General features: G+C 41.8%; 1 protein-coding gene across 3 annotated transcripts; it reads left to right on the forward strand.

The window, feature by feature from the left end:
- Window positions 1-25,989: 25,989 nt before the first annotated feature.
- On the forward strand, window positions 25,990-516,448 carry ZNF804B (zinc finger protein 804B). Of its 3 annotated transcripts, XM_033931195.1 has the most exons (4): window positions 25,990-26,875; window positions 381,009-381,152; window positions 500,031-500,161; window positions 512,406-516,448. In XM_033931195.1, exons 1-4 carry the CDS (start codon window positions 26,765-26,767, stop codon window positions 515,989-515,991), a joined length of 3,972 nt encoding a protein of 1,323 aa, XP_033787086.1. In that variant the 5' UTR covers window positions 25,990-26,764; the 3' UTR covers window positions 515,992-516,448. The 3 variants fall into 3 exon arrangements, with proteins under 3 accessions (XP_033787086.1, XP_033787087.1, XP_033787088.1); XM_033931196.1 differs by lacking the exons at window positions 25,990-26,875; window positions 381,009-381,152 and adding an exon at window positions 459,478-459,668; XM_033931197.1 differs by lacking the exons at window positions 25,990-26,875; window positions 381,009-381,152 and adding an exon at window positions 479,833-479,867.
- Window positions 516,449-1,089,471: the final 573,023 nt, after the last annotated feature.

The raw sequence follows: 1,089,471 nt of genomic DNA on the forward strand, positions 1-1,089,471 counted from the left end.
TTATTGATCTCATTACCTTCATACTCATATTTCAAAACCCTTCCATTATATTTTGTTACCATTTGAAAGATGACAGAAATACTGCAGTGCTCACTGTGTCAGAACTGCTTGTAATTAAAATCCACACTGTGGGCCCGATTCACGTAAGTTTTTTGCCCACACATGCAGAATGGGAGGAGGACCTTAGTAAATCAGGCCCACTGTGTGTTTCACCCAGAAGTCACCATCCAAATTGGAACATGTGTTGTTTATGAGTTAGACTGTAATAATTAGAAGGAAGACTGCCTGAACAAGAATAATAGATGATTGTTTTGCATTCAGAATGAAAGTGGACTGTTTCAAGCAAAACAGCCAGAATTTCAGTAACCTAAACTACGAAGCCTACTAATATTATGGTTCATTGGGATATATATTTTCTTACAGTTAATTACTATTTTTGGAAGTTTGCACCTTTTTGAATAACAGTTTCAGAAAATGAATTAGCAAGCTATTTTTGTCCATTAGAGTTGATTTATATTCTCTGTCATCCATTCATATTACAAGGGTTCTTCAAAAAGCTTCCACACTTTTACATTTTCATGGGAAATGGTAAGGGCAGGAGAAATGGTAAGAGGGTGTGTTGCAGAATGTCATGTGACTAGTCAGTCCGGCAAGCCGGCTCACCTTGCAATGATGTCATTTGCTTTTGAGATATTTTGTAAATAGTGTTTAAAAAAATAAGAGTGCAGAAACTTTTTTGAAGATCCCTTGTATTTCTGAAACAAGCGTGCAATTATCTTTGAATTTCAACATCCATGTTCTTACATTCTGGTCATTTCTACAAGCCAAAAAGAAAGGAACAATCTTTTCTTGTTGCTCTTCTGCATGGCTATTATTTGGGGGAAAACACCCCGAGCCAGGCAGCCTACATTGTAGGCTTATTCATTAGCTTAGGGAGATGCATAGGGCCACCTAAGCTCGCCCAAGGCTAGGCGTAGGCGTGGTTTCGCCTAGAAATGGCCTTGGGCGAGCTTAGATGGTCCTAGGCATCACCCTAGGGCTGCGATAGGTGCCTGAAATGTATGCCAGCAAAATGCTAGTCTACATTTCAAATAGATGCGGCCGCTAAGCCCATCGTGGCAAGGGGAATCTCCCTGCCACGATCATTTTAGCGGCCATGGCAGGGAACCTGTCCCCCCATGAAGTTGGCCTTTCAATCTTCTTCATTATCTAGAACAGTGTTCTTCAACCACCAGTCCGTGGACTGATGCCGGTCCGCAAAAATTTCCTGCCGGTTCATGGAGGGCCGAGACATGCCTCGGGCCCGAGGAGATCAGGGGGGCCTGATGAGTTGGGTATTTGTGTATCTCCCTCCCTCCTGTGCGATCGATGCAGTGTTTCCATTGCTGCCCCCCGGAGTTTTCTTCTGGCCGGCTCCTTCTTCCTCACTGCCCCAGTGTGCACAAAGCCGTGGGCGGTGGCTCCTATGCGTGTCCTGTGCCTAAACCGGAAGCCTTCTCTCTGATGTCAGATGGGGTGCGGGACGCGTGAGTTGCCACCGCATGTGAGTTGCTGTGGCAGTGAGGAAGAGGGAGCTGGCCAGAAGATAACATCGGGGGCAGCAATGAAAACGTGCATCGCACCACAGGCAGCATAAAACGGCCAGGCGGGAGCAGGCCAGAAGGTAAGACACCTGCCAGAGGGAGGCACCTAATTGAGGCACAGCATGGAGGGAGGGAGACAACAAAGGTAGGAGGAATGATTATATTTTCAATGAAGTGATTAAATTGTGTCAATTTTGAAAATTTACATCTGCTGTCTATATTTTGCACTGTTCAGGAAGAAATGCATTTGTTTCTTTATCTCTGGGGTTGTACTGCATGCAGAGTCTTGCATCTTAGGGTTTGTTTGTATATATTAGTACTTTTAGTTTTTGGTCCAGTATTTGCATAGGGGTTATCTATGTTCTGGTAGGAATGAATGTTGAGAAGCATACAGGGTGCTTTGTGTAGTTTAATTTTGTGGTTAACCATTATGTATTCTTAGTAAGATTATATCAGTGTTCTTCAACCGCCGGTCCGTGGACCAGTGCCGGTCCACAAAATAATTATTTTATTTCCGCCAGTCCATAGGTGTAAAAAGGTTGAAGAACACTGATCTAGAAGATATTCTGTCTCATCTAGATATTCATATTACTATAACACCAAATGGCATTACAATCAGCCATCTTAATTATCTTCTCGTCCTGCTGCTCAGTGGCTCCAAGGCAACAAGTGACACAGAAATCACAATATCAATCTGAACAGTAGTTGTCCTTTTGACTCCTTTCTAGAAAGCATTGCCAACATTTCCCTGCTTCTTCCCCCAAATCTCCCCATCAGAGGTAGATTACGCTACTTCCATCAACTATAGACTCTTCAGACCATTTGGTGCTTCAAGTCATCACTCAGGGCTATACCTTACACTTGGTCAGAATTCCTCCAAATCACCTACCAAAAGAGCTTCCTCTTGCCTCCCTCCAGAAGACACTCCACCAAAATCTCTTGGTTCGTTTCCAGCTAAATGCAATAGAACCTGTTCTTCTGCAGGAGAGGGGCTGAGGGTTCTACTTGAAGTATTTCCTGATAGCAAAAAAGACCAGAGGCCTTCAGCTTATTCTAGACCTCTGAAGCCCAAACAAGAAGTTTGGTTCTAAGCATAATCTCTCTGGGAACCCTTCTATCCTTACTGGAAAAAGGTGATTGACTTTGGCCTCTAGATCTCAGAGAGGCATATGCTCATAGAAAGTATCTTCGCTTTTACATTTGATCTCAACATTTCCAATACAAAGTCTTTCCCTTTGGATTGGCTTCAGCCCCTTGTGTCTTCATAAAATGCCTAATGGTAGTAACAGCAGTCCTTTGCACATGGGGCTTTCACATATTTTCTTACTTAGATACAACTAAGGCTTCATCATCACAGTCAAGGATTCATCATTGGTCAAGGCTTCATCATTGCAATTTACCATTCATTCTCAATCCAGCTAGGGTAGGGGTCTCCATAGGCAAAGTTTGTGCAGAGCCACAACTTAGTTAACTGGTTAAGTAAGTGAATAAAATTAGGATAGCAAAACAGAAGCTGCTTACTGCCCCAGACTGAATATCAGGTCTTAAACAGATAAATCATTTTGAATATTGGATGGATATATATCTAATTCTCCAAAAGCTGTCACAGAACCCAGTATCCCTTACCATTTTTGCTTTTGGGGGTTGGGGCAGAGACATGGGGGGGGACCAAACCACTTAGGGATAAAGGTGGTGACAAGGGTGACCCAGTCAACATTGTATATCTGGATTTTCAGAAGGCGTTCCACAAGGTCCCACATGAATGACTACTTCGAAAAATAGCGAGCCATGAAATCAAGGGTGATATACTCATGTGGAAAACTGGTTGGCGGATAGGAAACAGAGAGTGGGGGTAAATGGACAATACTCAGGCTGGAAAAGCATCAGGAGTGGAGTGCTGCAGGGTTTAGTGCTCGGGCCCGTGCTCTTCAACATATTTATAAATGACCTGGAAATTGGTATGACGAACGAGGGGATTAAATTTGCAGACGATACAAAGTTATTCAGAGTAGTGAGGAAACAGAAGGATTGCGAAGACCTACAACGAGACATAAACATGCTCGAGGAATGGGCTGCAAAATGGCAAATGAGGTTCAACATGGATAAGTGCAATGTGATGCGTGTCGGTAACAAAAATCTTATACACGAATACAGGATGTCTGGTGCAGTACTCGGAACCCCCCCCTCGAGGAAAGAGACTTATGAGTACTGGTAGCCAAGTCAATGAAGCCATTCACGCAATGCGCAGCAGCAACGAAAAGGGCGAACAGAATGCTAGGAATGATTAAGAAGGGGATCACAAACAGATCGGAGAAGGTTATCATGCCGCTGTACCAGGTCATTGTGCGCCCCCACCTGGAATACTGTGTCCAGCACTGGATACCGTACATGAAAAAGGACATAGAACTACTCAAAAGAGTCCAGAGAAGAGCGACAAAAATGGTTAAGGGACTGGAGGAGTTGCCATACAGTGAGAGGCTAGAGAAACTGGGCCTCTTCTCCCTTGAAAAGAGGAGACTGAGAGGGGACATGATTGAAACATTCAAGATATTGAAGGAAAGACTTAGTAGAGAAAGATTGTTCATTCTCTCCAAGGTGGAGAGAACGAGAGGGCACTCACTAAAGTTAAAAGGGGATAGATTTCGTACAAACGTAAGGAAGTTCTTCTTCACCCAGAGAGTGGTAGAAAACTGGAATGCTCTTCCGGAGTCTGTTATAAGGGAAAACACCCTCCAGGGTTTCAAGACAAAGTTGGACAAGTTCATGCTAAACTGGTGAGACTGCACTCATTTGGAGCACTGGTCTTGGCCTTGGGGCCGCTGTGTGAGCGGGCTGCTGGGCAGGATGGACCATTGGTCTGACTCAGGAGCGGCAATTCTTATGTTATTATGTTATGTTATTACTAGTCTTTAAGCCCGTTACTTTAACGGGTGTTAGAATATATGTCTTTCTGTCTTTCTTTCTTTCTGTCTCTCTCCCTGCCCCTGTCTTTCTTTCTGTCTTCCATTGCCTATGATTCAAAGTATTTCTTTGCTAAAAAGAAAAAGTTATCAAATTCCAGAAATTGAAGCTTGTCTATTAGGCAACTTCCGGTTGTCCCAGGGGCTTATCAACAAGGCTCCCATGGGACAAAATTATACTCTGCCCCTCCCACCTATAAATCTCTTTTCTCTTAACCAAAAATGTCAGTTACAAGATCTGCCTCAGCAGGGTGGAGCCAGTATTCAGAATCTGCACCTTTTAGTCACATCAAAATAAATACAAATGTAAACTTATGATTAAAATACCGGAGCTCAAAGTACAGGCAAAACAAAAACAGAACTGTTTGGGATGGGAGAGGTCCATCTTATTAGGAGTGCTAACAGCAAGCTCAGGAACAAAGCTATGTCCAAGGCTCTCACTCCATTCTCCTCTGCAGCACTGTTAAAAATGAGGCTAGTTCATTTCCAGGTGGAACCTGCCCCAGACTGAATATCAGGTTTTAAACAAATAAATAATTTTGAATATTGGCTGGATACATATCTAATTCTCCCAAAACTGTCAAGGAGCCCATTTTTGTCATTTTTGCTTTTGGGGTTTGGGGGAGAGACATGGGGGGGGATTTTCTTTCCAAGGGTACTGACTGTGTTTTCCCTCTCCAGCAGATCCCAAGGCTTTTAGGTGCCCTCTCCCATAGCAGGGATTAGATTCTTACCCTACTCCTGACAATTAGAGAAGCCTGCATCTCTATGCTGTATTCTACAGAGAGTTAGCTGGGAAGGGGAAGACAACTGACTCCTGGTGAGCTTGATTGAGATCCTATCACAATAGATATATATGTGCTGGTTTGGATGTCCAAAATATGAATGACACTTTTAAAATAGGCACTTAAACCCCTCTAGAATTACCTACAGCCAGCCCCCTTTTCATTGAGTCAAATCTGTGTCACCTATGAATTTGGTTGAATGGAAATATCCAGTTAGATGGGCCAGATATTCATTCATCACAATTTGCTCTGCTACAACTTAGTCCAACCACATTAAATTATTTGAAAAACAACTTCTGATTCATGGGAAATGATGTACAATTAATGCAAGTCACATTGTCACACTAGCCGGATTATGTCTTAACTTTCAAAGCCATCTAGAAGTGTAGCCCTTGGACGTTAGCCAAATTCACACTACTTCTGCTTAAGTTAATAATCATTCATGAAAATCCAGCTTAAAATTAAATTTTCTCCGTAAAATGCAGTTCTGCCATCATGAAAAGATTTGAAACTAGTGTTGCAGAACACATTAGTTCCAGAATGCTTGTGCCAAAATACATTTAAGACATCAACACGAGCTGACTTAATATAATGAGAAATGGGATTCCTATTCCCAAGTAAAGGTTGTAACAATTACCTTCAGAGAAAATTGGCATTTGAGTCATTACCAGGAGCAGCTATCAAGAGATATTGATTCAGGGTAGCACTTAGCATGGTATAAGCAAAAATATGTAACAGCCATAAATCAAAATAAAATACTATAAAACAACATTTTTTAACATAGCAAAACAAGTATTTACTACTTCTTGGGACACTGAAAGATTTCCAGCAAAACGTTACTTGCTGTCTGGAGTAAATCTGGCCAATATTCAGACCATGGGAGATTGACGGCCGTACCTCAAACTCAATACCAGTGTTGTATCTGGCGACCAGCATTGAATTGCTGGTCTATTTTTGTCTGGCTGAGACATAGCCAGCTAGGCTGATATTCAGTGATTGGCTGGCTAAGTCTTAATGGTGAAAGATAGACCATGCTTTTAGACAGCTCTATCTGGCCAAATAATGCCCTCTTCCTGATGACGCTGTTGCAAAACTCGAGTCAAAGGGAGGCCATTTTTATAGGAACACGGGGATTGCTAAGAGCACTCAGTAATGTAATGAAAATGAATACAGCCCAGCATTACATCTACACTCTGCCTTCACTTCACTTCCCATATATCAGATATGTGACTTATGAACCTTACATCTATGAATTTCTATATATGTTATTAATGAAATAGAAGGCAGAAAGAGGGACGCTATAGTGCAATGATGGTCCCTCAATACAACCAGCGCTTGTACATTTGATGGTATGATTGCACTTTTTGGTTGGTGACTGAGCACTTTAAGCGCACATGTTGCATTTTATATTAGTATATCAATATTTTTTTTTAATTTAAGTGAAAAGTGAACTTGTGGAGATACTTTCTATTCACCAAAGTTAGCCAGCAAGCTGCTGAATATTGTTGGAGACCAGATATATCATACAACATAGCGAGTCACCAGCCAATCTGCTAGATGGATATTCAGTGGAAGATGGCTGGAGATTTCTTGTTAAATATCACCAGATAGCTAGCTATATGCTATGTAACTGGTCAGGAGTGAAGTTTCCAAGTTTATTAAAATCTTACTATCCCGCACCAAGGATGAACCTTCTAGGCGGCTTGCAATCTAAAATCCAAAAAAGAAGGACAAAAATAATTAGTGACATTAATATATAATATTAGCATAAAAATGAAATTAGGAGGGTGATTTTAAAAGAATAGAAGGGAGGGTAAACATAATTGGTAAACTTTATATTTAGCATGGCTCATCCAGTGCAGTTAAATATCTATCTTGTTTGATATGCATCTATATAAAAAAGTTTTGATTCAGCCTTAAATTTATCAACAGAAGTCATCAATCAAAGAGATAAAGGAATTCCAGAGCTAGCATCCAAGACTACTACTACTATTTATCATTTCTATAGCGCTAAAAAGCGTATGCAGTGCTGTACATTTAACATTCAATAGACGGTCCCTGCTCAGAAGAGCTTACAATCTAATTTGGACAGACAGACAGGACATCTCAGGGTTGGGAAGATTCTGGTAGAAGGAATGATACAATGAATTATCTGACAGAGAGTGGGAGTTAAGAGTTGAAAGCAGTTTCAAAAAAATAGGCTTTTAGCTTGGATTTGAACACTGCTAGAGAAGGTGCATGACATATTGATTCAGGCATGGAAAGAAAGAAAGATTGGAGTCTGCAGTAGAGAATGACACGGTGACAAAATTCATCACCGTTCCCGTCCCCGCAGATAACCGCGGGAAATAATCCCATGTCGTTTTCTAGTGTCTATTTCAACCTCAGTCCTTCTACACCAGCATTCTTCAAAGCAAAGCTTGCGGGTCAGTGGTTGTGGCCATTCATACTCTTGATTCTTCCCTCTCCTTAAAGAATGACATGAAGATGGTTTCCCGCGGTTATCCGCGGAGACGGGAACGGTGATGAATTTTGTCACCGTGTCATTCTCTAGTCTGCAGTTGGCAGTGGAGGAGAAAGGTACAGATAAGAGGGACTTAACCAATGAATGAAGTTCATGGGGGGGGGGGCATAGGGGAGGAGACTGAGGGACTGACAAGAGCTCCATAGCTCTAAACTCCCTTTAAGTAAAGGTTTACACCTGTTTCTGCTCTCTGCTATGACCCATCCTGGGCTGGCTGACCAGCAATGTTCAGAGGCGCTTATCCAAGCAATGCCACTGAATACGAGCTCTGATCACCTAAGCACAATCCAGTTAGTAATGGGGCAGTACAGGGGCAGTCAGGCAGATCCAAGAGTTATATGGGCACTGGTGATATTTATGTTTATTCAAATTTGATATACTGCCAAATCTTAACATAGTTCTCAGCGATTTACATCAGTAAAATTTCAAACAAATAAAAAAAAAAAAAAAAAGAACGCCATAAAAAATAGGATAGCACACAATGAACATAACGCACAATATAGCAAACAAATATTAATTGCACTGCGCATTTAAGGAATGCCTGAAGAATTCTCAGTAAATATAATCCACTGGCAGAGAATCTGCTCCAAATGTCATCTGAAAAAAAAAAAAGGAGGTTTTTAACAATGTCTTAAAAGCCTTGATATTTATTTCAGAACTAATGCGCCTTGGGAGACTATTGCAAAGATTGCTAAGAAAAAGAAAGCTTTATTTTGAGTGGATTCCCACCTTGTTCTATTGGTAGCTGGAAGGACCAATCTATTATCTTGTAGCGACCTTAACGTACGCACTGGAGAATAAGAAATAGTCAATGAATTCAAATAATGAGAAACCATAGTATAGAATGCTTTATGGGTAAACACTAATACAGTCAAACCTCGGTTTGAGAGTAACGCAATTTGCGAGTATTTTGCAAATGAGCAAAACACTCCAGCAAATGTTAGCTCGTAAAACGGGCATTGACTCGCTATATGAGCACGTCCCAAAATAAAACATCACACATCCCCCTCTCCATACCTTGGAAAGCACGCACACCGACTGCAGATTTTCTTTCTGCTTCTCTTCCACACTGCAGTTTTTCCTTTTAGGGTATCCAACCTAATGCGGTGTTTTCCTCTGCCGCCCCGGGTGTTTGCCTTCTTGCCGGTTCCCTCCTCCTTGCTGCGGTGTTCGCTCGGGGCCGCGGGCGGCAGTTCCTGCGTGCCTCCTGTGGCTGGCCCGGAGGCATTCCCTCTGATGTCGCAATGTCAGAGGGAGAGCTTCCGGGTCAGCCGCAGGGGACACGTGGGAACCACTGCCCGCGGCTTTGAGCGAGCACTGCAGCAAGAAGGAGAAGGGAGCTAGCAAGAAAGTAGGCACCCATGGCACAAAACAAATGAAAAAAAGTTACAGCTGCAAGGCCCCAGTGAGTAGCAAGTTACGTGGGTTTGGCTGTGGAAAGAGCAAAGTTCTCTTAAATTCAGCTGCCTTCTGGTTTCTTAACCATTCTGTCCACACGGTAATCCAGAGGGCGGTGGAATAAACACTGTGGAGTTGGAACGGAAGGTGGAATAAACACTCCCCACTGTGGGCTCAGCATCTCTCCCCTCGGAACAGTTTTTCTTCCTCCTCCTCTTCCCTGTGGATCTGGCATTGCTCCATCACCTTTCTCACTCCTCTGCAGTTCTGTCATGTTTATGTCGGTCGCTGGCAGTAGTAGCAACAAATCATCCAAGTCTCCATTATATCCTATAGGGAACTTTGCTTTGATATTCGAGCGCTTTGGATTACGAGCATGCTTCTGGAACGAATTATGCTCATGAACCAAGCTACCACTGTATTTAGAACTGAGTTCTATAACCAATGATAGCACTTATAAAGAGGGGTTACATGATCATATTTACTTTTATGACCTAGCAACTTTATAGTAGAGTTCTCCGAGATCTGTAATCGCCTGATGTTAAATTTAGTAAGACCTGCAAAAACCACATTACAGTAATCAAGTCTAGCAATCAGAAAAGCATGGATCAAAGTGTGAAAATAAATATCTCACAGATCTTAGGACATAAAACCCTGTGCGGAAAATGTAATCTGAGAATCGATAATAATCCCAAGATATTTAAATTTCTGCACAAGGGGTATTTCCCTTTCCTAAAATGCTAAGATGCATTCGGGAACAGGTAAATATCCTATCAACCAACAGCTAAAACTTTTATCAAGGTTTACCTCAGATTTGGAAAAGTAAACCAATTCAGCATTCTTTGAAAACATGTACCCTTGGCTGTGTGTCATTAGGCCCCATCACTTTGTCCACATTAAATTTAGCTAGCTCCTCATAAACGCAGTCCTCTGACAATCATTCCAAGGACTTCTACATCTCCATTCTTAATTGTGTTTGTCTTCTGTGGTCCTGCTCCCAACCCTTCAACCATAGGTGTCGGAATGGGGGGGAGGGGAAGGAGGCCAAAGAGGCCATGGCCTCGCCAATAATTGACAATCAGACAATATGGCTTTTCTGACTCCCCCACCTACAACCTCCCCGCTGCTGAAATTTAAAATCTTTGGGCACCCAATGGCGCAATGAAGCCAGCCTCTATGAGCGTTGGGAGCAGATTGGGCCATTCAGCGCAGCTCCCCATGCTAGAAACTGCTAGTGCAGTTTAATAGAAGAGGCCCGAAAAGTTAAGCATTTCAGTTTAGGCCAAGCTCTAAAAAAAGCTGTCCTTAATTAAACTGATGAATATCACGGCCATATGTATAGCTGCCGGTGGTAAGCGCATTACACCAATAGTCAGTACCAATTCCTATCATTATAACAGCACTGAATTTGTATGTTTAAAAAAAAAAAAAAAATTAAATTATATAAAAAAAGAAAGAAACTCACCATCAGATTTCAATTTTGACCTGTGAATTTTGTTTGCAAATGAGCACAATTATAGTGTATTATGTGTTGTGTGTGATCTTATAAAAATAGGAGGTAAGGTCTGACACCAAAGGCAGTGGGAATCCAAAACCGAATGAGTGAAATATCAGAGCTCTTTGTTAGCTGTTGTAACACAGTAACTGCAGGAGAATTAATTTTTTTGTGGTGGACTTGTAAGCAACTAGCCACTGTTAGCGCTGCTAACTCTCAATGGCTCCTCATCATGACGCTCTGTTGCCAGCCCCTGAAGGCTACCACTTCCCACTCCTGTCTCCTCTATAGTTATCCTCATTTGCTTCTATAATAAAAAGGCAAAGTGAGCTCTTTGATGAACACAGACAGGATGTTTTTTAATTGGGTGAAGGGGAATTGTTTGGGACATTGCTGTGAACAAGGCTGCCCTGTGAACTTCTAAAAGCTAAGTTACTCAGCATTTCATATTCTGCTCTTTTCACTGGTTTTCAGCATTATATCTGCTTAATTTCTCTTCTCATCCCTGTTTCTTACTAATAATAATAAAAAAAAAAAGCACAAAAAATAAACCCTTCTCTGTCCTCTGTTAAATCTTATTTCCTCTTCATAGGAAAAAGGGTAAGACTTTGTTAACTCTAATTAAATCCTGGTGCCTGTAGCTCAGGCAGGGCCGCCATCAGAAATTTCTGGGCCCCTTACTGAGCAATTCTATTGGGCCCCCCACGCACCCCTTCCCCCCCCAACACCCCTTCTTCCATGGGCCGAATACACACATACTTTTCTCTGTCGCCGCACTCTTTGACCAAAAGATTTGTAAGCCTGCAACCACGTCAAGGTAGACTCTTTCAGCAGGGCCCTAACCTAACCTAAACTAAACTAATCTATACCTATCTATTCTAAACTAACATATGTCTAATACTGACTAATAACAAACTAACAAACATCTGCATAATAAATAACTAATAAATAATAGTGCTAGTAGCTATAATTCACTTTTGAATGTAAAATCTCAGTTAAGGATTTCTTTTGACCTTTGTAGGCCAGAAGTAGATCACAATTGCACAATATTTTTTGTAACAAGTATTAAATGTGTTTTTATAAATACTGTAAGCTTAAAAAATATATCAGAAAAAACTACAAATCTGAGCGCATATCTGAACATACACATCTGTATGATCCCATCCTCCTCTGCTTGCCTATAGCTGCATCATGCATGTTAAAAATGTACGATATGTTGATATGTGCACCTTCCTTCCTTCCCATCCATCCTCCTCATCCTGTCCTTACACATCCACAGCTGCATGTTAATGATGATGTATATGTTATGATGATAAATAAGTGCATATGAGCACATCATTAACATGCAGCTATGGATGAATATTAAAAAGAAACAATATTCTGTACAATTGTCAATTTATAAATCAGCGTCTTCTCCCCATTCTCTCTTCCCCATTTCCCTTCAGTGTCCTTAGCCTACTCTCTCTCCACTTTCCTTCAGCACACGCACATAAAAACAAGCAAGTAATTTATATCATTTTCATTCTATTCATTCATAGAAATTAAAGTCTAAATAATGCCAGTCACATAACAAAACATGATTTTACAAAAATAATTCCCTGCACAGTCAAGCCTTCAAGGATTACTAGATGTCTTTCAGCAGTTTCCCTCCCTCCCTCCCCCTTACCTTTGAGGCCAAGTCAAAATGATCTGCCAACAATAAAATTTTAAAAACACAAAGCACGCTGTACGCAGAGAAAATGTTAATTATCATTTATATTCCGCGGGTTTTCAAAGAGGTCAAGGCAGATGACTTTATGCAATGTCACCTCAATAACAACTATACAAAAATAGACAAATATTCCCCCTCCCTTTTTACTAAAACGCGATAGCGGTTTTTAGCGCAGGGAGCTGCGCTGAATGCCCCACGCTGCTCTCAACGCTCATAGGCTCCCTGCGCTAAAAAACGCTATTGCGGTTTAGTAAAAGGGGGCCATAGTGCAAAATATAGACAGCATATATAAATTCTCAAAGCAGACACATTTTGATCACTAAATTGAAAATAAAACCATTTTTCCTACCTTTGGTAATTTCATCAGTCTCTGGTTGCACTTTATTCTTCTGACTGTGCATCCAATATTTCTTATATTTCTTCCCTTCTTTCAGCCTCCTGTATGCTTCCTCTCCTCCAGACCTCATTCCCTCCCCAAACTTTTTCTTTGTTTCACCCTGCCCCTTTTTTCTTTTTCTCTTTTTCTCTCTCTCCATACCCCCTTTCTTTCTGTATGTCTGTTTTTCTCTCTCTCACCCTGCCCCCTTCTTTCTCTCTCCACACCCTCTTTCGTTCTATATGTGTGTCTTTCTCTCTCTCTCTTTCCGTGCCCCATTTTTCTTTGTTTCACCCTGCCCCCTTTCTTTCTTTCTGGCTTCCTGTCCCCCCTTTCTTTCTTTCTCCCTGCCCTCCCCTATGCCACCACCATTGGGAAAATGCTGCCTCCGCCACTGGGGAATAGGCTGCCACTGCCGCCATCGGGAACAGGCCAGCGCTGAGTTCGCCCTGCTTCTCTTCCCCGCGGGGCCGACCAACTCTCGCCACCTGACGTCAATTCTAACGTCGGAGAGGACGTTCTAGGCCAGCCAGGCAGCGATTGGCTGGCCCAGAACGTCCTCTCCAACGTCAGAATTGACGCGAGTGGCGAGAGTTGGCCGGCCCCACAGGGAAAAGCAGGGAGAACTTGGCGCTGGCCTGTTCCCGATGGCGGTGGTGGCACTCAAGTGGCTAAAGAGCCGCAGATTGCCGGCCTAGGGAGAACACTGGAGGGTGGCCAGCTGTGCACCCCCTTGGGATGTAAACACGTGGAGGGGCGGACTGCCCCCCCACCCTGGTATGCCACTATCTGTACCTCACTCCCTCCCTATGACCAAAAATTCTCCTTTCTTCTATTCCCCGTATACACAACCATCTCTTTCCCTCCCTTCCTCTCTCCCAAGTCCATGCCTTCTGTGTCCAAAAACTCATTCCCTCCCCCACCTCAGCATCTCTTTCCCTCCCTTCCTCTCTCCCAAGTCCATGCCTTCTGTGTCCAAAAACCCATTCCATCCCCCACCTCAGCATCTCTTTCCCTCCCTTCCTCTCTCCCAAGTCCATGCTTTCTGTGTCCAAAAACCCATTCCCTCCCCACCTCAGCATCTCTTTCCCTCCCTTCCTCTCTCCCAAGTCCATGCCTTCTGTGTCCAAAAACCCATTCCATCCCCCACCTCAGCATCTTTTTCCCTCCCTTCCTCTATCCCAAGTCCATGCCTTCTGTGTCCAAAAACCCATTCCCTCCCCCACCTCAGCATCTCTTTCCCTCCCTTCCTCTCTCCCAAGTCCATGCTTTCTGTGTCCAAAAATCCATTCCCTCCCCACCTCAGCATCTCTTTCCCTCCCTTCCTCTCTCCCAAGTCCATGCCTTCTGTGTCCAAAAACCCATCCCTCCCCCACCTCAGCATCTCTTTCCCTCCCTTCCTCTCTCTCAAGTCCATGCCTTCTGTGTCCAAAAACCCATTCCCTCCCCCACCTCAGCATCTCTTTCCCTCCCTTCCTCTCTCCCGTCCATGCCTTCTGTGTCCAAAAACCCATTCCCTCCCCCACCTCAGCATCTCTTTCCCTCCCTTCCTCTCTCCCAAGTCCATGCCTTCTGTGCCAAAAACCCATTCCCTCCCCCACCTCAGAATCTCTTTCCCTCCCTTCCTCTCTCCCAAGTCCATGCCTTCTGTGTCCAAAAACCCATTCCATCACCCACCTCAACATCTCTTTCCCTCCCTTCCTCTCTCCCAAGTCCATGCTTTCTGTGTCCAAAAACCCATTCCCTCCCCCACCTCAGCATCTCTTTCCCTCCCTTCCTCTCTCCCGTCCATGCCTTCTGTGTCCAAAAACCCATTCCCTCCCCCACCTCAGCATCTCTTTCCCTCCCTTCCTCTCTCCCAAGTCCATGCCTTCTGTGCCAAAAACCCATTCCCTCCCCCACCTCAGCATCTCTTTCCCTCCCTTCCTCTCTCCCAAGTCCATGCCTTCTGTGTCCAAAAACCCATTCCATCACCCACCTCAGCATCTCTTTCCCTCCCTTCCTCTCTCCCTAGTCCATGCTTTCTGTGTCCAAAAACCCATTCCCTCCCCCACCTCAGCATCTCTTTCCCTCCCTTCCTCTCTCCCAAGTTCATGCCTTGTGTCCAAAACGCACTCCCTCCCCCCTTTTGTGTTCCGCGTTTGCCTCCCAGCCCATCTTTGCAACTTTCTCAGCAAAATGAAGCTCAAGCCGCGAGGCTTGTCTTCTGTTTCCTGCCTGCACTGCCGCGCACAAATAGCCGACCGGAAGTATTCTCCGACGTCAGCGCTGACGTCGGAGGGCAGGCTTTGCTTAAGCCGTCCCTCCGACGTCAGCACTGACATCGGGGAACACTTGCGATTGGCTATATGTGAGCGGCAGGGCAGGCAGGAACAGAAGACGAGCCTCGCGGCTCGAGATGTATTGAACTCCGCGGGCCCCCCGTCCAGCTCTCTCCTGTCCACGTGGGGCGGATCGCCCCTCCCCTTAGACTGTGGCCTAGGACCCTGGGGGAGCCCGGGCCCCCTGTCAGCTCCGGGCCCCTGAATGCAGGACTGGTGGTACTGCCCTGATGGTGGCCCTGGGCTCAGGGTGACTAAAGTAGGGGAAATCCTGTTATAAATCCTGTGTTTTAGGATAGCACTGATAGAACCTGCATTTTTGTTTAAAATACTGTGTTTTAGGTGGTATAGAGCCTATATTTCTGTCTTACTAGTATTCAGCCATTGTTTTCTGCTGATTAGGTGGAGAAGGGAGGGGCTCTGTTTTACTTCTAAGGTTAATTGCATTATCTTTGGGACATTGCTGTGAACAAGGCTGCCCTGTGAACTTCTAAAAGCTAAGTTACTCAGCATTTCATATTCTGCTCTTTTCACTGATTTTCAGCATTATATTTGCTTAATTTCTCTTCTCATCCCTATTTCTTACTAAAAAAAAAAAAAGCACAAAAAAATAAACCCTTCTCTTTCCTCTGTTAAATCTTATTTCCTCTTTCCCTTCCCCTTCATAGGAATAAAGGTAAGACTTATAGTCCCACCAACCCCAGGGACCACTATTCATATATAGAGACCCATATAATCAGGAATACTCAAATCAAGTCACTTCACAACCAATCAAGATGACCTTTATTCTATGCAATCACTGTGGTGCTTTAATTCCAAGACATACTATTTGGAGGCTTAAGGCTTGCCCCATCTGTCTTCAACTTGCCAGTATTAAGGAGGAGCTCTGCAAACTTAAACAGGAATTGAATACAATTAAAGCAGCTTCCATCACTCCACAAAATCATACCAACTTACCACCTCTACCTCAAAGAATAAAACAGCCCAGGAATAAATGGGTCACAGTAGGCTCAGGAAGACTGCGACATGTAACACAGAAACATCCACCTTCACTAATATTACCTCTACAGAATTCCTTCGCTCCACTAGTGCACTGTGATACTCAAGAAAACAGAAGGGAGGTGGGACTGGAACCAATGAAGGTAACTCAAGAGAACAAGCGTTCCCTAAGTACAAATAAAAAAGCTAAAAACAGAAAACTATTACTGTTGGGGGATTCCATCATCAGAGGCATTAACCTTGGAACACAGGGTGAGGAGACCAAAATAGTGAAATGTGTTCCAGGATCCTCAGCTACCAGGAGTTCCAGGCAAATACTGACTATAATTAAGGAAGAAACTAAGGATTTTAACACTGATGTTGTTATCCATCTGGAAACAAATGACCTGGCCAACAACTCCACACTTGCAGCACAGAAAGCTTTTCGGGAGCTTGGTGAGGGCGTGAAACCTTTTGTAAAGACTTTAGCTTTTTCTGAAATACTGCCTGCATACGGAAAGGGAGAGCAAAGAGTGAAAAACACAGAGGACTTTAATAGATGGCTCAGAGCCTGGTGTCATCAAGAAGGCTTTAGGTACATAGGAGGATGGGGAAATACATGGAAGGACAAGAAGCTATATTGCACTGATGGGCTACATATTACTACAGCAGGAAAAAGAAACCTTGCAGAGAAATTTAGGCAATATTTTTCTAGGCATTTAAACTAGAAGGTGGGGGTGGTGTATGTACGAAGGACAATTATAGAGACCACCCCCGGCAAAAGAAAAGATGTGATAGTAGTAAAGGCTGCAACATAAGCAATATCAGCAACTCATTTCTTAGTATTGCAACGGAAAGTGAAACGACACAAAAATCCATGCGAAAAAGGAGATTATCGCTGAAAAATAGCTGGAAAGCGATGACCACAAATGCTCGCAGTCTAAGCAACAAAGTTCATGATCTGCAAGTCCTGATGTTAGAGGCAGATCTAAATATTGTTGCTATCACAGAGACATGGTTCAGTGAATCACATGGATGGGATGCAAACATACCGGGATATAATCTTTTTAGGAAGGACAGAGATGGTCATAAAGGTGAAGGAGTAGCTCTCTATGTAAAGATCAATATCAAAGCGACTGAAATGCAAGGGACCTGGGGAGAGGAAGAAGCGATATGGATTGCTCTGAAAAGAGAAGATGGAACTTCTATCTACGTGGGTGTAGTCTATAGACCTCCGACTCAATCGCAGCAAATTGATAAGGATCTGATTGTGGATATCCAAAAGTTTGGAAGGAAAGAGGAGGTTCTGCTGTTGGGAGATTTCAACCTGCCGGATGCGGACTGGAATGTTCTGTCTGCGGAATCGGAAAGAAGTAGGGAGATTGTGGATGCCTTTCAAGAGGCTCTGCTCAGACAAATGGTGATAGAACCCACAAGGGAAAAAGCGATATTGGATCTGGTCCTCACAAATGGAGAGAGTATCTCTAATGTTTGAGTGGGTGCTCACCTGGGTAGTAGCGATCATCAAACGGTTTGGTTTGATATAACGGCTAAAGTGGAGAGCGGCCGCACGATACTTAAAGTCCTAGATTTCAAACGTACGGACTTTAATGCAATGGGAAAGTACCTGAAGAAAGAGCTGTTAGGATGGGAGGACATAAGAGAAGTGGAAAGACAGTGGTCTAAGCTGAAAGGAGCGATAAAAATGGCTATGGACCTTTATGTGAAGAAAATCAATAAAAACAAGAGAAAAAGGAAGCCGATATGGTTCTCCAACCTAGTGGCTGAGAAAATAAAGGCGAAAGAGTTGGCGTTCATGAAATATAAAAAAAACCAAGAAGAGGAGAGCAGAAAGGACTACAGGGTGAAACTGAAAGAAGCCAAGAGAGAGATACGTTTGGCGAAGGCACAGGTGGAAGAACAAATGGCTAAAAATGTAAAAAAGGGAGATAAAAATTTTTTCAGATATATTAGTGAAAGGAGGAAGATAAAAAATGGAATTGCTAGGCTAAAAGATGCTGGGAACAAATATGTGGAGAGTGATGAGGAGAAAGCAAATGTGCTAAACAAATACTTCTGTTCTGTGTTCACAGAAGAAAATCCTGGAGAAGGACCGAGATTGACTGGCAAAGTTACACGAGAAAATGGAGTAGATTCTGCGCCGTTCACGGAGGAGGGTGTTTATGAGCAACTTGAAAAACTGAAGGTGGACAAATCGATGGGACCAGACGGGATCCATCCCAGGATACTAAGGGAGCTCAGAGAGGTTCTGGCGAGTCCTATTAAAGACTAGTTCAACAAATCTCTGGAGACGGGAGTGATTCCTGGGGATTGGAGGAGAGCGGATGTGGTCCCTATTCATAAAAATGGTCACAGGGATGAAGCAGGAAACTACAGGCCGGTGAGCCTCACTTCAGTTCTTGGAAAAATAATGGAAGTGTTGCTGAAAGAAAGGATAGTGTACTTCCTTGAATCTAATGGGTTACAGGATCCGAGGCAACATGGCTTTACAAAAGGTAAATCGTGCCAAACGAACCTGATTGAATTTTTTGATTGGGTGACCAGAGAGCTGGATCGAGGACATATGCTAGATGTAATTTACTTGGATTTCAGCAAAGCCTTTGATACAGTTCCTCATAGGAGGCTGTTGAACAAACTTGAAGGGCTGAAGTTAGGACCCAAAGTGGTGAACTGGGTCAGAAACTGGCTGTCGGACAGACGCCAGAGGGTGGTGGTTAATGGAAGTCGCTCGAAGGAAGGAAAGGTGACTAGTGGAGTCCCTCAGGGTTCGGTGCTGGGGCCAAACCTGTTCAATATGTATGTGAGTGACATTGCTGAAGGGTTAGAAGGAAAAGTGTGCCTTTTTGCAGATGATACCAAGATTTGTAACAGAGTAGACACCGAAGAGGGAGTGGAAAATATGAAAAAGGATCTGCAAAAGTTAGAGGAACGGTCTAATGCCTGGCAACTAAAATTCAATGCAAAGAAATGCAGAGTAATGCATTTGTGGATTAATAATAGGAAGGAACCGTATATGCTGGGAGGAGAGAAGCTGATATGCACGGACGGGGAGAGGGACCTTGGGGTGATAGTGTCCGAAGATCTAAAGGCGAAAAAACAGTGTGAAAAGACAGTGGCTGCTGCCAGAAGGATGCTGGGCTGTATAAAGAGAGGCGTGGTCAGTAGAAGGAAGAAGGTGTTGATGCCCCTGTACAGGTCATTGGTGAGGCCCCATTTGGAGTATTGTGTTCAGTTTTGGAGACCGTATCTGCTGAAAGACGTAAGAAGACTTGAGGCGGTCCAGAGGAGGGCGATGAAAATGATAGGAGGCTTGTGCCAGAAGACGTATGAGGAGAGACTGGAAGCCTTGAATATGTATACCCTAGAGGAAAGGAGAGACAGGGTAAATATGATTCAGACGTTCAAATACTTGAAGGGTATTAACGTAGAACAAAATCTTTTCCAGAGAAAGGAAAATGGTAAAACCAGAGGACATAATTTGAGGTTGAGGGGTGGTAGATTCAGGGGCAATGTTAGGAAATTCTACTTTACGGAGAGTGTAGTGGATGCCTGGAATGCGCTCCCGAGAGAGGTGGTGGAGAGTAAAACTGTGACTGAGTTCAAAGAAGCGTGGGATGAACACAGAAGATTTAGAATCAGAAAATAATATTAAATATTGAACTAGGCCAGTTACTGGGCAGACTTGCACGGTCTGTGTCTGTGTATGGCCGTTTGGTGGAGGATGGGCAGGGGAGGGCTTCAATGGCTTGGAGGGTGTAGATGGGCTTGAGTAAGTCTTAACAGAGATTTTGGCAGTTGGAACCCAAGCACAGTACCGGGTGGAGCTTTGGATTCTTGCCCAGAAGTAGCTAAGAAGAAAAATTAAAAAAAATAAAATAAAATAAAAAATTTGGGTTGAATCAGGTTGGGCAGACTGGATGGACCATTCGGGTCTTTATCTGCCGTCATCTACTATGTTACTATGTTACTATGTTTTGCGGATTCCAAATGCTACTCAGCAGTGGTTTGTTTGAAAAGTATCATAAGGAAGGTAAAATGTGGAACCAAAATATGCTAACAGCTTCCAAGAGACACGTTCTTCAAAGGACTTTATGTGGAAATTATGCTAGAATGGTAATCTGCTCCGTTCTATGCATCATTCTTTCTGATAGTTTATAAACAAACCACTAGAAGGAGAGTGAGGGAGCTAAGTGGGAAAAATGGTTCTCTGGGCTAGTGTGTGTCTGGGGTTAGGGATGCGCTGACGTTTGAAATTCATGTCCTCACAAATTTTTCTATTTTATCGATTTATTCATTATGTCAACTAATATTATATCCACCAACATAAACACATCTTTTCGCAATTTATCTCTCAGATTTCATTTGCATGCGCTCTCCTCCTCCACATAGGCTAAATTGGAACTCTCTTCACCCTCTTTACTCCTCTCATCCCTCCCTCTGCTTTGTTTGTGTATGTGTGTGTTAGGTTCCATCGACTGGGGTTCGAGTCCTAGCCACTTGATGAGTTAAAGATCCACAAAGAAGTCAGTCAAGTACTGTACTTTGATTTTGGATTTGACTTCTGAAAATAGGATCCCCACTGATATTTTAATAAAATTGTTAGCTCTGGCAATGCATTAAAAAAAAAAAATTGTTATAGGGATCAATTTTTCCAACAGATTTCTGGGGTGGCCAAGGGAGCTACTATGGTCTCCTCCATTGCCAATCTTTTTATGCAGAAATATGAAGATTTGTAGATTAAACATAATCCTTTTTTTTTTTTTTTTTTTTTTGCTTCTATTGGCATCTGGCTACGCTATATAGATGACATCTTTATGCTGTGGCTGGGTTCAGAAAGATCAGTTGATTTATTTCCACCATTGGCTTAATTATTGTCACTCTAACATCCAGTTTAGTATTTCCTACCACTCAGACATGATTTCTTTTTTGGATATTTTGGTGATTAGAGATGAAGATAAATTTGCCACTACAATCTTTCGTAAATCCTCCGACAGGAATACTTTTCTGAAGTTCTCCAGCAATCACCCCATTGGCCTTAAGCAGAATCTTCCTATCGCTCAATTTTTTTTCGATACAGGTGCATATGCTTGGACATAACAGAATATCACCATCAGAGCAATCAATTGATTCACAGCCTTGCTCAGCGGGGTTGTCCCTCGGAAGTTCTTTATTGAGTCTATAAGTGGGCCAAATTTTTGAATAGAGATTTATTATTTCTTGAGTGTGATTGTTCTGCTGAAGATGAAGCAATTACCTGTGTATTACAATATTCTTCAAAGATTAAAGATATGATTTGTATTTTGAGATGCCATGGGAACATTTTGGAATTTCAACCTGCATGTAAGGGTTCATTCCTGAGGATTGTATTTGCACGACAACATAACTTGAAAGAACTCTTAAGTCCTGATGTTAACAGGACACTGATAGACATCAAAGCAAATGTTGTTGGTAGTAATATTCGAATCCCTGTACTGGGAGGAAGGTTTTCTTGTTACACAACACTTCAAGCTCTGCCCCAGACCCCGCCCAAGACTCCGCCCATAATAGTACTAATTGTAATACCATTTTTCCCCATTCATTTTTCATATATACACACAATATAATCTTATTAACAATACATAATGGTAAACCACAAAATTAAACTACGTAAAGCACACTGTATGTTTCTCAACATTCATTCCTACCAGAACACCTGGCCTTGGTCACACATGCAGAACACAGATAACCCCTATGCAAATTCAGGACCACAAATTAAAAGTATTAATATATACAAACAAAACCCTAAGATGCAAGACTTTGCATGCAGTACAATCCTCAGAGAAATAGAAACAAATGCATTTCTTCCTGAACACTGCAAAATATAAGCAGCAGATGTAATTTCTAAGAACTGACACAATTCAATCACTAAATTGAAAATAAAATAATTTACCCTAACTTTGTTGTCTGGTGATTTTGGTTTTCAAATCATTTTCCCAATCTCTGGCTGCACTTCCTTCTGTCAGTATCCAGGGCCACCTTATCCATTTACTGTTTTTCTCTCCTTCACTTTCTGCCATACATCTGTCTTTAGCATTAACTTTTAACATTCAACTTTCTTCCATTTTTCTGCTTTCTTCTCAAAATCTACTTTTCCATGTCATCCCTTCCCATCTATCCATGTGTATCATCTCCTCCCTCTTTCTTCTTCCCTATTCCCATCTATCCATAAGGAGCATTTCTTCTTATCTCTTCCTTGTCGCACCCATTGCTGTGCACCATCTCATCTCTGTCTCCCCTTCCCTTCCATCCCTAAGGACCATCTCCTCCATTTTCTTCTCCCCTATTCCCATCTATCCACAAGGAATATTTCTTCTTATCTCTTCCTTGTCGCACCCATTACTGTGCACCATCTCCTCCCTCTGTCTCCCCTTCCCCTCCATCCCTATGCACCATCTCATCCCTCTTCCATGGTCAGACATCTGTCTTCCACCTTCTCCCCTCATGTGGTCTGGCATCCTCTCCTTCCCATAGCCTGGAATCCCTCTCCTTTCCCATGGTATGGCATCTCTCTCTCCCTCCCTCCCTCTTCCTGAGGTCTAACATCTCTCTCCTCTCCTTTTTTCGATCTGGCATCTCTCTCTCCAATCCTTCTATTCAATTCTATGGTCTCTCACTCCTTCCCATTCCAGTGGTCTGACATTTCTCCCTTCTTTGGGTCATCTCTCCTCCCTCCCAGTGCAACATTTCTCCCTCCCTCCTCTCCACCACTATCATGTCCAACAATTCTTCCTCTTTCTTCCTTTCCCCATATACATCATCTGTCTTTCCGTCTCATGCCACACACCTATGTCCAACAATTATCCGTTCTTTTTCCCTACCCCTCTGGAAGCATTTCTTTCTCTCCCTTCCCACTACTTCACCTTGCAGCATTTCTCTTTACCTCCTTTCCTAACCCCCCCCCCCCCCGCCCATGCATATGTCCTTCCCAATCCTCTCCCAGTATATTCAGTATCTCTTCCCCAACCCCCTAAGCATCTGTCCTCACTGCCTTCCAAATCCCTACCCCCTGCACCCAGCCTCTCCCTGTCAGGATCTGCACCCAGCCACCCCTCCTGTCAGACTCTGCACCCAGGCCCCTCCCCTCCCTGTCAGACTCTGCACACTCCCTCCCTCTCTCTGCACCCTGTCCCATCCTCCTACCTCCTCTGGCCTGGTGGTCCAGAGGTGCAGCGGGTAGGAGCGAGCTTTCCTACTTCTGTCACGCTGCTAATCGGCTGGTCACAGCTGGCTTCTTCTGCCGCTGAGTGGCAATGAGTGGGAGCGCACTTTGATGCTCTTGCTAAGCATTCAGCGACTTCTTTGACTGGCTCCCCTTATCTGTTTCTCCTCCATGAAGAAGATCATTAGTCTTTCCTCATAGGGAAGTCATCCCACCCCATTTATAATTTTGAGTGGCCTTCTCTGTACTTTTTTGAACTACTAGATATACTATTTTTTTTTTTCAGATAGAGGGTTTAGTAATTTGTCCAAAGTCACAAGTAGCAGCAGTAGGATTTGGAGTGGAATTCCCTGGTTGTCCGGCTGTTACTCTAACCATTGTAATGCCAATTTGGCAGAGGAAGCTTGTACTTTTGAATAGCTTTTCAATTTTTTTTTTGAGACTTTACCACCTTGAAAGGATTTTTCTAAAATCTCCACTCAGTTCCCTGACGCAAGATCGAAATGGGCCACGTCGGAACCTTTGATTAAAATCTCTTTTCTTAACATGTCCAAATAGCATAAAAATAAGTTGACTGCTTTGGCAGCGAAGAATTTGAATTTTGCACATCGTTTAATCAAATGCAATGACTGGATAGTAAGGCAATATTCTTGGGGTTCACCCCTTGTTTTTGCCTTTGGGTCTCTGAGCATATTTTTGACCTTATGTGATTATATCTTTATCATTATAAGAAGTTTGGTTAACTTATAGAAGAGCAATTTTGTTCAGTTTTTGACACACTCTCTTTAATCACTCTCAGTGATAGTGTACCAATCATTTGTTTTTTCCCATTATTTGTTTTGTCATTCCTAACATAAGTGTATCCCTATTATTTTCCAGGGAAGATTTACCTGCATTAAAAAGCAGGTGCAAAGGTCTGTGGGTATTTATTTTGTAGATTGGAGAAGACCTGACAGCGTTGGAGCTCAAGTCGTCTTTTGTCAGCTAAGTCCTTGAACGTGCCTCCGAGTGACTTTGCCCTTTTCTAAACCTGAGCTGTTCTGTGAGGGAATTTTTTTTGCCAGTGAAAGTATTTAAAGTAGTTTTGATTTGTAACTTTTGGTTCTATACTGCTACATTAGTCTGAGGCTTTTTCTCTCTCTTTTGGGGTGCATGCTGGGTTTGAAGAGGGGGGTAACTCAGTGCTACGATCATACAACATTTTGACTCATTATATGAACATATTATATGTTGTGCATCCTCATAAAATTTATTTATTTTGAATATAATTTACTACTAGGAATCCAGGAAGTCTGTGTCAGCAGTTATACAGCAATGTCATTTCTTGGACTAAGTTGTCAAATAAAAGACCTATTATAATACAGAAAGTGCCTGTGGCATCAAGCCATAATGCTTGCTAACAAATCCTGAGCACAATCTACTTCAAACTTGTAGCCACAAACTTGGATCATTGTACATAACTTTAGCACTCATATTCCTGTATAAGCAATTACTTTTATAGCAAATAAATGTATTCTTTCTACTGAACTACTGCATATATACAGAATTCGCTTAATTCACTTATACATGTTAACACTGATGTATGGATGAAGGAATCAAAACGATTGTGCTAAATTCATGTGTTAAACCAAAATGAAATAATTTGGCTTAGAAGGTAAGAGGTATCTTTGCTCAAAAAAGTCACCAGCAAGAACTGTAATCCCCTGTAGTTCAAACTGTCACCTCTAGTGGGCACTAGATTGCTATACAGTAGTAACTTTCTGCTGCTGTTGGAATATACTGCCATGGAGGGACAATCTTTGATGTGTATCCTGGATTGTATTAAGAGCTGTACAGTAAAACATAAGCGGATCCTCTTATGTAAGTCAAAAGTGTTTCACATAGGTCCCTGCCTTAAAGTTTTCTCCATTATCTTATTACCAAAACTAATAAAAACATCTGGCAGCGTCGGAATTCTTGTTTCAGGCAATGCACTAGTGACAAAAGTGAGTACCTTGTATCTGCTAGAAACTGCCCTGAGAAGCAAAGCCAGGTTTACATTGGCTGCTCAAGGTCCTGTTAACTGGGAAAAACGTGTAACATCTGCAGGTGTTTTGATCTGCGCAATTTTAACAGATTAACTGACAACTTGGGTCTGTTTAATGCCATTATCACAGCGAAGCTGCACATGCAAGATCTGCGTCACGGTGAAATGCAACCGCATATATGTACTAAAAGGTCGGAGATTTATCAGACTGGCATAGGACGGCGCCTTTCATTCAAATTATTTACTCCTCAAACTACCGAGGTCCTTGATATTGCAATCATCACAGAGCAGGGTCGATGAAAATGATGCTCCTAACAGTACAATATTTGAATGATTGAGTGTGGCCACAGAGCACATTTTGTTGCAGATCTACTACGAATCATTACAGTAAAAAAAAAAAAATATATATATATATTCTCTGTAGCCTAGCGAGAGAGAGAGCGTTTGCTTCTAAAGATGATCGAATTCCCCAAACCGGATTACATATTTAGATGCCTGGGGTGCTTCAAGGTAAAAGCGGGCAGAGGGGGTTTCCCCATCGCACCTTTCCAGGGAGTTTTAGCTCTGCTCTCGAATCCCTTTTGCAGTCTCTTCTCTAGGCTCGGGCTTAACTTAAGTAAGACAATCCGCATAAAAAACGCTTCCTGAAGAGGACTCGCTGCAGGACGACAATGTCAGTCTTCCCGGTTTCTTTGTCTTTCTGCCCTGTAGGTTGAATTGATCGTTCTCCCAGTCAGCTGGGGAGCTGCTGCTGCTGCTGCTTCTAGAGCCGCTTTGCTGCTGAGCAAAGACTGAAGCAAGCAGAGAAAGGGAAGATTAAAAAAAAACAACCCAACCCAACAGAAAGAGGAGAAGCAGACACAGTGAAAGAGTCATCGAGACTGTGCAACAAAGGGAGAAAGTTATTAAAGGCTGCTTTGTGGGAATGTGTCTCTCTAATTTCAAGGATTTTCCCTCTTTGGAGCTTTCTTTCCAGGCTTAAGTGCCTCCTGCTTTTTGCCGCGAAGGGACTTGAGCAAGGACTGTCTGCTGCAGCCTTTAGTTAGACCTGCCAAGGACAAACGCCGATTTGCAATCTGCTCCTTTAAGTCTGGATTGTCTCCCCTTTTTTTTCCCCCCCTCCTTGAAGTGGCGTGCGGGATTAATGATCTTCGACATGCACGTTGCTGTCTTCTTTTTCTCTAGCCCAATTCACAAGCGTCAAATCAGAATTGCGGTTTGACGGGCTCCCCGGGCTCCCCGTGGCTGACTCCCTCCAGTGAAGCCTGGCAGTAACCTGAGGGCTGGATGAAAAGGCTTCATGTTTGCAGCTCCAGTCTGCACTGCTGCCAGAGCTGACCTGGCCCCCATATGCCCACCGAGTGTCTATATGGGAGACTCTGGACCGTATGGCTTGCTATTACCTTGTCATCAGCTCCACACATCTTAGCAATGGGCACTTTCGTGGCATTAAAGGAGTCTTCAGGGGACCCCTTCGTAGGAATGGCAGTTCTTTACCGGTAACAAAAAAAAAAAAAAAAAAAATTCCCACAACAAAGAACTCATATTCCTCTGTTTATACAATAGAGATTTATGTGTATCTGTACCTGTATTACGTATAGTACAGACATACTATATGTTAGATGACTTTATATTCATCCAGTATATTCTAAAAAGCCATTTTTGGATACTGTATATAAAATGATATGCAAGCTACATCATTGCATGCATATAATATACATGTCTACATTTAATTTATAATAATTCTGGATGCATTTGCTGTATTTATGATATAGACAGTGAACTGCAGGAATACTATTTCCGCTTGAAAAGTTGTCTGTGAAAGAGTTTGTGCTGCCTTCTTTCCTAGACCTATGTCTAGAAAGATGTATCGTAATATTTTGATTCTATTGGCAGGAAAATTGTACTCTTTATATATATATATATAAAACAGGGCACCAACTTCTTACAAAGTAGAATGTATTGGCTCTATACATTTTGTAGGTCATTACAGGAGTTACCTGTCAGAACAGGTGACATGGGTTTGATGTTTCCTCCTTTTGGAATTCAGTTTGCAAAGTTCTAGATAATGTAAATAAGTTTTAGACAACTGTAAACTGTATCACTTTGGACTATAAATCTTGTTAAGACTGCACCTCAGCAACATTTCAGCTAATTACACAGCATAAGTTAAACAATTAGCTCTAATATATATTATAATGGTAATGGCACTGTTATGGGTGCTCTGTGTTTTGTGGGATGCTAGAGAAACTTTTTGATTTGTTGCCTTGGCAGCTGAGATGACTTGGTCCTGTTATTTCTGGACTGAAAGTGGCCAGGACTGCCAGCTGTGTAATAGAAAATTCTTGTTGAAAGTCGTTTCATATAAAATGGCATTATTTCATAGAGTCTCGAAAAACGGTTTTGTTTCTAGTTTGTTACTTTGATTTATTCTTCATGTATGCTTGGAGGATGATGTTAAAATACAGAACGGAAGCATTGAAAGGGCACTGAAACCTGTGACGAGAGTGAAACAATCCACAGTGATATTGCAAAGAGCAAACTCGGAATTTTTCTCAATAGGATAGTTAAACTCTATAGAACATGTGAGCGTCTGATGGGACAAAAGTTCTCAAAACATTTATAGATGTGTTGTTTTAAAACTTGGTGGTTTGTTGCATCACTCTCCAAATGGCAATTTGAGCCGTCTTAGCTTTTACTTAAACCTTAGGGGCATATGAAAGGGTTTTTTTTTTGGGGGGGGGGAGTGAGGGGGGAGCCTAATTTAAGCAACTAGTAAACTGCGTTAGCAGTTTGTAGCGCAGAGAGCCGCGCTGAATGGCCCGCGCTGCTCCCGACGCTCACAGGAACTCTATGAGTGTCGGGAGCAGCGTGGCTCACCGCGCTAAAAACTGCTATCGCAGTTTCGTAGAAGAGAGGGTTAATATATAGTAGAGAGTTGGAGTCAAAACTGATATGCATTTGGAGTGTGATGGCAATATAGTGTGCCAGGCTGAAAGTTGTCAGTTAATCCTGTTCCAGTGAAATTCCTGTCATTCTCTGGAATAGTCGGATTGATTTTTGACAACTAATGAAGCCTCACCATAATACAAAGAAAATCACATGGAACTTGGTGATTGCCAGTATCGTAGAGACTGCATTCAGTATGTGCTACTAGAGTGTTTTCCAAGCACTGCAATGTGTTTCTTCTGATTTTTTTTTTTTTTTTGGAACCTATTTAAATGTTAATCAGCTCTGTTTTTTTTTGGCTTACAGACACTATTTCATATTAGCTCATTTTTTAAACTGAAAAATGATCTTGCTTATGCACAGCTCTCTGTGTTAAAAGTCTCCACAGACAAGATCTTGCCAAGCTCCAGCTGGAAAAACCTTTTCAGTCACAACTGTTTCCCTATTTACTGACATTATGGCTACATGTGTAGCATATGCAAAAAAAAAAAAATCAGAGAAATGGAGAGAGAAGGAGAATACTTGATAATGATTCCAGGTCATCTAAAACTGCTTGAAAAACATTGTGCTGCTAAATTTTATTAAACAGAATTATTATGGAGATGGGATGGCACAAATTCCAAGTTTGGTTAGCAGCAAGTGAGGAGGAATTACTCCTCAATTAAGGATCTCTTTTACAAAGCTGGAAGTTGAAGAACATGGACACTATTTTTTCTGTGCCATAAACCACACACGAGGGATCTTCATAAAGTTTCTGTACTTTTTTAAAACACTATTTATTGTCAAATGTATTTATTGAGCCCAACAAAAGCAACTAAGACAGAATACAGCAATACAACAAATCTAGCTCAAAGTTTCTACAACAAGGAACGAACCCACCTCTCAACCACCCCCCACCCCTAAGTCCTCCTTCAAAAAAAAAAAAAGGGAATACCAAGAAAGCTGGATAGAGAAGAATAACAACTTAACAATTCAACAAGCGACTATGAGCCGTCGGAGACATTGTTGTTCAAAAGGGTTCCCATGTGCGCTGAAATGCTCGCCAAAGTGGAGAGGAGAAATCTTGCACTCCCCTACGCTCCCACATCAGGAGCGTTATCAGGCGACAACGCCATAGAGAATAGTCCAGTGCCCTCCACTTCCAACCACTTGAGCAAGATGCACTTCAAAGTGATCAGCACCGCCCACCGGAGGAAAGACGCCGCTCCTGGACGCCGCGGGTGAAAATGAAGAGAGGCACCAAACAACAGAAGTGGAGAGCGTTGTGTAGTCATGTTCCAAATACGGTCCCCAAAATAAAAATAGAGTTCCAAAAGGATTGAATAGAAGGGCAGGTCCAAAACATATGTCCTAGGCTAGCTTCAGGGGCCCTGCAGTGAAGGCAAGCCGCCGAAGCTCGTATCCCAATCAAGTGGGCTCGTTTAGGTGATGTAAAATCAGTGGGCTTGTTTAGGTGATGTAAAGTCAGTTTATAATGTTGTTCCCAAAATTGAGTGTACTTACAAATTTTTTAACAGCATGTAAAATCACATCTTCAGGCAAGTCCACATTTAAATCACAAGCCCAGGCTGCCCGCAAGCGGGCAGAATCAAACAGGGAGGACTTATCTTTCAAGTGCCTATGGTGAAATTTCAAGGTAACAGGCAGTTGCGAACCAAGGGTAAATGCAGTGGACAACTGCTCTTGACAGAAAGCCCTAAGGTGACTGCGAGGCAGGGAAGAGATATAGTGCTGAATCTGCATATAAGCAAACCCATCAGTTTGTGGAAGGGAAAATTCCTCGCACAACTGGGCAAAGGACTTAGTCGTCCCATCGGCTTCCAGTAGGCGGTAAAACACTATTTAATAAAGATGTCAAAAACAAATTTACATCACTTTTCCACATAATCACCCTGTTTTGTGATATGCCCTCTTACTACTTCTCCTGCCCTCTTACTACTTTTCCTGGAAAAATATGAAAGTGCAGAAACTTTTTGAAGAACCTTCCTGTTTTCAATGTGGATGCATTACATTTAACCAATCTAACTCCCCCTTTTTACTAAGCCCGACAGCATGGGCTGGCGAAGTAAATGCTTCGACACCCATAGGAACTGAATGCAAGTCGGAGCATTTGCTGGGTGGCACTCGGCTACGTGGCTTAGTAAAAGGTGGCCTAAGAGATTTAGAGATCTTATAATATTAAGAACAACAAACAAAAGAGGTATAGAAAGTTTTGCTCAAGATCATAATCGCATCAGTATATGAAATATAAATTAGATGATCAAGTTCAGATTAAATATCAGAGAGGAGTGTTTTGGTTTGGCCAGGAAGTCTCAGACTGCTGCTAGATGTGGCCTGGAATTAATCCAAAGCTTGCATGCCCCATCTTCATTCCCAATACCAATGAACCCTACCAATTTGAAGATTTTCAGCAATGTTGACATACTTCGGTGTGTATAGAGGATAAAAAGATCAGATCCTCCTGGGAATGTATCAGAGAAGGGTCACAGTACTGGCAAATGGGTTGGCAACAATGCTAATATGATTTGGCAGCTACTGTTCATTATATTTAAGAGAGATAAGACATAGGTCACTATGGGTATGACCATCTCACCCTTACTTTTGGTAATTTATCACTGTACATATTAAACTAAAATATCTGTTCTTATTTTTGGAAAGTGGCTTTTCTTATAGAGACGTACTGTATATTTCTAAGGAAAATCAACTTTGTATGCTGAAGGTGTACATGTTCTGCTATTTATAAACAAGGTGGAACATTTAGGGGCCTTTTTTAATAAAGTGTGGTATGCTTTAGCATTTTTTGCACCTTAACTGCAAAAGTTAAGGAGCAGGAAGTGGAAAGCCCATGTGGGTAAAAGCAGGGGCATTGCTCAGCATCTGCCCAGCGTTCACCCACAGGGCAAACATTCAACACAAGGGCAACCATGGTAGAAGCAACAGCAGATAGCATGAGAACACCCATGCTACCTACCAGTACATGTAACATGGTTGCTCCATCCTTCTCCAATTGTACAAATAAAGATGAAGCCATGATGGTAGCAATTGACCCCCTAATGACACACCCTCCCCCATCATACACTCTTATCTTTCGATCTCCCCATGCCACTTTCCCAACTTCTCATTCTCACCTCCAACAGACTCTCCTCCCCCCCCCCCCCAGCAGTCTCTGAACTTCCTTCAGATCTGGAGACTCATCTGGGGATTCCCTGGTAGTTTAGAGGAATGGGATGAACGTAGTGCCCATCTGCTCCTCCCCATTGGTTTGTGGTGTTAAAACCCTAATCTCACAGTACTCACAAATAAACTGTGGACATAAGAATTTCATTGTAACTTTTTTTTGCCCCTTAAAATTATGCTTAAACACCCCCCCCACCTTAAATAAGAAACTCAAAAGAAAGTTGAACTTTTAAGGCTATACTTGTTAAACGGACTGTTCAATATTTAAACTTAATCAGTTTTCTTATGCTTTTGTTTTACTACAAAAATCCCTATCTATGATATCAAATACCTGAATGAACTGGAGAGTTTGGTAGTTGTAAATGTTCTGTAAAAAAAGCTTTCATTCAAACAATTCTTATGTTCTTATCTAAACTAAACTAAAGCTTGACTTTATAAACCAGGTCTTCAACCTAAGGAAGTTCGATTCAGTTTACAACAATTAAATAAGAACTTATTTCTTGATTAATTTATTAAGTTGATTTATAAAGTTGTGGTCAAGATTGATGACATTTCACTACTAGGGACCCAGCCTTGAAAAAGCTTATGTCGTGAAACATGTCGGCTTAAAGCAGTCCCTAACAGTGACTACAAAAATAAGCTAAGAGGGACATAATCAAAAAGAACGTCTAAGTCCGTTTTCATCTATGTCGCAAGTCATCCAAAATAAAAACACAGCTTAGGGCAAATTTTTGAAAAATACGTCCACATTTTTTTTTCATTTCAAAAATCGTCTAAATATATATCTTGTCGATCTGATCGTCCAAGTCGCTAAATTGTCCATCTTCATACCACATTTTCATCCAACTTTTCATCCAAGTCAAAAATGCTTAGAACAAGCCCTGTTGGATGTGGGAAGGGTCTGCAAAGTGATGGAGTGAACACCCATACATGGCACCTAAATAGAGGGGTACCTTACAGGGCACTGCTGTGAACTTCACAAAAAGGGTGCCATGTCTTCTCCTCACTACAGCTCCCTTAGAGGTCATGGTGAGCCCCCCCTAAACTACCTCCAGAATCCCCTAAATCCACTTATCTACCACCCCAATAGCCCTTATGGCTTCAGGAGCCACTTATATGCCAGTAAAAAAGGGTTTTGGGGAGTATAGGGGAGTGCACATGTTTAAGTATCAATGCAGTGATTACAGGGGCTTATGGGCATGGGTCCTTCTCTCCATGGGTCCCTAACCTACCCCCAAGATGGCTTAAGACACCTCTGTGCAGCATGACTAGACTTTCCTATGCCAGGCTGCCAGGTGATGATGTTCTAGAGGCACAATTTTCAAGTTGTGATTAATATTTTTATGGGGTTGGGGGGTCGGTGATCACTGGGGGAGTGTATGGGGATCTGTATTATGTGTTTGCAGTGCTTATCTAGTCACTTTAGGTGGGTTTTTGTGACTTACAACGTCCAAGTTCCGTCAATCCTGTGCTGTATAACTTTCAGTTATACATGCAGTACGACTAAGTCTAAGCCTGCTCATGTCCCGCCTAAATCCCACCCTCAACACTCCTCTTGAAACACCCTGATTAACTATGGTCATTCAGCGGCACTATGAAGGCCTAGGTCTAGAAATATGTCCAAAACCCATTTTTATTATCAGCACTTGGACGTATTTTGACAATGTTCATCCAAGTGCCGACAGGCCGGTTTTTGGACATTTTTCTCTTTCGATTATGAGCCCCTAAGTATTTATAATATAGAAGAAATTAATCATGAAATAAATATTCATGAATAAAGATTTGCTAAGCTCTTAATAAGATAATTGATCCGGGGAAGATTTTGCACATAAAGCTTAGCTTGATGAAGTTGTTTGAACGCAGAGTGGTGCATCTAAGGATCTAGGTGGCATTCAGTCAGCTTGATTTTAAGAGGGGTCTGGCCTATATTATGGTACTATGGACTAGTCATCTACTTTTTATGGAATTATGTTTTTTTGAGTTAAGTACCTAACTTTCAATTACATCCGATTAAAGACAATTATAAGGTGTTAAGTGCCAATTATCAGCACTGATTAAGCCTATTCAAGTTCGGTGCTTTAAGTGAACTGTATAGAGTTTGTCAGAGAATGGATGACAACTAACTAGAAACTTATAACCCTTTTCATTGTAAACCACTTTGATTTAACAATCTTGTGAATAATTGCAATATATCAAGTAAAGTAACTGTATGCAAATTCCCTAGATCAATCTAGAACAGTGGCCTCAAACTCAAACCCTTTGCAGGGCCACATTTTAGATTTGTAGCTACTTGGAGGACCTCAGAAAAAATAGTTAATGTCTTATTAAAGAACTGACAATTTTGCATGAGGTAAAACTCTCTTTATAGGTAATAAATCTTTCCTTTTAGATAAGTCTTAATAATAATGTCGTAATTTATAGCTAAAGAGACATATGATCAAGAAACTGTTTTATTTTACTTTTGTGATTATGATAAACATACCGAGGGCCTCAAAATAGTACCTGGTGGGCCGCATGTGGACCCCGGGCTGCAAGTTTGAGACCACTGATCTAGAACATCCAGAAGAATCTCATATTAGACTCCCATACTGAGACGTATGCCTTTCAGAGTTACTGCTTCGGAACAAAGATCCACTGCCAAACTTAGTCACCTGACCAACCAGCAGCTCTCTGATCATAATGAAGTGTAATAGGTATGTGTAAACGCCAAAATGTTTCAGTTTGTTTGGCTTTTTTCCCAATTTGGGGCATTTTTCAGTTCATTTCACACATTCATTTTAATAAGAGTTTTAAAATGCATATTAGAATTGCTAATGTGTGCACATTCATTTGTAGATTAGTATGCGGTAAATTGACTTAGCAAGCACTAATATTGTTGAGGTGAGTTAATGAACCAAATGTGCCCAGATGATGCATAATCACCATTTTGTACTCATTCCCACAAACTTTAGGGCTACTAGGTTGTAAAGCTCCAGAAGTCACAAGACTTATTAAAGCCCTGATTCAGCAGTCAGCCCAGAATAATCTTGCACTCAACTTTATGCTGAAATCTGAGATATTTAAAGCTGTTGATCTTGCTGACCAATGACAAGCAATTACCTTAATCCAGAGGTACTCAACCCAGTCCTAGGGACAAATCTAGCTTGTCAGATTTTCAGGATATCCACAATGAATATGCATGAGGTAAATTTTTATATACTTAGAGTAGATTCACTAATGATAGCGACTCAATCGCTGTTGGCTGATTCTCTGGCCGATTTTCCAACAGCGATTGATTCACTATCAAGTTTGCATGCAAGTGATTTGCACGGAGGTGCAAATCATTTGCACACAAACCCACCAATTCAATCGATCAGTATGTGATTGACACATGCGCAGAGCCCTAGCAGTAATGACAGGGGAAGCAACCTCCTATCACTGCTGTCAGGACTTCTGCTTTTTTTTTTTATGAAACAGATGTTCTGCGTGACTTAAACACGCACCATCTGTCCTATTAAAAAAGCCCCTCCCCCCGCGCAAGCACCCCTGAGCCACCGTCCCTACCCCCAAACCCTAAAAAGATAGCAGGAGGGAAGCCCACTCCCTCCTGTCAGGAAATACCTCCCCCTAACCTCCCCCTTGAAAAAATGGCAGGAAGAATGCCTAGTCCCTCCTGCCCGGAAAGACCTCCTCCCTACCCTCCCTTCCCCCTGAAGAAAAAGGCAGAAGGGATGCCCTCTCCCTCTTACCACTGGAGGACCCCTCCCCCTCCAGGCCCCTGTGCCCCATACCTTAAAGTTGGGAGCAGGATGTACTGAAAACATCTCCTGCTCCTCCTCTCTTTGCGATGACTCTGGGCCTTAGGCCCCTCTCCAGTGCATCATGTGATGCACAGGGAGTGGCCTAAGGCCCTGATAGGCTCAGCTGCCTCAGGCTCCTCCTTTGGGAGAGGCCTGAGTAGTCTAAGCCAATCAGGGACTTCTTTAGGAAGGAGCCTAAGGAAGTCCCTGATTGGCCAATCATGCCTCAATCAGGGACTTCCATAGGCTCCTTCCTAAGGAAGTCCCTGATTGGCTCAGATTCCTCAGGACCCTCCCAAGGGAGGAACCTGAAGTGTCTTAGCCAATCAGGGCCTTAGGCCCCTCCCTGTGCAGGTTTAGCGACAATCGCTGACTTTAGTGAATCTAACCCTAGTTCCACTGTTTGCAAATCTCTCTCATGCATATTTATTGGGGGTATCCTGAAAAACTAAGTGCCTAGGTATGTCTCAGGACTGGGTTGAAAACTACTGACTTAACCACCTTTATTAAAACACCCTAAACCTTAACAAAAGTGGGGAGTGAAGATTGGAAAGCCTCAGGCAGTCAACCATCTTGGGGCTCTGGCAGGCAAATGAACATCTCAGCAGCCTGCCAGTCTACCCAGAGCTCTAAGCACATATACTTTTGAATACAAACAGATTTTTATGGCCAAAACATGTATCAAAATTAAATCTTGGTTTATATTCAGGCTACTGGGCTTGATGGACCATTGGTCTGACCCAGTAATGCTATTCTTATTTTCTTACTCTCCCCCTCCCATGGCATCTAGAATTCCTGCTTTTCTCTCCTTTCTCTGCCTAATGCATAGGACCGCTGAGGAAGGAGTGTTTCTTTGAAACATGGACCATGTTTGGTCCGGTCAGTCCTTTTGGAAACAAACTGTTTTATGTTTTTTTATGATTGCTTAATAAAGCCTTGGCGTCCTGAACATCATCACTGCAGTCTCTCTTTTTTGTTCTTCGTCTCGATATTTGACTGCAGTTGAGTTGGATCTTCTGTTTGTTGCTGCCTCCTGGACTAAAATAACTCAAACATGATATTGCAGATCTGCTATTATTGCTAAAATCATTTATAATATCTGAAGATTGGAGGGTGGCTAATGTTAGGCCAATTTTTTTTTTTTTTAAAAGGTTTCCATGGATCCTGGAAATTATAGATCAGTGAGCCTGACTTTAGAGCAAAGAAAAATAGTTGAAATCATTATAAGAACACATACAGTAGACAAATATAGTTCAATGGGAAAGAGCCAGCATGGGTTCGACCAAGGGAGGTCTTGCCTCAACAGTTTAATGCATTTCTTTGAAGATGTGAGTAGACATGTGAATAAAGGAGAGCCGGTTGATGTAGTGTATCTAGATTTCAGAAAGCACAAAGTTCCTCATGAGAGGCTCCTAAGAAAATTAAAGAGTTATGGGATAGGAAGCAATGTTTTATGTGGATTAAGAATTGGTTAGTGGATAGAAAACAGAGGGTAAGTTTAAATGGTAATTTTTCTCAATGGAGGAGGGTAAATAGTGGAGTGTTGCAAGGGGGCTGGGACAGAATTTAATGGTGCTGGGGGACTGGGATTGAATTTAATGGTGCTGGCGGGGTATGTAAAAATGATGATTGATTGGGATGGTGCTGGGTCAGAATTTAAAGGTGCTGGGGGCTGGGATTGAATTTAAATGTGCTGGGAGGTTTATAAAAGTGATGATTGGGGGTCTGGGATGGAATTTAAAGGTACTGGGGGCATGTGGTATGAGGGGATGATTTATAGTACTGGAGGACATGTGGTATGGGGGATGATTTAAGGTATATGGGGATGACTTAAGGTATTGGGGGCATGTGGGAGTATGGGGGATGATTTAAGGTACATGGGAGGGGGTAAGGGGGGAAGATTTAAGGTACTGGGGGTATGTGGGGCCTGCCTGCCTGCCTGCTACTAGGCCTGCCTGCTTGTCACTAGGCCACTAGGCCTGCCTGCCTGCCTGTCACTAGGCCACTAGGCCTGCTTGTCCCTAGGCCACTAGGCCTGCCTGCCATTAGGACTGCCTGCTCTGTGCCCTGCCCCGGCCTACCACTAGACCACTGGAGGGTGCAGGGTATAGACCCTGGCAAGGAGGGGGGACAGAATGCAGAGTCTGGCAGAGAGAATTTAGCTCAGGATGTTTTTTTCTTGTTTCCTCCTCTAAATCTAGGGTGCATCTTATGGTCAGGTGCATCTTATGGAGTGAAAAATACAGTACTTTTTCACTCAGAGAATAGTTAAGCTCTGGAATGAGTTGCTAGAGGATGTGGTAACAGCAGTTAATGCAGATGGGTTTAAAGAAGGTTTGGACAAGTTCCTAGAGGAAAAGTCCATAGTCTGCTATTTAGAGAGACATGGGAGAAGCCATTGCTTGCCCTGGGATCGGTAGCATGGAATGTTGCTACAATTTGGGTTTTTGCCAGATACTTGTGATCTGGATTGACCATTGTAGAAATAGGATACTGGGTGAATCATGACTATTCTTATGTTCTTATGTACATTAACTATTGTGATATAACAACAACAACAAAAAGTAAAAATATCCCCCCCCCAAAAAACAAACAAACAAACAACCCAACCCCCAAAAAAACAGCATATACTCCATTGAGGTCTGACTAGCTTTATTTATTCCATGTCTCTGTGTGTTTGAAAACCGGCCCACAAACCCTGTTTTATATAATTGTTGGTTTGTTTGATTTATTTGCTAAGTGTAGAACTAATGAGCTTCATTGCAGAACATTACAATGCAGCAGCTCATCAATTATGTTTTTAAATATAATGTTAGTGTATAGTGAACAAGACATGACAGTTTTGTTGCAAAGGAAAAACAATTGCAAAACCTTTCACAAATGGGTGTTGTGTGCCAAATTTGCCAAATGTTTTGAGGATCTTGCTCATTTTGCATGTAAAAACCCATTTCCCAAAGTTTCTACATTTCAGTCCATTGTCGTCTTTGAGCCCTTTTTTAACAACATTTTTTCGTATCAAGATCATTTTATTGACTTTTCGTCTTTCCACCCCTTGAACACTGGGTTGGATGTTGATTTTCTTCATGCACCAATCTTTAGAATTGCTCATTTTAAAAAGCAATTAAATTAAATTGGGCATCATTAATTTACTGAAGATGTAAAGCTCATCCATCATTAAGGACCTGATTTGCCAAGAACTTTTCACCATAAACATAGAATGAGGAAACAAGCTTAAGTAAATCAGGCCCTAAAGTCTTTATACCAGTCCCGTCAATTTAATTCTAGAGATAACTTGATAAATGAGCAGCCATACATAAACTTGGTAGACCTACCTCATCCATTACTAATCCTTTACATTTATGCTGTTTGTAACTATCCTGTCAACAAACGCTTGTATACATATGATAAAGATATATTTTGAAGGCTTTTCCACAATTTATGTCTTTTGTTGAAAGAACACCATTGTATTTATTGTACCCAATTACATATGTTTTTGACTGGCGCAATATTGGTATTCATATAGTCCAGCCTTCTTTGTTATAATTGACCCTGCTCATTGATGTGTTAAATTGTTGCATTCATTAATAACTCATACACACACAAAATGCTGTAATTTGTCTTAAAAGAGTTCAATAATGATGATTAATTCCCATAAAGCCAGTGCTGTGTCTATTTAGATATTATAAATGTATTACATTCTGTGTTTTCATTTCTTTCTGTAATGATCATTTATTGATGGACATCAGAACTTTTTTTGTTTTCAGTGTCTACATAATGTACACTGTTGTAATTTTCAATCATCTTGCAATTAATATGAACAGAACCATTATGTCTGGCTAACTATGGTTTGCTGTAGTTTAGATATTAATGTATGAGGGAAGTAGATGACTGTTTTTCTGTATATGTTGGGTGCCTGATTCCATGGGATTTTTTTAATGGTGTTTACCTGCAGAAAAACAAGATTGAAATTAGCTAAGGGGTCCTTTTATCAAGCTGCGGTAGGGGTTTAACGCACGTAATACCGCGCGTTAAACCGCCTGTCACGCTAGCCGCTAATGCCTGCATTGAGCAGGCATTAGTTTTTTAGCCAGCCGCGGGGATTAGCATGTGATGAAATGTCCGATGTGCTATCCCCGCTAGCGCGGCTTGATAAAAGGACCCCTACGTGTCATATAGGAAAAAAAGAAAGTGCGATGATCGGGGTGAGGGTTAACCACAAGTATGTTTGGGATTTCACCTTGAAGTCCTTGCACAGTGGGGTTTTTTTCCCAATATGCTTTGCAACTGCAAAGAATATAAGGGGTTAAGGGTAAAAAATAGCAGTAACTAATGTAGGATTTTCTTTTTTCTTTTTTAAATTCTTTATTCATTTTCAAAATTACAATAAGTGTTATATATGTTCAATCAAAATAACAATAAATACATCACTTAAAAACTATCATTGGTACAATACATAAACTCTTATCCTTCCCCCCTTACCACCCCTCCCTACCATGTATTCCATTATCTTATAGAATATGTAATAATAAAATATCCCCCCCTTCACTATTAAACTTATAAATTTAAGGGAAACAATGTCAACTAATCCGTACAATATTTTGTTAATGGTTCCCACACATCCTGAAATTTCCTGAAATATCCCCGCTGTATTGCAATAAATCTTTCCATTTTATAGATATGACATAAAGAGTTCCACCAAAAATTATAATTTAATCTACTCCAATCCTTCCAATTATATGTAATTTGTTGAATGGCAACACCAGTCATTATAAGTAATAATTTATTGTTGTTCGCAGAAATCTGACTTTTTGCTTTCATTTCCATACCAAATATCACAGTATCATATGATAATGCCACTGGGTTATCTAATAAACTATTAATTTGGTCCCAAATTGATTTCCAGAAATTCATAATAAATGGGCAATAAAATAATAAATGATCTAAAGTTCCTGCTTCTAGATAACAGTGGCAACATTTATTAGACAAAGAGCTATCTAATTTTTGCAACCGAACAGGGGTCTATAACGCTCTATGTAACAGAAAAAACCAAGTTTGTCTCATAGATGCCGACACTGTACATCTCATCCTCCAAGACCAAATTCGTGGCCATTGAGATGCAGTAATTTCAAGCTTAATCTCAATGCTCCAAATGTCTCTTAGACCAGTTTTTAATTTCTTTTTAATAAATCCATTTAATATTTTATACCACTGGGTGGGCTATATGTAGGATTTTCAAAGATCAACTTCCAGCTCCATGAGTATGTATTATATGGGTATTACGGTAATATATTATATGCCTGTGTTGTCAAGCTCAGGAATTGCTAATGCATACGTGCCAGCTTGAATTAATAGTAATGCAAAACATATGATAAATAGATCACTACCTATTAGTGCAGTGTAAGACAACACACTAAAATTAACAAAATCAGATTCAGATCCGTAAATGTAAAACGTTGTACATCCTGAGAAGATGTTGTTAACTTTGGAGCATATTCACTAAGCCACGTTAACTGTTAATGCAACACTCAGGGGTCCTTTTATTAAAGCTTAGCATGCATTTGCTGGAATTCCTGATCCATGGTATACAGCTTAGTCATACTTTTAGCTACCTTCAGGGACCCTTCAGGGGTCTTTCAAGACTCTGTGCCACGGAAAAGACGTGGGTTGAGCCTGGACCCCTGGGATTTCTGGAGGGTCTATCCTTAGTTCTGGAAGGGAGTCAGTAATGAGCTCTACCAGTGCAGAGTTGGTGAATGAAGGAATCCTTTCCCTGGTCTATGGCCTTCATATTAGAGTTTGCTTCCCCCACTAAATGCTTTAATAAAAAGTGGTGCTATCTTGTTATTAAATTAAATATTTGAAGATACTATTAAACTTATCATTCACACTAAGCATTTGGGGTTTTGACCTATGATTAAGTCCATGACCTGCATTATTAATCTTTATAAGCAGTCACATTGCCTGAATTAAGGTCTCTGATGTCTTTTCTTGTTATTGTTTCCTACATTTGTCATGCTCTAAACAGATACCTACAAGTGTTACCATGAAATGTTTTCTACTAACTGAACTGTTGTATGAAAATATGATGTTGAGGATACATGACGCTGTTTAAAAAATAATCAGGTATCACAGCCTAGTCCAAGGGTCTCAAAGTCCCTCCTTGAGGGCCGCAATCCAGTCGGGTTTTCAGTATTTCCCCAATGAATATGCTTGAGATCTATGTGCATGCACTGCTTTCAATGCATATTCATTGGGGAAATCCTAAAAACCCGACTGGATTGCGGCCCTCAAGGAGGGAATTTGAGATCCCTGGCCTAGTCCTTCTAAGTGAGATCATGAGGTAAGAGACTCAGCAAAGCCTTTCATTTTAACATATATAAGTTATGGCACTAGTGTATTTTAGTATGATTTATTTACAAATTTAAGTCAAGTGCTTCACCATGGGCTTCTAATCAATGCTTTTTAAAGCTAACATAGTGCTCCAGAATGCAATTTCAAATAGACAATAAAGTTCCCCAATTTGAGCTGCTCTGACCCTCTATAATATTGCCTACAATCTGTAGATTTTAATATGTCATATGACTTCCCCTGTCAACTATTGGTTTGTCTTGTTAAATAGCATAGATCTTAACATTAACTTGTTAGGAGGATACTTCACCCTGGTCTTCTCGTCAGAAACTTTCCCAGCCAACATATAGCCTCAAGGGTACATTTCTAATAGTAATGAGGTTACCTCTTCCAGATTGCCTTTATTTCCCTCAGCAGAGATTTCCCACCCATGTACATACTAGGTGGATGCTTCCCTTTGGTTTCTAAATAGGACCTTTCACAACAAATACACTTATAAGAACATTAAGCCCAGCAGCCCGTTCTCACGGTGGTCAATCCAGGTCCCTAGTATCTGGCCAAAATCCAAGGAGTAGCACTATTCCATGCTACCAATACAGGGCAAGCATTGGCTTCCCCCATGTCTTTCTCAATAACAGACTATAGACTTTTCCTCTAGGAAATTGTCCAAATCTTTCTTAAAACCAATTACACTATCTGCTCTTACCACAACCTCTGGCAATGTGTTCCAGAGCAGAGCATACCTCATCTTAGCATTCCCACACACTTTTCTAATTTGTAGCAGTATAGTTTATTGATTTGATATACAGCGGTACCTCGGTTCACGAGTGCACCGGTTTGCGAGTGTTTTGCAAGACGAGCAAAACATTTGCAAAATCGGTGCCTCGGAAACCGAGTATGGCTCGATTTACGAGCGCCCCCCCCCCCCCCCGCAATCCAGCACCCTTCCCCCGCGATCCAACACCCCCCTGATGCGATCCGGCACCCCCCCGATGCGATTGGGCACCCCTCCGCCACGATCGGGCAGCTCCCCGCCGCGATTGGGAACCCCCCACCGTGATTGGCACCCCCCTTGCCGCTTCTTACCCTCATCTGGGCACCGGAACCGGCATGTCCTGTGCTTGGTGCCGGTGCCCCAAGATCGGCCTCCTCTTCTGCTGGACCTTGAGCATCTGAGCATGCTCAAGGCCTGCGAGTTCACATTCAGAACGTATGCTCGTAATCCAAGGTACCACTGTACTGCCTTTTGATCACAGCATTTTTCCACCAAACTCCTTTTCCATTTAAGGGTTTAAAAACTAAGCCCAAGAATCAAGCTTTAGGTCAGGGTGCCCAAAAGGTCGATCGCGATTGACCAGTAGATCGCAAAGGCAATACGAGTCGATTGTGGAGCCACGATGGACTCGCGATGCCTTTGCATTTTCCCTGCTTCTCCGATGCATAAAAGCCAGGCCCATGCAGCCACTACACGTGTCCCCCTCCCCCCGATGTCAATTCTGACATCGGAGAGGAAGTTCCGGGCCAGCCAATCACTTGTGGGACGCCTGTGTAATGGCCTTGGTTTTGCGCTTCGGGGAAGCAGGGAGAAATCGGCAGCAGCAGCAGTGATGGTGGGGGGAGGGAGGGCAGGGAGAGAGAAAGAAAGACACAGAGCTTCCTGCTTCCTGGAATTAAACAGGCTGCTGTTCCTCCATTGACCAATTAACAGTGCTGCTTTCTCTGGAGAGAGACAACAGAGAAAGAAAGGGGGGGTGGGCAGAGAGGAAGAAAGACAGAAAGAAAGGGGGGCAGGGAGAGAGAAAGAAAGAAAGACAGAAAGAAAGAAGGGGCAGAGAGAGAAAGAAAGGGGAGGAGAGCAGGGAGAGAGGACTAAAAAGTTGTGGGGAAGGAATGGAGTGTGTTGGGTGGCAGGAGGTAGGCAGGGAGAGAGGAAGAACAAGTTGGACTCATGGAGGGACAGAGAGAGATGTTGGTTTGGATGAGGTCTGGAGGAAAGGAAGCATGCAGGAGGAAGAAAGAAAGATTGGATGCACAGTCAGAAGGAAGTACAACCAGAGACTCATGAAATCACCAGATAACAAAGGTAGGAAAAATGATTTTATTTTCAATTTAGTGATCAAAATGTGTCCGTTTTGAGAATTTATATCTGCTGTCTATATTTTGCACTATGGCCCCCTTTTACTATACCGTAATAGTGTTTTTTAGCTCAGGGAGCCTATGAGCGTTGGAAGCAACGCGGGGCATTCAGCGCAGCTCCCTGCCATAAAAATCGCTATTGCGGTTTAGTAAAAAGGGGGTGGTGGTGGTGTACATTTGACTATTTTTGTATAGTTGTTACTGAGGTGATATTGCATATTTTAAAGCCATCTCCCTTGACTTTTTTGAACCCCCCTCCCCCCGAATATAAATGATAATTAACATTTTCTCTGCGTACAATGTGCTATGTGTTTTTTAAATTTTATTGTTGTGGGCACCCCTGCTTTAGGTGTTTATTCTTTCCATTCTTCTTCTCATTCTCCTCCCCTACATCCTGCCTGGTTTTTCAGAAGCTTTCCTGATTGACTCCAGGTGCTTAATTAGCTGGGCTACCATTAGCACATGACCATTAAAAAAATATATAAATAAATAAAATTAGAAAACCAAATATAAAAATATATACTTCAATGTAATAGTGCTCATAAAGTGTTGAGAAATTGCCATAATCAATGGATCAACAGGACAATAGCGCAACAGTTTTAATCACCACACTTCAAATCAAGTCCATTAATATAATAAAACAAAAAACAAACAAACAAAAAAAATGCATCTTATTGAACTTGTAGAATTTAGGAATGAAAAGTTACTTATTCGGAGATTATTTATTCAAAGCAGAGTCCCTTAGAGAAATTCAAGATCTTTTTCTTCCCCAAACATGGTCCATATTTTGCCAGTAGCTATCTCAGGGAACCTGTGGAAAATTAAGGCTGTAATCTTTAAAAAGAATCTAGAGCAATAAAAAATGAATTTAATTTAGAAAAAATTAAAAAAGTATGTATAAATATACTTTTATTATATTAAATATTATAGTTCTTATGATAATAATAGCGACTCACTACTTGAAGCAAAAAATGGTAAAGGACCTCTTACATGTAACACACAACACACAGTACTAGGTTCCTTATGCAATTGGTTTTGAATGTATCATGAGGGAAAGACCTCATGATACATTCAAAACCAATTGCATAAGGAACCTAGTACTGTGTGTTGTATGATAATAATAGCAACAAAGGATGGGAGACCTTTAGTCAACACATAACTAACAGTCAAAAACATGCTGTCAATCAAAACAGGAACTGAATAGGAAGCAGAGACCAGTTACTCCCGAATCTAGCTCCTCTTCCCTTATTGCTCTTGCTTACCCTCTCTCTGGATGTACACTTCCACTTCCTTTCTGTTGACAAATTAAGCCCTGGTCACCTCTAGGGTAATGACTCTCCAGAGTAATGATGCCAGAATTCTATAAAGTCTGCCTAAAGTTAGACACCAGCAAGCCCAGCCGATGTAGACATCTAACTTAGGGCTAGATTCACCGATTGGGCTGACCGATCAAGAAACAAGCGACTGCTGGGGACCACTCGCTCACATCTTTTCCGACTGCATCTCCTGTTCTATGCCCCAATTGCCGCCCTTCTCTATGTCCCAACTTTCCTGCTCTCTCCCCGACTTTCCTACTCTCTGCCCCAACTCTCCTGCTCACCTGCTCTCTGCCCCAATCGCCACCCTGCTCTCTGCCCCGATTTTCCTGTTCTCTGCCCTAACTCTCCTGCTCTCTGCTCTGATTTTCCTGCTCTCTGCCCCGACTTTCCTGTTCTCTCCCCGACTTTCCTGCTCTCTGCCCCGACTCTCCTGCTCACCTGCTCTCTACCCCAATCGCCACCCTGCTCTCTGCCCCGACTTTCCTGCTCTCTGCCCTAACTCTCCTGCTCTCTGCTCTGACTTTCCTGCTCTCTGCCCCGACTTTCCTGCTCTCTGCCCTGACTTTCCTGCTCTCTGCCCCAACTTTCCTGCTCTCTGCCCGACTTTCCTGCTCTCTGCCCCCACTTTCCTGCTCTCTGCCCCAACTCTCCTTTTCTCTGCCCCAACTCTCCTGTTCTCTGCCCAGATCGCCACTCTGCTTTCACCCTGACTTTCCTGTCTCTGCCCCGACTTTCCTGATCTCTGTCCTGATCGCCACCCTGCTTCTGCCCTGACTCTCCTGCTCTCTGCCCCAACTTTCCTGCTCTCTGCCCTGACTCTCCTGTTCTCTGCCCCGATCGCTGCCCTGCTTCTGCCCCGACTCGTCGCCCTGCTTCTGCCCCCGTCTCTCCTTGCCTTCCCCGCAGTGCGAGCCCGTGGTTTTTACCTGCGGGTTAAAACCACGGGCTCGTGAAGTATCTAATTTTATAAGTTTAAAAAAGTGAAAAAAAGGTCGCTGCTCTGTAAGCATGTGCAGACCATCTACTCAGCGATCTGTGCAGTTGGTTGGGGGCATGATTCTGATTGTCCCCATTTGCTTGAGGACGTGTCGTGAATCAGCCCCCCGGCTACGGATCGGAGTAGGATCGGACTCGGATCGGTAGGTGAGTTTAGTGAATCTGGCCCTTAATTGACTAAAAGGCTTAATCATCGACAAATCACCTCATAATTGGTGTTAATTGGACTTAATTAAAGGTTAGGTACCCAACTTACAAAGTATGATTCTATAAAAAGTAGGGGCCTAGTCCAAAGCATGTAGTTAAAAGTGGGCATGGTTAAGGGGCAGATTGTGGACATGTTTTGGAGCTAGTGCAGCTTAGTAAAAAGACCCCAATATTTTTAACATGTGCTGCTTTTTGAATAGCATGCTCTACAATATTTAAACATACTCTTTGAAAAAAATGCGCCTGCTGTAGAAAGAGCACCTGTGAAAATGTCAAATAAAATATTTTGCAAGCAGTTTGAGCCAGATTCTGTTTAGAATGTCTACATTAGGCACTGCGAGGCACCCTAATGAAGGATATCCTAATCAATTGGCTTAATTGGCATGGTAATTGACTGACTGTGCCAGTTTTCAGACAGTCAAAATAAAAATTTAAATAACTAAGAGTTTGACATGGAATTCTTAGGATGCCTAGCAACGCTTTCCAACGCTTAACGATGCCTATCTAAAAAGTAAGTGTGGTTGGGGCAGAGAATTGGCATGGTTGATTTAGACATCGCAAGGTATTCAAGTTAGGGACCAGTCATTTAGACCAAGTAAAACCTGGCCTAATATACAGGTGCCTACCTCTAGGATGCCTAGCAAAGCCTAAGCTTGCCTAGGTGCTGCTAAGCAGGATTCTACAAAGGATACCTAGTGGTTGATTGACAATTGCACTGCTTAGCACCTGATTCTTTGTGTCATTTCAGATGAGAAACAATACAGCATGACATAAAAAAGTACTCTTTTCTTGTTTTAAAATGGCAGTATAACCCTAAGGAACTCAAAATATATATCTCACTGTAATGCTTATTGTGTGGAAAAATGTCAAATAGAACTGTGATGATTACAGTCATGTCTGGCCCAACCATTATGCTAGACTAGGTAGACACCTAGGATAGCAGCTTCTGGCGGCAGAACAACTGCAGGAAAAGCAAACGTATACCAGCCTTGCACCAGCCTAACTCAAAGATGCACCAATACTAGGGTTGCCAGATTTTCCTTTTGGAAAATCTGGACCCCCCTAGCCCCGCCCCCAGGTCTGCTTAGCTATGCCCATTCCCACCCTAATCCCACCCCCAAGCCCACCCTAGCTCCACCCCACCCTGCCTGTCTTGTAGGGCAGGGAGGAAGTCCGTCCATTCTCAGACTCCTTCCCTGTCCGACACAGCTTTTCAAAACCTGGACAAAGGGCTCGATTCACTAACCTGCCCGATCGTGACTGATCCGTGTCCGATCTGTGGCAGGCTGACCAATTCATGACGGCACAATATTCAAATGGGGGCGATCGGAGGAACGCCCCCCCCCCCTGACCACACGGATTACTACTGAGCGATCCCGAAGCATGCGCAGACCATCTTCTTTGCCTATAGATGGTCTGCGCATGCGTTTGCTGTCCATGCTTTTTTTTTTTTTTACATTTTTACTTTACTTTTACTCGTGAGCCCATGTTTTAACCCGCGGGTTAAAATCATGGGCTTGTACTGCAAGGAAGGGAGGCAGAGCAAGAGAGTGTAGGGGCTACAAAGGCAGGAGAGTCGGGGCTGAGCAGAGTGGCATGAGCAGGAGAATCGGGGCAGAGACCAGGGTTTTTACATAAGCGACTGGTCCTCAGCAGTCGCTTGTTTTTGCATTGTCCAGCCCAGTCGGTGTGCCTGAATTTTGTTAGTGAATCGCAAACTTTCTACTTTGCATGCTGTTTCCCCTCATTTGCATGCACAGATCGGAATCGGATCAGCACAGAGGTTAGTGAATCGAGTCGGAGGAAAATCGGGTCACAAAGGGGTCACAAACCGATTGGTTTGCTTAGTGAATCTAGCCCATAGTGCTGGGTTTTGAAAAGCTGTCTGGACCCACGGACATGTCCTCAAAAAGAGAACATGTCTGGGGAAATCTTGGCATCTGGTAACCCTTACCCAGGGGTAGGCAATTCCGGTCCTCGAGAGCTGGAGCCAGGTCAGGTTTTCAGGATATCCACAATGAATATGTATGAGATGGATTTGTATGTACTGCCTCCTTGAGATGCAAATCTATCTCATGCATATTTATTGTGGATATCCTGAAAACCTGACCTGGCTCCGGCTCTCGAGGCCCGGAATTGCCTACCCCTGCCCTAACCAATACCTACTTTTACCTGCAAAAGGGTCATTTTGTAATAATCTACCTGGGTAAATGACTTTTAGAAATTGCCCTAATTGTTTAAGAACATAAGAATAGCCTTACTGGGTCAGACCAATGGTCCATCAAACCCAGTAGCCCCGTTCTCACGGTGGCCAATCCAGGTCACTAGTACCTGGCCAAAACCTAAGTTGTAGCAATATTCCATGCTACCAATACAGGGCAAGCAGTGGCTTCCCCCTTGTTTTTCTCAATAACAGACTATGGACTTTTCCTCCAGGAACATGTCCAAACCTTGTATGTGTTTGTGATATATGACGCACACATACCTACAAATGCAATAAAGTTTAATATTTAAAAGTGTGATGTCCTAGGGGAGGGTAGATTATGGGCCTGAAAGTTAAATAAGGAGGGGCCTAAGGCTGAAAGCTCACCTTGGATGCTCAGCACTGATCATAGCTCAAAACACCATGTTTTTGGTCACTAGGAAGGTTGTAGAAAATGAATCATGTTAAAGCATTATTAATACAATTACACTGACTACCAGTAAACCATGATTCAGTACAAAATATTGATGTTAACCTTTAAGATTAAGAACATCCAGGGGAAGAAGTACCTATGAGAAAAGGTTCACTGCTACACTATAGGCTGGGCATTTAGGAGTCAGGCTGCAGGTTTATTGAGGCTCTTGAGGTAAAAGAAGTGAGGCTGGGACACTATTGGGATAGAACTTTCTCTGTAATTGTACTAGTTTAGTGGAATGATCTGCCAAGGGAATTGAGGGGTTACAAGGATTCTGGAAAATTTAGGAAGGCATGAAAGCACAAATATTTAGGAAAGCATTCAGCTAGAACAGTGTTTCTTAACTCGATCCTGGAGTACCCCCTTTCCAGTCAGGTTTTCAGGATATCCACAATGAATATGCATGAAAGAAATTTGCATATAATGGAGGCAGTGTATGGAAATCAAGTTTATGCATATTCATTGTGGTTTAGTGCCGGGTTTTGAAAAGCCATCCTGACCCCCGGACGTCTGGTAACCCTAAGTATATGCAGTATTTATGAAAAGCTGACATGGACACAGTTTGGGGGAGAAAAAAAAAATCAGTAAACATGGACATCATTTAAAAAAGATGTTACTTAACATGTGAACTGGTAAATGCTGACAAATCGGTCTCCTTAGGAATAATTCTATTCCCTTTCCCGTTAGAGTCTGCCAAGTATGGCTATGCACATGTTAATCTGCAAATGAATTCAACTGACTGTAGCGACAGATAAGCATCTTTGACATTTTATTATATTGCTCAAGTAATTATTACCTTATTGCATGTTACACAACAAATAAGCAGTATATCCTGCAATCTGACATAAAAATAAATAACAGTCCTGCCTTATTCTGACCTACCTTATCTTTCCCTCAAAAAGTCTTTATTATTTCTAATGCTGCTATTTAATCCTCTATTTCACCACATTATTTATGGTAGTGGTACTGTAGCATTGCTGGTTTTACCAACCTAGCAAACAGAGGAAGTTCAGAGGATGATCAGAGTACAAGTGGCATGCTGCAAATCTGAGGTAAGCAAGGCATACCAGTTAACTTCAGAGACAGCAGATTAAGGCCTATTTATAGGCCATGTTAGATGTTCAATGCAGGTTTTAAGGTGTGTTTACATGGAGAAAACAAAACAGATAAGGTGGCATATTAATAGTGCATCCTAACTATTATCTGTATTATCCACCCCCCTCCTTGTTACATAACTGTGGAAGCAGAGCTGAATGCTCTGCGCTGCTCCCAAAACTCATCGAGTTCCTATGAGTGTCATGAGCAGCGCAGAACATTCAGCTCCCCTGCCGGTGCTAAAAAAAGCTTCCGCGGTTTTGTAAAATTGCGCACGCGCCAAATTGCATCTGCACATGCACAGATGCCCTCCTGACACGGTCCCGAGGTGGAAGCTTTTCAAAACCTGAACAAAGTGTCAGGTTCTGAAAAGCCGTCTAAAAAGAGGACATGTCCGGGTAAATCCAGACATCTAGTAATCCTATCCTGGGCACCAGTTAGATTACACCACATAGTCTGCCAGCACCAATATTCATTGGCCTACCAGCTAAGATTAGTAGCCAGATAGACCCGCCTATATAGCAGGTCTATCTTTGGCCACTATGAATTAGCCGTTCAGCTGATCAATATCGGCTTTTCCAGCTAAGTGAACCGCGGCTAAAATAGACCAGAAATTCAATGCTGGTTGCGGGATAAAGCCCCCAAATTGAATTTCTGGTTTCATTGCTGACTGTGGGAAGTGCCAAGGCTGCATCCTGAAGTCTGAAAATCAGTCCCAGTGTAAAGAAAACAAACACAAATTATTGTGTGCAAGTGGCAAAAACTGGCTACAGCTTTATGGAATATTTTGCATTTCCCAGGCATTCTACAGTAAGTTCTGAATGTGTGTTCGTAAACCATCTGCTCAAAAATATTTCTTTAATTTTTTCTTTGAAAGGGTGTCTGGGGTGAAGAGTGGGTGGGACAATGTGAATCAGTGCAGTCACATTACTGCATGCTAACTGATTAAGAACCTAAGAACATAAGAGTTGCCTCCGCTGGGTCAGAGCAGAGGTCCATCGCGCCCAGCAGTCCGCTCTCGCGGTGGCCCATCAGGTCTATGACCTCTGAAGTGGTTTCTTTACCATCTCTATAACCTACCTCTGCTTTTATCTGTACCCCTCAATCCCCTTATCCTTTAGGAATCTATCCAAACCTTCCTTGAACCCCTGTACTGTGCTCTGGCTTATCACAACCTCCGGAAGCGCGTTCCATGTGTCCACCACCCTCTGGGTAAAAAAGAACTTCCTAGCATTTGTTCTAAACCTGTCCCCTTTCAATTTCGCCGAGTGACCCCTAGTATTTGTGGTTCCCCACAATCTGAAGAATCTGTCCCTGTCCATCTTCTCTATGCCCTTCAGGATTTTGAAGGTTTCTATCATGTCTCCTCTAAGTCTCCGCTTCTCCAGGGAGAACAGCCCCAGCATTTTCAACCTGTCAGCGTATGAAAAGTTTTCCATACCTTTTATCAGTTTAGTCGCTCTCCTCTGGACCCCCCTCAAGAACCGCCAGGTCCTTCTTGAGGTACGGCGACCAGTACTGGACACAGTACTCCAGGTGCGGTCGCACCATTGCGCGATACAGCGGCATGATGCCTTCCTTCGTCCTGGTTGTGATGCCCTTTATTAATGATACCCAACATCTTGTTTGCTTTCTTTGAGGCTGTCGCACACTGCGCCGATGGTTTCAATGTTGTGTCCACCATCACCCCCAGGTCTCTTTCGAGGTTGCTCACCCCTAGCCGTGATCCCCCCATTTTGTAGCTGAACATCGGGTTCTTTTTCCCTACATGCATGGGATTAGCGCATATCTTACTGCCTACAAAATGGGTGGTGGTAAGGGCTCATGTGCTAAGTATTGACAATGGCTGCGTGCTAATGGCATCATTAGTGCATGGCCATTACTTCAGAAAATGGAAAACTGGCCATTTTGTGGCTGCGGGAAAAGCAGCTTCAGTGAGTAGGAAAAACCCATGTAAGGGCATGCTAAAGACACTTTCAACTGCAGCTTTGTAAGTAACGTACAATAAGTTACAAGCATAAGTGGGAGCACCTCCCTCATTTTCCACCTTGTGTCCCACGAATGCTTCACCTTGCGTAAGCTCCTCCTCACAAATATCTACAGTACAATGTAAGTTTGATATTTAGCCTGGCTAAATAGGATCTAGGCAGTTTGCTGAGTCAGATTTGAATGTAAGAGTTGCCATACTGGGACGGACCACAGGTCCATCAAGCCCAGCATCCTGTTTCCAACAGTGGCCAACCCAGGTCACAAGTACCTAGCAACATGCCAAGGAGAAAAACAGATTTTATGCTGCTTATTCTAGGAACAAACAGAGGGTTTCTCCAAGCCATCTCAAGGCCTATAGACATCTCTTTTAGGAAATTAGTCAAACCTTTTTTAAACTCTGCTAAGCTAACTGCTTTTACTACATTCTCTGGCAATGAATTTGAGTTTAATTATCTACTGAGTGAAGAAATATTTTCTCTGGTTTGTTTTAAATCTCCTACTTAATAGCTTTATTACATGCCTCCTTATCCTAGCATTTTTGGAAAGAGAAAACAAGCAATTCACATTTACTCGTCCCACTCCACTCAGTATTTTATAGACCTCTATCATATCTTCTCCGAGTCGTATCTTCTCCAGGCTGAACAGCCCTAGTCACATTAGACTTTCCTCATAAGGAAACATAGAAACATAGAAACATAGAAAGATGACGGCAGAAAAGGGCTATAGCCCATCAAGTCTGCCCACTCTACTGACCCACCCCATTAAGTCTGAGTACTAATGACCTAGTTCCTTAACTCGACCCTCGTAAGGATCCTACTAGGGCATCCCATTTATTCTTAAAGTCAATAACGCTGGTGGCCTTGATCACCTGCTCTGGAAGCTTGTTCCAGTGATCTACAACCCTTTCTGTGAAGAAATACTTCCTTATGTCACTATCGAATTTCCCTCCTCTGAGTTTGAATGGATGTCCCCTTGTGACCGAGGGTCCCCTGAGAAAGAAGATGTCTTCTTCCACCTCGACACGTCCCGTGATGTATTTAAATGTCTCAATCATGTCCCCCCTCTCCCTGCGCTCCTCTAGAGTGTAGAGCTGCAATTTGTTTAGTCTTTCTTCGTATGAGAGACCCTTGAGCCCCGAGATCATCCTAGTGGCCATCCGCTGAACCGACTCAACTCTAAGCACGTCTTTACGGTAATGTGGCCTCCAGAATTGCACACAGTATTCCAGATGAGGTCTCACCATGGTTCTGTACAGTGGCATTATGACTTCAGGTTTGCGGCTAACGAAGCTTCTATTGATACATCCCATAAGTTGCCTTGCTTTGGATGAGGCCTTCTCTACTTGTTTGGCGGCCTTCATGTCTGCACTGATGATTATTCCCAAGTCTCTTTCTTCTGAAGTCCTAGCTAGTGTTTCTCCATTTAAGGTGTAAGGTTTGCATGGATTTCTGCTACCGAGATGCATAACCTTACATTTCTTAGCGTTGAAGCCCAGCTGCCATGTCGAGGACCAGTTTTCCAACGTAAGCAGATCCTGCGTCATACTATCCTGCAGATTGCTTTCACTTACTATATTACACAGTTTGGCGTCATCAGCGAATAGAGTTACTTTACCCTGAAGCCCTTGGGTCAAGTCTCTTATGAATATGTTAAAAAGGAGTGGACCCAGGACCGAGCCCTGTGGCACTCCGCTGGTCACCTCCGATGTCTCAGAGAGGGTGCCGTTGACCATCACCCTCTGACGTCTTCCACTCAGCCAATCTTTGACCCATGCAATTAGTGTCTCGCCTAACCCCATCGATTTCATCTTGTTTAATAGTCTACGGTGTGGGACGCTGTCGAAAGCTTTACTGAAGTCTAAGTACACTATGTCCAGAGACTCTCCCGAGTCCAGCTTTCCTGTTACCCAATCAAAGAAGCTGATAAGATTGGATTGGCATGATCTACCCTTAGTGAATCCATGTTGACTAGGATCCCTTAGATTCCCCTCATCCAAAATCGTGTCTAATTTACATTTAAGTAGTGTTTCCATGAGTTTACACACTATTGATGTGAGACTCACTGGTCTGTAATTTGCAGCCTCCGCTCTGCAACCCTTTTTGTGCAGAGGAACGACGTAAGCTGTTTTCCAGTCCAGGGGGACTCTCCCTGTACTTAGGGAGAGATTGAAGAGCATGGTTAATGGTTCCGCCAGGACATCGCACAGCTCCCTGAGAACTCGTGGGTGCAATTTGTCTGGTCCCATGGCTTTGCTTACCTTGAGTCTTGACAGTTCGCTGTAAACATCAGCTGGTGAGAACCCAAGATTCTGAAATGGGTCTTCCTTGCTTGGCTTTGCTTCCAGCTGTGGCCCGTGTCCAGGTGCCTCGCAGGTAAAGACTGAGCAGAAGTAATCGTTCAGTAGTTTGGCTTTTTCGGAATCTGTTTCCACATAAATCCCATCTGCTGTTCTAAGACGTACTATCCCATTTGTGTTCTTCTGCCTGTCACTAATATACCTGAAGAAGGATTTGTCCCCTTATGTTCTTTGCTAGAGTTTCTTCCACTCGAAGTTTGGCCTCCCTGACTGCTGTTTTGACCGCTGCAGACCTTGTCTTGTATTCAATTTTAGCTTCTTTCTCCCCGGTGCATTTGTATGAAAGAAATGCTCTTTTCTTGTCCTTGACTAGGTGTGAGATCTCATCAGTGAACCAACGGGGTTTCTTCTTTCTTTGTTGTTTATTTACCGATTTTATCCAAGTTTATTAAGTATTTTTTTTTTGATTTATCGCCAATTCAAAATTCAAGGCGATGTAGCGGATAGTTGCTTCGTGTAGTGTCCTTTTCAGTGTTGACCACATAGCTTCCACATCATCCGTTGTTTCCATAGCCTGTAGCGTCTGATGGACGAAATCACCCATTCTTGCGAAGTCAGTGCCCCGGAAATTGAGTACCTTCGTTTTTGTTTGTGATCTAGGGAAGCCCTTTCTAAGGTTGAACCATACCATGTTATGGTCACTGGTTGCCAGCGTTTCTCCTACCAAGACTTCCGTGACGCTTTCCCCGTTCGTAAGTATCAGGTCCAGGATGGCCTGGGCCCTAGTGGGCTCTAGTACCATTTGTTTGAGCTGTACTCCCTTCATGGATGTTAATATCCTCTTGCTACTACAAGTTGTTGCTGAGAATGTGTTCCAGTCTACATCAGGCATGTTGAAGTCCCCTAACAGGACAACGTCCCCCCGTAAGGTGATATTCTCAATGTCTTCAATTAATTCATTGTCTTTGTCCTCCGATTGTCTTGGAGGTCTGTATACCACACCGAGGTATAGGCATTTCTCTCTGCCTCTGGCCAGGTTTACCCAGATGGATTCCCCAGTGTACTTGACATCTGTGATCCTAGTTGTCTTGATGTTCTCTTTGATGTAAAGTGCTACCCCACCTCCCAACTTACCCTCTCTATCTTGGCGAAGCAGGTTATATCCTGGTATAGTTATATCCCACCCATGAGAGTCAGTGAACCATGTTTCGGATATTGCTACCACGTCTAGGTCTGCATTTACTATTTCTGTTTCTAGTTCTAGAAATTTATTCCCTAGGCTGTGTGCATTTACATACATAGCTCTCCACTCTTTGTGTCTAAACCCCTTTAGAGAGTTACCCATCTGAATTAGAGTGTCTCCTAGCGAATCTTTTGCAGCAAGGGTACTTACCTCTGACTTAGAAGTGGAGTTTTGGTTCACCTTATTAGGATTGTTACTTACTGCTCCGGTATATAAATGGGTACCCTCCCCCAACTTACCTAGTTTAAAGCCCTTCGAAGCAGGCGGGCTACTCGGTGTCCGAAGACGTTCTTACCTCTGTTGGTCAGGTGGAGTCCATCTGATCCCTGGAGTCCCTGTAGTGCCTCCCCGTGATTCAGGAATCCGAAGTTCATTTCCCAGCACCATCGTTGTAGCCACTCATTTGTCTTCAGAATACGTTCGTCCCTGTCTCTTCCCTTGCCCCTAACAGGAAGAATTGAAGAGAATACTACCTGTGCTCCTGTCTGCTTCAGCCTCTCCCCCAGAGCTCTGAAGTCTCTAGCTATGCCCTCCAGAGTGTTCTTGGCAGTGTCATTCGTTCCGACGTGGATGAGCAGCATCGGGAAGTGGTCCATGGGCCTGAGAAGCCTATCAAGACAGGCTGTCACATCTCGTATTCTGGCTCCAGGCAGACAGCAGACCTCCCTCGACTGCATATCTGGTCTGCATATTGGTCCCTCGGTGCCCCTCAACATGGAGTCCCCGATGACTATTACTCTGCGCTTCCTTTGGGGATGTCGATCAGATGTCCCCGGAACTGGAGTCGTGTGATGGGCGTCTTCCTGATTCTCGTCGGCCGTTCCTTCCTGTAAGATCTGGAATCTGTTCCTCAGGGTGAGTTGTGGGGTTGATGTGAAGCTACCCTGTGTACGAGAAAGAGAAGAAGATGAAGCTAAATAAGGTGGGGGTCTTCTGCGCTTGCCTGTGGAGGAGGTTACTAGCTGCCAGGAGTCGGCGTCTCCAGCCACCTCCTGCACCCCAATCATTGGTCTCAAAGCTGAAGGTTTGGGCGTCTCGAGGATGGACTCGTCGTGCGCCGGCACGGTGATGTGGGACAGCTCCTGGACGACCTCATCGATGAATGCCTCATCCTCTCGGATGCTCCGCAAGCGTTTCACCTCCTCCCTCAGGTTCCATAGTTCCTGCAAGATGTCACCGTCCAGCTGTTCCACCTCCTCTGTCTGCGTAGAGACTGTGGTATCATTTTCGCCAGCCTTTTCTAATTCTGCTATATCTTTTATTTTAGCTAACCCTGTTCACAGTGACAGTCTTAAACAAGGAGATGCACCAATTATATTATTAATTATGAAAGTCTCCACTCCATACGGACACCAGTAAATGGAAGTTACACAGATCCAAATAAATAGGAAAGGTTCCATGAATCAATAGGTGTTTCATGGGCATATTTGAGAAGTAAGTGAAAGCAATTTCTTGCTGAGTTATCATTCATATATTACATAGAATGCACTATAAATTGATTTCCAGTCTCCAGTTTCTAAAGGAGATGGATATGGTGGCACTAACATGGTGGAGGAAATGATAATAAGGAGAGCAAGAGGTGGAAGAAGTGATTTTCAAGGACAAAGAAACAGAGGAAAACCAAGACAAGGAATCAAAAGTGGGAATAAAACATTTACAGACTTGGAACGATTACTTAGATACTCATAAGTGTAATATGATTGTATTAAGCTTAATGCTCGTGCTCTGTGGGAGTACTGCGGTGATCTGCAGCCAGAGCAGAGCACTGCGCTCGTACAGTTTTCAAATGGGAAACTAAAGGATCCAGAGAATGTGCCTTTTGATTTGTACAAGAGCAAAGACAACAGCAATCCCAGAAAGAACCGGAGGATTGTGGCTGCAGAAATGGATAGACTGTGCTATGTTGGGAATACCTGATTCCCTCAAATCGTGCACTCAGCACTTGTTGCTCTACGCCAAGGTCTGACGCGATACAAAGACGACACTCAGGCATTTATCAACTCAGTGTGGAATTTATTAGGCCGCAGCCATAACAGCGAGATAACATTAACTTATCAGCAACTGAACAGAATAACAATTATGCATGTTGATGAACTCTTGCCTTCGCCGAAAAGGACAACCTCCCTCCCACTCCTCGCTTATCTACCCCCCTACCCCCCCTATCTTATATGGCAACGGCTTTCGGCCGATTTGCCTTCGCTCCTCCCTATGGGATCGGAGCTGATTCTGAAATGCAAGTCTCTTTGCAGCTCACAGGTGCTTTGGATGCTATATAGCGTATTTTATAAGGTGGCAGCATCATATCGGACCCCAGAAGAAGGTTATCTTTAACCGAAACCCAGACCGTGTTGGGTCCACAGCACATAACTTTCACTGTGAAATACATGGATTTACCAATTGATCTGCATCACTTTTACTTGTGAAGACTTTTCAATCAACTTTCAGATCAAGATCATTGACTCCACAGTTTCGTTTGTTGCTCGGTTTTCCCTGTTTTTCTGTAGAACATTTTGGCGATTTTCTTGGGCTTGTTAAGCTTAATGCAGGCATTTAACAGATTCATTATAGGCTTAAAGAGGACTGCTCTAAAGGGATTTGCAGAGTTAGGTGCCTATTTGAAACTTATTCTGTTAAAGAAAGTAGATGCCTACTTTTTTTCCAAGAATGTTAGCCTAACCAGGCATATACACCATATGTAGTTGGGGACTAGTGCTTATGCTGGCCATAGAAGTGATATAAATGCTGAAAATGCACAAGATACATGCCTGAGTGTGGGTCTTGATCATGTTTGGTCCACCATGTGTACGTCCACTTATAAAACATGTGCTGTGTAAGATTTGCATGTATTTACTGATTAGCTTGTAAGCGAATTTTCAGCATTGAAGCCTATGTGCAAACATGCATATGTAGATTTTTTTTTTTTTTGTAAATCTTTATTGATTTTTAAACTTTGATAGTGCAACACAAATAAAAAAATCAGAAAAATTGCACAAAAACACACTATTAACTATACAATTAGTACGTTAAACAATCATTTTCTCCCTTTCTTAATTATTAAAACAATAATACATATAATATGATTTACATAGTATAATGAAATAGTTTAACTCCTCAAAATACATTTCCCACCCCCCATGCATCCACCCTCCCTGGATGTGCGAGGGATCTAATGAAAAAGGAATGCATATGTGGATTGAAATCTATAAAATCCTGAGTGGTGTAGAATGGGTATAAGTGGATCGATTTTTTACTCTGTCAAAAATTACAAAGACTAGGGGACACTTAATGAAGTTACAGGGAAATACTTTTAAAATCAATATGAGGAAATTTTTTTTTCACTCAGAGAATAGTTAAGCTCTGGAACGCATTGCCAGAGGTTGTGGTAAGCGTGGATAGCGTAGCTGGTTTTAAGAAAGGTTTGGACAAGTTCCTGGAGGAAAAGTCCATAGTCTGTTATTGAGAAAGACATGGGGGAAGCCACTGCTTGCCCTGGATCGGTAGCATGGAATATTGCTAATCCTTGGGTTTTGGCCAGGTACTAGGGACCTAGATTGGTCACCATGAGAACAGGCTACTGACCCAGTAAGGCTATTTTTATGTTCTTATAAAGGATTAGCTCCATAATTAGAGTGTAAGCTCTTTTGAACAGGGACTGTCTCTTGCGTATTTAATGTACAGTGCTGCATGAATCTGGTAGCACTTTTAAAATAATTAATACTAGTTGTATAGGGCCAGATTCTATAAATAACACCGTCATCAGCAGCTGCCTAAAAAACAGCCTCTGATCGCATGTCAATCACGCAACGGTGCCGTTTCTAGAATCATTGCTTTGTGAAAGTAGGTGCCCGTAAATGTAGGCCAGGGTTTTAAAGGCACTGACCTATCACATGAATTGTGGCTACAGAGGCGCTTCACGATGCCCAATGCCACTTCCAGTGTTAGCCACGCCTACAGTGACATTAGGCATTACAAAGTGCCTCCTTAGCCACGATGAAGACGTCATTAGGCACCTACTTTTTAAAACAATTTTAATCATGTTTAAATGGCTTTTTCCACTTAAGTTAGATGCCAGTAGGGTGCCTACCGATGCCTAACTTAAGGTGCCATTTATAGAATTATAATGTTTTAGGAGCTAGCAAATAATATGCAGAAGAGAACAATGAAGTGGTTGTTGTTATCTTAGGTAGCGGAATGCTTTTTTGTTTGGGGGGGCCCGTATGCTCTGCCCCAGACCCTGCCCAATCTCTACCCCAGACCCCGCCCCATAATAGTACTAATTGTTATACCATTTTTTCCATTTATTTTTCATATATACACACATTATAATCTTATTAACAACACATAATGGTTAACCACAAAATTAAACTGCACAAAGCACACTGTGGGCTCCTTTTACTAAGCCGCAGTAGAGTTTTTAGCGCACGCTGCAGATTAGCATGCGCTAACCCCTGCGCTACGCAGAAAAACTTAACGCCAGCTCAATGGAGGCGTTAGCGTCTAGCGTGCACTAAGCGTGCTCCAGAACTGCTAGCACAGCTTAGTAAAAGAAGCCCTGTATGTTTCTCAACATTCATTCCTACCAGAACACCTGGCCTTGGTCACACATACGGGACACAGATAACCCCTATGAAAATACAGGACCACGTACTAAAAGTATTAATATATACAAACAAAGAAACCCAAGACTTTGCATGCAGTGCAACCCCCAGAGAAATAGAAACAAATGCGTTTCTTCCTAAACAGTGCAAAATATAGACAGCAGATGTAATTTCTCAAAACTTACACAATTCAATCACTAAATTGAAAATAAAATCATTTCCCCTAACTTTGCTGTCTGGTGATTCTGGTTTTCAAACCATCTTTCCCGGTTTTTGGCTGCACTTCCTTCTGTCTGTGCTCTAAACGGTGAATTTGCGGGAGTCAGTCAGGAAGCCGCTCAGTGTTGAGCAGCAGCACCAAAGTGCACTCCTATTTGGTGCTGCTCAGTGGCTGAAGAAAGCAGAACCCGTGGCAGCCGACGACGACCGGGTTAGCAGCAGGGCAGGAGTGCGGAAAGCTTGTTCCTGCCTGCTGCACCTCTGGACCACCAGGGATCAGCAGAGGAGGTACGACGGAGGGACCAGGTAGGGCAAGGAGCAGAGCCAGTGCCAATTTTTGGAGAGGCCACAGCCCCTGTGCCCCCCCTCCCCATTCCAACGCCTATGGTTGTTATTGTTGTTGTTGGTTTATTTATAGCCCACTTTAATTCAAAGTGGAGAACCAAAAATACATTCATAATATAAATGACACATACAAAACTGTCAACACAGCTAACATTCGATTCTAAGAACATTACATAAAAATCCTAATTAAAATTGTAGCTTAAACCCTTGATCTCCATATGACTATAAGAACAGTTTCATCTCAAAGGAGAGTTGAAAGAGGAGCGCAATGCCTGTAAACAAAGTCAAGAGAACAAATCAGAGGTTTTCCCTACAGATCTGAAGGTGTAGAGAAACAGGTTTTGAAACAATTTGAGTATTTTCCCATGAAAATTATAAACACACTTGCATGAATTAATAGGCACAGTTTTTAACACCCACATATAGAAACATACTGGGCGTCTACATACTGGTCCTTCTTGTCTACTTTTCTGGGGCTGGAACCCAGCACTAATACCCCCCATCAATGAGGCAGGACCCTGGTGTACTATTTACAGGCTTTATCTATAGCTAATACCAGGTTGCTTCACCTTGGACTTCTAAGTAACAGCTAATACATCTAACACACAGCCCCCTTGTTACACCTTGATGTAAAGTACCATTACAAAAAATAGCATGCATCAGACCCAGATGTTCTGACCCTTCACGGTACAAACTGTAGCCTCTGGGCTTTAAACGGCATCCCTGTAATTAACTTCCGTAGCAAATCTACAGCTGCCTGGTCTGCAGTTACATAACACAGACCTTGGTGTTGATAATTTTGGGTTGTTTTTTTTTTTTCGTAAACAGCAGGTTTGTTTTCCTCGGACACCTTATCAATAGCAATCCTGGCCCATATGTATCCCTCTGGCAACATTCTAAATCAGGGTGTATAAATCATGACACTGAATCAATTTATACAAACAACAAAAGAAATCCAACGGTGTCTGCAGTAAAGAAACAGCAAGCAAAAACAAAAAAAAAATGAAGACAATATGTACAAGATGCAGGCTATGTTTATTTTACCCAATGTTAAATGCGGTAACTAATAACATCTTTTTACAAACCAAAAGACCCAACACGGTCCGTGTTTTGGAAAACACGCCTTCTTCAGGGGTCCATGGTAAGTGAGGTAAACAACAAACCGCAATTTAAATGGATAAAGAGCAACAGCCTGTATTTACAATGAGCCATTCTCTGCTGTAATCGTTGGCTCATTGTAAATACAGGCTGTTGCTCTTTACCCATTTAAATTGCGGTTTGTTGTTTACCTCATTTACCATGGACCCCTCAGAGGGTATGCGGCACCGAGCAGCACATCTGATTCAAGTGCTACATGTCCCCCACTCTCCTTCCGAGCCAGCACCACCTCTCCAATTCTATGCTACCTGAATTCCATCTGATAGTGGCAGCCCAACGATTCATACAAGCAGCCCTGGGAACTTTGGCTAGTTCATGCCCCGTCTCCTTGATGAAACTTCCTGTTTCCTCAGAAGTAAGGTGCAGCCTAGCAAAGGTTCCAAGGCTGCCTGCATGAATTGCTATCGGCAGCAATCCAGGTAAATGTGGCCAGACTACGGGGTGGGGGATAGAAAACAGTGCTGCAGGACTGGGGGAGGAGTGCGGCTGCTGAACTTGGGAGAGGTGAGATATGGAGTGCTACTGGCACTAGGGACAGGAGAGGGAAGTGTGCTGCTGGCCTTGGGGACAGAATAAGAAGGACAGGGAAGGTTGAGTGCTCCTGGACCAGAGAGGGGGGTGCTGCTGGATTTGAAGTGATAGTAGGAGAGGTGCTACACTAATGATCCTGGGGGCAGGGGAGGGAGGTGTACTTTTAGACCTAAAAAGGGGATATGAAAGGGGGCTACTGCTGGACCTGAGAAGAGAGGTGAGACGGAGAGATGCTGCTGGACCTCAGAGGGTAGAGAAGGAAAGGAGCTACTGAACTGGAAAAGGGGCAGAGAGAGAGAGAGATAGAGTGTGTGTCTAGATTGGACAGAACAGATAGGGACACAGAGGAAAAAGATGGGGGTGCACATGGATAAAGAAGAAATGTCAAATGGACAAATAAAAGCTCAGCTAACAAAGGTAGGAAAAAAAGTCTTTTATTCTGAATGTATTAAATAGAATATTACAGCCTTTGGAAATGCATATTTCTGATATCTCATATTTCAGTTACTATTTCTCTAATATTGCTGTACATGCTGAGTCTCACTTCTTGAGGATTCCATTTCACTTTATATGTATATTATATCTCTATTGATATCACTATTACTGATCCATGGTCCTTTAATTCATCTTTGTTGAGTGTTTGATTGTGTCTTTTTTGTGTGACCAGGATGTGGTATTCCATTAGCATATAGTTTCTGTGTAGACATCTTGATGCATAGAGGGGCATTTTCAAAAAGACTTTGAATGGTTTGAGAAAAACGTCCAAAAATCAGGTGGAGAAAATGTCCATTTGTGAAACCGCAAGAGAACCATCTTTTTTTTAATTCCAAAAATGACCTATCTAGATGTTACTCCTGCCAATTCTTGCTCTGCTCTCAAAATGGCTGTCATGACTAGGCATCGCTTGTGACCTGATCACACCACTAGACTACCAGGGATTGTAAAGTAGACCTGGAGGTGAGATTGCAAGTAATGCAGTTATGATCTTGCACAATATTTTATATGGAAGAGTGCTCCAAATAAATGCATTTGATTCCACATTTTAGCAAATTTAAGTTTGTAAATTTGGAAAGATAAGCTCCTTAAGAATTAGCCTCTCTGATGAGTTATGACATCAGCTGTCATTCTGAGTCTGGCGCAAAATCACCGCACGTCTTTTATTTTCAATTTTCATTTTCTGCTATTTTGCTTGGAGGTAAAATACAGTCTTTCATCATTTAAATGATATTCTGCCTTGGATACTGTAGGTTTAACAGAGGGATGCAGACTGCAAGCTCTGACAATCCCCAACAGCCCTCATTAGTTCATATTCATACAATCAGACTTGAGTTTTTGGTTTCTGCTTTGGCTTTGGTCAAAACCAGATTATTTATTTATTTATTTTGATTTCTATCCTATTGTCTCCAACTTACAGGTTAAACATACATAGTATATAATTAACAGGTTACAGTTTACACTAGATTTGCCATAATTTCAGTACAAGTTTCTGATACAAGTTTTTTTTCCTAGCTAGATATATATTAATAAACATAATATACAGTTTACCGGTTATAATTTACCCTGGTTATTCTTACAGTGCAAGTTTTTCAGTACAAGCTTTGTCCTAATTGACACAGAGAGAGTTTACAGATTGGATTTGCCATAGTTATATTACAAGATTTTACCATATAAATTTTCCTTACGTGACTCATACCGGGTTCTGGTACCAATGAGGTTTGGCTGCAGTTTCAGGTAGTTTTGGTGACAGTTTTGGTTTCGGCTGAAACTGAATAAAAGTATTTTTAGCGGTCTCTAATCCTTTAACATATCGGTCTATTCGTTTTTTGGGCCCTTTTATTAAAGGGTATTAAGCCATAATGCTTGAAAAGCATGTGCAAAACAAGCTACCTTAAAACACATTAAATTGTTTTGCAATATTTAGCCTGTAAGCATGCATTAAGCATCCTTTAACTACTTTTAAAAAATATTTTTGGAAGGGGGTGTGCCGTGGGTGGATAATGAACATGGAAGCATTAACCAGCTAGTTGGCTAATGTTGAGTTAACATGGGAGCATTTAGTACTTCCAAAAGAGGATGAAATAAATGCTCCGGTGTTAATTTTCAGAGGGTAATTAATTTTGAAGAAATAAACAATCAGTTATTGAAATGTTATTTGAAGAATTGGGTATCAGCTATTAATATGTTTTAGAAGCAAAGGTTTTGTTTTTTTAAAATCTTTATTCATTTTTAAAACTTTCAATAAGTGTAACATAAGATACAATCATTTTATACTTTAATATCACTTAATATATCATCAATATAACTCACATCAAATATCCCTCCTCCCTTATACCCAACAATTGTTCTTAAGCATAAGAAATCATAAAAGTATTCCCACCCACCTCCCTCCCCAACCTGGACGTGTATGAACAAAATAGAAAAAATAATATTTATCCTGCACAGTATTTTGTTATTGGCTCCCAAACATCCCTAAATTTCTTAAATTGCCCCTGCTATATGGCTATTGCCCGCTCCATTTTAAAGATTTGGCATAACGAATTCCACCAAAAATTATAATTCAGCCGATCCCAATTTTTCCAATTTTTAATAATTTGCTGTATGGCAACCCCTGTCATGATAAGCAAAAGTTTATTATTATTAGAAGAGATTTGACTCTTGGCTCTCATAGAAGTACCAAATAACACAGGGTCATATGATAATGCCACCGGATTTTCCAGCAGAGCTGTTTGTTAATGTAAGAAGGATAACCCATCATTTTATGAAGTTCTATTTTTGTTTTATTACTAAGATTGTAAAGTAAATAATGTGATTTTCCAATGCTTGAGATTGTAAAGCTTACTTGTTAAGCCATTGGTTATTTTGAATGTAAACTGCTCTTAAATCAAGAGTGATGGATGTTATATTAAAATAATAAATCAAATCAAATGAAACAAATAAAATCAAGTATTGTATGCTAATGGAAAATTAATGTGGGCCCTGCAAAATATAAAGCCCCCCCCCACACATAAAAAGCCCTAAATACTGACTTGTTAAATCTTAGTCCTGCATTGTGATGGATTAACCCCAGATTATGACACCCTTTAGTAAAAGGGCTCCTTAGATAAGTCATTTAATTATACTGATGATGTATAGGTCCCATGCTCCCCTCCCACCCAATTTAAAAAAAAAAGGGACAAATTAATGCTGGAAATGGTTTTACAGTTTAATGCTATAAATAACACTACAAAGTGCATATGCAAATTTCCTCGAGACAGCCCATTCGCGAAACGCAAATTCACGTCGGAATCACTTTCAGTCTGCTAACTAAGATAAGTTACTGATGGTATTAAGGGCTCCTTTTACAAAGCCGCGCTAGGGCCTTAACACGCGGAATAGTGCGTGCTAAATTGCCGCACACGCTAGCTAGCATGTGGTAGATTTCCAGCTAGCGCGCACTAATCTGGTGCGTGCGATAAAACCGCTTTGTAGCGCAGCTTTGTAAAAGGAGCCCTAAGTTTCACTGCCTATAAGCTTAATAAGGATTGACCGATGAGGAGGCTTGCTACAACAAACTCGAACTTTACATGAAATATGCAGTTCGAGTGTAGCTGCTGAGGTCATTGTTGAAATATATTGAAATATCCTAAATGATAAGCTTATAAATTACCGAGAAAAATATTATTCTATAATTTGGCTATAAGAGTGTAGCTATCTATGAGATCAGGTTTCAGCTTTCAGGTTTATTTAAAAATTTGATATACCGCCTTATCAAAATTCAAAGCGGTTTTACATAATAAAAACAAAGTATAAAGAGAGCATAAGTTAAAAACAAATTACAATTATTATAACAGATGATCAAATGCACAGACAAACATTAACGTACTGATACAAAATGGAAAAGGGCAGAAATACATTTGTATAATAAAAAAGAGAGGGAGAAGGATCAAAACAAAAGGGAGGGGAACAAAAAATAAATAGTCTGGTACTTTGTAAAATAGGTTAAAATGATTAAAAAATGGCAAGGAATTTAGTATGGAAATTTAGGTGCGTGCCCAATTTCTCCACATAGTTTAATTGAATAGCAAGCCAATTAGCACCAATAATTGGGTACTAATAATCAATTATCAGTGCCAATTGGCATCAATTGAAATTTACATGCGCATAAATTTTGCACATGGATCCAAAAAGAGGGTTTGTTCATGGGAGGGGTATTAGTGGATTGGTGGGATTCCTGTAATTTACAAAATAAGGACAACCCATGTGTAATTTAGGCAGAAGCATTTGCACCAGGCACTGCTTAGTATAAATCTTCATGCCTAAAATTGGATGCTGATCCCAGTGCCAAATATTATTCTATAAACAGTGCCCAACTTTCAGCACTGTTGTATAGGAAAGCGCTTGGCAGGAAATTTTATTGGCGCTGATTTTTTGACACCAAATAGAGCATATAGCCCTCAAGTCTAAACAGGCGAGTATACTTGGGTATTTTAATGTGCATGAGTAAGCTAGTGCAGAAGGTGATGAGACAGAATTCCAGCTTTAAGTTCTGATCACTAGCACCATCACATATAACCAGGAATTCCCTTGATTTGGTTTGACAAAATTGGGGAGGAGTGTTGAGGGAAATGTAAGGAGACAGTAATCCAACCATTATGCAGTATGATTTGTATTCACTGAACAATAAATTGCTTATTAGAGGAAAGGGATCAGTGCAAATTACTCCTTGATATATTTCTAAAAATGCAGTGGCTCTGCCTCATAAAAATAAAAAAGAGAGTGCCAATGTCGCCAGGGATTAGGTGTAGTTTCCTCGCTCGTAGGCTTCTACAGTTTTGTCAGGAGTGGACTCAAATTTCATTGGACACTTGTTCATCCTCTTTTGCCTCCGGCTTGATTTCTGGACTACGGAAAGTTAACTGTAACAGAGTCCAGGGTCTTCAATATTCTGCAATGTCGCTTAGTCTTTGGGATGCTGGAACTTGTTCCAGACCATGAATGGGAGCTTAAGTGGATACTCTTGATACTTCCTCGTGCCAGAAAGGCTCAGAGGATTGGAGACATATTCTGGATCTACAATTGGTCACTCACTTCTTCTGAATTAAATTTTTAAGAACATAAGAACATAAGAATAGCCTTACTGGGTCAGACCAATGGTCTATCAAGCTCAGTAGCCCGTTCTCATGGTGGTCAATCCAGGTCACCAGTACCCGGCCAAAACCCAAGGTGTAGCAATATTCCATGCTGCCAATACTGGGCAAGCAGTGGCTTCCCCCATGTCTTTCTGAATAACAGACTATGGACTTTTTCTCCAGGGAACTTGTCCAAACCTTTCTTAAAACCAGCTATGCTATCCGCTCTTACCACATTCTCTGGCAATGCGTTCCAGAACTTAACTATTCTCTGAGTGAAAAAAAATTTCCTCCTATTGGTTTTAAAAGTATTTCCATGTAACCTCATCGAGTGTCCCCTAGTCTTTGTAATTTTTGATGGAGCGAAAAATCGATCCACATGTACCTGTTCTACTCTACTCAGGATTTTGTAGACTTCAATCATATCTCCCCCTCAGATGTCTTTTTTCCAAGCTGAAGAGCCCTAACCGTTTTAGTCTTTCCTCATACGAGAAGAGTTCCATCCCCTTTACTATATTGGTTGCTCTTCTTTGAGCCTATTAGGTTGTGGGCTCACTGTGGGACTTGCTTCATTCAAGGGCAGTGGACTCCTGGTCTACAACATTGGTTGACCAATCATCTGGAGCTCCAGCAGAAAGACCAGCGGTGCAAGTTTTTTCGATGCCATGGCAGTGGTATATATAAATCATGAGGGAGCTCTAGTGTTCTCTCTCTTTCTTGGGCCAGAAAGATCAGTGGTGTTCCAATGGGCAGAAGCTCATCTTCTGTCTTTCTCAGCGGCCCATGGGGCTGGAGTTGACAATGTTCCGGCAGTCTTCCTCGGCTGACAGTTCCTGGTCTCACGAGCATGGTCCCTTTGACAGAAGATGTTCTGTCTGATCTTACAAAAGCTGGGGTTTTCCCAGAGTGTCTTGTTGCATTTGGCAGAGATCTCAAAGGCTGGGCACCTTTTTGGTTGATGACCTACAAGGAAACTGGGGCCAGATGCCTTGGTTTGGCCCTGGCTGGCTCATGAGTACCTCTATGATGTTCTCTCTGTGGTCTCTTTTTGACAGCGAAGCACCCCAGCCTGATGTCTCTAGTGGCTCTGGATGGACCTTGCTGCCCTTGGTATGCGATTCTCGTACATCTTCAGGGGGATGAGAAGTTCCGGCAGTTCCTTTTCATCAGTATCTTCTCAGTCAGGGACCAGTGGTCTTATAGCATGGCTGTTAGTCCCTGTAAGATTCCATATCACCCACCCTCCCTGTATTCACTCAGTTGTTTGGAGTAGCCTGCTCCTTTCTGCCTCAGTTACTCTCATTACAGGCTTGAAGATTTTCCAGCCAGTTCCCACATCCTGTGGGGAGTTTCTGTGAGTATGCACATTACCAAAGACCTTTCTTGGGGTGCTCGCTGCACATTGCATTGTTCCTTAATGTTTTTTTTAGATTTGCCCTTGTGCCTGTTATCACTTGTTAATATTTTGCAGAGTAAACCAGTTCATGAATTATTTCTGTTGATGAGGATTCTCCCCTGTATTCTGTTCAGGTTGTTTGGCTTTGGGACTTAACTGGATTTGTTTACCAGCTCTCAGACTAAAGGTGTGGGGGGGGGGGGGGAGCACGTTGTGGATTTCTGCAATACCCGTACTGCGGGTTGTGATTGAACACCTAGCATATGGAATCCTCAAAGGACTAACAGAAAAAAAATTATCAAAGCTATACATCTAATCTTCCAGTCTATGTCCAATTTGGATGTATGGCGCTAGACATCCAAATTCAGCAGAAAGAAAATGCCTATTTTCGAAAGGCAAATCACAATACGCCTAGAATTTTATTTTTAAATCCTTTATCTGGACGTTCAGGTCATTGGGACACCAAGACCACCAGGATGTCTATCTTTATACCACATTTTCGACCATAATTTCATCCAAGTCCAGAAACACCAAGAGGGGCTAGTCTTGTAATGGCAACAGAGCAGTGGGCACTGCTATAAACTTCACATAAAGGGTGCCAGATAAACTTCTCACCAGAACTCCCATATAGGTTATGATGAGCCCACAAAACCCACTATACTCACCTGTCTACAACCCAAATAGCCCTTATGGCTGCAAGTGGCACCTAAATGACCATAGAGCAGGGTTTTTAGGGGTTTTGGTGGGCTCATATTTTCCACCATGAATGTAGCGGTTAGAGTGGCTGTGGGGCTTGCTACTCCTCTCTATGGTTCACTAGCCCACCCAGCAGGCTACTTAAGACACCTGTATGCAGCTGTACTAGGCTTTCCTATACTAGGTGCTGCTGTTCTGGAGACCGGCATGTACATTTGTATTCTGATCTTTGTGGGTGTGAGGGGTTCTGTGAGCACTGGGGGAGTGTGGGGGTGTCTTACCTTGATGCATGCAGTGGTTATCTGGTCAGTTTGGGCACCTTTATGGCACTTAGACACTTCTAAAACAGATCTAGTTCCAAATGTATAAGTTCTGTCCAGGATGTCTTGAAAAATATTTGATTATATCACTGCAAGATGTCCATATCATGTCTAACCTGGCCTTGAGACTGCCCAAAGCCCGCCCATAACATGCCTCCACCATGCCCATCTTGTGCTCTGGAACACTTCGCTAGACATACAGAAAGACGGTTTTGATTATTGGCACTTGGATGTCTTGGCGATTAGGATATCCAAGTGCTGATTTAGGATACTTTATGGATGTCTGATTTTTGTTTATGGGCCCCATTGTCAACAACAGTGTCTCTCAAACTTTAAAAGCTGCATCAAAGTAAACTGGCGGCAATGGCTTGAAGGCACCTAGAAGTGCATGGGCATCGCCACGATAACATCACACACATGTGTGATGTCATCACGTCGACATCCGAGCATGCGTGGAGGCCCTCCAGACGGGGCCCTGGGCTGCCAGTGAGGGGTGCTGAAAAAGAAGAGGTGCAGAGAGGAGGAGAGATGCCAGGTAGGAGGAGAGGTGTTGGCATCGGCTGATTGCCTACAGGATGTGCCTCTCACCACGAGAGGAACATCCTATAGGCAGTCAGACAGCGCTGGCGCCTCTCCTCTTCCCTAGCGTCTTGGAGCACACAGTTTGTGAGATCTTTTTTGTGGGTGCTGATTCCTAAGATGGACCCTGGCCCTGTGGTGCAAATCGCAGTGATTAAAATCAGATATTATAAATCCCGCACTGCTCTGGAATGTAACTTCAAAACCTGGACTGGGCAAAAAGTAGAAATGGACAACTTGGCAGCCTTGTGGTAAGTTTCAAAGTTGAAACTAGTGTAAAGCTCATGGGTAGAAAGTAGCTGCAGACATTATTGCAAACCAGATAGTCTGAATTTTCTCCTGTGGCTAGTTTCCTTATAATTTCTGCACTGACTACTAATACTTATTTTCTTAAGAAAGTTTAGCATTGAAAAAATTGGTAAACTTGGCTGCCTCTGAATTTTCTAGAGATGTCCGTAGGCTAAAACCATTTGGTTCATTCACATTATTTCCTAAATCTTTCCTGATTTTTTTTTTCTTGTCTCAGTTTGTTTCACACGTTTATTGTAGTAGATGTTTCACACGTTTATTGTAATAGAAATGCTTTTAACACATTGGAGTGACAATTAGAATGGGCATACAAGCCTAGCTTGAAACATCCAAGTCTGGACATGTCAAGTTCCATTAGTATTTTAAAACAGGATCTGCTGACATATGCACAGGTGTATGTAGTGGGAACATCCAATTCACAAGTATCAAAATAAAAAATATCAATGGAGTCCAAATGGCAACATTAACATGTATGTTCCAGCACATATACGTGGTGTTGGTATTTCAGAACATAAATGTGTAAGTGATAGAAAGTACACATACAATGCAAACTGTTTTAGAAATATTCACGTCTAACTTTTTTCACAGGGTCTTCCCTGCGTCACTTCTGGGATATATAAAAACACAAGGATTAATTGGGCAAATACCCCTTAATCCTCCAGTGGAGCACTTCACAAAACATGCAAATTTCTCTACCCTAGATGTTCCTGGGAGTAGGTAAATCCTGGTGTAAATCCTGGTGTTAGAGGACATATATGTGCATTTCCCTTATGAAATGGGGAATGCATTTGTGTCTGTTCACTCTACCCTAGTCCCACCCAAAATGTACCACAGACCATACCTCCTTGTGATATGTATGAATTTATGTTTATCATAGCTTTCAAAAATTGATATTTAAACATGTATGCAATAAACACATCTAAATGCTAGTTTATAGCATCCAAAATGTTAATAGGGCTCCTAAAATAACCGCTATAGCAATTTAACCTGCACTAATCGACAATACATTATTTTGTAGGTTAGTATGCCTTTAATCAATTTAGCACACACCACATGTTTTAAGGTACACTAAGAACATGAGTACATCAGAAGAAGAAAACCTGTGAGGGAATCCGTGGGACTATTGGATGATCAAGGAGCAAAAGGGACACTCAGGGAGGATAAGGCCATAGCGGAGAGACTGAATGAATTCTTTGCTTCGGTCTTTACGGAAGAAGATGTAAGAGATCTACCTGAACCAGAAATGGTTTTCAAGGGTGATGATATGGAGGAACTATGAAATCTTGGTGAATCTGGAATATGTACTAAGCCAAATTGACAAGTTAAAAAGTGATAAATGACTTGGACCGGATGGTATACATCCCAGGATACAATAAGAATTCAAACATGAAATTGCTGACCTGATGTTAATGATCTGTAATTTGTCACTAAAATCGTCTGTAGTATCTGAAGATTGGAGGATAGCCAATGTAATGTCGATTTTTAAAAAGCGTTCCAGGGGAGATCTAGGAAATTACAGACCGGTAAGCTTGACTTCAGTGTCATGTAAAATGGTGGAAACAATTATAAAAAATAAAATTGTGGAACACGTAGACAAACATGATTTAATGAGACAGAGTCAGCATGAGTTCAGCCGAGGGAGATCTTGCCTCACCAATCTGCTTGACTTCGTTGAAGGTGTGAATAAACATGTAGATAAAGGTGAGCCGGTTGATGTAGTGTATCTAGATTTTCAGAAAGCTTTTGACAAAGTTCCTCATGAGAGGCTCTTGAGAAATTTAAAGAGTCATGGGCTAGGTCGCAAAGTTCAGTTGTGGATTAGGAATTGGTTATCAGATAGAAAACAGAGGATAGAGTTAAATGTTCATTTTTATTAATGGAGGAGAGTAAACAGTGGAGTGCCACAAAGATCTGTACTGGAACCGGTGCTATTTAACTTATTTATAAATGATCTGGAAATTGGAATGACGAGTGAGGTGATTAAATTTGCAGATGACACTAAACTGTTCAAAGTTGTTAAAACACTTGCAGATTGTGAAAAATTGCAGGCAGACCATAGGAAATTGGAATACTGGGCATCCAAGTGAAAGATGAAATTTAAACTGGCCAAATGCAAAGTGATGCATATCACTTCAAGTGATGCACATCACATCAAGGAATTCTACTACACTAGGAAAATTAGCTTCTCTGTAGTTGCTCCAACTTTATGGAACGCCATGCCACCTCAACTCCGTCATGAAAAAAAAAAAAAATTCTCGACAAATTCAAGACTAAACTAAAGACATTCTTATTTCAAGATACATACCACATTTTCTAAATATCCTCTCTCTTACAGCTAGTAAAATAATCTCAACCGCTTCTCTGAAGCAATCCATATTCCTGATGTCATATCCCCCCTCCTTCCTTTTCTTTTAAATTTTGTTTTTAATAATGTACTTATTTATCCTCCCTTCCCCCTTATTACCCTCAAGTCCATGTAAGTACTTGTCAATTGTCTTTTTAATGTTCACACCTCCCCCATATTTAGTTATTATTTTACCTTTTATTTTATTTTTTTTAGCATTGTAAACTGGCCAGATACATGCTGACGGTCGGTATATTAAAAATAATAAAACTTGAAACTTGATTGGGAAGAATAACCCAAATCACAGTTACCACCTTGGGGGTTAGCAGCCAAGAAAAGGATCTGGGTGTCACTGTAGACAATACGATGAAACCTGCCCAATGTATGGTGGCAACCAATAAATCAAACAAGATGCTAGGAATTATTTTAAAAAGGGATGGTTAACAAGACTAAGAAAGTTATAATGCCTCTGTATCGCTCCATAGTGCGACCTCACCTAGTGTATTGCATTCAGTTCTGGTCTCCTTATCTCAAGAAAGATATAGCGGCACTAGAAAAGGTTCAAAGAAGAGCGACCAAGATGATAAAGGGGTTGAAACTCCTCTCATATGAGGAAAGATTAAAACAGTTAGGGCTCTTCAGCTTGGAAAAGAGACGGCTGGGGGGAGATATGATTGAAGTCTACAAAATCCTGAGTGGAGTAGAACAGGTACAAGTGGATCTATTTTTCACTCTGTCAAAAATTACAAAGACTAGGGGACACTCGATGAAGGTACAGGGAAATACTTTTAAAACCAACAGGAGGAAATATTTTTTCAGTCAGAGAATAGTTCAACTCTGGAACGCATTGCCAGAGGTTGTGGTATGAGTGGATAGCGTAGCTGGTTTTAAGAAGGGTTTCGATAATTTCCTGGAGGAAAAGTCCATAGTTTGCTATTGAGAAAGACAAAGGGAAAGCCACTGCTTGCCCTGGATTGGTAGCATGGAATGTTGCTACTCTTTGGATTTTGGTCAGGTACTAGTGATCTGGATTGCCACCGTGAGAATGGGCTACTGGGCTTGATGGTCCTTTAGTATGACCCAGTAAAACTATTCTTATGTTCTTATACTGGGATAGACCGAAGGTCCATCAAGCTCAGTATCCTGTGACCTCGGTTGGCTACTGTTGGAAACAAGTATCTGGCAAGATCCCAAGGAGTAAAACAGATTTATGCTGCTTATCCTAGAAATAAGCAGTAGATTGCCCCAAGTCCAGGAAAATAATGACTTATGGACGTTTGATTCAGGAAATTATCCTAATGAATTTTAAAACCCTGCTAAGCTAACTTCTTCCACCATATTGTCCCTCTTTCCTTAACTCTCTGAACCTCCAACTCCACCATCTCCCTCCCATAGCACTCCTCCCCATCTCCCTTATTCCCCCAACTATTTTTCTCTGTCCTTTTCCCCTCTTTCTTCCTGTTTTGTATCACTCTCCTTCCTTTCCTTGACAGGAAAGCATAGCAACAGGGCCATGGAGACTTGGAAAATACACTGCCTTGCCTGACAGAACATAAGAATTGCCATACTGGGACAGAAGCCCCAGTAGTGGCTAATCCAGATCATAAATACCTGGGAATCCCATAGAGTATAACATATTTTAAGCTTCTTATCCTAGGAATAAACAGTGAATTTCCCCAACATTATCTTAATAATGGCTTATGGGCGCTTTTTTTTGGAAATTATCTAAACCCTTTTTAAACCCTGCTAAGCTAACCACTTTCACCAGATTCTCCAACAATGAATTCCAGAGTTTAATTACACATGGAGTGAAGAAATATTTTCTGCAGTTTGTTTTAAATCTGCTACTTAGTAGCTTTATTGCACGCCCCCTAGACCTAGTATTTTTGGAAAGAGTAAACAAGCGATTCCCATCTACTCATTCCACTCCGCTCAGTATTTTTATAGACCTCTATCATATCTCCCCTGAGCCGTCCCTTCTCCAGGCTGTTTCACTAATTAGTGCTAAGAGGCAAGAGATGCTATCATATTTATAACTATGTAGCTAGAAGGGACAAAACCATATCTACAGTTGGTGACTAAAACATTTCCTTTTCATATGTGGAAATAAATGGGTGATATTTTTGTGGTACAGTCTAGATGAGTAAAATTAAATTCAGTCAGACTTTACAGGGGACTAGATTAAAATCTTAAAATGTTTAATGGTTTGAGTAGAATTATTATCATTATTTTTTTTTTTCTTTTTTTGGTGTGCTTTACAGCATGTGAGGTGCATAATCTTTAATGCTGCAGGATCAGGCTGGAAAATAGTAATCAGTGTGGTTCAAGTCAGCATCAATTCACCTTAATCATTTTCTGTGTGGGCAGATGATATGCTGGCATTAGATACCAGCTGTTTTGTATTCAGGGTGCAGAGGAAACTGAAAACCTCATGGCTGTAAAGAAGGTTTTATTATTCATTGCACTGAAGGGTACCAGTAATATGTTCTACAAGTATATTTTTAATTTGAACCTTCTGCAGTAAAGGCTAACTTTCCAGTGGATTTTACGTTAATTCTAATAAGTTTGCTGTAAGCAAGTCATGCTTTGCTATGGAAGAACTGACGCTCAGAAACTAGTACCACTTGCTTGTTTGTTAGGAATTCTAGGGAAAGTACCAAGTCTGAAGAGTAGCAATTCAACACATATAACATAATCTAAAAATGTATTTATATACCGCAATACCTTTCAGTTCATAAGAACATAAGAAATGCCTTCACCGGATCAGACCGAAGTCCATCTTGTCCGGCGATCCGCGCACGCGGTGGCCCATTTAAGTACACCTTTTGGGAGACCCGGATTTCCCGTATCCCTCAATATGATTTTCAAGAAGATGTGCATCCAACTTGCGCTTGAAACCCAGAACAGTAGTCTCCGCCACAACCTCCTCCGGGAGAGCATTCCAAGCTCCAACTTCCTGACGTTTGTCCTGAACCTGCTGCCACTCAGCTTCAGGCTGTGGCCCCGTGTCCGTGTGACTTCCGAAAATGTTAACAATGCTTCTTCCTGGTCTATTTTATCAAATCCTTTTAATATTTTAAAAGTCTCTATCAAATCCCCTCGCAGTCTTCTCTTCTCTGGGGCGAACAGACCAAGTTTTCTGAGACGTTCATCGTAGCTCAAATTCTCCATACCTTTGACTAGTTTTGTGGCTCGTCTCTGCACCCTCTCCAGCAGAGTTATATCCTTCTTAAGTTCATAAGAACATAAGAAATGCCTCTGCTGGGTCAGACCCGAGGTCCATCGTGCCCAGCAGTCCGCTCACGCGGCGGCCCAACAGGTCCAGGACCTGTGCAGTAATCTTCTATCTGTACCCCTCTATTCCCATTTCCAGTAGGAATTTGTCCAATCCTTTCTTGAACCCCAGTACTGTACTCTGCCTTATAACGTCCTCTGGAAGCGCATTCCAGGTGTCCACCACACGGGTAAAGAAGAACTTCCTAGCATTTGTTTTGAATCTGTCCCCTTTCAACTTTTCCGAATGCCCTCTTGTTCTCTTATTTTTCGAAAGTTTGAAGAATCTGTCCCTCTCTACTCTCTCTATGCCCTTCATGATCTTGTAAGTCTCTATCATATCCCCTCTAAGTCTCCTCTTCTCCAGGGAAAAGAGACCCAGCTTCTCCAATCTCTCAGAATATGACAGGTTTTCCATACCTATTATCAGACGTGTTCACAAAAGAGTAACAACTGTACATATTCAGTGAACCCACTTGTATCTGTTAACATAATCTTATGTTTAAATTATTTATATTGAGCAGACCAAAAATCACCAATAACACAGAAATAATCACAATATAAACAAAAAGGTGATTTAAGAACTAGAAAACCAGCAGCAGATCGCTCATAAAAATTTTTACAGTCATGACAAGACCTCCCCCCACCCCTTAACCCCCTCCCCTCAGATCCAGAAAACATAATCATAACCTCATGTTATTCGACAACAAACTTGGAATACACTTCTCCCTCGGTATTCGCGGGGATTAGGGACAAAGCCGGACCGCAAAGTGTGAAAAATCGCGAATATCTTTGTGCCGGCTCTGACCCACCCCTGGACCTTACCTGGTGGTCTAGCGGTGCTTTCGGGGCAGGAGCGATCTTCCTACGCTCCTGCCCCGTGCAGATCGCCAATAGGAAACGGCTGCCGTGAGCTCCTGTAGTCTCTCGAGGCTACTACGGGAGTTCATGGCAGCCATTTCCTATTGGCAATATGCACGAGGCAGGAGCGTAGGAAGATTGCTCCTGCCCTGAAAGCCCTGCTAGACCACCAGGTAAGGCCGGGATGCTGGGGAGAAGGTAGGAGGAAGGCGGGGAAGGTCCAAAACAAAATTTCCCCCCCCCCCAAAAAAAAAAAAAAAATTGCGAATAACCGAATCTGCGGATGCTGAAACCAAGGATTCGGAGGGGGAAGTGTACAAGTAAGTTTTCAACAACTTCCTGAAGTGCATGTAAGATGTAGAGGCTAAGATCAACGGTTGAAACTCAGAATCACATTGCATATAGGCAAGTTCATAATATTGAAACTACTTTGCTAGAATTATTGAGTGAATTTAGAGGTTGGTTAGAAGGGCTCCTGCTACAATTTCTGTGGGCTTTGGTGCATTTGCTATGGGATAATCGCTACTGCTGCTTTGCAAAAAGGGCCATTACGTTTTTAGCAGGCTAAATTTATAAAATTAAAGCACTTATGATTTCAGTTGCTCTGCCTCTGTCACCTGTGTTACTGACAGCACAAAAGAGAAGCAGTGCAGATACACAAAATCATTAGCGGGGGAGGTACTGCAAAGACTGCAGTGTATGGACGGATGTCTGGTTCAATCTGTAATCAAGGCAATAACAGTCAGAATGATCAATTTACCTATAGGCCAGACAGAGCAACCAATATGCAGTACCAATTTCTAGAGGTCTCGTCAACAAATAAGGCCACAGATCAGCTCCATGGGATGTGTTGGCAACACCGATCTACTGATTCATTATAAACAGCTTGAAAGAGACAAACTGTGCTGCCAGCCACTGCAGGCAAATAGAAATGGAACCTATAATGGAGGGATGATACCTGATCTGGTATTCAGAAATAGAGACAATGTTTCTAATGTACAGACAGGCAGGTCATCCAAGCTCTATCAATCAGCACAAGGATTGATCTAGCATACCGGTAAGAGCTATAGCTATGAGGGGTCATACAAAAGTTAAAGTCCCGAGCTTTAGGAGGGCAATTTTATAACAGAATGCCTTAGTTGAGAAGGCAAATAAGGTCCCTATTTCTATCCTATTTTATAAGGACATGTAGAACAGCATTTTAGAAAGGATGTCCAACTCTGAATACGGATGTCCAGGTTAGTATGCCACTGGTAGTACAAACAAATGAGAACAGGATCTACCGATGAAAAGCCTGTTCCAAAACAATTGAGAATGGACATCCATGTGCTGGTTATGCTCATAATCTACACTGATTTTACAAACAAAGGACATGGAAGTCATTGTGCTAGCATAAGAGCCCCCATGTTATAAAATAACCACATGTCCATGTGGAGTGGAAGAAGAGCCTGATGATCAGAGCAGTGCACTGAGAAACAGGATACCAGGGGACTCCGGCTCAATTTCCATTGAAAATCTTTGAGGATTTTTCTAAAAATATCTACTGCAACTTTGGCATCAAGCCCAGTAGCCCATTCTCATGGTGGCCAATCCAGGTCACTAGTACCTGGCCAAACCCCAAGGTGTAGCAATATTCCATGCTACTGATACAGGGCAAGCAGAGGCTTCCCCCATGTCTTTCTCAATAACAGACTATGGACTTTTCCTCCAGGAACTTGTCCAAACCTTTCTTAAAACCAGCTGCTCTATCCGCTCTTACCACATCCTCTGGCAACACATTCCAGAGCTTAACTATTCTCTGAATGAAAAAATATTTCCTCCTATTGGTTTTAATAGTATTTCCATGTAACGTCATCGAGTGTCCCCTAGTCTTTGTAATTTATGATGGAGCGAAAAATTGATCGACTTGTACCTGTTTCCATGCAGGATTTTGTAGACTTCAATTATATCTCCCCCCAGCCGTCTCTTTTCCAAACTGAAGAGCCCTAACCGTTTTAGTCTTTCCTCATATGAGAGGAGTTCCATCCCCTTTACCATCTTGGTCGCTCTTCTTTGAACCTTTTCTAGTGCCACTATATCTTTCTTGAGACAGGAGACCAAAATTGAATGCAATACTCCAAATGAGGTCACACCATGGAGCGATACAGGGGCATTATGACATTCTTAGTCTTGTTAGCCATCCCTTTTTAAATAATTCCCAGCATCCTGTTCGCTTTTTTGGCCGCCGCCGCACATTGGGTGGTAGGTTTCATCGTATTGTCTACAATGATACCCAGATCCTTTTCTTTGGTGCTAACCCCCAAGGTATACCCTAGCATCCGGTAACTGTGATTCAGGTTATTCTTCCCATTGTGCATCACATTGCATTTGTCCACATTAAATTTCTTTTGCCACTTGGACGCCCAGTCTTGCAATTTCCTAAGGACTACTTGCAATTTTTCACAATCTGCATGCGTTTAACAACTTTGAACAGTTTAGTTTTATCTGCAAATTTAATTACCTCACTCGCCGTTCTATTTCCAGATCATTTATAAATAAGTTAAATAGCACCGGTCCCAGTACAGACCCCTGCGGCACTCCACTGTTTACTCTCCTCCATTGAGAAAAATGACCATTTAACCCTACCCTCTGTTTTCTATCTGATAACCAATTCCTAATCCACAACTGAACTTTGCCACGACTCTTTAATTTTCTCAGGAGCCTCTCATGAGGAATTTTATCAAAAGCTTTCTGAAAATCTAGATACACTATATCAACTAGCTCACCTTTATCCACATGTTTATTCACACCTTCAAAGAAGTCAAGCAAATTTGTGAGGCAAGATCTCCCTCGACTGAATGTATACTTCAATAGCCTTCAGGTTTGCAATTGGTATATAAGAAATTTCTTTTTTAAAATTAGTAACGTGAACATTCATAGTAACAGAAGTTGTCACTGAGACCTTAATCCTTCCGGTGGAGTTGAGAACTGCTTAATCAGAGCACCGTCATGAAACATGGATGTGCTAAATACCAGGTCTAAATATCAAAGTCCATATTTTTGGACATAGATATCCCGTCCTCTTCTGAAATCAGAGCTGGATGTCTATATTTTGGCCCCTCCCCAGTCCCCCCCAAAATATACCCAGACCACACCTCCTTGCTGAAGTTTTAGATGTCCATATCCCAATTTTATAAAATCTGGATTTGGACATCCATGAAATATATATACCTAAATGCTGGTGTTCAGACGTAAAATATGAATAGAGCTTCTAAAATAAGGGCCACAAGTTTCTCTGTGTCGTTATAAAATACTAGTGGGTAAACCTTCAGTAATCCCAGCTAGACCAGTACTAGGCAGACTTCCACAATCTGTGCCTTAAAAATGGCAAGGACAGATCAAGATCAAGTGTGCATACCATATGCTATCCTGTGACTTTCAAAGAGATTTAAGCAGGCAGGAGCCTATCCTGCCTGGCTAAATCAGTTATCACCATCTAAGTGTTGACATTCAGGGCTCCTTTTACAAAGGTGCTCTAGCGTTTTTAACGCACGCACCGGATTAGTGCACGCTATAGTGCGCGCTAGCCGAAAATCTACCACCTGCTCAAAAGGAGGCGGTAGCGGCTAGCGTACGCTATTCCATGCGTTAAGGCCTTAGCGCATGCTATTCCGCGCGTTAAGGCCCTAGCACGCCTTTGTAAAAGGAGCCCTCAGTTGTTCTTAAATAAAAAATGCTGCTGAATATCTACAGAGATCGCCCAACAAAAAAGTCAGGTCAGGTACGGTACAGGGGCAGTGTTGGGAGGAATCGAAGGTTATGCGGGTGCATCCCCTAACTCTGATGGAGGTAGTGGGGACATTGTGGACAGGAGTGAAGCACTCTTGCTCCTATTCCTTGCAGCTACCATCTGAAAATGGCTGCAACTATGTCTCGGGGAGCCAAGTACCAAAAGCTGCCACAAGAGGTCGTGGCAGCTGTTTGCAGGCAGGAGCCACAAGGGGGCTATATTTCTGCTTCCAACACTCCCACTAGGACCACCAGGGATATAAGTAGGCCCACAGGGTCTACCTAGACTTTGAGGGGGTTTGGGTGGGGAAGGTTCATTTGAGGTGGAGGAAGGCTTTGAGTCTGGGAGGCTAAGGGGAGAAGTAGGAAGGAGGGGGCTCTTTTGGGGGGCAGATATCAAGGCACTGAATATCCAGAGTTAATCTAGCCTGTGGTGATCAGCATTTAAAAAAGTTATCTGCCTCATGCTGAATATCAGCTCTTGCTGAACAGATTAGATGGACCATGTAGATTTTTATCTGTTATAGTCTACCATATTACTATGGAGGTTATTTTCAAAGCATACGGACATTTCAAAATGTAAATGGATGACCAAATCCCAATTTTGCAAACACAGGGAAGGGACATCCAACAACCAAATAGCAAGGGAAAACATTTTGGGTTAGACTAGGGAAGGCCCAAAATCAGGACATCCAACAATGGTAATTGAATAGAAAGAAACATCTAAGTCTAAAAAGAAGGACGTCCTTTAGATATCCCTTTGAAAATACCCTTCCACCTTAGCAAAATATTTCTGCTCAGATCATGTTCGGTTTAGTCACCAGTTCAGTTTGTTTTCTGGATTTTGAATTAAAGTCCATTAAAATCAATGGACTAAACAATTTTGCATTCTAACAGTGGGGGCTCCTTTAACAAAGGTGCGCTAGTGTTTTTAGCGCACGCGAGCTGAAAAATTACCGCCTGCTTATAAGGAGGCGGTAGCAGCTAGCACGCGCTATTCCACGTGTTAAGGCCCTAATGCACCTTTGTAAAAGGAGCCCTCGGTGTTTTAATCCATTTTTAATTAAATTTTGTTTAAAACAGCAGTCTCAAACACGTGGCCTGCGGGCCGCATGTGGCTCTCCAGGTTTTATTTGAGGCCCACAGTCTGGACGCGATCAACAGCATTTCTCTTCCCCTTTCCCTTCCTTTTGGAGCAGCAGCGTGTCTGGCCAGCTCGTTCCATTCAAAGCCGCGGGTTGGCGGCTCCTCGCGCTATCCACTCCTGTATCGGAAGCCTCTCTGACGTCACAACATCAGAGAGGCTTCAGATGCAGGCGCGGAACTCGCAAGGAGCCGCCACCCGCGGCTTTGAATGGAACGAGCCGGCCAGACACGCTGCTGCTTCACAAGGAAGAGAACGGAAGGGGAGAGGAAAGAGAAATGCTTCTGCTACATAGGAAAGGGGGACCCTAGGGAAATGCTGCTGCTACTGTACAGGAAAAGGGAGGGGGGGGGGGAAAGGGGAAGAGAAATGCCTCTCCTGCACAGGAAAGGGGGAAGGGAAATACTGCTTCTGTTGCGGCTGCACCCAATTGGGGAAAGAGAGGGAAGGAAGGAAGGAGAAAGGAGAGGAGAGGAACAAGACAAGAAGCCAAGTTCATGGGAGGGAGGGAAGGAAAGGAGATAGACCATGGAGGGGGAGGGAGAGATGCCAGGGCATAGGGGAAGGGAAGGAGACAGATGCCAGATCAGGGGAAAGGAAGGAAGGAGGGAGGGAGAGAAAGGAAGGAAAGAGATGCCAGACCATGGAAATAGGACAGAAGAAGAGAGAGATAGGAAGAAAGGTAAGACATGGAAACGTAGATTTTGAAAAGAAAGCAGAAAAATTGAACATTAAGTTAATGCCAAAGATGGATGCAAGGCAGAAAGTGAAGACGGAGAGAAAAACAGTCAAAAGACAAGAAGGCCCTGGAAACATAGTTGAAAGCACAGAAAAATAAAGTCACCAGACAACAAAGATAGGGAAAATGATTTTATTTTCAATATAGTGATTGAAATGTGCCAGTGAGATTTAAAGAAGCTGTGTGGTTGTGATTTTGTCAAATGCTACAGATTTAACCACCTGGCTCAGCTAGGAAAGCAATTGGAGGAGCATGATGGGGAACAGCAGACCGACTCAAGAATTGCTCCAGACTCTCACCTATAATAGTGCTGGGACTGTTTATTTTAAAGAAACAGGTTTATTAAGAAATGGAAAGTGCTAACTAACCTAGTGTCTGGGAAAGGAAGGGTGTTAAAAAATATTTCAGTCCCATTGAATAAGATGTAATATTTTGATGTTTACTAATATTAAAGAGAAGATTTTGTATCCTAAAAAAAAAAAAAAAAAAAAGAAATGTGCCAGTTTTGAGAAAGAAAAGATATTAAACTTTAAATGTGAGGGCTGCAGAAAAAATAGAGTACTTGGAGTGCTGCAGAAAAAATAGTTAATGTCTTATTAAAGAAATGACAATTTTGCATGAGGTAAAACTCTTTAAAGTTTATATACCTTTCCTTTTAACTGTTAAAGGAAAGTTTTATAAACTATAAAGAGTTTTACCTCATGCAAAATTGTCATTTCTTTAATAAGACATTAACTATTTTTTCTGCGGCCCACCAAGTACCTACAAATCCAAAATGTGGCCCCGCAAAGGGTTTGAGTTTGAGACCACTGGTTTAAAACATGCTAGAAAGAGGGACTAGCCCTGGAAGAGTAGCCTAGTGCAGTGTTCTTCAACCTTTTTACACCTATGGACCGGCGGAAATAAAATAATTATTTTGTGGACCGGCAAACTAATAAGACTGAAATTTTAAAAAATCCCATTGCCGCCCCATCCCCGCGAGCTCGGTCCCATTAACCATCTGATCCCATCCGCACAAGCCTCAAATAGTTATGATTTTATATTGAACATATTTTATTAAAGTATAAAAAGAAACAATATTCTGTACAATTGTCATTTTATAAATATAAATAATACAGGGCAAGGATCAACAAAACCCCCGTCTCCCCTCCCCTTCACATATATCCCCTCTACTATCAAGAAAACTGAATAAGCCAAATTATTACAGAATGCTACACAAATATCATGCTAACAGAATACCGCAGGAATGGTGTTAGGGGGAGTGCAACTAGGGCAACTGCCTCCTGGTCAGAGAGAGCCCTAAGCCAGCTGGAAGCTAAAGACGCACTGCCTGGGCTTTGCACTCCCCAGTTATGTCTAACATCAGCTCTAGCAGGATACATATTTTAAATCTGATATATTCTAATCACAAGATAGAAATAAAATTATTTTTTTCTACCTTTTGTCATCTCTGGTTTCTGCTTTCATCTTCTTTTCACTCTCTTCCATCCAGCGTCTGCCCTCTGTCTCTTCAATCCAGCATCTGCCTCTTCCATCCACTGTCTGCCCTCTACCCCTCCCCCTTCCATATGGTATCTGCGTTCTTTCTATGACCCTCTCTCCTACACCAGATCTAGCATCTTTGTCCCTCTTTCCTTATTTTTCATCTGATCCTCCTTCCCAGCATCAATCTCTTTCTACTTTGTCATTCCTCTGTCTCTCCCCTTTCCCTCATCTGATCTCTCCATTCCATCCTGACTCCTTCCCCTCCTCTAATCTCCCTGCCAGCTGTTTCCTTCCAATGTTCTTCCTCCCCTGTCCAGCAGTACCTTCTCCCTTTCTTCCTCCCCTTATCCAACAGTAATTCTCATCCCTTCCCCTTCTCCCCTGTCAGCAGTAGCCCCTTCCCCTTCCCCTTCCCTTGTCCAGGAGTACCCCGTCTCCCTTTCCTCCTCCTCTTATCCAACAGTAATTCTCATCCCTTCCCCTTCTCCCCAGTCAGCAGTAGCCCCGTCCCCTCCCTTGTCCAGGAGTACCCCTTCTCCCTTTCCTCCTCCTCTTATCCAACAGTAACTCTCGTCCCTTCCCTTTCCCTTCTCCCCTGTCAGCAGTAGCCCTTTCCCCTCCCTTGTCCAGGAGCACCCCTACTCCCTTCCCTCCTTCCCTCTCCAGCAAATGTTTCCTCTATGTAGGCTAGCGGCAGCTCTGTGTGCTTTTAACTTCGGCACACAGCTGCCCCTAAGCAGTATTTTAGCCGCGGTTTCATCGCTTTGAAGATGCGATGTGGGCTGGCCTATAAAAGGCCCCGAGGCTGCCTCATGAAACCGCGGCTAAAATACTGCTTAGGGGCAGCTGTGTGCCGAAGTTAAAAGCACACAAAGCTGCCCCTGCTTGTCTGGGGGTGCGGAGACATATGCGGCAGGAGTAGGAGGTGGAAGGCAGGAGTGGCGGCATAGCGACGGCAACAGGAAGTTGCACGTCAGCTGACGCCGGCACTTTTTGCTGTGGCTGGGGACCCGAATCCTTCGCGGACCGGCAACATTTTTTTGCGGACCGGCACCAGTCCGCGGACCGGCGGTTGAAGAACTGTGGCCTAGTGGATAATACAGTTGCTGGAAAATCCAGATAACTGGGTTTGATTCCCACTATAGCTCCCTGTGACTCTGTGAATCAGTTAACCTTCCATTGCCCAAAGTACAAAATAAGCACTTGCATATAATAGGAAAACTGCTTTGAATTATAACCACAGAAAGGCAATATATTAAGTCAAATGTCCCTTTCCTTTCTGTGAGTTGTTGACAGTGGAATGAAGACTCCAAGGCTTGTTTACAGTCAAGAACTTTCTCCTTTCCCTGTTCCTTTTATTTCCTTTTCATTACTATTCTCGGCTCATTTCCCTTCATTCCTTCTCTCATGTCCCTTCTCACCACTTATGAAGGACCTCTTCCTCTGTAAGGTCATTTTCCCTTTCTCAGACCTCTTTTCCTGGTTTTCTCTTCTTTACTGGTCTTATCTCCCTTCCTGTCAGGTCAGTCTGAGTTTATATCTGTATCTATTTGTGTGTGATATCAATTTTCAATGTGTATTTCATTATAAATGCAGCATTATATTTTTAAACATTTTTTTTTTCTGCTAAAATGTGTGAAAAATCAGCAGTTATAGTTCCATCTCTAATTCATGTAGCATAAAACAATATAATTGCTGGTGAGCAGATTTAGAGATGTTTTTTTGCTTTACACCGTTCCGTTGCAGATTTATAATTGTAATATATTCTTTTGAGGATTGTCAAGTAGGGATTTGAAAACTATTTTCGGCATTGTGCAGTATAAATATTCTCATGATATCTTATCTCTTAGATATCTTTACATTTATATTCATTTTAATAAATGTAGCAGTAGATCATGGACAAATGATAAGTCAAACAAGGTCTCTTGAATCAAGGGCTTTGCACAGCCTTTTTCCATGAGGAAATGAAGAGGAATTTTAAAACTACAGTGCCACTGTTCAATCTGATCCACTAAGACCCTTGTCATAATGATAATAATAATAATAATTCTTCTATACCGCCACAATCTTGCGATTTCTAGGTGGTTTACAATCAAGAGAGCTGGACATTCAGCGAAACACAATATGCAGATATACATATGAAATACAGATAGCATAGACTTTAAGAAAGCAAGAATATAGAAATACAATTTGCTTAGCAAGAGTATAAGATGTACATTTTGGTAGGTAATGTCCGAGAGGACCTGTTTGGAATAAGCCGTATGTTTTAGAAAATAACAACGAAAAAATAACGATAATATAAAGATAATAGATTATATGAATCACAGTTCCATGTGATTCAGGTGGACTAAGGAGGGGGGGGGATAAAGGTAGGGGGTGGTGGATGCATTTGACGGACATTATGTTGGCATAGATAACAACTCCCCCTCCTTTACAAAGCCGCACAAGTGTTTTTATAGTGCTGGCTGCTGCGGTAACAGCTAAGATGCTCATAGAATTCCTATGCACGTCCGAGCTGTTACTGCCACGGCTGGTACTAAAAACACTAGTGCGGCTTTGTAAAGGAGGGGGAAAGTGGGTTACCATTAAGTTATTTTCTGGATCTTTTACTAAGGCGCGCTAACCGATTTAGCGCATGCTAAATGCTAGCGTGCCCATTATATTCTATGGACGCATTAGCATTTAGCACGCATTAAGGGCTCCTTTTACAAAGGCGCGTTAGGGCCTTAACGCGCGGAATAGCGCACGCTAAAATGCCTCGCCTACTAGCCGCTACAGGCCTTCTCTTGAGCAGGCGGTAGTTTTTCAGCTAGCGCACGCTAATCTGGTGTGTGCGCTAAAAACGCTAGCGCACCTTCGTAAAAGGAGCCCTAAATCGGCTAGTGCGCCTTAGTAAAAGACCCCCAACCACTAACTCATACTACTGCATTTTAGCACAGATACCATTTTATAAAATAAGATCTAATTACTAATAACTGGGGTTAGCAGTTAAATAGCACATCTTAACAGTAGTCCACATTGATAACTTCTCACCTAAACTGAATGATTACTACATCGTACATGAGGTGGGTGAGGGACTGAATTTGGACAAGCAAGCTAATTGTTATAGCTAATTGATTACTATGGACAGTGATCACTGAATTAGATGACCACAGTGAGACGATTTGTGTTACCAACATCATCATGTCGATGCTGAATATCATTGCCTTTCCTTAATCAAAATAATTGGATAATCTGGTCTTGAGGAGGGGGTACTGAATTCCAAATACTTTGTTTATGCTTATAAAAAATTTTAAATACCGCTTAAACTCATGTAGATCAAGGCAGTGTACAAAAAAAAAAAAAAAGCCAGAATAAAATATAATAAAAGGAACTCCATTTATTCACAGAGGCAAACCATGACTCGCACTGGCTTCCAATAGAAGCGAGAGTGCACTTCAAATTCTACTGCTTACTTTACAAGGCTCTCAACGGAGAAAGCCCAACCTACTGGAATAACCGACTAAATCAATCCTCCTCAACCAGACACAGAAGATCCCACTCACTATTCACTCACCCATCATCCAAAGATGTCAAACGAAAAAAACTTTATGATAACCTCCAAAGCAGCTAAACTGGACAGACAAATCACCACTCTGTTATCTTCGACTACAGACTACAAAGCCTTCAGGAGAGACATTAAAACCATACTCTTCAAAAAACACATAAAACCTATCCAGCACAACCAATCCCAACCCAATATCCAACACTCTATTTACCCTTAGATCTCTCTAATACTCTTATCTACCAAACGTTATCTAAAACCCATAATTTCACCCTATTCTTATCTCCTAAAGACCTCCACTTCCTTTGATAACTCTTTACCCAATATATATTACCTTAAAAATTCTATGACATCGCTTATTCTATTCCTTCAAATTTTGAATGTAATTTTGTTTTAGTTTGGATGTAATCCGCCTTGAACCGCAAGGTAATGGCGGAATAGAAATCACTAATGTAATGTAATTATTTAGACAGTAAGGCTTAATATCATTCACACAAGAGACAATACCAACTGCTAGTATTCCATGAGAGGTTGTAACCTGCAGAGACGCAAAGTATGGCTGGTCGCCAGTTAATCTGTATTAAAATGTTAATGAATGGTATCCCCACTATTTGATTCCATATCAAATGCTTGATTAAAGAAATAAGTTTTAAGAAGGACTTTACATGATTTGAAATTCTCTTCCAATCAGAGATGGTGCACAATAAAAAAAAATGCTTTGGATCTAGTTGACTCCCATCAAGCTCCCTTTAGAAATGGAATAATTAATGTATGATCCTGTAATGATCTGAAGACCCTGGCAGGGTGTATGGAATAGTTAATGAGTGTAAACAGGCTGGGAATTATGTATAATATGGTTTTTGATTTTGGACCAAATTCTATATAAGCCGCCTAAAAAAAAAAAAAAAATCTGTGCTTAGCCACCTCTGGAGTTAGGCACATTTTTTAGTGTCCATCCATGAGACTAACATTTAGGTTCCTTTTACAAAGGTGCACTAGTCTTTTTAGCGTACACATCAGATTAGCGCGCGCTACCCGAAAAACTACCGCCTGCTCAAGAGGAGGCGGTAGCGGCTAGTGCATGTGGCATTTTAGCATGCGCTATTCCACACGTTAAGGCCCTAACGCACCTTTGTAAAAAGATCCCTTAGGCACAGCCATTTGTGCCAGTGAAAACCAGGCCTAAATACTTGCACCTAAATTGTACCTAGATCAGGGATATTCTATAACAGTGCACCTAACTTTTAGGAATGTCCATGATCTGCCCATATTCCTTCCTTAGCTGCAACTCCTTTTGAAATCTATGCAGTAGAATTTACTATAACAGATCTCCACAGGCAATTTCTAGTATTCGCAGCAAGTTTAATCATTTTCAATAGGGCAACCTCCTCCAGAGCTAACTCAAGGGTATTATACCTGTTACTAGTCAAGCTATCAACATTTTCATCCATATTTAGATGTGATAAAATGGCAACAAAATTATCTCTTAACTAGTCTTTAAGCCCGTTACATTAATGGGTGCTAGAATATATGTCTGTCTGTCTTTCTTTCTTTCTGTCTCTCTTCCTCCCGCTGTCTTTCTTTCTGTCTGTCTCTCTCCCTGGCCCCCTTTGTCTGTCTGTCTTTCTGTCTCTCTCCCTGCTGCTGTGTCTTTATTCCTTTCTTTCTGTCTCCCTCCCTCTCGCTGTCTGTCTTTCTTTCTGTCTCTCTCCCTGCCCCCTATGTAGCAGCAGCATTTCTTCCCCCCCCACTTCCCTGTGCAGCAGCCACAGCAGCATCCCCTCCCCCTCCACTTCCCTATGCAGCAATAGCATTTCCCTCTCCCCAACTTCCCTGTGCAGCAGCATTCCCTCCCCCTCCATTTTCCTGTGTAGCAGCATTTCCCTCCCCCACCCCACTTACCTGTGTAGCAACAGCAGCAGTATTTCCCTCTCCCTCCACTTCTCTGTGTAGCAGCAGCAGCAGTGGTATTTCCCTTCTCCTCCACGTCCCTGTGCAGCACCAGCAGCATTTCCCCAAATCCTCCCCTTTTTCCCTTCCTGCAGTCTGGCCTGCTCCCTTAGTCCCTTGCCACACCCCTTCCCTTCCCGTGGTCTAGCCTGCAGGATTAGTTTGAGCCTTGATGCGGCAGCTTCTCTCACGATTGCCATATGTATCAGAAGCCTTCTCCTGCCCACTTAAATCCCTTTGAATATCAGATGGAAATTGTTTTAGCATCATTATAATTATCAGACACATATTTCCAGTGTCCCAGTATGATCCTTAATTTGATTGGAAGCAAAAGGAATTAAGCTCCAACTTTAACAAGCTTTTCCTTCAAAGACATAAATCTTTCATTCCTCATATATATTACAAGAGAAAAAACCAACCAAATATGTACCTTTAACAATCATTAGTAAAATATTGTTACTTTCTAATAGTCTCAGAAAAATTTTTTTTCATTTGAATGAAAAGATAGTGATAGAGTGATGGAAAAAAATTTTTTTTTTAGCATTTTAATTCCTAGCATATAGTTTATTATATTTTGGCAATTGTATTCTATAGGCCTTATCTATTTTTAAAGGATATTTAAATTGCATTTCTATATCTGAGGCAACAGTGCTGAGGTTTTTCCCTTGGCGATTCATTAAAATACCAAAGCAGTGTCATAAGATCTTAGGTGTAGATTAATACCAAGAAGCTCATTTTATGTTTGAAGGCTTATTGTTTCATTAATAACTGTTGCCACTACTGTACAGGTCACCTACAGATGCTTATTCATATTTAACATTCCTGATGCAAAGTTGTAAGATCTTCTCAAGCAGTTTATATTAAGTCCAAATTCACATTATTTGTATGCTCATAACAACAAAGGATTTATGCCCCAATAATTCAAAACTTGAATTGGCTAAAAGTATGTCTATAGATCTTCTTTGCCAGCCACAGAAAAAGACTAAATACCAGTTTCAAGCATGTTCAAAGCCAGTAATCTCTGTACATTCACATACTTCGGTTTTAAGTTCAAAAGGCTTTCAGAATTTCTCCACAGAAGCTGATAGCCTAAAATGCCCAGACTTCCAGGGACCCTCAAAAATTCTACCAGGCAATAGAGTAGAAGACTTAATGCATGTGAGAACCCTCAGTGTACCTCCCTGGGTATTGCTTCCTGATACTTTAGTATCAAGATATCTCATGTCCACCTAACTGAAGCCTATCTAGCGCCCAACTCACGCTCAGTAGTAGACCTTTTTCAAGCAGTCATCTTACTACAAAACAGAGGATTTAGTATGCAATATATATATTTTGGGTTTTTTTCATCTACTTTGAGGAACATAGAGGCCAAAAGAGGAATTGGATAAGTGTTGAAGGGACATGTTTGATATTTATCCTAGAGAAATGACTGTTTCTAAATCAAGAGGATATAAACTTGGCTTTGGAATTGATATGTGGTTTACTATCTGAGTGTGTGTGGTGCAATGGTTAGAGCTACAGCTTTAGCACCCTGACATTGTTGGTTTGGTTCCCACTCTGTTCCCTGTGATAGAAGCAAAATAATAATTTAAAAAAAAGGATTAAAAGATAAATAAAATATAAAAATAGTGCCAGCATTTCACTACATACAATTTTAATGAAAAACAGCATAATATCGCCATTCTAATGATGTCATAATAATGAGACATTGTAGACATTGTGAATACATCTATGTGACACCTAGAAGGCAATTATGTAAAGGACATTTAACTATTTAGATGCGTCTGGATTCGCTGAGTGGCACTGAACGTGATTCTCTATAGTCCATCTATGCATTATAGAATCATGCTCAGCATTTTCCCGCTGGGCGTCTACATGACGCCTAATTTTCAGACGCCCTTTACAGAATTTGTCCCTTAAAGTATAAAGATCCTTACTGAAATCACTGTGCATTAGAAAAGTACAAGAAAATGATGCTAAAGCATTTCAAATGCCAGTTTATAATCAGTGCAAGATTTTTCTGAGTTAGGCATCCATAAATTCAGGTCTAAAAATATTACAGCTTCATAGTACTGGGCTAGAATATATAAGTGAATTAATTATCTATGTATTTTAAACAAGAGGTAAGCAACCTTATGTGAACAAATTTAGATATAAAAACATAAATTCCAATTTTCCACTCAGTTCTAGTGTTGTAGGTATTGTAAAAGAGTATATACCTATTACTGTAGATTACCATTTTCATCTCTGGAAGCTTTTGTAGAAAGTGATGAAAAAAAGGCTGATGAACTGACAAAGCTGTAAATATGATGTGTTAGCAATCTTTTGAGTGAAAAAGATGACTATGCTCTGGGGTCATGTTTATCTGAGATGCAGTAGCCTAGATTCCTATGCATTTTATTAACTCACAATGGTTCTGAGCATCAAAGGTCACCTTTTCCTAAAGTCATTTTTATTTTGGCCTAGTTTTTTACTCCTGCTCCTTTGAGTGTTCAGTTCAGTTGAAATTGCCCTCTGTTAAGTTACCACACCATGGGCCTTCATTCAGAAAGGAAATGTTTCCCTGTTTTTACGTTCCTCATTCCCTCCTCCAACAAGCCCAAAAGTCCTTGAGCAGAGGACACAAAGATGACTCTTTCCAGAACCTTATTTTTTTTGTTTGCTTATTTAATTAATTAATTTAGCTCACACCTTTCCAGTAGTTGTTTAAGGTAAGTTATGAGTACATTCAGGTATAGTGGACTTGTGCCTTTTTCAATTGAAATACATTTTTCCCTGAAATTCATAATTTTAAAATTATTTGTGTTTTAAATAAAGGTACTTTTACAACTTCTCTGCTTGGTGTTTTCAGTGGTTTCTGTATAGAATCTACCTTTGTTGTTGACTGGTGGTGGGTGGGAGGGAGGTGGGAAGACATATTTTTAATTTGAGTGCAAATTGTTGGATACGTAGTGGGGGGTGATGTATGTATTTGTCATAGAATATAATTTTGATTGAATTTAAGTGATGTTAAAGTATAAAATGACTGTATATGTTGCACTTTTTTTTGGCTTTTAAATGAATAAAGATGTATAAAAAAAAAAAAGAAAATTAATAGCTGACCTCTTAATCCAAATTACCTCAGTTTCTGGTACTTAAGATGCATCCAAATAGAAATCTCTCCTCTAGACAACCCCAACTATTTCTCCCCAAAAATATGAACATGTGAAAACTTTTTGAAGAATCCTCATAATTACCCATCTATGTCCTTAGCCAATAATAAAGAAATTCATAATTTCCAGTAGCTGTACTATGGTAAATTGTAATGTTCATGAACAAGTGACTGTATAGAAATATTTTAATAGTACATGTTATCCCATTTTCTCTTGAAGTGAGCCAAGTAGCTTTTATAACTTTTGATTTTCTTATACAATTCCTCTGGAGGCTGAACTCTCGGGTCTAGCGGCATCTATTCCATCCTTTGCTGCAGAACTTAGAAATAAAACCAACCCCCACTGCGATGTCACCTGTGCAGACACTCCCCTTGAAGCTCAGTTTGTTTCTGCAGCCTTGCTGAGAACTTCTAGTTTCTTCTGCCGTGATTTTATTTTCTTCGGTGCTGTGGGCATTGCCCAAGTGCTGCGGATTCACTCAGTGTTCCTTCCGTGGGAGATTGCAGACTTTTCCTTAAAGATTGTCTGCTTCTAGAGGGTGCTCTGTAAGCTTGAACTGCAGTAAGCCCTCTAGGCAGCCTGCAGATTGGATCGGGTATTATCAAGGGTCAAAAACTCTGTTTAAATTCATTAATTTATCAAATTTAATATTTTAAAATTTTTGTAATAATTTATATTTTATGTAATCTTGTATTATTTAATAAATTTAAGATTCAGTTTCTCCCATATTTAGATAGAGAAAAGAGAGCTGGCAACTATTAAAGTATAACCATTCACAACACTGAATCTGTCATATTGAATTAAATTTCGAACAAGCACTTATCTTTTAAACCCGACAGAGGCCAGATCCGTTTCATACTAACAGGCTTCTTCATGTGCCTTAGGCCCCGCCCACAGGAGGGGCCTATGGCTCCCGGGCCTATTCTGATTGGCCCAGGCGCCTTAGGCCCCACCAGTAGGCGGGGCTTTGGTTAGGCTGGGCCAATCCAGCCCCATTCTTCGGAGAGCTGCCTGCAGGACGGACGGGTTTGGCACCCGTCTGTCCGGCCAACCTAACATAGGTACGGGGAAGGGGGGTGGGGGTGGGGGGTCGTGGGGTCGGCCGGGGGGTTGCGGGTCGGCTGGGGGGGGCGATCGGGGGTCCTGGGGGGGTGGACATTGGGGGAAGGGGGGGTTGTCGAGGGCAGGAGAGCCTGGGATCCCTCCTGCCCATAATGTAGTGGGGGGTGGGGGTAGGGGGGTCGCCTGGGCCAGGAGGGCTTGGGCTCCCTCCTGGCCCGATTGTATCGTGGGGGGGCCGCGGCTGCCGTGGGGCAAGAGGGCTTGGGCTCCCTCTTGCCCCAATGTTGTGTGGGGGGGAGTGATCCATCGTGGCAGGAGAGATGCCTCATCTCCCCTACCGCGATGCCATCACTCCTCTACCGGAACTGCCGTGGATCGCGGCAGTTCAGGTAAAGGAGTGATGGCATCGCAGTAGGGGAGATGAGGCATCTCTCCTGACGCGATAGTTAGGTTGCCGGGCCGCTGAACTGACAGCGCCAGCGGCCATCAGCTCAGCAGCCCCTTTTTCGGCACTTAGACCTGGTTTTATTTCGTCTAAGTGAAAAAGGTTTAAGTGCCGACTAGGCAACCTTTAACTGTTTTGGTTATAGGTGTTGTATGCCTAGGTGTAGTTCGGCCCACCTCCCGCCTACTGCCCGCCCTTTCCCCTCCTCTAAACACACCTCTTTTCTCTCTGTGCGTTTAGAGGCAGGGGAAAGGCCTAAGTTGGTTTTAGATACATCTAAAAACCAGCTTTGGTTATGGGTAATTGGACGATCAGGCATTTTGATCGTCCAAGTAGCCACTTAGGACACTTTTTAGACGGGGTTTTTTTTTTTTATTATTACTCCCATATTGTCATAGTCACCACCATCTAGCGATTTAGTGTTGCTTTTTTTTTTTTTTTTTTTTAATCATTTTTATTAAGGAGTCAACAAGAGAGACAAGCAAATACAGTATGAATACAGTCAAACAGCGGCAGGCAGAAAAAGAAAACATCAAGTATCAACGAGAAAATAGAATATATCGTGAAACCACCAAGATGTCCTAAAGAGAAAAAACAGAGACAGCCTCTCTCTCATATCGGCTCTCCACATTTTCAGTGTATAACATAGCAAAGCATGCCCCCCCCCAGTACCGCACCAGGTGGGAGCACAAGCTCACCATACAACACAACCCAGACAAACAAACATGCACACTCCAGTTACTCATCACAGTCACACCCACCCCTCCCAATTCCCCCCCCCCCCCGTGCCAGCTCTCTTTTCTCTATCTAAATATGGGAGAAATTGAGGGTTCCTTTTACAAAGGTGCGCTAGCGGTTTTAGCGTGCGCTTACCGTGTGCTAAAATGCCGCACGCGCTAGCCACTGCCGCCTCCTTTTAAGCAAGCGGTAATTTTTCAGCTAGCGCACACTATAGCGCACGCTAATCTTGTGCGTGCACTAAAAATGCTAATGCACCATAGCAAAAGGAGCCCTGAATCTTAAATTTATTAAATAATACAAGATTACATAAAATATAAATTATTACAAAATTTTTAAAATATTAAATTTGATAAATTAATGAATTTAAATAGAGGTTTTGACCCATGATAATACCCCAAACCTTACATCAGTATATTTCTATTGACTGGACTCTGTGGGGTTTTTTGAGGTCTTTTCCCTCTGTTTGGATATCATTGTGCACCATAGAGTGCTTTAGTGTTCTACACTATTTGTATAGCTGAAAATTCTGCCATCCTGGTGAGAAACAAAATTGTCTTACCTTCTAGAGTTTTTTTGGCAATGTTTGTATGTGAAGTGAGGCGCCCAAGGATTGTCTTGATTCCCAACATAAATGCTGAAATATGCCTTGTAGGCATCACACATCTTAGCAGATGTTTCTATGGAGTACATTTTCCCTCTTGTCTTGATAAATTGGACGCATACATAGCAAAATGCTTCTGTTAGATGTTTGCAATATAAATCACATACTGTGCCTTAGTAAAAGAGCCCCTAAGTTTTCTCAGCTTGGAATCAATCTGGAATGTTCCGCAAAAATATCTATATCCTGGTCACAAAAGCAAAGTTTGAGGGTAATAATAAAAACAAAGAAAAATCCAACAGGTCTGCAGTGAAAGGCGTAATAGCCATTTTGAGGTCCATTTTCAAAAGGGATGTCTATGTCCAACTTGAACGTTTCCCGTAGACATCCAAAATTGGAAGCATAGAAATGTACATTTTTGAAAGCCGAAAAACTAGATATACAAAAAAAAAAAAATATATATATATATATATATATTAAAACTCACTTACTTGGATGTCTTGACCAACAGGAAGTCTGAACTTTAGAATGACTAACTTTATATCCCACTTTCAATCACAGAAATATCCAAGTTGAAAACATCTAAATCCAGACCATTTGGATGTGGGAGTGGACATCATGTAATGGACTGGCCACACAGACATGTCAACAGAGCAGTGGGGCACCTTAGAGGGCACTGCTATGAACTAAACATAAAGGGTGCCATCTCACCATATACCCCTTATAATATACCCCTTATAATTTATGGAGAGCCCTCTAAAACTCCCCCTAAACCTACTATACCCACCTGTCTACCATGTCAATAGCCCTTAAGGATGCAGGTGGCACCTATATAGCAGTAGAGTAGGGTTTTGGTGGCTTCATACTTTCCACCATAAATGTATGGGCTTGGGTCCTCCTCTCTATGGTTCACTAACCCACCCAACAGGTTACTTAAGATACCTGTGTGATGCTCTACTAGGCTTTACTGTACCAGGTGCTACTGTTTCATTCAGATTTGGGGACAGATAGAGGTGGGGTTGGGAGGGATCAGTGACCATGGGGGAGTCATACCTTCATGTATCCAGTAGTCATCTTGTCAGTTTGGATCCCTTGGTTGAACTTAGGTACGTCTATAACAGGTCTATCTCAGAACATCTAAGTTTCATCCAAGGCATCTTTGGAACAATTCAGGTATAGCCACAAGACATCCAAGTTAAGCATTCAAAGCTCACCCAAAGCCTGTTCATAACACACCTAACAGGTTCCCTGGAACTCTGGATGCACAGCGGGCAAAACGTCTTGCTAGACATCCAGAAAACTGACTTTGAACATTGACACTTGTACGCCCCAGTGATTATGGATGTCCAAATGCCAACTTATGATGGTTTCTGAACATCTATATTTTTTATTATGAGCCTCTTTCTATTCTTTTGTTGCATATACAATTAAGAAAGAACAATTTATTACATAGGAACAAAAAAATAAATTATTTCATGTTGTTAGCACCCAATTATTGGCCATAATTGATTTGTTACTGAATTAAATTATATGTGCAAATTGGGTGTGTACCCAAATTTGGATGCTCAACTTTGGGTATTATTTATAGAATCCAGAGGAAAGTGCCTTACAAAAATGCAAGTCATTTGAAACTGCAAAATGCCTGATACTCAATAGCCCTGATGAAGGGCCAAAATATTTGACCCAACACTTTATCCCCAGTCCCTCAGGTATCCCAACTCACCCTAAGGAATACATGTGGTAGTGGGACAGGAGTGAGCCCACTCACTGCTCCCTTGGTGGTTGCCTATATTAAAATAGGGCTGCCTGACTTCTAGTGGTAGTCTTTTGGAACTACTACTAAACTTCAAATTGCCAAATATAGTCATATTTTTCTGCATAAAATAGTCCAGTTGACATTCAAAAACTGATATAACTGATATTAACAAGAGAACAAAGAGTACAGATGGTACTTGTTGTTCAAGGAAGACCAATAGAAAGAACCCACTCAGAGGATTAACCCACTGGCTAATCCCTTTAGGTGTAACATTGCATAGAGCTGGGGCTGATTTTCATCTTGTTTTCAATGCAAGACCCCATTACATTATATCATTACATTGCTTTACATTGCATGCCTTATAGCCTGCAAGTAGTTTCAGAGTCACTCAAATAAGAATGACTAGAACAGAATCTGGAATTACAATTTTATCTGGAGGTAGGTCAGTCACTTCTAGGATCCAAGCACCCAAGGAAGGGGGGTGGGGAGGGGTCCATAGATTGGAAACTCACCTCTGCTATTCCTGCTGTTGTTCCTTACAGTTCATTACAGTTCATTACTCCACCTTAAAACTTACAGTCCCACCCAGAGGGGAAGTGACACTGAAGGAGAGGAGGGCATGTTCCAGGAAGTATATAAACTATGATCATAGCTAAATTAAGGAGACCCAGATGGAAGCAGTGACTCTTCTCCCCTGCCCCCCCCCCCCCATGGCATATGCCCCCACCACATAAGTGTGAACTGCAACTTCTAAGGTCAGATAGGCTAAGCTCCAGTTGGAATTTGAAGATTTTATGTTTTTGCCCCAATAATTGCTAGAGACTACAATCATAACTTTGAGAAAACAGGCCAGGGACAAATAAATTGTGCTGCTATACTGAGAGGTTGTAAGGTACACAGTAGTCCTGTAGGAGAAGGTACCATGAAGACATGATTATATTTACAGACTAGTTGTAAGTAAATTTTTTCCTACCTGTGAATGGAACTGTATCCCTGACCTAACAGCTTTAATAAATGTTATTTTTTGAACCTCCAACCGCTGTGTGACTGTTTTATCTGGGCTCTGGGCCCACCTTCATTCATATTGCCACAAGTAGACACAACCAAGGCCTAAGCAGCCAAGGAGGGAGGCTAAAGGCTGGAAATAGACATCTACCTAGGGAACAGGAGCTGAGGCTGATCCTCACTGCTATTGGCACATGGCAAAACCAAAAAAACAAAAACATATATTTTTTTGTTGCTGAACCCCCCACCCCAAAAAAACCACAAACATACAAACAAAAAACAAACAAAAAAACCCCCACTGCCATAAAGAGAAAGAAGTGACCCTGGGCAAGTCACTTAATCCTCCATAGCCCCAGGTACGTTAGATAGATTGTGAGCCCACTGGGACAGATAGGGAAAATGCTTGAGCATCTAACTGTAAAACCGCTTAGATAACCTTGATAGGCAGTATATAAAATCCTAATAAAACTTGAAACTTGAAAACTTGAAGTTACATAGAATTACTTTTATATAGCAAGTGGATAAATTTTTTTTACTATATCAAGATTTACAATGACTAGGGGACACTCGATGAAGTTACAGAGTAATACTTTTAAAACCAATGGGAGGAAATATTTTTTTACTCAGAGAATAGTTAAGCTCTGGAATGTGGTAAGAGTGGTTAATGTAGCTGGTTTTAAAAAAAGGTTTGGACAAGTTCCTGGAGGAAAAATCCATAAACTGCTGTTGAGACAGACATGGGAGAAGCCGCTGCTTGCCCTGGATGGGTGGCATGGAATGCTGCTACTATTTGGGTTTTGGCCAGGTACTTGTGACTTGGATTGGCCTCAGTGAAGATGGGATACTGGGCTAGATGGACCATTGGACTGATCCAGTACAGCTATTCTTTTGTTCTTATATAATGTTTAATTTTGTTCTCATTACTGCAATTTTTTTCCTAGCAAGAATGAAAGATTTGTGGGGGGTTTTGTTTCTTTTTTTCTTGATTGAACCTTAAAAAGTAGGGCAATCATGTAAGCATTTCTGAATATATTGAAATGAAACTAATGATCAACCTGAAGACATATTTATGTCTTTTTATTCTTTATTCAAACCAACATCAGAAGAGAAAAAAAAGTCTCATTATTCTTCCTTCATGAAATTCCAGATGCAAGTGTCTTGAAGAGAGAGCGCATATCAAAACAGAAGAATATGGCTCAAAAATATTATAAGGGAATTGCTGGGGTAATACACAGATCAGAATGGGGCTTATATAAAAACCTGAATCTTATGATTTTACTTGGATTTTCCAGACTTTGCTTCTGAACCATGCACTTTTCTTGGTTGTGTTTTTTTCTTGACTATATTTATTCATTAAACCCAATGAATATATTTTTTCATAGTCTAGCATTTTAGTTACTTGAGCCAAATTTATGCTTTCCAACAGATGGAATGCAGGAAATAATTATGTCTATCCACCCATTTGTCTGTCTGTAGACATATTAGCCCTCAAAGAAAGGGCAAAAAATAAAAAATAAAAATTGGCATGCAAGAAGAAAATAGAAACAGAGAAAAATGAAGGCAGATGAAGACCATATGGCCTATCCTTTCTACCCATCTACTCTCCTTTTCACTCCCCTAGAGATCCTATGTACTTGTCCTGAGCTTTCTTGAATTCAGATACAGTTTTCAACTCCATCATCTCCACTGGAAAACTGTTCTATAAATTCATCATCCTTCCTCAGGTTATTTTTGAGGTTATCCCATCCCCTTTCACCTTCATCCTATGCCTTCTCATTCCAGAGCTTATTTATTTACTTTGATTTATTTCCCACCCTCCCAGAAAACTCAGGGCAGGTAACAGTAGAAAAAAAACATTGTTTCAGAGAATGGGGTTACAGAAGAGCTAGGAGGGTTATAGGAAACAGGGGGAGCTTAGATACAATATTAAAGGCTAACAAGTTGTCATCGAGGAGAAATGAGCAACATCTGTGGCAGTGCATCTGAGGACTAGATGAGGCTAATAAGTTAACATGTACAGAGGGGAACCATGGGGACAAAGGGCATATATAGTTAAGGGGGTAACATAGGGAGTATAGCAGCGTACAGACTGAAGCATATTGGAGCCATATAGAGGGTAAGTAAAGCAGTGGAGTAATCTTGTCCTCGAAAATAATAAAACCCCAACCATAACAAATCTAATAATAAACTCAATCACATACCCCATACAGCCCACTCTAAAACTTCTAGGAATGACGATAGACAGATGCTGTACCATGCAACCACAAATCAACAAAACATTACAAAAATCATTCGTGGTCATGAGAAACTTAAGGCAAGTTCAAAAATTCTTCGACAGAACACAATTCCGGCTCTTGGTCCAGTCCCTAGTCCTAGGTCTTCTAGACTACTGCAACATTCTCTATCTCCCCTGCCCCGCAACCATGAAAAAACAACTACAAACAGTTCAAAACACAGCTCTAAGACTTATCTATTCACCAAGGAAACATGACCACAGCACTGCGGCATACCTTGACTCACACTGGCTCCCAATACAAGCAAGAATACTATTCAAATTCTATGGTCTACTATTTAAAACCTTAAATGGATACAGCCCAGCCTATCTGAACAACTACCTAATCCAAACTACCACAACCAGACATAGAAGAACCCACATACCATTCACGCACACCCAAATCAGAGATGTCAAACAAAAAAAACTGTACGATGGCCTTCTAGCCACACAAGCAACAAAACTAAACTACCAACTCTCCAATCTACTGATAACGACCCCAGACTACAAATCGTTCAGAAAAGAAATAAAAACCCTGCTATTCAAGAAATCCTTGAAGACAAACTAACACCGCAAGAATCGTCCCAATTCTCTGAAGCAACCCGCTCTACTCTTTAATTCCTCTGGAAATGGCCAGATAACTCCTTTTGTAATCTGCCTTGAACTGCAAGGTAATGGCGGAATAGAAATCACTAATGTAATATAATGGTTGTTCCTATATCTGTTCATAAAGTTCAGGATTTCATTGTTGCAGTTCTTGGTAACCCATTTCAGGTCCAGAGATTCCTTTCAATTAAATGATTCACCTCCTGTCTATTTATGCAGAGTGGGGGAGTGGTCTAGTGGTTACAGGAGCTGTCTCAGCACCCTGAGGTGGTGATTCCATTCCAACTGCAGCTCCTTATGACTCTTGGCAAGTCATTTAACACTTCATTGTCCCAGGTACAAAAAAAAAAAGATACCCATCTAAAATATGTAAATCACTTTGATTGTAACCATATAGAAAAAATGGAATATCAATTCTGCACTCGCAGAATTCCTCCAGACTTCTATGGTCTGTGCCCAAAAAATGGCGAGGACTAGTCCAGATCAAGAATATACAGTATATGTTATATTGCATCATGTGCTATGAGTTTATCTTATTGGGCATACTGGATGGATTGTGCAGGTCTTTTATATTGCTGTGATTTACTATGTTACTATGTAGGATTTAGTCCCCCAATATTCAAAGTTATTTAACTGTCCAGAAATGGCTGCTAACCAATTAGATAGCATTTAACCAGATAACTGTGACTATTCAGCGTGAGATTGCCAGTTATCTCCACTGAATATATGTGGTTAGCGGCTAAAACTTAGCCAGCTTTATCACACGATAACTGCCAATATTAAGCACTGACCAGCCAAGTTTAGTGGCCACATTGAGCCATGTAAATAGCAGGCCTATCTTTGGCTGCTATTAACTTAACTGGCCAGCGCTGAGTATTGTCATAGCTGATAAGTTAATGCTGGTCAAAAATAACCAGATATTCAATGCCACTGTCTCCCATAACCTGAATATCGGCCCCTTTTATGTAAAATAAACCCCTAAAGACCATTTATGCTCATCTAAAACTGAACAAAGCTTCTAAACTAAGCACCTTAGCATCATTCAAGGGATATTTTGTGTGTATGTGTATGTTTGTATATATATATTTATATACTGTATACTCATACACACATAAATTAAATTATAATTGTGGTATGAAGAAAATAAAAACTAAATAAAACAAGTTAATAATTTAGGAGTCATGGAACTGCATAAATGTTTCCTCCTGTACTTTCGACTGCCTCCAGATTAATTATTTTTAATGAGAGACACAATTTCTTTTGACATTTCTGCCTACATTAAGCTTTCGATGTGGGTATATAAAAAAACACTAATGTGTGTACTTTACTTCTCTAAGGTTTATGTGATAGTTCTTCATCGGCAGAGCAAAGATTCAAATTTGCTTAAAGATGAATTATTGATCTGTCCTGTCAGGGAAAACATGTGACATAGCTGCAGACATTACAGTTTATTTCCCACTTATTTTATATATTCAAAGAGGGAATTACACTCTCAACTTAGTGGGACTGTCTTTTTCTGTGAGAATGGGGATTTAGTGGTGCAGTTTTGTTAATTAGCTTACATTTAGAAGCAATAAACTGCTGAAGTCACAGGCAAGTGGTCTATTAATGGCCTTGCCAGTTTCATTGATTATATAAAGGGAGTGAAATCTGAGGTTTAGGTAGGAGAGACTGCTTGCAACTTCCAGCTCCCCCAGCACTTTATAATATCAAATATTAAATCAGCAACATATTCAATGGAAAAGTTCAGCAGCTTTCCTATACCATCTCACTGTGGATAAAAATTGCATGAAATTCGCTTCATATCAGGGTAAGGGGTTCTCAGTCATAAGAACATAAGAATAGCCTTACTGGGTCAGAACAATGGTCCATAAAGTCCAGTAGCCCATTCTCATGGTGGCCAATCCAAGAACCTGGCCAAAACCCAAGGAGTAGCAATATTCCATGCTAACGATCTAGGGCAAATTCAGGAAATTGTCCAACCCTTTCTTAAAACCAGCTACGCTATCCGCTCTTACCACAACCTCTAGCAATGCATTCCAGAGCTTAACTATTCTCTGAGTGAAAAGTATTTCCCTGAACACACCCAGGCCATCAGAGTTTTAAGACATCCAGAATGAATATGCATGGCATAGATCTGCATGTGCAGCTTCCATTTTATGCAAATCTCTTCCTTCTTTATTTTTGTGGATATCCTAAAAAAACAGATTGGCTAAGTGCTAATATTTGGCAATTAACACCTCACACTTGATGCTAATTGGCACTAAAGTTATGCATACAACTCAGAAAGCATGAATCTATGCAATGTATGTGTCAGCTGCAGTTCGTGATTTTAGAAAAGAGGCATGGCCCGGAGCAGATTGTGGGCATTCCCAAAGGTTATGATCATTGTTATAGAATACATCCGATCTATGTACAGGCCAGATGTTTAGGCCTAGTTTTAGCTGGTCTAAATGGCTGTACCCAATTTATGTTTATTTATTTATTTAAAAGATTTCTCAACCGCCTATTCCTAGGCGATTTTACAAATAGCCACATACGTAAAATAAAAACATACAGAAAAAAACAAAATTTATACAAATAACAGACATTTTAAATCATTCAATGAGATTAATTAATTCACAGCACTCAATTATATATCAATCCAAAAACCAGAATAAACCAGAATCATCATTCATTGGAATGCTTCTATAAAAAGGATAATCTCAAGCATTTTTTAAACTTCTGAATGTCAAGAAGATCTCTTTGTGGTCCAGTTAATTTGTTCCACAGAGTTACTCCTATGATGTAAATAGCAGAAGATCTCGTGTTCTCATAGCGCACTTTTGAAAAGTCCATCAACGACAATTGTAGAGTTTTAAGCGGCCGATAGATTGTCACAGCCTGTGATCAATACCAGGGAATTCATTGGTAAATGACTTTGAACACCAGTATCAATGTCTTGAAAATCATATGTGAGTGCACAGGTAACCAATTGAGTTTCTTCAACCAAGATATTATAGGGCTCATAATTGAAATGGAAATACGTCTAAAAACCGGCACTTGGATGATCAATAAGACAAGTCGTCCAAGTACCGATAATCGAACCGGGTTTTAGACATATCTAAAAATGACTTAGGCCTTTTCAGTGCTGCTGTACACCCAGAGCTAAAAGGGGGCGGAACATGGGCTGACCTAGACTTAGTCGTACTGCATGTATAATCAAAAGTTGAATGAGGCTGCCTAGACAGAATTTTTATGTAGCAACCTAGGCGATGTAAAAACAGGTCTAAGTGCCCAGAAGATATTCAAAGTGACCAGATAACCACTGCAGAGACAAAGTACAGACCCCCACACACTCCTCCAGTGATCACTGACACCCCCCACACACACACACACTGCCATAAAAATCAAAATAAAAACTTTCATTCCAGAGCTTCCTTTCAAATGAAAGAGATTCAACTCATGCGTATTTATGCCACATAGATATTTAAATGTCTCTATATCTCCCCTCTCCTGCCTTTCCTCCAAAGTATACAAATTGAGATCTTTAAGTCTGTCCCCATACGCCTTATAATAAAGACCACTCCTTGAATTCAAACACAGTCTCCATCACTTCTTCTGGGAGACATTTCAACCTCCAAGTTCAAATTCGTGGCCAACGAGACACAGAAATATACTGTTTTATCTCGATGCTCCAGATGTCTCTTAGACTATTTTTTGGCTTCTTATTTAAAAATCCAGAAATCAATTTGTACCACTGGGCGGCCTGATTTCCTACTAGATCTGTCTGGTAGCAAAGGATCTGCAAGCTATAATAAGTTTTTAAGCTTTTCCATTCAGGAAACCCACTCTGAATAGCCTGCTTCAACTGCAACCACCTATATTGTTGAGACTTTAAAATGCCAAATGATTGCTGCAGCTGTGAAAAATCAAGCAGTTTTCCATTAGACATAACATTGTCCAACATCCGAATACTTGCCTGCATCCAATTCTTCCAGGCAATCCCAGCACTGCCTATTTGAATCTTGGAGTTTAACCATAAGGACTGTAAAGTAGATTTCATTATAGGAACTTCTGTTAGTTTGTCAATAAATTTAATTGTTTTCCATGTATCCAATAAAATTAAGTTGTCCTTAGCATATCTGGGTAGCTTGATATTTAGTACATGAGGTAGTCGCATAGGGAACATAATTTTCCATTCAAGATATAACCAATCCGGCTGATGTTCCATGAGCTCAGGGAGGACCCAGTACATACCTTGACGTATTATGTAGGCTTGATGATACCTATAAAAACTGGGAAAATTTACCCCCACCCTCCACAATTGTTTTTTGTAAAGATACTAAAGCAATTGCATTTTTCCCAAGCCAAATATATTTTGTCAGAATACTATGTAAAAGGACACTTGAAAATAAACTGGCAACATACCCATTTGGTAGCAAACCACAGGCAAAAATCATCATTTGAACTCTCCCCCACCAAGACAAATGTAGAGGGTTCCATTGCTCACACATTTCCGTGATCTTTAACAATAAGGATTTTTCATTTACTTTCATCGTTTCTTCCAATGTACTTTTTATCCAAATACCTAAATATTTTATACCATCTTCCTTCCAGATAAAAGGAACTGAACTCTTATAATTTTTTGTAAAGTCTGACTGAAGGAATTATAAGCCAGGACTGTTTTGTTCTGGTTTTGGTATGATATTCTATGGGCTGGATATAATAAACAGATCTCATTTCTTTTGGAAAAAAACCCGAGCTGTTTGAAACTGTTTGAACTGTTTGAACTGTTTGAAACCCGAGCTGTTTGACTTTGCAACTCACCTACATACTTGGTCTTGACATTACTTTGCCAGAAGGGCATTCACCTGTTAGAGTGGCGCATGGCAATCGGCCTTGTCACTATGCCCAGCACCCTCGCTACCTGGCGGTAGGCCGGGAGAGTGACAGTATCAGGTTGTATAGTGAATATATATATAACACAATGACACATTAAGTAGGGTACAGGGGTACAAACCACCCCGGGCTGGTCTTCCTAAGTGCATGGCCCCCCTCCTCCTCTCCAACCCCGCTCCTCTCCTTGTTGTGCGTGCATGCCCCTTGCCTTCCCCGTACCTTTTTTATTTCCCTGGCACATGGTTGCTGCCTGCATTGGCACTGGCTCTTGTTCTGACGCCACTTCTGGGACCCATGCCTAGGAAGTGACATCAAAGGGCGAGCCAGCACTGACCTAGGCATTCTGCTCACGTTGTAGAAGTTTAAAAGGTATGGGGAAAGGGAAGGAGCCATGTGTGCGGCAGGGAGGGGCAGGGAGGGGTGCTACCATCCCGGGCGCTTCTTACCCTTACTACATCACTGTATATATATATATATCCTATATAATAAAACCCTAGCCGCGCATGCGCACTTACCTGCGTGCTTCCGTGATCTCTGATCTGTGATCAGTAGGTCCATGGCCAGCAGGAGTGCGGATGCGGCGGCCAAAGCGGAGAAACACAGCACAGCTGTAGACTCCCCCTCCCGCCCTCACACCGCCAAAACCACCACCGCTAAAGCCTCATCCTTCTCGCCGGCTCAACCGTGTTTCAATTAAGAGAAAAGCGCTGCACCGCACTAACGCTGGCCTCGCCGTCTTCTGTCCACTGCGGCCTGCTCTCTATGACTACTTCCTGTTTCCACTAGGGTTGGCCACAGTGGATAGAAGACGCCAAAGCCAGCGGTAGCGCTGTGCAGCGCTTTTCTCTCAATTTCAACACGGCGGCTGGGAAGGGGGCGCCGGGAAATGTTGCTGCTGCACAGGGAAGGCCGGGAAATGCTGCTGCTGCACAGGGAAAGGCCGGGAAATGCTGCTGCTGCACAGGGAAGGCAGGGAAATGCTGGTGCTGCACAGGGAAGGGTGGGAAATGCTGCTGCTGCACAGGGAAGTGTGTGTGTGTGGGAGGGAAATGCTGCTTCTGCACAGGGAAGGCAGAGAAATGCTGCTGCTTCACAGGGAAGGCATGGAAATGTTGCTGCTGCACAGGGAAGTGTGTGTGTGTGTGGGGGGGGGGGAATGCTGCTGCTGAACAGGGAAGGGCGGGAAATGCTGTTGCTGCACAGGGAAGTGAGGGAACGGAGAGGGAAAGGGAGCCTGGGAGCAATCTTGGTTTGCTTTGGGGGAGGGGAGACAGAAGGGGGCCATGGAGAAACAGAAAGACAGGCAGGCAGGCAGCGCATTAGAACGAAAGACAGACACACAGAAAGACAGCAGGCAGGGAGAGAGACAGAAAGAAAGAAAGACAGATAGGATACCAGAGAGAGAACCAGAAAGAAAGAAGGACAGACAGCGGGAGGGAGAAAGAAAGAAAGGAAGAGAGACAGGGGCAGGGAGAAACACAGAAAGTAAGAAAGAAAGACAGACAGACATATATTCTAGCACCCGTTAATGTAACGGGCATAAACACTAGTATATATATATTTGAGAATTTTTTTTTTTTTTGGGGGGGTAACAGGGGATAATTAGCTAGATGTGAATTTTAAAATGGATGACAGGGAAAGTGTCTATCTCTGAGATGGCTGATAGGCCTACATGGAGCCCATTTGATTTTTCTTTTAGAATAGCATTCACCTTAACTGTTATTTGTTTATTTCAAGTCACGCTATTGATTTGGAGCCCTTTTCAGCACATGTTCAAGAAGAGGATGAGGCCTATGCAACATGGAAATATTCTGCTTGGCATCATGATCCTGGTCCCTATATATGACTAATATCTAAGGGTTATCTAATTTGGACTAGATTTAGTAAATGCATGGGCTCAGAAATGAATTTGCGTTTAATGCGCTCTATAAATAGTGCACTAATTTGGGCTCTGTTTTTCCTGATATCCCAAATGGAGCCAATGACATAAAAATTATGGCTTTATTGACCTTGCAGACATCAATGCAGGTCTGATTAGAGAGTTTTGAGGCTCCTTGGTTTTGAATTTAAATATTGTCTCACTCTCTAGTCTAGCTCTACACCAAAGAGTAGCAAACAAATATTTTACTGTAGGACTGTGAGTTGACATTTGTTCCCCACTTTTTGAGCTCTGAATCGGGTATCATTTATAAAATAGCACGTAGCACTGAGATCCATGTCTAACTTTAGTGTAAATCCTCATACATAAATTAGGTGCAGATCCTCAGCCTCAGTACCCTGAGATTGTGGGTTTAAATCCCACACTGTTCCTTGTGTCCCTGAAGAAGTTGCTTAATCCCCATTGCCCCAGGTATATTACATAGAGTGTGAGACCACCGGGACAGACAGGGCAAAATGCTTGAGTACCTGAATGTAAACCACTTAGGCTATAAGTGGTATACAGATACTTTAATAAATTAATAAACAGCACATCTGTAGTGAAAGCCTCTGAACTACTCGTGCCCTTCCCATGGCCACACCACCTGTCAGTTGCACATTAAAAGATTTGCACATGCATCTTTATAGAATAGCGCTTACCAAGATGTGCGCTTAAATCCAAATTATTGCCAATTAAAGCCAATAAGTGATTGTCAGCAACCAATTATTGCCACTAATTGGCTCATTACACAATTAAATTGATCACACAAATTGGTGCATATCCAAATTTGCATGTGCAAATTTGAGCACCATATATGGAATCCAAGGGATTGTGGGCTGGCCCTTTAATTTTTCAGGTACATATAGATGTTTATATTTTTTTTAGTTCAAATCTTTGGTCACCCATTAACATATATTTGCATTCTATATGAGTAATTCAATATACATTGAATCATATGATCGATTGCCTGATAGATGTTTGTTTTTAATCTATAAGATTGGTTGGAGTGCTTTGGATTTCATATCATGTTTCTCTGATGAGTAAATAAATGCCCTGACACCCCTAGGAATTGAATGGGGGTCAGAGTATTTGCCAAGCAGCACTCGACTGTGCGTTTTTGTAAAAGGGGGGGATAATTTGTGTACTTTATTTCAACATTGTTGAATAATTTTATTCATTTTTTATTCCACTGCTGTGTTCACCTTGTGGATTCCTGCTTTTTTTTTGATCAAGTAATTGCTTGCCAGCTTTGAAACATGATTTTCTCTACTTCATATTATTCACTAATGACAACAAACTACTGAAATTTAGACAAGACTGGGAAGGCATTATATTATTCTTTTAGCAGATATGAAAAGGAATATAATTATCCTCTGTTTAGGCCCTTAAATTGTTTATCAAGCCCCATCAAAAAATGTCATGGTAGGAAACACTGCATATCAAATACTTCCCATACTTGTCAATAAAAAATGTGGTTAGCATTCTGACAGTCTCACCATTTCAGAAGAGAGCAGTTTGATTATAAAACCCCACTTACCTCTCTGAATGATAAAAAGTACAGACAGCTGTAGTGACAATATCAGCCTAGATTGATGAGGAGATTCAACGAGAAGATGGATTAACTTGCTAATATGCAATGTCAGGCTGCCTTCACATTTAAGAAAAAAATCAACTTTGTAAACCTTTAAGTCTCAGTAAATTACCTCATAAGATGTTGACTGATAAAAAAAAATTCAAGTGGAATGTTATCCCTGTTCAGATAAAGGTTCTATGCCCTAAAATTGTCATTCTTCATTTTTTATGCTGGCTGTTGATAATCTTGAAAGCCAATCATGAGCGTTGTACCAGACAACAGTGGAAGTCCTTTTATATAGTCCTGACTAGCTATGAATAAAGGTTCAGAATTTTAAACTGTTTTCACAGAGAATTGCATTTACACTGGGGTAAGCACTAATGCATGTTTATTGAAGTAAAAAATGACTTACTGCGGGACTCACCGAGGTGTCCTGCAATAATTTTTAGATGTGCGTGCATTTTTATTTTTTAGTACTGGGTGCGGGTCTGGGGGAGGAGAGTAGGTGTGTTCTGTGCTAATCAGTTAGCACAATTACAATATATTTTAGCATGCTGATTAGTGTGTGCTTAGCATGTAAGAATGTAAGAATTGCTGCTGCTGGGTCAGACCAGTGGACTATCATGCCCAGCAGTCCGCTCATGTGGCGGCCCTTAGGTCAAAGACCAATGCCGTAACTGAGACTAGCCTTACCTGCGTATGTTCTGGTTCAGCAGAAATTTGTCTAACTTTGTCTTGAATCCCTGGAGGGTGATAGTGGGCCAGCCAGGCAGCGATTGGCTGGCCCAGAACGTCCTCTCCGATGTCAGAATTGATGTCGGGTCGCGAGAGTTGGTCGGCCCCGCGGGGAAGAAAAGCAGGAAGGGAGAACTCGGCGCCGGCCTGTTCCTGATGGTGGCAGTGGCAGCCTTTCCCTGGCGGCAGGCTATTCCCCAGTGGGTGGCCAGCTGTACACCCCCTTGGGGCGTGCACCCGGGGCTGATGCTCCCCCCCTTGGTACACCACTGGGGAGCTGGTAGAGTTATTGGCACTGAGGAAAAGCTACACTGTGGTATGGAAAAGCTCAGAGACTAGTTAATACTGCCCTCTTTTCAAAACATAGATTACTGTGGCCTGTTAAGCTGAAACCTTTGGGTCCATCAATGAGTGGCTTCTTCACAGGAAATTTACAGACAAAAATGATTTGTGAGGCATCTGGCTGAAAAGATAACCACATTTCAATGGTGGTATGAATGTAGATTTTGCAATAACAGGCTTGTGATGGGTTTTTTTTGTCACTTTTTTAAAGAAAACTTCATACAATAATGAGCTGATTAATATGTATTTGGATCACACGAGCTCATTATTTATTAATGTGTAGCAGACTAAATGCAAAGATTTACCATAGAGACTGGCCCTTCTTTAAAATTTTTATGAAAGGTGCTGCATGTGAAAAAAGATGAACAAAATGCACTATTCTAGGTGTTTTGCTCAATATTCATCTTCATACCATTTTGCCAAAAGCAAAAAAACAAAAAAAAAAACTAGCATTTTAATACACTTTATTATGGAAGACAATTCTGCTTGTACCTAGTCCTGAAATTGAAGGGATGGTGGAAAAATCTCTCAAGCCTTAGAGTCAGAAATACGAGAAACCATATACCTCCAAAGGGACAAGTACAATGCCTTTAGACATCTTCTAGCTAAAAGGCTTGCCATTGCTATTCAACTGTGCAAAGCATGCCCAGGACACTTAAATAGAAAAAGACATCTAGAATCTATTCTTTGTGCTTTTGCATACTCGGTAATCAATCACACGACAATCTTTCAGAATAGGGAATAATGAACATCTTACTTTTTAAGTACTGCTTATCTCACCTGACACGAAGGTGAAAGAAAATGAATCAAAAAGGACAAGTGCATATGATACGGCGCAATGATTTAGTTTTCCTTTTTATTTAAATAAACTTGTCAGATGCAAACCGTAACGTGAAGGTTACAGTGGGCCTTTATACTAAAATGCATTAGATTTTACACATTATCCCCCAGATTCTATATACGAGGGGCCACAGAAAAGTTCTCAGCCTAACCAACAAAGTTGAGCTATACACTTACCCCCACCCCTTTTTAATTAGGCCACGGTAGAGGTTTCTACCATGACCTAAGCACTAAATGCCTCAATGCTCATAGAATTCAGAGCATTTAACACCCCGGGCTGCAGTAGAAACCTTTACCTCGACTTAGTAAAAGAGGGCCTTAGTCCAGTGATTTTCTACTTTATTATTCGTTCTGGCGGAACTTATGGGCCAAATGACTGGTTAAAATGTTTGTGCATAACTGAAAGTATTCTATAACCCATGTGCATAACTCCTGACCCACCCAAGCCTCTCCCAGGTCCATGTGGAAATTGTGCATCCAGTATATAGAATAGCAACGAAGGTCAATTATGTGCCTAACCGTCAGTGCCAATCAAAACCAATACTTGTCAATTATTGGTTGTTAAAACTTATTAGCATTTAATCCAACAATTAAGGCATGCTTGCACAGCTTTATGCACTAAGGGCCAAATCCTATCTATGGTGTCACAAAATTGGCACGATCAGCACGGTGCCCCCCCCCCCCGCTATATTATCACGCCTAGCGGCTGTACGCACACTTATTTAGACCAAGGATAACCAGCCCAAAATGCATGTGCCTAAGTTGTGTGCGAATCAGGCACGTTCTATAACAGCGCGCCTAACGTTTTAGAACGCTGATGATCTGCCCACGCCACTTTCCTGTCCACGCTCCATTTTGAGCTTCATGCACTAGAAGTGATGTACACCACCTTATACGATGCACCTAGCAAGCTGTGTGTGTAGCTTCTTATTAGCATCAATTATTAGATGTCAATTTTCAAATATTGGCACTGATTGTCTTAATTAAGTTGCACATACAAACTGGCTCTGCGTACCAATTGGCATGCACATCTTATGACACCATATACAGAATTTAGGGGTAGGTGTAAAGTCGATTTTCAACTTTATCGAATCTGGGGAATACTGTGTTACTTGAACCTAATGTGCAAAAATATTATGCGGACAGCAACAGAAGACAACAAATCCTCCGCAGACAATCAGCAAACAAAACCACAGTGAAGGAGATGAAGGCCAATGATTTAGCGACCATCATTAAAGGCACGGTAAGTTTTGAGAATTCAGCTCTCTGCCTAATAATACAAGCCACCTGAAACAAAATGTTAATGGTCAGCTGCTTTTTATGATATATTACCTAATAGTAGTAGTAGTAGTAGATTGTATGTATAATTTGATAACTTTATGTAGCATTTATAATTTTTTGTAACATATTTAACTCTATACAAAAATCAGTGTAACAATATGATGCTTGTAACCTGCTTAGAACTCTAATTAATGAGAATTTGGTGGGATATAATTTATTTATTTAAAAAAAAATTTATGCCGCATGACATAGATAGCAGTGTAGAATCCTAATGGATAGAAATTCCATGTGTGAAGGGAAGGAATATAAAGGTAGGGTTATACTACCATCCCCCAGGACAAAATGAGCAGACAGATGAAGAAATGTTTTCAGAGATTAGGAAAGCTGGAGAACTGGGCGATCATTACATGGCTTGACACACAATATATTGGCTTGACACTAATAGGTTGGCACTTAATATCAAGAAAACTAATGTAATGCTTTTTCCTTGGAAAGATGGAATTAATATCATCGATCCTAAACTTTAGTTGGTACCACTCCTCAAACTGTTACCTCTATCAAGATACTGGGGGTCATTTTTGATCAGAAACTATCTTTTCATGAACACATTAGCAGTGTAATTAAATCCACATTTTTCAAACTGAGACAAATTTGATCAGTATCTACATGGTTGGAACCCAAATCCCTTAATATATTAATTCACTCGTTGGTCATTTCAAGAATCGATTACTGCAATGCTTTGTTCATAGGAATCCCCCTGAAAGAGATCAGACGGATACAGCTCATTGAAAACACCTCAATTAAACTCTTATGGAAAGCAAAGAAATTTGATCACGTTACTCCACTTCTCGAGAAATCTCACTGGCTCCCAATAGCTCACCGAATAACCTACAAGATCTGTCTATTAACCTTCAAATCAGTTCTCCATAAAACCCTGGCCTTTATTGAGTGAGTTTTAATACCTTATACTCCTGTTCGATCACTTAGATCTGATAACCAACACTTGCTGGTAATTCCTTCGTTGAAATCCATTAATATCCGTAGGCAATACAATTTCTCTGTCGTTGCTCCACAACTGTGGAATTCCCTCCCCATATATATATAAGGGAAGAATGTCTTATAGACAGATTCAAAAGCAAATTGAAATGCTTTCTTTATAAAGATGCTTTTAATTGCTAATTTTTCTTTTGGAATTTTATTACTATTTTAATTTTTACAAGATCTACACGTGGTCTTTTCCCCCCTACCATTTTATCCCTATTCATCTCCTTTACTGTCAAATATTGTAGATACACCCTCATTTTCCTTTTGGATCTGTTTAGTTTTATTGTGTGACTTATGTTAATAATGTCGTCTCCCCATACTGAGAAATGTACCACATGTTTTTAGATTTGTTCATCGCTTTGTATTACAATTAAGTGATCCATCAAATTTTATTAAAATTTGAAACTTGATAAAGTGAGAAGAAACAGCTACTTGATTCATTATTAGCTGGATGTAATAACCAGCGTGCCAGCCAATCAAATTGCTCCATTTCCAATGATATGAAGTCATTAAACTCTGTAATTATAGACAATCACATCTTAGCAAATGTTCTCAGTTTTATATTTTTATGGGGGGAGGGGTGCTCAGTTTCATTTGGTTATAATCATTGTTGGTTTTATCTATCAAATAGATGACCACAGAGTTGTTACAGAGATTTGCAACAGAAGGTGATTTGATTGAATAACCTTTGCTGTGAATCAACAGAGTGCCATATGCTTGGAGATTAGAATGTCTCTGGTTAGAAAAAGGCAAATGCAGAATTTAAAAAATGATGATTGCAGAAAACTATATTTGTCCATTTATCTGACTCAACTCTATCGGATTAAAAAGAGTTATCTTAAACATGTAAGAACTGTTAATCCACTTGCATGGTATCTTATTGACTAGGATGCTTGAAAGTAAATGAAATGGCATGCTTCTAGAATTTATTCAGTAGAAATAAAGGTTAGGTTCAACAAGTGCGGTTAAAGTCTCTATTTAAATGAAAGTTCATACATTTTCTAACATGGAAATGTCTTACTCCTTCTAAGTCATCACTGAATTTGATCTTGCAAATGATGTCTGTTTTGGTTGTCCTCATTGTTTTGTTGTCACAAGTAGGTGTCAACCATTTGTGTTATGCTTTGGCTATTGTGATTTGAACATGTTGGGCCCAATATTCAAAACCATTTAACTAGGTAGAAGAGGCTCCTTCTCTGTTAAGTGGTATCCAGCTGGCTAACCAGTGATATTCAGTGGCACACTTACTGGATGGTCCCAGTGGCGTAATTAGGGGGAGTAGTGCTTGGGGTGCTGATACCCCTCCCCCACACTCTTCCCTTTCCCCATACCTTTTAAACTTCTATGGCGTGAGCAGCATGCTATCCACATCGGTGTAGGCTCCCCTTTGACGTCACTTCTTAGGCACGGGTCCCGGAAGTGATGTCAGAGAGCGCCAAAAAGGTACAAGGAAAGGCAATGGGCACACACAGCAAGAATAGGAACGGGGTGGAGAGGAGGAGGAGCACCACTGTGCCCTTAGGAAGACTGTGTCCGGGTTGGACTGCACCCCTCACACCCCCGCTTACTATGCCACTGGGTGGTCTAGAGAAGGAGTCAGCACTTATCTGGTTGAGGAATATTTCTGCTATCAGAAAAAAAAAAAAAAAAAAATTGCTGAATGCTGCCAGATAAGTATTGATTCCATTATTTTTAAGGATGCTATTGAACTGAATGAGCATTAACCAATACACATTCCTAGTAATTTTTATTTTAAAATGTTGCAAGGTATGCAAGTTAAAAAAAAGGATAAAATAACCTGCTATATATGCAGGTTGTCTCCACCTCTGCAAATGTTTGCATACTTCAGAATTTAATGTACATTCATCTTTTTGTTTCCCTTATCTGAGACTTCCCAGAATGCCTATTTCTCCTCCTTTTTTTTTAAATATAGTTGTTTTGCGAGGGTTGTGTTTGTGAGGAGCTAGATAAAATAAAAGTAGACAAAGCGATGGGGTCAGATGGTGTACATCTGAGGGTGCTGAAGGTATTTATGGAACTTCTGGTTGCTCCGCTAACTGACCTTTTCAATGAGTTTCAAGTTTCAAGTTTATTAAACATTTGATGGATCGCCTATTAAAATTGCTAGGCGATGTACATATTCCAGGTAAAAGAAACAAAGAAACTAACATATTTATCCATAAAATTACGTAAAGTACATACTTGAGATGGGAGGAAAGGAATTAAAAAGTTACAATCTTGGGTTCGGTAAAAAGGTGAACACAAAAGGTAAGGGGTAAAATCCAAAGCACAGTTTAAGAAGAGTCCCTAAAACGAATAGAATTCAAGTGTTAAAAGCGTCATTGAATAAATAGGTTTTTAAAAGTTTTTTAAATGTTACGATATTGCGTTCAATTCTAATATACTGAGGAAGCGCGTTCCACCATTGTGGTCCCATTACTGTGAACATGTCTGCTCTCCTAGTCCCTATAATTTTCAAGGAGGGTATGGAAAGTAGATTTTGATCGGAAGATCGAAGTGAGCGTTGAGTTTTATAAGGGATTAGTGATCTAGAAATAAATTGAGGTTCATTAGTTGCTAAAGTTTTAAAAATTAGGAGCATTATTTTAAACGTTATCCTATGGCTGATTGGTAGCCAGTGAGCATCTTTTAGTAATGGGGAAACATGGTCGTATTTTTTCGCATTATATATTAATTTTATGGCCGTGTTCTGTATTAACTGCAGTCTCTAGAGTTGGGAGTGGTACCGGAGGATTGGAGAAGGGCGAATGTGGTCCCTCTCCACAAAAGTGGAAGTAAGGAAGAAGTAGGTAATTACAGGCCAGCAAGTCTGACTTCTGTGGTAAACAAATTAATGGAAACGCTTTTAAAACAGAAAATGGTGAAGTTTCTGGAATCCTGTGGATTACAGGACCGGAGGCAACATAGATTCACTAGAGGTAGGTCTTGTCATAAGAACATAAGAATATCCTTACTGGGTCAGAGCAATGATCCATCAAGCCGAGTAGACCGTTCTCACGGTGGCCAATGCAGGTCCCTAGTATCTGGCCAAAACCCAAAGAGTAGCAACATTCCATGCTACTGATCCAGGGCGAGCAGAGGCTTCCACCGTAACAATGGACTTTTCCTCCAGGAATTTGTCCAAACCTTTCTTAAAACCAGTGACGCTATCCGCTTGAATCACAACCTCTGACAACGCGTTCCAGAGCTTAACTATTCACTGAATGAAAAATCTTTTTAGTTATGAGAGAAGAACAAGGAAATTGGAGTGCTACATTTTTGTTGGCATACCCTTGCAAGTGTGTTGTTAAATATTTGGGTATGAGATATATTTTCTTTCTGCCTGAACATCTTTTTTGAAGGTCTTTTTTTGGATCTTATAAAAGCTAACCAACGGTGGTGTATAAGATGTAGTAAAATAAATTATGTCTTGGATTTATCCATCTAGGCCTTTTGGCCCATATTCTATATACAGTACAGCGCCTTAATTTAGGCTAAGTTAAGTGTAAAATGTCATTTAAAAGACATTTAAAATGATTTTCAAGGTGCCTACTGGCACCTAAATCAAACAGCGCTAGAATCATGCCACTGTAGGCATGGCTAACGCTGGAAGTGGTGTTAGGCACCATAAAGCATCTATATAGGCATGATTCATCTCAAAGGTAGGTGCTGGAAATATAGGCCTTGAATACCCTTGCTTATATTTCCGGTGCCTACCTTTGACAGAGGCGCGATTCTCTAAGCAGTAACATCATGTGATTGACACGCGATTGGAAGCCGCTTTTAAGGCAGCTGCTGACAACGGTGCTGTTTAAAGAATCTGGGCCTTTGGGTCAGATTCTGTAATTGGCGCCTAAAAAAAGCTAGGTGCCTAAATTTGGGGGAATATTGCATATCAATCACGCTTAGGCGCTCATTACAAAATTGCGCTTATTGGTACCTAACTTAAAGCATAGATGCCTGTAATATAGGCCAGGGTTTTAAAGGCCTTCATTATAGGTGTCTAAGTCTTTTAGAGAATCGCTCTTAGAGGCGCCTAAGTCTTTCTTCATTGACTGATAGATGCTGTGTGATAAGCGCCTACTTTTTGTAGAATCACGCCTATTTCCCAATTAAATTTTATTTTTTTTATTTATGAGCTTGTTAAAGCTCTTTATTGAAGCCAATTTGCTAATTAGCTCCCCCCCCCCTTTTACAAAATGATAGTGCATTTTTAGCGCCGGCTGCAGCGGTGACAGCTCCGACGCTCATAGAATTCCTATAAGCATAGGAGCTGTTACCACCACATTTGGCATTATAAATCGTGTATACTTTTGTAAAAGGGGTGGGGGGGAGGGGTTAAGTTAGGCACCTAACCTTAGGCACCTTTTATAGAATTTCCTCCTTTCTTCCTTAGGTATTGCTAGTAAATATATTTTCTGTCTTTTCATTCTCCTCCCACCCATTTATTGTGGTATGAGGAAGAACCTGTATTTCATGAATGTATTTTCCTTTTGATGAGATACTTTTGATTTTATTTTTATATTTTCATAGAAAACAAGTCCTGTGTTTCTTAAGCAAGTGACATATGTAACTTGTAATTATTGTTAAATTAATACAAAATATAATTTAAAAAGGCTAGTTTTGTGTAACGGTTTTTTTTTTTCCAAAGAATATGTCCTTAGATCTAATACATCAAACAGTTCCATTGATAAAAATGGATCATTTTTATAGTTAAGTTAAACTGAAACAAGAGGCAAATGCACTATAAATGTATTTGTTTACTATGCAGTATATCTTCCAGCATTTATGGCCATGTTGCCAAAATTGTTTTTTTTTTAAAAAAAACATTGTTCAGGACTACAGTCTGAGATATCCAGAGGCTCTTCAGATTAACAAGAAGATATACAGAAGGTTTACAAAATCCATTTCAAAGCAACACGATTAGCCTGTACATTTGCTTGAGGTTTATAGCTGCGGCTTTTCCTTTAATCTCTTCTGTGCATCTGAAATATGGCTTCTGAGGTGAACACAGGTACAGCAGGAATGCATTTCATCTGAAAATCATAGTGGATTAGAAAACACACCAAGCACCACATTGTCATGTGAAATCATTCCATTTAAGGCTAACTGTACATATTATTAAAGGAACCTGTTATTTTTCCCTCAGGGTTTCTATAGCTGGCATCATGCATGTTGCAGGCTTCCGGTTCTCACTGTGTCTTGTAAAGTAGAACCAACGTTTCAGTCATCATATTGTGGCTTTTTCGGGGTATGCTGTGAAGTCTGCAGTTTGTCTTTATATACAGTAGTAGGTCCTCAAACCCGATTGGTTAGGACTTGAGGTGAACGAGTCATGAAATTTCATTGGTCACCAATTTGAATTTTGATGGGAAAGTCAGTTGGTCACCAATTTGAATTTTGGTGGGAAAGTCAGTTGGTTTCTTTTTCCATAGAATGGAAACATCTCTGGTGAGTTTAAAGATGTTCTTTCCGTGAAGCTGGGTTATATGTTCTCTGAGTTTCTGCAACTGGCATCATGCTTGTTGCAGGTTTCTGGGTCTTGCAGGTTCTACCTGACAAGACACAGCGAGAAACATAAACCTACAACAAGCATGAAGCCAGCTACGGAAACCCTGAGAAAACATTTAACTCAGCTTCACAGGGAGAACATCGTTAAACTTACCAGAGACTTTCCCATTCTACAGAAAAAGAGACCAACTGATCTTATGTGGTGATCTTAAAGTGGTCAAACCGGTAGAAAAGGTGATGGTAAAAGCTAGAAGGATGCTTGGGTGCATATGGAGAGAAATGACCAATAGGGAAAAAGGAAATGATGATACTCCTGTATATTATTCTGGTGAGACCTCATTTAGGATCTTGTGTACAATTCTGGAGACCGCACCTTTGAAAAGATATAAACAGTAAGGAGTCATTTCAGAGGAAGGCTGTTAAAATGGTTTGTGGTCTTCATCTTAAGGCATATGGGGACAGACTTAAAGATCTCAATATGTATATTTGGAGGAAAGGTGGGAGAAGGGAGATATGATAGCGACATTTAAATACATATACAAGAACATAAGAATTGCCGCTGCTGGGTCAGACCAGTGGTCCATCCTGCCCATCCTCACGTGGCAGCCCCTAGGTCAAGACCAGTGCTCCCAAATGAGTCCAGTCTCACCAGTTTGGCATGAACTTGTCCAACTTTGTCTTGAAACCCTGGAGGGTGTTTTCCCCTATAACAGACTCCAGAAGAGCATTCCAGTTTTCTACCACTGTCTGGGTAAAGAAGAATTTCCTTACGTTCCTCTCATTCTCCCTACCTTGGAGAGGGTGAACAGTCTGTCTTTCTCTACTAAGTCTGTTCCCTTCAGTATTTTGAATGTTTTGATCATGTCCCCTCTTTTCAAGGAAGAAGAGGCCCAGCTTCTCCAATCTCTCACTGTACGGCAACTCCTCCATCCCCCTTAACCATTTTATTTGCTCTTCTCTGGACCCTTTCAAGTAGTACCATGTCCTTCTTCATGTACAGCGACCAGTGCTGGATGCAGTACTCCAGGTGAGGGTGCACCATGGCCTAGTACAGCGTCATGATAATCTTCTCTGATCTGTTTGTGATCCCCTTCTTGATCATTCCTAGCATAAATGCACATGAGATGAGTGTCTTTCAATTGAAAGGAAACTGGAATGAGGGGGCATAGATGAAGGTGAAAGAGAATAGATTAAGATGTAAACTCAGAGAATATTTTTTTTCACAGAAAGGGTGGTGAATGCATGGAATGGCCTCCCAGTGGCAGTGGTGGAAACAAAAAGTGTATCTGAATTCAAGAAAGCTTTGAATAAGTATGCTGTATCTCTACTGGAAAAGAGAGGATAGTAGATGGAATGGATAGGCAGAGTAGATAGGCTAAATGGTCTTTATCTACTTTCATTTTTCTATATTCTAACTTAAGATTTTTCAAGGTCAGGGGTTCATCTGATGTTCAAGGATTTGCACCATAAACAACTGCACAAGAGACAAATGTACAACTCAACCTGATTTCTGCTTCTGAATCCAGAGACAGCTAAACACATAACATTCACAGTCCCTAGGGAGGAAGGAGTCATGACTGTGGTACTTAAGTGATGCTTATCGAGCACAGCAATTATACAATCCTTTGAAAGGCATCATAGTCTCCAGGATTATTGCTGCAATTGCTAAGCTGAACAGAGGTGGACAAAAAAAGGGAAGCAGCTTAGCAACTGTAAATGCCTCTTAACTCCCCATATTCAGCATTTTACTCCTTTCCTCCTACCATCCTATGGTATCAATCTATCTCCTTTTGACAATGATCAAGACCTGCCAGCTCTCACCATCTCCAATCTTCCTGGGGTTTGTTTTTTTTTTTTTGGGGGGGGGGTAGAAACCAACATGCCTTCAACATGTACAGATGCTCAAGGACCCGCCCTGGCTGATCACAATGCCCCAAGAGAGGGAAGTAAAAAAAGGAAACCCATACAGGGAAAGCAGGGGAGGAGGGAGACAATGCTCCCTCTAAGGACTGAGGGCTAGATGCACCAAAGATACCAACTGAATCACTGTTGGCTGATTCTCGAGCAGTGATTGATGCGCTATCAAGTTTGGAAAAATAGCACCCAAAATAGCACCCATTATTTAACTCCTGTAAAAACATATCAACTCTTACCACTGTTATTCTTATTTCCCTTTCTTTACTTATATTATATACCTATTGTGGCGGGGAGTAGGGTGCTAAGGTGCTGTCCTGACCCCCCCCCACACACACACACACAGCAGCCGAGTGGTTCACTGGAGTGAGTAAGCAAGCCTCACCCTTAAGAATACATTGCAAACTTTTGGATTCAAACAAAAGATTTCTTTTATTTTCCTTCTGGCTTTGGTACTTCAGATAATTCATATAGCATAACCAAACATTGCCCACTTCATGTGGTAGAAAATGATGCTACAAAATGATGCTACAAAATCCTCTCACAAAATTAAACATTTGCAATGTGCTTTATCACAGTGCTTAAGCAGCTGCACTGATATCAGCTGTGCAATCAGCTCTCCGGTGTAATGCACAACTTACTTAGAGCTTCTATAACTTTGGGCTACTGTGCCCTGCTGAAACAGCTTTAGTATTTTATCAAATCCTTTGAGGTTTTCCTCTAAAGGCTTGTACAGTTCTTATTTTACACAGGAACACTGGTTTCATTAGAAGGACTGAGCTGGGAGATCAGGAAGCGCCCTGCCCCCCACCTTCACAAACATGCTGAGAAACGTTTAGCATAAACTTTTGACTTCACAGTAAACTCTAGGCAAAGGGGTATATTTCCTCCCAAATCATTTCACATTCTGGCTCTGCAATGCTATTCACATTCTCAGTCTCTGGGATTTCAGCAGACATTTCTATATCCTGGCTTGTCTGTTCTTCCTGAGCTGGGTGGTCACAGCTGTTCTCATTAACTGTTGTTTCTGAGAGCTAGCTGTCTCAGCACTGCCGTCAGCCTGGTAAATTTTGAGGCAGATAGGAATTTTCATTTGCCTGGCAGATTCCTCCTGTCTTGCCCCCAGCCAAGGTAGGTCTGGTTCCAAGTCGGACTCCAAGTGTCTCCAGTGCCCTTTCCAATGGTTTCTCCCTGGTGTGGGTCTCTGAGGTGAGCTCCGTGAGGAACTCTGAGCTGGACTCCTGCTGTCTGAAACCACTCCCCATTTATCCAGCTGAGTAAGCTACTCAGCTTCCTGATTGGCTACCTAGTCCCTTGTTCCCTAAGGTCTGACCTTACTCTGTCAGAACTTTGCACCCTTCCTCCACTGCCTGTTGAAGCTTTGTGAAAGGGTGTGAAACCTTTCCCTGCTGGTTGCCCTCTGCTTTGCTTATACAAAGGCATATAAATCCTTATTTCTGCCCTTTCTAGGTTGACAAGAACTGCCTCTGTGTGATCCAGGTATGCAATGCTAGAATTGCAACCAATGGCAGGGTTGTCACCGACTGGCATACTGTATGTCTTATGGGCTTGGTCCCTTTTGCCTGCCACACTATGAATGCCATTCGGTCCACTTCTCACCACCCTCAATGCGTTTTTTAGAATCACTTTATAGGAAATGCAGCACAAGTGACCAATCCGATTTCTGGTCTGACATCCAATGACAGTCTCAGTTCAATAGTACTCTTTTTAAGGCTATTCAAAAAGAGTAGCCCATTCTATCTCCAAATTTAACCCATTAGGCATCACTGTATCTAATTAAAAAAATCAAACGTTGTTCTTTATAATTAAGCATCTGGTCTGAATTAATAATTAAAATGAAATAGAATAAGTAATCACAAACTAAAAATAGAATTATGTAGACAAAAAATAAACTGCACTACTAAGAAGCCAGACTCTGCATACTCATACTGAACAGCAGTGAAAGAGAAATAGTGATGCTTCTCCATCTGTACTGTGCAAAAAAAATAGACAGGAGATAAATTTCAAAAATTGACACATTCCAAGCACTATATTACAAATTAACAAATACGATAAAACAAAAAATGGAAAATATAATTATACCGTTTTATTGAGCATAATTCATTTTTCAATTAGTTTTCAGAGGCTAAACTCACCTTCCCAGTCAGGATAGTATACATCTGTTATGATGTTCTGTCCTGACCTGAGGAAGGAGGTTTTGGCCTCCAAACATTAGCCAAAATGTATTAAAATTAGTCCAATTAAAATATATCATCTTATTTTCATCTTCTATTCATATTTATTAATGCTTATTAACACAGCTACCACACTATTTTTTTCTTCAACCTTCAACTCACAGAAACATAGAAACGTGATGGTAGATAAAGGCCAAATGGCCCACCAGTCTGCCCATCTAAAGTAACCATTATCTCTTCCTCTCTCTAAGAGATCCCAAGTGCCTATCCCAGGCTTTTTTGAATTCAGACACTGGCTCCACTACCTCTTCCAGGAGACTGTTCCATGCATCTACCACCCTTTCTGTAAAAAAGTATTTCCTTAGATTACTCCTGAGCCTATCACCTCTTAACTTTATCTTGTGCCCTCTCATTCTAGAGCTTCCTTTCATAACCTAAATCCCCTCTGCCCTCTGCTCAGCACCCTAGCCAGCAATTTAACCATGCCTTCTAACTGTAACCCCTACACTGGCATCCTGTTTGTCTGGTCTTGATTGTTTAGAATCTAAACTTTACAATCTAAACTTTAAATTGTAAACTCACTTGAGCAGGGACTGTCTACTTTGTGATTCTGTACAGCACTATGTATGTCTGGTAGTGCTCCAGAAATAATTAATAATAGTAGTAGTAGTAGTAGCAGCAGCAAACTAAAAATCCTATATAATAAAACCCTAGAGCGCACATGCGCTCTTGAAAAATCGTGATCCCTGGGGCCGTGTTTTCTGATCCGTGGCCGCGTTCATTTTAGAACGCGGCCAGGGATCACTCTGGCCACTCCCCTCCTCACTCACCAACCCGAAGCAAGCTCCTCACCAACCGGAAGCAAGTACTTCACCTCCTGCCCTCGCTCACCGCTGCTGCTGCTGCTGCCGCTGATCCTTCTCTTCGGGGCAGCCTGAGATCGTGGCCGGCTTTGGCGGGCCTCACGGGCCACTTTCCGGCCTCGGTGGCACGTTCCCTCTGACGCACGAGATCGCGTTGGGAAGGAGCGTGCTTCCGGGTTGGGGAACGGCCTGTGAGGTTTGCTGGGGCCGGCCACCACGATCGCGGCCTGGAACAGACCAGAAGACGCCGGGATGCAGGGAGGGTATCAGGGGAATCAATACAGGGGACCAGAGGGAGAGTGAAAGGGAGCTGCTTTGGGGGAGGGGTGTGCTGGGGGAGACAGAAGGGGCCATGGAGAGATAGGGAGAGGGAAAGGGGGCTGCTTTGGGGGAAGGGTGTGCTGGGGGAGACAGGGGCCATGGAGAGATAGGGAAAGAGGGCTGCGTTGGGGGGGAGGTGTGCTGGGGACAGACAGTTTTGCACTGGGAGGAAGACAGAAGGGGCCATGGAGAGACAGGGAGAGGGGAAGGGGGCTGCTTTGGGGGAGGGGTGTGCTGGGGGAGACAGAAGGGGCCATGGAGAGATAGGGAGAGGGAAAGGGGGCTGCTTTGGATGGGAGGTGTGTTGGGAACAGACAGCTTTGCTCTGGGGAAAACAGAAGAGGGCCATGGAGAGACAGTTAGGGAGAGGGAAAGGGGGCTGCTTTGCGGGTAGGGGTATGCTGGGGCAGACAGCTTTGCTCTGGGGGGGAAGACAGAAGAGGGCCATGGAGAGACAGGGAGAGGGAAAGGGGGCTGCTTTGGGGGGGGGTGCTGGGGGCAGACAGCTTTGCTTGGTGGGGGGAGACAGAAGGACACAGACAGCGGCCAAGGAGAGAGAGATAAAGAAACACAGACAGACAGACACACATATATTCTAGCACCCGTTAATGTAACGGGCTTAACGACTAGTATATATATATTATATCTTGGTTATCTGGCCACTTACTTTTTTTCTAATTCTGTTGTTCCCAGTCTCTGGTTTCTGCTTTCCTTGTCTTCTCTTCTTTTGCCAGAATTTCTTGTCCATTTGTCATTTTCTCTCCTTTTCCTTTCAGTTTTCTTCAATTGATTTTTTTTTCTGCCTCTCTGTTCATATTTAAATCTTTTTTACAATCTAGTCTTCAATGTCCCTCTTTTTGCTGTGTCTTCCTAAAGGTTTTCATCTTTTCCCCTTACCCCAGCTGTCCTATTCTACTTCCTCTTATTCCCCTGTCTCTAATTCTAGCCTCTTTCTTCTCCTCTTTCCCCCTCTTCCATCCAGCATCTTCTTTCTCCTCCATCCAGCATATACCATCATTCTCTCCCCTTCTTCTGCCCTCTTTCTCCCTTCTATCCAGCTTCTGTCCTTTCTCTCTCCCACCTTCTATCCAGCAGCTTGTCTCTTTCTCTCCTCCTTCCATCCAGCAACTTCCACCTTTCTTCCGCATTCCATCCAGTACCTCCCTATTTTCTCCTCCAATGCATCATGTACCCTCTTTCTTCCCCCTTCCATCCAGCATCTTTTCTCTCCCTACATTCATCCAGTGTTTCTCTCCTCTGTCTCCCCCTCTCACTGCTACCCTGCCACTGCTGCTTTAAACCAAGAGAAGCAGTGGCAAAACAAAGTACCTCCATCATGGGGCTATACCATTCACAGGCGTGGATGCCGGCTGTACCACAGCCATGGCTGCTGGTCTCATCTTAGAGGAGATGAGACCAGCAGCCATGCCTGTGCACAGTGTGACCCAGCAATGGAGGTACTTTGTTTTGCCACTGCTGCTCTTGGTTTAAAACACAGAAGCAGCAGTGTTAGCAAGGAGATGGGGACTGGCCTGGCGCCCCTGCTATATGGTTGTACAATAGAGAAAGAGGGATTTTTTTTTTGGGGGGGGGCATATGGCACCTATAGCTACTCCTATTCTGTTGCCTATGCTTTAAGCCAACCCTGTGCAACATACGGCCTGTGGGCCACATGCAGCCCAATATGGCTCTCATTGTAGCCAACACCAGGGTTTCTGCGAATTGTGAACTCGTACTGTCCGTCCACCCACCCGCTTCCTGCTGTTCTAATTTTAAATCTTCAGGCAGCTGCTGCGTCAATGAGCAAGTCTGCCCTGGAGCACTTCATTCTACTTCTGGTGCAGGCCTGCTCGCTAACGCTGTGCAGTGACTGCCTGAAGACTTATAATTACAATGCCGGCAGGAGGTGAGTGGGAGTCGGGAGCAGGGGAGAGGCTGAACCTGCGTTTGTAGGGCTCCACAAGGGCTAGGGCGGAGCTCCTGGGTCCCCCCACAAACCATGCAATGTTCCGACATCTCTGTTTGTATCTTTAACCCTGTCCAGGGTACAGAGCCCAAATAAGACAAGTCCAGGGTTTGATACCATTCAATGAAGAAAGTTGACTTGTTCCACCCATCTACTGTATATTAGAAACTAGAGCCCAAAGTTTACATGCAGGGACATCAGAACAGGAAAGGCTAAGCCGCGTGAGTTGGCAGTTTTTCATGCTTTTGGTAAGTTAACATTATTAAATTTAGTTATCTAATACTTTCTTAACATGTTTTTAATTGGTACTCTCTTAAAAATATTGAGGTTTGCCACCTTCATTTTTTTTGTAAATTTAACGCGACCTGCGGCCTGGGCTATATTTTCTGACCTTTGTTGCAACCCCAGATTTCTTTTTTGAGTTGTGCAGGGCTGCTTAAAGCTATACCATATTTCATGAATTAACAGTCTTCTTGTTGAACAAATTACTGCAAATTACAGTCTGCCTCAGTGTCTTCATTGAATCATGAAAAAGAGACTGTGGTTCATGGGCTGTTAATGTATGGTAATTTGAGTACGAAAGTTCCTTATTTTATCCATATTGAAAGACACATGTATTGTGCCAATGTGAGGTGACTCATCCCAAAAGCTATATAAATATTTTGTTTTTCATGTCAAATGAATTTTAAGGATACTTCTGGTATTATCTACAGGCTCGATTTAGCTCACTGCTGTTCATTTTGAAGTTTGTTGTGTGGTACTGCTGTGGCTGAACCTCAGCTAGATCTCCCTCATCATCTGTCTATGCATTAGTTGCTCTCGTGTCAGCAAAGTTTGCTATCTATGCCATCCCTGAGGGATATAAATCAACAATATGTTTGTACCAAAGCATTTGCTATTTCAGTGCCAGTACTCTGGAACTTATTACTGTAAAATTTATACCATGAAACCAATATTGATCTTTTAGTAAGAAACTGAAGACCAGAGGACTCATTTTTGACACAGAAAAACATCCAAAATATGGTATAAGGCAGTAGATGGATCTTTTTTCATGAAAACATCCAAATCACTATTTCTGAAATTCATTTTAAGACATTTTTCTAGGCAATTCATCTAAATCCTAAGGACAAATGTTGGAGGTATGATTTGGGCAGGACAAGATTGGACTTATGATTTGAACATTTTTCTGTGATAATGAAACATTGTAAAAGGTCTAGGGCAAAAAAAAAAAGGGTTTTGGCTAAACGTGTTTCAATAACGACTAAGTGCCAAAACATTGCCCAAGCTGACCAGATAACCATTGGAGGGATAAATACATGATCCCTCTTAATTCCCCAGTGGTCACCATCCCTCCTAAAATTGGCAAAGAATATATTCTTCACATCAATGCTACCACTAATTAACACATCCTTGAGAACAGGCAAGATACCTGAATCTTGGAAAATGGCAGTAGTCAAACCCATATTGAAGAAACCAACCCTTGAGCTGAACGTTCCGAGTAACTACAGGCCAGATTCCAATCCACCATTCCTATCAAAAATCCTAGAGAAAGTGATCTTGAACCAGCTAATCGAGCTCACTAATAACCACCCTTGTATAGCACCCACAAAAAATTGGCACCGATTAGAACGGCACTTAAAGTGGTTCTACAAGGTGTGCATACCTTTCATGGAATTGTGCGAAGTACCAGTGCGTGTGATAACTTTTAGACACATGCTTTTTGAGCTAAGAAAACCAGGCCTAAGTACCTGCACCTTCCTTGTGCGTGCATGAGGTATATTCTATAACAGAGCACCTAACTTTTAGGAATGCCCATGATCTGCCCATCTTCTGCTGGCCTGCTCCTTTTCAACTTCATGCAATAGAACTGGTGTGTATCTTTTACAGACTGGCACACTACAAGTTGTGCGTGTAACTTCTAATTAGCACCAATTAGTGTCAATTATCAAGTACTAATTACCAATTATCGGTGCCAATTAGTCTTATTAAACAATTAAGTTCTGCACTCAAATCGACTGTGTGTACCAATTTGCACACACAAAGTAAGGTGCTATAAACAGAATTTTGGGGATAATTCACAAATATGTAACAAGCACATAGAAAGAAATCAAAATTCAGCTAAGAATCTTGTAGAGCAGTGTTCTTCAACCTTTTTACACCTATGGACTAGCGGAAATAAAATAATTATTGTGTTGGCTGGCACCGGTCTGCGGACCGGTGGTTGAATAGCACTGGGCTAAGTCACAGGCCAGACCCCACCCATCTCCGCCACAGATCCCGCGCCCATGATAGTACTAATTGTAACACTATATTTTCCATTCATTTTTCATATATATACACACAATGTAATCTCATTAACAACACATAATGGTTAACCACAAAATTAAACTACACAAAGCACACTGTATGCTTCTCAACATTCATTCCTACCAGAACAGATTACCCCTATGCAAATTCAGGACCACAAACTAAAATTACTAATATATTCAAACGAAACCCTAAGATTCAAGACTCTGCATACAGTACAACCCCAGAGAAAAAGAAACAAATACATTTCTTCCTTAATAGTGCAAAATATAGGCAGCAGATGAAAATTCTCAAAAATGACACAATTTAATCACTAAATTGAAAATAAAACAATTCCCCCTACCTTTGTTGTCTCCCTCTCCTTGTGCCATCCCTTCATCGTGGCAGTTGGGTGAGGCTGGGTGTCCTGCCCTCTCTAGTTTACAAACAATGCCTTGAGAAAGCCAGCTCTCTGTCTTGTCTTTCTCCCCCTCTGCAAGAAACATACCGGCGCTCCCACCTGGCCGTTTTATGCATGCCTGCGGCTGGCTCCCTCTTTACTCACTTCCCCTCTTTCTCACTGCTGGTCTGCGGACGGAAGGTGCCTCGGGCCTGAGGAGATCAGTGCACAAAGCCACATGCAGCAGTGGCAGCTCCTACGCGCATCTCGCATATCATCCGGAGTTTTTCTTCTGATGTTGCGATGTCAAAGAGGCTGCCATTCAGGCCCGAGGCACATTCCGACCGTGGACTGGCAGGAAATTTCTGCGGACCTGGCACAGGTCCACGGTCCGGCGGTTGAAGAACACTGTGTAGAGGATGGAATAAGCTGGATAGTTTGTGATTGCAATAAAACAGATTTGGACTAATTTGTCTACTATTCAAAGAGATTTAAATGACCTGGAGAGGCTCCTGGCCTTTTTAAGTGCTTGTCTGTGGCTAACCATGAATATACAGCAGCATTTAACTAGTTAGTGCTACTGAATATTTGTGGTTATTGGCAGAGCAGAAACTGACTAACTTCTTGGCATCGCAGGGGTGGAGTTGGAATTTATGCGGTTAAGTGCCAAAATTCAGCCCTTCACCGCATAAGATAACTGCATAAAGTGGGTTATGCATCCCTATCTTATGCGGTTATTGGCTTAATACTCCACTTCTATTTTGAGATAATGACACCTGTTCCAGTTTCCAAGAGTTGCAATATGCTTGCCCTTTTCATCTGTACTCTGTGTAGCCTAACACCTGAACTCTTCTAGTCCGTGGCCTCCTATGTAGCTACACGATTTACACATTCATTAAATATATCAATGTGCATCCTGTCCATAAATCTGCCACAGGATTAGCGTCTGGCATCTTTAAGGCCAGGCAGAATTTATGGCTATGGAAGTTAGTTCACTGATCTTTTCCTCTGGTCCTGATGCTGTTTAGAACCAGCGAACAAAGAGCTAAGGTTTAGCAGAAGCAGCAACACATCAGATGCTATGCAAATTCTTTTCTAGATTTTACAGTACCTCTTGAGGTTTTATATACACAGTGTTAGCCAAAGCCCTCTTTTATAAAGCTGTGTTAGGTTTTTTTTTTTATCGCCAGTCACTGTGGCCTGCGATAAAAAATAACTAAACTAAACTAAACTAAAGCTTAACTTTGTATACCGAGTCATCATTCTAAGAAGGCTTGACTCGGTTTACAGCAATTAAATAAACAGGGAATGATTTACATATGAAAAATAGAAGACAACAGCAAAATTTCAAAAGAATTAGGGGTCCTTTTATCAAGCTGCGGTAGGGGTTTAACGTGTGTAATACCAGATTAGTCTTGAAACCCTGGACGACACTTAGAAAATCAAATCAGTCAATCAATGCACTTAGCTGAATTTTCCATTTCATTCATTCAAATTTATATCGCCACCATATCTCCACTCATTTTCACTGATTTTTGAAGATTCTTTGTCACTGAATTTTGTGGGGTTTTCCAATACATCTTTCCCTCCTTCCTACACCGGATGTACATTTGCACTTTATATTTATTTAATGTTATTGATTAAATGGTGTTTTAAAAAAAAAAACAAGAAAACAAGGGTTATCATGATGTACAGGGCAGGGTTTATTTAGACCTTCTGATCTGGTGCTAGTCACCTATGAATACCTGCCTGGGGCTTCTGGTCATTCGTAGGGATAATTGAGCCCATACTGAAACCCCTTCATTTAATAATTGAAATATTAGTGCAGCTGTCATCCCTGTGTTGGGTTTAAAAGGAGAATTGTACCAATTTTTTACATAAACATCTCACCAGAACTCCATTATAGGTTATGGTGAACTCCCCAAATCCACTATACTCACCTGTCTACAATCCCAATAGCCTTTAAGGCTACAGGTGGCAATTATATGGCAGTAGAGTAGAGTTTTGGGGGGTTTTGGTGGGCACATATGTTCCACCATAAATGTAGTGGTTAGAGTGGCTTATGAGCCTGGATCCTCCTCTGTATGGTTCTCTAGCTTATCTCCCAGGCTATTTAGACACTTGTGTACAGCTCTACTAGGCTTTCCTATACCAGTGGCTGATGTTCTGGAGACAGATATGCACTTTTTTATTCTGATCTTTGTGGGGGTGGGGGGGAGTGAGGGTGAGGGGTCAGTGAACACTGGGGGAGTGTATGGGGATCTATACTTTGTCTCTGCAGTGGTTATCTGGTCACTTTGAAAACCTTTTTTGGCACTTATACTTGTTTTTACATTGTCTAACCCACAACTTTTAAGTTTCATCTAGGATGTCTAGTAAAACATTTGATTATCCCTGCAGGACGAATAATCTAGGTCAGCCCCCATTCCACCTGCATACTGCCCCGACCACTCCTCCAGATACGCCCCTTTCAGCTCTGGGAGCACAGCGGCATTCAGAGGCATAAAAAGTCCCGCGATACATCCAGAAAGTCAGTTTGGTTATCGGCACTTGGATGACCTGTCTTTTAGGTCATCCAAGTGCCGACTTGGGTGGGTTTTTAGATGTGTTTAAGTTTTTGTTATGAACCCCTTATTGTTTATATATACCGCTCTTGTAAAGCATTTCTTGCCAGGTCTTTGAAGAATATGAATACAAGACTTGCAGAAGAAATTCCACAGCAACTTAAGGGGCAAGCTAGCTTTTTCCAGTTAGCCACTGGATCCCCTCCAAGTGCACAAACCATGCAGCTTCATGAGAGTTTGAGTCTTTTGAATGTCTCCTTTGTATAAACAATTACATTTTCTGCTATGTTTGTTGATATTATGCCCTTTTTCTATTTGTGGCTTCCCATTATTTTCAGTTCTTTGGCAGTGCTGTCTCTGCTGTGTGACCTTTAGCTACTCAAGCCTTTTCAGAAACAAGTAAAAGTGATTTTCTGAAATTAGACTTCCTGGCTTCAGTGTAATGAATAATGATTGCTTTTATACTGGGACTTGCAAACAGGAATATATGTCACATGAGAACCAAAACTCCAGTAACATGCATTATATATACAGTACTGCCAGGCTATGAGTATAATGATTATGATAGTCTGGGACAGAGAAATCAAAGGTTTGATTCAGTACAAACATCGATCTAGATCTTCAAAGCAAACATCCAATGGTTTCAGATTGTGAAATTGCCAGTGCACAAAAGTAATATTTTGCATTAGAACGAAATTTTGATGAATCTGCCCAAATTTGTCACTGATAGAGAAATCTGATTTGAAGAAAAAAAGGAAAGGTAATAACAATGCAATTATTAACATAGAAACATGATAGAAACATAGAAATAGACGGCAGATAAGGGCCATGGCCCATCTAGTCTGCCCACCTTAATGACCCACCCCTACCTTTCTCTGTGAAGAGAACCCACGTGACGATCCCATTTTGTCTTAAAATCGGTCACGCTGCTGGCCTCAATCACCTGAAGTGGAAGACCATTCCAGCGATCTACCACTCTCTCGGTGAAAAAGTATTTTCTGGTGTCACCGTGCAGCTTCCCTCCCCTGATTTTCCACGGATGCCCTCTTGTAGCCGTGGGACCTTTGAAAAGAAGATATCTTCTTCCACCTTGATGCGGCCCGTGAGATATTTGAAAGTCTCGATCATGTCTCCCCTCTCTCTGCGTTCCTCGAGTGAGTATAGCCGCAACTTATCCAGCCGTTCCTCGTATGGGAGGTCCTTGAGTCCTGAGACCATCCGGGTGGCCATTCGCTGGACCGACTCCAGTCTCAGCACATCTTTGCGGTAATGAGGCCTCCAGAATTGTACACAGTATTCCAGATGGGGTCTCACCATGGATCTATACAATGGCATAATGACTTCAGGCTTATGATTGACGAAATCCCTACGTATACACCCTATGATTTGTCTAGCCTTAGATGAAGCCTGCTCCACTTGATTGGCAGTCTTCATGTCTTCACTGATGATCACCCCTAAGTCCCGTTTCTGCTACAGTCCTTGCTAGGATCTCACCATTAAGGGTGTAACTTCTGCATGGGTTTTGGCTGCCAAGGTGCATGACCTTGCATTTTTTTGGCATTGAAACCTAGTTGCCAGATCCTAGACCAGCGCTCCAATAGGAGTAGGTCGTGCGTCATATTGTCGGATATTGAGTTTTTGACCGTTGCACTCCTTTCTACTACATTGCATAGTTTGGCGTCATCTGCGAATAACGTTATTTTACCTCGAAGCCCTTCTGCTAAGTCTCTTATAAAGATATTGAACAGGATCGGGCCCAAGACCGATCCCTGCGGCACTCCACTGATCACCTCTGTCATTTCAGAGGGGGTGCCATTCACCACCACCCGCTGAAGCCTGCCTCCAAGCCAGTTCTCAACCCATTTTGTCAAAGTGTCACCCAATCCTATAGAACTCATTTTGTTCAACAGCCTGCGGTGTGGTACGCTATCGAAAGCTTTGCTGAAGTCTAAGTATACGATGTCCAGGGGCTCCCCAACATCCAGCTTCCTCGTCACCCAGTCAAAGAAGCTGATCAGGTTGGATTGGCTAGGATCTCCCCAAAGTAAAATCCATGTTGACGGGGATCCCGTAGATTCTCCTCGTTCATGATCGTATCCAATTGACGTTTGATTAGAGTTTCCATCAACTTGCTCACTATTGATGAGAGACTCACGGTCTATAGGTTTGCAGCCTCCATTTTTGCAACCTTTTTTATGGAGTGGAATGACGTTAGCCGTTTTCCAGTCCAACGGGACTATACCAGTACTAAGGGAGAGATTGATGAGTGCGGATAGTGGTTTCTGCCAAGACATCACTTAACTCCTGAGCACCCTGGGGTGTAGGTTGTCTGGCCCCATCGCTTTGTTAACCTTGAGTTTAGACAGCTCACAGTAGACACTGCCTGGCGTAAACTCGAAGCTACTAAACGGGTCTACTGAACATCCCTTGTCTGTAGCAGAGGGCCAGATCCCGGCTCCTCGCGGGTGAGAGACGAGCAGAAGTATTCGTTTAAAAGTTTAGCCTTTTTCCGAGTCCCGCTTCTACATAGTTCCCGTCTGGTTTCCTAAGGCGTACTATCCCTGCCAGTGTTTCTGTTTCTGTCGCTAATATTCCTGAAGAAGGATTTATCGCCCTTCTTGATGTTCTTTGCTAACGTCTCCTCGTTTCGGAATTTGGCCTCTCTACTGCTAGTTTTTGACGGCTCTTGCCTTGACCAGGTAGTCCTTCCTCTCGAGTCCTGATTCCCTGAATTGATTTGTAAGAAATGAACGCCTCTTTTCTTTTCTTTTATGAGCCTGAGATCTCCACAGAGAACCACTGTGGCCTATGTTCCTTCGCCGTTTACTTTACTGATTTTATATATCGGTTGGTTGCCTCCTGTATGGTATCTTTCAGAGCTGACCACATTTCTTCTACGTTATCTGTTACCCGCTTGGTTTTGTAGCGCTTGATGGATGAATTCCCCCATGTCCTCGAAGTTGGCGTCCTTGAAGCTTAGGACCTTGGTCAATGTGTTAGCTTTGGCGAACCCCTTTTTGAGATTGAACCATACCATATTGTGGTCACTGGAGGCCAACGCTTCGCCCACTGAGACCTCTGTGACACTTTCGCCATTTTGTAAGTAACAGGTCCAGTATTGCCTGCTTCCTTGTTGGCTCCAGTACCAGTTGTTTCAGTCTTGCTCCCTTTATAGAGTTCAATAGCCTCCTGCTGCTGCTGGATGCAGAGGAAAGTGTGTTCCAATCCACACCAGGCATATTGAAGTCACCTAACAGTACTGTATCCCCACGCAAGGTTGATATTCTCTATGTCTCCGATCAATTCCATATCCAGGTCCTCCTGTTGACTTGGGGGTCTGTATATTACACCAAGATACAGGCATTTGTCTTTCCCCTGGCCAAATTTACCCAAAGGGATTCCCCTGTGTACCTGAACATCTGCAATTCTGGTGACTTTAATGTCATCTTTAGTATATAGTGCTACACCTCCTCCCATTTTGCCCTCCCTGTCCCGGCGAAGTAATTGTAGCTGGTATGACCATGTCCCACCCGTGGGAGTCGTGAGCCAGGTCTCAGATATCGCCACCACATCCAGGTCAGCGTTCCTCATTTCGTCTCTAATTCTAGGATCTTGTTGCCCAAACTGTGGGCGTTGACGTCCATGGCTTTCCTGTCGCATGTTCGCTTTTAGTGCTAGTTTTATTGTGAGTATCTACTCCAGACACAGAATTGTGTGTACCCTGTGGGGGAATTCCCGCTTGAGCTATTTGGACTCTTTTGGTACAATTTGCAAGGTGTGTACCCCTCCCTAGACCCCAAATCACAACATGTAACCCACCCCAGACTCGGAAATGTGTGTACTCGCCCTAGTCCCCGGACCCAGAATTTCGGTGTCCACTTACCCCAGTCTCCAAAAAGTGTTTGGCAGCCTTAGCTCGCCAGGTGGGTTGATTGAGCCTGTACCCTCCTCCAACTTACCTAGTTTAAAGCCCTGTGAAGTAGGCGGGCTAGTCGGTGTCCAAGGACGTTCTTCCCTCTTCTGGTCAGGTGTAGCCCGTCTGATCCTTGTAGTCCTTGTAGCGTCTCTCCATGGTGCAGAAACCCGAAGTTCATCTCCTTGCACCATCCTGATGGTAGATAAAAGCCAGATAGCCCATCCAGTCTGCCCATCTGTAGCATCCACTATCTCCTCCTGTCCCTAAGAGATCCCATGTGCCTGTCCCATACTTTCTTGAAGTCAGACACAATCTTTGTTTCCACCACCTCTGCTGGGAAACCATTCCATGCATCTACCACCTTTTCTGTAAAAAAGTGTTTCTTTCTATTACTCATGAACCTATCACCTCATAACTTCATCCCATGCCTTGAGTTTCTTTTCAATTGACAGAGACTCACTTCATGCCACTTGGGTATTTAAACATAAAAAATAAAAATAAAATCACTTGCCATTAATTTTCAAGGACCAATCACATCAAAGAATGATGCTTGTCTGAGCGGTTGTATCCTTATGCACACAGACGCTCATACAATGGCAGACTTGTGTACACGACGTACATGTCATCTATTCTAGTATATACTTATGAAGGGGATTTTTTTAAATAAAGTAAAATTCTGGAATCTCTTTGGAGCACACCACTGTGCCATGGCACAGTTTGAAAGACACTGCACTAACACATGCGTTAAAGGGCTTGCTGTGGGCCACGATGAGGCATCCCGTGTTCATTTTGAAATGTATGCGCAAACTGTGCATAAAAAAGATTTTAATATTTTTACCAAGGGGTTGCATTAATTAGCACGTTGGCATTCCCATGCGCTGATTAGTGTGCTATTAATAATAATAATAATTTATTCTTATATACCGCCAAAGCCATAGTAGTTTGAGGCGGTTTACTGCCACTAGGGCCCTTACTGCCTACAAAATAGTTGGCAGTAAGGGCCCTTTTGCTAATGGCAACATTAGCATGTGGCCATTAATACTAAAAGTAGAAAATTGGCCATTTTCTAACTGCAGAAAAAGTGACCTTAGCAAGCGGGAAAGACTACACTAAGGCCACTTTTTGCCACAGCTTTAAAAAAGGGCCTCGCAGTGTGGCAGTTATTGCTGTTACAGGGAAAGCAGATGGGATACACTTCATTTCCTGGAGAGGCAGGCATCTGGGTAATTAAATTCCTTGAGAGGCATCTGGGTAATTAAATTACATTTGAAGTGCAATATTTATTTATTGTTTATTGAGATTTATTAACCGTCTTTATGAATAGATTCATTCAAATTCCCTGCCCCTTACAGCTTACAAAGAGCTTTGGGGGTGCGGGTCCAAATTTTCCTTTAAGAACACCAGTGTTTTCTACAAACCATACTAAAGAACTAGTCATAGGTAGTTTATATTAAAGAAACAGATTTCAATTAAAGTAAGAGTTAAAATAAAATCTTACTGGTCATATAGGAACATACATATATTACATTAATGGTAGGAGCAAAGAAGACCAATGGCTGGAGTCAGAACAGTTCTCAAAAGGGAGAAAACAAACTAAAACTAAAAATTAAACAAAATTTTACCCTGTCAGAACTGTCATAGATTAGACTGTTGTACTTTCAAAGGCAGGCTGCGGTAATCGCTTCGATGCCCATACGGATTCAATGGGTGTTGGAGCATTTGCCGCGCGGCAGACGATACCGCGCCTTTGTAAAAAGGGGATTAATTTTTTGTTACAATACAGTAGAAATCCCTGCATCAGTTCCAGAGTTCGTCTATAAATGGAGATCAGCGATTGCTTGCAATGAGTCTATGCGCTGAGAAGGCAATTTGACCGGGTGGAATGGCCTTTCATTTTTGAAGTGTTGCGAGAGGCATTTATCCGCATGATCAAAATTCTATATACTGCTCCAGTCACTAGAATTTGCATCAATAATCGGATGTCAGACCCTATTAACCTGACAAGAAGAAAAAGACAAGGCTGTCCCCTTTCACCATTACTGTTTAACCTGACATTGGAACCCCTGCTGATGGCAATATGTGACAATTTTAACATCAAAGGTATTTTGTGTGAAGCCTCTACTATCAAGCTGTTGGTTTATGCTGATGACATTCTGTTGTATACTACTCCAGACTCACTGCAGCATATCTTTCAAACTATTGATGATTTTTCTTCTGTGTCTGGACATAAGCTTCATGCTTCAAAACCAGAAATTATACTGTTAAATTGTCCAGAGGTAGAATTTCTGGTGAAGGGGCTGGGTTTTACATGGTCCCCTTGCAAAATTAAATACTTAGGGATTTATTTTGGACCAACAATAGAAGAAACAATGTCCTATAATGTGACGTATATGTATGATCATATTGCCAGAATGACAACTAGGTGTCACCTCTTAAGCTATCCTGGTGGGGTAGATTAGATACAATTAAAATGATGATTCTATCTGTTATAAATTATGGGCCTGTTTTACAAAGCCGCGGTAAATCTCTATGGGCTTCGGGGCTGTTACCACACTGCAGCTGCTAGCGTGGCTTTGTAAAACAGGCCCTATGTCCTTAGCATGCTGCCTGTCTTATTTGAAAAATCTGTTTACCATAAGATGGTTAAATTTTTATGGAATAATAAACCACCGAAGAAAAGTCTAAAGAAATTGAAGTGTGATAAAGATTGGGGCGGAGTTAACTTTCCAAGTTTCTATGAATATCACTTGGCCTTCATAAGTGGATGCTCGCAGAATCGCAAACACTCTTGCCGGCTTGGCTTCAGTATGAGAAAACTGTATTTGAGGCTCCGTTGTGGTCAATTCCTTTCACAACTACAGTAGGGGAGCTGGGTAAGAACCCTGTGCTCATTGCTACAAAAGCCGCCTTTCAAGAATTAGAAAAAAAAGTCAATATTAAATAGAGTGATACATCTTGGGTTACATTATGGAATAATCCTCAGTATAAAGTACAAGGATCCATTATAAATTGGAGAATATAAAGGCTGGTATCTGACAGATAGAACAATTGTTGCATGGTCAGGATTGGAAATTGCGAATAAATATAAAACTACCTCAACATCAATTTTACAGATGGATTCAGCTTAAGCACTGTATTACATCAGTCCAACCTCATATTACAATGCAGAAGGGTCAGCCGGATTGTTTGCCACTTTGCTATGCATTATCCTCTGGCCCAGGGCAGCTGCCTAATGGTATAAACATTTGAAGATTAATGTATGCCAAGGAGTTTGCAAGGAATGTGGAAATTTGATTTGAACACCAATTTAGATGAATCACAATGGAAATTAGTATGGAAATCTGTTACCACGTCACTACATTGTGTGTGTATGATGCAGTCCTCCTTTTTTTGTTGTTGCACAAGGCACTTTGGACTCCACTTCGTTTATATAGAATTGATGTATGCAAGGGACAACTTTGTTGGTCATGTAAAGATGCGACTAGTACATTGGAGCACATGCTATTCAAATGTCCATATGTTGCCTCTTTTTGGGATAAGATATGGACAACAATTTCACATTTGTTGTCCATAACGGAACCACTGTCTTATCCAATAATTATGGGGTCCTTTTACAAAGGCGTGGTAGCGGTTTAACACACGGAATACAGTGCGTTAAACCACCTGCCGCGCTAGTTCCTAACACCTCCATTGACGAGGCGTTAGGATTTTAGGCTGCCTCAGGGGTTAGCGCGATAAAATGTCCGACGCGCTAACCCCCATAGCGCGCCTTGATAAAAGGAGCCCTATATTAAGAGGTTTTGGGTTGCAGACTTCTCTAAGTACCCATAAAGCACAACTGTTAAAGATCTTACTAATGCTAATGCTTAAAACTATTTTCATTCATTGGAATGATTTTTCTAAATTAGAATACAATACGTGGTGGAATATGTTATGTCTGTACAGTAAGTATGAGAATATTTATGCAATTAAATGTGGTAATTTAAAGAAATTTAGGGCTCCTTTTACTAAGCTGCGCAAGCGGTTTTAGTGCGCGTGCTAGATGTTAATGCCAGCATTGAGCTGGCGTTAGTTCTTGGCACGTAGCACGGGGTTAGCGCACGTGGCAATGCAGCATGTACTAAAAACGCTAGCGCGCCTTAGTAAAAGGAGCCCATAGGCACGTATGGAAATTTTTATTGAAACTTAGGGGTCCTTTTACTAAGGCACGCTAGCCATTATAGCACACGCTGAATATTAGCAAGCGCTAAACCAGGGGTGTCCAACCTTCTGGCTTCCCTGGGCCGCATTGGCTGAAAAAAATGTTTTTGGGGGGCCGCACAAATGCGCAAATGCTGCAGCAAGACAGAGGAGGGAACCGGCAAGACGGTAAACACCTGGGAGCAGCAGAGGAAAACACTGCATCGCCCTCGACCGGGGCCGCAGATTGGACACCCCTACGCTAAACACTAATGCATCCATTATAGTCTATGGATGCGTTAGCATTTAGCACGCACTAAATGGCTAGCACGCCTTAGTAAAAGGACCCCTAAATGATTAATGTACAGTATTATGCTTAATTTGGATTCATGTTATGTTATGTTATGACACCCTAAGACTTTTTCTGTTTTATGCTTTTCAGTTTGTATTTTTTATATTTTTCATTTGATTTGATATGTTGTATCTTTATAAATTTTTTAAAATTCAGTAAATTATTTAATGATGCAAAAAAAAAAAAAAAGGCCTGCATCAAGTTATATCAGTCACAAGGTTTCTTTGGTCAAGTTCTGTCCATCAATCTGTTTTTGCACACTATAAAACCATGTTGCTCTTCAAACTCCTGTGATTGCCTTTTACTATAGGGAAATCAGACTTGTCATTAGAGGTCCAGAAAAATGTGCAATAATTATGCTTCTCGGATGAAGTCAATAATATATTGCACCATGGCAAAGGTAGGGGAGGGACATTAGGGTGGGCAGACTAGATGGGCCGTGGGCCCTTATCTGCCGTTTATGTTTCTATGTTTCTATTCACAGGGCAAAGGTAGGGGAGGGACATTAGGGTGGGCAGACTAGATGGGCCGTGGGCCCTTATCTCCTGTCTATGTTTCTATGTTTCTATGGAGAAAAGTTTACTGAATGAAATCTATTCAATTAATTTTGACCTGGAATGCAGCACTTCTGGAATAAAAAAAATCTGTGAAAGTGAAAATATGAGCTATAAGAATACCAAGGGAAATGTGCAAAATCAGGCATTAGAATCATGATCTTTTCACAGAATTGTATTTATGACATGTTTTCAAGCTGTCATCCAGAAATTACAAAATTGAAAATAAAAAAAGTATACAGTGGCCAGTTGCTCAGAAGTGATTATATAGGTTCTTAAACTGAAATCAGAAACAAATCATGGGGGTGACTTCACAGAGAACAATCTCAAAAGAACACTTGTAAATATTTTATTCATTCCTACACATTGTGATAGAGTTGCAGGATTTTTTTTTTAAAATAAAGTTTTATTGGTGATCCAAGAATAGCATGAACCATACAAGATATCAATCCAAAATAGCTATACATTATCTCCCTAATATTCAGCCAGTGGCAGGTAGTGCTGTTATTGTCTGCCATCAACATTGAACCCTGATATTCAGTGGCAAGCTATATCCACTCACTGGCATTGAATATTCTTTCTTTCTTTTTTTTTTTTATGCTGGTTAGTGCATGCCCAATAATCTTGATATTCATAGCTAACCTGTCATTCGTTAGAGCATAAAGATAGGACAACTATTTATGTGGTCCTATTTATGGGTTAACACTGGCTGGTTAGCTCTGAATATTGGGAGCTCATTGATCACCGCCCTTGAATGCCTCCGGAAAGCCCCTGACACATCCAACTAGCACTTTGGCACTAACCAATAAGTGAGTTAACCATTTGGCAGCTATTCCCAGCTGGTTAACTCCCTTTGAATATTGGCCGGCATGTATCTGTCTAACATAGCTAGCAATGCAAAACTTTGAAAATATGCAATACATACTATTAACAGCAAAAAAAAACCCCAAACATATATGCTAGGATAATTTTCCTTTAACTCCCTCATTTCCCCTCCCTCCTATCTCCTCTCCAATCATAGCCCACAGCCTGATGTCACAGGTCAATTTGTCCAGACTGAATGTTTTTTAAAGTCTTTGCCATAAAGCACAGTGATGTTTTCTGAATGGAGAGCTGTGGAACTGAAGTGTGACACAACCAATCCTTTTCATATGTCTAACCATTTACGGTAGGATGGTGCATTTGTCTCTACCCATAACTGTAATATGTATTTCCCAACCAACAATGCAGCCAGTAGAACAAATCTGCATTTGTCTTTCCCCATTGCCTAGCAGTAATATATTGTAAGATCACTCAATATGTTTCAATAGTCTTGGACTACAGTTGGTGCAAAGAAGGACATTCCAGGAAGGAATGGAGAAATGTTCCCAGATGTGCTTTGCATTTAAGCAGATATCATTTTCCCATAATTCCATCCTTTGCCTTTCTTTTTGGTGATATATACTCTGTGCAATATTTTATACTCATTCACTTGAAGCATCACGTTAGGAGTAACTAAAGATAACTCCTTAGAGATGTAACTCAAATGCTGAACTGCAAAGCCTTTGGCTGTCAGCTTCCCATAACTGTGATAACCTAACTAGATAGTGTACTTTTCTATTTGCCCTTTTTAACTGGTATCATTGCAACAGCTTGTTTGCATTCGAAAGGAGGTACCGCCACCAACATACAGACTAGTCAAGTAGAACTTCATATATAGAGGAACGGCCATAGGCATAGTGGTCAGGCTAGTTGGACTCCCATCTTTGTTTTCCAAAGCTAAATTTCACAGACCACCAACTGGGTAGCACTGTTCAAATGCCAGTCAGTGACCAAGACAGTTGAAGTGAAAACAGTCATGCAGGAGTCTGACAACCTCTCAAGGTACGTTGCCTGTAAAGGATAGCACATGTAGGTAGCAAGTCAGGCACCTACATCCATGCATAAGGATAAGCCCTCTGAGGATCTATATAAAAAATATATAAAAAATTTGTGAATAAAGAAGTTTAAAATGGAGTAAGGCACATTTGTAAGATAATTTCTTGCATTTAACGGACTGAATTATGCAATAGTCTCCATTTAAGTTAACCAAGTGCTGAGATTTTCATTAAGGATAAGCATCCAGCATCTTATAATATCCCACAGGAGATGGTAAACAGAAAACAAGTAACCAAGATAACTTGTCTTCCAAATCTAATGAGTCATGGCAGACAATCCAAAAAATTCTTCAAAGACTCCTGCTCCATGAAATATAAGTTCTTACATAAGAGCATAAGAATAGCCTTACTGGGTCAGACCAATGGTCCATCAAGCCCAGTAGCCCCTTCTCACGGTGGCCAATCCAGGTCACTAGTACCTGGCCAAAACCCAAAGAGTAGCAACATTCCATGCTACCGATCCAGGGCAAGCAGAGGCTTCCCTCATATCTTAATAACAGTCTATGGACTTTTCCTCCAGGAATTTGTCCAAACCTTTCTTAAAACCAGCTACACTAGCTAGATCGTTTCTTCTTTTCCACTGTGATGCCGCATTCCAAGTGCAAAGGCGCAGTCCAGACTGGACCCTTGCCAGCGGATGCTTCGACGCCTTTGTGCCAAACTACTCTCGAATTCGCAGCTAGAATTCCTCTGCAAACTGGGGAGCAGGACTTGATGGTGTTGGCGGTCCAGGACCTGACCACTAAACCCGTGCCTGAAATCTGTCTTTCATCCCCGGAACCAATCATTCCTCCATGTCTGGCACAGACAATGACTGAGCGCCAGAGAGATCTCATTACTGATGTGGTAACGGGTGCTAACTCTGCAGAGGGGTGCTGGCCGGAGGATCCAGCCATGAAGAAAAGAGCCATTGAGGCTGGGACATTGATTTCAGCTCCATTGGAGACATATCTGGGGAATGTTTCAGCGACTGGATAGAACACTACAAAAGTCCATTGAAGAAACAGGTTTATTAATAGGAAAAGTAGAATCTTTATCAAAATTTATGAAGAAATAAAATCAGAGAATGAAGTTAAATTTACAAAGGTTAATCAAGAAATTACTACTTTGAAAACAGTAACTGAGAATTTAATTAATAATAATAAAAATTTTATTTTTATATACCGCCAAAGCCATGGTAGTTCAAGGCGGTTTACAACAAGAAGAGCTGGACAGTCAGCGAAAAAATAACAATGAAGTCATTGGTTACATAAAGTCACAATGTGGGGATATCGAGTACATGTGAAAGAGTACAGGGGAAGGTTTAAGAGTTCTTGGTTACAAATCTGTTAAACAGGTTTGTTTTAACTAGTTTTCTGAAGTTAAGATAGGGTGAGGAGTGCTTGTTCATCAAAAAATAGAACAGCTTGAAAACTTCAATAGATGACTCAATCTGCGTATTTTGAACTTTCCAAGGTCACCAGACGTTTCCTCAATGGAACTATTTTGCAAATACTTGATACAAGTTTTGGAGTTTGCCCTGAGTGTATTCCACCATTAAATAAAATCTACTATTTACCTACAGCTATTAAAAAACAATGGGGTTTCTATGGACTTGGGAAACATATCAGTAATATTAGAGGAAACGGTCTCGATTATTGACAAAAGATCAACTCTACTCGTTTCATTTGTCTTCCAGACTCTTTTTCTGGGGCATAAGGTATGGATATACCCTGATGTTAATAAGGAGACGCATTAAAGAAGAAAACTTTTCCTAACCAAAGAATTGAGATCTATGTTTCTCCTGGCATATCCACGCAAATGTTTTGTCAAATTTCTTGGAGTTAAATATACATATTTTTTATGTTCCAGACCAGTTGAGGGCATTCCTGGACTTAAAAAAGATCGCCAGGGGGGTAATGATGGTAGAATATAGGAGGAGTTCATCTGTTAAGTTATTTCTGTAATATTTAGGGCTCCTTTTACAAAGCCGCGCTAGCGGTTTTACCGCACACACCGGATTAGCGTGCTATAGCGCGCGCTAGCTGAAAATCTACCGCCTGCTCAAAAGGATGCGGCAGCGGCTAGTGCACCCGGCAATTTAGCGCACACTATTCCACACGTTAAGGCCCTAGCGCGGCTTTGTAAATGGAGCCCTTAGTTTTGGATTGGAAAATCAGGTTCAATCTGTTTCTTTTGGCTGGCCCTTGTTAAACTGAGTTGGAGTCTAAGAAGAAAAACTGATTGATCTTTGCATTTTGTCTATTTTCTTCTGATTATTATTATTTCTTTTCATATTTCATGTAACAAGTGGATTGGTTGTGAAATAATTTCAAATTAATAAATAAATAATTTAAAAAAAAAACCCTACAACAAAAACAGTTATGCTATCCGCTTTTACCACAACCTCTGGCAACTCGTTTCTGAGCTTAACTATTTTCTGAGTGAAAAAATATTGTTATCATGGAACATCCTGACCTTGGTGGGATAAAGCAAAGCTAAGTGGATTCCTTTCCTTTGCAGCTGCAAACCATAAAGGCCCATTGCACATCTGTGCTCTGAGATTTTTGCAGAATAGTCCTTGAAGAGCAATAGCTTAGCTCCCGTGTACTCAAGTGCGCATTGGGTTTTATATAAATTAAATAGTATGTCTTTGTTTGCATTATAAAGCACGTAAGGCTTCTTTTACTAAGCTGCGATAGCGTTTTTAGCGCGCACTGCAGATTAGTGCGCTCTAACCCCTGCGCTACGTGAAAAAACTAATGCCAGCTCAATGGAGATGTTAGCGTCTAGCACGCATGGCAATTTAGCGCGTGTTAAGTGCACGCTAAAACCGCTAGCGCAGCTTAGTAAAAGGAGCCCTTAGACAAGAATATGTCTTAATCTCACATCTCCCTTTTTACAGGTGCCTACTCAGTGAATTTGCTTCACCTTCTTACCCCCTGCCCCCCCTCCCCCCCCAGACACACCCACGCACACACCCAGCCACCATTTGACAAATTCCTACAGCTCGGTATGTTGCACTGTTTTGTATAAGCGCACTTTCCTGATGTTGGTCCTCCTTCTGCAGTTCTCTTGGTCATTGACCTTGGCCATAAGTTGTTTGTAATTCACAATCACCTCACAAAGATGAGTCTCTACTGCCTCCAAACTTTCTTCTTGATGGCCAATCCTAGTTTCTACTTGTGATAAATGAGAAGCCTGCCATCCCGAGCTCTCCTTAATGTCATCCATAGATGATTAAAGCTAGGAAATGTTCTCATGCCGTATCGTGTTGAAGTTTTTTGTCAGCTCATGAGTTGCCTTTTCTTGTACAGAACCATAGGAATCAAGGCTTGCTCTGCTGCCATTTTGGAATCTGCCATGAGCATCTGGTCCCAGCTAGGTTTTGTGTGTTAACAGGCATAGAAGAATGGAGTGATTATGTGGAAGAACACTGCTGCAAAGGCCATCGAACTGCACTCTCCCATTTATATGTCTTGATATTGATTACTGGGGTGAATTAGAGTAAAATTAGCAGATAATATGGTCTCAAGTGTGGAGGAAAGAGGCACTTGATCAGCTTGCTTGCTTCACATGACCTTCCTCTCCAAGTTGCAATTGTAAAGTGGACAAATTGAAGTTCTAAGATTTGCTTCTTATTCAAGGGCTAGTTATTAAGGTACGATAAAAGTTCACTTGTATATACCATGGATTCAGCAATCTGCAGTATCTCAGTCCCACAGGCTGCCGAATCCTGTGGTAAAAGAATAATGCTGCTTGTGAGCCACCTCACAAGCAGCATTATTCCAGTATCTGGGAGTACTGGGCCACAAAGTGCAGCACACTGCTTCCAGGCTGGCCAAACAGGGATCCCCAGGTTTAACGCCCAACCCCAAAGACCATATATGCCCACACTAGCTCCAGACCTCCCAGGTAGAAGTCCCACCTACCCCAAAAGGTCTAACCCCCAATATCCCCTAGACCTCCTAGCTTCTTTTTTTAAAATTATGTTTATTGAGGTCAACCAGAGTAACACATGCCCTGTGTTCCTAGCTTCTTAATCCTTGATGCGCCAGGGGGGAGTGGTACTCTAGTCCAGCCCTGTCTGCAAAATTGGACCCCTTGTGATTGTCACTAGACCACCAATGGTTAAGATGGTTAAGATGGTAACCCATGTAGGGGTTTAGGGCCATGTGTGTGTGTGTGTGGGAGACTTACATCTTTTGGGGGGTGGACATAGACATGGGTGGGCTTCAACCAGGAGAGGCTGAGCCAGGGAGGCATGTATGGTCTTTAAGGGGTGGAAGGTAAGCTGGAGGAACCCCGCTCTCCTGGACAGCAAAATAACACGACATACAGTGCATCAGCACAAGTCTTATTATGGCATTTGTATAGTAATGAGATGTAAAACATGCATTTGCATGTTTTGGTTCTCTTTATTATGTAATCAATGGTGACTCAAATATTTCTGCAGTAAATTTTGTCAAGCTGTGTTAGGGCTCTTTAAGTCGGGTTAAATGGAAAATAATGTGACTTAAAGGCCTAACACAGCTTGCTAACTTTCCTTCTCAGTCATTCTAAAACAGGGGTGTCAAACTCAAATACACAGTGGGCCAAAATTTAAAAACTTGGACAAAGTCACAGGCTAACCTTGATATTTATTGAAATGTCTACAACTGAGGAAGTGAAATACAAATATGGAAAACAGTGCACATAAACTGAAGAAACAAGCCTAAGATAGAAAATAAAAATGCTCTGACAATGTAGTTATGTGAGGTATGAAACAGTAAAAACTAGTAGCTGTAAGACCTTTCTACGTTGCTAGAGACAAATGGTGAACCTAAATTAAAGCCGGAGTGAAAAAAAAGGAAATCTCTCAAAAATAGGAAAAGCCCAGAGAACAGAAAAGCCCAAGCGATACAAATAGCAGCAATGTGATTCCTTTGCCAATTGCTGGTTACAGATGGTGAATACAGATGGAAAGCCGGCATAAGAAAACACACAGAGAGAATACTCAAAATGTTATGCAGTACCTTTGCTGAAACGGCACTAAAAATCAAACAGTACTAAAAGATAAAAAAAAACATACGGTAAAAATGGTGACAATGCGATTGCTCTGAAAAAAAAACATCAAGATCAAAAACAGGAGTGCAAAGTAAACGAAAGTAAAAGCGGTGCAATCTCCGTGAATGCTTAAAAACAGTGCCGGGAAAGGTCACATGACCATGCCGATGTCAACAGAGAAAAAGCAATTGCAGAAGAGTCTAGTGCTACTGCTGCGCAGTGTGAGATTGAAGAGAGCCAGAGAACGCCGCGGGAACTTGTAAAAAATGACAGACGTGATGATGTGCCTAATGGGGATGTGAGCTGATTGGGTTAAAAAAATGTCTACAGGCGGGCCAGCACTAGTAGACATTTAGGGCTCCTTTTACGGATTAGCGCGTGCTATAGAATGCGCTAGCTGAAAAACTACCGCCTGCTCAAGAGGAGGTGGTAGTGGCTAGCGCGCACTATTCTGCACGTTAAGGCCCTAACGCACCTTCGTAAAAGGAGTCCTTAGTATTTTCTCACAGGCCAAATATAACTACACTGTGGGCTATATTTGGCCCACGGGCCTGAGTTTGACACCCCTGTTCTAAAATATACATATTCAAATGATATGGGGGAGAGTGTGGTGCAGTGGTTAAAGCACCCTGAGGTGGTGGGTTCAAACCCACATTGCTTCTTGTGACCCCAGACAAGTCACTTAATCCCCCATTGCCCCAGGTGCATTAGAGAGATTGTAAGCCCACAGGGACAGACAGGGAAAATATTTGAGCACCTGAATAAATTCATGTAAACCATTCTTAGCTCCCCTGGGAGAACAGTATAGAAAATTGAATAAATAAGTATTTCATCTCTTTGGCCTTTTCTCTACAGTGAAGTGAAATTTAAATTCAAAATGAAGAGCTGCATTATTCAAAGTATAGTGCTTCTCTAGATGATAATAATAACTTTCAAAAGGGAAACTATGATAAAATAAGGAAAATGGTTAGAAATAAAATACAAGGAGCAGCTGCAAAGGTTAAGAGCTTAGATCAAACATGGGTTTTTAGTTGATTTTTTTTTTTTTTTAATACCCTCTTGGAATCCAGACTAGATGGATTCAATGCATTAAAAAGGTGAAAGTGAGGCCAAAGTGCCAACATTTTAAAAAAGAGAGGTGAGAGAAGCCATTACAGCCAGAAGTACATCTTTTAAAAAAATGGAAAACAAATCCAAATGCAGAAAACAGGGAAAAGGATACAGACTGGCACATTAGGTGCAAGCATAGATAAGGCGGGCTAAAAGAGAATTCAAGAGATAAAATTCTTAATAAAATTTACAAGTATGTTCAGAACAAAAATCTTCGTTGGACCATGTGACGTGTAGTTCTGTAACCGGGTGCTTGCATTTATGCACCTCTTGAGTGTGTAAATGCACAAAATACACACATACGTTTACATGCTTCAAATACGCCTCAAAACATACCCTGGCCCTTCCCTTCAACTGCAGACCACCAAACGACGTTGTCATACCTTGCAATTCAGTTCTGTCCCAGATTACTATCAAAATTGAGTCTGTATTGAAACAGATGAATTTTTGGATGCAGCAATTTAAACTTAAACTCAACTCTGATAAAACAAAGTTGTTCGTGGTATCACCTCGTAAAATTTCTCCCGAATCCTCCATCAGTATAAATTCAGCATCGTAAGTAATCCATCCAACGATTAAAATACCAGGAGTCGTTCTGGCTCAGCATCTTACCATGAAAAATCAGATAGATGCAGTGGTACGCAAAAGTTATTTTACCTTATGGAAACTACGAACAATTAAACCATATTTTGAATTTGCTGCTTTTAGACTTTTGGTTCAAGTTGTTTAAAAAGAGTCTCCAGAGCTGATGGCTTAAAGTTCTTCAAAGTACTCATGTAGATATTGAAAAGGATTGGCAACAAAGGGGATCCCTGTGGGACCCCACAAGTAGATCTCCATGATGTTGACATTACGCCATCCATATTTACTGTATAAGAACGTAATACTAAAAATTTATTAAACCAATCCAAAACTACCTGTCATAAAATAGAGGAATAAAGGACTTCTAGTGAACTTGCACTCCTTTCACCTTGCTGTCAGAGGTCAAAGGACCTAATCCATATATCATATTGGATTAACTGGAGAAGCCTAAGCGAATCATAACTTAGATCATAGTTTTGAAATGTGATGTTTCATAGAAGCCATACAGTATTACAGCTAAAATGTTTCAGTCTGTTCAATGAACTTAAATGAGAATGTACACACACTATAGCAGATGTCAACACTGTAGGGTTACTTTTAAATTTATGGGCAGTTGTCAAATGTTAAGGAAAGTGAAGAAGCAACGGTAGAAATATGATAAGGCCACATTATATCTCTTCATGGTGTAGCAGCAAGAAAAAAAAATGTATACATTTAAAACAGAGAAAATGGTGAGGAAATCTAAGGACTGCTTGGGGGATGGACCCATGCACATTGACTGTGAGCTGCAGGGAGATCATAGAGATGAATGACAGAGAGTCTCCAGCAGGAAAAGAACAAGCACCCCACATGAATAGGGGGGCAGCGAAGACATAAGGGCCGAGGCCGTTGCCCAGGGGTGGGAAAGGAAAGGGGAGTGGGGAGGAGGGAGGGGAAATCAGGGACAGAGGGATAGAAGGCCTAGAGGGGCCAATTAAGGATAGAACACAAGAGGCGAGGGGAGTAAGGGTGAGGCAACCTGAACTGAATGCGGAAGCCCTCGCCCTAGGAGCGGGTTTGAGGCTCCCTATCATATTGATATAATGCATCCTTGGGTATTTGATCTTGCTACAGGTCTCAACCATTTTCTCATAGCTATAACTACTAATTTACCCAATTTCCTTACATTTATACGTTGCATGTGTTTAGTTCACCCACTACAACTTTCACCAATTATTACCATATAAACTAGAAATCATCACCTCCAGCATATGTCATGTCTTATCCGTTTTTCTTTTGCCTCACATGGTTTTTCTTTCTTCATCAGCTATATTCCCATGATACCCATCATTTACCACCTGTAGTTGCTTGAGTACCATTATTACCTGAGACCCTTAGGACTTGGTGCTGTACCAGCTCACTCTGTTAGTTTCACCTGAGAGGAGTTTGGGGTCCATTACTCAGGAGCGTTTTGGGAAGGTAAAGAATGAGCGATTGGGGTGTCATCATGTGCCAGGGTAGATGCCAAAGAGTGTAGAGTGTGAATGGGGATATGCTATAGTACTTGTCTTCAAGGTCAAACGACTTGTCTTCGAGGCCAAACTGTGTGGTGGGGCCGCAGCCGTAGGCCTGGTGGGGACCCGAGATAAGCAAGGTGTCGCTATCTCGGGTTGTGGCGGAAAAGCATAGGAGGGTCTTAGGCACAGCATACAGATAAGAAAGAACACTGTGTTACAGTTGTTGATAGCAAAAGATGTGCCGTCATATTGCCTTGCAGAAGCAGTGAGGTAAGCACTCAGAGGCTTGCTTGTCCTCCCTGCTTGGACGGCGGGAGGCCGTGTGACGTGACCTTCAACAACTGACAGGTGGACGGCCCCTCCTGAACGGGACGGGGAGAAGGCGGGGCAGAGCTTGAACGGCTCTCCCACGAGAACAACGGTGGCCCAGCCAGGAGATGCTGGGCAGGACACGATCAGTTGATGATTGTAAGGACTAAGATGCAGCAATATGATGTGGTGCCTATGGGTATAGGCAAATATGATTGATATGCATTGGTATCGGAATTGTTCACGGTGAAAATTTGGGTATGTTGGTATTTGCAGTTTTGTAGATGATGTTTATAATAGGGCATCTATGGCTGTGGCCATTAATAAATCCACATATTGTCGAAGAGCAGCGTGTCTGTAGTACTTACAGGGTATTAAGAGGGGGGTGGGGGCAACAAGTGCCCAGTGCCAATTTTGCTGCATTAAGAGCCCCAGAACTGTTATTGTGAGAGTAAAGCTTAAGGCAGCACCTGGAATTGATAAGAAAATGGTGGGGCTAATGAGTGAAAGTTTCTAGGTCTGCTCTGGAGTCTGTGTGTTTGTGGAATGTATTTTTGAAATAATATTTCCTGTAAATGTTTGATTTCATGAGAAATGCTGCAGATTAACCCTGTTTATGAGCTGTTGAGCTGAGGTGTGTAATGAGAAGGCTGTAAAGGAGATTTCTAAATTAGGTTTGGAGTTATATTTCAAAGGAAATTAATAAGAACTTTTAAAGTATGTTTCAGAATTTAAACAATTTTTGTGACTCTTATTGTTAAAAAGTACTGGGAAGTATTTAATTTGGTGTTCAGCTGTTTGTCTACTAGAGTTCATTCTTGCCGTCTTTTCATGATTGCTAATCTGCTGAATCCTTGACCAGAGTACACAGTTGTGTGAAATTTGGAGATCTGAAACTATTTTTTGAAATTTAAATGTTCTTTTGAGAACCAAGAGTATGGAGCCTTGGCAGTGATCTATTGACTTGGAATTTTTAGGAAGTTCTTTGGTGCAGAGGCTTTTTCCAGTCAGTATTCCTGATATACACCACTAGCAGGCTCTGTGTGAGGAAGTTGTGAGACTGTGAGGTAATTACTGAGGAGTTTCATTATTTCTGATATCAAAAGATACTTAGGGGCTCCTAAAATGCCGCACACATAGCTGCTTACTGCACCGCCTCCTCTTGAGCAGGTGGTAGTTTTCGCTAGCGCATGCTAATCCGGTGCGTGTGCTAAAAAAACGCTTAGCGCACCTTCGTAAAAGGAGCCCTTAGATATTGAGATAAAGCTGATATGGCTCAGTTATATTGTGTTAATATGTGAGGTGTTGAAACTCTATGAACTGATTTCATATCAGAAACATTTTTGTGGTTTACCTGGGAGGATCAGCTTAGGGTAAAATAATTATCTGTTCTTTTGCACATGTAGTTAGAAATACATGTGCAAAAGAGAACATTGACCTTAGCCTCCATTCAGCTAGGGCAGGGGTAGGTAATTCCGGTCCTCGAGAGCCACAGACAGGTCAGGATTTCAGGATATCCACAATGGATATGTATGAGATGGATTTGCATGCACTGCCTCCTTGAGATGCAAATCTATCTCATGCATATTTATTGGGGATATCCTGAAAACCTGACCTGCCTGTGGCTCTCGAGGAGCGGAATTGCCTACCCCTGAGCTAGGGAGATTAGGGTTTTGCTTCTTTTCATTTGTTTACAGATAACTACAGGGGGTGAACCTAAAGAAAAAAGTAGCTTTTGACAGCACTTTTGGGGATTCTGAAGGTATGAGTGATGAATCGGGTGAAATATCGGTGGAGAAATTGGGGGAAGGAGAGTGGTGACAAGAGAAGGTCAACCACGAGTACGCCTTCAGCAGCAGCAAAGAGAAGAGGTCAAGTTCAAGCCCCCTGGGACGAGGGCGGGGCAAAATCGTCAATAATAAATTTGTCTTCCATTCCTTTATCTCCAGGCCAGGATCGGAGTTTGGGTTTCATCATAGCATATCCCCTGATTTTTTTCCGGCTGCATATTGCAGTACATAAAATTTATAAGGAAGATGCAACTGAGGGTGTTTTTCCATGAAAAAGATGGACAAGGTGAAATACAGGATTTTGGAGGTTCAAAATCATGAATCACCAAGCTCTCCATCTCTCCACTTCTCATTCTTACCTTTCACCCACCCTAACAACAGCTTATCATCCAACCCATACTCCTCTCATTACCATCCTGCCTAGTCCTCACCTCTTTCTTCACCACCACCCTTTCTCCCTCTGTTCTTTCGGTACCAGGGCTCAGCTAATATTATGCATGCACCAGTCCTAAAATGGTGGCCCCTCTACACTAAATTAAGTTAGTCTAATAAAAAGGTATTCCTTTTTTTCCTTTGTTTTTGTTCTATTTTCATATTTCTACATTTTACCTTGAAGAGTGAACTAACATGGCCACCACACCATTTCACTTGGTAATTTTTCTGAAACTCTGTTTCAGATGTCCATTATCCTAATAATGAAAAAGTATATTCACCTTTCTTCAGGTTCATTTCATGACTCCTCTGTCCTTAAGCTTTTGTTCCACAGAAAATGCTACCTTCCAGATGTTATAATGCGTACTAGGGGCCACTGAAAAGTTCTCATCCTAACCAAGAAAGTTGGGGCAGCCTCCATTGAGGGATATACACTTACGGTAATCCAGTGATTTTCCAATTTTTTCATTCTGTCAGAAAAATGTGGAACACAAAAGTAGAAAATCGCTGGACTATGTGTATATCCCTCAATGGAGACTGTCCCAATTGTGTTGGTTGGGTTGAGAACTTTTCAGCAGCCCCTCATACACTTCTCTATATTTTATAAAATGCATCCAAAGTTAGGTAAAGATTTTAGAATCACGCAGATACCTGCCCACCTGACTAACATTTAGGTGCACCCCTTTAGGCCATTGGAAAACCAGGCCTAAATATCTGACCTAAGTTTGTGTGCGGAATCAGATGTAATTTTATAACAGTGCAAATTTTTAGAAATGCCATGACCTCTCTTCCCCCATTGAGTGCAGTGTAAGGCCTTGTTACAAGGAGTTGAACAGCATCAGAGGCTTTATCCTGACTATCTCAAGAAGATATTGAGGGCCGGATTCTGTAACCAGCGCCTATGTCGGTGGCCGCCTTACAAGCGGCTGCCAATCACTCGACAGTGCCGGTTACAGAAACGTGTCTAAATTCAGCCAAGATAGGCAGCTGAAATGTAGGCCTGGAAAATCCTAGACTACATTTCAGCCTCCGTGGGATCCTAACATTAGGCTGCAATAGTCATAAGCTGATCGCGGCAGGGGAAGTTATCCCTGATCAGCTGTGACAGCAGTGCCAAGTCCTGTCAGCTTAGCTGATCGGGGTGGGGGGAGGAATATCTCTGCCACAATTAGCTGAATGGCTGCAGCAAGGGACCCCTCAACTGCAATAGGCATGAGGGATGCCCTCTCCCTCCTGCCATAACCCCTGAAGTACACCCCCTAACTGTGATAGGCGGAGGGATGCTCACTCCCTCCTACCTGCAGCCACGCAACCCATGAACCTGCTCCAACTGCAGATACCCCAAAACCTCCCACTCCAACACCCCCACAAACCTCCCACTGAACTCATGACTCCTCTAACCACCGATACTCCTGGACCCCCCCCACCATATCTTTTGTAGTATGGCTGGCCGGAGGGATGCCTACACCCTCCCACCGTCAGGCCCACCTCTCACAATGGCAGGCCTTCACCCTTCCTGGTGCATCACATTGGAGGGGTATTAGGCACCTGGGCAATTAGGATCTTAGACTCCCTTCTCCAGGTACATCTGGGATAAACTTGGAGGGGCCAGTAGGGGGGATCATGGGTTCAGTGGGGGTTTCGGGGATATTAGTGGTTGGGGCAGGTCATGGGTTCAAGGAGGAGCCTAGAGGCAGGAGGGAGTGGGCATCCTTCCTGCCTATCACGGTTGGGGTGTGTGTTACTTCTGGGGTTATGGCAGGAGGGAGTGGGCATCTCCCCTGCCTATCGCTGTTGGGGATTCCCTGCCACAGCCGCTAAGCTGATCATGGCTGGAGTATTTTCCTCCAATCAGCCAAACAACACCTAAGCAAAGGCAAAAAAATGCTACTCATACAACTCGATCTCACAGCGGCATTTGACCCAGTAGATCAGGTTTCAGGTTTATTTAAAAATTTGATATACTGCCTTATTAAAATTCAAAGCGGTTTTACATAATATAAAAACAAAGTATAAAAAGAACATACGTTAAAAACAAATTATAAATAATGCTACAAACAATCAAACGCACTGACAAACATTAACTTACCAATACAGGATGGAGAAGGGCAGAAATACAATTTGTATAAAGAGAAAGAGGGGGAAAAGGACCAAAACAAAAAGGAGAACAAAATATAAATAGTCTAGAATAATGTAAGATAAGCTAAAATGATTTTAAAAAATGGCAAGGAACAGATTTCCATTACCATCCTTAGAAGGACTATTATACACCGAATGCGTCTTTAATAAGAAAGGCCTTCAAGTTACTTTTAAAATTATCAAGGGATGTAATTTCTCTTATATAATTTGGTGCTGAATTCCAGATGGTATGGGCTGTAACAGACAAGATACTAGTACGCATAGTGTTAATGTATCTTAAAGAGGAGATGGATAGCAAGTTTTGATTAGATGAACGTAATGTACGATGGGGGATATGGGGGATAAGTAGCCTCTTAATAAAATCAGGTTGGCCGGAAGTTTTGGTCTTGTAAGTCAGTAACATTATTTTATAGGAAATTCGATAATCTATAGGAAGCCAGTAAGCATTGATCAAAAGAGGTATGACATGGTCGTATTTACGTGCTTTTGAAATAATTTTAATGGCAGTATTTTGAATAATTTGAAGACGTTTTGTTTCTTTCTTAGTGATTCCTTTGTATAATGCATTACTGTAATCTAAACATGAAATAACGAGCGAATGAATAAGAATATTTAATGAAGATTGATATAGTAGGGTGGCAAGAGATCTAATCATTCGAAGATGGTAGAAACATTTCTTAACTACTGAGCTTATTTGTTCATGGAACAAGAGTTTTCCATCAAAAGTAACACCGATAAGTTTAATAGAGGTGACTATGTGAACAGAAACTGATTTTATTGTTATGGGGCAAGACCTTCTTTGACTGGGAAAATCATTACTTTGGTTTTGCTGATGTTGAGGGCTAGCATATTTGTGCTTAACCAATGGCTGATTTGTTCCGCGATCATCCTACTACAAACACTGGAGGCAATAGGAATTACAGGCAAAGTCTACAATTGGTTTGCAGGATTCCTCCGCTCAAGAAGATACAGAGTAAAAGCAAACAATGAACAATCAGAATCCTGGAACTACCCTTGCAGAGTCCCCCAAGGCTCCCCACTATCACTAACATTCTTCAACCTTTACATAGCCACACTTGGCACATGCTTAGACAAACAAGGCATAACGTCATACAGCTACGCAAGACGATATCACCATCCTCCTGCTTTTCTGAACAAAGATGTAAGCAAAGCATTGTCAGAAAAGCAACGGACAGGAATAGCATTCTAACGTTCCACAGTTTCCATCCTATGCATTTAAAAGAAAGCCTCTCAACAAGTCAGTTTCTGAGGCTGCGAATAATCTGTCACTCTTTAGAGGAATATCGGTACCAAGCAAAGGAGATGAAAAGAAGATTTTTGAACCGAGGATACCCTAAAGATGTGATAAACCAGGCCTACAGAAGGGCAAAGTATGCTCAATGTCATCTATTACTTCAATATCAAACTGAATCCACTGAGCATGAAGTGCTAGCTTTTGTGCAAAAATTTTCTCCTCTCTCTCATCAAATTAATCAAATTGTATTGAAGCACTGGCATGTGGCTAAGCTGGGAATGGATACACTTGATGATAAACCTTTGATGTCATACCGACGCACCAAAAATATCGGTGAAATGATTAAACATCCACTGTCAGAACAAAATTTAAGATCATATTCAGGCAGCCACCCAATATTTGGCACATGTCAGTGGTGTCCATACGCTATGACAGGCAGCAGTTGGATTCATCCAACAACAGGTAAAAGATATTATGCCTGCTACAACTCCACCTGCAACAGTGCTGGAGTCATCTATATGATACAATGTCCCTGTAATAAAATCTATATAGGGCGTACAAAAAGAGCCATCAAAATTAGACTCGCAGAACACAAATCTAGAGTTCATAGATTGAAAGAAAATGCTCCATTAGGCAGACACTAGCAATTGAGTCAGCATACTCTACAAGATTTGCGTTGGCGAGTCATCGATGTAATTGAAATAGGGTGGGAGGGAGGGGACATAGACAGACTGCTTGCACGTAGAGAATTAAAGTGAATATTTGAAGTGAACACGATAGCCCCTGCAGGCTTAAACGAAGACGCAGACTGGTTGACAGTAGCAGGTTAACGCAGTGCATTTGAAAGCTAGTCAGCTGTTGAATACGTGATCACATACAAAGCAGGCGGGGCTTTCCTGATAAGTAGGAGAGACGCCGCGGCCATGTTTATCCACACTTGCAGCAATATGTTTGAGGCAGTGTTTACCCAGTGAGTGGCTTAACATGTAGTATTTGAATTTATTTGGTATTCAATAGGCACATATATTTAACAAGAAGGTGGTTGTTTAATTAAAACAGTTGAACAAGAATTCTTTGTAGATTGTTAGTAATAAGAGTACTAATATGATTTTCACTTTGGCTTCTCAGCACTCTGCTTTAAAAAGCTCACCTGCTCCCTGAAGAAAGGGTTGAAATGGATACTCCGTCGGAGAGGTGTTGCTGCTAAGCTAGCTACATACACGATGGTTAAAATTGGGTGCATTTATAAGCACATAAGCATTGCCTTTGCTGAGTCAGACCATAGGTCCATCACACCCAGCAGTCCGCTCCCGCGGTGGCCCCCCAGGTCAATGACCTGTAGTGATCTATTACTCTACTACTCTATTACTTTACAGCCTTCTGTACTGTATAGTAACCCTCTAATTGTACCCCTGGATCCCCTTTTCCTTCATGGACTCGTCCAATCCCCTTTTGAACCCCAAAGTCGTACTCTGCTCTACCACCTCCTCTGGAAGCGTATTCCAGGTGTTCACCACCCTCTGCGTGAAGAAGCTGTTATATTGATGAATTAAACAACATATATTTATAAAAGAAATAATTATGAAAAATTAAGTAATAAGGGGATTAAACAAATGATTTGAAGTATACAAGAATACAAAACAAACTAACGGGTCTAATGAGGAGCCCAGCCGGCTTGAGTCTGCTGACCAAGCTGGCATTCTGAAGACCACGAGGTTGAACATAAATAAGTTTGCACAATCAAAGGCAAAAAGTTTGCACTTTGAAAAAACTATATGATAAACAGTATGATAAACTCAAATTTTGAGAGCTATATCCTTGGAATAAGCAGTGGATTTCCCCAAGCAATCTCAATAATGGCCTATGAACTTCTCTTTTAGGAAATTATCCAAGTCTTTTTAAAATCCCACTAAGCTAACTGATTTCACGACATTCAACAAATTCCAGAGTTTAATTTCACATTGTGTGAATAAATATTTTCTCTGCACAATGTGTTTCACAACAAATATGCATGCAAACTCATAACATCATAAATGCAACCCCCCCCCCCCCCTGCTGAATCCTGTCTCCTGGAACCCAACAATTTATAAAAGCATATTTCTGCACATACAGCATTGCTTTACATGGAGAAATGCCTTTCAGAGTCATCTTCCATATGTCCCTAGATGGAAGTTTCACATTATGACTTGGGTTTCATGATTTCTGTTGCATTGACAATGTACGGAAACAGTGCAAGGGAATGATAAATGTAGTTTCTTCTCTGTGAAAGCTTTCTACTGCCACTTCCAAAACGAATAATGTTCATGCAGGACTGTAATAGATAAGTCCTATGGCTCGGCTTATTTCTCCAGCCCACATAAATCACACAATGCCAACGGAGAGTCAGATAGAAAATGGACATATCTTATACAAACATATGCTTTTCTGGATAAAATATTATATATAGCACACAGTTTCTGTTCTCTGTATCAGCAATGGTCAGAAAGCAAACTTTTGAAGTTGTCACCAACTGTTGTGTCTGCATGCCACATAAACAGTTCAGGATTTATTTCTTTATCTGATAAGTATATAGTGCAACAATAATATTTCATAGGACTGTAGTATGGATTTTTTTTCCTTCTTTTTTTCCTGATGTTCTCCAAGAAAGGGCAAATATTGAAACATAGCTCTAAGATATTATTATTGTGTTAGGCCTTTTAGTGTTTTAATAACCCACTTGTTGCTCTTCCCTTCTGCCAGAAAAAAACATTGATGTACTAATTGGTCAGCTTCATGGCATACTAGTGAAATCATTATCCTTAACTTTCAGGATAGTATTCACTACAGAGCTGTGAGAAATGTATTTATTCATTTAAAAAAAAAAATGTGTATACCGTCTACAACTAGGCAGTTTACATAAATGCAAACATAAAAGCTAGGGAATAAACATCACAAAATGAAATCTTAAAATATTCCCCTTAAAATATACCCACTATGCCACTGAAAACCAGGAGGCCTCACAAAAACGCTGTAACAGACACCTGCATTTTCAATACTTATGATTTCAAAGTGTTTGAGGCTTGTGCAGATGAGGAAGGAGCTTAGGTATTGGTGGAATGAGGCATTATGACATCACAATCTGAGCTCTAGAATGTTGCTTCTTATGATTTTAAAGTGTTTGAGGCTTGTGCAAATGAGGACGGAGCCTGCAGGAATGGGGCAGGGACGGGAAAAGAACTTGCGGGGACAGGGAAAAATTTGTCTCCCTGTCATTCTCTAATGTGTAGCTTAAGAATATTCATCTAGGGCCAGATTCACTACCTGGTACCCAAAGTTAGGCTCTGTTAAGATCTACAGTAAGCACTAGTTCTATAAAGGTTGCTTAGCACCCAGCTATGGGTAAGAGGACTTAAGCCCAGTGGCGTAGCGAGGGTAAGCGGCACATGTGGCGGTGATGCCCTCCCCCTCCCCCACCCCTTTCCGTGTGCACCCCTTCCTTGTACCTTTTTAACTTCAGCACGAGCAGCCACCAACTTGCCGCCCACGCCAGCTTTGGCGCTCTCTCTCAGACTTTGGCTTTGCCGCTCTCTCAGACATCACCAGAAGTGACATCAGAGAGGGCGCTGAAGCCGATGCAGGCAACAAGTTGGTAGCTGCTCATGCTGAAGTTAAAAAGGCGCAAGGGAAGGGGCACGTGTGCGTGGCAGGGGGAGGAGTGGGAAGAGGGGTGGAGCGGAAGGGGTTGCCGGCACCCTGAGCAAGATGGCACCTGGGGCAGACTGCCCCCTCCATCCCCTCTTAATATGCCACTGCTTAAGCCCGTTGAAATCTGGTGCAAATCCTCACTCCAATTGATGGTAGTTGGGAGCATAAATCCAAGTATTCTAAAATATTGTGCCTAATTTCTTGGGAACACCTATGACCCCCCATGGCTATGCACCCTTGTGAGTTGCACGCTGTGAAATTTAGGACACGCATGCTATAGAATAGGGCAGATGCGCAGGTAACTCCTAATTACTGCCAATTAGCTCTAATTGACTCCAATAGTTGATAGTTAATGCCTAATTGACTAAGTTTACGAGTGTATTTGGGATCCACACCTACATTTGGGTGCCCAAATTTGGGCAACCTATATAGAATCTGAGGTGAAGTATGTATAGTACTCCTCCGATATTCACAGGGGTTCCATTCCAGGAACTCCCGTGAATCTTGAAAAACCACGAATACGATTTTTCATGGGGGAGACTGGAGAGGGCAGCGGAAGAGGCAGGAGAGAGCAGCCGGAGCGCCGGCGAGTGCAGGAAATCACTCGCTGTATGCTCCGACCACCTCTTCCTGCATTAAGTCAGGCCTTACCAATCAGGAGCTGCGTGTCAAAGCAGCTCCTGATTGGTAAGGCCCGACTTAGTGCAGGAAGAGACGGTCGGAGCATACAGCGAGTGATTTCCTGCATTTGCCGGCGCTCCGGATGCTCTCTCCTGCCTCTCCAGCTGTCATCTCCTTGTCGGTGGTCGGAAAATACCGCGAATGACCGGGACCACGAACCGCCGACCGTGAACGACCGGGGGAACACTGTATGTGCATAAAGTATATATCGTCACTTAAACCAACTCAGGAGTGATCACATCTCCATCCCAAGCTCATTCTCTGCATGTAACACTAATAAAAACAATTAGGAGCTTGGGGAGGGGGGAATTGCAAAACTACTATACTAGTTGAACGGACACGTATCAGAACTTTAGTAAGTGTCCTTAGGCATATGTTGTTTAAAGATGCAAAGGTAGGCCCTGTTTATCTTTCCCTTCTCTGAAGACGGTATAAGGACAGGAATGTTTAAACAGAGATGTTGTGAAGTGAATTCAATTGTTTTGTTAAGCCGTATTTACAGACAGATTTAGATTAGGGTCTCTGCTGGTTAAGGCTTTTTCTGACCCTCTGTGGACTTCAATCTCTAGATAGGAAAAATGCTGATGTGTTTAAAGTTTCATGTGACCTGTATCCATATATGGTTTGTATTTACGTCACATGCTGACACATGCTGGCAAACCTGATTCGTATAAAAGATGTGAAACTCATAATAAACTTTGGACATGTTTTGGAAGACGATTTCTGGTCTTTAAGATGTGTCCCCAGGTACCTGACTTACAAATGACAGAGACAGAGAAAGTATGGGGCAGGAATTGGGACCTGAATCCTTTTCAGTTGGGGGCTTGTCCGCGATGGGCAGATGATATCACCAGTATTTTGTGAGTATTTCTGAATTTTTTCTGTTCTTTAATACTCACTGGGTAGTGGTGACCTGTACCCACCCTTTATTTTAAGTTCAAGCTTTGGGTTCTATTATGGAGTTTTTTTGGGAAAAATCTAGGGGTACTTTCGGTAAGCACCCCTCGTAAATATAAGCAGCTGCCATTCTTTCGGGAAGAATGAAATTATTTATAGAACCCCCCTGCCCACTGTCATTTGTAAGGTTAAAACTTTTATAGAGTATAAGATTTTATTGTCTCTTATTACTGTACCTCGCTTATAAGGTAAGATAAGCGAATATTTTTGCATTGTTATATTGGGTTTTGTAAAGAGTCATAAAGGCACTTACTCCTAGACAAATGAGATTTGTACAGTTGTGTGTATGTATGACATTTTTTCCTTCAGCTCCCATCTTTCTGTGTCACCAATGTTTAATACTGAGGTAGGACATGCTGTTATGTGGAATGAATTGAAAGCGCTGTTTGAATCAGTCTAAGATCTTTCCCTTGTAGTTTGTACACAAGCACTATTTCTTGTCTTCCTTTTGATCCTGACTAATTTTGTGCGTTTTTCTTCTACGGATGCTTCCTTTGTGTTCTGTGCTGGATCATAAAAAAAAAAAAAAAAAGAAACAAGAAAAAGAAAAAATTCCGTTTTAGAGGTTTTCTTTCTTGTGCAGAGCAAAGCTAATCTGTTCTTTGCTTTCATTATCAGGGTCTGTGCATGAATGTTTTTGTCCCTTCCCCCAGACTTCTCTGTTTGGGCTTCCACTGACCCCCTATAGTGCTTCTTTGAAGTTACTCATTCTTGGTTTTATCAAGCAGTAAGGTGAGATTCCACTGCTTGTCTCTTGACTTTTCTCCGGCATTATCAAAGCCACCATCTCTTCTTATAATACGCCCATCGCTCTTGTTGTCAAAGCTGATGGCATTCCCCGTTTCGTGTTTTGGTAATTCTCATTGCACTTATGTTTCTTCCACCATTCCATCGGCAGCCAATGATTTTTTTCTGTCATTTTCCTAAAGAATGTTTTATTTTTAGTCCCTTTGGTGAGGCTGCTTTCACCTTTAAGCAACAGTATACCTAGTGTGGAATGTCCTTCGGGCTATTCTACAAGTCATGCACTGCCCCTCATGGTCCTATTCTCATTTTGTACAACTTTTTGTGTTCCATAATTCAGGAGACCTGTCAGGCTGATAGTTTGCACCTTTTATAATGATTGTCTGTGTGTGGTCACAAGGTGTCATGAAATAAACTGCACTGGTGTACATCTGAAGTGAAATACCTGGGTTTTGTCCTGTCTCATGGTCAGAGGAAAATCTGCACTTTCTGCATTGCTGCTATTCTGGGTCTGCCCCGCCCAGCTACCAAGAAAGACATGCTTACTTTTCTTGCTATGATTGGTCACTGCCGCCAATGGATCTCTGCTTGTTCCTTCTATGACCAGATTTTGAGACAGACCCTGGTTTCTGAAATGACTGCTCTTATCAGATGGACTTATGAAATGTTGGACATTTAAGATGTGCTTTGGTTTCTAGCTCAAGTCTGGGTTTTCCTGCTTATGCCCACATGTTTTATCTCTTTGTTTGGGACTATTGTAACACCATGAAGGGAGAACATGGCGGTAAGTTACGCTCTGTTGCCTTTTTTTATAGTCACTCCTGTTCAAGAAAGCCCTGGCTGCTTATGCTATGGTGGTAGAGATGGTTACTTCTCTGACCCTAGGTCACCTCATTACCCTTCACACTCTTCACGATGTTCAAGCCCTTCTTTTAAATGGGCTTTTGGGTCTCACGGGTGAACAGGATTCTCTTCCTCTCTTTTTTCACAGCTTCCTCTGAATTTGATGCCTGGCGTTTGGCAGGTGCCCAAAGCCGCCCTTTTGGACGGACTTTGGTGCAAAGAGGGGAAACCCTGGATACCAGCTGCTAGCTCTCCCTTATTCATTGCCCAATATCATGGTATTGGTTATCGTAGTGCTCGCTCGACATTTTAACTTCTTGCTAGTGATATCTTCATTCTTGACCTTTTGCTCCTTGATACAGAGATATATATAGCTCAATAATTACAGCTGGCATGGTTGTGAATTGAAAATAAATTGGAAAATACAATTCCTTTCTATTGTATTAGCTGAAATTAGGATGTTGCTAATTTAAAATGTTTTTTCCGGATTTATACATAGCCATCCCAGATCCGTTTTGGCACAGATATTTCTAATGTTTTCCATGGGTCCTCTTTATCACTGCAGAGATAGAGACGCTCCAAAGAGACATTAGCTTTATGCCTTTTTTCAAATATGAGATGGTTATGATATACATTATTTGTTGTTTTGGTTTTTTTTATATCAATGTGTTTATTTGCAGAGTTAAATTCAGCCCTGCACACTTGACAGATGGAGTAATAGCTCCACGCTTAAAACTTTATGTTTTGTCTGTGTCATGTCTACTTGTTTTAGTTTAGTGGGTACCCCAGGATACATAATATTGGCCATTTTTAGAGCTCTTTTTCCACTTCTTACTAGCCTAACTGCGCAATGTTCTTTTACTTATAGCTTTTATATTCTGAATATAGTTTAGTTAGGGGTTATAAGAAAAAGTTTTACTTTATGCAGCGTTTATTTCGTGGTGTTCCCTACATATGATCCATACATTTCTGAATACATTCAGTACATCAGTATGGTCTCTCTGAAGTGCATAATAGTTATATGCAGCACACAAAAACATATCCTTTTGGATTGTTCAATTAAGAACCTTAAGTAAGTGAGTATTGTCTCTCTTTTGCCATGGCTATGCTAAGTGAATGAATTGGTATTGTTGCATGTTGCCACGTTCAGTGCAGGCAACATGGTTTCTCTTGTTTTCTATCTCTTATTTGGATCACATTAGAGTACAGCTGCTGAATGATATTTGGAATGCTTTCCAAGCATCTCTTTTCAAGTATCTCTTTCTGTATGCACAGACATCTGGCTGCTCTCCCTTTGAGATTCTCACGGGATGACCTTTCCCCGCCCCATGGGTAGATTTTCCCTTGATATAGGAGGAAAAGCTAATTGAAATATTAGGGCTTGTTCAAAGAAACGTGTCTTGCACTTCTCCTTTCTCTCCACAGATTCCTACCCATTTTTTCCAGCCTGGTGATTATCCAGCAGCTTTCCAAGGTTCGGAAGCAGACGGATTTTCCCTTTGGCCTTCCCACTACTGTGATCGCTGTGACCAGGCCCGCTGCACTCACTGAGGAGTTTCCTGTTTGGATCCACGCAAGTCGCTTGAAGAGGGTTAACCTAAAACCCCAGAAGCAAGTCTTCCCTGCGCAAATTTCACCTCCTCCAGTGGAACAACATAATGATCTCATTGCAGCATTCTACCAACTTTATCATTCTCTTACTGGCACCGCTGCTGCTAGTTTTTCTCCCTGTATGGATCATTTCTAACTGGGTCTACAGGGATGATGTGTTCTGGGTCCACGACACTTTCTGCCCATACCCATCTGTAAATGACACTCCTGCTGTAAACAGCACCCCCGACACCTCTTTGCGAACACGACGTCAAGCTGGACTACTCCCTCGCAAAGGCTGTCCTTCAATTGGAATCCAGAAAGACCGATAGTATGCTACCCTTTGGTATAATTCCAGCAGTGTGCAAGTTGCCACCTTCTCCTTTGAGTATTGTGACATTGTGGACTGTTCATCAATTGATATCCCAAGGCTGTGCCATTGGTCCTCAGAGATTCCTAAAACTAAAGACATATATATATATATATATGTTACTGACTCACGTTGGGGGTTAAGTGTGCATTCTGGGGAGTGGTAGGGTGGAATATTGATACTGACTGGGTTTATAAACTAGAAAATACCCTGAAAAACAGTGGACCAAAATGGTAAATCACTGCTTACTTGTATGACCCTTCATAAGGTTGGACACTGTTATAGGAAAAGTGTTCCTGCATAAATTATTAAGCTTTCTCTTACTATTGACAACCCTAGACCTACTGATGAAGGTATGTACATTATGGACATGTGGTTTAAGGGTGGGTCTAGCTATCCGATCCATCAGTTTTCTTACGGGATCTATCTACCTCCACTCATCCTCTCCCGCCATTTTGTGGGGGCCCCAAAAAATACTAACTCACTGGCCCCTACATTCAATAAACTTACTGACATGATGGCTATTGCCAATCCCACTTTTGAAGATATTGTGGCTGTTGAGGTAGGGTTTTCAGAACGTAACCTTTGGTTAGAATGGATGAAATTCACTGCTGATCAACATAATAAGAGTAATTGTTACATATGTGCTCAAGCTAGACCCCATCTAGGAACCGTACATCTGGACCTCCCTCCTGGTATCCAACCATGCTTTTTTGGGTTATTTATCAGTATCTCCTCTAATTTTACCTATCCCCTTTGTGCACTGTAGTGTTCTAAATACCCTTTGTTGCCAGGACAGCAAAAGCTTGATATTGCCGTTACCATCTATAAGGGCAATTACACATGTCATGTTTCTAATCTGACACAGGGTAGTTTTGTAGGTAATTTACCCCCAGGTTATTGTTCTGTCTTGGCTCATAGGTATGCCCCATTTTTGCTGCATCAGATTTGATATTTACTGGCTTTATGGAGACTTTTGGCTCCCTGTTAAGCTACCCAGCCAGTGGATAGGCCAGTGCACTTTAGTTAAGGTTACTATGCTCCTGCATATTTTTCTGAAAGGCATCCTTCCTATTCACATGGTTTTTCCTTTTATTTGTCTTGATATACATCTGATCGCATGTATACATAGATGCTATAGGGGTCCCAAGAGGGGTCCCAGATGAATTTAAGGCCCGAGCTCAGGTTAAGGCTGGGTTTGAGTTCCTTATTCCCTTTATTACTATTAATAAGAATGTTGATCGGATTAGTTAAAATTATTATAATCAGCAACGCTTTGTGAACTATTCTAGGGACGCCTTGCAAGGTATTACTGATCAATTAGGCTCCACTTCTCAGATGGTTCTCAAAATCATATGGCCCTAGATATGATTCTAGCTGAGAATTCTGTTAAATTCTCCTCAGTATTTTATGCTGTTGTACTTTTCTTTCTGACAATATAGGTCCTACTATGGACATTCAGAAATTAGCAGACCTCTTTGCTGAGTTCAAATGTAACTCTGATTTATCTAATTCTTGGGATCAGCACTTTAGTTGAATGCATAATCTCTTATTATTTGCACTCTTGTCTTGACTGCTCATGTACTGTGTTATTCGTATTACAGCTCCTAAAAAAACCCTCCTTGAGAGACATATCTAGAGTATCACTCCCTTCCAGCTCATGCTGTGTATTTATGACACAAAAATAGAACCCAAAAATATATAGGGAGGAAAAATATATAACTACTGCAAAACCTCCCCAACCCCAAGAAAACCAACTGACAAGGGGGAGAGACAAGAAGAAACCTCAATCTAAGTTAATCAGCAAATTACACGTAGTGTGAAACAGGAGAACCCTCAGTAACACAGCCGCCCACTAAGGGAAAGGCTGTCACCGGCTGACACTCAGAAAGAGTGTAAACTGTGAAACATCCCCGGGTTCTTCCTGAAAGTGAGAATAAATCAAGTGCACCCCCAAAAAGTGCTATATGTGAAAAAAGATTCTAGAAATCAAAAAAACACACTATGAGGTTAAGAAATTCTTGTCTCTACTCCTTGCCAGGGGGGCCAAACAAGGAAGGAAAGTGTCCAAATCTGTCCAAATCAGAACCAAGCCAGTCAATGAGTGGAAGTACTTAGCTTCTTTAAACTGTAGAACAGCCAGCCGATGTGTGACATCGTCCGTCCAACGGGACTCCGTTTCGGGGGTGCACACCCCCTTCCTCAGTCCAGTTGTACAGTCCAGTTGTTCCTGAGGAAGGGGGTGTGCACCCCCGAAACGGAGTCCCGTTGGACGGACGATGTCACACATCGGCTGGCTGTTCTACAGTTTAAAGAAGCTAAGTACTTCCACTCATTGACTGGCTTGGTTCTGATTTGGACAGATTTGGACACTTTCCTTCCTTGTTTGGCCCCCCTGGCAAGGAGTAGAGACAAGAATTTCTTAACCTCATAGTGTGTTTTTTTGATTTCTAGAATCTTTTTTCACATATAGCACTTTTTGGGGGTGCACTTGATTTATTCTCACTTTCAGGAAGAACCCGGGGATGTTTCACAGTTTACACTCTTTCTGAGTGTCAGCCGGTGACAGCCTTTCCCTTAGTGGGCGGCTGTGTTACTGAGGGTTCTCCTGTTTCACACTACGTGTAATTTGCTGATTAACTTAGATTGAGGTTTCTTCTTGTCTCTCCCCCTTGTCAGTTGGTTTTCTTGGGGTTGGGGAGGTTTTGCAGTAGGTGTATTTATGACGTCATTTACATGACGTAAGAGGGGAATTGAACGGACACGTATCAGAACTTTAGTAAGTGTCCTTAGGCATATGTTGTTTAAAGATGCAAAGGTAGGCCCTGTTTATCTTTCCCTTCTTTGAAGACGGTATAAGGACAGGAATGTTTAAACAGAGATGTTGTGAAGTGAATTCAATTGTTTTGTTAAGCCGTATTTACAGACAGATTTAGATTAGGGTCTCTGCTGGTTAAGGCTTTTTCTGACCCTCTGTGGACTTCAATCTCTAGATAGGAAAAATGCTGATGTGTTTAAAGTTTCATGTGACCTGTATCCATATATGGTTTGTATTTACGTCACATGCTGACACATGCTGGCAAACCTGATTCGTATAAAAGATGTGAAACTCATAATAAACTTTGGACATGTTTTGGAAGACGATTTCTGGTCTTTAAGATGTGTCCCCAGGTACCTGACTTACAAATGACAGAGACAGAGAAAGTATGGGGCAGGAATTGGGACCTGAATCCTTTTCACTAGTGAACATTGACATGTGCTTCTAACCATCTATAAATACTATGGGGCTCATTTTCAAAAAAGATAGGCGTCCAAAAGAAAGCATAAAGTGGCACTTGGACACCTTACTAGTCAAAATGTTGAAGCGGGCATTTTTGAAACAACTTTTTAGATATTTTTCTGTTTTGTCTGCAGAGCATCTAAATCTTTAAAGGGGGGGGTGTTAGAGGTATGTTTTGGATGGAATTAGGGCAGGCTTAGCACTTGGATATTTTACAGTGATAATCAAACATTTTAAAAAACGCCTAGGGCACAATTTGGATGTTTTGGGCTAGATCTTTTTAAAAACTAAATAAGGACCAAAAAGGTACCCAAACTGACCAATTGATCACTGGCGGGATGAAAATATGGCCCCCACACACTCCCCACATGACCACTGACCCTCTCCTAAGCCCACCCCCAAATATCTTCATGATAGCTGCATATACTATGGCTAGTCTTATACAGAGATACATAAAATAGGCCCAACCCAGTTATTTATCCTCTCAGTCTAAACCAGGGGTGGGCAACTCCGGTCCTCGAGGGCCGTAATCCAGTCGGGTTTTCAGGATTTCCCCAATTAATATGCATTGAAAACAGTGCATGCAAATAGATCTCATGCATATTAACTGTTTGCATCCTGTCTTAGGGGAGAGTGGGCTTGTGTACCCGTGCAGTTGCTAATCTATAATGAAATGAAGCAGTAAAGAAAACCTGCTACAGTTTCAGCTCCTGAAGACGATGTAATAGCGAAATGTGGTGCTACGTCGGGCTGGCTGGACACAGTCTAAATCTGAGTGAGAAGGCATTAACAGCTTTGTTTAAGAATCAATATATGCTTGTTGGAACATAGGAGAATACTGGAGAAATGAAATAATACACATAGACTCTGATGTGGAACGGCTTTATTTTCATCAGTAAAGGCTTGTGAATGGACTGAGTACAAGTTCCAGGTTTTCTTCCACTGTATTGTGGGATAATACATATTTTTAGTAATTGGAAATGCAATATGGATTCATTTATGTTTAATGTTAAATATAGTGTTAAGATCTGTGTTATTTAATAGAAATACAGTATATTTAAATAAAAAACATGTCTAGTTATATTATATGGATTAAATGCATATTCATTGGGGAAATCCTGAAAACCCGACTGGATTCTGGCCCTCGAGGACCGGAGTTGCCCTCCCCTGGTCTAAACAGCGTTCATAAAATTACACTCTGGTTGCAAAATAAGGGCCCCTTTTACAAAACCGTGTTAATGTGTTCTGAAAGCATGAAAAAAAAAAGCTAACGCATTTTGCGGTAATCTGATTGTCAGTGCATGCTAATTGTATACTATTTATTTATTTTTTGGGAAGGGATATGTCATGGGTGGGGAATGAGCATGAAAATGCTATCCAGCTAGTGTGTTTATAATAGCATTTGATAACTGGATAACATTTTACAAACATTAGCACTTAACTGGAAAAAAATATTTCAAAAGCCCATAATTATGCGGCACTGAATCAGACTTAATCATGCAGGGAAGTCCAGCTTTAAAATGTGCTAAGACTAGGTTGGAGTACAGTTCTTAAAAGAACTCTTATTTGCTTACCCATGTAAGTGCTATTACATGCTCAAATAGCTAAATGATGCTACTCTATTAATTATTTACTGTTTTTGAATGAACATTTTTGTACCATAGCTGTTCCTACTATATCTGCAGCCAGCAGCAAATACTTTTTCAGCAGCCTTCTAGATATAGTAAACTCTCTGTTAACTGGAACTCAAGCAACCAGAACTCTCGAGCAACCAACAACAATAAAAATCAAAGAAATACTGTAATACTTTAAATAAAAATGAAAACAAAATAAATTTCTGGCGGAAATTTAAGTGTAAACCTGGCATGCCACACCTGAGTACGCCCATGCTTTGCCTATCATATGTCCAGTAGTATGTCTGGAACAGTTTGGGGTATGGTTAAAGTGACCATATATCCTGTTTTTAACAGAATCGTCTTGTTTTTAGATCCCTTGTCCCATTGTCCCCACACATAGCTTCGGAAAGCCAAAATGTCCCGTTTTCAGAGAAAGCATCCTGAACCTGTGCATGGGGACAACAGGACAGATGATTGCAGAGAATGGGCTCTCTCCCTGCTTCCCTGCCCGCCGCAGCAACCACAGGAAAGGAAGGTCCAGACGCCGGCCCACATGCCTTCTCCCCGACGCCAATTCTGACTGGCTGGCCCAGAACTTCCTCTGCGATGTCAGAATTGACCTTGGGGAGAAAGCTTGTGGGCTGGTGCCTGGACCTTCCGCTCCTGCAGTTGCAGCGGCAGATGTGAAGCAGCAGCGGGCAGCATCGGACCAGGTAGCAGGGGGGGAGGTTGTGAGAAGAATCGGCAGTAGGCTAGGCTTCAACGCTGGAGGGAGGGCGACAGACAGGCAGGCTGACTTTGATGTGGCAGGTAGGGATGGCTTCGGAGGAGGGGTGGGATAAAGGCTGGAAGGCAGTGAGGGGGACATAGGAAGGAGGGAGGAGAGAGAGAGGCAGAGAAAGGGGGGATTGTAAGTAGAAGAAAGACTAGAGAGAGAAAGACCTGGACCAAAGGGGAAAGACAGGAGGCAGATGCTGGACTATGGGAGGTGCAGACAGAAGGGGAGAGACCCTGAAGAAGAATAGAGAGATGGAAGATCATAACAGAGGAGGGAGAGAGAGGGAGACCTTGAACAAAGGTGGTAGTAGGTACAAAGGAGAACTGACTGGATCTGGGGAGGGTAACAAAGTGAAAAGAGAGAGAGACCTGGACCCAAAGGGGATGGGGCTGGATTGTGAACAAAATGTTGGATGCGAAAGAAAGAAAGAAAGAAAGAAATATTGGATGCACAGTCAGAAGGAAGTGCAACCAGAGACTCATGAAATCACCAAACAATAAAGGTAGGAAAAATGATTTTATTTTCAATTTAGTGATCAAAATGTGTCAGTTTTGAGAATTTATATCTGCTGTCTATATTTTGCACTATATTTGTCTATTTTTCTATAGTTACTGAGGTGACATTGCATATTTTAAAGTCATCTGTATTGACATCTTTGAAAAAAACCCGAAACTCGTATATGATAATTAACATTTTCTCTGTGTTCAGTGTGCTTTGTGGTTTTTTAAAAAATTCTGTGGTTACCATTATGAATTAATAAGATATTGTGTGTACATGAGAAATGAATGGAAGAAATTGGGAGTGGGACTGGGGTGGGGCTAGGGTGGGATTGGGGGCAGGACTGAAAATTAATAGATGTCCAGTTTTGATGAAAAAAATAAATGGTCACATTAGGCCTATTTTTAATATTAACTCTCAAGCAACCAGTAACTACATTTATCTGGCATCTATCAATCCCAATGGGTGTTGATTAACTGAGAGTCTACTGTATTTTAGAAATGAGAGTCTACTGTATTTTAGAAATGGTCTCAATTTCAGTGAGCTTTTGTAAACTCTTTTGCAGTTTGTAAACATTTTGGTTCTCTGCTTTGCTTCTGGATTTGAGTAAATAATCATATTTCTGATAAATCTAATGGTGTTTCTCTTTGAACATTTTCCTTCATGAAATATACTTTATTGTGGTGCATGATACAAAATATATGTTTTTTCACCAAGGGGGGATGTTATCAATGTGGGATATTTGTAAGACATGTTATTTTACCACTAATATCTAGTCTTCAATTTATATACCGGGTCATCTCCCAACAGAACTCGACTCAGTTCATATGTAATTAAGACTAGAGCAGTGTTCTTCAACCACCGGTCCATGGACCAGTGCTGGTCCACAGAAATTTCCTGCCGGTCCACAGGGCCAGCATGTGCATCAGGCCCAAAACAGTGTTCTTGAACCGCCGGTCCACGGTGCGATCGATGCAGCGTTATCTTCGAGCCAGCTCCCTCTTACTAACTGATTCAGTGCACAAAACTACGGACAGTGGCTCCTACGGACGTCCTGTGCCTGAACCGGAAGCCTTCTCTCTGACATTGCAACGTCAGAGGGAAGGCTTTCAGATGAGGCACGGGACGTGCAAGGTGCAATTAGTACTATTATGGGGGTGGGGTCTGGGGTGGAGATTGGGTAGAGATGGGCGGGGTCTGGCTCACGATTTAGCCCAGTGTTCTTCAACCGCCAGTCCACGGACCAATGCCGGTCCACAGAATAATTCTTTTATTTCTGCCGGTCCATAGGTGTAAAAAGGTTGAAAAACACTGGACTAGAGTACATAAGAAAGAGAGCATAAAATAAAAAAGCTGGATTATCGTCAATTCTTTGATACTATAGTTAAGCCATTTAAATTTTGTGTAAACAGCAGAGTTTTCAGGGCTTTATGATATTGTTGTAGCTGGCCTATCAGTCTAATGGAGTCAGGAAGTCCATTTCACATCTCTACTAGCTTGAAGGCAAAAGTTTGACTAAGCTTTCCTATAGATTTAATACCCTTAAAAGAAGGGAAAGATAGTTTATATCTCTGCGTATTCCTCAAATGTCACGATCTGTAGGGGTTCCAATATAAGGCAACTAAAGGATCAAATATTCCATAGAGAAGCTTAAAGATAATACATGCACATTTAAATTGAATCCTGAAGCGGACTGGAAGCCAGTGAAGTTTTCTCAACAAAGGAGAAACATGATCGTACTTTCGCTTCCCAAATATAAGCTTAGCTGCCGTATTTTATATCAGCTGAAGTCGTTTTAGACTGCTCTGCTTAATGCCTAAATAGACTGAATTACAATAGTCTAGTTGGACAAGCACTGTAGATTGTACCAGTACTGAAAAATGTTCTTGATGGAACTAATGATCTAACTTTTCTCAACATACGTAGACTAAAAAAACACTTTTTTGACAAAGAATTTATATGTTTGTGAAATGAAAGTGATGAATCAAGGATAATACCCAGTACTCTAGAGGAAAAATCTATGTGCAATAAGATACCTGTATTCAGTATAACAGAAGTAGGAAGTTTTTCTATTTTAGCACAGGTCCCCTTTTTTGCAATGAAACCTCGTTACCAAGAGGCCCTTTTACTAAAGCTTAGCACGATAATGGAATTAGCACACACTAAATGGTAAGAAATCCATAGGTATAAAATGGGCTTCTTAGCATTTAACACACATAGAAACATGATGGCAGATAAAGGCCAAATGGCCCATCTAGTCTGCCCATCCACAGTAACCATTATCTCTTCCTCTCTCTAAGAGATCCCACATGCCTATACCAGGCTTTCTTGAATTCAGATACAATCTTTGTCTCCACCATCTCTTCCGGGAGACTATTCCACACATTTACCATCCTTTCTGTAAAAAAGTATTTCCTTAGATTACTCCTGAGCCTATCACTTCATTTCAGTGCTTCCTTTCAAATGAAAGAGACTTGACTCATGCGCATTTATGCCATGTAGGTATTTAAACATCTCTATCATATCTCCCCTCTCCCGCCTTTCCTCCAAAGTATACAGATTGAGATCTTTAAGTCTATGTAATAAATTTTTATAAAATCAGTCCTGGAACTTTTTGAACAGACCTCGTATATCTACTGCTCACTTTTGTTTAAAATGTTCTTTTGCTAGCATGTGGGTTTTCCTTTATTCTCTCATTGACACTGGTCTTAATATTCCTTCCCTTTAGTTCATTCTCCCTTAATAAAGGAGTGTTGCAAGATTTACCACAAGCTCCAGAGTAATTGGAATTCCTGTAATAATCACTAAAAATGTGATACCTATATTGAGCAGTCCCAAGAGTTGTGGTTGTCACACTCGGAAATCATTATTTTACATCTTCCTCAAGCTCTACGTATCGAGCTTTTGAAGAATATTAATTTGTCTTCTTCCATTGGTGATACATTATGTATGCTTTTCTATCAACTACGGCAATATTTATTTGTGTGCATTAAAGGTAATCTTCAGTTATATCAAACCAGTTAACATGCTGACAAAGTGAAGAAAACCTAGAAAAAGAGGTGTCAGTACAGTATGGAAGAACATCTTGCTGAAAGAAGCTAGTCAGTAAAAAGCACTTGTGATGAAAATGAAAATGAAATGTCCACAAATCAGTAAGACAGATAAATGAACTGCCAGTGCTGACCTGCCATGTGCAGTACAAAAATCACCAGCATCAAATATAACCTAATGAAAAACAATATTAGATTCTCTAAAGATTGTGCTACATTTTATTGGACTAGCATAATAGGGCTCTTCTTCAGATGATAGATGACACATGAAGAGAGGACCAATGTGGTTTGGAAAACACATGTATAGCAATAACTTTTGATAATTCTCGTTCTGCTTCAATAAAAAAAAGGCTTGCAAAGAAGTTAGTTTTGTTCCAGGCCAACATAGCTGTTTGATAGCTGCGCTTTGCAATGCAAAATCATGTGAATGTGAACATAAAGGGGTCAATTCATTCATTCAGAGGTTAAAACAATGCCAGAGGAGGAAGTGACATTGCCATTGAGGATGGCCTCTTAACTTCAGGATTCCGTTAAGAGTTTTAGCTTCCCACAGATTGCAACAGTTGTTTCTCTCCCCCCCCCTCCAATAAAAAAAACCAGGGGAACACAAAATTATAGAAAAATAACACACTTTTAAATCATCAAATGCAACATACATAAAAGAAGTAGCTTGTAATGTATAGATCCGATGGGTATACAGTATACTACATTATTTAGCTTTTTATGCGCTTAGAGATCTTTTAAATATCAGACCCTGGGACAAACCCAGACAATTGAACGCATATTGATGCCACCTCTAATCATAGCACTTTTAAACTTACTTTTTATATGCTTTTTTTAACTTCAGAAAATCTTGATAATAAAATAAAACTGCATGGACTTATCTGAAAAGATCTTTAAAAAGGTTCTGGGTTCAGAGATTTAGGTTTAAAGATCATTTCAGATAAGTCCATGCAGTTTTATTTTTTCACCACGATTTTCTGAAATTAAAAAAGCATATAAAAAATAAGTTAAAAAGTGCTATGATTAGAGGTGGCATCAACAGGCATTCAATTGTCCGGGTTTGTCCCGGAGTCTGATATTTAAATGATCTCTAAGCACATAAAAAAAGCTAAATAATGTAGTATATAACCATCGGGTTTATACATTATATGTGATGGACTAAGTCAGGAACTGGTTGAGTGGAAGGCGACAGAGGGTAGTGGTCAATGGAGATCGCTCTGAGTAAAGTGATGTTGCCAGTGGTGTATCAAAATAAGTGTCTACTGGAGTGGACAGCATTTTCTTTTCTTTTTGGATACAATCTGACCAAAGGGGCTTAACCAAAAAATTGAATGGTGCGAGTTTTATTGAACTACCTATATGGATCTCCCGGAAGTGACATCATGATTATCTCTGAGCTTAAATCTGGGTGTCAGTTTGGAGCCAACAGTGCACGGAGTTGGAGTAGAACGAGATTGTTGAAATTTTCCCTGACGCAGCCACTTGTTGGCGAAACAAGAGCCTTATTGGAAGAAATGTCTTTCTTCACTAGCAGCGTTATGGATTAGATGAAGATGCAAAAATAATATAAATAACAGCGGTTTTTGAGGATCACAACAGTCTGTGAAAATGATGCCAGCATGTGAAGATAAGTTTTGCATTGTTTCTAGTTTCTTTTTTCTGTGCACAGTGATGGGTGTGTAACCCATGTTGAAAGTTGCATTTTTCTAGTATGGAGTTTTTTGCCTATGATATAGAATTTGAACAGCTAGAAATCCAATTGGGTTGCCGACTGATTTTAAATGGAGTTGAGGCTTTTTCTCCACTAATTATTAAATGTGTTTCAGTGGGCAGCTCCACCACTTGGCTAATAACATTGTTTTTTCTACTTGTATTTGTTGAATATTGTTATTTTTGTAGAAAAAGTATTTTTGCTTATTTTAGATACCTGACCACGTGGGCGCATGACCCGTTTTTTCATGGCGGCCCACCGGCAGCGACAGAGAAACAACTTGGGCTCATCACCCGATCCGGCGAGAACCGCCTGAGACGCCAGGCCACGAGGTGAAGAACACGCTCCTCCGCGGCCATCGGATTCCTCCCCGTAACCTGGACCGGCAGCGCCGAGAAGCCAGCCCCAGACGGAAGCCGGGCCTGGGCCGCCAAGGGCACCCCGGTCGGGATGGCCTCTCGCACTCGCATGGGGAGCGCCGCCGCGGTCGGCCGGCCTGCTTCCCCCTGTGGCCGTCGGCATCGGAGGCAGAGCATGCAGCCAAGCTGATCGCTCGTGCGCCATTTGGCCGATGGTGACCTGCCTCCCCCGCTTCCCGGTCGGCACATCCCCACTGTTATACGCCAAGCTCTGCAGGGGAACAGGAGCGCTCCAGCGCTTCCCTGCTGGCGCCTCTGCAGGCCGGAGGAACATGGGGGCAGTACAGGATGCAGCAGCAAGGCTGTCCCCAGGACGTCAGCATCGGGACTGGGACAGCCACTGCTGTCCCACGTGAGGTGCACATGTAGGCAGCAACAGGAGGGCCGCTCCAGCCGCCAGAAGAACCCAAAGCCGGTAAGGAAAAATTGGTAAGGAGAAAATTTGGTGAGCAGAAGATAAGCCGCGTCCACCTCGTGTGATGCTGGATCAAGAGGGGCGACCTCCCCTCCGCTCACCCCTAATCTATCCTGCCCTCCTCCCCTCCCCCCCCCCCTACCCCTAGCCGATTGGCCCCAAGGCTTCGGCCGATTTGTCTTCGCTCCTCCCTATGTGGCTCGGAGCTTGTTTTATATTGTTATTTTTGTAGAAAAAGTATTTATGCTTATTTTAGATACCTGACAGCATTCGTTTAAAGGTATAACATTAGGCAGATTGAAACCTATGAGCAAGAGCATCAGTTTTCAGGCATTGAAGTTTAGGTAATTGGTGTCACTGTTCTTAAGTTTTAAATCTAAGTAATTCAACTGTTTTCATTCAAGCATTCACTTTAATGTGTTAAGCACAACGGGAATTAAGGCAACCCAGTCATAAGATTTTCTTTTGGCTTATAAAGTAAGGTTTCTTCAAGTGCAATAGCAATTGGGACTGACATTGGTACCAGTGGTTTCACAGCTTTAAAGTTATAGGATGAACTTATTTGATTGTATTGGCTTACGGTCAATGTCATCCCCAGTGATATAAAGGACACTTTCCAAATGATTAATAGGTTGCCACATTTATTGACGTCTATAAATTGTCTTCCCTCAGTGTGGGTAAACTTTTAGCTGCACTGAGTAGAAATATTCATTGAAGAATAACTTTGAGAAGGAAAAACCCACATATAAATTGCTCAATCACACTTTTCCACATATGTTTCCAACCAAACTATTTACAGATAAAGCATGTGTAAACAACTGCCTATATTTTGGTATCTGTGAGACATTTCCACAGCAAAGGCATATGCATGCTTAAAATGTGAAAACTGGGGCAAAACCTGCGGTACAAAGTATGTAAGATCTCAGCTATTACATATGGGGAAACATTTTTATTGTGAGTAAAGGTGATTCTCTATAAAATGCATCTTTCATTCCCTGACTGACTTTAACAATGAATACTTTATGCGTCCTAGAATGCTATTTATCAATATTAGCTTTCTGCTCGATGGATTTTTTTTATTTCCTATTAATTCGATACTCGATTTTCTTTATTAACTATCAACAACTATGAATGCCCTCTCAAGTTACCTTGATTTAGATCTCCCCGCATTTTCCTCTCTGTCTCTAGATCATGAAATTTCTACTTGGAATAATTCCATACTTTCAAACCTAATAAAAGTTGTGCCTGTCCAAACATTAAACTCCAGGGTCCAGAAGCAAGAGCCCTGGTTTACTTCTCATACGAACTCTTCCTCCTGAGAAAGCAACTATGGCACAAGGAGAACAGCTGATGAAAAGACTTTTAGCTGTGAACAGCTATTGCCATTTTATAAGTAAAAAAAACTGCCTCTGCACAGAAATCATATTATTCAAGGAAAATTACACTAGCCCCAAATTGATGAAGATCTGTAAAATGTTCTACTCTTTCACTAAGACGTGCATACATAGTAATGTGACTGTAATTGCCTGAGTGTATTTCCGAGGTTAAGTCTGTGCACATACAACAGAATTCTTTATTAATTCAGAAACCCGAGCCTGTTATTTCACAGGCTCAGGGAAAGGAAAAATATAGTCTGTAAGTTCAAAAGCAAAAAGTCTTGAAACAGGTTCTAGCTGCATGCAGCCTAAACTACTGCGCCAATGCTGCATGGTGCAACCTCAGTTTGAATACTGTGTCCAGTTCTGGTCACCATGTCTCAGAAAAGATATATTGGAATTAGAAAATGTTCAAAGAAGAACAGCTAAAATGATAAAAGGGATGAAATCCCTCTCATATGAGGAAAGGCTGAAGAGGTTAGGATTCTTCAACTTAAAAAAGAGATGGCTGAGGGGGATATGAATGAGGTCTAAAAAAGGTTCATAGACAACCCGCGAAAGACAAAGGCGCGCGCGCCGACAACTGAGTGCAAGACGGAGGCGCGCGCTGAAGAAAATTACAGGTTTTAGGGGCTCCGACGGGGGGGTTTGTTGGGGAGCCCCCCCAGTTTACTTAATAGAGATCGCGCCGGCGTTGGGGGGGGTTTGGGGGGTTGTAACCCTCCACATTTTACTGTAAACTTAACTTTTTCCCTAAAAACAGGGAAAAAGTGAAGTTTTCAGTAAAATGTGGGGGGTTATAACCCCACAAACCCTCCACAACGCGGCGCGATCTCTATTAAGTAAAGTGGGGGAGTTCCCCCCCACGCCCCCCCGTCGGAGCCCTAAAAATAGTAATTTTCTGCGGTGGGCATCTCTGCGCTGCGCTCAATTGTCTGCGCGCGCGTTTGTCCCGGCGCGCTTTTGACCTGACACCCTAAAAAATCCTGAGTGGTATAGAACGGATAAAAATGAATTGATTTTTTTTTACTCTTTCAAAAATTATAAAGACTAGGGAATACACAATGAACTTATATGGAAATACCATTAATAGGATCTGAGATACAAGATGACTGACCTCACCTGATACCTGGCTGGTCTCCTCTCTACTTTTCTTCCTTTGTACTGACCTGGGTTTCTAGATCGGTATTTCCTGATGCCGATATGACAGGGAAGGAGTGTTGCTGCTGCCTCACGGGGTCCAGAACCTGTGACTTTGGGTTCAATAGAGAGATTTTTGAGAAGGCTACAAATGGAGATGTCATTGGAGAGCAGTCCACTAGAGTCGCCAGCATGGAGTGGAGGCTTGGCTGATCTACACTGAGCCTTGACTATAGAGCTCCTCCCCCTCAGCCGCAGAATGCTAGCTCCCCGCAGCAGGATCAGGATGCACCGAAGTTGGTGGAAGTTCCTGATCCAGAGGCCCAAGTTAAATCATCTGCTGGTTTGGATTCTATCCAATTGGAGGATATTTCATCTTTGGACTCTGTGAAGTCTCAGACACCCAAGAGGGAGATAGTAGACTCCACTGGAGGTATTCAGGAAGAATTGCAACTTGGTGAGCAGACTATAACTTTACAATTGCCAACATTTTTCTTCACTTAACCTTCAGAAGTAACACTGGACTCATTATAGGATTTAGTTGCAAATCTGGGGAAATCTTTGTGTCCCCAAATTCAATGTCTGCAGGAAAGATCAAAAAGTGTTTAGAAGAATTTAAATTAATGAAAACTGAAATAGAATCTTTAAAATCTCAATTTGAAAAATTTAGGGCTCCTTTTACGAAGCCGCGTTAGCGGTTTTAGCGCACGCAGCTTTTTAGCATGTGCTAAACCCGCGCTACGTGGCTAGAACTAACGCCAACTCAATGCTGGTGTTAGCGTCTAGCGTGGCTGGCAGTTTAGTGTGCGCTAGTATGCACATTAAACCGCTAACGTGGCTTCGTAAAAAGAGCCCTTAATAAAGATTTAAGTGAGATATGCCAAACACAAGAAGTTATGATAAAAGATAATGTTAACTTGAGGAGAAAAATTGAATCTTTGGAAAATAACTCTTAAATGTTTTCAGGCAGGAGCGATTTTCCCACGCTCCTACCCCATGCAGATCACTCACAGGAAATGGCTAAAGAGACTAAGGGAGCTCAAGGCAGCCATTTCCTGTGAGCGATCTGCACAGGGCAGGAACATGGGAAGATCGCTCCTGCCCCGAAAACCCGCTAGATCATCAGGTAAGGCTTAAGGGGAGGGGGGGGGGGGAATTACAGGGCTTAAAATAGCCTGAAAAATGAAAATGCATTTTTTGGTTTAAAACCATGAATAAGCGAATCCATAGATACAGAATTTGCGAATACGGAGGGGGAAGTGTAATCACAGTAAGGTGTTTCAATGGGTTTCCTCATCAATTCACACTGACACAGATGATAAACATTTAAATATTTGTATTTGCTGCAACTTAAAAAAAAATTAACAATTGAGGATGACAGAAAACTAAATACGTATGTCCAACAATTGTTATCGGATGTTGTTTAAACCAGGTAAATTCTTCCTGTAACCCGTTCTGAGCTCTTTGGAGAGAATGGGATAGAAAACAAATTAAATTAATTCATCCCACCCTCCATCTTATACAAAACCACGTTAGCGATTTTAGCGCTGGTCATAGAATTCCTATGAGAGTCAGAGCTATTAGTGTTGTATCCAGTGCTAAAAACTTTGGTACTGTTTTGTGAAAGGGGGTGTGTGTGTAAATTAATTAATTCATTAAATATAAATGAATAGCAAAGCTAATTGACCATTCACGTGTGATCAAATGTACATTAATTATACTATTATAGTTAGTGATAATATTCAAACCTCAAACATGTCATGCCTTTCAGCTTAATACCAGCCTTGTTTTAGGATATCCAAAACCATAGGTAAGAGAGTGTTTCTCAGTCCCAAAGTTCAATAAAATACAAAAAGTGTATATATGTGTACACACAAAAATAAAGTGTTAAAAAAAAAACAACCTGTCTTCAGTGGTATCGCCGCTTTCTTGCATTGAGTACCTCTGAGTTGTTGTCCTGCCACCTGTCTGGAACCAACAGCACCTCTTAAATCTGGTTGTTTGCTACTATCCTATCTGTAAACAAATGAAAGGAAGCAAACCCCTAATCTCCTTAGATGAATGCAGGCTAATCAGTGTCTTCTAAGACCATGGGCTAGATTCACTAAACCTACCGATCAAGTCCCGACCACTTAGCAACCCCTTTTTCCTCCGACCCGATTCACTAACCTCTGTCCCGATCATCCTCTGATCCGCACATGCAAATGAGGGGGAACAGCATTCAAATGTAGGCAGGCAGCGATTCACTACAAAAAAATGAGGGACACCGACTGGGCTGACCGATCAAAAAAAAAGCGACAGCTGAGGACCAGTCGCTCAGGTCCTTTCCGACTGCCCTGCCTTCTGCCGCCCTGCTCTCTGCCCCGATCCTGCTTCTCTGCTTTCTGCCCCGATCTCCTTCTGTTCTCTGCCCCGATCTCCTGCTCTCTGCTCCAATTCTCAGAAATACTGACTGGAAAGAGCTCTGCACCACAGAACCTCTGAGAATTCCAAGACAAGAGATTGCTTTAAAGTTTTAGAACGCCAGTTCTCAAAAAAACATTTAGCTTAAAAAAAAAATAGTTTCGGATACTCCAAATTTCAGTGATCAAGGATTCAGCAGTAAACAGCTGAACACCAAATTAAATACAGAACATCTGCCTTAAACACCAATAATACTGGGCAATCTGAGTTAGATCAGTGGTTTTACCCAGTGAAGGGATTAAAACTCTTTATTTCCCAGTACTATACTTCTCTTCAGCAACAGGAGTCACAAAAATCCAGTTTAAATTCTGAAACACAGTTTAAAAGTTCATATCACTTTTCCTTTGAAATATAAATCCAAATGTAATTTTAAAAATTTCAATAAATCATTAGAACCAGCAGGTATCAGATAAGTTCTTGACTCACAACTCGCACAAACTCAGCTCAATAACCCTTAAGCCATTTTAATTTGCAGCATTTCTCATGAAATCAAACATTTACAGGAAATATCATTTCAAAAATAATCCATTCCTTCAAAACACAGGCAAATTCCTGAGCAGACCTAGAAACTTTCACTCAACAGCCTCACTATGTTGTTGCCTTAAGTTCCCTGCTTTCCTCTCACAGTAACTGTTCTGGGACTCTTAATGATATGGAATGACACGAGGACACATTTTCCCCCATCCCTGCAGGAACTCATTTTCCCGTCCCATCCCAATGAGTTCTTTTCCTGTTCCTGCCCCATTCCTGCAAGCTCTGCCCTCATCTGCACAAGTCTCAAACACTTTAAAATCATAAGTTTTTGAGCCTTTTGCAGTTAAGGCAGAGCTTACAGGAATGGGGCAGGGACAGGGACAGCAACAAAACTCACAGGGTCGAGATGGAGAAATTGAGTTCCTGCAGGGATGTGGAAAAATTTGTCCCCGTATCATTCTCTGTGATAGAGCTGCTATTATGTAGAAAACTTCCTTTAAACTTCCTGATTGAGACTTTATCATCTCTATGATCTCCCTGTAGCTCACAGGCTCTGTGTATGGGCGCATCCCCTGAGCAGCCCTATTTCCTCGCCAAATTCTCTGCTTGAAATTTATATATATTTTTCTTTCTGTTACATTCCCCCTGGTTTAAAAATGATGTTCTCCCCAATATCACATACCGTCTTCTTTTCTTTACATCACAATTGTTGAAACACTTTAAGTGATAATCATACATTCTTAAATTACCCCCCCCCCCCTAGTACCTTAACAGCTTCTTTTTGATCTCATTTACATTTGGACTCTGACCTTTCCAAGGTCCAGAGGAAACTTATTTTTACCCTCAGATGGTTATTATCTCCTAAGTTATCATCTCACATGGCAGGAGCCCCTTACCTCAAAGAAAGCTCCTGTGTCTCAATAGTTAAAGGCCCTGCTTCCATCTCCCAAAGGTCAGGGGGTTCAAATCCCAAGTATGGTCAGATACCCCAGCACATATTCCTATTTTTTTAGTGGCATTCTGCTATCTAGGTGCATATTGATGATGTCAAGAGTGTGCATCAGACACGTCCACTTGCTCTGAAGCACAGCCATTGTGAGTAGTGTATCTCTTTTTCTTTTCTTAACCTTTTGGAAATGAGATTTAATATGCAATATATATATATATATATATATATATATATATACACATTTCATGTGCTTTGTGTAAGTAATGTATTATTAAATATATTATGACCTTAATATCAACCTGGAGTCCTCTTTAGCCCAAAAATAAAAGCCCCATTCACCTATATATGGACACCTCTAGAATGCCTACGAGACGCCTAAGTCGCGTCCACTTAAATTGTGCCCAACTAAAGCCCAAAAGACTTAGTTTTAGAATTGACACATGGTTTAATGGCTGAGTGTGTGATGCAGTGGTTAGAGCTACAGCCTTAGCACACTGACATTGTTGATTCAAATCCCTCACTGTAACAGAAGAGAAATTAAAAAAAAAGGATTCAAAGATAAATAAATATAATATAATAGTAGTGCCAGTATTTCACTGCATGCAATTGTAATGAAAAACAGCATAAATTTGCCTTTCTAATGACATCTTAACACTAAAATGCGATAGTTATATGCATTATGGGCTCCTTTTATAAAGGAGCGCTAGCGTTTTTAGTGCACGCACTGGATTAGCGCGTGCTATAGCGCATGCTACCTGAAAAACTACCGCTTGTTCAAGAGGAAGCGTTATAGCACGTGCTAAGTGCGTGCTATAACCGCTAGCGCACCTTTGTAAAAGAAGCCCCATGAAGACATCTATATGATGCCTAAAAAGCGATTCTATAAAGGATGTCTAACTATTTAGACGCGTCTACACTTGTTGAGCGATGCTGAATGTGATTCTCTATAGTACGTTTGCATTAAAGAATCGCGCTCAGCATTTTCCCGCTGGATGTCTACATGCCTAACTTTCAGACGTCCTTTACAAAATTTGCCCCTAAATGTTTAAAAGCACATTAATAAACTGAATGCATGTAAACACATAAAAAACAGTGTAGAGCTAGAAAAGAAGAACCGTATATTAGCTGACACCATTTTGCAAGATGATTACGGCAAGGCCCTTGAAGCTCATCATGCTTGGGAAGTCTATGTGGGAAGGTGAGTGGAAAGTCACAAGAGTACAGATTTGGAAAAGGGAAAGGGCTTTCAGGGCTTATTCACAGTAAGTGGTGTGTTTTGTTTTTTTCTGCTACTCTGCCTTTCTACCCAAGCTCAGAACAAAAAGGGGAAAGCAGATTGGGGGGGGGGGGGAGGGGAAGAGCCATATGCTTGAATCATGGCGGCATGATCTCACTTGAGTTTGACAAGATTCTTGAGAATGAGATGGAATGGAGGGAACGCATAGAGAAACTGATTCGTCCATTCCAGAAGAAAAGCAGCTGCCTCGAGGCATTTTCAATAGATAAAAAGTATGCATTTGGAAATGCTCACAACTTTAAGGATACGACCTAATGAAGTTTAAAGATAGGCTGATGGGGATAGATTATGTTGATAACCTAAAACTAATCACCCAGCAGCATATAAATATATAACGAAAAACAAACCTAAATACTGCAAATACCTAGCAATGCACGGTAGTGTAATAGCCGGAAGGTTGAAAGGACTATGGCCTCAGAATCGGAGCCTACGCATTGCCATAACAGTCACAGACTGGGAGTAATCTGCGCATGTAATCGCTCCTGCTCCAATCATCGGCCCACACACCTGCAATTTTTTTAAAGGTTTTTTTCAAAGCATTTAAATGAAATTACCACCCCTATGGGGTTACATGAAGATAAGTGCAAGCCAGGATATAAACACTAGTGACTGTTCTTCTCTGTACAATCAGTTATAAAGCTAAGTTGCTTTTTTGGTCTTTTTTATATCCTGGCTTGCACTTATCTTCATGTAACCCCATAGGGGTGGTAATTTCATTTAAATGCTTTGAAAAAAACCTTTAAAAAAATTGCAGGTGTGTGGGCCGATGATTGGAGCAGGAGCGATTACACTGCGCAGATTACTCCCAGTCTGTGACTGTTATGGCAATGCGTAGGCTCCGATTCTGAGGCCATAGTCCTTTCAACCTTCCGGGCTATTAACACTACCGTGCATTGCTAGGTATTTGCAGTATTTAGGTTTGTTTTTCGTGATAGATTATGTTGACCCACATTGGTCAGCAATGTTGTGTCCCAAATGGAAAGATATTTGGTGAATCTTCTTCAGTTCATTAGAATTCAAAGTGACCTCAGCTTAAAATGAAGAAAACTGTTCTAAGCTGAGGATCCACCATTGCATGTTAAGGTCAAGAACATGTGATGTTCCAAGACATGGCAATGTAAGTAAAAAGTCAATGGGATATTTTTGAGGCTTAGGTCCTGAAGTTTAATAAATCCTGCATTGTGTTAAACCATGGTACATAATATAAGGAAAGGGAACACCTTAGTGGGGAAGATGGGAAAATGGTGGATACCACGGGGGGGGGGGGGGGGGAGATAAGAAAGGAGAGAGATGTTAAACATGGGATGAGGAGGGAAGGGGAGGTGCACACTATGGTGGGGGGAGGGGAAAGAATGAAGGAAAGGGGAGATGTTAGATGTGAAGGGGGTAGAGAAAAGGTCCTTAAACCTTCCTGGGATGGGAGGCCCACATGTCTGAAGATTTGTCTAAGGTGTCATATACCGTTGTGCTGGCCCTAGAATAGATGTATGAAAGAGGGTGGAAAGACATGGAGGAAGCCACTGCTTGCCCTAGATCAGTAGCATGGAATGTTGCTACTAGTTGAGTTTTTGGCAGGCGCTAGTGACCTAGATTTGCCATGAGGATGGGCTCCTGGGCTAGTAAGACTATTCTTATGTTCTTATGTAAACACATGTTAAAATATAGTTTTTGAATTATTGGATGGTAAGAAAGGGAGATAAAAGACAATGAGAATGCTTGTTACCTGCACATCCATGATTCTGAGTGGCTAACAAATTGACACTTTTCAGCCATAGCACACCAAAGTTAAGGCAGAGGAACATAAGAACTTTGATTAGAAAGAAACCCCTTGAAAAGAGAATTGGATAGTTTCTTGTAAAATATTTGCCTTTCCTTTTTTCCTTCCATCTTTAAAGGTCTAGAGGCATGTTGATAAGACACCGGATAGTCTTCCTTCTATAGTAAACAGTGTAACAGGAAATCACATACTCATACAGTAGAAGTTAAAAAAAAAAAATCATCACTTTTGATGTGTGTATTCATGGTACATTTCCCCTGAGATTTTACAAATACTGTCAGTTTTGTAATTACAATATCTGTTCCTCTATATGCGTGTTGTGTTATAATCCTACTCGGTTGTCATAAGATCTGAACCTCAATTTATTTATTATGTCAACCTTTGACCAATCATTAAAATTTATAAAGGACAAAAGTACTGAATGCTTTTTTTTTTTTTTCAAATCTGTAGCCAATTCTGAGGCATGCATTATTAATTGACCCACCGTTCAGAAACATTTACTTGGTTTAATGCCTTTCATTTGAGTGCTAATTTCTGTCTAGATCTCTCTTGGAATGACATGGACAAGTTTGTGTTGTTACACGATACAGCAGTATGCATGCTATGAACCGATGTACCCAAGGCTCGTTCAAGGACTTTGTTCAGCATTGCAATGCAGATAGTAATCCATCATCATCAGTTACTTTGCAATGACAAAGGTAACTCTGCGAGCAACTGTTCATTAGTCATTCAGCTTTGTGACAGCTTTCACCTAAGGATATGATATGAATGGGTGGTCTTCTTGTTTGATCATGTAAAGCTTGTCCGAAAATATATCTATGCTGTCTTCAAATGATTTTTATAGTTGTAATTATCCTTGATAACAGACAAACAGAATAAAACATCTCCTTAAATTGGGGCCTATTTATTAATGTGTGGTAAGTTTTTGCACTTACCGCACCTTACATGTAAAGTTACGGTAAAAGCAAAGCCTGTGCAATAAATGTTATGCCCTAGCAAGCCTCTGACTTGCACTTACTGCACACTGTAAATACATACTGCATAGTGCATGCATTGGCAAATAGAATAAATGCACTGACACTATCTGATGCATGTACCATGGATCTGTTGGTTGTTATGCAAACTGTTCTGATCTCCCTTACATCAATCCTCCTTTATTCCTCCCCCCCAAGTAATAGAAGGCAGTTTTTCCCCTCCTCAACCTCGTCCCCTCTCCCCAGAGTAATAGAAAACAGCTTTCTGCACCAAGATGCAGGTGATCTTACCTCAACCCTGAAAAGGCCTACCAGACCAGCTAGGAAGCTTCTGGTGGCTAGGGTCTAAGGTCAGGATAGATAATAGTAACATAGTAAATCATAACAGATAAAGACCTGAAAGGTCCATCTAGTCTGCCCTGTAATCATATGCATTACAGTTTCATGATTATTTTAAAATGTATTTTTTTTTTGTTATTTCTGGGCCATAGACCTTAGAAGTCTACCTGGTACTGTCCTTAGGTTCCAACAACTGGAATTGCTACTGAAGCCACTCCAGCACATCCAAACCATCTCCTTTGCTGGATTCGGACTGTGAACGTTTGCTCATTCATATTTTAAATAGCATTCCTGTGTGTTCATCCCATGCTTTTTTGAATTGCATCACACTTTTCCTCTCCACCACCTCCCTCGGGAGGGCATTCCAGGCATCCACCACCCTCTCCATGAAATATAATTTCCTAACATTATTCTTAAGTCAACGACCCCTCAACCTTAATAAATGTTCTCTAATTTTACCAATTTCCCTTCTCTGGTAAAGATTTGGTCCTATATTAATACCTTTAAAATATTTAAATGTCTGTATCATATCATCAGTCACTCATGCCATCTTTGGTCTTAGGTTCAAAAGGGCACAGTAGTCTCAAACTGACAAATAACAGTTCTAATTTAGTCAGTATTTCCAATGTTGTTTGGATATAGAAGCTGATAAAGAAAAGGTCAAATTGCTTAACAGATATTTCTGTTCTGTGTTCATGGCTGAAGCGCCAGGAACGGGACCGCAGAAGACAAACATGAATATGGATGGAGGAGTAATAGACCCTGATCGATTTTCAGAGGGTTGTGTTCATGAGGAGCTAGCTAAAATAAAGGTAGACAAAGCAATGGGGCCGGATGGTGTACATCCTAGAGTGCAGAAGGAACTTAGGGAAGTTCTAGTAGTTCCACTAACTGACCTTTTCATGAGTCTCTAGAGTCAGGAGTGGTAACGGAAGATTGGTGAAGGCTGGATGTAGTCCCTCTCCACAAAAGTGGAAGTAAGGAAGAAGTAGGGGTATTTACAGGCCGGTAAGACTGACTTCTGTGGTAAGCAAATTAATGGAAACACTTTTAAAAACAGAGAATGGTCAATTTTCTGGAATCCTGTGTCTCACAGGATTGGAGGCAACATGGATTCACCAGAGGTAGGTCCTTATCAGACAAATCTGATCAATTTCTTTGACTGGGGTGACCAGAGAAATTGGATAGTGGGACTGCACTAGATCTAGCATATTTAGATTTTAGCAAAACTTTAGCAGTGTTCCCACAGACTTCTAATAAATAAACTGAGTGCCTCGGGATGGGTCCCAAAGTGATGGGCTGGGTCAAGAACTGGTTGATGTGGAAGGCGACAGAGGGTAGTGATCAATGTAGATCGCTCTGAGAAAAGGGATGTTACCCGTGGTATGCCTCTTCTTGGGCCTGTTCTTATACATTTTTATAAACAATATGCTGAAGGGTTTGCAGGGTAATATTTGCCTCTTTGTGGATGATACCAAAATCTGCAATAGAGTAGACATTCTGGATGGTGTTGAATAACGTGAAGACCTAGTGAAGCTTGAAGAATGGTCTGAAATTTGTCAACTAAAATTAATGCTAAAGAAATGCAAGGTCATGCATTTGGGCTCATTGAAATATATGATATTGCGTAGATAACAAATCCCAATAAACTTGAAACTTAAAGAAACAGTACAGTTTAGGGGGTGAAGAACTTATGTACATGACAGAAGATCGGACTATGGGTATGATTATATGTGATGATCTTAAGGTAGCCAAAACAGGTTGAAAATGTGACAGTGAAAGCTAGAAGGATGCTAGGATGTATAGGAAGAGATAACTGCTGATGGGTAGACTAGATGGGCCATTTGGCCTTTATCTTCCGTCATGTTTCTATGTTTCTATAATTGGGAAGATTGAAGGAACCAGGCAAAGAGGGCAACCTGCAATCAGATGGCTGGACATGTTGATAACAATGATGTAGATGACACTGCTTACTGGACTAGTACAAAACTGATCTCTTTTTGGATCTGTAATTCATCAAGTTGCTAGAATTCAAGCATCTAAATACCAGTTTTAAGACCTCTAGAACAAGAATAGATATTCTGGAATAACTACTTTGTTTGCTGGTAATAATGCAAAGAGAGCACACTGTGACAAACCGGCTAGATCCCCAAGGTTAGTCACAGAGAAATATAGGAAGATATACAAACCCCGGTGCAGAAGGGCTGACCAAGTCAGGGGCCGGGGGAGTAGTTCAGCTGACTACCTTGTAAGCAGTGAGGAAGACATGGAGACAGAACAAGAAAGCTTTGCCTTACCTAAATTAGTGTCTAGGCAAAAACAGAAATCTCAGCTCTCTCATTATCCAGTGCCTGGGAAGCAGAAGGCAGGCAAGCAGTTTTCCCTGAGAGAAACATTACAAACAGAGGGAAGGAAAGCCCTTCCCCTACCCAGTCAGAGGGGGAGTGGTTTCTTCCCTCAGCTTAAAGAGAGGCTCTGTAAAGAACTGGGGGAGATGGAGGAGGAAGGAACCAGGAGAGCCCTCGAGGCAGGAGCAGTGCAGAGGCAGGGAACCCAGCATGAGGCTGTGTTTGCCTGGAAGCAGCCAGGGCAGCTTGCTGAGTCTGATTGGGACATGAAGGAAGAACAGGTTGGAAGCTCTCCTTTAGAATCCTGTATGCCTGTGCCCATGGTGATTGAAGAAAGTAATGTTCCGTTTGAAACACAGCCTGAACAAATGGAGATTGCATAAGAACTGTGAGTCCAAAGGGAACGTTTCTTTTACCTTGCTGTTATGGCAGGAGTTATACTATTGGAAGCTGCAAGGTTTGTTTCCTGATTACATGGCTGGGTAAAGCACAGGAGCTTATATGTTTTCTGTACAAACCTTAGTTTAGCTAAGACAAATGCTGTGCAGAAAGACAGCCTAGAATTGCTCTGGTTTCATGTTACCAAACCTCCGTGCATGCTTACAGCTGTTAGCTAATTACTATAGCAAACCTGTGAAAGACAATTAGCCTTGCCTGCCTTAGAAGTTAGGAAAAATATCTGACTAGAAGACTGCTCTGTTTGTCATGCTTGGTAACTACAGCTCAAGCTTAAAGAATAGTTCTATCTAGCCATTTTCAGCAGGACTTTATTAAGGCTGAAGAACCTTGGACTTTGATGGCAGATAGCCTATCTATTTATAAGACTCTGGTGAAGAGAAATGCTAGGACTGTTGTATTTGGTAAAGCCCAGAGCAGACTGAATTATGTTTTGGTTGAAGAAGTCATTGATAGTTTGTAAAGTTCATGCCACCGGTGGAACCGTGATTACTTTGTGTTGCTGAGGCCAGTGGCCTAATAAAGCTTATAATTTCCACTGAAGCCATTCTGACTCATGGATTCTCTATAAAGGAACACACACCGGCTATGCTAGGTGGTAACCTAGGGTGTCCTATTTGAAAGGTTTCCCCTACTTCAAAGGGGGCTCACGCCAATAGTTGAGTGCATGTTACTGCCTGGCATACCTAAAACCGCTCGAGACCAAAGCAGAGGTGGTGACAGCACTAAGGGTTAAATTCCATATATGGTACCTAAAAAATTGGTGCTGAAGAAAAGAACATTCAGCGTTATTCTATAAATGGCATTTAAAATTAGTCACGGTATATAGAATAGCACTTACACCCAGGAATCACTCCTAACTTTAGGTACATCCAGTTACATCAACTGAAACATGGTATAAATCCTCGTGCCTAAATTAGGTATGGATCCCCCCGCCTCCTTTTTCTACAATTACATGCATAAATTCTAGGACTGCTCCGATCATGCCCATGACCCTCACATTTCTGTACCTAAATTTGTGTGTAACATTTAATTAAATCCAATTAGTGCTAATAATTGCTTATTAGGATTATCAGCACCAACTGGCTCATTATTCAATAAGTTGCATGCTCAAATTGGGCATGCACTGTCACACCTACCCAGCTCCTGTCACGGCGTGAGCTGGAACACTGTGACTGTCCCTGTCCATAGGTGTACCATTTTAATCAGGGTACCCTTCAGTAGCCTTCTTAGACGTCTGCCTAAGGTATAATATCAGGTTCCCTGACATTACCAAAAGAAAACAGGCAAGGGAAAAGAAACTCAACACCTCAAAATCCAGGATAGCAGAATAATCCAATTGAGTTTATTCATTTGGTTCTGGATGGTTCTGTACAATTATGCTTAGCGTCCTGCAACAAATTCTCACACAGGTTTGAAAGAAACATAAACTTTGGGTTAAGTTAACCACTTTGGCTTTGTGCATACCAGTTTGACTAATGTCCAAAAAAAATAAAAATGCAAACATAAACTTTTCAGGCTGGACTCTAAAATCTTGGGTAACATAGTCCTCTTCACCAACCAAATTATGTAACCAGGATTGTTCTAGCCACAATTCTTTCTCCAGGTAAAATAAAGCTTATACAAAAGCAGAAAAAAAAAAAAAAAAAACAGGTCAAAAGAACACAGTTAACTTGGCAGCCCAGCCAAGGAGTGACTGCAGACAAGGAACTCTCTTTAAAGACGCTCCCCTGTGCTGGCCGTTTCAGAGAAACGATATGTCCCTTAATTAATCCCCAGCTGAGCTGAGAGGGAACAAACAAATGATCCCTGCTACAGTGGAGTTTCACAGTTCACTTATCAGTGCTTTTAAAGAGAGCTTTTCTATTCTCCCTAAGCGTTTGTCAGACAAGCGTTTTTCATTCAAACCATAAGCAACTCAGAAAAAAACTGGTGAAAAAAAAAACCAAAAAACAAGAAGTCATTCATTTCCCACCTTTGTTCAGGCTGTGTCCATTGCCTCTAAGCATTCCCTAGGCATAGTAGGCAACACCAATATCCATTGGGTTCACAGCTGGGTAACTGACTCTCAATTTCAGCCTCAAGCACTCCTGACACATCCACCATGTCCCAGTCTTGGTTCAGCTCTTTAATGATCCAGTTGAGGAGGAGATTGGTTCTCCACCGAGCTCACTCTGAAGCTTCCTCCTCTCTGTCTCTCAGCTGCTCTGCTTTAACCCCCTCTAAAATTCGTCCCTCCCTGCCCTGAAGAGGGGGGAAGGGAGAAAAATCCCTCTGCAGCTGAGCCTGACTCAGTGACAGCTTCCTGTGATAGAGCCTGGCCTTCTGGGGAGCTGTAGTTATCTTAGCTCCTGGGTTAGTCTTAGTGAAGTCAGCGCTTATAACATCAGGCAGGTCCAACCTGATCCGCCTCGTCTGCCGCAGGGACTATCAACTTTCTTTACCACTGTGATCAAAGCTAGGGAGAGCACTAGATTTGTCACAGCACCCAAATTTGCACAAGTAACTCAAAGCAACATTTATAGAATGTACCCCTATTTGTAAAGAGGGTACACTCTTTGTAAGCAGTGTGTACTTTTTTTGATAGGGTGTGCTGTGCCAATCATTACACATGTGCAAACAATCAGGCATTATTCTGAAAAAAAGTGCAAATGGTCGTAAATCTTTATTACTCTAATTGGCTCACATAATGTACAGCTGTGGATTTATTGTTCAGCACTAATTTTGAAGCTATGTATTTAAAACAGGTTAAGCTTAGCACATAGAAATTTGGGTCTGTGCTCATCGCATTAAACTAAATAAGAACAAAACTAAATTTCTATGGCTTGGCCTTCCACTGATACAAAATACACTGATAATATAATGTTTGATGATATCAATTTCCTTTCCTTCCTTCTAAAATTTTGGGAGTTGAGATAAACAATCTATTAACATTTCACAGTCATGTCATCTGGTAATTAAAAATTATTTATATATTTTGAAAAAAGTTGAAAAATATTTCAAGCCAGGAGGCGTTTAGAATCTTGGTCCAGTCACACTAATTTTTAGCAAGACTGGATTACTGCTATCTTATGTTAGTGGTCTGCCCTAAATCACTGATTGGCCACCAACAATTGCTTCAAAATGCGGTGATTAGATTAATTTTTTGGTTTATCTAAATTTGAACCATTTCAAGCATTTTATCGCAAAGTTTATTGGTTTCCTGTGGCAGCTCATGTACACTTCAAAACTAGCACCCTCTTCTACAAAGCCACGTGGTAACAGCCCTCGAAGCTCATAGAGATTTAAAGGGCTTCGGGGCTGTTGCCACGCGGCAGCCGCTAGGGCAACTTTGTAGAAGAGGGGGTAGGTGTTATGTTTTCAAAATTTTAGCTGGTGAAGCTCCTCTATATCTATCAGATGCTGTAACTTTATTGCCAGCGGTCTACCACCAGATATTATACCAGGAACTGAAATTTCCTATGTTAAGAATCTAAGATTAACTAATCAAACTTTCTTCCTCTATTCAATATATGATGGCCAAATCCTGGAATCATCTTCCATTTAAAATAAGATCTTGTGATCACTTTTTTAGTTTTTTTTACCGGATGTTAAAAAACCTATCTATTTTGTAATTCTGATAAATCTGTTGTTTACTTTTTGTGATGTTTTGTAATTCCTGGATGATTTGATCCAATTCTTACCTCATGGAATCTGTCCTAGAACCGCTAAGGTATAGGCTGAATACAAATACTGGCCTAACAACAAGGGACCACTGAAAAGCAATGATCAATCAGGGACCACTGAACATACAAGGGACCACTGATAAGTTCTCAGCCCAATCAAGAAGAGAATTGATGAGGAGTCATGAAACTTACAAGTTATTCCACACTTTTTGTTTCATTTCATATCATTGAAATGAAAAGTGTCAAGAAAAGTGTGGAATATCTTGTAAGTTTCATGGCTTCACATAATTTTCTTCTTGATTGGGCTGAGAACATTTCAACAGTCCCTCATAACATATTAATTAACACAGTACTGGCAAAGCCTTACTGCAGTTCAGGCATTACTTTGGGCTCCTGTTACAAAGCCACGGTAGTAATTCTTCCATGGAAAATGCACCGAAGCCCATAGGAATTGAATGGACTTTGGTCCATCGTGGAGGAATCGCTACTGTGACTTTGTGACTTTATTTAGCACATCTGTGGAAACTTTAAAAATTGAATATGAAAACATTAAATAGCATAGTAATGACCTCATTAGGATATGAATATCATAGCATGATACGTCCTGATAGTAGGTGAATGAAAATTATACTATAGGATTAATATTCCACACTATCAGTCAGTTCTAGGTGGATTACAGAATTGTAATTAGATATCTTTCCTATCTGTCCTGGCAGGCTCACAATCTAATTGTATCTGAGGCAATAGTGAGTTATTTGCTCAGAGTCACATGGTGCAGGCTGGAATTGAACTCTCAACCTCAGATTGCTGAGGCAGCAGCTCTAACCACTAGGCCACACACTAATCCTCTTATAGTATAACTTAAGAGGCTTTAAAGAAATTCTATATTTAAGCATACTTTTAAAACCAAACCTGCACCTCTGTAAAATATGAAAGAAAATGTATTTTAAGGCAACAAGAAGTAGAAATGAAACAAACTGTAAGATCAGTTTCTGTGTCCATTTTATCCCCATTCATGTTTTCTTGATGGATACTTGGTTAAAAAAAAAAAAAAAAAAGAAGTGTATCTGAGCTATGTATAATTAATGTCATGGAACCGTGATCCTAGCATGACATAATCTATATTCTCCAAGAGCAGGAGGTAAAGAAAAATGGTGATTGCTCAGCAATTTATACAGGATAATGAAGGGGAAAAGTCATTTTAAATTAATGATTCTGAGGCCTTGATGTTACCGTGCCACATTTCATAAATCTTTACTGAACTATATCTCCTGTCAAGAAGGGGATTCACAATCACTCAGGGAATGCCATGTAAATAAATATTTAAAATTGTTTTAAAGTTTTGCTTTAGCTTGCATTCTGTATAAGAAAACAAGATGCAAGTTTTATTAAAACACACACAATACATTTCTATCACCTTCATTGAGTATAAACAAGCCTTTGCTCTTTGAACAAGCCAAATGTTCAGGCCTATTTTCATCATAATGGAGGTTTTATTTCCGTTCTGTCTATATGAAAATGACCCATGAGGATCTATGTAATATTTCAACAGTCCATGTGGCAAATACAGATTGATTCTGACCTACACAATATATATGAAAGAAGGCTAACTATATCCTGAAAAATGAATACGGTATTAATAGAAATACTATGGTTTTTAGAAGATAAAAAAACCTTTGTTCTACCCATTGCAGAGTTGCCACTGCTCATTCCTCCCACTCCTCCTCAGTGATATCCAGGCATCTCGCCTCTCTTATCTGTCTGTCAATGCTTGAATTCAGTCACGGTCAACTGGTACATTTGTTCCTCAGAATTCCAGACACCCATTAACTCTTGAAAAAAGAAGCATTTTCTCACATACCTTTTTAATTTTCATCTTTCCAGCTTTATGTCACAAACCCCTTATCCTTCAGTTCTGTAACTTTTTGTATTTTATTGAGGTCTGCCAGCATTTTGACATTTATATCATCCTTCCCCTATTCTTTTCTATGTTTGGATGGAGCATTGTGAAATTTTGTAGGGCTGCTATAACGCTTCTGACCATTCCAAGAATTTGATTCTGGATCATTTTTTTCTTCCCAATGTCTATGAGAAATCATACCCTCAAAAACATGAGGTGAGTTGGGAATAATATTCTGTACAAGAATAAAATAATTTTCTGGTTCAATTGATGATATTTCTTTTACAGCTGTGAGTGCCAAATGCTAATAAGCCTATGTGAACTTGAGTTCTTTCAGTACCCTTGGGTGTATAAATCCGGTCAAGGTAATTTAATACTCTTTAAACTGAAAATTGGATCAGTACATCTTCGAGGTTCAGCAAAATGTTTTTCAGTTCCTTTGTATCATCACCATTGAAATCCATTTCTGGTACAGGCAGATCTCTTACATCTTCTTCTATAAAGCCCAAAGCATAGAATTTATTCAGTCTCTCTTCTATGGCCTTGTCTTCCCTCAGTGCCCATTTGCTCCTTCATGATCTAACAGTTCCATGGATTTCCTCACAGGCTTTCTGCTTCTGATGTACCTGAAAAAGTTGTTTCTGTAAGTTTTTGCTTCTGTGGCAAGTTTATCTTCATATTCTCTTTGCATATTCGCTTTGCATCTAACTTTCTGTTGCTTCTAATTTTCTTCATTCAGATCCTTTTAAATTCTTTGAAGGTTGTTCTTTTGGCTCTAATAGCTTCTTTCTTCACCTTTTTAACCATGCTGGCTGTTGTTTACTCTTTTAACCACCTTTGTTAATACATACTGTAGAATACATTTGATCTGGGCCTCCATGATGGCATTTTTAAACTACATCCATGCCTGATTTAAAGTTCTAATCTTTGTGCTTTGTCCATTTAGCCTCTTTATAAGAGTTTTATTCAGTTCACCATAATTGCCCTTTCAAGCATTTTTACTCTGGTTATAATAGTACTAATAATAATATTAAGCTTTGAAGAAAGAATTTAGATTTGAATCTGCTGTTTTCTACCATCATAAGTCTTTCCATCAGTGTAACTTTCAAGAGGTAGATTGATGCAGGATGGAAAACCTCAGGATATTCTGGTATTCCTAACCCAGCTGGCTTTGCAGAAATACATCTTTCTAAACCACATAATTTCTTCTCTGGATAAGAGATTTCACAGATTGCTATAAGAACAATTTCCAACATTTTTATCATACATAGTTTTGTTATCAGCAGTGCTTAAAGTGAACAGACATTGCCTAGCATAGTGCGATGGTTCCCATCACAGCTTAGATACCCATGATACACATGTTTTTGATGGCTGACAGGAACTACCGCTTCTTGGATGCAGAAAGTATAATCCTTACTGTACATTTCCACTGAAAGACATTTTGCCAGAAACATCTGCTGAAACATCTTGTACTCAAATGCTGGAGTCAAGGCCTATGGAGGTCCTTGTGATAGCTGAGCTGGTGTTCATGACCTGTCAGGGCTAGATTCACGAAGCAAACTGATCGTGTACCAATCGGTTTGTGACCCCTTTGCGACCAGATTTCTCTCCGGCCCGATTCACTAACCTCTCCTGCGATCCGCTTCCAATCCGTGCATGCAAATGAGGGGAAATGCATGCAAAATAGACAGGGATGCAATTCACCAAAGAAATTTATGAAACCACTGGGCTGGCCGATCAACCCCAAGAAGCAACTGCTGAGAACCAGTCGCAAACGTCTTTCCGACTCTCCAGTTCCACTGGAGCCCTGCTCTCTGCTGCCCTGAATCTCTCCTGCCTGCTGCCTCGATGCTCTTCCCTGGATCTCTCCTGCCTGCTCTGTCCCGAATCACTGCCCTGCTCTTCCCCAATCTCTTCTGCCTGCTCTACCCCAAATCACCTTCCTGCTCTCTCACAAATCACCACCCTGCTCTTCCCCAAATCGCTGCCCTGCTCTCTCCTGTATCACCACCCTGCTTGTCCCCGGATCTCTCCTGCCTGCTGCCCCGAATCTCTCCTGCCCTTCCCGCACTGCGAGCCCAATGGTTTTAACCCGTGGGTTTAAAGTGGGTTAAAAACCATGGGCTCATTGGGCTAAAAAAGTTTTTTTTAAAAAAGTTGCGGTTCAGACAGAGCTTAGACGCATGCGCAGACCATCTACAGATAGTCTGCGCATGTGTCGGGATTGTGCATTAGTGATCCGTGCCGGCAGATGGGGGTGTTCCTCTGATGCCCCCATTTGAATATTGGAGGTTGAAGGATCCATCGGACATGGATAGGTCACGATCGGGCAGGTTAGTGAATCTAGCCCTTATTCCAGTATTCCCTAGAGGCTAGATAGAGCTAAAGAGTTTCCATGTTTGTCCTTGTGTCTCAGCAGATCATTATAATTGTCTGCTTGCTTAGCTCCTAATTACTTATCTAATTGTCATCTGTGATTCAATTTATCACCTGCAGATAATGAAGAGCTAAATATATAATTATATTATTCTGAGATTCCTGAATGGGTTTGATTTCTCCTTGCAAAAGAGTTATGCAAAGATTTGTGATGGTCCAAGATTTGTGCCATAAAACTTAGGAGAAGAGACTAAATTTGAACATTTGATTACTGTATGAAGTAAATCTCTGAATGTTATCATCGGTTGTTCTTCCATTCTTTTATGTTTATGCTAGAGGAAAAGATAGAGGAGATATGATACAGACATTTTAAATACATGAAAGGTATTAAATATACAAACCTCTTCCAGAGCATGGACCAAGTCAGGGCCATTTCCAATTTTAAAATAGTGGCCGTGACCTCCCATGACAGTCTCATGAGGCTGCTGTGGGATATTGTGGCTGCCATTTTTTCAGTACAGCGGACAGGACCAGGAGCAACTCAGGATTCTTCTGCCCTATAGACATCACTAGACCACCAAGGCCTATAGAATGTAAGCCCAGGGAGGGCTTCTCAGGGGATGGGGGGGAGGGGAAAGAGGATGAAGAGACCATAGTGGTAAGCAGCCCAAAGGAGGGGGGGAATGCATTTTCTGTTGGGGAGATAGGGGAAGCTGGCCTGCAGTGGCAGTGGGGCCACATTTCCAGTTCCAGCCATAACCTTGGCACTTGCACTATACCCAAGCATCATGTTACTCACCCCTAAATAAAATAGGTCACCCTTTGTTGGAAAGAAAATTGGCCACAGCTTCTTTATTAACATTTCAACTATTAATATCAACATATTTAACTTTTGTCATATTTTCTGCAGGTGTCCTTCTCCTCCCTACTTTTTAACTCAGGCTAGATGATGACGTCCTAGCCGTTGTACCTCCCTGAACATAGAACATCATAATACTCAATCTCCTTATTTGTCTCCACTTATGGCAAGCCTTTTAATGATGCCAAGACCCTGTCTTGGCTCGACAATGAGCCTATATTGTTTTAATCAGCTTATCCCTCTTTAATTCCATTTCCTATTAAATAACTACCTGGTGTAGACCTTACTACCCCTGCCCAGCTGTGACCCACCCTAGACCCCCCCCCCCCCATCTACCATGTCCTCATTTTCCCTCTTGGGCTTGATGGACAGGCCCTGCTCAGACAGGACCCAATCCCACCGCCTTTACCCACTTCCCTCGACTCCCAATCCCCAACCAAGTTTGCCTGCCAAGCTTCCTTCGCTTTCCCTGCCTTTGCCTTTCCTCTACCCAAACATCTCCCTCATCTCCCCCTTTCCTTTCATATTACCCAGCTACCCTATTTTCTTCCCCCTCCCCATGTTCTTTACCTTCTCATACCCTGGTACCTTTTCCATGCTTCCCTCCTCCCCACCTCACATTTTCTTCTTCCTGTGATTCTGGGTGATGGTTCGACCAAGGTTATTAGCCCTGAAATAATTCCTGGGGGCTTTCCAAACTGAGCCATAGATTTTGGCTGTTGATTCAGGTTTGGCTGGACCAAAACCAATTTTTGGTAGGCCTCTACTCCCAAATATTCACAGGTCCATTCTTCGTATTATTATTTTAAAAATTAATTTTATTATATCTTTAATACCGACTTGCACTCATACTGCCTTATAAATAAATTGTCATACAAGTTCTTAATTCATTTTAAATTATTAATAAAGTGTAAAGAAGGAGCACTTAGCTTTATCTTAGCAGGCGACCTCCCTCAACACAATCATATTTCACTTAAACTGCATAGGATGGAGACTCCTGTAAGCAGAAAAAGTCATCAATGCCCAGCTTTTAAATTCTTGACAATAGATACGCAGAATCTTTTAATATATATAGGGCTCCTTTTACAAAGGTGCGTTAGCATTTTTAGCTCACACACCGGATTAGCGCGTGCTACCCGATAAACTACCGCCTACTCAAGAGGAGGCGGTAGTGGCTAGCCCGCGTGTCATTTTAGCACACGCTATTCCGCGCGTTAAGGCCCTAATGCACCTTTGTAAAAGGAGCCCATAATCTTCTTAGTGGAAGCATTTTAATACACAGAATCTTCTTAATGGAAACTTCAAGCTTAAATGATGAAGATAAAATAAATTTCCATAACAATTTTATATTCATGTAATATCTTCTCAGGGACTCAAAACTGCAGAAAATTCCTCATTTCTTTCTAATATGGTGGCAGCATTCCTTCAACCAATTATATCATAATAAGCTGATGCATTTCCACCAATCAATTCACACTAACTTAATCCATTCAGTTTCTTCACTTAGCCCATCTTGGGTTACCATATTTATTACAGAAATCCATTGTTCTTTATAATTCAAAAATCTATCTAAAATCCAGTAAAATGATATTTTTTTCTCTAAATTGGACAGACAAAGTTAAGTATCAAGATCTTTGGTTCCCCCTATTTATGCCAGGATTTTCTTGGTCTAAGTCCAATTTAGGAATCTACAGTACATGGAATGAAATGCGAATAGGTTTCCAGCATTAGATTGATTTCTTACTTCCATCGATTTCAAAGATATCTCAATTTGGTTAAAGTATTGAATAATTTACAGGGCTATCCTGGTTGTTACTAGTTTCTTTTTTTGTAATTGCAATTTTTTCAGTAAATTCTGTAATTTGTAATTAGAATTAGTGTTAGTATTACATAACTTATGAGCGTAAGTGGGAGCTCCACCTAATGTATGTACTGTCTATACTCCTCCTCTGTGAACACCTCCCTTGCCAATATACACTATTGCAGAGCAGCACATAGGTGCCATACTAGCATTTATAGGTATAAATCAGCATATAGAATACAAGCATAAATATTAGTATTCTAAACATTTATAGAAACATAGAAACAAATGGTCCTTCCAGTCTGCCCATCCATAGTAACCTCTCTTCCTCTCTCTAAGACCCCATGTGCCTATCTCACAATTTCTTGAGTTCAGATACAGTCTCCGTATCTACCACCTCTTCCAGGAGACTGTTCCACGCATCTACCACCCTTTCTGCAAAAAAAGTATTTCCTTAGATTACCTTAGGGTTCTTGAGTGGGCAGACTTGTTGGGCCGCCGGCCCTTTTCTGTCGTCATACTTTATGTTTCTATGTTTACTTCTGAGCCTATCACTCTTAACTTCATCCTATGCCCTCTCATTTCACAGATTCCTTTCAAATGAAAGAGACTCAACTCATGCACATTTAGCCACGTAGATATTTAAACATCTCTATGATATCTCCCCTCTCCCACCTTTCCTCCAAAGTAAACATATTGAGATCTTTAAGTCTGTCCCTATACGCCTTATGATGAAGACAACGCACTATTTTAGTAGCCTTCCTCTGGACCTACTCCATCTTTTTATATTTTTTTGAATGTGCAGTCTCGAGAATTGTACACAATATTTTAAATGAGATCGCTCCAAAGTCTTATACAGAGGCATCAATACCTCCCTTTTTCTACTGGCCATACCTCTCCCAATGCAACCTAGCATCCTTCTAGGTTTCACTGTCACATTTTCAACCTGCTTGGCCACCTTAAGATCATCACTAAACTAACTAAACTAAACCTTAAGGGCTCATCATAATCAAAAGAGAAAAACATCCAAAAACCGGCCTAAGTTGGCACTTGGACGATCATAAACAAAAGACGTCCAAGTGCTGATAATCGAAATGGGTTTTGGATGTGTTTACAAACGACCTAGGCCTTCATAGTGCCACTGAATGACCATAGCTAAACGGGGAGTGTCAGGAGGAGTGTTGGTGGGATTTGGGCGGGACATGGGCAGGCTTAGACTTAGTCGTACTGCATGTATAAAAGTTATACAGCACAGGATTGACAGAACTTGGACGTTATGACTTAGACCATTTAAAACATGGTGTAAGTCACAATAACCCACCTAAAGTCACCAGATAAGCCATATTGGGGATGGGTTAGGGACCCATGGAGAGGAGGACCCCTGCCCATAAGCCCCTGTAATCACTGCACTGATACTGAAACATGTGCACTCCCCTATATACCCCAAAACCCTTTTGTACTGGCATATAAGTGGCTCCTGCAGCCATAAGGGCTATTAGGGTGGTAGATAAGTGGATCTAGGGGATTCTGGAGGTGGTTTGGGAGCTCACCATGACCTATAAGGGAGCTGTAATGAGATGATAACATGGCACCCTTTTTGTGAAGTTCACAGCAGTGCCCTGTAAGGTACCCCACTATTTAGGTGTCATGTTCGAGTGTTCAGTCCATCACTTTGCAGACCCCTCCCACATCCAACAGGGCTTGTTCTAGGTGTTTTTGACTTGGATGAAAAGTTGGACGAAAATGTGGTATAAAGATGGACGATTTAGTGATTTAGACGATCAGATCGGTAGGACGTATACTTAGACGATTTTCAAAACAAAAAAAATTTGCACATATTTTTTGAAAATGTGTCCTATGGACGACTTGCGACAGACAAAAGTGGACTTAGATGATCCTTTCGATTATGCCCCTCTAAGCTTATATACCGCATCTTCTCTACAGTTTACAAAAAAATTTAAAGAAAGGAAAATATAATAAGAATTAGTGATTGTATAGAGAACAGCGAAATTTACATTTTGAAAATAGCAAGTTTTCAAATGTTTCCAAAATAATTGGAAAGAGCCCAATTTACGCAGCTGGATAGGAAAGTTGTTTCAAAGTTCAATAATTTTAAAGTAAAGAGATTTCCCTAATTTTCGATTAACAATGAGAAAGATAATTTAAGCTTTTGGATAGATTTGATAATATCAGGTCTCGCAGAATTCCAAGATAGAAGAATTAAAGGAGGAAGAGTGCCATGCAAGATCTTAAATGTTAGTCAGGCACATTGAAAGTAAACCCTAGAAATTACTGGGAGTCAGTGAAGTTTTAAGAAAACATGATCAAATTTGCTTTTTGTAAAGATCAACCTAGTCACAGTATTCTGGATCTGCTGAAGTCTTTGAAGACTTTTCTTGGATAGACTTAAATAGACCGAATTACAATAATCCAACCTCAAAGAATGATTAATTGTACAAGGACAGCAAAATGTTGTTGTTGGAAACAGGATCTCCACTTTCCTCAACATATGGAGACTAAAAAAACCAATTTTTTTTTTTTACCAGAGAATTAAGATGATCATTTAAATGAAAGTGTTGAGTCTATAATGACAACCAAAACTCTACTTGAAAATTCAATCTACATTGAAGATCCAGAAGGGAAGATGGTGGAAGCTATGATCAAGGACGGCATTTGCGAGCACATCGAGAGAAATGGCCTACTGAGAACAAGCCAGCACGGATTCTGTAAGGGAAGGTCGTGCCTAACGAACCTTCTGTACTTCTTTGAGGGAATAAGCAGTCGGGTGGACAATGGGGAACCCATAGACATCATTTACCTCGATTTTCAAAAGGCTTTCGACAAGGTGCCACATGAAAGGCTGCTTAAGAAGCTGTGGAACCACGGGGTGGGAGGGGATGTGCACAGATGGATCAAGCACTGGTTGTCGGGTAGACTGGCAGAGGGTCGGAGTAAAGGGTCAATATTCTGACTGGCAGGGAGTCACAAGCGGTGTGCCACAGGGGTCGGTGCTGGGGCCGTTACTCTTTAACATATTTATCAATGACCTGGAAAAGGAGGCAAAGTGCGAGGTTATAAAATTTGCAGACGATACCAAACTGTGCGGCAGAGTTAAGACCAGGGAGGAGTGTGTAGGACCTACAAAGGGACCTGGACAAGCTGGAAGACTGGGCAAACAAATGGCAAATGCCGATTTAACGTGGACAAATGCAAGGTCATGCATATAGGGAAAAAGAACCCGTTGTTCAACTACAAATTGGGGGGGGAGGGGGGTATTGTTGGGAGACAGCAGACTTGAGAGAGACTTGGGTGTGCTGGTGGATGCATTCACTGAAGGCCATCTGCACAGTACGCAGCAGCCTCGAAAAAAGCCAACAGGATGCTGGGCATCATAAAGAAGGGCATAACAACCAGAACACGGGAAGTCATCATGCCATTGTATCGAGCGATGGTGCGTCCACATCTGGAATACTGCATTCAGTATTGGTCGCCGCACCTCAAGAAGGACATGGCGGTACTTGAGAGAGTCCAAAGGAGAGCAACGAAAATGGTAAAAGGGCTGGAACACTGCCCATACGCCGAGAGGTTGGATAGGCTGGGGCTCTTCTCTCTGGAGAAGAGGAGGCTCAGGGGAGATATGATAGAGACCTTCAAGATCATGAGGGGCATAGAGAGGGTGGATAGGGACAGATTCTTCAGACTGAAAGGGACAGCGAATACGAGGGGGCATTCGGAGAAACTGAAGGGAGATAGGTTCAAAACAAATGCAAGGAAGTTTTTTTTTCACCCAAAGGGTCGTGGACACTTGGAATGCGCTACCGGAGGAAGTGATCAGGCAGAGTACGGTACAGGGATTCAAACAGGGATTGGACGGATTCCTGAGGGTTTAAAGGGATCGTGGGATACTGAGGGAGGAGCTGGGATGTAACACAAGTATAGAAAGCTAACCAAGGAATGAGTATAGAAACCAAACCAGGTCGTGCATGTGCAAGACCGGAAGGTTAGGACTTCGATAGGAAGACAGGACTTAAATGAGAAACCAAGGTGGCAAGGGAGCCTCTTCTGGTGATACAGACAGGTCGTGACCAGTTTGGGGCCGCTGCGGGAGCGGACTGCCGGGCAGGATGGACCTATGGTCTGACCCGGCGGAGGCAATGCTTATGTTCTTATGTTCTTAAGGCAAAGAAATGAACGAAGGTAGCTGATCTAATTTTGGGCCAAGCCAAAGTAGTTTTTGTTTTGGACTCATTCAGCTTCATTTGTACAGTAAGGGCCCAAGATTGAAGTTTCATTATACATTCTATTATATTCTCAGCGAGGTTAGTGGGATTCAAATCTATCTCAAGAAGGACAAAGATGTCAACTGAATTATGTGGACAGGGAAGCCCCTGTCACTGGCTCCAAATCTGCTTTAAACTCTGCCACTAAAGCAAATGTGCCTATTCCTAAGCCATGGAAGCTGCCCATTAACTCTGTTCCCAGTGCTAAGTATCAGACAGGCAGGGCAGAACAGAGAAGGGATGGCAGAGAAGAACAGAATACCTTTTCCAAGCCACTATAATTCCTTTTATAAATCATCTGTTAATTCTCCAGTTAAACCTCTGGTCAGGCAATCTGACACAGCAAGGGTTAAGGAAAGGGGTGGAGCTGACAGGCAGAGCGTGGTTAGAGCACCAGTGAAAGTTCCACAGCAGGATAAATCAAGGCCAGCTGAGAACACACACAGGCAATCAGGAACCTGGAGGGAAGGACATTCCTCACACAATAGGGAACTGAAGGCTAGGAGCTCTGTCTTACTGCCTTCTGCTAAGAAACCTCCTGTCCCACAGCATTGCCATACTGACAAAACTTTGCTTTCCAATCAGAGGCTAATTGAAAGGGAAAAGCTCCATGAGCAGGGCTGTCCAAATGCTGTTCCAGAGGATAGCTTGTATCCAGCTTCAGAGAGTGAGGAGTCCCTTATGGAAGTAGAGGGTTATGTCTCTGAGGGGGATGAAATGGACTGCAGCCCAGAAGCCCTAGACTATATGTCTGATTCCAGTATAAGTCAGTAAGGTACTGTGTGGGGGAAGGGAATGAAAGTTTGTTCTATAACAATGGTCTAAAGTACTTAAACATTTCTGTCCTTATGTGGGACTGTATAATGAATGAGAGTTTGATGTGTGACTGTGAGGATTGCCTAACAGCGGAAATTAAACCAGAATCCCTGAATGCAAGCAAAACATAATGAGTGGGGGATGGGCTGATACTAACTAATGTTATAAGGGTAAATAAAGCCATGAATTGATTCAGTGACCTGACATTTCACCTTCCCTGATAGTGAAAACTTTTGGGAGGGGAATTTTAGATCATTAAACAAGGGTGGATGGTTCCCAGCCCACTGCCCAGAAATAGAAGGGTCAGTGGGATATTCATACTTCAGGCAGTCAGGTGGAGAGAACTTCCTGAAGAAACACAGTGGGCTCAATACAATAATTGTGCCAAGCCTAAAAAAGAGTGGAGCTAAACTCTTGTATATAAGTTCTTGAAACCAGAATGCTGCCCCAGAACTGTGAATAAGAAACCCTGTTTAAAGGGAAATATTTTTGGGGGTTTTTGTTCCTTTGGGGTTTTTTGATGCAAAAAGTGGCTGTAAAGGAGAACTTTGTTTATGATAAATCCTTTTCCAAGCATCATCAGCCAGTGGGCTATATTAGAAATTGAATTGCATAATAAACTTGGAACTGCAAATTATTGGTGGAAAGTTTTACTTTTCTTTTTCTCTGCTGTGCTTATTTCCAGAGTTAGTCCTCCAAAGAGCGCTAATACTTGCACCTGGGGTGGGAGCTGGGTTGCCAGTATTAGGTTTACCCCTGGCCCCGTCACAATATGTATATAATGTTTTCAAAGGGAGATAGTTGAAAAAGTTTCAAAGTAGACATATAGATGTTGAAAAGAATAGGGGAATCCCTGTGGGACTCTGCATACAGCTTCCAAGAAGATGACAAGGTGCCATTCATATTAACAGTATATGAGCAAGTTCATAAGAATTTCAAGAACCAGCCTAAGACTGTAGAATCAATGCCTATCTCATAAAGTTGGTAAATCAAAATATTGTGGTGAATGACGTCAAAGGCCGCAGATAGATCAAATTGTAATAGAATTGCAAACTTATTGCGTGAATGTAGTTGCAGGACCTTTGAAATTAATGAGACCACTAGAGATTTGGTACTGAAATTGGGTCTGAAACCATATTGGCATGGTAAAAGAATGGAAAATATTTGTAAATACTATGAAAGCTGAGCAGATATGATAGACTCTTAACATTTTGGTCAGGAGAGGAATAGTCACTATAGGTCGATGACTAGATGGTGAAGATGGGTCTAGATTAGCTTTTGTCAGTAATGGGGTCACATACAATCACACCCAAGTCCCACTCTTCTGTTGTGCACATAAGTTCTTCACCCCATGTGTGTGTAAATATAAGTGCCTCTGTTTTAGAATTGCCCAAGACTGCTAAATTATTAGCCTAAGCTTTCAGAGGAGAGTGATTGAGCTACTAATGGCAATTTCTTCTTGGTGTCAGAGGAAAAGCAGCTGCTTTTCTGAGTTGGCAGAATATCATTCTATAAATTGTCAGACACTCTCATTATTTGAAGTTATATTGTGATAATTGTGTGTTTAATGTACAGCGCTGTGTGCATCTAGTACGCCACAGAAATAATAAAAAGTAGTAGTAGTAAAATTGTACAGCGTGAATGATTTCCTTATTATATCTTACTATTAAATATTGCTCTAATAAGTAACCACTTTTATTACTATGAGAGATATCTAGTTTTCAGTAAGTATATTGCTTTGCTTCTTGCTGAATACAAATGCTGTTCCAGCTTCTGAAGTTGCAAAATAAAGTGTGATCTTCCCTGCTGATGTGATAATTTCCAGCAATTAACATATTTATGTGAAGACAGTTGAACAACATGGACTATGGCTTTGTAGAAATAGGAAATGAGGTGTTGTACCCTAGCAATAGTGAATAGTTACTTTTCTGGCCCCAAGGAAGAACGTAAAAACAAAAGACAAAAAATTGTGTTTGATAAAAACAGGGAGAAGGAAACAGGCATGCCACATATATTTTTCATCAAGGAGGGAAGGAAAAACAAAAAAAGATTCTAGCTTCTTAATATTGGATTTCCACAATCCCTTCCTTATAGTTTTAATAAAACTTTGAGCCAAGAAGAGAATATAGTGAGTAGAATAGTACTTTTTTCTTTATAGCTCTACCCTTCTGAAATAATCTTCTGCTGCCTCTAATCTGAAGTTTTATATGCTAAATTCAGAGCAGCCTTGACAACACATTTCTTTAATATTGTTTTTCAGAGATCACAGGGATCCTAGAAGAGAGATAGACCTGACTGTTGCTCTTATTACAACCAAGGCACAGAGGACAAGATGGATATTTTTCTCGCCCAAACATCTAAATCATGATTTTGGAAAAGGCAGAATTGGGACATTTTTCACCAAGTGTATCCAAACAGCAGGTGGATGCGTTGGAGGCATGTTTTGGGAGGGACTTAAGTGGGACTTGAGCGGGCTTACAAGCAGGAAGTTTTCCTGCAATAATTAAACAGAAAATAGGTCCAGGGCAGAAAAGTACATTTTTTTTTACCCATATCATGACTAATAGCCTTTTTAACAAAGCCGCGCAACAACAACCCCAAAGCCTTTTAAATCCTTATAGGCTTCGGGGCCGTTACCGCGGCTTTGTAAAACAGGCCCTAAGACCCAGATTCACTATCACTGTTGGCCAATTCATGGTCGATTTTAAAACAGCAATTGATTTACTATCTTTTTCTGCATGCAAATGATTTGCACGAAGCCAATCAGGGACTTCCTTAGGAAATAGCCCAAGGAAGTCCCTGATTGGCCATTGCTTTGCCTGAGCCATTGCTTTACCTGAGCCAATCAGGGACTTCCTTAGGGAGTAGCCTAAGGAAGTCCCTGATTGGTCATTGCTTTGCCAAAGCAATGGCCAATCAGGAACTTCCTTAGGCTATTTCCTAAGGAAGTCCCTGATTGGCTCAGGTGCCTCAGACCCCTCCCCTCCATGTAAAACACACAAAATATCAGTGCCATTATAAAAAACCCCAAAACAGCCCAGGCAGACCTGTCAGTAACCCAGTTACTAAGGAGAAAAAAACCTAAAGTTTCATCATACCCAAAATAAGTTGTAAAGAGGGAAAAAATGGGTAACACGATGTTTACAAAAACTTCAATGTATCAAAAACTATGAAGAACTCAAAAGTGCTTGAAAAAGCTACCACCTTTAAACCTATTTCACTTTTAACACAATGTATCCAAGTGTATTAAAAAACATATCCTATTGAAGAAGAATAAAGTTTTCATGAAACAATTTTTAATATACATAAATAAATATATCTCTCAGGGTTGAAGGTGAGCATATCATAACATATTGAATGAATCAGATCATAGGACCTCCTGTGATCTATATATCATTCCAGGTCTGCATCCTGAATTTGGTGTTATAATCATCTATTCTCCACCCTTTCTTCCCACCATATAATTGATTATCCACATGAAAAAACTTTTCATGAAAAGTCACCTATATGAAAAGTCACCTATATGTCACCTATATGAAAAACTTTTTTCATATAGGTGACATATGCAAAACACCTTTTGTTGTGAGAAAGTCCCTTAAAAAAGAGAGAGAGAGCAACACTTATCTTTGGTGGAACCAGCCACCGCCAACGCTCATATGCAACATTCCAGCGTTGGTGGCCCACCCAAAACAAAAGTACCTGGCAAGATCCCAAAGAATAAAACATATTTTATCCTAGGAATAAGCAATGCATTTCTCCATGTCTATCTTAATAATGGCTTATGGACTGCCTAAGCTAACTTCTTTTATAAAATTCTCTGGCAACAAATTCCAGAATTTAATTACACATTGAGTGAAGAAATATTTTCTTTGATTTGTTTTAAATCCACCCATTAGTAGCTTCATTGCATACCCTATAATCCTAATATTTTGGGAAAAAGTAAACAAGTGATTCACATCTACTCATTCCACTCTACTCAGTATTTTATAGACCTCTATCATATCTCCTCTGAGGCATCTTTTCTCCAGGCTGAAGAGCTCAAGCCACTTTAGCCTTTCTGCAAAGGAAAGTTGTACCATCCCTTTTAACATTTTTGTTGTCCTTCTCTGTACCTTTTCAAATTCTGCTATCTTTTTTTCATATCTGGCAACCAGAGTTACATACAGTGTTCGAGATTGTGACTGCACCATAGAGCAATATAAGGACATTCTCATCTTAGTTTTCCATTCCTTTCCTGTGATTCCTAACATTCTATTTGCTTTCTTAGCCATTGCTGTATACAGAGCTGAGGGTTTCAATATATTTTCAATAATGAAACCACAATTAAAGAAACAACAACAAAAATTAATTAGCTGGTAGGCACTTAACTCAGTAGGTGCCTACTACTTCAAGGTAAGCATCTACTGTGCAGCGCCTACCAGCAATTAGACATGGTTAGGGGTGGATTTTGGGTATAGTTTGACTTAGGTGTACTCACTTAGGCCAAGAAAACCCTGCCTAAATAGTAATACACCTAAGGTTTCAATGCTTACCGGCACCTAAGATCACTCATGTACCTCTAGAAGCGATTCTATAAATGGCACCTAGCAGATGCTAAATAGTTCCCTGAATCAAGGGCATATACCCCCAAAAACGGGTAAAATAGCCTTAACCCATATACTGAAAACAGCCCAAGCAGACCTCTCCATAGTATCTAACTACAGACCGATTGCTGGCATTCCATTCCTCACTAAAATCCTTGAGTCACATGTCAGCAGGTAGCTAGCTTCATACATAGAGCAAGACTCTTGCCTCTATACATCCCAATATGGCTTCCGAAAAAAGCACAGCACCAAGCTCCTCATCATCACTCTAATCACTAAAATCAAACAGTTGCTAAACTTGGGTCATCAATTTGATATCTCCGCAGCCTTTGATTCAGTGGACCAACAATTACTCCTAACCAAACTCTCATAAATCAGAATAACAGGGACTGTACTGAAATGGTTTGCCAACTTCCTACAAAATTGTGAATACTTGATCAAAAGGCATGAATCATACTCCAACCCTTGGAAGGCATTCTCTGGCATCCCACAAGGCTCCCCATTATCCTCAATCCTATTCAATTTATTCATGAGCTCACTGGGACACATCAAAATGGAAGATGAAACTGTACTATCTTATGCTGACGACATCCTCCTCCTCATCCCCATAACCAATAACCATCCTAATATTGCCGAAAAAATCTCAAACAATATAGATAAAATTCAAACCTGGGCAATGACAACAAGCTGAAACTGAACGCCACTAAGATCAAAGCCATTGGTTTCCACACCGCACTACAGAATGTCATTTCTAACCTCACTCTTCCATCAGGCATCATTCTCATAATGGAAAAATCCACCAAGGTACTAGGCTGCATCTTAGACGACACTCTCACAATGGAACCACAAATATCTAACCTTCGGAAAAAGACATTCTACAATATGCGTCAACTGCGACTCACAAGATCATACTTCCACCCACATCACTTTGCTCTGATTGTTCAGAGGATGGTCCTACCTCAACTGGACTATTGCAACTCCGCCTATCTTAGCATCAGTACTACTCTTATCCGCAAACTGCAACTCATCCAGAACACAGCCATTAGACTAATCTACAAATTAAAAAAATTTGATTCAATCACAACCTTCATCAGGCAACTACACTGGCTCCCAATATTATCCCAAATAAATTTCAAATCGTCATGTATTCTATACCAGATTCTATACTGAAACTCAGAGCCCCTCTCATCCAACTATTCTCTACTGCTTGGTTGACATCAAAAAGAATCCTTAACAGAATCCAACTACACCTGCCATCCACAAAATACCTCCACTACAAGCAAATTTCAACTCTATGCTAACTTATCTGAGTGTAAAAACCTGGACTGACCTCACAGAAGCCATCAGGAAAGAGACAAACTACACCACATTCAGAAAAAACCTAAAGACTTATCTCTTTGACAATTAACTGTCTTAATTTCTGTATAGCACCCCCTACTTCTGGGTCCCTCCTCTTGCTTCTCCATGCCCCCTTCCCCACTACTTTCCCCTTCCTCTTTGATCTGTTGCTTTGAGCCTGTATAGGTATGTGCGACTCAGAAATGGAAGATTAGATTAGATTGGCAATTGTCCTCAAAAACGCTTAGGAGTTAGGCACCATTTATAAAATCAAGGCCTAAGGGCCCGATATTCATCTAGTGGTGATCAGCATTTTGCTGACCACTGCTGGTATGAAACCTGGAAATTCAATATTTATTTAAATTTCCATACTGTTCTCTCAGAATGGTTTACATGAATTTATTCAGGTACCCAAGTATTTTTCCCTGTTTGGACCAGCAGGCTCACAATCTATCTAATGTACCTGGAGCAATGGGGGGATTAAGTGACTTGCCCAGGGTCACAAGGAACAGTGTGGGCTTGGACCCACAACCTGAGGATGCTAAGGCTGTAGCTTTAACCACTGCGCCACACACTCCTTATCTGGGCATTGTCTTTGAATTAACCGGTTTCCAGAGCCAGCTCATGCATAACCGGTTTATATGCGATATTCAGTTCTTAACCAGCGATGGCTTTATGCAGGGATACCCAAATGGTCGATAACAAAGGCAATGCAAGTTGATCGCATTGCCTTTGCAATTTTGTTCTTCCTGATTCCCCGAGCCAAGCCAGGCATGTACAAGCCTTCACCTCCAACGTCAATTCTGATGTTGGAGAGGAAGTTCCGGGCCAGCCAATTGCTGCCTGGCTGGCCTGGAACTTCCTCTCCGACATCAGAATTGACGTTGGGGGGTGGGGGGGGGGGGGCTTGTGCGCACCAGGCCTGGCTCGGGGAAGCAGGGAGAAATTGGTGGGGAAGCTTGGGGGGGCAGGGAGAGAGAAAGAATCGGGGAAGTGGAGAAATTGGTGCGATAGCTTTGGGGGGGAGCAGGGGGGAGAGAGAAAGAAAGACAGGCAGGCAGGGGGAGAGAAAAAGAAATACAGAAATAAAGAGGGGGGGAGGAAAATGGAAAGAAAGAGAGACAGAAAGAAAAGGGGAGGGGGCAGAAAGAAAGAAATATTGGATTTACAGAAGAAGGAAGTGCAACTAGAGACTCATGAAATCACCAGACAAAAAGGTAGGAAAAATGATTTTATTTTCAATTTAGTGATCAAAATGTATCCATTTTGAGAATATATATCTGCTTGTCTATATTTTGCACTATGGCCTCCTTTTACTAAACCACGATAGTGGTTTTTAGCGTAGAGAGCCTATGAGTGTCAGGAGCTGCGAGGGGTATTCAGCGCAGCTCCCTGCGTTAAAAGCCGCTATCGTGGTTTAGTAAAAGGGAGGGGGTATATTTGTCTATTTTTTGTATAATTGTTACTGTTGTGACATTGCATATTTTAAAGTCATCTGCCTTGACCTCTGAAAAAAACCCTGAATAGAAATGATAATTAACATTTTCTCTGCGTACAGTGTGCTTTGTGTTTTTTTTAAATTTTATTGTTGGTAGATCATTTTTACTTGGTCATTTTAAAAGTAGCTCGCAAGCCAAAAAAGTGTGGGCACCCCTGGCTTACTGCATAAGGACAGGACTGACTTTTATGTGGTTCTGTTTATAGGGTTAACCTGGCTGGTTAAATGCTGAATATTGGCACTTAACCTGGCAAGATGCCCTGTTCGTGTAGCTCAAATGCCTATGGACTTTACTGTGATATAATTAAGGCCAAATAATTTAGACTAAAATTGTTCATCTTTTACCTGAAGTTGCCTTCTTACACAGGCTAAAATAGGTATGCCTTGCTTTTCAAAATAAAAAAATAGAAGGTCCCTGAAATGTAAAGTCATCCTTTTCTAAAAGCTGCATATTATTGTAATAACACTAGGGTGACTTATACTTCCCCTGGGTCCTTCATTAGGAAGCTCAAATGAAGCTTTTGCAATACCGTTCTTGTGCAAGATGGATTTGATGACTTTATACTGCAAATGTAATTAGGAGCAAGCATGACTTATTTTCTAGTTTTATTGTAGCTGTGACCCATATCAAAAATAAATGGGAGCTTTTGTCTCTGTGATGCAGGAAAGGGTCAGCTTGCCTTACAAAATTTGTTTGCAATTAAGCTTAGACATCAAAAAGTAGATGTTTGATAATTAGAACAATAAATGGCTGCATGTAGACATCAATTTTAATAACGAGTTTGCAGGCAAAATATGCAAATTACAAATTTTATGTGGAAGACATGAAAACACTAAGGGCTAGATTCTGTATATGGCGCCAAAAAAATCAGTGCTGATCAAATTTCACACTAAGTGCTATGCTATCACTCAATGTCTTTTTTACTTGCTGTGCGCAGTTTCTTGAATTCTTTGTGGAACATTTTTAGATTTTTTGACTGGTTCTAATGTCCTTCGCACTTGTTGCAATCTTGTTTGTGCTTGCTTTTTTGGGAACAATGAGGTTTTCTCCCTTAAGGTATTAAAGCTAGGATTTTCCCCCCCCCCCCCTATTGTTCCTTTTTTGCAGGTTGAAACCTGTGATAATACTTGAACTCCATTAAGGATGGTTAATGTGAAGTCTACTGATTTCCTGGAGTTTTGAAGTTTCCTTTTGTAAAAGCTGTTATATATAGTGGTGTGGGAGTCACTGGTACCCAGATTTAAGTAAACATTTAAAAAATTGTGGGAGGGGGGGATTGTATAATAATTCTATATTGTATAATTTCTATATTGAACTCTATTTCAGAAGAATTTCCTTGACAGCATAACTTTTGTGTTACAGCAAGAAAACATAAAAGTTAAAGGCCCAATAATCAAAAGATTTATGATCATAACATTGAGAGTTATGCTTATAAATAGTCTCTGAAAATTTACTAGGGCTGAGTGTATAGCTTTATATTTAAATTTCACTAAAGTCCTAAATTTAGAAGCATGAAAAATAAGTGAAAACATGAGCAAATTAACTTCCTCCCTCTTTTACAAAACCTTGAAAGCGGCACTGAATGCTCTGCGCTGCTCCTGACACTCATAGGAACTCTATTAGAATCGGGAGCAGTGCAGAGCATTCAGCATGCCAGCCGGTGCTAAAAAAACGCTTTTACGGTTTTGTAAAAGGAGGGTTAAGGGCACAGAAAAATGTAGTGGCTTAGCACATATTTCACTGGACAACAAAGTTTTTGCTTATTCAACACTTTCAGTTGTATCTTACAGATTTTTTTGGCTGCTGATCACAGAAATCATGTTTAAAATTACTTATCACGTACCGTTTTAACAAATAAAGTATATTTTTACAATTTTCTTGTTATACTTTCAGGCTAATGCAATTAATTCTTAACCTAATTCTTAATATAGGCTCATTTTTTCACGCTATACCTTGCTGGATATAGTGTGGGCATGTCCATGGAAATTATGCAGTCTGGGCATGCCTGGTCATGCTTGTACATGGGCTTGATGGATGCTGCCTGAAAAGGCTATGTAAAAGCATATGAAAACATGGAACTGCTGTTAAAGCATATCCAGTATACAAAGTATAACTGGAATATCTGGTGCCATTTTCGACTTGAGATCCTCTCTTCATAATCGTCTCATCTATCCTCAACATCTATCCTCAACAGTGCGATTGCTCCCAAAGAAGGAGGCTTAGTCCTCCAAAATGGAGCTCTGTAGAGCAGGCGGAATATCTGGCACATTATAAAGAGTGAACTATAACATTGCTAATGTCTTCAAGATAAGTACATTTGTTCATTGTGTGAACCACATTGACAAACTGCATCTTTATTAGAAGGGGTTGGCACAGGAGACTGGACTCTAACTTTTGTATAATTATTACAGGAAAGAGCACATTTTGAGAGACTTTATAAGTTTTGATTTTTTTCACATTATTTTTGCTGGATTAGACACACATTATAAGGTCCAAGGATGTTTCACACTTAATTACCCATTTAGGTTATACATAAAACTAACAACTCTTGGAACAGGATTCTTCTGCATAAGAGTTGTGAATACAGAGGACCTTTTCTTCCCCACACTTTATGAATGCCTTGATTTTTGTCACTCAATTTAATAGCGTGGATGTGAATGAATAATACCTCTCAGTGAGCTCATTTTGAAAGAATACAATGCCTATATTTATACATACAAAAGTCCAATATCAATGGTTATATAAACTTCTGGTAGCACTTTATAACAATCATCAAAATCCATACCTTGCAACCCTCTTTTATGTATCTTTAAATATTTTAACAAAGTAAAGGAGGGCAGATAAAGACCTGAACGGTCCATCCAGTCTGCCCATAAGTTATATCCATTAAAAAATACATGATTAAATTAACTTGTCTCTTCTTTGATATTTCTGGGCCATAGACTGTAAAGTCTGGTATTGTCCTAGGTTCCAAATGCTGAAGCTCACCCCAGCCTACCCAACCATCCTGTTGTTTGCAGGATATCTACCATAAAGTTTGGCCAATAACATCCTCATGTTCCAAGTTAGTGGGGTTCCCATTGATGACCACCCCAGCCAATATTTTATTACATTATTTGAATTTTCAGAAGGTTGTGCAGTAATCTATAATCTACCTATTGGCCAGTTTCTAAGAATACTGAGAAGAATATGCTCTACTATGGAGTTTTTCCAATGTGAAGTGAAAGTTCTACAGAAAAGACTTCTAGAAAGAGGCTATCCAGAGTCAGCAATTCGAAAAGCATATTTGAGAGCAAAATATGCCCAGAGGCAACTTTTGCTGCAAGAGAAGGAGGAATTGTGAATGTTAAATTGTAACCTGTTCTGAGCTTCTGGGAAAATGAGATAAAAATTGAAATAAATAAATAGGATGGCACAACAATTGAAACTGTAATATAGGTGAGTTAGTGGCCAAAGGTAGATATACAAGCTTAGTAAAGGAGAGGATCACACATGTCCATAGGAAATGTGGTTCATGCCAATGGTGCGAGAATACTATAGAAGGACATGAGTGAAGGATGCCTGGGACAGAGAAGAAGATTATAGCTAAGACAACTACTGATTATAAAAGTAAAATGCTATTTATACGATAGAATGCCCATGTAATTCAATCTATATTGGGAGAGGCTATAGGCCAGTGCATATCTGATTGACTGAACATAAATCGAGAATCTTAACAGGAACTATGCAAGCACCATTGGTTCAACATTGGCATGACAATAATCCGATGGAATGATATCAAATGGCGTGTGATAGATCAAGTAATTGAAGGGTGGAAGGGTGGTAACTATGAGCATATGCTGAACTACAGAGAACAAAGGTAGATCTTTGTATTAGATGCAGTGACTCCTAAGGGACTGAACATTGAGATCAGATGGATGATATTAATCTGAATGATAAATATCTGGGGAGATTTAGGCCCTGATTCTACAAAGTGTGTCCCGATTTTAGGCATCTGTAGGCGTCCTACAGCTGTCTAATCAGCCAATCAGGATGTACGTTTTTGAAAAAAAATGCTCCCCAGGCAGGCCACCTATATTGAAGGCACCTCCGGGAGCCTAGGGAGGCCCGCAAGACGCCTAAGCTCGCCTAAGGGCCTTAGGCGAACCTAGGCGGCCCTACGCGTCTCCCTAGTAGAGGAAGAGATGCTTACAATGTAGGCCAGCAAAATGCTGGTTACATTGTAAGTAGACGCGGCCGCTATACTTATCGCGGCAAGGGATCTCTCTGCCACTATAAGTATAGCAGCCGCAGCCGCCTGTCCGATTCCCGGCAGGAGGGTGCCCAAACCCTCCTGCTGGAAGATGCCCCCCCCACCCCGACACTACCGATCACCGGCAGGAGGGTGCCCAATCCCTCCTGCCGGAAGATGCCCCCCCCTCCGCACTAACAGCCCCCAAACCTCCCCCCACCAAACTAACCTTTAATTGCTGTCCAGATGGGTCTTGCCCATCCAGCCGGCAGGCCCACCTCGTCGAAATGAGGCGGGCCCGCCCGTTCTTGGCCCATCCCACGAAGCCTAAGGCCTGATTGGCACAGGCTCTAGAAGCCTGGACCAATCAGGCCTTAGGCATAGCAGGTCCGCCCATCCCCACTAAACCTAAGGCCTGATTGGCCCAGGCGCCTAGAGCCTGGGCCAATCAGGCCTTAGGCTTCGCGGGATGGGCTGGGAAGGGGCGGGTCTGCCTCTGTGACATTACTAAGAATATTCAATAAATAAATGAAGAGAAATGCCGCTGCCATCTTGTCAAAGTAACGGACAGGTATGATGAAGGAACGCAGTGCAAACTCATTGAATTTATTAAACCTCTATGTAGGAACCTTGAACTGTTATCAGTGAAACTATGGGCTCCTTTTACGAAGGCGCAGTAGAGGTTTAACATGCGTAATACCACGCGCTATATTGCTGGCCGCGCTAGCTGCTACCGCCTCCTCTTGAGCAAGCGGTAGTTTTTCGGCTAGCGCATGATTAAAAGTCACGTGCGCTAAAGCCGCTAACGCGGCTTCGTAAATGGAGCCCTATAACTCTGATAATATTGCAGTAATACAATCATTTTCATTGTAGGGAACAGCCTTGAAACAGCCTAACAGCAAAACATGTCGGTGAGAATCCCCAGCCGGCAGTAACTTTAATGATTGATAAGTACTCAAGTTTGCTATAAAGTTGATAAATGCAAGATTTAAAGCAAGTTAATGAAGAAATAAGAAAATAAAGTGAACTAAGTGGATCAATGACAATTTGATTGCAATTTCTCTAAACTGAGATGCGAGCTTACTGCACAACTTTCCGAAGATCCAAATAATTTAATTAAATATTTACAGATATCTAAAATAGGGTTGCACAATATTGATTTTGATGATTATATTTATACATATGCACATAGATTAGGATGTTTTATAATCTTTGCTCTTACTTTTGAACCCTTCCCAATGCTCTTCCTAAACTTTGCCCCTGTATGTGTCTGCTGGCAAAGTGCAAACCTTGGCTGGTGTCTTATAACAGATTATTTACCCACATATGAGTCTATGAAATTACCTCTATAGTGTATTGTGGGTAATCAAGTTAAATAATATTGATATTATTGTATAGTAATAAGCCAGAACAACTTGGCTGTAGTGAATAGTTATTTACGGAGGGACATTAACAATGCTAACTGCTGAAATCTTAATTCACAATCACTAAACAAATTACGCTTCACATCTGTCTAAATAGCAGTGTCTCTGGGTGATGAAGTGAGACTGGCCAGGTTACATCTGTACAACAAGCAGTTGATCTTCACACTCGTGCCAGTTGAACCTTTTGCAACATTCATTGTCACTGAACCTTTTAGTACCTGTCTCAACATTTCACTCTCTGCACTTTTCCACTGCATTTACTCCATTTGCATAACCAGCGCGGCTGTTTGTTGTTAGTGCATCCGGACGTGAGAATAGTCAGGTTATGAAAGACATCTATTTCCCCATATTGCCTCATTGAGCTCCTTCATCTATCCACTTCCTTCTTCATTGATCAACACAACCCACACTTTATGCCGTTCACAAACTGTCCCTGCATGAGAATGTAGAGCAAAACCTATAATTTCCTCCTAGCAATTGGTGCCCATTTTCCAAGCATTAATTATGTATGCCCATATGCTAACTAATTGGCACTCTGATCTGACTACAGAACTTTAAAATGCTGCTTTACCTGATCAAAAGATATACCGAAGGGGTTCAATGAAGATACTTGTCATACAACGTACTTAAAAAAAAGTGTGTTATACCTCATTTTAAATATGTACCTTTGAAAAAGACAAGACACTAATACATGAAACACTCGATCTTTAGTATGCTGCTTTTTATCTATATTATAAGAACCTGTTTTATAAATCAAATTTCTGTATATATGTGTGTGTGTGTGTGTGGAGGGGAGGGGGGGAATGGAGAAGATAAACCAAGGAGGCAATTCTATAATTGGGCCCTTCAATTATGTGCCTAGTGGTCATGCAGTAGAAACCTATTCCATGATAGAGCCTAGGCACTTAGGACCAAATTATCTAAACAGCGCCTTTGTCAGCGGCCACCGATTGCATGTCAATTATGCAATAGTGCCATTTAGAGAATTATACCTCCAGCAAAGGTAGGTGCTAGTAGGGTTACCAGATTTCCCTAGGCCCACCCAGTTCCTCCCTATTCAGCCCCCAGCCCTGCCCTCAGATGGTATCCGCGCATGCGCAGATGCAACACGATGATGTCATGCATGCATGCACACGTGTGCATGTGACATCATCTTGTTGTCAGGAATTTTGGGGCACAGGAGTGCCTCCCCCTTACTCCTGCCCCTTTCAAAATGCTCCTTTCAGTCTTTTAAAAGGGGGTGTGGCCAGAAGGGGAGAATGGGTGGATCATGTGCATGAGATAGTGTGTGAATTACAGGTATTCAGAAGAACTTTTGGATATGCGGCCACTCCTTTGTTCATTGGGCCCAAGAAGAACCCTTGTGAGGCCAGTGGGTGAGAATCTTGGGCTCCCGATGACTGAAGCAGTGGTGACTTGGATGGGGGACAAGGGGAATGTTATGGGACCAACTGATGCCATCGGTCCTATGGGCGCTGCGATCCCATTGCCGGCCAGACACCATCATCCTGCATTTAGGCGGTAACGACATTACAGCCACGAACCATGTTCTGTTAGTGAAGAAAATGCAGAATGATTGTTTGTCCTTGGCCGGCATGCTTCACAGCACTACATTAATTTGGTCACACATTATTCCCAGGTTAGTGTGGAGGGGGGCCAGATCACATTCTGCAGTCGAGAGATCACGTAAGAAGATCAGTAAATGGATGAGCAAATTCATGGCTAGAATCGGGAGGTTTACACTATCACATGAGCTGTTACAGGACAGTTGTCCAGGTGTGTACCGGCCGGACAGGGTACACCTGTCCGACATTGGTTTGGATATATTTATCAGTACACTTCAAGATTGCATAGAGGCTATGTTGCTATGTTCGGGCTGCAGCCATGACACTTGAGGGGAACCCGCGATAAGCGAGGTTTCGCTATCCCGGGTAGTGGAGGGTACCAGATAGGGATCATAGGCATAGCATATTAATAACAGAGATACACCTTCACATAGGTTAGGAAAAAGGGGCATGTCTCCTTGCTTGGACGGCGGGGAGGCCAGGCCATGGTATTCACACCAAACTTTTAGGAAGTCAATCAAAACTTATCTGTTTGACAAATTTCTCTGACTCCTTTTCTACCATGATGTACTTCTAAAACACTGACAGGAAAAATTGCTTAATCTTACCATGTTAATATAATTTTGAAAGTTTTTTGTAATATCGCTGTCTGTATACAGTCTCTTCCTCTGTAAACCTCTCTGAACTGTTTGTGGTATTGCGGTATATAAAAATAAAGTTATTATTATTCTACAACTGCAGTTTTTCACGCATTGTCATTATAGAATTGGCACTTACCACCCATGATTTTCATGCCTAACCTTTGATGCAATTTCTTGAATCTACCCCATACTGTTCGGTATATCAGGGGTCCTTAAATCCAGCCCATATAGAAACATGATGGCAGATAAAGGCCAAAAGGCTCATCCAGTCTGCACATCTGCAGCAGAGTGAGCATGCATGAGATCCATCTGCTTTCATTGCAGGCAAATAGATCTCCTGCAAATTCATTGTGGAAATCCTGAAAACCAGGCTGGGTTGAGGACCTTTGATATATATACACGAGGTCTGTTCAAAAAGTTCCAGGACTGATTTTATTTAAAAAAAAAAAAAAAAAGATTAACCCTTTAATTGGCAGATGGTGAAAATGGCTGCTTTATGTAACTTGATGTTGAACGAGAGCAACAGTGCCAAGTAACAGGCATTTGGAGACGCAGATCTTCCATAAGAACACATAAACACTTGTTGCTTCTGAGCAACAATGCCATATAAAGGGTTAAACAATCTTACAACTTATTTCATCGGGTCTCCTTCAAAGTACTCCCCTTCCCACGTATACACTGTCCCAACATCGTTTCCACTTCTGGAAACAGTCCTTAAACGCATCTTCAGGAATTGCCAAAATTTGCTGAGTCAAATTTTGCTTTATGTCTTCAATGGTGTTGAATCGCTTTTCTTTCAGCGTGGATTTAAATTTAGGAAACAAGAAGTCAGCAGGGGCCAAATCAGGAGAGTAAGGTGACTGGGGAAGAATGGGCAAAATCTGTGAATTTTGACGCTTTCAAAACACTTTCTCTGACTCACAACATGTTCTCCATAAGCCACTTTCAACATCTCATAAGTTCACGCTGTAGCGCTGTTCATTGAGATCGCACATGATGAAAAATAGCCAGTCACGAAAACACACTGTCACAACAAAAACAGATATCAACAAATGGAAAAAAGGAGGTTGCTCATGAGATGTCAAGCTACTCAATGCCAACTAGCGCATCTGAAAAGAACTTCCTGTTGGCACAAAATTAAAACTGTCCTGGAACCTTTTGAACAGACCTTGTGTGTGTATGTATATATATATATATATATATATATATATATATATATATAATCTTTTTAAATATAAAGTATGCATGCAAATGCTAATCCTTCCCCATTGATAACTTTGCACAATCTGAGTTAAACTTTGCATACAGAAGTACATTGGTGGGGATAATTGTATGAAAATGGTGCTGTATATCGACTAGTCAAATAGCTGTTCATGGTCTTTCTGTTTTATAATGACAGAATAGGTATCTTTGTGCCTATAAATTATAAAATAGAACAGTCATACAGAACCAGCTTCAGAAATTTAGTTAAAAGACCTTTTTTTTTTTTTTTTTTTTTTAATAGTGTTTTACATTTTTTATTATAGGGAAAAACAAAGCTGTTCAGAATCTTACAGAAAATAAAAAGAAGAAAAATTACAGTCCATCATAGTGGGGGGAAAAAAAAAAATCAAAGAGTAGAAACAAAATAGAAAAGAAGATGAAAAAAGTAAGTGCACAAGTAAAAGTTAAATCTAAAAAGTAAAAGATGGTATAAGGCCCAAGCTCATAGTAAGTATGTTGTCCTTCCTTATAGGCCAGGGTAAATAAGTAGTGGACAAACTGATATACACAAATTTGCATCTGCTCAGAAGGGATAAATGTGTGTATCGCCTCTCTGAGCTCATTTAATAACATAAGCACATATCATAACTCCACCCCTAGTTCTCTTCAAACTATGCCCCAGGGAACAACTAAACACAACACGTGTCTAATTATACTCCATCTTTTTGGCATGTGTGCCGATATACTCCTGCTTGCCTGCTCAGCTTGATATTAGCCTTTTTCTGCATGAAAATCAGGTTTAAAGATAGAAAATACTTCCTCAGGTGTAAGTGAATTTGTGTTCTACTGAGATCATTGTAGAGGTTTATTTTACAGACACATAGGACTGAATTCTACAATGGGGGCGCTGAAAACTTCTCAGACCAACCAAGAAGAGAATGGTGTTGATATGGTTTAATCACTGATCTGAAACAATGTCAAAACAGAGAATTTTATTTCTGCAAATTGAAACTTAAAATAAGATAACACTTTTCAACTACAGTAGCAAAATAATGCTCAGAATTTAGGAGGCTGGATGGTTGGGCTGAGAACTTTACAGCACCCCCTCGTGTAAATGACACAAAAGAAAATAGTGTTCAATACTATTCTATAAACAATGCTCAAAGTTAGATGCTCTATCAGAGACCTATGGAACCTATTTGTGGTATTACTGTATTTTGAGAAAAAAAAAATTCCTGGGTTATAGTAAAATTTGTGGCAATATCTCCCTCAATAGTAAGTAACCTCCTCAGATAGACTGTTGCCACCATTAACTTATTGGCAAAAGAATCATATCCTCCTACTCACATATACCTCCAGAAAACATTTTTTTTACCATTCCAGAAGATTTGGAATTTCACAAGCATGAGGAAGATCCCTTTAGCCCTTTTTGTTGCAAATGTAATAGCTAGGGATAGTAACATAGTAACATAGTAGATGACGGCAGATAAAGACCCGAATGGTCCATCCAGTCTGCCCAATCTGATTCAATTTAAATTATTTTTTTATTTTTTATTTTTCTTCTTAGCTATTTCTGGGCGAGAATCCAAAGCTTTACCCGGTACTGTGCTTGGGTTCCAACTGCCGAAATCTCTGTTAAGACTTACTCCAGCCCATCTACACCCTCCCAGCCATTGAAGCCCTCCCCAGCCCATCCTCCTCCAAACGGCCATGTACAGACACAGACCGTACAAGTCTGCCCAGTAACTGGCCTAGTTCAATCTTTAATATTATTTTCTGATTCTAAATCTTCTGTGTTCATCCCACGCTTCTTTGAACTCAGTCACAGTTTTACTCTCCACCACCTCTCTCGGGAGCGCATTCCAGGCATCCACCACCCTTATCCTATGAAGCCTTAGAAACCTCTTGATCATTCTTGTTAAGATTTGTAGTTAAAGCATACGAAAAAGTGGAGGTACCTTCTTATGCTATAATCTCTGTCAGTAGTTTACTAGCACTTGTAACCAGGTCCAGATTATAGGCTATTCACAGAGGGAAAAAAAAGGAGACATCCTGAGAATTTAAAGCAGCCTCAGGAATGATCTCAAGCTAACAGCCCTTAAAGGAAGAAGTATTACTAAATTAAATGATGGGATTACTTTGCCATGCCACCGAATGTCACAAAGTATGTGTTGAAGTGCTACCAACATTGTCTCAAGAGTCTCTTGTTACCACTAATGGAAGGGCTCTGACCGTATTTTCTTCAGCTGATGAAGCACTCTATTTTGAGAGAACAGCAAAAGGCTCCGCAAAGTTACAGGGATGATGATCCACCCAATACATCATTGAGGCTTGAGAGGATGCTAGACAATCAACAAGCAATCCAAGGCTGTCTGGCCATTCTATGAAAAGAATGAAAAGGCTGCTGCCATGACAGGTAGCTGGAAATTACAGCCAAAATAAAACTACATCTTACATTTTCTATAGCTATTATGTATAGGAAATATGTTAGATTACACTGAATGGCATACTTTGGACTAAAAAAAAAAAATCTGCTCAGAAATCAGTGTAGAATCTTCATATTCCTATTTTCCTCTCATAAGAGCAGTAGAAGGAGTGGGGTTGAGGAAAAACTGGCTTAGCTGAAAGCAAGGCCCTCACAGAACCCTTCTTCAGACCCCTGACAATTAAGTTCTATCTCTGTATATGAAAACTCTGTCAACTGAATCACTTTACTTCTATAATAATAATAATAATGTTTATATACCGAAGTACCGTGAAGTTCTATGCGGTTTACAAAAGATTAAATGAAGGTACAAATTGATTGAATTTAAGAGAGGAGGAAGAAAGTGATTAATAGGTCAAGAAAACCATTATTGAGGAGAAAGAGATGTACGGGTCAGTTGTCTAGATACTTCAGGGACAGGTATGTTTTTAGACGCTTCCTGAATTCCTCATAAGTAGTGGGCGAAAGCAATTGTTCTAGATCTTTACCCCATAATGCTGCTTGATGTGAGAGAAGGTGTTCATGGTGTTTTTTCAGTTTACAACCTTTAACTGGGGGGGGAAACAAAATTCGAATGTGAGCTTCTCTTGTGTCTGTTGGCTGAGAAGGAGAAAAGGTCAGTGTATAGCATTAAACCTTTAACCCTCACAAAATAATTTGTAAAACCGCGATCACAAGAATTCTGCAAATTAACTGAGCAAATTAAGCCTTTTTCTCATGTTCCATTAATCTTTACATTTCTGACGTAAAAATCAAGTAGCAATTGAAACAAATTCACTTCCTTTTAACCTTCCCACATTTATTATACTTTTAAAGTTAGATTTGTTGCTTTTACTATCTTTAATTCAAGCTATCGCCTTTGTTCTCTAAAATAGAAGGAAACATGGTTGCTACCGATAATAAGGTAAAGTTTCAACAGGATGGAATTTGTAGCTGTATAACTATGGTGATTTTTAGCCAAGGAATGTTCAGGTTTGAACAATGAAAATGCTGACATAACGTTATACAGCTAATTTATCCATATAACATTATGATGCTATTTGTGCATTCAGATTACCTGTATATAATATATAGATCTCTTTGTAATCACAGAAAAGTAGTAAATCAAATCCCATCCCTTTTCTCTATTTTATAAAGGCAAATAGACCTATACTATATTGTCTATATAAAATAGTATATATGCCATTCCTGGGGGTAATTCCATTACACTTCACTTATATATCAGTGCCCAGAGGTCCTGATTCTATATAGGATGCTTACATTTAGGCAACGCTAGATGCTCTAGTCAAGGATGCCTAGCGACACCTAACCAGAATCCTCATGCAACCTTTTAAAAATTGGCTTAATTGGCATGGTTGACTTAGGCATTATTAGTGCTGGTAAATTAGGCCAACCTGTAGGATGCCTAGTGACATCTAAGCATGCTTAGGCACTGAGTGGCACGTACAATGTAGGTACCATTAGGCACTGATTATAGAATCTGTCCCAGAGTGCCTACATTCCTTTATAGAATATTAGGATAATATGTGAAATACTCCTTTATAATTTTGTTGCAGGCATTTTCACAAGTTATAGAACTGGTGTAAGTGTGTAAATACTTGTGTTCAATCACCATAAATACACAGTAGAATACATGGATTTATGAACAAGAGTTTGAAGTTTGAAACTAATGTGGAGAGTAATGGGAGAAGACAATGTTGGGCTATCAAGATCCAGGATGATGGATCCAGTTGACAGGTGGTATTGCACATCTTCAATACTAGTAAAGACTGTAAGGGTTGGGATGGTACAGGAGGAAAAAAAATAACTGCAACTAGGATTCTGAAAGGATGTTAATATTGAATCATCAAGAAGAGAATGATTAAGGTTCAAATAAATATTTGATAGATGGGGAAGGTACAGAAGACTAAGTGTTGACAGAAGGGAGGGTGGGAAGGTGGAATGACGATCAACAACTTTGGAGTTGAAAAAGAGTGCAAGATCATTGCAGGACAGAGAACTGGTGCAAGAGATAGGATTACTGTGAGAGGTGATAGCAAGGACAACTGAGAAAAGTATTTTGGGTTGATTTACTACATTCTGAATTAAACCAGAGTAAAAATCATTTTTGCAAGCTTCATTTGGGCATGACAAGTGTAAGATTTCTTGTATGCTATGAGTGCTTCTGAAGTTTTTAGTTTTCTCCAAATTTGTTCAGACCAGTAAGTTTGTTGACAAGTTAATTTTAGACCATAGTAAAAACAATGATTAGTTCTGATTAATTTGTATTTGCTTAGGGGATAGGTCACCAACATTGAATTCCAGGAAGACCTGAGAATCTAATGTTTCTAGGAAAGCAGATGATAGGAGTAAAAACAAGGAGTGGGGTAGTGTCTGGATCAATTTTCTGGGGCAACACTACAGAAATAGGGTGTGATAACATTTTTCCATGAAAGGAAAAAATTAAAAGCAAAAGATATCAATATGATAAGGCCAGGGGATTAGATGGGAAATAAAGTTTGTGAGTGAGAAAAAATTAGATGAGAACCAAGTCTAGTAAGTGACCTGATTAATGAGTGGGAAAAGTTACGTGTTGTGTCAGGGACAATTCAGACAGTAAGGTCTCAAAGTGCTTATCTTAATGGTGGGAAGGATTATCTTAATGAAAATTAAAGACCCAGAATGAGTAAGTTTGGGTAAGTGGTGACTGTCTCCTTGAGAGATTGAGAGAGAGAATCCCAAAGCACAGAAGGTAGGGGGAAAGTAAATGAACAGAAGAAAATCGGGATATAACAGATTATAAGCGACTCTCAATAGAGCCCCCCTCTCTTTCTCTTATTCTCAGCTGATAAATTGTGGGAATGAGTAAGGCAACACTTCCTCCTTGAAATAATTGACGAGTAACAGAGAACATGGAGTAATTAGAGGGTATGCATTGGTTAAGTAATACCTCCTCACCATTTTTCAACCACGTCTCAGAAAATGCAGAGATTTGAAGAGCAGAGGTAGAAAGGATATCGAAAAGAGCAACAGTTTTGTACCCTAAAGATCTACAATTGATAAGAGAGAAAGGAAGTGATACAAGAGAAGAGGCTAAAGTGTCTGAGTCAGTCTGGGACTGGTGGGAGGGAGGTAAGGCAGAGAAAGAACATTAGAAGAATTATAAGTCAAAGAGCAGTATGGTTAGGTCAGGGGTGGGTAACTCCGGTCCTCGAGGGCTGGAATCCAGTCAGGTTTTCAGGATTTTCCCAATGAATATGCATTGAAATGTTTGATATTGCGTATTGTGGCGGGGCCAGGGATAAGCCTAGCGCTGGCAACCCGACTCCCGCCCCAGGCGTAGGATGGAGCGCTCCCAGGAGGACTCCCACTGGATAATCAGTAGAATAATTAGTAGACTGCTTTTTGGGTAAAGTTCAGCTTTTATCTTTATTAACCCCAGTTCAAAGCACTGGGGTTCCAATAGTCCCTCTGGCTGAGTGGACTTAAAACAAATCATACATTCACAAGGCTTCTTCCTTATAATATAGTCCAGCCTGCTGCTCAGGCAAAAAGCCAAAAATAAACCAAAAACGTTTTCTCTTTAGTTTTACTACTTTTGTCTGCAGATGCTTCAGGAAGCTTTGCTACCTGACCCACCTGAAGTCCAATTCCCCCACTACCCCTATGCTCCGGGGTAGGGGCTAGGGAACTTTATATAACCCAACCTTTTATGACTGGTGTAAGTCCCCTCCCAAAAGATCCCTGCTTCAGGGTCACGTGATGTCAGGTCTCTGAGTTCCGTTCAAGCTTCTCGGGAAAGTTAATTAGGGTTCTCACCTCCTTCCCTTTATCTACAAGCCTCTCTCTCAGGCTCTAATTGATTCATTCACACATGCTTACAGTTCTGCCTAAGGGAGAAAGAACGCTACACACAAATACATTCACTTTCATTCCCCTCCCCCATTCATACCTCATTGACTGTGATTCTACAGGAGATCCCAGGCTGCTAGATCGCACTCCATTTCACTGCTTCCAGATAGCTCTCCCTCTAATTCCATTAGGGACTCTCCGCTTTCTGAGACCGGGTAAGAACTCCCTTCAGGGGCAGCTAACGGCCAGCCCTGCCCTGGAAGTCTTTCTCCTCCCTTGGACTTCTGCTTAGGAGCCAGAAGTCTGTTAGCTCGAGAGGGTTGTAAGACAGCCTGTGCTTTAGCTCTGGTCTGGGACAGAGAACTCCTAGCAGGCTCCTTCCTGCTCAGCACGGCACTTCTTGTTCTAGCAGTTCCTGAATTCCCTCCTGAATTCTCTCCTGCATTCCTCCCTGCATTCTCTGCCTTCTCCCTAGTGTTCCCAGCTGTGCTGATTTTATGCTGCAGGATTGTTCCCACTCTCCCTCTGGGTTCATCCTGCCTGTCAGCCCCGCCCCTCTCATTAACCATGCCTGTGCTGGTTTTCTTTACTAGAGGTTTTGTTGGAGAACTGCCCAAGGAGTTATAAAAGGGATTATAGTACCCTAAACCAGATGTTGTGGTTTCTGCCCTTCTCTCTTTGCCTTGCCCTGCCTGTTGGCTCTTGGTGATAGGAACAGGGTTACTGGGCAGCTTCCTAGGCTTAGGAATAGGGGCAGCCCTTTGCAAGGCAGGGTTTAAAACCGGGTTTAAACTGCTGACAGGCGCTTCCCTGTCACAGTATACATTAAATTTTAATAAAACTTGAAACTTGAAAGCAGTGCATGCAAATAGATCTCATGCATATTCAATGGGGAAATCCTGAAAACCTGACTGGATTCCAGCCCTCGAGGACCAGAGTTGTCCACCCCTGGGTTAGGTGCCATTGAGCCAAACATCATTCTTGCAATGTTTTGATCTTTTAATGAGATTAAAACATTAGTCGCAGATATTCAGTATGTTTGCTACTATATCAATTTAGGTGCGTGGTTATCAAAAAGGGCTATGTTATTTCACCACTAACTCATGCAATTTTAGCACAGATCCCATTCAGAACTAGTTACTAATAAATGGAGTTAACACTAAAATAATATATCTTAATAGTAGCCCATGTTGATAATTTTCCTTGCCCTTTCAATGGTTAAGGTATTCTTTTAAAACTGTAAATCCATGTATTGCTGAAAGTGGATAACTTATCCACGGTATAGTTGCTGTGTAAGTTAGAGTGGATACTGTGGGTGAATGCTGTGTGTATGTGTGTGTGAGTTGTGCTATGTTATTGAATGGATATGTGTTGATGGAATTATTTTTTTACGTGCTTGTATTTTGTTTCATTTTAATTATGCTTGTGCTTTGTGAGCTGTTTTGATAAATGTGGCATATACATAAAGTAAATAAATGTAAAGTTATACATAAGAACATATGAATTGCCACTGCTGGGTCAGACCAGTGGTCAATCGTGCCCAGCAGTCCGCTCATGCGGCGGCCCTTACGTCAAAGACCAGTGCCCTAACTGAGACTAGCCTTACCTGCGTACGTTCTGGTTCAGCAGAAACTTGTCTAACTTTGTCTTGAATCCCTGGAGGGTGTTTATCCCTATAACAGAAGAGCGTTCCAGTTTTCTACCACTCTGTGGATGAAGAAGAACTTCCTCACGTTTGTATGGAATTTATCCCCTTTTAACGTTAGAGAGTGCCCTCTTGTTCTCTCTACCTTGGAGAGGGTGAACAACCTGTCTTTATCTACTAAGTCTATTCCCTTCATTATCTTGAATGTTTCGATCATGTCCCCTCTCATTCTCCTCTTTCCAAGGGAGAAGAGGCCCAGTTTCTCTAATCTCTCACTGTACGGCAACTCCTCCAGCCCCTTAACCATTTTAGTTGCTCTTCTCTGGAACCTTTCGAGTTGTACCGTGGCTTTTTTCATGTACGGCGACCAGTGCTGGACACAGTATTCCAGGTGAGGGCGTAGCATGGCCCGGTACAGCAGCAGGATAACCTTCTCCGATCTGTTCGTGATCCCCTTCTTAATCATTCCTAGCATTCTGTTCACCCTTTTCACCACATTGCACGGATGGCTTCATTGACTTGTCAACCATTACTCCCAAGGCTCTTTCCTGGGGGGTGTCTCTCCTAGTACTGCACCAGACATCCTGTATTCATGTATAAGATTTTTGTTACCAACATGCATCACCTTACACTTATACTCGTTAAACCTCATTTGCCATGTCGCGACCCATTTCTCGAGCGTGTTTATGTCACGTTGCAGGTCTTCATAATCCTCCTGCTTCTTCACTACTCTGAATAACTTTGTATTGTCTGCAAATTTAATCACCTCACTCACCGTACCAATTTCCAGGTCATTTATAAATATGTTGAAGAGCACGGGTCTAAGCACCGAACCCTGCGGCACTCCACTTGTGACGCTTTTCCAGTCTGAATATTGGCCATTTACCTCCACTCTCTGTTTCCTATCTGGCAGCCAGTTTTTAATCCACATGAGTATTTCACCCTCAATTCCATGGCTTGCAATTTTTTGAAGTAGTCGTTCATGCAGGACCTTGTTGAACACCTTATGAAAATCCAGATATACAATGTTGACCGGGTCACCCTTGTCTATCTGCCTGTTTACTCCCTCGAAGAAGTGCAGCAAGTTTGTCAAGCAAGATCTTCCTTTGCTGAAGCTGTGATGGCTGGTCCTTATCAGATTGTATCCATCAAGGTGATCAATGATGTGGTCCTTTATCAGTGCCTCTACCATCTTTCCTGGTGCCGAGGTCAGACTCACCGGTCTGTAGTTTCCTGGATCTCCACTCAATCTTTTCTTGAAGATTGGTGTAATATTCACCACTTTCCAGTCTTCCAGAATCCTTCCTGATTTGATCGACAGATTGGCTATTAGTTGAAGCAGTTCAGCTATAACCTTTTTCAGTTCCTTGATTACCCGGATGGATGCCATCCAGTCCCAGAGATTTATCGTTTTTAAGCCTATCAATCTGCCTGCATACCTCTTCTAGACTGACTATCAACCCTGTCAGTTTCCCGTCTTAGTTTCCTGCTTATAGCCTGTCGGCTTCTGGTATGTTGTGTATATCTTCTTCGGTAAATACAGACGCAAAAAATGTGTTCAGTTTGTCAGCGATGGCTTTGGTCTCCTTTAGCACTCCCTTTATTCCATGGTCATCCAACGGCCCCACCGCTTCCTTCGCGGGTCATTTCCCCTTAATATATTGAAAGAATGGCTTGAAGTTTTTTGCCTCCTTGGCTATTTTTTCCTCGTAGTCTCTTTTGGCTCCTCTTACTACCTTACACCTGCTTTGATGTTTGTGCTTTCTTCAGTTTTTGTCCTTTTTTGACCTTTTCCATTCCTTAAATTAAGTCTTCTTGTCTCTGATCGCTTCCTTCACCGCTATAGTGAGCCATGCCGGTTCACAGTGGCGTACCAAGGGGGGGGTGGGGGCGGGGGCAGGTCCGTCCCGGGTGCAAGCCATGAGGGGGGTGCTCCCAGCCTTGGAGTCATGGCCCGGGAACTTCCCTTCTCATGGCCTGACCTTCGCTTACCCGACTGCAGCAGAAAGCAACCTACAGAAAGGATCGCAAGTACTTTAGCGATTCTTGCAGGTTGCCATAGTCCTCCGGAATTGTCATCCCTCTCCCGTGATCCTGCCTCTGACGTCAGAGAAGGGGCAGGACCGCGGCAGAGGGACAACAATTCTGGAAGTCTATGGCAGCCTGCAAGAATCGCTAAAGTACACGTGATCCTTTCTGCAGGTTGCTTTTTGCTGCAGTCGGGTAAAGGAAGGCACGGGAGGCCAGAGGGGAACACACAGGCCTTCCGGGGGGGGGGGGGGAACAGTCCTTGGGGGGATGACAGATGACAGTCCTTCGGGTGCAGGCCTTCATGGGTTTGGGGGAACATACCTTTGGGGGGACAGGCCTTCAGGTGGGGGTGCAGGCCTTCAGGGATGGGGTGTAGGCCTTTGGGGGTAGGTACAGGCCTTCAGGGCAGGTGCAGGCCTTCAAGGGGGGTGCAGTCCTTCGGGGGTGTGCAGGCCTTCAGGGGTGGGATGTAGGCCTTCAGGGGGGACAGACCTTTGGGGGGAGGTACAGGCCTTCGGGCGGTGTAGGCCTTCAGGGGTGGGGTGTAGGCCTTCGGGTGGGGGGTGACAGGCCTTCAGGGGGGACAAATCTCCAGGAGAGGGGGTCCTGGTATAGAAGTATATGGAGGGAAGGGAGGTTTCAAAGATACGTGCATATGCCGGACTTTGGGGGCAAGAAATAATGGGTCTAAAAACAGAGAAGTGGGAGAAAGATGGTGGATAATGGGATTAAGGGAGGGAAGGAACAGAAAGGGAGAGAAGTTGAACACAAGGGATGGTGTGGAAGGGGGATAGAGATACTGGATAGGAGGATAGTTGGGAAGAGAAAGGGATAGATGGTGGACCCTAGAGTGATGGGAAAGGAGGGAGAGATGCTGGATGAAAGGGTAGTTGAGAAAAGATGAATCTGTGGATGGAGACGAAAAAAAAAGAACGATGCCAGACCTCTGGGAGAGGGAAGGGAAACGGAAGTGGAGGACCGAGATGGCAGATGTATGGTTAGCATGGAGAAAGAAGAAAGAAGGAGACCCTGGCAAGCAAGACTCCATGCTAACCATACATCTGCCATCTCGGTCCTCCACTTCCATTTCCCTTCCCTCTCCCGGAGGTCTGGCATGATGAATGGGCTAATTGGCATGATGGAACATTGGTCTGACCAGTTAAGCTATTCTTATGTTATGTTCTCATCTGAAGGGGCCTTTGTTTTCACTTCTTATTTTAATGTATCTTTGTTCTGGGAACTAATCAGTGTTTTTTATAAAGGAAACAAAAATGGAAGAGAATTAATGTGTGTGGAATGGGTGTGTGGGTGTGTGTGGGGTGGGGGGGTAACTAATTTCTTCAGCTAAATAAGTTTACTTTGGTGTTCAGAAGCCAGGTCATTAAAAATGGATATACTAACAGTATAGGATCCCTAGAATAGAGGTTCCCAAACCTATTAATGTCTCCTTTTTGTAACCTATCTTCCTCTTTCTTTCACCCCTCCCAGTATCCACTTTCCTCACATGTTCTTAAGATAAGCCATGCTATGTCAAGCCAAGTTCCTTGGGCAGTCTGCATCATAAGTAGCTGGCAAATACCAAAGAGTAAGATCATATTTTTCACAATTGATTTGAAACAATGTGATGGCTTTTACTGGTCTTTTCATTCTCCATACTCTCTCTCTTGTTTGTTCTCCTCTGCTTGGACTATCGGTCCCAATCCTAACTCTTACCCCACTGATTCAAATTGCCACCTTTCCAATATTATTCCTATTCCTCCTCTCTTTCTCCTGTACCCTGTGAAAAGTCTTTTGTCTCCAACAAGTTTGCCTACATTCATCTTTCTCTCTCATACTTAGCAACTCCCAGAGCAATGAACTACTCCTACTAAAAAGACAATACAGACAACTAGAAAGAAAATGGAGGGAAAACAGTCAAGATTCCACAACCATGATAAAACAACTACAAACAATACAAAACACAGCCCTAAGATTGGTCTACTCACTGAAGAAATTCGACCACATCACAGAGGCATATGACTCATATTGGCTCCCAATACAAGCGAGAATACACTTCAAATTTTCCTGCCTACTATTTAAAGCAATAAAAGGAGACAGCCCAGCCTATTGGAACAATCGACTAGTTCAATCCACCTCAACCAGACATAGGAGAATCCACACACCATTCACACACCCTCCAACCAAAAACGTCAAAAGAAAAAAAACTGTACGACAACCTCCTAGCCCCTCGAGTTGCAACACTCGACCCCCAACTCTACAACCTATTGACCTCGACCAAAGACTACAAAACTTTCAAAAAAGAAATAAAAACCCTTCTATTCAAAAAACACATAAAACCGAACTAACTCAATCAGAAATGTCCCAAGCATCACCTGCAACTACTCCATATGTACTTCTAATGTCATGACAATTCAGACATAATTTGTTAAGTTTGGAATAATGGTTACATATATGAGGTTCAATAAAAGAAAATTTTCACAGCCTATTTCTATTCTGACCATGGGGGGGGGTGTCAAAAAATGATGGGCCCTGGGTGCCACATACCCTAGGTACGTTACTGCTGGTTCCTTGTTCTTTTTTCTCTTGGATCCCTTGTTGATACATGTTATTTGTGCATCTTGAGTTAATGGCTCTAATCCATAATGGAGCTTTATTTTGGCATTGTGGATAATTTGGAATACTACCACCAGCCCAACCCAAAAATTCCATTCAAATTTAATTAAATGGCCAAAAGTTAGGTTTTAGTTTTAAGGTTTTTTTTAGACCAGAACATATAGACAGTTAATACCTGCTGCCATCTTTATAAATGCATCTGAATATTGACGTTTTCTAACTGGACGCCATCAGAAGAAATATATTTTTAAGGCCAATTTAAGAAGTAAATGTTTTTCATATATTAATGCTGTGAATTGTTCATCAATCTATTTTCTCTTTGGAGCAGAAACAGGGCAGGGCAGTGTTCCAACAACATGAACAGTTTTAGTTTGCTTATTCTGAAATCAGTTTTGTGACTGATGTTTACCTTTCAGATTTAATTTGCAGTCTGAGCATTTAGTTCTGTCAAGCACTAAAATTTAAACTGATGTTTTTGCTTTTCCAGTGAATTTATGGTTCAGCAATGTTCGAGATAGCAAAATCTCATTTTCGGTGGGCTTTTGTAACTCTTTAATGTTGACACGTTCTAATCAAAGTAGCAAAATATTGCTCAAGTGTGCAGTTCAATAACTACAAAAATCTTAGGGACCGATATTCAGCCTGCAGTAATTCATGTTTTTTTGTTTAAAAAAAACCCATTGATTCTGCACTACACACCAGGTTTGGATACAGGTCAGTGCTTAATATTGGTTTAAGTGCTGTACCAAAGGAGCTATCCAATTAACATCAATATTCAGACCATTAACTGCATAATTAATTGGATAAAGTAAAGACAGCCCTTTTGCTGTCATAGCTTTTCCAGTTATTGTTCTGGGTATAACCCCCCTAACCAGATAACCTTTGACTCTGCCCAAGCTCCACCCACGGACTGCCCTGCTCCTGTCTGAATAGTGACAAGGTGGTCAGAGGACATATCTGGTCTCTTAATTTTGAAGACACTAAGGGCTCCTTTTACTAAGCTGCGATAGCGTTTTTAGCGCACGCAGGATTTTAGCACGCGCTAAACCCGTGCTACGCGGCTAAACTAATGCCAGCTCAATGCTAGTGTTAAGGTCTAGCACACGTGGCAATTCACCGTGCGCTAAAACCACTATCGCAGCTTAGTAAAAGGGGCCCTAAGAGAAGAGAAAAAAGCTTTCTCAAATATACAAAAATATCACCCAGAAAAGGAGAGAAAGTTAATATGTTATTGGTGTCATACATTTACAAAAACAAGGGAAAAAGGACCTCAAACCCCCAACCCTCACCCTCCAATGAGAGTATTACTGGGGTATGATTTTTATTATCGGTCCAAAAAACCTTGTTAATTTTTTATTTTTAACTATTTTATCTATTTAATTTATGAATTGCAAAAAAATCCAAGTGAATTTATCACCAAAATTTAAAACTGTATCCAATATTCATGGAAATCCAAAAAAGGCACTTAGCTTATGATGGTATGGGACAAAAAAAAGCCCAAGGGGATCCTTGGAATCAGCTGTGTAGTCCTTTTATATGTCCGTAAGTCCGACGGCGGCTCAACCGTTTCACAAATTCACTGCTTCATTAGGGACACATTGTGAAAATCATGAAGTATGTAGATTTCCAGATACTGTTTGCAGACTTTAATAATTCTTGAAAAACACCATTAGCATTTCCATATGGAGCAGGATCCTACATACTTCAATGTCTCACTTATTGAGAGAAAAGAAAGAAGGTGCCAAGCCTCGAGGCATAGCGAAACAAACAGAGGCGTTGGCAATGCCAAATCCAACCTGTGGTGACTTTTGGCTATTTTTTTTCGAAAGGAGAGACGCTGATACGTTCATTCGCACAGTTTGCAGCAAATGACAAGTTTATAATTGTCCCCTGAGGAAGGCGACGACATCGTCGAAACTCGGATCCTAGTTGGGACTTTGTCTTTTGGAACTTTGCTACTTTCAAAACTAGTTACAAAAGATGGGTGCCAAACCAATTGGGGGTGGGGGGGGTGAAGGGAGAGGCACAGTAACAGAGCAAATGGAAGATGCTGAGAGAAGACAGACAGTGGATGGAAGGAATTTAATGAGAAGATGAGGAAAGAAGAAACCAGAGAAAAGGTAGAAAAAAAATTTCTATTTATTTCCTTTTTTTTTTTTTTTTTTTTTTTTTTTTTTTTGCTTTAGTTGTGTTGATAAAAATTTATAAACAAAGCCCTGCCAGCTGAACATCTCTTTCTCTAGTTCAGCAGCCAGAACTTTGATTTATAAGGAAGAAATAAGCTAAATATTGCAGTACTGAGGCTTGTATGGATGCTGCGGGGATGGGGACGGGGTGATGAAGGGGGCAGAATTTTTCCCCATGTCATTCTCTATTTCACTTATTGAGAACCATATAATGTAAAATAACAGCTTTAGGATTCGAAAGAAACAGGCGACGTGAAGCTGCTGTACAGCTGCTTTTGTGATCAGTTTGTAAACTGAATAGCAGCTGTACAGGAGCTTCACGTCATCTGTTTCTTTCGAATCGTATGGCTGTTATTTTACATTATATGGTTCTCGATAAGTGAGACATTGAGCATCTCGGTCCCCTGAGGAAGGAGTGTTTTTCAAAACACGAACCGTGTCGGGTCCCGTCTTCTTTTACATGAGAACCATTTTTTTGAAAATATTTTTTATTGACACCAATAAAGTTCCTGTGATTTGTACATAATTTCTGCTTTTTTTTGTTGTTGTTGTTTCTCAAGTACAAACATCACCAAGAAAATCTCTTCTAACAAACTGATCGTAATTTACAGAATTTTCAGTAGGGATTGGAATGGAACAAAAGAATGAATCTGGAGAAGGGCTTTAATTGAAGCAGTCAGGCAGTTGTACTGGTGGCAAGTGTTCTGTTACAGGGAAGAGATGGTAGGAAAGAAATAGATGGTTTTTTTTAAAGGTCAACTGCAAAGTGGCTAATTGTTTCTGAGAGACAGATAGCAAACGATTCTATAACAGGACACCCAACATTAGGTGCCATATTAATACAACCATTGAGCCTTAATATAAGACCACGTATTAATTTAAGGGCTCCTTTTACTAAGGTGCACTAGCGTTTTTAGCGCACGCAGGATTTTAGCTGTCACCAGACTCTCCCCCTCAAAAAAGAAAATTTTAGCACATGGTTAGTAAATACCAATTTGGAACTTACTGTTGGAAGCCTGAGCGTGTCCCATGGTAAGCCATTTTAAGTTGTGGCAAGTTCGAGCTAGCACTTAATTTTTTTTCTCATCATCACTGAGAATCCAGTGATAAGTTAATATGCATTAAATTAGCACATTGTTGCTTTTTATACACCAGTGCTAGTTAGTACCCTTGTTCATGTGTGTCTAATTCAAGCATTAACTCTACCAGGCTTTAATAAATTGGCTCTATAATTACAGAAGTAATTGAATGCAATTATGAATTTACCTGTATCATTTATTCTCCATGTAGATACACTATTGTGGATTAGCATGATTTTTTTTATTCAAGATTCTAACAATAACTGAAGAGTTTTATCTCATATCATTAAAATTAAAAGTCTCCTCAGGGTGGAATTTTCAATTTCTTGCCATAGAAAACAATGATATAATGGGAAAAGCAAAGCCATTCATTGTCTTTCCCGCTACACTTGCATTTCATTGGAATCATACCAAGGGAGAAATAAGTAGATACCTGAGCCATGACTGAACAGAATAGTCAAGTGAAATATAAATCTTTAGTATTAAAACCTGAGATCATAGTGCATGTTAGTGTAAGCTTTTATGGTGCCCATTTGCATTAGTATTTGTAACCTTGGGATTCATTTTTGGTCCATTAACAATCAATTAACATCTCTGAGCTTTTCTTTTGCTACTCATGCACAGAAAAATGTACAGAAATTGAATGCTTGACAGTAGCATTCAGCAATTAGTATGTTGGTCTCTTGCATGGCTTTGGTAATTCTACTCTGGGAGGCTATGGTAGGAAGTTACATCTGGGATGCTTATTGCAAATGAAGGTCAGATTCATACTTTAACCTTTTAACTGAACTAGCTTGCTTTTGAAAGTTTCTCTTAGGTATGCAATTGTGCAAGAAAGGAAAAGTATGAGGAAGCAATTATGACAGACTATGTTCTAATAATACGCTATTATGTAAAAGTAGTAATTTAAGCAAATATGTACAGAAAACAACATTAATTTTAATGCTGCAAGGATCATGAACCCCTATCTGTTGTGGTAATGAATTAGTGATCATCCATGTTATATTATGTTATGTTATGTTAATCAGGTTTTCTATTCCACCTTTACCTATTCAGTTCAAGATCAGATTACATTATTAGAGGTTGAGTCAGTAGCCCAGGAAGTTACAATAGACAGTTTGACACAGACATTCAATAGAGTTGCTAGTACAGTTAGATATACCATGTTTCCCTGAAAATAAGACAGTGTCTTACATGTACAACAATCATCTCTCCCTTCCTCTCCTCCACCCCAATTCTTCCTCTTTCCTTTCTCTGAGCTCTCCATGTGCATCTTTCCTCCCTTCTCATCCATCCCCTTGTGCAGCATCTTTCTATCCCTCTTTCCCATCCCTCTGTGCAGCAGAACCCCCATTCACCTACCATGAAACTGACACACCTTCGCTCTGAGGCCTCAAAAAAAGTAACCCTATGATGCCAGACTCTGCAAGCAGTACAACAGAGAAAAAGAGAAACATTTCTTCCTGAACAGTGTTAAATATAGTCAGCAGATGTAAATTCTGAAAACGGACACATTTCAATCACTAAATAGAAAATAAAATCACTTTTCCTACCTTTATTGTCTGGTGATTTTATTTTTCAACGCATCTTTTCCCAGTCTCGGGTTGAACTTCCTTCTGTCTGTGCTCTTAACTCTATTTCCAAGGCCTTCTTATCTATCACTTTCTGCCCTACATCCATCTTTGGCGTTAACTTTTAATATTCAACATTCTTCCATTTTTCTGCTTCCTCCTCAGATCTATTTACTTTTCCATGTCTTCCCTTCCCATATAACGAAGCGCACTATCTCCTTCCTCTCTCTGCCCTTCCCCACCATTCATGTATGCCATTCCCTTCCTCTTTCTTCTCCACTATTCCCATCTAGGCGCTACTTTTAAAATAGTGCCTAGTGCAAACAGACCCTTGTTAATTTGATGTAAGTGGCATATACCTCTAGGTGCCAGTTTATAGAATAATGAAAAATTAAAACAGTGAAAAAGTGCAGGAGTAGATCTTAGGAAAATGGAAGACTGGACATCCAAATGGTAGATAAAATTTAATGTGGACAAATATAAAGTGATGCACATTGGGAAAAATAACCCAAATCATAGTTACCAGTTGCTAGGGTCCACCTTGAGGATCAGAACCCAAGTTTCCAAGTTTATTTAAAATGTGTTAGTCCGCTTATCATACTTCAAAGCAGAGTACATATAATTAAGAACAAAAGGAGTATTACATAAAAATTAACCGAACAGACAAACAGAGGCAAAAGGGAACGAGGTGGAACTACATCAAATTAAAGGACAGTAAGACACAATAAAGGTTAACATGTGAGGAAAGGTGATCCCATCTGTGAGAAAAGACTGAAATAAAAGGGTGTTGAAACTATATAGTCCTTAGATCTGATGGTTATAGATCAAAGATGAACTTAAATAATAAGGTTTTTTAGGTTTGATTTAAAGCAGGGGTGTCCAACCTGCGGCCCAAGGGCCGCATGCGGCCCAGTGAAGTATTTTGTGTGGCCACGGTCGAGGGCGATGCAGTGTTTTCTTTTGCTGCCCCTGAGTGTTTACCGTCTTGCCGGCTCCCTCCTGTGTCTTACTGCAGCGTTTGCACGTTTGTGCGGCCCCAGAAACATTTTTTTTTTCGGCCAATGCAGCCCAGTGAAGCCAAAAGGTTGGACACCCCTGATTTAAAGTGTTCTAAAGAAGTTTCTTCCCGTGAATGGCTCGGCTATGAGTTCCAAAGCACAGGTGCGGTTACTGAGAAAATTGTAGAGCGCATTGTATTAATGTGACGCAAAGAGGTAATTGTCAACAGATGTTGAGCATTAGATCTAAGCGATCTAGTTGAAGATCTGGGTGCTATTGTAGAAAATATGCTCAAACCATCCACCCAATGTGTGGCGGTGGCCCAAAAAACAAACAAGATGCTAGGAATTATTAGAAAAGGGCCATCTACAGGCCATCGCTTCCCTCACCGAACTCATAAATTCTGCCCTAACATCGGGCCTTTTCTCCCCCAACATGGGACACATTTCATTGACCCCTCTACTGAAAAAGGCTGAACTTGACCCCTCCATTCCATCAAATTACCATCCTATAGAAAATATCCCTCTCCTAACCAAGTTATTAGAATCCATCATATCCACCCAACTCTCTTCCTACCTAGAAAGATTCTCTATTCTCCTACCCCACCAATTCGGCTTCAGACCCAACTTTAGCACCGAATCCCTCTTGGCCTCACTAATCTCTAAGGTGCAACAACTCCATTCTCGCAACAAATTTGCTGTTCTCCTACAATTCGACCACTCCGCAGCCTTCGATGTCGTCCACCACGACATCCTAATCTTCCAACTCTCCGAAATAGGCATAAGCTCCACAGTCCTAGATTGGTTCTCGAAATTCCTACGCTTCCGCTCCTACACCGTTAACACAAACGGTACCTCATCCCCTCCCTGGAAGCCGAAATGTGGAGTCCCGCAAGGCTCACCCCTCTCCCCTATCCTTTTCAACATCTACATGTCCTCTTTGAAACTCCTTCATCTATCCCCCCTAGAAACTCTCTACTCCTACGCTGATGACATCCTCATCCTCCTCGAGACCGACGCGAACCTCTCTAACCTTGCTGAGAACATATCCACATGTATAACGAATCTCCAATCCTGGGCCCAATCTGTACAAATGAAACTGAATGAGTTCAAAACAAAACTACTTTGGCTCGGCCCAATTTTAGATCATTTACCCACCTCCATCCCACTACCGTCCGGCCCCACTCTTCAGCTTGAGTTTTCAAGCAAAGTCCTAGGCATCGTCATAGACTCCTCTCTCTCCTTCAATGATCACCTCAACTCCTTGGTAAAAAAATGCTTCTTTAGCCTTCATATGCTGAGGAAAGTGAGATCCTGCTTTCATCACTCTCACTTCGCCGTCCTCGTTCAATCTACCATCCTCTCTAGACTGGACTACTGTAACTCCATCTATATAAGCCTAACTAAGAAAAACCTCCATAGACCTCAGCTAATTCAGAACGCCGCGGCCAAGCTTATTTTCGCAAAAGGCAAGTTCGATCACGTCTCCCCACTCCTCTCCAAGCTTCACTGGCTCCCAGTATACTCCAGAGTCCTCTATAAATGTGCCTGCTTAGCCTTCAAGATCCTACATGGCGTCCTTCCTCCTGTCATCCCACTCTTTTGGAACTCCTCAAACCCACACTCCACTAGACCCTCCCAAAAACTGAAACTATCTTTCCCCTCTATAAAAGGTATATCCCGCGCAGGAAAACTTGGAACATCCCTCCCCTTTAGAACCACAGAACTCTGGAACAACCTCTCATCCCCGCTCAGAAATTCAAGCTCCTTCCAATCCTTCCACAAGCACTTGAAAACTTGGCTCTTTTCAAAAATCTAATCACCTCCCGTTCTCTAGCACCCGGTCCCTCTCTATCTTCTTAGTCCCTCTCCTATATCCACTCATTGTAGTTCCTTTCCTCTTAACTTCTGTAAACCGTGCCGAGCTCTGCGCTTGCGGAGATGGCGCGGTATACAAACCTAAGGTTTAGTTTAGTTTAGTTTAGGTTTGAGCACCACTGATACAACAGATATAAAATTGGAATGAAACGACATAGTGAGACAAATGATTTATTTCCATGCATACTCTTCTCTGTTCTTCCCTGTGCACAACCTTAAGATATCCTTCCACTCATCTATTAGGATAGAGAAGTGCTCTTTCCATAATTGTAATAACCCTGATCATTTTAGAACTGCATTCATTCCAACCCGCCTGAATGAAAGTGGCTCGGTTTTAAAAAAAGAAAATCACACCCCTCTCTCAGATAGGCATCCGGCTACAACTGAAATGGTAAGATGATTACTAGTTTATGTCAGCAAAAATTGAATGTATGATTCATGAAAAAAAAAAAAAAAATGAAGCCACACTCAAGAGATTGAATCAACTAATCGGGTGTAAAATAGTTTGCAACACATTTGGCACAGCAGCAGAAACTCTCAAATGTAGCTGTTCATGAAAGAAAAATTAAGTGCCATATCATAATAAATTGCTGCTGTATTGCAGCTGCCAGAATAAACCTCTTCTGAAATGCTTACCATATCTTGAAGTCTGCTTTGATTAACTTCTCAGCTTCCACATGTAGCAGGTTTATGCTGTATATTTACTTATTATTTCATGACTTCCCTAAGCCAGAATGATGTGGCATGCCTGTAGTGTAGAACGCTGGAGATCAGGGCCAGAGCCCAATGCAGAAAGTAAGGAGGGGGACCCCAATTCCTCTCTTCCCGGTCCCCTCCCTTGATTTCCCCACTTACCAAATGCCCTCTCATCCAGCATATCTCCCTTTCTACTTTTTCCCTTCCCACCCTACCACATGCCCTTCCATCTGGCATCCTTCCCTTCATTTAAAAATCAGCTGCTCCAGGGAGCCCCTGTGGGCTGTGATGTCCTTCCCCATTCCGTTCCGAAGTCCCACTCATCTTTTAAAATGCAAAGGGGTCGCCGACACGATGGCAATTCTCCAGCACTATTGTTTCTCTGCAGTCCACCCAGGTAGAAACAGGAATTTGCGAGCAGTGCTAGAGAACCGCTGCTTCGTCGGCAGCCCCTTTGCATTTTAAAAAGTGAGGGAGGGTTCAGAATGGGGTGGGGAGAAGGGAAGGACATTAGGAGCAAGGATAAAATCAGTGGGTTTTGAAGTTTTAATTTATTCAAATGACATTACTGTACTGCTGCCTGTACTGGAAAGTTGGAATTTAGGGAAAAGCCCAAGTTTCTTCTGTTGGCACCAAAGTATCATCCATGGATAGATATGAAATTCCTAGTTGAGAACAATTTACACCAGTTTGAATCTTCTGCAAAAGTAGGAGGCCTGTTCAAAAAGTTCCAGGACTGATTTTTATAAAAATCTACTAAACAATCATACAACTTATTCCATTGGGTCCCCTTCAAAGTACCCCACTTCTATATGGAACTTTTTGAACAGACCTCAGAGGTTCACTTAGTAACCACTTTTAAAGGAATAACATGTTAATTATGTGGTTAGGAACTTGTTTTCAATATTTAAAAAACCGAGGCAAATAAGAAAGTATATAGAACCTTCAAAATTAGCATTGGTAGTACAAGCACTGATTTAATCCAAGTTGGTTTATTGTAATATAGTATATGCTGGCTGCAATAAGGTCCTGATTAGAAAAATGCAAATTATTCAAAATACTTCAGCAAAACTTATTTTTTCTGCTAGCCAATATGATCATGTTACTCCGTTGTTAAGATTAGATTTAAAGTATTTTAATATTTAAGATATATTATGATTGGGCGCCTTCCTATTTAATTCAATTAGTAGTCATGTAAGAAATCATCTTTTAATTGCAGGAATTATCTACAGTTAAATTACCCTTCGGTTATAGGAGAAAATGCTTCCACTTTCCAATATCAATCAGTTGTTATATGGAATAGCATTCCATTGGAAGTGAGACAAATCACGAACTATATCAAATTTAGAAAGAAAATTAAGGTGATATTTTTTGCAAAATATCTAAAATGATTTGAATTTGGGAAGTATAAAGTAGAAATATATGAATTTTTTAAATGATTTTTATGTAATTCCTGGATGTTTCTTGTTATTAATCATATTAAATGTGTAATCTGCATAGATCTGAGATGTTTAATGGCAGAATATAAATACTGCATTGTACTGCATTGTATAGAATCTGCCTCCCTCCCTCCCCCTACCCCAAACTATTTCCTCTAGCATCTGCCCCACTCCACCTCCACAGTATCTACCCCATCCCTCTTCCATCAGCATCTGCCCCCACCCATTTCCACCAATATCTGCCCCCTCTCTCCCACCTACCCCACATCCACCAGCTTCTGCTCCTTCTCTTTCTCCCACTCCATATCTACTAGGATATGCCCCCTATCATCCCCACTGCTACTGCTGCTTTCCCAAAGCAGCAGCAGTAGCAGCAGCAAACTGAAATAGACTGGCTGCCTCACTTTTCCATACATACCTGCTACTGCCGGCCCGTCCTCTATGACATCACAATGGCACAAGGTGGGCGAGTGGTACTGGAAGGAGAAGGTGCTGGTCCCAACGGCCTCCTACTAAAAGATGCTGTGGCCATACAGCTTAGAGGGAATGTTGAAGCGGAGGATCCTTTACCGGCTCAAAGCTTTACAAGGTCTCAAAGGGCTGCCACTGGCTCATGGGCTTTGCATTGAAGACCATTGCTCAAGAGTGTCAAATCAGTAGCAAAAGCAGAAAATTTGCTGGAGAAACTTGTGGAGAATTGCTGCAGGATTACTGCTACTGATCTGTTACTCTAGAGACAAAAGTATTTTTTGTGTTTGACCTCTCTAGTTCCAAGTTTCCAAGTTTTATAAGGGTTTACTATCCCACCCATAGTACAAAAACAGCTGGGCGGTATACAATCTAATTATAAATGGAAAGAAAGATAAAAGGGAAGACCTAGACAAGAGATGATAGTCATGGGATGGGGAGGAACTAAAAATGTTAAATAAAAAAGTATGATACACGAGGAAGGGGTGTGGTCTTTCCAGGAGTAGTTATTCACTCTGTTTCAGGTGTAAGCATCTGTAAATAAGAATGTTTTCAGTTTTGATTTAAAGCTATCTAAAGATGTTTGTTCCCTTAAAGTTTGAGGTAAGTGATTCCAGTGAGAAGGGCCCTGAATTGAAAATATTACCTATCTTGTGTGAGCATGGATGATTTCTCAAAATAAAGTTACTGTCAGAAGTAAATGTGATGAGAATCATAGGGTCCTATGATTCGAATAAGGGCTCAGTGAACATAAGCGGTAAAGTGTATCTTCAAGCAGGCATGTTTTAAATATCAAAAGCAGAATCTTATAGATGATGTGATGAGATATTGTCAGCCAATGGGCATTCTTAAGGATAGGAGTTACGTGATTGAATTTTCCTGCACCAATGATAAGTTTTATTGCTATGTTTTGCATCAGTTGTAATTGATGTAGATCTTTCTTTGTTAAGCTGTTATATAAGAACTGCAGTAGTCTAATTGGCTAATGACCAAGGAATGGATCAGTTCTTGCCTCAGATGCAATCTTCAGGTGAAACATGGTCACATCAGGCATATGCTTTGTTGAAATTAAATAATTTTGCTTCACATGTTTATTTGCTCTGCTCTTCTTGCATCACAGATCATTTGCCGCCCTTATGACCCCTGATGATAATATTTCTATGTGCAGATGTTAATGAATGTCTATTAGCTGGAAATGTTTCTAGGTCCTGAAGTTGAGTGAATCATGTACAAAGAATAGTGAGTTGTTTTTGAATTAGTAGAGGAGTCTAAATTATCAATAACCTAATCAGTAATAGATACAGTATAGAAATTAAAGAACATAATAATATTAGATAATCAGCTCTGCATTCATGAGGGATTTCCAGAAATACACATGCCTATACTTTGTTAGCCTGATGTATTAAAAGAGTTTCCTTCATATGTCCACGTTAAAAATTACTTAGAACATCTGGCCCTTCATAAATTAAAAAGCTGAGAGGACCCACTTGACTATTTCAATGCTTTGAGTTGAGTCATAATGTACATTTTATCATGAAATGTCAAGTCTTTTTTCTTTTCTGGGTTTCTTTCAAAAACAAATACCATATACTTGACTGTTCTATTAACAGATTCCATCTATTATTTTATAAAAAAATAAGACATATTACCAATTTCAGATTAAATTGAACCTACCGTGAATAAAATTTAACTCAATTATTATAACTTATAAGAGCATACATAGAAATACAATTTGATAATGCAATCAAATATAATTCAGGATAGCATATTGATAATATAACACCTTTCAAAAATGAGTTATCTCAAATATTCCCCATCAGAAAAAGAACTGAATAATTTACTTTCTCAGGGCTGAATTTACATATAAGTTATATCTTAGAGAACCTTACACTTCATTAGAATGGACAATTGTTAAACCTAAAATCACTTCCTATTCAATTGGGGGGAGGGGGCTTTTAAATGTTACAGCTTAGGATCTACAATATGCATAAATCCAGCCAGGTGCACCCCTCCCACAAATATCATAATGTTCCCACATTAAGGGATCCTTTTACTAAGCTGTGATAGCATTTATAGTGCGCACAGAATTGCCGCGCGCACTAAACCCACGCTATGTGGCTAGAATTAACAACCTGTCTTTAAGGTCGTCCAAGTGCCGATTTGGGTGGGATTTTAGACGCATTTCTGTTTTGATTATGAGTCCCATACTGTACTAGTAAGCAGGAAGTCACAAATCTTAAAAAGAACAAAAACAAACTTCTAAAATAATTATGATACCAATTTTACTATGCTCATTAAGGACATTGGCCTGTGAATGGGGAACCACTCACTCAAAGGATCTGTTCAAAGGGCTTAACCTTTGGGTGGCAGTCCTAGACACGATCTGATTCTGAAGTAGGTTTATCTCGCTGCCCTACCAATCAGCAGTGAGGTCACTGGTAGGTAGGAAAGTATTGTACAGGTCTCAGATTGCGAGGAAAAGGTGGTCAGACCTGGACGTTGCCTCCTTCTCCTTATTTCTCCTTTGATTTGCTAATGGTAAGTACAGATGTCTATGGACAGCTGCCCCAGTGTGGCACCTATTCTGTGTTGTGAGACACATGTACATCAGCTATAGCGGCAAAACTTGGATTGATTACATTTGAATTCTGATTAACATTTTCTTGTTATGAACATTTTCCCTAAATACTAAATTGGTATGGAAAAAAAAAATCACTCCTAATCTCCTTGGGACCTTGCCGTATGAAAAGCTGTTCTTGTTGTTTTGTATGGTGCTGGGTTGTGATTGTAGCAGCATTTATCTCCCTTAATAGTTCTAAGTCCTACCATTCAGGCAGCACAATTACACAGTGTTGTACTATGATGCATGACAAACTAATGTAAGAGATAATTTTCTAACAAGCAACAGTACTAGAAAGTTTCCAGTTGAATGCAAAGTTGAAACCCTTTCTGTGTGATGACTTGATTATACAGCTTAGTATACAGAAGCTACACCTTTTAAAAGCTAGTGCTGCCCTTAAATTATGGAAATCAAATTTGCAAAATGTCATATGAATATGTTAAAAAAAACTATTTAGAAACTAATTGCTCACCAGTAATTCAGGTTGAAACAGAAGTCTGTACAGTCTCTTGAACCTAGGCAAAAAATGAAAACAAATTGAACATTTATGAGGCAGTTTCAACTTGTATTAATAAATGATGAATAGATTTCTTTACAAGATTATTATTTATTAGCATTTGAATTTACTAAGGCGCGCTAGCGTTTTTATCGCGCGCACAAGATTAGCGCGCGCTAGCCGAAAAATTACCGCCTGCTTAAAAGGAGGAGGTAGCGGCTAGCACACGTGGCATTTTAGCGCACCTTTCTAAAAGGAGCCCATGGTCTTTTCTGGCAAACAGGTTAAGGTGCTTTACATATTAAAACATTGAGAACAACATTCCCCCCCTCCCCCAAGAAATCCATTCAATTTCAGGAAACATAACTATACATTCTTCTTACGAGGGCCGCTGAAAAGTTCTCAGCCCAACCAACAAAGTTGGGGCAGTCTCCATCGAGGGCTGTAGACTTAGTCCAGTGATTTCCCACTTTTTTCGTTTCATCGGAAAAATACAGAACGAAAACGAATCGCTGGACTATGTGCATAGCCCTCGATGGAGACTTCCCCAACTTTGTTGGTTGGGGTGGGAACTTTTCAGCGGCCCCTCATAGATTTAAAAAGGTGCTTCTGAATGTCCTTGTCAAACTTTATAAAGTCACTTAAGTGTTTTGCCTTGGAAATGACCAACTACAGTAAACAAATGCAATGCTGTGGCCAACAATATATCCCAGTAGCAGTCCCATTGGATGTTTACATTATAACTGGGATTAACAGTTAAAGAACTTCTTAATTTTGCCTTGCAGGTTATCATCCTCGGTGTCAGGTCAAAACCGCGCCGGGACAAATGCGCGTGCAGACAATTGAGCGCAGTGCGGAGGCACGCGCCAAAGAAAATTACTGTCTTTAGGGGCTTCGACGGGGGTGTGTGGAGGGGGAACCCCCCACTTTACTTAATACAGATCACGCCACGTTGTGGGGGCGTTGTGGGGAGTTTGGGGGGTTGTAACCCCCCACATTTTACTGAAAACTTCACTTTTTCCCTGTTTTTAGGGAAAAAAGTAAAGTTTCCAGTAAAATGTGGGGGGTTACAACCCCCCAAACCCCCCACAACGCCGCCACGATCTGTATTAAGTAAAGTGGGGGGGGCTCCCCAATAAAAACCCCCGTTGGAGCCCCTAAAAAACAGTAATTTTTTTCAGCGCGCGCCTCCGTCTTGCACTCAGTTGTCGGCGCGCGCCTTTGTCTTCCGCGATTATGTCTATGAACCATCATCCTCTATGCCTTTTTTTTGAAGTATAAATGTTTGATTAAGTTAAAATGCTTCTTAACTTGGGTTCATCTTATTCTGTATAGGGTTTCTATCAATCCTATAATCAAATTAAAAAAAAAAAAAAAAAAAAATATATATATATATATATATATATATATATATATATATATACTGTTTATTGAAAGTTTCTATACCACTACTAATGACTTAATATCATATAACTGTTGTATCAGTGTTTTTGTCCCTACCGTCTCTACCAGGAGGACATTCCAAGTATTGACCACCTCTTTCATGAAAATGTATTTCCTAATATTGCCTTTAATCTTACTTCCTTGAAGCGTAGGGCTCCTTTTACGAAGCTGCGTTAGCGGTTTAACACACGTAATAGCGCGCACTAATTTGTCGGCCGCGCTAGCCGCTACCGCCTCCTCTTGAGCAGGCGGTTGTTTTTTTGGCTAGCGCAGGGGTTAGCGCACGCTAAAAATGTGCATGCAATAAAGCCGCTAACGCGGCTTTGTAAAAGGAGCCCTTAATCTCATGTTTCCCCTTCTTGGAAAATGTTGATTTCAAGTGTTTAAACATCTGTATTATACCCCCCTGTTCCTCCTGTCCTCTAGGGTATCCTTATTTAGGTCTTCAAGCTCCTTCTTCACTTTCCCCTGAACTGCTTCTAGCCTTTATAATTAGAGTCATAAGATCTTAGAAGAACGTAAGAGTAGCCTTACTGGGTCAGACCAATAGTCCATCAAGCCCAGTAGCCCGTTCTCATGGTGGCCAATCCAGGTCACTAGTACCTGGCTAAAACCCAAAGAGTAGCAACATTCCATGCTACTGATCCAGTGTAGAAAAAGAGGCCACCAAATAAGTGAGGGTGTGTGCAGTATTATTTCTTGTCTTGTTTCATTAATGGGCATTTTTCATTAAATTTTCCTTTTATATTCCATTAAAACAACCGTCTGGGTTTGTGGATGTCATAGAAACAGAGAAACATAGAAAGATGACGGCAGAAAAGGGCTACAGCCCATCAAGTCTGCCCACTCCACTGACCCACCCCATTAAGTCTGAGTGCTAATGACCTAGTTCCTTAACTCGACCCTCGTAGGGATCCCACTGGATGTCCCATTTATTCCACTGCACAACAATTTTTTGGTTAAGTCTTGATTCCTGAAAAGTTTTTGGTGATTATGACAGGTACCAACTTGGTATGCTCAAATATGGTTTTGGTTTTACTGCATCACGTAAGAACTATGAGAAATAGACATTTTTATGTTTACTGACAATAAAATATATAGTCAAGTTTACGTTTCGCACAAGTGACTAAATGAAACAGAATTAAAAGTGTTTTGCTCCCGAGTTTCTTTTATATTCAGTGTCTGGTGCATCACGTTGTAGCATCCAACAATAGTCGGCAAGCATTGACGGATTCCAATTGCCCTGGTATCGTTTCTCCATCGTAGCTATGTCTTGATGAAACCTTTCACCGTGCTCGTCACTCACAGCACCGAGATTTGCGGGGAAGAAGTCCAAGTGTGAATGGAGGAAATGAATCTTGAGTGACATATTGCACTTCATTCTCTTGTATGCTTTGAGAAGTTTGTCTACCAGCTGAATGTAGTTTGGGGCTCTGTAATTGCCCAGAAAATTGTCAACAACGTCTTTCAAGGCTTTCCAGCCAATTTTTTCCGGCCCAACTAACAGATCTTCAAATCGCTTGTCACTCATAACATGTCTGATCTGGGGGCCAACAAAAATACCCTCTTTGATCTTGGCATCAGTTATTCTTGGGAACATCTGTCTTAAATAACGAAAACCTTCCCCTTCCTTGTTCATTGCTTTCACAAAATTCTTCATGAGTCCCAGTTTAATGTGAAGAGGAGGCAAAAATATCTTTGTCGGGTCAACAAGCGATTCATGTGCTACATTTTTCTGTCCTGGAACTAACTTTTTACGGAGTGGCCAGTTCTTTCTAGAATAGTGCGACTCTCTGTCTCGGCTGTCCCATTCGCAGATGAAACAGCAGTACTTTGTATAGCCAAGCTGCAGTCCTAGTAACAGAGCAACGACTTTGAGGTCTCCACAGATATTCCAGTTATACCTGGTATACTGGACATACTTTAGTAACATTTCCATATTCTCATATGTTTCTTTCATATGTGCTGCATAGCCAACAGGTACTGAAGGATAAACGTTGCCATTGTGCAACAGAACAGCTTTCAGGCTTAACATTGACGAATCAATGAAAAGACGCCACTCTTCCGGGTTGTGATCACAACCAAAGACCGAGAACAATCCTTCAATGTCACAACAGAAACAGAGACTGTCGACTTGTGCAAAAAATTTGGTTATATCATGATGCCGGTCTCGAAACACAGAAATTTTCGTACCTGGTGATAGCAAACACCATTCCTGCAGTCTCGAACCTAGCAGCTCAGCTTTTGCTTTTGACAGACCCAAATCTCTGACCAAATCGTTCAATTCGGACTGTGTTATCAGATGTGGATCGCCTGATGAGGATGGTTCAAAATCCGGGTCAATGTCACTGTTAGAACCCTGCACTGCAGTTTCTTCATCTGGTTCGTCTAAGGTCCAATCCTCTGGTGGTTTCGGAACTGGAAGACTGTCATCATGTGGCATGGGTCTCATTGCTGAAGGCAGATTAGGATATTCAATTGACTTCTTGTTTTTGGCAGAGAAACCAGACACATTAGTCAAACAGAAATAACAGTCCGTCACATGGTCTTTCTGTTCTCGCCATATCATCGGAACAGCAAATGGCATCGTCTTTCGAGTACCTCTGAGCCAGGCTCTCAGACTAACAGCACATGTCGCACAGCAAATGTGAGGCGCCCATTGCTTGTCTTGATCACCTATTTTGCAGCCAAAATACAGATGATAGGCTTTCTTTACAAGGGCAGTCATCGAACGTCTCTGAGGCGTAAGTGTATATTCCCCACAGATATAGCAGAATGTGTCGCGGCTGTTACGACACCGACGAGACATATTGCCCGACACCAAAACGTCTATAGCATCAAGCTTACTTACTGTTATATTGCTACAGCTACTATACTACTATACTTTACTATACTGATACTATATACACACACGGACTATCTATATTAACCAAATGAGCAGGATCGGTGTATGGAAGCCACCATTATAGCATGGTGAGACAGCGCAAGCTCGTTCAGACCTGCCCAGACATGCCCAGGATGTCATCTTCCATAAAACAGCTTCCAACCTGGCTAGATTTTATGCATGGACATACCCAGGCGGCACAAACCGTTGTTGATAAGACACTTATGGGAGAAAAAATTGTTTGCATCCAAATATAAGAAAAAATCACGACAAAATTGAAGATTTCTCTGAAATGGTACGTGATGGGTAATTTTTGATGTAATATTCATGATCAGCACCCAAAATTCTATAAGAAACACCCAGCAGTGTTCAGGAAGCAAAAACTTTGTTGTGCAGTGTTCTTAAAGTCGAGCACGCTGGTGGCCTTGATCACCTGCACCGGAAGTTTGTTCCAGTGATCTACCACCCTTTCTGTGAAGAAATACTTCCTGGTGTCACCACTAAATTTCCCTCCCCTGAGTTTGAGCGGGTGCCCCCTTGTGACCGAGGGTCCCTTGGGAAAGAATATGTCGTTTTCCATCTCGACACGACCTGTGACATACTTAAATGTCTCAATCATGTCACCCCTTTCCCTGCCCAAAATGTCCAACCTCAGACTTATACATCCTTATGAAAATGCCCCTCCAACCTCTAAAATGCTAGAGGAAATGCTTGAAGTACCTGTATGTAAACCGCTTTGAGTGTGGTTGTATAACTACAAAAAGTTGGTATACAAGTCCCAATCCCTACCCCACCCACCCCAAGGCCCATCTAGCCCAACATCCTGGTTCTAACTGTAGTCAATATTGGCAGGGTTCCAAAAATTACCAAGATTTGGGCAAACAACACATAATTTTGTTGTTTAATGCAGGTTAGTAATTGTCCCTTTTTAAGTGTTGCAGTTAAATAATGGGTTGGACTCCCTAACCTGCACTATCAAGGCTGGATCAAGGAATAGATAAACTAAGCACTCACAAGTTTGTGGATTCTCTGTTACATAAGCCTTAGTTCAGCCCTGCCTGGGCCCTGCTCAGGAAATACTGACAGAAAATGTGGCATCAGCAACTGCCCATGATACCAACCAAAGCAAATAATTGGCACATATATCCACCCCCTAAATCAAAGAAACACAGAAACATGACAGCAGATAAAGGCCAAATGTTCCATCCAGTCTGCCCATCTTCAGCATCCACTATTTACTCTTCTCCCTAAGATATCCCACATGCCTATTCTTGAATTTAGACACAGTCTTTGTTTCCACCACTTCTACCGGGAGACTATTCCATGCATCTACCACCCTTTCTGTAAAAAAGTATTTCCTTAGATTACTCCTGAGCTTATCCATCTTTTTTTTTTTTTTCATATGTTTATTAAGTTTCATGTCAGCAGTGGGAAACAGCAGTACAGGCAGTACAAATGAACAGCATGTGTAAAGGTGAGGAAACAACAATATAACTTCATCCTATGCCCTCTCATTCCAGAGTTTCCTTTCAAGTGAAAGAGACTCACCTCATGCACATTTATGTCACATAAGTGTTTAAATGTCTCTATCATATCTCCCCTCTCCGGCATTTCCTCTAAAGTATATATATTGAGATCTTTAAGTCTGTCCCCGTATGCCTTATGATGTAGACCATCAACCATTTCAGTTGCCTTCCTCTAGATCAGTGGTCTCAAACTCAAACTCTTTGCAGGGCCACATTTTGGATTTGTAGGTACTTGGAGGGTCTCAGAAAAAATAGTTAATATCTTATTAAAGAAATGACAATTTTGCATGAGGCACCTTTATAGTTTATAAATCTTTCCTTTTGGCTAAGTCTTAAATATTGTAATTTATAGCTAAACGATCAAGAAACTTTTATTTTACTTTTGTGGTTATGATAAATATGCCAAGGGTCTCAAAATAGTATCTGGCGGGCTGCGAGTTTGAGACCACTGCTCTAGACTGACTCCATCCTATTTATATCTTTCTGAAGGTGCAGTCTCCAGAATTGTACACAGTATTCTAAACGGGGTCTCACCAGAGTCCTATAAAGGGGCATCAATACCTCATTTTTCCTACTGACCATTCCTCTCCCTATGCACCCAAGCATCCTTCTAGCTTTAGGCTAGTGTCCATGAAGAGGAGGTATCATTGCCTGTCTCTGTGTGGTGAACCTCTTTGTGTCTTCAGTCCCCAATTGTCTCTTTGGAATTTTTAACCCCCCAAACAAACTCACAGCATTTGAAAGGAAGCAGCAGTAGTCAAACAGGTGCCAGGAGGATCAGAGGCTGGGTTCTGGGGCAGGATGGAGAAGGGGTCGCTGTGGTTTTTGAAGATAAACAGGATAAACAGTGCTTGCTGAGGTCTGGAGTATTTTTAATCCTCCTTGTTAATGTGGTATAATTACATAAATAATAATAATAATAACTTTATTCTTCTATACCGCCACAATCTTGTGACTTCTAGGCAGTTTACAATCAAGAGTGCTGGACATTCAGCGAAATACAATAAGTAGATATTCAGAGGAAATACAGAGATCAGAGACCTCAGGAGGCAATAGTATAGAAATACAATTTGCTGAGCGAAAATATAATATGTACATTTTAGTAGGTAATATCCGACAGGACCTGTTGGGGATAAATAGCAACGTAAAGTTACGATAAGATGAAGATAACAGATTATATTTATAACAGTGCTGTAAGTTCAGATGGAATAGGGAGGGGGGAGGGAGAGGGAGAGCAGGTCAATTGTTTAGGTATTTCTGGAACAGGTATGACTAATGTGTTCCACTTGTCTAAAAAGACACATTTACTGGTATTGAAATGCTCTGTAGAGGTTCAAAAATAAATTTATATATATAAGAGGAAGGGAGACTTGAAGTAAAAGGGTTAATTCTGCCTTGGCTACATTGAACAGAAATTAGGTTCAAGAAATGAGCCAGGACCTCCTGGTTGGCAACACATGGGGCTCCTTTTACAAAGGTGCGTTAGGGCCTTAACACGCGGGATAGCGCGTGCTAAAATGCCACACACACTAGCCGCTACCGCCGCCTTTTAAGGAGGTGGTAATTTTTCAGCTAGCGCGCTAGTGCGTGCGCTAAAAAACGCTAGTGCACCTTAGTAAAAGCAGCCCAGGGTGTTGGAACTGTGTCGTTAAATTGACCTTATTTGGAATTTTGCTGACACAATACAGCTTCTTATTTCAAGTTATCATCAAGAATTTTGTGGGTTTTTTTTTTTTTACATTTCATTTCATAAATGATTTCAGATGTACTTAGCTTAATGCTTAATACTGTGTTATGAATTCAGATTGCTTTGCTCCTGATTTTAAAGATTGTTATTTCCTCTAGTGACTGAAATAATAGCTTGCAAATGACCTACTTTTCTTGCTCTGAGGATGGTTAGTAACACCCTCCTCTCATATTATCACAGTATCTTGATTTCTGGCATTTACATATAAAGAAACAGTAGTGAGGAAGCTATTTCAAGAATGATTCCTAAGTCTAGCCTTCTGTCACAGTCTTTCACTTAGGGCTCCTTTTACGAAGGTGCGCTAGCATTTTTAGCGCACGCACCGGATTAGCACACGCTATAGCGCGTGCTAGCCGAAAAACTACCGCCTGCTCAAGAGGAGGCAGTAGCGGCTAGCGTGCACGGCGTTTTAGCGCACGCTATTCCGCGTGTTAGGGCCTTCAATCATATCGCCCCTCAGTCCTCTCTTTTCCATACTGAAAAGCCCTATCAGGGAATTGGGAGTGCACTATGTTGTGACAAGGGCCAGGTCAGGATTAATTCTTCGAGGGCCCCTAGGCACACAAGTACACTGGGCCTCCTGCTGGCCGTGCCCCGCCCACCCCCCACCCCCATTTATTTACTTGTTTTCTTATTTACTTCTTTATTTCTACTTGTATTTCTTTTTTTCTTTTATTTTAAAATTCAAAACAAACAACAAAGATTATCATACCAGTGCCAGTGTAGTTTTAGTTCTATGCAAGCCCCAAACATTTCTGAAGAAATCCCCCTTTCCTTTCCATCCTACCTACTTGCTCAGGACTTTAACTCTGAACCCTTTCCATACGTATATAAAAGTGTTCAAATGCATTGTAAAGCAGTAATATTATCCGAAACAAGTCTATATTAATAACCAAGTTTTCAACTCCTCTCAACTGCCTCACTCTATGTCATCCAACCTCAACCCATATGTATAAACAACCAAATCTATAACTCCTCTGGTATGTTCCACTCCATGTATGTTAATTTGTAACTAAACAACAAGGCAAGCGGTCCACCAATGAATCCAACGTGGAACAAAAGAAGATCGGCAGACAATAAGAGATTCAAATCAGCCCAATTAAACCAAGTGGAAGAACGGTTTTAAATTGTATGATAAGGATATTCTAGAAACACGAAAAAATTACCAATGAAAATAAATTGCAGATAGAAAATCAACAACAGAATATTAACTCTCAAAGAGTAATACAGGAAGCTTTAATCAAAGATAATACAAACTTAAGAAGGAAACTTGAGTCACTTGAAAATTCTACAAGAAGTAACAATCTTAGATTAATTAATTTTCCTAAGATTATAACAGTAACTCCTAGAGAAATGATTACTCGCTATCTGACGGAAATATTGGGAATTTCTGAATCTTCTATACCACCTCTTACTCAGGTGTATTACCTTCCTGTTAAAGACATTAAAGAAGTAAATCAAGAGCCTTTGGATGTTACAGCCTTATTGGAATCCTCTGACAGGGAAGCAGCCATACCGGCAACTTTGCTTCTTTCAGTAGCTCTTACAATGGATAAAACATGGTTACTGAAATTATTCTTTAAAAATAAACATAAAGAATTTTTGGGACTGAAAGTTCAAATGTTTCCTGATTTGGCCAGAGATACACAGAAGCGGAGAAAAGAATTTCTTCTAATGAGACCAGCAGTTATAGCCCTGGGTGCAACTTTTTTCCTTCGGTATCCTTGTAAATGCATAGTCTATTATAAGTTGCATAAATTTGTTTTCTTTGAACCGTCTCAACTGACAACATTCCTATCACTGTCAAGACTGGAGAAAGCTCAAGATGGATAAAATAGACGACTGTTAGCACAGTTTTACCTATAACTGTTTTTTCTTCCTTAATTGATTACCTTAATTCCGTTTATTTTTAATCTTGGATCCAAAATAGAGGACTTGAGTGAGATTAAAGATATAATTATTTCTTGTGTTATATTATGTTAAAAATTTTATTTGCCTCTTGAAATTTTGCTTTTCTGTACAAGTTTATACTTGATTGTTATATTGAAAATTTATAAATAAATAAGAGATTCAAATCAGGTTTATTCAAGGTACTCCCAGGAACCATTCCTGATGCATTTCGCCAAACAAGGCTGGTCAATGCTAACAGAAAACCATGTCTTTCATACAAACAGGACAGAGAACCACCCTCACCCAGTATGGAATAAGTAATCACAAACTAACACCCCCCCTCCCCCCTTTATACAAAAGCTCGGAAGAGGTTTTTAGTGCTGGCTGAATGTTCTGCGCTATTCTGACGATCATAGGAATTCTATGACCATCGAAGCAGTGCAGAGCATTCTGCATGCTTGCTTGTGCTATAAACCGAAGGAACTGTACAGTTTAGGGGGGTGAAGAAACAGTGGTGCATATCCCCCAATATTGAACAAAATATAAAGATAGCAGATGTAAATTTGAAAAAAGAGAAATAACAAATCACTTTACAAATTAACAAATAAAAAAAAGAAAAGAAGATAATACTATTTTATTGGACTAATACATTTTTTAATTAGCCGTCAAAGGTCAAACCCTCTTTCTTTAGGTCAGTAAAGTATACTGCTGTTACAGTATCCTTCCTGATCTGAGGAAGGAGAATTTGGTCTCTGAAAGTTAGTCAAAAATGTATTAAAATTAGTTTAATAAAATGATTACCGTATTTCCATTTTCTATTTCTAAACATTTATCACCACAGCTACAATACTACTTTATCCTAAAGTAAAAAAATATAATTTTTTCTACCTTTGGCATGTGATTTCTTCTTGTCACTCTCTTTCTTCCATCCAATGTCTGCCCCTTCCAGAAACTGTCTGTCTCCCCCTGCCATCTCTCCTCCTGCTCCCCCTTTGGTCTGGCATCCATCATCTTCCCTCTGTTCCCTCATGGTCTGGCATCTCTCTTCTTCCATCTCTCCTTCCCTCCCCACTGTGGTTTTAAGCATCTTCTCTTCTCATTTCCTCAACTCAGATCTGATATCTCTGTCTCCTTCCCCATTCCCTGGCATCTCTCTCCTCTCTCTTCCTTTTTCTTTTTTTCTTTGGTCTTCCTTCTCTATTTTCTGCCTCCGTCTAAATAAAATTATTTCTTACTATTCAGTCCTCAGTTTCCCTCTTTTCACTGTGTCTACCCACAGCATGCCACTCCTTTCCTTTACCCCTCCACTGTCTCAGTAACTCTATCTTCTTCCCCCATCCAGCATATGTCCTTTTTCTTTATCCCCTCCTTCCATCCAGTAAGTGTTCTCTTTCTCCACTTCCATTCAGCATTTGTTCTCCCCTCTCAATGGACCTCTGTCTGCCATCTTCTCTCTCCCCTTCTCCCCACTTCCATCATCTGCCCCTTCTCTCAATCTCTCCCTTCTCCCACCTTCCATCATCATCATCTGCCCCCTTCTCTCAATCTCTCCCTCCACCCCAGGCCCATTTCTCTCCCTTCCCCTCAACTTTCTTTCTGATTTTGGCAACAAGTAAGATTGGCAATGGCACCCCCCTGGCGCTGGCACTTCAGATCAGCAACAGCCCCCTCCCCGATGGCACTCAAGATCGGCAACGGGCCCCCCCCTCCCCCGGCATCAACAGCACTTCAGATCAACAATGCGATGCTCAGTTCAAAGCATCCCTCTGACGCGAACTGCCTTGGCGGAAACAGGAAGCTGCGTCAGAGCGGGGAAGCTTTGGCCTGAGCATCGCATTGCCGATCTGAAGTGCTGTTGATGATGGGGGGAGGGGGACCCATTGCCGATCTTTAGTGCCGTTTCCAGGTGAGGGGGGTCCTTTGATGATCTGAAGTGCTGCCCGTTGCTGTTTGAAAAAAAAAAAAGGCTCTCTCTTTGCCCTCTTTCAGTGGGCCCCCCCTAACAATTTTGGGCCCTAGGCACGTGCCTATTGGACCTATCCTTTAATCGGGCCCTGACAAGGGCTACAATGTTTTCTAGAGCTAGTGTGAAAATGTGGAATGCATTACCAGGGATTTGTGACTTTGTGCTGATCATGTGGATCTTAAGAAGTTATTGAAAACAGTTATTAGTTAGTGCATTTATGCAATATGTTGTAAGTAGACAGTTATGAAGGTGAAAAGAAAGAGGATGTTCCTGCTTTAAGTAATGTTTTAACAATATGTATGTTTCTTGGAAACTACTTAGTTCTAGGTGGTATATAAATTTTTTTAAATAAAAAATAGAATAAATTTAGTGTAGTACAGGATGCTATTGGTGACATATACTAAACAGTTTGAGGGGAGTACAGTACAATGAAGGAAAGCTAGTACTGTTTGATAGGGATGCTTTGAGATTTTCTTATACTGCAATTTTAGAGAAATACAATTTAGTATTGTACAAGGATGCTAAACAAGGTACATTGATTGAGCCTATGTGATAGAGAATGTCTGTTATAGTCCATAGTCCTTCGTCAGGTGGTTGGCTGTGCACGAGGTGCAATAGAAGTTGTAGGATGATTTGTAGGTGTGCGGGTCAGTTTTCTTAGGTGAATACGGTGTCGAAGAGAAGTCTTTAGTTTCGTTTTGAATATGAGGTAGTTCATTTTGGATCTGATGGTTGTAGGAAAGTTGTTCCATATTCTTCTGCCTATATTCTGTATGTAAACATAGTGTTGTAGTTACGTTTGTGTTTACATAGAAAAATGACGGCAGATAAAGGCCAAATGGCCCATCTATTCTGCCCATCCACAGTAACCATTATCTCTTTCTCTCTCTGAGAGACCCAACGTGCCTATCCCAGGTCCTCTTGAATTCAGACATAGTCTCTGTTTCCACCACCTCTTCTGGGAGATTGTTCCATGCATCTACCACCCTTTCCATAAAAAATATTTCCTCAGATTACTCCAGAGCCTATCACCTCTTAACTTCATCCTATGCCCTCTCATTGCAGCATTTCCTTTCAAATGAAAGAAACTCGACTCATGCACATTTATATTATAGAGGTATTTAAACTATCATATCTCCCCTCTTCCGCTTTTCCTCCAAAGTATACAGATTGAGATTTTTAAGTCTGTCCCCATATGCTTTATCACGAAGACCACACACCATTTTAGTAGCCTTCCTCTGGACCAACTCCATCCTTTTTATATCTTTTTGAAGGTGTAGCCTCCAGAATTGTACACAAATATTCTAAATGAGGTCTCACCAGAGTCTTATATCTTTTATCTACTGACCATACATCTCCCTATGCAACCTAGCATCCTTCTAGCTTTTGCCATCTAGCTTTCGCCACCTTTTCAACCTGTTTGGCCACCTTAAGATCATCACATACAATCACACCCAAGTCCCGCTCTTCCGTAGGGCACATAAGTTCTTCACACCCTAAACTGTACCATTCCCTCTGGTTTTTTTGCAGCCCAAATGCATGACCTTGCATTTCTTAGCATTAAATTTTAGCTGCCAAATTTCAGACCATTCTTCAAGCTTCGCCAGGTCTTTCTTCATGTTATTCACACCATCCGGCAGGTCTACTCTATTGCAGAGTTTGGTATCATCTGCAAAGAGGCAAATCTTACCTGACAACCCTTCAGTAATATCATTTATAAAAATGTTAAAAAGAACATGCCCAAGAACAGAACCTTAAGGCACACCACTGGTAACATCCCTTTCCTCAGAGCAATCTTCATCTATCACTACCCTCTGTCGCCTTCCACTCAACCAGTTCCTGACCCAGCCCGTCACTTTGGGACCCATCCCAAGGGCGCTCAGTTTATTTATTAGACGTCTATGTGGAACAGAAGGCTTTGCTAAAATCTAAATATACCACATCTAACGCACATCCTCTATCTAATTCTCTGGTCACCTAGTCAAAGAAATTGATCAGATTTGTCTGACAAGATCTACCTCTAGTGAATCCATGTTGCCTCCAGCCCTATAATCCACAGGATTCCAGAAATTTGACCATTCTCTGTTTTAAAAGCGTTTCCATTAATTTGTTTACCACAGAAGTCAGATTTACCAGCCTGTAATTCCCTACTTCTTCCTTACTTCCACTTTTGTGGAGAGGGACCACATCTGTCCTTCTCCAGTCCTCCGGTACCACTCCCAACTCTAGAGACTTATTGAAAAGCCCTTTTAACATAAGAATTGCTGCTGCTGGGTCAGACCAGTGGTCCATCATGCCCAGCAGTCTGCTCATGCGGCGGCCCCCATGTTAAAGACCAGTGCTCTAAATGTGTCCAGCCTCACCTGCGTACGTTCAACTTTGTCTTGAATCCTTGGAGAGTGTTTTCCCCTTTGTTGAGGGATAGCTCAACTGAGGTTTGCTAAGATTTCTGTTCAAGGTGGGCCATGAAGAATTGAATGTCTATGAGTGGCTTTGTGGAATTTCCATGTAGGAAGTTTATTCGAGTATTGATGGGTCCAATGTAGCTGTTTGAGGTAGGTAGAAATTGAATCATATATTTTCATCTTGAAGATGAGTGTGATTGCTGTGTTTTGTATTAGTTAAAGTTTGAAGGCAGTGTTGTGCTGGTACCTATATAAAGGGAGTTGCAGTAGTCAAGTTGTGACAAAGCTAGAATTTGTACAAGGATGGCACAGTGTCTTTCATGGGAGTAGTATCTTATGAGTCTTAGCTTTCTCATGAAAAAGAAGGGTTTTTTTTCCAGAGATTTGAGACTTGTGGTTCAAGGGATAGAGTAGAGTCCAGTATGACACTCAAGGGCAAACTCTAAAAGAAGCGCCCAAAAGTTAGGTGCCTACTTAGGCACTGTTCAGCGCAATTCAAGTAAAATTGGGTGCTGTTTAGTGAATCGTGCTGAGCGGCACCTATTTGGGCATCTATTTTGGAGGCGTCCAATAAAAAGGCTAGATCTAGGCACAACTACAAGTTAGGCGCCCATGTGAGAGCTTAAGCACGCTTAAGAGCAGCGATTCTGTAAGAAGGCGCTTAACACATAGCCACGCCCACGCCTAACATACATAGCGCCTATTTTTTTGATAACCGCCTAAATTTTTAGAGGCGCCTTCTTACAGAATCGCGCTTTCTTGATAGGCGCCTATGTTTCAATCAGTGCTGATTAAAAAGCTTAATTGAGCTTCGTCTTAAGTTTAGATAGGCACCTATCTAGTTGGGTGTCTCTGAGATAGTTTCTAACTTTAGGCGCTGGTGACAGAATTTGGGTCTCAGTACTTTGGAAGATTCTTCTATGTCTATTTTTACTCTGGATGGCGGGACAATGTTATTGGGAGCTGTTTATAGGGGTGTGTGGAACTTGAGGATTTTGGTTTTAGTTGCATTCAGCTTGAATTCATTGATTTTGGCCCACAATTGTATAAGAACGTAACACTTGCTGCTGCTGGGTCAGACCAGTGGTCTATCATGCCCAGCAGTCCGCTCATGCAGCGGCCCTAACCGAGACTAGCCCTATCAGCGTATGTCCTTGTTCAGCAGGAACTTGTCTAACTTTGTCTTGAATCCCTGGAGGGTGTTTACCCCTATGACAGACTCCGGAAGATTGTTCCAGTTTTCTACCACTCTCTGGGTGAAGAAGAACTTCCTTATGTTTGGCGGAATCTATCCCCTTTCAACTTTAGAGAGTGTCCTCTCGTTCTCCCTACCTTGGAGAGGGTGAACAACCTGTCCCTATGTACCAAGTCTATTCCCTTCAGTACCTTGAATGTTTTGATCATGTCCCCTCTCAATCTCCTCTGTTCGAGGGAGAAGAGGCCCAGTTTCTCTAATCCAGGGGTGTCCAATGTCGGTCCTCGAGGGCCGCAATCCAGTCGGGTTTTCAGGATTTCCTCAATGAATATGCATGAGATCTATTAGCATTCAATGAAAGCAGTACATGCAAATAGACCTCATGTATATTGTAACCAGACAGACTTCGTGCCTGCCCTGGTTCCAGATAGGGTGCCTATTAAGACTCCCGGTAAAACCCGGAAAGGAGTGCCCAAAGGTTGTCCTTGGAAGAATCGGGCTGATTCTCACCCTGACCACCAGAGGGAGTTGGAATCTCCTGAAAGTTTCCTAGACCAGCAATATTCAGGTCACCAAAGGAGGAGCTCTAGAGCTGTTTTGAGGACTGCTGAATCAGCCAGGTTAGGGTGTGGCCCAAACAGTATAAAACCTGTAGCTCAGTTCAAAGCAGGAAGCAGGTTAGGGAGAAGGTTGGGACCTTTGCTCCCTGCGAGTCTCCTTGGGCCAGGCAGAAGCGAACCAGTCTCACCCATGGAGGTACAAGAAGCTGGAGATATTCTTGAAGAAACCGTGCCTGAGCTGGAACTCCCAATGGAGACTGACCTCTTGCCAGAGGGAATGAGCTTGGCTGAGGAAGCCATGGAAGTTGGTTTGTCCACCAGCTGTACCTGTTAACTGAAAGGAGCAGTGAAGAAACTGTGAGTGCATTTTTTTCAGCTTTCTTTATTGGAGAGACTGTTTGGAACCAAGCTGAACCTTTAAGGACTTGTTAGTTTTCTTTACTGTTCTGCATTTTTGTTTTTTCTTGTTAAGAAGCTGAGGGTGCCTGAACTGAGGGAGAGGTTTGCTATTATCTGGGAGGGAAATTTGAAGCTATTATATGCTGAAAAATAAAGCAAACCTGAGGCACTCTCCTTTTCCTGGCAGTGCAATTTCATGGCTGCCAGAGGCTTCCTTTTGAAGCACTAACAATAGGGTATCCAGTGCCTTAAACCCTGTTGTGTTTTGTTGTTTATAATGAACTAAATGCCCTGCTTAGGAGCAGGCTAAATTGAATGCTAAGGGAAGCACAAAACCCAGTGGGGTGAAGAAAAAAAAAAAAAAAAAAGTATTTTTTTTGTAGTTTATGTTTTGACTGTTCATTATTCTGCTGTTTGAATTTGAACTGAAGACCTTCTACTCACCTGTTGCTGGTAGTACTACTAATAATCCTGACTTTACTATCTAAAAGAAAATAAATCCTGAGTTTTGATTTACTTCTTTTTCTGAGGAATTGTGATTTATTTTTGGTTTTACTCTTGGTGTCAGTCCATGCCTGCAGGGTGACTCCAGGCCGGGTCACACGCAGGTGTTGTTGTGTGTGTAACCACTGTGAGGTGCTGTGGAGGCTCGTTTAGGCCACAGACCCGGTTACAATATTCATTGGGGAAATCCTGAAAACCCGACTGGACTGCGGCCCTCGAGGACCGACATTGGACACCCCTGCTCTAATCTTTCGCAGTTCCTCCAACCCCTTAACCATCTTAGTCGCTCTTCTCTGGACCCTTTCGAGTACTTTCGAGTACTGTGTCCTTTTTCATGTACGGCGACCAGTGCTGGATGCAGTACTCCAGGTGAGGGCGCACCATGGCCAGGTACAGCGGCATGATACCCTTCTCTGATCTGTTGTGATCCCCTTCTTTATCATTCCTAGCATTCTATTCGCCCTTTTCGCTGCCACCCTACATTGCGTGGACGGCTTCATCGATTTGTCAATCAGAACTCCCAAGTCCCTTTCCTGGGAGGTCTCTCCAAGTACTGCCCCGGACATCCTGTATTCGTGCATGAGATTTTTGTTACCGACATGCATCACCTTACACTTATCCACGTTAAACCTCATTTGCATTGTCAGTGCCCATTCTTCAAGCCTGATTATGTCACTTTGAAGATCTTCGCAGTCCCTCTGCGTCTTCACTACTTGGAATAACTTTGTATCATTTGCAAATTTAATCACCTCACTCATCGTTCCTATGTCCAAATCGTTTATAAAGATGTTGAAGAGCACTGATCCAAGCAACGAGCCCTGCAGCACTCCGCTGGTGATGCCCTTCCAGTCTGAGTATTGTCCATTTACCCCCACTCTCTGTTTCTTATGCTCCAGCCAGTTTCTAATCCACGTATTTCACCCTCAATTCCATGGCTCACAATTTTCCGAAGTAGTCGTTCATGCGGAACCTTGTTGAACACCTTCTGAAAATCCAGATATACAATGTCCACTGGGTCGCCCTTGTCTATCTGCCTGTTTACTTCCTCGAAGAAGTGCAGCAATTTTGTCAGACAAGATCTACCTTTGCTGAAACCGTGCTGGCTGGTCCTCATCAGACCATCCGTGTATCTTACTGATGTACAGTATACTATAAATGTTATTTTACTATACATGTTAAGGGTTTGCCCATTTGCATTCATTGTTTCTTCAAGGCTGAGCAGGAGTCCTCCAACTGCATTGCTGCCAGTAGGGGGCTTGGGCTTCAGTATTGTTTTCAGTCACTAGAGGCAGGCTTGTTCCCTGGAGTCCTGCACAACTTGCCTATCACTCACTATTGAAAATGTGAAAGTGAAACAGCACCACCCATTGTAGGTAAACTTCTACTCATTTTAGAGGGAACACTGCTTGCATTGTACATTTTCTCAGAGGAAGTTTAATTGCATAGAGTCTATTATATCCTATTCCACATATTCCTTTCTAACACACATTGGTACTACCAAATAAAATCCACTATGCTGTTATATTCAAAACTAGTCGTTAAGCCCGTTACATTAACGGGTGCTAGAATTTATGTCTGTCTGTTTTTTCTTTCTGTCTCTTTCCTCCCTCCATTTCCCTGTGTAGCGCTGTCTCTGCTTTCTTCCTCAGTCTGCACTCTCAAGCTGTAACATTACTGCTTAGCTTTTTCTCCCTGCAAGCATCTCTGCTCTCTTTCTCATCCCCAGTCTCTTTGCTATTTTTCTCTTCTTGCAGGGGTCTCTGCTCTCCTTTCTCTATATGTTCCTGATTCCTGCAAACTTCTGTTTTCTCTGTATGCTCTTGATCCTGTGTTTCCCTGTAGGTGTCTCTTCCTTTTTTTTATTCCTTCTTCACGTATGGTTGATTTATTAAAAGTTTTTATATTTTTCCTATTTGTTGCATGCCTGTCTCCTTGGCCACTATATGTTTCTCTTTTTATGCTTTCTGTGTTTGTTTGTGTTTTTTTGCTGATTATCTACTTGGTCGCTGTCAGTCTATCTGTCTCATTGGCTGCTGTATGTCTGTATGTCTTTTTTGCAGTCTAACTCCTTGGCCACTGTATGTCTGTATATCTTTTTTTCCTGAATTTATCCTTGGGCATTGTATTTGTTATTTTTTTCTGTTTGTCTCTTTGGCTGTTTGTATATATATTTTTTTTTTGCTGTCTCCTTGCCCACTGTCTCTCTGTCTGTCTACTTGGACGCTGTATGTAAGTATGTCTGTATTTTTTTTGTTGTCTGTCTCCTTGGATGCTGTATGTCTGTTTGTCATTTTTTTCCTGTGTGTCTCTCTCTCTCTTTGTCCTCTGTATTTTGTTATTTTTTCAATCTGTCTCTTTAGCCCCCTGTCCTTCTGTGACTGTCTGTGTATCTGTCTCTCCTTGTCCACTGTTGTTTGTTTGTTTTTTTCAATCTCTCTTTAGCTCCTGATCCCCTCTCACTGACCCTTGCGACTGCATGTTATTCCGGCTGGGTTTCCATGGCAACCCTGCTCGCGGGTCTGTGAGTGTAGGGCCGTTTTGTTATTTCCTCGTGGGAAGCTGTCTGGGTCTGGCGGTGCCGTGTAGGGCGGAAGCGGGGAGGCGGGGCCTCAGCACCGGCTGGGCGGCTTGCACCGCCAGCCCCCAGGAGCCCGAGGCCGGTGGCGGGGGAGGCAGGGACATGCCTGGCGTGCCATGGTGTAGGAGGAACGGAGATCAGCGGCTGGCTGCGATCTGGCTTGTGGAGGCGATCGGCTGGTGACGTATAAGCGCGCATGCACACTCCTTCGGCCACAGACCTACAGCGCACGGAACACGCAAATAGGAGTGCGCATGCGCGGCTAGCTTTTTATTATATAGGATGAGTCATCCGTGAAAAACAATGTCTATGCTGTTATGCTATAATACTGACAGAATAAAACTGTAGATGTTTCAGATTGAATAAATAAAGTAAGAATAATGTTTTGAATTGTTTTGAGATCAGCGTAATGCTTGTCACTTTTAGAGTTCAGTTGATACCATGAGAGTTTCCCAGCGAAACTGAATGTGATTCAAAACTAACAACAGGACTGATTAGTGGCTGCATAATATTAATCAGAACTGGAAATGCACTGTTGGAATCTGTAAAATCTATATGATCTAGAAATATAAATACAAATATGGTATGCTTATATACCGCTCCTCGTGGGAACATCAAGCAGTTCACAAAACTTCAATGAAGGAAAAGAACTACAATAATAAAAAGACAAAAACGGGTTAAAAAAAAAAAAAAAAAAATATATATATATATATATATATATATATATATATATAGGCCATGGCGCATGCAGCAACTCACATGCTGCATGCGCCCAGCTCACAAGCCTTACCCCGACATCAATTCTGACGTCGGAGAGAAAGTTCTAGAACAACTAGGCAGCGATTCATTAATAGGCTTAATTGGCACTGAACTGGTACTTAACACCTCATAATTGATGTTAATTGGAATTAATTGACAGGCGCCTAACTAGGTGTGTTTCTCTAAAAATTAGAGGTGCCTTGTCCAAAGCACCTACCTAAAAGTGGACGGATTGTGGGAGTGTTTTAGATTTAGGCACCTGTTTTTGACTTAGGGGCCATTGGGCCCGATTCACTAACCTGCCCGATTGTGACCAATCCGTGTCCAATCCGGGCAGGGCTGATTGATTCTGGAAGCCAGAATATTCTAATGGGGGCGATTGGAGGCACGCCCCCATCTGCCAACACAGATCGCTAGGTAGCGATCCCGATGCATGCACAGAGCATATATTTTGTCTGTAGATGGTCTGTGCATGTGTGTGCTGTTTGGTTTGTTGGGTTTTTTTAAAACTTTTTTGCACTGGCCCCGACTTATCTGCTCTCTGCCGCTCTTCCCTGCAGTGTGAGCCCATGGTTTTAACCCACGGGTTTAAAGAGGGTAAAAACCACGGGCTCGCACTGCAGGAAAGGGCAGCAGAGAGCAGGAGAGCTGGGAAGTCAAAGAGAGAATCAGGGGAGGCAGAGAGCAGGAGAGCTGGGGAGCCAGAGAAAGAGTCGGAGAGGCATAGAGCAGGTCGTGGCAGAGAGCAGAAGAGCTGGGGAGCCAGAGAAAGAGTCAGGGAGGCAGAGAGCAGGTTTATTTCAGGGCTGCAGTGCTGGCAGGACAGTCGGAAAGGACATGAGCGACTGGTCCCCAGCAGTCGCTTCTTGTTGATCGGCCAGCCCAGTCGATGTTCAAGAAAAAAGTTTAGTGAATCACATCCCTTCCTACTTTGCATACTGTTTCCCCTCATTTGCATGCACGGATCGGAATCGGATCGGTACGCAGGTTAGTGAATTGGGTCAGAGGGAAATCGGGTCGCAAAGGGGGTCGCAAACCGATGGGTACACGATCGGTTTGCTTAATGAATCTAGCCCATTGTGTGCCTAACTTGAGGTACACACATTTAGGCCAAGAATACCCTGGCATAAATATGGTGCACCTAAATGTTAGGACACCTAAAGGGCAATTGTTGATAGAACACCTAAGTCTGACTTTGGACAATTCTCGCAAAAGTCCAAAGTGGGAGGCGGAGAAACAGCCATTTCTAATGGGACATCCAAATAATTTTTTTTGGGGGGAGGGGGGGAGGGAAATCCCCTACTTTGACATCAAGGCAGCCAAAATATCTAGGTTGCCAGGACACCTAACTTTATTTCGGAAGGAGCAGCATTGTAATGGACAAGCCACATAGACATCCCAATAGAGCAGTGGGGTACTTTAGAGGGCACTGCTGTGAACTTCACATAAAGGGTGCCAAATATACATTGCATATAACCTTCTAGTAATTTATGATGATCCCTCCAAAACTCCCCCCAAACCTACTATACCCACCTGTCTCCCACCCCAATTCTTTGTTTTGATTATCGGCACTTGGATGTTCTGCAGAGAAAAATGTCCAAGTGCTGATTTTTGGTTGGTTTTGTGTTTTGAAAATGCCCCTACTAGTTATGGTTAATGCTGCTTAGAAAACACTAAGGGGTCCTTTTACAAAGGCGCGGTAGCGGTTTAACGCACAGAATACCGCGCGTTAAACCACTTGCTGCGCTAGTACCTAGCGCCTTCATTGACTTGGCATTAGGAGTTTAGGCTGCCGCGGGGGTTAGCGCATGATGAAATGTCTGATGCGCTAACCCCCTTAGCACGCCTTGATATAAGGAGCCCTAAGCATGATTCTATACAGCACACCTAACTTTTATAGAACTACACTTACCCCCTCTTTTACTAAGGTGCTTTAACCGATTAGAATGCATGTTAGTCTTTGGATGCGTTAGCATTTAGCGCACACTAAGCGGTTAGTGCACCTTAGTAAAACAGGGGGTTAGAGTTGCAGTATGTGGCGCTGATTTGTTTAGGTGATTTATATATAGAATTGGGGCCTAAAACATTATCATGTGCATCTTTTTAGAATAGAAAATTCAATTTGTTGCCAATTAGTGCCAATAACACAAGGCAACAAAAAAAAATTTTCGGAATCATCTGACAGCACAGCACATTTTTATAAATCTGTTTTTCACGCTGATTGCAGATCTTTTATTTTTTATTTTTTAACAGTATGTGGAAAATTTGTGATTAGCCTCGCTGAAGAATTAGAACTTTATCCAGTGTAGACTGGAATGTATAGAAAAACAGCCTAGGCATAATGACTCAGGACTCTTGAACTTTCCCAAATCCCACATGTTTCTCCTATTTGACATGCTTAAGAAGAATTTGATTGAGACCTTGGGCTTGTTGGCTGACTCATTGCCTCCTATTAAAAAGGCCCAATATATTATGAGTTCTGGGAGATCTGAAAACCCTGAAGTTCAGGGTCATGAAGACATGAATCGAACATCCTTTTTGGAATCATCATTGAAAATTGTTTTAGATGGTTGCAACTGAAGCATGCCCTGACTGAAAAAAACCTTAATAATCAATATAGTATGGAGTTCCTATGTTTTCAGGCAGACTTCTTGGGTCACCAGGCCACCCAGTGGTATAAATTATTAAATGGACTTATTAAAAAGAAATTAAACACTGGTCTAAGAGACATTTGGAGCATTGAGATTAAGCATCAAATTACTGCATCTCAATGGCCACGAATTTGGTCTTGGAGGATGAGATGTACAGTGTCAGCATCTATGAGACAAACTTGGTTTTTTCTGTTACATAGAGCGTTATGGACCCCTGTTCGGTTACAAAAATTGGATTGCTCTATGTCTAATAAATGTTGGCACTGTCATCTAGAAGCAGGGACTTTAGATCATTTATTATTCTATTGACCATATATTATGAATTTCTGGAAATCAATTTGGGACCAAATTAATTGTTTATTAGATAACCCAGTGGCATTATCATATGATACTGTGCTATTTGGTATGGCAATGAAAGCAAAAAGTCAGATTTCTACAAACAATAATAAATTATTACTCATAATGACTGGTGTTGCCATTCAACAAATTACGTATAATTGGAAAGATTGGAGTAGATTCAATTATAATTTCTGGTGGAATTCTTTATGTCATGTTTATAAAATGGAGAGATTTATTGCAATACAGCGGGGATGTTTCAGAAAATTTCAAGATGTGTGGGAGCCATTAACAAAATATTGTACTGTTTAGATGAAATTGTTTCCCTAAATTTACAAGTTCAATACTGAAGGGGGGAGGGGGGTTATTTTACTATTACATATTCTATAAGATATTTGATTATATGGTAGGAAAGGGTGGGAGGGGGGGTGATAAGAGTTTATGTTTTGTACCAATGATGATTATTAAGTGATATATTTATTGTTAATTTGTTTGAACATATGTCACACTTATTGTAAGTTTGAAAATGAATTTAAAAAAAAAAGAAAATTGTTATCCAAAGATTAATAATAATAATAATAATAATTTTATACTTATATACCGCCAAAGCCACATCGATAATAACTTTTAATTTGGAACCGGATCACAATACAGTATTGAAACTTTCCTTTAGGCATCTAAATAAATTGTTCTCTCAGGGTTTCTACGGCTGGCATTGTGCTTGTTGCAGGTTTCCACGTCTCGCTGCGTCTTCTCAGGTAGAAACTGATGTTTCAGCCACCATGATATGGCTTTCTTCAGGGTATACTGTGAGGTCTGCAGTTTGTCTTTGTAAATAGGGGAACAGGGCAGTCTGTTAACCTTTTCCTATCGTGTGTCCCGGATGAATGGAAGTTCCAAAAATGTCGTTGCCATCGTGGATAAACAGTCTGTATAGACTAATAAAGAACCAGGAACACAAAATATTTGAATTTACAGACTTATGACTTATTTACATTATGTTTACAGTAGCTGTAAATGATAATGGTCAATAAAACAAAACTTTGCTAAAATAATTACGATTGGAACCAGCGTAACGTAAAATTTATTACGATAGGAAAAGGTTAATCACCAACAGCTGCAGAAACCCTGAGAGAACATATAATCCAGCTTCACGGGGAGAACATTTTTAAATTCACCAGAGACTTTTTCATTCTATGGAAAAAAAAAAGGAAAATAAAAGAGGTCACCTGATTTTCCCACAAAAATTCAAATTTGAGACCAGCTGATTTTTCCACCACATTTCAAATTGGTGACCAACAGACTGCCCTGTTCCCAACTAGGTCAGTGACAAAGTATACAGTAAAATTATGCTGCTCAGTTTTGCTGGACAGACTGGTTCTGCCATGGGACTTGCAGTATAGTCTGTTTACTATGCTGAACAAGTGCTTGGATGAATTGGCAGCCTGCTAATGTATTGAGAGAAATATTGTTTTTTTTGGCTGCTGTTAAGGCTTGGAAGTACTTTGTCATGTGCTTCCTACAGTTTAGCCTGTCTTTATCCACTTGAGATTTATGCTATCTTCCTTCCAGTTTCCATCTTTCTCATTTAATAGTCCAAAGTTGTGATGAGAGCCAAACATTTGCAAGTGGGTCATAAGACTTTTTTAAAAAAAATAAAATTTCAATATAAAGCCAAGGAAAAACTCTTGTTACAAAAATTTAGGCAAGAGTCACATTGGACAAAACATAAATGGTGTGAAACAATACAATAACCTTGAATTATTATTAACTTGCCCTATCTTTCTAGTACACTAAAAGGGGCAAAAGCAGAGCACATTTAAAAGAAAAAATAATATATAAGAAAATATATCCATCTTTCATGGTACAGAGTTTTATCTAGGATCTTAGCTAAAGCCCTCTTTTACAAAGGTGCGCTAAGCGTTTTAGCACGGATTTAGCATGTGCTAAATCAACACGTGCGCTAACCGCTAATGCGTCCATAGGATAACATGCACGTGTTAGCGTTTAGCGAGTGTTTAGAGCGCGCTAATATTTAGTGCGCGGTAAAAAGCTTAGCGCACCTTTGTAAAAGAGGGGGGTAAATGTATATTCCAAATATCAACCTGCCCTGACACTGTAGTTAAGTTTACATCCACATGTGGATAGTCCAAGGCAGCTGGAAAATTCTCAGCCGTCAGCTTTTTCTTTTCTCTGATCTCCTTCCAAACTCTCCCCTTCTTTTATGAACGCATAGCGCGGGTTTTAGCATCGGCAGCGGCAGTAACTGCTCCGATGCTCATAGAATTCCTATGAGTGTCAGAGCACCCACCGCTGGCTCTGTGCTATGCATTCGTAAAAGAGGGGGTCTGTGAGGTGCCATTTATTACATGTGGTCCCTTAGGGGACAATTCTATAAGTGGTGCCTGAAACAGCAGGTGCGTAGAAAAATGATGTCTGCCATGTGTCAATCATGTTCAAGCGCCACTTAGAGAATCGCGGCTACTGATGCCTAATGATGAACTTAGGCACTGGTAATGTAGGCCAGGGTTTTAAAGACATATATTTCTAGCACCTAGGTTCATCATAAAATCACGCCTAGTGGTGCTTAGTGACACTTAAGGCCAACTCTACTTAGGCATGCAGCATCACTTTGCATCGCTAGGCACTCGGATGTTAGCCGCCAGTCCTTGGAGGCACCTAGCGATGCCTAGGTTTTTTTTAAAGTTTCTAATTTAAATTCTATTGCACAAGTATAAACTTGCTCAAGTAACACAGATATGGGAAAAAAAATTAACAAGGAAAACAAAGCATTATCCTCCTTAGACCATAATTAATGGAGGCGTTGGCCCAGAAAATGGTGAAGAGAACCAATAATAAGTAGAAAGGGAAAAAAAATGTGAAAGACAGCAGCTACATGTTCCATATTTCCTATAAGTCCATTCAAAAAAATCTGACGTTAAGTAGTCCCAGACACCAACTTCATCATATCAAGGAAGGCTCTTAATTGCTTTTTTTTTTTTATGGGGGGGGGGGGGAGTGTGTTATATTTAACTCCAAGATATTTAACTATGCAGTTTCAAGGATATACTAGTAGAAATGAGGCCCTAAAAGCTAAAGACTCATCTCGTAGCCAAAAATAATTTCCTTCTTTCTTACCTCTGCCGTATAACATCAGGATACACCTAAAATCTTTTTTCCGAAGAATAATACTTGGGAGTTACGAAAATACAGTCTTAGTACAACATTCATATCTTGCTCAAGCACAAAAGAGACAAAACAGTAGTTCTTTCAGATGTCTCAGTTAAAGATATTCCAAGCAATTCCAAACTTTCTGTCTCTGGACTTACTCCCTCATCTTTCTTCTGAGGAATATAGTAATTTGATTCAAAGGTGGAATATTGTCTGGGATAAATTTCAGAATCTCAATTAAATATTTTTTTTAAGATTTCCAAGGGAGATATTACCAAAGACTTTGGAAAATTTAACAAGCAAAGATTCAAACTCTGATTGTAATTTTCAATCTGTTCAATCCTATTTAGCATTATTTTATCTTGAACAATATTAGTTGTCAACTCTTGCAAAGCTTTAACATTACTTTTGATCGAGTTCAATTCTAAAGTAAATTCTTCCTTACTGCCTTCAGTTCTTTTGGACAAGTTGTCCACTGTACCCACAAGTGCAGAAACTTCCTTGGAAGACTTGGAAACTTTAGCTTCAGGAGAGCTTCCCATATGCTCTCTAAAGTCACCACCACAGATTTTGATGTTACTTCAGCTTTTCCCTGTTCATCTGTGCATACAGCATCAGCCCCTCGAAACAGGGTTTCCCCACCAAGACTACTTTGTGGAGTAATCCCTGCTGAGTCTCTGCAGCAACAGGTTGTGGTGGGGAATGGACGCCAGGGGCGATAAGGTAACATCAAACTCCAGTCCTTCAGGCTCTCTTCCACCTAAAGACTCAGTGGAGGCCTCTCCAGATTTCCCCATGGGTCACATGAATGTGGCATAATTCAAAATCGTCTGTTGCGTTAAGGGAGATTATGTCTTTACTGCCGAGGGAACAATTTTGACTATGCCCTTTCATTTAAAATCAGGCATATATTGGTAAGGAAAGAAAATTCATAATACTTTAGAACAAAATGTAAGAACCCCAAGTTCAGGCTGCTGCCATCTTGGCCCCTCTCCCACATTATCAGCTTGGTGCCTAGGTTTTTTAAAATTGTTTTTAATTGTCTTTTAATGGTGCAATCAATTATCGCACCACCTAAAACTGATTAAAACAATGAAGTTAGTCTTGGCAGATGCGATTTAGGCAGCCCTTATATTATTTCCCTCTTAGAGAAAACTTGATTACAAAGTAGTCTGACCATGATTGAGGTGTTATGTCAATACTGTTATCCCAGTGTTCTGGGATGCAAACCTCCTTGCAGAATATCAGGTCTAGTATGTGACCTTTTTCATGGATTGGAGAATTGATCATCTGTGTGAATCAAAGTGCTATCATTGTGCCCAGGTAGACAACCGTGGTGGTATCTGATGTTTTGATATGTAGATCAAAGTCTCTCATGTTCATCAGCCTAGAATAAATCAAGGTCATTCTGAAATCAGATTACAGTGTTCTTGCACAGATGATGTGGCATTCTAAAATATTCAAGTTTCAAGTTTATTAGGTTTTTATATACCACCTATCAAGATTATCTAAGCCAGGGGTGTCCAATGTCGGTCCTCGAGGGCCGCAATCCAGTCGGGTTTTCAGGATTTCCCCAATGAATATGCATGAGATCTATGTGCATGCACTGCTTTCAATGCATATTAATTGGGGAAATCCTGAAAACCCGACTGGATTGCGGCCCTCGAGGACCGACATTGGACACCCCTGATCTAAGCAGTTTTACAATCAGGTACTCAAGCATTTTGCCTATCTGTACTGGTGGGCTCACAATCTATCTAATGTGCCTGGGGCTATAGAGGACTGAGTGACTTGCCCAGGGTCATTATGATGAGGGATGGTGATTCTACACAGTTTGCTTGTGTCCTGAATCAGGACAGCTACCATTCCACACCCCAACCCAACTTGTGCCTCAACACAGTTTGAAAAAATTTGAATTGTAATTAAGCACCTACACTTTGGAATTCTCTCCTATTCTGGGACGCATATTTAATATGAGACAAGAACCCTTCTCCCACTCTTTCTCAGACCAATGATGAAAGTGAACCACTTTTAAGAAACGACCCCCTCCATCTGTCTCCTTTCCTTCCTTTTTCACCATCCTTTAAAATTTTTTTTTTTTTTTTTTTTTACTTCGATGTATTTTATCAAACCAGTCTAAGTCTTGTCCATCAATTATGTAATTATTTAGTAAATGTCCTTTCTTTTTAGAACTATGGGGTCCTTTTACTAAGGTGCACTAGTCGATTTAGCGCATGCTAAATGCTAACGCACCCATTATATTCTAAGGACAAGTTAGAATTTAGCGTACACTAATATTTAGCGCACGCTAAATTGGCTAGCGTGCCTTAGTAAAAGAGGGGGTATATTTTAATTTTAATATTGTAATTAACATTGTAATTTTACTCTGTAAACCAACCATATGCATGGACGGGGAGAGGGACCTTGGGGTGATAGTGTCCGAAGATCTAAAGGCGAAAAAACAGTGTGACAAGGCGGTGGCTGCTGCCAGAAGGATGCTGGGCTGTATAAAGAGAGGCATAGCCAGTAGAAGGAAGAAGGTGTTGATGCCCCTGTACAGGTCATTGGTAAGGCCCCACTTGGAGTATTGTGTTCAGTTTTGGAGACCGTATCTGTCGAAGGACATAAGAAGACTTGAAGCGGTCCAGAGGAAGGTGACGAAAATGATAGGAGGCTTGCGTATGAAGAGAGACCGGAAGCCCTGAATATGTATATCCTAGAGCAGGGGTAGGCAATTCCGGTCCTCGAGAGCCGGAGCCAGGTCAGGTTTTCAGGATATTCTCAATAAATATGCATGAGATGGATTTGCATCTCAAGGAGGCAGTGCATGCAAATCCATCTCATACATATTCATTGTGGATATACTTGAAGGGTATTAACGTAGAACAAAATCTTTTCCAGAGAAAGGAAAATGATAAAACCAGTGGACATAATTTGAAGTTGAGGGGTGGTAGATTCAAGAGCAATGTTAGGAAATTCTACTTTACGGAGAGGGTGGTGGATGCCTGGAATGCGCTCCCGAGAGAGGTGGTGGAGAGGAAAACGGTGACTGAGTTCAAAGAAGCATGGGATGAACACAGAAGATCTAGAATCAGAAAATAATATTAAATATTGAACTAAAGCCAGTACTGGGCAGACTTGCACGGTGTGTGTCTGTATAAGGCCGTTTGGGGGAGGATGGGCTGGAGAGGGCTTCAATGGCTAGGAGGGTGTAGATGGGCTGGAGTAGGTTTTGACGGAGATTTCAGCAGTTGGAACCCAAGCTTTGGATTCTTGCCCAGAAATAGCTAAGAAGAAAAAATGTAAAAGATTTAAATTGAATCAGGTTGGGCAGACTGGATGGACCATTCGGGTATTTATCTGCCATCATCTACTATGTTACTATCTTACAGATACTTCCTGATGGTCAATATATCAAATATAGAATAAACTTGGAAACTTGGAATTAAGTTGCAAAAGCTCAGTGTGAACAGAACCCTCATAGCCCAGGGTCTGAGATTTAAAAAATGGTGTTTGGGATATCAAATAAGTAAATGAGTACAGTACATGCTTTGGATGTATTTCTTTATCTGATTCCCTATAGTTTAAGTAATAAAACATTTGAATAATCATAGCCTAATGGTGTAATGGAAATTCTAATTGTTTTTAACCATCACAGGAAAGAAGACAAAATAAATCTTTTGTTTGCAACTGTTCTTGGGCAAGAGTTCACAGAATTACTTCATTAAAGCATTTTTTTTACAAAGCAGTTCTAAGGATAATATCACTCTGATTTATTAGGTGCTTCAAATTCTGCACAATGAATTGTATTGGTAAATCCAGAGTGCATGCACTAATTGTTCACAGAATGCTGAGTTCAAATGAGAAGATTTAACGTACAGAGTAAATTTTATGATTTATGGCTTCAAAAGCTATGCAGAATTTAGCATTTTGGCCCTGAGAATATTATGTGCACAGCCCAAATCATTAAATAGAGAGGCCTTGGTTAATGACACAGTGACACTTGGCACAACCTTTTCTCTACACTTACAAAGAAGGCACCCAGCTATGTACGTAATAATCCTTTGACTAGAGTAGCTAAAGGCTATACTTTAATGGATTTTACTTGTCACGTATAATCTCTATATTTTATTAGAGTGGGTTTTACTATCCTGATGGCCCTCCTGCCGTTACATTGATTGAGTTAATCACTTTTCTTCATGAGACAGGGATCTACTGTAAAATATAATAGAATTATAGTCTTCAGAGACATTTATAAGATTATTGCTTTCTCAATCAGCTTTTCTGGATTTCATTGTTATATTACAAATGCAGCATTTTCTGTGTTTGACTGCCTGGCAGGTGCTCTGAGTGAAGCTTCTGTCTTAATCTTCCGTCGCTTAATCCGCCTAAAAACATAGACAGTTGGCATGGTTCCATTCAAAAGATATTTCCACTTTCCAGATGTTTTTTTAATTCCTATACAAGAGTTTCATGCCTGTAGTGATATGATGATGCGGGCACCTTAAATTTATGTGGAAATCTATATTTTGTAATAGGATTTACTGTGCATGTGATATTTTATTATAACTTTTATGACTGATTTTAATGCATTATCTGAAAAATTAATTTTTATATATTACAGCTGTATTTTCTACTAAAGTAAAAACTAAACTAAACCTTATATATACCGCATCTTCTCTATAAATATAGAGCTCGACCTGGTTTACAAAAATTAAAAGGAAGTACAGTGAGAGTTGATGGTAGGGGGAAGCAGAAATTTATATTTTTGAAAATAGCCAAGTTTTCAGGTGTCTTCGGAATAGCTAGAAAGAGCCCAGGTTGTGCAGATGGGCAGGGAAATTATTCCAAAGCTCTGTAGTTTTGAAGTGAAGAGATTTCCATAATTTTCCAATGTAACGCCTTTTAGTGAGGGGAAAGATAATTTGAGCTTTTGGATAGATCTAGTGATGTCAGGTCTCACAGCGTTCTAAGATAGAGGAATTAAAGGGGGAAGAATGCCATGGAGGATCTTGAAAGTTAGGCAGACACATTTAAAATGGACCCTGGAAATTACTGGAAACCAGTGGAGTTGTAGCAAGAGTGGCGAAACATGGTCAAATTTGCTCTTTGCAAAAATCAGCCTAGCTGTAGTATTCTGGACCTGCTGAAGTCTTTGAAGACTTTTCTTGGTCAGACTTAAATAGACCAAGTTGCAGTAGTCAAGCCTCGAAAGAATGATCGATTGAACAAGAACAACAAAATGTTGTTGTTGGAAACAGGATCTCACTTTCCTCAACATATGGAGGCTAAAAAAGCATTTTATTTTATTTTTTTACTACAGAGTTAAGATGATGAGTAAATGAAAGTGTTGAGTCTATAATGATGCCCAAAACTTTGCTTGAGAATTCAATCTGCAGTGAAGGTCCAGAAGGCAGCTACCATATAAGAGAATATAATAAAATAAACTATTTAAAAAATAATATAAAACACTGTCTCCCTTTTACTAAGGCCCTCTTTTACTAAGGTACGCTAACCGATTAGTACGCGCTAATCAGTTTAGCATGCACTAAATGCTAACGTGTGCATGTTAGTCTATGGATGCGTTAGCGTGCGCTCATGTGATCAGAGTGTCCAAACCGGGATCACCCATTCAACTTCAAACTGAAAGGAAAGTTCCGGAACTTTTCTTTCAGTTTGAAGTTGAATGGGTGATCCCGGTTTAGACGCTCTGACCACATGAGCTTCTGCATATGATTATTTATAATGAAACTTCAAGTATGTTTATTTGAAATGGAGCCGTACCCAGATTAAATTCTTGAAGACGCCTGGTGGCAAAACACGTGAATAGTATCGAGCTTTATGAGAACATTGTATGTGTGTGAACTGGACATCACTGAAGATCAACGGGATAATTGCAATTGAACATTTATGAGTGAGAACTTTGAATCCAAGCATTTTGTATGCTGGTTGCTGGATATTGGTGCTATTTGATTGCTGCTATACCTAGGTAATGGATGAACATTTCATGAGATTGTTTTAGGGGGATTTTTTTTGTAAATGTATGAACTGGGGAGGCTCTATATGTATGGTTTATGTTATATAAGGTATATTTAAGAGTATTTAATAAATTTATTTCAGATTAAGTTAATAGTTAATGATGAATAGCTTTTTTTAAAATTGCATATTCACTAGGGATATCCTCAAAACCAGACTGAAGTTTGAGAACCACTGTACAGTTTTGACAATGTAGCAGTTTAATTGTGTGCTTTAAGGATAGAAACTGCATAGATTTTGATTGATTGAAAACATCTACGTGGGCTTCTGGGATGCAAGACTTTTTAATTTAATTACATGTTTATTAATGGTGAGATGGAAAACAGAACACACTGCATGCAATTAGTTGATGAAGCCTAATGAGTTTGAGTGATGAAAATAATATGTCTAATCCATGCCAATTCAATAGAAGTTGGCAGCAGGTAAGAATACCTCCAGAACAGACAACCAAATTCAACTAATCAAGCATGTAGAAGTTTTCAGTATTTTATGTTATTGCTGGATCCTGAGGCTTGCCATTGAATTAATGGCTACTATACTTAACATTAGCATTCACACTCTGTCATCTTTCTCTTCTGCAATCACACCAATAAAGACACCACTAAATATTTGTGGATTGATCAGTGTGGCCACAGCTTCCTTTCTTTCCCCCAAAACCTTTCCAAACATTGTACAATTTTATAGCCAATCCCAACAACCCCCAATAATCTGTTCTACACCACTCAGGATTTTGTAGACTTCAATCATATCTCCCCTCAGCCATCATTATTCCAAGCTGAAGAGCCCTAACCTTTTTTTGTTTTTCCTTATACAAAAGGAGTGCCATCCCCCTTATCATCTTGGTCACTCTTCTTTGAACCTTTTCTAGTTTCGCTATATCTTTCTTGAAATGAGTCAACCAGAATCGAATGCAATACTCCAGGTAAGGTCGCACCATGGAATGATACAGAGGCATTATAACATTCTTAGTCCTGTTATCCATCCCTTCTTTAAATACTTCTTAGCATCTTGTTTGCTTTTTTGGCTGCCGCCGCACATTGAGCAGAAGGTTTTATCACATTATCTACAATGACACCCAGATCTTTTTCTTGGGCGCTAATCCTCAGGGTGGACTCTAGCATCTGGTAACTATGATTTGGGTTATTCTTCCCAATATGCATCACTTTGCATTTGTCCACATTAAATTTCATCTGCTACTTGGATGCCCATTCTTTCAATTTCCTAATGTCTGCCTGCAATTTTTCACAATCTGTGTGCATTTTAATTACTTTCAATAATGTAGTGTCATCTGCAAATTTAATCACCTCACTTGTAGTTCCAATTTCCAGATCATTTATAAATAAGTTAAATAGCACCAGTCCCAGTGTAGATCCCTGTGGAACTCTCACTATTTACCCCCCTCCACTGACAAAAATGGCCATTTAATCCTATCCTCTGTTTTCTATCCAATAATCAATTAGTAATCCACAACTCTTTAATTTTCTCAGGAACCTCTCATAAGGAACTTTGTCAAAAGCTTTCTGAAAATCTAGATACACTATATCAACTGGCTCACCTTTATTCACACTTTCAAAGTCCAAGAAATTGGTGAGGCAAGATCTCTCTCTGCTAATCCCATGCTGACTCTGCCCCATTAAATCGTTTGTCTACATGTTCCACAATTTTATTTTTTATAATTGTTTCCACTATTTTGCCCAGCACTGAAGTCAGGATCTTCCCAGGAATCCTTTCAAAAATTGGCATAACATTGGCCACCCTCCAATCTTCAGGTACTACACATGATTTTAGTGGCAGATTACAGATCATTAACAGCAAGTCAGCAATTTCATGTTTGAGTTCTTTCAATATCCTGGGATGTATACCATTTGATCCACTTGATTAATCAATTTTTAACTTGTGGATTTGACTTAGTACATTTTCCAGATTCACAGAGATTTCTTTCAATTCCTCCACATCATCACTCTTAAAATCAATTTCTGGTTCAGGTAGATTTCTTACATCTTCTTCCGTAAAGATTGAAGCAAAGAATTAATTCAGTATCTTTGCTATGGCCTTATCCTCCCTGAGCGCCCATTTTGTTCCTTGCTCATCCAGTGGTCCCATGGATTCCATCTTAGATTTTCTGCTTCTGATGTACCTTAAAAAATTCTTACTATGTGTTTTTGCTTATTTGGCAAGTTTCTCTTCATATACTTTCTTAGCTTTCTTAATCAGTGCTTTGCATCTAACTTGCCAGTGCTTATATCTGTTCTTATATTCTTCATTTGGATCCTTTTTCCATTCTTTAAAGGATGTTATTTACTTTCACTTCACCTTTTAACCATGATGGCTCTCATTTCCTCTTCTTTCCACCTTTGTTAATACCAGGAATACATTGGCCTGGACTTCCAAAATGGTATTTTTCAATAACATCCATGCCTGGTTTATAGTCCTAACTTTTGTAACTGATCCTTTTAGCTTCTTTCTAACCATTTTCCTCATTTTATCATAGTCGTTTTTTGAAAATTAAATGTCACTACAGTAGATTTCTTTTGTGACATCACTCCAGGTATCAGCTCAAATTTGATCACGTTATGATCATTGTTTCCCAGTGGACTCAACACAGCAACCTCCTTCATTATGCCTTGCATTACTACTACTACTTATCACTTATATAGCGCTGAAAGGCGTATGCAGCGCTGTACCTTTTGATATTTATAGACGGTCCGTTCTTGGAAGAGCTTACAATCTAACTTGGACAGACAGACGTGACATATAGGGCTGGGGATGCAGAACCCAAGGCGAGAGAGTTATAAGTCAAAAGTACTCTCAAAGAGATGGGCTTTTAACTGTGCCTTGAACACTGCCAGAGACAGAACCGTAGGGATTCGGGCAGCTTGTTCCAAGCATACAGCGCAGCAAGGCAGAAGGGACGGAGTCTGGAGTTAGAGTTGCATTGCATTAAGGACCAAATCTAAAATAGTTCCCCCCTCTTGTTGGTTCCTGAACCAGTTGCTCCAAGAAACAGTCATTTATGATTTCTAAGAATTTTACATCCCTAGCACTCCATGATGTAACATTTAACCAATCAGTGATGAGGTTATTGCACGGTCTGTGTCTGTATATGGCCATTTGGTGGAGGATGGGTTAGGGAGGGCTTCAATGGCTGGGAGGGTGTAGATGGGCTGGAGTAGGTTTTAATGGAGATTTTGGCAGTAGGAACCCAAGCACAGTACCGGGTAGAGCTTTGTATTCTTGCCCAGAAATAGCTAAGAAGAAAGAAATTAAAAAATTTAAATTGAATCAGGTTGGGCAGACTGGATGGACCATTCGGGTCTTTATCTGCCGTCATCTACTATGTTACTATGTTAACTCTAAATATGAAGACCACTTTCTTCTATTGAGAAAAGGGAACTGCACTTATTTAAAAGTGGAGACCTCAGTAGAACATAAATCCATGCTGATACAAGCCAAGGTTTAACAAACAGCATGCTTCCCCTCAATCATTGTTAAGAAAAAAACGCCACTCAAAAATAACAAAATAACTGCTCATAGTTCCTTTCAATCAATAGGAATACATAGACTATTTAAACTTCAACCTTCCTCATCTGGACTGCTCACAGGGTCTGATATCCAATCCATAATATTAATATTTTGAATGTGTAGAGATAACATAATAATAATATTTTGAATGTGTAGGGATAATTTACTCTCCTCGTTTATGTTTATTTGAATTATTTTTGAAGCAGCGGTGTTGTATTGGATCTTGTGATAAAGAAGACGCCGTAAGCTACTTTAAAGGGAGCCGACTTTTCAAGAGATGCTACCCATTTGTTTGCCTGCATGCACATAAATTGTGACTTTCTTTTCTTGTATTTTGTGGAAAAGTATCGATATCGGACACAGAGAGAACAATATCTTTCAATTTCTACTCATAAGGAGAAGAATGTGCTATGCTTGATTGTTATTATCTTGGATATCGGGACCTGTGAGCAGTTCAGATAAGGAAAGTTGAAGTTTAAATAGTCCATGTATTCCTATTGATTGAAAGGAACTGGAGCAGTTATTTTGTTATTTTTGAGTGGTGTTTTTTTCTTAACAATGATTGAGGGGAAGCATGCTGTTTTTAAAGCCTTGGCATGCATCAGCACGGCTTTGTGTTCTACTGAGGTCTTTTTTTCTCCACTTTTAAATAAGTGCATTTCTTTTTCTCAATAGAAGAAAGTGGTCTTTATAGTTAGAGTTTGATTTATTACCACTTTGTCCTTTGAGAATTTTTCTATCAGAAGTGAGGGTAATTGAAATCACCCATTATTATACTGTTGCCCAATTTTCCAGCTTCCCTAATCTCTGATAACATTTCTTTGTCTGTCTGCTCATTCTGTCCCAGGGGATGATAGTTTAACCCTACCTTAATATTATTTCCCTTCACACACTGAATTTCTATCCAAATGGATTCCACACTGCTATCTATGTCATGCAGAATATTTGTTTGATCCAAATCCCTCTAACATATAGTTCAACCCTCCTCCAATTTGATCTACTCTATCCTTGTGATATAATTAGTACTCAAGTAATACAGTGTCCATTGATTGTCCTCTTTGATGCCTATTATCATAGATACTCGAATATATGTTGATCTGAATATAAGTCGAGACCCCAATTTTTCCCCCCAAAAAGGAGGAAAATTGGTTGACTTGAATATAAGACGGGGGCTTAATATTCAACTGCCATGCCCTGCCATGATCTGCACCCTTGAGAACTGGCGGCGGCCATTCAAAGAGCAGCGCTGGGCCAAGCAGGAAGCACAAAAAGCTCAGTTCTGTCGGGTGCACCGCTGGCCGCAAAAAGGGAACCAGGTTCCGAGAGGCTCAGCATGGGGCAGGGTGCAGAAAGCTCGCTCCTGCTCCATACACCGCTGGACCACCAGGGATTAAAAATGGTACAAAAGGTAAGCGTGCGTGCGGGGGCGGGGGGTGTTTATAAAAAAAAAAAAAGTTAGTTGGCCGGGACAGGAGACAGGAGGCATCCCTCCTGTCCCGGCCTACCGTATCGTCCAGGAGGGGGTCGGGTTGATGACCCGAATATAGGAAGAGACCCCCATTTTTGGGCCATTTTTTGGCCCAAAAATCTCATCCTATATTCGAGTATATACGGTATATCTGCCTCATCATTCAATGCAATATACTCTAAGGGGCTCATAATTGAAAAAGAAATATGTCCAAAAATACAGAAATGCATGTAAAACTTCACATCGAACTATCCATTCCTGGGCGACTTTCGGCTTTCTCCTCATCTCAGTTTAAAAGTTGCTCTATCTCCTTTTTAAATGTTAGCACAAGTAGCCTGGTTCCATCCCGGTTAAGGTGGAGTCTATGCTTTCAGAACAAACTCCCCCCTGGCTATATCTACTGAATATCAGCAGTCAGCAGCTAAAACTTAGCAAGCTATATCCACAATACCCACCAATTTTAAGCACTGACTGACCAAGTTTAGCAGCCAAATTGGGTCACACAAATAGCTGGTCTATCTTTGGCCATTATAACCCAGCTGGCCAGCGTTGAAAATTGACTTAGGGCCTGACGCTCAAAAGTCACCATTAAAATCCTGTGTGCCAGTAAAATTTCTGATTTCTAAACAGCAAGTGATGCTCAAAAAAGTGTTGCATGCAAATGAGGTTCACGGAAACTCCATCAGATCAGTCGCTGGAGAGAGTGACTGACACATGTGCAGAATAGTTCACTGAAAGAGGCATAAATGTGCGCACATGCCAGGAAAAGCTATGTCTAAGGCATGCATGGAAGGGGGTGGAGAACAAGCACCAAACCATGCGAATGTGAAAATTCAAGATAAATAGATGCTTTTTTTCTACACTGCTTCAGTGGGACACATGCAATTGGCAGCCCCAGACCTGCCGGTATATGCTTTTAAAGGATGTGCACGAGACATGCTGTTAACACACACATATATTATATGGTGCCCCCCAACCCTATAAAAGTATTATGAATGCATCCCGTATTTTTTTTTAAACTTTCACCTCTCGTGCAATCAGCAGCCACAGACCTGCCAATACACTTTTAATGAACACGTATGAGACGCGCCTTTAACACACGTACCTCAGATGTACTTTTACCACATGTGTATACTGTGATCAATACCTCCGGCACCTCCAGACCTTCCAGTAATTTTGGAGCATTAAAGGTCAGCGCTTCATTTCGTGCATCACCCAGAGTGCTCCTTTTAATATTAATGAGCTTGTTGTGCTACATTTCCACAGTATTTTTGGAGGCTGCTACGAGGCACAAAGACCAAGCAGAGCTGGTTTAGCACTGAACATTAAAAGCATGCTAAGTTTTGAGCATTGGGGCCTTAACTGGCTAAGTCTGAGCCAGTCCAAAATAAACTAGATTTTCATTGCCAGTCACCAGAAATAGCCCAACATTGTATATCCAGGCTCAGTGCTGACCATGAGAGTAAGATGGCCTCCCTCCCATGGTCTGAATATCGGTCCCATAGACTATAACAAGTGCTGGAAATATTCAGGAAGAAAACTGTATAATCGTTCCATAAATTAAAAAAAAACTTTGGTGTCAATTCTATATATTGGCGCAAAGATTTAAGCGCCCTTATGCTATGTGCTTAGGACCAATTCTATAGCTTCAGTTGCTTAAAGTTTGCTAACAATAGTTATGCCAAGTGTGTGTAATACAGAGTACTCTATAATTTACAAATGCCCATTTCCCACCCATATGTGCACCCCTTGAACTTACATGCTAAGGGATTTTGGTGTTGATATAGGCCAGAAAAATCATGGCTGTTTTAGCATACATTTGGCTGTGGGGCTCGGGATAACATTGCTAAAGTGCTGTCTCTTTAAACCAAATATTTTCTGCTCTGAGACACTTCCCAGACTGCTGCAATAGCATGTTTTTATTGTATACGTTTCTCTTATCAACAGTGCCTCGAATGAGCTGGCACGGTTAGACATAGAGATAGGAAAACATCTCAGTTTTCTCATCCATCTTGAACACTTGTTATAAACATGTTTTCCCATAGTTTTGTGTCTCCGGATGGGCTGCAGTAAAGCATCGCTTCCTGAAAGCTAAGAGTATAATGAGTTCTGTATGTTCTTCTTCTGTGGGACACTTTTCCAGGACACCTTCTGGGACATTTTGTACAGGATTATGTATGAATCAATATTATGTGCAAATGGGCTAGTGATTTCTATTTGGATCTGCCTCTGCTGCTCTGACGATCCCCTAGAGCTTCAGAGTGGGTGTCCCCCCTGCTGTTCTGATTGCTTTTCTGAGTGCTGATAGCTGCACTGGACTACCGTAATGTTATTCCTATATTTTCTGATTGCTGACCAAAATACAGATGAATATCATAATTATACCTGTTCTAGGGTGTTTGAGTGAGTTTCTTTGCACCTAGCAGAGGGAGGAAGAGCACATAAAGAATACAGGCTGCTGACCATGGCTTCCTAGCGGTGTAAATCAGGTAGGTAGGTGAGTGCAATGATGCAATGTTAATACATCTTCATTCTATTAATCTGTTGGTCTTGAATAAGATATTACACTGAGCACTCTATAATTATTTTTAATATTATAATATATACTTTAAATAATTTAATTCACTTTATTTGTTATATTATTTTTAGCAAAACATTGTAAAGGCTAGGCTTACCATATCTGTGAAGATAAAAAAAAGAGGACACATAACCCTGCCCACACTCCACCCATTTCCTTGATCCCCTTCCCATCCTCTGTACCATTTTGGTGCTTTTCTCTCTCTCTCCTTCCAACCCCCTATCTGGTGGGTCTTTCTTTCTCCTTATAACCCCCTCCCCCCCCCACACACACACATACACAGGTGCACCTTTTCTTCCAATTTTCTCTTTTGCTGTTTAAGTCTCTCCCCTTCCACCCAGCCCTACCCTACTCCATACTCTTTCCATAATGCTTTTCCAGCCATTCCTCCTCCCTCCCTCCAAGCTGTTTCTCCAGGCCTCCTCCATGTCATTTTTCCAGGCCTCCCTCTCTTCATCCATTCTGTTTCTCCAGCTCCCACTCCTCCGCTCCTCCAATGCTGCTTCCCCTTTATGATCTCTCTAGCTCCTGACTCCCCCATCTACCTCCTCTCCAGGCCTGGCTGCTATAATTGAATCTTCAGGCAGCCAGCAGCAGCAACGAGGTAAACCTGCTACTACCGGAATGCCCCGGAAGCCACCTCTCTGCAGCGATTTCCTGTTCTCGTATAGGCAGGACTTGCAGAGAGGCAGCTTCCGAGGCAGGCCAAGTGATAGCAGGCTTATTTTGTTGTTGCTGCTGCTGCTGCTGGCTGCCTGAAGATTGGGGAGGAGGTAGGTGGGGGAGTCAGGAGAGCCGGCTAAAAACGGAAAGTCTCCCCCATATTTTAAAAATCATCCAGGTACCCAGACAGTCCTGCAAAAAGAGGACATGTCCAAGTTTTCCCGGATGTCTGGTAACCCTAGTAAAGTTAAAACATTTCAACTTAAATGGGAATGCAGAGCAAGTGGCTAAAAAAAAAAGAAACCCGTAAAGAGGAGGTATTGATTCAAGTTTCAAGGACTGCTTCAGGGATGGTAATCCACATGTAGCAAATATCATGCAACTTAATTCATTATTTCCCTAGTCTTCACAGTAAATACACAAGTTACAGTTCATTTAGGCATGGTTTGAAAGTGTGACACCATGATGATGTGCTCTGGTAATGAATCAACTTGACAGACACATTTTTATTGGAGATTTTCTAATGTTGGGCAGCATTCATTGTGTGTAGGTTTTATTTGGATTAACCCCTGACACAAGCATAGATGCTGAAACATGGCCTTTGTCGGGTCTAGAAATAAAAATTTCTTGTGCTACCCCAATCCAGAAGGCCTTTGGTGCTTTTTCTTGTGAATTGTTTAGCTTTTTCTGCTTCAGACTTCCTCTCTTTTGCTAGCCCCTGTCAATAATCAACTGGCAGTGGCATTATGTCCGGAAAGTCAATGCCAGGCCATGTCTGGGCTTCGGTATTGCATTTCTGAGTTTGCAAAGCCAGCTAAAGCTTAGGCAGTTAACTGCAAAATTCAGCACTTAATCAGCTATGGGTTACTGCAGAATGATTGGACCAACTCTTGTGCGGTCTTATTTATGCAGTTACGTCAGCCAGTTAAGTGCTGACTCCACTCCAGAATGCCCACAAAATAGCTGATTTTGAGATAAGTGCTATCTGGACATTTTCAAGCAGTTATGTGCCACTGGAAATGATCGGTTAGACCCAAAGGAGCAGCTCAACCGTCCAGGAGCCATTTCTGGCCAGATAAATCACTTTGAATATCGACCCGCAAATATGTATACACATCTTTTAAAGCAAGTTTTAAGTATGCTGCAATACATTAATATGATATGGTGACAACATTAAATTGATATGGTGACATTAAATTGATATGGTGACAACATTAAAATGATTGCTTTAAGTTTACAGATCGTCTGTGTTTGGAAAAAAAAAAAATCTGTTCATTAGCACCCACATTATAGTATCTCCTGGGCGCATATTAGACGTGCTAGAGTGCTTCACCTTCTCGGTGGGTCACAACAGAGACCTAATCTTCGCTTTAATATATAGAGCACCACACTCTCCAATAACTGTTTTAGATGACCTACCATCCATCCTTACCAAACTGATCATCACAGCCAAATCTTCATACTTGGAGACTTCAACTTCACAAGCTACCCACATAACACCGGAGCGCCAGCAGATTCCATCACTTCACTGTCAGACCTTGGCTTCCAACAAGTGGTCACCTCACCGACTTACTCTGCGGGCCACATCCTAGACCTAATCTTTATTTAAAAAGACACTTTGCTCAACACACAAACGCCAGCCTGCACCAACAAACCAGTGCCCTGGTCTGATCACCATTTGATCACATTCAACCATACCTACACAACAAAGCGACCGTCAACCAGGAAGCAATCCCAACATAAGATGATGAACAACAACAGCGCAATCAACCGAGAGAATCTCTCCACAGTCCTTTCTAACCTAGCAGGAGCATCAAAAACAAACTCTCACACTGTTGAAGCTGCCGTGGACTGGCACACCGAGACGAAAAACCCGTGGTTGGCGGCACTTCGGGATCGCGGCAGGGGAGATGAGCCATCTCTCCTGCCGCGATGGTTGCGGTGGAGGGTGGGCAGATTGGCGGGGCCGCTGAGCTCGTCGCGGCAGCCGCAATTAGCTCAGCGGCCCCTTTTTCAGCACTTATACCTGTTTTGACTTGCTCTAAGTCAAGAGGTATAAGTGCCGACTAGGCAACCTGTTAAATGTTTTAGTTATTCCTGTTGTACGACTATTTCTAGTTTGGCCCACCTCCCTCCATTTCCCCTCCTCCAAAAATGCCTCTTTTTGCTCTATGTGTATAGAGGCAGGGGAAAGGCCTAAGCTGGTTTTAGATATGTCTAAAAACCAGCTTTGATTATGGGTACTTGGACAATCAGGCTTTTTGATCGCCCAAGTACCCATTTAGGCCAATTTTTAGATGTTTTGGTTTGTTTGTTTTTTAAATTATTATGAGCCCCATAGATTCTGGAGATATTCAGCAGTGTTATCCGGAATATACCATCTGAATATCAGTAAGGGTTTGGAGTTTTTTTTTATATTTATCAATGACCTGGAAAAGGAGGCAAAGTGCGAGGTTATAAAATTTGCAGACGATACCAAACTGTGCGGCAGAGTTAGGTCCAGGGAGGAGTGTGAGGACCTACAAAGGGACCTGGACAAACTGGAAGACTGGGCAAACAAATGGCAAATGCGCTTTAACGTGGAAAAATGCAAGGTCATGCATATAGGGAAAAAGAACCCGTTGTTCAACTACAAATTGGGGGGGGGCATTGTTGGGAGACAGCAGTCTTGAGAGAGACTTGGGTGTGCTGGTGGATGCATCACTGAAGCCATCTGCACAGTGCGCAGCAGCCTCGAAAAAAGCCAACAGGATGCTGGGCATCATAAAGAGGGGCATAACAACCAGGACACAGGAAGTCATCATGCCATTGTATCGAGCGATGGTGCGTCCACATCTGGAATACTGCGTTCAATATTGGTCGCCGTACCTCAAGAAGGACATGGCAGTACTTGAGAGAGTCCAAAGGAGAGCAACGAAATTGGTAAGAGGGCTGGAACACTGCCCATACGCTGAGAGGTTGGAAAGGCTGGGGCTCTTCTCTCTGGAAAAAAAGAGGCTCAGGGGAGATATGATAGAGACCTTCAAGATCATGAGGGGCATAGAGAGGGTGGATAGGGACAGATTATTCAGGATGAAGGGGACAACAGGTACGAGGGGGCATTCGGAGAAACTGAAGGGAGATAGGTTCAAAACAAATGCAAGGAAGTTTTTTTTCTCACAAAGGGTCGTGGACACTTGGAATGCGCTACCGGAGGAAGTGATCAGGCAAAGTACGGTACAGGGATTCAAACAGGGATTGGACGGATTTCTGAGGGATAAAGGGATCGTGGGATACTGAGAGAGGTGCTGGGATGTAACACAAGTATAGAAAGCTAATCAGGTAATAAGTATAGAAACCCAATCAGGTCGTGCATGTGCAAGACCGGAGGGTTAGGACTTCGATGGGAAGATAGGACTTCAATGAGAAACCAAGGTGGCAAGGGAGCTCCTTCTGGTGATTCAGACAGGTCGTGACCTGTTTGGGCCGCCGCGGGAGCGGACTGCTGGGCAGGATGGACCTATGGTCTGACCCGGCGGAGGCACTGCTTATGTTCTTATGTTATGTTCTTATGAGTTCAAAAAATCATGCAGCTCATTTTCTGTTTCATTTTTGGGCATTTTTATTTTGTTTACTGTTTTTTTTCCAATTTTGTCATTATGGGAGCAATATCATTAAAAGTGCCTGCTTGTTCGATAACAGTACATAGTCTTGAAAAATGTGTGCATTCTTCAGAATCCGTGTGCACCTTTGCAAAGAGGAAACAATGTCTCAGGACATGCACACTTTCCTAACAGTTTATGCAGGTATTTATTTCCTGATTTATTTTAGGTATTTATATTCCACCTATCAATGACAAGTAAAAAAATAACCCCAAAACAACAAAATTTGAGAAGGTTTCCTGTCACTTAGAGGGAAAACCATTTGAAAAGACATGGAAATTATTATTGATATTTCTCATGTGATTTCCAATGAATATCTATCCCTATTATCCAGATAGCAGGTGCTACTAACCAGATTATGTACCAATGAATATTGGGTCATTAGATTTTATGATTTCATATTCTTCACCCTCTAGGAAATAGTTACCAATACAGACTGTTCTGTGTCCATGGTAGGTGAACAGTTTCATCAGTAATGCTGTTCTGGGCAGTTAGTTGGCTCTTTGTTACAATTCCCTTAGTCTACTTCAATTGTGTGTGAATGAAAAAGGGAAAGGGAATAGGACTTGTATACCGCCTTTTTGTGGTTATAAATTCAAAGCAGTTTAGATATACAGTATACAGGTATGCATATGTTTTATTCTCTTTCTCTAAGGGATGTGTCTGATCTGCTTGTAGATACTGCCCTTTTTGAGCACCGGAATACCCATGTATTATTGAGCCCAGACACTCCCTTTAAGTATCTGAGCTCCTGCATACCTATGCGTCTGATCTACATTGGGCACCTAGGTGGCCCCTTCCTACTATTTGAAATAATCTGTCTTACTCTGGATACCTCTGTCCAGGAAAAATTTGCAAATGGAAGGGTGAATGCTGCTCTCCGTGCTAGAATTCTGGCACTACCCTAGTCTGGCTTGAATAGAAACATGATAGTCAATTCAGTCTGCCCATCCACATCTGCTCTCTCCTCCACTCCCTAAGATATCCCACATGCCTGTCCGCGCTATCTTGAATTCAGATACAGTCTTCATTTCCAACACTTCCATTGGGAGACTATTCCACGGCATCCACCACCCTTTTTGTAAAGAAGCATTTTTTTACATTACTTCTGGGCCTTAAGTTCATCCTATGCCGTCTCCTTCCAGAGTTTTCTATATACCTTTGCCCTTCTCTTATTTCCTTTACATAACATAACTTTACCAAACGATAACCAAACGATTTCTAGGCGGTTACCTCCTTCCTCTCTATCCTACCTGTTATATCACCTAGGAGCACTTTACATTTTTTAATTAGTTAATAATATTGAACACTGGCTGTAAAATAAAACCAGAGCCCTAACTAAGCTCTCAATATTAAAAAAAAAAGGAGTAAACAAATTTAATTCATCAACACTTGAAGTACTTTTAAGTCCAAAGCAAGTATTGATCTCATAAAATGTTTCTGTTGTCTAACTGTAACATTGGCCTATCTATATCATACACAATATAGTAAATTGCATTCTAAATGGCTATAATTATAATTGTCAATGAGATGTAAGATTCACCGATTTAAGGAGAACAAAAATCAATGTTAATTCCTGCTTTCAATTCTTTCTCTTTCCTTCATCTAGAAAAATACAAGGAAGTGCTATAAACTTCTCAGCCCAGCCAAGAAGGGAATGATGTGGAGCCATGAAACTTACAAGTTATTCCACATATTCACCCCTAATTTCAACACATTTGTAACATTGTGTCTGAAGCTTTTGTAACCCTTCCAAAAAATACTCTGATGTCTGGTCACTGAAATATTGCATCGCTGCTGCAATCACTTCTGAATCATTTGAAAGTTGTCATTCTTTCAAACTCTTTTTAAGGTTTGGAAACAGAAAATAGGGAAGGGGTAAAACCAGTGGCATACCTAGGGCAGTGGCGTACCTAGGGTATGTGGCACCCGGGGCCCATCATTTTTTGACACCCCCCCTCCCCCCCATGTAAAAATTTTTTTTTTTTTTTTTTTTTGCAATAACCATGAAATGGAATAAATGGTCAGAATAGAAACAGGCAGTGAAAATTTTCTTTTATTGAACCTCATATATGTAACCATTATTCCAAACATAACATAACATAAATTATGTCTAAATTGTCATGACATTAGAAGTACATATGGAGTAGTTGCAGGTGATGCTTGGGACAGTTCTGATTGTGTTAGTTCGGTTTTATGTGTTTTTTGAATAGAAGGGTTTTTATTTCTTTTTGAAGGTTTTGCAGTCTGTGGTTGATATCAATTGGTTGTAGAGTTGGGGGTCGAGTGTTGCAGCTCGAATGGCTAGGAGGTTGTCGAACAGTTTTTTTCTTTTGACGTTTTTGGTTGGAGGGTGTGTGAATGGTGCACAAGTTCTCCTATGTCTGTTTGAAGTGGATTGAATTATTTAGCTGAAGAAATTAGTTACCCCCCATTCCACACACATTAATTCTCTTCCATTTTTGTTCCCATTATAAAAAACACTGATAAGTTCCCAGAAAAAAAATACATTAAAATAAGAAGTGAAAACAAAGGCCCCTACAGATGAGAACATAACATAAGAATAGCCTAACTGGGTCAGACCAATGGTCCATCATGCCCAGTAGCCCATTCTCATGGTAGCCAATCCAGGACACTAATACCTGGTCAAAACCCAAAGAGTAGCAACATTCCATGCTACCGATCCAGGGCAAGCAGACACTTCCCCCATGTCTTAATAACAGATTATGGACTTTTCCTCCAGGAATTTGTCCAAATCTTTCTTAAAACCAGCTACACTATCTGCTTTTACCATAACTTCTGGCCACTTCATTTTTAAGTTTAGATCTTTCCTTTCAAACAGAGACCTTGCTAGATGTCAAATACAGCACAAGGTAACTTCACATGGACTTAGCTGTGCAGGAAATGTGAATCTCCTCATACACCCACCATATAGTGCAAAAATGTGCAAAGGTCTGTTTTTTTCTTTCGATCACTACATAGCCTAATGCCACACAAGCAGCGCTGTTACAAACATATTCTGTAGGTCAATGCTAAGGATAACAAAGTTTCCTTCCTTGGACCAGAAGGAGATAAACCACTGGAAGAGATCCCAAAACAACACCCAAAGACCCACTCAGTGTGTGAATCAGTTGAGTGGAGTGGACTAACTGGGGGGTGGAAATGGGCCCGGAGTTTGCTCAGCAGAATTTCCCAGACCACCTCTTCCTCTCAATACATTGACACGCTGCCACCGCCACCACTAGAAACACCTCACTGGGTAGGCCAGCTATGCTATAAACTTTATAAAACACATTATTATATTTTCTTATAAAGCACATATTTTAACTGAACTCTCTGACATCCTCAGCCTTTCCATTCACAAAAATAGAAGGAAGAAAAGTTCCCATTTCCTGCTGTTTCATGTCCCCAGCCTATACAATATTTTTTTTCTGCAGACTCTTCAAAAGTCTGACCAAATCCTCGTTTCACTTGCATTATAAAGTACTGAGGATGCCATCTCTCTCCAATCCCAGGTCCTAAAGTCTAAGACAGTAGCGCAAACTAATGTTGCCAGATTCAGGAAAAAAAATTTCGATTCGATTCAGCCTATTGAATTGGTTTTTCAATTCGATTTTCCTGCCCAGTTGGGTGATTTTTTTCAAAACTCCTGGTGGATTTTATAGCTTTTTCACCCCCTTTGGCTTCTCCTAACCACACTGGCGCTGTGGTGTAAATAAAATAAAGAAACAAAAAGGACTTTTCCTCTCTCTGTTAAATCCTAGCTCACGTTTGCAATCCAACACCAGCTCTGGCAGGATACACATTTCAAATCTGACATATTATAATCACAAAACAGAAAATAAAATTAATTTTTCTACCTTTTGTTGTCTGGTTATATTTCAAATCTTGTTGGTCCAAGGCTCTGGTTTTCTTCTGATAACTTGCTTGCCAGGGTCTCCTTCTTTCTTCTTTCTGCGTGCTAACCATCCATCTGCCAACTCTGTCCTCCCTTTCCATTTCCCTTCCCTTCCCAGGAAGTCTGGTATCTTTCCTTTTTTTCATCTCCCTCCACAGATCCACCTTTTCTTAAATACCCTTTCATCCGGCATCTCTCCCTCCTTCCCCACCACCCCAGAGTCCACCATCTCTCCCTTTCTTTTCCCAATTACCCTCCTATCCAGTATCTCTATCCCTCCTCCACACCATCCCTTGTGTTCAATTTCTCTCCCTTTCAGTTCCTTCCCTCCCTAAATCCCATGGTCCATAATTTCTCTCCCTCTCCTCTATTTTCAGACCCATTATTTCTTCATCCCCCCCAAAGTTTGGCATATGCACGTCTCTTTGAACACACCCTTCCCTCCGTGTACTTCTAAACCAGGGTCCCCCCCAAAGGCCTGTCCCCCCTTAAAGGTCTGCCTGCCCCTCCTTGAAGGCCTGCACCCCCCCTTGAAGGCCTGTCCCTCCCCCTTGTAGGCCTGTCCCCCCACCTTGAAGACGTGCCTGCCTGTCCCCCCCTTGAAGGCCTGTCCCCCCCTTGAAGGTCTGCACCCCTCCAAAGGCCTGCACCCCCCTGAAGGCCTGTCCCCCCCTTGAAGGCCTGTCCCACCCCCTTGTAGGCCTGTCCCCCCCTTGAAGGCCTGTCTCCCCCTTGAAGGCCTGCACCCCCCCTGAAGGCCTGCACCCCCCCTGAAGGCCTGTCCCACCCCCTTGTAGGCCTGCCCACCCCCTTGTAGACCTGTTCCCCCTTGAAGGCCTGCCTGCCCCCCCCTTGAAGGCCTGTCCCTCCCCCTTGAAGGTCTGCACCCCCCCCCCCCGAAGGCCTGTCCCCCCCCTTGAAGGCCTGCCTGCCTGTCACCCCCCTCCCCCTTGAATGCCTGCCTGCCTGCCCACCTGCCCCACCCCGAAGGACCGCTCGCCCCCCTGGTCTCCCCGCACCACCTATGAAGCAGCACTACCTATGCTCCCGGCCTTGCCGTTCAGTCCCCACCACCACCACCACCCCCGAAGGACCGCTCGCCCCACTGACCTTCCTGCACCACCTATGAAGCAGCCGCAGCAGGATCGCGACGTCAGAGGAGGGGCGGGACCGCGGCGCAGGAAGCAGCGCCCAAGCAGCTCAGGGATAGCTGACCTCGCGATCCTGCTGCGGCTGATTCATAGGTGGTGCAGGAAGGTCAGTGGGGCGAGAGGTCCTTCGGGGGTGGTGGTGGTGGTGGGGACTGAACGGCAAGGCCAGGAGCATAGGTAGTGCTGCTTCATAGGTGGTGCGGGGAGACCAGGGGGGCGAGCGGTCCTTCGGGGTGGGGCAGGTGGGCAGGCAGGCAGGCATTCAAGGGGGAGGGGGGTGACAGGCAGGCAGGCCTTCAAGGGGGGGGACAGGCCTTCGGGGGTGTGTGTGCAGACCTTCAAGGGGGAGGGACAGGCCTTCAAGGGGGGGGCAGGCAGGCCTTCAAGGGGGAACAGGTCTACAAGGGGGGACAGGTCTACAAGGGGGTGGGCAGGCCTACAAGGGGGTGGGACAGGCCTTCAGGGGGGGTGCAGGCCTTCAAGGGGGAGACAGGCCTTCAAGCGGGGGACAGGCCTTCAAGGAGGGGACAGGCAGGCAGGCCTTCAAGGGGGGGACAGGCCTACAAGGGGGTGGGACAGGCCTTCAAGGGGGGGACAGGCCTTCAGGGGGGTACAGGTCCTTCGGGGGTGTGGGGGGACTGAACGGCAAGGCCGGGAGCACCCCTTCAGGCCTGGCACCCGGGGCGGACCGCCCCTCCCGCCCCCCCCCCCCCCTTGGTACGCCACTGGGTAAAACGCAGACCTCACGAACCTTACGGACCTCGCGGATCTAAACCCGTACGGCCTTAAAAATCTGAGGTCCGTGTCGGTCCGTGTCCGTGGCGCTTGTAGTTTCTGTCGCTGACAGACCTTGATGAGATTTTAGCACTGACGGATCCGTCTCAGCATAGGGAGGGAAAAGTTTTAGGATCCATCAGCGCTAAAATCTCTTCCAGGTCTGTCAGAGCCAGAGACTCGTGCTGGAGTTTGGAGACTTCTTTTCCATAACGCACGTTCAAAACCTATGTCCCTGCTCTTTTGGCTTCTGCTCTGCCGCTCCAGCACTAGTCTCTGGCTCTGACAGACCTGGAAGAGATTTTAGCGCTGACGGATCCTAACACTTTTCCCTCCCTATGCTGAGACGGATCCGTCAGCGCTAAAATCTCATCAAGGTCTGTCAGCGACAGAAACTACAAGCGCCACGGACACGGACCGACACGGACCTCAGATTTTTAAGACCGTACGGGCTTAGATCCACGAGGTCTGTCAGGTCCATGAAGTCTGCGTTTTACCCCTTCCCCAGAAAATAGAAAGATGGGGCAAGATCTGGTGAGCAGGGTGGATGATCTATGCACTGAAACCCCAGCTACGTAAAAATATCCATCGTTTGGCCAGCCTTGTGAGCGGGTGCATTGTCTTGCAAAAAGAGAACTCCTCTTTGCAACTTCCCTCTCCTTTTTTTCTTTCAATTGTTCCTTTAATTGGCACAGCAAGTTACGGTAACTACATTAGTCTGCATTAACTGCTTGGTACCTTTCTGATCCCCCAAATAATGTGGCCATGACCTTTCCTGCTGACTTTTGGGTCTTGAATTTCCTGGGACTTGGAGAACCTGAGTGCCACCATAGCAAGGACGTTGTTTTGTCTCAGGATCATAGTCATATAACTGTGTTTCATCAACAGTAATTAGTTGTTTCAAAAAAAAGATGACACCAGCTTGCTGAAAATGCTGCAAAATCAACTTGGAAGTGTCCAGCATTCAAACATTTTGGCACCCACTTGGCTGACAGCTTCTGCATACCCAGCTGCTCGTGGATTATACATCCAAGTTCCCGGAATATCTGTTGTGTCTCAACAATTGTTTTAGCTGATATTTGCCAATCTGCCAAAATCAGGTCATGGACATGGTCAACAAGTTCAGGAGTTGACACCATTTGAGGCATCCCAGACTTTGCTGCATCTTCGATCTGAAAATCTCCACACAGAAAGTTTGCACATTACTTCTTCACTGTGGAGTATTATGGGCATTTGTTACTCAATTTATGCATCATACATTCATGGGTTTCCTTTGGAGTTTTCTTCTGCAGGAATAGGAACTTCATGACGGCTTGGAGTTTCATACTTGGAAATTCCACACTTTTCGTTGACGTAGTTCAATCAATGATCTGAAACAATGTCAAAACATAGCATTACGATTCTGCAAAATGGCACTTTACAAAATAAAATAACCCTCTTTTCAGCTAGAGTGGCAAAATAACATGCAGAATTTGGAAAGTTGGTTGGACTGAAACTTTTCAGCACCCCTTTGTAACCTTTACATTCATTAAATCAGCAACCATTCCTTGGATATAGAAATGCATGTTTCTAGATTAGCAGCCTGAAATCACATTTTAAAAATCCTTCTCTATCATACAGCAATTTTTTCAAGGGTGTTCAGAATGAGAGTGTAAGGAAAGCCAAAATATTAATCATACTCACTAAATCTTCATGTCCCACTTTTTCAAATAACTTCTTTATATTCTTTTAAAGACCAGTTCGTTTCAAGGCTCCATAATATAATTTCATCTCAAATAGTAGTTCACCAGTCAGAACTTTTTCAGAACATTTTAAATCATAAATTCTTATTAAATCATGCCCCTTAATTTCAATTCTTCCACATATGTAGCATTTCAGGATAAAGTGTCCTTCTCTTATATTTAAAAAACTACTAAGGCTGATTTATAGATTCAATTCTAGATTAGCAGCAAATTAATTTTTCAAGTTAATGCCAACGGGAAGATACATCTTCTACAAAAAGGGATCAATATTCAGCTGCATGGTCAACATATAATCCACAACACTTGGAGAAAGTGGAAAGACTGGAATAAAATCTAAAAGCAAGCCAGTTTCCTTTGCTCAATAGGGATCAATAAGTTAGATATTGTGGACAACATCAAGTCTTTGCAATCATTGATATCCATATTTCTGAGGTACACTAATAACTTCTTCCATGGCTAGCTAAGCCTGCAGCTGTGTATGCCACCATTTATGTAGGCTAGACCTTAACCTGGAGGGCACTTTGAAATTGGGGGTTAAAGTACAACAATCTCTTAAACTCCACATTCTCAGCTAATCATCCAGGGCAATCATTTCCCTGATACACTATGTTATCACCTTCAATTCTGCCGCCACTTGCCTGGGAAAATGACGCTGAACAACACCCTGTTTCTGCCACGGTGGCTCTGCTTGAGGAATGGATTTCCTTGTTCCTGTTGAAGCTACTTATTAGACTTTTAAAATAATAAAGGGATTTGATAAAATCGACCAAGAAGAAGCATTACTAACTTTTTTGGATGTGACATGGACAAGAGGTCACAGACTGAAACTGAGTGGCAGCAGGTTCAGGACGAATGTCAGGAAGTTCTTTTTCACACAGCGCGTGCTGGGAATTTGGAATGCTCTCCCGGAGGATGTTGTGACAGAGATTACTGTTCTGGGATTCAAGCGCAAGTTGGATGCACACCTTCGTGCAAATCATATTGAGGGCTACGGAATATCTGGGTCTCCAATCAAGAGTACCTAAATGGGCCGCCGCGTGTGCGGATCACCGGACTGTATGGACCTCGGTCTGATCCGGTGAAGGCTTTTCTTATGTTCTTATGTTCTTACTTGTAGTACTTCATGGAGTGTCCAGCCTAGTATCAGCATGCTGTTTTGAACCAAGCACAAAGGGGTGTCGTTTTTGCAAATGGTGCAGCATGCCACTGTTCTAAAGATGGCCCATGATCTCTCTTCCCCAGCCTTCCAAGTACATTGGAAGACACATCTGTTCGCCAATTAATTATTTCTCTCTAGCTTGTATTGTTTCTTAAATTTTGTAAACCACATTGAACTTACCGGTTATGCGGTATAGAAGTGACTTGTTATGTTATGTTACATTCATTCTGCATTATATGGAGCCTCAAACATGTTAAAATGCTTCCACACCTCTAATATTGTGTGACTCAAAGAATCCAGCTCTGTGGGTGCCAGAAGGTGATGAATACCCTCAATAATTTTACTTTTATCATTAAGTTCAATTTTTAGGAAATAAGTCCTGCAGCAACTGATAAACTGATAAACTATTCATTTAAAAAAAAAATTTGTTTCTTCATTTCTTCTATTCTGTTCTTTAATTATTGGCATTCTTTTCCTTTTCTTAATTTGTGTACACCGCACTGATGTTGATGTGAAGAGTGGTATATACATACTAATAAACATAAAAATAATATTCAGCAGTCTCCTTCACTGTGTAGTGGGTTGGTGCCCCCATTCATTTAGAAATGCTGGCACCTTATGGTGTAACTCCCTCCCTGTATCCTTGGGAACTACTAGAACTGTTTCTTCTGCTGCTTCTGAAAATGGAGCTATAGACAGAAGGATGGAAGAGCAGGGGAATCCTTTACATTCTCCAGTCCTTTTGGATGCTCTAATCCTTGGTAGTATCACTTCCTACCTCCTCACCAGTTAGCAAATCTAGTAGCTACATTTTAAAGACCATCGTGAACTGTGACACTCTTAATATATGATTATTCTTATGGAAATCTCGTATAATAGGTTTCAGCAAATCTTGTCTCTGCTTAAGCTCCTTGATATAGTTCTCAGCAGAGAACAAAATGTGTATTCCACTTGACTGTTGGCTTAACCTGCTGGTCTTCTGTATTCCCAACTTCTCTGTCTCTGTGGAGTCTTTCAAAGTTGCACTACAAGCTACAGCCCTTTACACTTTCAAACCACTCCAGATTTGCTGGTTGTCTCCTGTGGATTGGTGACTTTCTCTGTCTCTCTTTTAGCATTGCTGCTGAGTCTAGATGTCTTAGGAATATAACTTGACTTCTAACCTCATCTATCACTATTTCTGTACCTTTCCTTTCTGGTTTGTGATTTAATTAGACTATAAATGTTATGAAGCAAGGACTATTAGCACTTGAGAAGTACGGTATATGACAGGCAGAAGCAGGCAAACAATCTTGTTCTGCCTGTACTTTTTGGATTCTTTTTCTCACTTGATTATGTAGGTTGCCTAGACTTACAGGGCCAGATTCTGTAAAGGACATCTAACTTTAGGCGTCCAAAATGTAGATGTCCATCGACTTAGGCATCCAAATAAAGTGGATAATAAGTTCAATTAACAACTTTAACAAGCAATAATTGACACTGAGACGTCCAAAGGCTGGACGCGATTCACAAAATAGGTGTCCACAATTTTGTAGATGCCTATCGGAAAAAGCTGTGCCTAACGGGATAGGTATGGACATGGCATAGGCATGGCTTCGATATAGACATCCATTTACAGAATCGCATGCCGCCCGGCATTCTAATGCATCTACCTAATGCCTAAAATGTAGGTGTTGGGTGTTGCAAAACCAGGTCTACTTTTGGGCATTAGGTGGACGTGAGTTAGGTGGACGTGATTTAGGCGTGACTTAGGTGTTCCAGAGGCATCTACATATAGGTGAACAGGGCTTTATATTTTAGGGTAAAAAGTTCTCCAGTTTGATATAAAGGTCAAAAGATGTTTAATAATGCATTACTTTAGCAAAGCACATACAAAATATATATATTACATAGTAAATCTATTTTTTTGGGTACAGAGGACTCTCCCTTTTAATAATAAAAGAAAATGATGTTTAATAATGCATTACTCAAGGAAAGCACATGAAAAATATATAGCATACTAAGCCTCATTCCCAAATGGCTAAGAAAATAAGAAGATAATCCCTACTGACAATCTTGACATCATTGTGACATCATCAATATGCACCTAGATGGCAGAATGTCACTAAAGAATAATAGGAACTTTTCCCTAAAAGGAAGTACCTGTGGCTCAGTAGTTAAAGGCATGTTTTCCATATTCCACAGGTCATAGGTTCTAATCTACCCCCAGTACCCTTAACAGCTTCTTATTTGGTCTCATAAGAGAGTATGGATTGTGGACTTTGCCATTTACATTTGCACTCTGCCTTTTCCAGCGTCCAGAAGGAAACTTATTTTTACCCTGAGATGGCTATGATCTCCTTAGGTACCATCTCACATGGCAGGAACCCCTGCCTAAACAAAAGCTGCTATAACTCAGTGGTTAAAGGCTCTTCTTCTGCTTTCTACAGGTCATGGGTTCAAATCCCCCCTACCCCACCCCTGAGTACCTTAACAGTTTCTTTTTGGTCTCATAAAAGAGTATGGGTTGTGGACTTTGCCATTTACATTTGCACTCTGTTGTTTCCAGGATGCAGAGGGAAACTTATTTTTTCCCTGAGATGGCTATGATCGCCTAAGGCAGGCATGTCCAAATTCGAACAGGTCATGATCTACTTTTTCTTGCCAAAAGTGCCGGTGATCTACCACCATGAAAATTAAGTTTCAAATTAGTTTCAAATTAAATTTTAACCCAATAAAGTTGGAGGCTTCTACCCCACCCCCATTTTTAATGAGCCTTCTGTCATTTACTTGGATGTGATCAGCTGTTAAGCAAATTAAGCAAAAAACAAAACAAAGAGACGAAGATCCAGTAAGAACTTCAAGTGGAAATGGAAAGTACTGTACATTTGTTCTTAAAGTTTTATTGAGTAATAACTTTTTTTTAACTGTCTTAATAACTTTCTTTAACTTTTATTGAGTAATTTGTGTTAAATTTAGGTTGAGTATTGATCCAGGCTGATCTTGCACAATATTTAATATTTCGCTCATGCTCATTAGTGAGACGTCTGAGCCTGCATTTCATCCATCAGTCATGTTGGAACATTGTATACTTTTTGTCATTTTCAGATGGGAAAACGCAGGTTCACACAAATAAGTTGAACCGAAACAGGAGTGTACAGCTTCACTGCATCTTCTCAAGTTGGAAAATTTGTCTCTAGGCAGTAGCTTCCAAAATGATTCTTGCTCAGCACGGGTCTTGAGAAAAATGTCATTTTTAAGAGTTAATATTTCGTTTTCAAGATATGGCTTGTTCAATGAGTAATTTTTACTGATAGCAGCTGCAGTTTCTTTAATGTCCACATCTACTTTGAATGGGTATAACAAGTACTCCACAATTGTTCCAGTTTTTTGGAAGTCACAGAACCTATTTTCGAATTCCTGGATAACACAACAGATTTCTGTCACATACTTCTCGTTCTGAAAAACAAAATTTGGATATTGTTCCAGATGGTCCTGCATACTAGGAAAATGATCAAAAGTGTTGTTTGCAAAGTCAATCATCATTAGCTCAAATTTGCTCTTGTAGGATGAAGCTATACTCATCATCTCACCAATGCATTTATTTTTACCTTATAGTTCAAGGTTCATATCACTTAGTTTGTCTATAAAGTCAGCGAGAAATGCCAGATCACATAACCACTCCTCATCTTCTAACTCTGCTTGGTAATCTCCCCTCTCCTTCAAAAAACTTCTTATTTCATTCAGCAAATTACAAAATCTTTGCAGAAATTTGTGCCTAATTAGCCTCCTTACATTTGTGTGCAAAATGATTTCTGCTTCCCCTTCATCAAGGGTAAGATTGAAAAGCTGTCTTTGAAGTGATCTTCCACGAACTGAATTTACAATTTTGAAAGTGATGTCTATGACAGTCTTTGTATTGAGTCTCTTGCTTGCCAAAGCTTGCTGGTGAATGATGCAGTGATAAGAAAGGAAATCTGGGAAGTCGTCATGATGTCTACAGAGGGCTATGAAACCCTTAACTTCACCTGTCATTGCTCTTGCTCCGTCAGTAGTGATGGAAACAAGTCTATGCAATGGAAGATTACACTTTGTCACAAAAGAATGGAAAGAACTTAATATTTCCTGACCAGTAGTTCTCCCTTTTAAAGAAATCATTCCAAGTAGTTCTTCTGTAATACTGAAGTCTTCAAAACCATCTTGATAAAGACTAGTAACTGGGTTCTGTCTCTTATGTTTGTAGATTCATCCAGTTGGAGTGAGAAAGCAACACAATTTGAAACATCAACAATTGTTCAGTTGTAGCTCCACACATCTTTTCTATTCGCCGCACAACGGTTTCTTGACATTGTACATTTTGAATAGCAGCTATGATCTCTTCCTTATTTTTAAATCCTACAAAAAGATTGTCAGCTGCTTCAAGAAAACAATCTTTTACAAATTCCCCTTCAGTGAAAGGTTTGCATTTCTTTGCGATCAGGTTGCTGACCTTGAAGGATGCTATGGTTGCATTGACTGAATGTGACCTTGGCATCAAACTTATTGCTATGCAGAGCCTTATAATGATGTTCCAGATTACCATTTTTGGGCAAGTATACTGGGGCTTTACAAATTAGACAATAACACTTGTCTTTCACCATGATGAAGAAGTAGTCCATTTCCCATTCATCATGAAAGTGGTAGGTTTTGCTCTTCTTTGGAACACTCATCTTCATTATACTGGGGAAGGCCAAATCTGCTAAGTTAGTATAAACACTGGCTGAATCTGGTTCAAAACTGTCACTGTCCCAAAGTATTAAAGATCACCAGGAACTGAAGACCTATGGATGATGTGCAATACAAGGACTGGAGATGCCAAAACCACACATGCAGTTCTAAAAGTAAAAATAAGAATTCATCATACTGGCACCAATAATTAAATACCACCAAACAATCATCAAAAAAACCTCAAACATCTGTCCAGAAAACCAGATAAAATCAAATACCGCCAAACAAGTTCAAATACCACCACACTTGATTTAATAAATTCTGCACACAGTGTAGAATCAACGCAAAGGCAAGGCAAAATAAAATTGCGGTGTAGAATCAACACAAAGGCTAGGCAAAATAAAATTGCAGAGGCAAGCAAAAGTCACAGTGTTTGAACCAATTCGAAGGCAAGGCATAGGCAAGTTAGAATAAAATTGGAAAAACCTGCCAAAATCACCAAATTCTTGACACTTTGTTGTATCTGCCCAAAAACATTTAATGAAAGCGAACTATAAAGCAACCAACGACCAGCACACGACACAACTAATACAGTAAGTGTATTCAGGTAAAGCCCAGGCGAATGGATATCACAAGGTATATAACATACTTCTAAGGGGTGTTTGGGGCAGGGGCAGGAATGAGTGATTCTGAGAGACAGGAGACCAGGTATGACACTGGGCTTGTGGCGTATCATCATGGGGCACAGGCGGCGACCACAAACTATTGGCACAAAAACAAGAGCCCCAATACACCCGCAGGCAAGATTCCCGCAGGCAGGGAAAAAAGACAGGCAAAGGATAAGGATCAGCAGTGGTGGCAAGCCCTCAGCAGACAACCTGCCAGCACAAGTTCTCTCCTAGTGACGGGGTGAGCTGTTGGAGAGATGAAGCCAAGTGGGGCTGGCAATCTACCTCTGACCCCTCGGCGATCTACAGGTAGATCGCGATCTTCCTGTTGGACATGTCTGGCCTAAGGTATCATCTCACAAAGCAGGAACCCCTGCCTAAAAGAAATCTCATTTAGCTCAGTAATTAAAGGCACTTCCTCCATCTCCACAAGGTGATGGGTTCAAATCCCTAGTATGGTCAGGAAACCCAGCATATATTCCTATTATTTTTTAGTGACATTCTGCCATCTAGGTGCATATTAATGTTATAATGGTGCCAAGATTGTACATAAGATAAGTCCACTTGCTCTGAACCACAGCCATTGTGAGTAGGGATTCTCTTAGTCTTTTGGGAATGAGGTTTAGTATGCTATATATGTTTTATGTGCTTTGCCTGAGTAATGCATTATTAAACATCTTTTCCTGTTATCATCAAAGAGGAGTCCTCTTTATTCCCCAAAATAGGTTTACTATGCAATTTATATATTTTTTTTGCATGTGCTTTGCTAAAGTAATGCATTATTTAAACATCTTTTGACCTTAATATCAAATTGGAGTCCTCTATATCCCCCCCAAATAGAAGCCCCGTTCACCTATATGGGGATGCCTCAAGCACAACTAAGTGACGCCTATGTCGCGTCCTCCTAACTCAAGCCAATTCACGCTCAAAGTAGACCTGATTTTACAAGGACAGGAACATAGAGGCCATAAGAGGAATTGGACAAGTGTTGAAGGTACATGTTTGATATTTATCCTAGAGAAATTATTAAGTGTAATTCAAGAGGATATAAGCTTGACTTTGGAATTGACATGCAGTTTACTATCTAGTGTGTGTGGTACAGTGGTTAGAGCTATATTGCCTTACCACCCTGACATTGTTCGTTCAAATTCCCCACTGTTCCTTGTGACGCTGAGCAACCAGAAAAGAAGAGAAATATGATAAAGGAGACAAATTTAAATACCACATAGGATATAAGTAGTATATACCGGTAAATAAAATATAATAGTGGTGCCAGCATTTTATTGCATACAATTTTAATGTTAAAAAAAGCATAAAATTGCCATTCTAATGACATCATAAAGCTAACAAATAATAATGTTATAGACGTTAATAGGAGTCTATGTAAAGCGTAAAAGGCAATTCTATAAAGGACGTCTAACAATATAGAGGTGCTTAGATTTGCTCAGCACTGCTGAGCATGATTCTCTATAGTGAATCTATGCATTATAGAATTGTGCTCAGCATTCTGCTCCTAGACATCTAAACGACACCTAATTTTTAGACGTCCTTTACAGAATCTAAAAGCTACAAAAATATATATTTTTATGTGAAAATGATAAATAACCTGTGCCTCTTTTTTGCCCTGTCCTCTGTGTGTGTGTGTGAGCATTCTCCTTCCATTATATCTGCTCAGTATGTGACTAGACCCACACTCAGTCAGAAAAATTTAAAAAATGAGTCATTTTGCTATATCGCTGATAGAGAACAATCTTGCCTCTACTTCCTTTTGCCATGTCCCCTGTGTGCTTTTTCTCTCCACACTCACTCTGCTCAGTATGTAGCTCTAGGCTCAGGCAGACAGCTAGAAAGATTTGATGTTACACACAAAAAAACAGTATCACTACTACTTCTCTCTTAGAGCCCTATCTCTGTGTTGTTATGAGTATTTCTTTTGGTTTTCAACTCGATTTCAGCAAACTTTTTCAAGCTATCAGTTTTCTCTCTGTTTTCTGAATACAGGACAAAAAGTGGTACTCTGCTGTAACTCTGTTTTGCTGTACTAGTCAATGACTGCATTATCCATGGGATCAGAGAGAAGGATACAGAGATAGGCTTGTCTAGCTGCTTGTCGCAGTTTGTCTGGCCTCTCACTTCCCATTAAACCTGGGTTTTATTTTACTGAAAACAAAAGAAATGAATGAAAATTCAATTCAGACCAGACCATGTACCGTCTTCCTTGTGCCACTGAGTATCACTGGCAGCAGCAACGATTCATATTTGCTGCCTGTGCTGGCCCCACCAGCTTCCCTCTGCTGCATCCCACCAGGAAGGAAACAGGAAGTGACATCAATGAGGGTAGGATGCAGCAGAGGGAAGACGGTGGGTTTGGCACATTTTACTATTTGTATGAAAACAAATGCGCATCCATAATGCACAGTTTTATGCATACTTATTAACAGTGGTTAATATTCATTTGACACCCTCCTTCCCTAATTATATGAGTTTGTATGTTTTTACGGGAGGAGAAAGAGTTTGTAAAATTTAAAAACGAATTAAAAACTTTCCTTTTTAGAGATGCATTTGCAAGTTAATCTTTTATTTTATTGCTTTGCTTATTTTATTCCCCTAAATGTCTTATTACCCTTTTGTATTTCCCTTTGATGTCTCCTCTTTACTTTACAAATTGTACTTCATCCCTCCTTTCCTTTTGTTAAACAATGTTAATTTTTAGTATAATAAGTTTATTTATTAATTGTATGGACTGTTTTGTTACCTAAGCTATGTAGCTTTTTAAATGTTCACCGCTTAGAAACTTTGTCTAAAGCGGTTAATCAAGCCATCTAATAAACTTGAAACTTGAAACTTGAAACTTTTATGCACTAGAAGCTAACACAACTGATTACTAACGGTATGTTGGTCACAAATCTCTGTTAAAGAATTTGGTTAACTCAGTTTAGGCCATACAAAGCTAACAAAGCCACATTACTGATTTCTGACATCCAGAAGTGAATAAAAGATCATATATGTGTTAAATTACTATGACTGTTAGAATTTGTTGTGAAAACGCATATATTAGAAGATTTATTAGCATTTTTAAAAGAGTTTTAATTATAGAGTAAAATTCCAAAGAAATGGTTTTCTTCAGTTATATTTGAAAGGAACAAGACATATCAGTTGTCATATACAGAGTGTGTGTCATTTAATTAAAGCTTAATTTTATTATGCCATCTATTTCATATTACATTATGACAAAGTAATTAAATATTTCATAACTGATATAATCTGATCTGAAATAACTCAATGCTATATGTCAACTGGGGATACAGTATAAAAAAGAACAATGCTATAACTGCTCTTAAGAAAGTAGCATAAATGAATTACAACCTCATAAAAAATAATTTCTTGGTAGCTATTTATAGGATAAAAACTTGAGAACAACTTATAGTTAGATCTCAACAAGCAAATCAATGTAAAAAAATAAATCTGTTAACACCATGTCAATAAAAGGGAACAGGAATTGTGTGGGTAGCAAAAGGTAGTGGAAAGATATTCATTCAAACCAAGTAATTTATATTCCATTTTTCAAGTTTTACCATAACATAAGAGATGCCGTACTGGGATAGATCGAAGGTGCATCAAGCCCAGTATCCTGTATCCAACAGTGGCCAACCCAGGTTCCAGGTATCTAGCTAGGGCCCAAGTTATAAAACAGATTTTATGCTGTTTAATCTAGGAATAGGCTTAAAAAACCCAAAAATATAAATACCAATACTCTGAAAATTTCTACTAAAAAATGGGTAAAACTCTCCCTTTAAAACCAGTACAAGGATGACAGCTGCACTAAAATTTCAAGATTAAATAAAGGAGTTTCAGTACGGGCTCAGTTATCCCTACGAATGACCAAAAGCCCCAGGCAGGAATTCATAGATGATTAGCACCAGACCAAAAGGTCTAAATACACCCTGCCCAGTACATCATGATTACCCTTATTTGAAACATTTAATTAATAATATCAAATAAATAGAAAGTGCAAACGTGCGTCCAATCAGGGAATAAAGGGAGGGGGAAAAGTGTTTGAAAACCCCACAAAAATCAATATCAAAAAGTCATCAAAAATCAAAGAAATAATTTCATAAGTTTATAAAAATTTATAAATACATCAATTCAAAAAGTTCAAAAGAGTTAATATTATATCACCATTGTATTTCCGTTCATCAATAAATAAAGAGTGAGTAATAGAAATCATGAGAAACGCTCCAAGATTGCATCAATTAATCAGTCAGTTAAACCACTTAGCTGAATCTTCTATTTCATGGATTAAAGTTCATATCACCACCATGGTGAAATGGTTGCTATGTTATTGGGATTACACAGAAGGGAAGCATAATACCTGGCTATCTCCCCTCCCCCTCCTTTTTTTTTTTTTTTTTACAAAACTGTAGCTCAGATTTTAGTGCCGGCCACGGTAGTAACAGTTCCGATGCTCATAGTCTATAAAATCCTGAATGGAGTAAAACGGGGACAAGTGGATCGATTTTTCACTCTGTCAAAAATTACAAAGGCTAGGGGACACTCAATGAAATTACAGGGAAATACTTTTAAAACCAATAGGAGGAAATTTTTTTTCACTCAGAGAATAGTTAAGCTCTGGAACGCATTGCCAGAAGTTGTGGTAAGAGTAGATAGCCTAGCTGGTTTTAAGAAAGGTTTGGACAAGTTCCTGGAGGAAAAGTCCATAGTCTGTTATTGAGAAAGACATGGGGAAGCCACTGCTTGCTCTGGATCAGTAGCATGGAATATTGCTACTCCTTGGGTTTTGGCCAGGTACAAGTGACCTGGATTGGCCACTGTGAGAATGGGCTACTGGGCTTGATGGACCATTGGTCTGACCCAGTAAATCTATTCTTATGTTCTTAACATTTTCATAAAATATAATCATATTCCCTAACCATATCATCTTAAATTCATTCCAGAAGCAAGTACTCAATCATCTAATTAATTCTTACTATTCAAAATCCATCTATAGATAGTTAATTAAATATTTGTCTGCCATTAAAAAGCCTCAGAAAATAGAAACGTTTTCAACAGCTTCTGCAAATGGAGAAAATTCCCCATACACCATACCTTTTGTGGAATAGAATACCACAACCTTGCAAATACAACATAAGGTTACCAGATGTCTGGATTTTACCGGACATGTCCTCCTTTTGAGGACATGTCCGTGGGTCCGGACGGCTTTTCAAAACCCGCACTTTGTCTGTGTTTTGAAAAGCATATAACAAATTACTGTCGGGCAGGGACACATCCGCGTATGCGTAGATGCCACGTGATGACATCATGTGCACATGCACGTGCATGTGATGTCATCATGTCGCATCCGTGGATGCCTTCCTGCCCGACAAGAGCAGGCAGTGAGAGGCAGGGCTAGGGTGGGATTGGGGGCCGGACTGGGGCATAACAGGGCGGGGATGGGTAGAACTGGACAGACCTGGGGGTGGGTCTAGGAGTCTGGATTTTCCAAATGGAAAATCTGCTAACCCTAATGCAAGATAAAATATGCTCAACCAGTAGTCAACCAATCTAATATGCTGAAAGTAAGGCACATCAAATAGTGACTTATTTGATAAGAGCAGTGTGTGGGTTGTAAAATAAATACACAAGGTTGTGGCCATGATAATGGAATATCATTATTGATTGCTTAAAATACTAGTGCAACCCTGGTCTCACACACTCTTGGGGCACCAACTAGCTCTTCGAGTCAGACACCTGTAACCATAGCATACAAAAAGAAAGATTATTTGAGCTGGGCCAGGGCCGGATATCCTCCAGTAGGCCAAAGGATAAATTTTTGTTAGATTCAATTACTCCATACAGTCTTATACTTAATTTTTTGCAAGCTGAGACTGATGATAACTTGAACTTTCTTAAAACTTATTGCAATTTCCAACTTCCATTTCTTTACATATAGGTCATTCAGTTAGTCATTGGTCATAACTCATCTAGAGTTACTTCAGATATTCCATTGTAGCAATTCCTTCAATACTCACACTGAGACACTCCAAGTTCCACCCTCTTACCTCAGCCCAAGACCACACTATCTTGCAAAGTTGAAACACTCCACAGGGGCTCTGCAAAAAGCAGAGTCATTCACATTTGGATTTTCACAAGAGATGCATATTAGAGAATGGCATGGGGAAAAAATCTGTCCCCGTCACTGCCCTGTCACTGGACCACTGTCTGCTTCACTGTCCCATCCCCTTCACCGCCCACGCAATCCCCTTCACCACCCCGTCCCCGTCCCCACAGCATCCACCCTTCCCTTTCACCATTTCACTGCCATTCAGCAGCCCGAGAATCTCCCTCCCTTCCCCTTACCTTCGCGGCATAAAGAAACTTAAGGGAGGGAAGGCACGCGGTCACCGATCGTGCATGCGGCCCCTTTCCTCCCTCCTTACCTCCAGCCAAATCTATCTCCCTCCCTCCCCTTTACCTTCACAGCTCTTTAGAAAATAAACTGATGCCGGCGAAGCCTGCCTGTGCTGCCCTGCAGTCGCGTGTGTGGACGGAAACTTCTCCTCTGATGCAACCAGATGTTGCGTCAGAGGAGAAGCTTCTGCCCACACACAGCGACTGCAGGGCAGCACAGGCAGGCTTCACCGGCTTCAGTTTATTCCATAAAAGTACTTTTATTTATCCAAAAACTCAGTGACTGGTTGATAATGTTTAATGTCTTCATTATTAGATTGCATTTCTAGGTGTCATTTAATCCTTTGTTTTTTTGTTTTTAGCTATGATTATTTATAATGTTTTTTATATTTGTAATTTGAAGCATATTTTTACTTATAAATTTGTGTGTGTCTATACTTGTAGACTCCGGAAGCAGGCCATCTTGGCCGAAACATGTACATGTCGAGTCATTGAGTTTTTGGACCAGATTAAACATAAAAACTCTGTTCTATACCTCCCTTTTATTCACTGCTCCCCCTCCTACTCAGGTCAGGGTCCTCCAATTCACACACACTGACAATGCCAGCTTACACATAGGGATAAATGATCTATGATCAGGAGAAGCTACTGTGAAATAAACTTTTGCACCTTTGTGATCCCTTTCATGGCAAAAAAACATTATCCTAGAATACCTGAAGAAAACCCATTGTCATGTTTTTTAACCAATGCAGCACATTGCTATGCTGTCAGCATTTGAGAATTTCAGACCTTGTAAAAGTGCTCTTTGGTCTTACACACTTGAGCTTTATATTTTCGCTTTATTTAGAGCAAACCTTGGATGATTTATCATGAAGTTATTGGAAGCCAGAGTGTTTTCTAGAGCAGAAATAGGTCACTGCTCCAATATTTGGTGCTGGTGGCCTTTACAGCAACAAATCTCACTGAACAGTGGACTTTGCCTTGGATCTTTTCAAAATATCTTGTTAGTGTTTGGCTTAGCATGTCATTTCAGAGATATATATAGGGGCAGTATCAAAATTCCTTAACTTTTTTTGCATATCCATAAGTATAGGCTTTTACCTGGTGGTACACTAATGACCACTTTTGCTATTATTTTTTTTTTTATCAAGGTAATTTCAACACGTGTAGAATCCACAGGAATAACCTTTACTTGGCATGTATCGGTACTATCAAACATTTTTACATGTTGTGTCTCTTCTTTGTTTAAATATATATAAGATCTAATTAGTATGAAACACTAACATTCTCAGTGTGCTAATATATTTTCTCTGAATGTATGACATCTCATTTTGAATATCCTTTTTACACAATAAGTAATGCTTGAAATAGCGAGAGATATATTGGTGGTTCATGCCAGGGATACGATATGGGAAAAATGATTCTAAATATGGTTCCTACAATATTAAAAACATAAGAATAACCTTACTGGGTCAGACCAATGGTCCATCTAGTCCAGTATCCCGTCTTCACAGAGGCCAGTCCAAGTTACAACTACCTGGAAAATCCCAAACAATCGCAGCATTCCATGTCATCAATCCATGGCTTCCCCCATGTTTGTCTCAACAGCAAACTATGGAGTTTTCTTCCTGGAACTTGTTCAAACCTTTTTAAAAACAAGTTACATTAACCGCTCTTACCAAATCTTCAGGCAACGCATTCCAGAGCTTAATCCACCTATTCTCTGAGTGAAAAAATATTTCCTCCTATTGGTTTTTAAAAGTATTACTCTGTAACTTCATTGAGTATCCCTTAGTCTTGTAAATCTTGATGCAGTAAAAAATCGATCCACTTGTACCCATTCTACACCACTCAGGATTTAGTAGACTTCAATCATATCTCCCCCTCCCTTTTCCAAGCTGAAGATCCCTAACCTTTTTAGTTTTTCCTCATACGAGAGGAGTTCCATACCCTTTATCTTGGTTGCTAGGCTTTGAACCTTTTCTGAGATCAGGAGACCAGAAATCAATGCAATAGTCAAGGTGAGGTCAAACTATTGAGGGATACAGAGGCATTATAACATTCTTAGTCTTGTTTACTATCCCTTTGCTAAAATTCTTAACATATTGTTTGCTTTCTTGGCCGCTGCTGCACATTGGGCAGAAGGTTTCAGCGTATTGTCCACGATAACACCCAGATCTTTTTCTTGAACATTAACCCCCAAGGTGGACCCTAGCATCCGATAACTATGATTTGGATTATTCTTCCCAATATGCATCACTTTGCATTTGTCCACATTTAAATTTCATCTGCCATTTAGACACCCAGTCTTCAAATTTCCTTTCTGCAGTTTTTCACAATCCACATACGTTTTAACAACTTTGAACAGTTTAGGGCCTCTTCTATTAAACTGCGCTAGAAGTTTCTAGCATAGGGAACCTCGCTGAATGGCCTGCACTGCTCCCGATGCTCATAGAGTTCCTATGAGCGTCAGGAGCAGCACTGCTCTCTGCGCTAAAAACTGCTAGTGCAGTTTAATAGAAGAGGGGGTTAGTGTTATCTGCAAATTTAATCACCTCACTCTTAATTCCAATTTCCAAATCATTTATAAATAAGTTAAATAGCACTGGTCCCAGTACAGATCCCTGTAGCACACCCTCTTCCAGTGAGAAAAATGACCATTTAACCCTACCCTTTGTTTTCTATCCAATTAACCAAATCTTAATCTACAATTGAACATTGACTCCTATCCCATGACTCTAATTTTCTCAGGAGCTTCTCATGAGGAACTTTGTTAAAATTTTTTGGGAAATCTAGATACACTACATAAACCGGCTCGCCTTTATCCACATGTTTATTCACACCTTCAAAGAAGTCTAGCAAATTGGTGAGGCAAGACCTCCCTCAGCTGAACCCATGTTGACTCTGTCTCATTAAATCATATTTTTCTACATGTTCCACAATTCTCTGAAACTGAATTAATCTGCATAGAAGAAAAACACCAGAATTTGAACTAAAGCACTGTAAACCATCTTTGAGCTGTCTTTGCCATGTATATGTTTTGTTTTTCCTAGATCTCTCTTTATTTTTCTGTCTGTGGTGTGTCAACCCGAGAACAAACATTTGCAAGCATACATTCCAGCCATAGGAAGAATGCAGATAACATGGAAAAGTGTAGCAAGGTGGTAGCAGATGGTTTGTTATGCATTTACAAGAATGTGGATTTTATTGCAACAGATCAGGAAGAGTTGTGAGAAGCACTGCAAAAATTACTGTATGACTTTTATGAACAGAATAAAAGAGGCAACTGTTATTTAAAAAAGTAAATCACTATGGGATTCAGTCTAAACTCCACATGCTACTGTATATCTAAGATATATCCAAAAATGACAGCATTCTTTATCAAGCTGGAAAAAAAGCAAGCCAGAAAAATAGCTATCATAAAATGAAATGTCATGCATTTATTTATTACAAGTAGCTTACTTTGCAAAAACATTTTTGCAGCAATAATAAAAGAATTTAAAATTTAAAAAAATTCAAGGTAATATAGATAAATAAAACAAACAAAAAAAGGAAACAAGGTAATACTTGTTTATTGAACTAACAGAATGCATTTTATGATGAGCTTCTTCAGATCAGAAATAAGCAAATGTTGACAAATATTAGTACAGTATATATAAGGAAAACATGAAGGCAATTCAGGGATAGTTTCACAGGAAGACAGAGGGGTGGGTTGGTGGGTGAGCAAGAGACAGAGAGATTACAAAGCAGTTTTAAATGTCTTTGTAGTGGGAAAGGAAGCCCAGATCTTTAAGTCCTGTCTGGTAGGTTTCAAAATATTTCATCATTTTCATTTCAAAGGTTTTACTTTCTTGGATTGTCTTAAAGTTCCTTTTTAGTATTCTTACCATAAAATCATTGGTGCAGTGGTCAGTTTTTCCAAAGTGTTGCTGAACAGAGGTGACATCCTGGTTGGTATTGCAATTATAATATGATATATTTACTAAGCTGTATTGGGCAATAACATGCATTGGACTACGGGGTCCTTTTATCAAGCAGCGGTAGGGGGTTTAACGCGCGTTAAACCGCCTGCCGTGGTAGCTGCTAATGCCTGTGATGAAATGTCCAACGCGCTAACCCCGCTAGCGCGGCTTGATAAAAGGACCCCTAAATTTATTAAAGTGCAGTAATTAATGGAGTCCTTTTACTAAGCTATGTTAAAAATAGGCCTTAGCCTGCTCTTACACAGGTTTTTCCACACTTTAAGGCCATTTTTATTAGAGTCATAAAAATGCCTTTTATCTATTTATTATATTAATGGCCTTGCACAATCTTCAAGATAAGTTTATTCAACTTGATGAGTACTTCATACAAAATATTATATAATTAAGAAGTCATGAAAATAAAACAAACTTGCTTTATGGACGTATGAGGAGGTGCTAGTTGGCCATGGTTGTAACAGTGTTTGCTGACAACGACCACTTCTGAAGAGTCCTGAAAAAAAGCAAATAAAGCGTTAAATGTAGGATTTGGGTTTTGTCGTCAATTTGGTATGATCCCACAACATTAAGATTTGGACCTAGATTAAGATTGGCATTAGCAAACCAATTTTTACTTACCATTTTGTAGATGGTAAGGGCTCACATGGTATCCATACACTAACCAGTTAGCATGTGGTAATATAGATGTACTAAGGCAGTGGGGGGTGGAATCATCAAGGTGAGGTAAAGGTTCACCCTTTATTGCACCTTGATGCCCCGTGGGATTCAGCAACCTATGGTATCCTATGGCTTGTGAGCCTCTCAGGATCATCAGACCACCCAAAGCATTGATTCAATGCTCCAGGGCTACAACGTTGATGGGCTCAACTCCTCCATGTACTCCCCTACCACTCACCCCGTCCCCAATCCCCCTAATGGCTACCTTCAAAATCACTGATGGTCCAAGGGGGTTGTCCAGTGGGGTCTTGGGGAGGGGTCATCTGGTGGGGCATGGGGGATCAGCAGGAGTGATGCCCAGTCATTCTTGACCAGTCTGCTGCCAATGTTGAAATGGCACCTCTAACAGCAGTCTCACATGACTTCTGCTAGTGGGGGTCATATTTCCATATAAAGAAAATTTCCATATATGGAAGTATGAACCCTTAGCCATAGTCACACAAGACTGCTGCTAATGGTGCCATTTTGACATTGGTGACAGAATAGCCAGGAGCAATTGGACATCGCTCCTGGTCTACCTCCCTGCACCCCACTAGACCCCCATGGACTCCACTCGTTGACTTCCATGGACTACCAGTGATTTTGCGGTTAACCACTGGAGGGGAGGGGGGCAGGGGGCTGGGGGAGATCTCACTGCTGCAGCCCTGAAGCATCTGGCCATAGCTTTGCATGACCCAATGCTCCAGGATGGTAAAATTATCCCAGCAAAATGCTGGGTCTATTTTAAAGTAGTTTTGGGGTTCTAACGTGTCTTGTGGAATATTATCGTAAGTTACATTAGGGGATTTCCATAGTAATGAAATGCAAAACATGCATTTGCATATTTTGTATCTCATTACTAAGGGCTCCTTTTATAAAGGTGTGCTAGGGTTTTTAGCGCACGCACCAGTAAGCGCGCTCTATAGCATGCGCTACCCAAAAAACTACTGCCTATTCTGTGCGTTAAGACCCTAACGCACCTTTGTAAAAGGAGCCCTAAGTAACACACAGCAACTTAAATATTGTCACACTATTTTTGGAACAGCAATGTAAGGACCATTTACTGCAACTTAAAGCCATAATGCTGCTTGATAAATTCCCCCTAAAATGTTAGTGCAGGTATATCCATTCTCTGCTGCTGACACCCCCCCGTCAAAAAATTAGAAAGATATTTTAGCATACGGTTAGCACACGCAGATTTCAAAGTTAGCACAGGACACCTGAGCAGGTCCCATGGAGCTCTATTTTGTGCTGCATTAGGCATGTGTTAGCACCTAGTGCAACTTAGTAAAATGACCTCAGTGTGTGTTAATGAGTGTTAGCATGCTGTAATGCGTAAGTGCCTTTTAGTAAATCTAACCCTATAGGTTTAAATAGGACATGCATTTAGAACATGCTAATGCCCGTTAGCATGCACTAAGGGCTCCTTTTACGAAGCCGCAGTAGCGGGTTTAATGCGCGTAATAGCGCGCGCTAAACTTCCAGCCACGCTAGCCGCTACCGTCTCCTCTTGAGCAGGCGGTAGGTTTTCGGCTGGCGCAGGGGTTAGCGTGTGATTAAAAGTCGCGTGCATTAAAGCCGCTACCGCGGCTTCATAAAAGGAGCCCTAAGCTTTAGTAAAAAAAAAAGCCCCATAGTTATTCTTGTGGGCTATCATTAAGATGTATTATTTTACCCTTAAACTGATGCAGGTCTCACTTTATGCAAGGAGACGTACTGTTGTTACTAATATTGGGGTTAACAGTAAAATAGCGTGTCTTAAAAGTGGCCCACATTGATAAGTTCCCTCCTTAATTTTCAGTAATGTGTATTATTTGTCAGTAGTGTAGTCTAATAAAAAAAATGTTACTTTATTTTTCTAACATTTCAGTTTTTACAATCACTTCAATATATCCATGATAATGAAATTTCAGTAATATAAGAAACACAAATCAGATAGATATCAGGAAAATACAATCCCAAGAGTCCTCAATATTTGGATCCAAGATGCATAGAAATAATCAATTACAGGAAAAAAAAGAAAAATATATCTGGATCTTCACCCCAGTTCATTATCTGAGCCTACTCTCAGCATACATTTCTAAATTGGTAAGCTATAGAGACACCTTAACCTCCTCTTTAGCTACAAGAAAATCCTTTACCATGGCAGAGGGGAGACTTCCAGGTTAGTGGCAGGCAGCATGTGAGAGTCACTGTCGATACCGCGATATTAAGAAGCAAACCTTGGAGTACAGGGGAAGAGAGAAAGGATAGTTGGTGGCACCGGGGGGAGGGAAGAGGTAAGAGGAAGGAAAGCTAGTGGCAAAGGGGGAGGGGAGTGTACGAGGAAGGAAATATGGTGGCATGGGGGAGGAGAGGGAGACATGCATGGTGAGGGGAGAGGATGAAATTGCATATAATGGAGGGGAGGAAGGGAGAGATAGTGCATGGAGGGGTAGATGAGAGGGTAGATGAGGGGGAGAGAGAGAGGTGTTGGACATGGGGGTAGATGAGAGGGAGAGAGAGATACACAGGAGGTAGAAGGGAAGAAGGCGGGAGATGGATCTAGGAGCAGAATGGAGTGATGGAGAGAAAAAGCGTTTAATCAAAAATCTGAATAAACAATATCTGGAAATGGGAGTGAGGGAAGAGAGTGGGAGAGTGAAGCGGGGAAGAGATAGGAAGATGTCAGGCTACGAGGGTGGAGAGGAGATGCTGAGCCTAAGGGTGGAGGAAGAAAGATGCTGAGAATGGTAGAACCCCGAGGGGGAGGAGAAGGTGGCAAGGAAATGGATAAGAGGATAGACATAACAAAGGGTAGAAATATGGTAATGAAAGTACATTGAAGATGAAAGGGAATGGAGGGCTGAGGAAGGAATGAGATGGGGAATGGGAGAGAAGATGGAAATTTGATAGGTAGCTAAAAGTGGAAAAGAGGAGAAGGATAAAAAAGAGGCAGAAAACAGCTAAAAAGGAATCATCAATATGTCAGAGGCAAGTGTAGTGAGGAAATAGACAGGAGAGAGTAGAAAAGATAGCAACCACTTGAAGGAGAATTAGCAGATGACAGGAAAGCAGAAAAAAAAAAAAAAAACCCAAAACCTGGAACCAACATGATGGAAAAATAAAACATCCAGACAACAAAAGCAGAAGAAAAACATTTTATTTTAAATGTTTAAATGGAATATGGATAATAATTAGCAAAAATGTTTAAATTTTGACAAATAAACTTGCAGAATTTGCTAATTTTGTGCGCAGAATTTTGAATTTTTATGCACAGAATTCTGCCAGCAGTAAACAAAGAGGTAGAAAAGGGTGTGAGGAAGAAATCTTGCATATGGTGGAGGGGAGAGAGACATGCATGGATAAGAGAGAGAAAAATGTTGGTCATAGGGTGGAGGGCAATGAGAGATGGTGCATGGGGACAGAGAAAGAAATGTTGAACATGATAATGGAGGGGAGGAAGGGAGAGATGCATGGAGGAGAATAGAGAGGTTTGACCAGGGCACAAGGCAGGGAGAGAGAGAGTGAGATGGAAGACAGTGTGAAAGAAACAGAAATATTAAAGTAGTGGAAGGGAAGGTACAGAGACGAAAGATGAACGGTGAGCATGGGGAAAGAAGAAAACGTCAAATGGGCAGGAGACCCTGGTGAGCGAGTTAACAGAAGACAAACAGAAACCAGAACCTAGGTCAACATGATTTATAATAAGAATAATATGAATAATAAGATGACCAGACAACAAAAGGTAGAAAAAATAATTTTATTTTCTATTTTGTGATTACAATATGTCAGATTTGAAATGTGTATCCTGCCAGAGCTGGTGTTAGCGAGCATGAGGTAGGACCTAATAGAGAGAGAAAAAGTATTTTTTGTTTTGTTTACACCACAGCACCAGTTGGAGAGGGCAAAGGGGGGGGGGGGAGGGGAGGTAAAGAGGCTACAAAAATAAGCCCGCCAGACCGTTTTTAAATAATGCCTGATTGGGCAGGAAAAGTGAATCGAATCAAATTTTTAAAAATCAATTCAATAAGACAAATTGAATTGATTTGAAAAATATTTGCCTGAATCAGGCAGCACTAGCCTGGAGTGGGACTCATGGAGGAGAGCAGCAGGTAAGAACAGTCCATGTTAAATTGCTAATACAACATACTTTCTGGTTGCTGAGTTACTTTAAAAGTTGTTTTGTTTTGTCTCCCTTCCCTTTTCTCCCCTACACTTATAGATCCAGCATCCATCTAACACCCCTCTCCTGCTCTTCACCCTACTAGATCTGCTAGAATCTCACCCCTCACACACTTCTGGTGCACCTCCCCCCCATCCCCCCACACACACATGGATCTGGCCTCCTGGACCCTCTTCACTTACCAGATGCAGCAGTGGCAGATGGTCAGCAGAAGCAGCGCTGTAAACACGCTGCTTGCGGCCAGTCCCAGCAGGGCCTTTCCTCTGTTGTGTAAGAAGTGATGCAGCAGATGAAAGGTCCTGCTGGGGCTGGCTGTGAGTTGCCAGTTTACAGTACTGCCTCTGCTGACTGGCTGCCACTTCAGGGGTTTTACGGAGGGACAGAGGGGGGTTGTCTGGTCAGGACATTACCACTGCTACCACAGGGGCTGTATGTAGGGATGGGGGGCGGGGGTCGACTGGTCAGGACTGCTGCCCTTGCTGCCTCAGGAGCTGGAGGGAGGGACGGTGTGTGTGTGTATGCAGAACCCAATGTGAGAGGAGTTAGGAGTTGAAAGCACTCTCGAAGAGGTAGGCTTTTACCTTTGACTTGAACACTGCCAGTGATGGAACACGCTGCAGGGATTTGGGCAGTTTGTTTCAGGCATATGGTTTAGCAAGATAGAAGGGACAGAGTCTGGAGTTGGCAGAGGAGGAGAAAGGCATAGATAGGAGAGACTTATCAGCTGTGCTGAGCTCACAGGGGGGAACATAGGGGGAGATAAGTGAAGAGAGATAGTGAGAGCAGCTGAGTGAATACATTTGTAAGCCAGTAAGAGGAGTTTGAATTTATCCAGAAATGGATGGGAAGCCAATGAAGTGACTTTAGGAGAGGGGTAACGTGACTATGGCAGCACTCACAGAATATGAGGCCTGAAGCTGAATTTTGGACAGATTGAAAGGGAAAAAGATGGCAGAGCTGAAGACCTGAGAGTAGTGAGTTGCAGTAATCTAAGCATGAGATGATGAGGGCATGGGAGGAGAGAAAGAAGGACATGCTGGATGGAAGGGAATAGAGGGTAGAGTTAGTGAAACACTGAGGAATAAGAGGAAGAGAATTGAGAAATGTGGTGTAAGAAACAAGAGATAGAAAGCTCCAAGTAGACAGTAAAAAGAGGGAATTTGATAGAAAACTATAGAGTATGAATGAATGAAGAGAGGGAGAAAAATATGCTGAAGAGCACTAAGGAAAAAAAAACAATGTTAGAGATGGATGTAGTAGAGCAGATGAAGAAGATAGGAGGAGAAAGAAAAATGACCCTTAAATGGTAATCTCCTTAGCACCCCTCAGCCCCCTCCCCCCACCCCAGACAGAAGGAGGCATAAACCCTCAAGCCAGTAGGCCTGTCACTTCAAAATGGTGTGCCTTCCCTTTCTCGGTGTATTCTGGGATGCACTGGGGAGTGACCTAAGGTTTTGATTGGCCCATGTGCCTAAGACTCCACCCTTGGGAAAGGTCTTAGATATATGCCAATCAGGCCACTTCTACTGCATCCCAGGATGCACCCAGAAGGAGGCCTAAGACTCTGGTTGGCCCAGGCCTAAGGACCCTCCTATGGGAATGGTCTTAGGCATCTGGGCCCACCATTATGGAGTGGCGGGCCTACCGGCCAGAGGGTATATGCATCCCTACAGCTGGACTTTCATCTTAAAAGTATGGGGTATGTGTCGGGGGCTGGAGGGTTCCGTGGGATGCCTATCAGTTATAGGGGTCTATATGTGGGGGTTTTAGAGGGGGTGCCACTGGAAATTATAGGGGTGGCGGCAGGAGGGAGTGGGCATCCTTCCTGCTGTGGCCATTCATGGGGGTTCGGGGATGGCAGCAGGATGGAGTGGGTATCCATCTTGCTGGCCGACTTCACAGCAGGAGAGTCTCCCTGCCACGGCTGCACAGCTGATCGTGGCAGGATTTCCTTGCCGTGATCAGCTCAGCAGCTGCGTCTATTTTAAAATGTAGGCCAGCATTTTGATGGCCTACATTTCAGATATCTATCATGGCCCTAGGGAGATGCCTAGGGCCACTTAAGCTTACCCAAGGCCACTTCTGGACATCCCAACGTGTCTCCCTGCACCCACAACACATGTCTATAGTGTAGGTGGCCTGCCTCAGGGATTTATTTTTAAAAACATATGTCCCGATTGGCTGGATAAATAGCGATAGGATGCCTACCGCTGCCTACAATTGAGACACCATGTATATAATTTGCCCCATAGTGTTGAGTTATTGAAGTTATCTGCAATAAATGTTTTGATGTAAGGAATGGACCAAAAAGAGACATATTGCATGATACCATTAGATGTGTATGGTGCATTTGTCTCAGTGAAACTACAGTTGATGATGAAATTGGAAAAACTAGGGATGAGTGGTAATGTCTTGCAGTGCTTTATATCATATTTCTTCGATAGGACTTGTCATCTATCAAATGGGGTTGAAGTGTTCACAGAAGCCTCTGTAGGAAGAGGAGTTCCTCAAGGATCAGTATTGTCGGCATCATTGTTCAATGTTTACAGCGTCATTGGGAGAGGTTTTTCAGTTATTGAATGTCCATTATAGACAATATGCAGATGATATCCCCGTCCCCCCCCCCCAGTTAATAGATCAGAGAAAGATCTGAAAAATAAATTAGAATGCTGCATGTTGAAAGTTATGGATTGGATGTGGGAAAGACTGAAGTAGTGCTTGTGGAACAGGGTGGTAAAGAGAAGTGGCCAGAGGTTGTGGATGTACCGGGTATAGACTTATTGGTAAAAAAAAAAATGGCAAAACTAGGCTCCGGTGTAATTATAAAGTGTCAAATTGATAAAACTATTCAGGCCTGTTTTGGTTACTTACATATACAGTACTATATCGTTTAAAGCTGATTCTACCACCTTTTGATTTTAGAACTCTAACTCCAGACTGACTACCGTAACTCACTGTACCTTAGAATAACTAAACAAAGAGCAGTGCATTGCAATTGGTCCAAAATGCAGCAGCATGGTTGGTTATGGACATCGCAAGAAATAAACACATAACCCCAGTTCTTCAGAAGTTGCACTAGCTACCAGAAGCACAGAGAATCCAATATAAAGTCTTCTTGATCATCAAACACTTTACCATCCAATACCTTAATATTTTAAGCAATTGCTGATGTTATACTGTCATGGTAGAGCACTGCGTTCAGAAAATGCCGTGTTACTTGAAACATTGACTAAAGTGTGATATTCTGAGATTAGAGCAGTTGCGTTTTGTGCGGCAGGTGTTAAAATGTGGAACGCTTTGATGGGGCAATTATGCTTATGTGCTGACAGATTGAAATTTTAAAAACTATTGAAAATGCAGCTATTTGTATCTGCTTTCATGTAAGGAAAGAATTCTATTGGTACAAGCAATAGCTGGAAGTGAGCAAGAAATGCCATGAAGACTCAGCTTTTTTGTAATATTAAATTTATGTTTTATATGGAAACCATCTAGATATAGATGGTATATAAATTCAAAAAAATTAAAAAAAATAATAAATAAATTGTTCATGCTCCTTTTTGAAACATACATCAGATGACTTAGAAGCACATTTTCAAAAGTACCTTAGAAAGCTGTGGTACTTTGTGTGTCTAAGTGCTTTGAAAACGAGCTTCAAAGCATTCTGTATTCTCTACCCAAAGACTAAAATGGAATGGTTTCTGAATTCTGATCATAGTTTTCTTGGTTACTGAGAGAGAAGGAAATGTTTTTCCTGAAATCAAAAAGCCCTCAAAGATCAAGGTAATGTTAACAGTTCCTACAATGGCAAAGGCCAATTCAATCACAAAGCCCTTGTGAATCAAGGTTTGCAGAGTTCTGCACAATTTGCAAAGTACAGCCCGCCTCCATGTCTCTAACCTTGATTTTATGATCTAGATGTATAAACTCATTTCTAGACAGAAGCAGACCTGGATCATTTTACTGGGACAGGAAGGCTCTGAGACTATCTTTAATTTCAGGTGCTTTTGGTCGATAAGTGGATAGGATGAATTCATGGAATTATTTGATGCCTCAGGAGGGCTCATAAAACAGCATCAAGCTGTAATTAGCTACTTGAATTGTTGTTTCAGGAAGCCTCTAGGCTCTCTGGCACCACTAGAAGTGCTCATTGCTGCCTGGGCAATGTATTCTCTTTAAGTATTTGTGATAGAATTAGCTCCACATTTCACAATTTATTTTATTTCAACAAAATAATTTAAGCTCTTCATCTTAGCTGTAGCAAGTGCTAGCTAATTTGTAAACAGGTCAGAAATTTGCAATACTATTAAAAACAATCTTGGCATTGAGTGCCAATGTTTTTGAAATCACGACATGTGGAAATGGTCTATTATACAAAACTTGCAGTTATGACACACAGAGAGACATTTCCCCCAAAATCATTTAAGTCCAAAAAAAAGTCCTGGTCATAACAACCAAAATATCAAACCATCTCACAGCCAAAATGTGTAGATTTCCTGTTCGATTATGGCTTCAAGAGAGATACTTTTGTTCAATAATTTCCCCTGATGCAGCAGAAAATGTGAAACAGGCCTGTCGGGAATTCTATAGCTTTTTCTCCCGTGAAATATAGTGACAGCAGCACTGGGAGAATAACGTGGACTGTTAAGATTTGAATCACTGATATGAAATATCAGTTAAAAGATATGAACTGTCAAAACTTTTGAATACTGTACGGAGTTTTCGTAGACCAAGGATGTTTTTCCTATGTAGCTGTATAGCAGAGCACAGCTAACATAGAGTTTTTCTAGGTGATAACTATCCCTGGAAAGAACTGAGGTCTTTTCTCCGTTAATGATAGAAAACTGTCTTGGATAACCTCTGGTGCAGTGGGGTTTTCTGAATATATTTTATGTGGTGAAGTCAACATAGAGAACACCATATACTGTATAGGCTCTAATGTTTCAACAAAATATATTTTGTTGTCACTTACCTAGAATAGTTGTACAAGAAATTAGAATATCAAGAAAAGTCTGTCAGTATGCAACTATATCAGCCAAGCAGAAGAGCAGAACACAGTAACACAATAAATAGTAATCTAAAAATTAGAAGTTGATGTTTAGATAAATCATGACGGATGTCCTAACTGCTAATAGTGGCACTTCACTGGATATGAATAAAAGAAATTTGCATATAATGGAGGTAGTATATGCAAATCAAGTTTATGCATATTAATTGTAGTTATCTTGAAAACCTGACTGGAAAAGGGGTACTCCAGGACAGAGTTGAAACATTACTTTAAAGAGTTTAGCTTAACTGGGTATAAATGTGCATGTGTACAGTACTTAGCCATGAAAACTTAAACTAGCCATAGAGCTGGTGTGTGTCTATGTTCCACATGTAATTTTGCATCCGGTCCATGCTGCTCTATCCAGACTTTGCCCTCGTGCACAGCCACCTGAAACTATGTACATAGCTATAGAACAGTGTTTCAGTGTCTATGGAAAGATCAGGTTCTTATCTTGCTAATCTTCTTTCTTGTAAACAGGAAATTGTAGTCTTGATCATCGGTTAAATCACCATTAGTTGTGAGGGCTGTCGAGAGCCCACTATCTGTTTTCATCTCCCATCACTCTGGGATAAGCTCTACCCACTCAATCAGTACCAAAGCTTCTAGCGAGTCCTAGAGTGCAAAATTAAGAGAGGGGCATGGGGAAACTCCATAAGTCTGTTCTGCTCTAAATGCAAACACTAAAGAACAGTGCTAGTTAACTACAGCTAAATGAAACATAACAAAATGATAATAAAAAGGAACCACCTACCTGTGTGCCATCTGCCCCAATAGTTCTGTATCGCTTAAAAGTGAATTCTTCATTTCTGACACTACCGGGTAGGTGTGGGATGAACAAAGAGGATCGCTAATCAGAAAATAATGGGGCTATATTGAAGGAACTAAGGCTAGTACAGGGCAGACTTGCACAGTCTATGTCCCATATATGAACATTTAGTTGAAGACGGGTTGGGGAGGGCTCCGATGGCTGGGATGGTTAAGATAGGCTGGAATGAGCTATGACGGAGACTCCAGTAGATAGAACCTAAGCATACTACCGGGCAGGACTCTGGGTTTCTGGCCCAAAAATATCTAAGAAAAAGGGCCATTTAAATTAAATGATTAATTTATGGAGCATTTATGGCTGAGTAGACTGGATGGACCATTTGGGTCTTTATCTGCTGTCATTTACTATGTTTCTATGTCTGAAGCAGAAAGCAGGCGTATAACAGACAAGGCAGGCATCAAGATTACCATTCCTGTTTACAAGAAAGATTAGCAAGGCAACAGGACTGGTAGTCTTGACCATCGGGACGTATCACAGCAGTCCCGGTTCCTAAGGTAGGACAAATTGGCCTGCTGCCAACACTGAGGACCTAAAAGTGGCGTCCAGCCTGGCTGCTACATCCACCCTTTAAAACATAGTGCACATATGGAGATTGGACCAAGTAGTTGCCTAACAAATCTCTGCAGCTGAGACTGCTCTAGACTCTGCCCAAGATGATGTGGAGTGCAACTTCACCACCACTGGAGATTGATTTCTGCTTCCAATATAAGTGGAAGATATGGCCAGCCTGATCCACCTGGATATGATCGCTTTAGATGCCAGTATCCCCCAACGTGCCTTACAAGAGGTGATCAGACAGCTAGAACTCAGTCATCTCCAAATAACGAATCAAAATTTGTCACACATCCAGAATTTTCAACATACTATCTGCTTTCTTCACTCTCATAGGTGTAAAGGCTGTACCTCCTGGTTTAGGCAGGCTCCCTACTCCTTGCTTGTAGAGAGTAAGACTGAGTGAGTGGAGCTCATCCCAGAGTGATGGGAGATAGAGCATGAAAAGAACAGTGGGCTCTCTACAACCCTCACAGCAAATAGATTTAACCCAATAGTCAAGACTAAGGGATACTTTTACTAAGCTGTGCTAGTGGTTTTAGCGTGCGCTAGATGCTAATGCCTCCATTGAACTGGTGTTAGTTTTTGGCGCGTAGTGCGAAGTTAGCACGTGGGGCAATATAGCACATGCTAAAAACGTTAGCGCACCTTAGTAAAAAGAGGCCTAACAGTCCTGTTGCACAAGACGCTGTATTTATGCACATATGTTCACGTGTAAACATGTACTGGTTATTATTCTAAACATTTACATCTGTAGCAAATGCATAAATGTTAGCACCTACTTTATAGATGTGGACAGCCATTTTTGAAAAAAATGTCTAAGTCTACCCTGGGGGGGGGCATCGAACGGGAAGGTGGAATTGGGGGTCTTATTTTTTTTAATTTGTGACCAGGAGGTGATCTACTTTCCTTCCTTACATCATTGGGTTTTTCCAAACAACCTCCGACTAAAACCCATCAGAGAGGTCGCCATTTAGATCTGATTACGTTCCTTTCTAATGTTTCAATTACTCCCAGTGTAAGTTTTAAAAGTGAAACTTGGACCAATACTCCTTGGTCAGACCATCTTTTATGTAATTATGAACTATGCTGGATTAAAAGATAACTCAAAATGAAACCAAGGAACAATTTCAAAGAGGAAACTATTTGCACAAGAGGACAACTGAACTCAGTAGAATTCTGGACACATTATAGCCTAATATCTAACTCAGTTTTTTATTCAAATTTCATTTTAGGATGGAAAAACTTTAGCAACCAGGTCTTAAACAACATTGCACCTCTGAAAGAACATAGGAAAAGACAATGCTTATCAGACAGCTGGTACAATACTGATTTAATGGTTTTAAAGCGAGGATTACTTAAATTGGAAAGAATATGGTGTAAATCAGGGAAAGATGAGGACAGACTTATTTGGCGACTTAAGGTTAAAGAATATAAAAGAATGATCAAAGAAAAACGTTGTAAACATTACTCTCAAAAAATTAATTCTCCTACTTTAAATAGTAAAGAACTTTTCAGAATAGTCAACTCTTTGTTTGATATTGATTTACATAAATGTTCTAATACAGATTTTCCACCTTTGGCTGCGAATCTAGCCAACTATTTTGCTACAAAAATTCATAATTTGAGATCGTCTCTTGTAGGCTCAAGCTTAGATTTACCAATCACTTTAATTCCTTTAGGAAAAGAAAGTTCAGCTGTTGATATGATCATTTTGAAAATCCAGACTGGAACCAATTCCTCAAGCTGTATTCAAAATATGTAAAATCCAGTTACCTGTTGGATAGCTGTCCACTGACTATTATGAAATCAGCCCCTATCCCCTTCAAGGCTAAACTCTTTAATTGGGTTTCTTTATGCATGTGTACTGGAAAATTTCAGGCGGAATTTAGTCATATCCTGCCTTGATGTACTTCTAAAACACTTCCAGGAAAAATTTGATTAATCTTATCATGCTAATGTAATTTTGAAAGTTTTTTGTAATATCACTGTCTGTATACAGTCTCTTCCTCTGTAAACCGCTCTGAACTGTTGGTGGTATTGCGGTATATAAAAATAAAGTTATTATTATTATGTTTTGTGGTGGGGGTTTAAGCTGTCAAGCCTTACTTTCCTGACAGTGCCTGAGCCAATCAGCACTCAGGCACTGAACGGAAAGTAAGGCTACAATAAATATAGTACAATGAGGTTAGAGAATTACCCCCAAATTTTATAGAATCACCCAGAGTGCTCATTTTAATATAAATGACCTCATTGTAATGCCATTTTAATATTAATGACCTCGTTGTACTACATTTGCACGGCAAAGTCGGAGCCTGCTAGGAAGCTCGTAAAACACCACAGTGAGCTGTTCAGATAATCGGCCAGTAAAATACTTCCATGCTAAACCATCTGGAACCATTTTACCGTCCATCATTAAAGGCATGGTAAGTTTTGAGAATCCCGCCCTCGGGGCGGGTCTAGGAGGTACAGATTTTATGAATGTAAAATCTGGCAACCCTATGTTAGGACCTTAAGTCACATTGATTGGCCCTTACCATGACTTAAATGGCTCTAATGCTGTTATATGGAGATGTAACCCCTAGTAGTAGTCATGCACGATTACCACTAGGGGCATCGTTTTGGATGTGACACAGGCCTGGCAGGAGTGAAGGGGGTTCGTTCCTGCCCAACAACCACACGACCACCAGGTATGGTTCTTGAAGCCTTGTCTGGGAGCAAGGGGGCTGTGCATGAAAGATGCTGCTGGGGGGAGGGGCTGGAATCAGAAAAGAAGGATGATATGGGGCAGAGGGCAGCTTAGTGGGTGACCCTTACATGCTGTCCCACTGCCCCATAAACATCAGGCTTGGAAGAATCAGGTCACAGCTCACAAGCAGCATTATTCTTTTACCATGGGATTCAGTAACCTGCAGTACCAAGATTCTGCACATTGTTTAATCCCATGGGGAATTGATGAGCAGTAAACGTAAGGTGACCATAAGTCCTATTTTGAATGGGACCATCCCTTTTTCAGATCCCCTGTCCAGTTGTCTCCACTCACAGCATCGGGATGCCGAAATGTCCCGTTTTCAGAGACTGCGTCCTGAAGCTCTGAGAATGGGCTGTTTCCCTGTTTTTTTGCCTGCCGCATCAACAAGCACAAAAACAGAAGGTACAGGTGCCGGCCCAGATGCCTTCTCTCCGACGTCAATTCTAATGTCGGAGAGGAAGTTCCGGGCCAGCCAATCGCTGCCTGGCTGGCCCAAAACTTCCTCTCCGACGTCAGAATTGACGTCGGGGAGAAGGGTGTAAACAGGGCAGGGGGTCGTCAACTGACAGGTAATCAGCTTCCCTCTCACTCCCTCACGGTGTATGCAGTGTTAGAACACCTTCCCTCCACCTCCAGATTCAGTTCGCTCTAATACTGTGTGCACTGCCTTCCCGTCTCCTCCGAAACAGGAATGATGTAACTTCCTGTTTTGAAGGAAAAAGGAAGTTGGTGTGCACAGTGTTAGAGCAAACTGAGCCCAGTACACGTGCACTCTCGTGAGTTATCTTCCTATGGGCCTTAGTTATTAGCAGCACTGTTGCTGTAAACAGTTTCTGAGCATGGTTGAGAGGGATTCTTATAGTAGTGGTAGGAGAGGGTTTGAAATATCAGGCAGAAGACACGAGGGTTGGGAGCTGCACATGGGAATATATACTCTCATCTTCAAGAAGCAAAAGAATTGCAACCAGTCAGAAATGATGCTCCGAATTGGTCTTTTTCTGCCGTCATTTGGGCACTCATTCTCCCCATTTGTGAGTAAAACAGCTGCACTATCATCTGGAAAGACAGCGATGGAGTAAAGCAATGACCTTAAACCCATCTTCAAGAATAGTATTTAGAGAGTGACCTCCCAAGAATAGACAGGACAGTCTATTGAAGGGACATAAAAAAAGGAAAGATGCCATATGAAGGAGAGAGAGAGAGGGCAGACACTGGATGGAAAGGGCAGAGAGGGCAGTGAATGGAAGTGTCGAGACAGAGGGTAAACAGTAGATGGAAGGGATAGAGAGAGAGAGATAGACACTGAATGGAAATGTGAGGGAGAGGGGGGAGCAGACACTGGAAGGAAGTAGGGAGGAGAAAGAAAAAAGGGCACATGCTGGATTTAGGGAAGAGGATAGAGTTAGATACTGGAAGGGGTGAGGGAAAGAAGTGGCAAGCTATAGGTAGACACAGTGAAAGAGGGAAATTGAGGACTGAATAGTAAGAAATAATTTAGACAGAAGCAGAAAATAAATTGAGAAGGAAGAACAGGAGGAAGGGAGCAGAGAGAGAGATGCCAGAGCAGGGGGACGGGAAGGAGACAGATACCATACCCGGGAGGAGGAAAAGAGAAAGGAGACAGATACTAGATCTGAGGGGAGAAAGAGAGGAGAGAGATATGCTAAAATCTGAGAGGGAAGGAGGGAGAGAGGAAAGAAGGAGAGAAAGAGGCATAGAAAGGGGGGTTGTAAGCAGATTAGAAAGACTATAAAGAGAAAGGCCTGGTCGAAAGGGGAAAGACAGGAGGCCGATACAGGACTATGGGAGGTTTAGACAGAGGGGGAGAGAGAGGGAGACCTGGAACAAAGGTACAAAGGAGAACTGAACTGGATCTGGGAAGGGTAACAGAGGGAAAATGAGAGAGACCTTGACTGGACCCAAAGAGGATGGCGCTGGATTGTGAAAGAAATGTTGGATGCAAAAGAAAGAAAGAAAGATTGGATGCACAGTCAGAAGGAAGTGCAACCAGAGACTCATGAAATCACTATACAACAAAGGTAGGAAAAATGATTTTATTTTCAATTTAGTGATCAAAATGTGTCTGTTTTGAGAATTTATATCTGCTCTCTATATTTTGTACTATATTTGTCTATTTTTCTATAGTTACTGAGGTGAGATTGCATATTTTAAAGTAATCTGCCTTGATATCTTTGAAAAAAATCTGAAACTCATAAATGATAATTAACATTTTCTCTGCGTACAATGTGTTTTGTGTTTTTTTTCTATTTTATGTTTACCATTCTGAATTAATAAGATATTGTGTGTACATGAAAATGAATGAAAGAAATTGGGGCGGGGCATGGGAGGGGCTAGGGAGGGATTGGGGTGGGGCTAGGGATGGATTTGGGGCGGGACTGAATATTAATAGATGTCCCGGTTTGATGAAAAAAAATAAATGGTCACGTTGTAAAGGTGATCTTTTACTGCCTCTTCATGAATTCCCCCCTTAGGGTTTATTCATCCAAAATAAGTTGGCCTTTATTGGATGAGTACTGGATAAAATGCTAAGTAGCAGCTGTCTTTGGTGGGTCCGGGGAGGACATAAGAGTCCAGTCCTCCGCGGGTGTTTGATGAAAATGTATCCCATGGTTGTTATTGCTGTTGTATTTACTGTTGCTTAATAAAATAGATTTGAACTAAAAAAAAAAAAAAAAGGAGATATACCAAGAAAAGAGGATGTTTAAATCAAGGAGAAGAAGCAACCATAGACACTCCATTAACTCTCCTCATTCCATTTAACAATTGTCCACAAGGACTGAATAATCCAAAGGCAGACATACTTTTTATTCACCTCCTGTTGTGTTAAGACCTGATTTCATTTATTTTTGCCCAAGATAGAAGTAATTCCAGTAGGAAAGCTGCCACAGTTATTCAGCTCCACTTATTCTTAGACTTTTTTTCTTTTTTTTTTTTAAACAAGTTTAAATCTTCATTTTAATTCAGTATACACATCTTGGTTTGTGTCATCTTCAATGTTATTTATTTTTTAAATGTCTACCACCTACTTTTGATAGCGTCCCACCTACTTTTGATAGCGTCCCACACCGAAGGTTATTGAACAAGCTGAAGTCGATAGGATTAGGGGACACTCTATCTACATGGGTCGAGGATTGGCTGAGTGGTAGACTTCAGAGGGTGGTGGTAAACGGTACCCCATCCAAAACATCAGGCGTGATCAGTGGAGTGCCGCAGGGGTCGGTCTTGGGCCCGATTCTATTCAACTTATTCATAGGAGATATGACCCAAGGACTTAGAGGAAGGGTATCACTGTTCGCCGACGACGCCAAACTTTGTAACATAGTAGGTAAAAACACCTTGCCTGATAATATGACGCAGGATCTACTGCTGCTAGAACGGTGGTCAGCAACATGGCAGCTATGCTTCAATGCTAAAAAGTGCAAGGTAATGCACCTGGGAAAGAGAAACCCGCAAAGAACTTACATACTAAATGGTGAGACCTTGGCCAAGACCACGACGGAACGTGATCTAGGGGTGATCATCAGTAATGACATGAAGGTTGCTAATCAAGTGGAGAAGGCTTCCTCCAGGGCAAGGCAAGTGATGGGTTGTATCCGTAGAGGTTTTGTCAGCAGGAGACCTGAAGTAGTGATGCCGCTGTACAGGTCCATGGTGAGGCCTCATCTGGAATACTGTGTTCAATTCTGGAGACCACACTACCGGAAAGATGTGCTGAGAATCGAGTCGGTTCAACGTATGGCCACTAGGATGGTCTTGGGGCTCAGGGATCTCACGTATGAAGAAAGACTGAATAAACTACGGCTGTACTCACTTGAGGAACGAAGAGAGAGGGGAGACATGATTGAAACATTTAAGTATATCACGGGCCGTATCGAGTCGGAAGAAGATATCTTCTACCTCAAGGGATCCTCGACCACCAGGAGGCATCCGTTAAAAATCAGAGGAGGGAAGTTCCATAGCGACTACAGAAAATACTTCTTCACTGAAAGAGTAGTGGATCATTGGAACAAACTCCCACTGCAGGTGATTGAGGCCAAGAGCGTGTCAGATTTTAAGAGACAATGGGATGTTCACGTGGGATCTCTAAGGGAGTAAAATCAGGGGGGCGGGAATTTGGAATGGGCAGACTTGGTGGGCTATAGCCCTTTTCTGCCGTCTTTTCTATGTTTCTATGTTTCTATGTTTCTACTTGTGTCAGTAGTATGGAAAGTCTGCTAGATGCCTTCATTCAGTCATAGTAATCTTCTGTGCTAAAGGTGCTAAAGAAATCCGAATGTTCCATAAATAGGTTACAAACTTGTAAAAGTAAATACGTGCATTTTTGTTTCATTTTGTGCTGCTTCATTCAAGTGCACAGTATGATATTTGGAATAAACATTTGGCTAAATTATTTAGGCCAGAGAATGAATCTTTAGATCCGTGCGTTCAAAGCTATATTAGCCCAATGTTCCCGCTAAGATGTGCAGCTGTGCTGTCGCACACCTCTCTTCAGAACCCCATCCAGTAGTTCCGGATTGCCCCTCCTCCCTCCCACCGTCGCCACACTGGCTGCTGATGCTGCTTCTTCTACAAATGAGCAGTAGCAGTGGCAAAACAGCTTGCCTCACTTTCCAGCGAGGCCACATTGGCAGCCTCTTTATTTATTTAATTTTCTGTACTGGTCTCCCAGGAGGGCTCAAAATGGTTTACATGAGTTTAGTCGGGTACTCAAGCATTTTTCCCTGTCTGTCCTGGCAGGCTCACAATTTATCTAATATACCTGGGGTAATGGGGGGGATTAAGTGACTTGGCCAGGGTCACAAGGAGCAGCATGGGTTTGAACCCACAACCCCAGGGTGCTGAGGTTGTAGCTTTAACCACTGCTACAAAATGAGACCTGTTCTCTATTCTCCAGACACTTGTATGGTTTTGGGCTGACTGAAGCCTTTAAACAGAATGTTACTAGAACATGGAATACAGAGTGTTACATCAGTAAGTGGGAACTCGTCTAAGAAATTTTTTTCGAGTTCACCAGGGTTCAATACCGCCCAAAGCACTAAAGTGCCTAGCAGACATTACCCACTCACATCATTTTAAAAACCCCTGTAACCTAATCTAAAAATCTGTAATTCATATTACAAAGATTCTTTTGACATCTTTTTTTCTTTTTAAACTGTATTTATAGAAAAAAACTATCAATCGCCCAAAACCCTGGTGTCTATATAATATAATATGAGAATTAAGGTAAATAATTTAATGGCGCTTCTAAATAGCATTAGAAAAAGCTCCTGAAGTATTAAGCCTTGTCAATTTTAGACCCTTAATAAGATGGCTGAAAAACAGGAACTTATCTCAATCTGCAAATCGCTGTTTTTTCATACGTGGTGCCGGCTGATTAGCTTACAGAGGGTTTTAAAATGATGTGAGTGGGTAATGTCTGCTAGGCACGTTAGTGCTTTGGGCGGTATTGAACCCTGGTGAACTCGAAAAAAATTTCTTACACGAGTTCCCACTTACAGCAACACTCTATGCCATATTCTAGTAACATTCTGTTTAAAGGCTTCAGTCAGCCCAAAACCATGCAAGTGTCTGGAGAATAGAGAGCAGGTCTCATTATGTAGCTTTGAGTTATTTTGACCCCTCTCATTAGGAGTAAGGCTCTTATCACTAGCTTTAACCACTGCACCACACTCTCTCCACTCTGCTTTGCAGCAGTGAGTCATATCCAATAAATGCAGCATCTTCACTTAGTGCTGAACACAGCACTCTCATTCACTGCTTTAATCTTATCATTGTTGATTAGCTTTTGCTATACCCAGTGGCGTAGTATGGAGGATGCTGGTGGGGCGGTCCGCCCCGGGCGTGGTCATCCTTGGGGCACTCCTCCTGCTCTCCACCCCCCTTTCTACTCCTCCCCCTGCAAATCACATGCCCCTTCCCGTCCCCCGTACCTTTTTATCTTTGGCGCGAGCAGCCGCAAACGAGCTGTTTGCATCAGCTTTGGTGCTCTCTCTGCCGTCACTCCCAGGACATACCTAGGAAGTGATGTCAGAGAGAGAGCCAAAGCTGACGCGAGCGACAAATTCGTGGCTGATCGCACTGAAGATAAAAAGGTACGGGGAAGGGACAGACACGTATGGAAAGGGGGGCTGGGAAAAGAGTAGGAGAGGGGCGTCACTGTCCCTGGGCGCTGCTCACCCCCGCTACGCCACTGGCTATACCTCCAATGTTACACAAGCTAATCAAAATGGTTTACAATAAATGAAAAAAAGCAATCAAAAGGTACTTCCATAAAATTAAAGGAAAGTAAAAACATCCATATACTAGTAAAATCACTTAAAATAGAGCAACATATACACAGAAAACAAAGAAATTGTGGAGAGTCGATGTCCAAGATGAAGGCTTTATTAAAACAAATAAATAATTCACATAAAAATGTCTGGGGAATAATATTTAGTGCTTGGTCTCTAGTGGCACATGGTTCATGCCTTTAATTAAAATATAGTCTCCCGGTAGAGGCGGTAGAGACACAAACTGTTTCTGAATTCAAGAAAGTGTGGGACGGGCACATGGAATCTCTTAAGGATGTTAAGGTCCACAGCTCACAACCTTCTTACTATTCCCTCGCTGAAATATATCAGTATAATGAGGGCTACAATTTTCTCCGTTAGTACCCCCTCTTTGGAACAGTATCCCAAATCACTTACGTGAAATAACAAGTCTTGCCAATTTTAAGGCGAAGATAAAGACATTTTTATTCCTTTATGGCCTTTGTAACTTAAACTGCCCTTTTAAGGGCGACTTAGATTCAGGAAAGGTTTTTACCTTCAGTTTCCCTTCCCTTTGTTCTTTTCCTTGAATGTTTCTTTTCTCTGTATCAGTTGTAATTCCAACCCTTCTTTCCTTTTGTTCCCGTTCGTCAATGTCTATAAAAATGTATTATTTCCCTCGATATGTCTTTATTTATATTGCAAATTTATTTGGCGCAGGGTTTTGGCATTTTTGTACACCGCCTAGAAGGCTTGATTAGGCGGTATAAGAAATTTTAAATAAACTTGAAACTTAAAGGAGAGGAGGAAATAGCGGATGCTGCAGATGGGCAGACCAGATGGACTATTTGGCCTTTATCTGCCGTCATGTTTCTATATGGATCATATACCAATGATTAAGAGGGGTCAAAAGGCTGCAATAGGAAAGTTTTCCATTCTGGTCAAAATTCCCATTAGGAAGTAATTGATCAAAATGATTGTGGTAGGGAATTCCATAAAGAGGGGGCAAGGTGTAGATGCCTGTTTGACTATTGAAGGTAAGACAAGGCGATGGTCATTTAGGCCCTGATTCTATAAAAGACGCCTGAAGTTGCGAGCCTAGATCAGCATTATGGGGAAGAGTATGGCACCCTCAGGTTGTGTGTTCAAACCCACACTCCTCCTTGTGACTCTGGGCAAGACACTTAGGCCCAAATTCTGTAACCAGCGCTTAATGTTAGACACCTATTTCGGAGGCATCCAACTAAATAGGTGCCTATCTAAATTGAATAAGCTCAATCAAGGTTTTTAATCAGCAATAATTGAAACTTAGCCGCCTATCAAGAAAGAATGATTCTGGAATAAGGCGCCTCTAAAAATTTAGGTGGCCTTCAAAAAAATAGGTGCTATGTATGTTAGGCATGGGCGTGGCTACGTGTTAGACGCCTTGTTGCAGAATTGCTGCTCTTAAGCGTACTTAAGCGCTTGCATGGGTGCCTAACTTTTAGTTGTGTCTAGAGCTGGCCTATTTATTGGGCGCCTCCAAAATAGGTGCCGCTCAGTGTGATTCACTAAACAGCACCCAATTTTACTTGAATCGCGCTGAAAGGTGCCTAATTCGGTGCCTAGCTTTTGGGCGCTTCTTTTAGAATTTGCCTTTTAATTCCCCCATTGCCCTAGGTACATTAGAATGAATGTGAGCCTGCCAGGGCAGACAGGGAAAAATGCTTGAGTACCTGAATAAATTCATGTAAATCATTCTGAGTTCCCCTGGGAGAACAGTATAGAAAATTGAAGAAATAAATAAATATTAGACAATCTAGGCATCTAACTTAATTTTCTTAATTGGCATCCTCAACCCTTTATGTCATGTCTGTCTGTCCAAGTTAGATTATAAGCTCTTCCGAGAAGGGACCGGCTATAAATGTCAAATCAAGTTCAAGTTTCAAATTTATTAAAAATTTGATTAATTGCTTATTCAAAATTCTAAGCAATGTACAAAAATTAAAATTACAAATTTCAGGGGGACACAACAAACAATTTCAACTAACCAGACAGAACATACAAGATAAAAGGAGAAAGATGGGGAAAGAAATAAAATTGCTGATAGTACATAAGACAAATAAGGAAAAAAACAACAGGGAGGGTAAAAGCGGAAGACTTGAAATAAGTCAGAAAATAAAATTCATTAAAGGTTCCCAATCTAGCTTACTAACAGTCAAATGCATCTTTAAAAAGAAAGCATAAGTGATAAGTAGTAGTAGTTGTAATCAGTGCCATTAATTGAAAATGCCATTAAAACAATTAAAAAACATTATAAATTAACCCCCCTTTTACAAAGCAGTGTTAGGCATTTTTTTATCGCCAGCCGCAACGGTATTGATGCTCACAGGAATTCTATGAGCGTCAGAGCTAATACCTGCCCGTCCGTTGATTTAAAAAAAAATTTAACGTGGCTTCATAAAAAAAGGGGGGTAATTAGCTGGTAGATGCCTAATTCAGTGGGTACTTACCACTTCAAGGTAGGCATTTAATCTGAGGCACCTCAGCAAGTAGGCATGGTTAGGGGTGGATTCGGGGCAAAACTTAGGTGCACTTATTTAAGCCAAGAGAACCCTGGTTTAAATAGAATCTGGTCCTAAGTGATCATAAACAACACGTGGGAGTGTATGGGAATGTAAGAGAAGATAGGTAACTAGGTGTACCTTCATGTAGGGCTTTATAAGTAAGAGTAAGAATTGTAAATTTAATATAAGGCTGAATAGGAGAGCCAGTGTAACTGTTTCGGGGGGGGGGGGGGTATGATCATCACATCTAGCAATGAAAATCAATCACGTAGCAGTATTTGGAGCAGTTGTAATCTATTCAGGCTGTTTCTCAGGAAGCCCACATAGATTGAGTTCTAATATTCATATCCAGGGCTGGCATTAGGGGAGGGCAAACTGCCTGGGCCAGTTCCAGGGGGCCCTGCAGACCGGGCATCTCTTCCCCTTATCGGACCATCTCCCTCTATTCCTCTCACTGTGGACATTTTTCCAAACAAAGTTTTTTTTTCTCAGAGGGGCCTGATGCAGCAGCTGTTCTCACTAGTTGCATGCAGCTGCCCCAAAGCTTCTCCTCTGATGTAACTTTCTGTTTCTGCCAGATTGCATCAAAGAAGAAGGGTAGCTGCATGCAACTAGTGAGAATGGCTGTAACGTCAGGGCCCCTCTGAGAAAGAAAACTTTGGTTTGGTTTGGAAAAATGTCCGTGAAGGTGAAGTGAGGGGAGGGAGATGGCCCAACAAGGGGAAGAGGTTGAGTAGCGCTTTAAGTTTATTGTGTGGAGATAGGCGCTGGATGGAAGGGGGAGGGGTTGTGAGAGGGGAGCAGACTCTGAATGGAAGTGGTGAGGAGTGGTAATACGAGAGTCATTTCATAAATAATGCGCACTCACTTTTTTTAATTTACATGTTTTATTTTTTTTTTTCAAGTATTTCTTTACAATCCTTCAATTTAGTCTCCCTGTTTTGCAATGACTGAGTCCCAACTCCATCCAAGACACCGTTTTTGTTCAGTTGCCGAATGGCTCGGGTAACGGCAGAAGAAAGCTCTTCCAGAGATGCAAAACGATGTCCACGCATAGGTTGTTTCAACTTTGAAAAAAGGTTGAAGTCTGGTAGACTCATGTCTGGACTGTAGGGAGCATGAGGTTACACTCCCAGCCGTATACGCATAGTTTTTTAATGACGACATTCCCTATGTGTGGGCGAGTGTTGTCATGAAGAATGAGTGGCCAAGCCAAGAGCAATAGAGGTTGGGATTTGTGCATATTTTGCAAAAAATCACAATAATACACTGCTGTGACACTTCTTCCACTTGGAACTTTGTTCAAGAGCATCAGTCACGAGTTTCACACATTGTTCATCGATTGTTGATTTCAGCCTTCCTGGTCTTGCATCATCATCTATATTCACACAGCCACTCCGATAAAGAGATGCCCACCAAGAAACTGTACTACGGTCCACTGTTAACTCACCACAAACTTCACGTAACACACTGTGGATTTGTTGGGTTTTTGCCACGTAGTTTCAATCTTAATATACGACCTCTGATCGTCAACAGACACAGTACCCGAGACACCTTCAGCCTCCATTTTCAACACTTGTCATAGCCACACTATGTACACTACAGAGCTCCTAAGCACACGTCCTGCTGCTTCAAGTACTGAAGTGAAAGTGACACAAGGTTTACTGCAATCACATCATCCATTCCCCAATGTTGGCAACCTGTGCATTATTTATGAAATTACCCTTGTAAAATACAGTGTATATATGTATATTGGTTTTACTTGCTTACCACAAGGCCACCTTTTTTATTTTTTTTTTTAAAGGTGTTTTTTTTTCTTTTGGGGAAAGTGTACTTGCATTCTCCCTGATTACTCCAAGGCAACATAGCCAAAAATACAAAATGGCACCCATCCAAATATAGAAATACCGTACTCAAATTAAAAGAGTCAATGGGAGAAATAACATGTGACCACCTGCATCAATCAAACTAATGTCAGTCATTTCTTCTGAGTCATTCAGTCCATAGGGGGAAACAGTATTCAATTTGTGAATCCAGAATTGTTACTAATAGACAATAGATTAATCTGCACACGATCACCACCAATTGGATGAATGGGAACATGATCAATCACTTTCCATGTTGCCTTCTATGAAGTGAAATGAGATATTCAATGAGACATTAGGCAAGCAGTTTCCTTCTTGCAACATTTTTATTCATTTAAATGTAATAAAATTGAACCCTGACTTCTGCCCACTTATACTTTAGAACAGGGGCATACAATCACATAAATCACAAATGCAGATTCATGAAATATTGCATGCCTTGCTTTAATACAAAAATGAAGAGAGGGAAAACTCCAGCTTGGTTCTTCAATCATACGTTTATTTATTTATTTATTTAAAGAACATATTATCCGCTTATCTCCTAAGCGGCTTACAAGTAAACATGCACAGTGGAGGTCAAATTTTGCCACACATTTTCCAATGCATTATAAACATCAATCAGCTTTGTTTACATTGTTTAACAAAAAATTGTAGTCATTCTCTTTTTTTTTTTTTTTTTTTTTTATTTATTTATGAATTTTTTAAAAATTTTAACAAGCATTACAATCTTGTACAGAAAAGTACGATCAAGAAAACATATCATTGATTATTCTCAAACTTGAAAATAAATCAAAATTACATCAAAATTACATAAAAGGTAATAAGTCCGACTTAATCATACACTAGTCCTCAACAATGGATCCAAGATTAAGGAATTAGGAGTAAATATAGTACAATAAGAAATTTAAGCAAAAGACGTCATCTGATGCTGAAAGAGAGCTTAATTAATTGATTAAGACACAGATGTTTCTCCTTTTTCTAGGCGCTTCATAGAGAGGAAAGCAGTCAGATGAGACGGTTCAAAGAAAATATATTTAAGGGAATTATATCTAATTACACACTTACAAGGATATCTAAGAAAAAATAATCCCCCCATCTGGGTCACACCAGGTTTTAACAATAAAAATTCCCTCCTTCTTTTCTGAGTTTCTCTCGAAACATCAGGATAAATTTGAATATGGAAGCCAAGGAAATCCCTGGATCTATTTTTGAATCCAATCTCTGTCCGGAGCCAAAGCTACAGTCAGTAAGAGAGTGGCTGAACTAGCCACCTCTCTATCAGATTGTTCCAATAAAGCTGTAACATCCAAAGGGTTTTCCTGTGGTCTGCCATCACCATCTTTTTTTTTGAGAGTCCTGATTTTTTCTATTAGGCAAATAGTACACTCTTGACAATGGTGGAAATGAACCCTCTGGAATTTTTAAATTTTCCAGAAAGTAACGTTTTATCATTTCTCCTGGAGGAATTGACGCAACCTTCGGAAAATTAATCAAACGCAAATTATTAAACCGACTATTATTTTCAAGTACTTCCAATTTTCTTCTCATATTAAGGTTATCTTTCACAATCAAATCTTGGTTGCTCTTTAACATTTTTAAGTCCTTCTTTTCTTCTTGAATCTCAGTTTTTATAAGTACAATGTCCTGTTTAACAATTTTAATTTCTTCTTTCTGAACTTGTAATTCTTTATCCAAATTCTTTATCTGAGGAGTAGTCATTCTCAAACATTTTATTGGATGTCAGAGGGACAGTTAAAAGCTAAGATGAAAAAAGTTCACACCATGCACAATAGGAACATAGCCAATGGCCAAGTTCAAACTTACTTTTTCACCAAGCATTCATCTAAATTCCTCCTCCTCTTTACCTTGGGAACTGGGAAGAGTAGGTTTGACAAGACAAAATAGGCCAACATTTCTTCAATATTTTCCCTACTAGAAAAGTACTAATCATATATGAAAATATACAGGTAAGGTCCATAGATTCCCTTTCATTTTGTGCATGATAGTCGATGAACAATTTTCTCTGCACATGGGTGGCTCTCTTATAGGCTGTTTTGATAACTTTGTGAGGGAACTCCCATCTTAAAAATCATTGTTGTAAATCCCTCACTTGAACATAAAAATCATCCACTGATGAGCAAATCCTGTGGACTCTGAGGAATTGGCTAATAGGAAGATGCTCCTTAAATGGAGGTGAGATAACTTTAAAAATTGTAAATAATTATTATCCACCCAGCCCCCCTCACTCCCCTGTCAGGTTCCGCACCCAGCCCTCTTCCCTCTCTCCCCTGATAGGCTCTTCACCCAGCCCCCTTCCTTCCCTCTCTCCCCTGTCAGAGTCTGCACCCAGCTCTCTTCCCTCCCAACTCCTGTCAGGCTCTTCACCCAGTCCCCTTTCTTCTTTCCCTCCCTCCCTCCCCTGTCAGACTCTGCACCCAGCTCTCTTCCCTCCCAATCCCTGTCAGGCATTTCACCCAGCCCCCTTCCTTCTTTCCTTCCCTCCCTCCCCTGTCCACCAGGGATCAAATTTATGGGGAGGCCACAGCTCCTGTAAGCCCCCACCCCCCTGTTCCAGCGTCTATGTAACAAACCAAGTCTGATCTGAAATCATTGTAGCTTGGCCAAACAATTGCAATCAACAGTCTGAATCTTTTCTGAAATGCTAGCAAACATTGATCTAAACATCCATTTCTTAATCTTGAATAGATGATCTATACAAAGTTATTATCCACATGTCCCAAAGATAAATGTCAAACATGCAGAATATAAACCAAATGAAAAAAACACTCAATTTTACCTTCCTGACCTGATCTCCATATCTACAGTATATCATTCTTAAATGCACCGATTGTGCAGAAAAATTCTCTCTTTGGCTTTCTTAGTCTTCAAACTTTCCAAGACTTTACACGCCTAAAAACATATCTGTTCCTGAAGTATCTAGACAACTGACCCATACAACTCTTTCTCTTCAATAACGGTTCCCTTGAGCTGTTAACCACTATCTTTCGCCTCTGTTAAGTTCAATCAATTTGTACCATCTTTTAATCTTTGTAAACAGCATAGAACTTCACGGTCCTGCGGTATATAAACTGTTATTATTATTTACATATCTTGAGCATGCTCTATTTTAAGAACCATCAAGTCCAGTGATCAGGTGTGAAGCATTTTACTGCAATTCAGATCATAAACAGTCATAGTAGATTGTGTGCTCCTTCAAAACACAAAGTCCCTGAGGGTTCTTCTATACTATTCAACATTCATTGTTCATTGAGGCCCAAATTCTATATATGGCGCCTAAAGCTGTGGGTGTACATGCATAACTTAATTGATTACCGCATATACTTGAATATAAACCAACCCAAATATAAACTGTATATTTCCCTCCTAAAGAGGAAAAAAAGTTGACTCAAAAAAAAACTGTGGGGAGGGGGTGATATATTCAAGTGCCCTACCCTGCCAGGCTCTGCACCCATCCCCCTCCCTCCCTGCCCTGCCCTGCCAGGCTCTGCATCCAGCCCCCTTACTCCCACCCCTGCACTGCCAGGCTCTGCACTCTGTCCCCCTCTCTTCCAATGCCTTGCAGGCCTCCACCGGGCCTGCCATAAGACCTAATGGTCCAACGGTGGGCTGGGACAGGAGGAATCCCTCCTGCCCGCTGTCCCAGCCAACTCTAACAATTCTTACCTCCCTCCCACCTCCTGATTAGTAACAATGATACCTTTAAAATCCCAGGTGTTCCATTAGTGAGCTGGGGCAGGAGCGATCTTCAAACACTCCTGACTTGTGCAGAGCCACCATCTGAATGGCTGCCATAAGTTCTCGTGGCAACTGTGAGACCACGGGAACTAGCGAGGTTGCTCCACGAACTCGCGGCAGCCATTCAGAGAGCGACTGTGCACGGGGCAGGAGTATATTGAATGAGTATGTATAGTTTAGTACTTTTCTGTACGGTTACCAGATTTTCCATCTGATAAAAGAGGATGTGTGGCCCGCCCCATTACACCCCTGGGTCCACCCCGCTTTGCCCCTATACCCACCCCATTATGTCCCCTATACCCAGCCCCACACAAACCTCGTCTTTTCGGGATGGGACTGGAGTGCATCTACGCACGCCCGGACGTGCCCTACTTAAGAATTTATTACCTTTCTCCTTAAACCTACTTCCCTCGTCATACCTTCTTTATTCCTGTGTCTTGACAGTGTCATTTCCCTGATTCTCTCAGCCTTTAACCTTAGAGTTGTTTTTGACATCTCTCTTGTTCTCTCTCTATATACAACAGAGTTAAAGCTGGCATCACCAAAATCCATTTTTTCCCTTTTCAAGCACATTACAAAACTTTTATCCACACTCAACATCTCTTGCTAAAATTATTGCAGCCATAACCTTTTTCTCAAGTCAGTTTATTAGCTCTTTGTCCACTCAGTTTGAGCTTCTCCTACTTATCAAAGGGAATTCATTTTATATCTGGTTAGCTCTTATCTTCTCAGGAGCAGCTCTCGGTTAATGCAATGAGATGCCTCACATTTTGGCTAGCTAGGGATAGAGTTCCATTGCTATGGCAATGTAAACAGGATTTTAAAGGGTCTATATCTGTTTGTTCTCTTTGAACACAGATACAAGCCATACTACCTCTTTTTTTTCAAAATAAGAAAAAACAGATTTTAGAAAAGTAGCAGGGGAGTCAATTTTCAAAAGCGCTTATGCAGACATTTTAAAAAGGATAAATCATCTGCTTAGTCACTGTGGCTGTAATTGTAGCCCCCATGTCAACTAGGTGCAGGACTGGTCTTAGAGGGGCAAGAGGGGTGTCTGCACAGAGTCTCACACTTCCAAGGGTCCCGCAGCCAAGGCATGTAAAGAATCATATGGGCCAGCACCTCCCTTCTGCCGTGCCTACCCTCTCTACTGCAACTTTCCAGTTTAGTGTCAAACAGGAAGTTGCAGTAGAGAGGGAAGATATGGCAGAAGAAAGGCCATGGAGCTGGCCCATGTAAATCACCACTGGCCACAGGAAAACTTGTAAACTCAAACCTGTGCTATAAAGAGGTGGCCAGACAACAGGGGAGGAGGACAGGAAGGGAGAGAAGTGCTGTCTGGACCCATGAGAGGGGAAGGGAGAAAGGTGCTGGAGATATAGGAGGAGGAGGGGGTTGGAGGGAATGGAGAAAGGCGCTGAGCCATGGGAGGAGGAGGGGAGGGCAGGGCTGGAGGGAAGGGAGAGAGGAGCTGGAGCCATGAGAGGAGGAGGGGAAGGCTGGAGGGAAGAGGGGCTGAAACTATGGGAGGAGGAGGAGGAGGAGAGGAGTTTGGATAAAAGGAAGAGAAGTTCTTGAGCCACAGTAGATGGAAGGGAACAGAAGGGATGGTTAGAGAAGGGAAAGGGATGTTAGACCTAGGGAATGAAGGATGAGGGAGTGAAATATTGAACCCACAGTGGGAAGGAGAAAGATAAAGAGAGCAGGCAGATGCTGAAAGGGGGGGGGGAGGGACAGAGAAGCTGGGTAAAGTTGGAGAGAATAGAGATACATTGCTGTGGAAGAGGAAGAGAGGGAAGAATCTGGACACAGGGAGGTAACAGAAAAAGAGGGGAATTGATATACACGGGGGTCATAAATACAGGGACACAAAAGATGGGGATGATATATGGACACAGAGGAACAAAGTAGGTCAGAGGGGGGTATATGGACACAGAGGAGAGATGTTAGACATTGGGGAGACTAGGAACACAGAAGGGAGATGGGGGCATAGGGTCATAGATGAGTGATGTTCAACACTATGGGAGAGGATAGAGAGATAGGTGATGATGGATGTGGGGATATGAACAGAGGAGATACTGGACAGGGAAGTATAGGGACACAGATATGGAAGATGGATGGTGGACATGGGAACCGTTGAACTTTATGTCTTTTTTTATACTAGGAGATCTTCAGTGTTGTCTCTGGCTTGGTGGGTTACAGTAACAGGAGAAGTTGAAAGTACTCTGCTTAAATAATTGGATCTTTTATTAGTTAATTTTATTAATAAATTTCCTTTATTCTCCTCTGTTATGAGAATTGGAACTCCTAATTGTAGTGGGCTTGAACTGAATAATTTCTGGTTATTTTCAATGCTTAATACTAGGTTTCCTATGATAGCATTGTGCTTATTTGAACCAGTTTTTCTGTACAAGTTTTGCTAGATTAGTCTTTATTTGATATTTTATAAATATAAATATATATATATATAATTAAAATCTTCAGCAGGGGGGGGTTAGGTGGGGCGGGGTTAGGTAGGGCAGGGGCTCTCATTGAACTGGTCTATTGTACCTTTGCTAAGACCAGCACCAGAGTTAAACAAAATAAGGACCTATATATAAACCAGTTTGATTATAACCACAGAAAGGCAGTATATCATGTTCCATCTACTTTACAAAGACTCCAGTTTTCTCCAAAATCATCATTCTGGATAGTAGAACTCTATAGCAGAGATGGAGAGGAAAACGTAACAGTTTTTTTCATAACCTTCATATACAACTTTAGTCTCCTGCATGGTAGCATCATATATGATGAGTGCTCTTCATAGAATAGCATTAAGTGCCGAATTCCATGTTCAACTTTGGGCATGCCAATCGAAAGCTGGTGTAAATCCCAGGGCATAAATTGGGCACAGATCTCCACTATTCTATAACATTGTGCACATCTTTTGTGAATGCCTCTAACCTGCCCATGCCCTTCCCATGACCATGGCCCCTTTTGAGTTGCACACGATCCAATGTATGTGCCTATTGCTACAGAATACCGTGCAGCCAGATCAGAACCCAGATCATAATCAGTGCTAATTTAGTGGTTGTTAATGCCAATAATTAAATCATTGGACCTCATTAACTATTTGGCCATGAATCCTATAGACCAGGGCTGCCCAAGTCCAGTCCTCAAGATCTACCGGCAGGCCAGGTTTTCAGGATATCCACAATGAATATGCATGAGAGAGAGATTTGCATACCAAGAAGGCAGTGTAGGCAAATCTCTCTCATGCATATTCATTGTGGATATTCTGAAAATCTGGCCTTCCAGTAAATCTCAAGGACCGGACTTGGGCAGCCCTGCTATAGAATCTGGAGGTAAATGCTTAGCATAAAATAGAACCCATGCTAAAATAGCGTAGGATGAGGACAATAACCTGTCTTAGCGATAGCCCATGTTTATAGCTTCTCTCCTAAATATAACAGGAGATTCAATTGAATAAATCAGAATGTATACCAAACAAATTGAATATAGATTTTAGTAGCTGGACATCGTTCACACCACATTTAACAAAGACCTTCAGGCTACACACTCTCAATAACACAACATATGAAAAATAATATAGACATAAAACAACGGAGAAAAATGAACCTCAATTGTGAGAGGCCAGGACTACACAAGTACCTGAACCAACTCACATCATCACGGGTTCATAAAAAAACTCCGTGTACATTTAAATAATTCTCATTCATACGTTTTGTCAAAAACTCTTTTTTCTTTTTCAAACTTTTTTGTGTGAGCCCAGTCAATAGTATTATTAATCTATTTTTCAGTGTGAACCGGAACCAAGCTAACCAAAAAATTTTTTTCTTATGAGGGCAACAGCTCAACTTCACAGGTGTAAGTAATTGTAGAAGCCTGAAAATACTGCCAACAATAAGAGCAAAAAACGTTCACTCATCTGAAAAAAAGATGGTTTTAACGATTCTTCAGGTCGTGTCCCAACAGAAAAGTCCTTCTGTTTCTCCTACAAGGCTACTTCAGGGGAGTATTGCATTATCCAGAATTTTCACCTCTACCAATATAGTCCATATAAAGCTGGCTCCTCTCCAAAATGGTTCTGGGACTGTGAGACGCGCCCGGCTCGAACAAAAAGCCGAACGAACCGGGCGTCATGACGTCATCACGAAAAACGTGATGCGTGATAAGCTAAACACCAGCCAATCAAATATCTCATATTCTGTTCTCCAAGCTTCAAAATGCATCACGAAAACAGAGACAAAACAGAAAAACAGAAAAAACAGACCCGGGATTAAAACACTTCATAAAAATGGTTGCCATTCATATACAGTATTCAAACCCTCAGGTTCTAATGTTTGTAACCGATTGATCCACTGCTGCTCTTTCTGCCACAGTACTCTTCTTGTATCGCCCCTCCTCAGAGATGTTTTATGTCTATATTATTTTTCATATGTTGTGTTATTGAGAGTGTGTAGCCTGAAGGTCTTTGTTAAATGTGGTGTGAACGATGTCCAGCTACTAAAATCTATAGCTTCTCTCCCCCATAGTTACATGCATTTACTATATTTTGATAATTGTTTCTGTTGCTTAAAATGTTCACAAATATATTTCAAAGGATTTTCGTTTTATATTTTAGCATTATCTATGCAAAATATTTTGATTATGCATTAAAATTTTGCAGAAAGATGTGTAGACTTTGCACCGTAGACAGGCTGAATCAGTTCTGGTCACATAGGATTCACTGAAGCATACAGTTTTGAAGTTTTCTTTTTTACTATATATGTATTTAAACATCTTTAAGTCAATGGAGAAGGCCTTTTTAATGAGTTTTCTATCAAACTGCGATAGCAGTTTGTAGCACGGGGAGCTGTGCTGCTCCTGATGCTCATAGAGTTCTTATGAGTTTCGGGAACAGTGCGGGCCATTCAGCACAGCTCTCTGTACTAAAAACTGCTAACGCGGTTTGATAGAACAGGCAGTTAGTGTATGTTTGAAATACATTTTAGTTTTATGACAGTGAGATGCGTTACAGTTTGGTAACCATGTCACTTCCAATACATGCTTTAAGACAATTGAGTTGAAATTTCAGATAAACTCAGACATATGAATAATGTAGGTGAAGCATTGGAATCAATTGACTGGTAAACATCTTCTAATTCATTTACACCGTTCCTTTATAATTATTCATTATTCACTTGCCTGGATGTTCAGTGTGTGGATATCATTCCACTGTGATTTTTGAAAAGTACAGGATGTCAATATTAACGAGATTGAAATACATAGCATTGCCTCTCCTGAAGCTTGAATCAGCTAAAGAGAGGCATTGATCCAGAAAATAAATTTCTCTTTATAAAACAGTCTTCAGTAAGTTAACATAAGTGCTTTCTGTCACCATGTTATTGCTCCATCTTTTCAAATGAATGTCTTGGTATAATTTGCCACCAAAGTTGTATTTTGGAGCATGTAGCAGAAAAACATATACTTGGATTTATAGTTTTCAAGAATTTTCAAAAACTCATAAACTAAAATGCCTATTTTATAGAATAATTTGTAATTGTGATGATTTTTACATAGAAACATGATGGCAGATAAAGGCCAAATGGCCCGTTCAGTCTGCCCATCCACAGTAACCATTATCTCTTCCTCTCTCTAAGAGATTCCACTTGACTATCCCAGGCTTTCTTGAAATCAGATACAGTCTCTGTCTCCACCACTTCTACTGGGAGATTGTTCCACGCATCTACCAAACTTTCTGTAAAAAAATATTTCCTTTGATTACTCTCCGCCTATCACTTCTTAACTTCATCCTATGCCCTCTCATTCCAGAGCTTCCTTTTAAATGAAAGAGACTCGATTCATGTGCATTTACGCCATGAAGGTATTCAAATGTCTATCATATCTCCCCTCTCCTGCCTTTCCTCCAAAGTATACAGATTGAGATCTTTAAGTCTGTCCACATACATCTTATGATGAAGACCATGCACCATTTTAGTAGCCTTCCTCTGGACTGATTCCATCCTTTTTATATCTTTTTGAAGGTACATCCTCCAGAATTGTACACAATATTCTAAATGAGGTCTCACCAGAGTCTTATACAGGGGCATCAATACCTCCTTTTTCCTACTGGCCATACCTCTCCCTATGCAACCTAGCATCCTTCTAGCTTTCACCGTCACATTTTCAACCTGTTTGGCCACTTTAAGATCATCACATACAATCAAATCCAAGTCCCGCTGTTCTGTCATGCACATAAGTTCTTCTCCCCCTAAAGTGTACTATTCCCTTGGGTTTTTGCAGCCCAAATGCTTGACCTTGCATTTCTTAGCATTAAATCTTAGCTGCCAAATTTCAGACCATTCTTCAAGCTTCACTGGATCTTTCCTCATGTTATTCACACCATCCGGTGTGTCTACTCCATTGCAGATTTTGGTATCATCCGCAAAGAGGCAATTCTTACCCAACGGTCATGCTGCAATATCATTTATATAAATGTTAAAAAGAATAGGCCCAAGAACAAAGTAGTTAGATAGCAGAGATCCAAAAAAACAAAAGATGCTAAAGCTGTGAGTTCCAGTACCACAAATAAATGGAACAAATGGGGAATAATAAATATTTCCTCTCCTCTCCTGCCTTTCCTCCAAAGTATATATGATGAGATCTCTAAGTCTGTCATCATTTCCGGGTTGCTCCGGTGAAGTTAAGAGAATGCCGACGTGCCATTTTTTAAACTCTTTTTTTCAGCATTTGTCACACAGAGAGGAAGATACTAAGGCCCAGATTCTGTAAACTGCGTCCCAATTGTAGGCAGCTGTAGGCGTCCTAAAGCTGTCTAATCAGCCAATTGAGATGCACGTTTAAAAAAAAAAAATGCTCCCCTGGCAGGCCGCCTATGTTGAAGGTGCCTCCGGAAGCCTAGGGAGGCCCGCAAGCCTGCCTAAGCTTGCCTAAAGCTGGGTGGAAGCCTTAGGTGAACCTAGGTGGCCCTAAGCATCTCTCCAGTAGAGTGGGAGATGCTTACAATGTAGGGCAACAAAATGCCCAACCCACAGGAGCCTAGGGCCTGCTTGGCCCAAGCGCCTAAAGCCCCTCCTATGGATGGGGGGGAGTTCATTAAGGGGTCTGGCAGGAGGGATTGGGCACCCTCCTGCCAGTGATCTTTGGGAAAGGGTGGAGGGCACTCTCCTGCCGGCGATCGTCAGGGACGAGTGGGGGTCTTTTGGCAGGAGGGATTGGGTATCCCTCCTGCCTCATTCATTTAGAGGAAGGGGGAGACTGGCGGCCACAGCCAATTTATGCCCTGGCCACTATACTAATCACGCAGGAAGATCCCTTGCTGCGATTAGGTATAGCGGCTGCGTCTAATGTAACATGGTTCTCGGTTACAGAATCGGGTTAAGTTTGGGTGGGTGTAGGCCCGATTCTGTATAAGATACTCATCCCGGACGTCCTATACAGAATCCGGGCCTAAGTACCTCCCTGTGCCATTGATAACAGCTGCTATTTAACATCTGCCAACCACTTTTCAGTTTGTATTTTATATGATTGGTTATGATGCCCTGCTCCTGATGAAGCTTTGATTTATGAGTGAAACGGAGAAGCTCCGTAGAGCATTTAATTGGCAACTTTATAAGATCTGCGTGGAACATTGGGCTGTTTCATCTGCTGGATCAATCACATCTTTCAGCTAAGTGGACTTATACTGTTTGGGTGAACATAATTAGTTCTCCCATGGTGATTGTGGTTCCATTTTCCCCTTTTTATACATGGGATGGACTCTAAATATGATGTCTTGAATGAACGTTGATTTAAAAAAAGAAAAATATATACATATAGAATAATAAGACAAAAGGGTGTTTTCAAAATATGTGACCAGTACATGAATGCTATTTGGCTTCACAGTTCTATTTCACTGAGCCCTTGAGGTCTTTTCCTTCACCCAAGATATTTGTTACCCCCCATTTGTTCCATTTATTTGTGGTACTGGAGCTCACAGCTTTAGCATCTTTTGGTTTTTTTTATTTTTTCATATGATTTTTGAGAGGTGATTTAGAAAGCAAAGATGCCAAGTCACTCAGTTCCAGGTTGGAAATTTTAGAGCAGTCCTGGATTTTTGACTACCATACTCTGGTGAATTATGGGACTTGCAGCACTGATTTCAATGGGCAGGATTGGGCACTACAAATCCCATGATGCATTAGGATGTAAGTTCAAGCCAGGACCGGACAAAAAGACTCTAGACCTGAGCTAGGTAACTTGGCATCCCTGAGAAAGTTGTGTATTTACATATCCTGGTTCACTGTATGACCATAAGAAAGTATTTAACCAAATCTGCCAAGTTAACCAGTTCTAGGAGGGAGTCTTTTTGGCTAGTCCTGTTTTTAAACTTACATCCCAGAACAGAGTGGTATTTCTACTAGTGTTGCAGGTGCCATACAATATCAGGATAAGATTGTGAGAAATCCAGGCCTAAAATTTCCCTCATGGAACTGGATAACTTGAGAGCTCTGTTTAGCTATCTTATACAAAAATGGAACATTCTTAATGAAAGGATTATTTTCATTATTTAAATGACCTTCTTTAGCTTAGGTATATTGATCTTGCTATAAAAATAATTGTTATTGTTCTGTAAAATAAACTGAATGTGCATTACAAGAATAGCTTTTTATGTAGGCCTTGATTCATCCAAATTATTTTTAGTCTCAGGAGATTGAACTGAGTATAAACTGAAATGGTTGTAAAAGCATGCATTTGCCTGATTCAGCAAAAGGGAACATATTCATCATGGTCTGCATATTAAGATTCAAGGCACATAAGAGGAATCACCATAGACATAAAAATTAGTTTGTCACTGTGCCCACACATAATCAAAAGCACTTAGCCTATAGCAGAAGTACTCCCAGAAACAGAGAAACATGACGGCACAGAAAGTCAAATGGTCCATCCAGGCTGCCCATCCGCAGCATCCACTATCTCCTCCTTTCCATAAGAGATCCAAAATGCCTGTCCCATGTTTTCTTGAACTCAAAAATAGTCTTTGTCTCCACCACCTCTACCGGGAGACTATTACATGCATCTACTACCCTTTCTGTAAAAAAAATTTCCATAGATTACTCCTGAGCTTATCACCTCTTAAATTCATTCCATGCCTTCTCACTCTGGAGTTTTCTTTCAATTGAATGAGATTTGTCTCATGCATATTTATGCCACTTAGATATTTAAATGTTTCTATCATATCTCCCCTCTCCTGTCTTTCCTCCAAAGTATCTATGATGAGATCTCTAAGTCTGTCACCAAACACCTTATGATGAATACCACTGACCATTTTCGTACCATACTGTTTATATCTTTTTGAAGGTGAGGTCTCTAGAATTGTACACAATTCACCCCCCAAAATATGGACAGACTACTGAATTAGACTCTGTACAACCAACAAATGCTGTCCCAATATGTTCATAAACTCTAGGGAGAAAAAAAAAAGACCTCAAGTGCTCAGAGGCAGGCCTTTAGAATATTCTTGTCCTACATCTACAAATTGAGCTATCATCAGTCATAAAAAGTCCCTAGGTCATATAATAGTCACTGCTATTGATAGATACAAATATATTCAGAGTTGCAGTGTATGCAACCAAAAAATATTGCATTATAATAAATAACTTAGCTTTGGGCAAAGTAGTGTTGCTCCACTGTGCAATGCTACAGATCTTCAGTTCAATGGAGCGTCCCTGTTTCACTGTATTACAGTTTCCTCAGGAGTAGAAGATTACTACGCTATTGTTCCCGGACCAAATTCAGCCAGGAAAAACAGTTCATAAAAGAATATTTTTCTCCATCGTTGGAACTTTTCAAGGGAACTTAAAAACCTCAGATAATAGAGAAAAAACATGTTCCTTTTGTGCCGCTATGCTAAGTCCAGAAATACCAAGGATCCTAGGAAATTAATTAAACAAAGATTTCTTCTATGGACAGAATTTTCTGAATGTTCACATTTCTCTTCCAAATTGGAATTATCTTTCACTATAGATATTAGTTCCTGGATTTATGTGCAGTTTTCACAACTTGTAACAAATTCTGCATTGCCACTTTTTGTGAATCATGCAAATTTAACAATTTCTCCATTCTACAATTCCTCCTTTGATCTGAGGCCATCTGGGTTGTAATCGATTGGCCGAGAGCCACTATAGTTTTCCTTATTTCTTCTAATGTAAAAAATGAAGGTCTTAACAGTGAAAAAAATCACTAATTAGGCGAGAGTGTGGTGCAGTGGTTAAAGCTCTAGCCTCAGCAACCTGAGAGGGGCATAGTCAAAAGAAACATCTAAGTCCGTTTTGGGCCTAAGTCGCAAGTCGCCCAAAGTCGGACAAAAGTCAGACATGGGAAAAGGTCCATTTTTGAAAAATACTTTTTTTTTTCCAAAAATAGTCTAACTGTTCGTCCAGCCATCTGATCGTTCAGACCGCTAAGTCATCCATCTTTATACCCCATTTTCGACCAAAATTTTGTCCCAGTCAAAAATGCCTAGAAAAAGAACTTTTGGGCATGGGAGGGGGCCAGAAAAGTGAGGGACTGAACACCCAGACATGGCAACAGAGTAGTAGGGTATCTTACAGGGAATTGCTGTGACCTTCACAAATAGGTTGCCACATAAACATCTCCCTTATAGGTCATGGTGAGCCCCCCAAAATACCCCCAGAACCTACTAGACCCACCTATCTACCACCCCAATAGCCCTTATGGCTGCAGGAGCCATTTATATGGCAGTACAAAGGGTTAGGGGTTTTGGGGGGGATTCACATTTTTTCACCATGAATGTAATAATTAGAGTGGCTTATGGCCCTTGGTCCTCCTCTCCATGGTTCACTAACCCACCTCCCAAAACCACTTAAGCCACCTCTGTGCAGCTCTACTAGACTTTCCTATGCCAGGCTGCCAGGTGCTGATGTTCTGGAGGCAGATATGTAAAGTTGTTATTACGATTTTTATGGGGGTGGGGTCAGTGATCACTGGGGCACTGTGTGGGGGTCTGTACTTTGTGTCTGCTGTGCTTATCTGGTCACTTTGGATACCTTCTTGTGACTTAGACCTGGTTTTAGATGGCCTAAGTCACAACGTCCAAGTTCCTTCTAGGCAGTGTTGTAAAACTTTCGGTTATACATGCAGTACGACTAAGTCTAGGCGGGGGGATAATGTCTCACCCCCAAAATTACCAAGCAGACTCCTAATTGATGTTTGAGCTGCATAATGCTCCATCGTAATCTGTACTGATCAAGGAATCGAGGACATGGAAACTGCTGAGGTAGGAACTTTAACTTGGCATTTTCAGGCATTGTAGAATATCATGGAGGAGCAGCCTTCGTGCCCAATGTCTAAGCCGCCATTTTGTCTCTCCGATTAGCTCCCAGACCTTTACAATGGTGATAATTATTAAGATTTTACAGAAACAGAGGGTAGGGTGAAATGACCATTTTTCTCAGTGGAAGAAAGTAAATAGTGGAGTACTGCAGGAATCTGTACTGGGACTGGTGCTATTTAATATATTTATAAACAATCCAGAAATTGGAAAAGCAAGTGAGGTGATTAAATTTGCAGATAACACTAAACTATTCAATGTTGTTAAAACACATGCAGACTGTGCAAAATTGCAGGCAGACCTTAGGAAATTGGAAGACTGGGCATCAAAGTGGCATATGAAATTTAATGTGGACAAATGCAAATTGATGCATATTGGGAAGAATAATCTATTCATAGTTGCCAGATGCTAGGGTTCACCTTAAGGATCAGCGCCCAAGAAAAGATCTAGGTGTTATAGTAGACAATATGCTGAAACCTTCCACCCAATGTGTAGCAGCAACCACAAAAGCAAACAAGATGCTAGGAATTATTTGAAAAGGGATGGTAAATAAAACTAAGAATATTATAATGCCTCTTTATTGCTCCATGGTGCGACTTCACCTTGAGTGTTGTGCTCAATTCTGGTTTCCATATCTAAAAAAGATATAGCGGAATTAGAAAAGGTTCAAAGAAGAGCAACCAAGATAATAAAGGGGATGGAACTCCTCTCATATGAGGAAAGACTACAAAGGTTAGAGCTCTTCAGCTTGGAAAAGAGAGGGTTGAGGGGAGAAATGATTGAAGTCTACAAAATCCTGAGTGGTTTAGAACGAGTACAAGTGGATCAATTTTTTTGCAGGATCAAAAATTACAAAGACTGGGGGATACTCGATGAAGTTACAGGGAAATACTTTTAAAAACAATAGGAGGAAATATTTTTTCACTCAAGAGAATAGTTACATTATATTACATTACATTACAGATTTCTATTCCGCCATTACCTTTCGGTTCAAAGCGGATTGTAAAAAGAGTTATGGAAGAAGGGTTACAAAGTTAGATCAGAGATCGTTTCCAAGAGAGGGATAAGAAGGATTAGGGGTTGGGGAAGGGAAGGGAAGGGAAGGGAAGGGAAGGGAAGGGAAGGGAAGAAGGGGTATTCATGGTATTAAGCTTTATTAAGGGATTTTTTGAAGAGTGGTATCAGCGGTTAATGTAGATGGCTTTAAAAAAGGTTTGGGTAAGTTCCTGGAGGAAAAGTCCATAGTCTGCAATTGAGATAGACATGGGGGAAGTCAATGCTTGCCCTAGGATTGGTAACTTGGAATGCTACTATTATTTTGCAAGATTAAGTATGGGGTCTGTTTGTTTTTGGGTGTTTATTTTTAATTTTGGGGGGGAATGTATGAGCACCGGCTGCTTATTTGTTTACTGTTCTTAGGCCTGTAATGTCTGTATTAGCGTTTTTATATTTTTATACTGTGTATGTATTTATTGTGGTCCGCTTTGTATAAAGTGGGATATAAATGAATAAATTACAAATTTGTGTTTTTACCAGGTTCTTGTAACCTGAATTGGCCACTGTGGGAACAGGATGCTGGGCTAGATGGACCTCTGGTCTGACCCAGTAAGGCTATTCTTATGTTCAAAGATCTTACAATTTAAGAAGCTAAGTACAGCATGAGGAGGTGACGGAGTCAGACACAAACTAGAACTTGGACAAAAGATTAAAGTGTGTGAAACAACTATTGTTTAGGAGAAGGAGTGACAGCTACAGACTAGAGCTGGAAGATGGTTTAATAGTTATAACAACAACAATTTATTTTTCTATAGTGCTACTAGAAACACGCAGCGGTGTACGTTATAGAGGGATGTGAGTGGATGAGAGACAGCTGGGCATAGCTAAATACAGACAGATAAAAGCTAGATTTGCCACACTCCCCCAGTCAGATCAATCAAACACACTGATTCTGTTATCGATTTAGAGTTCCAATTCTTTTATTATTTTCATAAGACATTGCAATATGTATTACAGTAGCATCATAAGATAGCATATGAAATAGATGGGATGTTGTATATCAGTGTTCTTCAACCTTTTTACACCCGTGGACCGGCAGAAATAAAAGAATTATTTTGTGGACCAGCAAACTACTAAGACCGAAATAAAAAAACAACACATTTTCGCCACGTCTCCGCAAGCTCGGTTCCCACAAACCATCTGATCCCATCTGCACAAGCCTCAGTTATAATTTTATATTGAACGTATCTTATTAAAGTATAAAAAGAAACAATATTTTGTACAATTGTATTTTATAAATATAAATATTCAGAGCAAGGACCAACAAAACCCCTGTCTCCCCTCCCCTTCACATATATCCCCTCTACTATCAAGAAAACTGAACAAGCCAAATTATTACAGAATGCTACACAGAAATATCAAGCTAACAGAATACTACAGTCACACATGATAGGAATAGTGTTAGGCTTTGCAGTCCCCAGTTATGTCTCTAGCAGGATATATATTTCAAATCTGATATATTGTAATGACAAAATAGAAATAAAATGATTTTTTTCTACCTTTGGTGGTCTCTGCTTTCATCTTCTTTCCACTCTTCCTTCCAGCGTCTGCCCATTCCATCCACTGTCTGCCCTCTCCCCCTTCCATATGTATCTGACTTCTTTCTATGCCCCTCTCCCCTTTCCATCCAGCCTGTGCCTCCTCTCTCCTTTTTATATCATTCATTCCAGCTTCACTGCTTTCTTCATTTTTATCTCTCCTACACCAGATCTAGCATCTTTATCCCTCTCTCATTTCTCTGCTGACCCCCCTTTCCAGCATCAATCTCTCTCTACTTTCTCATTCCTGTCTCTCCCCTTTCCCTCCTCTAATCTGCCTGCCAGCTGTTTCCTTCCTTTTTTCCTTCTCCCTTCCCTCCTTCCCCCTATCCAACAGTAGCTCTCTTCCCATCCCTTTCCCTCATCCCCTCCCAGCAGCATCTCTCTTTCTACCTCCCTCCAGGTGCAGTAGCAGCTCTCCCTTTATCCAGCAGCTTCCCAACCTCCAACAGTGGCTTCCTCTCCTTCCAGCAGCTCTCAGTACTTGCCTGCAGCAGTGATTTCCTTAGGCAGCCTTGGGTCCATTGCCGCCTCTGAGGAAAGGGGAAGTTGCCAAAGTGAATCACTGCCCTGGTAAGTACAGAGCTGCTAGGAGAGGAGACAGCTACTGTTGAAGGCTCCCCATGATCTTACTCCTGCTGTGCCCTGCACATTCGCAACCCTCCCAAGCTGGCAAAAAAACAGCTTTGCACCGCAGGCCCTGCCGCCCAAGACGAGCCGGAAGCCCCTACCCACCGCATCCTGAACGTGGGCAGACTCTCAGCACAGACGCTGCTGATGGCCCCAATCCACACGCTGACACCCCCGTGCACGCTGACATTCTCCCTTGTACCTGCACCTTCCTCGCGGCCCTCTTCGGTGACTTGGCAGGGGTGGTGATCAAGACAGGCTGCCGACGTCGGGACTTTCCCTCTCTGAGTCCCACCTATTTTGTTTCAACTTCCTGTTTCCGCAGAGGCGAGACTCACAGAGGGAATGCCCGACGTCGGCAGCCTGTCTTGATCGCCCGAGGCTGGGAGGAACAGAAGATTTCCGTGAACACCACCGGGGCAGGAAATTTAACAGCGTCCATTTCGCCGGCCCTGCACGGACTGGCAGGAATTTTCTGCGGACCGGCGGTTGAAGAACTGTGTTGTATATTGTTGCGATCATTGCATGCATTCAGGGCCTGTTCAACCATTAGGCAGACTAGGTAATTGCCTAGGACAACAGTTTCTCAGAGACAGTAAAAAGCAGTTTGCAGTTAAAAGAATAGTTATCAAGGTGGGATTCCATTAAGACATGCTATTTTAACACTAACTTCTGCTATTTTTGCACAGATCTCATTTTAAGCAATGGGACCTAATTAGGAATAACCGGGGTTAGCAGTAAAGTAGCACATGTTAATGGTAGCTCACCTTGATAACTTCCCCTAATAATAACAAATGGATGAAAGACATCCACTTGCCTGATATAAGATGCAATTGTATTATATCAGTGTTTTTCAAGCTGTTTTTGGAGCACCCCTTAGCCAGTCTGGTTTTCAAGCTATTCACAATAACTGTGTATGAGATAGATTACACTGCCTTCACTGATCACGGATCTCTTCCATACGAGGGACCGCTGAAAAATTCTCAGCTCAACCAAGAAGAGAATGATGTGGAGCTATGAAACTGACAAGTTATTCCACACTTTTCTTGACTATTTCAATGAAATGAAATAAAATTAAAAGTGTCAAGAAAAGTGTGGAATAACTTGTAAGTTTTATGGGTCCACTTCTTGGATGGTTTATGGGTCATTTTCTTCTTGGTTGGGCTGAGAACTTTTCAGTGGCCCCTCATACTTATTCGTTGAGGATATCTTGACAATTAGAATATGCATGTGAGATTGAGCCACTACTATTTTAAAGAGAGAAGAACCAAGATAGAACATTTTGTACCATTATAAATATGTGAATTCTGATTTACAAAAGCTGAAAAGTAAACAACATGTCTGGCATTTTGAGATTCTGTGGGATGATCAAAGGGGATGGAACTCTTCTCGTATGAGGAAAGACTAAAACGGTTAGGGCTCTTCAGTTTGGAAAAGAGAAGGCTGAGGGGAGATATGATTGAAGTCTACAAAATCCTGAGTGGAGTAGAACGGGTACAAATGGATCGATTTTTCACTCCGTCAAAAATTAGAAAGACTAGGGGACTCTTGATGAATTTGTAGGGAAATACTTTTAAAACTAATAGGAGGAAATATTTTTTTCACTCGGAGAATGCATTTCCAAAGGTTGTGGTAAAAGCGGAAAGTGTAGCTGGTTTTAAAAAAGGTTTGGACAAATTCCTGGAGGAAAAGTCCATAGTCTGTTATTAAGACATGAGGGAAGCCTCTGCTCGCCCTGGAGCCGGTAGCATGGAATGCTGCTACTCTGGGTTTTGGCCAGATACTAGTGACCTGGATTGTCCACTGTGAGAACGGGCTACTGGGCTTGATGGACAATTTGGTCTGACCCAGTAAGACTATTCTTATGTTCTTATGTTCTAACTTATTACAGTTTAGAAAATTATTGAAGACCCATATTTTTGCCCAAGCTTTTATCTTGGTATGAAGAGAGTAGATTTATTTCGGCTGATGCATTTTTTATACCTCAATGTCTTGTAAAACCTTAATGAGAATGTTCTTTTCATTCGCCTTCCACAGTTTTATTGTTTTTGTTTCTTAATTACTATTACTATTGTTATGTATTTTTTACTGTATATGTATTTTGTGAACCTCTTTGGTTTAAAGCGGAATATATATGTTTTAAATAAATAATTGATCTGTTTACCAGCACAAATTCGGAATGCCTTTAGTGTACTGATAGAGAAAGAAGTGCTATTGGTCTTGCATGTGACAAGTCACAGGTTCATTAAAAGAAGCAGCTTTTCAGTTAAGAACTGCTTGCAGGCATAGAGGTACTTTGAGGAATTTCCCTTGGAAAATTTCAGGCCAGCTGGTGACCCAGATATTTCTGTCACCATATATTTCCACCTGTTTTGTAGCAATTAAAACTATAAAAAGCAATCAATGATTTGAAAATCTATTATCTGCAAGCTCTGGCCTCCACTTTCTTTGCCCTGCTCCATTATGGCTCACCTATAAGTAAGTTTGTTTGCCTGTTGAAGGAGAGGAGATTTTCAACCATGTACTGTAACCGTTTTCTGAGGTAAAATAGTTTGAAAATTATCCTACCCAATGTCAGCTTGGGGATAGCTGTATTGTCCTATCCAGGTGATTAGCAACTCTTTTCAAGTCTTACTCCTCTACCCCCTCTGCACTGTACAATACATAGATGCGAGTGCTTGTTGTTAAGAGGTCTGCCATGTAGAATAATGTATCATGGTTCTGAAATGCAGAGATGTATATTTGTGCCAAAAATGGTTCTGCTCGATGAGCCATGTTACTGCCAAGGGAGTGAAGGCATAGCAAAGTGTGTAGTGTGAAGGACATATTTTTATCTCTTGTTAGGATTTTAGGTCTGAATTTTCCTAACTCTTGTAGAATATTCTTTGCTAGTTCTTTATAATTATAAAAGTCAGTTTTATATTGGAATTGAGAAATTTCTATTTATCATCTTTCTTTTTATTATTTAAGTCTATGGTAGCGATTGAAGTATATTATCTTAATAGCGGGAATTTGGGTGGTGCAATAAATTAGTTTACAAAGAACTGTTCTAAATTGGTTTTCATCTTTTCTTCAAGGCCATACTTTTCAGGTAGTTGCAGGTAGATCAACATTTCGGAAAAGATTGTTAGAATGTGGGGTACCACGGGGTTCGGCTTTATCGCCAATCCTGTTTAACATATTTCTGAGTTCCCTTGCAAAACTAATTCAGGAAATGGGAATTAGTACTTATATTTAAGCTGATGGCATTTTACTGGTTTATAGGTTATCTCCACAAACAGATTTGGATCCATTGCTGGATTGTTTAAAAAGTATAGAAGGATGGTTAGGAGGACACAAATTGGTGTTAAACATGAGAAAACCAGTAGCATGCTGTATTTCAGGGGGTAAAGAAACGCCTAAAATAAATTTATCTTTGGACCAACACTGCATTAAAATGGTTAATACCTTTAGATATTTGGGGATTATGATTGACTGTCATCTGAACTTTGAAGAACAGGTCTCTTCTGTGGTTGCTGAAGGATTTGGTGCACTGAGGCAGCTTAGAGCTATCCAAAATTTTTTAGATGAGAAATCTCTACATTCCTTAATTCATGCTTTTGTTCTTTCTAAATTGGATTAAGTATTTTAGTGCATGCAGGTATAACAGCAGGGCAACTAAATGTTTACATACGTTGCAAAATGCTGCTATTCAAATGTTAGGTAATGTACATATTAGAAATCATATGACTCCTTTGTATCTGAAATTCCTTTGGTTACTGATGGAATAACAGATTAAATTTAAGATCTTGATGATAGCACATAGAGCACTATTTGAATTACAACCTTCATATCTTTCCAACTTAGCGTTATTTTATGCGCCTAGGCGATTATAAAGAACATTGAATAATAATAGAGTAGCTTTACCTCATATAGCGAAAGCTCATCTTGCCTCGACTAGAAATTCTGCATTAAAAAAAAATCTGGTTCTAATTCTATGGGATAGTTTACCCGTAAAATTGAGAAAGGAAGAATCTTTTTTAAAAGGCATTTAAAGGCCCATTACTTTCAATTGGCTTTTTTGCATTGAATTCAGTACTTCAACATGCCTTATTTTATATTTAATTTAATTCTGTTTATTTTACTTTATTTTATTGAAAAATGTGGTAAATCCAGACTGGTCTTCAGGACATTTGGACCATTGAGATTAAGCATCAAATTACTGTGTCTCAATGGCCACGAATGTGGTCTTGGAGGATGAGATGTACAGTGTCTGCATCTATGAGACAAACTTTTTTCGGTTACATAGAGCATTATAGAAGTTAAATAGCTCTAAGTCAAATAGATGCTGGTACTACTATCTCAAAGCTGGGACATTAGATCATTTGTTATTCTATTGTCCATTGATTCTTGCTTTTTGGAAATCAATATGGGGTCAAATAAATTGTATGTTGGAAACTCCAGTGGCATTATCGTATGATACTGTGCTGTTTGGCATGTCAATGAGGGCTAAGAGCCAAATATCATCCAAGAATAACAGGCTTCTACTTATTATGACAGGAGTTGCCATACAACAGATTATGAGTAATTGGAAAAACTAGAAGAGACTTAATTACAGTTTCGGGTAGAACTCTTTATGTCACATTTATAAAATGGAAAGGACAATAATCACACAGCAGGAGAATTTTAGAAAATTTCATGAGATTTGGGAGCCATTAACAAACTATTGTAATGATTGAATTTTATTTTTTCCCTTAAAAATGCACATCCAGGATGGGGGAGGGGGAAGGGGTTTTTGATTTGAATATTAAATAAGGTATATAGGAATGGGGTTTATAGTAGGTTTTCTTGAATTTAAAGAATGTTATTGATTAGGGGAGAGGGGGATAAATTTTGATATGGAATTTAACAGAATATTAAGTGTTGTATTTGAGTTTAAAATGTTATAAATGCTGTTACACTTATTGTAAATTTTTTAAAAAATGAATAGAATTGGAATATTTGTAAGTTCAAAAAAAAAAAGAAAAAGAAAAACGTAGTAAATATTTTGTATGATAGATGTATGATATTTTAGATTATTTTTTGTTTTGCCTTTCCTATTTTTAAATGGAGTTCTTTTATTACTTTGATTGGATTATATTATTAACCGCTTTGATCCTATTTGGCAAATTGAGCGGTATATAAAGATTTTTTAATAAATATAAACATAAATGGATTGGCTTCATCCCCTTAGTTGTAACACCATGAAGGGTATATGCTAATTTTGCCTATGCCCAATTCAAGATGTTGGTTACCTCATAAGAACATTTAGAACATAAGAACATAAGAACATAAGAAGTTGCCTCCACTGGGTCAGACCGAGGTCCATCTCGCCCAGCGGTCCGCTCCCGCGGCGGCCCATCAGGTCTGCAACCTGTGAAGTGGTTTCTGACCACTTCAATAACCTACCTCAAGTTCTATCTGTACCCCTCTATCCCTTTATCCTCCAGGAACCTATCCAAACCCCTCTTGAATCCCTGTACAGAGTTCTGGCCTATCACTTCCTCCGGAAGCGCGTTCCATGTGTCTACCACCCTCTGCGTAAAAAAGAATTTTCTAGCATTTGTTCTAAACCTGTCCCCTTTCAATTTCTCCGAGTGACCCCTAGTGCTTGTGGCTCCTCTCAGTTTGAAGAATCTGTCCTTATTTACTCTCTCTATGCCCTTAAGGATTTTGAAGGTTTCTATCATGTCCCCTCTAAGTCTCCTCTTCTCCAGGGAGAACAGCCCCAGCATTTTTAACCTGTCAGCGTATGAAAAATTTTCTATACCTTTTATCAGCTTAGTCGCCCTCCTCTGCACTCCCTCGAGTACCGCCATGTCCTTCTTGAGGTACGGCGACCAGTATTGAACACAGTACTCCAGGTGCGGGCGCACCAATGCGCGATACAGCGGCATGATGACTTCCTTCGTCCGGGTTGTGATACCCTTTTTGATGATGCCCAGCATTCTGTTTGCTTTCTTTGAGGCTGTCGCACATTGCGCCGATGGTTTCAGTGATGAGTCGACCATCACCCCCAGGTCCCTTTCCAGGTTACTCACCCCTAGCAGTGTTCCCCCCATTTTGTAGTTGAACATCGGGTTCTTTTTCCCTACATGCATGACCTTGCATTTCTCTACGTTAAAACTCATTTGCCACTTTTTTGCCCAGTCTTCCAGTCTCGTTAGGTCCCTTTGTAGGTCTTCGCAGTCTTCCGTGTTTCTAACCCTGCTGCAGAGTTTGGTGTCATCAGCAAATTTGATAACCTCACATTTTGTCCCCGTCTCCAGATCGTTAATAAATATGTTGAATAGTAGAGGTCCCAGCACCGACCCCTGCGGAACTCCGCTCGTGACCCATTGCCAATCTGAGTATTGGCCTTTGACTCCAACCCTCTGTTTCCTGTCCGCTAGCCAGTGTTTGATCCATCGGTAGATATCCCCTTGCACCCCGTGGTTCCACAGTTTTTTAAGTAGCTGTTCGTGAGGTACCTTGTAGAAGGCTTTTTGGAAGTCAAGGTAAATGATGTCTATGGATTCACCCTTATCCATCTGACTATTTATTCCCTCAAAGAAGTACAGCAAGTTCGTGAGGCACGACCTTCCCTTGCAGAAGCCATGCTGGCTCGCCTTCAGTTGTCCATTGTTTTCTATGTGTTCGCAGATTGTGTCCTTTACCATTGCTTCCATCATCTTTCCAGGAACCGAGGTCAAGCTCACAGGCCTGTAGTTTCCCAGGTCACCCCTTGATCCCTTCTTAAAGATGGCGTGACATTTGCTATTTTCCAGTCCTCTGGGATCTCCCCAGTTTTTAGGGAGAGGTTACATATTTGGCGAAGTGTCTCTGCTATTTCGTTTCTCAGTTCTTTTAGTACCCTTGGGTGGATGCCGTCCGGGCCTGGTGATTTGTCGCTCTTTAGTCTGTCTATCTGTCTGAGGACATCCTCTTTGCTTACCTCTAGTTGTACTAGCCTTTCGTCGTGTTCTCCGTTCATAATCACCTCGGGTTCTGGGATATTGGATGTGTCCTCTCTGGTGAAGACCGACGAGAAGAATTTGTTTAACCTTTCAGCTATCTCTTTTTCCTCCTTTATCGCTCCTTTCCTGTCTCCGTCGTCCAGTGGTCCCACTTCCTCTCTGGCTGGTTGTTTCCCTTTCACATACCTGAAGAAGGGTTTGAAGTTTCTTGCTTCTCCTGCCAGTCTTTCCTCATATTCTCTCTTTGCCTTCCTGACCTCTCTATGACATTCTTTCTGGTGTCTTTTGTGCTCTTCCTGGTTTTCCTTTGTTGGATCCTTTTTCCATTTCTTGAAGGATGATTTCTTGTCGCTTATCGCCTTTTTAACCGCAGATGTTATCCATGCTGGGTTTCTAGTTCGATTTTTTTTGCACCCTTTCCTAAACCTTGGGACGCACAGGTCTTGTGCCTCGAGCACTATGCCTTTAAGCAGTGTCCAGGCTTCCTTTACGGTCTTCACCTTCCCTGGGTTGCTGCTGAGCTTTTTTCCTACCATTTTCCTCATGTCCTTGTAGTTTCCCTGCTTATAAAGATCAGGAGGATCAAAGGGCTATGTATATTATGATGAATGTATTCTGAGAAAAAGTCAGCCAAGAAAGGAATATAATGAATACTTAAACTCCTGATCTGTAACTTTAACATAGAATGGAATTCATCCGTGTATCATTTTTCAATTTGTACTTGTCCATCCAATAGGATCAAGGCCCCTTACAATGATGTCATTCACAAACCAGTGAATAATAATTTGTCCTAGATTTATAAAGATGGGCTGCTAGGAAATTATAGTTTTTCTCTTGTTTGCAAGAATTTTCATTTTATTGTGTTTGCTTTAGCCGTTTTGTAATTATGAGAGCAATGTCATTAAGAATGCATGCTCTCTTAAAGTCCAATAGGAGACTGTTTGATTTCCTATTAATGGTTGCAATGAAACTTGTGATTACCTTCTGGAAAGATACTTGTAATCTTACTATGCAAAAGTGGTAGAATACCGTTTGCTTATATCATTCTGTAGATATGAAAGACTAATAATAGAGAAATGTTCTGCAAGGAAAAAGTATTTGGCCAAACTTGATGACTATGTATCGATACACTTGTTTTGATGTATGGTCTGATGTCTTGGTTTGATTTTTATTTTTGCTATACTTTGCTAAAAATTGTGTAATAAAAATATTTGATCTAAAAAAAAGTGTGTGCTTTCTGTACAAAGACTATTCACTTGTTCCCAATCATACAAATATTCAAATCATTGCACATGTGTGAATAGTGCATGCGTGTGCGCATGGTTGGTGCATGCTTTTGCACAAAGATCTAAGAAACAGCGCCAAACTTTAGGCACCAGGATGATGTACACCTAGAGGCTGTTTCTATAAAGGGTACCTAACTTAATTGGGAAAATACCCTTAATAGCCTCTATATTTGGAGGGAAAAATAATTGGGTGCTAGGCACCTATTTGATTCTATAAAAGATAGGCATCTGTCACATGGAGAGTGTGTGGCACGGTGGGTAGAGCTGCAGCCTCAGCACCCTGAGGTTGTGGGTTCAAATCCCTGGCTGCTTCTTGTGAGTCTGGGCAAGTCACTTAATCCCCTCATTGCCCCAGGTACACTAGATAGAGTTTGAGCCCACCAGAATAGATAGGGAAATATGATAAAGTACCTGAACATAAAACCACTAAGGATATAAGTGGTATAAAAATAAATAATGCCTAAGTGGGTGTTTCTATAGGTGGAGTGTGACTTGCGTGCTGCTAAGTGCAATTCTCTAAAAACTCTGGCACCTGAAATGTAAGCTTTTAAAACCCTCGTCTACATTTTTTTTTTTAAGTTCAATAAGTTTTATTATTTTAGTTGCAAATCAACACAAACAGTAAAGAAAAGTAAGGATTAACAGCGTTATAAAATAAACAAATCAACAACCAATATCCATATAGCATAACAAGGAGTAAGAGACATATTGCTTCTACAAGTTAAGTTAACAGCAGTAGCACAATCAACAAAAAGTGGAATGTGAAATTCACGTATTCAATTGCACTCATTTAAGCCAATATCATTTTAATAACATGTCATAAGATAGAAAATTAAGCAAGTAAGTCATGTGTTGCAACCTGTCCAATAGGAAGGTACAATATACAATAAATTACTACTAAGCATTGGTACAATATTGTATTATAGGGTCTCATATTCTATGGAAGTTTTTTAAAGAGCCAACTCTCTGAGCGTAAAGGGACTCATACTTAACAATCGTATTCAAATGAGACCACCATTCAGCATGAGTTACATCAGCAAGATTTTTCCATTTGGTAAATATAATCTTAAGTGCAATCAACAATAAAGCTCGCAGAGCCAAACTCTTATGATCAGAAGGAGAATAGCGAGCCGATATCGTGCCAGTAATAAGTAAATTATAGGAGAATTTTTCCTTAATATCAAGCATAGCAGAAGTATCAGACCAAACCAATTTCCAAAATTTACATAGCATGGGACAGTCGTATATCATGTGACGTAGTGTACCATCCTGTAGTTTACAGGACCAGCATAGTTTAGATAATGACACATTCATTTTAGCCAGTCTACAAGGAGTCCAGTACACCCTATGCAAAAGAAAGTATGCTGATTGAAGCATAGAGGCCGAATGTATTGCCTTGCTTGCAGATAACCAGATATTCGACCATTCTTCATCCAGCAAATCAATAGCTAGTTCTGCGTGCCAGATAACTCTATACCTAGTTGGGGGAGAGTCTACAGTTGAACGAATCAACTTATATCATCGGGAAGCTTCTTTTCCAGCAGATGCAACTAACGCACAAGAAGTCATATAGGAGGGCAAATCTAGTACATATGGTGTAAAGGAAAATATCTTTTTGATACAATGGGTCAATTGCAGCCACCTGAATAATTGGGAGGGGGGCAAGTTGAAGTTCCTACAAATAGTTTCAAAAGAATACCATTGATTACCATCGTATAAGTGTGAGATGCTCCACAACCCATGGGATTGCCAGAGTTTCCAAGAAATCATTTTCTTTTGGATTTTAATATCAGGGTTATTCCAAAGCGGAGCCGCTAATGTCTTAGACCATTTGTTAGTAGAATGGGTATCGTAATGTCTAATCGCAGTAAGCGTGGAGTGAATAACAGGATGATGTTCTAAAGATGATGTGAGGCCCTGCATAGCAGGCGCATATTTCAAAAGTAAGGGATTAGGAGGTATCTCCAAATGGATCCACAATGGAGTATCAATCAGTGACGGTAAATCCATCCATCTCTTGCTCTGTCTTAGCAAAAAGGCCAAGTGATAGTCATATGGACTAGGAAAATTAACACCACCCTGTTGTTTGGCACATTTTAGTTTACGTAGACTAATCCTAGGCGGTTTATCATTCCACAGAAATGAAGTCAGTAAGCGTTCTAATTTCTTATAATTTTGTATTGGCATTAAGCAGGGAAGCATGGACAGGGTGTAGTTTATGATTGGTGTAAGCATCATCTTTATGGTATCTAATCTACCCCACCAGGTAAGTTTTAAGGGCGACCAGCGGGATATAAGCCTTTTGAGTTTGGTTAGTAAGAAATCCATATTGTACACTAAAGTGTCCTCAATAGTAGGTCCAAATAAAACTCCTAGGTACTTAAGTTTGGAAGGGGACCAAATAAACCCATATTTAGTAATATCATCTTTAGTTTCAGGACAATTAATCGGCATTATTTCAGTCTTAGTTTGGTTAAGTTTATATCCCGATACGAGAGAGTATGAAGATATCAGGGTGAGGATATATGGAATAGATGTGGGTGATGCATATAAGAGCACATCGTCAGCATAAGCTGAGAGTTTGATATGTGTCGTCGGAGTGATAAGGCCTTTGATGTTAGGATCAATGCGAATTGCTGTTAAAAAGGGTTCCAACGCTACATTAAACAACAAAGGGGACAACGGACATCCTTGCCTAGTTCCCCTAGATGGAAAGAAAGGGGCAGAGTAGAAGTCATTAATGTATAATTTGGTGGTAGGAGCCGAATAGAGAATATGAACAAGAGAGAGGAAATAGGGTGGAAAACCATACCATTTTAATACTTGAAATAAAAAAATTCCATTCTATGTGATCAAACGCTTTTTCTGTGTCCAACCCCATAAGAAGTAGTGGTTCAGAGCTGTCCTGAACCGAGCAGAGGACATCTACAAGTAATCTAGTATTGTCACTAAAAAGACGTCCTGGGAGAAAACCAGTTTGGTCTGGAGCGATGATAGTCTGTATACAGGGAAGGAGCTTATGAGCAATTATTTTAGCAAAAATTTTTGCATCAGTATTTATCAAGGAAAGAGGTCTATAATTAGACACCGATAAAGTAGATTTGTCAGGTTTGGGGAGTACTATTATGGTAGCCTCTGTAAATGAGCCCGAAATTTTACCAGATTGAATGATGGAGGTGAAGAAAGAAAAAATGGGGTCCATTAATTGTGGTAGGAAAGTTTTATAGAATTCTGCTGTTAGTCCATCAGGACCTGGTGTTTTGCCCTTGGACAGTTGAGTGACTGCTTGTTCAATATCATTTTGAGTTATAGGCGTTGATAAATCCTGTTGAAAGTGTGATGACAACGGGGTATGAGGTAGCTTATCCAGAAATTTATTTATTTCTAGTAAATCACAGGCGTTAGATTTGTAGAGGGAAGAATAGTAAGCATGAAAGTGCGAGAGTATGTCTTCTGCTTTAGTCAAAGTAACGTTATTAAAATCTGTAAGTGCCGCTACATAAGTTTTATCAGTTCTACCCTTGAGATACATAGCTAATTGGTGTCCGCTACGATTATTGTCAGAATAATAAGCAGCATTTTTAAGTAGCACAGTGTGAGATGCGGATTTACTAAGAAGAAGGTTATGTTCTACTTTCATAGCTCTTAAACGTGTTAACGTTTCAAAATCTTGAGAATGTAACATATGAAAACTTTCAGTCAATTTGATTTGTGTTTCCAGATCTTCCAATACTTTCAATTTCTGACGCTTTATTTGTGCCGCCTTGGATATTATAACCCCCCTAATAAACGCCTTAAAGGTATCCCAGAGATTTATCCAGTTAGAAGTAGAAAGTCTATTCAGAGGAAAAAATTCCGTTATGGCCTGGGAAACAGTATCTATAAATTCTGTTTCCTGGAGGAGTGAATTATTGAATCTCCATTGTTTGTAAGTCAAAGGCCTAGCTATGTTAGCAAAGCAAAGCAGAATTGCTGCGTGGTCTGAAACAGTAATTTCCCTAATGTCAGACGACGAGAGGTAAGTAGCTAAAGTAGAACTAAATAGAAAGTAATCTATTCTAGTGTAAGTTGTGGGACCGGGATCCTGGCGAGGCCTAGTAACTCCACAGAATCCCAGTCTTGGCGCGAGCGTAACCGTGGTGGACCACAGCGGCCTGGTGCCTCCCATAAACTGCACATCACACTGGCCGGGTTTTGTCCAAATATATGACTTTTATTTATCCACAAGGAAAGTTTCAAACAAAAAAGGTCAAAATTTGGCATTCAAAGTAAAAACCCAAAACATTCCAATTTGCTCTTGTTCTGCTTTCTTTCTCTTATGTGCCAGTTCTTATCACTGCACCTTCAGTGCTGGCCAATTCAAGTTCACAAATTAAGAACATAACATACAGTTCCTGTTAGGTGTTATTTCCCCCAAGCAGTGCTAGAACCGTACCTGCCTTGGCAATAGTTAGGCTATCTGGTTCTAGGCACTAATTAGGCTTCTGGAAGAATTGAGTGGCAGTTCCCTTTTGCTAGGAGCAGAGGGACTTGTACTCCCACAGGTGTGGCCACTGTTCCACTCGTCTAACACAAAAGTAAATTCAGCAGCTTCCAGCCCCAGCTTGAAACACGGATACAAAATCCTTCACAAAACATAAACCCCAAAAAGGAAGAAACAAAAAAAACCCTTTCACCAAGGAAAAAAGGGACCTTCAGGCTTTCCAAAACCTATTCCCATTCCATAGGGTGTTCTTCCTCAGAAGACATAGCATTATTCTCTAACCAGTCCATGTCACAAACCTCAGATTGTGTTTCCAGGTTTTGCATTTCCCTATCCTGGTGAGAACTTTCCAAGGCTGGCCAAAAGTTAGCTGCTTTAGCTGGGTTCCTTCTCAGCTTCCCCTGAGCTTCCAGTCCCAGCTGTCCCTCCCCTCTCACTGACGAGGGAGCTTCAGAAAAAGGGAGACTCGGCACATAACCACGCCCCCTCATAGCAGCTTTAGCTAATTCCTTAAAGAGCCCTGTCCTTCCCATTCCAGCCTGAGCTCTGTGAGCTTTTAAAGGGACAGGCTCCCTCTTAATCTTGTGCTCAGGATTTTCCCTATACACAGGATATTTCTTCTCCTTAGTCCCTGGCACATTATTAATGCTTCCCTGCTCTTTTCCCTGGGCTTTTCCCCGGGCTTTATTAGGACTAGCCAGATCCCTGTCACATTGTGGAGTGAGGTGGGGAGAAAAATGTATATTTCCTATTAACCTGATGTAGAATTCTCCAGGAGTCAATCAGCTGAAATTGGGAAATCAAGCCCTGCAGTTTATGCCAGGATCTAGATGCTTTATATGGCGCTTTCGACTGTCTATCATTCGCCGGGTCCAAAATAAGATTGAAGTCGCCACCTATTATATATGATTCATTAGGGCAAAGCGTGAGTTGTAGTGCTATATCATCAAAAAAAACAGGTGAATCTATGTTTGGAGCATATATATTGAAAAACATAAGTGATAACCCATGGAAATCTAAATGAGCAACTATCCATCTACCTGCATTGTCAGTAGTGTGTGAGGTCAGTTGTAAATCTTGTCTACGCTTAATAAACATCATGACGCCATTTTTCTTATCCACAGCCGGAGAATATAAAGCCGGCAACGCCCAATTAAAGTGAAATTTAGCAGAATCATTAGCATTTAAATGTGTTTCTTGTAGATATACAATGTAAACACCAGCACTATATAAGTATAATTTAGCTACGAATGAAGATTATATCAAATAACCCACACGGCTGAAAGAAGTTATCTTACAGCTTTGCCAACCTTCATTCAAAACAGTTTCAGAATTTACTATTCACTGGTCCTCAGCGGGCCACCACACACTCAAAAGCTTTCATTGTGTATGGCTTTACGCTCCCACTCGTCATAGGAGCCAGTTCGACTTTCAATTTATATTCAAATATCTTAATAGTTAGAAGATTTAAGGTACTTAGCTTCTAATATGCTATGCAGGGAGAATTTGTTCTTAACATCAACATGTTTCGCCCGTTTGAATCGATGGGCTTTATCAAGATTCTTGCTCCCTCCTAATAACTTTCAACCGCCATTATATTTCACATTTATATAATGGCGGTTGAAAGTTATTAGGAGGGAGCAAGAATCTTGATAAAGCCCATCGATTCAAACGGGCGAAACATGTTGATGTTAAGAACAAATTCTCCCTGCATAGCATATTAGAAGCTAAGTACCTTAAATCTTCTAACTATTAAGATATTTGAATATAAATTGAAAGTCGAACTGGCTCCTATGACGAGTGGGAGCGTAAAGCCATACACAATGAAAGCTTTTGAGTGTGTGGTGGCCCGCTGAGGACCAGTGAATAGTAAATTCTGAAACTGTTTTGAGTGAAGGTTGGCAAAGCTGTAAGATAACTTCTTTCAGCCGTGTGGGTTTTTTGTAGATATACAACATCAGGTTGCATTCTATTAATATAATCTCGTATCTTTTGTTGTTTTATAGGATTATTCAGCCCCTTCACATTCAATGAACAAAATTTAAGTGACATAAGTAATCAATATGATATACATGGATGGAGTACATCCCACATAGGGTAACTATAGTGACCTAATGATATAAAATAAAAAATGGCCCTCCTGGTGGAGAATGTACTATGTAAGTAACAGACTACCCAATATCTGTTAAATATGGTATAAAACAGTATAGAATTACACAACCCTTCAAAAGAATTGTAGTATATATATATTGACCTATGTATTAAACAAACAAGTCTAATACAAAGCCAATTATCACTGTACATAATGTGACCAACTGCTCAAAAAAGATTCCATACCCACCATGACATGTAATAGTGCAATTAAAATGAAGCAAAAAATAAAAAATAAAAAACACAAACAATCCAGTCTTGATATCAGTGCAATATTAGACTTTTGCAAAGCTGTCTCAGAAAAATTAAGATTAAATACGGACAAGGAAACCAGGAACAACACAGGTATAGTAAGGCCACCTAGGCAGATAGTGGGAAGCTCAACACAGAACAGATCATCTATGAAAGTACCCTTGAAAAATTTAAAAGGCGATATAATTATATAAGCAAGCAAACTATTAGAGAAACACATTTTAACCAAGAATTAAGCTGGACATTAAACCAATTATTCATGAACAGAACAGCTACTAGAAAGCACTGGGAAAAACCCAGTGCCTAATAATAATAAAAACATATCAGTATGAGAAAAGGTAACAGCCCCTGTTTGGCAGTAGAATCAAGTGGCATCAATGCTACTCGGCGCTTGCAGCTCCAAGAAGTCCGCCAGTTCATGAGGATGCTGAAAGTTCTTAGTAGAGTTGTTAAGCGTGACACGAAGCGTGGCAGGGTAAAACATCCCGTACTTCGCTCCCAGCTGTTTTAGTTTAGGTCTGTATTCTAAAAGCTGCTTTCTGCGCTTCGCCGTATGTTTAGATAGATCAGGCACTATAAGGATGGTGTGGCCCTCAAATTTTAGAGGATGGAGCAATTTAGACTGGCGCATAATATCCATAACCTGGGAGTACCTCAACAGCCTGGCGATGATAGGCCTCGGGTATTTCGCCTGTGCCTCTAACACGTGCGTCGGCGAACGATGTGCTCTGTCTATTTCCAGTTCGTGTTTAAATTCAATATTTAGCATTTTAGGCAGCATGGTTTGAAGAAAGACAATGGGGTCTCTGCCCTCCCTCGACTCCGGGACCCCCAGCACTCTTATGTTATTTCTTCTTGATCGATTCTGTGCGTCCTCAAGCTCCTGTTCCAAGATGGCGACTCGTTTAAATTGGCGTTGCAGCGCTTTTATATTATTTTCAGAGACTTCAATTTTTTGTTCGGCTGTGTCTAGTCTCGATCGGCAAACCGCCATTTCGACGTTGAGGGAGGCTAGATCAGTTTTTATATCTTCCGTGTTCTGATTAGTAGTAGCTAGCAGATCCTTTATGGAACGAAGTTCCGCCATGACACCCTGCAACGATTCAACCTCTTCCGTTACTGGCGGATTTTTCAGCGGTGAAATGGGGTCCACACTCTTGCGCTTGCCCGTCTTCGAAGCCGACATTTTTAGCAAGCTTGCCAGGGCGAAATCGCGCCGAAAAAATTACTCCAAGGCTAGGAAAAATGTCTTTAAAGTGATCCGTTCAGCGGAGCAAGCCTACTACGCAGCCATTCACAGTGGTGCTCACTAGCGCCCCCCCTCGTCTACATTTTAAGCACCTACATTTTTACATAGTCACCGCTAGTCGCAGTTCTGTAAATGATGCCTAAGTGTGACTGACATACAGCCAGCTCCATTTTACTAGGTATGGCTGATTTCGGCACCATTAATAAAATCAGCCTATAAATGCAAATTTTATAATGACATTTCCATTTCACACCTAAGGCATGAGTACATATAGCATTTCAAAGGCTGGGTTAAATGCTTGTACGTTTAGACCTGTAACCCCTAGTATTCTATAACCTGCACTTGTAACTCCTAGGCACGCCCCTGACCTGTTCAGGCCCCTCCCACATCCTAGAAATTGGGTGTACAAATTCTAGAATAATGACTAAGGGCATTTGTATGCACAGCTGCTTGGAACTGGTGCCAATTACCGCCAATTAAAACCAATTTAAGCCAGATTTGGTAAATGGCAGTCAAAATTGGGCACCAACCCCCTCCCCCCACGCTAAGCACTATTCTATAAAGAGCATGCACCCCTTATAGAATCATGCTTAGTGACAATTACCATGCCTAACTTTAGGCACTAGACTTCCCAAGTTAGACACACTGAGGCCATATTCTATAATTACACATGCAACTTTTCAGACTGCCCCTTCCATGGCCATGCCCCCTTTTGAGTTACATGCTAACAGAATTAGGTACCCATGCGTTATAAAATAGCACATAGTCAGATGTGTGTACAAGTTAGAATGAGTGCCAATTAACTCCAATAATTTGTTGTTAGCGTCCAATTATTGATAGGTAAGAGCTCGGTACTCAAATTGTGTGCACATCTTGGCATGGACACAAATTTGGGCAAACAAATCTGGGTGCCATATATAGAATTCAAGGGTTTATACATAGTATGCACTGTTTAAAACAGGGATGGGCCATAACCCAGTAGAGTATTCAAGATTTCTACAACGAATATGCATGAGATCTGTTTGCACACAAAGGAAGCTGTATGAGTGACCGCTAAAAGTTCTTATCCCAACTGGCAAAGTTGGGACAGTCTCCATTGAGGGCTATACACTTAGTCCAGTGATTTTCCACTTTTTTTATTCTGTATTTTTCCGACAGAATGAAAAAAAGTGGAAAATCACTGGACTAGGGGCTCCTTTTACTAAGGTGCATTAGGGCCTTAATGCACAGAATAGCGCTTGCTAAATTGCCACACACACTAGACCTTAACGCCAGCATTAAGCTGACGTTATTCTAGAAGTGTACTGCGTGGTTTAGCACACGGTGATTTTATGCGTGCGCTAAAAATGCTAGCACACCTTAGTAATAGAAGCCCTAAGTATATAGTCCTCGACGGAGGTTGCCCCAAGTTTGTTGGTTGGGCTGAGAACTTTTCAGTGGCCCCTCATATATGCAAATTAATATCATGCATGTTCATTATGGAAATCTTGAAAATACAACTGGGTTGTGGCTTTTGAAGATAATAGCTGCCTACTCCTGGTTTACAAAGACTGAACATTCTTTCAAAATAATGTACACCGCCATTGGTAAATGAACCCCCCCCCCAAAAAAAAATGTCTGCATATTTTCAACATAATTGTATCCAATGACTTCTATTCACTTCTGTCTCTGAAGCTCAAATCAGGTTGAGGATAGCTGTTATCAACTTATAGTTATTTGTATGGACCTTCAGACTAGAGGTCTGCACAGGAATGGGGATTGCGGGAATCCTGCGGGTCCCGCGGGGGTCCCTCGGGAATCCCGCCTAACCCACGGGACTCCCACGGGGACCTTTCTCTGGGCCACGGGACTCCCACGGGGACCCACCTCTAGCCAACGGGACTCCCACGGGGATGGAAGGCTTTGAAAGCAGGGTTCATCCATATAATATAATGGACAAGTCAGCCTTAGTAAAAGAGGGGGTTTATAAGTTAATTACTTGAACAGAAAACAAAAAAGGGTTCCACCAAAGAGATTCCATAAGGAAAACAGCAGCGCAAACACAAAAGAAACTGTGGAATTGATCCTGTCAGAAGTAATTGCTGCATTTTATGGGGACGGGCGGGGATGAAGGTAATTTCTTGCGGGGATGGGTGGGGATGGAGAGGATCCTGATGGGGATGGGTGGGGACGGAGAGGATCCTGGTGGGGACGGGCGGGGATGGGTGGGATTTCTGTCCCCGTGCAACTCTCTACTTCAGACCACAGCCAGGCACTATCTGCAACCAGTTGCTAACCTCTTCGGCGGTCCAACTTTTATTGAGTATTATTAAAATTTAATTTAGTTTAGTTTTTTAAATTTTTATAATTTATCTCTTTTTTATCCTTATCATTATTTTCAAAACCCAAAGAAAGCCACTTAACTTTATAGTGGACTATCCTGCATTCATTCACCTCTCCCAACATTCATGTTTCAGACAAAACTTTTCTTTAGGGTCAAGGGAAAACATTTGAGGGAGCCAGTAAGTTCGACCCTGAAGAAAAGTTTTGTCTGAAACATGCATGTTGGGAGAGGTGAATGAATGCAGGATAGTCCACTATAAAGTTAAGTAGCTTTCTTTGGGTTTTGAAAATAATGCTAAAAATTTAAAAAAAGATAGAAATTATATAAATTAAAAAATTAAATTTTAATGATACTCAATAAAAGTTGGACCGATGAAGAGGTCAGCAACCGGTTGCAGGTAGTGCCCGGCTGCGGTCTATAGGTCCATACAAATAATTATAAGTTGATAGCAGCTATCTTCAACCTGGTTTGAGCTTCAGAGACAGATGTGAATAGAATTATATTGAGTATACAATTATATTGAGTATACAATTATACTCAATTGAGTATAATTGTATACAATTGTATAATTGTATACTCAATTGAGTACAATTATACTCAATTGAGTATAATTGTATACTCAATTGAGTATACAATTATACTCAATATTATAATATTGAGTATACAACAGTGGCATATACATGCAGGATTTGTCATTACAAATGACAGCTCAGGCTTACTGAGTTCTCTGAGTTCCCAAAGGAGCTATTGTATGGAGACCAAAAGATAGGGTTTGTTTAAATTCCTGTATTATGAATGGGATTTTTTTTTAATGTGAGTTAAATTGATATATATATATATTCATTTTGGGGAGGCAATGTTATCAATAGTGCACAATAATGTACTCTGTTTCTCAAATAATGCACTACTGAGCAATGGAGCACAGAAAAATAATCTGAATTTTTTTCTGTTTGTTCAGGTCAGGATATGAATGTACATCCTTATTAGGATCTCACTGATAGTGTCCTTATGCAGCTTTATAAAGATACATGTTAAAAACCAATACCAAGCAATAGCCTTAGCTTTCAAAATTAATCTTGTAAAGATGCTGTTCTACATTGTTTTGAGCAGTATCCCAACTTCTCACTTGTCTCCTTTAGGGTTATACTGGAAAGGAGAAGGCCATTGCAAATGCTCTGGAAGATCTGAAGGCTAATTTCTACTGTGAATTATGTGACAAGCAGTATCACAAACACCAGGAGTTTGACAACCACATTAATTCCTATGATCATGCTCACAAGCAGGTAAGCGTGAAAATTCATTCAGATAATAGGCGCTTCCGGATTTACATTTAAATGCAAAGGAACTCAAAAAAGCAGCTGGAAAGAAGCCAGGATGACATGTTTAGAAAAAAGTCATCATGTTTTTCAATCAATAATATTTTCAAGTTTATTGCAGTCAGTTCATTCTCAGGAGTTTGGGCTTTCAGGTGGTGAAGGACATCTGAATATTGTATTGCCTCAAATATCTACTGTCATAAAAAAAGGGGACATTTTTCTGCAGTTCTCTGTATTTTCAGGCTCTTAGAAAGGTTATTTCCAAGGTCTAAAAGTTATTCTGAGCAAGTAGATGTTGGAGCTCCTCTGTACAATCCACTATCAGGTCCTTTCCATTTCTGCTCTTTTAAAGAGATGGTCATTCACTCACCTGGATGTGTGGCTTTCATTTTCCTTCTGAGGGTCTTTAATCACAATGTACCTCATTATAGTTGATAATAATTGAGTGTTTACTGTGAATCAGTTTTTTGCTCATTTTGGTACATATCCAGGGTTGGGTGGGAAAGGGTTATTTAAGTCATAATTTGATTTTTGAATTTTTACACTTGGATGGGTGGGAAGATATTATCTAAAATAGGGTAAAGGTTTTTATGGTAATATATGTATTTATGTCCTATTGAATGATTATTGGGTGGGTGGATGGGGGAAAATGGTTGATTATGAGCATGTGAAAGTTGAATGTGCTTTTATTGTATTATTATACATTGCATCTGTTGAAGGTTTGAAAATCAATAAAGAATTTAAACCAATGTATTAACTCCAGCTCCCAGCAAAATGAGTCCAGCCAGCCTCTTCTACAGCCACATAGCTCCTATTATTTTCTATGTGAGAAAAAAAAACCCTGTGCTTCCCATGCTTTTCCTCCAGTGCAAAATCATAAGAACATAAGAATAGCCTTACCGGGTCAGAAGCCCAGTAGCCCTTCCCACCCCACCCCCACCCCCTAGCTTTTGTCACACTATTTCCTTTTGTGATAAATCCATTAGAATGGAATCAGAAAAAGAAAGGGAAGGAGAAAGTATCAAAAAGCCCCACGTGCAGTCATTTCTGAACATACTTAGAATCTTATTTTTTGATTCTGTTTCATGTGAAGAAAAACTAGGAGAAAACATCTCGATCCTGGTTCATTTCAGGTGACCCCTAGATTTCCAGAGCACATAACCGCACAGTGCTACTGAAGAAACCCCAACAGATTGCAAAGTCATAACTTGTTTCCATTATTCCCATTTTCTTCAAAGTTTCCAGCTGAGAAAACTGGAACAATTGAATTCTACTAATAAGATACAATGCAATACAATGGCCTATACACCGCCCTTACCAACCAAGTAATTCAGTGTGGTTTATGATAAGACTAGTAATCAAGTAAACCCTGGGAGATATAGCACATCTTCAACTAAACACAACTGGAAACATGCGAGTGAGTTAATAATCTAAAATATATCTAAACAAGCACGTTTTAACTGTTTTCTGCAACTTAAATAATCTGAATGCAAAGACTATGTGGTAGGGAGTTCCTTGCCTTGATAAGCAAGCAAAGAGGACCACATCTGTTTGAATTTTATATTCATAGCAGATGGGAATCGAATAGTTAATTGATTCCTAGCTTGCTGCAGCGGTTAAAGCTACAGACTTAGCACCCTATTATTGTGGGTTCAAACCCAAGCTGCTCCTTATGACTCTGAGCAAGTCACTTAATCTCCCATTGTCCCAGGTACATTAGATAAATTGTAAGCCCGCATGACTGCAATATTGAACATGGCACTGATCCCAGTTACCCTCACTAGTACCTCCTTCCTGATCCCCCTCACTTTAGCCCTCCTACTCTGACCCAAGCCTCAACAGGATGATTGCCCTCCTCTGAACCAGAACCTTGACCCTTCAACCAGTGGCGTACCTAGGGTATGTGGCACCCGGGGCCCATCATTTTTTGACACCCCCCCCTCCCCCCCATGTAAAAATTTTTTTTTTTTTTTTTTTTTTTGCAATAACCATGAAATGGAATAAATGGTCAGAATAGAAACAGGCAGTGAAAATTTTCTTTTATTGAACCTCATATATGTAACCATTATTCCAAACATAACATAACATAAATTATGTCTAAATTGTCATGACATTAGAAGTACATATGGAGTAGTTGCAGGTGATGCTTGGGACAGTTCTGATTGTGTTAGTTCGGTTTTATGTGTTTTTTGAATAGAAGGGTTTTTATTTCTTTTTGAAGGTTTTGCAGTCTGTGGTTGATATCAATTGGTTGTAGAGTTGGGGGTCGAGTGTTGCAGCTCGAATGGCTAGGAGGTTGTCGAACAGTTTTTTTCTTTTGACGTTTTTGGTTGGAGGGTGTGTGAATGGTGCACAAGTTCTCCTATGTCTGTTTGAAGTGGATTGAATTATTTAGCTGAAGAAATTAGTTACCCCCCATTCCACACACATTAATTCTCTTCCATTTTTGTTCCCATTATAAAAAACACTGATAAGTTCCCAGAAAAAAAATACATTAAAATAAGAAGTGAAAACAAAGGCCCCTACAGATGAGAACATAACATAAGAATAGCCTAACTGGGTCAGACCAATGGTCCATCATGCCCAGTAGCCCATTCTCATGGTAGCCAATCCAGGACACTAATACCTGGTCAAAACCCAAAGAGTAGCAACATTCCATGCTACCGATCCAGGGCAAGCAGACACTTCCCCCATGTCTTAATAACAGATTATGGACTTTTCCTCCAGGAATTTGTCCAAATCTTTCTTAAAACCAGCTACACTATCTGCTTTTACCATAACTTCTGGCCACTTCATTTTTAAGTTTAGATCTTTCCTTTCAAACAGAGACCTTGCTAGATGTCAAATACAGCACAAGGTAACTTCACATGGACTTAGCTGTGCAGGAAATGTGAATCTCCTCATACACCCACCATATAGTGCAAAAATGTGCAAAGGTCTGTTTTTTTCTTTCGATCACTACATAGCCTAATGCCACACAAGCAGCGCTGTTACAAACATATTCTGTAGGTCAATGCTAAGGATAACAAAGTTTCCTTCCTTGGACCAGAAGGAGATAAACCACTGGAAGAGATCCCAAAACAACACCCAAAGACCCACTCAGTGTGTGAATCAGTTGAGTGGAGTGGACTAACTGGGGGGTGGAAATGGGCCCGGAGTTTGCTCAGCAGAATTTCCCAGACCACCTCTTCCTCTCAATACATTGACACGCTGCCACCGCCACCACTAGAAACACCTCACTGGGTAGGCCAGCTATGCTATAAACTTTATAAAACACATTATTATATTTTCTTATAAAGCACATATTTTAACTGACCTCTCTGACATCCTCAGCCTTTCCATTCACAAAAATAGAAGGAAGAAAAGTTCCCATTTCCTGCTGTCTCATGTCCCCGGCCTATACAATATTTTTTTTCTGCAGACCCTTCAAAAGTCTGACCAAATCCTCGTTTCACTTGCATTATAAAGTACTGAGGATGCCATCTCTCCCCAATCCCAGGTCCTAAAGTCTAAGACAGTAGCGCAAACTAATGCTGCCAGATACAGGAAAAAAAAATTTTGATTCGATTCAGCCCTATTGAATTGGTTTTTCAATTCGATTTTCCTGCCCAGTTGGGTGATTTTTTTCAAAACTCCTGGTGGGTTTTATAGCTTTTTCACCCCCTTTGGCTTCTCCTAACCACACTGGCGCTGTGGTGTAAATAAAATAAAGAAACAAAAAGGACTTTTCCTCTTTCTGTTAAATCCTAGCTCACGTTTGCAGTCCAACACCAGCTCTGGCAGGATACACATTTCAAATCTGACATGTTATAATCACAAAACAGAAAATAAAATTAATTTTTCTACCTTTTGTTGTCTGGTTATATTTCAAATCTTGTTGGTCCAAGGCTCTGGTTTTCTTCTGATAACTTGCTTGCCAGGGTCTCCTTCTTTCTGCATGCTAACCATCCATCTGCCAACTCTGTCCTCCCTTTCCATTTCCCTTCCCTTCCCAGGAAGTCTGGTATCTTTCCTTTTTTTCATCTCCCTCCACAGATCCACCTTTTCTTAAATACCCTTTCATCCGGCATCTCTCCCTCCTTCCCCACCATCCCAGAGTCCACCATCTCTCCCTTTCTTTTCCTAATTACCCTCCTATCCAGTATCTCTATCCCTCCTCCACACCATCCCTTGTGTCCAATTTCTCTCCCTTTCTGTTCCTTCCCTCCCTAAATCCCATGGTCCATCATCTCTCTCCCTCTCCTCTATTTTCAGACCCATTATTTCTTCCCCCCCCAAAGTTTGGCATATGCATGTCTCTTTGAACACCCCCTTCCCTCCGTGTACTTCTAAATCATGGTCCCCCCCCAAAGGCCTGTCCCCCCTTAAAGGTCTGCCTGTCCCACCTTGAAGGCCTGCACCCCCCTTGAAGGCCTGTCCCTTCCCCTTGTAGGCCTGTCCCCCCCTTGAAGGCCTGCCTGCCTGTCCCCCCCTTGAAGGTCTGCACCCCCCGAAGGCCTGCACCCCCCCGAAGGCCTGTCCCCCACTTGAAGGCCTGTCCCACCCCCTTGTAGCTTCTCCCCCCCCCCTTGTAGGCCTGTCCCCCCTTGAAGGCCTGCCTGCCTGTCTTTCCCCCCTTGAAGGCCTGTCCCCCCTTGAAGGCCTGCACCCCCTTGAAGGCCTGCACCACCCCCCTCGAAGGCCTGCACTCCCTTGAAGGTCTGCACCCCCCCCGAAGGCCTGTCCCCCACTTGAAGGCTTGTACCACCCCCTTGTAGCTTCTCCCCCCCCTGTAGGCCTGTCCCCCCCTTGAAGGCCTGCACCCCCTTGAAGGACTGCACCCCCCCCCGAAGGCCTGCACTCCCTTGAAGGTCTGCACCCCCCCGAAGGCCTGTCCCCCCCTTGAAGGCCTGTCCCCCCCCTTGTAGGCCTGGCCCCCCCCTTGTAGGCCTGTCCCACCCCCCTTGTAGGCCTGTCCCCCCCCCCTTGTAGGCCTGTCCCCCCCTTGAAGGCCTGCCTGCCTTTCCCCCCTTGAAGGCCTGTTCCCCCCCTTGAAGGCCTGCACCCCCTTGAAGGTCTGCACCCCCCCAAAGGCTTACACCCCCCCGAAGGCCTGCACCCCCCTGAAGGCCTGCCTGCCCCCCTTGAAGGCCTGCACCCCTTGAAGGTCTGCACCCCCCCCGAAGGCCTGTCCCCCCTTGAAGGCCTGCCTGCCTGCCTGTCACCCCCTCCCCCTTGAAAGCCTGCTTGCCTGCCCGCCCGCCCCACCCTGAAGGCCTGATGCCCCGACCCACCCCGAAGGACCGCTCGCCCCCCTGGCCTCCCCGCACCACCTATGAAGCAGCCGCAGCAGGATCGCGAAGTCAGTGTCAGCGATCCCTGCGCTGCTTCCTGCGCCACGGTCCCGCCCCTCCTCTGACGTCAGAGGAGGGGCGGGATCGCGGCGCAGGAAGCAGCGCAGGGATGCTGACGCTGACTTCGCGATCCTGCTGCGGGCTGCTTCACAGGTGGTGCAGGAAGGTCAGTGGGGCGAGCGGTCCTTCGGGGGTGGCGGGGGACTGAACGGCAAGGCCGGGAACACCCCCTTAGGGCTGGTACCCGGGGCGGCCCGCCCCCCCCCGCCCCCCCTAGGTACGCCACTGCCTTCAACTCAAACCTGCCCCCCCCCCCCCCACACACATACACACATACTGTGACAGCTGTTTAAAAATTCAAAATCTTCCAAAGGCTGCAGCAATAGTCCCCTGGCTCACTTATCCAAATCTGCTCCCCTCTGTACTCAGGTACCTGCCCTTCTTCCCTATTGTTCCACACAACCTACCCTTGTGCTCTATCTGATGTCTGCTGGGATCTTAGGTCATCCAGAGTGCCTGCAGTCCCTCTCTTCTGTTGCATGGGTTGTTATCTCCTCAAAAAGAGTTGCTAACCCCCTATCACAGTGTTTCCACAATTTGCATATCATAGAGATAGTGTATGCATATTAAGTTCATGCATATTCATTATGGATATCATGAAAATCTGACTGGCAAGGGAGTACTCCACGACTGACTTAGGAAACACTTCACTATTGTTTGTCTTATGGTACTACTGTAATAACATGGTACTGCAAGACATCCACTAGGTGTTCAGGTGCCATTTTATAGGAAGCAATAATCCAGGTGGCAGCAGAAAGAGACTGCTGTTGTTTTGGATGAACTAAGAATCCTGCAGATCCCTAGGCAGAGCTCAAGGGTTGTTTGGAGGTGGAGAAAGAGAGGAAAAGGAGGCAGTTTTCTGAATGGCAGGTGAGCTTGTGTGCAAAGGGAGACAGGATTGGACTGAGAGGTTTGGGAGACAGCTGCTGAGGACTTGGAGGGCCCAAAATCCATAAGGAAGGTTGGAGTGCTTGAGGGTGGGGGCTGGGTTTGAATTGGAAGGTTTGAGGTTCTGGCTTTTGGGAGGTTAATTATTCTGTTGAAGCTTGGGTGAAATAGCGAGGGATCATAGGAGGGTACTGACTGAGGGGGGGGAGGGGGAGATGAGAGTGCTGCCATGGCCAAGGTTTCATATGTATTTATTTCAGATTCTGGCCTTCACTGTGTTGCAAGTAGCATTTGCACAAGAATGAGCACTCACGCTATCAGCCACTGAATGCAACATGGTGTCTCTGTGGTTACCATCTGCCCTGTGCAATACATTCCCGTGAATTTCTCCAGATCGTTTTTATGCCTTAATACATTAACCCCTAACTTTATAAATTTACGCACCCAACCTTATGCTTAGCGTGCAAAGTTGCACGTACAAGTTATAGAATAAGATCATTACCGCACATAAGTTAATATGATAATTAACTGATAATTAATGTCAGCTAGCAATAATTGGCACTAAGTAGTGATAATTAACAGTTACATGTGCATCTGAGCTAAGCTGGGCATCCTAAATCAAGAATGTGGAACCGTAAGAGGGGACTTGAACCTGGGAGCACAAATGCTAGAATCCTTGCATTTACGGATCTAACTGCAATTAGGTGTGAGCATTTATGGCCTAAGTACTTGTGCCTATAGTCAGGTGCCTAACTACAGACTTATTCTAGTCATCTATAAGAGCAGTTGTGTGGGGAACTAGAGTTACAGAATTCACGCTTTGCGTTCCTTGTGCGAATCATGTCCATATTTGGAGAGGTTGCATTTTCCCCTGAGACATTTTACACGTGAAACAGGGTCTCTGTTGAGAATTTTCTGCTACCTTGTCACTGAAATTTCAGCTACATTACTTTGCTGTTTGTGAAGGATTAATTTAGACATTTGCTGTGCTGGGACTCGACTACTATAACTGCGAAAGACCAAGGGCTCCTTTTATCAAGCTGCGGTAGGCGGTTAATGCGTGGAATACCGCGCATTCAACCGCCTGCCGCACTAGTCGCTAACGCCTCCATTGACGAGGCGTTAGTTTTTTGGTGTGCCGCGGGGGTTAGCGCGTGATGAAATGTCCGACACGCTAACCCCCGTAGCGCACCTTGATAAAAGGAGCCCCAAGTGTGCGGCCTAGGAATACTCCTTGACTGCAACCTGTCGCTTTCCAACCATATCTCTCAGGTGGTATCTTCCTCATTTTACTACCTGCAAAAACTCAGAAAAATAAGGAACTACTTTTCAGAATCTGACTTTGCCCAACTATTCTATACCTTAATACTCTCCCTCATGGATTACTTCAATGTGCTATTCAATGGTCTCACGATGAAGAATGTACTACGGTTCCAGTGTGATCAAAACGCGGCGATCAGGCTTCTAAAAAATCTCTGTACCTGCAACCCTGTCTCCCAGGCTCTAGCATCGGTTCACTGGCTGCCTGTAGCTAAATGTTGTGTTTTCAAGGGCCTGATGCAAGAGTTCAAATCCTTGCACGAGATGGCACCGGGCTACATGACGGCTAAACTTCCTTCGTATGTGCCCAACCAGTCCCTTCACTCCTCTGGTCATGCCCTTTGACTGCAAACTGCCATATGACGGTCCTATTCCCACTTCATACCAAGCCACCGGAATCGACTGCCACCACAGATCAGATCCCATGAAGGGCTTGCGAGAACTGATGGCAGCCATTCAGGGAGCGGTGCGGGACCAGGCAGGTGCGTGAAAAGCTTGTGCCTGCCTTGTGCGCCGCTTTCCTCTCAGAATAAACTGATGTTCAGCCCTACATTTTGATATTGTACAATATTTATGTGAGATTTCCAGCACATTTATTGCCAAATAAAATAATATATAACCAAGTGAGGAAGAGAGGAGAGGAGAGATTTGTTTTCTGACCATTAATATTCTGAGGTCTTTTTCTTTCCACCTTTTTTTTCCCCACTTCTATATTGGCCACATTGTTATAGAGAACTGAGACAATTTACTCATTGAGCTGTGGTTTGTTAGTTCTGCTGATTTTTACACAGCTTTTCTCCTTTTTGATTAGTGTCTGTATTATACAATGACAATTGAAATCACCCATTATTATAGCCTTGCTAAACTTGCTAGCTTTTCGAATTTCTGTTAAAATGTCATCTATCTCTTTGTTCTGACCTGGCAGATGATAGTATAGCCCTATCAGTATCCTCTTTCCCTTCACACATGAAATTTCTATCCATAAGGATTTCTCATTAGTCTGTTTCTTGCTGAATGTACTTGTATATTCTGTTATTCTCAATTCTTTCTTTTGGCATATAGCACCACCCTTTCCCCCTCCATTCACATATAATTTGTACACAGGTTCCACTGGTTATATTCCTTTCATCTTCTAAGAACATAAGAACATAAGCAATGCCTCTGCTGGGTCAGACCTGAGGTCCATCATGCCCAGCAGTCCGCTCACGCGGCGGCCCAACAGGTCCAGGACCTGTGCAGTAATCCTCTATTTATACCCCTCTATCCCCTTTTCCAGCAGGAAATTGTCCAATCCTTTCTTAAACCCCTGTACTGTACTCTGCCCTATTACTCCCTCTGGAAGCGCATTCCAGGTGTCCACCACTCGTTGGGTAAAGAAGAACTTCCTAGCATTCGTTTTAAATCTGTCCCCTTTCAACTTTTCCAAGTGTCCTCTTGTTCTTTTATTTTTCGAAAGTTTGAAGAATCTGTCCTTCTCTACTCTCTCTATGCCCTTCATGATCTTATAAGTCTCTATCATATCCCCTCTAAGTCTCCTCTTCTCCAGGGAAAAGAGACCCAGTTTCTCCAATCTCTCAGCGTATGAGAGGTTTTCCATCCCTTTTATCAAGCGTGTCGCTCTCCTCTGAACCCTCTCGAGTAACGCCATATCCTTCCTAAGGTACGGAGACCAATATTGGACGCAGTATTCCAGATGCGGGCGCACCATCGCCCGATACAATGGCAGGATAACTTCTTTTGTCCTTGTTGTAATACCCTTCTTGATTATGCCTAGCATTCTATTTGCTTTCTTAGCGGCTGTTGCGCACTGTGCCGTCGGCTTCATTGTCATGTCCACCATTACCCCCAAGTCCCTTTCTTGGTTGCTCTCATTCAATAATATCCCTCCCATCGTACCTTAACTAGTGTGCCGCGGAACACAGTTTGCGATACACTGCTTTAGACTGAGTACGTGCATAAAACCTCTTACCAAATGGGCGATAATTAAATTTGTAATACTCAGAGCAAAAGAATGGTTAACCGCCATCCCCAGTGTTGGCAAGAGGCAGGAGTGGTTAGGGATTGCTCCTGCCCTGACTCCATTAGGCACCAAAGATTGTTTCAGCTAGGCCTGGCACGGGGCTTTGGGTATTTGAGAAGGACTTCAAGGGGCTAGAACGGGGAGGATCAGGGACTGTCTAGCACTAGGGGGTCATGTGAGGAGAAAAGAAAGGAGAGGGGGCAGCTCTGAGTATCATGAGCCTGCAACTTTGTGGTTCATAACTCCTGGAATGCAAAAAAACTTGTAACGTTTTGCTGATGGTATTTATCCAGGAATAATGTAGCTTGCTATGTTCACTATATTGATTAGCTTTCTTGCATGCTTTGCATCTTATTTCTATGTATCCTGTGGTACCTCATATTAACATGTGTTACAGTAATCTAATGCATGATATAATAATACATGGCAAGGTCCTAACACACCTTAATAACTACCTGGAGAATATGCAAATGAGACAGTGTGGAATTCGATGTGCACGCGGACATTTTTGGCTTCCTGCCCATAAGCTGAACTGACATCATTAGCTAAGTGTGTTTAGTGTGGTTTCTTTGCCTTTTTCCTATAATGAACCAATGTCAGTGAATCATGTGTGCTCAAGGGTAATGAGATTGATTCCTGGGGAAATGAGTCAGCTAATGCATTCCACGCCTTATAGCAGGAAAGGCTCAAACGATTTTGTTAAGTGGACATTTATATTTTATTTCCCTTTTTAGCCCACCCCCCTCCCCACAACACACAGTGCAGTCCCTCCATCTTTTCCTAGCCAGTAGGGGTTTTTTTCTCCTATCTTCTGGAGTGACAATTCACTTTAAAAAAATGGGTGAATCAGCCCTCTACTCAGTTCTTATTTTTTACAGTGGAATGGGGTGATATAGTATAGTATTAGCAGCGATTTGTGTCTTATTGTATTCTCTTTATAACACCTTAGCTGATAGTGTGACCATATGGCTCCAGAAAAAAAGGGGACGGATTAAGACATCTGGGTTTTACTTCCATTGAAAGCAACCAAGATGTCTCAATCTGTTCTCCTTACTTCCATTGCTTTCAATGGAAGTAAAACCCGGATGTCTCAATCCATCCCCTTTTTTCTGGAGCCATATGGTCACACTACCTTAGCAGCATATGCCCTTTCTTTATATCCGATTTAAACAATCCTATGTGAGCAGATTTATCAGATATGCCTCCACCAAACATATCTCATTTGAACCAGTTGTATGTGTCAATATTGGCATATATTATCATCATCCAATCTGCTTTTTTTGTTAATTTTTATTTTAAACTTTTTTATTTTCTTTTTTTTAATAATTAGTGTCTAAAAATTTACTATTCTTCAATTCAATTCATTCCCAAAACTTTCACATCCTTAAGCTTAATAGAAACAGTAGTGACGAATCACTTAGGGCTCCTTTTACTAAGCTGCGATAGCGTTTTTAGCGCACATGGAATTTTAGTGCGCGCTAAACCCACGCTACGCGGATAGAACTAACGCCAGCTCAATGCTGGCATTAGCATCTAGCGCGCGCAGCAATTGCTAAAAGGAGCCCTTAGCTTTAAAGCCGTTTTACTTTCGGCTTGTACTTTCACTGTGTTTTCTTCTCTGTGCCGGGAAGGGGCTGGACGACGTGTTTCGTTGTCAGGCTTTTTCAAGATCAGCCCCTTTTTCGTTAAGGATATGTCACTTCAGTCGGGATGCTGCGTGGTTATTTTGAAGAGGCGGCTGACGTCTGTGTGGAACACTGTCAAAGGCTTTGCTAAAATATAAATACACCACTAGTGCCAATTTGCAAAAACAAAATTCAATGTTTTTTGATATTGTTTCAGATCATTGATTGAACCATATCCATGTCACTCTTTTCTTGATTAGGCTGAGAATTTTTCAGCAGCCCCTCTTGTATAACAGCAATTCACACTTAGTATGCACCTATAGAGAATTACCCTAACAGTCTTTAATCTTCATTTAGATCAAGCAGGAAATTATTCATTTTAGTTACCTCATATCAACAATCAAAATGACTATTATTCAATCCAAAATTTGTGGAACCGTTGTCCTAAGACCAACATTTGTGGCCTAAAGTTTGCTCATTTGTCTCCAGTATTTATTATAGTATAGGAGTTTCCATTGTAGCAAGAATAAAGAACAAGAAACCACAGCAGATGTAATATTGCATGACTCATAGTAAGATAGTTTTTAAATTATTTATGATGCTTTCTTTTAATTGTCTAAATTGTTGTTTTGGATCAGTAGTTTCTTTCTGCTTCTTTGGAATTCTAATATTTGAACTAAGGCTGGGATTTGGCAACATGAATTTTGAGGTTTCTTCTTCATGGAGAGGTTGATGCATGGAATGCGTGGAATGCATTCATGAGGGAGGTGGTGGAGAAGAAAACAGTGACAGAGTTCAAACAAGCATGGGATGAACACAGAAGATCTCTAATCCAGTACTGGATGGGCTGGGGAGGGTTTCGATGGCTGGGATGGTTAAGAGGGCCGGAATGAGCTTTGATGGAGACTCCAGTACATAGAACCTAAGCACACTACCGGGCAGGGCTCAGGGTTTCTGGCTCAGAAATATCTATGAAAAATGTACCGTTTAAATTAGATGATTAATTTTGGAGCATGTATGGTTGGGCAGACTAGACGGACCATTCGGGTCTTTATCTGCCGTCATTTACTATGTTACTGTGAATCTTCATATACAATTAGTTTGTGATTTTCCCCCCTATGGCTCTTCTCAAATTTCTTTCTTGGGATACTTTAGTGCAGATTGGCTTTTGTGTGAAGTACCAGGTCCAGCAATTTGACTCCATTCTGTAGGTCTGAATGGGAAAAGTGAGGACACTCTCCAATGTATTCCTGTCTTTTGCTTTTTTGCTCTCTACATGTTACCTATTTATTATGTTTAAATGTGAATTGGTCATTAAAGTACTTGCTTAGTTTAAATATATAATTTTCTTTTCCTGTTCTCTTCTTGTACAGTTTTGGCTAGATAATATCTGCTATTAGAATGTAAGTGATAAGAAAAAAATTGCAGGCATCAGTCCAGTAGCAAGATGGTGGCTATGGAAACTCACAGCAGGAAATGCACTCAATCTAATGTGCCCTTCCCCCCAACCCATTCAAACAAAGCAGTGTTGGATACACTCTTTAAATTCAGTGCTCATGATAAAACCCAAATCAGCTCACCTTAATTCTGCCCTTGGTTTAGACTTTTACAATGAGTTCACATGCATGTCTTTATTCTAGATAAAGGCTGTACTGTATGTACACTTTGCTTTGAACTCCTAGTGCATGGAAAATATGTACACTCTGAGAAACATAGAGCAGCTGATTGGGCGATGAAACCTTCAGGGATCTAGGTAGAGTTGTTCCATTTCTGCATTGGCAGCCCAGATACTGCTTTGGAGGAGTAACGTCACCAAGAACTGAAGTAGTCAAAGAGAAAAATGGACGAGACCTTCAGGGACAAAATTCAACAGAGTCTCATCTCATCCTGGTACTGTCTGCAGTCACCATTATAGAGAATCTAACTTGTCAGTGGAATGAAGTGATCCTTCAGCCAGGATCTGCTTGCACTTTGAATGGTCTCTCAAGTCAGGGTTTCTGGAAGGGAAGGAATAAAATTGTAGGTACAGGTAACATAGGGGACATTTTCAATATGACATCTAAATCCATTTTTGGACTTTTTGAGAAAAACATCCCAAAATCCAGTAGAAAAAAATGTCTATTTTCAAAAAGAAAAATGCCTTATTCTTTTCTAGATTCGCTTGTCCTCAGTGCATATATCTTTCTGAACCATTTTTGAAAAAAAAAAAAAATCCAAAAGAAAAAATACACAAAAACCAAATATTGGGACGTAGAAGGGACCAGCATGCTTAGCAGACTGGTCACACAGACATCCCAGCAGAGCAGTAGGACACTCTAGGGGCACTGCAGTGAACAAATTTTGCTCTGGACATTTTCTGCAATATTCTATTATTGCAGATCTATTGCCCCCAACACGCTCCCTTGAGATTTAGGGCTCCTTTTACGAAGCCGCATTAGCGGCTTTATCGCACGGGACTTTTCATCGCGCGCTAACCCCCGCGCTAGCCGAAAATCTACCGCCTGCTCAAGAGGAGGTGGTAGCGGCTAGCGCGGCTGGCAGTTTAGTGCATGCAGCTTCGTAAAAGGAGCCCTTAGATGTACTTCAGAAAAACAGCACAGAAAACCAACTAAAAATGTGTTTCAGAAATGTCAGTTTGGACATTTTACCAAATAAACCCCCCTTTTAACAAAAGTGTAGTGCAGTTTTCAGCACTAGCTGTGGCGGCAACAGCTCCTATGCTCATAGGGGGAATGTCCATTTTTTCTCATTAGAATACGAGCCCCCATAGTACGTAACATAGTTAATAACAGTACATAAAGACCTGTGTGGTCCATCTAGTCTGCCCAGCAATCATTCCATTAACAAGGCAACGTTGAACCAACAATCCAGTAGCATTATTGCATTTTACTTGCTAAGTTCCACTAAAAGGTATCTTTCCCTCCCCTACTGAGATATACAAGATCTGCACTCATACAATATGAATGTGGTATAAAATATACATAACTGTTCCTGATCCATCCTTGCCATTTTCAGGGTTAAGACCATTTAAAAAAAAAGTCTGCCCTGCACTGGTCCTACTTCTCAGCTATTCATTCATTCATTCATTCATTCATTCAATTATCTATACTATTATCCCCAGGGAGCTCAGAATGGTTTATATGAATTTAGTCAGGTAATCAAGCATTTTTCCCTATCTCTCCCAGTGGGCTCATAATCTATCTAATGTACCCGGGGCAAAGGGGGGATTAGGTGACTTGCTCAGGGTCACAGGGAGCAATGTAGGTTTGAATCCACAATCTCAGGGTGCTGATGGCCACTGTGCCACACTTCACCACCCTCCCCCCATCAAAGCCCACTCTAGCCCATCCTGATCTGTCTTGTCATATATGGGACACAGACCATAGAATTCCATCCGGCATTCTCTTCACATCCCCACTAATGGAGCTGCCTTTTAAGTGCCACTCTTGTGCGTCATAAATAAGCTTATGGCTGTTGATCTGTCAAGTTTTGTTTTGATACTAACCTCTTTCTGTTTGTTTATTATTTATTTTATTAAAAAAAAATTCTACTCTGCTTAAAACATAAGCGGATTACAATAAAACATCAGTACATCACAAATATTAAAATTACTACAGATCCAGTGCAAGCAACCCTAACTTGCTGCTTGCACCAGCATTGGCTTTTCCTCTGATGTCACTTCCTAAGCATGGGTCCAGGAAGTGATGTCAGAGGAAGAATCAATGCTGGCCCAAGCAGCAGGTTGCGGTTGCTGCTTGCGCTGTGAACATTAACGAGGTACAGGTGAAGGGAGGGGGCACATGCACATGGTAATGGGGGTGGGGAGAAGGAGGAGTGGAAGGACAGAGAGGAGGATGGGTGCTGGTGTCCCCACAAAGACAGCGTCAGGGGCAGACTTCCCCCCTTACTATGTCACTGTACAGAACCTTACAATGTTTGAACCTCATCACTGTTTTTGCCTAAACCACCTCTGCAGAGAGGGCATTCCAGGCATACACCACCCTCTCTATGAAAAAATATTTCCTGACATTACTCCTAAGTCTATTTAAATCTTGACAAACTTCCCACACAATGCTGAGAAAGGCAAGAGCCACAACCTTAGATATTACTAAAAATGAGCCTCAAAAACCAAGGTGAAGTAATCCAAACACTTACCAAGCCTCAATAAGCCACCATGGCTACATAGGCTATAACAAGTTAATCATAGGCTCCTCTTGCAGCCGAGAACATCTGATGTTGCAGTTATATGAATGATGATTTTGAGTTTTTTTATTTTAGTGTATTTGTATTTTATACTTTTATGTGTGTTAATTCTGTAAACCACTGAGACTATCGGCAGTATAAAAAATTTTTAAATAAATACTGCTACCTTAAAACACTGAAATAAAGACTCTATGTGAAGATATAGTGGAAGAGCATTCAAAGAGGCGACAGTGACCATGCTGAAACAAGAGTGAGAGATATGGTCCAACTGAATTTCTAAATAGGGCAGGAGAAATTGCAGGATTGATCATAAAGAGCAAGCTGGGGTATAAGAAATGAGTGAACTAAAGAAAAATTGTGGAGATCAAAAAGTACTAAGACTAGGAGACACTCACATAGTCTGCTATTGAGATAGAAATGGGTCCATGGAATGGTAGCATGGAATCTTGCTACTGTTTAGGATTCTGCCAAAGTACTTGTGACCTGGATTGGCCACTGCTGGAAGCAGGATACTGGGCTAGATGGACCACTGGTCTTCTCCAGAATGGCTATTCTTATATTCTTATGGTAATAAGCCTGACATGTAAAGATAAGCCACACAATATTCAGCACTATTTGGTCAGTCAGGAATGGCTCCTGGTTGGCCAAAGAGTGCATAGTGAGTTATCCGCCGTGCTAGATTTTAAAAAGAAATGGAATATGCATGTGGGATCTCTAGCGGGGTGAAGTCTGAGGGTGGGTCATTAGCGTGGGCAGACTTGATGGGCTATAGCCTTTTTCTGCCGTCATATTCTATGTTTATATATTCAGTGGGAAAAAGCAGCTGTGCTCCAAATTGGCTGGTGCCCAATTATTTCCTATATGAATATACCACACAGTCACTTCTTTCCATGCTATAACTTTTTTTTTTTAAAAGATTAATCATTTAGAATTAATACTATTTGCATTTTCTTAGCAGTTGCCCTAGCTCTCAAAATAAACCAGAGTTCTCGCTACCCCAGGCCTAGCTGTCACATCATCCAGTCGTCCAATGGCTTGATTCTTTTTCTCTTTCACATCTTGCTTGGATCCTCTGATATCTTTGCTGTAGGCTGGCATTCCTCAGTTTCAACAGCCAACTCAATATTTTCAGGTTCTTTCTTGTTGGCTGATCTTCCTGCTGTAACCTGGCTCAGAAATGAAGCTTACCAATGGGGGTGGGGGGTGGGAGGGGGCTCCTTTTCACATGCTCCCTGTAGACATTGTATTCTACAGGGTTGATAGTACTCCTGCCCTAACGCAGGTGAATTTTGGTCTAATTTTAGCATAAATTTTTAGTGAACTAGAATATTTAGGCCACTTTTAGGGCTCCTTTTATCAAGGCGCCCTACAGGGGTTAGCGCGTCGGACATTTCATCACACGTTAACCCCCGCGGCAAGCCTAAAAACTAACGCATGTTAACCGCCTACCGCACCTTGATAAAAGGAGCCCTTAGAGTCTTCCTTCTGATAATAATAACCCCTATCCTAAAAAATAATAAAGAATCCTCAGTTCTAGTAACCAACTATAGACCAATTGCTTCCATTCCACTTATCGTAAAAATCATGGAGGGACTGGTACACTCCCAGTTGATGGAATATCTTGACCAGTTCTCACTCCTACATGAGACTCAATCCAGCTTTAGACCTCTTTTCAGCACAGAAACTGTTATTGCTGCTATCTTAGATAACTTGCATCTATTGTTAAGCAAAGGCCTCAATGCCCTGATCATGCAATTCGACATGAGCTCTGCCTTCGACCTAGTAGACCATGCGATTATGCTACAATGCTTAGACGCCATTGGCATCAGGGGTGAAGTGCTAAACTGGTTTCAGGGCTTCCTTCTATCCTGCACCTATCAGGTACGCTTCAATAATAATCTCTCCAACACCTGGAGCAACCCATCCGGTGTACCGCAAGGATCCCCGCTATCCCCATTGTTTTTCAATATCTACATGACCTCACTGGGAGCACAATTAACCCAACTGAGAATAAAATTATTCAGTTACGCTGATGATTTCACGATCATCATCCCATTTGCCAACTCCATCTCGGCAACCATCCCCAAAGCATCAGAAGCCATAAACCTAATGGAGCACTGGATGACAGACTTCAAGCTGAAGCTCAATATAGAGAAGACAAAATTCTTCGTCGCCTCACCACACCCGCTTGACACCAAAACACCACTAGGTATCAACAAACTTAACTACCCCATAAAGCCCACCATTAAAATTCTGGGTATAACTCTTGACCAATGCCTAACCATGAAAGACCAGGTGGACCCCTTAATCAAAAAGGGTTTTTTTCACCCTCTGGAAGCTTAAATCCATTAAATCATATTTTGAGAACTCTGCATTCAGAATCCTGGTTCAATCCCTCGTACTGAGTCAACTCGACTACTGTAACATCGCCCATTTAGCAATCTCCCAAAAGAATATGTGACGTTTACAATTAATGCAAAACGCTGCGGTCAGACTTATCTTCAGTCTGAAGAAATTTGTTCACGTGACGCCATACTACAAGCAGCTACATTGGTTGCCCTTGGAAGCTCGTGTAAAGTTTAAGTTCGCCTGCCTCTGCTTTAAAGTTCTTTACGGTCTAGCCCCTAAATACATATCCAACCTCTTCTCCTTCTCAGCCAACAGACACAAGAGAAGCTCCCACTTGCACTTCGTTTCTCCCCCGGTTAGAGGTTGCAAATTGAAAAAAACACCATGAACACCTTCTCTCACATCAAGCAGCGTTATGGGGTAAAGACCTAGAACAACTGCTCTCGCCCATCACTTACGAGGTATTTAGGAAGCGCCTCAAAACTCACCTGTTCCTGAAATATCTAGACAGCTGACCTATTCCTCTACTTCCCCCTCTATAACGGTTCTCCTGTCCTATCCCCCTCCTGTTTTCCAATCACTTAACTTCTCTCAACTTGTACTTCACTAATCTTTTGTAAACCGCATAGAACTTAATGGTATTGCGGTATATAAACTGTTATTATTATTATTATAATAAGAGTCTTTATTAATTTACATCTCACACCTTCTGAGTTGATGGAAAATTTAGAGCAACAAAGCTTTCCTCATTGATCTAATAGGAAGTTCCATGCAAACAACTGTTTCTTTGTTCTTTCAAGAACTGCAGCTGTAAGTGGCTATTTGAAAGAGTATTCTAGTAGACATTTTTTCTAATTCACAGAAAATTAATAGTGTCTTCATTGAATTTCTCTAAGTTTTATAGTCTACATAATTTGCTCTCTAAGTAGTACCTTCTTTTCAATATTTGAATGGTGCATGGATTTCTTTCCATCTGCCAGTCATTATTATTGCTTGAAAGATTTTCCTCTTCTTTCATTCTTCTTGCTGAACTTAGAAGCAGAGGTTTTTTGTTTAGACTTTCTGAAGCAAATAAATTGCCAATTTTCTCACTATTTAATATGAACATATAGCAAGAGATTACTAGATCAAAAAGGTAAAACAAATAAATAAATTGTATTTTTCACTTAAATTAAACTTCAGAATTATCATTCCAGATTATTTTCTTTAAAAAATGTAGTTCTGTAAAATACAGAGGGAGATATGATTGAACTCTACAAAATCCTGAGTGGTGCAGAATGGGTGCAAATGGATTGATTTTTTTTTTTACTGCATCAAGATTTACAAAGACTAAGGGGTCCTTGTACTAAGGCACGCTAGCCATTAACGCGCACGCTAAATATTAGCATGCACTAAGGCCCTGATTCTGTATAGGACGCCCGGGAGAGGTGTCCTATTCAGAATCGGGCCTACACTAAACCCCGATTCTGTAACCGGCGTCCATGTTACAGACGCTGGTTAGAGAATCGGGTTAGATTAGACACGGCCCGCTACAATTATCGCGGCAAGGGATCTCTCTGCCGCTATAAGTATAGCGGGCCGCGGCCTCCTGTCCGATTGCAGGCAGGAGGGTGCCCAAAACCTCATGCCGAAAGATGCTCCCCCCCGACACTACCTACCGCCCCCCAACACTACCGACCGCCCCCCCCCGACACTACCAACCACCCCGCCCCCCGACATTACCGATCTCCCTCCCACCCCGACACTACTGATCTGGCAGGAGGGTGCCCAAACCCTCCTGCCAGAAGATGCCCCCCCCGACAATATCGATCGCTGGCAGGAGGGTGCCCAATCCCTCTTGCCCGAATACGCACCCTCCTCCCCACGCTAACAGCCCCCAAACCTCCCCCCCACCAAACTAACCTTTTCTTTTGGCCAGACGGGTCTTGCCCGTCCAGCCGGCAGGCCCGCCTCGTCGAAATGAGGCAGGCCCGCCCCTTCCTGACCCATCCCGCCAAAGCCTAAGGCCTAATTGGCCCAGGCTCTAGAAGCCTAGACCAATCAGGTCTTAGGCATAGCGGGTCCGCCCATCCCCACTAACTCTAAGGCTTGATTGGCCCAGGCGCCTAGAGCCTGGGCCAATCAGGCCTTAGATTAAGTGGGGATGGGCGGACCCGCTATGCCTGGTGCTGGCCTTGTTCTCCAGTTACTGAAACTGAATCTGTCCAGCCACGATCATGGCACAAATCATAGGTCTGCCCAGCGCTGACTTTGCTTCTCAATCACTAGTATAATTACCTAATCAAAGCTAAGCTTGTTTTGGTCCATGCCTTCCATACAGGATTCCTTTCTGTTTATCCCACACACTTTTGAATTCTGTTATCGTTTTCATCTCCACCACCTCTCATGGGAGGGCATTAGAAAACTGAACATGTAACTCTGTCATATGTCTCCCAGTATGCTTTCATCATCACGCATTAGCAGCTGCAATAACACAGATTTCAAGCCATTGGCACAAAACAAACAAACAAGAACTCCAATAAGAGATCCACAAAACTGCCAAACTAAACTAAAATAAACATTTGAAGAGTAGTGTTTGCTTAAGAAGAACAAAGGGTGGCAGACTGTAACACAGCAAGACAGAGAGCCTAAGATAGGGCTAGATTCACAAAGCAAACCGATCGTGTACCGATCGGTTTGCAACCCCTTTGCGATCCGATTTCCCTCCAGCCCGAGTCACTAACCTCTCCTACGATTCGCTTCTGATCAGCGCATGCAAATGAGGGGAATGGCATGCAAAGTAGGCGGGGATCAAATTCACAAAACAAATTTGGGACACCGATTGGGCTGGCCGATCAAGAGAAGAAGCGACTGCTGGAGACCTGTCGCACACGTCTCTGCCGACTCTCCTGCTCCATTGCCGCCCTGCACTCTGCCTCAATCTTCCAATCATTCTCGGGTTTTTTTTCTGCAAGCAAATTGAAGCCTGTCCAGTCCCGATATTCCAGCCCTGCTTTCTCCCCCATGTCCTCTCTGCTCCGAGCCCTGGATCTCTGCCGCCTTCCCTGCAGTGTGAGCCCACAGGTTTAAAGCGGGGCTGCATGCTGCAGTGCAGCCTCACTTTAAACCCGTGAGCTCGCACTGCAGGGAAGGCGGCAGAGAGCAGGGCATGACCAGCTGACAATGTCGGCAAAGGGAAGAGGCTGCTGCCGCCGGGGATAGCCCTTTCCTGGGAGAGCAGGAGAGTTGGGCTCCCCCCCAAAAAAAAACCAGCAAAAAAACCAGACACAAAACGCATGCGCAGACCATCTAGAGGAAAAGCAGATGATCTGCGCAAGCGTCAGGATCGCACTAGCGATCCGTGTGGGCAGAGGGGGGGTATTCCTCCGATCTCTCTCATTTCAATATTTGGCTGTTGTGAATTGGTCGGGCCTGCTGGAATCGGCCCAGGATTGAACCCGGAAGTCAGCTTAGTGAATCTAGCCCATTGTCTCCAGTCTTGATGCTCTCAGCATGAGGACATTTCCTGAAGACAACTAGGTCTTGCTGGCTAAAAGTGAAAAGGGAATAAGAGGATCAGTAGCTGGCATTGATGCACCATTAGCTTCAAAGGGAAGCAGTGGGCAGAGCGACAGGGGCAGAATCTTGCAAGACATCATCAAACAGAAGATTCACAAAGAAGAGCAACTGATACAGCAGAACTGCTAACATCAAGTAGTAGGTGGTGATGAGGATGCAGGTAACATAGTAAATGACAGCAGATAAAGACCTGAACAGTCCATCCAGTCTGCCCATTAGTTTTACTCATTAAAAATACATGATTAAATTAACTTGTCTCTTCTTTGATATTTCTGGGTCATAGACTGTAAAGTCCACCTGGTTCCAAATGCTGCAGAAGTTGCCGTCCAAGCTCACTCCGGCAACTATCCAACCATCCTGTTTGCAGGATATCTACCATAAAGTCTGGACAGTAACATCCTCATGTTCCAAGTTAGTGGAGTTCCCATTGATGCCTTCCCCAGCCCATTCTACACCAAATCATCACCTATGGGACACAGACTGTTGAAGCCTGTCCAGTACCGGACTTAGCTCTTTAATTTACTTTCTTCGTTTTCTAATTAGAGATCCTCTATGTTTATCCCATGCTTTTTCGAATTCCGTTTTCCTCTCCAGTATGATAAAAGAGGAGTCAACTTCAGTTCTTATTGCAAATTACTGAGTAGCACCTGTAGAATAATAATAATAAATTTATTTTTATATACTGCAATACCATAAGCAGTTCAGAGCGGTTTACAGAGGAAGAGACTGTATACAGACAGCGATATTACAAAAAAACTTTCAAAATTACATTAGCATGGTAAGATTAATCAATTTTTCCTGGAAGTGTTTTAGAAGTACATCAAGACAGAAGTGGAGGCAGAGAAATTTATCAAAGAGATAACTTTTGATTGACTTCCTAAAAGTTTGGTAAGAAAGAGCATTTGAGGTAAAGTTAGTGTAGTGGTTAGAGCTTCAGCCTCCCCACGCTGAGTTTGTGGTTCAAACCCTAGGCTGTTTCTCGTGGTCCTAATCCTAATCCTTCCACTTCCTCAGGCCACATTGGGTAGATAGCAAGCCTGCTGCGACAGACAAGGGAAATGCATGAGTAGCTGGTTTGTAACTGTTCTGAGCTTCTTTGGGAGGACAGACTGTAAAATGAAATAAATAAATAGATTTATTCAGATAGCAAGAAATTGACATTGGCACTAATTTTATTTCTTTTCCACATCTTTGCTACATTATAGACATATATGTGGCAAAATATCTGTCTGAATATGTTGCATAATTGATACAGAGCTGATTCACAAAATAAATGTGTGTTATTGCATTTTTGCTAATAAATGTATTTTCATCAACTTTGAGATTATTGAGCTACCTCGAGATATTCAAATAAAAGGTTCAAACTTTTGGCAAATATTTTTAGCTAAGGTGGAACAGTTCTAGGGGGTAACACCTTTGAAAATCAGAATATTTATTTATTTATTTTCTTCTTTAAACCCCACCCTATTGTCTAAATCAGGACATGCTCAGTTCTAGCATGTCAGTGCCACCAATTAGTGAAACCTCAATATTTGCGACCTGCTGAGCAAAAAGGTACCAAAAGTGGGATTGCAAATAACAGAAATAGAGGCTATAGAAGTTTGGAGAAGTAAATTTGGGCAATTTTCATTTTTATGTTCTAAAGGGTCAGTAGAAAGGGGCTATGTGAGTTTATATCTGTAACTTCCTATGGATTACAGCGATACAGATGCTTTAAGTTTGCATTTTTAGAAATTCATATGTCTGAAACATGTACTTTTTTTATTTATAAACATTTTTCATTTTTTAAAGACAGTCTATAGCTGAGGTTAAAATTTTGCAGGATTATGCATTTGATATCCCTCTTTTTTTGTGGTATAAGTTAGACACCCCACTTTAGGTACTGTGGAGAAAATTTTCATTTTTGAACCTACAAAACATCTATCTTTTTCTTTCCCTGAAAATGGTCCTGTTAGATGTTCTGTCCAACTAGAAGTCTATTTTTTTGTTGTTGCTGTTTTAGCCATTATCCAAAAAGTGTCCAAATTAAAAATGTCCAAGCCATTTGCATATAGGAGGGACCAATATTTTTAATGGACTGGCCACACAGATATGCCAGCAGAGTAGTGGGGCACCCTAGGGGGCACTGCAGTGAACTTCACATTAAGGGTGCTAAGTATATGTCTCACCATAACCCCATACATCATATAGTGAGCCCTCCAAAACTCCCCCAAAACCTTCTGTACCCACTTGTCTACCTTCCCAATAGCCCTTATGCCTGCTGGTGTCACTTATATGGTAGTACAGTGGTTTATTGGTGAGTTTTGGTGGGTTCACTCTTTCCACCACAAGTGTACTAATTAGGGTCAGGACTGGATTACCCGATAGGCCAACTAGGCTCGTGCCTAGGACCCAAAAAGGTCAGGGGGGCCCGCTGAAGGATGAAATACCAGACGGCAACAGGCCCCCCTCTTGCCTCCACGGCAACGGGCCCCCCCCCCCGATGACAACAACACCGGCCCCCCACCAGCAACAGGCCCCCACCCGATGAAAATAACGCCAGCCCTCCCCCTCAGCATTGACCGATGGCAATGTAGCCCATGAAGCTCGAAGAAGATCCTGCGATGACTGCGTCTGCGGGAAGAAGAAGTGACGTCGGAGGGGGATGGACCGGCAGATGCAGTTATTGCGGGATCTTCTTCGAGCTTCATTGGCTGCATTGCTGTCGGTCGATACTGGGGGGAAGGGCCGGCGTTGTTGTCGTTGGGTGGGGGCCCATTGCTGTGGAGGGAAGAGGGGGGGGTCCGTTGCTGTAGAGGGGCGCTTTGCCATTGCTCTGTGGAAAGGGTGGTGGAGGGAGAGAAAGGGGGCATATGCTGATGGAATTGGTGTGTAGGGAAAGGGGGAAGGATACTGGATGGATTTAGGTTGGAGGGAAAGAAAAGGGGCAGATGCTGATGGAAGTGGGGTGGTGGAGGGAGAGAGAAGAGAGTGAAATGCCAGACCATGGGGGTGTGGGTGTGGGAGAGGGAAGGGAAGAAGAGGAGAGGAGAGAGATGCCAGATCATTGGAGGAGGGAATGGAAGAAGATGGATGCCAGACTAGTGGGGGTGAAGGGAAAGATAGAAGGGGGAGGCATACAGTTTCTGGAAGTGGCATAGGACAGGGTAGTTGGGAAGAGAAACGGAGAGATGATGGACACTGGGGTGGTAGGGAAGGAGGGAGAGATGCTGATGAAAGGGTAGTTGAGAAAAGGACAGATGGTGGATCTGGAGATGGTAGAGTCCATTGCCAAAGCTGCGGATATGGACATGAAAAAAAGGAAAGATGCCAGACCTCCAAGGGAGGGAAAGGAAACAGAAGGGGAGGACAGAGATGGAAGATGGATGGTTAGTACGGAGAAAGAAGAAAACGACAAATGGGCAGGACACCCTGGCAAGCGAGTTATTGGAAGACAACCAGAGCCTGGGACCAACAAAAGGGAGAAAAAATAATTTTATTTTCTGTTTTGTGATTACAATATTTATCTTGTTTACACCACAGAGCTGGTGTGGGGTTGGAGATGTTGTAACCCTATATGTCTGTTATGACTAAGTGTTAGTCACATAGGGGTCCTTTTATTAAGGTGCACATTTAGGCCTAAATTCTCTATTAGTACGTTTAACTTAGGCGTGCTTTGGACGTCCGGTAAACGTAAATACCAATTAAGTATATTTAGGCGTGAGATAGACGTCCCACGAAATAGACGTGCGCAAAATAGACGTCCGTCGTCGCGCAAAATAGACGTCCCTCAAAATAGACGTGCGCAAAATAGACGCAGGTTTCTGAACCGTCTCTAATGGACCCGTGATAGACCTGAGTACGGGTTTGTTTTTTGTTATTTGTTTTTTTAAAAAATTATACTTTATATATACTCTTTATTATCACACATTCAGCATTGATAAGTATAGGATGATGAAAAACATAACTAAAACACTGTATCAGAATTGTACAATTTACCATTAATACAAGGAAAAGAAATATGTTATGTTTCAAAGGAAAACTAGAAAATGAAACGTACCGAGTGGGTGTTGAACTTACATTATCAGTAATGGAAGGTGGGAACCAGTAGATGTGTGCTACACAGAAAGCTATACAGGAATGTCATACTCACCTCATATTAGAAGTGGAAAGGATAGGACTTTGAACACCATATAGACTTTTTATAAACTTCGTTTAACTTCCACAAAGACTGGCAGGAAAGGCACCCTAAGTCATCCAATAAGCTTTCTCTCGATTTGCCAGAGACATTATTTCAGAGAGGATAGTTTAGAAGTGATATCTTGCTCCAAAGAACACTCTCCTGGTCTTAAAACATTCCTACTATCAGCTCATTCTTCACAACAAGAAACAGAATCAAAACACAGATTAAACCTGAATGTGGCTTCCAGTTCACAGGAAGAGGAAATAGCAAGCAGCACAATGCTGATCTCATTGTGACATCATCAAGGTGCACCTGGAAGGTAGATATACCACAAGTAAAAGACAAGCCGGGACTTGAACTCACAACCTACAGATGATCAATATAGTGCTTTTACTCACTAACCTACACTTGTGTCTCTGGTTCCCCTGTCAAAGCATACCTTAGTGATGCAATGATTACCCCTTGTCAAATCTTGTACCTAAAGCCATTTCTGGAGACTCCCATTCCCAAGTCCCCACCATAGCTCAGTGCTTAAAAGCACTGCCTGTATCTTCCAAAGGTCAGGAGTTCAAGTCCTGACTAAGGTTACCAAAGACATAATATTTTTTTTTTCCACCCACCCAAACATGCATGTGAACCTCACTTCCCAATCTTCACTTATTTAATTTGTCATTGTGTTTGGTGGAGGTGGTTCATTCTGCTGTACTTTTTTGTATAACAGCGATATCGGCGTGGTTTAGGATGTAATTAACAGTGTTGATGTAGTGCGGAATTGCCACCGTAAGCACGCCCAAGCGGCACAAACACGTCATCGCGTTTTTTTGCGTTGTGACATCATAGAATCGGCTGTTCTTCATACGCAGTTATTTCCTCTAAAATGGCAGCTAGGAGACAGCCAAATTTCTCCACAGAGGACTCCAGGCTGCTGGCCAGGCTCTTTTTAGGGCATGAGCACCACTATTTTAGAGTGGCAGGCCATCGCAGGTCATACCTGCAGTTCAGGGACTCCTGGACCCGCCTGACCCGGCGGTTCAATCGTAGAGCCTCCTGTCCCAGGGAAGTAAGTATTCCAAGTCAGGCCCTCACAAATAATCATGTAAAATGTAATGATGGAAACCTGTCTCAATCAAATTGTTCATGTTTTTGTGGGCAAATTTTGATTCCTTTTAAAAACTACAATTGTGCATAATAAATCTTTTACATTGAATACTGAAATTAAAGCACATCCCAAAGGAGCAGTAGTAGGATTTCAAATGTCAAATTCAGCTCCTAGAAGGCATCTATTCCATTCACAACATGCACACAACTAATTTTTGGGTCACAAGCTTCGCATTTGTAATAGAAACATCTTGAAATCAACTTTGCCAAATTGCTGCTATGTCATTTCAAATACCTTCACCTTTCCTGGATCAATCTGCTGGTCTAGGGAGATAGTGGCATGACGTTTAAAGTGACAGCGTCAGTACCCTGACGTCAGGGGTTTCAAGCCACGCTGCTCCTTCTGACCAAACTATGTTATTGCCCCTGCTGTATGATTGTAAGCTCACCAGGACATGCTGTAATGTGGGGCAGTGCTGATAGGCTACAGCCTCAGCACCCTGGGGTTGTGAGTTCAATCCCACACTCCTCCTTGTGATGCTGGCCATGTCACCTCAAACCCCCCCCCCCCCCCCCACTGTCCCAGGTACAGTAGAGAGATAGCGATGCCTCCAGCACAGAAAGGGGAAAGAGCTGGAGTACGTGAATACATTCATGTAAAACATGTGGCAGAAGGGGGTAGAGGCAGGCAGCAAAGCGGATAGCGGCTCTTGGAGGGCAGCGTGCTCCATTTTTATGTGCTTATAGAGGTCAATACTTAAGTAAACATGTTATGCCACAGTGCTAGATGGCACTCATCATATCCCTCCCTCTCTGTTCTTTCTCTCTCTCTCTATTATCTAGGTTGAGGATCTCAGGAAAAGGGGGCGGCTGCTGAGGCGCCAGGAGCGGGCCTTCCTTGAGGGGGTGAGGGAGGAATTGCGCGCTGAAGCCGGTGAGTAATGAGTCCAGCGTGTGTTTCTTTGTGATCAGCCTACCAGAATAAATAGATGAAAATGCTTGAGTAGCTGTCAACCATTCTTAATCATAAAATCTGCAGTAAAGCTGCTATTGTGATATCATGTCACAATGGCTTTATGGTGTTCTACTTGCCTCACTTACTTACGCTACATTTTGATGTTTACAGTGGAGTAGGTGCTTTGCATCCTGTTATTAGCATTTGAAGAAAATAACGTAGTAAATAATGTCATGTTCAAAAGTGTTGTCGACATATCTGACTGTATCCTATTTCTCTCTTGTCAAGCAGCACCGCAGGCACCCCCTCAGGAGGCCCCGCAGGTGATGGAGGGAGCCCCACCCTGGTCCTCAGCAGAGGAAGAGGAGATGGAGGAGGAGGAAGAGGAGGAGGAGGCCTGGCAGCCCTCAGGACCGCCCACACCACCACTGCCCCCTGGACCTCCACCACTGCCACCTGGACCTCCACCACTGCCCCCACCACTGCCCCCTGGACTGCCTGCCCCACCACTGCCCCCTGGACCCCCACCGCCTGCCCCACCACTACCTCCTGGACCACCACCACCATCCCCTGTTGGACCTTCCCCTTCCCCCACCCACAGCCCTTCCCCTCACTCTCCTGCCCTTCCTGTTCCCATCCCACCCCCTTTCCTTGCTGTTCCCCCCCAGGAGCAGCCCGACCAGCCTCAGGAGGGGGCAGCCAGGGAGATGGCGGCCTACTCTGCCATCTTGGAGGAGGTGCAGGTAATGAGAGGGTGTGTGGAGAGGATGGAACATGCCCTCTTGCGGCTGGTAGCCGAAAGAGGGCATGGTGCCAGCAGCCATACACCCTCTCATTGACTGCACCTCTTCCGCCCCCCTCGCCTGAGGTAGCTCAAGCTGCTCTTGGGGGGCACCTACCCTCTTTCCCTGTGTTATGTGTATGTAAATAGTTATTTAAAAAAAAGTTTTAAGTTTTTAAAAGTTTTAAAAAGTTTATATTTTAATAAAAAAGTTGGTTATAGTTTAAACTTTCCTGTGTGGTTTTAACCATGTAGCATCAGCAGTTTAGTGGACAGAGTCCAAGGTAGATAGGGGTTCAGGAGGGACTGCTGAATGGGCCCTTTTCAATATACAAGAAGGTGACATATAGAAAGTTTGACAATCTTTATTGGGGTCTGTCATTCATTCTATTACCTGCTAGCCACTCTGATGTCAAATCATTGCAGAATCTAGGAAAAAAGTAAGTGAATGCAAGGGTATATGCAACTATAGGTAGATAACGACATCTCAGCTATGATGTGCAAAATAAGGCAGTCCCTGTTCCAAAGTAAATGGCTACATAAGGAAGAAAATATAAGTCACTGTGGTAGATTTGTTGTTAAGGAATAGGGTTACTGCTACTAAGAGTTGGCTCCACACCAGGAGAATCCAAATGAGACATGTGGGTTTTTCTTCCTTTCACGGAAGGTGATGGAAGTAAAGGCCACATACCTCAATCTATCCTCCTGGTTCTTGAGCTGCACTATTTTGGTTAAGCAGGTGTGGAAACCACAAAGATGCTCACAGCTGCACTGCTCTCAGTAATACAAAACTCCATCTGACAATACTGCAGTTGCCTGTTTAAGACACCTGAAAACAGAAAAGAGGAGAAGCTGGTTTACACAAGGTTCACAAACAGGGGGTTCAACCCCCAAGGTCCATATCTATCCTCCCTTCCCTGAAGCAATGTGTTAACCTCATTTATGTTGAGCTGCTGTTTGTGTGCATATAACAGCAGGAATGCGTGCCATGGTGTTCTATGAGGCCAACATTATCAATTTACTATTGTTCCTGAAAGTCATCAAGGATACCTGTGTGAAGAGAACAATAGAAGTGTGAAACATTTATTTCACTCATCAGAAGAGTGACTCAAGTGAAGAATAGTAGAGTATCATTCTCACCTACAACTGTTTGGCTAGGTGCAAGCTGGTGTGCTGAGCTGATGAGCAGAGTTAACCTGAAATGAAGAATAGAGAAACTGTTAACAAAGATCTATGTCTCCAAAATGAAACACTGAAGTTGTGGCAGAACACACACCTAGAAGTAACAGAAGTGCTAACATACCTTTAGACTCCTTATTAAAAATGGCAGCCATTAGCCACTCATTAGGAGTTTTCCACCTGAACCATGTACACTGATTGGATGTCCACTGAATGGCAGTGTTCCCCCCCCCAACACACCCAACCTGTTCTTATCAATGAGTTAGTACACAGAACCATTCCTCACCTGATTTTAACTTGCCTGTAATTTGATTCTACAAAGAATTAACTTTAGCTCTATGAGTAAACCCTCTCAGATGTATGAACACATCCATTTTACTTATATATCCATATTTCTACCAGCAAAATTTCTACCAGCATGGTCTTTATCAGTCTTCTCAGTCATTTTTGTCAGCCCTGTGGAATGAAGAGTAAGAGATATCAGAAATAAAATAACTATTATAAACAATAGCACACAATGAAAGCCCATAAAGAGAAGTCAGTTTTTGCTGGTTGGTTTCTTTAGTTCTATCATAAGGACACCTAAGTAGCTTACAAAATATCATTCTCACCTGGACTTACTATCTGAGCTACTTCTAGAAAAGATAAAACAACATATTAGAATGACATGTAGCTTGTTAATGGCTCTGTGGAATAGAGAGAAATGGGAGGCAGAGATAGGAAAAAAAAAAAGTAAAAGACTAAGACAGAGTAAAGTCTCAAACATCTGCATAAGGAATAGAACAGAATAGAAAAGAAACACTGCTCACCTGGACCTTCTTATACCCATGCACGCCTAATTAACGTCTGACGTCAGTAGGACGGGAAAGGTTTCTCAATGCCTATTGGGCACCGTTCGGGTGCGGTTCCTTGGCCCGCTTCCTAACCACGCCTATCACACCTCATTGGCTATTCTATGGGGGTGTGTTTGAACGTGTTCTACAAGTAGCCTGAAAAGATATCTTCACCTTACAACATGGCTCCAAAACGGAAATCGAATTTCTTGCATGGAGAGTTGCAGATATGGAAAATGGAAGTGGGGCAGACCATGACATTTTGAAAGCAGGGAGAGTGGTGGGTGTAGGCATCTGTGTGTAACCTGGCCTGGCCCCTTCTTTTCCCTAACAATTGATTCCCCTCCACACTTAACACAAAATTTAAGTCCTCAACAATCCCTCACACCAACACCCAGAAAAATCCATAAACGAAAGAAATACAGATAATGGGGGTGGGGAGGAGTGTCAAAGGCAGAAGGGAGTATAAAGGAGAACAGGCAAGTTTCATAGCACAAAGTTTCATCATTGAGGAAACGGAACACCACAAACACCAACTCACATGAGGGGGTCTTACATAGGGAAAATGGCTGTGCCAAAGCTTTCTATATACTAAGCACGCCTAATTAGCGGCGGACGTCATAGAAACCGTTAGGATTCAAATCTAATTGGATGTGCATTGGATGTGGTTTTGCAATATACAGCTGTAGTGACGTTGTAGTCATTTCCTTCACATCTCTAAGCTCTATGTTCTAAACAAAGTTACCTCTATAGCTCTATGCCTTAAGGCATTGCTTTTTTTCATCGTCCATACATCAGGGGGTTCAAGTCTTGAGTAAGGTTAGCAAATAGGTTATATTCATTTCTCAGCCAGGACACCTGGTAACTCTTTAGCCTTGCCTTTACATATCAATATTTTGCTTCAGCTTTTATTATGTGCAGCCCATTGTCTAATAGTTAATGCAACCTGTTCTCTCTCATGCTGAACACCCTCCCCCCACCAAAAACATCCCCCCCTAACTGGATCATTCTTCAACACCTGTCCAAGCCCTCTGAAGTTTGATTTAACTCATAGAAAACAAATATGAAATATGTATTAAAGAATTGCAGCACAAATAACGCCTAAACGGAACCGATTATTTACAGTCCTATATGCATTAGTACAGTGCTTAGAATGAAGATTAGCGTGTGAGAAAAACGGAGCTCCACCTCACATGCATTCAAGCACACTTGGGAATATGGGTTTGGGGCTCAGTGAAAGCAGCCTACTATGACATTATAGCTAAACTCCTTTTCCCTTAGCACTTCACTAAGATATGATATGACAAGGGAACCAGAGGAATTGGAGCTGTGGGTCAGTGAGGAAAGGCACTCTCTACCAATTGTCCGGCCTTTGAGGGTTCAAATCCCAGCCTGTATTTTACTTGTGGCGTATCTGCCTTCCAGGTGCACTTTGATGATGCTTTCCACTTCTTATAGGAGTTGAATATAACATTTCTCCATTTAAACATGGCATACGTTGTTAGTTTTTATCGTGGTAAAGTATACATTTCTGAAATGGTGAAGAAATGGCAGAAAGCGGTATAAGCAAATCCAAACTGCTATAAGCACAAGAAAGCATTTGTAGCTCAACACGCTAATGCTCCTTTTCTGAGCTTTGCCATCTAAAACTCCCCAGTTCGACTCCCACCTTTGCTAATTTTAATAAGGTCCTAGTTTTTTGCTATTAGCTCTTATAACATTTCCCTTTGCAGGCAAACCTATTTTCAACTTACCATGGCTCGGACATCCTAAGCAGTGATGAGAGCACATTAACCAGGCGATCCACAAATGTCATCTTGCTGTCAGAGGAAAGGTGTCTCTCATCACTGCTTAGGATGTCCGAGCCATGGTAAGTTGAAAATAGGTTTGCCTGCAAAGGGAAATGTTATAAGAGCTAATAGCAAAAAACTAGGACCTTATTAAAATTAGCAAAGGTGGGAGTCGAACTGGGGAGTTTTAGATGGCAAAGCTCAGAAAAGGAGCATTAGCGTGTTGAGCTACAAATGCTTTCTTGTGCTTATAGCAGTTTGGATTTGCTTATACCGCTTTCTGCCATTTCTTCACCATTTCAGAAATGTATACTTTACCACGATAAAAACTAACAACGTATGCCATGTTTAAATGGAGAAATGTTATATTCAACTCCTATAAGAAGTGGAAAGCATCATCAAAGTGCACCTGGAAGGCAGATACGCCACAAGTAAAATACAGGCTGGGATTTGAACCCTCAAAGGCCGGACAATTGGTAGAGAGTGCCTTTCCTCACTGACCCACAGCTCCAATTCCTCTGGTTCCCTTGTCATATCATATCTTAGTGAAGTGCTAAGGGAAAAGGAGTTTAGCTATAATGTCATAGTAGGCTGCTTTCACTGAGCCCCAAACCCATATTCCCAAGTGTGCTTGAATGCATGTGAGGTGGAGCTCCGTTTTTCTCACACGCTAATCTTCATTCTAAGCACTGTACTAATGCATATAGGACTGTAAATAATCGGTTCCGTTTAGGCGTTCTTTGTGCTGCAATTCTTTAATACATATTTCATATTTGTTTTCTACTTGAAAACGTTCCAAATCTTTAGCCATTCCTTTGCTTAAACTTATTTGAGTTCATCCTGATATGATACCTAATGAAGCACGGACAGTTCAGTCAAGCAGCTGTAGCTCTATCGGTTAGGAGCCCAGCCTGTGCTGCTAACATCCAGAAGTTGTGGGTTCAACACCCACCACGTCTTTTAATTGTGGCATATTACTGGAAGATGCAGATTGATGAGGTCACAATGAGGTCAGTTTTGTGCAACTGAACACCTCCATTTTGCAATGAGGGAAGCTGGATTGTTAAGGTGTGTATCTGTTTATTCTCTTTTTAAGTGCTGATAATGTGTGCTGGTTTTTCTTTGCTTTCAAAAGAGAGCCGATTGCAGTGCTGTTTGTTGAGACAAAAAAGGGGGTTGTAAAAGCCATGTGAAAATTATATTATGGTTTGGGATGAAATGTGGTTTGTTATCCATGCAATATAATGTGTTCCATTGTTATGGTGTCATTATATTTATTCGGACAGAGAAAAGATGAAATATACCTATTGAAATTCACTATTGGAATTATTGATGAAAAACACAGCGGACGTCTGCCTCGCGTCTAACAAAGAGCCGCAATTACGATAGTTGAAACGGCATTGAAATCCAAGCTAGACCAGGGTTTCTTACGTCTACATAATTCACGAGATTTAGACGCACGCGTTCGCCCAAGTAGCGCCTATCTAGCGTCCCCACTTGGCACGCCCAACGGAACGCCCACGGAACGCCCACGTCCAGAGCTACAGACGGGACTATGCGTTCAATAGACGTTAGTTCGTTATGTACTACCTAGGGACGTCTATGTGTCGTTAATTACCCAATTAACATCAATTAAGACCCTTAACTCCGTAATTATTCACTTGCAGCGGACGTCCAAAGCACGCCTAAGTTAAACGCAGTAATAGAGAATTTAGGCCTTAGCGTACACAAAAGCAGTTAGCGTACCTTAATAAAAGGACCCCTATGTATCTTAATTAAAAATTTGACCTGTGACTTAGCCTTTTTTTAAGATTTTGGCCCCTTTTGTTATTGAGTTTGACACCGCTGATGTAGAGTGAGGCAGTTAGGCAACGTAAATTTGGTTATTAATATAGACTTATATTTCGGATAGTATTACTGTTTTACAATATATCTGAATGCTTTTATATACGTATTGAAAGGGTTCAGAGTTAATGTCCTGGGTAAGTAGGTGGGAAGGGAAGGAAGGGGGATTTGTTTAGAGATGTTTGGAGGTTGCATAGAAGAAAAACTGTACACTGGTATGCTAATCTTTGTTTGTTTTGAATTAAAAAAAAAAATATATAAGTGGAAATAAAAAAGTAAATAAGAAAACAGATAAATTGGGTGGGGTGTGGGTGGTGCATGAGCGGGGTGTGGGCGGGGTATGGGCGGGGCAGGCCCAGGGGGGCCCGGTGTACTTGTGTGCCTAGGGGCCCTCGAAGAATTAATTAATCCTGCCCTGGTTAGGGTGGCATATGGGCCTGGGCCTCCTTCTCTGCACTCCACTGCACTGACCACCAGGCTTCTCCAGAGACCTGCTTGCAGCTCTACTAGGACTGGACATAGTATCTACAACTGTCATAGAGACAAATAATGTATATACTGTTTCATGCAAATATATGATGGGGGGAGGGGGTCAGTGACCATAAGGAGAGTGTGTTGGGACTATATTCTCATCCATCCTGTGGTCATCTGATCAGTTTGGGTACCTTTTTGGCTCTTATTCATTTTAGAAACAGGTCTAGCCCAAAACATTCAAATTGTGTCTTGAGTATTCCGTAAAATGTTTGATTATCACTGTAAAATATCCAAGTGCTAAGCCCGCCCTAACCCTACCCCAAAAATACCTCTAACATACCTCCTAAAGAGTTAAACACACTGGAGCCAAAAAAACCCCAAACAAAAACCCCAAAACATCTAAAAAGTCAATTTTGAAAATGTCCACTTGGATGTTTTGACTAGTAAGACGTCCAAGTGCTGGTTTATGCCGTCTTTTAGACATCATTGTTTTTTTTTTTTTAAGTGAGTTCCTTATCGTTCAGTGGGTCAAAATTATTTCTCTTTACGTTGGAGTCAAAAATAAACAAAGGGGGATTAAAAAGAAGGAACAAATGCTTTTTAGAATTCTGTGCCTTTGAGTTGGTGTTAACCCAACAAGAATTTTTTTTCCCAATTAATGCATATTCACTTTGTAAACTTGGAAATATATGTGCAAATTTTTACCTGCCAAAACCACGTCCCACACCATACCCCCTTAAACTTTCTGCATAATGTTGAGTTCCATGTGTAAATGGCAACTTTCTAAAATTGTTATTTATATGTGTCTGCAATCTACACATGAAAATGCTACTATTTACATGTGAAGTGTTCTATCCCATTCATGATTTTATACATTTGGATTCTTTCAGCCATCTTTTCTCCAACCTGAAGAGACCTAATCTATTTAGCTTTTTTCATAAGGAATGGCCTCTTATCAGTCATGTATGTCTAATGGGTCTATAGGTTTGTCTCCTTGTTATTTTTAAATTTTTTATGTACAACGCTTTGTACCTTTGGATAAGCGTTTTATCAAAAACTTGAATAAACTTGATGAAACTTGATCATGGTTGTCAACCTTCTTTGTGCCATTTTTAGTTCCACTTTATACACAATTGTCAGGTAGCAATGGTCACGCATTTTTCCCCTACATTTCATCTGCTATTTAAATGTTCAGTACCCTATTCTCAAATATCTTTTTTTTAAAAAAATGTTTACATACAATTACGAGACAATTCTTGATCAGAAATGATTGAAATGATTAAACATATCACTGAAGAAGCATAGCTCATACATTTAGTTAAAGGAAATAGGAAAAAACAAACATCTTTCTAAATTGAAAAAGGAAGCTATGAAATTAGGAAATTTACATATTCATTTCTCTCTTAAGTCCACCAAAAAGAGGGAAGCAAAGCACAATTCCAAGAAAAATCTTGTACTATTTTAGGATGGAAGCACCAATAGGTTATAAACATTTAAGGAGTAGATGTAAAACATTCAGCTTCAAGTGGACGAGAGGCAATGAGCATTCTAGAATCCAAAAAGGAGCTAAGATGTGGTTCAAAGAAAACATACTTTGTTGATTGTAATTTGAAATTAAATCTTTATTGATTTTCAATTTAAAATTCAAGTATTACACTTGTACAGAAAGCAATAATAGTAAGATACATTGAAGTTATAACTGATAAAGATAACAAGATTTAACTATATGATCAAGTCCTCATCTTTGGATCCAAGACTACAAAAACAGCGAAACATAAAAGAAAATACAAATTATTTAACAAAATGCTGAAAGCTATAGCACTGAAAACGAGGGTCCCCTACTTAATCAAATTATAGGGCTCAAGGATTTCCTCCATCCAGACGAGACATTGTCACAAAAGTTGTCAATTGCGATAGTTCAAAGAACACATACCTAACAGTAAGGTAACACACAATACACTTACACGGGTGTCTCAGATAAAAAGTTTCCCCCAAAGATATAACCCCAGGTTTCAAAACAAGAAATTATCGGCGGCGCTTTTGTGTCTCCCGTGAAATATCTAGGAACATCTGTATTTTGTGACGAAGAAAAATTTTTGCCTATTTTTAAAGTAAAGTAAACTAAACTAAACCATAGGATTGTATACCGCGCCATCTCCACAAGCGTAGAGCTCGGCATGGTTTACAGGGCTAGGTTGAAAAGGACCTACAATGAAGGGTTATAGGAAAGGAGCTAGGAAGATAAAGAGGGACAGGGTACCAAAGAGCGGGAGGTGTTAGATTTTTGAAAAGATTTGTTGACATCATCAGAGACGTGACAGAGGAAATTAGGGCAGTAGAAGGCCGCGAAGCAGATATTTACTGTGTCTCGGATGCTGCTGGAGCCGGGAAGTTTGTTGGCCGTCTAGCGGTGGGAGGATCGGATGGGAGGGTCAGTGGGGTCGGCTGCATGGCGGCGGTAGTGGCGGGGGGGGGGGGGGTTAAATGGAAACATGCTGCTCAGGGGGGTGGGAGGGAGTCAGGAAGGCAGGCTGGCTGGCATGGGGGGGGGTGGGACAAAGTCTGGTGGGGTGGGACAAAGTCTGGAAGATAGTGATGGGGACATAGGAAGGAGGCACTGGGGGCACTAAGGGCATGGGAAGTAGGCACTGGGGGCACTAAAGACATAGTAAGGGGTACTAAGGACATTGGAAGGAGGTACTAGGGACATTAAGGACTTAGGAAGGGACATTAAGGACATAGAAAGGGGTACTAAGGACATAGGAGGCACTGAGGGCACTAAGGACATAGGAAGGGGCACTAAGGACATAAGAAAGAGGCACTGAGGGCATTTAGGACATAGGGAGAGACACAGACAGAAAAAATGACAGACAGACAGGCAGCGTCCAAGAAGAGAGAGACCAAGAAAAAAAAACCAGACAGATAGCCATCTACTCTAGCACTCGTTAATGTAACGGGCTTAAACACTAGTCTTCAATATTTTAGTCAAATATTATTTACTGTAAGTGGTGCTATAGACGGTGACTTAGTAAAATTAATATATTGCAAGGTCTTCATTCTTTGCTGATTTTCTAAATTTTCAATTTTCCTTTGCTACAAACCATTCTCCTTAATCAAAGCCACTTGTCCCTATGTAAGGGCTCCTTTTACTAAGGTGCGCTAGCGTTTTTAGCGCATGCTAAAGATTAGCACATGCAAACCACATGCTAAATAACAAATACTAACGCAAGCTTTATGGAAGTGTTAGCGTCTAGCGCGCGCTAAAACTGCTAGCACACCTTAGTAAAAGGAGCCCTAAGTTTCAAGATTTCAGATTTATTTACTGATTCAGTTACCTCTAAGGTTTGTAACTTATTTTCAATTTACGCGAAGACTGGACTTGAGTCATCACAGTAGATAGTCTCTGGGAAAAAGAGAACTCCAAACCCAATAAAGCATCCCAAATTGAATCTAAAGTAATATGTGCTGACTTAGTAGGCAATAAAGACATTCAACTGAGATAAAATATCACCTTGAATAGATTTGGCCTACTCTTCTTGCTTTCTCTCCACTTCACTGAGTGACCCGACAGAGATATTAACAGCAACAGGTTTTGTTGTAATCCTTAGCAATCAATTGCTTAGTTCTGCCCCTGCCAGCAGGGCAGGATTAATTCATCGAGGACCCCTAGGCACACAAGTACACTGGGCCCCCTGCCCCGCCCCACCCCACCATGCACCCAGGCGGAAACAGGAAGCTGTGTTAGAGGGAAGCTTTGGGCAAGCAGCACCGCTTGCAAAATTACCGTTCCCGTTGCCTTTCTTACCTGCATTGCTTGTTTTACTTTCCATCGATGGGGAGGGGGGCTGCGTTGCCAACTGGGGGGACCCATGTTGCTGATTTGGGGGGGGGGGCTGCATTGCCAATCAATGCTGAAGGGGCCTGTCGCCTTTTGGAAAAAACAATGTTGATGCCCTCCTTCATCGGGCTCCCCTGACCATTTTGGGCCCTAGGCATGTGCCCCCATTGGCCTATTGGTTAATCCTGCCCTGCCTGCCACTGGAGTCAATAAACTTTAAGCAGGAAACTGTCCAGACAGATCTTTAAGCATGACCACCAGCATCATCATTCTTTGAGAGTCAGAGCTGAGAGAGATGTCAACAGAGAGTATGGTTAACTTTCCACTGCTTGCTCCCGCTGCATAAATGCCACTCCAGACACCAAGCCCAGAACCGTGAATCGATCCAGAGGTCCCACCAATGCTGGAAAAGAAGCCGCAGGGTAAGCTCTTGTTTTCCCCCTTCATTTAGGCATAAGTTAACAAAGTTTATAATTGCATAGGATATAGAAGATTAAGGAGGGAATGGAGCAACTCATAACACTTCCTTTCAGTCCACCATCTTGTGCCCCGGCCTTCTCAAAGATCCTTCTAAAAATCTTCACAATCCTTTCTTGTTCTAATGACTTTGAATTATTTTGTGTTATCCACAAATTTGATCACCTCATATGATGGAACTTCTACAATGAAGATCAGTTAAAAAAAAGATAGACATCCAAAAGACTACATAAACCAGCACTTGGATGTCTTACTAGTCGATATGACCAAGTGGGCATTCTCAAAGCAGGCTTTCTAGACATCTTTCTGGTTGTTTTGTCTCCAGTGCATCCAAATCTTAATAATAATGATAATAACTTTATTTTTATATACCACAATATCACAAACAGTTCAGAGCAGTTTACAGAGGAAGAGGCTGTATACAGACAGCGACATTATGAAAAAAAAAAACTTTCAAAATTACATTAACATAGTAAGATTAATCAATTTTTCCTGGAAGTGTTTTAGAGGTACATCATGGTAGAAATGGAGTCAGAGAAATTTGTCAAAGAGATAAGTTTTGATTGATTTCCTAAAAGTTTGGTAAGAAAGAGTGTTTGAGATAAAATTGGTTAAACATTTATTCCATTTGCCTTCTTGTAATGATAGTGTTCTATCGAGGAATCTCAAAGATACATCCCTTCAAGGATGGGAAAGCGAACAAGTAGGCACTACGTGTACAAGTTGTTCCTGGAAAGTCGAAATGATGAGATAGATAGATTGGGGATGAACCTGTTATGGTTTTGAAGCAAAGGCAAGCAAACTTAAAAATAACCCTCGCTTCCATGGGCAGCCAGTGTAGTTTTTTGTAATATGGGCTTACATGATCTGATTTCTTGAGACCGTAGATGAGATGGACTGCAGCGTTCTGAACGATTCTCAGTCATTTGATGGGTTTCTTAAAAGATCCCAAGTATATAATATTGCAATAGTCTAAGATACTTAAGATTAAAAATTGAACCAGAAGTCGAAAAGAGAAGAAGTCAAAATAGTGTTTAATGGTATGAAGTTTCCATAAAGTGAAAAAACATTTTTTAACCTGAGAGTTAATGTGATCTTCGAAAGTTAAGCTTCGGTCCAAGATGATACCCAGGATTTTGAAAGTAGAATAAATAAAGAGGTATTCGTGATCTTGTTATTAGGACTTGGCAAAAAGAACTTAGTTTTATCTGAATTCAGTTTTAATTTAAATTGCTTAGTCCATTGTTCTACCTTAGTAAGGACAGGGCATGTTAGAGGTATGTTTTGGGTGAACTTAGAGTAGGCTTAGGACTTGGGCACTCCTTAGGCATAATCAAATCTTTAACAAAAGGTCTTGGGCTTTTCTTTAGATGTTTGGAACTAGACTTGTTTTAAAAGCATCTAAATGCAAAAAAAAAAAAAAAAAAGGTGAGATTAAGGCATGACCCCCCCCTCAACTCCCCCAGTAGTCCCACCACCCAAATATGTAAAAAAAAAATCTGTACACTCTAGCCTGTATTACGAAGGGGTGCTGAAAAGTTCTCAGCCCAAGCAACTTCAGATGTTGGTTTTTTTTTTTTTTTTTTAACTTATGTTTATTGAAAGTGAAAAAGGTTACAACCAGACTCAGGCAGAATACAAAACGAGAGCAGAAAGGATCTTCTAAGTACTGTGGTAAATGGCAGCTTATTTCTTCTGCCGCTGGGCGGTAACCATCAGGAGTGGGCTTTGACCCAGTAAAGCTATTCTTATGTTCTTATGCTCGGTGCTCAGCAGCTTCTTTGACTAGCTTCCACAAATTCTCATGAAGATGATAAAGGGGATGGAACTCCTCTTGTATGAGGAAGGACTAAAAAGATTAGGGCTCGTCAGCTTGGAAAAGAGACAGCTGAGAGGAGATATGATTGAAGTCTACAAAATCCTGAGTATGGGTACAAGTGGATCGATTTTTCACTCCATCAAAAATTACACACTCAATGAAGTTATAGGGAAATACTTTTAAAACCAATAGGAGGAAATATTTTTTCACTTAGAAAATAGTTAAATTCTGAAACACATTGCCAGAGGTTGTGGTAAGAGAGGATAACATGGCTGGTTTTAAGAAGGGTTTGGACAAAGTCCATATGTTATTGAAAAAGACATGGGGCAAGCTACTGCTTGCAATGAATTGGTAGCATAGAATGTTGCTACTCTTTGGATTTTGGCCAGATACTAGAGACCTGGATTCGCCACCGTGAGAATGGGCTACTGAGCTTGATGGGCCTTTGGTCTGATCCAGTAAGGCTATTCTTGACACATTTGTTGTATCATTCAACTAGCTTCTGCATTCCTTCTGAGAAGAAGTTTTTTGCCTGCTTCCGAAGCCAGATGAGCGCCCCTTTATCATGGTTTAACTTTTATTCTCCAGGTCGAAGTGATGAACCCATGTCTTTTCACTGGTGACAATTCTCTCCAGAATACTTGAATCTTCTTCATACTGTCTCAGAAACTGGGTCACAACCTCCATACGCTGTTTCTTGTGCAGATCAGTTTGGGGCCCCACCATGTGCAGACTTTCCTGTATCCCAAGTCATCATACATTATGGCACATGTAGATCCATAGCTGATATCCAAATTTGCAGTCAACTGATACACCATTATCCATCAGAATTCTCTAATCAAGGCATCTGCCCTGTCAATGCACTTTTTTGTGTGCGATGTTGATGGGTAACCAGAACCTTCATTTGTTACACCTGTTCTTCCCGCTTTAAACCTTTTTGTCCGCTTTAGACCGTTTTGATCGTGAGATCCATCAGAGATGCCTGCTCCAGAGGCTTATACAGCGGACGAGACAGAGAGCGAAGAACCAGAATAAGATTCTGGATCTGACAGGGAGGCGCAATGGAGGCCTAAGTCGTAGAGCACCCCGCAAAAAATGAGCTACATCCGGATGAGCTGCCAATGAGCCCCTCAGAGAAGGAGGGCCCATACACGACAGACCGGCAATCTGTACACGGTTAGACCTGTACTGCTAGACCTGTCTTCAGGCCATCCGAGGCCCGAGGAATTGATGGGAAAGACTGATCCACCTGTCGCAGGGCAACCTTTTGTTGATTCATGATGCTATGTCCATACTGAGTCAATATCCGATGGTGAATTTCAACAGGTTTCACTTCCTCTGCCCAACGGATGTGCACTACTGCAAGTTGTTCTTCGATGGCGCAGTCTTGCAGTGGTGAGTCCATGTTTTTGACCTTGTGGTTGTCACATGATTAAAGGCCGAGCGTTGCACTATACATTGACGAAATAGCCAACATGCAATATACAAGCACATATGTTGCATTTCTCTTGCTCTGTTCCAGTTACCAATAATTTAACAATTGCCTTTCATTTTTGATTCACCCTTGTATTTGCACAGACAATGTTCCAAGAAAAAGCAAAGGAGAAGATACTGCAGAACATGTTCTTGATTAGCTGACCATCTGTAAAGGGAATTTTACATTCTGTCTTTGCATTCAACTGGATTCTTAATTAAGACTGAACTTTGCTATAATAATGTGTAATATTCATTTTTTTTAAAATTTTGGCATGAGACACACACCATGTTGTCACTGAACTATATGAGGTTAAAAATCTTTAACTAGAATACAACAGCTATTGAAAGTGCCAAAGCAGTGCTTGAGTAGCCAGAAGTGAATTATCAAATGCCACTGAACACAGCCCAGTGAATGGCTGTGTCTCCAGGCAGCAAATTCCAATTTTAAATGTCAATGTATACAACTCTTCATTTCCAACCGACAAGCGTGTTCTCCTTTATTAAGATCTGATGCACCTGCTTCACTGTAAATGCTTAGTTATTTTCTTATTATGAGAAGATAAGCAAATAAATTAGCAGTATTCATCCTTGGCAAATGCATGTTGTTTAGAATAATGAGATTCCTTTAATCATTTGTACTTAACAAAGTTCCGGCAAATAATGCGCAGCACATCCTTTAAATTAAATGGCTAGATAAGCTAAATTTGTCATTAAATGTTAGACACAATGAAATTGGTTTTGCTACTCTTTAGAGTGAATGCTAATTAACATGTAAATGGATAATTTAACCCATTTTAAATTGGAAAAACCCATGGGACACTTAATTTCCTTGTGGTTAATGTCGGTCCAATGTTCGTAAGACAATGGTAGGTATTTCATTAGACTGGGAATTACAAAGATGTATAATACATTTTGACTCACCAGCATAGAGAGAGAAATTTACTGTTGTATATGAATTCTTATCCTTCTGATATTTCTCCTATAAGATCAATTTAGTATGTGGCATTAACTATTTTAATAATTGATAGAAGTGGACAAGAGTACAAACTTATTCAGGAACTAAATTGAATAACAAAAAGCCAGTGAGAGAAATAGTACCTTCTATGGAAGCTGATGTCATGAGAACTAGGGATGTACATATTGAAAATCTTCATTTTCATCTATTATTAGATGGATTATCTTTGCATTCATTTTTTTAATGCATACATCGCAGCAAACTTCGATGTTGCACTTCTTGACCAACTGAAGCAGCAGCTGGTCTCTAAACATCGAGGCAACTGTTCAAAGTGGATCTTGTTTCGTCAAGACAATGCCACTCCTCACAAGTCAGCCATTAATCAGCAGAAATTGGCAGATCTTCACTTTGAAACGTACAAGTTATGTCACGCTTTTCCTGACACTTTTTGTTTCAGTGATATGAAATGAAGTGAAAAGTGTCAAGAAAAGTGTGGAATAACTTGTACGCTTCATGGCTCCACATCATTTTCTTCTTGGTTGGGCTGAGAACTTTTCAGCGGCCCCTCAAAGAGTACGTGTAATCGCCGTTTATTCTCCACCCAATCTCTGCCCCTGTACTACCTACATGCAATGTACATGCCATCATATCAACTTGCACACACACATGGAAAAAAAAAAACCACCCCTCAGAGCAACAAAAAAGGGCAAAGGATACACTGAGGCATAAACAATCCAAGCTACCACTGAAGGGAAAATGTAGCATAAACAGTGGAAAGAATACCCCAAGATATCAGGAAAGGTCAAAGCAGATCTGAGCAGGAGAAAATCAGCTACATAGAGAGGCAGAGGGAGAGAGAAGCCAAAGGGGAAAAAGCAGATAAAACAGCAGGAGAGAGAAGCAGAGGCAGAAGACCAAGAGGAGAATCGGTGAGAGTTAGCTCCACCCCCCCCGACGTCCACCACCGAAGCTCCACCTTAAAAGGGGAGGGGCCAACAGAGCAGAGTTGATCTGAGCAAGAGAAAAGCAGCTACAGAGAGAGAGAGAGAGGCAGAGGCAGAGAGAACAAAAGGGGGAAAAAAGCAGATAAGAGCAAGCGCAACCACAGCAGACCCAGAAGACATCCGCAGCAGACCGGCAAGCAGACAGCAATGGAAGCAGCAGACAGAAGCAAGATGTTGAGCTACCCAGTTTTCTGCATCGTCTGCCATATGTATGACTACCTCCCCTCTGGGAGGCGGTCTTACATATGCGCCCGATGCAGAGAACTGGAGAGCCTGAAGAGACAAGTCAGACTCCTGGAGGGCAGAATATTGGAACTGGAGGCACTTCAAGCAGGGGAGGAGGGAGACAGAGATGCAGAGAACGTCCAGACAGAGGAAGCAGAGAACAAGACAGAAGACACCATTGAGAAAGAAGTCCAAGAGCTGGAGAAGTTCATAGGGGAGGCATACAGGGAGGCCGTGGAAAATCACCAGCAACAGTGGAACTGCCAAAAGACACCTACAGAGAGTGTGGACCACCCGACAGACAACCACCAGGAAGAAATGGGTGATACAGTAGCAAGAACGAGGGATACGGACCTGCGGCAGGAGAGATGGACATACACCAGGGACACGGACCTGAGGTTGGAGAATCAGGAGAAGATAGAGAGGACAGCAATCGTCGTGGGCGACTCCATCATCAGACAAGTTGACAGCCACATAGCGAGAGGAAGACTTGATCGGCTGGTGACCTGCCTACCGGGAGCCAAGGTAGAAGACATAGTGAGCCGCATCGACAGGATCCTCAACTGTGTGGAAGAAGATGATACGGCGGTGGTGATCCATGTGGGGATGAACAACGTGAGCAATAGGAACTACAACAGGGAAGTACTGAAGGACCAGTTCCAGATGCTAGGAAGGAAGCTGAAGACCAGAACGCAGAGGATAGCATTCTCGGAGATCCTGCCGGTACCCAGGGCAGATGAGAAGAGGCAGATGGAGCTACAAGCAGTCAACGCGTGGATGCGGCGCTGGTGTGAGGAAGAAGGATTCCACTTTGTGCGCAATTGTACAACGTTCTGGGGGAAGAGCAAGCTCTACAGGAAGGATGGACTCCACCTCAGCAGAAACGGAACGAGGCTACTTGCAAGCAACATCAAGAGAGAAGTGGACAAGTTTTTAAACTAGGAAGAAGGGGAAAGCCGACAGTCGACACAGAGAGAGAGTCGATGGTTCGGGAACGGTATACCCAGAGGATACCGTGCAAGAAGATAGAGGGAAAGACTCACCGGATTACAGGCAAGAAAGATCGAAAAGGACACAAGAGGGAAGGAAATGCAAGAAAGGAAAAAGCTGCAAACTCAAGTGTATGTACACAAATGCAAGGAGCCTTAGCAAACGTTAGAAGCCATAGCACAAAAAGATAATGTTGACATCATAGGCATCACGGAAACATGGTGAACTGAGGAAAACGTCTGGGACACTGTGTTACCGGGATACAAACTATACCGCAGAGACAGAGTGGCTCAAAAAGGTGGGGGCGTTGCCATATACATCAAAGAGGAAATTTAATCTGCTGGAGAGAACACGCCACAACTGACAGATAAGTTAGAGTCTCTATGGGTCAAAATTCCAGGAACAAATGGCCTGGAAACGAAGATCGGCATCTACTACCGACCCCCAGGGCAGTCCAAAGAAATTGATGGAGAAATGACAGACGAGATTAAACGCAACTGCAAGGGAGGCAACACAGTTATCATGGGTGACTTCAACTATCCGGGAATAGACTGGAACCTAGGCATCTCCGGCTACATTAGAGAGACCAAGTTCTTGGATGCTGTAGGCGATTGCTTCCTGGAATAACTTGTCAAGGAAAATACTAGAGGAAATGCATTTCTGGATTTAATTCTAAATGGCCTGCGAGGACCAGCACAAGATGTAGAAGTAGAAGGGACGCTGGGAAGCAGTGATCACAATATGATCCACTTTGATCTGGACGCAGGGGAGAAACATCGGTCCAAAACGACAGCCACGGCACTGAACTTCCGAAAAGGGAATTACGAAGGGATGAGACTCATGGTAGGGAAGATTAAGAAGAGGATAAGCACTGTAAAAATGCTAGAGCAAGCTTGGTCCCTTTTTAAGTACACAGTCACCGAGGCGTAAAATATATATATACCGCGTATTAACAAGGGATCCAAGAGGAAAAAGAACAAAGAACCGGCGTGGCTCACTGTAGAGGTGAAGGAAGCGATCAGAAACAAGAAAACTTAATTTAAGGAATGGAAAAGATCAAAAACGGATGAAAACTGGAACAAGCACAAACAACATCAACGCAGGTGCCATAAGGCGGTAAAAGGGGCCAAAAGAGACTACGAGGAAAAAATAGCCAAGGAGGTGAAGAACTTCAAGCCATTCTTTCGATATATTAAGGGGAAACGACCCGCAAAGGAAGTGGTGGGACCTTTGGATGACCATGGAATAAAGGGAGCACTAAAGGAGGACAAAGCAATCGCTGACAAACTGAACACATTTTTTGCATCTGTATTTACCGAAGAAGATGTACACAGCATACCGGAACCCATCAGGCTATATGCTGGAAACGAAGACGGAAAGTTGACAGGATTGACGGTCAGTCTAGAGGAGGTATGTAGGCAGATTGATAGGCTTAAGAGCGATAAATCCCCGGGACCGGATGGCATCCATCCGAGGGTCATCAAGGAACTGAAAGGGACCATAGCTGAACTTCTTCAACTAATAGCCAATCTGTCTATCAAATCGGGAAAGATTCCGGATGACTGGAAGGTAGTGAATGTTACACCGATCTTCAAGAAAGGTTTGAGGGGAGATCCGTGGAACTACAGACCGGTGAGTCTGACCTCTGTACCGGGAAAGATGGTAGAGTCACTGATAAAGGACAGCATCATTGATCACCTTGACAGAAACGGGCTGATGAGGACCAGTCAACACGGTTTTAGCAAAGGCAGATCGTGTTTGACAAACTTGCTGCACTTCTTTGAGGGAGTAAACAGACAGATAGACAAGGGCGATCTAGTCGACATTGTATATCTGAATTTTCAGAAGGCGTTCGACAAGGTTCCGCATGAACGACTACTTCAGAAAATTGCAAGCCATGGAATTGAGGGTGAAATACTCACGTGGATTAAAAACTGGCTGGAGCATAGGAAACAGAGAGTGGAGGTAAATGGACAATACTCGGACTGGAAGAGCGTCACCAGTGGGGTGCTGCAGGGCTCGGTGCTTGGACCCGTGCTCTTTAACATCTTTATAAATAATCTGGACATAGGTACGATGAGCAAGGTGATTAAATTTGCGGATTATACAAAGTTATTCAGAGTAGTAAAGACGCAGGGGGATTGCGAAGATCTGCAACGTGACATAATCAAGCTCGAGGAATGGGCATCGACATGGCAGATGAGGTTCAATGTGGATAAGTGTAAAGTGATGCATGTCGGTAACAAAAATCTCATGCATGAATACAGGATGTCCAGGGCGGTACTTGGAGAGACCTCCCAGGAAAGGGACTTGGGAGTTCTGATCGACAAGTCGATGAAGCCGTCCACACAATGTGCGGTGGCAGCAAAAAGGGCAAACAGAATGCTAGGAATGATAAAGAAGGGGATCACGAACAGATCAGAGAAGGTTATCATGCCGCTGTACCGGGCCATGGTACGCCCTCACCTGGAGTACTGCGTCCAGCACTGGTCGCCGTACCTGAAGAAGGACACGATACTACTCGAAAGGGTCCAGATAAGAGCGACTAAGATGGTTAAGGGGCTGGAGGAGCTGCCGTACAGCGAAAGATTAGAGAAACTGGGCCTCTTCTCTCTCGAACAGAGGAGATTGAGACGGGACGTGATCTAAACATTCAAGATACTGAAGGGGATAGACTTAGTAGATAAGGACAGGTTGTTCACCCTCTCTAAGGTAGGGAGAACAAGAGGGCACTCTCTAAAGTTGAAAGGGGATAGAACGTAAGGAAGTTCTTCTTCACCCAGAGAGTGGTGGAAAGCTGGAACGCCCTTCCAGAGGCTGTTATAGGGAAAAACACCCTCCAAGGATTCAAGACAAAGTTAGACAAGTTTCTGTTGAACAAGAACATGCGCTGGTAGGGCTAGTCTCAGTTAAGGTGCTGGTCTTAGACCAGAGGGCCACCGCGTGAGTGGACTGCTGGGCATGATGGACCACTGGTCTGACTCAGCAGTGGCAATTCTTATGTTCATATGACAGTGAGTTATTTGCTAGAGATAATACTAACCATTTTGAGGAAGCAGCCAGGGGAAAAGAAGCGAGTAGGCTTCATTCGTACCTGTTCCCCTACTAAACCACTCCCAGTGCATCCCAGAATGCACTGGGAGATGGGCCTACAATTCTGGTTGGCCCAGGTGCCTAAGACCCCTCCTATAGGAGGGGCCTTAAGCACCTGGGCCAATCAGGGCCTTAGGCCCATCCCTGGTGCATCCCAAGATGCACTGGGAAGGGGCAGGCTCGCCATTCCAGAGGGTGGGGTGGGGGGTCCTGGTAGGGATGGAGAGACTGGTTGGGGATCCAGTGGGGTGGCTTTGGGGGGTCCAGGTGGGCTACATTTGGAAGGGTGGGGGTATCTGGAAAGAGGGACTGGGTATCTCTCATGCCGTGATCATTTGTGGAGGGGGGTTCGGGGGTACTGGGCAGAAGGGATTGGGCATCCTTCCTGCTTCGGTCATTGCGGGGGAAGGGGGTCATGGCAGGTACGGACAGGAGAGATTGGGCATCTCTTTTGCTGGTGATCATTCGGGGAGGTCACCGTGGATTCAGGAAGGAATGACTAGGCATCCATCCTGCCGCGATCATTTTGGAGGTGAGGGATGGGTTGCTTGGTCTGCTGAGCTGATCGTCGCAGCCGTGATCAGCTCAGCGGCCCGATCCAGAACTTATATCTGTTTTGATTTGGTCTAAGTCTAAACTTATAAGTTCCATCCAGGCAACCTGTCAAACTTTTCAATTATAGCTGCCAAAGTTTAGGTCAGCTCACCTCCCATCCTACCTCCAAAAATGCCCCTTTTCGCTCTGGACACACAGAGGCAGTGAAAAAGCCTAAGCAGATTTTAGAAATGTCTATATATATCCTGCATCCTTACGCATTTGGTATGATGGGAAATCACACACCTTCACAGACACAATAACTGCTCAACAATTTATAGATTCTATACCTGTGACAGTAGCTGGCGGCGCCCTGGCAATGGATCCAACGGTCTAACTCCTCTTATTTTTGCATCTTTTAAACCTACCTTAGATTGATCAATATAGAGATATGACATCCTTCTTAGATAGCTCCAAATTCACTGTCTATTTTGTCTATTCATCTTCTTATAATTCGTAATGAATTGTATATACTATGTCATATATTCTGCTAAATCAAGCACACTAATCTCAAATTTTCTATTATTGAATAGGTGTGGAATTTATTAGTTGTTCCATATGTGTTATTATTCCGTGGTCACAGGATCACATTTAAAATGTTTTAAAATATGTAGAATAGTGTGGTCCATTCTTTTTCTAACCATATACTATGCTGATATTATTGATTTCTTTTCTTTTACTTTCACACTTTTTTTTATCTCTCTTCTTCTTAGACAGGAGTGTCTGCCCGAGCTTACAATTATATCAATTATTTTTCTGGACAGAGGAGATATAATCTATGATTCAACAATATATATCATATATTATGGCTGATTTACATGTTTTTTCCTTTAATGTGAATGGTCTTAACCATCCCATTAAAAGGAAAAAGATAGCTAATTATGTATCCAATAAACATCCTGATATAATTTATTTGCAGGAAACCCACCTCCTGCCCGCTGCTGCCTCGAAATTTCAACTAAAGGGATTTTCAACTCACTTATATTCCCCTGCAACTCATCAAAAGAAAAATGGTGTGTCAATATTTTTCAATGATAAACTATTTCCCGTTATTCACAATTTTAAAATAGACACTGAAGGAAGATGGTGTCTAGTACATGCTGCGATACACTCAACTAATTTTATTTTTCTTAATATATACGGCCCGGTCAAAGACCACCCAAACTTTTTCAAAGAGCTTCAGCTGGCGATAGTTGAATTTGATACTTGTTCTCTGATATTGGGAGGGGACTTTAATCAAATTCAAGATCTATATATTGACAGATCTTCTTCTTGTAAACCCTCCAAATCCAAGTCTTTCACAGCTCTTCATGCTTTAAAGGACGCCTTTTCTCTTGTGGATCCTTGGCGCTTGCTCTACCCGAAAGGTAGAGAATACACACATTTTTCACCTCCACATAATACATACTCGAGAATCGATTATTTTCTCTTATCCCCTTCTCTTATTCAAGATCTCACCAATACCATTATACATCCAATCTCTCTCACTGATCATGCTGCCATCTCTTTATATATATCCATCTCAGCCCCACATAAGGAATCCCCCTCATGGCGGCTAAACAACGCCTTACTGCTAGACGAGGAAATTATTGAAAAAATCAATTCTTTCACTGCGGAGTTTTTTGAAAATAATTCTAAAGATCCTGAAATTTGCCCTTCCATTGTCTGGGAAGCATACAAAGTAACCCTTAGAGGTGAATTGATTAAAATTGCCTCTTGGAAAAAGAAACAGTCCATGAGAAAGGAAAAAGATTTAGAAAACTCCATCAAAACCTTAGAATTACAACATATGTCTAACCACATACATGACCCAAATACTTTCCAACGTATTCAAAATCTTAAATATGAATACAATACTTTAGTTTCACATATAGCTAGGCGTGATATTTTTATCTCTAACTCTGGTCATTACATGGGAGATAATATAATGGGTCGTCCTTTGGCCAGATACCTTAAAAATAAATCTAAAAGACTACATATAACGGCTATTCAGAATTCATCAGGTCAATTAGTCAAAACCAGATCTCTAATTTCCTCTCAATTTGAAAAATTCTATACTTCTTTATACCAATCCGAATCTACCACTCCTGAAGCAGATATAGACTCATTTCTTACCTCCTTAACTCATCCGACCATTCCAGAATCTGTTAAATTGGAACTTGATTCTCCAATAACTATATTAGAAATTGAAACTGCCATATCTTCCTCACCTGCTGGGAAAGCCCCTGGCCCAGACGGCTTCACGAACGAATTCTTTAAACAATTTCGCACCCTACTAGCTCCTCATCTCCTTAAATATTATGACTTCCTCCACTCCACTCCGGACAAGCAATTCAATTTCACCGAGGCCACCATTGTAGTAATCCCTAAACCTGACAGAGATGACACTTTAGTTAAAAACTTTCGCCCCATCTCTCTCCTCAATTTAGACTACAAGATAATGGCAAAATTACTTGCATTAAGACTTACCAAAATAATCCCATTGCTTATACATAAAGATCAAACAGGGTTCATTAAACAAAGATATATAGGAGACAACCTGCGCCTATTTCACTATATTAACGCTCATGCTAAAACAATGTCAGACCCTGTAATAGGCCTAGCTATTGATGCTGAAAAAGCCTTTGACCGAGTGGAGTGGCCTTTCCTTTTCCATGTCCTGAAGTGGTATAATTTTGGCCCATTTTTTACAAACTGGATAAAAACACTATATCATCAACCCACAGCTCGTATTAGGATTAACAATTCTTTATCTAATAAATTTCCCCTCCATAGAGGTACTCGACAAGGCTGTCCTCTCTCACCATTGCTATTTAATTTAGTGTTAGAGCCACTCCTTTCAGCTATACGACAAAGTCCCTCAATTAAAGGTATTCCCTCCTCTGATCGAGATTTCAAATTAGCAGCTTATGCTGATGATGTTTTACTTTTTCTGAGAGACCCTTTACTCTCCCTTCCCAATCTTATTCACATTATCACTCAATACTCCCTCCTTTCCGGATACTCTGTTAATTGGGAGAAATCAGAGATCTTCCCTCTAAATGATAATATACTTCCATCAGATTTGGCTCATTTTCCTTTCTCATGGTCACATGAAGCTGTGAAATACTTGGGGATTTTAATACATAAAGATTCGGTTCATGCTCAAGATCTTAATATATCTAAAGTCAAAAATCTAGTTCTAAACACTACATCTCGATGGACTCCACTCTTTTTATCCTGGTGGGGTAGAATTGCATCCATCAAAATGACTCTGGCCCCTCAAATTAATTATATCCTTTCTATGCTCCCTCTGTTATGCCGGAAATCATTATTTAATTGGCTAAATATGAAAATATCTGAATTCATTTGGAACAAGAAAAAACCTCGAATTGCTCTCGCCAAACTGAAAGCCTCTAAGATCAACGGTGGTCTCAACTTTCCTGATTTCTATCACTATTATATTGCTTCATTAGTCAAATATGGAGCTTACTGGCTCACTAACTCCACCACTCAAAATCTTCCCACTCAAGATCTTCCTGCCTGGTTTGAAATGGAATGTTTTTTATGTACGCCTTTACACATCTCATGCTTACTAACGGTGTCAATACCAAGGCACTTAAAGAGATACTCTTTATTGGGTGCAACGCAGCATGCTCTTTATCTTATAGATACATTGACTGAAATCTCAGTTAATGTTAGTCCACTCATGTCCCTTTGGAACAATCCCAAAATTCAAAATCACAATAAATCTCTATCATGGAAAAGGTGGCAGCGGGCAGGTATATGGTTTGTCCATCAATTGTCTACCCTCAACTCGTTAGTTCCATTCGATATACTGTGCTCTACATACTCGCTGCCTCCTTCTACTTATTCACAATGGCGTTCTCTCACTGGAGTGTTGCCTTCTTTGCATATACGATTTGACTATATGACTTCCAAAAATACTATTTACAACTGGTCTTCTCTGTCTCTATTAAAAGGCAAGGCGATATCATCCTTCTACAGCATTTTAAGAGATCACTCCTTCACTTTTTCACCTCACTCTATGAAGCACTGGGACGCTATACTTACCACTCCGCTTTCTGACATTGATTGGGAGCTTTTCTGGTCATCAACAAATCGCCCGCTTTTATCTTCTAGAGTATCACAATCAATGTACTTTCTTATGTGGCAGGCAATATGGACCCCACTTCGCATGTGGAAAGCTAACTTAAAGCAAGACTCTGTTTGCTGGAATTGTTTGAAAGAGGAAGGAACTCTTGATCATATGTTATTTCATTGTACTCTAGTCCGCTCTTTTTGGACCTATGTCTGGAACACCATACAATCTATTACTAACTGCTCAGAAGAAATCTCTATAGACATTGTAATCCTTCGATCTCAACACCCATGTTTCACACAATCAAATTGTCCACCTAAACTCATTGATACCATGTTGGTGACTGCTCTCATGCACATTCTAAAAAATTGGAAATCACCCTCGCTATTAGATTATACCTTTTGGTGGAACTCTCTGAGTATGTATCATAGATTTGAATCCTATGCATATGAGAAGAGAGTTACATTCCGAACCTGCATGAACTTGAAATACAACAAATCTCCATGGTCATTCTTAGACTCCTATGTACGCTCATCTTCTTAGACACTCCTGTTATCCTTTTCTTCTCCTCTCTTCTCTCTTTCATTTTTCTTTCCTTTTTCTTTTCTGCTCTCTCTCATCTTTATCTTATATATCCTTACATACATTTTTAATAATTGGAGCCTTTGCTCCTATACAGTTAAACATAGATTTATATATTTTATATACAGAAAGCTTTATTTTGTTTCTATGTACTTTAAATGATTCTTGTATCCTTTAAAATACTTAATAAAAATTATTGAACTGAAAAAAAAAAAAATAAAACCCTGTTTGATTATCGTTACTTGGATGACCTGTATTTTTGATCATCTAAGTGCCAATTTAGGTCCAAGTCTAAAATCAATCCCAACATCTTTGATGTTCTCTCGATCTTGAGTTCTTCTCCAGTTGCCAAAATCAATTCTGTATAAAGCAAGGAGTAATAGTTTCCAAACCAGAGGACCTTGGCTTTCAGTTTGTTGAGTTTGAGAAAATTTTTCTTTGTCCCTACTCTGAGCTCTTTAACCACCCTTCCTATTGTATATATTGGATGGTGGCCTCAATGGTGTCTTGCATTGGGCAGAACATGAAGATATCATCTGCATAGGAGAATATGTGGATTTGTGGGAGTGAGAGTTCCCTACCTAATGCTCTGAGGTATATATTAAATAGGGATGGAGACAGTGGTGAGCTTTGTGGCATACCACAAATGGCTTTCCAGGCTTGAGATTTTTCATTAAACTTCTTTACTTCATATGTTCTGTTGGTCAAGAACTCTGCAAAGCATTTCAATACCAAATCCTGTATACTTATATGAGTATTATTTATTAACAGTGCACGCTAATCTTGCTAACTTATAATACATACAGAGGGGCTATATAATAAAATACAAGTTCTTATATACAGTACAGCCATTCCCCAATCATTTTTCTTCAATGCAGTTTGCAAAGAAAATAAAAACTAGTATACAGGTAGCAATAAACAACAATATGCACATATAAAAACAATAACACATTTTGGAAACAGAAAAGTTTTTCATTTATCCCTAAAATCCATATATGAGGTGATACCCAAAAGTTCAAGAAATTCAACTGTAAAAAAAAAAAAAAAAAATCCTTACTGAACTTCCTAGTTTCCATCATCTCCTTCGAAGTAGTCCCCTTGAAAATGTACACAGTGATATCAGTGTTTTTCCCATAAGTCCATGCATCTATGGAAGTCATCTTGGGTGAGTGCCTTGAGGACCTCTTGTGATTCTGCCTGGATCTCTTCAATCATGTTAAAATGGCGCCCTATCAGTCATAATTTCATATTGGGGATTAGGAAAAAAATCACAGGGGGCAAGGTCAGGCGAACAGGGAGTTGTGCATAAGCACTGTAATGTTTCTAGAAGTTTCGAAAAGACAGAAACACGATGGGCCTTCTGTTCACCGGTTTGCAGTCTTGGCACAAATTTCATAGAAATGCGTCTCATGTTCAATTTGTCTGACAAAATTTGTTGAACTGTCCCGTATGACTGTCCTACTATCTCACAAACATCGTGGATAGTTTGCCTACGATCTGCAAGGATAGTCTCACAAACTTTTGCTATGGTTTCCGGTGTTGTGCTTCTTGACGGTCGTCCAGAACGGTCATCGTCGTGGACAGATGTTCGTTCGTCCGTCCGTCCTTGAAGCGTTTGTACCAAAGAGAGGCTTTGCTTTGGTATATGACATTATCTCCAAAGGCTTCCTGGAGTATATGATGGGTTTCTGCAGCAGTGTTTTACAATTTGAAACAAAATTTGATGTACATTCTTTGCTCAGTAAAATCCGTCATATCGAAATCCACCGACCCACTAAAACACAAACTTACAAAATCGCACAGAACAAAACAACACAACCACTCAGCTGCACGCCCATTGGCACACTGATTCACAAAGCATACTGCTAGACACCTCTAGCGGCGGAAAGGCATACTATATCCAGTTCGTGCAAGCTGTTCACATTCCCCAAACTTTTGGGTAGCACCTCATAGCCCTTTTCTAACTCTAATAGAAGAGAGTTCCATATCTGAGCTGCTTGGTAGTTAAAATATGCATTCTTTTCAACCTAAAATAGGCCATCTTTTACTAAGTCTCAGTAGAGGTTTCTACCATGGCCTGGCGTGCTAAATGCTTGTAGCACGCCAGGCTGCCTTTTTGTGGTTTTGGCATTCAAATCAGTGGGCACGGGAGGATTAAGTAACTTGCCCAGGGTCACAAGGAGCAGCACTGGGATTTGATCTCACAACCTCTGGGTGCAGAGGCAGCAGCTCTACCAGTAAGCCACACCTTCCTGTCTGAGCCACACCTTCCTCTATTGTGGACTCGTAAAAGTGTGTGGTGGGGGAATGATTAAGGTATGGAAATCACATAAACAAATGATTAAGAAGAACACCAGATTCATCTGGTGTGATATAACATTAGCTGAGCTGATGTCACCGGCTGGTAATATTTATTGAATGATGGGGGGAGGGGGGACAGAGGGTAAGGGGAATATATGAGGTGTTATCAAGGGTCTGTAGAATAAGGATTGACAATTTTATAAGAGGAAGTAAGAAAGGGTTAATAGACAGAGCTTGTAAGAAAGAAAAATGATTAGGGAGGTTGCTAAGGCGATGGGGTGGAGCAGTCACGTGATTGGTTGGATGTTGTGGCAGGCTGGAGTGAACTCTGTGAGGAAAGGGGAACAGTAGAGTAGTCTCTTCAGGAAAAGATTATCCCTCCCTCCCTCCCATTTGTGCTGGTGTTATGTTTTGTGTTAGTGTTGTGGGGTGGGGTGGGGGATGTACATGTTATATGTCGACTTGGGTGGATTTGGTGGAGCTTATGGGGTTGGGGGGAGGTGGTCGCAGCTTTGGGTGGAGCAGAAAATGGGGTTTGGCCCAGTTGGATCTGGGAGATGAGCAGTTAATAAATAAATAAATGTAACATTCGTATGCGATACCGCTGCGAGGGGAAGCATGGCCTTGCGTCACCGTGGATCATGTTTGGGGGAGGGGAAGCATGACCTTGCGTCACCGTGGGTCATGTTTGGGGGGAGGGGAAGCATGACCTTGCGTCACCGTGGGTCATGTTTGGGGGGAGGGGAAGCATGACCTGGCGTCACCGTGGGTCATGTTTGGGGGGAGGGGAGGGGAAGCATGGCCTTGCGTTACCGTGGGCCATATTTGGGGGAATGTTATAAATTTAAAGACTTAACGGGAACTAGTTTCGACACTGAATAGCTCCCTGGGGATGTGTGAAATATGCATTGGGGGTTTGTTGGTTTTTGGACACAGATTGTATTGTAAGTGAAGATAATATTCAGATAGATAATAAAGCTGCGGCCAAATATTTATTCCAATAAAACTGAGTTGTGTGATTATTGATTGATGGTGATTAGCTTTCAGTTGCAGGTGACGGGAATGCGAATGCTAATGTTATGTTAATTCAGTGTTTTCACATTAAATGGAGAAAAATGAAACCATGTAGTATGAAGTTAGACCGTTGAAAATCGGAAACACAAACATGCATAATTTAAACGAGTGATTCCTTGTCTGCTGTGGGGTTAACTGCACTGGTGCATACTATTAGTACAATTAAAGATCTTTAATATAAGGTTATTGAATGAAATGTTATATTGAGATTTTCATTAAACTCGGTCAATATGATAGAAGGTAAAGGAGCTGTTGCAAAGGAATACTCCTCAGCTGGATCTCGGATTATAGAGTTGAGGATGAGGACATTTCCATTTCTCATTCTGATCATCTGGCAATAGCAGATTAAATCTAGGCTCGTTGTCATCCTCTGAATCTATCTAGCAGTTTAATTTGTTCTCTTTGAATAGATCATCCTGACCTTCTGGGGCTTTCATTTAGTCATAAACTTGCTGAACGTAAGAACTGCACCTATCTGTAATGCAGTTGAATTGCAGTATGAATTATATAAAACCATGATATGAAAGAATACATTTTAGCAACAATTTATCTACTTTTTAGGATAACTTGAGTGATATCCATGCGTGATAAATCAATCAAAATGTTCTATTGTCTAATTCAAGACTTGCAATCCAGGAACCTGCAAATAAATCAGCTTCATGTTGTTTTTTTATTAATGAATTATTTATATTTCTAATAAATTTTCCTAAAATTGAATTATCAGTTTAAATGTAAAAATCCAATGTCACAACACAGACACATCTGATTATATAACATGGAATACACTAAGGGCTCCTTTTACGAAGCTGCGCTAGCAGGTTTAACGCACGCGACTTTTCATCACGCGCTAACCCCCGTGCTGGCCGAAAAACTACCGCCTGCTCAAGAGGAGGCTGTAGCGGCTAGCGCGTCTGGCAGTTTAGCACGAGCTATTACGCGCGTTAAACCGCTAACGCACCTTCGTAAAAGGAGCCCTAAGGGCCATAATATATATGACACCTACAAATTTATCACCAAAAAGGACGGCACTTAGCATGATTCTATAAAATAATTCAGAAGTGATGCACAGTTTACAGAATCACTCTTAGTGCCCATATGCGTAACTAACATTTAGGCACACCCCTTTAAGCCAATGAAAACCAGGCCTAAACACCTGCACCTAAATTGTACATGGATTGGGTGTATTCCATAACAGTGTGCGTAACTTTTAGGATCACCCATGACCCATCTATACTCCTCCCTTGGCCACAACCACTTTTGAGATTTGCATATTAGATTTTACACACACTACTCTATAGACTACGCTTAGAAAGTTGTGTACACAAATTCTAATTAGTGCCAATTACTACCAATTATTATTTGTTAATTGCCAATTATCAGCACTAATTAGCTTGTTCAACAATTAAGCTGCATGCACAGTTTTGGCTGCACTATATAAAATCAGGACCTAAATGGGTCTTTTACTGAAGTTTATTAAGCATTTGGTTGTCTGTTTATTATTGTAAGTTTTTGCACTTAGGGCCGGATTCTGGAAAAAATTTGTTTAAAGTTACGCGTTGACAGGTGCCTAGATTGCGCCTACTGTCACCTAACTTAAGTGTTTTAATTGTTTTAAGGTGGTGCAATAATTGGTCATGCTGTAAAAAAAACAATTAAAAACTCATAAACAAAAGTTAGGCGCTATTAGATGGCCTCCAGGATTGGCACCCGGGTCCATGGTGCCTAGCGGGCACCTAGTGACACTGAAGCCCAAAAGTATGTGTGTGTAGGGGTGGGGTGCCGGACTTCAACATCACCAGTTGCCATGGACAGCGATTCTGCAAGGACCCCAAACGCCAAAAATGTAGGCCTGTAAAATTCTGGCCTACATTTTCGAAGCCTAGGGTCCTTGCTAGCCATGATTCTGTAAGTGATGCTAGTCCGTGATTGACATGCAGCAGGCACCCATTTTCTAGGCAGGCACAACTTATAGAATCAGCCCCTTACTGCAGTTCTCCCTGACCAGTCCCAGCACTAGTTCTTTATTCCAACTTCTATCCCCAGTGCCTGTTTTATGTCTGATCCCCCTTCTCCCTTCCCCAGTATCAGACTCTTTTTAGATGCTTTCTGCAATACATAAGAACATAAGAATATCCTTACTGGGTCAGACCAATGGGTCCATCAAGCCCATTCTCACAGTGGCCAATTCAGGTCACTAGGACCTGGCCAAAACCCAAGTAGAAAATCACATGCCCTCTTTATGTTTCCATCAGTTAAGGGCTGCAAAAGTAAGACAAACCACGAGCATGCACTCTCATATCAAGCAGCTTACTATGATAAAGATTTCCGACCACTGTTACTTAAGTCCAGCTCTTATGAACACGTTAGAAAACTGCTGCAAACTTTTCTCTTTTCAAAATTTCTGAACAATTAGATCTCTCTGTACTTTTTATAACATAATTTGTATTTTCATAGCATAGTCTTTTGTTAACCGCATTGAACTTATGGTTATACGGTCTATAAATCTGTTGTTATGTTATTCCATGCTTCTGATCCAGGGCAAGCAGTGGCTTCCCCCATGTCTTTCTCAATAACAGACTATGGACATAAGAATTATTTTACTTATAAAGACCTAGAATTCTTTACCACAGAAAATACAATTAAGTTCTTCTCACCTTCAACTGAACTCATATTCATTTAGGAAATATCTATTACAATAATATCTGTTAAAATGTTCTGAGGGTTTTTATTACTATCGTTATCCTGATCTGATTTTTTTTTTAAATTGATTTCTTAAGTTGTTATCCCACTCTGCACCTTGGTTGGAAATAAAGTGGGTTATAAAATCCTAATATATCAACCACTATTTGCCAGCTCAGCCCCCTCTTATCATTCCCAGCCTCACATCAGCCCCCGGCCCCCATATCAGACCTACCTCCAAGCCACAGCCCCTGCATCTGACATCTCCAAGCCCCAGTACCCTTTCCTCAACTGTTCCCTTCTCCCTGCTCTTATATCTTATCAAACTAATGATAAGAACATAAGAAGCGCCATCTCCGGATCAGACCTTCGGTCCATCAAGTGCTGCGATCCGCACATGCGGAGGCCCAGCCAGGTGAAACAGTTACTTCTAAAGTATTCTAAATCTTTTTGCTTCCTGAACGTATGTCCTCTCTATTTTATTAAGATGGCATCTCCAACGTTCCTAGTTACCTTCACTTAATGGCTTAATTATCCATTTTTGACGGGTGTTTGCATGTTCAATTTTTGATGTTTTACAGCATGATCAATTTTTATATGGATTTTTACACTCACTGGTTTTATGGAAATAAGATATAATCAATGGAATGGGTTTGATTGGATAATTTGTTAAGTATTTGCACTTGCACCTTATAAACTTCTTAGCTTTTTTGAGCATTTTTTAGCACTTCATTTTTTAGCACCTCAGCACTTTACAATTTTTGAGTCTTGGGAGATAGTTAAGGGCTAGTTCTTCTGGAAAAAATGTTTTATTGTAATTGATGTATAATTGGACAATGTGATGTATGAGGTAGTCCTTATTTAAACTTATGGTCTAGTGCTAGTCATTAATGAGTTTCTGCCTGAGCTAATCAGTCTCTCGTGTGGTATCATCAAGGCTCATACTGATGTCCATTATTTAGAGTCAATTTTACTGTTTCTTTATTATTTTTTCAAATACATTTGTCTAACATTTTTTCCACAAGAACCAGAGTTCTGTCCAGTTGATTCTTGGGAATTTAATTATCCTCCGACACATGGCTTCTTTTTCCATTCTACCAAGGGCTCCTTTTACGAAGGCGTGTTAGGGCCTTAATGCACGGAATAGCATGTGCTAAATTGCCGCGCACGCTAGCCGCTACCGCCTCCTTTTGAGCAGGCAGTAGATTTTCAGCTAGCGTGCGCTAATCCGGTGCATGCGCTAAAACACTTAGCGCACCTTCATAAAAGGAGCCCCAAGTGTATCTGAAGTAATTACTGACTAGTTGCATCTATTCCACTGTTTGTAAAGGTTATGGAGGGTTATGCTACTGAACAATTTGACATTTTACACTTTTTCACAGTCAGGTTTGAGTATGGCAACTGTAATGTCAGCCCTGATAGCATATACCAAGGAATTATTATGTAAAGGTCAATTCACTATTGTGAACCAATTTGATCTCACTAGCACATTTAACCTGCTAGATTTTGATCTGATGACAGATCCTTAGCCATTTTGGAATCCAGGGACAGGTCTTATCTTGGTTTAGAGGCTTCCAGACAGATCAGTATTAAACAGTAAGAAAAAGAAGGGATTTATTCAGAGAGATGGAGGCCTCTTAGTGGTGTTCCACAGGGTTCCCCTCTCTCCCTCTCACTTTTTAATTTGCACATGCAATCCTTGGAAAAGGCTCTTGATCAGTCACTTAATCCCCCTAATGGTGGGTCTAGGGCCTGATTGGGCCAGGCGTTTAAGGCCCCCGCCCACAGGAGGGGGCCTTAGGCGGTTCATCCAACCGGAATTGGCCCAGTTGCCTTAGACCCCTCCTATGGGCGGGGCCTTAGGCACATGGAACCAACCCAGCCCATGTGCCTAAGGCTCCACCCACAGGAGAGGCCTAAGGCAACTGGGCCAATTCTGGTTGGCTCAGGCACCTAAGGCCCCTCCTATGGGCAGGGCCTTACACACCTGGCCCAATCAGACCCTAGGCCCGCCATTCGGAGGATTGCGAGCCTGCCAGGAAGACGGGCTTGGGATCCATCTGTCCAGCCAACTTTCTGTAAGTTCAGAGGGGTGTTGGGTGTGAGGGGTGAGGGGCGATCAGGGGTATGGGGGGGGTGGTCGCGGGGAGAGTGCGCCGTGGTTAGGAGGGCCTGGGATCTCTCCTGCCCATATTTTAGGGTGAAGTGGGGGCATGTCTCCTGCCGCGGTTCACGGGAGTTCAGGGGGGAGGATTGTGATCGCAGCAGGGGAGATGAGGCATCTCTCCTGCCGCGATCATTGCGGTGGGGGGGTGGGCATGTTGCCGGGGCTGCTGAGCTGATCGCGGCAGCTGCATCAGCTCAGCAGCCCCTATTCGGAATTTATACCTGTTTTGGCTTGGTCTATGTCAAAACGTATAAGTTCCGACTGGGCAATCTGTCAAAGTGTTTCGTTATACTTGCTGTACAACTAAGTCTAGGTTGGCCCACCTCCCGCCCTTTCCCCTCCTCTAAAAACTCCTCTTTTCACTTTAGGCGTTTAGAGGCAGGGTAAAGACCTAAGCTGGTTTTAGATACATCTAAACTCAGCTTTGATTATCAGTACTTGGACGATCTGGCTTTTTGATCGTCCAAGTACCGATTTAGGCCACTTTTTGAACATTAACTTTTTTTTATTATTATGAGCCCCTTAGGTTTCATCTCCTTCAGTACCAATTGGGTCAAGGGGCACGTTTATACAAACTAAATTACACGTGCTTTGTTATAAAATATGGGATAAGTGATAATGTGACTAATACCAGTTTAGCCAATGAAGCCTATAATATTGGCATTTGTGGGTATACTATATTTACAGTATACATCTTTTTTTAGTGCTGACAAGTTCTCAGCCCAGCCAGAAAGAGAATGATATGGAGTTTTGAAACTTATAAGTTATTCCACAGTTTTCTTGACACTTCTCGTTTCATTTCATATCATAGAAAAGTGTCAAGAAAAGTGCAGAATAACTAATAAGTTTCATGGCTCCATATCATTCTCTTCTTGGTTGGGCTGAGAGCATATCACAAAGTCACTATTTTGGTTTTTAGGCTAAAGGGTCAAGGATTTGACACACCTCCTTTTTGTGATGCAACCAAAGTGGTTTACATTTATTATATGTTTTGGGGGTTTTTTCCTAGAGAGATGGCATGACACTAACCTTCAATGCCCCAGAAATGCTAATTTGGATGGACTGCCTTTGAATGAGTTAAAACATATTTTTTCTGGTATTTTGAGTAGCGCCTATAATTTCTCATGAGTTGTGGTCCTTCGTTTGTTGGATGAGAACTCTAGAGATTGCTATTGGGAGTCTCTAATTTATTGTCCTTTAGGTGCTAAAAAAAAAAAAGCATATTTAGAATCTTTTTAACTTTGTCCTCAAGCTATACAACTGGCTTGGACTCTCCCTGTAATTTATTTTTTATTTTTTTTGTAAATCCAGCCAATTGTTTTCTCTTTCTCTTATGCTTTCTTTAGTTTCTTTCACAGTACTACTTCTCCTTTCTTTCCGTGGCCGAGCATATTAATAGAGTGCTTCACAAACCATATTTTAGCCTCAAAATATAATCCGTTCCCTTGTGGAAAGCAATATAACATAGCAAGAAACCTTTAAATTAAATCTACCCTTATATTTCAAGCCTTCTAACATAATCCTAAACACCTCATTAATTCTACTTCACAGATGTGGTTTTCATGTATTTCTTGGCTGTCTACCAATAACGCTGTTTCAACTGAAAAAGAGTGTTAAGAAATCTTCAGAGTTAAAACCTGTTTCCTTTTACTTTGGTTTGCATTCAATCTCACTCATTTATTTATTTATTTTTTGTAGTAGCTGTTACTGTATGTATAGCACTAGGAGGCAAAAGGAAAAGGGTGGTCTCACTTTAATTTTTAAAGATAAATGTTTGTATCTGTTTATTAGGTTTCACCTAACATAAATTTAAAGCTCTGACAAATTACCAAAGCAAATGCTATCCTTAACTTAGAGCAGGGGTAGGGAACTCCGGTCCTCGAGAGCCGTATTCCAGTCGGGTTTTCAGGATTTCCCCAATGAATATGTATTGAAAGCAGTGCATGCAAATAGATCTCATGCATATTCATTGGGGAAATCCTGAAAACCCAACTGGAATACGGCTCTCGAGGACCGGAGTTTCCTACCCCTGACTTAGAGAGTTCATAAATGGCCTTTGATTTATTCTTCCAATATGACCAGAGGCAGAAAGTATTAAAAAGGGGCGAGGTAGTATTTCACTTGCCATAAGAACTATGTCATTTCCTTGATGGCACACTTTTTCTTGGTGGTGATAGGGGTAAGGCCAAGATCTGACCATCTGATATCAGTATTTGATTTCCTTATCCTAACCCTAACTTAGACAAACCACCAGCTCCCCATTATCCCTGCCAATATGCCCACTTTATATTCTGTGTTATATTCCCAGTAGGTATACTGCTCTGAGAAGGCCATGGTAAACAAAAGAAGAGCACAGTTATTTTGTAAGGAAGGGCAATTTAAAAAAAAAAAAAAAATTTTAGGGCTCCTTTTACAAAGGTGCGCTAGGGTTTTTAGCACATGCACAAAATGGAGGCGGTAGTGGCTAGCGCGCTCGGGAATTTAACGCGCGCTATTGCGTGCATTAAGGCCCTAGCACACCTTTGTAAAAGGAGCCCTTAGTCTGTTTTTTGGGGATCAGTCATATTTGTGGTTTGTTTTCAAATACCAAAATCTTTGTCTCATTCATTTATTTTTGGGTCAATTAAACTCATCAGAGTGTGGTGTATTCCATCCATTTTAAGTGAATCTTTCTGGCAGGCTTCTGACAAAGAGGCAACAGTACTCTAAGACATCCAAAGTGACATGAAGACCCCACAGCACTAAAAGAGGGCAAAGACACAAGGAGTGGCATGAAGGCCCCAACCCACTGAGAGAAGGACCAAGTGATGTAAACAATGGAATGTGGACCACAAAGGACTAGGAGAGGGGCAACGGTTCACCCAAATTGGCAGGAAATTCCCCAAAGGATCAAGAGAGGGGTATGATGGCATCAAAACTGGAAAAAAAAAATCCCACCCTAAATTCAGTGGACCTAAGTCAAAGAAATAACAACAGGGCTGGGTTATTCAGATGTTCGTGAAGGAATGAGCTTGTTTGAGGGCTGTATGAAGGAGGATCCAAATATTTTCGTAGAGAATTTGGTGGCTTGAGCTTAAGTTCCATCACATTGCAACTTACAGAGGAGGACAGAATCCCTAGTCTAGTACCATTACCATTCTAATGAGCTAAAAATGAGCTAAGTTGTTGCATTTTCTTATTCATTGTAAAAAAATGCACAACCTTACTTATATGGTGTTTATGAGCTTTTTAGTATGTTTATTAACATTTTGAATAGCATTAAAACTTTATAAAATGGCAGACAGTGCTTCTTTAGTGTTCAGTGTGCAAAATTAATGATATTTTTCTATAGTTCAGAGAAAATCCAATCTATTCCTCTTCACTGTTTCCAGCTGGGCTGCCTTCTCAGCCTCTATGAAGCAGTCTTTATTTTGAAACAAAGTGAGAAGTCACTGAATTAAATGGTGTGTTTAGACTATGTCTTATTTTGAAGAAACTGTAAAGCATAAGCTTTATTATTATAGATAAGCACAATATGGCTCGAGGAAAGGCACAGCAACCACTAATGTGTTCTGGAATGTCTACCAGGGTGAGCTGAGGTGAGGTGAAGTGAGGAAATACAATTCAGAAAACAATGTGAATCTGGAAACCTTTCAAAGAACCTTCGCAAGCTGCGATATATGTATATTAGAGAAAGGCGTACGAGAATGTTGAAGAATGCATTATATAAATTCAGATTTATAAATGAGTATGAATTGTAAAAATTTTTTTTTTTTTTTTTTTTTACCACAGCATTCTGCTGAACATGTTTGGGTTTTTATGCCCCCTTATCATTTGGATTTGGTCACATTTCCATCTAGCAAACATGAACTACTTAATATATAATAATAATAGCAAAATAAATAATTTTGCTAATATTTTGTTCTATCACCTGCAAAGTTAATTACATTAAACTCTGGTGAAGGTCCTGGGTTTAAGTTTTTATAAGGTAGCTAGTCAACATGCAGCTGATAGCGGGCAGCATTTTTTTAAGCACTGACTGTGGCCAGCTAAATCAGTCCTAGATTTCAATGCTGGATCATGTCCAGGCATCAACATTGAATATCTAGCTCTTAATAAGCTCTTAATAAGCTAGTTGTGGGATGTTATGCATACCCCGGCCAATATTCATCTAGGACTCAACTAACACTTCTACAGGACTCAGGTGAATATCGACCTGGGAATGCATTAATGGATTTTACATTTCCTTCCTTCTACCCACTGACACGCTCCAATCCCCCATCCCATGCCCAGACTGTTTAACATACTATATACCAGAATTAATCCAATATTTCCAGCAAATAGACAAATTATTGATCTTAACTGAAGGATGATTCCAAATAGAGACTGATGAACTTGTAAGTCAGGAAACTGATACTTATCCGCATAATGCAAGGCTTGAAAAGTACTTGAAAGGACATAATTACCACACAACACTGTCCTCAGCATTAATCCAAAAAAGTTCCAAAGGTAGCTCACATGCAGCAAGATTTTCTAATTTAAGCCACAAGGGTAGAGTGGAGAAATTTTGATTGTGATCAAGTCACTGAAGTCCATAATGTAATAAAAAAGCAATATGATAAAACATAAAAGTCTGGAAAATTGACTCTACTGAATGATCTGGATCTTTTCAGCTTATTCAGAGTGACTCTTGCAGATTTGCCTCCCCATTCAAAGGCAGCAATGGAGTACACCCAAGTCTTAACAAAGGAGGCCGGAAAGGAAAAAGGAGACATGCTCAGAATATAATTAATTTGAGGAGTCAAAACCACCTTGACAGAATCCGATCTGCCCCAACAGGAGGGATGCTTAATAGACCAACTAGTGATAGCCTCAGAGATAATAGTTGCAATTTTGTTGGCAACCCAAGTCTTTGTATCAGTGATGTCAGATGATAATTCCAATCCAAGATATTTCATACCTCAGTTGATCTATTTGAATTGAAAAGCAATTGCATCCAGAAAACTGTATCCTGAAAATTGTGAAATTGATTAATTAGCTCAATAACAACAGGAAGTGATTGATTTACATGAGTTAAAAATAACAACACATCATCTACATGAGCTAGCAATTTAGATTCCGAGGCAAGAGAACCAATTCCTTTTATATTACAGTCCTGACATATTACCAGGAGTAAGGGTTACAGAGCTAGATCAAACAGTAATGGAGAGAGTGGACAGCTTTGTCTGTTTCCACAAGTGAGCAAAAAATAGTCTGAGAGAATGGAGTTTATTTTAATGCAAGAATGTGGAGAAAGATGTAGCACTGATACATACTGTAAATATCTTGGCCCCAAACCAAACCACTGAAATATTTGAAAAAGATCCTGCCAAATGCTTTTTTAATATCAATAAGACTGCTGCTGAAACAGGTAATTTCTGAGCAATTAGCAGAACATTGTGAAAGACATGAGTTTCTTTGCCATATGAAGCCCACTTTCCCATGATGTATAAGAGTGGACATAACAATGGACACCCAATCTGCAATAATTTTGACATAGATTTTATAGTCCACATTGAGCAAAGAAATGGGCCTATAGAAAGAAATGGGCCTGATGTTGCTAACTAATGCTTTCTGCATGATTTGTCCAGCATAGTGATGACAGCTTCTATGAAAAAGATGGCTTCAAAAGGCTAAGATACAAAATGAGAATAATAGTCCATCAATTTAGGGGTGAGCTACAGAGAAAAAGTTTTATAAAGGTCTACTGAAAATCCATCTGGGTCAGGAGTTTTCCTAGAAGCAAGAGATTTGATACTGTAACTGAGATAACTTCTTGCATCAACATAGATTCATCAAGTTGTTTTCTTTGGGCTTCTGAAAGTTATAAATGTAGCAAGCTGTTCAGAAAAGCATCAACAATATTTGGATTATTCCCTTCATCTGATGGATATGGAGAAGAGTAAAAGTGCACAAATTGCTTAACTGAGTAAGTAGAATACAGTCCTTTATTCCATATATAGTAGATCATTGTTACTTGGCTTCTAATCAGAAGGCAAGAAGCTTGCCAGCCTTGTTGTTATTAGCATAATATGAAACAATATGTCACTTGCTCTCTGAGGCCCAGATTCTCAGACCATCACTAAACTGTTTTCAGATTATTTAGCCTACAAACATTTTAGCGGCAGATTATCAAAATGGCTTATCTCTGTTTATAGTGAGGTTTCTAGCAGTCTTTGACACTGACATGCAAATGGGCTCTTCAACATTAAAATTAGCACTCCGGTGGATTCTTAAAAATTGCCGAGCCATTCTCCAAGAGCGTCATCAGCTTTTGGTGACAAAAATCAGTGACTAGTCCAGAGGTGCAAGTACATAGGAGGGGCCTTATACAACCCAGGCCAATCATAGCCTCAGACCCCTCCCCGAATGTACTAGGAAAGGGCCTAAGGCTCTGATTGGCCTGAATGCCTAAGGCACCACCTATGGGGTGTCCAGGCCAATCAAAGCCTTAGGTCCCTTCCCGATACATCTGGGGCCTTAAACCACATGGGCCAATAAGAGCCCCAGGTCCCTCCCCAGTGCATCCCAAGATGCCCCAGGAGGGGAAAGCCCATTTTGGATGAGGCAGGCCAGCTGGCCAGAGGGAGTAGGCATCCCTCAGGTCAGCCATCTAATTAAAGGTACAGGGAAGAGGGGTCAGAGGCAGGGGGGGGTGTTGTGATGCAATGGGAGAGAATGGGCATCTCTCCCACTATTGTGGGGGGGGGGGTGTTTACTTGGCAACGGAAGAGAGTGGGCATCTCTCCCACTCGGGGGTGAGGGTCTGGATGTTGGTTGGCAGCAGGATAGATTGAACATCTTTCCCGCTGTTGTGATTTTGTTTTGTTTTTGCGTTTTTTCTGCACATGTGCCCATCGCTATCACCAGTGATGGGCACATGCAAATTTAGCAAAATCTTCACTACTCTCCACTAGCCTCATTTAAATGAGCATTTTTGGGGGAATGGCTTGCTTTTTTAAATTCACTACCAGAACATTTGCGAAAGCAGCCCATCATTTTTTAATGCGTTTTTAAAGAATCTAGGACTGAGTAAATAAATGATTGTAAGCGTATTTGGCATGCTGAAGTTTTCTGAACGATTACTCAAAGGAATACATATATTCTTGCTCCAACTTCTGAATAGATTATTCACTCTCCAATAATTCCTGAGATCTGGTCTTATTCATCCAGGCTACATAACTGATGATTTTGCCCCTCAAAACAGACTTTAAAACCTCTCAAACACTGATGGGAGACATCGGAGGAGGATTTGTGAGCAAAGAAATCTTGAATAACATTATGTACTTTTTGATGAATGTCTTTCTGAGTCAAAAATCAAAATTAAGTCACCAGCAAGGAGTTTCACATACAATACAAAACAGTCAAATCCATATCTAAACCAACTGCAGCATGGTTAGAAATAACAATTGGTCTAATAAAAGTAGCACTAACAGTGGGCATCAAAGATTTAGAAATGAGAAAATAATCTATTCTGCTATATTAAATATGAGTCACAGAATAAAAAGAATAATCCCTGGTTTCAGGAGAAAATAAGCACCATATGTCCACCAAGGCAAAATTAGCCATCAAGTTTTTAACCAATGATCTTGCTTTAGAACAGGGGTGTCAAACTCATTCACATTAAGGGGCCGAAATCTAAAACACAGGCTAGGCCGTGGGCCAGACCCCGCCCCCATAATAGTATTAATTGTACCACCATTTTTTCCATTCTTTTTTCATATACACTTCCCCCTCCGTATTCACGGTTTCCGTATCTACAGATTTGATTATTCACGATTTTAAACCAAAAAATGCTTTTTCATTTTTCAGGCTATTTTAAGCCCTATGAGCCCCCCCATAAGCCTTACCTGGTAGTCTAGCAGGTTTTCAGGCTGGAGCGATCTTCCCACACTCCTGCGCCATGCAGATCGCTCACAGGAAATGGCTACCTTGAGCTCCCGTTGTAGTCTTGAGAGATGACGGGAACTCAAGGCATCCATTTCCTGTGAGCGATCTGCACGGGGCAGGAGCGTGGGAAACTCTCTCCTGCCCCGAAAACCTGCTAGACCACCAGGTAAGGCTTAAGGAGGGGCTTACAGGGCTTAAAATAGCTGGGGGGAGCGGGGGGTGGGGGAAGAATATTATTTGCGTTTTTTTAATATTCACAGGCCGGCTCTGCCTCTAACTACCGTGAATACGGAGGGGGAAGTGTATACACTAAATATAATCTTAACAACACATAATGGTTAACCACAAAATTAAACTACACAAAGCACACTGAATTTTTCTCAACATTCATTCCTACCAGAACACAGATAACCCTTTACAAATAGAGAATCAAAAACTAAAAGTACTAATATATACAAATGAAAATCCTAAGATTCAAGACTCTGTATGCAGTAAAACCCCAGAGAAAAAGAAACAAATGCATTTCTTCCTGAACAGTGTAAAATATAGACAGAAGATGCAAATTCTCAAAATTGACACAATTTGTTCACTAAATTGAAAATAAAATCATACCCTCTACCTTTGTTGTTTGGTGGTTTGGGTTTTCAAATATTCTTTTCCTAGGCTCTGGCTGCACTTCCTTCTGTCTGTGCTCTTAGCTATGTATCCATGGTCCCTTATCCATTTGCTCTTTTTCTCTCCTTCACGTTCTGCCATACAGCTGCGATAGCAGCCCATTGTTTTTAGCATTAACTTTTAACATTCAACTTTCTTCAATTTTTCTGCTTTCTTCTCAAAATCTATCTACTTTTCCATGTCTTCCCTTCCCATTTATCCATGTGTACCATCTCCTCCCTTATTCCCATCTATCCATAAGAAGCATTTCTTTCTTATCTCTTCCCTGCCACACCTATTGCTGTGCACCATCTCCTCCCTCTGTCTCACTTTCCCTTCCATCTTTGTGCACCATCTCATCCCTCTTCCATGATCAGACAACTCTGTCTTCCCCCTTCCCCTCTCCTATGGTCTGGCATCTCTCTCTCTCCTTCCCTCCCTCTTCCTGAGCTCTAATATCTCTCTCCTTCTCTCCTCTTTTCTACGGTCTGACATCTCTCCTCACTGCAGTCTGGCATCTCTCTCTCCCCTCCTTCCCTTCCACTCCATGGTCTGGCATCTCTCTCTGTCTACTTCCCATTCCAGTGGTCTGAAATCTCTCTTTTCCCCATGCATCTCTCTATTTCACTCCTCTCCCACCACCATTTCCAATAATTCTCTCTCCCTCACGATTCTTCTTTTTCTTCATCTTCTCATGTCCACCATCTCTCTTTCACCATCTCTCTTTCTCTCTCTCAGCCACCCAATTTTCCCTTTCTATTCCCTCCCTCACATCAGCATCTCTTTCCTTCACTCTCTCCCTCCTTCCATTTTATGGCTTTCTCCTTCCATTCTATGGTTCTCCCTCTTTCCATTCTATGGCTCTCTTTCCCTTCATTCTATGTCCTGTTCATGCCCCTCCCTTCCTCCTTCCCTCCCTTCTATCATTTGTCTGAAGTTTGTGCTCTCTCTTTCTTGAGTCCCAACACACCCCTCTCCCTCCCTCCATTCTGTGCCTCAACTAGGTGCCTCCCTCTGGCATGTGTCTTACGCTTTCATTGCTGCTCCCAGGTGTTTTATCTTCTGGCTGGTTCCCTCCTCCTCACTGCTGCAGTGTGCACAAAGGCACGGCCGCGGCGCCTACGCGTGTCCTGCACCTGAACTGGAAGCCATCTCTCTGACATCGCAACATCAGAGGGAATGCTTCCGGATGAGGTGCAGGATGCGAGCCACTGCCCGCGGCTTTCTGCACACTGTGGAAATGAGGATAAGGGAGCCGGTCAGAAGATAAAACACCTGGAACAGCAATGAATACGCCGCATCGCACTGCGGGCTGCATAAAATGGCCAGGCGGGCCGGATTTGGACTATGGACCTTGTGTCTGACACCTGTGCTTTAGAAGACACAAGATGCATTGGTCAGTGCTGGGACCGCTCCTGTTCAATGTCTACATAAACGACCTAGAGATGGGAACAAAATGTGAGGTCATTAAATTTGCGGATGACACCAAACTATACAGCAGGGTTAAAACCATGGAAGACTGCGAAGATCTCCAAAAGGATCTAACGACACTGGAAGAGTGGGCCAAAAAGTGGCAAATGAGCTTCAACATAGGGAAATGCAAGGTCATGCATGTGGGGAAGAAAAACCCGATGTTCAGCTACAAAATGGAGGGATCACTACTTGGGGTAAGTAACCTTGAAAGAGACCTGGGAGTGATGGTTGACACAACACTGAAGGCGTCAGCGCAGTGCGCCGCAGTCTCGAAGAAAGCAAACAAAATGTTGGGTATCATTAAAAAGGGTATCACCACCAGGTCGAAGGAAGTCATCCTGCCACTATATCGTGCAATGGTGCAGCCACATCTGGAATACTGTGTCCAGTACTGGTCGCCGTACCTCAAAAAGGACATGGCGGTACTTGAGGGAGTCCAGAGAAGAGCAACTAAGCTGATAAAGGGTATGGAGAATCTCTCATATACTGACAGATTGAAACAGTTAGGACTGTTCTCCCTGGAAAAGCGGAGACTTAGGGGAGACATGATAGAAACCTTCAAGATCCTGAAAGGCATAGAGAAAGTAGACAGGGACAGATTTTTCAAACTAAAGGGGACCACAAGTACAAGGGGGCACTCGGAGAAATTGAAAGGGGACAGGTTTAGAACAAACGCTAGGAAATTCTTTTTCACCCAGAGGGTGGTGGATACATGGAATGTGCTTCCAGAGGCTGTGGTAGATAGGAGCACTGTACAGGGCTTCAAGGAAGGCTTGGATAGGTTCCTAGAGGACAAAGGGATTGAGGGGTATATTGAAAAAATGTAGGTGCATATACACTATAAATAATATATCCGATTCCAGAAATCAAAACATCACATATTTTGAATCCTTCTGAATCCAAGAACTGAGAGCAGACAGACACCTTTAGAAAACAAATGAAACAGTGTAATAGCTCCATTTTTTTTTCCGAGTGGCAGGAGTTAAACAACCCTTCCCTGTCCAGATGCTGATAAATTTAATTGAATCTTAAGTAGACAAATAAGGTTCTTGAATTAATGCAACATCAACACATTCTTTCTTGAGATACTGAAATTTTTTGTATGTTTAATGGTGTGGTTAATACCATTTACATTCAAGGATATGATAAGTTAAAAAATATATACAATTCTGCTCCCAGTCATTGGATACGTAGTAGAAACACCGCTGTGAAAATTTAGAGGTATGCTCTTCAAAGTCACACTCCCTGTTTATGAATGTTTTTATTGTAATCCACCAAGTATCAAGATTAAAATTATAACCAAAACAAGAGCAAATTGAAAGAGTATGCAAAGCCAAAACATACTCAATCCATAAATAATACAACAAGGAGGTAACCTGGCACACAGGCCCAAGACACACTGCCTACAACTGCATTGGTAAATATTCAAGAAAGTGTCAAAATATACATATAAAGAAATAATATAGAGAAGTAATTCAGTACCATAATTATTCATAATTCTTTCTGGAGTGTTTCTTTCCATTTTCAAAAAGGTGCATAAATCCTCTGCGAATGTGAAGGAATGAGTCTGAATTACTTATGGTAACTAACATCCACAAAGGATATAAGCCATACTGTGCACCCAATTCCTTGAGTTGTGGTCACAGTGCAAACAAAGCTTCGCACTTATGTACAATGGTGCTTGAGAAATCCAATGTAATTATCAACTTAAAGCCACTCACTTGTAGGGAAGGCATTTTTCATGCAGCTTGGAGAATAGCCTGTGCACGTACAAATCCCAACAGCTTAGCTATGATCTGGCAAGGCCTAGACTGCCCATGCTGCTTGATTGCAGGAACTCTGGGCTCTCTCCACTTCTAGTGCTGCAGGAAATGATCATTTCAGCCATCGGGGAAGTTGTTGTTCAAGATATGTCTCCATACTCATTCCTTCAGTGCCTTTTGCTAGGCCTATGATACGTGCATTGTTTCTCCTGCTAAGGTTGCTTAAATCATCCAAATCACAAAGCAATTGCATTAGAATATTGTTGAATATGACATTCATGCCCCTCGATCCAAACATTTGACCTTCTAATTTTCCAGTCAGGTCTTGAGATGCTTGCACTTATACAGTAAGAGATTCCAAATCTTTTTGATTGCCTCAGATGTATTACGTTGCTGCTGCAACATTGTTTTTATGGAACCACAATTCTTCCATAATGGCTTCTGTAGCTGAGCCATGTTCTTTTGTTGAGATTCCTTTATCAGGTGACAAAGGTTCCATTTTGTGTTGCTTCAGGTCCATGGTTATACTAAAACTCAGGTAATTTTTATCCCCTTTAGCTTAGGATACAGTTGTCATCAAAGCAAATATTAATAGAGGGCTTACATTCACCAATTTGACAAGCTGATCTTCGCAAAAAGCAAATTCAAGCATGTTTCCTCACTTCTGTCCAAACTTCTCTGGCTTCCAGTAATTTCAAGGGTTCACTTTAAATGCACTGCCTAGCTTTTAAGATCCTACACGGCATCCTCCCTCCCCTAATTATATTATCTTGGAACTCCTTGAGTCCTGATTCCACCAGATCCACCCAAAAACTTAAACTATCCTTCCCCTTGCTAAAAGGTATCCTCTATGCAGGAAAATTAGGGAAATCTCTCTTCTTCAGAATCAGCGAGCTTTGGAATAACCTTACTGCCTCACTACAGAATCTGGTCTCCTTCCAACTATTCCGAAAGTATCTGAAAATTAGGCTATTCACAAAAATGTAATGCTCTCTTCCCCCTATACTCAACCTCCAACCCCATTATGTTGTTCCTTCCTTACATTAAGCTCTTGTAAACCGTGCCGAGCTCCATAATTATGAAGAGGATGCAGTATATAAAATTAAGGTTTAGTTTGTAGAATCTTATATAATCGAAGCTATGCAGCTATCTTGGACTTGGCTTAAGCCACACTCCCTATTTGTGAATGTTTTTATTGTAATCCACCTAATATTTAAGCACAATACAATATACATTTTTAAAATACAATAAAATAAAATGAAGAAATACTAATAATAAACAGAGAAAATGATGGCAGAGACTATATCCTGTCTGCCAATCATATATTCTGAAATTTCACCCAGGCTTTTTAATGTCATTATTAACATAAAAATTAAATTTTTCAATTAGCATTATTTTTAGACAGTCTATCATTTGGTTTCAATTACATTTTAAACACAACTTTAGATATAAATTTTTATAAAATGATATATGAGACATTTCTGACAACCTGTGGTAAGAGTTCTTAACAAAAGAAAAAACATTGTGGGAGATTTCTTCTGAAAAATCCTCACAATGCAATGTTTTTAGACTGCAGGTAATGTTACTAAGACAGAACCTGGGGAGATATCATGCACAGTAAGTTCGTTCTGTGAAGAAAATAAATCTACAAGTAGGAAAAGGTCATTTTGTTCATTACTTTTTAACACTTTTTAAGACACTTGCCATGCAAGTTTCAGACCACTAATTTGTTCATTAATATTTCTTTGGCATTAAATGTCTAAAGAACACTGAAGTATTATGTCAATTATGATAGGGACCCCGCTAGTCAAGACTTTAAGCCTTTGGAGGAATAAATTAGTCCTACAAGGGATCCAGGATTTTTAAATTAAAGAAGCCCCAAAGCTAGGACAGGTCCTGGCAACCGCCCTCCCCCCTCCATTCATGAAGCAGTCCCTTTAAAGTAGTACCGTGTCTTTCTTCATGTACAGCGACCAGTGCTGGACGCAGTATTCCAGGTGAGGGTGTTCCATGGCCCGGTACAGCGGCATGATAACCTTCTCCGATCTGTTCGTGTTCCCCTTCTTAATCATTCCTAGCATTCTGTTCGCCCTTTTCACCACTGTCGCGCATTGCGCGGACAGCTTCATTGATTTCTCGACCGGTACTCCCAAGTCTCTTTCCTGGGGGGTCTCTCCAAGTACCGCCCCGGACATCCTGTATTCGTGTATAAGATTTTTCTCACTGACAAGCATCACCTTACACTTATCCACGTTGAACCTCATCTGCCATGTCGCGGCCCATTTCTCGAGCGTGTTTATGTCATATTGCAGATGTTCGAAATCCTCCCGCATCTTCACTACTCTGAATAACTTCATATCATCTGCAAATTTAATCACCTCACTCGTCATACCAATTTCCAGATCATTTATAAATATGTTGAAGAGCACAAGTCCAAGCACCGAACCCAGCAGCACTCCACTGATGATGCTTTTCCAGGCAAGTATTGTCCATTTACTCCCACTCTCTGTTTCCTATCCGCCAGGCAATTTCACCCTCAATTCCATGGCTTGCAATTTTTCGAAGTAGTCATTCATGCGGAACCTTGTCAAAAGCCTTCTGAAAATCCAAATATACAATGTCGACCGGGTCACCCTTGTTTAACTGCTGTTTACTTCCTCGAAGAAGTGTAGCAAGTTCGTCAAATCCATTTTTGCTGCAGGAGGTCTCCAACCGTAGCAGCCAATCTGAACAGCTGCCTGTGGCTCCCTTCTCTGCTTTCCGTTGCCCTGGTTCTTCCAGGCAGAAACCGAAAGTTGCATCATTGGGGATTGGCCGTGGCAGAAGGAAAGCAGGGAGGGGAGCTGTAAGCAGCACTTCAGATTGGCTGCCGTGGCTCCCTGTAGTAAAAATGGATTTTTCAGCGATGGAAGGTAAGAGCAACATCAAACCGGCATGAAGAAGGAGGAAGACATACGGGTGAGGAAATCCCCATTACTAGCTGTAATTTTTTTTAAGTAGAAAGGGGGACTGGGGGAGGGAGTTAAAAGAAGTGCCAGACTGATTGTGGGAGTAGGTAAAAGGGAAGAGCTTATGGGTCTGGAAACAGAGGAGGATGAGGGAAGAAGGAAGTAAGGAGAGATGGTGGGCTTAGAGAGAGAGATGGTGGGCAGTGATCTGAAAGGAGAGAAGAGAAACAGAGAAGTTGGATGTGGAGTGAAGGAAGGGGAAAGATACTTGAAGTGAGGACTGTTGAGAAGAGAAAGGGAAAGATTGTGAACCTGGGGAGGGAGGGAAAGATGGGAAGGTAAAGGGAGAGATGGTGGACCTGGGGATGGAAGGAAGGGAGAGAGGGAGAAATGTTAGGTCTGGGGATGGAAGGGATAGAGAGATGAAACCTCTCTTTCCCTCCAACCCATTGTTCAGCATTAAGGGGAAAGGGAAGAACAACAATAGAAAAGAGAAGGAACAAAATATTGGACCATGGGGAAAGAGGAAGAGAGTTGAACCCATGGGAAAGGGAAAAAAATCAATATGTTGAAGACAGGCATAGTGAGGGAAATGGAGCATGAGAGGAGAAAAAAATGAACAGACACTGGAAAGATAATTAGTACAAGAGAGACAAACAGCAGAAAGAGAAACTAGGACCAAGATGATGGAAAACCAACAGGGTCCTTTTACTAAGGCACACCAGCCGTTTTTGTGTGCGCTAAAACGGCTAGCTCGCCTTAGTAAAAGGACCCCCAAAATGTCCAGACACCAAGGTAGAAAAAAGTGTTTTATTTTGAATGTATTAACTAGAATTTGTTATCTTTGGGATATGTTATTGTTGGGATATGTGCATCACAAATATTTTTTATTGTACTCAGTGATATAGCCATGCAGCTGATTTGTGGGAAGGGGCTTGAGCTCAAAGTGGATGAATGGGCACCAAATTTTATCCCCGCTTGAATGCAAAATATAAATACTTGAACTGGTGGAGATCCCCAAGACCTGGCAACTGAAGAACTCTTCCTCCAGTCTGACAACCAGAAGTCTCCAAACTTTGCAGCTAGTGGCAGTATCCTTAAGCTGCCAATTTTTTTCATGCATATATGAGAGCCAAGCGGAAGGGGGGGGGGGGAAGGCAGTGTCTTTGTAATACTGCTGTCAGCTACTTTGAAAGTTCTGGCCACTGGACCTGAGGAGGAGAAGGATGTGGTCATCAGCTGATGAGTCTTGGGGATCTCCACCAGCTACATCAAGAGAGATTTTCATTTTGATGAGGCCTAAGCTCAAAGTGGGAGGCCCAGCCCCTTCTCATGGTTATGCCACTGATTGTGTTCAGTACAAAATGAAGTACTTGCAGAGCTAATTTTGGGGGTTTCCAGTTCAGTTTTGGTATTCATATTTCTATTTATAATTTGTGATCCATTGTTCTGTATTTGGTGAAGGTCTGTCTGTGTTTTGTGTGTGAAGAAGTCATTTAAAGATGGATGGGGAAATTGGGAGACGGATAGGTAGAAGAGGGGCCCCCTTCTTAATTTCTGCCCTGGGCCCCTTTATGAATAAAACCAGCCCTGGTCAGGCCTACTTTAGCAGTACTGGTCCCTTTAAGAATAAACCTGTTTCTGCTGGGAGGGGGAGGAGCCCTGAATCTCAATACATTTCTGAGAGGCCTTCTTGGTTAGAGAGGGTAGATGGGCAAGGACGAGGAGTAAAGACACAGCCCAGAAGGAAGCAGTTTTACCTTTGGAGGAGCTGCCTGCAGACTGGGAAATGGGTGAGCCTGAATCCTGGGAAGCAAGCAGTGCTGTGCAGTGGAACTGTTTGAGGAAAATGCAATGGAGTGGGAGCTAGATTCTAGCCCACCGGACCTGCCTGAAGAGACCATGGAATGTGAGTGATGCCGCTGGGCAGTAAAAGTTTATTTTTTGACTTTTGTAATATTCATGGATTTTGCGCCTAAACTGTTATGGATGTGGCAGGCGCGGGACTGAAACCATGTTTAAATGCTGTTTTGTTTTTTCTCCCTGGAGTTTCTTTTTTTACTTTTGAATCTGGCCTATGAATCGATCCATGTTTTAAGGCACACCTTCCTGCCTGGTTGGAATCCCAGTCTATTCGAAGCTAGGCAGTAGCCAGGGCCAGAGTAATCATATTGGACCAGAAGCAAAGTGTTTGTTTTGTTTGTTGCTGAAGAGTTCTGGGGCAGAGAAAAGAAGCTGAGAACTTATTGTTTGAGTGACTGGCCTGTGCTAATGTTTCTGGGGTTTTGGGGGGGGGGGAATGTTTTCTTGGTCACCACCTAATATACCAAACGGAAACTCGCTAAAACTCGCATGCCACTGCAAATATAACTTGAATTTCTACCACATTCTCTGACAATCAAAGTTGCACCCACCTGCAAAGAAAAGCTATTCCACTTCCTAGTATCTCTACACTGAAAATGCTGCAATTTAAACCGCCCTATGTCCACTAAGTCTGTATTTATGTCTGCATGTTATGTAAATACTGTAAAGTCTGTAAATGTTCTAAAATCTATATGTCTCACTAAAATTTGTCCTATCCATACTATGAATGTACTCCTGTAACCCGTTCTGGGCTCCTTTGGGAGGACAGGCTAAATAAATGACTAAATAAATAAATAAAATAAATGAAGCTAATAATTTCAATGGACTCTAATAGAGATGAGAGGGGGATTGTGTCAGGACTATTTTTGCACCATATGGGAGTAGTTCTCATGTCACTTTAATTGAACATCCTGATCAGATTGCTCCCTGGGTTAACCCTTTCAGGACCATAAGGATCGTAGGCCAATTTTTGTGGTTTTGTCGACATTTTTATGGTAAAAAGGGCTTGCAGATGCCAAAAAATTGATTTTTTTATGTGAAATATCATTATTTTTTTTTTAAAAAATCAAACTTCTGGCTTATGGACAGTGTGGCAAGTGAATCTTCTCGTCAATCTGGCAACGACGCTAATGAATGAATGTCGGAACCAGTTTGTTTACATAAAGGCAGTATCATATGGAATCCGTACATATCAAATTTAGAACTGTAGACTATCCCAATCAAAATTTATAGGATTTTAAAGTTATGGGACAAATATGTCCCTTGGTCCTGAAAGGGCTACAGGGGAAGTGTTGTGGCAATGCTTGGTTTGTTTGATTTTTTTATGTCACCAATACACTTCCCCCTCCCCATTCGTGGTTTCGGCAATTGCGATTTCACATATTCGCGATTTTTGGGGGAGGGGGAAAAAATAAAATAAAAAACATCATTAAGTCTTCCCCCCGGCATCCCGGCCTTACCTAGTGGTCTAGCGGGCTTTCGGGGCAGGAGCGATCTTCCTACACTCCTGCCCCATGCAGATCGCCATTAGGAAATAGCTGTAGGGAGTTCCCGTCGTAGTCTCGAGAGACTACGGGAACTCACAGTAGCCATTTCCTAATGGCAATCTGCACGGGGCAGGAGCTTAGGAAGATCGCTCCTGCCCTGAAAGCCTGCTAGACCACCAGGTAAGGCCGGGAAGGCGGGAGGGAGGCGGGGGTGGGTCAGAGCCAGATATTTGTGGTTTTTCGCCATTCGCGGTCCAGCTCTGCCCCTATCCCCCGCGAATTTGGAGGGAGAAGTGTAAATAACTGTTTAAAATAGGCTGCCTACTGTGAATCAGTTGTTCTATTTGATGGGCCATCCCCTGGACCGCTTTGGCCTGCGCGGGAACGCATAGATAGTTAGTTTTATATTTATAGGTTAGAGATTGTAAACAAGTTAATGATTTGGAATAATTCCTTTGCAAGTCAGCTGCCTTACATCATTGAGTTGTTTGGTTTATCATTCTGTCCAGTCATGTTCACAGTTAAGAGAAACTGGGATTCTACTTATTTGCAAGCTGTAATCTGCCCCCCCAAAATACCCCTGACTATGTATATCCCAAGTGTATCACCATGGAATCTAAAATTCTACAAACTACCTTGAAAAAGATGTCCCTATAGCAGGGGTAGGCAATTCCAGTCCTCGAGAGCCAGAGCCAGGTCAGGTTTTCAGGATATCCACAATAAATATGAATGAGATAGATTTGCATCTCAAGGAGGTAATGAATGCAGATCCATCTCATACATATTCATTGTGGATATCCTGAAAATCTGCCCTGGCTCCAGCTCTCGAGGACCGGAATTGCTTACCCCTGCCCTATAGCAATATAAATTATAACATAACATGTGAAATTACCAAAATAAATTCTAATTATATTCCTTTGCGGCACATAAGAAATATAGCGCCCTTTTATTAAGCTGTCCTAAAAAGTGGCCTGCATTATTTTTAGCATGTGGGTTACCCACTCATTGAGACCATTTTTAGTGTGGCTCTAAAATGGCTATAATTTCAATTTTTCTATTAATGGCCACATATAAATTTTTAAATCATCGCATTGCCATTAGAATCTGGGCCCTCACTCTCACCTATTTTATAGACGTTAAGAGCTCCAGGCTACTCTTCTGATAACCACTCAGCACACGTCAATGCCAACATGCTAACCAATTAGTACAAGGCACACCTACACTCCACCCCTAAGCACGCGCCGTGCTAAAAAAAATTAAATATATATTTTTAGCATGTGGGTGGCACACGCCGAGCCTGTAGCTAGCGACAGTAAGCATGGATTAGTGCTTACTGCCACTCAGTTAAAAAGGCCCCATAAAATGTGCTATATATTTTGAGATTATCTCTCTTCCTGTTTATGGGATTCAGATGATGCCCTGCAAGTATTGCTGAATGTGCTTTTCCAGATTAAAAAGGTATTACGTGAAAATAATTTTCAAGGACTTGGTGACATGAAGGTGAGTTTTCATCAGTCACATGCAGAATAGATTTTAAAAGTTGCCATGTAGACTCATTATGGCTAGCTGAGTGATTTACGATGTGGAGTTAAGAGGATCTCCTAATTAGAATGCAACTTGGAGGAATTAAGGGGACCTTTCACTAAGCTGCATTAAGTGCTAATGTGTCCTTAATGCAAGTAAAATGGCCTAATGCAAGATGTGCTAAAGCATTCTGTATTAGTTTTGCCAATTGTGCACATTAAGCACTCTACATTTATTTTCTTTTTGGAGGGGTTGTGTCAGAGCAGAGAATGGGCATGAAAGCACTATCCAGCTAGTGTACTGACATTACTGGCATGCTAACTGATTAGCACGCCCATAATGCAGAAGCCCTTAGCACCTTCTAAATTGGAGACAATCTTCTTATATGGAAAGCTGACTCTAGTAGTATAACCACAAGACTACCACTAGGGGTCATGGTAGTGATTTTATGAGGTAGAATCAGAAAGGTGGAAGCAGAAGAAGACCCCTGAGTAAGCCTTGCAGGTGGTAGGGTGAGGGTCAGGGAGAATGAGGGGAAGTTTCCGTGGCTTTGGGTAGGAAGAGGAGACCCACTGATGTTATGTTGGGTAGGTAGGGTTAAGGGAAGCAAATGAGGAAGTGAGGGGGGTTAATGTAATAAGAGGGTTGTGGAGTCAATGATCAGAGGTATTGGGATCTGGATACAAAAAGGGGGGGGGGGAGATGGATTGGGGGTTGGAACTCTATTTAGAAAGGGCTAGTGGCTGCACTACCAGACTGCATGACTGGATTTAAAATCTTCTCTTGTGGTGGCGCTAAATACCATACCATATTGTTTCTTATACCCCACAAATGTCAACTAGGAATCATAGAAACATAGAATATGACAGCAGAAAAGGGCCTACGGCCCATCAAGTCTGCCCACTCAAATAACCCTCCCCTCTAAGTTCCTCTTTGAAGTGAACCCACGTGTTGATCCCATTTGATCTTAAAGTCAGTCACGTTACTGGCCTCAACTACCTGAAGTGGAAGATCATTCCAATGGTCGACCACCCTTTCGGTGAAGAAGTAATTCCTTGTGTCACCATGGAATCTCCCGTCCCTGATTTTCAGCGGATGCCCCCTTGTCGCCGTAGGGCCTGTAAGGAAGAAGATATCTTCTTCCACCTCAATGCGGCTAGTAACATATTTGAACATCTCTATCATGTCACCCCCTCTCTGCGTTCTTCGAGAGAGTAAAGGTGCAACTTACCTAGTCGTTCTTCATAAGGGACATCCTTGAGCCCTGAGACCATCTTGGTGGCCAATCGTTGAGCCGATTCCATTCTTAGCACATCCTTCCGATAGTGTGGTCTCCAAAACTGTACACAGTACTCCAGATGTGGTCTCACCATGGACATGTACAGCGGCATCACCACCTCGGGCTTTCGGCTGACAAAGCTTCTCCGGATGCAACCCAGCATTTATCTAGCTTTAGATGAGGCTTTCTCCACCTGATTGGCTTCCTTCATATCTTCACTAATGATTACTCCCAGGTCTCATTCTGCCACAGTTCTGGTTAAGGTCTCACCATTCAGAGTGTAGGTTCTGCATGGGTTTCTGCCACCAAGGTGCATAATCTTACACTTTTTGGCATTGAAATTCAGCTAACAAAGAGTAGACCAGTGTTCCAGAACAAGTATGTCCTGTGTCATAACGTCGGGCATGGTATCTCCGCTCACTATGTTGCACAATTTAGCATCATCGGCAAATAATGCAATTTTACTCCGAAGTCCCTGAGGCAGATCTTGTATGAAAATATTAAATAGGATTGGGCCCAGGACCGAGCCCTGCGGTACTCCACTGTGCACTTCCGACTTGTCAGAGAGGGTAACGTTTACCACCACCCTCTGATGTCTACCACTGAGCCAGTCTTTAACCCATGCAGTTAATATTTCTCCTAGCCCCAATGAACTCATCTTGTTCAGAAGTCTACGGTGTGGGACGCTGTCAAAAGCCTTGCTGAAGTCCAGATACAACACATCTAGGGACTCTCCTTTATCCAGTTCTTTTATTACCCCATCGAAGAAGCTGATCAATTTGGATTGGCAGGATCTCCCCTTAGTAAATCCATGCTGGTGTGGATCCCTCAGTCTCTCGTCATCCAGAACCATGTCTAATTTGTGTTTAATCAATGTTTCCATAAGCTTGCACACTATTGACGTGAGACTTACCGGTCTGTATCCCTTTTTGTGGAGCGGAATGACGTTAGCTGTTTTCCAGTCTAATGGAACTTTTCCCATGCCCAGGGAAAGATTGAAGAGCGTGGCTAATGGTTCTGCCAGGACATCTCTCAATTCCCTAAGCACTCTGGGGTGCAAATTATCCGGTCCCATGGCTTTATACACTTTGAGCCTTGACAATTCTTGGTAGATGCTGCTGGTGGAAAATTCAAAATTCCTGAACGGGTCTTCTGAGCTCTCTCTTGTTTGCAGCTGTGGGCCGGATCCTGGTGCCTCACAGGTAAATACTGAGCAGAAGTATTTGTTCAGTAGGTCGGCTTTATCGAGGTCCGATTCTGCAAAGTTGCTGTCAGGTTTCCTTAGGCGCACTATCCCGTCTGTATTCCTCTTTCTATCACTAACATACCTGAAAAAGGATTTATCCCCTTTTTTAATATTCCTAGCTAAATCTTCTTCCATCCTGAGTTTGGCGTATCTGACAGCCGTTTTGACAGTTCTAGATTTTTCTAGATAAGCTTCTTTGTCTTCTGGTCGATGTGATAGTTTGTACTATTGGCAGTCATGACAGTTAATGCATATTACCAACCTGCATGATATATGACATTGATGGCCATGCTTCCATTTTGCCTCTGCCACACCCACACAGTGCATTAACCAGTTAGCAGGGATTTTTGCTGTGGTAGCTTTGTTAAAATATGTAGACATTAGCTTAACACAGCTTAGTAAAGTAACACAGCCCCAGGAAGTGTAAAACCTTTATTAAAAGAACCTCTGTCTGTTGCAACTCTCTCAACACAGATCTCTCCATGATGTCAAATTATTATATTTTCAGTCTGTAATGATTCTTCCAACATTCCAAATTCTATGATATTAAGAAGTAATGATATGCAGATCCAAAGCACAAGTACATGATACTCATATAATAGACCAATCTATTATATGAGCACTGTCATGGGTAGAAAAGAATAATTTAATTTGCAACAGACAAATAACCCTCCCCCCCCATATACAAATCCTTGTTTTGAATACATCATACTGTCTAGTACAGTGTTTTTTAACCTTTTTACACCCGTGGATCGGCAGAAATAAAATAATTATTTTGTGGACCGGCAAACTACTAGGACTAAAATTTTAAAACCCCGTTTCCGCCCCATCTCCGCGAGCTCGGTCACCTCAGTAACTATAGAAAACTAGACAAATATAGTGCAAAATATAAACAGCAGATATAAATTCTCAAAACTGACACGTTTTGATCACTAAATTGAAAATAAAATCATTTTTCCTACCTTTGCTGTCTGGTGATTTCACGAGTCTCTGGTTGCGTTTCCTTCTATTTGTGTATCCTTTCTTTCATTTCTTTCTTTCTGCACTCAGGCCCAAGAATTGTCCCTTTCTATTCCCTCCCTCTTTCCTTCCTATGTCCTTAGTGCCCCCAGTGCCTCCTTCCCATGTCTTTAGTGCCCCCAGTGCCTCCTTCCCATGTCTTTAGTGCCCCTTCCTGTCTTTAGTGCCCCCAGTGCCTCCTTCCCATGTCCTTAGTGCCTCTTCCTGTCTTTAGTGCCCCCAGTGCCTCCTTCCCATGTCCTTAGTGCCCCTTCCTGTCTTTAGTGCCCCCAGTGCTTCCTTCCTATGTCCCTCTCACTGCCTTCCACACTTTGTCCCACCCCCACTCCCGAAGCCAGCCTGTCTACCTCTCTCCCTCCCTCCCTGGCTAAAGACAGCCTGCTTGCCTGCCTACCTCCTTCCCTCCCTGCCCCGCCAAAAAAAAAAAAAGCCTTCCTCCTTCCTTTCCCCTGCTCTTACCGCCCTGCTGCTGCTGCTAAAGCCGACAGGAAGTCTTCTTTCCGACGTCAATTCTGACGTCGGAGAGGACATTCTGGGCCAGCCAGGCAACGATGCTCAAGACCCAGCAGATAAGGAGGCCGATCTTCGGGGTGCCCAGATGAGGGTAAGAAGTGGCTGGGGGGTGCCCAATCGTGGTGGGGGGTGCCAGATCGTGGCAAGGGGGTGCCCAATTGTGTCGGGGGGTGCCGGATCGTGGCGGGGGTGTGCCAGATCGCGTTGGGAGGGGGGGTGCCGGATCGCAGGGGGGCCTTCGAGGGGAGCAATGCCGATTCTCAGGGGGGGGGGAACGTATCAAAGCGAGTTTCCATTATTTCCTATGGGGAAACTCACTTTGATAAACGAGCATTTTGGATTACGAGCATGCTCCTGGAACGGATTATGCTCGTAATCCAAGGTACCACTGTATCTCTAAAAACTCACTTGAAGGGGAAAAGCTCTGAAGTAGCTGCATAAAACAGCAAATAAATGCTGAGACTTGAGCTTAGGATCCTGGAGAATGTTTAGATGATGTATTTATGTTGGAAAGAATTCTAAGAGAGTTGTGCACATGGAAATTCTGAGAGTGTGCATGTGGAATTCTCAACGGTTTTTTAGTGATTAGACTCAGGATTTTGATTTGAGTAGTAAAAAGGAAGTTCTTTTGTTTAGTTTTTTTGTATTTAAGAGTAAGGATTTGATTAAAGATAATTGTTAAGGAAAAGACTTGATTTCCTGAGTGGCCTGTCCTGCATTTGAGCTCCAGTTCCAGTATTTACATGTGTTCTAGCTTTCGGTGATTCATCAAAAGCTACCCACCGCAAGAAAGCCTGCAAAGCAGAGGAAAGGTTTTCTTTTAACTTTATTTTCCTGTGTGCACACAGTAGGTTTAATCTTTTTTAAGTGACACTTACCTGAGAAGCTTCAGTAGATTCCTGCACAGAAAAGAAACAATTATTTAAGTTTAACAAAGAAAAGACACAATAAAGAAAAGGGTAAAGAAGACACAAAGAGTAAAAGAAGGAAACTAAGGGATAATTTACCTGCAGTACTCCTGAATGCTTACCTATGAGAGGAAAGATAAAGTTTCAATGTTATAGAATTTAGAGATAAGTTAAATAAAAAGGTATAACAAATTTTATAAGAGAATATTTACCTGAATAATTTCTAGGTTTATCTAACAATGACTTGCAAGAAATAAAAAATGATTTGAGCACTTTACATAAAATAGAATTGTTATAGATACGTTAAAATATCTGTAAGGAAACTTTAACTGAGATCTCGAAAGAAAGAAATTTATGAACAAATTTTATTTTGTACAATAAACTGTTAACTTATATCTGTTATTTAAAGTTTCGGACTCTTTCCTTGCCTGTATTTTGCTAGAGACTAGACGTACCCGGACGTTCCTAAAACCTCAGTAGCAATTCGGTGGAAGTGAGCTTTGTCTTGGGTATCTCAACTCCAAATAATAGACCATTGTGACATATTTTCTAATTCTGTGTGATAAGACAGGGCTGCGCTGAAACTAAGGGGTATTACATACCCAACAACTATCACTGAACCACCAAGGATAGAGGTAGGCCCCTGCCCCCCTTCCCTCCCCCCCCCCACACACTTCCTATCAGAAAAACTCTGTAAGGAACCCGAAGATAGTATGGATATTTTTTTGAAAGAAGACCATAATGGGTAGCAGGGTATTTTGAGAAGACGATTGGAAGAGTTGAGGGTTCATTGGAGTAATAGTGACAGGAGACTGTGGACTAGGAGGTTTTTAAGTACTAGCCCAGGAGTGATAACAAAGGACATCGTTGACAAAATCAGAAAGATCCTAGATGGAGCAGAGACAGAAGACACTACACTAATGATCCACATCGGGACAAATGATGTCAGCAGGAGGGACTACAGTAGAAGTGCACTGATAGAACAGTTCAAGATTCTGGGAAGGAAGTTGAAGATGAGGACTCAGAAGATTGCATTTTCAGAGATCCTACCAGTACCAAGGGCTGATGTGAAGAGGCAGACGGAACTATAATCAATAAATGCATGGATGAGGAGATGGTGCGAGGAAGAGGGGTTCCACTTCGTGAGGAACTGGGCAACTTTTTTGGGCAAGAGCAAGCTCTTCAGGAGAGATGGACTTTACCTGAGTGCCGCGGGAACTAGACTTCTAGCAAACAATGTCAGGAGAGGAATAGAGCTGGCTTTATGTTTAAATCATTTTTATTAAAGCATAAACATAGCAAGGAACATCGCATCGTACAATTTTCAAATATTAAACAAATCCAATCCCCACCCACCCAACCCCCCAACCCCCCTCCCACCCTCCCACCCACCCTGGCAGCAGCGGTAACAAATCAAGAAAGAAAAAGCAAAAAAGGGGAGAAAAAGAAGTCCATTAAGTACCCCAAAGTTGGTGTTGAATATAAGGTGTAAAAGTCAAGCTAAAAGGGTACCAGCACTGAGTGTATAAACGTCCAGCTTTAGTGGATAAGTCCATCACTTCACGCCGCTCCAGTAACATTTGGTGTAACATTAATGCTCTCCATTGAGGGACAGTCGGAGGTTGCGGTGAAAGCCATTGCAACAAGATGCATTTCCGTCCCAGCAATACAGTTTTCCTTAAGAATGCTGCACAACCTGGTCTGGGTGGATGAAATCGAATCTGCATCGTGAAAAGGAAGTTTGGGTGCAATCTCCAAGAGCAATGCCAAAGGCGTGCCACCAAAGACACTAACTGGATCCAGAAGGAGGATATCTTAGGGCAAGACCAAAACATATGTCCAAACGATGCCATAGGACCAGCACATTTCCAGCAACAGTGATCAGCACTTATCCCGATCACATGTGCCCTCTTGGGCGTACAGAAGGCTCTCAGTATAAATTTGTAATTTCTTTCCATCTCAAGCGAGGACACAGTCGTGGTCCTTCCCAAACGAAGGCCTCTGCGAATCACATCCGCTGCAATGGGCAATTGAAGATCAGCAGACCACCTCTGAGCCAAGGCAATAAAGTCTAATTCACCCGCCCGTTTCTGTAGCCACTTATGGAAGAATCTGAGGGACATTGACTCAGGAGATGTGAGTGCAATCGCCTCTTGCAATCTGTCTTGTATATCCTCCTGTAACCTCACCGGTGTCAAGGACTGCAAATAATGTGTAAGCTGTTGATACGCAAACCAGTCCATAGGTGATATCCGAAACTGTGTTTGTAGGTCTCTGAAGGGAATCGGTGAACCATCATCTTGTACGGTCTGTGACACATATTGTAGGCCCTCACGAGACCAGCGTCTGAACACTGCGGAATCCATGCCAGGTAAGAAAGCACCATTCCCAATCAATGGAAGGCAAGGTGTATGATGCGGAGAAATCTGTAATCCCTTGCACAACAACTTCCATGCTGTACGCATTGCTGGCAAAAGTGGATGGGACTTCAGCTGCGGTAAGTCTGGTAACTGAGGCGCATGGAGGAGATAGCTAAAATGATATGGCTGGAAGGAAAAACACTCAATCACAGGCATAGAAAAATCAGAAGTGTCACAGAACCAGTCATGGATGTGACGTAATTGACATGCTAGATTAAACCGAGATACACATAATAAACCCAGCCCCCCTTGATCCACAGGAAGCCGTAACTTAGCCAAAGAGATCCTCGCTTTTTTACCCTGCCATAAATATTTAGAGAGATGGGCGCCATGCAGTGCAGTGTGAGATGAGGTTAACATGAGAGGGAGCATTTGTAAGACATATGTCCATTGAGACACTATCATCATGTTATAGAGGGCTATTCGGCCTGACAAGGAAATAGGGAACGTCCGCCAGCCATGCAGCGTACTAGCAGTGCGATGAAGCAATGGTATTATATTGGCGGAATAGAGTCTATTCAAATTTTGAGGGATGATTACACCCAAATATGTCAGCGAGGAAGTAGCCCACTGGAGTGGAAAATCACCCGGCCAATTGTGTCTCACCTCTAGAAGAGTGGGAAGTGCTAAAGACTTTTGCTTATTCAACTCCAGGCCAGAATAAATGTGAAACTCATCCAATAGTTCTAACGCTCTTGGTAGTGAGCTATGCGGCTTGTCCAATGCAAGTAGAAGGTCATCCGCAAAGGCCAGCACCCGTAGTTGCGACGTGCCCTCAGGTAAACCCAAAAGTATATCATCCTTTTGTATAGTGCGCAGCAATGGGTCTAAATACAGCAGAAAAAGCAAGGGGGATAGTGGGCAGCCCTGTCTTGTCCCCCTACCTATGGCAAAGGGAGAAGATCTCACTCCATTAACCAATACCGAGGCCGTCGGGCCATTGTAAAGTGCATGCACAGAGGATAGGAAGCTCGCGGGGATCCCTATATATTTTAAGACCTGAAACAGGTAGTGCCAATTAACTTTATCAAAAGCTTTTGCTGCATCTAACCCGACAAGCAGTCCAGGGCGGTGGTCTAATTGTGCACGGGAAAGGGCTAAAAGTATGCACCGGACATTAATGGTGGAATGCCTGTTGCGAACAAATCCCACCTGTTCAGGCACTATTATGGAGGGCAGAATAAGGGCCAATCTATCAGCTAGAACTCTCGCTAGTATCTTAACATCAACATTCAGGAGAGAGATTGGTTGATAGGATTCTATGTCGTCTGGGGGTTTAGATGGTTTTGGAATCAAGGTAATCATAGAGCTGGCTTTAAACTAAGAAGAAGGGGAAAGCCGACAGTCGACCAAGTGTTGACGATTTGGAAGAATGTATCCCGTGAAGATACTAAGTGGGTAAAATGCTGGGAAAAAACAACAACAGGCAAAACACAGTTGACTGATCCAGAAAAGGAGGAGAAGAGGATCATAGCACAGAAGAAAACAAAGATCGAAGCACAGGGAAAGGAAATGAAGACAAAAAAATACCAGGACTTAAATTGCATAAATACTAATGCAAGGAGCCTAAGGAACAAAATGGGGGAATTAGAAGTCATGACCAAAACTGAGAACCTAGACATCATTGGAGTATCCGAAACATGGTGGAATGAAGAAAACAAATGGAACATAGCACTGCCGGGGTACAAACTCTATCGCGAAGACAGGTCAGGTCAGAAAGGAGGAGGAATAGCCCTATACGTAAAAGAAAGCATACACTCGATAAAGAGTGGACACAGCAGCGATGACCAACAAATTGGAATCGCTATGGGTTAAAATACCGGGAAGGAAAGATGGACCTGTACTATCGTCCACCTGGGCAAACTGAAGCAGCCGATGAAGAAATGGAAGCCGAGATGAAACGAGAATGCAAAAGCAGTAACACGATTATTATGGGAGACTTCAACTATCCCGGGATAGACTGGAGTCTTGGAAACTCAAAATGCGCTAGGGAGACCAGATTCCTGGAGGCTATACAGGACTGCTTCATGGATCAGCTTGTCAGAGAACCGACGAGAGGGAATGCCACTCTGGATCTAATCCTTAATGGGCTAAGAGGACCTGCAAAGGAAGTGGAAACAGCGATCCCAATATAATCAAGTTCAAAGTTGAAGTAGGAATATCGAAGGGAAAGAGAACCACAGCGACAACTCTCAACTTCAAGAAAGGAAACTACGAAGCGATGAGGGCAATGGTAAGGAAGAAACTTAGGTACAGCTCAAAGAAATGGCAGACTGTAGAGCAAGCCTGGTCTTTATTCAAGGATACAGTGAGCGAGGCACAAAATCTGTATATCCCCAGATTCAGAAAAGGGTGCAAAAAGAGCCGAACAAAAGACCCAGCATGGATAACTAAAGAAGTGAAGAAAGCAATAGATGATAAGAAGAATTCATTCAAGAAATGGAAAAAGGGTAAAACCAAGGAGAACTGGAAAGAACACAGGAAGTATCAAAAAGAATGTCATCTTGTGGTTAGAAAAGCAAAAAAGAGAATATGAAGAGAAGCTAGCCAGGGAAGCATGAAATTTCAAACCGTTCTTTAGATACGTTAAAGGGAAGCAGCCAGCTAGGGATGAGGTGGGACTGTTGGATGACGGAGATAGGAAGGGTGTGGTGAAGGAGGAGAAAGAAGTGGCAGAAAGCCTAAACACGTTCTTTTTTGTCAGTATTTACAAATAAGAACACATCTAACATACCGGAACCTGAACAAATCTTCAAAGGAAAACAAGAAGAAAAATTAACATCCATGGAAGTAAACCTTGAAGACGTACACAGGCAGTTAGAAAAATTAAAAACTGACAAATCACCAGGCCCAGACGGAATCCACCCTAGGGTGCTAAAAAAGCTTAAGGAGGAAATAGCGGAACTACTACAGCAAGTTTGTAATCTATCCCTGAAAACAGGCATGATCCCGGAGGATTGGAAGATAGCCAACGTTACGCCCATTTTTAAAAAGGGGTCAAGAGGTGATCCGGGGAACTACAGACCGGTAAGTCTGACCTCAGTTCCGGGGAAAATGGCGGAAGCACTGATAAAAGTTACCATCGAGGAGCATCTAGAAAGGAATAAACTTATAAAAACAAGCCAGCATGGCTTCTGCAAGGGAAGATTGTGCCTAACGAACTTATTGCACTTCGAAGGAATTAACAAACAGATGGACAAAGGGGACCCCATTGACATCGTATACTTAAACTTTCAAAAAGCCTTTGACAAAGTACCCTATGAACGCCTACTTCATAGAAACAAAGAAAGATGACGGCAGATAAGGGCTATAGCCCATCAAGTCTGCCCATACCATTGACCCCCTTTTAAGTCTACTGGCCCCCTTAACTCTACTGACCTGCTCTATTAAGTCTATATCCTAGCGACCCTATTCATTGGTATGACTCTCGCAGTGATCCCACATAGGTATCCCATTTATTCTTGAAGTCTGGGATACTGCGGGCCTCGATCACCTGTACTGGAAGCTTGTTCCAATGCTCTATCACTCGTTCCGTGAAGAAGTACTTCCTGACGTCTCCACGAAACTTCCCTCCCCTGAGTTTGAGCGGATGTCCTCTTGTGTTCGAGGGTCCTTTGAGAAGAAAGATATCATCTTCCACCTCGACCCGTCCCGTGATATACTTAAATGTCTCAATCATGTCTCTCCTCTCCCTACGCTCCTCGAGAGTATAGAGCTGCAATTTGTTCAGTCTTTCTTCGTACGAGAGACCCTTTAGCCCCGAGACCATCCTGGTTGCTATCCGCTGAACCAATTCAATTCTGAGCACATCTTTACGGTAATGTGGCCTCCAAAATTGCACACAGTATTCTAGATGAGGTCTCACCATGGCTCTGTATAATGGCATCATGATCTCAGGCTTCCTGTTGACGAAACTTCTCTTGATACAACCCATCATCTGCCGTGCCTTAGATGAAGCCTTCTCCACTTGAGTAGCAGTCTTCATGTCTGCCCTGATGATCACTCCCAAGTCTCGTTCTGCCATAGTCTTGGTCAAAGTTTCTCCATTCAAGGTGTAAGTTCTGCATGGATTTCCATTTCCGAGATGCATGACCTTACATTTCTTGGCGTTGAAGCCCAGCTGCCAGACAGAGGACCAACTTTCTAAAGTACGGAGGTCCTGTTCCATAGTATCCTGCAGATTGTAGCCGTTTATGATATTGCATAGTTTGGCATCATCAGCAAATAAGGTTACCTTACCTTGAAGCCCTTGAGTCAAATCCCTAATGAATATGTTGAAGAGGAGTGGACCCAGGACTGAGCCCTGCGGCACTCCGCTGGTCACTTCCGACGTTTTGGAGAGGGTACCATCACCCTCTGAAGTCTGCCACTTAGCCAATCTTTAACCCATGCAGTTAGTGTTACTCCTAACCCCATCGATTCCATCTTGTTGAGCAGTCTGCGGTGTGGGACGCTGTCAAAAGCCTTGCTGAAGTCAAGGTATACGACGTCTAAGGACTCTCCCGAGTCCAGCCTTCTTGTTACCCAGTCAAAGAAGCTGATAAGATTGGACTGGCAGGACCTACCCTTGGTGAATCCATGTTGACTGGGGTCCCGGAAATTCCCCTCATTCAAGACCGTATCTAATTTATGCTTAATTAGTGTGTCCATGAGTTTACACACTATTGAAGTGAGACTCACCGGTCTATAGTTCGCAGCCTCAGCCTTGCAACCCTTTTTATGCAGAGGAATGACGTTGGCTGTTTTCCAGTCCAACGGAACTTTCCCCGTGCTTAGTGAGAGATTGAAGAGCACGGCCAACGGTTCCGCCAGAACATCTCTCAATTCTCTAAGCACTCTTGGGTGTAAATTGTCCGGTCCCATGGCCTTGTTCTCCTTGAGCCTTGTCAGCTCGCTGTAGACGTCTTCAGGTGTGAACTCAAAATTCTGAAACGGGTCTTCCGCAATTTGTTTTGCCTTCAACTGTGGTCCGTGTCCCGGTGCCTCACAGGTGAAGACTGAGCAGAAATATTCATTTAGTATTTCGGCTTTTTCAGAATCCACCACTGCGTAGTTTCCGTCCGGTCTTCTAAGGCGTACTATGCCGTGTGTGTTCCTTTTCCTATCACTAATATACCTGAAGAAAGATTTGTCCCCTTTTTTAATGTTTTTTGCCAAAGTTTCTTCCACTCTAAGTTTGGCCTCCCTAACTGCTGTTTTGACCGCTGCAGACCTGGTCTTATATTCTACTTTAGTTTCCCTTCTCTGCGTACGTTTGTAGGAAAGAAATGCTGTTTTCTTCTCCTTAATGAGGTGCGAGATCTCCTCAGTGAACCATTGGGGTTTATTGTTTCTTTGCCGTTTGTCTACCGATTTTATGTAGCGATTAGTAGCTTCGTGTATGGATGATTTCAGGTACGACCACATAGCTTCCATGGTCCTGCAGCGTCTGATGGATGAAATCTCCCATGCGTGTGAAGTCGGTGCCCCGGAAGTTAAGTACCTTTGTTTTTGTGATTGATTTAGGGAATCCTTTCCTAAGGTTGAACCATACCATGTTATGGTCACAGGAGGCTAGCGTATCTCCTACCAAGACCTCTGAGACGCTTTCCCCGTTGGTGAGTACCAGGTCAAGGATCGCCTGGGCCCTAGTGGGCTCCGTTACCATCTGTTTTAGTTGTGCACCATTTATGGAGGCCAAAAGCCTCTTGCTGCTACTGGTGGTTGCTGAAAATGTGTTCCAGTCTGCATCAGGCATGTTGAAGTCCCCAAGCAGTACAGTGTCGCCCCGTAGAGTGATATTCTCTATGTCCTCAATTAATTCCGTGTCCATGTCTTCCGTTTGTCTTGGGGGTCTGTATACCACACCAAGATACAGGCATTTATTGCCACCTCTTGCCAGGTTAACCCAGAGGAAACTGAAGAACCATGGGGTAGAAGGAGACGTACACAGATGGATCAGGAATTGGTTGGCAGGTAGGAAACAGACGGTAGGAGTGAAGGGCCACTACTCGGACTGGAGGAGGGTCATGAGTGGTGTTCCACAGGGGTCAGTGCTCGGACCGCTGTTATTCAATGTATTCATAAATGATCTAGAAACAGGGCCGAAGTGCGAAGTAATAAAATTTGCAGACGACACCAAACTATTTAGTGGGGCTAGGACTATAGAGGACCTAAACAAACTAGGGGAGTGGGCGATGAGAAGGCAGATGAAATTCAATGTAGAGAAATGTAAAGTCTTGCACATAGGAAACAGAAACCCGAGATACAGCTACACGATGAGAGGGTTATTGAGTGAGAGTACCCAAGAAAGGGATTTGGGGTAATAATCGACAAGACAATGAAGCTGTCGGCGCAGTGCGCAGCGGCCACTAAGAAAGCGCATAGAATTCTAGGTATAATCAAGAAGGGTATTACAATCAGAACGAAAGAAGTTATCCTGCCGTTGTATTGGGCAATGGTGAGCCCGCATCTGGAGTACTGCATCCAATATTGGTCGCCATACCTAAAGAAGGATATGGCGATACTCAAGAGGGTTCAGAAGAGAGTGGCATGTTTGATAAAAGGTATGGAAAAACTTTCATATGCCGAAAGATTGGAGAAACTGGGGCTCTTTTCCCTGGAGAAGGGGAGACTTAGAGGGGACATGATAGAGACTTACAAGATCTTGAACGGCATAGTGAAAGTGGAGAGGGACAGATTCTTCAAACTTTCAAAAACTACAAGAACGAGAGGCCATTCGGAAAAATTAAGAGGGGACAGATTCAGAATCAATGCTAGGAAGTTCTTCTTCACCCAACGGGTGGTGGACACCTGGAATGCGCTTCCAGAGGGCGTGATAGGACAAGGTACGGTATTTGAGTTCAAGAAGGGTTTGGACAATTTTCTGAAGGAAAAGGGGATAGAAGGGGATAGATAGAGGGTTACTATACAGGTCCTGGACCTGGTGGGCCCCCGCGTGAGCGGACTGCTGGGCATGATGGACCTCTGGTCTGACCCAGCAGAGGCACTTCTTATGTTCTTAATCTATAGGTTTCTCTCCAGGAGCATCAGGCTGCTTGAATAATGTCGTTTTTGAGGTTTAATAAAATCTGCTTTATTTATTTTGTATTATAGTGAGCTATAGCAAAAAAAAAAAAAGCCCACAATGAGCTACACTATTGCCAAACAATGTATGCTATTGCCAATTAACATAAATTAATTGATAAATGATGTGTTTTATAACACAGCTTAGTAAATAGGGTACTAAATTTCATTCAGTTTTTTTTAATTCATTTTAAGTGAAAGTACATCTTTAGTAATTTTACAGTTTATAGTTTATTTTGGGATATTCATCTGCAGAAACTGTAAAAAAAAAAAACCACCTTGATTACCCTGCATTTTAATTATTTATGATAAAAGCTGATCCAAATTGTGTTGCATGGAAGCCAAAACCTATTAGTTTGTGTCAGAGTGATGCCAATATCTAAAATTAAAGTGATAGGCCTGAATACAAATGGGTTGAGTCACCCACTTAACAAGGTTTTTAATTAACAGTAAGAACACCAACATGGGCTCTTCTTTAATATGCTGCATTAACTCTTAATATGGTAATTAACACACATTAGCAGTTAATGTGAGTGCCGCACTAACAGTTTAAGTGGTGCCTTAGCATTTAGCAACAACTAGTTTCTGTATTCACCACCTAATACAGAATGGCATAGAAATGGGTGGGGGATGGATGGGAACTGCACCTTACAGGTAATGCAAAGGTAGTTAATATGCATTAACTCTTAATTGTACACATTTATCTAGTATGTTAATGAATGCTATTTTTTTCTCAGTATCAACTGAATCTGAACCCTCCTAGAATATTCCCAACCATAGACATGAGGTTTTGCGGTTACCACATCTTAATTTTGGGAATTGCTATTTGGTAACTATAAAACCATGTTGAACGCTGAGCCAGCCAGAGGGGAACTGTTGGGCAAGCACGTGGAGGAGTTGAGGAGAATCGGAGGTGCTGTGAGTGTGCTTGTTTCCAGCAGCTGCAGGGGCTGAGAGGGCTGACACAGCGGCGAGGCAGGAGAAAGTGAATCGGAGAGGCAGAGGAGGCAGTTAAGGGGAGCGGAAGGCAGGAGAAGTTAGAAGGAAGTCGGAGGAGGCAGTAATAAGGAGCAGAGAAGCAGCAAAGGGAGCAGGACGAGGCGGGTGGTAGCTCCGCCCACCCCCCGACAAAGAGCCTCAAGAAGGGCCTCAAGGAGGAACTTTTAACTAAGTCTGTAGTTTAACTTAGTCGGTAGTTCAACTTCTACAAATAGCTAATCAACCAATTAACCTCAGTCTAACTTCCAACCTACACCAAATCCTTTAACTCTCTACCTAATCAGTAAGCACCCAAAACTTTCACACTAACCAGGCAGACATCACCAGTCACTCTATCCTCAAACTTTTAACCAGGCAGACCACTCTATCCTCATACCTTTCAATCAGGCAGCCCCTTCTAGTCCACTGGTAAACAGGCAGCCTTAACAAACAATTAACTGACGATCTCTATCCCTCAAACTTTAACACTATCTGACCAATAACTAACTGACTACCTCTATCCCTCTAACCTCCACACTATCTAATATAAAACTATCAACCCCCATCCTAACAGTAAATATAAAAAAATAAATAAATAAATAAATAAATAAAATTATATAGTTAATTATAAAATAATCTTTTTTTTATTAATCATGGCAGGAAGGACCAGAAGCAACAAGACTTCAATCAAGTCAGGCTGTCCAGTCACCGAGGGTATCCAGGGGGTGGCTACGGTACACGTTCAGACAGAGGGGAAACCAGGACGAAATGCAGAGGTCTCTGTACAGACCGAGGCCATCCCCACCCCCCCCACAAAGTTGTCTACAGTCTCCACACAGACGGAAGCAATGGAGCAGCTAGATGACAGCCTTTTGCAGGAGCTAAGGAACCTGAGAGAGGAGGTCCAGCGCCTACGAAGCATTCGTGACGACGAGACCTTCATCGACGGAGTCATCCAAGAGCTATCCCAGATCACCAATCAGGAATCCATACCCACAACACCCAAAGCAACTAAGCCAGCAACCAACCCTGCTACCTTGAGACCAACCACCGGAATACAGGAGGAGACTGAAGACGCTGACTCCTGGCAGCTCGTAACTTCCTCCACAGGAAAACACAGAAAACCTTCTTCATCTTCTGTTTCTTTCTCTCACATACAGGGCTGTTCTACATCGACCCCGCAAATCACCTTGAAGAACAGATTCCAGCTACTCCAGGAAGCATCTGACAACGAGGTACAGGGTGTTGTTCAGCAGAAGGCCCCAGTTCCGGAGACAACAGGTCGGCCCACCCCTAAGAAGCGCAGAGTGGTGGTGATAGGGGATTCGCTACTGAGAGGCACCGAGGGACCAATCTGCAGATCAGACTTACAATCAAGAGAGGTTTGCTGTCTGCCGGGGGCTAAGATTCGGGATGTAACCGCTTGCCTGGACAGACTCATAAAGCCCCAGGACCACTTCCCTATGCTTCTCATCCACGTTGGAACTAATGACACTGCAAGGAACACCCATGAGAGCATACAAGAAGACTTTAGAGCCCTGGGTGAGAAGCTGAGGAGGATGGAAGCGCAGGTGGTCTTCTCCTCGATCCTTCCAGTGAGGGGCAAAGGTAGAGCCAGAGATGAGCGCATCCAGAGGGCTAATGACTGGCTGCGAGGATGGTGCAAGGAGATGAACTTCGGGTTTCTGCACCATGGAGAGACGCTGCAAGGACTACAAGGATCAGACGGGCTACACCTGACAAGAAGAGGGAAAAACGTCCTTGGACACCGACTAGCCCACCTACTTCACAGGGCTTTAAACTAGGTAAGTTGGGGGAGGGTACAGGCTCAATCAACCCACCTGGCGAGCTAGGCTGCCAACACTTTTTGGAGACTGGGGTAAGTGGACACAGAAATTCTGGGTTCAGGACTAGGGCGAGTACACACATTTCCGAGACTGGGGTGGGTACATGTTGTGATTTGGGGTCTAGGGAGGGTACACACCTTGCAAATTGTACCAAAAGAGTCCAAATAGCTCAAGCGGGAATTCCCCCACAGAGTACACACATTTCTGTGTCTGGGGTAGATACTCACAATAAAACTAGCATTAAAAGCGAACATGCGACATGGAAAGCCATGTACGTCAACGCCCACAGTTTGGGCAACAAGATCCTAGAATTAGAGACTGAAATGAGGAACGCTGACCTGGATGTGGTGGCAATATCTGAGACCTGGCTCACGGACTCCCACGGGTGGGACATGGTCATACCAGGCTACAATTTACTTCGCCGGGACAGGGAGGGTAAAATGGGAGGAGGTGTAGCACTATATACTAAAGATGACATTAAAGTCACCAGAATTGCAGATGTCAGGTACACAGGGGAATCCCTTTGGGTAAATTTGGCCAGGGGGAAAGACAAATGCCTGTATCTTGGCGTAATATACAGACCCCCAAATCAACAGGAGGACCTGGATATGGAATTGATCGGAGACATAGAGAATATCACCTTGCGTGGGGATACAGTACTGTTAGGTGACTTCAATATGCCTGGTGTGGATTGGAACACACTTTCCTCTGTATCCAGCAGCAGCAGGAGGCTATTGAACTCTATAAAGGGAGCAAGACTGAAACAACTGGTACTGGAGCCAACAAGGAAGCAGGCAATACTAGACCTGTTACTTACAAATGGCGAGAGTGTCACAGAGGTCTCAGTGGGCGAGGCATTGGCCTCCAGTGACCACAATATGGTATGGTTCAATCTCAAAAAGGGGTTCGCCAAAGCTAACACATTGACCAAGGTCCTAAGCTTCAAGGACGCCAACTTCGAGGACATGGGGAAATTCATCCATCAAGCGCTACAAAACCAAGCGGTAACAGATAACGTAGAAGAAATGTGGTCAGCTCTGAAAAATACCATACAGGAGGCAACCAACCGATATATAAAATCAGTAAGTAAACGGCGAAGGAACAATAGGCCACAGTGGTTCTCTGTGGAGATCTCAGGCCTCATAAAAGAAAAGAAAAGAGCGTTCATTTCTTACAAACAATCAGGGAACCAGGACTCGAGAGAAGACTACCTGGTCAAGGCAAGAGCCGTCAAAACAGCAGTTAGAGAGGCCAAATTCCGAAACGAGGAGACGTTAGCAAAGAACATCAAGAAGGGCGATAAATCCTTCTTCAGGTATATTAGCGACAGAAACAGAAACACAGGCGGGATAGTACGCCTTAGGAAACCAGACGGGAACTATGTAGAAGAGGACTCGGAAAAGGCTAAACTTTTAAACGAATACTTCTGCTCGGTCTTCACCCGCGAGGAGCCGGGATCTGGCCCTCTGCTACAGACGAGGGATTGTTCAGTAGACCCGTTTAGTAGCTTCGAGTTTACGCCAGGCAGTGTCTACTGTGAGCTGTCTAAACTCAAGGTTAACAAAGCGATGGGGCCAGACAACCTGCACCCCAGGGTGCTCAGGGAATTGAGTGATGTCTTGGCGGAACCACTATCCGCGCTCTTCAATCTCTCCCTTAGTACAGGTATAGTCCCGTTGGACTGGAAAACAGCTAACGTCATTCCACTCCATAAAAAAGGTTGCAAAATGGAGGCTGCAAACTATAGACCGGTGAGTCTCACATCAATAGTGAGCAAGCTGATGGAAACTCTAATCAAACGTCAATTGGATACGATCATGAACGAGGAGAATCTACGGGATCCCCGTCAACATGGATTTACTATGGGGAGATCCTGCCAATCCAACCTGATCAGCTTCTTTGACTGGGTGACGAGGAAGCTGGATGTTGGGGAGCCCCTGGACATCGTATACATAGACTTCAGCAAAGCTTTCGATAGCGTACCACACCGCAGGCTGTTGAACAAAATGAGTTCTATAGGATTGGGTGACACTTTGACAAAATGGGTTGAGAACTGGCTTGGAGGCAGGCTTCAGCGAGTGGTGGTGAATGGCACCCCCTCTGAAATGACAGAGGTGATCAGTGGAGTGCCGCAGGGATCGGTCTTGGGCCCGATCCTGTTCAATATCTTTATAAGAGACTTAGCAGAAGGGCTTCGAGGTAAAATAACGTTGTTTGCAGATGACGCCAAACTATGCAATGTAGTAGAAAGGAGTGTAACGATCAAAAACTCAATGTCCGACAATATGACGCACGACCTACTCCTATTGGAGCGCTGGTCTAGGATCTGGCAACTAGGTTTCAATACCAAAAAATGCAAGGTCATGCACCTTGGCAACCAAAACCCATGCAGAAGTTACACCCTTAATGGCGAGATCCTAGCAAGGACTGTAGCAGAACGGGACTTAGGGGTGATCATCAGTGAAGACATGAAGACTGCCAATCAAGTGGAGCAGGCTTCATCTAAGGCTAGACAAATCATAGGGTGTATACGTAGGGATTTCGTCAACCATAAGCCTGAAGTCATTATGCCATTGTATAGATCCATGGTGAGACCCCATCTGGAATACTGTGTACAATTCTGGAGGCCTCATTACCGGAAAGATGTGCTGAGACTAGAGTCGGTCCAGCGAATGGCCACCCGGATGGTCTCAGGACTCAAGGACCTCCCATACGAGGAACGGCTGGATAAGTTGCGGCTATACTCACTCGAGGAATGCAGAGAGAGGGGAGACATGATCGAGACGTTCAAATGTCTCACGGGCCGCATCAAGGTGGAAGAAGATATCTTCTTTTTCAAAGGTCCCACGGCTACAAGAGGGCATCCGTGGAAAATCAGAGGAGGGAAGCTGCACGGTGACACCAGAAAATACTTTTTCACCGAAAGAGTGGTAGATCGCTGGAATGGTCTTCCACTTCAGGTGATTGAGGCCAGCTGCGTGCCGGATTTTAAGACAAAATGGGATCGTCACGTGGGTTCTCTTCACAGAGAAAGGTAGGGGTGGGTCATTAAGGTGGGCAGACTAGATGGGCCGTGGCCCTTATCTGCCGTCTATTTCTATGTTTCTATGTTTCTAAAGATAGTAAACAATCCATAGTATTACTCTTAATAAACACATCCTTCTTTTAATAGAAATGTGCATGGGAAATTTTTATTTAATTTTTGTTGCCTTTTTCTGTCATACATTCATTTCAGTTTCTGGGTTTTCTTGAAACTGCAAAAAGTGATTCAGTTGAAGCAACTGGTAACACTGGGATGTGGAAAGATGGAATTTGTTCTGCAGAATTCAAAATGTTTATCAAATTACTATTTGGGATGATATAATTAAGATCCCAAATCCCCTTTTCTTCCCATAATGACCAAGAGATACATATGCCATCTATGTATAAGTGGCCATTGACCCATAAAAGCATCTTAAAAGAATCTCTCAATTTGATTGTAGAGGCTTTATCAAGTTCTTGAAATTGTTTGACAAAATCTCTTATAATGGTACTATCTTTAAGCTGTTTTAAAGGGGCCATGAGGATAATTAGCATTAGGGGATAAGGGTATGCCAATTCAGTCTCCAAAAATCAACCAACCAGGCACCTCATCCCTAGAAAAGCTCTCAATCCATGAGTAACCTTGACTTAGGATAGAGGATTGGTGATATTTTAGAAACAGAGAAACATGATGGCAGATAAAGGCCAAATGCCCCATCCAGTCTGCCCATTCAGAGCATCCAATATCTCCTCCTCTCCCTAAGAGATCCCACATGCCTGTCCCACGCTTTCTTGAATTCAGACACAGTTTTTGTCTCAATCACCTTTATTGGAAGTCTATTCCACTCATCTACCACCCTTTCTGTAAAAAGTATTCCCTTAGATTACTCCTGAGCCTACCATCTTAAGCACATTCTATGCCCTCATACACTGTAGTTTCCTTTAAGTTGAAAGAGACTTACCTTGTGTATTTATGCCACATAGATAGTTAAACATTTCTATCATATCTGCCCTCTCCTGTCTTTCCTCCAAGGTATGCATATTGAAATCTTTAAGTCTGTTTTCATTCACCTTATGACCAATGTTCCCTCTAATTTTTCATAGGCTGTGTGCGCAAGCATTTTCATCTGTGTGCATTTTAAAGAAAAACTAAATTTGTGTGCGCTATAAAAATGATTGCCAGAGGGCCCAGAGTTCAGTTATGGGCATTTATGGGCAGGTCTTTGAGTTTAGTCTGAATTAACGGAAACACAATGTAATTTTAGTTATACTTTATGTTAGTTACACTTTATGTAACATAAAGTCTCATTTCAATAAACATAAATTATGTTTCATTGAAATGTTTCATTGAGCGCTACCTATAAATAAGGTATCATTGTCCTTTATACTTAAAATTTAGAAAATAATAGCAATTTAGGTTTCAAAGTTTTTCCCTGCGATCTTTCATATTTATCCAGTCCAAATAAATTCTGTCAAGATCTGTTGAGCCTCCATCTTGAAGGTGACTCTTAACATGCATCAGCATTTCCAAATGCTCTAAATGTAAATGATTCCTTTGTTTAGTCTTCAAATTGTTTATTAGACTAAAACCACGCTCACAATCTGAACTAGATGCTAAGAATGTGGCACCAATGTTCATCAATTTTGCTAAATCTGCAAATTGATCATTCTGAAATGCAAATTTCGTCATATCTGGAAAGCTGTTTATCAGATTGCTTTTGATTTTTTCTGCAACAAGGAATTTAAAGTCATTGTATTGCTGAATAATAACACTTTCCTCCAGAAAAAAATTGTTTATACTTTAAACAAAGAGATCTGATATGTCCATTTCCGAAGTCAAAGTCGCATTGATATATTGCTGTACAGTCAAAAGCAGACCATTCCTCAACTTAATTTTCAGGAAATCTTTCACCCAGATGCAAACATTGGATGTTGATGAAGGTTAATATGGAATTAGTATCCACTGAAACTTTTTCTCCAGACCTCATCCTGTTATCAAGAAGACTGTTGACTTTACCACTCCACTTAACCTTGTCGCCTAAGTATTGCATTCGAAGTTTATTCAATTTACCCTGTGCAAGATGATAAGCTTCCAATGGTGTCAAACCATGGTTAAGGAAGCCAGTTCTGATAAGACATCATTCAAAACTTCAAGTGTAATATGACTGGCCAATACTTAAAGTAGAGTATTAAGTACTTGTTGACAGAAATGTCTGTGCTTTCATCAATAGTTAACGTATGATATGTTGCTAATTTAATATCTGCCATACGATCATCTTGCATGATGCCATTGATAATTCCAAGAAATTCAAATGCATAGTTTTTGCTTCTCCAGCTATCAGGTATACTAACATACTTCGCCATGTGCTCATTGATATCTTGAACAGAGAGCATTGAGATATTCATCTTAATGGCCAACACAACACTGTCAACAAGAACCTTAATTTCATCAGGATTGGAACGCTTCCGTTCATTACTAATTTGCCTGTTTTCTTTTTTGGTTGGGCTTTGAAGCAGTCACCCTCTTAAATTTGGATTTTTACTTCTCAGTTTCCTAAAACTGTCGGTATGAGATTTACTTGATAGATGGCGTTTCAGAAAGTCCATTTTCCAAACATCATCCCAGATTTTTCCAGTAGAGAATTTTCCAATTCCTTTGGCATCTTGACAATAACAACACACAACTCTATCATCTTCGTCATAGGTAAATATTTCACACAGTCAAACACGCATTGTATTTCGAGATTCCAGTGCCTCCGTTTCAACAATTTCTTCAAGCCATTCAGACCTAAAAGCTGTTTCAGCTCTCTTGCATTTTACACTTTTCACCATTTGCGGTTTAGACATTTTAAGAGTTATATCTGGTTGCAATTTAATAAACGAATACAGTTATACAACCGCAGTACCACACTGCACACTACGATTCCACGAAATAAACAATATGGCGGAACTTCAGGAAGTCAAAGAATCGGAAGTGTTTCATATCCTATGGGCCATAGGCTATGGCCCTATGGGGCACGTGACGTGTCAAGTTCAACTGCCAAAGATAACGGAATCACGTGAATGACTTAAAATTTATATTATAGCACTTCAATAAATGTGATAAATGGAAAATCGGAACAGCTGGTCTTCTGCAACATTTCATTTTAGCAGTGAAAATCATTTTAGGCAAAAATTTATTTTTTTTGTGCGCGCTGTTTTAATTTGTGTGCGCAGGTTCGGCAAGTTGTGTGCGCGCACACAAGTGCACAGCTTAGAGGGAACATTGCTTATGACACAGACCATCAGCCATTTTAGTTGCCTTCCTCTGGATCAACTTCATTCTGTTTATCTTTCTGAAAATTCGGTCCCCAGAATTGCACACAATATTCTTTATTTTTTATTATTATTTATTTATCAATTTTAAACATACAATATGAAGAATTAATCTTGTACAGAAAAGAAAATATTAGCTAAGAGCAAGTAATACATAATCTATATCAAAAGAAAATACTTAAACTAATCCATCTCGAGTCCACATGATGGTTGAAATCCTTGATTACTAGAACGAAGAAAAACAAGCGTACAATGATCTAGGAAAACTAAGAGCGCCTTTTACTAAGCTGCGCTAGCGGTTTTAGCGCACTCTAGACACTAACGCCTCCATTGAGCTGAAGTTAGTTTTTGGTGCGTAGCGCGGGGTTAGCGTGTGCGGCAATGTAACGCACGCTAGTGCACCTTAGTAAAAGGAGCCCTAAATTCCAACATGTGAACCAGAATCTAATTTCTAAGAGTTCAAAAAACTTCAAATCCCTTTGAAGTGCTTTAAGGATAGAAATGCAGTTAAGTGTGAGGGTTCAAAAAATACATATTTCAAGGATTTATATTTAACAACACATTTACAAGGGTGTCTTAAATAAAAGGTACCCCCTATAAGCAAAACTCCAGGTTTTGATATCAAGAATTGTCTTCTTCTCTTTTGAGTCTCACGCGAAACATCTGGGAAAATCTGAGTTTTTAAACCCCAAAAACTCTTTGTCCCTGATTATCGCCCAAAGTTAGTTGTGGTTTGGACATCCTCGGTAGACGTAGCTTGTAGAATTGCACCGAGCGGCACTGAGCGGTAGTTAGACATCCAAATATTTGGGTGTCCTTTACAGAATCGGTTTTTAGGCGGAAGTTAGATATCCAACTAATGTGCTTACTATTATAATTCTGATGTTATTAAAAATAATAATAATAATAACAACTTTATTTTTTCTATACCGCCACAATCTTGCGACTTCTAGGCGGTTCACAGTTAAGAGAGCTGGACAATCAGCGAATTACAGAGTACAAATAGGGAAGATGTCACTGAACAGTCAGTGATTACAGAGTACAATTAGTGAGAACACAATATCAACATGTTACAGTGAAGCGGGCTGGACAATTGGCGAATTCCAGAATACAGTTGGTGAAAATGTCACTAAACAGTCAGTGGAAACAAAATACAATTAGTGAGAATTCACAGTATCGACATATTGTTAATAAGTTTTAGAAGGCAAATTTATGCTGTCTCATTATAATTGTAAAATGTTGGCACCATATCTTTTTTTCTTTTGTAATCTGTTTAATCTTTTCATTTATTTTTTTTCTGTAAGAGATAGTGAGTTGGATTTGAGCTAGGAATATCAGTGTAGAAGGCTATGGGGCTCATAATTAAAAAATTTTTAAAAAGTCTACAACGTGGCCTAAATGGGTACTTGGACGATCAAAAAGTCTGATCCCCCCGTTAATTTGACAGTAGGGATATTGTTTGTCCTGTGTTTCACACACCCAGCAATTCAGCAAGAAAAAGCTTTACACATCCATAGGAGCCGTCATGAACTTTCACTTCTTAATCAACAAAAAACTCACAGCTCTTACAAAGATTGCATTCATTTATCTGAACTAGCTGAGTTGCTGGTGAAAATCTATGGTTAAAATCCCAACGGGAGACCCCGTTTCACTGAGGCGTCGTCAGGGAAGAAATCTCTTCACAAAGTCCTGGTCGACTACAAACTGGCCAGATACCGAGCTCTCCCTAAAAGGGAACGGATCTAACGTGCCCCAGTAATTGGCCTCATGGCTAAATTCAACAGCAATTGTAATGCCTTCCATTTTGTCTTGGCTATTCCGAGATAAAACGAGTTGCAATAATCTAATCTTGAAAATATTAACCCTTGCTCTACTGATTTGAAACCATAGGGTGTCAACATAGATTTCAGCCAGTGCAAAATAGGTAGCTGAGCATATCGTCCTTGAATGGTCTTCAAGATTTGTTTCCCATTGTTAGGGCAGAATTCAAGCAACCCCCCACCCCCCATCTCTTTCTTCACATCTAGTTGGACGCCCATCACATTCAAAGACTTAGGAAATATTTCATCGCTGCCTAACTCATCATCATCACTTCAGTTATATAACATTCAACTGTAAACCATGACTAGACATCCACATTCCCACCTCATTCATGCACAGATTTGAATGGATGCAACATGGCCACCAACTCATGGCAATATGATGCACAGTGAAGAATCCACCCTATGATGTTTCATGGCAGACTACAGGAGTGGTTTGCCATTGCCTCCTCCCACACAGTGTGTGGCTTCACTGTGTTGTTGCTGCTGCCCAAAATGGGGCCCCTCAGCCTATAGCATCTGGTATTCCTAGGCAGTCTCCCACCCAGGGCAGGATTAATTCTTTGAGGGTCCCTAGGCAAACATGTACTTTGGGCCTGCCCCGCCCATGCCCTGCCCATACCCCGCCCCCTCTTTATCTGTTTTCTTATTTACTTTTTTATTTCCACTTATATTTCTTTTTTAAAAATTCAAAACAAGCAAAGATTAGCACACCAGTGCACAGTTTTTCTTCTATGCAACCCCCAAACATCTCTGAACAAATCCTCCTTCCTTCCCTTCCCTTCCCACCTACTTACCCAGGACATTAACTCTGAACCCTTTCAATACGTATATAAAAGCGTTCAAATATATTGTAAAGCAGTAATACTATCCGAAATATAAGTCTATATTAATAACCAAATTTACATCGCCTAACTGCCTCACTCTAAATCAGGGTTGTCAAACTCAATCACATAAGGGGCCGAAATCTGAAAAAAAGGCTAAGTCGCACGTCAAATTTTTAATTAAGATACTTAAGGGTCCTTTTATTAAGGTACGCTAACTGATTTTGTGCACGCTAAATGTACACCTTAATAAAAGGACCCCTAAGTGATTAAGGCTTAGTCTTAGTAGACATATATGGTTACATCTCCAACCCCACACCAGCTCTGTGGTGTAAACAAGATAAATATTGTAATCACAAAACAGAAAATAAAATTATTTTTTCTACCTTTTGTTGGTCCCAGGTTCTGGTTGTCTTCTGATAACTCACTTGCCAAGGTCTCCTGCCCATTTGTCATTTTCTTCTTTCTCCGTACTAACCATCCATCTTCCATCTCTGTCCTCCCCTTCTGTTTCTCTTCCCTCCCTCGGAGGTCTGGTATCTTTCCTTTTTTTCGTGTCCATATCTGCAGCTTCAGCAATGGACCCCACAATCCCCAGATCCACCATCTGTCCTTTTCTCAACTACCCTTTCATCCAACATCTCCCCCTCCTTCCCCACCACCCCAGGGTCTATCATCTCTCTGTTTCTCTTCCCAACTACCCTGTCCTATGCCACTTCCAGAAACTGAATGCCTCCCCCTTCCATCTTTCCTTTCACCCCCATTGGTCTGGCATCCATCTTCTTCCATGCCCTCCTCCAATGATCTGGCATCTCTCTCCTCTTCTTCCCTTCCCTTTCCCACACCCACACCCCCATGGTCACACTCTCTTCTCTCTCTTCCCCCCATTTCCATCAGCATCTGCCTCCTTTCTTTTCCTCCAGCCTAAATCCATCCAGTATCCTTCCCCCTTTCCCTGCACACCAATTCCATCAACATTAGCCCCCTTTCTTTCCCTCCAACCTAAATCCATCCAGTATCCTTCCTCCTTGTTTTCCTCCTTTCCCTGCACACCAATTCCATCAATAGCCCTCTTTCTTTCCCTCCAACCTAAATCCATCCAGTATCCTTCCCCCTTGCTTTCCCTCTTTCCCTGCACACCAATTCCATGAACATTAGCCCCCTTTCTTTCCCTCCAACCTAAATCCATCCAGTATCCTTCCTCCTTGTTTTCCTCCTTTCCCTGCACACCAATTCCATCAATATTATCCCCCTTTCTTTCCCTCCAACCTAAATCCATCCAGTATCCTTCCCCCTTGTTTTCCCCCTTTCCCTGCACACTAATTCCATCAACATTAGTCCCCTTTATTTCCTTCTGACCTAAATCCTTCCCCCTTATGTATCCCCCTTTCCCTACACACCAATTCCATCAGCATATGTCCCCTTTCTCTCCCTCCACCACCCTTTCCACACAGCAATGGCAACGTGCCCCCCTTATGGCAACGGGCCCCCACCCGGCATCGACGATGACAACAACACCGCCCCCCCCACCCCCGGCATCCACGAAAACCAATGCAGCCATTTTTTTCAAACGGCAACGGGCCCCCCTCTTCCCTCCCTGCACGGCAACGGGCCCCCACCTGATGATGACAACAACATCGGCCCCCCAGCAACGAGCCCCCACCCGACGTCAACAATGCCGGCCCTCCCTCTGGCATCGACGGACGGCAATGCAGCCAATGAAGCTCGAAGAAGGTCCCGCAATTACTGCATCTGCCGGTAGTAGTAAGCGACGTCGGAGGGGGATGGACCGGCAGACGCAGTCATCGTGGGACCTTCTTCAAACTTCATTGGCTCCATTGCCATCCGTTGATGCTGAGGGGAGGGCTGGCATTGTTGTCGTCGGGTGAGGGCCCGTTGCTGGGGGGAGCCGGCGTTGTTGTCATCGTTGGGTGGGGGCCCGTTGCCATGCAGGGAGGGAAGAGGGGGGCCCGTTGCCGTCTACAAAAAAATGGCATGGTAAGTCGTCCTTCAGCGGGTCCCCCCTGACTATTTCGGGCCCTAGGCACGTGCCTAGTTGGCCTATTAGGTAATCCGGCCCTGCTCCCACCCAGCTACTAGCCAGACCCAACCCTGCTTAGCTTCCATTATTTTTATTTATTTATATATCACTTATAGCCTAAGTGGTTTACATTCAGGTACTCAAGCTTTTTTCTCTACCTGTCCTGGAAGGCTCACTATCTATCTAATGTACCTGGGTCATAGGGGGATTAAGTGACTTGCCCAAAGTCACAAGAAGCAGCATAGAATTTGAACCCACAACCTCAGGGTGCTGAGGCTGTAGCTCTAACTTCTGTGCCACGCACTCCCATTAGTAAGAATGGGCCTACTCGAGGCAGCCAGTTCATAGGCTATGGATTTGAACAGTACTCAAACACTATCAACATTTGTTTGGTTTAAGATACAGGGTTATCCGGTCTATGTTTTAGCATTACAATCCTCTGCTTATTTCCTTCCATTTTAACACTTCTATTATTACTGGCATGAAAGCAGGATCTTAGGGAAAATTTTAGTATCTGCAGCTGGAGCAGTAACGCATGATTCTCTCCATTAATAAGTTGTTAGACATGTGCTTTTCAGGTCTGCTGTATTTTTGTTTATCCAATTTCTTTTTATAAGCAGAGTATCTAATGATCTTATCATGAAGGGTAGACTTTAAAACATCCCGCATGGTTGTCTCAGAGAGACTTCCTAATTATGCTCAAGAACTCCCTTATAGCTTGTTTAATTTGGGTTTTAAATTGTTCATCTTCTAAAAGCCTTGGATTAAACCTCCACAAAGTAGTATATGTCTCTGCAGGGTCCCACCCAAGAGCCACTTAATTTTGACTGAATGGCAAAGAGAAGTATTTTAGAAATTAAAAAGCAATCTATTTGAGAACATGTACCACCAGGAGCAGAAATTGATTGATTTTATGGTAAACTGTACAACAACAAAATTAAAAAGTAAACTATTTTCTAAAACAGCTGTTATATGAAATTCTGCCATAGATTTAAAATAAAACACTTTTCACTAAGCTTCCATTGCTAGATAAGCAGTGTAATAACAACAAAAAAAGCACCAGAATTAACTAGTTAACTCAAGTCTAATTTTTCTCAGGTTGGAATGCAATTTCCCAGCAGCTATTATACTCGCTAGTGAAATTGTATTCAACTCAGCAGGTCCTCTTTCAGCAACACTTCAGGCCTGACAGCAACTCAGCTCTGGTTTACATATGTATCTATGCTTCCATACTAACAATTCTTTGATGATTTACACTGTAATTAATTTGCAAGAGCCTTTTCAACTTTTCTTTTTAATCAGTCACTATGGTTTAATTGACATATAACTAAACAATATCATAGTTTTTTCCTTACTTCCTGAAAGGTGAACCCTTTGCAAAATGTTCTCTATAAAAGGTTGCCTTCTCTAGCAAATAATTTTAAATATGAAGGAGTACTGAAAAGTTTGCAGCCCCACAAACCAACTTAAATTCTGAGTGCTATTTGGCCACTGAAGCTGGAAAGAGTGTTATCTTATTTCATTATTAAGTGCCAATTTGCAGAAATGAAATTCTATGTTTTGACATTGTTTCAGATCATTGATTGAACCATATGCATGTCATTCTCTTCTTGGTTGGGCTGAGAACTTTTCAGCATCCCCTGGTAGTTTGAAGAGTTTCAGTTTCTGATAACCAGAGCTGAGATTGTGATGTCATAATGCCTCATTCCACAAATGAGAGCCAACCTCATCAGTGATGTCAAAATGGCTTGATTGTTCTATACTTGGCTCACTTTTATTACATATGAGGGGGTGCTGAAAAATTCTCAGCCCAACCAGCCAAATTCCTAAATTCTGAACGTTATTTTATCACTGAAGCTGAAGAGTGTTATCTTATTTCATTAAGTGCCAATTTTCAGAAATGAAATTCTATGTTTTTGACATTGTTTCAGATCATTGATTGAACCATATCCATGTCATTCTCTTCTTGGTTGGGCTGAGAACTTTTCAGCACCCCATTGTAAGGTTTACTGTTTCTTACCTATTAAATGCTATAAGGCTATACCCTATCCCAAGTGGAAGTGGAAGTAGTGCAGCCCATCATGTTGATGTATGATTGTGTTTTGCTCTAATTATACAGTACCCCCTCCGAATCCGCGGTTTCAGTACCCGCGGATTTTGTTATTTATTTATTTTTTTTTAGAAACGCTTCATCTCAGAACTTACCTGGTGGTCTAGCAGCGACGCGGGGCAGGAGCGATCTTCATACACTCCTGCCCCGTTAAGAGCCATCATCAAAATGGCTGCCGTGAGTTCCCATTGTAGTCTCGAGACTACAACGGGAACTCACGGCAGCCATTTTGATGATGGCTCTGCACGGGGCAGGAGCATAGGAAGATCTCTCCTGCCCCACGTCACCGCTAGACCACCAGGTAAGGTCTGGGGAGGGTCTGGGATGTGTGGGTGGGTCAGAGCCGACCCTGAAAGTTATCTGCAATATTTAAATATTTGCGGGCCAGCTCTGCCCCTAACCTCTGCGAATATTGAGGGTCTGCTATATTTACTTTTTCAGTATTTGGATTTTTTTTTCCCAATAATGAGAGCAGTCTATAAATGTGAAATGAAAATTAAATCTAATCCAGATGTGACTAAACAGTATTCTTATGTGATTGATCAAGCTTTTCCCCTGATATTCACAATCTATTACTAGACTGGGTATTCCATTCTTGGTGCTCGTCTGTTTGCTTTGTTGATTATCATGCAAGCTGTCAAGTAGGAAAATGACAAAACTGCACAATCAGTCCCTGTTTCTACTAATAGCAGTTCATAGATTGGTCTTTATATACTTGACAGGTAGAAACAGCTTCTGTTTATTCCTCATGAATATATGTGACATTGAGCAGTTTACCGTGACAGCTCAAATATTGAAAATGCCATTGATAGACACTTTTCAAGCTGCATTTCCATCCATGCATTCGTATTCCTACTGTAGCCTCTTCGGTCGTGAATAAGAGGTGGTGTTTTAGGATTATGTCTATCAGATGTGTTTTGTTTTTATGGGCTGCATTTTTATGCTGGTTTGTTAGTGATTGCTTACCACATACTGATTGTTTTTATTTTGCTATAGATTTGTACATTGCTTTAGGTGCTTCAATGCACCAGTAAGGTTGTGTATACATTTTTATAGCATGCTGTATAAATAAATTACAGGCTACCATGAATAGAGAGCCATTTGTATTGAGTAATTAAGAACTGTTCAAATTTATTTATACTTTTAATATTAGAAAACTTTAAGAGAAGAATTTTATAAATTCCTAAACTAAATGGGTAATGCATGTACAGTCATCATATTAAATATGATTACATTAGATTACATTAGTATTTATGGATCACTCATATGCTCCAGGAGTTCAGTGAGATTTAAAATTTAGAAAAGCCTGACCATATCCAGGATTTACATTATTTCATTAGAGTTCATGACATAGATATTTTGGTTTGTGTTTGTGTAGGCATATGATCTACCTCTCTACGCCTGAAATTTCACTTAAAGTCCAAGAAAAAGTCTCAACCTGTTTGACTGACATTGCTGCCTGGATGTCTCGCCACTATCTGAAACTAAAAATGTCCAAGACTGAGCTGCTTCTCTTTCCTCCTAAACCATCTGCTCCTTTCCTTCCATTCTCCATCTTTATAAATAAAGCTATTATCGTTCCAGTCTCCTCTGCTCGCAACCTATAGGCATCGGAATGGGGGACGCCACAGGTGCCAAGGCCTCTCCAAAGATTGGTGCCTGCCCTCCCACCCACTTCTTGGTGTTCTAATTTTTAAATCTTCCGGAAGCGAGCAAGCTTGCCCCGGAGCACTTCATTTTACTTCCAGGGGTAGGACTGCTCACTGACGCAGCGGCTGGGGAGGAGGTAGGTAGGGAGTCGGGAGCTGGGGGAGAGTCCACACCGCAGGATTCCACTGGGCTAGAGAAGAGCTCCTGTGCCCCCCCAAACCAAGCAGTATTCCGCTGGCTATGTCACAACCTCTCATTTTCTATACACATCCAACAGGCTGCTATAGCCTGTCACTTCTCTCTCGACATCACCAAAGTTCGCACCTTCCTCTCTGAGTACTTTACCTGGACACTTGTCTACACTCTCGTAACCTCACGTCTATCTCTCCTTATACGCCTCCCTAAGAAATCCATTCTTCAGATAAACTGCTTTTATCCATTCTTCAGATAAACTACTCCCCACTGCCCACAGCTCACCAGCCTAGCCAGCAGATTAAAATTCCCCCTAACTGTATCTCCTACCCTGGCATCCTGTTTGTCTGTCTTGTCTGTTTAGATTGTAAGCTCTTTTGAGCAGGGACTGTCTCATCCGGGACTCTGTATAGTGCTGCTTACATCTGGTACCGCTCTAGAAAAAATTAATAGTAGTAGCAGTAGTAGTAGTTGGAGAGAAGATTGGCCATATCTGATGTTGTAATCTTGATATTACGGGTTCTGGTATGAGTGTCACTTTCCTGGGGTGATGGATATATAGAGAACCTGATCATCTGTCGAGATGGTAGAGGTAGTTTGTGTCATGTTTGGTTTCCATTGGTCATAGCTTATGTTTTTGTGGTTTGTTTGTTTTGTTGTTTTTTTTTGGGGGGGTAAGGTATTTTACAAATAGGTTTTTAGGCCTTTACAAAAGTTTTGGTAGGAGGCAGTGTTCCTTAATTGTGCTGGTAAAGGATTCCACCATTGCCAGGTATTGGAAGGTTGTAGAGTGAATAGTTTTATATTTGACTCCTCTAGAATTTGGAAATCTTATTCTCATATGGTTGCTGATCAGGTTGTATTTACATTATATTAGTATTTATGGATTGTTAATATGCCCCAGAAGGTGTTCAATGCAATGTACAATTTAGAAGACCCTGGCCATATCCAAGGATTATATTATTTCACTAGCTCTTTAAGCCCGTTACATTAACGGGTGCTAGAGATGCTTCCTCCCTTTCCCCTTCCCCTTGCACGGTCTCCCTCGTGATCAGGATGGGGTGGAGGGGGCTGCCATCTAGGGACAGCGGAGAGGAGCTAGGCGGCTAGAGGAGTAGCAGCAGTCGCTGCCGATCGCAGCCTCCGTCCTGCCTGGATTTCCTTTTTTATCTGCATCGGGAAGGTGGAGAGTGGCCTGCGAGGTTCGCTACAGCGGCTGGCGAACCTCAGCAGGCCGCTTTGAAGAGCAGCGACAGCGGGAGGGAGGAGTCTCTGGAACATGCGCCTCCAGCTAGCGCAGGCGTCGTGAGGTGTGACACAGAAGCACACCTCACGCCATCAGGAATCACGATTTTTGAAAAGCGCATGCGCGCTTAGCCTTTTATTATTATGGATTAGGGTTTATGACATAGATAACTTGGTTTGTGTTTGTGTAGGCGTATAATTATGGCATATGGTTTGAGGAGAAGATTAGCTATATCTGGTGTTGTAATCTTGATATTACAGGTTCTGGTATGGATGCATTTGTCATTGGGTAATATTTCTTTTAAATTCAACATGTAGTCTTGTGTTTTGCCATGGAGAATTAAAAAGATCAGTGTACATGGTTTAAAAATACACCTTGCTTCGAAGGGGAGCCAGTGTGAAGGTACAGATGCTAGGTTTGTGTCCAAATTGGCTGATGTCAGCTGGCCAATGGTGTGTGCTGTCCTCCCCTGTGCTAAAACCACCCAGCCACATGCCTAGGAGCCTGGGAATGATGCTGTAGAGAGATGGGAGAAGCATTCATTCATAAGTCTAGATTAGGATTGCCAGATTTTACGATTATAAAATCTGGACACCCTAGACCCATCCCCAGCTGGGTTTTGAAAAACCATCCGGATACCAGACATGCCTGGTAACCCTAGTCTAGCACAACTTGTGTCCTTACCTCTCTCAGCCTGGACCTTAGCATGGGCCTCAGCAAGCAGATCAGACTGCTTGTGGCACAGTTCCCGGGCTTTCTTCATCAAATCTTCGATCTAATTCAGCACCACTGCTTATACATATATGAACAATGAGTTAATCAATTAATGAAAGCATCTCTTTTGGCTCTTAAAATATTGTCTACTATAGGCCGTATTCTATAAATGGTGCTCAAAAATGAGTTCCAGCACTAAACACAATTCTGTAAAGGCCACATGTAAATGCTGGTAGCTAAGTTGGGCATTCTGACCCATTATTCAGTAACAGGCAAACTTTATGGAATGCCCCTTATACAGCCATGCCTCTCCCATGGCTGTGCTTCCTTTTGAGATATGCGCTATGGAATGTAGGCACCTAGGCTATGATTCTATATACTGTATATACTCAAATATAAACTTAGATTTTTGGACTAAAATATGATCCAAAAATGGGGATCTCGATTTATATTTCAGTCCTCCCCCCTCTCAGACCTATCACAAGCCTTTCCTTGGGCCTACCTTAAGTCCTGCTGGTCCAGTGGTGAGCCAGGGCAAAAGTGATCCTCCTATGCTCCTGCCCCATGCAGTCTCATTACTCAAAATGGCTGACATGAATTCCCACAGTAACCTTGCAAGCAGGGCTGGTTTTAGACATGCTGGGGCTCAGGGCAGAAATTAAGGATGTGGCCCCTCTTCTACCTACCTGTCTCCCAATTTCCCCACCCACCTTTAAATGACTTCTTCATACACAAAACAGACAGACAGACCTTCACCAAATATAGAACAATGGATCACAAATGAGAAATAGAAATATGAATACCAAAGCTGAACTGGAAATTCCAAAAAGTTAAACTCAGCAAATACTGTACTTCATTTTGAACACAATCAGTGGTATAGCCATAAGAGGGAGCTGGACCTCCCACTCTGAGCTTAGGCCCCCTCAAAATGAACATCTCCCTTGTTGTAGCTAGTGGGGATCCCCAAGCCTCACTAACTGACTGCCACCTCCACCCTACCCCCACTCATGTCCAGTGACCAGAACTTTCCAAGTTCTGCATCTGGCAGCAATATTGCAAAGCTGTTGCTGCTGCCTTCCTTCCTCCCTTCCCTTGTTTGGCTTTCGTGCATGCATGAAAGCAGTGGCAGCTTGAGGATATTGCCATTAGCTGCAAAGCTTGGAGATTTCTAGTTGCTGAACTGAAGGAAGATATCTTCAGTTGGCAGGGCTTGGGAATCTCCACTATCTCAAGTATTTATATATTGCACTCAGGCCAGGAGAAACTTTGGTGTCCATTCACTAATTTTGGGCTCCAGTCCCTCCCCAAAATCAACTGTATGACTATGCCACTGAACACAATACAAAAATAATTGTGATGCACATAAACCAACACTAACATATTCTAGTTATTAAATTCAAAATAAAACAATTTGTTCTACCTTGTTGTCTGGACATTTTGTTTTTCCATCATTTTGGTCCCAATTTCTCATTCTGCTTTTTGTCTGTCTTCTACTAATTCTCTTTCCAGTGTATGCTGTCCAATTTTTTTCCTCTTCTCTCTTGTTCTATTTCCTCCTTATGCCTGTCTCCAACATATTGATTTTTCCCTTTCAGATTTCCTAACTTTTTCTTTTCTGCCTCTGTCCACTCAAATCTTGCCCTCTTTCTCACCCTCTACCTCTCAATTCTCCATCTTCTCTCAGTCCCTAACTCCTTTCAGCCGGTGCAAAATATGTAGCTGAGCATATCCTCCTTGAATGGTTTTCAAGATTTGTTTTACCATTATTAGGGCAGAATCCAAGCAAACGCCTATCTCTTTCTTCACATCTAGTTGGATACCCACCACATTCAAAGACTCACAAAATATTCCATCCCTGCCTAACTCACAATCATCACTTCAGTTATGCAACGTTCAACTGTAAACCATGACTAGACATTCACATTCCCACCTCATTCATGCACAGATTTGAATGGATGGAACATGGCCACCAACTCATGGCAACATGATGCAGTTTTTAGCAACGGCTGCGGCAGTAACGGCTCTAATGCTCATTGAATTCCTATGAGCATCGGAGCTGCTACTGTCATGGCCGGCGCTAAAAACCACGCTATAGTTTTATAAAAGAAGGGGAAGGGATATATGTTGAGTAAACAAACATTTTCTCTGATTTGTTTTAAATTTACAATTTTGTAACTTCACGGTGTGATCCCTAGCGTTTGTACTTTTTGAACAACAGTAAACAATTGATTCACATTTACCATTCCACTCTTATTAAGGATTTTGTGGACCTCTGTATCTCCCCTCAGCTGTTTCTTCCCCAAACTGAAGAGCCCCAATCCTTCTCTAGTGTTATCTCATATGAAAGTCGTTCCATCCTCTCAACAATTCAGGTTACTTTTTTCTGAGATGCGGTGACCAAAATTCCACACAGTACTCAAAGGATGGTCACACAATGGAGTGTAAGGGACATTATGATATGTTTTTGTTTTATTTTCCGTTCCTTTTCTAATCATTTCTAACTTCTATTTATTGTTTTGGCTGCCACTGCACACTGAGTAGAAATTCAAAATGTTGCTCATAAACCTAGATCCTTTCCCTGGGTGGTAACTCCTAAAGTGGGACCTAGCATCATGAAGTTACTTTATAATTAGAGTTATTCATTCTTATGCACATCAGTTTGCATTTGTCCACGTTAAATTTCATCTGCCCTTTGCATGCTCCCGTCTTCTAGTGCATAAGGTCTTCCTGCAGTTTCTCACAAGCTGCATGTGATTTAACAACTTTGAATAATTTTGTATCTCCTGCAAATCTGATCATCTCACCTGTCTCTCCCAATTTTGGATATTTAGTAAATTTGTCAAAAGGCACTGGTTCCCAGTACAAATCCCCCTGGTACTTCACTGTTCCCTTTTCTCCATTGAGAGCATTGGCTTTTTAACCCTGCCCTCTGCATTCTTTTAACCAGGTCTTAATCTACAACAGGACACTGCCTCCTCCCCCATAGGTTTTTAATTTCCTCAGGAGTCTCTCATGAGGGACTTTGTCAAAAACATTCTGGATATCTAGATATACTACACATCAATTTCTTCACCTTTATCAAATGAAAAGGGACAACTGAATCGTTCATGGTAACAGCATTTGCTAATGAGAATGCAGGAAGCAAAGACATCTTCCAATATATAACTCTCTATTTCTTTATCATACAGAGATTAAAAGAATTAAAACAAAGGGAATTTGCTCGTAATGTTGCTTCAAAGTCTTGGAAGGATGAGAGAAAGCAGGAAAAAGCACTCAAGCGACTTCATCAACTTGCAGAGCTACGCAAGCAGTCAGAATGGTAAGTACAACCCAGCTATCTTAAGGCCTACCTATCCTCTGGTTCATGAAACAGTGACTGCTCAATATTTGCTTACACCGGCCATGACATTTTAAATAAGTATATGCATATAGAGGCTCCTAGTTACAGAATTCCCTCTTATCTGGATAGTGCTGGGCCAGTCTGTAAGAAGTTTCAGTGATACTATCTGTATATCGCCACTGAAAATTCACAAATATTTCACAAAGTCCTATTTAAAATTTGGAAAACTATTACTGATCACACCAATTATATGCAGACTAACTCATCTTGTGTTATCCTTATTGTGAAAAATTCATTTTCCAGAAACTTAAATTAAAACTTCCTTGAACTACTTACCTTATCGTTTTCAGCAATCTTCATTTAACTGGCTTTTATAGGAAACATTTTGGGCTCCTTTTACTAAGCTGCGCTAGCAGTTTTAGCGCGCACTAAATTGCCCCGCACGCTAGACGCTAACGCCACCATGAGCTGGCGTTAGTTTTTGGCACGTGGCGCGGGGTTAGCACACGTAGCAATGTAGCACGCGCTAAAAACGCTAGCGCGCCTTAGTAAAAGGAGCCCTTTATCTTTTGCACTTTAAAATGAACCTGAATAAATAAGCATTCTTTTTTTTCAGTAGTTTCCAAACAATATAATACATACAGAAATGAACATTATTTCATTTGCATTCAATTTATTCTAGTTTAATATGTTGTAATATCCAAAGTTCTGCATAGCTTACAACATATTAAAGCAACAGATGAAAACAACGCAACAAAATTATTAAAAGAGGAACTATTTACCTTGAATTCCTATGGCTTCATAAATATATTCTTCCATTCCAAAATACTTACATCTTACATCTATACTTCAGTTCAGAGAGCTACGATGGGATGAGGACTGTCTGAATTTGAAGCCAAAAAAGGGAAATCCAACAATCTGCAGTAAAAATGCAGTGAGCCCTTTTAGTAGCACAATTTTATTGCTTCCATATTCAACTTACAGATCAGGCACATTTATTGCTTGTCCTTTGATGGAACCCCTGATGAAGATGTGTTGATCGAAACACGTACCGTGTTGGGTCCCATATTTTTTATAAAGTGGTATATTTGTACGCAATAATCTGGCTCCAGACATATTCCTAATCATAAGCAACCTCTCAGGACCTTAAAACTATTTTTCCAACCATCAAGAAGCATAATTTTAAATGATTAATAAACAAACTAAACAATTTTGGGCTTCCTACAACTCCCAGCATCCTCCAGGGCTATCTCCACCACTCAATGTGTACTCCATGCATGCGCAACAGCACAATCATGCCTGTCTTGGCAATACATGAGCCCACCCTGGTCCACCTCTTTAGAGCCTTTCCTGCCACAGGCCACTTTAAAAAATATATTGTTATTAAATATCGAGGCCCCCAGAACCAAAGGTTTTCCCCAGGCCTTCCTCACTATCAGGCTTGACTCTGGGCTATTTGCAAATGCATGCGTGATGACGTTATGTGCACATGAATGTGATGTCACACTCATGTGCATACACTGCCAAACATGGCCCTGGACTCTGACAGAGATGGGGGTCTCTTCTGCCACCTTTACCCCATGGAAACGAGCCTCCTATGGCTCAGATGAAGGCTTGGTACTCCTCCCTCTGCTCATCCCGAGCCCCTGTCTTCAAATGGCCCGGAATGGGCACACAAACTGAAGTGAATGTTGGATTCACTGCCGGCCCTTAATTAGTTAACAAGCCAATTAACAGCAATAATCAGGCATTAACAATCAATTACTGATGTTAATTTGCATCAATTAGGATCTGCATGTGCATCTGGCTGTGCGCTATTCTATTACACTGGGTGCCTAATAGTGAGCAACCCAAAAGGGGGCATGACCTTGGAAGGGACATAGATAGGAAAAGGGGGTTGTTCCAAAAATTTGTGTGCAAAATATTATAGAATACCAGAGATGCATACCCAAACTGGGTGCCAAGAATTACATCTGGCTTCAGCAGACATAAGTCCTGGTGCCCAAATTTGGGCACTGGAATTGATGCTACACGCAGTTCTATAAAGGGCGCTTAGTCCGGAGTGAACTTTACAAAACAGCAATGAGCACTGATTTTTTTCAAATGCCAATTTTTGAGTGCCATTTCCTGAATCTGGCCCCAAATGTCTCTCAATTTTTTTTTTTTTTTAACAGTTGAAAGAAAGATTAATACTTGTAGACATTGTCAACTAGAGCAAAAAAAAAAAAAATCAAAGGGATGAAGGGATTGACCCGCATGTGCATCTCCTATCTATATTTCTAAGGAAGCTTTATAAGACATGAATTCCTTATTTGCAGTAAAATGGCATGCAAACTTCCTGAACGTTTATGGATTATAGACTCGGACCACTGCTGTTCAATGTATTTATATATGATCTAGAAACAGGGACGAAGTGTGAAGTAATAAAATTCGCAGACACCACCAAACTATTTAATTTTAATTTAATTTAATTTCTTATATACCGCTATACCGTGAGGTTCTAAGCAGTTTACAATAAAGATACAATATAATAAGTAAGTAAAGAAAGGTACTTGGAAGTTCCCTAACTGTCCCGAAGGCTCACAGTCTAGCTAAAGTACCTGAAAAAACAATTAGTGAAAAGTAAAGGTGTGAAATGTAAAGACAGAGATAGAAACAAGATATGAAACATCCCAACAAGATTTCTTTGAATAAATTAAAATTAGGATTAAAAGTAGAAATATAATAACGATAAAAATAAATAAAATATATAAGAAATAAATAAAAAGAGTTCCAATCAGAACAATAGGATCAGATGTTAGAAGATCATAACTACATGCCAAGGAGTGAAGCTGTTATGCTCCTTGAGTCCTGAAATATGGAACCCAGTTACTAAACGATATTCCAGCCATAAGGTTTCCCATGATGTAGTGATGAGTGCTGAAAAGCTGACAGGTCATATTGAATCAGAGTTAAGACAGTGTCAGAGAGCAGGATTGTCTAATTGGATCTGAGACAATGCAATGTCGAAATGCAGGCTAGTTATATAGAGCAAAGTCAGGCAGTGACAAATGCAGGCGTGTTGTTAGGATCAGGTGGCCTTTGAAACAGCCAGTCAACCGCCACTCGGCAATCAGTTGCTTTAAACGGCCACTGCCATCTTCTTCAGATCCAACGGCCGTCGCCAATGTTCTCGGGATCCTCCAACGATCGCGGCGACCTCCCAATCAGGACAACCGCTCTCCCGACTTCACGCTGGGATCCCTCTGGGGCCATTCTCTCTCCGATAGCACTGCCTCCGAGCCCTCCGATGCGCCGTCCTCCTCACCACTTGCACGTCCTCATGTGCAAAGAAACGAAAGTATGTGGTTATCGGTACTCAGATGAAGAGGAGCCGAACCCAAATATCTCTCACTCTCCACGAAAAAAACAGGACCCAATCCGACATCATTCGACCGCCAACATGGAACCAGCCAAGCAGCAGGTGAGAAGCCCCCTCAGCTGTTGGGCCGGAGCAACTGTCAGACTGAAGAGTCAGTGAAGTGAACTTAAAAAAAACAAAAAACAACAAAACCAGATAAAAACAAGAAGGAGCTCCCAAATGTGAGTGATAGAGACCAGAAACAAAACCAGTAAATTAAAAATTCAAAAGAAATCAAATAAGACAAAATAAAAAACAAAAAACAAAAAGAGGGATGATGGAAACAGCACAGTTGATGACCTAACTGGCCGCCATAGTGGAATTAGGACTAAAGAGGACTGCGAAGATTTACAAAGGGACCTGACCAACTGGGAGAGTGGGTGACGAGATGGCAGATGAAGTTTAATGTAGAGAAATGTAAAGTCTTGCATGTAGGAAACAGAAACCCAAAGTACAGCTATACGATGGGAGGGCTGGTAATGGGTGAAAGTACCCAAGAAAAGGACTTGGGGGTAATAGTGGATAAGACAATGAAGCCATCGGCACAGTGCGCAGCATCCGCTAAAAAGGCGAATAGAATGCTAGCTACTATCAAGAAAGGTATTACAATCAGAACGAAAGAAGTTATCCTGCCATTGTGTCGAGCAATGGTGTGCCCCCATCTGGAGTACTGCGTCCAATATTGGTACCTAAAGAAGGATATGGCGATAGTCGAGAGGGTTCAGAAAAGAGCGACACGATTGATAAAAGGTATGGAAAACCTTTCATATGCTGAAAGATTAGAGAAACTGGGGCTCTTTTCCCTAGTGAAGCGGAGACTTAGAGGGGACATGATAGAGACTTAAAAGATCATGAAGGGCATAGAGAAACTTTCGAAAACTACAAAAAACGAGAGGGCATTCAGAAAAATTAAGAGGGGACAGATTCAGAACCAATGCTAGGAAGTTCTTCTTCCCCATAATGGGTGGTGGACATCTGGAATTTGCTTCCAGAGGGTGCAATAGGACAGAGTATGGTTTTGGGGTTCAAGAAGGGATTAGATAACTTCCTGAAGGAAAAGGGGATAGAGGGGTATAGATAGAGGATCACTATACAGGTCCTGGACCTGATGGGCCGCCGCGTAAGCGGACTGCTGGGCATGATGGACCTATGGTCTGATCCAGCAGAGGCACTGCTTATGTTCTTAAGGATACACAAGCTCGCTTTCATATGTATCTTTTTCCTTTCCTTTATAACTTTCGCCTTGTCTTTAATGCCTAGCAATAGCTTTCCAGTTTCTTCACGTGTTAACTCAGTTTATTCAAATTTGACCAGAACATAAAACAGTATAGAGCTCCTGGCGTGAAACATTAATATTGCTTCATTTTCATTAGTCCTCAGACAAAACCTGTCAGACTCACACATTAGCCACCACTTTATGGTGAGAAAATAATATTCCTGCCTTCAAAATCAATAGCGTTTTATAGAACTATTAAATAATGCAGCCCTCATTAGTAATTTAAAATAGTATAAATTGATCTGCCTAGCAATTGAAATAAGCACCCAGTATAATACACTGGGACTCTCAGGTCTTTGAAGAAAACCTCAATGACTAAAGTGTATTTTATCTTTGTTTTGTTGAATTGGCAATGTACTTGTAGTAGGTAACAATAGCTATATTCATTAACTTACTCAGAACAGTGATAGCTTAATTTCATTCTGAAGGCAACTTAAGTTACATTATTTGCTTCCTATTATAAAGAATAACAGGGGTCAATAGCAAAAGCAACACAGAGGGGTTAATAGGGAGCACACCATAGAATCAAATCAGCAAGTTGGCATGCAATGTATCTCTGGTGGAGAGGGGGAGGAGAGTGAATTATTCTTCCATAGAAACACAGAAAATGAAGATAGATCCAACATTCTTGTTCCAAGATACACCCTCCTCCACCTCCACTGTGAGGCCATTTCAAGCATTCACCACCCTTTCCACGAAAAGGATTTTCTGAGGTTACTTCTGAATTTATCCCATTTCACCTTCATCCTGTGCCCCGTCATTCCAGAGTTTCCTCTCAATTGAAAGAGAATCACCTCATGTACATTTATGCCACCTAGGTATTTAAACATCTCTCAATAGCAATCGTAATAGTAACAAACGAATTCAAAAAATTACGAAAAATGCTACAAGCCAGAGGTGTGCTGGCCTGAAGAGATAGCAATGAACACAAACAGGTGGAGAAAAAGCCTCAAATATTATATTATACCAGGGATCTCAAAGTCCCTCCTTGAGAGCCGCAATCCAGTCGGGTTTTCAGGATTTCCCCAATGAATATGCATTGAAAGCAGTACATGCACATAGATCTCATGCATATTCATTGGGGAAATCCTGAAAACCCGACTGGATTGCGGCCCTCAAGGAGGGACTTTGAGACCCCTGTATTATACAGACAGCAGTCCAAAAAGACTTCAAGCTGCCACACTCCCTTCTGCCTTTCCTCCAAAATATACATATTGAGATCTTTAAGTGTGCTTTATGCTAAAGACCACTGACCATGTTAGTAGCCTTCCTCTGGACTAACTCCATCCTGTCTATATCTTTTGGAAAGTGCAGTCTCCAGAATTGTACACAATATTCTAAATAAGGTCTCACCAGAGTCTTACACAGGGGGAATCAGTATCTCCTTTTTCCTACTGGCCATTCCTCTCCCTAAGCAACCTAGCATCCTTCTAGCTTTCGTAGTCACCTTTTCAATCTGTTTGACCACCTTAAGATCATCACATACTAACACACCCAATCTAATTTGGTCCAAAACTTTAACAGATGTTAAAGTTCTTTCATACCTTTCACACTCTCTGACCTCTCTTGGTAATTTATTTATTTATGTAGTCAAATTTCTAGCCCGTCCTTCCAGAAGAGCCCAGAACAGGTTACGTACACAGTAGAAGGTTTAGCAACTAGGTTACAACTTCACATACAGCAGATATACAGAACAACAGATTAAAAGTCTTTTTCTCCTCATTTTTATGAACCATGTAGGCTCATCTCTGGTGTCTGCTCTATTGCAAATATTTGTTTAGACTTTTTCCCCACAAGCAATTAGCACTTCAGGAGTCTCATGTACTAGGGCTCTGGTGGGAAATCAGGTTAATCAGAAGTACATAAGAACATAAGAATTGCCACTGCTGGTTCAGACCATTGGTCCATCGTGCCCAGCAGTCCATTCCCACCGCGGCCTTAGGTAAAGACCAGTGTCCTAACTGAGACTAGTCTTACCTGCATATGTTCTGGTTCAGCAAGAACTTGTCTAACTTTATCTTGAATCCTTGCAGGGTGTTTTACCTTATAACAGCCTCCGGAAGATCGTACCAGTTTTCTACCACTCTCTGGGTGAAGAAGAACTTCCTTACGTTTGTATGGAATTTATCCCCTTTTAACTTTAGAGCAGGGGTGTCCAACCTTTTGGCTTCCCTGAGCCGCATTGGCTGAAAAAAATGTTTCTGGGGTCACACAAATGCGCAAATGCTGCAGCAATACAGAGGAGGGAGCCGGCAAGACAGTAAACACCCGGGGGCAGCAGAGGAAAACATTGCATCGCCCTCGACCGAGGCTGCACAAAATACTTCACTGGTTCGCAGGTTGGACACTCCTGCTTTAGAGAGTGCCTTCTCATTCTCTCTACCTTGGAGAAGGTGAACAACCTGGCTCTGTCTACTAAGTCTATTCCCTTCATTATCTTGAATGTTTCGATCATGTCCCCTCTCAGTCTTCTCTTTTCAAGTGAGAAGAGGCCCAGTTTCTCTAATCTCTCACTGTATGGCAACTCCTCCAGCCCCTTAATCATTTTAGTCGCTCTTCTCTGGACCCTTTCAAGTAGTACCGTGTCCTTTTTCATGTATGGCGACCAGTGCTGGACACAGTATTCCAGGTGGGGGTATACCATGGCCCAGTACAGCGGCATGATAACCTTCTCCGATCTGTTCATGATCCCCTTCTTAATCATTCCTAGCATTCTGTTCGCCCTATTCGCAGCCGCCGCATATTGCGCGGACGGCTTCATTGACTTGTTGACCAGTGCTCCCAAGTCTCTTTCGGGGGGGGGGGGGGTCTCTCCGAGTACCACACTGGACATATTTGGAAAAAGGAGATGATTAGTGATTACTACATTGCACATAAGGAAACAATGAGCTAGAATATTTATACAGTATATTGTTTGTACTTAAACCACGGGTTCCCAAACCTGTTTTGGGGGGAAATTCAGCCAGTTAGATTTTCAGGATGTCCACAATGAATATGTATGAGATTGATCTGCCTACCAAGGAGCAGTGTATGCAAATTCAACTCATGAATATTCATTATGGATATGCTAAAAACCTAACTGGATGCGGTAGCCCTAGGACAGGTTTGGGAATCACTGACGTAATCATGGATGTATAATTCTTTTGTTGTTTCTTTAGTACATCAATAAGAAACAAAAAAAAAGTGCAGCCCTATAAGACAAACCAGAAACTGCAATCTATTTGCATACCCAAGCATTACCGGCTGTAAATACAAAACCTTTCTGGATAGAACTTTTATGTACCAAGCAAACAAACAACAACACTGGTTAGACAACTACACTAATGGAACTAGACTGACCTATGACACTTTTAGAAAAGTCATAAAAACTGCCTTTCTCGACAGATATATCACCTAAACAGTAACTACACCAAACACTAAATCCAATTCTATTATTTCTAATATGTCCCTTCTGAAATTCTTAACAAACTGTATGTTATATTGTAATTTGCTGCATTTTAAGATTCTGCATACTGTAATTTCACTGACTATCTGCATATTGTAACTCACTGATTGTCCAGCTCTCTTCAATGTGAACCGCCTAGAAGTCGCACGATTATGGTGGTATAGAAGAATAAAGTTATTATTATTACATTTGTCAAGTTTGCCAGCAGAGCAGTGCTCTCAAACTTTTCCAGCCGGTGGCACACTAAAATCAGTGCCCCGGCCAGAAGGCATCACGTCAACGTCCACGCATGTATGGTGGCCCATCTGGCCGCGACCCCACCGTTACAGTGATCCGGGAGGTGTGGGAAGAAGAGAAGCAAGATGCCGGCCAGGAAGAGAGTCAGCTGCGCCAGTTGACTTCCTGCAGGACGTGCCTCTTGCCGCATGAGGCACGTCCTGTAGGCAGGCAGCCTGCGTGGACGACTCTCCTCCTCACCAGTGTGTTGCGGCACACCAGAAATCCCAGGAGGCACACTGGTGTGCCATGGTACGCAGTTTGCGATAAACTGCGATACACTGCAGGCTGACCTACGGCGCCTTTCGGAGAGTAATTAAAACCATACTGTTTGACAGATTCATCTCCTAAACAGAAGCCTCACTAAACTTATAAATTTATATTTTCCTTCTATTTCTTGAGTAACATATTGTTCCTCACTTTTTGCATTCTGTAATTCGCTGATTGCCCAACTTTATTCCCTGGGTTACATACTTGAGATTCATATTTTCCTCTTATCTATTTCTTGTGTAACAAGTCGTACCCTCACTTCTTGTATTCTATAATTCGCTGTTTGTCCAGCCCTCTTCGATGTAAACCACCTAGAAGCCATCTGACTATGGCGGTATAGAAGAATAAAGTTATTATTATTATTAGGAGGGTAATTATATAAGGGGGTAACTAAGTTTAGGTGATAGGGATGCTCTTATGTGAAACCTATTTTATAGAAAAAATAAGGACCTATATGTCAATTGTTGGGTTTGGGGGTTTTTTTTCGCTGTAACTCCTTGATAGCAACCATATAACACTGTGTGTCCCCTTGGAGGTGCAGAATAATGATACACCTGTGGAGAGAAAAAAAAAGAATCATTTTCCATGTAATAAAAAGGAAACCAAACAGTGGAGATAACCAAAATGTCCAACAAACAACAGTGTGCAAACCAAATTCCTTTATAAAAGAAGTGCTGTACATAGTGCTTGGTGGGACTCGACCCGAGCCAGGTTTAGGCACTCTTGCCTGCATCAGGAATCCAAAACTAATCCTGGTAAAGCAGTTTTGCTAAAGCATACACTTTCCATCGACAGGACTTGTTATCCCTTTTTGATTGTGCAGTTCATATTTACCATTTTGCCAATCCTGTGAATGCTCATCAGATTGCTCCATATAAGCATGCTTTTATTTAAGGAAAACACTTAAAATGAACTGTAGAGTTGGTGGAAATATTCTTACTTAGATTGTAGAAAATGGTATGCAGATCATAAGATTTGTACATGTATAAATATGAGCTCTGCACATGCCTCATCCAAACTTTACCCATGTGAATGCTTATCTGTTAAGCATGCGCCATTGTATTTAGGTACAAGCTCACAGAATACTACTTAGCATGAAACTGCTCATTTATCTATATAATCTATATAATAAAACGCTAAGCGCGCATGCGCACTCTTACCGCGTGCTTCCCTGATCCCTGATCTGTCGGGCTGTGGCCAGCAAGAGTGCGCATGTGCGCTTACTACGTCACCACAGGCGGCGGAGGGAGCGAATGCGGAGTCCTGCCGTCGCCTTCCCGGGCCTCAACCGATAGTCTCCTCCTTCCTGCCCGCCTCCGGCCTCTGCCCCTCACCATGGCAACTCGGCTTCACTCTGTCGCAGAGCCCCGAAGTTTATGATATCCAGGAAAAACGGCACTACCGGCCGAAGTTTATTTTTAAGTTTAAAGGTGCAGCAGTGGCTCCTCTCACGAGCCACACCTGTGTCAGAGAAGGCTTACGACGCAGGCACTGATCGTGAGAGGAGCCGTCCCGGCACCTTTAAACTTAAAAATAAACTTAGACAGGTAGTGCCGTTTTTCCTGCTTTGCCCACTCTTCTCTTCACCGTTCAGACTCCGGAAGAGCTCCTCCGAGGCAATTAGCCATCTATCTGGGATGTCCACAGAGAAACAAACGTAGCAAGCCCAGTTAAACGTTTGCCAAATTAGCTCCGCTCCAGCAACAGCGGAAGGTGAGTTTTTCATAATTGTGCGACCACAGGAAGGGAAAGGGGGGCGCCAAGGGACTAGATAGCAGGCCAGAACGTGGGAAGGGAAAGGGGGGTAGGGGAAAGGACGTGCTGTGGCTGCTGCACAGGGGGGGGAATAAATGCTACTGATGCATAGGGGGCAGGGAGAGAGACAGATACAAAGAAAGACAGAGGGGAGGGAGAAAGAAAGGAAGAAGGACACAGGGGCAGGGAAAGAGACAGATACAAAGAAAGACAGAGGGGAGGGAGAAAGAAAGGAAGAAGGACACAGGGGCAGGGAGAGAGACAGATACAAAGAAAGACAGAGGGGAGGGAGAAAGAAAGGAAGAAGGGCACAGGGGCAGGGAGAGAGACAGATACAAAGAAAGACAGAGGGGAGGGAGAAAGAAAGGAAGAAGGGCACAGGGGCAGGGAGAGAGACAGATACAAAGAAAGACAGAGGGGAGGGAGAAAGAAAGGAAGAAGGACACAGGGGCAGGGAGAGAGACAGAAAGACAGACAGACATATTCTAGCATCCGTTAATGTAACGGGCTAAAAGACAATTCATTTCATATTCTATGTTGCTTTCCAAGGGGAGCTCAGAACAGTTTACATGAATTTATTCAAGTACTCAAGCATTTTCCCTGTCTGTCCTGGCAGACTCACAATCTACCGGCGCCTAATGTTAGGCACATATTTTGGAGGCGTCCAACTACGTAGGCGCCTAATTGAACAACAAGCTCAATTAAGCTTTTTAATCAGCACTAATTGAAACTTAGGTGCCTATCAAGAAAGAGCGATTCTGTAACAGGGTGCCTCTAAAAATTTAGGTGGCCTTTAAAAAAATAGGTGCCATGCATGTTGGGCGTGGTCGTGGCTTCGTGTTAGGCGCCTTGTTACAGAATCGCTGCTCTTAAGCCTGTCTAAGTTCTCGCATGGGCGCCTAACTTTTAGTTTTGTTTAGAGCTGGCCTCTTTATTGGGCGTCTCCAAAACAGGTGCCGCTCAGAGTGATTCACTAAACAGCACTCAATTTTACTTGAATCACGCTGAACGGTGCCTAATTCAGCGGCTAACTTTTGGGCGCTTCTTATGGAATTTACCCTTAAGTGACTTGCTCAGAGTCACAAGGAGCAGTGTGGGTTTGAACCCACAACCTCAGAATGCTGAGGCTGTAGCTTTAACCACTGCACCACACTCTATGCAGGCACAGATTTACATGTAAATGACTAGAATAGCAATATTTGTGTGCTCCTTGTAGATTTAACTCCCTGGCTGCATTGGTGTTGGTGTTCTTGAGGTACCTTTTCAGTGAGATGGCTAACGCAAGTGGTTATTTTGTCTCTATATGTTTGAGCTCGAATGCTGAAAATGCCAGCATATATTAATGCATTAACTAATCTGCATTCCTCAGAGTTCAGCACACAAGCTGTATGGAAAGTGGCTGAGTATTGTCACTATCCATTTAAATTGTCACTATCCATTCAAATCCCACCCTATCGAGGCAAGTTCATTTTGGTTGCATAAGTACTAGTAAGTTTTATTCTTTTTAAAAATATCACTAAGGTGTCCAACACTGGAAGTTGACTGCAGTGGAAGTTGACTGCAGACGTGCATTTGAATCCTCTGTGTTATGAACCTAATTATGATAGAATGATTTTTTGAAGCTTCACGGAGTGATGTTTTACAGCATTCCGCAGAAATAGTAGTTTCTGTCTTCAATGGTGTATTTTTAAAATAACCCTTCATTAAGTAACCTCAGCAAAAATACCATTATTGAATACCCTTATTTAAAGATGATGATCCTTTATTCCATTCTATAACGTATGTTTTATTTTTCTTCTAGTGCTTCAAGGAGTGACCCACTATTTAAAGCTCTCAGAACAGCTATTGGAAAGTGTCCCCGGGAAGAAATGATCACATTTAAGGATGGCAGAAGAACAGCAGACACCAAATGTGCTAGCTTGCGTGAAGGAAAAATTCTTCCCAACAGAATGTCAGAAGAACAACAGGAGCTCTCACAAAACACAGGCCCATCCTATGTTGCGTGCTGCCCCTCACCTGGCAGCCTGATCTCCCGACCAACATCAGAAGACAACAGCGGAAGCCACAGGGCGGGTGTCTCTTTTTGTTTTTCCAAAAAAGCACTACTGAAGCTAGAGTTGTCAGCATCGGTTTTCCACGAGAGCACCGAAGAAACAAATGATTGCCGCAAACCACGCCACCCAAAGGCAAACCAGCCCACAGAAAACATTAGGCCTCTTGCACATCTTGGCGATGATTCAGAAGACAGCAACGTTTTGACTTTTCCACAAGGTGAAAGTGGCAGCACTGAAGCCAGTGTTCCATCTGCGACCTCTCAGATGTTCAAACAAAGTAAAGATGAAAATAAAGGAACTGAAGCGATTGGCAGCAATCAGAGTCTAAACTCAGTTGAAATAGAAGTTACAGATGTTACAGATGTAGCCTCAGCTAGTTCTACAAAGGAAACAGAGAAGTCTTCACAGGTTGATGTTGCTAATCAGTGCCAGACAAGCAGTGTACAAACCCAGCAAAATAGTAGCCAGCGCAGTGGTGATGTGTTAATATATCAGCCAACTGAGTTTTCTGTGCAAAAGCCCACTGAGCAGGAACATGCATCTGAGCTTAATTATAACCACAATGTGGTCAAAGCAGAAAACTCCCTTGAGACTTCAAATATTGTCTTTGAAAGCATGGAAACTGACACGAGCAATTCACTAATTAATGATACCAGTCCTAAAACGTCTTTTCTTCATGTACTGAGTAAAGACGGCAGCACTTCTCTCCAGTGGCCCACAGAGCTACTTCTATTTACAAAAACCCAACCGACCATTTCCTATGGCTGCAATCCACTGTATTTTGATTTTAAGCTTTTCAAAACAAATAAAACTGCTAAAAGAGATGAAGCAAACACAGAGAACAATGAGGAGCTCTTGAAAACCAAGTCTATGATTAAGAACGAAAACTCAGGTTTACTGAGAGACACGAGCATGCCAATTACAAAATATAATCTGTCTTTGAAACCAACGAAAATAACATGTCCATTAGATAACTTGGCCCAAGAAAAATGTGACTCAAGCAAAAATAAGATAGAAACTAAGGAAAGCAGACAAAAAAGTTCAAAATATTTAAATGAAAATGCATGTAAACAGTTTCTAAACCCAGAAGACCAACAAAAAGATGTGGGTATACAACATTGTTCCGAGTCACAAAAGCAAAAAATATCTTTGAAAAGACATTTAGATGATCGTGAAAATATTGTATTATGTGGTATAAATGCAAGAAATTCAATTTTCTGTTTAAACAGTAAAGCTAAAAAGTTGAAACGATCAAAGTGTGGTTTAATTAATTTAGAAAATAAGTATGAAACCCAAGAATGCTGCACATTCCCTCTACAAGAATATGATCACAATAATGGAATTATTGATGATGAAAAGGACTCGCATGACAGCTATGTCAGTTATAAATCAAGTTCTTATGACAGATCCCCAGATTTTGAATGTAATGAAAGGTCCGTACAAGACTGCAGATACTCATCTTCTGGATGGCATTCTACTTATTCGGACACCTCCATTGTCAGTACAACATCTAATTATACAAATGCATTTTCTGATCACAATTTAAGTGGCCACAACACTAGTAATCATATGTCTTTTTTCTGCAAAAGAAAATGCAGTGCAATGGAAGGGCTGAACGGAAAGCACAACTATATTCGCTCTTCAGATGATAAGCATGGCCACTTTTTTCATACCAGTCAAAGAATTAAAGATAGCGTTAATACTCAAAAGCACAAAATATCCAAACAGACTTTAAAGCAAAGTTCTCACCACAGCTGTAAATCAAAGCAGAGTAAAAAGGACCAACCACGCCACTGCCAGAAATACAAGGAGAGGAGAGGGCGTGACTTTATGGAAGGGTCACACTTCAAACCATTTAGCAGCAGTGAAAGTTCTGGCTATAGAGGATCAGAATGCGGTAGTCCAGGATCTTTCGCAAATGCAAAAGTACATTTTTTGCATAAGACCAACAGGGGGAGTAACAACGGCAACAGTAGGTATCATGGCACTATTAGAACAGAGGAACCATTACATGATAGCATTCAGAACACCGTCCTCCACTCAAAAAATGATGATGATAGACTTTCTATGCATTCATTGGAAAATAACACAGGGGATGAGAAAATGTCATCAATAGATAATTCACGTTTAGAAAAAGCTCAGTCTAATAAACAAGAAGAAAACGCAAATACCCCTGAAGGGTTTTCAAAAAACTGTGGAATGGACATGAAACATTATTCAGAGAGTTTCTTCAATATTAAGCTTCCACCATCGGTAAGGGACTCAGAAATTCGACCTTTCTATGAGAGGACATCATTGGTTAATGAAGGTAGCAAAACGAATAATGAAGATGCTGCAGTTGAAAACGGAGTCAATAAAAATAGGGTTGGAGAGTCACAGAAATATGAACTGTCTGTGACTACGCCTACGGATTATAATAGTTTTTTTAAAGACATTATTCATATAGGAACTGAATGTCATTGTGGGAGCACAGAAATTCAGAGAGCTGTAGAAGGACCCTTAATTAGTCAAGTACAGCCTTTTATACAAAGCTGTGACCCAGTCCCCAAGGATTTCCATGGTGCTTTTCAATCTAAAAATTATTCTGTTTCAACTAATTCAGTAGACACCAAAGAACAAAGAAGACTGCCTGAAGAGAATATGAGCTCCAATCCAAGGGAAGGAAATTCAGATCGCTGTTATGACAGATCTATGCAGAGCTATTTTGAAGAAGACCACAAACTACAAGAGTATAACAAATCTGTCTCTCCCTTAGCCCCGCAGTCTATAACATTTTCATCTGATGAAGTGGACAAATACAGGATACTGCAAATGCAAGCACAGCAACACATGCAGAAACAATTATTTTCAAAACATCTTAAAGTTTTGCCTGCCGCAGCACCAGCAGCCTTCTCCACCACATCGGCATTTCAGCCAATTCCCATTCAGCACCACGCTTCCATAACTACAATCCACCACTCCTTTCTGCAGCACTATGCTCACCCAGCTTCAGTCCATCACCATACCAATCGTTTCCCTTTGACTCACATCTATCCCCATTCCCACTCGCGTTTCATACCTATTTCGCTCTCAGCCTTAACTCCAACCATCTTTCCTACTCATCCTGCTTTCCTGACAGGGTACCCAATACATGTACTGTCTGCTACAGCCATTCATCCTTCCCAGTTGACCATGCAGCCGTTTCCACATGCAGCACTTATACCGACATTGATTGCACCACATCTTGGAACAGGAGTCACTTCTTCCATACATTTGCATCCGCTAATCCATCCCATGTTCCACAGACAAGACTTTCACCATCAATCAGGCTTTGGCCACTCCCACTTAAACTGAAAGACAAAACATTTTTAGCCATTTAAACTATCAGAATTTTTTTACATGTCAAAGCAATTTTGAAGGTGCCTGTCCTGTAATATTGGAGAAATCAGCTTAAGTAACATCTGTGAATTTGCACTGAATTGGAGCGAAGCATTACCATTAAACATTAGAGAATATGGTGTTACTGACAGCCTAGATTACTGCAGAATAAATTGGTTGCTTATTTTTTTTTCATGATTTGTAACAGAATGCAACCATCTGTGCTATTTTCCTTTTCTATTGTGTCACGCTCAAGTGTATTAACATTTGCTTAATACTTTTGTTTGGACATCTGCCGAACTTAACTCATCAAAAGGAATAATGAGTTACATCATATTAAGGTTTAATTTAAGGTTATCTAAAAATATAGATAAGAAAACAATGTAAAGTTTTATATTATCAGTAGTAAGCATAATAAATGATTGCATAATTAGTACTGGTTTTAACCATATGAGTACATTTATGTGTGTCAGGTTATTAAATCAAATATATATACATTTGTGCATTGAGCAGAAATAAATAAGAACATAAGTGTTTCCATATAGGGACAAACTGAAGGTCCATCAAGCCTAGTATCCTGTTTCCAACAGTGGCCAATCCAGATCTCAAATATCTGTTAAGATCCCAAAAGAGCAAAACAAGGTTGTTGGGTTTTTTTTGTGGCTTAATCTAGAAATGCGAAGTGGAATTTTCTAAGTTTATATTAATAATGGCTGGTATGCTAACTGCTTTTACTACACTATTGGTGACAAATTCCAGAGTTTAATTACACATTGAAGCCTCTTTTATCAAGCTGTGTTAAGGGTTTTTTTTTATCACCAGTCGCTGCAGTAAAGGTTCTGATGCTCATAGGACTTCTATGAGCGTCAGAGCTTTTACCAAAGCGGCTGGTGATAAAAATTCTAACGTGGCTTGATAAAAGGGGGCCTGAGTGAAGTAATGTTTTCACTGATTTGTTTTAAATTTACTACTTAACAGCTTCTTTGTGTGCCCCATAACCCTTTTATTTTTTGGAAACAGTAAACCTGTTCCATTCTACTCAGTATTTTATATACCTCTATCATATCTCCCTTCAACTGTCTTTTCTCCAAGATGAAGAGCCTCTTTAGCCTTTCCTCATAGGGAAATCATCCTATTTCCTTCATCATATTCATCACCAATACATCAGCCAACATGAATGGTTTCTTAAATATTGATCTTTTGCATCTTTGAAAGTATAGCCATATGTACTGTATACTACTGTAAATTGGGAAAATACTCTTTGTGAGGGGTTATTGTTTTTTTTCTGCTTCCATCCTCCTGTTCAGAAAATTCATTGGGGATGCAGAAGTCATAGTGATTCTTTGGGACAGAAATAATTTTAATTCTCTGGTCAGAAATAATTTCAAACAAATGTAGAGAAAAATGTAACAAGAAGTGATTTAAAAACTAGGAGTGTTTTCTGTACATTTAATATTTATAAAAGATTTTTAAAAAAGGAACAGGGAGATAAAATTTCAGATAACAAAATTATTCAAAGTTGGTAAATCACAAGTAAATTGTGAGAAATTGCAGGAAAACAGAACTGAGGAACTGGGCATCAAAATGGTAGATAAAATGTAGAGGATAGTTACTAACGTGTGTAAAGGAAATAACTCACAATTCCTCCCCACCCCTTTTTACAAAATTGTGATAGCTGTTTTTAGGGTAGGCCGGCACGCTGAATGCCCTGCACTGTTCCTGATGCTCATAGGAACTCTATGAATGTCGGGAGCAGCGCAGAGCATTCAGCTCTCCGGCCTGTGCTAAAAAACGCTACCACTGTTTTGTAAAAAAGGGAGGGGGAATATTTGCCTCATAAGTGTTAAATGGCAAAACTGAGTTGTTAAACCAAAAATTATGTTAGTGTAAATCATCATGCCTGCATAATGAGTTACAAAGTGTTCAAAGCACCTCAACACAACTTGTGTTGAATACCACTAGCTGTATTATTTGTGGAAAATAACGCCTGATCAAAGCTGATATATTTTTCCTTCTGGGAACATTGGGATGCTAACTCAATATAATGTTCCCAAGTACCATCTTAAAGGGGCCAGAGATATATAAATAGTGCCCCTGTCACCCCTCAACAAGCACCTTTCCAAACCTAAGTCTAAGACCCTTTCATGCTTCTAAAGCACCCCCTCTTCATAAGCCCTTCACCCATGAAGACTTCCCCTTTCCCAAAGCTAAGAGAAGCAATCCTTGCTGATTCAGTCAAATAGGATAGGAATGATCCTCAGTTGCTCCTAGCTCCAGGTTTAAAAAGGCACCCGCGACATCTAGTGGTAGTTTCATGGTACTACCATTGGGACTGTCTATTGAATAAATAAATAAATAAACAAATATTACATAATCTATGTCAGTGTCCCACAAACTTTTTTTTTTTTGTTCCAGCACACTAATGGAGTAAATGTTTTTCTGTGGCACACCCACAGCCCCACCCTGCCCCACATGAACCTTGTCTCGTTTTCCCTGAACTCGGGGCCATGTCTGGAGGGCCTCAGAGCATGCGTGGATGTTGACACAATGATGTTGCATGCATGCTTGCATGTATATAACATCATCACGTTGACATCTGCGCATGCTCAGGGACACAGCCCCGAGCTCAGGGAAAATGAGATGAGATTCATGGAGGGGTGGAGAGGAGGAGAGGTGCCGATGCCAGAAGTGACACTCGGTATACGTCATGTGTCCTTTAATCCCAGGTGGCGCACCCTGAATCTCACCATGGCACATTAGTATGCTGCGGCACACAGTTTGTGATTCACTGATCTATGTGCGTGCATGCATGCCCACTAACAATATATGTACCATCATGATGCCAGTCATTATAAGAGAATTTAAGTGTGTTGATGGTGCAAAACACATGATGTGAATGACTTTATAAAACGACCTCTTAGATGTTTACACCCTCCTTTACAAAGCCACGCTAGCATTTTTAGCGCCGTCCGCTATGGTAACAGCTCCAATGCTCATAGAATTCCTATGAGAGTCCGAGCTGTTACTGCTGTGGCTGGCGCTAAAAACGCTAGCATGGCTTTATAAAGGAGGGGGTTAATGCAGTAATATATGTGCCATGCTGTTAATACAAGTTAAAAGAGACTAATATACATATCTGTGTCTATTGTTAAATTTGTGCCCAGTGAGCTATCAAGCGGGTAACCTTTTACCAAACTGGCCTGAAGATCCTAAAAGATAATAATCGAGACAGAGCATAAACTCAAGTTAGAGTCTTTCTTATTATCATTATTACCGGGAAAAAGCCAGAGAGTAAAAAAAACTCCATTTCAACAGAGGAAAAAAAAAATTCTCTGGCCCACAAACCGGACTCAAACCCACTGCTTAAATAGATCACTAGGTACAAAAAATTAAGTCAAAAAGGTTGCAAAATAAGTCATACAACTCTTGAAGTCTTTCTACTTCCACAAACATCCTTTGGTGAGTATCTTCAAATTCTTTCACCAATCAAACGATGATTGTAATCCTTAATGAGAAAGGCTAAGCAAAACTCTGGATAAATCTCAATTTTAAGAGACCCTAAAGGACCTTGTTTCGTAGGTTGCTGCATCAGGAGAAAAACCACTCAGACTGCCAAACTGCTCACCGAGCAAACATGACTCCGCTGCTGAAAAAGACGCCAATAATGACATCACTAGAGGTGCGAAGTTTCAAACAGGGAGAAAAAATTTAAAGGGAAAACACTGTCATCAACCATATTTGAACACTGTCCCATTCAATAGAAAAAAAGGAAAAAGATTGTTTTGCAAAAAGCTTCATTTAAAGAAAGTTCTCCATTCCAGTGTAGAATTCAGGCCAAATGGTTCCACCGTATTCAATTCATATATAAGGCTCTGTTCCAGCCAGCGCAACCATTTTATAACATCTCCAGCTAAGTAACTGTGACTTATTTTGCAACCTTTTAGACTTAATTTTTTTGTACCTGGTGATCTATTTAAGCTGTGGTTTAAGTCCAGTTTGTGGGCCAGATAATTTTTTCTTCCTCTGTTGAAAGGGAGTTTTTTTTTTCTCTCTGGCTTCTTTCCGGTAACAGGCCAATGATAATAAGAAAGACTCTAACTTGAGCTTATGCTCTGTCTTGACTATTATCTTTTAGGATCTTCAGGCCAGTTTGGTAAAAGGTTACCCACTTGATAGCTCACTGGGCACAAATTTAACAATAGACACAGATATGTCTATTGGTCTCTGTTATGTGACATGTCTATCCTTTTTCAGTATTGATAGTACATTTTAAAAGCCATGATAAACCTGTAATGCAGCTTAGTAAATAGGCAGCAAAATAGAAAAAAAAACCCAAAAACAACTGTTTACTTTAACCGGCTCATTTCAAATCAGTGTTATAATAAAAAAAATTGCCTTGTTCTTAATATGTGTGAATAATCTAGCAATAGATTAACTTATCATGTTGTACTAAATTCCAATATTGCTTAAATTGAGTGGATCTAGGGATGACTCCTCAGTGAAGGAAAAAAAAGGATAGGAAAATGATTTAATGATTTTTTCAGCAATGAGGGCAGCAAGCAAGAATAAATCTTCATTGCAATGGACAGTTTTGTAAGTCAAGTCTCAAAAACGACTAGTGTCCTAAAGTGGGCAGAATATCAAATAAAAACAGTGATTTCCATGTGTAGGGTTTTTTTGTTTTGTTTTTTTTTAATTGAGGCTTGTAAGCAAAAGAGTATGCTAAAAAATACTTACACAACCCGGCCCTTGTGCCTAAGGCCCCACCCATAGGAGGAGCCTAAGGCTCCTGGGCCTTTTCTGGTTGGCCCAGGCACCTCAGGCCCTCCCTGTGGGTGGGGTTTGAGCCTCCTGGGCCAATCCGGTCCCATTCCTGGGATGGCTGGCCTGCCGGACGGGCGGGCTTTGCACCCTTCCATCCAGACGATTTCAAGGTACGGGGGTGGGGGGAGGTTGTGGGGTTGGCGGGGGGTTGCAGGTCAGCGGGGGGGGGGGCGAGCAGGGGTTTGGGGGGCGGTCATGGGGGGTTGCATCGAGGGCAGGAGGCCTGGGATCCCTCCTGCCCATATTTTAGTGGGGGGTGGGGGTTAGTCGGGGGTTCGGGGTGCCATGGGGCAGGAGGGCTTGGGCTCTCTCCTGCCCAGATCATTGTTGTGGGTTGGGGGGTGGATTCTGTAACTGGTGTTGTTTTTGACAGACACTGGTTACGGAATCCAGCTTTTAGGCGAAGGACTGGCTCCTCCTTCGCCTAAAAGCCCTTGTTTTGGGCGTTTGGGACTTAGGCTTTTTTGGGTTCATTATATGTAGTAAGTTTAGATGTAGTAGTAATCTGGGCGTTTAAACAGCTGAACGTAGAGACAGGCCATTTTTTTTTAAAAAAAACCCTCCTTTTGGATGTTTTTTTTTGATAATGGACATTTTCCCTGCTTCTACTTTCAATATTTAAGACCTTAGGCCAAAAGGGAACTTAGACCTTTTTTTTTATTATGCCCTTCCACGTTTGTATACTGCATCATCTCTATAAAGATAGAGCTCGGCACGTTTACAGGTAATTCAATAAATGAGGGAAGGACATAATAAGAAATTTTAAATAGATAGCTTTACGTTTTGGAGAAAAGCCAGGTTTTCAGATGCTTTCGGAATAATTGGAATGAGCCTAGGTTCCGCAGTGGGCAGGGAGGTTATTTAAAGAAAAGGGATTTCCCTAATTTACCTGCATACATGACGCCTTTTAAGAAGGGGGAAATATAGTTTGAGTTTGTGGGCGGATCTGGTAGTGTCAGGTCTCGAAGAATTCTAAGATAGTGGGATTAGGGGAGGAAGAATGCCATGTAGGATCTTGCCCTTACACACATAAAAATATTCAGCCATTAAACACAACTTCTTTAGTATAAACAGGTAAACAAATAAAAAAAACTAATTAAATCACCTCACTGTGTGCAGACAGAAAAAAAAACCTAAAAACCTTTCTCCTGTTTGCAGACTTTCTTGCGTTTGCTAGCGCTGGATGCCACACTGGATGCCAGGACTACTTTTCTACCACACACAGCTCTGAATACAGCATTGAATACAGCACTCAACTGCCTCTGAATATAACTCTCAACTGCTTCTGCTTCTCAAATGTCTCTTCAAAACAAAACTTAAGAATTCTCACATGCACAGTACCTAGAGAATCCTCCCATGCACATTCTTTTTTGAGAATTCTTACAGACACTCTTTTATGGTGCTTCTTACAGGCATTCTCACACCTACAGATTTCAAATAAAAATTTTTATAGCTTGTATTCAACTACATTGAGTCATATGAAGACGTTTGTGCACTCATTTAAAAAAAAAATAAATAAATAGTAATTAACTATCTTGCATGCTTTTGCATTGCAACACTTCATTATTACTGAATTTGCATACATTTTTGTGCACAGTGAATGAACAATGAGGTACATTAAAATTTTTGCTATGAAGACTGGCCAAATTTTGTGCAGAATTTTGCAAGCTGGTTCTATATACTGTAAAAACAAGTGTGTTATGTAAATTAATTGTAATAATACTGTACACTTGTTGAAAGAAATAAAAAGGAATAAAGATCTAATAAAAAAAAAAAGAAACATGATGGCAGATAAAGGCTAAATGGTCCATCCAATCAGCCCATCTGCAGTAACCATTATTGCTTCCTCTCTCTAAAAGATTCCACATGCCTATCCCATGCTTTCTTGAATTCAGACACAGTCTCTGTCTCCACTACTTTTTCCGGGAGACTGTTCCATGCATCTACTACCCTTTCTGTAAAAAAGTATTTCCTTAGATTACTCCTGAGCCTATCACTTCTTAACTTCATCCTATGCCCTCTCATGCCAGAGCTTCCTTTCAAATGAAAGGGACTCGTCTCATGTGCATTTATGCCACTTAGGTATTTAAATGTCTCTATCATATCTCCCCTTTCCCGCCTTTCCTCCAAAGTATACATATTGAGATCTCTAAGTCTGTCCCCATATGCCTTATGATGAAGACCACACACCATTTTAATAGCCTTCATCTGGACCGACTCCATCCTTTTTATCTTTTTGAAGGTGTGGTCTCCAGAATTGTAAACAATATTCTAAATGAGGTCTCACCAGAGACTTCCAGGGCACATGCATTTTCATGCATTTCAGGCTCTTTTGCATGATTTTCACACATGACGTGCCATTTTCCTGCAAGACATCCATATTCAAAGGTTCCGAAATGTCTATTTTCAAAAGAAGAGCCACTAGACATCCCAATTTTTTTATTTAATTTAGAAAATTGCCTACTTGGATGTCTTTGCCAATGGGATGAACAACCCTTAGGATGCCTAATTTTATACCCCATTTTCAACCACACAAATGACCAAGTCCAAAACGTCCAAATCCAGACCACTTTGGACTGACCACACAAACATGCCAACAGAGCAGAGGGGCACCTTAGAGGGCTCTGCTGTGAATATCACATAAAGACTGCCAGAAGTACATATTACTATATAACCCCTTATAATTTATGGAGAGCCCCCCGCAAAAAAAAAAAAAAAACTCCTCCAAAAGCTACTAGACCCACCTCACCCCACCCCAATAGCCCTTATGGCTGCAGGTAGCACATATATAGCAGCAGAGTAGGATTTTGGTACCCTCAAACTTTTCGCCATAAATGTACTGGTTAGAGTGCCTTATGGACCTGGATCCTCCTCTAGCCCACCAGGTTACATAAGAAACTTGTGTGCGGCTGTACTATTCTTTCCCATATCAAGTGCTGCTGTTCTTGAGACAGGTATGTACTGTTTCATTCAGATTTTGGGGGTGGGTGGGAGGTGTTAGTGACCAGTTGGGGGGGGCTGTATGTGTGTGGGGGTTATACCTTCATATATCCAGTAGTAATCTGGTCAGTTTGGGTCCCTTTGCAGTATTTAGACACTTCTAAATCAGATCTAGCCCAGAACGTCTAAGTTCCTTCTTGGACATCCTGGGAAAGGTTCAATTATCACAGCAAGACGTCCAAGTTAAACCCACCCAAAGCCCACATATAACATGCCTCCCAACATGCCCCCTGGAACTCTAGACATACAGAAAAATGGCTTTGAAAATCTGCACTTAGACATCCCTGTGAATAGGATGTCCAAGTACCAACTTATGATGGTTTTTGAACATCTTTATTTATTATGAACCCCATAGGCTCACATTTATGAACTTATTTTAATACATGGGTCACCTAATTTTAAAATAAATTTGTTTTTCATATTTGAGCCAGCCTTTTAGTCCATTTTAAGCCAATTAGTCCTAAAATACAAATGTCACTACACCGCAGGAGGAAGAGAGGACAGAGTTGTCACCTGTCTGCCTGGAGCAAGAGTGAAGGATGTGACCAACAGGATCTCCAGGATCATAGATGGAGCAGGGGGAGAGGACACCGCTGTACTTATCCACGTGGGGACAAATGATGTGAGCGGGCGGAAGTATGACAGGGAAGAGCTGAAGGGCCAGCTCCGCTTTCTCGGAAGACAACTGAAGATCAGGGAGGTGAAGGTGGCCTTCTCCGAGATCCTCCCAGTACCAAGAGCGGATGGAAAGAGACAAGGGGAATTGCAAGTAATCAACGCCTGGATGAGACGATGGTGCGAAGAAGAAGGCTTCGACTTCGTGCGCAACTGGACGGCGTTCTGGGGAAAAAGCAAGTACTACAGAAAGGACGGACTACACCTCAACAAGGAAGGAGCAAGAGTTTTGGCAGGCAACATGAAGAAGGCAATCGAGAAGGCTTTAAACTGAAAGATAGGGGAAAGCCGACAGTCGACCACCGGTCGATGGTACGGATAGCAGGATGCCCCGACGAAGAAGCCAAGGACAACTACACCTACACAAGAGAAGACGACCTCACAGCCAATAAGGGAGAAAAAGCAGGAAGGGACAACTCAGACATAGGAGGGGACGACCACACAGCAAAAAAGGGTGATAACACAGGAGCAGTAAAGGATACCAAAATTGAAGCTACAGGGACGGCCAAGAGTAGAAGGTCCAAAAAGGTAACACGAAGAGAACTTAGATGTATGTATACAAATGCTAGAAGTCTGGGTAACAAAATGGGGGAACTAGAGACAATAGCAAGACGTGACATATTGGATATCATTGGCATAACAGAAACATGGTGGAATGAAGAAAACAAATGGGACACAGTACTACAGGGATACAAACTGTATAGAAGAGATCGAATAGGGCAGAAAGGTGGAGGTATTGCTCTATATGTTAAGGAGGGGATAGATTCTGTTGAAATGGTTAAAACAGAAAGGAAAGAGAAGCTGGAGTCACTCTGGATCAAAATTCCTGGTCAATATGGCGCAGATACGAAAATTGGCCTTTACTATCGTCCACCAGGACAGGCGGAGGAAACTGACGCAGAAATGATGGAGGAAATCAAACAAGAATGCAAGACAGGCAATGTAATTATATTGGGAGACTTCAATTTCCCAGGGATAGACTGGAAACTAGCAACCTCCAACTGCGGCAAGGAAGCCAAGTTCCTGGAGGTGCTAGGGGATTGCTTCCTGGAACAAATGGTAAAAGAGCCGACAAGAGGCAACGCCACCTTGGACTTGGTCCTAAATGGCCTCACGGGACCGATAACAGAAGTGGAAGTCATAGTTCCACTGGGAACGAGTGATCATAATGTAATCAACTTTAAACTACACATCAGGAAAGGGAAACATGCCAAAACCTTAACCACCACCTTGAACTTTAAAAAGGGTAAATACGATAGCATGAGAGCCATGGTAGAAAAACGACTCGAGAAGATGATGGACAAACTTGAAACGGTTGATCAGGCATGGACACTACTGAAAAATACTATCACAGAAGCACAAGATCTCTACATTCCGAAGATTTCCAAAGATCGGAGAACAAAGAGCAAAAGAGAACCGGCATGGCTTACCATACAGGTGAAGGAAGCCATAAAAGAAAAGAAGGACTCTTTCAAAAAATGGAAATGCATAAAGACAACCGAAGCCTGGAACAAACATAAAGATGATCAGAAGAAATGTCACAAGGCGGTGAGGAATGCAAAACAGGAATATGAGGAAAAAATAGCCCAGGAGGCCAAAAACTTCAAGCCCTTCTTTAGATACGTGAAAGGGAAAAAACCTGCAAAAGAGGCAGTGGGACCCCTGGACGACCAGGGAAGAAAAGGGTACGTCAAGGAAGATAAACAAATCGCAGACAAACTAAATTCCTTCTTTGCGTCCGTCTTTACGAAGGAGGACACCTCAACAATACCTGAAGCGGAGAAAGTGTTTGCAGGAGAAATAGAAGACAGCCTCACCACAGTTGAAGTGGACTTAGACCAGATATACTATCAGATCGACAAACTTAAAAGCGACAAATCCCCTGGACCGGATGGGATTCATCCGAGAGTCTTAAAGGAATTGAAGGTTGAAATCGGAGAGTTATTGCAAAAACTTGCAAACCTGACAATCAGAACTGGACAGATACCGGACGACTGGAGGATAGCGAACGTCACCCCAATTTTCAAAAAAGGATCGAGAGGGGAACCGGGCAACTATAGACCTGTGAGTCTTACGTCTGTCCCTGGCAAGATGGTTGAAGCACTGATCAAGGATAGCATAGTCCGGCACTTGGACGCATATGACTTAATGAAACCCAGTCAACATGGATTCAGGAAAGGGAAATCATGTTTGACTAATTTACTCCAATTTTTTGAGACCGTGAACGAGCAAATCGATAGTGGGAAGCCGGTGGACATAATATATTTGGACTTCCAGAAAGCGTTTGACAAAGTTCCACACGAAAGACTTCTCAGGAAACTACATAGCCATGGCATAGAGGGGGATATACAAAGATGGATAGGCAAATGGCTGGAAAACCGAAAGCAGAGAGTGGGCATAAATGGGAAGTTCTCCGACTGGGAGAAAGTGACTAGTGGTGTGCCCCAGGGCTCGGTACTTGGGCCGATCCTTTTTAATATTTATATCAATGACCTAGAGGAAGGAACATCCAGTGAGATCATCAAGTTTGCAGACGATACAAAACTATGCCGGGCAATCAGATCGCAGGATGATAGCGAGAAACTCCAGAGCGACTTGTGTCAGTTAGAAACATGGGCGGAGAAATGGCAGATGAAATTCAATGTGGAGAAATGCAAGGTAATGCATTTAGGCAATAAAAATAAGGAATACGAGTATACAATGTCAGGTGCAACTCTGGGGAAGAGTGAACAAGAAAAGGACCTGGGTGTGCTGATAGACAGAACCCTGAAGCCGTCGGCACAATGCGCGGCAGCGGCAAAGAAGGCAAATAGAATGTTGGGCATGATAAAGAAAGGAATCTCGAGTAGATCGGAGAAAGTTATAATGCCGCTTTATAGGGCAATGGTCAGACCACACTTGGAATACTGCGTCCAACATTGGTCTCCCTACCTAAAGAAGGATATAAAACTGCTGGAGAGGGTGCAGAGACGAGCAACAAAACTGGTGAAGGGTATGGAGAAACTGGAATACGAGGACAGACTTATAACACTAGGATTGTTCTCCCTTGAGAAAAGGAGACTGCGTGGGGATATGATCGAGACCTTCAAAATACTGAAAGGAATCGACAAAATAGAGCAGAGAAGATTATTTACATTGTCCAATTTGACACGGACTAGAGGACATGTAATGAAGCTAAGGGGGGACAGGTTCAGGACTAATGTCAGGAAGTTCTGCTTCACTCAGAGAGTGGTTGACACCTGGAATGCTCTCCCAGAGGAGATTATTGCGGAATCTACCGTCCTAGGCTTCAAGAGCAAACTAGATGCATATCTCCTTAAGAGAGGCATATAAGGATATGGTGGAATATAAATTACGCCAGGTGTACACCTGGCAGGGCCTCCGCGTGTGCGGATCGCCGGACTTGATGGACCGAAGGTCTGATCCGGAGAAGGCAGTTCTTATGTTCTTATGTTCTTATGTTCTTAAACTGCAGTAAGTGCTAGTGCGTACTTACTACACCTTAAAAAAGGCTTACCATGGGACATGTGCTAACCTCCTTTGGCAAAATGTCCAATTTGTGCGTACACAAACCATGCACTAAAAATATTAATTTTCTGGGAAGGGGGTGAAGAGTGGGTATGAGCGTGCTAATCAACATATGAGGCATTGCTGTGTGCTAATTGATCAGCTTGGGGTTATCAGAGGACCTTTACTACCTATAAAATAAGTGGGGGTAGGGACTCATATGATAATTTTTTTAATGGCCACATATAATAGCAAAATTAGTGCATTGCCATTAATTAGGAAATCAGTTTATGGCCACGGCAAAAGTGGCCTTACCATGCGGCAAAGACCTGCAGTAAGGGCGCACTAAGGCCACTTTTTCCATGGCTTTAGAAAAGGGCCACTTGGATCCATATTTAGAAGCAATTTGGTCAGCAGTGGTGCAAAAAGTATTATATTTATCTATCTAGGGGGAGCAAAATCAAAACTTTGAAGTGTCCAAAAACTAGCCCAAGTCGGAACTTGGACGTCCTAATAGCAGGGACATCCAAGTGCTGATAATCTAAACCAGTGGTTCCCAAACCTGTCCTGGGGGACCTCCAGACAGTCAGGTTTTCAAGATATCCCTAATGAATATGCATGAGAGAGATTTGTATACCTGTCACTTCCATTATATGCAAATCTCTCTCATGCATATTCATTAGGGATATCTTGAAAACCTGACTGGCTGGGGGTCCCCCAGGACAGGTTTGGGAACCACTGATCTAAACCAACTTTCTGGATGTTCAGCAGCACTTCTAAGCTGCTGTGCATCCAGAGCTCAAAGGGGCATGTTGGGAGATGTGTTAAGGACAGATATCAGGCAGGCTTCAACCTGGACATCCTGAAGCAATAAACCAAGTTTTACTAGGATGTCCTCGGTGGAACTTACACGCCGGGACTTAGACAAATATAAAACAGCTCTAAGTCCCCAAAGATGCCCAAACTGACAAGAAGATCACTGGAGGGTTTAAGACATGGCCCTCCCTTACTCCCCCAGTGGTCACGTCTCCCTCCTACCACACAAACAGGACATCCTCTGACATCTCCCCACAACCACCCAACATCTCCCTACGTCCCCCCACACCCTCCTGACATTTCCCCAAATCCTCCGACATCTCCCCACATCACCTAACAACACCCCATACCTTCAGGTGACAAGTCGAGAATTTAATTTTGTCAGACAGACAAATTAAGGTTTCATAAATAGCTGGAGAAATGGGCATCTCAGCAGGCACAGTTTGAAAAATAAGTTGGGCATGTCCAAGGTTAGTGCAAGATGGGTGCCAAGAATGCTGACACCATGTCAGAAGGCCACGACGATCCAGTGCTGTCAGGAGAACTTTGAGATGCTCCGTGAAGGCCTAGTGAATTTTTTTTCATCGTTTGGTGATTGAAGAAGAGACTTGGGTCTATCACAGAGATCCTGAGTCCAAAACCCACCCTACAGTTCTGACCTGTCTCCCCTGAATTATTTCCTGTTCCAAGTTTTGAAGAAATCTCTCTGTGGACAGTAGTTTTCAAGTGATGAAGATGTCAAGGAAGCTGTGACATCCTGGTTTGAAGGTCAAGCAGAAGAATTCTTTTCAAAGGGGTTGAAGTCACAGCAGGAAAAGTGGATGAAGATTAAGTAGCTATCAGGGGACTATACTGAAAAATAAAACAAATGTTTTTTGAAAACTATTTTCTTTCCTACTGAGGTAGATAAATTATTGAACGTTCCTCCTATGTTTACATTTTAAGTTAGAGACTGACAGCACGTCACCATTATCCTTCACAATGCATTTCTCAGCACAGTAATTGAGACATGCTCAAAAGCAACCCCCATGCTAAGCTAACTGAAAGCAGGTGGGATGGAATTCTTTTCTTTTAACTGAGTGCAAGAGAAAAACTACAACTATGCTTTTGTCTCATAATATTTTGCCATAATTTACGTTTCTAAATATCCATATTTCATTTCAGTTTTTGTTCCAAATTCTTTTTTTAATGACATACAATGCATTTATATTGTCCATTCAGCAGCATGTTGACATTCTGACAGTAGTGTTGCTCATGAAATGAACCTAGTGTTTAAAGATGATGCCTAAAATCTGTATCATAAAAAAGGAACACTCTTCCCAATTTATTTAGGGTCAGATTCTATAAATTACATTACATTAGTGATTTCTATTCCACCTTTACCTTGCAGTTCAAGGCGGATTACATATGAATTGTTAAGATATTATGAAATACATATTGTTAAGCTATTAAGAGGTACTTAGGGAATAGTTTGAACATTTTCTGGTTTGGTATTGCAGGAGGAGTTCGGAGTATGTTTGGTTGTGTTATATTGGTTTTACGTATTTTTTGAAGAGTAGGGTTTTTGTTTCTTTTTTGAAGATTTTGTAGTCTGTGGTCGAAGTCAGCAAATTGGTGAGTTGTCGGTCCAGTTTCGCTGCTCTGGTGGCCAGTAGGTTGTCATACATTTTTCTTCGTTTGACATTTTTGGTTGGTGGGTGTGTGAATATTGTGTGAGTTCTCCTGCATCTGGTTGAGGTGAATTGAGTTAGTCTATTGCTCCAGTAGGTAGGCCATTGTGAGTCGTGGTACGCCTCTGTATTTTTTCAGTGAGTAGATAAGTCTTAGGGCTGTGTTTTGTATTGTTTGAAGTTGTTTTATCGCTCCTAAACCAGCAGACACCGTGAAAAAGGGTTCCGGCCATACGTAGGCACCATTTACAGATTTATGCCTTATGATGCCTATCACAAAACCTAGGCGCTGGTAACGCAGGTAAGGGTTTTATTGACCTAAATTGCAGGCACCTAAGTTCAGAATTGTGCCTAACAGTACCTATCTCCTTCTCCCTTCCCAAACTCGCCCATTTAGGTGTTAGGCACCTACCATTTACAGAATCAGGTAAGCACCTATTGGCCAATTAACTTTTTTATTCTAATTATGAGCTTGTTAAAGTTCATTTAGGTAATTAATGTAGGCACCAATTTAGGGAAATTCTATAAGAGGCATCTAAAGTTAGGTGCCAACTAGGTAGATAATTTAATTAGTATATTAGCTTCAATTATGAGCGTTAATAAGATCATACTTGAAATAAAAATTAATTGGGTGATAGGCACCTATCTTAAACACAATTCTACATAAGATAGGCACCTAACTTAGGGTGCCTAACTCCAAAGTAGGCGTGTTCAAGTTCAATTTATTTAATATACCACAAATATAAAACCAAAGGTAAATCTAAGCAGTTTACGATAAAAGTTTAAAATAAATAAATATAAAATTAAATAGGGTAGGGAACAATAATTAAACAAAACATAAAATTATAAAAACATGAGGAAAGGTGTGAATCGGCATGTTACAATAAAAACAAAAAGGTTAGGGAAAGGGAAGGAATGAACAATATGGCAGAGGATGACTTAGGGCTATTAGGCACGATTCTCTAAAGCACCCTGGCCTACATTGTAGGCGTCTAATAAGTGCCTATGTTTTAGTGAGGCACAATTTTGTAATGAGCACTTAAGTGTGATTACCATGAAATAGGTGCCTGGCTTTAGGCACCTATCTTTTTAGTTATTCAATTACAGGATCTGTCCCCCTAGTGGCACCTAATATAGGCATCCTTTATAGAATCTGGCCCTTAATACCTAAATTCAGATCCACCTGTTGGTAATCAAACTCAAAACAGTTGTTTTATTTTAATCTGTAAAGCACCATTTCATTATAAGGGAAAACTATGAAGTTCAGATGAATCTTTCAATGCAATCAATATTCAAGTATGATTCAAAGTATCTTCAGAGGTTAAGGTACTGCAAATTAACTGCTGTTTCTATCACTCATAGGTCAACATTTTGCTAATTAGTCACCTCTATCCCACCCTTTTTAATTAAGAACATATGAATAGCTATACTGGGACAGACCGAATGTCCATCAAGCACAGTATACTGTTTCCAATAGTGGCCAACACAGGTCCCAAGTACTTAGCTAGATCCCAAGTAGGAATCCTAGGAATAAGTAGATTCCAAGTAGGAATTCCTAGGAATAAGCAGTGGATTGCTTCACATTGAAGTTTATTTGACAGGTAAGCCTCTAATCATCCACCAAGTGGTGCATTACAGTGTGAGAACAGCATAGTTGAGTAGAATCTGATAGCAATTTAGAATGTATATTTTCCTTTTCAGGTATGAATATAATATATTTGAAATTAGAATGTTTAAGCACAGATTCATAAATCCTACAGTTATATTTTTGAGTAGAAAATGCACTCAGTGACATTTATATCTAAAACAAATCAATTCTACCACCCCATTTTTTAAACACTCTTGGTACTGAAAGGTCATTGAATTGTAAGTTTCCTTTGAGTGCTATGAAATTGTTTCATGGTTCACATGACTTTTTCTTGAAGTAAATCACTATGAAGGCTTTTAGGAATATTTTTCAAATTATAAACTTCTTGGAAGTTAGAACAAGGAGGCATTTATTATACCAAGGAATAATCAGATTGTAACAGGAGATTCTCAGTTGTTTTCCAACTTATATATCTGTGGTTTGAATATTTAGGTCACTGGACATCTGAAGAATGGACCTATGTGGGCCTGAAAGCTCATATCAAAAACATCTTTTTTGTTGATTCAGTAAAAAAATAGCACAACTTACAAAGAGTAGCAATATTCCATGCTACTTTTTCGTGAATTGGCATTATTTGGGTAATCCATTGAACTAAGGGAATTAGAAATTATTTTCGATATTATATGCATCCAATACATTGACTTTATGAAACCAAGCATTATTTATTTATTCAATTTCCTATACTGCTCTCCCAGGGGACATCAGAATAGTTTACATGACTTTATTCAGGCATTTTCCCTGTCTGTCCTGGTGGGCTCACAATCTGTCTAATATACCTGGGGCAATGGGGGCATTAAGTGACTTCCCCATGGTCACAAGAAGCAGTGTGGGTTTGAACCCACAACCTCAGGATGCTGAGGCAGAAGCTTTAACCATTGTTCCACACTCTCCTCCTATCATCTGAAGGTTCAAAACAATACTGTAATATACACAACTAAAATAACGCAGGATTGAACAAGTTAAAACCCAATAATGAAGGGGCAAAAAATATTAAATGAGTGCCTTTAGGTTACTGGAGTGAAGAGATTCAACAAAAAACCATTGTACACAACTCCATGGTATAGAAGTTCTTGATATAATTAACATTTCATATCAAAATTTTTGTATCTTGATTTCCAGAAACATTTAGGAGGCAGTTCTATCAAATTTGTGCCTCAAATATGGGATCCATTTGCATTTGTTTTATCACATTATTAAATGAAAGTGAGCAAAGAAATTAAACATTTTCATTTTATCATTTGTTAATGATATTCATTGTATGCACTCTGTCAAGAGCGTGTACACTATTTGCAAAGAGGGTGCCCATTCAAGCATGAACCACTGGACATATGCATATAGGGCTAGATTCAGTAAACAGTGCTCAAGAATTGGCATCAAGCATTCAAGACTTGTAGACACATCTACAAGAAAGAAATGATCGTGATAAGAATCTAATCTTCCGTTAGTGTTTTATAACTAACCCTTCTACAATGACTCTTTAGACATAGTTAAGAACATAAGAATAGCCTTACTGGGTCAATCCAATGATACAACAAGCCCAGTAGCCTGTTCTCACTGTGGCCAATCCAGGTCACTAGTACCTGGCCAAAACCCAAGGAGTAGCAATATTCCATGCTACCGACACAGGGCAAGCAGTGGCTTCCCCTATATATCTCTCAATAACAGACTATGGATTTTTCCTCCAGGAACTTGCCCAAACCTTTCTTAAAACCAACTACTCTGTACGCTCTTACCACATCCTCTAGCACATCGTTCCAGAGCTTAACTATTCTTTGAGTTTATTGCAACCTTGGTAATAATCATAATATTTGTATGTTTTGGCTCGAACTCAGATTTGTTCTGAGGCTAATCCTATTTAAGCATCATCTAAAACACTGCTCCACATGTTCCCAATCATTTTTTACCTTCCCTTCAGTCCAGTGGCATAGTAAGGGGGGAGGGGAGGTCTTTCTAAGGGTGTGGCAACCCCTCCTCCTCTCTGCCCCCTCCGCGCAACTGTTGCCTTCCTCTGTACCTTTTTTACTTCCCTGGAGCAAGGTTGCTACCCGTATCGGCACTGGCACTCTCTCTGACATCACTTCAGGGACCTGCACCTAGGAAGTGACATCAAAGGGCGAGCCAATACTGACATGGGCAAGCTGCTCACACCAGAGAAGTTCGAAAGGTATGGAGGAGGGGAAGGGGGTGCGCTAGGGGCAGGGAAGAGGATGGTGGCCTAGGGAGGGGGCTACCCCCCCCCCCCGGGCACTGCCCACCCTACGCCATTGCTTCAGTCAAAGGCTGTACTCAGAAAAGATTCATTGACCAACTCTCACACCACGCTGCTTCCAGGGGATCCTGAACTGGGCCAAACGGTTAGTATATCAACCTCATATATGAAAACAATCAACTTATATACCGCAGGACCGTGAAGTTCTATGCGGTTAAACAAAAGTTTATAATAGTGTATACAATTGAATAAATTGAAAATTACGTAAGTTAAAGACTCAAAGAATAGATTACTAAAGTATAACGTCCATAAACATGGAAATTAATTACCCAAATATTTAAGAAACAAGTGTGTCTTTAAATTTCTTCTAAATTTCACATAAGAACTCGAAGACATGATTCAATTTTCCAAATCCTTGCCCCATAATGCTGCCTGATATGGCAAAAGATAATGATGATGTTTTTTAAATTTGCAATCTTTAACAGGCGGGAAGACAAAGTTCAGCTGCAAATTTCTCCTGTTTCTTATTTGCAAAAGTAAAGAGATCAATCAGGTATTTGGGAGAAAGTCCAAAAAGAACTTTGAAACAAAAACAACCAAATTTAAACTTCACACGTGCCTCCACCGGCAACCAGTGTAATTTCCGGTAAAATGGCGTGATATGATCATGCTTCTTCAGCCCAAAGATCAATCTAACAGCCACATTCTGGACCATCTGCAGTCCCTGCATATTTCTTTGAGAAATTCCTAGATAAACAATATTGCAGTAATCGAGCTGACTAAGCACAAGAGACTGCACCAAAATTCGAAATGATTCTACATCAAAATAGGCCCTAATAGATCGCAATTTCCAAAGGATGAAAAAACTTTTTCTAACCAGGGAATCCAACTGAGTCTTCATAGTTAAACCCTGATCCCATATTACACCCAGGATCTTTATAGTTGTTTGAACAGACTAACTGCATTATAGAAAGCTATTAAAAACCAATCTGTGCTCAAAATTTGTATCATCCCTCCAAAGTAGCATATTGATATGAAACTATTGTTAACTTGTCAATGCCAATGCTCTATCTATTGTAGCTCACTCACAACGGTCAGTCCATTGTTTTTGTAAACCGCATAGAACTGAAAGCCTTTAGCGATATATAAATAAAAATTTATGTTATGTTATAAATAAAATAATCAGCCTAGACCAGGGGTCTCAAAGTCCCTTCTTGAGGGCCGTAATCCAGTCGGATTTTCAGGATTTCCCCAATGAATATGCATGAGATCTATGTGCATGCACTGCTTTCAATGCATATTCATTGGGGAAATCCTGAAAACCCGACTGGATTGCGGTCCTCAAGGAGGGACTTTGAGATCCCTGGCCTAGACTATCTAGAGATATGATGGAAGGGGCACACATGCACGGCAGGGGTGTGTGGAAAGGAGCAGGGGGGGAGAGGCAAAGAGGAGGACAGGTGCCAGCACCCCTACCAAGACTGCGCCAAGGGCAGACTGTCCCCCCCACACTCCCTTACTAAGCCACTGCACACATGCATGACTGTTCCACTGTTGGGAAAGGGTGTGCCCTTTCCTAACTGGTGTCAAGTTTCAGGGCCAGAAAAAAAATTGGTGTGGAGTGCTATTCTATAAACAGCTTTTCAGGTTGAGCACCATTTACAGATAGTGCTTTACAGCCCATTTCCAGGTCAAAAGCTGGGCACTGGTATTTATACTAGCTAAAACCTGGTATAAATGCTGGCAGCCAACCATTTTAGGGTGGAAATGGGCTATGTTATAACATCGTACACGACTTTTAGAAACACCTCTGTCACACTCCTGGCCAAGCCCCCTTTTGAGTTGTGCACTAAAGCAGTGTTCTTCAACCTTTTGACACCTATGGACCGGCGGAAATAAAATAATCATTTTGTGGACCGGAAGTTGAAGAACACTGGGCTAAGTCATGCACATCTCTTCCCAATTTCCGCCCCAGACCCCGCCCCCATAATAGTACTAATTGTAACACCATTTTTTCCATTCATTTTTCATATATATACATACACACAATATAATCATATTAACAACACATAATGGTTAACCACAAAATTAAAATACACAAAGCACACTGTATGCTTTTCAACATTCATTCCTACCAGAAAACAGATAACCCCATGCAAATGCAGGACCAAAAACTAAAAGTACTAATATTTACAAACCAACCCTAAGATGCAAAACTCTGCAAGCAGTACAACCCCAGAGGAAAAGAAACAAATGCATTTCTTTCTGAACAGACATCAGATGTAAATCAATCACTAAATAAAAAAATAAAATCATTCCCCCTACCATTGTTGTCTCCCTCCCTCCATGCTGTGCCTTGCCTTCTGGCCTGCCCCCGGTGTTATCTTCGGGCCAGTCCACGGTGCAATCAACGCGGCGTCTTCGGGCCGACTTCCTGAGTGCTGCATTGCACAAAGCTGTGGGCAGCGGCTCCTCGCGTACCTCCCGCGCCTCATCTGGAAGCCTTTCCTCTGATGTTGTGACATTAGAGAGAAGGCTTACGGTTCAGGCGCTGGACATGTGTAGGAGCCTTTTCCTATGGCTTAGTGCACTGCAGCACTCAGTGAGCCAGCCCAAAGACACCGTGTTTTTTGCACCGTGGACCGGCAGCTGAAGAACACTGTCTTCTGCCCGATGGACATGCCGGCCCTGTGGACCGGCAGAAAATTTCTGCAGACTAGCAGAAGTCAACGGACTGGCAGTTGAAGAACACTGCACTAGAGGATATAGGCATGTGGGGTTAGAAACAGAAAACTGAAGGCAGATGAAGACCATATGGCCCATCAAGAGGATATGCATGCACAAATTTCTATTGACAACTGAAATAATTGCAATTGATTGGCTCATAAGCTATGTATGTAATTTTAGCACCATACATAGAATCCAGGAAATAGTGCATTGTGAGGGATTAAGGGGTTTTCCCTCATTAAGATTGAATTTATACAATTGAGCAGCAGGGAGCGTCAGTTAAATCAGGGAAAACTACCTGTCTCAGGATGCCCTGAGCTTTGCAGCTCAATGTTGAGATCCATTAGAGAAGTGATACAGCCCTGCTAAGTCAGAGGGGTGGGACTCAGACATGGAGGAATAATTTTGCCCCAGAATGGAATCATTCAGAGAGGTCCCTGAGAGAGGAGGTCCCGAGAAAGAGACTTCCACGAGAGAACATTTCCCTAGCTGCGGGTTAAGGAGAACCCTAGACAGCAAAAGGAGTCTTATGAGACAGAGAGAGAGAACCCTCTCCCTAGCCGCAGACTGAGGAAAAGCCCTGGGAAGTCAAGAAATCTGGCAATGATGGTTAATAGATCTGACAGTGTAAGACATTTGGTACATGGCTGAACAAGGTAAGCCAACCTTATTATACTGAGGATTGTGGACTATGTGTGAGTTTGTCTGGAACTAGCCTTTGAAGCTTGCTTAAGAAAAACAGTTTCTCCTTCACCTGAGAAAGGATTTTACCTTACCGGAGCCTATGAGGTAACAGGCTAAGATCTGTACTTAATAAAAACCCTATTATACCTACAAGAGTGGCCATGCTGTTTGTGTGAGTACTTCAAAAGCACAACCCACGATGAAAGAATGTAGAACAGGACCCAAAATTATTCTTTCAAAAAAATATATATAAGGTGAGTCAAGGTTTGTGTGAGTAGGTAAAGGATCCACGAAATCCCAGACTGGACTCAGCCATGTACATATTATTTCCAAAAAAGTGTACCTTATTATCAGTGAATTACAAAACACAAAATGTATTTATTTTCTGCTCATTTTTGTTGGCAACGACATGCAATGACAGAGGATGTATCATTGACATTCCCAATGTTGTTGCAAATATCATCCCATCCTACTAATAACACAGCCAACTGATAAGGGGTTGAGTTGGACGGTTGCAGCCTACAGAATGGCTAAAAAAGAAATGGAGATACACAATATATCTCTCATTTAGAACCTACTCCAATTCCCTTTCAGTGTCCTAACTATTGAGCACTTTTACTAAAGCTTAGTACATGCTAAGGAATTAGGCCCAGATGCACTAAAGCCAGCAATCATCGTTAAACCTCTTTAACAGCTTTAGCGACAATCGCATTTGCTGACCCTAAGCAGAAAACTGCTCACTGCCTGATCTTCTGCCCAGTCACTCATTCTCCGATCTGACCATGCAAATAAGCTAATTAATATTAAAATGCCATGCAACCTAGTAGAGCGATTTATGCTCTAACATGGCTTCCTGATGCGCTTTTAATCATGCACAGAGGGCCTTTCCTTCTCGGTGCATCTTGTGATGAATGTGGATGAGCCCAAGGCCCTGTTTGGCTCAGACACATAAGGCTACTCCCAGTCTGGAGGGGCCTTAGGCATCTGAGTCAATCAGAGCCTTAGGCCCCGCCACATGCATCACATTATGAACTAAGGGAAGGCCCACCATTTAGGATCAATGGACTTGAAGGAAGAGGGACTGTGCTTCCCTCCTTCTTCCAACGCTAAAAGGTACGGCGGGGGAAGGGGGTTGTTTGGGGGGTATCCAGTGGCAGGTGGGAATAGTCATCTCTCCTGCCTTTTTTGGGGGGAGAGGGTAGGGGATGGTTTAGGGAGGCTCCATTGGCAGGAGGGAGTGGGCTTCCCTCCTACCAATTTTCTTTCACGAGGAGGGTGGTGTCTGCATGGCAGGAGGAAGTGGGCATTCCTCCTGCCGTTATCATAGCCAGGAAGGGGGGTCAGTTTACGATGCTGGTTCATGAGGAGGGACATCATCGGTGGGAAGGGGTTTGCTTTTTCTTCTTTTTTTTTCTTAATGGGGCAGATATTGTGCATGTGTAGCATGCACAGCATCTGTGCCCATAAAAAAGAAAAGAAAAAAAAAAGGTTTCCTGCCCCGAATAGCTGAGTGGCAGGAGGCTGCTCTTGGGGCTTCCCCTGCCTCTCAGCTGTTTGGGCTTTTCTTATCGGCTCTGCGCATATGTGAGAGTTGCTCTCACAGCGATCAATCAGAGGCCAAGTCGGGGATTATGACGAACATCCACAAGAATCATTTGCATGAAAACTTTTTAGTGCATCAATAGTTCTTTTTAAATCGGCCCAAAAATTTGATCAGTGCAGACCCACACTGTCTTATCGATCCTCTTAGTGCATCTAGGCCTTAGTGTGCAGTAAGTCCCTGATTCTATAAATAGCATCTAATGTCTAGGTGTCGTTTGGCATGGTTGTCAATCAACTACTAGGTTCCATTTATACAATCACACATAGTGGTGCCTATACATTCTTAGGTGCAGGTAGGCATTAAAACCCTTAGTCACGCTCTATTTAGACCAGGGTTTTCTTGGCCTAATGAATGTACATAAAGTAGGTTTCTACCAGTGCCTAACTCATTCATACCCAAACTCTGCCCTGAATTCACTCCTAACCATGCCTACTTGCCGGTTGACGCCTCAGTGTAAATATCTACATCAAAGTGGTAGGTGCCTACCAGTAAATAATTTTTAAAATAATTTTTAATTGGTTTTAATGAAGCTTTCAATTATCAGCGCTAATTAAGCCAATTGAAAAAATTAATACCCCTCTTTTATGAAGCCACATTAGGCTTTTTTTTATCACCAGCTGTGGTGGTATTAGCTTTGATGTTCATAGGAATTCTATGAGCGTTGGAGCTAATGCCAGTGATTAAAAAGCCTAACACGACTTTGTAAAAGGAGCCTTAAGTTAGACACCTAGTTCGGCTAGGCACACTGATCTAACTAGAAGCATCTTTTATAGAATCAGGTTCTATATGCTAAGCCAAGCAATTGCAGAAGTATGCCTACCCTTTTTTTCCTGAGGCAATATGAAGCCAGGCAGTGTCATCATGTTATCGTGGGCAGTCCTGGGTATTAGACTAGTTTTACAGTAGTTTTATTATTTCTTTTATTATTGTAATACATTCCAAGATATGAGGTCTGTTCAAAAAGTTCCAGGTCAGTTTGAATTGGACTCCAACGGGAAGTTCTTTTGAGACACGCTAGGTGGCATTCAGTAGCTTGAAACCTCATTAGTAACCTTTTTTCTGTTTCTTGATAAGTTTTCATCTCCAAGCTACAGGAAAATTGGGGACTTCCCTCCTCTTCAGATTCACCGAGCTCTGGAATAACCTCACCTCCCCCCTTCGGAACCTGAGTGCTCTCCAACCCTTCCGCAAACATCTGAAAACCTGGCTTTTCTCTAAAATCTAACTTCTCCCTCCTCTCTGACATCCTAGCTCTCTAACATTCTTCTTCCCTCCGATCTTCATCTAACCCTTTCCCTGGAGTTCCTTTCTTATTACAATCCCTGTAAACCGTGCCGAGCTCCACGACCATGGAGATGGCACGGTATAAAAACCTAAGGTTTAGTTTAGTTTAGTTTTTGTGAAAGCGTGTTTTCGTGATAGGCTATTTTTCATCATGTGCAACCTCAATGAGCAGCGCTACAGCGTGAACTCCTGTTTTAAATTGGGTAAGACTGCTACAGAAACTTAAGAAATGTTGAAAGTGGCTTATGGGGAACATGTCATGAGTCGTGGAAGGTGTTTTGAATGGTATTCACGCTTCAAAAGTGATCATGAATCAGTGGAAGATGATTCACAAACTGGAAGACCATCAACATCAACTGATGAGGGTTCTTGTGCGCGCTAATCATTGATTTATTGTTAAAGAATTGGCAGAGGAATGCAACATCTCCATTGGTTAATGCCACAACATTCTAACAGAGAAGTTGGGGATGTCTTGCGGCAAAGTTTGTCCTACGGTTGATGACCGACATCCAGAAGAACAACCGCAAATTTTGTGCAAAAAAACACAATGACAGTTCTTCCCCAGCCACCTTACTCTCCTGACTTGGCACCTGCTTACTTCCTCTTGTTTCCTAACCTTAAATCAACACTGAAAGGAAAGCGATTCGACACCATTGAAGACATAAAGAAAATTTGTTGCGGCAACTTTTGGCAATTCCTGAAGATATGTTTAAAGACTATTTCCAGAAGTGGAAATGACATTGGAAAAGTGTCTGCATAGGGAAAGGGACTACTTTGAAGGGGACCCGAAGGAATAAATTGTAAGATTGTTTATTAAATTTTTATAAAATCAGTTCTGGAACTCATACAAGATGTATGCGGTCTGGAATCAGACCTCATACATCTTGTAATGGAAAAAAAAAAGAAATCAAGAATGCCAAATTTCCCTTAAAATATCCTTATATAAAGGGTGGAGTGGGGTAGACAAGAAATCATTTCAGGAAATCCATTAATTGCCATCATGCTACAAAAAAGGTAGCTAAGGAGTATTGATAATCTATGCAAAAGATGTCTTTGCGAGTTCAGAGGTCTAGGGAGGGGAGGTTAGGGGTGTATAGGCTTAGCTTGGATGCTATGTAGGCTGTAATTTAGATTCTATGTAGGCTGTAATTTAGAAGGCAGTCAAATATGCTGGTTGATAGAAAATATATTACACAGAATTATAATTCTCCACATATTTATAAGGATAATTCAAGCAAATAAAGGGCATATCTTACCCTTCATCTTAACCATTGAGAAAAGCACAGAGGATTATTCAGTGTTGCTGATAGATACCAATCTGCTACTATCTTGCCCCCCAACAGTAGTTTTATTTTTTAATTGAAATCTTCATTTGTTTTATTTTATTGAACTGATGAGTTCTACATACCTGGTTTTCTTACATTCATTGACATTTTATGAAAATGTAGAATTTTTAACTCCTCTTTCTCAATACAAAATCAGAAGCATAAATATAAGAATATTCTGCGTCAGGTCAACATCCATCAATCTCAAAATCCTGTCTGACAGTGAGCAGTCTAAGTCCCAAAATGTAATCTATTTTTCATAGTTTATTGCCAAAGATAGACTGGGGAAAGACATTGCTTGTCTGGCTAATCATTTTTATAGACTTTTCCTCAAGGAACATATTCTAACTTCCTTGAACTCTGCCTTGACCACATCCTCTACCAACAGATTTCATAGCTCAATTATAAACTGCATGAAAAAAAAAAAAAGTTTCTGGAAATGTCATCTTGTTAATGTTGTTTGAGAGGTTAAAAAATCTTTCTCTTTTTAACTGTTCCAGTCCTCTCATGATTTTATAAACCCCTATTATATTCTCATATTGCTGACCTACAAGTATGTTCATTCTGCTGTCCCCCAATATCGCTCCTCTCTTCTCTCTCCTTATACACCTCCCAGAGAACTCCGTTCCTCAGATACACTGCTCTTTGCTTTACCCTTCTCCTCCACTGCCAATTCCAGACTTTGTTCCTTTCATCTAGCTATCCCCTATACCTGGAATAAATTACCCGAGTTTGTCCGCCAAGCCCCTTCCCTTATCTTGTTTATAAGCAGACTGAAAACCCACCTTTTTGATAAAGACTTCAATCTGCCCTCCAAACCAGCCAGCAGATTAACCGTTCCCCTTAACTGTATCCATGACATCCTGTTTGTTTTGTCTGTTTAGATTGTAAGCTCCTTTGAGCAGGGACTGTCTTTTTTGTGACTATGTACAATGCTGCGTACATCTGGTAGTGCTATAGAAAAATTAATAGTAGTAGTAACAGTAGTAGTAACCAGATTTAGTAGTCTTGTGGCAGCACCCATAACATCTTCTCCTGTTGTATCTGATGTTGCAAGTCCTTCTCATGACCCATCAGTGCTGGAGATACCACCAGTGATGTCCCCCTAAAGTGGAGCTGTTTGCCTTGCACAGTTTGTGGATGAAGAGTCACTGGCCCCTTCTGAATCCAGTGGTACCTCATCGCAGACACTTAAATAGTGTAACACCAGATGGAAGGAGGATGGGCAACATCCACGGAAGTAATAATGTTTACCATTCACATCACTGTAAATAAAAATATGCACCTTACAAGAACAGTAGGAATTACAGTAGATCACTTCTGGCAGCCAAGTCCTGCTGATAGGGATTTCCTGCTTCTTCTATAGCCATTTCTTCTGACCCCCTCTTCGGTTTCTGGAAATTCTCATACAGCCTCTCTATGGGGAGCAACCTGTGGTTGACAACCAAATTATGCATCAGGCAGCAAACCATTAAAGTGATGCATAAGCTGAAGCTCCTTCCCAAGTATTTCAGGCATCAGAAGCAAATATGTAGCAGCCCAAAGATCCATTCAGTAATAGCTTTCGTTTGAAGGTGAACCCTATTATATGTTCCTAAGCTTCTCTCTGGGGTTCTACAGTGGAGGTAAACAGCTAGGTTTTTATGATATAGACTTAATAATCTGTACATAAGGGATATAGTAGGACTACATTGGTGCTTTAGCATATGTTGTATGAGATAAGTGAGAGGCTTCTATGAAAAGAAAAAGATTATAGATGAGGTGTAGTATATCCTTAGGAGGTGATTCATTACCTGGAAGCCATATCCTAGCGGTCTAGCCACTTTCAAGTTTGTCATCTTCACTGGTGCAAAACATGTCGAGTCAGCCTCTCCTGGGTTTAAGATAAACAGCTTTGAAATCAGCTTGAAGAATAACATTTGATATATGAAATAAAAAGTTATTGAAAGGTATAAAATAATTATTATCAAATGATATTAGGATTAAGATCTTAAGGCCAATGATGAAGGTCCACATTATTCTTCCTGCTATATAAATTTATAACAGCAGTGGAGAGGTGGGGCTGGGGCTGGGGCCAGAAAATATCTATGAAGTGGACTTATTTGGGGATTTTTGTGGTTTGGAAAGATGGAATGTAGACAAAGCAATGGGGATGGATCCTAGGGTGCTGAAGGAACTTAGGGAAGTTCTGGTAGCTCCGCTGACTGACCTTGTCAACAAGTCTCTAGAGTCAGGAGTGGTACCAGAGGACTGGTGAAGGGCAGATGTGGTCGCTCTCCACAAAAGTGGAAGTAAGGCAAAGTAAGTCTGACTTCTGTGGTAAGCAAATTAATGGAAATGCTTTTAAAACAGAGAATGGTCAAGTTTCTGGAATCTTGTGGATTTCAGGACTGGAGGCAACATGAATTCACTAGAGGTAGGTCTTGCCAGACAAATCTGATCAATTTGTTTGACTGGGTGACTAGAGAATTGGGTAGCGGATATGCACCAGATGTGGTATATTTAGATTTTAGCAAATCCACACAGCCGTCTAATAAATAAACTGGGTGCCCTTGGGATGGGTCCCAAAGTGACGGGCTGGGTCAGGAACTGGTTGAGTGGAAGGCGACAGAGGGTAGTGATCAATGTAGATCGCTTTGAGGAAAGGGATGTTACCACTGGTATGCTTCAAGGTTCGGTTCTTGGGCCTGTTGTCTTTTAACATTTTTATAAATGATATTGCTGAAGGGTTGTCGGGCAAGATTTGCCTCTTTGCGGATGATACCAAAATCTGCAATAGAGTAGACATGCCGGATGGTGTGAATAACATGAAGAAAGACCTGGCGAAGCTTGAAGAATGGCCTGAAATTTGGCAGCTAAAATTTAATGCTAAGAAATGAAAGGTCATGCATTGGGTTGCAAAAGCAGAGGGAATGGGGTGAAGAACTTATGTGCATGATGGAAGAGCGGGATTTGGGTGTGATTGTATATGGCCAAACAGGTTGAAAAGGTAATGGTGAAAGCTAGAACAAGGCTAGGTTGCATAGGGAGAGGTATGGCCAGTAGGAAAAAGGAGGTATTGATGCCTCTGTATAAGACTCTGGTGAGACCTCATTGAGAATATTGTGTGCAATTCTGGAGGCTGCACCATCAAAAAGATATAAAAAGGATAGAGTTGGTCCAGAGGAAGGCAACTAAAATGGTATGTGATCTTCGTGACAAGGAGTACAGGGACAGACTTAAAGATCTCAATCTGTATACTTTAGAGGAAAGGTGAAAGAGGGGAGATATGATAAAGATGTTTAAATACCTACGTAATATAAATGTGCATGAGTCAAGTCTCTTTCATTTGAAAGGAAACTCTGCAATAAGAGGGTATAGGATGAAGTTAAGAGCTGATAGGCTCCGGAGTAATCTGAGGAAATACTTTTTTTATGGAAAGGGTGTTAGATGCGTGGAACAGTCTCCTGGAAGAGGTGGTGGAAACAGAGACTGTGTCTGAATTCAAGAGGGCCTGGGATAGGCATGTAAGATCTCTCAGAGAGAGAAAGAGATAATGGTTATTGTGGATGGGCACACTAGATGGGCCATTTGGCCTTTATCTGCCTTCATGTTTCCATGTTTCTATGTAGACATCATGATAGGAGCCTGGGAAACTTGGGAAGTCATTGGCAATGAGCCTGAAAGGTCACTTGGACACACAAAGTCAGAGGCGTGAAGAAAGTGCAAGAGGTTTATTCACAGCATGCATGCTGGACCCCTGAGCTCCAAGCTGGCTCAGAAGTGCCGAAACCAAGAAGTTACAGAGATATTTATTCATTTTTCTGGCTATACAACTGAATTCTAGAAAAAGCTTTTCACGTGTTACTTTTCTTAACACTCATTGGTTCTAAGCTCACACTAGCAGGTCACTAGCAGGACACTTATCTAACTCTTACAGTTAAATGTACAGAAGGGCAGGGTACATCATGGCTCAAACTCTTATCTATTCAGCTTACAATGTGGTAAGGTAGGGACATACATTTTAAGCAGATGAAGTCAATAGATTGTACACTTTCTTCAGCTATGTAGACCAGAGCAATATTTTAAACAACAGTTAACCATTTCATGACCCTACAAGACCACCCGTTTGTTTTTGACCAATCAGGGACTTCCTTAGACTCATTCCTAAGGAAGTCCCTGATTGGCTGAGGCACCCAGGCCCCTCCCAAGGGAAGAGCCTGAGGCACCTCAGCCAATTAGGGCCTTAGGCCCCACCCCATTCATCACATGATGCACCAGGGCGGGGCCTAAGGCTGCACTCGTTGGAGGAGGAGGCCTGGAGCAAGAGGGACTGAGCACCCCTCCTGCTTCCAACTGTTTAAAGCAAAACCAAGAGGGGGGGCGTCTCTTGGGTTGCAGGAAGGCATCGTCAACCCTCCTGCCATTTGTTTTTGGGGGTGGGGGAAGTAGTAGACATGGCAGGAGGGAGTGGGAACCCTCCTACCATAATTTTAAAAGCGGCATTTAAAGGTACGGGGAGGGGTGGGCTGGCTGGGCCGATGGCGGGTTTGTGGTGGCAGGAGGGAGTTGGCATCTCTCCTGCTATATTCATTTATTTGTGCGCAGGGAGGAGATGGGCAGCGTTGGGCCTGATGGCAGTGGCGATGGGAGTGGATTTTGGTGTCGGAGGGGCATTTTTTAGTTCAGAGTTAAACCTACGGGCTCGCAAAGTTTTGCAGAATATATAAAAATATATTTTTTAATATATTCTGCTAGAAAGCATTGCGAGCCCGTGGTTTTAAAGGGCAGAAGAGAGCAGGAGAGTCGGCGAGGATAGAAGTGACTGGTCTTCAGCAGTCGCTTCTTTTCTGATCGGCAAGCCCAATCGGTGTTGTACATATTGTTTAGTGAATCGCTGCTTTCCAAACTTTGCATGCCATTTCCCTCATTTGCATGTGCTGATCGGATTAGATGCTGATCGGATCGGGAGGAAGATTAGTCAATCGGGTTGGGGAACAATCGGGTCACAAAGGGGTCGCAAACCAACCGGTACACGATCGGTTTGCTTAGTGAATCTAGCCCTTATTCTATGAGGGTATTGTTATGGGTAGAGCGGAGAATTCAATAGGAGGTCAATACTTTCTATTCCTGTGCACTTTGGCTATTTTTTTTATTTTTTTTTGAGTGGGTGGGGGTGGGGGTACTGACTGCCTTATGATTTCTTCTTTTACATCAGCTCTGATTTATTTTTCCTGTGTCTATAAAAATGTCTTTTGGATGAATCGAGACCTTTGTAGATACTCATGAAAGGCACAATGAGGTCCCCTGCTTGAATATTTTAAGCTGCAATTAATTCTTTTTACATTAAGAAAAATAGTTCCACTACTCATTTCAAAGGCAAGAACTAACATACAATATGAGTCTTCTTTGATGTCATTCACTTTGTGCATTATCTGGGCTTGGCAGCAAAACGATTGAGCACTTGGAATTTGCATACTTGTGTCAAATGCAATAGCTCTTTTGCAGTACCTTGTGGTATTCACAGCCACAGAATTCCATTTTACTACTTGCAAAATATTGACATTTTATACTGAAACTTCTTTACATGTATGGTTTTTTTCTCTACTGGGTCTGAGACAAGCTTGATAACACCAAAACATTTTTCCAACAATGAGCAACATCAACCTCTGAATTTTGATAAACTACCATTTCTTCTTAGGATGGTTTAAACCAGTGGTCTCAAACTCGCGGCCCGGGGGCCACATGCGGCCCCCCCCAGGTACTATTTTGAGGCCCTCGGTATGTTTATCGTAATCACAAAAGTAAAATAAAAGTTTCTTGATCATATGTCTCTTTAGCTATAAATGACAATATTATTATTAAGACTTAGCCAAAAGGAAATATTTATAAACTATAAAGAGTTTAACTCATGCAAAATTGTTATTTCTTTAATAAAACATTAACTATTTTTTTTTTTTTGCAGCCCTCCATGAACCTACAAATTCAAAATGTGGCCCTGCAAAGGGTTTGAGTTTGAGACCACTTGTTTAAACGGTTAATGATTACATTGGATGAAAACCATCCAGACAGGTGGCCAGACTGGGCTTCAGACCTGCATTTTTTGTTTTTTATAATTCAGTCCTAATGTGAACCCTTAAATAGTACAGAGTATGTTCTGCTCTTTTTTGCTATCCACGTAGGAATCAGATGAACAAAAGATTTAAATTTGATTTATTATTTTTTGCTAATATAGAAGCAAAGTCGACTAGAACTAAAGCTCACAAGTTTGAGTATTTTACACCTATGATTAAACAATCAGTAGAAAAGTAACCAATGTTATCTAATTATTATCTTACAATGTCTGACTCATATATAATCTTTGCAATGTTTTCTTTAGATACAGCAAACCTGACTCATTTATCAATACAATTTGTGGTACTTCTAACATAACAGTAACCAGTAACTTCTGAATATTTAGACGATTTTTTTGGACAAGAATTTGTTATAAAGATAGATGACCTAGTGGTAAGGACAAATGCCTGAATGTCCAGATAGACCAGTGGTCTCAAATTCAAACCCTTTGAAGGGCCACATTTTGGATTTGTAGGTACTTGGAGGGCCTCAGAAAAAATAGTTAATGTCTTAATAAAGATATGACAATTTTGCATGAGGTAAAAATTCTTTATAGTTTATAAATCTTTCCTTTTGGCTAAGTCTTAATAATAATATTGTAATTTATAGCTAAAGAGACATATGATCAATAAACTGTTTTATTTTACTTTTATTATTATGATAAACATACCAAGGGCCTCAAAATAGTATCTGGTATGCTGCTTGTGACCCCCCGGCCGTGAGTTTGAGACCACTGATTTAGATGCAACATAGATTAGTGACTTGAAGTTTACCTAACATCCCAAATGACCTCAATTATTCAATAAATCAAACCCACATTTGATGGAGTACTTTGTACTCCAAAAGAAAAGTACTATTTAATCAACAATATTCTAGAACTCTTTTACATGATGCCAAAAATACACAAATTGTTTAACCATTGTATAAACCCTGCATATGTATCCCCTAGAGCACGGGTGTCAAAGTCTCTCCTCTAGGGCCACAATCCAGTCAAGTTTTCAGGATTTCCCCAATAAATATGCATGAGATCTATTAGCACACAATGAAAGCAGTGCATGCAAATAGATCTCATGCATATTCATTGGGGAAATCCTGAAAATCCGACTGGATTGTGGCCCTCGAGGAGGGACTTTGACACCCCTGCCCTAGAGGAAAGGAGGGACAGGGGGGATATGATTCAGATGTTCAAATACTTGAAAGGTATTTACATAGAACAACATATTTTCCAGAGAAAGGAAAATGGTAAAACCAGAGGGCATAATTTGAAGTTGAGGGGTGGTGGACTCAAGAGTAATGTTAGAAAATTATTCATGGAGAGTGTGGTTGATGTCTGGAATGCTCTCCTGAGGGAGGTGTTGGAGAGGAAAAAGGTGACAAAGTTCAAAGAAGCATGGGATGAACACAGATGATCTCTAATCAGAAAATAATGATATATTTTGAAGAACTAAAGTAAGTACTTGAATGGTCTGTGTCCCGTATATTGCCATTCAGTTGTAGATGAGCTGGGGAGGACTTCGACAGCTGGGATGGTTTATATGGGCTGGAATGAACTTTGACAGAGACTCCAGTAGATGGAACCTAAGCACAAAACCGGGCAGAACTCTGGATTTCTGGCCCAGAAATACCTAAGAAAAAGGACAATATAAATTAAATCATTAATTTATAGAGAGTGTACGTTGGACAGACTGGATGGACCATTCAGGACTTTATCTGTCATCATTTACTATGTTACTATGCAGACACTACTAGCTGCTGGTTATAATTCTGCACTAGAATCCTTGGGGGGCAATGTGAGGAGCTCCTTTTCAACATGTTAATAGGCGATTAATCAAGTTTTTAATAAAACCTTGACACCTGGAACATATTAGTGAGCAAATTTGCTGAAGAGTTAAAAAGAAATGTTTGCCTTTTTGTGGATGGCACCAAGATTTACAACAGATTGGACTACCTAGAGGGAATGGATAATATGAGAAAGGATCTACAAAAATTAGAAAAATGGTTGACTGGCAGTTAAAATTTAGTGTGAAGAACTGCAAAGTGATGTACTTGTGATGTAGAAATCCAAAAGAGCAGTATGTGCTAGAGGGTGAGACACTGACATGCATGGATCAGGAGACAGACCTTGGGGTGATAGTGTCTGAGGATCTCGAGGCAGTGAAACAATGTGACAAGGCAAAGGCTGTTGCCTGAATAATGCTAGACTGCATAGAAGGAGACATAACCAGCAGAAGAAAGAAGGTGTTACCCCGGAATAAGTCATCAGTGAGGTCCTACTGTGTCCAATATTCTGACTGGCCCAGTCACCCGTCCGTCCGGCCAACATTTCAAAGCTATAGGGGTGGGATTGGGGGTGGGGGGGTCATGGGGTCAGCGGGGGGTCGCGGGTCGGCGGGGGGACCGATAGGGGATTTGGGGGGGAGGTCGTGGGGGGGTTGTGTCGAGGGCAGGAGGGTCTGGGATCCCTCCTGCCTATATTGTAGTGGGGGGTGGGAGATAGGGGGTCCACCTGGGCAGGAGGGGTTGGGCTCCCTCCTGCCCCGATATCATTGGGGGGGGTCATCGGTGCCGCGGGGCAAGAGGGCTTGGGCTCCCTCTTGCCCCGATGCTGTCGAGGGTTCGGGGTGCCGCCGGGGCAAGAGGGCTTGGGCTCCCTCTTGCCCTGAATATAGTCGGGGGTTTGGGGTGCCGCAGGCCAGGAGGGCTTGGGTTCCCTCCTGCCCGGATCATTTTAAGGTGGGGGGGATTCTGTAACCGGTGTTGTTTTTGACAGACACCGGTTACAGAATCCAGCTTTTAGGCGAAGGACTGGCTCCTCCTTCACCTAAAAGCCCTTGTGTTGGACGTTTGGGGCTTAGGTGTTTTTTTGGTTCATTATGGGGTATAAGTGTAACCGTCATAGGGGGATAAGTGTAGACATAGTGGTGGTCTGGGCATTTAAACAGCTGAATGTAGTGGCAGGCCATTATCAAAAAAAGGACTTTTTTTTGGTTATGGACATTTTCCCTGCTTCTGCTTTCAACGTTTAAGGCCTTAGGTCAAAAAGGGACTTAGATGGTTTTTTTTATTATGCTCCTCTCTGTGTTCATCCCACGCTTTTTTGAACTCAGTCACAGTTTTACTCTCTACCACCTCTCTCAGGAGCACATTCCAGGCATCCACCACCCTCTCCATAAAGTAGAATTTCCTAACATTGCCTTTGAATCTACCACCCCTCAACCTCAAATTATGTCCTCTGGTTTTACCATTTTCCTTTCTCTGGAAAATATTTTGTTCCACGTTAATACCCTTCAAGTATTTGAACATCTGAATCATATCTCCCCTGTCTCTCCTTTCCTCTAGGGTATACATATTCAGGGCTTCCAGTTTCTCCTCATACGTCTTCTGGCGCAAGCCTCCTATCATTTTCGTCGCCCTCTTCTGGACCACTTCAAGTCTTCTTACATCCATCGCCAGATACGGTCTCCAAAACTGAACACAATACTCCAAGTGATACAATCTTGTACAGAAAAGTGCAATCAAGAAAACATATCATTGATTAATCTCAAACTTGAAAATAAACCAAAATTACATAAAAGGTAATAAATCCAACTTAATCGTACACTAGTCCTCAACAATGGATCCAAGATTAAGGAATTAGGAGTAAATATAGTACAATAACAAAAATTAACCAAAACACGTCATCTGTGCTGAAAGAGAGCTTAATTAATTAAGACACCGATGTTTCTCCTTTTTCAAGGCGCTTCATGGAGAGGAAAGCAGTCAAATGAGACGGTTCAAAGAAAATATATTTGAGGGAATTATACCTAATTACACACTTACAAGGGTATCTAAGAAAAAATAATCCCCCATCTGGGTCACACCTGGTTTTAACAATAAAAATTCCCTCCTTCTTTTCTGAGTTTCTCTCGAAACATCAGGAAAAACTTGAATATGGAAGCCAAGGAAATCTCTGGATCTATTTTTAAAGAAAAGTTTAAGAATCCAATCTCTGTCTGGAGCCAAAGCTACAGTCAGTAAGAGAGTGGCTGGACTAGCCACCTCTCTATCAGATTGTTCCAATAAAGCAGTAACATCCAAAGGATTTTCCTGTGGTCTACCATCCTCATCTTTTTTTTGAGAATCCTGATTTTTTTTATTAGGCAAATAGTACACTCTAGACAATGGTGGCAATGAACTCTCAGGAATTTTAAAATTTTCCAGAAAGTAACGTTTTATCATTTCTCCTGGAGGAATTGACACAACCTTTGGAAAATTAATCAAGTACTTCTAATTTTCTTCTCATATTAAGATTATCTTTCACAATCAAATCTTGGTTGCTCTTAAACATTTTTAAGTCCTTCTTTTCTTCTTGAATCTCAGTTTTTATGACTACAATGTCCTGTTTCACAATTTTAATTTCTTCTTTCTGAAATTCTAATTCTTTTTCCAAGTTCTTTATCTGAGGATTGAGAGAATTACCCAGACTAGAAACCAAATCCCATAATGATTCCAATGTAACCTCTGGGGGTCGGAGAGCTAGCTCCCAGCGGCAACGGCTGTAGGGGAGGCGTCCTGACGTCGGGGCTCAGCGTGACGTCCAGCCCGGGGGTATCCGCCGAGACACTCCTCTCAGCCGGCGCTCCCAATGGGCGATTCCCCAAGCGATTCGACTCGCTTTGAAGACGTCGGAAAATGTCGTCGACAGTGAGAACTGCGGGGCTCGAGTGCTGGGAGACTCCACCAACGCTCCTACCCCTTCTCTTCGGCATTATTCTGGTAGGTAAGAAAGACACTCTCCAGCGTCTTGTCAGCAACAGATAGCGGCAGCCATCTTGGATCCCCAATCGTCACACTGTTTTTTCACCTTTAGATCTTCAGACACTGTCACCCCAAGATCCCTCTCCCCGTCCATGCATATTAGCTTCTCTCCTCCCAGCATATACGGTTTCTTCCGATTATTAATCCCCAAATGCATTACTCTGCATTTCTTTGCATTGAATTTTAGTTGCCAGGCATTAGACCATTCCTCTAACTTTTGCAGATCCTTTTTCAGATCATGGAAAAGAACTCCATTAATATAATAGGAAAGTCCTCATTTACACCACAAGAGTTGGCGGGTAGATATAATAAAGAACATAAAAAGACAAAGAATCAGTGTGGAGGGCAATGCAAGTGACATGTGGAGGGTCACTTTCGATATGACGTCCAAATCCGAATTTGGACATTTTGTAGAAGATGCACAAAAAATCTGAATATGACCATTTTCAAAATTGCAAAATGACCATTTGGGGGAGGGTTGGGGGTTTTGTTTTTTTTTCAAAAAAGGCCTTTTTTCAGATGTAAGTCTATCTTTTTGAACCATTTTTGAAAAAAAACACATCCAAAAGATAAATGCACAAAATAAGCCACAGGGATGTAATAGTGGACAGCAGTTTTAGTAGAATTGCCATACAGATATCCCAGCAAAGCAGTGGGGTACCTCAGGAGGCATTAAAGTGAACTACACATAAAAGGTCCCAGGTACACACCTCGCCATAACACCCTTAGGTTAGCCCTCCAAAACCCGAGTTAACTTCTGGGTTGGCAGTGATACCTAGATACTGCCCTAGCATTGAATATCCAGGATTAAGTCAAGCAGCAGCAATTGGCGGCTTGGAGGCCGCTCACCATCATGAACTGAATATCAACCTGCTAGTTTTTTCTGGGTTCAGTTTTGATATGGTTTTCTCCTTGCATGTCCTTATTGCCTTTCAATAACAGATTTAATTTATTTGTACTGCTTTTTTGTTCCTTCTCTAATGGTAAATACAACTGCACAGTATGGATGAAGGTAAAAGCAAATTCTAAATTTTCTGATAAAATCATACGTGGGTTTTATATTAACATAAAACAGTAGCACTGAATCATGATATTTGCAGTATTAGGATGGTGATTGGATATGTGGAGGGCATAATCATTTTTGTGTGTTTTCAGAGCTTATGTTGCATAGTTTATTTAGGTCTTGATATACCGCTTTTAGGAAGTGTGTGGCGCAGTGGTTAAAACTACAGCCTCAGCACCCTGGGGTTGTAGGTTAAAACTCACACTGCTCCTTGTGACCCTGGGCAAGTCACTTAATCTCCCCATTGCCCCAAGTACATTAGATAGATTGTGAGCCCGTCGGGACAGAAAGGGAAAAATGCTTGAATACCTGAATAAATTAATGTAAACCATTCTGAGCTCCCTTGGGAGAATGGTATAGAAAATTGAATAAATGAACAAATATGTGCAAAGCGATTTAGTATTTATACAAAGTATTAAAAAAATGTTTAAAAATATAAAATCAAGGGTGAACAATTTCGTAAGAACATTACAGAGAAAACAAGATACATATGGGCAAATGGGAAGGATACATTGCTTAAAATAAAAGAAAGGGGAGGTGAAATACAATAGGAGCAGGTCCGGCGTTAGGGGGGAGCAAAGAGGGCAGCTACCCCAGGCCCCATGACTCTAGGGGCCCTCCATGAGCTGGCAGCGCAGCTGTCGGTCTACCCCCTCTGACGTTCTTATTCCAGAGCAGAGTCGGCAGCCACGCTGAAGTGCAGGAAGGTCCCGCGATGATTGCGTCTGCTGACTCTGCTTTGGAAAAAGTAAGTGACATTGGAAGGGGTGGACCGGTAGCCACAGTCATCATGAGACCTTGCTACAACTCCTTGCATCTGCCAGTCCACCCCCTCCGACGTCACTTATTTCTTCCAGAGCAGAGCTGGCAGACGCAGTCATTGTGGAACCTTCCTGCATGGCATTGGTTTGGAGGGAGAAAGAAAGGAGCATAGAAGGGTGGTGGAGGGAGAGAAAGGGGGCAGGGTGGTATGGGTGCATGGTGGGGCAGGATGGAATAGAAGGGTGGTGGAAGGAGAGAAAGGGGGCAGGGTGGTAGGGCAGGGTGGTATGGAAGGGTGGTGGGGCAGGATGGAATGGAAGAGTGGTGGAGGAAGAGAAGGGGCAGATGCTGATGGAATTGGTGTGCAGGGAAAAGGGAGTGAGACATAAGGGGGAAGGATACTGGATGGAATTGGGTTGGAGGGAAAGAAAGGGGGCAGATGTTGATAGAAGTGGGGGGAAGGGAGAAGAGAGTGTGAAATGCCAGACCATGGGGGTGTGGGAGAAGGAAGGGAAGGAGAGGAGAGAGATGCCAGACCATTGGAGGAGAGACGGGAAGAAGATGGATGCCAGATCAATGGGGTGAAGGGAGAGATAGAAGGGGGATGCATACAGTTTCTGGAAGGAGTATAGAAGGAGAGAAGATGCCATATAGAAGGGGCAGAGAGAGGGTAGACAATGGATGAAAGGAAGAGAGTGACAAGAAGATGAGGAAATTAGAAACCAGAGAAGACAAAAGGTAGCAAAAAAATTTCTATTTATTTATTTTTTTGCTTTAGGGGACATGTATTGCTGTTTCTGTGATGTTGCATTGCATGCAGAGTCCAGCTTCTTGGTGGTTCAATTTAACCTTTGTCTACGTATTTCTTTTTTATCCCCCCCCCCTTTTACAAAACTGTAGAGCATTTTTAGCGACAGCCATGGTGGTAACAGCTCTGATGCTCAGAATTCTATGAGCATCTGAGCTGTTACCACTGAGGCTAAAAACCATACAACAGTTTTGTAAAAGAGGGAGGGGTTAGTTTGTGATTAGATATTCCATACTAGGCGAAGGTGTTTTCTGTGTTTTGTGTGTTCGAAAGACATGGTTTTCTGTTAGGATTGATTGTGCAGGATTGATCTGTACTAGTCTGCTAGTCTGGCTTGTTTATTTTACAATGGGTGTATTGATGTTGTACTGCTCACTGCAGTATGTAAGATGCTGCCTTTTCCTAGGTACACTCATGTGTGATGTGTGGATTGTTACTAAAAATCATGTTTTTCATACAGATTGGGGGTGGTGGTGATAAAAAAATGATGGGCTCTGGGTGTCACATATGTGTGAAGAAGTCATTTTTAAAATTTTATGCGTATATGATAGTAATGGTGGGTTTGGAAATTGAGAGATGGGGCCCCCTCCTTAATTTCTGTCCTGGGCCCCAGCATGTCTAAAACTGGCCCTGAATAAGAGTAGGGGGTATCTTTAATACATGGCCTAATGTCTGAGATTTTGAATAAGAAGAACTAGGTATAGATCTCAAAAGCATCTCTGAAAAGAAATGTTTTGAGATTAGATTTATGTTTAAATGTATTTATTAAGTTTCAATGTGCAAGCAAACAACCACAGCAAAACAAAGTGGAACACTTACATTTATGCACAAGTTATATCAGTACCCCCCATCCCCCAAACAGAAACAAAAGAGGCCCCGAGGCCAGAAAACAAAAGCATAATCAAATTATAAGTTCAATAGTCGGCTTCTGGCATGAGGCGTAAGACTCAACCAAAAACGTTCCCAAATCAAACAGAATCTGCAGCCTGGGCCAGTGTCTAGGTCTGAAAAATGTCTTCGCTCCAAAGAAGCATGTGTGATCATCAGTGATCTCCATTGATTGTAAGTCAGGGCTTCGCTGGCCAGCCACTGGGACAAAATGGCCTTCTTGCCAAGTAACATCACTCTAGCCACAAAAGCTGAAAGTCCTTTGGGTTTGGGAGAAGCAATAGTATAAAATCCAAATAGTGCTCTTGGAGTCGGAGTCCACTGTCTACCCCAGAGAAAGGTGGTGTAGTGACCCAAATAATGCCAGAACTGAAGAATATGAGGGCAGGACCAAAACCTATGTTCCAGCGAGGCGTGAGCTTGATTGCATTTCGGGCAGTGATGTACCTGGATGATGCCCATTCAACAGGTTGAGACAGTGGTAGGACGTTCCACAATGTGGGTGCAGTTATAGAAAAGATTGCTTTGTATGTTATATCATAAAACAACTGATATTGTTGGGAAGAGCGTAGTGCCCTATGCGAGTCATAAGGGATCAGTAATCTGTCTATAAATGAGGGAACATGATTTGATTGCACTTTGAAAGCAAGGAGTGTTTTAAAAGTGATCCTATGGGAAATAGGTAACCAGTGCACTTTTCTGAGGAGAGGGGTGACATGATTGAATTTCTTAGCATCACAGATGATTTTTATGGCAGTATTTTGAATGATTTGTAATCTCCTGATCTCCTTTTGAGTAATGCCCTGGTAAAGTGAATTGCAGTAGTCTAGGGTTGATATTACTAAAGAATGAATAAGGATGTTGATCGAATTAGAGTTGAGTAGTGACCAGAAGGATCTTATCATTTTTAGTTTAAAGAAGCATTTTTGTACCACTGAACTAATTTGAGAATTAAAGGATAATTTGTTATCAAAGATCACTCCTAGAATTTTAATTTTTGGTACAAACTGAATTGGGATTGTGGAGATACATATTGGGTATGCTAGAGTTTCATTTTTATTTTGCGAGAAAAGCATACATTTTGGCCCTCTTTTACTAAGGTGCGCTAACCGATCAGCATACGCTAAATGCTAACGTGTGCTTGTTAGTCTATGGACACATTAGTGTTTAGCGTGCGCTAATCAGTTACTGCAACTTAGTAAAAGAAAGGGTTAGTTTTTGAGATATCGAGGGAAAGAAGATTTTGGCAGAGCCAGTCATGCACAAGACGTAATTTTTTTAAATTAATTTCCATGATTTCAGCTTGATTATGGCCCTGGACTGGGTGGACTAGTTGGATATCGTCCGCATAGGCATAAACCGTGAATCCAACAGACTGAGCGATAGTTAGCAAAGGTGCAAGAAACAAATTAAATACCATTGGTGAAAGAATGGATCCTTGCGGAACCCCTGAGTCTTGGAAATAAGGCTTTGAGGAAGAGTTTTGAAAATTAACTTGATATTGTCTGCCAGAGAAGTATGAGATGAACCATTTAAGAACGACTACCGAAATTCCTAGCGCCTTGAGACAATTTAAGAGGATTGTATGATCTATTGTATCGAAGGCTGCCTTTAAATCTAGTGAAATCAAGAGAACCGATTTTCTCTGATCCAAATAATTTCTGATCGTTGTGACTAAGCCTAAGAGGGAAAGCTCTGTCGAGTAATGTGGTCTAAAACCTGTTTGGTTGGGGGTGCATGGCATATGTTTGCTTTTGGAAAGGTGTCAACTGATTAAAAACAATCTTTTCCGTTAACTTAGCAAGATAAGGGATAAGCATAGAGGTATTCATTATATCAACAAAATAACCAAGATGGCTCTTATAGATTCTTCAACTGTTAATATATGTTACAAGATTCCTAAGTGAAGAATTGTTTGACACATTTGTTGTTGGATTAGGACTTTTTGGTTTACAAATATCTGGCATTCTGGAAATGTAAGCTTAAGAATCCTTAAACTATCTTCAATCAGCTTCTATCCGCAGCAGAGAAACCTTAGGAAGTAAAGACTGGAACACTTCAAAGGTTTAAAGCTAGGTAGTTATTGAATTAGCAGTGGAGGAAAGTGCTTTGTGATTACCCACATTAATTTTATAGTGATGATTATCTTTTCTATGCCATGGCTTTGAAGCCTGCAATTCGAAGGAAAGACTTGTGCTACATGATGATTTGATGTTTAACAAAACGATTTAAGTGTTTTAACATCTACAAAAGGATTTCGTTTTAGCTGATAGCTTAACCTTAATATACTTGCAAGCATATTATGAATCTGCAAATTGTATCTTCATTAAAATGTTTCTAAAAGCAATTGCTGGTTGTAATGTAGACAATGGTGTGTGAAGGACTGGATTTTTCGCACAACTCTCCACATTGCAGAGGCCAGCAATGTCCTTAGTGCTGCCGAGAAAGGTCACTGTGATTTTGTTTATCAACTTTTATCTGCTCTCTGCAGAATATAAAGCTTTTAAAGTGCCAGAGGCCTTTGTGTCTCTGTTGCTTTAACAGTTGATTTAGGTCAAAAGTTCCCAGCCAAGGGACTGAGACCTGTAAGCAGGTTTCCAAGATAAATCACCATTAGAGATGCTCATCTTAAGTATAAAAAAGCACTATAGCAGACCTTTGGACTTTTTTGACTTTTGTTTTAAATGCTAATTACAGTAAGTGCTCCAGCTGTAGCACTTGAAAAATAAAAGATGGCAGGTTTATTTTGTATTAGCACATTAATTACTAAAAATAAATAGGTGCACATTGTTTTACTTTTTAAAAAATTTACCATTGATTAGGGCTTAAAGGAAAGCTAAGGTGGATAATGTATGTGTTAGAATCAAGAGATGAATACCTCTCACCTAGTAGAGTCGGCCAAGGTCAATGTAATTTATCACCCATTGAATCTAGACAAATTACTAGTGATTTAATCAACAACCAACAAGAATAAGCATAATTCCAAATGGTATATATTTACAAGAATATGAACCATAGCTCAATCATTTCACAGCTATTATAAAACTATAAATTACATACCTGTTTAAAATAGGGAAGGCTAGAATTTATTTCCATATAAGAAATACAGTATGTGAGCATTTGGTAACTTCTTTCTTTTTGTTTCCTAGTAGAACTCACCAATTAAATGAAATCATGGGTATCAGAATGGGGGTAAATGCAGGGGCCATGCCCCCCCCCCCACTCCAAGGTTGGCGGTCGGTCAGAAGAGATGGCTCTCCTGCCTTGCCCACCCACCTCCTCCCCGACCGCTCTTATTGTAAATCTCTGAGCAGTGGCAATGGGTGAGCCTGCTGCCGTCAACATGCCCCAGAAGTCATCATTCTGCAGTGTCCAGTTGCTGCAGAATGAAGACTTGCGGGGCAGTCTGAGAGCAGCAGGCTCACTCATTGCCACTGCCCGAAGATTTAAAATGAGAGCGGCCGGGGAAGAAGTAGGTGGGGTAGCTGGAAAGAGAGGTCTAGGGTGGAGCTTTGCCCCCCCACCCCCTCTCCTCCCCTCCCCTGGAAACAAAAAGTGTTCCACTGCCCATAAATGCAACTGTTCAGGCCAAGACTGGGCAAATAAAAATAATTAGAAGAAAAAACAAACAAACCCTAAAGGCATCCAGACATAATCCAAAATAAAATTTCATTAGCAAAACACATAAGGTGTTTCATAGATGAGGTGAAAAGTATCACAGTCTGTTCAAATAACTGTAAGCAATTGGTTTTGGGGCAATTATCATTTCTAGATAATCTCTTTTCAGTCACAGTCAGCCATTTTGATGTCTCCAAATACCCCCATAGAAATATGACGGAAATAGTTAAATATACTTAGCTTACTGTAAATTAGCTTTACTCTCGAAACAGGTTCCAGTGGATTAAACATCTCTTGCAGCAGCAGCTAAACTTAAAAAATAATAAGCTCAGTTAAAAGAAAGCAATCTGCATGATGTAATGCGATAACCAAGGTATTGAACACATATGAAGGCAGTTAAACACCTGGATCCAATTGGGAAAGCTTCTGAAATGAGACAAAAGTTAAACTGTAAGAAAAGCTTGAGAAGAATGGGAAGCAGAATGAAAAGTAAGAACTCACAAAGATAGATGCTCAGGGCTTAGAGATCAAATCTTGAAGTGAGGTAGAAACTCAGTGGAAAGAGCACTGCTAAAAGTTTTATTAACTGTCAGTGTTTTGAGAAGCTGAAAGAAGGGCCATGTTTTTGCTGTGAAGTGTCATAAGAAGCTCTAGTGAACATCTGCCTAGCACATTAAAGAGGGAAGTTATTAAACTAAACTAAAACTTAACCTTATATACCGGGTCTTCAACCAAAGGAAGCTCGACGTGGTTAACAATAAATTAAAAAATATAAAGTAAACTGAAATACAAGAGTTAGTTTTCAAAATGTTTAGCGAATAGAAAAGTTTTTAGAAGTTTACGGAAGAGTTGGAAGAAACTGAGACACCTCAAAATTAGGGAAGTTCATTCCATAGTTGGGGAAATTTAAACACCAGAGAGTTGCTAAAATTCTTAACTCATTGAATTCCTTTCCTAGAAGGAAGAGAAAGTTTTAATCGATGAATGCCTCTCGCATATGAAAATCTATAAACATTCCATAGCAGAGGAACAAGAGTTATTAATGTGAGCTACAGTTATGATGGGTTATTTTACCACAATTTGTTCTATTTTATGAAACCCTGTGCTAAAATAGAATAAGTTTGGTAAAATAAAAAAATCTTAAAGGTATGTCACATTGATAACCGCCCTCCTCCCCCCCCCCACACACACAGAATATCAAGTTTCAAGTTTATTAGGATTTTATATACCGCCTATCAAGGTTATCTAAGCGGTTTTTTTTACTAGCCATTCCCAACCCAGTTCTTGGGACATGCCTGGTCCCAACAAGTTTTCAGGATGCCCCCCCAGCCCAGCCCAGCCAGATTCCCCCCTACATTTTTTTTGTTGGACAGATAGATGGATGCTTCCTCCGGCTGGCCGGCAGGCCCACCTTCACTCGAATGGCAGGCCTTCCCCTTCCCGGTGCATCGTGGGATACACCGGAGAGGGGCCAAAGGCCCTGATTGAGCCAGGCACCTAAAGCTTCTCCTATAGGCCCCTCCTACCTTTAGGGGTGGGGGGTATCTGGCAGGAGGGACTGGGCATCCTTCCTGCCGGCGAACTTTCAGGGTGGTTGGATGATGTCCAGCAGGAGGGACTGGGCATCCCTCCTGCCGGTAATGTTTTCGGGGTTGGAGGGGGGGTTCCAGCAGAAGGGAACCGTGTCAAAGGCTTTGCTGAAATCTAAGTAAATTACATCTAGCTTATGTCCTCGATCCAGTTCTCTGGTCACCCAATCAAAAAATTCAATAAGGTTCATTTGGCACGATTTACCTTTAGTAAAGCCATGTTGCCTCAGATCCTGTCACCCATTAGATTCTAGGAAGTTCACTATCCTTTCTTTCAGCAACACTTCCATTATTTTTCCAACAACCAAAGTGAGGCTTACCGGCCTGTAGTTTTTGTGAATAGGGACCATATTTGCTCTTCTCCAGTCCCCAGGAACCACTCCCGTCTCCAGAGATTTGTTGAACGTCTTTAATAGGACCTGCCATAACCTCTCTGAGCTCCCTCAGTCTCCTGGGATGGATCCCATCTGGTCCCATCGCTTTGTCCACCTTCAGTTTTTCAAGTTGTTCATAAACACTTTCCTCTGTGAACGGTGCAGAATCTACTCCATTTTCCAGTGTAACTTTTCCAGACAATCTCGGTCCTTCTCCAGGTTTTTCTTCCGTGAACACAGAGCAGAAGTATTTGTTTAACACATTTGCTTTTTCATCATCACTCTCCACTTATCGGTTCCTATCATCTTTTACTTTAGCAATTCCATTTTTCATCTTCCTCTTTTCACTGATATACCTGAAAAAAATTTTGTCTCCCTTTTTTACATTTTTAGCCATTTGCTCTTCCACCAGGACTTTTGCCAGGCGTATCTCCCTCTTGGCTTCTTTCAATTTCACCCGGTAGTCCTTTCTGTACTCTTCTTCTTGGGTTTTTTTATATTTCAGAAATGCCAACTCTTTTGCATTTATTTTCTCTGCCACTAGTTTGGATAACCATGTCAGTTTCCTTTTTCTTTTGTTTTTCTTTATTTTCTTCACATAAAGGTCCGTAGCCATTTTTATAGCTCCTTTCAGTTTAGACCACTGTTTTTCCATTTCTATTATGTCCTTCCCTCCTAACAACTCTTTCTTCAGGTACTCTCCCATTTTATTAAAGTTTGTACAATTGAAATCTAGGACTTTTAATATTGTGCGGCCGCTCTCCACTTTAGCCATTATATCAAACCAAACATTTTAAAAATCGCTACTTTCCAGGTGAGCACCCACTTGTACATTACATAGACTCTCTCCATTTGTGAGGACTACATCCAATATCAATTTTTCCGTTACCATTTGTCTGAGCAGATGCCTCTTGAAAGGCATCCACAATCTCCCTACTTTTTTCCAATTCCGCAGACGGAACTTTCCAGTCTGCATCCGGCAGGTTGAAATCTCCCAGCAGCAGCACCTCCTCTTTCTTTCCAAACTTTTGGATATCCACAATCAGATCTTTATCAATTTGCTGCAATTGAGTCGGAGGTCTTTCGACTACACCCACGTAGATAGAAGTTCCATCTTCTCTTTTTTAGAGCGATCCATATTGCTTCTTCCTCTCCCCAGGTCCTTTGTATTTCAGTCGCTTGGATACCAATCCTTACATAGAGAGCTACTCCTCCATCTTTTTGGCCCTCTCTGTCCTTTCTAAAAAGATTATATCCCGGTATGTTTGCATCCCATCCATGGGATTCACTGAACCACGTCTCTGTGATAGCAACAACATCCAGGTCTCCCTCTAACATCAGGGCTTGCAGATCATGAACTTTATTGCTTAGACTGCGAGCTGTTTTTCAGCAGTGATCTTTATTTTTTTTTATAGTTTTTGTTTTGTTTCACTTCCCGTTGCAACGCTAAGAAGTGATAGCTAATATTGTTTGTGTTGCAATCTTTATTACCATCACATCTTGTCTTTTGCAGGGGATGGTCTCTATAATTCTCCTTCATACATACGCCACCCCCACCTTCTAGTTTAAATGCCTAGAAACGTTCTAAATTTCTCCGCAAGGATTCTTTTTCCTGCTGTAGTAATATGCAGCCCGTCAGTACAATATAGTTTCTTGTCCTTCCATGTATTTCCCCATCCTCCTATGTACCTAAAGCCTTCTTGATGACACCAGGCTTTGAGTCACCTATTGAAGTCCTCTGTGTTTTTAACTCTTTGCTCTCCCTTTCCATATGCTAGCAGTACTATGGAAAAAGCTACAGTCTTTACAAAAGGTTTCAAGCCTTCACCAAGCTCCCGAAAGGCTTTCTGAACTGCAAGTGTGGAGTTGTTGGCTAGGTCATTTGTTCCCTGATGAATAACAACATCAGCCATAGACTTTTTAGTTTCTTCCTTAATTATAGATAGTATTTGTTGGGTACTCCTAATAGCCGATGATCCTGGGAGACACTTCACTGTTTTAGGTTCCTTGTCTTGCATTTCAATGTTAATGCCTCTGATGATAGAATCCCCTAAAAGCAATAATTTATTTGCACTCTATAGACATAGGAGAAGTCACCATTGTAATGGACTGGCCACATTCACATGCCAACAGAGAAGGGGCACCTTAGAGGTCATTGCTGTGAACTTCACATAAAGGGTGCCAGATGTACAGCTCACTATAACCCCTTATAATATATGATGAGCTCTCTAAAACTTACCCCAAAACTCTCTACCCACCTGTCTACCATCCCAATAGCCCTTATGGCTATAGGTGGCACCTATATGGCAATATATTAGGGTTTTGGTGGGTTTTGATATGCTCATATTTTCCATCATAAATGTAGTGGTTAGAGTGGCATATGGGCCTGGTTCCTCCTTTCTATGGTTCACTAGTCCACCCACCCAATTACTTAAGACACTCCTTTGGAGTTCTACTAGGCTTTCCCATACCAGGTGCGGTTGTTGTAGACACAGGTATGAACTGTTTCATTCAGATATTTTGGAGGTAGGAGGGGGTCAGTGTGGAAGGGTCATAATTTCATGCATCCAGTGGCCATCTGGTCAGTTTGGATACCTTTTTGGTAATTAGATGCTTCTAAAACTGTTCTAGCTCAGAATGTCTAAGTTCAGTCCAGGACATTTTGCAATAGGTTTGATTATTGCTCTAAGCCAGCCCAAAGCCCACCCAACTCCTGCCCAAAACACACCTTTCTGATTTGGATGTCCTGAAGGGTGAACGTCCCGCAAAGCGTCTAAGATTTTTGTTTTGAAAATCATCATTTCAACATTTTTCCAAGCAAAGCATCCAAGTGCTGATATAGACTTTTGGGGGACTTTTTGTGTTTTGAAAATGCCCCTAATAGTGATATCTGGTTTCCTTTTTGGCTGCGGTAACTTAACCAGTTAAGCTAATATTCAGAGCTAACCGGCTAAGTGCTTAGTTGTTAAAGACAGATCTGCTATTTAGGCAGCCTATTTTAGCTGCTAAACATAGCCAGTTTGGAGCTGAATATCTGCGCCAATCTGGCTATGTTGCGTGATATAGCCATATAATGGCTAACCGCTAACCATGCATATTCAGCAGGAAATAACCGGATACCTCCCACTGAGTATCTGTAGTTAGGTGCCCCTGGCCTGCAGCACTAAATGCTCCAACATTGCCCCGATGCTCACAGATTTCCTATGAGCATCGAAGCAGCGTAGGAGCATTTAGCGTTCCAGAATAGAGGGCCTATATTACATAGCTTCCCTTTAAAAAATGACATCCTTAAAGTATACTACACTTCTCCCTCCGTATTTGCTGTGATAGGGGTTAATAGGCCCGCGAATACAGGAAAACCGTGAATAACTTTTTCATATGAAGGGGACAGCAAATACGAGGGGGCATTCTGAGAAACTGAAGGGAGACAGGTTCAAAACAAATGCAAGGAAGTTTTTTTTCACCCAAAGGGTCGTGGACACTTGGAATGCGCTACCGGAGGAAGTGATCAGGCAGAGTACGGTACAAGGATTCAAACAGGGATTGGATGGATTCCTGAGGGATAAAGGGATCGTGGGATACTGAGGGAGGAGCTGGGATGTAACACAAGTATAGGAAGTTAACCAGGTAATGAGTATAAACCAACCAGGTCGTGCATGTGCAAGACCGGAGGGCTAGGACTTTGATAGGAAGGCAGGACTTAAATGGGAAACCAAGGTGGCAAGGGAGCCCCTTCTGATGATGCAGACAGGTCTTGACCTGTTTGGGCCGCCGCGGGAGCGGACTGCTGGGCAGGATGGACCTGTGGTCTGACCCGGCAGAGGCACTGCTTATGTTCTTATGTTCTTATATGTTATTCGCTATTTTCTATTAAAAACCATCGTGAATATGGTGAAACTGCAAATAACATAGTGGGAGACCTGGCCTGTTCCTGAAGGAGAGGCAAAGCACAGTGAAGAAAGTGCTGGGAATCAGCTATTTTCTCTGTAAACGCTTGAAATCAGAGATTTCTCTATGCAAGCTGATGTAATTGGGGGGGGGGGGGGAGGAGTCAGCAAGCTAAAAACCGTGAATAATCAAAACCGCGAATGCTGAAACCGCGAATACTAAAGGAGAAGTATATATACTTCCATAACCACAACCAAAACTTTTCTGAAACATAATTGCAAATTCAGAGCTAATGTTCTAGAGGGTGGGGAGGCTTCCTCTCAGGCTGTTGGAATACTGTTCCAAGTGCTTTATTACCCGAGTCTTAATTTTATGTTGTTTTGCTAAAATAAAGCAATTCCCAAGAACACCACATAACATAAATCACCTGAGGTATATTGCAGTCAGTGAAATGAGACAGATGTCACTGGTATTCTAACCGTCGGTGCTCTAAATCACTAATCTCTGAAAACGGTGTAATTTCCATACTTCTAGTGGCCCAAAGGGTGATTCATTATCTGAAACGCACATGTAGGTAGAAAGGAAGAGACTATGAAATCCTTTAAATTTCTTTCCCATCAGTAAACAAAGTGTGATGAAGTTTGAAGTTCAGGGCAGGCAGATAATAAAAGCCAATGTATAATCTCCTTGACAAAATGGGCTTTAAAAAAAAAAAAAAATGGAAACACACGATCAGAATAGACTGGAAATCCTTCCTTCTTCATGTTGAGAGCTTTAAGAGGATATTCTTTTCCTAAAATTCTTTCAAATATCTCCTCTGCCTGACCTACCTGATCACTGACTTTTGTGCATAATTGACTTAAAGCCCAAAAATTTATCCTCTGTTATATGCTCACATAAAGATCTTAAAGGGTGACTGTTGTGTTCCAATACATTATTTCTATACATGGGTTGTGATGATATGAGATGAACCCCTTGAATTTCTTTGGATTAAAATATCATTTTCAAAATTTGGTTGTTTGAGAAGAACATTGTAAACTTTGGGGGTCAACATTCAAAGGGACTTATCCACTGAGACATATATAGCTGCTATATTTAGTTAGTTCCCTAGTATATCTTTATACAATGCTGTAGAAGCATCTGAATAATGCCAGTTTGGTCTGAGGCAACACTGAGGTGGAGATAAAAGTTATCCATGCAGCAATGATTTTCAGCACTATTTTATGGATAACTGTCCAAATAGCATAGAGGAACATTTTCGATATGACATCCAAATCCGAGTTTAAACATTTCACAGAACACACATACAAATCCAATAGCAGACATTTCTCAGATGTGCTTGCCCTCAGTGCGTCTATCTTTTGGAACAATTTTCAAAAATAGCAAGTCCAAAAGAAAATGCACAAAACAAGCCATTGATATATAGGAGGGGGCAGCATTTTTTTTTAGTAGAATGACCACATAGACATCTCAGCAGAGCAGTGGGGAATCCTAGGAGGGATTACAGTGAACTTCACATAAAAATGACCAGATACAAAACCCTTTATAGTGATATCTGGTTTCCTCCATACCTCACCCAAAACCTATTTGACCCAATTATACTGTACACCATACCAATAGTCCTTATGCCTGCATGTGTTACTTATAGTATATGTAAGTACAGTGGGATTCTGTGGATTTTGGAAGGCTTACATATTCCACTATAGTGTAGTAGTTAGAGTGGGATATGGGCCTGAGTCGCAATTTATGTGGTTAACTACACACCCGCTAGGTTATCCAGGAACCTGTTTGCTGCTCTACTAGGACTGGCCATAAAATCGTAAGCTGTCATACAGGTATGTACTGAGTCATTGACATTTTTAAGGGGGTGGGAGAGAGACAGTGACCACTGGAAGAATGTGTGTGTGTGTTTAAAGGGGGGGTCATGCCTTCATCCTTCCAGTGCTCATCAGGTCATGGATATGGTTCAATCTATGATCTGAAACAATGCCAAAACATAGAATTTTGTTTCTGAAAATTGGCACTTAACAAAATAAGATAGCACTTTTTTCAGCTACAGTGGCAAAATAAAGCTCAGAATTTAGGCAGTGGCGTACCTGACATATGTGACATCTGGGTCCCATCATTTTTTGGTACCCCCCTCCCATCTGTACGAAAAACATAATTTTTAGTAACAAGCCACACGTCACACATGAGTACCTAGGAAAAGGCAGCATCTTACATATGCAGTGAGCAGTACATCAATTCACCCATGGTAAAACTAAACAAGCCAGACTAGTACAGATCAATCCTACACTATCAATCCTAACAGAAAACCTTGTCTTTCGAACACAAAAAACACCTTCGCCTAGTATGGAATATGCCATCACAAACTAACCCCTCCCCCTTTAACAAAACTGTAGTGTGGCTTTTAGCCACGGTGGTAACAGCACTGACGCTTATAGAATTCCGAGCATCAGAGCTGCTACCACCACGGCTGGCGCTAAAAAACGCTCCACAGTTTTGTAAAAGGGGGGATAAAATAGAAATACATAGACAAAGATTAAATTGAACCAGCAAGAAGCTGGACTCTGCATAAAATGCAACACCACAGAAACAGTGACACATGTCTCCTAAAGCAACAAATAAATAGAAAATTTTTGTTCTACCTTTGTCTTCTCTGGTTTTTGCTTTCAGATCATATGGTTCAATCAATGATCTGAAACAATGTCAAAACATCAAATTTTGTTTCTGCAAATTTACACTTAACAAAATGAGATAACACTCTTTTCAGTTACAGTGACAAAATAACGCTCAGAATTTAGGAAGTTGGTTGATTGGGCTGAGAACTTTTCAGCACCCCTTAACAGGTCTAGCCCCAAATGTCCAAATTGTGTCCTGGATGTTTTATAAAGCCAAACCCATATTCAAATTCAAATGGTCCAATAGCAAACCAAATCCTTAAGGTCACTTTACTACAGAGCTGAGCAGACAAAGAGACAGGATTCTCTAAACTCAGAGCAAAACTTTCCACTTAGCGGGACACAGAATGAACGAAACCTCACTTTAGCAGAGCAGAAAAATCACAAGATTTAAAGTCCCAGGTTCCTCTTTCACTAGAGCAGTGCCAAGATTTTAAACCTGAAGCTTGCTATAAGGTCATCCAGGCAATGGCATAGTAAGGGAGGGGTGGGGTTAGACCACCCCGGGCACTGTCTTGGTGGGGGCACCAGCACCTCTCCTCCTCTCCATCCCCCACTCCTTCCAACTCCTCCCCCAACACGCATGTGTCTTCACTTCCCCCTAACGCACCTCTAGCTCTATGCCAGTGTGAGCAACACCTCCAACCTGCTGCTCACGCCGGCTTCGGTGCTCCCCTCTGATGCTACTTCTGGATCCTGCAACTAGGAAGAGACATCTGAGGAAGAGCCGACACTGGTGCGGGCAGAAAGTTGGAGATGCTGCTCATGCCGTGGACGCTAAACAGGCATGGGGGAAGGGAAGGGGTGCACGCATGGTGGAGGTGGTGGTGGGCAGAGAAGAAGGCAAGTAGGGCACTTCCCACCCTCGCTACGCCAGTGCATCCAGGTATACCAGAGTACCTTGAGAAGGGACTTATGTGGAAAGATGTTGAACTCTGCTTGTGAACTAAGATATTCAAAGAGGGTCCAGTTCCAGGAATGCAGAAAACCCCCGCGAATTTGTGGTTCGCAAATCGCGGACTCAGTAATTTGCAGTATTTTCTGACCGCCTCTTCCTGGTACTAATCAGGAGCTGCTTTGACATGCTATCTGGCATATCAAAGCAGCTCCTGATTGGTGTAACCATGACTTTAGGACCAGAAAAGAGGCAGTCGGAAAATGTGCCTGGCTTTGTAAGTACAATTTAAGCACCCGGCACCCCAGCTGCCCTCTCCTGCCTTCGATCAGCTGAAAAACCATATATGCGGTTTTTCAAAATTTGTGGGTGTTCCTGGAACAGAATCCCCGCAAATTTCGTAGGAGTACTGTACTGCTTGTTGCCAAAAGTGAAGGCTTGTTTATGTTGATCCTGAGGGTGTACCAGGATGGTCCAAAAGCCCGATACCATATGAAAGCTAGTAAAATACTTTGCAACTTTAATTGTGGCCAGATTCTGGTCTAAGGGTGCCATCATCTACCTTGACAGGGGTACCTTCTTAGTTAGCAATAGTCCAGGGCAAGTCACCAGGATGAGCCACAGTGGTGAGTTATATATACTTTTGCACTGTCGGATGATACTTCTGGCTTCCATTTTATTAAGAACCTCCTATATAGATTCATATGACACTACAAAAACTGGCTTGATGTTGGCATCAGTGGGGACATGGGTGACATGAAGATCTATCAAACCACAGTCAAAAAAATCAATAGTAAAAAAAATCCTTGTACTGATATTTCAGTTCTTTAGGCTGACATCTTTCCATCTCAATGATACACATGTTGTTGGCCAGAGTAGTTTTGCCATTAACTATGTCTTCAGTCCCAGAAATGGCTGAAGATATTTTTACCCTTTTCTCTACTTTCTCTTGCAAGGAGGTGACCCCAGTGTCCTGTACCACTTTAGGGGTGTCTTTTGAATAAGCAGCAGGTGAAGCTGATTCAGATGGATGTGAAAGGATTCAGTAATCATTTACCAATCTCATGTGATTGACCCACTATCATATGGCCAGCCAACCAGTGCATCTATAAGACCTTTGTGTCCATTTATGTAATTTAGGTACTTCTCACATTGGGCATATGCCTCAGGTTTTGGGAACCGGACCAAAAACAGGTAGACTAACCTCTACACTGAGAAAGATTCCTCATTCAAAAAACCTACAACTTCCTCACTCTGAATAGTGACTGCCTCTGGCATAAGATTGATAACTGTATATAGTAGACTCAGTTACCTCCAAACAAGATACGACATGTGTGGTCAGTTACAATTCTCAAAAATGGGTATTTGGGTTGAAAAAGATTACGTTGTGGAGAATCTGTTAATCCAATACTATGCAAAGTTTCAAAATGAATGTATGAAGGTGGTGAATCAGTGGATGATAAAATATAGATTGGTCTTAAATATTGCCAAATCAGAAATTACGTTGATTGGAAGAAGGAATGACCCACAATGGCCTACAGAAGTTGGAGTATGTAATCAGACATTTGTGATACAGAGAAAACTGAAAATATTAGGGTTCTGGTTGGACAATACCCTTAGTATGAAGGATCAGATACTTTCTGTAGTAAAATCTGTGTTTTTTCCAGTTGCGGCTGCTGCGAAGATAAAAACCAATGATGTCGATATTTGACTTTTGCAAACAGTACTAATCTCTAAACTAGACTATTGCAATGCCCTTTATCTTGGGATTATAACCATACAATGTAAAGTCCTGCAGATGATTCAAAATGCTGCTGCATGGTTGATTTGTGGTCTGAGAAAATTCAACCATATAATGCCATGGTTGAAAAAACTTCGTTGGCTGCCTGTACGATCACGGATTATTTTTAAGACAATAGTGTTGGTGTTCAAGGTCATTTACAAGGGATCTCATGTTATTTGTCACAGGCTATGGCACTTTATAGGCCACTCATTGTGATCTGAGGGGACAGTACGATTGTCGTTGACAGGCTTCTCAGCAGTGAACTAAGAGTACTAGGTCTTCCACTATTCCTTTCATGGGAGTAACACTGTGAAATAAGTTGACTGGATCGATAAGAGCTCTTGTAGATTTTCAGAAGTTTAAGAAACTCCTAAAAACTAAATTATTTGTAGAAGCATTTCAATAAATGTCTTTCCTGGGTTATGAATGTTTTTGTATCGATATATTGTTGAGTGTCATAAATTATGGTTGATATGAAGGAACTGCTGTATTTATTGTTTGTAAAAGTATGTCTCATCTTTATATGATTGTTCTTTTGTAAAACTGCCTAGTTATAGGCGGTTAAGAAATCTTTTAAATAAATAACTGCATGTTTGCTTAGTATCTGGAGGGGAAATTCAGAGATAATTATGACCTGACTCCTACATCAGGAGCTCTTAATCTTTTTTTGGTTTTTGCATCCTTTTAACTGATTAAGATGCTTGAATTTGTTTCTAGCAGGCTGCTTTGTGTTACTGGCAGGTGAATTTCCAGAAAACTTTCTGCCTTTCCGTGGCTAGATGGCAGGAGTGCCGTCCTCCGGGACCAATGTGTTTTGTGCTGCGTTTATTGCCATTATGCAGCCATAATCAGCTATCAAATTCAGAGACAGAAATGCCTTTTGTTTCTGCCACAGCCTTAATTATGGTGGCATATGGTCCAGAACTGTCTGACATCACCTTCTCTGCAGCGATTACTGAATCCAATGGCCCAAGGTTTGCTGTCACAGATCTGTCGCCACTGCCACAACTTTATCCAGAGCCTGATGGACTAGGTCCCCTGACATGGCTGCCATATCAGAAGACTCCCCTGCAGTCTTTACACATAATAGAAACACTAGTAAGAATAAGGAACACCCTTAAAAAAAATAGCACAACTGTTTTAGTTCTTTTGTGGCTAATGGTTAGTTCAGCGGCCTTAGAACCTGGGGAACTGGGTTAAGAGGTCCTTTTACTAAGGCATGCTAGCCCTTTTAGCACATGCTAAATATTAGCGTTTAGCGTGCGCTAAAATGGCTAGCACGCCTTAATATAAGAGGGGGTTAATTCCTACTGCTTCTTTTAACTCTGGACAACTCATTGAATGCTCCATTGCCCTGAATATAAAATAAGTACCTGTATATAATATGTAAACCGCTTTGATTGTAACCACAGAAAGGTGGTATATCAAGTCCCATCCCCTGTCTCTTATTATTACAAGCAAGAGGAAAAAAATTATAAATAGAAATGTCCTCTGGTAGTAATTCATAGAATACTGCCAAATAATGTAACATAAACAACTCTCAAGGATGAGCTAACCAATTCTCAGTATAAGGTCAATGCCTTATCTTTAAGGTGAGGAAATAAATTTTTTAAAAAAGCAAAGAAAAGAGGAAAAAATGAGTCTAAATGCAGTACAGTGCAAAACCCATCACTAAATACCTAATACATCACCAATAATAAAACCCTAAGCGCGCATGCGCACTCCTACCTGCGTTATCTGTGTTCTGTAGCTCCGTGGTTGGCAGAGAAATGTTAAAGCATGTGGCGCATGCATGCATGACGGTTTACTGTATTCAGCAGCGGTTACTGTGTGCCGGTTGCCCCCCCCCAAAAAAAAACAAACCAAAAAAAAGGTAGGTGGGAGAAGGGGCACGATAAACAGACAGGCAGTGGGCAGGGACATTGACAGACAGACAGAAATAGAGGAGGGCTTTGAAGAGGAGGGCAGACACGAATGAAGAGCAGCAGTGGCGGCAGCGGTTCGTGCCGGTGGGCCAGAAGAGACCAGGAAGCTGGGATGGAGGGAGGGTAAGAACGGCGGTTTGGGAGCAGGTATTAGGGAGCAGGGAAGAGGTGCTGCTGGAGAGGGGGGAGATAAAATGAAGGGAGAAGGGCTGCTGCTGGACAGGGGGAGCAGTGAAGGGGTGCTGCTGGACAGGTATTGATGGACAGGGGGAGCAGTGAAGGAGTGCTGTTGGACAGGGGGGAGGTAAAAGGAAGGGAGAAGGGCTACTGCTGGACAGGGGGAGCAGGCAAGGGTGGTAGTGGACAGCCGAGGAAAGAGAGAGACAGAAAGAAAGACAGACAGAGGCCAAGGAGAGAGAGAAAGAAAGAAAGACACGCACACACATCTATTCTAGCACCCGTTAATGTAATGAGTTTAAAGACTAGTAAATCAAATATCTCAGTGGAAAGATTCCAAAATTACTTTAGGAGTGAAGCAGTAATCACACCAATCACTGTAAAGACAGTGTAGGAGAAGACATGTATACAACAAAATACTCTGGATATTTAAAATCACACCTCACAAATAGCTGTTCTGAGCTCAAACTCCTGCTAAAATATACACCAATGTACTACAAACACAAAACTATGGATAACAACAGAATTTATTAAAACAATAACAATTATTTACAGAATGAAGAAAAAACAAAATGAAGACAGAGATAATGTTGCGCTCAAGCAATCAAAACTTATTGGAGATCCCATAAGTTCGACATAGAATATATGATGCGACCAGGAAATCAGTTTTCTCTGTCACTGCCCCCACATTATGGAACAGTTTGCCCTCTAATCTTCTGGAAGACTCCAATCTTACAAAATTTAAATCAAGCTTAAAAACATTTCTCTTTAAGCATGCTTTTGATTGCTAATTGATTCTGCCTTTTGACAGGATTTTAATCCTCTCCCTTATGTGCTTTCCTTTGATGTCTCTCTTTCCTATTGAATATTGTATTTCTTTCTTCTAAACCCCCATATATGTATCAGTTTGTCTCATCTATTTTATTATACAATTTTAGTTTTATAATCATGTACACCGCTTAGATAATTGTATAAGTGGCATATCAAATTTTAATAAACATGAACTTGATAAAACTATTAGACTATGGTTTTCAGAATAAAAGTTCTTTAATTGCAAGAATAAATACTAGTCAGATATGATTTTGAAATAAACTCACAGTGCCTGTGACAAAATGCCTGCTGTTTGTACCCCGGTAGGAAAGTGATTACATATCCTGATTTATACAACCTGGGTGGATGATGAAAGTCTCTTCCTTCTCAGATGACTGGAACAGCAGGTGTTTGTCTCGACCTTCAGCTGGTGTTGTAGATATGATGCTTTGAACGGTCCCAATGATTATCAGATCTACTCTGAAATAAAGTTGGGGAAATTGATAGTGGATATCAATTCAAATAAGTTGCTGAGATAAATATGATAATCCCTTGCCACAGCTAATGGCTTTTTATATCATTTTAATATCAGCACTATCTTTAATGATTAGATAATTTCAAGATAGGTTTTTGACTCATGCCTGATGTTGTGGCCTGAGAAGCCGCAGGAAAGCCTTATGACACCACTCTGGATAATTTTTCTCTGTGTTCTGGACTCCATGCAGACTGGGGGTTGATGCGACAGAGAGTCCTTTCAAATTGCGTCAGCCAGATTACTTAACAAGATCACAGTTCTTTCAATACATAGTAACATTGTATAATACGTTATTTACCTACTTGAAATTTGAAAATACACAAATTGCAAAATAATGAAATATGTTTAAGTGCTGTGATAATATTTTTATGTGTTTGCATTGCATATTAATGGATTTCCAAGCTTAATCTGAAAGGAACAAATCTGAAAAACGTAAGAATGATTGCAGAGTTCTGTGGTAAACTGGTTCAATATAAACATAAATATTTGGACACAAAGGTTCCAAGCATCTTCACTTCCAGTTGCAATTGTTGAAAGAACAGTGTGTAGAGGTAAGGAAAATAGTCATAGCTACAGTGAGAAGGTCAACTTGGTAAAGTTACAGCAAGCCTGTTCTGCAAGCTACTGTATGTTCTGCAGTGACGAGAAACAGGAGAAAACAGATGCAGTGGAGAAGATATAAAAGATGAGAAGACACAGCTTAGAGACAGCAGAGTGAAATCCAGGAAAACATTATCCATCAACACTGAAGCAACTACACTCACCTAATTACTTGACTGGAACTCCGGAGTCTCTGAGTCTCCTTTTACCTGCACCATGACAACAGCAGAGATCAAGGCATTTCTGAGCAAGCCCACAGTGGTTCCAGACTGGCCATCACACACCTAGCCCATAGAAAGGTATGTAAAAATGACAACTGAGGTTTCTAGGCATGCGTACAATGAGGATAGGAGGGAACATTATATTAGGGGTCAGATGGTCAGCAGGGAGCTCAGGAGCTGAAATAGAAACAAAAGAGATATGACCTCTTTGCTGAATTTTGTTAAATAAAATAAAATTAACTGCCTAAATGACATTTTAAAGACAATTATGTGGCTACTGATGTAGTTCAGACTAGTTGTACATTCAAATAAATATTACTTCATTTCTACATATTTTAACTGTGATTTGATTTAAGTAAGACTCACTAGATGACTGGATATGTTGAAGATAATTATGGGAGTGGTACTGAAGGATCTTGTTGGACTAGCACAAAACTGACTTCTTTTTGGATTTCTAATTCTTCAAGTCGCTAGAATTCAAACCCAAGTCGATGGCATCCACACAAGACTCACTTTAAGTAGTGTATAAAGATATTAGATTCAGCATGCAACACTGCATAATTTGGTTACTAGTAGTTTGTAAAGTTTGAATTATGTGTCTACAGATGTAGTTCAGACTATTTGAAAGAGTTCCGATTTATTTTAAACAAATACCCGATGTGGCCATGTTTCGCCCACAGGTTGCGTCAGGGGCAACAACTAGAAATATAAAGAATCGCAATAAAACCAGAATCAAAACCATAATTAAAGTACTGGTACTGGCACTGGCACTGAATATCGGTAGCCCATATTTAAAAATTAGACAGATAGCATGGATACACTCATGCGATCTGCTGATGTGTTCAACTCCAGCCCCAGCATTGAACAAAAAGAGAAAAATTATGGTCAAGCACCAAACTTTCCGATCCATGCCCCAACCACTCCCATGATGAATGCTCACACCCACAATATTTACTGCAATGGCTTCACACTTACGACACTTAAGTTTTGCACTTAAGGGGTGATCAGTGCAGAAACTTACCACACATTAGCAAACAGGCACCTAAATAAACTAGTCAGAAGTTTCAAATTTTAATAAATTTTTGCTTTATCAATTTATACCGGCTAACATAGGAGGGGGGGAGGGGGTTGAGAGATGGAGATGCTTGATTGTTTGTGGGGAGCAGAGGAAAGGAGAGAGAGAGTTGCCTGGAGTTTTCAGGTGACAGGGTTTGGGAATCCTGAGTAAAATGGAGAAGGGAAAACTGTAGGACACAATCAGTCAAATTATCCCCCGGATTCTATATCTGCTGCTCAAAGTTGCACATGTAAATTTGTGTGCATGTGCGCACTCTGCATGTGCAATTTACTTGAGTGACAAGCCAAATAGCACAGCACCAGTAATTGGGTGATAACAATTGGTGCTAACTGGCAACAATTTGGATGTATGTGCACATCTTGCTAGGCACAATTCTATAAAAATGAACACATAAATCTTTTAGCGTGCAACTGAAAAGGAGTGCTATGGGAGGGGCATCGAAAGTCAGGGGTGTTCACTAAAAATGTGTGCTAATATAGAAATTGGGGGATCTGTGCCTAATTTGCATGCAAGGATTTACACCAGGTTTCATTTGGATGCAGATCTCAGCACTCTGGGCTACTCTGTAAATGACGCCCAACTCTGTGTGCCATTTACAGAATAGCACTTAGGACTAGATTCTCAAAACCAACTGGTTTAGCATGGCAGTATTTTACCGGCCGATTTTCAAAACAGCTCACTGTGGTCTTTTCCAAGCTTGTTTGACAGACTCTGACGCTGCCATGCAAATGTATTATAATGAGATCATGAATATTAAAGTAGTGGTAAAATGAGCTCCTCAATATTTAAATGAGAACTCTGGGTGATTCTCTATCATTGCTGGGTGATTCTCCAAGCACAGTGCCGTTTTTTGATGACCAAAACTTGCTGGCTGGTCCAGGGGTGCCGATACAGTGCAAAGCGCGTCTCAGGGTGTGGGTTGTGGCTCATCATAAATTTTTTTTAAAAAATACACCATTTCAGTTGGTGGCTGAAACAGAAACAACCTGCGCTATGCAGATGATACAACGCTCATCACCAGCAGCAAAGAAGACATGCTGTATCTACTGAGAAAAGTCAAAGCTGAAAGTCATAACATGGGATTAGAACTGAGCATAAACAAGATGAAGATCATGAACACGGAAAATGATGAAGATTTTGAGCTTGAAGGTGATAGAATAGAAGTTGTAAAGGATTTCAATCTCCTGGGCTCTTTTGTAAACAAAGAAGCAACTAGCAGGGAGGAAATACTCCATAGAATAGCACTTGGTCGCTCTTCAATGAAGGCTCTCGACAAAGTATTCAAAGGCAAGGAGGTAACACTCCAAATGAATATCAGACTTGTCCACGCACTCATTTTCTCAGTGGTCAGTTATGGATGCAAAAGCTGGACACTATAGAAAGAAGATTGACTCATTTGAGCTTTGGTGCTGAAGAAAGATTTTAGCCATGCCGTGGACTGCCAGAAGAATTAACAAATTGATTCTGGAAGAGATCAAACCAGCTTTGTCACTCGAAGCCCAAATGATGAAGTTGTGACTGTCTTATTTTGGCCACACCATCAGAAGAGAGAGATCACTGGAGAAGGAACCAGGTGATGAGGGTGACCTGAAATCAGATGGTTGAACACATTGAAAACAACCATGGGGATGACGCTGGAGGACCTTTCCAGACAAGTACAAAATTGATTTCTTTTTAGATCCACAATTCATCAAGTCGCTAGGACTCGATCACAAGTTGATGGCATGGGTCATCAAGCAATATTACTCCAGTTTGATATCTCTGTGGCCTTTGATTCAGTGGACCACCCACTGCTCCTAACCAAACTATCTGAAATCAGAATAACAGGGACAGTGCTGAAATGGTTCACTGACTTCCTGCAAAATCGAGAATACACGGTCAAAAAGAGTGGGGTGTTCTCCAATCCCTGGAAAGCATTCTGTGGAGTTCCCCAAGGCTCCCCGCTATCCCCCATCCTATTCAACTTATTCATGAGCTCACTCGGATACATTAATTTAGAAGATGAAACCATATTATCCTATGCAGATGACATTCTTCTCATTCCCATAACCAATAACCAACCGAACACTGATGAAAAAATCTCAAACAACATAGCAAGAATACAAACCTGGGCAACTACCAACAAACTAAAACTAAACGCCACCAAAACCAAAGCCATCTGCTTCCACATAGCCCAGCAGAATGCCCTGACGAGCATTATCTTTTAATCTAGCACCATCCTCACAGTGAAGAAATCCTCTAAAGTGCTAGGCTGCATCTTGGAAAAAGGCCATATTCAACATGCGTCAAGCCGTCAACTAAAGCTTATTAAGCCCCGGCTTTCATCAACCAACACCATTTTGCTCTGATCATCCAATTGATGGTTTTGCCTCAGCTGGATTATTGTAACTCTGCTTACATGGGAATCAAAACCACCATAGTCCTAGTCCACAAACTGCAACTCATCCAAAACACGGCTGTTAGACTAATTTTCAATTTAAAGAAATACGACTCAATCTCAGCCTTTTTCAAACAACTGCACTGGCTACCCATCCCATCCCATCACAGATATACTTCAAAATATCATGCATCTTACATCCATGGAAACCCAGCCACCCCTTTCACCCTACTATTCTTAACAGCCTGGTCCACCTCCAGGAGGCTCATTAACAGAATATAACTAAATCTGCCGTCCACAAAAAATCTCCTTTACAGACAAGTGTTCCACTCCATGTTTACATTCCTGGGCGTAAAAACTTGGAACGCCCTACCAGAAGCGATCCGAAAAGAAACTAGTCACACCCTATTCTAGAAGACGTTGAAAACCTTCCTCTTTGACAACTGAACCTACAAGCTTCTCTCAGAAAAAAACTAACTCCTCCACTTTGGAAGAAACTGTAAAACTTTTCCCTTCGACTACAGAACATGCATGCTTCTCTCCTCTCCCTCCTTTCTAGCCCCATAGTCTTCCCTCCCTCTATAAATCGCCTAGAGCCTGTATAGGTATGAGCAACACACAAATGGAAGATTAGATTAGGAAAAATAAGTAAGCACTAAAAAGAAAAAATAATAATACAACTTATGGTAAACAATTCCTTTCAGAACTGAAATAAAGAAAAGAGGAGATCCAAGAAAAAGAAATTAGGGGTAACCTCTAAACCTGTGGAAAAAGTCTGGTTCTCCATTATACCTATTCAGAGCTGTATCTTAACAACCGGAATTCCCCACTGTACCTCCTACCTGACCCAAATTGGTCTCTAACATTGGTAGATCTCTTCTTATTTTCTACAAAATCTTGGAATTGTAATGGATCAAAGAAAACATATCTATGGGCTAGATTCATTAAGGACACCAATCGTGTCCTGAACACTTTGCGACCACTTTACTACCCAATTTTCCTCCAGCCCAATTCACTAACCTCGTGGCCAATCATCCTCCGATCCGATCCGCGCATGCAAATGAGGAGAAACGGCATGTAAAGTAGGAAGACAGCGATTCACTAACAAAACACTGGAACACCGAGTGGGCAAGCCGATCAAGAAACAAGCGATTGCTGGGGACCAGTCCCTCACGTCCTTTCCGACTGCATCGCCTGCTTTCTGTCCCGACTTTCCTGCTCTATGCCCCGACTGCTCTCTGCCCCAACTCTCCTGCTCTCCTGCATTCTGCCCCGATCGCTGCCTTGCTTCTTCCCCGACTCACCGCCCTGCTTCTGCCCCGACTCTCCTTGCCTCCCCCGCAGTGCGAGCTCGTGGTTTTAACCCACGGGTTTAAAGTGGGTTAAAACCACAGGCTCGCAAAAAAGTAAAAAACAGTATTTGGGGGGTTTGTAAAACAGTTGTCTTCCAAAAAATGCGAGGGAACTTGATTTAAAAACTCTTTACCACCACACGTCTCTTTATGCAGAACAATTCCAATAAAGAAAGGAAAGACTGAAGATCCCGAGGCCCATAATAGCCATCTTTCTTCTCTTTTCATTTTTTTCCCAGTCCCTTGAAATATATTACCACCCAGATAAAAAGATCAATACAACTCCACTCAATATTTTCATTAGGTATATAGGTTTTTGTGTTGGACCAGAGTTGTACATTTGTCTGTTAATAAAAAAATTTTATTTCCAGCTCTTCTGGGCACGGAGGGCCAGCGTATGCGCAGACCATCTACAGATAGTCTGCGCATGCATCGGGATTGCTGGAGAGCGATCCATGCGGTCGGTTGGAGGCATGATTCCAATCGCCCTCATTTGCATGAGGGTGATTTGTGAATCAGTCCTCCGGCCACAGATCACTCATGGATCGGATCCGATCTGTGGCCTTAGTGAATCTAGCCCTATGTGCTTCACAAGTCACTATACACATTTTTCCATGCACTTACCTAGTGCTTTATATGTGAAAATGTTCCTTCCAGCTTTTCTTTTGTCATTTGATAGTTTCAATGTCATTAATATTCACTTTATCTCAGAGTGCTCTACATTGTTTCCTTCACCAGATGTCTTAGCCCAGCTTCTGCCCTTTTTAGTGGCAGCTCCCAAATGAACAAACTGCCTCTTGAGAAGTTAAAAACAAATGCTATTAATTAAATGTTGCTAGGCAATGCTGCTCACTCCCCCTCCTTATTGGAGCATTGCCTAGGACACTCCAATGACATTGCTTGATTTCTTTTATACCCAAAGTTTCGGAAAGGCTTACCATAATAATGAAAACAGTTTTTGCTTCCATTTATTCCATAACACGCCACCATGTCCACAAACACACTCACATTGGGCATTTGCTTCCATTCCCTAACACACATCCTTCACCATCTGCTCCAAATTCACACTCAGTCTCTCCCATCCATAACTACATGCTCTATACTCATTCACCAAGTCCCAATTTTTCCAAGTCTAATTCTTGTTCTGGTCTCCTTCCCTTTCCCTTCTCCTCACATGAGGCCTTTCCAGCTTCTGATCCCTTTCCCCTCAAATCCCATTCAGGTTATATTCCCCTTACTCCTCCCCTAAATCTCATCCAGATTCTGCTATCCTTCAATGCCATGTACCCCCAAGTCCCATCAGCTTCTGTTCTTTCCCCTCCCTCCAAGTACTACCCGGCTTCTACTATTCTTTCCTGCCCTTTCCCCCAAGTACTATCCAGCTTGTGCCCCATTTCCCCACAAGTCCATCCAGCTTCTCCTCCGCTTCCCCTTGAGTGTCATCCAGCTTCTACACCCCTATCCCCAAGTCCAATCTAGCTTCTGCCCCCTTTCTCTTAGCCAAGCCACAGAGAAACTTCTAAGATACTACACCAGCAGAGATGTGCAATTGAACTTAGGTTCTTTTTTTTTTTTTTTTTTTTTTTTTTTTTATATATACCGCCTATCAATGTTATCTAAGTGGTTTTACAATCAGGTACTCAAGTATTTTCCCTCTCTGTCCCGGTGGGCTCACAATCTATCTAACGTACCTGGGGCTATGGAGGACTGAGTGACTTGCCCAAGGTCACAAGGAGCAGCACGGGGTTTGAACCCACAACCCCAGGGTGCTGAGGCTGTAGCTCCAACCACTGCGCCACACGCTCCACAACTCTGCACTTTGAACCATGGGGCTCTTCTATAGAGCCCTATAAGGTTCAAAAAGCTTATGTTTCAACCACACAGTTGGGCTTCTTCATAGAGCTCCCTGTGGATCAAAGTGCAGTTTTCAATTGTGCATCCTCACCAGTAGAGCTTGGAGGAAGCTTCTCTGCAGTTTGATGCTGCAGAGACCAGCACTACAGCCCTGGACCTGAGATGTCAACTTAGAGATGCTGGCTCTTCTTAGGGCAGGGGTGTCAAAGTCCCTCCTCGAGGGCCGCAATCCAGTCGGTTTTTCAGGATTTCCCCAATGAATATGCATGAGCTCTATTTGCATGCACTACTTTCATTGTATGCTAATAGATCTTATGCATATTCATTGGGGGAAATCCTGAAAATCCGACTGGATTGCGGCCCTCGAGGAGGGACTTTGACACCTCTGTCTTAGGGTGACAAATTTTAGGGGGTGGGCAACCATCCATAGTGACACCTATGCCAGAACAGCATGCAAAGACTCCTCAACTGCTGTTTGTTGACATCAGCTCCAAGAAAGCAGCTCTGAATTTTTAAAGCCTCACATTTGACATTTCCTTTTGCTATGGTTCTAACTCATTGATTACCGGGACTTCACAAATATATACCTTAAGTATTCAAACTCACAGACCTCAGCGGTGCTGCTGTGTGACAAGGCTTAAATACACTAGCCTTGTCACACAGCAGCACCACTGAGGTCTGTGAGTTTGAATACGTTAAGGTATATATTTGTAAAATAAGCAATTGTGGTTACCTTAAGAAAGTTATTACTAAGATTGCCTATACTATATGTGCTCTAACTCATTGAAGCTCAGCCGCAGACCTCTAAAATCCCAGACTCTCCCCACTTCCTTAACAAACCTCTCTTGCACTGCACACCCTGTTTGACCTCATCCGGGCACCACTGGTTAAGAACCTCTGCTTTTTATTGTCTGAAGCCTTTTTCTTTCATTTTTACACATTACTGGTTCCTTGATTAGATCAGCTTATGTAGGGGTGTAATTTTTATGTCTTCTGATGGACTGGTGTTTTAATGATTATTTTATCAAGCAAGAATTTTACACTAGATGTACTAAACACATTATAAAAAAAAAATAGATTTGGGTAGTTATTTTAAAAGACTTCTTCACAATTTCCACAAAGCAATTCCAAAATTTCCATGTGAACACAACATCCATTTGTAAATAGCAAGGGGAAGGGATCAGCTATTTCCTGTTTCATAAAGGGAAAGCTCGTGCACAGTGCACAACCTAATATCTTTGCATGGGGATTTACAGCTGTTCTCTGGCATATACAGGTTTTTTTAAAGGGAAGGGAAGGGAGGTTTTGGGGAGGGAAGGTAGAGGGTATTAAATGATTTAAAACATGTAGTCATACATAGATTGAGTGGGGTTTGATGGGGGATGAAGGTATTTTCTAGGTTTATATGGGATGTATTTTACTCGATGCCTCATTATTATACTAATAAATGGTTTCTAAGGTGCTCAGTAAACATCTTATGTCACCTTAATAAATGTTTTCAATAATTTTATAGTCTGTTTAACAGACCTCAGAACCACCACTCCTCCGTCCCACCGAAGTGTAATCACGGGGAGATGCAAGTGGTGCCCTCCTCACCGGTCTATTTAATTTAAATTTTGTATCATTCCTCCAATTCTTATGCTTAAATTTACTTATCTTAGTAATGGCGAACTATCGGTTCTCACGGTAGACTGGAGGTAAGACCCGACATGTTTCACAATTGTTTCTTCAGGGGTCTGTCAAATGCCGCCACCATCCAACTCTAATCAATCTTTGTTTGTGAGATGTTATATTGAGCATTGATTGGTCTAAGGCAATATTCAAGCCAGTTTCAGTTGAATCATTATTATACTAAGCACCTTGGTGTTGTATGTAATATTGACCACATCAATATGTTCATCATATTATTATATTTGATGCATCATTATTGTTCTACAAGTTTTAATGTTGTATTTGTTGTTGTTTGCATCAATAAAAATTGTTTGAACTTAAAAGAGCAGGATTCAGCCAGCCCTGTACAGAGAGGATTAACAAAACATAAAAATGTATTTATATACAAAACCTTACAGTTCGATGTGGTTAACAAAATAAAAAGAATAGTGTACCAACAAAGTGAAATACAAAGTTGGACTTACAAAAAATTTTCAAGCAAATAAGTTTTCAGCCATTTTCTAAAATGCTGGTAGGAAGTTGATTGTACTATCAAATTGCTAAAATTCTTATCCCAAATGCTGTCCTGAAAAGATAATAATGTGTGGAAGTATCTTATATACTATATAAACATTCTTTTACAGAGGGAAAAACAAATAAAGGGCTCCTTTTACAAAGGCACGCTAGCGATTTAATGCGTGTAATAGCGCGCACTAAACCGCCGGATGCGCTAGCCGCTACTACCTCCTCTTGAGCAGGCAGTAGGTTTTGGCCAGCACGGGGGTTAGTGCGTAATAACAAGTCATGCGCGTTAACCCCTCTAGCGCGCCTTTGTAAAAGGAGCCCAAAGTGAAATTATGTGATGTTTGTCTAGATTCTGCAGGCATGAAATGGTATTAGACCATGTGTTACCTTGTAACATATACAAGGGGTGTTTAATAGTTTATCTACCTGAGTATAAAGGAAGTAGCAGGTGTGTTGAAACAAGTCTGTGCATGTTGTGACATGTGTCAAGGTTACTCATGCATAGTTGTGGCTCAATGCAGGTCTAACATTCCAAGAGACAGGATGTCAGGAGAGTCCATATGCGAATTAAGTAACAAACTGCTAGATTTGGAGCACCATTCATTGATAAAATTTCTCACAAAAGAAGGGAAAAAGCCAAAGGAGATCTATGAATATATGACTGCAATTTATGGTGAGTCTGACCCATTATCCTACAAAGTAAATTTTTGGAGAAAGAAGTTTAAGTGGGGTAGAGAGTTCATAGACGAAGACCCTCACACAGGACAGCCTATGGAAGCAACTTCCACAGAAATGTACAAGAAAGTTGAGGATTTAATTTTGTCAGACAGATGAATTAAGGTTTCCTGAATAGCTGAAGAAATGGGCATCTCAGCAGGTACAGTTTGGAAAATAATTCATGAAAAGTTGGGCATGTTCAAGGTTAGTGCAAGATGAGTTCCAAGAATGCTGATGCTGTGTCATAAAGCCACGAGGCTCCAGTTCTGTCGGGAGAACTTAGAGATTCTCCTTGAAGACCAAGTGAATTTTTTTTTTGTTTGGTGACTGGAGATGAGACTTGGGTCTATCACAGAAATCCTGAGTCCGAAATGGAGTAAAAGCAATGGAAGTAAAAGTCACCCCTCCCCCCAACCCAAAAAAGTTCAAGGCAGAAAAATCTGCAGGCAAGGTCATGGCAACTGTTTTCTGGGTTGATGAAGGACTTTTGCTTCTGGAGTTCATACACCAACAATGATGACTATGTGGGAGTCAATCAAGGAGAAAAGACGAGGAAACTCACAGTAGGCGTGCTTTTCTTCACAACAATGGGCCAGTGCAAATGTTACAAAAATACATCCAAAAATGTGGGTTTCAGCAGCTGAACCATCCACCCTACAGTCCTAAACTGGCACCCTTGGATTATTTTCTGTTCCAAGTTTTGAAGAAATCTTTTTGTGAACAGTGATTTTCAAGTGATGAAGACATCAAGGAAGCTATGACATCCTGGTTTGAAGGTCAAACAGAAGAATTATTTTCAAAGGGGTTAAAGTCATTGTAGGAAAAGTGAATGGAGTGTATGGAGCTATCAGGGGACTATATTGAAAAATAAAACAAAAATGCTTTGAAAACTCTTTTCTTTCTTACTGAGGTAGATAAATTATTGAATACACCTCATATGTCCAAATTTAAATATCACTCTTGCCTCCACTGGGAACCAATGCAATTTCCAATAGTATGGCATCACATGATCTGTCTTTCTTAACTCGAAAATAAATTGAACAGCTGCATGTTGACTAATACGCTTTCTGCTAAGATTTTTTTGGTAGCCAGCTACATGAATTATGTTACAATAATCTAATTTACTCAAGACTAAAGATTGCACCAGTAATATGAAGAAAGCATAATCAAAGTAAGATTTAACTGTATGCAGTTTCCACATCATGAAAAAGCTTTCATGAACTAAAGCGTCAGTCTGGATGTATCTTCCTTAATCCCCCTTCAAGCTGATATTAAAAAAAATTGTGGCCTCTTTATTTTTAATAAGCAGCATTTACACAATCACAACTCAAAAGTTTGAAAAATGCCTCACTCATACAGTACATGTAATTTACAAAATACCAGTTTAAGGGTCCCTTTTGCCAAGCTGCAGTAAGCATTAATGCATGCTTACTACAGCAAAAAAATGGGTATGGACTGCCCCAGGTGCTGTCTTGGTGGGGGTGCTGGTGAAAAGGGCGAACAGGATGCTAGGAATGATTAAGAAGGGGATTACGAACAGATGGGAGAAGGTTATCATGCCGCTGTACTGGGCCATGGTACACCCCACCTGGAATACTGTGTCCAGCACTGGTTGCCGTACATGCAGAAGGACATTGTACTACTGAAAAGGGTCCAGAGAAGAGCGACTAAAATGGTTAAGGAGCTGGAGGAGTTGCCGTATAGTGAGAGATTGGAGAAGCTGGGCCTCTTCTCCCTTGAAAAGAGGAGACTGAGAAGGGGACATGATCGTAACATTCAAGATAATGAAGGGAATAGACTTAGTGGATAAAAGATTGTTCACCCTCTCCAAGTTAGGGAGAACAAGAGGGCACTCTCTAAAGTTAAAAGGGGATAGATTCCGTACAAACGTAAGGAAGTTCTTCTTAACCCAGAGTGGTAAAAAACTGGAATGCTCTTCTGGAGGCTGTTATAGGGGAAAACACCCTCCAGGGATTCAAGACAAAGTTAGACAAATTCCTGCTGAACCAGAATGTATGCAGGTGAGGCTGGACTCATTTAGAGCACTGGTTTTTGACCTAGGGGCTGCTGCGTGAGCGGACTGCTGGGCACAATGGACCACTGATCTGACCCAGCAGCGGTAATTCTTATGTTCTTCTGTTCTCTGTCCCATGGCTCCTTCCCACTCCACCCCGCCATGTAGGCACCTTCACTTTCCCTCCCACCATACCTCTAGCTCTTCGCCAGCATGAGCAGCAGCTCCAACCTGCTGCTTGCACCAGCCTCGGCGCTCCCCTCTCACATTATCCCGTAACTAGGAAGTGACATCAGAGGGAGGGCCAATGCCAGCACGGGCAGCAAGGTGGAGATGTTGCTCATGCCAGGGAAGCTAAACCAGTACGGGAGAAGTAAAGGGAGGTACATGCACAGCAGGGGGGGATGAGGAAGGTGCACGCCTTCCTCCCTCGCTACGCCAGTGCATACATGGGACATGCTGAGGCATCCCTGGGTAATTTTGCCATGTTTGTGCACTACCCATTCACTAGCCGTATGCTATAAAATATATTTTTTTCATTTTTGTGGCCCAGAGTGTGTGTCAGAGGTTTGAGAGTGGGCATACAATGCACTAATTGTTTGGCACAGCTCCATTGCTGTATGCTAACCGATTTGTGAATGCTTATCACGTGATCTCTTATCACTTACATAATGGGTGGCAGTAAGGGTTCATGTACTAATCTGTTTTAATGGACAATCTATACAGTATATGTATATATACTGATGTAGTACTTAATGTCAGATTTATATTTTTGCTGTTTTTGTACAGCTCGACTCTTTTGTAAGCCACTGTGAACTGTAAGTTTTGTGTTATGTTTTATGTGCAAAATTAGGTCATGTCCATTAATACCAAAATTCCTCAGGACCCTGAGGTTGTGGGTTCAAACCTACACTGCCCCTTGTGACCCTGGGCAATTCACTTAATCCCCCCTTTGCCCCATGCACATTAGATAGATTGTGAGCACCTATTGCCCAATTAATTTTTTAATTTTTTTTTTCCAATTATGAGCTTGTTAATTGAAGCCAATTTACTAATTAAGATAGGCCATAACTTTAGGCGCCTCATAGAATTTGCCTCTCAGTGCTATTCTATGCATGGCATGTAACTCGGAACATCATTTATAGAATAGCGATCTACATGGATTTTTTGGCATTCAAATTTGCTGCAAGGTTTGGTTATACAGGTTGGAGGGTTTTTTTTATACCAATGACTGATTTTATGACAGCACTATACTACCTATGTTTATGACTGTCACTTTATTCTGAGGCTTTTTTCTTCACCTGCGACTGTTGCAGATAGATTGTTATTCGTTCTCTGTGTGGTTTTAATCTTTTTCAACAGTAGTTAGTATTGTTTGCGGATTCAAATTTGGATGCCATTTAGACTCTAGTGCACACTGTTTCCAAACCATGGACACTACTCCCTTTATCAGAAGCCGACAAAATGGCCAGAAAGAAAAAAACAACTAAAATGGAATGGAGGTGTGGCTCAGTGGTTAGAGTTGCTGTGCTGATTGGCTCAGGCACTGACAGGAAAGTAAGGTTAAATGACAGCTCAGACCCACAAAAAATCCCCTCCTACTCACCCATTCAAAAAAAAAAAAAAAAGACACCCAATCCCTCCCTCCCTCTCACCTAACCCTAAACCAGAGCTGTCCAAACCCCCGTCCCCTTCCCACTGTGCCCTCAACAGAAAAAAAACACGTGGTGGTCTAGTGGAGGGAGTAAGCATCCCTCCGGCCAGCCGAACAACAGAAAGTGCTGGGGGGAGGGGTTGGGGGTTTGGGATGCCTGGGTGGGGGGTTCGAATCTGGGGTGCTGGGGTGGTAAGTTCAGGGCTGGGGGTGTCATGGGTTTGGGGGGACCTGCTTACAAAAGGGAGTAGGCATCCCTCCTGCCAGGGGACTTTGAGGTGGGGTTCAAATTGTGGCAGCGGGAGGGACTGGGCATCCCTCCTGCCGCAGACAGTGTCAGGTGGGGGTTCGGGGGTACAGCAGGAGGAATTATGCATCCCTCCTGCTGGCTGAATTTACAGGAGGAGGGTGTGTTTGGGGGTTCCCTGACACAGGTGCTCAGCTGATCGAAGCAGGGGTTTCCCTTGCTGCGATCAACTGATGGGAAGGGATCAGGCGTGATTTTCTAACCGGCGCCTGTGACTTGTGCGTCGCTTAGAGAATTGGGCTGGTTAGGTGGGGTTGGGCATCTGTCTCTTAGGGCAGATGCAATTATGTATAGGATGCCAGTTTGCAATTCTCAGCTGCTTCTTAGGCGGCTGCAGAAACCAGCATCCTATATATAATTTCCCCCTTACAGCTCTCGTTTTGCAAACTATATGAAGTCTATTTCAAAGAGGGCTAAGGTCACCAATGATGTTTATTAATCAAAAGCTAGCTGAGAAATACATACTGCTCCACAATCACCCTCATAGACCAGCTGGCTGAAAGTCTCCAATCCTATTAAAAAACATGAAAATAAAAATCTTAATTGCTGGTAAATTCGTAAAGCTTGAATGAGCTAATAAAATGTATTAGATATAATCCAAAAGCAGTTAACACAAGTGACAGGCTCATTATTAGATTTACAGAACAGTCTGCTATTTTGGAAGGGCTCAAGAACACTGTCTGGTTTCTGGTACACAGAGGCTTCTTTAACTGCTGTGGGTAACAGACTGCTCTAAACTGACATGGAGTGAGCACACTTTAGAGTAGGGCCCTCAGACAAGCAGTTCTGAAACTTCAGCTCTAATTCCAGTCTGATATTTTTGGTACTCTTGGAGGGGCTTACCGTAATTGAAAGTGTGCTAAGTCTGAGGTTGGACATTTTGTGCAAGATGTCCACAAAATCCAGTAGGAAAAATGTCCATTTTTAAAGCTGCCAAATGTCTATCTTTTATTTTTTTTAAATGAGCTAGGTATAAGTTTTGGTCCCTAGGACTTCTAACTTTTTTGCCCATTTTCAAAAATAAAAATGTCACTTCCTCTCTGTACTGTAGCCATTCTGCATTATCTCACTTCCCACCACTTAGGGCTAGATTCACTAAAGATAGCGACTCAATCGCTGTTGGCCGATTCTCTGGCTAATTTTCAAACAGCGATTGATTCACTAACAAGTTTGCATGCAAATGATTTTAAGCGAGGTCCTGTGCTGTGAATATGTACTGGGCTGCTAGTTTGGACTTTTAGGTATGTCTTCCAAGAAGGCACCCCGGCCTATGGAGCTGGCTGTGATGCATGCAATGATTGTGTTTTGGCGGTGTGAGGGGTTATCATTTTGAGGGGCCAGGAATATAGTGAGTACCCTCTGTCTTTGTAATGACCTTCACCCCTTTCCCTCCTGTCAGCTGATTGGTGGTGTAGTGGTTTGGGCTAAAATGTCGAAGTGATAAGGTTTGGGGTTTGATACGCACTGTTGGTGACTGTTTATTTTATTCCCCCAGCTGCAGTAATGAACAGTATATGAGTGTGTGGGAGGGATAAGAAACAAATGCATTTGTTTCTCAAACCCGTTGTCTCCTCCAGTAATTGTTTCTTAAATACGCCCCCCCCCCCCCCAAAAAAAAAAAAAACCTGGCATTTGTTTCTAGAATGTTGCCTGAGTAAGACCTGGGCTTCAGTGTCTCTCTCTTATATTTTTAAGTTTTTAGTTATACATTTAGTTTTTATTTAGTTGGTTTCTGCTTTGTTTTGTTCCTTTCATCTACCTTATTCATAGTTTTACAGAATTCTGTACTTTTTTCTTTTAATTTTCACTCGGGCGAGTCAGAAAACATCTTGGATAGGAGGAGTTTGACAGTTATAGAATCACAGCCTATCTGTCTACTAACCTAAAGGCCTGAAACGGTTAATTTTCAGCCAGTGGCATACCAAGGGTGGGGGCGGGGGGGACAGTCCGCCCCGGGTGCACGCCTCAAGGGGGTGCACAGCTGGCCACCCTCCAGTGTTCTCCCTAGTGCAGTGGTCGGCAAACTGCACCTTGTGAGCCACATGCAGCTCTTTAGCCACTTGAGTGCAGCTCGTGGCTCGTCTACAGCAGGGGTGCCCAACCCGTTTCCTTTCCCTTCTCACTGCCCTCCCCCAAGTCACCGCCACCATTGGGTAACAGGTCAGCACCGTGTTCTGAGATCGCCCTGCTTCTCTTCCCCACGGGGCCGACCAACTCTCTCTACCTGACATCAATTCTGACATCAGAGAGAACGTTCTGGGCCAGCCAATTGCTGTCTGGCTGGCCCGGAACGTCCTCTTTGATGTTAGAATTGAAAATTGCTTAGAATTTAAAATTACGTTAGAATTGAAAATTACTTGCTTGTTTTTATGTGCGTGCACTGAAGGAAAGTGGAGAGAGAGTGGGCTGAGAACGCTGAAAGGAAATGGGGAAGAGAGAGTGGGGAGAAGACGCTGATTTATAAATTGACAATTGTACAGGATATTATTTATTTTTATACTTTAATATAATAAGTTCAATATAAAACAATTCAAGGCTTGTGTGGATGGAATCATGTGGTTTGCAGGGATGGGGACCGATCTTATGGGGACGGGACGGAGACAAATTTTTTTCCCCCTGTCATTCTCTAGGCTCTGCCATGAATTGATTTCGACTATGTGCGGACAAGCGGGATGTCAGTCGGGTTGACGTAGCCGTCGTAGCGCAAGCAGGAACAGGGTATGGCTCTCAAAAAAATCTTAATCGTTGTACTGCTGATTTTGGCTCTTTTGACTAATGAGTTTGCCTACCACTGCCCTTGGGCCTTTTAGCTGGGCGCTGCGCCCGGCTAATTTAGATGATCACCCGGCTGCCATCTATCATGAATCCTGCCGCTGCTCAACATTAAAAAAAAACAAAACAACAACCCCCACATCTCACCGGCTTGGCGATTTCCCACCTTAACCGGTAGCGAATTCATACTTCGAGGTTTTTAAGGTGTGCGTGCCAGCTTCCCTTCTCTGCCCTCCAAAACCGGAAGTTACATTCTGGGGGGGGAGGAGAAGAGAAGGCATGCACACGTTCGAGCCCCGGAGCATGAGTTTGCTAGGGCTAAGGTCAGCGAAGGAGGGAAGCTATGGGAGACAGGTCAGCGATGGAGGGAAGTTAAAACTTGTCTTGCTGCTCTTCCTTGTTACGGGCCAGCAACGAGGAAGGCCCAAAGCAAGGAAGAACAGCAAGAGGTCAGCAATGGAAGGAAGTTTGTGACTCTGCCGATGGGAGAGATGGGAAGAGAAATGCTGCTGCACCCAAGGAGGGGGGAGGGGGGAAGAGAGATGCTGTTGCTGCACCCAAGGAGGGAGGGGGAAGAGAGATGCTGCTGCTGCACACAATTGGGGAGGGGGCAAGAGAGAAGTGCTGCACCCAAGGGGGGGGGGTGAAGAAAAATGTTCTGCTGCTGCACCCAATTTTTTGGAGGGGAAGGGGGAAGAGAAATGCTGCAGCACCCAATTGGGGAGGGGAAGAGAAGTGTTCCTGCTGCACCCAATTGGGGAGGGGGAGAAGAAGAGAAGTGCTGCTAATGCAGCACCCAATTGGGGAGAGAGAGGGGATAAGAAACACCAGGGAAGAGAGAGGAAAGAGATGCCAAGACCATGGGAGGAAAGGAAAGGAGCTACCAGACCATGGAGGGGGGGAGAGATGTCAGTGGGGAGGGGGAGAAGGCAGATGCCAGACCAGGTGGAAGGAAGAATAGAAAAGAAGGAGAAGAGATGATAGATAATGGACTGGGAGGGGGAGACAGAAGGAGAGGAGAGATTTGCCAGGGCATGGGGGAAGGAAGGGAAACTAAAGGAGACAAAATGCCAGACCAGAGGGAAAGAAAGTAGAGGAGGTACCAGAGGGAGAGACAGGAGGGAGATGCCAGGGCATGGGGGGAGAGAAGGCAAGGAGATAGAGATGCCAGACTATGGGGTGGAATGGGAAGGAAGGAAGGAAAGGAGAAGAGAGAGATGCCAGAGCATAGGGGAGGGGGTGAAGCCAAAATGAATCATGTACAAAGGAGAGAAAGGGCACAGGATATACAGTTTATTGAAGGGACATAGAAAGAGGGAAGCTGCCATATGGAACAGAGAGAGGGTGGACAGTGGATGCAAGGGGCAGAGAGAGGGTAGACAGTAGATGGAAGGGGTAGAGAGAGGGCACAAGCTGGGTGGAAGGGGCAAAGAGAGGGCAGATGATGCATGGAAGGGAGAAAGGACAAACACTGTATAGAAAGAAGAGAGCAAAGAGAAGATGATTAAAGCAGAAATGACAAAAGGTAGAAAGATTTTTTTGTTGCTTTACTTAGAATCAAGTAGTATTGTAACTGTATTGATAACATTTTATAAAAAGGAAATGGAAATAAGGCAATTTTTTGGACTAAACCCTTTTCTTCAGGTCAGGACAGGATACCATAACAGTACTGTTCTGAAGAAAGATTTGGCCTCTGAAAGCTAATTGAAAAATGGATTAGTCCAATAAAATGGTATTTTCTTATTTATCATTATTGGTTTTATTTTTATTTGTTAATTTATAAAGTGGTGATTATTATGTATCAGTTTTTTCAAATTTACATCTACTGTCTTTATATTTTGCACAGTATTAGAGGACATGTGTTACTGTTTTTGTGGTGTTGTGGTGTTGCATTGTATGCAGAGTCTGGTTTCTTGGCGGTTCAGTTTAACTTTTGTCTACATATTTCTATTTTTAGTTTGTGATTATTCCATATTGGGCGGGGGTGTATCTCTGTTGTGTGTGTATGAAAAGAACATAGTTTTCAGTTGGCATTGACTGCAGGATCAATTGACTGCGGGATCTGGCTTGTTTAGTTTTACAATGTATGTGTTGGTGTTCTAGTGCTCACTGCAATGTTTAAGATGCTGCATTTTCCTAGGTACACTCTTGTTGTGCGATATGTGGATTGTTACTAAAAATCATATTTTTCATATAGATGGGGGGATGTCAAAAAATGATGGGCCCCGAGTGTCATATATGCTAGGTATGCCACTGTTTTCAGCAGAGGCCCTTCCATCTGCGTGTGGTGACTGGCAATCGCTGCAGGGAGATTGCTGCTAGAAGCGGAACTAGTGGAGTCATGGTTGATTGCTGCTGGTTGTTGCCTAGGATGGGGCGGCGTCTGCTCTCTCATTGGGGAAGGGCTGGTGGTGTCTTTGGATCCATGGAGTGGGGCCTTGCTGTGGACTCCTCCCGGTTGTCCACCGATTAAGGCAGAGTGCTGTATTCTTTGGGAGCTGCCCATGAGCATCCGCCGCCTACCGAGAGCAGTGTGGCCTGGCGCTGGATTGTTCTATCTCTGTGCATCTTCTGCCTGGAAGCGATGAGTCGGGGCTGCAGCAGCTGGAAAGCCCTAGCTAATATCTGTCCCGTCTGGACTTTTGCCGTTGGGATTATTTAAAATATGCTGAGGAAACAGAACTGCTCAGGAAATTGGACTTCTGTCAGACTTGATTTTTTTTTTAATTTATTCCATTGTTTTTACCCCTATTGTTTTTATTTTATTAATTGAATTTCCCTGAATTCTATTGTTTAACAGTTCCTTTTGTACATATTACTTTAATTCATTTAGATATCATTTACATAGATGGTGCTCCTATCTATGAAATATTCTATATTCTTCTCTCCTCTCCACTCCTTCCTGCCCTCCATACCCTCTTCTAACCCCTTCCTCTGTAATGTCGCCTAGAGCTTGTATAGGTATGTGCGACGCACAAATGGAAGAAATAAATTAAATAATAAAAACACCTAGCACCACAACCAGCATTTACCTCATGCCTGAAAAGCATCCATCTACCCATTTATGTGACTTTTTGGGATGTTTTTCTTTTTTGAAAATGAGCCTCATTGTGATTCTCAGTGCTAGAGGATAAAAACTTCAAGCTGAAATCACTGGAGATAGGCAAGCTGGGAGCCAGTGAATAGCTATCTTCTGGGCATCAGAAGACAAGACAAGTTCTGCCCCCTTAAATGAGCCCATTGAACTAGCAAAGGGTGTATTCTTGATTAGGGATTAGATTCACTAAACTGACCTACCAATCCAATCCAGATCCGATCGGGGGGGGGGGGGGGGGCTGATTCACGACGTGTCCTCATGTAAATGAGGACAATTAGAATCATGCCTCCGACTGACTGCAGGGATCGCTGAATAGCAAGCCAGATGCATACGCAGACCATCTGAAGATGGTCTGCACATGTTTACAGAGTAGCAACCTTTTTTTAAAACTTTTTTAACTTCTCTTTTTCTTCGCGAGCCCGTGGTTTTAACCTGGTTTAAACTCGCAGGTTAAAACCATGGGCTCGCAGTGTGGGGAAGGGCAGGAGAGTCGGGGCGGCAAGAGGAGGATATTCGGGGTGGCAGGAGAGATTCGGGTCAAGAGCAGGGCGGAGATTCGGGGCAGCAGGAGAGATTTAGTGCGAAAGCAGGGCAGCGAGTCGGGGCGGCAAGAGGAGGAGATTCATGGAGAGAGCAGGGTGGCGAGACAGGGCATCAGGAGAGATTCAGGGCAAGAGCAGGGTGATGAGTCGGGACGGCAGGAGAGATTTGGTGCGAGAGCAGGGCAGCGAGTCAGGGCGGTGAGAGGAGGAGATTCGTGGCAAAAGCAGGGCGGCGAGTCAGGGCAGCAAGAGGAGGAGATTCGGGAAGAGAGCAGGGTGGTGAGTCGGGGCAGAGAGCAGGACGGTGAGAGGAGAGTTGGGGCAGGAGAGCAGGAGATGCAGTCAGAAAGCAGTGAGCAACTGGTCCCCAGCAGTTGCTTCTTTTGTTGATTGGCCAGCCCATTTGGTGTTCCAGATTTGTTTAATGAATTGCTGCCTGCCTACATTTGAATGCCATTCCCCCTCATTTGCATGCGCAGATCAGAGGATGGTCGAGACAGAAGTTAGTGAATCGGGTCGGAGGAAAATCGGGTCGCAAAGGGGTCGCTAAGTAGTCGGGTCTTGATTGGTGGGCTTAGTGAATCTAGCCCTAAGGCCCTAATTCTGTAAAATACGCATATAGTTAGGCGCCTAGATTAGCATACCTAGCTGATCTAGGCACTTAACTTAATTTTTTTAATTGGCTTAATAAGCACTGATAATTGAAAGCACCATTAAAAATAATTTAAAATGATTTAAAAACTTAATTTATCAGTAGGCGCCTAACCCAGTAGGTGCCTACCACTTTGAGATAGTGGCTACACCAAGGGGCCTATGGCGCCTACATGGCAAGTAGGTGCGGTTAGGGGGCAAATTCAGGGTGGAGTTTGGATGTAGAATGACTTAGGCACCGGATGTAGGCACCTACCTTAGGTGCATTCATTTTGGCCAAATAAACCCTGGCCTAAACAGTAATGTGCCTAAGGATTCAACTCTTACCTGTGACTAAGAAAGTTTAGGTGCCACTAGGTATGATTCTATTGATGTCAATAATAGTATTACCCCCCTCTGAACCCGACAACCCCCCTCCCAAGGCCCAGGCCACCCACCCTGCATCCCTAACTCTACCCTCAACACCCCTCCCCCTGTACCTTTCAGTTCAATGTCCAGCCGAAAGGACGCCTGTTTATAGAATCAGCCCCTGTGTGTCTAAGAGATTTGAAAATGAGCCTTTATGTGTCTGAGGATTATAGGTTTAATCCCCAGTGATCCTTAAACTAATTATATATTCTTTTCCAGACCCCATCAACTAGAATGGGACTTAAGATAGCCATTTAGGACCCAGGATCATTCAATTTATTTAGAGGCATTATGAATTGACAATGGCCTTACTGATATGAAAAGAAATATGTGGCGTTCTCTGTAAAAAGGTGACTAAAGTAGTGGATACAAAATGTTGAGAATGGACAATTTGTCTTATCATATAGCTCCATAAGCAGACTGCAAAAGTTATATTTTTGAACTTCTGTAACTGTTATTGGTTCACATAAAAGGATGGGGTTTGGACTATTGTATTACAAACGGTTTGCTCAAACAGAATTAATTAAAACCTTGTTTTTTGTTTCTGGAGACTTTAGTCACCTTTTCCCAGAGATGGTCGCTTATATTAAGAATTCATATGAAAGATATTTTTAGAATGTTCCCTGGTTCCAAAATGAATACTACAAAACAATGTTTTTACCTACAGGACTTTGCTGTTGGCCTGTTTAAATTCTAGGTTTCAGAAATAAGGCAAATATGATGGTTTGGAGAGAGAAGTGATATTGTATACCGTATATTCTAATAAATGACAGAGGCACATTTTAGTGAACTCAGGCATGACTAAAGAATATATTATATACAAAAAATATTGTGAATCACTTTGCTTACAATTCAGTGCTTGAAGTACAAAGGAGACGAAACTAGGGCTGGGATATGAAATGCCATGGAAACAATTTTTTTAATTTATATTTCAGCAAAGAATGTTTTCAGTAAAATCAATAGTTATTTGTTGGCTATTCCTCTTTGTAGTTAGAAATGAGTTTATATGATCCATGATCTAATACAACACCCAAAGCAATATGACTTCAGAGAATTAAGCTTCAAAGGGATAAGTCCAAGGGTAACTAGATAGAGTAAAGTAATGGCAGGTATGGCAATTTGGATGAATAGAAATGGTCCAGGATTCGAAATATTTTGAAATACAAAGGACAGGCAATCAACTTCAAAAAATATTGAGAACAATTTAGATGGCTCAATAAGAAATCATATGTCCATACCATACTGAAACTTTACAAATGCAAAACAAACTTCCCAAAAGATTGAGCTGGACAGTAGTATGAATGGAAACAGAAAAAAAAACAACAACACAGAGGAGAGCATTTAAAACAACAGTGCTAGAACTTTTTTTTCTCTATCTTTCGGTCAAGAGACCACATACATTTATTAAGATTCATATTTCTTATTGATGTGGCAAAATATGTTTGAAAACTGAAAGTTCTTTTCCATGTTCTAATTCCCCATCATGTGTTGTGCCGAGTTCCAAAAACCTCCTCATATCCATTCACCCCCTCTTCTATGAAACCACGCTAGCATTTTTTAGCGCAGAGCCGCGCTGAATGGCCCACGCTCCTCCCGACGCTCATCGTGGGCCATTCAGCGCAGCTTCCTGCGCTAGAAACTGCTAGCACAGTTTCGTAGAAGAGGGGGGTCAGTCTTACCATGTTTTTCATGCTTACAGTGCCCAATCTGCATAAAGGCCTCTTAATCATAAATGGAGGAGAAAAGTTTCCTTTCTTTGTCATATTCTCTTTCTACTTCTCTTTCGCCTAGTACAGTATGATAGCTAAAGCTTCCACTAAAGATATGCAATTTATGGATGAAGTAAAAAAATAATGGTTTTCGTCTACTGGCTGAGCCCTCCATTCTTCAGCGTAGAGAAGTCTGACTTTGGAGGTGCCTGCAGGAGGGTCCTCATTGTGGAATCTGATTTCTAGGGCAGAGTTGCCGGTTGGAATGTTTGCAGGCATCATCTGTCGGGTGTTTGTGTAGTTGGGAGTCACAGAGCCAGACCATTCTTCTAGACACTGTCCTTTGGGGAAGACCTTCTGTTCAAGCCGGAGTTTTTCCATCTGCTTTGCTGATGAGAGGTTTGGCTCCAGTGACACAGCTTTGCACTTGGGGATTTTCTTGTGCACCTGAGCTTTATATTCCATACCTGGGGCAGAGTATCTTTCCTGTTTCTGCACATCGAAGATTCATCCAGTTAAATTTGATGATTTTTAGGAATTCCTGGGCTTGGTTATCTTTTTGAAGTCTAATGATTTCTTGTCCCTTAGTGACAAGTGCCAGCCACAGAGGAAACCCGCAAGCTGAGAAGGCCTTTCCAGTCCTAAACTTTGAAGGCTACTATACCCTCTCTCCTGATGATAGTGGAACTCTAACAATGCTTTCTGCCAATAATGGGATGGTATTTAGAATGAATGTGTATGGGATGGGAATGGATATAGTGTGAATGAGTATAGGTTTAATTGACTATTAGAATGAATGTATTTATTTACTAAGATAGAGGTCAGTAACTCTATAGTCAGTAACTCTATAGTGTAATGGCTTGAATATTGCTATATATTTTTATTTCTTTCTGAAATGCTTTATAGGGTGCAGTTCTGCATTAATTGATTTGTGAAATTATTTAATACAGTGGTGATATAAGCTGAGGTTTTTATCTTATTTATTCTTTGGAATAGATGTGGATAGCTTAATAGGATATATAAAAGGGGAAAAGGTATGAAAGATAAAATTGCATGTTTGGTTTTAGATATGAAGAGGAAGCCTAGGGTCTGGTTATGTTAATTTATACAAGGAATAGTTTTGAAGCGTAAAGTGCAGATTTTGGGATTATATGTTCATATATGAGGGAAAGTACGAATGATACAGTGCTGGGTAAGAAAGGTCAGATGGTATGCTTCATTTTTGGTATGAATGGGGAAAACAATTTTAATAAATTTTAATAATAAGAATTCTATTTGTATTAATGAATTTTTGATTCTGCCAACATTGAAATGATATGATAATGGCAGAAATATATTATTATAAATGACGACTTCACACCTAATTAATTATTTGATTGCATGGTTCTATCAGCATATATATTTTGTTCTATGTTTTTTATTCTATTCATTAATATGTTTACTTATGATATATACAATCTCAGGGTAGGAAATTGTTTCAAGAATTAAAAATTTATTTATTACTAAAGGGGATATGGAATGTTCATCAGATTACTATGGAACTTATACTTAGGGGAATTATGTTTAAAGTATTTATAGAATGTCTGGGGGAGGAGGGTGGTCGCTGGCTGTCACTTGGATGTAGGTGGAACTTTTAACTTATATATTTACACGGAAAATTGTAGAATATTTAATAGCATGGTTTAATCACTTAATATGGCTTTAAAAATATTTTCTTTGAACATCAATGGGCTCAATCATCCAATTAAAAGAAGGAAAACCCTCAACTTCTTGAAACAGCCGGGAGCAGATATTTATTTTATACAGGAAACTTACCTGTCTGTTATTGAGTCGATAAAGTTAGAAGGGGATAGGTGAAATATTGCTTTTTTGCTCCTGCTGTAGGAAAGAAGGCTGGGGTGGCTATCCTGGTAAATAGGAAATGCTCAGCTGCATTTAGAGTAATATCAGCAGATCCCATGGGACTATGGGTTCAGGTGCACATGAGCTCAGGGAAAGATAACCTGATGCTTTTTAATACTTATGCCCTTAATTCGAACCAGGCTGAATTTTTTTAAACCCTTCAACAGTTTATTCTACCACTGGCTTCTTCTAATTTAATAATAGCTGGAGACTTTAATGCTGTTATGTACCCATTGTTGGACAAACAACCTAGTAAGTTCATAAAATCAATGGGATTAGATAATTTAGTGCAGTCCTGTGGTTTGAAAGATATATGGCGAATTCTTAATTTTAATGCTCGGGAATTTTCTTTCTGTTCCCATGTGCATAAGTCATTTTCAAGAATAAATTATATTTTTGTTTCAGATCAACTAATTCAGCAGGTTACTAAAGCCAGCATAGATTCAATTGTTTTATCAGATCATGCTGGAGTTTGGATTGAATTCAAACTTGCTGAACAAGATTGTAATAGACCTGTTTGGAGATTTAATAATACATTGCTTGCAGATTCAAACTTTCTTGAGAGATTTCAATTAAAAATGAATGAATACTTCCAAATGAATTCCACAAGGGAAATCTCTTTAGAAATACTGTGGGATGCTTTTAAAGCTACAATGAGGAGGCAAATTATATCATATTTGGCATACATTAGGAAACAACTTAAAATTGAATTTTCTAATCTGGATGGCAATCAAACAATAAAAATCAAATACCGTAAGTTCTTTACTAGGAAAACCTTCCCTAAAAACAGCGCATGTACATACTGACTTTGCAAAAGGTCTGTGAACCTATCTTGTCTCTTCAGGTACTTGCAACACATGCAGTTATTCAAGTCAGTGGCTTTATGTCTTCGGATCTGTTTGGAGTTACAATTGGCCTTGAAATGGGAACAAATTACTTTACAGACCCTCTTAAAAGCTAAATACAACTACAATGAGATTTTTTCTCAATTGGCTAGGAAAGATTTGTTTTCTCAACAGGTTCTGTATTATGGAAGCTCGAATAAAGTGGGAAGATTATTAGCTAATTACTTCAAAGCGAAATAAAGAAAAGTAAAAATTGTGGCTATCACAGATGAGAAGGTTGAAACTCATTCTCAAATTGGAATTATTTTAAAACAATTTTTGAATTTTTATAAAGCTTTATATTCTTCTGAGCTTTATTCAAATAAAAAACTTGAGGGTTTAGAGTTTTTAAAGCTAATTAAGGGACCAAAAATTCTTGAAGCGTTGAAGTCCCTTAGAGTTGGATTTGCTCCAGGTGGTGATAGTTCCACTGTAGAGTTCTATAAATCACTGTTCTTCAACCGCCGATCCACAGACCGGTGCCGGTCCGCAGGAAATTTCTGCCGTCCGCACAGGGCCGACAAGATTAAGGTGACCATAGGTCCCGTTTTCAGACCTCCTGTCCCGTTGTCCCCTCACACAGCTTTGGGACAGCATCTCAAAGCTGTGCTCGGGGACAACGGGACAGGCAATCATTTCCTGTCCCTACCTGTCGCGCAAAAAAAAAAAGCCTCCCTCCTTCCTTTCCCCGGGTCGGCTGCTGGGGCACTGGATTTAGTGTGCCACCAGCCGGAAAGTTTGCAACACACTGTTTTAGATAATTATGATTCTAAATGGCATGCTCCTGTCACATCTAACCCAAGCATAAGTGCACATTTCTTAATGTACTTAAGAAAAGGCTCTATGTTGACAGATTCTGTTCTATAAAACGAGAAGAACGCCAGATATCCCAACCTGGATGTCTCAATCTGATTTATTTGCCTTTTTAAAATGCTGCTTTTTAGAAGTGGAAGACTAAAAAAAAAAATGAGTATATTTAATGGGCTGAAATGTGAGAAAAAATGCCTGGCAAATTCTTAGTTGTCTGGGAAGAGCATCGTACTGGAAAATGAAGTGTGTGTGGATAAAATAAGAACTAATAATATATTTAATTCTTGGGAGAATTTATTTTATTTATGCCAGACATGTGATTTAATTGCTATGCTTGTAGACTGAAGGAAGCTTAAGGATGAAATTGTCAGAAACTGGAATCTGAACTGAAAGCCATTAAACAGAAGCCTCTATTAACTAATCAGAGGATTTAATGTGCCTTTTGGGATTAAATCTGTAAGTGCTGTGTTTCAGTCTTGCTGGTGCTGAAGCTGTTAATTGGATAGAGATTGGAAAGATTTCATTAACAAAGAGAACATAATTTGGTGAGTGAATGATTATGAAAGGGAGAGAATCCACAGAGTTGAAAAATAAGTAAAAGGCTCTATGTGGGAATTAGGAAGAAAACGGGGGTATTTATGATACCTTTATTAATATCTATTTGGTCTGAACAAAAGATGCAGAAGAAATGAGATTTTAATTGGAAATACAGCATTGACCGTCTGACTATGATTTGGAAACAGTGCAAATGACCCTTTTGAGTTCTTTTTGATGAGCAGGTCATGATTGCTAGATAAAAATGCTCTGAGAGAACTCAGGATGTCTGCAAAACAATTGAGGGTGTCAGCTAGGAAACACCTTATACTTTTATTATTCTTTTCAGCCCAGTACAAGTTGGAAAGAATTATATACTGTATATAAGAAGTCAATAGTGGCTGTCTGTCTAGGGGTTAAACAATTCTCTGAAAGTTTAACAGCATAGGATGAAATATGGGTCTGTTTATCAGGGTTCTCCTCATGTCGAATTAAAAAATGGGCCAAAATGGACTGAGGGTGCCAGAGAAATAAACCTCTCCCCCCCTCAAAATTGGCCCAATACATTTATATGAAAGAAGGAATTCCTACTTCTGTTTCATAGAAAAATTAACAGTATGGGATGAAACTTGGCATGTAGGGGAATCTGGTATTATGTATATTGAATCTGAAAATGTATAAGGTTGGACTGTGGATTCTAAGCCCGCTAAAAATTGGCCCAGTTCTAGCATAGAAACTTAGATATAGTGAAATGTTGGTGAATAGAGCACAACAGTTTAATAGGTAGAAATCCCTACTCTTCCAAATCTTGAACCTGCCTCTACCTATCACCCAAAACTATCTGCCTTGCAACAGCTCCACACATCAAAGAACCATAGTCCTGCAACTACCCCACAATTTCACTTATTTGAAAAAATACGACCACATTACCTCAGCTTTCCAAGACTCACACTGGCTCCAAGTACAAGCACGCATACAACACAAATTCTAATGCAACCTATTCAAAGCCCTAAATGAAAATGGACCAAGCTATCTGAACAACCGCCTAATCAGGAAAAACACATCTAGACCAAGGAGAACTCAAGCACACTTTACCCACCCCCCAATCAAAGGCATGCAAAGCAAAAAAATATAAGAACATAAGAATTGCTGCTGCTGGATCAGACCAGTGGTCCATCCTGCCCAGTAGTCCGCTCACGTGGTGGCCTTCAGGTCAAAGACCAGTACTCTAAATGAGTCCAGCCTCATCTGCGTATATTCCAGTTTTGCAAGAACTTGTCCAACTTTGTTTTGAAACCCTGAAGTGTGTTTTCCCCTATAAAAGATAATGGAAGAGCATTCCAGTTTACTACCACTCTCTGGGTGAAGAAGAATTTCCTTATGTTTGTATGGAATCTATCCCCTTTCAACTTTAGAGAGTGCCCTCTCATTCTCCCTACCTTGGAGAGGGTGAACAACCTGTCTTTATCTACTAAGTCTATTCCCTTCAGTATTTTGAACGTTTCGATCAAGTCCTCTTTCAATCTCCTCTTTTCAAGGGAGAAGAGGCCCAGTTTCTTCAATCTCTCACTGTACGGCAACTCCTCCAGCCCCTTAACCATTTTAGTTACTCTTCTCTGGACCCTTTCGAGTAGTACCGTGTCCTTCTTCATGTACGGTGACCACTGCTGGATGCAGTATTCCAAGTGAGGGCGCACCATGGCCCAGTAAAGCGGCATGATAACCCTCTCTGATCTGTTCGTGATCCCCTTTTTAATCATTCCTAGCATTCTGTTCGCCCTTTTCGCTGCCACCGCACATTGCATAGATGGCTTCATTGACATGTCGATCAGAATTCCCAAGTCTCTTTCCTGGGAGGTCTCTCCAAGTACAGCCCCGGACATCCTGTATTCGTGCATGAGATTTTTGTTAACGACATGCATCACCTTACACTTATCCACGTTGAACCTCATTTGCCATGTCGCAGCCCATTTCTCAAGCATGTTTATGTCACGTTGCAGATCATCGCAATCCTCCTTCATCTTCACTACTCTGAATAGCTTAGTATCGTCTGCAAATTTAATCACCTTGCTCGTCGTACCAATTTCCAGATCATTTATAAAGATGTTGAAGAGCACAGGTCCAAGCACCGAGCCCTGCGGCACCCCACTGGTGACGCTCTTCCAGAGCAGCAAAAATAGACCACCACCTCTCAAATCTGCTGACCATGACGCCCAACTACAAAACATTCAGGAAAGAACTGAAAACCATACTATTCAAGAAATTTGTCAAATGATCTTACCAAACCGTATCGACAATTCCCAGATCCTGACAAATACTATAGTTATCAACCTTATAATCTCCCTGGGAATGCCCAGGCTAATTTCTTGTTGTAAATCGCCTAGAACTGAAAGTTATTGGCGGGATAGAAGACATAAATGTAATGTAATGTAATATCAAAAAGCTATATGCCAACAACTACCACCTCATCCAAAAAATCTGAGTCCCCAGCAACTTTCTATCCTCCAAAACAGACCCCTGCATCTGTCCCACACCATTGAGCACAATGTCTTCATACCCCCAAAAAATCCCCTTCATCTTCCACAACAATCATACTCACTACTGCAATACCACAAGATTTCTGCTAGGGATCATGGCAGCCGTTTTGGATCTTGGTACAGTCCCAGGGGGCAGCAGAGGGGCTTAGGTGATACCCAGTTATCCAAAAGCTATAATGGAAAACCCCATGTAGGAATGGAAGGTATTGAAGATGGGAAGAAGTTTGGGTCTGGAGGGATGTGGTGTAATCTTGGAGGGATGAGGCTTGTTCTCAGGGACTAAGATTTTGGACAGGAGGGTGAATTGGATGGCCTTGGTTCAGGGGACAGGGGATTTGATGTCAATGACATAAGTCAAGGGGGGATTGGAGGCCTTGACACAAGTGGAGGGGGCTCAAATGACAGCTGGCATGGCTAACAAGTGAGGTGAAGGAAGCTATTAGATTTAGAGCTAAAAAAAATCCTTCAGAAAATGGAAGAAGGATCCAACTGAAAATAATAGGAAACAACCTAAGGAATTGCAAGTCAAAGTGTTGATAAGGAAGGAAAAGAGAAACTTTGAAAAGAAGCTTGCATTGGAGGCAAAAAACACATAGTAAAAACTTTATGTACATTAGAAGCAAGAAGCTGGTAGAAGAATCAGTTGAACGGCTAGATAACTGAGGGATAAAAGGGGCTCTCGGGGAAAACAAAGCTATAGCAGAGAGAGTAAACGAAAACTACAAGGGGACCTTACAAGATTGGACATCAAAATGGCAAATGATGTTTAATTCAGCCATGCTTGAGCACCTGAATGTAAAAACCTCCATGGTAGGTAATCTCCATTGATAGGTGGTATATAAGCAATAAATACATTTGGGAAACCTGGAATTTAGGATTCAGGAATACAGGTTTCAGACAGAGCTGGGATACATGGGCCCTGGCTAAGGATTGACACTGTAATTGCTCTCATACTGGGCACACACCATGGTTTCCTCTGGAACCCTGTTGTCTTGAACCCTACATTCACCTATGAGATATTATCACTGCACAATAATGGAACCTTCTTCCTCCCAGGAGTTCTGACTTCTGTACCACAGCCTTCCCAGTTGTGGCTGACCTTGGAATCCAATGCAAATCCTCTAGCAAGTAATGCACAACACTAAATTGAAGAACCAAGAAGGTTCATGTTCAGGGATGTTAATGTTTCATGGATACAAATCACACTGCCTAATCAAATGCTATATCTGCCTTCTCTATTTATCTTTAATAGCCTACCTTGGTGGAAAAAATTTCTGTCTCTTTATATTTTCCCCAGTGTATAGAAATGCCCTTGATAAAAAAAAAAAAAAAAAAAAAAAGACATTGACAATGTTGGTCACTGAAAACAGACAATTATTAGCCTCAAAACACAAAGAAAATGTTAACATATCCTGATGTAAGGAAGACAAGGACATGCTAAATCTACCAACCTACACTTCTTAACAAAACTATGTTATGCGATACTTGGGAGACATTTATTGATGTAATGGCTTCTCTCTGAAGGGATAAAATGAAAGTATGGAGAAGTAGCAGGAGAAAGTGATTGCCTGAACAGAACCGAAGACATAAAGCCACTGACTTGAATGACTGCATGTGTTGCAAGTACCTGAAGAGACAAGATAGGTTCACAGACCTCTTGCAAAATCAGTGTGTACATGCGCTGTTTTTAGGGAAGGTTTTCCTAGTAAAGAACTTACGGTATTTGATTTTTATTGTTTGGTTGCCATCCATCTTAATACTTTTTTGCACTGTTTAATTAGCATGTTATTCAAACATTTTTAACCTTTAAATGAAGCTTGTAAGAGCAATAGCATTGGGAAACAAAGCTTTCCATTTATTTATTTAAGGATCAGTATAATGTGATCAGTAGTAATATAAGCAAGCTACCCTGTCAGTATTCCTCAAAATTGTCCTTGAAAGATCCACTCCTAAAGAGAGAGAGAGAGAGAGAGAGAATCATTCAGTTTTCATGTGCATTTTATCTCTGTCTATACACAGAGACTACCAATGAAAATGATAAATGCAACTAGTGCACGTTTTGGAGTCTTTTTTTTGTGTGTGATATGGACAACTGCCATTGGAACTGGACCAATACCATTAACTCATTTACAGAGGTCATCAAATGACTTTCATCAAACAATTTGCTGCTAAAGTACAGAAAATTCCTCACTGTACCAGTAAATTGACTATGACAGCGACCTTGTCATGTTACTTTACTGATATATTCAATGCTGTGTTAATGATTGCTATTGTAAATATTATATTTTTAATAAATAGTTTTAAATACACCATACCTGTCTTTTCCTTTCAATAGATGTAGTGGCAAATAAAGCAATGATAGTCTTTTATGGAGGTTTTACTCTCTTTCCTTAGACCTTTATAAATAAGCAAATTTAGATAGCCAATCTGGGGCTTATCTAAATATCTAAGGGCCCCTTTTACAAAGCCGCAATAGTGATTCTCCAGTGGAAAATGCACCAAAGCTCATAGGAATTGAATGGGTGTCAGTGCATTTGTCTCAGGGGAATTGCTAGCGTGACTTTGTATAAGGAGTCTTAAATGTACGTTACTCTAATGTCTACAAATAAAGACCTGCTCTCTTATTCTTCAAACGCCACATGGGTATGGGTCTGTTTAGCTTATAATAGCAAATAAAGCCCAGCCTATGAAGGGTATCAATCAGTAGGTGGGAACTCGCTGAGAACAACTTTTTAAGCGAGTTCACCTGGGAAAAATTTTTTTAATATATTAAATTATAGCAGCTATAGGAAGTCGGCCCATTGGGTGTACAAAGTGATGTAAGTGGGTAACGTCTGTCGGGCACTTCTGTGCTACTGGTGGTACTGAACCCGGGTGAACTTGCTTAAAAAGTTATTCTCAGCGAGTTCCCACCTACTGATTGACACCCTTCATAGGCTGGGCTTTATTTGCTACTATAAGCTAAACAGACCCATGTGGTGTTTGAAGAATAAGAGAGCAGGTCTTTATTTGTAGTCTTTAGATTTCTTTGACCCCCCCCCCCTCTCGTTTAGAGTAAGGCTCCATATTTTTTCTGGACGTTACTCTAATGTGCCATGAATCATGCTCTTGTAATATGTAATATGTAATTTGATGAGTATCAAGCAAGTTAGCAACCTGGGTTTTGACAAGGCATTAACCTCCCTGTACCTCTAGTGAAGTCAGTTGTTGAATCAAACTACAGGCTCTGTATTTATTTTAAAATTCTCGTTTCCACCTAAATCCTAGGCAGATTGCAATAAAACAAGCACAGAATATTTCACATAATCTTCACAACAAAACAAACTGCAATAAGTAACTTTACTACATCATGCCCTCTTCAAAAATTTCAAATATAAAATCTCACAAAGACATTTCAGTCAAAAAGAAATATTTCACAACATTTCATTCTAAAAAAAAAGCTCATACAAATAAATAAGTTTTCAAGTCCTTTTTAAAAGATTTTAACTCCCTATATGAGCTCAAATGACCTGCCAACTGGTTCCACAATCGTGGACCTGCAACTGAAATTGCTGTTGTCTGTGTCCTTATATAATGAGGCTCCCCAGCTGACTCAATCGACAATCGCATCGCTGTTTCAGATCTTAAAGAATGTGTTGCCGGGTGCTTCCTCAGTGCCTGTGTTAAATACCAAGGTGCTGTGCTATAGATTGTTTGATGCACAATTGTCAAAACTTTATATTCAATCCTAAACACCATCAGTAACCAGTGTGATTGTTTTAACACTGGTGAAATATGCTCAAATCTAGGAACCCAAGAAATCAATTGTGCTGCAGAAATTCAGGGATACAAGGACTTTTTTTAAACTCCCAATCTAAACACACATAGAAATTTCTCTTAATCTACCTAAAAGTAGGTACACTGTGGAAACCATGCATATTATTAATAATTTTCCTTAAGGCCATTTTACCTGGGTGAATGCCTTAAAAGACTGTGGGGCTCATAATCGAAAGAGTAAAATGTCCAAAAAACGGCCTAAGTCAGCACTTGGACGAACATTTCCCAAATACGTCCAAGTGCCGATACTAAAAACGGGTTTTGGATGTATTTCTAAACGACCTAGGCCTTCATAGTGCCGCTGAACCACCGAAGCTAAACGGGGCGTTTCGGGAGGAGTGTCAAGGGCGGGAGTTGAGCGGGACGTGGGCCGGCTTAGACTTAGTCATACAGCAGGTATAACCGAAAGTTATATAGGCTGGGATCAACGGAACTTGGACGTTGTGACTTAGACCATGTAAAACATGGTCTAAGTCACAAAAACCCACCTCAGGTCACCAGATAAGCACTCAAACACATAAAAAAGACCCCCACACACTACCCCAGTGATCATCAACCCCCACCCCCACCCCCATAAAAATATTAATCACACCTTTAAAATTCAGCCTCCAGACCATCATCACCTGGCCGCCTGGCATAGGAAAGCCTAGTCGTCCAGCACAGAGGCGGCTTAAGTCATCTTAGGGGTGGGTTAAGGACCCATAGAGAGGAAGACCCATGCCCATAAGCCCCTGTAATCACTGCATTGATACTTAAACATATGCACTCCCCTATATACCCCCAAAACCCTTTTTTATTGGCATATAAGTGGCTCCTGAAGCCATAAGGGATATTAGGGTGGTAGAGAAGTGGGTCTAGAGGACTCTGTAGATGGTTTGGGGGGCTCACCATGACCTATACTTCAACCCACTGCTTTTCAAAAAGATTCCTAACTAACTTAGAGCTCCTTTTAGCATGCACTGAATGCGAAGAAGCCCGTGAGAATCAAATGAGCTTCTCCTTGTTCAGAGTAGTGCTAAACAGTAGCGCTGCTTTCTCAATTTCTTAATTTGTGAAAGCAGGCTACTGCATGACTGCATTGGTCACAGTTGCGTCAGAGGAGAAGCTTTCACCCACACACACACGCGACTGCTAGCAGCTTTTAACAAGACTGAATCCTTAAAATGCGCCATGAAGGTAAGGGGGAGGGATGGAGATGCATGGACTGTGAGAGGGGTACCAGAAGGAAGGTTGAATGCTGCGGGGACGGGGAGGGGAAGGGGCTTTGAAGGGGACGGCGGGAACAGGGCGGTGAAGGAGATGGTGGTCCGGTGATGGGGCAGTGACGGGGACAGATTTTTTTCCCCGTGTCATTCTCTACATGGTACCTTTAACAAGCTCTCACTTGAAATACTGAGAATGGCATAGAGACAAAGTTTGTCTCCATCCCTGTGGGTTCTGTCCCAGTCCCCATCCTGTCCCCATAGGCTCTGTCCCCATCCCCACAGACTCTGTCCTCATTTGCACAAACCTCAAACACCTATGATTTTGTATTTAAATCTTTTTTTTTTTAATTAAAGTATATAAAGGGACAATATTCTGTACAGCTATTTATAAATCACAAACAGAGCGTTCTATTTCCATCTGAGTTCAGTGCAATCTTCCCAAAGATTCAATTGCCCATACATTATTTAGGAAAGTAACAGGATTGTCTTTCAGACATGGGTGTAGAAGAGAACCTAAACTGTGTAGTGGATGAACAGGAAAATGAAGCCTCCTTTTACGAAACTGCGATAGCAGTTTCTAACGTGGGGAGCCACGCTGAATGACCCGCGCTGCTCTCGACGCTCATTGAGTTCCTATGAGCGTCAGGAGCAGCGCGGGCCAAACAGCGTGGCTCCCCACGCTAGAAACTGCTATCACAGTTTTGTAAAAGAGGGGGTAAGTGTCTAGTAAATGTTGGAAATGTTCCTTGATGCCAGCAATAATGGATGGATCTGTTGCAGCAACATAAGATGCTTGAGCAGCTGGGTACATGATGGAAGGACGTTGAAGATGGTAGGAGTCTGATCAGCAGACAAGACTCTTGTTGCCACATCAGAGGTAGACAAGACACAAATGATTTTTTATTTAATTATTTATATTCTGCATATCCTACAATTCTATGCGGATTACAAATTATTCAGATACTCAAGCATTTTTCCCTATCTGTCCCAGCAGGCTCACACTCTATCTAATGTACCTGGGACACTGGGGGATTAAGTGATTTTCCCAGGGTCACAAGGAGCAGTGCGAGATTTGAACCCACAACACCAGGGTGCCGGGGCTGTAGCTCTAACCACTGCACCACACACTCCCCCAAAGTGGTGCATTTAAATCCAAAAGCAGTGTCTGCAGTTTTTCTTTTAAATCATTAAATTCAGTTGCCAATTGTCTAAGATGTGTTAAGCTTTTACATATTGACAAGTTTTTAGAGAATGACACGGGAAAAAAGTTTGTCCCTATCTCTACCGAATTCTGTCCCTGTCCCAAGCCCCGCCCTGCAGTTAACCACAAGAACCCATCCCCATGTCATTTTCTACTTACCGTATTTTTCGCTCCATAAGATGCACTTTTTTTTCCACCCAAAAGTGGGTGGAAATCTCAGTGCATCTTATGAAGCAAAGGTACAAATTTTGTTACCCTCCCCTCCCGTACCATTGTAAAACCCGCACTCCGCACCACCTTTCTAAATCCACCCGCCCAATGCCACAGAACCTCCTTTCTAAACCCACCCACCCGCCCGCTGCCGCTGCACCACCTTTCTAAACCCACCTGTCCACTGACGTTGAACCTCTTTTTAAACCCACCCGCCTGCCCGCTACCACCATGCCATCTTTTTTTAACCCCCTCCCCCCATGGTCCGTCCATCTTACGTTGCTGTTCCCCGTTTTTTTACCTGGTGGTCGAGCATCCAGCCAGCTCCTCATTTCCCGGCCAGCAGTAAAACAAATCAGCAGCGCGGCCATCAGCCCCACGTTGCTTTCCAAATAGCTGCTGCAGGTTCTCGCAAAATAGAAAATATTTTTTTTTCTACTTTTTGTTGTCCGGTCATTTTATTCTTTACATCACATTGATATCAAGTTCTGGTTTCTGTTTCCATCTGTCTACATCTGTCTACTCTTAACTCGCTTGCCAGGGTCTCCTGACCATTTGACATGTCTTCTTTCTCCATGCTCACCATTCATCTTCCTTCTCTGTGTAAAGTTCTTTCTCCCATGTTCAGCATCTTCCTTCTCTGTCTCCTATACTTTCCTTTCTAGTATTTCCCCTGTGCCCATCTCCCTGCCTTCATCATCTCACTATTCTATGATCCCTTCCTCCAGTGTACAGTACACTCCTCTATATCCTTATGTCCTCCCCGTCCAGCATCTTCCTTCTGCATTCTTATTCTCCCCCATGTCTAGTCATCTTCTCTGGGTCCATATCCCTCCCATGTCTAGCATTACCCCTCTGTGTCCATATACCACTCCCCCCCCCCATGCAGATACAGCATTCCTCTTTTTGTCCCTGTTCCTATGCTCCCATCCATGCCCACCATCTTCCCTCTTTTTTTATATCTCCCTGTGTCCAGCTTCTCTCCTCTCTTACTCCCATATACCAATGTGTCTCTCATACTCTCTTTCCTCCCTCCGCTATGTTCAACATTTCACTCACTCTTCCTTCATCCCCTTGGTTCAGCTTTTCTCTTTCTATTTCTTTCTCTCTTTTCCTCCCTGCAGGTCCTGCACCTCTTCCCCTTCTCTCTAGCCCCCTTCCCATGGGTCCCCTACCTCTATAACCTTCCTTCAGCACCTAGGTGTGGATCTGGCACCTCTCCCTTCCCTTCCGCCCAACTCCACCCACCAAATGGGCCCACACCTGTTTCCCTTTCCCCCAATCACCAGACTAGATCTAACAACTGTCTCCCTTCCCTTTAACTCCAGCTGGTCCACATCCAGTAACTCAAGCAACTCCCTCCCCTTCATGGGTGCAGCATCAGTCCCCCCCCCCATGAGTCCAGCAGCCCCTCTCCCTCCCTCTCATCAGTTCAACAGCCCCCAACCCTCACACCCCTGATGGCAGATGAAAATAGATCCCAAACAAACAAACACGCAAGTGCAACTCCTGGGTCAGACCCTTTGTACATAAGAACTTAAGTTTGTCACTGCTTGGTCAGACCAGTGGTCCATCATGCCCAGCAGTCCACTCATGCAGCATCCCTTAGGTCAAAGACCAGTGCTCTATTTGAATCTAGCCTTACTTGTGTATGTTTTGTCCCAGTAGGAACTTATCCAAACTTGTCTTGAATCCCTGAAGGGTGCTTTCCCCTATAAAAGCCTCCGCAAGAGCGTTCCAGATTTCTATCACTCTCTGGGTGAATAACTTCCTTACGTGTATATGGAATATTTTCCCTTCTAACTTTAGTGAGTACCCTCTCGTTCTCTCTACCTTAGAGAGGGTGAACAATCTCTCTTTCTCTACCAAGTCAATTCTCTTCAATATCTTGAATGTTTCGATCATGTCCCCTCTCAGTCTTCTTTTTCAAGGGAGAAGAGACCCAGTTTCTCTAGCCTCTCGTTGTAAGGCAACTCCCCCAGTACCTTAACCATTTTTGTCACTCTTCTCTGGACCCTTTCAATTAGTACTATGTCCTTTTTCATGTACGGCAACCAGTGTTGGATGCAATAGTCCAAGTGGGGGCGTACCATGGCCCGATATAATAGCATGATAACCTTTTCAGATTTGTTTGTGATCCCCTTCTTAATCATTCCTACCATTCTGTTTGCCCTTTTTGCCGCCGCTGCCGCACATTGCACGGACGGTTTCATTGATTTGTCTACAAGTACTCCCAAGTCTCTTTCCTGGGGGGTTCTCTCCGAGTATAGCACTGGACATCCTGTATTCGTGCATATGATTTTTGTTACCAACATGCATCACCTTGCACTTATCCATGTTGAACATCATTTGCCATTTTGCGGCCCATTCCTCGAGCATATTTATGTCTCTTTGTAGGTCTTCGCAATCCTTCTGTGTCCTCACTACTCTGAAAAACTTTGTATCGTCCGCAAATTTAATCACCTCACCTGTCATGCTTATTTCTAGGTCATTTATAAATCTGTTGAAGAGCACAGGACCGAGCACTGAACCCTGTGGCACTCCACTCGTGATGCTTTTCCAGTCCGAGTATTGTCCATTCACCTCAGTCTCTGTTTCCTATCCGCTAACCAGATTTTAATCCACGTGAGTATATCACCCTCGATTTCATGGCTCACAATTTTTCGAAGTAGACGTTCATGCGGAACCTTGTCATATGCCTTCTGAAAATCTACATATACGATGTCCACCGGGTCACCCTTGTCTATCTGCCCATTTACTCCTTCGAAGAAATGCAGTAAGTTTGTCAAGCAAGATCTTCCTTTGCTGAAGCCGTGCTGGTTGGTCCTCATCAGTTTATATCCGTTAAGGTGATCTATGATGTACCTTCCGGGGCGAACATACCAGCCTTTTGGAATGGAAGCTTCTGGTCAGAAGTTAGGTCGGAAAGAGGGCAACAGTCACCATATCATTCTCCAATAGAAAGATGTGCAAAAGTGGCATTGTGAGACAAAGGTGAAGGGGAGAAATATGTAGAAGCTGATAAAGATAAGGCTGAATTGCTTAACAAATATTTCTGTTCTGTGTCACAGCTGAAGCGCCAGGAGCAGAACCACAAGACAAATCCAAATAGGGATGAAGATGTGGTAGACCCTGATTGATTTTCATGGACATAGCGATGGAGCTGGAATGTGTACATCTGAGGGTACTGAAGGAAATTAGGGAAGTTCTGGTGGCTCCACTGGCTGACCTTTTCAATGCTTAACTAGAAGTATCTGAAAAAGGCCAGACTCATGAAATCACCAGACAAAAGGTAGGAAAAATGATTTTATTTTCAATTTAGTGATCAAAATGTGTCCGTTTTGAGAATTTATGTATGCTGTCTATATTTTGCATTATGGCCCCCCTTTTACTAAACCGCAATTTTTTAGCGTTGGGAGCTGCGAGAGGCATTCAGCGTAGCTCCCTGCGCTAAACACTACTATCACAGTTTAGTAAAATGGGAGGGGGTATATTTGTCTATTTTTGTATAGTTGTTACTGAGGTGACATTGCATATTTTAAAGTTATGTGCCTTGACCTCTGGGGAAAAAAAAAAAAACGAATACAAATGATAATTAACATTTTCTCTGCATATAGTGTGCTTTGTGTTTTAAAAATTTTTTATTGTTGGTAGATCATTTTCACTTGGTCTTTTTAAAAGTAGCTTGCAAGCCAAAAAAGTGTGGGCACCCCTGGTTTAGGGGGTGAAGAACTTTAGTGTACAAAAGAGGAGCGGGAGTTGGATATGATTGTTTGTGATGATCTTAAGGTGACCAAAGAGGTTGAAAAGGCAACATCAAAAGCTAGAAAGATGCTAGGGTGCATAGGGAGAGGTATTGCCAGTAGGAAATTCAGAATGCTGCGGCCAAGCTCATCTTCGCTAAAAGTAAATTTGACCATGTCTCCCCGCTCCTGGCCAAGCTCCACTGGCTTCCGATAATCGCCATGGTCCACTATAAATGCGCCTGTTTAACTTTCAAAATCCTATATGGTATCCTCCCTCCCTTTATCCCTCTTTCTTGGAATTCCTCAAACCCTAATACCACCAGATCCTCCCACAAATTAAAACTATCCTTCCCCTCGCTAAAAGGCATTTCCCACACAGGAAAGCTAGGGACCTCCCTCCACTTCAAAATCACTGAACTCTGGAACAACCTTACCTCCCCTCTTCGGAACTTGAGCTCACTCCAAGTTTTCTGCAAACATCTGAAAACCTGGCTTTTCTCAAAAAATGTAAGTCTCCCTCCAACTTAGGAATCAAGGAAACTCTTATATCTTAAATTTTCTTCACCCTTCTACCTCTAACCCTCTGTTGTAGTTCCTTCCTATTTCTCCTACTGTAAACTGCGTCGAGCTCTACGAACGTGGAGATGATGCGGTATACAAACCTAAGGATTAGATTAGATTAGATTAGATTAGATTAGAAAAAGAAGGTATTGATGCTACTGTTTAAGACTCTGGTAAGATCTCATTTAGAATATTGTATGCCATTCTGGAGACCTCACCTTCACAAATATATAAACAAGATGGAGTTGATTCAGAGGAAGGCTACTAAAATGTTCAGTGGTTTTCATCATAAGGCATATGGGGACAGATTTAAAGATCTCAATATGTATACTTTGGAGAAAAGGTGGGAGAGGGGAGAGGGGAGATGATAAAGAAGTTTTAAGTACCTATGTGGCATAAATGCACATAAGGTGAGTCTCTTTCATTTGAAAGGATGTTCTGGAATGAGAGGGCATAGGATGAAGTTATGAGTTACCAAAGAAAATACTTGTTTTTACAGAAAGGTTGGTGGATGTGTGGAATAGTTTCCCAGTAGAGGTAGTGGAGACAAAGGGCTCCTTTTACTAAGCTGCGCTAGCGGTTTTAACGCTCGCACCAGATTAGAGCACGCTATAGCGTGCACTAGCTGAAAATCTACCATCTGCAGTAGTGGCTAGCGTACGCGGCAAATTAGTGCGCGCTATTCCACGCGTTAAGGCCCTAGCACGTCTTTGTAAAAGGAGCCCAAGGACTGTGGCTGAATTCAAGAAGGTGTGGGAGAAACACTTGGAATCTCTAAGAGAGAGGAGGAGATAGTGGATGCTGTGGATGGGCAAATTGGATGGACCATTTGGCCTTTATCTCCCATCATGTTTCTATGTTTCGGTGTTGTTGAACCTTCTCAGTGCAACTATGCTCATTTATGCTATTTTTGAGAGATCCATTAATAAGATGCTCCAAATGTTGCCTGGATACAGTTAAAAACATGGGCAATAAAGTTTGGCTGGCAATTCAGTTTAAAACAACTGGTTGATATCAGCTGGTTATGTTGTATGGTGAGCAGCTCTTTGAAAATTGACCTTTTGTTAAAATAAACAAGAAATCTACTCAGCTCACTCTCAGAGACGAAGATTAAATTACTCAAGAGCCCACGTTTGAATACCAGAACAAATCATGGATATTTAAACTGTTGTTAGGGCCATCATCGCATATAACCTTATTTTCTCTGTGAGCCTTATATTATATTCATTTAATTTTTGTATAATTTTCTCAATAAATATATATTTTTGAATCAAATGCTCTATCTAGCGCTCTTTTATGAGATTTTATACTGTTATTTTCTGCTGAAAATGCTATAAACAGTGTGGTACTTAGCTCTATGATACGAGCCGATTGACGTCCACACTGGATGGAAATGCAGACGGAAGATATTAGTAACCATGGACGTAGTATCTTTATACATTTCTCTGCCCCAAAGCCAATGTCTACAGGTAGCTCAAAAAGCCCTAGATGGTAGACTTCGTCCGCATCAATGCCCGACAGAATTCATCGTATCGCTGCTGCGATTAGCTCTAATGGAAAATTTCTTCACGGATGGCAACTCCTTATATTTACAAAAAAAAGGAGTAGCCATGGGAGCTACATGTGCTCTCTCTATAGCATGTTTATACATGAAAAATTTCGAGGAATTGTTCATTTATGATAATCAATGGGCTAGTAACATCATTGGATGGAAGAGAAACATCGATGATGTGTTTCTAATATGGGAAGGTTCAAATCAATAACTTAAATCGTTTTTTGAATGGGTTAATACACGAGATCCTCATATACAGTTTACCATGCAACAATCAAGCATAGGTATCAATTTTTTAGATACATGGGTATATATACATCAAAGGAAATTAGAGACCAAATTAAATATAAAACCAACTGATACGTTCAGCCTACTTGAGTATACCAGTTGTCATCCAGCTAGACTTAAGGACAGCTTACCTTTTTCGCAATTCTTAAGGTACCGTAGGATTTGCTCTCCATACTCAGGACTTTAAAGTGTCAGATAAACGTCTGTCTATATCTTTATCAGACAGAGGCTATCCTAAGAGGGTCGTTAAAACCAGTTATAGGAGGGCGAAAAACAATCACCGTGAATGGTTACTAAGTTCCAACAGGGATAGAAGTAAACAGAATGCCAGCAATGAACAGTTGATGACTTGCGTTCTTAGACATAATACTCAGTCTGAGGCATTATCAAACATCATTCACAGTCATTGGAAAATATTAAAAGGACATCCATGTTTTCAGGATGTCCATTTACGACTAGCGTATAACAGGTCTCGCAACCTCAAGGAGTATTTTAGCCTCAAACCAGACATGTATAGTCCAAGAGAGAGCTCCCCGGGTTAACACTCTAGCTGTGGAGGGTGTCAAATTTACAATATGACAACTCAGGGCTCTACATTTGAAAATCCTTTCAATCATAAGATTTACACTTTAAGGCACAAAACATCATGTAGATCAGATTATGTGGTGCATATGATTAGATGCCCCTGTTCAAAATTGTATATAGGGAAGACCACCAGACAATTCAGAGTGCGCATGGCGGAGCATAAATCATGTTTACATCTGCAAAGAAAAGAGGCTCCGCTGGTATCCCATTGTTTATTACATCAACACACATTCCAACAACTGACTTGTATGGTCATTGATCGGGTGCTAGATTCATGCAGAGCTGGAGACAGGGGAAAAAAGTTGTTGCAATTGGAACAAAGGTGGATAGATAGGCTCCACACAGTACAACCTAAGGGTCTCAATATAGCCATTAATTGGCAAGCTTTCTTCAACTAAGAGTTAAACTTCAGCATCAGGTTCTTACCTTTAACTTTAAATGTTAATTTCCATCAAGTATTAACTTTAAATGTCAATTTCCATCAAGAACTAACATCTAGGGTGACCAAGAATTTCTTGTATTAGATCAATATTATATTTTCCAACTTAGGTCGAAATGATCCTGAAAGGTCTGTGTCCCGGATATGACGTCAGACGCCGCCAGCGAATTTAAAGATTGAGGTTCGCGGCTGGTGCCTCGGTCATTTTCCTTCTGTCAAGATTATGGCAGGGTCGGCATAGTCCGCATTGCTAAACTACAGATAGCTAAATTGCTAAGGAGAAAAGTAAGTGTTTTGTAACATTATTAGTTAAACCCATGCAGTTTTAGTATTCCTTGAAGGTAGTGTAGTCACGTGATATTTTCTTAGGACATTTGTACTAAGGAATTTTAAAACAATATATAGTAATTTGTGCATTAAGTGCTTGATAAATAGATGGATGTCTGTTCTCTTTATAGATTGACTGTTTATAACATAGCGGTTCTGAAGAAGCCCTTGGTAAATTCATGGGGCGAAACGGAGATTCTCTGTCTGCATTTCCATCCAGTGTGGACGTCAATCGGCTCGTATCATAGAGCTAAGTACCACACTGTTTATAGCATTTTCAGCAGAAAATAACAGTATAAAATCTCATAAAAGAGCGCTAGATAGAGCATTTGATTCAAAAAAATATATTTATTGAGAAAATTATACAAAAATTAAATGAATATAATATAAGGCTCACAGAGAAAATAAGGTTATATGCGATGATGGCCCTAACAACAGTTTAAATATCCATGATTTGTTCTGGTATTCAAACGTGGGCTCTTGAGTAATTTAATCTTCGTCTCTGAGAGTGAGCTGAGTAGATTTCTTAGTTCTAGTGTTGGCCTTACACGGTGTGAAAGTAAGGTCCTTCTATTCTTTAGCGTGAACTTTTGTTAAAATAAACCATAAGCTGGGAATATTTTGTTTGTGATTTGTGAGGCATTCCTTTAAACTGGTTGGAAACTAAAACATATCTGTACATTGTGAAAAAAACAAAATTCAAAATGAGATGGGATAAGTGAATATGATGAAAAACAAATATAAAGAATATACTGAAGATAATGATGTAACAATATATTTAATAGATCACCACAAAAAGTGATATTACACTTCAGTCTGTTTGCTAGAATATTTTCTCACATCTGTGCTCTAAATGAAGCAGGGATTCAAGACAGGGTTGGACAGGTTCCTGCTGAACAAGAAATGCGCTGGTAGGGCTGGTCTCAGTTAGGGTCCTGGACTTTGACCTGGGGGCTGCCGCGTGAGCGGATTGCTGGGCGCGATGGACCACTGGTCTGACCCAGCAGTGGCAATTCTTATGTTCTTATCTCTCTCAGCTACAGAACAATGAAAAAAAAAACCAAGCAGTCTTTGAAATTCCATGACCTTAATAACAATTTTTACCTTTATCAAAGGCATTAAAAAAAGGAAAAGCTGGGTTAGTTTGAACAGCAGATACATTAAATGCATATATTTGCATATCCAAAATAACTAATAGGCTGTACAACCATGACTACATAACTATTTACTTTCATGTATTATTGATGGCCTTGTCAGAATGTTTCCATGCATCGTTTGAGCATTAACATGTCATTAATAATAAGTGAGAAGGCAATATTAGATGCAAGGTTCAGGGTGAGCATAACCTATATTTTATGGATGCCACTGCCAATCTGTCCTTTCACCCATGAATATGCTGTCAGCACCCACAGAAATCAAAGTTGCTATACTACTCAAGAGCAGAGAGAGAGAGAGAGAAACGGATCCTTGAATGTGAGTTTTCTACCAGAATTCAGAAGAGACATTTTGAATGCAATCAGGAATAGGAAAATGTGAACATTATATGTCACATCCAGATGGTACACAGCTAGCATGGCTTCTGCAGATCCAGACTATATAGAAAGAGGCAGTATAAAACAATGTTGATTTAGATAAGGAATGCAACAATCTAAAGAAAAATAATTCCCTCTCTGTGCTTTGGCGCTGCTGCATGGCGCGGAGCAACAGCACCAAAGCACGATCCTGCTCGGTACTGCTCAGTGGCTGAAACTGGAACTTGCGGCAGCAACCGACCAGGTTAGCAGCGGGGCAGGAGCACGGAAAGCTTGCTCCAGCCCACTACACCTCTGGACCAACAGGGATTCCAGCGGCAGAGGAGGTACGATGGACAGGGCGGGGGGGGGGGGGACAGGGTGCAAAGCCTTGGAGTGAGGGAGGGAGGGAGGGAAGGGGGCTGTGTGCAGTGCTTGGGAGGGATGGGCTGGGTGCAGAGCCTGACAGAGGAGGGAGGGAAGGGGACTGGTTGCAGAGCCTGACAGGGGAGGGAAGGGGTCTGGGTGCAGAGCCTGAAAGGGGATGGAGGGACGGGCTCTGTACAGAGTCTGACAGGGGAGGGAGGGAGGGGGTGCTGCGTGCAGATCCTGGCAGAGCACTTGAATATTAAGCCGCCCAATTTATATTCAAGTCAACCATTTTTTCTCCTTTTTGGGGGGGAAAAATGGGAGTCTCGACTTATATTCAAGTATATAGGGTAATCTCTTATAGGCTTCAATGTGGATGGTGGTTTCATTCATCAATCCAAAAACCTTCAGTAAAATTAAATTGTGCAATCTTAAACAAGCTTTATTTAAATATTCTATATTCAAAATGTTCACTTTTCAATTTTTTTATATTTTCCTTTTTAATATTTTAATATTTCAAATTATGCCCCATCAAAAAATATATGGTGAAAAAGATTTGTATCTTAAATAATTTCATTCAGTGACTGAAATTCAACAACACTTGAAAATGACCAAGAATAGAAGAATCTCAAGAACTGAAACAGAAACCTAATTCACAGAATCTCACAGACTGGCACTACTTGAACCTCATCTGTTTAGCTCTGCCTTCCACACAAGTTCAGTTTTCTCTCTCTCTTTCTTTTTAATGAATCCCTTTAAAAAAAAGATCTTGAATATGTTGTGCTTTATTCGGTGATGCGTTCTGTGGTTCTTTTTACATGAAACTCCTGAGAATTCCCAAGAACCCACTCCAGCATAATGCTGGTGAAGAGAATTGCCCTCATTTTAAAACTGTGGGAGGCCCTTCCACTAAAGAATGCAAGCATTGTAGGGGTAATTCCCAATAGATCACCTAAAGCTAGGTGCCAAGATGATGAATGCTAATAACTGTATAACTGCATTAAGAGATTTTGGAGTAGTTTGCCTGTTTTTGCACATTCAATCATACATTTCGGGGATGAGGCATGGATTGAGAGTGGATATGGAAACATTAGCCAGCAAGGACATTACACTTAATTGATTAATGCTTAGTTAACATGGGGCCACTTACCACCTCCTAAAGAGGAAGCATTAGTCCCCAAATTCTATGGATGAAAATGTGGTATAAAATGTGGTATAAAGATGGACGATTTAACAACTTGGATGATCAGATCGGCAAGATGTATACTTGGACGATTTTCGAAATGAAAAAAATATTTGGACGTATTTTTTGAAAATGTGTCCTAAGCTGTTTTTTAGTTTGGACGACTTGCGACTTGGACAAAAACGGACTTAGACATTCCTTTCGATTATGCCCCTCTTAAGGTTTAGTTTAGTTTAATTGTATTTCAGTATTTTGCTTTTTATTTTTGTATGTATATTGGTTGTTAATATGGTTTCTTGCATTGAACAAATCAGGGTATATGGGTGCTACTATAGAAAATAATTAACCGCATTCATGCCAACAAGAAATAATACAATTAATTGAGCTGTGATGCATATAAAATATTCATTACCTTATTGTGATATGATGGAACATGAAAAACAGCAAAGTAAAATCAAACATATTAAATTGTAGCAAAGAAAACGGTCATTTATGTGCATAATGGCAGATCAAGTGAGCATTGAATGTCAAGCAATTCTGGATCTGATCTATATTTTTTGAGTTCCTACAGAGAAAACAAATTTCCAAAGAAAGCATGATCCAAGAGGCTGTATTTTTTTAGAAAACACAATGCAGGCGAATTATAGAGCTTACTTGGGAGAGAAAAAACCCCCATGTGCTTATGTGTAAAAAGTTAATTGTTAAGAATAAACCAGCTTAGAAACATAGGAAACAGGGGACAGACAGAATAACTGTGTGAGAACATTTTGACAGCTCAAATCATGCCAATAGGCAGGTGCTCAGAATTATAGGCTGTTGAGCTCTGTAGGATCATTAATTTTTACAGCTGTGTCTGCTGCCTCCTGGTTCAGAGGCTCAGGGAATAAGAGTCGGGCTTGATAAGGTTTTAGACTCATCTCAGATTCTTCAATCTAAGCAATGGGAAATGGTTTTCAAAGTTTTTTCTGACCATTTTTATAACTAGTCCTAATCATATTGAAAACAGGACTACTGTACGGTGTACAAGGCGATGGGGCCTGATGGTGGTATACATTTAAGGATACTGAAGGAACTTAGGGAAGTTCTGGGGGCTCCACTGGCTGACCTTTTCAATGCTTCTCTAGAGTCATGAGTGGTACTGGAGGACTGCAGAAGGGTGGATGTTGTTCCTCTTCACAAAAGTGGAAGTAAGGAAGAAGTAGGTAACTCCAGGCTGGAAAGTCTGACTTCGGTAGTAAGTAAATTAATGGAAATGGTTTTAAAATTTTTTTTAAAAAAAATAGTGATGTTTCTGGAATCCAGTAGATTACAGGACCTGAGGCAACACAGATTCACTAGAGGCAGATCTTATCAATTTCTTTGACTGGATGACCGGAGAATTAGATAGAAGGAATGTATTAGATGTGATATATTTAGATTTTAGCAAAGTCTTTGACACTGTTCCACACAGGTTCGGTTCTTGGACCTGTTCTTTTTAGCATTTTTGTAAGTGACACTGCTGAAGGGCTATCGGGTAATATTTACCTCCTTGTGGATGATACCAAAATCTGTAATAAACATCCTTAATGGCATGAATAACATGAGGAAGGGCCTAACAAAGCTTGAAGAATGGTCTGAAATTTGGCAGCTAAGATTTAATTCTAAGAAATGCAAGGTAATGCATTTGAGCAAAACTCGAGAGAATGGTACCGTTTAGGGGATGAAGAACTTTTGTTCACAAAAGAGGAGTGGGATTTGGGTGTGATAGTATGTGAAGATCTTAAGGTGGCCAAACAGTTTGAAAAGGCGATGGTGAAAGCTAGAAGGATGCTAGGGTGCATAGGGAGAGGTATGGCCAGTAGGAAAAATGAGGTATTGATGCCCCTGTATAAGGCTCTGGTGAGACCTCATTTAGAATATTGTCTACAATTCTGGAGATTGCACCTTCGAAAAGATATAATCAGGATGGAGAAGGTCCAGAGGAAGGCTACTAAAATGGTTGGTGGTCTTCGTCATAAGGCGTATGGAGACAGATTTAAAGATCTCAATATGTATACTTTGGAGGAAAGGCAGGAGAGGGGAGATATGATAGAGATGTTTAAATCCCAAAATTTAACTACAAAATATTACTCACCAGAGATGGGTTACACTTCCCCGATAACCATTTCACAAACCAGTGGAGAAAAAGCCTCAAAAATTTCAATGCAGCAGTACACAACTTCAATACTGTTTAAAGTCCAAGCTGCTTATGTACTATCACTGGCACATCAGTATTTTTGAAACCTTCTGACCAGAATACATTTTTGGAATATACCATAAAAAATTTGCCTGTATCTCAGTTTTTTCGCTACAGACGGATCTGGAGATCGACGGAACAATTTTTGAGACAAGCGGAACCTCTTAAACAGTGTTATAGAGACAGAGGTTATCCGCATAGAGTAATACAGAAATCCTGGCATAGGGCAAGGTTTAGTCCAAGGGAACAACTGTTGCAATATTACACACGAGCTTCAGATGACAAAGTTATTCCATGTATTATGAAGTTTTCAACAGTGGCACAAAGTTTAGGCAGAAAGATCAGGAACATCTGGCCTATGATGCAAACAGTCGCATGTTTTCAGGATCAAGAGTGTAAGATTGCTTATACACGTAATAGGAATTTAAATGACATCTTGTGCAAGGCTGACGTTTGGACTGTCCAGGAGGAGGGAGAGGTGGGTCATTTTCGATGTGGAAAATGTGCAGCTTGTAGTGTTATGCAAGAGGGCAGGCTGCACATGTTCCTGGAAGAAGAGTGGTGAAATTGCACTCTTTTACAACATGTGAAACAAGAGGAGTGGTGTATGGGATGACGTGCCCTTGCGAGTTAACCTATATTGGTCATATTGCCAGATGTTTCAAGACTCGGCTATTTGAACACCGGTCCAATATCGGTCATAAAAAAGAAGTTGACATCCTGACCTGCCATTGTGCCAAAGAACGGCATGATTTTGATGATTTTGTGTGTTTTGTGTTAGAACACGTTCCTGTTACCCCATGGAGGGGCAATATGAAGAGGCTTTTGTACCAGCATGAACAGCGCTGGACTTTCTTTTTGGATACTATTTGGCTAATGGCCTTAATCAGCGGGTAGAGTGGGTGGCATTTTTTGGATGAGTGATAGTTTGAAGAATGAATGGCAGTTGCATAGATGAATGGCAGCCGTTTTTTGGCTGTTGCTATGATGCTGTAACCCGGAAGTGCTACCGAAAGTTGGATCCTGTAGTTCTTTTTAGCAATGGGCGTTTCTTGTGCCGGTGTGCACGGAAGAGGAGTGAAGTTTTTCAGCTGATACATTCACTGAGGAACCCTTTGAGAGGCGAAACAAGGCACTTGTCGGAGGATTGGGCATGGATTCTGGACTGCACATCTAAATGGTGCCATGGTGTTTTCATCTACAGTCTGGCTAGACATTTTCTACCAGCACAGCACAGCTTTTCAGACCATGGTCCCAAGCTAAATAAAACTTTTTTTGCTTTTCCTGTGCACAGTGATGGGTATATTACCCTTTTGATAATTACATTTCAGTGGTGGTGGAGTTTTTTTTGCCAGTGAGAGTATATAAGCAGCTTGGACTTTAAACAGTATTGAAGTTGTTTACTGCTGCATTGAAATTTTTGAGGCTGGTTTGTGAAATGGTTATCAGGGGGAGTGTAACCCATCTCTGGTGAGTAATATTTTGTAGTTAAATTTTGGGATTTTTTCTATTACTCTTAGTTTTTTCTTGTGAGACAGATGTTTAAATATCTATGTGGTATAAATGTGCATGAGTTGAGTCTCTTTCATTTGAAAGAAAGCTCCAGAATGAGAGGACATAGGATGAAGTTAAGAGATGATAGGCCCAGGAGTAATCTAAGGAAATACTTTTTTGCAGAATGGTGGTAGATACATGGAATAGTCTCCCAGTAGAGGTGGTGGAGACAAAGACTATTTCTAAATTCAAGAAACATGGGACAGGCATTTTGGATCTTTTAGGGAGAGGAGGAAATATTGGATGCTGCGGATGGGCAGACTGGATGGGCCCTTTGGCCTTTATTTTTCCATAATGTTTCTATAGTATACTGTATAGTGCAAGGTATCCCTCCTGCTGGTAATCGTTTGGGGGTGGGGGGTTCTGTCAGGAGGGATTGGGAATCCCTTCTGCCGGCGATCATTCAGGGAGAATGGGCGGCTGCGGCCATGGCTGCTAAACTTATCATAGCAGGGAGATCCTTTGCCACGATAAGCTTAGCGGTCGTGTCAACTTACACGACCCAATTAAGAACATAAGAACATAAGCAATGCCTCAGCTGGGTCAGACCTGAGGTCCATCTTGCCCAGCAGTCCGCTCACGCGGTGGCCCAACAGGTCCAGGACCTGAGCAGTAATCCTCTATTTATATCCTTTTATTCCCTTTTCCAGCAGGAAAATGTCCAATCCTCTCTTAAATCCCAGTACTGTATTCTGCCCTATAACGTCCTCTGGAAGCGCATTCCAAGTGTCCACCACACGTTGGGTAAAGAAGAACTTCCTGGCATTTGTATTGAATCTGTCCCCTTTCAACTTTTCCGAATGCCCTCTTGTTCTTTTATTTTTTGAAAGTTTGAAGAATCTGTCCCTCTCTACTCTCTCTATGCCCCTCATGATCTTATAAGTCTCTATCATATCCCCTCTAAGTCTCCTCTTCTCCAGGGAAAACAGACCCAGTTTCTCCAATCTCTCAGCGTTTTCCATCCCTTTTATCAGACGTGTCGCTCTTCTCTGACTCTCTCGAGTAACGCCATATCCTTCTTAAGGTATGGCGACCAAAACTGGATGCAGTATTCCAGGTGTGGGCGCACCATCGCCCGATACAGCGGCAGGATAACTTCTTTTGTCCTGGTTGTAATACCCTTCTTGATTATACCTAGCATTCTATTCGCTCTCTTAGCGGCCGCTGCGCACTGTGCCATCGGCTTCATTGACCTGTCTACCATTACCCCCAAGTCCCTCTCTTGGGTACTCTCATTCAATAACATCCCTCCCATCGTATAGTTGTACCTCGGGTTTCTGCTTCCCACATGCAATATTTTACATTTCTCAACGTTGAACTTCATTTGCCATTTTGTCGCCCATTCCCCTAGTTTGTTCAAGTCCCTTTGCAATTCCTCACAGTCCTCTTTAGTCCGAGCTCCCCTAAATAGTTTGGTGTCATCTGCAAATTTTATTATCTCACACTTCTCTAACAGGCGTCTGTAACATAGACGTTGGTTAGAGAATCAGGTTCTTTTTAAGCGGGCTTAGGCGTGATTCTGTAAAGGACGCCCATCGGCTTCTGAGACTGGACATCCTATACAGAATCCGGACCAAAGTACTCAAGCACTGTTGCATGCAGTGAAAGACAGCATGGGAATACCCATATTATCTGCCACTAAATGTATCGAAGTGTGGGCCCACTGTAAATTTAAAAAAAAAAAACCCCAGTGCTGCAGCAGTGCACAACCCCATATAATTCCCCACAATCTAGTTCTCCCAATGACACTTCCCAATGCAAACCTCAATCGCCAAACCCAATTCCCTGATGCTGAATCCAGAGCCCCCAATGCTAACACAGTCTTCCTGTGCCAAATCTGACCTCCCCAATGAAAACCTAGAACTCTGATGTCAAACTTGACCATCCCAATCTAACACCTGCTCCCTGACACAAAAGCCTGCTGCCCAGACAGAAAATTTCAACTTCTATAGTTCTAGCCTCCTCCCACCCTCTGACTCACTCCTAGGACTTCCCAAGGAGGTCAACGTTGGTGGGGCAGCAGTTCTGAAATGCAGTGATAGTCCTCTGGTGCCAGTGACCCCTAGTAGTGGTCTTATACTGCTGCTGATAGGGTCATCCACCCATAAAAGACCCTTATATATATAAAGAGAAATACTTTTTAGCATTTTAGTGCTAAATAGTGAGAAATACTTTTTAGTGGTAATACCCATGTTAGCTGCTTAGTAAAATGGCCCCTTAGTAAAAATAACATTGCATTTAAAAGTATCTTTAATTTATTTTTCATAAAAAAAAAGGAGAACAGACATGTTAAGCCTAGTATATTTGGCACTAACTTTCCTCCACTATATTCAGGGAAACCCTCAGCAATGTAGGTTAATCAGTACTTAAAATTTTACTTTTGAAGGTGGAGTTTATCATGTAACTTGGTATCACATGAGGAAAAAGGGAGGGGGGGAGGAATTTGGGGGTTTAGCTCAACAGCAGTAACTCAAGGTGAGTTACATTCTGGTGCAGTAGACATTTTCTTTATCCAGAGGGTTCAGCAATCTAAGCTTGCATTAAACAAAGAACAAGGCATACATGGTATCACATTTATTGGGTGTTCTTTGATAAGGGGAAACACTGAGTCTACTCTTCCTGTTATACGAGGGGCTGCTGAAAAGTTCTCAGCCCAACCAAGAAGAGAATGAAGTGAAGGTATGAAACGTACAAGTGATTCCACACGTTTCTTTTTTTTTAATGCTTTATTGATTTTCAAAACTTCAATAGTGCAATGCAACAAATGTAACATATAATAATACAATAAAAGCACATTCAACTTACACATGTTCTTAATCAACCATTTCCCCCACCCACCAATGATTATTCCATAAAACACAAAAAAATGGATTGCTGCAAAAAAAATCCTATTCTAATTAATGATATCTTCCCATCCATTCACCCACCCCCAAATGTAAGTACCCTAATACAAAACTAAGGCAGAAATAACCCCCTCCCCACCCTTCCCTGGATATGTACCTAAATAAACAAAAACTGACTCGCATCAATAATCAATTATAAAGAGGTAACATAAGATGTCACTGGGCCCCATATCAATTTAAATATATTACCATGTCCCAAATTATCAGCGTTCATCCTTTCAAATCTATAACTGGAGAAAAGACTTGCCCACCAGAACGAAAAATTTAAGCGATCATAGTTCTTCCAGTTTCGGGTGATCATCTGGATGGCATTCCACACTTTTCTTGACATTATTCACTTCATTTCATATCATTGAAATGAAAAGTGTCAAGAAAAGTGTGGAAACACTTGCATGCCTCATAGCTCCACATCGTTCTCTTCTTGGTTGGGCTGAGAACTTTTCGGCGGCCCCTCGTACTTACTACCACCTGGCTATATGGTTAAATCAATTCAAACCGCATTTTATTTCCAATCTATACATTGTGGAAGCTGAGTTATGTTGCACCACTTCTGCAAAATGTGCCTCTTACTGCTCTTTGTGTTCTGAGCCTTGCTACTAGGTGGAAGAGTTATTGCATATTTAAAAGCAGCATTTGCACAGAACAGATCGGGGGATTTAGTACAGAAATTGCATCCACATTTCATCCCGAAACAGCCTGACCTTTTCCCTTGCAGCAAAGGGACAGTCTTGAGGCTGAAAGTTTTAGAAAGCCGAAGGAGAGGCTACACAAGACGGAAAATAGTGAGAAATAATAAAGTATTTCAGGCATGCTCTGCTCTATCATGGGTAATAGCTACCCCATATCCCAGTCTGTGAGCCTCGCTATCCTTTTTGTTTTGTTGGAGATGCAAAGTAGCTATGGTGACTGGGGTCCTCTGTAGAAAAAGGCAAGGGCGTCACGTTGAGCCTACTCTGGCTTTGATGACAGTGTGATCTAACAGCTGGAAGCTAAAAATACCTGCCCTTAGTTTTCTCACCACACCATCTCATTTGCATGCTCTCAGAAAGAAAACTTATTCACTTGCAGTAAAGAAACAAACCTCCAATGCAGACTTCCTCATTTCTCTTCGGTCTACTTTTGGGGCTCCGTTTACTAAGCTGCGATAGCGATTTTAGCGCTTGCGCTAGACGCTAACGCCAGCATTGAGCTGGTGTTAGTTCTAGCCACGTAGCGCGGGTTTAGCGGGTTTAGCGCGTGGCGCTAAAAACGCTATCGCAGCTTAGTAAAAGGAGTCCTTGGTTTCTAGTTTCAGCTTCTCATCACCAGTTTGCAGATGCAATTACCCTGCTTATTCCTGGACCTTTTCCTCATCTGGACCCCTTGCCTTCTAATGTCAGAATGGTCCAGCTTTTGCTTTTGTCTTTGAATTTTGTTTCTTCTCTCAGCTTGTCTAATATCTTAGATCTTTCTGTCCCTGGAGGGCGCATAATTAAAGAAAGGAAGGAAAGGAAAACCCTTCACAAAAAGCTGAAATAGGACCTGAACCTGGGTCTCTTGGTTCACAAGTCCCTGCACTCAGTGCAGGATTAACCAATAGGCCAAGTAGGCACGTGCCTAGGGCCTTAAATGGTCAGGGGGGTCCGATGAAGGAGGGCATCAACATTGTTTCTTCCAAACGGTAATGGGCCCCTCCAGCATCGATTGGCAACGCGGGCCCCACCCCGATCGGTAACGCGCCCCCCCCCCCCCCCCAATCGACGGAAAGTAAGACAAGCAAGCAATGTGGGTAAGAAAGGCAACAGGAACTGTAATTGTGCAAGCGGTGCTGCTTCCCAAAGCTTCCCTCTGACGCAGCTTCCTGTTTCCGCCTGGGTGCATGGTGGGGTGGGGCGGGGCAGGAGTCCAGTGCATTTGTGTGCACTAGGGGCCCTCGACGAATTAATCCTGCCCTGCCTGCACTTAATATGAAGTTTATTAAAAGAAATAAACAATAACATTTTAGTACAGTTCCTGAAGCTGTCTTAGAGCTCTTTAACCCTTACTACTGTGTTTCCCTGAAAATAAGACAGTGCCTTATATTAATTTTGGGCCCCCAAAAATGCACTAGGTCTTATTTTCAGGGTAGGTCCAGCAACCAAACCAGATTTCTTCTCCCAGTTTAAGAAATGCACTGGAGCTTTACACTATCCTCCCCATCAGATAAACAAAATAAAGGCAAAGGTTTAAAAAAAGGGCCACGCCACCAGCTTGATCATACAATATATTATTTCCAAATATATAAATTATTTTTGTTTTAATGTTCTGAACGTTCAAGTGACGGGGAAGGAGGAAAAATTTGCCCCCGGTGTCCCTTGCGTTGCCCCCCGAGCTGACAAAGGGCCTGGCTCAGCCTCCTCAGCAGTTTATGGAGTGGGGGGAGGGAAATTTGTGCTCTCCTCCTGTTGGGGCGGGACATGGGGGGATCAGCTGCCCATTGGTCAGTCTCGCTCCGAGCCTGGATAGAGCCGACGGTTACCGGCTACCTCTTAAAGGGGAAAAATGCTGGCAGTCCTCCTCATCGCTTGTCACCAGCCATCTTGTTTCTTCTTTAATTCCCATGAGAAGGAGAGAGCGCACGCGTCAGGCTGGAGCTCCGAGACAATGAGCGCAAGCCTCCAGGCCTTCCCCCACCTCCTCTTCTTGCTGTCCCTGCTGGGGGGATGTTATTTAGATGCTGCCCCAAACACTGGGAACCAATCTGGGCAAAGAACAATGAAGGGCTGCACACAGTCTTGATCCGCAGCTGGCTTGGAAGACAGAGGCAAGGGCACTGCTGCTTCTGTCCAGACTAGAGGTCTGCACGGGAACGGGGATCGCGGGGATCCCGCGGGTCCCGCGGGGATCCCGCGGGTTCCCCCCCTGGCCCACGGGACTCCCACGGGGACGCCCCCTGGCCCACGGGACTCCCACGGGGATGCCCCCCTGACCCACGGGACTCCCACGGGGACGCCCCCTTGCCCACGGGACTCCCACGGGGATGAAAACAACCTACCTAAATTCTGGCGATGCAAGCATGCAGCTTACAAGTCTGGCGTCGCGTCGGGAAATAGCCATGTTGAGCAGTGAGCTCAGCACGTACACAGATGAAAGCCTTGCTTGCTGATTGGTCCGGCGGCCCCGCCCCACCGTGCCGCCGGACCAATCAGCAAGCAAGGCTTTCATCTGTGTACGTGCTGAGCTCACTGCTCAGCATGGCTATTTCCCGACGCGGGCATTAGGCTGTTTTTTGTCATTTCGGGTGGGGGATGGCAGCGGCAGCAGCAGCCTGAAAAAGAAATCATCCTGGCCGGGTTCGGTGTCATGCTCCGGAGCTTCTACAGCCTTCCTATCTCCCTCTCCCTTCTACCTGCGGCTCTCTTCGGCAACTCAGCAGCAACCCTCTGCGAGTCCCGCTTGTTTCAACTTCCTTTTTCCACAAAGACGGGACTCGTAGAGAGAAGGCCTCGATGTCGGCAGCTTGTCTTGATCACCGCTGCTGACGAGTTGCTTAAGAGAGCCGCGGAGCAGGGGGGTGTTGCCAGGTGCAGGTAGAAGGGAGAGGGCCAGATGCAGGACTCGTGGGTGAGGGAGGAGAAGAGAGAGGGGAGAGAAACAAAAGGAAATATTTCATACTGGGCTGGGCCGGAGTGGAGAGAGGGTGGAAAGATTCTGGCTACAGGGTGCAGTAACAAAGGAAAAGGGGGGGAAAGCTGAAAATGGAGATAGTGACACAAAGAAGAGAAAGGGTAAGCAGGACCTTCTGAATAAGGATAGAGATACAGAGGGGACATGAAGAGGAGGTGAAATAGAGACATAGAAGTAATGCTGAAAAAGTGTGTGTGTGTGGGGGGGGAGATAAAGACATTGAAAGGGCAAATGGTGAATATGGGGTAAAGACAAGGACAGAGACAAATGAAGATTCTGAAAAAGTGGTGAGATACGGATATAGGTGAGATGGACACAAAGAAGGGTGATGCTGGAAAATAGGTGGAATGGTAATTCTGACAGACACAGAAGGGAAATGCTGGATCAAGGAGAGATGGGGCTCAGGCTGGATGGAATGAGGAGAAATGCCTTGTTGGCCCGGAACTTCCTCTCCTACGTCAGAATTGACGTCAGGGAGCGGAATGCTGGTCAGCGCGACGCTTCTGCAGGGAAAGCTTGGGACAGCGGTGGCTTGGGGACTATTCCCCGATGGCGGTGGCAGCAAACCGAGTGGCTTGGGGGAGGGCACGGAGAAAGAAAGAAAGGGGGCAGACAGAGAGACAGAAAGAAGGGGGAACAGGGAGACAGAAAGAAAAAGTTGGGGGAGAGAATGAGGTCTGGAGGAGAGGAAACATACAGGAGGCTGAAAGAAAGGAAGAAAGATTGGATGCACAGTCAGAAGAAGAAAGTGCAACCAGAGACTCATGAAATCACCAAACAGCAAAGATAGGAAAAATGATTTTATTTTCAATTTAGTGATCAAAATGTGTCTGTTTTGAGAATTTATATCTGCTGTCTATATTTTGCACTATGGCTCCCTTTTACTAAACCGCAATATTGTTTTTTAGCGCAGGGAGCCTATGAGCATTGAGAGCAGCGCGAGGCATTCAGCGTAACTCCCTGTGCTAAAACCTACTATTGTGGTTTAGTAAAAAGGGAGGGGGTGTATTTGTCTATTTTTGTATTTTGTTACCGAGGTGACATTGCATAGAGTCATCTGCCTTGGGAAATGTATATGGCAGATATCTTTGTTTTGTGTTCAAAAGAAAAGGAAATGCATTTCTGGTTTTATTTCTACAGTGTTGAAGTACTTGTTGGCCCTTGCTGTGACTGGTGGGGATCCCCAAGCACCGCCAGCAGAGGACCTCCTCTAGAGATGGTCAGAACTCCCCTCCACCAAGCGCAGCAGTCGCTGGCAGCATCCATGAGCCACTGAGGTGCCAGCATCTGTGACTCAGGGACGCTACTGCTGCCTGCCAAGCTTGGCAAAAGGGACCCCAGGCCAACTGCAAAGGAAGTCCTCAGCTGACAGTTTGTGGGTTCTCATCAGCTGAGTATTTATATTTTATATTTACATTAGAGGTTCTGGTAGAAACCCATTTACAAAGTATGTATTCTTCCCAATTAATATTTCCAAATTAATAGTCTCTTTGCTTATTTGTAAATGGGTCTCTACCAGAGCCTTTAATTCAGTAGCATAATTAAATAAAATAACTATTTCTGAAGTTTATAGGGAAGGATGGTGACGGAGGGGATTCCTCGCGGGGACGGGTGGGGACGGAGGGGATTCCTCACGGGGACGGGTGGGGACGGAGGGGATTCCTCGCGGGGACGGGTGGGGACGGAGGGATTCCTCACGGGGACGGGTGGGGACGGAGGGATTCCTCACGGGGACGGGTGGGGATGGGTGGGATTTTGGCGGGGACGGGTGGGGACGGGTGGGATTTCTGTCCCCGCGCAACTCTCTAGTCCAGACTAGGGCTTATTTTGGGGATAGGGCTTCAATTAAGACCTACCCCGAAAATCATGCCAGGGCTTATTTTCGGGGTAGGTCTTATTTTCGGGGAAACACAGTAGTTTCACATTTAGTGAAGAGAGGGGAACAGCAACCACTGGAGGATTAAATATGTAACTTGCTAGCACCTTTCTGGAACCTGAATAAGTCAAGTTTCAAATCTAAATAACAACATCTTCTTTTGGGGCATAGAATTATCTTCCCATTCTGAAACTGGAGTTCGATGTCCATATTTTGGCCTCTCTCTAGTCCCACCCAAACATACTCAGGCCAGATCACACTCTCTTGCTATAAGGATGCTGATTTTCAGATGTCAAAACACAAACAGTAGTTCTAAAATCAGGGCCATAGGCTCCTAAGATAGGCATCTAAATTTGTCCTCATTTTCAGTCAAATATAGGAGCCTAATTCACTTAGGGCTCCTTTTACAAAGCTGTGGCAGAGGTTTCTATTGCGGGTCGGCTAGGTAAATGCTTTGATGCTTATAGGAATTCTATGAGTGTCGGAGCATTTGCCTTACCAGCCCTCGGTAGAAACCTCTACTGCAGCTTTGTAAAAGCCAGTGTTAATTCCTGAAGCTGAGCCTCAGTAAAACTAACCCTCTCTTCTACGAAACCGCGCTAGCGATTTTAAGTGCAGAGAGCTTCGCTGAAAGGCCCACGCTACTCCCAACGCTTATTGAATTCCTATGAGCGTCAAGAGCAGCATGGACCATTCAGCGCGGCTCCCCACACTAGAAACTGCTAGCACAGTTTTGTAGAAGAGGGGGTAAGCATATTCCTCCATGGGGAATATGACATAAGTTTTAGTCATTTTCACATTATTTGTTATCTTTTGTTATTGTTTGCATATTTTTATATGTATGATTATATATGATTTGTATGTTTGTATCATAGCTTTAACCTCTTACGTAGCATCATGTGGCCACATTGGATGCTCGAATTTAATAAACTGCATTTTTCCATGTCATTTAGGCTGCTTCATTGTTTACTGCTTGTGCTTGTTTGCAGATCACCACCTCTCATTTTGCTTTTTTGAAATTGCTTGGGAGGCATTACGTCGTTTTCCTCATGGAGGAATTTTTATTTATTTTTACTGAGGCTCAACTTCAGGAATTACTATCTAATATGAGAAAACCACTAATCATGACCATTGGGAAGAAGCAATCAAGTTAAGTAAGAGACTTGTTCATTCAGAATTGCATTCTTCCACTGTATTGGATTATTGTTAAGATAAAATGGTCAAGCTGGAAGCTATAATTAATTAGTGTTCCCTTGACTTTGATTTTAATAATACAAACTGCCAATAAGAAGACAGAAATAATTTTTTAAAAGTTTAGATAATGAACTGGTATTTTTAAAGGAAGATGATGCTTGTTTTAATGGTTTTTATGGTGATTTTAATTTGCATTTTGAAAGGTGGAAGAAAGAGTATACATTATGTAAAGTATAAGGGAGATGAATTAGATTATACACCCAAAAGTATATACCCTTGGAATAAAATAAATAATAAGCTGAGATTTTAATAACACTAGATATACTGTGAAAAATACTGAAAGAAATAATAATAGCAAAATCAAAGAAAAATCCAACGGGTCTGCAGTGAAAGGCAAACACCAAACACAAAGAACAGACTGCAGAGTGGAATGTACAAGGTACATGAATCTTTATTTTAAAAAAAAAACCTCTACAAAACCATAATCTATAAAAATGGCTCTCAAATACATGGAATGAGGAGGGCCCAACATGGTCTGTGTTTTGGAGAAACACTCCTTCCTCAGGGGTTCAAGATATCCAATATATCACATTTAGAGAGTCATGTGGAAAACAACATTGTGATAAGGTCATCCAAATTTTTGAATCTCAGGCAAGAAATTCTCCTTCTGAGCTAACGCATAGGGTGAGTCCAGCTACTTGCCTCCGATTCAAAAATTTTGATGACCTTATAACAATGTTGTTTTCCGCATGACTCTCTATATGTGATGCATTGGATATCTCGGACCCCTGATGAAGGAGTGTTTCTCCGAAACATGGACCGTGTTGAGTCTGCATTCTATGTATTTGATAGCCTTTTTTATGGATTACAATTTTGTAGAGTTTTTAATAAAGATTCCTGTACCTTGTACATTCCACTCTGCAGTCTGTTCTTTGTTTTTGGTCTTTGATTTTAGAAATAATAATAGACCAGTGATGGAAAATAAAATCCCTATTACAGAAAGGAAAAGCAAAAGAATTAGGAGTGAATCTGATAATGCTTATGATCCCTCAGCATCTCTGTACACAATTCCCCCTAGATAGAACTTAGTTGAAGAGGTTTTCAGCCAGGCAAGGTTTGGATAAAGGGATGCACACAGATACACCAAAACCACAAAGAATACAGCAGAGAAAGGGAGATGGAGAGGAGGAAGAAGAGGGAAAATTAGCTCTATAAACAACCAGATGAGGGAAATGGACAAACATGGGAGATACCAGACTAATAAAACAGATTCTTATATACCGCAGCTACCTCACGGTTCTGTGCGGTTCACAAACCAAGAGATACAAATGCATGTAAAGTAGTTCATTAATGTGCATTAGTTCCCGTAATGCTAGAAACTTATACGCTTAAAATTTCTGATTACCAGCAAATTGGCTCATGCATGTTACAGAATTAGGTTAGTTGCGTGCTCGAATTCCAGAGCACACAGCTTCAAGGGGGCATGGACCTGGAGGGGAATGGGCAGATCAGGGATGTGTCAAACCACGAAAGTGGGTTATGCAGTAGAATACTAAGGGTTCCTTTTACTAAGGTACGCTAGCGTTTTTAGCACGCTAAAGATTAGCGCGCGCTAACCACTCGCTAAATGAAAAATACTAACGTAAGCTCTATGGAGGTGTTAGCATTTAGCGCGCGCAGCATTGTAGCGTGCACTAAAACCACTAGCGCACCTTAGTAAAAGGAGCCCTAAGAATTATGTACCTAACTGCCTACAGTTAGACATGAACATTTACGGTACACCAACCATTGAGCTACCATGAATGCTTGCACCTAAAATTATAAAGTTCTAATTATAGATGGTCACTTGTGATAATATATTGAAATACTGAGGCAATATCATATATGCTTGTAAATTAAACCCAAGTATACAAACGCTGAATATAACTTGAACTTTATCAATTATTTATCAGTTGTTCAAAAGTTTTATTGTTTCTATAAGAAGAAAGGACTCAGAAGCACCTCCATCTGCCTATGATAATAAATTAGTCAGGAATTCCGGTGTACATTTATCCTCATTGGCCTTACTCTATACTACCCAATTAATAATTTAATTTAATAATGTGTACTCTTATCTATAAATTTTTTTGCTTTTTTCTTTAAATATATAAATATTGATGTAATGAACTAATATGATGAATTTCATACTCAACTTAAATTCATCTCGACTTAATTTTAGCCTGGGAACTATTGATCTGACATGTTTCGCAATAACATTGCTTTATCAAGGATCCCTCTACTGCCATCCGACTCATACTAATTCTCTTTCTTGAGAATTAGTATGAAAGAAAAAGTGCTTCTGCTTCTTCTCTCTCTCTCTCTTTGCCAGAACTGCTTTCTCTACCAACATAAGAGCAAGTTTTTGATTTCACAAAGTAATTTTGTACTCTAACTGCTTTCTCTCTAACCTTTTAGTTTATTTTTTTTATCTGTATTTTTAAGTTTTCAAGAGAGAAAATTCTCTCTAACCTTCTATTGTATTTTTTTAATCTGTATTTTTAAGTTTTCAAGAGAGAAAATGGTGCTGAAGGGGATTGAGGGTTACAGATAAAAAAGAAGAGGTAGGTTACAGAAACGGACAGGAACCACATTACAGGTCATAGACCTGACGGGCCGCCGCGAGAGCGGACCGCTGGGCGCGATGGACCAATGGTCTGACCCAGTGGTGGCAACTTTTTATGTTCTTATGTTCTTATGGTCAAAACACGCAGACGCGAAAGAGTGGAAAAGTCCAAAAGAGACCGGTGAACTCAAAGTATTTCACAAACACCCTTTATTTCTTCAATCTAACATACAACGACTTGACATGTACATGTTTCGGCCAAAAGGCCTGCCTCAGGAGTCTCACAGATCTGTGTAAGGGTCAAAAATCAGCATCCGATAACTAATTCAAGTTTGCGTGTTTTTGCTACAAAGCTGTCTTTGGGATTCTTCCAGCTTACCTAATCTCCCAGTTCCCCCCCCCCAACTAGTCCAACAAGAGCACTCGCAGAACAAACCTATTTAATTACCCCTCCTTGAAATCTTACCAATACAAAAAGTTTCTAGATAGAATGTTATCATTCCAGGCAGCTAGGCTGAACACATGGCTTGGAAAGCCCATACTTGAGGCCACTACATACGCAGACTTTAGAAAATCCCTGAAAACTCGACTGTTTAACAAATTCTAAATTCCCATACCCAACTCTTCCTCGCCATGACCCTTCCACCTCACCCCCAATTCCAAGGCCCGAAACTAATTATACTTTCCACCTTGAATCTCATGTACTGACATAATGTATCTTTATTGTAACCCATGTACTGACTAAATGTATCTTTATGGTAACCCACCTGTATCCCTTACACTGACAAAATGCACCTTGATAGTAAACCACTTGTATTGTAACCCACTTGCATCCCATATACTGACAAAATATATCTTTACTGTAACCCACTTGCACCCCATGTACTGACTAAATGTATCTTTATTGTAAACCGCTTCGAACTTCACGGTATAGCGGTATATAAGAAATAAATTATTATTATTATTAATTCAACCTTGCAACGTCATTTAATATGTTTTCTTTTCGAACCATTAGTGCGAGGTTGAATTACCGGTAGTCATCAGATGCTGATTTTTTGACCCTTACACAGACCTATGAGACTCCTGAGGCAGTAACACAGTCTAGACCTGTCGTTTTTTTCCAACAGGTAAAACCCCTGGGTTTGGGTTATTTTTTGCTTTTTTTGCATAGCCAAGTGATGTTAGTGCATCAATCACTTAGCTAATTTTCATGGGGTTTTAGCTAATTTACATGGCCAAATCGGAAAATGGACAATTGAGGGGAAAAACTTGCAGTGAGCCATTTTGTGCATCAGGTCAGTAAAAGTGAGCATCGCTAAAGCTGTGAAATCAGGCTTAGCAACGATTGCTGACTTTAGTGCATCGAGCCCATACATCTCTGGCCCACATTTTCATACATCTCACACTTGGCATTTTTGGCAATTTAAAAATCAAATTATATTGGATAAACCAAGAGGAAAATGAAGGTATACACTCTTGAACATTGTTCTTATATATACCATATTTTTCATTCTATAAGACACACCTGACCATAAAATGCACCTATCTGTAGAGGAGAAAAAATCAAGAAAAAAAAATTTTGAAGCGCAAGAGGAGGCAACCTTAAAGTGAGGGACATCACTACAGCAGTAAGCTGAGGGGCTCAAGCACCTGTGTGTCCCGGCAGCTTCCAGACCTGGTCTCAAGGGGGGTAAGTTCTGGCATCCTCTTCTGCTTTACACTTACAGCGCTGAACCATTGGAATTAAAAAATGGTACGAGGAGGGTGTTTAAAAAATTATTTGCCCCATAAGACGCACCTACATTTCCACCCACGTTTTTGGGGGAAAATAGTGCATCTTATGGAATGAAAAATACAGTATACCTGTATATACAGGTAGATGATATATATATATATAAGCAATGAAAATACAACACTGGTTTTCAGCATAGGATAAGGTACAGGATTTAACTTTTTAAATATTATAAGTGTTTATGTTGAAATAAAAAGGGACACCATCAATCCACAACGCATAGGCACTTTGAAGTTTATTATATGCCATTGTGGATTGATGGTGTATATTACATAGACAACGTCATAAACAACATTGGGCTATTTTTAATACATCAGCAAAAAAAAGGAGGCACTATATTAAAACTATCAAGAAGACATGAGCAAAAATATATTTTAATTGACAGATACCTCAGCCTTCTCATCCTGCCTCCCACCAACCAATCACTACCCTTCTTGTCCTAAACCCTTTCTTTCTCTTTCATCCTCCCATAACACATGAATGTCTGTTCTGGTGACAAATGAAGGGTAGAGTTCAGCAATGTAAAGCCATCCCCAAGTGACTCTGGAGGTTTTTCAACATTTCCAACAATAAACAGATGAGTACCCAAAGGAGGTGTGTAATTCATGATCATGGAATCTGTGAGGAGAAAAAAGACCACAATTTTCACTTAGAACAGCACTTTTACTGAAAAAAATCTCAGTAGTCCATTATAGGTCAAAGGAAATTTATCAGAGCTAAGATGGGCCATTGAGCTATTTTTCAGCTGAAGTGCTATTATAAAGTTAAATATGGTCTTTTCTTCCTATAGATTCCATGTTTAATTTATTAATGAAAATTAAAAGCACAAGAAATATGAACCTTAGTTTGCAGCTGCTGAAAAGGAGAAGGTTCTTCAGAAAAAAAGAAAAAAAACCTGCCCGATTATTAATATCACCTTTGAGGCAAATGTCTGTCTGCACTTCTTGAGTGGTGAAGTACTAGAAGTTAAACCCAATTTTGCATGCTGGATGGTGAATGATTAATGAAATACATTTTGTACATTTTGTCATCCCATTTTTTCAACAAAATGTAATTTATAATTTTTTTAAACAAAATGTCATTTTTCTCATATGGCACTGTAGATAAAAGGAAACTGCAAAATGACCTCATCCCCCCAAAAATCATCCCTTCTAGATTGATAAACATTTTGTACCAAGAAATCAATCTCTCTTGGTTAAATCACTCATACAATCTGTGATGAGATAAAGAAATACCTATCAAAAACCTAGTTCTCTCATCATGTAGAAAGTCAGACCTGTCAGTTCTCCCTCATATTGAATTAGTCTTTTGGGAACTTTTCTTCATCTACTTCTCGAGCAGCATTATCTACAGAATCATCTGACATGTGAAGCTATATGTTGCACCTATATGTACTACTTTGCAAAGGTCTTTGACAGTAATTTATGCAAAGAGTCTGATATAATGCTATATTTTGTACAGCACAAATCAATCTCTACTACACATCCATCACTCAATGCATTCACTTACAGTGACATGTAGTATTTTTGTCTGTCAGCCAGTAAGTAGTGTGAATTTATTATATAAAATGTTTTGTTTTGGATAGAGATTTGTCATGTGTTATATGTAGCTGAGTTTTCCAATGTACTCATAGGGAGGGGAAGCATAATGGTGATAGTGTTGCAGTAACACAGTGTGGTTTGTGGGGGGGGGGGTTCTTTTTTCTTTCCTATGTTATTATAATTCCTTTCTTGATGTGTGTGTTTATTGTTATGCAAACTACTTTGATAGTTTTCTCTTAAGCAGAATATTATAGTTTTTTTTTTTTAATAAACTTGGAAACTAATCAACCCAGGCCACCATTAAGATGTGCTATTTTGTCACTGTTTTAGCAGAGGACCTATTTTATGCAATGAGACTAAAGCTTAGCATGCACATACTATACTATACTGTACATCATATTTATCACACTATTCCCCCCACCCCCCTTTTTACAAAACCACAAAGGCAGTTTTTAGCACAGGCTAGTGCACTGAATGCTCTGTAGTTCCTATGAGTGTCAGGAGCAGTGCAGAGTATTCAGTGTGCCAGCCAACACTAAAAACTGCATTTGCAGTTTTGTAAAAAGGGATATGTTTTCCATACTATTCTGCCATGCTGCAATCTCTCATGCCATGTTTGCCCCCCAATGTTTTCCACTCCATGTCTTCCATGCTATGTTTCATCAAGCACACTGGCCTTAACATTTTTGCCAAGTTGTGTCATACTGCTAGCCATGCTTTGTAATAAAATGGACTGGCCACATAGACATCCCAACAGAGCAATGGGACACCTTAGAGGGCACTGCTGTGAACTTCACATAAAGGGTACCAGCTGTATATCTCACCATAACCCCCTCATAATTTAGGGTGAACCCCTGACCCCTCCCCCCAAAAAAATACCTACTATACCCTCCTGTATACCACCCCAATAGTACCTATATGGCAGTATAGTAGGTTTTGGGTGGGCTCACACATTCTACTATAAATGTAGTGGTTAGAATGGCTTATTGGCCTAGGTCCTCCTCTCCATGGTTCAATAGCACAAGCTACTTGTGTGCATCTCTGCTAGGCTTCCCATACCAGATACTGCTGTTTTAGAGACAGGTGAGCTGAACTGTCTGTATTGACTAGAGATATACACTGGCCTTAACATACCTTTATAATAGTGGTCTCAAACTCGCGGCCCGGGAGCCACATGCGGCCTGCCAGGTACTATTTTGAGGCCCTCGGCATGTTTATCATAATCACAAAAGTAAAATAAAACAGTTTCTTTATCATATGTCTCTTTAGCTATAAATTACAATATTATTAGTAAAACTTAGCCAAAAGGAAAGATTTATAAACTATAAAGAGTTTTACCTCATGCAAAATTATCATTTCTTTAATAAGACATTAACTATTTTCTTCTGAGGCCCACCAAGTACCTACAAATCCAAAATGTGGCCCTGCAAAGGGTTTGAGTTTGAGACCACTGCTTTATAATGATTGTTCTCTGTATAATATAGGTAGCTTAAGTTTGAAGGCTGAGTGGACACCTTTTTCTAACCTATTTTATAAAGGCAAGTTGATGCATTTGTGTTAATGCTAAATTACTTGATGCTGGAATCTCTTCTATACACATTTAAAGTGTCATAAATCATCGTTTTTTTTGTCTCTGCCTTTTAGCTTTCAATATATAATAGGATATACACTGTAAAAATCAGTACGGCCTTTCAACAATAATTTGTAGGTGTTCCTTTTCAAGCATAGCTTTCTAATTTGATTTATTGAAATCATGTTTAGCATTCAAATAGCTCAAGAAACCTTTTTGTTCTCATTTTTGTGTGGTGGAAGGGAGTCAGTGAGCACTGGGGGAATATGGAGGATGTCATACCTTGATGCATGCAGTGCTCATCTGGTCAGTTTGGGTACCTTTGTGGTACTAAGATGCTTCAAAAACAGGTCTAGTTCCAAACGTCTAAGTTCCATCCAGGATGTCTTGCAAAATGTTTGATTATCGCCGCAAGATGTACATGTCTAAGCCGCCATTGGGAATGCCCAAAGCCCACTCATAGCATGCCTCCACCATGCCCATCTCATGCTCTTGGCACACAGAGACTGGGACACCTCACTAAATGTCTAGAAAGACAGTTTCGAATAGGCACTTGGACATCTGGTGATTAGGATGTTCAAGTGCCGATTTAGGATGCTTTTTGATTATGAGCCTGATAGTTATAAATAAGGGAGACCCATGCCTAATTTAGGCACAAGAATTTGCCCTGGTTTAGTTGGTGTAAATGGATGTGCCTAAAGTTAGGCTTTTCTACAAACTTTAAAAGTCATTTATACAATAGAATAGGGCTCAACATTTTTTCGAGACCAATGTTTTTAGGTGCCATATTTAAAATCTATTCCTTAGCATGCACTAATTCCATTAGAGCAGGGGTGTCAAAGTCCCTCCTCGAGGGCTGCAATCCAGTCGGGTTTTCAGGATTTCCCCAATGAATATGCATGAAATCTATTAGCCTACAATGAAAGCAGTGCATGCAAATAGATCTCAAGCATATTCATTGGGGAAATCCTGAAAACCCGACTGGATTGCAGCCCTCGAGGAAGGACTTTGACACCCCTGCATTAGAGCATGCTAAGCATTAGCGTTCTGGGCTCCCTGGGGAGGATGGGCTATAAATTGAAATAAATAAATAGTAAAAAGGGCCTCTTATCTATTAATAACTAGGGTTAGCTACAAAATAACATATCTTAATGATAGCTCAGGCAAACCAAAAAAAAGGAGAGCTTAGTTTTGCATCCGTTCAGCTGAGAAGAAAAAACAGAACTGAGGACTTGAGGATGCCACGGCAAGTGGGATGGGCCCCACATGCTCAGAACTTTACACTGAGGGGTAAAGTTATCAGCACAGGTCCCATAACAAAATCTAGTTACTAGGACCTATCTGAAAATATTGTCATTCTTTTTGTAACCAAGTTATAAATAAAATTAAAAAAAGGTATTCCTGTAGGTTTAAGAATTTTGAGCTGTACGTGTCACTTTTGGAATTCTGGACAGTACAGCGCTCTCCAGGAAGTGAGCATTGCTGGAGAGAGTTCTAAAACTGCCAAGGAGAGCAGTTGAGGAGAGTTGGGTTGGTTTGTTGGCAGAGACAGGTGTCTGTGATATGTTGTCTCAGTAAAATTGGTTTTTAAAGATAAATTGAATATTTATTGGATATTTTATAGATCCTGTAAAGGAATTGTATTAATTTTTAATTAAACCTTGGTTCAATAGAAAGTGGGTGGGATTAGAAATAGGGAAATTTCAATTATTCTGTGATTTATTTGGGTAGCTAATAGCCACAGTGTTTATTGTTTTTTTTTCACCAAATAAGGATAGAGGGTTTTACTTCCTTTGGGGGGTTTCTTTTTGCTAGGGAGTAGGTATCGTGGAGGAAGCTGTTCTGGGTCAGGAGAGGAACTATGTTTTTGTAGATTTGGGTGACGTTTATTTTAAAATGTAAATCTGTTACTTCCTTTAAGAAAACATAATTGAACCCTTGACCAAAATGACTACATTGTTGAGAATTACACTTCGAGGAAGTAGCAGGTTACATTTTCTTAATTATATAACTAGTCTTATAGCCCGTTACATTAACGGGTGCTAGAATATATGTGTGTGTGTCTGTCTTTATTTTTTTGTCTCTCTCCTTAGCTGCTTTCTATATTTCTGTCTGTCTTTCTTTTTTTTTTTCCTTGGCTGTCCACCACCACCCCTTGCCTGCTCCCCCTGTCCATTCTCCCTTCCTTTTACCTCCCCTATGTCCTCCACCACCCCATCACTGCTCACCTTATCCAGCAGCAGCCCTTCTCCCTTTGTTTTACCTCCCCCTGTCCAGCAGTAGGCCTGCCTTCATTTTTCTGCCCCCCCCTGTCCATCAGCACCTCTTCCCCTGTCCATCAACCCCTTTTTCCTGCTCCCTCTGCCCAGCAGTATGCCTCCCTTCCTTTTTCTGCCCCTCCATTTCCGTGTGCTGCAGCATTTCCCTCCCACCCCACTTCCCTGTGCAGCATTTTCCTCCCCCCTCCATACCTTCCTCCTTACCTCCATGCCCTACCATTCTATCCCCCTCTGCTCCCTTTCTTCCTTCAACTTCATCGGGCAGCAGCAGCAGCATTTATAATTAATTGCTGTTGCTGTCTTCATGTCTTCCTCTCTGGCGGGTCCTGTCTTCATGAAAACATGAAGTGGGCAGGACCCGCCAGAGAGGAAGGCCTGAAGCCGGCAACAGCAGCAAATTTTAAACGCTGCTGCTGCCCAAAGAAGCCAGGCCTTAACCACAAAGCTGGGGGGAGGGTTTTAAAAGGTACAGCTGTGGTGGTGGTGGGGGGGGGGTTGAAAAGCCATCCTTTAAAAACTTGCCTGTTTTATTTTTAAATGCCGTCTGGGCTCGGCCGCCGCGGCCAGCAGCCACCATGGCCGACATCCGCTTCGGGCCGCCGACAGCCACCGCAGCCGACATCTGCCTCAGGGGTGAGGGAGAGAGAGAGCTTTGCACGCATGCGCACTCCTACCTGCAGTGCCCTACAGCTCACAGAAAACGGGCACACGCAGGTGGGAGTGCGCATGCGTGGCTTAGGGTTTTATTATATTAGATGTTTTATTGTAAATCACCTAAATTCTTGTAGGCTTGGCGGTATATCAGATTTTAATAAACTGTAAACTGTATTGACAAGAGTTATACATGTGAAAATACCTTTATAATATAGGTGGCTTACGTTTGAAAGACAAGTGGATACCTTTTTCTAACCTATTTTATAAAGGCAAGTGGATGCATTTTTGTTAACGCTAAAGTACTTGTTGCTAGAATCTCTTCTATACACATTTAAAATATCATAAATCATAAGTTTTTTGTCTCTGCCTTTTAACTTTCAGTATATAATAGGATATACACTATAAAAATCAGTACGGCTTTTCAACAATAATTTGTAGGTGTTCCTTTTCAAGCATAGCTTTCCAATTTGATTTATTGAAATCATGTTTAGCAAGGTCCTAATTTATCATCCTTTACATGCATGCTAGCCCATTGTAGAAAAAGATGAATCTCTCAGCTGTATTCCTGGGGTAATTGAATTCTGTGTCTTATTATTGTTCTATGTGAAATAGAATAAAGAAACAATCATATTTTCAAGATTAGGCTCTTTCAAATGTAGATGAGATTCATTATTCAATGCAGAAATTACAGCTTACTTGCTAATTTCCTTTAGTACCTCCAGACTGGCACAGATAGGTTGTGCACACCTACCAGCAAGTGAAGACTGAGAATTCTGAATCTTGAGTGAGCCAATAAGAACCCTGACACCTAGTGTCAAACAAAAGAAAGCAAGGAAGACTAGGTTGCTGCTATACAGATGGCCAGAGGAGGAACCACAGCCCAAGAAGATGCATGAACTTTGATGAAATGGGCCTTAAGATTCTCTGGAACAGACCTGGCTGCAACCCAGAACTACAAACAGACGGTGTGAATGCTGAAATTCATCAGTCCTATGAACATACTCCTTCAAAACTCTCTTAACATCCAGAACCCTTGAAGGAACCTAAGGTGGGCAACACTACAGACTGGTTCAAATGAAAGGACATCAAGACTTTGGGAAGAAAAGAAGGAACTGGACAGAAAACCAATCTTTCTCTGGAAGGGTTCTCTGGACGACAGGTCCTGCAGCTCAGAAACTCACCTCACCAATGTAGTGGTGACCATGAACACCAACTTTAGAGTAAGATCCTTGAAAGAACAAGATGACAGAGGCTCAAAGTGTGGTTGAACTAAGGCCAAGAGAACAAGATTAAGATCCCACATAAGAAAATAAAAACATAAGAGCTGCCATACCAGAAATCTATGTAGAAGCTCCGGGTCATCAAAGGAGTACATTTGATTCACATAAGTCGCTCTGAGTCTGGCGAGGTAAAATAAACCGTATTGTGCACCAAGCAATTTTAAATGTGCTCTAAAAGATAAAAGTTGTTTACATCATTGGGTTGTAGCTAGTGTGAAATCAGGCAGTATAATAATCTTTGATCTTTGCCACTTTGGTGAGAATTTCCAGCATTTGTGGACATCTAAGTACTTTCAATACAAACGAGTATGGGCCTCTAAGAGTCAGGATGCCTACCTGGTAGACAATGACACGGTGCCAAAATTCATCACTGTTCCCATCCCCGTGGATAACTGCGGGAAACCACCTCCATGTCATTCTTTAAGGAAATGTATGTGTTTCTTAAAAAATCAAATGACTCATTATATAGGGCCCCTTTTACAAAGCCACAGTAGCAATGCTGCACCAAGGCCCATAGAACTGAATGGGCTTTGGTGCATTTAACATAGCAGCATCGGTACTGCGGCTTTCTAAAAGGGACGCATAATGAGAGAGAAATTATTCTCTCTGCCCCTCCTCCTTTTTTTTTTTTTTTCAAAGCCCGATAGCGCAAACTGCTACAGTAAGTGCCTCAAAGCCTATGGGGATTTAAAGGGCTTCGGGGCTTTTGCCACATGGCTTTTTAAAAGAGGTGGTTAGTTTGTATCTGAAAGCAGACTCAAACAATAATAAAAGACTTTGTTTATTCGAAAATGACCAAAAAAGATAGTTGTACTAAGGGCCAAAACGTCTAGATAGATCATAAAAAAAAAAGTAGATGTTTTATTACTGTTTATTTCATTTGGAGCCATAGGAGTAATGATTAAAGGAAAACTACTGCAGGGCATTTTTTTAAAACAAGAATCTAAATGTAAATGAACACTGTTATCACTTGCCATAGGAGACTGGATTTTGCAATCAAAATCAGTTTGAACAATGGTCTCTTCTTTTCTTTGCATTTCTAACATTTTCTGCAGTGTAATTGTACATTCAAAGCCATTAAAATTCAGGCTCCCTCTATCACAGTACCTTGTTAGCCACATTTTTGAAAGGAACTGCTTTTTCTTAAATAGATGCCGTTTCCACAACCACAGTCTCTTGTTATAAGTGTAACAATGTTCTATTATTGCAATGGTCTTTAAAAAAAAATCTGAGTCATTTCTCATTAGTTACTGCACTGCCAAGAAAAAAATACAGCCACAGTAACATATAACTGTTTGGCAGTTGATCCTTTACGATAGTAAGGCAAGATTTCCACTAGGGGTCAGAGGAGACATTTTAATTCCAGATCAGTGATCTTCACTGCAAGGCCCGGGGTCCAATGGTGGACCCCAGAGACCTCTTTGGTGGCCCTCATTGCCTTTCTGGTTGGGTTTTTTCCCCCGCTACTCTGCCTCTCTACCAGGCTCAGGATAGAAATGGGAAAGTAGATTGGAGGAGGGGGGGTAAAAGCACATGTTTGAAGGACAAGGCATTTCTCAATAGACAAGAGAATGTATTTGAAAATAGTCACAACCTGGCAAATATTCTCCAGTGAAGTCTGAAGGTGGGCTCTAGGGATGGATGTCAGCAGTGTCATGGCCCCTCTCCCCAAGGGAAAATATTTAGCAGCACTTCTTCAGCTAATTAGAATCCAAAGTGGCCCCAGCTTAAAACATAGTGAAGACCACTGTCCTAGATAATAGGGAACCCTGGTACAAGCCAGGTGGGACCATAAGATGATGAAAGTGTTATGTTATGGATATCAAGAGTAGGTCTGGGGATTGTTCTTTTTTTTCCAGAAATAGCCCTTAGTGCCTTTCTAATAGTATAGATGCAATAGAGCTATCAGCAATGCAGCTAAGGTACGGTAAATGTCTACCCTGTGCGGCGACTGCATGAGCATATGCTCAGCATGTCCCCAAATAATTACCAAATGTTTTTTTTTGTTTGTTTGTTTTGTTACAGTAGGATCATTTTTGGAACCAGAGCACGTATAAATTAACATCCTGATCACTTGATTGTTTATTAACTCCCATCAGCACACTCTGTTGGTAGTTTCCTTTGTGATGGGGATACAGAAGAGCAAAAGGCCCTCTCAACCTGCAGTGCTAATGGTTCCAGCCCAGTGGGTACTTATGTGCTCTCTGCTGGACCTCAAGGAGAGAGGTTGGTGGGTGGCCTAGTTTGGCCATCCCTGAATAAGGAAGCTCTTGGGTCAGATGTCAAAGATCCTCAGGAGCAAAGTGTGCAGTACTGTTTTGATGGTGGAAAATGCCCTGAAAGGACAGATGGAATCCATTGAGCCAGTCAATGTGGTGACTGGGATGTCTCAAGCCTGAGTGGTGAAATCTACAGGGATTCCCTTTGGCTGCTTTTAGGTTTGGTATTAGTTTGGATTGTTGCCTTGCTTTCTAATTAGAAGCTCATTTATTACCTTGATTTGGGATTCTACTGCAGATGTAGGAAAGGCTCTATTGTCATGTTAATCTAAATGATAGGGAAAAAAATTATAAATCTAAAATTATCTGGGGAGTTCTGCAAGGTTTGAGGCCCAGGAGTACCTTTGGACCCATGAGAAGGTAGAGTGAAGTTGAGTCCCAATCAGGATGAGAATGTCAGCAAAATTATAATATTTTAAATTAAATCTTTAAACTGTAGTTTAAAATTGCATCCAGAAATGCAGGGAAAACCAGCACAAAAGCTGCAGAGAAAGCTATGGGGAACCATGCTATAAAGTAGACATGGCAGGCCTAGGAATGCTGAAGTAGGTCTGCGAATGGCCTGAATCAGCAGGTCACAGCAGTGGTGTACCAAGGGCAGATTGGGAGGAGCGGTCCGCCCCAGGTGCAGGCCATGAGGGGGTTATTCCCGGCCTTAGAGTCATGGTCCGGGAACTTCCCTTTCTCACACTCCTGCCCCAAGGCTCTGGGTGGTCCCCATGGCCCAGCATGTCTTCCTCCTTCTCTCTGCGCCGGTCCAATGTCATGTTGAATCACTGCCGGCCTTGGCAGTAATTCAGCAACATTGCCTGCAGCTCACCTTCCTGCTTTCCATCTGCCATGGTCTACCCGGACAGAAACAGAAAGTTGCAACATTAGAGGCAGACCACAGCAGACGTTGCAGTTAAACTATTCTCCAGTAGGCGGAGCTATGTTGAAGAATCCAAGGCCGAAGCAGAATCACAGTAAGCAAAAGAATGTTGAGCTGTCTGGCCTGGGGGCATAAGGTTACCATATGACTCCAGAAAAAGGAAGATGGATTGAGACCTCTAGGTTTTACTTCCATTGAAAGCAATGGAATAAAACCCCAAATGTCTCAATCTGTCTTTCTTTACCTGGAGCTATATAGTAACCCTAGGGGGGCAGGGCTCAGAGAGAAGGAAGCAAAATTCCTCTGAGAGGACAGAACAGGGAGGCCCTGAAGAAAGAGGTTTCTAGGTGGGGAGGCCCTGAGACAAGAGGCCTTCAGGAGTGAGTCTAAGGCAGGGGTTCTGAGAAAAGGGAAGTTGCCCTGGAATTTGGGCTTCCCTTAAGAGGTCAGGTAACATAAGCCAAGCTTTAACTTTGGCTATATAAGAATCCTGTTTAGCAGGTCTGGAGGGAATCAGACCAGTGGTTGTGAACCATGCAAGTAGATGTATGTATTTCAGGTTTGAGGACTGTGGAAAGTTTGGATCTGAACTTAAGAGACATTCTTATTTTATTGTGCTATCAAAGTACAGTCCATCCTTATTATCCATGGTAGCATGGTTCCCGAAAAAGTTTGTGAATAACAAAATGCTGCGTCTATGGGAAAATAGAAGTTAGGTTCCAGCAGTGCATTTTGCGCTTCAAAACTGTGTAAAGTGAATAATGGGTTTTAAAAAAAAATAAAGTTAGGTTCCTGCATGGGACAGCATTTAACAAAAGCCACAGTAGTACAAAATAATTGTACAGAATAGTGCTGGAAAATAAATACAGTAATGTACTATACCGTATTGCACAACCACAGTAAAGAATTAGTATTCTCATCAACCAATGTAATGCACCATCGTCTTCTCACCATAAGAAGTAACATTTTTAAATGAAAAAAATTGCATGCAACAATGCTGGAAAATATACAAATGTACTGTACAGTACTGCATAAGCATAGTAAGCAGCTAATCTGCTCATCAACCAACGCAGTGCTCCATAGATTTCTCACCATTAGAAGTAATGTTCATAAACAAAAAAATTGCTCAAAACAGTTGGAAAATAAATACAGTGCTGAACTGTACAGTACAGTGTTCCCCTGGTCATTCGCGGTTGGCGGTTTGCAGTCCCAGTCATTCACAGTTTTTTCCGACCGCGAACCGCCAACCAGGAGAGGACAGCTGGAGAGGCAGGAGAGAGCAGCCGAAGTGCCAGCGAGTGAAGGAAATCACTCGCTGTATGCTCTGACCGCCTCTTCCTGCATTAAAGTCGGGCTTTACCAATCAGGAGCTGCTTTGACATGCAGCTCCTGATTGGTAAGGCTCGACTTTAGTGCAGGAAGAGGCGGTTGGAGCATACAGCAAGTGGTTTCCTTCATTTGCCGGCGCTCCAGCTGCTCTTTCCTGCCTCTCCCGCTGCTCTATCCAGTCTCCCCCACCAAAAACTGTATTTGTGGTTTTTCAAGATTCGCGGGGGTTCCTGGAACGGAACCCCCGCAAATATCGGGGGAGTACTGTATAGTATATTGCAGAACCACAGTAAAGCAATTACTCTGCTCATTAATCAATGCAATGCATCATGGCTTTCTCACCATTAGAAGTTATACTGTTAAATTAAAAAAATTGCACACAACAGCGCTGGAAAATCTGATTCTTCTGTGACAAATTTGCCAAAGCTCATAGGAATTGAATGGGCTTTTGTGCATTAATCGAGCTATTGGGCTTATGAGGCCTTAGGGACGGATTATGTATAGGACTCCCAGTTTCAGAAGCCACCTAAGCAGCTTTTGAGACTTGCACATGGGCGTCCTATAGAGAATCAAGTCTGTCCACCCACCTAACACCATGATTCTCTAACCAGCGTCAATGTCACAGGTGATGTTCCGGGGGTGGGGGGGCGGGGAGTTCCAGGGTTCCAGCAGGAGGGACTGGGCATCCCTCCTGTCGGTGATGTTCGGAGGGGGGTGGGGGGTATCCGGCAGGAGGGACTGGGCATTCCTCCTGCCAGCGATGTTTGTGTGGGTGGGGTGGTTCTGGCAGGGATTGGGAATTTTTCCAGGTTTTGCTGACAGTGTACTGGCTCATTGTCCAAAATCAGCAATACCTTAAATGAAAGGTTTTTATGGTTGAGATAACATTCAAATTCTGGAACGAAACAGTTGTTAAACCCATCCCTGAATAATGCGACCATCATCTAAGCTTTGTGATGTCATCTCCGACGGACTGGCATGCAGTTCATGTTCTTTCCTTTAAGTGCATAAGGATTTTAGGCTCTGTAGGCTATAAGAGGCTTGCATTTGAAATCACCCTTGGAATTGGCACACAGTAGCAGGGTGGTGTGATCTTGAAATGCCTTGAATCCTGGGGCTTTTGCTGTCATTTTCATTATATATGTCTGTTTCTAAGTCTGCTTATAAAACAAGTCAGTCTCATCCACACTGAAGACCTGCTCTGGCATATATCCCTTTTCTTCAATTACACTTAGGTATGTTTTAAATTCCTCAGGAGCTTCGTTGTCAGCTGAACCTGCCTCTCCATTACGCATATCAATTTTAAAACACAGTAGCCAACCTGAACTCGCAGAAAAGGTTTCATGTTTTCTTGCCCCTGGATGATGTATTTGTATATGTCTCTGGCTTTCATTGTGGCACCAATGCTGTCCACTGTGCTTTTTTTTCCCATTCACAATTTGCATTATCTGCAAATTTAGCCACTTCTCCATCTTTTCCATTGACTGATCAAACTACAGATGTTGTTTTGGAACTTTCCAGTGCAGCTTCACTAACAGACTGAAGAATATCTTCCTCTTTTTGCTGGATGGATCAGATTATGGATTCATTCACATTGAACTCACAGATGACAGCAGAATTAGACTTGCCAGAAAGAAGCCTGTCTAAAACACATATTTTGTCACTTAGACACATGACATGCTTCTTTCTCTTAAGATGTTGTTACTTACTCTTTTGATGCTTGGTGGCGGCTTCTGGAAGCAAACGCCAAAACCGCAAAGTGAAAGCAAATAAAGCTATTTTCTATGGTTAGAGGTCTGTGAATATGCAAACACATCATGTGAATGGTAAATAAAGATAACAATGCAAGCAACTGTGGATAAGCAAAATCACAAATCGGAAAAGTTTGAATAATGAGAACAGACTGTAACAAGGTTCAGCATTGTTTAATAAAAGTTTTGGTTTGCTTGGTCTTGTGTTGCACGGTCGCTTGTTGGTGGCAACCGTGCAACACAAGACCAAGCAACTATCCATTAGCTGGTATAGGCACTAAAAAGTTTCAGCACTTCCCCTGAAGAAGCCTGTTAGCGTGAAACGGATCTGGCCTCCTTCGGGTTCGAAAAGGCAAGTGCTTGCTTCATGTTTAATTTAGTATGCCATGCTCAGTGTTGCTAATGGTTTGATCTTAAATGGTTGCTAGCTCTCTCTTCCTTATTAAGTATGGGAGAAAATGAATTTCAAAGTGATATAGGTATTTAAAATTGATTAAAAAATAAATTATTATATTAAAAAAATTTAAAATAATAAATATTTAATTAAAAAATTTAATGAATTCAAACAGAGGTTTTTGGCCTATGATAGTACCCCAAACCCCAAATTGGTGTCTTTCCATTGACTGGACACCATGGGTTCTTTGAGGTCTTTTTTCCTCTGGACGCTACCATGCATCATAGATTGTTTCTAGTGTTCTACATCAGTGTTTTTCAACCTTTTTACACCTATGGACCGGCAGAAATAAAATAATTATTCTGTGGACTGGCATCGGTCCGTGGACCGGCGGTTGAGGAACACTGGGCTAAGTCGTGGGCCAGACCCCGCCCATCTCTACCCAATCTCCACCCCAGACCCCGCCCCCATAATAGTACTAACTGCACCTTTAACGTCCCATGCCTCATCTGGAAGCCTTCCCTTTGACGTTGCAACGTCAGAGAGAAGGCTTCCGATTCAGGCGCAGGATGCCCGTAGAAGCCACTGCCCGTGGCTTTGTGCACTGAATCAGTTAGGAAGAGGGAGCTGGCTCGAAGATAACGCCGCATCGATCGCACCGTGGACCGGCGGTTGAAGAACACTGTGTTGGGCCTGATGCACGTGCTGGCCCTGTGGACCAGCAGGAAATGTCTGTGGACCGGCATTGGTCCATGGACCGGTGGTTGAAGAACACTGTTCTACATCATTTGTTTGTCTAAAAATAAATTTTAAAACATTTCCCATCCATAAAATCATTCTCAGAGCTGCTTCCTCATATATATAATTTTCCATAGAAAGAAAATAAAATGTTCATGATTGCTCTCCTAGGAGATAATGGGAGTTATTTGTGGAAATAAAAAGGCTCCCCTTGACTTCTATCAGCCCCATGTTAGAATAAATATCTTTAGGATAGAGGCTTCCAGAACATAAATAAAGTCATATATCTGAGAGGGATAAGGGGAAGAAGAGGTGAATGTGCTTCTAACTGGGCACTAGATTTAATGGAATTTGAGATAGGGAAGTGAGTAGCAATAGGGCTAGATGGCTTTGGAAAACAGCCTTCTCTAAGGCAATTATCGCCTTATTCAACCCCCACCACCACCACCCATATGCTGTTGGTGTCATCTCTGTGTAATAAATATTTTAATTGCCAGACTGCCCAAATAGCTATTTGCTACAGGGTCCTTTCTGCCCTTATACAGTATATTTGAATAGGCCACAGTTGTTTACAGTTTTTTTTCCTGATGAGCCTCTCACAATATTATTTGACTTTTGTAAGGACATTTTACACATTCACCAATATTTTTAAAAGAACAGTGGAAACCAGATGCAGAATTATTGTAAGTCATCAGCTATATACTACAAATTAGCAGACTGAGTTTCTGGTGAATGATGAGATTTATTTATTGCCTTGAAGATGCATTTAACAGTGTGCATGTTACTATAGCAACTACATATCTTGACAGAAGTTATGATATTTTTGTCAGACAGAAATACTATTTTTTTATTATTTACAAGTAGACTTGGACCAAAAGAAAGATATAATTCAGCATGCTTCATAGATTGCTATAAACAGAACCAAATAAAATTAATTAGAACTGATCAAGATATCATTGTGTAAAGTTTATATGTTGTATTAGCCTTATCAACACAAACCATTTGGGCATCTATATGCTTTTTCCCCCATTTCTTTTGTTGAGAGTATGCTGTTATGTTTTGTGCAGACAATTCTTATCACCACCAGAATGGATTATTGTTTGAATCATACAATATTTCTACTCTGCAGCAAAAGCTTTTACACATTTTCTTCATGGATAGAGAAACAAAGTTTCTGAGATATAATAACCTGGACCTACACAGGGAAGCCTGTATCGAAATATTTTTATTGTTGTTATAGTTATTGTTGTTACATTAATTCTGAATTATTGAAGAAATACATCATCCCCCTTTTTATTTTAATGAGAACTGTAAAGGGCTAGGATGGAAGAGTTGATCGGGAGCTGAATCCTTCTGGAAAGGAATTCCAAGTGTCACATTCATGCCATCCAGCACAATTTGGAGAATGATTTATTATCATTTTATTGTCAGTGTTTCTCTTACCCTGGCTTAAAAGACATTTTCTTGATGTGAGACTACTTACATGATTTATACATTGCTATTTGGAAGTTGGCAGCATATGGGGAAGGAGCAATTGAGAATTACTTCTGCCTACCATCTCCCCCAAACCTTTTGAGGTAAGTCAGAGTGGAAGAGGGAGAACATAGGGAATGCCAGCAGGCTGACCTTTTGAATTTGGAAAGGGGTAGTTGTCGTGTTTCAGGCAGAGGGGAGGTTTAAAAATGTTTTAGCCCTGTGTCAGGTCTGACTGAATAAAGGGTGTTCCTTGAGATTGCATTCACAAAACATGACTCATGTCGGAGTACTGTCCCCTAGCCGACCATCTTTATAAAACAGATGAGTACTGGGGGGCGCTAGCGAGCCTTGGAGAAGATGGCAGCTTGAATTCGAGCTCCGGCTGAACACTGCTTTTGAATCGTGATTACATACCTTTTCTGCCATCATTACTAGCTGTAAATCTTACCGTGTGCTTAGGGACTCTCTCCTGTATTCCTGTCGCACGATGTCAGCGTCCAAAGGGGGTAAGCGCACTAAAGTCGACCCGCTTTCCCCGTCAAATCGCAGGCCTCTAAGCCTGAAGACGCGCCTATGTCTGCTCTTCTAGAGGAGCTCCGTGCTCTCAAAGACATGCTCTCCGAAACTAATGCAGGTATCGATGATATAAAGCAAGATGTGTCTGTGATGAAAACAGACATCCTGCATTTCCGTACCCGCGTGGAATCCCTGGAGATTAAACAACGCGCCACTGACGAAAACGTCAAAGATCTGCAGCGCCATTTTAAGTGCGTGGCGCTGCTGGAGAAAGAACTTGACGAGGCGAACGACCGGGCCCGCAAACGGAACTTTAGAATTCTGGGCTTAGCAGAGGGTCGGGAGGGCCAAAATCTGATCAAATTCCTGCAAGATCATCTTCCCTCCTTGCTTGATATCACCTTCGCTCAGTCCCTTGAAATTGAATCAGCACACCGGATCAGCTCACAGCGTGTGCCACGCGAAAATTTTCCTCGCCCGATTATCATGAGTCTCCTGCGTTTCAGTCAAACTATTGAAATCATGCAAAAGGCGAAGATGAAGGCGCCGTTGAAGTTCGAAGGCAAGAATTTAATGTTTGTTCCTGACCTTAGCAAAAATTCTGCACGTCTGCGAAAACAACTCCTTGAGTATCGACCCAGACTCAAATCTCTTAATGCCCGCTTTGGGATGTATTACCCTGCTCGAATGCGTGTCACAATCAACAACCGCACCAAGGACTTCACAGACCCCAACCAACTTGGCGATTTCTTGGAAACCATCTCTCCTAGTACTATTGATGCTACTTGAACTTTTATTCTCATATTTGACTGATGTTTTTTTTCTTTTTCTCTGATTGCAATTGACCATGTTAATAGTGCACTGTTCGCTTCTGCTATTTTCATTATTCTACTCTTTTTTTAAACTGTCCTTATAGTGCAGTGCACCCCCTTATTGCATTCTCTTACTGGCTCTTTTCTCAGTCATGTAAAGGTTCCATCTGTCTCTATCTGTCCTGCTTATCTTTTATATCTTTTCATTCTTTGGTGACACTTTGATCTGATTTCAGATATGCTTTTCCTTTACTTGCTGCTCTGGCTCTGGACTATTTCCATCGCTTTCTAGCTTTCATCTCTCCTTCTCTATCACTCTTGTCTTTTACCAGACCCTAGTGCTTTCTACTCCTCTTTCTCTGCTTCCTGCTTTCTCCATCATTGAATATACATGATATGGAGGTCATCTTCTGAAATCTCCTTTTTGTTCCTATTTTTTACTTTGACTGCAATGTTTTTTTTCTGTTGTCACACACGAACTTAGTATGTGTGTATCATTAGATATGTTACATTGATTACAGTGTTCAGCTATGGCTCGTTCTAGCTTGTTGTCTTTTTCCCTCTCTCTCACCCGTTTTGTTCACTCCTTTGACCAATGGTTTTGTTTTGGTCATGGGAATACATATTGTATAGAAATGCTATTTATCTTTGTACACCTATACACAGTATATGCTTTAAGAATTCATTTTTGCTGTTATGTCCTTCAAATGTGTATCTCTCAATGTGAAAGGACTGAATAACCCTTTGAAAAAAATCAAGATACTTCAATATTTGACCCAGTTACATCCTGATGCTGTTCTTTTACAAGAAACGCACCTTGATGCTTTAGAATCCTCCAAATTCCTTTGTAGCTGGGCTCTGCCTCCTATTTTTTCACCTGCCCAAGATAAAAAAAATGGTGTTCTAATATTGATAATAAGGAAACATCCAGATCTCCTGATAACAGATCAAGCCTGTGATACTGAAGGCCGCTGGGCCAGAGTGTCTTTATCTCATTGTCACTCTTCTTTGATTAAATATAACATCTATGGTCCCAATAAAGATTGTCCTGCATTTTTCCATGAAATAGCAGACTCTATCACCTCTATGGGTACGTCATCAATTCTTGTCGGAGGTGACTTTAACATTGCCTTGGACCCTGTAATGGATAGACAGTCGTCTGCCCCACACAAGCCGACTAAGGCTTGGTCTATATTGCTGGATATAATTCAACATTTAAATCTTTGTGACCCATGGAGAATCTCTCAACCATCTAAACGTATCTTCTCCTTTTTTTCATCGCCACACGCCTCATTTTCACGAATTGATTTTTTTTTTACATCTGCCTCCTTTCTTCCTAGTGTGACTCATACAGACATTCACTCCATTTTGGTATCAGACCATGCCTTGATCAGCATTGAACTCAATTTATGGAATTTGGCCACTCCGAGACAGTGCTGGAGATTTGACTCATCTCTTCTGATTGATCCTGAGTTTGTGGATTACCTTACGCCTCTAATACGTGAATTCCTTGAGTTCAACCAAGTAGACCAAACATCCTGGACTAATTATTGGGATACTCTTAAGGCATACTTACGAGGTTTGATAATCTCTTACAAAGCCAGGAAAAATAAAGAATCTGCCCTACTCCGTTCTAAGTTGGAAGCGCAGATTGCATCCCTTGAAGCTCTTTTCACAAACGACTCTTTAAATGTTGCACTATTAAACCAGCTTGGGAATTGTGCTTTATTAGCAGACTCTGCCGGGAAGACCCAGTTCATGAAAAATTCGACTTACTATGCTGAACATGACAACTCTGGACATATGTTAGCCAACTATTTGAAATCTCAAACAGAGTGTTCCTTTATCACCTCAATAAAATCGAATACTGGTGACGTTCTTACTGCTAAAATGGATATATTAACGAGATTCCATGACTATTATGACAAATTGTATACCTCACAGTCACCTGCAATAACTAAGATTGATGATTTCCTTCAAACCGTCTCTTGTCCCACTCTCGCTAATGTGGATAATGACCTCTTCTGCACCCCAATAACGGATGCTGATATCACTGATGCTCTGGAATCCATGGCTAAAGGGAAAACGCCTGGCCCGGATGGTTTCCCGGTAGAGTTCTATATCACTTTTCAATCTCTCTTTACTCCTCTACTTCGGGGTCTATATACTCATCTGATCCAATCCCAAGAAATTAAAGGATCCTTCACTGAAGCAGTGATAGTAGTGTTCCTAAAGCTGGTAAAGATAAACAACAAGTGCATAATTATCGTCCTTTGTCTATGATAAATGTAGACGCCAAACTTTACGCGAAAATTCTCGCAGGACGATTACAGAAGATTTTACCCAGGCTGATCTCAGCCGAACAAACTGGATTCATGCAGGGTCGGCTATCTCATGATAACACCAGATTATTTTTTCATATACTACATCGGGTGGCTACCTTGGACACGCCTCATCTGTCTTTAGGCCTTGACGCAGAAAAGGCCTTTGACAGGGTAGAATGGCCTTTTCTATTCTGCACCCTGAGAAGATTTGGCTTTTCTGAACCTGCTATTAACATGATTAGAGTAATGTATGCTTCACCATCCACTAGAATCCTCATCAATAACCAACTCTCGACTCCTTTCTATCCAAGTCGTGGTACACGACAGGGGTGCCCTTTGTCACCCCTGCTTTTTAATATCGCATTGGAGCCTCTGCTATTATCCTTCAAACAGAATCCTGCAATCAAAGGAATAAACTTGGATCAATTCACTGTAAAATATTCGGCTTACGCAGATGACATCCTGTTGTACACTTCTCCTGACTCCATTTCTCATATCCTGGATGCTATCACTGCATATGCCTGTGTCTCTGGCTACAAACTTAATCAGACCAAATCTGAAATTCTGCTTCTTAACCATCCAGAAGTTAAATATGATCTTCAGCACTTCAATTTTGAATGGGCAGGTACGGCATTGAAATACTTGGGAATATACTTTGCTCCAACTATTGAAGAAACCCTGTCTCTTAATGCTATTAAACTACAGAACATGGTTAAAGATCTTTTATCCCACTAGTCTCCATTGCGCCTCACATGGTGGGGTCGTTTAAGTACCATTAAAATGATGGTGGCGCCCAAGATCATATACTTCTTATATATGATCCCCATTCTATTTCCTGTTACTGTCTATAACTCATTAGAGCGTACTCTTGCTACTTTTTTGTGGAACTCTAAACCACCGAGGATAGCGCTGACCAAACTGAAAGCTCCCAAAGACTCTGGGGGTGTCAACTTTCCGGACCTTCACTCTTATCATGTTGCCTTCCTTCTTCAACAAGTCTCCTACTGGTATATGCAGAATGCATCTGCTTATACTCCTCTATGGTATGAATGGGAGTTATACTTTTTTAAGAAGCAATCTCTTCAGTATCTGCCTTTTCAATATCTACCTAAATCTATCTGCCCCATTTATCACTGTGCTAAATCTGCAGTGGCTTTGATTGAGAAACATCTGGAGCATCCTTGGTCCTCTACCATGCATTCCCCAATCTGGAACAACCCTGCTTTTAAAATTCAAGGAGTCTGTATTCACTGGACAGATTGGCAAAGTTCTGGCATAAGGACTATCAATGACCTTCGAGATGAAAACACCTGGTTATCTTTTGCCCAATTACAAAAGACCTTTGATATTGCTGATTCCCAGCACTACCGTTGGATACAGTTGATACACTGTATATCTTCTACAATATGTGGCTCTCCGCTCTCGACTGATCACCCTAGCCTGTTATCATTGTTCTCTAAACTACATGCTACTAAAGGTTGTGCTTCCAGATGGTACAGACTCCTGCAACTAGAATCTTTCACTCAGCCGGTTGGCACAGAGCAAACTTGGGAATTTGATCTACAATTACCTCCTCTACTTGACACGTGGAGAAGTATATGGTCCACATCTTTACGTTCTTCTTGTTCTTCCTCATTAAAGCAAACCATATACTTTGTGCTTCATAGAGCAATATGGACTCCGCATAAATTGGCTCACTTCAAAGCCTCTGAACCTGGCCTCTGCTGGTCCTGCTCAAAGGAGCGTGGTACCTTTCTGCAACAGCTCTTCTACTGCTCACTTATTACACCCTTCTGGCAGTCTATTTGGAAGAAACTTTGTGCTGTCTTTAGTATTAATGTTACTCTTACACCTGCTATAGTACTTTTTGGTACTCATACTTTAGTTCATGATTTGCATGATGATGATAAGAAACTCTTCACTCTTATGTTGCAATTAGCTGTAAAATTAGTTTTGCAGAACTGGAAGAATTTATCTCTGGTTACCTATACTATGTGGTGGAATATGTTGTGTGTCACAGCAAAATATGAAAGAGCTGCTGCCATTAAAAATAAATCTTTGCACTCGTTTGAGCGCCAATGGCGGCTTCTATTAGATGTTTCTCTATCACCTTTTATTTGAATTGTGTACTTCTTTACATGTAACTTGGGGTTATTCCATGCATAATTTGTTTAAGTTTTGCCTCATGATATGGTTTGTATAACATTTTTTTATTTGCTGCTGTGTACTGAATTGGACATTGCATTTCTATATTTTCTACCTTGTTTACTTGTTCTTTACTCACAGAAATACAAATAAAACTTATTGAACTTAAAAAAAACAAACAGATGAGTACTTCTGTATTAGACAAGATCTTTAAAGTTTGAGCTTGAGATGATTAAGAAATATTCTCTAAACTAGTTTTGGACTTATGACAATTGAGGTGCTATATATCTCTTTGGTAAAGTTTTACCTGTGTGAGTTGTACCATTGAGGTCTGAAGAAAAAAGAAAAAGTTACATCTATTTAATGACTGCCCAACATCTGTCAGTGATATATCTGTTGGGAAGTTGAAAAAAAAAAATATTGAGCATAAGATATGGAATTGAAGAAATACAGAAGAATGCAAAAAGAGAAACCTAGGACTCCTTTTACGAAGGTGCGCTCAGCATTTTAGCGCACGCACCGGATTACGCGCTAGCTGAAAATCTACTGCCTGCTCAAAAGGAGGCGGTAGTGGCTAGCGCATGTGGCAATTTAGCGCTCGCTATTCCGCACGTTAAGGCCCTAAAGCGCCTTCGTAAAAGGAGCCCATAGAAAAGATTGCCAGATAAAGCTCAAAGAACTGAATAGAAATATGGCTAGCAAAAAGCACAAGCAATTTTAAAAATGTATAGAGATGTAAATAGAGTTGACAAGACATTTTTTTTCTTCAAATTTATTGCAGAAAGGGGAAAGGCTTGAAATGGAATTGTAATACTAAAAATATGCTATGTGGATAATGATGAGGAAAAAACAACATGCTAAACAAATATTTCTATTCTACTGTATATTAACGGAGGAAAATCACAACACAACAGCGCTGGAAAATAGGACTGCAGTTGGCTAACAAGGGTATATATGGGAATGGAGTAGATATTGCATTGTTCAGTGAAGAAAATATATATATCAGTGGTTCTCAAACCCTGTCCTGGGGGACCCCCAGCCAGTCGGGTTTTCAAGATATCCCTAATGAATATGCATGAGAGAGATATGCATATAATGGAAGTGACAGGTATGCAAATCTCTCTCATGCATATTCATTAGGGATATCTTGAAAACCCGACTGGCTGGGGGTCCCCCAGGACAGGGTTTGGGAACCACTGATATATATGAACTACTTGAAAAACAAAGTTAACAGAGCCATGGGCCTGGATAGGATGTTGAGGGAACTCGGAGAGATTCTGACAGGTCCTCATAAAGATTGGGTTTATTTGATGGATCTTTGGTGTCAGTACAGATTCCTCTTCACAAAACTGGGGACAGAAAATAAGCAGGAAACTACAGACCAGTAGGCCTCACTTCACTTTTGCCGGCAATTCAGTGATTGAATAACTTAGGAAGATTCTGCTAAAGAAAAGAGTAGTGAACTTTCTAGAATCCAAAGGGATACAGATCCAGACAATTTCAAAGGGAAACCATGCCTGGAATATATAACCCGAGTTTGTCCACCAAGCACCTTCCTTTACCTTGTTTAAAAGCAGACTGAAAACCCACCTTTTTGATATAGCCTTCAATCCATAACCCTACTCCCCACTGCCCACCAACCTAGCCAGCAGATTAACCGTTCCCCTTAACTGTATCCATGAAATCCTGTTTGTTTGTCTGTCTTGTCAGTTTAGATTGTAAGCTCCTTCGAGCAGGGACTGTCTTTGTTGTGACTGTGCAGAGCTGCGTACATCTGGTAGCACTATAGCAATAATTAATAGTAGTAGTAAAACCATGCCAAATGAAACTGGTTTCTTTGATTGGGTGACCAAAGAACTGGACAGAGTACACATACCAGACGTAGTCTACTTGGATTTCAATAAAAAGCTATTGAAACAGCTTCTCACAGGAAGCTCATGAATAGCTGAGCGGGCTGAAGTTAGGACCCAAAGTGGTGAACTGGATTGAAAAAGGTTGACTGACAGTAAATAGAATTTGCTTTGAGAAAAGGAAGGTGAGTAATGGAGCTCCTCAGGAATCAGTACAAGGGCCGATTGTATTTTGTATGTGTGAGCATAGTTACCAAAGGGTTACAAGGAAAAGTTTGCCCTTTTGTGGATGACATAAAGATTTGAATAGAGTGGACACCCCAAAGGGAGTAGATAACCTGAGAAGTGTCTACAAAAATTAGAATGTTTTAAGGTATGGCAGTTAAAATTTAATGCAAAAAAGTACAGAGTAATACAGCATCTTCCCCTCTGTAGTCGGTCCCTGTCCTCCCTGCATGTTTAGAAACTGTTCTCTCAGGGTCCATATCATCTCCCTATATTCAGCATCTCTCCTCTGTGTCTCTTTCCTTATGTTCCCTCCATGGTCTGCATTTCTTCTCTGTGTCCCTGTCTTTCCCCATGTCTGGTTTTTCTCATCCCTCTTCCCTTCCTCCTGTACCCTCACCTTTGGTATAGCCTCTCTCTCAATCTCTCTCTCTCTCCCCCCCCCCCTCCCCTCCTCTCCTCCCCTCTCTTTTTCCCACCACCAACTCCCCAGTCACTCAATGGTAATAGCTTTGCCCCTCTATGTTGCTGTTAGCCATTAACACTGCTATTTGCTAACATGTAGCTAAAATTACAGTTGTACATTGTTGTACTGCAAATTACTGTCCCAATAACTATATTCTCTAGAACAGGGTAGATAACCTGTGGCCTGCAGTCCCAATGCAGCCTGCATTAAATTTTATGCAGCCCAGAAGACCAAAGAAAGTATAAATAGAAAACCTCATTAACCAGAGTTTCGAGAATTTTAAATACTGTATTTCACAAATATTTTCAGAACAGCCATTCTAGCAGTTTATTTACATCATTTTTAGTTAAATTGTGACTTATTTGTTTATCACAGAAGGTAGTTCTGTGCATTTACAGTTCCAATATTATGTAATGTTAAGAACCCCTGTATTAGCTCCTAAGGTGTCATGTTAACAGTTAATATGCATTACATACTGTGTTATAACTAACAGAGATGAGTAACTAAGGGTCTTACTGACTTGGTCATACATACTGTAGACTAGTTACAGCACAGGTTTTCTCCTGTTTTCCCTCTAAGGGAAAGTGCCGTAATAAATTAAATTCATGAAATCCAAATAATTTTTGACAAACCCATCAGTTTATGCAGCAAAATTATATAATGCAAATTTGTTGTACAAGTCTGAACCATGTTTTTCAGAACATTCATTTCGATTTTCATCATGAGAAAATGTATAAAGTAAAACAAATCAAAACAGGGCCCTTTGCTGCTTAAAAAAACAATCCAAAACGGATGCCAAGCTAAACTGTTATCGCAAGTAATACAAGTACCCTGTGCACAAAAGAACAATAAAGAGGCAGTGAAAAAGCATGAGGATGTTCCCTGCAAATTGCCAAATGGTACATTTTGATAAGACAAATTCACAATGTGAGGCTTTTTCAGCAAATACCATCCAGGCCATTTTTCATTTTTAAATTTAGCCCAATGTGATAGCAATTTAGGAAGAAGACTGAACTGAATATTTATTTAGAGGTTGATATTCAGCTGCCTGGTATTTATTTAAAGCTGAGTATAGACTGATTTCAGATGTATTCAACAAACGAATATTTGGCTAAATTTAACCAGTTATGTACCAAAAATAAGGCCAGATTTGCTATAAGGTGCTGCATACCATATGTTAATTGCCCCATGTCTCATTTTCTACAATGGGACCTGTTTACTAATAATGTGCAAGTGTGGCAGCTCAGTTTCTAGTTAAGTCACACCTGAATACAGTTATACGAACCTAAGAACATAAGAATTGCCGCTGCTGGGTCAGACCAGCAGTCCGCTCACGCGGCAGCCCCCAGGTCAAAGACCAGTGCTCTAAATGAGTCCAGCCTCACCTGCTTACGTTCCAGTTTAGCAGGAACTTGTCCAACTTTGTCTTGAATCCCTGGAGGGTGTTTTCCCCTATAACAGACTCCGGAAGAGCGTTCCAATTTTCTACCACTCTCTGGGTGAAGAAGAACTTCCTTACGTTTGTACGGAATCTATCCTCTTTCAATTTTAGAGAGTGCCCTCTCATTCTCCCTACCTTGGAGAGGGTGAACAATCTGTCTTTATCTACTAAGTCTATTCCCTTCGCTATTTTGAATGCTCTAGAGTTTTTACAGTGCTTATCCTCTTCTTAATCTTGTTCCCCACCATGAGTCTCATCCCTTCATAATTTCATTTTTTGGAAGTTCAGAGCCGTGGCCATCATTCTTGACCAATGTTTTGCCCCTGCGTCCCAGTCGAAGCATATCATGTTGTGATTGCTGTTTCCCAGTGGCACTTCTACTTGTGCCGATCCTCGCAGTCCATTTAGTATTAAGTCTAGAATTGCATTTCCTCTTGTTGCCTATACTGAGGGCCTAATTCTATACAGAATGTGGAGATCACCATTTTAGAAATATACATGCAAAGAGTCACGGATTTGATATAACTCCCTTCTGTGGTACAACCAAAGTGGTTTACATTTATTATAGACAGGTGCTTGTGAATAAAATAAACAGTATTATCCAGCAGTTTCCAAAGGAATGTGGCAGTACTTCCTCATGTGGGTGGCAGTTTTGCCATTTTCATATGGAAGTGGTGCCGCTTAAACATGTTGCCACTCTATTTTATAAACCTGCATGTGCTGACAATTAAGTAAATCCAAAATTTTAATTTGGTTTCATTTTATAGGCAGAAATAAACAGAGGATTGTCCAAAAGGTACGCTTTATAAAAAAATATTGTGCATGTCCCTGAGTTGATTTAAAACCTGGCGGGGAATTTATCCCTCCTTGTATGCTGTGACAGGTACAGGGTCTCTCCTGTCATGAAAGGGCTGTCAGAGCCTCAGGACCCTAGTTGCTGAATTTTGAGAATAACAGGGTACGTCTTGTCAGCAGGGTACCGTATATCCTCAAATATAAGCAGAGATTTTTGGGCCAAAAAAATGGCCCACAAATGGGGGTCTTGGCTTATATTCAGGTCAGCGCCCACCCACCCCCTCCCGGACTTGTTGCAGGCCTCCTTCGGGCCTGCCGTATGATCTGTTGTGGTGGGCCAGGGCAGGAGGGATCCCCTCACATCTCCTGTCCTGGCCAACTCAGACAATTTTTTTTACCTCCCTCCCGCCACCCCACGTGTACCATTTGGAATCCCTGGTGTCCAGCTGTGTACTGGGCAGGAATGAGTTTGCCGCGCTCCTGTCCCAGGCTGAGCCCCTCCTTGAATGACCGCCTCAAGTTCTTACAGCTCAGCGGTGTACCGAGCATGAGCGAGCTTTCATGCTCATGTCCGGTGCTGAGCCGCTTGCTGAACGGCTGCCGCAAGTTCTCATGGCCCAGTTGTGTACCGGGCATGAGTGAGCTTTCATGCTCCTGCCTGACGCTGAGCTGCCCACCGTGAGTTCTTGCTGCTGTTTAAGACGACTTCCGCTGATGGTGCCATATATAGACGGGCCCTGATGTTTAATGATAATTCAGAGTTAAATAAGACCCGTAAATATTTGAAAGTTGTGACAGGTTAAATTGGGAAATCCCAAAGAAAAATGGGAGATGGAGAAGGAATTATATGATCAGAAAGCCAGGAGACAGCAGTTTTAGAACTAATTTGAATCAAACCAGCGAGTAATCTCTTGATAACGCAAATGAACATATCTCTATACTCCTCCCTCAATAGTCACGGGGGTTAGAGCAGAGCTGGCCCATGAATATTGAAAATTTGTGAATAACTTTTGGGCCAACTCTGACCCACCCCCGCTTCCCTCCCACCATCCTGGACATTACCTGGTTGTCTAGTGGTCTTGCGGGGCAGAAGCGATCTTCCTACGCTCCTGCCCCATGCAGATCATTCATCCAAAATGACTGCCGTGAGTTCCCGCAGACTCTCGAGACTACAACAGGAAGTCACGGCAGCCATTTTGGATGAGTGATCTGCACGGGGCAGGAGGATAGGAAGATCGCTCCTGCCCCGCAAAACCCCTAAACCAGCAGGTAAGGTCCGGGGAGGTCCAGGAGGTGGGGGGTGATTCTGGTTTTAGGAAATTGCGAAAAATTGAAATTGCGAGTTCTAAAACCACGAATCGGGAGGGAAATGTACTCATCTCATCAGTTCATCTACTGAAATACTTCAGAGCATGCCTGAACAGCTCAGAAACACCTTCTGATCCTGCCATTCCTGAGGGAACGAACCATGCCTCACGTTCATATAAGCTTGTATAAGACAAGCTCTGTATTGTTTATTGTTTAATAAAACAGGTGGTCTGATTGTGAACCATAGGGAGTGTGTTCACCCCAGCTAGATTCTGATAAATGTTCATTCTAAAGAATGTGTATTTCTAATTTAATTCTAAGTTTCCCTAGCATTTGTTCATAACTTTTATGTCTTGATTAATTCCACCTTCATTCTTGGTTATATTATTTTCTTGTAAATAATAAACCTTCATTGTTATTGTATTTATTTATTTATTTAGATTTTTATCCCGTCCTCCCAGTAGCTCAGAACGGTCTACAAGTGAACATACACAATGGAGGGTAATTAGACATATAAGAAGTGCAACAGGTTTGAATGATTGGATTTACAAGACTGAGATGTGATTTAAATACAGGCAATACAGCAATTTAAGAGTAGAGTTCAAATATAAGTAGTTTAGTTTAAGTACAGTTATGTGAGATTAGGTAGTTGTGTAGTTTAAGTACAGTTATGTGAGATTAGGTACAGTTTGTCAGAGGATAGACTAAGAGACGACTGTACTGAAATTTAGGGAGAAGATAGGAGAGAGGAGAGAGGGGTGCTTAAGGGGGGGGAGAGACAGAGGTGATCTTTAGTTGAAGAGGAGGGTCTTTACCAATTTGCGGAATGTTAATAGTGAGTTCTGTTGTCTGAGTTGGGGAGGGAGTTGGTTCCAGAGGTGTGGAATGAAGTGGCTGTAGGATCGTTTGCGGGCAGTTTCTGTGAGGAGGGACCTTCCGGGGGGGGGGGTGCATAGGCGTATCTCCGATTTTGAGCGGAGGGTGCGAGTGGGGTTGTAGATGGGAAGCTTGGATTTTATGTAGGAGGGGGTGGAGGAATGAATTCTCTTGTGGGCAATTGATTAATTCCACCTTCATTCTTGGTTATATTATTTTCTTGTAAATAATAAACCTTCATTGTTATTGTATTTAGCACTTATGCCATCTTGTCTGTCGGTATATATGGGAGGAGTGAGAACTCAGATTTGCCTATTTAGGGAAATATGAAACTAAGATGATTTTAGACCAGGGTGTCAAACTCATTCACATAAGGGGCCGAAATCTAAAACACAGGCTAAGTCATGGGCCATATTTTTTATTAAGACACTTAGGGATCCTTTTATCAAGCCGCGCTATCAGTTTAACGCGCGTAATAGTGCACGTTAAACCGCCGGATGCGCTAGACGCTACCGCCACCTCTTGAGCAGGCGGTAGTTTTTGGCCAGTGCCAGAGTTAGCGCGTGATGAAAAGTCATGCGCATTAACCCCGTTAGCGCAGATTAGTAAAAGGAACCCTTAGTCTTAGTAGAAGTATAGATCCTTCCTCACCATGAAACATCATTCCAGCGATCCACCTGGTTATTTTCACCTCATAGATGTTACCATACTTAGTCCCAACTTTATTCAAATAGTCATTCTAGGCAGGGGATGTTAGAAATTGGCCTATAGTTAGAAGACTGGGAGAGATCCAAAGAAGGTGAAGGTTTTGATAGTTTAGAGATCTGTGATCCAACTGCAGTCTCAGACTACGAAATCTAGAGTCTGTCTACAGAAGCAATCAGATTTTTTATTTATTTTTTTTTTAGAAAAAGCCAAAATTTGAAGTTGTGACTGCTTCTGGAGGACTGCCTAGTGCTGCCACCTTTTCATGGAAAGCCCTGCTTTTGGTTATCAATTCATTCCATATTCAGAACAAAATGTATTGATTTTGATGCTGCTTACAAATATTTGCAGAGAAGTAAAGTTTCCTTGCATTAAACTCCGGTTTATAAAGATTATCAGTTTTTTCCTTATAGATTTATCGATTTGGATTTTTGCCATATTTTCTCTAGTGTCCTACATTTTTTTTTAATGGAAATGTAATTGAGACGAATATTATGGTAAATTCCTAGATCTTACTATAATTTTGGTAGTAATAGGAACAATTGTTTCTATGAGGTTTGATACCCTATAGTTCCAGGTATCTAGTAAATAACTTGGATTATATAAGCTTGCAGTAGTCGGAAATTGAGAAATGAACTGTTGTCAAAAGCAATTTTCATCTACATTGTTCTCTCTAAGCTGAGTGGGACTGTTCTACCTACAACCCTGCCAGTAGAGGGTGCTATTTTACTATTACATTTTCACTAGAGAGGGACAAGCAAGCGCTGCAGGACTCCAGGAAGCCTGCCTATCTATAGTGACTGAATACACAATATTGAAGCACCCCCAACTCCAACCCCGACAGCAAAGCAGTTGGAACAGTGTCTACAATACCTTTGGACCGCACAATTTTGTAGACAGGGCTATTCTGTTTCCTAGTTATAAAAATAGTCACAGTACAGTAAATTCACCCAAATAATGATCTGAACATGGAATCGGAGACCATATAACTGGACATAAGATTCACATCTGCAACTGAATTAGAAAAGGCAATAATATCAAGTGAATGTCCATTATAGTGGGTTGGTTCAGGTGTCAGTAATGTCATATCTAATTATTCTAATAGATTTATATCAGTTGTGTCTTCCATGTGTAAATTTAAGCCCCCAATATCAATAATCGTGAGACTTGGGCAGACAGACGCATAATTGATTCAAATAGAGCAGATTGAATCGTATTCCAGTTTCTTGGAGGAAGATATATAAGGAGAATACCAAGAGGGTCTTGAGAAAATTCATCCATTACTTTAAGAGTCATTAATTCTAATCCTTCTACTGTAGTTGTAAGAAATTATTAAAATGAATGGCTAAAAAAGACTTGTATAGCAAGGTTAATCCACCTCCTCTTTTTAATGATCTTGAGGTATGATAATAATTATAGCCTGGAGAGCATAACTGAAGCAGCAGCAGGCTATCTGCATCAGTAAACCATGTTTCAGACACAAAAGCAAGACCTAGCCCATAGTCACACATCAAGTCTTTTAATAAGTGAATTTTGTTTCAAATTGACCTTGCATTAAAATAATAGCATTGTACTAGACTTATTAAGTCTTAAATAGAAGATTCATTTTTTAAAGGGATGACTTTTAAGTACCTTGAAGTTTCCAGAAATTGGAGAGGATAGTGATGACAGGTTGGAATATAAAAATCATTTGAGCTTGACTCAACACTTTGCCTCATATCATAATTTCTAGTTAATTATAAAAAGTAATTCAAAAGTATAGTAATTAATTTTATATTGGCCAAAAACCCACCCTAGAGTATAGATATATATACTGTATAGTTGATTTCACTTAACTCCCTTCTCTGTCATATGCTGTAAAAAATTTTTTCTGGGCAAAATAAAGTGGTTCTGTATGATATTATTAGTTTGTTTAGGCCTACTCCAGGACGGGTTGTTGGCCAACAGAAAATTGTATAATTAAAAAAGCCTTCAAAGCCTACAGTTAAAGATTACAACCAAAGTAGCAAAACAAAAATGTAGAAAAATAACATGAATCAAAATTTTAAAAAAACCCTGCAAATGATACAGCAATCTAAGCAAAACATTTTTTATTGCTTGAACATTCCTAAATGTATGTATTTCTATGGAAAATAAAAGCATTGTCTGGGTGTGTATTTCACATCATAATAGGCTGAAAGGAAAAGATATCTCTCCTCAAAATGAGCAGCATATAAATTGTAGCGTGGCCGGCCCTTGAGGCTTGCGGTAACCGGCCCACGCTTACAATATTCTCTCAGCGTGCTTCCCCAAGAGGGAGGAAGACCCTGTTGTGAATAAACTATCCTTTGTGGAAAAACAGAATGGCCTCACACAGGTAAGTTATCAAATAAGGAAATCAAATTTATTGTGTATCCGAGCAAGTCCAAACAAAAAGGCATGAAGGATAACAGTCTCAAAAAGGTAATAGCAAAAAAAATAGTGCAAGCAAAATCATACTGTGTTTACCAGCCTGGTCTGGTTAATTCTTCCAAAGTTCTTTTACTAATGTCCCAGGTATAGCAGAGTCTCTGGCAGTCTTTAACTCTCAAAAGTCTTCCTTGCAAATTGAAAAACAAACTATGGCACGTGGCAATGTGCAGCACTGACTTTTCAAATGCAGTGGCAGAAGGCTGGCGGATTTGCCAAAAACGGCTCCTTGTTGTAAAGAGCAAATAACCCGCAAACCCTCCGCTAAGGTGTTGGGCAAATCCTGCCCCAGCCTTCAGGATATTCCCACTCTATGAAAGAAATTGCTGAAGTTCTTTCACAGCAGCCATCTTGGCAACAAAGAAAAAAAAAACTTCCAATCAAAGCAAACACTTTGCTAGCATACATCCCTTAGCTAGCATGCTAAAGGAAAATCCTTATTGTCCCAGAAGAAATGGCAACATTCAAAAATAAACCAAAAAGAAAAGTTCACCTCAAAGCACGCTATGCCAAACACCAGTGCATGATTAAATCAACTAATATCCATTTCTTCAGTCAGTCCCACCTCTGGTAAAGCACTCCATTCCATTGCTTCATGTTCTGGGTTTACCAGGGTTGTTCCTTCTGACTCTGTGTCCAGCATTTCAACATCCTTGGGCTCTGGAGGAATTGGAGGCTCCTTCCACCTGAGAGCTTCTCCTGTTTCTCCCCTTCTCCTGGACAGCCAGCTTTCCAAATGCTGCCAAGCTGCTGTACCATGCCCAGTCCTACTCAGGGGCCGGACTTCTTTCAGCTGAGGCTGCCTTCTACCCTGTTTAGCCAGCCTCTTACAAAATGGAGGATTTAAAGGGGCCCTACCAGTTTTCACCAGGCTGTGTTCTAAAGCAGGTCTGAACACAGCCTGTGCTTCCTGGTCCTGTTCCTGCCTAACAGGGACAACGTGGTTAGCCCGGACCAGTTTCAGGGGATGTTTTTTATGATTCTTCCCTGGCACCTCGGGTTTGTGACAAAATTCAAAATATGAGTTATCATATCATACTTCCTTAATTCCTCATGTCAAACCCTGGGCAAATGGAGCACAGAGGGAGACTGAAACCAGGTCTTTTGGTTTCGGCCAAAAACAAGTTTAGGGCTGAAATTTCAGTTTCAGTTTCAGTCAAACCAAAGCAGAAACTGAAACCATAGCTGCTCCCCACACTATGGGCTCCTTTTACGAAGGTGCGCTAGCGGTTTTATCGCATGCACCGGATTAGCGCGTGCTATAGCACGCGCAAGCTGAAAATCTACCGCCTGTTCAAAAGGAGGCGGTAGCGGCTAGTGCACGCGGCAATTTAGCACGTGCTATTCCGCGCGTTAAGGCCCTAGCGCACCTTCGTAAAAGGAGCCCTAAGTTACAAGCTACGGCAGATAGTCCAGGTACTCCAACATGATCTTCCACTACATGTAATGTGGTGCCCATGCAATAGGTATGGAAAATTCAGGGCAATCACTGAGCACAGCCTCTGCATTTACCACAAATATTTTGCACTTACTGTATATAGGTTTAAAAATTAATGTACAGCAGGTGCATAAAAACCTCCTTGGAAATGCTTTGAAAATAAAGGCCTAAGGGGGAAGTCACCAACATAGGTTAACATTAAGAAGTGTGATTTTACAGTTAACCCCAGTTATTAGTAGCTAGGAGGGACATTTTCAATATGATGTCTAAGGGCTCCTTTTACTAAGCTGCGATAGTGGTTTTAGCGCGCGCTGAATTGTCCCGCACGCTAGACCTTAACACCAGCACTGAGCTGGCATTAGTTCTAGCCATGTAGTGCGGGTTTAGCATGCGCTAAAATCCTGCGTGCGCTAAAAACACTATCGCAGCTTAATAAAAGGCGCCCTAAGTCTGTCTCAGAACATCCAAGTTAGACGTCTAAAAAATTGGTCTGTAATGGAAAAAATGTCCAAAAAGACAGGACATTTCAAAAATGAACTAGATAAAGGTTTACAAGATTGTCAAATAAAACACATTCTCCTGGACATCCAAGAATAATATAACATAAAAATGTATTTCTAAATCGCAATACCTTATAGTTCGATGCTATGTACAATAAGAAGTAACTAAACAATATCAGTAAATTATAATTCAATTAATAATAATAATAACAGTTTATATACCGCAATACCGTTAAGTTCTATGCAGTTTACAGAAGATTAGTGGGGTACAAGTTGAGTTGACGTACAAGTTGAGTTAACTTAAGGGATGTGGGAACAATGGGGAGAAAGGGCAAGAGAGGGGAAGGAGGGAAGTGGGTCAGCTGTCTAGGTATTTCAGGAATAGGTGGGTTTTGAGGCGTTTCCTGAATACCTCATAAGTGGTGGGCAATAGGAGTTGTTCTAGGTCTTTACCCCATAGAGCAGCCTGATGTGAGAGAAGATGCTCATGGTGTTTTTTTAGTTTGCATCCTCTAACCGGGGGAGAAACGAAGTGCGAGTGGGAGCTTCTCTTGTGTTTGTTGGCTGAGAAGGAGAATAGGTCAGTGATGTATTTAGGGGTTAGACCGTAGAAAACTTTAAAACAGAGGCAGGCGAACTTAAACTTTACACGAGCTTCCATCGGCAGCCAGTGTAGCTGTTTGAAGTATGGCGTCACGTGATCGAACTTCTTTAGACCGAAGATTAGTCTGACCGCAGTGTTTTGCATTAGTTGTAATTGTCGCATATTCTTTTGGGGGATTGCTGAGTAGGCGATGTTACAGTAGTCGAGTTGACTTAATACGAGGGATTGTACCAAGATTCTGAAGGCAGAGTTATCAAAGTATGCTTTAATGGATTTAAGTTTCCAGAGGGTGAAAAAACTCTTTTTGATTAGGGAGTCCACCTGATCTTTCATGGTGAGGCATTGGTCCAGAGTTACACCCAGTATTTTAATGGTGGGCTGTATGGGGTAGTTATGTTTGTTGATGTCTAGTGGGGTTTTGGTGTCAAGAGGGCGCGGTGAAGCGACAAAGAATTTTGTCTTCTCAGTATTGAGCTTGAGTTTTGAAGTCTGTCATCCAATGTTCCATCAAGTTTATGGCTTCTGATGCTTTTGGAATTGTTTCCGAGATGGAGTTGGCAAATGGGATAATAATTGTAAAGTCATCAGCGTAACTGAATAATTTTATCCCCAGCTGGGTTAATTGAACGCTCAGTGAGGTCATGTAGATATTGAAAAGCAGAGGGGATAGTGGGGACCCTTGCGGAACGCCGGATGGGTTGCTCCAGGTGTTGGAGAGATCATTGTTGAAGCGAACCTGATAGGTTCGGGATGAAAGGAAACCATGAAACCAGTTTAGCACTTCGCCTCTGATGCCAATAGCGTCTAGACACTGTAGCAATTTCGCATGGTCTACAAGGTCAAAGGCAGAGCTCATGTCGAATTGCATGATCAGGGCACTGAGGCCTTTGCTTAAAAATAGGTGCAAGTAATCTAAGATGGCCACAATTACCGTTTCTGTGCTGAAAAGCGGTCTAAAGCCGGATTGAGTCTCATGAAGGAGTGAGAACTGGTCTAGATATTCCATATAAAATACTTAAAAAAAAAAAATCACAGAAACTTAAACATATCTCTAAAATGTTTAAGACTTCCAATAAGTTTTGATTATACACCTCCTGTCTTTGACATGAATTGTGCCTCCAGAGGCAACTACCAATATTCAGTGTTTTCTAACCAGCCAGAAATGGCTCCTGGATGGCTAAATAGTGCTTAAATAGCATAACATAATATAATAAAATTTATTATATAACAGCTACTTCACGGTTCTGTGCAGTTAACAAAAATTAAAATACAAATATACACGGTATAAACAGAATTAATGATGTAGTTTTGATAGTTGGTTTTTTCAAAATTGTATTACTAACTGAAATGTTCAGTCTTACTGTTGTGAATCACCCAGAACTGCTGGTGGGGCGGTATATAAGAAAATAAATTATTATTATTATTATTAATTAAAATATTTACCAAATAGATCAGTCTTTGTAAATTTTCTAAATATCAAATAAGAAGTAGAGATAGAAAGATACCTATTAATTTGTTTATCCCATAATGCTGCCTGATATGCTAAGATCTTACTAAAGAAGCGTTTATGCACATATCCTTTTACAGATGGAAAATCAAAGAGCCAAAGAACACGTAAATGTTTTCTATTGCCAATTATAAAATGATCCATGAGATAACTGGGTAATAATCCACTGAGAGCCTTGGAACAGGTACAGCCGAACTTAAAAATCACTCTTGCCTCTATTGGCAACCTGTGCACTTTATGGTAATACCTCATCACGTGATCGGATCATTTCAGTCCAAAAATCAAATGCACAGCAGTATTCTGGATAATCGAAAGATAGAGCACATTACAAATAGCTGGTCTATCTGTGGCTGCTATGATTTGGCTGGTCAGCTGATGAATATTGACTTGGCTGGCTATGTCAAACGTGGCTGAAAAGAGACCAGAAATTCAAAGCCGATTGCTAGATATGGCCCTGGCATTGTATTTCCAGGTTCTCCACTGACTGCAGGAGGTAGCTGGGCAGCCTTCAACTGGCTGACAACTGGCATCTAAAAAATTAGTCAAGTTCAAAGTTTTCTGCGTTCCTGTACCTTGAGCATCCCCTGATTTTTTAGGTATAGACTCGTAAATACTGAACATGGACAATAGGTGACAAACATTTCTTCTGATATGCCCACTATTTTCTTCAAATATTTCCTTCACATTTCCACTGGAGCAATTCGAGATTACTTGGGGAAATTCAAGAATCTTAGGTCGTTTCTGCTTAACTGATTTACGAAATGTTCCACTTTTCAATTTGTAAATTCTTTATCTTTAATCATATTAAATTGTATCTCCTGTAACTTGAGAATCTACAGTAAATGGCATCTTTTTCCATAATGTGAACTAGGATATGTGAGATATTAGCTTTGATTGCTTGATTTTGTTTTCTCTATTTCTGGTAACATTGCTACTTTCATTACAAACTGTATGAAACTTCAAATAAAAGTAAGGGATAATTATGAGTAAGGAAACATTGACAGAAAGATTTTCCTCTTCCGCTTAAAGCTCAATATTTGCACAGTTTAGGAGTTCTTATATTAATTCCATAGGGTGAATTACATCCCACAAATGATACAGGTATTGCTATCAGATTTGCATCAATTGAAGATTCCTGTTATTCTGGAAGAAAAAAATGAGGTGCAGGTTGCTTAGACATACATGAAAGCAAAAGAAGTAGCAAAACTTTGGAAGTAAAGAGATTAGCAAATTAGCAAATATTAAGCCATCATCTACAGGTAGAGCCAAGGTCAAATTTAAGATTCTTGCCCCATGGGCAAAGTCAGAGACTAGGAGAGGGGTGGCCTGTCAGCGATCAAAGAGTGTGGATGGTGCCCCTTTAAAAAGATATTGGCATATGGCCCTAAAGCAAGTAGAGATATGATCCTCTTTGGCCCAGTTAATTAACACCTTTAAAATATTTCCTCCTATTCGGTTCATGATGCATATTCCCCCTTTGGATTTAAATCCCTCTTATAGGATAGAATGCAGGGCAGACCTGTACTTAACTCCTTATTATTGCCAATTAACTGTATGTTAATGGCAGTTGATTGTTATTGCCTAATTAATTAATTAGTGTACATACAGATCTGTGATCCACACCCAACTTTGGGCAACCTCTACAGCAGTGAATCGCAAACTGTAAGAACATAAGAATTGCCGCTGCTGGGTCAGACCAGTGGTCCATTGTGCCCAGCAGTCCGCTCACGCGGCGGACCCCAGGTCAAAGACCAGTGTTCTAAATGAGTCCAGCCTCACCTGCATATATTCCAGTTTAGCAGGAACTTGTCCAACTTTGTCTTGAATCCCTGGAGGATGTTTTCCCCTATAACCGCCCCTGGAAGAGCGTTCCAGTTTTCTACCACTCTGGGTGTAGAAGAACTTCCTTATGTTTGTACGGAATCTATCCCCTTTCAACTTTAGAGAGTGCCCTCTCGTTCTCCCTACCTACTAGTATACTGCGGTCAGATTCTGGGTGTGCCACGAGAGACGTCCTGTATGCAAGTCAGCCAGCGCCGGCACCTTTCTTCATCTCCGCCGCCCCCCCCCCCACCCCGTGTAGTAATTTCAGAGTTAGCAGATAGAGGAATTTCCAAAACCCGGCAGTTTGTCTGGGTTTTGAAAGTCCCTAACCTCAGGGGGCCTACGTCTGGAGGGCCTCTGCACATGTGCAGACATTGACATGATGATGTCATGGGTGTATGTGATGTCATCGCTTCAATAGCCACATGTGCATGGAGGACCTCCAGATGCAGGCCCGAGTTTACAGAAAAACGTTTGCGACACACTGCTATGTATATTGTGCACTTATTCCTGATAATGAATGCATGAATGATGGTTCCTAGATGCATGCCCTATTGGGAAGGAGTGTATACCATGTATATAGATAGATAGATAGATAGATAGATAGTAGCTCATACTCTTTAAAAAAGCACTATGTGCAAACTGGGTGCTCATAATGACATTCATATCGAACTGAAAAAAAAAAAAAGAAAAAGAAATGAATATTTTCTGCCAATCTCTATTGCCAATCTCTATTGCTTGCCCTGGGATTATTAGCATGGAATATTGTTTCTATTTGGGTTTCTGCCAGGCACTTGTGAACTGGATTGGCCACTTTTGGAAACAGGATACTGGGCTAGATGTACCCAGTATTGCTACTCATCTTTATGTTCTTATGTTCTTAGAGGCCCAATGGATCTCGCCTAGCACACATCTGAACACATGCTCTGCTCAACAATGTCTCTCATCTGGGCCCAGGTTGAAATGACTGTTCCTAAGTATGAATAAACTCCAGACTTCACTTTAGCCATTAGCAGTCCTTCAAGCACTTTATGTGGCACCTTTGAGCTTTAATTAAACTATTTTTGTCAGTGTAATAATGAGAGATGCTGGGATTTAATTCTCTTAATATATTTTCATTTGTGAGTAAGTTAAGGTTATAACATTATAAAAGACTTCATGTTATTTTAACTTAGATTTGCTGCACAAAGAAATTCTCATTTCTTTTAATCTTTTAATTGATTAACCACTGCTTTAGCAGTAAAACATCTTGTGCCTTACATTCACAATTGGATAACATATATACAGAAACTATTGATAAATATGCTGTGAATAAAGATTTGGGATAGAAGCATTATGTTGCCCTGCAAATATATTATTATTGATGGCAATTGGATAAGCAGACAGACGTATTATCTTAGTTCTTTCTCTTATTAATTGCACTGTTTATTATGCTCTCTCAGTTCTGGTAGAGTCTGTTGATTTCTTAAACTGTGTTTCTGTTTCTCAGAATAAGATGGACTGCTTCCCATAGCTTAGAAAGAGAACACCAGTATTCATCTATCTAAGTGCTTTTAACTCGCTCTATTTCTGTAATGACTTGAGAGATCAATTAAAAGCCAGGATAAGAATGATCTGCATTGCTGATGAAAACATTGGAAAGTGGCCACACAGCTGGTCTGTGGTTTAATCTGTCTTTAAAAAAGGCAAGGTCAGGCTTTGTGGCTGCTACTCTTCTCACAGTCTTGAATCAATCATCCCTTATATGTAGAAATATGACCCAGACTTGCATAAGATGATGCATTACAAAAAGGAAATTCTTCAGGAGCAGGGTAATTGACATTTCAAAGTAATATGTGCCAAAGTATTATGCAAAACAACAAAGAAAGGCAAGGGAGGGGATGTCTTTACAATCAAAAAAAGGCTTCCAGTTTCAGCGTATAGAAGGATCCCAGTTTCAGCGTATAGAAGACACCTTCTTCAGGGGACACTGTGCTGAAGTGATGCTGTACAGAAAAGCTTGAACGGTGAAACTGCACTGTGCAAAACGCTGTGAGAACATAATAAACAGTGGAGTTAATAAGAAAAAAGAACTGAGTTAATACGTGAGGTAGTATGTAGGACATTACCATTAACCCTGATGGATTCTCCCTCACAGTGACAGAGCCACTTTAAGAAGTATGGCTCTTTCCCTGGCTTGGGGAAAGACAGGAAAGGACGAGTCCAGTACACAGCTGCCAAAGTAGATAAGAGGCAGGGCCAGATGGAAGTTGGGATTGAGCCCTGGGAGAGAGAAGAAGGAGGAGGAGGATTCTAATGACAGGCTTTGACTCCAACTACTCCTAGACATGATGTTTGGCTGAAATAAGCCAACTACCTATTTACTTAATGACTGTGAGCTCTGTTTTAAGGTCTGGCCTCAGCCAGATCTGGTTAACTAACTAAAAGACTAGAACCCTGTGGGATACAGGACCAGGAAGTGACATCAGAGGAAGAGCTGAGACCAGCAAGGGCAAAAGGAAGTAAACTTCTAACAGTGTCCAGGGCAGGTTTGCACTGGGTGCTGCTTTCCGGTTTCACCTTTTCCTGCCCTGCTTCTTCTGACTCCATATCATTGTCTGAGCAGAAGTCAGCTTGCTCTGTTAATTGGTCTGTCACCTGATCCGCTCTCTTACACCTAGGCTCAGTGTGTTTTCTCCTGATCCTTGGGGCAAAACCCGGGATGGATTTGGGTTTGTTATGGGCAAAACTCGAAACGGACTTGGGTTTGTCACAACGCACATGGCAGAGGGGCAGAGAAGAGAGCAGGGGGATGCCAGCCACCTTCGCTACACCACTGATCTTAATCTAGGCTTATATATGTAAGGCTGCCTTTCAATTGCCTACATTTAAGAGCCTAATTGATAAGCCAAGCATGAAAAATGGCGCATTTTCATCACATAGGTATTTAAATGTCTTTATCATATCTCTCCTCTTCTACCTTTCTTCCAAAGTATACATGTTGAAATATTTAAGTCTGATCCCATACGCCTTAGTAGCTTTCCTCTAAACCGACCCCGTCCTTTTTATATCTTTTTGAAGGTGCCATCTACAGAATTGCACACAATATTCTAAAAGAGGTCTCACCAGAGTGTTATACAGAGGCATCAATACCTCCTTTTCCTACTGGCCATACCTCTTCCTATGCAACCTACCATCCTTTTAGCTTTTGCCATCACCTTTTCAACCTGTTTGGCCACCTTAAGATCATCACATACAATCACATCCAAGTCTTGCTCTTCTGTCATGCATCTAAGTTCTTCACCCCCTAAACTGTACCATTCCCTCAGGTATTTGCAGCCCAAATGCATAATCTTACATTTCTTAGCATTAAATTTTAGCTACCAAATTTCAGACCATTCTTCAAACTTCGCCAGGTCTTTCTTCATGTTATTCACACCATCCGGGGTGTCTACACTATTGCTGATTTTGGTATCATCTGCAAAGAGGCAAATCTTACCCGACAGACCTTCAGCAATATCGTTCATAAAAATGTTACAAGAACAGGTCCAAGAACAGAATCTTGAGGCACACCACTGGTAACATCCCTTTCCTCAGAGCGATCTCCATTGATCACTACCCTCTGTCAACTTCCACTCAACCAGGCCTTGACCCAGCCCACCATTTTAGGACTTATCCCAAGGGCACCCAAATTATTTGATGTGTTTGGTCACTTTGAAGTAGAGATAAAGCTGAAGCTGTTTGCAGTTCTTGGTGAACAGATATGTCTCTACCAGAACAGAATTCTGATCATGCAATGGAAAATTTTGCATTGGGGTGACTGTCCATTAGATTGATAGTCTTTAGAGAGGAAGTCATCTTGTTTGGCCCCAAGGCTGAAGGGTCCCCATACATTTGACATTTTTGCATCAGTTCTTAAAGATATTTAAACAGAGCTTGCCATCAGATTAAATATTGTTAGAACAACAGACAATGAATTCAACTTTATGAAGGCCTTCTCTGTAACTGGCCAGTATGATGATAATGAAGATGATGAAGATGCAAGTAATTAATTAGACTGCACTGCTTCTAATGTGTTTGATAACAACAAGGATGATGATGAAGAAGTATTCTTTGCTATACGGAAGTCAAGTCTTTCAGACAGAGATTCCCCTGATCAATAGCTGCTGAGCCAGTCAAAAGACATCAGTAATACTGCAGCCTGGCCTGATTTAAAGGAACATTTTAATCAGACTGAGCAGGTAAGGCTAGACTCAAATAGGGCACTGGTCTTTGACCTAAGGGCCGCCACATGAGCGGACTGCTGGGCAAGATGGACCACTGGTCTGACCCAGCAGTGGCAAATCTTATGTTCTTATCTACTTTCTGCCAGTTCAGTTGTTCAAAACCTTTTGAGGTGTGTTGGTTTAATAATGACTCACAAGCACACTTGCATGAGTGACAGCCATTTTCAAAAATTTAATTTTACTAAAGGCAAAGTAGATTGAATTGTAGAGCAATAAAATTATTGGGGTAAAACACTAACAATAGTTGCATTCTTTAAAGTTATGATACTTTTACTCTTTATTCAAAACATATTATATTAGCCAATAATATTCTATTAGCCACTTAATTTTAAAGTGTTCTTTACTGCACCTTTACTTAAGTACTTTGAATAAGTACTTTAAACAACACTGAGTGCCAGGGCCTGCCAAATATCATCTCTGAGTGGCTCATTTCTTATTCACATACAGAGTTCCCCTATGAATTTGCGGTTTGTGGTTCACAGACCCGGTCATTTGCGGTATTTTCCAACCGCCTCTTCCTGTACTAAAGTCAGGCTTCACCAATCAGGAGCTGTGTGTCAAAGCAGCTCCTGATTGGTGAAGCCCAACTTTAGTACAGGAAGAGATGGTCGGAGCATACCACGAGTGATTTCCTTCACTCGCTGGTGCTCCAACTGCTCTTTCCTGCCTCCCCAGGCGAAAAACTGTATTTGCGGTTTTTTATATTCGCGGGGGTTCCTGGAATGGAACCCCCCACGAATATCAGGGGAGTACTGTATTTCAATATGCACATCGTCAAATATGTTTTCTTTTGTTTTGAAGCTTTTAGCTGAAATCAACCACTCTCACACAAAACACCAACAAACAAATCTATCACACTCTTCAAACTACTCATACTTTTCATGAAAAACTCATACCACATTTTCTTTTCTTTTCTTTTTTTTATTTCAAAAGCATCATTAGCTCACATAGCTAAACAACTGTGTACTGTTCAAATATTCTGTCACTTCAGCTTGTTAGTATTTTTTCCCTAGGCAGATTTACATTCTTGATACTGTAGTTAGCAGTCTTTGGAAGTTATTCATACACTGCCAATTGAAAAAGGTTTGTCACCTCTTGCTTTCGGCTTCTGTTTTCAAATTCACTTGAGCTTTCTTTCCTTAATCAGGTTTTTATTCAAGCACGCCATTCATGCATATCAAACTAACCCACCCAAATATTTATTTAAGCACATATTTATTCCTCAGCTCCCATGTAGTCATTTCCACAGGAAAAGAAACACACACATACACACACATCTGCTTAATATATTCATACTACACATCCTCATCTTTCAGATCCCAAACAAACAATTTCAGCTTTTTTCAGAACTCAAACTCAGGCCAAGCCCCCAGGCCCTTACAAACAGAGCAATATCTAGTTGTTCCTTTCCTTGCCAATAATTCCTCAATGTTCTAATGGTTTTTCCTAGGTATTTTTTTGTACCTCCCTTTGAGCATGAACTGGGCCTGGATCAGGCAAGAGCCTGGCATGAGTTCTCTGCTGGCAAGCTTTCCTGCTCATTACCGCACAATATCAGCTATCTCATTAATCAGTAAGTTTCAAGTTTTATTTTAATTTGATGAATCGATTAATTTAATTTACTAAGCGAGTTACAACATTGAAAAAAAATAACATTTATTTTAACATAATGTTTAAAAATTTTAAAACAGTAGTTAAGACCAACAGACTTACAGACCAACCGAGACACTAGGTAAAAAAAGTTTTAGAGTGCAGAAGAGAAACATAAATGGAAATAACATTAGCATTCTTGTGCAACTTGTACTCCACAGCATCTCTCTCTCTGATAGCCCCAGACAGTCCCTCACTGTGTATCCCCCAAACCATCCTCCCCACCCCTGACCTAGAACCACATTTCTTTGATTGGCAAATCCTTTTGGGTTTGTGTGCTCCCAACCATCACTTATTATCATCCTTAGCACTCCCAGAACCTCATTCCTGCATCTCAGTACTCTACACATTGTGGTTGATATACTGCTTTCTGTACAAATATTAAGGTGGTATATGGGATCAAAAAGGAATCATCCACAGGAAAAGTACAATCCCATGGACTGAAGCATAGAATGCTAATACAAAATGCTAGAATGCTAATAGAATAAGCACTCATGTCCTGATTCTGCAAAGCACATCTAAAGTTAAGCGCCATTTGGACGTCCATGATAGGTGCCCTTTGTGGCTCATTAACCACTAAGTTTGGATGCCTAAGTCCTGCTCAGCATTAGACAGGACTTAGGTGCCATTTAAATAATCAGGACCTCAGCCTTTATCAGGAAAGACGCAGCTAAAAAATAGATGCAGCATCATTTATTGAACCCTTGAGAAAGCCTATATAAAGGGTGAAACGGGTCCTGCCTGGCTTTGGATTATTTGCATCTATTTAAGATAAGTTATTTTGTTTCTTTCCTGGGTGGATAATGATTTATATAGAACAGAAGAAGAAGGACCCATTGTTGGAAGTATTTTAAAGAAAGAAATAATAAAATAATTAATTTATAATCATAGAAGGCAGGAGAGGTTTCGACGACCGATGATTGAAACTTGGAACTTCTAAGTCTTGGCCTTGAGTTTCATTTATTTATGTCCAAGCTGGTTTCTGCGATCCTCAACCACCCTGTATCAACATTCTATGCTTCAGTCTATGGAATTGTACTTTTCCTGTGGTTTACAATACCCCAGTCCTGCTCATCCTGTTGCAGCCAATTTGCCAGCCTCGAGAATATGTTTTGTACATCCACACACACACCAGTCTGCTGGAAGAAGCATAGGAGCACTTTCTAAGCTCTTGTATGGATGAAAGAATGGGGAAAGGAAGTATGAGGAAAGAATAGAAAGCAACTCTATCTACTTAAGCCTAACTAAGAAAAGCCTCCTCAGACTCCAGCAGATTCAGAATGCTGCGGCTAAGTAAATTTGATCACGTCTCACCACTTCTGTCCAAGCTTCTCTGGCTTCCAATAATCTCCAGGGTCCACTTCAAATGTGCCTGCCTAACTTTCAAGATCCTTCACAGCATTCTCTCCCATTATTCCACTATCTTGGAATTCCTCTAATCTCAATTCCACCAGATCCTCCCCAAAATTAAAACTATCCTTCCCGTCTATAAAAGGTATATCCCATGCTGGAAAACTAGGGACATCCCTCCCCTTTAGAATCACCGAGCTCTGGAACAACCTTACATCCCCTCTCCGAAATTCGAGCTCCCTCCAACTCTTCCGAAAACATCTGAAAACTTGGCTTTTCTCAAAAATGTAACACCTTCCCCCTCTCTGGTACCTAAACCCTCTATTCCTCCTTTACTCTTAATCCACAATCATCCTTTGGAGTTCCATTCTATCTTAGTCCTGTAAACCGTGCCGAGCTCTACGATCGTGGAGAAGATGCGGTATACAAGCCTAAGGTTTAGTTTAGTTTAGTTAGTAATGGAGAGACAGTGAATGGAAGAATAAGAAGAGGGATAACACTTGGAGGGATTATAGGGGAAGATATGCCAGTATTCTATAAAGATCTGGCATCCTTTATAGATTAGGGGCTCAGCATGGATCTTTTTGGCACCTAATTTTCATCAGTTTTATCATTCCTACTCATATTCAGAAATGCATTACTATATCCCACAGATTCCGGACTAGTCTGGTAAAGGTGCTAAGGAAGGAAAAATTATGTTACCTGCTAATTTTCATTCATTTATTCCTACCAGACCAGTCCAGGCCAGTTTATTTATTTATTTTTAAAATTTCTATACTGTTTAAAACTAAATGGTTAACATGAATTGCATACATAAATAATAAAAGAACATAATAAAACAAAACAATCCTAAAAACATATCTGCAAAATAGCAGCAAAAGCTTGAATAAAAAGGTCTTGAATAATTCTCCAGCTATACCAGAAAAAATTACTAACTAAATACTTAAACATGTGCACTCCCCTATACACCCACCAAAACCCTTTTTTACTGGCATATAAGTGACTTCTACAGCCATAAGGCCTATTGGGGTGGTAGATAAGTGGGTCTAGTGGATTCTGGAGGTGGTTTGGGGGGAACTGTAGTGAGAAGACATGGTACCATTTTTGTGAAGTTCACAGCAGGGTCCTGTAAAGTACCCCACTATTTAGGTAGCATGTCTGGGTGTTCAGTCCATCACTTTACAGACCCCTCCCACGTCCAACAGGACTTGTTCTAGGTGTTTTGACTTGGACGAAAAGTTGGACGAAAATGTGGTATAAAGATGGACGATTTAGCAGCTTGGACGATCAGATCAGCAGGACGTATATTTAGATGATTTTCAAAATGAAAAAAAATGTGGATGTATTTTTCGAAAATGTGTCTTGAGCTGTTTTTTACTTTGGACGACTTGCGAGTTGAACATAAACAGACTTAGACGTCCCTTTCAATTATGCCCCTCCAAGCATATTATTTTTAAACAATTCTGGTATGATTCCATACAAGAATTGGCGATAGATCATTACTGCTTTATATTGTATTCTGCAAACAACTGGTAACCAGTGCAGTTGTTGGAGATAGGGCAAAATATGGTCATATTTCAACAATCCAAATATCAATCTTGCTGCTGCGTTTTGAGCTACCTGCCCAGTTTATGGTCATCGTTTTTCTGTTTGTCTAATCTAATTCTTTCCATCCAATAAGGTTCAGGGTTTTTCCCCCCAATTACTTACTCTTCCCAGATTCCTTACAGGCAACATATAGTCAAGACTAGGTTATCCATTGCATGTCAAGTGAATGGATTATCACACAGGCCATTGCTTTGTCATTCAAAGTACAGCATTTCTGTGTCTGCATAGTGCCCTTAAAGGGTAAAGACAAAACAAAGCAAGGAGAACTACAGTAACTTGTACAATGATACAGGCAAAGTTTATTAAAATAATTGCAGTTAAAAACACCTTAAAATTAAACCATGGACCCAACACAGTCCGTGTTTCAGTACACGCCTTCTTCAGGGATCCTAGGTTGGAAAGCAGTCAAATTGAACCGCAAAAAGCATGCTGAAGCCTGTCTGAAGAAATCTATCAGCCCACGTACAAGCTGCTCTTCGACGTTCGTCTTCACACAGGCTTCAGCATGCTTTTTGCAGTTCAATTTGACTCCTTTCCAACCTAGGACCCCTGAAGAAGACGTGTACCGAAACACGGACCGTGTTGGGTCCCGTGGTTTAATTTTAAGGTGTTGTTTATAACCACAATTTTTTAAATAAACTTTGCCTGTATCATTGTACAAGTTACTGCAGTTCTTCTTGCTTTGTTTTGGCTTCGACCCTTTTACTGCAGATTTTGTTGGTTCTTCCTTTTTTTGTTTGTGTTGCCCTTAAATTACACAGAACTACAGGTTTATAGATAAAATATTAAGATGAATAGGAACTACAATAAAAATAGCAAAGGAAAAGAGAGAAAAAAGAACTAACTGCTACTAGTATTCTACAACCACCTAAGCCCCATTCAAGGAGCCTCCAATAAAGCCTGGGAGAAAAGATGAGCTTTCAGAAGAGACCAGAACTTTAAATAAGAAAGTTCAGTACATAGTTCTAATGGGAGTGAATTCCAAAGCATAGGGACAACAGAGAAAAAAGCCAAATGATGAGTAGTATTTTATTAAGATGATAGATATCAAGAAAAGTAGTTATTTTTCTCCTTTTAAAAATTCTTAGAAGAGATAAAATAAGAGCTTAAAATAAATATGAGAAATGAAAGCAAATTCCCTTGTGGCCATTTAATTATGTTGTTCTCTAGTGATTGTCAGTCATGGTACAGTAAAAAAAAATAATGAAATGTACTGCGGGTCATATGAAATAAAAATTAAAACTAATAAACAAAACTAATTCTGCCAACTGATGTTCTTCATGCTGTCAACTTACTTTAAAAAAAAAAAAAGAATTGGAAATGTCAAATCAGAGTTCCTGAAGCACACAAATCAACTGGAAATAAAAAGTTTTCAATAATCAACTTAAAACAAAGTTTTCAGTACTTGAGGCTCTTTAACATCTTTGGAGCACTGTACAAGCCAAGAGGCTGTCATACTGAAGGAAGACATTATTTCTCCTTGAGGCACACCCTTTATCCTTATTGCTAAGAAAAGGTCAAAAAGAAAGAAAAAGAAATTTGTGACGGAGGAAAAGGTATAAATTCAAAGCCATGAAGAGCCCATAGGGAATGTATTATTCTCCTTCTGGCATCCTTTTTTACTTCCCTGTTTTACAATCTTTATATATATTAAATAAAGTCTAAACAGTACAGATACAAAACCAAACCAAAGGAAATTGCTGAACAAGGAACTTGTCTGATCTTTCTTGTTCTTACATAATAATATGTCAAGTTCAATAAAATGTGTAGCTTCCCAAGGGCAGGCAAGGAATACCTAAGCCACATTAAAGCTATGTAATAAGTACAGTGCAGTTGTAAATTGGCTAAGATGGCCAGTTGGTGTAGAGTCAAGCTTCATGATATACTGTCCCCTACAATAATAATAAATAAAAAGTAAAAAAAATTGGTTGTTCACTAATATTATCCCCCCCCCTTCCTTTTATGAAGCTGCGTGTTTATCACAAGCCGGTAAAAGCTCCAACGCTCATAGAATTCCTATGAGTGTCAGAGCTTTCACCACCATGGCCTGCGATACAAAAATCCTAAGGTGTAGCACTTGTGACCTCCACAAGTAAATCAGTGTTATCCTTCAGGGATACTACAAAACATAACCCTGAATCCCTCTTCCCTGAATGGAGTTAAAGCCCCAGTGGGCCAAAAAAAGACTCAGTTCTTCCCTTGCCCCTCTCTTGCCAGAGCAGATCCATTAAGGAAGGAATTCCTCTTGTGCCCCCTTCTTTCTCACCACTGTGTGAGTTCAAGCAAAACCAGTTTGAATGTCAGAACCCAGCACAGTGGAAAGGGGGTTATTCCTTTTTACTCCCTTCTCTTTAGTTGCAGCCTCAGTGGTAGTCTTCTAAGAAAGGGGGGGTGCAGCTCTTTTCCCTAGGAATAGGAAAGGGTTACCTTAGTCTATGAGGGCCTTCTGGTGCTACATGAGTTGGGAACTTTGGGATCATCACTGCCTTGCGACCTCATCTGGAGTATTGCGTTCAATTGTGGTCTCCTTTTTTTTTTTTTTTTTTAGTTCAATATTTTTTATTAAGTTTTATGAAAAGATACAGTCCAAATATATATTCAGATATATGTAAGACACTGGGATCTCGAAACTAATAACATTTAGTGTAACACAGCAGTAACTACAATCAATTGTAATTAGGTTTGAAATCTTCTAAGAGAACCAAAGTACTTGGACTGCTTATAAGAAAACAGTAAAGAAAGAAAGAAGGAGAGAGAAGAGAAAGTAAAGAGAAGAAGAGAAAGAGAGAGAGAAAGAGAAAGAGAGAAAGACAGGAGTGTCTATGAAACAGAACTAACATAGGAGTCTAAGAATTTCCAAGGCGAGTTGCATAGTGTCATGTTCATGGATAGTCGAGCAATATTTTTCTTCTCATAAGCATATGATTCAAATTTATGATACATGCACAAAGATTTCCACCAAAAAGTATAATCCAATAATGAAGAGGATTTCCAATTCTTTAATATATGCATAAGGGCAGTCACAAACATAGTGTCAATAAGTTTAGGAGGACAATTCGAAAGAATAAAGCAGGGGTGCTGAGATCTGAGAATTATAATATCCAAGGTAAGTTCATCCGAACAGTTAGTAACATGTTTTATAGTGTCCCAAATGCGAGACCAGAAGGAGCGAACTGGAGTACAGTGGAAGAGCATATGATCAAGGGTTCCGGCCTCCTTCATACAATTCCAGCATATAGAGTCTTGTTTAAGTTTGGCTTTCCACATCCGAAAAGGAGTCCATACCGCATTCCACATGACGAAGAACATTGATTGTGAAACTCTGGAGGATAAGAGAGGACGATTTGTCGAGGACCAAAAAAGATCCCAGTCAACATCAGTAAGAGGGGTTGTTAGTATGGATTCCCAGTGTTTCATGGAATGAGGAGAAAAAATAAAGGAGTTGTCCCTTAGTATGCTGTAAAATAAAGAGATTGCTTTGCCTTTCGATATAGCCAGTAAAGACCAATGGCGTATAGTGTGAATGGATGACTCAAAGTCAAATCGTAGGGACTGAGAAGATATTGCTTCAGTGAAGGAAAGCCATTGAGAAAATGTGGAAGGTGGTAATAAGTATGTAGAGCAGAGTGTGTTGAAAGGAACAATAGAGGTCTGAGTAGTTATTTGATGAGGAAACCACAGCCCAGCCCGCTGCCATCTTTTCCATGAAAGTGATTTTCCATTGTGTTGGAGTTTGGGGTTGTTCCAAATAGACACAAATGGGCTATCTTTGATTGAAATTTCTGCTATCGCATCTAATAGATGAAGGGCATGCTGCGTCGCACTCAACAGAGAGTATCTTCTCAGGTGTCTAGGGATTGGAATTGTTGCCATACAAGAGACATGTAGTGGTGTACATATAAATCGTTCTATCTCAAACCAAGCTGGAGGGTCCTGGGAACAGGGGTCCGTGATCCAATAAGCTCCATATTTGGCCATTGATGCAATATAATAAAAGTAGAAATCTGGTAAATTTAAACCGCCATTAACTTTGGAGGCTTTCAATTTGGCAAGAGCAATTCGAGGCTTTTTCTTATTCCAAACAAATTCAGAAATTTTTTTATCCAGCCAATGAAAAAATGTTTTCTTACATAAAGATGGGAGCATTGAGAGGATATAGTTTATTTGGGGGGCAAGAGTCATTTTGATGGAAGCAATCCTGCCCCACCAAGATAAATACAGTGGAGACCAACGAGATATTGTGTTCAGGACTATGTTTTTGATTTTAGACAGGTTAAGATCTTGAGCGTGAATTGGATCTTTATGTATCAAGACACCTAGGTATTTCACAGCCCCATACGACCATGGGAAAGAAAATTGAATGAGGTCTGAGGGAGAGATATAGTCATTAAGGGGGAAAATCTCCGATTTTTCCCAATTAACTGAGTATCCAGAAAGCAAGGAGTATTGAGAGACAATGTTAACGAAAGCTGGAAGGGAATTAGTAGGATCTTGGATAAAGAGAAGAACATCATCAGCATATGCCGCTAATTTAATCTGTCTAGAGGAAGTGGAAATGCCTTTAATTGAGGGACATTGACGAATGGCCGAAAGGAGAGGTTCTAGAGCTATGTTGAATAATAAGGGGGAGAGTGGACAGCCTTGGCGAGTGCCCCTGTGAAGTGAAAATTTGTTGGAAAGAGAATTATTAATCAAGATTCGAGCTGTGGGTTGTTTGTACAGGGTTTCAACCCATTTTATAAAGAATGAACCAAAGTTATACCATTTCAGGATTCGGAAAAGAAAGAGCCATTCGACGCGATCGAAAGCCTTTTCAGCATCAACAGCCAGGCCGATTACAGGATCTGAAAGAGTTTTAGCATGGGCATTAACATGATGGAAGAGGCGTAAGTTGTCACCTATGTATCTGTGTTTAATAAATCCTACTTGATCTTTGTGAATGAGAGAGGGGATCACTCTATTGAGTCTCAGAGAAAGAAGTTTTGCCATAATTTTATAATCTAAATTAAGAAGAGAAATGGGTCGGAAATTTTTAACCAAGGTGGGATCTCTGTCAGGTTTAGGAATAACTACAATAGTAGCCTCAGTAAAATTAAATTGTTTATCTGGAGTAGAATGTAAAAATTCATAATAAGTATGAAGATGAGGGGCCAAAAGAGTTCGAAATTGTTTGAAAAACTCATTAGTGAAGCCATCTGGACCCGGTGCTTTATTATTAGGCAGGGATGTAATTGCAGCTTCTATTTCAGATATAGTGATAGGGGAATCAAGTTCCATTTTTACAGAATCTGATAAGGATGGGTGAATCAGTGGAGTAAGAAAGGAGTCTATCTCAGAGTCAGAAGCTGAGTGTTCGGATTTATATAAGGAAGTATAGAATTGTTCAAATTGAGAAGAAATTAGAGACCTAGTCTTAACCATCTGTCCTGACGGGTCTTGAACAGCCGCGATGTGTAAACGTTTAGATTTAGTTTTAAGGTATTTAGCCAAAGGACGGCCCATGAGGTTGTCACCCATGTAATGACCCGAGGACGAAATAAAAATATCCCTCCTGGCTGTGCACGAAACCAAGGTATTATATTTGTATTTAAGATTTTGTATACGTTGATGTATGGACGGGTCATATAAATGTGCAGACATGTGTTGTAATTCTAACATTTTGATAGAAGATTCTAATTCTTTCTCTTTTTGCATGGATTGTTTATTTTTCCAGGAGGCGAGCTTAATTAATTCACCTCTAATGGTAGCTTTGTAGGCCTCCCAAACAATGGAAGGGCAAACTGCAGGGTCATTGGAATTAAATTCAAAGAATTCAGTGGTGAAGGATCTTATTTTTTCCGCTATTTCAGTATCTAAGAGTAAAGTATTGTTCAGTCTCCAAGATGGAGATTCTTTACGAGGCGCAGAGAGAAGTAGATGCAGAGAAATAGCCGCATGGTCCGTAAGAGAGATCGGATGAATAATGGTGTTTGTAAGGTCATGAGTTAGGGAAGAGGATAAAAGAAAGAAGTCTATTCTGGTGTATGTATTGTGTGGTGGTGAAAAGTGAGAGTACTCCCTACCCTTTGGATTAAACAATCGCCAGGGATCAATTAGTGAAAAAGCATCTTTAAGGGCATGTAAGGCTGCGAGGGACCTGGACTTCGAATATCTACAGGATGATGATCTATCAATATATATATCCTGAACTTGATTGAAGTCACCACCTAATATTAGAGGACAAGATCCATATTCCATCAATACCGTCTGAAGCTCATGAAAAAATTCTGGGTGATCTAGAATTGGAGCGTAAATGTCAAGAAAAACAAAATCCACCGAGTGCAACGCAGCATGTACCAAGCACCATCTACCTTCTGTATCTGTTTTAGAGGAGTGAATAACAGGAGAAAGTTTATCATTAAACAATATTGATACCCCATTTTTTTTACGTAGAGTTGCAGGAGAATATAGATGAGTGGAATATCCTTTAAGTTGGAATTGTGGTCTCCTTATCTCAAGAAAAGGTTCAAAGAAGAGCAACCAAGATGATAAAGGGGATGGAATTCCTCTCATATAAGGAAGGACTAAAACAATTAGGGCTCTTCAGCTTAGAAAAGAGACGGCTGAGGGGAGATATGATTGAAGTCTACAAAATCCTTAGTGGAGTAGAACGGGTACACATGGATCGATTTTTCACTTCGTCAAAAATTACAAAGACTAAGGGACACTCGATGAAGTTACAGGGAAATACTTTTAAAACCAATAGGAGGAATTTTTTTTCCCTCAGAGAATAGTTAAGCTCTGGAATGCGTTGCCAGAGGATGTGGTAGGAACGGATAGCATAGTTGGTTTAAAAAAAGGTTTGGACAAGTTCCTGGAGGAAAAGTCCATAGTCTGTTATTGAGAAAGACATGGGGGAAGTCACTGCTTGTCCTGTATTGGTAGAATGGAATATTGCTACACCTTGGGTTTTGGCCAGATACTAGTGACCTGGATTGGGCACCATGAGAATGGACTACTGGGCTTGATGGACCATTGGTCTGACCCAGTAAGGCTATTCTTATGTTCTTATGTAATATTCAAAATAGATACCATTATTAACATGTTCAAAATTTAGCACTTTAGAATAGGGGTAGACAATTCCGGTCCTCGAGAGCCACAGGCAGATTAGGTTTTCAGGATATCCACAATAAATATGAAGATCCATCTCATATATATTTATTGATAGCTTGAAAATCTGACCTGTTCTCATGGACCAGAATTACCTACCCCTGCTCTAGAACAACTTTAAAGGCTTACAAACAGGCCTAGCTGCATGAGCATCTTTATTTCACTTATCAATGTTCTTGCAACTTGACAGACCAGTTCAATTACTACTAAATTCTATAAAATGAGGTACCATGACCAACCTAGCCTTACCCTATCCTTTATTCAGAACAACAACAGCCAATAACCACAAGACGCATTTACTCCAATGGAATACAAGAGTATAAATATATTGTATAAATATCCTTGTTATATGGGATGCTAGGCAGTTGCCTAAACCCACCTGGATGATGTGAAGAGGAGCACATAAAATATTTATCAGGACCAGGGCCAGAACCAACTCTAGAAACAAGCTAGCATCAGATCATCCACTCACTCAGTTTCCAGTTTATTAGGTTTTTATATACCACCTATCAAGGTTTATCTAAGCGGTTTGTACAATCATGTACTCAAACATTTTCCCTATCTGTCCCGGTCGGGCTCACAATCTATCTAACGTAGACCACACCAAATCTGTAAACTCCAAATGTGAACTTTATTTTCTCTCAGTTAATGAAAGAAGCAGTTTCCTTAAACAATTCAAGCTTATACACACAGGATATCCTTTATCTTCTTCTCTCCTCCAAAAATTGTTACACTAGTCAAAGTCAGAATCACTACACAGGGCAGGGGTCCCCAAAGTTCCTCCTTGAGGGCCGAATCCAGTCGGGTTTTCAGGATTTCTCCAATGAATATGCATGAGATCTATGTGCATGCACTGCTTTCAATGCATATTCATTGGGGAAATCCTGAAAACCCGATTGGATTCGGCCCTCAAGGAGGGACTTTGGGGACCCCTGACACCGGGTATGCCAGTGATATTCAGATGGTAAATGCATAGGTCATAAATAGCACAATTCATATCAGGTGTTAAGTGCTGTTCATATAGAAATACCTTTATAAATCCAAAAACTGCAGTAGAAACCTTGTATGCAGTAACTTGTGCAAAACAATTCTATTTTATTTATATTTTATTGCCATTCAACCATAATTCACAAGAATACTCTTATTTCAGAAATACAGAAAGTAATCTCAATACAAAAGAATACAAAGAAAAAGAAAGAAGTGAATCTTCCTTAGACCACAATAATTAGAAGAGGTCCAGGCAATAAAGGAAGAGAAACTTATTACAGGAAATAGTACAAAAATAAGGCTTAACAGCTAATCCCACTATCACAATAATTGTTCATAATAGCTAAACATTACCAGTTACCAACTTCTTCAAGTCTATAAACGCTCTTAACTGCTCCAGTGCATGGAATACATATTTTGCCCCCAAATATTTGATCATACATTTGCACGGATAGGCCAAAAGAAATGAAGCCCCCCGAGTCACTGTTTCAGTTCTCATTGCCAAAGACAATTTTCTTCATTCCTGTGTTTGTCTGATCACATCTGAGAATATCCAAACTCTTCTATCATAGAATAATACTTGAGAATTACACAAGAATATTCTAAATATAGCATTAATGTCTTGCTCAAAAACAAATGATACTAGTAGAGTGACTCTTTCAGAATTTTCAGGTAAGGTTATTTCAAGCAAATCCGTAACATTAACCCTCTCTTATGAAACTGCGATAACAGTTTCTAGCGCGGGGAGCCGCGCTGAATGGCCCACTCTGCTCCCGACGCTCATAGGAACTCAATGAGCGTCGAAAGCAGCGCGGGCCATTCAGCGTGGCTCCCCGTGCTAGGAACTGATATCTCAGTTTCGTAAAAGGAGGCCTAAGAGTTTCTTTTCCACCTATATTCATTTGCTCAACCTCCGGGTTGACTCCTATTTCTTTCTTCACAGGCAAATAATATTTTTGACTTATTAGCAGATTAGTGCAAAACAATTCTTATAAATTCTTCCCTTCTGCCAAAGATGTAGGTTCCCTTAAGAGTCTAATAAGGGCTACCTGGATAGTAGTGCTATACAACATGAGGCTCCTTTTAAACTCCTTCCAAATGAGACTCCACAGGGTGAGAAGGGTCCACATACCTTCTCACTAAAAGAAAAAGCCAGCACCGGGCTTCAGACTTGGGACTTTCCCCAGCCTCTGATTCCTTTCTTCTTTTGCAAATGCCACTAATGTCTAACCTGGGTGGTATAGTCAGGCTGAATCTATAAATCTCTCAGGTGTCTGCTTCAGTCATAGGCAAAGAAGGTGGCTCTCACTCAGCATGTGTGGTGTGGCTGGGCCAGTTTCCAAGTATGAGGGAAAGCCCGGCTCGGACCACAAGCAAGAATTTTGAAACGCCTTTCATATGGTTGTAGGAAGGAAAACCTGGATACCGGATTTCTTAGAAAACAGTATCAAGTTTATTAGTGTCCCAAATAAAAATAGGAAGAAAAATATTCACCATGGGTTTCTTAGACTCTGTTATAGCTCAGTCCAGGTGAGTCATATAGGCTTTAACTGAAGAACGGGATAGCCCATCTTAATCAAAAGGAATATAATTCAAATTCAAAACTTTGCATTAGTCCAGTGCCCTCACGGCCTCGTATCCCCTCTGGGATTTATCAGTCTCTCAAGACTATAGCAACTTATTGTTTTATAGCTGAGCACGGCTCATGCCAGCATTTTCACATATCAGCTCTTTTCATAGTCCCACATTCCAACAAGGTGAACTTGGTTTCTTGCTCTAACCCACCCTGCTCCCCAAGGAACCTTCACAGCCTTGCCTGTCAGGCTGTGCGGGCCACGCCTCCCATTTAGTTTGAGGTCTCCAGGCCCACCCGATGTGACCCTTATCTGCTTTATCTCCTGCTCCTGGGGAGTCTGAACACTGTGCTATTTACTGTAGCAATTTCACTCAATTAGGCAGGGCTGCCCCAGCCCTGCTTCAGTTCAGGTTTAAACGGAGCAGAAACTTTTCCCACAGGACAATACTGGACCCTCACATACTCTTCCAGATCCATGTCCTCACCAAACACACTACCCCCAGGGTCACTGTACATTTCCCACTCACACTCCTGGGAACCCTGGCTTTCCATTTCCACATTCATTCCAGGCTTTATATCCCATCCCCCTCCCTGCAGGTCTGCCAAATCTCCTTGCAGCATTTCCATGGGGGTAAACTTCCAGCCCTTCCCTCTGGGGTTTAATCTGCAGGTCACTGTACCTCCCGGGTGTTGTACTGCCTCTCCTTGGGGACTGGCTTCCTGCAAAACGTCCCTGCTGGGGCTTAGGCAAGGTGTGAAAGCTGGAATCTCTGTGAGTGGTTTGGCTTCCGTAATCAGAGCCAGCTGTGTCCTCCCCTTTCCACTCTAACTGACTTTGGCTTTGAGGCTTCTGTGCTTCCAAACTCCGGGGTCTGACTCCACCCCTTTGCAAATTGGTGTCAGGTTTCTCTCTGACTTGGGGAAAGGAGTGATGGGGAAATTAGTGGTTTTCCGAGCCCTCCCCATCTGGCTCTTGAGCTGTGCTGGGACCTGCCTTTTCTTGCATTCTTTTGGCTGAGCCAGCTGTCCTGGCTCCATGCCAGGTTTTACAGGACCCTGTGCTGCATGTTGGGGAGTTTTAGCAGTAGTTTTCACTGTGACAGGAGCTTCCCTGTCACAGTGGTTAATGGCGGGAGAGATTTCAAACACAAAATTTGGTACAAAAGAGAGAGCTTAAATCCTCTTTGAGGGGTATAACTACTGCCACTAGCACATCCCCTCAGAAAATCCATGAACTACCTTGGGTTACAATTGGCTCTAATTCCAGAAGTTACCAGATACCTTGACATGAGCTCCTGACAATTAAATTGTGCCAACAGGTCAGCAAAGCTCTCAAAATCTCCTTTGAAGATCTCTGCTACCACAGGTGCAGGAAGCTCAAAAGGAGGTCAAAAGTGCAGCTTTATTTACTAGGGCTGCAGATAGCTGAAATAAAAAAAATTACTGCACTAATAATGTGCTTTTGCAAAGCTGTCAGCTAGAAGAACTTCCAGCTATCACTTGAAAGGAACTAATAGCTTTAGGAACAGTTAGGAGAAATATGCATAGCAATTGTAAATACCCTTCTGGATGAGGTTTTGCAAAGGATAGAATCTGATCACGGCTGTCATAAGGTTTCCTCGCTAAATCCTCATCACATTGGGAATTCATAGAGAATAAGAGGAACAAAGGTTACAGCGTCTCTCAGTTTGCCTTAGTTGTCATTTAAACAAAAGTAAACTATGATCAAACCATGGGGGCCATATGTGAGTATGCATAATTAATGTAGTTCAGTATCTTACTGTGAAGTATGCATGTTTAAGTCAAAAGTTGAGAAGATGTTGAAAGGGAGGGAGAAGTGTTTTGCAAATGGGTCAACTATAAAATCTATTTTAAAAAAAAGGAACATTTAAGATTCCCTGTGACCTTGGGAGTGTAAGCCTTGACACTTCCAGTATCGAGAACAAATTGCATAAGACAGTGATTAGTCTATGGGGGTGGAATTGGAAGAAAAGTCTGAACTCTAAGGCTAGGAGAAAAAGAAGAGAACAGGACATTTATTTATTTTAAACTTTTTATACCATCTATATATATAAAATCGGAGGTATGTATGTATGTGCCGCGATCACGCAAAAACGGCTTGACCGATTTGAACGAAACTTGGTATGCAGATCCCTCACTACCTGGGGTGATATGTTCTGGGGGTCTCGCGGCCCACCTGCACACGTGGGCGGAGCTACAAACAGAACATCAGATTTCACTCATTCATGTCAATGGAAAAAATGTAAAAAGCTGCCATTCTCACAGTAATTCAAAAACGGCTTGACCGCTTTGAACGAAACTTGGTATGCCGATCCCTCACTACCTGGGGTGATATGTTCAGGGGGTCTCGCGGCCCACCTGCACACGTGGGCGGAGCTACAAACAGAAAATCAGATTTCACCCATTCATGTCAATGGAAAAAATGTAAAATGCTGCCATTCTCACAGTAATTCCAACTACCTGGGGTGATATGTTCTGGGGGTCTCGCGGCCCACCTGCACACGTGGGCGGAGCTACAAACAGAACATCAGATTTTTACCCATTCATGTCAATGGAAAAAATGTAAAAAGCTGCCATTCTCACAGTAATTCAAAAACGGCTTGACCGATTAGAACGAAACTTAGTATGCTGATCCCTCACTACCTGGGGTGATATGTTCTGGGGGTCTCGCGGCCCACTTGCACATGTGGGCGGAGCTACAAACAGAAAATCAGATTTCACCCATTCATGTCAATGGAAAGGATGTAAAAAGCTGCCATTCTCACAGTAATTCCAACTATAAAACACTTTCTATGACACTATAACCACTAGAGACATCGTTTCTATTCTACCACGGACACCATACATATAGAGTTTGTATGTTCTAACTGTGTTTGTAACTGTTTCCTTCATGCACCCCAGTTCATAATGTTATTACATTACATGAGTACTCACATATGCTGAACTAGGAACACAGGTTCCATTCTGAACCGGGAAAAAACTGCATGGAGTTTCTTTTCAACCTGAGTTTCCACATATTGAGTTGTTTAAATCAATACTGAAACTTTTGGATGCCACTTATTCCAACAGATCTTCCTTTTCAGTTTAAGAGATTGCAAATTCCAGTGAGACTTGCATTCTCTATCACAATCAACAAATCACAGGGACAGACTATTACATACTGTGGAGTGGATTTAAGATCCCCCTGTTTTTCCCATGGACAACTCTATGTTGCTTGCTCAAGGGTGAGTTCACCCAAGAATTTATATGTTCTTGCTCCTGGAGGTGAAACTAAAAATGTTGTTTATAATCAAGTTTTGTGTTAGTTGTATTGTATTCATTTTGTCAAATATTTCACATTATAATTTGAATATTGTACTTTTTATAAAGCTGTTAAAAAATAATTTTATTCACCACTATAAAGTATCTTTATTTGAATCCATTTACAGTGTTATTGCTATAATTAAATACCCGTGCAACGCCGGGGCATCAGCTAGTTTTAAATAAAAACTGTTTACATCAATTAAAACATACATAAAATAAAAATGAACCGTATCATAACATCTACATAATTAAACAATTTCTTCTCTTCAAATGTCAGATTATAATAGCAAATATAATTAAGCAGATTTTTTTCTTCAAATACTGACTAATAAATCACAAAAATGCACAAAAAGCATGTTCCTTGCACAGTAAGTCAGTGGAGTGATAAGTGACTGATGCAGTAAATCCTCATGAAAGCTAAGAAAGTTGGCACTATTCAGAGCACAAAGATTGTCTAAATGCAAGTTTAGGTCACCTAGAATAATAGGATAGGTAGACAACTGTAGATAGTGGTTGCATAATGTTGGATTGAGCAAGTTGGTATGCATGGAGTGTCACAGGAGGAAGAAGTTTACCTGCAGTGTAGTGTTGAGTCTTAAAGACAAAAGTTCTAAGGGTGGGGCAGTGGCGTACCTAGCATATGTGACACCCGGGGCCCATCATTTTTTGACACCCCCATCTATATGAAAAATATATATTTTTAGTAACAATCCACATAACTCACAACAAGAGTGTACCTAGGAAAAGGCAGCATCTTAAACACTGCAGTGAGTACTAGAACACCAACATATACATTATAAAACTAAACAAGCCAGATCCCGCACAATCAATTGATCCTGCAGTCAATGCCAACTGAAAACTATGTCCTTTTCATACACACAGAACAGAGATACACCCTCGCCCAATATGGAATAATCACAAACTAAAAATAGAAATATGTAGACAAAAGTTAAACTGAACTGCCAAGAAACCAGACTCTGCGTACAATGCAACACCACAACACCACAAAAACAGTGACACATGTCCCCTAATACTGTGCAAAATATAAAGACAGTAGATGTAAATTTGAAAAAACTGATACATAACAATCACCACTTTACAAATTAACAAATAAAAATAAAACAAATAATGAGAAATAAGAAAATGCCATTTTATTTGACTAATCCATTTGTCAATTAGCTTTCAGAGGCCAAATCTTTCTTCAGGACAGTACAGTATACTGCTGTTGTGCTATTCTGTCCTGAGGAAAGGGGTGCAGTCCAATAAATTGCCTTATTTCCATTTCCTATTTATAAACTTTTATCAATACAGTTACAATACTACTTGATTCTAAGTAAAGCAACAAAAAAAATCTTTCTACATTTGTCGTTTCTGCTTTAATCATCTTCTCTCTCTTCTTTCTATACAGCGCTTGTCCTCTCTCACTTCCATGCAACATCTGCCCTCTCTTTGCCCCTTCCACCCAGCTTCTGCCTTCTCTCTCTCTACCCCTTCCATCTACTGCCCACACTCTATCTGCCCCTTCCATCTATCGTCCACCCTCTCTCTCTTCCATATGGCATCTTCCCTCTTTCTATGTCCCTTCAATAAACTGTATATCCGGGTCCCTTCTCTCCTTTGCACATGATTCATTTCAGCTTCACCCCCTCTCCATTTTTCTGTCTCTACTCCTCCCCTATGCTTTGGCATCTCTCTCTTTCTCTTCTCCTTTCCTTCCTTCCTTCCCACTCCAAACCATGGTGTGGTATCTCTATCTCCTTCCCTTCCCTCCCCCCATGCCATGGCATCTCTTCCTCCCCCTCCATGGTCTGATATCTCCTTTCCTTTCCATCCCTCCCATGGACTTGGCATCTCTGGTTCCTCTCCCTTGTCTTTCTTCTCCCTTCTTCCCTCTCTCTCCCCAATTGGGTGCAGCAGCAGCAGCATTTTTCTCACCCCCCTTCCCTGTGCAGCAGTAGCATTTCTCCCCCTTCCCTGTGCAGCAGCAGCATTTATCCCCCCCCTTCCCTGTGCAACATTTCTTCCCCTACCCCCCTTCGCTGTGCAGCAGGAACATCTCTTCCCTGCCCAGCATGTCTGGCCAGTTCCCCTGCTCAAAGCAGCAGGCGTCTACACCTCACACAATCCACGGCTGCATTGGAAGCCTTCTCTCTGACATCGTGTCATCAGAGGGAACACTTCTGACACCCACTTCTGACACCGCAGCCACAGATTGCGTGAGAAGTCGATGCCCGCGGTTTTGAGCAGGGGAGCCGGCCAGAAGTGAAACAACCACCTTAGGGAGCACAAGCTGGGACGGACACCACTGTTTACAGAAGGGATGCCCACACTTTTTGGGCTTGCGAGTTAATTTTAAAATGACCAAGTCAAAATGATCTACCAATAATAAAATTAAAAAAAAACACAAAGCACACTGTACGCAGAGAAAATGTTAATTATCATTTATATTCGGGGGGTTTTCAAAGAGGTCAAGGCAGATGACTCTATGCAATGTCATTTCAGTAACAACTATACAAAAATAGACAAATACCCCCACTCTTTTTACTAAACCGCGATAGTGGTTTTTAGTGCAGGGAGCTGTGCTGAATGCCCTGCGCTGCTCTCGACACTCATAGGCTCCCTGCGCTAAAAACCGCTATTGCGGTTTAGTAAAAGGGGGCCATAGTGCAAAATATAGACAGCAGATATAAATTCTCAAAACGGACACATTTTGATCACTAAACTGAAAATAAAATTATTTTTCTTACCTTTTTGTCTGGTGATTTCATAAGTCTGTGGTCCTTCTTCTTTCTCCTCCTGCCCCCCCCCTCTTTCTTTCTCTCTCCCCCTGGCCCACTCTTTATTTCCACCTTTCTTTCTCTCTCCCCCTGGCCCCCTCTTTATTTCTGCCTTTCTTTCTATCTCCCCCTGGCCCCCCTCTTTATTTCTGCCTTTCTTTCTCTCTCCCCCTGGCACCCTCTTTATTTCTGCCTTTCTTTCTCTCTCCCCCTGGCCCCCTCTTTATTTTGCCTTTCTTTCTCTCTCCCCCTAGCCCCCTCTTTATTTCTGCCTTTCTTTCTCTCTCCCCCTGGCACCCTCTTTATTTCTGCCTTTCTTTCTCTCTCCCCCTGGCCCCCTCTTTATTTTGCCTTTCTTTCTCTCTCCCCCTAGCCCCCTCTTTATTTCTGCCTTTCTTTCTCTCTCCCCGGCCCCCTCTTTATTTCTGCCTTTCTTTCTCTCTCCCCCTGGCACCCTCTTTATTTCTGCCTTTCTTTCTCTCTCCCCCGGCCCCCTCTTTATTTCTGCCTTTCTTTCTCTCTCCCCCGGCCCCCTCTTTATTTCTGCCTTTCTTTCTCTCTCCCCCTGGCCCCCCTCTTTATTTTTGCCTTTCTTTCTCTCTCCCCCTAGCCCCCACAAAGCCATCGTGCCGATTTCTCCACTTCCAAGATTCTTTCCTTACCCCCACCCCCAAGCCAGCAGCCGATTTCTCCCTGCTCCTTCCCCGAGCCAGGCCCGACGTGTACAAGCATCGGGCCCACAAGATTTCACTTCCGGCGTCAGTTCTAATGGGGAGGAAGTTGCTGGCCAGCCAGACAGCGATTGGCTGGCCCAGAACTTACCTTTCCGACGTTAGAATTGACGCCGGAGGTGAAGCCTTGTGGGCCCGACGCTTTTTCCCCGCCCACCAGCCCGCCTCACCTTTTGTCTCTATCTACCAGTTGCCGGCCGGCCGGGTTAAGGAATGACTCTGCGGGGGAGCCGGTGCCGGGATGCGGTGGTGAGACGGAGCAGCAGCAGAATAGGGAAAGTGGCCGGCTGTGCACCCCTTGGGGCATGCACCCGGGGCGTGCGTGCACTCGGGGCGGACCTCCCCCCGTCCCCCCCTTAGTACGCCACTGGGGTGGGGCAACTATAGGTTGAGTTTGGCAAAATTTGGAGACTAATGGAATAAATAAGTATAAGGCACCTGTCTTTCTTACCTATTATATTTCTATAAAGATTGGAATAACAAGTTGGAGTGACTTGGATGAGATGAACTTAAATAGTTAATTCCCACACCGAAGTTCCTCAGTATACCACATTTCAAGTATAAAATAGCAAACATGTGTGATGACTGTCCTCATCGGAACTTTTTAAATTCGGTGTTATATCTATTGTTATATGTCTTTTATACTTTTTATATTTTAATAAGTTTTTTTAAAAATTTTTTAGTTTTTCAGTATTAAAGTGCCTGTGTTTTTACTTAAAATTTAATACTTAAGTGAGACTTAGGGCTTATTTTACATTGAGCGCATCCTAAATCTCAAAGAGCTCCTTTGGATTTTTGAATTAAATACAATGTTTTCTCAGGGCTTGAATGAAACTAGTGAATGGATGACGTTTGCTGTATAATTTCTCTGTGGGCAGGCACTTTGAATGAATTACATCCTATCCAGCTTCTGATTGATGGAAGGGCCTCCCACATGGGATAGGTGTTTTTTTTTTTAGTATTGCTCAGAACACTGCGGCCATGTTAGCAGTCCCAGCATGATTTTCTATGGAGTAAGCTAAATGCTAATAGATTGAACATTTCTGGTAAGCTAGTATACAAATTAAATTATTTTGTTATTTGAGACTTAAACGTTAGTGGGGAACTAATGGAATTTGTTTTTTCACAGTTTATGTATCATCCCCGACCCTGAAGAAGAATGAAACGCATCGGTGTGGGAATTAGACAGTAATGGTTCAAAGCTAAGTCTCACTTTATATATATTTATTGGCGTATTAAAATATTAAATTTTAAGTAAAAACACTGGCACTTTAATACTGAAAAACTAAAAAATTAAAAAAAAATTTATTAAAATATAAAAAGTATAAAAGACATATAACAATAGATATAAGACCGAATTTAAAAAGTTCCGATGAGGAACTTTGCTATTTTATAGTTGGAGTGTGGTATACTGAGGAACTTCGATGTAGTTATTTAAGTTTGTAAAATAAGGATGTGCAACTAAGGAATCATCTAGTGGAAGATCTTATTTTTCATTTGTGCTATTTTATGTTTTTGGATGATAAGTCATCATCTAAAATCACTTCTCAGTAAGGCAAAGAAGATCTATAGAATACTGGGAGATAGCATCTTTGATTAAGGAAAAGTGTTTTCCCCTGATGGAGTGAGCATTTACTAGCCTTTTAATGTAAGCTTGTGTTCTGCTAATAGATGGTTGTACAGAGCTGGTGGAGGAAGAAAATATCTCCTGTTTTTCCCTTGAAGATTAGGGGCTTTTTCCAAAATTAGATAGGAGTTGTAGCTGTACTGAATAACATATATTTTTCGGCTAACTACAAATAATGAGAAATATTATTTAGCCAAATACAAATACTGAATACAATAATAGTCACTGAGATTTAACATAACAAATAATAAAATAAGCAACATGAAATCCGAGATCAAGTGTTTATTTCAGTAGGATTTAGTACAGTAGAGCCCTGGATTATTTATATTCAAATTTAAATTACTATTTGGCTGAATACGAATAATGTATTTGGGAAACTATTTGGGGCCAAATTGAATTGAATGTGAATATTTGGTACCAGTACCTTGTGGGGCAGGAACCAGATCAGAGCACCCCCCCCCCCCCTCAGCTGGAGCACTCCTCCTCCTCCAGGTAGTGAGTTTTAGCAGAATCTGAGCCTTCTTCCAGCTTCTGTGGACACAGATCAGAATTTCCTGTTATAGAACGAGCTACAGAAATAATCATGCCTATTAGGGCTGTACAGAACAATGGCATACTAAGGGAAGGGAGCAGTCCGCCTTGGGTGCAGGGAGCTCGGGAGTGCTGGAGAGGTCATGGATTTGTGTTCTGCTAGCGCATGGTCATCAACTCTGCTGGCTTCCACCCCATTCTGATGTCAATTCCTGTTCTGGAGCGGGAAACCAGCAGAGCCAATGGCTGCAAGCAGGTAGCCTGCAATCATGTTACCTAATCCACACACCTTCATACAGTCCTGCTACTGATCTACGAACTTTCCCATTATTTTACTTTGCATATTGTTAGAATTTTTTGTGGTAAAAAACATTGGGGTCCTTTTACTAAAGCTGTGGCATAAGTGGCCTTAGTCTGCTACTTATGCATGTCTTTCCCACGCACTAAGGTCACTTGTGCTATGGTCGGAAAATGGCAGCTATTTCCATTTTCCCAATTAATGGCCACGTGCTAATTTCACCATTGAAGCACGGCCATTACAAAATGAGTCCCTACTGACACCTGTATTTTAGGCAGTAAGGCCCATACGCTAACCCCACGCTAATCAATTAGCACACAACAATGCCTCCCGCACTAACTGATTATTGCTGTAACTAGTCTTATAGCCCGTTACATTAACGAGTGCTAGAATATATGTGTGTGTCTCTCTTTATTTCTTTTTTTCTCTCTCTCTCTCTCCTTAGCCGCTTTCTTTCTTTCTGTTTTTCTTTTTCCTTGGCTGTCCATCACCACCCCTTGCCTGCTCCCCCTGTCCATTCTCCCTTCCTTTTACCTCCCCTGTGTCCACCACCACCACTTCACAGCTCTCCTTATGCAGCAGCAGCCCTTCTCCCTTTGTTTTACCTCCCCCCTGTCCAGCAGCACCTTCCTTTGCCCCCTGTCCAACATTAGGCCTCCGTTCCTTTTTCTTCACCCACCCCCTGTTCATCAGCACCTCTTTCCTTCTCCCCCTGTCCAGCAGTAGGCGTCCCTTCCTTTTTCTCCCCCCTCCTCCTTCTTATCCCTATGATACAGTTACCTTGCTCTGCCCCTGATCAGAGGTTCCCGACAGCCGCCCAGTTGCACCCATTGGAAAAGTTCCCTCTGCGGCATCCCGCACCCCTCCTGACGCGACTCCCGCTGTCTTTCTTTCTGTCTGTCTCTGTCCCTGGCCCCCTTTGTCTGTTTGTCTTTCTGTATATCTCCCTGCACCTGTGTCTGTTCCCTGTGCACCTGTCCCTGTGTCTTTCTGTCTCCCTTCCTCCCTCTGTCTGTCTGTCCAAAGCAGCATTCCCTCCCCCTTCCATTTCTCTCCCCCCACACCAGTTCCCTGTGCAGCAGCATTATTGTTTCCTCTACCCCCCTTTCCCTTCCCACAGTCGCGACTACAAATGCGGGCCCGAGTCCTTTGCAGCCCCCCCCTTCCCTTCCCTTCCCGCGGCTCTGACTACACATGGCGATTCAAGCAGCGTGTCCAGCAGTCTTCACACGCTGCTTCGGGTCCTTCTACTGGCCTGATTTACTCTGGCACGTCCGGAGCAAATCAGGGCAGTAGAAGGGCCTGAAGCAGCGTGTGAAGACTGCTGGACACGCTGCTTAAATCGCCAGTCGGGGCCGCGGTAAGGGAAGGGGGGGGCGGCAAAGGACTCGGGTGCCAGGCAGCGGAAATCTTCTTCTACCTTGCCTCTCCTCCACCGTCGGGAGTCAGTGCCAGGAGCTTTAACGGCTGGTGGTTCCGCGTTGGCCTCTTTGAAAACTGTCACGCCGCTGGAGCCGGGAGGTGAAGGAGAGGGCAGGGGGTGAGTCGCGCATGCGCACTTCCTAGCTACAGCTCACGGAAAACGGATGCACGCTTAGGAAGTGCACATGCGCGGCTTACTGTTTTATTATATTAGATATCCACTCTCCATCCCCATACACACACCCTTAGAGAAAATTCAGAAAAATATTTCTAGTGTGCAGTGCATGTGCACAGACAGGTAAATTTACCATGGGACAGCAGCACATATCCCACGGTAAGCCTGTTTAATGTTCGATATGAGTGTGCTAGCACTTATTGCAATTTAGTAAAAGGACCCCATTGTTAATGTAGACTAATGAGCATTAATGGCAATCAACATGTTCATTGCATCTTGTATATACTTGTATATACTCGAATATGTTGAAATGTTTGGGCCAAAAAAAGGCAAAATATGAGGGGTCTCAGCTTATATTAGGGTCAGAGGCCAACTGCCCTCCTCCCATATCTGTTGCAAGGCTCCGCCGGACCTGCTTTAAGACCTGGTAGTCCAGCGGTGGGCCAAGACAGTACTCCCTCCCATCTCCTGTCCCAGCCGACTCTAAAAACTTTCACTTCCCTCCTGCCTTCCCCAAGTACCTTTCAATTTCCTGATGATCCAGCGGTGGGCTGGGACAAGAGGGATCCTTCCTGTCTCCTGGCCTGGCTGACTGAAACAACTTTTACCTCCCTCCCGCCTCCCCCGCGTACCTTTAAAATCCCCGGTGGTCCAGCGGTCTTTCTACATGCCTGTGTCGTGGAGAGCTGCTAGTGAATGGCTGGGAAGGGACTGAGTGCAGAGCCACGCATGACAGGGCAGGAAGGGAGGGGGGACAGGGTGCAGAGCCTGGCAGAGAGTGAGTGAAAGAGGGGAACTGGGTGCAGAGCCTGGAAGGGCAGGGTACTTGAATATTAACTTCCCCCCCTCCCCCCACATATATATTTAAGTCAAACTTTTTTCCTCCTTTTTGAGGGCAAAAAGGTTACCTCGATTTATATTTCACTCAGCTTATATTCAAATATATATGGTAAACAGATCCCACCGTAGGTTATTTAATTTTTGTATTTTGTTATCCACATGAAATTCTATTTATTTGCTGTACATTGTTGCAAGCAGTTGTATCCAATTTGCTCCAGATTTGATCTTCAAATAGCCCTAGACAGGCCTCCAAATGAAATGGTAAATCAACCTCTTTGTTCTAGACAGATAAGGCCCTGGTGCTATATGGGGCAATTTTCCACATATGCATGTAGATAGATATCACCCCTTTAATTTTATACTAAGAATAGAAATATGTAATGTTGTGTAAAAGTTTTGCATTTTTGACATCTGTGTGACAGGACATGGTGACTTCAAAAATACTGTACACAGTTCAGTTTCATTGCTGAAGTGGTGGGTCTGATTTTATTCTTTTAATATTCTGCCTAAATTCTGAGGCAAGTCATAAGAAGACATACAAACTAATAAAAGTGTCCAGCAAAAGTTAACAGCTGAACTAAATCCAATAACATAAAATAATGAAAAGCCTGCAGACAAAATATCAAGCCCTGAATCAAAAGTCATGTTTGTAACAGACCAGTGAAATTTAGCTCTAATCCTTATTCCCCCATATTTTCACAATGAACTTGCAAAGTTGAAATAAATGACTTTTTAATAACATTTTAAACCTTATCGTATCCATCTCTATTCTAAAGATGGTTCTTTCAGTCTCACAGTAAAAAGACATTCGCTCTTGTTTCCTCAAAATGTTATTTGTTTTACTAATGGTATAGAAAGGTATCATTTTACTGCAAAGATATCTTTGCCCTATAAATTTTTAGCACAGTGATAAGATAATATAGAGCAGGGGTGCCCAAATGGTCGATCGCAATCGACCAGTAGATTGCAAAGGCAACGCAAGTCGATCGCATTGTCTTTGCGCTCTTTTTCTCCCTGCTGCTTCCCCGACTCACAAGACTTCCCTTTCAAAACAGCGCTCCATCTAACCACTGCATCTCGGCACCGGCTCCCCCGTAGAGTTACTCCAGTGAGGCGATCTTCAAACCCCAGGGCGAACTTAACCCGGCCGGCAACATGACTTCAATCCATCGCGCGGGCTCACTGGTGGGCGAGCGAGCTGTCTCCTCTCATTGGTTGTGCTTTGACGGCCCGCTGCATGGTAGGCAAAAGGTGAGGCAGGCTGGTGGGTGGGGAAAAAGAGCAGGGCCCAGAAGACTTCACCTATGGCGTCAATTCTAACGTTGGAGAGGAAGTTCTGCGCCAGCCAATCGCTGCTTGGCTGGCCTGGAACTTCTTCCCCGATGTTAGAATTGACACCGGAGGTGAAGTCTTGTGGGCCCGGTGTTTGTACACGCCAGGCCTGGCTCGGGGAAGGAGCAGGGAGAAATCAGCGTGCTGGCTTGGGGGTGGGGGTAGGGAAAGAATCAGTGAAGTGGAGAAATCGGCACAATGTCTTGGGGGTGGCAGGGGGAGAGAGAAAGAAAGACAGGCAGGCAGGGGGAGAGAGACAGAAAGGCAGAAATAAAGAGGGGAGCCAGGGGGAGAAAGAAAGAAAGGTAGAAGAAAAGAGGGGGCCAGGGGGATAGAAAAAGAAAGGGGGGGCAGGGGGAGACATAAAGGCAGAAAGAAAGAAATATTGGCTTTACAGAAGAAGGAAGTGCAACCAGAGACTCATGAAATCACCAGACAAAAAGGTAGGAAAAATAATTTTATTTTCAATTTAGTGATCAAAATGTGCCCATTTTAAGAATTTATATCTGCTGTCTATATTTTGCACTATGGCCCCCTTTTTACTAAATCACAATAGCTGGTTTTAGCACAGGGAGCCTATGAGTGTCGAGAGCAGTGCGGGGCATTCAGCTCAGCTCCCTGCACTAAAAACCACTATCACAGTTTCGTAAAAAGGGAGGGGGTATATTTGTCTATTTTTGAACAGTTGTTACTGAGGTAACATTGCATAGAGTCATCGGCCTTGACCTCTTTGAAAACCCTCACCAAATATAAATGATAATTAACATTTTCTCTGCATACAATGTGATTTGTGTTTTTTTATAATTTTATTATTGGTAGATCATTTTGACTTGGTCATTTTAAAAGTAGCTCACAAGCCCCAAAATTGTGGGCACCCCTGATGTAGAGCATTTGACATTAGGGCTCTATGAATCATCATGACTATTTTAAATTTTATTCTGTACTTAACTGGGAGCCAATGAAACATATTGAGATGTGATATATAAAAATTGAGAGAAACTCATGATCAGTCACACAGCAGCAATCCGTGAATCTGCAACGATTTAATTCTTCATGATAGCAAACCCATATATAAAGGATTACAATAGCCCAGTTTTAAGAAAATTAAACTTTGCAAAATGTTCCTAGTAACAGCAATAGTGAGCCTTAACCTAGTGGTTAGAGCAGATGTCTCAGCACCCTAAGGTTATGAGTTCAATTCTCACTGCAGTTCCTTGTGACTCTGAGCAAGTTACTTAACACTTCATTGCCTCGGGTATAAAATAAGTACATGTCTAAAATATTTAAACAGATTTGATTGAAACCACACAGGAAAAGCAGTATATTAAGTCCAATCCCCTTTCTCCCTGCCTTCTTAGCTACTGCCAATGAGAGAAGATGGTAGGCCAGGAGGCAATTTTTCCTTCCTTCTACATTACAATTCTACATTCCATTCTACTCTGTGTGGCTGCATTGCTTACACCTCCCTTAGGACAATGCTATGTAATTACTTCTGGAGTCAGCAATGGTAGAGAAACTTGTTTTCTTAAGTCTTGGCCAGACATAAAAATAAATTGATACTTTCTTGTTCTTCAATGGGATGTTATAGATATAGTTCTGCTTCAGGGCTCTGAAGAACTAAGTAATTTTTCCCGAAGACAAAAAAATGGGAAAAGCCCTTTGGTACACAGGGCCCTCAGTTTGCCACCGATTGACTTTATGGAATAAAATTCCATTTCTCAGCTTTTATAGCCTTGGCACTGGTCCATTTTTTTGTATAACAAAAATATCCAAAAAATCAAGAAAAGGATGCCCAAAATAAATCACAAAAAATTGCACCCTCCAAAATACAGGACCAAAAAGTCACCTTTCTTTACAAAAAGGGAGAAAAGACCTCAGTGTCTAATAGGGGCTCTTTAAGCTTCCCATATAGACAGGCTAGTTTTAAACAGAATTTAATCCTAGCAGACACATCCTTGGTCAGAAAAACTCCCAATTAGTAAGTGAACCTCTATTCTAATTTTCTAATAGTTTTATATATTTTCTTATAGTTTTATATATTTTTTTAAACTTTTCTTCAAACAACAATTGTCAAAAATAGAAGTCACTTATCTGAGCACTTCGATATTCAGGTGTAGTCCTGGAGTAAAGCAAGCAGGAAAAACTGCTCTATGGAAAAAAGCTATCAGTCAAAACATTCTTCCAAAATATCCAACAGGGGCCCCTGTTTCGCAACAAAATGCTTCATGATAAATGTGGACATTGCTCTGTATGTGATATTATGGAGGTGTGCACATCCTTTGTGAATCCAGCAGATCGTAAAGTGTATTATCTACATCACTTCTCTGATTGTGCCACTAGTGGAGTTATATATATTATCAAGTGCCCGTGTCAGCAATTGTATGTGGGTCAGACTTCAAGGGCTTTGAAAACACGCCTTATTGAACATCGCTCGTGCCTTGCACGAGAAAGGCTTGAGGCTCCCATGGTACAGCACTGTATGGACTGTAAACATGTTTTTGAAGATTTGCGCTGCTGGGTTTTGGAGAGAGTGTCACCGTCTGCACGGGGTGGTGATTTTAAACAAGTTTTATTGAAAAGGGAACAACGCTGGATATTTTCTTTGCAAACTTTTACCCCTATGGGTTTGAATAGTGGGGTGGATTGGAAAGCCTGGTTTTGATAGTCTGCAATGAGAACAATAAGAATTGCAGTAATATGATGTCACCACGTTTTTTGCATGATTTGCATAAAGATGATGTCATCACATTTTGACGTGGTGTCACTGGGAGGTGCCTATTTAAGGAGAAAGCTGAGGGGCCATTTTTATGACAGGAGTGGAAGCGGGTGTGTGATCGCTGTGGGTATAGCTATCCTTTTTCTGCTTGTTTTCTTAAGTTTTTTGAAAACTTTCTACAATGTGTCTTTCATGTTTTACAGCAAATCCCTGACGAAGCATTTTGTTGCGAAACAGGGGCCCCTGTTGGATATTTTGGAAGAATGTTTTGACTGATAGCTTTTTCCATAGAGCAGTTTTTCCTGCTTGCTTTACTCCAGGACTACACCTGAATATCGAAGTGCTCAGATAAGTGACTTCTATTTTTGACAATTGTTGTTTGAAGAAAAGTTTTAAAAAATATATAAAACTATAAGAAAATATATAAAACTATTAGAAAATTAGAATAGAGGTTCACTTACTAATTGGGAGTTTTTCTGACCAAGGATGTGTCTGCTAGGATTAAATTCTGTTTAAAACTAGCCTGTCTATATGGGAAGCTTAAAGAGCCCCTATTAGACACTGAGGTCTTTTCTCCCTTTTTGTAAAGAAAGGTGACTTTTTTGTCCCATTTTTTTGTATTCCATATGTCTGCGGACAGTATCCTATGGGCTTGTACTGTGGGCTTGAATTGCCTGCTCTGTTTCTGACAAGCTTATCGGTGCTCAACATCCCTCATTCCCTACTGAAACCTTTGCTCTGCTTCATGAAGGAATAAGCTGAGCACAACACACAATCTTCAACCTTATCTACATCTCCTGTTCTGTGCCGTTTATTGAAAATGAGTGCCATAAGGGAAACAAAAATATAAGCCGTTCACAGCATCCTTGATATTTAGCATTTCTAATATATATTTAAAAGTATTTTAAAAAATAAATGTGGTGTGCCTAACATGTGATACCTGCAGGGGATAAAAAGATATACAAATATAAATTATATCAAAATGAAAAATTAAATATGTAAGATTGCTTGACTCTTTTTGTTAACCTTTTCTTTACATTAAAATTGATACCTGTAATTTTGTCTGTGTCCATTGCATGTTCCCCAGACTTCACTGATTTTGATAAAAGGAAGGCTGTGAAGCAGAAAAATCAGAGATCCTTGGTCATCCTTAATCCTTAAAGTAAAAAGTATATAGCTGGGGAAATAGAGCAGAGGGAAAGAAGTTATAACACCAGCTCCAGATTAAGGCAGAGAAGCCCAGATGGGAAAATGGATGGTCTAAGAAATATGTTGGGAGAATAAGTATGAAAAATTTGGTGATAACCCTGTTTGAGCCTGCACATTAGACAGACATATCTTAGTAAATGGTCGCCTTTCTTCATCCATCCACAAATACAAATTTTCTTGGATCTCCAAAACCTTCTAAACCCTGTTAGGGAATCCCTGTTTCATTTCCACCATTTTTTCCAGTGTTGTCTGCTTTACAGGAGCTTTCCCCTGATGCAGAAGAAGCAAAACAGGGATTCCTTGTCGGGATTTAGAAGGTTTTGGATGTCTAAGTGAATTTGTATTTGTGAATGGATGAAGAAAGGCAACCATTTACTAAGATAAGTGTTCATGATAATTGACTAAGGGCTAGATTCACTAAGCCTACCGATCCTGGAATGACGTTTTGTAATCCTGTACTGGTTTTGCGATCGTTCTCCGACCTCAACCCGATTCACTAAACTGCTGCCCAATCAATTTCCTTTCCGATCTTATCCAACCCATGCAAATTAGTAAAACCCCATGCAAAATAGTCAAGCGATTGATTCACTAACAATTGCTTGGCTATTTTGAATCGGGTTTCACTATCCTAAAACCCGACTGCTGCAGACCTGTCAGTAACTGTGTTACTGACAGGTCTGCTGGTTTTTTGACAGGCCTGCCTGACTTTTTTATTCATCTTTTTTCCATGGCACAGATATTTTGCATGTGTTACACATGCAAAATATCTGCCCCATTTAAAAAAATGAATAAAAGACATGCAGGCCTGTCAACCGGAGGGAGAGAAAGGGGGCAGGGTGGTATGGAAGGGTGGTGCTGATGGAAGACATAAGTGGGAAGGATACTGGATGGAATTGGATTGGAGGGAAATAAAGGGGGTAGATGCTGAATGAAGAGGGGTGGATGGAGAGAGAAAGGGCAGACATTGGATGGCAGTGGGGAGGGTAGAGGGGGAGCCTATGCTGGATAGAAGTGCGGATGGGAGAGATAAGGGAGCAGATGCAGGAAAGAAATGGGAAGGAAAGAGGGGAGCAGACGCTGGATGGAAGTGGACAGAGAGAGGAGAAGGTACTAGATGGAAGGGGTAGAGAAAGAGGGCACATGATGGAAGGAGGGGATAAATAAAAGGAGGGCGCATGGTGGGGGAAAAGGATTGAGTTAGTGAAATACTGGAGGGGGTGAGGGAAAGAGGTGGCAAGCTGTAGGTAGACAGTAAAAAAGGAAATTGATGAGAGGGTAATAAGAATGTAATCTAGACAGATGCAGAAAATAAATTGAAAAGGAAAATGAGGGGGAAAAGGGAAAGGGATTGCAGAGGAGAGGGAAGGAGAGGAGAGAGATGCCAGATCAATGGGGTGAAAGGAGAGATGGAAGGGGGAGGCATACAGTTTCAGGAAGGGACATAGAAGGAGAGATGATGCCATATAGGGGCAGAGAGATGGTAGGCAGTGGATAGAAGGAAGAGAGTAACAAGAAGATGAGGAAAGCAGAAACCAGAGAAGACAAAGGTAGAAAAAAAATTTTCTATTTATTTATTTATTGCTTTAGAAGACATGTGTCACTGGTTCTTTGGTGTTGCATTATATGCAGAGTCCAGCTTCTTGCTGGTTCAATTTAACCTTTATCTATGTACTTCTATTTTATCCCCCCCCCCCTTATATAAAACTGTGGAGCATTTTTTAGCACCAGCCATGGTGGTAGCAGCTCTGATGCTCAAAATTCTATGAGCGTCAGAGCTGTTACCACCATGGCTAAAAAACACACTACAGTTTTGTAAAAGGGGGAGCGGTTAGTTTGTGATTACATATTCCATACTAGGCGAAGGTGTGTTCTGTGTGTTCGAAAGACATGGTTTTCTGTTAGGATTGACTGCAGGATTGATCTGTTCTAGTCTGGCTTGTTTAGTTTTACAATGGGTGTATTAATGTTGTACTGCTCACTGCAGTATGTAAGATGCTGCCTTTTCCTAGGTACTCATGTGTGATGTGTGGATTGTTACTAAAAATTATGTTTTTTATACAGATGGGGGTATCAAAAAATGATGGGCCCCGGCTGTCACATATGCTAGGTATGCCATTGATCTAGAAGATGCCCTTCTTAGATATAATTATAAGTCATCTAATGTTTATAATTAGGATGCTTATGCTTAGAATATGTTTCCTAAGTTAAGAACTTTCCATCCGAGGTGCCTATAATTTAAGATTTCTGCCTGTCCAGCATCGACTGTGATATTAACAATGGCACCCTAATGAATTTAATTATGTCATCTAAGAGATTTGGAATTTTTGCATGAGCCTTCATAAAATAAACACTACAATTGACAGTATAAATTGGATTACAATTTTATATTCAAGAAAAATTCCAGAAGCAGTGATTTTCAGCTGTTAATTGAACACCTGCAATTTGTTTAAATGAGTACAGTGTCATTGATTAACTGTTGGATCTAACCCTTATCTACTACAATAGTATCAGTTTGATTGAAATTATATAAATGATTTGAAGATGGCTAATCAACCAGCTTGACAAATTTTTATGTGAACACATAACAAGTACAGCTAATGGCCCATTCAAGCCTTTTATATGGCACACACCCATATTTTCAATCAAGCACCTGGACTCAGTTATGTAAGTAGCAGTGGCATGCGGTCAGGGAATTCGCCCTACACCCTAAAGGCCCTGAGGGCATTGCTCTGAATTTGATTGGTTGAGCAGGCAACAGCAGATGATGCTCAGCCAATCAAATTCAGATCAGTGCTTTCAGGGGGTTCAGAGAATCCCTAGCCCAAGAACTCTGCTTTTTGTGCTTGCTTTTTTGTTCGTTTACTTTTTGTTTCATGCAGTTTGACAGTTTGATGCAAACTACCTATTCAACAAATCAAACTGCATCAAGCAAAAAAATAAAAAGCAGGGCTGTTGAGCTGGGGATTCATTGAATCCCCTGAAAGCCCTCACTGCATGCCATTGGTAAGTAGATAAGAATAAAGGCTGCAGATTTATTGAATCCCCGTCAATGGAATGACAAATGTGTATGTAAAAAATATTTACTTCATTTATGGACTTTTTATCCAGATTTTTATTTTTATTTTTTTTTTTTTTTTGCAACTGTGCTGTTTGTTTCATTTCATTGGTTAATATATGTTAAATCTATTTAGAATTTAATAACTTTTTTAAAAGGTAAACTACATAACAAACAGAACATATGCTAACCAATCTACATCTCTACAATCTAACCTACACAGTGAAGCTTTAACATTGGGACTCATACTTTAGCGTTTCTCTTTATTTATTTATTTATTTTTCTCATCCACTTCAAAGAATGACACTGAAATTACTGTTTGGGCAAACACACTGGCCGCAGCTTTATTGAACATTATCTTAATATTATTTTCAAAAAATTTCTTATAAATGCAAACAATCCCAACATATTTAATTTTTTGGGTAGATCTATCGCCTGGAGCCATTCAGGGTCGAAACTACTACTACCACCACTACCTATCACTTATATAGCACTGAAAGGCGTATGCAGCGCTGTACATTTTGACATTTATAGACAGTCCCTGCTCAGAAGAGCTTACGATCTAACTTGGACAGATAAGCATGACATAAATACAAATTTTCTTATGACCCTCTGTGACTTACGGTGTTGTCAAGCCACCTAAACCCGTGGTGGTGCCGCCCACAAGACATATTTTAATCTCACAATCATGTGTTTATATTTCAATTCCACCTCTGATAATTGTTTTCTTCTATGCCCCCCTCTCTAAACCAGCTGCAACTGCCCCCACTAAACAATCCCCCCAAACCCATTGCAAGAAACAAAACACGCCTACCAAATTATACATCTTCCAGCGCCCCACACTCTTGCCTTACTTTTAACCAATCTCTGCTCTCTCTGAACTACCACCAATCAGGGTTCTTGTTACTTTCCCTAACTCCCTCACCTATACCTTTTACTCCTCCCCCTCTAACTTTCTATGATCTGGTTTGACTCACCTACTGTTACTGTTCACTTAGTTTAAGCTGTGGTGCCCTTTTTATAACTATATCCCGGTCATAATTCTCCATGAGTCATATCTTTGTGAGCTCCACTAAATCTAAATCAGCCTCTACCATAAGAGCTTCTAGATCTGGAACCTTTATTTCTCATACTATGGACATTAGTATACACCGTTTTCCATATATTGTCCTTTTCCTCTCTTTCTCTAGAGCTATTTATGTTTTATTTACCTGAAAATATTCAATTACCAGGGCATAAGTAGTTGTGCTAGATGGCCACTTGGGAAGGGGGACCTGGGTAAAAGCTGTATGTCCATGCTGAGAGTGGCATAGCGGCTATAAGAGTACCAACAGGAGACACAGGAGTCTTGAAGCTGGTCACTGGGAGACTGGGCACCCCCCTGGCCCACAGGTGAGCAATGAGTATCAAAATGAAGGTTTCAGATTGCCCGTCCCATTATTGCCTATGCGCTTATATGGGGAGGGAAGGGGTAAGGCACAGCATAGTTAGGGCTCTTCAGCTTGGAAAAGAGAAGGCTGAAGGGAGATATGATTGAAGTCTACAAAATCCTGAGTGGAGTAGAACGGGTACAAGTGGATCGATTTGTCAAAAATTAGAAAGACTAGGGGACGCTCAATGAAAATGCAAGGAAATACTTTTAATACTATAGGAGGAAATATTTTTTTCAGTCAGAGAATAGTTAAGATCTGGAACGAGTTGCCAGAAGTTGTGTTAAAAGCGGATAGCGTAGCTGGTTTTCAGGAAGGTTTGGACAAATTCCTGGAGGAAAAGTCCAGGGTCTGTTATTAGGACATGGGGGAAGCCTCTGCTTGTCCTGGATCGGTAGCATGGAATAGTGCTACTCCTTGGGTTTTGGCCAGGTTATAGTGACCTGGATTGGCCACCGTGAGAACGGACTACTAGGCTTAATAGACTATTGGTCTGACCCAGTAAGGCTATTCTTATGTTCTTAGATTTGCCTAATTACTGCTTTTCTTCCAAACTGATTATGTTTCTCTTCTTTTTTAAATTAAAGCAGCAGCATAGGATGTAAGCTGATGCTTTGTGAAGATCAATTTGAACTGCTGAATTTGTTTCCCCTTGCAGTTTTATGCATTGGGAAAGACTAGGGGCTCCTTTTACTAAGGTGACCTAGTTCTAGAAGCGTAGCGCGAGGTGTAGCACGTGGTAATTTCCTGCATGCATTCAAAACGCTAGCGCACCTTAGTAAAAGGAGCCCTAGGTTTAAAAGCTACCCCTATACACGCTAAAACTGTGTCCCACAACCCTGTGTTTCCACCAAAGAAAAATGCCATATAATGAAAACATTACATTTCCTCCAAACTATCCTCCTGATGAACATGTCACATTTTTTGAGTAACAAAATAATTATTTGCACAGCCCAGGAATGCTAATTTCTACTTGTAAGACGGTTGATGGTGTCATTAATTTTGGAATCTTTGAAAAGGCTGCAAGAAGACGAGGAAATAGGGAAATGCTCTGCATATCTGATTTTTTAAAACCCCTCCTTCTCCTCCTCTAGTACAGCTAGAACTTAAAACATGCTAAAAAAAACCTGCTAACTGTATCAGTCTATTATCAACATTAATAAAAAAAAACCTTGGGATTTTGTTATGCTTTACAGTATGTTAATCCTGTTTTATCTTGTAATGTCAATAAATTACGGTGTAGGCTGAAATGGCAAACTATGTACATAGAAAACCTACAACCATATTTTTCTGCTCAAGATTTACCTACTTGACCTTTATTCCGCCTGTAAATCCAAGTAATCATGACCACAGAGACATTATTAGTAGACTCTGAACCATAACTTTTAGAAACCTCCTATCAGGAGGCTCCTTTGGAACCTGACTTGTGTCGTGGACTATAAAATCCAAATGGAGGAAATGAATAATGATAAAGATCAGCTAATTAAAGGATCCTCAAACTACCCCAAAATTTTTGAGAGCACTCATAATAAGCAAGACGTGTGATAGAACATAACTTTAATTCTAATTAATTTTTCTTAGACTGTGTTGCAGGCCTTAGTCATCACGTGTCTAAAATATGAATTTAATAACACAGTTTGCTACAATACTTAGCATCCTTGATTAATTCACTGCTAGTGGAGTTGAGTCAGCCCTGGATGCAAAATCAGTTTTGCTTTCAGTTTGCCTGGTGACTGAGAGTCATGCTGGACTCATAAATGACTGATATCCAACCATCTTAGATAAATATAACAACCCAAATGAAGCCAAAAGAACAGAACAGGTTTGCTCTCCCTTCATCTATATCAGTGGCAATCACTGCTGATTTGTTGCCCTTCTACTAGAGAGTAGATGCATTTACAAATGCGGAAGCACACATTTATAAGGCAGAAAAAAATCCATTTATTTTTGTTTATGACTCCACTGTAGCCAATCATGCATTCTTGATCTGATAAGTGGAATAATAGCTAGAACAAAAGAGAAAAAGTAATAATAATAATAATAATAATAACAGTTTATATACCGCAATACATATAGTGGGGGGAAAAATGATGGAAGCGGCAGGGCAGAAAAAGATTCACTTTAAACAAGCATGGCTTTTGGTATTTACCAATATGCATATATTAACTTGGTTTGTTGTTTTTTTTAAGAATTTTAGAAGAAACTCCAATTCTTCTTTGAGGAATCTCATAAATTCTAATTCAAAATGGCATGGGAGAATGGTCTGGGTGTATTTGGGACAGAATAAGGGAAATTAATAGGTGTTTAGTCCCTATTTCTCAAGGGGACTAATCATCTATGTCCTAAAATATCGGCTTCAGGATTTGGTAAACAGCTGCTGTCGAGCAATACATCACAACATGTATATATGCTGGGTTTCAACCTGTTAAAATTTTCAACTTACTTTTTCCAAAAATAGATGTTCATACCATCGGCACATAGACTTCCATTTTTCCCGTATTTAGAACAACCTCTACATCAGCAGATTATGTTCTAAAATACTAGTGAAACTTGAGATGTCCTGACCTGGACATCTCAATTCCAACTTCCATGCCCTTTCTAAAATGGGCCATTATTCTGCAGTATTATTGGATCCAGAGGTCTCCTCTAACCCATTCCTTTCCTTAAGAAATAAATCTGGTCTGTATTATGAGCTTGTGAACTGAATAGCTGAACAAATGAGCTAGCATTGGTTCCTATTCATGCCTTCTTGCTCTTATAGGAACCACTTATTAATAATTTTTATTGTGCTATAACAATAATGTTTCAAATAGAATCATGCAATTATTTTAACACACACTATCAATTCTGTTATAACTAATTTTTAAATCTACACACCAATTATATTACTACTGGTAATGAAATAGAGTAAGGCAAGAAATCTCATCAAGAAAATCATTTACATTGCAATGAAGCAAACCCAAGTTTAGTTACTGGAAGAAGTGGAAAAATCCTGCAGATAGCCATATACAGTTGGCGAATATTTAGACAGTATCTTTTTAAAGAATGAGCCACTGTAAAGCCTGATTCACACATGGAAAAGGTCTTTTATCAAACTGAATGTTGTTTGGGGTTTTTTATTTTTTTTTGTATGACTGAACTCTTTCATATTTTAGAAGTTATGGTAGAGGTTTCAACCAGAGGCCGGTGAGGTAAATGCTCTGACGCTGATAGAAATTCTATGAGCATTGGAGCATTTACCTCACTGGCCCATGGTAGAAACCTCTACCACTGCTTTGTAAACGCCAGAGTATATTTTTTTTAGTCATTTCAATGTAAACTGCTAATGGTGGTATATAAAAGTTCAAACCTAAACATAAATATATGCATGTATAATTATGCATGCCAATAAGATAGTGTTGTGTGAGCATTATTGGGATGGACACGGGGAGGAGTTTCAATGTAAATTCACATTTTATAATGAGAGGGAGAAAGACCCTTAGGAGACCCTGAGGAGAGACATTGTGCTGCTGAATCAAACCTACCATAAGGTCTATGAACTGTGCAAAAAGTGCATATTTTCCTGTCAGCACAAATAATACTTTTGCAAGAGGACTTCATCTTTGCCCTAGAAGCTGGCAAACATCTGCTGACTGTGACAAATGGTGGATGTTCTATTCTGGGACATTCCAAGAAAAGCTTGGGCCACATGAAAGCCACAATGTCAGGTCAAGATGACATGGTCAAAATGGCATGAACTATAGATAAAGCTGCTGACGATCTACAAGCAAGATTAGGAGGGAGGTTGCCCACCCTCAGGGATCATTGACCATAGTATTAAGAATGCATTGTCAGGGAATATAGAGAAGTCATATTTGACACCAAGTAACACCAAGCTACATTATGACTCAACTGTCATTATGTATACCATCCATAAGAACATAAGAATTGCCACTGCTGGGTCAGACCAGTGGTCCATTGTGCCCAGCAGTCCGCTCCCACGGCGGCCCTTAGGTCAAACACCAGTGCCCTGATTGAGTCTAGCCTTACCTGCGTATGTTCTGGTTCAGCAGGAACTTGTCTAACTTTGTCTTGAATCCCTGGAGGGTGTTTCCCCCTATAACAGCTTTAGGAAGAGCATTCCAGATTTCTACCACTCTTTGGGTGAAGGAGAACTTCCTTACATTTGTACGGAATCTATCCCCTTTTAACTTTAGAGCGTGCCCTCTCGTTCTCTCTACCTTGGAGAGTGTGAACAACCTGTCTTTATCTACTAAGTCTATTCCTTTCATTATCCTGAATGTTTTGATCATGTCCCCTCTCAGTCTCCTCTTTTCAAGGGAGAAGAGGCCCAGTTTCTCTAATCTCTCACTGTACGGCAACTCCTCCAGCCTCTTAACCATTTTAGTTGCTCTTCTCTGAACCCTTTCGAGTAGTATAATGTCCTTCTTCATGTACGGCAACCAGTGCTGGATGCAATATTCCAGGTGGGGGCGTACCAGGCCCGGTACAGCGACATGATAACCTTTTCCTATCTGTTTGTGATCCCCTTCTTAATCATTCCTAGCATTCTGTTTGCCCTTTTTGCCACCGCCGCACATTGTGTGGACGGCTTCATTGACTTGTCTACCCAAGTCTCTTTCCTTGGGGGGGTCTCTCCGAGTACTACACCGGACATCCTACATTTGTGTACATCCTACATAAGATTTTTGTTACCGACATGCATCACCTTGCACTAATCCACGTCAAACCTCATTTGCCATGTCGTGACCCATTCCTTGAGCATGTTTATGTCACGTTGCAGGTCTTGGCAATCCTTCTGTGTCTTCACTACTCTGAATAACTTTATATTGTCCACAAAAACATTCAGCTATAACTTCAAAGGGACTCAGGCATAAATAGAGAAGTCACCCAGCCCTTCTCCCCATTCTGTTTCTTGCAGCATTCCTTCCTAACCCCTTTATCCCTCTCCCTTCATCACACCTCACATCTTCTTTTTTGTAGACCTCTCTCTCCTGGGAAATAACCTCTTGTGATTCACTTACCCCTTCCTATTGCACCCCCCAGCCTCTGTCCCCATCACCCAACCCTTCTCCCCTTATGGCTCCTTAATCCTTTCTTAACTCCTTTATCTCTCTCCCCCATCTCCACGTCATCACCCCTCACCTCTTCTTTTTTTGCAGACCTCTCTGTCCTGGGAAATAGCCTCTTGTGATTCACTTATCCCATTGGCATTAAAAAATGACAGTGTGACAATCCAATAGAAATTAAGTATGTAATTAGTAGCTATGCAAGACTCTGGACCCCAGGCTACTAAGCTTGGTTATAAAAAGTCCAGCTTAGTTCCTTAAAAGGTAGAACGGACTGGGCAGCCCATGACATACCGGTATTCTGTGTTATTACTCCGTTAGCCTAACTGCTGTTACTATATCCTGCTTGTAAACCTTTTTATGTAAGCTGTCTTTTGTTTATTACTATTAAAATATATTATATACAGCAACTGGGTTGTCAGTGTGAGGTCATTTAAATACACTGAAGGGGCTAGCAATGGCCTCTTCAATAATATACACCAGAAAATGCATGAATTACATGCACACATTTATATCTACCTTTAAACCATTGTACATTTTTGTGTGAGAAGCTGTCTGCTATTGGAGGATAGTTCTGGGTGGCTATTTAATAAAAGCACACAACACCTATACTCTCTTTGTAATATAAATAGATAGGAGTTGCTATGAACAATGATATGACTAAGCTTTCAAAAATACAGTCTTGTATATCAGGAAAACTTCCATAACCATATAGACTTCAAAACAGAAAGTAAAAAGCATGTTCATACAAATAATCTCTTGATTCACCTTTATGACATCCTACCTTCAACTGTATCATGATGAGACAGAAAAAAAAATTATTGTAACTTCAGACAAAAAAGAACGTAAATGCTTGTTTTGCCCAATAATATTAGACAACAAACATCTTATTGATTTTCACCAATAACCAATTTAATAATATAAACAGAAGCAATATCTTGACATGGCCCCGTTCTACACCAGGACAGGGGAAGGAGGGGATTACTACTACCCCTTATAGAATTATGCACTTTTGAGGTGAGTCAGGCTAATGTGGATGGGTGGGGAGGATGTGTTCCTGAATTACAAGAATAGGGCCACAGAATCTCTAGGTCTTTGTACATTGCTGTACAATGTTGGCTTGATCAGAAATATACCCCAGAATCCCTATGGGTAGAAATTTCATGTGTAAAGAGGAAAAGGATAGTGATAAGAGTGTACTACCATCCACCTGACCATGATGAATGGACAGATGCTGAAATGTTATCAGAAATTAGGGAGGCTTACAAATTAGGTTACACAATAATAATGAGTGATTTCAACTACCCCACCAATATTGACTAGGTAAATGTAACATCAGGGCATTCTAGGGAGATCAAATTCCTTGATGAAATCAAGGACTGCGTTATGGAACAGCAGGTTAAGGAATCAACAAGAGGCAAAGCAATTCTAGATCTAGTTCCTAGTGCCCCTACTCTCTGGAATTCACTGCCCAATCATTTGCGCAATGAATCCGAAATAAAACAATTCAAATCAGAATTAAAAACATTTTTGTTCAAGGATGCCTTTGGACAATAACTGTCCTCTTAAGGACAAAATAACAAACAAACAAATTTTATCGCTTTTTACCCAACCTATTGTATTTTCCTTTTTTGTTTCGCTTTCTCTTTTATGATTGTAGTTTTCCCTTTCTTTCCTATTGTTTGAAGTAAGTCCATTTGTCTTATTATGTGTTTTATTAAGATGTTTTGGTTTTATCTAGTACCCCTGACTTTTTAATCTGTTTTTATGTAAATTTTATATTGTACACCGCTTAGAAATTTGATTAAGCGGTTTAAAATTTTTTTTAATAAACTTGAAACTTGGAGCACATGAATTGGTGTAGGATGTAATGGTGCTGGGGCTGCTTGATAACAATGATCACAATATGATCAGATTTGATATAATCCCTGGAATAAATTCACACAGGAAATCCAATACAACAGCACTTAACTTTGAAATAAGAGACTATGATAACATGAGAAAAATGGTAAAAAAGAAACTTAGAGGATCAGATGCAAAGATCAAAGATTTACATCAGACATAGATGTTATTCAAATATACCATCCTGGAAGTCCCAACTAGATACATTGTATATATAAAAAAAAGGAGGAAGGAAGACCAAACGGCAACTGCTGTGGTTAAAAAGTGAGGTGAAGACAGCTATTAGAGCCAAAAAGAATTATTCACAAAGTGGAACTGAAAATAATTGTAAACAGCACAAGGAATGGCAAGTCAAATGCAAGGCACTAATAAGAAAGGTGAAGAGAGACCTAGAAAAGAAAATTGTGCTGGAAGCAAAAAGAACACAGTAAAAACTTATTTTAGGTATATTAAAAACAAGAAGCTGAAAAGAGAATCGGTTGGACAGCTAGATGACCCAGGGATAAAAGGGGCTCTCTAGGAAGACAAGGCCATAGCAGAGAGATTAAATGAATCCTTTGCTTTGGTCTTCACCGAGGAAGATGTGGGGGAGTTACTGTTAAAATCCAGCGAAAACAAAAACTCTGTGGGGATGGTGATGTTCAAGATGTAGGCTTTATTTAAAAATATACAAATTCATAATCCACATAAAATATATCTAGGACCCAAACCATTGGGAACTATGGACCCAACACGGTCCGTGTTTCGACAATGTTGTCTTCTTCAGGGGTCCATAAAAGTCCTGATATAGAAACACGTTGATTAAAAACTGTAAACAATAATGAATTGTAACTCTGCGCAGATGAGGAATCTCTTCAAAGTGAATGCCTACCATTGTGAATATTGCACATTCTTCAGGAGTATTTATTCTTCACAGAGTCTGCAATCTCCAGTAAATGCAAACTGTTTTGACCTTGCCCCCCCAAATAAAACAAAATAAAATGTAAATTTTTGCAAACAACATGGGAAAATGAATTAAACAAAAGTTTTGTGCTGCACACACCCAGTGCTTAATATGGCTAGATGAAAAGGGAGAGTGAAATGTTCCCCAGGAACATCTTCTGATTTGCAGCAGATTTCAGCTCTGCAGGGAAGGCATTTTGCCCACTCATATAGCTGGTGACAATATTCAGCGGCAGTTCATATAGATAAGTGGTTTAAATTAAGCCAGAAAAATTGCTGTTTTAATTAGACCACATTATTATATGGATAGCCGCTGAATTTTCTTACAGCATCGGTAAGCATTGAATATATGTGGATTATTTAAACACTGCATTTGTCATTTTAAACACACACTTGCACGGTGTTTAAATATTGAATCAGTGGTAGATGAATTTGTTGACCTAATGTATAATCTTGACAAGATATCCTTTTGTAGGGTCATGAAATAGTTAACTGTTGTTTAAAATATTGCTCTGGCCTACATAGCTGAAAACAGTGTTTAATCTATTGACTGCATCTGCCTAAAATGTATGTCCTTGCCCTACCACATTGTAAGCTGAATAGATAAGAGTTTGAGCCATGATGTGCCCTGCCCTTCTGTACATGTAGCCTTTAGACCTGTAAGATTTAGATAAGCAGAGAAATGAGCTAGTTTCCTATAGGACTATAAGTTGTATCCCTGAGCCTATCATAACTGCTGGCTTAGGACCAATAATAATTGTAGAAAGTTGTAGAAGTAACAAATGAAAATTGTAGTTTTTGCATATATTAGTTTGCGAAAAGGGCATAAAAGTCCGTGTATTTCCTGTTTCTGACACTCTAGTAGGCAGGCTATTAACTGCACTAGAGTCCCGGCATGCTGTGAATAAAAAAACTCTTGTACTTTCTTCACGCCTCTGACTTTGTGTATCCAAGTGACCTTTCATTTGGCGCCCGAACAGGGACTTGAAGGTCTCTTGACCACTGGTTACTCGATTGGTCACTTGTTTCTGGTCCTACAGCTGACTAGTCTGCTTAGCCGGCATCCCTTCTTTTGGGTTTGGCAGACCTCAGGAAGTTTGACCACTACAACTGACTTATCCAGTCTCAGCTTAAAGTACAAGAATCTGTATCAGTTTAATTCTGTCTTGGAGTGGCCACTATCTGGTAAGTAGGAATTGATCTTTCCTATCCTGTCTCTATTCTCCTGCTTAGTAAGCCACTTGATCAGTCGCTGAAGTCGTTGGGAGGGATTATAGGAACTGTTATTTTCTGATTGGGTAACTAAACTGAAGTCTGTTGTGTTTTGTGTGTTTGAGAGTGTCTGAGACGTCCTTGAGGACGAAGCGAGTGCGGACCTGTTAGTACTGCGTTTCCCTAGCCCGGAGACGGGCGGGGCCAGGAATACAGGGAAGTGTTTTTGTCCTCCATTGCACAATGGGGGGATGTCAGTCTACCTATGGGGACCCCCTTGATACAATGTTAGTTAATTTTAAAAAGGGATTTGGCTCTGATTATGGGACTAGACTTAAAAAATCAACCCTTATTCGTCTGTGCCAGTTAGAATGGCCGACTTTTGGTGTGGGCTGGCCCCCCTCTGGCTCCCTGGAAGAGGACATAACCCGTCAGGTTTTTATTATAATAACTCACCCTAAGACTGGCCATCCTGATCAATTCCCCTATATAGATAGTTGGTTAGACTTAGTCCGTAGCAAGCCTTCTTGGCTTTTCCCTTCTGTACCCAAGAAACTCCAGTCCCAAGTTCTCACCCTCAGGAAGACTGTCAATGAGAATTATCGTCCTACTCATGTTTTTGAGTCTGACCTTTCAACTGACATACTTGAAATACCTACTGCTCCTCCTTCTTACTCGGTAACACCACAGCCCATACCCAATCCTAGTTCTGTCTCTCTTGCTCAGCCTTCTGTTTCCCAGCCTGTACAACTCCCTGCTCAATTTCCAGCTTCCCCTTCCCGAGCCCTGGCTGATAGCCCAGCTCATGACATTCTGTCCTCCCCAGTCCTTTATCCACCTCTGGACTCTCTTTCTCTTTCCGATGATTCTCCTATCAGCCATCGCTTGAGACCTGATCCTCCTCAAATAGTTCCCATGAGAAGACAAATGAAACAGGGGACTCTGGAGGCTATAAATTTGGCCATGCCCCTTCGTCAGGTTCCTGTTGCCAATCCACCGGATGCCGCCGGGCATCCTAGACCACCCACTATTAGCCTTGTATATCAGCCCTTCACCACCACTGATTTATACAATTGGAAATCCCATTGTCCTCCTTACTCAGAGCGGCCACAGGCAACTATTGATCTAATTACATCCATCATTCGTACACACCGCCCCACGTGGTCAGATTGCCAGGAACTACTTCTCTGTCTCCTAAATACCGAAGAACGTAAACGGGTTCTGCAAGAATCCCTTACAAAGGCCCAGGCGGATGCAGATGCAGCCGACCCCAACTGGATCAATAACCATTTCCCTTCTCAGGACCCTAATTGGGACCCCAATGATGCCACTCATAATACTTTCCTTATGCGGTACCGCCAGTATATCCTTGAGGGTCTCCGGTTGGCTTCTCGGAAACCCACCAACATTTCTAAAGTATCTGAGGTCCTCCAAAAGTCTAATGAATCCCCAGCCGCATTCTATGAACGTCTCTGTGACGCTTACCGTACCTTTACTCCCTTTGACCCAGAAAAACCTGAAAACCTCCGTATGGTTAATACCTCGTTTGTGAGCCAGACACAACCTGATATCCGTAGGAAACTCCAGAAGCAGGATGGGTTCGCAGGCATGAACACTGTCCAGCTCCTTGAGATTGCCCAGCGCGTTTTCATGAACCGGGACAGCGCTAACCGGCAAGAAGCTGATAAGCTTCTCCGGCGCAAAGCGGACCTCCTTGCTGTAGCCCTTCAAAATACTTTCCCAAGTAACCGGCCCCCTACCCGAAACTCTGAGTCCCGCTCTTCCAAGCGCCCCCCCTACTTTTCTGGCCCTTCAAAACCTACGGGGTCCCAGCTTGATAGGACAGGACCCCCTAGGAATTTGGAACGGGATCAGTGTGCCTATTGCAAGGAGAGGGGTCACTGGAAGAACGAGTGTCCAAGCAAGCCCCGTACCTGTCAGGCTAAAACTAAGGACCAACCTACTATTGGTTTGGCATCCTTTCAGTCTGACTCTGAAACTGATTACTGAGACAGACCGGCTCGCAGTGAGTACCAGGGACTTTCCGGATTGTTCCCAACTTACTCGCTCGGTTCCCACGAGCCCTTGGTCAATGTCCGTATAGGGGACCATTCTATCTCTATGCTGGTCGATACCGGCGCCAAACACTCAGTTCTGACCCGCCCTCTCAGTAAGCGTTCTTCCAAATCTATCTCCATTATGGGTGCAACTGGCTCTTCTGATTCTGTCCCTATCCTTGAACCAGTTTCGGTTCGCATTGGTGGTCATTCCATACCACATTCTTTTGTGTACATGCCTTCTTGTCCTGTCCCCTTGCTTGGTCGGGACCTTCTCCAGCGCTTGGGAGCCACTATTCGTCTGTCCTCTCATGGTCTGACTATGGACCTTCCTTCTGCAAACCTCACACCCATTCCTGACCGCTCCGCTGCCCCCTCACCAAGCTTCCTCTGTTCCCTATTGTCAGAACCCATGGCAAACAAACCCCCACTCTCTGTACCTGATTTTCTTGAGGGCCTTGATTCAACTGTTTGGGCTGAGTCTGGGTCCCCCGGACTAGCACGTAACATCCCACCCTTTGTTGTTACCCTCAAGGCTTCTGCCAGTCCGGTCTCTATCAAGCAGTACCGCATATCCCAGTCTGCTCTCCAGGGAATACACGTCCATTTGTCTCGTTTGCTAGATTGTGGGTTTTTGGTTCCTTGCAAATCACCTTGGAATACCCCCCTCCTTCCAGTTTTGAAACCCGGTGATCCCCCTGATTACCGCCCCGTCCAGGACCTCCGTGCTGTCAACCGTCTTGTAGAGGATATCCATCCTACTGTCCCTAATCCTTATACCCTGTTGGGATTGGTTCCCCCTGGAGCTACCTACTTCACTGTTTTGGATCTCAAGGATGCATTCTTTTGTTGTCGGTTAGCCCCTACCAGTCAGCCAATTTTTGCATTCCAATGGGAAAACCCTTCCACTGGACAAACCTCCCAAGTAACCTGGACCCGTCTACCCCAGGGCTTTAAAAATAGCCCCACTCTATTCAGCACCGCCCTTGCTTCAGACCTTGCTAATTTCTCCCCTTCATCTGATTCCCAAGTCCTGCAGTACGTAGATGATCTTCTTCTCTGCTCTCTATCTATCTCTGCTTGTCAGGAGGACACTCGCTCTCTCCTTCAGTTTCTCCTCCATTGCGGATACCGTGTGTCTCTCCGGAAGGCTCAGTTGTGCCTTCCTCGTGTCACCTACCTTGGGTTTCATATTTCCCAGGGTACCAGGTCCCTTCCCCACACCCGTGTCCAGGCTGTCTGTAGTCTCCCTGTTCCTGATACTCGCAAAGCCCTGCGCGCCTTCCTCGGTATTGCCGGATACTGTCGCATCTGGATCCCTGATTTCAGTACTATTGCTCGTCCTCTGTATGATTCCACCAAGGGCGCTGACTCAGCCCCTTTTGTCTGGACCCAACTTCAGGAGCGGTCTTTTCGCTGCCTCCAAAAACTTCTGACTCAGGCTCCTGCCCTTGGCCTTCCTGACCCCTCCAAACCTTTCCAGCTCTATGTTCATGAAAAATCTGGTATCGCAGCCGGAGTCCTTACTCAATTCCTTGGTTCTTGGCGTAGGCCCATTGCCTATCTCTCTCGACAATTGGATCCTGTTGCTGCTGGGTGGCCTCCCTGCCTTCGGGCAATTGCCGCTGTATCAGATCTCTTACAGCACGCTAATAAACTCACTTTTGGCCAACATATTGACCTCTTTGTCCCACATTGTGTGACCTCTCTTCTAGAACATAAAGGCTCCCTGTGGCTCACGAATGAGCGCCTCCTTAAATACCAAGCCCTTCTTTGTGAAAACCCACAGGTCTCTCTTGTTGTTTCTTCACTCCTTGACCCCTCCACTCTCCTCCCTATCTCCTCCCAGCCGGTCGTGCACAACTGCCTTGACACCGTTGACTTAGTTTATTCTTCCCGTCCTGATCTCACTGATATCCCCCTCCGGGATCCTGATCTCACTCTTTTCACAGATGGCAGTTCGTCTGTCACCCCTTCTGGTACTCGTATTGCTGGTTATGCAGTAGTCTCTGCCACTTCCCCTTTACTCATGGGCCCTCTGCCCTCTGGCACTTCTGCCCAAGAAGCTGAGCTGTATGCCCTCACTTCTGCCCTTCGCCACTCTGCCTCTCAGTCTTGCAACATCTACACTGACTCCAAATATGCTTTCCTTACCTTGCATGCCCATGGGGCCATCTGGAAACATCGAGGTTTCATTACAGCCTCCGGCCGCCTGATCCATCATGCTCCCCTCATTCTTGACCTCCTTGAGGCTGTTAAATTGCCCTCCCGTGTCGCGGTTATGCACTGTCGTGCCCACCGTCGTGTCACTGATCTCATCTCACGTGGCAATGCCCTTGCCGACCGCACAGCCCGAGCTGCCAGCCTCTGCCCCCCTCCTTCGGCTCCTCTGTACACCATCATTCCTTTTCTGGACTCCCTTACACCCCAATACACTTCTCAGGAACAGACTTGGGCCCGCACTCTTTCGGGCCAGTCTGTCCTGAAAGGGGGGTGGATACAAATATGCGCCAATTCAAGTGCCAATCCAGACCCACACACTGATACTTCAAACACGAGCACAGTGGGTACCCTCATATTCATTCCTCAACATCTGGCCCTCACGATTGTCAAAAGATGCCATGATTTGGCACACTCTGGAGAACCCGCTATGAAAATGACTCTCAAGAGACATTTCTTTATCAATCACCTTGATCAGCTAGTCCGGAATACGGTCCGACAGTGTGTTGTCTGTTCTAGAATAAATTCCCCAATCAGACGACTGCCACCTCCTGGACACCAACCCATTGGAACATATCCGATGCAGGTTCTGTCTGTAGACTTCACCCACATGCCCACTTCCCGTTCCTTCAGTCACCTTCTAGTCTTCACAGACACTCTGACTAGATGGGTTGAAGCCTTCCCTACTCGCACTGAACGCGCCAGAGAAGTAACCCAGCACCTCCTAAACGACATAATTCCGCGCTTTGGTCTTCCTGTTTCTATAGGCAGTGACAACGGCCCTGCTTTCATTGCTGATGTTGTCCAACAAACTGCTCAGGCTCTCCAAATTGAATGGAAGTTACATGCTGCTTACCATCCTGAGAGCTCTGGTCAGGTCGAAAGAATGAACAGAACTCTTAAGACCCTTCTCACGAAACGAATTGAAGAAACCAATCTGTCCTGGCCTGTCCTGCTGCCCTCTGTCCTATTTCAGATTAGATGTACCCCATCTAAACCCACTAAATTGTCCCCATTTGAGCTCATGTTCGGCCGGCCACCACCCATTGTGAACCCAGATCCTGGTTCTTTTGCTACTCTGGGATCAGATATCCTCCAGAGTCAGGTCCAATCTTTAGCTAAGGCCCTTCAAGAGCTCCACAAATGGGTCCTGGAAAGGGCCCCACTACCGATAGCTACACAAGTCCATGGATACATCCCTGGGGATACGGTATGGCTAAAAACTTGGAAGTCAGACCCCCTAAAACCTAGGTGGACAGGCCCTTTCACTATCCTCATTTCTTCCCCTACAGCTGTCAAGGTGTCCGGACACGAAACCTGGTTTCATTACAGCAGAGTCAAGCCTGCTGCTGTATGGCAAGCTACCCCAGGCAAGACAGACCTCCAGCTGAAAATTTCTAAAACCTCAAAATTGCTTTGAACATTTACCACTGTATTTGACAGGTGTTCTGAATATAACCTTTTCATAAGTGTTTGAGTTTTACTGACTGTTTGTGGTTAACCACTGCCCCAATTGAACCTTCTTCTATGTGCATTGAGAGTCACTCTGTGACAAATGGGTTTTCTGTGTATACATTGCCGAATGCTCCTATGTGTTATATCCGACTGCTGTTTTCTTCTTACTGTTTTATGCTTCTTCCTTTTGTATTTGTTTCCTGTTGTGCCAGAAGCTCAGGCACAACCCCTTAAGTCCTGTAAACCATGTCTTTCTGAGGTCCGTAATGGAAATCAGGTAGAAATGGCCCTCCTGTATAGAACCCAATTCCGTTGTCATATTGCTCCCTTATCTGATGTCTGTTCCTATGAGGGAGTCAATTATCGTAAGTGCCGAACCACTGATGGAGTCATATGTTACCAACCCACTAGTATTAAAGATGAAAAATGGGTAGAAGTCCGCATTAATGGGGCTGATGGTCCGCTTGTTAACCAAACTCCCATAGTGGATCCCAGGAAGCCAGTAACTGTGTATTTTGATGCATGTGGGGTTGCTGATAGGGCTGCAGGTCTGGAGAACTCTAAGTATTCTGTTACTTGTGGGTCCCTCAGTTGGCAGAGATATTACTCCACATGTGATAAATACATGTGCCCTTTTATAATCTCTCCACTGTACAGGCAGAGAAAGTATGGTGCCTTTGCCTGTCAATATGACCATCAGATTAAGTGGGCTACTTACCCCCTAACCCACGGAAAAGGCCAGCCGCCCCCAGCTTCTGCTACTCTACGTTTAGGCCCTATGCCTAGCCCAACCTGCCCGATAGGGGCCTGCAACCCAGTTTCCTTCACTATCATGAAACCCCAAAATTGGAATCAGAAATTAGAGTATGTGAAATGGCGTATTGGGTTTAGAATTTCAGGCAAAGGGTCTGACCCAGGTGCAGACCTATACATCCATGTAGTGACCCGACCCCGAGCATCAGTACATCACTCCATTGTATTTCCACAGTTTTATGAAAACATGAAAGTAGACATTGAAATTCCAGCAGTTACTCGAAACTTGTTTATACAGTTTGCTGAGGCTATTGGACAAACCCTTAATATTAGCAATTGTTTTGTTTGTGGTGGCACTAATATGGGTGAGCAATGGCCATGGGAGGCAAAGCAGTTAGACATGTTAAGCTTATCTACACAGAACCTTACTTTTGCTTCCACTCCTCGGCCTCCTCGATGGACTTTGCGGACCTCCATTATTGCCTCTCACTGCCTGCAGCGGATTGATGGTCCCTTCAATGTTCAAGTTGGACACCTCAAATGTACCTCGCTCTGGTCCTTCAATGCCACAACAACTACCTGGACTCCCTGGCCTGCTAACCTCACCTCCACTCTGCCAGGTAGTCCCCTCCAGAATCTACTCAAAGGTATCTCCTATGATCACTGGCCAGCCCCTGATGGTCGATACTGGCTCTGCGGCTTATTTGCATACTCCTGGTTGCCAGCAAATTGGACTGGAACTTGTGTACTCGGCATGATCCGCCCCAGCTTCTTCCTGTTACCGCTGGCCGATGGTGAACACCTGGGAGCCCCTGTATTCAACACCAGAGGTCGCCAAAAGCGGTCTACTTCCACCAATTCCCTTAAAATAGGTGAATGGGGTGATGACTGGCCTGCAGAACGGATCATTGCTGTTTACGGACCTGCCACATGGGCCGAAGATGGCACCTGGGGCTATCGGACCCCAATCTACATGCTGAACCGCATTATTCGTCTACAAGCTGTACTTGAACTGATAACCAATGAGACTTCCAGAGCTTTGAGTACCATTGGCAGAGCGAATGCTAAAATGCGCACTGCTATTTATCAGAATCGCCTAGCTTTGGACTATTTACTAGCTGCTGAAGGGGGTGTCTGTGGTAAATTCAACCTTTCCAACTGTTGCCTTGAACTTGATGATGATGGTAAAGTGATTGAGGAAGTTGTGGATCGTATCACCAAGCTGGCTCATGTTCCTGTTCAAACCTGGCATGGCCTCAATACAGACTGGTTCTCTGGTTCCCTGGGCTCTTGGTTACCGTCTGGTATGACCCTGAAAACAATTCTGCTGATAACTGCTTTGTCCTCCCTGGTACTATGTTGTCTACCTTGTTTAGTTCCACTGGCTATGAAATTTCTTCACCACACTGTGGACTCTGCTGTCAACCGTTCCACTGCTGAATTGGCCCTTGCCCTCTCCCAGTATCATCCCTTACCCACTGGGGACCCCGACTTTCCTGACCCCTAACTTTATTTTGTCAGGCTTGGCTCCTTAGGTACGCCAGCCTGAAAGGGGGGAATGTAGGGTCATGAAATAGTTAACTGTTGTTTAAAATATTGCTCTGGCCTACATAGCTGAAAACAGTGTTTAATCTATTGACTGCATCTGCCTAAAATGTATGTCCTTGCCCTACCACATTGTAAGCTGAATAGATAAGAGTTTGAGCCATGATGTGCCCTGCCCTTCTGTACATGTAGCCTTTAGACCTGTAAGATTTAGATAAGCAGAGAAATGAGCTAGTTTCCTATAGGACTATAAGTTGTATCCCTGAGCCTATCATAACTGCTGGCTTAGGACCAATAATAATTGTAGAAAGTTGTAGAAGTAACAAATGAAAATTGTAGTTTTTGCATATATTAGTTTGCGAAAAGGGCATAAAAGTCCGTGTATTTCCTGTTTCTGACACTCTAGTAGGCAGGCTATTAACTGCACTAGAGTCCCGGCATGCTGTGAATAAAAAAACTCTTGTACTTTCTTCACGCCTCTGACTTTGTGTATCCAAGTGACCTTTCACTTTCTCATTGGTTTTATAATTTTCTATATGTCTAAACTGTAAGGATGTTGAAAGTATTTTTGTCATTTGGACTGTGTGCTTCCAACCTGAGTTGGTTCATTTTGCTGTCCCCTGTCTTAGTCAACTGTGCCTGCAGCTGGGCACAGAAATGGTTATATAGGATAGATGTCACCTACCTATGAAAAGTTAGTTGTCATGGAGAGCACGCAATTGGAAGTTAAAATATGGAGTAGCCACTTAAATCCCACTTTCTCAACCACTTGCAGGAGGGGAGCTAACCATCCAGGGCAATCATTTCCCAGTAAACCAGTGGCACAGTGGTTAAAGCTACAGCCTCAGCACTCTGAGGTTGTGGGTTCAGACACATGCTGCTCCTTGTGTACCTGAGTAAGTCACTTAGGCCCAAATTCTGTAACCAGCGCCTAAAGTTAGGCACCTATTTTGGAGGCGCCCACCTAGACAGGCGCCTATCTAAATTGATTAACAAGCTCAATTAAGCTTTTTAATCAGCACTGATTGAAACATAGGCGCCTATCAAGAAAGCGTGATTCTGTAACAAGGCGCCTCTAAAAATGTAGGCAGCCTTCAATAAAATAGGAGCTATGGATGTTAGGCATGGGCGTAGCTACGTGTTAGGGGCCTTCTTACAGAATCGCTGCTCGTAGGCGTGCTTAAGCGCTCACATAGGCGCCTAACTTTTAGTTATGCCTAAAGCTGGCCTATTTATTAGGCACCTCCAAAATAGGTGCCGCTCAGCATGATTCACTAAACAGCACCCAATTATACTTGAATCGCGCTGAACAGTGTAATGTAATGTAATGTAATTTATTTCTTATATACCGCTACATCCGTTAGGTTCTAAGCGGTTTACAGAAAATATACATTAAGATTAGAAATAAGAAAGGTACTTGAAAAATTCCCTTACTGTCCCGAAGGCTCACAATCTAACTAAAGTACCTGGAGGGTAATAGAGAAGTGAAAAGTAGAGTGCCTATATCAGCGCCTAATTTTTGGCCACTTCTTATAGAATTTGCCCTTTAATCCTCCCCTTTGCCTCAAGTACCTTAACTTGTTAGGTGTGATTCTACAAGAGGCACCTGGTGCAAAACACAGAGTTAGAGGTGGGTGTGATTTAGGTGGGGGGTGGGGGGCAGATCATGGACTAAATCTTGAGTTAGATGTCTAATTTAGGTGCAGGCATTTAGGCCAAGAATCCCCTGGCTTAAATAGGATGTACCTAAATGTTAGAATGCTTAGGCAAGTGTCAAGACAAGTGTGGAAAAACTTATGTTTCATGGCTCCATATCATTCTCTTCTTGGTTGGGCTGAAAACTGTTCAGCAGCCCCTCAAAATGTATAATGATATATATATATATATATATATATTTTTTTTTTAATATTTTTTTTTTAAACCCCGGAATGTGAAAATAATCTGTTGGAATGTAAAATGGATACCTGAAAACACACAAGAAAAGTCTGTCACTGAATATATCAATGCAGAAGAGTTTATAGGGGTGAATGCAATAACTAAGAATGTGTTTATAAAAAATGCCCTCACAGCTAAAGTGAAAATCTTACCCCCTCCCCCCCTTTTACAAAGCTGCAAAAGTAGTTTTTAGCACCGGCAGGCGCGCCAAATGCGTTGCTCCTGATGCTCATAGTGTTCCTAAGAGCAGCAGCAGCAGCGCAGAGCATTCAACACGCCGGCCTGTGCTAAAAACCGCTTTTGTGATTTTGTAACAAGGGGGGAGGGAGTTAGTGAAGATATAAATAGTACCACATAATAACGAGAAAGGCTTTTTTTTCTCTAAGATTCATCAAAGAAATATAAATACAAATAAATAAACAGAGAAGAAATTCATACACTGAAATGGGTAATGAAATCTGACAAGAAGGTTTAGCAAATATAAATTAAACTAAAGCAAAACAACCACTGAACTGTAATGCAGGCTTATGATTTAAACACAGGGAAAAATATTTCAGCTATATTCTGCAGCTTGAAAATCCATAGCATTTTATATTTATGAATTTAAAAGGAGAATGCAATACATAAATATGCAGCTTCTTTTAGAATGTTTTCCATTATTATCTCATTATTAACTCTTGTATTGGGTCAGTATTTTATCTCTTGTCCTATTTTCTTTGTAGTATATATAGCTTGCATTTTATTGGTCTCTAAAAATGATCAGAAAGTAAAAATGATCAGATAGTTCCAATGTCACATTGGCAGATTAAGTCAATCTCTGTTTTACTCTCAATATAACTATAGGCTTGTAGTGATAAAGAAACTGGAAAAAGTCCAGACCCAAGCCACTTCAGAACAAGGCTCATTCATACATTGAAAAACTGATTATGTTTACATGGCAAAAGAGTATATAAAAGGGGAGTGTTCAGTTTTCTTCTGTCTTGCGGGAAGGAACTGTGCATGTCAAACAGATAAAACAGTCTATCTTCCATTTTAAATCAAAATGTGTGTTGCAGACCCAACAGTTTCCATGTTTCGGCTCCAAAGCTTGCCTCAGTGGAAAAATTGACATACAGTAGATGGCACTTTTGTAACCTTGGTGACTAATAAACATGTTTGTTATAGAACAAAAATAGTGTCTCCCTGAAAGGAATGCCTATGCAGCGTTTATGTTCTGAGGAATGTAGCAATCCAGCAACTGTGTGAGAAAGTTACAAACCTCCAAACGGAAATGCTGCATAGGCACTCCTGTCGGAAAGATGCTATTTTTGTTTTCCTATAACAATAATGTGTTTATTAGTCACCGATGTTACAATGTCAAGTGTACCCCTGAGGCAAACTTTTGAACCGAAACATGAACGGTGTTGAGTCTGCAACACACATTTTGATTTAAAAAGGAAAATAGACTGTTATGTCTTTTTTAATAAATTTTAGTTGACTTATCCCTGGTTGATGTGCACAGTTCCTTCCCTGCAAGACAGAAGACCAATGGCATACCAAGGGGGGCGGGGGGTGGTCCGCCCCAGGTGCACGCTCCAAGGGGGTGCACAGCCGGCCACCCTCTCTATTCTGCCCCTGCTGCTTTCCTTAACCAGCAGCAGCGGCAGTAAACAGTGGTGTCCGCGTCCCAGCTTGTGCTCCCTCCGGCGGTTGTTTAGCTTCTAGCCGGCTCCCCTGCTCAAATCCATGGGCATCAGCTCCTGGCATGATCCATGGCTGCGTCAGAAGCCTTTTTTCTGGTATCATAACGTCAGAGAGAACATTTTCGACGCAGCCGCGGATTGAGTGAGGTGTCAAAGCCCGCAGCTTAGAAAACCGGCTGCAGCAAGGAACCGGCCAGAAATGCAGGGCAGGGAAGAGAAATGTTGCTGCTGCACAGGGAAGGGAGTAGAAATGTTGCTGCTGCACAGGGAAGGGGAGGTAGAAATGTTGCTGATGCACAGGGAAGGGGGGAAGAAATGTTGCTGCTGCACATGGAGGGGGGTAGAAATGTTGCTGCTGCACAGGGAAGGGGGAGTAAAAATGCTGCACAGGCAAGGGGGAGAGAAATGCTGCTGCTGCTGCTGCACAGGGAAGGGGGGGAAATTCTGCTGCAGCAGCACCCAATTGGGGAGAGAAAGGGAAGGAGGGAGAAGGAAGACAAGGGAGAGTAACCAGAGATGCCAAGTCCATGGGAGGGAGGGAAAGGAAAAGAGGAAAGGAGATACCAGACCATGGAGGGGGAAGAAGAGATGCCAGGGCATAGGGGAAAGGAAAGGAAGGAGATAGAGAAACCAGACCATGGTGTGGAGTGGGAAGGAAGGAAGGAAAGGATAAGAGAAAGAGAGAGATGCCAAAGCATAGGGGAGGGGGTGGAGACAGAAAAATGGAGAGGGGATGATGCTGAAATGAATCATATGCAAAGGAGAGAAGGGATATAGGATATACAGTTTATTGAAGGGACATAGAAAGAGGGAAGATGCCATATGGAAGAGAGAGAGGGTAGACAGTAGATGGAAAAGGTAAAGAGAGAGGGCAGAAGCTGGGTGGAAGGTACAGAGGGCAGATGTTGCATGGAAGGGAAAGAGGACAAACGTATAGAAAGAAGAGAGCGAAGAGAAGATGATTAAAGCAGAAACTACAAAAGGTAGAAAGATTTTTTGTTGCTTTACTTAGAATCAAGTAGTATTGTAACTGTATTGATAAAAGTTTATAAATAGGAAATGGAAATAAGGCAATTTTTGTGGACTAAACCACTTTCCTCAGGTCAGGACAGGATACCATAACAGCAGTATACTGTCTGAAGAAAGTTTTAGCCTCTGAAAGCTAATTGAAAAATGGATTAGTCCAATAAAATGGTATTTTCTTATTTCTCATTATTTGTTTTATTTTTATTTGTCAATTTGTAAAGTGGTGATTGTTATGTATCAGTTTTTTTCAGATTTACATCTACTGCCTTTATATTTTGCACAGTATTAGGGAACATGTGTCACTGTTTTTGTGGTGTTGTGGTGTTGCATTGTATGCAGAGTCTGGCTTCTTGGCGGTTCAGTTTAACTTTTGTCTACATATTTCTATTTTTAGTTTGTGATTATTCCATATTGGGTGAGGGTGTATCTCTGTTCGGTGTGTATGAAAAGGACATGGTTTTCTGTTGGCATTAGCCGTGCAGGATCAATTGACTGTGCGGAATCTGGCTTGTTTAGTTTTACAATGTATGTGTTGGTGTTCCAGTGCTCACTGCTGTGTTTAAGATGCTGCCTTTTCCTAGGTACACTCTTGTGCGATATGTGGATTGTTACTAAAAATCATATTTTTCATATAGATGAGGGGGGGGTGTCAAAACATGATGGGCCCTGGGTGTCATATATGCTAGGTAAGCCAGTACAGAAAACCTCCCTTAATCACCCTAGATTTCTTCCCCTCCTCCACAATAATGCCCAAATAGCAAACCCCCCCCCGGCCTACCCTAAAGACATCTGTTCCTCCCCAATCTAAATCAAGCTGCATAAATATCTCTCTTAAGCCTCCCCCTTACAGTACAGAAAGCCCTGAAATCAAGAGCCTCTTCGGATGAAGCCCCTCCCTTGATGTCAACCCCTAATCCCCCCCCCCACCCGAGCTGAAACCCCCCTGCAGTGAGATGAGATCCCGAGGAACTGGATTTGATTCCCACTGCAGGTCCTTGTGACTCCATTGGCAAAAATAATTGATAAAGTAGTCAATATTCAGCCTGTGCCAGTAAATGGCTTGCAAGCTGTTCACTGTCGCAGGCTGAGATAAAACTGGATATTGAATGCTGGGGCATGTCCGGCCTCTGGCATTGAATATCCGGGTTAGTGCAGCAGCCTAGAAGCCAGTGGCATAGTAAGAGGGGGCGGGAGGGATCGCCCCAGTCACTGTCTTGATGGGAGCACTGGCATTTCTCTGCCTCCATGCCATAAGAACATAAGAATAGCCTTACTGGGTCAGACCAATGGCCCATCAAGCCCAGTAGCCCATTCCCACGGTGGAAAATCCAGGTAACCAGTACCTGGCCAAAACCAAAGGTGTAGCAATATTCCATGCTACCTATACAGGGCAAGCAGTGGCTTCCCCCATGTCTTTCTCAATAACAGACTATGGATTTTTCCTCCAAGGAACTTGTCCAAATCTTTCTTAAAACGAGCTATGCTATCTGCTCTTACCACATCCTCTGGCAATTCATTCCAGAGCTTAACTATTCTCTGAGTAAAAATAAATTTCCTCCTATTGATTTTAAAAGTATTTCCCTGTAACTTTATCGAGTGACCCCTAGTCTTTGTAATTTTTGACGGAGTGAAAAATTGATCCACCTGTACCCATTCTACTCCACTCAGGGTTTTGTAGACTTCAATCGTATCTCCCCTCAGTCGTTTCCCTTTCCCCCCTTTAAATATTCACCAGCATAAGCAGCTTCTCCCAGCCTGATGCTCGCACCAGCCTGTTCCCTTCTGAAATCACTTTTGGGTCACGGGCCAGGAAGTGACATCAGAGAGAAAGCTAACACCAGTGCAAGCAGCAGGCTGGAGAAACTGCTCGTGCTGATGAAGATTGAAAGAGGTACAAGGAGGAAGGGAGGGCATGAGTGTGGCATAGGGGTGGGGAAGGAGCGGCAGAGGTGGGAGTAGAGAGGAGGGCACGAGGGGACGCCACCACCCTAGGTGCCTCCTACCTTCACTATGCCCCTTCCAGAAGCTAACCACATACCGGCCATAATTTAGATCAGTGTGAAAATATCTCAGCTGTCCTAATTTAATCCACTCACTTGACCAGTGAATGGATTGAATATCGCCACTAACCAGTTAAGTGCAGGCTCTGCTCGTGCTCCGACCCCTAACTTCCCCTAACCTACCCAGTTATTGCTTTGGTAGTCAAAGGGGATATTCAATGGTACTGTTTGATTAAATGTTGCTAAATATCTGGAAATGACTGCACAGTTCCCTCTAAACTAAGCAGGAGTCCTCCAACTGCATTGCTGCCAGTGAGAGATAGTGCTTCAATATGGTGTTATCAATCTCTAGGGAGAGACACATTTGCTAGAGTCCTGCAGTGCTTGCTCATCCCTCACTATTGAAAATGCGCTAGTGAAACAGCAACCCCTACTGGCAGAAGTGTAGGTGCGACCTCACCATGAGTATTGTGTTCAGTTCTGATCGCCTTATCTCAAAAAGATATAGCGGACCTAGAACAAGTTCAAAGAATAGCAACCAAGATGATAAAGAGGATGAATCTTTTCTCATATGAGGAAAGACTAAAGAGGTTAAGGCTCTTCTGCTTGGAAAAGAGACGGCTGAGAGGAGATATGATTGACGACTACAAAGTCCTGAGTTGTGTAGAACAGGGTACAAGTGAATCAATGTTTTTACTCCATCAAAAATTGCAAAGACTAGGGGACACTCGATGAAGTTACAGAGAAATAATTTTAAAACCAATAGTATGTTAACATAGCTGGATTTTAAAAAATTTGGACAAATTCCTGGAGGAAAAATCCATAGTCTGCTATTGAGACAGACATGGGGGAAGCCGCTGTTTGCCCTGGATCAGTAGCATGGACTGTTGCTACTATTTAGGATTTTGCTAGGTACTTGTGACCTAGATTGGCCACCATGAAAATGGGATACTGGGCTAGATGGACCATTGGTCTGACCCAATTTGAGTTCTCTTCCATTGACAATTCTGTATCCCTGAAAGTTCTTTCTCTTCCCATTCCCCCTACCCCCATTGCATGTATTTTGTTGTAAACCTCTTATTCTCATTGCACGCATCTTCTTGTAAACTGCCCCAAACTCATGTATCCTGTTGTAAACCGCTCTGTACTTCTGTATCCTGCTGTAATCATTCGTTGCTTGTTGCAAACATCTCGTATTCTCATTGCATGTATCTTCTTGCAAACCGCTCTGAACTTACGTATCTTGTTGTAAACCGTTCTAAACTTATGCATCTTGTAAACATATGTTTCTTGTTGTAATCATCGCATACTCTCATTGCGTGAATCTTGTTGTAAACCGCTTTGAACTTATGGTATAGCAGTATATAAGAATTAAAATTATTATTATTAAAATTATTATTATTATTATTATTATTATTATGTAGGACTCCTGCTTAGCTTAGAGGGAACAGTGGATGACCAGCTAAGCAGAGTTTAACTCAGCAAGAGCCTCTCCAACCTGGCTAAATCCTTTTGAATAAGGACATCAAAATAAATAATAAAAAACCCTTCATTTTTCAACAAGTGTGTGATGTATTTCTAGGAATTTTTTTTCATTTCATATGCAAAATTAAAGCAGAGCATGATGCACTATTTAAAATCTATGCATGCAAACTTTGGCAAAGCCAGACTTCTAAATCTTTGTAGCTTGTACAGTACCACTGTGATTCTTTTTATTTTTTTACAGCATAGCTGAGTTTTTTTCATTTCTAGTCTTTTGGAAGATATATTTCCACTGATGTATAAGCATTGTGCTTGGATATCTACAGTGTGACTGGTGATTACAGTGCATGTTTGAGAGTGTCAAACTATATTGTTCACTGATCTGTAGCAAACAAAATCTCAGCCTAGTGGCAAATCCACAGAGGTATTTGCAGACCTTAAGAAAGCAATGCTGTAGCTGCAATCTGTATTTACACTAGGTTGCCTTTTCCCACTGTGCTTTTACCCCCATTTACGGGTCATGCCAGCAGCGTGAAGGACTGTGCATTTCATCTGATTTTGCACAAGAGTTTCAGCTTCTGTTTAGGAACACTGTGCACATATTTCACATGTTTTATTATCTGGTGATTATTTCTGAGAGAAAGAGATTATTCCTGTTCTGCTAGTGTCCACTGTTAGTGATTTAATTGTCTTTAAGTTTTTTTAGGCTTTGAGCCTTTGAACACGGAAGAGGCTAACATTTGCAAGAGTACTGCATATACAACTGTTTAGAAACATAGAAGCGTAGAAACATGAGGGCAGACAGAGGCCAAATGGCCCATCTAGTCTGCCCATCTGCAGTAACCATTATCTCTTCCTTTCTCTAACAGATCCTATGTGCCTATCCCAGGCCCTCTTGATTTCTGACATAGTCTCTGTCTCCACCACCTCTTCTGGGAGACTGTTCCATGCATCTACCACCCTTTCTATAAAAAAGTATTTCCTTAGATTACTCCAGAGCCTATCACTTCTTAACTTCATCCTATGCCCTCTCATTGCAGTTTTCTTTCAAATGAGAGACTCGACTCATACACATTTATGTCACATAGATATTTAAATGTCTCAATTATATCTCCTCTTTCCTGCCTTTCCTCCAAAGTATACAGATTGAGATCTTTAAGTCTGTCTCCATACATCTTAAGATGAACACCAGTGGCATAGTAAGGGGAGGGATGTGGGGTGGTCTGCCCCAGGCACCATCTGTGTACTGATAACGTCATCAGTACACAGAAGGCCCCAGCGAGAAGGCAGCAAAGCAGCCTGTGAGTGCTGCTGGCCTGACACTCCTCTGCAGCAAGGTATTTATGGTTGCGGTCGGCGGGGATCGGTTGGGAGGGAAGGATGGAGGGTCATCGGTGGTTCAGCTGCGCGGCAGGTGCGGCGACGGGTGCTCAAGGGTTCTGCTGCCGAGGGATGGGAGGGAGGGAAGGATGGAAGCTGGGCAATGGTTCTGCTGCACAGGAGGATGGGAGGGAGGGAAGGATGGAAGCTAGGCAAAGGGTTCTGCTGCACAGGGGGATGGGAGGGATAGAAAGGTGCTACAGAGGGACGGCACAAAGGGATGGATGAGAGGGGAGGAAAGATGTTGCACATATGGGGATAAGCAAAGAGGAAGAATTGGGGCAAAGGAGAGGAAGGGAGAGATGATCATGTACATGAAAAAATTAAGCTCTAGTGCCTTTTTTGGGGCCCCAAGTGAATATAAGACTTATTTTTGGGGAAACACGGTATTCATAAGTGCTTGAAGACTTATTATTTTCAGGAAGCCTTTGGTAGTTTATAGGTGAGATATTACAGTTTTGTAGTTATTACTCTTTTTGGAGATTTATAATAGAATGTTTTGGAATGTTTTATGTTAATATTCATGTTTGGCTGTTTGTATATTTATGCCTATGTATGTTTGTTGTAACCCACATAGATTTTGAGATATGCAGGATATAAATGTTTTTAAAATGGAAAAAAAAAATTGCTTTCGCAGCAGCCATCTTGGATTTGCCAATTTGGAAATAAAAGTCTTTGTCTGCCTCAAAAGAACTCGATTTAGCTCAAAATCAGGTGAGATGGACTTCTCAGGTAAGGTTGCTTCAGATTCATGCCAGATTTGCAATGGATGGCAGCCCAAAGATCTTCCGCATGTCGTGTCATGCCTTGCATGAGGGAGGGTGGGAGCTGCTGCCTTAGCCCCCCTCTAGTTCCTCTAGGGATGTTGGTTCCGAGATGACTTGAGTTCCAGGTCAAAAAGCCTAGTTAGACGAGGGAAAAAGCAATAGTGCATCCCCGGCAAAGTGCAACCGCACACCTGCCGCAAAACACCAGAAAGGGATATGGGAGCACCTGCAGGAGCCCTTTGTGTCCGGGGGTTTAGCGTGTGCTATTACACGCGTTAAACTGCTACCGCGGCTTCGTAAAAGGAGCCCTAAAAGTCCTACTATATACAAACAAAACCCTAAGATGCCAGACTCTGCATGCACAACACCAGAGAAATAGAAATAAATACATTTCTTCCTGAATAGTACATAATATATGCGGGGTTCTATGTGTATTAGCAGTACAAAATATAGACAGCAGATATAAACTCTGAAAACTGAAACATTGCAATCACTAAATGGAAAATTAAAATCACGTTTCCTACCTTTGTTGTCTGCTCGTCTTTTCTACTCGTCTTTTCCCAGTCTCTGGTTAGACGGCGGTAGGACACCTACCACTGCCTACAGTCAGGACACTGTTTATAGAATGTGCCCCTTTATGTATAAACTAGCCTTTTACAAGAGTACCACCTAAAATGATCTCCTATCCCCAAAAGTAAACTTTTGGAGCAATTTGAAATGACTGGTTGCTGGGTTACTCCACTATACCTCTTTATTTAAATGCTATGCTGTGGTGTACTTTAAACTAAACTAAACTAAACCTTAAGTTTATATACCGCATCATCTCCACGGAAGTGGAGCTCGACACGGTTTACAAGAACTTAAAACATAAGAAGAGAAGGGAAAGGTTTACATGAGCTTATATATAGAAGGGAAGATAGAGTTACATTTTAGAGAAAAGCCAAGTTTTCAGTTGCTTGCGGAATAATTGGAGGGAGCCTAGGTTCCGCAGCACGCTAGTAAGGTCGTTCCAAAGACCTGAGATTTTGAAGAGAAGGGGAATAGAGAATACCGTGAAGAGAGGGGAAGGATAGTTTATATCTTTGGGCGGGTCTGGTGGAGTCAGGACTCGAGCAGTTATAGGATAGTGGGATAAGGGGAAGAAGGATGCCATGAATGTTCTTAAAAGCCAGGCAGGAGCATTTGAAATGGATTCTGGAAATTACTGGGAGCCAGTGAAGATCAGATTTGCATTTTGCAAAGATCAACTTGACTGCAGTATTCTGGATTAACTGGAGTCTTTGAAGACTTTTTTTTGTTAGGCTTAAGTAAATGGCATTACAGTAGTCAAGTTTGGAGAGGATGATGGATACTTTAGCTGATATACCTTTGTTATAGTTAGATGCAGTATTTAGGGATCCTTTTAGAAGCCTTGTAGTGATTCCCCACTCAACTAGCAGCAATAGTAGCGATTCCCCCTGCAAGTAGTAGCCGTAGTAGCAAATCCCCACGCAACAAATGCACAGGAGCCCGTAGGAATTGAATTGGCTTCACTACATTTGCCATGGGGGAATCACTACTGCAGCTTTTTAAAAGGAGCCCTTACTACTAGATGCACTAAAGTCAGCAATCATCGCTAAACCTGTTTTCACAGCTTTAGCAACGATTGATTTTACCGAACTGATGCACAAAACAGCCCCTCAATCGCCCATTTTCCGATCTGGACATGCAAATTAGCTAAAACCCCATGCAAAGTAGCCAAGTGATTGATGCACTAACATCGTTTGGCTATGCAGAACCCCACCCCCCCTAAAAAAACGGGTTTTAGCGATCAGAAAAAAAATTACAGGTCTGCGTGGTTTTTTTGTTTTTTTCAGTGGCATGTGTTACACATGCAAAATATCTGCCTCATTTTAAAAAAAAGAAAAAAAGTCCCCCACCACGAATAACGACCCTCCCCGATGACCCCTGACAAATGCAGCATGAGAAAAAATTGGCAGGAGGCTCCTCCCTCAGTATTCTGAATTGACCAATCAGGGCTTTAGGCTCCTCCCTCTGTATCCTGGAGGTTCAGGAGGGGAGGGGAGGCATTCGGTGGAAGGAAGGAGTGGGCATCCCTCCTGCCAATTTTTTGGGTTCAGGAAGACACAGCTCAGGGGTGTCTGGCACGGGGAGGGGGGCCATGGCATGGGGATGTCCTGCATGGCAGAAGGGAGTGGTCATCCCTTCTGCCTATTTTTGGGTAAGGGGAGGGGATTGGTTCAGGGGAGTCAGTGGTGCCAGGGAGGGGGGTCAGCACGGGGGGGGGGATTTTTTCTTTTTTTTTTAATGGGGCAGATTGTGCGTATGTAACACACACACATCTGTGCCATAAAAAAAAAAAGAAGCCCTAACAGCAGTGACAGGAGGCTGCTTCCCCTGTCACTGCTGATAGGGCTCTATACATGTGTTAATCGCTCACTGAGTGATTGATCGGTCACGTTTGCATGCAAATGATTTGTATGCAAACTTGATAGCGCATCGATCGCTGCTTGAGAATCGGCCAGAAAATCGGCCAAAAGCAATCCAGTCGGTATCTTTAGTGTATCTTGCCCATGGAACTTTAGTCAAAAGGCACCTTAGAGAACAATGAATAAATATAATGGCATTTGGCTCTCTATTTCACTTTTATTGAACAGAAGCCAGAAGTTGTATATAAATCAATTACAGGCAGAAAGTCTAACCTAATATTTCAGACTCTGCCCATCTGTTAACTTTGTTTGTGGTCTTACAGTCTTGCCGTGCAAATTATTTTTAGCAGCTTTCCATGACTTTGCCTTACCCTTTGTATTACTTTTCTATTTTCTTTCTGGGAACATTTCATACAGAGAGTAATGAATTTGTACAATTGGTATGCATTTATTAGTTATTTAGATCTATATTTGATGAAATTCCTTTATTGCCTTATGTGATGCCATCTGTCTAGGAGGAGCCTTCCTATTTTGTTGTGAAAACTCAGTAAAGAGACATATTAAACTAAAATCTGTTTTGCTATGATATCCTAAAACGAATGCAGCAGTCTTTTACTAATGTGCAATTTTACTAATGTGCATATTCTCAAGCAAATCTTCAATTTAAAACTTTTAAAAAATATATATATAAAGCTGTTGAAAATGCAAGATTCATTTCCTGCAAGACTTGTAATGTCAAATTGTGGGGTAGCTGTTTTATACATATCACACATGAGAGGGAATTGAATAAGTGATGCTCGAAAATCTGCACCGAAAAAAAATCAACACTAAGTTCAGTTTTATAAAGGACATGGGGCTCATTTTCAAAAAATATACAGCAGTACGCCCATACCCGCCCCCTCTGCTCTAGAGCAGAGAGACGAGTGTGCATCCCCCCATCTCTCCTGATGGAAACCGCCCGCAAATGCTCCTACAGCCACTTCATCCTACAACTTTGGAACTAGCTCCCGCCATAAATCAGATCACAAAACTCATTAATGACCTACTGAAGAGCTGTGAAGACCTTTCTCTTTAACTAAAGGTCCAGCTGCAAACAATCCCCTCTAAACTCTCTCCCACCAACAATTACTGGTTAGTGACCCTCTTGCCCAATCTACTGCATTACCTCCCCAGGAATTTCCTTTGAATGTCCCCACCCAAGATGTCCTTAAGTTACTGCACAGCCTTGTCATTGTGCTACTGTGCTATATGGTATTGTATTGTAGTATATTGTATTGCCAAATGTACTGTCCAATGTAACATACTGTGAATGTTAGCTCGTAACGCGTTCTGAGCTCCCAGGAGGACAGGATAGAAATCAAATTAAATAAATAAAATAGACATCCAAAAGAAAGCATAAACTGGCACTTGGATGTCTTACTAGTCAAAATTTCCAAGTGAGTATTTTCAAAACGGACTTTCCAGACGTTTTTCTGGTTGCTTTGTCTCCAGTGCATCTAAATCTTAAGGGGAGCATTTTAGAAACATGTTTTGGGTAGGCTTAGGACTTGGACCTTCTGCAGGGATAATCAAACCTTTAACAAAACCTCCAGGGCTTTTTGGGGGGGATGTTTGGAGCTAGACTTGTTTTAAAAACAAATAAGGTTCAAAAAGGTACCCAAACTGACTAGATGATCACTGGGGAGATTAAGGCATGACCCCCGCCTTACTCCCCCAGTGGTCACTAACCACCATCCCACTACCCAAAGATGTGAAAAAAAACCCTAGTACATTCTAGCCCAGTGTTCTACAACCACCAGTCCATGAACCAGTGCCGGTCCACAGAAATTTCCTGCCGGTCTACAGGGCCAGCACGTGTATCAGGCCCAAAACAGTGTTCTTCAACCGCCGGTCCACGGTGCGATCGATGCGGCGTTATCTTCAATCCAGCTCCCTCTTCCTAACTGTTTCAGTGCACAAAGCAACGGGCAGCGGCTCCTATGGGCATCCTGCGCCTGAACCGGAAGCCTTCTCTCTGACGTTGCAACGTCAGAGGGAAGGCTTCCAGGTGAGGCAAGGGACGTGCAAGGTGCAATTAGTACTATTATAGGGGCGGGGTCTGGCCCACGACTTAACCCTGTGCTCTTCAACCGCCGGTCCACGGACCGATGCCGGTCCACAGAATAATTCCTTTATTTCTGCCGGTCCATAGGTGTAAAAAGGTTGAAAAACACTATTCTAGCCTATATTACGAGGGGGTGCTGAAAAATTCTCAGCCCAATCAACCAACTTCCTAAATTCTGAGCATTATTTTGCCACTGTAGCTGAAAAGAATGTTATCTTATTTTGTAAAGTGCCAATCTGCAGAAACAAAATTCTATGTTTTGACAGTGTTTCAGATCATTGATTGAACCATATCCACCTCATTCTCTTGGTTGGGCTGAGAACTTTTCAGCACCCCCTTATACAGCTTCAGATGGCCATACAGACAGCAGAGCAGAGGGGCACTCTAGGCGGTACTTCAGTGAATGTCCCAGGTATGCATGTCAGTATAACCTGCTTATATATTGTAAATTGAGCCCTCCAAGACCCAACCAAACCTACATAAAGATGACACCAGCAGGCATAAGGACTATTGCTGTGGTGTACAGGTGGGTACAGTAAGTTTTGGGTGGGTTTTGGAGGGTTCACCATACAATATATAAGCAGGTTCTAGTGACATGCATACCTAGGACATTCACTGAAGTACCGCCTGGAGTGCCCCTCTGCTCTGCTGTCTGTATGGCCATCTGAAGCTGTATAAGGGGTGCTGAAAAGTTCTCAGCCCAACCAAGAGAATGAGGTGGATATGGTTCAATCAATGATCTGAAACACTGTCAAAACATAGAATTTTGTTTCTGCAGACTTTTAAATGTGACTGACTGCAGTACCCCCTAGAGTGCCCCTCTGCTCTACTCAAATTCCCCTGTATAAGACTCTGGTGAGACTTCATTTGGAATATTGTGTACAATTCTGAAGACCGCACCTTCAAAAAGATATAAACAAAATGGAGTTGGTCCAGAGGACGGCTACTAAAATGGACAGCGGTCTTCATCATAAAGTGTATGGGTAAAGGCTTCAAAATCTCAATATTTGGAGGGGGAGGTGGGAGAGGGGAGATTTGACAGAGGCATTTAAATACCTACCCGGGCATAAATGCACATGAAGTAAGTGTCTTTCAATTGAAAGGCAATTCTGGAATGAGGGGGGCATAGGATGAAGTTTTTCAAAGGGAATAGAGTAAGAAGTAACCTCAGAAAATACTTTTTCATAGAAACAGTGGTGAATGTGTGGAATGGCCTGCCAGTAGAGGTGGTGGAGAAGAAAAATGTATCTGAATTCAAAAAAAGTTTGGGTCAAGTACATTGGATCTCTAAGGGAGAAGAAGGATAGTAGATGGCACAGATAGGCACATTAAATAGGCCTTATGTTCTTTATCTGCTTTTATTTTTCTATGTTTCTACAGTGCCTTTACAATGCCTGACTCTGCATCACATTTGCATCACTGAAGAAGTATGACCACATCACCATTGCCTACCTAGAAACTCACTGGCTCCCAGCACAAGCATAAATACTTTTCAAATTCTACTGCATTCTTTACAAAGCCCTAAATGGCAATGGGCCAGTCTACTTAATCAGTCGCCTAATTCAGAACAAATCATCCAGACCAAGGAGAACATAGAAATACTTCACTCACCCCCCAATAAAAGACATACAGTGAAAGAAAATACATGAAGGGCTACTCGCCACGCAAGCAATGAAACTAGACAACCACCTTGCCGAATTACTGACCTCAAAACCAAACTACAAAACCTTCAGAAGAGAAATCAAAACCATGTTATTTAGGAAATTTATCAAGACAAGCTCATGATATACCTCAATCTATCTCCAGATCCTAAACATTCCAATCAAAATAGCTATCATATCCAGAAGATATGATAGCTCCTTGGTCTGGGGCGCGATCAGCTCAGCGGCACTGCAACCTACCCTCCCCCCCCCTACACACACACACACACCGAAACCATCAGGGCAGGAGAGATGACTCATCTCCCCTACCGTGATAGCAATACCACCAAGTGCCGCCAAATGCGGGGCCTTAGGCCCCGGGTGCACGCCTTGGGGAGGGGTGCACAGCCGGCCCGGTTTTGAAGGCGACGTCGGATGCTTAGCTGTCCTGTTCTCACTGCGTCTAATGTCAGCCCTGCAGCTCCGGACTTCCCAACACCTGCTCCTGCCCCCCCCCCCCCCCTGGATCGCTATTATTTTAAATGTTATAGCAGCCGCGGCGCTGTATCCATCAGAGGAGACTTCTAACCTCGGCCTGCCCCGGAACTCTTACTGCAACAGTGACTTCCTGTTCCCGCCTAGACGGGGCGGCTGCTGCAGGAAGAGTTCCAGGGCAGGCCGAGGTTAGAAGTCTCCTCTGATGGATACAGCGCCGCGGCTGCTATAACATTTAAAATAATAGCGATCTGGGGGGGGAGCAGGTGTGGGGAAGTCCAGAGCTGCAGGGGAGAGTGTTGCTGTACCCAGCTGGAGAGAGAAGGAAGATGAGGGAGGGAATGAAAGGAGATGCCAGGACTTGGAGGGAAGGAGGAAGGTATGCCAGACTAAGGGAAAAGGAAGAGGGAAATGTCAGAGCATGGAAGGGGAGGGAAAGATGGAAGAAAAGGAAAGGAGAGAGATGCCAGAGAATCAGGGAAGGGAAGATACCAGACTATGGGGTGCGAAGGAAAGAAAGGAGAAGGGAGAGATGCCAGAGCATAGGGGATGGGGTGGTGACAGAGAGAAATAAATGGAGAGGCACAATCATGTACAATCATGTACAAAGGAGAGAAGAGGCACAGGATAGATAGTTATGAAAGGAGCATAGAAAGAAGGAAGATGTCATATGGGAGAGAGAGAGAGAGAGAGAGAGAGAGAGAAGGCAGACATTGGATGGAAATGGCAGAGAGGGCAGTGACTGGAAGGAGCGAGACAGAAGGTGAACAGTAGACGGAAGGGGTAGAGAGAGGGACAGACACTGAATGGAAGTGTGAGGGAGAGGGGGAGCAGACGCTGGAAGGAAGTGGGGAGGAGAAAGAAAAAAGTGCACATGCTGGATTGAGGGACGAGGATAGATGGAAGGGGTGATGGAAAGAAATGGCAAGCTATAGGTAGAAACAGTGAAAGAGGGAAATTGAGGACTGAATAATAAAAATGAATTTAGACAGAGACAGAAAATAAATTGGGAAGGAAGACCAGGGAAGAACGGGAGGAAGGGAACGGAGAGAGAGATGCCAGAGCAGGGAGAAGGGGAGGAGACAGATACCAAACCTAGCAGGAGGAAAAGAGGAAGGAGACTGATACTGGATCTGAGGGGAAAAAAGGAGGAGATATGCTAAAATCTGCTGGGAGGGAGGAAGGAAAGAAGGAGAGAAAGAGGCAGAGAAAGGGTTGGGGTGTTGTAAGCAGATTAGAAAGACTACAGAGAGAAAGGCCTGGACGAAAGGGGAAATACAGGAGGAAGATGCAGGACTATGGGAGATTCAGAGAGGGAGGGAGAGAGAGGGAGACCTGGGACAACGATACAAAGGAGAACTGACACTGGAAATGGGAAGGGTAATAGAGGGAAAAGAGAGAGAGACCTGGACCCAAAGGGGATGGGGCTGGATTGTGAAAGGAATGTTGGATGCAAAATAAAGAAAGAAAGATTGGATGCACAGTCAGAAGGAAGTGCAACCAAGAGACTCATGAAATCACCAGACAACAAAGGTAGGAAAAATGATTTTATTTTCAATTTAGTGATCAAAATGTGTCCGTTTTGAGAATTTATATCTGCTGTCTATATTTTGCACTATATGTGTCTATTTTTCTATAGTTACTAAGGAGACATTGCATATTTTAAAGTAATCATTTGACATCTTTGAAAAAATCCCTGAAACTCGTAAATGATAATTAACATTTTCTCTGCGTACTGTGTGCTTTGTGTTTTTTTAATATATTTTATGTTTACCATTATGAATTAATAAGATATTGTGTGTACATGAAAATTAATGGAAGAAATTGGGGCCGGGGCTAGGACGGGACTGAATATTAATAGATGTCCCGTTTTGATGATAAAAATAAGTGGTCACATTAGTCTTACCTCCCTGCTGCTGCTGCTAATCGCCGACAAGAAGTCTTCTTTCTGACATCAATTCTGACGTCGGAGAGGACGTTCTGGGCCAGCCAATCACTGCCTGGCTGGCCTGGAACGTCCTCTCCGACGTCAGAATTGATGTCGGAAAGACTTCTTGTCGGTGATTAGCAGCAGCAGCGGAGAGGTAACACTGCAGCGGTGCGGACTGGGGGAAAGGAAGGAGAGAGGCACTTTTTTTTTCCGCGGAAGGGAGGGAAGGATGTAGGCAGGCAAGCTGGCTGGCTTTAGTGCGGCAGGGAGGGAGGGAGATAGGTAGGCAGGCAGGCAGGCTGGCTGGCTTTAGGGATGGGAAAAATCTGGAAGGCAGTGGGGGGACATAACAAGGAGGCACTGGGGACACTAAGGACACGGGAAGGAGGCACTGGGGGCACTATGGAAACAGGACGGAGGCACTATGGACACATGACAGAGGCACTGGGGGCACTATGGACACAGGACGGAGGCACTAGGGACACTATGGACACAGGATGGAGGCACTGGGGGCACTATGGACAATGGAAGGAGACACTGGGGGCACTATGGATACAGGACGGAGGCACTGGTGGCACTAAGGACACGGGAAGGAGGCACTGGGGGCACTAAGGACACAGGACGGAGGCACTGAGGGCACTAAGGACACAGGATGGAGGAACTGGGGGCACTAAGGACACGGGAAGGAGGCACTGGGGGCACTAAAGACATGGGAAGGAAGGAGGGAGGGAGGGAGGGAATAGAAAGGGACAATTGTTGGGCCTGAGTGCAGAAAGAAAGAAATGAAAGAAAGGATACATAGTCAATTAATAGATGTCCCCTTTTGATGAAAAAAATAAATGGTCACGTTACCTCTGACTTACTTTCTCTTCAGCAGAGTCGGCAGCCGCGCTGAGGTGAAGGAAGGTCCTGCAATGACTCGTCTGCTGGCTCTGCTCCGGAAGAAGTAAGTTACATCGGAGGGGGTGGACCCGGCAGACGCAGTCATTGCGGGATTTGCCGCAACTCCCTGCGCCTGCCGGGTCCACCCCTTCCGACGTAACTTACTTTTTCTACAGCAGAGCCAGCAGACGAGTTATCGCGAGACCTTCCAGCATGCGGCTGCCGAGTCCGCTCCAGAGCAAGTACATCAGAGTGGGGTGGACTAGCAGACGGCAGCTACAGTCATCGCGGGACCTTGCTGCATGAAGGGAGAGAAAGGAGCAGGACTGCTGGAATGGAAGAGTGGTTGAGGGAAAGAAAGGGGGCAGGGTGGTATGGAAGGGTGGTGCTGATGGAATTGATGTACAGAGAAAGGGAAGAGACATAAGGGGGAAGGATATTGGAGGGAAAGAAAGGGGGCAGATGCTGATTGAAGAGGGGTGGATGGAGAGAGAAAAGGCAGACATTGGATGGTAGTGGGGAGCCTATGCTGGATAGAAGTGCAGATGGGAGAGATAAGTGTGACACGAATGTGAAACGTATGGTATGAAAGAATTATTAATATTGAATGACACTGCCTAGGATCCATGATAGCTGTTACAGGGAAACACAAGTACTATGAGAACGAACAAGGCCAGGAGTTTTTCAGCACCTGCTGATAATAATGAGAGCAGGTCATTGTCAGCTCAGGCAGGCTAGGAGTTTCTAACACATACTGATTGGTAAACATCCTCTCGGCATTCAGTTAGCTCAATCCACAAGCATTCAGTTAGCTCAATCCATAAAGGGGGGATGTGTAGTCCGTTTGGTAAACATCCTCCACAAGGAAGGGATGGGAAACGAGGCAGGCTAGGAACACATACTGATTGGTAAACATCATCCCGGCATTCAGTTAGCTCAATCCACAAGGATAGGGGGATAAATACTGTTTCCCCTAGAAAGAAAAGCAGAGAGGGACATTTCCACTGCTGATACGCTGTGTGATGACATTTTGTGAGTAAGCCTCCTGATCGTGGTCCCCCGACAGAATAATGATGTAATAACCGGTAACGTATTAATTCAAACTCTGTACTTAATCAATGATTATGGCTAGAAATATTGTATATATATAATAAAACTTAATTTGTATACTATTTTGATTTCCTGGCATTCTGTCCAGTGCGGAAAGTGACTGAAGGTATTTGGTAAGCCTTTTTAAATAGTAATACATTAATTGGCGTAGTCGGCAGGATTTCTCTAAAGAAAACCTGAGCGCTCTTGTGATACAGGAATGTTCAGGAAGAGAGAGAAATCCTCAAAAGAACCTAGAGGTGCCCAGCTGGACCGAGGCACCGTATAATTTAATAGCACAAGAACTAGCCAATAATCATGGATTAGCAGAGTCATGGGAAAAGGTTCTGGGAAGTGCAGAACCAATTGATCTTGTACAAGTTTAGAAAAATGCCCCGATAAATTGGGTGATGTAGTTTAAAAAAAAAAAAATTTGCCCCGATAAATCGGGTGATGTAGTTTAGAAAAAAAAAAATACCCCGATAAATCGGGTGATGTAGTTTAGAGAAATAAAAATGCCCCGATAAATCGGATGATGTAGTTGCTCTGGGTTCTGGGAAGTGCAGAACCAATTAATCTTGTACAAGTTTAGAAATATGCCCCGATAAATCGGGTGATGTAGTTTAGAAAAAATGCCCCGATAAATCGGGTGATGTAGTTTAGAAAAATGCCCCGATAAATCGGGTGATGTAGTTGCTCTGGGTTCTGGGAAGGGCAGAACCACTTGATCTTGTACAAGCTTTAGAAAAATGCCCCGATAAATCGGGTGATGTAGTTTAGAAAAATGCCCCGATAAATCGGGTGATGTAGTTTAGAAAAAATGCCCCGATAAATCGGGTGATGTAGTTGCTTTGGCTCGAAGGAGCTGGGTATTAGCAGTTCATATTGCTGCCACAAAATATAAGAAAAGGCGCGGTCGAGTAAATAGGATGTTGAAGTAAAAGTTCCTTTGTTTGAAAGAGCGAACTGCAAAGGGAGGGATTTTCACCCCCACCTTTTTCCTCCTTCGATGCTATCATGTGAGCTTGACGGCGGGCTTTTTGAGTTTCTCCTTTGTTCACTACTAGGCAGAGGGGAGGGGGAAGGGGAGGAAAAAGGAGAGAGACAGCATGGGGTCTGTCTGCAATTCTACGAATGTTGCAAAAACAGGTATCGATATTTAAAATATGCTTAAATATTAACAAATTATGGATTTAAATGTAGGAACTTGTAATGAAATTAATAATGTAAGCAAGGAACCAAAGGGTTTATGGATAAAACTTTACCAGCCTTATGCTATTTGGAGTTCCGATCAGCTGATATAAGGTACTTGAAGTTAATTGAAAGTTGTTTTGCTGTTCAGGAAACAAAGTTGCGTATGTTGATTTAAGTTTGAAAGAGTTTCTGCAGGGTAGATCTATGCTGTTAAGAACAATGGAGGTAATTTAGGAGCTGTTTGCCTGATGTAGCCTGAATTTTTTTTCTTCTCCTTGTTTCTTTATATTTTTAAGATCAGAAGGGATTGGAAAGTGATATTTAAAAGAGATGGTTAAAAGCAGGGAGATAGTCTGTAGAATGAACGTACAAGAATGTGGAAGAAAGCTTTGTGAGACGTGTTAAGGAAGGATGTGCCTTTTGTTGTAATGACAAGCAGGGACTAATTGTCAGCACTGCTTGTAGACTGGCCGCGGACTTTTCAGCAGTTCGTTTGATACACAGACAAATTGTCTGAAATAAGGTTTCCGGTTTGTTTGGGAAACGTACCGAAACAAAATGAAAAAGGGTAGGAATAAGGAGAGAAGCAGCCCTGCCGGACTCCTATCACTTTCCTGTGGACTCAATTTTGGAGATGCAGGATAAGGGGAAGAAGTCAGACTCTAAATTCAGCTTGAGGTACAGATAGAGCAAGATAGTAAATTACATGAGTTTGACATATTGACATACAAACTAAGAAAGGGCAGTTGGATTTATTAATTGACCATATGAAAAAGAAGGGATGGGAAATAAATCCAACAAAAATACAAGGACCGGCAACGTCGGTAAAATTTTTAGGAATTCAGTGGAATAGAGGATATGGGGAAATCATTGAGAAAGCAAAACGAAAAATATTAGATTTTCCCACTCCAAACAAAGTACAAGGTAACTCGTAAAAAATATGAGTTTATGTGGGGAGAAGAACAGCAGGTTGCTTTTGGAAATGCTAAACTAGCCATACAGACAGCTGTAGAACTGTGGGGTAAAGAATTGTGGCAAGACATAGAAAAAATTGTACAGGAGACCATAGTGTCAGTATTTCATGTAGATGCACATATGCCTGTTGATTCAATGGAACGATTGTTTAATTCCCAAGCAGATGCTGCAGCTACCATTTCTGTAATAACTACTAATGAAATTCCTAAGGTGGAAGAATGGTTGGAAAGTACAGCCATTTGGGCACATCAGAAAAGTGGACATCTTGGAGAAAAAGCTACTTACAGGTGGGCTCAGGAACGAGGGATTCCTTTGATCTAACATGTGATCAGAAAATATCTGGTGTGTCAACATATCAAGAACGGGAAGTACCACATAAGGTAATGGGGCACGGGGCGATTTGCCAGCCCAGATTTGGCAAATGGATTTCATAGGACCGTTACCCGAAAGTCGTAAATGTAAATATATGTGTACTGCTGTAGATTATTATTAGCATTCCCTTGTGCTTCTGCGTCACAATGGAGCACTCTAAGGACTTTAGACATGATTATTCAGTATTATGGTATGCCCTTACAAATACTTTAGGGGGAGTAATTGATGCTGATTATCAAGGGGAGGTTAAAGTCATATTGATAAATTTAGGAGAAAATGATGTAATAATTGCGAAGGGAGAACGAGTAGCTCAATTGTTATTGATACTAATCTATATCGTGCCAATTAGGGAAATAACCCCTCCTTCTCAGTTGACTGTAAGAGGGGAAGGGGAGTTTGAAGCTACAAACACCGTAAAAGTAGGAGCCAAAATCTGGATTAGCAATCCTAAAGGACCTCCGGAACCAGCGGAGGTGATTGCAATCGGGAAAGATAAGGCTCTCCTGGTAATGAAACCGGGAATGGAAAAATGGGAATATGTCCCTCAGGAGAAATGTTATTTGAGAGAGTAATAATGTTTTCTGAAACTTGCAGATATGCGTGTGCCTTGGAATCCTTGGAATATGGTATGGGGTAAGAGGCGCTGCCCCCGGGCGACGTATTACAATTAAAGAAGGGGTCGTTACGTCATGGAGATGGAAGCATTCTTCAATGAATCGGAAGCAAGATAACTTCACTTGCAGCGCTAACTCCAGATGTATCATTGCAAATGTGACAACAAGAGACCATACATGGATTACAGAAATTAAAAGCAATGAACACACTAGAAATGAGCAGATATGGAGGACCGTGTTTAATAAACAATTTCAAGCACCAGAAGTACAATGTAATGATACTCACTGCATAGGAATGTTTATGTGTAAATATGTAGTGTTACCCCTCATACTAGGGGAACCTCAGAAGCAATTTTTCTGGGCACCTAAATTTAATTTTAACATTTTGTGACTCCACATTGCAAGGGCGAATTTGTAAATTACAATCAATAATATATGATGTGTGTGAATGGACTATATTATTGAAATAGCACCATGCGTAATATGTGTGGTGACTGAGCCAATAATACCAAAAAATGATAGTACCCTTTGCAGGATGCTTACACAATATGTCAACACTTCTTTGGCAGAATCAAACTTATGTTTGAACACCTGATATAGGATTTAGAACAAATGTATTCTGGGAGAACAACTTTTCCATTCCAAATTGGGATTTAAAGTTGGGAAAGTTAAAAGCTATAATACTAGGATAAATCAGTCCATAAGGAATTTGAACAAAAGCATCACCAGATTAGTAATTATACTAACCATAATAGTACTTGTTCTGTCCTTGTGGAATTGTTATGGACTATGCTGTAAATCAACACGGCCCACGATGGTATCCTATGGCAGTATCACTCAATAAGGACCGAATGTGACACGAATGTGAAACGTATGGTATGAAAGAATTATTAATATTGAATGACACTGCCTAGGATCCATGATAGCTGTTACAGGGAAACACAAGTACTATGAGAACGAACAAGGCCAGGAGTTTTTCAGCACCTGCTGATAATAATGAGAGCAGGTCATTGTCAGCTCAGGCAGGCTAGGAGTTTCTAACACATACTGATTGGTAAACATCCTCTCGGCATTCAGTTAGCTCAATCCACAAGCATTCAGTTAGCTCAATCCATAAAGGGGGGATGTGTAGTCCGTTTGGTAAACATCCTCCACAAGGAAGGGATGGGAAACGAGGCAGGCTAGGAACACATACTGATTGGTAAACATCATCCCGGCATTCAGTTAGCTCAATCCACAAGGATAGGGGGATAAATACTGTTTCCCCTAGAAAGAAAAGCAGAGAGGGACATTTCCACTGCTGATACGCTGTGTGATGACATTTTGTGAGTAAGCCTCCTGATCGTGGTCCCCCGACAGAATAATGATGTAATAACCGGTAACGTATTAATTCAAACTCTGTACTTAATCAATGATTATGGCTAGAAATATTGTATATATGTAATAAAACTTAATTTGTATACTATTTTGATTTCCTGGCATTCTGTCCAGTGCGGAAAGTGACTGAAGGTATTTGGTAAGCCTTTTTAAATAGTAATACAATAAGGGAGCAAATGCAGGAAGGAAATGGGAGGAGAGAAAGAGGGGAGCAGATGCTGGATGGAAGTGGACAGAGAGGGGAGAAGGTACTAGATGGAAGGGTTGGAGAAAGAGGGTACATGATGGAAGGAGGGGATAAATAAAAGGAGGGCATATGATGGGGAGAAAAGGATTGAGTTAGGGAAACACTGGAGGGGTGAGGGAAAGAGGTTGCAAGCTTTAGGTAGACAGTGAAAAAGGACATTGATGAGAGGGTAGTAAGAACATAATCTAGACAGATGCAGAAAATAGATTGAAAAGGAAAATGAGGGAAGAAAGGGAAAGGGATTGCAGAGGAGAGGTGTGGGAGAGAGAAGGAGAGGAGAGAGATGCCAGACCAATGGGGGTGAAAGAAGAGATGGAAGGGGGAGGCATACAGTTTCTGGAAGGGGCATAGAAGGAGAGAAGATGCCATATAGGGGAAGAGAGACGGCAGAAAGTGCATGGAAGGAAAAGAGTTACAAGAAGATGAGGAAAGCAGAAACCACAGAAGACAAAGATAGAAAAAAAATTCTATTTATTTATTGATTTAGGAGACATGTGTCACTGTTTCTGTGGAGCATTGTACACAGAGTCCAGCTTCTTGCTGGTTCAATTTAACCTTTATCTATGTATTTCTATTTTATCCCCCCTTTTACAAAACTGTGGAGTGTTTTTTAGCGCCAGCCGTGGTGGTAGCAGCTCTGATGCTCAGAATTCTATGAGCGTCAGAACTGTTACTTCCGTAGCTAAAATCCACACTACAGTTTTGTAAAAGAGGGAGGGGTTAGTTTGTGATTACATATTCCATACTAGGCGAAGGTATTTTCTGTGTTCTGTGTGTTCGAAAGACATGATTTTTTGGTAGGATTGACTGCAGGATTGATCTGTACTAGTCTGGCTTGTTTAGTTTTACAATGGGTGTATTGATGTTTTACTGCTCATTGCAGTATGTAAGATGCTGCCTTTTCCTAGGTACTCATGTGTTACGTGTGGATTGTTACTAAAAATCATGTTTTCATACAGATGGGGGTGTGTCAAAAAATGATGGGCCGTATGAGGCGCTTTGGCGTCCCCTTGTAAGAAGCCTGATCAGTCGGGTCACACCCTGATGTAGCCTTTTGGTGAAACGCTGGCCTCGTCGGTGTGCCAATCAGCAGAAGATAAGTGGATTTTTCCTCTATCAGTTTTATTAAGTTGTAGTGAAGCATGATTTAAATGCTCAAATGCTCATATGTTCAGTATTTATTGAAGGTTTCTTGCCAGTGAGGTTACCGCTTAACCACCATTTGCTATCCACTTCGGTGGAGGTGGGAGGGCCCTTTCTGAGGCATTTTCCTTCATTTTTACCTGACATTGAGTTTTCTTCGTTCTTCACTCCACTTTTTGAACACCCTATTTGTCTACATTGAAAGTGTTTATTGGTCATACGTTCTATTTTCAATATATCTGTGTTTTTTGCTGCTATACATATGCTAGGTACACCACTGCTCTTCAGTCGTAGTCCTCATCCCAATTATTAGGGGATAGTTTTACATCTCTCCCTCCATATTCGCGGTTTCAGCAATTGTTGTTTCGATTATTCACAGTTTTAACTTGATGGTTCCTCCCCCAAAATTACATCAGCTTTCATAGAGAAATCGCTGATTCCAAGCATTTACAGAGAAAATTGCTGATTCCCAGCACTTTCTTCACCGTGTTTTACCTCTCCTTCAGAAACAGGCCAGGTCTCCCATCATGTTATTCGTGGCTTCATCTTATTCACGATGGTTTTTAATAGAAAACAGTGCATAACATATGTATTCGTGGTTCCGTTAATCCTCTATCACAGCGAATACGGAGGAAGAAGTGTATAAATCTTTTTTTGTGTGTATGTGTTTAAACAGAATTTTATGGACAGAAATAGACACCTATAAAATTATCCAGAGATATACATGTATATTGGTTTAGATATGTTCATTTCTAGTGGGATCAATATTCAGCTTGTAGCTGGGCAGTGCTTTTGCTGTCCTCCACTGGCATTATTTATTTATGTTGGTATTTATATACCACTTATAGCCTAAGTGGTTTACATTCAGGCGCTCTGTGACGGGGCCAGGGGTAAGCCTAGCGCTGGCAACCCGAGGTTTGGTGCAAGTATTAGTGCTCTTTGGAGGACCACTCTTGAATAAGCACAGCAGAGAAAAAGAAAAAAAAACTTTCCACCAATAATTTCCAGTTCCAAATTTTATTATCCAGTTCAGTTTGCACTGGTTCTAATACAGGGGTGTTAAACACAATCACATAAGGGGCCGAAATCTAAAATAGAGGCTAAGTTGGGGGCTGAATTTTTTATTAAGATACTTAGGGGTCTTTTTATTAAGGTACGCTAACCGATTTAGTGCACACTAAATGCGCATCTTAATAAAGACTTTTCCTCTCTCTTTTAGGTCCTAGTTCACGCTTGCTATCTAACACCAGCTCTGGCAGGATACACATTTCAAGTTTGACATATTGTAATCACAAAATAAAATTATTTATTCTACCTTTTGTTGTCTGGTCATTATTCAAATCATGTTCTGGTTGTCTTCTGATAACTCGCATTCCAGGGTCTCCTGCCCATTTGTTGTTTTCTTCTTTCTCCATGCTAACCATCCATCATCTATCTCTGTCCTCTCCTTCTGTTTCCCTTCCCTCCCCTGGAGGTCTAGCATCTTAACTTTTTTTATCTCCAGCCCCTTAGCTGCAGCGATGGACCTCACCATCTCCAGATCTACCATGTCTCCTTTTCTCAACTACCCTTTCATCCAGCATCTCTCCCTCCTTCCCCCACCATCTCTCCCTTTCTCTTCTCAACTACCCTCCTATCCAGTATCTCTATCTCCCCCCTCCACAACCATCACTTGTGTCCAGCTTCTCTCCCTTTCTGTTCCTTCCCTCCTTCCATCCCATTGTCCACCATCTCTCTCCCTCTCCTCTGTTTTTGACGCTTTAGTTCGCATAAATTCTTGTCATTCACAAACATATATAATTTGCTTTAACATACATGTAATTCAAAAATATTTCATCACTAAGCAACTCAGTTCCTTTCATCCGGCTTCCCGGCCTCCTCTTCTAAGCAGCCTGCCGAGGATCGCCGGATAGCTGTAGTGATCATAGCAGGCTGCCTTGGCCTCCGCAGCACATTCCCTCTGCAGCAGTCCCGCCTGCTAGGATTGCTACAGCCGACCGGCGATCCTCGGCAGGCTGCTTAGAAGAGGAGGCTGGGAAGCTGGGATGGAGGAAGGGAAGGAACAGTGGGCCAGATCGCGGGCCAAATTTAATTGCCTTTAGGGCCAAATTTGTTTGACACCCCTGTCTTAGAGGGTGCACAACCAGCACACCGAGTCTGGAACCTTCCGCCCTACTATGCCACTGTGTTTTCCTGAACCAGCAGCAGTAAACTTTAAATTCAGTTATCGCGGGACCTTCCTGCACCTCCCCTTGGCTGCTGATCCACCCCTCCAACGTTACTTCCTTGTTCCAAAGCAAAGCTGGCAGACGTGGGAAGGTGCAGGAAGGTCCTGCGATGACTGAATTTAAGTTTACAGCTGCTTCTGCTGGGGTGCACAGCCAGCACACTGTATCCAGAACCTCCCTCTTGCCCTACTCTGCCACTGCTGCTTTCCTGAACCAGATGCAGAAAATTAATTGAGAAGGATGACGAGGGAAGAAAAGGAAAGGAGAGAGTGAAATGCCAGATCATGGGTTGTGGGAGAAGGAAAGGAAGGACAGGAGAGAAATGCTAGACCATTGTAAGGGGAGGGAAGGAAGGCCAATGGGGGTGGAGGGAGAGATGGAAGGGGGAAGCAGACTGTTTCTGGAAGGGGCATATAAGGAGAGAAGATGCCATATAAAAGGGGCAGAGTGAGGATAGACAATGGATGTAAGGAAGAGAGTGAAGAGAAGATGAGAAAAGCAAAAACCAGAAAAGACAAAGGTAGAAAAAAAATTATATTTATTTTTTTTCCTTTACGATAAAGTAGTACTGTAGCTATGTTGATAAATATTTATAAACAGAAGATGGAAATAAGGTGATCCTTTTATTGGACTAATTGTAATACGTTTTTGACTAATTCAGTGACCAAAACCTCCTTCCTCGGATCAGGACAGGATACTGTAACAGCAGTATAGTTTACTGATCTGAGAAAAGAGGTTTTGGCCTTTGACAGCTAATTGGAAAATGTATTATTCCAATAAAATGATATTATCTTATTTTCCATCTTTGTTTTATTTGTGGCCCCCTTTTATGAAGCCGTGACAATATTAGCTCTGATGCTGGCGATAAGACTAGCGTGGTTTCATAAAAGAAGGAGTTTATGAAACCATGTTTTTATCGCTGGCTGTGGCAGTAAAAGCTCCAGTGCTCATAGAATTCATATGAGCTTTGGAGCTTTTACCGCCGCTGCCTGCAATTTAAAAAAAAAAAAAAAAAAACCCTAACACAGCTTCATAAAAGCTGGGGGGGGGGGGAGGGGTATTTGTTAATTTGTAAAGTGATGATTGCTATTTCTCTGGGGGGGTTTCAATTTTTTACATCTAATATTTTTATATTTTGCACAATATTAGGGGACATGCATCATTGTTTATGTTTCTGTGGTGTCACATTATATGCAGAGTCCAGCTTCATGGTGGTTCAGTTTAACTTGTGTCTACATATGTCTATTTTATTCCCCCACCCCTTTTACAAAACCATAGCACAGTTTTTTGCGCTGGTCGCTGTGGTAACAGCTCTGACACTCATAGGAATTCTGTTACCGCCGAGGCCAGTGCTAAAAACCATGCTACAGTTTTGTAAAGGGGGGTGGTTAGTAGTCCATACCGGACGAAGGAGTTTTCTGTGTTCTGTGTTCACAAAAGGCATGGTTCTCTGTTAGTATTGACTGTGCAGGATCAATCTGTACTAGTCTGGCTTGTTTAGTTTTACAGTGGGTGATTAGATAAGATGCTGCCATTTCCTAGGTACTTTCTTGTTGTGCAATGTGTGGATTGTTACTAAAAATCATGATTTTCATATAGATGAGGGAGGTGTCAAAAAATGACAGGCCCCAGGTGTCACATAAGCTAGGTATGCTACTGACTTTAGGTGTCCTTTTGAGATTTGTCCTGGAATTCGTGCCCTCCACTTGGTAGTTCACAGCATTGAAACTAGGCCACCAGAGTAATCCTTCTTTATTTTTAGTCACACGTACTGCAGCTTTAAAAGAAGAGTCACAGGCAATGATTAGATAATACAATAGATCTAAATTATTTCCAGGCTTTTCAAATGTCTCTTTTGTATTTAAAATTCTGAAACACTACATCATTCTTCCTTTCAATTACACACAAATCCTTTTCTAAACACCACAGTATCAGAAGCAGAATCCCATTTGTCATTTTGGTCTAATTTCTGTTTAATCAACTGTGCGCATTTTCAACAGGTATAGAACAGGATTACTAATGAAGTGCTGGATTATATGCATGTAACCCAAATACTGGAACAGAAATAAGATAAATCCATAAAATGGGGCTTAAATTCCTACAAGTCACAAGTGTTAAGTGCAGTAAATAATTAAGAACTACATTCCCATAGAGCAGTTACTTTCAAAGGCTGAATGTCTTGGGAATAATTTAATAAACCTTTTATTCTGCAGAAAATAGAATTTTACATCTAAAAATAAGCACTAATAAAACTACCTAGGTTACATAAATATATATGCAACCATTATATGCACATACTTTTGTGTGAAATACTGTACGTGAGGATATTCCTGGAGGAAGAAGTCGGGTAAAGCTGTGGTACAGTAAACAAGGAGTATGAATGCACTATAAAATCCCCACATATCCACCCAAATTTAGGGAAACTATGAGACTTTTCTCAAAGCAGATGCTATTCTGTGCCTGGTTTTATTTCAAAGGGCATATTTATAAAGCCATGGAGAGACATTTTCAAAAGGACATCCAAGTCAGTATAAGGATGTCCACATCAGAACATCCCATCTCACATGTATTTTCAAACAGGAAATACATCAACATTTCCTGTCCAAAAATACATGAGATGGGCATCTCTGTGCTGGAAACATCAAGCATGAACATTCACTTTACAGACTGGGATATCTAAATTATGAATGGAGGAAAACAAAGGACATGGACTTCTGTATGACAACATTCTTAGAAAATGGCCACACAGAAATCCACTCAGAGAGTAGAGGAGCAGTTTAGTGGTTACCCCCTCCCTCACCCCCTGGGTGTGTGGGGGTGGGGTTTGAAAGGTTGTAACCTTATGTAATGTTAAACTGTTCTGAGCTCTCTGGGGAGGATGGGATATAAAACTAACTACCAGTAACTAAATATAGTGATCTTATAGTGGATTGTAAACCAAAGGACCCAGGCTCAGATCCCATTTTAACTCTCGCTCTCTCTCTGTGTAATTATGAGCCCTTCAGGAACAGAAAAATACCTACTGTACCTGAATGTACACCACTTCAATAACTTTCAGGCTTGCAGGTGGCTTAAACAGTATATCTAGGTACAAAGCACATCAAAACATACAGACAAAGTAGGGTTACAATTTGGCTCCAGAAAAAAAGAAGCCTATTTGAATTATCTGGGTTTTACTTCCATTGAAAGCAATCGAAGTAAAGCCCATATGTCTCAACCCGTCCTCCTTTATCTGGAGCCATATGATAAACCTAGGCACTCCATGAAGTTACAGGGTAATACTTTTAAAACAAATAGAGAAAAAAATATTCTGTCCAGTTTTCAAAACAATTTAAGCAGGCAGGAGCATGGACAGAATTAAAACCACGGCTGGACAGATTGCATGCATCTCTCCCTCTGTCCACTTGCTCTTCTCTCCGTACATGCAGTTTTTCTCCCTCCCTCTCTTGCCCCTCTCCCCCTCCATGCAGTATCTATCCCTGCCTCCCTATGTCCAACAATTTGTCTCCCTACCTTTGCTGGTGTTCTAGTGGCCTCTTCAGGACCAGGAAAGATCCCCACACTTTCCTGCACCCTCTCACTGGTATAACCTTCTTTCAATGTGTTGTTGCAAGGCTGCATATGAAATCTCAACAGACATTTTGATAAAGCATTGAAAGAAGGCTACACTGGCGACAAGGGGCAGGGAAGAATGAGAATCTTTCCAGCCCCCGAAAAGGCCACTAGACTACCAGGGTTGCTAAGGTAGGTCAAGGGAAGGAGAGCCTGTCCCCATTACCATGGGATTATTGTGGTATCTGTTCCCATGGAGCAACTGTCCAAGCTCTTCAACCTCTCCCTTAGGAAAGGCAGCGTTCCGTCGGACTGGAGGACGGCTAACGTCATTCCACTCCACAAGAAAGGCTCCAAGATGGAGACAGCAAACTACAGACCGGTGAGTCTAACATCGATAGTGAGCAAACTAATGGAAACTCTAATAAAACACCAATTGGATAAGATCCTGGATGAGGAGAATCTACGGGATCCCCGTCAACATGGATTTACAAAAGGGAGATCGTGCCAATCCAACCTGATCAGCTTCTTTGACTGGGTGACGGGGAAGCTAGATATTGGGGAGTCCCTGGACATCGTGTACCTGGACTTTAGCAAAGCATTCGATAGCGTACCACACCGCAGGTTGCTGAGCAAGATGAGTTCTATAGGATTAGGTGACACATTGACGAAATGGGTTGGGAACTGGCTTGGAGGTAGGCTTCAAAGGGTGGTGGTGAACGGCACACCCTCTGAAATGATGGAGGTGATCAGTGGAGTGCCGCAGGGCTCGGTCTTGGGCCCAATCCTATTCAACATCTTTATAAGGGACTTGGCAGAAGGGCTTCGGGGTAAAATAACATTATTCGCCGATGACGCCAAACTAAGTAATGTAGTGGGCAAATGCACAATAGATGATGTTTCAATGCCCGACAACATGATGCACGACCTACTCCTACTGGAGCGCTGGTCTAGGTCCTGGCAACTCAACTTCAATGCCAAAAAATGCAAAGTTATGCACCTGGGCAACCAAAATCCATGCAAGACTTACACCCTAAATGGAGAGAATGTGAGGAAGGAGATCGAGAGAGCTTTAAACTGAGGAGAGGGGGAAAGCCGACAGCTGATCTCATGTTGACGCTTCGGACAACAGTATCCAGAACAGATGCTGAACGGGCTGACTGCAGGGAGGAAGCAGAGGGACCGGAAGATCTCAAAATCAGACAGCGAGGGAAACATCAGGTAAAGGGAACTTGCTGGGAGAAGACTAAGGGGCATGGGGACACAGGGGGACTGGGTGGCATGAGGGCGAAAGACGAGAGTAATATAGAGGTACCACAAGGCGAGGGGGGATCAAACAGAGGCTCAAGGGGTGATAGCCCAGGAGGGGGCCGGAAGGGCTAGAAATCCCAGAGGAAAAGCAGGGAAGTGGGGTGGCAGGAATGTGGGGGAAAACTGAATGTGGGGAAACTGAAAGCTAAGAGGGTAAAGGCTGAGGGCAAAGCAGAAGCGCAGAGAGCGGGAAAACTGCCAGAAATCCAAGGGCAAGTGGCCCAGATAAATGCAGAGGTGGAAGAAAAAACGACGGACCTGCGGTGCTTATACGCAAATGCAAGAAGCCTCACGGCCAAGATGGGTGAACTAGAAGTCGTGGCCAGGGAGGAGGACCTGGATATAATTGGAATTTGTAGAAACCTGGTGGACAGAGGAAAACCAATGGGATGTAGCGCTGCCGGGGTACAAGCTCTATAGGAGGGACAGGACCCACAAGAAGGGGGGGAGGCATAGCACTATATATAAAGGACTCTATCCACTCGATCGGGATGGATATGGCAACGAAGACAGAGGGGCTGGAATCACTATGGGTCAAATTACCGAGAAACAAGGGTGCGGCCATAAAACTGGGGCTGTACTATCGACCACCTGGCATGCCAGAGGGAGTCGGACATGACTTGGAAGCGGAATTGAGACAGGAGTGCAGGACTGGAAGTGTAACAGTGATGGGGGACTTCAACTACCCGGGGATAGATTGGAGTACGGGTCACTCCAACTGCACTAGGGAGACAGGATTTGTAGAAGCGGTGAAAGACTGCTTCATGGAGCAACTAGTCAAAGAACCGACGCGAGAGGGTGCTACTCTTGACCTCATCCTAAACGGATTAGGGGGGCCAGCGAGAGGGGTAGAAGTGGGAGGACCACTAGGCAACAGTGATCACAACATGATTAGATTCACACTAGAAAGAGGGACACCCGTGGTTAGGAGGACTGCAACAACTGCGCTGAACTTCAAGAAAGGGAACTATGCTGCTATGAGGGAAATGGTGGGGAGGAAGCTCAGAAACATCTTTAGGATGGAGACTGTGGGAAGCGCCTGGACCCTATTCAGGGACACCCTGCAGAAAGCGCAGAGAATGTACGTCCCCAATTTCAGGAAAGGCTGCAAGAACAAACGATCAAAGGACCCGGTTTGGATGTCAACAGAAGTAAAAAGAGCGATAAAGGACAAAAAAGTATCTTTCCGGAGGTGGAAAAAGGACCCAACAGAGGAAAATCACCAGACGCATAGGAAATGCCAAAAGGAATGCCACCGAGAGGTAAAAAAAGCAAAGGGGAAATACGAAGAGGGGCTGGCCAGGGAGACGAAAAACTTCAAGGCATTCTTCAGTTACATTAAGGGAAAGCGACCAGCGAGAGAGGAGGTGGGGCCGTTGGACGATGGGGACAGGAAGGGAGTGATTAAGGATGATAAAGAGGTAGCTGAGAGGTTGAACACGTTCTTCTCGTCGGTTTTCACGAGCGAAGACACAACTAATATACCGGACTCAGAGGAGCTCATGAGTGGGGAACAGGCTGAAAAATTAGAGCACATAGAGGTAAGTAAGGAGGATGTCCTCAAACAGATAGACAGATTAAAATGTGGCAAATCACCGGGCCCGGACGGGATCCACCCAAGGGTTCTGAAGGAACTAAGACAGGAAATAGCGGGCACAATCCAACATGTTTGCAACCTATCCTTGAAAACTGGTGAGGTACCAGAGGACTGGAAAGTGGCAAATGTCACACCTATCTTCAAGAAGGGATCGAGGGGTGACCCCGGGAACTACAGGCCGGTGAGCCTGACTTCAATTATAGGGAAGATGGTGGAAGCTATGATCAAGGACGGCATTTGCAAGCACATCGAGAGGAATGGCCTACTGAGAGCAAGCCAGCACGGATTCTGCAAGGGAAGATCATGCCTAACGAACCTTCTGTACTTCTTTGAGGGAATAAGCAGTCAGGTGGACAATGGGGAGCCCATAGACATCATTTACCTCGATTTTCAAAAGGCTTTCGACAAGGTGCCACATGAAAGGCTACTTAAGAAGCTGTGGAGCCACGGGGTGGGAGGGGATGTGCACAGATGGATCAAGCACTGGTTGTCAGGTAGACTGCAGAGGGTCGGAGTAAAGGGTCAATATTCTGACTGGCGGGGAGTCACGAGCGGTGTGCCACAGGGATCGGTGCTGGGGCCGATACTCTTTAATATATTCATCAATGACCTGGAAAGGGAGGTAAAGTGTGAGGTTATAAAATTCGCAGACGATACCAAACTGTGCGGCAGAGTTAGGACCAGGGAGGAGTGTGAGGACCTGCAAAGGGACCTGGACAAGCTGGAAGACTGGGCAAACAAATGGCAAATGCGCTTCAACGTGGACAAATGCAAGGTCATGCATATAGGGAAAAAGAACCCGCTGTTCAGCTATAAATTGGGGGGGTATTGTTGGGAGACAGCAGACTCGAGAGAGACTTGGGTGTGCTGGTGGATGCATCACTGAAGCCATCTGCACAGTGCGCGGCAGCCTCGAAAAAAGCCAACAGGATGCTGGGCATCATAAAGAAGGGCATAACAACCATCATGCCACTGTATCGAGCGATGGTGCGCCCACATCTGGAATACTGCGTTCAGTATTGGTCGCCGCACCTCAAGAAGGACATGGCGGTACTTGAAAGAGTCCAAAGGAGAGCAACGAGAATGGTAAGAGGGCTGGAACACTGCCCATACGCCGAGAGGCTGGATAGGCTGGGGCTCTTCTCTCTGGAGAAAAGGAGGCTCAGGGGAGATATGATAGAAACTTTCAAGATCATGAGGGGCATAGGGTGGATAGGGACAGATTCTTCAGACTGAAGGGGACAGCTAATACGAGGGGGCATTCTGAGAAACTGAAGGGAGATAGGTTCAAAACAAACGCAAGGAAGTTTTTTTTCACCCAGAGGGTCGTGGACACTTGGAATGCATTACCGGAGGAAGTGATCAGGCAGAGTACGGTCCAGGGATTCAAACAGGGATTGGACAGATTCCTGAGGGATAAAGGGATCATGGGATACTGAAGGAGGAGCTGGGATGTAACACAAGTATAGAAAGTTAACCAGGTAATGAGTAAAAACCAACCAGGTCGTGCATGTGAAAGACCGGAGGGCTAGGGCTTCGATAGGAAGGCAGTGAACGGACACGTATCAGAACTTTAGTAAGTGTCCTTAGGCATATGTTGTTTAAAGATGCAAAGGTAGGCCCTGTTTATCTTTCCCTTCTTTGAAGATGGTACAAGGACATCTATGTTTGTCTTTCTTTCTTTGACATGAATGTTTAAACAGAGTTGTAGTGAAGTGAATTCAATTGTTTTGTTAAGCCGTATTTACAGACAGATTTAGATTAGGGTCTCTGCTGGTTAAGGCTTTTTCTGACCCTCTTTGGACTTCAATCTCCAGATAGGAAAAATGCTGATGTGTTTAAAGTTTCATGTGACCTTCCATATATGGTTTGCATTTACGTCACATGCTGGCAAACCTGATTCGTATAAAAGATGTGAAACTCATAATAAACTTTGGACATGTTTTGGAAGACGATTTCTGGTCTTTAAGATGTGTCCCCAGGTACCTGACTTTCAAATGACAGAGACAGAGAAAGTATGGGGCAGGAATTGGGACCAAAATCCTTTTCAGTTGGGGGCACGTCCGCGATGGGCAGATGATATCACCAATATTTTGTGAGTATTTCTGAATTTTTTCTGTTCTTTAATACTCACTGGGTAGTGGTGACCTGTACCCACCCTTTATTTTAAGTTCAAGCTTTGGGTTCTATTATGGAGTTTTTTTGGGAAAAATCTAGGGGTACTTTCGGTAAGCACCCCTCGTAAATATAAGCAGCTGCCATTCTTTCGGGAAGAATGAAATTATTTATAGAACCCCCCTGCCCACTCTGTCATTTGTAAGGTTAAAACTTTTATAGAGTATAAGATTTTATTGTCTCTTATTACTGTACCTCGCTTATAAGGTAAGATAAGCGAATATTTTTGCATTGTTATATTGGGTTTTGTAATGAGTCATAAAGGCACTTACTCCTAGACAAATGAAACTTGTACGGCTGTGTGTATGTATGACATTTTTCCTTCAGCTCACATTAACAATCTTTAATACTGAGGTAGGACATGCTGTTATGTGGAATGAAGTGAAAGCGCTGTTTGAATCAGTCTAAGATCTTTCCCTTGTAGTTTGTACACAAGCACTATTTCTTGTCTTCCTTTTGATCCTAATTTTGTGCGTTTCTTCTACGGATGCTTCCTTTGTGTTCTGTGCTGGATCATAAAAAAAAAAAAAAAAAAGAAACAAGAAAAAGAAAAAGAAAAAATTCCGTTTTAGAGGTTTTCTTTCTTGTGCAGAGCAAAGCTAATCTGTTCTTTGCTTTCATTATCAGGATCCGTGTATGAATGTTTTTGTCCCTTCCCCCAGACTTCTCTGTTTGGGCTTCCACTGACCCCCTATAGTGCTTCTTTGAAGTTACTCATTCTTGGTTTTATCAAGCAGTAAGGTGAGATTCCACTGCTTGTCTCTTGACTTTTCTCCGGCATTATCAAAACCACCATCTCTTCTTATAATACGCCCATCGCTCTTGTTGTCAAAGCTGATGGCATTCCCCGTTTCGTGTTTTGGTAATTCTCATTGCACTTATGTTTCTTCCACCATTCCATCGGCAGCCAATGATTTTTTTTCTGTCATTTTCCTAAAGAATGTTTTATTTTTAGTCCCTTTGGTGAGGCTGCCTTCACCTTTAAGCAACAGTATACCTAGTGTAGAATTGCCCTTCAGGCTATTCTACAGTCATGCACTGCCCCTCATGGTCCTATTCTCATTTTGTACAACTTTTTGTGTTCCATAATTCAGGAGACCTGTCAGGCTGATAGTTTGCACCTTTTATAATGGTTGTCTGTGTGTGGTCACAAGGTGTCACGAAATAAACTGCACTGGTGTACATCTGAAGTGAAATACCTGGGTTTTGTCCTGTCTCATGGTCAGAGGAAAATCTGCACTTTCTGCATTGCTGCTATTCTGGGTTTGCCCCGCCCAGCTACCAAGAAAGACATGCTTACTTTTCTTGCTATGTTTGGTCACTGCCGCCAATGGATCTCTGCTTGTTCCTTCTATGACCAGATTTTGAGACAGACCCTGGTTTCTGAAATGACTGCTCTTATCAGATGGACTTATGAAATGCTGGACATTTAAGATGTGCTTTGGTTTCTAGCTCAAGTCTGGGTTTTCCTGCTTATGCCCACATGTTTTATCTCTTTGTTTGGGACTATTGTAACACCATGAAGGGAGAACATGGCGGTAAGTTACGCTCTGTTGCCTTTTTTATAGTCACTCCTGTTCAAGAAAGCCCTGGCTGCTTGTGCTATGGTGGTAGAGATGGTTACTTCTCTGACCCTAGGTCACCCCATTACCCTTCATACTTTTCACGATGTACAAGCCCTTCTTTTAAATGGGCTTTTGGGTCTCACGGGTGAACAGGATTCTCTTCCTCTCTTTTTTCACAGCTTCCTCTGAATTTGATGCCTGGCGTTTGGCAGGTGCCCAAAGCCGCCCTTTTAGACGGACTTTGGTGCAAAGAGGGGAAACCCTGGATACCAGCTGCTAGCTCTCCCTTATTCATTGCCCAATATCATGGTATTGGTTATCGTAGTGCTCGCTCGACATTTTAACTTCTTGCTAGTGATATCTTCATTCTTGACCTTTTGCTCCTTGATACAGAGATATATATAGCTCAATAATTACAGCTGGCATGGTTGTGAATTGAAAATAAATTGGAAAATACAATTCCTTTTTATTGTTTTAGCTGAAATTAGGATGTTGCTAATTTAAAATGTTTTTTCCGGATTTATACATAGCCATCCCAGATCCGTTTTGGCACAGATATTTCTAATGTTTTCCATGGGTCCTCTTTATCACTGCAGAGATAGAGACGCTCCAAAGAGACATTAGCTTTATGCCTTTTTTCAAATATGAGATGGTTATGATATACATTATTTGTAGTTTTGGTTTTTTTATATCAATGTGTTTATTTGCAGAGTTAAATTCAGCCCTGCACACTTGACAGATGGAGAAATAGCTCCACGCTTAAAACTTTATGTTTTGTCTGTGTCATGTCTACTTGTTTTAGTTTAGTGGGTACCCCAGGATACATAATATTGGCCATTTTTAGAGCTCTTTTTCCACTTCTTACTAGCCTAACTGCGCAATGTTCTTTTACTTATAGCTTTTATATTCTGAATATAGTTTAGTTAGGGGTTATAAGAAAAAGCTTTATTTTATACAGCATTTATTTCGTGGTGTTCCCTACATATGATCCATACATTTCTGAATACATTCAGTACATCAGTATGGTCTCTCTGAAGTGCATAATAGTTATATGCAGCACGAAAAAACATATCTTTTTGGATTGTTCAATTAAGAACCTTAAGTAAGTGAGTATTGTCTCTCTTTTGCAATAGCTATGCTAAGTAAATGAATTGGTATTGTTACATGTTGCCACATTCAGTACAGGCAACATGGTTTCTCTTGTTTTCTATCTCTTATTTGGATCACATTGGAGTACAGCTGCTGAATGATATTTGGAATGCTTTTCAAGCATTTCTTTTCAAGTATCTCTTTCTGTATGCACAGACATCTGGCTGCTCTCCCTTTGAGATTCTCACGGGATGACCTTTCCCCGCCCCATGGGTAGATTTTCCCTTGATACAGGAGGAATACGTCTAAAAGCTAATTGAAATATTAGGGCTTGTTCAAAGAAACGTGTCTTGCACTTCTCCTTTCTCTCCACAGATTCCTACCCATTTTTTCCAGCCTGGTGATTATCCAGCAGCTTTCCAAGGTTCGGAAGCAGACGGATTTCCCCTTTGGCCTTCCCACTACTGTGATCGCTGTGACCAGGCCCGCTGCACTCACTGAGGAGTTTCCTGTTTGGATCCACGCAAGTCGCTTGAAGAGGGTTAACCTAAAACCCCAGAAGCAAGTCTTCCCTGCGCAGATTTCACCTCCTCCAGTGGAACAACATGATGATCTCATTGCAGCATTCTACCAACTTTATCATTCTCTTACTGGCACCGCTGCTGCTAGTTTTTCTCCCTGTATGGATCATTTCTAACTGGGTCTACAGGGATGATGTGTTCTGGGTCCACGACACTTTCTGCCCATACCCATCTGTAAATGACACTCCTGCTGTAAACAGCACCCCGACACCTCTTTGCGAACACGATATCAAGCTGGACTACTCCCTCGCAAAGGCTGTCCTTCAATTGGAATCCAGAAAAGACCGATGCTACCCTTTGGTATAATTCCAGCAGTGTGCAAGTTGCCACCTTCTCCTTTGAGTATTGTGACATTGTGGACTGTTCATCAATTGATATCCCAAGGCTGTGCCATTGGTCCTCAGAGATTCCTAAAACTAAGGACATATATATATATATATGTTACTGACTCACGTTGGGGGTTAAGTGTGCATTCTGGGGAGTGGTAGGGTGGAATGTTAATACTGACTGGGCTTATAAACTAGAAAATACCCTGAAAAACAGTGGACCAAAATGGTAAATCACTGCTTACTTGTATGACCCTTCATAAGGTTGGACACTGTTATAGGAAAAGTGTTCCTGTACAAATTATTAAGCTTTCTCTTACTATTGACAACCCTAGACCTACTGATTAAGGTATGTACATTATGGACATGAGGTTTAAGGGTGGGTCTAGCTATCCGACCCATCAGTTTTCTTATGGGATCTATCTACCTCCACTCATCCTCTCCCGCCATTTTGTGGGGGCCCCAAAAAATACTAACCCACTGGCCCCTACATTCAATAAACTTACTGACATGATGGCTATTGCCAATCCCACTTTTGAAGATATTGTGGCTGTTAAGGTAGGGTTTTCAGAACCTAACCTTTGGTTAGAATGGATGAAATTCACTGCTGATCAACATAATAAGAGTACATATGTGCTCAAGCTAGACCCCCATCTAGGAACCGTACCTCTGGACCTCCCTCCTGGTATCCAACCATGCTTTTTTGGGTTATTTACCAGTATCTCCTCTAATTTTACCTATCCCCTTTGTGCACTGCAGTGTTCTAAATACCCTTTGTTGCCAGGACAGCAAAAGCTTGATATTGCCGTTACCATCTATAAGGGCAATTACACATGTCATGTTTCTAATCTGACACAGGGTAGTTTTGTAGGTAATTTACCCCCAGGTTATTGTTCTGTCTTGGCTCATAGGTATGCCCTATTGTTGCTGCATCAGATTTGATATTTACTGGCTTTATGGAGACTTTTGGCTCCCTGTTAAGCTACCCAGCCAGTGGATAGGCCAGTGCACTTTAGTTAAGGTTACCATGCTTCTGCATATTCTTTCTGAAAGGCATCCTTCCTATTCACATGGTTTTTCCTTTTATTTGTCTTGATATAAATCTGATCACATGTATACTATAGGGGTCCCAAGAGGGGTCCCAGATGAATTTAAGGCCCGACTCAGGTTAAGGCTGGGTTTGAGTTCCTTATTCCCTTTATTACTATTAATAAGAATGTTGATCGGATTAATTAAAATTATTATAATCAGCAACGCTTTGTGAACTATTCTAGGGACGCCTTGCAAGGTATTACTGATCAATTAGGCTCCACTTCTCAGATGGTTCTCAAAATCATATGGCCCTAGCTAGGATTCTAGCTGAGAATCCTGTTAAATTCTCCTCTGTATTTTATGCTGTTGTACTTTTCTTTCTGACAATATAGGTCCTACTATGGACATTCAGAAATTAGCAGACCTCTTTGCTGAGCTCAAATGTAACTCTGATTTATCTAATTCTTGGGATCAGCACTTTAGTTGAATGCAGTGTTGGGTTAAAAAAAAAAACCTTTTTATTGTTATAATCTCTTATTATTTGCACTCTTGTCTTGACTGCTCATGTACTGTGTTATTCGTATTACAGCTCCTAAAAAACCCCTCCTTGAGAGACATATCTAGAGTATCACTCCCTTCCAGCTCATGCTGTGTATTTATGACGTCATTTACATGACGTAAGAGGGGAATTGAACGGACACGTATCAGAACTTTAGTAAGTGTCCTTAGGCATATGTTGTTTAAAGATGCAAAGGTAGGCCCTGTTTATCTTTCCCTTCTTTGAAGATGGTACAAGGACATCTATGTTTGTCTTTCTTTCTTTGACATGAATGTTTAAACAGAGTTGTAGTGAAGTGAATTCAATTGTTTTGTTAAGCCGTATTTACAGACAGATTTAGATTAGGGTCTCTGCTGGTTAAGGCTTTTTCTGACCCTCTTTGGACTTCAATCTCCAGATAGGAAAAATGCTGATGTGTTTAAAGTTTCATGTGACCTTCCATATATGGTTTGCATTTACGTCACATGCTGACACATGCTGGCAAACCTGATTCGTATAAAAGATGTGAAACTCATAATAAACTTTGGACATGTTTTGGAAGACGATTTCTGGTCTTTAAGATGTGTCCCCAGGTACCTGACTTTCAAATGACAGAGACAGAGAAAGTATGGGGCAGGAATTGGGACCAAAATCCTTTTCAGGCAGGACTTAAATGGGAAGCCAAGGTGGCAAGGGAGCCCCTTCTGATGATTCTGACAGGTCGTGACCTGTTTGGGCCGCCGCGGGAGCGGACTGCTGGGCGGGATGGACCTGTGGTCTGACCCGGCGGAGGCACTGCTTATGTTCTTATGTTCTTATGAAGCAGAACGTGACCTAGGGGTGATCGTCAGTGAGGACATGAAGGCTGCCAATCAAGTGGAGCAAGCTTCATCCAAAGCAAGACAAGTCATAGGTTGCATACACAGGGGTTTCGTCAGCCGAAAGCCGGAAGTCATTATGCCGCTGTATAGATCCATGGTGAGGCCCCATCTGGAATACTGTGTGCAATTCTGGAGGCCGCATTAGTCAAGATACTACTGCTAGGGTTCAGGATGCCAAATAAGGGAACTGACAAAAGTGCAGATTGAAAATAATTGAGTATCTCAATTTATAGACATGAACAGATTTATAATAGTTTAACTATAACTTGTGTGAACTTACCTGAGAATGAACAAATGGCCAAACCAGCACTCCAAATGAAAATTTTAACATGCAAACAACTTCCATTCTGAGTAAAACTTGTATTTCTATATTCAGAAACAAATCACGTATGAAGAAAACATCAGCTGCATCTAATTACTGCAGCACTGTTCAAGCTGAAATGATGAGGACACAGATGAAATACTGTAATAGAGTTATTAAATCCTACGAAGGTGCCCGTTGTATCCAATAAAAAGAAAACTCATGCTGAAGAAGACAAGTAGTTTCATGAGCACTGAAAATAACTTCTCTGGGACAGGAGCTTGTGCATGTCCTATACAGCTAACATCAAGATCCTCCACGGTACCCTTCCTCCATTAATTCCACTCTCCTGGAATTCCTCAAATCTCAATACCATCAGACCCACCCAAAAACTAAAATTATCCTTCCCCTCACTAAAAGACATCTCCCACCCAGGAAAACTGGGGACCTCCCTCCTCTTCAGATTCATCGAGCTCTGGAATAGCCTTGCCTCCCCTCTTCGGAACCTGAGCCCCCTCGAACCCTTCCGTAAACATCTGAAAACCTGGCTTTTCTCAAAAACCTAACACCCCCTCCTCTTCTGATATCCCTGCCCTCTGATCCTCACCCATCCCTCCCTCAGAGTTCCTTTCTCATTACAATTCTTGTAAACCGTGCCGAGCTCCACAAATGTGGAGATGGTGCGGTATATAAACCCAAGATTTAGTTTAGTTTAGTTTAGTTTAGCTAACAACATTTTAAGTAATCTTGAACAAGTTATTTCTGGTCAATATTCAATATTTTTCATAAACACTAACTACCATGGGCTGAGTTAGACCCAATATAAATACCAGGCCATGTCCAGTCACTGGCTCTGAATATCAGGGCATGACCAGCCAAGAGTGTGCTGACCTGATATGCAGGTCCCGGCCAATATTCAGCTAGAACCCACATACGACCCCCCCCCCACACACCTTTACTACTGCTAGGGAGCCACCATTTTGATAGCAAGAATCAATGGGGCAGGAGCAAAAAGTGTACTGCTCCACCCTATTCCACTAGAAACCATGGAGCAGTCTAGGGGATGTTGGGAGAGATGGCATTTGGAATATCAGTGGTGTTTACTGTATTTCATCATGGATTGGGGTGAAATCTTCTAGGGGGGATCAGAGGTGAGATGGGGGAGACCCACCTAGAGGAAATTAGAAAGAGAGGGACAGTCAAACAGGGTGATCAAAATGGGAGGGGAGAGACTGCTGAAACATGTAGAAGAATCAGGGTGGAGGGCCAGAAATGGGGGAGACATTGGATTGTTACCTAGAAGTTATATAGGTGCTGGTCAATCTATGGTGCCAGCACCTACATAGTTAAGTGAGAATAGTTAAGACTGCTTTTTGCAGGGTCCTATTTGCCTGCTCAGCTATACAGACATAACATTGAATATTGTTCTTTCCTGCATAACTACTGGCTCCTCACTGACTCCACCCCATGACGCCCCTGTGTGGCCTGATTCCAAATTGGCCAGTTAATGCTAATATTTAAAAGCACTGCCTGGTTAAGTGCTTTTGAATATCAGCAAATAGCCAGCCCAAGAAGTCTCTCTTGCCCACTTAAATCACTTTGAATATTGACTGCTTTATTAGCTGAAATTGATGCTGTTGTTAGGTGCTGTTGACTCATGTTCAAGTCCTAGCGACTTGATAATGATATCAAATTTTCGTGGCAGAATACAGAAGTAGATTGCCAGGCCTTTCTTCTGCGCAGTAAGAACATAAGACCATAAGAATAGCCTTACTGGGTCAGACCAATGGTCCATCAAGCCCTGTAGCCCGTTTTCACGGTGGCCAATCCAGGTCACTAGTACCTGGCAAAAACCCAAGGAGTAGCAACATTCCATGCTACCGATTAAGGGCAAGCAGTGGCTTCCCCCATGTCTTTCTCAATAACAGATATGGACTTTTCCTCCAGGAACTTGTCCAAACCTTTCTTAAAACCAAATATGCTATCCGCTCTTACCACATCCTCTGGCAATGCGTTCCAGAGCTTAACTATTCTCGAAGTGAAAAAAAAATTCCTCCTATTGGTTTTAAAAGTATTTCCCTGTAACTTCATCAAGTGTCCCCTAGTCTTTGTAATTTTTGATAGAATGAAAAATCGATCCACTTGTACCCCGTTCTACTCCACTCAGGATTTTGTAGACTTCAATCATATCTCCCCTCAGCTGTCTCTTTTCCAAGCTGAAAAGCCCTAACCGTTTCAGTCTTTCCTCATACGAGAGGAATTTCATCCCCTTTACCATCTTGGTCACTGATCTGACTCAGGGGCTTCAGGGTAAAATAACATTATTCGCCGACGACGCTAAACTATGCAATATAGTAAGGGAATGTAATTTACAGGATAGTATGGCACAGGACCTGCTTACATTGGAAAGATGGTCCTCGACCTGGCAGCTGGGCTTTAACGCAGGGAAATGTAAGGTTATGCACCTCGGTAGCGGTAATCCATGCAGAAATTACACCTTGAATGGAGAAACTTTGACTTGTACTTCGGCGGAACGAGACCTAGGAGTAATCATCAGTGCAGACATGAAAACTGCCAATCAAGTGGAGAAGGCTTCATCTAAAGCAAGGCAGATGATGGGATGTATCAGTAGAAGCTTTGTCAGCAAGAAGCCTGAAGTCATAATGCCATTGTACAGAACCATGGTGAGACCTCATCTGGAATACTGTGTACAATTCTGGAGGCCACATTACCGTAAAGATGTGCTTAGAATCGAATCGGTTCAACGGATGGCCACCAGGAGGATCTCGGGGCTAAAGGGTCTCTCGTACGAGGAGAGACTAAACAAACTACAGCTCTACACTCTAGAAGAACGTAGGGAGAGGGGAGACATGATTGAGACATTTAAATACATCACGGGACGTATCGAGGTGGAAGATATCTTCTTTCTCAGGGGACCCTCTGCCACTAGAGGGCATCCACTCAAACTCAGAGGCGGGAAATTTCATAGCGACATCAGGAAGTATTTCTTCACAGAAAGAGTGGTTGACCGTTGGAATGAGCTTCCAGCGCAGGTGATCGAGGCCAGCAGCGGGCTGGACTTTAAGAATAAATGGGATACCTATGTGGGATCCCTACGAGGGTCGAACTGGAATATCGGTCACTAGGTATAGACTTAAGAGGATGGGTCAGTAGGGTGGGCAGACTTGATGGGCTATAGCCCTTTTCTGCCGTCATCTTCTATGTTTCTATGTTTCTTTGAACCTTTTCTAGCGCCACTATATCTTTCTTGAGATAAGGAGACCAGAATTGAATGCAATACTCCAGATGAGGTTGCACCATGGAATGATACAGGGGCATTATAACATTCTTAGTCTTGTTAACCATTCCTTTTTTAATAATTCCTAGCATCCTGTTTACTTTTTTGGTCACCGCTGCACATTGAGTGGAAGGTTTCATTGTAGAGGATTTGAAAAAGAGATGCAAAAGGGCCTTTTTATCTTGTTGAAAAACAAGTCACTAAGGGGGGAATTAATTAAAGCATACCACTGTTAAGTATAAAACCTCAAGTATAAATACATATTCCATTCAATGTTCATATTTTCTGCTGTAAAAGCTTGGAACGACCTCCCAAGAACCATCAGATCTAATTATACCATGTTTTGCAAGAAACTAAAGACCTTTCTTTTCGATTCCACAAACTCTATTAGCAACTAAGCTCAACTTCCATCAATGCCAAACTCTTCATCTTATTATCACCATGGAACCAAGTACTCAGCTAACCACTAGTTAATGACTGTAACAGACTCTATCTACCTCATGACATCTTTCATCAAACCATATTAACTCTATTGCTGTATTTATTCCTCCCCTAAATGTTCATTTAATGTACTCCAAGCAGCATCGCTGAGCTTAGTACAGTGCAAGGAAGCTTAGACATACATTACAGTGCAAGGATGTACTAGAGATAAGACCTTTGGAATTCTTTGAAGTAGAGATTGTCGTACCATGCAGTTAAAGAGGTAGTTTGGTACAACTCAGCGATGCTGCTTGGAGTAGATAAATGAACATTTAGGGGAGGAATAAATACAGCAATAGAGTTAATATGGTTTGATGAAAGATGTCATGAGGTAGATAGAGTCTGTTACAGTCATTAACTAGTGGTTAGCTGAGTACTTGGTTCCATGGTGATAATAAGATGAAGAGTTTGTATTTAATTTTTTTTTGCTTATTATGTATTTCTGATGATTTGTATACTTTGCTGAATATCCAGTACCTCTTACTGTAAACCGCCTTGAACTATTATGGCTTTAGTGGTTTATAAGAATAAAGTTATTATTATTATTATTAAGAGATGATAGGCTCAGGAGTAATGTAAGAAAATACTTCTTTACAGAAAAGGTGGTAGATGTGTGGAATAGTCTCCTAATGAAGCTGGTAGAAATGAAGACTGTATCTGAATTCAAGATAGCATGAATTCAAGACAGCATGGGACAAGCATGTGGGATCTCTTAGGGAGAGGAGATAGGGGATGTTGTGGATGGGCAGACTGGTTGGGCCTTTGGCCTTTATCTGCTGTCATGTTTATATGTTTCTATAGGCTTTACTTTTGGATACAGTTGGAAGACACTTTTTTCCTTACTACTGCAAATCATTACTACTTGTTCTTTGGTGCTTCTCAGCAAATCATACTTCAGATTTTTCAAGGGGTGCGTACTAATTAACAGTCGCAGATGCTTATATCAATATAAGACACAATTAAATAGGACACAATTAAATATTTGTGTCCTAAGGCTTTGGTGTCTTATTACTACAAATGAATTCACCTGCATGGCCTGAGACTTTCCTAGCAGGCATTATCAATCAGTTTTATCAGTACCTGCTTCAAGTAATCTTATAAAGGCTGAGGATTCTTTGAGGTGTTAAAAAATAATTAATTAAACCCACCTGTGGAACTTATGGGGGCTTTGAGTGGCCCCTCAGGGTCCTGCCTGCTGTGGTCTCGAGGCAGGACTGTGATCTCTTTCAATGGCCAGGATATTTTTATTTTGATGTTGGCCACCGGGGAGAAGAAGAGGCAGGCACAGCATCAGGGCGGTGCAGTTTTATGCCTTCTGGCAGTCGCAGCATATGTTTAGAGATGCCAGACACCAGGAGGGAAATAAGGGAAACCTGGCGTGTTGGGCGCATGCACCAAAGAAGCATGTCCTGTGCCGCAGGGCCAAAGAGGTGCAGGCTGTAAAAAACAGAACCAGGAAGGGCCGAATCAGGGGTGCCTACCTGCCGGGATGGGGGTGAGAAATGAACAGTTCCCAGCGGGGTGTATGTGGGCCATGCTGGGCCACCAGAACTCGGGGAGTTTGACACCACGTGGAGATGTGTGGGAGCATGCGTCCACGAACCAAGGCTGAGAAGAACAGAGGAGAGGCTCCGGGGAAGCCGCAGATAGCGACCAGCATGTGCTGGGACCCTGGCAGTGAAGAATCAGGGTCCTGAAGATATGTTTAGTGGCCAAATGACCACCGGCAACATAACTATGCATGTGCATAGCAAGTGTGCACGTGCCCAGAGGCTGCAGTAGGGAGCCAGAGTAGCACAGAAGAGGTTAAGAACAGCCTGGGAGAGGTGCAAAAATCACACCCTCCTATTGGCTGATGATCCCAACAGAAGGGGAGGGAGCCAGGAATAAATTGTAACTCCTCTCCTGGAGCCAGCAGGAGGGAGAGAAGAGGGAGAGAAAACAGATGTAAGCATGCTGTTTCTGAGACAGTTGCTGACTTTCAGTTCCTTGAATTATTAACTATAGTTGGAAACTTTCTTTGGGATGGTTTTTAGAATATAAGTAATAATAATAATAATAATTTATTTTCTTATATACCGCCCAACCGGAAGTTCTGGGCAGTTCACAGCAAGAGAACAAAACACAGTAGAATTCAATACTGTGAAATATAATATGATGCACTGCAATGTAATATAATGTGAAAAAGTAGGTTCCTTAAACCAGGCATATATGTGTATATGTTTATGAATGATGATGTGTGTATGTGTTTGAATGTGTTCCATGGAACAGAGTTTGTGTAAAAATGCAGTGAAACGTTTTGGCCACTTGGGTTTTATTTCCAGTGCTAGGTAGATGTTGTAGCTTGAACTGGTGTGTGAGTAGATATTTTTGGGTCTTTTGAGCAGTAAAACTGTAATTTAATGAGTGATCTGGACAAAATTTAATTGGATTGCTAACATGAGCTGGTTGGAGGAATTTTTAAGAGAATTTTAAAGGGAATTTGAGGATTCCTCACTGATTGATTAAGTGGGAGGTTTGCTCCAGAGGCTGGTGTGAGGGCTTCTAATAAAACTAATTGTTTCAAAAGGATTGCTAACTCAAGAATCTTTCAAATTAAAGAGATAAAGAAGGATTTAAAGTGATTTTTTGTTTCTCTGATGAAGAGAGTTATGAGAGTCTGAAAGGACCTTAACTTTAAACAGTGGTTGAATTGAAAACAGGAGCTGTGTAAAACTCTTCTTTTAAAAAACTAATATTATTAGAAATATTCTCAGTAAAGGAATTTTACAGTATCCCTTGTCTTCTGGTGAATTCTTTCTCTTGATGTTAAGATCTCAGAGCAAGCTTAAAGTAATTGAGGTTGTTTTGCTGGAAGACTAAGGGCCTCTTCTACGAAACTGCGCTAGTAGTTTCTAGCGCCACAACACCTTCTTCAAGCGTCACAACACCTTCTTCAAAGCTGTTTACATCCAAAGAGTGAAAAACTGTTTGGCGGACAACTTGAGACGTCTTTTGCGATCTCACAAATGGACACTCAATTCCTCGCCACTTCATCACATTTTTTCGCAGTGGGGAACGCCTCAGAAAGATCTCTTTGCAGCTCCCCACAACCACAAACTGCCTCAATTCTGCTCCAGGATCTTTTCTCCTATCACCTCGAGGCAGATGCTTTTCTACTGGAATGGATGAATCTTTTTCTTTATGCATTCCCTCCATTCCCTCTCATTCTCAAGACTCTTGTCAAGTTGAAGAACGATCATGCCACCATGATTCTGATAGCTCCTCGGTGGCCGAGACTCTTCTACTTCAACTCAGCAGCAGGGAGCCTTACCTTCTACCAGTCTTTCCGTCTCTGCTTACACAGAGTCAAGGATCTCTACTTCATCCCAACCTACAGTCTCTACACCTGACAGCTTGATACCTCTCAACATAACTCCTCTAAAGTTTTCTCAACATGTAAGAGACATTTTAGAGGCTTCTAGAAAGCCTGCCACTAGACATTGCTACCACCAAAAATGGACTAGATTTTCTATGTGGTGCATCTCTCATGATAAGGAGCCTCAAGATTCCTCCTTATCTTCTGCTCTAGATTATCTTTTGCACTTATTCACCTCTGGCCTCAAGTCTACATTGATTCGAGTCCATCTCAGTACAATCATTGCTTTCCAACAGCCTATTGAAGGGAAACCCCTCTTTGCTCATCCGGTAGTTTTCAGATTCATGAAAGGACTTTTCAATGTCAAACCTCCTCTCAAACCGCCTCCAGTGGTTTGGGATCTCAATGTTGTTCTTGCTCGATTGATGAAGCCTCCATTTGAACCAATGTCTACAGCTCATCTAAAGTATCTCACTTGGAAAGTGGTGTTTCTCGTTGCTCTCGCTTCTGCTCGAAAAATCAGTGAGCTGCAAGCTTTAGTTGTTGATCCACCTTTCACTGTGTTCCATCATGACAAGGTGATCCTTCGTACTCATCCTAAATTCCTACCTAAAGTGGTTTCAGAATTTCATCTCAACCAATCCATTGTTCTTCCAGTGTTTTTTCCAAGGCCTCATTCTCACCCTGGAGAATCAGCTCTTCATACTCTGGACTGTAAGCGTGCTTTGACCTTCTACTTGGAAAGCACCAAACCACACAGAACTACTCCTCAACTTTTTATCTCCTTCGATCCAAACAAATTGGGATATCCAATCTCTAAGCGTACCATCTCCAACTGGATGGCTACTTGTATCTATTTCTGCTATGCCCAGGTTGGATTACAACTACAGAGTTGAGTCACAGCCCACAAAGTCAGAGCAATGGCAGCTTCAGTAGCTTTCCTCAGATCTACACCTATTGAGGAAATTTGCAAAGCTGCTACCTGGTCCTCGGTTCATACTTTCACCTCTCACTATTGTCTGGATGTTTTCTCCAGATAGGATGGCCCATTTTGGCCAGAGGGTATTACCAAATTTATTCTCCTAAGTTGCCAATGCTCATACCATCCCATTCTGGTTAGCTTGGAGGTCACCCATATGTGAGAATAGCTGCCTGCTGTCCCTGGATAACACCTGTTATGGTAAGTAACTGTGCATTTTAGACATATTTTTTTAGAATGGACATTGTTCCACTGCTGACTTTGGCAATTATGTTATATGCTGAGCTGTACTTGTTGTACACTGCCTTGGGTGAATCTCTTTATAAAGGCGGCTGATAAATATGCCTGAATCGGACTTAGACGTTTCTTTTGATTATGCCCCTCCACATGTATAGCCTTTGATGGAGACTGCTCCAACTTTCTTGGTTGGGCTGAGAACTTTTCTGGGCCCCTCATAGCTTTAGATAGGACTGTTTTATAATGAAGGCAATGACATCTAATCCTAAGATTTTTCCAACAGAGAGCAATGAAAGCAAGTAACTAACAAAATGCATATTGGCTACTTGCACTAATGGCTTGCAGGATATCTAACACAATTAGAACAAATTTCATTCCATTGAAAATGTTTACTACACAGGATTAAAATAACCTTCTTTCCAAGGGGTGACAAAAAATCTATAGAAAAGATTAAGTTTATGCTGTGTTCAGAATATTCTCAAAATCAATACATTTTAACTTCGAATATCAAGCTAATTTTTTTGTGTTGTCAGCTACGTTACTGTGACAAGTTCTGGGGATGCAAAGTCTGAGTAAATGGTTATACACTAAGAGGTTGATTCTGTAAGTGGTGCCTGCTGCAACATACGCCTAGAAAACAGGTGCCTGCCACATGACATCCACAGACAGGCACCATTACTGAATCATGGCTACCAAGGACCCTAGGCACTGTAAATGTAGGCCAGGGTTTTACAGGCCTACATTTTTGGCGCCTAGGGTAGGGTTACCAGATGTCTGGATTTCCCCGGACAGCTTTTCAAAACCCAGCACTTATTTTTCGAGAATGTGTCCTACGCTGTTTTTTACTTTGGACGACTTTAGACGTTCCTTTCGATTATGCCCCTCCATGTCTCTAGGAGTAAACCTACTGCCTTATAGCCACTTCTACAGAAAAAGCAGTGTTTTGTGTACTAGAATAGGTTTCTTATATAATTGTCTAGCCAGTATTTAAGTAATGTTATGCATTCACAGCCTGAATACGTACAACTTTACCTTCACTGGGCAGAGACATCCCTGGAAGTAAGACTGGGGAAGGATTTGTATTCATCTTTTTGCAAATACATATGTTGGCTCATAAAATAACCTAGAAAATCTATGCATGCTAAAGAACTGATATAAATGTCAGCACATAAATTCCCTTGGGTTTTACACCAGCGCACTACTGTAAAATTACCCCTTTAGTTTTTATCTCTTACTGCTGAACTGAAATCATAAAACTTAATTTCTAGGAATACTGCAAGTTTTGTTAGAACGACGATAGTCCTGATAGTACCAAATAGAGATAAAGAGCCTTCTGGTTGGCATTGCATACGAACCATGTTATTACTTTCGTACAATTTTAGTGCAAAGATGAAAATGTAATAGATTTTGGAAACCTATATGCTCTAGTGCATGATGCAGTACATTGCTTGTGACACCCCTCAAGCCCCAATTTATCAGCCTGCAGAGTACTCCTTGGGCACATAAATCTTCACAAACTCATACATAGTAGCTGAACTGCAAAGTCCCTATCTTCTCATTGAAAATATGAATTAGAAATTTATTTATTTCCTGATTCTAGATCCTCTGGTGCTAAAACGAGTGGCCGTCCAATAGCTCAAATGGCAACAGAACTAAAGATGAAAGAAAAAGGAAATAATGTATGAAGGCTCATTTCCTTGTTTTTTTGGAGCACAAATATTTTATTTATTCAATTTTCTATTCTGTTCTCCCAGGGGAGCTCAGAATGGTTTACATGAATTTATTCAGGTACTGAAGCATTTTTCCCTGTCTGTCCTGGTGAGCTCACAATCTATCTAAAGTACCTGGGATAATGGGGGGATTAAGTGACTTGCCCAGGGTCACAAGGAGCAGTGTGGGTTTGAACCCACAACCTCAGGGTGCTGAGGCTGTAGCTTTAACTTCACCACACTCTTCCCTTATATTCTCTTAAACATTTTGCATACCAAATTACAAATATTTTAGAAATTTGTCATATTTACTTACTATCTACTTACTACTTGGGACCTGGGTTGACCACTGTTGGAAATAGGATACTGGGCTTGATGGACCTTCGATCTGTCCCAGTATGGCAATTCTTATGTTCTTGGAAAATAATAAATACATACACACGTAACACATTTGACCTCCCTAGTCTAGATAGATATTGTACGTAAGACACTTTACACTATTTTAAAACCTTACTTATTAACCTCATTTACAGCATCAAGTGAATGTTTCTCCATGGTTTTCTAATCAACACCTTTCACAATTAATATACAGCCCCTTTACACAGCTAAATCCAAAATAAAATGCCAATAAGATTCCCTGATTACTTACTGTTCTGATCATCTGTGGTGTAGACTACTACTTAACATCTGCAACCAGCTAATTTTAAGAACGTTTTGGACAAATTCCCAGAAGAAAAGCCCATAGTCTACTATTCAGACAGACATGTGGGAAGCCACTGCTTGCCTTGGAGTGGCAGCATGAATTGTTGCTACTATTTGGGCTTCTGCCAAGTACTTAGGGTTACCAGACATCCAGGAAACCTGGACATGTCCTCTTTTTAGAGGACTGTTTAGGTGCCTGGAGGGATTTCAAAATTTGGCAGTTTGTCCAGGTTTTGGAAGTCCCCAAGTTCGGTGCCTTGTCTGGAGGCCCTCTGTGCATCTACGGACATAGATGTAATGACATCATATGTGCACACGCAGAGGTCCTCCAGACCTCAGGGGAAGGAGGCAGCAGGTTCAGTTGGGAGTAGAATGGGGCGAGGCCAGGTGTCCTCTTGGAGTGGCCACTGTTGGAAACAGGATGCTTGGCTAGATGGACTACTGGTCTGACCCAGTATAGCCACTCTTATGTGACCAGTTTACAGCACCTTGCAAAACTTAAAGTACGTACACTTCCAAAATCAAGCTGTAAAATTTCCCTCTTAAGTCTGTCAGACCCCAGGCTCAACATCAATCTATTCAAGTGGTCATTTTCCCCTAGTCCCCTGGTCAGTGACAGTTCCAGTCCACATACAGCCCAATGGCATGACTTTAATCCAGTTACCTATCCCAGCTTGAATATCTGTTTCCCCAGAATAAACTACCTCTCCAGATATATTTTTTTTAAGTACTCAGTGAATACTTCCTTCTAACTTCTACTTAGGGACTTTTGTAGATAGCATATCATCATTCTGTCATCTACTAATAATATAATAATAATAATTTATTTCTTGTATACCGTCATACCAGAAGTTCGAAGCGGTTCATAACAAAAAATACATACAGTCAGTAACTGAAATACAGAATAAACAGTCAATATCTAAATACAAAATAAGAACAGTCAATAAAAGAATACATCTGATAAAATCAATAAAAGTTAAGATGATAGCACAATTAAGATATAATAAACTATTAAGAATTCATGATAGGTTAGGCAGTAAAGTGACTAAGAGGAAAACATGTCAAACAAGCGTGTTTTTAGTGATTTTCTTTTTTTTTTTATTTCAATATGTTTATTAAACATTTAAAGTACAGTATAATAAAAATGAATACATGGCAGAGTCGAGCATAAGAATAAACCAACCAACAACCTGCACAAATCAATAACAACAGTCATTGTTAGTACTGCAAATACAAAAGTAACTAAGTAGGCAAATGCAAAAGCAATATAAATAAAGGTAGACTGTCTATAATAGTTCACAATAAGATGACAATGGTGCCCATCTCTTTTCATGTGAATGTATACATCCATGTCTTTCAGCAAAACATCGCTCATATCGCATGATCAAGCAGACATTGTGTAATGTAATGTAATTGTAATTTATTTCTTATATACCGCTAAACTCCGTTAGGATTCTAAGCGGTTTACAGAAAAATAGACAATAGGATGCATTAAAATTATAAGTAAAATGGGTACTTAGAAATTCCCTTACTGTCCCGAAGGCTCACAATCTAACTAAAGTACCTGGAAAAATGACAATTAGTAGAATAATAAAGAAATAAAATAGAGAATAGATGAGAAAAATAAGAAAATAAACATTCTAATAAGACTACAATGATCTAAAGGACTTTGAAAGGTTGAAAAAAGAGGGGAGATAAGAATAGATGCAGAGGGAGAACCGTTGAAGCAATAGAATTCTGGGGAAATTTAAATGAAATTTGAATGATAAAATAAAACAAAATAAGTGGTAAAACAATAAGTGAGATTAAAAAATATATCATAAACTAAAAAGAATTGAAAATAAAATCAAAACAGTCAAAACTGAAGTCCAGCTTGAACGGGCCCCCGAGCCAACCGTTGGTCCGATGGCCGGAATGCAGCCCTCCCTCCGTCGGCTCTCCCCTGCTGGAATGGGGGAGGAGCGAAGACAGTGTCGGGTGCCCTGCTGGAACGGGGCCCCCAAGCCGACTGTTGGTCTGATGGCCGGACTGCAGCCCTCCTCCGTTGGCTCTCCGTTGTGCCACCATAAATTATAAGTGAGGTTACCAGCATTCTTCCAATTAGTCAGAATGAGTTTAATAGCAATGAGTAATAGACATTTCAATAATCTAGCTGACAAATCATCAATCGGAGATTGCATGCCATATTTACCATAAATTACAATAGCCAAGGTAATGTTCTCATCAATATTTAGAACCTTGGTTATGGTCTTCCATATGTTATCCCAGTAAGTTCTAATTGGAGCACGAGAAAAAATCATATGATCGAGTGTTCCTTTAGTGGAATTACACGTCCAGCATCTATTGTTATTATTAGGAAGCTTAGAAAGTTTATAAGGAGTCCAAAATGCATGATGGAGCAGAAAAAACATTGTTTGAGTGATAGTAGAAGAGTGTAATGCAGTAAGAGAATCAAGCCAGATTTTACTCCATGTACTAGGAGTCTGAGGTACACCAGTGTCATGATCTCAAATATCATGCACTCCCAGTTTGGAGGTAAATTTGTGTGACAACAGCATTTTATACCAAAAAGCAGACTGACCTTTCTTCTTCACCAAGGTGTACTTGCTCAGAGTTAAGATAGAAGGCTCATCAGACATGAGAGTGCTAATGTTATACCCCGCTTTAATAGCATGACATAGCTGCATCCATCTAAATAAGTGAGAGGAAGGCAGACCGCATAAGGAGCATAGTGAGGCAAACGGTACCCAGTCCTTAAGATCATGTAATTGGCCTATGGACCATATTCCCGCTTCCTTCCAAATAAGCCAGTTGACAGGTTTACCCTGTATTAGTATTTTGGGATTATTCCAAATGTACAATGAGGTGGTGGCACACCAACTATTTGTCAATAAGTGGTCCAATTCTCTAATAGCCAACTTAGTCGACCCAATGGAATCATTTCTATCTGAAGTAGTTGGCGAACCTGTAAATGTGAAGAATTGTAAGTCATGAGGATTCACAATGTGTTCTTCGACAGGAACCCAGACGGGTGATGGATTCACGTCTGATTTAGTGAGCTATTGAGACCCCTGTCTTAGTAAAAATGATGTATGATATTTAAAGAAACTAAGAAAGCGGACTCCACCTTCGTCTTTATTTCTTTTTAATTTTTGCAGACTGATACGAGGCGTGGATTTGTTCCATAAAAATTGTGCAAGTAAAGATTCAATTTTCTTATAGAAAGATCTTTTCAAGTACATCGGTAGCATACTTAGCACATAGTTAATGACAGGTGTTACTATCATCTTAATGGTCTCGAGCCGTCCCCACCACGAGAGCCTTAGTGGTGACCATTTGGATAATAGAGTTGTAATGGACAAAATGATGTATTCCGTATTATATTCAATCGTTTCTTCCAGAGTCGGCCCGAAAAACACTCCCAGGTATTTTAATTTTCTGCCTGCCCATTGTAAACCTAAGTCTTTAATGGTGTTGTAAAGGTCTGGGGTGTTCAAAGATATGATTTCCGTTTTGGATTGGTTGAGTTTGTAGCCCGATACTATAGAGTAATCAAAGATGATGCTCGGGATGTTTTCTATAGAGTCCGAGGTGGCATACAACAGTATATCATCTGCATAAGCTGACACTTTGATTTCGTTAGTACCATAACGAAAGTCTGTTATGTTATAGTTATGTCGAAAAGCTATTAAAAGGAGTTCTAAAGCCACATTGAACAGTAGTGGTGATAGTGGACACCCCTGTCGAGTGGCCCTAGTTGGATTAAAGCTATCAGATAGTAGACCATTTATATAGATTTTTGTGGAGGGTGCTGAGTACAACACATGAATCATCTGAATGAAAGAACTGTGTAAACCAAACCACTTGAGAACAGCAAACATGAAGGACCATTCGACCCTGTCGAAGGCCTTCTCTGTATCAATACCCATGGCCACCATAGGAGTGGGTAAAGAGGCAGCCTGAGCAATCACGTTGGTGAAGACATGCGTGTTATCACAGGACATTCTTCCGGGCATAAAGCCATTTTGTTCAGGCAGGATGATTTGTGGCAGAACAGTTTGCATACATGTAGCCAACACCTTTGCAAACAACTTAGCGTCTGTGTTAATAAGAGATAAAGGCCTATAGTTTTGTACTATATTGGGGTCCTTATTGGGCTTAAGTAAGACTATAATATTTGCTTCAGTGAATGATCTGGTTACATCTCCAGTCATGATCAAGTAGTCGAAAAAGGACAATAAGTGCGGTAATAATTGATCTTTAAAACAATGATAGAACTCTATTGACAAGCCAACCGGACCTGGGGCTTTGGATTTTGCCATAATATCCATAGCAGTTTCAATTTCTTGCTGAGATATAGTAGCTCCTAGCATCAACTTGCCTTCATCTGTTATGGTGTTATGAGGCAGTGTTGCAAGATATTGATCAATATCTGCAGTTGAGTTATTTTCTGCAGTATATAGTTGCTTATAAAATCTTTGAAATTGAGCTAAAATCCCAACAGGGTCATGAATAACTTCGTTATCTTCAGTTTGAAGGACCGGTATTGTCTGTTCTGCCTTTCAAGCAAGTGGCTAAACTGTGGCCACATTTATTCGAGTCCGCATAGTATATAGCATGTTGAGAAAAAGTTGACTAAGGGTCAGTTAGCCCACAGAGAGGACCAAATCAAGGTCTCACAGCGCTTAGCTGGAATAGGGATATCAACATACAATTGAGAAACGTGTTAAACATTTGTGAGCACTTCATATGTGTCAGGTGATATACAAAATACTATGTAAGAATATAGGAGACAGCGCAGCATAGTTATATACTTATCAGGTAGCGTCGATCCTGCTTGGCACAAGCTTTTCTAAATAATCAGCAAGTTCATTTGGAGCTGTGAAGTTTTTAGTGCAGTTGTTGTAGGTAACATGAAGTTTTGCAGGGTATAGCATACCAAATCTTGCTCCTAGTTGTTTGAGCTTGGGTCTGTATTCTAGCAGCTGTTTGCGAGCTTTAGCTGTTTGTTTACATAAATCCGGTACGAAGAGCAGAGTGTGGCCTTCGAACTTTACTGGAGCTTTCAGGCGAGCTTTCTGCATAATATCCAGCACTTTGGGATATCATAGTAATTTTACAATAACTGGCCTTGGATATCTGTTGTGATCTGGCGATTGGTGTGCAGGAATCCGGTACGCGCGTTCAATTTCAAACGCATGGCTGAATTCCAATTCAAGAAGTTTTGGCAGCATTGATTCCAAATATTTTATCAGGTCACGACCCTCCCACGATTCAGGTAGGCTGAGAATCCTGAAATTATTTCGGCGGGCACGGTTATTACTGTCTTCCATCTCGTCCTCAAGCATGGTGATGCGCTTAGCTTGGCGCTGCAAGGTTTTGATGTTTTCCGCGTGTACTTTCGACTGTGCCTCGGAAGTATCCATGCGGCAATTAAGATCAGCAAGTTCTGCCTTGAAAGTACGAAACTCAGATTTTATTTCATCGAGGTCACCTTTCATATCTCCCATCAGCGTTGCGGAGAGCATGCCTTTCTTCCAGCAGGGACGAGGCCGTTTCCTCATCTAACTTCGAGGATGATTTGGAGGGCGATGCCGGCTCAATGCTGCATTTTTTGCTCGATTTCACTGCAGCCATGCTTTAGCTCAGTAAAATGCAGGTTTTGAATAGCGAAGCACTCGAGCGAATATGTTGATATTGAGAGTTTAGTAGGATTCGCGCCGGAACGATGATTCCAGGCAGCCATCTCACGCGGTGCTCACTAGCGCCCCCCCTTTTTAGTGATTTTCTAAAATCAAAGTAAGAAGTGGTCTCAAGTATTAATTTTCCAAGCCATGTATTCAGTTTGGCGGCCTGGAATGATAAAATTCTGTAGAAGCATGCTTTTCATCAAGGTCCTGCCTCATTCATGGGTCTTAGAATTAAACCCCGATACATTCTACATCTGTTTTTTTTTTTCCTGAAACATCCTGTTTCTACTCATCTGCTCATTCTTCTGCCTCTCCATTTCTGCTGGTATGGCTTTTTCAGCACTTTATAGCAGCAGCCTTCCAATTAGCTTCAGGTGCTCAATTACTTTTACCTATGTTATGAATCTTTCTGTTTTCTCACTACATCTCCCAGACTCCTTATCCAGTATAAGTTTGCTTCCTGCTAATTCTGCAATCACAGGGACTATATCTTCCAGTATTTTCATGAGTTCACATCCTTTTAGATCCATCATATGCCGCACAGCATAGGCAGTGGAATGCTTGTTTGGGGGGGGGGGCCCAAAAGCTCCACCACAGACCACACCCTGGTTGATAACTATGGACTTTTCCTTCAGGAACTTGTCCAAACCTTTCTTAAAACCAGCTACACTGTCCGTTCTTACCACATTCCATAAATGTTATTCTTTTGGGCAGAATAGGTCTAAAGGCCCCAATCACAGATAATCTGGCTAAATTATTGCGAATATTACTAAATTTAGCAATAAAAACCATTTTTAGCCACTGGAAAGATTTTACGAGGATAGAGTATATTACTTGGTGGAATTCTGTATGTCTCATAGCTAAATTCGAAAGGTCTTTTGCTGAAAAAAGATGTAGTTTGCACACATATCGTAAGATATGGAAACCTCTCATAAAATATAGTGACGTAGCAGATTTATTTTGTTGAAATTTATTAATGCACATCCATGTTGTTAATTATTTGTTGATTATTGTTATTATCTGTTGGTAGTTGCTAGTGAGCTACCTTTATTTGTGCTTTGTTTTAATTGTGTTAATTAATACTTTTTTTTCTAATGTATTATATAACTGTTATTGTATAGGACGATTGTTGGATCCTATGTATAATGTAAATCTATTATGACTTGGTTGTATCTATAAGTATTATATAATAAAATTTACTGAACTTAAAAAAAAATGCATCTGCAATTGGTCAGGAAGCATGTAACTGGCGCCTAAAAAAGTACCCCTGATTGACCAGCAAACTTGGTTGTACCTGATGTGCAATTACTGCATGACAGTATGAAGCAAGACATGCAGATGTGCAGCTTAGAGAGAACATTGCCCTCCAGTGCCTGGAAGCTCCAGAATATCCCAATGAGAAATTCAATAATTCATATTTCATGGAACTTTTCTGTTGTGCACATGATAGGTATTACCTGAATGCCTTGTGCTGACGAGTCACCAAGCTACAGCATCAGCATGCAGAATGTGACCTTTTGAAGGGGGTAACACTGATAAGAGTTTTCTTACTTTATCACAAAACACTGCTAAATCGAACAGACTTTGGGCTCACACATAACACATGAAGTTTGTTACGATAACACCTTCTGTGATAATTCTTCCATAATATTATTGTTTTGTAAACATTATCTCGGTGCTTTTGACATTTACCAATGATTGAATTTCACAGACTGCAGTGCCCAGAAACTAGCAGTGTGAGCTTGTGTTTATAAGAAGGGATCTTATTGTGATAAAAGAAACTAGATTTAACAAATGAATGCAATTACTTGAGATAAATAAATTAGAGTCAATTTTTTAATTGTGCGCTCAGAACTTATATACCTCGCCAAAAAAGCTGTTTGAAACAAAATAAGTCATCAGGTTTTGGTTTGTTTTTCTTAAATCACAAGAGCTCCCAGTGTTACATAGATAGCGCAAATATATTATGGAGAAACAATAGCTTGTGAGACCAAAGAAAAATGGTTGCAATGAATAGATGCTGATAGGACTAAAACAGAAAACTTCCAATCAGGCAAGCCTGAGAGTAAGTGCTGTGTGTATGAAATTCTCTGAGGAAAAGAGTAACAAATGATTTTTTGGCAAGAAAGGTACACTTTAAGAGCACAAAATAAGCAATTCATTAATCAAATAATATTATGACAGTTTCCTAACACATAGGGGCCGTTGTTACAGGGAGAACGAAGTCAAAGGCATTTTCGTGGTTAAAAGCTATATTACGCTAATGCTGGGTGAGGTGCTTGATCTTTTGCTTGTACAAAGCCCTGCTAGTAGTAGAACAATTTGACAAGCATCTCTGTGTTATATGTTCTCTAAAGGGTTTTCGCAGCTGGTGGCATGCTTGTTGCAGGTTTCCAGGTCTCACTGCATCTTAACAGAGAGAAACTGGCGTTTCAGCCATCATGCTGTGGCTTTCTTCAGGGTATGATGTGAGGTCTGCAGTTTGTCTTTGTAAATAGAGGATCCACTGACATGATTGGGAACAGGGCACTCTGTCAGTCACCAATTTAAATTTTGGTGGGAAAGTCAGTTGGTCTCATTTTATTTATTTATTTAAAAATTTTATATACCGCCTAAATCTAAGTGGTTTCCAAAAAAGCATACATATTATAAGACAGATATTTTTTACACACAATATACAGAAAATATCAATTCTTGCTCTTCCTAACTATCAACCTGTAACTTATTACATAGTTACTAAGGGCTCCTTTTAGAAAGGTGCGCTAGAGCTTTAACGTGTGGAATAGTGTATGCTAAAATGCTGTGTGCGCTAGCCGCTACCGCCTCCTCTTGAGCAGGCAGTAGTTTTTTAGCTAGTGTGCGCTAATCCGGTGTGGCCCGCAGCAACTTTCCCAATCTTCCCCTTCTGAGCCCAGCGTGTTCTCCCCTCCGCAACGGTCCGACGCCGCAGCCACTCTAAGTCCACCGGCCTCGGCAATGCTGTTCGTGGCTCCCCCTCCTGCCCTCTATCTGCTGCGGTCCATCCAGGCGGAAACAGGAAGTTGTGCGTTATTAGAGACAGACCGCGGCAGGCAAAAAGCAGGAGGAGGAGCTACACACAGCACTCACGAATCGCCAAGGCTGGCAGATTCCCTGGACCGGCAGCGACATCAGACTGGCGCCGGAGGGAAAGGTACGACGGGCTGTGAAGAGAGCGAGGTGAAGGGAGAGAGGTTGGACCTGGGGTACTGTGGAGAAAGAGGGAAAAAGATACTTGAAGGGAAACCCATTGGGAAGAGAAAGGGAGAAATGGTGGACCTGGGGGCAGGGAGGCAGGCAGACAGGGTGAGAGATGGGATGGGGCAGTTGGGAAGAGACAAGGAGAGAAGTTGAATCTGGAGATGGAAGGGGATGGAGAAATGTTAGGCCTGGGGTAGAAGGGAGAGAGAGAGATGCAGCGTCTCTTTTTTTTTCCCTTCCATCTCATTGTTCAGCATCAAGGGGGGAGGGAAGAAGAACAACAGAAAAGAGATGGAGCAAAATGTTGGCCCAAGAGGAGAGATAAAAGGAAATAGGAGGCTGGGAAAGGAGTGAGATGGGACATGTGAGAGCTACAGAATAAGAGAAGATGGAAAATTGTTAGCTGAAAATTTAAAAAGGAGGAGGATGAGAAAGAGGGCCAGATTTGAGTGGACAGAGGCAGAAATGAAAAAAGGAGAAAAGTTGAAAGGGAAAAATCAATATGTTGGAGACAGGGACTGGAGCAAGAGAGAAGAGGAGAAAAAAAATGGACAGCAGACACTGGAAAGAGAATTAGAAGATAGACAAAATGAGAAAGAAAAACTGGGACCAAAAGCAAAATGGCCAGATAACAAAAGGGAGAAAAAATAATTTTATTTCTACTAGTTTTTTAGCCTGTTACATTAACGGGTGCTAGAATAGATGTGTAGACTTAGGAATTTCTTTCTTTCTTTCTCTCTGCCCCCTGTCTGTCTTCCCTTCTCCCTTACTTTTGCCTCCCCCATGTCCAGCAGCACCCCTTCCCTACTCCCCCTGTCCAGTAGTAGCCTTTCTCCGTTCCTTTTACCCCTTCCCTGCTCCCCCTGTCCAGCAGTAGCCCTTCTCTGTTCCTTTTACATCTCCCCTGTCCAGTAGTACCCCTTCTCCCTTCTCCCTTACCCCTGTCCAGCATCCGCTAGGCCGGGCAGCCTCGGGGCTTTTGCTAGGCCGGCCCACTTCACATTATTGAAGTGGGACGGCCTAGCAAATGCCTCGCGGCTGCTGCCGCTACTGGTCCAGGGGTGAGAAGGAGAGGTGTCATCAGAAGTCAGCTGGCATCAGAGATCGGGGCAGGAACATTGCTGGGGAAACCGCTGCACGCGTCGCAAACCGCTGAAGGCTCCTACTGCGTATGCCATGGATCAGGGATCACAGCTGCACAAAGTTTCAACAGCACATGTGCGCTAAGGGTTTTATTATAACGGATGCATTCATTCATTCTTATTTGGTATATGGCCCCTCAAATTAATAAATCAAGGTTACGGTAAAATCCATAAAAGAAATGAAAAAAGAGCAGATCATAGTATCCTAACAGTAGGACTCGAAAGGAAGGAATGATGAAATAGCAGAAGAATAATTCCCAGAAAGACTATAGATAAGCAGATGATACAACAAGTTGAGACTAAAAGGAGAACTGACCCTTGCTCCAAAACCTTAAATCTATTGAGCTACCATATTAGTCTGTAACACTAAAAAGTTGTTTAAATAAGCAGGTTTGTATCCCTAATTTTAATTTTTTAAACTTAGCTGCCAAGCAATTGATCATTTTTTGAAACATGTCTAAGTAAATTCTTATAACACCTACTTCTTCGGGCATGTTTTTGTGAAGCATCCACATTATATAGTATAAACAATTTATTATATTTTTGTTTAAAATGTGAGGAACAGAAATGTGTTGGCACTCAGTCACAGCTATTAAAATATGCTTTGAATACTGTAAGAGTGTTATATTTTTTTTTTACTGAAAAAGAATTAATGATTAAAATGTATGTTATAAGAGACAATTTACCATGTGTTCATGTCACATCAAGCTGCCATCAAACTATGACATTTACACAACCAGAAAGTTACTCAAGGAGCACAGTGGTCTCTGAACATCCCTTCATGACTCAGTTTTGTGTTTCTCTGAAGAAACTGATGAGACTGGTTGAGAAAAAGATCTGTACTGACCTCATTTGTCAAGATCATTTTTAGAATTTGCATTTTTCTGTATTAAGAGCGAACAAACAGTAAAAAGGCAAGAGAGCAGTCCTAGTGACCAAACTATGTTTATTGATTCTTTAAAATATATTTCGTCACAACGAGGATCCAAGAGTGCATCAAGAGAGACCAATTTATGAACACCAAGGGATAATTTGATAAAGAGATACTTAGAAATAAGTAATAAGTTAATGCATAAATGCCAGCGTTTTGGTTATTTACATATATGCATAGTGCCCTAGTAAGGGGGATGGGGGGCAGTGCGCCCCGGGCACTGTCTTGGTGGCACCGGCACCTTCCTCTTCTACACACACACACACACCCCGCTCCTTCCCACTTCTCCCCTCGTTGCACACACACATTCACTTCCACCCCCACTATACCTCTATCTCTGAGGGCACAAACCTTTTCAATGCTGATAGAATGCTTCAAGTTTGCGATGTGGTAACATCGTCAAAAGAACGCTGTCGGTGCTGTGAATTTAAACTGTTTAAATTCACAGCACCGACAGCGTTCTTTTGACGATGTTACCACATCGCAAACTTGAAGCATTCTATCAGCATTGAAAAGGTTTTTCAATTTACATACAATAGGGTCTCCTGAAGAAGGAATCGAAACGGGGCCACGTAGAGACCCCGAACCTGTTATAAACTGAATTATCAAGCTGCTCTCAATTTTCTTACAGAGCGATGTTCATTTGAAAAGATTTGTAAAGATAAGAAAAAACAAAGTATTTTCATACAAGTGTTTGAAAGACTGTAAAGACATTTATTTATTTATTTATTTATTTACTTTTGTAATCAAACTTGGAGTGTAACCAGAACTAATAAAGTTGCAACGACTGAAAAATATACTTTGGTTCATCACTAGAGGGCGCAACTCTCTTCTTGAAGAACTCTATACCTCTGAGTGACTTTCAAACGTGACGGTTGCAATCCTGAAGTTTGGTTACCAATTTGAATGAGAAGACAGTTCTTTTATTTGAACTCTAATATTTTTCTGACTTCCACTAATATTTAACTATTAGTACCCCAGTGACATTATAAAGAAATTGTAGTTGTGCAGTGGTAACAGAGTAGGGTTTGGGGTTGTTGTTTTTTGTGGACTCACACTTTCCATCATAAATGTAGTGGTTAGATTGACTTATGGAACTTGCTACTCCTCTCTATGGTTTACTAACCCGTTTACCAGGCTACTTAAGACACCTGTGTGTAGGTCTACTAATCTTTCCTATATTAGGTGCTGCTGTTCTACAGAGAGTTATGTACTTTGTATTCTGATCTTTGTGGAGTGTGAGGGGGTGAGTGAGCACTGGAGAAGTAAGGGGGCGGGCTTTATTTTATCTCTGCTGCGGTTATCTGGGCACTCTGGGTACCTTTTTAACACTTATACACTTTTGAAATAGGTCAAACTCAAAACGTAAAAGTTCCATCCAGGACATCATGGCGAAACCAGAAAGTATTTCTTCACAGAGAGAGTGGTTGATCATTGGAACAAGCTTCCAGTGCAGGTGATCGAGGCAGACAGCGTGCCAGACTTTAAGAATAAATGGGATACCCATGTGGGATCCCTATGAGGGTCAAGATAAGAAAATTGGGTCATTAGGGCATAGACAGGGGATGGGTAAGCAGAGTGGGCAGACTTGATGGGCTGTAGCCCTTTTCTGTCGTCATCTTCTATGTTTCTATGACGTCTGTCAAAACATTGATTTATCCTTGTAGGACATAGAAGTTTAAGTCTGCCCAGAGCTTGCCCAAATGCCACCCATAACACTCCTACCACCTTGCCCCTTTGAGCTCTAAACGCATAGCAGCCTAAAAGTCATGCTGGACGTTCATAAAGTTGGTTTTGAAAACTGGTGCTGTCGATTTGGATGCCCAAGTGCTGACTTAGGTAGGTTTTTGGGCATCTGGATGTTTTGATCATGAGCCCCGTATTCATTAGGGGCTCCTTTTGCTAAGCTGCGCTAGCGGTTTTAGCACGCACTACATGTTAACATCTCCTTGGAGCTGGCGTTAGTATTTTCTGCATAGCGCGGGAGTTAGCGCGCGCTAAAAACACTAGCGCAGCTTAGTAAAAGGAGCCCTAGGTGTTCACTCATAACAAATTGCAATGATGAAACACTGAGAAATCAATATATTTTATCTTTCAGTATATATTATTTTAAATTTCTATTTGGTTGCAATGTGATGATATTGCTAATGACGTTACGACAATGACTGAGATACATAAAATGAACACACTGTTTTGTGCTCATAGAGAAAATGTTTATGTAAGCTAAAGCCCCATTTTGAACAGGATGTCTAGAGATAGGATCTACCTTTTATTGGTGCTTCTGCACACTACGGTCTCTGTCACCTACTACCTTCCCATTCGCTGCCTGCCACTGATTGGTGCTTATAATTAGTACCATTTGCCATCTCTGCTGCCAACCCTATAAATAGGAGGGTAACAGCAGGAGCCACTGTGGGTTGTAGTTAGGAGATTTGGCAGTGAGAGAATAATCGGACACTGGATAGGTGGAGAGGAAATTGGAGTCATGCAGAACAGCATTGGAGAGAAAGAAAGAGCAAGTAATGTTTCCAGCAGCAGGCTTCACAAGCACATGTATGGCAGCCTCCCAAATTCCAGCAGAAAGGGTAAGTAGTAAAGAATCTCTCAATATCTCGCTGGCATGGGTTTTGTTTTCTGCAGATTTTAATCTTATTGGCATCTGATTGCATGTTCTGTGGCTTTGCTAGTCTTAAATTGTCACTTGTTCTAGTAGCACATTCTGTGGGTTTTAGTTTTGTAAACTGTATTTTCATGTATTGTGTTGTTTTAGTATTTCTCCATTTTTTTGCTTTGAAAGCAGTGGAGTACATAAAGCACTGCGTGTAACTAGGGGAAAAAGAACATAAGAACATAAGAATTGCCCCAGCATCATGACCCAGCAGTCCGCTCCTGCAGCGGCCCTTAGGTCAAAGACCAGTGCCCTAACTGAGACTAGCCTTACCTGTGTACGTTCTGGTTCAGCAGGGACTTGTCTAACTTAGTCTTGAATCCCTGGAGGGTGTTTTCCCCTATAACAGCCTCCAGAAGAGCGTTCCAGTTTTCTACCACTCTCTGGGTGAAGAAGAACTTCCTTACGTTTGTACTAGAGAATGACACGGTGGCGGTTTACCCGCGGCCACCGCATTTTAGCCGCGGGTCACCACCGAAAACGGGGAAGAAAACTAGCAGTCGCTGCGGCGACGGGGACAAGGCCTTTCACTGCCCGCGGGGCGGTGAATGGGTCTTGTCCCCGCAGTGAGGCATGAAGGATCGCGCGGTCCCCGCAGCTCACACCCACCTGCCCAATCGATTCTAGTGTTTAGCCAGCTCTCTCCCTTCTCCTCACCTTAGTTTGTAGATTTTCTTTTTCGGCGACCCGCACGCTATCAAAGAGCCGCTGCTGCTCAGTTTCGATCTTCTGCTCTGACACAACCGGAAACAGGAAGTTGCAGCAGAGCAGAAGATTGAACACTGAGCAGCCGCGCGTGTGCGGCTCTTTGGGAAAGCGTGCAGGTCGCTGAAAAAGAAAGCCTGCAAATTAAGGTGAGGAGAAGGGAGAGAGCTGGCTAAACACTAGGATCGATTGGGCAGGCGGGTGGGGGCTGCGAGGACCGTGCGATCACCCGTGTTCCCGGCTCAGACTGTAAGGAGGGAGTGAAAGGGAAAAGGATTCTGGGCCAAGGGGATGAAAACGGAAAGAAAAAACCCACAGCAGGAAAGAAAGGGAAGGACAGGCAGGTGAGCCAGATGCTAGAAGCAGGGGGGGGGGAAGAAAGAGGGAAAAAAGCTAGATGGGGTTGAAAAGAAGAGACACACTGGTATGGAAGAGGAAGATAGGGGAAATCTGGACACAGGAAGGTAACAGAAAGAGGGGAAATTATGTGCATGGGGCATAGGGACAGAGACAAAAAGGGGACATGCCATGGGGATGGTATATGGACACAGGGGGGGGGCAATGGCAGATACATAGGGGAGATATTAGAAATGGGGAAAAGTATATAAAATCGTACCCGTTTGAGGCTTTTATGTATGCAGCGGTGACGGTGACGGGGCGGTGAATGGGGTTGCAGTGGCGGTGACGGGGCGGTGAATGGGGTGGCAGTGGCGGTGACGGGGCAGTGAAGGGAATGGCGGTGACGGGGCGGTGCAGAGGATGGTGAGACGGGGACGGGGCGGTGACGGAGACCAATTTTTTCACCGTGTCATTCTCTAGTTTGTACGGAATCTATCCACTTTTAACTTTAAAGAGTGCCCTCTCGTTATCTCTACCTTGGAGAGGGTGAACAACCTGTCTTTATCTACTAAGTCTATTCCCTTCATTATTTTGAATGTTTCGATCATGTCCCCTCTCAGTCTCTTCTTTTCAAGGGAGAAGAGGCCCAGTTTCTCTAATCTCTCACTCTACGGCAACTCCTCCAGCCCCTTAACCATTTTAGTCGCTCTTCTCTGGACCCTTTTGAGTAGTACTGTGTCCTTCTTCATGTACGGTGACCAGTGCTGGACTATTGCTAGTTCTCTTTGGAGGCTCTGTGACTGTCCAACTACTGGGGCAGGTTTGTGTAATGACATCGTAAGTCCCTTCCATTATAGACATGTCAGATAGCAGAATCCCACTGTGTGCACAGCCTCTCGTGAGTAAGTAAAACTCTAGTTAAGCTATTGTGACAGGGAGAAGTTCCTGTCACTGGCCAGCAGAGGCAGCCTGAGCAGTGAAGAGTATGGAGCTAATTTGCATAAGAGCAGAAAAGGCAGCTGGGAGCTGTCCACTCATCCTGAGTGGAGAAGAGTGCTGAAAATAACAGCTCCAGAACAGAGAGCTGGGAAAAGCAGAAGCTCCTTTGGTTGCTGGGTGAGCCTCAAGGGTTGGAATGCTGATCCCTGGTCTAACTCTTAGTAAGCCTGTTAGACTGGCTTGCTCAGTAGAGCTTGGGGTGACTGGGGGGAGGTACTCCAGGCTTGATGTCCAGCAGAGGGTAGGTGGATGTTTGAGAGAGTAGGTTAGTGATAGGAGAGTCCTTACAGAGTGTGACTGAGGAATTGGAGCAAGTCCTCAGGAAGAACCCTCAGAGAGAGACTGGCTGGGAAAGACCCCTCAGTGTGTGCATCTGGGAGAAGACAAATGAGGGACTGGAAGAGTCCTCAGTGTGTTTGTCCAGGAAAAGATGACTTTGCGACTGGTACTCAGTGTGCATCTGGGAAAAGATGACTGAGAGATCTTCTCTATAACTGTGCCACAAACCTGGAATCGCCTTCCATCCTTTTTTGTTTTTTTAATATATATCCTTTTTATTAGCGTGAACCAGAGAAACAGGCATGTTCTCTGTTTTTGTTTTCTCCTTCGTCTCTTCGATCCTCCCATTGTATTTCTCGCCATCCTTTTTAAGAGAAGAAATACAATTAGATAAATTTAAAAGCGTCCTTAAAAGTTTTCTGTTCAATGATGCCTTTCAGAATTAAACTATGAAATAGGAGAACTTATAGATCTCTCTCTTTTTTTAATGCAATTACAGTGACAAACAGGCCCTTAAACAGCCTGTAACTAGCCTTTTAAGGCTACCATCCTCTCCCCTCCCCTTTGTTTATACCATGAATGCTACTTTTCTATCAAAATTGTAGTTCTTCCCTCTTTCCTTTGCTTCTTGTGAGTATTTGTCTCAGTAATGTCTTTTCCTTTATTTTATACCGTAATTTTAATGTAAATCGCTTAGAAATCATTTATAAGCATTTTATCAAATTTTTAATAAAACTTGTGAACTTGAGCAAATGGTCTTGTTCTGTTTTTAAATCTTTATTGATTTTCAAACTTTGATAGTGCAATACAATTGATAAATCATAAATACTGCATAAAATGCACTAATAACTGTACAATTATTACATTAAACAATCACCAAATTGGCTAAAACACAAGAGAAAATATCCAAACTGGATATAGAGGAGAAATACTTAAGGATCTCAAGCGCTCACAGCTAAAGGCCCGATGTATGTTACAAGCCAATAACCATAGGGTGAGCTATCATTGGTCCTGTATATTCTCCTATTTTCTCAATTTTTATCAAAACCTTCTTTTTTATTTTTTATTGCTTTAATTTTAAAATATAATTTTTTAATATGTTGACTATTATACAAAGCTTATTTTGCTTCATCTGAATACTTGCAAATCGTTTTCTAATTAGTTAAAGTACTGGTTTTCATCTACTAAATAGTACTCTCCCATTCAAAAATATATGGATTATGAAGTACTTAGCTTCATGACATGACGACGGAAGATCTCCGATTCGCTCATATTAGAATTAAAAGAGCTTCGCCAGGAAAGGCACCAGTATTCACACTGTTTATGCCAACCAATTGTGAAATTCAACAGTAGGGAGACTGCATATTACCGCGGCACAACGTGCCTGCCTTTTTGATCGCCGTCTTTCGAACTCTAACTAGACTAAGAAGATTAAATACTTGTGTTTTAGCCAATTTGGTGATTGTTTAGTGTGTTTCACAAGATTTTTTGGAGGTGTATTGCAATTATTACATTAAACAATCATTTACTCCCATCCTCATCTTAATTCTTAATACAATAATACATATGATGTGATTTCAATATTATAATTTAATAATTTAACTCCTAAACGTACATTTCCCTCCCTGGATGTGTACAGAAATTAATGAAAAGGGAAGAAACGTGACCCTTACTGTAATGCAACAAAAGTAGTCAATGGACTCCATACATCATTAAAGGACTTACTAGTCCCTAAACGTTCTGCCATACTTATATGTGGTACACACATTTACCCACCAAAAAGTATAATTAATCCTGTCATTGTTCTTCCAATTATGATCACCTATTCCTGTCATGATCAGGAAAAGGTGACTTTTATACTTGTCTAAAGTAGGCTTAACATGAAGTAACGTACCGCAAATTAAAGCCTCATAGGATAAGGGGATAGATGACCCAAGAATGAGATTTATTTGTCTCCAAATTGACTTCCAGAAACTAAGTATCAGTGGACAAAAATATAACAGAAGATACAAAGTCCCTATATTAATATGACAATGCCAGCATCTATTAGATTTAGAATTACAGTGGTACCTTGGATTACGAGCATAATCCGTTCCAGGAGCATGCTCGTAATCCAAAATGCTCGTATATCAAAGCAAGTTTCCCCATAGGAAGTAAGGCAAACTTGCTTTGATATGTTTCCACCCCCCACCTTCCACCCCCGAGGCCAGCAGCGCTGCTCCCCCCCCACGAGAACCGGCATTGCTCCCCTCGAAAGCCCCCCCCCGTGAACCGGCACCCTCCCCCCCGTGATCCGGCACCCCCCCTGCCGCCATCGGGCACCCCCCGCCGCGAACTGAGGTCCCCCCAACCCACCCGAACCCTCTTCTTACTTTTCTTTAGCCTCCGCAGCGGCACCGGCACCAGCATGTCCTGTGCGTGGTGCCGGTGCCTGAAGATCTGCTTCCTGTGCAAGGCCTGAGAGTTCACGTCGAACGTGTTCGACGTGAACTCTCAGGCCTTGCACGGGAAGCAGATCTTCAGGCACCGGCACCATGCACAGGACATGCTGGTGCCAGTGCCGCTGCGTAGGCTACAGAAAAGTAAGAAGAGGGTTCGGGTGGGTTGGGGGGACCTCAGGTCGCGGCGGGGGGGGGGGCCCGATGGCGGCAGGGGGGGTGCCGGATCACGGGGGGGGTGCCGGTTCGCAGGGGGGGCGCTCGCAAATCAAAGCGCGCTCGGTTTCCGAGGCGCCGATTTTGCGAATGTTTTGCTCGTCTTGCAAAACACTCACAAACCGGTGCACTCGTAAATCGAGATACCACTGTATCTATTTTTTGTAATAAAACTGGGGTCCAAAAAATCCTATGTAATAAAAATAACCATGTTTGCCTCATAGATGCTGACGCTATACATTTCAACCTCCAAATCCAAATTCGTGGCCAACGAGACACAGAAATATACTGTTTTATCTCGATGCTCCAAATATCTCTAAGACTATTTTTTGGCTTCTTATTTAAAAATTCAGAAATCGATTTGTACCACTGGGCAACCTGATGCCCTACTAGATCTGGCTGGTAGCAAAGGATCTGCAAGCTGTAATAAGTTTTTAAGTTTTTCCATTCAAGGAACCCACTCTGAATAGCCTGCTTCAACTGCAACCACCTATACTGTTGGGACTTTAAAATGCCAAATGATTGTTGCAGCCGTGAAAAATCAAGCAGTTTCTCATTAGATATAACATCATCCAATGTCCGAATACCTGCCTGCATCCAATTCTTCCAGGCAATGCCAGCACTGCCTACTTAAATCTTGGAGTTTAACCATAAGGACTGCAAAGTAGATTTCATTATAGGAACATCTGTTAATTTATCAATAAATTTAATTGTTTTCCATGTATCCAATAAAATTATGTTGTCCTTAGCATATCTAGGTAGCCTGATACTTAATACATGAGATAGTCACATAGGGGAAATAATTTTCCATTCTAGATATAGCCAGTCTGGAAGATGCTCCATAAGCTCAGGGAGAATCCAATATATACCCTGACGCATTATATAGGCTTGATGATACCTATAAAAATTGGGAAAATTTTTCCCACCCTCCACAATTGTTTTTTGTAAAGATACGAGAGCAATTATTGCATTTTTCCCAAGCCAAATAAATTTTGTCAGAATACTATTTAATTTTTTATAAAAGGACCCTGGAAAAAAAATTGGCAACATACCCATTTGCTAACAAACCACAGGCAAAATCATCATCTTAACAGTATGTATTCTCCCCCACCAAGACAGATGTAATGGATTCCAATGCTCACACATTTCTGTGACCTTCTGCAATAAAGATTTTTCATTTACTTTCATTGTCTCTTCCACCATATTTTTTATCCAAATACCTAGATATTTTATCCCTTCTCCCTCCAAAGAAAGGGGAATGAATCAAATAAACCTTTTGTACAATGTACATTAAGCGGAAGCACCTCTGATTTATTCCAATTTATCTTATATCCTGAAAATTTCCCAAATTTCTCAATCAGCTCCAGTAAATGTGGAATGGTTGTTCCAGGATTCCTCAAATGAAGTAATATGTCATCTGCATAAGCAGAGACCTTGTATTCTCAACCTGCATAAATGGTCTTGTTCTGGACATTTGGCACTTGGACAAAATTTTAGTTGAAAATGTGGTATAAAGATAAACATCCTGGGTTATGGACATCCAGACAGAGGATTTTAAAAATGTATATATATATTTCTAGATGTATGGTGGTTTGTAGAAGAACAAATAGCTCATACAGTAAAACGGGGAGACAAAACATTTTTTAGATGTATCAGTGATAGGAAGAAGTGCAAAAGTAGCATTGTGAGACTCAAAAGTGAACGGGAGAAATATGTAGAAGCTGAAGTACCGGGAGAGGGACCACAGATTACAAGCATGAATAGGGATGGAGTAGTGGTAGACTCTGATTAATTTTCATAGGATTGTGTTCATGAGAAGTTAGCTAAATTAAAGGTAGACAAAGCAATGGGGCTGGATGATGTACATCCAAGGGTACTAAAGGAACTTAGGGAAGTTCTGGTGGCTCTTCTAACTGACTTTTTCAATGCATCTCTAGAGTCGGGAGTGGTACCAGAGGACTGGAGGAGGCAGATGTGGTCCCTCTACACAAAAGTGGAAGTAAGGAAGAAGTAGGGAATTACAAGCCAGTAAGTCTGACTTCTGTTGTAAGCAAATTAATGGAAACACTTTTAAAACAGAGAATGGTGAAGTTTCTGGAATCTAGTGAATTACAGGACTGGAGGCAACATGGATTCACTAGAGGTAGGTCTTGACAGACAAATCTGATCAATTTCTTTGATTGAATGACCAGAGAATTAGATAGAGGGAGTGCAATAGATGTGGTGTATTTAGATTTTAGCAAAGCCTTTGACAGTGTTCCACACAGACATCTAATAAATAAACTGAGTGCCCTCAGGTTGAACCCCAAAGTGACAGGCTGGGTCAGAAACTGGTTGAGTGGAAGATGACAGAGGGTAGTGGAGGGTAGTGGTCAATGGAGATCACTCTGAGGAAAGGGATGTTAATAGTGGTGTGCCTCAAGGTTCTGTTCTTTTTAACATTTTTATGTGATATTGCTGAAGGGCTGTCAGGTAAGATTTATCTCTTACGGTTCATACCAAAATCTGCAATAGAGTAGACATCCCTGATGTTGTGAATAAAAACAAGAAAGACCTAGCTAAGTTTAAAGAATGGTCCAGAATTTGGCAGCTAAAATTTAATGCTAAGAAATGCAAGGTTATGCATTTGGGTTGCAAAAACCCAAAGGAATGGTACAGTTTAGGGAGTAAAGAACTTATGTGCACAACAGAAGAGCGGGACTTGGGTGTTATTGTATGTGATGATCTTAAGATGACCAAACAGGTTGAAAAGGTAATGGCAAAAGCTAGAAGGGAGACCAGGATGCATAGGAAGAGGTATGGTCAGTAGGAAAAAAGAAGTATTGATGCCCCTACATAAGACTCTGGTGACACCTTATTTAGAATATTATACAATTCTGCAGACCGCACCTTCAAAAAGATATAAAAAGGATGGAGTTGGTCCAGAGGAAGGCTACTAAAATGGTGTGTGCTCTTTGTCATAAGGAATATGGGGACAGACTTAAAGATCTCAATCTGTATACTTTGGAGGAAAGGCAGGAAAAGGGAGATATGATAGAGACGTTTATATGCACATGAGTCGAGTCTCTTTCATTTGAAAGGAAGCGGGCATAGGATGAAGTCAATAGGTGATAGGCTCAGGAGTAATCAAAGAAATACTTTTTTACAGAAAGGTGGATGCATGGAAAAGTCACCCAGAGAAGGTGGTGGAGACAGAGACTGTGTCTGAATTCAAGAAAGCGTGGGATAGGCACGTTGGATCTCTTAGATAGAGGAAAAGAATGGTTCTGCGGATGGGCCATTTGGTCTTTATCTGCCATCATGTTTCTATTGTTGTGAACTAGATTAGAAACTAGTTGGCTGACAGATGCCAGAGGGTGGTGGTTAATATCATTTGCTCAGAGGAAGGAAAGGTGAGTAGTGGAGTCCCTTAGGGTTTGGTGCTGGGGCTGATCCTGTTCAATATGTTTGTGAGTGACATTGCTGAAGGGTTAGAAGGAAAGGTTTGCCTTTTTGCAGATGATACTAAGATTTGTAACAGAGTAGACACCAGGTAAGGAGTGGAAAACATGAAAAAGGATCTGCAAAAGTTAGAGGAATGGTCTAATATCTGGCAACTAAAATTCAGTGCAAAGTAATGCATTTGGGGATTAGAAATCGGAAGGAGCCATATGTGCTGGTAGGTGAGAGGCTGATATGTACAGATGGGGAGAGGGATATTGGGGTGATAGTGTCTGAAGATCTAAAGGCAAAGAGACAGTGTGACAAGGCGGTGGCTGTTGCCAGAAGGATGCTGGGCTGTATAAAGAGAGGCGTAGCCAGTAGAAGGAAGAAGGTGTTGATGCCCCTGTACAGGTCATTGGTGAGGCCTCACTTGGAGTATTGTGTTCAGTTTTGGAGACCGTATCTGGTAAAGGACATAAGAAGACTTGAAACGGTCCAGAGGAGGACAACGAAAATGGTAGGAGGTTTGCGCGAAAAGATGAATGAGGAGAGACTGGAAGCCCTGAATATGTAAACCCTAGAGGAAAGGAGGGACAAGGGAGATATGATTCAGGTGTTTAAATACTTGAAAGGTATTAATGTAGAGCAAAATCTTTTCCAGAGAAAGGAAAATGGTAAAATCAGAGCACATAATTTGAGGTTGAGGAGTAATAGACTCAAGATTAATGTAAGGAAATTCTTCTTTATGGAGAGGGTAGTTGATGTCTAGAATGCACTCCCGAGGGAAGTGGTGGAGAAGAAAACGGTGACAGAGTTCAAAAAAGCAAGGGATGAACACAGAGGATCTTGAATCAGAAAATATTGAAGAACTAAAGCCAGTCCTGGGCAGATTTGTACAGTCTCTGTTCATATATGGCCATTTGGTTGAGGATGGGCTGGGGAAGGCTTCGATGGCTAGGATGGTTTAGATGGGCTGGAGTGAGCTTTGACGGAGACTTCAGTAGATGGAACCTAAGCACAGTACCGGGCAGAGCTTTGGGTTTTGGCCCAGAAAGAGCTAAGAAGAAGGAAAATTTAAATTAAATCAGTAATTTAAAGAGAGGGTAAGGTTGGGCAGACTGGATGGACCATTTGGGTCTTTATCTGTCGTCATCTACTATGTTACTATGTAATTTCTTCCACTGCAGCAACAGTCCAGAGAAACAAAGACCAAAATCGCTCCCACAATACTACCCTCCAGGCCATATTCAGCAACATACCATCCAAGAAACCTTGTTTCTCGGGTTACTAGCCTGCTGCGTCAGGAGAACAGGAATCAGATCATTGCTAATGGCAACATTAGTGCATTTCCATTAACAGGAAAAATAGAAAATCAACCATTTTCTTGCTGCAGTAAAAATGACCTTATCACCAGTGTGGAGAAACCCATGTAAAGGTGTGTTAAAGCCCCCCTTTTTTTTTTTTTTTTTTTTTTACTGCTGCTTAGAAAGAGGACCCCGTAGTTCTGTAGTTCTACAACCACAGGGAAAAGAAAACATGCAGCTACAGTGATCAGAGTACCTGGTTGCATACAGAATGTGTGAGTGGTGTGAAAAATACTAATGGGGAGAGAAGAATCAACTGCTGACACGTGAGCAGGGGTTAAATCAGAGTTAATGAAGGTTACAGTTGATGTTTGCAGAAAAAACCAAAAACACTATAAAATCTACATCATTTCTGTTAGTGAAACTGCATTTCAGAATGTTCCGAAAGTGAATAGCTCCATGTAATGAAGTATCAGAAGCAGGATATGTTTATTATCTTATATTTTAATCAGTATGATATCTACTACCACCTGCTGGTAAATTAGTGCTTAACACCTTATCAAATAAAGTAAGCTGACCCACAGAAACACAGAAGAGTGCTGTTAATTCACCAGTTGTCCATCTGTCGAGATATCTGTACCTTGAAATATAAATTCATATTTTTTTGCATGTTGACAAAAGACTGCAAATTATAAGAATGCAACATTCAAAATAATATATACTACAAATGTAGAACATTTTGCAACCTAGCTGTTTGGGTGCCTGCTTAGATTCTCAGGGGCCAATGAGCAAAACTACCATTTGCATTAGATAGTTAATACCAGGTTTGTGTGCATGCTGTTATGTACCTGTGAGGGAGTCTATAGGACACTAACTCTTACTCCATCACAGTGCCAGAGCCACCTTAATTTGTATAGTCCCGCCAAAGGGGGAAGTGATATAGGATGGATGGAGCCAGGAAAGCAGCCGCCAGGAAGTATAAAAGGCAGGACAAGAGTTGGGTTAAGGAGGCCAGGGAAGGAAGAAGTGATCCCCTGCATCTGCCTTGACTATATGCATCCAGATATTCTGGCTGAGGTAAGTCAACCTTTATATATTGAATAGGTACGTGTGCTCTGTTTTGAGGTCTGCCTGAGATCATACCTGGCAATCCAGAAAGAAAAACTTTGTTGACCGTATTTGGGGCATATCAGCCATGGGGGCTGGATGGGGTCTTGGGCCCTGTCAGCCACAGACCCATCTCAAGACTTTTTCCTCTGATTTAAGAGACTATTTCCTTTTGTTCCTGACCCTGTGAAGTTAGCAGGCTTCAGGTTTTGAGTTAATAAAGTGCCTACTTAAACTCTTTACAACCTTGTCCAGATGTGTCACTGAAGGCCTACCCTCAACCATCACTCACGTTCTTACATGTTGTGACAGTGGTGGGATTCCACTCAACTCACCAGAAGAAGTGGACCCTACAGACTCCAGGACTCTGGGCCTAGGATTAATATTCAGCTGTATTTTGAGGATAAGGAGTCTAGGTCCATCTCCAGAGAGGGGCCAAACACAATATTGTTAGTGCCGGATATGCAGAATTTTTTTTTTTCCTTTTGCTCAAGGGACTATAAGCAAAACATGGAGAAACTAATCTAGGCCCTGGTAGAGGGCCAACACAAGCAGCAACAGTTTAGCAAGCACACTTTGAGCAGCAGCAGCTAAAGCAACACGTTTTACAGAAACTGGTAGAATTACCCAGATATCTCCAGTATGACTGGGGCCAATATCTCAGGCATATATAGCTTTCTCAGTATTGCCTAAAATCACCCCAAAAGAAGACACAGATCATTTTCTAGGGAATTATGAGAGGACTACCCACATGGCTGGCTGTCCAGAAGCAACATGGACAGCATAATCGGGGAACTTGTTAACCAGCAACAGCCAAACCGCCTTCCAAAGTTCCAATCCTGATGCCTATAAGGATGTTAATCACTTAAACCATCTGACAAAAATTTTTTTCCAGGTTTGCAATTATGTTAACATTCATCAAATTGTGCAAATCCTTCCTTTTGTTTGACAATATTCTTTACACAGCTTTGTAGTCAATTCATTACGCTAACTTGCAAACAGTTCTCAGGCAGTGTGTCTAGAGCTGTCAGAAGCAGCACCCCAAATACACAGGTATAAGTTTATTGGGGGAGGGGGGTTGCCGCTGGTGCTTCCTCATACACCACCAGATAACTAAATTATGTTCATTTATTTTCATTAAGTTATATGTTAGCTGTCGCTAGTGCTTGTTTGCACTTTGAACATCGGGACAGGCAGTCCCGCTGCTGCCCGACCCAGCCAGCTGAGAGGGTCCTTGGAGAAGGAGTCTTAAAATCCCGGAGAGCAGAGAGGGAGCCTGTCGCTAGTGCTTGTTTGCACTTTGAACATCGGGACAGGCAGTCCCGCTGCTGCCCGACCCAGCCAGCTGAGAGGGTCCTTGGAGAAGGAGCCTTAAACCTTCGAACAGCCGCGGTACGCGGCCCGCGGTTGCGAGCCCCGGGTCGCGAGCTGAAGGGGCGTGGCTAAAGGGGCTTGCCCCTTTTGAGCCCCTTCAGAGCCTAAGAGGAGCAGGGAGCAGGACTACCGATTCTTCAGCATGGGCAAGAGGAAAGCTAAAGCAATACCATCCGCTGCAACAACAGGCCCGATGGATCGCCATCTGGTGGTTCCTACCTTGCCTCCTATTGAGGAACAGGTAACTTTTAATATTCAAGCTGTCTCCTTATCTTCTGGGGAACCAACACCACCTCCTCAACCATTATATTCCTTACGGTTAGAAGAATCTCCTTCCCCTTTTAAGGAAGGAATAATTTCTTCTTCCCCTCAATCATTGTCATTATCTGGTCTGGAGGTTTCAGGACAGTCCCTGGGGCAAACTAAAGAACTAACCCCAGTGCAAATGATTACTGGGCAAAGCTCGGATGCTCTCCCCAGGGATAAAGTGATCACTCTAAATGATGTTTGGCTTAGTATTAACAGAATAGAGTCATCTTTACAAAAAACCGTTTTGAACTTATGTCAATTTTCATCTGATGTAACTGTGAAAATTAAAGAACAAAATAATAAAATTGGAGAAACAGCTGTAAAGGTTGAAAAGTTAGATCAGGCAGTAGGTAATTTACAAGCTAGTGCTGTTTCTAATATAAAGGATAGTATGATGTTACATGCTAAATTAGAGAAAATGGAAAATGCTATTAGAGTTAAGAATCTTCGTCTGTTAAATTTTCCTACCACACATTACCTTTCTTCAATGGAACTCTTGAAAATGTATTTGAGGGAAATATTACATTATAATAAAGTGGAGACCTTTGAGGTCGATAATTTATATTACATTTCAAGAGATTCCAAAGAAAAGGTAGAGGAAGGTGGAATGGATAGAATAGTATCACCTGAGAGTTTGAATGTATCACAGTTTTTGGAGTCATCTAAGGACATAATTGAGAAACGAGCAACTCTTCTCGTGACCTTCAAGACAGAGCTTGAGAAACAAGATATTTTGAAATTATATTTCCTGAAAAAGCAAGAGATGTTTTGTGGTCAACGGGTGATAATTTTTCCAGATGTCTCTAGACAAACCCAGTTTAAGAGGAAACAGTTCCTTCAGCTAAAGCCAAAGGTTTTGGCAGTCGGAGCTACTTTCTTTTTAAAATTTCCATGTAAATGCCTGATTTCATATGGAAATGATAAATATGTGTTTTTTGATCCAGCCCAGGTGGAAGATTTTATCAAAGAGAAACCTTTGTTGAAAGTTTAATTCCTTATATTCAGTTCATTTTTGGAGGATGATGTATAATATATATAATAGCCATTTGCCTGTTCCTAGATAGTAGATAGAAAGATTTGCTTTGATGTTTTATTTGTACTGGCGATCAGCTTTAATGTGGACTAGGATACGGTTGAATTAGTTTCCTTATATATTATGTTAATACCCGTTTGGGAATTTACATTTGTACTTTTTGTGTTCATTCATGCATGTTTGTTACAAAGATATTGTAATGAATAATCCAATAAATAAAATTAAAAAAAAAAAAAAAAGTTATATGTTAAACATCCAGCTAACCAGCTTGAATAAATAATTTGATAAGAACTTATCTTCAAAGTCCTGGTTCAAATTTAAGTGATGCTAGGAACGGCAGAACATCCCGACATGCATGTTTCATACAATGGTACTGCTTCAGGGCATGGCAAATAAATTTTTAGTTGAACCACTTCTTAAACATAGTGGACATCAATGCTAATCCAGCGAATAAAGGATGTTAAGGCTGCCTTCCTGGAACATGCAGGGTATACCTCGGTATGCTATAGGCATGGTTCAAGAAAAGCACTGTCCATGCAAAGGAAATGCCTTGCAGTTTTTTCTGTGGGTTGAAAGAGATTGTATGTAGGTGGCAGCGGCAAGAGGAAATGGGTGAGGCAACACCCCAAACACTCCAAATTGATGCTGGAAACTGCTTTAGGAGTGGTGGAAAGGTTCCACCAAGGGCAACCAGTCCCTGAACCAGAGGAGAGGAGACCAGATGGGAGTCTTGGAAGGACAAAATGACAGGGGTCAAGCCCCAAGGAGAGAAAGCCACTGTCATGTCCAGAAACCCAGAAGAAAAGGTCAGAGCGATTGAGGCCATCTTTGCCAGGATGCAATACCTCATGTGGGTTTGGGGATAAGAACTGGGCTCTCTCATTTGCTTTAAGTGTGAAAACAAGGGACATTTGACCAGAGATTGCTTGGGAATAAGCAAAGACAATATGGATGTGAATGTCATAGGGCACACTTGTAATTTTGTGGAGGTCTCTCAATCTGAGGACAGAAACTTTGTGAAGTTGAACTAAATGGAAACACCTACCAGGCACTGATAGACTCTGGCAGCATCAAGACCCTTCTGTGGAGAGACTGCAAGTAAGCTATGAGTGGACCATGGTATTATTATATGTGCATGGCGACCAAACACAGTATCCTACAGCTCAAGTGTCTCTCAGGACTCCACTCAGACAAGCCCAGCTAGAAGTGAGGATCTTGCCAGGGCTTTCTTACCCAGTTGTCTGGTGCTGTGATTTTCCAAAATTTGGAACTGTCTTGGCTCAACTAACCACTGGTGCCCAGAAAAAGGAGGAGGAGACTTTTCCCAGGATCTTCCATTTGGAAGGCCCTGACCTCTATATAGAGGACCCAAAGGTGTCTAAACCCTGCTGACAAAAGCAGTTGGAAAAATTGCCCTGCTCTCTGAAATTAGGGGCTACAGTCGATGAGGATCCTGGGTCAGGGGAGGAGGGACAGAACACTCCAGACCTTTTAGTCATCCTGAGTAGAGTAATGATGAATGTTAAAAGGGCACAGGCAGAGGATGAAACCCTTAGAGCAGCATGAGCTTACATTGTGACTGTAGACTGGAATTCCGTGTGCAATCAGGACCCTCTCAGGTAGCATCCCTGTACTTCATATTAAAGAATGAATTGTTGTATAGAGTGATCAAGGGGACAGGGGACAGCTCAATCATTGGACCAGGTAAGGCTTTAGCACATGGGACTGGAGATACAGGGCACTGAAATCCCCAACCTTTGAGCTGAACCACTGGACCAAGTGAAGCTTTGGCCCAGGGAACTGAAAATACAGGTGTGTGGTGGGGAATCATTTATCACAATTGCATAGCCTCAAAGACTCCACTCAAGCCTCACAAGAACTCATGACAGCCAATCACTAGCGGTTCTCCATGGGGCAGGAGTGCGGGAAGGCCGCTCCTGCTCCGGTTCACCGCTGGACTACTGGAGATTGTAAAAGGTACACGGAGGAGGCGGGTGGGAGGTAAAGAAAGGCACAGTCAGCTGGGACAGGAAGAGGGAAGGATCCCTCCTGTCCCAGCCCACCGCTGGACCACCGGGAATTTTAAAGGTACACAGGGAGGCAGGAGGGTGGATAAAAGATTTTTGAGACAGATGGAAGAGAGATGGGAGGGATCCCTCCTGTCCCGGCCAACTGCTGGCCCACCAGATCTTACGGCAGGCCCAGTGGAGACCTGCAACAGGTCCGGGAAGAGGTCAGGTGGGTGCTGACCCAAATATAAGCCGAGATCACCATTTCATTTTTTGGCCCCAAAATCTCAGCTTATATTCGAGTATATACAGTATATTCCTTTAAAAAGGTGAATTACAACCATACATACATAGTTAATAACAGCAAAACAAGACAAAAAAACATGTAAAAAAAGCATCAAAATATCAGTTCATCAAATTGGTAGACTGCCCTGTTCCCAATCAGGTCAGTGAACCTACTATTTACAAAGACAAACTGCAGACTTCACAGCATACCCTGAAGAAAGCCACAGCATGGTGGCTGAAACGTTGGTTTCTACCTGACAAGATGCAGCAAGACCCGGAAACCTGCAACAAGCACAATGTCAGCTATGGAAACCCTGAGAGAACATGTAACCCAGCTCCACAGGGAAAACATCTTTAAACCCACTAGAGACTTTTCCATTCTATGGAAAAAGAGACCAACTAACTTTCACAACAAAATTCAAATTTCTGACCAACTGACTTTCCCGCCAAAATTCAAATTGGTGGACTGCTCTGATCCCAATCAGATCAGTGAACTCACTATTTAGAAAGACAAACTGCAGACCTCACAGCATACCCTAAAGAAAGCCACAGCATGGTAGCTGAAATGTCAGTTTCACCTGACAAAGCGCAGCAAGACCCGGAAACCTGCAACAAGTATCAGCTATCATTCTTCATTTTACAAAACAGATGATATTTTAGCAATTTTTTAATCTTACAAAGATCTTTCTGTTGCCTGATATATACTGGAAGCCTATTCCACTCTACAGGTTCCACACATGAGAAAGTACTAGTTCTCATAATCTCTAAATATAATTTCTTATGAGTAGGAATAACAAAATCACAATGTACAACAGAACGCAATGATCAAGAGAACACATAGGGTGTCACACAATCCTGTAAGTATTTCAGTGATAAATGATGTACACTTAAGTGAACCAACAGTAACAACTTTTACTTCACTCTGTATTCCATAGTCAGCCAATACAGTGCTATAAAATATGAAGTAACATGTTCATACTTCCCATTTCCAAACAAAGTTGAATAGCAAAATTTTGAACAACTTGTAACGCAAGTTTCCAAGTTTATTAAGAATTTGATATACCAACCTATCATATCAAGGTGATTTTACAATAAAAACAAGAGTAATACAAATAGTTTTTTAAAAAAAAATCTAATATAAAAGGACAACAAACAGGACACCAAGACAGATAATAACAAGACTTGACAAACAGGTACAAAAGGAAATAGGGAGAACTACAATATAATTTTAAAGGAAGAGAACAGGAAAAAACAGGGCGGGGCAACAACATGTAAGTCCAAAAGGAATGGACTAAAAAAAGTTTTAAAAATCCTTAAAAGGACAGTTAGACTTGGAAAGCATCTTTAAATAGGAATGTTTTAAAAGAAGAATTGAATTTCTCCAGTGTTGTTGTCAGATGTGGTCTCACCATGGTTCTGTATAACGGCATGATGACCTCAGGCTTCCGGCTGACGAAACTTCTGCGGATACAACCTAACATTTGTCTTGCCTTAGATGAAGCCTTCTCCACTTGATTGGCAGCTTTCATATCTGCACTGATGATAACTCCCAAATCTCATTCTGTTACAGTCCTAGCTAAAGTTTCACCATTTAAGGTGTAAGTTCTGCACGGATTCCTACTGCCGAGGTGCATGACCTTGCATTTCTTGGCGTTGAAGCCCAGCTGCCAGGTAGATGACCAAAGTTCCAACAAAAAAAGGTCATGCGTCATACTATCGTGTAAATCAGAGCCGCTCACTATGTTACATAGTTTGGCGTCATCAGCAAATAGTGTTATTTTACCTTGAAGCCCCTGAGTCAGGTCCCCTATGAATAAGTTGAAAAGGAGCGGGCCCAAGACTGAGCCCTGCGGTACTCCACTTGTCACTTCTGACATTTTAGAGAGGGTACCGTTAACCACCACCCTCTGAAGTCTACCACTTAGCCAATCCTTAACCCATGCAGTTAGCGTTTCTCCCAACCCCATCGATTTCATCTTGCTCAACAGCCTACGGTGAGGGACGCTATCGAAGGCTTTACTGAAGTCTAGGTACACTATGTCTAGGGATTCTCCCAAGTCCAGCTTTCTTGTTACCCAGTCAAAGAAGCTAATGAGATTGGATTGACAGGACCTACCCTTGGTGAATCCATGTTGACTGGGATCCCGTAGATTCTCCTCATTCAGGAACGTGTCTATTTTACGTTTGATTAGTGTTTCCATGAGTTTACACACTATTGATGTTAGACTCACCGGTCTGTAATTCGCAGCCTCCGCTCTGCAACCTTTTTTGTGCAGTGGAACAACGTTAGCCATTTTCCAGTCCATGGGTACTCTCCCCGTACTGAGTGAGAGATTGAAGAGTATGGATAGCGGTTCCGCCAGGACATCACACAACTCCCTGAGTACTCTGGGGTGTATATTGTCCGGACCCAAGGCTTTATTCACCTTAAGTGTTGTAAGTTCGCCGTAAACGTCTCCGGGTGTGAACTCGAAATTCCAAAACGGGTCTTTCGCTCCTTGCTTCGTCTGTAAGTGTGGACCGTGCCCCAGTGCCTCGCTGGTGAAGACCGAGCAGAAGTACTCATTCAGAAGTTCGACTTTTTCGGAATCTGATTCCACGTACTTTCCATCTTGTTTTTTTAGGCGTACTATCCCGTCTGTGTTTCTTTTCCTGTCGCTAATGTACCTGAAGAAGGATTTGTCTCCCTTCTTGAGGTTCTTCGCTAAAGTTTCTTCCACACGAAGTTTGCCCTCCCTGACTGCCGTTTTGACCGCTGCAGCCCTGGATGTATATTTTAGTTTGGCTTCCACTTCCTCCGTACGTTTGTAGGAAATAAATGCCTTTTTCTTTTCTTTAACAAGGCACGAGATCTCAGCAGTGAACCATTGGGGTTTATTGTTTCTCTGCCGTTTGTTTACCGATCTAATGTAGAGGTTTGTTGCTTCATGTATGGTAGATTTCAGGGTTGACCACATAGCTTCAACATCATCCTTCTCTGCTTGTTTCTGCAGTGCCTGATGGACAAAATCTCCCATGCGTTCGAAGTCAGTGCCTCGGAAGTGGAGTACCTTTGTTTTTGTGTTTGATCTAGGGAAACCTTTCCTAAGGTTAAACCATACCATGTTGTGGTCACTGGAGGCTAGCGTATCTCCTACCGAGACCTCCGAGACGCTTTCCCCGTTGGTGAGTACCAGGTCCAGGATTACCTGGGCCCTAGTGGGCTCCAATCCATTTGTTTAAGTCGTGCTCCCTTCATGGACGTCAATAGCCTCCTGCTGCTGCTAGTTGTCGCTGAAAGTGTGTTCCAGTCCGCATCAGGCATGTTGAAGTCCCCTAGCAGAACAGCATCCCCCCGTAGAGTGATATTCTCAATGTCTTCAATTAGTTCCGTGTCTTTGTCTTCCAGTTGTTTTGGAGGTCTATATACCACACCAAGATACAGGCATTTCCAGGAAGTTACAAACAACAGTATAAGATAGCTGGACATTTCCAGGAAGTTACTATTTACAGTATAAGATAGCTGGACATTGCCAGGAGGTTGCCATTTAGGGGATGATTACACAGTAGATGTAGGGGACGCACTCCTGAGCAAGAGTATTTTATGCATGAGGAGTGCATGTATGAGTTTTGAATGGGACCGTCCCGTTTTCAGACCCCCTGTCTCGTCCCCACACACAGCTTCGGGATGCCAAAATGTCCCATTTTCAGGGACAGCGTCCCGAAGCTATGCGCGGGGACAACGGGACAGGCGATCGCTTCCTGTCCCTAACCCTGTCGCTCAAAACAAACAAAAAAAAGCCTCTTTTTCTGGCCTCTTGTAGCACTGGAGGGAGAGAGAGAAGGGCAGAGACGAGGGCTGAGTGATGCACGGTCTTCAATCCCTTTCAGTGCTGATTGGTCAGAACAGTTCCTGGGGCGGAGAGAGTCATAGAAGGGTCCGCCCTCTAGCTTTGAATGGGGGAAAATAGAAAAGAAGGGGTCACTCTCAGCTCTTTCTGCTACTCATAGCTAGGGCGGGAGGAGGAACCAGGGCTGGACATGCAGCTGGGAAGATGAGCACCCGATTTACCCCCCCACCCCACCCCGTCCGCCACCGCTGCCACTGTTCTCCTTCTTACCTCCCTACTGCTGCTGGTAATCGTCGCTCAGAAGCCTTCTTCCAGACATCAGTTCTGACATCAGAGAGGACACTCCGGGCCAGCCAGGCAGCGATTGGCTGGACCAGAATGTCCTCTCCGAAGTCAGAATTGACGTCGGGAAGAAGGCTTCTGGGCAGCAATTGCCAGCAGCAGCAGGGAGGTAAGAAGGAGAGTAGCGGCAGCAGGCGGGGTTAAATCAGGCACTGGAGGGAGGCTTTTTTTTGTAGCGGCAGGGATGGAAGAAGGTAGGTAGGAAGGCAGGTTAGCTTCGGTGCTGGGGGTGGGACAAAGTCTGGAAGGCAGTGGGGGGGGATCATGAGAAGGAGGCACTGGGGACACTAAAGACATGGGAAGGAGACACTGGGGGCACTAAGGACATGGGAATGAGGCACTGGGGGCACTATGGACATGGGAAGGAGGCACTGGGGGACACTAAGGACATGGGAAGGAGGCACTAGGGGCACTAAGTACATAGGAAGGGAGGAGGGAGGGAATAGAAAGGGACAATTGTTGGGCCTGAGTGCAGAGAGAAATGAAAGAAAGAAGGAAATCAGAAGGAAACGCAACCAGAGACTCATGAATTCACCAGACAGCAAAGGTAGGAAAAATTATTTTATTTTCAATTTAGTGATCAAAATGTGTCAGTTTTGAGAATTTATATCTGCTGTCTATGTTTTCCACTATATTTGTCTATTTATTTTTTTTAATTACTGAGGGGACATTGCATATTTTAAAGTCATCTGCCTTGACATCTTTGAAACCCCCCCAAATATAAATGATAATTAACATTTTCTATGCATATAGTGTGCTTTGTAGTTTTTTAAAAAAATTTATGGTTACCATTATGAATTAATAAGATATTATGTGTGCAAAATGAATGGAAGAAATTGGGGGCGGGGATTGTGGCAGGGCTAGGGCGGGATTGGGGTGGGGCTAGGGCGGGATTAGGGGCGGGACTGACAATTAATAGATGTCCCCTTTTGATGAAAAAATAAATGGTCACCTTATGTATGAGTGAAATAAAGGAAGTTAAAGTTTGCTATAGTTTATGTTTAAAGTTTTGATCCTGAGTTTAGGTTTGAGAGAAAAAGTGTGTGTGAAAATGGTACTGGAAAGGCAAAAATCATGCTTGAGGGGAAAAGGGAAATTATGTAAGTGTGTTTATGGACACCCAAAGGGTCCCTACTAAAAGTTTAAAGTAGGAACTGGGGCTGGCCAAGATGGCTACCTAGCCCAGCCAACAGTCCAAGGGCCTGGGACAAGAGTCCCTTCAAGAGGGCGTAACCAACAAGCAGGCAGTGTGAATGAAAGTTTTGTTGAACTGGGAGAAATGCAATAAAACCTGGTATGAACTGAGGGCATGCAATGGTGCCCTGATCTTTATTGCTGATAAAGTGGTACAGTGCCCTGGATAGTTCTGTCAAAAGTGGAATGTAGAATGAAAGAGAGAGAGAGTATGTGTGTTATTTCCACTGACATTACAAAAGGCGCTAAAATTCTGCTTATGACCCAAGTGTGGCCTCACCTAGCTGCCAGATCTGATGCCCAGCCACAATTGCTAACAATCAATAATTAGATATTTCACACAGATCTCCCTACACTCTATTCTATAACATGCACTCCTAAATTTCAGAGCACATAACTCAAAAGAGGACATGGCCATGAAAGAGGCAGGGGTGGGTTGGGGCATTCCCAGAAATTATATGTAATATTACAGAATATAGCAACAAAACAAAGAGAAAAGTTCCAACCTAAACTGCAGTAAAAAACAACCGATGGTTTATTGCAGTGACGAATTTCGACGTCGCTCATACTTTGCTGCTACTTCACAGTTTTTTGTGACTTTTTGGTTTTTCCCCCCCTTTTTTTTACCATGGACCCCTGACGAAGGTTTGTCCGAAACACGGACCATGTCGGGTCCCTTGATTGGTAAAAGGGTTTGCATATAATTATTTTTTGTCACAATAAATTTGCCTACGTCTTGTACAGATATTACAGAATATAGCATTTGTGTGCCTAATGAACAATTACATCAACTTTTAGCAAGCATAAGTGCTTATGGCAATAGTTAGGCAAGAGAAGCCGCTACACCAATATTTTCCTTCATACTTGTCTGTGCAGAGCACCCTTTACAGAATTTTAACTTAGCACATATCTTAATACCACCTCATTTTGGGCACCATTTACTCATTTGTTGAAAACTCCTCCAGGACTAATTTGGGGCCACTGGCTAGAAGCAGTGTGATCATTCTAGAGAACCTACAGATGGAGATTGAAACTACAGCAGTTCATGGGAGGAACAACTGTATATATCACTGAAAGAGCGTGAATCCACCAAAGAAATGATAGGGGATAGACTGGCAAACTCCGACCAGAGTTCTAGGCTCCTAGGGAAATATGTAGAGCAGGGGTAGAAAACTCCGGTCCTCGAGAGACATATTCCAGTCTGGTTTTCAGGATTTCCCCAATGAATATGCATGAGATTTATTTGCATGCACTGCTTTCAATGCATATTCATTGGGGAAATCCTGAAAACCCGACTGGAATATGGCTCTCGAGGACCGGAGTTCCCTACCCCTGATGTAGAGAATTTTCAGAGAGGACAGCTGAAATGGTGAGTAAAAAAAGATCCTTCTAACACTCTAAGAAGAGCTTCAAACCCCAGTATAAAGATTCTCTTGATAGTACTTTCCAAGAATGAGAACTATTCAGTAAACTATAATTTACAATATCTTTTTTAGTGGGTAAGCTAGGAAGAAATTAGATACTTTAAAATCCCAAAGCTTTACTTTGAATAATATATCTGATTTGTATATGATGTGTCAATGATTATTCTATCAGACTGAGATTGGTGATCCTAAAACTCCAAATTATAGCCATCGTAGAATAAAAATGTTTCAAGGAGGAATAATGTGTAAAAGCTGTGATCTGTGAAATGGACTGTTGAAGTGGAACCCATAGTACTCAGCACAGATAATTAAGACCCTTGTACTCTCAAATTGTGCCTATGAAGCAGCTTGTACATTTTGTGAATGTAAATAAAAGCCAAACCAATAAAAGGCGTACCTATTGCAATTGTCTGAAGTAATTTCAGGTCTTGACTAGTAATATCAGAGTGCCACAGAAAGTATTTGGTCTCCTATCCTTTTCAGTGCTTTTACCAATGGTCCATCACTCTTGGGCTGGGGATTCTTCAAACCCCCCTGAAGGCCCTGACAGTACTTATCTGAATTTGATTGGCTAAGCAGCATCTGTCTGTTGCCTGCTCAACCAATAAAATTCAGAGCAGTGCCCTCAGGGACTTTAGGGAGTGGGGTAAATTCCCTGAAGGCCCTGACCGCATGCCACTGGCTGGCTGGATTAGCAATGGACTTATGCATGAGACAGAGATAGACACTTTGAGGGACACAAAAATCCAATACCAAACATGACCATTTTCAAAACTGCAATGGTCTCGTTGAAATGAGGCGGGCCCGCCCCTTCCCGGCCCATCCTTCCGAAGCCTAAGGCCTGATTGGCCCAGGCTCTAGAAGCCTGGACCAATCAAGCCTTAGGCATAGCGGGTCCACCCATCCCCACTAAGTCTAAGGCCTGATTGGCCCAGGCGCCTAGAGCCTGGGCCAATCAGACCTTAGATTAAGTGGGGATGGGCGGACCCGCTATGTCTAAGGCCTGATTGGTCCAGGCTTCTAGAGCCTGGGCCAATCAGGCCTTAGGCTTCGGAAGGATGGGCCGGGAAGGGGCGGACCCGCCTCATTTCGACGAGACGGGCCTACCGGCTGGATGGGCAAGTCCCGTCTGGCCAACAAGAAAAGGTTAGTTTGGTGGGGGGGAGGTTTGAGGGCTGTTAGCGCGGGGGGGGGGGGTGCAGAGTGTGACAAACCCAGCACCAGCACTAGCCCAGTCCCTGATAGGATTAAGTGCAGAAGAATGGACCAGATTGATTCTGGCGCTCAACTTGAGGCTGACCTCCCTTGCCCCTATAATCAAAGTGATAGTGAGCTGGAACAGAGGCAGGCAGGTTGGCAACAGCAGCTTCCGGGCTTTAGAACAGCTAAAGAAGCCACAAGGAAAGTAGCTGCAGTTGAAAACCCCAGGCAGAGGAAAACTGCTGTTGAGCCAAAACCCATCCCCCGCTACAGGCTGAAGGGGATTGGCTCTGGTCTGTTTAAAAGCAGGCAGAGACAAACAGGAGGGAGGAGCGAGTGACGAGGGCAAGTCACTCCCACAGCCCAAGGCAGGAGAGGAGCTGTGGAACAGGGCAGCAGAGGAAAACATGCTGGATTATCCCATGCAGGATTTGGAGGAAGTCTTAACCCCTTCAAACTATCCAGTGCCAGACCAGGTAGAAGGCATGGAGATAGAAGTAGCTGGCCCTAGGGTAGAAGGCCAGTTAGAAGGTATGGAATTCTGAATGAAAGAATGCAGCAACAGGGAAACTGTGCTTTGTGTTTTCTTTTTGGCATTTCGTTTTTTTTTTCCTCTCTGCTGCCCAAGTTAAACCTGAAGAAGGGGATATATATATTGAGCTGTATAAGCATAAGAAGTTGGAGAATAATACTTGCCTGAAGTCTGAATCAAGTTATGCATTCAAAGACAAGTTTGTGAACCAGATGCAGGCTGAACTGTTTAAAGTGCAGTTAGAACTGTAGGAAAGTTACTGTGACTCCCGTTGCAGGGAGCTAATTAGATTAACCGTCTCAGCTGTGTGATTTATGCCTGCACGTAGGAGCTGTGAGAAAAGCTGAACTGCTAACAGAGTGTGCTGTGACGATTTTTGCCTACTGAGTTCTTGTCTGCTTGAAAATGTACTGTAAGTTTGATTTTTGCCAATTTACTATTTTTGTTCAATGACCTGCAAAGTGATATTGTTTTGCTGTTGCATATCTTTTGACCTGGAGGTCAGAATAAACCATTTATGTTTTCCTAAAGAACTCGTTTGCTTGGTGATATAGTGAAACCTTGTACTTACCCTATATCTCGAGGGGCCTAGACCGTTGTCTGGGGCCGCCTAAAAATCCTGAAGGTACCCCTAGTTGAAGGGGACGCGCCCGAATCTGTGTGTTTGTCACACGCCAGCCTGGACTGCAAGGGGGTTTGTGACAGTTTGGTATCAGGAGTGCGGTCTGTTACCTCTTCAGGTGAAGATTGGGGAGTGCAAAGGTGGAAAATTTTTTTTTTGTTTTTACTCTCTACTATTGTTTGGTTCATCGGACCCAGGATTATAAATGCTGGTGAATGGAAGCAGCTTGAACATTCCAAGGATATCGGTTCCAGTGTCCGGAGTTTGGCGGCTGCAGGAAGGGTGGATAGCAGACCGGGGGTCAAGGCCATCATCCTGAGCTGGCGAGGAACAAAAGGGGGACCAATAGGTCTCTGAAGAAGGGTGGTGCACCCTGTAATGAGCACGCAGGCGATGATGCATCAGTACCTCTGGTAAGCATATACAACAGAGGGGCTGGTGAAGATAGTTTCGGGGAGAAAGAACTGTGTGGTATCGCACTTGGAGTGTGTGTTTTTTCATTTTTTTTACAGAGTCAGCATGGAGCCGGCGGCGTTAGCAGTGGTTGCGGGAGAACGTCAGAGGCAGAATGAGGACTTAAAGAAGGTCCTGGAGACTAGCCACGGACTATGGCAAGCAAGCCAGGAGGCTAGTGAACGTCATCACAGTGACTTTATGCGAGCCATGGAGCAGCAGTCTCAATTAATGGCGCAGCTATTGAAGCCTACGACTGGTGGACAGATGCATATACCGGTATTGGGGACTGGGGGTAATCTACCTGTGGTAGGGCAAAACTCTCTAGGTTTATTGAATTTGAACAAAATAACACCACAGGATGCCCCAGATGATTTTTTAAACTCTTTTGAGAGGGTTGCTGCTGCAGCAGGTTGGCCTCCAGAGCAGTGGGCGGTTCGCCTTCTGCCATGTTTGGCTGGCGAGACCCTTGCGGCTTTTCAGACCATTGCTGCGGATCAGGCTAGTAGTTACCCAGCTGTGAAAGCACATATCCTAGATTTTCTGGGATATACAAGAGAGTATTACAGGCAAACCTTTCGTGCTCTCCAGTTAAAGGTAAAAGAGAGTCCTAAGGCACTGTTACAACGCCTAACGAAAGCTGCAGAGAGGTGGTTACAGCCTTTCTTGGCAGACCCACGAGCGATGTTCGCTGAGTTAGTCAGGGAACAATTCCTAGAAGCTCTGCCCCAGAACATAAAGGGGTGGACCCAGAAACAAGGATGCCAGGATCTGACACAGACATTATCTGTGGCAGAAGCTTATCTGGACGCCCAGGGACTTCCCGAGAAACCAGGCCCAAGTTATAGACCCCAGACACAGTTCCAGAGGGACACTACACTTCAGGCTCCTACTAATAATAACATGCCACCCAGGAACCCTCAGAATCGTATACAGAAACCCTTTAATCCAGCTCCCATCTATTGCTTCAGGTGTGGGGGAAAAGGTCACCGACAGGGGGAGTGTGTTGAAAGAAAAGGTTTTACGGTAACCTGTGACCTAGAAAAGGGTAAGATTACACCAGGGGGGAGATATCTGGTGGTGGTATCAATAGGAGGCAAGGACATGGAGGCCTTACTTGATACAGGGGCGGACCAGTCAATGTTAGCCCACCGGTGCTGGAACACAGTATTTCCTAGGGAAAAGGGGCATGATTTTATCGGGAGAGTAAGAATCAAGTGTATTCATGGGGACACGAAACAATACCCATTGAGGCCTACCACAGTGAAGTATAAAGATAGAGTGTATCAAACTTCCTTTGCGTTAGTGCCGGAGGCACCTTATGATGTGATACTGGGGAAAGATTGGAAAGGGTTCCCTGTAGCATTACAGGAAAAACAGTGTTTAGTTAACACAAGATCACAGGGATCCTCTAATCCTGAACCTGAAGGGAGGTTAGGCAGGATATTTCCCTTTACGGGAGAAGCCTTTCAGGAATATGAACAAAGGCAGGAGCGTAGGACCCGGGCCCAGAACAAGAGACAACAGCAAGGAAGAAGTAGAGCCATGAATAGGGCGGGTGAAACTAGAGAAGTCCCATGGCTCCCCAAGGATGTTATGGATACTTTTCCTACATTTCGGGAGGAGCAGAAAACTGACCCAACCCTGAAAGAAGAATGGCAGAGAGTAGGAAAGGAGCGTACAGAAGGTAAACGCTGGGTCGAGAAACAGGGCTTGTTGTATAGAGAAGGCCCGGGTGACCTAGAAGGGGAAATGGTACAACAGTTATTGATTCCCCAAGGGTTTAGAAAACTGATACTCAGGATAGCCCATGATCACCCGTTATCGGGTCATAAAGGAGCAGAAGCCACTATCAAACAGATAGAAAGACGGTTTTTCTGGCCGGGATTAAGGCAGGCGGTGATAAATTTTTGTCAGTCCTGTTCCACGTGCCAAAAACTGTCTTTGGCGAAACCGGCCAGGGCACCCCTCATTCCTGTACCTGTGGTGGAGGAACCATTAAGGCGGTTGGCCATGGATATTGTGGGACCCTTGGAGAAAACACCTAGGGGAAATAATTTCATTTTGGTAGTCATGGATGTAGCCACACGGTTCCCTTGGGCTTTTCCATTAAAGAAGGCCACATCTACCATTATTATGAAAGAACTGTTAGGATTGTTTTGCATGGTAGGGTTTCCCCGGGAGATTCTTACGGACCAAGGTAGTAATTTTTTATCTAGCGAAATGAGGATGTTTTATGAGGGATTTGGCATCCGTCATATTAAAACGTCTGCCTACCACCCTCAAGCTAATGGTATGGTGGAACGTTTTAATCAGACAATTAAGCAAATGCTGAAAAAGGGCATAGAAGGAGACTCTAAGAACTGGGATAGGTTTATTCCTTTTGCGCTCTTTGCGGCGCGTGAGAAGGTGCAGAATTCTTTGGGACTTAGTCCTTACGAATTATTGTTTGGGAGACCACCTAGGGGGGTGCTGGACATGTTGAAAGAGAAGTGGGTGTTTCCCGAGGAATCGGGGAGTAATGTTATCACATATTTAGCTCAGCTTAAGGATAGGTTGCAGAGGTCCCTGGAATTCGGAAAAGAAAACTTGGAGTGGAGTCAGAAACAGCAAAAGACTTACTATGACAGAAGGGCTAAAGAACGTGAATTACAGATAGGTGATCAAGTCCTTATATTAGTACCCACTGATCCGCACAAATTCTTGGCACAATGGAAGGGCCCGGCCACCATTGTGGAAAGGATAGGTGAGGTGGATTATCGGGTCAAGGATGATAAAGGGAGACTGCAGACCTATCATGTCAACCTATTGAAACCATGGAAAGATCGGGAGGTGTTGGCCTTGGTGGCACAACAAGGGCAGGAAGATGACCTAGGACCTCAGGTTACGGACTTCAAGGCTGAGGGGGAAGTTAATGTAGGAACTGCCCTCACACAGATACAAGTTCATCAGGTGAAGGAAGTAGTCCGACAGTTTGGGGATGTGTTCTCTTCGGTGCCAGGGAAAACGGGGGTAGTATCCCATGATATTATAACAGTACCAGGGAAGGTGGTACGGGTACGCCCCTATAGACTGTCAGAGGAAAAGAAAGCTCTGGTGGAGGAGTTAGTACAAGAGATGCTGACTTTAGGGGTTATAGAAACCTCGCAAAGCCCATGGTGTAGCCCTATTGTGATTGTTCCTAAAGCTGATGGGACACCACGTTTTTGTATTGACTTTCGCCAGGTAAACGAGGTGTCTCAGTTTGATGCATTTCCAATGCCACGGGTAGATGAATTACTGGATAGATTAGGATCAGCCCAGTTTTTAACTACCATTGACCTTACAAAAGGCTACTGGCAAATACCGCTTACCGAATCGGCTAAGCCTAAAACTGCATTCAGCACGCCACGGGGCCTATTCCAATTTAGGCGCATGCCATTTGGCTTACATGGGGCGGCGGCTACATGCCAGCGCCTAGTCCGCGAGGTGCTACGGGATCACCATGGGTACGCGGACGCTTACATTGACGACATAGTGATCCATTCGGGTACATGGGAACAGCATGTGCAACACCTTAAGGCGGTCCTGGAAGCTCTGAGGGGAGCCGGCCTCACAATAAATCCAAAAAAATGTTTTATAGGTCAACAAGAAGTAAAGTACTTGGGATATATTGTGGGAAAGGGGCAGATAAAGCCTATAGTGGATAAAGTGCAATGCATTCGGGGATACCCGGCTCCTAACAACAAAAAACAACTCAGGGCTTTCTTAGGATTGGTAGGATACTACAGGAGGTTTATCCCGCACTTTTCGTCCCAGGCAGGACCCTTGACTGACATGTTGAAAAAAGGGAGCCCAGAGACACTGTGTTGGGACAATGTGAGTAAACAGGCTTTTCAAAGATTGAGGGCTAGTTTGTGTGAAAGGCCCGTGCTCAAAGCTATTGATTTTGACCAACCATTGATCTTACAAACTGATGCTTCTGGCACTGGATTAGGAGCAGTCCTAAGTCAAGAAAGCCAAGGGTTAGAACATCCCATTATGTATCTGAGTCGGAAGCTCCATCCTAATGAACAAAATTATGCAACGGTGGAGCAGGAGTGCTTAGCGGTAAAATGGGCTGTTCAGACTCTTGAGCATTATTTACAGGACAGGGAGTTTACACTGGTGACGGACCACGCAGCCCTGAAATGGTTAAATACCATGCGAAACAATAACGCTAGACTTACACGATGGTATTTAGCCCTTCAGGTGTTCAAATTTAAGGTGGTGCATCGGCCAGGAAAACTTAACACCAATGTAGATATTCTGTCACGTATGCCTGAGAATATAGGGACTCCTCCGGGTACAAGTGAGGGTCATCCTTTAAGGGTGGGGGAATGTGACAAACCCAGCACCAGCACTAGCCCAGTCCCTGATAGGATTAAGTGCAGAAGAATGGACCAGATTGATTCTGGCGCTCAACTTGAGGCTGACCTCCCTTGCCCCTATAATCAAAGTGATAGTGAGCTGGAACAGAGGCAGGCAGGTTGGCAACAGCAGCTTCCGGGCTTTAGAACAGCTAAAGAAGCCACAAGGAAAGTAGCTGCAGTTGAAAACCCCAGGCAGAGGAAAACTGCTGTTGAGCCAAAACCCATCCCCCGCTACAGGCTGAAGGGGATTGGCTCTGGTCTGTTTAAAAGCAGGCAGAGACAAACAGGAGGGAGGAGCGAGTGACGAGGGCAAGTCACTCCCACAGCCCAAGGCAGGAGAGGAGCTGTGGAACAGGGCAGCAGAGGAAAACATGCTGGATTATCCCATGCAGGATTTGGAGGAAGTCTTAACCCCTTCAAACTATCCAGTGCCAGACCAGGTAGAAGGCATGGAGATAGAAGTAGCTGGCCCTAGGGTAGAAGGCCAGTTAGAAGGTATGGAATTCTGAATGAAAGAATGCAGCAACAGGGAAACTGTGCTTTGTGTTTTCTTTTTGGCATTTCGTTTTTTTTTTCCTCTCTGCTGCCCAAGTTAAACCTGAAGAAGGGGATATATATATTGAGCTGTATAAGCATAAGAAGTTGGAGAATAATACTTGCCTGAAGTCTGAATCAAGTTATGCATTCAAAGACAAGTTTGTGAACCAGATGCAGGCTGAACTGTTTAAAGTGCAGTTAGAACTGTAGGAAAGTTACTGTGACTCCCGTTGCAGGGAGCTAATTAGATTAACCGTCTCAGCTGTGTGATTTATGCCTGCACGTAGGAGCTGTGAGAAAAGCTGAACTGCTAACAGAGTGTGCTGTGACGATTTTTGCCTACTGAGTTCTTGTCTGCTTGAAAATGTACTGTAAGTTTGATTTTTGCCAATTTACTATTTTTGTTCAATGACCTGCAAAGTGATATTGTTTTGCTGTTGCATATCTTTTGACCTGGAGGTCAGAATAAACCATTTATGTTTTCCTAAAGAACTCGTTTGCTTGGTGATATAGTGAAACCTTGTACTTACCCTATATCTCGAGGGGCCTAGACCGTTGTCTGGGGCCGCCTAAAAATCCTGAAGGTACCCCTAGTTGAAGGGGACGCGCCCGAATCTGTGTGTTTGTCACACGCCAGCCTGGACTGCAAGGGGGTTTGTGACAAGAGGGGGTGCGTCTTCCGGCAGGAGGGATTGGGCACCCTCCTGCCGGTGATCGGTAGTGTCGGGGGGGGTGCGGAGGGGGTGCATCTTCCGGCAGGAGGGATTGGGCACCCTCCTGCCAGCGATCGGTAGTGTTGGGGGGGGCGGTCGGTAGTGTCGGGGGGGCGGTCGGTAGTGTCGGGGGGGCATCTTCTGGCAGGAGGGATTGGGCACCCTCCTGCCAGCAATCGGTAGTGTCGGGGGGGGGTCGGTAGTGTCGGGGGGGAATCTTCTGGCAGGAGGGTTTGGGCACCCTCCTGCCAGCAATTGGACAGGCGGCCGCGGCCCGCTATACTTATAGCAGCAGAGAGATCCCTTGCTGCAATAAGTATAGAGGCTGCGTCTACTTACAATGTAGACCAGCATTTTGTTGGCCTACATTGTAAGCGTCTCTTCCTCTACTAGGGAGATGCGTAGGGCCGCCTAGGTTCGCCTAAGGCCCACCTAAGGCCCTTAGGCGAGCTTAGGCGTCTTGTGGGCCTCCCTAGGCTCCCGGAGGCGCCTTCAATATAGGCGGCCTGCCTGGGGAGCATTTTTTTAAAAAACGTGCATCCCGATTGGCTGATTAGACAGCTGTAGGATGCCTACAGCTGCCTAAAATCGGGACGCACTTTGTAGAATCAGGGCCAAAGGAAGAATCCCATGAATCATGTGCAATCAAAAGCTGTCTGAGATTGTCTGGCAAAGTTACACGAGAAAATGGAGTAGATTCTGCGCCATTCACGGAGGAGGGTGTTTATGAGCAACTTGAAAAACTGAAGGTGGACAAAGCGATGGGACCAGACGGGATCCATCCCAGGATACTAAGGGAGCTCAGAGAGGTTCTGGCGAGTCCTATTAAAGACTTGTTCAACAAATCTCTGGAGACGGGAGTGATTCCTGGGGATTGGAGGAGAGCGGATGTGGTCCCTATTCATAAAAGTGGTCACAGGGATGAAGCAGGAAACTACAGGCCGGTGAGCCTCACTTCAGTTGTTGGAAAAATAATGGAAGTGTTGCTGAAAGAAAGGATAGTGTATTTCCTTGAATCTAATGGGTTACAGGATCTGAGGCAACATGGCTTTACAAAAGGTAAATCGTGCCAAACGAACCTGATTGAATTTTTTGATTGGGTGACCAGAGAGCTGGATCGAGGACATATGCTAGATGTAATTTACTTGGATTTCAGCAAAGCCTTTGATACAGTTCCTCATAGGAGGCTGTTGAACAAACTTGAAGGGCTGAAGTTAGGACCCAAAGTGCTGAACTGGGTCAGAAACTGGCTGTCGGACAGACGCCAGAGGGTGGTGGTTAATGGAAGTCGCTCAAAGGAAGGAAAGGTGACTAGTGGAGTCCCTCAGGGTTCGGTGCTGGGGCCAATCCTGTTCAATATGTATGTAAGTGACATTGCTGAAGGGTTAGAAGGAAAAGTGTGCCTTTTTGCAGATGATACCAAGATTTGTAACAGAGTAGACACCGAAGAGGGAGTGGAAAATATGAAAAAGGATCTGCAAAAGTTAGAGGAATGGTCTAATGCCTGGCAACTAAAATTCAATGCAAAGAAATGCAGAGTAATGCATTTGGGGATTAATAATAGGAAGGAACCGTATATGCTGGGAGGAGAGAAGCTGATATGCACGGACGGGGAGAGGGACCTTGGGGTGATAGTGTCCGAAGATCTAAAGGCGAAAAAACAGTGTGACAAGGCAGTGGCTGCTGCCAGAAGGATTCTGGGCTGTATAAAGAGAGGCGTAGTCAGTAGAAGGAAGAAGGTGTTGATGCCCCTGTACAGGTCATTGGTGAGGCCCCACTTGGAGTATTGTGTTCAGTTTTGGAGACCGTATCTGGCGAAAGACGTAAGAAGACTTGAGGCGGTCCAGAGGAGGGCGACGAAAATGATAGGAGGCTTGCGCCAGAAGACATATGAGGAGAGACTGGAAGCCCTGAATATGTATACCCTAGAGGAAAGGAGAGACAGGGGAGATATGATTCAGACGTTCAAATACTTAAAGGGTATTAACGTAGAACAAAATCTTTTCCAGAGAAAGGAAAATGGTAAAACCAGAGGACATAATTTGAGGTTGAGGGGTGGTAGATTCAGGGGCAATGTTAGGAAATTCTACTTTACGGAGAGGGTGGTGGATGCCTGGAATGCGCTCCCGAGAGAGGTGGTGGAGAGTAAAACTGTGACTGAGTTCATAGAAGCGTGGGATGAACACAGAAGATTTAGAATCAGAAAATAATATTAAAGATTGAACTAGGCCAGTTACTGGGCAGACTTGTACGGTCTGTGTCTGTGTATGGCCGTTTGGAGGAGGATAGGCAGGGCAGGGCTTCAATGGCTGTGAGGGTGTAGATGGGCTGGAGTAAGTCTTAACAGAGATTTCGGCAGTTGGAACCCAAGCACAGTACCGGGTAAAGCTTTGGATTCTCACCCAGAAATAGCTAAGAAGAAAAAAAAAAAAATTTAAATTGAATCAGGTTGGGCAGACTGGATGGACCATTCGGGTCTTTATCTGCCGTCATCTACTATGTTACTATGTTACTATGTATGTTACTATGTATGTCCTCAACAGAAAGAACAAATTCCAAACATAAGTCATGCATCAACAATGTCAGTGATGCTATGAAAATATTAAACAGGGCTGGGGCTAATACAGATATTTGGTTAACTCCAGGATAAGGGGACAATTTTCTGAAATATTGTCCTGAACAGCAACTTATAAAGAGTGGAATTTAAACTAATACCTAAACCAATTACATGCAGCAACTCTCACTCCTGTTTCTCCAGTACAAGTCAGAAGTGAGTAATTCACTGTATCAAAGACTGTACTCAACCAATTAAATAAATGAAAGGTGTTTCCAGCATCCAGATCAAAGCAATATAATTCATCATGGGAATAAGAATGATTTCCATAAGGTGGCCTTCGTGGAAATCTGACTGCTTAGGGTGAGTTATTGTTATTGTTAGAGTTCCAAAATCTGATAACCTGTTTATAAATTGCTTTCTCTGTAAGCCAGACCAGAGATGTTGAATTAGTAACAGGGCAAAATTGCTAGGCCCTAAGTAGGCCCAAGTAGTATCCAGGCCATATTTTTTATGCCACGGGTGAATTATAGAATGTTTCTAAGCAAAAGGCACAATGCTGTAAAACAAACTAGATTTACGTAGAAACAATTTTTATTGATGATAACAAGGAATAATGCAAACCATGCAAACTGTCAACAAACAATAAGTACAGCATGTATCATCAAGGTTTACAAAATCCAGCATGTCCCACAACCTTCCTTCCTCCTGCAGCAGACACAATACAAGTGAAACCCCCAACCTCATCCCCCTACCCAACCCCCAAAACCTCCCTTCTCAAAGAAATAAACCCTCCCCAAACCCCCCATTGCCCCCTGGAAACCCAACTCCCCTTCCCCAGTGACTCCACCCACTCGAGTGAACCCCCCCCCTCCAAATCCCAATCCCAACCCTACCAATGCATCACAGGAGGATGAAGCCCAGAAACTGTGGAGGTGGCGATTTAATCAAATTGGTCTGAATGGGAAACAAGAAAATTCCACATTCTTTAAGACACTAAGCTGGAGGTCAGAGAGTCTGACTGAAACAAGTAGCTTCTTGAATCCATTATAAGGAAGATGAGGAGAAGCCACTTGCTTCTGATTTGGGCTATAGGGAGGAGACAGTGGAAGAGAAGAAAAATTCTCTAGCCTATCAAGGAGAAGAGTTGTAAGTTTCGTTATAAGATAGTGTTGACAAGCAGCAGTGGGGAAATCAAGGCAGAGTAACTTATGAGATTAGTCATGGAATGAAGGTTCTCCACTAAAGCAAATTCCTGAGGGTAGTTTTATGCAGAGAGGATGGGTGAACTAATAAGAGGATTTTGCCTGCAAAATAAAAGACTTCTATTTGGACAGTAGAGAATGAAACATCCAAAAGTGTAACCTTATCCTTCCTAGGGTGAACACTGGTTTACTTTACCCATTATTTTTATAGTCATTTATATTTCTAACTATCCACCTATTACAGTGCGCTGTCACGCAAATCTCCAATGCACTCTTACAAGATACTTTTTAGAGATTAACCGGGATCTCAAGTGCTCACAGCCAGAGTTTTGAGATAATTTTCAAAGTCAATGGCCCATACCGTGAGCTATCATTGATCCCGTATATATTCTCTATATCTGTATTACGTGCATTTTACTAAACAACTTTAAATACCTTTCTTACTTTTTCTATTGAGTTGTTAAAATTTTTCTTATAACTTAATTATAAAATATGTGAATTTTATGCTTTGCTATTCCATATAGTGTAGGATTACTTAGCTTTTTGGAAATGTAATACAATATTGAAGGAATATTGAAGGAATACAATATTGAAGAAAATGTAATACAATATTGAAGTGAAGCAAGTGAGAACAAAATACCGAAGTGAATTAAACATCAACAGAAAAAAGATAAAAGAAAAGAGAAAAAGAAGAGAAAAAAAGCTGAAAGAAAAAGAGAAAAAAAGCTAAGTAATCCTACACTATATGGAATAGCAAAGCATAAAATTCACATATTTTATAATTAAGTTATAAGAAAAATTTTAACAACTCAATAGAAAAAGTAAGAAAGGTATTTAAAGTTGTTTAGTATAATGCACGTAATACAGATATAGAGAATATATACGGGATCAATGATAGCTCACGGTATGGGCCATTGACTTTGAAAATTATCTCAAAACTCTGGCTGTGAGCACTTGAGATCCCGGTTAATCTCTAAAAAGTATCTTGTAAGAGTGCATTGGAGATTTGCGTGACAGCGCACTGTAATAGGTGGATAGTGTGATTCACAATATCAAATTGAGTGGTGATTTATATTTCTAAGCCAACACCTCAGGCAGTGTTTCCCTAAAAATATCAAGGTACATAAAAATAGCTGGGGAAACAACAAAATGTTTCCGCAGTACAAGAATAACTAAACCTACAGTTAATTATTATACATAATTAGTGAAAACACATTAGATTGTTTAAAAGTTAGTCTTTCTCTAGAATCTCTCACTGGATCCAGTTTACAAATCCAAGTACATGGAATAACAACAGATAAGTATTATATTATTCTGGTTTTCTCTTAAATTTGCACCTTTACTTTTTTCAAAAAATAAATAAAATTCTCTATTAAAGAACTGATTCTTTGTGCTTTCTTTCATAGCAGTAAACCATGGATCAAGAATTAACAAAGCTCAGTTAAGTATAAAGTCCTTTTATTCTCTTCTTCTTTAGTTCTCATATGTAGACTGTAGTAAATTCAGTAGGCTGATTTCCTTGGAATGTCTTCTTCTTTCATTGGAGCTCATCTGCATTCTTTTTTCTTTGAATACCTACTTCTTATCTTGTAAATAACTCAAAGGAAGAAACCTGTCTTACTAAATTCCCATTTCCCTATCTATTAAAAAATGGATAATCAATACTCCCTTCTAAAACTTTCCCATACAGTAACTTGAATTTTTTTTTTTTTTTTAAGCCCATAGCTTCAAACTAGTTCAGAAATGAATTTTCTTTAAAAGGTGAACACACCAAACTTCAATTTAACCAAAGAACTTAGGGCTTCTTTTCCGAAGGTGCACTAAGGTTTTTAGCGCACGCACAAAATTATCACTCGTTATAGTGCGCGGTAGCCAAAAATCTACCGCCTCCTAAAAAGGAGGCGGTAGAGGCTAGCGCGCTCGGGAATTTAACATGCACTATTGCTCGCGTTAAGGCCCTAGCACGCCTTTGTAAAAGGAGCCCTTAATAACCAGTCCACAATTGATGGTTGTTACAAGCCTTTACAACTCTTGACAGGATTATAACTACCTCATTCATAGTAAATATTTAATAACTTCAGAGAAAATTACTGAAATAAATCCATTCAATTCCCTAATTAAAATCAAATGTCAAAACATTTATGTCCCTGCCAAAATATCAAGTCTAGGGACCTAAACAAAAGTTTGTACTGTCAGAGTACAAAGTAAAAAAAAAACTCAGAACCTCACCACGGACCCTGAACCTTAAATTAAACACTGCCACAATTCACAAATTTGTACCAAAAAACAATTCAATTACAGACAGCATTCAATCTGCAGCAGTATTCATCTAAAAACCCCACCCAACTGACTAACTTGGCAGATTGCAACTCTCCTGGAGAGAGAGCTATGCTGTCCAGAATTCCATGGGTGACACATACAGTACAATGTAGAATTCCAAAAGCTGATGAGCTATGTAGATAGCTTTTGCATATCAAAATATTGATTTCTCCCTGATAACTTTTACAGGTTACATTGGAAGAAACTTAAATTTCTGCCAACAGCATTCAGCTCTATATACAGTACTTGTTGCTTGTGAATTCTAAATATTAAAGTATGCCACAGTTGTTTATTTTTTTCTAGAGTATGTAACCCTGGCCTCACAGACAGTCTTTGGGTACCAACTAGCTCTTCCGGTCAGGCACCCACGACCAGGGCATACAAAAATATATATATAAACATACAGTCAATCTGTCTCTGAGCTGGGTGTAGGCTGGGGCAGGCCTTACTCTGGCAGGTCGAAAAATCACTTTCCTGGGCTCAATCACCACACTCGTCTGTCCTTAATCTCCTGTTAATGAATCAAGCTAAGATGGAAAGCAAATTAATATCTCAACTTTACTTGAACTCTTTGATTTATAGTTTTCACTTCTAGACTATTTATAATAAACCTTCTTGTGAGTACAGAAATTGGTAAAAGCTTTAAAGTACAGTCAGTTCAAATATCCCTTCAATCTGTTTCCCAAATGCCTCACACTGTTTCTTCAGTACTCATGGTGAGCCACTCCAGTTCTCACCCTCTTCCCTCAGCCCAGGATAACGCTATCTTCCTGCCAAGTTTAAACACTCCACACAAGCTCTGCAGTAAGCACGGTTTTTCACAATCACTTTTACCCACAGAGATAGGTATCCACAAAGTATAGTTTCTGTCCTCTTCTGGTAACAACTCTCATTGATAATAATAATAATAACAATTTATATACCACAGTTACCATAAAGTTCTATGCGGTTTATAATAGTTAAAAAATGCTACAAATTAAGTAAAACTTGCAAAGATTAAGAACTAGCAACTGAGAGCCCTAAAGATCAATTATTGTGTAATAAGATTAAACAAGTCAGCTACCTAAGTACATCAGGAACAGATATGTTTTTAGGTGTCTCCTAAATTCCCCATAAGTGTTAGTAAGCAGAAGCAATTGTTCCAGATCTTTACCCCATAATGCCTGATATGAAAGAAGATGTTAATGATGTTTTTAAAATTTACATCCTCTAGCTGGTGGTGAGACAAAATTCAAGTGTGAGCTTCTCTTATGTCTATTGGTTGAAAAAGAGAAAACGTCAGTTATATATTTAATGGCTAACCCAAATATTACCTTAAAGCAAAAACAACCTAACTTAAACTTCACCCACGCCTCCATCGGCAACCAGTGCAGAAGTCGATAGGAAGGTGTTACATGATCAAATTTCTTCAGCCCAAAAATTAACCTGACTGCCACAATCGTAATCACTGCATATTCTTTTGGGAAACTGCTAAATAGGCAGAACTTGAATTAGAGCAACAAACAAACATTAAATTTCTTGTTAAACTTGCCAAGAGTGGAAGTGAAATCAGGGACATATTAGTCCAAGTTTATGGAGATAATGCCATGAAGAAAACGACAGTGTACAATTGGATTAAATGTTTGTTTTTTTTCTGAGGGTAGAGAAAGTGTCATTGATAAAGAGGTCAGGGCGAGGGCTGGATTAAAGGCCCAGGGCCCGAAAACATCAGGGGGGCCCACTGGCATTAGGGGAAGGTAAACAGGGCATCTGCCCTGAGCCCCTCTGTCCAGGCATCTCATCCTCTTCCCCTCATCTTCGTGGTGCTTTTCCAAACCAGTTTTCTCTCTCAGAGGGGCCCTGATGCGGCAGCCATTCTCAGTACACTTCTCCTTCCATATCCACAGGGGTTAGGGGCAGAGCCGGCTCGCGAATATTAAAAAAACGCAAATAATATTTGGGCCAATTCTGCCCCTAACCCCCACTTCCCCCCAGCTATTTTAAGCCCTGTAAGCCCCCCTGGTAATCTAGCGTGTTTTCAGGGCAGGAGCAATCTTCCCACACTCCTGCCTCATGCAGATCGGTCATAGGAAATGGCTGCCTTGAGCTCCCATCGCAGTCTTGAGTCTGTGAGGGAGTTTTTAGCCAATAAACAAATAACTGTATTGGAACTCTCCCTACTCACTTGATCTGGCCCACAATGACTTTTTTCTTTACCCAAAGATAAAGGAAATATTGAAAGGAAGATATTTTGATGACATTCAGGATATCATGGTAATACGATGATAGCTCTGATGGCCATTCCAGGAAAAGAGTTCCAAATTTGCTTTGGAGGGTGGACTAGGTGTTGGCATCATTGCATAGCTTCCCAAGGGGAGTACTTCGAAGGTGACTGTAGTGATATTCAGTAATGAGGTATGTAGCACTTTTTCTAGGATGAGTTCATGAACTTAATTGTGAGACCTTGTATTCTGGTTGGTATTTTATAAAAGGCTATTTATATGCATAAATGACTATATATATATGCTCAAAAATGACTTTATACAATTACCTCATAAAAATTCTTATTCCTGGGAAGTTTGAGGACTGTTGCTCGAAAGTACTTTGGTCTCAAAGATCAATATAGTAATTCTTCCAACTGTTAGGTCAATTGCACCAAAATAGTGAGGGAATAGAGTCTGATAAATAACAAAATGATCAGAAAAGTCCATAATAAGCCCTCAGACTGAAAAGAGATTGCTGGAAATATCCATAGGCTTGTTCTTCCACTTGGTTACACTGGAGGAAATAAGTCAGGTAGCATTGGGAGCAATAATTTAGTATTCAGAAAATTGTGGCTTGGAAACAGAGGGGTAAGAAAGGATTTTGAAAAAGGAAACAAGGACAATAGAGCAAGAACATTGTGAAAGACACATGGAAATATTACCTGAATAACTTCATTATCTTCTTCTACCAGAGCTTCAAGCACCTTCATAGCAAGCAGTAAAATAAAGATTAAAATCATTAATATTCATCAATGAGATTCAAGTATGTTTTATTATTAAAAATGCCTTAGCAGAAGTGCTGCAGACAGAAATTCCACATTTTACATAAACCTATTCATGAAATACAGTAGCATAGTTTGATGTTAATTAGCACCTGCATGTATCTATATCATCTGACAAATTAATAATTCGCCAAAAAGAAAAACTAATATAGAAGGAGCCTATTCAAACTTAATTGTCTGCCTTAAAGAAAAACATTGCTAGAATTATTAATTTGTGTGAACTGTGCCAAGAGGCAAATCTCAGACCACGTAAAAGTATTTAAATGATAAAAGAAAAAACTATTTCAATGACAAAGAACCTACACTACTTCTCCGTATGGCTTTCAGGACATGTTGGCCTACTTGAATATAGACACAACAGAATGTGAATAGGAGAAAAGTAAAAGCAGAAGTAATTGTAATTTGAAACAAGACACGTAGGGGAGAAGACAGACAAAATTACCTGGAGAATAAAAAGAATGGAAAGGCAGTTAATCAGACAAAGTTCAGAGGAGTATATTACCCAAAGTGTACATGTAGGGATAAGACTTTTATGGAAACATAAAATATGATGGCAGAAAAGAACAATCAGCTTATCTCTCCCTCCACACCAACTACTCAGCTCTACAATTCTTTTGATTCAATAATCATTTCTGCTTGCCCGTGCTCTCTTGAATTCTGATACCGTACCTGTTTCCACCATCTCCACTGGGAGATATTTCATGTATCCATCACTTTTTTATCTAAAGAACTGTTTATTAGTATTATTATTATTATTATTATGTTCTTGTATACCGCCATACCCAATGAGTTCTAGACGGTTCTCATCAATTAATTAAGATCCGATCTGAACACGGATTTACAACATTTTATAGGAGTTATAAGCAACGAGGAAGGAAATGTTGGAGCATTTTAGCAGAAATTTATCAGAGTTACAAGCAGCGACAAGGTTGAATTGGGAAGAAAATAGGGAGGGAGAACCAAGGGAGGGGAGGGGGAGGGGGGAGGGGGAGAAAAGGAGGGGGGAGGGCGGGAGGTGGATTATTGCAGGGGAATGAGGGTTAAGGGTCCTGTTCGCAGAATAGGTATGTTTTGAGAAGTTTTCTGAAGTCGTGGTAGGTCGGGGCCTCGAGCATCATTTGGGCTAGCCAAGGGTTCAGCTTCACCGCCTGGAAGGCAAAGGTTTTGTCGAGGAATCTTTTGAGCTGACATAGTTTTAGGGAGGGGAAGGCGAACAGCTGAATTACTAGATTACTCTTGAGCCTACCCCCATAAACCCTCATTCCAGAACTTCCTTTCTGTTAAAAAAGACTTGTCCCTTGGAGGTAGTTTTGTGAAGGTTGCGAGGATGCACAATTTCTCTGAAAAGGAAAGAGAACTCCTGGCACCACTTATCATAAGAACATAAGATTTGCCGCTGCTGAGTCAGACCAGTGGTCCATCGTGCCCAGCAGTCCGCTCACGCGGCAGCCCTTAGGTCAAAGACCAGTGCCCTATTTGAGTCTAGCCTTACTTGCGTATGTTCTGTTCCAGTAGGAACTTATCCAACCTTGTCTTGAATCCCTGAAGGGTGCTTTCCCCTATAACAGCCTCCAGGAGAGCGCTCCAGACCTCCACCACTCTCTGGGTGAAGAAGAACTTCCTTACGTTTGTACGAAATCTTTTCCCTTCTAATTTTAGCGAGTGCCCTTTCGTTCTCTTCACCATGCAGAATAAGGAGGGCCTATTCAGGTATGGGAGGTACAGGGTTCCACAAGCAGCAGCAATAAGAATCTGGGAGAAGATTCAGAAGACACTAGCAAAAGTAAGAACCTACACTTCCAACAAGCCCTCACTCCCACTCCATCTATATGATATTTTGCAAGCCACACAGCTAACAAGGTGTTGATACTACATGTACACAATTGCAGATTTATAAGGTCACAGCATAGTGGCAAGGTGGCCAGAACACATGCAGCACTGCACAGCTTCATGTTCACATTGACTCCCATTTACATGCCACCTTCCTACATTCCCATAATCCCACCAACCCAACCAATGACAGTGTTGCAAGAGAAGATGGCAGCTTGGCCAAAGAGATGTCTGTCATATGGCTGTCAACATCAGTCAAGATATCCCATGTTCTCCCATATGTGTGTCACTCAAGGGCTGCATGCCCCTGCAGGGTGGGAGCATCATCCCATAATGCACACAGGCTGATTCAACTAGCACCTATCAACCTCATGTATTTGTGGGATACCCCAGCTGCTGGTCTGGCCCCTGTACAGAGAGATCCTGATATTGTACTAAGGGAGGCTTTGCACAGACATCTGCAAGTGCCATGGACAAATGCATTTGGGAATCTTCAGAGATGTGGAGGCTCTGAAGAGCTGGTTCTAGATCATATGGAGGACCAACCACTTCCTGCTGCTGCATATCAGGCTTCAGCTGAAACAATGGAGAGATATGTCCCGTCAAAATATGCACCTCCACTGCCTATGTCAGTGGTTCTCAAACCTGTCCTAGAACACCAGCCAGTTGAGTTTTCAGGATATATCTTATGAATATGCATGAGAGAGATTTGCTTATAATGGAGATGAGAGGCATGCAAATCTGTCTCATGCATGTTCAATAGGGATATCCTGAAAATCCAACTGGCGGGTGATCTTCCATGACAGGTTTAAGAACCACTGACCTAAGCCAATCTACCTGGGTTTGTCCTGTGCAACTAGTTCAACCATGATAGATAGTCAATGTCACCTTCTTATTCCAGGATGCAGGCAGGGACACAAGCCACAACACCCACACATAATATCATGTGCATGACCACATCTGAGATAAGCTACTATACAAGGGATGATGTCAGCATCATACAATGACCATGTACAATCACATGGCAAAGTATGTTCTCCACAGTGGTGTGCAGTCAGGGCCCTCAGGGGATTCACCCAATCCCCTGAGGGCCATGAGGGCACTGCTTTGAATATGATTAATTGAGCAGGCAGAAGCTGCTCAACCAATCAAATTCAGATCAGTATTTAGGGCCTTCAGAGTGTTGGGTGAATCCACAGATCTAGAGCCCTGCTGTTTGTTTGTTTAAATCAGGGGAGTCAAACTCAGGCCCACGGGCCAAATTTGTCCCGCAGGGTAATTACATTTGGCCTGCAAGAAAATACCCTGTTCCTTCCCTCCCTCCATCTCATTGTCCACCATCTCTCTCCCAGCTTCCCGGTTGCACCTTCAAAGCAGCCTGCAGAGGATCACTGGTTGGCTGTAGCGATTCTATCAGGCTGCCATAGCCTCCACAGTATGTTCCCTCTGCTGTGGTCCTGTACAACAGAGGAGGGGCGGGATCATAGCAGAGGGAACATGCTGTGGAGGCCAACAGCAGCCTGCTAGGATTGCTACAGCCAACCAGCGATCCTCTGCAGGCTGCTTTGAAGGTGAAACTGGGAAGCCGGAGGATGCTAGAAAGAAGGGAGACAACATGCAGGTCTTCGGAGGGAAGAGGGCGTGCGGGCCCTGATGTAGAAGTACATGGAGGGAGGAAAGGAGGAGTCCAAAGAGACTTGCATATGCCGGACTGAGGTGGGAGGGGAAGAAATAATGGGTCTAAAAACAGAGGAGAGGGAGAGAGATGGTGGACAATGGGATGGAGGTAGGGAAGGAATAGAAAGGGAGAGAAGTTGAATACAATGGATGGTGTGGAAGAGGGGGTAAAGATACTGGATAGGAGGGTAGTTGGGAAAAGAAAGGGAAAGATGGTGGACCCTGGAGTGGTGGAGAAGGAGGGAGAGATGCTGGATGAAAGGGTAGTGAAAAAAAGGAGAGATGGTGGATCTGAGGATGGTGGGGGTCCATCACTGTAGCTGCGAGGATGGAGATGAATAAAAGGAAAGATACCAGACCTCCAGGGGAGGGAAGGGAAATGGAAGGGGAGGACAGAGATGTAAGATGGATGGTTAGCATGGAGAAAGAAGGAAATGACAAATGGGCAGGAGACCCTGGCAAGTGAGTTATCAGAAGACAACCAGAGCCTGGGACCAACATGATTTGAATAATGGCCAGACAACAAAAGGTAGAAAAAATAATTTTATTTTCTGTTTTGAGATTACAATATGTCATATTTGAAATGTGTATCCTGCCAGAGCTGGAGTTAGACAGCAAGCGTGAACAAGGACCTAAAAGAGAGAGGAAAGTCTTTTTTATTTATTTTGTTTATATCACAGAGCCGGCATGGAGTTGGAGAGGTTGTAACCCTATACTTCTACTAAGACTAAGGGGTCCTTTTATTAAGGTGTGCATTTAGTTATAGTTACCAGGTCCATTTTGGGGTCCATTTTGGGGGTTAGCATCCAAGAAAAAGATCTGGGTGTCATTGAAGACAATACATTGAAATTTTCTGTCCAATGTGTGGCGATAGCAAAAAAGCAAACAAGATAATAGGAATTATTTTTTAAAAGTCATGGTTAACAAGACTAGAAATGTTATAATGTCTCTGTTTCACTCCATGGTTCGACCTCACCTTGAGTATTGTTTTCAATTTTGGTTGGTTTATCACAAGAAAGATATAGCAGAACTAGAAAAGGTTCAAAGAAGAGTGACTAAGAGAATAAAGGGGATGAAACTCCTCTCGTATGGGGAAAGACTAAAGATATTAGAGCTCTTCAGCTTGAAAAAGAAACTACTTAGGGAAGATATGATTGAAGTCTACAAAATCCTGAGTGGAGTAGAATGGGTACAAGTGGATTAATTTTTCACTCTGTCAGAATTTACAAAGACTTGGGGACACCCGATGAAGTTACAGGGAAATACTTTTAAAACCAATAGGAGGAAATAGTTTTTCACTCAGAGAATAGTTAAGCTCTGGAACGCATTGCCAGAGGTTGTGGTAAGAGTGGATAGCAAACCAGGTTTTAAGAAAGGTTTAGACAATTTCCAGGAGGAAAAGTCCATAGGCTGTTTTTTTTTCCCAAGTCTTTATTCATTTTAAAAGCCAACACAAAGTGCAACAGATTAACCAACAATTGATACAAAGGAAAAAACAGCACTTATTACGATCAAATAATTAGATAAGTATGTATCCCCCTCCCCCCTCCCACCCTTCCCAGATGTGCATAAAACTCATTCAAAGGGTAATATTAATGATCAATTCGTACAAAATTTTGTTAATTGATCCCAAATTTATTTGAATTTATTATAGTGTCCCAATTGTAACGAGTTCATACGTTCAAACTTATAAATTTGGCATAAGGTTTTCCACCAAAAATTTTAATTTATTCTATCCCACTTTTTCCAGATTAGTTGCATACCAACTCCTGTCATGATAAGAAGTAGCCTGTTCTTATTTGCATTTATTGGACTCTTGGGCATTAATAGTGTTCCGAACAACACTACGTCATATGACAATGACAATGAGACTTCCAATATCATATTGATTTGACCTCAAATAGACCTCCAAAATTTAAGTATCAAGGGACAATAGAACAAATAGATGGTCCAGTGTTCCTGTTTCCAGATGACAGTGCCAGCATCTATTAGATTTTGATCTATCTAATTTTTGAAAACAAACAAGGGTCCAAAAAATTCTATAAAACAGAAAAAGCCAAGCTTGTCTCATAGATGCTGACGCCATACATCTGATCCTCCAAGTCCAAATTCGTGGCCATTGAGTTGCAGAAATCTGCTGCTTTGTCTCAATGCTTCAAATATCTTTTAGACTAGTTTTAGGTTTCTTATTCAAATATTCACATATTCATTTATACCACTTGGCTGCCTGAAGCCCTAGCAAATCTGTCTGTATGCATAGGCCCAGTCAAATAAGTAGATCAGGGGGACCACAAATTCAATACTTGATGTGGTATGAGTGATTAAAATAACCATAGCAAATGTAATGTAAACTCACTCACATATATTCAACAACATTTCTTAAAAGTCATATCAACTTATAAAGAAATCAGTACTCAGAGACACAGAGGTGAAAACAAGGGGCGAACCCAAAAACTATCACCTCACCACCCAATCATCGCATGTTCAATATATTTAATTGATATTTAGAAAGTTTTTATACTGCTGTCCACCAGAAGATTATCATTGATATAAATTGATAATCTTCTGGTGGACAGCAGTATAAAGACTTTCTAAATATCAACTAAATATATTGAACATGCGATGATTGGGTGGTGAGGTGATAGTTTTGGGGTTCGCCCCTTGTTTTCACCTCCGTGTCTCTGAGTACTGATTTCTTTATAAGTTGATATGACTTTTAAGAAATGTTGTTGAATATATGTGAGTGAATTTACATTACATTTGGAAGCATAGGCCTGGCAAGTTATACTGAGTTTTTAAATTTCACCAATCAGGGAACCCCTTCTGAATGGCCTGCTTCAACTTTCAATCACTTATATGCTTGAGATTTTGTAATGCCAAATAATTGTTGCAGTCGTGAAAAATCAAGCATTTTCCCATTTGATAATACATCATCTAACGTCTAAAAACCTGCCTGCAACCAATGCTTCCAGAGGATCTTAGACTCGCCAATTTGAATCTTGGAGTTCAACCATAAGGACTGGCACGTTGATTGATGAATCGGAATAGGTGCTAGGTTATGAATAAATTTTAATGTTTGCCATGTGGAGAATAAAATTCTATTGTCCTTATAAATCCTAGGTAACTTGATACTTAAAACATGACACAATCGCAATGGGGACAGGAGTTGCCATTCTAATATTAGCCCATCCGGAAGATGCTCCATGAGTTTAGGAAGGATCCAATGCATACACTGCCGCATAATAAAAGCTTGATGGTACCAAAAGAAATTTGGAAAATTTACCCCACTTGCCGCAATTGTTTTTTGCAAAAATACTAACGTTATTCTAGCAGTTTTACCCAGCCAAATAAATTTAGTGAGAATTTTGTTCAATTTTTTATAAAAGGACCCATAGAAATAAACCGGCAACATACTGATTTGGTAGCAAACTACAGGCAATATCATCATCATGATGGTTTGGACTCTCTCCCACCAGGAAAGATGTAATGGGTTCACACATTTCTTTGACTTTCAGCAATAAATATTTTTCATTTATTGTCATTGTATCTTCCAAAGTTCTCTGAATCATAATACCCAAATATTTTATGCCCTCTTCCTTCCAAAGAAATAGGAATGGATCAAATAATCCTTTTACACAATGCACGTTTAACGGAAGAACCTCCGATTTGCTCCAATTTATTTTGTATACAGAAAATTTGCCAAATCTATCAATTCCAGTAAATGCAGAATGGTAGAATCAGAATTCTTCAAATGAAGCAAGATATCATCTGCATAAGCAAAGATCTTATATTCCCGACCTGCATAAGGAATCCCCTGTATCTCCCCTGCCTGTTGTATAGCCAACAAGGGTTCCAGAACAATATCAAAAAGCAAAGGAGATAAGGGACATCCTTGTCTAACTCTCCTCGCCAGATGAAAACTCCCTGAGAAAGTATTATTAATATATAATCTGGCAGAAGGGGAACTATACAAGGTTTGAATCTTTTGTATAAATCTGGATCCTATACCAAACCAATCCATCGCTTGGTACATGAAAGTCCATTCTACATGATCAAAGGCCTTCTCTGCATCCAAAGAGACAGAGAAGGCCGGATTATCCATGGTATTAGCTAAATTTAACATATGAAATGCCAATCTGGTGTTATTTGAGGAATGTCTTTGAACAACGAAACCCATCTGGTACATACCAATCATAAAAGGGAGAGCCTTGACTAATCTTAAAGCCAATAATTTAGCCAAAAGTTTTCCATCCACATTAATTAAAGAAATAGGCCTGTAATTTGAAACCAGCAAGGGATCTTTATTTGGCTTCGGCAAAACAATGGTTAAAGATTCAGCCATAGTACCTGAAATACAACCTTTAGTTAGTTGTGATTGATATAAATTTAGAAGATGAGGTAAAAGTATAATTTAAAAATTCCACCGTAAATCCATCACTACCCGGAGCGGATCCAACTCTGAGGGATTTCAACGTTGCCTATAGTTCCTGAAGTGATATAGGCACTTCAAGATTTCCTTTTATATGCTCAGGAATTTTGGGCCCTTGAATTAACTTTAAAAATTCTAAACCCTCTATTTCTTTATTTGAATAAAGCTCAGAAGAATATAAAGCTTTGTAATAATCCAAAAATTGTTTTAGAATGTTACCAATTTGGTAATGAATTTTACCCTTATCATCAGTAATAGCCACAATTTTAACTTTTCTCTTTTTTGCTATAAGGTAATTAGCCAATAATCTTCCCGCTTTATTCAAATTTCCATAATACAGAGCCTGTCAAGAAAACAAATCTTTCCTAGCCAATTGTGAGGAAATTTCATTATATTTATATTTAGCTTTCAACAGGGCATTCAACGTAGCTTGTTCCCATTTTGAGGTTAATTGTAACTCTAAAGTCCGAATATTTTGTTCCAAATTGGAAAATTCTAATTTTAGCAATTTTCTAATATGTGCCAAATATGAAATTATTTGCCCTTTCATTGTAGCTTTGAAAGCATCCCAAATAGTTTCCACTGAGATTTCCTCTGAGATGTTGAACTGAAAATATTCATTCATTTTCATTTGAAATTCCTTGAGAAAGTTTGAATCTGCAAGCAATGTATTATTAAATCTCTAAACAGGTCTAGTAGAATCTACTTCATTAAACTGAAATTCAATCCAAATGCCAGCATGATCTGTCAAAAGGATCGGATCTATGTTGGCCTTTGTAACTAAACTAAACTAAGCCCTAAGTTTATATACCGCATCATCTCTACGGAAGTGGAGCTCGACACGGTTTACAAAGCTTAAAAATATAGGAAGAGAGGGGAGAAAGATTTACAAGAGCATATAAAAAGAGGGGATGTAAATAGAAGAGATGTTATATGTTAGAGAAAAGCCAGGTTTTCAGTTGTTTTCGGAATAGTTGAAGGGAGCTCAGGTTCCGCAGGGGGATAGTGAGATCGTTCCAAAGGCCCGTGATTTTGGAGAGGAGGGATCTTCCCAGTATACCTGCGTGGAGGATGCCGTGTAGAGAGGGGAAGGATAGTTTATGTCTGTGGGCTAATCTGGTGGTAGCAGGCGTCAGGGTGAGGAAGGATAGAGGGATTAGGGGCGGAAGGATGCCGTGAATGATCTTGAAAGCCAGGCAGGAGCACAACCCGGGCTATGTGCCTAAGGCCCCGCCCACAGGCGGGACCTAAGGCTCCCAGGCCTATTCTGATTGGCCTAGGCGCCTTAGGCCCCACCAGTAGGCGGGGCTTTGGTTAGGCTGGGCCAATCCAGCCCCATTCGTTGGAGGACTGCCTGCCGGACGGACGGGTTTGGCACCCTTCTGTCCGGCCAACTTACCTAAAGGTACGGGGAAGGGGGGTCATGGGGTCGGCCGGCCCCATTCATCGGAGAACTGCCGGACGGATGGACGGGTTTGGCATCCGTCTGTCCGGCCAACTTACCTAAAGGTACGGGGAAGGGGGGTCGTGGGGTTGGCCAGGGGGGTCGTGGGTCAGCTGGGAGGGGGGCCGATCGGGGGTTCTGGGGGGGGCGGACGTTGGGGGGAGGGGGGTTCTTCGAGGGCAGGAGGGCCTGGGATCCCTCCTGCCCATAATGTAGTGGGGGGTGAGGATAGAGGATCGGCTGGACTAGGAGGGCTTGGGCTCCCTCCTGGCCCGAACGAATCAGGGGGGCACGATCGGCGGGGCAAGAGGGCTTGGGCTCCCTCTTGCCCCGATGGAGTCGGGGGGGCAAGAGGGTTTTGGCTCCCTCTTGCCCCGATGTTGTCGGGAGGGGGGTGGTCGCGGTTTAACATGGCAGAAGGGCTTGGGCACCCTCCTGCCTGGATCATTGTGGGGGGGGGGATTCTGTAACCGGTGTTGTTTTTGACAGACACCGGTTACAGAATCCAGCTTTTAGGCGAAGGACTGGCTCCTCTTTCGCCTAAAAGCCCTTCTGTTGGACGTTTGTGGCCTAGGCGTGTTTTTGTTTCATTATGGCCAAAAAGTGTAGACGTGCTGTGGGGGTACTTTTAGACGTAGTGGAGATTGAGCGTTTAGGCAGAGGAAGGCCATAATCAAAACATGGACGTTTGTTTTGGTTATGGACACTTTCCCTGCTTCTGGGTTGAATGTTTAGGGACTTAGGCCAAATGGGGACTTAGACGCTTTTTTTGATTTTGCCCCTCCACCTCTCTAAGCTGTGGCCTGAGATTCAGAAACTGTTTTCTGAGAGAGGCTGTGTGCTTTTCCTAAATGTTTTTCCCTTAAATGTTTCTCACTTTTCTATTACAAGTGTATTTCTTCCCACTTATCCTTATGTTTCTATGGCAAATAGGTCAACATTTACCCAGTTTGTACGGTCTGTATTCCTGTAGTTTACTATAGGAAAGTATGTTTAATCGTCATTTTTGTGAAATGTTAATACTTTTTACTCTGTACAACGCTTTGTAGTATCGAAAAGGCGTTTAATCAAAAATTGAATAAACTATAAACTATAAACTTTGCAAAGTCAGGGAGAAACAGAAGTTTTTTTTATCTTGCCAGATTAGTATTTTCATCTATTTTGCTGCCCTCAAAATATCCATGGCTTGCTGGAACCGCAAAACTTTGAAAATTAGAGGTCTGAGACCCCTCTGATTATATGGCACATGGTGTGATCTCTCAATATGGAATGTCTGAGCAAAATTGAGAGAGAGGATTTTTGGAATAAATTCAGTAAGGAAATGTACTACATAATCCCTTCTGCCCCTCATTCAAACCCAGAAGACAGATATTTTTTATGTCTGGATCTATTGTTAGCCTCTTCCAGATCTTGAACTAGCTGAGACACTAAATTATGATCTGTGGCAGAGTTATATGTACTTCAGTAGCCAGTACTCTCTGCTCTAATTGATCAACTCGAACATTACTCACTGTCAGCTGTTTTGCCAGGGTAGAGACTTCTAGCTGAAGAGAGATTAGTGTTGAAGTAGTTTGAGAAAGCATATCCTTAATGGTAGAGAGATCTGTTATCACCTGTTCTAAAAGTTCCATTGTGTCTTTAGGCAAAGGCAACTTTGATGGTGTTGGTGGGTCATGTTGTAATCATTTTGCTGTTCCTCCAGATCCCATATTCACCTCCAACTTTGTTTGTTGTTTATCTGAGGCCATTCTATATTGAAGTTATGAACTTTAAAGAAAAAAATTGCAGTGAAAATCAGCTTAAATCAACCAATATTGCAAGGCAGAGGGGGAGCAACTGATTCACACATCCATTTCCTTACGCGGTCAAGCTCCCCCCCCCCCCATAGGCTGTTATTGAGAAAGACATGGGGCAAGCCACTGCTTGCCCTGGATTGATAGTATGGAATGTTGCTACTCCTTGGGTTATGGCCAGGTACTAGTGACCTGGATTGGCCACTTTGTGAACAGGCTACTGGGCTTGATGGACCATTGGTCTGACCCAGTAAGGCTATTCTTATGAGCTGGGAAGGACTTTGATAGAAGTTCCAGTGACAGGATGGTTAAGATAGGCTGGAATGGGTTTTGATGGTAACTCCAGCAGTGGGAAACTAAAGATAGTACCAGGTGGACTTCTATGGTCTATTGCTTAGAAATATTAAAGAAAAGAAAATGCAATTTAAACATGAATGTATGAGTGTGACTGGGAGACTGGATGGACCATTCAGGTCTATATCTGCCATCATTTACTATGTTAGGTAGCCCCTCCTCTTCCAGATAACTGAAATATAAAAAATTTTACACATACCTTGATGTGATAATGTTGTTTGAATTAATGTTTTTATAGGTTACAGCCTCTGCTGACAGAAACAAAATGATTTTTCAAAAGTCCAAAGTCAAATACATTGGCTTACAAAGCAGCTTTACAGCAAGGCAGAAAGCCCTCTGCTTAGTAATTTAAATGACTGGCCATTTAATTTATGAGGATCCCCAGCAATAAAATTCAGCCAGAACTTAATAATAGCACATTTTATGTGACAATGATGACAATTACAATCTACTGTTACCGTAGTCACCCTTTAGTGTGAGGAAGGATGACAGTATTAATTATACACTCTTGCCATTTGTCAGATTTAAGTTGGCAGACAATTGAGCTCCAAGCTATCTCCAACCTAACTTCTGCATTTGCCATTTTCTAACCCAATAAAATAAAAGAATTACAGTATAAAAAAATTATTTGTCTTTTTGCCACTTGATTAAGACTGCTTCTTACACCAATGACATGTTAATGCACACTAGGACATGAACTGTGACTTTTCTTTTAAATGCCCTATAGTCATGTTCTTTATTTTTCCAGGAAAGGTAAGCATTTAGAAATATTTTTTTTATGAGAAAGGCATAGTCTTTAATTCAAAACACATATTTCTAAGAAACAGGCAATAATCCATACAGAGCATAAATAAGAATCAATAGATATGTTTTGATTTTACATTCTTAATATATTTTTGTTAATTTGCAATGTTGTTTTATACTTTATTAGATTGTGATGCTTTATTAAGGGACTTTTTTTTAAGCAGCACAAAAAAGTGGCCTGCGCTATCCCGTGTCGGTTTTTTCCATGTACTAAAGCAGGGCCAGAAAGTGGACAATTTTTCTATTTTGGCAATTATAATAATAATAATAATTTTATTCTTATATACCGCCAAAGCCATGGAAGTTCGAGGCGGTTTACAGCAAGAAGCGCTGGACAATCAGCGAAGAGGTTACAATCAAAGTTAACAGTTCAATCTTACATAATGAAAGAATTGGAAAGCTATATAGATCTTAGCAGAGCTGTACAGATTCTTAGTTTACAAATCGATTGAACAATTTTTACTAATTTTCTAAAATTGAAGTAGGATGAGGAGAGCGTGATAAAGTTACTAAGCCAATCGTTCTATTTGCCTGCCTCAAAGGCAAGAGTTCTGTCCCAGAATCTTTTGTAGTGGCAGGCTTTCATTGATGGGTAGGTGAACAGATGTATTCTTCGTGTGGGCCTAAAAGAACTTGCCAGATTAAAATGGGAAACTAGGTAAGCGGGGGCCAGACCAAATATTGATTTATAACATTGACAAGAGAACTTAAACAGGATTCGTGCCTCCAGGGGCAGCCAATGGAGTTTTTGATAGTAGGGGCTTATGTGTTCCCATTTCTTCAGCCCAAAAATCAGTCGAACTGCCGAATTTTAAATGACTCTGAGTCTTAGAATGGTTTTTTTGAATGATCCCAAGTAAATGATGTTGCAATAATCGAGCAAGCTTAGGATGGAATATTGAACCAGTAAGTGGAAGGATGTAGCATCAAAGTATTTTCTGATGGTTCTGAGTTTCCATAGTACCGAACAGCATTTTTTAACCAATAAATCTGTGTGAGCATTTAGAGTGAGGTGGCAGTCCAGGGTGACTCCCAGGATTTTAATGGAGTGGTCAATAGGGAAGTCCTGACTATTCAAGGAGATCGATGTGTCTTTGATTTTGTCGTTGGGGCTTGCAAGGAAAAATTTGGTTTTGTCAGTGTTGAGCTTCAATTTGAATTCGGTCATCCATAGTTCTATTTGCTTTAGAATGGATGATAGATGAATCTTAGTCTTGGGGTCAGAGAAGTAAGGGGAATAACAATGGTGATATCGTCAGCATAGATATAAAATTTAACTTTTAAGCTTTGTAGTAAGTTCCCCAATGAGGCAAGGTATATGTTGAACAATGTAGGTGAAAGAGGAGAGCCTTGCAGGACTCCGCAAGAGTTTACCCAATTAAAGGATATTTTATTGTCACTATAGACTTGATATGACCGTTTGCTCAAGAGACCCCGAAACCATTTTAGCACGTTACCTGAAAGACCAATTGACTCATGACAGTCAATCAGAATAGCATGGTCAACCAAATCGAAGGCACTAATTAGGTCTAGCTGCAGAATTAGAGCACTGGTACCCTGGCTGAATAAGGTATGGAGGAAGTCCAGTAGTGATGCCATGATAGTTTCAGTGCTGAATCCAGAATGAAAACCAGACTGATTGTCTTGCAGTATTCTAAATTTGTCCAGATACATTACTAGCTCCTGGTTGACCAGTCCTTCCATTAGCTTAACGAACAAGCGAGTGCTAGCAATTGGTCTGTAGTTAGATTACAGTTTGGTAGATTCTCTAGGGTTTTTGACAATTGGGGTGATCAGAATCTGGCCTAAATCCTCAGGGAAGGTACCGGTTAGTAAGAGAGAGGAGAGCCAGTTGTATAACTTGGCTTTAAATGAGACTGGAGCAACTTTCATAATGTTTATGGGGCAGCAGTCTAATCTGCAGTAGGAGACGGCGTATTTCATGTAAAATTTGGAGAATTGTTGCTAGGATGGGGTAGTGAAATTATTCCAGGCCATATCTACCCTAGGATCATCTTTGTGTTGGGCGACTGGGTAGTTCAAATGGTTGGTGGAGGAGCCCTCTAGTTTGGATCTCAAATTGATGATTTTGTTGTTGAAAAATTTCTCCAGATCATCTGCAGATGGTGGGGAATCTAGGGTAGAACATGAGAGGGCTTTTACGTCATAGAGATTGTTGACTAATTCAAAGAGATTTCTACTGTTGGTGTTCAGCAATCCGATTTTTTGGGCATAAAAGTTAGTGCATTTTTTTATTATTAGATTTTTGTATTCATTTAATTTTAGTCTCCAATTTGACCTCCCTGAAGGGGCACATATATTCTTTGTAAGTTTTTCTATTCCTGCTTGTGTAAAAGGAACTGCTGAAACATCATTTTGCCAAGAACCCACAAGGTCTTTTCTTTTTGTGTTCTGAGCTCTGTGTCCCCATTTTGTTCTGTAGTTGATGTGTTTTGATAAGAAACATTTGTTATAAAAGAAATATTGCTAGACCTTAGACAAGACAGTATTATATGCTATAATAGAAACTTCCCACTTCCCTCCCTCCCTATGTTTGCTACCTTTTTCTAGTTGCTTTTATGTATCCTGTTACCAAATATGGTCTTTCCTATAGTCATATGCTGAGAAAACTGACCCATGTGAAATGCTATATATATATATCACTTGGCATATTGGCATGTGTGTTTGTGTGTGTATGTGACAGCAGGACAGCAGAATGAGGCTAATACAAATTGGGACCTGGGGGCTCGCTTGGGAGTGGAGATTTTTGGTGTCGGGTCTAAGTGAGTATCTGTTTTCTAGTGCTCACTGGTCTCTGTCCTCTTCCACACCCTTATGTGATTATTGAGGCTTTTGGCAAGTCTTTTGAGGTTTTTGACCCTTTGTGATTACCTGTCCTTTTGGGAAGGACCAATTTAACTAATTACCTGTCCTTTTGGGAAGGACTGATCTAACTAATTCACATCTGTACAGACTCGCCTGTTCTGCTGTTCTTGCATGTGCTTTTTTCTTTCTATCACATTGTATATTACGGTGTCTTGTTTATAAGGTCAAGTAAGTAAGATTTGTGTATTACCACGCTGTTTTTGTAATAGGGAAAGAAAGTTGACATTGTATATTTGTATATACACTATATATATCTATATTAGGGGAAAGAATAGGGTTGAGTCCAGATCTGGCTTGAGTTTCTTCTGTGAAATGTGCCAGGGGCATGGAGCAAGAGGGAGTCCTTATTTGTATTTCCATCGTCCTGCGAAGGGAGTGGCCAGAAACGGACGAAGCAACAGATTTCTGTTGAATACGGGGTGGCTCAAGGGGCCAGAATGGGGAGTAAAGCAGAAGTGAGAGATCTCCCCAGACAGCAATCCTCTGGAAAAGCCCTTAGAGAGGATCCTGCAGTGATAATGGCAGTGCGTCCGGTATTAAGAGGAAAGATAAGAAGTAAATGATAAGTATTGAGACTCCACGTAGCTTCTGAACAAAGTTTAGTGCGGAAGAAAAATTGGCTATGTCAAAAACAAAGGGGATTGCAAAGAGGTAAAAAATCTGCCCATGAGACCTCTTAAACTATTTATCTCCTCCCTTTAAAATCCTCGGGGAAGAGGGAATGTTAGGAGAAAATAATTTGAGATGGTGCCTTAAACAGAGATGGGAGGAGCTGAACGGGTCATTCAGAATAGGAAGGGGGAGCAGTAAGCTGAAATAGATAAGACTCAGGAAGAAATACAGCTTTAGTAGTTGAGCTAATATGAACAGACTTTCTTAAAACAAGGAAGACCAGTGCTTAGGACCCATTTTGCATATTTGAAGGGAGATTGTCAATTTTTTCTTTGTTTGTTTGTGTTGTGCCTAGCCAAAAGGAACTGGGAATTATTAGCAAACACTGCTTTGATGCAGTGGCACAATGCCAATTTTCCAGTCCTTATTTTAACAATTTAGTTCCTTTATTCTAACTGTGGTATGCATACCGTATTTGTAGGGGATTTTCTGTTTTCCCTCCACCCCAATGTCCAGCATTTTTTGGCTGTCCCTCTTTTTTCTTTTTACAAGAGAGGGTGGAGTACCACTTTTAATCATGAGATATGATATCTCAGCCCTGCCAATTATGGCAGGATTGCAGAAGACAATGCAATCTTTATTTGCGTAATTATGGAGAATCAATGTTAAATGAGTTTGAATAAGAAAAAAAAATCCAATAAACAAACCCCAACACTGTGTGATAACTTAGCTAGGTAGACCTGTGGTTGTAGGAGCTAAGAACTAGTTTTCTGATCTACGTAAACAATTTATATATTAATAGTTTTAGGATATCTTTTGGCTTTAGGAGACATTAGAATTCTTTTATAAAGCTATGGGTGTGTGACTTTTGCTAGCACCAATTTAAGGTGGCATACTGTGCACCGTAACTTTGGACACTGACTAGCCCACCTACTTCGTAGGGCTTTAAACTAGGTAAATTGGGGGAGGGTACCCACTCACATGCTGGCGCAAGTAACCAACTTGGCGAGGTAAGTTGCCAATCCATTTCTGAGTCCGAGGTAAGTACACACTGCATTTCTGAGTCTGAGGTAAGTACACACATTGCAGACAGTATTATAGGAGTCCAATTAGCTCAAGCAGGAATATCTACACAGGGACATAGCAAACTTAAGGTATGGAGGGCTATTTACGTTAATGCCCACAGTTTGGGCAATAAGATTCTGGAATTAGAGATGGAAATGAAGAACGCCAACCTAAATGTGGTGGCGATATCCGAGACTTGGTTCACGGACTCCCATGGGTGGGATATGGCTATACTGGGATACAACTTACTTCGGCGGGACAGAGAGGGCAAAATGGGAGGAGTGGTAGCACTATACACTAAAAAGGACATCAAAGTTACCAAAATCGCAGATGTCAAGTACACTGAGGAATCCTTCTGGGTGAATTTGGCTAGGGGGAAGGACAAATGCCTGTATCTTGGTGTAGTATACAGACCTCCAAGACAACAGGAGGACATGGATATAGAATTAGTCGAAGACATTGAGAATATCACTTTCCATGGAGACACAGTATTGTTAGGAGACTTCAATATGCCTGATGTGGATTGGAACAATCTTTCCGCTACGACCAGCGGCAGCAGGAAGCTATTAACCTCTATAAAGGGAGCGAGACTCAGACAAATGGTATTAGAGCCCACTAGGGATCGGGCGATACTAGACCTAATACTCACCAATGGAGAAAGTGTCACAGATGTCTCGGTAGGCGATACGTTGGCCTCCAGTGACCACAACATGATATGGTTCAACCTTAGGAAAGGTTTCACTAAGTCAAGCAAATCAACCAAGGTCCTCAACTTTAAGGGCACAAACTTCAAAAGCATGGGAGATTTCGTCCATTGGGCATTGCAAAACCATGCCGAAACAGATAATGTAGAGGTAATGTGGTCAACTCTGAAATCAACCTTACATGAAGAAACCAACCATTACGTCAAATCAGTAAGTAAACGGCGAAGAAACAATAGACCACAGTGGTTCTCTGCGGAGATCTCAGACCTCATAAAAAAGAAGAAAAGAGTATTCATCATCTACAAACAATCAGGGAAGCGAGAATCCAAGGAAGACTATCTGGCCAAGTCAAAAGCGGTCAAAACGGCAGTCAGGGAGGCCAAACTCCGAATGGAGGAGAACCTTGCGAAGAACATCAAAAAAGGCGATAAATCCTTCTTCCGGTATATTAGTGACAGAAAAAGAAACACAGATGGGATAGTACGCCTTAGAAAACCCGAAGGGAACTATGTAGAATCGGACTCCGACAAAGCCAAACTTTTAAATGAATACTTCTGCTCGGTCTTCACTTGCGAGGCACCGGGATCCGGCCCTCAGCTGCCGAGGGAAAACTCGGAAGACCCGTTTCGAAATTTCGAGTTTACGCACAGCAATGTCTACGAGAAGCTATCAAGACTCAAGGTGAACAAAGCTATGGGACCGGACAAACTACACCCCAGGGTGCTCAGGGAGTTGAGGGACGTCCTGGCGGAACCGTTATCTGCGCTCTTCAATCTTTCCCTAAGTACAGGAAGAGTCCCGTTGGATTGTAAAATGGCTAACCTCATTCCACTCCACAAAAAGGGATTCAGGACGGAGGCTGAGAATTATAGACCGGTGAGTCTCACATCGATAGTGAGTAAACTTATGGAAACACTAATCAAACGCCAATTGGATATGATCCTGAACGAGGAGAATCTACGAGATCCCCATCAACATGGTTTTACAAAGGGAAGGTCCTGCCAATCAAATCTGATCAGCTTCTTTGACTGGGTAACAAGAAAGCTGGATATAGGGGAGTCCCTGGACGTCGTGTACTTGGACTTCAGCAAAGCGTTTGATAGCGTCCCACACCGCAGGTTATTGAGCAAGATGGGTTCGATGGGACTGGGTGAAACATTAACCACATGGGTTAGGGACTGGCTTAGAGGCAGACTTCAGAGGGTAATAGTAAACGGTACCCTCTCTGATACGATGGAGGTGATCAGCGGGGTGCCACAGGGCTCGGTCTTGGGCCCGATCCTATTTAACATCTTCGTAAGAAACTTGGCTGATGAGCTTCGAGGTAAAATTACATTATTCGCCGATGACGCCAAACTATGCAACATGGTAGGCAACCACACAACAGATGAAAGCACAGTGCCCGGCAAAAGCTCAATGCCCAACAGTATGACGCAGGACCTACTCCTGCTGGAGCATTGGTCAAAAACTTGGCAACTAAGTTTCAATGCCAAAAAATGCAAGGTCATGCACCTTGGTGGCAAAAATCCATGCAGGACTTACACCCTAAATGGTGAGATCCTAGCAAGGACTGTAGCAGAACGTGACTTGGGGGTGATCATTAGCAAAGACATGAAGACTGCCAATCAAGTGGAGAAAGCTTCATCCAGGGCTAGATGAATCATGGGCTTTATCCATAGAAGTTTCGTCAGCCGTAAGCCCGAGGTCATAATGCCATAGTACAGATCCATGGTGAGACCCCATCTGGAATACTGTGTAGAATTCTGGAGGCCGCATTATCAAAAAGATGTGCGGAGAGTTGAGTCGGTTCAGCGAATGGCCACCAGGATGGTCTCAGGCCTCAAGGATCTCCCGTATGAGGAACTCGAGGAATGCAGAGAGGGGAGACATGATCGATACGTTCAAATATGTCACAGGCCGTATCGAGGTGGAAGAGGATCTCTTTTTCCTTAAAGGACCCACGGCAACAAGAGGGCATCCGTTGAAAATCAGGGGTGGGAAATTTCATGGCGACACCAGAAAATATTTCTTCACTGAAAGGGTGGTTGATCGCTGGAATAATCTTCCACAACAGGTAATTGAGGCAAGCAGCATGCCAGATTTTAAGAAAAGATGGGATTGGCATGTGGGATCTCTTCATGGAGGTAGTTAGGGGGTGGGCCATTAGTGTGGGCAGACTAGATGGGCTGTGGCCCTTTTCTGCTGTCATGTTCTATGTTTCTATGTATGTTTTTATGTAGATTAGATTTTGATGTGACAGGAAAAACGAACACTATCGCCTGAATATAAAAAAAAAAATCTAAGAATAGGATTATTGCCAAAAGTTACAGCACTGTGCACATTATGGTTTTAGGAATTGCAATGTGTTTTGCCTAAAATAAAAAAATAAGGTATGCTAATGAATTCTGAATTGGTTCAGGCTTTACACAGTCATGCTTGGACTGGATTAACTCTCCTAATCTTTAGATAAATTCAAAGGAGCTTTAAAAAAAAAAAAAAGTCAAAGGCTTAGTATTTGGAATTTAATCGAGTTTTTAACTTGGAAACTTGGTCAAAGAAAGCACTGGGGAAACAAGACAAGATACAGAGAAAGAGAAATTGGTGATGTTAAGAAAATTACCTGGAGAGAAGGACAAAAATGTGACTGATGTGAATTTGGTATAGCAAATATGCTTGATAGTTGCTGAAAGTTGCAGACAGGATAGTGTATGTTTATAAACAGGGATGTGTCATGTGTTTGAAAGTATGTGCATGTATTATGTCCTTATTATAAGTGACATTCTGGTTGGAATAGGCAGGTGTGAGTAAAGTTCCAAGTTATTTTTGTTTAGGTAAGCTCTTTTGGGTAGGAACTGTATAAAGCAACTATGAATTGACACTAATTCATATGTTCTAGTGGAAAGTGCAATTTACTACTTTAATCTGTTAAGCCCAGTGGATCTGCATTTACCACCGGTATCTGGCAAGGGGCGTTTCCCCTATCACTTTTCTTTTTTCTAAAATGTTTCTTCTCTCTCTTAGCAGTCGGTTGGTATACATACATAGCTATCTTGGATCAGTTTTGCCACAAAGAATCTTTTGCTGAACCGAAACAAAATAAACAGGAAGAAAAAGTTGTGCTTCAAGTAACCTTGAAATGACCTTGCCCTTTAAGATTTAAAATGTTTTCTTTTCCTCTTAGTATTGCCACTGCAATACTTCATACTACCTCTTTACCTAACCCTGGACACTATATCTTGCTTTACCTAGTAAGATCTTCATATTTCTGTAGATTGAAGCACAAACTAGACAGTTGTGTCCCTGATTGCATGATCGCTTATGACTGTGTGACTTGACTGAAGACATGCCCTATGAATAAAATACAGAAGAAATGGCAATACTTATCAATATCTCATTCGGGAGCTGTACCAAAAGTATTTATCACTAACTCCAAGCTCCAGATATAATTGTCACACCAAGTATCAGATATCTCTCTATGAAGAGACCTCAGCCCCACCACTCCACCGCTATAAATCGTTCAAAAGCGGGAAAAATCATGTGGTGCCTTTCATCATTGGTCTCGACATATACATATGTAGCTTTGCTTGTTAAATATCTTTAAATAGTATAAATAGTGTAAAGAAAAATGTACTTATATATTTGAATATTAGTATAAAGCACTTATCTCAGCCTTAGAACGGGAGTTGTGCCCCAACATGTTTCGCACATATTGTGCTTTGTCAAGGGGCTCCTGGGGCTGTGTCTGTCATCCGACTCCCTGATAAGAAACATTTGTTACAAAAGAAACATTGCTAGACCTTAGACAAGACAGTATTATATGCTATAATGGAAACTTCTCACTTTTCCCCCTCTTATGTTTGCTACCTTTTTCTAGTTGCTTTTATGTATCCTGTTACCAAATATGGTCTTTCCTACAGTCATATGCTGAGAAAACTGACCCATGTGAAATGCTATATATATCCCTTGGCATATTGGCATGTACGTTTGTGTGTGTATGTAACAGCAGGACAGCAGAACGAGGCTAATACAAATTGGGACCTGGTCGTTTCACTCCCCACACTGTCCCCTGATTTCAACCATTGTCTTTCGAGTTTCCGTAACTCCCATTTCGTATTTCCTAACTCGGTATCGTACCAGCCATCCAGATTCTTTTTTCTAATTTTCCTTAGTTTAATGGGAGCCATTTTGTTTAATATCTGTGTACTCATGTTGGTCCAAGAGTCCGCCGATAAGGAGTCTAAGTCAGGGCTAGAAGTTAAATCATAGTATGTTTGGGGAGCATCTTACTTGTCAGCTAAATTGGAAACTGCATAAACGGTAGTCTGACCACAGAGAGTCAGTCCATATTGCTTGGTTCCAGTAAATCTTGGGATTGGTTACTTCTTTGGTGGAAAACGTGACTAGATCTAGGTGGTGGCCTTTTTGATGGGTCTTTTCTGGAGTCGGCACAAAGAAATCTAATGAAGAAATGAAGGATATTAGATCTTAAGAGTCACCCTGCTCTGTCTGCTCTAGGTGAATCTTTAGATCACCTGTCAGTAGGCTGTGTGGGCCTAGTATAGAGTTTGTAAGGAGGAATTCATAGAAAATGTCTTTGGTGGTGGGCCATTTCTTAGAAGGAATGTAGAATAGGGTAATTATTAGAGCATCTTCTAACTGATCTATCAAGAGTTTACAAGAAATGATTTCAAGGTCCGCTGAAGAATTTGAGGCTAGAATGTGGACTTGAATGATTCTTTTAAGATGATAGCTAATCCTCCCTCTTTACCTCTGCTTCAAGGAAGAGATAAAATTTTAAACCCATGAGGTAGACAGTCGCGTATAATAATGTCGTTGTCTGATACCAACCAAGTTTCAGTTAGAAGAACAAAATCAGGGTTGGCTTCTTCCAGCCAGTCTTTGACCAGCTGTGACTTGTTCCTAATAGAACGTATATTTAAGTAGAAACCGTGAAGATTTTGATGGTAAGGTGCATCAGTGGTTAAGGAATAGGTAATCTTTCTCAGTTTCTGCTGTCTTTTACAATAGGGTCTGCTAGGCTTTTGTGAGGGGGGTACAACCAGGATTTGGAAGGGACCCCATTCTGAACAGTCGTAAAGAGAAGGATTATAAGCTCTATGATGTTCTGAGTTAGTTGGGCGAGATCTTATAAGAACTGGGATAGGGATAGCAAAAAAAATGCAGCAACTGACTTGCTTTTGTAGCAGATCCAACAGACCATAAGGACCCAAGACAGATATATATAGTGGTCAAAGAGACTGAAAGGCTTAAGAGAAATAAAGCTAGTAGATTAAATCATGCAGAGAAAAAGTAGTAATAGTCCGGAGTAATCATGCAGATACTTTATGTGGAAAAGTCATGCTAATGGTTTTGCTGGAGTAGTCATGCAGATACTTATCAGATTTTTCCAGTCCGTGGGCCTGTGAGGGCCTTCCAGGTTAGAGGTAGAGATATCTCAAGCAGGCACAGGTTGCTGAGGAGAACTTGAGGAGATGAGTAGAAGTTCTCCGTAGCAGTCCCCGAGTAGCTGGAGGAGGAGGTGGCGGTGGAGTAGTATCTTTCGCCCATTGTTTGGGCATGTCAAGCTACAGAAGGAGAGGAACTGGTCACCTTCTAATTTTCCCATTAGCACATGAGCCCTTACTAGTTTCAAAATAGGTGTAAAGTATCATGTGCTAACCACATGCTAATAATAAGAACATAAGTGTAAGAATAGCCATACTAGTGGTCCATCTAGCCCAATATCCTGTTTCTAACAGTAGCCAATCGAGGTCACAAGTATCTGGCAGAAACCCAAATAGTAGCAACATTCCATGTAATTGATCCCAAGGCAAACAGTGGCTTACCCCAAGTCTGTCTCAACAGCAGACTATGGACTTTTCCTCCAGGAACTTATCCAAAAATCATACATATCTATGCACATATGTATGATTTTTTTAGAACTGCAATATTAATATTCTTGGGGTTTGTAGGAGTCACATATGGAATCTGAGGCGAGCTTATTTGGCAGTGCCCTTCAAAGACCTTTTTTGTTGTTAGAAGACCAGAGGCATTCAAACAGTCATGATATGTACTTGTTTCCTTACCTGCAGATGAATGAATGCAATCTGATCCAGAGAAGGGTCCGAACAGACAGGTGTAACTGACAGAGGTAACAGTGAAGGGGCAGCTACTTGTAACATCCAGAAGCAGGTAACTGAGCACCATCAGGATGAAACAGAAGCTGCATTAGATACCATCTTTGCAGACTTGGAGGCTGCAGATGAGGAAGAGGTAGGGGATATGAATATTCAACCATTTTCCCATTCAACCATGATGTGATAGAGGCAGAAGGTGCAACAGGAGGTGACTGTGAAGCATGTCAGCAGGTAAGTTGATGAAGTTAGTGGCTAGTCATCTGTGCCAGGCACCTCCTCATCCCCTCTACCTCATGAGCCTGTTACCATCTGTGAAACAACTCCAACACCACCACTGCCAATGCCCTTCAGCACATCACAGAGCTTACTGGTATTTCTAAATTCCATGGGCCTGCATAACTGCTGGGCTGCTGCCTGAGGTGTCGCCAAGTTTCTCCAAGAGCAGTGACACCCCATCCAGCTATCCCTGAATAACATAGTAGCTAACTTGAAACCACCAAAATATAAGTCAAATAAGTATGCTTCACAAAAATATATCAATTTCATAATTTTTAAAACTTTTACTATTTTTTTTCCATAAAGGAGAAAAAGATCTAGTAGACGTATCACTGTATAACCATTTTGTAAGGAAAGTAAGTAAAGAGGAAACAAAGGCTGCTTTGGTTCTCAAAAATAGTAGCTGAGAAGGTAAGGAATAAGAGGTTAGCTTTCATAAACATCAAAAGATCACATAAAAAGGAAGACAGGCAAAAATATCTGGAAAAGTTAAGAGAGGCTGGTCGACTAGTCAGGAAAGCAAAAATGCAAATGGAAGAGAAAATAATCGACACAGTAAAACTGGGGAACAAGACATTTTTTAGATATATTAGTGATAGGAAGAAATGCAAAAGTGACATTAAGAGATTCAAAAATGAAGGGGAAAATATGTAGAAGTCAATAAAGATAAGGCTGAATTGCATAAAAATTATTTCTGTTCTGTGTTCACAGCTGAAGCGCTGGAAGTGGGACTTCAGAAGACAAATGCAAATTTTCAGAGGATTGTGTTTATGAGGAGCTAGCTAAACTAAAAGTAGACAAAGCAATGGGGCCGGATGGTGTACATCTGAGGGTACTTAAGGAACTTAAGGAAGTTCTGGTGGTTCTGCTCGCTGACCTATTCAATGCTTCTATAGAGTTGGGAGTGGTACTGGAGGACTGAAGAAAGGTAGATGTGATCCTTCTCCACAAAAGTGGAAGTAAGAAAGAAGTAGGGAACTACAGGCCCGTAAGTCTAACTTCTGTGGTAGGTAAATGAAAGGAAACACTTTTAAAACAAAGAATAGTGATGGTTGGAGAGTATGGAATCCAGTGGACTAGTAACTTAGTAAATGATGGCAGATAAAGACCTGAACGGTTCATCCAGTCTGCCCATAAGTTATACTCATTTAAAAAAAATACATGATTAGATTAACTTGTCTCTTCTTTGATATTTCTGGGCCGTAGATAGTAAAGTCTGCTATTGTCCTAGGTTCTGAATGCTGAAGTTCTGAATCCAAGTTCACCCCAGCCTATCCAACTATCCCGCTGTTTGCAGGACCCAAGGCAAAATGGATTTACTAGAGGTAGGTCTTGTATGACAAATCTGATCAATTTCTTTGACTGGGTGACCAGAGAATTGGATAAAGGGAGAATTGAATAGAGGGAGTGCACTAGATGTGGTGTATTTAGATTTTAGCAAAGACTTTGACAGTGTTCCACACAGACATCTAATAAATAAACTGAGTGCCCTTGGGATGGGCCCCAAAGTGACAGGCTGGGTCACAAATTGCTTGAGTGGAAGGCGACAGAGAGTAGTAGTCAATGGAGATTGCTCTGAAGAAAGGGATGTTACCAGTGGTGTGCCTCAAGGTTTGGTTCTTGAGCCTGTTCTTTTTATAAACAATATTGCTTAATGGCTGGCTGGTAAAATTTACCTCTTTATGGATGATATCAAAATCTGCAATAGAGTAGACAACCCTGATGGTATGGATAGCATAAGGAAGGATCCAGTGAAGCATGAGGAATGGTCTGAAATTTGGCAGTTAAGATTTAATGTTAAGTAATTTAAGGTCATGCATTTGGGTTGCAAAAACCTGAAAGAATGGTACAATTTAGGAGGTGAAGAACATTTTTGTATGAAAGTGGAGCGGGCTTAGGTGTGATAGTGTGTGATGATCTTAAGATGCCAAACAGATTGAAAAGGTGATAGCAAGAGCTAGAAGGGGTGTCTACTCTATTGCAGATTTTGGTATCATCCGCAAAGAGGCAAATCTTATCTTACCTGACAGCCAGCATTCCTCCTCTCAAGGGTCACCTGTGGAGTCTGATCGCTAAGAAAGTCCTCAGAGGTCAGTCTCCAGTGTCACTCCAGGCTTAAAAATGTAAACAGTTTAATTCCACAACATCAAAAATATAATAGGAATTAAACTGTTTACATTTTTAAGAATGTTGAGATAGTATAAAAGTAAATTAGATTGATGACAAAGTTGGTGTATAAAGCTTAAAGCTATGAGACATTTGAACCTGGAGTGACACCGCTGAGGACCATAAGAGAGTAACAATATAAAGAATCCAAAGTGATTTAGGTGTTCAGATATAGGCATTAAATATTCAAGCCTTTTGCCCATGATGTTCATTGCTAGATTTTGAGGAAGGTTTTGGCTCACCATCTTTTCAGAGTATACTTTTAAAATTGTTTTTCCTTGCTGCAAAATTTCTCATGGACTTGTCCCAGCTTAGCATTCTGATCTCACTTCTGTAAGTCACCTCCTCCTAGTTGCTTAGCTTGTTAATACCTGCCTTTTATCCCTCACATTAGCTATCATTCAAGAAATTTTTATTAATGTGGCCCTCTGAAATGACCTACCAAAACCACTTTGGCTTAGTACTACTTTCCCTTTGCTCCAATCATGACTCCAGAATCTCTTTTTCTAAACTCCCTATTCATGCTATTTCCTTCTTTTCTTGATATACTGCAAAATCATAAGAACATCTTCTGCTATGATACACTGTGATTACCAAGCCTTACATGTCAGTGGTCTCCAACCTTTTTCATGTAAAGAGCTGCAGTGCAAATTCAAGAGAGCTCTGAGGGCCACCAAAAGATTTCAAGCTTACGCATACTACTGATTTTGTAAACTGCCTTGACCCACTTGTTCAGACTGGGTATTAAACATTAAAAATTAATACTAATATTGATTCTACAACACTTCAAGGATATTTTTTAAAACCTCACTTTATTTCGGATTGCCAACAGTAGCAAATTCCACAAACGAGACACCTGAGTGACACACTTTGCAGTTTCTATATCAAGTGAGCAAGAATGAAATTAACGCATTTACAGGATTTAAAGAACATTTCAGCCAACTGTTTGAGGGTTGGGATGGAAAACTTTAGAGCCACATATTGGAGGCCACTGTTTTTAAATGATGTTTATTAATAATAATAATAATAACAGTTTATATACTGCAATACCGTTAAGTTCTATGCGGTTTACAGAAGATTAGTGGAGTACAAGTTGAGTTGACGTACAAGTTGAGTTAACTTAAGGGATGTGGGAACAATGGGGAGAAAGGGCAAGAGAGGGGAAGGAGGGAAGTGGGTCAGCTGTCTAGGTATTTCAGGAATAGGTGAGTTTTGAGGCGTTTCCTGAATATCTCATAAGTGGTGGGCAATAGGAGTTGTTCTAGGTCTTTACCCCATAGAGCAGCCTGATGTGAGAGAAGATGCTCATGGTGTTTTTTTAGTTTGCATCCTCTAACCGGGGGAGAAACGAAGTGCGAGTGGGAGCTTCTCTTGTGTTTGTTGGCTGAGAAGGAGAATAGGTCAGTGATGTATTTAGGGGTTAGACCGTAGAAAACTTTAAAACAGAGGCAGGCGAACTTAAACTTTACACGAGCTTCCATCGGCAGCCAGTGTAGCTGTTTGAAGTATGGCGTCACGTGATCGAACTTCTTTAGACCGAAGATTAGTCTGACCGCAGTGTTTTGCATTAGTTGTAATCGTCGCATATTCTTTTGGGGGATTGCTAAGTAGGCGATGTTACAGTAGTCGAGTTGACTTAATACGAGGGATTGTACCAAGATTCTGAAGGCAGAGTTATCAAAGTATGCTTTAATGGATTTAAGTTTCCAGAGGGTGAAAAAACTCTTTTTGATTAGGGAGTCCACCTGATCTTTCATCTTTAGACATGTATTCATATGTTCTTATATGAAAGATATGCATCGATTAAAAAAACTATGGTGTGCTGTACAGTATTGTAATATTAATTTTATTGTCAAAATTTTAACTGATACCCTTCAAGCAGTTAAAAATCTTTATTACGAGAAGACTGAACTTCTACAGAAAGAATTCTACTGTTTTCTCTCACAATAACCCTTTTCCAGAGCAGTTTATGACATGCCCTTTACTACTGTTTTCTTTAAAAATATTCATCTTACTGCCTTTTACAGACAGAGTGGTTACACATGAACTCCCCATTATTTTTGTCTCCACTGACAAAGTTTAACTGTGGAATGACTTTCATTAGCTGCTCCTATTTTTGACTTTTACATTGTTGCCTTGGCAGCAAGCAGTAGAACAAAGATCTTTGGATTCCCAGTTTGATAGTTCAAGTCACTGTCGCAGAAAAGGAATCCTCTTTTTCAAACCCTGAAGTAAGAGAAGGCTAAAAATGACTGCCACTTGAGTATAAGTATGTAATCACTGCAAACCAGATTAGAGTATATTTTACACAATATAAGTCCTAAATACCTACAGGAGTGAAACAACTACAAAAGAATCACATTATTAACAAGGGGTTGCAGCATTAAAAAATACAATTGTCCTTCAGTTTCACAAGGACAGCTTTTTAATCAACACATTTTTCACCAAGCTACATCATAAGTAAATGATATGATCTAGTCTCCAGGCACACAAAACTTTGATGCTGTCAGTACAAAACAATGCAATTTATTTATTTTTTCAAGGCCTAAAAATATGCCAGGCTGATGAAGAGTTCATTGGATTGCTACAAAGGCTACTACCATGAGGCCATTATGTCCCGTGGCCTTCTATAGCGGCTATTTGTTGATCCTCTTAATACTGCAAGCCACAATCTTTGCTATATTCAGACTGAAATCATATACTGTACCAGTATACAGGCTTACAAACTTTAGATTTAAGTATGAACACCACAAGGTCAATAATGAGCGGTTCATCTACCGTTTAACTATAAATATGTGGAGGGGCATAATCAAAACAAATGTCTAAATCTGTTTTGGACCTAAGGCACTAGTCGTCCAAAGTTGGCAGCATCCAAAGTCCATTCTCGAAAAATACGTTTCCCAATTTTATTTTTTATTTTTTTCAAAAATTGGCTACTTCTACATCCAGCTGTTTGAACGTCCAGACTGCTAAACTTCACAAAAAGGGTGCCACATAAACATCTCACCACAACTCCCTTGCCGGTCATGGTGAGCTCCCCAACACCTACTATACCCACCTGTCTATAACCCCAATAGCCCTTATGGCTGCAGGTGCCACCTATATGGCAGTACTGTAGAGATCATGAATGCAGTGATTAGAGTGGCTTATGGGCCTGGATACTCCTCTCTATGGTTCACTAACCACCCCCCCACCCCCACACACCCCCCACACACACCCTGACTACTTAAGCCACCTCTGTGAAGCTCTACTAGGCTTTCCTATGCCAGGTGCTGATAGTCTGGAGGCAGGTATTCTGATTTTTAAGGCGGTGGGGGGGGGGGGCAGTGATCACTAGGGGAGTGTGTGGGGGTCTGTAATTTGTGTCTGCAGTGGTTATCTGGTCACTTTTGATACCTTCTGGGCACTTAGACCTGTTTTTAGATCGCCTACGTTCTGTCCAGGCAGCCTCGTAAAACTTTTGATTATCCCTACAGTACGACTAAGTCTAAGTCGGCCCACACTCCTTCAAAAATGCCCCTTTCAGCTCTGGACGCACAGCAGGATTCAGAGGTCTAGAAAGTCTCTGGATACATCTAAAAACCCATTTTAGGTTGTCCAAGTGCTGAATTGGGTGGGTTTTTAGATGTATTTCTGTTTCGATTATGAGCCCCATAATGTATTTTATTTTATAGGCTTCTAGCATTTGTATACAGACACTTCAAATTTTTCCTTGTAACTACAGGTTGCTGAGAAAATTTGAGTCTTTTACTCTGCCTTTCTCTTAAACCCTCCTGGCTTTCTTTCACCATTATTGGGACCTCTCTACTAAGACTCCATAAATATCCTGTTTCAATAGTATTCTTCAAGGATACCTCACACTGAACCACCCGCTCCCTTGCGACTGTTGGCTTTCTCCCGCATCTCAGTTTAAAAGCTGTTCTATCTTCTTTTTAAACGTTAGCGCCAGCAGCCTGATTCCATCCTGGTTAAGGTAGAGTCCATCCTTTCGGAACAAGCTCCCCCTTTCCCAGAAGGTTGCCAGTTCCTAATAAATCTAAATCCCTCATCCCTGCACCATCGTAACCACGCATTGAGACTTCGGAGCTCTCCCTGCCTCTTGGATCCTGCGTGTGGAACTCGGAGCATTTCTGAAAATGCTACCCTGGAGGATCTGGATTTCAGCTTTCTACCTAAGAACCTAAATTTGGCTTCCAGAATCTCCCTTCCACATTTTCCTATGTCATTGGTACCTATGTGTACCAAGACAGCTGGCTCCTCCCCAGCACTATCTTAAATCCTATCTATGTGACACGTGAGGTTCACCACCTTCACACCAGGCAGGCAAGTGACCAGGTGATCCTCATGCCTACCAGCCACTCAGCTATCTACATGCCTAATGATCAAATCACCAACTATAACCTCTGTCCTAACCCTTCCCTTCTGGGCAGAAGCCCCTGGAAACACATCCTCGGTGTGAGAGGATATTGCATCCCCTATTGGGGATTATTTCCTACTTCACCAGGGTGATGCTCTCCTTCTAAGAGACCTCTCTTCTCCAAGGCAGCACAGGGGCTACCAGACTGGAGGTGGGACTTCTCTAAAAGATCAAGATTCTTTATAGTTCTTCAAATATATATTGAAAATGTCAGCGTGACAGCATGATTACTCTTTTTCTATTAGAGCCCCACCACTTTAGAGCTCTAATGTATAGGAGCAAAAACCTCAGATCCCAGTTTGCTGCCGGCTATTCAACTCAGCCTGAAAACCTTTAAGGGACAATCCTCATTGGTTTAACCTTCACCTCTAATTGAATATTTAAATATTTTAACTTGTGTAATTTCAAGACAGTTCTATTTCTTTAAATGTTATTTTTAAGAGTACTTAGCTCATTATTCACTGTTCTGTTGTCCATTGTTGACGAAGGCTGCCCACGTTTTGCTTTGGCTGCTTCAGAGCTTTGGACAAAAGTATCAATGAACTGGTGAAAAAAGAAACATTCTGTAAACTGTCTATTCTTACACTTTTATTTAAAACCACTCTATCCCACACACATTAACAGTACTTACTTTTAATTGGCAGCAGCTATTCTCTGTTCACTATAATCTAATGGCCGCGGACTGAAGCAGCCTCATTATGAATGGAAAAGTGACGTTAAAACTTTCCAGACTTTATTTAACCCTACAGTGATACTCACTGCGTCTAAAGCTCAATATACTTAAATTAAAATACAATTCTAATGTCTCTTAATATCTAAAACATTTTTAATTTATTTAATGAGAATCTCTCCTCCTTTTTTAATGGTTTTTGTCTTTCATATTTCATTTTAATGTTTTTAAATAATTTTTTTAATTAAATTATGTGTTTCCTATTATGTTTTTCACTTCATAATAACCTATCAGTTCAAAATTATTATTATTTAGTGCACACCATAACCTCAGTTCTCCTTACTTATTCACATATACAAATATGAACCATTAAAAACATTAAAATGAAATATGAAAGACAACAAACATTTACAGAATCATAATGCTATGTTTTTGACATTGTTTCAGATCATTGATTGAACCATGTCAACGAAAAGTATGGAAGTTCCTATTCCTATAGAAGAAAACTCCAAAGGAAATCCATGAATGAATGATGCAAACATTGAATGGCAAATGCCTATCATACTCCATAGTGAAGAAATGGTGTGCAAACTTTCAGCATGAAGATTCTGAGACCGAAGATACAGCAAGGTCTGGGAGGTCTCAAAAGGTGGTAACTCCTGAAATTATTGGCCTTGCCCATGACCCAATTTTGGCAATTGGCGAATATCAGATAAAACAATTGCTGAGACACTCTAGATATCCAGGGAATGTGTTGGATGTATAATCATAGTAACATAGTAGATGACGGCAGATAAAGACCCGAATGGTCCATCCAGTCTGCCCAACCTGATTCAATTTAAATTTTTTTATTTTTTTATTTTTTCTTCTTAGCTATTTCTGGGCAAGAATCCAAAGCTTTACCCGGTACTGTGCTTGGGTTCCAACTGCCAAAATCTCTGTTAAGACTTACTCCAGCCCATCTACACCCTCCCAGCCATTGAAGCCCTCCCCTGCCCATCCTCCACCAAACGGCCATACACAGACACAGACCGTGCAAGTCTGCCCAGTAACTGGCCTAGTTCAATATTTAATATTATTTTCTGATTCTAAATCTTCTGGGTTCATCCCACGCTTCTTTGAACTCAGTCACAGTTTTCCTCTCCACCTCCTCTCTCGGGAGCGCATTCCAGGCATCCACTACCCTCTCCGTAAAGTAGAATTTCCTAACATTGCCCCTGAATCTACCACCCCTCAACCTCAAATTATGTCCTCTGGTTTTACCATTTTCCTTTCTCTGGAAAAGATTTTGTTCTACGTTAATACCCTTCAAGTATTTGAACGTCTGAATCATATCTCCCCTGTCTCTCCTTTCCTCTAGGGTATACATATTCAGGGCTTCCAGTCTCTCCTCATACGTCTTCTGGCAGCTGGATATGCAGAAGCTATCAGCCAAGTGGGTGCCCAAATGTTTAAATGTTAACGAAAAACAACATCAAGCGGACACTTCCAAGTTGATTTTGCAGCAAGCTGGTGCCAACTTTTGGAATGATTAGTTACTGTTGATGAAACATGGTTACACCACTATGAGCCTGAGACAAAACAATAGTCCATGCAATGGCAACACTCAGGTTCTCCAAGGCCAAGGAAATTCAAGATCCAAAAATTAGCAGGTAAGGTCATGGCCACAGTGTTTTGGGATGAGGAAGGTGTTGTAATGACTGACTATCTTCCAAGAGGCCAAACAGTTAATGCAGAATACTACTGTAACTTGCAGTGCTGATTAAAGGAGGCATTGAAAGAAAAAAGGAGAGGGAAGCTACAGAAAGGAGTTCTCTTTTTGCAAGACAATGTACCTGCTCACAAGGCTGACAAAACGATGGATGTTTTGACACAGTTGGAGTTTCAGTGCCTAGACCATTCACCCTACTTACCAGATCTTCCTCCATCTGACTATTTTTTTTAACTTTATTAATTTTTAAAACTTCAATAGTACAATATAACAAATGTAATGTATAGTAATATAATAAAATATCTATGCACAATTCTACTTTTAATGTTTTTTTTAAGGTGAATGTTTCAATAACTGCTTTTCTTTAACCTGACAGTGATCTTAACTATCAAGGTTTATAGACACCTATTAAATATAGAGTCTTACTGGAACCTCAGGCCACCACTCAGAGCTCAAACTCGTTCATTGCTCTAAGCTTTATGTGGAAGCTCCTCATCGGGTCCATTTTATATTTTTATATGTTATTTTAAGCCTCTTTATGCTTTTATACTTTTTAGTTTTTTTCTTAAACAGTTTAATAACCAAACTTAAAGCTTAAAACATTAAGCAATACTTAGCTCGATCTTGTGGTCTTTGGCTAAGGGGGGACATCATACCAACATGTTTCGCTAAACAGCTTTATCAAGGTTTAACCCCTAGAATATAACAGAAGCCAAATTTACCATCTTAATAGAGACACAACTAAATATTAACTTTGCTAGAGTGTCCTATTGTCACGCTTACCTTACTAATTTTCCGCCAGGATTTGTGACCACTAGCCATAAAACATGGCGGCGGCGTTTTTACTTCAGACTTAAATAAGACTAAGCCCTCATTAACAAAAGTGACGTCATCACGCCACGTAAGTGTCACGAGGAGCTACGTCTAACAATCTCTATTGTAAAGTATATATGATTTATTTCTTATAAGAAACTTTTCCCTCCAGCAACATGTTAGATCAAAGAACCCCATTCAAGTTCTGCATTCAATCCATATGGAATCACTGTATTTAGCGTGTATATCCAACGCTGTTCTTTGTAATTTAGTCTTACTTTATATTATTAGTAATATAATAAAAGCACATTCAACTTACACATGTTTTATTTATTTATTCAATTTTCTATACACCCCAAGTGTAAATATTTAAAAATCAATTTATAACAGAAATAACCCTCCCTCCCCCTCCCCCCCTTCCCTGGATATGTACCAACATATCAAAAACTGACTCACATTCAATAATCAATTATAATGAGGTAACTGACTATTTTCTATTCCCAAACCTTAAAAAGAGTTTGAAAGGGCAACAATTTTCGAGTAATAATGCAGCAGCGGAGCAGTATTTCAGTTACCAGACATCAGTGTATTTTATGAAAGGGTTACAGAAACTTCAGACACGAAGTGCTAAGTGTGTTGAACGTAGGGGGTGAATATGTGAAATAACTTGAAAGTTTCATGGCTCCAAGTCATTCCTTTCTTGGTTGGGATGAGAGCTTTTCAGCACTGCCTCATATAGATATGCATACACGCACACCTACACACTCATGTAATCCACCCAGAGATGCATAGTAAGGACAATTTCCAAAATCCATTTACCATGCTAAAAGGATCATTAAAAGAATGTGCTGATCATGATTCATTGAGTTACTTGCCCTCTCTTTTACTTTGACTGCTGCCCTAGTACACCTTAATGTTAATCCGTCACGGTGTCCTTCTGTTCATTTCATCAGTCCTCATGGTATGGTGGTCACTCTCTCACAAAAATGTTATCTTCCTTTCCATTTACTGTAATGACTTTTTTTTCTCTCTGGAAGCCTTTAAACAATGCACTATATATTTTGATTTATTTTTTTTTTTTAATACCTGCAATTTAAGTAGCAAATCATAAGGTGACAACTCTCCTGCAGGCACAGACAATGTGCTCAAGCACTGAAAGTGTTTATAACCGTCCTTTGGTGGGGGTTAAAGTATGGCTGCTTCAGCACACCAATTATCAGATCTAAATTCCACAGCACCTCTTCAAAATCCCAGACCTGTGACTGCTGAAGGGAGAGAATAAACTGATGAGATGAAGGTGTAGGGAGCTTACGTTATCCCAAGACAAGCAAACAGCATATTCTCACATGTGGATGAAGTCAGTGGCGTAGTAAGGGGGCAGTCCACTCCGGGCACCATCTTTCAAGGGCCGCCGGCAACCCTCTTCTTCTCCACCCCCCCCTTCCCACTCCTTCCCCTGCCGCAGAGCGCTCCTTCCCTTCCCCCATATCTTTTTAACTTTGGCATGAGCAGCCACAAACTTACTGCCCATGTCGACTTTGACACTCTCTCTGACATCACTTCCGGGACCCATGCCTAGGAAGTGACATCAGAGAGAGCGCCAAAGCTGATGCGGGCAGTAAGTTGGTGGCTGCTGGCGCTGAAGTTAAAAAGGTATGAGGAAGGGGCGTGTGCGTGTGGCAGGGGGGATGGGGAAGAGGGCAGGGGAGGGGTGCCACTGCCCTGGGCGCCATTCACCTTCGCTACGCCACTGGGTAAAGTCATCCAAGGAACCCGGCACGGTGGGAGGTGCCGGCAGGGAAGACGGTGGAGAGGAGAAGTGCTGGCACCAGCTGATTGCCTACAGGATGTGCATCTCACCATGAGAGGCACATCCTGTAGGCAGTGAACCGGCGCCGGTGCCTCTACTCCTCCCCAGCATCTCGCAGCACACCTAAAATCTCAGGAGGCACAGTAATGTGCTGTGGCACAAAGTTTGCGATACACTGACTTAAGGGAATCTCAGATACTGTATACACTCAAATATAAACCAGGATTTTGGGGCCAAAAATTGGTTCAAAAATGGTGGTCCTGGTTTATATTTGGGCCAGCGCCCAGAGCCCACCCAATCCCCTCCCAGACTTATTGCAGGCTTCTGTTGGGCCACCAGGCTCTGCACCCTGTCCCCCCTCCCTGCCCTGTCCATCGTACCTCCTCTGCCACTGGAACCCCTGGTGGTCCAGAGGTGTAGTGGGCAGGAGCGAGCTTTCCACACTCCTGACCTGCTGCTAACCTGGTCGGTCGTTGTAGCGAGTTCTGGCTTCAGCCACTGAGCGGTACCAAGTAGGAGCGTGCTTTGGTGCTTCTCGGCACTAAACGGCTTTCTGAATGGCTCACATGAGGGGGCAGTATGCAGAGCCTGATAGAGGAGGGAGGGAAGGGTGATGGGTGCAGATCCTGGCAGGGCAGGGCACTTGAATATTAAGCCACATGACTTATATTTGAGACAACTATCTTTTTCTCCTTTTACTTATATTCGAGTATATACGGTAAGTGTTATCTCGTTTTCTCTCCCTTTAGTAATAACTATTGCTTTTGAGTTTTGTTGCTTTGTGTAATCTTTGTGTTCTTCTTTTACATCATTATAAAGACCCCTGATTACAAGTAAGCACTCTCCCTTATTCTATGCATCCTTCTCTTTCTCGTTAGTGTAATTCCTTTTCCAATGCAACTTTGTGTTATTCTCCTATCCCTTTTCAGGCATTGAAACCTTCTAACAAACCAGTTAAGTATCATTCGGGTAGAAAAACTTGGTTGTGCACACCAATAAAAATGTTTACAAATAAACCTTGTTTTCTTCGAGCCCTCACCACTCTCTTGTATGGGGTATCTAGATGATCTTGACCTTCTGCCAGCTGCCACTTGAGTCTTAGAACAGAACCACCAGAATCAGGATTGCACCACCTACTGACCTTTCTTAATAGAATTAAAGGGAGGCAAGACGCTATCTGCCTCTGTTGGAACTAAGATCTTCAGAGGCAAAGAAGCCATGTATTGCTAACTGGAAAAATAAAGTAACTTAAGGGTCCCTATTCTGATCCCTCCCACCAAGGGTAAAGTTCTTCAGTGTTGGCTCACTCACTCAGTCTATATTAAAATCAATTAGCAGCCACCTGTCTCAATAATAATACCCACTTTTAACACTAAAATCCAGTTAGAAGTCCCTTTTCTGTAACTTTACTAGGGATGGAATTTTGCCTTATTTCGAGCACTGCCACTCTGCTAAGGAAAATTAACATGGCTTCTTTGCCTCTGAAGATCTTAGTTCCAACAGAGGGAGACAGAGGATATAAAAAAAAAAATCCTCCCTTTTCAGATAAACCATCAATTAAAACCAGAATCCTTCCTTTTCAAACTCTCTCAGTTCTCTTCACAGGAGGCCAAAAATCCTTATTACATTGAAAGATTCTCAATTTAGCAATTCTTTAAAATCAATTGGTTCAAATAAAAGCTCACTTAGCCTCTGGAGCACGCTCCATCCTTACATCAGCCAGTAAAGAGCCACTAAATTCCTCTGTAAATCCCTTAATTTCTCACAAGTTATAATTAAATTAACAATTAAATTTTAATTTTCCATCCAAAAGGCACAAAAAGAATTACTCACAACACCAGTTAGGCTACAACATCCACCCTGCACTGGAATAAAACCCCAACTGGCAAAATGTTTTTTTAAGAATTCACACACACACAGCTTCATGGAACTCACTCAAACACATACACACCACATTCTTCTCATACACATACAAACACATGCATGCTTTAAGGAGCTTACTTGCACCCCAGAAATCTCACCTGAGACAGTTTCCAACATATTTACAGTTTGGAGGTAAAAATTAATTACAGTCCCCAAAACAGACCATGCCTGCAGCCTTTCTCCCTCTCTCATTTCTCTCCCTTGTCCCTCTGATTCCAGGGAGAAGCTCGAGCTCACACATGGCCCCCTCCCCTGCTGTACATTTGCTGTGCACCTGCATTTTATGTTGTCCGTGGCCATTTGGGCCATCTAAATCATCTTCTGGACCCTGGCTTTCCCTGTGCCAAGTTCCCAGCACATGCTGGCTCTTCCCATACCTTGCTCCCAAAGCATGCTCCCATGCACTCCTACGTGGTATCAAACTCCTTGGGTCCCCTCGCTGGATCTGTTTACCATGCCGGGACCTGACCACCAACCAACCAGGCTTCCAGAAGGTCACGGCCACTGGTGCCCCCCTCTTCAGTCCTTCTTGGGCCCATTTCTGCTCTTCCCAGCCCTATTATTGAGCCAGGTGTGCTCCCGCACCTTCAGCCTGCTGGCTCAGGACAGATCTTCAGTGCATGCACAGCTTACCGTGCATGCACCCGACATGGCACATTTCTCCCCTCACTCCCAGTGGCTGGCACTAACCCCCCAAAAAAACAAAAACAAAAAAAACCATGAACTGCTGGGAATGTGCCTCCAGTGCCGGGCCCTCTTCTTCACTCCTCTGGCGCCCGGTGCAGAAAAACCCCAAACACATTCGCTGAAGACACTGCTCCTGCTCTCGGGTCCTGCCTCTGGTCATTGCAGGCCATTTTATTGAACTTTAGGACTGAGAAACACTGGTTTTAAAAGAGTCACCTAGTCAGATACTTACCTGTGGTTCTAGAAATCCTGGAACAAATTGGTATTTGGTTGAAAGGCATGACATGTTTGTTTGAATATTATCACTAACTAAAATGGTGTAATCAATGTAAATTTGATCACACATGAATGGTAAATTAGCTTTGCTATTCATTTATATTTACATTTAATTTACCTTGTTTGAACAACTTCTGATAACAATTGTTGGACATACCTATTTAGTTTTCTTTCATCCTCAATTATTATTGGGGGGGTTAGTTGCAAAAATAAATACAAATATTTAAATGTTTAATCTCTGTGTTAGTGTGAATTAAAGGGGAAACATGTTGAAACGTCTGATCATGCATTTAATTGTAATAATTAAATTGTAATGTAATTACATCGTATCACCACTAGGGGGTTATGCACGTGCACCTGCAGGGCCACTGTGTACCTTACTGTCTTTCTACACAGCAGCACACTTTACTTGTCCCTGGCCTGGTTCTTCAGATGCTCAGGTCAAAATACGAACTCTAAGTTTCTAGTTGAGGCTTGGCCTACAGTACCTGACTGAAGCAATGACAATTCACACAGAGATGGTAAACACATACCTTGCGGTGTTACTACTTCCTTGTGAGCCTCCTTATTTATTTATTTAAGGTATTTATATACCGCCTATCAAAGTTATCTAAGCGGTTTATAATCAGGTACTCAAGCATTTTCCCTAACTGTCCTGATGGGCTCACAATGTATCTAACGTACCTGGTTGTGGTATATCAAGTCTAATAAACCCTTTCCTCAGGTAGAAAACTGAGATCGTGAGCTCACTAGGGACAGGTACCTGCATATGTACAGTGCAGCATATGTCTAATACTGCTATAGAAATTATTAATAATAGAAGGAAGGAGTAGTGGACTTACGTTAAAAATTATATTTAATTAAAAGAATTGCAGATCTTACTGGGTAAAGGAGAGGCGCTATCAGTTAATCTGGAAAGAGGGGATGAAACATCATCCAGGAAACACTAAAATGAATGCCAGCTCCTGAGGCAAAGCAATCTACCAGTCATTATCCACTTGGAAAACATTTTTGCAAACTGTTATAATTCTAATCTTACGATCTATACCACTATTGCATGCTATATGATCCATGCAGATAAGTAGCGGAAGGAGCAGCCAGAACGCCTGGTCATCCATACACTGTAGATGATATCATACAAGAAGTGCTAAAAAGAATGTCTGTGCCTGAGGCAAAGCAATCTGCCAGCCATTATCCACTTGGAAAACATATTTGCAAGCTGTTAAAATTCTCATCTCTACAACTTTGTCACTATTACATGCTGTATGAGCCATGCATATAAGTTGTGAAAGGAACATCCAGAATGCCCTACTCAGGCATAGATGACATCATCCAGGAAGTGCCAAAAAGAATGCCTATATCTCAGGCATTCACCTTTGGTGTCTGCCAAAGGGACAGATCACACCCCTTTGTGCACCGCTTCATGTTTGCCTTTGTGCTTCTCTTTACAAATAAGAAATTGTTTAATATACCATTTAAACTTTTAATTGCATGACATAAGCAGAATGCAACGGGGTGCTGAAAAGTTCCGAGCCCGACCAAGAAGAATGATGAGAATATGGTTCAATCAATGATCTGAAACAATGTCAAAACATAGAATTTCATTTCTGCACATTAGCACTTAATGAAATAAGATGACACTCTTTTTAGCTATAATGGCAAAATAATGCTCAGAATTTAGGAAATTTGGTTAGTTGGGATGATAACTTTTCAGCACCCCCTCATGTATAGGAACATAAGAACAGCCATACTGGGTCAGACTAATGTCCATCTAGCCCAGTATCCTGTTTCCACAGTGGCCAATCCAGGTCACAAATACTTGGCAAAAATCCAAACAGTAGCAACATTCCATGCTACCAATCCCAGGGCAAGCAGTGGCTTCCCTTATGTCTATGTCAATAGCAAACTATGGACTTTTCTTCTAGGAACTTGTCCAAACATTTTTTAAACCCAGCTATGCTAATCGCTCTTACCAGATACTCTGGAAACACTTTCCAGAGCTTAACTATTCTCTGAGTGAAAAAATATTCCCTTCAATTCCTTTCAGCGAGTGTCCCCTAGTCTTTAGAATTTTTGATGGAGTAAAAAATTGATCCACTTGTACCCATTCTACATAACTCAGGATTTGGTAGACTTTAATCCTATCTCCCCTCAGCCATCTCTTTTTCAAGCTTGAAAAACCCTAACTTCTTTAGCCTTTACTCACAGAAGAGGAGTTCCATTCCCTTTATCATCTTGGTTGCTCTTTGAACTTTTTCTAATTCCACTACAGTATTTCTTTTTTGAGATACAGCAACCAGAAATCAACACAATACTCAAGGTAAGGTTGCACCATGAAGTAATACTGAGGCATTATAGCATTCTTAGTCTTATTATCATCACTTTTCTAATTATTCCTAGCATCTTGTTTGCTTTTTGCCCACTGCCACACATTGGGCAGAAGATTTCAGTGTATTGTCTACAATGACACCCAGATCTTTTTCTTAGGTGCTGACCCACAAGGTTGACCTTAGAATCTGATAACTATGATTTGGGTTATTCTTCCCAATGTGCAGCACTTTGCATTTATCCATATTAAATTTCATCTGCCATTTAGATACATAGTCTTCCAATAAGGTCTTCCTGCAATTTTTCTCTGTATGCCTTTTAACAACTTTGAAGAAACAAGACTCTGTGGGAATTGATGTTCAAGATGTAGGCTTTATTTAGAAGTAATACTTGCTAATCTACATAAAAATACCAAGGACCCGATACACTGGGAACTCCGGACCCAATTTCAGGAGCTCATCAATGCAGAGGTTTCTTTGTATCAATTCATTTGGACTTTTTCTTAATCCATGAGCCTTTATCATAGGACCACGAGGGACCCCTGAGGAAGACTGTATTGTCGAAACACTGACCGTGTTGGGTCCAGAGTTCCCAGTGTATCGAGTCCTTGATATTTTTATGTGGATTATCAAGTATTACTTCTAAATAAAGCCTACATCTTGAACATCAACTCTCCACAGAGTCTTTTGTTTCTGCTGGATTTTTATTTGTGGAGCAACCAGGGTCAATTTTTTGGCTTGCGCTTTTGTGTTTCTTTTAACAACTTTGAACAGTCTAGTGTCATCTGCAAATTTAATCACCTCACTCGTTCTAATTCCCAGATCATTTATAAATATGTTAAATATCAACAGTCCCAGTCACCAGATCCCTGCAGCACTCCACAATTGACTCTCCTCCATTGAGAAAAATGGCCATTTAACCTTACCCTACCCTACCGCCAGAAGAACTAACAAATCGATTCTGGAAGACATCAAACCGGCTACATCACTCGAAGCCCAAATGATGAAGTTATGACTGTCTTATTTTGGTCACACTGTCAGAAGAGAAAGATCATTGGAGGGACCCTCGGTCACAAGAGGGCACCCGCTCAAACTCAGGGGCGGAAAATTTCATGGCGACACCAGAAAGTATTTCTTCACAGAGAGAGTGGTTGATCATTGGAACAAGCTTCCAGTGCAGGTGATCGAGGCAGACAGCGTGCCAGACTTTAAGAATAAATGGGATACCCTACGAGGGTCAAGATAAGAAAATTGGGTCATTAGGGCATAGACAGGGGGTGGGTAAGCAGAGTGGGCAGACTTGATGGGCTGTAGTCCTTTTCTGCTGTCATCTTCTATGTTTCTATGACATTGTTTAGGAAGATTGAAGGAACCAAGCAAAGACGGTGCCCTGCAATCAGATGGCTGGACATGTTGAAAACAACCATGGGGATGATGCTGGAGGACCTTAATGGACTAGCACAAAACCAATCTCTTTTTAGATTTGTAATTCATCAAGTCGCTATAACCAGGGCCGGATTTTCCTATAGGCTAACTAGGCTTCAGCCTAGGGCCTCAAGATCAAGAGGGGCCTACATTCAAATTGTTAGCAAAATTAAAATTACACTATTCTAAAAACATTGAACACTAAAACACTGAACTGAAAATAAGGAGAAATTCTACGCTTCGGGATCGGAACCGGCTCCGGCCGCAACGGGGCGCTGACTCGGCTTCTCCCTTTCTTTTTCTCGCCCTGGAAGGAGGATCGGGGAGGGAAAGACATCAGTCCAGAAACAGCTGGGCAAAGCCCAGCCCCGCGGGGAGAGAGGCAAAACGTGGATCCGTCAGGACAGGGCGGCCCAGACTGGCATCGGTGGGGGGGGGAGTTTCAGTGGAAGGGGGATGGGAGGCAGGCAGGTTGGCATCAGAGGGTGGGGGGGTTTAATGGAAGGCAGGCAGGCAGGATGGCATGGGAGTGTTCAATGGAAGGGGGATGGGAGGCAGGCGGGCGGGCATCAGAGGGGGGGGTGAGGTGAGGAAGGACGCACTGGGGGCACTATGGACATAGGAAGGGGCAATGTTGTGTGTTATGTTTGATTAGTTATTGTTACAAGTACTATATATGGTGCTGAGAATAAATGTCCAAATAAGTGTTCTCGACTTTTTTTTATTTATTATCCGTGTCACATTTTTTATAAAGGTTACTACCAATAACAACATGTTTCATTTAACATATTGATATATATCACAGTAATGATGTATTTTATTATCTCTCATGTAATTTACAAACTTAAAAATGGGAGGTGAAAGGGCCTCATAAGTGGAATAGCCTAGGGCCTCTTTTCATCTAAATTCGGCCCTGGCTATAACTCAATACAAGTCAATGACACTTAACTAACCAACCCTACCCTCTGTTTTCTGTTCAATAACAAATTCTTAATCCACAACTGAACATTGCCTTCTATCCCATGAGTCTTTAATTTTCTCAGGAGCCTCTCATAAGGAACTTTGTCAAAACATTTCTTATATTTGTATTACATTTGTATTTTATTAAAATCAATAAAAATCTTTGAACTGGAAAACGTTTCTGAAAATCTAGATACACTACATCAACTGGCTCACCTTTATCTACATGTTTATTCACACCTTCAAAAAGTCAAGCAAATTGGTGAGGCAAGACCTCCCTTAGCTGAACCCATGCTGACTCTATCCCATTAAATCATGTTTGTATACGTGTTCCACAATTTTATTTTTTATATTTGTTCCCATTATTTCACCTGCCACTGAACTCAGATTTACCAGTCTGTAATTTCCAGGATCTCCCCTGGAACCCTTTTTAAAAAATGGCTTAACATTGGCCACCCTCCAATCTTCAAGTACTATGGGTGATTTTAATGACAGGTTACAGATCACTAAAAGCAGATCTGCAATCTCATATTTGAGTTTTTTCAGTACCCTGGGATCAGTGTTCCCGCTAAGCTGCGTTGGCCTGCGCTCGCGCACAAAATATTACATCGCAGCGCAAAGTTTCTCTTCACAGCGCACACACGCGTCGGTAAGGTAAGGGGACGCATTGGGGGGATTGCACTTCCCCACAATTGCCATGCTTCGGTTCCTCTTCTTCCTTCCTTCCTCCCCCCCCCCCGCGGGACCCTGCGGCACCATCAACTCTTACTCCCTCTAATGTCGGCCCTGCAGCTCCAGACTTCCTCGCACCTTCTCCCCTCCCCCTTTGGATCGCTATTATTTTAAATGTTATAGCCGCGGAGCTGTATCCATCAGTGGAGATGTCTAACCTCGGCCTGCCCCGGAACTCTTACTGCAACAGTGACTTCCTGTTCCTGCCTAGACGGGCGTCTGCTGCAGTAAGAGTTCCGGGGCAGGCCGAGGTTAGACATCTCCACTGATGGATACAGCTCCGCGGCTATAACATTTAAAATAATAGCGATCCAAAGGGGGAGGGGAGAAGGTGCGAGGAAGTCTGGAGCTGCAGGGCCGACATTAGAGGGAGTAAGAGTTGATGGTGCCGCAGGGTCCCGCGGGGGGGGGGAGGAAGGAAGGAAGAAGAGGAACCGAAGCATGGCAATTGTGGGGAAGTGCAGAGCTGCAGGGAAGAGTGTTGCGGTACCCAGCTGGAGGGAGAAGGAAGATGAGGGAGGGAATTAAAGGAGATGCCAGGGCTTGGAGCGTAGGAGGAAGGTATGCCAGTCTAAGGGAAAAGGAAGGGGGAGATGTGAGAGCATGGAGGGGGAGCGAAAGATGGAAGAAAAGGAAAGGAGAGAGATGCCAGAGAATCAGGGAAGGGGAGATACCAGACTATGAGGAGAGGTGTGGGAGAGGGAAGGCGAGGAGAGAGATGCCAGACCAATGGGGTGAAAGGAGAGATGGAAGGGGGAGGCATACAGTTTCTGGAAGGGGCATAGAAGGAGAGAAGATGCCATATAGGGGAAGAGAGACGGCAGACAGTGGATGGAAGGAAGAGAGTTACAAGAAGATGAGGAAAGGAGAAACCACAGAAGACAAAGGTAGAAAAAAATTTCTATTTATTTATTGCTTTAGGAGACATGTGTCACTGTTTCTGTGAAGCATTGTATGCAGAGTCCAGCTTCTTGCTGGTTCAATTTAACCTTTGTCTATGTATTTTTATTTTATCCCCCCTTTTACAAAACTGTGAAGCGTTTTTAGCACCAGCCTTGGTGGTAGCAGCTCTGATGCTCAGAATTTTATGAGCATCAGAGCTGTTACCTCCGTAGCTAAAATCCACACTACAGTTTTGTAAAAGAGGGAGGGGTTAGTTTGTGATTACATATTCCTTACTAGGCGAAGGTGTTTTCTGTGTTCTGTGTGTTCGAAAGACATGGTTTTCTGTTAGGATTGACGGTGTAGGATTGATCTGTGCTGGTCTGGCTTGTTTAGTTTTACAATGGGTGTATTGATGTACTGCTCACTGCAATATGTAAGATGCTGCCTTTTCCTAGGTACTCATGTGTGACGTATGGTTTGTTACTAAAAATCATGTTTTTCTTACAGATGGGGGGGGGGGTGCCAAAAAATGATGGGCCCCGGATGTTACATATGCTAGGTACGCCACTGTATGTAAAGATACCAGAAAGCTGGCGTAGCAAAAACTTCTAAGTTTTGAGTATTTAACCCTCCCACAATCTCACGGGCACTCGTTTCAAGTTTATTGAGATTTTGATTTAAACGCAATATCAAATATTTTCAATGCGTATAACAAAAATAAATTTGGGGAAATAAATAAAACCATTTGAACCAGTGTTCCCGCTAAGCTGCGCTGGCGTGCGCTGGCGCACAAAATATTACATCGCAGCGCACACGTTTCTCGTCACAGCGCACGATCGGAAGAGGCGTACGGCAGATGGCAGGGCGGCGAGAGGAGAATCGGGCGAGTTGGCTCATAACTTGCTGGCGCCCGATATTTTTGGCTCACGGTGAAAAAAGTTTGCTCACAACACCCGCCCGCTTAGAGGGAACACTGCCTGGGATGTATATCATTAGGTCCAGTTGATTTACCATTTTTAACTTGTCAGTTTGGCTTAGTATGTCTTCCAAGTTCACGGAGATTTCTTTGAGTTCCTCTGCGTCATCACCTTTAAAAACCATTTCTGGTTCAGGTAGATCTCTTACATCTTCTTCCATAAAGACCAAAACAAAGAATTAATTCAGTCTCTCCGTTATGGCCTTATCCTTTATGAGTACCCCTTTTTGCTCCTTCACAATCCAACAGTCCCACAGATTTCCTCACAGGGAGCTAGCATGAAATGACAAGGTTTTATGAATAGCAATTATCTGAATTCACAATTAATAATCCATTGATCAGCTTTTTATATTATGTTGTTTGTAGTTTGGGGAGGGAATGATATCTGTAAGGGAATAGATCGGCATATACTAGTGATAATTTCCAAGAATGCCATCCAAAATTGCATAATGTTTTACTATATATGACCAATTTAATTGATTGTGATAAGGTTATGCCAAATGCAGTTCAGGTGATAACTAATTAGAGATCTTAGTATGGCCAATACATTAAAAACAGTACTTATATGGCTGGTACTTGAGCAGACACCTGGGCACAGAGCTCCGCTTCAACTCTCAGAAAAAAATACCCTCTCTCTGCTACTCACAACTTGTACCTGGCTTTTTAATTGCCGTCGGGGCTTGCTCTCGCCGTGGTGGTTCATTCTGGCTAAAAACCACAGCACGTTTTCTTGTTAGCGGCGAGGAGGATTCTGCTGAAAACTCCCAAGGTGCTCAAGGGTAACGTGGCTCACTCCAACAAAATGGCAGGGATGGAGACGGAGGCACTATTGGATCGCACGGCGGATGACCTGTTGCAGGTGTCTATGATGCACTTATCACAGCTGTTAGACGATAAACTGGCTAAGCTGCACACCTTGATGGAGGAGTTAAAAGATGCTTTGGCTGGGCATGCCACACAAATTCAACAGGTAGAGGAGCGTATCTCGGCCAAAGAGGACTGCATGGTGACCTCAGATGCCCGAATCACAACCCTGGAGACCCAAGTGAGTCAATTAATAGACGGGGTCGATGACCAGGAAAACAGGGCCCGACAGAAAAATCTTCGTATTTTTGGGGTCCTAGAGGGAATTTCTGATTCCGAACTTTCCAACCTAGTGGAACACTGGCTGCCGAAGGCCTTGGGCCTCTCTGACCAGTTGGGGCCTGTGGTGGTGGAACGTGCCCACTGTGTTGGGCAGTGGTGAGACGAGAATGGCAATGGCTGGCCACGGCCGGTGCTGGCACGATTTCACAGCTATGTGATAAAGGCTCACCTCCTTGACCTTTTCAAAAAATCTAGAGTTCTGGAGTATGAAAGCACCAAGATTTTGATATTTCAGGATTTCTCCGCTAGAGTGGCGGAGCAGCACCAAACTTTCATTCTTATTGCTCCCAGCTGGTTGCTCGTGGTATCCGCTTTGTCTTCCTCTACCCGGCCAAGGTACGTTTGACTTATGAAAACAAGACCATCACCCTGACGAAAGCAGAGGATTTGCAGGGTTTCTTTGAGAAGTTGCCAGCGCCATAATGGGGTCAGGATGAGCCTGGCTGTGAACGCCCTTCTGGAGCAGTTTATTTTATTTTGGTTTGGCTGTTTCCCATTAGCCTGGAGGAGTCAGTTTTGGTTGTGCTTGATGACTTTCTATACCGGGCTTCCCTCTCTCATGTGAACTGTTTGAGAGCTTGAGGGGACTTTGTAACGGCGGGCTTTACCCCTTCTATTCATTTGCCCTGTGCCCATGTGAGTAGCGGAGTGGCCTGATGTGGAGCTGAGCCTCTACTGCTTCATACTTGACTGGTTTACTCCCAGCTGGCCGGACTGGTTGGTGCTATACTAAGGGATACTGCATCCCAGGGTCCAGTCTGGAGGATACTGCCTGCCAGTTTACAGTTTTCATACCTAGTACTCTTGCCTAGGTTTGGAACGTCGCAGTTTTGAAAGCAGGCCTTTTTGAGTAGTGGCCCTGTTGGCCTTGTGGTGGGCAGCATTGGTGTTAGCGTTAATGTGAATTGGACCCTATAGGTATTTGTGTGTTGGTGGTTTGGGGGGAGGGTTTGCACCTTTTTTCACTTGTTTTTGGGTTACAGGTTGTGGACTGGTTCATGGTATTGTTTATACAGATAGGGGGTTTGCAGGGGGGAGTCAGTTGGGGAGCTGAACGGTAGTGTCTGTGTGCATGCGCTTTCTACTCTGTGGAAGGTGGATAGTATAGGGCTTTGGGTGGGTGGGTGGGTGTGTGGACTAGCTGGGGGATAGGGGAGGTGATGTGGGTGCCAGCGAGGGATGGGGAGGTCTGTGCTTGGGGGGGCTCGGATGAGGGGAGCATTGGGAAGGGGGCGGGAGGGCTGCGTCCTGTGACTCTGATTGGTCCTGCTCCATATAGATTACTAAGTGGGTAGTGTGTTGGCACCTGCCCCATATAGATTACTACTGTCTGAGTCCATTTTTCTTGTCCGATTTCCAAATGGGTGATATCAAGGTTGCTAGCTTTAATGTAGATGGTTTGTACTCTCCAGTTAAGCATAGCAAGGTGCTCCAATATTGTAAGAAACTGCAGGAGACTCACCTCAGTGCCTCTGAGCATGCCAAATTGCAGAGAGATTGGATGAGAGAGATAGCTTTTGCCTCCTACAACAATAGGCAATGGGGTGTTGCTATTTTTTTCACAAGAAACATACATGTATGCTACATAAACTGGTTCAAGATGTTGAGGGCCGCTATGTGATTTGGACAGGGGATTTTTTGGGGGGATAAAAATGTCTTTTGCTCTAACTATGCCCCTAATGTATACTCTCATAGATTTTTTTCTGTATTAGTGGCCGCTCTTACTCCTTTCTCAGAGTATCAGCTTGTACTGGGCGGGGATTTTAACCTCACTGCTGACCCTCTCATTGATTGTAAGCCTTCCAAGCGCTGGGCCCACAAGACTTCACCTCCGGCGTCAGTTCTAACGGGGAGGAAGTTCCAGGCCAGCCAGACAGCGATTGGCTGGTCCAGAACTTCCTCTCCGACATTAGAATTGACGCCGGAGGTGAAGTCTTGTGGGCCCTGCACTTTTTCCCCACCCACCATCCCACCTCACCTTTTGCCTCCACCTACCACGCAGTTGGATGCAGTGGTTAGACGGATCAATGGCAGAATAGGGAGGGTGGCCGGCTGTGCACCCCCTTGGGGCGTGCACCCGGGGCAGACCTCCCCCCCCGCCCTCCCTTGGTACACCACTGCTTGGCTCACCGCTTGGGAGTCGTATGAGGGGACTTGCATAAAACTGGTAAAATTGGTTCAGAGTCACTATTTGGACCTGCGATTAATGATTTGCTGGCCCAAAGAGCCCTCTGGGATATTCAGATGTGCATGTATCATCTACATTGCTGGGGGAATAAAGCAGGGAAGTTGTTAGCCTCACTAGTTAACCAGAGAGCTCGTAAGCGCCTTATATCTAAAATTCGGGCCTCTGATGGAACTGGGGCTACTGGCCATTCAATTAAGTTTTGTAGATTTTTACCAGACCATATATGATAGGGGAACTTGTGACACAGAGCAGAGGGCTGCCTTCTTTCAGGATCTAAACCTTCCGAGTCTGATGCAGGGGCAGCGGGATGTGTTGAATGCTCCTGTCCATGGGTTGGAACTGCAGAAGGTTATTCAGGCGTTGAAACTTGCTAAGGTACCTGGGCCTGATGGGCTTGGCTCTGAATACTAGAGAATGACACGGGGGAAAATCTGTCCCCGTCACTGCCCCGTCACCAGGCCACCATCCCCTTCACTGCCCCGTCCTTACAGTCCCCTTCACCGCCCCATCTCCATCCCCGCAGTATCCACCCTTCCTTCTTGCCACCTCACTGACCTTTGGCACTCCTCGCACGGTCTGTGCATCTCCCTCCCTCCCTCTTACCTTTGCGGCGTGTTTTATAGTTTGAGTAGCTTATTGAAAGCCGCCGGAGTGTTCGTGCAGTCACGTGCGTGTGTGGGCGGAAGCTTCTCCTCTGACCCAACTTGCATGGGAGTGGTTCATACTTCTGTCTTGCACTGTCTTGTTGTTTAGTTGTACTGCCTTTTGATTTTTTTGTGGATGGTTTCTGTGACTTTCTTCTGTGCAATGTTTCTCCAATAAAAATATTTAAAAGAAAAAAAGAAACAGTACTTAAGCTCAGCATAGGATATTAGTAGCTCTTTTGTTCCTATCCTTATCTAATATATAATTGTAAGATTAGCAGTTAATTAAAGATGTATTTTAAAGGACTAAATTGAAAAAATACAACTGGGTCTATTTTTTATCACTGAGACCTGGCTGCAACTACTGTAAATGATGATCCTATTATTAGAGAATTATGTCCAAATGGTTATATTACATCTTCCAAAGGAAAAAAGGAGAGGTGAAGGAATAGCATTAGTGTATAAGTCGTTTTTATATGTTCAACTAAAATTAAAACATTCTTCACTAGCCTTAGAAATGATGGCTTGTATCATATCAGATAATGCATTGGTGGATTCACTATGTTGCATTTTATTCAACTATCCACCTAGTAAATGGAAAGAGGCTCAGTATTAATTCTCAGAATTTCTAACCACTTGTTCAAAAAGAATGCCCTGACTTAATTCTTCTAGGTGAATTGAATTTACATATTGAACAAATAAATGCTCTAGGATAATGGAAGTTCTTGCTTTTGAAATCCCTTGAAATTAATTTGTTTCCAGCAACTATTACACATATTAAAGGTCATTAATCAAATCCATTTTCTCACCATATACAATCTTTAAATAATCTAACAGACTATATTTAGCAATTTAAAATTCATTAGAAAGAGAAAAAAATTATGCCCTAGAGTGAAATCAATCAAGCTCTTTGAAAATCAGGGCAAAATTGATAGTAACACCATTTGGACTACAGTGGACTAAATATTGTTAGATTAAGTAAGACCAGATGAAAGAAAGATCATTAACAAATTGGAATATCAGTATGAAATACTAAATGATCTTGCACCACTAGCTCAATGTAAACGGCCATTCAAACATAAGACCCCTTAGTTTTCAAAAGATTTTTTTACATATTAAGCAAAACTGTAGAAAACTAGAAAGGATTTAGAATAAAGGACAAGTTGAACTTAATAAAACATAGTGAAGAAAAGCATTAAGGCCTAGATTCTCTAAACGTCATTTTATGGTGCCCAACACCACTGTAGGTATGGCTAATGCTAGAAATGGCATTAGACGCCATAAACAGCCTATAGAGGCACGATTCACGTCAAAGGTAGGCATTGGAAATGCAGGCCTGGAGAACCCTAGGCTATATTTCCTGTGCCTACCTTTAATGGAGGCACAATGCTCTAACTGGTGTTGTTGCGTGATTGACACGCAATCGGCAGCTGTTTTAAGGTGGCCGCCAACAGCGGGGTCAGTTAGAGAAGCTGGGCCTAAGAGAATATAGAAAATAGGATTAAACAAGCAGTTAAATCACTATCCTATATTACACAGGATTTGTTAGATATCATAAAATTAAACAAGCTTGGAAAGAAGCTTCATAATCCAACTGATTTAACCTCCTCAAATGTACCTAATCCTAAAGTAGAATATATTGTGACCAGTCAGGCTCCATGCCTGCCGTGGTCCCTGTGGTTTACCCATTGTCCACCAGGGGAGCAAGAGAGAAGCAGAACCTATAAGCAAGCCAAGGTCTTATTATCTGTTTTTACACCTAAGCAGCAATAGGACCAGCCGCCACTACCGGGAACCCTTTGCCACGATCCAGCCAGACATATAAGATCTTCCCCCAGCATTCCATTGGATAGATCAATCTACCTGCTTTTAAATATCAGCAGCAGTGGGAGAACAACTGCTTTTACACCTAAGCAGCATTGGGACCAACCGCAACTACCAAGAGCCCATAGACCAGATCATGACAGGAGTGTGAGCTCCACACCTCCTGCAGTCCGCTAGGAAGATCAACTGCTTTAACACCTAAGTAGCAGCAAGACCAGCTGCCTATAATAGGAGCCCTTGCCCCGATCCAACCAGGCATGTGAGCTCCTCCCCATATATCCCGTTTAAGAGATCAATCTACCTGCTTTAAATATCAGCAGCAGTAGAAAAACAACTGCTTTTACATACAAGCAGCAGCGAGACCTACCGCAACCACCAAGAGCCCACAGACCCGATCCTGCCAGGAGTGTGAACTCCTCCCCCTGCAGTCCATTGGAGAGATCAATCTGCCTGCTTTTAAATATCAGCAGCAGTGGAGATCAACTGCTTTTACACCTAAGCAGCAACGAGACCAGCCACAACCACCGAGAGCACACAGACCCGATCCTACCAAGAGTGTGAACTCTTCCCCCCATGCAATCCGCTAAGAAGATCGACTGTCGGCTCCGGGTGGCTTTCCCGCAGAGGAGAGAATCCTGCATTCACCGTGGGCCTCATCTGGGGCAGCCTCCTTGGAGCGGCTGGGGCACGGGCAGTGTGTCTGGGAGGGAATGCATGGATGGGAGAACATCGCAGGGGAGGAGACATAGGTATCCTGGGACTGTCTGCCAAGTCTCTTCCCTGAAGAAGCCCTTTCTGGAAACGTCAATCGCTCCTCCTAAACTTACTTGCTCCACTTCATCACTGACGCTGAAACCGTGGATTGAAGACAAAGTTTTATTTTATTTTTCTTTCCAGCTTATGATTTATCTTTAATCTTATCTATTGTTTTGCCTTTTGTCTTTGTTTTGTTCTATTTCTATCATTTAAATTTCTCCAGAATTCTACTGTTTAACGGCTCCCCCTTCTGCTTCTATTCCTTTCTCTCCTCTCTTCTACCTTCCAAAGTATTTAGATCAATGCTGTCTTGTTAAAATGTTTATTTTATTTTTATTTTTCCTCTAACTCTACTTTTCACTTCTCTATTACCCTCCAGGTACTTTAGTTAGATTGTGAGCCTTCGGGACAGTAAGGGAATTTTTCTTATTTCTTATTTCTAATCTTATTTCTAATCTTTCTTATTTCTAATCCTAATGTATATTTTCTGTAAACCGCTTAGAACCTAACGGATGTAGCGGTATATAAGAAATAAATTATATTACATTACATTACATTATCTAGGTCACCACTGGGGGAGCCAGAGAGAGGATCCCTGCTGACTCAGGAAGATCAGGGCGTGTCCCTCTCCTAGAAAGACCAGCAGTCCTCAACAAACTGTTAGGCAGGATAGGGAGGAAGTTGAGGGCTCTCTCCCATGAGGACCTCCCTGGCTCAAGCAGGAGTAATGGCTGTGCACCCATGGAGGTGGAGGAAGCTGGAAACCCTCCAGAATTACCAGTAATGGATGAAGAAACTCCCATGGAATTACAAGGAGAGCTGCCTGCTGAGGAGCTGTGTGTGATTCCAGAACCGATGGATGTGGGAGTGGCGACCAGTTCAGACTGAGCAAAGACTGTGATTGTTTGTTCCTATTTTTGTGGCTGGGTTCTTTGCTTGCTCCCAGTCATTTTGCAAGGACTTTCTGAACTGTGCAATTGTGAGTAAAGCTAAGAGTGAGTTAGGGGAGAAGTTTGCTTACATCCGGGAGGGAGGTTTTGAAAGCTGTTTTGTGCTTTTGGAAAGGCAAACTTAGGACACTCCTCTTGCCCAGCCCTGATATATTTTTGGCTGGAGGCTTTATGTTTTTGGTATCTACACTGAGGATGTTGGAGTGGACAAAGCATATTCTACATGACACTTTTGAATACTGTGGACTATATTTACCTGAGCTCTGCTGTGGAGCAGACTTGGGGAAAAGAAGTTTGGGATACAAGCAGCCCTGTGAAAGAATATATCACAGGCAGGACTGATTAATTGAGAGAGAGATCCTGAATGCTGGCAGGGTTTTTCCCCCTGCTTTCTTCGTGTTTTCTTGTTTGAACATTTATTGAGCCATTTTTGATTGTTTGAGCCATTCTGACTTTATTTTGGAGAAGTAAATTTGCTTTACTACCATTCAAAAAACTGTGTTGGTGTTTTGATTGAGTTCCTGAAAAATCTTGCAGGGTGACTCCAGTCTGAGTCACACGCTGGTGTACTTTTTGGTGGTGGCCACTGAAGGTGCTGCTGAGTCCCGGCCTAGGGCTCCAGTGCTGGCTACAATAAAGAGGGGTATTTTCGTTAGTGCATCTAAGTCTGATTGTGGACGAACTTCACATAAAGGGTGTCAGGTACATATTTCAACAGAACCTCATTTTAGTGTATGGTGAACCCTTCAAAATTCCCCCCAAACATACTATACCCACATGTCTACCATTCCAATAGCCCTTATGGTTGCAGGTGTCACCTATATGGCAGTACAGTGGGTTTTGGTGGGCTCACACTCTCCACCATAAATGTAGATATAGAGTGGCTTATGAGCCTGGGTCCACCTCTAAATGATTCACTAGCCCACCCACCATGATATTTAAGACACTTGTGTGCTGCTTTACTAGGCTTTCTATTGCAAACGCAAGCAGTGTCTCACTTCCAGTTCACCACACAATTGCTTCCCACGTATACACCTTTATAGGACCCCCAGGGACCCCTTAAGAAGACTTTTTTGTCGAAACGTGGACCATGTTGGGTCCTGTTTCCCTAGCGGACTAAGTCCTTTAAGGCTTTTATGTGGATAACCTATTTTTATGTGGATGAATTCATTTTTATGTGGATGATTTTGGTGTACCTTTGGAACTTTGACTCTTTCAAATAAAGTCCATTTAGGAACATCGTCACTCCACAGAGTTTTTTTGGTTTTCTCTGGATTTTCTTCTCTGTGGATATCTTGGGGTCAATTTTTTTTGTTTTTTGCCCGTTAGTAGATAAAGACAGGTTGTTCACCCTCTCCAAGGTAGAGAGAACGAGAGGGCACTCTCTAAAGTTAAAAGGGGATAGATTCCGTACAAACGTAAGGAAGTTCTTCTTCACCCAGAGAGTGTTAGAAAACTGGAATGCTCTTCCGGAGGCTGTTAGAGGGGAAAACAGCCTCCAGGGATTCAAGACAATGTTAGATAAGTTCCTGCTGAACCAGAACGTACGCAGGTAAGGCTAGACTCAGTTAGGGCACTGGTCTTTGACCTAAGGGCCGCTGCGGGAGTGGCCTGCTGGGCACGATGGACCACTGGTCTGACCCAACAGTGCCAATTCTTATGTTCTTACCTCAATTCACCTCCAAGTAGTGAATAGCTGCAAGTGCTGGGTTTCCTGATAAATGGATATCTACTTTCATTTAAAAAAAAAAAAAAGGCTGAAAAGGAGGTAAGGAAAAGGTTCACAAGTCCTGGAAGTCCAGGACAACACAGCTCAAATACACTATAGAAAAGAAGAGGAGAACACAGGGCAGAAGAAAGAATAGCACTGGAAAGCATGGGGGATGGGGGCAGAATTAGGGTTACCAGATTTCCAGATTTACCCGGATATGTCCTCTTCTTAGAGGACTGACCGGGTGTCTGGATGGATTTTGAAAATGCGGCAGTTTGTCTGGCTTTTGGAAGGCCCCAGCTCTTCCAGAGCTCGGGGACGTGCCTGGAGGGCCTCTGAGCATGAGTGGTTGTGACATGATGATGTCACACTAATGCGTGCATGCTTGGAAAATCATTGTGTCGCATCCACACATGCTCAGAGGCCCTCCAGACACGGCCCTTAGCTCAGGGAAGGAGAAGAGATGAGGTTTATTTGGGAGCAGGGATGGGGTAGAATAGGATAGAGATGAGGCAGAATGCGGTGGGGCTAGGGACGGGGTCACATGTCTTTTCTTTTACTTATACAAATATGGTAACGCTAGGCAGAATGAAAAACACTCAGATAACCATCATATTTGATTAATTTGCTCAGACTACCCTTCATGCCTTCTGGATAACAGGACTGAATATTTTAAGGATATTACAACTCTGGTCAATATAATAGCATAATCTATTATACCTTTAATTTACTAGTGGATCCTGTTAGCTTCTGACACATTGCTATCTTTTCATTTCATCTAATCTATGGTTTTTCCTGATGGTGGACCAATAATTCTGCTCAATTTAACTTCCACTTTAGATGTACTCACTGGAAGTGGAATCACTTTTGACAAGAACATTGATCAAAGTGATTCTCTATTTCTTGTCAATTACTGGCCAAGGCTGTCAGACCATGCTGCAGCTAAAATAACAAGTTATCAAAGAAAACCTTTATTCAGCTTTCATCAGAAATGTGTATGCTCATATTCACTTCTAAATTCACCAGAACAGACTACTTCAAGCTATGCTGCTACCAATATATGCCAAGACATTTGTTGTTAAGGGGTAGTAAATAGATTAAAATTAGTCTTAGATTCCTACTAGGTGAAGGCACACTTCTGATAGTTTGTTGATGTGAGAAAATAAACTTAGAAGTATTATTTATTTATTTTTTAGCATTTATATATCACTTATAATCTAAGTGGTGTAAATTCAGGTACTCAAGCACTTTTCCCTATCTATCCTGGCAGGCTCATACCCTATCTAATGTACCTGGGGCAATTGGGGATTAAATGACTGGCCCAGAGTCACAAGGAGCAGTGTGGGATTTGAACCCACAACCTCAAGAAAGAAAGACAGACAGACTGCGGGCAGGGAGAGAGACAGACAGAAATAAAGACAGACAGACTGCGGACAGGGAGAGAGACAGACAGGGAGCCAGGGAGAGAGACAGAAAGAAAGACAAACAGACAATGCGCAGGGAGACAGACAGACAAAAAGACAGACAGACAGCGGGCAGAGAGATAGACAGGGGGCTAGAAAGAGAGACAGACAGAAAGAAAGAAAGACAGATAGTGGGCAGGGAGAGAGACAGTCAGAAAGAAAGAAATAAGACAGTGGACAGAGAGAGAGAGACAGTAAGAAAGGCAGACAGACAGCGGGCATGGAGAGAGACAGACAGACAGGGGGCCAGGGAGAGAGACAGAAAGAAAGAAAAAAGATAGACGGGGCAGGGAGACAGAAAAAAAGATAGACAGGGCAGGGAGAGAGAGAAAAAGAAAGAAAGAAAAAAGATAGATGGGGCAGGGAGAGAGACAGAAAGATAGACAGTGAGAGGGAGAGAGACAGAAAGAAAGATAGACAGACATCTATTCTAGCACCCATTAATGTAACTGTCTTAAACACTAGTTATCAAGATAAGAACCTAGTCCCTTTTTCCATTGCAATTAGAATGGTATGCTGTACCTTAGGGACTAACCAAGTAGTCCCCGACATTCTGGGTGGGAGAGATAAGTCTGTTTTCAGTACTGAGGATCCAAAAGCAGAATCCTCTTGCACTGCCACATCCACCCTATAGAATTTAGTGAAAGTGTATAGGAATACCATATTGCAGACCTACATATATTTTCTAGAGGCTATTCCTCTGGTTGAATGTGCTTTCAACATCGACAGTTGTTTGCCTCAGATAATGTAGGTGGAGGAGATTGATGTTTGAATCCATCGGGAAATGGTGGCCTTGGAGGCTGGTCAGCTTCAGGTTGACTCTTGGGTTAGGACAAAGAGATGGTCTGATTGATGAAACTCATTAGTCAATTCCACATAAGACAAGATAACTCTGTGGACATCCAGCAGCTTTAAAGCCATGTCTTTCTTTTTAGAACCCGTAGGTTGAAAGGCTGGTAGCCTGACTTCCTAGTTGATGTGAAGTTTGAAACAACCTTTGGCAAAGAGGAAGGTACTGTATACAAGGTCACTCCCGTTTCTCTGATCCTCCGAAAGGTTCACTACACGATAAAGCTTGCAATTCTGAGACTTTTCTGGACAAGGTAATAGCAACTGGAACACTGCTTTGATCATGAGATCCATAAGAAAAGCTGCCTCCAAAGGTTCCTACGGGGTTCTCTGAAGACCCTCTAACATGATGCTGAAATTCCAGGAAGGGAATGGCTCTTGGATCGGTAGCCTGATCCTCAGGGCTCCTTGCAGAAAGATAAACTGAAGGGGGCAACAGACTCCTGGGAGAAGGAGGAGGTTTCAAAAGCTGTGACTGACATCTTTCTGCAGTATGTTTGCAAAAATGGGCAGATTACCCTAAGGTTCAGCATACCATTCCCATTGCACTGGAATATGCAGTTGTATGTCAGACCCTGTCTGTCCTGACTTGCCCACCTTACACCACCCATGTATCTCTGCTTTAAGCTGCATCCTCCTGCTAGCAGGAAAGTACTGTCATTGAACCTTATTGAAAATATTTTCAAAACGGGTAGCCTGTGAGTAAATAAACAACATAACAAAGCCTACAGGTAAAAAATGAACAAGAAAGTCCCATACCTTCCATCAAGGGTTGCAGGCATGGCTGCAGTTCCCTTCATCTTAGTCTCCCCATTGGAAGACTGAGCTCCTTTCCAAACTTTTACCTCTTATAGGGCAGTAGACTCCTTCTCCAAGCACCACCTTGGGACTGGATTGGAGAGGAATACCTGCCAGAAGGTGCATAGAAACCACAGCTGCAACAGGCATATCCAGAAGATGAGGCACCCCTCATCTCTCCTGCCCACAGAGTTGACTAGGGACCACACCAGCTGGGGGTCTGTGCTATAAAAAGACTCATATAGACCAACTTCCAGTAAAAGTAAGTGCAATATTTATTTGTGTTCACATCTTTTTCAATCCCTACTCCCACCATCACCCCCTCCCCCAACAAACAACATTCCTTCTCCCCCCTAACACACTTCTACCCCAACCCCAAATCCCCTAGTACACACCACCGCAGCATAGTAATTAGGTGCCTCTCATCCTTACCTCATCCTGCCCCTTCTCCACAGTTCCCTCTGGGAATCATCTCTCCCATGTCAAATCAAACTAATGAAACCAGTGGAGCTGATATGAAATTTTCCAAACAATCTCCACTACATAACATTAAGAACCAATAGCTCAAATCATGTGGAAACCTTATCTCAAATCTAAATAGTGTTAAGGAGGAAAAAGCTCAGGGCACAATCTGAGACCACTGTCCTCTCAGACCTATGTATGGGCATAAAAACCTCCTCACTGAACTTTATGTTGCAAAGATCAATAGCAATCTTCTTCCATGCACAAAATCTGTACTTCAAAGACAAATTCAATGTCACTTGTAAAAAAAATTAAATAAATAGATTGATATAATCGCACTTATCTTGTAGTCTTTGATGTCTATAGTCTCAATATATCATTGATGTGTACTCTTGTTTATACATGCTGATATTGCTAAATAGGATCATGCCGCTTCTGCAGATGGCTAGTGTTTTGCCAGTACAGCTGCTTGAGGGCTAAAGGGATCATAAGAGTTTACTACGGAGTCACTGCTCACTTCTTCAGTCAAAACAATGCCGCACAATCAAAATGTCTGTAATAATGTTGTGGGAGACAGATATTCTCAATGAGTGAGCACTGTAGGGCAGGGAAGGTATATACAGTATATGGACTGTGAGGAAGCACAAGTGTATATGTGTGTGTGTGGGGGGGAGAGGTCTGGAGATATTTTTAGGTACATTAGAAGCAAGAAGCTCGTAAAGGAACCAGTTGGACCACTAGATAACTGAGGAGTAAAAGGAAAACTCAGGGCAGACAAGGTCATAGCGGAGAGAGTAAATGAATTCTTTACTTTTGTCTTCACTGAGAAAGATCTGAAGGAGAGACACCAATGATAGAAATGGTATTCAGTGCTGATGAGTCAGAGAAACAAATACGCCTTTGTAAACCTGGTATATGTCACAGACTACTGATAGAACTGAAAAATGAACTTGAAGAGCTAGTATTAGTAATAGGTAATTTATCTTTAGAATCAAACATGGCACCAGAAGATTAGAGGGTGACCAATGTATCACTAATTTTTATTTTATTGTAGGGGAGAGTGTGGTGCAGTGGTTAAAACTACAGCCTCAGCACCTTGAGGTTGTGGGTTTTAGATAGAAACAGAGGGTAGGGTTAAAAGGTCAGTATTCTCATTGGAGAAGGGTAAATAATGGGGTTCCCCGGAATCAGTGCTAGGATTGCTGATTTTTTTAACATATTTATAAATAATCTAGAGATGAGAATAACTACTAGGGTAATTAAATTTGGTGATGACAAAGTTATTCAAAGTTGTTAAATTGTGAAAAATTGCAAGTAGACCTTATGAGACTGGGCATCCCAGTGGTAGATGACATTTAATATGAGCAACTGCAAAGTGATTTATGTTGGACATTAGGAACCCAAATTAAAGCTACACGATGCAAGGTTCCACATTAGGAGTCACCACCCAGGAAAGGATCTAGGTGTCATCATTGATACTTTGAAACTGTCTGCTCAGTGTGCAGAGGCAGCTAGGAAAGCAAATAGAATGTTAGGAATTATCAGGAAAGGAATGGAAAAAAAAATGAAATGTTATAATGCCTTAGTATTGCTCTATGGTTTGGCCACACCTCAAATATGTGTGCAAATCCTGTCACCACATCTCCTAAAAAATATAGCAGAATTAGAAAAGGTACAAAGAAGGGCAACAAAAATGATAAAAGGAATGCGATGACTTCTTTACAAGAAAAGGCTAAAGCCTATAGCTGAAGGGGGATATGATAGAGGTCTATAAAATACTGAGTGGTGTGGAATGTGTAGACATGAATCACTTATTTACAGCTTCCAAAAATTCTAGGGCTAGGGGTCATGCAATGAAGATACTAAGTAGTAAACTTAAAACAAACAAGAGAAAACATTTCTTCACTCAACGAGTAATTAAATTCTGAAATTTGTTGCCAGAGAAAGTGGTAAAAGTGGTTAGCTTAGCAGGGTTGAAATAAGGATTGGATAACATCCTGAAATAAAAGTCCATAAGCCATTTTTGAGAAGGCATGGAGAAAACCACTGCTTGTTCCTAGGATAAACAATATAAAATCTGTATTACTCTTTTGGGATCTTGTCAGATATTTGTGCCCTGGTTGGCCCCTGTTAGAAACAGGATATTGGATTTGATCGACCATTGGTCAGGTCCAGTATGGCAATGCTTATGTTTGCGAGGGAAGGGGTGAAGAGATAAATAAGCAAGTTAAAACATAATACTAAGGAATAAGGGTAGCCAAAGACAGAGATGACAATCAGACCAATAACTTACAATCAGATCTCTAGTCACCACCAATGTATGAAGACTCAAAAGAGAAGTGAAGCTGACATTTGTATATTTCATAGCAGCTGTACATGTTAGCATTTAAATGTCACACCCTCCATGTCAACATGCTTTATAAAGTCAGTTCTACATGTATAAAGTTCTGCATGCCCACCCCATACCTCCGAAATGCTTCTTTTCTACATGAAGAGATCTGGATTAAGTCCGTACATCTACATGTAAATTGCAGTCTTTCCAAAATCAACATTTCAATGTAGGTATAATTTACCTGTCTAAATGCCAACATTTCCACATGTGAATCGTGACTAAAGTCTTCTAAAATAATTGTCTTAGGCTGTCAAGCATGATCTAGTACACATTACTCAATTGTCAAAGTTTAGTGGTTGGTCCACTTCCAAGTGCCCTTGGAAGCTCTATTGCATTCTCCGTGTCATGGAAGATTTCATACATTGTATAGGAAACCGAAACAAAAGAAAAGGCAACTGGAACAAAAGAAAAGGCTTATACTTGTAGGACATAGATCACTCCTAGAGGGAAACCAAATATAAAAGAAGGTTGAATATGTACAGTACTCCCCCGATATTCACGGGGGTTCCGTTTCAGGAACCCCCGTGAATGTTGAAAAACCCCGAATACGGTTTTTAGCAGGGGAAACAAGAGAGAGCAGCCAGAGAGGCAGGAGAGGGCAGCTGGAGCGCCGGCGAGTGAAGGAAATCACTCGCGGTATGCTTGGACCGCCTCTTCCTGTACTAAAGTCGGGCCTCAAGACAAAGTTGGACAAGTTCCTGCAGAACCGGAACGTACGCAGGTAGGGCTAGTCTCAGTTAGGGCACTGGTCTTTGACCAGAGGGCCGCCGCATGAGCGGACTGCTGGGCACAATGGACCACTGGTCTGACCCAGCAGCGGCAATTCTTATGTTTTTATCAGGAGCTGCTTTGGCACGCAGCTCCTGATTGGTGAGGCCCGACTTTAGAACAGGAAGAGGCGGTCAGAGCATACTACGAGTGATTTCCTTCAAGTTTATTCAAGTTCAAGTTTATTTAAAATATTTGATATGATCGCAATATCCAAATCCAATGCAATTTACAAAGATTAAGAAAAGACTCCAACAAACAAGACACATTAAAACAATTATAACATAAAGATGCAGTTGGGGGAGCTAAAAAAAAAATGGAGTAAATACAATTCAAAAATAAATAAAAAAGGATGGGTAAAGAGACAAAAGGTTAGGGAACTTTACTCACTTAATTTCTACTTAACAGTGTTCCTTGTCCAGATATATTCCAGAATGAGGTCATGTGATTTTATTTGGGTCAGATAAAGGCGTCCTTAAACAGCCAACATTTTAGTAGGCCTTTGAACTTGTTAAGTAATTTTTCTTCTCACTCGCCGGCACTCAGGCTGCCCTCTCCTGCCCGGTCATTCGCGGTCGTAAAATACCGCGAATTCGCAGGGGAGCACTGTACAGGAATATATAAACAAATGAACATAAGAGGGTGAATTAAAAATAAAGGCAAGTATTAAATTATGTGATAACCGGGACAGAGGTAGCGAAATGCAGTATGTACTCATACATGTTGGATAGTTTGTCCTGTAGAAGGATTTATGGTTCACTTAGCAGTATTATAAACACGTTACGTCTCTGTTAAGTGGTCTAGAGAAAACCATAACCTTTTATTCAAGTCCAAATATCATGGTCTAATTATACGACACAAAACCCAGGCTAATGAGAAATATCTTTATTATGAAAATAGAAAAATATAATTCACAAGCCAGCTGCAGAATCTAAATATTGTTCAAAATATCTAATTACACAAATGAAACTCAGTACATGATTATCACAATCTAATGGTTAGACAACTAAGTAAAACTTCTTGTTAAACACACACTATTTCTTATAATAATAATCCCTGATTAGCAAATGATTATATTATCACCCAGGTAACTTTTCAACCCTTTACCTTTATCAAATGATTCCTATCTAATTCCCAAGCTAATAAAAGTAATTTCCGTATGCTCACCCTTAATTAGCCTCTCCGGCACAATTAGGTGGAAGAGAGAACTTCGTGTCAGCTGGAAGACGTCAGGAATACCGTTGTAAAAGTTACACGTGTTGAAAATCCTTGATGAGGCTATAAATCATCAGCAACAAGTTCCGTTTATCTGTGCTCAGTTCAGAACAGTTTTTAAATGTCCGAATTTCTATCTCTTAGGCAGAGAATCACACGAGGTAACTTACAGGTCTAATTATTGAAAGAAAAAGTTTACAATTAGAACATCTGTGAGCAGATCTGAGCTTCCCCGGACCTTATCACAGACTAACTAATTATTAATTAATTAGCACCTTTCTTTTCTTGAATCTCATCAGATGACTTCCTCGGACCAATCCAGAAACAGAACTTGATGAATAGCCTTTCTGTATAAAGTATCATATATGCTGGAAGACCCAGGGCTGTTAGACAGATAAGAACAGAATAATTTCTTCAAGATTCACACTGTCCCATTATTAAAGCACAGATGAATGCCCTTGAATAGCAACATTCGGGTACATCCCCATAATGCATCATTCTTGTTACTTCTTGCAAAATTCATGCTGGAAAGTTGCTTGCAGAGAGAGATTCTTGAAACAATGGTTCAGGCTTGATGACATCATGGAGGCCTAACCTTCAGGTGTGAATACGGAAATATCCCTACAGTCCCCCCTTTTGGAGGAGAAATAACTTCAATGGAGTCTATTTCACCTTCAACCTAACTAAGTAGGAAAGGATCGACAAGACCCAAGGTGATATAAAAATGCATAAACATAAGCAATACCATATAAATCAGCGATAAATCAAAGATATCAATAATCAATGGATAATAATCATAAAGGCAAGGGCAAAATATGTGAACCCAGCCAAATAAATGATAATAAAATCACTGAATAATGGCAATATATGATAAAATCAAAAATTATAACTACTTAGCAAGGCACAAAAGGTATGCCAAAGCAAAAGTTAAGACAGATAGATCATAATCAAAAATACGGCTAGCAAAATTACTCTTTCATAGCCGCAATGTAATCATGCATTCTTAAGTCCGTATGTGATGGTTTCTGTCGAATAAGACGTTTAATCCGGATGGTCTCATAGAGTACAAAAACAGAGAACCCAAATAAGAGAACCCACAAAATGGCAAAAATTGGAATAACAACAGTGATAAAAAGATCAATACTGCGGGTATCAACAACTTCATGTACATTGGAGGAGCCAATATGAAAGTCCTCAATATGAAGCTTATCATTATCAACTTTCAGTTCAATGGTGTGGGAAGGTTTTGTCATCAAATATTGTTCCACTTCAAGGGTAAAGTTGATGGGATGTCCACGGAAAACATCCAGATTTCCAATTCAGTTTCAGTAGGAGTAGAGTCCAAATGGAAAAGAGAAACATCGAAGGAAGATATGCTGGAGCAAGATCTGGAATGGGAAGAACAAGAAACCAGGAGAATCTTGAAGGACAACACGGGACTGCGGACCAGGATCGATTACTTTGGTACCAACGCCAATCAGCAGGACAACCAGGAACAGCATCGGCAGAACTCGTTTCGCCATCTGAAAAACAGAAAAGAGAGAGAACAGCCTAGGCTGTTGCTAGGTTAATGTCTTCATCACAATGGTTTCATCCTGGGCAAATTTACTGGGATGACATGGTCTCAGTTGATTAATGTGGACCCATTTAAGGACATCTGCACCTGGAGAATTTGATTTGATGTGAATTTGATAAGCCACAGGTGAAGCTTTTTCCACTATAGGGAATGGACCATGCCAACTTGGCAAAAATTTACTTTCTTTGGTCTTGGTTTTGCCAAAATTGTAATAGAATACCTTGTCGCCAATTTGGTATTCCTTTGTGGTAGTCCTATGATCATAATAGGCTTTTCTACCTTTAGCAGCAATTTCCAGATTTTTCTGGGCAAAAGAAAATGCACCCTGTAAATGGTTACGTAAATGGGTGACATATTCATGAGCAGTAGTAGCACTAGAAAGATTTACATCATTAGTTCTATACAACAAATGAATTGGTAATGTCATTTCTCTACCTGTCATCATTTCAAAAGGCGTCACCCCCGTAGAACGGTGAGGCGTGGCACGAATAGCCATCAGTACCAAAGGTAACTTCATGTCCCAATTCTTACCAGAGGTAGACACGTACTTCTTCAGGATCGTGATGATGGTACGATTCGCTCTTTCCACTTGTCCCGATGATTGAGGGTGATAAGCTATGTGCAATTTACTTTTCACTCCGAGCATCTTCCACATGTGTCGCATCACATCCGCAGTGAAATGTGATCCTTGGTCTGAGTCCACTCTCATGGGCAAACCCCACCTACTGAACACATGATTCAGTAACAAGGTAGCGGTATCAATCCACTTTGTAAACAAACAAGTGACAGTCAACATATACTTATTACCTCGGGAGGAACGGACCACTGGGCCAATCCAGTCAATCTGGATGTCGGACCAGGGCATGACCAAACCCTTCTTTCTCAAGGGTGCTCGGTGAAGTGGTGTAGAGGGTTGAAATTGACAACAAGTCAAGCAACCTCTCGTATATAACTGCACATCTTGCCGCATATGAGGCCAATAGGCCACTTGCTTCAGTGTCTCATAGGTAACTTCTTCACCTCTATGTCCTGCACAAGGTTCATCATGGGCATATTGCAACATGATTCCTCGATATGCACGGGGTACAACCCACTGCACAATACCATGCTTACTCGTCCGAGTGAGCAGGTTCTGATGAATCGAAAATTTCTCTCTGGAGGTGTAGAGTATCCTAAGTTCTTCATCCTTCTGATCGTCTTCAGACAATGGATGATCCTGTGGATTCTGTATGAAGTTATAGAACTTTCCCAGGATAAGATCGGTCTTCTGAGCGGTTACAAGATCAAAGGAAGGGATATCATTACCCCACTGCACTACAGGTGTTTCAACTACCTGTTTCGTTTGGCGTCGAGTAATAGCATGTACCATCGAAAACAACTCTTCAGGGCATTGCCATAGTTCACCTGACAAAGCACCTTCTTTGGCCAGTTGATCCGCAAGGTCATTTCCGATCTTGTCAGAACTATTAACCTTAGCATGACCTTTCACTTTCTTCCAGTAGATGGTCATGTCATTGTCTCGTACCAATTGATCTAAGGCTAGAATCAAGTCACCATGATGGACAGGCTTTCCTTTGGAATTTAACATGTCCTTCTTTTTCCACACGGGTAAGTGAGACACAAAGTTTTGACGCACATAATCAGAATCTGTACAGATAATCAGTTCTGGGATCCCCTTCTGTACCGCAGACTGTACAGCGACCAAGGCTGCTACAATCTCTGCGTATTGGTTGGTTTTAGCACCCAATCTATACTTCAAGATTTCCATAGGTGTGTCGACATTCCACACTACACCTACTCCTGCGACCAGAGTATGGGTCGAGGTCTGGTGGAAGGCACAGCCATCTACGTAGACTTGAGGTATATTGGCACATAGGTGTTCATCGTAAAGATGATGACGATGGGGTTCCTCCTCTTCTGGTGGAACATCAGGTTCCGGTATACCTGTAAGAGAATCTTGTTCTGTACAATCATGTAATTCTGCTATCCCTTGGGCTACTGTGTTACGATGTTTCAGTGCATACTTTACCTGTAAAGGCCATCCTTGGAGAGCCAAAGTCCATGAGACTATTCGGCTATTGGAGACACGACCAGTCTTGATCTTGTCACTACCCAAGAAACTAATGGGTTGATGACAAGTCTCTACAATGAGTTTTTCTCCTTGGATATAACTCCGAAAATGTTGAAGAGCCCAAACAGTTGACAGTAGAGCTTTCTCACATTCAGAATACTTCTTCTCTACATCGGTGAAGCCTTTGCTTGCATAGGCCACCACACGCTTGTCAGAGTCGTATTTCTGGTACAGGACAGCACTCATAGAGTGTTTGGAGAATCCTAGGTCGATGAAGAATTCACGACCACTCTCAGGGTAGGACAAGCAAGGAAAGCGACTAAGCTGCTCTTTCATCTCTTGCATAGCATCTTCCTGTTCAGGACCCCACGTCCAAGGTACATCCTTCTTAAGTAAGGCAACCAAGGGTCTAGAGATCTCTGCATACTGATCTATGAACTGTCGAGAATAGTTGCATATTCCTAAAAATGAACGAAGTTCCGTCAAATTGGTAGGTTTCCTCAACTGTTGTAGGGCCTGTATCCTTTTCTTCTGTGGTCGAAGACCTTCAGAGGAAATGTCATACCCTAAATAATTCAGAGATGTTCGGCACCATTGACCTTTGGCAAGGGTCAATTTAGCTCCTGCATTTTGCAATTGTTGGAACACATGTTCTACCTCTTCCAGGTGTTTCTGAAAGGTGGGACTCTTGATCAGGATGTCATCCACATAGACTAGAGTTCCTCGAGCTTCCGCATATGGAGAAATATGTTGAACTCAGCTGGAGAGTTCAGAAAACCAAAAGGTGTTCTATTCCACGTGTACTGTTTCTTCCCAAAGGTAAATGCTAGTTTGTATTGATCCGGTGGATGTACAGGAACTGTCCAAAATCCAGAAGCTAAATCCAAGCTGGTAAAATACTTAGCTCCTTTGATGGTAGTCAAGCTCTGGTCAAGATGGGCCATAGGCCACCTAGACAAGGGTACCCGCTTGTTTAGCTGTCGGTAGTCCAAGGCAATTCTCCAACTGTTATTCTTCTTCAGGATTGGCCACAAGGGTGAGTTGTATGTACTGTTGCAAAGCCTAATGATACCCCTAGTTTCCAGGGTATCAAGTATCTCTTGCACGGACTCATACGAGGCCAAAGGAATCTTATACTGACGTACGAAGACGGGCTTACTGTGGAGATCCGTAGGAATCTTGGTCACATGTAGATCAGTCAGTCCAGTGTCATAAGAATCCACTGCAAAAAGGTCTCGATACTTGTACAACAACTGTGTGAACTGAGCCTTTTCTTCATCAGAAGAGCACGCATCAGCTAAGTCCACTTGTTCCTTTACCATAGCATCAAACTTAGAAAAAGGTTGGTTGGAAGAGATTTCCACTTGGTCTTCAATCTGTTCTTGCAAAGATGAAGAATCAATGGCATTCACCGCTTTGGATTGGTCAGACAGAGCTAACTTCCTGGATAAAATCAAAAAATCATTCTCCACTGTTACATGGGAAGTCAATGCATCATATGGCCAAAGGAAGTCCAGTGAAATGAGTCCTTTAGGTGAGGTAAAAATATGGTCCAGTATATCCCCCCCTTGGCAGGGGTCAACAATGGAAGACAAGCTGCCAATGATAGGCAATGTTACCTCAACATCAGGAAAAGATTCACCCACTAGAAAACCCAAATGTTCTCCAGCGGAGAGAAAGACTTCCGTAGGTTGAGCATTGACAATCAATACATGGAAAGAAGAGGTAGGTACTTCAAGACATGGTAAAGCACCTAGAGAAAGACCATGCTCGAGAAAAGAGGAATTCGGGTTGAAAAAGCCAATATCATCGAGCATGCGTTGACCATGGGCCAAACGAAGAGGTAGAGCAAAATCATGCACAAGGCCAGGAATCTTGACGTCTTCAGCACAAACCACTTCACAAACTTGAGGAAGAAGTTGTCCAGCCTTCAAACCATCCATCAGGTCTACATCTTCTACTGGGGTGCCCTGCAATCTGCTCCAAAGCACACCGTTCACCAAATCAACGTAGACTCCTAGACGAACAAGACATTCGGATCCCAAACACAAGGATGTGTGTAGGCCTTTCACCACAGAAAAGTGATGAGTGAAAGTCTTAGAACCCAGAGTCAGCGAAAGGCTACAAACCCCAACAAGAGGCTTGACCCCCTGACCTGGTATAGGTAGGTGAGTAGAGTGGCGCCGAACAAACGGAACTGATGTGGTTCGCTGAAGTTGACAGTAAAAAGATTCACTAATCATGGAGATGTCACTCTGGAGTAGCAGTTGAGCTTGAACTGGGACAGAACCGTGCAGGTGAACATCAACAAACAAGTCAGTATCATCCTGGTGAAGTACAGCCAGTAGACGAGGATGAGAGGTCAAAGAACTGGAAACAGATGAGGACGGGTCTTGGACAGTCTCTTGAGGTGGATCTGGCACGGGGAACGTAGACTTCAGAACAATCTCCAAATGGTCAGCCTGGAGAACAATGTCAGATATTTGTTCCTTGGGAACGCTGACAATCTCGCGGTCTGTGGGACCCCCTTCTGGAACATTGGCATACCGTAGCTCCAAAATGTGTGGATCCGCTGAACGCAGGAAATTTATTCGAATTGAAGTATCGTTTCGTTCCACAGTACTGGTAACCTGGGGAAGGCGTGTAGTTGGTACCTTTCCAAAAGGAAGGGGACGAGTCACCTGAGCCCAGACCACTTCTTGGACGTAATCCAAAATAGGCCGCAATCTCTTCAAAAGATCGTTTCCAATCAAAAACTCCTCTCCTGGACTAGTGGTAATAATCACTGGGTGTTTAACATTCAGTTTGCCTAACTGCAAGGTCAGCCAAGTTTGACCAACTGTCTCAATGTTCTGATGTCCATATGCAACCAAAGACAAATCACTGGGAACAATCAACAGTGTGTTCTGGGTACCCAGGGTAGTCTGCAAACGTTGGAATAGTCCCTGAGTGATCAAAGTCACTTCGGAAGCCGTATCAAGTAAACCGGGACAAGACAAAACCTGTTGTAGAAACAAAGGTAAAGTGTACCGTTGACCCATAGGCTTTAACCTACCCAAGAAATACTTGTGTGACTTAATGGAATCCCACGAAGGAAGCCACTCGGTGTTCTCAGATAATTCACTGGATTGTACCAGATCTATGTCTTGTGTAGCATCAGGAGATGTTGTTTGGACAGAAGATACAATAGTGGGTGGAGAAATTGGTTCTCGGACTAGTCATGCGGTATCATCCTCTAACAATTCGGGTGTGTCATCCAGGTCGTCTACTGAGGAAGCATGGGTATCAGTTACTACAGACTTGACCACTCGAGTTCCGGAAGGCCTGTAACTGATATTGTTATCCTTTCTCCTTGAGGTCTGTTCCTTTCTCGCGGGGACAGATACTGCCAATTGTTTAGAAGTCAATTCCAGGGTAGAAATACGATCCACCACCTGAGCCAATTGTTCCATTATCACACTGAGGTCATTCTGCTTCTGTTGCTTATTGGGCCGTCTCTTCTTCTGTGTCTTGGGTCCATCCCTATTGGGTGGTGCATCAGAAGAGGAAGTCTGGTCTGCTGGACGAGATGGAACAGGTCCTGGAGTGGAAACTACAGAGCTACTAGGTTCCAAAGCAAGTGAAGTCTGAACTGCGCATACACTCAGCTTAGATTCCTTAGATCGTGCTTTGGGCACCGGTTTCTCAGATGGGCCTGCAGGAACCCTGACTTTATGATCATAGAAATCCTCGGCTACGGCTAGGATCGATGAGTAAGAGGCCTTTTTCATACCAGCCACAACCACACTCATATATTCAGGCAAGGCTTTTGCAAAGAGAGATCGGAATTCTCCATACTCCAGTTCGTCCTCAGAAGGAGTCCTGTCTGGAAAGAAATGTCGTTTCAGACGGAAAGCAAATTCACGGGGATTTTCTTGGAGTCCACAACGCAAATGGAATGCAGCTTTGCGAGATTCAATGGAATCAGCGTATGTACCATAACGTCTTTTGAGTTGTTGTTCCACCTCTAACACATCCGAAGTACCAGTGATGATGGATCGCAACGTCTCAGAACACTCAGAAGCAAAGGACCAACGGAGTAAACGAAGCTTATCACTGTCCTCTGTCACTGCATAAGTCTCAAAGAACTCATGTATTGAGGCCAAATGTGCTTCAATAGTTAGCTTAGTTCCCTCTCTAAAAGGTTCTATCATTTGTTTAAACATCTTCATTATCTGTACGTGATAGGGTGGTATAGTATAACTACCTCCTTTCTTTTGAGTTTCTTTCCCTGTTTCATTATTGTGCTGTGACCTTTGTGGAGTATGTTGTGAAATGTCTGGTGCTTTGGTGCCATCTGGTGGTTGTGTAGGCTCACTGTAAACTGACCTTACCGGGCGTGGTTTAGAGTCAGAAGGTTCAGTGACGTCACAGGAATTTGAGATAGACCTTACAGGGCGTGGTTGCTGCACTGGGCGGTCAGCTAGTGTCACTAATTTCTCAGGGCAGGGTTTGTTACTAGGCAACAAGTCATCTGCAGTAGAATCAGAACACTCCTGCGAATTCCTGTTCCCACCTCCCCCACTAGAGCTGTAAAAAGAACAAAAGACTGTTCTTGGAGCTGGTGTAGGAAAATGAAGAGGCGACACAGGGGGAGAGACAGTTTTAATATCCCTCTCACTACAAAAAGTAGCAACCTTGTCTTGTAAAACTTTCACATCAGTAGCTAACGTAGTTCTTTGAAAAGATATATCTTGAACATTCTGGCGCAAAGCCAAATTATCGGCATCTGCCTGACATAACAAGTCAGTTAGCTGATTGACATGTAACTTACTTTCAGAAAGTCGGTTCTGAGACTCAACAAAGTCCGCTTGTAAGGCACATAATTGCCTGTCAGCACGGGCTGCCTTATCATTAGACAGACGTTCGGTAGCGTCTAACTTTTCACCCAGACAAACATAAGCAGAAGTTACGTCTGCAAGTTCCATCTGCAACCTGGACAAAACCTCAGCATGATTTTTCTGACAAGTAGATAAAGAAAGCTGTAAATCTGCCTTCTGAGCCCGGACAGTATTAAGTTGCGTCACTAAAGATGTACACTTAACACAAGAAATATCCACTGTACTTTTTTTCTGACTTTCAAGTTCAGCATTCAACTCAGAACATTGATGTCGTAACTCAGACATCCTCTGATCAAAGTCGGAATGTTGATCTTCACAATTAGAAGCTAACAGTTCAAGGGAATCATTATGAGTCCGTTCTGCCTGCAAAGAATTTTTACAATCCTCTAATAGCTCATATAAATCACTCTGAAGCTGACGTTGTTGAGATAAACTAGCAGAGACAGAAGTTTTAAAAGCAAACAATGCACAAATGAGCTCTGAATAATTTTCTCCTGTAGGCTTAGTACGAGCATGTAGGAGACGCTGCAATACTGAACAGTACGCCTGATTAGAGTCCTCTATATCTGCATGTAATAAACGTACAAGGTCAGAAAAATACACATCAGAATCTGTCTGTTTTAAAACTTGCACAGCTAATTTCTGAAAAACATCTTTTTCAAGAGCATGCCACGAAATCTGAGTCTCAGTGTCCACAGACATAGCTACAGTCGTAAATTAGAAACCTAGATATCCCGGACGAGCCCCCAAAATCTGTAGAAGGATTTATGGTTCACTTAGCAGTATTATAAACACGTTACGTTTCTGTTAAGTGGTCTAGAGAAAACCATAACCTTTTATTCAAGTTCAAATATCATGGTCTAATTATACGACACAAACCCAGGCTAATGAGAAATATCTTTATTATGAAAATAGAAAAATATAATTCACAAGCCAGCTGCAGAATCTAAATATTGTTCAAAATATCTAATTACACAAATGAAACTCAGTACATGATTGTCACTATCTAATGGTTAGACAACTAAGTAAAACTTCTTGTTAAACACACACTATTCCTTATAATAATAATCCCTGATTAGCAAATGATTATATTATCACCCAGGTAACTTTTCAACCCTTTACCTTTATCAATGATTCCTATCTAATTCCCAAGCTAATAAAAGTAATTTCCGTATGCTCACCCTTAATTAGCCTCTCCGGCACAATTAGGTGGAAGAGAAAACTTCGTGTCAGCTGGAAGACGTCAGGAATATTGTTGTAAAAGTTACACGTGTTGAAAATCCTTGATGAGGCTATAAATCATCAGCAACAAGTTCCGTTTATCTGTGCTAAGTTCAGAACAGTTTTTAAATGTCCGAATGTCTATCTCTTAGGCAGAGAATCACACGAGGTAACTTACAGGTCTAATTATTGAAAGAAAAAGTTTACCATTAGAACGTCTGTGATAAGGTCCGGGGAAGCTCAGATCTGCTCACAGATGTTCTAATGGTAAACTTTTTCTTTCAATAATTAGACCTGTAAGTTACCTCGTGTGATTCTCTGCCTAAGAGATAGACATTCGGACATTTAAAAACTGTTCTGAACTTAGCACAGATAAACGGAACTTGTTGCTGATGATTTATAGCCTCATCAAGGATTTTCAACACGTGTAACTTTTACAACAATATTCCTGACGTCTTCCAGCTGACACGAAGTTTTCTCTTCCACCTAATTGTGCCGGAGAGGCTAATTAAGGGTGAGCATACGGAAATTACTTTTATTAGCTTGGGAATTAGATAGGAATCATTGATAAAGGTAAAGGGTTGAAAAGTTACCTGGGTGATAATATAATCATTTGCTAATCAGGGATTATTATTATAAGGAATAGTGTGTGTTTAACAAGAAGTTTTACTTAGTTGTCTAACCATTAGATTGTGACAATCATGTACTGAGTTTCATTTGTGTAATTAGATATTTTGAACAATATTTAGATTCTGCAGCTGGCTTGTGAATTATATTTTTCTATTTTCATAATAAAGATATTTCTCATTAGCCTGGGTTTGTGTCGTATAATTAGACCATGATATTTGAACTTGAATAAAAGGTTATGGTTTTCTCTAGACCACTTAACAGAAACGTAACGTGTTTATAATACTGCTAAGTGAACCATAAATCCTTCTACAGTCCACACACAGTGCAGCGCTTGGCCTTTAGTCATGTGGTAGCCACAAGGTCAGAAACACGGAGTGATCATTAGTGAAGATATGAAGACTGCAAATCAAGTGGAGAAAGCTTCATCCAAGGCTAGACAAATGCTGGGTTGTATCCAAAGAAATTTCATCAGCTGGAAGCCTGAGGTCATAATGCCGTTGTACAGATCCATGGTGAGACCTCATCTGGAATATTGTGTACAATTCTGGAGGCCACATTATCAAAAGGATGTGCTGAGAGTTGAGTCGGTTCAGCGAATGGCCACCAGGATGGTCTTAGGACTCAAGGATCTCCCGTATGAGGAACGTCTGGGTAAGTTGCAGCTATAGTCACTCGAGGAACGCAGAGAGAGGGGTGACATAATTGAGACGTTCAAATATGTTATGGGCCATATTGAGGTAGAAGAAGATATCTTTTTCCTTAAAGGACCTACGGCAACAAGAGGGCATCCATTGAAAATCAGGGGTAGGAAATTTCATAGCGACACTAGGAAGTATTTCTTCACTGAAAGGGTGGTTGATCGTTGGAATGATCTTCCACTGCATGTAATTGGGGCCAGCAACTTGCTAGATTTTAAGAAAAAATGAGATAAGCATGTGGGATCACTTCAAGGAAGAACTTAGGGGGGAGGGTCATTAGAGTGGGCAGACTTGTTGGACCGGTGGCCCTTTTCTGATGTTATATTCTATGTTTCTATGGACACTCCACTGCAAGATTGCACCATCGAAGAACAAACATGCATTAGTGTGCTTTCTTTGGGCAGAGGGAGTAAAACCTGTGGAAATTCACTGTCAGATAGTGACTCAGTATGGACATAGCACCATAAATCAAAGAAAGATTTATGAGTGGATAAAAAGGCATAAAGCGGGAAGAATAGGTGTAACCAACAAAGGTCAATCTGGTCACCCATCAACATGCACACAAGAGCACATTAACAGGTTGGATGCCTTGATTAGAGAAGACAGATGAATAACGGTGTCTCAATTGGCTGTAGATTTGAATATGAGCTATGGATCTGCATTTGTCATAATGTATGATGACTTGGGATACAGGAAAGTCTGTGCACGATAGGTTCCCAAAGAACTTACTGATCTGTACAAGCAATAGTGTGTGGAGGTTGCGACCCACTTCCTGAGACGGTATGAAGAAAATCCAAGTATTCTACAAAGAACTGTCACTGGCGATGAGGCATGGGTGCATCAATGTGACCCGGAGAGCAGAAGACAAAGCATGAAGAAGTAAAGGAAGCGGTGCTCACCTGGCTTTGGGAGCAGCTGAAAAACTTCTCTGCAGGAATGCAGAAGCTAGTTGAATGATGCAATAAATGTGTCGTCTTGCATGGGGACTATGTGGAAAAGTGATATGTTGAATTGTTCACAGTTATTTCTATTAAAGCCGCTATATGTATTTTGCCTTTACTTTTTAATTTACCCTTGTATATTATTTCTTTCAATAAAGCAGGGAGAAAAATAAAGTTCACAAGAGCAAAGAAAACTTTTTAAGCTTGTTTTCTATTTTTCAACTTCAGATTAGTGATAGTTCATGCATCATAAACTAACATGAGTGGCTTGCAATTTGCTTAGTTCATCCACATCTATGGTTTGATTTTTCATCACATTATCAAGAGGAATGTCAAAATGACTAATGCATTAAGAGTGATTAATGCTGTTAACATATTCTAAAATTCAAACATGAGAAAGTGATTCTTATCATGTGTAAAAGGTCATTTTGACCCACCATTTATTTTCCTTATAGAATAATAAAATACAGGGTAACATTCAAAGTCAGTTTTACTAACAGAAATGGGCTCTTTCAAATTGCCTATACACATACCCCCTTCAATCTATAACTTTGGTACCTATATTTATATGGGGTTTATCCTACCAATTGTTGGGATTCCATTTACAGGCTGAGTACAGGTATAAGTAATCATGGGCAGCGGAACGCTGTTCGGTTTTGGGGGCCCAGGATCTCCGCCCAAGGCCCAGCGAAATCCTGCGGCACAACCCATCACCAGCTCCTGACTCCAATTTCCTCCTGGAGTTGTACTTTAAATCTTTAAAGCAGCCACCGTGCAGTATCAACGAACAGGCCTGACCCTGGAAGTAAAATTAATGGTTCTGGGGCAGGCCTGCTCATTGATGCTGCGCAGCGGCTGCCTCGAAGATAATGAAATACAAAAATAATAATAATAATTTTATTCTTATATATCGTCAAAGCCATGATAGTTCGAGGCAGTTTACAACAAGATGTGCTGGACAATCAGCGAAATGGTCATAATATAAAGTCATCAAATACAAGCCATGAAAGTTTAAGGCGGTTTACAAGAGATGAGTAAGAAGGTGGACACCAAACATCATCTGCCAATTTTGGGGGAGACCATGGCCCCTGTGGCCTCCACCTTTCCAATGCCTATGTAACTTATGGTATACTAGCATTCCATTTACCATCTTCTGCCTAGTGTGTGGCAGTAGCCAAAAAGGCAAACAGGATGCTAGAAATTATTAGGAAAGGGTGATAAATAAGACCATGAATATTATAGAGTCTCTGCAACGCTCCACGGTACAGCCTCAATTTGAGTAATGCATTCAGTTCTGGTCACCATATCTTAATAACATAAGAATAGCCTTACTGGATCAGACCAATAAGAACATAAGAATAGCCTTACTGGGTCAGACCAAAGGTTCATCAAGCCCAGTAGCCCATTCTCACGGTGGCCAATCCAGGTCACTAGTATCTGGCCAAAACCCAAAGAGTAGCAACATTCCATGCTACCGATACAGGGTTTGCCCCATGTCTTTCTCAATGACAGACTATGGACTTTTTCCTGTCGTGCACGTAAGTGCTAGATGGGCATTAAGTGGTATTCTATAACATTAATACATAACTTGCTTAGCATATAAATGCAAGGGAGCAAGCAAAGGGAAGAGCATGTGTGTATCCAACATTTTCACACATAACTTCTTGAATAGAAAAAGTTTTCCAAGTTTATTCAACATTTGATATGCCATTTATCAAGACCTAAACAGTTTACAATACTAATTAAAATTAAAAGTACATTTAAAATTTAAAGTAATTAGGGGTTTATGAGACAAAAGTACATAGCTGAAATAGTAGGGACGGGGGGCGGGAGAATAAAAATACATTGAAATATAAATAATAGAAAAGGGGAGAGAAGAGGTAAAGGAGAGTGCAACAGGGAAGCATTTGTTATGCACTAAGGGGATGATCTTATAAAGGGTGCCTAAAGTTAGGCGACTCTTAGGTTCCTAACTTTATTGGCAAAATACCCTTAATATCCTCAATAACTGGTAAAATAAAATTTAATTGGGCGATTAGTGGTGCCTAATGCAAAGTGGTTGTTTCTATAGGCGGAGCGTGACTCCAAAAACGAAGGCACCTGAAATGTAGGCCTTTAGAACCATAGCCTATATGTCAGACGCCTATGTTTTTACTTAGGCACCGCAAGCCATGATTCTGTAAATGGTGCACAAGTGTGATTGACACATAGCTGGCACCATTTTTCTAGGTACCAGCCGATTTAGGCGCCCTTTATAGAATTAGCCCTTACAGTACCACATTTAAGAGCATGCATTTATATCTGTTATTGACATGACTTAAATGAACATGCCTACAGTAAATGTAGATCTGTTTATGCTGACTTATGCTAGTAGTCTAAAAAAATATGCTCAGCTGGCATTAATCTGGCACTTAATTTCTAATATCTAGTTATATAATTTCCTCCCGGAGGGGCAATTCTATAAAGGTGTGCCTATTTTCAGGCAGCAAAGCCCAGATTTTATAAACGGCGCTTAATTTATAGGTACTGAAGAGGCCTGGTTGGCGCACACTACACAAGAGCGTTAGCAGGGCGTGACAGAGACATCCCTAGTTCTGATCAGAGGGTCTTATATACATGCAAACACATTTAAAACTTTGAAAAAGTCAGGATAATAAACAAAAGATCAGGAAACCGATATATAGAGTAGGAAAAGGGGAATTCACTATTTGTGTAAGGTGTTAGGTGGGCCAGAATCATAGAGGAAATCAGGTAAAGAACTCTAATGACTCCATTTTGGTTCTCTGTCTTTCTGTATCTTCTGCTTGGCTTTACTCCATTTTGTGTTTGGCCTATATCCCTTCTGTGTCTTTTGTTCAGTTTCCCTCGTGGTTCTAATTGATAACAGATGTGCTTAGGCCGGTTAGGAAGAGCATATTAGACTCCAAATTCCAATACTGGGCATAGAAGAAAAGCTTTCTTGCATTAAAAATGAATGAAATATATGGTGTGGATCTATGGATGAAAGGGGCCCCGAATGAATGATGTATGAATGATGTGTGAAGGTATACTAAACATGAGAGTGGGTTTTGAATAACATATTTTATATATTTTAAACCTGAAGAAACTCTAAGGAGAAATCCTGAGGCAACATCTGGAAATAGTTAGAATTAGAAACGCTGTACTAGTCTTAGAGAGGCCCACCAGCATAGGAAGGGGTCTGGGTCTTCTATGTGTGTGTCAGTGAAATTTGAAACTGTCAGTTTTCCAAAGCAAGTTTTGCATCTGACACAGACAAGCTGTTCGATTTCACCTTTTTGAGAATGACAAAAAGAATATTGGATATGTAATAATGGGTTTATGTATATTCAGAAATGAATGTAAACAAAAATATGATTTCTGAAACTTTTATTTCATGTCAAAAGGAAGTTCTTTGTTTAAACTTAAGGACAGCTTCTGTTACTGGATTGATTGACAAGTGTGATGTCACACTAGCTTGTGAAAAATATAAAAGGAACGGACCAGTACAGACTCAGAGAGACCATCAGGAGAGGTGCAATTTTCACGCCTGATGGGACTCGATCACACATATGATTTCTGAGACATGTAAAATTAACATTAATAAATAAATTATAATATTGAACTGGTAATATATGTGTGATTGCCATTACTCCTAAGCACGTCTTTGTGCAGAGCGCAGCACACGCACATGAATCGCTACTCAGTACCAAGGGTACGATAGAATTCCTACGAGCATCGGAGCTGTTACTGCCATGGCTGGCGCTAAAAACCATGCTACAGTTTTGTAAAAGGGAGGTAATTTATTAGTGCAAGCCATTAATTTAGCAAATGGAAAAATCTGCCATTTTCTGGCCACAGCAAAAGTGGAATAAGTGTATGGGAAAGACTCGCGTAAGGGCATCACTAAAATGGCCATTAAGTGCTTCCCCCCCACTTTTTTTTTTTAACAAAATGGTAGCATTATTTTTAGCACTGACTATGGCGGTAACAGCTCTGATGCTCAGATTTCCTATGAGCGTTGGAGCTGTGACCACCGTGGCTAGCACTAAAAACCGCACTACAGTTTTGTAAAAGGGGAGATTTGTGTCAGGTGAGGCATGGGAGGAGTTGGATTTGGAAATATTAGCCAGCTAGCATTTTACACGTACCACACTCTAAGGGCCAGAATCCATAAGCGGTGCCTAGCAGAACCTACATTGTAAACACCATTGGCATAGTTGTTAATCAACTGCTAGGTACCACTTATAGAATCCCACCTACAGGCACCTAGGTGTTCTTAGCCATGCTAGGCATCCTGGAGGTAGGTACCAGTATATTAGGCCAGGTTTTAATTGGCCTAATTTGCCAGTGCCTAGCTCAGACTCCCAGCAACACCTAAGTCTACTCCACTCCTAACCAAGCCTACTTTTTAGGTAGACATCATTAAGCATCAGAAGGCACCTTAACTTAGGTGTCGCTAACTATTGTGCAAATTTTGCACCTATCTTTTAATTTTATTTTTTAAATCAATTTATCAATTAACTTCAATGCCGCGGTCAATTACCACGCCATGTAAGCTAATTGATTAAATTTAGGTTAGGCATGGATTTTACCCCTCCCACTTTTTTACAAAACATCAGCGCAGTTTTTAGCGCCGGCCGCAATGGTAAGAGCTCCGATGCTCATTGGACTTTTATGAGCATTGGAGCTGTTATCATCGCAGCTAGTACTAAAAATCACGCTATAGTTTTGTAAAAAGGGGGGCCTCAGTTAGGGAGTATTGACACACAACTTAGATCTAGGCTTTGAATTAGAATTAGGATCATGTCTAAAGTCATGTTCTGATTTTAGAATTGTTTTTAGAATATTACCTTAATTATAGTTTTATTTTAAATTTCAATGTTTTAATATTCTACACTATTGTGGTTTTATATTTGGTTTGTTTTTCATTTTTATTGATTTAATATTATCTTTTGCCCTAGTATTTTAGCTTCTTAGTTTACCAGATTTTATGCATGTTATAATAGGGTTTTGTGTGTGTGTGTTTGTATGATTAAGTGTTTTGACCTTTCCTATTTATTTATGATTTTCCTTTCCCCATGTTTTTAATATTGTAAGCCACTTTGACCTTTTGCATTAGCGGGATATTAAGCTACTAATAAGCATAACATTCTAATTAGGCTATGGAAAGTGCTCACACATTAACTGCAGCCATGTACTGCATGCTACATTGGCATTTTAATGAGGAAGCAGGTTTAGAAAATGTTGGCTCAACCCGAACTGCTTGTTGTGTAAAGTTTGCAGCTACCATGTGATATATTCTTGCAATAAATCATGATAACTGCAAACCTTACCACGGCTTAATAAAAGGCCCTTAAGTCACTAATCCAAAGTACATGTCACTGTTATTAAAAGACCCTTTCTAAAGCAAAATAAATGAAACCTTTTCCTTAACAGTAATTGAGATATATTCATCCGCTTACACTCCCTGGCATAAGGGCTGGATATACGAGTGTAATGCTTGGATTTTGGACATAGAAAACAAAGAAAATTTCAGGTGAAATGCAGTCAGCTTTTATATATTAATTTCTTACATATAATTCTTCATCTTTATACCTTTATTTGCTAGTTAACAATGACCTGGTGACTGTGTATGAAGTTTTAATGTGAATTGAAACATTACTCAGAGACTTCAATTAACCAGTGTGAATTGGATGCCCCTAGATATGACCCTTAGCAAAAATACTTAAAAACAAAACCTGTCATGTTTGAAAGAGGCTACCCATGCAATCCCAGATGCCATCTCAGAACATAATGACTCAATTCTTTTCGCCCTCGATTAATGGCGAGATCTCAACTATTATAAAATAAAAAGCACTTAAAGTCTCTCTGATGTTTTCATTATGAATTCATCTGTGGCGGAATTGATTTGCAATAATGCATATGTAATTCAGCAGATTCTAAAAATAAAATCCTGTAGCCTCCAGGACATTATTAACCCACTGGAACACTCACCTATATACCATTAAAAACTTCTAACTCCCATCTTAATAAAAACTGTTCTAAATCCCATCTTAATAAAACTGGTAAATGAAATGGCATTTTACAGATTACACGTTGAAAATTATTAATTAGCTTCACACTTTTAAAAAATAGAAACCTACAAATGACTCTCAGGGCTAGATGCACTAAAGCCTCCGTTCGCCTAACGCTCGTTGCTAAACCGGTTTGACTGGTTTAGCGATCGATCGTATTTGCCGACCCGATGCTCTAAACGGCTTACCACATGGTTTTCCTTGCGGTCATACATTCTCCAATTCTGGCATGCAAACAAGGTCATTAATATTAAAACCAGGCATCCGATCAATTCACTAACCTTGCATGCCAGAATTAGGTCGGTGGGACCAACTCCAAAAATCCAACAGGTCTGCCTGGTTTTTTTTTTTCATTTTTTTTCTATGGGCACTGATGTTGTGTATGTGTGTAACACAAACACAATATCTGGTCCATAAAAAAAAATGCTGTGACGACCCTCCCTCCGTGATGACAGTGCTCCCCGATGACACCCCCCCCCCCCCAGAACCAGAATGGAGGCAGGAGGGATGCCTACTCCCTCATGTCACTGCGACACCCCCACCCGCGCCAGTCAAAATCAGCAAGAGGGATGCCCACTCCCTCCTGCCACCAGATGTATCGCTGTTTAGAAAATTGTCCAAAAAAAATACATCCCACACGACGCGCACAATCTTAACGACCATTTTTAGTGCATCTAGCTCTGAATGTGCTCATTGTCATGCATATTCTTCTGTGGCTGTTCAATGGAATAGAATTGTAATAATGTTTTGTAAATCAATTGATGCCCTTGCTTCAAAGAGTTCTTAAATCTATTTTGTTTCATTGACTTTTTTCAGAGGGTTATCATAATAAGTGCATAAGAGTTGCTATACTGGGACAGATCGAAGGTTTATCAAGTCCAGTATCCTGTTTCCAACAGTGGCCAACCCAGGTCACAAGTACCTGGCAAAATTCCTAAGATAACAATGGTACCATTAGTTTTATCTTTGTATAAGATTTATACACTCCTCCCTCCGCATTCGCAGTGGTTAGGGGCGAAGCATAGCCGCGCATACGGAAAAACCATGAATAACTTTTTATATGTTATTCACAGTTTTTTTGTAACAGCCACCGTTAATATATTGAAATTGCGAATAACAAATAAGCTGGGAAGCAGCGATTTTCAGGGTGAAAACTGGGAAACACCAAATTTTTTATCAGTACAGTACTTTACTCATGACATAATTTTGGGGTGGAGGAGTCAGCATGCAAAAAATCACGAATAAGTGAAACCACGAGTGCTGAAACCGTAAATATGGAGGGAGGAGTGTATTTTATTTGATTTATTTGTTTGTTTGTTTATTTGATTTATTTGATTTATTTGTTGTTTATTTGATTTATTTATTTGTTTATTAGATTGGTATGCTTTGTATACCCACTTATTATGTATGTAATTGTGTAACCCATTCTTGGTGTTATCGGGAGAGCTGACTAAGTACATGCAAGAATGAATGAATAGTGCCTCCTAAATAGGAAGAGTATATGCTCTCAATTTAATAGTTTTGTAGTTCTTGCACACACATGGAAAGATTAGCATGGGACCTGCAAAAAGAAAAAAAAAAAAAGCTGTATTAAATGGGCAGAGCACTTAGGAAAGTCTCATTTTAAAACAAACTAAACCCATTTCTTTGCACATCTTAGTAGAAGAGCGCCCAAATTAGGGACTCAAGGGCTAGATTCACTAAGCCCACCGATTATGTTCCGACCACTTTGCAACCCCGACCCGATTCACTAACCTTCCTCCTGAGCATATCCGCACCCGATCCGATCCGCGCATGCAAATGAGGGGAAACGGCATGCAAAGTAGGAAAGGCCTCAATGCACTAAACAAATTCCGGAACACCAACTGGGCTGGCCGATCAAAAAAGAAGCTATTGCCGAGGACCATTTGTTCACATCTCTGCCACCCTGCCTCTCTACCTCTCTGCCGTCCTGCCTGCCTCTCACACCCTGCCTGCTTCGCTACCTCTCTGGATTGACAGCGCACTACACCCACCCACCCTACATACCAGAAAAGAAGTGCACACATGGGGGAACTGGGCTCCAAAATAGAAGCAAACCTGCTCTCTGCCGCCCTGCGAGCCCGTGGTAACCCGCGGATTTAAAGCGGAGCTGCACTGCAGCATGTTCTGTTCCAGAACATGCCGCAGAGCAGCCCGCTTTAAACCCACAAGTTAAAACCATGAACTCGTGATGAGTAGGCTGGAAAAGAAGGAGCAAAAGAGAGAGACAGGGGAGAGACCCGGGCAACTCGCCAATGCAGCCAAAGCCACCACAGGGACTGTGAAAACATACCAGCATAAGTGCTGAGCTATTAGCAATTTAAAGCAGGACTGTGTGAGGCTGTACGGGCTCGTGAGTAATAGTCAAGCAACAAATCGAAAATGGGAGCTACAGCAGCCTCCTATACGAACCCCCCCCCCTTTGTTTTGACCTCGCTTGTGCAGTCTGAGCATGCATCAGGATCGCTCTTCAGCGATCCGTGTGGTCGGTTTGGGGTGTGCTTCCGATTGCATTAATTTGCATTAAGTCGCCTGTGAAGACTTAACCATGGTTCGGCCGCGGATTGGATCCCTAAGGTAAGTTTAGTGAAACTAGGCCATAGTTGTCAAGTTACAAAGTAAGCTAGGCTACATATCATGCAACTCAGGTGAAACCAACAGTTGTTCTGAAGTGCATGGTTCAGGCTTTGGTATCTTCATTAGCTTAGATTAGATGATGGTGATGGATAAATAGCCTCTAAAGTCATTAAACATGTTTACTGATTCACATGTGTATTTCTTTACAAATATAAAACATTCTAATATTGCCTCCTAGATCAGTAAAATGATATAGGTGAATTGTTTGGGAATATATTAGTGTTCCTTTTTTTCCAAATTTGATCTCTATGGAAAATGCTCCTGATGAATCAGATCCACAATGGGCCACTTTTGCTTAAAAGAAATAAAATGCACTAGTTTTCATATGCATCACTGAGTAATTAGCATGATGTTAATCAAGCAGGCTAATTGCTATGAATATTACATTCCAATGGAGCCAAAACATGCAATAAAGGATAAACAGGCTCTATGCACACCAAATACGATAGAGAGGACAGAACATAAATGAATTATTCATTGAACAAAATGCAGTGATTCAACATTCATATTGCATTTTCCCACTGAAATAGAGATATTAATTCGATGAAATGAATGCAGAGTAATCTCACAAGATTTATTAAACAAATTTCAATACCCATACAACAGCTGAATAGTAAATTTACATAAAACATCTTCAGCTGTGGGACTAGTTAAAAGAGAAAATGCACTAGCATGCAAGTTTATGAATAAGTCTTTCATTAGTCAGGAAGGAAGATGAAATATTGTCCACAACTTCTAGCAGCTCTTCTGTTCTTTTCAGACATCTTATTCCAATGTAATTCTTGAGCAAGAAACCTGAAAAACTCTTGAACCAGAGAACCATGACAGAAGCCATTTTCTACAACTGACTATCTTTAATATTTAAGTCCTCATACAACTGCAATTTTGAAACCAGTCTGACTTCTTGAATGTTTTTCTCCTAATCTGCAAGTTGTAAGTCAGCCTTGATCTTTCCTATTGTTTCAGCATGTACAATTTTCCCTTTTATTATCAATAAAGTACATCTGAGAGTGTTGAAGGAACTTAGGGAAGTTCTGACCACTTCTCTGTCTGAACTTTTCAATGCTTCTTTTGGTGTTGGGAGTGATCTCCACAAAAACAGAAGTAAAAAGGGGTTTGGAACTACAGACTGTAGTTCGTAAATTAATAGAAATATTTCTAAAACAGAGAACCATGAGGTTTCTAGAATCCAATAGATTGCAAGGCCCTAGGCAGCATGGTTAAACTAGAGGTAGGTCTTATCGGACTAATCTGATTTTTTTTTTTTTTTTGACTGAATGAGCAGACCATTGGATTAAGGTAGAACTATCCAGGCTTTTGCACCTAATGTCACATGTATGATTATCTCCTAGTTGGTGAGAAATTATGTGTGCTCGCTGCAAAGAACTCCTGGATCTCAGAGATCAAATCCATTCCCTTGAGGCTAGAGTTGCAGACTTGGAGGAGCTTAGAGAGACAGAGAAGTACATAGAGGAGACCTATAGGGACATTGTAGAGAAGATCTACCTCCAGTTTGGCAGTCCCTGTGTTGCCTTGGAGGAGGGAAGTCTCCTAAAAGGACATCACCCTGATGATACAGGAAATGATCCTGTAGCCAGGACCTGCCGACAAGAAGATGCAATATCCTCTTGTACCAAGGATCTATCTCCAGGGGATTCTGCTCAGAAGAGAGGAGTTCGGATAGCCATTCTAGTGGGAGATTCAGTCATTAGGCATGTAGATAACTGGGTGGCTGGTGGATATGAGGATCGCCTGGTCACTTGCCTGTCTGGTGTAAAGGTGGTGGACATCACGCATCACTTAGATAGGATATTAGATATTGCTGGGGTGGAGCCAGCTGTCTTGGTACATGTAGGTACTAATGACAATGTAGGAAAATGTGGGAGGGAGGTTGTAGAAGCCAAATTTAGGCTCAGGAAGAAATCTGAAATCCAGATCCTCCAGGGTAACATTTCAGAAATGCTCCCCGTAACATGCAGAACCCAAAAGGCAGGCAGAGCGCTGAAGTCTCAAAATGTGGTTGAGACGATGGTGCAGGATTGAGGGATTTAGATTTGTTAGGAACTGGGCTATCTTCTGGGGAAAGGGGGAGCCTCCACCTTCTCTGGGATGAAACCAGGCTGCTGGTGCTAACATTTAAAAAAAAGAGAGACCAGCTTTTAATTAAACTAAGATGGAGAGGGGGGGAAGTCAACAGTTGCCCAGGAGCAGATGGTTCAGTGTGGAGTATCCTTGAAGGATACTGTTGAATCAGAACATTTAGGGAGTCCCAAAAGAGAGGTTTCAAAAATGGTGAAAGAAAGTCAAGAGTGCTTAAGAGGGAAGCAGAGTATAGATGTCAAGTTATCCATGTCATCTTTTCAGCAGCCTGTAGATACAAGGAAAAAATAATTTGAAGTGTCTGTATACAAATTCTAGAAGCCTAAAAAATAAAATAGGAGAGTTATCTAATATAATAAAGCCCTAAGCGCGCATGCGCACTCCCACCTGCGTGCTCCCGTTTTCCGTGTGCTGTAGGGCACCGCAGGTAGGAGTGCGCATGCGCGAGAATCCCCCGAGGCGGATGTCGGCCGCGACGGCTGTTGGCGGCTGCAGGCTCGGCGGCGGGTTGGAGACAGCGATGATCCTCAGGTCCCCCTAACTCCCAGCCGTCAAGAGGAGATGTAGACGAGGTAAGAAACGCCTCCTTCTCTCCCCCCCAACACGGGCAGAGGCGCAGCCGACAGAGCCCCCAATCCGAGTGGAAGGACGTGGCGAGAGAGATACGGGGGGGGGGTTATCATAGCCGCGATGTAAAATGTACACGGAGCCGAAACCGAAACAAAATGCCGAGGAAGATAAGCAGGGTTCGGGCCGGGATACCCTAGTTTGTAGGTCATCTCGCTGTGGGAGGGGCAGATGGGAGGGTCAATGGGGTCGGCTGCACGGTGGCAGGGGGGGGAAGATGGAAACAGGCTGATCACCGGTTCTACTGCACAGGGAGGGATAGGAAGGAGGGAAATAAAAATGCCAGGTTCTACTATACAGGGGGAATGGAAGGGGGGGTAGAAATTTAAAGATGCTGCTCATTGGGTCTACTACACAGGGGGATGGGAGGAAGGCAGGCAGGCTGGCTTTGGGGGTGGGGTTGGGTCAAAGTCTGGAAGGCAGTGAGGGGGGCATAGGGAGAAGGCACGGGGGGCACTAAGGACATAGGAAGGGGCACTGAGGGCACTAAGGACACAGGACAGAGGCACTGGGGGCACTACGGACACGGGAAGGAGGCACTGGGGGCACTAAGGACACAGTTCGGATGCACTGGGGGCAATAAGGACATGGGAAGGAGGCACTGGGGATACTATGGCCACAGGACGAAGGCACTGGGGGGCACTTAAGACATGGGAAGGAGGCACTGGGGGCACTAAGGATGTAGGAAGGGGTACTAAGGACATTGGAAGGAAGAACTGGGGTACTAAGGACATAGGAGGCACTGAGGGCACTAAGGACATAGGTTGGGACACTATGGACATAGAAAGAGGATTCCCTTGCCCTGATCAGCTGATGGGAAGGGATCAGGCATGATTCTCTAACCAGGCGCTGGTTAGAAAATCGGGCTGGTTAGGCAGAGTTGGGCATCTGTCCCTTAGGGCACACGCGATTCTGTATAGGACACCAGTGTGCAATTCTCAACCACTTCTTATGTGGCTGCAGAAACAGGCGTCCTATACAGAATTTTCCCCTAAGTGTCCAAGTGCTTTGAAAATGAGCCCCATGAGTTATGTTGTACCCATGTGATCCTGCTACTATAGATATCAATGTATTTGTCTCAGATTTTAGATATTAAAGGAATTAACCACTAATATATTAGGCCAGGTGTACACCTGGTGGGGCCTCCGCTTGTGCGGATCGCCAGACTTGATGGACCGAGGGTCTGATCCGGAGATGGCGCTTCATATGTTCTTATGAATATTGCATAAATTTTGCCAGATAACACACGTTTTATAGCAAAATCATGCATTATTTTAATTTGATGCACATCATTTTAATAGAAAGAGAGATAAATAATCATATGTAAAGGCATACAGAGCATCTCATTATTATGTAAGTCAAATAATGCAGCCTATGTTTAACTTTGCAAACTGTGTTAATCATGGAAATTTAATGCCAGCTTTGAACAAGAGTTAATTTGCCTCTCTGGGAGCATCGGATCACTAACACATGGCCCAGTGTTCCCAAAGAACATCTTAAAGGTGTTAGTGGTAAAGTAAATCCTGTGCGTACCCTAATCCTGTCCCCAGCAAAGACATCCCCAATCTGAAATCCTCAAAAGATGCCCCAGATTTATCTCCCCTTGCAGGAGAATTCCACCCTTGAAGACATCCCGCTCCTCAAAGATACCTTATAGAATAGATCTACTGGGGCTATTGCTGGTATCTAGTAATGGTGAACAGAGCTGTTAGTATTGAAATGTCACTAGTTAACCCTTAGAAAGGGTCTAACAATATCTGGTAGTAAAGGCAGTCTGTGCAACTGTTAACTGAGTAAACAAGAAAATTTGATGTTTTCCCTTTATGCTATATAGACTTTTAGTTGAATTTGCAGTAGGATGGATCATTTTCCAAAAGCCCTTTTATTATGGCAGAGAAAGGAACAGGTGGAGGAGAAAATGATAATCCCAGGCAATGAGTAGGTGGGGAGGGGAAAGAAAGAAGATAAGGAGTAGAGTTGAGGGGAGGGGGGTAGAGAGAGAGACATGCAGGAGAAAGAGTTAAAGGGAGAGAACATGCATGTACCTCTGCTGCCAATGAAAAGTGTGCTGGGCAGCAATAAATCTGAATGTCCGCCCTAGATGAGAAACAGACCATAAACTCCTGGTGTTCACTGATTCTCCTGGTGTTCACTGATCCTCCTGGTGTTCACTGATCCTATTTATGAAAATAGGAGGTAAGGGGCATCCGTGCCACATTCTTCTTTCCATGTAAAATGGTTGCTCAGAACTCAGCCTTGTTTTGAGCTCTCAGGTCATGAGAAGTGGAAGGGAGTTTCATGGGTTACTGTGTTAATGTTGTACCTTGGATTTTTAATTGCAGCTTGTTGAAGAACAAACAGGCACTGTTCAAACCTTAGATTCCAAAGGGATATGAGAGCAGGGCCATTTAATGTACCTGGGGTATTATATGCACACACTGATGTCTGATCTGTAACTGGCTGTTATATGGTCTAATAAAGGTTTAATTGGGGAAAAAATCCTCCTACCCCATAATTATTACAGCAGAATACATATTTTGCCACACTACCCTATTGCTTCCAGGAAGATCAATACAGTTTCTTCCTCTATATTATGAGCACAGTGCAATAAATAGATTGTGTTTCCAAAGATGTCAGATCCCAGCATAGTTTTATAATGCCTGTTCAGTCACAGATAGTAAGTGATCTTTAATAAGTTAGCAATCATTTTGGCCAGTATCTTTATATTCTAACCTAAACGAAAGCTTGGGCAATGGTCTAGGTTACAAGATGACTGCCGGTACAGGCATTCTCAGACCCGTGAGAACAGCTGCATTACCAATTATGAGGGTGAAAAGCAAGGAGCATGTTGTTTTGGTGAACCCGCAATGATGAGGCAACCTAGACCGATGGGCATCTTTGAACTGGAGGCAGCAGAACTAGGAACTTCAGCTGGGCCACAGAGGGAGAGCCAGGCGTATCCTTGTAGCTTGCAGGGTCCCTGGAGGTTGCTTTGCTTTAGCTAGACTAGCAAGTCCCAACCAGTGTGTTGTTGGCGAGAGGAGGAGGTGACCCCCATGCAGATTCCTGCAGTGCATCAGAAAGTTAAACCACATAGGCTCTTGCCATCTGCTCAAAGATGTAGGCAAGTGCCTATAAAGGGGCCTGGCCAAAACCGAACAAACCTCTACCCCTTTCCCCCACAACAACATCAAACACCTGATACTCCCCAGATACTCCCACCCCATCAACCCTCAATCCCAGCCCTAGCATCAGCACCTAGGAGGTAATGCTATAACTTAGGCAATAACATTTACATTTTTACGGAATGGGTGGTAGATGCGTGAAACAGTCTCCCGGAAGAGGTGGTAGAAACGGAGACTGTGTCTGAATTCAAGAGGGCCTGGGATAGCCAGTGGGATCTCTCAGAGAGAGAAAGAGATAATGGTTACTGCGGATGTGCCATTTGGCCTTTATCTGCCGTCATGTTTCTTTGTTTCTATTATGTAAATGTTTAGATTATTAGCATATATGCCTATACTGTAGATGCCAGCATGCTACCTATCCACTAGTCGGCAAATATCTATTAAATTATACGGCATGTATTTGCAAGGGGGGTGTACTTAGGGTAGCGCATGGTTGGGACATATGTGGGGCTCCTACTTATGCATAAAACTGACAGAATAATTTATACATGTACCTGCCACAAATAAGTACTTAACACTGGCACCAATTCTATGGTTGGTGTAAATGCTTGTGTCTAAATGTTAGGTGCATTAATATCTGGCTATGCTAGTATTCTATAAAATACAGTAGGAGTCTACATTACTTTATAGAATAGACTCCTATTGCGTGCCCATCAGATGTCTAATTCTAAGCACCCTGTTATAGAATTTCCCCTTTACTGAGGGTTTTCCTGGTGGCTAGTGGTGCGTACAGGAGCGATCCTTGGATGCCCTTACCCCATGAGTTCTAGGGTTCTTACCCCATGAGTTCTAGGGTTCTTATTTGACAGCTTGCTTCCTAGCACTAATACCTTGAGACTACCACTAGAAGCTAACCAGTGTTGATTTCAACATCGTCATCCACATGCAGGGGATCTAAGGATGGTGCCTGTTCCTCAAAGAACTAGTGGGGAGTGGGATAAAACATGTAAACCTTGAGACAAACAAATCTTTTATTTTTATAAACTTAAAATAAAGAAACACATGAATAAAAACATGTATAAAAAGTCCTATAAATTTGATGTCCTTATATTGAAAGGATCCAGTTGATGGCCCGACACAGTCCGTGTTTCGGCCCCCAGATGGAGGCCTGCCTCAAGGGTATGTCTAATGGTCTGAAAAGAATGAATAAAAACACATGAAGAGATGGTGGAAACGGAAGAGGTGGTGGAAACGGAGACTGTGTCTGAATTCAAGAGGGCCTGGGATAGGCACATGGGATTTCTCAGAGAGAGAAAGAGATAATGGTTACTGCGGATGGGCAGACTAGATGGGCCATTTGGCCTTTATCTGCCGTCATGTTTCTATGTTTCTATTATGTATAAAAAGTCCTATAAACCTGATGTCTTTATTTTGAAAGGATCCAGTTGATGGCCTGACACAGTCCGTGTTTCGGCCCCTATCTGGGGGCCTGCCTCAGGGGTATGTCTAATGGTCTGAAAAAAATACACCATATATGAATAAAAAGACTGCATACATAAAGCCAAAATACAATATTAAAAGTATAAATTGTGTCAAATAGCATAAAAAATAATAAACAATAGATGATAATAATTGATAACAAATGATAAAAAAACATCAAAACATCATTAGAGAAATAATATCATCGAAATGTTAAAACTCAATGGATATGAGAAACATAAAGCCAGGAACCGTCAAACGAATACGAGACTAAGAAATTACATAAAGAGGATAATTTGGATAACTTAATCCCTCCAGTAGTCATCTAGTCAGTTTGGTTACCTTTTTGGCGCTTAGATGCTTTTAAATCAGGTCTAGCTTTGGACATCTATGTTCCATCCAGAATGTTTTGGGAAACATTCAAATATCACCGCAAGATGTCCAAGTCTAAGCACGCCCAAAACATACCCAAGAACATGCTTCCAACATGCCCCCCATTAGTCGTGGATACACAGAGGGTAGAATGCCTCGCAAGACGTCCAGAAAGACAGTTTTGAAAATCAGTACTTGGATGTCTTGGTGATTTAAACATAAGTGTAAAGCTGGCTTTTACAAAGTTGCAGTAGAATTCCTATGAGCATTGGAGCATTTACCTCGGTGGTCCATGGTAGAAACTTCTACCTCAGCTTTGTAAAAGGACCTCTTAGTTTTCTGAAAATGCCCTTAAAAAATATAAAATTAATCAGAACTTTAAGATGTTTCTCATTTTTGGAGGAAAAATATTATCCTCCATTTTGAGCACTGTATAAAAAGATTTATTTGTAAGCAACTGATGTAAACTTTGCAGCAACCTGTTCATGCATAGTTTATCTTTGAAATGTGGAAAAAATTAAGAAAGCCATCAAAAATGAAAAACAGCTTTGATCTGGAGTGTTTTCACCATCTGGTCAGATGTGAATATTATAAATATGGAGGATTTCCTGATGGCTGCACCAAAGGGGGAAAAAAACTGAAAAAACTCCTGACTGACTACCATTTCCCATTTGTAACTGCAGGGAATAAGCATGATGTATGATTAACATACTTTGCCAATCTCACAAGTGGCTGCTCAGTTTTAGATATATTCATTATGCCAAGTCTAGTGAAATGTCTCTGTGTACATTAATATTCTTCAGTGAATAAAAAAGCAAGCTTTCAAATATAAAATAAAGTTGTATTTCATTTTGCAGACTTCATACTGGTCTGTAGCACTCCTATAGCTTCCCTGGCTTCTAGCCTGAGCCTCTGCACCTGAGGTCATGGGTTCAGTGTCCAGTGAGCCTAACCATGAGGCTACTTAGAGTCACCTCGGAAAAGGCAAGGATCACTTCAGTATTCGAATGAAGAAGTAGTCTAATAGAGCGGCAATTGGGAAACCCAATTCAAATCCAACTGCTGTTCCTTGTGATATTGAATAAGTCATGAAAGCATAAGAATAGCCATACTAGGTCAGACCAATGGTCCATCCAGTCCACTATCCTTTTTCCACAGTGGCAAATCCTGGTCACAAGTACATGGTAAAACCCAAACTGTAGTAACATTCCATGCTACTGATTCCAGGGCAAGTAGTAGCTTCCCCCATGTCTGTCTGTGACAGAGTGGAGTATATGTCATTGGCATTCCACCAGAGGGAGTCTATGCACTGGAGTTCACTGAATTTGAGAGAGCTAATTTGCATAAGAGCTGCAAGTGCTTCTGGGAGCTGTTCACTCACCCTGAGTGAATTGTGGTACTGAAAAGGACAATTCCCAGACAGAGAGCTAGAGAAAGGAGCTCTTTAGGAGCTGGGCAACCCTTGGAAGGAGGAATGGTGATCATTATTCTAACTACCGGTAAGCCCTGAAGGCCATGGCTAACCAGTACTGAGAGGGGAAGCTATTCTTTTGGAAAGGGTGCTCTGTGCAGTGCCTATCATTGAATACCATTTATTGATTCCAGCCCTATGTGCAATTCTGTAAGTCTGCGTAAGTGCACAAATGCAAAGGGATGGAGCATGGGCAAGATGTAGCAGTGTCTTCCAGTTACATATCACTGCTCCCTAAATATTTGGAACACCCCTGATCCACTGATGCCCTTCTCATCTCTAAGGTCATGCTCCCTTTTTGTACTGAACGCAAGATACTTTAGGTCTCAGCTTTATAGAATAGTGCTTAGGCAGATGCAGACGTAAACCCAAGTTAGTACCCATTAAGTACCAATTAACTCTAATTAACAGCAATAATTGATTATTAGTACCCAATTGACTATTTAGCTTGTGTGCAAATTTGGTGGCCCAACTTTGCATATCTTATCTATATTACATGGAAATGTAGAGACAGAGAAAATGTTAGAGGAAAGTCATATGGCCTATAAGAATGGGCTGTCCCAACTTTATTTAGGACTTGATATGCCATCTACCATGAAACACATCTAAGCCTATAGCATACTATAAGGATCACACACCTTTGCTGCTTTTAAGTGTGTCCAGTTACACCAGGTCTATGGCTGGTGTAATAACGGACACCTACACATTAGGGGGCTCAAATCGAAACGGAAATACGTCTAACCACTGCATTTATGGTGGAACATGTGCACCCCCCAAACCCTACTGTACTGCCATATAGGGGCCACCTGCAGCCATGAGGACTATTGGGGTGGTAGACAGGTGAGTCTAGTAGGTTTTGGGGGTGTTATGGGGGCTCAATATGACCTATAATGGAGTTATGTTGAGATGTTTATGTGGCACCCTTTTTGTGAAGTTCACAGCAGTGCCCTGTAAGGTGCTCCACTACTCTATTGTTATGTCTAGGTGTCCAGTCCATTACTTTTCTGGCCCCTCCCATGTCTAAAAGGTCCTTTTCTAGGCGTTTTTGACTTGGACGGATTTTTGGATGAGAATGTGTGTACTTGTGTGCCTAGGGGCCCTCAATGAATTAATTCTGCCCTGCTTGGAAGCCTACCCCTTTGTGTCCTGCCCCTCCCTGACACAACTTCTTATTTTGCCTTTGCATACCGTGATTATGTAAAATTAGTACTGGGATTATAATTTTTAAATGCAAGATTAATCATGATTAAAATTTTTAATTTTTGCCCATACCTAAAAAATATGAGATCACTCCCCTCATATTATTAAATTTCTTTAAAGATTTACAATATGGGATGCTTTCACTAAGATGCACTAACAATTATGGTGTACCAAATGCCATGCAGCCCATAGGAATATAATGAACTGCATGATATTTCACGTGTGCTAATCTTTAGCATATGCTAAATCCATTAGCACACCTTAGAAAAGGACTTCTACATATATTTTGTTCCAAATCACCTTCATTACCACACTGTCACCACAGACTTCACTTTAAATACTGTATCTTCTCTCCAGCACAATCATGTTGCGAGCATTCGTTTTTGCTTCAAGGTTTAATGTGCTCTATATCCATTCTCTGTCATGCATCTGTCAGTTTAGTTGTGAAAGTGATTTAGAGCAAAACAATTTCTGTCCAAAGTTGTCTTAAAGCTATCGTATTTATAAGAAACAGAACCTTAGGAAATTGGAAGCCAAATGGCAGATGAAATTTAATGTGAACAAATGCAAAGTGATGCACATTGGGAAGAATAGCCCAAATCATAATTACTAGATGCTAGGGTTCACCAAATTTGTACACATACTAAATGGTCAATTGGGTGCTAATAATTAATTATTGCTGTTAATTAGAGTTAATTGGTACTTAATTGGCACTATTCTATAAAGCTGACACCTAAAGTATCTTGCATTCAGTACAAAATGGGAGCATGACCATAGGCGGGAGAAGGGCATCAGCAGATCAGTGGTGTTCCAAATATTTAGGGAGCAGTGATATGGAATACTAGGGTTACATGCCCGATTTACATAAGAACAAAATAAATTACCATACTGGGACAGACCGAAGGGCTATCAAGCCTAGCATCCTGCTTCTAACAGTAACCAACCAAGGTCCCAAGTACCAAGCCAGATCCCAAGTAGTAAAATAGACTTTATGCTGCTTATCCTAGGAATAAGCAGTGGATTTCCCCAAGCCATCTCAATAATGACTTATGGACGCACAATTCCGGAAAAAAATTGAAAACTCTTCTCTTTGACAATTAATTTTATAAGTTTACTATACGCACCTGTTCTTCTGCTTAATCAATTAGGTTTTCTCCTCCTTCTCCCCCTCTCTTCCTTACTTCCCCTCTTGCCCTTTCTACCCTTTTCTTTTTCAAGTCGCCTAGAGCCTGTTTAGGTTTGTGCGACTCACAAATACTAGATTAGATTAGAAATTATATAAACATTTTTTTAAACCTTGCTAAGCTAGCTGATTTCACCACATTATCTGGCAATGAATTCCAGAGTTTAATTACAAATTGTGTGAAGAAATATTTTCTCCAGTTTGTTTTTAATCTACTACTTAGATAATCTACTACTAGCTTCATTGCATGCCCCGTAGTCCTAGTATTTTTGGAAAGAGTATGCAGTACAAGTGATTAACATCTACCCTTTCCATTCCACTCAGTATTTTATAGAACTCTATCATATCACCCTTGAGCCATCTTTTCTCCAAGCTGAAGAGCCCTAGCTACTTTAGCCTTTCCTCGTAGGGAGTCTTCCCATCCAGTCCAGGCCAATGGCGTACCTAGCATATGTGACACCGGGGCCCATCATTTTTTGACCCCCCCCCCATCTATATGAAAAATATGATTTTTAGTAACAATCCACATATCGCACAAGAGTGTACCTAGGAAAAGGCAGCATCTTAAACACTGCAGTGAGCACTAGAACACCAACACATACATTGTAAAACTAAACAAGTCAGATCCCGCACAGTCAATTGATCCTGCAGTCATTGCCAACTGAAAACTATGTCCTTTTCACGTCCAATATGGAATAATCACAAACTAAAAATAGAAATATGTAGATAAAAGTTAAACTGAACCGCCACTCTGCATACAATGCAACACCACAACACCACATGTCCCCTAATACTGTGCAAAATATAAAGACAGTAGATGTAAATTTGAAAAAACTGATACATAATTACATTACATTACATTACATTAGTGATTTCTATTCCGCCTGTACCTTGCGGTTCTAAGCGGATTACATTAGAAAATAACAATCACCACTTAACAAATTAACAAATAAAAATAAAACAAATAATGAGAAATAAGAAATACCATTTTATTGGACTAATCCATTTTTCAATTAGCTTTCAGAGGCCAAATCTTTCTTCAGAACAGTACAGTATACTGCTGTTATGCTATTCTGTCCTGAGGAATGGGGTATAGTCCAAAAAATTGCCTTATTTCCATTTCCTATTTATAAACTTTTATCAATACAGTTACAATACTACTTGATTATAAGTAAAGCAACAACAAAAAAATCTTTCTACCTTTTGTTGTTTCTGCTTTAATCATCTTCTCTTTGCTCTCTTCTTTCTATACAGCGCTTGTCCTCTCTCCCTTCCATGCAACATCTGCCCTCTCTTTGCCCCTTCCACCTAGCTTCTGCCCTCTCTCTCTACCCCTTCCATCTACTGCCCACACTCTATCTACCCCTTCCATCTACTGTCCACCCTCTCTCTCTTCCATATGGCATCTTCCCTCTTTCTATGTCCCTTCAATAAACTGTATATCCAGGGTCCCCTCTCTTCTTTGCACATGATTCATTTCAGCTTCACCCCCTCTCCATTTTTCTACCTCCATCCCCTCCCCTATGCTTTGGCATCTCTCTCTTTCTCTTCTCCTTTCCTTCCTTCCTTCCCACTCCACACCATGGTGTGGTATCTCTATCTCTATCTCCTTCTCTTCCCTCCCCCATGCCATGGCATCTCTTCTTCCCCCTCCATGGTCTGGTATCTCCTTTCCTTTCCATCCCTCCCATGGACTTGGCATCTCTGGTTCCTCTCCCTTGTCTTCCTTCTCCCTTCTTCCCTCTCTCTCCCCAATTGGGTGCAGCAGCAGCAGCATTTCTCTCACCCCCTTCCCTGTGCAGCAGTAGCATTTCTTCTCCCTTCCCTGTGCAGCAGCAGCATTTCTCCCCTCCTTCCCTGTGCAGCAGCAGCATTTCTCCCCCCTTGCCTGTGCAGCATTTCTTCCCCCCCCTTCCCTGTGCAGCAGGAACATCTCTTCCCTGCCCAGCATGTCTGGCCAGTTCCCCTGCTCAAAGCAGCGGGTGTCTATACCTCACACGATCCGCGGCTGCATTGGAAGTCTTTTCTCTGACATCGTGATGTCAAAGAGAATGCTTCCGACGCAACCGCGGCTTGCATGAGGAGCCGAAACCCGTGGCTTTGAGCAGGGGAGCTGGCCAGAAGTGAAACAACCACCGGAGGGAGCACAAGCTGGAAAAGACACCACTGTTTACAGAAGGGATGCCCACACTTTTTGGGCTTGCGAGCTACTTTTAAAATGACCAAGTCAAAATGATCTACCAACAATAAAATTTTTAAAAAACCACAAAGCACACTGTACGCAGAGAAAATGTTAATTATCATTTATATTCGGGGGGGTTTTCAAAGAGGTCAAGGCAGATGACTCTATGCAATGTCACCTCAGTAACAACTATACAAAAATAGACAAATACCCCTGCCCTTTTTACTAAACTGCGATAGTGGTTTTTAGTGCAGGGAGCTGTGCTGAATGCCCCGCGCTGCTTTCGACGCTCATAGGCTCCCTGCGCTAAAAAATGCTTTTGTGGTTTAGTAAAAGGGGGCCATAGTGCAAAATATAGACAGCAGATATAAATTCTCAAAACGGACACATTTTGATCACTAAATTGAAAATAAAATCATTTTTCCTACCATTTTGTCTGGTGATTTCATGAGTCTCTTGTCCTTCTTCTTTCTCCTCCTGGCCTCCCCTCTTTCTTTCTCTCTCCCCCTGGCCCCCCTCTTTATTTCTGCCTTTCTTTCTCTCTCCCCTAACCCCCTCTTTATTTCTGCCTTTCTTTCTCTCTCCCCCTTGTCCCCCTCTTTATTTTTGCCTTTTTTTCTCTCCCCCTGGCCCCCCTCTTTATTTCTGCCTTTCTTTCTCTCTTCCCCTAGCCCCCACAAAGCCATCATGCCAATTTCTCCATTTCCACGATTCTTTTCCTACCCTCACCCCCAAGCCGATTTCTCCCTGCTCCTTCTCCGAGCCAGGCCCGGTGCGTACAAGCATCGGGCCCACAAAAATCTTCACTTCCGGGGTCAGTTCTAACGGGGAGGAAGTTGCCAGCCAGCCAGCCAGCGATTGGCTGGCCCAGAACTTACCCTCCAATGTTAGAATTGATGCTGGAGGTGAAGTCTTGTGGGCCCTGCACTTTTTCCCCGCCCACCAGCCTGCCTCACCTTTTGTCTCCACCTATCATGCAGTTGCCAGCCAGCCGGGTTAAGGAGTGACTCTGCGGGGGAGCCGGTGCCGGGATGCGGTGGTGAGACAGAGCAGCAGCAGAATAGGGAGGGTGGCCGGCTGTGCACCCCCTTGGTACGCCACTGGTCCAGGCAATTTGCTACTGTTCAATTTACATTACATTACATTGATGTCTTCTATCCCGCCAATACCTTTGTCAAATTAACTAATTATATCTTCCAGTGTTAGAGATTTGTTTGTTTCTTTGATTCATCAGAATTGAATACCATTTCTGGCACCAGTAACTCCCCCACATCTTTCTCGGTAAAGACCGAAGCAAATAATTCATTTAATCTCTACTCTGTGATCTTGTTTTCCCTGAGAGCCCCTTTTATCCCTTGGTTGTCTAGCGGTCCAAATGATTCTCTTCCTAGCTTCTAATTTACCTAAAAAAGGTTTATACCTAAAAATGTTTTTGCTTTCAGCACAATCTTCTTTTCAAGGTCTCTCTTTGCCTTCCATATTAGCGCCTTGCATTTGACTTGCCATTCCTTGTGCTGTTTACAATTATTTTCAGTTGGATCCTTCTTCCATTTTCTGTAAGATTCTCTTCTGGCTCTAATAGCTTCCTTTACCTCACTCATTAACCATGAAGGCTGCCAGCTGGTCTTCCTTCCTCCTTTATTAATGCATGGAATATATCTAGTCTGGGCTTTCAGGAAGGTATTTTTGAATAACATCCACACCTGATATAAATTTTTGACCTTTATGGCTGCTCCTCTAAGTTTCTTTTTTACCATTCTCCTCATGTTATCAGAGTCTCATTTTTTAAAGTTAAATGCTGTTGTATTGGATTTCTTATGTGAACATATTCAAGGGATATATCAAATCTGATCATGTTATGATCATTGTTATCAAGTGGCCTCCCACATCAATTAATGCGCCTCACTAAGAGCTAGATCTAGAATTGCTTTATCTCTTATCGGTTCCTAAAGCAGCTGCTCCATTAAGCATTCCTTGATTTCTTCAAGGAATTTTATCTTCCTAGCATGCCCTGATGTTACATTTACCCAGTCAGTATCAGAATAGTTGAAATCACCCATTTTTACCCAGTTTGTTAGCCTCCCAATTTCTGACAACATTTCAGTGCCAGCTACCCTGTTCAAACAACTATAAAGATTCTGGGTGTAATATTGGATCAGGGTTTAACTATGAAGAACCAGTTGGATTCCTTGGTTAGAAAAAGTTTTTTTATCCTTTGGAAATTGCAATCTATTAGGGCCTATTTTGATGTAGAATCATTTAGAATTTTGGTACAGTCTCTTGTGCTCAGTCAGCTTGATTACTGTAATATTGCTTATCTAGGAATATCTCAGAGAAATGTGCAGCGACTGCGGATGGTTCAGAATGTGGCTGTTAGATTGATCTTTGGGCTGAAGAAGTATGGTCATATAACACCATTTTACCAGAAGTTGCATTGGTTGCCAGTGGAGGCACATGTGAAATTTAAGTTTGATTGTTTCTGTTTGGACTTTCTCCCAAATATAGTGGAACCATGGTTTACAAGCATAATTAATTCCAGAAGCATGCTCGTAAACCAATTTACTTATAGTTTCCCCATAGGAAGTAAGGGAAACTTGCTTGATTTGCTCCACTTTACCCCCCACCTGCGTTGCTCCACACCCCCCGCAATCCAGCATCTCCCCCGCTTGCATTGCCCCCCACCCCCACCCGGCCGTGATCCGGCATCCCCCACTCACCCACCCACCCACACAAACACAATTGCTTACCCCACTCTGGCACCGGCACGAGCACCAGCGCACAGGACATGCTGGTGCAGGTGACCAAAGATCCTCCCTATTGCTTGTGCTGGGCCTTGAACATCTGCGCATGCTCAAGGCCTTCTAGTTCTCATTCTCTCTGAAAGCGCAGCACAAGCAACAGGGAGGATCTTCGGGCACTTGCATGTCATGTGCGTTGGTGCTGGTGCTGGTGCCAGAGCGGGGTAAGCGATTGTGTTTGGGTGGGTGAGTGGGGAATGCCGGATTACGTGGGGGGGGGCGACACGAGCGGGGGGATGCTGGATCGCGGGGGGGGTGGAGCAGTGCAGGTGGCCTCGGGGGTGGGGGATACCGGATCGCAGGGGGGCTTGCAAATCAAGGCAAGCTTGGTTTCTGAGGCGTGGATTTTGTAAATGTTTTGCTCGTCTTGCAAAACACTCGCAAACCACGGCACTCGTAAACCGAGGTTTGACTGTATTTGATTGACCTCTTTACTTTTGCAAATAAGAAATGCAGGAGAAGTTCGCCTTTGAACTTTGTCTTTCCGCCCATCAAAGGTTGCAAACTTAAAAACATCATCAGCACCTTTTGTCATATCAGGCAGCATTATGGGGCAAGGATTTGGAAAATTTTATCATGTCTTCAAGTTCTTATGTGAAATTTAGAAGAAACCTAAAGACATACTTGTTTCTTAAATATCTGGATAATTAATTTTCATGCTTACGGACATCATACTTTAGTAATTTCCAATCTATTCAATTGTATATACTATTATAATCTTTTGTTAACCATATAGAACTTCACGGTCCTGCGGTATATAAGCTGACTATTATGTTATGTTAAGTATTATTATATAAAAGGTGCAGATTTTTCCCAGCCTAAATTAGGCACCATTTACCGAATCTGACCCTTAATACTTAAATTCTGAGTTTAGATACAATGCTATTTGAAAAATGAGGGAATGTATTTATGTGAACTGGTTTTATTTTTATATGATCTAAGTTCTGAACACTTAAACAATGAAAAGGATTCAGTATAAATTCATATAAGAACCAGATAAAATATTTTTTTAAGTCTTTCAACGGTTAAAAGTTAAATGTGACAAACAGCTGAAAGCTGGCATATTTTAAACACTTGATAATTGACATCATTTCTTCAATCACTGAATAAAACATGTCCAATTATGTGTTGCTGAAAAGAAATCCTCTTAAAACAGCTGGAAGCTGTTTAAAAATACTGAATTTAAAATCTAAGTGAACTATCAACACTGCAAATTAGTAACACAGCCTAGAGATACGAGGGACCGCTGAAAAGTTCTCAGCCCAACCAAGAAGAGGATGATATGGAGTCATGAAATTTACAAGTTATTCCACACTTTTCTTGACACTTTTCGTTTCATTTCATATCATTGAAATGAAAAGTTGGGTTGAGAACTTTTCAGCGGCCCCTTGTACAGCTTGTACTGTAAGTCCATACTGAATTTATTAAACACATCATGCTACTCTATAAAACACCAGAGAAATTGAAAGAAAATAATTTCTTCCAGAGCAATTCATACCATAGAAAGCAGATATAAATTCTCAAAACTGACACATTTCAATCACTAAATTAAAAATAAAATCATTTTCCTACCTTTGTTTTCTAGTGATTTTATTTTTCTAATCATCTTTTCCAAGGCTCTGGTTGCACTTCCTTCTGTCTGTGCTCTTTACTATGTTTCCAGGTCCTTCTTATCTATTTGCTGTTTTTCTCTCTTTCACTTTATGCCCTACATCCATCCATCTTTGGCATTAACTTTTAACATTCAACTTTCTTACATTTTTCTGCTTTCTTCTCAAAATCTATCTACTTTTCCATGTCTTCCCTTCCTTTCCTATCTACACATGTATACCATCTCCTCACTCTTTTTTCTCTCCTATTTCCTTCTATCCATAAGAAGTATTTTTTCTATTTTTCTTCCCTTCCACACGCATCACTATGCACCATCTCCTCCCTCTCTCTCCCCTTCCCCTCCATCCCTGTGCACAACCTCCTCTCTCCCTCTCTCTCCCTCTCCTTCTCCTGTGGTCTGAAATCTGTCTATCCCCTCCCCTCCCCATGGTCTGGCATTTTTATCCTCTCCCATGGTCTGGCATCTCTCTCTCCTGCCTTCCCCCTTCCCATGGTCCAACATCTCTCTTTATACCTTCTCCCCTTCCCACATGGTCCATTTATCTCCTCTCCTTCCTACAGTCTGGCATCTCTCTCTCTCTTCCTTCTTCTATCATCCTTCTCTGAAATCTGACATTTATCCCTTCCTTGAGTCATCTCTCTTCCCTCCCAATGTAACATTTCTCCCTCCCTTCCTCCTTTCTGACCCTTGCAGTATAACATCCCCCCTCCCTCTGGGTCTGTGTTTCCCCCCTGCTCTCATCCCTCCCCACCCCCCCACCCCCCACAGCTCCAGGGGGCTCTGAAGTCTAGACATCTCTTCCTCTTCTGTTCATCTCCCTTCCTCCTTTTCTTCCCCTTACCTTCCCAGTCTCCCTTCAAAGTCAAAACCTTCTTTTTCAGAGGGGCCCTCGTGTAGCAGCCATTCTCACAGGCTGCCAGTGCTACCCCAAAAATTTTCCTTCTACTGCAATTTGCCAAGGGAAAAACAGAAAGTTGCATCAGAGGGAGGCAAATCGTGGCAGATGGAAAGCTTTGAGGCAGCACCTGTGAGAATGGCTGCCATGCCAGGACCCTCTGGAAAAGAAGATTTCAATTTTGAAAGGAGCTGATCATTTTTTAACACCCCTTTCTCTATATAAAAAATATATATTTTTTGAAATAATCCATGAGTCACACAACAAGGGAGCACCTAGGAAAAAGTAGCATCTTAAACATTGCAGTGAGCACTAGAACATCAATACTGTACATCCATTGTAAAACTGAACAAGCCAGATTAATACAGATCAATCCTGCACAGTCAATGCTAACAGAAAACAATGTCCTTTTCATATATACAGAACACAGATACACCCTCACCCAGTATGGAATAAGTAATCACAAACTAAAAATAGAAATATGTAGACAAAAGTTAAACTGAACAGCCATGAAACCAAACTCTGCATTCAGTGAAATACCAAAGAAACTGTGACATATGATCCCTAATACTCTGCAAAATATAAAGACAGCAGATGTAAATTTGAAAAAAAAAAGCTTACAAATAACAATCACCGCTTTACAAATTAACAAATAGAAAGAAAGCAAAAATTGAAAATAAGAAAATACCATTTTATTGGACTAATCCATTTTTCAATTAGCTTATAAAAGCCAAATCCTCCTTCTTCAGGTCAGTACAGTTTGCTGCTGTTATGGTATCCTGTCCTGAAAAGAGGAAGGGGATTTGGACTCTGAGTTAGTAAAAAAATGCATTAAAATTAGTCCAATAAAAAGATTACCTTATTTCATAGAAACATAGAAACATAGAAGATGACGGCAGAAAAGAGCTACAGCCCATCAAGTCTGCCCACTCTGCTTACCCACCCCCTGTCTATGCCCTAATGACCCAATTTCCTTATCTTGACCCTCGTAGGGATCCTACATGGGTATCCCATTTATTCTTAAAGTCTGGCACGCTGTCTGCCTCGATCACCTGCACTGGAAGCTTGTTCCAATGATAAACCACTCTGTGAAGAAATACTTTCTGGTGTTGCCATGAAATTTTCCGCCCCTGAGTTTGAGAGGGTGCCCTCTTGTGGCCGAGGGTCCCTTGAGAAAGAAAATATCATCTTCCACTTCGACACGTCCCGTGAGGTACTTAAATGTTTCGATCATGTCTCCCCTCTCCCTACGTTCTTCGAGAGTGTAGAGCTGCAATTTGTTCAGTCTCTCTTCGCACGAGAGACCCTTGAGCCCCGAGATCATCCTGGTGGCCGTCCGCTGAACCGATTCAATTCTGCGCACATCTTTACTGTAATGTGACCTCCAGAATTGCACACAGTACTCCAGATGTGGTCTCACCATGGCCCTGTACAACGGCATTATGACTTCAGGCTTTTGGCTGACGAAACTTCTATTGATACAACCCAATATCTGCCTTGCCTTAGATGAAGCCTTCTCCACTTGATTGGCAGTTTTCATGTCTGCACTAATGATTACTCCTAAATCTCGTTCTGCTGAAGTCCTAGTTAAAGTTTCTCCATTCAAGAAGTACGTCTTGCATGGGTTTCCGCTTCCGAGGTGCATGACCTTACATTTCTTAGCATTGAAGCCTAGCTGCCAGGTTGAGGACCAACTTTCCAATGTAAGCAGGTCCTGCGCTATATAATTCTGTAAACTGCATTCACTTACTATATTACATAGTTTGGCGTCATCGGCGAATAGTGTTATTTTACCTTGAAGCCCTTGAGTCAGATCCCCTATGAATATGTTGAAAAGGAGTGGACCCAGGACCGAGCCCTGCGGCACTCCACTGATCATCTCTGATGTTTTAGAGAGGGTACCATTAACCACCACCACCACCACCACCACCACTCAGCCAATCATTGACCCATGCAGTTGTGTCTCTCCTAACCCCATCGATTCCATCTTGCTTAGAAGCCTGCGGTGTGGGACACTGTCAAAAGCTTTACTGAAGGCCAGGTACACGACGTCCAAAGACTCTCCCAAGTCCAACTTTCTTGTTACCCAGTCAAAGAAGCTGATGAGATTGGATTGGCAGGACCTACCCTTGGTGAATCCATGCTGACTGGGATCCCGAAGATTCCCTTCATTCAAGATCGTGTCCAATTTGCTTTTAATTAGTGTTTCCATGAGTTTGCACACTATTGATGTGAGACTCACCGGTCTATAATTCGCAGCCTCTGCCCTGCAACCCTTTTTATGCAGAGGAACGACATTAGCTAATTTCCAGTCCAGGGGAACTTTCCCCTTACTTAGGGAGAGATTGAATAGCTCAGCCAACGGTTTCGCCAGGACATCGCTCAATTCTCTGAGCACTCTTGGGTGCAAATTGTCTGGTCCCATGGCTTTGTTCACATTGAGTCTTGCCAGTTCACTGTAAACTTCACCTAGTGTGAACTCAAAATTCTGAAACGGGTCTTCTGTGCTTTGTGTTGCCTTCAACTGCGGACCGTGTCCCGGTGCCTCACAGATGAAGACTGAGCAGAAGTATTCATTCAGTAGTTTGGCTTTATCGGAATCTGCTTCTATGTAATTTCCGTCCGGTCTTCTAAGGCATACTATCCTGCCTGTGTCCCTTTTTCTGTCACTAATAAACCTGAAGAAGGATTTGTCCCCCTTTTTAATGTTTTTTGCCAGAATTTCTTCCACTCGAAGTTTTGCCTCCCTAACAGCCATTTTGACAGCTGTAGACCTGATCCTATATTCTACCTTTGCCTCTCTTTTCTCTGTGCGCTTGTAGGAGAGAAACGCTTTTTTCTTCTCCTTAATGAGATGCGAGATCTCCGCGATGAACCATTGGGGTTTATTGTTTCTTTGTCGTTTATTTACTGATTTTATGAAGCGGCTGTTAATTTGCACATATAGTGGAGGTGGTGGAGGACCAGTGATTAAAACCGTAATCTGTATCGGTTGAACGGCCATTGGCTGGTATGTGATACGAAGATATGGTCTGAGGTCCTGCCTCCTCTCCACTGATAACTCAATCCTTTGCTGAATTTTTTGGATTGGAAATATTAAATATTGAGAGCACATCGTTTATTTAAATTGAAGTTTGAATTCCATTTTTGTTTTGAATTTTTCTGAGTAACAGACCATGGACTTTTCCTCCAGGAAATTGTCCAAACCCTTCTTAAAACCAGCTATGCTATCCGCTCTTACCACAACGTCTGCCAATACATTCCAGAGCTTAACTATTCTCTGAGTGAACAAATATTTCTTCCTATTGGTTTTTAAAGTATTTCCCTGTAACTTCATCGAGTTCAAATTCTGACTATTTCAATCATTTTTCTCTTTTCCAAGATAAAATGACATTTTTCTCTTAATCTTCTATTTACATATATAATGAGCTGTCAACCACAATTAACTGTGCATTAATAATGTCAAAATCTATTCATTCCCTCCTAAAGAATGATCACTCAGCAGGAATTTCCAAGGTGACAATATTCTTGGATAAGAGGAAAGAAGGATCAGTCAGACAATTAAAACTAGATAAATTGAAAGATAAGAAGGTAATTTGCCCATTATCACATAGAATCTGAGACCTAGGATTCTATGTATGACAAAAGTTGCAGTAACCTGTTCATAAAAGTAATGTTATATTTCTTTAGAGACTGTTTTTTTGTGTGTGTTGTCATAGTCCTATCCCAAAGGTGCAGCTTGTGCCAGAACAGGCTTTTGCTAAACCTGGGTTGGCCATACAGAGAGCTAACCACGGGGATAGGATTGTGACCAAACATAGAGAGAAATCTATGTTGCCCTTGTTTCCTGATGAAACTGATCTCCAGGGAATAGAGGAAGGTGAGGAGAACAGCTTAGAACAGCCCAGGAGGAACTCTCCTCCCTCTGTGAGTTCTCAGCTGAAGGGAATAATTAAAAGCCCCAAGAAAGCTAGGCAAACTGTGCAGGCTGCTCCTCCCCCTCAGAGAGCAGGGCGTATTCACCTTGAGAATTTAGAGGCTACTCTGAGAAGGAGAAAGGCAGTGTACTCCAAGCCAGCCCAGAGAGAGGTCTCTCCTGATTGTTCTCCTGAGTTCCAGGACGTAGAAATGATTGAAGCAGACACAGACCCTGTGGCCAGCCAGTCAGCAGTGCCAGAACCCATGGACTGTTTAGAGCCTACCGGACTGCCTGAAGATATCTTCATGGAAGAGAGTTAAGTGGCAGGGCTGGGTAGTGTGAAATAGAACAGTATCTCTTTGCTGGTATATGGTTTAGGAAAGGTGTTCTGCTGGGAACTGAAAGGGACTTGTGCTGGCTTGCTTATTTAAAGAAGAAAAAAGAAGAAAAAAAACCAAAACGTTTTTGTTTGCTGAACTAAAGGTTCTAGGGTTGCATGGACTGTGACTGTTATAGTGTATAGGAGGGAAGTAATTATGGGGAGAATCCACTTTCCATACTGGTTGGGTTTGTGGGGCCATTTGTGGCATTCTGTACTAACAGAAAGTTTAATTGTGGATTCACTTACTCCCCTCCCTCCACCAGCTGCGATTGAACTGGTTGGGACCAAGCCTGCCTACTTCTAAGGCTTGGACACAGCACAGTAGTGTTTGTTAACATTGGCTCTGCTTACTTGACTGACTTTAAAGCAGTAGTACTTTGGACTTGATCCTTTTCTTCTCAAGTCAATAGGATTGCAGAGGGTGTTTATGATACTGTTATATAATTACCTGATGAAGGTGAGAGCTGAGTTCTGACTTTGTTTTTTTTTTACTATCAGCTCTATTTTTGTTTCCTGGACTTATGTTTTGTTTGGGAGCTGCGACTTATTGAAAGTCAACCCTGGGCATCAAATCCCAATAAAGTGATTGGTATTTGAAATGTAAACTGACTCTTTTGGATTTTGTGTTTCATTCCTGAGAGTGAATTTGGACCAGCAGGACTTCCTTCTTTACGGGAAGCACGCGGAAGGAGCGCTATCGTGAGCGGGGATAAGGGCCTAACGGAGTCATAGGAACCGGCCCCGCTACAGTGTGGTTTTTTGTTTTGTTTTGTTTTTTTATAAAGAAACGTACATAGGAATTGCTGGCAAACAATGACCATTTTGTCCATCTGTTCTGCTCAAGCACACTTCCTTTTTCATTTCCGCTCTTCTGAATGCCCTTCCTTATTTGTTATTTTATTTTTTATTCTGTCTTTTAGTTACATTTTACATTCATACCACCAAAACAGGGATAAGAGGAAAATAAAAAAATAATCCAGGAAAATCCCCCCAAAAGGTAAATGTCATCATTTGTCTATAAATAAAGGAAATTTAAGGATTCAAGATTTACATAAAATTCTAAGGAAAAACTTAAACATATATAATCAACACGCTATGTAGCCAAAAGTCTTGTAGCCGGCCTAAACAACATTATACAATGAGACTAGACTTGGACATTACGGGCCAAATTCTGTAAAGGATGTTTAAAAGTTTGGTGTTGTTTAGGCATCCAGGAGCACAATGCTGAGCGCGATTCTATAATGCATAGATGCACTATAGAGAAACCAACAATTTGTGTGCTACATCTTGGGAACCTCTGCTCTGGAGGACACTGTTTCATATGCACAGGAAACTGGACATCCTGGGTCATCAAAGCCCACAGAGTACTACATGAAATAACATGAGCAGCCACAACAGGTCACATCACTTTGGAAGGATGCCTCAAGGAGCAGAAGTGAGGGGGCTGGATCATCAGGGATGCAAGTAGGCTTGGAGGGGGGGTTGGAGGGCTTGGGGGTGGACTAAGGGGCATTCCAAGGACTGCTTGATTCATGTAGACTGGAAGTGAGGGGTCTTTGTCAGGGAGGGTGGGAAAGGGTTTCTGGGCTCAAGTTTTTAAAAAACATTTTGCAAGTGCTGGTCCAATATTCAGCCGGGGCCCGCATAATTCTTATGTGGGTCCCAGTTGAATATCGGCATAAGCTCCAGCTCCCAGCATGCCAATATTTAGCTTCCAATATTCAGTGTTGTTTCCAAGACATGGCCTCGCACTGAATATTAGGGACTAGCTCCCAATGGTTAGCATTCATAAGAAACGCTTACCACTGCCGGCTGAATATTGGGGGTAGGTGCCTAAGTTCCATTATAGAATAATAGTATAATTGATATTGGCACACCTAATAGAGCTGGTATAAGTGTGGGTGCCTAATTCATACACAGATGCACATAACAGTATTCTGTAAGTTACACACCTGAGTGAAAGCTCCACCTATGTCCTACCTATGTTCCTTTCAGTGGCATAATGAGGGTAAATGGCGCCCCTCCCCACTCCTTCCCGACCCCCCTCACCACCATGCATGCACGTGTCCCTTCCCTTCACCCACACCTCTTTAATTTTCCTGGCGCGAGCAGCATCATGAACTCGCCTACCGCGTCAGTGTCGGCTCTCCCTCTGATGTCACATCCTAGGCGCAGGACCCATAAGTGGTGTCAGAGAGAGAGCCAACACTGACGTGGGCGGTACATTTGTGATGCCGCTTGCGCTGGGAAAATTAAAGCGGTAGGGGAGGAAGAGAAGGGGCACCCATGCGTGGTAGGGGAGAGTGTGGAAGGAGCATGGGGCGGAGATGAGGACAGGTGCCAGCACCCCCACCAAGACGGAACCCCACTATACACTTCTGCTCAGAGAAAGCTTCACTATATACCCCAATATCGACCCTTCTCCATTGAGAATATTGACCATTTAAACCCAATCTCTGTTTTCTGTCTTTGAACCATTCCTAATTCACAATAGAGCATTTGCTCCTATCCTATGACTTTTTTTTATATATATATTTTTTGAAAATGGCAAATGGTCCAGACATGGAATCAAAGGCAGCAAAAGAACAATACAGGAAGAACAAGACCTACTGGGTTTCTGAGGACTCCCCCTACCATCACCACCGCTTAATGGCAGGCCAAGCTGAGAGAGATGGCTCAATTTGAGATTCAATCCTATGATAATTTCCACAGACTGGACATGAGGCACTATGCAACTTTATGGGGGGCTGCTGGATCTCCTTACCACCTGATTGCTCTTTGACCGTGGCACTACCTTAACTTTCCTTGAGTGCCCACTCGAGGCACTACTGCATCCTTACCTGTACTCCAAAGGAGGGGGAGGGAACCCATTGGGAAGGTTTGTTTGAGTAGAAGTTCTTTGCTGGCAGATCCTTTTCTAAAACACTGCCAAAATTGCACATATCTTGACTTGGATGTCTCAGCTCCATTTTCTTTGTTCTCTCTAAAATGGGGCTGCACAAGGCTCCATCAGAAAAGTTCTCAATTTTATCAACCGTATTTGAAAATGCTGAGGTTCCCTTTATGTTGCATGACATACAAAATGTATGGTTCCCAACAAAAACTGTAGCATTAAAAAATAAAATAAATCAATTTCCCCTAAGCATCTAATTATGCCTACCGTTAAATAGCAGAAAAATGGTTGAATTGGATCAGTTATGACACTAGCATTCAGTAGTACCTCTCCATGTCATCAAATTGCATAGAAAAGCAGCAAGATAAAAACGTAATTCAGTCTGACATAATTCAGCTACTCAAGCATCCCATTAATGTGAATTTCATTTGTATTCTTATTTATCTAGGTTGCTAAAGGAATAAGCTCACAGAATATATCCTAGAGAAAGGTATTGGTATTTAAACTAACAGTCTCTCAAGAGCTGCCAGCACGGCTTTCAGATTTGAGCCCAGTATCACATCCTAAAACAGAAGTTTTCAATTTGAATGGTCTAATAAGACAAATACAATAAAATACCATTCAGGATCTTTCACAAAATTCTTTTTACTTTATGAATCATGAAAATGCTTGATCAAGAAGTAAAAGAAAATCAATGGTGTTTATGTACAAAGTAGAAACTATTAAATGGAAATAAAACCAACTGCAGAAGTGTCTTATCGAATAGCCTAAAGGAGCAAAATCTAATGATTTCACTGCAGACTTTCAGTATTTGAGTCTGGCAGCAAGATAAACATTCAAAAAGTCCAAAGGGTCTCAAAAAAGAGGAACACAGCACTTCTAGTAAAGATGAGAGATATAAGGAAAGAAATCAAGAAGTCAAAAAGCATGAAAGGAAGAAAAAAAAAATATTTAAAAATAGAGCAAGGTAGTGTTACATAGACTTCATGCAAATGCAAAGGAGAGAAAGGTGGGTAGTGGATTAGTCCTGGGACCAGTTCCGTTTAATATTTTTTCTGAGCAATAAAATGTAATGATTATAAGGAAAGGTTTCTCTTTTTGCAGACGCCATAACAATTTGCAAGAATGGACACAACTAAGGAGGACACCTCTTTTATAAAAACATAAGAATTGCCACTGCTGAGTCAGACCAGTGGTCCATCATGCCCAGCAGTCCGCTCACGCGGCGGCCCTCTGGTCTAAGACCAGCACCCTAACTAAGACTAGCCCTACCAGCGCACGTTCTTGTTCAGCAGAAACTTGTCTAACTTTGTCTTGAATCCTTGGAGGGTGTTTTCCCCTATAACAGCCTCTGGAAGAGCGTTCCAGCTTTCTACTACTCTCTGGGTGAAGAAGAACTTCCTTACATTTGTACAGAATCTATCCCTTTTCAACTTTAGAGAGTGCCCTCTTGTTCTCCCTACCTTGAAAAAGGTGAACAACCTGTCCTTATCTACTAAGTCTATCCCCTTCAGTACCTTGAATGTTTTGATCATGTCCCCTCTCAATATTTTCTGTTCGAGGGAGAAGAGGCCCAGTTTCTGTAATCTTTCACTGTACGGCAGCTCCTCCAGTCCCTTAACCATCTTAGTCGCTCTTCTCTGGACCCTTTCGAGTAGTACCGTGTCCTTCTTCATGTACGGCGACCAGTGCTGGACGCAGTACTCCAGGTGAGGGCGTACCATGGCCCGGTACAACGGCATGATAACCTTCTCTGATCTGTTTGTGATCCCCTTCTTTATCATTCCTAGCATTCTGTTTGCCCTTTTTGCTGCCACCGCACATTGTGTGGACGGCTTCATCGACTTGTCGATCAGAACTCCCAAGTCACTTTCCTGGGAGGTCTCTCCAAGTACCGCCCCGGACATCATGTATTCGTGCATGAGATTTTTGTTACCGACATGCATCACTTTACACTTATCCACGTTGAACCTCATCTGCCATGTTGATGCCCATTTTTCGAGCTTGATTATGTCACGTTGCAGATCTTCGCAATCCCCCTGCGTCTTTACTACTCTGAATAACTTCGTATCATCCGCAAATTTAATCACCTCGCTCATCGTACCTATGTCCAGATCATTTATAAAGAAGTTAATGAGCACGGGTCCAAGCACCGAGCCCTGCAGCACCCCACTGGTGACGCTCTTCCAGTCCGAGTATTGTCCATTTACCCCCACTCTCTGTTTCCTATGCTCCAGCCAGTTTTTAATCCACGTGAATATTTCACCCTCAAATCCATGGCTTGCAATTTTCCGAAGTAGTCGTTCATGTGGAACCTTGTCGAACGCCTTCTGCAAATCCAGATATACAATGTCGACCGGATTGTCCTTGTCTATTTGTCTGTTTACTCCCTCAAAGAAGTGCAGCAAGTTCGTCAAACACGATCTGCCTTTGCTAAAACCGTGCTGACTGGTCCTCATCAGCCCGTATCCATCAAGGTGATCAATGATGCTGTCCTTTATCAGTGACTCTACCATCTTTACCGGTACCGAGGTCTGTAGTTCCCCTGATCTCCCCTCGAACCTTTCTTGAAGATCGGTGTAACATTCGCCACCTTCCAGTCTTCCGGAATCTTTCCCGATTTGATCGACAGATTGGCTATTAATTGAAGCAGTTCAGCTATGGTCCCTTTCAGTTCCTTGATGACCCTCGGATGGATGCCATCCGGTCCCGGGGATTTATCGCTCTTAAGCCTATCAATCTGCCTACATACCTCCTCTAGACTGACCGTCAATCCTGTCAGCTTTCCGTCTTCGTTTCCAGCATATAGCCTGATGGGTTCCGGTATGCTGTGTACATCTTCTTCGGTAAATACAGATGCAAAAAATGTGTTCAGTTTGTCAGCAATTGCTTTGTCCTCCTTTAGTGCTCCCTTTATTCCATGGTCATCCAACGGTCCCAACACTTCCTTTGCAGGTCGTTTCCCCTTAATATATCGAAAGAACGGCTTGAAGTTCTTCGCCTCCTTGGCTATTTTTTCCTCGTAGTCTCTTTTGGCCCCTTTTACTGCCTTATGGCACCTGCGTTGATGTTGTTTGTGCTTGTTCCAGTTTTCGTCTGTTTTTGACCATTTCCATTCCTTAAATGAAGTTTTCTTGTCTTTGATCACTTCCTTCACCTCTACAGTGAGCCATAGGGATTGAATGGGCCTCAAAGTATTTACCGTGCCAGCCTGTGCTATTCAGCTTGACAACAAAACATATAACAAAAAATTATTTCTGAACTGCAATACCTTACAGTTCGATGCAATATACAATAAGAAATAACTGAACAATGTCAGTGAATTAAAATTCGACTACATATAAAATACTTTAAAAAATATCCCAAAATCTTAAACATATTTATCTGAAACCCATATAAGTAGGAGACATTTTAACAATTGGACCAACCTCAAAATCCCAATGAGCTGCTTGCTAAGACAATTGTCGATTTTATAAATCTTAATTGGGAGCAACCTTTAACAGCAGAAAATTTGAAAAAAGATTTATTACGCAAAGAACAATTCCGGGGAGCCATTAAAAATTGGTTCAACAAATAATTAGGTGTTAGTAGTACTTTAAATATAATACATCCAAACTTAAAAAAGACTCTAGCTTCTATTGGAAGCTAGTGCAATTGTTGGTAATAAAGAGAAACATGATCAAATTTCTTCAAACTGAAAATCAATCTAACTGCTGTGTTCTGAACAATATGAGGTTCATAATCGAAATGGAAATACGTCTAAAAACCTGCCTAAATCAGAACTTGGATGACCTAAAAGACAGGTCATCCAAGTGCTGATAATCAAAACGGGTTTTAGATGTATCTAAAAGCAGCTTAGGCCTTTTGACTGCCACTGTGCACCCAGATTGAAAAGAGATGTTTTTTGAGGAGTGGTTACGGCGAGAGGTGGGCGGGATGTGGGCCGACCTAGACTTACCCCCTCTTCTATTAAACTGCGCTAGCAGTTTTTAATGCAGAGAGCCGCACTGAATGGTCTGCGCTGCTCCCGACGCTCATAGGCACTCTATGAGCATTGGGAGCAGCACTGGCCATTCAGCGCAGCTCCCCGAGCTAGAAAACTGCTAATGCAGTTTAATAGAAGAGGCCCTTAGTTGTCCTGCAGTGATAATTGCAAGTTTAACAAAGTTGCCTGGATGGAACTTATAGATTTTGACTTAGGCAAAGTTAAAACAAGTATAAGTTCCAGATCGCCATGATCAGTTCAGCGGCCCATGCAACCCATCCCCCCGCCCCCGCAATGATCGTGGCAGGAGGGATGCTAGTCCATCCTGCCCGCACCTGCTGCAACCCCCCAAAAGTTCTCTGGCAGGAGAAATGCCCAATCTTTCCTGCTGGACACCCCGCCCACAAACCCCCAAATTTCACCAGCGGGAGAGATGCCCAATCTCTCCTGCCGACACCCCTCCCCCCCCCCCCCCGAAAGTTCACTGGCAGGAGAGATGTCCAGTCCCTACTGCTGGAGACCCCCATCCCCCAAAGGTAACCCACCCGGATCCCCCAAGCCCACCCTCACCGGACCCCCCCCCAACCTTTTATAGATGGCCAGCAGGATGGGTCCTTTGTGTGCCCGGTCGGCAGGCCCGCTTTCACTGGAATGGTGGTCCTGCCCCTTCCCAGTGAATCTTGGATGCACTGGGGAGGGGCCTAAGGCCCTGATTGGCCCAAGCGCTTAAGGCCCCTCGGCCAACCAGAATCTTATGCCCGTCTCCCAGTGCATTCTGGGATGCACTGGGAGTGGCCTAAGATTCCGATTGACCAGATCCCCTAGGCCCCTTCTATGTTTTTAGTATCAGCAGTTGTGACACATGGTAGGGACTTTTGCACTAGCTATCACAACCATCATACAGCAATGTCATGCCTAGATCCCACCCACTTTCAAATGATTCAGCTAATGTGGGATTTTTACCACACAGGCTACCTTTTTAATGCATTATACAGAAGAATGAGTAGGCGCTGCTGTCTACCACACTGTAGTCCCTGTGCTGGTTGCTTAACACAGTCTAGTAAAAGGGTCCCTAAATATATAGGAACTATTTTAAAAAATGTTCCTTTATTGTATCTGCTTGATAGAAATTTTAACTGTTCTCCAGAAGCCAAAAAGAAATCAGATGAATCTCTCTCATACTGAAGAATGACTATTGCTAGAACAGAGTGAGAAATGTTAATGTTTTCTTCTGCTATTCACCAGATTATCATAATTCACATTATTATTTTCCATTGGTGAGTATTTCAAAGTTTTGACCTATTTTACAGTAGATAAGCTATATATGCTGATGAGAAACTTGTTTACACACTGCAGCAGAGATGCAATAATTTTAAAAAAAACTGCTGATTATCATACGGACTGTGGAGCAATATTACCACTTCAAAACAAGGAAATCTATTTTACGACTGTGCAGTGAATAGACATAATGTAATACACATACTCTAACTCTGGACAAACAGATCCCTTAGGCTTCTTAAGTTATTTTCTTTACATCAATGGCATAGGGATGTTCAAACTGTGGTGGCGATCACTTCCATTTGTTGATTTATGAATCTGATTTCTCACACATTCTACTTCTCCTTCCTTATACACATACTCTGAATGTTTTCTAAGGACTGGCTGAATTAGATAATTCAGCAGGAAACAGACTTGATCTATCTTCTGAGCTCTTAGGCACCTGCTTTCCTTGATAAGAACTGGCTATGTATATTCTGATGCCTAAATTTCTAAGTTTTGCATGTCTCAAATCACATCAACCATTTTACATATTAAACAAAATTGCACTTCCAATTGATAAAATCTGTATAGCTTTTTGGATCCTTTCTGAAGGGAGTGTGGGCTTGTGAACCCGTGCCATTGCTATTCTGTAATGAAGTTGAAAACCTGCTACAGCTTCAGCTCCTGATGACGCTGTAATAGCGAAACATGGTGCTACGTCGGGCTGGCTGGATACAGTCTGAATTGGAATAAGAAGGCATTTCATCATCTTTGTCTAAGAACCAGCAAACGCTTGTTAGAACATTGGAGAAATGCAATAAAACACCTAGACTATGAGGTGGAACAGGTTGGCTTTATTCAGAAAAGATATTGGAATGAACTGAGTACAAGCTCCAGGTTTTCTTCCACCTGGCTGCTGCCCAGGTGGACAAAACAGATTTTATCAATTGGAAGTGCACGATGGATTCATTCATTTTGTTTAATATGTAAAATGGTGCTGTGATTTGAGTTATTTAATAAATATACGGCCTCTTTTACAAAGCCGCACTAGCGGCTGCTCTGTTCTAATGGCCCCAAAACCCATGGCGATTTAAAGGGCTTCGGGGCTGTTGCCGTACGGCTTTGTAAAAGAGGCCGATAGTGTATTTAAGTAGAAAGCCTGTCTAGTTATATTATATGTATCAAATACTTTTTGGATAGGTAGTTTGTTTAATTGTACCCTGATTTGTAGTGTAAGTTTTGCATGTGAGAGGTCCAGCCCAATGGTGTAGTAAGGAGGGGGGGACAGACCACCCCAGGCACCATCTTGGTGGGGGCACAAGCACCTCTCCGCTCCTCCGTACCGCTTTAACTCTTCATGCATGTAACATCTCCAACCTGCTGCTCGTGCCGGTCTTGGCTTTCCCTCCTGAACAGTGGTGTAATAAAGGGGAGGTGAGGTGGGGGGGTCTTGGTGAGGGCGCCAGCACCCCTCTTCCTCTCCACCCCCCCCACTCTTTCCCACTCCCCCCCCCCACTACACACGTGCCTTCACTCTTTGCCGGCACAAGCAGCAATGCCAACCTGCTGTTTGTGCCAGCGTCAGCTCTCCGACATCACTTCCGGGTCCCGTGTCTAGGAGTGACGTCAGAGAGAGAGCCGATGCCAACGCAGGCAATGCATTGGTGATACTTGCGCCGGTGAAGTTAAAAGAGGTATGGAGCAGGGAAGGGGGTGTGCGTCCACATGTGGGGGGGGAGAGAAGAGGGTGGGGAAGGGTCACCCTCGCTACACCACTGCTCCTGAAGTCACTTTCAGTCTATGCCCCTTGCAATGGGGGCCGATATTCAGAGTGATTTAAGCAGGCTGGAGAGGCCACTCACTGCCTATACTCAGTGGCACTAAGCGGGGCAGTGCTGCAGAATATCGGTAGGTCAAGGGTGGGCCACGGGAGGTGCTGGGAAGGAGCCCAATCTTATGTAGGCTGTAGTGATATTCAACCAGAACCCATGTAAGATAAGCAGGTGAATTTAGGACAGTTCAAAAGCTGTTTTAAATGCACCCACTGCTCTTATCCAGGCCCCAGCTGAATATCAAGCTAGGGCTAACATAAGTTGTTGTTTTTTGTTTGTTTGTTTCTGTAAATCTAAATCCCCCCTCCCAGAACCCCTGATCCCCCCGATCCATGTCTCCTTCCGCCTCCCAGCCTTTGGCCAAACCTTCTCCAGCCCACCAGCCCTACCTTTGTCCTTGGTGGTAAGGTGGGGGGGGGGCAGGAATGAATCCCCCCTTGCTTCTGCACAAAATAGCTGCTGCAACCTCTCGTGGCTGCTTGCGGTATTACAGGATGGGGGGATTAGGGGTTCTGGGAGGGATTTAGATTTACAGAAACAAACCAAAAAAATCTTATGTGAGCCCCGGCCCAATATTCAGCCTGGGCCACTTAGCTCTTAAGCTCCAGTTAGCAAGGATGCCCAAAATTATCCAGCTATATTCAGTACTAGTGCCTGAACATGGCCTGGCACTAAGTATCACTGGATAATTAAGCTAGTGGTTAGCATAAAAACATTCTGACCCCATCAACTGAATATCGGGGGTGGGGGTTGTTGGGGGCAGTGAATAAGTTGTGACATGGACACCCAGGCCCATCTCAGGATTTTCCCTGCCAGCAATACTCATCCTAAAAAGCTGTGGAGGGTCAGGTCAGCATATCTTCCTTCCAAACTAGATATAAATAAACCTGTTTGCCTTTGGTGTGTGAAAGTCTCAGTCACTGTTCCCTCTAAGCTGAGTGGGAGTCCTCCATCTGCAGTCTTACCAGTGCTTCCCTGACCTACATTTCAAATAGTGAGGGTCAGGCAAGCTCTGCAGGACTCCAGGTAGGGCTACCAGATTTCTGCGTTGAAAAAAGAGGACATGTGGCCCCGCCCCGGTCCACCCACAGCCCTACTCTGTTCTCTCAACTCCAGCCCCACACAAACCTTGTTTCTTTGGAGCTGCGTCTGGAGGGCATACGGTTATGCGTGTAGGTGACGCAATGATGTCACGTGCATCCACAAATGTGTGTGATGCCATCACGTTGCAACCGCAGACGCACAGATGCCCTCCAGAAGCCCCAAGTTCCCATCAGTTTTCAAAACTCAAACTGCCAGGTACTAAAAACCCGTCCAGATGCCTAGATAGTCCTCTAAAAATAGGATATGTCTGGGAAAATCCGGGCATCCGGTAACCCTAACTCCAAGGAACCTGCCTAATCGTAGAAATTGAAAACACAGCGTCACTAAGCTCCTTATACACAGAGATGCAAGCTTGGAAGAGGAAATGGCGTGGTTCCCTTTCCCACAGCAAGGTCCTGAGCAGGAAAGAGACTCTTGAGCAACTGGACATGTCCTAAGCAAGGCATTTTCTCTAATGATTGTATGGGAAATGGCTGCTAATTTTCCTGTCCCTGGCTGGGGCAGTTCTTTGGTTGTCAGATATTGCGTCTGTGAACTGTAGGAGGGAGAGGCAGGGTATAGCTCCAGTTATACTGTTTGAACAGGAATTTTCTAGTGATCTGGAGTTGCACAGGGAAATGTGAGCTTACTGGAAAAAACAAAATCTGTATTTTGAAGACGTGGAGGGGCATAATCATAAGATATGTCCAAGTCTGATTTGCCAATATATAACTTTCACAAGTGATAAAGAACCAGTGTTATAGTGAGCTTAACTATGCATACGACAATGCTCAGGTATCCAGGGATTTTCAGACAGCCACCCAAGTAGCATAACTCATGGTGGTAAAATCCTCATTAATCCCAACCTAGCATTTATGACGTTTTAACAAATTTTTTTTCTTTTTACTTATTTCATCTATGTAATGTACTTTATGTATATATATGAAGCCAACTTAGCTTTTTTATATATATGATTTCTGTCCCCTTAGCCGACGCGTTTCGCTATCACTTCATCAGGACGGGGAAATCTTGATGCAAGTGCCACCTATATGGCAGTACAATATGGCTTTAGGGGGTTTTGGTGGTGCACATGTTCAACTCACATTTAGTGGTTACAGTGGCTTATGGGCCCGGGTTCTCCTATCTGCGGTTCACTAGCCCCCCCCCCTCCCCCTCGGCTATTTCTGGAGACAATTATGTACATTTTTATTCCGATCTTTGTGTGTGGGTCAGGGGTCAGTGAACACTGGGGGGGGGGGGGTGGAGATCTTTACTTTGTCTCTTCTGTGGTTATCTGGTCACTTTAGATACCTTTTTTGGCACTTAAACCTGTTTTTACATTGCTTATCTCACAACATATAAGTTCCGCCCAGGAAGTCTAGTAAAACATTCGATTATCCCTGCAGGACGACTAAGTCGAGGTCAGCCCACATCTCTCCCACATCCCACCCCAACCACTCCTCCAAATATGCCCCTTTCAGTTCTGGGCGCACAGCAGCATTCAGAGGCCTAAAAAGTCCCACTGCCACATGTGCATGCCACTTCCCTTTCCTCATACCTCTGTAAAGTTCCTGGCACGAGCAGCAACTCCCAATCTGCAGTTGCATCTGTATGGGCTCTTCTTCTGATGTCCACTTCCTGGATCCGTGCCTAGGAAGTGACATCAGAGGGAGAGCTCACAGAGGCTTCCTCTCCTCCGGACCTCATTCTCTTCCCCAATCAACATCTCTCTCTCTCCCTCCAATGAATCCAACTTTTCTTCCTCTCTCCTCCACCCCTATTGGCAACAAATCTCCCTCTCTCTCTCTCTCTCACTGTCCATCTGTCTTGAAAGATCCAGGCATCTCTCCCACGCTCTCTACTGTCACATCCTAAATTTCTCCCTCTCTCATCCCCCGGTTCATGTGCAGCATTTATCACCACTGCCCACCAACCCCATGCCCATTTCTCCTTCTATCACCCCTCTGCAGCACCATGCCACATATCTCCCTCAATCACTATGTCCAACATCCCTCCCCCTGTCATCCCCTTCAATCTGTCCCTCTGTTCACTCTCCAGTACCATATCCAACATTTCTCCTCTCATCCTTCTCTTCCTATGCATCTCTACCTGTCTCTTCTTTCTTTCTATGCCCAATTTTCCTCTTTCTTCCTTTCCCTCTCACTTCCACACTGATGCCCCACAATTTTCCCTTTCTATTCCCTCCCTCCTGTCCCAAGTTAGTACCCCCTTCCTCCCTCCCTTCTGTGTTCCATGTTCATGACCCCTTCTGTGTTGAGTTTGTGCCCCCTCCCTGTCTTCCAACCATTGTCCAAGAATCATACTCCTCCAATGTCCCAATGTGCTCCTTCTCCTTCCCCCCTCACTCCTTTCTCCTCTTACTTGTTCGAACTATACTGCTCCTTCTACTTTCAGCGGCTTGTTCGGGGGACGCGCAGCAGTCAGCAATTTACATGCTGTATGAGGCTGACCCACAAGCCTTACTTCCGATGTCAGCCCTGACATCGGAGAGAAGATTTCCGGGTCAGCTACGTGCAGCGTGTAAATCGCTGCCTTTTGCGCATCCCCCAAATAAGCTGCTGAAAGCAGAATGAGTGAGGAGGTAACTGGGAAATCCCCTCCCCCGCGCTGACTCGAAAGGCTTTCCTCTGACGTCCACTCTGATGGGTCGGCTTCAGGAGTTAGGAGAAGGGAATCCTGGCAGCAGGTGAGGCAAGATACAAGGAGGGATTGGCTTCAATGGTTGGGTGGGCAGGGAGGGAAGAAGGGCGGACAGGAATTTCCGATTGTGGCTTCAGCGGGTGAGGCGGGCTGCAAGGAGGGATCTCCGGTGGTGGTTGCGGCTTCAATGGGCAGGCAGGGAATATCCTCTATGGCAGCCAGCCTGCACCCCCCCCAACAAGCAGCCCATGTACCCCTAAGAGTACGTATACCCTGTGTTGAGAAACAATGGTGTAAACCTCCTCTCTGCCCAAACATCTACAGTATAATCTATATGGGAGAGAATATTGGAATTTTCTTTTCATGATAATGCCTAGCTAGCCATTAAGGAGCCATGCTACCAAACTACAGTAAGTTTTATTTATTTATGTATTTATTTATTTATTGATCCAAGTTTATATATACTACCTAGATCAGGGGTGTCCAATGTCGGTCCTCGAGGGCCGCAATCCAGTCGGGTTTTCAGGATTTCCCCAATGAATATGTATGAGATCTATTAGCATACAATGAAAGCAGTGCATGCAAATAGATCTCATGCATATTCATTGGGGAAATCCTGAAAACCCGACTGGATTGCGGCCTCGAGGACCGACATTGGACACCCCTGACCTAGATGATAATGAAATAAATGAAGGGATTGCCCAATTAAATCATCATTCAAAGCCTTTCATTTCCTACTTTCCTTAAAAAAAATTTTTTTTACTTTTCCTGGTTACAAAAGATTTTTTATAATTCCTGACCCCTCTAGACCTAACCCCTTATTACTATCAATAAAAACTTAAATGAAAACCCATGCACCTATCCCAGTATATCCACTGTTCTGACATAATGGATTAAAAGAAAAAAAAAACAAAAAACAACCTAATCCGAAACAGCACAAAACAAGTCTTCAATCTTTTTTGAAAGATTTGATAGGTAGTGTATGACTTGCAGACTGATGGGTAATTTATTCCATAAAGTAGTAAATAGAAAAGAGCAAGAACGGAAGACTTGATTCCTTCACTGAGCACCTTAAACAATAGAAAAGACAGCTTATAAGCAATAGAAGATATGTAGCCACTTTGTCGTGGCAGACCTAAAGGCAATGGAACAACTGAGCAGTGGCGGAACAAGGATAGGAGGCACCTGAGGTGGTGGTGCCCCCCCATGCTCCCGTGCCAACCTCCCTCCTCCCCCCCCCCCGCACCCTCCTTTCCCCCTCAGCACCACACTCATGATCTCCCTTCCCACCCTATACCTCTTAAAATCTTCACCAGCGCAAGCAGCTTCTCCAGCCTTCTGCTCATGCTAGCTTTCCCTCTAATGTCATTTCGTGGCCCTGCGACCCAGAAGTGATTTCAGAGGGAGCCAGGCTGACACAAGCAGCAGACTAGAGTAGTTGCTTGCTCTGGCAAAGATTTTAAAGAGGTATGGGGCAGGGAAGGGAGGGCGCGAGCATTGCGTGTGGGGGATCAGAGAGGTGCCGGCACCCCCACCAAGATGGCGCCTGGGGTGGTCCACACCCACCCCTCCTTACTATGCCACTGCAACTGAGTCACCTAATTGTCCATAAAATACTTTAAAAACTAGACAGGCACATTTGAACTTGACTCGACTGATTGAAAGCCAATGTGGTGATCACAAGAGAGGCATGACATGGTACTGAGATTAACGTAGCAGTTGTATTCTGGGATACCTGCAACCGGTGTAGTTGGCTTCTGGCCAGTTCAAAACAGGAAGGGCTGTTAGCTGCATTATCAACCTAAATAGGTTCACAGTTCAATAGGGCTTGAAATGATTAAGAGTTTTTAATTATTTATTTATAGCTTTATAATTTTACATACCACCAAAAAAAGTGATAACAGGAAATAGGAAAAAGTAATAAAGTCAGAAATAAGTCTATACAATCAATCAACAATATTCATCCACAATTAATATGAACTTAACCCCACCCCCTTATAAAACCATTGCGCGTTTTTTTGCGCCCGCTGTGGCTGTAACAACTCTGACGCTCACAGGAATTCTATGAAAGTCAGAGCTGTTACCGCATCAGCCGGTGCTAAAAACTGCGCTATGGTTTTGTAAAAGTGTCTGTGTGTGTGTGTGTGGGGGGGGGTGTAAGGATCCAAGAAAAGGAAATTATATCAAGGAAAATGATGAAGTGTTTTTAATTTGTAATGTTGAAACCTGAATGTGCAAGACACTGTCACATCTAGAAAGGCAAAGCTGTTCCCACCTCCATCCCAAATACCTTTATCTCCAAGGTCTCCTTTACAGGCACCCCAGTAAAGAAAAAGCAACAAAAGAAATAAGGAGGGGGTCCACCCACCACTAAAATGTCAATCTTTTATTTATTTAGGGCCAGACCATTCATAGCTTACCAGTATTTAATGGCCTGTAAAATTGGATTCAGCTGCTCAGTAATCGCTTCAACTCTTTCTTCCCAAGGGAAAAATAACTGTATATCATCTGCATAAATAAAGCCCACCACACCCAATTATTTAATCAGGAAACATAAAAGGCGTAAAAATGTATTAAATAACAGCAGAGACAAGCATGAGCCCAGGGGAATCTCTGATGACAGTGAGATGAAAGCACTAAAGGAATCATGTCCTACTACTTTCACTTGTCTGTCATGTGAAAAAAAAACAGATCAACTTCAAGGCTAAACTAGTTACACCAATTTCCTTGCAACACAACAACAAAAAAAGAGGTCCATTAAGTCAAAAGTAGAAGCTAGATCTAGTAAAATTATCACCCCTCATCAGTGGCATAGTAAGAGGGGACAGGGGCGGACTGTCCCAGGTACCGTCTTCATGAGGGGGTAACGGTGTCTCTCTGCCCCACCCCACCCCACGTACCTCTTTGTTCATCGCTGCGGGAAGCATCTTCCATCTGTTGCTCGCACTGGCAAAAGCTCCTTTCTGATGTTACTTCCTGGTTGCGGGACCAGGATGTGACATCAGAAAGGAGCCGAAGCCAGTGCAAGCAGCAGGTGGAAGATGCTGCTCACACTTGTGAACATTTCAAGAGGTACATGTGGAGTCAGAGGGGTGCCCAAGTGGTGGGGAAGAATTGGGAAAAAAGAAGTAGTCCCAGGGCAGAACCCTGAGGTACACCGACTGACAGCAGGATGGCGGTGGAGGAGGATCCACCACAGCAGACGTTAAAGGTGTGATGAGAAAGAGGAACAAAACCATACAATAATAGAGCCATAAAATCCAATCAAATACAGTGTATCAATGAGTATGTGGTGATTTACTGTGTCAAAAGCTACGGACAGATCAAGAAGGATGAGGATGGAGTAGAAGCCTATGGATTTGGCCAGGAGCAGGTCACTGGAGACTTTTGTAAGGGCAGTTTCTGTAGAATGAAGAGGGTGAAAGCCCGACTGAAGCGGGTCAAGGATAGCTTGAGATGAAAGAAAGTCAAGACAACAGCAGTAAACAGCACGTTCAAGTAGCTTGGATAAGAAGGGGAGGAGGGAGACAATAGTTGGAAGGGCAAATAGGCTCCAGCAAGGGTTTTTTGAGGAGTGGTGTAATAACAGCATGTTTGAAGACATCGGGCACAGTTGTAGTGAAGAGTGATAGGTTGAGGATATAACAGATAGAGGGGATGACAATAGGAGAGATAGGTAGAAGGATGGGGATGGGATCAGAGGAATAGGTGGTAATTATAGAAGAAAGAAAATGTGCAGTTTTTTTCTCAGTAATTTCAGGAAAGGAAGATAAGGTAGGAAGGGACGGGGGGGAGTGGTAGGGTGGGCTGGAGGAGGTGGCTTGGTTGAGAACTCAAGGTTAATTTTGTGAACTTTGTTGTAGAAGTACTCAACTTTATTCTAGGCCTTAGACTCTAGGGGGAGAATGATGGAGGGGTTGGAGGTGGGGGATCTTGAGTAAGTAGCTCATTGTGGCAAAGAGATGATGAGGGTTGGAGCTTAATCAGTCATACAGGCGTAGTAATCTTGTCTGGCAAGTGAGAGAGTAGATTGGAAGGAGGTCAGGAGGAATTTGAAATGAATGAAGTCAGTATGAGTACGAGATTTGAGGCAGAGCTGGCACAGGAGTGTAAGCAGCAGATTTTAGAGTTTAGTCAGAGCATGGGGTAGGAGGAGAGAAGATATATAGAACAGAGGAGAGAGTGGCGTTATAGAAGAAGACAGCCTCATTTACAGATTTGTATAGCATAGTGGTAGAGAGGAGGTGCAAAACAGTGGTAGAGAGAGTGCCGGAGTTGATGGCCTGAAGATTTCTAAATTTACAGGAGGGGGAGGGTGATGGATTGTGAAAGTTATCAGATGATGTTCAGAGAGAAGAACTGCCGTGGGGAAATTTGTGACAGAGCAGTTGGAAAAGACAAGATCAAGGCAGTGGCCATTTTGGTGGGTTGGGGTGGTAGAACACAACTGAAGATCAAATGAGGATGTTAGGGCTAGAAGCCTAGAAGTATTAGCATAAGTTGGTTAAGTGTTAAATATCGGCATTTAACCAGATAAGTGTTGACTCAGCTCCAGTAGTCAGTTTCAGCTTAGATGCCAACAAGGCATTTTCAGAGGCACTATCTAGTTAAGTACAGCTGAATATGCCCTGTTACCCCGGACAAGCAATTTAAATAGCCAGGAGCCATTTATGGCCCTTTAAATAATTTGAATATCTACAGTACATAGGGAGGAATTCTATAAATGGTGCCTAGGTTTGGCACCAGTTGGTACCTACATTAGCAGCACCTACTAGCACCTAGTTGAATTCCACGTGCAACAACTTTTTAAAATTAGGTTATTTGATGTTTTCACTGAAAAGACATTAAAACCTAATTTTAAAAAAAAAGTTGTAAAACGCACTCACATGTATAAAGTGCACGGTTATGCACAGTTTGAGTGCTGATATCGACCTATCTACTCTTAAATCAAGGTGCTTAATGATACCTACCTGAAAAGTAGTCATGGTTAGTGATGGAGAATAGGTAAGGTATGACATGTGCCAGTAGGCACCGGTAAATTAGACTAGGAAAACCCTGACCTAATATACCAGCATAATGGTGCCTACCAGTACCTAAGTTGTTAGGCACAATTCTATAATTGATGCCTAGCGGTTGATTGACAACCATGCCGAGTGGTGCCTAGGATTTAGGCACTGTTTATAGAATCAGCCTCATAGTGTCTATGTATTAAAGGGTTTTTTTCTATTTTGTGTCTATGAGAGCATTCCATAGCATATAGGACTCTATTAAATGAAGACCACTGATCCTCTTTGAATTTCCTTTTCATTTAAAGTATGTCCCTCAGTTATGACCAGACATTAAAATATATGATTTCTCAGTTCAGTTCTCACATTTTCAGTTGAAAACCTTCAACAATCTTGCATGATTCTTGGATAATGAACTAATATCTGGATGACTAGAGGTTTGCATTGAATTCTATACTGTACTTTGACTGCAGGTATATTTTCTGCGCCAAACTACAGATTGTCACAATCTCTGCCATTATTCTACCTTTGCCAAATACAGGCAAAAGTACCGTATTTTCACACATATAACGCGTGCGTTATACACGATTTTTACAAACTGTGCATAACCGTGCACTTTATACATGTGAGTGCGTTTTACAACTTTTTTTTTTCAATCCGATCCGGCATCCCCCCTGCGAACCGACATCCTCCCCCCCGCTCGCGTCACCTTCCCTCCCCCGCGATCCTACATCCCCCCCAGCACCGCAAAACATCTCTTACCCGATTGGGCACTGGCACCGGCACCAATGCACAGGATGTGCCAGTGCCAGTGCCCGAAGATCCTCCCTCGTTGGGTTGGGCTGGGCGGTGCGGTGCGAGAAAGATCCTCCTTCTTCCTGCACCGGGCTGGACTAGGCTTTGAGCATTTGCGCTTGCTCAAAGCATTCTGGTCTCGCTCTCTCCGAGATAATCTCGGAGAGAGCGAGACCAGAAGGCTTTGAGCATGCGCAAATGCTCAAAGCCTAGTCCAGCCCGGCGGCGCAGGAAGAAGAAGGATCTCTCTCGCACCACACCGCCCAGCCCAACCCAACGAGGGAGGATCTTCAGGCACTGGCACTGGCACATCCTGTGCATTGGTGCCGGTGCCGGTGCCCAATCGGGTAAGAGATGTTTTGCGGTGCTGGGGGGGATGTAGGATCGCGGGGGAGGGGGGGTGACGCGAGCGGGGGGGAGGATGCCGGTTCGGAGTAGGCGGGAGGAGGTTTTAGCATGCGCGGTATACGCGTGTGCACGCTATATTAAATTTTTTTACATAAATTTGTGTTCCCCGTGCGCTATACCCGTGTGCGCGTTTTACACAGGTGCGCGGTATATGGGTGAAAATACAGTACATTGTATTTTCATACGAGTCATAGCAGTTTTCAAAAAGGCTTTCTCTGCAAGTAAGGCCTTTGGTAATGGCTTTGAAACTTGCACTCAAAGAGGGCAATTTTATACCAATTTATAAATATAAATAGCAACATCAAATGAACATCTGTTGCATGTAGGTGTTTTCATAAAGTACTGTATATACTCGAATATATTCAGCTCATCATCCAGTGATCACCTGACACCCTCCCAGACTTGCTGCAGGCCTGCCGTTAGGCCGGGACAGGAGGGATCCCTCGCATCTCCCGTCCCAGCTGATACTAACAATTTTTAATCCCCCCTTCCCCCCCTCCTCCCGTGTACCTTTTTCGCATCCCTGGTGGTCCAGCGGTGTATGGGCAGGAACGAGCTTCCCACGCCAAGCCCTTCCTTCCGATCTCATGGCCAGCAGCCAGCAGCGCACCCAGGACGGCACACAGGAGCAAGCTTTTCAAGCTCCCACCCAGCCCTGCGCCTCTCCCTGAATGGCTGCTGCCAGTTCTCATGAGTCCCATTCAGGGAGCGGCGCAGAGCCAGGCAGGAGCTTGAAAATCTTGCTTCTGCCCATACACCGCCGGACAACCAGGGATGCGAAAAAAAGGTATGCAGTGGGGTGGGGAGGGTAAAAAATTGTTAGTATTGGCTGGGATGGGAGACAGGAGAGATCCCTCCTGTCCTGGCCTACCACTAGAGAACTAGAGGAAGGTAGGACAGGGAAGGAAGGTGGGACAGGGTGCAGAACCTGGCAGGGAGGGGGGACAGGGTGCAGAGCCTGGCAGGGAGAGAAGGGGCTGGGTTCAGAGCCTGGTAGGAGAGGGGGCTGAATTCAGAGCCTCGGAGGGAAGGGGGCTTAGTGCAGAGCTTGGCAGGGGAGGGCGTGAGGGAGGGGACACTGGGTGCAGATCCTGGCAAGGCAGGGCACTTGAATATTAAACCCACATCTTATATTCAAGTCAACCATTTTTCCTTCTTTTGGGGGGGAAAAATTGGGGTCTCAACTTATATTTAGATTGACTTATATTCGAGTATAAGCAGAAATTGAGCCTAGATTTGAAGCTGCAAAAATGTATCCTTCTTAGCAGCAGGCATAAATGTGTGCACATAAAGTATGACCGCAAGCACACTTTAGAAAATATTCCCCCGATTTTATAGATGGCGCCCAAAATTGGGCACCAACTAAATTACTAATGAACCAATTTCTACTAATAAATGGGTACTAATTTGGGCCAACGGGCACCAATTTGAATCTGAGTGCACATCTTACTGCATGCTAATGTATAACAATAAGAACATAAGAAGTTGCCTCCACTGGGGCAGACCAGAAGTCCATCCTGCCCAGCGGTCCGCTCCCTCGGCGGCCCATCAGGACCACTGCCTAAACAGTGGTCTCTGACTAATTTTATAGTTTACCTCTAATCCTGTCCCTATAACTTTACCTCTACTCCTATCTGTACCCTTCAATCCCTTTGTCCTCTAGGTACCTGTCCAGACCTTCTTTGAAGCCCTGTAGCGTACTTCTGCCTATCACATTCTCCGGCAGCGCGTTCCATGTATCCACCACCCTCTGGGTGAAAAAGAACTTCCTGGCGTTTGTTCTAAACCTTTCCCCTTTCAATTTCTCCGAGTGCCCCCTTGTACTTGTGGTTCCCCTTAGTTTGAAAAATCTGTCCCTGTCCACTTTTTCCATGCCCTTCATGATCTTGAAGGTTTCTATCATGTCTCCCCTGAGTCGTCGCTTTTCCAGGGAGAAAAGCCCCAGCTTTTTCAGTCTGTCAGTATATGAGAGGTCCCCCATACCCTTTATTAGCTTAGTTGCTCTTCTCTGGACTCTCTCAAGTACCGCCATGTCTTTCTTGAGGTACGGCGACCAGTACTGGACACAGTACTCCAGGTGCGGGCGCACCATTGCACGATACAGTGGCAGGATGACTTCCTTCATCCTGGTCGTGATACCTTTCTTAATGATACCCAACATTTTGTTTGCTTTCCTTGAGGCTGTGGCGCACTGCGCCGACGCCTTTAATGTTGTGTCCACCATCACTCCCAGGTCTCTTTCAAGGTTGCTCACCCCTAGCGGTGATCCCCCCATCTTGTAAGTGAACATCGGGTTCTTTTTCCCAATATGCATGACCTTGCATTTCCCTATGTTGAAGCTCATTTGCCACTTTTTGGCCCACTCTTCCAGCGTTGTCAGATCTTTTTGGAGGTCTTCGCAGTCCTCCATGGTTATGACCCTGCTGTATAGTTTAGTGTCATCCGCAAATTTAATAACCTCACATTTTGTTCTCACCTCCAGGTCGTTAATAAATACATTGGACAGGAGCGGTCCCAGCACCGACCCCTGTGGAACTCCGCTCGTGACCCTTTGCCAATCTGAGTAATGGCCCTTTACTCAAACCCTCTGTTTCCTGTCCGCCAGCCAGTTTTTTATCCATCGGTGGACCTCCCCTTGCACCCCGTGGTTCCATAGCTTCCTTAGCAGTCTTTCGTGTGCCCAAATCCCATAGCAGGCAGCCCTAAAGGGGGCAAAGATATGGGAGGTTAATGGGTGGAGATCAGGGGAATTCCTACAATTTGTATGCAGGATTATACGAGGGTCATTTTTTAAAAAAATTTACATGTTTTATTTTTTTTCAAGTATTTCTTTACAATCCTTCAATATAGTCTCTCTGCTTTGTAATGACCGAGTCCCAACGTCCGGGAAGCTTCATTATTCCATCCAAGAGACCGTTTTTGTTCAGTTGCCGAATGGCTCGGGTAACGGCAGAAGAAAGCTCTTCCAGAGATGCAAAACAATGTCCATGCATAGGTTGTTTCAACTTTGGAAAAAGGTCGAAGTCTGGTGGATTCCTGTCTGGACTGTAGGGAGCATGAGGTAACACCTCCCAGCAGTATTTGCATAGTTTTTCAATGATGAGTGGAGAGCTCCATTTTCCCCACGACCAAAAAAATTTTGACGAGCTCAATCAAAAGTCAAAAAATGATAATTTTTGCTTATGATCTTGAAGGCATAATCATCACAGACAAAGTTCCATGTGGAAAAAGTGTCACAACAGTGTATTATCGTGTTTTTTTTGCAAAAAAATGCACTGATAAATGCATAAAACCTGACCTCAGTTGCTCTTGCCTGGGCCACTCATTCTTCATGATAACACTCACCCGCACATAGGGAATGTTGTCATTGAAAAACTACGCAAATACGACTGGGAGGTGATGCCTCATGCTCCCTACAGTCCAGACATGAATCCACCTGACTTCGACCTTTTTCCAACGTCGAAACAACCTATGCGTGGACATCGTTTTGCATCTCTGGAAGAGCTTTCTTCCACTAGTACCTGAGCCATTCGGCAACTGAACAACAATGGTGTCTTGGACGGAATAATGAAGATTCCCAGACTTTGGGACTTGGTCATTGCAAAGCAGGGAAACTATATTGAAGGATTGTAAAGAAATACTTGAAAAAAAACAAACAAACATGTAAATTAAAAAAATTAGTGTCATTATTTATGAAATGACCCTCATAGATTGCCATGGATGTGCATCCAAATTAGGCACCAAAAATTATACCTAGTTTCAGTGGGTATGATCCTGGCACCAAAATTGACACTCATCTTTCAGTGCCTATTACAGAATGGCATTAAGGCCCATATTCTATAGACAGTGCCTTAACTTAGGCACCAGTAGACACCCTTCCAGTGCTTAAGTTAAGTCCAAAATTACAAGTCATCTACCAGTGCCTAAAAAATTGACACCGGAATCATGCCTACCAGTGCCTAACACCACTGTAGGCGTGGCTAACATCAAAAGTGGCATTAGGCGCCAGTAAGCGCCTCCAGAGAATTGATTCACATCAAAGGTAGGCACCGGATACGTAGGCCTTCAAAACCCTGGCCTACATTTCCAGCGCCTACCTTTGCCAGAGGCGTGATTCTCTAAACGGCGCCATCACATGATTGGCATGCAGTCAGAAGCCATTTTTAAAACAGCCACCAATTAAAGAATTTAGACACCATTTGGAAAATCTGGGCCTGAGTGAATATTTTTCCAGCACTGATTTTTGAGAACAATTTACTGAATCGTGCCCTATTTGTGTAAATCACACCCACTCACCCACCCTCCCACAATTGACACAAAACTCCCTGACCTGACTTGCATAAAAGTGCGTGTGTTCCAGTCACCACATGTACTTACATAGGTGTAACCATTGCGGTAATTTTACAAGAGGCCTTTAAGTGCATGTAAAAATGCAAACATGTCTAAAACTATCCCCAAGGTGATTATCATTGTCAAAAACAAAAGCAATCAAGAATGGTATCTCAGCCAGTTGAAACCCTCTTGGCTATTTTGTTTATAGCTAAGATATTCTAAAATAGTTCCAAAAAGTAAAGTTGCTGGTAAAGCTATTACCTACTTTGCGTACATTTGCTGACATTGCATACTCTGGGAACACATTAAAATGCATAGAACTCTAAAATTCTCAGTTTGCACGGTAGCTGATAGATGGAAACAGGAACAAGCATGCAACATGGAACAATATCACCATAATATTCATTCAGCCCTTGAGGCTGAATAATAAAAGTGCCATCCCAGTGGAAAAATATAACAAACTAAATACTCGAATGAATGCAATTTTCCAGTTTATCTGAGATACATATTTACCTTCGAGTCAATCATAACTTCACAGTGGAAACTAGTAGATGGAAGGGTAACTGTGGATCAGGTACCTCAGGCTTAAAATAGTGAACAGACTGATAGTTTAGCTGGTTATAGCGCATATCGTAGGAGCAGATTGGACTATTTCCTTGTACTATTCGCTTGGACTGAGAAAGCTCTGTGTGAAACATTTTAATTGCTCTGGTGCACTCACTTCTGTCTGAAAACGGCAGCCATTTATTGGTAATAATTATAAGTCATCATAAGCAGTGTAGCTCCATGGAATGAAGGTGTGGCTTACTGGTAGAGCTGCTGCCTCTACACCCAAAGGTTGTGAGATCAAAACCCAGTGCTGCTATATGTGAACCTGAGCAAGTCACTTAATCCTTCAGTGCCCACTGCTTTTGCTTTGAAATGTCAAAGCCGCCTAAAAGATGTTATACCAGTTCTTTAATACATGTCATCCATATAGAAGCCCAGAAGGTTTAAAATATAATACTGTACATATTGATACCTGCTCTGTGAGTGAACATCCCTAGCTTTCTCTTCTGTATTTCTTTAGATTTGGAGCAGAAAGCTCCATGGTGCAGGCTTCTCTATCCCTGGTACTGTTTCTGTTTCCCTTTGCAGCCTTGTGGCTGGCTTTGTCTAACTAGTAGGACCTAGGAGAGAAAAGAGAGCTATGACCTAGGATAGACACATTTCCTGCTTGCAGAAGGCAAAAAGGAGATAACATGTAGCAGACTGACACTGAAAAAAAGGAAAGGAGAGTGATTCAGATGACTTTGTTGGAATGGGTTGCAAAAGTAATAAGTTTAGCAGTTAATTAAAAATGTGAAATAAAGAGCCAATGAGCAGACTGACAGTGAGAGAGGAAAAGAGGGGCTCAGGAGGGGTGGAAGTGATTGAAAGCAGTTATTGTATGAGAGAGAGGAGGATGCTGCCAAGGGCTGGATGTGACAAAAAGGACTTATAAGGGGAACAGAGTCTGGGTGATATTGATAGAGGCTGGGAGGGGAGCTGTGGGAGAGAAATAGAGAGGACTAGAAAGGGGTGAAGGTAATTGAAAGAGGTTACTGTGTGAGAGTGTGAATGCTGCTACGAAGGGCTGGAAGGAGCTATAAGGGGAAAAGAAGTGGGTGATCGCTACATGGCCTCGGAGTAGAACTATGTGAGGAGTAGATTTGCTCCTTATATGGGAGGATGCCCCCTAGTGGTAGTTCTGCAAGATGCTAGGAGCCATTAGCATCATATTGGATGTTGGTGCGTGCTCAAGCAGCAGCAGATAAGGATCAGTGCCTCCAGGGACCCATGGTAATCTTCACATAGGTCCTGGGGAAATCGGGGAGGGGGAAGAGGGTAAGGTTTTAGGGGAGTGGTTTTTTTCTGTTAGGGGTAGGGTTTTGATGCTGAAGTGAGGTGGTTGTGCCTGGGGAACGTTGATGTCTGAATAGGAGGTGCGGGTTAAGTGATGGTGTGATTGGGGTGGGGTCAGGGATTGTGATGGCTTGACTGTTCCGAGAGAGATGCTGGAACAGGATGACATCTTGGAATGATACTGATGCTGTGATTACAGGTGTTTGGATTGGTAGTAATAGTAAGAAAACCATTTTGGAACACATTTAATCATTTTAGATTTAGGAGTTTGTCTTAGAATCCTTGTGAGTCTACTTTGAGATGGTTCTTTTTTGATATTGAAGCAACTGCAAAGACCATTTCCCTTGATGAAGCATTTTGTCTGAGAAACAAGGCCGCTGTCGGGTTCAGCCGTTGGAAAGTTCATGAAGAGCAGCTGAGAGTGTGCTAGTATTTGGCTAAGTACCCTATTTTCTCTGTTAAATTTTTGACAACTTTATGGAACTCTCTCCTATGGAACCATTGCCTGCAGTGCATGTTTGTAATGGCTATGTTTCAGAGACCTATGACTATAATGTGCTCCTTTGAATGTTGAAGCCGTATGGGAGCTTGATTCTCTGAGATCTCTTTTTTCTCTACATTTTTTATTGTCTGTCTTTATATGAATTGCAATTGTTCTATGGCATAGTTTCTCACTAGATATTGTGAAATTTGATTAGGATGTGTCAGGGGAAGTCATGGCTGCATTTGGGGGGTCAGGGAGTATGTTGGGAGGTATCACGGAATGTGATGATCTGACTGATGGCTTTAGGATCTGATTGGGGGATGTTGGGACATTCAGAAATGTCATGGAGGTGAGAGTATGGGGGCTTTATGGGGGGGATCTGATTGGGGAAGCTTTACATTATATAGCTCCACCATACTTGGCTGCTGTAACTATTCCATATACTCCAAGTAAATTACGATCAGTTTACTCTCAGAGACTGGTACTCCCTTCACCAAAAATGACTCATTATGAATCAAATTGTAATTATGCTTTTTTCTTTTTATCCCCATTTTTATCCCAGAAGTTATTCAAAATGAACTTTCGTTTCCTAAATTTAATCTATGTTGAAAACTAATTTTTTTTAAATTTGGCATTTAATCTGCCGTAATTTTTAGACTGTTGGTGGACATGAGAAGACTGCATTCAAGAGACCACATCAAAAAGAGGTTTTTTTGTTTGTTTGTTTTCTCCTTTTCTCTTAACATTTAGGTCTTTTCTATTCATAACTGTGTTCTTTTCTTGTTTTTAATTGATTTAATTGTGTTTTGTAAACCACATTGATCTGTTGTAAATTGCAGGATATCAATTTTTAATAAACATAGACATAAACTTATGAAAAGGAGATATTTTCAGTGGGCCCACTTGCATTATATGCAGGGCATGATAACATTTGTGCTTTCGAACTATCTACCACTGCATGTACTATCATACTCAACTGTGCTAAGCACCCTATGCAATAAATTCAGGACAGATGCAGGGCACACCACTTGTGCCCCCTTCTAGTCAAGATCCCATCCCCCCATGATCTGATCCCACCATAACACTCCTGAATCCCCTTAAAGCCAGCCCCTTAAATTTACAAGTTTGATTGTGAAGGGGGGAGGGGAGGGTGAATTTATTGTTACATATTGTATAAGGTATTGATTATATGATAAGAAAGGGTGGGAAGGGTGGGAGATAAGAGCATATTATTTGTACCATTGATGATTATTTAGTGTTATATTTATTGTTAATTTGTTTGGATATATTGTTACACTTATTGTAAATTTGAAAATGAATAAAGAATTAAAAAAAAAAAAAAAGCCAGGCCTAACTCAGCTCCCCAGGTCTGCGATTTACTCTATGACCATCAGAGCTTTAGGAGATGGGCGGGCGCACTGTAGGATGATATGAATGCATGATATTATATTCAGGGAATCTCCTGCTCAGCATATGATCTCTTTTCAGGCTTATGGCAGGTTTATGAATGCTGGTGGTAGAGCAACTCCTAGGAACTTTCTGAACAGGGTACTACTGCTGATCTGTAATCTGTAAGTTCTGAGAGAAGTTCTGCAGAGTGATATAAAGATAGGAATGGGTTCAGGAAACAGAGATGTTTGGGGGCTTTGGGAAGGGGGAGGTAAGAAGCTAATACAGGCCTATCATGAAAGAGGGAATAAAAATTTTAGACTTGAGATGAATCTGCTAAGGAGGGACGAGAGATGAGTGAGCCTAGCCTGCAGTTTAGATCCTACTTTTCACCAATACAGTACATTAGCTCAATACTTCATCATCCACTTTCACTTTTAACTATGGTGTACCAAAGGGCCCCTTGCTGACCCCTACCCTGTTTAACATCTTCTTGTCTCCGCCTTCTAACCTCAATGCAACCTATTGAACTTATTTCATATGTACATACAATAAAAATACTTTCTTCCAAATTCCAGAAAGTATGCCTAAAGTGCATGCCTAGCCAATGTAGGCACCTAATTTAATTGATTAATAGGATTAATAAGTGCTGATAATTAGCACTTAACTCATAATTGATGTTAATTGGACTTAATTGGATGTTGGGCACCTAACATGGTAGGTGCCTACCATTTGAGGTAGATGCCTAGTTCAAGGCACCTACCACAAAGTAGGCGTGGTTAGGGGGCACATCATGGGCGTGTTTTTCATGTAGGTGCCTGTTTTGGATTTAGGCACATGAATATAGACCAAAAAAAAACCTGACATAAATAGGGTGCACCTAAGCTTTCCGTCTTACAGCATTGTGTATGTAAATTATTGTAAGTCGCTTACTTGTAGGCGGGGTATAAATAAATAAAATGTCTAAGCATGCTTAGGCAGTACTAAGCGCAATTCTATAAAGTACATCTAACTTTAATAGAATAGCACTTAGTCGGAATCTAATTTGTAGGTGCACTTTATAGAATCAGGCCCTTAGGCCCAAATTCTTGATAGTGTGCTGTAAGTTAGGTAGCAGTAGGCGCCCTACCGCCGCATAATTTAATTGGGTTAATCCTTGCACTAACTGGTTGTGCCAATTAAAAAACAAACTGTTATATTAAAAAAAGGACACCTAAGAGCACCTCCTAAAAGGATACTGATATCCCATCCACGTAGGTGCTTTATGATGCCTAATGCCATTGTAAGTGTGGTTAATGCCGGGAGTGACATTAGGCATCATAAAGCACCTACGTAGATGCGATTCTCATGGAAGACAGGCACCGTAAATGTAGGTTTTTTAAAACCCTGGCCTACATATCCGGTGCCTATCTTCCACATAGCCGCAATTCTGTAAACCGCACCATTGCGTGATTGACACATGATTGGCGGCGTTTACAGAATCTGGGCTTTATTGTCTGCTACTATCCTATGATAGTTTAGAATGAATTACAAATTAAATCTAGGCACAATACAATACTCAATTCTAATCACAGATATAATAAAATTTAAGCAAGTATAAACAAATGAGTTTATAATATTTTCCTAAAAATCATACGAGTATACCGAGTTTCTTTCCTAATAGCTTTAGTAGATCACAAAGGTCTATATGTAGAGGGTTAAGTGATCAAAGATGTCATGTAATCTGAGGAAAGACCTGATTAAAATAAAATCAGAATACCAATATGCATCAAGCCTAGTAGTCCGTTCTCACAGTGGCCAATTCAGGTCACTAGTACCTGGCCAAAACTCAAGGAGTAGCAATATTCCATGCTACCGATACAGGGCAAGACCTCTGGTCTGCCTCAGCGGAGGCAACTTCTTAAGTGCCTTCCCCCATGCCTTTCTCAATAACAGACTATGGACTTTTCCTCCAGGAACTTGTCCAAACCTTTCTTAAAACCAGCTACACTATCCACTCTTACCACATTCTCTAGCAATGGGGATTAATGCCGAAGAAAAGGATCTGGATGTCATTATAGACAATACAATGAAACCTTCCACCCAATGTGTGGTGTCATCCAAAAAAGCAAACAGGATTCTAAGAATTATTAAAAAAGGGATGGTTAACAAGACTAAGAATGTTTTAATGCTCTTGCATTGCTCCATGGTATGACTTCATCAGGAGTATTGTATTCAATTCTAGTCTCCTTATCTCAAGAGAGATATAGCAGCACTAGAAAAGGTTCAAAGAAGAGTGACCAATATGATAAAGGGGATGGAACTCCTCTCATATGAGGAAAGACTAAAAAGGTTAGGGCTCTTCAGCTTGGAAAAGAGAAGGTTGAGGGGAGTTATGATTGAAGTCTACAAAATCCTTAGTGGAGTAGAACGGGTACAAGTGGATCGATTTTTCACGCTGTCAAAAATTACAAAGTCTAGGGGACACTCAATGAAGTTACAAGGCAATACTTTTAAAACCAATAGGAGGAAATTGTTTTCACTCAGAGACTAGTTAAGCTCTCGAATGCATTGCTGGAGGTTATGGTAAGAGCGGATAGCATAAGAAAGGTTTGGACAATTTCCTGAAGGAAAAGTCCATAGGCTGTTATTGAGAAAGACATGGGGGAAGCCACTGCTTGCCCTGGATTGGTAGCATGAAATGTTGCTACTCCTTGGAATTTGGCCAGGTACTAGTGACCTGGTTTGGCCATTGTGAGAATGGGCTACTGGGATTGATGGACCATTGGTCTGACCCAGTAAGGCTTTTCTTATGTTCTTAGAGTGGCAATCAATCAAACACAGTACTAAATATCCACACTCTTCTACTGAAAAAAGGAAATAGATAAATAATTGTGGAGAAAAAAAGACCTCAGCCTTATTTGGAGCACTGCAGTTGTAAGCACAATTTCCAATAAGCACTGCTTTTCAATAAGCAACAGGCATCCATTCATTTATCGGTCAAAATAACCTCCACTTTTCACTTCTTCAAAACAACAATATTTCACAGTGCCTTCAATCAGCAGGAAAACGCCTTCGGACCATTTAACTTCCTCATACAGACTGTACTTATGACTCTGGAGACCAAATGATGAAGTCAGTTTCAAGCCCACAATTCAATCATATAATAAATGTTAAATAGCATTATCCATTTATGTATTCACATCTACAACCTACATAGCATTCTAATATGAAAGGCTAAAATTCTAATATGAAAAATAATACAAGCTGTCACTTGTTTCTTATAAATTTTATATATTTATTTAATTCATTTTTATCCCATTGTCCCCAAAGAACTCAGAACGGGTCACATGGTTGTTCAGTTTCCTGCATATAGCCGAGTCCTTTCTGTGAGTAAAAATACAGCCACGTTCACAAATTTGCTTGGTTCCCAGACAACCACATGCAGTTCTCAGTCCAAACAGTTTGTTATCCTCTTGGCTCCAAATAATCCAAATTTAGGCAGTATACTTACACCAGTCTGTAATAGTTCTGTCCCTACAAAAGTACCCTGTTTTGCCTCTGCATCCACAGGGGAAAAATTGTTTCATAATCCAAAGCATGACATGACTGACTGCAAGAACGACGGTTTCTACTTCAGATGTTGCATCTCAATCCCTGCGTCTTAACGTCACCAATCAACGGCTCCAATTAGAAGAATGCTTAGAACATAAGAATAGCCTTACTGGGTCAGACCAATGGTTCATCAAGCCCAGTAGCCCGTTCTCACGGTGGCCAATCCAGGTCACTAGTACCTGGCCAAAACCCAAGGTGTAGCAATATTCCATGCTACCGATACAGGGCAAGAAGTGGCTTCCCCCTTGTCTTTCTCAATAACAAACTATAGACTTTTCTACCAGGAACTTGTCCAAACCCTTCTTAAAACCAGCCACGCTATCCGCTCCTACCACATCCTCTGGCAATGCGTTCCAGAGCTTAACTGGTCTCTGAGTGAAAAAAAATGTCCTCCAATTGATTTTAAATGTATTTCCCTGTATCTTCATCGAGTGCCCACTAGCCTTTGTAATTTTTGACGGAATGAAAAATCGATCCACTTGTACCCCGTTCTACTCCACTCTTTTTCAAGAATAGATTATATATTTGTTTCAAATACACTAGTTCAACAAGTAACACAAGCCTCCATAGATCCAATTATTTTGTCTGATCATGGTGGGGTGTGGATTAAAATTAAAATAATTGACCAAGAGGATAGTAGATCTGTATGGAAATTTGATAATACATTGCTGGCGGAACCAAGTTTTATTGAGGAAATACAATTGAAAATAAATGATTATTTTCAAATTAACAATACAGATGATATCTCTATGGATACGCTATGGGATGCTTTTAAGGCAACCATGAGAGGTCAAATTATTTCTTTTTCGGCATTTATTAAAAAATAAATTAAAAAACAGTTTTATAGTTTGGAACAAAATATAAAGATATTATTATCAAAATTAATTGATAAATGTGAATACTTTACATTACAAGACCTCTTGAAAGTAAAAGGGAAATATAATGATATTTCTTCTAAACTGATTAGAAAAGACTTATTTTCTCAACAGGCATTGTATTATGGAAATTCAAATAAGGTGGGAAGATTAATGGCAAATTATCTAAAAGTAAAAAAAAGAAAAACTAAGATAATAGCGATTAAAGATGAAAAAGGGAATACTTATTCTTAAATTGGTCCTATTCTAAAACAATTTTTACATTTTTATAAAGATCTATATTCTTCTGAGCCTTATTTAGATAAAGAAAAGGATGGAATAGAATTTTTAAAATTAATCAAGGGGCCAAAAGTTCCTGAGCATATAAAAGAAAGTCTAGAAAAGCCAATATCAATAAATGAATTGCAAATAGCACTGAAGTCCCTTAGAGTTGGATCCGCTCCAGGTGGAGATGGTTTTACAGTAGAGTTTTATAAATCATTCCAAATTACCCTGTTACCATATCTGTTAAATTTATATCAGTCTCAACTAACTAAAGGTTGTATTACAGGTACCATGGCAGAATCATTAACTATAGTTTTGCCAAAGCCAAATAAAGATCCCATACTGGTTTCAAACTACAGGCCTATTTCCTTAATTAATGTAGATGGAAAACTTTTAGCTAAAACATTGGCTATACGTTTGGCTAAAGCTCTCCCTTTTATTATTGGAATGCACCAAGCAGGATTCGTTGCTCAGAGACGTTCTTCTAACAACACTAGGCTTGCCTTGCATATGTTGAATTTGTCAAAAGCCTTAAATGATTTGGCTTTTTCTGTATCCCTGGATGCAGAGAAGGCCTTTGATCGAGTTGAATGGACCTTCATGTATCAAGTGTTGGAATGGTTTGATATTGGTTCAGGATTTATACAAATGTTTCAAACATTGTATAGCTCCCCTGTTGCTAAACTGTATATTAATAATACTTTTTCAGAAGGTTTCAGGTTGCAGAGGGGGTTAGACAAGGCTGTCCCTTATCTCCTCTGTTTTTTGACATTGTATTGGAACCCTTGTTATTAGCTATTCAACAAGCAGAGGTGATTCAGGGTATTCCCCGTAGAGATCGAGAATATAAGGTCTCTGCTTATGCGGATGATATATTGCTCTATTTGAGAAATCCTGAGACAACCATTCCTAGTTTACTTGAAATAATTGAGAAATTTGGAAAATTTTCAGGATATAAGATAAATTGGAATAAATCAGAAATTCTTCCACTTAATGTCCATTGTACAAAAGGATTATTTGATTCATTTCCCTTTCTTTGGAGGGAGGATGGAATAAAGTATTTAGGCATTTGGATTAAAAATACACTCGAAGAAACAATGAAAATAAATGAAAAATCTTTATTACAGAAGGTAACAGAAATGTGTGAGCAATGGAATCCTTTACATCTTTCATGGTGGAAGAGAGTCCAAACTATTAAGATGATGATTTTGCCTGTGGTTTGTTATCAGATGGGTATGTTGCCGGTTTATTTTCAAGGGTCCTTTTATAAAAAATTAAATAGTATTCTTATAAAATTTATTTGGCTGGGTAAAACTCCTAGAGTGGCTTTGGTATCTTTACAAAGGCCAATTTCAGAGGGAGGGGTAAATTTTCCCAATTTTTATAGGTATCATCAAGCCTATATTTTGCGCCAGGGTATGTATTGGGTCCTCCCAGAGCTCATGGAAAAACTCCCAGATTGGTTGTGGTTAGAATTATGTCTCCATTACGCCTTTGCCATGTGCTCAGTATCAAAATGCCTAGTTACAGTAAAGATAACAGAATATTAGCTGATACATGGAAAACATTGCAATATGTAAGTCATTTAACAAATATTCCAATTTACAAATCTACAAATCAATCTATTTGGCTAAACTCCAAGATTCAAATCGGCGGAGAAAAGAAGCATTGGATGATAGCAGGTATACGTTTATTGAATGATGTTATCTCTAATGGTAAACTGCTTGAGTTTTCACAATTGCAATATAAATATGGCCTTAATAATTCAGAAAGTTTTAGATGGTTGCAATTGAAGCAAGCCATTCGGGCAGGGTTCCCTGAATGGAAAAATCTTAGTGAGCAATATAGTATGGAGTTCTTATGCTATCAGGCGGACTTCCTGGGTCACCAGGCTGCCTAATAGTATAAATGCCAGTGCCAGATATCTCCTCAGCGGCCGGTTACTACAAGGTATCTGTTCCAGGACAGTATACTTAAAGGAAACAAACACATGCTTCATTTCTAAACAGTGTTCCACCAGGAGTTTCATTACTGTATCGGCTGTAATACTGTATAATGTCTCTGTTCAATCAAATGAATCTTTAGCAATCTTGATGTCTGCCCCACATATAGTTTGATTCACATGAGGTTACTGCCCTAAGTGGTATACTTGGCCATAATTAGAATCATGAAAATAAGAATCTTCCAACATTATCTCACACACTGTGCAGTGTCCACATTTTCTATGACAATCCCCCTCCCCCCCCAGTTTCCCATTTCCATCTCTCCCAATTGTACACCACCACAAGGCACAGCATATCCTTTATGTTTCTATTCCTTAGAAAAGAGAAGGTGATATCATAATTATTAAACTTCATATATACTGTATTCATAGTACTCCAGGATGTTTCTTGATAATCTTCACAATCTCAGGAGTATGTACATTATATCTTAACACACTGAAAGAGAGCCATGGTCAGACTGCACCTGGAATACTGCGTCCAGCATTGGTCTCCATACCTAAAGAAGGATATAAAACTGCTAGAGAGGGTACAGAGACCAGCAACGAAGCTAATGAAAGGTATGGAGAACCTGGACTACGAGGAACGACTTAGGAGACTGGGGTTGTTATCCCTTGAGAAGAGGAGACTGCGAGGGGATCTGATCTAGACTTTCAAAATACTGAAAGGATTCGACAAAATGGAGCAGGGAAAGCAGTTATTTACAATGTCCAATGTGACATGGACAAGAGGACATAGACTGAAGCTGGGGGGGGACAGGTCCAGGACGAATATCAGGAAGTTTTGTTTCACGCAGCGAGTGGTGGACACCTGGAATGCTCTCCCAGAGGAAGTAATTGCAGAATCCACCGTTCTAGGATTTAAGGGTAAACTAGATGCACATCTCCTTAAGAGTGGCATAGAGTGATACGGGTAAGGGTAAATTAGATGCACATCTCCCTTGAGAAGCATACAGTGATATGGGGACTAAAACTATGCCAGGGTACACCTGGCGGGGCCTCCGCGTGTGCGGATCATCGGACTTGATGGACCCAGGGTCTGATCCGGAGATGGCAATTCTTATGTTCTTATGTGATTATCTCTTTATTTTCTACACTCAATGTGTCCATTAATAGAACTTCTCTATAATTACATGCTGCTCTTTTAACAGCATTTCCTATCAGATGGCTCAGATATCCTCTATTTACAAATTTTTCACTCAACATCTTAACTTTATCATGATAGTCTTCCTTTGAGGAACAAATCCTGTGATATCGGAGAAATTGTGAAAATGGAATGCTCCACTTTGAATGTATCGGATGCATGCTCTTAAAATGGAGCAATGTGTTCTCATCCGTCGGTTTCATATACACTTTTCCCTCAGTATTCACTGTGTTAGGGAATTAACAGACTCGTGAATACAGAAAAATCACAAATAATTTTTTCATATATTATTCGCTGTTTTCTATTAAAAACCATCGTGAATATGGTGAAACCGCGAATAACATGGTGGGAGACCTGGCCTGTTCCTGAAGGAAAGGCAAAACACGGTGAAGAAAGTGCTGGGAATCAGTGATTTTCTCTGTAAATGCTTGGAATCAGCGATTTCTCTATGCAAGCTGACGTAATTAGGGGGGGAGGAGCCAGCAAACTAAAAACCGCAAATAATCGAAACCGCAATTGCTGAAACCGTGAATACGGAAGGAGAAGTATATATAGATGTCTCAAATATAGTACCATTCCATCTTACTTGTACATCCAGTAATGCTCTTTATGATCCCAGTGGGCTTCAAATTTAATAGACAAGTGATGTTGTTATCAATTCCTCTATAAACTCTTTCAATAATGTTTCAGTGCACAACCAAATCATAAAAATATATATCATAATAAAACCCTTAGCGCGCATGCTGTGACCAGCCAGGCTTCGTGCCTGCCTTGGTCCATGTGATTTCCTTAACGGCCACCAGGGGAGCCGGAGAGAAGCCCAGGTGAGAGTAGGCTCAGTTAGAGCAGGGCGTGGCTCCTCCTCATGAAAGGCCAGTAGTTTGCTCTTGGGAAGGAAGATGAGAGGGAAGTCACAGGCCTCTTCCCAGGTAGAGCAGTGCGGGCTCAAGCTAGTGTAATGCCTTAGACCTGGGTGTGGAAGAGGCTGGATTCACCACCATTAACAGCCACACAAGCCAGTGTGTGTATTGCAGCTGCAACGATGGAAGTAGGCTTGGCAACCCTTTTCAAAGCTTGAGCTGAACAACTGTGAGTTTTCTTTTTCTGTTTGCTATTTTAGGCTGAGTGTTTGATTTAGTCAGCCAGTTACATTGACTGTTTGGACTGTGAGGTTTTTTGCACTGCACTGTTTTGATTCTCTGCTCATTTTGTTTAAGAAGCTGGGAGTGTTTTGTGGGGAGAAGTTTGCCAACACCTGGGTGGGGTTTTTTGAAAGTTGTTGTGTGCTTGTGGAAGGCAAACTTGAGGCACTCCCTATTCCCAGCAGTGTTAAAAGATATGCTGGAGGCTTTGCTATTTAAAAACTGTTTGAGTGTTTGGTGCAGCAAAGCAGGGAATTGAAATCTTTTGGCAATCTGCTAAGGAGCAGGCTTTGGGAAGCCTTGTTATAAGAAGCTCTGTGGAGAGTAAAGCCACAAGGAACATTATTGACTTTGATGAGGAGAAAATCCTGAACTTTTCTCAGAGTTTTCTTTTTGGGTTTTTTTCCCCTTTGTATTTTGCAAGTTGCATTGTTTTGGATTTTGCCATTCTGACGATTAAATTTTCTTTTGGAAGGACCAACCTGAAGATGTGTGCATTGGTTCTGATTTTTGGTTTGTTTTACATATTAATACAGTGTCTGCAGGGTGACTCCCTACTGGGTCACACGCTGGTGCAAGTTTTGGCTTCAACCACTAGGGGCAGTGAGGAGTCCCATGGCTAGGCTCTAGTGCCAGTTACAATGCGCACTTCAAACTCCGTGATCCCTGCCTCCATGCCACACATGCGCAGTAGAGGTTTGTGACACATGCAGTGGTGGAGCCTGTGGTGGTTTGCAGCATGTGTGGCGGTTTCCTCCAAATTCCTTCAGCTGACTAAGGAGCCTGCGGCGGTTTGCATGTGGCGGATTCCCTATCGATACAAGGAGCCTGTGTCAGACCCTGCCAGAGCTGCTTCAGTTTTACAAGGTAGGTGGGAGAAGGGGGCTGGAGCTGAAGCATCTCAGCGTACGAGAAACAAAGACAGACAGACAGGCAGGCAGGGGGGCAGGGAGAAAAAGAAAGAAAGAAAAAGGCCAAGGAGAGAGAGAGACAGAAACAAAGAAAGACAGACAGCGGCCAAGGAGAGAGACAGAAACAAAGAAAGACAGACATACAGCGGCCAAGGAGAGATAGACAGAACAGACAGTGGCCAAGGAGAGAGATAGAAAGAAAGAAAGACACACAGACAGTGGCCAAGGAGAGAGACAGAAAGAAAGAAAGAAAGACAGACAGCAGCCAAGGAGAGAGAGAGAGAGAGAGAAAGAAAGAAAGACACAGACAGCGGCCAAGGAGAAAGAGAGAGACAGAAAGAAAGACAGACAGCGGCCAAGGAGAGAGACAGAAACAAAGAAAGACAGACATACAGCGGCCAAGGAGAGAGAGACAGAACAGACAGTGGCCAAGGAGAGAGACAGAAAGAAAGACAGACAGAAAGCGGCCAAGGAGAGAGAGAGACAGAAAGAAAGACAGACAGAAAGCGGCCAAGGAGAGAGAGAGACAGAAAGAAAGACAGACAGCGGCCAAGGAGAGAGAGAGAGAGAGAGAAAGAGAGAGAGAAAGAGAGAAAGAAAGAAAGAAAGACAGCGGCCAAGGAGAGAGAGAGACAGAAAGAAAGAAAGACAGACAGACAGGGGGCCAGGGAGAGAGATAGAAAGAAAGACATAAAGAAAGAAAGAAATGCCTAAGTCTACACATCTATTCTAGCACCCGCAGTGGTTTGTGTGTGGCTGTTTCTTCCAGCTGACTAAGGAGCCTGCAGTGGTTTGCGTGTGGCGATTTCCCTATCGCTACAAGGAGCCTGTGTTGGGCCCTGCCAGAGCTGATTCAGAAAATGGGAGACTTCTCAGATAAGCCAAAACCTGTGTGCTTAGGGCAGGGAGTGATTTTGCTTTGGTTTGGAGGAAGGGGGTATGCTGGGGGAGCAATGACCGATCTTGCATTGGTTTGGGTGAAGGGGGTGTGCTGAGGATGGGGCCAGGGAGTGATCTTGCTTTGCTTTGGGGGGAGGGGTGTGCTTGGTAGGGGGTAAGGAACGATTTTGCTTGCTTGGGGGGAGGGGCATGCTGGGGGGGCAGGGAGTGATCTTTCATTGGTTTGGATGAAGGGGGTGTGCTTGATTGAGGTCAGGGAGTGATCTTGCTTTGCTTTGAGAGGAGGAGTGTGGTTGGTAGTGGGCATGGAGCAATCTTGCTTTGCTTTGGGGGAGGGGTGTGCTTGGTTGGAGTGCCAGCACTCAGTGTGCCTAAAAAAAAACCAGTGCCAGCAGTCAATTTGCCTAAGAAACCAGTGCCAGCAGTCAGTGTGCCTAAAAAACAACCAGTGCCAGCAGTCAGTGTGCCTAAAAAACAGTACTAGCACTCAGTGTGCCTGAATAGCCTCCACAGTGCCAGCAGTCAGGTACTGCATTCCACAGTGATTGGGGTGTTTGAGTGATACAGGGATCTGCTGGAAAAAGGGGAAAGCAAATAATTTTTGAGGCCCGCAGCATCCAACAAAAAATAAGAAAAAAAAATATTTAAAATTCAGAAAACTGTTTAAAGCCTGGAAATCAACCATACAAAGGATATTAAAGCTCATACGGTAGTTTTCAGTTGATTTTGTGGCCTAAGTCTACCCATCTACATTACATTAGAGATTTCTATTCCGCCATTACCTTGTGGTTCAAGGCGGATTACAAAAGATTTATGAAAGGGGGTTACAGTGGAAGAATATTTGTTATTACTAAAGTTGTAAAGAGTGGATCATTTGTCATTTCAAGAGTTGTAAGGATTAGAACATTTGTCAGTATTTGAATGGTAAAAAGTGTAGGTAGAAATTTAGGAAGAAAGGGAAACTAAGGAAAATCATTTGTTGTTTTTCAGGTTGTGCGATGGGAGAACACATCTATTCTAGCACCCGTTAATGTAATGGGCTTAAACACTAGTCATTAATATATCTCCACCAGCAGACCACCTGGACATGAAAGATTTGCAGTGGATGGGGCAAAGGAGGCCACCATAGCAACACCTTTCTTTTGCATGTAAAACTTCTCATCAAATAGAAAATAATTATTGATAAGTGCCAAAACAGATCTACCAGAAATTCACTTGAACCACTCCCACTATTATCTGGTTAAATGTTACATTACAGAGTACTGGAAAGGTAAAACTCCTGGACATAATCAATGACTGCTTCTTGGAGCAACTGGTCCAGAAACAGGTAGTGACATTATTCTCAGAGTTCATGATGCAGTATACAAACCTAAGGATTAGATTAGATTAGATTAGATTAGATTAGATTAGATTAGATATATAAGGCAGCAATTCAAAATGCTAGATAATCTTTTTATGCTACTCGGATAGATGTTTCTACCTCTAGCTTGAAACAACTTTTTAGTACTTTCAGATCTCTACTCAAGTCAATTCAGTTAATCTTTTCCTTCTGCACCTGACTTAGATACCTATTTTTCAGAAAAGATAGTCAAGATTAGAAACCAGTTTACTCTGGATCTACAATGAGAAGTAAATATGTCATTATTACTTTCTATATCAGATTTAGCCATTCCAGGATATAGGATTTGGAATTGTTTTACTCCAGTTGAGAATGAAAGAGTTTACACTTTGTTGAACAGATTTTCTTCCTCTCTTTGTCTGCTAGATTGTTGCCCTTCTTATTTTTTGAAAAATCCCTCTTCTTTCTTGTTAGACTGGATTATCAGCTTCTTAAATAGTATTTTAGGAAAAGGACAATCTCCTTTTAAGTAATATTATTCTAACTCCTATCCTTGAGAAAGAAATCTTGGACTGCAGTCTTCCTTCTAATTTCAGACCAGTAGTCAATATTCCCCTTTTATCCAAACTTTCAGAGGCTATAGTAGCTGACCAATTGACTTTATATTTGAACTATTATATGTGTCTAAGCCCTAGACAATTTGTATTTAGAGCCTATCATAACATGGAATCAGCCTTACTTGCCTTAGTATCAGATGCCAGAATCTTTCTGGCTAAAGATCAACCTCTTATTCTGTTACAGTTTCTGTTATTGCGGCTTTTGACACCATAGATTATGATGTTCTTGTATTTAAACTGAGTTCTATAGGCATAGGAGGTCAGGTTCTCTCACGGTTTTCAGAATTTTTGCACAGCAAACATTACATAGTGAAAATGAAAGAAGTTTTGTCAGATAGCTGGATTTCTCTGTGTGCAGTTCTTCAAGGCTCTCCCCTTTCTCCTGTTTGTCTCAGTTTGATGTAGGCTTTTTATCCTTATAAGTGAATTTTCACTCCTATGAAGACATGTTATTATTGATTCCTGTAAATAAGAACCAATCTATTACTGTGGCCAAGGTTAATACTTGTATTTCTATAATTGAGGATTATAGTTCATCACATGGATTTAAACTTAATAAAGGCCAAATTGCTCAGATTAGATCACTCTGCTAGTACTATACCGGATTAACTGATGCTAACCCCAAATTTATCCCTTAGGCAGAACATACTGCTAAAGTATGATTGTTTTGCATTCTACATTGTCTTTTGTGCCCCAGATTAATCACATAATAAAACCTGTATTTTTATACTTCATCAATTACTTAATATAAGACAATATTTAACTGATAAACACTGAGGGCCTGATTCTCAAAACTGCGCCTTAAGTTAGTTGAATAATTCAGCTACCAAACTGTTCAGTTGTGCATAGCTCTTCCTTTAGATTTGCTTTCAGTATCATCCTGTTATTTTTCTTAAGAATTAAAAAAACTTACCCCCCCCAACACACACACACACACCTTTTAGAAAACTGGTTGCAATGGTATGATCTCTGAAGCTCATAGGAATTCTATGAGTGTCGGAGCTGTTACCACCGCAGCTGGCACTAAATACCGCGCTATGGTTTTGTGAAAGGGGGGTTATTTATTTAGGAAATATGTTAAATTTATTTTTTGATGCTTTTTGTTAACCACTTTGAACCTTTGTTTCATGGGATTTAGCGGAATACAAGAACCATATGATTCTTATTATAGATCTAGTCTTTAGTAGAATGCAGGACATAGTATGAGAGGAAGTAGAGTTGGGTCTTCTTGGAAACGTTGATCAAAATATGATCAAATTTGTGCTAATATCTGGAGTGAAGTCACAAAGAAAATCTACTGTATTAGCACTTAATTTTCAAAAGAGTGACTATAGTAGTAGAATAACTAAAATGAGGAAAATTGTTAAAAAGAAGCTAAAAGGATCAGCCACAAAGGTTAGAACTCTAACCCCCTTTTTATAAAGCTGCGCTGCCAAGCAGCATGATCTAAATGCTGAGTTGCCCATAGGAATAGAGTGGGCAGCTTGGAATATAGCTTGTGCTGCTTGGCAGCATGGCTTTGTAAAAGGTGGGGGTTTAAATCAGGCATGGTTATTGTTTAAAAATACCATCCTGGAAGCCCAGACCAGATGTATCCCATGTATTAAAAATGTAGAAAGAAAAGCACCCTTCAAAGAATGGGAAAAAATAAGAATGAAGAAAATAAGAAGCAACATAAGCACTGACAAGTTAGATGCATAGCATTGATAAAGAAGGCTAAAAGAGAAACTTGCAACAGAGGCAAAAACTCATAGTAAAAACCTTTTTCAGGTACATCAGAAGCTGAAAGCTTGCAGAGGAATCCATGGGACCATTAATCATCAATGAGCAAAAGGGGCACTGAGGGAGGATAAAACCATAGTGGAGAGACTGAATGAATTTTTTACTTCAGTCTTTACAGAAGATGTAAGAGATGTACCTTTACAAGAAATGGATTTCAAGGATGACAACTTGAAGGAACTGAAAGAAATGTTGGTGAGCCTTGAAGGCGTACTGAGCCAAACTGGCAAGTTAAAGAGTAATAAATCACCTGCACTGCATGGTATATACCCCAAGGTACTCGGAAAGAGCTCAAACATGAAACTGCTGACCTGTTGTTAGTCATCTGTAACCTGTCATTAAAATCATTCATACAAGTTCTAAGTTCATTATATTAGAAGTCTAAACAGTTTACAATAAATTAGTACTATAAAAATTAAAAACAGCTTTGATTAAAAATAAAGGGAGGATAGACAGACTAAATGAGACTGACACGAAACTAAGAGGAAATGGGGGAATGGGAAATATTATATCGCGATAATAAAATAAAAAAGTAAGGGAAAAGGGAGATCACAATAGGGTTGGAATCGCTTCAAAGAAAGAATTTGTTCACCTCAGATGGAGCGTACAATGTCATGTGCTAAAAGAGTCTTTGAACAAGAATGTTTTGAGTTTAGATTTGAATTTCTCCAGAGAAGATTCTAGTCTAAGGTTGAGGGACATACATAGCAAAGAGAAGGGGGGCCATGACTGAAAAGATTGACTTATGGGTGGTGTCATACACGATTTCACAGATGGAGGGAATTACTAATAGAGTTTGATTGTTAGATCTCGGCATCCTTGAAGAGTTATAAGGGGTACGAATTTATCTATAAAGGCTGGTGTGTTTACGAGTCTGGTTGTGAATGTAAGGAGAAGTATTTTGTAAGTTATATGATGAAGGATTGGTAATCAATGCGTGTCACAGGGAACAACAGTGGCCAATGTAATGCTAATTTTTAAAAAAAGGTTCCAGGGATGATCCAGAAAACTACAGACCAGTAAGCCTGACTTCAGTGCTGGGCAAGATAGTGGAAACTATTATAAAGAATAAAGGAACACATAGAAAAATATGGTTTAATGGGGCAGAGTCAGCATGGGTTTAGCCAAGGTAAATCTTGAACATAAGAGTTGCCATACTGGGACAGATTGAAGGTCCATCAAACCCAGTATCCTGTTTCCAACAGTAGCCAGCCCAGGAAGGTAGAGATGCTAGATGGAATGGCATTTGGTAAGTGGGGAAATCAGGGAGAGGGGCAGGGAGGAGAGGATTTGGGGCCCCCCTCCTTAATTTCTGCCCTTAGCCCTAGCATGTCTAACATCGGCCCTGTCTATCCTGCCCCAGAAATACCCCTCAGAATCTCTCCCCATGGCCCCACTCAGAAAGATTGCCCTGAACTCCATTTCTTCCTTGAAAAGAACACCCTAGCCCTTGAAGATACCTCTGGACCTGCCTGGTATCTAGCAATGGGTACAGTAGTGATCCCCAGTCGCTTCTGGGTAGGGAGAATGCTATTTTTGGAGGACAAAGGTACAGATCCTTTAAAAAGTGATGTTTTATCAGACTGCAGCTTTGCAGCCCAGTATTTCTGGGAAAGAATATAACTGCCAGCATTTTCCAGGAACAGCACAGCTTTCAGTGTTCACCATGTTATTCAATTTACATAGAAATTAGCTATTTTGCTTGCTTTGCATCTCATTACTATGTAACTCATATTAATATGCATCATAGTAATACAACATACATTATCGCTTTAGCATGCATTAAAGGGGAGATAACATGTTAGGGCAAGAATTCAACTTAACTACCCCCTAAAGATGATGATTGTTTCCTTTGAGCAATATCAGTTGGTTCTTCTGATGAGTGCACTTAAGATCACTAAGACATCTCTTTGTTATACTTAATGGCTAGTAGCAAGGTCCGCATATTTAGTGAAATAGCAGTGTGGACGACTAGGTCCTGTAAGATGTACAATAGCCCATTTTATCAGGCATAGTAATAAGGACCTAAATGAGACATTTAAATTTAGGATTTATCTATTTTGTTGGAGTAATCGATATACTGTAGTTTACTTAGAAAATGCTTTGCAGATTATTGTATTAAAGTGGGGTAGTCTTTAGTATTTTTTAGATTTGAGCAGTATTATTTTTATTTATACTTTTCTGTAATTACAAGGGAAGTACTCTTTACTGATAGGAAATACATGTGAATGATAGACAATGCAGTTTTTGTTTGGTAGGAGTCCAAAAGGCACATGATGATTGTTGTTTTATTGCCTTAGGAGCCCTTTTACTAAGGTGCGCTAAACTCTGGGCCCATTCTCCACCCTTCACATGCCTCCTCCCAAAAATATATAAGAAAATAAATAGTGTGTATTTCTCTAAATGGTGCCGTAAGTTAGGCAGCGATAGGCACCCTACCACCATCTAAATTAATTGTTTAAATTGGTGTTAATCAGCATGGTAATTAAAACGTCAATTTAAAAAAAATAATGTAGGCACTCATAGATGCTTCCAAGAAAGAGCGCCATAATCACATCTACAGAGGTGCCTTACAGTGCCTAAAGTCAAAGAAGATGTGCTCTATGCTCAAAATGATCTTAGGCCCCGCTTGGCCCCTCTGTAGATGTGATTCTTATCACACATAGCTGCCAGGAATGTAGGCCTTCAAAACCCTGGCCTACATTACCAGCACCTATATTTAAAAGTAGACGCAATTCCAGAAACAGTGCCTTAGCGTGATTGACATGTGATTGGTGGTATTTTTTTAAAGCGGCCACCGATATAGGTACCATTTACAGAATCCGGCCCTTAGCGCGTGCAGATGGCAAAACTAATGCAGAACACTTCCGAATCCTGCATCTGGTCATGTTTGCTAGTAGATGCACATTAGGGCCTAGTGCAGCTTAGTAAAAAGGTAATGATGTCGCTAAAATCATCTGTAGTACCTGAAGATTGGAGGGTGGCCAATGTTACACCGATTTTTAAAACAGGGTCCAGGGGAGATCTATGAAATTACAGACCGGTAAACCTAACTTCAATGCCAAGCAAAGTGGTGGAAACAATTATTAAAAAAAAAAAAAAATTGTGGAACACATAGACAAACATTATTTAATGGGACAGAGTCAGCATGGGCTCAGTCGAGGGAGATCTTGCTTCACCAATTTGCTTGACTTCTTTGAAGGTATGAATAAACATGTCGATAAAGGTGAGCTAGTTGATGTAATGTATCTAGATTTTCAGAAAGCTTTTGACAAAGTTCCTCATGAGAGGCTGAAAATTAAAGAGCCATGGGATAGGTAGCAAAGTTCAGTTGTGGATTAGGAATTGGTTATCGGATAGAAAACAGAGGGTAGGGTTAAATGGTCATTTTTCTCAGTGGAGAAGAGTACTGGGACCAGTGCTATTGAACTTATTTATAAATGATCTGGAAATTGGAACGATGAGTGAGGTGATTAAATTTGCAGATGACACTAAACTGCCCTGGAAGTGGAGGAGATGAGAGCATCCCAGGGAGAAGAAGGACCAAAGCTTGAAATCTCAAACATTGCTGGATCCATGACCACTAGGAGGTATAACGTAGTGGTGGTTGGCAATTCCCTTCTGAGGATTGTGTTCGTAAGGAGTTAGTTAAAGGTAGACAAAGCGATGGGGCCAGATGGTGTACATCTGAGGGTGCTGAAGGAACTTAGGGAAGTTATGGTAGCTCTGCTGACTGACCTTTTCAATGAATCTCTAGAGTCGGGAGTGATACTGGAGGACTAGAGAAGGGCGGATGTGGTCCCTTTACACAAAAGTGGAGCAAAGAAGAATTAGGGAACAGGCCAGTAAGTCTGACTTCTGTGGTAAGCAAATTAATGGAAATGCTTTTAAAACAGAGAATGGTGAAGTTTCTGGAATCCGATTAAACTGCTGAACATACATTTCCCTGCTATTTATTTTGTGCGCCTAGGGCAGGGTTAGGGAACTCCAGTCCTCGAGAGCCGTATTCCAGTCGGGTTTTCAGGATTTCCCCAATGAATATGCATGAGATCTATTTGCATGCATTGCTTTCAATGCATATTCATTGAGGAAATCCTGAAAACCCGACTGGAATACGGCTCTCGAGGACCAGAGTTCCCTACCCCTGGCCTAGGGCCTTAGGCCAAAAGGGGACTTAGACATTGTTTTTGATTATGCCCTTCCACATGTATATTTTTAAAATATTTGTTTATATTTCTATAGATTAATTTTTTATAATTAATTTTACATGTTTTCATTTCAGGTTGTAGATTACTTGTGACCCCTGATGAGAGCATGAACCAAAACACAGCCAACCATGTAGGATTTTATACTTTCATTTGATTAATAAATACATTATAAATATGCAGTAGGTACTCTTTTTCCTCTATTTGTGCACCACCTAGTCTCCTTCTTTTGTCCAAACCTGAAACAGGATTACAATTATTATTTCAGTGTTTTCTTCTTTTGATTATTAAATAGTTGGACTAATTACAATTTATGATTGCAACAGCACATAAATAAGAGAGGAATTCGTGAACAGGTTTAAAACCCTGAAGTCAAGCCCTTGTTCACATTAATTAGCACAATAATTTACTACAGACTTGTTAATATGCAAGAGTCATATTTCCATAAAAATGTTCCAGATATGTGACAGGACAGGATACGAGTATTTAAAATAATTGTAATTTATGATGACTATCTAAATTAATGCTTTCTTAGCAAATAATTTCAGAGGGATGAGACAGACCACAAATTGCCACAGAAGATGTTCTGCTTAGAACAGGCCTGAAAATGAAAGGCTGATAAAATGTCTGAAATGCAAATTAGATCTTTTAGAAAAAAAAAAATGCAAGGACATCCAGAATTACTAACAGACAGAACACATGTACATCTGGCTGTAGACTGTGCTCAACAGCATCCTGTTCAAATATAGGGAGGGGGTTGTGATAAAAGATTTTATTTTATCAGCATTCGTATATCTAATTACTCATTAAGAACCTAGTTTACAAATTGCAATTCCCTTGACAGAAATCACTGGCAATCTGTTGGGCTTAATGAGCCTGCAATGAAAAACAATTAAAACTATTCTGATCATTAATTGGAATTTAACTTGGATATGTCTTGGTAATGAACAAGTTAAGGATCAAGTGAGTTGTTGCCCTCTACTTGTTTTTTTCCTATTTCTAAGGTACTTCATTAATTCCACTGACATATCCTTCCTCCTTAATGATACTGCTGTTTTCTGTGTCTTTTTCATTTCTTCTGTTACTGTGGCAACTGTGTAACTTCTTCAGATTCCTTTAAAATTTCAACAGAACTAGGCGAAAATATCATAAATTAGTAAAATGGTCTTGCATGTATGCCAAACACAGAAAAACTGTAAAAGGGAGACCTGGGGCCTGATTTTACTAGACATTTTTCCCAATAGGCACTGATGAGTATATTCTCAAAAGGTCACCAAAATTTAAATGCTGGGATGATGTTGTACATTAAGCATGAATTCTAAAACAGCAGTTGTGCGTGCAGTTGCCATTAAACAAGGGTTCTTCAAAAGGTTTCTGCACTTTCATATTTTCGCAGGAAATGGGGCGGGAGAAGTGGTAAAAGGGGCGTGTCATAGAATGTCATGTGACTAGTCAGGCAAGCCGGCTCACCTGTGAAACAGTGATGTAATTTGATTTTGAGACATTTATTTATTTAAAACTATTTATTACATGTCTAAAAATCTAGATGGTTTACAAAAAAGGACATTCATAATTATTTAAACAGACATAAAAACAGTCCCAAAACCCCAAATCACTTGTAACCACCCACATTCTAATAAAACATATCATTTTCATAGATCTTTTTTTTCGAGGTCATCTTTGACTCCTCTCTCTCCTTCACTGCTCAGATACAACACATCGCTAAAACCTGCCACTTTTTCCTCTATAATATTACCAAAATCCGACCCTTCCTCTCTGAGCACACTACCAAAACCCTTATCCACACCCTCATCACCTTGCACTTAGACTACTGCAACTTGCTACTCTCAGGCCTTTCACTTAACCATCTCGCTCCCCTCCAATCCATCCAGAATTTGGCTGAATGATCCATGAGAGCCATATACTCATGTTACCCATCTCCTAAAGTCACTTCATTGGCTTCCCATCCATTTCCGAATACAATTCAAATTCCTCATACTGACCTATAAATGCACTCACTATCTCTCTTCACTTATCTTCCCCTATGTTTTCCCCAGCGAGATCCACTCAGCTGGTAAATCCCTCCTATCTGTGCCCTTCTTTTCCTCTGCCAACTACAGACTCCGTTCCTTCTACCATACTGTGCTGTATGCTTGGACCAAGTTGCCTGAATCCCTACGGCAGGCTCCATCTCTGGGGAAGTGTTCAAGGCCCAGTTAAAAGCCCAGCTCTTCAAGACTGCTTTCAACACCAAACTCCTTTCACCTTTGGTTCTGCATCTCCAACCCTACATGTCCCTATATGTCATGTCTGTCTGTCCAAGTTAGCTTGTAAGCTGTTCTGAGCAGGGACCATCTATTAAATGTCAAAATGTACAGCACTGTATATGCCTTTCAGCACTATATAGGAGATAAATATTAGTAGTAGTAATTTTTCATAAATACATATAAGTTACTATACCTCCCTACATTATCAAATCAAACAAAATACAAACATGTTTCTCCTCCTATCTTGACAAAAGCTGAAAAGGTTCTCCTCCCTTATTGTCAATTTTAAAAATAAAAGTGTGGAAACTTTTTGAAAATCCCTCGTAGACTACTAGTGTAAGTCTGCATTTATGCACCTAACTTTAGGCTTGAACAGTTATACCAGCTTAATATCTGGCGTAAATGTTCATGCCTAACTTTAGGTACTTAGGTGTGTAAATGATAGTATTTTTATAACCTACATGTCTAACTGTCTGACATGTGCCTGACTCATCCATGCCCTGCTTGATGGTGTGCACTCTGAAATTTGAGTTTGAAACTTACATAATAATGACTAAAGGCAGTTATACTAAAAACTACTACGTAATTAGTGCCAATTAAGACTCAAATTAACAGCCAACTATTGAATTAAGCCACACATGCAACAAATCTTGTTCTATAACTTTGCACGCTTGTTGGAAATTTGAGCATGCAAGCTTATAGAATTAGGGGATGAGTGGATAATTCTATAAACAATGCCTATATTTAGGCACTAATCTCTGTGGTATAGTTTGTATCCCAGTAGCACAGTGTTCCAGATGTTTTCCTCAGTCTATCATGTTTCCGTGATGCCGTTGATGTCCACGTTATATTTTTGTGCAGTAGTTTCTAATTCACCCATCTTATTCCATAGGCTCCTTGCGTTTGTGTACATACACTTGAGTTTGCAGCCTGTTCCTTTCTTGCATTTCCTTCCCTCTTGTGTCCCTTTCGATCTGTCTTGCTGTGATCTGGTGAGTCTTCCCCTCTATCTTCCTGCACGGTATCCTCCGGGTATACTGGTTCCCGAACCATCGACTCTCTCTCTCGGTCAACTGTCGGCTGTCCCCTTCTTCCTAGTTTAAAAACTTCTCAACTTCTCTCTTGATGTTGCTTACAAGTAGCCTCATTACGTCTCTGCTGAGGTGGAGTCCGTCCTTCCTGAATAGCTTGCTCTTCCCCCAGAACGTCGTCCAGTTGCACACGAAGTGGAATCCTTCTTCCTCACACCTGTGCCGCATCCACGTGTTGACTGCTTGCAGCTCCATCTGCCTCTTCTCATCGGCCCTGGGTACTGGCAGAATCTCCGAGAATGCTATCCTCTGCGTTCTGGTCTTCAGTTTCCTTCTTAGCATCCAGAACTGATCCTTCAGTACTTCCCTGTTATAGTTCCTGTTGCTCACGTTGTTTGTCCCCACATGGATCACCACCACCGTATTTTTTTTTTTTAAAGTCTACAAAATCCTGAATGGTGTAGAACAGATAAAAGTGAGTGGGGTTTTCACTCTTTCAAAATGTACCAGATGACACTCAATGAAATAACATGGAAATATGCTTAAAATAAATAGAAAGAAATATATTTTCAGTCAAAGAATAGTTAATCTCTAGAACTTGCTGGCAGAGGATGTGGTAACAGTGGTTAGCGTAGCTGAGATTATAAAAGGGTTGGATACAATCCTGGAGAAAAAGTCTTTAGTCTGCTATTGATACAGATATGGGAGAAGGCATGCTTGCCCTTGGATTGGTAGCATGAAATGTTACTGCTATTTGGGTTTCTGCCAGGTATTTGTGACCTGGATTGGCCACTTCTGGAAACAGGATACTGGGCTAGAATGACCATTGGTTTGACCCAGTACAGCTTTTATTATTTTCTTGTTTCCTATGTTTTTATATCCTAAATATTTTAGGATAATGAATCCTCTACCCACCCCCAATCTCTCAGTAGAGGTGGAGGAGAAAAAGTCTGTGTCTGAATTCATGAAAGTACTGTACATAAGAATTGCCATCAAGCTCAGTATCCTGTTTCCAACAGTGGCCAATCAAGGTCCAAAATACTGTACCTAGCTAGATCCCAAGTAGCAAACGGATCGAAAGCCATTTATCCTAGGAATAAGCAGTGAATTTTCCCAAGCCATCTCAATAATGGCCAATGGACTTCTCTCTAGGACATTTTAAACCTCCTGTCCATATGTAGTCTTGTGAACTGATTTCTCTTGGCAGTTATGTTGTAAATCACTGTGATGTATTTGATAAATGACGATTTTCAGGATAAATAGACAAAATTTGCCAAATGACTGAAATATTGTTTTGGTTTTTTCCACTCAATTCTTGATTTCTGTAAGGGATTGCATGGCACCAGGGAACAAAATTGCAGTCAACTAAACTGTATAACTTATGATATTTGAAATTATGAAGAACAATTTCAAAACTAAATAGAGGTGTTTTTAACCTTTGAATATGTACCAGTTCTCACAGGAAAACAATTTTCATGTGAAAACTGCCTGTAAAAAAAGTACCTAGAGAAATTTGAACCTGCTTTTTCTGATATTTTTTTTTCTGTGGAAAAGAACGCATTAAGGGCCATTCTATAATAGCTCCTATAATAAGGAACCCAGAGGGTATGCAGTAGCAGCCCATTCTATATGGCAGAGTATATGATAATGCTAGCCTTAACATTTAAATGTGAGCACTTATGCAAGGCATAAAGCTGATGCAAATGTTAGTGCCTGACTGCAGCAGAGATCCATGTGACTTACAGTATTCTGTAAGTTAGTCGTGTAAGTTTAAGTTCCACCCATGCCTCACCCAAGCTCCACCCATGTGTATGTTGCAAATACGGACTAACCTTCAAATTCTATCTATGATGCCTAAAAAAAACTGGCGCTGATCAGAATGGCACATAGCGTGACTCTATAAAAGGCTCCCACTATATATAGAATTGCACTTAGCAGCCATGTTCGGCATAACATTTACGGGAAACAAGAAAAGCACAAAACTGGCCTCGACATTGATAGCAGAAAGACACAAATAGAGGCAAGTGAGAGGTCTCAATCCAGTCAATGAAACTACATTTATTAGTCCACAATAAAGTCCAATAGAGAGAAAGGACTGTCTTTCCTTATGGTCCCAACTAGGATCCCAGTTTCGGCACAAGCCTTCTTCAGGGGACTAGTGAGAAACTTAACATGCGTGTGCACAAATCGAAACTGAAATCTGATTGATTTCGATTTGTCTCCCGAGCCTGTCACGTTGGCATGGAGTGGTTTTCTGGAGTTTGTTACATCGATACGGTGTTCTATCAAAGTGCACACTTATGTTAAGTATCTCACTAGTCCCCTGAAGAAGGCTTGTGTTGAAACTGGGATCCTAGTTGGGACCATAAGGGAAGAGAGTCCTTTCTCTCCTTTGGACTTTATTGTGGACTAATAAATGTAGTTTCATTGACTGGATTGAGACCTCTCACTTGCCTCTATTTGTGCCCTTCAGCATAACATTTAGGCACAACCACTTGGCCTAAATACCTGTGCCTAGGTTGTGTGCAGATCGGGTGTACTCTATAAGTGCACACTAGAAGTAATGTGCTTACAAAGTTGTGCATGTAACTTCTAATTATTGCCAATTAGCATCAATTATTAAGTTTTAATTGCAAAGTATCAACATTGATATTCTCATTCCCAACTCCCAAGAGTTGCCACTACAAAAGATTCTTTGGTAGAACATTATCCTTCCAGGCAGGCATTTGGAACAACACCCTAAGCGGCCTCCTCTTAAATTCCCCAACATACCAAGCTCTCAGAGGAGCACTGAAAACCCACTTATTCGACAAGTTTGTCTGATCCTCCAAGCCCCTGACCCATTCTTAACACCCCTCCGCCCTTTACTTCCCGTTTCTCTCCCCCTTTCCTCCCCCTCTGCATCCACCTCTCTCTCTCTTTCCCTCTACTTCCTACCCCTTTTACCTATTTCGATACCTGTTCCCACAATCCCACTTTATAACCATTCACTACTGCATATTGTCTAGAACTGAAAAGGTATGATGGGATATAAATAAAGCTATTATTATTATTGTTAAACAAGTTGCACGTGCAAATTGGCATACACAACTTAGGACGCCATATATAGAATTTGGGCCTAAGTTAAGTAGAAATTTACAGAAAAGCACAGGCAGAATTGTGGTATTATTCGTTCATGTGCACACATCTAATATAGTAAAGCCCTAAGCGCGCATGCTCACTCCCACCTGCGTGCTCCCATTTTCCGTGTGCAGTAGAGTACCGCAGGTAGGAGTGTGCATGCGCGAGAATCCCCTGAGGTGGATGTCAGCCATGGCGGCTGTCGGCGGCTGTAGGCCGCATCAGCGGCTGTTGGCGGCTGAAGGCCGCGGTGGCAGATGACTGAAGCCTGGCTGGAGGAGAACGAGGAGCTGCGAGAGCTCCGCAGAGGCAGGAGGTGAGGAGAGACAGAGACAGATGGATGAGAAGGACAGAGGGACTACTAGGGGGACCAGGAGAGATGGTAGGGGATAGGGAGAGATAGACTTCAGGGAGTGTGGAGGGGGCAGGAGAGAGAGATGATCTTGGGGAAGGACAGAGGGGGGACAGGAAAGGGTAGATGGCAAAAGAGGTGAAACAGGGTCAGAGAGAGATGGTAGAGGGTATGAAAGGGGGAAAGGGAGAGATGGTAATGGTAGGACCACTGCTGCTTTGGGGCACTGAGGGAGGAAAGGTTGGTACATCAGGACTGCTGCTGCCGCCTCGGGTAAGTAAAGACCCTGTCAGGAGGGCCAAAAGGGTACAAAGGAAATGGTGAAAGGTGAGGTGGTGGGACTGGGATCAGTGGGAGGCAGGGTCCGGGCATGATAGAGGCGTGACATGGGTGGGGTCAGAGTCAGGGTCAGGGTATAGGTGGGGCTATTCTAGCACCCATTACTGTAACGAATGTAATGGGCTAAAACACTAGTATGATCATAAAAGCCATTATTCTAACATTTACACTCAAATGTTAGCACTTATATTATAGAACTGCCCCCCTTAGTTTTGACAATATGAAAGTGTGTGTGCTATTCTTCTCCCAGCCTAACCTCGTCATAAGCCACCTTTTTTTATTTCCATGAGTAAAAGTATGAATACTATTGATTCCCATATCCCTTTAATTTGGGTGATTATTTATACTGGCGGACAACAGCACCAATTTGATGAATAGATGTAAGAAAGCCATTATGGTAAAAATCAAATGTACTCTGCCCTGACACAGATAGCGAAACATGCATGCCGGCATTGGGTTCAGCAACCATTTAAGAAGTTAACAATAAACAGAAATTTAAGATGTGTGATATGCAAATTTAAGAAATTAAATATATAAAAATTGATAACAGCGATTTGATTGAAGCCGATGAAGAAGCTTGCAGCCAAAACAATGATTCTTATTGGGTAATTTTCCCATGAGAGAGCTGCTTCTGACGGCTTCTAAATTAGTTTGTTTTAAAAGTAAAAGAGAATATTTGCATCTATGTTGCAGGGAATGGCTGGATGTATATAGTATTCAGAGCTTAATGCATAAGACAAGATGACTGGCGCTATTTGATTTTGTTGGTTGATTCCCATATGGCAGTTTTCAGTCAGCCTGTTTACTTGAGTAAACTGCTTTCAAGATTTGCCTCTCCAAAACTGGCAGTTGTAAATAGTGTAATAGGAGGCATGGTTTATTATATAGTCATGAAAGTGTCATCCCAAAAGAAGCAGCATTGGTTTAGTACTAGCTCAGAGAGAAGAACATTTGCCAAGCTATCAACATTTTTATTGTATTCAATATTCCTCGAAGGTTTTCTTTCCATCCTTTCTAAGAGGGTAAATTTAGATGGTATGTTCATTGTAAAACAGTGTTTCATAAACAGAAGTGGATCTAGGACAATTCATTGCAGCCGTTTCATCACAGCTATTTCAGCGCGATGAACTGGCTGCAATGAATTATCCAATTTCAGCGTTTCGGGGGTGCAATGCCCCTCCCCTCTGAGGCATGGAAGTGTATTATGGCAGATTTTGGGACAGATTTTCCCTACATTTAGAATTCTACATTTACTGATTGATAGTAATAGGTGGAACCAATACCTCTACTAACCTCTGCTTTCCTTCTCTTGGTTTAAGCTTGCTGGTCGGTCAGATATTTTGGAAGAACACATCTGGCTGAGTTTTCTGCTCTTCTACCTTCCTTGCTGTTCCATGATGATCTTGTAGCTTCTGGCCACAGCCAGCATTTCCTCAGGGTCAGGGCAACCTCTGTGTTTTCTAATCAAGTACTGATAAATAGCAGCTGCTCAGTAACTCCTCTCAGGCAGCTGGCTGGGAACAGGATTTCGGCACTGGGTGTCAAAGTGAGAAACCCGTTCTCATAAGCAAGGGAGGTACTCCCCCCAACTTTCTCTGCCTCTATTAGTATAGATATAGAATAACAGGCTCAGGACACACAAGGGTCAGGAACCAATGATCTTCAGACCTCTTAGTATAAGTGAATGTCAGAATTGCTCAGTGCTCTTGAAGGCTGCACACTCGCCTTCATCTGTTCAAGCCTGGAGATCTAAATCTCTCTTTGGGGTTGGTTTGGATCCAGCTCTCAGTGCACGGGAGGGTCAAGCAAGATGTGGAACAGTGCTGGGTATGATATGGGACAATTTATTGTGGCCATTTCATCGCAGCTGTGATGAAACAACTCGTGATGAAATGACTGCGATTAATTGTCTTATTCCGCACAAAAGTAGTCTTTCAATAAAATTACTTCTATTAGCGCGTGCCAGTAGCAAATATAACTTGAAACGCTTAACTTGGATTCTCCATAAAACTGTAAAAAGGGTAGCCATGTTAGTCTAGTCCAGGGGTAGGGAACTCCGGTCCTCGAGAGCCGTATTCCAGTCAGGTTTTCAGGATTTCCCCAATGAATATGCATTGAAAGCAGTGCATGCAAATAGATCTCATGCATATTCATTGGGGAAATCCTGAAAACCCGACTGGAATATGGCTCTCGAGGACCGGAATTCCCTACCCCTGGTCTAGTCTAGCAAAAATGATTGATGTAGGTGGTACTTTATAGACCAAAAACAAGCAAATAGGGGCCAAACATCCACAACAAAAGTCAAAGCAATGCAAAAACCAGTGGGGAAAAAAATCACGATATCCGGATGCTTAAATTTATAGAATAATGCTCCTGTAAATGACAACAGTATACTATGCACTATTCTATAATTTACAAAAGCAAATGGCTTAGGGCCAGATTCTGTATAATGCGACTAAAGTTGCCAATTTACGCATGCAACTTAACTGAATAACGAACCAATTAGTGCCAGTAATTGGCAATTAGCAAGTAGTAGTTGACACTAATTAGAAATTATACGCACAACATTCTAAACGTATTCTAAAAAGGTGGTGTGTGTAAATTCTAATGGCAGATATCAAAAGGGAGCGTAGCCAGGAGAGGAGCATGGGCGGGTCATGGGCATTCCTAAAATTTAAGTGCACTGTTATAAAATATGCCCGATCTGCACACAACTTAGGCGCAGGAATTTAGGCCTGGTTTTTATTGGCAGAAATGCTTGTGCCTAAATGTTAGTCATGAACATGGGCGCTACGTGTGATTATATAAACTGCACCTAACTTTGGAGGCATTTACAGAATCACACTAAGCGACTTCCTTTTTGGTGCTGATTTTGTAGGCGTCGTATATAGAATATGGCCCTTAGGCGCTATTTCTATAAACAGTGCCTAACAACATTGCTCTAGGAAAAAGCAAATCTCCCAAAACCCCAAGAAATGGAACTAGATAAGGGGGAGAGACAACCCAAAAATGTATGCACTGCTATCACTCAAGCAACTTAATAAAAGAATAGAAAATGTAAGATTGTCTCTACCCCTTATCCAGGGGGGCCAAAGAAAAATTCAAACGTCCAAATCCAACAATGCAAAAGCCAACTGGAAGTACTTAGCTTCTCTATGAATAATGCAGCCAGCGGATAGCAAGTTCGTCCTTCGGGACTCCGTTTCGGGGGTAAACGCCCCCCTTCTTCAGGAACCAGCTAGGCTGTGCTGAAGCCCCCTAATCATCGGGCTACAGTGTTTAGCACCATTTTCTCCTTTGCTAAACACTGTAGCCCGATGATTAGGGGCTTGTTGGATTTGGACGTTTGAATTTTTCTTTGGCCCCCTGGATAGACAATCTTACATTTTCTATTACTTTAGTGTGTTTTTGATTGATTTTTGCACTTTAGATTACCACAAAAAATTTGCACAGAGAGAGCCCGGGGATGTTTCACAGTTAGCACTCTTTCTGGGTGTAAGCCAGTGACAGCCAATACTTCTGGGGTTGCCCGGAGGGAGGCTGTGTGACTGAGGGCTCTCTCAATTCTTCTAAATTCCTTTATTAAGTTGCTTGAGTGATAGCAGTGCATACATTTTTGGGTTGTCTCTCCCCCTTATCTAGTTCCATTTCTTGGGGTTTTGGGAGATTTGCTTTTTCAATAGAAATGTTTCCTGAATGGATAACAATAAAAACATATCATCATATGAGAAAAATTTAGCTCCTAATGCTACAAAACTATCACAAAATATGTACATGTGTATACAGTATATATATATATATATGTCACGTGTATCCAGCTTGCTGAAATTTGATTTCCCATTTTAACTTTGTAATAATGGCATGTCAGAAATTTTTTTTAGCCAAGCTAGAACCTAACTTGAAATGCCAATTGAGCACAGTTTATACAGTACATTATAATGTACTATATAGAATGCTGCCTTAAGGTTGAATTGCAGCAAGATAGCAGGCTTGCCATTTGCATATAATAATTTTATCTCAGAAATCAAGGCTAATAAGATTGATTCAGTAAAATAAAAAGGTCTAAAATCAAACTGCAATTTCTCCCTCCAAAATCAGACAGTAATTCTGCAACAAATGATTCTGCTATAGCGGTTTTTAGCACAGGCTGGCACACTGAATGCTCTGCGCGGCTTCTGACGCTCATAGGAACTCAGAGTGTTGGGAGCAGTGCAGAGCATTCAGCGTGCCAGCCTGTGCTAAAAAAAAAAACCACTATCACAGCTTTGTAAAAGGGGAGGGGTTGGTAACTAATGATATATTCGCCACAGGTCTATAGCTAGAAAATAAGACCAGAAAAAAGTCATATAAAGTAATCCAGTTATCCATTGGGTCCAGCATTCTGTCTTTGACAGTAGCCAATTCGGGTTCACTTGGAAATACCCAACATATCCTAAAGGGAATATTCCTACTCTGTTATTCCCTGTCAGAAGTCAGAAGTCTCCATGTTTTCTTGTCTAATAATTATCAATGGAACTATCCTTTACATTGTTTATAAGCCTGGCTGTCCTGCTGACCTAGAGCACATCCCTCTGTGCTTTGACTGATTAGGACAAAATGTTGTAATTTCAGAAGGGAGAAAAAATGAAATCCTCAGGGTATTAAAGGTATCAACCAATTTGTTCTCTCCATACAAACTACCACATGGTTCCAGTTGCAAACCGTAGGCTACATCATTCTTTATGCTTTCCTTGCAAAATCTATCAAACCCCTAATTTGATACATGCAGGATATTCACTTCTACCTCTCCCCCCTGCCTGTACTATTACACAAAGGTGTCAAAAACTTCAATCCTAAGTATTTTAAAATGTCTGTGAAATACGAGGGGGTGCTGAAAAGTTCTTAGCCCAACTAGCCAACTTCCTGAATTCTGAGCGTTATTTTGCCACTGTAGCTGAAGTGTATTATCTTATTTTGTTAAGTACCAATTTTCAGAAATAAAATTCTGTGTTTTGACATTGTTTCAGATCATTGATTGAACCATATCCACGTCATTCTCTTCTTGGTTGGGCTGAGAACTTTTCAGCACCCCCTGGTAGTGTGAAGTTTCAGTCTATGATAACCAGAGCTGTTATAATGCCTCATTCTACCAAAAAGAGCCAACCTCATCATTGATATCACAATGACTTGATTGTCCTATGCTTGGCTCACTTTTATTACATATGAGGGGGTGCTGAAAAGTTCTCAGTCCAACCAACCAACTTCCTAAATTCTGAGCGTTATTTTGCCGCTGTTGCTGAAAAGAGTATCTTATTTTGTTAAGTGCCAATTTGCAGAAACAAAATTCTATGTTTTGACATTGTTTCAGATCATTGATTAAACCATATCCACACCATTCTCTTCTTGTGTGATGCGGCAGGAGAAAGTAGGCATCTCTCCTGCTGATCTTCAATTTGAGGTTTGTATTTTTTTAATTATTTGCATGGTGGGGGGGGGGGGGGCGTTCTGATTTGTCAAACTTTCCTGCCAGTGCATGGACCAATCAGCACTCAGGCATTGATCAGAAATTAAGGCAACAGCTCAGACCTGTTGACAAATTTTGGTCGCAAATATGGCACAATGAAGTTGGAAAATCACTTGGTGATTATAGAGAATCGCTTGGAGTGCTCATTTTAATATTAATGACTTTGTTGTACTACATTTGCATGGCAGTATCGGAGACTGCTAGAAAACTCAAAAAGACCTAGGTAAGCTGTTTTGAAAATCCACCGCTAATATACCTGCACGCTAAACTGGCTGGAACCGGTTTAGCAAGCACATTAAAGGCAGATTTTAGTTTTGAGAATCTGCCTGTCAAGTGAGTAATAATTTTTTTTTTTTTAATAAATAAACTGGGCCATAAACATTAAAGTGTGTCCATATTAGATTTGTTCTTAAGAGTATTGCTGTTGCTTTAGTTATCCAAATGTACATAACTACACACTTATTATCATTTCATTCAGAAGACCAGATTGTTTAGGAAGTTGTAGTCTTTTATTCAACCAGAATAAGAGTAAATGAGGTTCTAAGAATGTTTTTCTGTGGGAGCTAATACAACGATTCACAGTGTTGACCATCTCAACTGTGTAATGTCAGATTAAATTTGTATTTATAAGGAAAGTCTTATTTCAAAAGTTCCTCTACACAGTCCTGTACATTGGTCCATCAATAGATGGGATGAAGGAGTGGCTTAGTGGTTAGAGCTATAGCCTCATCACCCTGAGGTGGTAGGTTCAAACCCACACTGCTCCTTGTGACCCTGGGCAAGTCACTTAATCCCCCCATTGCCCCAGGTACATTAGATAGATTGTGAGTCCACCAGGACAGATAGGAAAAATGCTTGAGTACCTGATAGTAAACCACTTAGATAATCTTGATAGGTGATATATAAATACCTAAAATAAAAATCATAACCTGCAAAAAATCCAGCTTACTCTGCAACCAACATGGTTGCTGGAATACAGTCTCTTAGGAGAATACTGAACTATCATGTAATGGGCAGTGTTTCGTGGCAAAAGGAGCTCAAGAAACAACTATTCATCCCTCCAAACCTACCAATTTTGTTTTTTTTTTTAACTGCCAAGTCATTAGGTTTGGGATTCTCTAAACTAGCCCTATTCAATTCTCTTGAAGAGCTGAAAGCAGCCATGCTTCAAACACTGTCACACACATCATGAGAGAACGAGATTTAATGGTCTCATGCAATGTGTATATTAAATCACTTCTAACAGCACAGACAATATAGAGCAATTAAATATAGTGATTGGGGGTGATTTATGATTCTTCTGCAAACTTATATACTCCTAAAGGTACAAGGAAATTGTGGGCATGTAGCTACCCATTGATTAAATTGCAAACAAAATTCATTTTAGGTCACCTGGGCACTGTATCTCTGCCACATCTGTGCCGCTGTGGTTTATTAATAATTGAAAGCTCTTTTTTGCTATGATAGAGATGAGTTCCCTTTCTCTGATTACTATGGTTTCTATATAAAGTGCAGTATAATCAGAAGACATAGGGCCTCTTCTATCAAACTGCGCTAGCAGTTTTTAGCGCAGAGAGCCGCGCTGAATGACCCGCGCTGCTCCCGACGCTCATAGAATTCCTATGAGCGTCGAGCGCAGCATGGGCCATTCAGGGCGGCTTTCTGCACTAAAAACTGCTAGCGCAGTTTGATAGAAGAGGCCCATAATCTGAGAGCCATACATATTTTTGCATCTGTCTGGAAAGGTCAGGCTTCAGAAGCCATTTACAGAGTAAATCCCAATTTCTCTAGTTAAACTGGCTATTGGAAAACTGCCCGGCTCATACCCAGTTAAAAGTGTACATGGGAATCAACAATGCCCATACCTTTAAACATGTGATATATTGTCTGCAGAGGTATGTGCGAACCAAACCATTTTCTAGTATGGTTTTTGCTTTGTTCCCCAGTTTTTGTGATTTTATTCAGTTCATTTCACACATTTATGTTAATAAAAATGGTTTATCTTATACCCACATTAGAACTTTTTTAACACATGGAAATCAATTACATAAGAGGGGCTGCCAAAATGTTCTCAGCCCAACCAAACATGTTGGGGCAGCCTCCATCGAGGGCTATACACTTAATCCAGCAATTTTCCACTTTTTTCATTCCATATTTTTCTGACAGAATGACAAAAGTGGACAATCACTGAACTAAGTGTACAGCCCTCGATGGAGACAGCCCCAGCTTTATTAACTGGGCTGAGAACTTCTCAGCGGTCCCTCATTCATATTAATTTGTAGATCTACCCCCAAATTCTATAATTGGTACTTCAAGTTGTGCATGCAAATTTGGGCATGCGCCCAGTTTGCACACAGAAATTGAATAATGAGCCAATTGGTACTGATACTTGGTTTCTTAAGAAGCAATTATTAGCACTAATTGGTTTTAATTTAAAATGCACATAAATTCAGGCAAAGGCACTTAGAATTTGCACATGGTGCCAAAAAGGGGACATGGAAATGAGGGTCATGGGTATATTGGGGGCATTCTTCACAGTTACATATATAATTATAAAATAAGGGGCATCTGTGCCCAACTTTAGGCATGAGGTTTTGTACTATTGGTGCAAATGGTCACACCTACAGTTAGGTACAGCTCCTGGACAGAAGCATTATTCTATAAACCATATCTATCTTTAGGCGCTGTTGATAGAATAGTGCATAGGTGTAGGTGTGGTGGGGATGTTGGCATCAGTTTTTAGGCCCAATATATAGAATTCAGTCCTTAAAGTAAATTAAATCAATTTTGCACATGCTAAACATTTTTAAGGCACCTTTGTGATCAAATGTGTGCTAAGAAGTGCACATCTTTAGTCTGCATGACAATTAGGGATCTGCATTCATTTGAGAACTAAAAGCACAGTTACTTACCTACTGTATATCTTATGATATCATAATAGAGCCAGGTTAAACAGGTACACAAATGGATGACATCATTGGATGGCACTAAGAAGAGCTCGTAAAAAAGCAGAGTTATGGAGGCACTTTAATTCCATAGAGGGGCAGCATTTTGCAGTGTCTCTTCACTGTCAGAATGCTAACAGTAGAGATGAGATAGGAAAATTTCCAAATAATATAATTTGTAATAACATCCATTAGTGTTAGTTTCAAAGGAGACTGGACCTACTCTAGAAACCAAACCCAATTTTTAATGCAAAGTGGTTGCACCAGCAGCAAGAAGGCTGCAACAATGGGAAAATCCATCATTCAAGTCCAGTCCTCTACCATTACGGTTTTAGGCCATCCATCATGGAAAAAGATGGGGTGGAGTTCTGTATCACTGTTCTGGCAAAAAAGGTAGGTAATATTAAAGGTGATGATATGGTGCACAGCAGGATATCCACAATGAATATATATGTGATGGATCTGCATGCACTGCCTCCTTGAGATGCAAATCTATCTCATGCATATTTATACTGAAAACCTGACCTGCTTGTGGCTCTCAAGGACCAGAATTGCCTACCCCTGGTATAAGAACATAAGAAAAGCCTTTACCGGATCAGACTGAGGTCCATCCAGTCCGGTGATCCGCACACGCGGCGGCCCCTTTAGGTACTGCCGAATGGAGACCCAGATATACCGTAGCCCTCAATATGATTTGCAAGAAGGTGTGCATCCAACTTGCGCTTGAATCCCAGAACAGTAATCTCTGTCACAACATCCTCCAGGAGAGCATTCCAAATTCCCACCACGCGCTGTGTGAAAAAGTACTTCCTGATATCCGTCCTGAACCTGCTGCCATTCAGTTTCAGTCTATGACCTCTTGTCCGTGTCACATCCGAAAAAGTTAGTAATGCTGCTTCTTGGTCTATTTTATCAAATCCTTTTATTATTTTAAAAGTCTCCATTAAATCCCCTCTCAGTCTTCTCTGCTCGAGGGTAAATAGTGTAATGAATGAGGGCATTTTTGGTTTGTGCCCCTTTCAATGAAAAAATATTGGAGGGTGGTTAGAATGAGACAAATCCTAATTCATGCCATTCATTTCTGAAAATAACATGGTCTCCAGGGCTAGCACAGCAGAACCACTTGGGGTGAGTGGAAGGAAAAATTCTGACAGACTTCAAAAATCGTGTTGGAAATTTTTGACAGATAAGTCTAGCCCTGTTTCACTTCTCCCAAACCCTATGGCTAAATGATGTTAGCTGCTCAAACCCATCATTTTCTTTTAAAACATTCAGAAGAGAAGGTGAAAGAAATTAGAGCCATGCAGCCCCCTCCCCCCCAATTTTTGTTTCATCTCAATTCTAGTATCTTTTGTGGCGCTTCCATTTTTCTCTCTTGTTTTCTATTTTTTCATTATGAGAGGAATATCGTTGATAGCTAACCCTCTTTTAGCACACTATTAACCACACACATAAAAACAACAAAGTTTGGAATTTTTTACTGTCATTGTGGGCAGAAGAGGATACAAAATGACATAGAAAATGTCATTGACACTTCCCATATTGTTTCAGATGAATTTGGCTTCATTTATTTGTTGTACCCCAAAAAGTCTGAAAACAAAAATCATCCAAAGCTTGAGATAGGGTTCGGATGGGCTGATGCTCAGAATTCCCACACTATAAGGACCAAAACATAGCTTCCCCATGCTCAGTGCTGATGGTATGCAAATAGTATGCACGCCGTAAGACTTAAAGTAAGGGGGCACATGTGCAGAAGAGTTTTGCGGTAAGCAAAGTTCGTGTGTGGATGCCCAGGAAAGCCAGAAAGTGAAGCACACATTGGCGCCGTTCTGTGCCTGAAAATAAAAGCTTTTCAAAAAATGATTTTTCACTTGGAAACAGGCATCAATGTGTGCATTCACTTTTAAGTTTCTTCGGACTCACCTTCTACTTCAGAAACACGAGATCAAAACCTGCAGATTGTAAGGTGAAAAAAAATTAAATATCCTCTCTTCAAACAACCCAATGCCAGCTCTGATCTAGCATTAGTCTTCCAGCAGTGAGGGCAGGGTTGGTTCGTGCACTGTCTTCTGAGTATTGGGGCAGAATAGCAAATCACCTCATTTAGATTGACTACATTTAAATATAATTTGTGCTAATTTTTAGCATGGCCAGGTTTTTTTTTTCCTGTTGTGCAGACCTCTAATTTTTAGCATGGCCAGGTTTTTTTTTTCCTGTCATGCAGACCTCTGAATATGGCTCTAGCATTGGCACTGGGCCCATGAGAGAGAGAAACAAAAAAGAAGAAGCAGCAGCACAGTTTGTCTCAGCGGCAAAGAAAAGCACGTTTTAAAAATTTCTCAGCTTTCTGCCTCCAGAGCCTGAGAAATGGAATGCAGTTAGGAAGAAGTACCAGAGACAGGGCCCTGAACAAGACAGGTAGTACTCAGTGTCTGTCTCGCTGACAATGAAAAATAAGTTTGAAAAACATTACAGGATTTCTGGCTGCAGAGTCAGAAACAGCATAGAAGTCAAAGTTAAAAGGAACCCAGAGCACTCTCAGGATAGATAGGCAAAAGCAGGTACACAGACTTCTACTATTACTACACTTTCTAAAGTATTCCTAGATGTATGCAGTGCTGTATAAAGAAAGACAGTCTCTGCTTCATAGGGATCAATATTCAGCCACCAAGGGTCAGTGTTTCTTTAAATGTTGACTGCTACCAGCTCAATTTGACCTGAATATTCAGGGCCAGGCCTTATCCAGGCAACAGCACTGAATAGGGTTGCCATAAAATCTGGCCACCTAGACCCACCCCACAGGCCCGCCCAGTTCCACCCATCCCTGCCCCCATTATGCCCCAGTCCCGCCCCCAATTCCACTCTAGCCTTGCCCCAGCCCCCGCTGCCTGCTCTTGTCGGGCAGGAGGAAATTCACGCTTGCGTAAATGCCACGTGATGATATCACAAGCATGTGTGCATGACATCATCACGTGGCATCTGCACAAGCACAGATTTCCTCCTGCTCGACGCGATTTAGAGGAGGCTTTTTAATACCCAGACAAAGTGCTGGATTTTGAAAAGCCATCCGGACTCCCGGACATGTCTTCGTAAAGGAGGACATGTCCGGGGAAATCCAGACATCTGATAACCCTACTAAATATCCAGATGTTTGGTGGTGCCTGGAGTCTATCCAGTTACAGGTAAGTCTGATAGTGCCATATCCATATAGTTAACTGGACATAATTAGGATGGCTTGTCCAGTTAGTTATCCAGACATCAGCACTGATGGTGCCGCAAAAATTCCAGCTTTTCCCCGACTATGATATTTTGAGCAGATATTCAGCAAGTTTCTGACTGGGCAGGGCCAGCGTTAGGAGGGGCAAGCAGGGCAACTACCTTGGGCCCCCCCCCCCAGCTCCCCTGGTCTGAAGCTCACTTCCCCTCACCTTTTAAAATATAAAGGGGTTGCCATCATGGGAGTAATTTTTCAGCACTGCCCTTGGCCTCCTCAGCAGCGTTCATCTGCCCCAGTCCACCCCTTCTAACGCAATGTCTGGAAAGCAGTATATACCGTGTTTCCAAAAATAAGACAGTGTCTTATATTAATTTTGGGTACAAAAAACGCACTAGGGCTTATTTTCGGGATAGGTCTTATTTTTTTCATGTACAATGATCATTTCTCCCTTCCTCTCCTTCACCCCAATTCTTCCTCTTTCCTTTCTCTTCCCCACGTGCAACATCTTTCCTCCCTCTCTCACCCATCCCCTTGTGCCTTCCCTCTTCAGCATCTTTCTATCCCTTCCTCCCATGCAGCAGAACCCTTGAGCAACCATCTTTCTATCCCTCCCATTCCCCCCGCGTAGCCGAACACCCGCATCTTTCCATCTCTCCCTCCCATTTGAATCCCGCCAACCCTCCCACCACAGACCAACATACCTCCCTCCTATAACAGCAGCATCGACATCGCTCTAAAGAGGCTGCTTCACGGTTTTCTCCCACCGGTTACTACCATCAGCGATGCAGCACAGGGAAGGCCCCGGTAGGAGAAGGCCGTGAAGCAGCCTGGTTAGAGTGCTGCTGACGCTACTTTTATAGGAGGGAGGTATGTTGGTCTCTGCAGTGGGATGGTCGACGGGGTTCGGATGGGAGGGAGATGGAAAAATTGGAGGATTAACGGGGTTCGGCTGCGTGGGGGGAACGGCAGCTGGAAGTGCATGATGCCGGCGAATCCAGGGACATTCGGGTTAGGCTTCCAGGTCGATATAACTAGGGCTTATATTAAAACCTACTCTGAAAATCATGCTAGGGCTTATTTTCGGGGTGGGTCTTATTTTTGGGGAAAAATGGTACTAATGCTCAAAGTATGGGAAACAAGATTCTGGATCTAGAACCTGCGATGTAAAAAGATGAGTTGGATATAGTGGCAATCATGGATATAGTGGCAATCACGGAGGAGACATTGTTCATGGAGAACCATGACTGGGATGTAGTTATACCAAGCTATAAACTGTTCTGGAAACACAGAGTAAGAATAAAAGGTGGGGGAGTAGCGTTATATGTTAAAGATCATATTAAAACCACACAATTGCAGAATCTGCAGGGCAAGGAAGAGGCACTGTGGATCAATTTAGAAAGAGCGAATGGTGAATATATTTACATTGGTGTGATATACAGACCTCCTTCATAGATGGAAGAAGAGGACAGAGATTTAATAGTAGATATTCAGAATATATCTAAAAAAGGGGAAGTTTTAATAATATATGATTTTAACATGCTAGATGTTGATTGGAGTATCCCTATTGCAGGGTCAGAAGTAGGGAGATCTTGGATTCTCTACAAGGAGAGCTGTTCCAGTAGTTGGTAATGGAACCCATGAGGGATGGGGTCATACTGGACTTAATGCTTACAAACAGGGAAAGTGTTTTTTGATGTTACAGTGGGTGATCATCAGGCATCCAGTGATCACTGCATTTACGGTTTAATATTAAGAAGGGTAAAGAGAGGGCTCATTCAAAAGCAAAAGTCCTAGACTTTAAAAAAATTAACTTTGTTTGGATGGGTGATTACATCAAGGAATTGTTCTCTGGATGGAAACATCTAGAAGAAGTGGAAATAATGTGGGCAAAACTGAAAGGAGTAATTGTAAGAGCGACAAACCTTTTTGTAAGGTAAGTAGAAAAAATAAGAGGAAAAGAAGATCGCTTTGGTTCTCAAAAGTAGTAGCTGAGAAGGTAAGGAATAAGAGGTTAGCTTTTTCATAAATTACAAAAGATCACAGAAAAAGGAAGACAGGCAAAAATATCTAGAAAAGTTATGAGAGGCTAGTCGTGCAGCCAGGAAAGCAAAGATGCAAATGGAAGAAAAAAAATAGCTGACATGGTAAAACGAGGAGACAAGACATTTTTTTAGATATATTAGTGACAGGAAGAAGTGCAAAAGTGGCATTATGAAAGGTGAAGGGGAGAAATATGTAGACACTGATAATGAAAAGGCTGAATTGCATAACAAATATTTCTGTTCTGTGTTCACGGCTGAAGCACCAGGAGCAGGACATCAGAAGGCAAACAAGAATAGGGATGGATGAGTGGCAGACCCTGATCGATATTCAGAGGGTTATGTTTGTGAAATAAAGATAGACAAAGCGATGGGGCCAGATGGTGTACATCCGAGGGTGCTGAAGGAACTTAGGGAAGTTTTGGTTTCTCCGCTGACTGACCTTTTCAATGAGTCTCTAAAGTCAGGAGTGGTACTGGAGGACTGGAGAAGGGTGGATGTGGTCCCTCTCCACAAAAGTGGAAGGAAGAAGTAGGGAGTCTGAATTCTGTGGTAAGCAAATTAATGGAAACACTTTTAAAACAGAGAATGGTAAAGTTTCTGGAATCCTATGGATTACTGGACAGGAGGCAATATGGATTCATTAGAAGTATGTCTTGTCAGGCAAATCTGAGCAATTTCTTTGACTGGGTGACCAGAGAATTGGATAGAGGATGTGCGCTAGATGGTGGTGTATTTAGATTTTAACAAAGTCTTTGATAGTGTTCCACATAGATGGTCTAATAAATAAACTGAGTGAACTTGGGATGAGTTCCAAAGTGGTGGGATGGGTCAAGAACCAGTTACCAGTGGTGTGCCTCAAGGTTCTGTTCTTGGGCTTCTTCTTTTAAATATTTTTATAAACGATATTGCTGAAGGGCTGTCAGGTATGATTTGCCTCTTTGCAGATAATACCAAAATCTGCAATAGAGTAGACAAGCCAGATGGTATGAAAAACATGAAGAAAGACCTGGCGAAAGTTAAAGAATGGACTGAAATTTGGCAGCTAAAATTTAATGCTAAGGTGGCCAAACAGGTTGAAAAGTTGAGGGCAAAAGCTAAAAGGATGCTAGGGTGCATAGGGAGATGTATAGCCAGTAGCGTGACAGGTCAAATGCACGCAAGACAAAAGCGCGCAGACAAAAACGTGCAAGACAATTGAGCGCAGGGATAACTCAGCGCAAAACAATTAAGCGCAAGGATAACTCAGTGCAAGACAATTGAGTGCAGGGATAACTCAGCGCAAGACAATTGAGCGCAGGGATAACTCAGCGCAACGACAATTCAGCGCGTTATCAGTATGGATGGTTCCCTTGCCTCTTTGTGTTTTGAATATAAGTCACGTGAATGCATTTTCATTACTATGGTTACTTTTCCTCTTTATATATGTGCTCAGAACAGCCCGCCTTCCTTTCGCTGCCTGATCGTGTCCGTTATAGGTAAAGCTCTGGTTTTGCTAGAACTTGCTCTATAAGGGATATTTGTCTTGCGTGGATTTTACTCGCCTCTGGTGAGAGCAACGGTACTTCCACATTTCAGATTTCTTCATTTCCAGGTATGTTTATAATTTTCGGTTCACGCACACACGGATCGTATATTTTTATGTCGCTACTTTTGAAAGCTATATAAAATGTGCGCTACACAATCGTAAGAAAACCGAGGGTATAACCATAAAACTCTGAGTGAACTTGTTCAAATTAAAGTTTTGTTGGTTATCATGGAACGCTTAGCGCACATGGCGTGGATCAAAGTTTTGTCATTTTTGCACCCTTCTTGCGCTCAGTTGTCCTGCATAGTAAAAGCGCGAGAAGGGTCATTTATGATATTAATATTATGTATCATGTGATGTCTGATATTAATTGTATGTATAATTAAATGCAGTTATAGAATTGAAAAGTAAGAAAGATGTAAAGAAACATTTTTGCATGAGGTAAAATCTCTTATGCCAGCAAGACTAGTATCTGAATATTTTTAATTTGAGTGTGCTTATGGTTTATAGTTTTATAAAGGCATTGGGTATCATTGTCTATTGCAGGTATCGTTCATAAGAGGATATTCACATGTCTTGCGCTCAGACATCTTGCGCTCACTTGTTGGCGCTCAGATGTCTCTCATTCAGATGTCTTGCGCTCACTTGCCGACGCTCAGATGTCTTGTGCTCAGACATCTTGCGCTCACTTGCTGGCGCTCAGATGTCTCTCGCTCAGATGTCTTGCGCTCAGTTGTCGCGCTTGTGCTTGTTACTGAAAATGATTTGCGCTGAAATGTCTTGCGCTCAGTTGTCTTGCTGCTCAGTTGTCTTGGTGCTCAGTTGTCTTGCCACTCAGTTGTCTTGCCGCTCAGTTGTCTTTGCGCTCACTTGTCTTGCGCCCGTTTGTCCGCACGCTGTTGTCTTGCACGCATTTGACTATGAACCAGCCAGTAGGAAAAAGGAGGTATTGATGCCCCTGTATAAGACTTTGGTGAGACCTCATTTAGAATATTGTGTACAATTGGAGGCCGCACCTTCAAAAAGATATAAAAAGGATGGAGTCGGTTAAGAGGAAGCCTACCAAAATGGTTGTGGTCTTCGTCATAAAGTGTATCGGGACAGACTTAAAGATCTCAATCTGTATACTTTGGAGGAAAGGCAGAAGAGAACTATGATAGAGACTTTAAATACCTACGTAATGTAAATGTGCATGAGTCGAGTCTTTCATTTGAAAGGAAGCTTTGGAATGAGAGGGCATAGAAGGGTGGTATATGCGTGGAACAGTCTCCCAGAAGAGGTGGTGGAGACAGACTGTCTGAATTCAAGAAAGCCTGGGATAGACATGTGGGATCTCTTGGAGAGAGGAAGAGATAATGGTTACTGTGTATGGTCAGACTGGATGGGCCATTTGGCCTTTATCTGCCATCCTGTTTCTATGTAACTTGTTTCCAGTTGGGCGGATCACAGCAGAGGAACAGCTCCGAGGTGGCTGTGGGTAGCACTGAAGAATCACTGCCGCACTGGCAACCCCTTTGTTTTTAAATCTGAGGAGTAGAGGGCTTCGTACAGGGGTAGGGAGAAGGGAAGAACATCCCAGTCTACAGGGACCCCTTGAAGAAGCTACAGTGAAAAGGGAAATGCTGGGAGGGTAGCTGGGAAACAGAAGGGAGAGATGGTGGTCCCATGGGGGGTGGGGAGCGAGAGAGAGACACTGGATAGAAGGGCATTTGACAGGTGAGGAAATTGGGGGAAGGAGCAGGGGAAAGAGTAATTTGGGGACCCCCAACCTAATTTCTACCCTGGGCTCCAGTGTGTCTAGTATCAGCCCTGGTTAAGTGTCACTGAATATCTTCTCCCAAGCCAACCAGTGCAATTTAACTGGGCAGAAACCTGTCATGTTCAGTTACATAATTTTGAATATCGACTCGATAAGTGTACAATCAGGTAATGAAAGTTAGTTTATGCTACTGAGAGATCTAGTGCTAAGGAAATGAGAGGATTATCTCCAATCCCCTAGATTCTACCATCCAGTGGAAATCTGAAGTTGGCATAGCGAGAGTAGGAGGCACCGGGAGCAGTGGTGCCCCCACACTCTCCTCTCTGCCCACTCTTTCCATGCCCCTCCCCTGCTCCTTCCCCACCCCCATGGCACACTCACTTTCTCCCTTCCCCCCTGTATCTCGTTACATTTTCATGCCAGCGTTGGCTTGCCCTCTGATGTCACTTCCTGGCCGTGCAACCCAGAAGTGACTTCAGAGGGGAGCCGGGCCAATGTGAGCAGAAAACCTGAGAAGTTGCTCGCACTGGTGAAGATTTAAAGAGAGAAGGGAGGGCACGAGTGTGGCATGGGGGTATGGAGAGGTACCGGCACCCCCACCAAGATGGTGCTCAGAGTGGTCCGCCCCCCCTTACTATGCCACTGAGGAGACTATTTCATAAATAAAAACAGGTAAAGGCAGTATATGTAAGCACGTCACTAGGCAGGAGATAACATGATAATGGATACTGATATAGGGCAAGTGGCAGGCAGCATCAGAAGTGATGACACTAAATGATTGTACTAGATGCCAGCCACTGAAAGTGGTTGAGAATATGAGGTTTAAGAGATTACTGCCTATCTTTGCCCCTGATTACTAACTTCTTCAAAACTGTTGTACACCATCTTTGGTGAATCTCCTCATAAATGTAGTTAATAAATCCTAATAAATAAATTAAGAAACTTTATAGGTGGAAAATCCCAGCCTTTATAATCAGTGTCATACCCAGCTTAAGGTTTAGATAACCATGACAGGGTAGTAGCATGTTTTTCCCCAATGATATCTGAAGTATTCAAATGCCACATAAACCTACCTCTCCCTGATGGCACACTGCTGGTAGCTTGCAAAGCGAGGACAGGCTTTAAGAACTGTGGGAGCACATCAGCAGCAGGGCAGAGGCAGGCTGTGCTTTGTCCCCAGGTGATTGCTGCCATATCTTAATATAAAAGGGCAATGGTGAAGGGATGGCTGCAAGGCTGGAGAAAGACTTATATAACTGACTGTCCAGTATTCTTCATTGATATAATTTCATGGGTACTGCTATATTGTGTAACTTCTGACTCTTCAAGCTTCTGTTTTCGCCTTCTTCTCTGCCCTGTTGATTTATGTAGAAATCTATATGACAAACAATGAACAAGTCAGTCAATCCCATGACCTCTAGATGCAACCGCATATCCTCAGAGACTGATAAAGAAAAGTAAGAACAGAAAAAAAAAGAAATCACTGATCTTATTTCCTCGCTTTATCTGAAAAGTCTCTTGCCAAATACTAATCACAGCTGGAGTCAGGAAACAGGGAGGTTTCATTACTTCTAAAGTGATAAATGGCCAGCTCATAATAGGGATGGTTTGTGGTTCAGTAATCAATGCACACACAAAGGTGAGGTTCAGAGGGGGCTACTCCAGCTATTATCAGTGCTCACTGACAGTGATAACATGGAAACAGGATATCAAAGTAGCAGCTGGTTACTACATCATTCTTTAGCAGTGAAAGCTGTCCTTCACCAGTGTCCGTATAAAATCAATTGGTTACTAAAACAAGGCAGTTTGAGTGCCCTTCTTGATTATCAGCTTCAATGCATCATAAGAGATTTTTCTTTAACCTCTGTGCTAAGTGAGGAGTTATTGAAACAGTGTAAAAGGTTAAGTAGAAAGAACCCAGTTATGAAGACTGTCTAGAAATGATATTTCCCCCCCATAGGGCATGCATTCATTAGTTTGCCTTTGGTTCAATAGTGTACCTTACAAATATTTAGTGCATACAAATACAATGTAATACACATTAACCTATAAATTAATATGTGTATGTCTAACAAATGCTAAAAAAAATTTGTATCAAAACAAAAGAGTGAAATAAACTGGGGAAAAAAGATTTTAAAAAACTCAGAACATGAACCAAAAATGTTTTTGCCTGTGCACATCCATTATTTCTCTAATACAAATGTGAAATCAATACAGGAGAGAGAAGTGAATGTACGCCCTTAAGAAAAGTGAAGAAAATATCTCAAAACTGATCTGTAAAACTAAGGGCTCCTTTTACTAAGCTGCGATAGCGGTTTTAGCGCGCGCAGAATTGCCACACGCACTAGACGTTAACGCCAGCATTGAGCTGACTTTAGTTCTAGCCATGTAGCGCGGGTTTAGCGCACGCTATAAACACTATTGCCGCTTAGTAAAAGGAGCCCTAAGGGTCAATAATCAGATGTCTTTATGTAGGCTAATCCTGCAGTTCTGTTGGAATCAATTACAAAGACCATATTGAAATATATAAAAGGCAAAGCATGAGGTTTTTTTTTTAAAAAAAATAAAGCTGTTTTCAATCTTAAAAGGCCCTTTTGCTCATGTGCTAAGCAGTTAAAGTGCAAATTAGCATGCACAGTTAGCACATGAGTGTAGTAACTGTTACCATGGTGGTATGATAGCATGCGTTAATCCATATGTTTTATTGAGAGGAGCAACTGGGCAGATTATGGACAGAAAATGGGTGTGAACCATACATTGCAATTAGCACATGCTGTTAACCACGCATTGTCACTGTGTAGTTAGTGTGAGTCCATTTACCCCAAATTATATAAATCCACCTAAAGTTAGGCACCTATATTGGCGCTCCTAGCTGCTGTAGGCACCTAAATTAGGCCCTCTTTTACTAAGACACGGTCGAGGTTTCTACCATGGCCCGGAGCGTTAAATACTCCAACGCTCATAGGAATTCTATGAGCATCAAAGCATTTAGTGCTCCGAGCAGCGGTAGAAACTTCTACCGCGGATTAGTAAAAGGGGGGTTTAATTGATTAATAGGCATAATCAGCACCAATAATTGTCACTTAACACTTCATAATTGCCATTGATTGGACTTAATTGTAAGTTAGATTCCTGACTTGATAAACATGATTCTATAAAATGTAGGCATCAAATCCAAAGCACCTGCCTTTAAGTGGGCATGGTTCAGAGGTGGATCAAGGGCATGTTTTTGAGTTAGGCACCTGTTTTTGACTTAGGTGCAGTTATATATACCAAGAAAAATCTGGCATAAATATGGTGCATCTAAATTTTAGGATGCCTATCAATGCCTAAGGCTGCTTAGGTGACGCTAAGTGCGATTTTCCACAATGCGCCTAACACTTAGTGCTGCACTAGTTGATGCTGATTTTTTAGGCAATACATATAGAATCAGGGCCTTATTGCCTCCTCAAGAGGAGGCAGTAATGGATCCACAATAATTATAAAGAGTCTTTCTGAGCAGTAACTTTGGAGGGTGTGCTAGATACGCCTCCCCCACCTCACCCCAACAATTATCACATAACCTTTGCAGAACCTTACCACACTTTAGTAAAGGCCCCTTGATTTCTTGTTGTAATTTGCATGTGCTTTGAACCTCTTTAATAATTTTGCTAATGGCCAGTTGAATTATCTAAAATGTTTTCATGCGAACATAAAAGAACTGGCTTAAGCTCGATTGCATATACCAGAATAAAATCCATTCTCCAGCAGCCTGAAGCTACCTATTAAGTTATGACATTACTTAACAAAATTAACTATAAAGTTTTAAAATGAACTATAATGCTCAATGAAATTCTGATTATAGGAAGTACAGCACCAGGTGATGAAATTACAGCACTGCATTGTATATAAAGTACACCAGTGAAGCAAATGTGATATGTGGAGTGGGGTTGGTTGTAGTTTATCTGAGCACAGTCAAAGCTATGAGCCTCACCAACCAACAGTAAAGTTGCATGGAGTAACACAGCTGGACAGAAAGACGAGTCTAGATTGGACAATTTCCTGCTGAAAAAGGGGATAGAAGGGTATAGATAGAGAATTACTACACAGGTCCTGGACCTGTTGGGCCGCCGCGTGAGCGGGCTGCTGGGCACGATGGACCCCAGGTCTGACCCAGCGGAGGCATTACTTATGTTCTTATGTTATGTGACCTGTTTCCAGCACACTCGGTTTCCATGCTAGTGTTCACAGTCCTGCAATTCAAAGTGAAGAGGGAGCATCAGGATTCAGGCCTTAACTTTCCAGCCAGTCTTTTGTTCACCAAATCTTATTGGAATAAATCAAAGTAAATCAATGTGTGGATACCAACCCATTTATTCTATTGCTATATGTAGGTGGGTCATATCAGTGCGTCTCGATTTTCACCTTCATGTTAGAACAGAATCTGCCAGTGCAGAGCCTGTTCTGAAATACGGGTGCAAGCAACATAAACATCCATTTAAAAAAATGTAAAAAATTTAGATGTTTAGCTCCCAGAGACCCAGTGTTGTAATATTACAACATCACATTTAAGGCTACAAAATAAACCCTCCCCCATTTTTTTTCTTTTTAAAACTTCATGTACATTACTAATAGAACCTATTGTTCAGTTCTGCAACACCATTGGATGGTTGAATGTGTAAATAGGTCTGTTTATCTGGCCATGAAGTCATACAACCCTGTTGCCTGCTTTGGAGTATATCATCTTGTTGTTTTGGACGGGATACATCAGGACTAAAGTAAGTAAAAAGCTTGAAATATTTTTTTATGTGATCATTAATATGTGTAGATCATGCAGATTTTATGACATCATTGAATATACTGATTTTAAGAGATTTAGAGCTGGTTATTTCTATGTTGTAATTTTACAACAGTGGGTCAAAGTGATAGCAAGGTTTTGTCTGCACTCCCCTGAGACCCAGTGTTGTAATATTACAACATCACATTTAAGGCTACAAAATAAACCCTCCCCCATTTTTTTTCTTTTTAAAACTTCATGTACATTACTAATAGAACCTATTGTTCAGTTCTGCAACACCATTGGATGGTTGAATGTGTAAATAGGTCTGTTTATCTGGCCATGAAGTCATACAACCCTGTTGCCTGCTTTGGAGTATATCATCTTGTTGTTTTGGACGGGATACATCAGGACTAAAGTAAGTAAAAAGCTTGAAATATTTTTTTTATGTGATCATTAATATGTGTAGATCATGCAGATTTTATGACATCATTGAATATACTGATTTTAAGAGATTTAGAGCTGGTTATTTCTATGTTGTAATTTTACAACAGTGGGTCAAAGTGATAGCAAGGTTTTGTCTGCACTCCCCTGAGACCCAGTGTTGTAATATTACAACATCACATTTAAGGCTACAAAATAAACCCTCCCCCATTTTTTTTCTTTTTAAAACTTCATGTACATTACTAATAGAACCTATTGTTCAGTTCTGCAACACCATTGGATGGTTGAATGTGTAAATAGGTCTGTTTATCTGGCCATGAAGTCATACAACCCTGTTGCCTGCTTTTGAGTAATGATGTCCATTCCCTCTGCACACCACTGGAGTACTTTCAGAAGTTTGTGACAGAAGATATGATCAACGCTCTGGCAGATAACACAAATCAGTACAGTTTTCAGAAGAAAGGATCATCTATAAACACAAACACAAAGGAAATAGAGCAGATGATTGGCATGTATCTGAAGATGGGTCTTGTCCAAATGCCTGGAGTCCGTATGTACTGGGAAGCAGACACAAGATACAGTCCTGTCGCTGATGTAATGTCACGAAACAGATTCCAGTCTCTGTTGACATCATTACATTTTGTGAACAATCTAACCGTGTCTGAGATGGAACAAAAAAGTGACAAACTCTGGAAACTCAGACCATGGCTTGATGCTTTCAGAGAGAAATGCCTAAAAGTGGTCCCTGAAGAACATAACTCTGTTGATGAAATGATGATCCCTTTCAGGGGGAAATTCAGCAGCATCAAACAGTACATGCGTGGCAAGCCAAACCCATGGGGGTTCAAGCTGTGGGCAAGGACTGGAATCTCTGGTATACTTTGTGATTTTGATGTGTACCAAGGCAGTGTGAATGGAATACGGGCAAGATCTGAACTTGGACTATCAGGGGATGTTGTAATGAAACTTGCTTCCACACTTCCACATAGTCACAACTACAAGATCTATGCAGACAACTTTTTCACCAGCATCCCATTGATAGTTAGGCTGCTGGATTGTGGAATTCATTACACAGGAACAGCCAGACAAGTGCGCCTTCCAAACTGTAATCTTGAGGATGAGAAAAGCTTGAAGAAAAAGGGAAGAGGAAGCTTTGATGTCAGAGTGGAGTCAAATCACAACATTTGTGCTGTGAAATGGTTTGACAACAGACAGGTTACACTTGTGTCTTCCTTTGCTGGCCCACAACCAGTGGAGAAGATTCAACGCTGGGACAAAACTGCCAAAAGATTTGTTGAAGTTGAGAGGCTTTATATCGTGGCTGCCTATAACAAATTCATGGGCGGAGTGGATTTGTTAGACTCATTTGCAGCAAAATACAAGTTTCCACTGAAGTCCTACCGCTGGTACCTTTACATCTTCTGGCACACCATTAACCTAGCTGTGATCAATGCTTGGCTCCTGTACAAAAGGGACTGCAAAGCTTTGGATATCCCAAAGAAACAGATGCTAAACAGGAGAATGTTTCAGGCCCAGTTGGCATCTTCTCTTATCCTGATCAGAACGGCTGGGTCAGTGTCAAAGCGAGGGCGACCATCTGCAAGCCCAGTTTCATCAAGAGGGGGCACCTTGACTTCCCAAAAGAGGCAGTTTACAGATGATGGAGGTTCTTCAGCTGCCATGACAGCCAAAAAGTCAAATGCACACCCTCCAAAGGAAGTTTGCAAGGACATGATTGGACATTTTCCCATCAAAGCCGATAGAGGACGGTGCCGACACTGTGCAAAAGGCTATACCAACACACTTTGCAGGAAGTGCAATGTTCGCCTGTGCTTTTCAGAGCAAAATAACTGTTTTTGGAACTACCATAACTGAATAAATGAACAAATAAAACATGCACATATAGGGCTCGATTCACAAAACCGTGCTATGAAGATAGCACAAGTGCTATTTCATAGCGTGGCCGTTTTTACCCGTATTTGCGCTAACATGAAATTTTTTGTGCAAAAACACGAAATTTCTTGATTACCGCTGATAGAAGTCAATGGGCGCTTCACAGGGAAAAATTTGCGTTTTTATATGATACTCATTTTTTGTATTAAATTGATAATAAAAATTACTTTTTTCTTTATTATACTATTGTTGTTGTGTATATACATAAACTTAGGTGGGTCTTTATAAGCTGTAAAGTACAAATAAACTTTTAATTATTCCTTACATGTGTTCAGAGAGAGAGTGACACTATTGAAATTCTGCTACCTTACAGGCCCAGCGTTGCAATTTTACAACATCCTCCCCAAAAGTTACTAAAATGTCAAAATAAAAAAAAAAAAAACACTGATTTAGGGATCACAAGCCTCCTATAACAACATGTGAACGTTCGAAAAAATTTTTTTACGTTTTTTTCTATATTTGGGTCTCTGGGGGTTAGAAAGCAAGCACAGAACCAGTTATGTTTGTATTTCTAAGGTCACATAACCAGCATATAACTAGCTATCTTTGCGGTCTTAGAAAAATAACCAGTTATGTTGCTGACGCTGTCACAGCGACATGTTAATTTTGCTGATTTGGCATTTAGGAACCCAAATTCACTGAGGGATCCCTTCCTAATCCTTCCAGTGGAATGCTGCTCAACAGCAGCTGTATAGTAAGTATTTCAATGCATATTTTAGCAACACTGATCTTTAGGACAAAGACATTTGGTCCCCTTCTGAAATGGGAAATAAACATGTATGAACGCGCCACTCCTTTGTCCTGATACTCCCTTACAGTATGTACTGAAATCCCTTACCCCTAAGACACCCCCAATAGGCCTCCCCAGTACTTTTCATGGGGTAGCAAATAATAGATGGGGGGAAGAGTAATCCTTACTGCTCCTGCCCCTTAACTGCCTGGGCTCAAAGTGGCATCTCTAAGGAATCTGCTAAGGATGAAAATACCAAATAAGGAGAACACCTCATCAGGACACACTGTGAGAGAATGTTTCCAGATGCTGTAAATGACTGTTCCATAGTGTAGTTAGTTCAGTAGTCGTCCCTAATTTTTAAGCTGGGGCCACTTTAGAGTCTAATGAGCTGAAGGAGAGCCACAAAGTAACTGCCCATGTAGATTCATGACAGTGCCAACTAGTGTGTATCAGTGATATCCATCTGTACCAGCCCATCTTCAAACTTTTCACTGGGAGTAGCCTCAAGGAGGTATGAATTTCTAAATGCATTCTCTTAATCTATTGGGAAATGCCTAGTCCTTTATGCAAATGGCTCTTCCCCCCTCATTTAATTCACCCTTTCAGTCTTGAGCTTCTGTACAAAATCAGAAATTAGATGAAAGAAACAACAACATAAAGAGGATGAGCGGCCAACACAGAGGTCTCCAGGGGCTATGGAAGTAAAACACTGATACCGTGTTTCCCCGATGGTAAGACACTGTCTTATTTTTTTTGGAAGGCCAAAATATGCTCTAGGGCTTATTTTCGGGGGGATGCCTTATTTACCCTTTCATGTCCCCTCTGTATCTCTATCCTTATTCAGTAGGTCCTGCTTACCCTTTCTCTTCTTTGTGTCACTATCTCCATTTTCAGCTTTCCCCCCCTTTTCCTTTGTTACTGCACCTTGTAGCTAGAATCTTTCCACCCTCCCTCCACTCCGGCCCAGCCCAGTATGAAATATTTCCTTTTGTTTCCCTCCCCTCTCTCTTTCTCTCTCTCTTCTGCTCCCTCACCAACGAGTCCTGCATCTGGCCCTCTCCCTTCTACCTGCACCTGGCAACACCCCCCTGCTCCGCGGCTCTCTTCAGCAACTTGTCAGCAGCGGTGATCAAGACAAGCTACCGACATCGAGGCCTTCCCTCTACGAGTCCCGGCTTTGTGGAAAAAGGAAGTTGAAACAAGCGGGACTCGCAGAGGGTAGGCCCCGACGTCAGAAGCTTGTGTCGATCGCTGCTGCTGAGTTGCCGAAGAGAGCCGCGGAGCAGGGGATGTGGCCGGAAGCAGGTAGAAGGGAGAGGGAGATAGGAAGGCTGTAGATCTCCGGAGCATGACACCGACCCCGGCCAGGATGATTTCTTTTTCAGGCGTGCATCTTACAAGTCCGGCGTCGCGGCGGGAAATAGCCATGCTGAGCAGTGAGCTCAGCACTACACAGATGAAAGCCTTGCTTGCTGATTGGTCCGGCGGCATGGCCGCCGGACCAATCAGCAAGCAAGGCTTTCATCTGTGTACGTGCTGAGCTCACTGCTCAGCATGGCTATTTCCCGCCGCGACGCCGGACTTGTAAGTTGCATGCCTGCGTGACACACTACCGGAGCCACGGCAAAGGTGGAAAAGAGCCGCATGCGGCTCTGGAGCCGCGGGTTGCCGACCCCCGCGGTAGACGGAGGGACCACACGGAGTCACCCCCCGTACCACCCGATTCGGGTAAGCGCAGGTATCGGTGGGTGGCTTATTTGCGGGGAGGTGCCTTATTTTACAATTTTTTCTAAAAAGGGGGGGCTGTCTTATTTGATGGCCCTGCCTTATCATCGGGGAAACACGGTATCTCAATCCATCCTCCATTTTCTGGAGCCATATGGTGGAAGTAAAACTCAGATATCTTAATCTGTCCTCTTTTTTTTCTGGAGCCATATGATACTCTCAGCTCCTGAAGCCATGGCCTTGCTGGTCTCATCACTTCTGACTCATGCTTCCTACTGTCAGAGAGTAAGACCAGCAAGGCCTCAGCATCAGGAACCATGAGCACATGTGCATGAAGGCTCTCTTTGGTGGCTGACTGATTGGATAGCAGCTGCAGCTGGCAGATTGGGCCTAGCGGAAGAGCAGACGTATGGCGGGGCAGGCATTGGCAGTGAGGACAGCAGCAGATGCAGAAGTCAGCCAGAGTCCTGGACAAATCACAGAAATAAGGTTTGATGGGAAATGCAAAGGGGTGGAATGTGAAAGAGACAGTAAGCAAGACAGTAAGCCAGATGTTGTATATGGATGGCATGGAGTGGAGGGGGAAGAGAAAGAAAAGACGCTGCACACGGATGGAAAGTTGGGAGGGAGAAATTAAACACATGACAGTGAGGCAGGAGCATAGCCACATGGGTCCTCAGAGGCCTGGGCCCCCTCCAAAATTGTGGCACCCCTGGAATGGCTGGTGGGGATGCCCAATCCCTGCCAACCAAAATGGTCCACTGCCAAAGCCCCCTCCTGTGCTGACTGAGCAGTGAAGAAGTCAATGACATAAGTCAGCCACTGACACCGGCACTCTCACACATCTCAGTTCAGCAGCATGAACCGAGCATGCTTGGGAGTTCTGGCATTAATGATATTATAGCTATAACTTTTATGTTTTCACACTCAGCAAGGATACATTGATAAAAAGACATTTTATGCAAAAAAAAAATCTAGCAGTATTTTATCAAATGAACCTTCAATATCTGCATTGTGTTGTGAAAAATAATAGAAATGTAACATACTTTGCTAATAGCTAAACACATACACTTTGGTGTAGTCATATACCAATAAGGTTCCAAACACTGGAGCATTCAGTGTCTTCTTGAGATAGTCAGGATAAAATCTGCGATGCTGTTCAACTCTTTGCAACAAGTTCTCAGCACTGGGTCTGTGGTGATGCTACCGGTAGTAGTAAACACCTCGCTGGGCTGTGTCGTTAACCACCTTCACTGTGTTGACAAACTGTTCAGCAGTATAGAGTTCCTATGAGCGTCAGGAACAGCACGGAATATTCAGCGCGGCTCCCTGCGCTAATAACGACTATCGCAGTTTAGTAAAAGGGGGGGGGAGCTTGTTGTTTAACTTGCTTTTTTACCAAATTTTCCAATCCTCCTTCATATGCTGCTAGATTCCAGCTGCCCTACATTTAGGTAGATAGAATTTGTTGTTTATTTTATGAGGCTGGATAGATCAATGGCTAGCAATATTAAAATCTGCTAATTATCCAAAGCTTCTACTTCAGAAAAGAATATTTATATAAAATCTATTTACCAAAATAATTCAGCAACAATATGGTATTTTATATATGTTGAAATTTCCTGTTTATAGCTTAAAATTAAAAAAAAAAATAAGTCTTGGTTTTGTGCTGTGTATTTTCCACTATTCTGCCTGTAGGCATTTTCCTCCACTTACAAGTGTCATCTGCTTCTGCTACAGGAAATTTCACTTATTCATGTGATATTCAGGGCTGGTTCACAGCTGGTTGTTGTGATCCAAGCTCATTGAAAGTACCATGTCCTCATACACAAAGTATGATTTGCCCACTGTGGTGGATGTATTCAAGGCCCACTATTTGCCTCCTTGCTTGACATTTCATGCTGAGTTCTGAAGGTACATTGTGTGCTAAGCAAACACAGTAGCAACCTGGCCTCAGCAGGAAAAATGGTTGACAGATCCTATCAGGTGGTAATCAGCTGAGGCCTGAAAATCTCAGTCAGGTTTTACAATTACCTAATAGTTTCCACTGCATAACAGCAAGCCCTTGGTGTGTGCTGTAAGGTAGCAAAACAAAATATTTAACAAGCGTAAAACTTTTGCTTCTATTCCTACAGCAATATATGATTCTGTGAATGGTCCAACTTTTATCGTGTCAGTAGGTCATTTTGTTTGCATGAAGATAAACATTTATTTAAAATGTTATTTTCTAGGTGTGGGCATTTACCCTCAAATTCTAAGCAGACTGCCCAAAATTAGGCACCTACCTTGGCTAGGTAATAATATAATAACAATAATATTTATTCTTGTATACCGCCCAACTGTGAGTTCCAGGCGGATCACAATCAAGAAGGACTGTACAATCAGTGAAACATACATGTAAACAGGGTTACAGAAATAATCATGTTACAAACTTATCAAACAAGTAAGTTTTCAATATAGGCACCTAATTTAATTGAATAATTGGCAAAACTGACATCAATAATTGGCAATTATGAGGGTTAATAGATGTTAATTGAATGTTATGTGCATATTGATCTGTGTGCATTCCTTCACAGTGTGCCTAATAATTAGAAGTCACACAATACTACTACTATTTATCATTTCTATAGCACTGAAAGGCATATGCAGTGCTATACATTTGACATTCAATAGATGGTCCCTCCTCAGAAGAGCTTACAATCTAATTTGGACAGACAGACAGGACATCTTGTGGTTGGGGTGTTACTAGCAGAAGGAATGATACAGTGGATAAAGGTAACTGACGGTGAGTTAAAAGTTGAAAGCAGTTTCGAAAGAGTGACCTATCGGATTTGGTCAATCGGAATCTTAGGCCACTCCCAGTGCATCCCAGAATGCACTGGGAGAGAGGCCTAACACTTTGGTTGGCCTAGGTGCCTAAGATGGGAGGGGCTTTAGGCACCTGGGTCAATCAGAGCCTTAAGCCCCTCCCCGGTGCATCCCAGGATGCACCAGGAAGGGAAAGGCCTGCTATTCTGTAGAGGCAGGCCTGCCAGCAGGCGGGAGTGGGCATCCCTCTTGCCAGCTATCAGAGAAAGGTATGGGGGCATTCAGGGGGTGGCAGGGGGATCAAGGGATGATGGGGCCATTGGCAGGAGGGAGTGGGCATCCCTCCTGCCCTATGATCTCTCGGGGGTTGGTGGCAAGAGTGAGTGGGCATCCTCCTGCCGAGGGACGTTTCGATGGCGGCAGGAATTGTGCACTCCTCCTGCCACAGACATTCAGGGGGGCTTTGGGGGTTCCGGCAGAATGGATTGGGCATCCTCCTGCAGGCCAACTTTGCGGAGGAGACAGGTTCCCTGCTGCAACCACTAAACTGATCACCACAGGGAGATTCCATTGTGTCGATCAGCTCTGTGGCAACACAGTTCTCTAACCAGTGCCTGTGACATGGACGCCGGTTAGAGAATCAGAGTGATTAGATGGAGTTAGGCGTCTGTCTGTCAGGACAGATGCGATTCTCTATAGGACGCCCATGTGCGATTCTCAAAAGTCACTTAGGCAGCTGCTGACACTGGCCATCCTATACAGAATCCAGCCCTAAGTGTGCATGCTTTTTGCACTCTATTGAATGTTACCGAGATGAATCTGAACAGTGTGGAAATGAACTTTGTTATAGTATACTCACATTAATAGGTGTGCTGGAGGATCTAGAGCAAGGGTCCTCAAACATGGCCCGCCGCTCAAGAATTTACTGCTCATGTTCCTAACCATTGCTGACCTGTTCCATTGTGGTTTTCTCACTATAATGCTCTGCAGTTCTCACTTCTCCTCATTGTGTGCCACCAGTAACCCCCTCACGTGAGCTGGACAGCCAGACACACTGCACTGATATCACGCTTCCATGCCACATGTCCAGCCGCTGAGCACATGGGCTGGTGTGCATAGCCCTGCTGCCACTGGGAGTGTTTCTTGGAAGTTCGGTATGTCTGGCGGGAAACTTTTGACATTAGTGAATTACCGGATATTTGGGCTACTTTATGGCAGGGGTTTGGTAGTACTTCACGAACATTTCAAACATCAATATGCTGTTTCGGCTCTTTTTGTGAATTCCAAACCTCATTCTGGCACTCCAGTAGCTTTTCTCAGTATATTTGAAGCATTATGCTGGTGCTCCAATATCTTCTCTCTGTGCGTTCCAAGACTCATTCTGGTGCTACCATCTACTTCTTTCTGCAGGTGTTTTAGAGCAGTGTTCTTCAACCACCAGTCCATGGAACGGTGCCGGTCCACAGAAATTTCCTGCCGGTCCATAGGGCCAGCACGTGCATCAGGCCTAAAAGAGTATTCTTCAACCGCCGGACCACGGTGCGATCGATGCGGCATTATCTTCAAGCCAGCTCCCTCTTCCTCACTGATTCAGTGCACAAAGCCACGGGCAGTGGCTCCTACGCGCGTCCTGCACCTGAACCGGAAGCTTTCTCTCTGACATTGCAACGTCAGATGGAAGGCTTCCAGATGAGGCACGGGATGTTCAAGGAGCCGCTGCTCGCAGCTTTGTGCACTGCATCAGTGAGGAAGAGGGAGCTGGCCCGAAGATAATACCGGGGACGGCATAAAATGGCCAGGCGGGAGCAGGCCAAAAGGTAACGCATAGCATGGAGGGAGAGAGACAACAAAGGTAAGGGGGAATGATTTTTTTTTTTTTAATTTAGTGATTGAATTATGTCAGTTTTGAGAATTTACATCTGCTGTCAGTGTGCTTTGTGTAGTTTAATTTTGTGGTTAACCATTATGTGTTGTTAATAAGATTATATTGTGTATCTGTGAAAAATGAATGGAAAAAATAGTGTTACAATTAGTACTATTATGGGGGGTGAGGTCTGGGGTGGAGACTAGGTAGAGATAGGCGGGGTCTGGCCCACAACTTAGCCCAGTGTTCTTCAACCGCTGGTCCACGGACCAATGCCAGTCCACAGAATAATTCTTTTATTTCTGCCTGTCCATTGGTGTAAAAAGATTGAAAAACACTGTTTTAGAGTGCTTTTTTTGTGATCCCCCATGACCATGTATTAATTTTTTTTCTGCTCCAGCATCATTGGTGTCAGCCAGGGAAATGTGGTGACATGACGCGCTGGGGCTGAGGACGTGTTAATTAAAATAGTTCTTCATTTTTAAATATTGTATTGTTCTTTCATGGGGTTTCTTGCACTATAAATAAGATATGTGCAGTGTGCATGGGAATTCATTCATGCTTTTTTTTTTTCAAACTATAGTCCCCCCCCAAAGGTCTGAGGGACCGTGAACTGGCCCTCTGTTTAAAAAGTCTGAGGACCCCTGGTCTAGAGGGCTGTCTGTGAATAACTGAAGGTGACTCTCAGACGGAGTTCAGCACAAACAGTGAGCACATTAACCTTGGTTAAGGGTACGTATTGCACTAATATTTCGTATAGGAGTGTCCAACATCAATCCTCAAGGGCCACAATCCAGTTGGGTTTTCAGGATTTCTCCAATGAATATTCATGAGTTCTATTTGAATGTAATGCCTCCATTGTATGCAGATAGATCTCAAGCATTTTTGTTGGGGAAATCTTGAAAAAACGATCTGGTGAAGGCTGAGGTTCGATATCTTTGGTTTAGCACATCTACCACATCCCCTGCTATAAATGTTGCCGCATGCTACTGGGCACCATATAGAGAATTTGGGGGTTAGTGCACTAATCTCACCCACCATCCTCCTGTCCCTTTTACAAAACCATAGTGTGGTTTTTAGCACCAGCCGTGGTGGTAACAGCTCTCATAGAATTCCTATGAGCATCGGAGCTGTTACCGCTGCAGTTGGTGCTAAAAACTGGCTATGGTTTTGTAAAAGGGGGGGGGGGGCAAGCTTTATGAGTACTATCATGCTCCCCATGTATTGTCCTATCATGTCCTATCATGTCCTAAAATGTACTGTCAAGCTCTACATTACTATACTTTATTATGTATAACCTGTTATATCTTATTATGTATGTAAACTTGTAACTATAATTAATTTATTTTTTTAACTGACCAAAATTTTTAACCACTCTGTTGTCCAGCATTGCTTTCTCTCCCATTGTCAATGCCAAGGTCCGGCATCTCTCCTCCCACTTTCCTTTGTTTTCCATAGCAGGCCTAGCTCTTGATAAGGTCACTGGCAGAGACAGCATTCTCAAACGCTATCGGCATCTGACTTGGAAGCATTCCCCCTGCCGTGTCCTGCCCTTCTCTGACACAATTTCTTACTTCGCCTCCACATGCCATGATTTAATTGCAATTAATCGTTTGATTAAAATGTATCATCACCCACACCTTTTTTTTTTTTTTTTATTTATCAATTTTCAAATAAACAATCAAGTATACACTTGTACAGAAAGGAGAGGAATTAAAGAACATATTCAAAGCGAGACAATAGTTATAATCAAAGAAAAATAATCTTAATCTCCTCCTCAAGTCCTCATATTTTGGATCCAAGATGTAAAACGGTGAGCCTTACACAAATCTTAGCAATATATCAATAAGAAGAAAAACAGGAACACTTAGCTGAAGGAAGTGACCTAATCAAATAATGAACACTCATGTTGTATTAGTCCCAGCTTTCAGGTGTGCAGCTGACAGAAAGGTTGTCAGTTGTATAGGCTCAAAGAAAACATATTTTTGCTTTTGATATAGTATCACACATTTACATGGGTGTCTTAAGAAGAAAGAGGCTCCAAGAGCGATAACTCCCGGCTTCAAAATCAGAAATTCACGACGACGCCTTTGGGTATCTCGAGCCAGATCTGGAAATATTTGTATTTTAAATCCCAAAAAATCTTTTGACTTGTTTTTGAAGAAAAGTCTCAGCAGCCAGTTTTTATCCGGTGCCAAGGCAACAGTAAGAAGTAAAGTTGCTGGTATCGCAATTTCCTTGTCTGACTGTTCTAATATCAGTGAGACATTTAAATTCTGTTGGACCTCTGTAGGTAGTTGTTGTGGTTCTTGATATTTTTGATGTTGTCCTTCAATTTTCCGAATAGGCAGATAATAAGCATGAGTTAAAGGTGGAAGCAGTTCTTCTGAAATATCCAAAATTTCTACCATATATCTTTTTATCATCTCTCTCGGAGATATTGTTGCCACTCTAGGAAAGTTAATCAACCTGAGATTGTTATTACGAGAAAGGTTATCTAAAGCTTCCAATTTTCTTCTCATATTTATATTGTCTTTCATTAACGTTTCACTAAGTTGTTTAGTGGCAGCATTTAAATCTTTAAGGTCCTGAAAATCTGTTTGTAAAGCTTTAATATTTGTTTCATGGATATTTAGCTTTGATTCAATTTGGGAAATTTGAGGTTTTATAGATTTTGCCAAATCTGCCACCAGATCCCATATTGCCTCAAGAGTTATTTCTCTGGGTTTCTCTATTTCAACAGTTTGTACTTTTTGCATAGGAAAATTAGCTATAGCTGACCTTTCCTCCTGCATGCTGTTCTCCTGGGAGCTGCATTCCCTCTTGCTGCTCTGAGCCTCAGCCATTGCCGGATTCACAACACAGGAGTCCACATCCATTCTCCCCTGTTCGGTGACCAAAGCCTCACTGGACAGGAGCTCACCAACCTCAGATGGCTCTGCTGTCCGAGGGGAGCTGGTATGCTGAGGAAGAGGGGGTGGTGTTCTGGCGTCGGGGCTTAACGATATTTCCAAGCCCGGGGAGACCACATCCTGCTCACCAACGAGTGCTCCCAGCGGGGAAGCCGACGCCACCGCCGACACTTCCTGCATCCGGCGTATTAGTTCCTCGATGTTGCCGAGTCTAGCGGGGTCAGGGCGCCGCGAGGCTACAACGGCACTTCGTCCCCTTCTCTTCGGCATTGCTAGATGAGGAAAACACCGCGAAGGAAGAAAAAACAAACAGGTACTCGCTCTCGGTCTAATCGGGACGCTCAGCTAGCTGCCCCATCGGCCATCTTGGATCCTTCTTCCGTCGGCCATCTTGGATCCTTCCGCCCACCCCTTTTATTTTCTTTTTATCTTACTTAGCACATTCGCTGCTGTTTCTGCATGTTATGCTATTTGTGTGGTGTCAGAGCATGTAGAGCAGGGGTGTCAAAGTCCCTCCTCGAGGGTCGCAATCCAGTCGGGTTTTCAGGATTTCCCCAATGACTATGCATTGAAAGCAGTGCATGCAAATAGATCTCATGCATAGTCATTGGGGAAATCTTGAAAACCCGACTGGATAGCGGCCCTCAAGGAGGGACTTTGACACCCCTGATGTACAAGCAATGTGTTAGGGGAACGTACAGCAGAAAATAAGCCAGTGGAAAACTCAGATCTACTCAGATGACAAAAGCATGCCCCTCGAAACTGTCCTCATAAACACTGTCTTGAAAACCTAAAGGTTTATCAGTTTTGCATTATTTATTCATATTCATGCCCCTTGTTTTCATTGGCATTTAATGAAAATGTTATTTCCAAAAAATATCGATTTGGTCAGTTGATATTTTTACAGCCTAAAATGCCACTTTTAACTCTAGGGGAAACTGTAACTTGTTTACTGATGTCATTTTATTCTTTTGGTGGAAGAATATGCTTTCAAAATATAAGTATCTTTTCAGCCTGCAATGGCTCCATTGCTGCCAACAGAAGAAATCTTTAAAAAGAGAAGCTGATGACTAGTAAAGTATGTTGGAGCAGTTGGTTGCCAACTTAGAAAGCAGTCAAAAAGGTTTTAAAATAAATACCGGTATCTATTGTAAGACTGATATATTTTATAACTATAAGAGTCTACTGGTACCTTCCAGGGAGGTGTATTTGTTAGCATACATTTGGTTTATTAGTGCACCTTAAAAAATTAACGTGTTAACTGTGCATTAATGTGCTTATTTGAAATGAACCAAAAAAACAAACAGCATAGTACTATGGGTGGGCAGACTAGATGGTCCATTTGGCCTTTATCTGCCGTCATGTTTCTATAGGAATATGATGGGTATCTTTAGCGGTTAGCATGCACTTAGCACTCTATTATGAATCCCTCCCTTAGCTCTGAAATTGATTTAAAGTCACTACAGATTGCTTAAATATACTCAAATTAATCACATTAGTTTTAGAATTTTTTTCATGTTCAAGAACAATTATTTTAATGAAAAGCTCTAAGTGTTCCAATGTCTTCTGCATTTCAATGATGCATAGAGCATATTCAAGATTTGAACTAATAAGAAAGCATCAGGAAGCAAGGGGAACATGTGGTCTCATTAAAAGCGACTTAAAAATGCTTGTTTGTAAAAGAAATAGATGTTGAATGGGTGCCCCTATGATTCTTCACAGGATCCATATAACAGCAGTTATTAATAGAATCATGTACAATAATTTTATGTGATCTATTTATGTTCTATAACCTTTAGAATGACCCTTTTGATTAGTTTTACATTTTTGACAAACATTTTATAAGATATGACTGGGCAAATTGCCAGTGTTTTGCTGTCATCCAAACCAGCCTGTTTCTCTTTTAGCAGCATCAGCACTAAAATAAAACTCTTCAAAAGGGCCTTCGAGCAACATTATTAACCGTGAGTTCATGCAATGCAGCCTAGACAAAACTGCCTCCTTTTCTACTGTGTCTTAAATCTCTATTCACATCAAGCCGAGCTTTCCCCTTTACACCAGCCCTTGCATTGTCCTCCAGCTGCTGGCTGCTGGATTAATTAGCTCACAAGCTTTGTCCCATACAGCTCCTTAGTGGCTGAGCTAACACCAGATGCCATGGCAACAGTCTTTTGAGGTGACTTTAAAACTTGTTCCCAATCAGCATCAAAACATCTCTTCCCACCTCTGCTGGCGAAAGGCAAAAAGAAAAACATGTTACATGAACCATATGGACCCATACTATCCACTCATCTAGTACCGATTTATGTTGGTCATGCCAAATGGAACTTGGCACCTTGAGTCATCTATTTTTTTTTTTCCTGTCTCCAGTCTTACTGTCTGTAGGTGTGAAAAACTTGGCTGAGCCTTATGGGTACCGTATCCAAGATGCCTTAACCTACCCTATGGTTGAGACTAACTCACTCAGCGGTTGATGAGAAGGCCGCTCCTGGATCTTTTATTAGCTATGGCATTCGAAGTTGTCTTATTACACTGGTATAGGCAGTCAGTAATTCAGATGTTTGGGGAGGCTAAAGAGGGAGGGGCTAAGATGGGGTGAGATGGGACATGGCAGGGCAATTTAAATCCTTTGAGGTAAGGAGTGTCACAACTGTTGTCAGCAGTAAATCAACAGCAAGTTACTGAAGCCCAGATTCTTTAAACTGCGCTGTTTTTTTAGGTGCCAGTAGGTGCCCAAACTCAGTAAAAAACACACTGTTGAAATGACATTTTTAAATGAGTTTTAAGACATTTACCGGTGCCTATAAAATTGGCACCAGAATCACGCCTCTGTGGGCGCTTTAGGCTAATTAACTCCACTGTGGGCATGGCTAATGTCAGAAGAGGTGTTAGGCAGTCTAAAGCACCTACAGAGGCACGACTGGGGATTGGGACTTGTATACCAACTTTTTGTAGTTTTACAACCACACTCAAAGCGATTACATACGGGTATTTCAAGCATTTTCCCTATCTGTGCCGGTGGGCTCACAATCTATCTAGTTTACCTGTGGCAGTGGAGGATTAAGTGACTAGCCCAGGGTCACAAGGAGCTGTGTGGGGTTTGAACCTCAGGATTGCTGAAGTTGTAGCTCTAACCACTCCATCACACTCTCCAGAAAACCCTGGCCTACATTTCTGGTGCCTACCTTTGCCAGAGGTGTGATTCTATACCCAGCACTGTTACATGATTGTCACGCGATCGGTGGCCGGTTTTAAGGTGGCCACCGACAATGGTGCCACAATGGTTACAGAATCCTGGCCTCACTACCTATGAGTGCAACACTAGCGAAATAGAAGCACTGATGTATGTCCCCTTGTACTATGCAAAATTTAAAGACAACACATATAAAACATTCCAATCACTACATTAAAAGATGGAAAATAAAGTGATATTTTGGTCCCTGAAAGCTAGTCAAAAATGTACTAAATTAGTCCAATAAAAAGGTATCACCTTATTTTTTAATTTTGCTTCATTTTAATTTATTAACCTTTAAATTGGACTAAGCACTACAACAATATTTCAACCTAAATTAAAAATAAAATTATTTTCTCTATTGTTGTCTGGCCATTTAAAGAACATAAGAATTGCTGCTGCTGGGTCAGACCAGTGGTCCATCGTGCCTAGCAGTCCAAACACGCGACGGCCCTTAGCTCAAAGACCAGCGCACTGAGTCTAGCTTTACCTGCGTACGTTCTGGTTCAGCTGGAACTTGTCTAACTTTGTCTTGAATCCCTGGAGGGTGTTTTCCCCTATAACAGCCTACCAAAGAGCATTCCAGTTTTCTACCACTCTCTGGGTGAAGAAGAACTTCCTTACATTCGTACGGAATCTATCCCCTTTTAACTTTAGAGAGTGCTCTCTCGTTCTCTCTAACTTGGACAGGGTAAACAACTTGTCTTTATCTACTAAGTTTTGAATGTTTCGATCATGTCCCCTCTCTTTCCCTTCATTATCTTGAATGTTTCGATCATGTCCCCTCCTTATACAAAGATGTAGTTACAGCTGCTGGTGCAGTAATCACTCCAAAGCCCATTGGGATTTAATGGGCATTGGAGCATTTGCATGTAATTTTTCTAATGTTAATATTGATTAAACTAGAGTGTGGAGGTGACAAAGGGAAGCAGGTGAAATCAGAAAGTCACACCCAAAAAAATGCAAAAATGCAATAGCAGTGGGGAAGGTAATACTAACACCATCATCAACAAAGAGAAAGCAGAGAGTAAGCACAACACTATACAGAAGATAACAATAAAATGGTGCTGGAAAGCGATAAGCACATATGCTCGTTGTTTAGCTTATAATTTCCCTCCTTTACAAAACCAGCTGTGACAATAACAGCTCCAGTGCTCATAGAATTCCTATGAGCATGGCAGCTGTTACCGCAGTGGCCAGCGCTAAAAACGCTAACGTGGCTTTGTCAAGGATGGGGAAAGTTCAAGATCTGAAAGCCCTGATGGTAGAAGCTGACTTGGATATTGTTATCACAGAGACATGGTTTAATGATTCCCATGAGTGGGATGTAACCTGTGCTTGGGCTTCTCCCAGAGGATCCCAGACAGATAAGCTCATTGGGCCTGTAGCCTTTAATAGTATCAGACTAGACTCTGTATTCCTTAAACAACTTTCTTTAATACAAAACTTAAAAGAAAGAAATAAACAAACTTACAGTTCAGTTGATCTCAAGGAAGCTCTTATACAAGTCCACACTATACCAGCACATTCTAAGTTTACGCGAAGCCAGTAGTGCATTTTTACATAGTCTGTGAAGTAATAATATTGTGCTCCAACTTAGTCCACTAAGTTGTATTTAGACTAGCAGATTCAAAGGGTTAAACAAGATGGGGAATAATGCTTTTCTATGGCCATGTGCAGCTCTAAAATGGAGTCAGCTATCTGCACACATGAGAAACAGGCAAGAGAAGGGGCCTCAGCCCACTGGGTATACAGCAGTGCACTCTGGGAGCTTATCTTAAAAAAATAAAGGCAATCTGCTCTCATGAATATGGGTAGAAAATAACCATACTAGGATATAACCTTTTTAGAAAGGATAGAGATGATGAAAGGGTAGAGGAGTAATTCTGTATGTGAAAAATAATATTAAAGCAGCTGAAATACAGGGATGCTGAGGACTGGAGGAAATGTTATGGATCATCCTGAAGAGAGATGATAGAACCTCCATACACACAGGGGTAATCTATAGGCCTCAAACACAAACAGAAGCTGGACAAAGAGCTGACTGCACAAAGAGCACAAGAAGAGAAGCACATGAAAGAATACCAGATAAAACTCAAAGAAGAAATGAGAGAAATAAGATTGGCAAAAGTACAGGCAAAAGGAAAAATGGCTAGAGAGGTAGCGAGAGGAGACGAGACTTTTTTCAGGTATATTAGAGAAAGGAGAAAGACTAGAAATGGAACTGTGAGACTAACCCCCTCTTTTACTAAGGTGCGCTAATTGATTTAGCGCGTGCTAATCAAATTAGTGCGTGCTAAACACTAACGCGTCCATAGACTAACATGCACGCGTTAGCGTTTAACACATGCTAAATCGATTAGCACCCGCTAAATCAGTTTGCGCGTGCTAAATCGGTTAGCGCACCTTAGTAAAAGGACCTATAAAAGATGCTAAGAACTGCTATGTGGAAAGTGATGAGGAAAAAGAGGACATACTACAGAAATACTTCTGTTCTGTGTTCATGGAAGAAAAATCTGGCTGGCTGACAAACATGTATATGGGAACAAAGTAGATATTGCACTGTTTACAGAAGAAAGTGTTTGTGAACAACTGGAAAACTAAAAGTGAACAAAGCCATTAGGTCAGACGACATCCATCCTAGGGTATTGAGGGAACTTGGAGAAGTTCTTGTAGGACCTCTTGCAGATTCGTTTAATGAATCCTTGGCGATGGGAGAGGTTCTGTAGGATTGGAGAAGAGTGAATGTGGTCCCTCACACAAAACTGTTAACAGAGATGAAGATAGAAACTACAGGCCAGTAAGCCTCACTTCAGTGGTTGGAAAGAAATGCAGTTCACTATTTTTATACCATAAAATTCACTGTCAAAAACAAATATCAAACCTATAATCATAATATCTCTTAGTGCTCCTGTGGACTACAGTATATTATATAGGTCAGACTACTCATACCATCAAGACTCATAGCTGAGCACTTAAGTACCATTCATACAAAGAGGATTGAAACTCTCCTTACCAATCATTGGTTAGCTCGGCAGCACACACTGAATCAGTTGAAATTTATGGTATTGCTCCAAGTAAATACAGAATCTGTGGATATTTCTCGATGTTTGATTTATAAAGAACAGAGATTAATTTATCAATGGGGTACGATAGAACCTTATGGTTTGAACCACAAGATAGAGTGGCCTATGGCATAAGGGAGGAGGGGTTTGTGATCTTCACTTTGATGTCATCACATCAGCTTTTATGCTGCACCCCTATTGGCTAATTTGAATTAGCTGTGGCGTCGTTTGCACCTGCGCCTTTTTTCAATGGAGTCATTTATAATAATAATAATAATAACAATAACTTTATTCTTCTAGTGTCATTCGGTGGGTCTCTGTTCTAATATTTTATTTTGATTCAGTGAGTTAATTAGATTATAGTATAATGATAGTGTTAGTTTATGCAAAACATAAGATTGTGAATTTTTGTTGTGTCTTGTGCAGTATGAAGATCTCTCTTTGACAAGCTTTTTACTCTCCTCCCAATGAAGAAAAAGGGAAACTCGGCCTGAGTGAGGATTATTTGAATGGTGATTATTTGAATGGTGATATATATTTTTTCACAGATGAAGAGGACAATTGAGGATTGGTTATGGTAACGCTGGTGATGATTTTTTGGAAATGAGGGATTGTACTGAGTCATGAACAATACTGATTGAATGATATAAAGAACCATCAAGGGAATCTTGCCGCTGCCATTGGAGCCTGAACTGTCTAACAGAAAGATAAGTTTTCCATCTATTTTTAACATTTTTCAATATTGTTGTGAACTGAAATATTGTTGCAAGTTAACTACCGCTATTATTAACATTGAAGGAACAATGGCTGTGCCGTGATGGTTCCTCATCATATTAGTCATATTATTTAATGACTTTTATGTTGGAGCACTGAGCACACCATAAATAACACTAAGGGCTCCTTTTACGAAGGCGCGTTAGTGCCTAAATGCACATAATAGCACACGCTAAAATGCCACGCACGCTAGCCGCTACCGCCTCCTCTTGAGCAGGCGGTAGTTTTTTGGCTAGCATGAGCTAATCCTTTGCGTGCACTAAAAACGCTAGCACACCTTCATAAAAGGAGCCCTAAGAGATAGTTTGATTATAGTTTTGATATTTGTTTTTGACAGTGAATTTTATGGTATAAAAATAGTGAACTGCATTACTGTTTAGAAGTGTTAATTGTGAATGCAGAATTATAGTTTTACATTCCCTTACATCTAAGTAAGTTTTTATATCCTTTGCCAGATAGGGCCTTCAAAACTGAACACAATACTCCAAGTGCGGCCTCACCAATTACCTATACAGGGGCATCGGCACCTCCCTTCTGCTGGTTACTCCTCTTATAAAATCCTGCTGTTGGTCTTTAAAATCCATCAAACCCAAATCCCATCCTCAAATCGTGCACTCAGCACTGTTGCTCATACCCTTCATGGTCTAGCGTTGCACAATGATGACACTCAGGCGCTTGTCAACTCAAGTGGAATTTATTTGGCCGCAGCCATAACAGCACAATTACATCAAACTTATCAACTGAACATCATAATCAAGCATGAACGGTGATGAACTGTACACTGTAACCGCACTTCAGAAAATGGCATAACACACGATGTACATCACCGGGCAACATATAAGGAACTGATGGTCAGGCGCACAGCATCTGGCTCTCTATCCCGCACAATGTGGGGCGCCGTACAAGCTTCCCCATCTCACCGGACCCTTCCCGTTCAAGGAGGTGTCCCCTCATCAGCTGTACGTTGTTGTGAAGATCATGGCCTGGCCCCCTGCCGTCCAAGCAAGGCAACGTGCCCCATGTCTTAACCACTGTAAAGATGTCAGCCTTCTACCCATATGCTGTGCTTACCTGCCACTACCCGTGATAGCGAAACCTCGCTTATCGCGGGTTCCCCCCAAGTGTCATGGCTGCGGCCCCGCACGGTAACCTATGCCAATATGGATAGAACTGGTTAATATATCCAAACCGAGCAGTGTATCTAGCGAGTTCTCTCCACGGCTGTGTAAGAACTCGCACTTTTTCATACTCACAGGGGTATAATATGAGACAGTTATCTATTCCACGGCTGTGTAAGAACTCGCACCTTTTCATATTCACCGGGGTATAATATGAGACAGTTATCTATTCCACGGCTGTGTAAGAACTCGCACCTTTTCATACTCACCGGGGTATGAGACAGTTATCTATTCCACGGCTGTGTAAGAACTCGCACCTTTTCATACTCACCGGGGTAGAATATGAGATCACAATAAGGTAGTGTGGGGAAGCCTGCTGAAGCCTGCTGGCTGGCTGAGGATAATAATTTGTCTACATTTAACTTGTTGATTTAATGCGAGTTATCTATTCCACGGCTGTGTAAGAACTCGAACCTTTTCATACTCAATAATGTGTCTACATTTAACTTGTTGATTTAATGTGAGTTATCTATTCCACGGCTGTGTAGGAACTCGCACCTTTTAACTTGTTGATTTAATACGAGTTATCTCGCACCTTTCCTACTCACCGGGGTATAATGTGAGACCCCAATAAGTTAGTGTGGGGAAGCCTGCTGGCTGGCTGAGGATAATAATTTGTCTACATTTTATTTCTTGACAAAGTGTACCTGTTCGTGGTCTCTAGCGCCCACGGAACCAAAGTTAAACCCATACCCAGTAAATGTGACCCTAAGTATCCCGTCAACCCTCTGACCCTAAGTATCCCGTCAACCCCCTAATCCCGGAATGTGAGACCAGTGAAGACATAATTTCGCAAACAATCAGGGAAGCCTTGGACTGCTCTTGAGGTAATGAATTATGAAGCTCATTCAGCCTCTCTTGAGGTGCTGTAAGTCAAAAGTGAAATCCAGTAATATAAAACATAAGTATGAAAGGCCTTGAATATCCATCCCGAACCCTGATAACAGCCTTAAACCGAATGTATATCCATGATTTTCTAATTGTAACTTTTGCTACAAAGCTAGGGTAAAACGCAGTTGAGGTAATGTCACTTAATTATGAAGGTCCTGCAGCTAAACTATAAAGTAAACGATGTAACAAATGTAAGGTAGTGCCACTCGTTATGTAACCTAATTATGAAGGTACTTCTAATTATGAAGGTAATTTAACTTCTAACCATTCATGATGTAAACCCTGCCTTGTAAAACCATTCATGATGTAAACCCTCCCTTGTAACATCCATAACCCAAAGGTTAAAGGCCAATTCTAGTCACCCTCCATCATCCATAACCCGAATGTAGACCCGGATTTACAAGATCAATAAAATCTGTGTAAGATCTTTGTGGCGCCCGATTCCAGTCGCCATTCATCCGCACCCTAACACCCTTCATAACCTTAGTAAAATTGAGAGTTCCAGTCGCCATTCATCCGCACCATAACACCCTTCATAACCTTAGTAAAATTGAGAGTTCGTTCTTACCTCCCAGATGTTGATGGTCCTTGCAGAGTAGGGGACTCCTAACGTTCTTATGTTCCTGATGCCTGTGAATGTAAGCTGGTCCCAAGGGTAGCTGATGAAGAGAGTTGGGTAAGATGAAGAGCTGCTCCTGGCGGCCAACTCATGGGTGCTCTTACCCGGGAATGATCCAGAGAAGCGATCCGTTCCTAAGGCCACTTGTAGAGGATATAGTGATTATCCCATAACCTCTCATAGAAGAAGTTGGTGGCTAAGGAAAGGGGTCTTTCTTTACTCTTCAGCATGAGATGAATCTCTCGCTCACAAGCTGGGATATGAAAGCAGATATCTTTGTGTGTCTCCCATAACCTCTAGAATTGGTGGGCATGAGTTGAATCTCTCGGTCTCAGGATAAATAGATAATGGTTACAGCAGATGGGCAGCCTAGATGGTCCTGATGGGTCTCCCTCGCCATCCGGTTATTGAAATACAGGGGACACATCATGGAGTGCCGTATATAATAGTTCCTATGTAACGAGGGGCAAACTAGGTGGACTTGATGAGGCTTCTCACAGAGGAGCAGACTGGGGCCGGAAGGCCGAAGGGTGTGAAATTCGTGGAACGGCCTCCCAGTGGAATTGGTAAAGATAACAACTGTATGAATTAAAGGAAGCGTGGTACAAGTACCTAGAGTTTTACAGGGAATAAAAGAAACTGTATGGCATGGATGGGCAGAATGGATAAGCCATCTGATCTTTTCCTGCTTATCACGTGCCAGTGTAAAGTAATGGATGTCAGTAAGCACAGGATGTTCGGTGCCGTACTTAGAGAGACCCCCCAGGAAAGAGACTTGGGCGTTCTGCATGATAGAGGCGACGAAAAGGGGGGGGCAAACAGAATGCTAGATCTTAAAGGAATCAGTACTATAGGCATGGTGTGTCCAGCACTGGGCGCCATGCATGAAATGACACGGTACTACTCAAAAGGGGTCCAGAAATGCGACAAAGATGGTTAAATGATAGGAGGAGGTGCCGTACTGTGAAAGATTACCGAAAATCGTCCTCTTCTTTCTCAAACAGAGGAGAGTGAGAGGGGACATGATGGAAACATTCAAGGTACTGAAGGGAATAGACTTAGTAGATGAAGATAGGTTGTTCACCTTCTCCAACGTAGAGAGAACGAGAGGGCACTCTCCATCATCGAAAGGGGACAGGTTCCACACGAACGGTAGGAAGTTCCTCTTGACCCAGAGAGTGGGAGTAAAGTGGAATACCACTCCGGAGTCTGTCATAAGGGAAAACACCCTCTATGCATTCAGGAGAAAGATAGACGAGTTCCACCGAACCAGTGCCTCCCTTATACTTCATGCTAGTGTAACATCATGGTCTCCCCGTGAGAGGTGAGGGCATATTATGTGAATGGATGTGTCGGTGTTGGAGCAGCTTGTGGTGGCTCACATGGGACAAACGTCGAGTGCCCTTCTAGGAGTTGGTGCATTGTTTGAACCCCGTGTTGCTCTATCTGCCTCTGGAACGAAGCCATTAAGTCGGCCAGTTATTGTTGAGGCTGTGCGGCCGTAAACGCGCAGAAGCCGGTGCCGCTGTTGAGGCCGCAGAAGCCGCTGTTGAGGCCGCAGAAGCCGCCGTCGAAGCCAACGCTGTTGTTGTGATGCGTGTGGTCCTAGTCTTTCTTTTGACTCTTAGCTGTGGGCTTTTCTGCAGTGCTGGTTTTGATCGAGGCTTACGTTGAGCAGGCCTGGCTATAATGAGTACTAAAGAATAAAGACAGTCAGTACAGGCATACATGGAATGGCACCCGAGACAGGCCCTAATATTAGTAAGCCCTCCTTCTGGGATCATGCTTAAATACAATATAGGACTCAAGCCATCAGAAACTCCAGTTAGAGAAAGAGCGCATTGCTGCTAAGTTGTAGGTATCGCATATGGTGGGATCTGAATAGCATATAGTGGCAGCTAATAGCAGATAAGAGCCTTTACCTAGCCTATAAGAGCCTTTAAATAGCATATAATAGCCTCATAGCATAGCAAATAATTGCCTCATAGCATAGCATCAAATAGCATCAAATAGCCTTATATTAACTAGCTTATAATAGCCTAATAGCATAGCATTAAATAGCATTTTATTAACTAGCTTATAATAGCCTAATAGCATAGCAACTAATTGCCTAACCGCATAGCATCAAATCGCATTTTATTAACTAGCGTATAATATCCTAATAGCATATCATTAAATAGTATCTTATTAAATAGCATATAATTGCCTAATAGCATAGCATTTAATTAAATAGCATATAATAGCTGTAGATAGCGTATAATTGCCTAATAGCATAGCATTTAATGGTATTTTATTAAATAGCATATAGTAGCCTAATAGCGTAGCAAATAATTGCCTAATAGCATAGCATTAAATAGCGTTTTATTAAATAGCATATAATAGCCTAATAGTATAGCAAATGATTGCCTAATAGCATAGCATCAAATAGCATTTTATTAACTAGCATATAATAGCCTAATAGCGTAGCATTAAATCGCATTTTTTTAAATAGCATATAATTGCCTATTAACATAGCATTTAATTAAATAGCATATGATTGCCTAATAGCATAGCATCAACTAGCATTTTATTAACTAGCATGTAATTAGCCTAATAGCATAGCATTAAATAGCATTTTATTAAATAGCCTCTAATTGCCTAATAGCATCGCCCGAGCATTCATACCCAACCCATCCGCATGGATAGCAGGAGCACTCCCTAGTCAGGTCCTAGCCGAGATGGGCCACGCGAGTGGCCTGCTCCGTGCCGGATCTAAAGGGAGGACCAGGGCACCCATTCTACCGACGGAGCACTCCTGCAGAGCGGGGACACTTGGGTGGCCAGATCACAGCCCCCCAAGTTGCCACGGTCCCGCCTGGTCATGCGGGGGGAGGGGCGCCAAACTCTCCGAGCGAGCGAGCGAGCAGTGCCCTCCCCCCCAGCAGGATCGGCTCCCCTCCCTACAGCGGCCGAGCGGAATGCGAGGGGCAACGCCCAGCCGCCGGAGCCAAATCCTCCATTTTTTTTTTTTTTGACTCATGTGGTTCCGCGGCCGGCTGCAGCATGGCTCCACAGCACGGAAATCGGGTGAGCCCGCGGCCCGCCGCAGCCGGCCGCCGACCGCGGCCCCCGGACCTGATCCTTCCCATCCACAGCTTCTCTTGTCTCTTGGCCGCGCGCCCAAAGCCCCTAGGGGACCGCCGTGTTACACGGAGGTCAGGGCATGGGAAGTAGTGTCCGGCGCCGGGCCACGTGGCGCCGCACTCGCTCCCCAGCGTCCGCCCCCCCCCCTCCCCTACCGGCGCAAGGGCAGAAATCACCGGCGGCGAACACAAGGGCCCCGCAGCAGCACACCCCGGCGGGATCCGGCAGGCTACGCGGCCCTCCGCCCGATACTCCTCCCATTGACTGGCACGGAGAGCAGGGGATGGCGACCCGAAGACGCCAGTCATCCGCCCCTCGGCACCGACTGCACCCGTCCGCGGCCGGCCGGACCCCCCTCGCCATGTGCGGCGGCACGAGCGGGGCCCCGCCAGGCCGCGACACAAAACCGGAGAGTCGGGAGTGTGAGGTGCGCGTCACTCCGCAGGAGTGAGTGCACGCCGGGAGCAGAGCGAGCCGGCAATGCACGTGGGGAAACAAACCTGGCAACTGTCTCCCGCGATCTCCCCTCCGCTCCCCATGTATCGGGGACCGCTCCCTGCCGCGTGTGCGGCGGCCCCACGTTCAGCCCCACTCGCTCACAGGACACTGGAGTCGGAGGCGGCCAAAGGACGCCCTGCCAGCTTCACCGGAGCTCTCCAGCAAGGTGAGAGACAAACTAATTGATGCAGTGGGTGAGCGGAAGGGAAAGTCACGTCGATCTCCCTGGACCGCCGTCGGGAAAAGGGGCGACCTCCCTTCCGCTTCCCCTTCTTCTCCTAACCCTCCCCCCTCCCATCCCTCGCTGATTGGCGCTTTCCTATCCTCCTCCCTTCCCCCCCCCCCCCCACCTATCTATTCGCTCCGGCTTCGGCCGATTTGGCCTCGCTCCTCCCTATATGGGATCGGAGCTTGTTCTTTCTTGATTGTCTACTGATACCATATACACCAACTTGTATTTTTCACTCACTACAGCAGAATCTAGTTATCTCGACCTCAAGGCAAATTCCCTAGGATTCTACCTGCCTTATTTTCTCCGTTACAGACCTTACTGTTTGGTACGCACTTCCTTCCTCACTCTGACTAGATATAAACTGCTCTTAAGTCTTTCTTATTCAAAGATGCTTTTAACTAAGAAACTCTACTTTTCCAGCATTTGGTGGAGAAATCCTCTGGTTCCAGCTTCAGAGTATAGTCTTCTTTTTTACCTCCCCTCTTTCATATTAATTATTCTAAACTTCTCCCTCCGAATCCACGGTTTCAGCATCTGCGGATTCTGTTATTCGTGATTTTTTTTTTTTGAGGGGGGCCGATTTTAATTTTTTTCACCTTACCTGGTGGTCTAGCAGGTTTTCGGGGCAGAAGTGATCTTCCTACACTCCTGCCCCATGCAGATCACTCATAGGAAATGGCTGCGGGGAGTTCCTGTTGTAGTCTTGTAGGCTCACGGCAGCCATTTCCTATGAGTGATCTGCACGGGGCAGGAGCATAGGAAGATCGCTCCTGCCCCGAAAGCCCGCTAGACCACCAGGTAAGGTCCTGGATGCCGGGGGGAAGGCGGGAGGGAGGCAGGGGTGGATCAGAGCTGGCCGAGAAGTTATTTGCGGTTTTTCACACTTCGCATTCCAGCTCTACACCTAACCCCCGTGGATATGAAGGGAGAAGTGTATTTCCATTTCTTCCCTCTCTATAATACATGTAACATAATTTTATTCTTATTTACTTTTTATTTGTAAACTGCAACCAACAGCAAATATTAGTTTAATATAAATAGAGCATCTAATTTGTTTTAATTTTTTATTGTATTTTTATAGTAAAATATCCCTAATGCAAAAGGGTTACAATTAAATAAATAAATAAACTTGAAACTTGTTTATTGAATAAACACTGGGAAATCTCCACTTACGCTTACCTGCCTTGATCTTCCACTCTATTTTTTGTGCCTTTTCTTTACTGACAATGCCTCAGTTGCAACTGCACCATGAAAATAGATGAACACAGATTAGTTTGTACCCTAAAAAGATCCCCCAATTAACTGAAAAATAGACACCTACATTTACAATTTATGAAAACTTAAGAGTAGAAGCCCTCATTATACAGCACCTAGGGGCTGATCACACTATAAAACCTACTAGCAATGTAAACTGGCATCCTGAAATAAAAGCACACGCTAATTTCCACGTGCCATCAGCCTTGGCAACTGTGACCACAGAATCATATCTTCATATTCATCATGGACAGATGGAATCACAACACCGATTTCACAAACATTCATGTGAGAAGGTAGATGACAATAACACTATGCATTTTATAAATAAAAAATAGAGTATAACATGTAACTGAAACAGCTACTTAATAAATTACTACACAGCTGGCAATAATCCTTGGTTAGAGCTGTGACTAAACCTAAAATCAGCCTAGACATATTACTCTGTGAGCTTATTGTGCATGTATATCTTCAAGCATCCTTTTTCCAATATGCAGCAGGGCATTGTTATTAATTTGAAAATAAATTAATGACGGATTCCATTGCTCACACATTTCTACCACCTTTAATAATAAATATTTTTCATTTATTTTTATTGTTTCTTCCAGTGACTTGTAAATCCATATTCCTAAATATTTTATACCCTCTTCTTTCCAAAGAAAAGGGAAATGATCAAACAATCCTTTTTCAGAATGTATATTAAGTGGAAGGACTTCTGATTTATTCCAATTTATTTTATATCCTGAAAACTTTCCAGATCTTTCGATCAAATCCAATAAATGTGGAATAGTAAATTCTGGATTTCTCAAATGCAGCAAAATATCATCTGCATATGCAGAAACTTTGTATTCCTGACCAGCATAGGGAATACCCTGAATCTCATCTGCCTGTTAAATAGCCAATAATAAAGGTTCCAACCAACAGGTATCAAACAACAGAGGAGATAAGGGACAACCCTGCCTAACTCCCCTCTCCAGACGAAAACCATCCGAAAAAGAATTATTTATATACAATCTGGTGATGTACTTAATTTCAATTGTCAGTTTATTGATACACTTGTTGTAAGATGTAAAAATGAATAAAGATTGGGGGAAAAAAATAAAATAAATTAATAATAATAATAACTTCTATACCGCCACAATCTTGTGACTTCTAGGCGGTTTACAATCAAGAGTGCTGGACATTCAGCGAAATACAATAAGTAGATATTCAGAGGAAATACAGAGATCAGAGACCTCAAGAGGCAATAGTATAGAAATACAATTTGCTGAGCGAAAATGTAATATGTACATTTTAGTAGGTAATGTCCGACAGGACCTGTTGGGGATAAATAGCAACGTAAAGTTACGATAAGATGAAGATAACAGATTATATTTATAACAGTGCTATAAGTTCAGGTGGAATAGGGAGGGGGGAGGGAGAGGGAGAGCGGGTCAATTGTTTAGGTATTTCTGGAACAGATATGTTTTTAGGCGTAACACATGCAAACTCTTTCCTATCAAAACTGCTCAGGCATGCCTGTCACTGTAAATCACCCATCCACAGCTTTGTATTTGTGATAAAATAGGAAGCACCAGATCAAAACAGCAACCCCAGCAACTCCATTTGACATATTCAGCAAGCTCTGCTTTCCAAAAGGGAATTACATTACATTACATTAGTGATTTCTATTCTGCCATTACCTTGCGGTTCAAGGCGGATTACTTAAGAGTTGTCATGAAATTAGATAATACATGTTGGGTAATTTGAACATTTTAGATTTGATAAGAAGTAGATAGTATAGTAGGTGGAGCTTGGGATGGATCTGGTTGTGTTAAATAGGTTTTATGTATTTTTTGAAGAGTAGGGTTTTTGTTTCTTTTTTGAAGGTATTGTAATCTGTGATCGAAGACAGCAGATTGGTGAGTTGTCTGTCTAGTTTTGCTGCTCTGGTGGCCATTAGGTTGTCATATAGTTTTCTTCATTTGACTGGTCCAAGTAATCATGCCTCCCATTCTTCAGCTTCAAACAGCAGGCTTTTGCTGGGGTGATTCAGGATCCAGATGGAGGAAGAGAAGTCTACAAAATTAGTGAGCAGAAATTGCATCAGGAAGAGATTACAGACAAATCATTTTCCAGTTGTAAACTTACCACTAGTGGATCTGACTAAACTAAACTAAAACTTAGTTTTATATACCGGCTCTTCAGCTAGAAAGGAGCTCGACTGGGTTAACAGTAACTAAAAAAAGACTTAAAAAAGTAATAATCAGAAAATATTAATATGACTGGTTTCCAAAGTGTTTGGAAAAATTTACGAAAAAGTTGAAAAGGACCAGGACCCTTTAAAATAAGAGGAAGTTCGTTCCTTAGTTGAGAAAATTTGAAAATCAAGGATTGACTGAAATTCTTGACTCCTTTGATTCCTTTCACTGAAGGAAGAGTTTGAATTGTTGGATGCCTCTTGCATAGGAGATTTTATAAGCATCCTATATAATAAAACCCTAAGGGGTTCATAATCAAAAAATAAAAGTCTAAAAAGTGTCCTAAATGCCTATTTGGACGATCAAAAAGCCTGATTGTCCAAGTACCCATAATCAAAGCTGGTTTTAGACGTATCTAAAACCAGCTTAGGCCTTTCCCCTGCCACTAAACACACAGAGAGAAAAGAGGCGGGTTTAGAGGAGGGGAATCCAGGGCATCAGAACACTGGCGGGGTCCGCACGCAGGCGGTTCTGAGCGCAGGCCAGGTCGGCACACTGACCTAGGCCCTGTGTGTGGATCTGGGCCTGTGTGTGGATCTAGCCCTGGTTTTGGTTCCGAGGCCCTGTTTCTCATTTCCTCTCCCTCTCCCTCCTGACACGTATACATTCTAAGCAAGGACAAGGGTTGCACCTTGAGCAGAAGGCTGAGGCATCCCTGATTCTGGCCACATATTAACCAGACATACATTTACCCTTTTTCTCTTATCTTGTTTAAGCATCCCTTATATGGGCAACAATCAGACTTTGCCTGAGCAAGACTAATCAAGAGAGCTTAAGAAGCATGCATTATAACCTTTGGACTGTCACATGCCATAGTAAGATTTGATCCATCCAATGCACAACTTATATTATAGTTTAAGGGAGCTATAACTATCAAACAATTTCTCCACCTGATAGTGCAGTTTTCTATCAGCTGTCTTGCATCCCTTCACTTTTTTTATATCTGAGGACAGAGTGGTCACAGGTTTGGCGGTGAAATTTATAGGGGCAAAGCCTTGATAAAGCTCAAGCAGCGAAACATGTCGGCGTGATGTTTCCCATAGCCAGAGACCACAAGTTGAAAGCTAAGTACATGCTTAAAAAATAAAATAAAATAGAGTAAAGCAAAAGCTAATATTTAAACGTATAAGATTGAAATTAAATCAAGGGAACCGATGAGGAGCTGGCACATAAAGCTTAGAGCAATGAAATCGAATTGAGCTCTGAGTGGTGGCGCTGAGGTTCCCAAAACCGGGTAAAAAAAGTGAAGGGATGCAAGACAGCTGATAGAAAACTGCACTATCAGGTGGAGAAATTGTTTGATAGTAAGATTTGAGACATATCAGAAATGTACACATTGGGAGTCACTTTATTATAACTGTTATTATGTATTCATATGTCACGTGAGATAGTAGCTTTGAGACACATGATATAGATAAACAATGGTTTAAAACTCACTGTAAATGCATTATGAAATTATAACCTTGTAGAGCATTAACTAAGTAATTAATGGAGATATGATTCTCAATAAAAAGAGGGAGAGACCATTCATTTGGAGCGTCTCCTCTCGACTCTAAGATTGCGTGTGTATTTATTGTGGGGCATTCCTACAGTTCTGATTGTATGTCTGACAACCATTTCTCATACATCATTTGCCCCACTTTTACAAAACCGAATTAGCGTTTTTAGAACTGGCCACGGTGGTAGCAGCTCTGACGCTCTTAGAATTCTATAGAGTGCTACCGCCGTGGCCAACTCTAAAAACGCTAGCATAGCCTTGTAAAAAGGGGGGGGGGGGGGTTGGTTAAAAGGGCTGTCATGCTGTAATTTTGTTTCACTTTCTGATAATATTTTAACAAAACATAGCATTATGATTCTGTAAATTGGCACTTTGCAAGATAAAATACTCTTTTCAGCTACAGTGGGAAAATAATGCTCAGAATTTAGGAAGTTGGTTGGGCTGAGAACTTTTCAGCACCCCTAGAAAGTGTTCCTTACAAGTCCATAGATGGTCCATAGATGAAAGCAGATAAAGATCACATTGCCTTTACAGTCTGCCCATCAATGCCACCTACTATCCCTTCCTCTCCCTTAGAGAGTCTATCTACTTGTCCCAAGCTTGCTTGAATTCAGATACAGTTTTCATCTCTACCACCTCCACTGGGAGGCAATTCAATGTATTCACTGCCATTTCCATGAAGAAGAATTTCCCTAGGCTACTCCTGAGTTTGTTTCCTTTCACTTTTATCCCATGTCCCCTCATTCCAGAGCATCCTTGCAATTGAAAGACTTGTTTCCTGTGCATTTATACATCTCTATCATATCTCTTTCCATTCTTCTAAAGAATATATGAGATCTTTAAAATCTGTCATTAAGTGCTTTATGATAGCAACCACTGACCATTCTAGTAGCTTTTGCCATCATCTTTTTTACCTGTTTGGCCACTTTAAGATCACATACAATCATATCCATGTCAATATTTAACACCAGTAGTGATAGCATTTTTTAATATGATAGTAGTATCAGCAACTAAAAGACAAAATAGGCAGGGACAATGAATATCTTAGGGCTGCAAGTTAATGCATTAATTACAAAGTTAACTGCGATTAATTATTCCCATCCAGACAACAATTCCTTGACATAATCCCCCATCTGAACAAAGTTAGTTTTTTTTAAAGTCTAGAATCTTTGCTTTTGAATGAACCCTCTCTATACCCATTTTAATATTAAACCATACCATGCAGTGATCACTGGATGCCAGATGATCACCCACTATAACATCAGAAACACTTTCCCTGTTTGTAAGCACTAAGTCCAGTATGACCCCTTCCCACGTGGGTTCCATTACTAACTGCTGGAACAGTTCTCCTTGTAGAGAATCCAGGAACTCCCTACTTTTAGAAGACCCTGCAATAGGGATACCCCAATAAACATCCAGCATATATTCTGAATGTCTATTAAATCTCTGTCCACTTCTTCCATCTGTGGAGGCCTGTATATCACACCAATGTAAATATATTCACCATTCCCTCTTTCCAAATTGACCCACAGTGCCTGTTCCTTGCCCTGCAGATCCTGCAATTGTGTGGCTTTAATATAATCTATAACATATAACGCTACTCCTCTTCCTTTTCTTTCTACCCTGTCTTTCCTGAACAGATTATACCCTGGTATAACTACATCCCAGTCATGGTTCTCCATGAACCATGTCTCAGTGATCGCCTCTATATCCAACTCATCTTCTTTCATTACAGCTTCTAGATTCAGAATCTTGTTTCCCATATTTCAAGCATTAGTATATACTGCTTTCCAGACATTGACCTCTTTTCCCATCCAAATAGAGGTATTCAATGATTTACTTGCCTGAGGGCTTATACTTACATGGGAGCTTTGATAACCCTGCTCCATCACTTCTAGTTTAAAACCCTCTTCAGTAGATTAGCCAGCCTGCTGCCAAAGACGCTTCTTCCCTTCTTTGATAGATGCATACCATCCCTACTCAGCAGCCCCTGGAAAATCATCCCATGGTTCAGGTAGCCAAAACACTCTCGACAACACCATCCACATAGCCACGCATTCATCTCCAAGATGCGAGCTTCTCTGCCCTGGCCATTACCCTCAACAGGGAGGATGGACAAGAATAGCACCTGCGCACCTGTCTACTTCACCTTCTCTCCCAGGACAGCAGAACTGAGGTTATTTTTAGTGTTGTGTATGATATAGTTTCAAAGGAAATTCAAAGATGAGTATACAAAGGTTTTAAATATTCAATACATTTAAAGAAATAAAAAATCAAATGGATCTGACTTTTTTTTAAAAGGGGGGGGGGGCATTGCCCTTTTTGCCCTCTTAGAGGACCTATGATAAACTACAGAGTAGTGACTTGATGATTTGAACTTTTGTCCATATATGACTAGAGTCCTTAACTCCTTTTTGCACTGATATTATACCACCTCATTTTCATTATTAACTTTTGTGATACTTTTGGGTTTGTGCTGATATCTGTATAACTCAATTTTGATTAAGCTTTCAAAAACCAGGTGTACAGCAAAAGCATATGCAGCTGAGCTAAAAATAACCTTTACTGCTCAAGACGCATGCACCCACATCATGACTGGTCTCAAGTTCCACTTAAAGAGCAGGTAAAACTATTCCCTTTGAGTGTTCAATTATGACAATTACCTCCAACAAGCCTACATCATCTACTTGACAGAGTGATTGATCCTTCCTACATACTTGGCAGCCATGAAACAAGGCTCTTCATAAGGGATTCCTTTTCTTCCTGGAATAAATTAGCTTGCATTTAATTATGAACTATATTTATTTTATCACCTCTATTGTAAACTTTGTGACTCTCACTACCCACTCACGTAAATGCGCTGTCGCACAAATCTTTTGCACTAGCACAGGTTGGTTTAGAGATTAACAGGGGTCTCAAGTGCTCACTACCAGAAGCCTGAGTTATTTGTCAAAGCCACTGGCTGATACCGTGAGCTATCATCGGTCCCGTATCTTATCTCTATGCCTATGATTTGTGCATTTTAAATATATAAATATTGAACTATTTTCTGTATAAATTAATCCTAAAATCTATATTACTTAATGCTTCACCATTCCAAATGAATCAGGATTCATTAGCTTTTTTTCTTTATATCTTTTTCTTGCTGTTTTGTTCCCATTCCATATAATTCAGGATTTCTCAACTCATTTTCATTATGTTAATCCTGTTATTCTCCTCTACGGAAGATCTCCGTTTCGCACCCACATATTAACAAGGGGCTTCTTCAGGAAAGCACCAACTGCCTCTCTTGGCTTCCTTGGGCGTAAACCTCCTAAAGAAAAACACGTTGGATCCTTCTCAACAGCCTCAGGCCTGTTTCTCTTTAGGAGGTTTACGCCCAAGGAAGCCAAGAGAGGCAGTTGGTGCTTTCCTGAAGAAGCCCCTTGTTAATATGTGGGTGCGAAACGGAGATCTTCCGTAGAGGAGAATAACAGGATTAACATAATGAAAATGAGTTGAGAAATCCTGAATTATATGGAATGGGAACAAAACAGCAAGAAAAAGATATAAAGAAAAAAAGCTAATTAATCCTGATTCATTTGGAATGGTGAAGCATTAAGTAATATAGATTTTAGGATTAATTTATACAGAAAATAGTTCAATATTTATATATTTAAAATGCATAAATCATAGGCATAGAGATAAGATACGGGACCGATGATAGCTCACGGTATCAGCCAGTGGCTTTGACAAATAACTCAGGCTTCTGGTAGTGAGCACTTGAGACCCCTGTTAATCTCTAAACCAACCTGTGCTAGTGCAAAAGATTTGTGCTATATTTATTTTAGACAAATGTCTATTTTTAAATGTGCAATTGCCTAGGAAAAAAAAAATACCAAGGAATAAAAAAGTGTTAAAATCACAATTCACCTCTAAGCAATTAAGTGTCAAGAACTTTGTTCATCAGTATTTTTTTAAAACAATTTATTCAATAAGTAAAGCATCGAGCAATACAAACAGATACAACTTTTTCCAATAAGAAAAGTATAACAAGCCTAACAGATACATCAGAGGTTAAACAATCAGAGTTCAGGTTTGAGTTCTTATAACCCAGACTCAGCCAAATAAAACTACTCCACTGGACCCCTCCCCCCCATCAGACATCAAGTAACAGGCAATAAGGGTACCGCTGGCTTCCACAGTCTATTTACAATTTGACTCCTTATAGTAGGGGATAGAGTATCTAAATAAGAAGACCAAACAGACAGAGAGATCTTACTCCAGTGTTGTTCATCAGTATTTTAAACACAGGATGTGCAGAGGATTCTTAGCTAAGAGAAAGAAGATATAGCCAGAGAACTACTACTACTATTACTATTTATCACTTATATAGCGCTGAAAGGCTTACGCAGCACTGTACATTTTGACATTTAATTAATAGATGGACCCTGCTTGGAAGAGCTTACAATCTAACTTGGCCAGACAAACATGACATATAGGGTTGGGGATGTAGAACCCAAGGTGAGAGGAGCTAGGAGTCGAAAACAATCTCTAAGAGGTGGGCTTTAAACTTGGACTTGAACACTGCCAGAGATGGAGTCCACCAGAGGGATTCGGGCAGTTTGTTCCAGGCATACAGTGCAACAAGATAGAAGGGATGGAGTCTGGAGTTGGCAGAGGAGGAGAAGGGCACAGACAGGAGGGACCCACCAGCTCAGTGGAGTTTGCGGAGAGGAAACATAGGGGGAGATAGGTGAAGAGAGATAGTGAGGGGAAGCTGAGTGAATATATCTGTAGATCAGGAAGAAGAGTTTGAACTGTATTCGGAAATGGATGAGAAGCCAATGAAGTGACTTTAGGAGAGGGGTAATATAAATATAGTGGCTCTCACGGAATATGAATCATGCATATACTTGCAGTGGCCCTCTGAAAAACCTTACTAAAGTTAGTAAATAGGCCCCTAAGACTTTAGTCTCCAAGCAATTAGGAATTTAAAATTTGGGATTTAAGATGACAGGGGTGGCAGAGTGAGATGTGCTGGCAGGAGATCCCATTGTTTTTACCTTTTCTGCCTGAAATTTGCTCTGTGACAGTAAAGAGGAAGAGTGGCTCTAAAATAAAGTCTGGGAGTCATCTCCAATGACTCAATCAACTTTGCCGCAAATAACTCTGATGCCAATGTTGACTGCAGTTGTTGTTCTTGCTGCCAGGAATGAGAGAGTGCCATCTTGACTTGAGGCTTCATTGAGCCCTGAAAACCAAAATCCTCCACCTGAGCCAGGAGTTTGTCTTATCAGCTAGAAATCTTGAGAGTGCAAGTGGTGTCAAGGGAAGTGGATTTGGTCCTGCCTTGACTGACCTAGCCTCCTTGGCAGCCCCTTTGCCTGATCCCAGAAGTGGCTGTAGGTGTGCAGCAACGGGTATAGTGGGGTAAGCCTGTTCATAGTGCAAGGAGGAGAAACTGGGCAAGCACCAGCTCTGGGAGAACTTCTTAAACCCACCATGATTACCCTGGACTCAGTTTGGACAGCTTTGTTGGCTTTGTTGACCAAGTTGGTTAATAGTCTGGAGGCTTCCTTAGGAAGGTTTCAGGATCATATGATTTTTTTTTTTAACTTTATTAATTTGAAAATATACATCTACATATAATTAACTTCAAAATTGCATTTACATCAATCATAGAAATACTTCAAAAACATTTCCCCTCCCTCCCACCCCAATACAAGAAAAAAACCAAAATGCATTATTTCAGACATATAGTAAAAATCATATTGAACTTATTGATATAATACCTCTCCACCCACCCACCCACACTCCCTGGATATGTAAATAAAATAAGAAATCAGGAAAATAATCCAGCTAATCATCATTAACAAAATTTGTTAATGGACTCCATGTTAATTTAAATAATTTATTATTACACAGCATTTCTGAATTCATTTTGTCATATTTGAACCATAAACATAAATAGTCCCAACAAAGAGATCATATGATTGAAGGAGTTGTGTCAACCTAAGGTAAGCAACCTAAGATAACAAAGCAGATGAGAGAACTAAATAAAATTTCTATAAAAAAATATTGCAGCTACATTTGTTAAAGACTCTTTGGGACAGTGATATAAATTAGAAACTTTGGAAAATAAAAGATCATTGAATTTAAATTACTTATTTTTATCTCATGTTCCCTTACTGTCCTCTAAGGCAGTGATTCCCAACCCTGTCCTGGAGGAACACCAGGCCAATTGGGTTTTCAGGCTAGCCCTAATGAATATGCATGAGAGAGATTTGCATATGATGGAAGTGATAGGCATGCAAATTTGCTTCATGAATATTCATTAGGGCTAGCCTGAAAACCCAATTGGCCTGGTGTTCCTCCAGGACAGGGTTGGGAACCACTGCTCTAAGGAACTGTTTAAAAAGTTCCTTAGGGAATACCTTGGGATATTAGAAGCAGCCATATGTTCTTCGAAGGAGTATACTATGGGTTTCATAATAATAATTTTAAAAAAGGCCAAAAAGTGGCCTAACGGTACTTAGACGATCAAAAAGCCAGATTGTCCAAGTACTGTATCTAAAACCAGCTTAGGCCTTTCCCCTGCTTCTAAACACCTACAGCGAAAAGAGGCATTTTTAGAGGAGGGGAAAGGGCAGGAGGTGGGCCGACCTAGACTTAGTTGTACAGCAAGTATAACCAAAACCTTTAACAGGTCTGCCCACCCCCCACCGCAACTATCACAGCAGGAGAAATGCCCAATAACTAATGCCATGATCGCGATTCACCCTCTACCCCTGAACCCAGACACAATACCGGTAGGAGGGAGCCCAACCCTTCCTGCCGAGACATACCCACGACCCTCCCCGACACAATACCTGCAGGAGGGAGCCCAACCCCTCCTGCCAAGATGCATCCGCGACCCCCACCCTAAAATACAGGCAGGAGGGATCCCAGGCCCTCCTGCCCATAGCGCACCCCCACCTACCCCTAAAATAAGGGCAGGAGGGAGCCCAACCCCTCCTGCCGAGATGCACCCGCGACCCCCCTAAAATGCAGGCAGGAGGGATCCCAGGCCCTCCTGCCCATAGCGCACCCCCACCCATCCCTAAAATACAGACAGGAGGGATCCCAGGCCCTTCTGCCCATAGCGTACCCCCACCCATCCCTAAAATATGGGCAGTAGGGATCCCAGGCCCTCCTGCCCATGGCGAACCCCCGATCAGCCCCCTCCAAACCCCGCAACTACCCCCGACACCCTCCCTCACCCCTTCACTTACAGTAAGTTGGCCAGATGGACGGGTCCCAAGTCCATCATCCGAATGGCGGGCTTTACGGCCTGATTGGGCCAGGGGCCTTAGAAGATTGGAACAACTGGAATTGGCCTAGTTGCCTTAGGCCCCTCCTATGGGCGGCGTCTTTGGCACATGGGGCCAACCCAGCCCATATGCCTAAGGCCCCACCCACAGGAGGGGCCTAAGGCAACTGGGCCAATTCCGGTTGGCCCAGGTGCCCAAGGCCCCGCCCACAGGAGGTAGGCCATTCTAAAAAGAAACTCATTTTGGATGGTTTTTTTTTTTTAAGAATAGACATTTTCCCTGCTGCTACTTTCAGCGTTTAGGGCCTCAGGCCAAAAGGGGATTTAGACTTTTTTAAAAAATTATGTCCCTCCATGGATATTGTAAGAAGCAAAATTTCAAAGGGTTATAAAGTATTAATACTGCAATTTGATCTTTCGAGCACCTTTGACCTAGTTGATCATGTTATATGTTGATCATGTTTGGAACGACCTCACCACCCCGCTGCGGAACCTGAGCTCCCTTCAGTTATTCCGCAAACAACTGAAAACCTGGCTTTTCAGCAAATTGTAGCTCTATCCTTCCCCCCTTTCTCTCCCCCCTTCTACACATAAGTTCATGTAATCCTTTTTCTTCTTCCCTACCCACTATTTTAAGTTTTTGTAAACCGTGTCGAGCTCCATTCTCATGGAGATGATGCGGTATATAAACTTAAGGTTTAGATTAGATTAGATTATTTAGTATATTAGACAATCTTGGCTTATCTGGAAATATTCTAAATTGGTTCAATAACTTTTTAAAAAGAACTTATAAAGTAAAAATGTCCAAAATGATATCCAAAGAAAGGTATCTTCCTTATGGTGTTTCCCAAGGTTCCCCACTTTCACCCACCCTATTTAATATCTTCCTGCATTCTCTGGCCCCCTCTTTTACTAAGATGCGCTAGCCGATTTAGCGCACTAAATGCTAATGTGGCCATAGACTATACAGAACACATTAGCATTTAAAGCACGCTAATATGTAGCACGTGCTAAATCGGCTAGCGCGCCTTATTGAAAGAACCACTGGGTTTTTTTCTGGAAAAAACAAATTCATGTAATCATATATGCAGATGATAGTACTGTTGAAAAAACAAACTACACTATGGGGTGGTCAACGCCACAAGGACAGTCCACACAAAAGTGACTAAAATGTCATAGGATCTGCAACAAGTATAGAATGACACGGTGACACAGTTTGTCACCGCCCCTCAAGATTTGTCCCCATCCCATCCCTGTGAGCTCATTATGATCTCATCTACACAATCCTCAAACAGTTATGATTTTGTATTTTAATCATTTTATTAAAGTATAAAAATAAATAATATTCTTTACAACTGTCATTTTTTAAATCTCAAAAAAAATAAAACAAGGAACAAAAACCCCATCTCCCCTCCACTATTGGGAAAACTGAACAAGCCAAATTACTATAGAATACTACATAGAAAATTCATGCTAACAGAATACCTCAGACACACAGAGAACACAAAAGCCAAATACATAATAGCTGACAAAAATGATAAACATAAATTAAACCAAAATTCTATGCAGTACAAAACCAAAGAAACAGAAAGAACCATTTCCTCCTAAACTGTGCAAAATACACCTGCCAGGTAAAGTGTTAAAGGAGTGCAACTGCCCACTGGCCAGAGAGAACCCTTCTCTAATTCTGCTACACTATGGGCTCCTTTTACTAAGCTGTGCTAGCGGTTTTAGTGTGCGCTGCATTGTCGCATTCGCTAGACGCTAATGCCAGCATTGAGCTGGCGTTAGTTCTTGGCATGTAGCGTGGGATTAGCATGCGCTAAAAATGCTAGCACACCTTTGTAAAAGGAGCCCTATATCTTTTTCCAGAGATGGGGAGTGGTAGAATTAGAGGAGATGGAGATAACATGATGATAGATTTAGGAATGATGTCAGGGAGTATTTTTTCTACTGAGAGGGTGGTGGATGCCTGTAATGTTCTCCTGGGGGAGGTAGTGAAGACAAACTATAATAATCCTATATAATAAAACCCTTAGTTAGCGCTTGCGCACTAGGATTGAAACTCTGTGCCTCTGCTTGCGCAATACAATAAAACTCTCCCCTATTTGAAGGAGCCTGTGGCTATTTCCCCATCGTCCTCCCTTGGCGAAGCTGCGAGCCTGGAGTTAGTGGCAACCACCATGGTGGCGACTCCCCTCTCCCGCTCTCTCTCCGTCTGCTGAGGAAACCCCGGGTGAGCCCAAAAGGAAAAGTAAAAACAACCGCTGCCGTGGAGGGGGAAGGAGCGCTTCTGGTTGCGGCAGGGAAGGGTGGGGCTTATCGGTGATGGATAGCACCAGAAGCCAATAGGGAGATGCGACTGCCTAGCCAATGAGGAGAAGGGCAAACAGAACTCTGAGATCCAACGAACAGAACTTACTAACTATTCCATCTCTTAAGGTTATCAATACAAGACGACAATTCATTTTCTCTGTTACTGCACCTCAGTTGTGGAATGCCCTTCCAATTTATTTAAGGGAAGAGCAGAATCTTGAGAAATTCAAAAGTAATTTAAAAACATTTCTCTTTAAAAATGCTTTTGGTAATTAACGAAACTCTCCGCAGCTCAGATTATTTTTATTGTACTATATTATATTGTCTTTCTGTTGCTCATTTTGTATTTTTCCCTTTTTGTTCTACTTTTCTATATTGATTTTGTATTTCATCTCCCCCCCCTTCCTTTGTGTATATAAGTTTGTAAAGTTAAATTTTTAATTTTGAATGTCATTATGTATTGTTCTGTAATGTATTGTTTTCCATAAATTGTAATTTTAATTTGTTCATCGCTTAGGAATATGATTAAGCGATTAATCAAAACAATTATTAAACTTGAAACATAGGCTAGGCTTTCTCTCCTGCAGGGGAGGGTGGAGCTTTTCAGTGATGGATAGCGCCAGGAGCCAATAGAGAGTTAGAGGTGCGACTGCCTAGCCAATGAGGAGAAGGGCAAGGATGTGAGGACATAAGCTAAGCTTTCTATCCTGCAAACAGGATTTAATAGATGTTTACACTGTTGTATTTGATTCCAGATTCCAGGGTCCAAGCCACACTTCAGAGGCAAAAGGGGTCAAATAGGAGAAGGGAACTAGGGGCTGAAATAAAGGGGTTGTAAGGATTGTTAGTCAGGTCCCCCCACAATGTTAGGTTGGTGGGTTACTTGAGAGGCGCCCTTACAAACGCCAGGTTCCAGGTTCCAGGTTCAGTTCCCTCACTAAAGATTCACCAGGAAGTAGACTCAAATAAGAAGCACAGCCAGAATGATTGCATAAAGAATATATTATAGAAATAGTCTTACAGAAAAGCAATATTCAGAATGGTTACAATGAAGCATTACAATTAAGGAGAGAGCAAAGCAGTTTCCCTGCCTTACAGAGTTCAGAGGCAAAGAGACAAGAGAGGCGTGAAGTTCTAGGGAGAGCCAGAGAGAGAAAGGGGGATGGGGTGATGGTCTAAGTTTCGGGTTCCATAGATAAAGAGAAGGATAGACAGAGAGATAGACAGAGAAAGAGAGAGCTCAAGAGAAACAAGAGAGGACCAGAGTGCCAAGAGAGGGGGGTGATGCTGCGAGGGGGCTTTTATAGTTTGGAAACTTATTCTAAAAACCAGAATCTATTGAGCTTTAACAGAACTTAAACATGCTAGACAGGAGAAGAATAGGCTGAAGTCATATGTGATTTCCAGTATGTCTCTGACAAAAGTTTCTGATTAACTTTAGTTATCTATGCACCTGGACCCATTGTCCTAAGCACCCTTTTAATCAGACATTAACACCTTTTAGCTAATCATGATTTAATCAGGGCTACTTGAAACCATCTCTCTGCCCTCAGGGTCTATCTGCATTCACATGCCAGAGTCAGATTGATATAATTTCCCATAGGCCTTCGCTGACATTAGTTATGCCAACTGAAAATGCTGAATGCTAGCAATAGCTATGCTGACAGGGGTAGGTGGGAGAAGGGGGCTGGAGCTGGGGTCGGTATTGTAAAAATGGAACATGTTAGAGAAAGGAGCTGGGAGCTGACAATGGGGATGTGTAGGGATGTCACACAGGAAATACACACACACAGTCTTAGAGTCGGGATGGAGGCGCTCCCTAATGGATGGTCTCTCACCCTTTTATTGAGAATCTTAGCTCCATTAATTACTTAGCTAATGCTCTACAAGGTTATAATTTCATCATGCATTTACAGTGATGATTATAGCAAGGTAACTCATTTGTTTACATATTTCATGTGCTTCTCAAAGTTACTATCTCACGTGACATCTGAATACATATAATGGTTATAATAAAGTGATTCCCAATGTGTACACTTCTAATGTCTAAACTCTTACTATGTGATCAACAAGCCACTGTTGTTCAGTCTGACAAGTCATATACTGGTTTGTCTAATACAACTAACTTAAGACAAGCTAGTATTGAATGCATCTACCCTTGGGGGTGCATCTATCATATGTATGGACCTTCAGACAGCAATCAGGTATATATCACAAGTTGCTTAATGGGTTTGGAGCTGGGGCTGAAAAAAAGGGAACATGTGAGGGAAGGAGGCTTTAAAATGGGTTTCTTGGGAAAAGAGACCTGGTGTAGGAGGCTGTTCGGAGAAGAGGGCTGCAGGTTGGGACTGCAAAAGGTGAATTGTGAGAGAAGGGGTCTGGGTCTGGATTTGGGGGTTGAAAAGGAAGACAGGTGTGATAAGGAGACTGGGCCTAGAACTGAGGGCTGGAAGAGCAGGTATGAGAAAGGGGTTAGGATTGGGGGTTATAAAAAGGAATGTGTGAGAGAAGGAAGCTGGGAATGAAAACAGGAGGAGCTGGAAGAAGGGAGCTACAAAAGGGGACATGTAAGAGAAAAGGACTGGGACTGAAGCTGGGGGCTAAAATGGGGGCATGTGAGAGAAATAGGCTGATAGGAGCTGGAAGAATCAGTGAAGATGCAGAAGAAAAGGTTGATGGGGAAAGGGGGAATGGAGAGGGAGTTCTATGGAGGTGAAGGACAGAGAAAGGGGACAGATTTTTAAGTTGGTGAAAAAAGGTGGAAATAGGGAAGTTAAAAGGGGAAATGGGAGCCTGAATATGGGGGTAAGACATAAGAAAAATAGCCATATTGGATCTGACTTGGGTTCTAAATCAATTTTCCAAAGTCCCAGTTACGTCCCTCACAAACTCTACAGTTTATTGGAGCCATCCTGGACACTGTTCAACTCAGAGCATTCCTGCCTCAACAATGTCAAGATGCTTTCATTCACCTTTGTCAATGAGTGTCTTCCCTCACTTCAATCTCGGTAAGACACATGATGGTTCTTCTCGGTCACATGGCCTCTACAGTTCACGTGATTCCTTTTGCCAGACTTCACCTCAGAATTCCTCAGTGGAACCTGACATCTCAGTGCCAGCAAGCTTGTGACCCACTCTCTCAACACATTACAGTGACTCCTTTGTTGAGACAGTCTCTCCACTGGTGGATGCTCTCTTCCAATCTTTCCAGAGGTTTACTATTTCAAACGCCTCCTCATCAGAAGATTCTCACAACAGATTCCTCGACATACGCTTGGGGGGGGGGGGGGGGCACCTAGATGATCTCCGTACTCAAGGTCACTGGTCCAGTGTAGATCGTCGATATCATATCAATCTGTTGGAACTCAGAGCAATTTTCTATGTTCTCAAAGCTTTTCAACATCTTCTCTACGACACGGTAGTCCTCATTCGAATGGACAATCAGGTTGCTATGTATCATGTGAACAAGCAGGGAGGAACAGGATCTCTGCCTCTTTGTCAAGAAGCTCTGAAGCTTCTATCTACGTGGGTGTAGTCTACAGACCTCCGACTCAATCGCAGCAAATTGATAAGGATCTGATTGTGGATATCCAAAAGTTTGGAAGGAAAGAGGAGGTTCTGCTGTTGGGAGATTTCAACCTGCTGGATGCGGACTGGAATGTTCCGTCTGCGGAATCGGAAAGAAGTAGGGAGATTGTGGATGCCTTTCAAGAGGCTCTGCTCAGACAAATGGTGACGGAACCCACAAGGGAAAAAGCGATATTGGATCTGGTCCTCACAAATGGAGAGAGTATCTCTAATGTTCGAGTGGGTGCTCACCTGGGTAGTAGCGATCATCAAACGGTTTGGTTTGATATAACGGCTAAAGTGGAGAGCGGCCGCACGATACTTAAAGTCCTAGATTTCAAACGTACGGACTTTAATGCAATGGGAAAGTACCTGAAGAAAGAGCTGTTAGGATGGGAGGACATAAGAGAAGTGGAAAGACAGTGGTCTAAGCTGAAAGGAGCGATAAAAATGGCTACGGACCTTTATGTGAAGAAAATCAATAAAAACAAAAGAAAAAGGAAGCCGATATGGTTCTCCAACCTAGTGGCTGAGAAAATAAAGGCGAAAGAGTTGGCGTTCATGAAATATAAAAAAACCCAAGAAGAGGAGAGCAGAAAGGACTACAGGGTGAAACTGAAAGAAGCCAAGAGAGAGATACGTTTGGCGAAGGCACAGACGGAAGAACAAATGGCTAAAAATGTAAAAAAGGGAGATAAAAATTTTTTCAGATATATTAGTGAAAGGAGGAAGATAAAAAATGGAATTGCTAGGCTAAAAGATGCTGGGAACAAATATGTGGAGAGTGATGAGGAGAAAGCAAATGTGCTAAACAAATACTTCTGTTCTGTGTTCACAGAAGAAAATCCTGGAGAAGGACCGAGATTGTCCGGCAAAGTTACACGAGAAAATGGAGTAGATTCTGCGCCGTTCACGGAGGAGGGTGTTTATGAGCAACTTGAAAAACTGAAGGTGGACAAAGCGATGGGACCAGACGGGATCCATCCCAGGATACTAAGGGAACTCAGAGAGGTTCTGGCGAGTCCTATTAAAGACTTGTTCAACAAATCTCTGGAGACGGGAGTGATTCCTGGGGATTGGAGGAGAGCGGATGTGGTCCCTATTCATAAAAGTGGTCACAGGGATGAAGCAGGAAACTACAGGCCGGTGAGCCTCACTTCAGTTGTTGGAAAAATAATGGAAGTGTTGCTGAAAGAAAGGATAGTGTATTTCCTTGAATCTAATGGGTTACAGGATCCGAGGCAACATGGCTTTACAAAAGGTAAATCGTGCCAAACGAACCTGATTGAATTTTTTGATTGGGTGACCAGAGAGCTGGATCGAGGACATATGCTAGATGTAATTTATTTGGATTTCAGCAAAGCCTTTGATACAGTTCCTCATAGGAGGCTGTTGAACAAACTTGAAGGGCTAAAGTTAGGACCCAAAGTGGTGAACTGGGTCAGAAACTGGCTGTCGGACAGACGCCAGAGGGTGGTGGTTAATGGAAGTCGCTCGAAGGAAGGAAAGGTGACTAGTGGAGTCCCTCAGGGTTCGGTGCTGGGGCCAATCCTGTTCAATATGTATGTAAGTGACATTGCTGAAGGGTTAGAAGGAAAAGTGTGCCTTTTTGCAGATGATACCAAGATTTGTAACAGAGTAGACACCGAAGAGGGAGTGGAAAATATGAAAAAGGATCTGCAAAAGTTAGAGGAATGGTCTAATGCCTGGCAACTAAAATTCAATGCAAAGAAATGCAGAGTAATGCATTTGGGGATTAATAATAGGAAGGAACCGTATATGCTGGGAGGAGAGAAGCTGATATGCACGGACGGGAAGAGGGACCTCGGGGTGATAGTGTCCGAAGATCTAAAGGCGAAAAAACAGTGTGACAAGGCAGTGGCTGCTGCCAGAAGGATTCTGGGCTGTATAAAGAGAGGCGTAGTCAGTAGAAGAAAGAAGGTGTTGATGCCCCTGTACAGGTCATTGGTGAGGCCCCACTTGGAGTATTGTGTTCAGTTTTGGAGACCGTATCTGGCGAAAGACGTAAGAAGACTTGAGGCGGTCCAGAGGAGGGCGACGAAAATGATAGGAGGCTTGCACCAGAAGACATATGAGGAGAGACTGGAAGCCCTGAATATGTATACCCTAGAGGAAAGGAGAGACAGGGGAGATATGATTCAGACGTTCAAATACTTAAAGGGTATTAACGTAGAACAAAATCTTTTCCAGAGAAAGGAAAATGGTAAAACCAGAGGACATAATTTGAGGTTGAGGGGTGGTAGATTCAGGGGCAATGTTAGGAAATTCTACTTTACGGAGAGGGTGGTGGATGCCTGGAATGTGCTCCCGGGAGAGGTGGTGGAGAGTAAAACTGTGACTGAGTTCAAAGAAGCGTGGGATGAACACAGAAGATTTAGAATCAGAAAATAATATTAAAGATTGAACTAGGCCAGTTACTGGGCAGACTTGTACGGTCTGTGTCTGTGTATGGCCGTTTGGAGGAGGATGGGCAGGGGAGGGCTTCAATGGCTGGGAGGGTGTAGATGGGCTGGAGTAAGTCTTAACAGAGATTTCGGCAGTTGGAACCCAAGCACAGTACCGGGTAAAGCTTTGGATTCTCGCCCAGAAATAGCTAAGAAGAAAAAAAAAAAAAAAAAAAATTTTTAAATTGAATCAGGTTGGGCAGACTGGATGGACCATTCGGGTCTTTATCTGCCGTCATCTACTATGTTACTATGTTACTAAGTGGGCAATCCCTCACAACACCTTCCTCAGAGCTGTCTACATCCAAGGGAAGCAAAACTGTCTGGCGGACAAATTGAGTAGTCTTCTACAACCTCACGAATGGACACTCAATTCCTCGCCTCTCCAACAAATTTTTGCTTAGTGGGGAACTCCTCAGATAGACCTCTTTGCATCTCTCCACAACAACAAACTGCCTCAGTTCTGCTCCAGGATATACTCTCCTCACTGCCTCGAGGCAGATGCTTTTCTTCTGGACTGGGCAAATCAGTTTCTCTATGTGTTCCCTCCATTCCATCTGATTCTCAAGACTCTTGTCAAACTCAAGAAGGAGCATGCCACCATGATTCTGATAGTTCCTCGGTGGCCCAGACAACTATGGTACTTCCTTCTACTTCAACTCGGCACCAGGGAGCCTCTACTTCTACTGTATTTCCCTCTCTGCTTACACAGAGTCAAGGGTCTCTACTTCATCCCAACCTGCGGTCTCTACACCTAACAGCATGGCACCTCTCAACCTAACTGCCACTATACAGTTCTCTCAATCTGAACAGGACATTCTAGAGGCTTCCAGGAAGCCATCCACTAGGCAGTGTTACACCCAGAAATGGACTAGATTCTCTGCTTGGTGTACTATTCATCACAAGGAGCCGCAATCTACCTTCTTGTCTTCGGTTTTGGATTACCTGCTGTACTTATCTCAGTCTGGCCTCAAATCCACATCCATCAGAGTCCACCTCAGTGCAATTGCTGTTTTTCATCAGCCTATCGAAGGGAAACCCCTGTCTGCTCATCCTGTGGTTTCCAGGTTTATGAAAGGACTTTTCAATGTCAAACCACCTCTCAAGCCGCCTCCAGTGGTTTGGGATCTCAATGTTGTTCTTGCTCAATTGATGAAGCCTCCTTTCGAACCAATAGATTCAGCTCACCTTAACTATCTCATTTGGAAAGTGGTTTTTCTCATTGCACTCACCTCTGCTAGATGAGTCAGTGAGCTACAAGCTCTAGTCGCAGATCCCCCTTTCACAGTATTCCATCATGACAAGGTGGTCCTCTGTACTCATCCTAAATTCTTACCTAAAATGGTTTCAGATTTTCATCTCAGTCAATCCATTGTTTTTACCAAAGCCTCATTCTCATCCTGGAGAAACAGCTCTTCATACTCTGGACTGTAAACGTGCTTTGGCTTTCTACTTGCAATGCACTCAACCTCACAGACCTGCTCCTCAACGTTTTATCTCCTTCGATCTAAATAAGTTGGGACATCCTGTTTCCAAAGCGAACCATCTCCAACTGGATGGCTGCTTGCATCTCTTTCTGCTATGCTCAGGCTGGTCTCCCTCTGCAGGGTCGAGTCATGGGCCATAAAATCAGAGCTATGGTGGCGTCTGTAGCTTTCCTCAGATCAATTGAGAAAATCTGCAAGGCTGCCACTTGGTCCTCAGTTTATACATTATTGTTTATACCAGTTTATACCTCTCATTATTGTTTATACCAGTTTATACCTCTCATTATTGTCTGGATACTTTATACAGACGGGATGGACGGTTTGGCCAGGCAGTTTTGCAACATTTATTCTCCTAATTTGCCAACACTCCCACCATCCCATTCTGGTTAGCTTGGAGGTCACCCACATGTTGAGAATATGCTGCCTGCTTGTCCTGGGATAAAGCACAGTTACTTATCCTAACAGTTGTTATCCAGGGACAGCAGGCAGATATTCTCACAACCCACCCACCTCCCTTGGTTGGCTTTTTAGCTAGCTATCTGAACTGAGGTACCTCAGAAGAGACGCACGACCTATGTTCGGTGGGAAGGCACTCGTGCATGCGCAGTGCAGCACTCGTGAACTTTTGAAAGTTCTTCAAGCAAGTCTGCTTGCGAGACTGTCCACTAAGAGGCTCCGTGGATGACGTCACCCACATGTTGAGAATATCTGCCTGCTGTCCCTGCAGTTAAATTCCAGGAGGCATTTCCATTCTTCAACTTTGCGATTCTATCTGAGGCCGGTGTTTAAATCTGTTTAAACCTTTCTTGGTCATAGCCTGGCCGGTTCCTGAGGAAGGGGATTTTTATCCTCAAAACGGAGTCCCGTTGAATGAGCTTCATCTTGGCTTGCTATTCTTCTGCTACACTGGAGAAGTTAAGTACTTCCTGCGTTTGATTTTGGTTTTTCACCTGTGCCTGCTTGGCTGATTTTGGTCGCTCACTTTCCCCGGATGAGGGGCAGAGACAGTTTTTACAACTTGCTAACAGTTTTTCTTATTGATTTTACACCTTTAGCACGTTGGTTTGTGCACTGGTTTCATTATATTTAATTCACATAAGGTCAGCCCAGGGATTTTCACAGTTAATACCCTTCAGTGGGTTACACTTGTGACAGCTGGAGCTCAAGGGTTTATTCCCCTGTGCAAGCTGTGTGACTGAGGGCTTTCCTTTATCACAATTATTTATTATTCTCTAGTGCATTGTTGGTTGAACTGTCTCTCCCCCTCACCCTTGATTTTGTTGGGGCAGGGGGGGATTAGCTTTAGGTCCCTGGATAACACACATTACGGTAAGTAACTGTGCTGTTTGTGTAGAAAATGTATAATCAATTCTCACAACTTTTTCAAGATATTACACTAGCTCCATAAATTACACTAGCTCCATATGATGTCATCCTGTCTACATTTTGGCCATTTTTTCAAGTCAGCTATCCTTAGATTGATGGCACTAGATATATGATGATTCTATGTCTTGCTCAGGATTTGTTATTATACAGTAGTTATACCAAAGTTGTATTTCACATCTATATGACGTGCCTGCATAAATGAAGCCTTGCTGCCATCTAATGGCTAATCTCATGCAACATCTCATGCAGAATAAAAAATTAAACTTTGAAGTTCAAGATTTGGTTTACTGTTAATTATCCAAGAGGTTTAATTTAAAAGACAGAATATAATAAAAGTAAATCAATCAATATTAAGATATTCTGAGCTCTAGTGATAGTACAAGACTACTGCTAGGGGCCAGCAGATCCATTTTGAAGACAAATGCCAGGGCAGGAGCAAACAGGATCATTCATGCCCTCACTGCCCATAGATTTCTTGGATGCCAGTAAATTTCTGACATTTTATTCCCATGTTATGACTATAGAGCAGATGTCAGACACCCCTAGGCCACCAAGGACTGTAGGTCTCCCTGAGGAAGGGATTCCAGAGGAGGCCTCCATTTTGGCTGGTGGGACCTTTGGCTGGTGGGACCTTTGGCTAGTGTATATGCTTTGTTTCATCTGCAGGACCCAAGAGGAAGACAGATCTCTGGAGTCTCAATCGTTGGATAAGATGATGATGCAGGGTAGAAGGATTTACACTTGTTAGGAATTGTGTAGAATTCCTGGGAAGAAGCTTATTCCAAATTTCCATAATAGATGGACTCTACTTTAACCAGGTGGAAGCAGGTTGCTGGTGATGATATTTAAAAAAGAAGATAGCTTTTCTTAGGTTCTAATTAAAAAACTAAACTATAAGTCAGGAGTGCATGGTTTGGAGAGAGGTATTTTTGAAATGCAGGGAAGTTAGGGCAACCAAAAAGGAAAGAATAAGCCAGATGCCTTTAAGGGAAGAGTAAACATTGCAAAATTATCCCTGTCAACTAAGCAGTTTGTAGACACAAACAATAAATATACAGTACTTTGAAATGTATGTATATGAATGCTAGAAGTCTAAAGAATAAAAGAGAAGAGTATGTAGTACTAAAAGTAGATATGCATCTCAAACACATCAAAAGAAAAATAGCCAATAGGACACTGATCCATATATGCTCCAGCATGGAACAGCCAATGTTAGTTCAGCCTAAGGACAAAAAAAGGCTTACCATTTAACAAATGGACTAAATATAGAAAATTTGATATCATCCCAAATTTTCAAATCAAACAGAAGGAAATCTGAAACAAGCTGTGTTTTGGGATATCTGCCTGTATCAGGAGTCTACAATTTTTGTAAGAGAAATGTGTTTTGTTAGTTGCCATCGACTTGTGTTCAAGTCCTAGCGTCTTGATGAACATCAAGTTTTTATGTACCATGAATTACATGGCGAAAAATGCTGCAGCAGGATGCCAGAACTGTTATGGTTTAAATACAAACTCTCAAGAATTGTGGACTTCTGTTATGGTTGTTTAAATACAAACTTATAAGAATTGTGGACTTCTGATACAGCAGATATGGTGAAACACGGCCCATCAGGCAAACAGAAGAGTTCCTTGCCTTGAGATACAAGCAAAAAACAACAATAAAAGTCAAGGTGGATGTCTTAACAACTTAAAAAAGTCTTTATTAGAAAAACAGGTCCCTTGTCAGATCCCCTTATGTTTGATTTGAACATTTTGACGACATCAATAAATTTTGGCTGTATTGTTGGAGAGATTGATATGGTGGCTGTATTCTTGGAGATATTGACATGGTGGCACATTGCAGAGGCAGAGAATGCCAAACTCTAGTGTCACCACCTAGTCTCTGGCCGAGCAGTTTTCCAACGCTAGGCAGTGACACACTTCCAACACCTGGCGTGAGCCCCTTTAAAGTAGGGTTACCTTACAAGCTGGATATCCCTGGAATAGCTGAAGTGTGCTTTAGTACAAACAGTCCCGTAGTCAGAATGGTTCAAATCAAAACTGAGAACTTTATTTAGGCGCACAGCCTCAGCAACACACCATAACACTGCTTCAGTGGTGGCAAAAGGTTGCACAAAACAAAGGTTCTTCATAAATCAAAATATAAGTCCCATAGCTCTGGGCTTCACTATATGCCACACTGTCCATGCGTTTCCCCTTCACCAGAACTTGATTTAAACAGCCAATTTGCTCTCCTAGTCCAAACCACTTTCAATTCAAAACAAACTTGAAAACAAAAAGAAAAATCGTATGCCACAATTCTTTAAGTTAGCCTTGTCAGTAACTAGCATGGCAAACAGAGCAGTATTTAAGTTAACTTTACCCAGCTTCCCAAAGCTCAAGGAGTTAGTTGTGCTTCACAGGTTGCTTAGGGTAATTGGTTAACCTATACAAGCAGGCATAGAGGTTGGTAATGTGCCACCAGAGTCTTTTCAGCTGTTTCTTCACTCAGGGTTTGCACGAGCAGGGCTACAGCTGAAGCAACATGTATAACTGTTATGGTTTACACAGGCACACTTTCAAGGACCAACTTCTGTCCTACCAATTCACAGTTTCAACAGGAGTTAGACACGGGAAGTGAAAACCCCCTTCTCCCAAGCCTCACAGACGCTATGAAATCTCCACCAGTTCAGGCTGGATTTCAGGGGAAGTATTACTGGCTTCTACTATCATAGGCTCAGGCAAACATGAATCTACAGGAAGGTTCCTAACTTGGTCCTCTTCCATGATCCAGTCATTTCCTGCCAGTGGTTTTGACTGCTCCTCAGTCAGCATAGACTCCCACAGGACTGCTTCCTCCGTCCTGGGGCTCCTCCCCGATCTGGTTTCCGTTCCTCTGCCTGCTTCCCCTGCTCTCCTTAGCTCATTAGAGAGACTCCGTTTAAGCTGAGGGAAGAAACCACTCTTCTTTTGCTGCAGGGGAGAAAGTTTTCTTCCCTTGGCTTGAACTGTTCTCCAGGCACCCTGCTGTGCTGCCTTCTGCTTCACAGACTCTGTAAAACAATAAAGCCAATCTTTACTGTCTCAGTACATTATCAGGGAAGTCCCAGTTGTCTGGACCTTCTTCCCTTTCTCCTTCTGAGTCCACAGGATAGTCAACTGACTTACTCCCCCGGGCTCTGACTTGGTTCGCCCTCCTGCATCTGGGTTTGTAATTCCTCCCAAATCTCTCTGTGACAAGCCTCGGGGTTGCAGGATTGTCACACTAGATAGCCCTAGACCAAAACTCTGCAAATATACTATAGTTCCGATATATGATTTATTTTTGCAAGAAACACTCTCTGGTATACAGAAGAACCAATAAGCACATAGATAGCTAATTGCTAATTGGGAAAGGTGTAAAATGTTTGCTTTGGAGACACATTGTCAAATGGGCCTCTAGAGAATGCTAATAAACAGGCACTTTTATCTCTTCTGTTCCTTTGAAGTAAAAATGTTTTTTTCTTTCCCAGGAGTCTGTCCTATCTGTAACAATCCTATATTTTGTAAGTTGCCTGTGAGAGAGTAAGGGGGTTCTCTCTCACTAGTCTTAACCTTTCACCAAGCAAGAAGGGGCTCTGGCCCATTAGTGGGTAAACTACAGGGTCCTGGATAAATTGGGCTCTGTAGCTCAGAGCCCAACCCTCATCCAGCAGGTGGCGCTAACCTGGTAGAACAGGTTACGCTGCTGAGTCATGGGGTGGGACTCAGGCAGGAAGAGATTCATATGCCCAGTTTGGGATCATTCAGGGAGGGTCCCATGGGAAAGAGAGACTTCCAGAAGCAGAGAAGGCTCAGAATTGAATTACTTCCCTAGTCGTGGGTTAAGGGGAACCCTGAGAAGTTAAGTCTGGAAAGGACTGTTTGAAAGAGCTGACATTGTGAGCAGTGGCGTACCTAGCATATGTGACACCCGGGGCCCATCATTTTTTGACACACCCTCATCTATATGAAAAATATGATTTTTAGTAACAATCCATAAGAGTGTACCTAGGAAAAGGCAGCATCTTAAACACTTAAGCACTAGAACACCAACACATACATTGTAAAACTAAACAAGACAGATCCCGCACAGTCAATTGATCCTGAAGTCAATATCAACTGAAAACTATGTTCTTTTCATACATAGAACAGAGATACACCCTCGCCCAATATGGAATAATCACAAACTAAAAATAGAAATATGTAGACAAAAGTTAAACTGAACCGTCAAGAAACCAGACTCTGCATACAATGCAACACCACAACACCACAAAAAACAGTAACACATGTCCTCTAATACTGTGCAAAATATAAAGACAGTAGATGTAAATTAAAAAAAAAATGATACATAACAATCACCACTTTACAAATTAACAAATAAAAATAAAACAAATAATGAGAATTAAGAAAATACCATTTTATTGGACTAATCCTCTTAAGCTCGGTCCCTATTCCCGCAAACCACCTGATTCCATCCACACAAGCCTTGAATTGTTTTATATTGAACTTATTATATTAAAGTATAAAAAGAAACAATATTCTGTACAATTGTCAATTTATAAATCAGCATCTTCTCCCCACTCTCTCTTCCCCATTTCCCTTCAGCGTCTTCAGTCCTTCAGCGCATGCACATAAAAGCAAGCAAGTAATTTTATATAATTTTTATTTTATTCATTCATAGAAATTAAAGTCTAAATAATACCAGTCACATAACAAAACATGATTTTACAAAAATAATTCCTTGCACAGTCAAGCCTGCAAGGATTACTAGATGTCTTTCAGCAGCTCCCCTCCCTCCCCCTTACCTTTGTGGCTAAGTCAAAATGATCTATCAACAATAAAATTTTAAAAACACAAAGTACACTGTATGCAGAGAAAATGTTAATTATCATTTATATTCCGCGGGTTTTCAAAGAGGTCAAGGCAGATGACTTTATGCAATGTCACCTCAGTAACAACTATACAAAAATAGACAAATATACCCCCTCCCTTTTTACTAAACCACGATAGTGTTTTTTAGCGCAGGGAGCTGCGCTGAATACCCCACGCTGCTCTCGACGCTCATAGGCTCCCTGTGCTAAAAACTGCTATTGCGGTTTAGTAAAAGGGGGCCATAATGCAAAATATAGACAGCAGATATAAATTCTCAAAACGGACACATTTTGATTACTAAATTGAAAATAAAATCATTTTTCCTACCTTTGTTTGGTAATTTCATCAGTCTCTGGTTGCACTTTGTTCTTCTGACTGTGCATCCAATATTTCTTCCCTTCTTTCAGCCTCCTGTATGCTTCTTCTCCTCCAGACCTCATTCCCTCCCCCAATTTTTACTGTTTTATCCTTGTCCCCTTCTTTTTTCTCTCTCCATGCCCCCTTTCTTTCTGTATGTCTGTCTTTCTCTCTCTCCATGCCCCATTTCTTTCTTTCTTTCACCCTGCCCCCTTCTTTCTTTCTCTCTCCATGCCCCCTTTCTTTCTCTTTGTCTGTTATTCTCTCTCTCTGTGTCCCATTTTTTTCTTTCTTTCTTTGTTTCACCCTGGCACCTTTCTTTCTTTCTCCCTGCCCTTCCCCATGCCACTGCCATTGGGAAAAATGCTGCTGCCATCGTCGCCGGGGAAAGGCTGCTACTGCCGCTATTGGGAACAGGCCGGCGCCAAGTTCCTCCTCCCTGCTTTTCTTCCCCGCGGGGCCGATCAACTCTCGCCATCCGACGTCAATTCTAACGTCGGAGAGGATGTTACGGGCCAGCCAGGCAGCGATTGGCTGGCCCAGAACGTCCTCTCCGATGTCAGAATTGACGTCAGGCAGCGAGAGTTGGTTTGGCCCCGTGGGGAAGAAAAGCAGGGAGGGAGAACTCGGCGCCAGCCTGTTCCCGATAGCGGCAGTGTTAGCTTTTCCCCGGCGGCAGCCTATTCCCTGGTGGGTGGCCAGTTGTGCACCCCCTTAGGACATGCACCTGGGCGGACCGCTCCCCCCCCGCCCGCCCCTTGGTACGCCACTGATTGTGAGACTGTTGATACTTGGCTGGCTGAGGTAAGCCCAATTTATTATTCTGAGAACTGTGGAATATGTTCATGGGTCTGGTTAGGACGGTTTATTTGAATAGAGAAACTACTTCCCCTAAGTCTGCAAGGGAACAGGCTCAAATGAGTGTATAAATAAAAGCTTTTCCTTATACCTTTCATGAGTATCTACTTTGTTTTCAGTACAGGTGTGCAGGGCTCCAGGACTGGACTGGACTCTGCTACATTGCCACAGTAAATAACAATGACTATATCTTTTGGGCCCCTTAGGTCCACCTCCCTTAGGATTCTCAGCATCTTGTTTCAATACTTTTTTCATTCTGGTTTTTTCCATTCCTTGATAACTTACATCTCATGATGGTCACGGGAAATGCAGAAGAAGCCATCTGGATTTTGGAGAGATATGCATAGAATACTCCCATTCTATTAATCATTGTCTTCCAATTAAGGAGGCTCAATTTGAGTTTCTTTAGCAACATAAGAGAATTGGCACCTCCTGTGTTATACACTCCTCTACCCCATGAGTCATTATACTGCAATTAAAAGGGATGATTTATATTTTATTACTTCCAAGAGAGGACACTATCTAGATGGGAAAGTGAACATGAAAAAGAACATAGAAGGTTTATTACTTGACCTAATGTTATCGGAGCTAATGAATATGCATTTTCCTATATAATCCATATTACAGAAAAACCTATTAAAAAATCTAGCCCTAAGTTTTAGGTTGTGTGTTTGTATATATTTTAACCAGAATAAAGAGCAGTTTCTGACTGTGCAGTTTGTGCACCGGGAAGGCCAGTTTTTTTGAAGAAGTAAGCCTGCCAGCAGGGGCGACTGAGAATCCCTCCTGCCAGCCTTTTTAACAAGGTATAGGGATGGGGAGGGGATGTCAGGGGATGCGCTACACCACCAGGGTGGGAAACCCTTTCGGCAGGAGGGAGTGGGCATGTGGGGCCTACATGGAATTCCTCTTTGGCCAGTGAGTCAACTGATGTATTTCCCTTCACTAAATGGCCTTTCTTTCTGTGAGTCTTCACTTTAAGTGCATTCTCTGAAACTTCTCACTTAATTCATGTGCCATACCCACAGTGATGAATGTTTTACAGTGGAACCAACTGTGGATTTAACCACTAAGGCAGCAATGCAATGGCACTTCTAAAGACATAATCAGATATGTATTTCTGGGTGGGATTCCTGGTACTGCTGCAGACGGGCTACAAAAGTGACCAATTTAACAACACTACAGGAATACTGTCTCTGCAGATTCACTTGGTTATGTGAGTACAGTAATACAAACTGCAAAACCCTCACACTGGCTCCTGCCATCAATATATACTGTAGGGGATATTTTGTCCAGTACTAGTTCTCCATCATGTGATTGGGAGAACTGGGTGTGGACTGACAATCATGAGGTTGCCCCCTATACTTTAGGCTGTTTCAGCAATTAAGACTTTACATTTTGTGCCTGCAACATCAGCGTCCACTGGGCTATTCTCTCGGTTCTAATCTTGCCGTATACTAATCTACCCTCAGCAATGAATTTAAGTGGGGCATGGTGGCTGAATACTTTAGGGGCATAATTAAAACATCCGTTTTGGGCCAAGTTGCTAGTTGCCCAAAGTCGGCAGTGCCTAAAGTCCATTCTCGAAAAATACATCCAAAATATTTTTTTTCGATAATCGTCTAATTATACGTCCAGCCATTTGATCGTCCAGACCGCTAAGTTGTCTGTCTTTATACTCCATTTTCATTCAAAAAATCATCCAAGTCAAAAATGCCTAGAACAAGACCTTTTGGATGTGGGAGGGACCAGCAAAGTGATGGACTGGACACCCAGACATGGCAACATAGTAGTGGAGCACCTTACAGGGCACTGCTGCAAACTTCACAAAAAGGGTGCCACATAAACATCTCACCACAACTCCCTTATAGGTCATGATGAGCCCCCCCCCAAACACCCCCAAAACCTACTAGACCCACCTGTCTTCAACCCCAATAGCTCCAGACTACTTAGCTACCTCTGTGCTGCTATACTAGGCTTTCCTTTGCCAGGCGCCGATGTTCTGGAGGCAGGTATGTACATTTTTATTCCGATTTTTATGGTGTTGTGGGGGTGTCAGTGATCACTGGTGCAGTATGTGGGGTCTGTACTTTGTGTATGCAGTGGTTATCCGGTCACTTTGGATACCTTCTGGGCACTTAGACATGTTTTTACATCGCCTAAGTCACAACGTACAAGTTCCATCTAGACAGTCTCGTTAAACTTTCAGTTATATTTGCAGTATGACTAAGTGTAACTCAGCCCATCCTCACACTCCTCCTAAAATGCCCCTTTCAGCTCTGGGTGTACAGCAGCACTGAAGAGGCCTAAGCTGTTTTTAAATATGTCTAAAACCCGTTTCAGTTATTGGCACTTGGACGACTTGTCTTATTAATTGTCCAAGTGCCGATTTAGACGGGATTTTAGATGTATTTCCTTTTCAATTATGAGCCCCTTTATGAGTATGGTTTGACCTATATACATAGAGAAGATTTATGTAAACTTTTGCACAGCATCATAAACAGGAAGAAGTGAGAACTCTAGAAAAGAAAACAATTGGGTGATCTGTTCCTCCTAGCTGCTGTGTAAGTGCTGCACCTACACTATTCTCCCCAACTACAGGATAAAGGAAAAAATTGTGTTTGTGATATGCGTGGGCAAGGACAGGAACTGAAGTTAAAATGTGCTTTAGTTTAGTGACTGTATCTGTTCTTCCTCCCAAACATACAATCGTTACTCTTCAGCAGGAGCTGCCACTTCAGCACAGATGCACATAATTTCATGGCAGATAGGGTTACCAGATTTTCCAAACGGAAAATCCGGACCCCTAGACCCATCCTCATCCCCGCCCAGTTCCACCCATCCCTTCCCCATTATGCCCCAGTCCCACCCCCAATCCTGCCCTAGCCCTGCCTCTTTTCTTGTCGGTCGGTTCCTCGGCCTCAGTGTCAGGAAAGTCCCAGGCTTTTCAGACGCGGCAGACCACAGGAGCTCCAATTTTGGCTGTTTCGGGTCCAATTTCGGAGGGAATCTCCTCCTTCATCTCAGTGACCTCAGGTGACCTTCCCCCTGTTCTGGAAATGCAGGGGCAAGATATGGCAGGGTCCCTTGAGGCTGCCGGGGTTTTTCCCCCCTGAATTTTTTTTAGCACTTTGTAAATCTTATGTGCTGGCGGCAGGAGGTTCCGTGTCCACTGTGAGGGTCTCAGGGGGGGAGGGGGGTGTTTCCTTCGACGTCTTCCCCGGTGTGGCCCCACACTGCGACAGTTTTGCCCCCCTTTTTGCCCCCCTCTACTCCTCTCTCATCCAACTGCCCACGGGTCTCTTGGGATGAGGATTTTTTCCCCAGAGGAGCAGGATGCAATTGATGAGGACCTGGACCCTTGGGGAGATTTCCAGGATCCTCTTGGGGGGGTCGGATTCTGCCAGCGAGGGGTTTGAGCACCCCCCAGCTGGCATAGATGCGTCTGTGGTGCACATTTTTTCAGCGGGAGGAGCTTCATGAGTTAATTATGCAGGTCTCCTCAGTTTTGCACTTTGAGGATCCCGTGTCAGAGCCCCCGCGTACGGTGGATCTCTTGCTTAAGGGGATTCACTCTGCTTCCCGCTCTTTTCCTATGCATCAGGATATTTGGGATGTTATGCTCACACAGTGGAAGGTGCCGAAAGCCCCCTTTCATTTTGCGTGCTCCATGGCCCTGACTCTGAAGTCACCAGTGGTGGACGCGGTGGTCTCGGTCACTTCTAAGAGGCATACCGTGCCTGTTGAGGGCGGTTTGGCCTTGAAATGACCCGGAGGAATGGAAGTTGGAGTCCCTCTTTAAACAAAGTTTTGATGTGACAGCTCTGTCAGTTCAGGCGGTGATGTGTGGCGGGCTAGTGGCTCTGGCTTGTTTTCGTTGGGCCCAGTATGTTCTTGACAGTAAAGAGGTGAATTGGAATTTGCTAAAGCAAAAAGTGGCCAAAAATGAATTGGGTACTTCTTATCTCTCGGATTCCATGTATGACTCTTGCGAGCTTCTGCCAAATCTTTGGCTCTTGGAGTGGCAGGACGCCATACCTTGTGGCTTCACGCTTGGTCGGTGGATTTGGCGTCCAAAGCTAAGTTGACAAAGTTCCCTTTTAAAGGGTCTTTCTTATTTGCTGAGGACCTGGACAGGTTGGTTCAGACTCTCACTGATTCGAAAGTGCCTCGTTTGCCTGAAGATAGGCCTCGGCCGTTGGCTCACGGTGGCGCTGCTCGTGGGCGTGATTTCCGCTGTTTCCACTCCAGTAGAGGGGCTGCCTCTGTTCCATCTTCTGGGCTCTCTAGAGGCAGATTTTTCCAGTGCATGCAGTCTTTTCGTGGGGCTCGCCAGAGTGCAGGTAGCGCCCTCACTGGGTCCCTGCCGTCCATCCTGCCCAATGACTCCTTGCCAGTGCACGTCTTGGTTCCGGTGGGCGTCTGGCTATGAGAATTTTATCCAAAGTGGGCAGACATCACGTCCGATCAGTGGGTTCTGGAAGTCATCCAGGACGGCTATGCTCTAGAGTTTGCCCAGTCCTTGCCAGACCGTTTTCTCGCTTCTCTCTCTCAGGTGGTATGGAAGAAGTAGGCCTTTCACCAGATCCTTCAAAGATTGTTAGATCTCCACACAGTGGTTCCATTCCCCAGGTCAATTTACTTTGTGGTGCCAAAGAAAGAAGGGACCTTTTGACCAATCCTGGATTTGAAGGGGGTCAATAGGGCTCTTCACATGCCTTCCTTCCGCATGGAAACTCTGCAGTCGGTAATTCTGGCGGTTCAGCCGGGGGAGTTTCTGACCTCTCTAGATCTGACCGAGGCCTACTTGCACATTCCTATTCGGGCCTCCCATCATCGCTTCCTGCGCTTTGCGATCTTGGGGCAACATTATCAGTTCTGTGCTCTTCCCTTTGTTTGGCCACAGCTCCGTGGACGTTCATCAAGGTGATGGTGGTTGTTGTGGCGGCGTTGCGAAAAGAGGGCATTCTTGTTCATCCCTTCCCTGGACGACTGATTGATTCGCGCCAATTCATTCCAGGAGAGCACTCGGGTCATGGCTCGGGTGGTGGAATTTCTACAGTCGCTGGGCTGGGTAGTTAACCTTGCCAAAAGCCGGTTGACCCCCATCTCAGTGCCTGGAATATCTAGGGGTCCTGTTTAATACCTCCTTGGGGAAGGTCTTCCTTCCGGATGCCCAGGTAAGCAAATTGCAATCTAAGATTCACCTGCTTATAGCGTCCCGGTGGCCTCGGGCGCAGGATTTCCTTTAAGTCTTGGGGTCGATGCCGGCCTCCCTCGATGTAGTGAGGTGGGCGCGGGCCAACATGCGTCCTCTTCAGTATGCTCTTCTTCAGAGGTGGTCACCTCAGAGGCCCAGTCTGGATCACCCTGTTCCGCTTCCGGGCTTAGCTCGGGGAAGTCTTTCTTGGTGGCTCCAGACCCCCCATCTTGTACAAGGGACGAGTCTAGACCAGCCACAGTGGACGGTGCTACTCATGGATGCCAGTCTTATCGGTTGGGGAATTCAGTGTCTAGGTCACTCAGCTCAGGGCACCTGGTCCACAGAGGAGGCTTCTTGGTCGATCCATGTCTTGGAGTCCAGAGCCATCTGTCTAGCGTTGATAACCTTCCAGTCCTTTCTGATGGGCAAGTCAGTCAGGGTTCTGTCAGACAATGCCACAGCAGTGGCTTATGTCAATTATCAGGGAGGCACCAGGAGCACTTTGGTAGCTCAGGAGGCGACTCTGCTCATGGTCTGGGCGGAGTCACATCTTCAAGAAATATCAGCATCTCACATAGCCGGAGTGGAGAATGTTCAAGCGGACTTCGTAAGTCGTCACGTGCTAGATCCCGGAGAGTGGTGTCTAAGCCAGGTGGCTTTTCAGTTGATAGTCTTGGGGTCAGCCCCTCATGGACCTGATGGCCACAAGTGTCAACACCAAAGTACCCTGCTTCTTCAGTCGTCGCAGAGACAGTCAGGCCAAGGGCCTGAATGCTCCGGTTCAACAATGGCCAATGGAGGGGCTGTTGTATGTGTTCCCTCCGTGGCCATTAATAGGCAGAGTTCTTCTCCGCATAATTCGCCATCCGGGTCTCGTGGTTCTGGTGGCTCTAGATTGGCCTTGATGACCATGGTACGCGGATCTGGTGGGGCATCTGGTGGTGGATCCTCTTCCTCTGCCTCTCTTGGATGACCTTCTAACTCAGGGTCCCATTCCCATGTTCAATCCGGGTCCCTTTTGTCTTACAGCTTGGCTGTTGAAAGGGGTTGCCTAGTTAAGAAGGAGTATTTAGATAAAGAGATCTCAACTCTCTTGGGGTCCTGGAGGCTTTCCACCCCTCGCGCCTATGTGTGGGTTTGGTGTCTATTTGAGGAGTGGTGAGAGGTGCGTGGGGTGGTCTCATTTTGCACTTCCCTGCCTAACAACTTTAGAGTTTTTGCAGGATGGCCTGGATAGAGGACTGACTTGGTTTTCTCTTCAGGTTCAGCTTGCAGCCTTGTCAGCCTTTTGGGGGTTAGTGAAATGTCAGCGTTTGACTGCCATTCCTGATGTGATTTGCTTCTTGCGAGTGGCCAAGTTGCTCAGGTCTCCCGTGCGGCCCTCTGTTCCATCTTGGGATCTCAATCTGGTTCTGTCAGTTCTAGTGCACTCTCCTTTTGAGCCATTGGGCGACTGCTCTTTGAAGGACCTTACTCTTAAAGTGGTCTTCTTGGTGGACATTACTTCAGCTAGACATGTTTCTGAGCTGCAGGCTTTCTCTTGTAGGGCTCCATTCTTGAAGTTTTCTAGGGAGCAGGTTGTCTTGAGGCCTGTTCCTTCCTTTCTGCCAAAAGTAGTTTCTCCTTTTCATGTCAATCAATCTGTAGTCCTCCCAGTGTTGCGTAGTCAGGAGGGCTCTTCTGAGCAAAGTCAGCTGCGCAAGTTGAATGTCCATCGGGTCCTTCGCTTTTATGTGCAGAGGACCCAGGAGATTAGGAAATCAGATCATCTCTTTGTCCTTCTAGCGGGTTCTCGTAAGGGATATGGCACTTCTAAGGCTACTATTGTGCGCTGGATCAAGGAGACTATTGCTTCCGCTTATCTTCTGAAGAAGAAGCTTGTTCCGGAATTTCTCAAGGCTCATTCCACTAGGGGTCAGGCAGTTTCTTGGGCTGAATCTTCTCTAGTGCCTCCAGTGGATATTTTCACGGCTGCAGTTTGGTCTTCTCTGCATTCCTTTGTCAGACACTACCATGTGGATGTTCAAGCGCGTCGGGATGTGGTATTCAGTGAATGTGTTCTGGTGTCGGCCCTTCGGGGGTCCCACCCTTGATGGGTACTGCTTTGGTACGTCCCATCCGTAAGGAACTATACCAGTCTATCAAGCGATACAGAAGGAGAAATTAGGTTCTTACCTGTTAATTTTCTTTCTGTTAGCTTGTAGACCAGTATAGTTCCCCACCCTTTCTATCTTTGTGTGGTGATTGCGGGTTTTTTGCTCGCATGCAGATTTTGAATTTTCTGCGGGTTCTAGTATTTTTCTAGGGCCGGGGAGAAGTAAGGACAGTAGCTATGGCTCAGCCAGCTTAGCTGGTGAGCAGTGGGGATGTTTTCTGTATCAGAAGAACCAGGTATAAACCAACAGTGGTTTATAAGTATTTGTTGTTTTTCTTCACTCCTATTCGGAGTGTGTTGTACTGTTTTCAGTTAAGAATTTTCCTAGGTTCTGCTTGGCTATTCGACAGACTGGATTAGTAGAGAGGATGCTATACTGATATACAAGTTTGATCTCAGTCTCCACCTGCTGGTAGCAGTGAGGTATAATACCCATCCATAAGGAACTATACCGTCAACAAGCTAACAGAAAGAAAA

The sequence above is a fragment of the Geotrypetes seraphini genome, chromosome 2 (assembly GCF_902459505.1).
Source record: "Geotrypetes seraphini chromosome 2, aGeoSer1.1, whole genome shotgun sequence".
NCBI classification, from domain to species: Eukaryota; Metazoa; Chordata; class Amphibia; order Gymnophiona; family Dermophiidae; genus Geotrypetes; species Geotrypetes seraphini.

Excerpts from the sequence above, each read along its gene's own strand:
- ZNF804B (XM_033931195.1), top strand. The coding sequence starts at position 26,765 with ATGGCTTGCTATTACCTTGTCATCAGCTCCACACATCTTAGCAATGGG. Across the intron at positions 26,876-381,008 it reads GGAATGGCAGTTCTTTACCG|GGTTATACTGGAAAGGAGAA; the intron begins GTAACAAAAAAA and ends TGTCTCCTTTAG. Across the intron at positions 381,153-500,030 it reads ATGATCATGCTCACAAGCAG|AGATTAAAAGAATTAAAACA; the intron begins GTAAGCGTGAAA and ends TTTATCATACAG.